This window comes from Rana temporaria, chromosome 4, assembly GCF_905171775.1.
Source record: "Rana temporaria chromosome 4, aRanTem1.1, whole genome shotgun sequence".
Taxonomy (NCBI): Eukaryota; Metazoa; Chordata; class Amphibia; order Anura; family Ranidae; genus Rana; species Rana temporaria.
In genome coordinates, this window is record NC_053492.1 from 357,386,022 (window position 1) to 358,330,140 (window position 944,119).

General features: G+C 43.2%; 4 protein-coding genes, 1 long non-coding RNA gene and 1 pseudogene across 6 annotated transcripts; 5 read left to right on the forward strand and 1 right to left on the reverse strand.

The window, feature by feature from the left end:
- Positions 1 to 16,902: 16,902 nt before the first annotated feature.
- On the reverse strand, positions 16,903 to 163,477 carry SHPRH (SNF2 histone linker PHD RING helicase). The gene is made up of 30 exons (XM_040350870.1): positions 163,357 to 163,477; positions 152,491 to 153,121; positions 136,377 to 136,506; positions 129,016 to 129,234; positions 122,799 to 122,877; positions 116,598 to 116,748; positions 109,294 to 109,381; positions 106,850 to 107,106; positions 98,372 to 98,983; positions 94,930 to 95,181; positions 92,060 to 92,138; positions 89,063 to 89,226; positions 85,985 to 86,241; positions 84,262 to 84,383; positions 81,619 to 81,707; positions 78,913 to 79,005; positions 74,771 to 74,878; positions 69,942 to 70,084; positions 61,074 to 61,247; positions 58,745 to 58,807; positions 55,326 to 55,551; positions 53,436 to 53,579; positions 50,403 to 50,504; positions 44,454 to 44,525; positions 41,224 to 41,412; positions 35,465 to 35,557; positions 26,667 to 26,753; positions 24,508 to 24,686; positions 19,933 to 20,013; positions 16,903 to 18,298 (listed from the first exon to the last, which is right to left on the reverse strand). Exons 2-30 carry the CDS (start codon positions 153,100 to 153,102, stop codon positions 18,205 to 18,207), a joined length of 4,959 nt encoding a protein of 1,652 aa, XP_040206804.1. The 5' UTR covers positions 153,103 to 153,121; positions 163,357 to 163,477; the 3' UTR covers positions 16,903 to 18,204.
- Positions 163,478 to 185,105: 21,628 nt separating this feature from the next.
- LOC120935751 (probable serine/threonine-protein kinase pkgA) lies at positions 185,106 to 195,145 on the forward strand. Its single transcript, XM_040347811.1, has 7 exons — positions 185,106 to 185,339; positions 188,002 to 188,169; positions 191,987 to 192,138; positions 192,864 to 193,002; positions 193,263 to 193,433; positions 193,872 to 194,003; positions 194,597 to 195,145. Exons 1-7 carry the CDS (start codon positions 185,289 to 185,291, stop codon positions 195,143 to 195,145), a joined length of 1,362 nt encoding a protein of 453 aa, XP_040203745.1. The 5' UTR covers positions 185,106 to 185,288.
- A 27,454-nt stretch (positions 195,146 to 222,599) lies between these two features.
- Positions 222,600 to 305,274, forward strand: LOC120935752 (annotated as a pseudogene).
- Positions 305,275 to 315,216: 9,942 nt separating this feature from the next.
- GRM1 (glutamate metabotropic receptor 1) lies at positions 315,217 to 757,642 on the forward strand. Its single transcript, XM_040350871.1, has 8 exons — positions 315,217 to 316,166; positions 506,074 to 506,323; positions 659,126 to 659,361; positions 703,045 to 703,291; positions 714,031 to 714,199; positions 719,206 to 719,332; positions 729,179 to 730,109; positions 754,849 to 757,642. The coding sequence occupies exons 1-8, from the start codon at positions 315,467 to 315,469 to the stop codon at positions 755,663 to 755,665; spliced, it is 3,477 nt and encodes a 1,158-aa protein (XP_040206805.1). The 5' UTR covers positions 315,217 to 315,466; the 3' UTR covers positions 755,666 to 757,642.
- Positions 757,643 to 764,567: 6,925 nt separating this feature from the next.
- Positions 764,568 to 766,596, forward strand: LOC120935424. Its single transcript, XR_005748476.1, has 2 exons — positions 764,568 to 764,953; positions 765,502 to 766,596. It is a non-coding gene; the product is annotated as an uncharacterized LOC120935424 (long non-coding RNA).
- Positions 766,597 to 818,292: 51,696 nt separating this feature from the next.
- RAB32 (RAB32, member RAS oncogene family) lies at positions 818,293 to 917,458 on the forward strand. Of its 2 annotated transcripts, none has more exons than XM_040350873.1 (3): positions 818,293 to 818,518; positions 907,885 to 908,165; positions 916,210 to 917,458. In XM_040350873.1, the coding sequence occupies exons 1-3, from the start codon at positions 818,308 to 818,310 to the stop codon at positions 916,357 to 916,359; spliced, it is 642 nt and encodes a 213-aa protein (XP_040206807.1). In that variant the 5' UTR covers positions 818,293 to 818,307; the 3' UTR covers positions 916,360 to 917,458. The 2 variants fall into 2 exon arrangements, with proteins under 2 accessions (XP_040206807.1, XP_040206806.1); XM_040350872.1 differs by lacking the exon at positions 818,293 to 818,518 and adding an exon at positions 875,654 to 876,115.
- The last annotated feature ends 26,661 nt before the right edge of the window (positions 917,459 to 944,119 follow it).

Consider the following 944,119-nt stretch of genomic DNA (forward strand, 5'->3'; position numbering starts at 1 on the left):
GTATCACTCTAGAGCAGGATGTGTGGCAGGTTGACCAGCCGAAAATAAAAGGGAAAAAACACAAAAAAAGAAAAGTTAGCCACCACATCTAAGGACTTTTAAGCTGCAGTATATACAGTTTTGCTTTTGGGTTTAGATACACTTTGGGGTTTGTAAGATATATAGATTGTTTTACAATACATATCTTTTATTCCTTTTCTCCTAAGATTAACAGGTATATCAATACAGAATCTAGTACTTGATTCTAAACATTTCACTCATGTAAAGTAGCGTTATTTTTCCATTCTTTTTTTTCAGGGGATGTTGGAGACTGGAAAAACTACTTTTCAGAAGCTCAAAGTCAAGAAATGGATGCAAAATTTGAAGCGTGCTTAGCAGGAACAAAGCTTGGAGAAGTCTTGAAGTACAATATTTATTGTAAATGGTGACAATGCAAAACTATGTGGTATTTTTTGGTTGTTATATACTGTATATGTACAATCCATACGTACACAGAATCAGTGTTATGTCATTTTTTAAACTGGGCAAAGATTTTTCTTCTAGCAATAAACATGACTAAATCCACAATAAATGATGCAGTATTGTTGTTATCACCTCAACACTCCTTTTCACGCCAGAGCTCCTTTGGTCACCAATCAACCACTGAACTGCATTGACTGGGCTCTTTTGAGAAAGTGGTGTATTTACTGTACATAGCTTACCACTTTTTGAGTTTCCTTAACAGTTGGTTGAGGTTTTCCCCATACTCTTTCATCTCTATGGATAAATAAAGCTGCTCTCCAGACAATTAAGCGCAGGAATAGACATTGGCATTTTCATAAGAAATCAGATCACAGTCTGGATAATGTGTTGTATATGTTTAATATAACTTCTTCTGATTATTATATATTTTTTGTAGTTATATAGCATCACCATATCATGCAGCATATCCAAATAAAACCATTATATCCAGTGGTGTATCTAGGGCATGGCAGATATGGCAAGTGCGCCATCTGAAGGGGGCGCTCCTGAGTGGCTGGGCAGAAAGGCACTTACCAGGGCATACTTGCCAACAGTCACAATTTTGCTGGGACATTCCCAGGCTATGGCCGTCCTGAGTAGTTTCCCGAAAAAAGTTTTTGTCCTAGGCAGGGATGGACTGGACTGAGTTGTGATATCCCCCCCCCCCTTAAAAAAAGATGAACCGCTCCAGCTCGCCCAGTGCCGCCCACACAGAATGCTGAGAGGGATGCAACAGCCAGCTACAGAGATGGCAGGGGCTGCACCGTGTCCTAGCCAATTAGTGTCTGTGGTACAGAAGGCCCTGCCCTCACAGGTGTCAGCTGACTGCAGTCACATGACAAGAGATATGGCCGCCATCTGGGTTTACTTCCTCTTTAAACTTTCTGGAATACACATATTGCTATTGTGGTGTAGGATCTGGGCCCACTGTCCATACATCCTTCTTTCTTTCCCCCTTTCATCTCAGACTCTAACAACACCCCCTTTAGGTTATCTAAGAGACGGGTTTCAAATGTTTTGACAGGGGCGCAGTTTCAGTGCTTACCATAGGTGCCATTTTTACTAGATACGCCTCTGATTATATCACTATGTATCCTAAAATAAGTGATGCTCTGAAGACACCAAATAACCTACCTGTATGTTTTTGAAGAAATGACTTGCAATGTGAAAGAGCCAGGTGTCTTTTAGCAGTAGTATTTTAAGAGGTAGGACACACTGTTTTTGGGGTCCTTCCTCTTGATGCTCACTGACCTATGGATTGGTATGGGTGTAGCAGTTAGGCATGGGCATCCGCTCTATAGGGCAAGGGGGGGCTATTGACCCCCCCCTGGAAAATCTAGAAGGTGTTGAAGAGTCTAGCGGCCGCAGGGTGTCTGAGCGGTCTCGCCCCGGATGTCACACAGGCACAGCGAGCAGAGGGAAGCGAACCTGCTGTGCCGCGCTGATGGCTGATCTGAGGTACTGAATGGGATGGGGGAGGGGGGTCCGTCTGTGCTGAATGGAGGGGTCTGTGTGGAATGGGGGGTATGTGCTGAAGGGGGTCCATCTGTGCAGAATGGGGGGGTCTGTGCTGAAGGGGGGTCCATCTGTGCTGAATGGAGGGGTCTGTGCTGAAGGGGGGGTCTGTACATTCTCTAGGCTATATTTATATGGGCATGGAGTGAAGCTGAGTTATGTCAAGAGCCATTTCACACTGCCAGCTGACCGCGTTATCGGTAAAGCGCCACTAAAAAGCGGTGCTTTTCCATTGTTTTAGCTGCGCTATTTGGGCACTAGCGGGGCGCTTTTAACCCCTGTTAGCGTTTTAAGAAAGGGTTAAATGCGACTGTGTATCACCGCTGCCGAAGCGCCCCCCTCTAAAAAAAATTCAGCGGACGCCCATGCAGTTAGGCATATCCCAACAAGTACTCTTGTTATAGGCCTACCAACCTGTATGCCTGGTACACTAATCCAATGTCTCTGAAGGAGAGAAATATCCTACATCAGAACCTAAGGAATATAATTGCAGAATGAAATGAGCATAACTGCCTGCATAGCTGAATTTTAAAAGTTCACTTATCTAAAGCACAGCTTCACAGTCCACCAGCAGTAATCGGCAATCTGGTTTTTCAACTGCAGCTAAAAGTGGCAATTAAAGTGTTACTAAACCCAGGACGCTGCATTCAACATAAATGGTCTCCCACAGTACACAGAACATGGAAATATAAATTGCTAAATACCTTTTCTCATCAGCAGTATATAGCAGTCTTGTGACTTCTATTAGTGACTGGTTAAAGGGGAAGTAAACCCTGATAGGTTTTACTTCCTCTTTGTTTCCCTGCAAAGGTAAAGCATAATGGGCTACTATTCATCGCATAGTAGCCCTTTATGTGTCACTTACCTGAAACCGAAGCCTGCGATGTCCCCTATTTCCTCGCCGGCTGGAAGCGTCTATCTTCCTTCCGGGGTCGCGGACTCTGGCTCTGTGACTGGCCGAGTTCACGTGACGTCAATCCCGCAAATGCGCGCGGGAGCCGCCAGTCACGGCATGACCTTTACTGGAAACGACACGCCGTTACCCTTCTAAAGTGCACATGCGCTGAATACATCGGCGCATGCGCACAAGAACTCCTCATGCAGGGAATTGTAAATATCTCTTAAACTGTGTAGGTTTAAGAGATATTTAGAGGACATACAGGTAAGCCTTAATCTAGGCTTACTGGTAGGTGAAAGTGTGTTGTCAAGGGTTTACAACCACTTTAAAAGTTTGTAGGAGGAGCATATATTATCCTCCGACTGCTCTATGAGACTGTAGGACCCCTGACCCTCTGTCTGGACAATGCAAATTGGCCCTGTACTAATCACAGGCACCCTCCCCCCCAAAAAAAAAAAAAAATACTATCGCAATACACACCAAACTGAGCGTGTGCAGAGTGACTCCAAAGGCTCTGCCTTAATAGGAGATGGATTGGGCACAGTGGAAGAAGAGGAGGCTCATGCAAGACAGGATCAAACAACATTTTTACACAATGCAGCGGATTAACCCCTTAGGTTTCACAGTGAGTATAACAAGCATGTTTTCCTGCATATACAGACTGATTTTACTGTTGTGGATTTAGTAACATTTTAACTTCTGAAAGTAATCAAAAGTATTTACACAATATGAGCAGTCTTAGGAAATTTTGCAGCATGGCACTGTCGCTAACAAAACTTTGGCTTAAACATAAATTGACTAAATGAATGGGGGGTGCTTTCTATCAGCAAGGAGGGTGGGCAGAATATTTGTAGAGCCAGCTAGATCAGTGTGAATTACATGAAATAATGACAATATGCAGGCTGCACCCATCACCACTACTTGCAGCTAGAAGCTGAATTTTGCAGAATAAAGCCTAAGTCCCCATTCACATCTAGGCGTTTTGTCGCCTGTAGTGCGACGCCGCTGCCGCCAGAGGGATGAAAAGACATTGCCCTCTATGGAGATGGTTCACATCTCCACGCCTGCTGCCTGAAAAAAGGTCCCGGACCTTTTTTTCAGGCGGCTTTCGGCGTTCGGGAACCATCTCCATAGAGGGGCACATCTAGGTGGACAATCACGGCGTTTTGTCGCCGCAAATCGCGGTACAAAACGCCGCTATTTGCCGCCGCAATTCGCGGGACAAAACGCAGCGAATTTTTCTGCCTAGATGTGAATGGAGCTTTATATTATTTCAATGTAAATTCACTTTTGAAGCCTTCAGCATTTTCCACATGTTTCTGTCATAGTGGCTATTCAATAGTTCTTTCCATTCTCTTTCCTAATTTTGTACACCCACAGTTTACAAATATTCAGTGCCTGATCTAAAAAGCGTGTTATTCACTGGACTCCAGTGCAACATGTCTGCACATTGCATGTTGGAAAGATGCCTGGATTCTGTGTTTACAAGGGACAGTGGTGAGCAGGGAGCAGAGCCGGAGGTAGTGGAAAAAAAAAAAGCTTTGCTTAGGACCCATTTGAAGATATGGACTCCTGAAACTGCGCTGTGATCAGTGAAAACCAGCATTACAGGCAGGCAACTAGCAATTTTTGAAGGAGGTTAGCACCAACAGAGCCTGTTTTTTTCACATAACTGGCAGCGCAGTGCCCACCCCCCCTTTTGTGCCTCTTATGTGCCCTCTGGAATGTTAGCTTACTCTAACAAACGTGGCTCCGTTAGTGACCTTTTACTCTCAAACTCCCTCAACCTACTTTTACTAAACCTGGCTTTAGGAAGCCAACTCTTCCTCTCCAGCTGCCCTCTCCCATGGTGGCCCCCACTGGTTTCAGCTTTTGCTGATTTCGTATTAGTAAAAGACGATTTGCGATTTTCAGTCTGTTACTGCGTGATGAATGTGCTTACTCCATTACAAACGGTAGTTTTACCAGAACGAGCGCTCCTGTCTCATAACTTGCTTCTGAGCATGCACACTTTTCTTCACGTCGTTAAAGCCCACACACGACCATTATTTACAACCTTAAAAACGACAACGTTAAAAACGTAGTGAAAAAATAGAGCATGTTCGAAATTTTTAAGGCCCATCTTTTAGAGTGTGAAAAATGCTCTGGAACCCACATACGATCGTTTTTAATGACATTAAAAAAAAATTAATTTTTTAGAACCCAAAAAATGGTCGTGTGTACACGGCATTAGTCATGGAAAGCAATAGCAAATTTGCACAATACAAATATTGAGGACATTCGGCCTCATATGGTTTGTAGTCTTGTCCTCCTCCCTTTCCTGGCATGCAGGTCTACATGCTCAGATAAGGGTCTGGTAAGGATTTTAGGGAGGAAATATTTTTTTTTTCTTGTTATTTTTGTGTGGGGTTTCACCTTAAAATCCCCTTACCAGACCTAACGGGTCAGATCTCTTGATACGCCGCGTACGCTGTCGGATCTTAGATGCAATTTTTCGCCGACCGCTAGGTGGCGTTTCCGTCGTATTCCGCGTCGAGTATGCAAACTGGCTATTTCCGACGATCCACGAACGTACGAGCGGCCGTCACATTTTTTTTACGTCGTTTCTGTTCGGCTTTTTCCGGCGTATAGTTAGAGCTGCTATATGATGGCGTACTCAATGTTAAGTATGGCCGTCGTTCCCGCGTATAATTTTGAAAATGTTACGTTGTTTGCGTAAGTCGTCCGTGAATGGGGCTGGACGCCATTTACGTTCACGTCAAACAATGACGTCCTTGCGACGTCATTTGGAGCAATGCACCCTGGGAGTTTTTACGGACGGCGCATGCGCAGTTCGTTCGGCGCTTCATTTAAATGAAACACGCCCCCTACCCGCCGAATTTGAATTCCGCGTCCTTACGCCGCAAGAGATACACTACGCCGCCGTAACTTACGGCGCAAATTCGTGGAGGATTCAAACCAAATCAATGTAATTTACAGCGGCGTAGCGTATCTTACATACGCTGCGCCCGGCGTAGATGTATGTGGATCTGCCCCAAAGTGTCTGGTATGGAATTTGGGGGTCCCCATTAAAAAATGTTTTTCTTTTTTGCAAGGGGAACTTTGACATTCATATCAGTCCATCACAAAGTATATAGCCTGGTATGTATGTTTAGAGGAAACCCTATACTTTTTTTTTTTTTTGCAGGGTACCCGTATCTAGGATAAGAGTCTGGTACAGATTAAAAGAATCCCTGGCTGCTTTATTTGTAAGCAGAACATAGCGAATGTGGGATGTCAGTTTATCCTCAAACTTTTCAGATACTTCATTTTTGTGTACTATTTAATTAATAAGCGAATTCTAGGTATAATGTTTGCTGTACACATTATGACAGCTTTTCTTGTACTTAAAAGCAACGAAGAAAAATATAAACTGGCTGCATATAATGTGATGGATTTGGAATTTTTGCTTCCTCAGCAGTTTTCTCCTGAGTGAAATACTGTTTGTGTTATCTGAAACTACTCACTGAGTCACCTTCTAATAGCGTGAGAGCAGTACAACTTTAAACTATTCTTCTCACGCAAGAAATCCAGAAGCCCTAAACAAAAGGAAACTATTCCTATGCAAGAGAAGACATAGTAGGGTGAAGGCAAAACTAAACTAGGAAATTATGCAACTATAAAAAAAAGGGAGTAGCCCTCATTGACATGAACTTTTCCCTACTTGTCTACAAGGGCTCCATTCATCTTTTCATGCAATTGTTTTTCTTCAGCAGAGTACTGCACAGTTCACAGCCATAGATTACATCAGAGGTGCACTGGAACAGAATTAGGGCCCAGATTCTGAAAGGACTTACGACGGCGCAGCGCCATGTACGCCGTCGTAAGTCCTAATCCGACCCATCGTATCTATGCGCCTGATTCTTAGAATCAGTTACGCATAGATATCCATTAGATCCGACAGGCGTAAGTCTCTTACGCCGTCGGATCTTAACTGCATTTTTTTGTTGACCGCTAGGTGGCGCTTCCGTCGAATTCCACGTCGAGTATGCAAATTAGCTAGATACGCGAATCCCCGAACGTACGCGCGACCGACGCAGTAAAGTTACGACGTTTACGTTAGGCTTTTCCCGGCGTATAGTTGCCCCTGCTATATGAGGCATAAGGGCGGCGTACCAATGTTAAGTATGGCCGTCTTCCCGCGTCGAAATTTGAAAAAGTTACATCGTTTGCGCAAGTCGTCCGTGAATGGGGCTGGACGTCATTTACGTTCACATCGAAACCAATGACGTCCTTGCAGCGTACTTTGGAGCAATGCACACTGGGAAATTCCACGGACGGCGCATGCGCCGTTCCGCAAAAACGTCAATCACGTCGGGTCACAGTAGTTTTACATAAAACACGCCCCCCTGATCCAAATTTGAATTAGGCGGGCTTACGCCGGCCGATTTACGCTACGCCGCCGCAACTTACGGAGCAAGTGCTTTGAGAATACAACACTTGCCCGTCTAAGTTGCGGAGGCGTAACGTAAAGCGGATACGTTACGCCCGCACAAAATTACGCCGCTGGACGAGAATCTGGGCCTAGGTCTTTATCTTACATACTTGGAAACTCAACGGCATTGACCAGACAGTGCTGGAATTTTGTACTGATTGCCAGGTCATTACCGGAATCAATGAGTTTTCTGGAGTATCAGAATGAAAATATTGCAGGCAGAGTGTGCAATGTCATTTTCCTGACTCTTTATCTTCTTATGTTGTTTAACCACTTGAGGACCGCCGCACGACAATATACGTCGCCAAAATGGCACGGCTAGGCACAAGGGTGTACATGAATGCGGACCACTCGTCCTGTGCTGACTACCTTTATTTGCACCATAGAAAACCAAGCTAGATGGCAGGGAAGTGTTACACTGCCAATAAATCAGTGTGAATTAGTCATAATGAGTTTAGCCATGTTTAAAGGGTTCAAAAGGGGTTGTAAAGGTTTGTTTTTTATTTTCTAAATAGGTTCCTTTAAGCTAGTGCATTGTTGGTTCACTTACCTTTTCCTTCAATTTCCCTTCTAAATGTTTTTTTCTTTGTCTGAATTTCTCACTTCCTGTTCCTCCTGAGTAACTTGCCCCCATCATCCGAGCCGTTCTGGCCGGGGGTTAGTCAACCAGAACAGCTTACAGAGGAGGAACAGGAAGTGAGAAATTCAGACAAAAAAACAAAAACAAAGACAAAAAAAAAACATTTAGAAAGGGAAATCGAAAGGAAAAGGTTAGTGAACCAACAATGGAACCTATTTAGAAAATAAAAAAACAAACCTTTACAGCCCCTTTAATAAATTCAGGGTTTTTGGAATCTGAGGTTTGTTCTCCCATCCTTCAATTTAGTTGAACAACCAATGTATTGTAGTTGACAAATAACACAAGTTACTAAATAAACTTCACATTCGGTGTCACAGTGAATAGTTTCATTCTGTATTTTTTTTAACTGTCACAGAAAACATTTGGCCTGCTTGATGGTGTCTACAAGAGTGACACCTAGTGGTGGTACAAAAAAACAAACATAAAAGGCTTGGGGAAAACAATATACAGTATACAAGTTTTCTGCTTATAAATTGACAACCCATTGAAATAATATTTAAATCAAAATCCTGACCTACATACACCGCAAGGGATCTTAAAAGTCTTTAGAGTGCCTGAAATGTTTATATTTTATTTTGTCATTATCTTTTGCCTTTTGTCATATAATACCTCCTGTATTAGTGCCTACAATCGGGATAAAGCAGCAGCAGAGACACCCTTGGACAGCAGCATTGTTAATCTGGGGGAAGGGAATTGTTAGATGTACTGGCAGATTTAGATGGATGAAACAAATTAGAGGCCAAACTCCAGCTAACACTTTTTAAGCAGTTACAGGAACAATTGTTTCCTTTTTGAATACAGGTTTTACAAAAAAAAACTGATTATAAGTATGCCTGTTCGTGTTAAATGGTTTGTCCTCCCCTACAATTGCTACATATGCAGAACAGCTGGTTTTGATGAAAAACAGCAGACTCACTAATGTACTGTTTGACAGGCTAAATGTTTTTCATTTGCTTAAATTTCTCTGTATATCCGATTGCAGTCACACACTGTGGGCCAGATTCACAAAGAGTTACGCCGGCGTATCAGTAGATACGCCGACGTAACTCCGAATCTAAGCCTGTCGTATGTTTAAGTGTATTCTCAAACTGAGAAACATGCCTAAGATACGACGGCCTGCGCCGTCGTATCTTAGGGTGCAATATTTACGCTGACCGCTAGGTGGCGCTTCCATTGCGGTCAGCGTAGAATATGCAAATGAGTCGTTACGCCGATTCACGAACGTACGCTTGCTCGTCGCAGTAAATTTACGCCGTTTCCGTAAGAGATACGCGGCGTAAAGATAAACATGCCCCCTAGGTGGCGTATCCAATGTTAAGTATGGCCGTCGTTCCCGCGTTGCAATTTGAAAATTTTACGTCGTTTGCGTAAGTCGTCTGTGAATGGCGCTGGACGCCATTTACGTTCACGTCGAAACCAATGACGTCCTTGCGATGTCATTTACCGCAATGCACGTCAGGAAATTTTAGGGACAGCGCATGCGCAGTATGTTCGGCGCGGGAACGCGCCTAATTTAAATGATCCACGTCCCCTACCCGGATCATTTGAATTAGGCGGGCTTGCACCGGGGGAATTTACGCTACGCCGCCGCAACTTTACAGGCAAGTGCTTTGTGAATCAAGCACTTGCCCGTAAAACTTGCGGCGGCGTAACGTAAATGCGATACGTTACGCCGCTGCAGATGTACCTGAATCTGGCCCTGTATTCTTTAATAAAAATGTATTGACAGAAAAAAACAGCACAGGGGATGACCGAAATAGACGGATGAAAAATGTGAAGCTTGAAGCGAGGGAGACAGATCGGAGGGGGATGGGGGGAGGTCAAGAAACAGGGGAAAAATAAGGTATGATGTATGTTTATAATGTTTTTTGCTCTCAGCAGAGGATCTGGTCCTACGACCAATGTTTGTTTGTTTTATACATACATTTTCTAATAAAGCTTTTTGTTTTTGGCTAAAGTTGACTAAAGTGAACAAGAAGACAGGTCTCTCAACTTGTGATTGTGGGGTCCTTTAAATGAAAAAGAGGCTCCACATTGAACTTTGGATCCATCACATGTTGGCCCTTAACACATTCCATTTTTGAGCACTTATCTTGAACAAAGGTCAACTAGCCAAACAGTATAAGGCTGGAAAATGGAAGAAAAGAAAAGTGCTACTTCTGTAAAACAAAATGGAAAACAGAGGAGTTCAATATATTGGGTGCCACTGGCTGGCAGCGAGATCTCTCGGAAGTGGGGACGGTTACCTGTCAAAAACAGGTACCCACCCCCTCCCCCCCTGAAAGGTGCCATGTGGCACCAGAGGGGGGGGGGGGGGCAGATGAGAGGATCTTCCACTTTGGTTGGAACTCCACTTTAAAAAACAAAAACCTATTCAAGCAGAAATGAGTTTGGATGTTTTGAGAACTGGAGATAATGGGAATACAAAATCACATAATAAGCAATAAAAACCAAAAATAAATAAACACTATAATCTGTCCGACCTATGGAAACAAGAAACCAGGTTGGGCTGGAGTTGTACATTAATAAATTTCACTAGAAAATCCTGTGTACAATATCACTAAAGTGGAAATTTCTTCAGGAAAATAGAAGAAAGACTTTATATAACAAGAAAAAAAAAACATACATATGTTGCCTTATGGGTTTATGTGCAATCTCCATTAATAGTTGTAAAATATTGTAATTATGAATATATTTCATTTACCTTGCATCTATGAAAGCTGGGCAAAAGAATATCACAGAAGCGTTTGTTAAGAGCAGACAATGTGGTGCCGAGGCTTTATATACAAACAATGGAGAGCCAATTCCATTGTTTTACACCTACTCACTCCAAAGGACCCCATGCTGGGATATGCAATGAAGGGAGGCCAACCTGTAATCAACACTTAACTTCCCGGGAAAATTCAATTAAACCGCCTGCTCAGAATAGTCACCAAGATTTGCATTAAAGGGGGCTGACTTATGAAGTAAGCCCTCCAATCATGATCCAAGCTAGGCAAACCTATGGGGCATGAGCATGCAGGGATATACTCAGAGCAGATGGGAAAAGAAGCACTTTTTAGGGAACGGCAGCCTTCAGGATGGTACGAAGGGTATTTATGGAAAAGGTCTGTTTTACTTGTAACTGAATATTAGCTAGATTCAGGATGGTGAGCGCATAGTTGCGGCGGCGTAGCGTATGGCATTTACACTACGCCGCCGTAATTTAGCGAGGCAAGTACATGATTTACAAAGTACTTGCTTGCTAAGTTATGGCGACGTATCGTAAATCGGGCGGGCGTAAGGGCGGCTAATTCAAATTCGGCTGAGGGGGCGTGTTTTATGTTAATGGAGCTTGACCTGACGTGATTGGCGTATTTTACGAACGGCGCATTCACCGTCCGCCTACATATCCCAGTGTGCATTGCGGCTAAGTACGCCGCACGGTCCTATTGATTTCGACGTGGACGTAAATGACGTAAAACCCTATTCACGGACGACTTACGCAAACAACGTAAAATTTTCAAATTTCGACGTGGGAACGGCGGCCATACTTAACATTACTATTCCAGCTATTTGATGGAATAACTTTAGGCCTGCTAATGCGTTACATAAACGGCGTATCTGTACTGCGTCGGCCGGGCGTACGTTCGTGAATAGGCGTATCAGTGGAGTTCAAGCAAAATCAAGTGATGAGCTCAACACCAAAACTACAGATCCATTTGCTAAGCCCCAGAGATCTCCCTTTGCGTTTGCTGCCATATACTCCAAAGGAGGCATTCCATGCAGGCTGGTCTGTTGCTCTATGAAGCACAAGATACAGTGGGAGTGCCCTCCAGAAACAATACCTTATGACCGCTGCTCATCAACTTTGCCAAGGGTCTTCGAGGGAACAAACACTCTAAGGCCCCGTACACACGACCGAACATGTTTGCTGAAACTGGTCCGCGGACCAGTTTCAGCAGACATGTTCGGTCGTCTGTACAGCCAAGCGGACAGGATTCCAGCGTACATTTGCCGCCAGACCGTTTTCGAGCGGGCAAATGTTTCTAAACTTGCTTAGAAACATGCCCGCTGGAATCCTGTCCGTCGGACATGTTCGGTCGTCTGTACAGACTTACCGTACATGTCCGAGCGGCCGCCATCCCTCGCATGCGTCGAATGACTTTGACGCACACGTGGAAGCATTGAACTGCCAGGGCCGCGCATGTCGCCGCGTCATCTTCGCGGCGACGGTGCGGCCTCGTCTCCGCGTATCGTGTACGCGCGGATTTCTGTATGATGGTGTGTACAGCCATCATACAGAAATATCCGGGCACAATGTATGCTGAAAACGGTCCGGCAGACCGTTTTCATCGTACATGTTTGCCCGTCTGTACGAGGCATTACACATTTGTTTCTCAAAAGAGATTTAAGGAGTTATTGATGGTTCCCAGACCTAAAGAAAAAGCCTTGCCATTAGTACCCAAGCTTCAAAGCATTGAAGGCTGCCCTTATACACATTCAGATGGTGCCGTGTTTGGACAAAAAATGGGGCAGATCCTCAAAGAAATTACGCCGGCGTAATTTCAAATTTTGCGCGTCGTATCTTTGTTTTGTATCCACAAAACAAGATACGACGGCATCTGGGTTAGATCCGACAGGCGTACGCCTTAGTACGCCGTCGGATCTTAGATGCAATTTTTCGCCGGCCGCTAGGTGGCGTTTCCGTCGTATTCCACGCTGAGTATGCAAATTAGCTATTTCCCACGATCCACGAACGTACGAGCGGCCGTCGCATTTTTTACGTCGTTTCCGTTCGGCTTTTTCCGGCGTATAGTTAAAGCTGCTATATGGTGGCGTACTCAATGTTAAGTATGGCCGTCGTTCCCGCAGATAATTTTGAAAATTTTACGTCGTTTGCGTAAGTCGTCCGTGAATGGGGCTGGACGCCATTTACGTTCACGTCAAAACCAATGACGTCCTTGCGACGTCATTTAGCGCAATGCACGGCGGGAAATTTTAGGGACGGCGCATGAGCAGTTCGTTCGGCGCGGGGACACGCTTCATTTAAATGAAACACGCCCCCTATCCGCCGCATTTGAATTCCGCGCCCTTACGCCGCGAGAGATACACTACGCGGCGTAAGGGCGGATTCAAACCAATTCAAAGTTACAGCGGCGTAGCGTATCTTACATACGCTGCGCCCGGCGCAGATGTATGTGGATCTGCCCCAGTGTGTTTAGACAGGAATTATTATTTTTTGCTTTGTGTCTCATTAAATAGATTTACTTTTCCTTCCTGTACATGAATTGGATGTCATGTAGAAAAGGTAGTGGTGGGAATCCCCTCAGCAAGAACACAGACTCCCCACACTATTGAAAATCAAGTAAAAAGTTTTAGCTGCAGTTGGACTCAGCTAAACATGATATCTAACCCGTGTCACTTGCATAAAAAAAAGAAAAAAAACACAAAACAAAAAGAAAAAAACAAAAAAAAAAAAACAAACAAACAGGCATCTATCTAGCTTTAGCAGCTGGTAATGCCCCCTCAGCTAAAATGCCTACCAACCCCATACATACTGTAATGGCTGCCTCAGTGGCCAACAGGAATGTGTGTAAGGTGGATGGGGGAGCTCCAGCTTTTACCAGGAAATAGCTAAGCGCTACCCAATCAGGAAAGCCTTGCATTTAGGCAAACTGGGAGGACAAAAAGCCTTTAATGCTGCGCACACACGATCGGTTTTTCCATCGGAAATAAACTCTGAAGGGTTTTTCCGACGGATTTCTGCTCAAGCTGTCTTGCATACACACAGACACACCAAATTCCGACTGTCAAAAACGCGGTGACGTACAACACTACGACGAGCCTAGAAAAATTAAGTTCAATGCTTCCGAGCATGTGTCGAATTGTTTCCGAGCATGCATGTTTTTTTTCTCCGTCGGAATTCCATACAGACAAACAGAATGTTCTCTTTCTATTTCCGACGGAAAAAGTCCAATGGGGCATAGACATGGTCGGGATATCCGATGAAAAAATTCTGTCTGAATTTTGGAAATTCCGATGGTGTGGATGCAGCTTTAGGAGTTTTTTTGTCTGTTAAAGATGAGATGTAAGCACATTTTATATATGCATGGTAAAAGGTCATGCAGACTCGCTGTCCGACAGGCCACTCGTGATCGCTCCACAAAGAGGCAGAGCGGGGATCTGCCTAAGTAAACAAGGCAGATCCCCATTCTGACAGGGGACAACATGGAGATCTGCTATTCCTAGTGACCAAGAACAGCGATCTCTGTTGTCCCAGTGAACCCAGCCACCACACAGTTAGAACACACGAGGGAACAAAGTTAACCCCTTGCATTGGTCAGTGCATTTTTTTTAGCACTGATCACTATAATAATGTTACTGGTCCTCAAAAAGTGTCACCTGGGGTCAGATTTGTCCGCTGCAGTGTTGCCGTCCCGCTAAAAATCGCGAAAAAATACCGCCATTGCAGTGAAAACATAAAAAATAAAAAGTCCATAAGTCTATCCCCTATTTTGTAGACGCTATAACTTTTGCACAAACCACTAAATATACCAAAAATATGTAGAAGAATACCTACTGGCCTAAACTGATGGATACATTTTTTTTTATATATATATTTTTTCAAAATTGTTTGCGCCTTTTTTTTGTTTATAGCGCAAAAAATAAAAACACACAGAGGTGATCAACTACCACCAAAAGAAAGCTCTATCTGTGGGAAGAAAATAACACCAATTTTGTTTGGGTACAACGTCGCACGACTGAAAAATTGTCAGTTAGCGACGCAGTGCGGTATTGCAAAAAATGGCCTGGTCATTGAGGGGGTAAATCCTTCCGGGGCTGAAGTGGTTAAATATCTCCATGTAATGTCCAAACGAAATGCTTTTTACTTTGCTGTGATGGCTTACTTTCCCCTTCACAGGTTTGGTACATACTGGTACTTACAGGTAAGTCTATAAAAAGGCAAACCTGTAGGTACAGTAAATATCGAATAAAACTTGCACTGTTTAGGAGATATTCACACAATATGCAGCCGGTGACGTCACTGGCACATGCGCTCAGAAGGGTCGACATAATGCGCCTTCAGAGCTCTGTGCCAAAGCAGAGGGCTATTGCGCATGCAGGGGAGTCACATCATCGCAGCCAGAGCCCGCAAGAATGAAGACCGGGTAAAGATGTCAGTGTCAAGGAGCTGTGACAGCACCGTGCTGGAGGTCTCCGTGTACAGGAAAGTCTGTCATAATGTGCTAGTATGCGGTGCAAACTAGTATATTATGACTTAAACTTGTACGAGGGCCCATTGCTTTTTCTTTTTCTGCCAATTTTTCTATCACTATAAACACACTATTTTGCTCTCTTCATATGTAGTGCCCTTCCTACATTTCTCATGAGCCCTTATCCCCCACATACTCAGGAGGCCGACGTATGGCATTTGCTAAACGCAATCTTGGCAAGTTAGTTTATAGTCAGGAGAAAATGTGAAGATAGGGGAGAGAAAAGCCTCCACTATTATTGAGTAAGCAGAATGTCAGGGGAGTCTGTATTGCCATAGTGCCTGGCAGTCAGGAAGAGGGAGCAGTGTCCCCCAGAAGTGATATGGCACCATAGTGATGAGTGCAAAGTTTAATAGCAGACTATGAGATACTCAGTACATCTGAAACAAAAGAACAAGGGGAGTTCTGAGGCCCCGTACACACGGCCGAGGAACTCGACGTGCCAAACACGTCGAGTTCCTCGTCGAGTTCAGGGATGAAGCCGCCGAGGAGCTCGGCGGGCCGCCTTCTCCCATAGAACAACGAGAAAATAGAGAACATGTTCTCTATTTTCTCGACGAGTTCCTTGGCGGCTCCATCGGGCCAAAAGTGTACAGACGACAGAGTTTCTCGGCAGAATCCGGCTTTGACCGAGTTTCTCGCCGAATTCTGCCGAGAAACTCTGTCGTGTGTACGAGGCCTTAGGAGAAGAGAAGCACACACATAAAAGAAAAAAATGCCAAGGCTGGAATTTATCTTTAAGTAAGAGTCACTTTAACAAAATATTGAATACAAATAACACAATTTAATTCCAAACATAAAAAATAATACACTTGGAGTACAGATATTATTTAGCATTAATGGACTCTGTCTCAGTAACTGGTATTTTTTTTTTTTACTTGTAATACAGGTTACAGGTTTTGAAAAGGAAGAATAATGCGGCGTACACACGGTCGCTTTTCGGCATGAAAAAAAACAACATTTTCAGCATGTCCAAAAAACAACGTTTTTTCAACTTCATCATTAAAAACGATGTTGCCCACACACCATAGTTTAAAAAAAATTATGAACAAAGAGTGGTGACGTACAATGGCACTCTGAATGGGAAGTTCTATTCGCCTTTGGGCTGCTTTTAGCCGATTCCTTGTTAGTAAAAGACGATTTGCGCTTTTTTGTCGGTTACAGCGTGATGAATGTGCTTACTCCATTATGAATGGTAGTTTTACCTGAACAAGCGCTCCCGTCTCATAACTCGCTTCTGGGCATGCGCAGGTTTAAAACGTTGTTTTAGCTCACACACGATTATTTTTTACAACCCGAAAAACAAAATTTTAAGAAGCCGAAAAACGATGTGAAGCCCACACACCATGATTTTAAATGACATTTTTAAAAACGTTGTTTTTTTTTCATGCCGTAAAACGACCGTGTGTACGAGGCATAACTGCTGTATTCCTGTAGGGAAGGGTGAAAACAAGGTACGAATTCTGGACAATAAAATACATGTAATATTCACAATTTATGAGACCCATTCTGGTGACATATTTGATGACCCCTATAATTTACAAATCACGTCCATGGAGGGGATGTAACAAATTTTGCAACTTGCTAAAAAATCTGTTGCAAATCATCTTTGACTATGTCATTTTAAATGGTTGAAAGCCATTATGGCATATGCCTTACCTCCATGTTTTTTTTCTCCTAACTTGATGCAACTTGACATTCTGTAGGTGTGCATTGGAACGATTGTTCCATTTTGATGTGCCTAAGGCACATCTGTCCCGTTTATTGATATTTATCTATCTATCTAAGGCTACACTTTTGATGTTTTTTTTTGGTTTACTCCTGTGAAGCATACTTAAAGGTAAGTTTACAGTAAGATTTGCTTAACAGATTTGAGACCAAACAACTAAAAACAGAATTAAGCACTTACAGAGGGGTCCTCCAGAAGATTTAAAGTGCATGTACAGCTAAAAAAAAAATTGTTTTAGATGAAGTAAGACTTATGCCCTGTACACACGTTCAGAATTTCTGATAAAAAAAAGTCAGGTGGACTTTTTCCATCGGAAATTCCGACCGTATGTATGCCCCACCGGAGTAATTCAATCAGAAATTCCAATAATTTCCATTGGAGTTTAGATAGAGAACATGTTCTCTTTTACTCCGATGTGATTTTGGTCGAACAAAGGTCCGATCTTGTGTACGGGGCTATAAATCTCCTTCCGTGTCCTACAGGGGATATTTCCCTTTACTTCCTGTCGTGGAGATGCAAAGTTGTAAAGCTGGACACACATGGATGGTGTTCAAACGTTTGTAGAAAAGTTGCTCATCAGAAAATTCTTGTCAATAAGTCAACTATTCCTATTCAAAAGCACATACCAGCTACACTTCCAATGATGGTGGATGCACAGTGGGTGAAAGGGTTGGGAACAGATCCCTTAATTCTGCTAAAATGCAAAATCGAGAAGGGGGTTGCTCAGATCTAAACTCATGGTTTGAGACTTGTTGCAGATTGATTTAACTGTAATTATATTGATCTTCGTTTGGAAAGCCAAGATCAGTTGATTAGATATGATGATCACTCCACATGGCACCGGTGGTCTTCAACTTATTTCCCATATGCTATCAGGGAACATAGAGCAGCATCAGTGTTGAAGAATTATGTTAAAAGTTATAGACTAGAGGTACAAATAAATCCTGTGAAATAGAAAATATTGCTAGAAGATTACGTTTTTTTTTTTTTTTTTTACACTTTTTTTTTTTAAACCAGTACAAACACATTAAACAGAAATCTGTAGAGAATAAAATACACCTGTCTGTCATATACCTAATAATTTCATCACCAGTGGTCCCGTGTGCATTCTAAAGAAAATAACTATAGGAAAGTTACAGTCTCATTGGAAAGTGCCTTTGAGGGCATATCAGTGTGTCCACAAATTAACCATTACTCAAGTTCTCTCTCTTCAGTAAACAGGTCTGCAAGATCAGCTACAGTCAGGACAGCAGCTTCCGACTGCTTCATGGATGTACTTGTGTGACTGAAACCAGAAACAAATAATGGGGGATTAGAAGGCTAGTGGAAACATTAGCAGTCGCATTAGTTAAACGTTGCATAGGGGTATTATTTTTTCCTCATTACATACAGTATTTACTTTCAAGTGAACAGCCTCAGATCATACACATGGATGAAACAAATCTCCCTACATAAGTTTTACATGCATATCTGCTGCCTTCAGCTTGCTATTTTCTTTAGAATTCTTACATCGTGTTAGAATTTTTACTTCCTCATTCAGCAGTAGGAGTGTAGTCTAGGTTTACACTGTGTGACAGATGATTGGAGGAAAGGCACACACCCCCACTCCCACAGAGGCAAAAGAACGAAGATACTTTAAGAGCTGTGCTGTGACAAGACAAGCTCTCTGCTAATCTATTTATAGCACCCACTCCGACACAAATTTCAGGCTGGTTTTATCTCCCATCTTGGGGAACCTATCAGAACTTTTAATGATCATAATAGAGGAATGAAACATCAGAAAGACATGGGACTTAGTGCTTTGGAGAGAGATAAGTAAACACTACATATATATGTGCCTGGGTCAAATTTCATGAATCGGGTTTACATCCACTTTAACACCTCTGAAACTGCCTAAAATTAGCTGGACCATTTCATTCAAAACATGCTTCATTTTGCTTTTTTAATGACTTTAAGTTTTGGTACTAAAAAGTTTCTGTGATTAATTTACCTAAGTTGACATATTGCTTTATTACATAATGAGGGCCCATTATGCACCCAACTAGGATGAAACTCCTAGCTTAATTAAGTAGTAAAGCAAGGATGTGGATGACATCTCCCTGCTACCAGAAGTGCAAGTTGTAGTGCAGTTAGTGTTAATTATATACCTAGCATTAGGTGTTGTGTTGTAGTAAACTGATGCCTGAGCTGGACATGCATACTCTTTATGTCAGAAATATTACATTCACCAGCTAGGTCAGCAGTGTAATAGTATACAGTATCTCACAAAAGTGAGTACACCCCTCACATTATTGTAAATATTTTATTATACCGTTTCATATGACAACAATGAAGAAATGACACTTTGCTACAATGTAAAGTATTGAGTGTACAGCTTGTATAACAGTGTAAATTTTCTGTTCCCTTAAAATAACTCACACAGCCACTAATGTTTAAACCGCTGGCAACAAAAGTGAGTACACCCCTAAGTGAAAATGTCCAAATTGGGTCCAAAGTGTCAATATTTTGTGTGGCCACCATTTATTTCCAGCACTGCCTTGCACCCCTCCGCTGACCTAACAGGTCCCATCCTCCCCCTTCAAAGAGTCATACTTAAGCTAAATACACACTGGGCCAGATTCAGATACCTGAGCGTATATGTCCGGCCGGCGTAATGATACGTTACGCCGCTCTAACTTTGGGCGCGAGTTCTTTATTTAGAAAGAACTTGCGCCCTTAGTTACGGCGGCGTAACGTATGTGTTGCGGCGTAAGACCGCGTAATTCAAATGGGGATGTAGGGGGCGTGTTTTATTTAAATCTGTGTTGACCCCGCGTTTTTTTACGTTTTCCAGGTCAATGGTTCTCTAATTGGTGAAGTCTAGAAATAGATGACAGTACCAAAATATGTGATTACAAAACAGAAAAATATCAGAAATACCTCCTGTCCACTGCTTTTAACATTGCTTGCATCCTTTCTTCAATTGTTGCTTTAATCAGAAATCTATGGACTATTGTAGCTCTGAAAGAAGTAAAATGTTAATTATTACAAAAGTTAATGTACCAACAATCTAACATTTTATACTTTGTTTACTTTAGGTGCAATTTGATTAGTATCTAAAGGTATATATTCAATAAAGACAATTCACAAGGGTTTCTACTTTTTTTCAGCGCTCTAATAAATTAAAAAAATCATGTCAATATGGTCACTGCCACCCAATACTGATATTTTGGTCATGTTTGTGCAGCAAGAGGACACTGGTTCTTCTACAGAAATCTCTATAACTTACCATACTCCTGCTCCTCCATAAATCTACAAGAGGATTGGGTAGTGACAAAACAGAAAAATTCATAAGCTAGACCCCAGTAAATACCCTCCTCTACCTTGAATGCCTCTGGGCTAATTCACACTGTGCAGTGACCATTGTTCTACTGTACTGTCAAACAGCAGTCACTGCTAGTACATATTGTTGTCATTATGTCCTATTCACACTACAACACAGCTCAGAGCTGTGCGGCAGCGAGTTGTGATTAAGTGCAGACATGCTGTATTAAATATTGTTCCACCTGTTATTGGTGGGTTTTGGTTTATCAGATCCCGGTATTGTATCCTGACTGGCCTTACTTGCAAAGTGGTCGTCAGAGATAGGGTTATACCTGGGGCTGTGTCATGGCTCTGGGCCTGGATAGCCTTCTTCAATTAACCCAACTAGTATACTCAGATATGGAAAGTGATACAATACAGAGCCCAGTGTCCAAAGGTCACATTTCAGGCTAGCCCCATATATCCAGCCCAGCAGTGTACAGTCTCCAAAGCAAGGCGAAAGAACCAGCAATTCTGATGGCTGCTATGTAGAGACCAGCTCAAGTGGCGAAGTAGGGAGGAATCTTCAATAAAGTCAATGAAAGAGGAATCCATGAAGCAAAACAAAGAGAAAAGGCTAGCACAGACATCGATTACACTTTTCTTAGCAGAGCTGGAGAAAAGACATCTATCCTCCTACGGCACTAGCAAAAAAACAGAGGCATGCTGGGTAGGGGAGAGATTAAGCTGGGAGCTGGCTAATGAATTTTTCTGATTGCCAGTGTTCAATCCTGTTGTGGGTAGCAGTATAATTAGACTTTATCTAAATATTTCTATGTCCCTCAATAGCTGAGAAAATATGTCTTTAAACTACTACATATAGTAAATTGTCCTAATGAAACCCTTATGCCGCGTACACACGGTAGTTTTTTGTGATGAAAGAAAAAACGACATTTTTAAAAACTTAATTTAACCTCTTGACGACCGCGCCATAGCCGAAAGACGGCTACAGCGCGGTCGAGTTGTTCTGGGAGGACGTCCCTGGGACGTCCTCCCAGAATCCTCCTCTCGCGCGCCCCCTGGCATCATCCGTGACCGCCGGGTCTAGGAGACCCGGCGCATCACGGATCGCGGTAAATTGCCGCTAATAGCAGCTGTTTACCATGTGATCGCTCCGTCCAATGACGGAGCGATCACTTGTAAACAAACCGGCATCATGTGATGACGCCGGTTCCTCCCTCCCCTCTCTGTACCGATCGGTACAGTGTGAGAGGAGAGGGGGGAGAGCGGAAGCAGCAGCAGCTGCTGTGGCTGGATCTGTGACAATTGCAGTAACAGATCCAGCCATCCATCCCTCCCTGTGCAATAATCTGCAGCAATACCCCTGTGCAATACTCTGCAGCAATACCCCTGTGCAATACTCTGCAGCAATACCCCTGTGCAATACTCTGCAGCAATACCCCTGTGCAATATTCCTGCCAATACCCCGCCAATACTCCGCAATACCCCGCCAATACTCCGCCATACCCCGCCAATACTCCGCCATACCCCGCCAATACTCTGCCAATACCCCGCCAATACTCTGCCAATACTCTGCCAATACCCCGTATTACTCTGCCAATACCCCGTAATACTCTGCCAATACCCCGTAATACTCTGCCAATACCCCGTAATACTCTGCAATACCCTGCCATACTCCGCAATACCGCTACGATCGAAGCCAGGATAATTTTTTTTTATTTCAGGCTTCCCAGCATACAGGTGAGATGTGGGGTCTTATTGACCCCACATCTCACTGTAAAGAGGACCTATCATGTCATATTCCTATTACAAGGGATGTTAACATTCCTTGTAATAGGAATAAATGTGATCAAAAATGTATTTTTGGGGAAAAAAGTGTCAAACTAAAATAAATAAAGTAAAATGAACAATAAAATGTTTATTTTTTTTTTTAAATCGCCCCTGTCCCCGTGTGCTCGCATGCAGAAGCGAACGAACACGTAAGTCCCGCCGACATATGAAAACAGTGTTCAAGCTACACATATGAGGTATCGCTGCGAACGTTAGAGCGAGAGCAATCATCTTGGCCCTAGACCGCCTCTGTAACTAAAAACATATAACCAGTAAAAATATTTAAAGCGTCGCCTATGGGGATTTTTAAGTAGCAGGGAGACATGTTGGGTATCTATGTTATGTATCTATGTATCTATTTATTCTGAGTAACTTCATCTTTCACATTGGGCTAACTTTACTGTTTTGTGTTTTTTTTTAAGCACAAAACTTTTTTTTTTTAAAACGCGTTCGAAAAATTGCTGCGCAAATACCGTGCGAGATAAAAAGTTGTAATGACCGCCATTGTATTCTCTAGGGTCTTTGCTAAAAAGCATATATAATGTTTTGGGGTTCTATGTAATTTTCTAGCAAATAAATAATGTTTTTTACATGTAGGAGAGGAATGTCAGAATTGGGCTGGGTGTTCCAGAAAGCCTGATGGTGCTCCCTGCATGTGGCCACGCTGTGTAAAAGTCTCACACATGTGGTATCGCCATACTCGGGAGGAATAGCAGAATGTGTTTTGGGGTGTAATTTGTGCTATGCATATTCTGTGTGTGAGAAATATGACAGAAACGAGAAAAATGTATTTATTTTTACCGAATTTTCAGTCTTTTTTTTTTTTAGCGCAAAAAATTAAAAACCCAACGGTGATCAAATACCACCAAAAGAAAGCTCTATTTGTGTGAAAAAAAAGGACAAAAATTTCATATGAGTACAATGTTGTATGACTGAGTAATTGTCATTCAAATTGTGAGAGCACCGAAAGCTGAAAATTGGTCTGGTTAGGAAGGGGGTTTAAGTGCCCAGTGGTTAAAATGACCGTGTGTGGGGAAAACGTTGTTTTATGTCTTCTGAAAAACGACAAAAAAAAAATTCGAACATGCTTCAATTTTTTATGTTGTTTTTCAAAACGTCGTTTTTTGTGTCATAAAAAATGACCGCGTGTGGGCTAAAACGATGTTCAAAACGACGTTTTTAAACCCGAGCATGCTCAGAAGCAAGTTATGACGCAAGCTTGAATGGAACAGAGTGCCGCCGTACGTGCTGAACGTAACCGCGCTTTGCTAGAGCATTTTGAAAAAACGATGGTGTGTAGGCAACGTCGTTTTTTAAAATGAAGTTTAAAAAACGTTGTTTTTTTTTCATGAGAAAAAAACAACGTTTTTTTACAAGCCAAAAAACGACCGTGTGTACGCGGCATTATGCTTATCAAATTGACTTCCATTTAAGAAAATGTTGACACCTTAAACTGTCAAAAGGTCATTTATTATCCCGTTTCTGTCCCCCTGACAAAACAGCAAAGGTCTGACAAAAAAAATACATATAATGACTTTCTGAAAGACTGACAATTCCTAAAGCCACGTACACACGACCATTTTTAATGTCCTAGAAAAAAAGAAGTTTTTCTCTACGTGATTCTTGTCAAGCCTGCCTTGCATACACACAATTGTGAAAAAAAAAAAATGCTTGAGCAAAGCGCGGTGACGTACAACACGTACGACGGCACTATGAAGGGGAAGTTCCATTCGGATCTCGCCATCCTTTAGGCTGCTTTTGCTGATTTTGTGTTAGTAAAAGTTTGGTGAGAGACGATTTGCGCTTTTCAGTCTTCGTGCTTTTCAGTCTGTTACAGCGTGACAAATGTGCTATCTCCATTACGAACGCTAGTTTTACCAGAACGAGTGCTCCCGTCTGATAACTTGCGCATTTTTTTCCCACTGTTAAAGCCTACACACGACCGTTTTTCACGACGTGAAAAACGACAACGTGAAAAACGACAAGAAAAATTAGAGCACGTTCTACATTTTTAATGCCCATTTTTCACGTAGAGAAAAATGTTCTGGAGCCCACACACGATCGTTTTTAATGACCATTTTAAAAAACTGCATTATTCTCGTCATGAAAAACAGTCGTGTGTACGCGGCATAAGACTGTTGATAGATTTACCAAGAATCACCATAATTTTGTTTGATGTATTTTGGAAGGAGGTATCTAATCTTTATCACATCAGGATTGCTCTGGGTGCTGCTAGAAGCTGAAGAAATATACATAAAAAGGTACTTGCTTATAAAATGTAGTCAATTAACTAGAATTGTTACTTTATCCTTTATAGGCACAGGTTTTCTTTAGTGCTTCGACTATAAAAAAAAAACATACTTTTTCTGTCCAATGCGATGTACACGACCTATAGCTTGTAGCTCATGTGCTGGGTTCAGAATGGGCTCCACTAGTAACACATGAGTAGCTTCAATGATATTAAGGCCATTGGATCCAGTGTGCAGTGGAAGAAGCAAAATGTTGATCTTAGGATCATATTTAAATGCAGAAAGGTTTTCCTGTAAAACAAAGCATCCATATTCTACATCACATTGCTAAAAATAAATATATATTATGCAGTCATGCTCTTAAAAAGACCAACAGAACGATCTGTATTATAACTGAAAATGACACAGGTGGAGGGCAAGCAGTATGCTGCCCATAGCAACCAATCAGGTTTCCATTAATTACCTAAAGCACATTTGAATATAAAAAACACACACAACCTAAATTCTGTGTAGGCAGCGCTGCGTGAACCAGCAATGTCCAACGGTAAATAAAACAATCCTGTTTTCTATGCTGGTAAAAATAGAAAGAAAGTCTTTAACCATCAAGCAAACAATCCACGGAAAAGATTTATTTCTCGAGATGAAATTCCTTCTAAATATGCACTAGTGTATGTTGTCCCTGATGGTTATTATAACATAGGAAAGTCCTTTGGCTCAAAGCAGGAAGTACAGCCCGCTGCTGGCTCCGATATAATAGTAAGGACTGGAGAAAATACCCCCTATAAATTAGCTCCTTACCAGACCAGACCAAGCTGCATAATCTGCATAGACTGATGTTTAAATTCTGCTTGCTGCTTTCTACTCGGGATCACACACTGAAGATCGGTTACTGGATCGGGTTATCTGCTAGATCTCACGTTCTGACCCCTGTTTCCCCAGAAAGTCAGAAAAAGCAGGTTGACCCCTTACTGAAGAAGTCGTGCCCATTCGACATAACGCGTACAGGGGGGAAAGAGTCGCAGTGGCTACATCATCCCGCGAGCATCTTGTTGTTTCTATGCATCCTGAGCCCGCACTGCTTAAGTGCTACGTTTGTGAGTAACGTTTTAGAGTTTTAATGAAAAATAAACTGTTTTGATATCCAGAGAGCACTATTTCTATGTGCACTGGACCCCATTGAGGGAATCTGTACTGGCTAGTATCCATCTAATCAGCCGGAGGCAGCACAGACAGAATAGGAGCTCCATGACCAGCTGATTTGTTTTTTTTCCTGAGAGGGAACCTGCTTTTTCTGACCTTCTGGTGAAACAGGGGTCAGAACGTGAGATCTAGCAGATGACCCGACCAACCTGTCAGTAACCGATCGTTAGTGTGTGATCTCGAGGAGAAGGCAGCAAGCAGAATTTAAAGGGGTTGTAAAGGTAAAAAAAAATAAAAAAATCCCTAAATAGCTTCCTTTACCTTAGTGCAGTCCTCCTTCACTTACCTCAACCTTCCATTTTGCTTTTAAATGTCCTTATTTCTTCTGAGAAATCCTCACTTCCTGTTCTTCTGTCTGTACACAGTAATGCAAGGCTTTCTTCCTGGTGTGGAGAAAGCCTCTTGAGGGGGGAGGGGGCAAGCAAAATGGATGAGGTAAGTGAAGCAGGACTGCACTAAGGTAAAGGAAGCTATTTAGGGGATTTTTTTTTTACCTTTAAAATCCCTTTAAACATCAGTCTATGCCGAATATCCAGCTTGGTCTGGTAAGGAGCTAATTTATAGGGGGTATTTTCTCCAGTCCTTACTATTATATCGGAGCCAGCAGTGGGCTGTACTTACTGCTTTGAGTCTAGGGACTTTCCTATGTTATAATAACCATCGGGGACAACATACACTAGTGCAAATTTAGAAGGAAATTTTTACATTTGAATATACATAAAATAAATGACTGGCTGCTTTGGAAAAAGCTTTTTTTTTCTCCAAACTCTTAGGTTATCTGTAGACATTACCTCACTGTCAACTAAGCCTGTTGATTTTTGCAGGATCAAAAAACCTTAAAATCTACATTATGTGTGATCTCAGATTACAGCAGATCCTTGGTGGCTGAGAGATCTGGGGGGACAGATTCATGTATAATGTTTGACTCATTTTGGCATCCATGGCAAGATTTAGATAATCCGTGGTTATCATTAACTGAAAATATAATCCGACTTTAAACATTTTGGAGCCACCTTGAAAGCTTAAGATACTGTATATTGTTGAATTCTTACTTCAGTAGTAATTATGTACCTGAAATTTATGAAGGCCATTAATCTGTGAGTACACCAAGCCATTGTCTTGCAGAGCTTTAGCGATGATATCCAACACATCCTGCCACTGAAAAATAAAAACCTTTGATTAATGAGATGTACATATGTCTCCTTTAAAATATTACTATGAAAAGAGAAATATAAATAAAACCAGAATTAGTAATGTCTCTGCCAAGAGGCAGAATCCTCTAGGTGCTTGGGACATTATTGCATTGTATCAAACAAATTCAGGGAACAAACATTTTTCAGCATTTGTGCATCACACAATTATGTCCATATGTAAAAAAAAAAAAAAAAAAAAAAAAATAATACAATAAACAGACATATATTTGTAAAAAAGAACAATGTAAAATGGAAGTTAGGCTACGGCTTTTGCTAGCAGATTTCTTTACAAACACTTGACAACAAACAGCTTCAGTTGCTTCTATGACAAATAGTTTAAAAAACAAACAAAAAAAAAACATTCTGTCATTCAGTTAAGATGTACAATGTTCAGTTAGATGTACACTGCTAAAGTGATTTCCTCATATTCTCATTAAAAGAAGTATGGGATTTTCAACTTACCTAGTTGGATGCAGCATCGGTCCAATGCTGCATCCTTCCAATGCTGCATCTGTCTGTCCTCTGTCCCCCGCCTAACACTGAGAACCGAGCAATCAAACACCGCCGATCGCTCGGTTCTCACAGTTCCTTGAGTAGAGAGCAGGTAACTGTCAGCCACGCTCACTGGAGAGGTGGGCTGTTGAGAGGGCATGGAGGCTTAGCCAGGTGCCCGGTCCAGGCATGTGGGCGGATCCTGACCCCATTTTCGCAATCTTTCGCAAGCCTGGACTGGCTCTGTGACATCAGTCCGCTGTCTGTTGAAAATGGGTAACATGAGAGCATAACAAACTGCACTCCTGTGATCCACAGGAGAAGTACAGCCAGCAGCTCCACCCCGCTAACTAAGTCCCATAGCATGTAACGGGTATAAAAGGAGGAGCTGCTTCAGTGACGTCACCCACTGCTATCCTGGCTCGACTGAGAGCTGTTTGTGAGTAATTTTTTTAGCAGAGAGCACTATTAGTCTAATTTGCTTTCTTTATACGTCATCTGGGATCTCATTTCCATATTGGGACCTGATGCCTCTGTTTATTTATACCCTGTGGTGGGAAAAACGCATTTGACCATCCTGTTTGACCAAGGGTCAATGGTCTGAGGTGAGCCACCAGTCTCTTTATTGGTAGTTTGAGGATACCCCCTAGTTGTTTATTAACTTCTTCAATCTTACACACAAGATTGTATTGGTACAGTACAGTATATGGACTTTCCTAGGACTTCAGCTACTTTTGAATTAAAAGGAATGGACATTTATTATTGCTAGTTGCATTGCACTGATTGTCTTTGTGTATTGTTTGAGGGGTTGGGAAATTTTTCTCCAGTGGTCAACTTGCAACACCTTCATTATTATTTCCTTTTTGTCTTACTGTTTGCGCTGATTGTCTCAGTTTAGATTGTCTTAATTTATCACATTATTAGACCAAGAGGACTGTATAGGAAGCATATGTAGGCAGGCCAAAGCAATGGTGGTAGTATGTATTTGCATAAGAGTGTGCCCTGGATTTCCTTAAAAAAGGACTAACCAGTGGCTCGGGAGACACATGTGGCCCGCGGAGCCCTTTGATGTGCCCTGCGACCTCCTGCTCTGGGATGGAATAGAATACTGTTATTAAAGGTAAGTTTATTACTAAAATCAAAGTGTATATATGGGCATATCTGTTCTGCAGTGGTTACTGGGCTGCTTTTAAACTGATCCACGGCTGCAGAGCAGTTACCTGCACTGAGCCTAATGCATCGTACACACGATCAGTTTTCCCGACAAGAAAAGTGTGATGTGAGCTTTTTGTCAGGGATTCCAACCATGTGTATGCTCCATCACACTTTTTCTGTGAGAATTCCTGCCAAGAAAAGATTGAGAGCACGATCTAAATTTTCGTGACTGGAAAAATTCCTATCGGGAATCGCGGTCGCCTGTATGCAATTACGATGCGAAAAAAAATGTGCATTGCTCAGAAACAAGCAGAAAAGCCGAATTGCCTATTGAACTGCATTGCTCTCAGCTCGTCGTACGTGTTGTACATCACCGCGTTCTTGACGTTCGGAATTTCAGACAAGACCGTGTGCACGCAAGGCAAATTTCAGCCATTTTCATGCTGAAAAAAAACATGGTTTTCCTGTCGGAAAAACTGATCATGTGTACAGGGCAATAGACTTCTATTACCTGCGAGTTTGGTGTGCTTTCTGAAAGTGCACCACACTTAAAGGATCTAATAGAAGTCTATGGCAAAGTGCAGCTAACCGGCAGGAAAGCTACCTGTGAACTGTGCTGCAGTTGTGGGGGTAAACAATAGTGCATAAGAGTGAAAGCAGCCTTAGGCCCCTTTCACACAATCCGTCCAACCCAATTGGGCCCTCCATTCACCTCTAAGGAGTGGCAGATGTAAATGGACTTGTGTCAGTTTACAAACGCCTACCTCTAATCCAAACGGCTAAAAAGTGGGTTCTATAGAATAGAACAGGCTGCCATCCACCCGCTGCGCTCATTGTGGCCCGTGACCGGTTACCAAGTCGCTTAAGTGGCTCTTGCTCTTCAAAAGTTTGGGCACCCCGAACTAAAATATGTTTATTTTAGCAAAGCAAAATATATGTGTTTTATAACCAACAGAAAAAACCTGCGGGTAAGACAGAATCTTTCAGTTTACTCAACGCAGTCTATGAATTGTATTCTATACAGAGGCTAAAATAAGTATTGAAGATATCACAATTTTTCTAGGTAAATCGATTTCTAAAGGTGCCATTGACAGTAATTTTTCACATGTCGGTAACAACCCATGCAACCCACACATACAAACAATAAGGTTGCAAAGGTCTTGAGAGAGCTCTTTGCATTTACCAATCATGAGATGTTTTGTGTGTAACACCTTGACAATGAGACACCTTTGTATATAGGCCATCAGTTGAGACTGAACCAACTGATATTAATTTGCACTGACAGGGGGCAGGATTGCTTTCTAATACTGATATATTTAAGCTGGTGTCTTGGCTTTCCATGCCTTTTTGCATCTCCCTCTTTTCATGTGTTCAATAAATTTTCCCTGTGTTATTCTATTTTATTACACATAACTTATTTGTTTTGGTTTCTTTGTATGTATGTATTGTCCGCATGGGTTGTTGCCGACATGTGGTGACAATTTCATGTCAATAGCAGCTTTAGAAATATATTTAACTAGAAAAATGGTGACATGGTCAATACTCAATTTACCTGCTGTATATTGCAGGAAAATAATGGATTCCAGGCAGAATGACCATACCATTGTTGAGTTCTTGACAAAAGATGTCAAGCTGTCAATGGGTGTCAGCTGTCCGACATCCACAGAAGGCTACAGAATGTTTACGGAGATGACACCATTGACAAGAGTCACCAATGACAAGACATTGCTTTTATCAATATTGTCATCTCCATAAACATTTTGTAGCCTTCTGTGTATGTCAGACAGCCTGCACCCACCCTTGCTTTGTCAAGAATGTGACGACTGGACAGAGAGGAACGCTCACTCCGTGATGGTCGTATCCAACGCCGCGCTCAACAGGATGGGTAATACACCGATTCAATTGCCACTGATAAATACCTGTTTGCTCCTATTCCAAGGCGGAGAAGCTGCTGATGCTTAATCCACACTCCACTAATTGGGCTATTCGTTTTAGCTGTTGAGAAGTTTGAACGCTTTGGTGCACTTCCACTGTTGCCCCCATGTGGATCTGGCTTAGGCCCCACCTCGCCTACGGGCACATAAGTTTGGCCATGTTGGCCTATGGTTATATGACTTTGTTCTCCCTTCTACTATCTTTCCACCTACTGGACACCCTTGCTGTGGGACCATCTCTACCCGTCATGTTCCGATCACGCCCTGAATTTGTCCTCTCTCTTGTGACTACCTCAAGTACCTATTATATGATGTCCTCTGCCTTATTCCTGCCACCACTGTCGCACGTATCGCATGCACTGTCCGGGTCCATGTTCTCCTTGCCGGTCTGCATTACTGTCCTGCTACTCAGCACTGTAGTACTATCATTCCCATACATGTTTTACCTGTTCCTATACTACAATGGCTGCACTGACTAGATTTATGTCCTGGAATGTAAGGGGATTAAACAACCCGGTTAAACGCCTGGCCGTGCTTCGCACGATCAGGCGGATAGCTGCTGATATTATTTGTCTGCAGGAGACTCACCTCCCCCCGACCTCCACGCCCCAATTTGCGGTAAGGCAATTTAGCCACCAATTTCATTCCACCTTCTCAGTGTACTCGAGGGGGGTGAGTATCCTGGTCAAGCAGGGCACACAGTTCACTGCCCTGAAAACGCAAATTGATCCGGATGGAAGGTATATTTTTATCTTATGTTGTATACACGGTACTAAATGCATTTTGGCTGGAATTTATATTCCCCCTCCTTTTTCATCTAGCATATTGAAGATATTGACTGACTTCATGGCCCGCTTTACGGGTATACCTGTATTAGTGATCGGGGATTTTAATAATTGTCTAGATACTGCTAGGGATAGGATGTCTGCGCAGGGAGGGGTGGGGGGGCAGGGAGGGAGTGGGCCTACTCCGTTTGCCCGTTTACTGGCGGAAATGGGTCTCACAGATGTTTGGAGGGTCTATAATCCAGAGGCCAAAGTTTACTCCTGCCAGTCTGCCTCTATTGGATGTCTATCCAGAATTGACCTAGGTTTGGGGAATGATCTGCTTTTACCAATGTTGGAGTCTTCCCAATATCACCCCAGACAGGTATCGGACCATTCCCCACTTTCGATAGACATCAGGTGTGGGGCCCGCAGGGGTAACACCCTCTGGAAGCTCAACCCCTTTTGGCTATCACTTATCCCAGATCCTGACCCTATCCCGGAACTCCTCACAAATTTTCTTGAACGAAACTTGAACACTGCAGCATTAGACGTGGTATGGGATACGACCAAAGCCTTCCTAAGAGGCCAATTTATTAGGGAAATCTCCAAGGTTAAAACGTCTACAAAGCAATGGGAAATGTCAGTGTTGGAGGAGGTGCGATCCTCTGAAGCCAAGTATATTGCAGACCCCACAGACGATAATAGAAGATCGTGGTTAGCGACTCAAACCTTACTTAAAGACCTGTCCATGCAGTTAGCTGAAAATAAACGTTTTTTCCTACAACAGAGTCACTTTGAAGAGGGTGAAAACACAGGCCATATGTTAGCATTACTTGCTAGATCACAACAGTCATCATCTTACATTGCGTCGATCACGAATCACGCGGGGACCCCTTGCCACTCAACTAAAGAAGTTATAGAGGCCTTTAAACTTTTTTTTCAGGATGTCTATTCCTCCAAAGTTAACCCCACTCAGGACGAAATCCACTCGTTCCTGGACAAATACCCCATTCCGTCTTTGTCTGCCTCAGATGTTGCTCTACTTAATGCCCCTCTGACTGAGGAGGAATTACTAGAAGCACTGGCACACTCGAAAAACGGCCGAGCTCCAGGGGCGGACGGGTTACCATCTGAGGTATACAAAAGATATGCTACCCAACTCCTCCCTGCTCTACTCAAGGTCTATAACCATGCACTTGACACAGGTTTCCTCCCCCCATCCATGAATGAAGCCCTTGTGGTGGTTCTGCTGAAGCCCGGTAAGGAACCCTTGTCACCGGACTCCTATAGGCCAATTTCGCTTCTGACATGTGATGTCAAGCTGTTGGCCAGGGCTCTGGCTAGCAGGTTGGCGAAATGTATACAAAAGGTGATTCACAGGGATCAGTCTGGGTTTATTCCAACGAGGTCTACCTCACAGAATCTGCGCAGACTCTTCCTGAACTTACAAATCCCCCCAGAAAATGTGGGTAACAGGGCGGTTCTATCGTTGGACGCCGCCAAGGCGTTCGACAGCGTAGAATGGCCCTATCTTTGGGAGGTCCTGACTCGGTTTGGGGTGGGGCCCACATTTTTGAAATGGGTTCAGCTCCTGTATAGCTCCCCGACGGCGAGAATGCGCGTCAATGGGGAAGTATCAGAACCCTTTCATCTCGCTAGGGGCACTCGGCAGGGGTGCCCTTTGTCGCCCCTGCTGTTTGCCCTGGCTCTCGAACCATTGGCCATACATATCAGGCACATGCAGGACATAGTGGGGTTTCAGAGAGGGCCTAGGAAAGATGTGGTTTCCCTTTACGCTGATGACACTCTGATATACCTGGGAGACACAGACAGCTCTTTACAAAATGTCATGAACCTGATTGCTGGCTTCGGTCAGCTCTCGGGTTTCACTATAAATTGGAACAAATCTGTTCTTATGCCCTTAGATCCCCTGCCGGGTCCATTGCCTGAGTGCGCAAGGGACATTGCTGTGGTGGATGAATTTCGATATTTGGGCATACAAGTCACGCCATTCCCGCTTAACTACCTAGACAAAAATCTGTCCCCATTGCTACAGAAACTCCGCCTAAAATGTTCGGCCTGGAGGAAGTTACCACTATCTGTGACTGGTAGGGTCAACCTCATTAAGATGGTATGGGCGCCTCAGCTCCTATACATCTTTCACAATTCCCCAATCTGGATCACTCATAGATGGTTTACTCGGATAGACTCTCAGTTTAGGGAATTAATTTGGGGGGGTAAATCACCTCGTATTAGCCTACACTCACTGCAGCTCACAAAAGACCAGGGGGGTCTAGCAGTCCCACACTCTAGATTCTATTTTATAGCCTCGCAACTCCAACATCTTGGTAACTGGGGAGTGGTAGATAGCTCTGACCCGATTAGGTCATTGATGGTCCCAGTGGATTCGGCTCTCCCGGCTCTGGTGTATCTGGAGGCTGGTCTTACCCAGTTCCCTGATACTCTTCCCACAATAGGCCTATTGAACAAACTATGGAAATATGTGAGAAGTATTTTTAAACTTAAATCAATCTGCCAGTTCACTCCAATTTGGAGAAATAAATACCTGGGGGAACTCTTTATTCTGAAGGGCTTCGGCTCATGGGAAATGCTTGGGATACATTACGTCACCCAGTTGTTCTCTGGTACTGTCTTTAAAACTTTTGCTGCCATGAAAGAGGACTTTGGCTTACATAACACTCAATTCTATCAATATCTACAGTTGAGACACGCAGTACAGTGCGAGAGTAGACTCTCCCCGTTAGTTGTGACAGCACACCCGTTGATGAGAGATGTGCTCTCCACGGAGGATAGAAATGGCATGATTTCACGGGTCTATGCAAGGCTACTTCAACATACACATGATGCCAGTAAACTTCCTTGTAGACGTGGGTGGGAGCGTGACTTGGGACCTATAGACGGGGAAACCTGGGAGTTGTGTCTGACATCTGCCCCCTTAGTCTCAGTCTCTGCTTCCCAGAGACTGTCCCACTTATATCTACTACACAGGGTGTACAGGACCCCGGCTAGGCTACACAAGTGGGGCTTTAGAGACACCCCCTTGTGCCCTAAATGCACTGCACAAAATGGAGATCTGCTGCACATGATGTGGAAGTGCCCCAAACTATTTCGGTATTGGAAATTTGTTCTGGATACTATAGCTCAGGTGTTTCAGATACCAGTTCTTACTGACCCAATGGTCTGCCTCCTTGGTGCCTTGGAACTACCTGACCTGTCACCAAATGGCCATACTGCAGTGCTACGACTGCTTTATCTTGCCCGCAAGGAGATTGCTAAACTATGGATCACCCCTAGGGTACCAACGGGTGCACAATGGGTGAAACAGGTTAACAGTATTTTAATACGTGAGAAACTAACATATCAACACCGGGGTGCCTTAAAAAAGTTTTACTCTATGTGGCAGCCATGGCTGGATGTACCGGGACTGGGTCCCTTGCAATTGGTGAGAGACAGATTGCTACAGGGATAGAGTAGCTTGCTCTAGTGAATGGGAATGTGATGGTGCTGCGGGTGGGGAGAGAGAGAGGAACATGCTACATCATTTATTGGAGAGCCTACAAAGGCACGGGGAATATGATAGAGGTCCACAGCTTTCTCTTTCTTTCTTTCTTTCTTTTTCTTTCTTTTTCTTTCTTTTTCTTTTCCTCTTCTTCTCTTTTCTTTTCCTCCTTCTCTTTTATTTACCCTCCTCCCTTTCCTTCCAACTTTAGTTTGTTTCACTTTCTTTTACCTCCTGAGATTGCAGTCGGATGCATCTGCACACAGTCAGATTACGTTTCCCAGGGTGATGCTACATATGACATGCAGTACTGTAAAGTATAACATTTTCTCATGACTGTACTGTTTATGGATATGTTGGATATAGGATTATATCCTGATTCTTCCCTGTAAACTGCAAATAATGTTGATCTGTCTGTGTACAATTATATGATTGTATTCCTATCTGTATACAATAAACTTGCTTTTTGATTAAAAAAAAAAAGAATGTGACGACGTTCTGCTTGGAATCCATTACTTACCTGCAATGAAAAAGAAGATAAAGAGTTACTATAGAGGAAGTGTTACTCTACCAACATAATTTGAATTTTAAACAACCCATGTAAGCTACAAAAAATGTCCTCTTTTGCATTAATTTCAGTGCAACCCTCATATATTAAGGACCACTTTCATCAAAACTAAAACAAATACCTGACCTGAACTTAAACAAATACCTGGCAATCACTGCCTCTGTTATTCATGCATTTACAGTTATAGAACATCTGTTATATTATATTATGTACTGTATAATTTCACCTATATGTTCTTACCGTAGAGAATACCAATGATTTGGCTCCAGGGTCCATTGACTGTATTTTCATGAGAGTTCTGACCACTGCTTCAACTTTGGTGGAATGGCTTCCCTTTTGAGGACACATATAAAAAAGGGAAAGTTTACTAAAATATGCAAATAATTCAAATAACAACGAGAAAGCACTATCATCAAAAGAAACTATAGCCATCAAAATGTGTAAAAGCATGTGTAATATCAAAAAAAAAATATCTAATTTCACTTTGCAAAGATCTAGTATTTTTCTGTTTTAAATAAAAAAAATTAAAAGCTGGAGCACCTTTTAGTATTAAAGGTTTATTGAAAAACCTATTTTTTTTTACATTGAAGTGAATACTGACCAGGCGCAGATCTGCACATCAAGTTCACTCCCTCTGATAAGTGTCTGTAGATCCTTACCAGAGGGAGACTGAGTCAGTAGATGTTGCCTACTCCAACTGTCTCACTGTAAAACAAGGAAGCAGAAAGTAGACAGGTATACCGAGGGTATACCTGAAAATGATTTACCTTGTATAAAGTAAAGAAACAAAAGCTAATAAAGGAACTGAAAAAAATAAAAATAAATTTAGTAAAAAAAAAAAATGAGTGCCAAGAAATTTTTGTAGTGTAATGCCCACGGTTGGAATTTCCGACAAGAAAAGTCCGATGTGAGCTTTTGGACGGATATTCTGACCGTGTGTAAGCTCCATTGGACTTTTCATGTTGGAATTTCCGCCAACAAAAATTTGAGAGCTGGTTCTCAAATTTTACGGCGGAAATAATTCCAATTGGAAATTCCGATCGTCTGAAGCAATTCCGACGTGCAAAATTCAGACGCATGCTTGGAAACAATTTGACGCATGCTCAGAAGCATTGAACTTCATTTTCTCGGCTTGTCGCAGTGTTGTACATGACTTTTGTGTGACCGTGTGTATGCAAGCCAAGCTTGAGCAGAATTTTTTTAATGAGTGTGATTTGACATAGAAATAAACTCTGCCAGGACGAGAGCTCCATATTCTCTTATTTGTAAACAGAAACATGTGGGTGTGGAGAAATTAGTCTACTAAAAGAGATCTGTCTTTTTTTGGGTAGAGATAAGCCCAAGTATTCCAGACAAGGCTGGGGATGGAATCGAGACCTAACAAAGGCATTATCTGTCTGAATAGAACTACTGACATATGAGACTTGAGACCCTTAAGAAGATTGTAGTATTAAAGAGATCACTATAGGCATAGGGAATAGCCCAACAGACTTGATTCACATAGGGAAAGCTCTGTACGAACGATCTGATTATCGCACAATTGCGTCAAAAACTGTATATTTTTCCAATTTTCCGATCATGTGTACAGGCCTTCAGGTATCAAGAAACGGTATGGAAGGGGTTTGGAAACACCTGTTTCCAAGAACTAATCCCTAAAATTGGAGTATGGTGTACTGCAATTCTGACAGTCTTGGCAGAGCAGAAAAGGTAAAAAACTAAGGAGGTACAAGTTCAACTCTACATCATAACTATCTGTAGCCCTGCTGAAAATTCCAGGTCTGGCATGCCAATGCCATAAAGAGCACACAGAGGGCCCCTCCCACCCTTCACTCCTAAGAGTGAGATCAGACCTTTAAAGTGAGGAAGACTTTGTAAAATACTTGTTTGTGATCACAAACAGTGAGTCTGACCTCCGAAAAGACTCCATGGTTGCCAGATATACCTGAATCACCCGAACCAAATCCAAGGCCTGCAACGCAAATTTCTTGGGATGAACCGGCCTGGGACACAAAGAAGGCAACACAATGTTTTCATTCAAATGTAAACCAGAGACAACCTTTGCTAGGAACAAAGGGCGTAGACGAAGGACCACATTATCTTTGTGGACCACCAAGTAGGGGGTACAACAAGATAACACCGCCAGTTCAGATACCCTGCGAGCAGAGGTAATAGCCGCCAAAAAGGAACACTAATCGACTCACACCACAAGATGTACGCTTTCCATGTACGATGGAAAATCTTCCTAGCCTTCAGCATAGTCAGAATCACGACCCAGCCAAACCTTTATCCTAGGCAAAGCACCCCGCAACCTGCAGAGGAGAGAGGGAGGGACCCCACCAAGACTTCCATCACCACATCGGAGAAGCGCTGATCTTCACCAGAGATAGCCAGGGATTGACGTGGCGTCCGGGGGAAAAGGGAACCCCACAACACCAGGGGAAAATAAGGGGCCACACAACCATATTCGCCGCCCCAGAAGCTCCACTGTTGAGGCTACCACTCCTGTACATGCCAGACCAACCATAAAATGTCCGCTGGACTACACAAACATGGCCGACGGAAGAGAAACACTCACAGGCCCCAAAATCATGGCACAATCATGGAAAATGGCCACCACACGCAGAGCCCACGAGGCTCCCATGGACCAGGAAAAAAACACTGGAACCTAGGCAACAACTCTGCAGCAACCACTACACTGGCAGGGCCCAGCCTATCAGGGAAGTCTGTCCCGCCGCCGGCATGTCCGTCCGCCCGCCCCCCCACCGTTACTGTGCTGCACACACCAGCCCACGTCCACCACTGTCCCACCACGCTATCCCAGGGGGAGGGGGCCCACAAGGACCACACAACAAAGAAGGGGGCCTGGGGGGGGTAAGGAGGAGAACTTGCAGGTCCGACCATCCCAGGGGGTGCCCGCGTCCACCCCCCACTGTATACAGGGGGAGAGGGGGACATCTTACTTACCATACCCGGAAACCAGGTGGGCACCACTCCAGACAGAACCCCAGAAGGAATACTACGACTCAGGCCAGGACCCGGTCATATGTGACCTCATGAGGCATTTAACTCACAGGCCAGCCCCCATCTAGTGGGGCTATGTCGCGGCCAACCTAGCGCGGACCTATGGTCTACACGTGCTCGCTGGCCAGACTGGGGGGGGAACACTGGATCTAGCTATCCAGCCTGTCACCCCAGCCCAGCAGTTGATTGCAGATCTCACAGGACAAACAAAAAGGAGAACAAATGCAATTTAAAAGGAAAAAACTGCCAGAACCAAAGATCCCAGCAGGGAGCTAGGTCCTTACTCCTGACTAGGCAGAAAAATACTGAAGGCCTATAGCAGAGAGGGAGGTGTATACCAGCTAGGGCTACAAATCAGAGTAGCTAAGTTTTTCTGCCCAGTGTCCTACTCCTGTAGGGGGCGATATAACCCTATGGTTCTGAATATGGACTGCTGTGTCCGTCAATGAACGAAAGAGAAAATAAGCGTTCGGTGCTTTGAGGAGGTGCTAGCTTTGAAGGGGAGACTTTCAAGAGCATCCTCATTGTAGGAATAACGCTTTTTCCAGTGGCATCTTTCATGAGATTGTTAAGAGCTTATGAGGCGCCTTTTGTGTGCAGCTTTTACCGACCAAGAAAAAAAAAAATCTGAAATTGCACAAATCTTCATAGAATGTCTTTTTTGTTTGATTCCAAACAGGACAAATGTCTTTAGACTTTGCAAGCCTCTTTTTAGTAGAAGGGGTATGACGAGATCGAAAGTGGTCAATCACAATAGTGCTAAGACCCTCTCCAATAGGCTCCAGGCTTCGCCCATCATGGTGGGCATACCTCAGAAGGGATCTTTAGGGTCTGGGTTCTATAGAAATGGACCATGGCTCTGGACCTGTATAGCACCCTGCAGCTAATTACAAAGCATTACATGGAGTACCAAGGTGAGTGCCCATGCAGGATCTAGTGCTCAAAGCAACATTGTAGGCTGTGGGGTCCAGGTACAGTTCCCAGGGTTTTACCAACGTTGCACTGATCCAGAGGACAGTAAAGAGCCGATTGAAGAATTCGAAGATAAAATAAAGTAATGAAGCTAAACAGTGATTTTTCAGCATGGTAGAAGAGGTCCATTACCTTGGGACACAAAAAAAAGACTGAGGCCCGGATTCACAAAGCACTTGCGCCGACGTATCTCAAGATACGCCGCGTAAGTTCAAATGTGCGCCGTCGTATCTGTGTGCCGGACCCGCAAACCAAGATGTGCCTAAAAATAGGCTTCATCCCGCCGACGTAACTTGCCTATGCCGGCGTTGCGTGGGCGCATATTTAGGCTGGACGCATGTTGCGCTCTCATTGATTTTCTATTCAAATATGCAAATGAGGGAAATACGGCGATTCACGAACGTATGTGCGCCCGATGCAGGCTACGCGATGTGCGCGTAAGTTGTATGTCCGGCGTAAAGTTAAGCCCCATAAATCCTTGGTGCAGACATGCAAAGGTCTGCACCAAGGAACACAAGCCGGCGTATTTTACGGAGTTTACGTTGGACGTGTGTGTGGCTGGGCGTAGGTTACGTTCACGCCGTAGGCATTGATCAGGCGTAGTTTAGACAGTTGTTTCGACGTGGTTGTGAGGGATGCGTCCACGTCCCAGCGCATGCGCACTTCCTGATACGTATCTGTCTGGCGCTCGGCCCATCATTTGCATGGGGTCACGCCTCATTTGCATGGCTCACGCCCACTTCCACCTACGCCAACTTGTGCCTTCGAAACTCAGCGCCGTTTTGGCAGCACTGGCTTTGTGAATTCCATGATTGCCTCTCTGCGCTGCGTTGGCGTAGCGTATATTATTTGCGCTATGGCGGCGTAATGTGCGCCCGCTCTCTGTGAATCTGGACCTGAGGATTCACAGAGTGAGGCAGGACTATAGGGGAGATGTCCTCAACAGCTTTGCCAGAGCCCAATCGCCAGAAGGTATGAGCCTATACCTTACCCAGGGTCTATGAATACTATGTCTCCTGTGTCCTGCACTATATGAATAAAAAAATGTTTGCTGAAGAGATAATTTGTCTTTTCTGTCAAATAAACCCTGACATTATTAAAAGACAGAAAAACTACCGTATTTATCGGCGTATAACACGCACAAGCGTATAACACGCACCCTAACTTTAAGAGGGAAGTTTCAGGAAAAAAACTTTCCACAGCCCCCTGCGTATAACACGCAGGCACAGTTTACCCTCTATTTTTAGGGTAAACAAGTGAGTGTTATACGCCAATAAATACAGAACTTATCAATATTTTTTAGGGTTGGGAGTTTTAACAATCACTTGGTGCACTAAAAATTCCTCTACTAATCCTCACTTTGTAGAGTTATATACCGTATGTTCTTTAAGTAAACTTTTCCCTGTAGCATATTTTTCTCCTCCTACATGTGTAAACAAATCAGCCAACAGCTAGACTGTGTATCTGTGGACAACACCTAAGCCAACAGCTATACTGGTATCTGTGGGCAACACCTAAGCCAACAACTAGACTGGTATCTGTGGGCAACACCTAAGCCAACAGCTAGACTGGTATCTGTGGGCAACACCGTCGATCCTTTTTTAGCACACACACTGATAAATATGGAACATTTGTGTTATCTGTTCAGAAAATAAATTCATGCAGTGAAATATTAATGTTCAATCACTCATGGACTGACAGACATATGGCAGATATAATGTGTCCTGGCAAATGAAAACAGGCAGTATATTAAGGCATTCAGAAATTAAAAGACAAGCATCTGATGAGAACAGAAGCGAACTTGTTAACAAACTGACTGATGAAAATGTTAAGTAATTTTTATTAAATGTCAATCTTTAAATTGCTAATTTCTGTTTACCTCATGAAAACCAAATTGACAATATATCAGAAAGAGATAAATATGATTTGTCAGGTGTGGATATAAAATATCTTAGTAAATTGCCTCATCTGTGTCACTGCTTAAATGAATAGAGAAAATAAGTTACCTTTACAGGAACATCCTGTTCTTCATTTGCAGCTTCACTTGTGAACACATAGGAAATCTCCTTATGTGAGGTAGTCTGGCGACAAATCGCACATTTGATTGCACTTTTACGAGCACCAACACTGTACTGTTCTACCATGATCGCCACACACTCATTACAGAAGCAGTGGCCACAAGTTAATACCGCCCACTGTGGAAAAATAAAGAAAGAAATCTTGTGTCTATACATTATCATATAATTTTTTTTCTCACTAACTAGCAATTTATGCTGCATTTGTAAGCTTAATTGCAAGTGTAAACCAAGTACTCACATCACCATAACAGAACATTTTAAATACAACTTAAAATGTATTTTATTCAAATCTAGTTTACAATTGATAACAAGAACTGCCTGCACAGTACAAACAGGGTTCATCTCCCCAGCCTCCTTATACACAAAGTGAACTAAGTAGGATTTTTCAGTGCTGGAGTTATCTATTCTATTTGGAAGCCGATTACCGCCTGAGGTCTGTAATCGGAAAGCCTATCAGAGCCGCTGGCTCTGATAGGCACTTCCAAAGCCAACCAGCTGCCGCTATTCAGATGGCCTGGGCTCACCAGGGGGCCGGCCATCTATATAGTGGGCGGCAGCAACAATACACGGATTCATGCAATGCATGAATCTGTGTATTGTATTCAGTGGCGGTGCGGGAGCGAGAAGGGACGGCGCTCCTGCGCCCTCTATGGACGCACCGCCACTGCTGTCTGCTCATACCTCGTATGGACACAGATGCACACTGACAGGAAGAATGAACTACCAGAGGGTTCAACAGAACCATGGTAGTTAATTGAAACTACAAGCCAACAGCTGCAAAGGCTGTCGGGACTTGTAGTATGCCATTCACAGAGGACTGTGAATAAATGGCAACGCTGGGGAGCGGAGCCGCTCATGGCCACGTTATTTTCAAACAGTGACAGCAGGCACCAGGAAAAGATAAGGGACAGACTGCAGCTGCTGGATCATGTTACATGTTCCACCCTAAATACTGGTGGAAAATCTAACATGCTCCAAAATGTGAATTTATCCTTTAATGTCATAATGTGTTGTATGCATCGCATTATGAAAAACTTATCTTAAAACAAAGCCCTTCAGTGGCACACTGTCACCCATGTCAGGGCTTCCATCTTCACCTGGTCTTGCTTCCAGGTTCGTGTGCCCCAGCCATTTCAATGGTGGAGCGGCGATAACACATAATGGTGCACAACATGTATTATGCACCATAAAAAAGTGAAATAGGCTGGGGAGTGTGAGAATTGACTTTACAATTATGATGTTTTTTTAAGGTATTCTAAAATTTTGGATTTATGCTTGGAGACTGTCTTGGTGGAAGACAAATGTTCTCTCAAGTCTCAGATTTCTTGCAGGCTGCATGATTTTTAAGCATTCATTCTACCCTGTACCTTCACAATCTTGCCAGGGTGTACTAAAGATAAACATCCCAACATTCTTCTTAGTGGGGGGGGGGGGGGTGCATTTATGGTGATGGACAGTGTTTGGCTTATGCCAAACATAGCTCTTAAACCCCGTCGGGAGACATTGGCCAATTCAATAAAAAAAAGTCCGACATTCGGCCCGTGTGTAATGTCAGCTGGTCCGACAGAAGCCAGCTTGTGTTGGAAGAGCATGCTGAAAAACCAGCAGTCGACCAGCGCTCTCAACCAATGGCTGCGATCACTGACCAGAACACAACAGCTCAGTGGGGGAGATCACTGTACTAATGTTGTTATCGTTAGTACAGCGTTTAATCAAAAAGAAAATTATTAGTGTGTACAGGCTTTAGTGTGAAGGTCAAAAAGCTCAAATCTAGTCTGAATGGTATAGAGTCTTCTTTATGCTGACTTCAGAGCCCACCAAAGGCACCCCGACAAACAGAAAATGAGATGAGATATTTAAAATAATTATTTTATACTGCTACTTTCGCCCGGGGAGAATTGTATCTCTGAGACGTGTTCTTTGCAGATTTACAGTGGTTCATTATTCTTTCTGCTCCCTGCTGTAGCGCATATATCTCTCTCTTTATATATATATATATATATATATATATATATATATATATATATATATATATATATAATCTATATATATATATATCTCTATATATACACACACACAGTATCTCACAAAAGTAAGTACACCCCTCACATTTTTGTAAATATATTATATATTTTCATGTGACAACACTGAAGAAATTACACTTTGCTACAATGTAGTGAATGTATAGCTTGTAGAACAGTGTAAGGGCTCTTTCACACGGGCGGACAGTATGTCCGCTTTTTCATCCATCCGTGTACTGATGAAAAAAGGGAAATACATTGGTCCCTATGAGATCGCGGGTGTCAGCGGATGAACATCCCCTGACACCTGATCTCGCCTGGTGCTGCAATCCTCCGATTCTGCAGACGGAGGAAAACCCTCCGCAGTGTCATGTGACTCATTAGTATTACAAGGTCTCATGCCTCATGGCAAAGAACTCTCTGAGGATCTGAAAAAAAGAATTGTTGCTCTAGATAAAGATGGCATAGGCTATAAGAAGATTGCCAAGACCCTGAAACTGAGCTGCAGCACGGTGGCCAAGACCATACAGCGGTTGCACTGGACAGGTTGCACACAGAACAGGCCTCTCCATGGTCGACCAAAGAAGTTGAGTGTACGTTCTCAGCGTCATATCCAGAGGATGTCTTTGGGAAATAGACGTATGAGTGCTGTCAGCATTGCTGCAGAGGTTGAAGGGTTGGAGAGTCAGCCTGTCAGTGCTAAGACCATACACCACACACTGCATCAAATTGGTCTGCATGGCTGTTGTCCCAGAAGAAAGCCTCTTGTAAAGATGATGCACAAGAGAGTTTGCAGAAGACATGCATTACTGCAGACCTCAAATTTTCCACTCGCATTTTGCGAGTGGAAAATTAGGTCTGGCGAGGAGCTGGGCTGCCTGGGAGTGGGGGGGCGAGCACTGCGGTGGGCTGGGTTGATCGTGAACTGAGCCTCTCCCTTTACCTCTCTACATAAACTTTTATGTAGCAGTTGGGAGCGAAGTGAATACTAGAGAATTTCACTTGAGTCTGCTGGAGCTGACATAACATTCAAGGTGGGGGCACCCAGCAACAATCTTAGGACTGATGGTATTTATACAATGCCTTAGATGACATAGAAACTTTGAACTTCATCGATAAGATAACATTTGAAATTACCTGTTTTCCGAGACTCCGGGCACATATTGGGCAGGGCTCTGGATTTACTCCTCCAGATGTTTTATCCTGAGACTAAAAATACAAAATTGTTATACCCGATAAGCTTTCATTCACAACTTCCAACATGTATGGACTTCTCATCTGAAAATGTATGCGTAGAATCACGATTTTCAATAGCTTCTAATGTTCTCTAGTGCAGCAGCAGATGAACAGTAATGTAATCTCTACATTAGCAACTACAGTGATGAAAATAAGTATTTGAACACCCTGCTATTTTGCAAGTTCTCCCACTTGGAAATCATGGAGGGGTCTGAAATTGTTATCGTAGGTGCATGTCCACTGTGAGAGACATAATCAAAAAAAAAAATCCAGAAATCACAATTTATGATTTTTTTAACTATTTATTTGTATGATACAGCTGCAAATAAGTATTTGAACACCTGTCTATCAGCTAGAATTCTGACCCTCAAAGACCTGTTAGTCTGCCTTTAAAATGTCCACCTCCACTCCATTTATTATCCTAAATTAGATGCACCTGTTTGAGGTCATTAGCTGCATAAAGACACCTGTCCACCCCATACAATCAGTAAGAATCCAACTACTAACATGGCCAAGACCAAAGAGCTGTCCAAAGACACTAGAGACAAAATTGTACACCTCCACAAGGCTGGAAAGGGCTACGGGGAAATTGCCAAGCAGCTTGGTGAAAAAAGGTCCACTGTTGGAGCAATCATTAGAAAATGGAAGAAGCTAAACATGACTGCCAATCTCCCTCGGACTGGGGCTCCATGCAAAATCTCACCTCGTGGGGTCTCAATGATCCTAAGAAAGGTGAGAAATCAGCCCAGGACTACACGGGAGGAGCTGGTCAATGACCTGAAAAGAGCTGGGACCACCGTTTCCAAGGTTACTGTTGGTAATACACTAAGACGTCATGGTTAGAAATCATGCATGGCACGGAAGGTTCCCCTGCTTAAACCAGCACATGTCAAGGCCCGTCTTAAGTTTGCCAATGACCATTTGGATGATCCAGAGGAGTCATGGGAGAAAGTCATGTGGTCAGATGAGACCAAAATATAACTTTTTGGTCATAATTCCACTAACCGTGTTTGGAGGAAGAAGAATGATGAGTACCATCCCAAGAACACCATCCCTACTGTGAAGCATGGGGGTGGTAGCATCATGCTTTGGGGGTGTTTTTCTGCACATGGGACAGGGCGACTGCACTGTATTAAGGAGAGGATGACCGGGGCCATGTATTGCGAGATTTTGGGCAACAACCTCCTTCCCTCAGTTAGAGCTTTGAAGATGGGTCGAGGCTGGGTCTTCCAACATGACAATGACCCGAAGCACACAGCCAGGATAACCAAGGAGTGGCTCTGTAAGAAGCATATCAAGGTTCTGGCGTGGCCTAGCCAGTCTCCAGACCTAAACCCAATAGAGAATCTTTGGAGGGAGCTTAAACTCTGTTTCTCAGCAACAGCCCAGAAACCTGACTGATCTAGAGAAGATCTGTGTGGAGGAGTGGGCCAAAATCCCTCCTCCAGTGTGTGCAAACCTGGTGAAAAACTACAAGAAACGTTTGACCTCTGTAATTGCAAACAAAGGCTACTGTACCAAATATTAACATTGATTTTCTCAGGTGTTCAAATACTTATTTGCAGCTGTATCATACAAATAAATAGTTAAAAAAATCATACATTGTGATTTCTGGATTTTTGTTTTTTGATTACGTCTCTCACAGTGGACATGCACCTACGATAACAATTTCAGACCCCTCCATGATTTCCAAGTGGGAGAACTTGCAAAATAGCAGGGTGTTCAAATACTTATTTTCATCACTGTATGTATAAAGGGTACAATAGGGATGAAATCAGGAAACACAACAGGATGAAATTAAATAAACCTTATAATGTATTCTTAACATGTTTAACATACAAAAGAAACAAGCAATAAAAACATAGATTCAGGGGTCCCAGTGATCAATTTAAAGCTGCCATATGCAATCAAATAATATACCAATAAATGTATGATTATCTCCTCCTGTTAAATATATATTTCTAACACTGTAGATCACAATGTAAATGTGATCAATATAAGAGCTAATGCATGAGAAATGCCCAACCACATCAAATTCACAACCTCAAGTGATAACGGTACTTAACGGGGAACTTCACTCCATAGAGAAAATTCCACTTCTCTGCTTCCCCCTCCTCTACCACCTTTGGGTGCTTATCTTTTTTTTGGGGGGGGTTTACCTTGTTTGACAGGTACCCACCTCCCACTTCCACTCAGATTGCCAATGCAATCCGAGTGGGGGTTTGCCTCCTCTTTTTACACTGTCTTCTGGGAGACACATGTCCCAGAAGACAATGCTGCGGGACCATTCACAGAGCGCAGCATGGCTCACGTATGTACAGTGGGAAGTAAACATGCCGGGGGGGACCCGAAAACTGGTGAACAACTCGCCTAGGTGAGGACAGCGCTAGACACCTGGCCAGGTAAGTGTCCTTTTATTAAAATACAGCAGCTAAAGTATTTGTAGCTGCTAAATTTTAATTTTTTTTGGAGGAACTGAAGATCCTCTTTAAGATTTCAAATGGCAGTCTCTTAGCTTTATAGCAAGGTAAGTTGCTTATGAAAGGAATCCTCAAAGTGCTATCATGGTGGTCTATACACCTATTGTGTTATGCCGCGTACACATGGTCGGAATTTCCGATGGAAAAAGTCTGATGGAAGCTTTTCATCGGATATTCCGACCGTGTGTATGTCCCATCTGACTTTTTCCATCGGAATTTCCGACGGACTTCGATAGAGAGCAGGTTCTCTATTTTTTCCGTCTGGAAAAACAGATTTTTTTCCAACAGAAAATCCGTTTGTGTGTACGCGCAATTACAATGAAGATTTGATTAACAGACTAAAGCACAGATTCCTATGAAACAATGAACCCAGTGTTGTTAGGCGTGATTGCACCTTGAACAAAACTTTTACAATTAAGTATCACAGGACATGGGGTTTATCTTGTAATGATAATTTGTGTTCGAGCATTGTTCCCACGGCAGACAAAACTTGTATATAAATAGATATCTTTTTTAGTTGCCTTTTTACGCACCTCTCTTTTTTCAACGATGCTCATCTGTTTCTTGTATACTTGTCACCGATCATATTTTTTGTATATCTTTTTTAGATACTATAAGTCTTCCAATAAGGGTACACCCCTGAGGAAAGGGAATTTCCCTGAAACACGTCGGGCCTCACCCACAGGTTGGAGACAATTTGGTATTCAATAAATTATGTTTTAATGTATTTTGATTTGTAATGAAATGTATTAATTAGTCAATTGCATGTTGCCACATGTTTGGCTTCTTAAATATTTAAGATTAAACCATTCCAAATATTATATTTCTGTTATTTTTTTGGTTGCCTCAAAAGTCCCTTGTTAGGGGGGCACTCTCGTTTGTTCTATAACATATGGGATGTTGGCAACAACTATAATCTATCCCTGGTGTAACACCTTCTTTGTTTAGTGATATAAGAGTAGTGTCATGTCACAACAGAATATAAAAGAGAAGAGAGGCGCCTATAAGTGTAGCAATATGGTTACATTTAATGAAGGTACAACATTAAGAAACTTGCATGGTTAATGATTAAAACAGTGCTCAATGTGCTCGAAGTATGCAGGGATCAGGGGTAAATCTGTCCACATAGACCGGGCATCACTAAATGGTGGACCGCGGGCCAAATGCGGACCGCCTCACTCTCCTATGCGGCCCGCGGCGGTACCGCCATTTAGCAGCCCTTTCTTCTCCCTGCCGTCTCTGTAATCCTCACAGATTCGACAGGTGGAGGCGGGACAGTTCTGGATGGAGGGAGGAGCTGCTGGAGGTAAACAAGCAGGTGAATGGCTGCTATGATGAAGAGCGGTCTTAGCAACCAATCACCATCTTTCAACACCCACCCTCTACCCGAGACATGCCCTGCCTCCCTATGATCTTCGGTCGGTGCAAGGTAAGTGAGGGGGCAAAGTTACAGGGAGTGAGGACACTATTCTGAAAAAGGAAAGTGTGTGCTGCTGACTCGCTGAGGACAATAAAGTGAAAGTGGAGTTGTTGAGGGCTGTGATGTGGTGAGCGGAGGACATCAGGGTGGGGGGGGGGGGCAGGGAGGAGCTGAGCGGACTGTGATGTATGGGGGAGATGTGCACATTACGGTGGGGGAGATGTGGACATTACAGTGGGGGAGATGGGGGCATTACAGTGGGGGGGCTGTGGACATTACAGTGGGGGGGGGGGGGCTGTGGACATTACAGTGGGGGGGGGCTGTGGACATTAAATTGGGGGAGGCTGAGGACTGATGTGGGGGAGCTGAGAAATGTAATGTGGGGGCAATGAGGACAGTAATGTGAAAGGCGCTGAGGATAGTAATGTGGGGGGATAATGTAAATAGGGTCAAAGGACAGTACTGGTAGGGGGGTTGGTGTCAAGGAAGTGTGAGAACATTACTGTGGAGGGGGGGTGATATAAAGAGGACCCGTGGACACTCATCGAGAGGTAGAGAACTCTGGTGTGCACTGGGGACTGAGGATGCTGACGTAAGAATGGGTTCAGATCTGTACATGTGCATTAGGTGCACACGTCGTGGGTAGGTCAGCCCATTTTAATGGGCTGCACTAACCGCAAGAAACACTGAGAAAGATGTCTTCGACGTCTTTTTCAAAATAGTGTGGCGGCAACATGCGGTTTGGCAAATGCGAAAAGGCACCACGGGTAACGACATGATGTTCGGACCTCTGCTGGAAGAAAACGTTGCTGACCGGACCTCAGTGAATTTGAATTCATTACCCCTGACATAGACCAATCCGCCACACCATCATTGGCATTGTCCTTGCCATGCTGAGCTTCACAAAAGGTTCAAGGCTCGCTTTCAGATCGCTCTACTGCAGTGTAGTCTTCCCGGTCACTATTGCAGACTGGCATCGGGAAGGGTTGGCGGTGTGGGGGATGGTCTATGTGGACAGCTTTACCCCTGAAGCCTGCATACTTAGATGTGTTAGATTTAACCATCAACCATGTGAGTTAATAAATGTAACAATATTACTACAGTGAGGCCCCGTACACACGAGAGGATCTATCCGCTGGAATTGATCTGCGGATCAGTTCCAGCGGATAGATCCCCTGGTGTGTACGATCCAGCGGATCTGTTTCCGCTGATTTTTATCCCCTGGGATGGATTTCAAGCGGATAAAAATTTGAAGACATGCTTTCAAATCTATCCGCTTGAAACCATCCCAACGGATTGATCCGCTGGTCTGTACAGACTCACCGGATCAATCCGTCCGAATGGATCCCCCGCATGCGTCGTAATGATTCGACGCATGCGTGGAATTCCTTATATGACCGCGTCGAGCACGTCGCCGCGTCATCATCGCGGCGATGGCGAGACACGTCATCGCGATGGGATTTCGGCGCGGATTTCGATCCTATGGTGAGTACACTCCATCGGATCCAAATCCGCGGAAATCCTCGAGGGATTTATCCGCTGAAACGGTCCGTTGGACCGTATCCGCGGATAAACTCTCTCGTGTGTACTAGGCCTTAGAGGCGCCTCTCTTCTTTTTTATACTCGGTAGCTCCTGCTGGATTTTGCTTCTAATCCTCTTGTGGAGGCTTCCAATTGTGGATGGACATTGCTATAATCTTTTTATAAGGACTATAAACTGAAAGTCTTGTGAATAAATGGCTGTGAAACAAATCATTTAAGTTTCCATTATTTCGTATGGGAAAATTCGCTTTGATATATAAGTGCTTTGGATTACAAGCATGCTTACGGAACTAATTATGCTTGCAATCCAAGGTTTTACTGTACAACTATAGTCTCATTTTTAATGCATCTTATTCTTTCTGTGCTGAAGACAACTATAAACATTCCAGAACATGAAATTACACGTACCTTCTCTAAATTAGTAAGATAAAGGAGCTGCCCCAGCTTCTTCTGTAGTTGTGACCTGGCAACGGCTTTGTCATTTAGCAGCTTTGCACGGTTCTGTTCCACCTGTGTTAAATAAAAAGCTGTAATTGGAGGGCTTTAGGATTATTTAGTAAGCATCCTATGCAGTAATCTAGATAATAATTTGTTTCCAGTATTCATATGTTTAGAAAACAAACACAAAAACAAATACAGTAATATTACTTCTTACCAATCCTTAGATGTGGAGGTTACATTGTTTAAGGTTTGAGGGTAGGGGGGTAAAAAACACATCAAAGAGAGCCCCCCCCCCCCCCCGTTTGAATGGTAACTGGAAAGGGCGGTATCTCACCCTTCAAGATTAGCCCAGAAAAAAACTCCATTGTTTTTGACTCACTCTAACTTGATCTTCCTAAAGGTTAAGTAAAAAATAATAAATGCATAATATTTCGCTAAAATAAAAATGTGCATTTATCATTTTTTTCCCACAGGAGCCTGCAAAGCATTCCACCTGCTATCAGTGAATCATGGGTGCAATGTCAGGCTCCTGCACACTCTCCCTTCAGCTTTCTGCCCATACCTCTGTAGGCGCGTTTAGTTAAAAAGCGAGGAAGCAAGGAAGAGTGAAAAGTGAAAAGTCCTCCTTCACTTACCTCATCCTTCAAATTTGGTTTTAAAGTCCTTATTTCTTCTGAGAAATCCTCACTTCCTGTTCTTCTGTCTAACTCCACACAGTAATGCAAGGCTTTCTCCCTGGTGTGGAGTGTCGTGCTCGCCCCCTCCCTTGGACTACAGGAGAGTCAGGACGCCCACTAACACACGGCTCCTTTCTCTATCTGCAACGTAGAGAGCGTCCTGACTCTCCCGTAGTCCAAGGGAGGGGGCAAGCACGACACTTCACACCAGGAAGAAAACCTTGCATTACTGTGTGGAGTTACAGACAGAAGAACAGGAAGTGAGGATTTCTCAGAAGAAATAAGGACATTTAAAAGCAAAATGGAAGGATGAGGTAAGTGAAGGAGGACTGCACTAAGGTAAAGGAAGCTATTTAAGAAAACAAAATTGTACCTTTACAACCCCTTTAAAGACCAAGTTCAAAGAATAAGCTTTAGAGGAGAAAAGACATACAAGACAAGAGATTAAAGAGCTCATAAAGTGATGAATGCATTCCTGGTGAGATAATCCTCGGAGTGGACTAGAAACCTATGAACATTTCATTAGTGGTAAAATGGCATCAGATTGCTGTCCAGCTTGTCCCAAAGATTGCAGATCCTAAAGAATAGGGAGAAGAGTGCCCACTGAAGAGGGTGTAGAATTGGGCAAAGGCAACCCTGTTAAAGCTGGATACAATCAGACAAAATACTGTCATGCTGAGGCAGACAAGTCTCCCATGCCTCTTTTGTTTACCAGCAGGGCTGGACTGGGACAAAAATTTGGCCCTGGACTTCATCCAGACCAGCCCACTTTAATTCAATAAAATGCTACGCCCACTAAAAGGCCCCTACATCCATTATTGTATATTATGAAAGGGTGAGAGAGAGGGGAATGAGAGAGAGAGAGACAGAGGGAGGGTTGAGGGAAAGGGGGTGGGTGAGAGAGGGGGGTGAGTGTAAGAAAAAGAGAGTGAGTGTAAAAGAGAAGCGGTGAGTGTAGGACCCCTTTTTACACTGAGGTGTTTTTTAGGCGCTTTTGGGCTAAAAATAGCGCCTGAGAGACAGAGGGGGGGGGGGGGAGCTGAGAGACAGAGGGAGGGAGCTGAGAGACAGAGGGAGCTGAGAGACAGAGGGAGGGAGCTGAGAGACAGAGGGAGGGAGCTGAGAGACAGAGGGAGGGAGCTGAGAGACAGAGGGAGGGAGCTGAGAGACAGAGGGAGGGAGCTGAGAGACAGAGGGAGGGAGCTGAGAGACAGAGGGAGCTGAGAGATAGAGGGGGTTGAGAGACAGAGGAGGGGGCTAAAAGAGGATGGGAATGAGAGACATGGGGACTGAGAGACAGAGGGGGGGAGCTGAGAGACAGAGGGGGGGAGCTGAGAGACAGAGGGAGGGAGCTGAGAGACAGAGGGAGCTGAGAGACAGAGGGAGGGAGCTGAGAGACAGAGGGAGGGAGCTGAGAGACAGAGGGAGGGAGCTGAGAGACAGAGGGAGGGAGCTGAGAGACAGAGGGAGGGAGCTGGGAGACAGAGGGGGGGAGCTGAGAGACAGAGGGAGGGAGCTGAGAGACAGAGGGAGGGAGCTGAGAGACAGAGGGAGCTGAGAGATAGAGGGGGTTGAGAGACAGAGGAGGGGGCTAAAAGAGGATGGGAATGAGAGACATGGGGACTGAGAGACAGAGGGGGGGAGCTGAGAGACAGAGGGGGGGAGCTGAGAGACAGAGGGAGGGAGCTGAGAGACAGAGGGAGCTGAGAGACAGAGGGAGGGAGCTGAGAGACAGAGGGAGGGAGCTGAGAGACAGAGGGAGGGAGCTGAGAGACAGAGGGAGGGAGCTGGGAGACAGAGGGGGGGAGCTGAGAGACAGAGGGAGGGAGCTGAGAGACAGAGGGAGCTGAGAGATAGAGGGGGTTGAGAGACAGAGGAGGGGGCTAAAAGAGGATGGGAATGAGAGACATGGGGACTGAGAGACAGAGGGGGGGACTGAGAAACAGAGGGGGGGACTGAGAGACAGGGGGATCTGAGAGAGTCTCTGTTTTAAAAAACGGCCCACTGAGACATCGGCCCACCGGGAAACTCCCTGTAGTCCCATCCCTGTTTACCAGTGAAGAGGAGTGGAGGAGAGTGGGCTTTATAGCTCAATAGCTCACATAGGAAGCAGCATCCCTGTAAACTGATACTTCTGGAAGAGAGCTTGTTCTTTTAAAGAACTGGCTGGATCAACTGATGAAAATAGAAGCAAGAAAGCCTAAAAAAACAAAACAAATGCAGCCATCACATCTATGAGTTGGTATGCTGCAATATAATAAAGCATTGATTTTAGGTTTAATACGACTTTAGGGTTAAACATAGCTATTTAGAAATTACTCACTTCATGTGGTTCAATAATATGAAGAACAGGGGGATTAGGCTTTGGTTCATCAGGAAGACGGACTCTAATGCGCTGGGTTGCCATAGAAAGTTCATCGATAGCTGACACATGATTTCTTAAGACCATCCAGTACTCATGAAGAAACTAAAGTCAGAGAAGGAAAAAATGTGAACTCAGCATGTGCATCATAATTTAAGCAAAACATGATTTCCCTGAATGAGGGGGGAATAGATATGAACAGGGGGGACTTTATATGGAGCACACAGTCTTCAGGGAAAACCAAATATCAACTAGTTGAAAATATAATTGTTTTATTCGGTACAGTTGAACAATAGTTAAACAGAAAATTATATAATATAATATACTTGATAGTGTTGAGAACCATAAATACATTTAAAAAACAACAGCAAAATAGATATTGTTTGTACACTTCCCATAAAATTCAAAGAATAATCTGCACATGCATAAATATTGTAAACATTCTATAGGAACAGCTACAACAAAGGTAGAGATAGCCTCCAACCTTCCCGACCTGCATCGGTTTGACCCTAGGTAGTGGCGTCCCAATCTATAATCCACAAAGCTGCATAAGATAAAGTGTAAAATTGTAGAATTCATCAATTTTGCTTTTTTTTTTTAAATGTATTTATGGTTCTCAACACTATCAAGTATATTATATTATATTTATATCATTTTCTGTTTAACTATTGTTCAACTGTACCACATAAAACAATTATATTTTCAACTAGTTGATATTTGGTTTTCCCTGAAGACTGTGCGCTCCATATAAAGTCCCCCCTGTTCATATCTATTCTCCTCTCCTTTCAATATTTTTATTTCTGCCAGTAGATAGGGATGGGGGTATATGCCTCGTCTTGTCATGGCCCCCATTTAAAATCCCACTTTCTTATTATATTTTTTAAATTTCCCTGAATGAATTCTAAAGAGGTTTATAAAAGCAACAGAAGATAAAAACAGCATAATGTTGCTAGAGCATTTAGATGTAAGCAATATATTTAGTTTTCTAACAATCTCAGGTTTATTCAATAAAACAAAGCATTAAGGCAGGTAAAGTTAAAACCCAAATCATTGATCTTAATGCAGGAAAATGAGTTTTGATTGGCTAGTTACCGGAATCTGCACTTACCACCTTTCCCTTACACTGTTTTGACTAAGGCCTCTTCCACACAGGTGGACTCCGTCGCTACAGAGTCTGCCAGCTCCCGCCGGCTCAGCAGGAGATCTCCGCTGAGCCGGCGGATGACAAGTCCCTCTCTGCTCACTGAGCAGGGTGGGGCTTGGACAGCACCGTTATCTCCTATGGGGAGATCTGATGAAAACGGACAGCATGTCCGTTTTCATCAGATCTCCCCCGATCCGATCCGCCATGGATGGATGGGGACGTATCGCCATCCGTCTGATTTTGCCGGATCGGGTCGGATGCCAGCGCACATGTCTCCGCTGACATCCGACGCTCCATAGAACTGCATGGAGCGGCCGTTCAGGTTCGCCGTCAAAACTGACAGGTGGACCTGAACGGTCCGATCGCGTGAAAGGGGCCCAAGGCCATACCTTTAAAAACCTGCATGTTCTCGCCTCACATATTTACCAGCTAAAGGTAACCCAAGGGGTAGGATGCTGGTGATATAATTATGACAAACCCTGATTTCTGTTTAAGAGCCTGAAGTTTGGTTAAATTATGATATTTCATAGATTTTCATGGTTCATTGACTAAGGACATATGTAAAACACGCATGTTCTCACTTCACATAGTTATCGGCTGAAAATAAACAAAGAGGTAGGGATGCTGGCGATATAATTATGGCAAACCCTGATTTCTGTTTAAGTGGCTGAAGGGCGGTTGAATTATTATTATCTATTGAGACTTGCCTTGTATTCTTTCTTCCATGCTTCGAATAGCTCCATGAAGGTAGCACCTTCATCAGTTAGCCAAGTATCCATGCGGTGGCTTCTAGCAAAGGTCAGTATGGCTTTCAGGGCACGTTCAAGCTCACTAGCAGCCCACAGACCTCGACTTGTTTTGGGCAAGCGATCGTCCACAACACCATTCTCCTCTTCAATCATCTCTTCAAAGATGGCAGTTTGACCTTTTACCCTGCAAATTAGAGACAAATACATTTTTTAGAATTATACAGATTACATTTTTATGTAATTCTAATAAGTTAAGGTTTCTTACCTTAATGGAGTCTCTGCATTAAGGTAAAAACCTTTATGTGCCTCCCTCCCCACCTCTTAAAGTGCATTCCTTGCATTGAAGGTAAAGAAAACATGTTGCCACTTGCTGTGCCCTTCCCTAACATTTACAGGAGGGCAGGGTCGAGCCATGCTGCGTGCGTCAAAGGACACACACAGCATGGCTCGAGATCAAGCCCACACATCTGCCCCCATAGCAAGCACTTACTATGGGGGAAGACAGTGGAAAGGGATGAGCCAAGATCGGCGATCCCAGAAGAAGACGTTTGGGGCTGCACTATGCAATACCACTGCACTGAGCAGGTGAGTATAACATGCTTTAACCACTTCCTTACTGGGCACTTAAACCCCCTTCCTGCCCAGAGGACTTTTTGCGATTCGGCACTGTGTCGCTTTAACTGACGTCGTGCGACGTGGCTCCCAAACAAAATTGGCGTCCTTTTTTTCCCACAAATAGAGCTTTCATTTGGTGGTATTTGATCACCTCTGCGGTTTTTATTTTTTGCGCTATAAACAAAAATAGAGCGACAATTTAAAAAAAAAAAAATTTTTTTACTTGTTGCTATAATAAATAGCTCAATTTTTTTTTTATTTTTTTTTTATCCTCAGTCTAGGCCGATATGTATTCTACCTATTTTTAGTAAAAAAAAAAAAAAATCGCAATAAGCGACTGGTTTGCGCAAAAGTTATAGCGCCTACAAAATAAGGGACAGAATTATTATTTTTTATTATTTTTTTTTTACTAGTAATGGCGGCGATCTGCGATTTTTATTGTGACTGCGACATTATGGCGGACACATCGGACACTTTTGACACATTTTTGGCACCATTCACATTTATACTGCAATCAGTGCTATAAGTATGCACTAATTACTGTATAAATGTGACTGGCAGGGAAGGGGTTAACACTAGGGGGTGAGGAAGGGGTTAAATGTATTCCCTATATCGGGGATATGCAATTAGCGGACCTCCAGATGTTGCAGAACTACGATTCCCATGAGGCATAGCAAGACTCTGACAGCCACAAGCATGACACCCAGAGTCAGAGGCATGATGGGACGTGTAGTTTTGCAACAGCTGGAGGTCCGCTAATTGCATATCCCTGCCCTATATAGTGTTCTAACTGTGGGGGAAGGGGGTGACTGGGGGGGGGGGGTGACCGATCTGTGTCTCTATGTACAAGAGACACAGATCCGTCTCCTCTCTCCCCTGACAGCACCGCAGTCTGTGAGAGCCGGCAATGAGAAATGATCACATATGTAAACATATGAGATCATCTCTCATAGGCCGCACAGATCGCCTAGCAAACGGCCACTCCGATTGACCGTTCACGGCGATCTGTGATTGGCTGTGTCCAAGGGACACGGCCAGCACAGCAGTTCCCTGCTGCGCGCTCGGGAACGCAGAAAGGGGTGGACGTGAAAACACGGCGCCCCAGAGAAGTAGAACCACCCTGCGGCCGTATATAGTCGTACGGCCGTCGGGAAGTGGTTAAATACTTATCCAGAAATACCCCCTGGATAATGTAAAGTGGGGGTTTCCACCAGGGGAGTGAGAAGGAGCTGCATGGAATATGAAAAACACTAACAAGGGTCCAAGTTTTCCGCAGCAGACCCATGGACAGGGGCATTGCAAGCTACTTTGGATTCGTAAGTGGCTGAGGAGGGGAAGGCACTAGGAAATGCTCCTTTTATAACTTGACTCAACATACTGCTAGGGTGTATGTATTGGCCCCATAATGTGTACTCAGGACCAGCTGCAAGAACAAGGAGGTAATTTGGCTGCTTGTGACTGCATCACTATATGGCTGCAGGAAGCTCCTGGAAATGTAAGGTGGTCCTGAGAGGCTGTGAAGGTAGAGAGGGTACTTGCTTATCCCAGGAAGTGGCACAAACAAGAGCAGTAAGGTGCACATAACAAACCTGTGCAGACCTAGTAAAGAGGCTTGCCAGGCGCCATGTTTGAAAACAACCTGTGCAGCTGCAGTAGAGCTTGCGCTGAGTGCCAATTTAAAAAAAAAACAGCACTCCACTTCCATCTCTGGATAGAAGGCGAAAAAGTGACATTGCTGGGAGCTCCACAATTAACCTCATGTGGGTGTGAGAATGCAGCATTGTAAAAAGACACCCAAGGGTCCCTCTAGGGCAGTGATGGCGAACCTTGACCCCCCAGATGTTTTGGAACTAAATTTTCCATGAGGCCTATGCACTCTGCAGTGTAGTTGAGCATGGGAAATGTAGTTCCAAAACATCTGGGGTGCCAAGGTTCGCTATCACTGTTCTAGGGCAATGCCATGCCTTACCCCAGCAGTGACCCGGAATGCCCTCTATGGCCCCCACAGGCTGGAAAGTTCTAGGTAGGATACTGGGGAACATGCACCTTCCAGACTACCTTTGTCCCTGCGGTAGGCATACCCTCCTATGGGGTCTTTAGGGACAGGGCTCTGCCAAACAGGCAGAACAAGGCAATGGATCTGTACAGCACCCTGTAGCTAATGCGACATGTTGAACTATGGAACTAGGAGAGTGCCAAAGCAAAATCCAGTGTCCAGAGAACAACATTACAGCACAGCCCTACATCTTCTTCCTGGCATGGTCACGTAAGCTTCCTCAAGGTAAACCAAAAGGGTAACCAATCCAGAAGCAGCAAACATGAGCCCCAGTAGCTCTGCAGCAAATGAAGAATCTCGCAGAAGAAAACAAGTCTTAATAAAAAGGTCACTAATTAAAAAAATCTACATTGGGAGCAGGGCTGGCTATACTGGGCTGTCCAACAGCTTTGCTTTGCCAGTTTCAAATTCTCCTGAAGGTGGCAGTATACTATCCTGTGTCCTGTAATGTAACTAACAAATTAAAATGTATTCACTACCATGAACACACTTCAAGTGTTTCTTTGTGTAACCAAAATGCTTGGTATTATTAACATACGATTCATTTTCTAAAACTTCCAGCTGCATCATAACAAAAACTTCCTAACAACACAGAGAAAAATAAAGAGGAAAAACAATTTGCATTACCAACCTATTCTACATGAGAATATTGTTTTGTCTGGATTTCAGAAGAACAGTCCTTTATTTTTTTTTGGTAGGTACTTACGTAGGAGCGAAGAGTTTTGACTCATAATCTGTGAATAATTCATCAGCTTTACAAAAGACACAGCTGTGGGGGAAGAAATAGACTTGCTGTTAGAAAAGCCTCTAATCTGTTGCAGAGAACAGCCAGGTCAGGTGAACGTTAAAAAAAAGGCTACAAGTCAGTGCTGCAAAGACCATACATGGGGTTGATATACTAAAACTGGTGAAAAATCTGGTGCAACTCTAAATGGTAGCCAATCGGCTTCAAACTTCAGCTTGTTCAATTAAAGGGTTAGTAAAGGAATTTTTTTTTTTGCTTTAAAATAACAAACATGTGATACTTACCTCCACTGTGCAGTTCGTTTTGCACAGAGTGGCCCCGACCACGTCTTCTGGAGTCCCTCGGCGGCTGTCTCTGGTCCTCTCCACAATTACTGACCACAGTCATGCGAGAGCTCGCATGGTGGTGAGTAATTGCGGGCGCGCTCCCGTGACACAGCGAGCGGCCATAGCCACTCACTGTATCACTCGACCCCTCGGCGCGCCGCGTCACTGGATGTGATTGACAGCAGCGCCAGCCAATGCTTGTGCTGTTCTCAATCTATCCTCCGCTCTAGCCAATCAGCGGCCAGGCTGAGCGGCGAAGAGGATCTCGGGACCGCGCGGGACTTTCGAGAGGTCAGGTAAGTATAACGGGGGCTCGGGGGGGGGGGGGGTGGTCGGATGCATCCAATGTTTTTTCACCTGGCGGTATGATTATTTCAGAAAAAAGGTGCTGAAAGCGGTACCATTATTTGCAAGGAAATTTGGCGTTTTATTCTGTAGGCCTGTAATTTTTAGGAATAACTCACTTAAATTTTTTTATGACGAATTTCCCCACAAATCGCTATCGCACAATTCTGCAAGTGATTATAATTTATTATTGCTGTTTTCTAGCTGCTCTAAAACCATTTTTGACATAAAGGGACACTTTTGGTTGCTATGGACAATCTACAGTTTGCAGGCAGAAAGAACAGTTTTTATTATATAAAAGTACATGTAGGGCACTGGGCAGACCACTAGGGACAAGGGGTGTGTGTATTTTTTACATACAGTACTGTAATCTATAAGATTACAGTATACTGTATGTAATGTGTTTGTTTACCTTTTTGAATTTGGCGCCGTTCTCCACCCCCGTGCGTCGTAACGTCGCAGGGAACGGAGATCGGCGGCACAGGAGGACACTGTGTGAATCGAGCGAGGTCCTGCTCGCTCACACAGCGCGGTGGCATCGCTGGATCCAGGGACAAGGTAAGTAACTTTGTCTGTGGCTGCAGCGAGGCGAGCCCGAGTCTGGCTCGGGGATACCGATTTTGGTATAAAAATCTTACCCCGAGCCAGACTCGGGAATACCGCCAGGGGGGTTAATGCATAGATTGCATTAAGGTAAAAAAAAAACTCCTTTAAGCTTTGACAAAATAAACCTGGAAGCTGATTGGTTTCTATGCACACCTGCACCGGATTTTGCACTCTACAGTTTTAGTAAGGGTCCTTTCACACAGGATGGATCCGTGATGATCCGCCCTGCGAACCTCCGCTTGCTCGCTCTGCTGATCCCCGCTGAGCCGGCGGATGACAGGGCGGTCCCCGCACACTGTGCAGGGACCGCCCTTCATTTTCTCCACTCTCCCCAATGGGGGGGGGGGGGGGATCGCATGAACACGGACCGTGTGTCCGTGTTCACCTGATCCGCTCTGCAGACGGATGGAAAAATAGGATTTTCCTCCGTCTGCAAAATCGGAGGGTTGCGGACACGGATGAGATCAGGTGTCAGTGGATGTTCATCTGCTGACACCCGCTATTTTATAGGGATCAATGTATGTACCTTTTTCATCCGTACACAGATGGATGAAAAAGAGGACATACGGTCCCCGAATGTGTGAAAGGGGCCTTAATCAACCTCCTGGTGTTCACATCGATAAGTTTACAGTCACTAAATACATTCTCCCTTTTATTCAAGTCAACAGCACTGTATGTGGACAATGGATTTAGTGTATATTTGTATTTAGTGTATATGTAAAATAATTTGTACAGAATAAACAATGGTAAAAAGTCTGAAATCTTCTAAAGGTTTAGTATATACTTGTAAAATAATTTGTACAGAGGTAACAGTGGTAAAAACTCAGAAATCCTCTGTTGTATGTCATCACTTTTGCACCTGAACTTTGTGTATCACGAATACTGTATGTAGTGTCTAATATGTAACAGGAAACATACACTTACATACATACAATGGTTCTACAGTAATTTTATATTTGCAAGTAAAAAATGAAGGAAAAATGCAGTGTTATTATTAAAGGTATTAAACATACATGTGGAGTGGAAGTCGACCAACTTGGAGGTGGCATACTGAGGCAGTCTGGATAATTTCTTGAGAAGGAGGACCCTCAAGATTCTTCACAGCTTCTCTCACCAGTTTCTGGCACTTCTTCAGTTCTTCCATGTGCGTTGTGACAATGTACTGAAGTCCTCGGCAGTCCCGGAACCTTTATATAAACAATATAAAACAGTATTAAAAAATGTAGTGGGAGGCCAAGCTGAGTGGAACTCTGATTAAACACATCTTAACATTATCCTGATTATATATGTATTTACAAAGACCTTCATATTTTAGATTTTTTTTTGGCTCCGGAGGAAAATACAAGGAGGTAAACAATCCAATGCATGCTTAACCACTTAAGACCCAGACAATTTTGCAGGTTAAGGACCTTTTTGCGATTCGCCACTGCGTCGCTTTAACTGACAATTGCGCGGTCATGCGACGTGGCTTCCAAACAAAATTGGCATCCTTTTTTTCCCCCACAAATATAGCTTTCTTTTGGTGGTATTTGATCACCTCTGTGGTTTCAATTTTTTGCGCTATAAACAACAATAGAGCGACAATTTTGAAAAAAGCAATATTTTTTACTTTTTGCTATAATAAATATCCCCAAAAAAGATATAAAAAAAACATTTTTTTCCTCAGTTTAGGCCGATGCGTATTCTTCTACCTATTTTTGGTAAAAAAAAAAAAAATCGCAATAAGCGTTTATCGATTGGTTTGCGCAAAATTTATAGTGTTTACAAAATAGAGGATAGTTTTATGGCATTTTTATTAATATTTTTTTTTTTTTACTACTAATGGCGGAAATCATCAAATTTTCTCGTGACTGCAACATTATGGCGGACACATCGGACAATTTTGAAACATTTTTGGGATCATTGTCATTTTCACAGCGAAAAGTGCTATAAAAATGCATTATTACTGTGACAATTGCAGTTTAGGAGTTAACCACTAGGGGGCGCTGTAGGGTTAAGAGTGACCTCATATGTGTTTCTAACTGTAGGGGGGCGGGGCTGGACATGTGACATCAGTGATCATCTTTCCCTATATCAGGGAACAGACGATCACTGACATTGCCACAATGAATAACGGGCAAGGTGTGTTTACACTCACCTCCCACCGTTCTTCAGCTCCTGTGACCGATCGCAGGACACCGGCGGCGATCGTCCGCGGGTCCCGCGGGCATGGAGCTTCGCTCGCAACCCCACGGCTGGGCTCTTAAAGAGGATGTACAGGTACGTGCTTGTGCCCAGCCGTGCCCTTCTGCCGACGTATATCGGCGTGAAGGGGTCCTTAAGCGGTTAAATAGGAATTTAAAATCCCCTTTGCATGCACAGATGTGCACAAGTACTCTGCCCTGCCTTCAGAACATGACAGGGCTCTTAAACACATCTGTGCATGGGCAGGAGACTTCCTGCGCATTCACAAAGACACCAAAGGTTTGTTATAATTGCCATCTCTGTGCATGCACAGAAGAACTCTTGTGCATGTAAATAATCAGGGGCCCGAAACCCTGCAGCACATTTGGACATATGAGCAAGGGTGAACCACCCAAATGTTATTCTCGCCTAGGCGAGAAATGAGGACGTGCTGCTTTGCCAGCCAAATAGCTGTCACAATTGCAAGAGGGAGGGGGGGGGAGGCAGGGCAACATGACATTAACTTTGACTGCTTTCTGGATATACTGAAAATGTAGTACTGTACCTAGCAAAGCTTTATCTATCACAGCTGGTATAGACATGGATTAGATCCTTCCATCAAAGTCAAGAACAGTCGAAAAGGCATAGGCAATTTCACCCCCCAATCAAACAAAATTGGGGTAAAGTTTCATTTTATTAAAACCTTACTTATGTTTTTTTAACTATATAAACACATCGAGGCAGCCATGTTGTCCATATATGTGCTTTTATGTTTTTAAAAACATGCTGGGATTTCAGCTTAGTATTGCAGCACATTTTACAACCCCCTTAAGCCCAGGTTCACACTGGGCTGCGGGAGTGAAGCCGTGCGAGTACAGCTGAAATCCCGATGGTCAGTCCCGATTTCGGCCACCATTACAGAGACATCTGTGTAGGTTTCTGCACAGATATCAATGTAAATCGCGGGCCGAAATCACAAAAAGTAGTACAGAAACTACTTTTTGAAATCGGTGCAGCGCCGATTAGGACAGTGCCATTGCCGGAATATGCTGCAGATTTGACATGCGATTTGACATGTCAAATCGCATGTCAAGCCGCGCCAGTGTGAACCAGGGCTTAGCAACAGATTTTTTGATAACCTACTTTGTAGGTTGTTTTTCGGATTAACAGTAGATTTTAGCAAAAATGCTGAACATACTAGACACTGGAAAGGAGAACATTGACAATTGTTATGGAAATATAATAATAAAATAGAACAGAAGAGTAAAATGGGGACATCACCTTCAGCCAAGCTCCACTAATCAATCCAAATGATTTTTCACTTAAAGCGGAGTTCCGGCCACAATTTCACTTTTTAAATATAAATACCACTGTAATACACAAGCTTAATGTATTCTAGTAAAGTTAGTCTGTAAACTAAGGTCCGTTTTGTTAGGTTGTTACAGCATTTAGACACTTTATAAAATAGAAATTGACTGGGGCCATCTTAAGTGTGGGCATCATGAAGCCAGACTGTATGACTTCCTGGATTTCAGCCTTGCAGATCTCGCACATGCTCAGTGCTGCACAAGCAGTGTAATAGGTTTCAGATCAGGTTTCAGCACCTGTACTGTCCAAGTCACATGATTCTTCGAGACTGGGGAGTGCACAGACTCCTGGAAAGTTACACCCACTACATTCCCAGGAGTCTGTGCGGTGTAGGTTAGGAAGCTTAAGCACCTAGGTGCAGGAAGAGGGAAGATTAACTATTCTGCCTAGCAACAACACTTTGAAGGCATCTAAAAAACATTTTTTTTTCTTAAAGGACTAATGAAATTTTTTTAAAACTACTGATGTAATGTTATATTTATGGGTGGAACTCCACTTTAAATTTTTCTTGACTATCATTTATTCAATGTGGCGATAAAAATACAGGATGCCGATACAGTATGTTGTGAAACTCTTGCAACAAGAAAACGGAAAATTGTATCATACTTACCAGTAATTTTCCTTTCCTGGTGCCTATCCATGGCAGCATACTTGTGATAGAGCTCCGCCTCGACTCCTCCTTCAGGGCTAGTGAATAGAATAAATTAAAGGCATAGCCCCTCCCCCAACATTCTCCGTAATATAGAATACCGAGGGTGGGAGCGTATGCTGCCATGGATAGGCACCAGGAAAGGAAAATTACTGGTAAGTATGATACAATTTTCCGTTTTCCTGGTGCCTCCATGGCAGCATACTTGTGATAAATAACTAGCTGATATGGGTGGGATAATGCTTAACAATAAACGTTTAATTAGAAGAAGACATAGCAGCCTGAACTGCTCTTCTTCCAAACTCAACAGTCGTGAGAGCTCCTAGACCAATATGGTAGTGTCTGAGGAACGTATGGTGAGAAGACCAGGTGGCGGCCCTGCACACCGTCTTCAACAAAACATTAGCCCTTGCTGCCCAGGAAGCCGAGACTGCCCTTGTAGAATGAGCATTTACTCAGGATGGAGAATATTCTTTACCCTGTAGGCCTTCTGGATTAACTTTACAACCCAAGATGCCAGAGTTCTGATGGAAGCATCTTTGCCCCTGTATTTACTGAACAGTACAATAAAAAGTCTCTCAGAGTTTTTGAAGGGGTCGTGGCTGCTAGGTAGGCCCTGAGCACTCTGGATACATCCAGCTCACGACAAGACTCTGAACCTGTGTCTGTAAACACTGCTAGTGCCCAGGTTCCAACAGGTGGCTTGGAGTAGCGACCTTAGGTGTGAACCCTCGAAGGGGCGAAGTTCCACCCTGTTCGAGAAGAAGATGTGGTCGTCACCCATCCCTAAGGTGTGAAGTTCCGAGATCCTTCTGCCAGATGTAATGGCTAGCAGGAAAGCCGTCTTTAGTGTCAGGTTCCATCTTGCTACTTGTTGCACTGGAGCAAAGGGATGGTCAGATAGAATTTCAAGGACCAGGGACAATCCCACTTAGGAAATGATCGTCTGACAGGTGTCGCCGAATCTTCAATACTCCTCTGAGGAAAGTGACTACCAAGAGATCCTCCACCCATCTCTTACTTGTTGCGGCAGAGACTGCTTCTACCTGCACTTTGAGGGAGCTCAGACCAAGCCCCAGATCAAGTCCTGTCTGAATGAAACCTAAAATATTGGACGTAGAGGGAAGGATTGGATCAAATGCATTTCCGGTAGCAGATGACAAGAACTTGTCCCAGATTTTTGATTATATGGCATTAGTTGCCGGTTTTTCTGGCTTTTAGAAGGGTTGTTATGACTCCTGGGGAACACCCTAGGGACTCGAACCCTCGCCTCTCAACCTCCAGATTCGAAGATTCAACTTCTGGAGGGTTTGGATGAACTAGACTGCCCTGTGACAGAAGTTGAGGGAAAGGAGGGATCCTGATTGGAGAGCTCACACTGAGGCGCAGGGCTAGAGGGAAGCAGGGTCTCTTCAGCCAATACGGAAGTACTGCCACCACCTGGACTGACTCCCTGAGGAGCCTCAGGAGGAAAGGCATATGCTGTGGTGAACCTTCAGGGGCATGACAGGGCATCCACTGCCTCGGCTTGTGGATGCTGCATTCGAGAGAAGAATCTGTCCAGCTTGGTATTCTTTGGGGAGACGAACAGGTCTACCTGAGGGGGATCCCACATGCTGGCAATCTGATGGAAGACGAGGGGGTGGAAAGCCCATTCGTTGTTGTCCAGGAAGTTTCTGGGCAACGTGTGTGCTTCCGTGTTCAACCTGCCCGGCAGATACATTGCTCTGGGGTCCAGGAGGTTCTTCTCTGCCCAGAGTGTGATCAGCATCACCACCTTGAGGAACGACCTGCTGCGAGTGCCTCCTTGCTTCTGCAGATAAGCGACAGCTGCCATGTTGTCTAGATGTAGAAGTATTCTCTGGCCTCTGATTTGGGACGCCAAAGTTAGTGCTAAGAAGGCTGTCCTCATCTCCAAGATGTTGGATACCACTCCCTGGGTAGAACATGACCATCTACCCTGTATTCTGGTTTCCCCGGAATGGGCTCCCCAGCCCTGTCCGCTTGCATCGGACATAATTGTGATCCAAGGATGGGGGACCAGGTGACTAGGTTTGGAGAGGTTTTCTGGAACTGTCCACCAGTGAAGATCCCTGTGCATTACTCCCATCAGCAGTATCGTCTGGGATAGTCGTCGTTTCTTCCACTGCGCCAAGAAACCTGTCTGGAACTACCTTAAGTGCCAATGGGCCCAAGGAACCATGGGTATACAAGGAGACACTGTGCAAATGAGGCTCAGACATTGTGAAGCTGTCAGATACGGGCTCCGGATGACCTTGATCATTCTCTGGGTGACAATCCTTGCCTTTGGCGGTGGTAATGACACTGTCCCCTCCTGAGTGTTGAACATTGCACCCAGGTAGATTATCTGCTGTGTGGGTGCTAGTTGACTCCTTTCGGAATTTATTAATTAGCCACCCTAGCTCTTTTAGGGACTGTAGAAGAATTTCCCGGTGACATACCAACTGATCCGGATTGCTTGCTAGGAGGAGGATGTCATCCAAGTAGTGGAATATCCTCAAGCCCCTTTCCCGCAGGGGAACCAAAGCGGATATTAGTATCTTGGTGAACACCCTGGGAGAGGTGCACAGACCGAAAGGCAGGGCTTGAAACTGTAGGTGGGTCCATCCCACTGCAAATCTCAGACATTTTTGAAATGCAGACAGAATTAGAACGTGTAGGTACGCATCCTGCAGAAATCATCCAATCTTATGGCTGGACTGCCTGAATAATCCTCTGCAGGGACTCCATTTTGAAGCTTTTGGGGCAGATATACCGGCTGAGCCTCTGAAGGCCTGTCACAGGCCTCCACCCACCTGTCCTCTTGGGATCAGAAATAGGGTAGAGTAGACGCCTGCGAAACGCTCTGCCAAGGGAACCAGAACAGCCGCCCCCTGAGGCTGAAGTGACGTTAGGAAGTTTTACAGAGCTTGAGCCCTTGGCGGAGAGGATGGAATCTCTGTTCCTTTGAAAGAATCCCGAGGTGGGGGATGAGAGAAATTCCAAAGGTGCCCCAATTGAATTGTAGACAGAACCCAGGGGTCCTGACAGCATGTGGTCCAGACTGGGACAAGAGCTTTAGCCTGGCTCCCACCGGGAGTGCCTGGGCTACTCTGGCGTCAAAAAGACTGCTTCTGCTCCTGTGGAGCCGGAAAGGTCATTCATCTTCCTGTTCAAAAAGAATGTCTGAGTACCTTTCCAAGGTCTTTTGTTGTCTCTGGGCTGTCTTGACTGCCTAAAATCTATTGGATTTGTCTGGCGGAATCTAGAGGACCTGCCTCTGAATCTTCGCATCCTTCTGTCCTGGGGAAGCACACCGGACTTCCCTCCTGACAGCCTGGAGATAGCTTTAACCGTTTTGTCTCTGAATAGTGCTTTTCCACTGAATGGGATTTTGCACCAATTTTGTTGGAGAATAAGTCAGCCAGCCAATCTTCCCGCCAGAAGACCCTCTTCACCATTACTGAATGCAACATGGATCTTGCAGAGCATCTGATCGTGTCAATGGCCGCCACCCTGACAAAGTCTGCTGACAACCGAAGTTCTTCCAAGGCTTTAATTATATCCTCCTTGGGGACATCCTGACGCAAAGCCGTCTCAATATTATATGTCCAAGATCTTATGGCATTTGATACCGATGTGAGGGCGATAGCTGGCTTTCATGCTGCTCCCGCGGCTAAATAGCTCCTCTTCGGGTCCAGGTTGGTTCGCATGCCTAGCGGTTCTTTTGAAGGAAGCGGAATCCTCCATTGGTAAAGCGCGTTCCTTTTTTTTTTTTTTTTTTCGAGTCGCACCACCGATGCGTCTACCACTGGCATGGATTCTGTTAATGGGTATAGTTTATTGAACCAGCCCCATGAAAGTTTTCTATCAGTCTTTGCCCATTCATTCTGAATGACCTGGCTAATGTCGCCTCAACAAGAAGACTCTTGGGGAGGCTCTTCTGCGTCTTCTCAGGTGACTGCAGTTTTGACTGCCTGGAAGAACAGCTTTACCAAGGAGAGACTGAAGCCAGAAGGTTGACTCCTCTGAAGAGTCTACAGGTGGTGAATCTCTAGCTGGTCAGCCTGACAGTGGCAGAGGTGTATTGACTGCTGCAGGACCAGGGAGATTAGGTTCTGTATCCTGAACCTGGGACAACTGCTGAAGTGGTTGAGCGGGGACCCAAGTCGCAAGCTTGGAGAAGGAGTCCTTCATTGTTCACTTGAGCAGGTCTACAGCGTGCTGATTTTCTAGCTCGCAGCCGGACTCATAGTCCATAAAACAGTCCTTACAGACCACTCTGTCTGGTAGTGGTGTGGCCCCACCTGTCCAGCATTTCTTCTTTGTATAGGTCCTAGGAGAGGGGGAAGGATCTTGTCCTCTGGATCTTGATCTCTCTGATCTATGACGTGAAGAATGAGACCTGCGGTCTGATCTGTCGTCATCACGGTGTCTTGAAGATTTTCTGGACCTCTTGGAGTGGGCAGGGCCACGGTGTAAGGAACTCACATTAGACAGTGAGCGCACTTTTTTTTTTTTTTTCAATACTCACATATAGTTGGTCACATACCTAATAGGGGTGCGAGGATCTTTGTTTGCAAGATAAATGACTAATTGCAGAGTTAGGCAAAAGGATCAGCTGCGGAAATTTAGAAAGAAAGGGAAAAAAGGAACTATGGAGTTTTTTTTTTTTTTTTTTTAAATAACACACATTTATTTTAATTATTTTATCTAGCACCATTTTTTTTTTTTTTTTTGAGAATAAACACAAAAAGGTAGCTACCACAGAGCAGCATCAGTGAAACCTAGCAGGGCACAGCTGAGGAGACTCTGACGGCTAACCCTGAATCTGAACTTAACTAGGCTCAGGTGGATGGGCTAATAATCCCATAAACCACCATTGCAAAGTGACTCTGGAAGAAAAAGGGCAAATCTGGCCCCTCTTCCAGAATCCAAGATGGCCGCAGTGATGTCGAGTGATATACAAAACAAAACAAAAACTGTAGCCCACCGCTGATTTCGGGGGAAACAATCAACAACTGCAAGCCTGTCAGGATAAAAGGCACCTGCCCCATCAAACTGACCGGACTTAAAGGGAGCATCACAAAAAATAAAACAACAAGCACACCTTTTTTTTTTTTTTTTAAAGGAGACCTAACAGGCAAGTTAAAGGAAGGAAGGGATGGGAGAGGGGAGAGACAAAAAACAATATATGCCTAAAAATAAAATGGAAACCACCAGCCTGGAAAGATGTGAGCTGATCCTTTTGCGACTCCACTGCATTCATCATGGATGCGATAGCAGACTTCGTTCCTAAACGGAAACTCTGCGAAATGACCCCAACAGATCCACAGAGGGGTCTCCCAGCTTATTAGCGCTAATAGCGGCCCAAGAACAGGGACTGCGCCCGGGAAAGGCTAAACCCGGCGGACGCTGCCGATTGCAGAGGTATGGACATACATCTACTCTTCACCAGCACAAGAAGGTATGAGGGAAAAAATGAGAATGTTGGGGGAGGGGCTATGCCTTTAATTTATTCTATTCACTAGCCCTGAAGGAGGAGTCGAGGCGGAGCTCTATCACAAGTATGCTGCCATGGAGGCACCAGGAAAATAACAGTGTGCCATTTTTTGGGGGGATTTTTGTTCTATGGTCCCCTTACAACTGTCACAAAACAGTAAATGTCAAATGTTCAAAACATTCAAAGTGTTATCCATACTTTTCAGCCATGGACAGCTTGTTAACTTGATGTTTATATCTGATTGTTATTTCATTTTGTACACGCTGAACAAGATCTTCATCACTGGCATTATGGATTGCACGCTGGATTACATCAATCCACCAGGGGGAGGAGAAATTTGTCTGAAAGAATTCAAGACAATTACTGTGGCAAGCAAGGAAATCCATACATATAATAATATGTGTATAAACAGTTAGCGGTTATCTGAGGATTTATACAACCAAGAGACCATTATTGTGTACACTCTGACAAAGCAGGCTCACAGTAAATATTCAAGAAGGAATACTAACCTATTACTACAGTGAATTTATAATAGAATCCATATGATATGATACAGAGCTTTCTAAAAATGGAAACAGCTTTATCATAAGACGTTTCAGGTAATCGAAATCTTAAAACCGCTGCTGTTTTTAATATTTTATTTTCCAATGAAATAGTGAAGCTGTAAATATGTCCAAACGTTTAAAACAAATTGCACTTTATTGTACTATACACAATACTTTTACACAATAAAGCCCTGTACACGCGATCGGATATCTGATGGAATCTAATCCGATGGATTTTTTCATTGGATATCCGATGAAGCTGACTTTCATCAGTCTTGCCTACACACCATCAGTCAAAAATCAGACTGTGCGTAAACGCGGTGACGTAAAACACAACCACGTGCTGAGAAAAATGAAGTTCAATGCTTCCGAGCATGCGTCGACTTGATTCTGAGCATGCATGGATTTTTGACCGATGGACTTCCACACAGACGATCTTTTTTTCTATCGTTTTTTTTTTATCCATAGGAAAAATTTAAAACATGTTCTATTTTTTTTCACTGATGGAAAACAAACCGATGGGGCCCACACACGATCAGTTTGTCCCATGAAAACAGTCCATCGGTCTGTTTTCATTGGACAAACCGATCGTGTGTACAGGGCTTAAGACATAAAGACTTTAGCATTATTTTGCACAATTTATGACACTTTAAAGGACCAGTCATTTGTTTACTTAGTTTGGAAAGTGTATATTTATACTTTTGCTTCTGCACAATATTTACTACCGTTATAGCATCTAAAGGACTAGTTACTATTATCTGAAGATTATATATATATTTTTATTTAGGTGTTGCCTACTTTGAGCACTTACTTTCATCATTGTGGTTATTTTCACATGAGATTTATTACTATTATAATTTTAACTACTTGCCGACCGCCCACCGTCGTTATACGTCCTCACTTTAGAGATGAATATCTCGGTAACGGTAGCAGCTGCTGCCACAATCGAGATATTCATCTCTTCTGTGGGCGGCCGTGTTAACGATAATGGCGGTCTCCGCGGCGAATTCGCCGCGAGATCGCCGTTATCGGTGGCGGGAGAGGGCCCCCCCCCCTCCCGCCGCTCTCCCGCGCCCTCCGCCGCTTACCGTAGCCGTCGGTAGCGGCGGAGGAGATCGCGACCATCCGGCAGCTGAGCGGGGACGAGACTGAAGGAAAAATCTCCTTCGCCCGTCCCCATAGCTCCGCTGGGCGGAAGTGACGTCAAAACGTCAGTCCCGCCCAGCGTCTTAAAGAAACATTTTTTTTTTTTGTCATTTGAAAAAATGACATTTCCAAATTTTTTTATTTTTTTTTGCATTTAAGCCCAAATATGAGATCTGAGGTCTTTTTGACCCCAGATCTCATATTTAAGAGGACCTGTCATGCTTTTTTCTATTACAAGGGATGTTTACATTCCTTGTAATAGGAATAAAAGTGATAATTTATTTTTTTTCAGTGTTAAAAATTCTAAAATAAATAAAAATAAATGCGAAAAGCAAAAAAAAAATTTTTTAAAGCGCCCCGTCCCGACGAGCTCGCGCGTAGAAGCGAACGTATACGCGAGTAGCGCCGACATATAAAAAACGGTATTCAAACTACACAAGTGAGGTATCGCCGCGATCGTTAGAGCGAGAGCATTAATTTTAGCCTTAGGCCTACTATGTAACTCAAAAAATGCAACCTGTAGAATTTTTTAAACGTCGCCTATCAAGATTTTTAAGGGTAAAAGTTTGACGCCATGCCACGAGCGGGCGCAATTTTTAAGCGTGACATGTTGGGTATCATTTTACTCGGCGTAACATTATCTTTCACAATATATAAAAAAATTGGGCCAAATTTATTGTTGTCTTATTTTTTCATTTAAAAAAGTGAATTTTTTCCAAAAAAAGTGCGCTTGTAAGACCGCTGCGCAAATACGGTGTGACAAAAAGTATTGCAATGACTTCCATTTTATTCTCTAGGGTGTTAGAAAAAAAATATATATAATGTTTGGGGGTTTTAAGTAATTTTCTAGCAAAAAAAAATGGTTTTGTCTCGTAAACACCGACTCTGAAAAACAGGCCCGGGGCTAAAGTGGTTAAACAGCGCAGCACCATTCATTTACATTTAATTGTAGTATAGATACTGTATATTTTTTACACCAAAGCAAATAAAACACGTTTGCTACTTTTAATTTGTTTTCCCCAGTCCTCTATATCCTAACAAATAAAATAATGTATATCATAAACGTTCTGTTCCTGCGTCCAGGTAATTGGACACAACTGGCAAATATCAAAGCATTGACTCAACCCTGCATAAGGCTACCCACTCCCTCAATTTTGTCAGCAATATTAAAGTGAGACAAGTGGGAAGGGACCTGTGTGACCTGTGTCCTGAGATGAACTCCAAGAAAAGAACTGTGATTGTACTCCCACCACCCACTCAAACACAAACTGGGTGTTATTAGGACTCTGCAACATCAGGCCGACATGGTAACAATAAACAAAAAGTCTGAGGACAAAGAACAGAGGCATCTCAGGAGTGCCTTGAAAGTTTGTAGCTACCCAGACTGGGCCTTCATTAAAACATCCACAAGGTCAAGCAAAAACTCTGGACCATCAAACAGAAGGGAGATACAGAATTCTTATGCCGCGTACACACGACCAGTTTTTTAAAATGGTCATTAAAAACGGTCGTGTGTGGGCTCCAGAGCATTTTTCTCGACGTGAAAAAAGGCCATTAAAAATTAAGAACATGATCTAATTTTTCTCGTCATTTTTCACATTGTCGTTTTTCACGTCGTGAAAAACAGTCATGTGTAGGCTTTAACGACGGGAAAAAACGCGCATGCTCAGAAGCAAGTAATGAGAGGGGAGCACTCGTTCTCGTAAAACTAGCGTTTGTAATGGAGATAGCACATTCGTCACGCTGTAACAGACTGAAAAGCATGAAGACTGAAAAGTGTGAATCGTCTCTCCCCAAACTTCTACTTACACAAAATCAGCAAAAGCAGCCCAAAAGGGTGGCGCCATCTGAATGGAACTTCCCCTTTATAGTGCCGTCGTACGTGTTGGACGTCACCGCGCTTTGCTCCAGCATTTTTTTTTCATGATCGTGTGTATGCAAGGCAGGCTTGACAAGAATCACATCGAGAAAAACATTGTTTTTGCTAGGACATTAAAAATGGTTGTGTGTACGCAGCTTTAGGCCCCTTTTACATGGACGGACCGTTTAGGTCCGCCTATCAGTTTTTTAGGCGGACCTGAATGGATGCTCCATGCAGGTCTATGGAGCGATGGATGTCAGCGGTGACGTGTCCGCTAACATCCGATCTGCTAAATTCAGACAGATGGAAACCCTATTTTCCATCCATCTGGCGGATCGGATGAAAACAGACTCTACGTCCGTCTTCATCCGATCTCCCATACAGGAGAGCGCCGCTCTGACAGGTCAGTCCCTGCACAGAGACTGACCCGTCATCTGCCTGCTCAGTGGGGATCAACGGAGCGATCTCTGCTGAGCAAAGCAGAGCCCGTACACGGACACGTCTGTGAGGCCCCATACACACGATAGAATTTATCTGCGAATACGGTCCAGCGGACCGTTTCCGCGGATAAATTCTCTCGAGGATTTCGGCGGATTTTCATGCAATGGAGTGTACACACCATCGCATTGAAATCCGCGCCGAAATCCTCTGGCGATGACGTGTCGCGCCGTCGCCGCGATTATGACGCGGCGACGTGCGCGACGCTGTCATATAAGGAATTCCACGCATGCGTCTAATCATTGCGACGCATGCGGAGGATCCCTTCGGACGGATGGATCCGGTGAGTCTATACAGACCAGCGGATCCATCCGTTGGGATGGACTCCAGCAGATGGATATGTTCTGCATGTCAGCGAATATTCGATCTGCTGGAATCCATCCCAGGGGACATATATCCGCGGAAACAGATCCGCTGGCGTGTACACACCATAGGATCTATCCGCTGAAACCCATTTGCTGGGATTTATCTGCGGATGGATTCTATGGTGTGTACGGGGCCTTACAGTACCTCCCTACCTTTCCGTGTGAAAGAGCCCATTTTAATTTAGCCATCCTACATGTAGCTGGAGGGTCAGGAAAACGCAGAAGGATCTTTAACAAACACCACCTCCCTGTGCACTTCAAGCCCAGCAATACACTGGAGCAGAAGCTTGCACATTCTAAAGACTCAAAACCCAAACACAAGAAAGTAACTTGGTATATATAGAGTGCAGAGAAGGAATGCAAACACCTGTTCATTGGGGGAGACAAAATACAGTTTGGACAACATGGAACAACCATCCCTAAACAGAGGTGGGGGCCTGTGCACCATCTTTTTCCCTGGCTTCCACCAACACTGAGGCCCCGTACACACGGCCGAGGAACACATGTAAAGTGTTGGCTGTCCCAGCCAGCCTACTGTCATATAACTCCAAACATTCTAAATGTTTAAAAAGAAAGAACATATACAAAGCCGAGAACTTATAAAACATTTACCTTTCGTTGTAGTTCTCTTAAATTTTGTAGGCATGGTTGCAAAGCTTGGTGAGCTTCAGACACTTCAGCATTAGATTTGGTCATGTAGTGTTCTTTAAGCTGTTTTATCTACAATAGAAACAGCAAATATTATATTATTTTTGCTTATGTAATTTACACAAGAGGATTAAGTTACAGCATTATGATGCTTAGAGTACAGTTTTTATAAATTCACAGAGCATACAGGCTAGGTTTTGTAGGGAAAAAATAATAAAGAGATTATTGCTGAGTATATTATGACTGCATATTATTATATACACGTAAGTAAAAAAAAGTCTATAGTACATATAGACAACGTTCCAATACTCAAAGCAGCTCTCCAATCAAATAAATGAGGTATGACCAGCATTCACATGTAAAACCATATGAGAAATCATTAGTATGTTGATAGGTGATGAAACGGTTCGATTGATAGGTGAAGGATTCTACTTAATGATTGATAGGCATATACCGTCCACCACACCACACATGAAACACACTCCCCTAGGGGCTTTACACTCACCGAAGAGATGCAATTCAAAAGCCTTGAGCACACCAGGGGCTAGATTCAGATAGAAGATACGATGGCGTATTTCCTGATACGCCGTCGTATCTGAGTCCGGCCGGCGTAGCTATGCGCCTGATTCATAGAATCAGGTTACGCATAGATATCCCTAAGATCCGACAGGTGTAAGTGACTTACACCGTCGTATCTTAGGCTGCAATATCACGCTGGCCCCTAGGTGGCGATTCCGTATTTTTACGCGAGGAATATGCAAATGAGGAGTTACGCCGATTCAGAAACGAACGACCGCCCGGCGCTTTTTTTTTTACGTCGTTTGCGTTCGGCTTTTTCCGGCGTATAGTTACTCCTGCTATATGAGGCGTAGCTAATGTTAAGTATGGCCGTCATTCCAGCGCCGAGTTTTGAAATTTTACGTTGTTTGCGTAAGTCGTTCGGGTTGGACGTAATTTACGTTCACGTCGAAAGCATGACGATTTGCCAACGTCATTTGGAGCATGCACACTGGGATTCAGTCGCGGCCGGCGCATGCGCAGTTCGGCTCGGGGACGCGCTTGATTTAAATGTTACATGCCCCCTAACCGTGGAATTTGAATTCCACCGGGGGATTTACGCTACGCCGGCTCAACTTTACAGGCAAGTGCTTTGTGAATAAAGCACTTGCCTGAAAAACTTGCGCTGGCGTAACGTAAATGAGATACGTTACGCCAGCAGAAAGATCCGCTGATCTTTCTGAATCTCGCCCCAGGTTTCTCCCGTTTGGTTCGATTATCTCAAACAGCTCATCGCTCAATGTGGTTTAGTCATGTAAAAAAAGGCTCCACATAGAGTGATTCAGTTTTAAAAGATTATTAAAGACGACCACTTCCTTAAAAACCCACTTATACAACATAAATTGTAACAGGCATTTGACTGAATAATCAAACTGTGTGTTATCACCAATCAATATGGAATGCTGTCTGCAACCACCACATCCACTGCTTTGAAAGTATCTGACCTTATGGCGACCGGAAGTGACGTGTGCGCATCACTACCAGGAAGGAACAGCCAGATACTTTCAATGCAGTGGATGGCAAACGGCATTCCATACTGATTGGGGATAACACACAGTTTGATTATTCAACCAAATGTATGTTAGAATTTACTGTATGTTGTGTAAGTGTGGTTTTAACCACTTGGCGCCCGTGCTATAGCCGAATGACGGTTACACGTGGACCCCAAATGCCTAGAGGACGTCAATAGACGTCCTCCCCTTTGCGCGCTCCCCGCATGCCCCTGCAGGGCGGGCGGTGCGGCGCTGTGATAATCCGAGTCACTGAGACCCAGCCCCTTACCACGTGATCAGCTGTCAGCCAATGACAGCTGATCACGTCATGTAAACAAAAGCTGGTAATTTTTCTTTTTTTCTCCTTACGCTGCCAGCGTGATGAAGAAAAAAAAGCCGTTCACCGGCTTATGTCAAAGGGACATCAGTCCTGAAGAGGACAGAGGCACATCTGCTTCCTTTGTGCTGTCAGTACCCCCTGCCAGTGCCTCCTGCAAGTGCCCACCACTACCATCTATCAATGCCCATGAGTGCCACCTATCAATGCCCACAAGTGCCACCTATCAGTGCCAATCAGTGCCACCTAGCAGTGCTGCCTATCAGTGCCCATTACTGCCACCCATCATTGCCCATCACTGCCACCCATCTGTGCCAATCACTGCCAGCTATCAGTGCCACCTATCAATGCCACTCCAGTGCCACCTATCAATGCCACTTCAGTGCCACCTATCAATGCCCTTCAGTGCCACCTATCAATGCCCTTCAGTGCCACCTATCAGTGCCCTTCAGTGCCACCTATCAGTGCCCTTTAGTGCCACCTCTCAGTGCCCACCAGTGCCGCCTATCAGTGCCCACTAGTGCCACCCATCAGTGCCGCCTCATCAGCGTACATCAATGAAGGAGAAAGATTACCAGTTTGCAAAATTTTATAACAAAATATAAAAAAATAGAATTTTTTTTTTATTATGTATTTTTAATTTTTGATCAAATACCACCAAACGAAAGCTGTATTTGTGGAAAAAAAATTCATTTGGGTACAGTGTTGTATGACCGCACAATTGTCATTCAAAATGCGTCAGTGCTGAAAGCTGAAAATTTGTCTGGGCAGGAGGGGGGTTTAAGTGCCCAGTAAGCAAGAGGTTAAGGGGGTGGTCATCTTGAAAAGTTTTAAAATGGAATGACTCTATGTGGAGCATTTTTTACATGACTAAACTACATTGGGCGATGAGATGTTTGAGATACCTGGACCAAACAGGAGACACCTGGTGTGCTCAAGGCTTTTGAATTACATCCCTTCTGTGAGTGTAAAGCCCCTAGGGGAGTGTGTTGCATGTGGTGTGGACTCTCACCTATTAATTGAACTGTCTCATTACCTATCAACATACTAATGATTTCTCATATGGTTTTACATGCTGATGCCTATCAATCATTAAAGGGGTGGTTCCACCTAAAACTCATTTCTAGCAATATATTCGTAAGACCCGTTACACTGCGGGTAGGCTGGCTTCTTTTTTTTTTTCCCCGTACATACCGAGATCTCGGGGGTCTCGTCCCTAGGCGGTGGGCGTTCCTATTTGATTGACGTTCCTCGGACGGGCGCATACGTGACGTCACGACTTTCCGAAAGAAGCCGAACGTCGCCGCGCAGGCGCCGTATAGAGTCGGCTCTATACGGCACCTGCGCGGCGACGTTCGGCTTCTTTCGGAAAGTCGTGACGTCACGTATGCGCCCGTCCGAGGAACGTCAATCAAATAGGAACGCCCACCGCCTAGGGACGAGACCCCCGAGATCTCGGTATGTACGGGGAAAAAAAAAAAGACACTGCGGGTAGGCTGGCTTAACGGGTCTTACGAATATATTGCTAGAAATGAGTTTTAGGTGGAACCACCCCTTTAAGTAGAATCCTTCACCTATCAATTGAACTGTCGCATCACCTATCAACATACTAATGATTCTCATATGGTTTTACATGCTGATCATACCTAATTTATTTGATTGGAGCACTGCTTTGAGTATTGGAACTTTGCCTATATAAACTAAGGACTTTTCTTACTTACATGTATATTTCTGTTTTATTTAGCGGCTTCTTTTATGTACATAGACTTGTGTCATACACTGTACATCATATAAATGATATATATGTGTTCTATATACATATGCTTTTTTGGGAACTTCATTTTTTCCTGAGTGCTGAGCTGGCCTTTTAGACACTGAGATTAATGCACGTTATTATGACTGCAGTAACATGGTATCTTTTAATAGACAGATATGCACTGTAGTGGGTCACCACAATAGAGTTATATACTGTAGTGAAAACTCTCTCTTATATCAAAATGATTAGTTTTGATGACAATTTTCTTTAATTATATGATAAATGGTAAAAATCATGTTAACATTATATGAAATTATATCTAACAGTCTTACAGTATTAGAAAATTTGAACAGCAAAAGTCTGTGTTGAAAGATTTGGAAAGGCTTGTGAAACGTTTTACAGAATTCAACCAGATAAATTTCAGTTTTTTTTTTTTAAATTATGGTACAAAATACATTTTAACCTCTTCTTCCAGTTTGTCATCTCTAAGTGTTGGTGGGATCCCAGGGTGCTTTGCTGTCAGAAGTTCCATCAGGTTGTGTGTAGAATGCAGTCTCTAAAAGTAAATCATCAACAGGAATTATTTTCTTCAAGAAGCAAAATCAGATCCACTTGCTTGTTAATCATCCCTTCTGAATAAAGTGTGTGAAATGGGAAAAAAAGTGTGATATATATGTTTGCATTAATCTGTGTAAAAACGCTGCCACATATAGTGTTAACATGGAACATAACTTTGAATCCAATTGACCAAATCACTCCCAGCGTAAGGCCTCATGCCCAGTGCAGCTCAAAAAAGTTACATGCCATTTCTTTTAGTGAGAATGTGCCAATGTCATCGGCACATGCAGATACAGGGGGATATCTCCTAAACCGTCTAGGTTTAGGAGATATCCGGGGTAAGCCTTATTATATATATTTAAAAAAAAAAACATTACTTTGCGTTTTGGAGAAGAGCTTCTGCTACTAACGCTCAAAAAATCCTTAACAGTGTGTATTAGTACACAGTAACGCTAGGCGCATTCCTGCATTAATGCATTCTACTAGCCAGAATTCTGACCAATAGAATGCATTAATGACTGGCGCGGGATTGCACATTAACGCACGTGAACAAGCATTAACGCCCTTGCAAAAACTCTGCTTTTTCCCATGTTTTTGAGGCTGCAATCTCCTGTAGGAGAAAAAATGTTTTTAGCTTACAGGTGTGCGTGGGCCCTAAGGGTGCCCATGGCCTGATTTAGGCATTACTTGTGATCTGCAGATCAATCTCTACAGAACAAACCCTATAGGACTTCCCTAGCACCAATAACAAGAAGAGCCCACTAACACAAGCATCACACACAGAGATTTTCCCTTTACTATAGAGCAGGGGTGCCTAACTGCTGGCCCGCAGGCGCTAGAGGAAGCAGAGCAGATGCTTCCTGTATAGCGCCAGCTCCTGTCACAGGCAGAGTACACACGGCTCTGTGGCTCACGCATGCGTTTGAAAATTTGTGCAGACAAAACCCCTGTTTTTAACGCATACTGTAGACCGGTTAATTGGTTTTCTGCAAGCTGGTCGGTAAGTAGGCTTGGTTTTTCCCTGGGCATTCCCCAGGTTTTTGTTGTTATATACATTTGTCATTGGCTCTGCTCTCTACTGCAGCCGCATGCTTCCCCTATTGCTGGTTCCTGTCACATTGATGCTCGGGGATGGTGGGTCGGGAAAAAGCCAGCAGTACCCGCCAGCAATACCAGCCAGCAGTACCCGCCAGCAATACCAGCCAGCAGGACCCACCAGCAGTACCAACCAGCAGTACCCACCAGAAGTACCAGCTCTGGAGGACAGCCTGCAGCAGCCACCATCCATACCCACCTGGGGGACAGCAGCAACCAGTGATACCTACAGGAATCCTGAGGAAGAAGTGAAGATTGAGGTCAGTTTAGGTGCAGGTAAACCGCAGTGCATCAGTGTGAAAGCAGCCTTGGGCCCCTTTCATGTGATCGGTGCAATCGAGTCCGCTTGTCTGTTTTTCAGGTAGACCCAATCAGACCCTCCATTCACCTCTAGAGCGGCAGATGTAAACAGATTTGTGTCCGTTTACACCTACCTATCGATAATCAAATCCACTAAAAAAAAAAAAAAACAGAAGGGGATCAGTCCCTCTTTCTGTCTGGGCGGATTGGATCGGAGAGCGCATAGAGTAGAGCAGGCTGTGTCCGTGCCTGCTCTGCATATGCAAAGTGGAAGCAGACCTGTCATCTGCCCGCTCTGCTCATTATGGCCCACGTCCGATTACCAAATCGCTAAAGTGGCCCTCGCTCCTCAAAGGGCTCCTCACTCCTCACCCCTGCTTTAGAGAAAGAAAAGAAGTGTAATTTTTGTGACCCACTTCTGTTAGTTTGCTGACTTGGGGAAATTATCACAAGTAGTTTTCTGGCAGGTTTGGGGACAGGCAAATGTCTCACTATCAATCATTCTTAGCCAGACATTGTATTGCCTTGCACTGCACCTTTTAACAATGGCTAAAATATTGCAAAAAAACTTTACCACATATTTAGAGCCCATTCACACAGGGGCAACACGACTTCCAGCACTACTTTGGGAGGCAACTTGGACACGACTTGAGTATGAACCATCAGGCAACTTACAAGGCAACTTCAAGTCGCCTCCAGGACAGGAGGCTTTCCAGTGGCCAATCAAACAACAATCAGCTCTGTGGGAGGGAGGAGGAGGGAGGGGTTTGCCTGGGAAATGTATGTTATCTTCCTGTATTGTTGCTTCAGTTAAGACAGTGATCCGACTTCTGAGGCGACTTCCATTGAAATCAATGGGTACAAGTTGCCTACAAGTTGCCTACAAGTCGGATTGAAGTAGTACAGGAACCTTTTTTGAAGTCGGAGCGACTGCAGTAGTGTGCATTAAGACGGCTCCATTCACTTCCATTGATTTTCTCATGCAGTGCGACTTGAGGCGACTTGGGGTGACTTGAAGTCGGATCCAAAGTCATCCCTGTGTGAATGGGCTCTTACATGAGCTAGAAATAATCTGATACTCTCAGGTCATAGATAAAAGAATAAAAATATCCAGTGAAGAGCAGTACAGAGCACATAGAGCAACATGATGTTCATTCAGTACAACAAAACATATATAGTTTTACCTCGCTAGATTTGTTTTTACAGCTATACTTACTTGTAAGGAGTCAGTTTTAATTTTCTCTTTGTGTTCTTCTGATGACCTCAATACGTCTCTATATAATTCTGCAGCCAGTGGGTACTCACCTGCATGTAAAAAAAATATATAACTTATGAAAAATATAGGGAAAGAAGAAGCATATTGGAGTGGTATCAACTTAGCAGGCTTTGTGCACATTCCAAGTAAAATTAGCAAACAAACTTTAGCTGAAGAAAGGATGTCACAACCCTTACCTCCTGAACACAATAAGCTGAACAATGGTATGTTTACAGCTTTTTAGGCTAAAGCCTCATACACACGTACAGGTTTCCCGGCTGACTTTTTACCGCCAGGAACCGAGAACCTGCCCGGTAACTTTTTCCCCCTACACACGACCGGGTTTCCCGACAGGAAAACTGCCATGAGAGCTTTGGTCGGGAAACCTGGCTGTGTGTATGCTCCACTGCAGTTTTTTCCCATAGGAAAACTGCCGGGTTAAAAACCGCCGGGAATCCTGGCGGGAAAAAAAAGAGAGCTGGTTCTCTGGAAAAACTGTGATGGAGCATACACATGGCCAGGATTCCCGGCCAAAAGCTCTCATGACAGTTTTCCCGACGGAAAACCTGTACGTATGTACAAGGCTTAAAAGTAGGAAGAAGTTTAGTAATCCATTTATTAGCACCGAGCAAAATTCACCCCAGCATCTGGGCTTTGCCAAGGCTCCCATGTTGATCTGCCCTTATTCTGGTAGCAGAGATTTTATTAGTGATTATAGCTCAACAAGGGGGTTTAAAGTAGAACTTTAGTTTTGGATAAAGGGGAGATGGATTATAACACCTCTTACTGTAATCTGTGTCCCAATTAGGGAGATTCATCCTCTCTACTTGTCCTATTTACTATTATCACTGAACGTGAAAGTAAAAGTAAAAAAATACAAATAAATTGTCCCCAGAACAGTAATAGAAGGGTAATCTTCCAACGGGGGGGGGGGGGGACACTTGTTCTGGTTCTGGGGGTCCCAAAGAGATTTCCTAATTTGTAGGGATTTCCTTTTTTTTGGTCAATGGATTTTAATTGGAGTTTAGATAACATACACAATATTCTGTTGACAGCAGATACACATGAAAATGTATCATTGTCATAGCAAACAAAGATAGGGAAAAAACAAAACAAAATAGAAAGAAATACACAGCTGTTGGTACACTGGTTGTAATATAATGAAATACAGACTTCATTATAATCAATAGTATTTGGGCATATGTAAAACATAGGTCAAAGTACAGTCAGTAGAGTGAAGAGATGACTTGCTTCATCTACTAGTCCAGGTGGACCAAGACCAGCAGTGATTTCCTTTCAGTTACTGTTTGGTTATGAGACAGAAAGTGAAGGTAAATCTCCCCATTGGGACAAAGAGGTCAAAAATAAACCTTACAGGGGTTATAATTCGTCAGAAGAGTAAAGCCCTGTACACACGATCGGATATATGATGGAATCTAATCCGATGGATTTTTTTCATCGGATATCCGATGAAGCTGAATTTCATCAGTCTTGCCTACACACCAACAGTCAAAAATCCGACCGTGCCAAAACACAGTGACGTAAAACACTACGACGTGCTGAGAAAAATGAAGTTCAATGCTTCCGAGCATGCGCCGACTTGATTCTGAGCATGCATGGATTTTTCGCCGATGGAGTTCCACACAGACGATCGGATTTTTCTATTGTTTTTTTATCCATAGGAACAATTTAAAAAATGTTCTATTTTTTTTTTTACCGATGGAACAAAAAACTATGGGGCCCATACACGATCGGTTTGTCCGATGAAAACAGTCCATCAGTCTGTTTTTATCGAACAAACCGATCGTGTGTACACGGCTTAAGAGACTACCAGAAAAAAGGTAACGTTTTCCCTTTGGTGAGTCAGATATTTTGAATACAATTTATACTTTTATATAATTAAGTCTTTGAACATCTTTGGTTGCTGTGATAAAGTCCCATAAAGACGAATGATAGGATGCAACAATATGTTTCTTCAGTAACACTGTCACTGCAAGCACTCTTAAGTGCTGGTTCACATAGGTGTGTTGGGGGAACACTGCGAATCCCCTGCAGGTCCCTGCATTGCACCCGACTCGCATTGCAGTTCACACTGCCATATGCAAACTGCTGGGAGTGACAATACAATGTTAATGACACCCCCACTTCAGCTCACACATCGCACTGTGAACTGACAGTTCAGACATGAATCGGATTGTATGGGTCAGATTCTGGTGCAGATGTGAGTGCGATGCAAATTTAGCGATACTATCTGTATGGCTGAAATAACATCACACAAACATCGCATTTGAATTGCACTGCAGTGCGGTGCAAATCACATGCGATCTCGCAGAGCGCACATATGTGCCGCCACTTAAAACATTAATGGCACTTACTACAACAAATACAATGGACCAGGCGCTATCTTTCTTACTGTAACAGTTACAATTGAAATTCTAATCAAATCATTTTTGAAAAAACAAATATGTAGCATGACAACATTAGTCCATCTCTGATATCACAAAGTTCAATATTTCAACAGAAAAAATACTCTAATATATGTGATTATTAATTACTACCAGTAAGGTAATAGATAACTTCCAATAGACTGATCAATCACATCACCTTTAATGATGTGGATTCCAGCCAGACCATTAAAAGCACAGACAAGCTGACGATGGGCCTCTTCACACTCTGTACGACATTTCTTCTGCAGAGATGTCAGCAACTCTTCCATTGTCATTGTGCTGGAATACAAAGTCAGTTATGTTCACAATTTGCATTAACCTATGTTAAAGTTGATGTCACAATGTAGAGTATAAGATTCCCTATCATCTGTGCCCAGTCTTGCCACAAAGAGTTAATCCAGCGCTGCGCAATCCTCTTTTAATGTTCAGTGAAAATGAACAGAATTCCAGATAAAAACTTGCCAAATTATAAAGTCCGTTTCTCTGTTCTTGCTTTGTGTTACAGGTTATTTACATATCTAGAGCTTGGACATGCTTATCATATGTTATGTTATGTTTATCATAATATGAGGTGATCCAAAGTTCATTGTATATTACCAGGATATGTATGTTGGCGGTGCTCGTTCCCTCAAGGCTGCAGATTGACACTGGATGGGGGCAAGGCGGCAGATGCATGGCAAGGCTGCAGATGGATGGGGGTAAGGCTGCAGATGTATTGCAAGACAGAAAGGCTGCAGACGGATAGCAAGGCTGCAGATGAATGGGCAAGGCTGCAGATAGATGGGCAAGGCTGCAGATAGATGGGCAAGGCTGCAGATAGATGGACAAGGCTGCAGATGGACATTTAAAATTGAATTATTTTCCTTAAACTTCCCTCTTAAAATTAGGGTGCGTGTTATACGCCGATAAATACGGTAATTATATATATATATATATATATATATATATATACACACACATACACACACACACACACACACACACACCAATCATGAGGAAAGAGGCTAAGTAAGTTGTATATGGAGAGAAAGCGTGACAGTGTGTGTATGAGGGGAGCTAGCAGGAGCTGGTCATGGACCATGGGGAAAGACAGAGAAGCACAATGGCAATTGGTTGTGGACCAGGCTATAAGAGAGGAGGCAAATACAGTATGTTCTTGTTAGGGGTTGGAGGGGAGAGAGGAGAAATAGCTGATCATGAAAGAAACTGAGAGGGCAAAGTAGGATACTAGAGAGGAAGCGTGCAGACGTACGCTAATTAAATACTGAGGAGAGTCTAAGGCTGGCCATACATTATACAATTTTCTTATACAATGTGTATGCAATCAGGCAGGCCCTTGCTCTACATAGTTGAAGGTAATTGTATAATGTATGGCCAGCTCAAGAGAGAAGGCAGATAATGGATTATCATGACTAGGAATAGAAAAGTGGGATCTGAGCTTGGCAAAGAGAGGAGGAGAGGAGGCCTAGTATGATCTTATACTGGATTGTGGGAAGAAGAGGAAGAGTGGGTCTGAGAATGGTTGGGGGCCATAGGACATAATAATTGTGACAAGGAGGAAGAAATCAGAGCAGAAGCATATTGTGGACACAGAAGACAGGAGGCCAAACCAGAATTGGATTACTGCTCAGTGGTGGAATGAAGAGAGAGGAGCGATAGCTGACAATATTCCACTGGGAGAGGACGCAGAAGAAAATCTGGTGATGTAATGAGGAGAGAGAAGTCTGATAATTTAGATCTGGGCTATAGTCTATGCAATGTTAATTCACAGAAAACATAGACCGCAGAATATCCAGTGCAAAGAGGAAATATAAATGTATATATTATACACACACACACACACACACACGCGTAATGGTAGTTAATGGATTGTCTGTTACCTCTTCTGTAATGGTAAAAATTCTCCACGGACAGCCTGCGGATGGCAACAGGCCTGCCTCAACCTCAGAAGGGGGTACAAGATGGAGGACACAGTTCGTCTGTCCAAGCTACTCAACTTGAGAGACCAATCTGAGATTTTGCGTAGTTTAGCAAGAGCATCCTGACAGCATACTTCATGTTGCCTATGGTAGAAATGTCTTTCCACTGGGGAGAAATGCAGCCAGTGTACATCTTCTGTTTGCTCTGGGATTTGAATCTAGGGATAAAAAATAAATACATACATTTCCGTTATGTTTATTTTAATGCAGTGAAGCAGCTCAAATGATACATACTAACGTCAGCAGAAGTGTTATCCACATGTACCATGCTACATTCCTTCTACAATCTCATCCTATGTCAGAGCAAACATTTAAAGAGTAACTCAGACGTGATTTCCCTTTAAGTGTATCTCCACAGAAATAATATTTTTGTTTTAGGGGTTGCTCAAAATCTCATTTATATCTTAGTGTACACTTCTGGGAAAATCAGTAAGCCAATCACACATTCAGGAAATTCGATGTCTGGGGGGGGGGGGGTGCTTGGCGGACGAACAAGATGACAGGGGGGTGGTGGGGGGTGTTCTGTATACCGGTACAAAATGGTAAGCCACTGCCCCCACCTATAACTGGCCTTCGCAGCAAGGAGCATTGGAGGGCAACATATGTTAGAAGAAGGCCAAGGAAAATTCCAAGCTCACTTCCAGGCTCAGTTTACCGACCAGTATACGTTAAAAACAGAGGTTTAGTCTGCACACATTTGCAAATACATGCGCAAACTACAGGCCCCGCCAAGGACCCTGATATCTGCAGTCCTACGTCTAACTTATAAGTGACTCCACAGTAGAAGCACATGCATTCTGATGGATACAGAGAGGGCAGATGGACTGAAGGGAGCATTGCCTGACCAGTATATCAATGGTACAAAAAAGTGTTCTGTATACCATCTGTGTACAGAAAGCCTCCAAGTAGCCATATTGAACTACATTTTACAGAAAATTACAGTGCAGCAGATTGAAAAGGAACTAGAATTTATAATAACAATCAATTACAATATGACTTCTGCCACAACTGTATATGCAATGTTATTTTTGTTTTTATTTGCAATATATTTTCCCCTAAGAAATTGGAATTACTCTTTAATTTTACAAATACAACAGCTGTATAATTCCTTCTATTTTTATATGGGCAAAAAGTTGCCCTCTATAATGATATACAGTATAAATACCGTAATTATTGGTTTGATTTTCTAAAGGCAAACAGACTGCAAAGTTCATAGTCTATTTGTCTTTAGTAAATCAGTCGCATTGAGTATATACCTATATATAGCTATATATACACATACAGGTATGACGTTAATCAGCACAGTTACTGAGTAAAAGGAAGCTCATTAGAGTTCTGAAAAATGATCTCATCCGTAGTTATGACAATGATCTCATGTCTACAGGACCAATGCCATATTATTACTCTATTGTAGCTATAAAAATACCATACTCAGTAACAAAAAAAAGGCAGCTAACAGCATATATTAATAAAAAAGGAAAACTGCGCTAGACAAATAAGCAAAATTAAGGCAGCAGAGTGGGATACACACAAAATATAAGCAAGCAAAAAAGTAAACTGCACCAAATGTATAAAAAAGTCCACATCAGTCCTTAGAATGACCTAAACATTAGTGTATAAACAGATGTGCTGTCCCAGACATACACCAGTGTTAGGCAGCCGTTTGAATAAAAAACTCAGGAAAGTCCATAAGCTATACAGTGGCCTGTAGATAAATTCGATGTAGTGACACCACAGTAATCATTCCAAATAAAGTGCCCACCACTGGAAGCAAATGGCCGCTTAGCAGAAGGCAAGCACAAAAGCGCATTCGGCTATAACCAATAGGATGTTTCCTCAGCATGTCATAAGGTCCGGAGTCTAACGACTTGCGGCCTCACTGCGCAGCTCGATGGAGATGGAGGAAGGAAGGCCCGAGCTGATTTGCTGTCCCCACTCACATGGTATAACTCTCCGGCACGAAAGGATGGAAGCGCCCGGCAAAGTGGGATACATATATCCCACTTTGATATATCAATATCCCACTTTGCTTGGGCCTTCCTTCCTCCATCTCCATCGAGCTGCGCAGTGAGGCCGCAAGTCGTCAGACGGACTCCGGACTTTATGACTTGCTGAGGAAAAATCCCGGGTGTTAGCCTGCTTCCTGGTCCAAACTGCTCTGCATGCAAGCGAAAGGCTGCAGCTGGGTTATAGCCGAATGCGCTTTTGTGCTTACCTTCTGGTAAGCGGCCATTTGCTTACGGTGGTGGGCACTTTATTTGGAATGATCACTGTGGTGTCAGTACACAGAATTTATCTACAGACCACTGTATAGCTTATGGACTTTCCGGAGTTTTTTTATTCAAACGGCTGCTTAACAGCATATATTGTAGGAACGTTAAAGCTGCTACAGAGCACCTCTGTGGACCACAGGTGATACCAGTAACAAGTCCTTTGCCCTCTGCCTACTTTTTTTTTTTTTTTTTTTTACACGGCTTCCAGAGTTCAGTTTACCTTTGAAGTGCACTACTTAAGAGGGTCTCATCATACCTTCAATTACCAATTCGTCTCTGCTTTGGCCAAATTTCATACGTTCTAAATGAGAACATTTCTGACACTTTCTAATACTATCGCGGTATTGTCCATTGTGTCCTTTCCCTCCAACCCTCCTGCTGCCATATCAGTGTGATGAGATATCTCCTGGGGCAAATAACAATTTGTATCTATACCTATAGTTGGTTACATGAGGGAAAAATAAAAACGAGAATCTTTTTAATGAATGGTAAATAATTTGCAAAATAATTACTAAAATCTAGTACTGTATAATGATAACTAGGCTAATAAGAGAGACTAACATACTGTTAAGGATAGGCCTGCTTTAAGAAAACAGAAGACAAACTGTTGTTTAAATAATAATGCAACCTCTTATCCAAGAGGACCAGTTACAACTCTAAAAGAAATATACTGTTTAAAATTGGTTGATAAATGTTTTTTATTCACCTGGTCAAGTACATCTTTTTTTGCAGATCGCCACATTATTTTGGCTATGCGATGGTATAATGGCAGAGGATCCTTTCTGCAATAAGGCTTGTAGAGAAGCTGGTCCCACCAGTGTTTCACCCAGTAGGGGTCCACTCCAAGGAATAATACCAACCCAAACAAATCTGGAAGTCAAATATTTATCAGAATAAATATAGTTCGAATTAGATAAAACCAGCACCATCTCTCCCTAATTTCCTCGCTATAATTAGGCTCAACGCCTGTGTGGAACAAAATACATGTGGTGCACACTTGAATACAGGGGAAATCTTTACTAATTTCAAAAGGTGAAAAAAGTCACTCAATAAATAATTTAATACATACAGACGGTCCCCAAAATTATTTTATAAAGCAGTGTCTAGCATTTTAAGAGGGGCTCCCTCTCAAAGTGTGTGTATGTTGGTTGATGTGGAGGTACCTCTGGTTTAGCTGGTTATTAAGACAGAACTGTTGTTGTTTTTGTTGGTGGTGGTAAAGATTGGAGTTGATTTACTAGGAAAGGAAAATAAACTGTGCACTACAAGTTGCAGTTGCTCCAGAGCTTAGTAAAAGAGGTAAACCTTAGCTTTGCAAAGAATACCCAATAACATGCATAAAAAAAAAAAAAAAAACAGCATTTTTGCTTGCACTGTGCACATAATGGGATGATAGAAATCAGCAGAGCTTCCCCTCATTTACTAAGATCTAGGGCAGGGGTGCCCAACCTTTTGAAGAGCAAGGGCCACTTAAGCGAGTTGGTAACCGCTTGCGGGCCACAATGAGCGGAGCGGGTGGATGGCATGTCCGGACACAGCCCACTATACTTTTCATATTGGAGGTAGGACACAAGTCGGTTTATGTCTGTCACTACTTAGAGGTGAATGGCGGGTCCAATTGGTCGGACTGTTGGACTGACTGTGTGAAAGGGGCCCAATGATGCTTTCACACTGATGCGCTGCGGTTTAGGCCACGTACACACGATCGATCCATCTGATGAGAACGGTCCACGATTGTGTCAGAACGCGGTGACGTAAAACACGACGTGATGAAAAAAAACGAAGTTCAATGCTTCCAAGCATGCGTCGACTTGATTCTGAGCACGCGCGGGTTTTCAACCAATGCTTTTGCATACTAACGATCGGTTTTGACCTATCGGTTAGGCGTCCATCGGTTCAATTTTAAAGCAAGTTCTCATTTTTTTGACCGAAGGTTAAAGAACCTATGGGGCCCACACACGATCGGTTTGGACTGATGAAAACAGTCCTTCAGACTGTTCTCCTCTGGCGATCCTAACATGTGTACACGGCCTTACTCGCACCGTGGGTGCAGCACAGTGTACCTTTGTCTTTCCTGCACTTTGCAATAGACTCCTATTATATTCTGCAAAATCGCAGGTAATAACAGTAGTCTATGGCTCAGTGCAGGTAACCCACAGGAAAACTGCTCTGCACCTGCGGATCAGTTTTAAAGCAGCCCAGTAACCACTGCAGAAAAGATATGCCCATATATACTGTGATTTTAGTAATAAACTGACCTTTTTGATTTTTTGGCTACGATCGGTAACCCCGAGTCAGACTCGGGCTCGCCTCGCTGCAGCCACAGACAAAGTTACTTACCTTGTCCCTGGATCCAGCGATGCCACCGCGCTGTGTGAGCGAGCGGGACCTCGCTCGATTCACACAGTACCTCTGTGTGCCGCCGATCTCCATTCCCTGCGACGTTACGACGCACGGGGGCGGAAAACGGCGCCAAATTCAAAAACGTAAACAAACACATTACATACAGTATACTGTAATCTCATAGATTACAGTACTGTATGTAAAAAATACACATCCCCCTTGTCCCTAGTGGTCTGCCCAGTGTCCTACATGTACTTTTATATAATAAAAACTGTTCTTTCTCCCTGCAAACTGTAGATTGTCCATAGCAACCAAAAGTGTCCCTTTATGTCAAAAATGGTTTTAGATCAGCTAGAAAACAGCGATAATAAATTATAATCACTTGCAGAATTGTGCGATAGCGATTTGTGGGGAAATTCGTCATAAAAAAATAAAAGTAATGACAGCGACAATTCTGCAACTGAGCAAATTTCAGTGATTTTGAGTTGATTACATTATTGAATAATTTGTATTATAATTATATTATTATTTTTTATAATTATTTATAATTATTTATTATAATATAATTTATATTTTTGTTTTAAAAAAAAATGTCATACCCGGGATGCCTACTAGACTCTTGTGAGTTATTCCTAAGAATTACAGGCCTAAAGTATAAAACGCCAAATTTCCTTGCAAATAATGGTACCGCTTTTAGCACCTTTTTTCTGAAATAATCATACCGCCAGGGAGGTTAATAACAGTATTCAATTCTATTCCATCCCAGAGCAGGAGGTCGTGGGCCACATCAGAGGGCTCCGTGGGCCACATATGGCCCATGGTTGGGCACCCCTGATCTAGCGCAACTGCACTTGCCCAGCACAGTATATTTGCCTTTAGTAAATTAGACCCAATATCTGTGTGTGATAAAATGTTCATTGAGTGCAATATACTTCTGTTCTGTATAGTTAGAATTGCCTCCTATTTTATCTAAAAGCAAAACAAACTCAACCGTTTGAGGACAGAGCAGGATATTATTTTAAAGTGAGCTTTTGAAACCCAAGAAATATAACCCAACTATATTCTTACCTACTTGTAACAGGAAACCATTAAAATGAAGCCTAGGATCTGACACTACAATGTGCAAGATCATCCAAAACAGCCTACACGTTTTCTGATGAAAATCTAGCAGAACAATGATTTTCAGGGCCTAGTGTCAGGAAATAATAAACAAGAAGCTTTCTTTCAAATTTTGCATTTTCTTGTTAATCTGCTAGGAGATGTCAAAATGTATTGTAGTCGATGGCCTCTCTCTACTTTCTGAATGGAATTAGCAGTATTGATGCACAGCAGTGTTTCTTCACAAAATAACAGAGCTTACCTTCCAATCCTCTTTGCACTGGGGTTCCACTAACACACCATCTATTAACTCCAGTTAGACGTAAGGCCATTTCAGCAGCCTGTGAACAAAAAATGAGTTGGCTCTTAACTTTAGCATATTATATTGTATTTTTTGATCCAGACCTACATCGTTCAATCTGGTCTCGCTGGAAATGTCAAAACCAGCTGAATGATATGTGCATACATACCTGAAAGAGGTGGATATCAAACAACTGGATTTCCACCCCCTCTTTCACTATACCGTATAAGTAAATAAATATAGGCAATTATACATACATTCAAGAGATGCTCACATATTACATATTTTGGTAATTTTTAATAATATAATAATAAAAAATAACATCTCTAAAACATTTCATTAAAAAGATTAACCTGCCTGGCGGTATGATTCTTTCAGATTGTTGGTGCAGTTACAATTATTTTGCATGGAAATTTGGTGTTTTAATTGTAGGTCTGTAATTCTTAGGAATAACTCACTTAAATCTGTCCAAACCAGAGTCTAGTAGACATCCCGGGTATGATAAAGTTTGAAACAGAAAATCATAAATTATAATATAATAAATAACTATGTAGTGCCCCCTTACTTTCAGTATGGGCACTACGCTAAAGTTAGTGGGGAATGGGAGAGTTATTTTGCTCCCATTCATAATTTGCTAAATCTGGGCTGATGTCATTCCTGAACTGTCCTGTAGGTCAGTCTGCGCTCCAGGGATGCGATCCCATCCCTGGGCGACAGTTGGCGCTAGAGGGGTTCTGGCAGAGCAATTTTTCCCCAGCAGCCAATTAGAGGAGTTTTCCCTCGTGGGGCATGCTGGGGGAGAGTATACCTGTGGCAGACGCCATTTTTGTTGGTTCTTCGCGGGTTCCAGGTGCGGAACCCACCTTCAGGGTGTGCGTATCCAACAGACCCCGGTGATATGGCCTACCAGGCCGGGGTCGCACGCTACGCGAAGTTCCATGCTGCTGAAAGGGGCCCCAGTGACTCGCTGGGTCCCTGGCTCTATTGAAGAGATCCCAAGCTATGTGCTGGACGGTGGGGGATTGGCTCAAGGAGAACCCATAGGCAGGTTATCTGAGGGGCCTGAACGAACCATCGGTGATCTGGTGACCGGGACATTGACAGGTACACTTCAACTGTCACCCGGTGACCCTGACTTAATTTACTGGGAGGATTTGCTGAATCCATTCAGCTCATCCAAGTACTAGGCCTGTGGCAGAGGTCCCTAGAGCCAGGTCAGTGGCAGAGAACTGTTCCTCCCAGCAACCTTAAAGTAGCGCTGCCAAACTCGTGGCAGGAGTTGGTCCGGGGGCACTTCACCCTCTCTGGCTAGAGTGGTGACAAACTTTGTTTATTACTACTGAGAGCAGGATTGCTCGCTTCATATCCAGGCCTGATACCGCAAAGTTCTCTATTGCTTCATCAACCTTTCCTCTCTACCTCATGTTGATGTTGGTCATGTTGGGCTGAGAATAAAGCATTCAGAAAACCTTTATTTATTGTCTGGACATTCGCTCACTATTCTACTCATCCACTTCATCCCTAGACAACGGTAAGAGGTAACTTAATATGCCGATCCCAAAAACAACCAGCGGCTCCTGAGGGGGTAGCGCTACAACTATAACTAATTATAAATAAAAATTATAACAAATAATAATGTAATTATAATAAAACGTATTCAATAATGTAATCAAATCAAAAACACTGAAATTTGCTCAGTTGTCGCTGTCATTACTTTCAGTATTTGATGACGAATTTCCCCACAAATTGCTATCGCTCAATTCTGCAAGTGATTCTAATTTATTATCACTGTTTTCTAGCTGCTCCAAAACCATCTTTGACATAAAGGGACACTTTTTGGTTGCTATGGACAATCTCCAGTTTCCAGGCAGAAAGAACAGTTTTTATAATATAAAACTGCATGCAGGACACTGGACAGACCACTAGGGGCAAAGGGGGTGTGTAATTATTTGATATAGCACTGTAATCTGTAGGATTACAGTATACTGCATCTATACTGTGCTTTTACTTTTTTGAAATTTGGTGCCAAACTCCGCCCCCGTGCGTCGTGCCGCTCGGGAACAGAGCTCAGCGGCACTCGGCAGTCACCAGTGTGTGAATCGAGCGAGGAGACGGCTCGCACACACAGCAGGGACACATCGCAGGATCCAGGGAAAAGGTAAGAAACTTCCCCTGTATCCCAAGTTTGGCTCAGGGTTACCGCTTTTGGTATGTAAAATTCACCCCAAGCCAGACTCGGTAATACTGCTAGGCAGGTTAATATATATTCTGATGTACCGCCACATGACAAATGTTGATGCAGATGCCGGGGGGTGGGGGACTTGTACATGGGTGGACAGAGCCTTATGGGGATTTACAGAAGCTAGTTCCCCATTGGGCCCACTCTCCAAAAGACAGACTGCTAATGGATAAAGTAACTGCCCACTGCCTGCTATCAATTACAAGGAGAGAACTGACCTGATGTGGAACTAGTGTATCAGCTTCCTCATCAGGCTCTGCCCACTGTCGTTTCATTGGTCACTAGGAGGCTGTCAGCTGTGAGGCTCACTGTCCTAAAAAACCTGTGACAGCAAGGGGTAGTGGCGGTAAATATGGCAAGCTGCTACACAGCGTACAGGGACAGACATTCTGCCTGTCTCTGTATGTCAAATTACAGTCGGCTTTAATTACCTTCAGTTTCGTTATCTACAAACTGGAGGTAATTCTTTTTCAATTTGGTGCAATACAAGTGTAATTCAGCACTATTAAGAGCTACCTGAGTCTGCTGCATGTGTCAGTAAAGTTACTCAAATGGTTAGTAGTACACTTTAAGCTTATATAGTGTAACCCACCTTTGCTGTTGTGCACTCTACCATTTGTGCTTCATCCAAACAGATCCTCCACCACTCCACAGCAATGAGTGGGCTTGGTATTGCCATGTACCGCTTTTGGTTTCGAAACCTGCGCCCGTCTTTGCTGTTGCTGTGTGGGATGTCCACATAATTAAGCTCGGTTCTCAGAACATCATAAGTGATTATCACCACATCTTGTTCTGCCAACATCTGTGGTTGCAGAAAGCCATGTTTCTTGACTCCTTGATAAACCTGGTTAAATGCAAAAGTTGCAAATGTCTCACCGATGTCTAAAATTATGAAATGATTACCAGAGCACACATTTCAAGCAGAACTACAGGAACTATAAGTTATGAATAAACAGTCTTTTTTTTTAAAGTTCCATTATGTTCCTAAATAAATAACAAGGGCGGAGGGGGGAGGGGATGTCTAACAAAGCTTTGCCTGTATCCAATCACCGCAAGGTACCAATCTATAACCCAGGGTCTTTGAATATTCATCCTGTGTCATTTTTTATGTATAATTTTACATTTAGGGCCAGTTCACACCATGAATTGCACAGATACGTGCTGTGCATTACTGTGCGATTCAATGCAATCCAGGTGCAGTTGGATATTAGCCCATTCATTTGACTGGACATGCCAGACTGCAAAAGTATAAAACGCACAACTGGTACTACTGTACCACGTGATCTGGTGCTGGCAAACGCAATGCGGTTGCGACCAGCGCTTGGGATGTTGTTAACACTCACACACACTGCAGATTGCAAGTGCAGTGCGTTTTCAACACAGTGTGAAAAACGCGAATGGAACATGGGTTTGCAGCACTGCATTCTGGTGTAAACTGGCCCTTACTGTTTTGAGGGTCATAATATCACAAATTCTGACACACTACATTTCACAAACTACATATTACTGTATTTATTGGCGTATGACACTCACTTTTTTACCCTGAAAATAGAGGGTAAACTGTGCCTGCGTGTTATACGCAGGGGGCTGTGGAACGTTATTTTCCTGAAACTTCCCTCTTAAAGTTAGGGTGCGTGTTATACGCCGATAAATATGGTAATTTTGGGCTGTGATTTTATTTCCTGGGAATTAAACAGACTCATCTTCCCCTCCAGGGAATTATTATGCATCTTCTTTGTCCAATAACTACAACTTCTAAAACAGATGTTTTGCTCATTTACCCAATTTCATCACTTTTGTCACTCTGCATCTTTTCCATTCATACATTTTTTAGACTTATTTCTGACAGAAGACACATATGACTTTATTTATTAAAGCTAGAGAGGGTAAAATCCTGCAGAGAAACCAATCAGCTTCCAGATTTTACTGCTAAAGTTAAATTAAACAAACAGAGGTTAGAAGCTGATTGGTTTCTCTGCAGAATGGTGACTAATTTTGCCCTCTCTAGCTTTAGTAAATAAACCCCATAAAAAATGGATGGCTGGGATCAAGCTGGACTTTAGGCTTTGTACACAAACTATATATATATATATATGTGTGTGTGTATATATATATATATATATATATATATATATATATGTGTGTAACGGAATGGCCCGTGATATCCAGAGACTTTTGAAGGATGCGGGGTACTCCTGTGCCAGCTTCACTAATGACTCTTGGGTCTAGGGTCATCCTATGTCCAATAGGGGCATAGGATGACTGCGAAATGATATCATGAATTACATGAGATGGGACAATAATGAATTGCAGGATATCTTGAAATATTACAAGTTATTAATTCTGACCCCCAACAGGTCAATAGGAGAGTGACTCATTCAATGTGGTACATAGACTGTTGAGGTGCTAATTAAGTCTACCTGGCTGCAGTGATAAAAGCTTTCTGTGATTGCATTCTATTGTCTATTGTGCTAATTAAGTCTGCCTCTCAGGAACCTTTCATTGTGTGAAGTTCTATTGATGATAATATGTGTTGTGACTTAGCACCCTCTAAAGGTCAGACGTCTGACTTATGTTCACTAAAGGAATGTGTATTGAGCACCCATTGTGTCATGTTGTGGGTGGAGTTAAGCCAGTGTTTCTTGGGGCTTCTAACTGTATATAACAAGCCTGAGTTTACCATTTAAGTATTCATTCGTTTGGAACCAGAGAACAGAGCTTGTGTCTCGTTATTCTGGGAAAATCCATATGGACCGTGTCTGCTGGATTGTGGAGTGTCGTATAAGCTGTCTTGGGTTGGTGGAATGGAATATCGTAAAGGTGTTAACCCATGACCGTTACAATATATATATATATATATATATATATATATGATATATGGGGTAGTCACATAAAATTGCATATTACAATAATGGACAATTTCTTTACACTAAGCTACTCCGCCTTCCAACAAGATATAGTTGAGCTTCACTCTACTACACACTGTCAGATTCCATTTTATGAAAGTAGCAAAATCTTGTTTCAAAATCTTCCACTTTTCAGAAGGTCGACCCCTTATTCATCTCAGTGTCATGGTAAGTGCAAAAAAACTGCCACTACCTGTACATGTGTAAATGAATAGTTCCCACTGCTAGCTTGATTTGGTCCTCTCTTGTTTGCTTCATTAAGAAGCAATACACACACTGAGGTTGATTTACTAAAGGCAAATCCATTCTGCACTACAAGTGCACTTGGAAGTCCAGTCGCTGTAGATCGGAGAGGGACATGCAAGTAAAATAAAAAACAGCATTTTTACTTGCACATGATTGGATGATAAAATCAGCAGAGCCCTCATTTCAGATATTCCCCTCAAAACTACAGCAACTACACTTCCAAGTTCACTTGTAGTGCAGAGTGGAATTGCCTTTCGTAAATCAACCCCAAAGTGGTCTATGTATAATTTTTTTTTCACACAGAACTCACACAACTTTCACCCAGGATTCAGTTGTTTAATTTAATTAGAACATGCGTGAAGGTTGTGTGAAAACAGTTATAACTAGATCTCAAAGTGTTGAAAAGCAAAAGCAATAAAGTTAAATGTACTAAAGCTAGAAAAAACATTTTTTACCTTAATACGTTAAGGTAAATAATGTTTTATATTTCTCTGTCCTCCCCCTTCTCTGTGAAGGGGAAGAGAGGGGAGAAGAGATCCAGTGCTGTGCACGGCTGCATCTCCTCTCTTCCTCTTCACACAGATGCAGTGAGGAGGAAGTGCAGGGTGAGGCTAAATCCCGTTGTGTGGGTCTATGGAGCATGGGTCCATAGACACACAGCTCAGGAGCGAGCAGACACGTGTGTCCCCATAGCAAACGTCTTGCTATGGGAACACACGAAGAAGAGGAGGAGCCAAGATCGCCGGCAGGGGACTCGAGAAGAGGAGGATCAGGGCGCTCTGTGCAATACCACTGCACAGAGCAGGTGAGTATAAACTGTTTATTTAAAAAGAAAAGATTACCTTTAGTAACACTTTAAGCTAGGCAGTAATGATCTCTTACCATAACTTGTAGAGAAGATGAGCGCACATGTCGGTTAATTTCATCTACCCACTGGTGGCAAATGGAACTGGGGGATATGATCAGGGTTGCTCCTGTGGGAACTGGCTTCATTGCTACTAGACAGTGTGGGCAATAAAATGGTATTGTGTCTACATTTTCTTTTTTATAGTTTACACAATCAGCATGCTGCCATAAATGACACTGTAAACACTGTACTCTGTGCTTGAGGTCAGGATATTGCAGTCCTCCACATATACATTCAAATCGGTAATTAGAGGTATTACTAGGGAAGACTATTTGTGGGGACTCAAAGTTCTCATCAACTGTTTGTATTCCTAAATCACCAGATTCTGCAAAAGCTGTGCTGTTACTAGTGGTTGTAGATGAGTCATCTGTTAAAGTACAAGCTTCCAAACCAGACATTCTTTTTGAAATTCCATTTGTTGTTGTAGAGTTGTGGTGATCATTTTCCAGCTTATCGTCTCTGTTTAGAGCACAGTAGTCATGATCCTTCGGCATCATATCTATATCAGTGCCAGTCTGAGAAAGCTCTTCATTGTTTTCTTTGAGATGATTTCTTTTGTGTTGTGTTCTGCTGGAAGTTCTTGTTCTCTAAACAGGATAAAAAATACTATTAAAAAATATATAGATGCAAAAGGCAACATACTATTTTAGAATAAATAGGCATTTTGGCTAGCTATGGCCATTGTAAATGCTCAAAACAACCCTGTCAGGGGGAAAAAAAAAGTGTACTGCAAAAGAAGAGGGGCCAGATCCACGTACCTTTGCGCCTGGCGCAGCGTATCTAAGATACACTACGCCGCCGTAACTTATTTATTTTATTTCGAATCCTCAAAGAATTTGCGCCGTAAGTTACGGCGGCGTAGTGTATCTCTGGCGGCGTAAGGGCGCGGAATTCAAATGGATGTAATGGGGGCGTGTTTTATGTAAATACGTCGTGACCCGACGTAAACAACGTTTTTTTTTAACTGCGCATGCGCCCTCCGTGGGGGTATCCCAGTGCGCATGCTCGAAATTAAACCGGAACCAGCCAATGCTTACGACGGTGACGTCATTCTACGCAAATTCCTATTCGCGAACGACTTACGCAAACGACGTAAAAAATTCTAAGTTGGACGCGGGAACGACGGCCATACTTGACATTGAGTACGCCTCAGAATAGCAGCTTTAACTATACGCCAGAAAAAGCCAAACGCAAACGATGTAAAAACAATGCGCCGGACAGACGTACGTTTGTGGATCGCCGTAACTAGCTAATTTGCATACTCGATGCGGAATTCGACGGAAATGCCACCTAGCGGCCGCCGAAAAATTGCAGCTTAGATCCGACGGCGTACTAAGACGTACGCCTGTCGGATCTAGCCGAGATGCCGTCGTATCTTGTTTTGAGGATTCAAAACAAAGATACGACGCGGGAAATTTTAAATTACGCCGGCGTATCAATAGATACGCCGGCGTAATACCTTTGTGGATCTGCCCCGAGCTCTTTAACTTCCCTCTATTACAGTTTCTTGTTCCAGTGGCCTTTGATCCCCTACCTTGCTCTGTCATTCTCCTCTGGAAGTTTTGGATGGCTATGTCCTTGCAGAGATCCGTGGTTCCATCCTTCAATCCCTACATCACAGTGGGGAGCACAGGCAAGGAGATTGAGGCCTCGTACACACGACCGTTTTCCTCGACAGAATCCATCAAGAAACTTGGTGGCAGAGCTTTTTTGCCGAGGAAAATGGTCGTGTGTATGTTTTTCGTCGAGAAAACTGTCGTGGAACAAGACGAGAAAAAAAGAGAACAAGTTCTCTTTTTCCTCGACGGGAGTTTCAATTTCCTTGTCGTGTTTCTTGTTGGGCTGGTTTACGACGAGAAACACGTTCGTGTGTATGCTTAGAGTGCCTTTGGTAAATGTAGCGTTCGTAATGGAGATAGCACATTCGTCACGCTGTAACAGACTGAAAAGCGTGAATCGTCTCTCACCAAACTTTTACTTAACACGCAGTAACATGAGATTAGCAAAAGCAACCCCAAGGGTGGCGCCAGTGGAAACAAACTAGTGCCGTCGTACGTGATGTACGTCACCACGTTTGAGAACGAGATTTTGTCTTGACTGTGTACGCAAAGAAAGCTTGTCAAGATTCTCGACAAGCCTAACAAGGAACTCGTCGAGGAAAACGATGTTTAATTTACAACGAGTTCCTTGGTCGTGTGTACGAGGCCTAACAAGTGTAGAATGCTAACGAGACTAATGGATGCTTCATCCCTGGAATATAGGGAGGGTATGAGAGTTCTTCTCCTGCAGGTCACCATTGTATGAAAAAAATAATAATTTTGTATTATTATCACATGGTCGCTTTAGCCTTTTGTTGTGATTATCCCATAAACGGCATCGAAGAATTGAAGAGCAAGAAAGAAACTACGTAAACTAATACTCATGTACAAGGTGATGCAAAGGACACATTGTTCAAACAGATCAATTTTTTATTTTGTACTAACAAAGTATGCTATTGCCAGTTGCCTTTCTTTGTGTCTACTTTGCACCAGATATGGCTACAAATTGTAAATTAATGTGACCTATAAACTGTACAACTCAATTGGAAAACAAACTGAAATCTTTTGGGGGGGGTAAAAATAAACATAATAATATGTTTGCATAAGTGTGCACACCCTCTTATTAACTGGGGTGTTCAGCACACACCTGCCATCATTTAACCACTTAAGGACCGCCGCACGTCGATATACGTCGGCAGAATGTCACGGCTGGGCACATGGACGTATATATACATCCCCTTTAAGAGCCCAGCCGCGACCCGGTCCGAAGCTCTGTGATCGCGCCCGCGGGACACGATTGCCGCGGGGTGTTTCGCGATCGGGTCACAGGAGCTGAAGAACGGGGAGAGGTGAGTGTAAACAAACCTTCCTCGTTCTTTTCTGTGGCAGTGCCAGTGATCGTCTGTTCCCTGATATAGGGAACGACGATCACTGACGTCACACGTCCAGCCCCGCTCCCCTACGGTTAGAAACACACAAGGTCACACTTAACCCCTACAGCGCCCCCTAGTGGTTAACCCCTTCACTGCCATTGTCATTTTCACAGTAATCGGTGCATTTTTATAGCACTTTTCGCTGTGAAAATGACAATGGTCCCAAAAATATATCAAAAGTGTCCGATGTGTCTGCCATAATGTCGCAGTCACGAAAAAAATCGCTGATCGCCGCAATTAGTAGAAAAAAAATATTAATAAAAATGGCATAAAACTATTCCCCAATTTTGTAAACGCTATAAATTTTGCGCAAACCAATCGATAAACGCTTATTGCGTAAAAAATTGTTTTTTTATATATTTTTCGGGGATATTTAGAGTCGGTTCACACTAGGGCGACACGACTTCCAGCGCGACTTTCAGAGGCGACTCCGACACGACTTGAGCATGAACCACAGGGCGATCTGGGGCGATTTACAACATGACTTGAAGTCGTCTCCAGCACAGGAGACTTTCCAGTGGCCAATCAAACAACAATCAGCTCTAGGGGAGGGAGGGGGAGGGAGAGGTTTGCCTGAGAAATGTATGTTATCTTCCTGGAAAGTCGCTTCAGTTAAGACAGTGATCAGACTTGGATCAGACTTGGAGGTGACTTCCATTGAAATCAATGGGTACAAATCGCCTACAAGTCGGATTGAAGTAGTACAGGAACTTCTTTTGAAGTCGGAGCGACTCGAGTCGTGTGTATTAACACCGCTCCCATTCACTTGCATTGTTTTTCTCAACAACGCGACTTGGGACGACTTGAGGCGACTTCAAGTCGGATCCCAAGTCACCCCAGTGTGAACCGGCTCTTATTATACGGTAGCAAAAAATAAAAAATATTGAATTTTTTTCAAAATTGACGCTCTATTTTTGTTTATAGCGCAAAAAATAAAAACCGCAGAGGTGATCAAATATCACCAAAAGAAAGATCTATTTGTGGGAAAAAAAGGACGCCAATTTTGTTTGGGACCGCGCAATTGTCAGTTAAAGCAGTGCCGAATCGCAAAAAGGGGCAAGGTCCTTAACCTGCATATTGGTCCGGGTCTTAAACGGTTAAAGTGCCTCCAATTAACTATGAATAAAGTTCAGTTGTTCTAGTAAGACCTGGCATTTTCTTAGTTGCATCCTACAGCAAAATTCATAGTCCGCAGAGAGCTTCCAAAGCATCAGGGGGATCTCATTGTTAAAGGGTATCAGTCAGGAGAAGGGTACAAAAGAATTTCCAAGGCATTAGATATATCATGGAACACAGCAAATGCAGTCATCATCAAATGGAGAAAAAATGTCACATCAGTGACATTACTAAGAACTGGCCATCCCTCCAAAATTGATGAAAAAATTTGAAGAAAACTGGTCAAAGATACTGCCAAAACATTAACGGAGCTGCAGGAATATCTGGCAAGTACTGGCTGTGTGGTACATCGGACAACAATCTCCTGTATTCTTCATATGTCTGGGCTATGGGGTAGAGTGGCAAGATGGAAGCCTTTTCTTACGAAGAAAACCATCCAAGCCCGGCTAAATTTAGCAAAGACACATCTGAAGTCTCCAATAAGCATGAGGGGAAAATGTGTTATGGTCTGATGAAACCAAGATTGAACTTTTTGGCCATAATTCCAAAAGATGTTTGGCACAGAAAAAACACTGCACTTCAAAAGAACACCATACCCACAAGGAAACATGGTGGTGGCAGCATCATGCTTTGGGGCTGTTTTTCTTCAGCTGGAACAGGGGCCTTAGTCAAGGTAGAGGGAATTATGAACAGTTCCAAATACCAGACAATATCGGCACAAAACCGCAGGCTTCTGCTAGAAAGCTGAGCATGAAGAGGACCTTCATCTGTCAGCATGACAATGACCCAAAGCATACATCCAAATCAACAAAGGAATGGCTTAAGCAGAAGATTAAAGTTTTGGAATGGCCCAGACAGAGCCCAGACCTGAATCCTATTGAAAATCTGTGGGGTGATCTGAAGAGGGCTGTGCACAGAATATGCCCTCGCAATCTGACAGATTTGGAGTGTTTTTGCAAAGAAGAGTGGGCAAATATTGCCAAGTCTAGATGTGCAATGCTGATAGACTCATACCCAAAAAGAGAGTACTGTAGTAATATCAAAAGGTGCTTCAACAAAGTATACGTTTAAGGGTTTGCACACTTATGCAACCATATTATTTTAGTTTTTTATTTTCACTTCCTTCCACCTAAAATATTTCAGTTTGTTGTTCAACTGAGTTGTACAGTTTATAGGTCAGATTAAAAGTGGACAGCGTTCTGAAATGATTTATCTTTATCTCATTTCTTTACATCACAGAAACCTGACATTTTAACAGGGGTGTGTAGACTTTTTATATCCACTGTATATGTATAAGTTACAGTAATTTAATTGTACTACGGTTACAACTTCTTTATCTTTTCAATAAAATCTTTATTAATAAAAAATAAACATTTTGGCTGATTAAAAAAAAAACATCTTGAGACAATAGCACAAGCTGAACCATATGTGGTGCCCAGTATAGAAAGCGAAGCTGTACCAGGAATCCATAAGGATGCAGGCCTTATATCTGGTAAAAATTACAATTTGCAAGTCATATCTTGTGACAGGAATAACACATTCTTTAAAAGGTTAATAAAGGAAAAAAATGTTTTCTTTAAAATAACAAACATGTCATACTTACCTCCACTGTGCAGTTCGTTTTGCACAGAGTGGCCCCGATCCACGTCTTCTGGGGTCCCTCGGTGGCTGTCTCTGGTCCTCCCCGCAAGAACTCACCACATTCATGCGAGAGAGCTCACATGGTGATGAGTCCTTGCGGGCGCGCTCCCGTGATACAGCAAGCAACCATATTACAACTGTATAGCAACTGTATAACTCGGCCCCGCCCCTCGGCGCGCCGCATCACTGGATGTCGCTGCTCTCAATCCATCTGCTCTAGCCAATCGGCGGCCAGGCTGAGCGGCGAAGAGTATCTCGGGACCGAGAGCAGGACTTTGGTGGGGTCAGGTAAGTAAAACGGGGGCTCGGGGGGGGGGGGGGGGCGGCATCATAGATTGCATTAAGGTGAAAAAAATGTTCCTTTACAACTCCTTTAACGTCTAGTGCTAAGAATATTATATATATATATATATATATATATATATATATTAACAAAAATAAATTAGGAGGTCTGCTTATCTTATGAATCTTACTGTTTGGACAGCGGTAAGGACTTTTGTCCTCCAGCTCTCAGCATCAGCCTAATAAATGGAGAAAAAATGAAAAACACTGGTTTATGCAGCATTTAGTGTGAATGTAATGGTGCGCTAAAATCAACCCTGATGTAGTGCACAGTGAGAATAACTGGGACATGAATAAGTCACGTGGCATTGACGCAACGCATAGGGGGAGGAGCCGAGTGACACGATCGAGTGAGGAGATTGCCTTTCACTGAGCTGCTATGCGCTTCTGATTCCTGGCTACATGTGAGTGCTTATACACACGCAATTGTTTGGCATTATGCGGAATGGTGATTACACTGTGCAATGATCGTTTCCTCTCTTTCTTGGTATATATCCTGCTCATCACATACAAGCAATTGTAGATTGAGATCAAGTGCATGTTGATGAAGGAAGATCTATGAGTGTACCCACGGACATCACGTACCACCTTTATCCAGGACTCTTATCATCTAGGGGCTGTCAGTTATTTGTTTGCACATTATTGTTTAGGATCACTTATGTCAGCATTCTAGTCAGTCATTGCCCTATTATTATTTATAAGCACAGAGCTTATGTTTCACTAGGATCATTTTCAGTTATTCTCACTGTGCACTACATCAGGGTTGATTTTAGAGCACCATTACATTCACACTATTGCAATTTTTGGTCACAGGTTACTTTGAATGGTTGCAGCTGCTATCATTTATTCATCCTTTTGTTTCATTCATTTGATACATAGTAGCGCTTTAGTATCAATTTCTATTTTTATGCAGCATTTGTTTTTCACCAATGTGCTACAGTTCATAAAAGTCTTGCATGGTGCATTTTAGAATTTGAGTCAATTGAAGGATAGCATGACTAAAGCAAGTTAGGATAGTATGTGTTAGCACATACATTTTCTTATAAAAGTAGATTTATAGGTAGATTCAGAAAGAGTTAGGCTGGCTTATCAGTAGATAAGCCGACCTAACTCAGAATCTAAGCTGACCTATGTTTAAGCGTATGCTTGCGCCGTCCTATCTTAGATTGCAATATTTTGGATGGCCGCTAGGTGGCGCTTCCATTGCGGTCGGCGTAGAATATGTAAATGAGGGGATATGCCGATTCACGAACGTACGCCAGGCCGACGCAGTACTTTTACGCCGTTTACGTAAGAGATAGGCCGGGTAAAGTTAGAGCTAGGCCCTAGTGGAATAGTAATGTCAAGTATGGCCGCCGTTCCCGCCGCGAAATTCGAAATGTTTACGTCGTCCGCAAATCGGGATTTACGTCGTTTACGTCCACGTCGAAATCAATATGCCCGTACGGCGTGCTTAGCCGCAATGCGCACTGGGAAATGTAGGCGCCCGGCGCATGCGCAGTAGCCAAAAAACGTCAAAAACTTGAGGTCAAGCCTCATTACCATTAAACACGCCCCCCTCCAACCCATTTGAATTAGGCGCCCTGACGCCCGCCGAGTTTACACTACGCCGCCCTAAGTAAGGAGGCAAGTGCTTTGAGAATCATGTACTTGCCTCTCTTACTTAAGGCGGCCTAATGTAAACAAGCTAGGCTACGCCGCCGCAAATTAGCGCGCCCCTACCTGAATCTACCTATTAGACTATTACTTATTGTGCATTTTTAGACCATAAGTAAAAACTTGACATTAGGTTTGCCTTGCTGCTGTAATTTAAAAAAAAAAGACAGTGCAACCCTGGAGGGAGTATTTGGAAATACTTACCTTTTTCCTAGTGTCCCTGGAGTAAGATTGGCCACTACTTCACCATCACTTCCACTGTTCAGGTGTAGACAGGGGTGGATTCTGCTCAGGAAGATGCAGCTAATCAGTGTCTTCCTGCCTTCTAGAGCCCACTCTTAATGCCAAAACAAAACCCTCCTATCCTTTACAGCCATGGAAGCTGCCATCTTAGCATTTGTTTGATCTGCAGTTGCCAAGGTGATGCATATGTGATCAGTTATGATACAAGACATTTAATGATTTGACCATTTGTTCGGGTTAACAAGCACTTTCAATAGTTATCATCCACAGCATGCATTGAATGTTTTTTTTTCCTTGCAAACTTCTTTTATGGACAAATTGAAAATACAAGAATTTGATGTTACCGTTTTTAAATTTTAAGTTAAATTAATGGGATTTATTTCCACTATAGACAAAGGCTCACAGAGGCTACAAGTCCTCAACAAAGAAGTAAAAAGGAAAGTGTTTCCAGTAAACAGAGTATATACTATCAAGCGTTTCATACCAGTGTTTGTTGTTTATCTTGTGTCATCTCTTCTTTGTAATTCACCCCCAGCTTAAAAGATCCTTGAAGTCCACGTCCTTTAACCTGCTCCACAATCTTTTTAGATAGTAGTTTTTCCAATGTCTTTTTAAGCAGCCGATGGTTTCTCTGCATGTCATAACTGTATACAGAGTTCACATATTTAAGTATGCCGATTACAGACACACCTTTGCTTACACTCAATTCCTTGATTGCTGCAAGAATCATAACTTGTAAACCTATAAAAGCAAAACGATATTTTAAGTATAATAAACTATTAAATTGTGTTTTGGTTTGTTGAGATTATTTATTAATTATGCAAACATTAATAAACATAAAGAGTTTCTGTTCGAACTACACAAACGTACCAAGGGGTGGTCTGTAAACTATGCACTAAACTAAACTATGACTAAAAGTGGCATAAAATAAAGGAGGTTATTATTCACAAAATACCGTATATACTCGAGTATAAGCTGACCCGAATATAAGCTGAGGCACCTAATTTAACCACAAAAAAAATGGGAAAACGCATTGACTCGAGTATATGGTCCCCATCTGCATGCCTCACTGTGCCTCACTGTATCCATGTGCATGCCTCACTGTGTCCATGCCTCACTGTATCCATGCCTCACTGTGCCCCCATGCCTCACTGTGCCCCCATGCCTCACTGTGCCCCCATGCCCCACTGTGCCCCCATGCCTCACTTTGTCCATACCTCACTGTGCCCATGCCTCACTGTGTCCATGACTAGACTTACGTTTAACATGGGTGTATATAGAAGGGGTGCCCGGCTTTGAAAAATCGCTGCTCCCCGGCCGTAGATCCCCCAGACAGCAAACTTTGCACACTTGTAGAGGAGAACTGGGGCCGGTACCGGGTCCCCAAATTTATTGGAGAAATGACCGTTTAACATGGGAGTCTATGGAGGGGTGCCCGAATTTGAAAAATCGGTGCTCCCCGGCCGTAGGTCCAACCGGACAGCAAACTTTGCACACTTGTAGAGGAAGAGTGTGGCTATATGTGTGCCAAGGTGGGGTCCAGGTGACCTACGGCCGGCCGGTATCGGGTCCCCAAAGTAGGGGAGATCAGGCGCAAAAAGGTGACTCGAGGGGGGCATTTTCAGCACAAAAAAATGTGCTGAAAAACTCGGCTTATACTCGAGTATATATACGGTAACACATTTGTATGTAAAATCTTCAATATCTATACAGAAATTTAATCCAAAAGAGAGAACAGAAATCATGGGTCTTGAAAGGAGGATGCACAGTAAAGATTTTATTTTGACGTTTTCGATGAGGCACAAGCTCATCTTCTTCCAGACCTGTCCTGAGGAAGATGAGCTTGTGCTTCATCGAAAACGTCAAAATAAAATCTTCACTGTCCATTAACCTCTCAAGACCCATGAGTGTCGCCCTCTCTTTTGGATTATATGTAGTAAAGTCTATGCTGCGCACCCGGGCCCATTTTTTATCACTGATATGTGTGCAGTGGTAAACACCGGATTATATAGAAATAACCGATATGCTCTAGCGTATTATTATATGTGGTACAGAAGCATGCTATTTTGTGTATTTCTAACTATCTGATACAGTGGTAAGGTCGGCTGTGCTAGCCATGCTAGCCATACTGTACATGTTAATGTGAATGGAGGACAGGAGGTTTTGAACAGCAAGAACAAAGGAATTTTTATTTATTTTTTAATATGTCCCATTAACCACTCCTTCGAATGGGGGCTAATCGTTAAGGGTCTTCCATAAGAGATTGTCACTTGATTTTCCCCAAAATCTTATGTGTTTAAAAAAGGTACCAGGCTCTATTGTTTTAGTGCTACTAAACCCAGGATCCTGCATTCACTATATCTGGTCTCCCACAGTACACAGAACATGGAAATGCAATTGTTTTAGAAAATATAAACTACAAAATACCTTTTCTCATCAGCAGTGACTTCTATCAGTTCCTGGTTAAAGATTGTAGGAGTTTTCATACTGCACTGAGCTGTCCTGTCAGGATCCAGGACCCCTTACCCTCTGTCTGGACCATGCTGATTCACCCTGTGCTATTTACATACACTCTCCCAAAAAAAAAACTCTCTAGCAATACACATTAAACTGAGCATGTGCAGCCTGACTCCAGTAACTATGTCTTATTCACACCTGTTCTGGGGTCAGTGGAAGAAGAGGAGGATCTGTGCATACAGGATCAAACAGCCTTTCTTACACAATGCAGAGGATTAACCCCTTAGATTTCACAGTGAATATAACAAGTGTACTTAACTGCATATACAGACTGATTTTACTGTTGTGGGTTTAGTAACACTTTAAATGAACTGGCTCTTGAGGTTTGTTAGGTTCTGATATATATAGTCACATATACAGATCAACACTTCTTAATTAAAAATTAGCATGCACAACAAACAACACACTTACTTGGGTAAATTAATCTGGTATCTCCAGCTTTTCTTTTTTTAGATGTTTCTACTGGTGGAGTTGGAATAAAATAGTTTACGACTCTTCCCTGAGATAAAGAAAATATTGCTTTTCAGAAAAAAAAGTGATACATATCCAACATTTGTACAGATAAAAAAGTCATGTTTTTTTCTAAATCCCAGTGTTAGTACCAATAGCACCAGAGCTGCATAGTTAAGCTTAAATGCAACTTTTTGCCAATTTTTTTTTTTTTTTCACTTTTTGTGTGCCTGTTATTGTTATGCACTGATGGAATCATGTGCCCCAGTGTCCTATGACTGTGCAAAATCATTTTTAAAAATGTATGGACCTTCAATGGTGCCATGCTACTAAGCTGCTGCAAGTTTAAAGTGGCATCAAACCCAAAATAACAAAGTAGTATATTGCAGCTTATCAATCCTTAAAATTCTGCAGTCCAAAAGGTGTCTCCTTTGCCCCTCCAGTGCAGTGGAGACATATTCGCATGTTACTGGCAGTATCGCCAGGTGACAATAAAGGGGAATAAAAAGAAACTAATCCAAACACCACATTTAAGAATAAGTAAGCTGCAGTAAATTAAATTTTTGTTTTTGGGTTTAATACCGCTTGACCTCCTATCAGTTGTCAAAGATAACCAAAAAAATCACTGCTTGTTGCACTACATTTTACCTAAATGACTTCAATACAGTCAGTTTTAATACAGAAGTGTTATCCCAGGGTTCTGCAGAAGGATCCTATTTCAACCACCCTAGTATGGTTCTGACAAACCTAAGCTTAGATTTGCAGCTGTTCCATAGTTATTACTGGCTTAGGCAAATGATTTTGACCAGTGCACAAAGCAAGGTCCATAAAGACATGAATGACATCGTTTTGGGTGGAAGAATTTGAGTGACCTGAACAGAGTCCTGACCTCAACCCGATAGAACACCTTTGGGATGAATTAGAGCAGAGACTGCGAGCCAGGCCTTCTTGTCCACATCAGTGCCTGACCTCACAGATGCGCTTCTGGAAGAATGGTCAAACATTCCCACGGACACACTCCTAAACCCTGTGGACAGCCTTCCCAGAAGAGTTGAAGCTGTTATAGCTGCAAAGGGTGGGCCAACTCAATATTAAACCCTACGGACAAAGACTGGGATGCCATTAAAGTTAATGTGCGTGTAGAGGCAGGTGTCCCAATACTTTTGGTAATATAGAGCATATACACTCAGTACTCGGCACAGGTTTTAGGCAGTTGTGAAGAAATGCTGTAAAGTAAAAATTCTATCAAAAAGATATATTTCAATTGTTTTTTTTTTTTTTATAAATTTACAAAATGCATAGTGAGCAATCAAAAGAAAAATCTAAATCACATCAATATTTGGTGTAACTACCCCTTTGGCTTCAAACAATATAAGAATTCCCTGGGATTACCAGTCATGTTATTACCGATTATCCAATGGAGATTCATTATCCCCTGCTAGACCTCCCAACTATGCGTTGGTGTGTGCGGGCAGTACTCCCACAGCTTCCAGTGCCAACGCCCCCAGATAACCCTTATCTCACAGCACCACATGTCGAACCTTTAATTTTTATAGTGCATCTGCTCCTGAGGAAGTGGAGTGTTCTCACAGCGAGTGGCCAATGAGGAGAGAGAAGGGGGCGGGGGCGAAACACGCTCCATGTGTGAAAGGACACAGAGAGTGTGGCTCGGGAGCGAACCTACTCGAGTGCCCCATAGCAAGAGGCTTGCTATTGGGGGCAATCAGTGAGGGGAAGGAGCCAGGACTGCCGGCAGGGGGACCCAAAAAGAAGAGGATCCAAAACCATTGCACAAAGCAGGCAAGTATAACATGTATAATATACTAATACCAATTAACACAATATCCTGTTATACATTTTTCTGGTATTTGGCAGTATTCAACTCAAAAGCAAACATTTATTATATTGCCCCACCGCTGTGTACTGGAGGCAGAACACCCCACCGGTCACCTCCCGGCTGTAAAAATAGAAGGTGAAGCCTCCCAGGGACTCACCATCCCACCCGGTTGGAGAGAGAGCTGAAAACCCTAGGTGTGCTCTGATGTGCTGGCTGTGCTGCGTTTGTCACCTCCGGGAAGATTTGCGGCGTTTTGCAGCGCTAAAACTGACACAAGAGGCCAAGACATTTCCAAGATGGCCGCCTTCTGAGGTAAAAATCACCAGCGGGCTACAGGAAAATGGCCGCCGAGCTATGTAAACCGCGACCACGGCAAAATGGCGGCTGTGGCGCAGTTTAAATTCCACAGTGATGCACCAAACACCTCACACTACACAGCAGCATACAGTAGCACCCCCCAGAGTAAAAAACACAGCCCCTGCTATACACACAGGCCCTGGTGGTAATAAAGAGACCCCAGAAAGCCCACCCTCACAGCCGCTACCCAAAATGGGGAAGGAGGGAGAGGAAATAAGGGAGAGAGTTAAGCAGGGTGAACCCTCAGTCGACTTCCCAGGGGAAAACACCAGCCATACCACCTTACCTGAGCAAGGGGCCACTACTTACCCATCCTGCGACCACCAGCTGGAGGTATACCAGACAGAACCAATGTCAGGGAGCTGCGGTGGCTCAATGCGATTGGCACTGCGCTGACAAGCCATTCACCTCTGCAGCTAGAGGTTCGGATCCCGGTCTCAGCTACATGTGAATTGAGTTTGGTGGTCTCAGCCCGGCTCCCGGTGGGTGTGCTATGCGAGGTAAGCCTGCGCTTAGTACACCCACCCCCTCCCACAAAAACCACCACACTTACACGCACTCGAAATTGGGTTAACATGCACGCACTTTGACCACGCGGTCTCTAAAAAGAGAGGCGAAGGACTAACGGGGCTGGTTGAGCGGGCTAGATCCTCTCACTCCCTTATAGGGAGTCCCTCTGCCCCGTTGGGCTTCAAAGCGGAGCAGGTAGGGCGGGCTGTGTGGGAGGACCCCCTCACACACCCACCATTGCCACCCGGGGCATGGAGAAAGGTGGCAGATTGCCTCTGGGGGAGGCCTGCCTACTCCCAACTCCTGCAGTCCGGCTCCTCTCTCAAGTACACGCACAAAATACACTTTAAAAAAAAAAAAGACAGAACCAATGTCCACTAACGGCATGGCTGTCGGCCAGACACACTGTGACAAAGCAATAGAGACCGGTCATATGTGTGGCCTGGAACAAGAAGTTCCCCGGCCGCCCCTGGAGCAATGGGGCCTGTCGTGGATGACCCAAAGCTGAGCTGAGGGCCGGCACATGCTCGATGGCCGAACATGGGGGGACTACAAGAGTCAAGACCCAGCCTGTTACCCAGTCGGCTGTTGATAGAAGAATCACAGGATTCAAAAATGCAGGAACAAAACAATAAAAAGCAAAAAAAATCTCCAGAGTACAGGACTCTAGAGGGCCTGACGTTAGGCAGAGAAAAACTGAGGCTGCTAGAGCAGGGTGTGGGTTATACCTGGGGAACCACACCCCCTGGGAGGAGCTTCACTGAGAAAAGTGTTGTTAACACTTAAAGTGCCTTTTTTTCTGCCTAACTCTCCTGGAAGGAAGCGGCTATAACCCTAAGGTCAAGGGCTGCTGTGTCCGTCCATGAACGGAAGAGAAAATAATGTTTTAATTGTCAAATAAGATAGGACAAGATACTTTTATGGTTTTTGCATTACTACACAACCCAGCAAAAAGTCGTTTGACAGCAATCACCTTCATGAAGCAGCATAATAGTCACAATAAAAAAAATAAAACCAAAATCATTTACAAAATCAAACAGCTATTGAATTTATGCAATTACATCTAAACTTTGTTCAACGGCTTATTTACAGCTCAGAGGAAAAATCTATTCTTTAATATTTTAGCCTGAGTGAGGATAATTCAAAACCTACCTGAGGAATCTGGAAAACAAAGAATGCCTGGGATGCGTGAGACCTTTCATAATACTTAAGCCTCTTTTACAAAGATGGCTTGAGTGGATATCTCGCAAACTGGAAAGCAGGGAGCCAATAATCCACCAGGCCATTTACTACCCGCTGTAGATCTTTCCTCTCTGCCAAGGTCCACCTGGAGTACTAGCATGTACAGCAAATACTTTATGTCATACTACGGTAAAAACGGTAAAAATTTAAGTTGAGTCAATTAACCGCTTAAGCCCCGGACCATTATGCAGCTTAAAGACCTGGCCACTTTTTGCGATTCGGCACTGCGTCGCTTTAATTGGAGTCCTTTTTTTCACCACAAATAGAGATTTTTTTTGGGTGATATTTGATCACCTTTGCGGTTTTTAGTTTTTGCGCTATAAACAAAAATAGAGCGACAATTTAAAAAAACAAAACAATATTTTTTACTTTTTGCTATAATAAATATCCCCAAAAAATATAAAAAAAACATTTTTCTTCCTCAGTTTAGGCCGATACGTATTCTACATATTTTTGGTAAAAAAAAAAACGCAATAAGCGTTTGATTGGTTTGCGCAAAAGTTATAGCGTCTACAAATTAGGGGATAGATTTATGGCATTTTTATTAATATATTTTTTTTTACTATCAGCGGCGATCAGCGATTTTTATCGTGACTGCGACATTATGGCGGACACATTGGACACTTTTGACACTATTTTGGGACATTGTCATTTATACAGCAAACAGTGCTATAAAAATGCACTGATTATTGTGAAAATGAAACTGGCAGTGAAGGGGTTAACCTGTAGGTGGCGCTGTAGGGGTTAAGTGTGCCCTGATTTGTGTTTCTTACTGTGGGGGGCATGGCTCAGCGTGTGATGTCACTGATCGTCGTTCCCTATGACAGGGAACAGACGGTCAGTGTCAGTTTCACTAGGAAGCACGGGGAGAGGTTTGTTTACACTTACCTCTCCCCGTTCTTCCTTTCTGTGACCCGATCGCGGGACACCGGCTGCGATCGGGTCCACGGTTCCCGCGGGGACGGTCACAGAGCTTAGGACCGGGTCGCGAGCGCGCCGCCGGCGTGCTGCGCGACCCATGGCTTGGCTCTCAAAGGGGACGTAAATGTACACCCTTGTGCCCAGCCGTGTCATTCTGCAGATGTATATATGTGTGCGGCAGTCCTTAAGCGGTTAAGCCTCAAAATCCTTTTTCAGCATGTCCAAAAAACGAAGTTTTTCCAACTTCATCATTAAAAACGATGTTGCCCAAACACCATCGTTTTTGAAAAATGATGAACAAAGCGCGGTGACGTACAACACGTACGACGGCACTCTGAAGGGGAAGTTTTATTCGCCTTTGGGCTGCTTTAGCTGATTCCTTGTTAGTAAAAGACGATGTGCGCTTTTTTTGTCTGTTACAGCGTGATGAATGTGCTTACTCCATTATGAATGGTAGTTTTACCAGAACGAGCGCTCCCGTCTCATAACTTGCTTCTGGGCATGCGCGGGTTTAAAGTGTTGTTTTTGCCCACACACGATCATTTTTTACAACCCGAAAAACGACATTTCAGAAGCAGAAAAACGATGTGAAGCCCACACACAATGATTTTAAATGGCGTTTTTAAAAACGTCTGTTTTTTTTTCATGCCGAAAAACGACCGTGTGTACACGGCATAACACTTGCCTTTTAAGTGGCCTAGTCATCCCGGGTATCATTTTGCAGAGTACAGTAATCCTTTTCAAAATGGCATCATCATTTTGAAAAGGGAAATCAACCGTTGCTATCCTCATCAAAAAGGCACCCAAGAACATAACATGCACATGCCAACTTCCAGAGCTATTTTGGTTGTTTATCTTTAAAAAATCATGTCCACTGTTCATGCTTAATAAAATGCCATTCATAAAGAACATGCCTTACTGTGCATGCCACATGCATTGCTAATGCCATTTTGTTGAGGACAGCAATCGTTGTATTGACAAAATGGTTCTGGTAGCATACATACTAATAGCAGCAATAGGATCCGATTGTCCTAAATATCATTTTGCTAAAGCACAGCTGCCCTCACCAAAATGACAGCCATGATGGGCATGTGCAATGTCTTTGGCCACAGGCATGTGCAGTCAATGATGGCTTTCCCAGGTTTCAAAAGGGCAGAAAATAATGGCACTTTCCTAAGAAACATGGCATCAAGAACAAGATTGTGCAGAGATGCTCAACCTTAGAAAGCTTTGTGGCAGGCATAGCATTGTAGGGATGGAACATTTCTACTGCACATTCTGCCCATGACAACTATTTTAGAGTTCTTGGTAATTGAATTATGAACCCACGAGAAAAATAAAAGATCCGACGGGACTTAATCAACCACACTATATATCAAATACCCAAATTTACAAAAAAAGCATGTATTGGCCATGCCCTGTTTTGATTAGTATACATGGATGTTCAGTCATATAAGGCGCTTTACATATTCTGGAATAATTTGCAAGCAATATAATCACCATAGAGGTGCAGGAATACAATTGGGCACGAATTAGCTCATTTTAATATGCGTTTTGTTCACAAAACAAAGATTAGTATGATATCAATAGCAATATGAGAGCAGATATTTTAAATATCTTGGCCAAGTATTTATGTACAGTAGTACCTTGGATTACGAGCATAATTCGTTCCAGAAGAATGCTTGTAATCCAAAGCTCTCGTATATCAAAGAGAGTTTCCCCATTAGAATTAATGGAAGCTCAGAAAAGGCGTTACACAGTTACTGCTGGTGTATGCAGTACTGTATGTGGCCAGAGGCGCGGGGGCGCCGAAGACACTCGGAAAAATTTGGGAACGGAGTGTCTCAGAGTATCACCGGTACCCCCGCACCTCTGGCCGCATGCGGTACTGCACACGACAGACTTAAATCCTGCTCATCTTGCAAGACAGCGCTCGCAAACCGAGTCAGGATTTTTTTTTTTTAAAAACCTTGTATAGCAAAATGCTCGTAAACCACGTTACCCGCAATCTGAGGTATTACTGTATATATTTTGTATGGGAAATTAATTGTGGAACATGATGCTATAACAGTTTTATTTTATTCTAATTATAAAAATTATGCTTTAAACATTGCATGACAAAAAGTAAAGACAGCACCAAAGTAGAAGCTATAGGCATTTGGTCAAGCATAGCCATTCTTTTGTATTGGCGGCTGTAAGTAGCATGTGCAGCTCACTGGGTTCCAGAAAGGAACTGCCAAAAACATCCGGCAAAAAAAAGAGAACTGGCTCTCTTTTTTCCCGTTGCGATTCCCAACTGACTTTTTCCGTCGGAAATCCCGGTCGTGTGTACGGGGCATAACACTGGAGCTGCTAAGCATCCATGTACATGGGACCTTAGAGCCAACATTATTTTTACCTCAGGTAACATCAGCAAGTCAGCTTGAAGATCTTTTCTTGGATGACAAAGGATCAAACTCAGAACTTCCACTGTCTTTCCGAGGCCCATTTCATCTGCAAGAATTCCTCCAGGCCACTCATGAGAAGCAGCAGGGTATTCCTGAATGATACTGGAAGACAGTAAATTTGAAACAAAGATGAAGTAGAGGTCATAGCTGGGACTGGCTTTTGTAAAATACCACAAGCAGATAAGATCAAAAAGATGTTTTACCAGTTTAATACAATAGTCATGTTATTACATTAACAAAATAATAGGATTTTTGTGCTCACCATAAAATCCTTTTCTTGAAATTCTAGGAAAAAAAAAATGCATGGCAATTTGATGGCAAGTTCAAAAATCCCCTTATCTTTCCCCTCCATTGAGGGACACAGGAAGTCTTTTGCCTCAGAGCATCCAAAAGCAGTCTAATATATGGGTGGCCAACAGCAAATAATCACTACCAGGCCCAAAGAACATTAAAAAAATGGAGATCGCTTGTAGCTAATGAGCTGCTTGAAGCTAGCATCACATGAGGCTGCAGCCTCCACAGAAGGCCAGATGGCAGCCTCGCACATTGAACCAATGCTTGATGCCACCAAAGATCAAGAAACACTTACCCAACCACAACAGCTTTTTTTTATATATATATTTTTATTGAAAGAAGTTTCAATCAGAGTATAGAATTGATAGCATTGGTACATTTTTCAAAATTTTTGCATACAAGAAAAAACAAAAAATAAAACAATGGTAATAATAAAGAGTCTAGTAACCTAGGGATAGTGAACCTGAGCCCCCAAAGTGGGGTTGACAACAGGGATGTAATCACAGTACAAGGATAACAACCTTCAAATTGAAAAGCAAAAGGGTAACTGGATGGATCTGAGAAGAGGGAGGGACCCTAGGGCTCCCGAAAGGGAACTAGAGGATGATTCCAAGAAAGGATGGGGGGGGCAGGGAGAGGGGGGAGGGTGTGGGCACCAAGATCAAGTTGTTGATGTAGAAAGAGGGTAGACAGCGAGACTTTGGCTGCAGTTTCGAGAGTGGCAGTCTCTTTTGATACGTTTAGAGGGGGAAGAAGGAGTTGGGTGTCCAGAGGGGGTCTGGCCCCTAGATGCCTTGTCAGGAGTTGGATTCCTTCCGTTGTGGTTCTATCAAATTGGAGAGACCGGGGCCAGCTGAGGCAATGGGGGAGAGCTTTGATATGAGAACGAAAGCTTCTCGAAATTTGCCATATCCGTGGGAGTGAGTGTTGAGGCCATAAAGGCTTGCCATTTGTGATAGAAGCGTGTTTTAGTCCGATCATGTGTCAAATCCGTGTTGAGCTTGTCCTTATAAAGTAGTTGCAGTATTTCCTTTTTGAGTTGGGAGGTCTTTGGGCAGACGTTGGAGATCCAGTTTTTCAGGATGGATCTTCTGGCGAGCAAGAGGCAGATCAGAATCCAGTCTTTGCTAGGGGGGACAGATAAGAGCGACCAGGGTAGCAGTTGGGGGTCCCAGTGTCCAAAAATGAGAAGTAGAGGGTCTTTGGGTATTTTCAGCAGGGTTACTTTGAAGATATATGATAGGACTTGGGTACCAAAAGGTGGAGATGTAGGTGCACGACCAGAAGCGATGGGTCAGCGAAGGCCTGGGGTGGTGACAAAGAGGGTAGGTGGGGGCGGTTTGGGCCTGTTTGTTAAAAAGAAAGGGGATATGGACCCGGTGGACGATCTTCAGTTGGGTTTCCCTCCAGATCTCGTTGGGCACCAGTTTGTGGATGGTATTGAGACCATGTAGACGTTTGACCACTAGCTCGGTGTCTGGGAAGTCTTTTGACCAGTTGGCAGCTGACGAGGATGCTAGGTGAGGAGTAGTTTTCAGGAGAAGAGGTAGGTAGATGTCCGATATTTTGTAAGAGCCCTGTGAGAGAAGGATATCCGTGAGAGATACTTTGAATCTTTTGCAGTCTTCTCTGCAGGCGTTTTTCAGAAAGCTGATGCATTGCCCGTATTGGAAGATGTGTGATGGGGGAAGTGAGAACTTGTCGGCTAGAGTTTGGAAATCGATGGGGCGACCAGTTTCCTGGTCACATAACGAGAAAAATGTCTTAAGTCCCTTCTGCTGCCAGGTGAGGTACGGCTGATTTTCCAGGCCTAGGGGGAAGCTCGGGTTCCCCTGAATTGGGAGGTGGCAAGATATAAAGGGTGATAGTTTGAGGCTCTTTCTAACTTCTCTCCATGCGATGACTGTGTCATGAAGCAAGAGGTTGTGTTGAAGGGGTGGGGGGATGGATTTCCACTAACAGTGGAGAAGGGCTACCAAGGAGAGAGGGTGGACCATTGCGGTTTCCAACGGGGAAGTTGGAGTAGCGAGATGCTTGGGCTACCCAGTCCAAACCTGTCCTTAATAGGCAGGCTAAGTTGTATGTTCTGATTTTTCGGAGGCTGATACCCTCCTCGCGTCTGGGAAGATATAGCTTCGAAAAGGTTATATGTGGTTGTCTGCCTCGCCAGAGAAATCTAGAGATAGCCGAATTGAGACGTTTTATGTCTTTATGTTGTAGAAGCAAAGGAATGGCCTGAAGTGGATATAGTAGGTGGGCAAAACTGACCATTTTAACTAGATGACATCTTCCCAGGAGCGAAAGGGGCAGATCCATCCAGTTAACTAGTTCCTGAGAAATTTTTGTAAACAGGGGGGATAGTTGAATTTGTGAAGGGTGGCATCCAGGTGTGCCTTTTTGGTCAGTTCGAGCGTTGCAGCCCAAGTGTCAAAGGATTGCTTGGCCGTCAGCCATGCCTTTCTGTTGTCAGGGTAGTCGTCCATGTAAAGGGATCGTTGGGTGCGGTGTAGTCGTGAGCTGGCCAATTTATAGTTCCTGAGGGTGTTTCTTTTGAAGGAGGCAGCATAGGATATTATACAACCTCTAAGGAAAGCTTTACCTGCTTCCCAGAATAGATTAGGATTGTCAGAGTGCAATGAGTTGGTCGAGGTGTATTCAGACCATGCATTTTCCATATGTTGCCGGAAGTCAGAGTTGTTGTGGAGGTAGGAAGGGAAACGCCATATTCTGGGACTCGGATGTAAATCTGGGTTATCGAGCGTGGTCGATACAGGTGCATGGTCAGATATCACAATGTCATGGATGTCAGCATCCAATATCAGTGGGACAAGAGCGTCTGAGCAAAACAAGTAGTCTATTCTCCTAAAAACATTATGGGGGTTAGAGTAGAATGTGAAATCCCTATCCGCTGGGTGCCGTAGGCGCCAGATGTCGTGTAGGTGGAGGGAGTCCATCATTGATGCCAGTAGTGTCTGATCGTTAGCATGCGGGAGAGAGCGTGGGCACTTGGGAGAAGAGTTGGTCGCCGTTGGGGGCTTTAAGCCGGAGGGTAGCTGGGAAGGCCAAGGTGAATTTAACTTGTAGTCAGTGTAGCCTGAGCAGATCTGTTGGAATGCTTTTCTTTTCTTGGATACTTCTATGGAGTAGTCCGCAAAAATCAGGATCTTTATTCTGTCGATCTGGAGGGTTCTGGACTGTCTGAATTTCTGTAAGATGAGAGCTTTGTCCGAGTAGTTGAGGTACTTGGCGATTATGGGTCGGGGTGTTTTGCGGTCGGAATTAAAGGTCCCCATGCGGTGAGCACGCTCGACTGTGCAGGGGATCCGGAGGCCTAATGCTTCGGGGATGCGACTCGCGCACAGATCCGTAAGTGCCAAAGGTTGTAGCGATTCTGGGATGCCCACGAATCGCAGGTTGCTCCTTCTTAACCTATTTTCCAAATCGTCCAGCTTCTCAAGGATGTACCTGTCTGTCTTGTCTTGGGCCTGCTCCGTGGACTGGGCCTGATACAATTCCTCCTCCATGTTAGCGATGCGGTGTTCAGCCTCATTCAGTCTGGAGGCATGTTCCCCTAACTGGGCCTGGAGCTTCTGCATGCCTGTGCTGATGGCCTTCTCTACAGAGGCCACTATCATTGGGGAGAGGAGAGCTGCCACAGCCTGGGCAATGAGGTCTGTATTGTGATCCCATGTGTGTGGCGGAGCCGTGACAGCATGTGTGGAGGAGGGGGCCGAACCGCCGCTTACCTCCATGTCAGGCGCCGAGTAGGCCGGGGCCTCGATTTGCGGCTGTCCCGTTCGCGCCGCCGCGTACGATCGCGAGCCGTTTTTTTCTACGAAACGGTCCATCATATGGCCAGGGTTAGAGGAGGGTGCTGCCGGTGATTAGTGGCGGTCTGCTTTAAGTGCACGTTTGGCATGTAATTTTTTTGGGGGGGAGCGGATACCCTCTTTTTAGAGGGATCCAGCTCCCACTTCCTCCCGGGGCTCCCCGGCACCAGAAGGAAGTTCACCTCTCCCCTCCCTCTCAGCAATCATCTGGGACACGTCACAGGTCCCAGATGATTGCCCAGCCAGCCACTGTCAGGTGCCCACAGTGACAATGCCGGATCTGCAGAGAGGAGGAGGAGAGGAGCAAGGCTTCGTACGCCCACATCGCTGGACCGGGTGACGGGTGAGTGTCCGATTAATAAAAGTCAACAGCTACACTTTTTGTAGCTGCTGACTTTTATATCGGTGGAACGCCACTAACCAAAGAACAATGCAGGAAACAAGCCAAGATGTTTCCAGCAAGTCATCGCAGCTGAAGTATAAAACTGAGCTTTAAAGAGGGTTTCCAACCATTCATCGATAGGGTCTTTGAATGCAGGAATGTTCCCTAGCACCACATTATTAATGTGAGCCACTACCGAATCCACAGTGTGGGCCACTAATTTGCAAAATCTTTCCAAAAGAAAACAAGTCTAAAAAGTGTTTAGTAGATGTCAAGGGCATGTCAGGGTGTATCCAATGCCAACAGGGAAAAGTGGCTGCAATGGAACAGTCTTTGCAACTTCAGGGGCTTTAAAAGATCTGAGACTGAAAACAGACTGAACCTTGAGTTTCAGATTGGTACACATTTTCCATGCAAGCTGAAATGGTATCGTTCAGTTTTATAGTAAACTGTGGCTCTTTAAAGATAAGCTTGTCAGGTAAAGAATGGGATGACAGAATCGTATAAAGTCAATACAACCAATGGCTCAAAACCTGCTAAGCCTGTGGGTAGATCTCCTACACAAAGCCATGGGAGACAATACAAGGCAGGAGACTTGGCTACACCTGGCAGAGCTAGAGAGGACTCCAATGATGAAAAAGACTTTAGGAGCATAAAATAACAGAATACCAGTACCTTCCGGTACTGGTACCTTCCGAAAGCATGGAACTAGCAGCCCCAGAACTGTGGCAGTGGGACTGTAACCTCTGTGGCTATGATTATACATAATGTGACTAGGTAGTGATAAACCAATTGAAGCTCAGGGTACAAGGCAAGTCCTCAGGGTACTCACAATTTCCAAACAGGTGGTGGCAGATGAGGGTCAAATGGCCGGAAGGGAAGGTAACTGCAGGTGAGCAGCAGGAACAAAACAAGGATCAGAGTTCCATATTGCTTTTCTGCATATAGAAGCAGCAGTGGGGAGATGCTCAGAACCACAGCCTTAACTGCTTCCACAATGAAAAAGAGTGGGAGTTTGCAGAGACGGGGCAAGCACTTAGGCAAGGCCAGCAGCTCTGGATCTGTTAAGAACAGGGTCTGGAAAGCACCTAACACAGAATCCAGTGCCCCAAGGCTATGTCTAGGCTAGCTCCGCATTGTCCAGTTCAGCAGGGTCTAAAATGTAACTCTTAAAAAAACAGGCTGATGAGCCACATCAAATAGTTGCAATCAAAAAGACTAGCTCTAGCAGCAGAGAATGTAGAGAGTGGTCTTGATTAAGAAAAAGGGTTAGTCTTTTAACAGCAGAACTGAAAAATGTCATCCATCTCCAAAGGATCCTAGCAAAAAACACACTAGTAGTAGAAGAAGTTATCCTGGGCTGGCTTACACTTTTTTGTTGAGACCATCAGTAGGTGGCAGTTAAACTCCAAGGTGAAAGACTTTTTGGGTCCCTCAATGGACGAGAAAGGAATACTTCTTTGACCGGTACTACACACACACACACACACACAAACAAAATCATACATATTCTTGAAGATAATGTGTAGGGTAATTCAGCTTTTAGAATCTGCCTACATTTTTTTTTTTACTTTTCAAAATACTGTAGGTACTTGAAATCATGTAATATTTAACAAGTAGGACACTAGAGCAAACATAATTTTTACCTTCCAGAGAAAGGATTATAGTAGATCTTCACTCCATCAAGTGTGGTTATTTCCCTCCACAACGCATGCAGAGAGTTTTCTAAAACAAAAAAAAAAAAAAAAAAAGAGGATTACCACAATTATATATTGTACACCACAATATATTTATGTCACTTTTTTAATACTCATATTTAGCTGCATGTTTCTTGCTTTAAAGCAGTGGTTCTCAACCTTCTAGTGCTGTGACCCCTTGATAACATTTCCCAAGTTGTTGGGACCCCCAACGGTAAAATAATTTTTGTAGCATGCTTTGTCGGCACCCGAGGCAAGACAAGTAATTTTCGCCCCTAACCCACAGACATTTAACGCTACCCGAGTCCTTTTTGTTGGCAACTATAATCACAGGTAGTGTTACTTACTGTGTCTCCGGTTTCACTGTGTCTCTGACTTTGTGGTGTCTCGTAGCAGTGACACCTATGCCAAAATCAGGAGATAGGGTCTCCTCCAGCTCCTCCCACTTCACTTTTCTCACCAGTCAACTGACCTCTAGTCTTTGCCCCCCAGCCATGACGTGAACTGAATGAGCACCTGTGAAGAGGCTGAGTGGGCGGCCGCGGGATCCAGGAACAGCCCAGATGGGTGGCCACAGGATCCAGGTATAGCCCTGCTGGGAGGCGGCTAGGAGAGTTGTGTGGGCTTCAGGAACAGCCCAGGATTCAGTGACCCCTGGCAAATCATTATTCGACCCCCCCCAGGGGGTCCTGACCCTAGATTGAGAACCACTGCTTTAAAGTCACCTGTACTTTGTAGAGTACATTTACTGTTCTATGGTTACTGAAAGAAATTACACATTTCACAAAGTGGTTCTAAATCCTAAAGTTTTTTTTTACCTTAATGCATTCTATACATTAAGGTAAAAAACCTTCTCTGCTGCAAGATCCCCCTACCCCCCCCCCCTTATTCTTACCTAAGCCTGATCCAATCCAGCAAAGTGCATGAGAGCAAAAGCTTTCGTCACTGTCTCCCTCCTCAATGAGCAGATTGATAGCAATGGGAACTATTGGCTCCCACTCCTGTCAATCAACTCCAGTGATGAGGGAACGGGGGCTAAGTTCTGGTGTCTGTCAATGGACGCAGCAGCAGGGGTCAGGAGCAAGCATGCATGAGTGCCCCATGGAAAGTGGCTTTCCGCAGGGGCAGAGGACAGAGAGGAGGAGCCAGGACCCAAGAAGAGGAGGTTTGGGCTGCTCTGTTCAATTCTATTGCACAGAGCAAGTAAGTATAGAGAGGTTTGTTAATGATTTTTTCCCCCTTTACAATCACTTTAATTATATAAAGCACCCAATAAGGAGTCTTTATTAAAAGAGTATTTTCCTTTCCTCACAATAAAATATTTTTCATGTTGGCATTACCTCTGCAGCAAATACCCAGAGATTAGGAATCTGAGCTCCAATGCTCCTTCCCCGTGGTATATAACCCTAAACAGTCTGTAGCTACTCTGCATGAAGAAAAACTTTGCTATGGAGCGGTATAAGAGGTTATCAAATAACAGTTCAGCAAATGATCTATGGCGAAAAACATCCATTCTAAGCAAGAAGAAAGCAGAACAGGAGAAGATCATGGTTGGGGAAAAAAGCATGCAGGGGCTGAGTAAGAGCTGCCAATGGTAGGGCTTTGCATGAACAAAGACATTTATTAAATGGCAGGTGAGATATACAGTATATGCTTAGGAGGATCACAGTAGAGAACAAGTAGCCATATCAAGGTATAAGATGTAAAATCAGCTTGGAGACACCAATACAACCTTATGGTAGTCAGTTATGTCACAAGGCATCCAGAGGGGGTCCCTCTGAGAAAGATCTCCTTAAAAGCGACATCCAAGAAGTTGTTTAACCTGTTCTCCAGGATTGGATTCCCTAAAGAGATTTCAACATACCAATGTACTCCATTCACATCAAGGGTGATGACAGATCTGAGTAAGTTTTCTCAGATCATTCAGTTACGCACTTCTGTCTACAATCCACAGATTGATCCAATCCAGCAAAGTTGAGCTTTTTAATAAAACCCTAAAATGTATGCTTAAGAAGGTGGTTTAAAAAAAATGGTAAAGAATAGGACTGCCTACTCACCGCACTTACATTTGCCATTAGAGGAATACCTCAGGTGTCCTCTTTTTGAGTTGGTGTATGGGAAAGGACCACCTGGACTGCTTGACTTGGTGAAAAAAACCTGAGAAAGAGAATCCTTTCCCTTTAAAATGGTGGTAGAGCATATAACCCAAATGCAAGAGAAGATTGCTAGGGTGATGCCTCTAGTAAAAGAGCATATGAGAACAGCACAGGTCAAGCAGGACACAGAGAAGGGTGTACAACCAGTATGCCAAGCTTGGGGAGTAACCAGTTGGGGATCGGGTGTCTGTGCCCATACCCACATTCGAAATTAAGTGCCTGGCCAAATGGCAGGGACCATTTGAGGTGGTGGAAACGGCTGGAGAAGTAAAACTATAAAAGTACACCAACTTGGGAAGCGAAAGCCATACCAGATATACCACAGGAACCTGTTAAAACCCTCCAAGGACTGAGAGCACGTCGTTGCCCTGGTTGAGGTTAGTTCTGAGCCCTTTGTAGGGTGGACTTTGTCCCAGTTTCCACCACCCTGTCCAAACCAAAAAAGCATAAAAAAAAAGGATTTTTTTTTAAAGTAAAATACAGTGCCTTAAAAAAGTATTCATGCCCCTTGAAATTTTCAAAATTTTGACTAAAAACATAAATGTATTTTATTGGGATTTTATATGATAGACCAACACAAAGTAGCAAATAATTGCGAAGTGAAAGGAAAATGATAAATGGTTTCCCAATTTTTTTTTACAAATATATATGTGAAAAGTGTGGCGTGCATTTGTATTCAGCCCCCCTGAGTCAATACTTTGTATAACCACCTTTCACTGCAATTACAGCTGTAAGTCTTTTTGGGATATCTCTACCAGCTTTGCATATCTGGAGAGTGACATTTTTGGCCCATTCTTCTTTGCAAAATAGCTCAAGCTCTATCAGATTGGATGGAGAGCATCGGTGAACAGCAGTTTTCAAGTCCTACCACAGATTCTCATTTGGATTTAGGTCTGGACTTTAACTGGGGCATTCTATCACATGAATATACTTTGATCGAAACTATTCCATTGAAGCCCTGGCTGTATGTTTAGAGTTGTCCTAAACCTCCACCCCAGTGGTTTGCAGACTATAACAGGTTTTCTTTTAAGATTGCCCTGTATTTGGTTCCATCCATCTTACCATCAACTCTGACCAACTTCCCTGTCCTTGCTGAAGAAAAACATCCCACAACATGATGCTGTCACCACCATGTTTCGTGGGGATTGTGTGTTCAGGGTGATATGCAGTGTTAGTTTTTCCGTCACACATAGTGTTTTGCTTTTAGGCCAAAAAGTTTAAATTTGGTCTCATCTGACCAGAGCACCTTCTTCCACATGTTTGCTGCCCCCCATGGCTTCTTGCAGATTGCAAACTGGACTTCTTATGGCTTTCTTTCAACAATGACTTTCTTCTGGCCACTCTTCCATAAAGGCCAGATTTGTGAAGTGCACGACTAATGCCCGGTACACACGATCCGATTATCGGACGAATGATCGTCCGTTTTTTTTTGTATGCTAATCTCACGTCGAATCTGATGAGTTTACTAAAGTCACGAAAATTCTCGTACGGCAGAATAAAAAATCGGAAGTGATGTCATGTGTTGTAATGCATTTGTATTGCATTTTCGAACGACAGCTGTACTGATTAAACGAAAATCGTACGATCTGGCATTGTACGAAAACAAATTTACATGCATGTCCGATAGAATGAAATTGGATGAACTGTCCTGATCGGCTCTCGGAAGCTCTGTACTAACGATCCGATTATCGTACGATCGTTTCGAAAGCGGCATTTTTCGTACGATTTTCGGATCGTGTGTACGGGGCTTAGTAGTTGTCCTGTGGACAGATTCTTCCACCTGAGCTGTGGACCTCTGAAGCTCCTCCAGAGTTACCATGGGCCTCTTGGCTGCTTCTCCAATTAATGCCTGGCCTGTAAGTTTAGGTGGGCGGCTATGTCTTGGTAGGTTTGCAGTTGTGCCATACTCTTTCCATTTTCGGATGATGGATTGAACAGTGCTCCCTGAGATGTTCAAAGCTTGGGATATTTTTTTATAACCTAATCCTGCTTTAAACTTCTACACAACTTTATCCCTGACCTGTCTGGTGTGTTCCTTGGCCTTCATGTTGCCGATTGTTCACCAAGAATCTCTAACAAACCTCTGAGGGCTTTGCAGAACAGCTTTATTTAAACCAAGATTAAATTACACACAGGTGCTATTTACTAATTAGGTGTTTGCTAAAGGTAATTGGTTCCACTAGATTTAAGTTGGAGGTGTCAGAGTAAAGGGGGATAAATACAAATGCACGCCACACTTTTCACATATTTGTAAAAAAAAAAATTGAAAACCATTTATCATTTTTCTTTCACTTCGTGTTGGTCTTTCACATTAAATCCCAATAAAATAAATGTACGTTTTGGTTGTAACATGACAAAGTCTGCTTGCCTTCGCAAACTGTTTGAGGCTTTCTTGTGCATCATCTTTAAAAGAGGCTTCCTTCTGGGATGGCAGCCATGCAGACCAATTTGATAGTGTGCAGTGTATGGTCTGAGCACCTGAAAACCTTGGTGTGGGACAGTATAGTGCCAGTGAGCAATTACCTTCTTTTTCATTGAAACAGATTTTTGGACTATTTTCTTTTTGTTTGCTGAAGTAAGCGGTTTTGTTTTCTGGAATTGTTTGCAAATTTAATAAAGATTACCACATTTACAAGTGGCTGGAGTTGACTTTGAGCACCTACACAACAGCATGAAATACCACATGTTAATACACATGCAGCAATGGTCTGCAGAGATATTAAAAAGGTCTAAAGCATAATAGAAACTATGGGCCAGATTCATGTACATTTGCGGCGGCGTAACGTATATCATTTACGTTACACCGCCGCAAGTTTTACGGGCAAGTGCTTGATTCACAAAGCACTTGCCTGTAAACTTGCGGCGGCGTAGCGTAAATCCGTCCGGCGCAAGCCTGCCCAATTCAAATGGGGCGTGTATCATTTAAATTAGGCGCGTTCCCACGCCGAACGTACTGCGCATGCTCCGTTTTGTAATTTCCCGCCGTGCTTTGCGTGAAATGACGTCGCACCAACGTAATTTTTTGAACGGCAACGTGCGTTACGTCCTTTCCTATTCCCGGACGACTTACGCAATAAAAAAAAAAAAAAAAATTTTAAATTCGACGCGGGAACTACGGCCATACTTTAACATTGGACGTCTAAATATAAGCCATGAAATAGCAGCCGTAACTATACGCCGGGAAAAGCCGACTAGCGACGACGTAAGAGAATGCGATGAACGCGCGCGCGTACCTTCGTGAATCGCCGTAAACAGCTAATTAGCATACCCAACGCGGAAAACGACGCAAACTCCACCCAGCGGGCGCCAAAGTATTACACCTACGATCCGAAGGCGTACGAAGCCGTACGCCTGTCGGATTGAAGCCAGAAGCCGGCGTATCTTGGTTTGAGGATTCAAACTAAAGATACGATGCGGCAAATTTGAAAGTACACCGGAGTATCAGCAGATACGCCGGCGTACTCTTGGGCCTAGTACACACGAGAGGATTTATCCGCGGATACGGTCCAACGGACCGTTTCCGCGGATAAATCCTCTTGAGGATTTCCGCGGATTTGGATCCGATGGAGTGTACTCACCATATGATCGAAATCCGCGCCGAAATCCCATCGCGATGACATGTCGCGCCGTCGCCGCGATGATGACGCGGCGACGTGTGCGACGCTGTCATATAATGAATTCCACGCATGCGTCGAATCATTACGACGCATGCGGGGGATCCATTCGGACGGATTGATCCGGTGAGTCTGTACAGACCAGCGGATCAATCCGTTGGGATGGATTTAAGCGGATAGATTTGAAAGCATGTCTTCAAATTTTTATCCACTTGAAATCCATCCCAGGGGATAAAAATCCGCGGAAACAGATCCGCTGGATTGTACACACCAGGGGATCTATCCGCTGGAGCCGGTCCGCGGATCAATTCCAGCGGATGGATCCTCTCGTGTGTACGGGGCCTTGCTGTGAATCTGGCCCTATGCCATTAAAACCACATTTTCCTTTTTTTTTACCTTTAGAAGCAACATTTTTGTAGTTTTCTCTTTCGAGCATCCAGTTGACAGCATCATTCTGGTATGGACGGAGAACTGGTATCAAAGCTGGGTGCTGCACATCCTCACGGAGAGTCTGTACTTCCTGCTGATGTGTCTGTCTTACATAGTCATACAGTTCTTCAATATTCTGTCTCTCTAGATCTTGGTCCGACTCTTCATCATCCTCCTCATTGATATCTGAAGGTAGGCAAATAGTTTATGAATTAATGCTATTGATGGTTATAAACTTTGGTAATTTTCTAGTATATTCATTGTTTTTATACCAGCTTTCACATACATAAAACAGCAGAGAGGATACAGGCAAATTAACACCAACAAATTTTATTAAAAAACTCTTGTTATCTTGATCCATTTTGTCATTTTTGTAATTGAAAGCTTGTTGAAAGGGGGTAACATTGTCACAAACAGTGTATGGCAGCATAAGAAACAAACATTCACAATGCTTGATTTTTTAAGGGATAAAAATTGTGTCTGATAAATAGAAAGACTTGTGTCATAGGGCACTAATGGAGTCAGCCCATCTTAATTCTAGGGCAGAAAAGCTGAACTTATTCAATAAATTGTCAGTAAACGCGCATGCAGCTTACCACTGAGGTATGTCTGCTTTCACCAGAGTCCAATATGTCACTTTACAGAATACCTTGACATGCTTATAAAACTACATAGAGTACAGCATGGTCACCAAACATTATATATTAGTAGTACTTTAGAGAAAACATGTAAGCTACCATTGTTGAACCCTTTTTTTTAAATTAAAACTGCTTGTGTATAAAGCTTAAATAGAAGTTTCAATAATTGCTAAATTACAGACTACAAATAGGTATGCAAATCAGGAGGCATAATCTTCCTTTGATATCACTAGCTGCATGCTTGTTTCATGGAAGTGACTCAAACAATATGGAGAGCAGATGGTCCAGCATTGGTCATAACAGGACTATATTGGTAAAGATGCTGAATTATACTCGCGGTTGCCTTTCCACAATCATTTTGTGCTGTATTGATTAACCGGTTAAGACCCGGACCAATATGAAGGTTAAGAACCTTTTTGCGAATTCGGCATTGCGTCGCTTTAACTGACAATTGCGCGGTCGTGCGACATGACTCCCAAACAACATCTACGTCCTTTTTTCCCACAAATAGGAGCTTTCTTTTGGTGGTATTTGGTCACCTCTGCAGTTATTATTTTTTGCGCTATAAACAAAAATAGAGGGACAATTTTGGAAAAAAAACAATATTTTTTTACTTTTTGCTATAATAAATATCCCCAAAAAAGATATAAAAAAAAAAAAAATTTTCCTCAGTTTAGGCCGATACGTATTCCTCTACCTATTTTTTGTAAAAAAAAAAAATCGCAATAAGCGTTTATCAATTGGTTCACGAAAAACTTATAGCGTTTACAAAATAGTGGATAGTTTTATGGCATTTTTATTAATGATTTTTTTTTTTTACTACTAATGGCTGCGATTTTTTACATGACTGCGACATTTTGACACATTTTTAGGACCTTTGTCAATTTTCACAGCGAAAAGTGCTATAAAAATGCACCGATTACTGTGAAAATCACAATGGCAGTGAACGGGGTTAACCACTAGGGGGCGCTGTAGGGGTTAAGTGTGACCTCATGTGTGTTTCTAACTGTAGGGGGGAGGGGCTGGACGTGTGATGTCAGTGATCGTTGTTCCCTATATTAGGGAACAGACGATCACTGACATTGCCACAGAGAAAAACGGGGAAGGTTTGTTTACACTCACCTCTCCCCGTTCTCCAGCTCCTGTGACCCGATCGCGGGACACCCGCGGCGATCGGGCAGAATGGCACGGCTGGGCACATGGACGTATATATATGTTCCCTTTAAGAGCCCAGCCGTGCCATTCTGCCAACGTATATATTGTCTTGCGGGGGTCCTTAAGTGGTCAGTTTTCCATCCTAAGATGGCAAAACTTCAAAGATATTGATAGACAATGGGGTAGATTCAGGTAGCAATTACACCTGCGTATCCATAGATACGCAGCGTAATTCCTAAGTATCGCCGGCGTATCAACTTTCTGAATTCAGAAAGCTCGATACGCCGACTGTAGCCTAAGATACCACTGGCATAAGGCTCTTATGCCGTCGTATCTTAGGCTGCATTCTGACGCTGGCCGCAAGGTGGCGTTCCCGTAGTTGTCAGCGTAGAGTATGCAAATTGCATACTCACGCCGATTCACAAACGTACGCGCGCCCGGCGGTCGTGTTTTACGTCGTTTGCGTTCGTCGCTTTCGTCGTAAGGCTGCTCCTGCTATTAGGAGGCGCAGCCAATGGTAAGTATAGACATCGTTCCCGCGTCGCGATTTTCGAAATTTACGTTGTTTGCGTGAGTGGATCGTGAATGGCGCTGGACGCCATTTACGTTCACGTCAAAGCAAATGACGTCCTTGCGACGTCATTTACCGCAATGCACGTCGGGAAAATTTCCCGACGGAGCATGCGCAGTAGTTTTTCTCACAATGCTCTAGCAAAGCGAGGTTACGTTCACCACGTTTTTCCATTGAAGCTCGCTTCAAAACTAGCAAACTGTTTGCAGGCTTTCTTGTACATCATCTTTAGAAGAGGCTTCCTTCTGGGACGACAGCCATGCAGACCAATTTGATGCAGTGTGCAACGTATGGTCTGAGCACTGACAGGCTGACGCCCCACCCCTTCAACCTCTGCAGTTATGCTGGTAGCACTCACATGTCTATTTCCCAAAGAAAACCTCTGGATATGACGCTGAGCACATGCACTCAATTTCTTTGGACAAACATGGTGAGGCCTGTTCCGAGTGGAACCTGTCCTGTTAAACAATTGCACAGTCTTGGCCACCGTGCTGCTGCTCAGTTTCAGGGTCTTGGAAATATTCTTATAGCCTAGGCCATCTTTATGTAGAACAACAATTCTTTTTTTCAGATCCTCAGAGAGTTCTTTGCCATGAGGTGCCATGTTGAACTTCCAGTGACCAGTATGAAAGAGTGAGTGCGATAACACCAAATGTAATACACCTGCTCCCCAATGACACCTAAGACCTTGTAACACTAATGAGTCACATGACACCAGGGAGAGAAAATGGTTAATTGGGCCCAATTTGGAAATTTTCACTTAGGGGTGTACTCACCTTTGTTGCCAGTGGTTTAGACATTAAAGGGGTTGTAAATGTTCATTTTTTATTTTCTAAATAGGTTCCTTTAACCACTTAAGCCCCGGACCAATATGCTGCTAAATGCCCAAAGGCGTTTTTACAATTCGGCACTGCGTCGCTTTAACAGACAATTGCGCGGTCGTGCGACGTGGCTCCCAAACAAAATTGGCGTATTTTTTTCCCCACAAATAGAGCTTTCTTTTGGTGGTATTTGATCACCTCTGCGGTTTTTATTTTTTGCGCTATAAACAAAAATAGAGCGACAATTTTGAAAAAAATGCAATATTTTTTACTTATTGCTATAATAAATATCCCCCAAAAACATATATAAAAACATTTTTTTTCCTCAGTTTAGGCCGATACGTATTCTTCTACCTATATTTGGTAAAAAAAATCGCAATAAGTGTTAATCGATTGGTTTGCGCAAAATTTATAGCGTTTACAAAATAGGGGATAGTTTTTTTGCATTTTTATTAATTATTTTTTTTTTACTACTATTGGCGGCGATCAGCGATTTTTTTCGTGACTGCGACATTATGGCGAACACTTCGGACAATTTTGACACCATTGTCATTTTCACAGCAAAAAATGCATTTACATTGCATTGTTTATTGTGAAAATGACAGTGGCAGTTTGGGAGTTAACCACAGGGGGCGCTGTAGGAGTTAGGGTTCACCTAGTGTGTGTTTACAACTGTAGGGTGGTGTGGCTGTAGGACTGACGTCATCAATCGAGTCTCCCTATAAAAGGGATCACTCGATCGATACGCCGCCAGAGTGAAGCACGGGGAAGCCGTGTTTACATACGGCTCTCCCCGTTCTTCAGCTCCGGGGAGCGATCGCGACGGAGCGGCTATAAACGAATAGCCGCGCCGTCATCCCGGATCGCTCCCCGCAGGAATCCGCCCGCCGCACGCAGCGGAGGGGGGGGGGGGGTCCCGATCGCACCCCCCACCCGCTAGAAGGCAAGGACGTATATATACGCCCTTCTGCCTGTCCGTGCCATTTTGCGGACGTAAATAGTCGTGCGGCGGGCGTTAAGAGGTTAAGCTAGTGCATTGTTGGTTCACTTACCTTTTCCTTCGATTTCCCTTCTAAATGTTTTTTTTCTTTGTCTGAATTTCTCACTTTCTGTAAGCTTGCCCCCATCACCCCCTGGGGGTTACTCAGCCAGAACAGCTCACTGAGGAGGAACAGGAAGTGAGAAATTCAGACAAAGAAAACAAAAGAAAAAAGGGAAATCTAAGGAAAATGTAAGTGAAGCAACAATGCACTAGCTTAAAGGAACCTATTTAGAAAATAAAAAACAAACCTTTATAACCCCTTTAACCACTTAAGCCCCGGACCAAAATGCTGCTAAAGGACCCGGCCAGGTTTTGCGATTCGGCACTGCGTCGCTTTTTACAGACAATTGCGCGGTCGTGCGACGTGGCTCCCAAACAAAATTGGCGTCCTTTTTTTCCCACAAATAGAGCTTTCTTTTGGTGGTATTTGATCACCTCTGCGGTTTTTATTTTTTGCGCTATAAACAAAAATAGAGCGACAATTTTGAAAAAAATTCAATATTTTTTACTTTTTGCTATAATAAATATCCCCCAAAAATATATAAAAAAAAACATTTTCCTCAGTTTAGGCCGATATGAATTCTTCTACCTATTTTTGGTAAAAAAAAAATCGCAATAAGCTTTATCGGTTGGTTTGCGCAAAATTTATAGCGTTTACAAAATAGGGGATAGTTTTATTGCATTTTTATTAATTATTTTTTTTTTACTACCAATGGCGGCGATTTTTTTCGTGACTGCGTCATTATGGCGGACACTTCGGACAATTTTGACACATTTTTGGGACCATTGTCATTTTCACAGCAAAAAAATGCATTTAAAATGCATTGTTTATTGTGAAAATTACAGTTGCAGTTTGGGAGTTAACCACAGGGGGCGCTGATGGGGTTATGTGTGACTCATGTGTGTTTACAACTGTAGGGGGTGTGGCTATAGGTGTGACATCATCGATTATGTATCCCTATAAATGGGATCACACGATCGATGACGCCGCCACAGTGAAGAACGGGGTTTAAACACGGCTCTCCCTGTTCTTCAGCTCCGGGGACCGATCGCGGGACTCCAGCGGCGATCGGGTCCGCTGGTCCCGGAGCTTCGGACCGGGTCGGGGGCGCGCGCCCACGGCTGGACAATAGCACAGCACGTACCTGTACGTGCATGTGCCCAGCCGTGCCATTCTGCCGACGTATATGTGCAGGAGGCGGTCCTTAAGTGGTTAATGACTGTGTGTTGAGTTATTTTTGAGGGGGCAGCAAATTTACACTGTTATACAAGTTGTACACTAACTACTTTACATTGTAGCAAAGTGTAATTTCTTCAGTGTTGCCACATGAAAAGATATAATAAAATATTTTCAAAAATGTGAGGGGTGTACTCACTTTTATGAGATACTGTATATATATATGCAGGCATGTGTGCTGCATTCATCGTAGAGCCAGGGTTAGAGCTCAGGGCCCCAGGGGGTCAGTGTGGGAGCCATGAGAGGGGCACATTGCACCATATTGTCCAGGACAGATTGAGCCACAAGCCTGAGAGAGAGGCAGTCTGTGACAGACGGAGTAGCTGGGACGCTGCATAAAAGACACAGAGCTGAAGTACAGCGGGCCTGCATGAGCACTGGATGCGTTTGATGGTCAGGAAGACCAAAACTACCAAGTTGAACAGTAAAGAGTGCCACAAGGCTAAATGTTGTTTTTTCCTTATTGTGTTATTGGTGAGAACCTCCTGCGTCTGAAGATATCCATGTGAACTTTTTGTGTTACTTTTAACCACTTCCAAACCGCCGTACGTCTTTATACGGCCTAACTTTAAAGATTGATATCTCGGTAACGGGAGCAGCTGCTGCCACAACCGAGGTATCAATCTTTAGTGTCAGCGGTTCTGTTAACGATAACGGCGGTCTCCGCAGCGGATTCGCCGCGAGATCGCCGTTATCGGCGGCGGGAGAGAGGCCCCCCCCTCCTGCCGCTCTCCCGCGCCCTCCGCCGCTTCCCGTAGCCGTCGGTAGCGGCGGAGGCGATCGGGACCGTTCGGCTGGTGACTGGGGACGAGACTGAAGGAAAAATCTCCTTTGCCCGTCCCCATAGCTCTGCTGGGCGGAAGTGACGTCAAAACGTCAGTCCCGCCCAGCCTCTTAAAGAAACATTTTCAATTTTTTTTTTTGCATTTTAATCTAAATATGAGATCTGAGGTCTTTTTGACCCCAGATCTCATATTTAAGAGGACCTATCATGCTTTTTTCTATTACAAGGGATGTTTACATTCCTTGTAATAGGAATAAAAGTGATAATTTATTATTTTTTTTTTCCCAGTGTAAAAAATAATAAAATAAATAAAAATAAATAAGAAAAAAATAAAAAATTTTAAAGCGCCCCGTACCGACGAGCTTGTGCGCAGAAGCGAACGCATACGCGAGAAGCGCCCGCATATGAAAACGGTGTTCAAACGACACAAGTGAGGTATCGCCGCGATCGTTAGAGCGAGAGCAATAATTATAGCCCTAGACCTACTCTGTAACTCAAAAAATGCAACCTATAGAATTTTTTAAACGTCGCCTATCGAGATTTTTAAGGGTAAAAGTTTGACGCCATGCCACGAGCGGGCGCAATTTGTAAGCGTGACATGTTGGGTACCATTTTACTCGGCGTAACATTATCTTTCACAATATATAAAAAAATTGGGCCAAATTTATTGCTGTCTTATTTTTTAATTAAAAAAAGTGCGCTTGTAGGACCGCTGCGCAAATATGGTGTGACAAAAAGTATTGCAATGATCGCCATTTTATTCTCTAGGGTGTTAGAAAAAAATAAATATATAATGTTTGTGGGTTTTAAGTAATTTTCTAGCAAAAAAAAATGTTTTAGTCTTGTAAACACCAAATCTGAAAAACACCCAAAGTAGAGAAGTGGTTAAATAAAAGTGGTCAGAAAAAGCCCTAAAAACGTATTTCTGGCGTGGAGTAAACTCACTGTTTAGCACTACCAATGAGCTGCAAATTCCCCAACGTGTCACAATATATATTGTATACATACACACACTGGATTTTAATTTTTTTTTTTGCTTTGAAATTTTTTATTGCATAAAGTGAAAAGTGCTCTCCCCACCTGGAATGGTGATGTTATTGAATTTTTCCATCATACGCTGAATGATAACGCCAGATTTTTTCATTCTTCTATGTCCTTCACTTAGAAATTCAGGTTTAGATAAGCACGATTCCAGCAAATATATTCCAACCTGAAAATAGAACATAATACATTGATGTAAAATTAACATACTGTACAAGGAGGAATAATACACACAAAAGAAATCCAAACAGATCTTCACACCTAAAGCTGGCACATTCCTGTTTGCAAGTTTGCATGCTCTGGGATCCCTAAAACCTAGGGCCCAAATAGCAACTTCGGCTTTCTAACCACACCTGGGGTCTGTCTCCATACTCGTGCTAAGCCACTGAGGCTGCTTGATGCATTTGGTGGCCTACAGGAAGGGTGGGAGAGGTGAAAAATAAGAAAACCAAAAATTTGTGGAAGCTATGTAGTTTGGCTCTAGATGTTTTTGGCAATCCGGCGGTACTGTGAAATCGTAAAATGCTACCAGCCGTCTGGGAGGAGGAGGGGCTGCTTTAAGGATTGTTTTGGGAGTTAACAACTTCCCATATGTTCCTTATTAAAGTAAAACTAAGGCCTCCTGTCAAAGAGCTACAGCCATTAAGCACTTGAGCCCCAGAAGTTTCAACCTCCTTAGGGCCCTTTCACACGGGGCGGCTCCATTGATGCCCGCTGAGCCGGCGGATGACAGGGCGGTCCCCGCACACTGTGCAGGGACCGCCCTGTCTTTTCTCCGCTCCCCCCTATGGAGGGATTGGATGAACACGGACCGTCTGTCCGTGTTCACCCAATCCGCAGACAGAAGGAAAAATAGGGTTTTCCTCCGTCTGCAGAATCGGAGGAATGCGGAAGCGGGCGATGTTCATCCGCTGACACCCGCGATCTCATAGGGACCAATGTATGTCCCTTTTTCATCCGTACACGGATGGATGAAAAAGCGGACATATGGTCCATCCGTGTGAAAGGGCCCTTAATGACCAGGCTATTTTTTGCGACATGGCACTACGTTGCTTTAACTGACAATTGCGCGGTCTTGCGACGCTGTACCCAAACAAAATTGATGTCCCTTTCTTCCCAAAAATAAAGCTTTCTTTTGGTGGTATTTGATCAACTATGTGGGTTTGTTTTTTGCCCTAAAAAGAGCGACAATTTAACAAAAAAAAAAAATATATATATATATATATATATATATATATATATCTTTTACTTTCTGCTATAAAACATATCCAATAAAAATATGTAAAAAATCTAATTTCTTCATCAGTTTAGGCCAATATGCGTTCTGCTACATATTTTTGGTAACAAAAATCCCAATTAGCGTATATTGATTGGTTTACGCAAAAGTTATCTACAAACTATGGGATATTTTTATGGCATTTTTTTTTTTACTAGTAATAGCGGCGATCAGCGATTTTTAGCAGTACTGCTCCACTGCAGAGGACAAATCGGACACTAAGTGACACTTTTTGGGTACCAGTGATCAGTGCTAAAAAAAATGCACGGTTACTGGCAAAAAAGGGGTTAACATCAGGGGCAAAAAAAGGGTTAAGTGTGCTCCTAGGGAATGCTTTCTAACTGTGGGGGGGGGGGTAGACTGACTGGAGGAAGAGAGATATCTGTGTTCCTGATTAGCAGGAATAACAGATCTCTCTCTACCTCTGTGACAGAATGACGGTCTGCCTTGTTTACATAGGTCGGCCGCCATTCTGCCTCTCCTACGAACAATCGCTGGTGTTCAATCACAGTGGGAGCGGTTTTCCAGTGGCACACACGCACCCCGGACCCAGTAATAGAAAGCAACGTACAAGTACATTGTTTCGCGCAGACAGGCCGCCCTGCCGCAGTATTTGTACAGCGGGCAGTCCAGAAGCAGTTAAATCACAAGTGCATCTATAGTTAAGATTTTCTCTCTGTACAAAGTTCCACACATACATATTTAGCTTGCCACTGTAGTTAATCGAATGCATCTTCCTGCAATGGCAACGGTTCTGCACTACTCCTGAATTCAGAACAGAGCTGCCTCATAGATGTAAGCTGTGCCTTCCTACTGTGGGATGAAAAACATGTTGCAAGGGGCCCAGGCAGTAGCTTGTCAATCAGCATCCAGCCCCACCCAGTCTCACCCACTGCTTTCTGTATTGGCAGCACTGCAGTTGCTGAAACCCTCCCACTGTGAGCTACAATATATAGGAGGGTGACATTTGAGACACAAATGAAGGAAGATTTCACTTAGTAAGGGAAGATAAATAAGAATTGTTTTACTTACCTGTAAAATCCTTTTATTGGAGTACAGCACAGCACAAAGACTCGTTTAAATCTTGACCATGGGTTATATGCTGCTACCTTCAGGTAAGGACCCTTGCCAACTACACGGTTAAGAAACACTATATAAACCCTCCAGCACTCAGCAATCCTCAGTTTTTCAGAAGAAAATGCCAGGTCAGTGGAGAGGGCGCCCTAAGTCCTGCACTGTACTCCAAAAAAAAATAGATTCCAGATCCCAAAAACATTTAATCAGTGACATATGCATTAGCGGCTTGATAGCTGATCCTAATCCAGGACTGATTCATTTTGACCAATGTCAGCTGGTCAACCGAGTCTGTGGACAGACAAGCTCTTTTATCTGTCACAAAACCTCATAAGGTTTGATGTAGGTCTTCCTTTGCTTCAATGTCTCCAAACTGGCAGAATCCTCCTCCTCCCTATGCTTTTGTGTTCTGTGGCATCGCAAAAATGGTGTCTGCATAAAGAGAGTCTTGAGAAGAATGAAAGTTCTCCTCTTCCTCCCGCTGCTCTGCCTCGAGTGCCCCGTCTATAATGCCATGCAGAGTATGCTTCAGCAGGAAAACAAGAGGGATAGTATCACCGATGCATGCATTGTCACAGGTCACCATCCTTGTCGCCTCCTCAAATGGCGACAGTACAATGCATGCTCACCAGCCATTGGCGTGGGGGGGGGGGGGGGGGACCAGCTGAAACACTGCATGGCATCTTTTAACCTGACTTGTTGAATAGCCCCTTGAATGCTTAGAGGGTACTGGTGGTTCATAGGATAATTTAGCAGAGGAGAGCATGAAAAAAGAGGAGGGTTGGAGCTGACAGATGTCACATCATCACCACCAGCTGTATGAAGACGTGGCAGCAAAACAAGCTCCAGTACTAAGCCCAGCCCTGCACCCTTCCTAGTTGAAAACAGTTACCCAGTGTGCTGTGAACATAATATATTGTCCCTGACCATGCTTGCTGGACCACGTGTCAGCCGTAAGGTGGACCTTGCTGCTGACTGCCTTGCACAACGATGCCACAACATTGCCTTCCACGTTATCATACAGAGCTGGAATGACTTTATGTGCAAAGAAATAGCAACTGGGAACCTGCCATTGTGGTACAGCACATTCTGCAAATTCACGGAAGGGGCAGAATTCACCAAACAGAAAGGCAGGAGTTGTAAAGGCAGCAATTTGGAGAACCTGGGACTTAGACCCTGGAAATGTGGGTGGCAGGGAGTGTGTTTTTTTTTGATGCAGCAGCTGGGGCAGAGAAATTTGCCTGGTATACTCTACAGCTGGTGGTGTGCTGCTGGCAGACATGTTGCAAGGAGCTGTGACACCATTTTCTATACCATTATCCCTGTCAGTGGAGGCTGCCGAGAGGTCATGAGATATAGTGAGGGTAAACTTGAAAGGTGAGGAGTGAGGAGGAAAAAAATTGTGTCTGTTTTGTGTGGCTTTTAGGTGATCTTGTCAACAGGCTGAGTTGTGGGAGTTTAAATGCCTTTTTCAAGCATGTGGTACCCAAATGGCTGATGTTTTTGCCACACTTGATCTGTTTGCACAGCGCTTAGCAAACTGAAGCCAGACATTACAGTTACATTACAATTTGGTGCAAGAGGAATCAGAGGGCCCTGCTCCTTAGAGCTTAATAAATTGAAAGATTTAAAATGAGAACCCTTCTCTTCCCGTTTATGTAATGCTGTGATTGGAGATCCATTCACTCTTGTGATTGGGAAGCAGGGAGGACTCGGAAGGAGTATCTGTCTTTGCTTCATCCCCAGAGAGTGAAAACTGTGTCATATGACCTACTGGTAAAGCAGGGGTCATGTCAGGGAGGTGAAAGGCTATTCTGTAAGGGTGGTGGAATCACTTTATTTTATGCATGTCACAGAGGTGATTACAGTGGCGTGAAGGTGGATACCATCTGAAGTTGATGCAACATTTTTATACTTGGATATCCATTGGACTTCTTTTTTGTCTGGAATTGAGAGACAAAATATCAATAATTTTTGAATGCACAATTTTGTATATATTTTGGAAGTTTTGTCTATGGTACAAATATTTTAGCAATTCCTATCAATTGAAGCCATTACCCCATGTTGTAAAGCGCTGAGCAAACTGTTGACGCTAAATAAATCCTGTATAATAATAATAATATTAATTAAATTTTTTGTGCTATTGTAGTGTGAGGCACTAGCTGGCAAGATTTGTGTAGGGTGTATGTGTGAGTGTTTATGTGTTATTACCTACACATGGTGAAGGGCTCCAGGGTTTATGACAGATATGGAGAAAACGTTTTAGTTTTTTTAGCATGTTAATGTGGACAGTGTATAGTCAAGTACAACCAGAGAAAAGTCAGTAGTCCTTATCTGCAATGTTATTGCAGAGCAGATGAATGTAACTTTTTTTTTATTTTGATAGAAAAAAAAAAAAAAAAACATCAACTTTGACTAGAATTACTTCACTAAAATTCACAAGCAATCCTCAGCGACTCCAAGGCTTAGTGATGTCACCAGGGCCTAGGCAAAGGCGACTAGAAGACCTAGTCTAAGATGATTATCTTTTATTGGAGCCTCCTATGATTTTATAAAAAATGCACAAAATGTAAATGCCTTTTTCCATGCAACAATTACAAGGTATGCCATCTATATACCGTGTTTCCCCAAAAGTAAGACCGGGTCTTATATTAATTTTGTCCACAAAAAACACACTAGGGCTTACTTTCAGGGGATGTCTTATTTATGTACGGAATGTACAAATATTACAAAGATTCTGTGTCCCCCTGTCACCCCCCCCCCCCAACTGTCAGGTCAGGAGTCACTACGGTATTTTGAGAAAGACATCTTGGCACTGTATAATGTGCAGTACCATAGAAAATACCTTTTACCGTAGGGTATACAGCTCCCTGGTGTACCGGTATTCACCTGCTCTTCTTTCGTCATCCGGGAGGAGAGAGTGAGAGAGAAGAGATCCCGCTGACGCGCGCTGAGGAACGGGCTGAAGACGTCAGGCGGGAGAAGAGAAGAGCCGAGGTCACCTGTCATCGGCTCGCTCCGTGCAGTAAGAAGGGACGGGCTGAAGATGTCAGGGGGGAGAAGAGGAGGAACGAGAAGAGCCGGCCCGCTGCTTACAGTAAAGAGGGAGGGGATGCAGACGAGGCGAGAAGAGGACGGATCAGCAGTGGCTTTAAACATAACGGTACCATATTTTTTAACACAGTAATAAACGGAAACACTGCAGCAATGTATAGGTTTGAAAAAAATAGATTTTTAATGAACTTTGACTAGGGCTTACTTTCGGGGCAGGGCTTATATTGCAGCCCGCCCCGATAATCACGATAGGGCTTACTTTCGGGGTAGGGCTTACTTTTGGGGAAACACGATATGCAGAGCTGGCGTAGGGATTTTTGAAACCCTAGGCGAAACCAATTTTTTCCGTCCCTGACTCCACCCCCTTTGCCCTGTCCATGTAATCTATCTGATAATTACACTAACCTACCTGACCCCTACACTAACCCTTACACTGACCGACCTACCTGACCACTACACTGACCTACCTGAATATGTCAGTGTTCTTCACTCACTGGGGCCTTATATGCATCAGACAACCCTGCCAGTGCAAGGAACAAGCCCTGCCTTGGTGCCTCCAGGCTACAGCTGTCACCAGCCCCAGAGCGCCCACTACTCTGATCCGATTACGCTATAGAACACTCTGCCATTGTACAGGACAGGCCAGGGGAGAGTGGCCTCTACAAATAGCAGTGACACAGCAGGGGCGGGGTCAGGTGTCACATGATTCAGTATAGGAATCCCGTATGGGCAGAGGAAGACTGTATACTTCTGTTCTGTCGGGACACAGTCCTCCAGTGCTGCGCTGCACCTCTGACACTACTTACTTATGGATGGGGTAGCTGCTGCCTGAGTTAGTTACATGTTGCAGCCAGCAAACAGAGGCATCCACTGCATACAGTCACCAACGCACCAAAAACCTACATAGCGCGGAAACTGTCAGAAGATGGAGAGTAGGGAAACCAGTGGATGGGCACCTTACATGGCTGCCTAGTGATAGCACCGGCCCTGTGTGTATGGAACTGAATACCCTCAGAAAGCAAATTTTCTGCTTGTGTGGTCTGCTCATAACAGTTCCCAGAAACCTGCACATAGCAAAGTTACACTCATCTCCTGAAAAAAATAATGAAATTCTATCGAATGATCCTTCCTACACAGATGCAGGGGCTGCTGCTTTAACATTACAGCACTGAGACTAACTGGGTGATTATAATGAAAGCAAGTACTCCCACTCCCAACAGGCTCAATCTACAAAGCTTTAATACATGGATATGGTTCTTTATTTTTTGCTATGTTTGATCATTTAAAATTCTCATTGGTCTAATTTAAAAAGAATGATCACTTTAAAAAAAAAAAAAAAATATATATATATATATATATATATATATATATATATGAATGAATGAATGAAAAACTTATAAAGCGCGGCGCATGCAAACTGAATCGCTTCTGGGCGTTAGTTATTCGTGTCTCATGACATCAAAAGAGCAGAGTTTTGATCTGTCTTCTGAAAGTCAGGTGGTTTTCCTCCAACCGAATGCTGGTTGGTAAAGCGTTCCATAGTCTAGGACCCTGAAAAGCAAACCTTCTTTCTCCTTTGGACTTGTATTTGGTTTTTGGTACCCTGACCAGATTTTGGTCGGTGGATCGCAGAACGCGATTCGAATTGTGAGGTTCTATCTTGTCGCAAAGATATTGCGGAGCCTTCCCATGGATGCACTTATGTGTCAGGCAGAGTGCTTTAAATGCAATTCTGTCTTTTACTGGCAGCCAGTGAAGGGTTCTCAACGAAGGTGAGATTGATTCCCATTTTTTTTCCCAGTCACCAGTCTGGCGGCCGTATTCTGAACGACTTGCAGACGGGAGATTTGGTACTTTGGGAGTCCGAGGTACAGGGCGTTAGCATAGTCCAGTCTGGAATTCACGATTGTTCCCACCACGACTGCTACGTCTTCTTTGGGGATAAATGGAATAAGTCTGCGTAGTAGGCGCAACAGATGGTGCGCTCCGCTGACTACTGACCCTATTTGTGCGTCCATTGTCATGAAGGTGTCGAAGATGACCCCGAGACTTTTGACTTTGGAGCTAGGGGTGATGATTTGGCCCAGAATGGGCGGCGGTGTCCAGGTTGTTGCCTGTTGACTCTTTCGGCTGGCGTGAAACATAAGGAGTTCTGTTTTTGAACTGTTGAGTTTAAGATAACTCTTAGTCATCCAGTTTTCTATCAAAGAGAGACATTTCTCTAAACTGGGATGATGATCCTTTTTGTTGCAGATGCGAAAATACAATTGCGTATCGTCTGCATAAGAGTGATAGAGTAGTTCTTGGCTACTGATAATATCAAAGAGAGGGCGAAGATAGATGTTGAAAAGCACCGGTGACAGGGGGGATCCTTGGGGGACTCCACATGACACCGTGCGCTTTTCCGACGTGAAAGAACCCAATTTAACTGTTTGTGATCGGTTTTCAAGAAAGGAAGAAAACCATGGTAAATCACCTTCTGCGACTTCTGCTACCTTGGCTAGTCGCATCAGTAACAGTTTGTGGTCTACCGTGTCAAAGGCTGCGCTTAGGTCCAGCAGAACCAGGAGACAAGATTCTCCTTCGTCTGCGGCCTCGAGGGCGTCGTCCCATATTTTGAGTAAGGCCGTTTCTGTCCCGTGTCCGGGACGGAAGCCTGATTGTAATGGATCCAGTAGATTGTGGGTATCTAGATGCTGTTGCAGCTGTTGTACCACTACTTTCTCCATTATCTTGGAGAGAACATTTAGGCCTGTTATGGGACGGCGGTGAGTTGGGTCCTTGGGATCCAGGTTAGTTTTTTTCAAGATGGGCTGGATTGTGCCCTCTTTCAACAGGGATGGCACTGTGCCTTCCTTAAATGACTGATTTATAAGCTGTGTGATGGGTGGTGCCAGGATGTCGGCACATTCCTTCAGCAGTTTGGTGGGGATGATATCATTGGGCGATGTGCTGTTCCGCAACGCACCAATGATATTTTTTGTGGTATTGATGGAGATCGGTTCCAGAGTGAACTTTGTTGATTGTAGAGCGTTTCTGTGGGTGTTTTGTGGTTGATTGACGGTGGGGTTAAGGGGGGTATTGTTTTGCATGATGCTTTCCCGGATTCTTTCAATTTTGTTGATGAAGAAATCCGATAGTTCATTACAGAACTCTTGGGTGTCTGAGTTGGGGACTTCAAGACATCCTGGATTCATGGTCTGGGTGACCATCTTAAAGAGTTCCCGGGGGCGGTTTAGGGCGCTGTTAATCGCCATAGAAAAATGATGTTTCTTGGCTTTGAAGATTTCTTTATGATATCGTGTTGTTATTGCCTTGTAGATTATGAGGTTATCCTCTGCAGGGCTTCTTTTCCAGGCGGCTTCCGCCCTTCTGCGCTCTTGCTTCAGAAGCGACAGCTGGTTGTTGAACCAGCCGGACGCAGGATATATATTCTGCTTTCAGTTTAACCACTTGCCGTCGCCGCACCGTCGAAATACGTCCACAAGGTGGCTCTGCTGGGCGAGAGCACGTAATATGACGTCCTCTCTCCCAGCCGCCACTAGGGGCGCGCGCGCGCCACCGGAGGCGCGCGCCCCCCGCTCGCCCCGACTCCCGTGCGTGTGCCTGGCGGGCGCAATCGCCGCCGGGCACACGCGATCGCTCGGTACAGAGCGGGGACCGGGAGCTGTGTGTGTAAACACACAGCTCCCGGTCCTGTCAGCAGGGGAAATGCTGATCTTCGGTTCATACAATGTATGAACCGAGGATCAGTGTTTCCCCTAGTGAGGCCCCCCCCCCCACAGTAAGAACACACCCAGGCATACTTAACCCCTTCCCCGCCCCCTAGTGTTAACCCCTTCACTGCCAGTGGCATTTTTATAGTAATCCAATGCATTTTTATAGCACTGATCGCTATAAAAATGCCAATGGTCCCAAAAATGTGTCAAAAGTGTCCGAAGTGTCCGCCATAATGTCGCAGTACCGAAAAAAAAAACGCTGATCGCCACCATTACTAGTAAAAAAAATATAATAAAAATGACATAAAACTACCCCCTATTTTGTAAACGCTATAACTTTTGCGCAAACCAATCAAACGCTTATTGCGATTTTTTTTTACGAAAAATATGTAGAAGAAAATGTATCGGCCTAAACTGAGGAAAAAAAATGTTTTTTTATATATTTTTGGGGGATATTTATTATAGCAAAATGTAAAAAATATTAATTTTTTTCAAAATTGTCGCTATATTTTTGTTTATAGGGCAAAAACTAAAAACCGCAGAGGTGATCAAATACCACCAAAAGAAAGCTCTATTTGTGGGAAAAAAAGGACGCCAATTTTGTTTGGGAGCCACGTCGCACGACCGCGCAATTGTCTGTTAAAGCGACAGAGTCCCGAATCGCAAAAAGTACTCTGGTCTTTGGGCAGCAATATGGTCCGGGGGGTAAGTGGTTAAGCACTTAAGGATTTGCCCCCTTAATGACCAGGCCTTTTTTTTGCAATACGGCACTGCGTCGCTTTAACTGACAATTGCGCGGTTGTGCGACATTGTAGCCAAACAAAATGTATGTCCTTTTTTTCCCCCACAAATAGAGCTTTCTTTTGGTGGCATTTGATCACCTCTGTCGGTTTTGATTTTTGCACTACAAACAAAACACAAGACCATTTTGAAAAAAATAAATAAAACAATACTTTTTGGTATAATAAATATCCCCCCATAAAAAGTAAAAAAATAAATAAAATGAATTTCTTCATCAGTTTAGGCCAATATGTAATCCTCTACATTTTTTTCCCCCAAAAATATCGCAATAAGCATATATTGATTGGTTTGCGCAAAAGTTGTAGCGTCTACAAAATAAAGAATTGATTTATGGCATTTTTGTATTATTATTTTTTTTACTAGTAATGGCAGTGATCAGCATTTTTAGCATGACTGCAACATTGTGGCAGACAAATTGGACACTTTTTTGGGACCATTGACATTTATACAGCGATTAGTACTATAAATATGCACCGATTACTGTATAAATGTCACTGGCAGGGAAGGGGTTAGCACTAGGGGGTGCTCAAGGCGTTAAATGTGTTCCCTGGGAGGTGTTTATGACTGTGGGGGGGGACTGACGATCACTCTGAACTCCCCTGACAGAACAGAGATCTGTTTGTTTGCAATGACAGATCCCCCCTTCTGGCTCTCCATGGAGCGATCGGGGGTGGCCGGTGGACATCACGCATTGGCTCGCCCGCTGTAGCTGTTGAAAGGCACCGCCATACAGCAACTGCGATTCGTGGGAACGAACCAACCTGCCGCCGTATGATGGCGGCTGGTCGGCAAGTGGTTAAAGCGGAGTTCCAACCACAATTAGCATTTTTTAAATGTATGTCCTTTCATCCTGCGTTTTTATAATATAAATCTGGTCACTTACTATTTTACAATTCGCCGCCGATCCGCATAGATATTCAAAAAAGATAGTTTATAAAACTATATCTACACCGTTGTCATTTTGCTTGTGGGCAACGTGAAGCCTACAGGCACTTACTTCCTGGAAGTCTTGGATGGGGAGTGATAATTGGACAGCGCACTGCATCCTGGGAAATGATGACACACATTTCCCAGGAGCATTAGAGGGAGATGATGTCAGAATCCTAGGTGGATTCAAAGGCAGATTTCGTGGGACCACATAGCAATAGGCATTTCCAGATGAGTAAAAAAAAAAAAAAAATTTTTTTTTTTTTCTTTTTTTAGTCGTAAGCTAGAGTTTAAAGCAAAATTGTTTTTTTGATGGAACCTCCACTTTAAACAGTTCACCTTGGGGGGTGGGGGATTTATTCTCAACAAACTGGTGTTAATGTATGATTATCTGCTAGAAGAGTACATCCCCCCTCAACAAATTTGGAGCTTTGCTTTAATTGGTTCAATGTTCCCCACTCCAAAAAGCATGATAATTATGATGCAAGGCCTGGTTCACACCTATGCATTGTTTTTTTCTGCATTTTTCAGCTTTTCAAGAATTACAGTCCATGCAACATGGTTTCCTATGGATGTAGTTCACATCTGTGCATTTTATGGAAAGTGCCAGGGTTTTTTTTTTTCTGGTTTTTGGTTCCATAGCCCTCAATGGTTTAAAGATGTGTATTGAAAAAAACGCAAAATGCACTGCAATATGTAAACTGCAACATGCATAGGTGTGAACCAGGCCTAAAGCAGTATCAAACCCAAAAGTAAACATGATCATATTGCAGTTTACCAATTCTTGGATGTAAAGGCTGCATTAGTTTACCTTTCTTCTTTTTCACCTGGTGATCCAGCCAGCAACTCTGTTGCGTTTCACAAGCTCTCCAACAAAATTTATTATTTGACAGGGATAACACAAGCCACTTAACACAGACAGGAGTGCTTACAATGATCAGCTTTTAATTATTCATGTAAAACCTTTATCCCAAAAAGAAAGAAGGTGAAAAGGGAGGACAAAAAGCTAAAGAAAAGAAAAACAGATGCAGTCACTACATCCAATGATTGATAAGCTGCAATATAATACATTTTTGGGTTTTAGGTTTAATACCGCTTTAACCACTTCAGCTCCGGAAGATTTACATGGCGTCAGTTAGTTTAGGGGCCCTGTCCATTCAGGGATGAGGTTCCGGAAAACAGATCTGTGATGTCCCTGCACAGGCAAGGCCCTAAATGCTGGTACCACCTGATACCCCATCCAGCTGCAGCCTACCATAGGCTTTGACAAGCTTCCTGCAGCAGGGCTGGACACCCCACCTCCTGGGCCAACAACGCGCTGGGAGTGACGCACTGCTGCTGAACAGCCCTGTGTGCAAGGGGCCCAACTCCGTTCCCAGGGAACTTTCTGTATATGATCGTTATTCTTTTTGATACTCAAATAAATTTGAATAATTTTAAAAAATCATTTCACAATCTGTGCCTAAAAAGTCCCACCCCCAAGGGGAAATGTGTATTTACATTACAATACAAGCAGTACAACTAAACCCGAATGCCCCTTTCACATGGGCGGACGCTGTAATGTACATCTGTCTGCTCAGCAGGGTATCTCTCTGCTGATCCCCACTAAGCAGGCAGAGGACAGGTCCGTGTACGCTCCGCTATAGAGCAGACAGCCACAGCCACAGCCCCACTGTTCCTATGGGGCAGTCCTCCTGCCCATCTGACTTTCATCCAACCTGATCCCCCGGATGGATGGGGAATGGATCCCCCATCTGTTTTTGTGAGACAGGATCGGATACCGATGGGTGTCCGCTGACATTGGCAGCTCCATAGAGAACAATGGCTGGTCCAATCAGGTCCATCTGAAAAAGTGACAGGTGGACCTGATCGGACCGCCAGTGGGAAATCACTGAATGGCATTTAGGGGCATAATTTTAAAGCAGCGAATGTGACATTCACCAATCATATATTGATTTATAAATTTCCCTTGTTTGCCAAAATATATATTTTTAAATACATTGCTGTTTTCAATCTTTATCTACATCTCATTGCCGCTAATCTCCTTCAACCTTTTTGTCACACTCTTCCCTGTCTATCTGCACTCAATTCAGCATCTGCTGCACATTAAAGCGGATGTGCTACTAAAAAAATATATTAAAAGCCAGCAGCTACAAATACTGCAGCTGCTGACTTTTAATATAAGGACACTTACCTGTCCTGGAGTCCAGCGCCTTCCGCAGCAGAGCATGAGCGATCACTCGTCACCCTGCTGCTCCCCCCTCCATCCACGGTGAGGGAACCAGGAAGTGAAGCGCTCCGGCTTCACTGCCCAGTTCCCTACGGCGCATGCGCGAGTCGCCCTGCGCCCGCCGATTGTCTCCCGCTGTGTGCTGGGAGCCGAGTGTTCCCAGCATACAACGGGGGACGGACGGGAAGTAAGGAAAAAAACCCGTCTTTTGCCCGTATCGTAGGGCCGGAACGGAAGTGGGTGCAGATACCTGTCTGTAGACAGGTATCTGCACCCCCCTCCCCCCTGAAAGGTGTCAAATGTGACACCGGAGGGGGGGAGGGTGCCGATCAGCGCGACTTCACTTTAGAGTGGAGATCCGCTTTAATGCTAAGAAGCAGCTACCTAATAGTGACAACAGTGCCCATGCCTGCACAATGGGATAGATTTACTAAAGCAGGTGCCGAGTTGGTATAATGGGAGTGGTTTCATAATTATCAGTCAGCTGTGGCAGCTAAAGAGCACCAATGAGCAATTGTGCTGGGCCTGCATTCCTTTAGACGTGTTCCTATTGGAAATATCTCACCCAAAAATGAAATTTTTGTTGCAAGGGGATGCCTGAAATCTGACTTCTGGGAAGATTGGTGAGCCAATCACAGAAGCAGGAAATTATGATTCTGGGGAGTGATCAATACACACTCCAGAACACCTCCATGTAGCCTCATTTCATTTAGAGGAAAATTACAGTGGCTACAGATCGAAAAATGGAAAAATTTTAATAACATTCAATTACAATATGACGTATCGCAATTGTACACGCCATATTATTTTTTTTCTTTACTTGCCATTTTTTTCCTCACAAAAGTGGAGTTACAGGTAAATAATCTGTATATGTTCATTTGCCTGGGTGGAGTTTTCGTTTCTGGCAACTGAGAAATGTTTCCAGTGGAACTGATTGTTTGGACATCTGAGTGGTAAAGATTACCTACTGTAAAACCTAAATATTAGAAAAAGATTGAAAACAACTTTTGGATGCACAAGGCTTGCACACAATTCTAGTAGCAAGGTTTAGATCTACTATATACCAGTACTTTGATGCACGTATTGTCAATGGTGCATAGAATAAAGTGCATGGCTTTACAAACTGCATTTAAAAGACAAACAAACCCCTGTTCATTTTCAGATACTCAATGAGAGTGATGAAATGTAAAAACTTGTGTCTTAAATTGGACGTGAACTAAAAAACTGAAAATTAACTCCACCTAAGGCTGGCCATACATTACACAATTTTCTTTTAGATTTAGCAAAATCTTATAAACCTGAACGTTCAATTTGTTTGCAAGTAGAGAGGCCCTTCCACTACATACTTGAAGATTAATCTAAAGGAAATTGAACAAGAACATTGTATAATATATGGCTAGCTTAAAGGGGTTGTAAAGGAAAAAAAAAAAAAAAAAAAAAAAGTTTCCTAAACAGCTTCCTTTACCTTAGTGCAGTCCTCCTTCACTTACCTCATCCTTCAATTTTGCTTTAAAAATGTCCTTATTTCTTCTGAGAAATCCTCACTTCCTGTTCTTCTGTCTGTAACTCACCACCCGTAATGCTTTCTCCCTGGTGTGGAGAAAGCCTCTTGAGGGGGCGAGCAGGAGTGTCAGGACGCGCACTAATACACAGCTCCTTTCTCTATCTGCAAAGTAGAGAGTGTCCCGACTTTCCTGCTCGCCCCCTCAAGAGGCTTTCTCCACACCAGGAAGAAAGCCTTGCATTACGGTGGTGAGTTACAGACAGAAGAACAGGAAGTGAGCATTTCTCAGAAGAAATAAGGACATTTAAAAGCAAAATCGAATGATAGGTAAGTGAAGGAGGACTGCACCAAGGTAAAGGAAGCTAGTAGGGGGGGAAAAAATAAAAAATTCCTTTTCAACCCCTTTAAGCCATACTCTGAAATATTAACTTTTTATCTTGAATTCCCCCTGAAAAATAGAAGTGTATTACCTGTGCCTAGTCACTCTATAGTTGTATATCTGCAGTGTGAGATCTTAGGCTGGATTCACACCTATGCAGTTTTAGTGCTTTTTGAATTTTGCACTACAGAACGTGTTCCACAGGAAACCGTGTTAAATGGACTGTAGTGCGAATCTTAAAAATGCAAAAAGCACTAAAATTGCATAGGTGGGAATCCAGCCTTACAGGGCACTGCTGCCTCTGGCTGCTAGTCTTACAAGATTAAGATTTTCTATGTCAGTGCTGCTAAATGTTCTCCTTGCTGCAGAGAAATGTGTACCTGAGGACCTGCAGTGCAAGAATGTACAGTATCTACTCCTGCCTTATCAATTCCGTAAATCTGTGCCTTCTGCTGCTGCTGGAATATTCTCCCACTATTAGATCACAAGTCATCAGGGGAAGCTCTGTCATAAACAAAGTACTGCATCTACCCAGGCTTCTTCAACACAGAGACACATAGCAGAACAAGAAAAGGCAAGTCAGTAAGGGGAAAACGGTCTAAGGGGACCTATAGCAAAATAGTGCCGTTTCTATTTTTGGGGACAGCTTTCAACATTCGGGTCTTCTTTAAGATGGCTCTGCTATACCAATCAAAAATGCATAAATACACAGTGGACAAAAATTGGTTGTAAAGGCAGAAGGTTTTTTATCTCGATGCATTCTATGCATTAGGATAAAAAACAAAACAAAAAAAACAAAAAAAAAAAAAAAAAACTTGTGTGTGCAGCAGCCCCCCTAATATTTGACTGAGCCACCTCTCGATCCAGCGTTGTCCACGAGTGTCTCAGACATTCAGAACTCAAGCCGATTGACTGGGATACAGTTGTCCAATGACGAGAGAGGGGGCTAAACCACAGTTCCGTGTCTTAATGGACATAAAGAGCAGTGGCGCGGCTCCAGTGCCCCCACGGCAAGGTGCTTGCTGTGGGGGCACTCGGCAGGGGTCAGAAGCATCAGCGAGGGACCAGAGAAGGAGGAGGAACCACTGCACAGAGCAGGTAAGTATAACGTTTGTTATTTTTAAAGAAAAAAAACTGAGAACTTTAGTAAAAAAAAAAAAAAAGTTTGACACTAAAACAAATAATTTACCTTAATTTCATCATGTTCTATTTGTCTTTGACAAAGTGCAATTAGCTTCTTTTTTTGCAACCATATTAAATCTTCAAGCAACTGATCTCCAACTGAGGTTTCAACCACCAGCTCTTCTGTGTTATTCTTCCTGCATGAATTTATAGTCCCCTTATCATCCTCATCTGTTCCGCTTTTATAGGCGCAAAGTAGTAGCTGAGCTGACTGTGGAGCATTTCTAGTCAATGTAAAACTGTGGCCTTGAAAAATAGTTTCAGAGTGCAGTGTGGACTTAAAATAAATACTGAAAATACCTAGCAACACTTTCCAAACATCTACTTGATGAAGGGAGTTCAAAATAGTAAGGTCAGTGAACACTTGTGTTAAGATGACATTGGGTTCTTTTTTACCCTCAGTGCATAGTTCTGAAATAACATTTTCAGGTCCCAATGTGGGAAACAGACTTTCAGGTTTGTCTTTTACAAATGAGAATGATGTACTAGCATCTAGATCACTTTCATTCACTTCTAGAGTTGGGTCATTCCTTCTGTCTTCATGCATGTTCCAGCATAATTGCTTCTTTGCTTCATCATCCAGCTTTGCTGGAGCAGCTCTTTTCCTACGACCAGCCATACCTGAAAGACGTCTCCCCCTGCAACAGAGACATTAAATGTTAGCAAAGAGGAAGCACATCTTCGTTTTGAGATTTCTCTTATATGAAATATAGAAAAGGTTCCCAAAAGGACAGTCTCACAATGCATTTTGCAGAAAGTATTATGTTTCCATCGAAGTATTTCCTTATAGCCCAATTCCAGTGACTCAGTTGTTTTAAAAATGAGTGGTGCAGTAATACTTACCTCTCCACCTCTCCTCCACTCCCTGATCAATTGCTTGTCCTCTTCCAGGTAGAATGACTTCCACCATCATGCACCCCATTCCCAGCTGTTGGTTTCCCAGGCTCAGCTGAAGTGGGGTGAATCACCATGGTGGCCTGCACTCAATACAATGTTCCTCGAAGCATGCCAATGAAAAAGCAAGGGGAGGCTTGAAATAAAGCGGTGGTTCACCCTAATAAAAAAAAAAAAATTTTTTATAGCATTAAATTAGGCATAGTAGCGCAAGCTACAGTCTCCCCGCGGGGAATGGGCGTTCCTATCAAGAGGGAGGATGATTGACGGCCGGCTCTGGCACATCACGCTTTTCCGGAAATAGCCGAAATAGGACTTGGCGCTTCACGGTGCCTGCGCATAGTCTGTGCGCAGGCGCCGTATAGCGCCGTGAAGAGCTGAGACCTGTTCCGGCTATCTTCGGGGAGCGTGACGTGCCATAGCCGGCCGTCAATCATCCTCCCTCTTGATAGGAACGCCCATTCCCCGCGGGGAGTCGGAATCGTCTATATAGGATTGCACAGTGAGTACCGGGCTAAAAAAAATACAATACAGGCATACTGTAGCTCGCGCTGTGCTAAAATGTTGTTAGTGTGGGTGAACCACCACTTTAAGTTTAAAGCCGTGTACACACAATCGGTTTGCCCGATGAAAAAAGACCAATGGACTCATCAGACAAACCGATCGTGTGTGGGCCTCATCTGTCTCCCCCCCCCCCATCGGTGTAAAAAACAAAAATAGAACATGTTTTACATTTTTCCTATGGATAAATAAACGACGGGAAATTACGATCGTCTGTGTGGCACTCCATCAAAGAAAAATCCACGCATGCTCAGAATCAAGTCGACGCATGCTCGGAAGCATTGAACTTCATTTTTTTCGGCTTGTTGTAGTGTTTTACGTCACCGCATTTTGGCACAGTCGGAATTTAGTCTGATAGTGTGTATGCAAGACTGATGAAAGTCAGCCTTATCGGATTTCTGATTAATGTTTCATGTTTAGTACTATTTACACTACTGAAGTCACTCCTGAGAACCTGTGCTGATGAGACCCATAAAATCCCCCCTAAATTAAACAAAAAGAGATATATATATATATATATATATATATATATATCTCTTTTTGTTTAATTTAGGGGGGATTTTATGGGTCTCATCAGCACAGGTTCTCACCATCGCAAGACCAGTGATTCTAGTGAGCATATGAAGAGTCTCAGGAGTGACTTCAGTAGTGTAAATAGTACTAAACATTTACATATACATACTTTTTTTTTTCTTTTTTTTGGTATCTTTAGAGATTTTATTTGGAAGAAAAAAATAAATAAAAATAAAACACCTAGGATTAGGCTAGAACTCCTTTAGTACCCAAAGAATAGGGGGAGGCCTGGCCATACCAAATCCCTGGTTGTACTATTTGGCAACACAACTCCAACATTCGAATGGTTGGGTAAGCCACTCCTCCACAAAAATCTCTTACAAATTGATTAAGGGGGATGTTTAAAGGGGTGTATCCACTATACGCTTTGGAGACTTCCGCATAGCCCTTATTTCCATCACAGCTCCCTACTGTTAGTTTGATTGGACGAGTCTGAGCATCTGTGAAGGATTACTGGTTATACTATGCTTACCATATAGGGCAGGGATATGCAATTAGCGGACCTCCTGCTGTTTTAGAACTACAAGTCCCATGAGGCATAGCAAGACTGACAGCCACAGGCATGACACCACCAGTGCGTCCGGTTGCAGCTCCGTCCCAGGACGAGGAGGATGGAGTTGTACACCGGGGACTCCACTGTCCCCTCTGGAACGCCGGGGAGGCCACCGTTTACGCCGCCTTGGCGGCTGAGGCGCGCTGCTTGGCTGCGCGCGCGGCGGGTGGGCGTAGGTGGGGGGGGGGGTCTTGGGATGGTTCGTTTCTTGGGGTGGGCGGGGGTGGCGTCCCTGTGGGTGGTGGGGGGGGGGGGTTTCGTGAGGGAGGATCCTCTGGCGATGCTCACACCTGCCTTAGTGGTGGGTGTGTTTCTCGGGCCGACTGGTGTCCATCCGGGCCCGCCCTCCACTTATCACGGGGTGGGGTTGCCACAGGTGCTGAGGGAGTGTACTCCCCCACCTGCTTAGACATACCCTATATAAACAGCCAGCCCCATCGGGATAAACCCAGATCCCACGGCGACTGATTTTGGTGGTCATTACAGACTTTGGCTGCAGGAGGGTAGGTGGGAGCTTGAGCTCCGCTCTCTTTTTCCTGCAGACTTGCCATCCACCTTGGCATTCTTTTACTTATACTTTTATCTTTTCATTTTGTTATTTCTTTAACAGATGTCAGCACCTCTTTTAAAGGTGTCTCAACATTCCTCCTTAACAGGAAGGCTACAGTTCTAACCATTGTACTATCCGACCATCTATTTTCTGTGAGCATCACAGATAGCACAGGTATTCCTATTCCTATTCCTTCACTTTTCATGTGTCTTTATTAGCCCTTCTCTCGGTCCCTTTCCTCACTTCCCTTTCATTCACTTGTTTGTCTTTTTAGTCCCATGTATTTGTACACACATCACAGGTCACTTACACACCCGTAGTCACATCCATTATCAGTATATTTTGTGTCTCTTTTCTTTTCACTTTTCACCTCAACATTCTTTTTTTCTCTCTCACCCCTTTTTTTCCTCCCTTTTGACATTCATTTTAATTATATTTCATTTTTTCTTTGCTCCTTCACTTTTCACTGCTGTTTCACTCCATTCTTTCACACACTTCCTACACTCTCTCCACTACATCACACACCGCACTTTTATCGTGATTCTCTCAGTCACCCAACACTCCTTCCATTTTCTGTTCTAGTCCTTTTCACTGCACTGACCTCTTCAGTTTTGCCTTCACGTCATATCTCACTATTTTCGCACAGTTTCCCTTTCCCTTTTTTCCCCCTGTTTTTTCCCCCTTTTTTTCTATTTTCACATCTCCTTCTCCTACCGGTGCATCTCTCTCGCTCATCTAATCTCTATGCTGATACATCAGGCTTCCTGTTCAGCCCGGCATGTATTCACATTTACTAGTTTATTTTTCCTTTCATTCTTATAGTTTTTTATTTTTTCATTTTTCAGATACACTTTTCAGCCTTACATATATTTGTGTGTATTTTCTTACAGGGTCTTCATCGCAATTTAAGGAGGGGAGTGCTTAACCGCACCCCAACCTACCCATCCCGGTTTCGTACGGTGGTGCTGGGCCCCCCCTGACCCAGCGGGTTATGGGTGCTCGCCCCTACCCTTTTGGCTTCCATCTGCCATCCCCGGCTTTGTTGGGGGCCTCCCCCCTCCCCCCTGTGCCCCTTCCCTGCCCGGCCCCGTTCTCCCCCTCCGCCCCCCCTTCGGTGGCGGTCCCCCCCCCCCCCCGGCCCGCCTCGGGGCGCGACCCTTCGGCGCGCTATCCGTTGACCTCTCGTGGGCCCGGGCGGTACCTCTCCTGTTGGTGAATTGGAATTCGGAGTCTTTTTCCACACTGACCCAGGGGAGCTCCTCTCCCCCTTGTTTCACCCCACCGATACCCCCGTGGGAAGTTTGATGGTGCGGTATTGGTTCATCTGGTCCGGATCTACGCCTTCGAGTGGACGCCCTTGGGTGAGTGGCAATGGTACCTTTTACATCAGTCCATATTTATAGGAGGAACACCCGCATCCCGCCATCTACCTATATGGCTGTGGGTGGCGGGCCTCTTCATGTTCTTTTGTTATGATGTTCCACTCATCTGCATGTATCTTTTTGTATGTATTCTTTTTATAGAACCTATGGCAGCGTCTAACCAATACTCCCTGAAGAAGACCGCTACTTTTAAAAGGTCGAAACGCGTAGGGGTGTTTTTTCGCCCATAGTATTTTGTACACTCCACAGTACTGTTATGCTATGTCTGTACTTGTTCTATTTTGTGTTTTTATTTGCTATGTATAACCTATGTTGCCATAAGCTCATATCTTGAGTCCCCACTGTTTGGGGCCTTTTGAACTCTATATTTAATAAATTTCTAATTTTTTATTTTATGGTACGTTTCCATTCTTTGCTGCAGCACAAAGCCCCTAGGGGTAATTTTCTCTTTTCTCAAGACACCCAGAGGAAGAGGCATGATGGGACTTGTTTTGCAACAGCTGGAGGTCTGCTAATTGCATACCCCCGCTATATGGCCTAATGATTTACTTCCCAAATTTGGGCCAGGAGAGGCATTCTGATCACTTCCCATTTATGTGAAAATCAATTTATCAAATAATTTCAGCAATTGCAATTAGAATTTTATTTAGACAAAAGATCTTCCATCAGTAACTTCAAATCAGACATACACACAGAAAAGCTCCCTCAGCTTCTCTATTGCAGATACTCCGTTATTTCATTAAATTGTTGGAATCAGTGATTCAAAGGGCCCCGATTTTTGAGACTTATGTGCAACCTTTATCAAAATTTTTGTCGAGACATCCAGTTAGGCCATTTTCCTGATGAAGTCTGGGACCAGGGTCTGAAAAGGATGCCTCTCGTTTCTCCTTCCCCCTTGTATCCGCCAACGCAATTGTTCATTATCCATCTGGTTTATTTTGGACTTCGCATTGTCTTTGTAGTATAGGTCTATGGACAGATTTTTGCTTTAAAAGATGTGGGCAACCCAACAGAGAGACCCGATTTACCTGCTGTGGCACTATCCTAAGCTTAAAACGATACTAGACAGAACTTATCCAAATTATAAAATAATGTAACAGGTCTTTCGACATGTATTTTTGGGCATTTTGACTCTTCTCTTTTGGTTGAGTATAAACTCCCAGGTGTTTCTAGAAGTACTCTTTATCACTCAAAGAATTACCGTTGTTAAATGGGTTTCAGTTTCTCCCCCTACAGGATCTGAATGGGTCCAAGAATTGAATAAGTATTGCATAGAAGAAGCAAATATACTTTCTACGTAATGATATATTTACATTTGAATATATATGGAAATGCTGGTTAGAATGTATTCACTTAGAAACCTGTAACTGATATGTACTATTTGTAGTTTGTTCTTAATTTTTTATTTTATTTTTATGGATCAGTGATGGGATGGTGTGGGTTATTATTTAATATTTAGGTTGTTTCTTCTTCTTCTTGTCTTGTATACATATGTCTTTAAAGTCATTCACCAATACCGATATCGGTGCCAATACTAAGTATTTGCATGATATGTCCTTAAAAACCGATGACTCATTTAGCCGTCAGTGGGGTTACCCTGTTGACAGCTGAAGTAGAAAACAAAGTCTCAGCAATTCAAGCAGTTAAATAAAAAAGCAGCCGGGCAATGTTTATCAACAACATTGCTCAGCCGCTGAAATAGAAAGATATAAAGAAACATGGTTTATTTTTGTATCTTTCAGTTTATTCATCTACAGATCAATAAGATTAACTTTGATCTGCAGATGAATTCAGTTTAAAGAAACCTGTCAAGTAATTCTTTTTAGTTCACTTCTATTTTATGAACTATTTAAAATCAAATCGTTTTTTTTTTGTTAATATTTTTATACACCTTTGACATATATTTATATATAAAAAAAAAAAAAAAAAAATTGAAAATTTAGACATGAAAAGGGGACTTAAGATAGAGATTCCCCAGTCCCTTTCGCTGCAGCCTCAGCTGCACTGAAGATGAATGGTCAGAAGACAGTGGCTCCTCATCATTCATTAAAGTGGTTGTAAACCCACTGACTACTTTTACCTACAGGTAAGCCTAGATTAAGGCTTTCCTGTAGGTGTTTGCAATATCGCCTAAATAAACATACACGGTTTAGGAGATATTTGCCAAAAAGAATGCACCGCTGTCTACGGCACAGGTGTACTGAGCGTGCTGGGTCTTGAATGGGATCTGCAGGTCCCACGCACATGTGCAGGAGTGACGTCGTCACCGCTCCAGCCAGTCACAGTGCCAGAGCGGCGATGCCCGGAAAGCACTCGGAGAAGACATGGTGGTGGCCGAGGAGGGGAACGAGGAGCGCTCAGGTAAGTCATTCATAATGAGCTAGTATGCTATGCATACTAGCTCATTATGCCTTTCTCTTGCAGGTTTTCTTTTTTGAAAATTTCTAGAGGGTCTACTTCCACTTTAACTGAGTTTACAATGCTCAGTTATGAATAGACAGAATGAGTAATCACGGACTCTGTGCATTTGGAAAAGGAGCACACAGAAGGGGACCAGAGCAGGACAGGGTGGGGATTGGAAAAGAACACAGAGGGGGACTGGAGGAGCACAGAAGAGTACAAAGAGGGGAGCCAGGGGACACTCAGGAACAATCGTGTGGCAAGGGAAGTTATAATCACCGATCTCCTTGTGTGGCTTTTAATAAAGCAGCTGAAAGCTACGGAGGGGAGAGGAGGAGAAGCAGCCGTCAGCTGCCATACAGGGAGATCGTGATCATAACTTCCCCGCCGCCGCACCAATTGTTCCTAAATGTCCAGGTATCAGACAAGCATTTGCAAGTACTCCTGCAAATATTCGGTATCGGGACAACGCTAATTTAAAGCAGGGCTTGACAATCTGCTTAGAATCTAGGAGCCAGCTAAAAAAGTTAGGAGCCAGTTTTTAAATCAGCTGTCCAGTGCCCAGAACTGCATGTCCGGTGCGTCAGACAATAAGAATTGCTCGGGCCTGGTGCCAATTGAAAAAAGAGCAAGAAGTAAAAAAAAATAAAAAAAAAAAATAAGGTGGCACTGATGAGGCTGCTCTGATGGGCAATGATGGTGCCATCTTATCAGTGCAGCCCGATAGGTGGCACTAATGGGCACCAACAGGCGATACTGATGAGGCTGCGCTGATGCAGCCCATCAGTGCCACCTAATCAGTGCAGCCTATAAATACTTATCAGCACAGTCTCATCAGTGTCATCTGTCAGTGCCCATTAGTGCTGCCTGTCAGCTCCACCTCAGTGCCCATCAGTGCCACCCCATCAGTGCCCATCAGCGCAGCCTGATTAGTGCAGCCTAGCAGTGCCCATAAGTGTCACCTGTCAGTGCCAATTGTCAGTGCCACCTCATCAGTGCCCATCAGCACGGCCTGATCAGTGCCATCTGTCAGTGCTTATCAGCATCGTCTATCAGTGCCCATTAGTGCCGCCTGTCAGTGCCGCCTATCAGTACCCATCAGTGCAGCTTATCAGCGCAGCCTCATCAGTATCGCCTGTCAGTGCCGCCTATCAGTACCTATTGGTGCCATCTAATCAGAGCTTATCAGCACCACCTATCAGTGCCCATCAGAGCAGCCTGACAGGTGGCACTCACTGATGGGCACTGTTAGGTGACATTGATGAGGCTGAGCTAATAAGCACTGATAGGCTGTGCTGATGGGCACTGACAGGTGGCACTCACTGATGAGCGAAGCTGGTGAGGCTGCAGTGATGGGGTGGCAGTGATGAGGTGGCTCTGACAGTGGCATCACTAGGGTTGATGTGACCTGGTGTGGGAAAAAAAAAAAAAATTGTGTCTCCTTGGATCTAAGGTCCCCGAACCAGAGAACCAAAGGGGGGGGGGGGAGCAAATAGGACTATTACGGTACTGATACAAAGGTAAGAAGTGAAAGTAAATATTTAAAACAGAAAATAAATTTTATTAAAACACAGACAAAAGAAAATACAAAATAAAAATAGTGATAAACATCTACAACACCAAAATATATCATATCTATTTTGGTGTTGTAGATGGTTATCACCATTTTAATTTTGCATTTTCTTTTGTCTGTGTTTTAATAAAATTTATTTTCTGTTTTAAATATTTACTTTCACTTCTTACCTTTGTATCAGTACCGTAATACTCCTATTTACCCCCCCTCCCCCTTGGTTCTCTGGTTCGGGGACCTTAGATCCAATCTTTTTTTATACCCCCCATCAGTGTAGAATCCCCCCCCCCTTTTAGTGCAGACACCCTCTCTTTAGTGCATATCCCCATCAGTATACAATCCCCCTTAGTGCAGACCCCCCCCCCCCCCATCATTATAGAATCCCCCCCTTAGTACAGACCCCAGCAGTATACACCCCCCCCCCCTTAGTAATGACCCCAGAAGTATAGACACCCCTTAGTGCAGACCCCCGCCATCAGTATAGAACCCCCCCCCCCCTTAGTACAGATCACTGCAGTATAGACACCTAATTTGGTGCAGACCCCCATCAGCATAGGCACTCCTCCCCTGCCACACATGTCCATCTACTTAATAGAGAGTGTACAGATCTCAGAACAGCGCGGAGGTGCTGGCGGCTTCGGTCCGACTCCTGCCCCTCCCTTGTTGTGTCAGTGGAGCAATCAGTGTAGGGCAGAAGGTGGTGTTGCAGCTGCAGCTATCCACGGGTGTCACCCCTCTGGCGTGCATCACCCAGGTGTGGCCCGCACGCCCACCTGGCAACGCTCAAGCCCAGCTGTCAACCTGGGAAGATGATTTCGGAGGTGGGCAGGCAGTGAGAGCAAGCCGCGCTCATCACAGCACTGTCCACGGGCGCCCGTTCGAAGATGGAACATGTATCCCGCTCCAGCAGGCCGCATAAGCCGCGGCCTCAACTAATCGGCCAGCCCGACGCTAGTCTGCGCAACTGCTGCAGTGTAATCCAGGCGCCAGGATGCAATTTCCAGTCGCCATTGCGACCTGGCGCCTGGGTTTTGTCGAGCCCTGATTAAGGCTGCATTCACACCTAGGCGTACAAAATTGCGGCGTTTTGTCCCGCAAATTGCGGCGACAAATTGCGGCGTTTTGTACCGCGATTTGCTGCGACAAAATGCCACGATTGTGAATGCAGCCTCACCCCCTCTATGGAGATGGTTCACATCTCCTATGCCGAACGTCGAAAGCCGCCTGAAAAAAAGGTCCGGGACTTTTTTTGCAGGCGTACGGCGTTCGGCGTGGACATGTGAACCATCTCCATAGAGGGCAATGTGTTTTCATCCCTCCAGCGTCTCGGAGCTGCTGCGGCGTCACACTACAGGCGACAAAACGCCTAGGTGTGAATGGGGGCTTAAAGTCTGCAGCTGCAGTATTTGTAGCTGCTGACTTTTCATTTCTCTAGGTGTGGGGGCTGACCTCCCCTTTAAAGTCCAAACCTTTTTTTGACACTTGTTGCTTACAAAAAAAATAAAAAATAAAAAAATAAAAATTTAAATTTAAAATTTAAAATCAGTATCTTTTGCTCAAAAATTACTTAGAACCTCCAAAACAGTATAGATTTTTTTGCAGAAAACATAGAGAATAAAATGGTGGTGGTTGCAATATTTTATGTCACACTGTATTTTGGGGGGAAAAAAATACACTTCAATTAATATAAATAAAAATAAAAAAGGGGGGGGGGTGGTGGGAGAAGAATTGTGGTAGGTATCAGTGAGTAGGAGGGAAAAAAAGGATATAGGTGCATCCCTATTAAAAGGGTTCAGAGGTCAGTAGTAGGTAGGGCATAGTTCAGAGGTCGGCAGCATGTAAAGTGGACAAAAGACAAACATTTGCAGAAGCAGAGAAAGGATGCAAAGAAAACACAGAGCAAACATAGAAAGCACAGTGGATAGCACTTCTGTCTTACAGCAGCCATACAAGGTTAAAATGTATCCCTCCTTCGAGTTAATGGGGGTGTAGATAAAATGCTTCCTCACCAACTGATAAAAACCTTCTGAAAAGCAATCAACCATAGATCACTCTTCAGGAGGTCAAAACCAACCACAAGTGGCAGAATCAACAGGTAAAAAAAATAATAATAATAATAATAAGTTAGAGGGAGGACTCCAAAATACCAAGACTGCTTTGTTAATGCTAATGTCAGATTGTATCACATATGTCTGATTTAGTACAGTATATATGTAAAAGACAAGCACACTGTACATACTAATACCCAAACATTCACTCCCCACTAGCAAGCTTCAATCATCTCCAAGCGAGGTATATTTATAAACAAATATAAATACAAGTGTATATGCGTTGCAGAACAGGTAACAGTACTAGACTGGGCTGCACTCCATAACCTCACAGTTACATACCGCCACTCACTATACGATCACCGCTGGATTCCCCTGCACTGTACAAAGCCAAACATTGTGCACTTCTCTTCCCTGTCAGCCACTACTGTGTACCGGAAGTACTGAGTGCAACCTAATAAGCGCCCATGCACTTCCCACAGCTCAAGCCCGCCCTCCCGGCTCAGTAGCCTATCACCGCTTCTCACACACTCGGGCAATAACAATCTGAGATGCGCTGTTATGGGAGAAGGCCGTGATTGGATGGCGGGTTAAAGGGCCCGGTGCTGTCACGTGATGTTTTGTAGGCGGAAAGGAAAAGTTGTGGCTATTGTTGTATAACATAACAGCGTGTTTGATTGTGTTATGTATATAGAGCGCCACCTGTATTGCCAGTGTGCTGCTCAGTTCTCCGGCCTAGCCTGTGTGTTGTAAATGGGACTGGTATGACCTGAGTGTACTCTTTGTATGGTGCTGCTAAAGGTGTACGGGCGCTATTCTGGGCAGTGTGTGTGAGTGTAACTGTACAGGAATACAGTATATAGTCGGATGAAACATCTATTTTCACGTGTTTCGTACTATATTGTTAACCCCTGAGTGATCTGAAGAACACTTCTACAAGCATCGCAAGTAGGGTTGCCATGGCCAATTATTTTTTGTAGTATACACTATAGCAGGTGTATGCAACCTGGGGCCCTCCAGCTGTTGTGGAACTACATTTCCCATGAGGCATTACAAGGCTGGCAGTTACTTCCAGAGGCATTATGTGACTTTTGTTCAACAGCTGGAGGGCCCCAGGTTGCCTAATCCTGCACTGTGTGCCCTCCCAGTGACGTCAAACCTGCCGCCCACAGCCCCAGGCAGCAACAGATTTGGGTGTGACTATCTTGGGTCCTTGGGGAGCCATAGCCCGATCTGAATAACGTGTCCGGGTTTCAGACAGACTAAAACCTAGACACATGATGCAAAACCCGGACTGTCCGGGTGAATCCTGGACATGTGGCAACCCTAGGCGCAACACTGAGCGCCACATTTTAATGTTATTCTATTGTGCTCAGAAAAAGTACAGGAGCGTCTAGGGTGTGATTGCATGTTTTAGCCCTAATAGACTTACAGTAAAGCGGAGTACCACCCAAAAGTGGAAGCTCTGCTTATCTGCTTCCTCCCCCCCCCTCCGGGGCCACATTTGGCACCTATCGATGGGGACAGGGGAACGGGTATCTGTTTTTGGCAGGTACCTGTCCCCACTTCAGGGAGATCTGGCTGTGGCGAGGTCTCCTGGAAGTTCAGCCCCCCCCCCTCCTTCTTCCCCCGCCCTATTCACAAAGCGCAGTATGCTTCGTACATGCGCAGTTGGGAACCGACTGTGAAGCCGTAAGGCTTCACTGCTGGATTCCCTTACAGACAATGGCAGTGGCAACACTTGAGAGCCGATGTAAACATCACTATGGGGCTGATTTACTATAAACATTGCGCTGCGCCGGTTCATGACTCAATTGGTGCGCCGGATAAATCATTAATTGAGCGTATGAACCAGGGCATCAGCAGGCGCAATGCAATAATAAATATGTAAAGCCACCAAACTCCCTTTAGAAGTCTATGGGAGAAATCAAAAGTGTTCATTTTAAAGGTTAATATGCAAGTTTTTGCCAAATTCTTTTTTTTTAAATGTCAGTTTTTTCGGGAGCAGTGAAAATAACAATTCTTAAAGTGAAACAATAAAAGTGAAATATTCCCTGGGGGAGGGGGTGTATAGTATGCCTGTAAATTAGCGCTTGTTTCCCGTGGTTAGAACTGTCCCTGCACAAAATTACATTCTGAAGGAAAAAAAGTCATTTAAAGATCACTCGCGGCTATAATGAATTGTCGGCTTCCGGGAATTCAGAGAAAATTCATTCATAAAAATAAAAAAAGGCGTGGGGGTCCCCCCAAATTCAATTACCAGGCCCTTCAGGTCTGGTATGGATATTAAGGGGAACCCCGCCGTCAAATAAAAAAAAATGACAGGGGGTTCCCCCCAAATATCCATACCAGGCCCTTCAGATCTGGTATGGATTTTAAGGGGAACTCCACCCCAAATTATAAAAAAAATGACATGGAGTTCCCCCTAAAATCCACACCAGACCCCTTATCTGAGCACGTAACCTGGCCGGCCGCAGAACCGTACCAGGCCACATGCCCTCAACATGGGGAGTAGTATGCTTTGGGGTCCCCCCCAAAGCACCTTGTCCCCATGTTGATGGGGACAAGGGCCTCATCCCCACAACCCTGGCCGGTGGTTGTGAGGGTCTGCGGGCGGGGGGCTTATCGGAACCTGGAAGACCCCTTTAACAAAGGGGACCCCCAGATCCCGCCCCCCCCCCTGTGTGAAATGGTAATGGGGGTACATTGTACCTCTACCATTTCACAAAAAAGTGTCAAAAATGTAAAAAAAAAGACAATAGCCGTTTTTTGACAATTCCTTTATTAATGTATTTTTTCCGCGCTTCTTCTTCTCCCATCTTCTTCTTCTCCCATCTTCTTTTCTGCATTCGAGTTTCTTTCTCCATCTTTGCTTTTTTCTTCGGTCTTCTCGTCCGCATCTTGCACCGTTTTCTTCTTCCCCGCTTTGTTCTCCGGACAACCCGCTTCCAATTGAAGTTCCCACTGTGTGATGCTTCTTTTCTTATGACAGTTCTTTTATCACTGAGGACGCGGCGTCATCCGGTGACCCTGCCCCCCTCTAACGCCACGGGGAAAGCCATAGGGAAGTCCCCATGAAGTACATGTACTTCATGGGGACATCCCTATGGGTTTCCCCATGGCGTCAGAGGGGGGGCGGGGTCACTGGGTGACGCTGTGTCCTCAGTTATAAAGGAACTGTTATAAGAACAGAAGCGTCACATGGCGGGAACTTCAATTGGAAGCGGGTCGTCCGGAGACCCAAGCGGGGAAGAAGCCGGTGCAAGATGCGGTTGAGAAGACCGAAGAAAGAAGCAGAGGAAGAACAAGATGGAGAAAGAAACCCGAATGCAGAAAAGAAGATGGGAGAAGAAGAAGATGGGAGAAGAAGAAGCGCGGAAAGAAGACATTAATAAAGGATATGAATAATGGTGGGTGTAATGGCGCTAAAAACACTAAAAAAATGCTTAATCAATATATAATCCCATATAGTAATAAACAAAGAATTCCGTAGTGAGTCCTCCAATGGATATAAATATAATGTGTTCCACTCTGAGTAAATCCTGGATTACCATCCAACATCAATAAAAATGTGAAGGGTATTAATAGTGGTAAATAATAATAAATGATAAGTGAACAGCTGTGCTAAGTACTGCACAATGTTGCATCAATCCAAAAAATATATATAGTAACTAAATGAACATCAATAATTGTGAAAAACACATCCAATCTTATAAAACCACCAAAAAACGATAGTCCATTTAAAGTGCAGCGTGCAATACTTAAAGTGCAACAAATTCCAAAGTGATCCGAAATATTAATGAGACATGCAAAAAAATATTTAAAGCATGAAGAAAATATTAAAATCCGTGTGTGAAAAAATATATATCCAGTGAAGCAAATAACAATGTCTCTAAAGTTCACCAAATAAGATAAAAAAATATAAAAGCAAAGTGATACTCATCAAATGTCACAATGCATAAAATGATGAAAAAAACAGCAATAATGAATAATGTTCAGTGTAAAGATGTGCTCCAAATCACAGATCATTAATATCCACAGCATTCAGTGATCCATGCTGGATGTGCATACATGCTTAAAAAAACTTTCACCACCAGGCTTCCCAGAAGTGTCCAACAGACTAGGTGTTCCAGCCCCTTACCTCAGAGCGGCTTATATATAAGCCTAAATGGATGTCTCACAGGCAGTCAGCTGTTCATCCAGCCCTTCAATCCCACGACTCGGTCACGGATATTTGCAGTCTCTCAGAGGGAATATAAAGCAAGGGGAGCCTCCATAGTGTAGTAACATCAAAGCATTTTATTAAAAACAAGTAAACACTCACATTTCTATTGGTACAAAATCGGCATGTAGAATCTTTGTGTCTCCCGCTCTACGGCCGCGAGCGGGTGACGTCACCAGCAGCTCCTCCACGTCCTCACGCGTATCGCAACTGATCAACGTTGCTTACTCATAGGGTGGCTATATATATTTTTTTATCTTATTTGGTGAACTTTAGAGACATTGTTATTTGCTTCACTGGATATATATTTTTTCACACACGGATTTTAATATTTTCTTCATGCTTTAAATATTTTTTTGCATGTCTCATTAATATTTCGGATCACTTTGGAATTTGTTGCACTTTAAGTATTGCACGCTGCACTTTAAATGGACTATCGTTTTTTGGTGGTTTTATAAGATTGGATGTGTTTTTCACAATTATTGATGTTCATTTAGTTACTATATATATTTTTTGGATTGATGCAACATTGTGCAGTACTTAGCACAGCTGTTCACTTATCATTTATTATTATTTACCACTATTAATACCCTTCACATTTTTATTGATGTTGGATGGTAATCCAGGATTTACTCAGAGTGGAACACATTATATTTATATCCATTGGAGGACTCACTACGGAATTCTTTGTTTATTACTATATGGGATTATATATTGATTAAGCATTTTTTTAGTGTTTTTAGCGCCATTACACCCACCATTATTCATATCTGTCTTGAGTGTGAGAACACTTTTTGTCGTGGCTGCTATTTTAATTTTATTTTATTTTAATTTTAGTTTAGAATTATCCTTGATTAGGTTGGTTTGCGCATTGGTTCCCCCTCTTATTATACATTAATAAAGGAATTGTCAAAAACACAGAGGGGGGGGAATGTGAATCCGCTGACACCCGTGATCTCATAGGGACCAATGTATGTCCCTTTTTCATCCGCACACGGATGGATGAAAAAGTGGACATACGGTCCGCAGGTGTGAAAGGGGCCTTACCATGCTTCTTAAAAAAAATACCACTTTTTCCACTCCAAAAATGTGATAGGTAGTCAGGAAAATTTGATGCCTAAGTTATTCCTCTAGAATGTCTAAAGGTGCTCCTTGGATTCTGGGCCCTTCTGTGTGGCTAAGCTGTGACAAAATCTCAAATGTGAGCAGCAGAATGTGTTTTGAGGTGTAATTCTAAGTTTTAGCGGATCGGATTGGGTCAGATGTCAGCTGACATCCGACGCGTCATAGAGAAGTATGGAGCGGCCATTCAGGTCCACTGACAAATATGACAGGCGGACCTGAACGGTCCGACCGTGTGAAAGGGGCCTTAGAAAAAAAATTGGGGTCATTTTGTATGTGTTTCTACTGTCCTGGTGCTCCAGGGCCTTTAAGAATGTGCCTCATCGCCCAAAAAAATCTATCTTGCACCTCGGGATAGAGGTGTCAGTTTGCAAACTAAAAGAAAAAATGCCATATTAGTTTGCAAGCACATTTGAATGGGCAAGAGTTGCATTTGACGGCGCAAGGTTTAACGTGAACCTAGGTCCCCTCTCCCAAGCAGCTTATGCTCCCCTTCTCTTTGCTATCCCACCACTCCATTCAGGGCCGGTTCACACTGGTCACACATGTGCTCTGACTTAGAGAGCACAAGTTGTATGACATGTTAAAATCAGTGGTTCCCTATGAGAGCCGTGTTCACTGGTCCGACGTTGAAAATGCTTCCTGTACTACTTTGGTCCGAGTTGGGCATGTCTTTAGGCCATTGATTTGAATGGAAGTAGGGATCATCATCATAACTGATCTGACTTGTGGCATGCGACTTGTGCTCTAAAGGATCTTGAGGGGGAACCCCAAAATAAAAAATATGGCGTGGAGTCCCCCCCCAAAAAAGTGTAGTGTTACAAAAAACAAGAGACAGTTTTCAAAAAGTCCTTCAGAAAAAAGGAAGACTGTTCCTCATCGTAGCTCAGTGTCTTCTTCCTCCGGTGTTCTCCCTCCGCCGATGACTTCCTTTCTCTGACCTTGTCCTCCTCCTACTCTGGCTACCACTACTGTGTCAGGTCTGGCGTCTGCCAGTTTTTATATAGCAATGGGGCATGGTCATCAGTGGATGTCACACAGAGAACCTGCCCCTCATAAAATCACACACAGAGCCCCCGCCCTCTGTCAAGAGGGGGCAGGGGTCTCTGAATGAGATCCCTGGATGACCACGCGTCATGGCTATATAAGTAAACTGGCAGATGCTGGACCTGACAGCAGCAGGAGCCAGCGTTGGAGGAGGACCGTGTCGCCAGAGGAAGAAGTCATTGGCGGAGGGAGAAAAACCTAGAGAAAAAGGGAACGGAGAAGAACTGGATTAAGAAGAAACGGAGAAAAAAGTGCCAGAGGAAGAAGGCACGGAGCTACGAAAGGGGAAATTCTTAATTTTTAATAAAGGACTTTTTTAAAAAAAAAAGTGTAACACTACACTTGCTGAAGTGAATGGGTAGGGGTACAATGTACCTTATACTCATTCACATAGGGGGGGAGGGCGGGATCTGGGGGATTTCGATAAGCCCCCTGCCCACAGAGCCATACAACCACTGCCTGGGGTTGTTGGGAAGAGGCCCTTGTCCCCATCAGCATGGCGCTTCAGGATGGGGGGGCGCAGAGCCCTCCCTGCCTCAAAGCACCCACCCCCATATTGAGGCATGACTCAGGAGGGGGGGTGCTAGCTTGCCTCCCCTTTCCCGGGCTGCATGCTTGGATAAGGGTTTTATATGGATTTTGGGGGGACCCCACATCTTTTTTTTTTGCCGTGGGGCTTCCCCTCAAAATCTATATCAGACCGAAGGGTCAGGTATGGCCCTGTGAGGGGACCTTACACTGTTTTTATTTATTTTTATTTCAAGATCCATACTAGACTCAAAGTCTAGACTAGACAAAGACTAGTATGGATCTAGGGGGGGACCCCAGGCTGTTCTTTTATTAATTCTGGTATGGGGTTCCCCCTCAAGATCCATACCAGACTCAAAGGGCCTGGTATGGTCGGATCAAAGTCAGATCCTGTTCATTAAAGTCAGACATGAAGTCACAGGGCAAAGTCAGATCAGAAGTCATACGATTTTCGTGTCGGATCAGTGTGAACAGACAGAATATTTTCAACAAGTTTTATCAACCATACAATTAAATGAATAAAACAAAATGCTTTTATCAATGGAACTTCTTCAACAATGGCCTTAAAAGTAAACACAGGCATTAGATACACTCTAAGAGGGTGAAATGAGGACACGATGACTCATTATTTTATACAGGTGCAATTAACAGGTTTGTTTAAGATGGAAAAAAGTCCAAATGGCATTTATAAAAGTTTAAATTGTACATAACATAAGCACGCATCCCAAAATGCAAAAGTTGATATTTTTGCCTCTTATTTTTGGATGTATATATATATATGAGTTTATGGAGAAACAAAATAAAAAATATACTTATTTGTTGGGGTGCAAGTTTTATTGTTATCACATGATACACAATTACGATTATTATTTTGGGAGGATTTTTTATTTTTAGACAACAGGGAAAAAAATATGGAGGGCCAGATTCACAGAAAAAGTACGCCAGAGTATCTGCTGATACTCCGGCGTACTTTCAAATTTGCTACGTCGTATCTTTATTTGTAATTCACAAACAAAGATACGACGGCTTTTGGCTAAGATCCGACAGGTGTACGGCTTCGTACGCCTTCGGATCTTAGAATGCAATACTTCGGCGACCGCTGGGTGAAGTTTGCGTAGTTTTCCGTGTCGGGTATGCAAATTAGCTGTTTACAGCGATCCACGAAGGTACGCGCGTTCGTCGCATTCTCTTACGTCGTCGCTAGTCGGTTTTTCCCGTCGCAAACTTAAGCCTGCTATTTCATGGCTTAGATTTAGACCAGCCATGTTAAAGTATGGCCGTCGTTCCCGCGTCGAATTTCTAATTTTTTTTTTTTGCGTAAGACGTCCGGGAATGCGAAAGGACGTAACGCAAGTCGCCGTTCAAAAAACACTTCGGGGGAACCGTAATTTCGCACAAAGCACGGCGGGAAATTTCCTAACGGAGCATGCGCAGAACGTTCGGCGCGGGAACGCGCCTCATTTAAATTGTACACGCCCCATTTGAATTAGGCGGGCTTGCGCCAGACGGCTTTACGCTACGCTGCCGCAAGTTTACACGCAAGTGCTTTGTGAATCAAGCACTTACGATGAAAACTTGCGGCGGAGTAACGTAAAGGGGATACGTTATGCTGCCGTAATTGTTCGTGAATCTGGCCCGGAATGTTCAAATGAATAATAGAGAAAGTACACAATTACTAGTAAATGGAGGGCACCCAAGTCCAAGTACCATCATCTACAACAGTCGTCTATTGTGTGCATAAACCTTACAATTTGTATATTCTGTATGGAACCAGAACTTGAAAAGTCTTATATTTGCACACAAGATTTAACAGTAAATTTAAACCCATAATAGTAAGTACAAAGATTATTTTTATTGTTGGTAAATATCAAGACAACATATATCCCAGAATCAGAAGAAATGATTTGATATATTAGATGTTGCAGTCGAGAAGCAGATTATCGCTGAGGAAACTGCTTCCTTTTTAACTTCTTATCCATTACCAAAAATTCATAAATGGCTGTCGAGTCCCAGTGGAAGACCAATTATATCTGAATGTGGGTCCCTTACTGGGAGGATTTCTTTCTAAAGGAATATTTATGTGGGGGATAACCCACATTTGTTAGAGATCTTGACAGACTTAAAAAGTACTAGAGAAGACAATTTTAGTCTCCCAGGACATCGAGTCGCTCGTTATAAGTATCCCACATGGGCAGGAATTACAATGAGTACAAACATTTTTTGAATTAATGTGGTGAGACCCCTCACTTGAATTCCTACTTACTTAGAACACGTTTCAGCGAGTATTAACGATTGACTGTCATTAAATCATCTCAGAAAATTCAGGCCACACAAATTAAGGTTAAGAACAAGAAGAATTCAGATTGAATCATTAATCAACTTTACCAGAATTTACACAGATTATATAAAAGAAAGTCTAGAGTATGGTAGAATATAGCTTTCTTTGAGAGGTATAGAAGAGAAAATATTTTCCCATTTGGGCTTTGCATTATTTTTTTTTTGCACATTACATCAATCAATGACAAATACAACAGAACAATGATAAAATAATCTAGAGGCTCGTGTGATGATATGATGAACTTTGCAATTATTACACATCACAATTATTTTCCATTGAGATGGATATTTAAAATATTTTTCAGATATGAAAACATGTGGAAAAAAGTTTACAAAGTTTTACAAAAACATTGTAGAAAACAATGAATACAATTTTTGGAAAGAAAGATCAGGAATTTGAGAAAGATCTTGGCCCGGATTCAGATAGAGATACGACGGCGTATCTCCTGATACGCCGTCGTATCTCTGAGTTCCGTCGGTCGTATCTATGCGGCTGATTCATAGAACCAGGTTCTGCATAGATCTCCCTAAGATCCGACAGGTGTAAGTGACTTACACCGTCGGATCTTAGACTGCAATTCCAGGCCTGCCGCTAGGTGGCGCTTCGTTTTTTACACGCAACGAATATGCGAATGAGGATTTCCGCCGATTCAGAAACGAACGCCCGCCCGTTGCTTTTTTTTTTACGTCGCTTGCGTTACCCCTGCTATGTGAAGGGTATCCTATGTTAAGTATGGCCGTCGTTTCCGCGCCGAGTTGAATTTTTACGTTGTTTGCGTACGTCGATTCAGAAAAGAGCTAGACGCAAGTTACGTTCACACCGAAACCAATGACGTCCTAGCGACGTCATTTGGAGCAATGCACGCTGGGAAAATTCGCGGATGGCGCATGCGCTGTTCGATCGGCGCGGGGACGCACCTGATTTAACTTGTAGACGCCCCCTAGCCGCGGAATTTGAATTCCGCCTGGGGATTTACAATACGCCGCCGCAAGTTTTGAGGTAAGTGCTTTCTGAATTAAGCACTTGCCTCAAAAACTTCCGCCGGCGGATCGTAAATCAGATAGGTTATGCGGATCTAAAGATCCGCTAACCTATCTGAATCCGGCTCCTTAAGTCTAATAGTAAGGGGGGGGGATTAGTGGGAATGAAAATTTCATCCCAGACAATCAGAAAAAAGAAAGGAAATATTAACTGAAACAATCTATATATATAAAACTCAACGTGTGTGTGTGTGTGTGTGTATGTATGTATGTATGTATGTATGTTCCAGCATCACGTCCAAACGGCTAAAGATATTAACATGAAAATTGGCACACATGTTACTTATATGTCAGAAACAAACATAGGGTAGGTGGCAGGGCTGGACTGGGACTGAAATTTGGCCCTGGACTTCATCCAGACCGGCCCACTTTAATTTTAAGTGTCCCCCTTGCATCAGAGTCCCCCTTATATTAGTGTCCCCCCCATCAGAGCCCCCTTTGCATCAGAGAGTCACCCTTGCATTAGAGCCCCCCTTGTATCAGAGTATCCCCCATCAGAGTCTCCCTTGCATCAGAGTTTTTCTTGCATCAGAGTGTCCCCCATCAGAGTCCACCCTGCAGCAGAGTGTCCCCCTTGTATCAGAGATCCCCCTTGCATTAGTGTTCCCCTTCAGTGTCCCCCCCTTGCATCACAGTGCCCCCCTTGCATCAGAGTGTCCCCCCTTGCACCAGAGAGCCCCCCTTACATCAGAGTGTCCCCCCTTACATCAGAGTGTCTCCCCTTGCATCAGTGTCCCCCCTTGTACCAGAGAGCCCCCTTTGCATTAGAGTGTTCCCCCTTGAATCAGAGTGTTCCCCCTTGAATCAGAGTGTTCCCCCTTGAATCAGAGTGTTCCCCCTTGGATCAGAGTGTCCCCCCTTGTACCAGAGAGCCCCCTTTGCATTAGAGTGTCCCCCCTTGCATCAGCGTGTCCCCCATTGCATCAGAGAGCCCCCCTTGCATCAGAGTGTCCCCCATTGCAGTAGAGTGTCCCTCATCAGAGTTTTCCCCATTGCACCAAGGTGTCCCCCATCAAAGTGTCCCCCCCTTGAATCAGAGTGCCCCCCTCTCCTCCCCCTCCCACATGTACTCATTCACAGCTCTCCAGAAAGGCAGCATTGTTCCTCTCTCCAGTCATGTGACAAGTGATAAGGGGAGAGAGGAAGGAAAGTCTGCCGGCTGTCTATCTCCCCCTATAGGGCGGAAGGGAGCAGAAAGGCTAATACTCACTCCAGCAAGTGACGGCTGCTGCTTCTCTTGAGAGGAGTGAAATAGCGATTACTCACTGTCAGAGAGGAGCGGCTCGAGGACTGCACCTGACCGGCCCACTGAGCCATCGGCCCACCGGGAAACTCCCGGTAGTCCCAATGGCCAGTCCGTGCCTGTATAGGTCCATAATTATAATTTCATAAACACACAATAAAAATTTGGTATATTTACATTTGAATTGCTTCCTTTTTTTATCTATTCCTTTCATGACCGGGGGTCATTACCACTTGGATGCACAGGCCCACATTTGCAAGGCTGGAAGGGGCTCTATGGCTACTTCTTCCACTTCTGGTGTGTATAGGGATGTGTAATAGGTGTTTATGTATTAACATGTGTCCTAACCATGTATATATGTACTGACAAGCCCCTTATGTGACAGTAGTGACAAGGTCCTCTCAATGGAGACATCAGGCAGGCCCAACCCGGGCGCCCAGAGGGGGGGGTGCCGAAGTGTCAGAGGGCTTCCCTCCCTCCTCCTCTCCTTGATCCATGCCAAAGCTTTGTTATGCGTAGCAAACACACGCACAGTGACAGTAGCCTTGTTAGGAGCGCCAGGAGGAGCCGTAGCCGCCCACTTACATTTTTTTTCTTGTTGTGGCTTCACTCCAATCGGCGCGTCAATCGCCTGTCTCGGAGGAGGTCGCGGACTAGAACTCCCAGAAGCCACAGCGGCGGTGACGGCCGCCGCTGTGGCTTCTGGGAGTTGCAGTCCGCGGCTTCCTACAAAACAGGCAATTGACGCGCCGCTCGGAGTGAAGCCACAAGAAAAAAAATGTAAGTGGGCTGCCGCGGCTCCTGGCGCTCCTAACAATGCTACTGTCACTGTGAGTGTGTTTGCAAATTGCTAGCGTGCTGAGTCTTGAGTATTCCTCAAGGAAGGAGAGGAAAGAAATCTGTTTGATTTTCTGTTTTATGCTGCAGGGGTCTGCCTGGGCACGCTGCTGGCTGCAGTCAGTGCATGCAATTGACTCCAGCACAGGAGCATCGCCATCACACACCCCCCCCCCCTCAACAATGGAGGAGGCAATGCAACTTGCAGGGAGGAGGACCTGTTCTGCTGAGCTGGCAGCTGCCATTGGACCATGGCTGTGGTGAGAGACCCTGACCCCCACATGAGCATTCTATTTATTTCCCCCCCTGCTGGGAGCTGCCCATTACCTGTGGGTCCTGCTGGAAGGTAGCCATGGCCTACAGGCCAGCAGGGCCCACAGGTCATGACCAGCTCCCAGCAGGACCCACAGGTCCGCGGCCAGCCCCCAGCAGGACCCACAGATCCGCAGCCAGCTCCCTGCAGAACCCACAGGTCCGCGGCCAGCTCCCTGCAGAACCCACAGGTCCGCAGCTAGCTCCCTGCAGGACCCACAGGTCCGCGGCCAGCTCCCTGCAGGACCCACAGATCGGTAGCCAACCCCCTGCAGGACCCACAGATCCGTAGCCAGCCCCCTACAGGACCCACAGATCCACAGCCACCTCCCAGCAGGAGCCACAGGCTTTCTCATTGGGATTGCAGATGTAGCTTTTTTTAGGCTTTTTTTTTAAACGCTAAAGCACCTGAAAAACGCCCCAGTGTGAAAGGGGTCTTAATGTATTAATGTATATGGTATCTGTGGGGGGGGGGGGGGCCCTGTGGCTGGTTATTTACCCTTTGCCTATGTTCTTTACAGTCCCCTGATTGGAATCTGTGGGCTATCTATACATTAGGGGTGATCTGTTTGTTGAGGTGTCTGCAGACATATTATTTAGTAGGGACATGTGAGTACACTGCTACGTGTTCTTTGGGCAGAGCCTATGGTCTGGACGCTCTCCTTGTTTGATATATATTGTCTGGTTACAAAAGTTTGAAGAGATAGATATATAGTTATGTATTTTATTTTCTGTGTTATTTTGCTTTATCAGCACACATTTTGGGCATTTGACCAGACAAGTTTACCCGATTGGGCATTCACTCCCTGTCCCTGGGGTTGGTGAATGTGGCCTGGAGGTAGGGCCCATCTTGATCTGGCCCGTTTATCTGCACCTGCACACTTCTCAGCATTACTGACCCGGTCGGAGTGAGGGGTACATGCCTCTCTCTTGACATTGTTAAATGCTCTGTTCTCATATCAATTGAGAGTCAGCGGACAAAAATAAAATAATTTATAAAATGTTTATTGTCTATGAATTGTATATTTTGCATATATTTTTTCTTTTCAGTTGTTTCAGACCACACATATCCCCTGAACCCCTAAAGAAGCCAATACAGGTGAAACCCGTCAGTAGTTTTAATTCCCCTGCTGGAAATTATGTTAGATTTATGGTGAAATATACATTTTATGATCTGTTTTGTCTGTAGGACACTATATGGGGGAATAGAAACTCAACGTCCAGGGGTGTTTGTTATGGTTTCAATACTATGTGTAGGAACAAAAATTCATGCTGGTAAGGGGTTATATATACCCCTAGTGTGTCTTTTGTGTCTCTTTTACTATTTTTGTAATAAACTTTTTATCCTCAATTATGTATTGACATTTATTCTCAGAGGGGATTTCCAGCACCTCTAAAGTCCCACTCTGTATTGTATTTTTTCTAGTCCCTACAGGATTGTGGTGCCGTTCCTTTCAACCTACCTCATTTATTTCACAAGTATGATAGAGGTTTATAGGGGGGAGCAGTGGCGGCTGTTGCTCAAAATTTTTTGGGGGGCGCAAACAAAAAAAAACCCCCATCAATTGCAGCCTCACTGTGCTCATCAATTGCCGCCATTTCTTCCCCCTCGAATGACGCTAGTTTGCCCCCTTGAATGCCACTAGTTTTCCCCCCTCAAATGCCGCCAGTTTGCCCCCCCTGCCCGGCACTTACCTTTCTCGGATTAACCATCCTCCTCCATGCTCCCTAGATGTCATCTCTGCTCACCTGTCGCTTCAGCCAATCAGGTGACTGATAACCAGACCCGGTGCACCTGATTGGCTGAGAGGCGGGCCAGTGTTAGGGAAGCGATTCCCTAACACAGCACCGTTTAACCAGCACAGCCTGTGTGCGCCCTCTGGTTAACCATTTGGAAGCCGATTAGAGCCCACAGACTCTAATCAGGAAGCCTATTAGAGCCGCTGGCTTTAATGATGCACTTCCAAAACACAACCAATGCTGTCATTCAGATGGCCGGCACTCAACAGGGGGCCGGACACCTGAATAGTGGGCGGCAGCCGCGACCATACTTAGATTCATGCAATGCATGAATCTATGTATTGTTGAATGACGGGGGCAGGTGAGAGGGGGCGGCGCTCCTGCGCCCACTATGGATGCACCACCACTGGGGGGGGGGAGACTGCTGCAGGAATGAGATGCAAGTGCCTAGATGTGCACATACCTTCAGGAGCTTCCAGTCACAGCTAAATAGCAGGTCATTCTCACAAGCAAAGCTTGGACACACATTTAAAGTCACGACTTGGAATAAACAAGGAGATTCAAACTTCCGAGTCTCCTGATCGGCATCCTTTATTCAGGTCCCCAATGGCAGTCTCCATCCTTCTCCCAATACAGATCTCCTGTAAAGAAATCAGGAAGAAGTTACTAAGAACTGAAATGTATCTAGAGCCCCCACTTCTGCTTTGTGTGTGATATCATCGGCTTTAATTCTGGACTAATCATCTGCCGCAAATAGCTACTTGTTTAGTGGATATTTATATAACTCACCAAAACGTCATATGTGAGCCCTAGGACTATTATTTAGAGGTACAAAACCATGTAAAGCGGGGGAATTAAAATTTTCAGAGGTCCAATCCGTAAAATATTCTTCCAGCAGAGGTCCGCATCTCATGTTTGTGCGATGACTCCGGTCCTTCACATCACAGCCCCCCTTCTTCTCTTAGGCTGGATTCCCATCTCTGCAGCTGGGGAATGCACTCAAAATCTCACATGTGCCTGACCTGCAGAGGAATGCTCTGCACTTTAGCACAACCAATCAGTGCCATTAATTCCTAATGACACCCCACACATTTTCATGTGCGACAAACCGCATGTTGCTGCAGCACCATGCAGCTTGGGGCGATGCGATAAAAAAATAAAAAAAAAGGGTCAGGGACGTCTTTTTCCGTGTTTCTCACGGGTAGTGCAGCCCATTATAAAAAATTGACTGACCTAACCATGACATATGCACCAAATACGCATGTACAGATCTGAACCCGTTCTTACATCAGAGTCCTCAGTTACCCTTTTACATCACCCCCCCCCACCCCTTTCACAGTAGTGTTCTCACACTTTCCTGACATGAACCCCCCCAACAGTACTGTTCTCTGTCCCCCTTCATTGCAGAGTACTCTGCCCCTTTTTACATCATTCCCCCAACACTACAGTTCTCTGCTCCCCTTAACATTCAGTCCTGAGCTGACGGCTGGGGGAAGAAAAAGCTCCCTACATGGCGGCTTCGCGTTGGTCCAGATGGGACAGTGACTCGGTCCGCCATCTAGTGATGCTCATGAGATGTAGTGAAGTTTGCCCACCTTCAGCTGTCCCCATCTTCACCCACCATTCCTCCCACTGCTCCAGCGGCCGCACCATGTCTGCACCTCCTGCTGTCCCTCCCCTCATCCTACGCATCTCTGTCTGTACTCCTAGCTGTTCTCAGCGGCCGCCTGTACAGGGAGAATGTACACCGCACTGACAAATGGAGCCTACACACAGAGTGTTGACATCCCCCCCCCCCCCGTTGCCTGGCAACACACCGTGCATGAGCAGAACCAAGCTTTCCTGTCTTGCCTTGTAAAAGGTCGGGCTGTTACCAGCAGAACTCTACCAATGAGAGAGCGGCGCCTGTTCAACACCAGTCACTGGTAGATGTTGTCACCCACTCTCCTGCCATATTTTTTGTGGGCAAACAAGTGCAAAGAATAAAATGAAATAACTTCTTTATAATGCAGGCATTCCTGTACAATGCTCATTATTTCCAATAATGATGTGGGAAAGGTTATTTTATTGTGTCCATCCAACTGTAGCGCTACCCCCTCAGGAGCCGCTGATTGATTTGGGATCGGCGTATTAAGTTACCTCTATGTAGTGTCCAGGGGTAAAGTAGTGAGCAGAGCAGTAACCGAATGGCCAATCTGTAGTTGAAGTTTTCTGAATGCTTTATTTTCCTGGTCCAACACAACCAACATCAACTTAAGGTAGACAGGAAAGGTTGATGAAAATAAAGTAACCTTGCAGTATCAGGCTTTGGATAGAGAAAAGCAGTCCTGCTTTCTGTAGTTGCATCAGTACGTCGCCGCACCAGCCAGAGTGGGTGAAGTGCCCCTGGACAGACCTCTGCCACCGGTCTGGTAGCCAGAGCGCCACTTGAGGTTGCTGGGAGCAACAAGTCACTGCCACAGACTTGGCTCTAATTAAAGGATGAGACCTCTGCCACAGGCCTAGTACTTGGTAGTTTTGAATGGTTGAGCAAATCCTCCCAGTAAATCACGTTAGGGTCACCGGTTGACAGTGTGAATTTACCTGTCAATGTCCGGTCACCAGATCCCCGATGGTTCGTTCAAGCCCTTTTGGATAACCTGCCTCCGGGTTCTCCTCAAGCCGATCCCCCACCGAACAGCATACAGCTTGGGATCTTCTCAATAGAAGTGGGGACCCAGTAAGTCACTGGGGCCCCTTGGTAGCATCAGTTTCTCTAGGCCAGGAGGGCCCAGAGTCAGGAACTCCGCGTAGCACGCGACCCCAGGCCAGGAAGGCCATAGTGGTGGGGCCCGTGATGTGCGCACACCCTAAAGGTGGGTTCCGCACCCGGAACCAGGAACCCGCCAAGAACCCAGAACAACGGCCTCCGCCACAGAAATACTCCTTCCCAGCATGCCCCGCGAGGGAAAACTCCTCTAATTGGCTGCTAGGAAGAAGCGGCTCCGCCTGGACCTCTCTGGCGCCACCTGCCGCCCAGGGATGGAACTGTATCCCTGGAACACAGACTGACCCACAGAACAATCCAGATTTGGTGACAGCCAAATTTGACAAAATCAAGAATGAGAGCAACTTATCTCTCTCATTCTCCCACTAACTTTAGCGTAGCGCCCTTTCTGAAAGTAAGGGGGCGCTACACAACAGATACAAGCCACCCTGCTCCATAGCCACTTACTTTTGACGTTTAATACCAGGGTTATGGCAGCAAATAGCTGCCATAACCCTGGTATAATTTTTTTTCTGTGGGTGAATCCCCCCACGTGGTGCCCCCCCCCCTCCGGAGCAGTCACAAAGACACCAGACCTTGCATTTAACTTTAAAAGGGGGAAGGAGACGTTTTGTCTCCAAAGCTTTTGCTGCCAGGCCCTGTGCTCCATCCATTTTGTACACTCAAGTGGCCAAACCCCATGCAGCACCTGAAGCCGGCAAGAGTCGAAGAGGTGAGATGCTGGTTAATGATGGTGGCTGTGAGGAGCGGGTTTGCAGGGGGGGGGTGGGATCGGGTGGAGTAATCAATGCTGGGAGCTGAAGAAGGGGGGTGAAGGGGAGAGGAGAGTGGGGGGGGGGGCATTTGTAGTTGGAAGGATGCTACGGGGGTGGAGAGGCAGGGGACAGGGAGGTGGCGGCGTGGGTGGGTGGGGGGAAGTGGTAACATTAGGGGCTAATAATGCTGATCAGTGGGTTGTAATCCACTGATCAGAGTTATAAAATTCTTCAGCAGAGTCTGCTGAACAATTCTGATTATAGGAGAAAGGAGGTCCATACGCCGTACTGACCTCTATGTCTGGCAGTAAAAGGGTTAAAAAAAAATGCCGGGAAACAGCGGGAGGGGGACCTCTGGGGTCACTTTTATCTAAAAGCCAGTTACATGAGGGGAAAAAAAACAATACCGGGATTGTGCCAGTTAGCTGCTACCATGACAACGGTATTTAATGTCAAAAATCATGATGTACATTCCCAGTTAGGCAGTTTGCTTAAATCATTTTATTATCTATTAATAACAAAATATTTATTCAATAATAATTAAATAATTGTAATGAATAATTATTGATAATAATCATTGAGAGATTCTTGCTTTGGAAGGTTTGACAAATTCTCATTAATATACAGCACACTCATGTAAAATACAGTAATTTGTCTTTATTTGATCTTATTCCACTTTAAAAGAAAAATAATCCGGGGTCTTGTGATCCTGAGATCTCCTGTTGTAGCATTTAAACAGGAACAATGGATGTCATGCAGCCCACAGCATTTTCCAGAATTCCATGCAGCTGAGGTTGGCAGTTGGAACTGTGATGTCATAAAGGGGGGAGTGGCTTATACATGGAGTGGCTCATATAAGGAGTCGGTTACTTAGGCAGCCAGTTCAAACTAGAACTTTGCAGAGTGCAGACGTGAAAACAGTTGGCTCTCTTATCAGTTATTGTTTTGATTATATTACCTAAACTTTTTATAGAATCTGATTGCAGATCTATCTATATATATACATATTCATTGCATTTATATAGATACAATTTATAAAATGACTGGAAGGCAACCAAACAAGCCCTTTATGCAACCCAGACAAAAGGCACCTAGGAGGAAAAAGGAGAAGGTGGTACCAGCTACAACCTCCCTGGAGCAACCTTTAGAGGAAAGAGATGTCAGAGAAGAGGAAAAGCCCAGCTGTGTCACACCTACAGGGCTGGATGTGAAGACCAGAAAGCGCGGCAGAGATGAAATATTTCATGGCGCTAGTAAGAGAGCGAAGCCGGACATGAGGATGGAAAGCGACCCTACAGAGGAGGAATTATATTCCATGTATGACCCCTTTCCTTTAAAAAAAGGGCAAGGATATGCATTCAGACAACATGCACCTAGGAGGATAAAGGGGATACTGGAACCACCTAAAACCGGGCAGCAAAGAGCTATCATGGATATAATGACCAGAAAGCGCGGCAGAGATAAAATATTTTATAGCGCTAGTGAGAGAGCTGAGGAGTTACACGTGACTCTGAGGAAGCAAAGAAAACTTTCTGAGGACACGAGGAGCCTTGCTGAGAAGACAGGCAAAGCTCCAAGGAAGAGAAGCAGAGAGGACAGTGCGGATCGCTTTGCAGAGACAGGAGAAATTCCAAGGAAGCAAAGCAGACAGGAGAGAGCGGAAAGCTCGGCAGCCAACAATGGCACTGGACAGAAGAGGAAATCCCCCCAACAGGATGAATGCGAGGGACAACCCTGGAAGAAGCAAAAGACAGATGCAGCAAGTAAGGATTATATGACTTTTCATATAGTATATAGGTGGGAAAAGAGGCAAAGGGCATTTCTCCATCAACTTCAGTCTTAACCACTTAAGCCCCAGACCATTTTGCTGGTCAAAGACCGGGCCACTTTTTGATTCGGCACTGCGTCGCTTTAACTGACAATTGCGCAGTCGTGCGACGTGGCTACCAAACAAAATTTACGTCCTTTTTTCCCCACAAATAGAGCTTTCTTTTGGTGGTATCTGATCACCTCTGCATTTTTCTTTTTTTGGCTCTATAAACAAAAATAGAGCGACAATTTTGAAAAAAAAAAAAAACAATATTTTTTACTTTTTGCTATAATAAAAATCCCCAAAATATATATAAAAAAAAAGTTTTTTCCTCAGTTTAGGCCAATACTTACCGTATTTATCGCGGTATAACGCGCTCCCGCGTATACCGCGCACCCCTAAAGTTGCCCCGAATCCTGTGGGGGAAAAAAAGTTTTTTTTGTACTTACAGTTTTGGTGTCTTGCGCGGCGTCCATCGGCGGCCTCGTCGGGTCCGGCGTCTATCTGCGGCTTCGGGTGTCCTTTTCGTGGGGTCCGGCGTTCTTCTGCGGCTTCGGGTGTCCTTTTCGTCGGGTCCGGCGTCCTTCTGCGGCTTCGGGTGTCCTTTTCATCGGGTCCGGCGTCCTTCTGCGGCGGACCCGCAGAAGGACTTGTATATCAAAGCTTTTTTTTTTGCAGGGTATAAAAGAGAAGAGAGGCACCTCTAAGTGTAGCAATAAGTTGCTAAATGTTGTACCTTCATTAAATATAACCATATTGCTACACTTAGAGGCTCCTCTCTTCTTTTTTATACTCCGTTGTGACATGACGCTACTCTTATATCAAGACATCGCTTGTATATCAAGGCAACATTTATTACAAAATTTTGCTTGTCTTGCAAAACGCTCTCAAACCAAGGTTTTACTGTACATATTTTTGGTAAAAAAAAAATCGCAATAAGCGTTTATTGATTGGTTTGCGCAAAAGTTATAGCGTCTACAAAATAGGGGGTAGTTTTATGGCATTTTAATTACGTTTTTTTTTTTTTTTTACTAGTAATGGCGGGGATCAACAATTTGTATTGTGACTGCAACTTTATGGCGGACACATCGGACACTTTTGACCCATTGTCATTTTTACAGCGATCAGTGCTATAAAAATGCACTGATTACTGTAAAAATAGCACTGGTGGGAAAGTGGTTAATCACTAGGTGGTGCTGCAGGGGTTAAGTCAGTACTAGGGAGTAGTTCTTACTGTTAGGGGGAGTGGCTACACGTGACACGTCACTGATGAACGTTCCCGTTCACGGGGAACGGTCATCAGTGACGGTGTCACTAGGCAGAATAAAGTAATGCCTTGTTTACAAAGGCACCCCCCTGTTCTGCCTTTGCCGACCGCAATCGCGTGCCGCCCGGGAATATTGAGTTCCCGGGACCCGCAAGCACGTTCACGAGGCGTGATTGAGAGTGTAATGCTCTGCAGGTTTCTATGAAACAAAATTATGCATGCACATTTTTCCACCGCATACTAGCTCATTATGAAATACTTACCTTAGAACTAAGTATCGGCAGGTGGTCTCGATCCACGCCGAGGGAGCCGACATTTTGCCTCAACGTGTCTTCCGGGTATCGTGGCCGGAGCTGCAATGTCATCACTCCCGCCCATGGGCGACTTCTTTCCGGCAAGGTCCGGCGTGTCTGCCGGACCTTCAGCCGGGAACTGAGAGCGCATGCGCTGCTGAAGTCAGGGGCTGCATGCAAAGGGAATATCTCCTAAACCGTACAGGTTTTGGAGATATTCTTTTTACCTTCAGATAAGCCTTATAATAGGCTTACCTGTAGTTAAAAGTAAATAAAAGGGTATACAACAGCTTTAAAGAGGAAGTAAACCCTGATGGGTTTTACTTCTTTTTACCTCCTGCAAAGTAAAAGCATAATGGGCTAGTATGCATCGCATACTAGCCCATAATGTTGCACTTACCTGCAAAGGAAGCCTGTGATGTCCCCGCTGGTGGCCACATCTATTTTGACTCTCTTCCTTCCGTGGACTCCGGCTCTGTGACTGGCCGGAGTAGCGTGATGCCACTCCCACGGGAGCCGTCAGTCATGGTACGGGCCCTTTAGAAACTGTGGCGATCGTGCCCTTTCTTCAGTGCACATGCCCCGATGATGTTGGCGCAAGCGTATATGGTAAATATCTCCTAAACCGTACAGATTTAGGAGATATTTCCAGTAACTTCATGTAAGCCGTATTATAGTCTTGTATGTAGGTAAATGTGGTGTAACAAGGTTTACAACTACTTTAAATTGCCAATAGAAGTAAATTAAGTAATTTGATTTGTATGTAGACAGGGTACTAAACTTGATTTCTCTTTCTCTCTCTAGGAGTAAATGGGACAACATCAATCCACACCAAGGAAAATGTACTGGCCCGTACAGTCCATGTACCGACCCCAACAGACCACGTATCAGCCACTGTGGAACACAAACCAACACCTGCAGAATGGGCAGCAGCCCATAAAGAATGTCTGAGTATGGAGAGCTTCATCTTCTACAAGATAATTGGAGAGGGAGGCTATGGAAAGGTAAGTGACCAAAGATTAACACTTAATGTACCATAGACACAGGGGGACACAGTATGACCATCCACAGGGAACACTATATGGTGGGATTTGCATAAACACTCAGCTCACCCTGCAGAGGGGATTTTAGAAGGGGCTGTACGGTTACTTTTATACTGAGCTGTCGCGGGTGTAAAGTGCCGCTATTTTTAGCGGTGCTTTACTGTCGTTTTTGCCATGATTTTAACCCCCGCTAGCGGCCGAAAAAGGGTTTAATTGCGGGCGGTTCAGAGGCGCTGTCCATTGATTTCAATGGGCAGGGGCGCTTTAGGAGCGGTATATTCACCTCTCCTACAGCGCCTCAAATACTTCTTTTTACCATCCTGCCAGCGCACTGCTCCAGTGTGAAAGCCCTCAGGCTTTCACACTGGATATAAAGGAGTGGCTCTTTCAGGGCGTTATGCAGGTGCTATTTTTAGCGCAATAGCGCCTGCTAAGCGCCTCAGTGTGAAAGCAGCCTACATCCTGGGATCCTCATTTTGCCAAGGTGTGATGAATGAGATGATATCATTACCTTATCCCTTGCTCACCTGGCAGCCAATGCTCTCCTCCACTGTCCCACGACCCTCTGCATCCTCCTATACAATCCAGGACTGCTGGTTCTGTACTATGTGGGATGATGTCAGAGAGCTGCGATCGCCTGGGCAGTGAAGGAAAGAGGCTCTGGCGGGGAAGTCATGCATTGGGGAGGAATCAGGGTAAGGAATAAAGGGCCAGATCCACAAAAGAGATACTCCGACTTAACTGCTGTTCAGTCTGTGTGTAACTTTGGAAACGATCCTCAAAAGGCTTTTTCCAAAGTTAGGCAGAAGATCCGGCATGTGTAATTGAATTACACTGCCGAATCTTAGGATGCAGTACCGCATCCGCCGCTGGGGGCATTTCGAGTCGAAATGCCGTTTCTAGTATGCAAATTAGCACTTAAGGCGATCCACAAAGCTTTCCAGCTTCCTTTTTGCGCCGTAAGTGTTATTTTGCAAGTGTAAAATTAGGGCTGGTTCTACAAAGTGTAAACTAGTCACACCTTGTAAAAGCCCATTCCAGCGACGGCATTTGGTATGCTTTCCCGAGGGAGAACTCCACGGCAATTTGTAAAAACAAAACCGGCATGGGTTCCCCCCCAGGAGCATACCAGGCCCTTAGGTCTGGTATGGGTTGTAAGGGGACCCCCCCTACGCCGAAAAATCGACGTAGGGGGTCCCCCTACAATCCATACCAGACCCGTATCCAAAGCACGCTACCCGGCCGGTCAGGAATGGGAGTGGGGAGGAGCGAGCGCCCCCCCCCTCCTGAGCCGTGCCAGGCCGCATGCCCTCAACATGGGGGGTTGGGTGCTCTGGGGCAGGGGGGCGCACTACGGGCCCCCCCACCTCAGAGCACCCTGTCCCCATGTTGATGAGGACAGGACCTCTTCCCGACAACCCTTGCCATTGGTTGTCGGGGTCTGCGGGCGGGGGCTTATCGGAATCTGGGAGTCCCCTCAAATAAGGGGGCCCCCAGATACCGGCCCCCCACCCTAAGTGAATGGATATGGGGTACATCGTACCCCTATCCATTCACCTGTAGGCAAAAAGTTAGTTAGTAAACACACAACACAAGGCTTTTTAAAATATTTTATTATTCTGCTCCGGATGCCCCCCCTGTCTTCGTTATTAGCTCAATTACCAGGGGGGGCTTCTTCTTCAGCTCTCCGGGGGTCTTCCACTCTCCGGGGGTCTTCCACTCTCCGGGGGTCTTCTCCGCTCTCCGGGGGGGCTTCTCCGGACTCCGGGGGGGGCTTCTCCGGACTCCGGGGGGCTTCTTCCATCTTCTCCCCTCTTCCGCTGTTGACTCGGCGAACCCCGGTTCTTCTGCAGATGTCCGGTGCCTTCTTCTTCAGCGCTGGCTGCCTGCTATGTTTGTGTGTTAGCTCAATTTCTAACAGGCAGCCAGCGCGGTCTTCTGTGGCGTCAGGGTCTTCTCTTCCTTTCTTCCGATGTTGCCTCGTCACCTGTTGTCGCTGTAATGATGGAAGCGCGCCTTGCATCCCATTTATATAGGCATCACCGTCCCATCATGCTCCGGCAGGTACCCACGTGGTGGGTGCCTACCCACGTGCACCCACCACGTGGCACTTAGGTAGAAACTTTAAGGCAGTGTAACTTAAATGGGATTTTTTAAGTTACGCCAGGTTTTTGTGGATCTGGCCCAAAGTATATCACCTTATTCCTCCGTCCCCACATGCAAAACAAGCAGTTAACCCTTGCAGAATAGAGAAAGGCCCCATTGCATAGGTAAGGTTTTTCCCCCTGATTTCAGCTTTGCCGCATATCAGACCTTGCCTAACAGTGCAGCAAACAGTCAGAATTCACCTAGAACAAGTATGACTTTTGCTATGTGAATTCTGTGGTCACTCTGGGTTATGGCACCTAAGAACCAGCCTGCTGTGTTGGATAAAGCCGATGGAGGCTCTTTATGTGTAAAAGACACTTGCAGCAGGTGGTAATATTTGATCAAATAGCCAAGCCAGAAGAAAAGATAAAAGGGAAAAGAAAGGCAGACGATTGAGTACAGAACATGAAGAATGTCTAGTAATGATGTTACAGCTTAAGCACATGGAAAAAATGATTAACTGTCTCTCTTACAGGTGTTGCTGGCAACCCACCGTGACACCGGAACATTGGTGGCTGTGAAGATGGTGAAAAAGAGCGATCTACTTAATGACCCGATCTTCATCCGCACTGAGAGTGAAGTCCTGCAAGTGGTTGGGAGCAACCATTTCTGTACCCGCACCTATGCCACGTTTCAAATAGAGGTAAGTCTTTATCTGGAAAAGGTAAAAGAAAGAAATATCATAGGAATGACATATATAAAACACAGTCGCACAAACACTGTCTGCTTTTAAAGCCAAATTCTTGTGATCAAGGCAACCCTGCCACACAAGGTTTGCTGGGTCATTGACCTCACTTTTCTAGTCAAACAATAGAGGTTGGTCACCTATACCACCTTCAGCCTCCTGATCTAACAGTGCTTCACCTTACTGTTAAAGCCAGCCGTAGATGGATAAAATCTTAGCCTGTTCAGCAGGTATTGGCCGAGATTCGATCCATCTACGGGCAGGTTTTTTGTGCAGAAGTACATCTATAAATGGAATTCAGTACCACTAGCATTTCTGGATTTTTTAACATGATACCTGCTGCCGGCAGCCATAGCTGCTAACAGTGAGAATTGTGTTTGCCGGCCGGGATGGCTCCAAGGCGTCAGAACAGAATAGTGCAGCAGGAGGTGTTCCCCATCAACACTAATGCCGCGTACGGATGATTGGACATTCCGACAACAAATGTTCGATGGGAGCTTGTTGTCAGAAATTCTGACTGCCTGTATGCTCCATCGGACATTTTCTGTCTAAATTTTCGACAACAAAAATTTAAGAGCTGGTTCTCAAATTTTCCAACAACAAAATCCATTCTCGTAAATTCTGATTTTGTGTAGCCAATTCCGACGCACAAAATTCCATGCATGCTCTGAATCAAGTACGAGACGGAAGTGCTCGGTCTGGTAAAACTAGCGTTCATAATGGAGATAGCACATTTGTCACACTGTAACGGACTGAAAAGCACGAAACTGAAAAATGCGAATCGTCTCTCACCAAACTTCTACTAACACGAGATTAGCAGAAGGAGCCCAAAGGGTGGCGCACTTGGTATGGAACTTCCATTTTATTGTGCCGTTGTACGTCACCGCATTCTTGACGTTCGAAATTTACGACAACATTTTTGTGACCGTGTGTATGCAAGACAAGTTTGAGCCAACATCCGTCAGAAAAAAATCCACGGTTTTGTCGTCGGAATGTCCGATCGTGTGTACGCTGCATAACTGTGTTAATGAGCTTGCGCAAATTGCATGTTACAACAAGTGACAGGAACTAGATTAGTCATAAAATGGTCTCATAGTATGGGCCAAATGAGGCCTTCCACAGTCCTTCAATAGGAGATATCCTGGATTCATAGCCCTCAGTCCTTATTCTGTTTTGTGATGATCTATGGAGTGCGTCACCAACCCTGGCAGTGTCTATAGGCACTGCCAGGGTGGATGGCAAGCGCCACGGATATTGGTCCAGGATATCTCCTATTGAAGGACTGTGGAAGGCCTCATTTGACCCATACTACTATGAGACCTTTTTCTGACTAATTTAGTTCCTGTTACCTGTTGTAACATGCAATTTGCGTGTTACAAATTGAGTACCACCAACATTTCTGGATTTTTTTAACGTGATCCCTGCCAGCAGCTATAGCCACCAAAAGTGAGAATTGTGTTTTGCCGGCCGGGAAGGTTCCACATCGGCAGAAGAGAATAATTCTGCAGAAGACGTTCCCCCATCAACACTTTGTGTTGATGGGGGGAATCAAGCAATTTTCTTTACTTCCACCTCTAGTGTAAAAAAAGAAAAATTGTATAATGCAGGGGTATTAAATTAAAATTCTCTGAGGTCCAGTCAGTAAAATATTTTTCTACCAGAGGTCCACATCTCATGTTGGTGCGATGACTCCGGTCCTTCACATCACAGCTCCCCTTCTCCTATGCCTTGTACACACGACCGGATTTTCCGATGGAAAAAGTTCAACGGGATCTTGTACATCACCACGTTCTTGGTGTTCGGAATTTCCGACAACATTTGTGTGACCCTGTGTATGCAAGACAGCTTGAGCGGAATTCTGTCAGAACTTTGTCAGACAAACCATCGCAATTTATTCCGACGACTGTCCGGCAGAGGCGTCCCTAGGGGGGGGCCAGAGGGGGCCCTGACCCCCCCAACATCATGCTGTGCCCCACCATGTGCCCCCCCAAAAAAAAAAATTTTTTTGCTCCCTGAGAGGGAGAGCGCCCCCAGTCAGCTCTGCGGGGGATTCCTCCCCCTCCCTGTGCTCGCCGACACTGCATAATGCGAGCACTCACACAACCAGATATTCTAGCCTGGGCCGTGTTTAAGTGTGTGCACTGCAGACTACAGTACACTGTAATCACTGAACTACATTATCTCAATCCCTTCCGTTCCCCCCCCCGATCTGTCTCCCTCCCCCTCTCCTGTTCTTTCAAAACATTCACAATTTACTTTCACTTTCAGTTAGGCAGATAATATATGGTGCAAATTTCTTTCCTGCATCCACAGATTGCAGGAAAGAAACTTGCATGATTCCCCCATCAACAGACAGTGGTGACAGGGGAATATCCCTCCTGCACAGCAATTATATTCTCCCGACAAACAGTGATTATCACTAGTGACTATACAGCAACCACTAGTGATAATTATAAGAGAATCTGCTCATTAATGGTTAAAATCTCAGCCAGTTTATGCTGAACCAGCTGAGATTTAAACTGTCTATAGCTGGTCTTAGCTCTTAGGCAGCCCATACATTGATTAGCACGGTGGAGTGTCGGCTTCCTGGCGTGATCGGGCATGTGGGATTTCAAACACACCCGAGCCCATCTCTATTGGTTGTAGACAGTTGAGCTCCCTGCAGGTTGCTTAGCAGCAGTGGACCCTTCTCTGACATACTGATCGGGATGCAATCCAGGTGATGCTCTTAGTCAAATCCTAGTCAAAAATATCAGTGATTTTATTGATCAAAGCCCACACTTTACAGGCATAGAGCCCACATGGCTGCTGATCATACGGTTGATTATATTTATGTGGTTGTACTCTTGATGCTAATAAATACTGTGTTTATTAGATCTGACTGGGAGCATCACCTGGATCACATGCCGATCAGCATGTCAACAGAGAAGGTTATACAGCATTACTGCTGCTAGGTGACCAGCTGGGGGCTCGGCTCTCTTTAACCAATAGTGCCAGCCTTCCTCTGCATGCACCCAAAATGTCACCAGCACTTGGTCCTAATAGACTGCCGCCGCTGCCAAGGAGACAGATGCCAGACCAGCTCTGTAAATAGCAGGGACAGGACAGCTGGGGATCCCCACTGTGGCAGAACACCAGGACCCGGTGGCAAGACAACCTTTGCAACCCTGATAGTTCTTCCACTGCTTTGGACCCTTATATTTTCTTGTTGTGCTGGTGACATATATCTCTTGTTTTCTGCCACCCTGGGGGGCCCCAGTATAGTAGGAAGGGAGCTCACTGCAGAACATGTGAAAGGGCCCATAGTGGGATCGTAGTAAAGGGCCCCAGGATATATATATATATAATTGCATTTTATAGTTGGCCCCCCTACTTTTGTCCCTGTCCCCCCATGTGCCCCCCTAAATATGAAAGCTGGAGACGCCACTGCTGTCCGGTCATGTGTACAGGGCATAAGGCTGGGTTCCCATCTCTCTCTGCAGCTGGGGAAATGCATTCGAAATCGCACATGTGCCTGACCTGCAGAGAAATGCTCTGCACTTCAGCAGAAGCACAGCAGAGCTTTTAATTCTTAATGGCACAGCCACACATTTTTTGTGTGTGCGATTTTGTAAAAAAGGTTTGGGGACTAAGATGAGCTAGATATATAGATAGATAGATGTCAATCAGTGTGTGTTGGTAGAGAAGTAGATCACATAACTTTTATTTGTACCTAATTTTGTATCTGTATCTAATTGAAATTCATTTATTAACCTCTCTGTATTTCCTTCCCCAGGACTACGTATGCTATGTAATGGAATATCTGAGTGGCGGCACCCTAGAACAATCTAGAACAAAAGAGAAAAAAAAACTCTCCACCATCAGAGTCTTGTCAGCGGAACTCATTTGCGGTGTGCAGTCCCTGCACTCCATGGGTGTAGTTCATAGGTAAGTATCTTTTTTTTTTTTTTTAAACTTCAATCATTTTACAATAATCCCTTCTCCCCTTCCACTTCCTCAACACCTAAAATGTTACTAAACCCGATTTGTTAAAAGCACAATAGTAAGTGCACACTTACCCATCCACCCCCTCCATCCATTGTCTGTGGCGGCCCTTCTGCTGGCCGTACACATCGAGATAAAAGGACAGTTGAACGCAACTTGGATCATTTGAAACATTTCGATTATTCAATAAGGAAAAGGGCTGATTTGATTGGATTTTCCAGAAGGGACAATTGTTCAATTATTTAACCACTTGAGTACCAGCCTGCAAAAGGGTAAAAATTAGTGAATGGATCAGTTGCTGCTGCTTATCCATTCATTCATTCCCCATTCAGAAGTTACTACAATTCTTTTCTTCCCTCTGATGTAAGTGGAAGGGGAGGGGAGGGACAATCAGTCATAGCTTTCACAAGGTACTGAGCTGCTCGAATCACCTCTGTACACTGTGTCTATGTTCTATCTGTTTCTGCAACATCATTTACAAATGGCCGTACAGCCGTAGTCAAGTGATTGATGATCATACAGCCCTTGTAGTGCAATCAGTTCATGATAGATAGGATTGTTTTCTGGATCATATTGTGCTGTGGTTTGGAGGTGGTAGGAGAGGAATATATGGGAAATTATAAAGGAAGAATTTAACTATAGAGTTAACACTTGTCTTTTCTCTGCAGAGACCTGAAGCCTGACCAAATTCTTATTGACGGCGCCGGACATGTGAAAATTGCTGACTTTGGTTTGTCAGCAACCAATATGTTTGGATCAAAAACGGACACGGAAAAAGTTGGAACACCCCCCTACGAGGCCCCAGAGGTAAGAGAAAGACCATTCTCATGCACAAGGCAAAGAGAACCTGCATACACATGGCTATAAGGGACCAGATTATGTCTGTCCAGAATAAAAGAGAACCTGTATATACAGAGCAGTTATAGGCCAAACTAAGCCTGAATTAAAGAAAACCTGTATCTAAAGCATGATAATCTAATGAAGCCACGTTCTAAATGATGCTGCTAGTTTCCAGTCTGATTTGCTCTCCTAACCCATCTCTCTCTCTCTCTCTTATTTTCCCACAGATGACTTGGCAGAGGCCCTATGACGCAACGGTGGATTACTTTTCCTTGGGGGTCATACTCTACGAGTTCGCCTTTTGTAAATATCCGTACACGAATGATATGGGGAGGTTTTCATTAGAGACACATTATCCAGACGATGCTGACCCCGAATTGGTGGACTTTCTAAACAAGGTACGTAGTGATATACAAGGAAGGTAAACATAGTGGTTGATTTACTAAAACCGGAGCGCACAGCTGCACCAGATTTTGCACTCAGTGCTTAAAAAAATGGTTTGCGCTTCGCTTGCTTTAGGACTCTGACACAAGTGAAGCCACATTCCTTCTAATGACTGTAAAAAAGTGTGCTAGGAGGTGAGAGAAGCCTGTTGCATGGCCTTGAACCATCATGCAACAGCAAGAACTCCTATTAGCAACTATTCTTTGCAGCATTATGCAGAGAACACTCTGCAGACTCCACACTGCTCTTTTTACTATTAGGATGTGAATTGCCAGTGCCGTGTGGAGTTTTTCCTGTGATGCGACGAGTGTGGAAGCTGCAGATCTTTATAAATAGGCCTCATAGGATTTTTGTACTATTCCTGTCATCTTATGTTTTTCTTTTTCCCACAGCTCTTGTGCAAAGATCAGAACGAGCGAAAAGCGGGCGTTTCCAACATAAGACAGCACCGGTTCTTCAATGGCATAAATTGGGAAGAAGTGGAAGCAGGGGAAGGACGACCCCCATTTCATGTACCTCGAAGCGTAAGTAGAAATTACATGTATACTAGGCCTGTGTCTGTACACAAGGCTCTCACCAATCATGACACTTTGGGTGTTTATAAAAAGGGAAGAAATTGTTTTTGTGAGACCGTATATTTTCACTTAAAGAGAAGTCACCAAGGCCAGATTTATAATAGAATCTGAGTATCCAGTCTTCACTTATTGGAATTGTGCAGCATTTATATTTCTCACCTGAACTTTATTATACACCTGACTCATCATTTTGAGGGCCTGGGGAGAAGTTATTTGTCTCCTAGCTACAGGGCACTGTTATGTGATAGTGATGTGCACTGAGGAGCTGGGAGACGGGAGAGAAAAGCCACTGGCAGATCTCAGGTACACTCTCACCCCGACTCTTAATCCGACGACTCAGGAACAATTAAATAAGGAGACAAATGTAAATCTTTCAGGAGTTTGCACAACTTTGATAGTGAAAGTTCATATAATTGTGCATGCACAGTAAAGACTGGTATCTAGCATCTCACAACCATATGGACTTGGATGGCCCATACGGGGGGAGGGGGGCAATCTCTTCTGGTTATTAATGCATCAAATTGTCCTCTTTCTTTTTTTAGGGCATGAGAAACCTAACAAGAAAGGAAAAAGAACTGAAATACCTCCCAAGACCAGGCTTGTCTATTTTACCCAAGGAGCAGAGGCAGTTCAACGGAATTTCATTTGTTTGCGACGAGTGGAAGACCATACTGAAGAAAAATTGTAAAATGGTAGGCGGGTCAACTAAGAAGAAGAGGAAGGTGGTAGGCGGGTCAACTAAGAAGAAGAGGAAGGAGGTAGGCGAGTCAGGTAAGAAGAGGAAGGAGGTAGGCGACTCAGGTAAGAAGAAGAGGAAGGAGGTAGGCAAGTCAGGTAAGACGAAGAGGAAGGAGGTAGGCGAGTCAGGTAAGACGAAGAGGAAGGAGGTAGGCGAGTCAGGTAAGAGGAAGAGGAAGGAGGTAGGCGAGTCAGGTAAGACGAAGAGGAAGGAGGTAGGCGAGTCAGGTAAGACGAAGAGGAAGGAGGTAGGCGAGTCATGCAAGACGAAGAGGAAGGAGGTAGGCGAGTCATGCAAGAGGAGGAAGGTGTGTCAAGTAAGAGGAGGAAAGAGGAAGGTGTGTCAGGTATAAGGAGGGGAGGTAGGCGAGTTATAAAGGGGAGGGGTAGGTGGGGTAGATATGAGGAGGGAAGGTAGGTGGGTCAGGTATTAAAGGGAGGGAGGTGGGTCAGGTATGAGGAGGAAGGGTAGTTGGTATAAGGAGGGTAGGTGGTAGGCGAGGTATGAGGACTGGGAGGCAGGTTGTTCAAGAAATCCAGAACTTCGGAAATGTGAACATTTCTAATTTTCAAGGGTTAGGGTTAGAGGGTTAAGGCTTAGAGGGTAAAGGCTTAGAGGGTTAGGTTGTGGGTTAGGTGGTTAGGGTTGAGGGTTAGGAGTTAATTCCAAATTCGGAAATTCGAAAATTTCAGAAAATTCGAAATTTTTAATTTTCAAGGGTTAGGGTTAGAGGGTTAAGGCTTGGGGTTAGGGTTGAGGGTAAGGGTTAGGGGTTAATTCCAAATTCGGAAATTCGAAAATTTTGGAAAATTTGTAAATTAGAAATTTCTCATTTTCAAGGGTTAGGATTATAGGGCTAGAGGTTTAGGGTTAGGTATGTGGAAATTTCTAATTTTCAAGGGTTAGGGTTAGAGGGTTAAGGCTTGGGGTTAGGATTAGGCTTAGATGGTTAGGGTTAGAGGGTTGGGGGTTAGGTTTTGGGGGTTAGGGTTAAGGGTTAGAGTTAGTGGTTAATTCCAAAATTTCAGAAAATTCGAAATTTCTAATTTTCAAGGGTTAGGGTTAGAGGGTTAAGGCTTGGGGTTAGGGTTGAGGGTAAGGGTTAGGGGTTAATTCCAAATTCGAAAATTTCAGAAAAATCAAAATTTCTAATTTTTAAGGTTTAGGGTTAGAGGGTTAAGGCTTGGGGTTAGGGTTGAGGGTTAGAATTGAGGGTAAGGGTTGAGGGTAAGGGTTAGGGGTTAATTCCAAATTCGGAAATTCGAACATTTCTGAAAAATCAAAATTTCTAATTTTCAAGGTTTAGGGTTAGAGGGTTAAGGGTTGGGGTTGAGAGTTAGGGTTGAGGGTAAGGGGTTAATTCCAAATTCGGAAATTTCAGAAAAATCTAAATTTCTAATTTTCAAGGTTTAGGGTTAGAGGGTTAAGGCTTGGGGTTAGGGTTGAGGGTAAGGGGTCAATTCCAAATTCGGAAATTTTGGAAAATTTGTGAATTAGAAATTTCTCATTTTCAAGGGTTAGGGTGTTAGGATTATAGGGCTAGAGGTTTAGGGATGTGGAAATTTCTAATTTTCAAGGGTTAGGGTTAGAGGGTTAAGGCTTGGGGGTAGGATTAGGCTTAGATGGTTAGGGTTAGAGGGTTAGGGTTGGGGGTTAGGTTTTGGGGGTTAGGGTTAAGGGTTAGAGTTAGTGGTTAATTCCAAAATTTCAGAAAATTCGACATTTCTAATTTTCAAGGGTTAGGGTTAGAGGGTTAAGGCTTGGGGTTAGGGTTGAGGGCAAGGGTTAGGGGTTAATTCCAAATTCGGAAATTCGAAAATTTCAGAAAATTCAAAATTTCTAATTTTCAAGGTTTAGGGTTAGAGGGTTAATGCTTGGGGTTAGGGTTGAGGGTTAAGGTTGAGGGTAAGGGTTAGGGGTTAATTCCAAATTCGGAAATTCGAAAATTTTGGAAAATGTGTAAATTAGAAATTTCTCATTTTCAAGGGTTAGGGGGTTAGGATTATAGGGCTAGAGGTTTAGGGTTAGGTATGTGGAAATTTCTAATTTTCAAGGGTTAGGGTTAGAGGGTTAAGGCTTGGGGTTAGGATTAGGCTTAGATGGTTAGGGTTAGAGGGTTAGGGTTGGGGGTTAGGGTTAAGGGTTAGCGTTAGTGGTTAATTCCAAATTCGGAAATTTCAGAAAAATCTAAATTTCTAATTTTCAAGGTTTAGGTTTAGAGGGTTAAGGCTTGGGGTTAGGGTTAGGGTTGAGGGTAAGGGTTGAGGGTAAGGGTTGAGGGTAAGGGTTAGGGGTTAATTCCAAATTCAGAAATTCGAAAATTTCAGAAAAATCAAAATTTCTAATTTTCAAGGTTTAGGGTTAGAGGGTTAAGGCTTGGGGTTAGGGTTGAGGGTAAGGGGTCAATTCCAAATTCGGAAATTCGAAAATTTTGGAAAATTTGTGAATTAGAAATTTCTCATTTTCAAGGGTTAGGGTGTTAGGATTATAGGGCTAGAGGTTTAGGGTTAGGTATGTGGAAATTTCAAATTTTCAAGGGTTAGGGTTAGAGGGTTAAGGCTTGGGGGTAGGATTAGGCTTAAATGGTTAGGGTTAGAGGTTAGGGGGTTAGAGGTTAGGGTTAGTGGTTAATTCCAAATTCGGAAATTCAAAAATTGTAGAAAATTCAAAATTTCACATTTTCAAGGGTTAGAGGGTTAAGGCTTAGGGTTATAGGGTTAAGGCTTGGGGTTATAGGGTTAGAGTTATAGGGTTAGGGTAAGGGGATAGTGGTTAATTCCAAATTTGGAAATTTAAAAATTTTGGAAAAATGCCCCTCTCACTGCTCCAAAGATGCTGCTTGCCAAAATTCTAAACCGAGATTTCATCTTTCCTCGATGTTCCATCTTGTGGGGAGAAAATTCATGTCTGTAGGCCAGAGGGACGCGATGGGAAGGGGACAGAGGGAATACATCTCCCAGCAATCTCTGTCCGCATGGGGAACTACAACTCCCAGCATGCACTGTATGTAATGGGGCTTCCACTCCCAGCCTGGAATAAGATGTTATAGGACTATATGTCCCAGCATGATTTTTTTCTATAGATGTACTACAGGTCCCAGCAATCTCCACATACCCCAGCCTGCTCCCCTCCCCCTCCTCAGGGGTAATTTCACCCCACACTCCTCTCTTACCAAGGGTGGTGGGTCCCCTCCCCCCAGGATAAGGGTGGGCCGGTTGGGCCTGCGGGGGAGGGGTAAAGGGCGGTGGGAGATGAGTGGGGTGGTGGGACTGGGGGGTGCAATCCCCCATGAGGAGGGGGAGGGGAGCAGGCTGGGATATGTAGAGATCACTGGGACCTGTAATATCTCCATAGAAAAAATCATGCTGGGATATGTAGTCCCACAGCATCTTATTCCAGGCTGAGAGCTGAACCCCCACTACTTAACACAGTGCATGCTGGGAGTTGTAGTTCCCCATGCAGACAGAGATTGCTGGGATTTGTAGTTCTTCAGAGCCTGAGCAGAGGCGGCAGATTACACAGACACGCCGTGACCCACCTGTAAAGAAAATTCGAAATTTCTAATTTTCAAGGGTTAGGGTTAGAGGGTTAAGGCTTGGGGTTAGGGTTGAGGGTAAAGGTTTGGGGGTTAATTCCAAATTCGGAAATTTTGGAAAATTTGTGAATTAGAAATTTCTCATTTTCAAGGGTTAGGGGGTTAGGATTATAGGGCTAGAGGTTTAGGGTTAGGTATGTGGAAATTTCTAATTTTCAAGGGTTAGGGTTAGAGGGTTAAGGCTTGGGGTTAGGATTAGGCTTAGATGGTTAGGGTTAGAGGGTTAGGGTTGGGGGGTTAGGGTTAAGGGTTAGAGTTAGTGGTTAATTCCAAATTCGGAGATTTGAAAATTTCAGAAAATTCGAAATTTCTAATTTTCAAGGGTTAGGGTTATAGGGTTAAGGCTTGGGGTTAGGGTTAAGGGTAAGGGTTAGGGGTTAATTCCAAATTCGGAAATTCGGAAATTTCAGAAAAATCTAAATTTCTAATTTTCAAGGTTTAGGGTTAGAGGGTTAAGGCTTGGGGTTAGGGTTGAGGGTTAGGGTTGAGGGTAAGGGTTAGGGGTTAATTGCAAATTCGGAAATTCGAAAATTTCTGAAAAATCAAAATTTCTAATTTTCAAGGTTTAGGGTTAGAGGGTTGAGGCTTGGGGTTAGGGTTGAGGGTAAGGGGTCAATTCCAAATTCGGAAATGCGAAAATTTGTGAATTAGAAATTTCTAATTTTCAAGGGTTAGGGTGTTAGGATTATAGGGCTAGAGGTTTAGGGATGTGGAAATTTCTAATTTTCAAGGGTTAGGGTTGGAGGGTTAAGGCTTGGGGGTAGGATTAGGCTTAGATGGTTAGGGTTAGGGGTTAGGTTTTGGGGGTTAGGGTTAGAGGTTAGGGTTAGTGGTTAATTCCAAATTCGGAAATTTCAGAAAATTTGACATTTCTAATTTTCAAGGTTTAGGGTTAGAGGGTTAAGGCTTGGGGTTAGGGTTGAGGATAAGGGTTAGGGGTTAATTCCAAATTCGGAAATTCGAAAATTTCTGAAAATTCTAAATTTCTAATTTTCAAGGGTTAGGGTTAGAGGGTTAAGGCTTGGGGTTAGATTTAGGCTTAGATGGTTAGGGTTAGAGGGTTGGGGGTTAGGTTTTGGGGGTTAGGGTTACGGGTTAGAGGTTAGGGTTAGTGGTTAATTCCAAATTCGGAAATTTCAGAAAATTCGAAATTTCTAATTTTCAAGGTTTAGGGTTAGAGGGTTAAGGCTTGGGGTTAGGGTTGAGGATAAGGGTTAGGGGTTAATTCCAAATTCGGAAATTCGAAAATTTCTGAAAATTCGAAATTTCTAATTTTCAAGGTTTAGGGTTAGAGGGTTAAGGCTTGGGGTTAGAGTTGAGGGTTAGGGTTGAGGGTAAGGGTTAGGGGTTAATTCCAAATTCGGAAATTCGAAAATTTTGGAAAATTAGTAAATTAGAAATTTCTAATTTTCAAGGGTTAGGGGGTTAGGATTATAGGGCTAGAAGTTTAGGGTTAGGTATGTGGAAATTTCTAATTTTCAAGGGTTAGGGTTAGGGGGTTAAGGCTTGGGGTTAGGATTAGGCTTGGATGGTTAGGGTTAGAGGGTTAGGGTTGGGGGGTTAGGTTTTGGGAGTTAGGGTTAAGGGTTAGAGTTAGTGGTTAATTCCAAATTTGGAAATTCGAAAATTCGAAATTTATAATTTTCAAGGGTTAGGGTTAGAGGGTTAAGGCTTGGGGTTAGGGTTGAGGGTAAGGGTTAGGGGTTAATTCCAAATTCGAAAATGTCAGAAAAATCTAAATTTCTAATTTTCAAGGTTTAGGGTTAGAGGGTTAAGGCTTGGGGTTGGGGTTGAGGGTAAGGGGTTAATTCCAAATTCGGAAATTTCAGAAAAATCGAAATTTCTAATTTTCAAGGTTTAGGGTTAGAGGGTTAAGGCTTGGGGTTAGGGTTGAGGGTTAGGGTTGAGGGTAAGTGGTCAATTCCAAATTCTGAAATTTTGGAAAATTTGTGAATTAGAAATTTCTCATTTTCAAGGGTTAGGGTGTTAGGATTATAGGGCTAGAGGTTTAGGGATGTGGAAATTTCTAATTTTCAAGGGTTAGGGTTAGAGGGTTAAGGCTTGGGGGTAGGATTAGGCTTAGATGGTTAGGGTTAGAGGGTTAGGGTTGGGGTTAGGGTTAAGGGTTAGAGGTTAGGGTTAGTGGTTAATTCCAAATTCGGAGATTCGAAAATTTCAGAAAAATCAAAATTTCTAATTTTCAAGGGTTAGGGTTAGAGGGTTAAGGCTTGGGGTTAGAGTTGAGGGTTAGGGTTGAGGGTAAGGGTTAGGGGTTAATTCCAAATTCGGAAATTCAAAGATTTTGGAAAATTTGTGAATTATAAATTTCTCATTTTCAAGGGTTAGGGTTAGGATTATAGGGCTAGAGGTTTAGGGTTAGTTATGTGGAAATTTCTAATTTTCAAGGGTTAGGGTTAGAGGGTTAAGGCTTGGGGTTAGGATTAGGCTTAGATGATTAGGGTTAGGGTTGGGGGTTAGGTTTTGGGGGTTAGGGTTAGAGGTTAGGGTTAGTGGTTAATTCCAAATTCGGAAATTCGAACATTTCAGAAAATTCGAAATTTCTAATTTTCAAGGGTTAGGGTTAGAGAGTTAAGGCTTGGGGTTAGGGTTGAGGGTTAGGGTTGAGGGCAAGGGTTAGGGGTTAATTCCAAATTCGGAAATTCGAAAATTTCAGAAAATTCAAAATTTCAAGGTTTAGGGTTGGAGGGTTAAGGCTTGGGGTTAGGGTTGAGGGAAAGGGTTAGGGGTTAATTCCAAATTCGAAAATTTCAGAAAAATCTAAATTTCTAATTTTCAAGGTTTAGGGTTAGAGGGTTAAGGCTTGGGGTTAGGGTTGAGGGTAAGGGGTCAATTCCAAATTCGGAAATTTTGGAAAATTTGTGAATAAGAAATTTCTAATTTTCAAGGGTTAGGGTGTTAGGATTATAGGGCTAGAGGTTTAGGGTTAGGTATGTGGAAATTTCTAATTTTCAAGGGTTAGGGTTAGAGGGTTAAGAATTGGGGGTAGGATTAGGCTTAGATGGTTAGGGTTAGAGGGTTAGGGTTGGGGGTTAGGGTTAAGGGTTAGAGGTTAGGGTTAGTGGTTAATTCCAAATTCGGAGATTCGAAAATTTCAGAAAAATCAAAATTTCTAATTTTCAAGGGTTAGGGTTAGAGGGTTAAGGCTTGGGGTTAGGGTTGAGGGTTAAGGGGTTAATTCCAAATTCGGAAATTCAAAGATTTTGGAAAATTTGTGAATTATAAATTTCTCATTTTCAAGGGTTAGGATTATAGGGCTAGAGGTTTAGGGTTAGTTATGTGGAAATTTCTAATTTTCAAGGGTTAGGGGGTTAAGGCTTGGGGTTAGGATTAGGCTTAGATGATTAGGGTTAGGGTTGGGGGTTAGGGTTAGAGGTTAGGGTTAGTGGTTAATTCCAAATTCGGAAATTCGAAAATTTCAGAAAATTCGAAATTTCTAATTTTCAAGGGTTAGGGTTAGAGAGTTAAGGCTTGGGGTTAGGGTTGAGGGTTAGGGTTGAGGGCAAGGGTTAGGGGTTAATTCCATATTCGGAAATTCGAAAATTTCAGAAAATTCAAAATTTCTAATTTTCAAGGTTTAGGGTTAGAGGGTTAAGGCTTGGGGTTAGGGTTGAGGGTAAGGGTTAGGGGTTAATTCCAAATTCGAAAATTTCAGAAAAATCAAAATTTCTAATTTTCAAGGTTTAGGGTTAGAGGGTTAAGGCTTGGGGTTAGGGTTGAGGGTAAGGGGTCAATTCCAAATTCGGAAATTTTGGAAAATTTGTGAATAAGAAATTTCTCATTTTCAAGGGTTAGGGTGTTAGGATTATAGGGCTAGAGGTTTAGGGTTAGGTATGTGGAAATTTCAATTTTTCAAGGGTTAGGGTTAGAGGGTTAAGGCTTGGGGTTATAGGGTTAAGGCTTGGGGTTATAGGGTTAGAGTTGGGGTTATAGGGTTAGGGTAAGGGTTAGTGGTTAATTCCAAATTTGGAAATTTGAAAATTTTGGAAAAATGCTCCTCTCACTGCTCCAAAGATGCTGCTTGCCAGAATTCTAAACCGAGATTTCATCTTTCCTCGATGTTCCATCTTGTGAGGAGAAAATTCATGTCTGTAGGCCAGAGGGACGCGATGGGAAGGGGACAGAGGCACTACATCTCCCAGCAATCTCTGTCCGCATGGGGAACTACAACTCCCAGCATGCACTGTGTATGTAATGGGCCTTCAGCTCCCAGCCTGGAATAAGATGTTACAGGACTATATGTCCCAGCATGATTTTATCTATAGATGTACTACAGGTCCCAGCAATCTCTACATACCCCAGCCTGCTCCCCTCCCCCTCCTCAGGGGTAATATCACCCCACACTCCTCTCCCACCAAGGGTGGTGGGTCCCCTCCCCCCAGGATAAGGGTCGGCTGGTTGGGCCTGCAGGGGAGGGGTAAAGGGCGGTGGGAGATGAGTGGGGTGGTGGGACTGGGGGGTGCAATCCCCCATGAGGAGGGGGAGGGGAGCAGGCTGGGATATGTAGAGATCACTGGGACCTGTAATATCTCCATAGAAAAAATCATGCTGGGATATGTAGTCCCACAGCATTTATTCCAGGCTGGGAGCTGAACCCCCACTACTTACACAGTGCATGCTGGGAGTTGTAGTTCCCCATGCGGACAGAGATTGCTGGGAGTTGTTGTTCCTCAGAGTCTGAGCAGAGGTGGCAGATTACATAGACACGTCGTGACCCACCTGTAGTCTGGGCAATGGCTCCTCCCTCTGGAGCTCTGTGTCTGGGATTGTCCCTCCTCCCCCGCTCTCCGCACACTGACACCCACATCTCCACTCACTTACCACCGAGGGTGGGGCTCCAATTGCCCGCCCTCCCCCACACACAGGGCTGAGCCAGGAAATATTCGATTGCCTCTCGGGGGATCAGGAAGGAATTTTTTCCCCAGCTGGAGCACATTGGATCATGCTTTGCTGGGGTTTTTCGCCTTCCTCTGGATCAACTGCCTCACAACCCAACACACCCACTCATCTACCACCAAGAGGGGACGCTACCACCCTGAGTATAGGGCGAGTGTTCCCAGTGGAACTTCCCCCCAAGTTTCATTTGTCCACACTCCCCCACGCCCAGCATACTGGTAATACCCCCTGCCCTCGCCTATATACACTCATCTACCACCAAGAGGGTCCAGAGAAAATGGGGTGCCTTGCAGATAAGTTGGGCTACATGCCCAGGTAAAAACAGGACTAACATTTATTTACTAACACACTGGTCAACATACAATGACTGGCATGCACTGACCTACACTAACAGACGACGTCCAGATGTACATAAACTGACCGCTCCATGCTTTAGATAGATGCACACAGACAGACAACCAAATTAGGAGAGAGTAGATCGCACACAGATTATAGGATGAGGCCTACTACAAACATACATCCAACATTAGAAAAAGGATGACTAGCATCCAGTAGGGTAGCTTAGTGTAGTTAGTGTAGGTCCTGCCCTAGAAGAGTCTACCTTGCCGTGGTGGGCAGGCTTGGAATCTCTTGGTCAACAGTGTGCCAGCAAACGGGCGAGAGGATCACTAGATCTTCACTTCTGGCCAATTGATTTTACCAAAGGACTCTTGGTTTAATCAGAGTATATATAGTTGAAAAAGGAGAGAATGTGTAGGTCCATAATATTTCATAAACACACAATAAAAATTTGGTATATTTACATTTGAATTGCTTCCTCTTTTATTTATTCCTTTCATGACCGGGGGTCATTACCACTTGGATGCACAGGCCCACATTTGCAAGGCTGGAAGGGGCTCTATGGCTACTTCTTCCACTTCTGGTGTGTATAGGGATGTGTAATAGGTGTTTATGTATGAACATGTGTCCTAACCATGTATATATGTACTGACAAGCCCCTTATGTGACAGTAGTGACAAGATCCTCTCAATGGAGACATCAGGGGTCTTCTAGCTTCAACCCAAGAACAGGATATACGATTAAATCCTGTAATAAGACATTCCCCTTTACTAGGAAATATCACGTTCTCGGGGATTTTTATATCATTTTTTTATTAATTTTCTATTCCTACACATTCCACTCACAAAATATATAGGGAATTCTTTCCTGTTATCCAGGGCTAGAGGATCTGCTCTATTCAGAAAATGTGTTTTTCTGCCCTCTCAATCTATACTTTAGGCAATCTAAGCCTTTCTCTAGTCTCCAAAATAATTGTAAAATCCTCAATTTTAAAAAGTGACCGTGAGGCCTGGTTCACACTTGTGCGATGCCAGACATCGCATGTGATTCGCAGCGCACTCCTGATCACATTACATGCAATGTCTGTGTAATGTGATTTCAGCCATACAGATAGTATGGCTGATATCGCACAGCATTCGGTCCAAACGCGCACATGACCCTTTTTTCTGTTCGGACCAGAATCGGATCGCATGGGTGTTCACACATATGTGATCCGATTCATGTCCGAACTGTCAGTTCGCAGTGCGATACGCGAGCTGAAATGGGGGTGTCGTTAACATTTAGACCTCTTTCACATTGAGGCGTGGAGCCGCGGTGACGGTATAGCCGCGCTATTTGTAGCGCCGCTATACCGTCGTATTTACTGCGATATTCGGGGCACTAGCGGTGAGATTTTAACCCCCGCTAGCAGCCGAAAAAGGGTTAATACCACCCGCGTTGTGGGCGGTATTACCGCAGTTTCCCATTGATTTCAGTGAGAAGGTGCGGTAAACACACCGCTCCTATACCGCTCCAAAGATGCGGTTAGCAGGACTTTTGGAGCGTTCCTGCTACCGCACCGCTTCAGTGTGAAAGCCTTCGGGCTTTCACATTGAAGCCTGCAGGGCATGATTTTTCATGCGGTATAGCAGCGCTATTTTTAGCGCTGTACCGCATGAAAAACGCCTCAATGTGAAAGGGGCCTTAATGACACTCCCCAGCAGTTCGCATATGGCAGTGTGAATTGTCGTGGGAGTGAAGGGGTTAACCACTAGGTGGCACTGAAGGGGTTAAGTGTGTCCTAGGGAGTGATTCTCACTGTTAGGGGGAGGAGCTACCAGTGACACGTCTCTGATCACTGTTCCCGATCACGGGGAACAGTAGATCAGTGACATGTCACTAGGCTCAACAGGGGAATGCCTTGTTTAGGCCGGATTCACACTAGCAAATTTCAGCTCTCTTATCTCTGCAGAGAGATAAGAGAACTGTTCAGCAGATCATCTCCGTTTTAGCTGCGAATTTGGAGACCTGGAAGAGGGGAGGGGAGAAGTGTATTGAGGTGAATGAGAAAAATCCTGAAGAGAAATGAACACATCTGCGAATCAGATGCGTGCCCATAGAAGATAATGGTCCTAAATTCGCACCTGAGCCGCACCGTGATGCCTAGAAAACGCACACTTTTTTTGGCAATGCGCAGTGCGAATGCATTGCACATATGTGACCCAGCCTCAAATCAATGTATTTTATAATGTTATGCGAATTGGATGTGGTTTAAGCCGCAACCAATTCGCATAGGTGTCAACCTGGCCTTACAAAGGCATCCCGCTGTTCTGCCTTTGCCGACCGCAATCGCAGGCCGCCCGAAAACATCGAGTTCCCGGGACCCACAAGCACACTCACGAGGCATGCTGGGTGGCAAATTTAAAGGGACGTACAGGTACGCCCATTTGCCTTCCCGTGCCATTGTGTCGCCATATATGTGTGTGTGGTGGTCGGCAAGTGGTTAAATACATTAACACCCAAAGAAATGTCACTATAGCTGGTTGGGTGCGCTGTCTCTTTTAAATTGTTACATGGATATGAAAAGCTTAATTGACAATGACAGTGGGACTAGGCCCTGCCCCCATGCTGTGCTCACAGCTTTTGACTGACAGCAGCTGGAGCCAATGGCTCCCAATGCTCTAATCCAAGCCTGTAATAGCAGGGAGAGGGGAGAAGAGCTGCTTCAGATGTGCATATCGCTGGATCTAAATCGGGCTCAGTTGAGTATTAAGCGGGGGGGGCTGGGCACTTTTAAAAGGTTACAGCTAGAAATATTTTTTCTATTTGCCAGGACTGAGCATTTACTGCTTTCACACGGAAGCATCAGAAATATTTCTGTTGGGCTTGACTATTTCCCAGATCACCGTTCTTTATTGGAAGGGACTTCTCCATCCTGGCTAGCATATGTGGTATGACTAAATGGGGTTCTGAACTAAGCCTTTCCTTAAAGTGGTTCTAAAGTCTTAAAGTCATTGTAAAAAATGTTTTATTTAATAACAAACATCTCTATACTTACCTGGTGAACCTCCTCTTTTTGGGTCCCTGTCAGCGCTCCTGGCACATCCTCTCTCTCTGTCCAGTGCCCCTATAAGAAGCCGCTTCCCATGGGGGCACTCGTACGTGCTTGCATCCGAGTCTGCGTCCATTGACACAGACAGCGGGACTCGGCCCTGCCCCCCGCTCCCTCGTCACGGGTATGGATTGACAGCACTGGAAGCCAAGAGCACAGCAAAGCAAGCGAGACTCAGAACTGAGGGGAAAGAAGAGCAGCAGGCATGCACGGCACTGGATCGAATAAGGAAATTATCATTCTTTAAAGCCATCAGTCGGCTTTCATGTAAAAAAAATCCTAGCGGTTAGCCTTTAGACTGCTTTTACAAGCAGTGGGAAAAAACGGAGGGAGTCTGAGAATGCAGCTGGTGATTCCACCAGCTGACCACAGAGCTGATCAGAGACCGATGAACGAAAATTCTCGTACGACAAAGGCTTACAAAATGTTACATTGGCAAGGCAAGGAAGAGAAATGTAGTTGCTATGGGTAACCAAGTGAAGGAACAAGCAACCAGTCCTTAGATGTGGTACCTGGTAAGGTAGCAGGTCTCCGGTAGTGAGGGGGGTCAGTGTTCTGGCTCCTGCCCTAGCAATCCGTTTCCCATGGCAACCGGAAAGCAGACTAGTGTCACAGAGCTCTATGGCCTGGTCAAGGTATGGGAAGGAAGGATTTAGGTGAGAGCATGCATGAGGTCCAGGAGGGACCATATTCTGTTACTGGGTGTGAGGTAACAGAGGTACACTGGATTGGTGGAGTGGGTGCAGGCTCAGCACGTCCCTTCCAATGCAAACATTCAAGTTGCAGTGTGTAGTGACAGATTATTACTAAAGTCCCCACCTCGTCATGGGCATTGATGAGTGCGTCCGTGAGACTACAAGGAAGCAGGTAGAGGCAGTGGCGTAGCGTTGGGGGGCCAGGGGGTGGATGCCCCGGGGGCCAAACTTAGAGGGGCGGCAGGTTACCTGCAGGGCTTCTCTTGCACTGTGCAGTCTAGGAGACTGTGAGCTCTTCCGCTTCGTTATGAGAAATAAGTTAGGCTCCAGCGGTGACACTGACACTGACACTGACACAGCAGTGAGTAAATGTACACTGAAGACCATCCATGATGATCCCAGGGATTGTGACCGTTCAGAGGCTGGGGGGGGGGGAGGGAGGAGTTGGGCAGATTAGTATAGGAATAAGGCAGGTCAGTGTAGTAACAAAGTAAAAGAGTGGGTGAAACTATTACGCTACTGGGAGTAGGTCAATGTTTAAGTGAATGAAGCTGGAATGGGTGACGTGGAAGCAGCTATATCTGGTAGTGTTCACTGTACACAAAAAGAGCAAAATAGAAAAAATTGTGATAAGCGCTACCCACTAAAGTGAAAGTGGCAAAATTGTCCGAAGTGTCCGCCATAATGTCGCAGTCACGAGAGAAATAAAAAAAAATCGCTGTTCGCCGCCATTAGTAGTAAAAAAAAAAATTAAAAAAAAAAAAATAATAAAAATGCAATAAAACTATCCCCTATTTTGTAAATGCTATAAATTTTGCGCAAACCAACCTATAAACGCCTATTGCGATTTTTTTTACCAAAAATAGGTAGAATAATACGTATCAGCCTAAACGGAGGAAAAAAAATGTTTTTTTATATATTTTTGGGGGATATTTATTATAGCAAAAAGTAAAAAATATTGAATTTTTTTCAAAATTGTCGCTCTATTTTTGTTTATAGCGCAAAAAATAAAAACCGTAGAGGTGATCAAATACCACCAAAAGAAAGCTCTATTTGTGGAAAAAAAAAAAAAAAGGACCCACACCATGTCTACAGCCTCATTTAAAGTCCCAAATGTCCCTCTTTTTATAATATTTGTGGGGAAAAAAGGACGCCAATTTTGTTTGGGAGCCACGTCGCACGACCGCGCAATTGTCTGTTAAAGCGACGCAGTGCCGAATCGCAAAACCTGGCCGGGTCCTTTAGCTGCCTAAAGGTCCGGGTCTTAAGTGGTTAATAAAGTAAAAGGTAGACTCTTACATCAAACAAGAGCAATATGGGCAAAAAGATCAACATGGGACGTGGCGTGCACAGCGCCGTCTTATGTTTCTCTGGTGACCTCCAGCTTGCGGTGGTGTCACGTGATCCCGAATCCCTACGTCGTTACGTCACATGTCTCGTGACTTCATCAGGGGACTGTGTAGTCAGTGTAGTGGTCAATATAGGAATCAGATAGGTCAGTTTAGTGGTCAGTGTAGGAATCAGGTAGGTTAGTATAGTGATCAGGTAGGTCGGTGTAGGAATCAGGTTGGTCAGTACTACTGTACTAGTGGAAGAGAGTACTAAAAAATGCACGGGTTAGGGGGGCGCAAATTTCTTGCCCTGCCCCGGGCGTTGACAACCCACGCTACGCCACTGCCAAGATGCCATTGCATTTTGAGAGACCCAAACCTGGAACCGAAAAGCTGAATAGTTACAGTTACAAAGAAAAGTGCTTAAAAAAAATAAGTAAAAAATAAAAAACACACACACAAAAAAAAATAGTTGTCGTTTTATTGTTCTCTCCCTCTATTGTTCTGCTCTTTTTTACTGTATTCTATTCTGAAATGTTTTATTGTTATCATGTTTTTCAGGTATGTAATTTTTTTTTATACGTTACCGTTTTCAGGTACGCCATTCAGCTGTTACACGGATTTATTTATCTTGACAGCAACAGTGTTTGCTCCCACGATACATAAAGTCGTGACTCCAGTGCTGTAGGAAGTGTTTTCACCACCACAGTTAAAAAAAAAAAAAAAAAAAGAGCATATATGCCGAAGCATGGGGGCGGAGGAGCGATTTTGCTCCTAATGCCGCGTACAGACGGTTGAAATTCCGTCGAAGGCTTGCCTGTGGAAAAGTCGGACCGTGTGTGGACGCGGCATTACTTTTTTGCGGGAGGATGCCCTAATGCTTCGGCATATATATATATATATTTTAGGCACAGATTGCGTTAAAAAATTTCATTTTTTACTATGTTTTTTTTTTTGGTATTTGCTTTGCAGGTATGGTATGGTCTTACTGTTATACTGCAATGTTACTTTGTTTTAATGTTAACCATCATCTGCTTAGCAGGTACGCCATTCAGTTGCTGCGCGGATTTATTCATCCTGACAGCAACAGCGTTTGCTCCCACGATACATAAAGCCGTGACTCCAACGCTGTAGGAGGTGATTTCACCACCACAGTTTAAAAAAAGAGCATATATGCCGAAGCATGGGGGCAGCAGGGGCGGAGGAGTGATTTTGCTCCTAATGGCACGTACATACGGTCGAAATTCTGACGGAGGCTTGCCCGTGGAAAAGTCAGACCGTGTGTACGTGGCATAACTTTTTTGCGGGAGGATGCCCCTATGCTTTGGCATATATGCTCTTGTTTTAACTGTGGTGGTGAAATCACCTCCTACAGCGTTGGAGTCACGGCTGTATGTATCGTGGAAGCAAACGCTGTTGCTGTCAAGATGAATAAATCCGTGCTGCAACTGAAAGGCGTACCTGCTAAAAAAATGATGGTTAACATTCAAACAAAGTAACATTACAGTATAACAGTAATACCTTACCATACCATACCTGCAAAGCAAATACCAAAAAAAATTGTAAAAAATAAAACATTGTAAATGTGTTGGAATGGCCTAGTCAAACCCCAGACCTCAATCCAATAGAAAATCTGTGGTCAGACTTAAAGATTGCTGTTCACAAGTGCAAACCATCCAACTTGAAGGAGCTGGAGCATTTTTGCAAGGAGGAATGAGCAAAAATCCGGGTGGTAAAATGTGGCAAGCTCATAGAGACTTATTCAAAGCGTCTTGAAGCTGTGATAGCCACAAAAGGTGACTCTACAAAGTATTGACTTTAGGGGGGGTGAATAGTTATGCACATTGACGTTTTCCGTTATTTTGTCCTATTTGTTGTTTGCTGCGCAATAAAAAATAAAATAAAATAAATCTTCAAAGTTGTGGGCATGTTCTGTAAATTAAATGGTGCAAATCCTCAAACAATCCATGTTAATTTCAGGTTGTGAGGCAACAAAACACAAAAAAATGCCAAGGGGGTGAATACTTTTGCAAGGCACTGTATTGAGATCTTACAAGGTATTTAGAAGTGAGTTGCTTTTGCTGTTTGAGGTAGACCTCAAGTGGGGAAATGTTTTATTTATTTTTTATATGCACAATACAGTCCTGATGGCAGTGGTCCTCATGGCCGATTCATGCAGATCTAATTTCAGATACAACATAAGTAGTTTGCCCGTAGCAAAACACAAATCCTAGCATGTCCAACATTAGGCTGAATTCACACCTGAGTGTAGGATGAAATTGCGTTCCTACTGCTTTTCTTTTTTTTTTTTTTTTTACGTTTTTCAAACATTTCTGCTCATCGCACATAGGGCAGCCTATGAATGGGTTGCCCTACGTGCAACAAGCACACCAAAAAAGCACCAGAACCTTTTTTGGAGTGGAGTTTTTTTTTACTGCGTATTTTGGTGTATTTGAAGCGTCTTTGTTGCATGGCAAAATGAGCATCTGCTACCCATGTTAAGGGGGGGGGGGCATTAACAAATAATAGCACTGCAAGCACGGCGTGTGTGTGTTTTCTTAAACGGGAGCTTAACTCCTTGAACCTTCCATGCATGACATGGGCATTCCAGCAGACAGTAGGGGGGCCACTACCCCACTCTCATTTGGGCAAGGAAGCAGGAAGTTCCTGTCTTCAGCACGGAATAGGCAAGAAAACTTGCCTAAAACAAACAGGAGAAGCATTCTCCAATTGTGGGAGGGGGGGGGGAGCCAAAAGCAAAAAAGATGTGGCTCCCAAACAAAATTGGCATCCTTTTTTTTCCCCACAAATATAGCTTTTTGGTGGTATTTGATCACCTCTAAGGTTTTTATTTTTTGCGCTATAAACAAACATAGAGCAATATTTACTTTTTGCTATAATAAATACCCCAAAAAAGATATAAAAAAACATTTTTTTCTCAGTTTAGGCCGATACGTTTTCTTCTACATATTTTTGGTAAAAAAAAGATCTCAATAAGCGTTTAACGATTGGTTTACGCAAAATTTATAGAGTTTACAAAATAGGGGATAGTTTTATGCCATTTTTATTAATATTTTTTTTACTACCAATGACGGCGATCAGTGATTTTTTTTTTGTGACTGCGACATTATGGTGGACACATCGGACAATTTTGACACATTTTTGGGACCATTGTCATTTTCACAGCAAAAAATGCTATAAAAATATTGTTTACTGTGAAAATTACAATTGCCGTTTAGGAGTTAAACACTAGGGAGCGCTGTAGGGGTTATGTGTGACCTCATATGTGTTTCTAACTGTAGGGGGGCGGGGCTGGACATGTGATGTCACTGATCGCCTTTCCCTATATCAGGGAACAGACGATCAGTGACATTGCCACTGTGAAGAACGAGTAAGGCCCCGTACTCACGACCAAACATGTCTGCTGAAACTGGTCCGCGGACCAGTTTCAGCGGACATGTTCGATCGTGTGTAGGCAGTAACGGACAGGATTCCAGCAAACATTCGTCGGCCAGACCGTTTTCCAACGAACAACTGTTTCCTGGTCTTGCTTTAAAACAGTCTGCTGGAATCGTGTCCGTCAGACATGTTCGGTCGTCTGTACACAAAAGCAGCGTACAAAAACCCCGCGCATGCTCAGTCCAAATGAGGAGACGGGAGCGCTCGTTCAGGTAAAACTCGCGTTTGTTTGGGATATGGCACATTCGTCATTAGAAACCTTTTATTCTAGCAAGAGAACAATGTCTTAAAAAGGCGCACTAAACCACAGTTTCTTGCCTCGTTTTATTAATTCTTCTCTTGCTAGAATAACCCCGTTCTCTTGCTGATGCAATTTCAATAGAGTTGTCCCATACTGAAATGTCACATTTCTTGCTTGTGATGTAATCCTTTAATAAGGTTTTCTATGCCAGACGTGTGTTTTGGTTGGTGGTCCTCCATAATTTATTGTAGTCATTTTTGTAAAGGAATGTGCATCTTTTTATTTTTTTTTGTTGTTTCTAGTTATGTCACCATTTTCTTTATTTTTTTTTTACATGTTTATTTTTTTTTTATTTAATTTTTTTTTTTTTGTGTTTAATTTGAGAATATTGAACCATGTTGGCACACCAAATGTCCCCCCCCCCCCCCCCCAAGGAGTGTGTCCTTTGTAAATGACCCATTGTATATTTATTAAAGGTTTGCTGCCTAATAATCCCCACAGTATAACAAACAATAGACATGTTTTCAAATGAAAGCAAAAAGCCTTTTATTTAGGCAAATGTCATCACAAAAAATAAACAGAACGGCAGCACTAGAATAGATAGCAAACTATATGCAAACTTGCATTTCCAACATGGTGAAGGATAAAGTTCCAAGCCTCAGGAGCCAAACCCAAAAATATGAAGCAGCAGCACAGAAACAAAGGAACCCAAACTGTGGTAGTCCAAACAATATGTCCTTTATGTGGAAGGAAATGGAAGGCAGAGAATCAACGTTTCCTCCTCTTTCCAGCCTTCCCTCCAGGCAGCCTTCCAGCGGATCTTACACGGGCTCTTGCAGGTGGGGTCGATGTGGCAGCAGGAGGATGGTGTTCCGCAAGCCGGGCCGGGTCACATAGCCCAGTGTCTGGGGTCAGCAGGCCCTTCTGCATCCACCAAAGGACCTGGTTCATCAGGGCCTTTGCCAGTCTTCTCTGGCCCTCCTCCCCTTCATTCAAATCGTGTGCCAATGAGGCACTGAAGGCCTCTGTGGGGTTGAGGGGGGCCCTCATGATGGCGCTTGCCTCCTGTATTATGCGGAGGCTTGCCTCCTCCACAGGCCTCAACTGCCTCCTTCGGCCTGATGGCCTCACCTGGGGGGGAGAAGACTGGCTGGTGGTGGTTCTCCTGGCCGGGGGGACCTGCTGCAGGCCACTGGGCCCAGCCTCCTCCTGGCTGCCACTGACCCCGGCCTCCTCCTGGCTGCCACTGACCCCGGCCTCCTCCTGGCTGACAGACACGTGAGGATCTGCCACCTCCTGGCTGATCTCTTCTTCCTGTGTGCCAAAAAAAGGACATTTTTTACAATTTCGCTAAATAAAACCACACTCATTTTCATGTTTTTCGTTTAGCATTTTCTGTTCATTATTACTTGAATAGACTCTACTTCTGACCCCTGCAGTTGTCATCCCTGACACCTATTTGTCTGTACACCTTTTTTTGTGCTTTTTCCCAGCTTGGCTTTTCTTTTACAATATCAAATCATTAATCCACCAATAATTATTTAGGTCAGAAATATAGAGGAAACTACTATACCTCCTCATCGAAGGGTGGCATATCTGCATCTCTGTCAGCCAGGCCCTCTTCCTCCGACTCTGCAGGGCTGTGGTCATCTGGGGAATGTCCGCTGGAAGGTAGCATGGAGGAAAGGTTGGAAGCAAGACTAGACATTGTTTTCCTGCCTTCCATTTCGTCCCGCAAAAAAGCCATCTGTTTGTAATACCACAGTTTGGGTTCCTTTGCTTGTGTTGCTGCTGCTCCCGATTTTTTGCTTTTATTAGCTTTATATGCTCTTCTGTATGTGCTTCTCCGGTTGGCAAGTTTATCCCTCACCATGTTGGCAGTGCATCCTGGCACCCATGTTTGCATATAGTTTGCTAGCTCCTCTAGTGCTGCCGCTCGTACATCTTTATTACAATATAACGCGTGTTTGGAATTCCACAGGATGGGCGTGTCCTGATATTTTTGTAGTAAGGCCTCTATAGCTTCCTTTGTTTGTAGTTGGTCCATTTCCCGTTATGAAATATGATATTTCTTTTTGAGTCTAGATTCGCAAAACATAAACCAAAGAAAAATAGATATTCAAAAGGATCAGCGTTGACCTTGATATAATATGTGTCTTCAAATTTATTATCTATATCTAATTACAAACACAGTCTCTCTTGTTTAAACAATGATTGGCAGCTCGGCCGCATTGGTTGTACCAAACATTGCTTTGCTAGATGCAGAGCCATTCTTAACATTGCAGTAACTATTTTTAATATAGAAAAATAAACAATGATTACAAATGACAGTATTCATCTAGGCACTCTTTCATGTGTAAATCTCATGCCCCTGACAATGGATGACATAAAAGACACTTCCTAATGACCTCTGTACAACCAACACTTGAACAATACTTTGCCTGATCAGAATACACCATTCAAAAACTTGTCAATGAGGTACAGCATTGTTCACATCTCTATTTTGTGAGGTGTCCAAAAGCATTTGGACACCAAAATAACATTGTGGTACCCCATAGACAGAATAGCTTAAAAAGGGTGCAACCAACAGCCCAAACCCCCATCCCATGTGTCTACATTTTCTAGGCCTCTGCTGATCCCATTTTTAATTTCCTTACCTTCCTGTCTCTCGCTCCTCGTTTCTCACGCTCGCCTAATTACCGCGTAAGATGCGTAATCACGGCGTGCACCTTTTAAACACTCCGCGTATTTATTAAACCCCGCCCTCGTCACCTTTGCTAGGCCCCTAATCAATGTGTTTAGGAAATATGGCGTTAACTGTGTATGTTCTGGATGCGCTCGAAGATTCTCCGCGTAAACTACGTAAACACGTTGTTTGCATTCTCTACACTCCGCGTATGTATTAAACGCCACCCTCTTCTCCGCCCATGGCGTAACAATTCATCTTTTCCCCGCCCATAATCTCTGTGGGAAAGGAAAGATGGCGATGTCACACGAGCGGGCACGATGCTCTCATGCCACAAGTGAAGGGACAGAGGCAGGGACGTCCCGATCAAGGCAAAGAAGATACAAAGCCACTAATATGCGGTTCCAGGAAATGGTGGAGTTAGTTTCCATCATGCGGAGGAAGGACTATGATGGTGAATTAGGGCCATACAAGACCCCTAACCGCCGAAAGGCACATATTATGGACAAGGTGGCGAGGAGAATGCAGAGGATGTTTGGGATCACCAGGTCCAAGGAACAGCTGAGGAAACGCTGGTCAGACTTAAAATTGAGGGAGCCACATCAGATGAAGAAGATACTTAAAATTCTGCGTAAAAGTAAGTAAATATATTTTGGGGTTGGGGGGGGGGGTTGATAGTCTGCAATAATGTGTTGCCATGTATATTTCACCATCTGCCTCCTTGGCCTGCTTGTAATTTTAAAGACATGTTGTCATTTATTTTTTATGACATAAATAACTACATATTTACAAATAGTGTTCTTAGTAAACCACGTAACATCACATAGTTTCTCAGAAAGGCTCGGTTATTCCAGGAACAACACACCTGGACATGGCTCACTGGCCAAAAACTTTGTTGGTAAACATTGTGTAAAAGCTAGTTATAAAAAATATAATTCGGAGAATGGGAAAGGCAAACAGGATTCATTCTAAAAACAGTGGTAATAAAGCAGATGTTTTCACATCTGCAATGCAGAGCACCTGTGTCTCCCCAAATCAAAAATGGGTTTTGGTAGGGTCTCCCAGAAATACAGTTTAGGGGGGACATCCATGTGTGTCACTTTGCTAAAAAGGGGCAGGATCAGAGCTTGCCATAGAAGTAATTCAAAAATGTAGGTTTGGTGAAAGATAAAAGTAAATAAATGAAAGCCTCTTCTAAGCAATGTGTGCGATTTCTGCTCTCCAATATCTGTGTGCTGATGAGTATACATTTTTTTTGTTGTTATTTAAGGGGAAAGAAGTCGCCAGCATTTGGAGGAGGCAGAGAGGGCCAGACAAGGCCAAAATCTTCCATCTCAACATGTGGAGGAGGAGGAGGATGTGGAAGGAGAAGAGGATGTGGAAGGAGAAGAGGATGTGGAAGGAGAAGAGGATGTGGAAGGAGAAGAGGATGTTGAAGGAGAAGAGGATGTGGAAGGAGAGGAGGAAGGAAGAAAGGAGGAAGGAAGAGAGGAGGAAGAAGTAATTTTGGACTTAGAATTTCTAGCAGATGAAGGGCAAGTGGCGGAAGAACAATTTGGCGAATTGAAAGAAGGTGGATTGATGGATGAAGGAGGAGTCGAAGATGATGGGGAAGTGGTGGAAGAAGGAGGAGTGATAGAAGATGATGGGGAGGTGGTGGAAGAAAGAGGAGTGATAGAAGATGTCGAAGAGGTGGAAAGGAGAAGCCCATCAGGTCAGTGTCACCCTAGCTTGATTTAAATAAAACATATGTAGATAGGCCTCATCAAATAAAAAAATTTTGAATGCCCATTTTTTTCTTTTTTAGGGGAGGAGGATGGTGTGTCAATATTTTCACGTGCAAGTGCTGCTATAATTATTCAACAGGTAATGGAGTGCAGCACTGAAATGCACAATATGCGTGAAAGGATGGTTGTCATGGAACAGAATGTAACAAATGTCCTTTTGGAATGCAGCACGGAAATGGACAATATGCGGCAAAGAATGATGGTCATCGAATCTAATTTTAAAAATATTATTGACATGATGGGCCGTGTCAAAGACTGAAACACCCCCCGCCCATCCCCCGCCCCCACAAACATTTTTACTGTTTTAATAATGAATACGCCAAAATTTGAAGATACACACACAGTGTGCCAACATGTGCTATCTGCCATCACAGAATATCTAGTGTTTGTGCTTTGTGGGTCCAACCCCCTCCTCCATCCTCAAGTAGTTGAGAGGAAGGGTTTGCTCCCACAAAACACAGACATTGATCACCCATGATGTCAGATAGCACATGTGGCCATTTGTCTGTTGAACCAATGACATTTGGCGAGTTTGCACTGAATGTGTGTATCTTCAAATTTTGGCGTGTTCCAGTGTGAAAGCACACCATGACTGACTGCTGTTGTGAAATTTGATATTTTTATAAGTTTTAATTTTTTTTTTTGTCCATGTTGTACATTTTTGGATACTATAAAGTTTAGACCATAAAGAATAAACACCCAAAAAAATTAAATATATATATATATAGAATTATAAATCTCTCTAATCACTGAATTTAGTGAAGTCGAGATTTGACTCCTAAATCTCCCCAACAAATATTCGTATTTAAAAACACACAAAAAAATAGAAAAAAAAAAATAAAATTTATTTTAAAAAAATATAGGTTTTTGGGCCGAAAAAATATGCCGAGAAGAAAAAATACAAAGGCGGTAAACACCCCACCAAAAATATTCTATATATATATATATATATATGTAAACAATAAATCGAACTATATTTGATAAACAAAACTGTGAACTTGTTAAAAAATGTATAATCTTGATAATATTTTTGGTTGAATTACCTGAAAAAAAAAAAAACACAAAGTCCAAAAAATATTGTAGACTCCTAAGTACAAAAGCAGGGAGTAATGAAAAAAATCTAAAATAATTTTTGTGGTCATGAACAAGCAAAAATTAAAACACTTGACCTCAAAATTTTAAAATGGAGTTGCTTCTTATTTCTAGACTCAATACATTGTTTGTAGATGAGTGAATACTGTGCAAAATGTGGTTATTTACTAAAAGTGGAGAAATCAATTATGAACTAAAATTGCAGTAGTTAGTTTGAAAACCAGGAAGACAGATAAAAAGAGAAAAAGCATTAATGACAAACAACTGTATAAAGTCCAATGGTCTAATTATTTATTAGTTGTGAGAATATTCCTTTCTTTGGGGGCCGAATTAGAAAGAAATATGATCTGGCATAGCAATGGCCCCCCGACCCATGAAGTACTCAACATATTTGTCGCGTACCTCACGAGCTGATTGGGGGGCCAAGCCAGCGCGACCAGTGTCCAGCCCGGGAAGGGGATCTGAGGGTAGTCTTGCCTCAGAACCGATGTCGGGTAGGTACGTCTGGGAGTGCCTGCGTAAAAAGTTGTGCAAAATGCAGCAGGCAAATACAACGGTGTCCAATTTATATTCCGCCAGATGTATCGATGTCCTGAACAGGCGGAACCGGTTGGTGAGTATCCCAAAGGCATTCTCGACTACCCTCCGAGCCCTGGCCAACCGAAAATTAAACACACTCCTCTCTGAGGTGAGGGTCCTCTGGGGAAAAGGCCGCATGAGGTGAGGACCAAGCCCGAAAGCCTCGTCCGCTAGGAACACAAACGGAAGTCCTTCCACATTCTCTTCATCTGGTGGCAATGCCAGACCACCAGCTTGGAGACGATCATAGAAATCAGTCCGTGCGAACACTCCCCCATCAGACATCCGGCCATTCTTCCCCACGTCCACATATAGAAACTCATACTGTGCCGACACCACCGCCATCAACACAATACTATGATAACCCTTGTAATTATAATAGTAGGACCCCGAGTGGGGTGGGGGCACAATGCGGACGTGTTTCCCATCTATTGCTCCACCGCAGTTAGGAAAATCCCACCGCTGGGCAAATTGGGAAGCCACAGACTGCCATTCCTGTGGTGTGGAGGGTAGCTGTGGGGACAAACAAAAAAAGAGATTTAGTACTTTGGCACATAAACATCCTACAAGCATCCTTGTGAAACTTCACAGTATTAAAATTGCATTTGAAAAATGTGCAGGGAGAATTTGGGGAATGAAATATATAGGGCCACTTAATTAAGAGACTCCACAGCCCTCTGATGGGGACTAAAAAAGTTTGAAGGGGGGGGGGGGGACACAAAAACCAAAAAGTCGTGTTTGAAAAAATGGCAAGGTGGGTTTGTCCCTAGGATAGCATGCTGGACAGGTTAATATTGGGTAAGGGACAAATATGCAGGTAGGCCAAGAATAAAACATGTAAAGCTTATATCAACATGCATAGGGAGAAAAGGGAACGTTAGTTAAACACACAGCATATCTGGGAATTTAAAAATAAAGTTAGTTGGCCACATTATTACAGCCAGGAAACTTACCTTAATATACTCCTCATGCAGAACTTTGATGATGGCAGCACACGTGTCCGGTATGATGACCCCAAGTGCCTGCGGAGAGATGCCTGTCGAGAACTTGAGGTCCTGCAGGCTCCTCCCAGTCGCCAGGTACCGCAACGTGGCAATAAGCCTCTGCTCGGCCGTGATGGCTTGGCGCATCACAGTGTCCTGCCTCGTGATATAGGGGGACAGAAGATCCAGCAGACTGTTGAATACGGGGTCCGTCATGCGGAGAAAATTCCTAAAGTCATTAGGATTATTCTCCTGGATTTCCCTAAGCAGAGGCATATGTGAGAACTGGTCACGCTGGCGCAACCAATTCTTGGTCCAGAAACGCCTCCGCCCCCTGTTTCTGGCCAAAGTACTGGAATAATAAACATATCCAGCAGCCATCCCATAAACAGCACCAACTCGCGAAAATTGACGCTGCTGCTCCATCATGGCTTCAAACCGGCCGGCTGGTCAGTCAAGAACACACTCAAACAGAAAGCACTCGCAAATCCAGCACTACCTGCGACGAACGCGTGACAAACAGATACGAGCGCACAGGATGCAACTGCAAAAGCAGAAACAACCTGCTAGCCTATAGCCGAATGACAACTACGTTACCGCAAGCACACGCACTGAACCCGTGAATACACGCTGTCAAAGCCTGGAGACCGAGAAGCGCGAATCAGCTCTAACCAAACCTTCACTAACACGAGTAAACCCGTAACTAGCAAAAGAGGAACAGAGGGCGGCGCCATTAAGTTTGGTCTTCCCCTTTATAGTGACGTCGTACGTGGTTTACGTGCACGCGTTCCGGTACGACGATAATTTGGTCCGCTGGTGTGTACAAGCCAGCGGAACCAAACAAAAATCAGCCTTGTACGCCGGAAACTGTCCGGCAGACAGTTTTCAGCGCACAGATCCGGTCGTGAGTACAAGGCCTAAGGTGTGTTTACACACACACCTCTCCCAGTTCTTCAGCTCCCGTGACCGATCGCGGGACACCGGCGGCGATCGGGTCCGCAGGTCCCGCGGCCACGGAGCTTCGGACCGGGTCGCAGGCGCGCGCCTGTGACCCACAGCTGGGCACTTAAGGGGGACGTACAGTTATGTGCCTGTGCCCAGCCGTGCCATTCTGCCAACGTATATGTGCAGGAGGCGGTCCTTAAGTGGTTAAAGGAACAGGATCCCTTCTTTTTTTTTTTTTTTTTGATTTAAAAACGCTTTAACCACTTGCACATTGGGCACTTAAACCCCCTTCCTAACCAGACCAGTTTTCAGCTTTCAGTACTCACATTTTGAATGACAATTACTAGTCATGCAACACACTAGCCATATGAAATTTCTGTCCTTTTTTCACACAAACCTTTCTTTTGCTGGTATTTAATCACTGTTTTTTTTTTATTCTTTGTTATAAAATTTAGCAAATTAGTAATGTTTCTTCATAAATGTTGACCAAATTTTATTCTGCTACATATCTTTGGTAAAAATAACCCAAATCAGTGTATATTATTTGGCCTTTGTGAAAGTTGGCCTACAAGCTATGGTACCAATCATTGAAAATTGATCACACCTGATCTACTGATGGCCTAATTTCTTGACACTGACAAGCCAGGAAAGTACAAATATCCCCCAAATGACCCCTTTTTGAAAAGTAGACATTGCAAAGTATTTAGTAAGAGGTAAGATGATCACCAATGTGACACGGATGTAGCACTGATGTGGCACGGCTGATCACTGATGTGGCACGGCTGATCACTGATGTGGCAAGGCTGAGCATGATTGAGCCATGGATGGGGATAGATGAGCCATGGATGGGGATAGATGAGCCATTTATAGTGATGAATGGGCACAGATCAGAGCTGTGGGCACTTTCTAGCAGTGAAATGGATCTTGTGCCCAGATCCTCATAACAGTAGGTCTTACTGGTCAATACTGTGGCTGACAGTGTCTCTGTAGACCAGGGTTCAATGAGACCCTAGGGTTCCTCTGGATCAGTGGCGGCTGGTGCGCAAAATTTTTGGGGGGGCGCAAGCAAACAAAAAAAAAATATCAATTGCAGCGCCACTGTGCCATAAAATTGTCACCACTGTGCCATGCCATCAAACGCAGCCACTGTGCCCATCAATTGTCGACCACTGTGCCATGCTAAATGCAGCCCCTGTGCCATCTTTTGTCGCCACTGTGCCATGCCATTGTTGCCACTACCCATCAATTGTCGCCACTGTGCCATGCCAAACGCAGCCACTGAAGCAATGCATGAATCTATGTATTGTTTTACAGTGGTGGTGCAGAAGCGAGAGGGGGCGGCACTCCTGCGCCCTCTATGGACGCTCCGCCACTGCATCTGGATGTTGCTAGGGGTTCCTTGAGCAATGAGTAATTTCTGCCTTTCAGATTAGTTCCCAATGACACCATTGATCTTTTTAGCTATCTATAAAGGGTGGGAAATTCTTACCAATAACAACAATTCTTCCCATAATTTTATCACACTAATGTATCATCGATATAATAATTCTTAGCAGGGGTTCCCTGAAACCGAAAAGTAATTTTAAGGGTTTCTCTGTGTTAGACCCCTTTCACACTGAGGAGTTTTTCAGGCAGTACAGCGCTAAAAATAGCGCTGCTATGCCGCCTGAAAAACTCCTTCACTGCCTACTCAATGTGAAAGTCGGAGGGCTTTCACACTGAGACGATGTGCTGGCGGGAGAGAAAAAAAATCTCCTGTCAGTGGCATCTTTGGAGCGGTGAGAGGAGCGGCATGTATACCACTCCTTCACCGCTCCTTCCCATTGAAAACAATGGGAAACCGCGGCAATACCGCCCGCAATGCGCCTCTATAGAGGCGCATTGCGGGCGGTATTAACCCTTTATCGGCTGCTAGCGGGGGTTAATACCGCACTGCTAGCGGCCAAATCCCGCAGCAAACCCTGCGGTATAGCTATATACCGCCACCGCGGGTCCCACCCCAATCTGAAAGGGGCCTTAAAAAGGTTTCCAAACCCAGTAACCCACTTCCCCCGGACATCTCCCGTAGCATGGAACAATATTTGGAGCAAAGTGGCGTTTCCCGTCTCCAGCCCTCTGACCTAACATCCCTAAATATGCTAATCACGGAAGAGGAGATAGAGCAGACCATTAAATCCATGCTCTCACGTAAATCCCCAGGCCCAGATGGCCTGCCCTACAAATATTACAAAGCCTTCCTGCCCCTTCTGCTCCCCCACATGTGTAAACTTTTTAATACCTTCCTCCGGGATACCCCTGTCCCGGCAGATATGCAGCGCTCCTTTATCACCTTGATTCCCAAGCCGGACAAGGACCCCGTCCTCTGTGCCAACTATAGACCCATCGCCCTGCTAAATTTGGAGATTACTGGGAGTATTGGATCGGCATTGCAAGCAAACAAGTTGTGTTTTCAGAAATGGAGGTAAGCAATGGCAGTCTACATATTTCTAAGTAGAGGTCTTCTCTAAATGTAAAAGGAGGAGACGTGCACAGTCCAGATATGGTGTTAAAGGGGGTTTATTAAATTCAAGCACAAATTTAGGATGTTGGCTTCTATTGGGCTACTGCTATGCACTGCTTTCTGCACATGCAAGTGCAACTTACCAGTCAGTGACTGGGTTCACAGCTGGAAAATTCAGAAGGGCTGGGATCAGCCAAAGAGCAAGGATCTGCTGAAAAGCTGTAGGTTATTATTATACAGGATTTATATAGCGCCAACAGTTTGCGCAGCGCTTTAGATTTGTAGTGTACTGTCCATTAAACTATATCTACAAATACTGTTGCTGCTGACTCTTAATAAAAAGGACACTCAACAATCCAGGGGTCCAGCACCATGCTCGCCAAGACACCGGGTCTTTGCCAGTCTTTAGATCCCTGGCACTGGCGTGTTTACTGTGGGCAGCCAGCAGTGACTTCTTGCCACTGCCCATTGTGTATGTATGATGCGTTAGACCCAAGTGCTACACTTTGTGAATGGTCCGGTAGCCTTCTGGGACCTGTAAGGTTATCTGAGAAGGTTGCAGATAAGGAGGGGGACAGAGGGTGAACTTCTGGTGGATCTCTGACCAGAAGTGAGAGTGAGTACCAGTCAAACACCCCCCCCTCCAAAAGTGCCAAAAACAGCAGGGGGGGGCGTAACTTCCCCTGTAGGGTGAAGTTTCACTTTAAGTAAGACAACCGCTGAGGAAATTGTCAGATTGTCTTGCTTAAAGTGGAGTTCCACCCTAAAGTGGAACTTCCGCTCATTGGATTCCTCCCCCCCCCTCCAGTGCCACAATTTCCCCACTTCCGGGAGTCCGGCTGCGGCCGTGACATCACCACGGGCTCCCTCCTCCTTCCCTTGGCCGCCGGGCTAATAGGAGAGAGGAGCGGGCCTCGCGCATGCACAGTAGGGTTCCCGGCGTGAAGCCAAAAGGCTACACTGCCGGGTTCCCTTACCTGCAATGGCGACGGCAGCACCGACAGCTGATGGGAAACATCAGCTGCGGTGTCGACATCGAGGGACACCAGGACAGGTAAGTCTCCATTTATTAAAAGCCAGCAGCTGCAGTATGTGTAGCTGCTGGCTTTTAATTTTTTATGCCCAGAACACCCCTTTAACCACTTCAAAACTGCACGCCGTCATATGACGTCCAAAAAGGGGATCTCTTATCCCGGGTGGAGGTCATATGACGTCCAGTACTTTGTGCGGTGATATCTGAATGATGCCTTCCGCCGCTTGATCGTTCTTATAGGCGGCGGGAGGGGACATCCCGCCGCCATCCGGTGCTTCTCCGGGCTCTCCCGTGCCATCGGGGGCCCGGAGAGATGATCGCCGTGTGCCAGATGGGAAGCATAGAGATGACTGGTGACCAGATGGTCACCAGTCATCTCTATGACCGTCGGAGGCCCGGGCGCGATGTGATGACGTCACGTCGGGTACCCGTAAGTAAACAAACTGCAATTGCGGCTAGTAAGAATGAGATCTGTGAATTTTTTTTCACAATCTCATTCTTTTCAGCCTGAAGGAGAGATGTGGGTCTTATTGACCCCGCATCTCTCCTTTAAAGAGGACCTGTCACACACTATTCCTATTACAAGGGATGTTTACATTCCTTGTAAAAGGATTAAAAGCGATCGAAAAAAAAAAAAAAGTGTAAAAAATAAACAAATAAAAAAAAATTAAAGGGCCCCTGTCCCCGGTAGCTCAGAAGCGAACGCACACGTAAGTCCCTCCCACGTATATAACCGGGGTTCAAACCACACATGTGAGGTGTCGCTGCATGCGTTAGAGCGTGTGCAACAATTCTACCGTGTTTCCCCGAAAATAAGCCTGGGTCTTATATTAATTCTGGCCACCAAAAACACAGTAGGGCTTATTTTCGGGGTAGGGCTTGCCATGCAATGTGCCAAGTGTTAATAATAGCAAAAGAGCTTGTAAACTGACAAAATCCTTGCCACTACATCAATATACAATACAAAATGTGTATGTCTCACTTTCCTAAAGCATTGCACGACGCTTCCATGACTTGCCTTAGCTGTCTTCCTTGCACTGAGCACTGCAGAAGGGGGTGCCGAGATCCACCGCTGATAGGAGGAGAAGAGAAAGGGAGAGCAGTGAAGATAAACGGCACTTTCCATGACCTGCTCCGAGCAATGCAGAGGGAGGGGGGTCAAGTTCCCTCACTGACAGTCAGGAGAAAAAGAGAGCAGCAGTGGTCAGATGAACGGTGCTTTCATAGCCCGCACCGAGCAATGCAGAGGAAGGGGGGTCAAGATCCCCCACTGACAGTCAGAAGAAGAGAGCAGCAGAGATCAGAAGGGCGCTTTCATTGCCGCAACGAGCAATGCAGAGGAAAGGGGGGTGGAGATCCCCCGCTGGCAGTCAGGAGAAGATAAGGGGAGAGCAGTGAAGATTAGCTGAGCAGCGCTTCCGTGACCCGCTCTGACAATTCAAATGGAGGAGGGGTCGAGATCCCCCACTGACAGCCAGAAGAAGAGAAGGGGAGAGCAGCTGAAGATAATATAGCGGCACTAAAAGAAGTTACCCAATTAAAGCAGACCACAGCAAACATACACCTTCCACACTATAGAACACCGCATTAGTGAGGATTCTAGCAGTTTACAACTACTTTAAACTAGGGCTTATTTTTGGGGTAGGGCTTATATTGCACCCCTCCCCGAAAATCCTGCTAGGTCTTATTATCAGGGTAGGTCTTATTTTCGGGGAAACACGTACACAAAATCGAAAAAAATAAAAAATACTGTGCTATCTTGTAAACTAAAAAGCCGCTAACACAGCAAAAGAGATCAAAAAGTTGCTAATAAAACATATGTGGAAAAGTGTAGCGCTAACAATGAAACAAATTGTGATAAAACAATAAAAATTAAATCGTGCAACACCACATGTGAATGAATGGTATTATAAAGTCCATATATTGTTGGATGAATCGGTGAATCAATTCCACTGAATAAAATAGATACACAAAATCCAATATATGAAAAAGTGAGAAGTCCACCACCACTTATGACAAGGGGCTTACCGGATCGATTGGCCTAGTAGGTATATGCCTGTCTAGGTCCAATCAGGCTTTGTTAAAGTTGATATACTGAAGCGGGTACACCATACACGTCATGCGATTCGGTATCAATGAAGGCAAACCTCAGGCAGACAATTCAAAAATGGTTCCCAGCAGGCATAATGCAGAATCAGTGGGAGCCCCAAGCGTGTCACTTGCCAACGTCACCTGCCTTTAGAGGCGGATTGTCATTTGCCGTGTCACCTGTCACCAGATGCGGATTGTGTCTCATCATGAGACACTTTGCTGTTCACATGACAGACACAGAGCGTCAGAGTGGGGGGTGACAATCCGCATCTGGTGACAGGTGACGCGGCAAGTGACAATCCGCATCTAAAGGCAGGTGACGTTGGCAAGTGACACGCTTGGGGCTCCCACTGATTCTGCATTATGCCTGCTGGGAACCATTTTTGAATTATCTGCCTGAGGTTTGCCTTCATTGATACCGAATCGCATGACGTGTATGGTGTACCCGCTTCAGTATATCAACTTTAACAAAGCCTGATTGGCCTAGTAGGTATATGCCTGTCTAGGTCCAATCGATCCGGTAAGCCCCTTGTCATAAGTGGTGGTGGACTTCTCACTTTTTCATACATTGGATTTTGTGTATCTATTTTATTCAGTGGAATTGATTCACCGATTCATCCAACAATATATGGACTTTATAATACCATTCATTCACATGTGGTGTTGCACGATTTAATTTCCATTGTTTTATCACAATTTTTTTTATTGTTAGCGCTACACTTTTCCAAACACGGCACACAACCCCGCTTTCTATCTGCCATTCTCCGCAGTTTGTTGATAGCAGGTGAGTCCAGAAGAAACAACCTGTAATGAAAATATAAGGAATACACAGAACACACACACAGAAAAAAAAAATACACTGCAGCCTGGAGGTATATATGCAACTTTCCACTAATATATACACAACCTCCAGGGTCAGGGCCGAGACTGCACGCCGACGTCCGAACGCAAAGTCTCGCTCCCTCCCAAGGAGCCTTAAACACAAGTGCAATGGAGAGAAAAATACTTAGCGCAAGAAATATACGATATCACTGTGATATTGTTATCCTGTAAAGTCATGATGCAGAGCACTGCCCCTAGCGGTCAGCGCGCTGGTACTGCAGCAAGATGCACACCAAAAATAAAATCAAAAAGGTGCGGAAGTGGCAGCAAAGAGAGAGAGGAAAAATTGTTATTTTCCTAGTAAGTCTTTCGAGTCCCACTCTAACTGACTGAACCCACCCCCCCAAAGAGTTCTGCACAAAAGGGGCCCCAGATGTGGATCTGGGAGTGTGGGAAGCCTAAACATAAATGGTTTTGGTCCCTTCAGCGTCCTTATCCATAAAACCGAGGATCAGGCAGAATCACGGTGATACCCGCAGCAGTCACATAGGTGGCCGAGAAGATCAAATCCTCCTTGCCAGGGCTCTTTAGGACAATTCGGTCTCTGTATATGTGACGCCCCCAGCCCCATTCTCTGAGGCACTCTGACGCTCCGTTCCAGAGATTTTAAGGCACCAGGTGTGCTCCGCTTCCTTGGCGGGGCATCTAAATGTCTCCACACAGCATCCCGACACCACCCCTTTCTATCCCGATCAATCTGGCTGAGGAGAGAGGGTGGCACATACGGATACTCAGTGGCAACTTTACACATACTGTGCCACAGCGGAGCCAAGACAGGCAACATTCGAAGGTCCCCCCTTCCCAGCAACACGATCGCGCCAGGCGCCCTTTTCAACATCGGCACAGTAGAGGGTAGGGGTGTATTGCTCAAGTGGCCTGACACTCCAAGTCAACGTTGGGGCCTTGAAATCAACATCTCCAGACACATCAGAGGCATTCTCACCGGCTTTAGAGTCCTGTTATCCCCGGCGGGGGGAGTCACTCTACCGACATAAACCACGTTAACCGTACCAGTCTCAGGTGCGGTATCAACCCGTATCCCCACCATCTTTAATTCGCCACCTTTCAAGACACTTCCAGTTTCTCCACCTACCTTCAGTGAGTGAATGGTCAAGGCGGGTGCGTCCTTCCAGACAGCAGTGTCTAGTCCGTGGGGTTTTCCTTCAGTGGGGTAACCAGTCCATTTTCGCAAAGCGGCTGGTCCTACCGATTTCTTTTGCCTTGGAAGAAGTCTCCCTAAAACGAGCATCTTCACGCAACGGGCCCCTGCATGGGTGGAGTCCCCTTCTGCTCGGCGCGAAATCACTCTGCACATGGCACGCAGGGGAGGGTGGCTCCTCCCACTTGAATGAACTTGTACAGACACGTTGTAGGCGCGTGCCGTGCTGCACGTGCGCCCAAGTTCAATGGTGCAAGCTTAACTCCCTCGCTACCGGACAGTTCACGCACAACACTGAACACTTGTTGCTCCTCGGTAAATTCCATCCACTGTCTTTTCTCATTGTCAATGGCAACAGCCGAATCCCGGACGAGCCCCCACGTGTAGCGCTCACCCCCGAAGGAGCCGCTGGATAGTTTGGGATCGGTGTATCAAGTCACCAAATTCTTCTGTCTAGGGGCAATACTTGTGAGTGTGGATAGGGAGTTATTGTCCAGACAGCAGCGTGAGTTTTCAATGCTTTATTCCAAGGCCAACATCAACATGGCACGCAATAGAGAAAGGTTGATGTGACGGTATTAGGATGATATCCCCGTCAAACATTCCTTTCTTCCCATAAAGAAAATCACCCAATATTCCACGAGGGGGAATATTCCTGGAATCGCCCAATAAGCCACTCATGAGTCAGAGCTTACTGCTGGAACAAGACAGACTTTAATGGTATAACACACAGCTTATATGTAATTTACAACTGTTACAATGACAAATCTCCGCCCCCGCACACAGTGGGGGCTCCCATACAGATGATGGGCAGACATTTCGGGGCCGACCCTGAAAACACATTTTCTTTAGATAATGACATCAGTGAAGTTAATTACTAGTTGTACATAATACATTATCTAGACAGCCTGGCCCCGCATATAGAAGAGATAATTACCACAATGAAGCAATCAGAATAATTAACATGAGCCACTTCTAATCACAGTAAACAGTAAACACAGGGCTCCTTCACACACACACAATAGACCATTTACCCTTTGAAATAGGACTGGCTGAGGAAGGGTCATTACCATATCAACAGCCTGTTAGCCGAGGAGTGAGTCACACCTGAAATCCTCTAACACACACACAATATAACTAGCAGGGAGAATTACACTGAAGCATCCTTCACAGTTGATGAGTAAAGAGAAAACTGCAGTATCAGGCCTTGGATATCAAGAAAACAGAGAGCAAGCCTGCTCTCAGCACAGACACGTTCAAACGTCGCCACCCTTGCCGGAGTGGGTAAAGTGCCCCCTGGACAGGGGATTAACTTGAGCCTGGCAGCCAAAGGGTCGCTTGCAAATAAAGTCACTGGGAGGAAACAGGGGCCTCTGCCACAAGCCTGGTAGATTTTTAAATATGGTCAGAGAGTAGAACTAGCGAATCCTCCCAGTAAGTCCAATTTAGGGTCACCAATTGACAGCTGAAATGTACCTGTCATGTGGCGTGGTGACCGGATCCCCGATGGTTCGTCCAGGCCTCGCATTTATAACCTCTGTCTCTAGGTTCTCCCGAGCCGATCCCCCATCGTGCAGCTCCCAGCTTAGGATCTGGGACCCAGAAAGCCGCTGGGGCCCCTCTTGACATCAATGCGAGGCTCCGCTTGGTGCGTAGCTTCGGCCAGGCAGGCCTCGATGGCGGGGCCCATGAATGTGCACACCCTGAAGGTGGATGCCGCACCTGGAACTCGGGCCCGCGTAGAACAGAGCTACTAATGGTGGATGCCACAGATATATCCCCCGCCAGCATGCCCGGAGAGGGAAAACCCCTCCGATTGGCTGCTGAGGAAGGTGGGCCTGTCAGAACCCCTCTAGCGCCAACTGTTGCCCAGGGGTGATAACACACCCCTGGCATGCAGACTGACCTACGAGGCAGTTCCAAACTGGCATCAGCACAAACTAAACAATTTGTGAATGGGAGCAACTTAGATCTCCCATTCCCCACTAACTTTAGCGTAACGCCCCACTAAATAAGGGGGGGGGGGGTCGCTACAATTATATAAAAAGCAATGCAGAATACCAGCAGTTACAGAGAACTACAAATCCCAGCAATAATACATTATATAAAATGCAATGCAGAATACCAGCAGTTACAGAGGACTACAAATCCCAGCAATAGTACATTATATAAAATGCAATGCAGAATCCCATCAGTTATAGAGGACTACAAATCCCAGCAATAATACATTATACAGGCTGCTTAATATATTATTGCAGGGATTTTTTTTTTTTTTTTTTTAAACAGGAAACTTTAAAACAGGTCCCCCTTACCTGTTTCTGAAGCCTTGCAAGTCGCGACGGCGGCACTGCGGGCGTGTGTCCGGCCTGTGTGGTGAGCGCGGCATGGTCTGGACTCGTCCTTCAGATGCCGCCCACACACACTGCTGCCCCCCAGGACAAACCACCCCCCCTCCATTAGTACAGACCCCCCTCAGGACAAACCTCCCACTTCAATTAGTACAGACCCCCCCATAAACCACCCCCCATTAGTAGACACCCCCCCCATCCATTAGTACAGACCCCCGGACAAACCACCCCCTCCATTTGTACAGACCCCCACCACAAGCCACCCCCCACAATTAGTACAGAACCCCCACAATTAGTACAGAGCCCCCCACAATTAGTACAGAGCCCCCCACAATTAGTACAGAGCCCCCCACAAGCCATCCCCCACAATTAGTACAGAGCCCCCCACAAGCCATCCCCCACAATTAGTACAGAGCCCCCCACAATTAGTACAGAGCCCCCCACAACTTAGCCATCCACCACAATTAGTACAGAACCCCCCCCCCAAAAACCGCCCCCTCCATTAGTACCTCCAGACCCCCCTCAGGACAAACCCCACCCGGGCGGCAGCTAGAGAGGATAGTGTGCAGCTGCGCCGACGGGGTGGATAAGATGAAGTTTGTGACAGGACTCAGGAGGGAGAAAACACTGCAGCGGTGGGGAGCGCAGGCTCAGGGAAGGAGAGGAGGAGGGAGAGACGCACTCTGGCGCTTAAGCGCCATCACCTCTGTGGCGCCTGGGTGAACAGCGCCCCGCGCCGGGCACTCAGTCTCGGCCGCAAGCGCAGGAGGCATATTTCACCGGCCCGCAACCCCGACCAGCCCACCGGGAAGTATCCCGGTTCTCCCGATTACCATACAGGCAGGCCCGGATTGGCCAGAGTGGCCAGACAGAAGCCACTCCTCAGTTAAAAGGCACATGACAGCCTTCCTAGACTTTGCCAAAAGGCACCTGAAGGACTCTCAGACCATGAAAAAACTAATGTCTCTGGTCTGATGAAACAAAAATTAAACTCTTTGGCCTGAATGGCAATCGTCATGTCTGGAAACCAGGCGCCGCTCATCACCTGGCCAATACCATCCCTACATCGAAGTGGTGGCAGCAGCATGCTGTGGGGATCATTTTCAGCAGCAGGAACTGGGAGACTTGTCAGGTTGGATGGAAAGATGAATGCAGCAATGTTTCTAGAGACATCCTAGATCAGGGGTGTCCAAACTTTTTTCAAAGAGTGCCAGATTTGATGAAGTGAACATGGGATGAGAGCCAACCATTTTGCCCGACATTCTTTGAACCATCAAAACTAAATGCAAACTAACTAATACACTGCCCAACAAGAATGGTCTTGCCTCTGTGGTTGTGTATGGTTAAGAGTCTAAGGATGAGCTTGGGCATTTTATTTGGATATACCACATTTATCGGCTTATAAACATGCACAGGCTTATAACACCCACCTTCACTTTAAGAGGAAAGTTTCAGGAAAAAAAAAAAAATTAAATAAAGAACTGAAGCAAAATAAGGGTCAGTGCCCATGAATGCAGCCTAATCAGTGCCCATCTGCAGCCTCACCAATGCCACGAATGCAGCCTCACAAGTGCCATGAACGCAGCCTCACAAGTGCCATAAATGCAGCCTCTGAATGTGCGGTGCTCAGGGATTCGTTGGGGGCTACAAAAGAGATATATATCCAAAATTACCAGTGGGGCTGCATTAAACCGAAACGCAGGCCACAACTGGCCAGACTTTGGACATGCCTGTCCTAGATGAAAACCTACTCCTGCTTTGGACCTCAGACTGGGGCAAAGGTTAATCTTCCATCAGGACAATGACCCTAAGCACACAGCCAAGATAACAAAGAAGTGGCTACGGGACAACTCTGTGAACGTCCTTGAGAGGTCCAACCAGAGCCCAGACTTGAACCGGATTGAAGATCTCTGGAGAGATCTAAAAATGGCTGTGCACGACACTCCCCACCCAACCTGATGGGGCTCAAGAGGTCTTGCAAAGAAGAATGGGAGAAACTGCCCTAAAATAGGTGTGCCAAGCTTGTAGCATCATACTCAAAAAGACTTGAGGCTGCAATTGGTGCCAAAAGTGCTTCAACAAAGTATTGAGCAAAGGCTGTGAATACTTATGTACATGGGATTTTTTTTCGCTCTTTAAAAAAAAAATTAAAGTAAAATATGTTTGGACCGCCGCATTCACGTCTGTCAATTATAAAAAAATACCACAGGGTGATTGAGAAGCGCTGCCTGGTGCGAATGTCTGTGCAACATGTTCAAAACGCTCATTAATGCTATAGGTGATAGGAGGTGCACATCTTCACTGGTCTCACGATTCGATTACGATTACCTGGACAACGATTCGATTCCACGATGCATCACGGTTACTGACAAGCTCCCACTTCAGTTTGGGCCGCCTAGGCGGCCTTTCCTCCCTGCAATCTTCTGGGACACATCACAGTTCCCAGAAGATTGCCTGGCTTCGCAGGACAGTGCAGCGATTCATGTGCACCCGGCTGTGAAGCTGCAAGCTGTCACAGCCAGATGCCCACAGTAGTGTTGCCAGCGCCGTGGACAGGCAGGGGAGAGAATGGAGGGTTCGGGTGGCCACATCGCTGGATTGTGAGACAGGTGAGTGTCTGTTTGCGCACACTTGTGGAATGGCGACAAACTACGGTACCTAAAAGTCTCCACAGGTGACGCTTTAAAAAAAAAAAAAAAAAACAGGTTAGCGAAGGTTAGAATTATTTCTCTCGCTCTGACGATCGCGGCGATACCTCACATGTGTTAATTGAACACCGTTAACATATGCGGGCACAACTTGCGTATGCGTTTTCTTTGCTGCGCAAACTCGCGGGGACGCTTTAAAAAAAACTTTTTTTTTTTTAAAAACACGTTTGATCACTTTTATTGCTCTCACAAGGAATGTAAAATACCTTGTGACAGTAATAGGTGGTGACAGGTACTCTCTGGAGGGATTTGGGGGTCTAAAAGCCCCCCAATCCCTCCTTTGCACTTCAAAGTATTCAGATCGCCAAAAACAGTGATTCTGAATACTGTCATTTTTTTAAACTGGCGCCATTGGCAGCCAAATAAACCGGAAGTGACGTTGCTTCCATGTTTACATACAGACTGGAACAAAGTCGACGCTTCGTTCCAGTCTGTCTCTAGCCACCGTAAGTAGCGGATTGTGTCTCCCGGTCGGACAGGAGGCCCGGTAAGAGCGGCAGGCATCATCCCGTTATAACCCACTAAAGCCGAGGCCGCATACGCTCGGCACCAAGGGGTGAACGGCCCAGAGCGCTCTCCCGGGAGCAAGTCTCCCAGAAATCGATTTTTCGGGTCGCATGCATCAATGTCACATCGGGGACACCCGAATCGCGATGCAGCGATTAATTTCGGCACCCTTAATAGATGCATTCATGTATGTTTCAAGGCTGCTTTACAATTAAATGTGAAAGAGTCCTCAGCCCTTGCCTATACATGTGCTGCTCTCTGAAGAGCGACCCACATTCGGATCACTCTTCAAAAAGCATTTGGCAGGCATGAAAAGGTGTTCTATTGCCACTTTGTTGCCTGCTTTAACCCCCAAAAGTCAGACTACCGTGGTGTAACTCTCCCGCTCCTTATAATGACCGAGCAGCTCATTAGCCACATTGGTTGTTATCACAAGAAAGTCGACTGCCAGCTAGGGTGACCACATTTCCAAACTGCCATTCAGGGACACCCGCCCCCCCCCCGCACCCATGCCCGCCCCCCCAAAAAATATGATTTTTGATTAAAAACTTTTTTTTTTAATTAAGTCACTTAGTGACAGCGGCGTACTTTGTACTTACTCTGGCAAGTTCATTGCATCAAAGTTATGCTTGAGATTGCTATAAACATAACTGCCTGTGCATTGTTCAGTAATTTGTGATTGTGCCCTGCACACAATCACTGGCTACCTAAAACAGGTCATGCTTTTAATGTGTTAGACCAGGGCTCGACAAATCCTGGTCGCCAGGTCGCCATGGCGACTAGAAATAGGGTCCTGGCGACTTGGCTTGGAAGGGGGGGCAAAAAAAGCTGGCGCCATCTGGTGGTGAGCCGTTGGTATTACAAGTTATTACCACCAGATGTGTAAGCTGGCGCCATCTGGTGGTGGCCGTTGGTATTACAAGTTAAGCATTACAAGTTAAACAGCAATTCTAATGTAATTTTTCACTATTTTCACTGCCATCTTCTTCCCTCTAATTAGAACCCCCAAACATTATATATATTTTTTATCCCAACACCCTAGAGAATAAAATGGCGATCGTTGCAATACTTTCTGTCACCCTGTATTTGCGCAGCGGTCTTGCAAGCGCACTTTTTTTGGGAAAAAATTACACTTTGTTTAATTAAAAAAATAAGACAACAGTAAAGTTATCCCCATTTTTTTTAATATTATGAAAGATAATGTTACGCCGAGTAAATTGATACCCAACATGTCACGCTTCAAAATTACGTCCGCTCGTGGAATGGCGTCAAACTTTTACCCTTTAAAATCTCCATAGGCGACGTTTAAAAAACTCTACAGGTTGCATGTTTTGAGTTACAGAGGAGGTCTAGGGCTAGAATTATTGCTCTCGCTCTACCAATCGCGGCGATACCTCACATGTGTGGTTTGAACACCATTTACATATGCAGTCGCTGCTCACGTACGTGTTCGCTTCTGCGCGCAAGCTCGTCGGGACGGGGTGCATTTTCTGGCTCCTAACTTTTTTAGCTGGCTCCTAGATTCCAAGCAAATTTGTCAACCCCTGTGTTAGACATCTCTTAAGAAAATAGAAATAAGAAATAGAAAAAACAAACAGAACAAGTTGCAATACATTTTTTTAATGAGCAAGAACTTTTAGAAACTAGGTATAAACTAGTAACCATATATAATAAAACAAACAAATCCACATATTTCTTAATGTGTAAAAAAACAGATATATTACTATAAATATATTCTTGAAAATATATTAACAAAACAGTCAACTATAATATAGTAGTAAATACTGTATAATATTTCTGAAATATTAATGCCGTGTCTAATTCAGCTCACATGGCAATATGACCAAAATCAAATCTTTCCATGTTAGGACACCAGACATGACACCAACTCAATATCTTTTGTTTTCAACACTGTCTAAAAGTGTATTTGTCACTTCTTGCACATTGCAAGAGTTTTTTTATTTTGTTTTACGAAGCTGTAAAAAGATTGACAGCCCATGTCAAAATTGATTTTAACCTGAAGTTCAGATTTTATTAGATCAATGCTGCATCTGTTTGTGTCAGACCAGCACATTCCCATCATGCTGAAGAACCTTTCAACTGCTGCATTTGAGCATGGGATGCGAATGATGAATGAAACCACTTTCAAGAGGTTTGGCAGTTTTTCAGGTCCAGCCTTCATGAATATTGTTGACCATTTAACATCAGTGTTGAGATCATCATACGCTTCAGTACTGGTCGAAAAACTTTTGAAAGTGTGGACAAACACAAACATATTCTTCGTAAAGGTCATCTAGCAGTGATCATAACATGATTTCATTTAATGTTAACTATAAGCAAGAAATACATACAGGAAATATTAAAACACTAAATTTTAAGAGAGCAAATTTTCCAAGGATGAGGGCTGCTCTCAAGGACTTGGACTGGAAGGGACTATTGACACCGATGAACACAGAACAGAAATGGGAATTCTTCAAAAAGACTGTGTGGAACCTCACGGCAAAGTATGTTCCCATGGGCAATAAGTTTAAAAGGCTAAAAATAAAACCTATGTGGCTCACGGTCAAAGTTAAAAAAGCTATAAACAATAAGAAAGTAGCTTTTAAAAAACATAAAAATGAAGGAACACTAGTGTTGTTTAAATGTTACAAAGAATATAACAGGATATGTAAAAAGGAAATCAAGGATGCAAAAATTCAAAATGAACGACAGATTGCAAAAGATAGTAGGACAAACCCCAAAAAATTCTTTAAATATATTAATAGTAAAAAGGTGAAGTCTGAGCATGTAGGCCCCTTACAAAATAATCTAGAGTGGGTGACTGGGGACAAAGAGAAGGCAAATTTATTAAATGCTTTCTTCAGCTCTGTGTATACAATGGAGCATGGGGGAGCACATGTCCAAAATGGGGGTGGGAGTGACACAGCCCTAAATCCACAATGGCTCAAAAGTGATATGGTCCAGAAATATTTAGACAGAATAAAGGTGGATAAAGCACCTGGACCTGATGGCATCCACCCACGGATCCTAGGTGAGTTGAGCTCTGTCATTTCAAAGCCACTGTATCGAATATTTAGGGACTCATTAAAGACAGGAATAGTACCACTGGATTGGCGTAGAGCCAATGTGGTGCCTATATTTAAAAAAGGGAACAAAGTCTTTACCAAGTAACTATAGACCTGTTAGTCTAACTTCTATAGTTGGGAAGATACTGGAACGTTTAATAAAAGACCACATGGATGAGTTCTTGCTGGAAAAAAACTATTTAAGCAGCAGACAACATGGATTCATGAAAGACAGAAGTTGTCTGACAAACCTGATTTCCTTTTATGAAGAGGCAAGTAAAACCCTGGACAGAGGCGTGGCTGTGGACGTGATATATTTGAATTTTGCAAAAGCGTTCGATACAGTTCCGCACACATGGCTCATGTGTAAGGTAAGGTCTACAGGATTGGATATATCAGTTTGTAAATGGATAGAAAACTGGCTGAAAGACAGAATTCAGAGAGTCGTGGTTAATGATTCTTACTCTGAATGGTCCAATGTTATCAGTGGAGTACCCCAAGGTTCAGTGCTGGGACCCTTACTTTTCAATATATTTATAAATGATATTGGGTCTGAGATCAAAAGTAACATTTCTGTCTTTGCAGATGACACCAAGCTATGCAGTGGAATAACGTCCTTGCAGGATGTCGCCAATTTACAAGCCGACCTCAATGCTCTGTCTAATTGGGCGACTGAGTGGCAGATGAGGTTTAATGTTGATAAATGTAAAGTTATGCACTTAGGGACTAAGAATATGCATGCATCATACATACTAGGGGGAGTACAACTGGGGGGATCTGTAGTGGAGAAGGATCTGGGGGTCTTGGTAGATCATAAGCTCAATAATAACATGCAATGCCAAGCTGCGGTTTCCAAAGCGAGCAAAGTCCTTTCTTGTATTGAGAGGTATGGACTCCAGAGACAGAGATATAATTTTGCCCCTGTACAAATCATTAGTAAGACCTCATCTGGAATATGCAGTTCAGTTTTGGGCACCAGTTCTCAAAAAGGATATCGGAGAACTAGAGAAAGTGCAGAGAAGAGCAACCAAACTGATAAGAGGCATGGAGGAGCTCAGCTATGAGGAAAGATTAGAAGAACTAAATCTATTCACTCTTGAGAAGAGGAGAATTAGGGGGGATATGATCAACATGTACAAATATATAAGAGGTCCATACAGTGTACTTGGTGTTGAGTTATTCACTTTACGGTCAACACTGAGGACAAGGGGGCACTCTTTACGTCTAGAGGAAAAGAGATTTCACCTCCAAATACGGAAAAGGTTTTTTCACAGTAAGAGCTGTGAAAATGTGGAACAGACTCCCTCCAGAGGTGGTTCTGGCCAGCTCAGTAGATTGCTTTAAGAAAGGCCTGGATTCTTTCCTAAATGTACATAAAATAACTGAGTACTAAGATTTGTAGGTAAAGTTGATCCAGGGTAAATCCGATTGCCTCTCGGGGGATCAGGAGGGAATTTTTTCCCCTGCTGTAGCAAATTGGATCATGCTCTGCTGTTTTTTTTTGCCTTCCTCTGGATCAACTGTGGGTATGGGGTTGGGTGTATGGGATTGTATTGTGTTTTTTTATTTTGTTTGTTTATTTTTTTGTGGTTGAACTGGATGGACTTGTGTCTTTTTTCAACCTGACTAACTATGTAACTATTGAAACTGATGCCCCCAGATTGTCAAATGTAAGGTTCTCCTTCAAATTCAGGCATTGAATTTTAGTCAAATAGTTTTTGTCTGAAAAAATCAAACCACTGTTCTAAATACTGAACAGCTCTTTGATAACATTTTAGGAATTCGGATTCAATTTTTTTTGCTTGCAAATGAGGTAGTTTTTTCAAAGATTTCACAACTAGATATCCAAAAAAAATGATCTGTCGTTGGCTTAGTTTGTTCTTGACTGATGTCATGATCTCATATACATCAACTGCAATCAAGTCATTTCTCTCCAGTTTTAATATGACTGTCTGAAAAATAGGCAAGCAGTTATGTAAAAACTGCAGATATAACCCAGGAACTGAAGGCGGGTCCAGTTCTGTGGTCTCACCGTCTTCATCCACAATAAATTGCCATATTACTTTAGGCGTTTCGTCCTCACCAATACTTTGGAAGTAAGCTTTTACAGCTGGCCAATTTTTTTAAAACTCTTTTTTCGCTGGATAAAGAGACAACCATCTTGTTGAAGAAGTTCTGACCACTCAAGGTCAACAAAGTCAAACATTTCTTTTAGTGTGGCAACTCTCTTTGCTGATATTGAAAAATAATTATATAATTTCAAAATTAGACTTTCCACATCACAATTTAAGACATCTGAAGCTTTTTTAGCTGTATTGTGAAGTATGTGAGCAGGGCAGCCAGCTGGCAATATCCGATGATTTACAGCATGAAGCTTCTGGTACACACCGTTATGCTTAGCAAAGTTCACACTTGCATTGTCAGCAGAATATGCAGACTACGGGCCAGATTCAGAAAGAATGGCGTAAGTTTAGGCGGGCGTAGCGCATCTCGTATACGCTACGCCACGTAACTTAGAGAGGCGAGTACCGTATTCAGAAAGAACTTGCGCCCGACGTCCATACCTTAACATGACTTACCCCTGCTTTATGAGGGGTAAAGTTACACCGGTCGTAAACAACGTATATTGATACGCCGGGCGCAACTACGTTTGTGAATCGGCGTATCTAGGTCATTTGCATATTCTATGCGTAAATCAACAGAAGCGCCCCTATCGGCCAGCGTAAATATGCACCGTAGATACGACGGCGTACTAAGACTTACGTCATTCGGATGAAGCAGAAATTCAGGCGTATCTTGTTCCCTGAATACCACGCAGAGATGTGACGGCGCATCTTTTAACTTACGCGGCATATCAATAGATACGCCGGCGTAAAAGCTTTCTGAATCCGGCCCATCATATCCACAGATAGGCCATTTGTTGTAATCACATGTAAAATTTGCTCTGGAATTGCAGCAGCACTTTCCTCACCTTCATAAAAATCCAACAAGCTTGTTACAACTCCTTTGGAGGGCTGAAAGTAACGCAGAACTAAGTAGAAAAGTTTGGTGTGTCCATGGTTAGATGCATCTGATCCAACACTTAAATAAGCATAGCTGTTTTTCAAATCTTTAACTACCATTTCCACACTGTAAGGAGCCAGCACATTTGTTACAATGGCTTCAGCTTTTGTACGACCACATGACATCTTAGTGGCTTTAGCAGAATCCTGAAATATAACAGGAAGTAGTTTCATGGTGCAGTCCAAAGATCTATATGAATGACTGTGGCACACGGAATGGTAAACCATTGTGTGATAGATTAAGGCTAATTCTTTTTGTTATTAGAATCACTGACATGTTTTCTCTTTCCTATATTCCTTATACGGTTATTTTTTTTTTTTTATACGCATTATGCATATGTATGTATGGGTATGTGTTGCAATGCAGATATTATGTTGTAAAAGTTACCATTTGAAATGGAGATACAAAGGACTATTATTAAGAGCAGATGTCATTCCCCCCACTCTTCGCTCTCACTCCCAAACCACCCCTCCCTCCTAAATTCCTCAGTTGTAACAGGAAAGCCGCCACTCCCCCTCCTTCTCACTCGGATCTCCGTGAAAGCTTGTATGACTCTTGGAAGGAAACTTGCAGAGCTGAATGAACTTTTTATGCCTGTATCTGAACAGTGCACAAAAGACTTACACGTGGATGATGTGGGCAGAATGCCCAAACATGGACTTCCATTTCCTTGCCTCTTGCTCCTAACCAGCTCCTCCCTGTCTCCCCCCCCCCAAAGGAATTTGTGTCTCGGGACTGTTTGTGCTATGAAGAAGCCCCTGCAAAACTGACCAAGTGTGTATTCATTTTGGACAAAAGGCTTACATGTGCTCACAGGAGGGCGTGTAAAGGGGTGGGTGAGGGAAGGGGAAACTGGGAGTAAAATGTGTAAGTTAACCAATCTGAATGCATATGTTTGAGAGAGAGAGAGAGAGAGAGAGAGACGGCGGGGGACATGGCGGGAGACCGACTGCAGCAAAACGGAGGGGGGCTGGAGGAGGACACGGGACAGTCAGCGGTGATCGGTGCATGTAACTTCCCTTCCCCACGCACTGATCACCGCCGACAGTACAAGTATCAGGTGAAGCATCAGGAGCATTTGCCCGAGTACAAGTACTCAGGCAAATGCTTGGTATCGGTCCCGCTACCGATACTAGTATCGGGACAACCCTAATTTTGATATCACCTTCACCACCATGACCAATTCCAAACTCCCGCCTACACAGAGTACAATATGCTCTATGATAGTTAGCAGTCACTGCTGTAATTCATGAATACATATTTTTCCATAAGTCTCGAAAATGGCACAATCGCTTTATCTTCTTTGATTTAGAAGTCGATGGCCCCTGTTCATCCCCACTGCTAACACCAGTTGCACGATGTGTGAATTATCCTATAGTAATGTATGAAATGGGCAAGCCAACTTGTAATACAAAGTATTTACCAACATGCCACAGAGCTCCACAGCACTAAAACTCTACAAGCTAGTCTTTCATTGAAAATTGATCTCTCCTGATGTACTGATGGCCTATCTCATTTCTTGAGACACTAATGCAGGGCTCGACAAATCCCGGTCGCCAGGTCGCCATGGCGACTAGAAATGGTGTCCTGGCAAGACACTAATGCAGGGCTCGACAAATCCCGGGCGCCAGGTCGCCATGGCGACTAGAAATGGTGTCCTGGCAACTTGTGAGCTGGCGCCATCTGGTAGTGAGCCATTGGTATTACAAGTTATTACCACCAGATGTGTGAGCTAGCGCCATCTGGTGGTGGCCGTTGGTATTACAAGTTAAGAATTACAAGTTAAACAGCAATTCTAATGTAATTTTTCACTATTTTCACTGCCGTCTTCTTCCCTCTAATTAGAACACCCAAACATTATATATATTTTTATCCTAACACTCTAGAGAATAAAATGGCGATCGTTGCAATACTTTGTCATGTCCTATTTGCGCAGCGGTCTTACAAGCGCACTTTTTTGGGTGAAAATACACTTTTTTTAATTAAAAAATAAGACCACAGTAAAGTTATCCCCATTTTTTTTAATATTATGAAAGATAATGTTACGCCGAGTAAATTCATACCCAACATGTCGCGCTTCAAAATTGCAGCCGCTCGTGGAATGCCGACAAACTTTTACCCTTTAAAATCTTCATAGGCGAACTTTAAAAAAAAATCTACAGGTTGCATGTTTTGAGTTACAGAGGAGGACTAGGGCTAGAATTATTGCTCTCGCTCTACCAATTGCGGCGATACCTCACATGTGTGGTTTGAACACCGTTTACATATGCAGGCGCTGCTCACGTATGTGTTCGCTTCTGCGCGCAAGCTCGTCAGGACGGGGTGCGTTTTCTGGCTCCTAACTTTTTTAGCTGACTCCTAGATTCCAAGCAAATTTGTCAAACCCTGCACTAATGGCACACAAAGAAAATCGGGCGAACACCTTTGTCCAAGGAATGATTGTACGATTTTCCAAAAGTGTGTATACAACTTTTGACAGCCGATTACGAACGAAAATTTCCAAAGGGAAAAAAAACGCCAAAATTTCTCATATGGGAACAGAATGGACCATTTTCGCACGAGAAATAGCAGATACAAAAGACTGCGCATGATCAGAAACAACAAATAACACAAGAATTTTCGTGCATTATTTCTATCCTCGGTTCGGACTTGCTGTGAAACATTGAGGAAAACCGGCCGATCGTTTGTCAGATTTTCTCATAGTGTGTATAAGGCTCAACAAGCCAGGACTGTACAAATACCCCCCAAATGACCCCTTTTTGGAAAGTAGACATTACAAGGAATTTAGTAAGAGGCATGGTCAGTTTTTTCAAGTTGTCATTTTTTATTTGCAAAATAAAGATGTTTTGGTTTTCACCAAATTGTCATATTCACGGGTTATTTCTGTAACACAGCATATGCATACTTGCAACTACACCCCAAAATACATTCTGCTACTCGTCCTGAGTATGGCAATATCACATATGTGAGACTTTTACACAGCCTGGCCACATAGAGAGGCCCAACATGCAGGGAGCACCTAATTTCCTAACTACCTATTATACTTTGGAAGGCCCTGGAGCACCAGGACAATGGAAATGCCCACAAAAAAAAAAAAACATTTTGAAAAGAAAAAAACACCCCAACATATATTCTATGAGACATGATGACGAGTCTTTTGAACCTGTCATTTTCTTTCACACGTTTTTGGAAAATGTGGAAAGAAACTTTTTAACCATGAGGCATCAATGCAGTTATGTGTAGCCCACAGTGACAGTAATGCTGAAATGTTCATCTGTACACTACAAATAATATGTGATGCAGGATCAGTTAAAGTTATTTCATGGATAGTAAAATCTCATAGACAAGAAAACATTTTAAACATAATTTTTAACAGGAATTTTTATAAAAAGAAAAAAAAGTCACATTTTTAGAAGGTGCGGGCTCTTCAACAACTGACATTTTTCAGCATGCTCTTAAAGTGGTTGTAAACCCATTTTTATAACTTTATGCTACATGTAAGCTTATATTAAGGCTTACCTGTAGCTACCCTGGATATCTCCTAAACCTGCACAGTTTAGGAGATATCCCCCTGTGTGTGCATGTGCCAAAGTGATCGGGACATGCGCACTGAAGCAATGGCACGTCGTGCCGTTGCTTCAGTTAGATGTGCCCTTACCGGCGGCTCACTTTAAATAATCTGACAAATAGGTCAGATTTCCATCGCCAATAATGGTAATGTTTTTTTTTTAACGAGACATGGCAATATGTTTAATTGCCAATTACCTGTACTGACCTGTAGATAAGCAGATAACACACGACCACCCCAGGTGGAATATTGGCAATTGCTCCTGTCGACCGGAATCTCCTCTGTACTTATCTGCCAGCTGGTAAGATCTTCTGGAGAGACATATATAAAAAGAGAGATAAATACGGAAGGTGCTCAGTCTTTTATAAAATTGTCATGAGAGAAACACAGGGCCAGATCCACATAGAAATGGATCAGCGCAGCGTATCAGATAGGCTACGCCGCCGTATCTTACCTGGCTTTAAGTCGAATCCAGGAAGATTTTGCGCCGTAAGTTACGGCGGCATAGTGCATTTCTGGCGGCGGAATTCAAATCGGCGATTAGGGGGCGGGTTTCATTTAAATGAAGCGCGTCCCTGCGCCGAATGAACTGCGCATGCATCGTCCCAAAATTTCCCGCCGTGCATTGCGCTAAATGACGTCACTAGGATGTCATTTTTTTAACTTGGACGTGAGTTACGTCCATCCCTATTCACGGACTTATGCAAAAAAAAAAATTTAAATTTCGACGCGGGAACGACGGCCATACTTAACATGGCAAGTCTATCTATCACGCCGCAAAATCTCAGCTTTAACTATACGCCGGAAAAAGCCGACTAGAGACTACGTGAGAATGCGACGGCCGTGCGTACGTTCGTGGATCGTCGGAAAAAGCCAATTTGCATACCCGATACGGAAACCGACGCAAACTCCACCCAGCGGACGCCGAAGTATTACATCTGCGATCCAAAGGTGTACGAAGCCGTACGCCTGTCGGATCGAACCCAGATGCCGTCGTATCTTTGTTTGAGGATTCAAACTAAAGATACGACGCGGGAAATTTGAAAGTACGCCGGCATATCAGTAGATACGCCGGCGTACTCTCCCTCTGGATCTAGCCCACAGGGTCTGCCATTGCTGACCTCTCCTCCTGAAAATGCTGTTAGTCTAGCATGGTGATTATCTGGCCTTGAAACATTCAGGCACTGACCTGGAACAAGTATGCATCAAATAAAGCAAGCATTTTTATCTGCATATGTGTTTTGTGTCAGTGATTTATAAAGTAGTTTAAGCATCAAGCTTAACATGACAGCCAGGCTGCTAGCACTTTCAAAATGAGGTCAGCATTGGCATGCTTAGTATTTGAATTTAAATTTGATTTGATTTAAAACAAATTCACCCTGTTTAGTGTCCCCTCAGTTCTCTGTGTGTCTCCTTTATTAGTGTCCCCTCAGGTCTCTCTGTCTCCTTCATCAATGTCCTCTCAGTTCCATGTGTGTCACCTTTATTAGCGTTCCCTGTGTCACCTTCATTACTGTTCTCTTAGTTGTTCCCCTGTGTTACCTTCATATCCGCTCACTTGTTAGTTTCATTACTGTCCCCTGCTTGTGCCACCTTCTTCATTACTGTCCCCCAATTGTTTCACCTTCTTCTTCATTACTGCCCCCACTTGTGTTACCTTCATTACTCTCCCAAACTTGTGTCACCTTCTTCATTACTGTCCCCCAATTGTTTCACCTTCTTCTTCATTACTGCCCCCACTTGTGTCACCTTCATTACTGTCCCCAACTTGTGTCACCTTCTTATTCATTACTGTCCCCCCTTGTGTCACCTTCGTCTTCTTCATTACTGCCCCCCACTTGTGTCACCTTCTTCATTACTGCCCCCCCTTGTGTCACCTTTGTCTTCTTCATTACTGCCCCCCACTTATGTCACCTTATTCTTCATTACTGCCCCCCCTTGTGTCACCTTCGTCTTCTTCATTACTTCCCCACACTTGTGTCACCTTCTTCATTACTGCCCCCCCACTTGTGTCACCTTCTTCATTACTGCCCCCCACTTGTGTCATCTTCTCTTTTATTACTGTCCCCTCAGTTGTTGTTCCCCTGTATCACCTTCAAATTTCCCACTTGTCAGCTACATGTATTACTGTCCTCCCGACCCCCACTTGTCGGCTTTGTGTATTACTGTGACAGTAATACATGAAGCTGATAAGTGGGGGACAGTAATATATTAGGCTAACAAGTGGGGGAAAGCAATACATGGGGCTGACAAGTGGGGGACAGCAGTGGCGGCTGGTGCTCAAATTTTTTTTTTTGGGGGGGTGTAAACAAACGTAAAAAAAAACATCAATTACAGCCACTGTGCCATCAAACGCAGCCACTGTACCCATCAATTGCTGACACTGTGCCCCCATCAAATGCTGACAGTGGTCCCATCAATTGCCGCCAGTGTGCCTATCAATTGTCGCTACTGTGCCCCCATCAGATGCAGCCAGCGTGCCCCATCAGATGCAGCCAGCGTGCCCCATCAGATGCAGCCAGCGTGCCCCATCAGATGCAGCCAGCGTGCCCCATCAGATCAGATGCTTTCAGTGTGCCGATTAATTGTCACTACTGTGCCCCATCAAATGCTACCAGTGTGCCCATGAATTGTCGCTACTGTGCCCCCATCAGATGCTGCCAGTGTGCCCATTAATTGTCGCTACGGTGCCCCATAAAATGCTGCCAGTCACGATGACGTCACTGGTTGCTACACGCCAAGCGGGGCGGCCTTAGCAACCAGTGATTTAGAACTATTTAATTACAGCGGCACTGAGGCAGTGAGTGTGGCAGGCTGGCAGGTAGATGGCAGTCCATGTTTAATTCCACAAAGTGTGTCATTCCGGGATACTCTATTGTCCCGGATTGAAGGCCCCCGGGACACGGGACAAAAACTTAAATTACGGGACGATCCCGGGCAAACTGGGACACGTGGTCACCCTAAGTCCACCACAGTACAGCCACTTGATTTACAAGTACATCATTGTGCATGAAGTGGTTAAAGCGGGGGTTCACCCTAAAAAAAAAATTCTAACATTGCATGGAGCCGACCTATGAGAGCAATCTGCTTCCTCAGTGGGGATCTCTTTACTGATACCCGCTGAGCAGGCGGATGAGAGGTCCATGTCATAGACTTTTATGGAGGCTTTGAAGACAGTTTGAAGCACCGCTAAAGTGACACGGATAATAATTTTTGAAGCTAAGCCAAAGCAAAGCAGCCCCAATGTGTAAACAGGACTGTAAGCTAACCATTTTAAGCTAACTGTAAGCTAACTTCCGACCGGCGCATACTGCACATCACGAGTTGCCGAAAGAAGCCGAACGTCGGTGCGGCTCTATACGGCGCCGACGTTCAGCTTCTTTCGGCAACTCGTGACGCGCAGTATGCGCCGGTCGGAAGCACGTCAATCACAGCCCGTAATTAGGAACGCCCACTCCTGTGGGAAAGCCGGGGGTGAAAATTGCCCTAAAATGGTATGTTTACACATTGGGGCTGCTTTGCTTTGGCTTAGCTTCAAAAATGATACCCCGTGTCACTTTAGCGGTGCTTCAAACTGTCTTCAAAGCCTCCATAGAAGTCTATGACATGGACCTCTCATCCGCCTGATCTAATGGTGTAGCCTGTAGCTTCCGAATTCCTTGTATTATATGCAAGTCTATACAATGAATTAAACTTCATGACATAAGAAGATGAAACAGCTTTTCTATCTGGGATTTGCTAATCTATCACTCAATAATTATATGTCATTATTAATGCTCTATAATTCAGGGGTGTCCAAACTTTCTAAAGAAAGGGCCGGTTTACTGTCCTTCAGAGTTTAGGGGGGCCAGACTGTGCCAAGTTGAGTAAACAATTTCCCATCTTTGGTATTAGGGGGGGGGGAATAGTTGTTGTCGGGAGGAATAGTGCCCCCTTGTTGGTGTCAGGGGTAGGAATAGTGCCCCCTTGTTGGTGTCAGGGGTAGGAATAGTGCCCCCTTGTTGGTGTCAGGGGTAGGAATAGTGCCCCCTTGTTGGTGTCAGGGGTAGGAATAGTGCCCCCTTGTTGGTGTCAGGGGTAGGAATAGTGCCCCCTTGTTGGTGTCAGTGACAGAAATAATGCATCAAGGGCCGGATAAAGGCTAGCAAAGGGCCGCATCCAGCCCCAGGGCCACAGTTTGGAGACTACTGCTCTATATCTCACAGTGCTTCACATTATGCATATCACATGATCAATACATCTCGTTATATAATACTGTGTAATTACTGTGATTATATATTTAGGATTTGTTAATATTTTACTATATTTATTCTTATAGTCACAATATTTTCTGCTGTACATAGTATATGAATTATCACACCCTTCTATATACACACACCAGCCCGATAATACAGTATATCTTACAATGATTCACATTATGAATATAAAGTGATCATTTCATCTTATACACATCTTGGCCCAGATTCACGAAGCAGATACGACGGTGTATCTCAGATACACCATCGTATCTCGGATTTTTTCTGGTCCTATCTATGCGCCTGATTCATAGAATCAGATACGCATAGATAGGGCTGAGATCCGACAGTGTCACACTGTGTTACACTGTCGGATCTTTTTTTTGAATTAAAAATGGCGCCGGGGGCGTTCCCGCTGATTTACACTGAATAATATGTAAATCAGCGAGATACGCGAAATTCACGACCGTACGCGGACCCGACGCGGTGTTCTTACGTCGTTTCCGTAGCGCGGTACCCGTCGTATACTTACCCCTGCTAAAAGCAGGGGTAAGTATTGTTAAGTATGGCCGTCGTTCCCGCGTCGATTTTGAAATTTCCTACGTCGTTTGCGTACGCCGATTCACGAACACGCGCGTCGCAAGTCTAGATCACGTCGCAACCACTGACGTCCTATTGACGTCAGTGGGAGCAATGCACGCCGGGAAATTCCCCGGACGACGCATGCGTATTTAAATCGGCGCGGGAGCGCGCCTGATTTAAATATGACACTCCCCTAGCCGCGGAATTTGAATTCCGCTGGGGGATTTAGGATCCGCCGTCGCAAGTTTGGAGGTAAGTGGTTTGTGAATTAGCCACTTGCCTCCTAAACTTGCGGGAGCGGATCTTAATTCACGTAGAACGAGCGGATCTATAGATCCGCTGATCTACGTGAATCTGGCCCTCAATCTCTATATTGCTGTATATTTACTGTTCTTGTATATTTATTATTTGTTAGGCTCTGCTCACACCTTGTAGGAATGATTGAGCGCATTTGCCCAATACTTATATCTTGTGATCATTATATACTGGTGTACATTTGTTGTTACTATGTACTTACTGCTGTATGTAGGATTGTAGCCTGCCTGGGCCCTGGAGGAGGTCAGACCGTCGGAGATGGCCCGGGCCTGAAAAATCACTGCAGTGCACGGCAAGGCAGCAGGAGGTCGGAACGGACCAGGTCCAGGCTGAGCAGCCGAGGTCACTCACTGGGCTGCTGGGCAGTGGGCTGGAGCGGTGGAGGAGGTCGGAGGGCTCGGTCTGAGCCGCGGTACTAGGTGAGTGACTGTCAGTGGCGTAGCTAGGGTTGTCAGCGCCCGGGGCAAGGCAAGAAATTTGCGCCCCCCCTAACCTGCGGACTTTTTGGAGTCCCTTCCCTTCTTACAATAGTACTGACCAGCCCGATTCCTATACTGACCACTACACTAACCTCTACATGGACCTACATGATTTCTAGACTGACAAATAGACTTACCTACCTGTCCACTGCACTGACCTACCCTATTCCTACATTGGCCACTACACTACACAAGTATGCAGTAAACACTGACCACTACACTATTCACTGACCCACACACTGACCACTAACCCACACACTGACCACTACACTATCCACTGACCCACACACTGACCACTGACCCACACACTGACCACTACACTATACACTGACCACTACACTATACACTGACCACTAACCCACACACTGACCACTACACTGACCACTGACCCACACACTGACCACTGACCCACACACTGACCACTGACCCACACACTGACCACTGACCCACACACTGACCACTGACCCACACACTGACCACTACACTATACACTAACCCACACACTGACCACTAACCCACACATACCTACACTGACCCCCGACACCTACACTGACCCCCGACACCTACCCGACAGCTACACTGACCCCCGACACCTACACTGACCACCGACACCTACCCGACAGCTACACTGACCCCCGACACCTACCCGACAGCTACACTGACCCCCGACACCTACACTGACCCCCGACACCTACACTGACCCCCGACACATACACTGACCCCCGACACCTACACTGACCCCTGACACCTACACTGACCCCCGACACCTACCCGACAGCTACACTGACCCCCGACACCTACACTGACCACCGACACCTACCCGACAGCTACACTGACCCCCGACACCTACCCGACAGCTACACTGACCCCCGACACCTACACTGACCCCCGACACATACACTGACCCCCGACACCTACACTGACCCCCGACACCTACACTGACCCCCGACACCTACACTGACCCCCGACACCTACCCGACAGCTACACTGACCCCCGACACCTACACTGACCCCCGACACATACACTGACCCCCGACACCTACACTGACCCCCGACACCTACACTGACCCCCGACACCTACCCGACAGCTACACTGACCCCCGACACCTACACTGACCACCGACACCTACCCGACAGCTACACTGACCCCCGACACCTACACTGACCCCCGACAGCTACACTGACCCCCGACACCTACCCGACAGCTACACTGACCCCCGACACCTACCCGACAGCTACACTGACCCCCAACACATACACTGACCCCCGACACCTACCTGACACATACACTGACCCCCGACACCTACCCGACAGCTACACTGACCCCAACACCTACCCGACAGCTACACTGACCCCCAACACCTACCCGACAGCTACACTGACCCCCGACACCTACACTGACCCACGACACCTACACTGACCCACCGACACCTACCCGACAGCTACACTGACCCCCGACACCTACCCGACAGCTACACTGACCCCCAACACATACACTGACCCCCGACACCTACCCGACACCTACACTGACCCCCGACACCTACACTGACCCCCGACACCTACCCGACACCTACACTGACCCCCCGACACCTACACTGACCCCCCGACACCTACACTGACCCCCGACACCTACACGACAGCTACACTGACCCCCGACACCTACACTGACCCCCGGCACATACACTGACCCCCCAAAACATATACTGACCCCCCAAAACATATACTGACCCCCGACACCTACAGTCTGCGTCCTACTTCCTGTACTACTCACACCCCCCTCCCCACAGCTGTGTGCAAATCCATCCTCTGAGTCCTCCTTACCTCTGTCTCTGTCCCGACTCCCCGCCAGCGCCATCCAGCCGCAGCGCGCTCCATGGTGTTAGACGCTGCACCGCCATCCATGCTCCGAGTCCCATCTCTACTGAGCCGAGTACTAGGCGCTCCACTGTGTTAGAGTCCCCGCCAGGCAGCGTCATCCACCCGAGGCCATCCACAGACAACCAACCCGACAGCTACACTGACCCCCGACACCTACCCGACAGCTACACTGACCCCCGACACCTACCCGACAGCTACACTGACCCCCGACACCTACCCGACAGCTACACTGACCCCCAACACATACACTGACCCCCGACACCTACCCGACACATACACTGACCCCCGACACCTACCCGACACCTACACTGACCCCCGACACCTACACTGACCCCCCGACACCTACACTGACCCCCCGACACCTACACTGACCCCCTGACACCTACACGACACATACACTGACCCCCGACACCTACCCGACAGCTACACTGACCCCCCAACACATACACTGACCCCCGACACCTACCCGACACCTACACTGACCCCCGACACATACACTGACCCCCGACACCTACAGTCTGCGTCCTACTTCCTGTACTACTCACACCCCCCTCCCCACAGCTGTGTGCAAATCCATCCTCTGAGTCCTCCTTACCTCTGTCTCTGTCCCGACTCCCCGCCAGCGCCATCCAGCCGCAGCACGCTCCATGGTGTTAGACGCTGCACCTCCATCCATGCTCCGAGTCCCATCTCTACTGAGCCGAGTACTAGGCGCTCCACTGTGTTAGAGTCCCCGCCAGGCAGCGTCATCCACCCGAGGCCATCCACAGACAACCAACCCGACAGCTACACTGACCCCCCGACACCTACCCGACAGCTACACTGACCCCCGACACCTACCCGACAGCTACACTGACCCCCGACACATACACTGACCCCCGACACATACACTGACCCCCGACACCTACACTGACCCCCGACACCTACACGACACATACACTGACCCCCGACACCTACCCGACAGCTACACTGACCCCCAACACATACACTGACCCCTGACACCTACACTGACCGCCGACACCTACACTGACCCCCGACACCTACACTGACCCCCGACACCTACCCGACACATACACTGACCCCCCGACACCTACACTGACCCCCGACACCTACACTGACCCCCGACACCTACACGACACCTACACTGACCCCCGACACCTACACTGACCCCCGACACCTACACTGACCCCCGACACCTACACTGACCCCCGACACCTACATGACAGCTACACTGACCCCCGACACCTACACTGACCCGACACATACACTGACCCCCAAAACATATACTGACCCCCCAAAACATACACTGACCCCCGACACCTACAGTCTGCGTCCTACTTCCTGCACTACTCACACCCCCCTCAGGGCCGGAGTGGGACTCATTTTCAGCCCTGGAGTTTCATGCCTTAGACCAGCCCACTTTAGTTCACGACTATTAAAATAATGTAATTAAAACTCAAAATATAAGTTAACGCCTATTAAATGCAACCTCACCAACGCCGATCAAATGCAACCTCACCAACGCCGATCAAATGCAACCTCACCAACGCCGATCAAATGCAACCTCACCAACGCCGATCCAAAGCAAACCTTACCACGACCGATTAAATATATGCCGCTTCACCAGCACCCATCAAATTCCATTTCACCAGCACCCATCAATGCCACATTGGGGGGCATTTGGCAGATCAGTCAATATACATACAGACACACATTTTAAAATTCTATGTCATTGTCATCACATATACAATCTCATTAACTCAGAGAGAAAGCCACAGTTTTTACTTACTACACCAGTGTGACCAGGTAACGGTCTTGGACTCAGCAAACTTCCGACAACAAGAACGGGGACCCTGTGATTGCTGCCTGCTCCTTGCTTGTACCAACTCTGCTGCTGTACCTGCCTGCTGCTTCTGTGTCCGGTGCCTCTTCCAGGCTCCACCTGTCCCCCAAGCCCGGAGAGCCACCACCAGGCACCATGCTATATTCCATGTTGCATACATGTGCTCAGCTCCAGTGACACGGCCAGAAAAGCGTGGGGGGGGCTGTGCTGCTGCACATGGCCACTATAGAGTGGAGGGAGAGCAGAGAGCGGACTCTGTGCTGGACTGTCAGGCGGACACCGGAGAGCAGAGGCAGGGCCGGCCTTAGGTGTTCAGGCGCCATGTGCAAGCTAATCCTGTGCCCCCCCCCCCACCTTGACCCCTCGCCCCCTGGTCACCTAAACATAAACAAAGAGGGGACACTTAGGGTTGCCACCTTTTCTTTAAGCCAAACCCGAACATTTTAGTGGTACACGGCACTGCACTGGTTCAACCCAACCCATTCACCTGAATGGGGCTGTGCTGCAACCGTGTGCAATGCACATGGCTACAGCACAGTGGCATGGGTTTTTAGGGGTTAAAAAACAGGTGGTGAGGAGGCAACATAACGCTTCTTCACCACCTGTCAAATACCTTCAAAACATGATCCACCATGGATCACTTTTCAGAGTGCCCTGCAACTCCATTTACACTTGTGGTTGGGGGGACAGTAAAAATTAGAGGTTGAGCTGTGTTATTACTGCTACCCAACCATTTCCCTCGAACTGAAAAGGCAGCAGAGGGGGATGTACACACTTGCCTCAGAAAAAATGCTTTGCATCACAGTGCGGCAAAACATGTCTGCACTGTTGGGTTCAGTGAGCAGTATTGCCTGCTGAATGTGGCCCATTCAAGTTAATGGGGGCTCTCCGCATCCATGTGCAATGCATTAAATTGCAGGGCAATACTGTGGGGTTTAAACAGGTGCCTGTCAAATGCCCTCTAAAGAGCAATACAAATGTGGATTGCTCTTCAGAGGGCACTACATGTGTAAATGAGCCGTAAGGCTGTTCTGCCATTCCAGTATATTCTGTGGAATCAGCTGGGGGCCAGGGGAAGGAACAGGACTATTTAACCCCTGGGCAGGCAGAGTGACAGAAGGGGGTACAGTGACAAGAGGGGGGCAGGATGACAGGAGGGGCAGGCAGAGTGACAGGAGGGGGCAGGCTGACAGGAGGGGGGGCAGGCAGAGTGACAAGAGGGGGGGCAGGCAGAGTGACAAGAGGGGGGGCAGGCAGAGTGACAAGAGGGGGGGCAGGCAGAGTGACAAGAGGGGGGGCAGGCAAAGTGACAAGAGGGGGGCAGGCAAAGTGACAAGAGGGGGGCAGGCAGAGTGACAAGAGGGGGGGCAGGCAGAGTGACAAGAGGGGGGGCAGGCAGAGTGACATGAGGAGGGGCAGGCAAAGTGACAAGAGAGGGGGCAGGCAGAGTGACAAGGAGGGGGCAGGCAAAGTGACAAGAGGGGGGCAGGCAGAGTGACAAGAGGGGGGCAGGCTGTGTGACAGGAGGGGGCAGGCAGAGTGACAAGAGGGGGGCAGTCAGAGTGACGAGGGGGGCAGTCAGAGTGACAAGGGGGGGCAGGCAAAGTGACAAGAGGGGGGCAGGCAGAGTGACAAGAGGGGGGCAGTCAGAGTGACAAGGGGGGGCAGGCAGAGTGACAAGAGGGGGGCAGGCAAAGTGACAAGAGGGGGGCAGGCAGAGTGACAAGAGGGGGGCAGGCAGAGTGACAAGAGGGGGGGCAGGCAAAGTGACAAGAGAGGGGGCAGGCAGAGTGACAAGAGGGGGGCAGTCAGAGTGACAAGGGGGGGCAGGCAAAGTGACAAGAGGGGGGGGCAGGCTGTGTGACAGAGGGGGGCAGGCAGAGTGACAAGAGGGGGGGGCAGGCAGAGTGACAAGAGGGGGGGCAGGCTGTGTGACAGGAGGGGGCAGGCAGAGTGACAAGAGGGGGGCAGTCAGAGTGACAAGGGGGGGGCAGGCAAAGTGACAAGAGGGGGGCAGGCAGAGTGACAAGAGGGGGGGCAGGCAGAGTGACAAGAGGGGGGCAGGCAGAGTGACAAGAGGGGGGCAGTCAGAGTGACAAGGGGGGGCAGGCAGAGTGACAAGAGGGGGGGCAGGCTGTGTGACAGAGGGGGGCAGGCAGAGTGACAAGAGGGGGGGGCAGGCAGAGTGACAGGAGGGGGGGGCAGGCAGAGTGACAAGAGGGGGGCAGTCAGAGTGACAAGGGGGGGCAGGCAGAGTGACAAGAGGGGGGGCAGGCTGTGTGACAGAGGGGGGCAGGCAGAGTGACAAGAGGGGGGGCAGGCTGTGTGACAGGAGGGGGCAGGCTGTGTGACAGGAGGGGGCAGGCAGAGTGACACGAGGGGGGCAGTCAGAGTGACAAGGGGGGGCAGGCAAAGTGACAAGAGGGGGGCAGGCAAAGTGACAAGAGGGGGGCAGGCAGAGTGACAAGAGGGGGGGCAGGCTGTGTGACAGGAGGGGGCAGTCAGAGTGACAAGAGGGGGGCAGTCAGAGTGACAAGGGGGGGGGCAGGCAGAGTGACAAGAGGGGGGCAGGCAGAGTGACAAGAGGGGGGGCAGGCTGTGTGACAGAGGGGGGCAGGCAGAGTGACAAGAGGGGGGGCAGGCAGAGTGACAAGAGGGGGGGCAGGCAGTGTGACAAGGAGGGGGCAGGCAGAGTGACAAGAGGGGGGGGCAGGCTGTGTGACAGGAGGGGGCAGGCAGAGTGACAAGGGGGGGGCAGGCAAAGTGACAAGAGGGGGGCAGGCAGAGTGACACAAGGGGGGGCAGGCTGTGTGACAGGAGGGGGCAGGCAGAGTGACAAGAGGGGGGCAGGCAGAGTTACAGTAAGGGCAGGATGACAGGAGGGCTGAGAAGAGGGGGGGCAGGCTGTGTGACAGAGGGGGGCAGGCAGAGTGACAAGAGGGGGGGCAGGCAGAGTGACAAGAGGGGGGGGGATGTACACACTTGCCACAGACAAAATGCTTTGCATCACAGTGCGGCAAAACATGTCTGCACTGTTGGGTTCAGTGAGCAGTATTGCCTGCTGAATGTGGCCCATTCAAGTTAATGGGGGCTCTCCGCATCCATGTGCAATGCATTAAATTGCAGGGCAATACTGTGGGGTTTAAACAGGTGCCTGTCAAATGCCCTCTAAAGAGCAATACAAATGTGGATTGCTCTTCAGAGGGCACTACATGTGTAAATGAGCCGTAAGGCTGTTCTGCCATTCCAGTATATTCTGTGGAATCAGCTGGGGGCCAGGGGAAGGAACAGGACTATTTAACCCCTGGGCAGGCAGAGTGACAGAAGGGGGTACAGTGACAAGAGGGGGGCAGGATGACAGGGGGGGGGCAGGCAGAGTGACAGGAGGGGGCAGGCTGACAGGAGGGGGGGCAGGCAGAGTGACAAGAGGGGGGGCAGGCAGAGTGACAAGAGGGGGGGCAGGCAGAGTGACAAGAGGGGGGGCAGGCAAAGTGACAAGAGGGGGGCAGGCAAAGTGACAAGAGGGGGGCAGGCAGAGTGACAAGAGGGGGGGCAGGCAGAGTGACAAGAGGGGGGGCAGGCAGAGTGACATGAGGAGGGGCAGGCAAAGTGACAAGAGAGGGGGCAGGCAGAGTGACAAGGAGGGGGCAGGCAAAGTGACAAGAGGGGGGCAGGCAGAGTGACAAGAGGGGGGGCAGGCTGTGTGACAGGAGGGGGCAGGCAGAGTGACAAGAGGGGGGCAGTCAGAGTGACGAGGGGGGCAGTCAGAGTGACAAGAGGGGGGCAGGCAGAGTGACAAGAGGGGGGCAGTCAGAGTGACAAGGGGGGGCAGGCAGAGTGACAAGAGGGGGGCAGGCAAAGTGACAAGAGGGGGTCAGGCAGAGTGACAAGAGGGGGGCAGGCAGAGTGACAAGAGGGGGGGCAGGCAAAGTGACAAGAGAGGGGGCAGGCAGAGTGACAAGAGGGGGGCAGTCAGAGTGACAAGGGGGGCAGGCAAAGTGACAAGAGGGGGGGCAGGCTGTGTGACAGAGGGGGGCAGGCAGAGTGACAAGAGGGGGGGCAGGCAGAGTGACAAGAGGGGGGGCAGGCTGTGTGACAGGAGGGGGCAGGCAGAGTGACAAGAGGGGGGCAGTCAGAGTGACAAGGGGGGGGCAGGCAAAGTGACAAGAGGGGGGCAGGCAGAGTGACAAGAGGGGGGGCAGGCAGAGTGACAAGAGGGGGGCAGGCAGAGTGACAAGAGGGGGGCAGGCAGAGTGACAAGAGGGGGGCAGTCAGAGTGACAAGGGGGGGCAGGCAGAGTGACAAGAGGGGGGGGGGGCAGGCTGTGTGACAGAGGGGGGCAGGCAGAGTGACAAGAGGGGGGGCAGGCTGTGTGACAGGAGGGGGCAGGCTGTGTGACAGGAGGGGGCAGGCAGAGTGACAAGAGGGGGGCAGTCAGAGTGACAAGAGGGGGGCAGTCAGAGTGACAAGAGGGGGGCAGGCAAAGTGACAAGAGGGGGGCAGGCAGAGTGACAAGAGGGGGGGCAGGCTGTGTGACAGGAGGGGGCAGTCAGAGTGACAAGAGGGGGGCAGTCAGAGTGACAAGGGGGGGGCAGGCAGAGTGACAAGAGGGGGGCAGGCAGAGTGACAAGAGGGGGGGCAGGCTGTGTGACAGAGGGGGGCAGGCAGAGTGACAAGAGGGGGGGCAGGCAGAGTGACAAGAGGGGGGGCAGGCAGAGTGACAAGGAGGGGGCAGGCAGAGTGACAAGAGGGGGGCAGGCAGAGTGACAAGAGGGGGGGCAGGCTGTGTGACAGGAGGGGGCAGGCAGAGTGACAAGAGGAAGGCAGGCAGAGTGACAAGGGGGGGGCAGGCAAAGTGACAAGAGGGGGGCAGGCAGAGTGACACAAGGGGGGGCAGGCTGTGTGACAGGAGGGGGCAGGCAGAGTGACAAGAGGGGGGCAGGCAGAGTTACAGTAAGGGCAGGATGACAGGAGGGCTGAGAAGAGGGGGGGGCAGGCTGTGTGACAGAGGGGGGCAGGCAGAGTGACAAGAGGGGGGGCAGGCAGAGTGACAAGAGGGGGGGGGCAGGCAAAGTGACAAGAGGGGGGGGCAGGCAGAGTGACAGTAAGGGCAGGATGACAGGAGGGCTGAGAAGAGGGGTGGCAGGCAGAGTGACAGTAAAGGGCAGGAGGACCTGTGGAGAGGACACACTATTCTTTGCAGGACACTGTATTATGCTGGCACGAGCACACACAGGGCCCCATACATCTGTACTCCACCCCCCCCTCCCTCCGTCCCATGACAGCCCTGGTGTCTCAGCTTCACTGACCGTGACCGATGGATGTAACTCTGCTGCTGCCTGCTAGATAAGGGGGGGAGGCGACCTTACTGTTTAATATCAGCATCATAGAGTGCCCTCTGCTCCTGGCGCCGTTAGGACTGCTTCACAACGCACACGTGAGACAAGGAGAGGAGGAGGAGGGAGAGAGGGGAACAGTGTCTGACACTTGGGCACGACAGCTCCCCCCCTCGCAGCGCCGGGGTGCGGCTGACCAGTGACCTGTCCGCCCCAGCCTGTGATGACTGCAAGTCTGCGACTTACATAAGAAAACACATAAGAGCGGAGAGCCGGAGCCGAGCCGCGGGAGGGGGGTGCCGCTGCTTGACATCTGATGGGGCCCCAGGGGTGCCTGCTCAGTAAGACAGCCCTGCGGCCTGCAACCCGACCAGCCCACCGGGGATTCTCCCGGTTCTCCCGATTGGCCAATCCGGGCATGGTAGGTGGTTTAACCCTTACCCACCCCCATTTGCCATGGTCGGGGTTTTTCTTTAAAGTCCCATTCAACTCTATGGGAAATACATGTTACTTCATAACTTCCAAACGGCTGTAGATATTTCGATAACACTTGGTCACATGTTACTTATATGTCCACTTAAACTATAGGATAGTTAATTTATCCCTTAACTACCCCCATTTGTGAGGGTCGGGGTTTTTGTTTAAAGTCCCATGCAAATCAATGGGAAATGTATGTTCCCACATAACTTCTGTACGCCTGGAGATATTTCAATAATACCTGGTACACATATTACTTATATGCCAAATAAAAATATATGACAGTTAAATTAACCCTTACCTACACCCTTATATAAAAGATGGGTATATTTATATTACTATGATTTTCCTCCCCAAAAGGTTAAGATAGGAAGACCGGGCAACGTCGGGTATTCAGCTAGTGATTGAATGAATGAATGAATGAAAAACTTATATAGCGCGGCACATGCGAACTGAATCGCCTCTGGGCGCTTGTTGTTTGTGTCTCATGCCTTTCAGAAAAGCAGGGTTTTGATCTGCCTTCTGAAAGACAGGTGGTCTTGCTCCAACCGAATGCTGGTTGGTAAAGCATTCCAAAGCCTGGGGCCCTGGAAAGCAAACCTTCTTTCTCCTTTGGACTTGCATTTGGTTTTAGGAACCTTGACCAGATTTTGGTCGGTGGATCGCAGCATGCGATTGCAATTGTGCGGTTTGATCTTGTCGCATAGATATCTAGGAGCCTTCCCTTGGATGCACTTATGTGTCAGGCAGAGTGCTTTGAATGCAATTCTGTCTTTCACTGGCAGCCAGTGAAGGGATCTCAGTGAAGGTGAGATTGATTCCCAAGATTTTTTCCCAGTCACCAGTCTAGCGGCCGTATTCTGTACGACTTGAAGACGAGCGATTTGGTACTTGGGTAGCCCGAGGTAAAGGGCATTTGCATAGTCCAGTCTGGAATTCACGATAGTTCCCACCACGACTGCTACGTCTTCTTTGGGGATAAATGGAATTAGTCTGCGTAGAAGGCGCATCAAATGGTGCGCCCCGCTGACTACTGACCCTATTTGTGCGTCCATTGTCATGAAGGTGTCAAACGTGACTCCCAGACTTTTGACTTTGGAGCTAGGGGCGATGATTTGTCCCAGGATGGGAGATGGTGTCCAGTTTGTTGTCGGTGGTTTCTTCCGACTGGCATCGAAGATAAAGAGTTCTGTTTTAGCACTATTGAGTTTGAGATAACTCTTAGTCATCCAGTTTTCTATTGAAGAGAGACATTTCTCTAATCTGAGATGATGATCCTTTTTATGGCAGATGCGAAAATACAACTGCGTGTCGTCTGCATAAGAGTGATAAAGTAGTTCATGGCTACTGATAATATCAAAGAGAGGACGAAGATAGATATTAAACAGCACTGGTGATAGGGGGGATCCTTGGGGGACCCCACATGGCACCGTGCGTTTTTCTGACGTGAAGGATCCCAGTTTCACTGTTTGTGATCGGTTTCCAAGAAAAGAGGAGAACCATGGTAAGGTATCTTCTGAGACTCCGGCGACTTCTGTTAGTCGTCTCAGTAGCAATTTATGGTCTACTGTGTCAAAAGCTGCGCTTAGGTCCAGCAGAACCAGGAGACAGGATTCTCCTTCGTCTGCGGCCTCGAGTGCATCGTCCCATATTTTCAGTAAGGCCGTTTCTGTCCCGTTCTGATTGATAAGACAGAGTCAGATGGTTCTTCATATACATCAAGTTCTTCATCTAAGAGCAGAATAGATAAGAATTACAAGATTTATTATCAAACTAGATCAAAAGGCGGTATCACCCATAACATTTTAAAAAAAAAAGCACTTTTTTACAAACAACAGGAAGCACAACAGATACTTTCTTTTTGTTTGCTTCTCCTGTACTTAAAGAGGAACTGCAGTCTGTTCACACAGGGCTAGATTCAGATAAGTTAACGGATCTTTAGATCCGCGTAACCTATCTCAATTACGATACGCCGCCGCAAGTTTTTGAGGCAAGTGCTTTATTCAGAAAGCACTTGCCTGTAAATTTGCGGCGGCGTATCGTAAATCCCCCGGCGGAATTCAAATTCCGCGGGTAGGGGGCGTGTAAAATTGAAATCATGTACACATATTCACCAGCACACCAAGGATCATTGAAAAAACGTCCAAAAATTTAATGCATAATAGCGATCCAAAAAGCGTTGCTTTTTGGATCGCTATTATGCATTAAATTTTTGGACGTTTTTTCAATGATCCTTGGTGTGCTGGCGAATATGTGTACATGATTTGCTTTCCGGTTCCCAGCTGGTGATCGTTTCAGCACCCTTTTACTTATTGGCCATTTTCCTGGAAGGTGTGCAGTTGGAATATTTTGTGACTAAAATTGAAATCAGGCGCGTCCCTGCGCCGAACGAACTGCGCATGCGCCGTCCGTAAAATTTCCCAGCGTGCATTGCTCTAAATGACGTTGCTAGGACGTCATTGGTTTCGACGTGAACATAAATTACGTCCATTCGTATTCGCGAACGACTTACGCAAACGACGTAAAAAATTCAAAATTCGACCCGGGAACGACGGCCATACTTAACATAGGATACACCGCATATAGCAGGGGTAACTATACGCCGGAAAAAGCCGAACACAAACGACGTAAAAAAAAAGCGCCGGGCGGTCGTTCGTTTCTGAATCGGCGTAACTCCTCATTTGCATATTCCTCGCCACCTAGCGGCCAGCGTGAGATTGCAGCCACCTAGCGGCCAGCGTGAGATTGCAGCCTAAGATCCGACGGTGTAAGTCACTTACACCTGTCGGATCTTAGGGAGATCTTTGCGTAACCTGATTCTATGAATCAGGCGCATAGATACGACGGCCGGACTCAGAGATACGACGGCGTATCAGGAGATACGCCGTCGTATCTTCTTTCTGAATCTGTGCCACAATTTGTAATAAAAACATCTTTGCCGTTCTGAAGCCTCCCTCCAACCACTTTGCATATGATTTTATATATTCTGTACTTGCCAAATATGCTGCAGAAATCTTTCCCACGAAGTCTGGCTGCAACCATTTTAACTGTGGGCAGCTGAAGCTGCTGCCTGTTCACTTCCTGTATTTACACAGACACACAGAGGCACACCTACAGCTCTGCAGCTCTCATCCCTCTTTCCTTCCTGGTAAACTCTCACAAGAGTGAGAGAGAGAACTGTGCATGATGTCATAAGCCTAGGCTAATGACCAGACAAGAAATAGGAAGTGGGCTGTATAAGGTATTTATTAGCAGAAAAAAATGTCTTACTATCCAAAGTTAAAACAACAAGGGCACAAGATTTAATAGATGGAAAGTTGAAAAAAAATTACTGAAGGTCCACTTTAAGTGTGGGCCAAAAATGCACAGTATCAAATACTGCTGATATTTTATGTAATCATTATAGTCAATTAATCATTTGTAATTTTCTTTTGATACCCAGCATTGCTTCATAACGCTCCTGAAGAAGCTCCATACCGAGCGAAACATGTAGAGCAAACATACAAGTCAATGCTTCTTTTGATCTCCTATGTATAACCTATTGGAGATCTCATTCATTTATCGTAATTGATGTTATTTAATTGTCAAAAATAAAATATTTTTCTATATTCTTTTGTTTCTTTTGTTTTTAAACCGTTTAATAGTCCCCGGGTTCTACTGGTACCCTTTTCCCTTCCTATTATCTATCAATTAATGTAATGGGACGAGGTGCTTAGACAATTGACATTTGTCCACTAATACAGTTTTTTTTTTAAATACACATTTTACTTTGGATAATTTATCAGCAGCTTTGACACATTGCACTGCATCAGATATTCAGAACAATTTACTCTTTCCACAAGTAGGTACCAAAGCACACGCCCAAGACAAAAATTTTGGCTCAAATTCTCTTTCAATGATTACGAGTTTTGGAGCAATTCCCAACAAGTAAAACATATCTTGAACATTTTTTTTACAAAAGTAGCATCTTCGGGCAGTGGCGTAGCATGGGGGGGGGGGGCAGGGATTTAGAGGGGCACAGTGGCAGGTTATCTGCAGCTCTTCTCCTGCGCTGTGCAGTCTAGGAGACTGTGAGCTCTTCAGCTTCGCTATGGAGGAAGAAGTTGCGGTGCAGTGCCGGCTTAGGCTCCAGCAGTGACACAGCAGTGAATAAATGAACACTGAAGACCATTCGTGATGATCCCAGGGATTGTGAACATGCGGAGAATGGGTGAAAGGAGGAGGGCAGGCGACTCATGAGGCATCCTCTCCATTACACAAGGACCAGGATCCCGACTCGTGCGACATACTGTCCCTCCACTTAGCCCGCCCCACAGCCCGGACTTCCGAACACCGCCGCTTCTCCTGAGTCCTGCCTGTCAGTGTGTTACTATGCAGCCCTGGCACTCTGACCCTGCACCGACCACCCCAGGACTGGAGGAAACTGGAGCCAGAAGGAAGAGGATGAGGCATCATCCACACAGACAGAAGCCCCTCCTTACCAACAGCTGCATGGACATTATGAGCAAAGCTACAGAGGAAAGCTCTATACGGGATGATGGCAGCCGAAGGGGGGCTGAGGCTGAGCTCTGAACTGGAATCTGTGGGAAAGAGAGCTTTGTATTTGGGGGGGAGACAGGTCCGGCCCTATGATGGGACCGGGTGGTACCATGGGTACCAGGCAGCACTTTTAGGGGGGCAGCATATTTTTTGTGCTATAAATATATATATTTTTTAACTTTTTGCTATAATAAATATCCCCAAAATTTAGAAAAATAAACTATTTTCTTCAGTTTAGGCCAATATGTATTCTACATATTTTTGGTACCAAAAAAAAAAAAAAAACACAATTAGCGTACATTGATTAGTTTGCGCAAAAGACATTGTGGCCGCCGGCAATTCACAGGTCCCTTTATACTCCTGGATACATGTATAGAGCCATGGCAGGTCCTTTTATACGCCTATATGCATGTATAGAGCCATGACAGGCCCTCTTTATACATCTATAGAGCCATGACAGGCCCTCGTTATACTCCTTTATACATGTATAGAGCCATGACAGGTCCTCTTTATACTCCTTTACATGTAAAGAGTCATGACGGGTCCCCTTTAGTTATCATGATATAAAATAATGAATGTGGGGGCCTTTTGGTTGGCGTGATTTGTTTTCTGGGGGGGGGGGGGCAGCATTTCATTCTTGGTCCCAGGCAGCACAATGTCTTGGGCCAGCACTGGGGGGAGATGTACACAGCGCACCCCTCTCAATCCTGCACGCCACACACAGCGCACCCCCCTCAACCCTGCAAGCCACACACAGCTAACTCCCCTCATCCCTGCAAGCCACACACAGCACACCCCCTCAACCCTGCAAGCCACACACAGCGCACCCCCCTCAGCCCTGCAAGCCACAAGCAGTGCACCCCCTTTGCCTGCAAGCCACACACAGTGCATCCTCTCATCCCTGCAAGCCACACACAGCGCACCCCCTCAACCCACACACAGCGCACCCTCTCAACCCTGTAAGCCACACACAGCGCACCCCTCAACCCTGAATGCCACACACAGAACACCCCCTCAACTCTGCACGGCACACACAGCGCACCCCCCTACCCTGCACGCCACACACAGTGCACCCCCAACCCTGCACTCCACATACATTGAACCCACCTCAACCATGCATGCCACACAAAGCGCACCCCCCTCAACCCTGCACGCTGTACACAGCACACCCCCCTCAACCCTGCACGGCACACACAGTGCACCTCTGAACCCTGCATTCCGTACAAAGCGCATCCCTCAGCCTTGCACTCAATACACAGCGCACCCCTCAACCCTCATTGCTAAAAATTAGTTCTAGTTCTTCTTTTCTGTCTATTGGTGGGTCCCATCACTTCTGCAGTCTGTGGTGTGCAGACAGTGAGATGATGTGCTGTAACCTTAAGCAATAAATCAGTGGGTTGTAATGATGTGCTGTAACCTCTAGCAACCAATCAGTGAGCCGTAATGATGTGCTGCAATGTCTAGCAACCAATTAGGGAACATTAATAATATGCAGTAACCAATTCACATAGGGGGGGCCGGGATCTGGAGGTCCCCTTTGTTAAAGGGGTCTTCCAGATTCCAATAAGCCCCCCGCCCGCAGACCTCCACAACCCCTGGCAAGGGTTGTGGGGATGAGGCCCTTGTCCCCATCAACATGACTCCCAAAGCATCCTCCCCATGTTGAGGGAATGTGGCCTGGTACGGTTCAGAAGTGGGGAGCGCTCTCTCATCCCCCCTCTTTTCCTGCGACCTGCCAGGTTGTGTGCTGGGATAAAGGGTCTGGTATGATTTTTTGGGGGGAACTCCACGCCATTTTTTTTTAAATTTGGTGCGGAATTCCCCTTAATATCCATACCAGACCTGAAGGGCCTAGTAATTGAATTTGGGGGGACCCCCACGCATTTTTTTTATATTTTTTTATCAATGACTTTCAATGACTTTTCTCTGTATTGCCGGGAGCCGACAATTCATTACAGCCGCGAGTACTTTAAAATGACTTTTTTTCCTTCAGAAATGTCATTTTGTGCAGGGACAGTTCTAAGCACGGGAAACAAGCGCTATTTTATAGTAAAAAATACTATACACACCCCAAGGTATGATATTTTAAGAAATAATTCACTTTTATTGTTTCACTTTAAGCATTATTAATTTCACTGCTCCCAAAAAAAATGCAATTAAAAAAAAAATTGCATTGATACATGTCCCCTGGGGCAGGACCGGGTCACCAAACCCTTTTTATGACAATAACTCACATATTAGCCTTTAAAATTAGCACTTTCGATTTTTCATGTTCGAGTCCCATAGACTTTAACGGTGTTCGGATGTTCGAACAAATTTATTGCCTGTTCGCATGTTCTGATGCAAAACAAACTGGGGGGTGTTCGGCTCATCCCCACTAGCCACCAGTGGCCCAGATTCAAAGAGATCTGCGCTATATTTGCGGAGGCGCAGGGCAACGATTTTGCCCTGCGCCCACGCAAATATTTTGCGCTGCCCTCGATTCACGGAGCAGTAGCTCCGTAAATTGCGAGGGCGCGCCGGCAAAATTGCCCGGCGTACGCGCGCGCAATGTAAATGATCCCGCCGGGGGCGGGAATCATTTAAATTAGGCGCGCTCCCGCGCCGAGCGTAGAGCGCATGCTCCGTCGGGAAACTTTCCCGACGTGCATTGCGGCAAATGACGTCGCAAGGACGTCATTTGCTTCAAAGTGAACGTGAATGTTCAAATTTCACGTCGCGGGAACGGCGGCTATACTTTAGCATTGGCTGCCCCTACTATTAGAAGGGGCAGCCTTACGCTAAAGATGCCGTACGGAAACTCTGTACCTTGCGTACGCAGGGCCCGCGCAACATTGTGAATCGGCGTAAGTATGCAATTTGCATACTATGCGCTGACCACAATGGGAGCGCCCCCTAGCGGTCAACGCAAGAAGGCAGCCTAAAATCTGTGTGGCATAAGAGCCTTATGCCACGCAGATTTTAGGCTGCAGTCGGCGTAACGAGTTCTCTGAATCAGGAGAACTCGTTACGCCGGCGCAAGTCAGCAATTGCGCTGCGTAACCTATGGTTACGCAGGCGCAATTGCTTACTGAATCTGGGCCAGTGAGTGGTAATTATGTGCAGTAACCTTCAGCAACCAATCAGTGAACAATAATGATCTGCTGTAATCTCTAGCAAGCAATCAGTGAGCAATAATAAATTGCAGTAACCTCTAGCAATCAATCAGTTTGTAGTAATGATGTGCAGTAACCTCTAGAAAACAATGGGTAAGCGGTAATTATGTGCAGTATTGTCTAGCAACCAATCAGTGAGCAATAATAATGTGTGTAGTGGACAGTGTGGGAATCAGGTGGGTCAGTGTAGTGGTCAGTATAGGAATCAGGTAGGTAAGTGTAGTGGTCAGTATAGGAATCAGGTAGGTCAGTGTAATGGTCAGTATAGCAATCAGATATGTCAGTTTGGTGGTCAGTGTAGGAATCAGGCAGGTCAGTATAGGAATCAGGTAGGTTAGTATAGTGGTCAGGTAGGTCGGTGTAGGAATCAGGTTGGTCAGTACTACTGTACTAGTGAAGGGAGTCGCCACTATCTTTGGGTGATCAATTTATTATCTAGGCCAGTATTTCTCAACTTTTTTTTAGTCAAGTCAAAATTTGCACAATTTTAGGCCCCCCATTTTAAATTGTAAAAAACAAAACTAGTACATATAACAGCAACATCCACACACGTAGGACACCCAACGTTAGAGGTGACTTATTTTAACAAAGCAAATACACTTTTGCGCACTAGTACTGACTAGTATTCTATGCTTCACTTCTCCTTCAGTTCCTCTCCCTCACTCTCTTCCTCAGGGTCTGGCTTGTATACAATTTTTGGGCAATTTTATAGGCATTTTGCCAGGGGCGTCGTTAGGCCTGGCATTAGGGGGCTGGAGCCCCGAATGGGACCCCGAAAAGCCCCGAATCTATTTAACTATGCTTTGTATTGTTGGCCCCGAGCGCTGGGGCCCGGGACCGATCTAATGGCCGAGTGCGGCTGTGGCCAAGTTCGGCCGAGTGTGGCCGAGTGCCATAGGTCCCGCCTTCTGGAGTCTGCAGCGCCAATGCCAGGAGGACCATGGGACATGTGATGTGGTGCGTCCATCATAGCCTGCAGAGTCTCCAGAAGGGGGGGATTTCAAAATGCAGCCGCCGAACAGTATCCCTGCTCGGGCGGGCGGCTCTCCTCCCTCTCCTCCTCGGCTCGCCATCGCAGCTCCTCTCCTCCTCCCCGGCAGCGCAGCTCCTCTCCTCCTCCTCAGCAGCAAAGCTCCTCTCCTACTCCTCGGCATGGCAGCTCCTCTCCTCGGCATAGCAGCATATGCCGAGGTGTCTGTTTCTACTGTGGGAGGTAAAAGTATACAGTCTGCTTTGGTGTCTGTATGCATTAAGCCCACGCAGATGAATATGTATCCCAATTTGTTCTGTGCAAATGACAAATTTAAATAAATGTACACAACTTCATGAAATTTCCATTTTTTTTAATTACTTAACCACTTGCCGCCAAATTACGTTCCTGGTACATCATTTGACTTCAAGTGGTTGTACCTGGTGATGCCTGCAGCTGTTTATTAGAGCCGATGATTGGCTCTCTTTTAATAGCAATCGAAGTGGCTAACTAGCCACTCTGTTGCTATTACAAGCAGCGGGAGGGGATGTCTCCCCCCTCCCGCTACCTTTCACCGCTCTTTCAGGCTCTCCCATCCTAACAGAAAAAGGTAAAAAGAAACTGCGCTAGAATAACTAGAAATAATGATGGCCTGAAGCTCTACAGAGGTAAGCAGCAACTAACCTGAAAACATAACAGTGTAAAGAAGTGAGAAAAATATATATAGTTGCGCTAATATCAAAGGAAATCTTTGCAGAGAAGGTGACCATAAATGTGAAAATTACATGGATGATCATGAATTAAATTAAATTAAAATGCCTGTTTATGTAAACAATACACAAACATAAAATTAACAAATCATGAAATAGGCCATAGTGTAGACCTATATGCAAAAACCAAATAAGGAGCATATATTGTTGTGAACAAAACATGAACTATGAGCCCTGCATTGGGCTAAAACCTAAAAACACAGTGAGTTAAAAAGGAAAAAAAAGGTCCATGTGATTACAATGTAAGGAAACACCCAGTGATGATCAAATTGACAGCTGCTCTTTCTTCTCAAGATCCGCAACTTTAAGTGAATTCCACCACCCTATTGTAGGTAAAACTGCTTACCAGAGCCAAAGGTCCCTTGTGATATAGGACCAAGACCAGCATAAGTGTTAAACCCAGCAGACACGACTGAACACTGCATCCATAGCGATGATACGATGTGATGATGCTACAAGCTCCTCATACGACAAACTCCAAAACCAGCATACCGTATTTATCGCGGTATAACGCGCTCCCGCGTATACCGCGCACCCCTAAAGTTGCCCGAATCCTGTGGAAAAAAAGTTTTTTTTGTACTTACAGTTTTGGTGTCTTGCGCGGCGTCCATCGGCGGCCTCGTCGGGTCCGGCGTCCGTCTGCGGCTTCGGGTGTCCTCTTCGTCGGGTCCGGCGTCCTTCTGCGGCGTCCTCGCGTCCTCCCCGCTCGTTTCCCACGCCGAGTTTGAATACTGCGCCGACATATACAGAGCGCAGTACACTCGTGTATTGTCGGCAATGCTCGGCAACTCTCGCGCTGACGTCCTGTATGTCCAGGACGTGAGCGCGGAAGGAGCCGAGACTGCCCGACTATACCCGAGTGTACTGCGCTCGGTATATGTTGGCGCAGTATTCAAACTCGGCGCGGGAAAGCGGGTATCGGCGTATACCGCGCACCCACGATTTTGCCCTGATTTTCAGGGCAAAAAAGTGTGCGGTATACGCCGATAAATACGGTAAGTGTTAAACCCAGCAGACACGACAGAGCACTGCATCCATAACGATGATACGATGTGATGATACGACAAACTCCTCAGCATAAACGTCAATTGGTATGGTATCATGCAAAGAAAGCAGATGCCTTGATAGTGTAAAACCAATGACTTTTTTCAAATATAAAACAAACAGTAAAAAACTCACATTTCGTAAGTGTAAGAACAGCCTTAAACCTGTAGCGCCGGCCGGAAAACCCGTCCGTATGGGAAACCGAGCAGATAAGGGTGATGACGTCAGCAAGCCGCTCGTTCCGCCCAACGCATTTCGTGCCCCGAGAGGACGTGACCTATCACGAAACGCGTGCAAATACTGTGTGACATAAAATATTGCAACAACTGCCATTTTATTATCTAGGGTCTCTGCTCAAAAATAATGTATAATGATTGGGGATCTAAGTAATTTTCTAGCAAAAAATATATATTTTTTCCTTTTAAACCACAAATGCCAGAAAAAAGCTAGGTCCTTAAAGTGTTACTAAACCCAGGACCCTGCATTTACTATATCCTATTTCCCACAGTACACAGAACATTGGAATGCAATTATTTTAGTAAATATAAACTGCTAAATACCTTTTCACATCAGAAATTAGAGCAGTCTTGTGACCAGCGAAGCCAAGCACTGGTTGGATCTTGTAGGAGGAGATTTCTGACTGTCCTATGAGACTGCAAGACCCCTGACCCTCTGTCTGGAGAGTGCTGATTGGCCCTGTGCTGATCACATGCACTCTCCCAAGAAAAAAAAACTCTCTAGCAATACACACTAAACTGAGTATGTGCAGCCTGACCCCATAGACTCTGTGGGCCAGATTCATAGAGCAAGTACGCCGGCGTATCTACTGATACGCCGGCGTACTTTCAAATTTCCCGCATCGTATCTTCAGTTTGAATCCTCAAACCAAGATACAACGGCATTTGGGTAAGATCCGACAGGCGTACGGCTTCGTACGCCTTCGAAACTTAGATGCAATACTTCGGCGCCCGCTGGGTGGAGTTTGCGTTGTTTTCAGCGTCGGGTATGCAAATGAGCTTTTTCCGACGATCCACGAACGTACGCGCGGTTGTTACGACGTCATTTCGCGCAAAGCACGGAGGGAAATTTCGAAAACAGAGCATGCGTAGTTCAATCGCGCGGGGACGCGCTTCATTTAAATGAATCACGCCCCCTACCCGCCGATTTGAATTACGTGCCGAGAGATACACTACGCCGCCGTAACTTACGATGCTAAATCTTCCTGGATTCAACATAGAGCCAGGTAAGATACGGCGGCGTAGCGTATCTCTGATACGCTGCGCCTGGGCATTTCTATGTGAATCTGGCCCTGTGTTATTAGGAAACTGTCAGGGGACAGTGGAAGGAGGGGATCAGAGCAGCCAGGATCAAACAGCATTTTTACACACATGTGTTACACATGCAATGCGTAGGATTAACCCCGGAGGTTCCACATTAAGTTTAACAAGCATGCTTTACTGCATATACAGTACAGACTGATTTTACTGTTGTGGGGTTAGTAACACTTTAAGTGGTTAAAAATGTTCATCTTTTAAGGCAAAAATGGAACAAAATTGCCAGTATTTGTAAATCATACTAGCAGGGTGGACTGCTATGATTTTAGCCTGCAGCTACTTGGCATGCTTTATTATTTTCATGATCAGGGGTCTCCAGTGCAATCATTGGTGTCATTGTTTTCCCGGTTCCTCATTTTTGGTGTCAGTGAAAGGAATAGCGTCCCATCAGCTCTGAGAATCACTCAGTTTGTCTACCCAAGTTCTAGGCCTGAGTATGACAAATGTTACAATCCCTTTTATAAAGTGAAACACATTTACAAATCATCTCCGATTTTTTCATAAATAGTTTTGTACTGCATTTAAAAATATTCTGTATTATATGTGCCTCCACACACACTTGAGGTTTTTGTGCACTTCAACATAATTGCAATGGATTACACTATACATTAGACTGTAAAGTGTGTGTGTATATCTTAAAATAGCACAATTCATTAAAATAATTATATTACTTCAGGCAGTATAAAGGGGAATAACAGCATCCTATGACTTATGTAAAGCTGATAGTATTCTGTGAATAAGTGTGCGGCACAATCTACAAATCTAGACATCTAAATTAGTGGCTGTTATACATTGTACTGTAGGTGAATTATAGAGGTATAATTCACCTACAGTACAATCTATTTTATATATATATATATATATATATATATATATATATATATATATATATACATACAGTATCTCACAAAAGTGAGTACACCCGTCACATATTTGTAAATATTTTATTATATCTTTTCATGTGACAACATGAGAAATACAAGGGGTAAAGTCTTGTGAGCTGCCAAACTAAAATCTAAAAGTAAAAATTAAACTAAACAGAGCTGCCAACACTCCCCACACTTCCCCAACATGTGATAATACCAGAATTATATGACACAATGTGCGGCACTATTAACAAATGATTAAAAATACTCAAAAATACAAACATAATATACAGTGAAAACAATTATATATATAAATATATACATATCCTATAAATCAAAAATGTTTACGTCCAAAATAAAGTGCTTTGTGTATTGCAGACAATCCTTAGTAATGTATTATAGCAGACAATAATAGTTCATAGTAGTAGCACAAAACTAGTGATGATAGTGTCTTTATACGGTGTGCACACAACCTCCACCAAGTGTACCCTAACCTTAAAGGAGTTGTAAAGGATTTTTTTTTTTTGCTGAAATGACTGTTTACAGGGTATAGAGACATAATAGTTAACTGATTCCTTTTAAAAATGATTAAAAATAGATAAAAAGCAATCATATAATGTACCTGTAGTTTCTAGTTTCGTTTTTACATGTTGTTTCCTGCTTCTGTGATGTACAGAGCCACAGAGCCAATACAGGGCAGTGATGGTTTGGAAAACGAAACTGATTGGTGCTGTGGGGTTTTAGACACACAGGGCCAGATCCTCAAACGAATTACGCCGGCGTATCTATGGATACGCCGCGTAATTTCAAAGTTCCCCCGTCGTATCTTTGTTTTGTATCCACAAAACAAGATACGACGGAATCTGGTCTTGATCTGACAGGCGTACGTCTTAGTAAGCCGTCGGATCGTAAGTGCATATTTACGCTGGCTGCTAGGTGGCGTTTCCGTCAAATTCCGCGTCGAGTATGCAAATTAGCTAGATACGGCGATCCACGAACGTACGTCCGGCCGGCGCATTTTTTTACGTCGTTTGCGTTCGGCTTTTTCCGGCGTATAGTTACCCCTGCTATATGAGGCATATCCTATGTTAAGTATGGCCGTCGTTCCCGCAACAAATTTTGAAAATGTTACGTCGTTTGCGTAAGTCGTTCGCAAATAGGACTTTGCGTAGAATGACGTCACCGTCGTAAGCATTGGCTTGTTCCGGTTTAATTTCGAGCATGCGCACTGGGATATCCCCACGGACGGAGCATGCGCCATTCAAAAGAAACGTCATTTACGTCGGGTCACGACGTATTAACATAAAACACGCCCCCATCACATACATTTGAATTGCGCACCCTTACGCCGCCTAAGTTACACTACGCTGCCGTAACATACGGCGGGAAATCTTTGAGGATACAAAAAAAAGTAAGTTACGGCGGCGTAGTGTATCTGAGATACACTACGCCGGACGGAGAGAAGCGCCGCGCTTCGTGGATCTGGCCCACAGTAATCACACCTCCTTGGTTAGTGACCAAAGAGAGAAAGCTCCCAGTACTGTGGTCATCAGGAAACAGACGACCAGGAAGTGTGGAGATCAGAGAAGAATTACAGCAACTTGAGAGCAAAAACGAACAATGAGGACATGAAAACAGCACTGCATTAAGGTAAAGGAAGCTATTAAGATAAAAAAAAAATCCTTTACAAACCCTTTAAGGACTTCATAATATAAGTTAATATCAGCAGCTTTAAAAATATCCTCCTGTGATTCTGTTTTCTTATGGTGTTTTTTTAACTCAAACATAGATCACAGCTCACCTCCTCCTCCTGGTAATAGCAGATCAAAAGCCACTACTTCCTCCTGGTATTTCAATAACATTTCCATATTAAAAAAAAACACTTATATTGTACTGGTATTCTGAGGGGTAATAGTGTCACCTGAAGTCCTGATTTGCAGCCCTGGTTTCACGGCGTTCACCTCGGTCTGTGCCTGCTCTGCCTTTGAATCACAGGAGGATCTTTTTAAAGCTGCTGATATTAACTACAGGCTTAATTATGAAGCCCTTAAGGTGAGGGTACACCTGGTGGAGGTTGTGTGCACACCGCATGAAGACACTATCCTCACTTGTTTTATGCTACTATTATGAACTATTATTGTTTGCTATAATACATTACTAAACATCAGTGGTGTATTTAGGTTTTGTGTTGCCCTAGGCCTGACTAAACTTGTGCAACCCCTAATTTAAATATGATCCACCCCTTCCTGTCAAGGTCACACCCATGGATAACAGGAAAGAATTCCCTATATATTTTGTGATGGGAATGTGTAGGAATATAAAATTAACTACTCCAGCCCTGGAAGATTTGTCTGTTCAATGACCAGGCAATTTTTTTGCGTTACGGCACTGCGTCGCTTTAACTGACAATTACGCGGTCATGCAACTTTTTTCCCCACAAATAGAGCTCTCTTTTGGTGGTATTTGATCACCTCTGCTTTTTTTTACGCTATGAACAAAAGAAGAGTGTCAATTTTGAAAAGAAACACGATATATTTACTTTTTGCTATAATAAATATCCCACATTTATTTAAAAATGTATATTTATATTTTTCCTCAGTTTAGGCCGATATGTATTCTTCTACATATTTTTGGAAAAAAAATCACAATAAGCGTATATTGATTGGTTTGTGCAAAAGTAACAGCATCTACAAAATAGGGGCTAGATTTATGGCATTTTTATTTTTATAATTTTTTTTACTAGTAATGGCGGCAATCCGCAATTTTTATCGGGACTGTGATATTAAGGCGGACACATCGGACACTTTCACACATTTTTGGGACCATTGATATTTATAAAAGCTTTGAACATCCACTATTGCTGACACTGTCCTCTTTGTTTGCCATGCATGCTCAGAAAAACAGTAGTAGAGCTGGTACATAGAGAGAAGCTACTGGTGCGTACGGCAAAGTGCCATCTGTCCACTGCCAGACACACTGCAAAAAAATAAGTAAAGACAAGAGTTAATTAGCAAAGTATATTACCAAAGGGTATATCCAAAAACTAAGTTAAACACATATGTGAAAAGAGGGGGCTATGTCTTTTCCACCAATAGGTACCTTCTGTGTACTAGCCCACAACTCAAATTTTTTAAATTTTCCCTAACATTTCATCCCAAAGACAGTGAGATTGTAAATCTCCCCAGCAGGGACACAAAGGCAGGGTGCCTTTGGCCAATCATGGCTCAGGGGGACTAAGTCCATGCCCCACACTATATAAGACTGCTTACAGAGCTCTGTTTGTAGCGTTGATGGGGTGAACAGAGAGATAGCTTGAGCTAGATTTAGCAGGCAGGTTATTCAGTTAGTGGCAGTGTATTTGATATAGGTCTAAGGGCGTTGGAAGACTTCAGCTGTTCAGAATGAGGCAATTAAGGCCTCTATAAGTAGTCCAGAGGATTACCACTGATTGGCTGCATGCTGAGGCTTTCTGAGTGAAAGAGAGCAGTAGCTGAAGGTCTTCTGAGGAGGTGAGGAGAGGATTGATTTTTCTTTGTGATAAAAATCAAAAGACTATTGTTTTTCTGCTGTATGACCAGCACTGTCTACCCAGCAGTAGGCTAGACTTCATAGATAGGTTCCTGTGTGGAAGGTAGACGCCCAAAGTGGCCAGGGTTTATTTTACGTTTGATTTTTATTATGCCGTTTGGATGCTTGCACTTGTTTCCAGTAGGATGGAAGAATAAACCAAAATCTTGGTTTTCAACCGTCTTCGACTGCCTGTCTGTATATATTCAGTGTGTGGTGAACCCATCCAAGGGGTCACACACCCCACTACCGAGCTAACCCCTTACACATGGTGGAGTGCCGCGGGCAATTAAAGTAAACCCAAAATGGAGGAGATACTGAAACAGCTGGTTTTAGCAAATGCAAATCAACAGCAGACGAATGCAGGTTTGCAGCGGAGCTCAACAACAGGTTCACCAAGAGAGCATTGCAGCTCAACAACAAGTTCACCAAGAGAGCATTGCAGGCTTAGAACAGAGACACCAGCAGCAAATGGAGGCCATCGTAACACAGCTTCAGAGACAGCAGACCGAGGCTGGGAGTCAGGCCAGTAACCGACTTTTCGGGACAGAGAACTGGGATACCAACAAAGCCCAGCAGAAAATTTTCTGTTGTTGGAGGAGGGCAAAGACTTTGAAATATTTGACTCATTTACTGGTATCCTTGGAAACAGTCCACCCTTAACATCTCACTGGGAGCAGTGGCACACATATTGTGAGGATCTGATCAAGGACACAAAGCTAACTAGTTTGGAAATATGGGGAACAAAAGAGGTGGCATCGGGAAGGGTGGCTGCTCTGGTTTGTTCATCTAAGACTGCCCCTGTCATCGAAATGCCATCCCCTGACTGCTCCCAAAAAGCTGCCAAGACAGCAGCAAGTACCCAAATGGTAGCAAAGACTAATATTTCTTGTGATGAGAAAATTAATATCCATGGAGTGTGCAAGGACTATGTAAAAAAAGGATAAGGTTAAGATCAGCTCAGCACTTCCAAGCCGACCAACAAGCACTGTGGTTGCCATAGATGCAGCCAAGGAAAATACTTGTTTTTGTGGTGCTGTAGCCAAAAAGCAGGAAAGGACAATTGAAGAGCCCTCCATAGGCCGAAGAAGCTGTGCCATTTTGCCTTTCATAGAGACTCAAAAGCTTTTCTGTCCTCCGCAGAATGTGGCCACAATTGGGGTTGTGGAAGCTACTGTTACTGTTTCAGCTTCTGTGTCTGATCCCTCACAAAAGAAAGAGGAGCACAACTATTCACTTTTCATCTCAGAGGGGCTTACCGAATCGGCCATCAAGACAGATGGCCAGCAGGACAATGAGGACGAGGATATTGATTTAGATGAAGAAGAACATGATGAAGGATTTGGTAGTGAACACAAACGTTCTGAGAATGAAGAGGAGGAAGAAGAGGAGGAGGAAGAAGAAGAAGAAGACAATGAAGATGACAAACATGATATCAGTGATACCTTCTCAGAGCCCGGTTATGAAAATGAGTCTGTTGAAGATTTGAAAGGAATAACTGCCGTGTCATCAAGGAAAAGAGGAAAGCAAAGGTATTTCTGGGAATATAGCGAGCAATTAATGCCTTCTCAACAGGAAGGGATGCTGAGATCGTCTGAATGGGACAGAGACACGCTTCCCAGTAATATGTACCAGAAGAATGGTCTGCATCACGGCAAGTACACTGTGAAGAAATCTCGCAGGACAGATGTGGAAGACCTGACTCCAAATCCAAGAAAACTTCTGCAGATTGGTGGTGAACTGCGTAAACTGAATAAAGTAATCAGTGACCTAACACCCGTATCGGAGCTTCCTGTCACTGCCAGGCCACGATCTCGTAAGAAGAAAAACAAGCTGGCTTCCAGAGCTTGCCGTAAAAAAAAAAAAAAAAGCCCAGTATGAAGCCAATAAAGTGAAGCTGTGGGGCCTGAATACTGAATATGATAATTTGCTGTTTGTGATCAATTTAATAAAACAAGAGATAATGACACGAATACAAATCCCATGGGTGAAATGGGCTTTGGATTCTCTCCGGTACTACCTCGTGGATAGACAGTTTGAACTGGTGACAGATCATTCCCCATTGAAGTGGATGGCACAGAACAAAGAGACCAATAGGAGAATAAATAGGTGGTTCCTGGCCCTCCAGGAATTTAGTTTTGCTATAGCGCATCGCCCCGGTGCTAAAATGGGGAATACAGATGGGTTGTCCCGAGTGCATGCCTGCCTGGCAACCCATGTCCCAACCCTAGGGTTGAAACAAAAGGGGGGGTATGTGACAGGAAGTCAGGTAAATCTGTGGGTGTTGTCACAGACGGGACATACATTTCTGCCTTGTTTAGACAATACACCAATTGGTATTAAGTGTCGGCTGCAAATGTAGCCAGAAAAAGGACTAAGGGCGTTGGAAGACTTCAGCTGTTCAGAATGAGGCAATTAAGGCCTCTATAAGTAGTCCAGAGGATTACCACTGATTGGCTGCATGCTGAGGCTTTCTGAGTGAAAGAGAGCAGTAGCTGAAGGTCTTCTGAGGAGGTGAGGAGAGGATTGATTTTTCTGTGTGATAAAAATCAAAAGACTATTGTTTTTCTGCTGTATGACCAGCACTGTCTACCCAGCAGTAGGCTGTGCTAGACTCCATAGATAGGTTCCTGTGTGGAAGGTAGACGCCCAAAGTGGCCAGGGTTTATTTTATGTTTGATTTTGTTTATGCTGTTTGGATGCTTGCACTTGTTTCCAGCACGATGGAAGAATAAACCAAAATCTTTGTTTTCAACCATCTTCGACTGCCTGTCTGTATAAATTCAGTGTGTGTCGAACCCATCCAAGGATCACACACCCCGCTACGGAGCTAACCCCTTACAATATATATATACAGTACAGACCAAAAGTTTGGACACACCTTCTCATTCAAAGAGTTTTCTTTATTTTCATGACTATGAAAATTGTAGATTCACACTGAAGGCTTCAAAACTATGAATTGACACATGTGGAATTATACATAACAAAAAAGTGTGAAACAACTGAAAATATATTTCATATTCAAGGTTCTTCAAAGTAGCCACCTTTTGCAGCAGACACATCTCTAGAACTGTTAAGAGGAGACTGTGTGAATCAGGCCTTCATGGTAGAATATCTGCTAGGAAACCACTGCTAAAGAAAGGCAACAAGCAGAAGAGACGTGTTTGGGCTAAAGAACACAAGGAATGGACATTAGACCAGTGGAAATCTGTGCTTTGGTCTGATGAGTCCAAACTTGAGATCTTTGGTTCCAACCCCTGTGTCTTTGTGCGACGCAGAAAAGGTGAACGGATGGACTCTACATGCCTGGTTCCCACCGTGAAGCATGGAGGAGGAGGTGTGATGGTGTGGGGGTGCTTTGCTGGTGACACTGTTGGGGATTTAAGCAAAATTGAAGGCATACTGAACCAGCATGGCTACCACAGCATCTTGCAGCGGCATGCTATTCCATCCGGTTTGCTTTTAGTTGGACCATCATTTATTTTTCAAACAGGACAATGACCCCAAACACACCATTTGACCAAGAAGGAGAGTGATGGGGTGCTGCGCCAGGTGACTACCTTATGAAGCTCATCAAGAGAATGCCAAGAGTGTGCAAAGCAGAAATCAAAGCAAAAGGTGGCTACTTTGAAGAACCTAGAATATGAAATATATTTTCAGTTGTTTCACACTTTTTTTGTTATGTATAATTCCACATGTGTTCATTCATAGTTTTTATGCCTTCAGTGTGAATCTACAATTTTTATAGTCATGAAAAGAAAGAAAACTCTTTGAATGAAAAGGTGTGTCCAAACTTTTGGTCTGTACTGTATATATATATATACTCTGCATTTAGCATGAATGCTATTTTAGTCAACAAAAATACGACTAAAACTAAAACAATTAAGATGACTAAAATACGATTAAAACTAAAATGGCATTTTAGTCAAAAGACTAATGCCTGCGTATACACGACTGTTTTTCATGATGTGAACATTTTTATTTTTTTTATGTTATTAAAATTGATCGTGTGTAGGCTCCAGAGCATTTTTTGCGACGTGAAAAATGGGCATTAAAAATGTAGAACATGCTCTAAATTTTCGTGTCATTTTTCACATCGTTTTTCACGTCATGAAAAATGGTTGTGTGTGGGCTTTAACGACGGAAAAAAAACACGCATGCTCAGAAGCAAGTTATGAGACGGGAGCACTCGTTCTGGTAAAACGAGCGTTTGTAATGGAGATAGCACATTCATCACACTGTAACAGACTGAAAAGCACAAAGACTGAAAAGCGCGAATCGTCTCTCACCAAACTTTTACTTACACAAAATCAGCAAAAGCTTCCCCTTTATAGTGCCGTCGTACGTGTTGTACATCACCGCGCTTTCCTCCAGCATTTTTTTTTCACGATCGTGTGTATGCAAGGCAGGCTTGACAAGAATCACGTCGAAAAAAACTTTGTTTTTTCTAGACCATTAAAAATGGTCGTGTGTACGCGGCATAAGACTAAAACTAAATAGAAATTTGACTATATATATATATATATATATATATATATATATATATATATATATAATGAGTTTGGAAATTGTAGAGAAATGTTAACTAATGCATTACAATTTAACTACACTTGTTCGATTTTAGACAACTAAAATTAGTTTTAGTTGACTAAAAACGTAGGACATTTTAGTCGACTAAAATGTACTGGAAATTTAGTCGACTAAATACGACTAAAACTCAAACAATTGCAGAAGACTAAAATGGGACTAATACTAAAATGCCATTTTAGTCCTAAGACTGAGGCCTCGTACACACGACCGGATCTATCCGCTGGGATTTATCCGCGGATCAGTTCCAGCGGACAAATCCGGTCGTCTGTACGGCCTAGCGGATATTTATCTGCGGAGATTCGTCCGGCCGATCGATTTCAAGCGGAAAGCATGCTAAGTAATCTATCCGCTTTAATCGTGTCCAGTGGATTGATCCGGTCGTCTGTACAGACTCACCGGATCAATCCGTCCGCTCCCCTCCCTCGCATGCGTTGTAATGATTCGACGCATGCGTGGAAGTACTTACTTTCCAGCGTCGCGCACGTCGCCTCGTCATCGTCGCGGTGACGGCGCGACACGTCACCGCGGATGTATTCCGCGCGGATTTTGATCCGATGGTGTGTACAAGCCATCGGATCAAAATCCGGAGGAGGAATCTCCGTTGGAAACGGTCCGGCGGACTGTTTCCAGCGGAGATCCCCTCGTCTGTACGAGGCCTGAAACTAAATCGAAATTTCCTGCCAAAATTAAAACGGGTGGTGACTTTAGGAACCCTGCTTTTAAGGGGGAGACTGCTTGGGGACCCTGATGTGACTGGTTTGACTCTGAGGAGCCTGATACAAGGGGTGTGACTCTGATGTTGTGGAGACTCTGGTAACCCTGATGTAGAGTTGGGACTCAGTTTGAGGGGGGGGGGGCTCTGATGGGGATTATTGATAAAAGGGGGGAATCTAATGAAAACAGGCAGGCTCTTCCTGATGCTGCACTCTATGGGGTAGATTCACGTAGATGCACGTAACTTTGTGCGGGCGTAATGTATCCTATTTACGTTACGCCTCCGCAACTTTTACAGGCAAGTGCCGTATTACAGTCAAGTGCCGTATTCTCTTTCAAATTTCGACGCGGGAACGACGGCCATACTTAAAATTGGTACGCCGCATGTACGCCACCATATAGCAGGGGTAACTTTACGCTGGGAAAAGCCTAACGTAAACGGCGTATCTGTACTGCGTCGGCCGGACGTACGTTCGTGAATTCGCGTATCTAGCTGATTTACATATTTCTAGGCGTAAATCAGCGTACACGCCCCCTGCGGCCAGCGTAAATATGCAGTTAAGATCCAACGGCGTACGAGACTTACGCCGGTCGGTTCTAATAGAAATCTATGCGTAACTGATTCTATGAATCAGGCGCATAGATACGACCGCCCAGGCTCAGAGATACGACGGCGTATCTGGAGATACGCCGTCGTATTTCCTTTGTGAATCTACCCCTATATGTTTTGTTGTATGTTACATACTCCTAAACCCTGTATTCTATACACTATGTTGTACATTAGATAGTCCTGACCAAAGTGTTCATTGGTCTGACAGTTATTGGTTTTAATGAAGTTCTTCTTAAGGTAGGCTTAGACAGACAAAGTGATCACTTTTTGTGTGTAGAAAAACATATGGAATGGAAATTTTTAACTGCTTGCTGACCAGCGCACGAATATATACAAAAAGTGTCTGATGTGTCCGCCATAAAGTCGCAGTCCTAATAAAAATCGCAGATCACCGCCATTAGTAGGAAAAAAAAATAATAATAAAAATGCCATAAAACTATCCCTATTTTGTAGACGCTATGGGCCAGATTCATAAAAGAGATACCACGTCGTATCTCCTGATACGCCGTCGTATCTCTGAGATACGACTGTCGTATCTATGCGCCTGATTCATAGAATAAGGTTACGCATAGATCTCCCTAAGATCCGACAGGTGTAAGTGACTTACACCGTCGGATCTTAGGCTGCAATTCTAGGCCGGCCGATAGGTGGCGATTCCCTTGCGGTCGGCGTAGAATATGCAAATGACTAGTTACGCCAATTCACGAACTTACGCTTTGCCCGTCGCTGTAAATTTACATCGCTTCCGTAGAGATACGCGGCGTAAAACTAAACCTGCCCTCTAGGTGGTCTAGCCAATGTTAAGTATGGCCGTCGTTCCCGCGTCGAAATTTGAAATTTCAAGTCGTTTGCGTAAGTCGTCCGTGAATGGCGCTGGACGCCATTTACGTTAACGTCGAAACCAATGACGTCCTTGCGACGTCATTTAGCGCAATGCACGTCGGGAAATTTTAGGGACGGAGCATGCGCAATACGTTCGGCGCGGGAACGCGCCTAATTTAAATGGTCCCCGCCCCATTTGAATTAGGCAGGATTGTGCCAGGCGGATTTACGCCACGCCGCCGCAACTTTACAGGCAAGTGCTTTGTGAATCAAGCACTTGCCCGTAAAACTTGCGGCGGTGTAACGTAAATGTAATACGTTACGCCGCCGCAGAGTAAGCCGATTCTACCTGAATCTGGCCCTATAACTTTTGCACAAAGCAATCAATATACACTTATTGCGATTTTTTTGGTATATTTTTGGGGGATTTTTTTAAAAACAAAAAGTAAAAAATATTGCATTTTTTTTTTTCAAAATTGACACTCTATTTTTGTTTATATGGAAAAAAGTGTAGCTCTAACAGTGAGTCAATTGTGATAAGACAATATAATTAATATCATATAACACCACATGTGAACTAATGATATTAGTGATAATAAGAGTCCATAAATCCTTGACTGGATAAATGAATTGAATCCAGGTATATTGAAAGACGTTCAACTGGAAAAACAAACAAAATCCAACGGTGAAAAGTGAAAAGTCCACCACCACTTATGACAAGGGGCTTACCGGATGGATTGGACCTAGAAAGGCATATACCCACTAGGCCAATCAGGCTTTGTTAAAGATGATATACTGGAGAGGGCACACCATACACGTCTTGCAATTCGGTTATTATTGAGAAAAGACCTCAGGCAGACAATTCAGGAGTGATTTCCAGCAAGCAGCGATACTCAACAGATCACCAGGAGAGCATATCGATTATTCAACCGATGAGTATGTAAAAGAAGAAGTGGGACGCACATAGCATAATTCCATATAAAATCAAATATTTATTTTAAAAGAGAGTAACTCACATTTTGCAATGAAAAACCGAGCTCATAAAATTAGGGTAGCAGGAACAACAGCAGTCCATCCCGACATGTTTCGTTACAAGAAGAACTTCATCTGGGGTGATGAAGTTCTTATTGTGACGAAACATGTCAGGATGGACTGCTGTTGTTCCTGCTACCCTAATTTTGTGTATGGTGTGCCCTCTCCAGTATATCATCTTTAACAAAGCCCTACAAACTGCTGACCCTATCCTCTGCCCTGCTGACCCGCAGTACACTGCCCCACTGACCTCTCATCCTCTGCCTGTGACATGCTTTTACTGTACCCCCACCAGTTTCAGCAGTATGCTCATTGTAAGAGGGGAGTTGTGACAGGATAATAGCAAAGTAAATTCAAGTGGGCTAGAAACTAGTCTATATCTACCATTTTTAATCCAAGGATATTTGCTAGAAACACATTTGTGCTTAAATAGGGAAAGGGGATACCCTGTACGGGGTGACCTGTTATATATGTGACGATAATTGGTTAACGTATTTACCTTCTGTCTCCACTATTTTTCCTCTGTATCTTAGCTGAGCTAGTGTCAGAACACTGTTATGTTTTACTAATCACAATATTCAAGAAAAGGTGAAGAAAATACAAACAGTTAAACACTGTAACCAATTTTTTATACCACACATTATTAAGTGGTCTTGCAAAGCAAGAGCACTTATTGTTATCTCACATATATATTATTATTATTCTTATAGCCAAATTTGCCCCCCTAACTCCTCCCACAGTTTTTACACTACATAGACGAGTAATATATCGAATCGTGCGGATTGTTCCCGATCGGTGGGCTATTACTGTGTGGAAAATTTCGCCGAACCGTTCGCGAAATATTGTAATTTTTGCGGCAAAATTTTCCCATAGAAATGAATGGGGAGCGGTAGAGTGTGGGATTTCTAAAAATGAAAAATCATTACATGATTTGCAAACTGCGACCACACCCTCATTTTCAAGCCGACCTACACAAATCTTATATCAAAACGTTCAGCTATCCCTGCTGCCTCCACACGTGTTCACGGCTAAGTGATTGATCAAACCGTTTTCACAATATGATAATTTGTTTGCAACCTACGCCATCCATTATTTCAATGGAAGTCAATGGAGGTCAAAGTTTAGAAAACTAAAATCATCTTTGGAATTTGTAAACTGCGACTGTGCCTTCAATTTTATTATTTCAGAGACATACTATACATCAAAATGTAGGTCTGGGTCTTGTGATTCGTAAAATATAAAGATATTCGCTGTACGATTCATAGTTTTTAAAATACAACCATTTGAATAGGACAAGTATTTAAGAAAAATCCAGGATCTGAGTCTCTGCTTAGAGGCTGCATGCTTATGTTTACATTGGTTTCCTAGGAGACGCTGAGGTAATAAAAACTCCTCATGCACAGCTGTAAGGGGATTCTATAGCTCCTCCCACACAGTTGTGAGGCAGTTGTGAGGTGTTTTCTGTGAGGTAAATACCTTCATACACACAGTTGTGAGGTAGTTGTGAGGCGTTTTCTGTGAGGTAAATACCTTAATACACACAGTTGTGAGGTAGCTGTGAGGTGTTTTCTGTGAGGTAAATACCTTAATTTGAAGGACAAGTATTAAAAAAAAAATCCTCAATTTCTGCTGTGTTTACAGAGAGCCTGCAAACCAAACAATTGGTTTCATAGGAGACGCTGAGGAGTTTAATAACACCTCACAAACAGCTGTGAGGTGAGTTGGCTCCTCCCACACAAGGCTGAGGGAACTTTCCTCTGCTTAGAGCAAGGGTCTCAAACTGGTGGCCCTCCAGCTGTTGTAAAACTACAAGTCCCATCATGCCTCTGCCTGTGGGAGTCATGCTGGTAACTGTCATTCTTGCAATGCCTCATTGGACTTGTAGTTTTGCAACAGCTGGAGGGCCGCCAGTTTGAGACTCGAGTGTGTTTGCATATGTTTACATTGGTTTCCTAGGAGACGCTGAGGTAAAATCCTTCATACACACATCTGTGAGGGCTTTCTATAGCTCCTCCCACACACTGTGAGGTGATATGGCTCAGTTTTTTTTGGCTCTGCGTAACTTCTGCATGCTCTGCATATAGCAACCATACATAGCAACCAGTCCATAGAAACCAGTCCATAGCAACCAGACCATAGCAACCAGTCCATAGCAACCCTCCATAGCAACCAGTCCATAGCAACCAGTCCATAGCAACCAGTCCATAGCAACCGTCTATAGCAACCAGTCCATAGCAACCAATCCAGAGCAACCGTCAATACCAACCAGTCCATAGCAACCAGTCCATAGCAACCAGTCCATAGCAATCAATCCATAGCAACCAGTCCATAGCAACCAGTCCATAGCAACCAGTCCATAGCAACCAGTCCATAGCAACTGTCCATAGCAACCAGTCCATAGCAACCAGTCCATAGCAACCAGTCCATAGCAACCGGTCCATAGCAACCAGTCCATAGCAACCGTCCATAGCAACCAGTCCATAGCAACCAGTCCATAGCAACCGTCCATAGAAACCAGTCCATAGCAACCAGTCCATAGCAACCACTCCATAGCAACCCATCCATAGCAACCGGTCCATAGCAACCGGTCCATAGCAACCGTCCATAGCAACCAGTCCATAGCAACCGTCCATAGGAACCCGTCCATAGCAACCAGACCATAGCAACCCTCCATAGCAACCAGTCCATAGCAACCGTCCATAGCAACCAGTCTCTAGCAACCACTCCATAGCAACCACTCCATAGCAACTGTCCATAGCAACCATTCCATAGCAACCGTCTATAGCAACCAGTCCATAGCAACCAGTCCATAGCAACCACTCCATAGCAACCACTCCATAGCAACCACTCCATAGCAACCGTCTATAGCAACCAGTCCATAGCAACCAGTCCATAGCAACCAATCCAGAGCAACCGTCAATACCAACCAGTCCATAGCAACCAGTCCATAGCAACCAGTCCATAGCAATCAATCCAGAGCAACCGTCCATAGCAACCAGTCCATAGCAACCAGTCCATAGCAACCAGTCCATAGCAACCAGTCCATATCAACTGTCCATAGCAACCAGTCCATAGCAACCCGTCCATAGCCATCAGTCCATAGAAACCAGTCCATAGCAACCGGTCCATAGCAACCAGTCCATAGCAACCAGTCCATAGCAACCGTCCATAGCAACCAGTCCATAGCAACCAGTCCATAGCAACCACTCCATAGCAACCCATCCATAGCAACCGGTCCATAGCAACCGTCCATAGGAACCCGACCATAGCAACCGTCCATAGCAACCAGTCTCTAGCAACCAGTCCATAGCAACCACTCCATAGCAACCACTCCGTAGCAACCACTCCATAGCAACCAGTCCATAGCAACCCTCCATAGCAACCAGTTTTTGATGGGGCAAATAGGATGGTGCAGTTTTGATGGGGTATTTTTTAATGGAGCAGTTTTTGATGGGGCAATGGACTGAACTGGCTCGACACACTGTTGGATCACATTTACATCTCCAGGGGCACCGTCTCCAGTCAGGAGTATTGGTGGAGGCAAGACCACGCCGCACAATTTCCCCAGAAATTGTATCTTTTCTAGTTGTTATTACAATTTTTGCAAAACCATGCATGAATTTGTTATGTAGAAAAGTTATGCAGAAGGTTTACATAAGGGGAATTTTTGCTGATTTTGACATTCCAAATGTTGGTCAATAAAGCCAAAAATGCGGTATACAACATGCAGGTTTTTTTATAAAACTTGTTGGTATGACTAGGCCCTACTAAAAGCAATGTGTTTTCTTTTTTTTACTGGAAAATTCATGGAAATAGTGTAAGTAAGGTAGTGCCTTGCCCAATCTGATCTACCAACAAACAGGCAATAATAATACCTGAGGATGACCCATATTTGATGATACTGAATAGCCAAAGAAATACATTAATGACTAAATATGCATGTGTAAAGCCTCGTACACACGATCAGTCCATCCGATGAAAACGGTCTGAAGGACAGTTGTCTTAGGTTAACCGATGAAGCTGACTAATGGTCCGTCGCGCCTACACACCATCAGTTAAAAAACCGATCGTGTCAGAACGCGGTGATGTAAAACACGACATGCTGAAAAAAACGAAGTTCAATGCTTCCAAGCATTCGTCGACTTGATTCTGAGCATGCGCGGGTTTTTAACCGATGGTTTTGCATACTAACGATCGGTTTTGACCTATCGGTTAGCAATCCATCGGTTAAATTTTAAAGCAAGTTTGGTTTTTTTAAACCGAAGGTTAAATAACCTATGGTGCCCACACACGATCGGTTTGGACCGATGAAAACGGTCCATCAGACCGTTTTCATCGGTTTAACCCAGTGTTTCTCAATTCCAGTCCTCAGGCCCCCCCAACAGGTCAGGTTTTTAGGATTTCCATTTTTTTGCACAGGTGATTTGATCAGTTTCACTGCCTTAGTAATCACCACAGCCTTTTCATCTGAGGGAAATCCTGAAAACCTGACCTGTTGGGGGGCCTGAGGACTGGAATTGAGAAACACTGGTTTAACCTATCGTGTGTACGAGCCTTAAGCTCTCATTTTCTAGATCATAAACTCAAACATTCATGGCTACCTGTCCTGTCGTTCCTTGTTATTATTGCTATGTGTTGCTAAAAATTGTATACAGTGGTCATTGGAAAGTTTTATGTACCGTACTCTGCTTCCTTGTCATATTTATTATTTTCTACAGCACAAGAGATGATGGATCTATAAAACATATAATAAAATTCAGAGCCAGTTTATGATGTCTCTGTGTGATCCAGAAAATATGTTTTAGATAAAGGAAACACAGTTCTGGTAGTTTTGTCTATATCTTTAACATCTTTAATGTTGATTGGACCCTGGGCAAATATTTTCTTAGGGCCCCCCATGCAATTTTGCTCTCCCCCTGTTCTGAGACATACAATAATTGCGGCTGTATTCGGCCGTTAGTGGTGCGGTTTTAACCACCGCTAGCGGCCGAAAAAAGGTTAATACCGCCGTCAATGCGCCACGGTGTCCCATTGTTTCCAATGGGAAGGAGCGGTGGAGGAGTGGTAAACACTCCGCTCCTCTCACCGCTCCAAAGGTGCTGCTGGCAGGACTTTTGGAGTGGTCCCGCCAGCGCATTGCCTCAGTGTGAAAGCCCACAGGCTTCCACACTGATACTGCAGGGCAGGAGTTCTTCAGGTGGTATTTAGGCGCTATTTTTAGCTCTAAACTGCCTGAAAAACTCCTCAGTGTGAAAGGGGTCTTACTGACTGGTTTCTAGAGGTTACAGCACACATTACAGCTCACTGATTAGTTGCTAGAGGTTACCGCACATGATTTCTTCTTGTTGATTGGTTGCTAGAGATTACCGTACAGTAATACTGCTCACATCATCTTTTCACTGCAGAGGGGCATGAGATACATATGAATGCGGCCGGCCTCATCTATTTACATATGAATGAATAATAATGGTGAGAATAATTATCTTATTATTTTATGTATTTTTTTACTTTTTTATATATTTTATATATTTTGGCTTACCTCTATTCTATCCCCCCTTCAGTCCGTCATGAATGCTGCTGCCAGACTCTTCCACCTTACCAACTGCTCTGTCTCTGCTACTCTTCTCTGTCAATCCCTCCACTGGCTTCCGCTCACCCAACAAAGTCAATTCAAAATACTAACAACTACCTACAAAGCCATCCACAACTCTGCCCCCAGCTACAAGTCCTAGGGCCAGATTCTCAAAGGACTTACGACGGCGCCATGTACGCCGTCGTAAGTCCTAATCTGACCCGTCGTATCTATGCGACTGTTTCTTAGAATCAGTTACGCATAGATATCCATTAGATCCGACAGGCGTAAGTCTCTTACGCCGTCGGATCTAAACTGCAATTTTTTTTGCCTGCTAGGTGGCGCTTCCGTCGAATTCTGCGTTAAGTATGCAAATTAGCTAGATACGCGAATTCCCGAACGTACGCGCAGCCGACGCAGTAAAGTTACGACGTTTATGTTAGGCTTTTCCCGGCGTAATGTTGCCCCAGCTATATGGTGGCATAAGTGCGGCGCAACAATGTTAAGTATGGCCTTCGTTCCCGCGTCAAAATTTTAAAAAGTTATGTCGTTTGCGTAAGTCGTCCGTGAATGGGGCTGGACGTCATTTACGTTCACGTCGAAACCAATGACGTCATTGCGACGTCATTTGGAGCAATGCACACTGGGATATTTTACGGACGGCGCATGTGCAGTTCGTTCGGCGCGGGGACGTATTCGATTTAAATGACACACGCCCCCTACCCGCCAAATTTGAATTCCGCCGGGTGATTTACGCTGCGCAACTTACGGAGCACGTGCTTTGAGAATACAGCAAAATCGGATACGTTACGCCGCCGCATAGATACGCCGATATACAAGAATCTGGGCCCTAGTCTCTAAATACCAACCTAAAGTGGTAACAAGGTTGTTACATTGTGGAGGGTGTCAGTGAGTGCTGTTTTTTGAGTTTCAAGGCTTGCGCTTGGCTACGGCAACCTATGACTATAACATTGTATGCTTCACTTTTACTGCTGCTGCCTAACCTTTCCCTCTTTTCCCCAGAAAAAGACCTGAAAAGGATAATGAAGACCCAAAGAGATTGAAATGAGTCCCTCACCAAATGTTGCAGCACCACAAATTACTATTGGCTCCCCCTTACCAGCTTCCATTATTTTTACCAAGTTTGCTGTGCTATCACTGCTTATGTTTTCTTGACCAGAGGTGGGACCACTTTATGAAGGAAGAATAAAATAATACATTTATATACAAAATAAAATTTGTAATTTATTTTTAAATAAAAAAAAAAAAATGTGAGTAGATATAATAATGTAAAACTGCCCAGGCCATGAACTAGAGAAAGAAGGCTATTTTCAGTAGTTCTACACCATGCATTATTCAGTAGGGAAATGATATTATTTGCATATAATCACAGCCTCTCCTCATGCCATAAGCACATTGGAGGAGCCTGTGAAAATTAAGAAAATAAAATAACTCTCAGCCACTTCATTACCTCCTGCACAATGAGTCACCAGCCTTGTAAAAAAAAACAGCTCCTCAGAACTTTTCTTCCAGCTGTTATCACATTGGATGAGCAAGAGGTGAAGGAGAAAGGAGAGGAGGAGGTGACGGAGGGGGAGAGGGACAGAGAGGTGAAAAGGGAAGGGCAAGAGGAGGGGAAGAAGGACGAAGAGGTCCCATTAGCAAGACTCCCCACCCACTACCTCTCCTTTTTGGCTTGCCTGTCTCTTTTTTTTTGGATTACTCTTATTTGGGGAAGGGTTGGCAGCCTATAGCCATAGGATTCTATGTTTAATTCTTGCTGTTACCTACCCTTACACCTGGCTTTTCTCCCTTTCATTTGCTTCTGCCAACCCTTCCCCCCTACACAGGGCCGATCCTAGGGTCACAGACGCCTGGGTGCAGAAATATTTCTGGTGCCCCCACATGGGCGTAATCATCTTACTAACTCCTCCCCTTTACACATGTTTCTATGGCTACGACTCAAACACAGAGATGCTCCCCTAAGAAGTCTTCATTGGTGTCCCCCATCAGAGTCCCCCACAGCAGGTGTCCCCCATCAGAGCCCCCCCTCAGCAGGTGTCCCCCATCAGAGCCCCCCCCTCAGCAGGTGTCCCCCATCAGAGCCCCCCACAGCAGGTGTCCCCATAGATCAGTACTTGTCCATTAGATCCCTGTAGCTCGGGTGCGCTGGGAGCAGAAGCACTTTACAGGGGGTGGGGCATATGTGGCATCTTTGGTTATTTGGAGGGTGGCACTCGGAGAGCATTTCTGGGAGTGCACCGGATGATTGGCAGCAGCTCCGGTCAACCCAGAAGCCTCTCATCACACCGCCTATGGGAGAAGAGACACACACAGAGGGGGTGGGGCAGACAGGAGACTGCTCCATGCACACTAGACAGAATTAATAAGTGGAGCCTAGTGCCGGAATGTGTTTCGGTACTAGGCTCCGCTGTGGTACCCAGCCTGGATTCCGTGGACATCGGGAGGTATGCGCTCTTGTCAGTTGCCAGCGGAGAGAGCAAGCGGGATGGGGAACCGCAGCACTCGCTACATGCGCTCCGCCTCTGGACACAGACAAGGAGGAGTACTTTGGAGCTTTGGCGCCCCCACCTCTGCGGTGCCTGGGTGCGGAGCACCCCGTGCACCCTGCCTAGGATCGGCCCTGCCCCTACATTGTGGAAGGGGCATAGATTTTCTCCCTGCAGCCATGCCTCCAGTGCCCTTACTGTATTGGAATACAGATACAAAAATACTGGCTGGTGAGTGCCTGGCAGGAGAAAGATTATGCTGGCAAAGCAGGGCAGTTTTAGAGGTGCCTGGTCTCTGCTGTGTGCAGCCCAGTCACTGCAGCAATTCCAAAAAAATCTCAAAATTGCAGATAGGAATCAGCCATGCTGGGGCAACCCAGAAAGAAGAGGGGTTGCAGTGCAAAGAACTTGGACAAAGTGGGGCTCAGCCTGCTTGACTTGGGCACGGTTAAAGTGCATCTGATGCCACCTGCCATTTGGAGCTGCAGTGTCCAGCCACTGTAGCAATAATTGTGACTGTTGTCTCTGAAATTATACATTATAATTTCTATTTTTAGATAAAACCTGTCTAGTTTCTGCCTCTTAAATTGCAGCCAAACCAAGCTGCTTACATGCCGTGCAGCCACTAAGCAATATTGGTAGCAATCATCTTTCAAATAATACACTAATTTATTTTGCAAGATAAATTCTGCCTTGTCTCTTTGGAATATAAAAAATTATGGGCTGGATTCACGTAGATCGGCGCATTTTTACGGCGGCGTAGCGATTCGTATTTACGCTACGCCGCCTTAAGTCAGAGAGGCAAGTGCTGTATTCACAAAGCACTTGCCTCCTAACTTTCGGCGGCGTAGCGTAAATAGGGCCGGCGTAAGCACGCCTAATTTAAATGAGGATGAGGGGGGCGTGTTTTATGTAAATGATTGGTGACCAGATGTGATTGACGTTTTTTACGAACGGCGCATGCGCCATCTGTGTACATATCCCAGTGTGCATTGCTCCAAAGTACGCCGCAAGGATGTATTGGTTTCGACGTGAACGTAAATTACGGCCCCATTCATGGACGACTTACTCAAACAACGTAACATTTTCAAATTTCGACGCGGGAACGACGGCCATACTTAACATTGGCTACGCCACCTAGGGGGCAGCTTTATCTTTACGCGGCGTATCTCTTACGGAAACAGCGTATCTTTACTGCGACGGGCAAGCGTACGTTCGTGAATCGGCGTATCTAGTGATTTACATATTCTATGCCAAAATCAATGGAAGCGCCACCTAGCGGCCAGCAGAAAAATTGCACCCTAAGATACGACGGCGCAGGCCATTGTATCTTAGCTAGGTTTAAGTGTATCTTAGTTTGAGCATACACTTAAACTTACGACGGGCTTAGATTCCGAGTTACGTCGGCGTATCTACTGATACGCCGGCGTAACTCTTTGTAAATCCAGCCCTATATCTCTGCGCTAGTCTGGTAATGAAATGCTGCGACTCAAATCTTGGAAGAGATAAAGTAATAGAAATGGTAAATGGTACGGTGTTCCTTTAAATGGTGAACTGATGTGATGATGAACAAAATAAATTAAATAAACAATTATGATGACAAATAACACATATTCATTACAAGTGCATTATTCAAAATGTCAATGTGCAAAACATATTGCAAAAAATTCAAATGTGTGAACAAAATGTGTTAAATTGAAAAAGTTCAAGTCCATCCATACACTTAATGAAAGGTGTGACAAGTGGAAATAGTATTCAATTCTGTGGCTACCAAGAAAAACAGCAAAATGTTCTATCCACAAGAAAACAGAGTGGCCTCTTATCAGATCTGATGGATCCCTATTACAACGATCAAGGAAGCTTGTGCCAGAATGATCACAGGTGTAGAGATTTCAAACAGCATGCCTTGATACAATTGCAGAGATAAAAGATGTGTTCAAAGATCATATAGAAAATGGGGAGAAGCCCCATAGTGTAAACCAGCCAATTTTATTTTTAAAAATATACAGATTAATTCACATAGAGGTTAGAAAATTCCAGCATGAATGAAATTTCTAGTGCACATAAGACTCCGGGCTTAGACGGTTTCCCGACTGAATGGTACTCACAATTTAAAGACCCTTTGTGCCCCTTTCTTTTGCCAACCTATAACAAAGCTCTAGATGTCGGGATCCTCCCCCCAACGATGCGAGAGGCTTTGATTGTACTTCTATTAAAACCCCGTAAGGATACACTTAAATGCGAATCTTACCGTCCAATTTCTCTTATTAATGTGGACGTTAAAATTCTGGCCAAAATATTGGCAAACCGTTTGAACACTGTAGTCACATCCTTGGTCAATAGTGACCAAGGGGGCTTTATCCCCAGCAGGTCCACCAGAATGAATATCTGCAGGCTGTTTCAAAACCTGCAATATCCACACGACTGTCCTCCCACTCGTGCTATTGTGTCTTGGACACTTGCAAGGCATTCGACAGTGTGGAATGGCCATATCTGTTTCGGGTGTTACAGATGTATGGCTTTGGCCCCCATGCTGTAGCATGGATAAAACTCCTTTACACCTCCCCTGTGGCTCAGGTGCGGGTCAATTCCTCTATCACTGGCCCCTTTCTGATTACTAGGGGCACACGACAGGGGTGCCCGTTGTCGCCCCTCTTGTTTGCCCTGGCCATGGAGCCGCTTGCGGTTCCCATTCACTCCTCCCCCTCGATTAAAGGACACCCAATTGCTAATATAGAGGAGCGCATTTCACTTTATGCGGATAACACATTGGTGTATCTGGCTGATACTAATGAATCACTTCAGACCCTGTTGGTAGAGATTATTACCTTTGGAGACTGTTCTGGCTTCCGGGTCAATTGGGATAAGTCTAGTCTTTTCCTCCTAGATGTGGCTGAGCCTCCCCTGATTCACCCAGATTCCAAGCTTCAAGTGGTATCCTCCTTTAGGTACATTGGGGTTCTGGTGCAGACCCCTTTATCTTTATATGTCGCCAATAACTTAGATCCTCTATTAGTCGGCCATCAGGAGCAGACCAAGCAGTGGATGGATCGGCCTCTGGATCTTATGAGGAGGGCCAATGTCCTCAAAATGATCTACCTACCGAGATTACTCTATATCCTTGCCAATTCCCCTTGTAAAATACCTAAATCTATTTTTAAACGCATAGATTCAATATGTACTACTTTCCTGTGGTAGGGTGGCTCCCCCAAGGTAGCACTGGAAACACTACGGTTGCCAGCGCACTTGGCAGGCCTGGCATTTCCCAACTTCTTTCTATATTATTTGGCATCCCAGTTGGTGCACATCCACGATTGGCTGTGCCTGGTTCCGGCCAATTCCTGGACCTCCACGGAGGGAGCCATCGCATCTTCTCTTGAAACCCTACATAATATTATCTACAGAGGCCGGGTCCCCGATCGCCCCGGAACCTCCCTACTTGCCACTTCCCTTTCCACTTTTCGTTATATTGTCACTAAAGTATCCAGGCACACCTGGCTGAAATCTCCCAACAATCCCCTGTGGTTTAACCCCAATCTGCAGGAACTATACTCCCTTCCTGATCCCAATCGCTGGTACTCCAAGGGGGTTAAATATTTATGCCACCTGTACAATGCTCAGGGCTTTAAATCTTTTTATCAGCTATGTTTAGATTTCGATTTACCAAGATCGTACCTATTTTATTACTACCAGCTCAGGCATGCTATCAGTACCCAATTTGACTCCCTGGATGATCCCACTGACCTGCCCCCATTGGAAAAACTGCTCAGACAGCCAGATCCCACTAAACTTGTCTCCACATATTATGCAGCCCTAATGACTGACTTTAACCCCAGGTTTCACAAAGCTCAGGTAAAATGGACCTCTCTGGACATCTCCCTGGTAGAGGACTGGTCAAAATTTTGTGATACGTATAAAACCTCTGTTATTGCTTCCCGGGTCCGCATCATACAGGTCAAAATTTTCCATCAAACCCACCTCACTCTAGGTTACACAGGATGGGTCTCCTGCCCTCAGCTTCCTGTTTCCGCGGAGGGGCACACAGACCTCTCTGAAATCCCTCTGGTTAAAACTTATTAATGACGCTATCCCACTGTATAAACTTACTTTTGAACTCCGGAAACAGAACAAAACCTTCCACAAAATTTGGGGTAGATGGTTGGCTAGTCCGCTAACCCTCTCCCAGCACTGATTGTACTACTCTTGCTTGACCATTGACGGGCCGTGCCTCACGGATCTCTAATGTCTGGACCTCCGCTTTTGCTATATCCAGGTATTATACCTGATCCTTTTTGTTTGTTTTTCTGTTTGTTGGTTTGTCTTAAATCTAATAAAAATATCTTTAAAAAAAAAAAGATTTATACAGATGAGATAGTATAACAGGCTTTTAACTATAGTGCTTTATGACTCAGGATCCATGACATCTCTTCTTTATTTACTATAGAAACATATGTCCCAGACAATATAACTAACATGTGAACTTCTTCTAGTTAATTAACACACTATGATCCTTTCTTTGGTGAAAAGGGGAAAGTAAATAGCAAGTTGAGACAGAGGCTCCAATATGTCAAAGGCACCTGCTACTAATGGTATGTCTGCTCTTCCACTGCTTTGTACATTTCTGTAGCTAAGAATCTATAATTGAATATGAACATTTGTGCTAAATTATCCAGTCTTGCTATTATTAAATGGCTATTTTTTGAGAATTCTAGAGTACAACAGTTATTTGGTTTTCAAGCGATACACAGGATTAGACACACTGTACCGCTGAACAGCAATTTGTTTGATGTGTTTAATGTTAACTAGACGTGTCCTCAACTCTGATTTATTGGCAACTGCAAAAATCAATCCATCAACCTTACTGCAAAGTAAACAAGAAAATGTACAATATTTTCCCTGTGTGTTTCCATGGAGATCTCTCTGCATTACAGCAGCCTTTTCTCTTCAAATGTTATAAACTCCTTTGGAGACCTTTTGCACTTTCTACAAATGTTGATAACCCCTTTGAGGTACTGGAGGCTTAATATTTTACACCCCTTTTATTGTTAAAAATTTTGTTTTCTGTTTTCAAAGGTCTGACTTTCAAATATTTGGTTACTTTATTAAATATTAGCAATGAAAAAACTGATGTCAAAAGACAATCGCCATTTCAATCTATGTGGAAAGAGAGGATTTTAAAGATTTGTGTGTAGAAATGTTCGTTCCTGATAACAGCTATGCCCCATGCCAAAGAGGTAATGTAATTGGCTGGGGGATTAGAGAATAAAACTGCTGTAATCCACCAGCCAATTATGTTACCTCTTTTCTTCTTGAACTTAAACAGTTACCTCTCTGAGCTGAGCAACACAGGCAGTTTATAATCCCCAAGACTTTAAAATCCAGATAAAGTACAGGAACCAGAGATGATTCACATATTAATATCATAACCACATAAATAATCTCTTTTTCCATAGAAGCAATTAATTCCAATTTCTGGTGCACAGCTTTGGCATTATGTCAAATTCTGTAGATCAGACTTGAGGGAGATGAGCACCTTTATGTAGTTCAAAGAGAATGAGATTAGAAGGAATTTTCCAACTAAAATATTTGAATTATGTAGGTGGCCATTTGAACGCAAATGGGGCTCATTTGGAGTCTATCACTGGCTCTGTACGAGATACAATTAGGAGTTAAGATTTGGTAAAGTTTTCTTCAAAATTACCCCCTACGTTTTAAATTAATTTAGAATCATCACTAGGCTAGTTGTAGAGGCTATAACAATACATACAGCCCATTTGCATAAAGTGCAAGTTTATATTCAATGGGACCACATGCATTTACTTATATGGATGAGCTGTTACATAGAGCTGTCATTGGACACTGGTGTGTACATCTGAGAGATAGAAAGTAAAGGCCAGTTCCATTGGCGATGGTAAAACTTGTAGAGAAGGAGCCATTAGTTTTAACTCTGGTTAAAGGTGCAGTTTAGAGAGCTATGCTTTTAGAAATCAGGAGATGTTCCAAGCCAGCATGAGACGTTTTGTGGTGTAGGAAGTACCAATCTATCATGTCGAAAGCCTTTTCAGCATCGATGAGCAACGGGCAGAGTCTTTTTTTGAGAATAAGGAAGTATGTTAATTGTTTTATTTGTATTAGCACATGATACTCTGTGTAATAAAAATTCTAATTGATTTGTATGCATTATAATTGGGAGTAGGGGTTGTAAGCAGCCCTTGATCATTTTGAATACAGTTTAATGTCCCCACTTCGGATGTAGTTCTCTAACTTCCAGATTTCATTAAACTTTTACAAAACCTTCCAAAAACTGTGGGGGGGGGGGGTGGATGCTCAGGGTTCAGGGGAAATTGCATTGAAAGAGTTTAATAGAAGAGATGACAGTTGCTTTCTGAAGACTTCATAAGTCCATTTAATTAGACCATCTAACCATCCAAGCTTTTACATTAGATGTAATTTTGATTGCTTGCGCAGGTTCTTCTTTGAAAAAAGGAGAATTTAGTGTTTTAATGACATCTATGGGAGGGGTAGAAGTTTAACATCCTGGAGGTAATCTGAGGCCCCATACACACCATAGAATCTATCCGCAGATAAATCCCATCAAATGGGTTTCTGCGGATAGATCCTATGGTGTGTACACTCCGTCGGATATCTATCCGCAGATAAATCTCCCCTGGAATGGATTTCCAGCAGATAAATATTTGTCGACATGCACAGAATATCTATCTGCTGGAATCCATTCCAACGGATGGATCCGCTCGTCTGTACAGACTTACCGGATCCATCCGTCCAAAGGGATTCCCCGCACGCGCCGTAATGAATAGACGCATGCGTGGAATTCCTTATATGACAGTGTCGCGCCCGTCGCCGCGTCATAATAGCGGCGACGGCGCGACACGTCATCGGCAGAGGATTTCAGCGCGGATTTCAATGCGATGGTGTGTACACGCCATCGCATTGAAATCCTCTGAAATCTTAGAGAGGATTTATCCGCGGATACGGTCCGCTGAACCGTATCTGCGGATAAATTCTATCGTGTGTATGGGGCCTGAGATTTCTTTCTACCTTCTCAGATTTTGGTATGAGAGGAATTTATGTTTTAGATTATAGAGGTCAGAGTAAAATGCCATATAGCTAGATTCAGAAAGATTTACGCCGGCGTACCAGTAGATATGCAGACGTAACTCTGAATCTGCGCCGTCATAAGTTTAAGTGTATTCTCAAACTGAGATACACTTAAACCTAGGTAAGATACGACAGCCTGCGCCATCGTATCTTAGGGTGCAATATTTAGACTGGTCGCTAGGTGGCGCTTCCGTTGAGTTTGGAGTAGAATATGTAAATGACTAGATACGTCTATTCATGAACGTACGTGCGCCCGTCGCAGTAAAGATACGCCGTTTACGTAAGGCGTTTCAGGCGTAAAGTTATTCCATCAAATAGCTGGACTAGTCAATGTTAAGTATGTCCGACGTTCCCGCGTCAAAATTTTAAAATTTTACGGCGTTTGCGTAAGTCGTCCGTGAATAGGGCTGGACGTAATTTACGTTCACGTCGAAACCAATACGTCCTTGCGGCGTACTTTGGAGCAATGCACACTGGGATATGTACACGGACGGCGCATGCGCCATTCGTAAAAAAAACGTCAATCACGTCGGGTCACCCTCCATTAACATAAAACACGCCCCCTCATCCTAATTTGAATTAGGCGCGCTTACGCCGGCCCCATTTACGCTACGCCGCCGTAAGTTAGGAGGCAAGTACTTTGTGAATACAGTACTTGCCTCTCTGACTTAAGGCGGCGTAGCGTAAATTCGATACGCTACGCCGCCTTAAAGTTGCGGCGCTCTCTCTGAAGTCTTTAGAGGTTGATTTTATTGGTAAGATATTATGTTGCAGGCATGGATGTATTAGGTGTATCCATATGCTGTATTCATGTGAGGATTTTAGGATGCCGTCACAGGATAGGAATCTTGGTCAGGGGATTTTAGCAGTTGGTGCTGAGAAAAAAATATGGGGAAGGGGAGAGATCCTAGAAAATACAGGAAAGTGGTATATTCAACAGTGTACAGGTAAACTTAAAAGTCTGGTAGCCAGGTCAAACTAGACTCCAGGCATTAGGGAACTGAAGGTGGGTGTTGTGCACAGGTTGCACAGATACACATTAGGGGTCTATTTATAAAAAAAAAAAACCTGCGTGTATTTCTCATCCATCACAAATAATTCACGTAATGTGCGTATCATGTTTAAAAGTATAATTGATTTGTTAGCTGAGAAAAAGGCGTTTTTTTTTTAGTTTATGTACTTACTTACATATTACTCATAGTAAATGAGTAATATGCCTGCGCAGTTGTGTAGTGGTTAGCACTTTCACGTATCAGCCAAAGGGTTGCTGGTTCAAATCCCAACCATGTCATTGCCTACCTGCAGTTTGCATGTTTTACCCTGTGCCTGCGTAGGTTTTCTCCCACTCTCCAAAGACATACTGGTAGGGTAATTGACTCCTGTGTATTTATGAATGTGAATTAGGGATCTTAGATTGAAAGCTCCTTGAGGAAAGGGACTGATGTGAACATACAATGTATATGTAAAGTGCTTCGTAAATTGATGGTGCTATATAAGTACTTAAAATAAATAAGTTAATGTATGTGTTCCTAACTTAAACTTTTCTGGAAAAATTGAGTTGGCTTTACTTGAACCTATGGTCTATAAACTGGAAAAAAAATATAGTTGGCTTTACTTAAACCTATGGTCTATAAACTGGAAAAATAAGAAATATTTGAAAATAATACATGACAAAGGATTACCAGAGCACTATGTGGTGTCTACAGATAGAACAGCACAGTAGCTATCACCTCTAAGAAGTGCAGTCTCTTGTTGACATCTTTGATAGTGGTATTCAGTATTAAAGGGGAAGAATCACTGTTTTGTGCCATTAAATTGTGTGTGCAAATTTTAGATAGAGCTGTTGATTTCTGTAAAAAGCCAAGTACATATCCACTTGCTGGCTTAAGGAGAATACAAAGGGATTGATTTACTAAAACTGGAGAGTAAAAAAGCTGGTTCAGCTCTGCATAGACACCTTGGCTACCATGCACAGCTGTACCAGATTTTGAACACTCCACATTTAGTAGATCAACCCCAAAAAAATAATATGCAATATTTTCATTTTTACCTCCCAAAAAGAAAGCATATATGAACAAACATACTACACATGTGTTTTAAGACTTTAATCCAAACTGTAGTATATGGCCTTGGTATTTTTTTGTGTTTGTTTTTGTTTTGTGTTGTTTTAAGTGTTGAGCTGTCTTGGAGCCAAGTTAAAGTAGAACTATAGGCAAAACTTTTTTTATTTTGGATAGAGTAAGGGAGTATTATAATCCCTGTCAGATTTTTTTTTGCCATTTGTGGCCCATTGGTACATTTCCCTTCTATTGCTTTTCTGGGGATAACCCAAAATGTGGGATTTTCTTTTACTTTCAATGGTAAATGGTATATAGGACAAATAGAGAGAGTGAATCTCCCTAATGGGGGCACAGAGAGCAATAAAAACTGAAAGGCACTAAAATCCCTCTGTATTCTATCCAAAACTGAAAAACCAAAGGTTGGCATTTAGTTATACTTTAAATATGTTTGTTTAACAATACTGAGCCCTTTGTTGTCCTATTCTTTTGTTTTCTCTCCCCACATTCCTGGTAGAAGAAATGTTTCTGAGGCCCCGTACACACGTCCGAGGAACTCGACGGGCAAAACTCATCGTTTTGCTCGTCGAGTTCTGTGTGAAGCCGCAGAGGATCTCGGCGAGCCAACTTTCCTCATAGAACAACGAGGAAATAGAGAACATGTTCTCTATTTGGCTCGACGAGGAACTCGTCGGTTTCCTCGGCCAAAAGTGTACACACACCGGGTTTCTCGACAGAATTCAGCTCCGACCGAGTTTCTGGCTGAATTCTGCCGAGAAACTCGGTCGTGTGTACGGGGCTTTAGAAGTTTAATTAGAATGTGTTAGTAGCTTTCTGAGACTGAAGAATTTCTTGGAATTATTTATTTCCGTCACTTTATTTTTATTGATTCCTATGAAAATTTCAGATATTACTAGGATCTTAAAACTATAAACAAGGTCAGAATAATCAAGAAACAAATACCATTGATAAGTTTGTCTTGTTATTGCTCCACCAAACATACCAGTCTAGAGAAATTAAAAGTACTCAGACTGCATCAAACTGTCAGTACTGCTAATAGCTGATATGGATTTTCTTATTTACCCAGATCTACCTAAGTAAACTGGTCATATATAGTACAATTGGTAAACAATGTATTATCTCCACTCTGATCTTGCAATGGCTAGAGATAAGTAAACTGCATATATTTAAATTGGCTTCAAGAAAGATAAGAGATACTACTCATAATAGTTAATCATTTATATTAAACCCCAGCATCTTAAATATAATTTACTAGTGAGTTTCACTAAGCGAAACATTTGTAAGGCCTGCCCTTTGCAGTAATGGAAAAAATGTAGACACTTCTCGAAAACCGAGCAAAAGAAAATCCAAGCTGGTGGTTTCAATACTTCTAGTGGAAGTGACATCACCAAACCCCACCCAACATGTTTCATCCACTCACAGACATTATCAGTGAATGCAAGGGTTCACTGCTGTTGTTTAGGTGTATCCATTAGGGGGGCACCCTGTTAGTCATAAAATTAAGTGAGCTGTGGCAAATAAAAGTGCAGGACATGCCTGAATGGACTGTTCCTAGACATTCCTATTTAATGCATGGGTTACCACTGCGGGTACAAGTTGAGTCTGCCCCCTTGAGACACACTTCTATTGCTGAGGGAGGAGCTTGTAAGTCAGCTCATATTGGCAAATGCTCACCAGCAAGGGATTTCTAGCAGATGCAACAGCTGATTTTAGCCCAACAGTACTTCTTAGAGGTACAGCAGCAAGTAAATCTTGCGCAATAGCAGCAGGTACAAGATCTTTTAGACAGGCAGATAGTGAAAAAACTGGCTAAAAAAACATTATGGAATTAGTTTCTGGAGGATGATGTTGAAGCTTAATATCAGAGCATTCCTGTTAGCCAGCTGGCTCAGCAACCTCCATGTTCACATATCTTTTCTCATGATCCTGCATGCAGATTTGTGGCCAGGCGAATGCCTGCATGCAGAAATGCACATGTTTTTTCACAAGCTTTACACATATGTGCATGGATGTGTGTGCATACTGAGTGTCAGTATTGGCACCAGATGGCCTGCTTATGTAATGTTCTGACTTATCGTCTATGCTGACTTGTCTTCAGTGTGCTCCTTGACTCCTGACTTGTTTTATGCATATGCTTCCTGTTATTGACCCACTTCCTTCTGACCTGACTTTTGCTTAACCGGTCTCTGGCCTCCATCTATGCCACTGCCAAGTGTCTGTTTGCACTACTTCCAGATTCAGCTTCAGAGTTCTACTCATGCTGCCCGGCCTCTAGTGTCACCAGTAAACTCTGACATCTTGAACACAAAAAGTCCAACTTTAAATTCTGGTTTTCCTGCTGACTCACTGCTTTTCCTCCTGGACCTTCCTAGTTGGCATCTCCAAACTACATCTTTCAGCACTCATTTTCCCCTGTCACTTAGTACCATCTAAATCCTTTTCAGGGAAACCTGGGCAGGAGGTACTGTATATGAGAAGCTGCCCTCATTACCTCAGTCTCCTATCAGGTACAGTATGTAGACAGAATAATATACAGTGCGCAAGGGGGGAAATATCAATCCTGCAGCCGCTTACCTACCTTATAGCATAAACACAGCATCATTTTCTATCATCGGACAAGGATGCTTGCATGGAAATAAATTATTTAGCCACAATAGACCACACTGATATAATAATAGCACATAGGGTACATGCCTTTCAGTATAACAATTTGCCCCCAGGTCAGAGAATTATGTATGCAGTATTGAGTCTTTGATAACAATGTGCCACACTTCACAACTACTGTCAAGCCAGCACAAATAGTTTTAACAGACCTATGTCATCTCTGTCAGAATATTCATAAAAACACTCAGCAATAGAAGAATTTAATGTTTTAAAACTGTCAATCTAGCTTCTTCACTTCTGGCTGCATGTGTTTAGTTTCACTATCAGCTATAGTTAAATCCAGTGTATGTGTGTATAGGAAGGGAAGGAGCGCTTCTAATATTTCAGACTCTTGGCTCTAGAGTTCTGATGGCTATTGCAGCATATGCAACCTTAAAGTGAGGCTACCCTGTATTTGGTAACATCAACAGTGACCTAATCCAACATGTTTCAAACAGTAGATGTTGTTGTTTCTCATCCCTCCTTTATGTCTAAGCTCTGATTTTGACTTACAACCTCAGAATGCCAAGAATCTTAGTTCAAAATGAGCATTCCTACAAGGCTTGGAGTTACTATGGCCAATCCGAGCACAATGTATATTCACATGTATATGTGACAAAAAACTAAGGGCCAGATCCACAAAAGAATTACGCCGGCATATATATTGATACGCCGCGTAATTTCAAAGTTCCCGCGTCGTATCTTTGTTTTGTATTCACAAAACAAGATACGACTGAATGAGGGATCGATCCGACAGGGGTACGTCTTAGTACGCCGTTGGATCGTAGGTGCATTTTTCCGCCGCCCGCTAGGTGCCGTTTCCGTCGAATTCCGCGGTCAGTATGCAAATTAGCTAGATACGGCGATCCACGAACATACGTCCGGCCGGCGCATTTTTTTACGTCGTTTGTGTTCGGCTTTTTCAGGCGTATAGTTACCCCTGCTATATGAGGCGTACTCAATGTTAAGTATGGCCGTCGTTCCCGTGTCGAATTTTGAATTTTTTACGTTGTTTGCATAAGTCGTTCGCGAATAGGGATTTGCGTAGAATGACGTCATCGTCGTAAACATTGGCTTGTTCCGGTTTATTTTCGAGCATACGCACTGGGATACCCCCACGGACGGCGCATGCGACGTTAAAAAAAACGTCATTTACGTCAGGTCACAACGTATTTGCATAAAACACGCCCCCATCACATCCATTTGAATTGAGGATTCAAAAAAAATGTAAGTTACGGCGATGTACGTGGATCTGCCCCTAAGAGTGTTCTCAGCGCTACCCTTCTCTGTGGAGGTGCCAAATATTCAAATATAAATAAGTTCATTGATTAGAAATTGTTCATGAAATGTAAAGGTGTACTGTTCATATAAGTGTCCAGGATAATAGATAAAAGCACATAGCCTGGGAATATTTAAAATGGGTAACTGTAGTCCAAAAGAGATGCAAGGCTGCTTAAATCCAAAAGGGCTGGGAGACCCATACAGCAAGAGAAGAGGGAAAGGGGAGAAAAGTGGCAAGCATGCCCTGGTGTAGTACAGTTTATTCACAAAAAAATAAAAATGTTAATGTTTCACTCACAAAGGTTTTAACAGGGAAGGCTTAATGCGAAGATGTCCTGCCTGCGGAGGGGCTGTCAGTCCATGCCAATGCGGCAGTTTCTAGTAAAGGAGGATATCGGAGAATGCCAGAGAAGTAAGCTGTCAGAAGTGCACAGTCTGTCAACTTGAGAGGGGAACAGCCAATCGGATGCGTGGCTTGCCTCCAAAATATGCCCCGATTGGCTGCTCCCCTCCCAGGTTGACAGACTGTGCACTAGGCTTTTTGACAGCTCCCTTTTCCGGCGTCATCCAACACCCTCCTCTACTGGAACCGATGCAGCAGCATGGACTGACAGCCCCTCCATGGGCAGGATGTATTCACATTAAGCCTCCCCTGTTGATACCTCTGTGAGCGGAACATGTTTAACATTTTACTTTATTGTGAATAAACTATAAACTATACCAAAGCATGATTGGCACTTTTCTCCCCTTTCCCTCTTCACATGTATAAGTGACCCTAGGAAGCCTGTGAGTTCCCAGATGTAAGATTTTGTTCCACCTTACAAACAAATCGCAACCCGTACTCATGCCTGCTTAGATTGTGGCGCGAGTGATCTGCAAATGTTGGGGGGGGGGTCTTTTTGTATTGCATTGATATCTGCCAATGGACACCGCACCTTAACTGGTGAGTCCGCAACTAATGGGTTGCTGTGATAGGAAGAACATCCTGCACAGTTAATTAATATAGTGAGCATAGGACCTGCTCCCCTCTTTGATCTGCAAATGTTACATCAGAGCCTTACCCGTTAAAATGCAGCAGCACATTAGGCATACAGACTCCAAGAGTGTGGATGAGCTGGTATCTCTTGTGGAATGACATACTGCTATCAAGGGCTATTTTGTACCCACTAAACCGAAAAACATCAACCTCAGGTAAGAAATGGGTGAGGCACGCATTAGTGCCAAATATGAAGGACCTCTTAGCTCAAGAATAGTCTCCTCATTGAGAGAGACAAAACATATTAGGTGTAGCCCTAAGATATGTGGCTGGAGCACGTGGCTGCCAAATGTCCCATATTACATGAGTATATGTCACTATTCCAAATGTGTTCTTGCAGCAGGAACTGAGACCGAGGATCTGAGACTGGAAGGCGAATATGTTCTATTACACTACAAGGACATCCAGTGGAGGACTTATTAGACTGGAAGCCTTGCTACAGTGATCCCTGTGACAGTTGGCACAGACTGAATACTTTATATAGCTAGAGATGCCAAAGACTCCTCTACTACTCTCAGTGGAGACACCTAATGGAACTTTAAAAGAGAAGATCAAGCAGCTGCATAATGTATATCTTTCCCTGAGTGTCAAATGAATGCACCCCATCCATATTTTTGAGGTACCCTTATACCCATTTAAGAGGGTTACTATGGATCTGGTTGGACCACTGCCAAAGTCAACTGTATGGCCAAAATTCACCTGCCATTGATGCAGCAACCTTATACATCTATAATTTATAGGACCCTATCCAACTGGCTTACAAAGAAAGTTTATGACACTCTTAAGATTTATCATCCACATTTTGTTTATATCAACCTCCTTTACCTTGACTCTTTTTTACAACAGCCTCACTATAGTATTTTTTTTCTTGTTGCTAAGGCTTGTTATTAGTGTACACACAGAACTGTTAGTTTTTCACATTAGGCCATGGGGCCTAGGATTTCACATTTGTGTAACAGCTGATGTTTCTGAAGTTTATTAATTAATGACTCTCATACCTACACCACTTAATTGTGTCAATTTCCATATCACCCAGTAGGGAGACTCTGCACCCCTTTTATTGGCTTACTATAAATACTGCTTACCCTTAAATTTAAGATGATAAATGCTGCTGGCTGTTGCTGTAGCACTTTATTAGCCTCCATGCCCTACTACCAACATTTACAGCTGTAATTCTATTGTGTTTTTTTACTTCATAGCACTGTGCTATGCAATTTGTTTATTTATTCTTTGATTCCACATGCTTGCTACAATCTCTCACATGCTGTCCTACCAACCTTCCTACTTCACCTTGTACCTCAACCACGTACTAGCTGGAATCATACCACTACATACTCCAGACCTGGAGCAGGCCACTGACTGATGGTATCCACATTTCACTCACAGGTCTCTATCCCAAGTCTCTTTATACTTTTAGTGATCTATTTATACTGCCTGAAGGCAGTACTTCAGTTAAATACCACATTATGGTGACTAGATGGTGCTGACAGCCTGACAATAAAAGGAAATACATATGAAAATCAGAGGGGAAGCACTGATGGTTTTAACATCCAATCCTGTAGAAGCAAAGTTTTTTTGTTTTCTTCCTTGCTTGTCCACTTGTAGTGCAAAGTGGATTTGCCTTTAGTAAATGGACCCCAAAGTCCAAGATCCCTAATAATTTGGGGTGTACACAGCAAAATGCTAGAGTGCAATTTACATAATGGGAAACTATTTAGATTGATCTGTGTCCCCAAGAAAAGATATTAGTAAGGTTTTACCCTCACTTCCTGTTTGGCTATGTGACAGGAAGTGAATAAATTTGAATTAGAAAGGGTGAAGACACCACACAAATGTTGTCACTATCAGGGGGGCAGACATCCCCAAAAAATGAGCAGATGATACTTATTTGCAAATTAATATTTTTTATTTAACATTGGGTGGTGTTTGTGGGGGGCCCCTAACACACACATTCATACATATTAGCAACGCTGTATCTTGGCCTATTGGCATGGTTATATTTTCTTAGTCCTCTCAATAAAATTATCAGAAATTTGTGCTTAAAGTAGAACTATAATCAACACTTTTTTTCTTTCATTTTGGAGGGAGGGAGGGTTATAGCCCCTGTCAGTTTATTTTGGACCATCCCTGTCCAATTGGGGAGATTTGCCTTCACTTCCTGCCCCATAGCCAAACAGGAAGTGAGAGAAAAACTATGCAAATTAAGAGAATCCAGTGCCCCCCCCTCCAGAACTAGTGTGTGCCCCCCCCTGAAAATTTCTGGGCGTGTCCGAAAAAACAGGGTGTGGCCTTGACAGGAAGGGGTGGGTCATTTTTCTATTAGGAGGTGCAGAAGTTTAGTCAGGCCTAGGGCAGCACAAAACCTAAATATACTACTGCATATTAGGGCTTATTTAGACAGGATCCGATTTTCAGCATGTTTTTAAATTGTGGGAGGAAACCCACACAGGCACAGGGAGAACATGCAAACTCCAGGCAGATGGTGTCATGGGCGGGATTCGAACCAGCGACCCTTTTTGCTGCTAGGTGAAAGTACTATCCACTACACCACTGTGCTGAACGAACATGATCGCGGCTGAAAGGATGAGATCAGTGTTTTTTTTCCAATCTCATGCTTTCCAGCCTGGAGGATAGATGTGGGGTCTTATTGACCCCGCCTCTCTCCATAAAGAGGACCTGTCACACACTAGTCCTATTACAAGGGACGTTTACATTCCTTGTAATAGGAATAAAAGTGATCCAAAATAAAAAAAAGGGACAAAAAAGTGCAAAAAGATAAATATTATGTAAAAAAAAAAATTAAAACGCCCCTGTCCCTAGTAGCTCGCACTCAGAAGCGAACACACATGTAAGTCCCGCCCACATATGTAAACACCATTCAAACCACACATGTGAGGTATTGACGCGTGCGTTAGAGCGAGAGAACTAATTCTAGCCCTAGAACCTCCTCTGTAACTCTGAACTAATAACCTGTAAAAAAAATCAAGCATCGCCTATGGATATTTTTAAGTCCCGAAGTTTGGCGCCATTCCATGAGTGTGTGCAATATTAAAGCGTGACAAGTTAGGTATCTATTTACTCGATGTAACATCATCTTTCACATTTTCCCTAAAAATTGGGCTAACTTTACTGTTTTGTTATTTTTTATTTCATGAAACCGTTTTTTTTTTGGGACAAAAAAAAGGCGTTAGAAATTTTTTTGCGCAAATACGGTTGGAAATACAATAAAAAATGACCGCCACTTTATTCCCTAGGGTGTCTGCTAAAAAAAATATATATAATGTTTGGGGTCCTGAGTAATTTCACAGGAACAAAATATAATTTTTACATGAAGGAGAGAAGTGCCAGAATAGGCGTGGTATGAAAGTGGTTAAAGTGAAATAATAAAAGTGAAATATTCCTTTAAATTTCATACAGGGGGGAGGGGGGTATAACATGCCTGTGAGGCGCATTTTTCCCGTGCTTAGAATTGTCCCTGTACAAGATGTCATTTCTGAAGTGAAAAAATAAGTAATTTAAAAGTACTCATGGCTATAAAGAATACAGTCATTGCTCATTAAAACTAAAAAAAAACGTGGGGGTCCCCCCAAATTCAATTACCAGGCCCTTCAGGTCTGGTATGGATATTAAGGGGAACCCTGCCATCCAAAAACAAAAAAAATTACGTGGGGGTCCCCCCAAATATCCATACCAGGCCCTTCAGGTCTGGTATGGATTTTAAGGGGAATTCCACCCCAAATTTACAAAAGAAATGGCGTGGAGTCCCCCCAAAAATCCACACCAGACCCTTATACGAGCACGTTAACCTGGCCGGCCGCAGAAAAGAGGGGGGGACAGAGTGGGCCCCCCCTCTCCTGAACCGTACCAGGCCACATGCCCTCAACATGGGGAGGATGTCCCCATGTTGATGAGGACAAGGGCCTTATCCCCACAACCCTTGCCCAGTGGTTGTGGGGGTCTACGGGCGGGGGGCTTTTCAGAATTTGGAAGACCCTTTTAACAAAGGGGACCCCCAGATCCCAGCCCCCCCTGTATGAAATGGTAATGGGGTACATTGTACCTCTACCATTTCACCAAAAAAAGTGTCAAAAGTGTTAAAAATGACAGTAGCCGTTTTTTGACAAATCTTTTATTAACATCTTCTTTCCGCGGTTCTTCTTCTTCTTTTCTTCTTTCATTCAGGTTTCTCCTCCATCTTCCTCTGCTTCTTTCTTGGGACTTCTCGTCCGCATCTTGACCGGCGTCTTCTTCCATCTTCTTCTCCTTCCGTCGGCCTTCTCGTCCACATCTTCTTGTTCTTCTGGACGCCTCGCTTGAAATTGAAGTCCCCGCCGTGTGCCGCTCCTATGACCCGCCCCCCTCTGACGCCACAGGTAAACTCATATGAAAGTTTGCGTGTGGTATATGTGTGTCAGAGGGGGCGGGGTCACATGAGCGTCACACGGCGGGAACTTCAATTGGAAGCTCGTCCGCATAGTGCGGCGGCTTGTTCTTCTCCGGACAGCGCACTTGAAATTGAATTGACATCCTCCCCATGTTGAGGGCATGTGGCCTGGTTCAGTTCAGGAGAGGGGGGGCGCACTCTGTCCCCCCTCTTTTCTGCAGCTGGCCAGGTTAACGTGCTCGGATAAGGGTCTGGTGTGGATTTTTAGGGGGGACTCCACGCCATTTTTTTTTAAATTTGGGGCGGAGTTCCCCTTAAAATCCACACCAGACCTGAAGGGTCTGGTATGGATATTTGGGGGGAACCTCACGTCATTTTTTTTTTACGGCGGGGTTCCCCTTAATATCCATTCCAGACCTGAAGGGCCTGGTAATTGAAATTGGGGGGACCCCCACAGATTTTTTTATTTTTTATGAATGAATCCTTTTAGAATTGCCGGGAGCCGACGATTAATTATTGCCGCGAGTGAATTTTAAATGTCTTTTTTTCCTTCTGAATGTCATTTTGTGCAGGGACAGTTCTAAGTGCGGGAAACATGCGCTATTTCACATGCTGACTTTACACCCCCCCCCCCCCAGGTATGAAATTTAAAGGAATATTTCACTTTTATTGTTTCACTTTAAGCATTATTAAATTCACTGCTCCTGAAAAAACGGGCGTTTAAAAAAAAAAAAACATTGATACATGGGGGGCAGTGTTTGGGGACTCAGGTCCCCAAACACTTTTTAGGACAAAACTTGCATATTAGCCTTTAAAATGAACACTTTTGATTTCTCCCATAGACTTCTATAGGGAGTTTGTCGGCGGCTTTACATATTAATTGCAATGCGCCGGCTGCTACGCTGGTTTATGCGCCTAATTAAGGATTCACCCGGAGTACTAATTAAGCCATGAACCAGCGCAGCGCACTGATAATAGTAAATCAGCCCCAGTGTGTCTATTGATAGGTGAGCATATATAACACATAGGTTTATGAAAAATAACAAAATGTATTAAATAGTAATACAATGACATAATCATAAAATAATTTTATACCCTCATTGAATGCTAGTTACAGAATTACTAGACAGTACTGATGCTGAACACCAACATGTTTCACAATTAAGCGTCATCAGGGCACCGCATCCGTCTACCTTTGCATCTAGTCTGTGGGACTTTGAAGAGACTGCATATGACGCCACGTGAGCACCAAACAGCACTGATCAGTTCTCAGAGGTCATACACCCGGTGGGAGCCAGACCCATCCGGTTGCTGTGGAGCTGTTGGACCTTGCTAAAGCTCATAGAGCATGTTGGGGTCAGAATCTTCTGTTTTAATAACTGTGATCCCACATGATTGATTTGCATGTATGAGTATAGGGCTTCAGGCAGATGGAAAAATGAAGCCAATAGATACGCAACTATAATGGTGCTTGCTGATTTGATAGAAGCGCTGTTGCTGAATATCTCCATATGTGCTGCTTTGCTAATACCTGTTTGGTTGTAGCCCAACGAATGCATATGCAGGCATCAGCAAAGCAGCACATATGGAGATATTCAGCAACAGCGCTTCTATCAAATCAGCGCCATTATAGTTGTATATCCATTGGCTCCATTTTTCCATCTGCCTGAAGCCCTATACTCATACATGCAAATCAATCATGTGGGATCACAGTTATTAAAACAGAAGATTCTGACCCCAACATGCTCTATGAGCTTTAGCAAGGTCCAACAGCTCCACAGCAACCAGATGGGTCTGGCTCCCACCGGGTGTATTACCTCTGAGAACTGATCAGTGCTGTTTGGTGCTCACGCGGCGTCAAATGCAGTCTCTTCAAAGTCCCACAGACTAAATGCAAAGATAGACGGATGCGGCGCCCTGATGACGCTTAATTGTGAAACATGTTGGTGTCCAGCATCAGTACTGTCTAGTAATTTTGTAACTAGCATTCAATGAGGGTCTAAAATGATTGTATGATTATGTCATTTTATTTATATTTAATACATTTTGTATTTTTTCATAAACCTGTGTGTTATATATGCTCACCTATCAATAGACACACTATCTCCATAAGGTCCTATTTATTCTGAGTAGACAAATGCCTGCTCAGTTTGTCCCCTTTTCTTTATTTTAACACTTCAAGGACTGGAGTACTGTGTCTATTCTGAAAATTGTCCAACTACAATCTTTCAAATTAAAAAAACAATATATTTGATTTCATATGATTGCACAATGGAAGTCAGCAGAACTTCATCTCATTTATTAAGCTTAGTAAATATTCCCTAGAAAAGTTAACAGCCTATTTGCCTTTAATAAATCAACCCCAAGTATGCAGCTTCGCTGCAAATCATATTACTATATCTAAACCAGTTAAGAATAGACACACAAAGCCGTCAGCTGCATTATCGCATGACAGTTGAGTTTTTCAAGCTCACACCACCTAAACCGAAGTAGACTAGAGCAGTGTTTCTCAACCTTTTTTTCCGTCAAGGTGTCCTTTAAGTTTTACATAATGCAGCAAAATCCAAACATAGAGGTCACTCAAAGTTAGAGGTGATTTATTCTTCCAAAGGAAAGTTTGCACAATGGTACTGACTAGTATTCCACTGTTTCTCTTCTTCCTCAGTTTCTCCCCCTCACTCAGCTAATGTTATCCTAGTTTTGAGAGAGAAGGGAAGGATATGGACAAACAAAGATGCTATGTAGGCACCTAATGTTCTCTTTATCAATTGAGGACACTGGCAGTTGGAATGTTGGAATGATGCATGATGAAAGCCTGTGGCTCTGTTAACTAAGGCTGCATTCACACCTTGGCGTACTAAATCACGGCGTTTTGTCCCGCGAATTGCGGCGACAAATAGCGGCGGTTTAGACCGCGATTCACGGCGACAAAACGCCGCAATTTAATGCAGCCTTCACCCCCTCTATGGAGATGGTTCACATCTCCTATGCCGAACGCCGAAAGACGCCTTAAAAAAAGGTCCGGGACTTTTTTTCAGGCAACAGGCGGCAGGCGTTCGGCGTATAGATGTGAACCATCTACATAGAGGGCAATGTTACATCATCCCTCTGGCGTGTCGGGGCGGCAGCGGGCGTCACACTACATGCGACAAAACGCCTAGGTGTGAATGGGCTCTAAAAGACAAGCTGACTTGTATAAAATTTTGGAGCAATTTTTAGGCATATTGCCAAGGCACCCCTGAAGATACCTGATGCCTTGTCACCTTGGTTGAAAAAGGCTGGACTATAGAGCACAGAAACCGTTGACAGTTTTAGCTTCATAGATAGGGCACCATGAGCTCACCAATGTTTCTAAACAACAGTTAATTATTTGGGACTTCCTCTGTAGTGGATTATCATTTTAAAGAATAATATTTTCATTTTCAAAATAAGTATTGTAGAAAATGTACATGTAAAAAAATCCTTGCTGCATGCAAATGCTACAAATGGGCAGTACTATACTGCATGCCTTATGTCAAATAAAACTGAATGGCCAATGTTCGTGTGCACATTGCTCTGCACATAACACTGGAAGCTGAGCAAAACTTTGCTGGTTGTGGTGAAATGGTATTGAAGGAAGAGGGCACTAGAGTACAGACAAAATACTATATCCGCATCTTATTGTGTCAGTGCAGTAGCTTGTATTAAGAGAGGAAAGATTTGATCAAGGCAAGAAGAATTCTGTCTCCCTCTCTCATCCAGGTATGTCTTAACTTTGATTCGTTAAGTTAATACTGTAATCAGATTTCTGTAGGCATTATGTGCATTAAGGATAGACTGTAGCTCCATTGATTGCAAGTTTTGGATTACTTAAATCAGTATGACAGGTTTATTATTTCTTTTAGAACACACGTGTATAGGCTAGACATGGGAGTCAATCCCTGTTGAGGATTGATATAATTTGTCACCACTGAGTAGGAGATCTAGTTTTAGCCAATGTCCTGTGTGGAGTGGGCAAGCACTTGCGCCCACAGCAGCAGAAGGAACTGGCGGTTGGAATTGCTTTATGTGTGGGTAGCTAAATCTGTGTGGGTGATTGGTGGCTGTGGGAGAGTGTTATAGTCAGATGGAGATAAGGAAGCAAGAGCTGTGTATATCAGACGGGAGGGGACCAATGTCCTCCTGTACTGGCCAGGTACGTTGTAACTAAGCAGAATGAGGGGCAAGGCAGAGAGAGAGAGGGAGAGGGATAGGAACGCAGCGAGGCTCCTGGCATCAGCGCTGTCTATGGTGCTGAAATCAGTGGGGATCCTGGTATGAGCATTGTCTATATGGTGATGAAACTAATGGGGTGCATGGCATCAGCGCTGTCCAGGGTGCTGAAACCAGCGGGGATGCCGGTATAAGAGCTGTCTATGGTGCTGAAACCAGCGGGGATCCTGGTATACAAGCTGTCTATGGTGCTGAAACCATCGGGGATCCTGGTATAAGAGCTGTCTATGGTGCTGAAACCAGCGGGGATCCTGTTATAAGCGCTGTCTATGGTGCTGAAACCAGCGGGGATCATGGTATAAAAGCTGTCTGTGGTGCTGATACCAGAGGGGATCCTGGTATAAGAGCTATCTATGGTGCTGAAACCAGCGGGGATACTGGTATACAAGCTGTCTATGGTGCTAAACCAGCGGGGATCCTGGTAAAAGCGCTGTCTATGGTGCTAAACCAGCGGGGATCATGGTATAAGAGCTGTCTATAGTGCTAAAACCAGCAGGGATCCTAGTATACAAGCTGTCTATGGTGCTGAAACCAGCGGGGATACTGGTATAAGGGCTGTCTGTGGTGCTGAAACCAGCGGGGATCCTGGTATAAGGGCTGTATATGGTGTTAAAACCAGCGGGGATACTGGTATAAGGGCTGTCCATGGTGCTGAAACCAGCGGGGATACTGGTATAAGGGCTGTCTATGGTGCTGAAACCAGCGGGGATCCTGGTATAAGAGCTGTCCATGGTGCTGAAACCAGCGGGGATCCTGGTATAAGCGCTGTCTATTGTGCTGAAACCAGCGGGGATACTGGTATAAGCGCTGTCTGCGGCATGGCATCAGCGCTATCCTTGGTTGCTAAAAATCAGCGCTATCTTTAGTGTTGAAATCAATGGGGCTCATAGCTCCAGCGCTGTCTATGGTGCTATAACCAGTAGGATGCCCGCTATAAGCGCTGTCTATGGTGCTATAACCAGTAGGATGCCCGCTATAAGCGCTGTCTATGGTGCTAAAACCAGTAGGATGCCCGCTTTAAGCGCTGTCTATGGCACTATAACCACCAGGAAGCTCGCTATAAGCGCTGTCTATGGTCCTATAACCAGCAGGATGCCCGCTATAAGCGCTGTCTATGGTGCTATAACCAGCAGGATGCCCGCTATAAGCGCTGTCTATGGTGCTATAACCAGCAGGATGCCCGCTATAAGCGCTGTGACTGTTTATGGTCAATGTCTATTGCACACCCTATTCTTTTTTTGTTACACTTCATTTCATTTGCAACTACCTATTCTTACAACTTTTCCTTTAGTGCTTTGGTTGCTTTAGTAACCATTACTGTAATGTCGTTAGTTAAATCTTTTCCTGATGAAAAACGTGCATGACCCAGCAGTGAGTGGCATCAGCACGTACCGCACAGCCCCATCTGCATTAACAATCACATTTTATTGGTAGGTCTGCTTATGGCACAATCAATATATGGCATAGGGCTTTACAAAAAAAAAAAATAACTCCATGAAAGTTTCTTTCTGTGGCAGTAGCTTTTATATTCAGAAGCCGTTGTGCATGCACTAGGTCTGACCTTGCCAAAAGGACACGGTAAACAAGTTGCATTTTTTAACATAAATTGGAAAGTGTTGAGGCAAGGCTATTTTCTACCCTGTCCTCCCCCTAGAGCAGAGACATGCCAACCTCTTCTGATGGAAAGTGAAGTTGACATGCAACAAGATGTTGTTTATCCTCCGACCAAGCCATGTGCACATTCCTTACACAGCACAACTATAGTTAAAGTGTAGCTTGTCGCCAGACTAGAACATAAGCACTAACCACCGTGTAACCTTCCGTGTTCACAGGCTACCTTCACCCATGGAAACCCTGCAGTAAGATCGATCTGCTGAATGGAAGGTTAGAGGGGCGGACCCTGGAGACTCTGGACTGAGAGATATTATCGGGAGGACTCGCATTTTTCCAAGCCACTCATTTTCCTTTTACTGGATCTGCATGGCGCCCTTTTGTAAATGCTTGGATTTTTTGCCGGGTCTGATATTGATAGTAGCGTTGGATGTGCTCTGCAGAAAAGGGGCGATTTGGATTGCTGCTACTTCCCCACGATCAGTAGCTCGGATGGATGGAGACATTATCATAGGCGCTTTATTCTCCGTTCACCACCAGCCGACAGCAGAAAGGGTGCCGGATAGAAAGTGTGGGGAGATCAGGGAGCAGTATGGCATCCAGAGGGTAGAAGCCATGTTTTACACCTTGGATCGAATCAACTCGAACCAGAGCTTGCTACCGAACATCACCTTGGGGACAGAAATAAGAGATTCCTGCTGGCATTCCTCTGTTGCCCTGGAGCAAAGTATTGAATTCATACGGGATTCTCTCATCTCAATGAGAGATGACAAAGATGGCATCAGTAAGTGTTTAGATGCCACTCCGACTCCTCAGGGCAGATTAAAAAAGCCCATCGCAGGTGTTATTGGCCCAGGATCTAGTTCAGTGGCCATCCAAGTTCAAAACCTTCTTCAACTTTTTGATATTCCACAGATTGCTTATTCTGCAACAAGTATCGACCTCAGTGATAAAACGCTGTACAAATATTTCCTGAGAGTCGTTCCTTCTGACATCCTACAAGCCAGGGCCATGCTGGACATTGTAAAAAGGTACAACTGGACTTATGTGTCCGCTGTCCACACTGAAGGTAAGACTGAACCTAAGTTGTTCCATCAAAACTTTTACTTTTCATATGAGACATTATTTACTAAAGAGAAATCCACTTTGCACTGCAAGTGCACTTGGAAGTGCAGTCACTGTAGATCCCGAGGGGGACATGCAAGGAGGATAAAAAATCAGCAGAGCTTCCCCTTATTTTAGATCTACCCCTCAGATTTAACCTCCCTGGCGGTATTTCCGAGTCTGACTCGGGGTGAGATTTTTTGGCTACGATCGGTAACCTTGAGTCAGACTCGGGCTCGCCTCGCTGAATCCACAGGCATGGTTTACTTACCTTGTCCCTGGATCCAGCGATGCCACCGCGCTGTGTGAGTGAGCAGGACCTCGCTCGATTCACACAGTGTCCTCCTGTGCCGCTGATCTCCGTTCCCTGCGGCGTTACGACGCACGGGAGCGGAGAACGACGCCAAATTCAAAAACGTAAACAAACACATTACATACAGTATACTGTAATCTTATAGATTACAGTACTGTATGTAAAAAAAACACACCCCCCTTGTCCCTAGTGGTCTGCCCAGTGCCCAACATGTTCTTTTATATAATAAAAACTGTTCTTTCTGCCTGCAAACTGTAGATTGTCCATAGCAACCAAAAGTGTCCCTTTATGTCAAAAATGGTTTTAGAGCAGCTAGAAAACAGCGATAATAAATTATAATCACTTGCAGAATTGTGCAATAGCGATTTGTGGGGAAATTCGTCATAAAAAAATAAAGTAATGACAGCGACAATTCTGCAACTGAGCACATTTCAGTGATTTTGAGTTGATTACATTATTGAATAATTTTTATTATAATTATATTATTATTTGTTATAATTATTTATAATTATTTATTATATTATAATTTATAATTTTGTTTTGGTCAGATTTAAGTGAGTTATTCCTAAGAATTGCAGACCTACAGTATAAAACGCCAAATTTCCTTGCAAATAATGGTACCGCTTTCAGCACCTTTTTTCTGAAAGAATCATACCGCCAGGGAGGTTAAAGCGACTGCACTTCCGAGTGCACTTGTAGTGCAAAGTGGATTAGCCTTTCGTAAATAACCCCCTTTGTATAATTTTTTTTTTTTTTTGTAGGAAAAAAAAAGTGTAGGGGTAATTAAATGTTTACAGCACTAGCACTTTTATTGCATAGTTGCATAGTTTATGGGCCATGCTGGTCTTTGTTTGGTTATTCATCTTGCGGGGAGACGCTGTGCTCACAGCGTCTCTCCGCAGGGATGTAGTCCCAAGCGAGGGGGCAAGCTCGCTTACTAACCCCCAGCCAGAACGGCTCGGATGATGGGGGCAAGCTTACTGAGGAGGAACAGGAATTGAGAAATCAAACAAAGAAAAAACACATTTTGAAGAGAAATCGAAGGAAAAGGTAAGTAAACCAACAATGCACTAGCTTAAAGGAACCTGTTTAGAAAATAAAAAACAAACCTTTACAACCCCTTTAAAGGAGTTGACCATTGCAACATTGCAACCGACTTTAATAAGTGGGCATTAAATTAATATTATGAATTGTCATATGTAAGATACATGCAGAATATATGTGGGGACTTTATTTATTTTCGGTAGACATTGCAGCCTAATGCCCACCCATGGCACCCAACCTACATGACCCACAGCTGATTGCTGGATTATAACATATGATGTATCTTTGCAATATATATTGTATTTTAAAATTGTAATCTCCTCTCACGGATTACAATTTGGATTGGGGCATTAAGGATTTTAGCTGATATGCTTGATACTGGATTGATTTTTTTCCAAGTTTACTCATGTCAAGTGTATCTATAGTGTAATTGTATAATATTAGTATATAGATGATGTTACTATGAATGATTATTCTTTGCATAGTTTTACTAGATATTACCCACTTCTTCCCATTGTTGGTATTGTGACTGTAAATAATAACCAAAATGTTACGTAACACATTATCTGACCTTTTTTTAATCCTAACGCCCCTTTCACACTGGGGCGGGATGTGCGTGGCGGTACAGCGGCACTATTTTTAGCAGCGCTATACTGTCTGAGTTGCCGTGGAATTGCTAACGGTAGCGGTGCGGTATTAACCCCTGTTAACGCCCGAAAAAGGCTTAATACCGCCGGCAATGCATCTCTGCAGAGGCGCATTGCCGGCAGTATTACCCCGGTTTCCCATTGCTTTCAATGGGAAGGAGCGGTGAAGGAGCGGTAAACACACCGCTCCTCTCACCGCTCCAAAGAACCTGCTGGCAGGACTTTTGGAGCAGTCATGCCAACGCATCGCCTGTGGGGGGTTTTTCATGCGGTATTTTGGCGCTAATTTTAGCACTAAACCACCTGAAAAACTCCACAGTGTGAAAGGGGCCTAAATCAGACATACAATCCTGCATTTAATGAATATCTTTTTCATATTAAACCAGATGATTAGCGTAATCTGTGCTAGTAAAGTTAGGAACTGCCTCCAGTCATCCTCCAAGTAGAGTGCTTAGTAAACACGTCAGTCTAGACAGATTTAACGTGTATGCATTATACAAATATAAGAATAAGCCGCAGCATTACTAAACACATATAATGGTAACTTTTTTTCTAGTTTGTAAAAATGAACCATTACATTTGTACATTACAATTTATGCGTACTTGGTTTTTTATTTGAGTTTTTAAATGTTAAGAGACATTAATATTCATAAAATTCAGATTTGTACATACAGTATATGTGTAGCTGACTGTTGTTTTGAAAATGTCATCTTAAAATGTAAGCATTGTGGGAAATGCTGCATAAAGGCCCATCAGACCTTTTGACAACAATTTTACGATGGACATGTTTTATCGGACAATCCGACCCTGTGTATGCTCCATCAGACAATTGTATTTTTGGTTTTTCATCGGACAAATGTTCGCTGTGAATGCTCTCAAACTTTTCGGCAATAGATGTCCGACTGAGGATAATACGATCGTGTGTACACAAGTCCTTGGGACTAAAGTCCAAAGTACAAACACGCATGCTCAGAACCAATATTAAAGATCAGACAATAATAGCAGAAGTTACCCAAAGGGTGGCAGGAAAGAGCTGAAAAAACACGTGATTTGGTGAAAGTTGGCTGAAAATATCCTGCCGTGTGTATGCAGAACAAGTTCACGGCCAACGCCCATTCGGACCAAAATCTACAGAAAAGTCAGATGGAAGTCTGATTGTGTGTATGAGGCTTAAATTTTATAAAAGTAAGGACATTTCCTCCTAAGGCCCCGTACACACGAGAGGATCGATCCGCTGAAATTGATCCGCGGATCGGTTTCAGCGGATAGATCCGCTGGTGTGTACGATCCAGCGGATATTTATCCGCGGATATATTTCGGGCCGACCGATTTCCAGCGGATAAAAATTTCTTAGCATGCTAAGAAATCTATCCGCTGGAATCGGCTCCAGCGGATCGATCCGGTGGTCTGTACAGACTCAACGGATCGATCCGTCCGAACCCATCCCTCGCATGCGTCGTAATGATTCGACGCATGCGTGGAATTCCATATATGACAGCGTCGCGCACGTCGCCGCGTCATCATCGCGGCGACGGCGCGACACGTCATCGCGATGGGAATTCGGCGCGGATTTCGATCCGATGGTATGTACACTCCATCGGATCAAAATCCTCAGAGGATTTATCCGCGGAAACGGTCCGGAGGACCGTATCCGCGGATAAATCCTCTCGTGTGTACTAGGCATTAGTGTTGGTATGACAGATGTAAGCATATACTGTGTTTCCCCGAAAATAACCCTGGGACTTTTAATAATTTTGTCAGCAAAAGACACAGTAGGGCTTATTTTCAGGGTCTTAATATGTAATGTGCTGTCTTCTCTCCCCCTCTCCCCCCCCCTGCCTGATAGGAATCCCCAGTGTGAACAGAGTTAAAATGCTTGTGAAATCCTATAATCCACTCTATTACAGTAGTATATAATGTACAATGTGTGTGTTTCTGTAATATAATTGTGCCAAATACATTCATTATAGCGCCGCTCTGCACTTCTGTGACCCTCCAGAGCTCTCTTCCACACAATTATATTACAGAAACACACACATTGTACATTATATACTACTGTAATAGAGTGGAGTATAGGATGTCAAAAACATTTTAAACTAGGGCTTATTTTTGGGGTAGGGCTTATATTGCAACCCTCCTGGAAAATAACGCTAGGTCTTATTTTTGGGGTAGGTCTTATTTTCAGGGAAACACAGTAGTACTGGTGTTTGTGATGTTGCATGTACACTTAAAGTGCTAATCAACCCAATACAAAAAAAAATGGTTACGTATTCTTAGATGTAGTGACTGCATTCATTTTTTAGGCTTTATTTCTTTTATTTTTTTATCTGATAATCCAGCTAGTATGTCTGTTATTTTTCAACGTCCTTTAGTAGACCAATTTGTTCAGCAAAAGTGGCAGTAAGAGGGTTGGGAGAATAATAACAGCCACCTTTTATTCGTGTAAACCACCATCCCAAGAGGAAAAAAACATTTGCTGTAAATGCTTAAAATGTGTCAGAGGTTATTCAGCTTTAATTTGTTAGTCAACTCCATCTAACTCTACTAGTGCATCTAGCACTGCCCTTTTCACAATGCTCAGATTTAAAGTGGTCTGTATTGCTCCTCCATCCAGAGAGTAGACATTCTAAATGGGAAGTTTGTTACTGGCCAGATCACCAGGTGCAAATAAGTGACCCCCCCCCCCCCCAAAGAAAAAAAAAGAAAACTAAAGAAGCCATCACATTTAAGGATTTGTAAGCTGCATTATATAATATTTTTGGTTTTATGACAGCTTTAAGGATCCTTTTTTAAATGTTTTAACACAAGGTTCACACACCTTTTACCAAGGATTCACATATACCGGTATTTCCAATAAAATTTAATTTGAAAAATGCATGAATCTTGAGTGAAATGTGTGTGAATCTTATGTGAAAACATTTAGAAACAGACCCCATATTTTTTTTTTTTCACAAGAAAACAGACCCCATAATTTATATCCACGTCTATGTTAGCATACCGTAGGCAATGGTAGAAAAAAAACAAAAACTCCTATATTTATTTATTTGCTGCCCATGCCCTATTGGACAGTCGGAATTTAGTCTGATAGTGTGTATGCAAGACTGATGAAAGTCAGCTTCATCGGAATTCCAGCAGAAAATTCCATCGGATTTCATTCCATCGGAAATCCGATCGTGTGTACGCGGCATAAGGCTTTAACTGCCTCATTGACTGAAGTTGGGGATGTTGGGGATTCAAGTGCATTGGTCATTAAAGGAAATGTCAACTTGTATTTTTTTTATTTAAGATACACATGTAACAGATATCAGTTGTTTTTTAAACCATTATTCTATATATTATTTAACATTAATGTATATGGGGCAGCCATGTTTACTCATTATATATACAAGCTCTGTTTTCTGCTTTTCCACAGCTATCCAGTGGTTGAGCTTTACTTGTATGGCAACCAATTAGCTTCAATCTTTAATTTTCAAAGCTTCACTGAACAAGCTGAAGATAGAAGCTGATTGATTGTCATGCACAGCTGCTCCACATTGTGTCCAGATTGTGTCTTCGCCAATTGTGATGAACAACTTGTTGGCCAACTCACTGAAAACAATATGCAGAAGGCAATGTGACAGCACAGAGTCACTAGGAGTAGTATGTTGTACAGAACTCAAGATTTAAAGTGTTACTAAACCCACATCAGTAAAATCAGTATGTATATGCAGTAAATCATGCTTGTTTTACTCACTGTGGAACCTAAGGGGTTAATCTTCTGCATTGTGTAAAAAGGCCAATTGATCCTGTATGTACAGATCCTCCTCTTCTTGCACTGTCCCCAAAACATGTCTGGATAAGACAGAGTTAGTGGAGTCAATCTACACATGCCCAGTTTGGTGAGTATTGCTATAATATTTTTCTTCTTGGGAGAGTGCATGTGATCAGCACAGGGCCAATCAGCACTGTCCAGACAGAAGGTCAGGGGTCCTGTATCTTGATAGAACAGCCAATTAAAGTGGGAAAACTCCTTCTACAAGCTTTAACCAGGCACTGATAGAAGTCATAAGACTGCTTTATACTGCTGATGAAAAAATGTATTTAGCCATTTATATTTACTAAAACTATTGTATTTCCATGTTCTGTGTACTGTGGGAGACCAGATATAGTGAATGCAGGGTCCTGGGTTTAGTAACACTTTAATACACTAACAAACATGGAAAAGTAAGCATATCATAACAGTAATTTAAAGCAAACCCTGTAGCTCTCAGTGGTTTTTCCTCGTGACTTCCACACCACTACTGTCTCCTGCAGTGAAGTGGAGTTCCGCAGGAGTAACCGGGAGTAGCATTAATCCAGGAGACTGACACTTCTGGATATGTTGGTTTACCAGTAGACTTTTGGAGGACCATTTTTCAGCTGCACTGGCAGTTGGAAAGGTAAGTATTCTGTTTTTATCTTACTGGTATGTGCTTGTTTGAGACATTTTATTTATGTGACAGGGTCACTTTAAAGATAAACACTGAGAACGTGGGGTTTATTTACTAAAGGCAAATAGGTTGGTCACTTAATGTGAATTTTAACTTTGTAAGGGATTTTTCCCTTAGCTTACATAGTGAATGAGGTACAAGCACATGATTGGGTATTCTCTTAACTCGCTTAACCAGGCTTTACTCCTTTAGTTAATAAACCCCAGTAACTCAAGATATGGACTCACTAAATGTTTAGGAATCAAAAAAAAAAATGGTTCATTTATTTTTTATTCAATTACATGTTACAGAAAGAAAATACATTATGATAAACTAGGTATGCCAAATATATCAGAACACTTATTACAGTTATTAAATGAGACATTAGTGAGATGTTATATGATTTGATTACTGAATGAATAAAACATATTTGGGTTACTCATAAGTGTGAAGAAGATGTTGAGGTACTGCTTTATTTTTTTTCTTGTATCTAGCTGTCATAGTTAATTTTCCATGTTGTATTGCATCGTAAATGTAAAGATCACTATATGTGACAAGACATGGATTTTATTTTAGTTTTCCAAACCTAGGACACATAACATTTTACAACAGAATGTTTTCCAGACTCTTCTTTATGTACACAGTTTTAAGTAAACCAGAGAATCATATTAATTTTACATATTGTAATTTCAGTTTTATAATACTGTATATACTGGCATGTAGGGATGCACCAATACCGATACTGGTATCAGTATCGGCGCGGATACTAGCCATTTTCGTGAGTATCGGTACTCGCGAAAACGCTCCGATACCGAAAACCGATACCGGAAATGACTTCGCATGGGAGCGGACCGCCTCTTCCTCCCGTTAGGACAGCACCATCCCCGCTGTCTCCTCCCAGTGGCATTGGTTGGTGCAGGCCCGCCGGGCTGCCTGTCCTAGCAGCCCACCAGCCTTGTAGTCACACTGCACACCTCCCTCCTCCAGCTCTGACTCCCGGACACACAGAGCACTGGATCCGGGCTCTCACTGGCTGGATGCTGAGGCAGAGAACAGGGGGCTCTGTATGAAGACTCTGTACAGCGGTATCCTGTTGTACTGAGCAGCAGGGCTCTCACTCTCCTCCATGTGCTGTCCAGCCAGCTCCTCTCCCACGAGAGACACCTGTACCCTGCCTGCAGTCCTTAATTTCTCCTGTACCATGCCTGCAGTCCCTAACTGTCTCCTGTACCATGCCTGCAATCCCTAACTGTCTCCTGTACCATGCCTACAGTCCCTAGCTGTCTCCTGTACCATGCCTGCAGTCTGACGGTCTCCTGTACCATGTCTGCAGTCTCTGACTGTCTCCTGTACCATGCCTGCCGTCACTTCTGCCTGTTGCCTCCTCCTTCCCTCTACCAGCTGCCACCCCTGCCCCCATGTTTCCCAATAACACTCCTATCCCCATCCTCCTCCCCCCAGTGATCACAGCCTTTTCCATCCCAACTCTTCCACCCCACAATCCCTATTTCACCTCACCCTCAACTACCGCCACCTCCCAAACCACCCCTCTTCCTAGGCGATAGGTATCGGTAATTGGTGTCTGCGAGTACCTGAGGTAAAGTAACGGTACTCGTACTCTGTGTTAAAAAAGTGGCATCGGTGCATCCCTACTGGCATGTATAAATAAAAGATACTGTACTACTGTAAATCAGCAATTGCATATAGGTAAATGAAAGGTTAATTATGTGAATGGTACATGACTTACATGTCACAACAACTTTTAAAGGTCTCACCACTTTCCTGTAAATCACGACATGTTACAAGCATATATAAGATTAGGGGTTATGGAACCAAAAGAGTGCAAGTTGAAAGTGAAAAGGACCCTATGTGGTTAAATAATTATTGTGCCTAAAGGAAACCTGTAGTGTGATACATATGAAGTCTGTCATTACTTGCCTTCTTCTGAAAACTTTGTTTGCCTGGTTGTCTCTGGTTGATTTCTGTTTCACTTACTGGGAACAAAAATATAGACTAGGACAGTCAGAGTGAAGTCAGATTTTATAATCTGCATACTCGTTTGAAGTACCATATATACTCGAGTATAAGCCGAGTTTTTTAGACCATTTTTTAGGCTGAAAAACTACACCCTCGGCTTATACTCGAGTCAGCAGTAAAACAGCGGGTCTGCCGCTCTGTACAGGCATATCCCACTTTTAAGTACACAATGGGGTTTATTTACTAAAGCTGGAAAGCGAAAAATCAGGCTCACTTCTGTATATAAACCAATGAGCTTCTAACCACAGCATGTTCAATTAAGCCTGGTTATAAAACCTGGAAGCTCATTGATTTATATGCTGAAATGAGCCTGATTTCGCGCTTTCCAGCTTTAGTAAATAAACCCCATTGTGTATTTAAAAGTGGGGGATGCCTGTAATACATATGCAGCCATACCTTTTCATTAATAAAACAGCGTGTGTCTGCCACTGTATAATCCAGTCTGTTCGACTGTCCATTGTAAGATAGCCCCACCTCCTCCTCGTCTGTGATAGGCGGAACACTGATACAGTTTCCAAGCATTGTATAATTGTTTCTCTATCACAGATGGATGAGGAGGAGGAGGAGGCGGGGCTTTCTTACAATAGACGGGAACAGACTGGATTATACAGCGGCAGACACACGCTGTTTTACTAATAAAAAGGTACGGCTACATATGGATTACACAGAGGCAGACACGCTGTTTTACTGCTGACTGTGGGCACAATTAGACTGCATATCTCGGCACAGTTAGACTGCAAATGGGCATTGTTTACCCAGTAGCTGATGCATTTTCGCACCCTAGGCCTATACTCGAGTTAATGTGTTTTCACATTTTTTTGTGGTAAAATTAGGTGCTTATTTTCGGGTCAGCTTATACTCATTTAGAAAATACTAAAACAACTGGATCAGCGTGACAGCAGAACTAGTGTTTCAGATATAAAAGGCAATGACTGCCTCAATACTTAGTAGGTTCTTTTTAAAATGCACTAATCTGTATAAATCACTCAATTTAATCACCTAATACTTGTAACTATTTTTTTTGCAATGGATGCCCAGCTGCCAACCCTATCCAATATCTGACATCCCAAATTATGTGTTTGTGCTCACTGCTTCTACTACAGTCTGCTGACTGACAGCAGAGATTACATGTGCACAGACCTAAAAAGTTCTTCCTTCTGTTCAGGATTATGTTAAAAAAAACACTCAGCTGTGGCAAGTGTGAGTCAAGGTGTGGCCACAAACAAAGGCAGGATTTACAAATGATATATGTGCAACCAAAAGCATTGCTAGTATTTTGAAAGAGCTAAGATTCTTTGGGTGGTTATAAACAGATTTGCCCACATCCAAGCTTGTTTTAGGTATGCAAAAGTAGACAGAAAAGGTTTGCATCCTTTTCCATTTTTTACGAACTGGAACAGGATGGATCCAATGAACATCGCCCACAATCCCCCACCAACAAATATTGCATCGGTCTGTTTTTTGATGGGGGAAAAATAGAAATGGATATGATTGTCACAAAAGCTATTCTGATCTGAGCAAGGAGTAGTACATTTCTGTTTATTTATTAATTTGCACATAATTTGAATTTTTTTTTAAATTTATTATGTGAACATTCTCAACTTATTAGGTGAACAACTCAACACTGCACACACATCACAGTCCTTGAACCCAAATATGCATTAATTAGTGATGCACAAACACATCGAGTCAAAGGGTCATTTAAAAAAAATGTAACTCTTCCATAATTTTCTGCATAAAGAACATACTTAGAGAGTTAGCACTTTGTCTGAACTTACCTTATCTTTGTCTGAACTAACTAAAATTACATAGTTATAGTTGATTTTGCAACCAGCTGCTGCTGAGATAATAAACATTTTGGTCAGTGCAGTGGGTCAGTGTAATGTGCAGAACAGCCTACAAATTGCGGAAGTCAGGCATAAATAATGTACAGCACGGTTTTCCGAAATGTGTAAAAAATATGCCTGACCCCCTGTGCTACTATGTGAAACAAACAAAAAATGAACTAAACATGTATTGCGGTCTGCCACTGTATACCTATATGTGTTCCCACATATATCAAACTGTGAATGTGAAAACAAGTCTGATTTAGTGGTACCCCTATGCTAAGCAATAAACAAATAAAAAAATCATAACATACACAGTGTTAGCTCCGACTTCCTATATTTGCGCAATGATGTCACTAGGCCCTGCCTTGACGCGTTTTGTCACTCATCACGTGACTTCCTCATGGAGAGTAGCCTTTATTTTTGAGGAAGTCATGTGGCGAGTGATGAAAAGAGCACATACAGGAAGTCTGCCTATGACGCCTAGTGATGTCATCACGCACATACAGGAAGTCTAAGCCCTGGCTGTACATAGGTTTACAGTATCCAAGTGATTCTTAAAGGGGTTGCACACCCATAATACTCCAAGTTCATTGCCTAGGTGCACTAGAGGAAGTGCACTGAGAAATGTGAGTTTTTACTTTTTCATTTTTATTAAAGTGTGGTTTTAATGTGATTCAGCACTATGTAAGCTTTTAGATTTTCTATGCACATTACCTTGTGGAGCATCATAAGCTGGAATCAATGTAACAGTAAAAGGATGTATATACCCCTAAAAGGGAAGGCTCGTATTGACCTGTGGCCGGTCTATGCTGGAATGTGGAAGGGCACTTGCGATGTTTTGTGTTAATTCACATTTAGTTCACAGAAGAGTGATTTGTGTTTATCTACACTCAGTTCACAGAAAAGTGCATTTATACAATGGACTTTTTCATTATTTAATTTTCATTATTTAATTTTCAACAGTGGTGACAGTGTTGAAAATTAAACCTACCTTAGAGAGGAGCGTCTAAGTGTCTCACACTACTGGCTCTGGCTATGCTCAGTGATGTCAGTGCCAGAACTGTGCAGGGACTATTGGAAAGGAGATCACTTTGCCCATCAGTGCCTTCAACTCAGCTGGATTTCTCCAGACCCAGGAAACCCAACTGACATGGCCCAGAGAATGTGCCTCAGGTGCCATGATCTAGCAAAGTCCATGATTCAAGTCCACATTCAGAGTGTAACATATTACAGTGTTACAGATGCACCAGTCCTGCACCCCTCTCCTCCGATCCAACATTTTAACAGGGAGATGCCTATGTAAACAAGGCATTTCCCTGTTCTGCCTAGTGACAGGACAGTGATCTACTGCTCCCTGTAATCGGAAGCAGTGATCACTGCCATGTCACTCGTAGCCCAGCCCCCACACAGTTAGAATCACTCCCTAGGACACACTAAACCCCTTCCTCGCCCCCTAGTGGTTAACCCCTTTCCTGTGTTTTCTCTTCTGCTTTTGTATGTGCACACATATTGATGTTTTCCCCAAATTAGTGTACCCTACCCTTTTCTCCTTTCTAACTGTGCTTGAGGTGCACTATCATCAGTACCATAATTGTGTGTGTGGATTCTGTGGGTTGTTGTTGAGGAGTAATATAATGTCTTATTCTGTAAACTAGCATTATATTGTGAGTTCTTGTGAGATTTCCCAGAGTGTTCAGTTAAAATGTTTAATTGGTGAAGTCTGTGAAAGTATACTATATAAGGGAGGTTCCCTATTTGCTTACCATTTTCCCTGCATTGTATATCAAGTCTACTTTAGATTCAATAAAACTCAGGTGTCCTTATTTTCCTCAATGGTAATCATTCATGAATGCACAAATCCCATTATTTCTCCTCAATTCTCAATTAAACCATTTCACATACTGTATATTGTCAAATTATTATGTTAACAAATCACAATATCATTGTACGTTTTCATAATTCTATCGCAATGTTTTGTCAGTATTCACTTAACAAAATCATCATATTCTTTATCTCTTTCTCTTGAAGTCCACAGACACAATTTTGATAAAAGAAAAAAAAATCTGAATTCAAAGATATTAGGGGTTATTTACTAAAGGCAAATCCACTTTGCACTACAAGTGCAAACTACAGGTGCAAGGTGAACTTGAAAGTGCATTGAAAGTGCACTTGGAAGTGCAGTCGCTGTAGATCCGAGGGGGACATGCAAGGAAAATAAAAAACAGCATTTTAGCGTGCACATGATTGGATGATAAAATCAGCAGAGCTTCCCCTCATTTCAGATCTACCCCTCAGATTTACAGCGCCTGCATTTCCAAGTGCACTTGCAGTGCAATTCCAAGTGCACTTTGCACTTGTAGTTTGCACTTGTAGTGCAAAGTGGATTTGCCTTTCGTAAATAACCCCCATTGTGTCCTGTATTCAGGGAGCTAGAGTAGTTATAGACTACTTTATTATCATGTTTAGGCATCCATAATATGCTATTGTGATGAATGCATCTCCGATTATAGATTTAGGACTGGGACTGCTATACTAGACCCTTGTTCAGTATAGCAGTGCCTTTGTTTACAATGTAGAATTCATCTTGCACAATAGTTGATTGAACTTTTACCGTCACAGTTTACATTTACAGTATACGGAAGTACTGGTGTATATTCACATGCAGCCAATCATGTCTATGGGGCAGCTGTAAGCAGGACCCATTGTTCCTGGGCGTGTAAATACACCCAACATTTACACTGTATGGCCCCAGCAGGCTGTGTGCAAGATCCCTTACAGTGCAAGTCTGAAATTCGGAAACTGATGCAAGGTATTTGTCTTCACTTTTAAGATAGTAACCTCCAGAGCAGTTACTTCACAAATCTGTCTAGCTATACAGCAGATTTTTTTTCATGTGTCCAATTTTCTTACATTTATGGCACTATGCATATTATGCAGATCTGCGGAACAGTTGGCAATGTGCTGTGTGGAAAAACACTGTAAGTTGTACTAGTTCTGCGAATGTTCAGCTCTGCGTTGCAATTTAGATTAATCCATTCAATGCCAAATATTTCCACTCCAGGTGAGAACAGGCTCCACACTCCACAATCACATCTCAGATGCTGGCTCAGCTCATCTCCAGTGAAGCAAACAATTGTACCAGCAATAGGAATGCCACACACCAAGATGCAAAATAATATTTTACCTTTATTAAAATAGCCAACACAGGAACATGTTCTATTCTTATTGTGTTTTTCAGTATGCAACATTACTGTTGCTGGTACAACAGTACCTTTTTATTGGACCTGAATATGTGCATTTTAAGAGGCAGATTAAGGCCCCATACACACGAGAGGATTTATCCGCGGATACGGTCCAGCGGACCGTATCCGCGGATAAATCCTCTCGAGGATTTCAGCAGATTTCTATGCGATGGCGTGTACACACCATCGCATTGAAATCCGCGCCGAAATCCTCTGGCGATGACGTGTCGCGCCGTCGCCGCGATTATGACGCGGCGACGGGCGCGACGCTGTCATATAAGGAATTCCACGCATGCGTCAAATCATTACGACGCGTGCAGGGAATCCCTTTGGACGGATGGATCCGGTGAGTCTGTACAGACGAGCGGATCCATCCGTTGGGATGGACTTCAGCAGATGGATTTGTTGAGCATGTCAGCAAATATCCATCTGCTGGAAATCCATCCCAGGGGAGATTTATCCGCGGATAAATATCCGCCGGAGTGTACACACCATAGAATCTATCCGCTGAAACCCATTCGATGGGATTTATCTGCGGATAGATTCTATGGTGTGTATGGGGCCTCACAGTATTTATGGTTCTTGTAGCCCCCTGATTGAGGGTTTTTGACTCAGCCACAACACTATCACATTGGCTTAAAATTGTAAAAGCTTTTGCAAGATAAATCATGTTCCCGAAAATAAATGACCCTGTCTAGCAGTAGTCCTGATTAGCATCAAGTATGTAAATGTGAAACATTTGAATCTAAGTAGTAAATGCTCTACAGACTTACCATGGTATGGAAGAAAAGGGGCAGGCTTTAGGTATAGGATAGATATCCTCATCATCAATATTGTGCTCTGTAGTCTAGGAGGCAGAGTAGTTATAGTGCTTTATTAACACGTTCATGCTTCCACAATACACATTCAGACTTATGAGTATATTATAATAGAAATAGGAACTGGACCTAACTTATCACAGTATATAAAGTACTATACATGAAACAAATGCAAATTTAAGCATTTACAGGTCAGAATGAACAGCACAGTAGAACCTGCGAGCAAATATCTGTTTGCATATATTTCCACGGAATGATTTTTTTCCACCGTAGCCTGGATTTAGATTAATTACAATTCTGCAATTTACCAAATATGCTTAGTATCCCCTATCCTCTAATCTCATATTATTGTCTATGCCCTGTTCCTGTTGAATTTGTATATACATGTAATGTTTAAAGAAGTGCTTTAAAAGTGAGTGAATAGCTTGAAAAAGGTCTCTTAAAGCGGTGGTTCACCCTAATTGTCAAGTTTTTCTTGTTAAAACCAGCAGCCATTGTACTGTATCTATCCGTTTTTTTTTTTTTTTTAATAGGCCTCCTTACCTTGGATTGAGGGCCTTTTGTGAGCTGTCACTCACATTTCCCCGCGGGAGTGGGCGTGTTTTCAAAAAATCCCCGATCAGCGCTATGTCTCCTGGGAGCGAGTCCTGAGAATCCCAGGAGACGCGCTGTGTTTGAAATCCCGCGGGTCACGTGACTAGTCTGGCTAGTCACAGCGGGGAGTGTCCTTTTCAGGACGCTGCCGGCCGTTGTCCTAGCAACTATGCAGTGTTGACGGCGCGGCTCGCCGTCACACTGCATAGTTGCTAGGACAACAGCCGGCAGCGTCCTGAAAAGGACACTCCCCGCTGTGACTAGTCACGTGACCCGCGAGATATCGCGAGATTTCAAACACGGCGCGTCTCCTGGTATTCTCAGGAGACACCGCATCCCGGAAGAAAATACAGGAGGGATTCACGGTGCCAGCAGTTAAGATGGCAATGTCCATCATCAGATTTTATAAAATCTTCTTTTGGGGGAAATCGTCCTGGTGGCAGCTGCGACTAGGAGACTGGTGAGTACAATTTTCGTTGTACCATCAGCTTTACAAAAACGTCTTTAAAAAAAAACGTTTTCCCGCGGAACTACCGCTTTAATATCTTTTTGCTATACAAACAGTTGTTGTTGTCATGTTCTTAAATTTGGACATGTTTTGGTAACTGTTTTAAAGTATAGCCTAATGTCCTGGATGAGATGAATGAGGGTTTACACACTATACATGTGTTGTAAGGTATTGAATACATCCAAAATTGTATGTCAATTTATGTTAATATGCTCACAGTGGCACCTGCTTTAAGGTTTAGAATCATAAAATGTGCACCCTGTGAAGATATAAGTTATGCACATAATGAGGTTGATATATTAAAGGAGTGTAGACTATTCGCTTAGCGAAGGGCATATTACCTCAATGTAGTGAAAAATATGTAACTCTGCTCACTTTAAACATTTAATCATGTGCAAGAAAATTGTTTTTATTTAAAACTTCCTCTGCGCATGATTGGGTATTTATTGGGAACACAACTTTACTAAGCCAAACAAACATGCATGTGTTAATTATTATCTGAGCATTGTGTACTTAAACCCCATTGTCTTTCTTAGAAATATTAAAATCCATATTGCCACTCCCACCCCACACCCACTGGAGCGCACTCTTTTACATTCCTTAAGAAAAAATCTTTTGATAATTCATCTGACATCCTAGATTTTTCTCTTCACCTGTGGTGGTGGTGGGCAGTGGCGTAGCGTGGGAGGTGCAAGGGGGGAAACCGCCCTGGGCGCAAAATTTAAAAGGGTGCTGTCACGAGTGTGGAGAGGAGGGAGTGCCAACAGCAGATGGGACATAGGAACATATGCATGATGTCACCACTCCAGGCTTTACCAGTCATTATCAAGCATGCTCTCCTCTTCCCTACAGCCACAGCTTTCTCACACAGTGGATCATGTGACCAGACTGAAACTAGCTGAAAATAGGCAAGTCCATGGGTCAGGGGGTGCAAATTACTTGCCTCACTCCAGGTGCTGACAACCCACGCTACGCCACTGGTGGTGGGTAATCTGCAATGATGCAGAGGATAGTACCATGCAGGAGGACACTTTTCTCTGCATCATAATCCTAGGATCCAACAGTGGCTTCATGATGATATGCCCCCAGGGAGAGCAGTGACTTGGACCAATGGGGTATATAGAGTGCAGCACTGGAACACAGAGAGGACAAATACTGCTTTGTAATAATTTTTTCAAATGGTGAGAGGGAATGGATTTAAAAAAAAAATATTTTAGTAGACTTGGGATTTACATTGATACAGCAGTCACCAAAGGAGAATACAACTTTCTACCAGCATCCTGCTGAATATGTCAATATTAAACATTTAAGGATCCTTTAATATCATGTCTGTGTGTGCCTTTTACATTTTTCTGAAATCCAATAAAGCAGAGTGCAAGCTCTTTTGATCATTGTTGATGCAGGCTGTACATCACTAAGCACAGCTTGAATCTTTGTTCTCTGCTTGAAACTTAATGATATGTTGACAGTCTTGTTTGGAATCATATGAAACAGAGATGCAGATGTTCACTTTCTCAGCACGTCTGCTTGATATCCTGTGAAACTAGGAAGCTGCGTTATATTTATTGTCATCAGATTGTTGCTAAAACTTTCCTAAACTGTATTTTGTTTACCTCAGCAAGAATCATGAACTGGTTTGATTATTATACATTTGTAATTATATATATATATATGTATGTATATATATATATATATATATATATATATATATATATATATATATATATATATATATATATATATATATATATATATATATATATACATATATCACACTTAGGGGTGTACTCACTTTTGTTGCCAGCGGTTTATACATTAATGGCTGTGTGTTGATTATTTTGAGGGGACAGCAAATTTACACTGTTATACAAGCTGTACACTCACTACTTTACATTGTAGCAAAGTAGGTTGTATAAAGATAAGAGGGCGCTAAAACCAGATAATGTACACCATGGTTAAGATAGCAAAGGCTATAAAGTGAACAACGTGCTAAACAAATTGAATTAAACAATAATAAAGTGCATAAATAATTCTAAAGTGAACATAATGGCAATAAAGGTGGCAAGCTGGATGAATATAGTACACTGAAAGTCCATAGAGGGTAAAAGGTGATTAAATCTTTAGCCCATCACCATGGAAAGATGATCCTGTAGAAAACGCGCCCCCGGTGAGTAAGGTAAGTAGCCTACTTACCAACTGACCGTGACCCCTTCAACTAAAAAGGCAGGTCAGGTAAAGCTTAGCTGTTAAAGTGCTGGACAAATCAATAAGGCCTCGTACACACGATAGGTTAAACAGAGGACAACGGTCTGATGGACCACTTTCATCGGTCAAAACCGATCGTGTGTGGGCCCCATAGGTTATTTAACCATGGGTTAAAAAAAAAGCCAACTTGCTTTAAATTTAACCGATGGATTCCTAACCGATGGGAAAAAAACGATCGTTAGTAGGCACAACCATTGGTTAAAAATCCACGCATGCTCAGAATCAAGTCGACACATGCTTGGAAGCGTTGAACGTCGTTTTTTCCAGCACGTCGTTGTGTTTTACGTCACCGCGTTCTGACACGGTCGGTTTTTAACCGATGGTGTGTGCGCACGACTGACCATCAGTCAGCTTCATCGGTTAACCGACGACAACGGTCCATCAGACCGTTCTCATTGGATGGGCTGATCGTGTGTAAAAGGCTTGAGATAGCTGGAAAACACTCCGCTGGAGTAATCGATTGTGTTAAGCCTGGGGGACACTCCACCTCAGGCACGGCCATAGCAAGATATTGTTTATGAAAAATCAATGGCGGTGGAACGCACGCCATAACAGCGCCAGTGGCGGCTGTTCTACAATTCCATGGCATATTATATACGGCTTTCCTTCAGTGCCGAGGCAAGGCACCATCCATAGTAAGAGGCCATTTGGCCTGTTTGCTTTTAATAATTGATTTTTAATAAACAATATCATGCTATGGCTGTGCCTTCTTTTTTATTTTTTCTCTGACCAAATATGAGAAAAATCAAGTGTTCATTTTAAAGGCTTTTATGCAAGTTATTGCCATAAAAAGTGTTTGGGGACCCGGGAACTGCCCCAGGGGAACATGTATCAATGCAAACAAAAGTTCTAAAAAAGGCCCATTTTTTTCAGGAGCAGTGATTTAAATAATGCTTAAAGTAAAACAATAAACATGAAATATTTCTTTAAATATCGCATATTTACAGTCCCGCAGCAAAATGACATTTCTAAAGGAAAGAATGTCATTTAAAATTGCTCAAGGCTGTAAGGTATTGCCAGGTCCCATTAATATAGATAAAAATCAACGAAAAAAATCGCCCCTTTGGGTTTGGTATGGATTTTAAGGGGAACTCCATGCCAACATAAAAGAAGAAGAGATGGGGGAGCCCCGGGGGGGGGGGGGAGTAAAGGGGAACATTTGGGGTTGTCCTAGTGGATATTACCCTAGAAAGGAGGAGTTGGTAGGACTAGGGGGAATCAAATGTACTAATTGACTTTTTGTTGTATTCATTGAAGGAGGATATGTTAAAATATGTAAAGATGATTTATTTTTTGTGTCTGTTTTCTTTATTCCTTTCCCTGTATAAAGGAAAAAAAGTTGAAAAATAAAGAAATTCTAAAAAAAAAAAATGACGTGGGGTTCCCCCAAAAAATCTATAACAGACACTTATCCGAGCAAACAGCCTGGCATGCCAGGAAAGGGGGGGGACAAGCGAGCGACAGTCGGCAGGACGCCTGACAGGGCGGCATGATTAAAGATGGATGGCCAGCGCGGGACACTTTTTTTTTCTTTTCTTTTTAAATAAAGGAATTGTCAAAAAAGGTGTAGTGTGGTTTTTACTTTTTGATACTTTGTTGGTGAATAGGTAGGGGTACAATGTATGCCATACCCATTCACATAGGAAGGGGGCGTGATCTATAGGTTCAGCTTCATTAACCACTTAAGGACCCCCTACCGACGAGATATGTCGGCAGAATGGCACGGCTGGGCACAGGTATGTACAGGTACGTTGCCTGTAAGAGCCCAGCTGTGGGTCGCACGCGCACGTGACCGGGTCCGAAGCTCAGTGACCGCACCCGCGGGACCCGATCGCCGCCGGTGTCCCACGATCGGTCACAGGAGCTGAGGAACAGGGAGAGATGTGTGTTAACACACCTTCCCTGTTCTTCTGTGTGGCAGTGACAGTGATCATCTGTTCCCTGATATAGAAAACGACGATCAGTGACGTCACACCTACAGCCACGCCCCCCTACAGTAATAATCACTCCCTTAGGGCACACTTAACTCCTTAGCGCCCCCTAGTTGTTAACTCCTTCACTGCCATTGTCATTTTCACAGTAATCAGTGCATTTTTATAGCACTTTTAGCTGTGAAATGACAATGGTCCCAAAAATGTGTCAAAAGTGTCCGATGTGTGTGCCATAATGTCGCAGTCGCGAAAAAAAAACCTGATCGCCACCATTACTAGTAATAAAAAGAAAATATTAATAAAAATGCCATAAAACTATCCACTATTTTGTAAACGCTATAACTTTTGCGCAAACCAATCAATAAACGCTTATTGCACTTTTTTTACCAACAATATGTAGAAGAATACATATCGGCCTAAACTGAGGAAATAAAATGATTTTTTTTTATATATTTTTTGGGGATATTTATTATAGCAAAAAGTAAAAAAATTCTACATTTTTTTCAAAATTGTCGCTCAATTTTTGTTTTTAGCGCAAAAAATAAAAACCACAGAGGTGATCAAATACCACCAAAAGAAAGCTCTATTTGTGGGAAAAAAGGACGCCAATTTTGTTTGGGAGCCACATCGCACGACGGCGCAATTGTCAGTTAAAGCGACGCAGTGCCGAATCGCAAAAACTGGCCAGGTCCTTTACCTGCATAATGGTCCGGGTCTTAAGTGGTTAAAGAGGTTTGGCTGCTGCCTATGTGACAGGCGCAGTGGCTGGTCAGGAAGTGCAGTAAAGCTAGGTCTGTGATTTTATGAGGCTCAATGCTATTGAGTTGCACTAAAAATGAAGCGTTCAGTATGGACACTCCAACCTCAATTCTGCCCCCACGGTGCATCCAGGAGTGCCCCCTAAGATGGTCACCCTAATTGGGATCATTGGCAGCATGGCCTTGTATATATTACACATAAATGATCCTGTCTGGTGGTTTTTACACTGATCAGACTTTTATTAAAGTTTATCCAAAGCTTAATGCAAAAATGTTGTTTAGTTACACCCATAACCCGTTTGTGTGGAAAAACAGAATGCATTAATAAACTCTGCAAAAGTAATATTTAAAAAACAAGCTCTATTGGAAGAAGAACAAAGACATATATATTAAAAAAGCAATATCTGTGTAATTAGTATAACAGAGTTGAGAAACCACCAATCATACTGCAGCATTCTGCTGTCAGAAGATCTTTAGAATTGATTCACCTTTCCCAAAGCTGTCTGTGCTCCATGAGGGATGCATTGGGCTTCCAGAATAAAATACATTATGATGGAAAAGGGAAAAATTATCATGCTGTAATGGAGAACTTCTCTTCTGTCACTATAGGATATAGCCTATTACACCCTTAATAATCATTACATTGTACTGAGCTTTCAAACAAAACAGGGATTAAATGTTATATATATTTAATGCCAGACAGATTTTTCAAAATATAAAACCATTCCGATCTTTCCCCTTTCCTTCATATTTTTAAATGCACTAATGCACTATTCAATTATTTTAGGCCCTTTATAAAAAATAAATAGGTATCTACCTTCAGGGCTGCTGTTAGAAATCATGGGGCCCCATACAGAATACCTGACCCCCCCCCCCCAAAAAAAAAAATATACAATTATATTTTCACCTATGGAAAAATGTGGATACCCTGCGCTGCCAACAATGGATGAATGGTAGCTGCTAACACGGCTTGTTTGAAAAAAAAGCAAAAAGGCAAAGGAAAATAGATGTGTAGCGCTTGGATGATGACAATCTTAATGAAAATCAACAACTAGTAAATGTGAAAATATGAAAACACATAACAATATATAGAAAATGTTAGCACTATATGTGTGCATCAATAGTGTTAAAGTCCTTTTTCAAGAAACAAAAATGTGCCGCTAGCACATGGTACAACATAGGCTGTTGCACCTATTGGTTTGAAAAGAAACACAGATCAGATTGTGAATCAACCAGTGCAATGATAAATATAAGAGTCCATACAAATCAAAAAACCAATCAAGTGAATGAGTGAGTAAATTCAATGAGTGACTTCTCCAATGTGCAATATTCCCGTCACCGAAAGCAATGCAGGCTTACCAGAGCACGTTGACTTAGGATGACATATGCCACCAAAAGTCAAAAAAGGCTTGTAATGACTGGTGTCATAAACGATCAATGGAAGAATCACAACTTAGCCGATCATCATATCCTCTATTGGGTAGATTGATTGAAGAGAGTGGAAACTGTACTGGAAATGGAATCCCCAGGCTGGTTTTCTCACAAATTGTCAGATGTATAAAGGGATAAAAGAGAAAGTGGCCACATAGCGTAATCTCGTCTTGAGAAAATTTTAAAATATTTATTTACAGCTATCACACTTACATTTGATAGCTGTGATAGCTGTAAATAAGTGTGATGGCTGTAAATAAATATTAAAACATGTTCTCAAGGCGAGATTACGCTATGTGGCCACTTTCTCTTTTATCCCTTTATACATCTGACAATTTTGTGAGAAAACCAGCCTGGGGATTCCATTTCCAGTACAGTTTCCACTCTCTTCCATCTATCTACCCAATAGAGGATATGCTGATCGGCTAAGTTGTGATTCTGCCATTGATTTATGAGACCAGTCATTACAAGCCTTTTTTGACTTTTGGTGGTATATGTCATCCTAAGTCAACGTGCTCTGGTAAGCCTGCATTGCTTTCGGTGATGGGAATATTGCACATTGGAGTAGTCACTCATTGAATTTGCTCACTCATTCACTTGATTGATTTTTTTATTTGTATGGACTCCTATATTTATCATTGCACTGGTTGATTCACAATCTGATCTGTGTTTCTTTTCAAACCAATAGGTGCAACAGCCTATGTTGTACCATGTGCTAGCGGCACTTTTTTGTTTCTTGAAAAAGGACTTTAGCACTATTGATGCACACATATAGTGCTAACATTTTCTATATATTGTTATGTGTTTTCATATTTTCACATTTACTAGTTGTTGATTTTCATTAAGATTGTCATCATCCAAGCGCTACACATCTATTTTCCTTTATATTTTCACCTAAAATACACTAAAATCATTATTAGCAGACACAAACTCAAAATAACAAACACATTCTGCTAAATCTAAGGCCCGTTACACACGAGCAAACATGTATGATGAAAGCGGTCCGTCGGACCGTTTTCACCGTACATGCCTGCCAGAGGGCTTCTGTACGATGGTTGTACTAACCATCGTACAGAAGTCTGCACGTAAACACTACGCGGGGCGTGTCCGCGTCGTCGACGCGGCGATGACGCGGCGACGTGGGCGGGCCTGCCATTTAAAAGCTTCCACGCATGCATCAAAGTCATTCGACGCATGCGAGGGACGGCGGGCGCTCGGACATGTACGGCAGGTCTGTACTGACGACCGTACATGTCCGAGCGGGCAGGATTCCAGCGGACGGTTTTAAAACACGTCCAGGAATATTTGTCTGCTGGGAAAAGGCCCGGCGGGCAAATGTTTGCTGGAATTCGGCCCGCTCGCGCCTACACACGACCGAACATGTATGCTGAAACTGGCCCGCGGACCAGTTTCAGCATACATGTTTGGTCGTGTGTCCGGGTCCTAAAAGATAAAATTATATTGAGCTAATAAATAAAGCTATGTGTGTGAATAAGGTTTTGGGGCTCATTGACTTAGGTGCTGTGAGCTGTACAATGTATATCAGTTTTTCTTTTTAATGCTGCTGGTGATATCTATAGGCAGGCTAAGATATGCTATGGGGATGCAGTGGCTCTACAAACACATTCAGGGCCCCTCACCAACACCTGTACATCTGTCATCCTGAAATAATCCCCCACCGCATTATCTCAGTTTTTTACTAAAAATGCTGAAGGATAAAAAGTTTCAGGCCGGGTTCACACTTGTACCATAAACGCTCCGACATTGGGAGCTCATGTCGCATGACGTGTGAAAATCAATGTTTCCCTATGAGAGCCGTCTTAACTGGTCCGACACAAGTTGGTCCGACATTGAAAATGCTCCCTGTACTACTTTGGTCCGACTTTGATCCTACTTCAGCCCATTGAATATCATTGAAGTCGGACCAAAGTAGGACCCTTGTCCTTACCATCTGACTTTTGACATCCGACATTGTGATTACAGCAGCAGTAAAAGGAATTTATCTCACACTGGGATGGTTTTGATTGGTCAAAGAACAAGTCAGACTATTACAAAGTCAGATCAAAGTAGTATCCTGTTCATGAAAGTCGGATGGATGTAGGACCAATGTAGGAATGATGTCGCAGAGCAAAGTAGGATGAAAGTCGTATCACTGTCGTGTAGTATAGTGTGAACCCAGCCTTATTCAGAATTAATCTTCTGTCCACATGTGATAATATGTTATGCTGATAATATGTTATGCTGGTCTAGTAAAGTGCACAGCTGTCAGTGATATAGCCAGAAGGCAGATATTTAACATACCAGTGCTGAAAAAAAATGCATCAGCTGTGCCCACCTAGGTTACCCAATGTGTGATCTGGCTCTGGTTCACTTCAATTGGTTGCTCTTGACCTGTCTTTAAACTTTAGTCATTGAGACCCTGATGTGAGCTGGTGATTTTACCAGGCACAGATGTTGCATTTGAAATGCATTTAAAGGATATACAAATGTAACACTCTTGCGTTTATTGCCATAATGATAAAATCATTATGTATGAGCTTTAGCAATAACGAATTGCACAGAATTTTAATTTGGAATGATGTTGGATAAATTAATTGCTGCTTTAAAAATGACACAGAGATATAGTGAAAAAAAAAGAGTGTGAAAACTTAATGGATAAAAACAAACCAGGATCAAGCTCTCACAGATTGGGTAGATTAAAATCAAGAAGGTTGCTATGGTTTACTTTATTTTGTATAATGTTTTCCCTCTGTGCTAATTAAACTCATTATCATATTATCCTGACCTATTATTGTTGAATTACATAGATATAACAAAATAAAAAAAAAATCATAAGTCAGAAAACGTTAAAGTAGTTGTAAACTTTGAACTAAAAAAAAAATGTATAATTTGTTCCCCTTTAGTGATCTAATAATGGAAGTGTTTTTTATTTTTTTAATAACTTTGTTAAATACCTTTTTATGGCAGAGCTTGTGTGCAGTCAAGTGATATTTATTCTTCTCCCTCCTGAGCACATGGACTGATTTAAGAGGGGCTGATAGTCCTCACTGATTTCTGATGCTCAGTGTTTACAGTATAAAATCGATTTAATTGTTTTGTCTAACGCTTGTTGGACAGCCTTCGTGATTGACATCTAATGCCTTGTACACACGATCGGTTTTCCCGGCGGAAAACTGAGAACCTGCTCGGTAGCTTTTACCCCCTACACGCGGCCGGGTTTCCTGATAGGAAAACTGCCATGAGAGCTTTGGTTGGGAAACCCGGCCGTGTGTATGCTCCACCGCAGGTTTTCCCCACAGGGAAACTGCCGGCTTAAAAACCGCCGGGACTCCCGGTGGGAAAAAAGAGAACATATTCTCTTCTTCCAAGCCGGGATTCTCGGCGGTTTTCCTGTCAGGAAAACTGCGATGGAGCATACACATGGCCGGGATTCCTGGCCAAAAGCTCTAATGGCAGTTTTCCTGCGTGTACGAGGCCTGAGTTCAGAGTTTACTGCAAAGCTACTGCAGCTTGACTACTTGATCCAGCACTAACTATACATCTATTGTGGCTTCACAGCTTGATTCAGCAAGTACTACACAGCTATTACAGCTTGACTACTCTTTGGTATACTAATAATATGGAACCAAGCTTACCTAATATCAATGGAAGTAGAAGTAATTTATATAGGGGCACGGGGTGGAGCTGACTGATGAGCAAACTCTGCCTGCAGCACAAACGGTTCCACAGCAGGGCTTCATGTTAAAACTTTGTTAAAACTTCAGCCTCACATTGTACTTGAAAGTTGTAGGATAAAGCTGTGAGTGAAGGGTCCAAAATAACTGAAGAATACATTTATACATAAGAATAAATGAAGAAAAGTCTATATAGCTTTGGAACATTTTGGGAATATCTTAGTATGTTTTATTATGTGCAACAAAAGGATGTTTTTTTTTTTAATCTGATTTAGAATGAATACATAAAAAAGCATGAAAGTAGGTATAAACTCTCCCTTTAGTGATCTAATAATAATGTATTTGTTTATTTCTTGCGCTATAAAAGAAAAAACACTGAAAATTCTGTAAAAAAAATCTTGTTTCTGTCATATTAGCAGGTATTGCGGAGTATTGGGGGTATTGCAGAGTATGGGGGTATTGCAGAGTATTGGTGGTATTGCAGGGTATTGGTGGTATTGCAGGGTATTGCAGAGTATGGGGGGTATTGCAGAGTATGGGGGGTATTGCAGAGTATGGGGGGTATTGCAGAGTATGGGGGGGGATTGCAGAGTATGGGGGGTATTGCAGAGTATGGGGGGTTATTGCAGAGTATGGGGGGGTTATTGCAGAGTATGGGGGTTATTGCAGAGTATTGGTGTTATTGCAGAGTATTGCGCAGGGAGGGATGGCTGGATCTGTGACTGCATTTGTCACAGATCCAGCCCACAGCAGCTGCTGCTGCTTCCGTTCTCCCCCCTCTCCTCTCACAGTGTACCGATCGGTACAGAGAGGAGAGGAACCGGCGTCATCACATGACGCCGGTTTGTTTACAAGTGATCGCTCCGTCATTTGACGGAGCGATCACGTGGTAAATGGCCGCTATCAGCGGCAATTTACCGCGATCTGTGATGCGCCGGGTCTTCTAGGGGGCGCGCGAGAGGAGGATTCTGGGAGGACGTCCCAGGGACGTCCTCCCAGAACAACTCGACCGCGCTGTAGACGTCTTTTGTCTATGGCGCGGTGACAAAGAGGTTAAACAAGGAAGAGCTAAATACAGACAGTCTGTGCTCTTAAACAGCGTATCTGTGCACAGAGAGCAGCATGGCTAAAGACGTAAACTGACCACACTGTCGTGGATTGGCAGCCATGATTGCTGTGGTCAGTTTACTCATAGGCACAGGTAAGATCAACTAGGTATTATAGAATACAGAAAGCAGTAAATAATATTGCTATACTACAATGACATTGTATTACTTTAAAGAGACAGCAACACCATATATGCTTTAACCATCATTTTCTTTACTGGTAATCAAAATAATATTCACATCCAAATGTTTTTGTATTATTAAAAAATGTTTTATCCTATTTTGCCTGAAGCTTGAAATGTTGTGGGAAAAAAAAACATAAAGGCATTGATAACTAGCAAGCTGACACAGCTGCTGTCATATCTGCAGCTGTTGGGATATACTAATGTCCCTAAAGCACCTGGGGAAACTGTGTGGATGGCAAAAAAAAAAACTGGAGTTCATATGCGGGAGCTTGGGAAAAAATTATTTATTTACTAAGCAAGCAAACCGTTTTTATTTTAGTTTCTTCCAACTCATTTTGTTGTAACTTCTTCTTCCTATAATATCTAGAAAGAAACTGTAGCGTTGGGTATACATTTAATTGAGAGGGATCTTATTATATATATTTATAACCTACAGTATATGCAACTTAAATTGAATACTGTATATATTCTTTTTAATTTTTTTCTTAGATATAATGGACATATGTTATGGACATTTTATAGATGGACATATTGACTATATTAATTAGTGGTTCCAAATGAATAATAACTACTACAGCACTACACTGAGTGCAGTGTGCAATACATAGGCAAAGCATAGAATACAGTTATATACAGAATTTAACATTTCTTTCACAATCAGCGGGTGACAGATCTTGCCGGAGAGGCCAGTGAATAGTTTATTTAATTTGATAGATTCACTGTTGCTGCTACAGTGCTCATGGTTAGGCTGCTTATACCAGTTTTATTCTGTGTAACCACCTACAGTACCCTGAGCAATATAGATTCTGCCCTATGATGAAATCATATAAAGCCAGTGGGGCTGATCAGAGGCATCCATGATTTTGGAATCCATGACATTATATGGAATACGCATGCATACTCTCCAGTAGACATGTGTACTTTGTATTTTGTTTTTGTCCGAAATCTAAATTTATTTCGTTTCTCCCGAAATTCGTTTTTATTTATTTATTTTCTTTAAAAAATGCATTTGTCCGAAAATCCGAATGAATTAAGGTCGAATCTGTCATTGAAGGCTTATGTTGTCCTTCGAAAGTTCTAAGAAGATTCGAAGGAGCAGCTAATCTGTACGACGCCGCAATCGTACATTTCCGGTTGAATGTTCTGCCTACAAGCTATAGAAGAATTCTAATGTTGTATGACACTAGTGATAATTATATTTCTAAATTATTATTACTAGTCAATCAGCATTCAAATTCTTCTATAGCCTATGGGCTGAGCATTTTAGCTGCTTGTCGAATCGTCTTAGAACTTTTGACAGACACCATAAGCCTTCAGTGACAGATTTGACGTTTGAATGTTTTTCTCTGCTTCGTCGAATCTTCGTCGTGCATGTCAAATGGTCTACCCCAACACTGTCTCTATAATGTCGAATCTTTTCTCTCTATCTCAAATCTTTCCTCTCTATGTAGAATAATCTTGGACTAAAAGAGTTAAGTTTAGGCACATTCGACAGCAGGTTCGATAGACACAGATTGCTATCGTCAGCGTCATGTCGAATCTCTATATCAAACTGTTGTAGGAACGGAAATGAAAATAAAGTATTTTTTTTGTCGGATCTTTGGCATTTCAGATTCTGAGCGTTCGTTTTTTTAAACGATAACGAAAATACCCGAAATTCGGACGAAAATGCATTCATTTTATCAAAACATAAAGCCTCATGTCGAGTCAGGAGGTGTTTGAAGTCTTTCAATGCCTTTCAACACCTCCCATTCTTGTCTGTGGTAACGATTTACAAACGCTTTGGCAGGCAGTTACGCTGCGGTAAATTTTTTTATATTCTATATATGGAATAGGCGGTTGTGGAGCAGTTTTAATGCGCCTTAACTCTCATCAAACGCTTCAAAACTGCCCTTAGGTTGTTTGAGGAGCATTTTTAACTCATCATTAACGTTTGTAAAACGCGAGTCTAACGCTCATACTATCGCTCATACTAACGCTATAGGAGAGTTTGTTAAGTGTTAGAAATTTCCTGCAACTCCAGGCATAACTGCAATATTTAAAACTGCTTTCCTATGTTTATTAACCCTGGTATGCTACTTGCTTAACCATCTGTGGACTGTCCACATTGTTTTGCTATTGTTTTTTTCCCTCCCTATACCTTACCTTAAATTATGGCCTTTTCTTATCTTTCCTAGATATCCTCTTGTAAAGGCCCGTACACACGATCGGATATTCCGACAACAATGGTCCGACAGATGTGTTTTATCGGACATTCCGACCGTCTGTATGCTCCATCGGACAATTGTTGTCGTAATTTCCGACAACAAATGATGGCTGTGCATGCTCTCAAATTTTCCGACAAAACATGTGTTCCGTCGGATCATCCGATCTTGTGTACACAAATCCGTCGGACTAAAATCCAAAGTACAAACACGCATGCTCTGAAACAATGATAAACATCAGACAACAATAGCAGAAGTTGCCCAAAGGGTGGCGGGAAAGAGCTGAGAAAACCATGTGGTTTGGTGTATGTTGGTTGAAAATGTTCTGCCGTGTGTATAGATACCAAGTTCACAGCCAACGCCCCTTCGCACAAAAATCCACGGAAAAGTCAGATGGAAGTCCGATCATGTGTACGAGGCTTAAGTCTGTTTCTGAAGTGAGAATTTTGCTCTGCATAACCAGCCATCTTTAATTAACTCCCTGATTAGTAATTGGAAGCATCCATCCCCCTATTTAGCAGTATATAACTAAACATCTCTTGGGAAAAGCAGGTTGACCAAGGGGTGGTGTGTTTGCAGATCTGGTTCTTTCTTAAAGAGGGGGTATTTCTATAAGTGGAAGCACTTCTGACTCTGCACTTCTGACTCTGCACTTCAGCAAATTCACAAAGATAATGAATACAAGAAAATGCACGGTCTACCACTCCTTCTGACAGCTGTGTCCTCTATCCTTAAACTAACTCTCCTGCACACCTCTTCTCCACCCCACAGCTTATATATTTCACCTTCACATCTGTCCTCATCTTATTACTGCACTCACCAAATCCTGCTAATTCTAAATCCACACGCACAAGAAACTCCAGGACACTAATTAATTCATTAATCTGATACTGAGTTTTCTGCTGCCCTATCCCATGGTGGTCTTCTTTGGACTAATTTCCCCAGACCCAGTGGACGCAAAGAAGGGGGTGTTGGAATCCTTTTTGCCCCACATAGCACCTTTCAGGTACTTCACCCACCTCCCTCTGTCACTCTCAATTGAGGTGATCTGCATTTGTCTCTTCTCACCAGTTTCTCTAAAGCCTCGTACACACGATCAGAATTTCTTATGAAAAAAGTCCAACTGACTTTTTTCATCGGAATATTCCGGCCTTGTGTATGCCCCATCCGACAGACTTAGAAAGAGAACATGTTCTCTTTTTTTCAGACGGAAAAAAATTCCGTTTATCTGTATGGAACTCCGACGGAGAAAAAAACACGCATGCTCAGAATCAAGTCGACGCATGCTCGGAAGCATTGAACCTAATTTTTCTCAGCTCGTCGTACGTGTTGTACGTCACTGCGTTTTTGACAGTCGGAATTTGGTGTGACCGTGTGTATGCAAGACAGCTTGGTCAGCCTGGTCATCTCTCGCCTCGACTACTCCAACTCCCTCCTCATTGGCTTACCTCTACATAGTCTATCCCCCTTTAATCCAGTATGAATGCTGCTGCCAGACTCATTCACCTTACCAACCGCTCTGTCTTTGCTACTCCTGTCTGTCAATCCCTCCACTGGCTTCTGCTCACCCAACAAATTAAATTCAAAATACTGCTTACAAAGCCATCCACAACTCTGTCCCCGGCTACATCACTGACCTAGTCTCAAAATACTTACCTAATCGTTCTCTTCGTTCTTCACAAGACCTCTTTCTCTCTAGCTCCCTAATCCCCTCCTACCATGTTCACCTCCAGGACTTTTCCAGAGCCTTTCCAATCCTATAGAACTCCTTACCCCAATCTGTCCGATTATTATCTACTTTATTAGCTTTTGACAATCCCTGGAAACCCTTCTCTTCAGAGAAGCCTATCCTACCCACATCTAACAACTCCGTTTTTATTTTCTCCATCTGATCATCCCCCACAGCTATTATTATTTTGTTCCCCTTGACCCTCCCTTCTAGATTGTAAGCTCTAAAGAGCAGGGCCCTCTGATCCCTCCTGTATTGAAAAGTATTGTAACTGTACTGTCTGCCTCCATGTTGTAAAGCACTGCGCAAACTGTTGGCGCTATATAAATCCTGAATAATAATAATAATCATTTAGTCAAGTGTGAACAAGCCCTTAAAGCGGGGGTTCACCCAAAAATAAATTTTCAAACTTACATTCAGCCGAGTTGTCCTAATGACAATCGGCTGTTTTTGGGTTTTTTCGTACATACCCTATTTCACCGCCGCTTCCGGGTATGTCTTCTGCGCGACTGAGCGTTCCTATCTGATTGACAGGCTTCCGACCGTCGCATACAGCGCATCACGAGTTGCCGAAAGAAACCGAACGTCGGTGCGGCTCTATAGGACGCCTGCGCACCGACGTTCGGCTTCTTTCGGCAACTCGTGACGCATAGTATGCGACGGTCGGAAGCCTGTCAATCAGATAGGAACGCCCAGTCCCGCAGAAGACATACCCGGAAGCGGCGGTGAAATACGGTATGTACGAAAAAAACAAAAAACAGCCGATTGCCATTAGGACAACTCGGCTGAATGTAATGTTAAAAATGTATTTTTTGGGTGAACCTCCACTTTAAGCACTAACCTGGAATTTCTCTTTAAATGACCAAACAATTGGTCATTTGATAGTTAATTGAAAAACGTGTTAATGCACTATTACAAATCAATGTTTCAATATTCTTTGTTTAACCACTTAAGGACCCCTTCACGCCGATATACGTCGGCAGAATAGCACGGCTGGGCACATCCACGTACCTGTACGTTGCCCTTTAAGCCCAGCCAACCCCGTCCGAAGCTCCATGGCCGCGGGACCCGAGGACCCGATCGCCGCTGGAGTCCCGCGATCGGTCCCCAGAGCTGAAGAACGAGAAGAGCTGTGTGTAAACACAGCTTCCCCGTTCTTCACTGTGGCGCCGTCATTGATCGTGTGTTGCCGTTTATAGGGAAACACAATCAATGACATCACACCTACAGCCACACCCCCCTACAGTTAGAAACAGAGATGAGGTCACACTTAACCCATTCAGCGCCCCCTTGTGGTTAACTCCCAAACTGCAATTGTCATTTTCACAGTAAACAATGCATTTTTAATGCATTTTTTTGCTGTGAAAATTACAATGGTCCCAAAAATGTGTCAAAATTGTCCGAAGTGTCCGCCATAATGTCGCAGTCACGAAAAAAATCGCCGCCATTAGTAGTAAAAAAAAAAAATTAAAAAAAAAATGCAATAAAACTATCCCCTATTTTGTAAATGCTATCAATTTTGCGCAAACTAATCGATAAACGCTTATTGCGATTTTTTTACCAAAAATAGGTAGAAGAATATGTATCCGCCTAAACTGAGGACATTTTTTTTTTATATATATATATATTTTTGGGGGATATTTATTATAGCAAAAAGAAAAAAATATTGCATTTTTTTCTAAATTGTCGCTCTATTTTTGTTCATAGCGCAAAAAATAAAAACCGCAGAGGTGATCAATTACCACCAAAAGAAAGCTCTATTTGTTGGAAAAAAAGGACGCCAATTTTGTTTGGGAGCCACGTTGCACGACCGCGCAATTGTCAGTTAAAGTGACGCAGTGCCGAATCGCAAAAACTGGCCATGTCCTTTAGCTGCCTAAAGGTCCGGGTCTTAAGTGATTAAGAAAAGCAGTATGCTTGCTGAGTTTCCAAATTTTATATATTCTTTTGGTGTGCTGAATTTCATGTTCTTGAAATTCTGTTTTTCTCACTATACTAACTTCAAACATCTGCTAAGCCTCTTTAGAGGTATCACGTTCTCTTACAATTATGACTTTTATGTGAAGTTCTGTGAGATCTAAATCAAAGTCTAGGCAATATATGCTTTGCTGAAAATAACAATATGAAGCTGTTATCAATCCTTCATGCATCAATATAAGTTGAAAAAATATTCGTACTTTTTTTCTTTGAAGGTTTTATTTTAGTAACCTAATTCTAGTTACTCGAAAATTTGGATTTCAAACAAATGCATTCTGATACTGAGCACCTTGTGCTGTGTCTAAGAAAGAAAGCTGGTAATGTTACAGGCGAATCATTTGTTCCTTTGTGAATATTTTTTAAATTATATTTAAAATATCTTTTTGAACAAAACATAAATGTAAAATGAAGCGAGGATGATATCCCTATGGCAATACATTAGCAATAGACAGTAGGTTTAAACAACAAAGGGTACAAAGCCAGTTTACCAGGGCCTCTGATAAGGAGCTACCACTGGTCCTCCTGAAAGGGCCCTGGGCACACAGGGGGGCCTGGACAGCAGGGGAATTGGTGCAACAGGGTACTTACAGAACTATGCCCTGTGTCTATATTTCTCCCTGCAGCAGCTGAAAGCCTCTCATCGGCTTTCAGCTGCTGCAGGGAGAGACACAGAACATCATTCTGTTATTGCCCTGCTGCACCATTCCCCTTCCCTGTTCTGCTGACATCTGATTGCCCTGTGGGTGTGCCCCTTTTATCCCATCTGCTGTGTGTTTGAAAAAGAAAAAAAAAACGGTGCTGGCACCTGCCGAGTAGAGCCATGTTGGTGGCTTCTATAAGGAGAACAAGTGAAGCCCCTGAGAGGGGTTTTGGAAATTGCAGCAATGATGGTGGGAGCACTGAGCAGTGAATGCAGAGTGCTGGACATAGCAGGGAATGCTATGGATAGAAAGTGTCTCTGTAAGGGCCTCTCATCCCCCTTATACTGTCTTTACCAGTATTCCCTCACTACTCCTTTTCCTTCCACAGACAGCTACATGACCTGTACCTTTGCACAGGGGCTGCGACTTCAGAAGTCAGTGAGCATTTATTTTAAAGTTTATTTACAGCTTGTTAAGAATATGGAATTTGTTTACATTTTTATATGTACTGTATATTAATATGGTAGATCCTGTCTGATGCTTTGAAAAGTGTCAGAAAAAAAATAATAAAAATCTTAACACATGTATATATGTATATATGTAAAGTACATAATTCTTAGTTTTGTGTTTGAAGAAAGTAATTATTCCTTTTTTTCAATTTTGTCTTAATGCAAAATGTGAATGCAAGCCTTAATTTATTAGAAGAATTGAAACCAAAAATGCTTACAGAATACCATGGGGCAGATTCACGTACAGCCGCGTAAAATTGTGCGGGCGTAACGTATCTGATTTACGTTGCGCCTCCGCAACTTACACGGGCAAGTGCTGTATTCTCAAAGCACTTACTCCGTAAGTTGCGGTGGCGTATCGTAAATTGGCCGGCGTAAGCCCGCCTAATTCAAATTTGGATCAGGGGGGCGTGTTTTATGTTAAACTACTGTGACCCGACGTGATTGACGTTTTTGCGGAACGGCGCATGCACCATCTGTGGAATTTCCCAGTGTGCATTGCTCCAAAGTACGCCGCAAGGACGTCATTGGTTTCGACGTGAACGTAAATGACGTCCAGCCCCATTCACGGACCACTTACGCAAACGACGTAACTTTTTTAAATTTCAACCCGGGAACGACGGCCATACTTAACATTGGCTGCGCCTAATATAGCAGGGGCAACTTTACGCCGGGAAAAGCCTAACGTAAAAGTTGTATCTGTACTGCGTCGGCCGCGCGTACATTCGGGAATTCACGTATCTAGCTAATTTGCATACTCGACGCGGAATTCGACGGAAGCGCCACCTAGCGGTAAAAAAAAAATGCAGTTAAGATCCGACGGCGTAAGAGACTTACGCCTGTTGGATCTAATGGATATCTATGCGTAACTGATTCTAAGAATCAGGCGCATAGATATGACAGCTCGGATTAGGACTTACGACGGCGTACATGGCGCTGCGCCATCGTAAGTCCTCTGAGAATCCGGGCCCATATGTATGCAGACAATCGACCTACTTGAATGTTGCCAAAAGTGAGAGAAAAGTACCGACACTGGATAAGCTGAAGATGTCAGTGATATGCACGCCTCCTTGCTACTAGTCAGTGGGGTTGCCCATTACAATGATAAACAAAATAATGAGATTAGGAAGCAAGAAGAGACTACATGTACTTTCTTGCATTATACTGTATTGTACTGTAGTAGTGCAGCAGGATGTCTTGCTGTGATTACCTAAGTATGATCCTTGGCTTATGTAATTGTTTGCTGTTATATAATGGCTGACTTTTTTCTGTATAGCCTGCTCCCTGTTTAATTGCATATACATTTGGTAAAATACAGTATATGTCCAGCCAATAATGTGTGAGGAAAGGTTAGAATCCCTGTTGAGTTTTTATTGCCAGTGAAGCTCTATTAGAGAGGTTTTTCCTTTCTGTCCAAGTTAAAATGGTTTCACCAAGGCTATGTTATCTGTCTTGAAGCCTTCGCTGATATATGACTTGTGTTTGTGATACTTTTCTATTTTTTGTTTTATTCTTAATAAATATACAAAAAAATGGTTTCACCAGACAGAGAGGAAAGAAAAATTAGCAACAAGGATGCAAATAACAATGAAAAGTGACTGAGGGTTCTAGGCTTTTCCTACTATACTAACTTATTTCTGTCTGTGCTCCTGTTAGAGATTTACCTTTTCTCCCTGTCTCTTGAAACTAGAAAAAATGTGAATAGACATTCACCCTGTTAAAGTGCTTGCATATTTGTTCTGTAGAATGTTTTTAGATTATTTAAAATGGAAGTACTTAATTTGACCACTGGATGGTGCTAAGTGTCATAGGAATTTCTGTAGCACCATCTAGTGGCCAAATGTATTTCTGTAGGTGTGCTACTTAACTTTATCGATTTACAAGAATGGGGGCTCACTGGCTGAAGTCTGCATTTCTAAAATACGGAGTCCCAGTTTTTAGGACTCCTGGGGAACTGTAGGAGAGGACGTAAAAAAAAACTTGAGACTTTTTTTTCAAATCTGTGTATTAATAAGGTCAATATTAAAAATATACAGAGCAAATATAATAATTATTATAAAAACAAATATACATACACCGTGTACATAAAATGTATTATAAAGTGCTAATAATCTAATTCCGGTGAATCCAGACACATATGATTGACTTTTAGAAAGTAATAGTGCATTAAATAATAAACACATTAAACTAATAAAAGCATTAAATGTCCTTCTGTGCAAACTCTCCAGTCCTTTTCTTCCCAAAAAATTGGTACATATTAAAAAATGACACTGTGTGCATCCTCCAGATTCCCCCTATGAGTATATTACCAACCATTGTCTACCTTTGGGGACTATGGGCCAGATTCACAAATGAGATACGACGGCATATCTCCTGATACGCCGTTGTATCTCTGTTTCTATCTATGCGACTGATTCATAGAATCAGTTACGCATAGATAGCCCTACGATCCGACAGGTGTAATTGTTTTACACTGTCGGATCTTAAGATGCAATACCGCGGCCGCCGCTGGGGGGAGTTCGCGTCGTAAACCAGCGTTGGGTATGCAAATTAGGAGTTACGGCGATCCCCGACGGTTTTTCGCGTTCGCTACTTCGCCGCTAGTCTAGTTTCCCGTTGCAAAGTTAGTCGTTTTTTTTGGTGCCTTAACTTTACACAGCAATCGTATTTCTGTGTAAAGTATGGCCGTCGTTCCCGCGTCGAAATTTAAAAAATAACGTCGTTTGCGTAAGCCGTCCGGGAATACGGATTTACGCTACGCGCGTCGCCGTTCAAAAAAATTACGTTACGGCGCAAAGCACGGCGGGAGTTAAGAAACGGAGCATGCGCAGTAGGTCCGGCACGGGAGCGCGCCTAATTGAAATGGCACACGCCCATTTAAATTGGCCCGCCTTGCGCCGGAGGCCGCCGGCGTAGTTTTCATCGCAAGTGCTTGGTGAATCAGGCACTTGCGATGAAAAATTGCAGCGGTGTAACGTATCTACGATACGTTACGCCGCCGCTGCCCTACGTGAATCTGGCCCAATATACCTAAATACTTCAAAAAGCGCGATCTTCTACCCAAACCAAAATCGTGCCCACTAACAAGCACTTGCCATTGTGAGCATTATGATGAAGAATCACTCTGAGGCTGTGTATTGCAGTGTATGGTGTGCAGGCTTCTACACTAGCAGCATGGCTCATATGTGCAGAGGGTGGTCAGGGTATTTGCAATGTATTCACTTAATGAAAGGGTGAACTTACACTTTAAGTAAAATTTAAGTATGACCACTTAGGCCGCGTACACACGGCCGGTCAAAATCGATGGAAACGGACTGAAGGACCGTTTCATCGGTCCAAACCTATGGTGTGTGGGCCCCATTGGTCAGTTATCCTTTTTAGAACTTGCTTTAAAATTGAACCGATGGACGCCTAACCGATAGGTCAAAACCGACGGTTAGTATGCAAAAGCATCGGTTAACCACTTACCCCCCGGACCATATTGCTGCCCAAAGACCAGAGTACTTTTTGCGATTCAGGACTCTGTCGCTTTAACAGACAATTGCGCGGTCGTGCGACGTGGCTCCCAAACAAAATTGGCGTCCTTTTTTTCCCACAAATAGAGCTTTCTTTTGGTGGTATTTGATCACCTCTGCGGTTTTTAGTTTTTGCGCTATAAACAAAAATAGAGCGACAATTTTGAAAAAAATGAATATTTTTTATATTTTGCTATAATAAATATCCCCCAAAAATATATAAAAAAACATTTTTTTTCCTCAGTTTAGGCCGATACGTTTTCTTCTACATATTTTTCGTAAAAAAAAATCGCAATAAGCGTTTATTGATTGGTTTGCGCAAAAGTTATAGCGTTTACAAAATAGGGGGTAGTTTTATGTCATTTTTATTATATTTTTTTTACTAGTAATGGCGGCGATCAGCGATTTTTTTTTCGGTACTGCGACATTATGGCGGACACTTCGGACACTTTTGACACATTTTTGGGACCATTGGCATTTTTATAGCGATCAGTGCTATAAAAATGCATTGGATTACTATAAAAATGCCACTGGCAGTGAAGGGGTTAACACTAGGGGGCGGGGAAGGGGTTAAGTATGCCTGGGTGTGTTCTTACTGTGGGGGGGGGGGGTGGCCTCACTAGGGGAAACACTGATCCTCGGTTCATACATTGTATGAACCGAAGATCAGCATTTCCCCTGCTGACAGGACCGGGAGCTGTGTGTTTACACAGACAGCTCCCGGTCCCCGCTCTGTACCGAGCGATCGCCTGTGCCCGGCGGCGATCGCGCCCGCCAGGCACACGCACGGGAGTCGGGGGCGAGCGGGAGGCAGCTAGTGGCAGCTGGGAGAGAGGACGTCATATTACGTGCTCTCGCCCAGCAGAGCCACCTTGTGGACGTATTTCGACGGTGCGGCGACGGCAAGTGGTTAAAAACCCGCACATGCTCAGAATCAAGTCGACGCATGCTTGGAAGCATTGAACTTCATTTTTCTCAGCACGTCGTTGTGTTTTACGTCACCGCGTTGGACTCGATAGTTTTTTTAACTGATGGTGTGTACGCACATCAGACCATCAGTCAGCTTCATCGGTTAACCGACGAGAACGTTCTCATCGGATGGACTGATTGTGTGTACAGGGCTTTACTGTATACTTCACATCAGAATGAAAAAGACAAGTCACAAGATTTGGGTCAGAAATGATAGTTTTAAGGTATAGTAACTGATACCAACACAGAATTAATTAGCTTTTTTCCATCCTTGAGGTTGAAACATTTTTCATCTGGTCTCTAGGGTTATCTTAACTAGGACAATATGTCCATTTAATCAGGAACCTCCATAACACTTATGTGCCCTAATGTGCCATTGATGTAATGTACCGCTTGTTATTTCCTTTGTTAGTGGTTGAAAGAAATTAAGTACTGTATGTGTTGCTGATGAAACTGCTATACTGACAAACTAATAAATACAAACATTCTGAGGGGAAACATCATAAACACTGATAAATTGTCAAACAACTGCACAGAAAAAATGGTTGTCATTTTTTATAAAGTGAGAGCCCAATTTAACAACACAGGAAGCCTCTCTGGGAAATTGTTAAAGGGGTTGTAAAGGTACAATTTTCTTTTCCTAAATAGCTTCCTTTACCTTAGTGCAGTCCTCCTTCTCTTACCTCATCCTTCAATTTTGCTTTTAAATGTCCTTATTTCTTCTGAGAAATCCTCACTTCCTGTTCTTCTGTCTGTAACTCCACACAGTAATGCAAGGCTTTCTCCCTGGTGTGGAGTGACGTGCTCGCCCCCTCCCTTGGACTACAGGAGAGTGAGGATGCTCTCTACGTTGCAGATAGAGAAAGGTGCTGTGTGTTAGTGGGCATGCTGACTCTCCTGTAGTCCAAGGGAGGGGGCGAGCACAACACTCCACACCAGGGAGAAAGCCTTGCATTACTGTATGTAGTTACAGACAGAAGAACAGGAAGTGAGGATTTCTCAGAAGAATTAAGGACATTTAAAAGCAAAATGGAAGGATGAGATAAGTGAAGGAGGACTGCACTAAGGTAAAGGAAGCTATTTAGGGGAAAAAAAATTAACCTTTACAACCCCTTTAACCACTTAAGGACCCCTTTACGCCGATATACGTCGGCAGAATGGCACGGCTGGGCACATCAACGTATATGTACGTTGTCCTTTAAGCCCAGCCGTGGGGTCGCAGGTGCGCGCCGAAGCTCCGTGACCATGGGACTCGCAGACCCGATCGCCGCTGGAGTCCCGCGATCGGTCCCCGGAGCTGAAGAACGGGGAGAGCCGTGTGTAAACACGGCTTCCCCGTTCTTCACTGTGGCCGTGTCATCAATCGTGTGATCCCTTTTATAGGGGGACACAATCAATGACGAAAATATTCATATCAATTGTTTTTTATATTTTTGAATGCTTAAAGAGCTACTCCATGTAACAAATAATATCACTCAATACATGCTATACAGGAAAAATCTGTGCTAAATCAGTCAGAAAATGTACTTAATTTACCTTAACCACTTGCTACACAGGCCAATTTTGACATTTCTCTCCTACAGGTAAAAATTATTTTATTTTTTTATAGAAAATTACACAGAACCCCCAAACATTATATATGTTTTTTTACCAGAGAATAAAATACCGGTCATTGCAACTTTTTATCTTGCACGGTATTTGTGCAGTAATTTTTCAAACGCATTTTTTGGGGGGAAAAAAACAGTTTCAGGCGTTAGCCCAATTTTTTGGTATAATATGAAAGATGATGTTACGCCAAGTAAATAGATACCTAACATGTTATGCTTCAAAATTGTGCACGTTTGTGGAATGGCACCAAACTTTGGTACTTGAAAATTCCCATAGGCGACGCTTGAATTATTATTATTTTTTTTACAGGCTACATGTTTTGTTACAGAGGAGGTCTAGTGCTAGAATTATTGTTCTCTCTCGAAAGTTTGCGGCGTTACACCGTTTACATATGCAGGCGCGACTTACATATGCGTTCACTTCTGCGAGCAGGCACGATGGGACAGGGGCGCTTTCAATTATTATTTTTTGTTTTTTTTATTGTTCATTTTACTTTCTTTTTTCTACTTTGATGCTTTCTTTTTATATATTTTTTTATCACTTTTATATTTATTACAAGGCATGTAAACATGCGTGACAGGTCCTCTTTACAGTGACATATGGGTTCAATAGGTTCCCAGATCTCTCCTCTAAAGCTGGGAAGCCTGAAATTAAAAAAAAATCTCGGCTTCCCAGCCTATGCTGCAGCATTTTTTTCAAATGCAGAGGCAGGACGTCATAACATCGCGCCTGGCCTCCAAACGATCATAGAACTCCAGTGACCATCTGGCCCACTGGAAATCTCTATGATCAACCTCCGATGCCAGCAGATCCCTTCTCCGGTTCACTGATCGCGCGGGTGAGTCTGTAGAAGCACCGGAGGGTGGCGAGGGAACGTCCCCTCTCTCAATCTGTAAGAATGATCAATCAGGTGAACGCTATGGTTGTTCTTATGGTGCAGGGAATCGCTGGCTCTAAAAGAAGATATCTGAATGATGCCTGTAGCTGCAGGCATCATTCAGATATCACCCCTCAAAGTCCGCAACAATATGACGTTGGGTGGGCAGCAAGTGGTTAAACTGCTGTATAATTATACAGCCAACTATTCAGTTAAAATACATATGTTTACTGTTTTAACTTTCAAAGGATTTATACGTTTGTGAGTTTCACACCTCTGCCACATTGCACAGCCAGGTGTTTGCCACACTCTTCCTATTCCTGCTTCAACCACTACCTGAATTAGTACTGCTAACAGGAGCAAAGTGTAGATGCCAATTTATTGCTCATGATGAGCAGATTGGAGAAGAAAAGTTGATATCGGAGGCTGCATTGCTTAGCCACAAGTTATGTATGTGCATAGGATCAGGGGTCAAGTCCTGGGGAAAAAAGTGTGGGAAATCCCACCCAAGATCCACTCTCCCACCAAAAAAAAAAAAAAAGATACGCTCATATGCAATAGAAGACTATGGGGCCCCTGGGATTACAGATGGCCACCACGCCAGGAGGCAGTGCAGAGGCGGGGCAGCTAAAATCTTGGGATTTTCACATTAGAAGCATGTTGGTTTCAGACATATCAGGGACGGATGTAAAAAAAAACATATATTTTTACATACTGTCCCTGGTTTTACTGAGCCTGGCAACCCTGATGGGGCCCCCTAGTGACATGGGGCCCTCGGGCAGTGCCCGAGTGACTCAATGGTCAGTCCGCCCCTGCCTGTATATGGATTCATCAGGTAGTGTGCGGGTATTCCGTCACTTCCTGGATGCCGCAATGTCTCCTGGGAGCTTTTGTCATTGTTCCCAGGAGACATTGCGAAGGTCTGCCGTGAGTTATCGCGGGATTTAGAAAGAACTTTAAGCAAGTTCTTTCTTAATAACCTCCTTTCTAAATTACCTCCGCAATGTCTCCTGGGAACAATGACAAAAGCTCCCAGGAGACATTGCGGCATCCAGGAAGTGACGGAATACCCGCACACTACTCGATGAATCCATATACAGGAAGCAGCCAGTAACATAAAGGATTACTAAGGTTCGCCTGCCCCTGACAGTGACTCGAGCTGGAAATCACCGCTTAGTGAAGGATTGGCTCGGGCGGCTCGGCTGCTCTAGTCCTGCAAAGGGAACTGTGTTCCTGCTGTGAAAAAAGTGCAGGGACTCCGTTCTCAGGCGTTCCCGCAGGACTTGAGCCCTGCATAGGATAGTATACTTTGAGCAAGCAATTCTGGGTTAAAAAGGTGCAAGTCAGTTGACATGTTTAAGTTGTAACTCCAAACCCATTTTTTCTTTAGCATGTTGTCTAGAATGGGGAGAATTTTATTGGTTTCAGCGCCCCTGTTTAGGCAAAGTACGCTCATTTACTGTACCAGTGATCCTGGTGGTGACAGAAGATTTCTCAAATGTGAACACATACAACAATAAAAACACTTAATTTTTAACCCTTTCATGACTAAGCCTATTTAGTGTTTACAAGTTAACCACTTAACCCCCGAACCATATTGCTGGTCAAAGACCAGAGCACTTTTTGCGATTAGGCACTGTGTCGCTGTAACTGACAATTGCGCGGTCGTGCGATGTGGTTCCCAAACAAAATTGGCGTCCTTTTTTCCCCACAAATAGAGCTTTCTTTTGGTGGTATTTTATCACCTCTGCGGTTTTTAGTTTTTGCGCTATAAACAAAAATAGAGCGACAATTTTGAAAAAAATGAATATTTTTTACTTTTTGCTATAATAAATATACCCCAAAAATATATAAAAAAAAACATATTTTTTTACTCAGTTTAGGCTGATACCTATTCTTCTACATATTTTTCGTAAAAAAAATCGCAATAAGCGTTTATTGATTGGTTTGCGCAAAAGTCATAGCGTTTCCAAATAGGGGGTATTTTTATGGCATTTTTATTAATCTTTTTTTTTTTACTAGTAATGGCGGCGATCAGCGATTTTTTTTGGTACTGCGACATTACTTCGGACACTTTTGACACATTTTTGGGACCATTGGCATTTTTATAGCGATCAGTGCTATAAAAATGCATTGGATTACTATAAAAATGCCACTGCCAGTGAAAGGGTTAACACTAGGGGGCGGGGAAGGGGTTAAGTATGTTCCCTGGGTGTGTTCTAACTGTAGGGGGGGTGGTGGACTGACATTGGGAAATGACTGATCTTCTGTTCATACATTGTATGAACAGAAGATCAGCATTTCTCTCCCTGACAGGACCGGGAGCTGTGTGTTTACACACACAGCTCCCGGTCCTTGCTCTGTAACAAGCGATCGCGTGTGCCCGGTGCACGGGAGTAGTGGCCTGCGCGAGAGCCGACGTATAGCTACGGGCTCTCGCGCAGGGGAGCCGACCTGCCGCCGTAAAACAAAATTACTTAGAACCCCCAAACATTATATATATATTTTTAGCAGAGAATCTATCTAGAGAATAAAATAGCGATTGTTGCAATATTTTATGTCACACGTTATTTGTGCAGCGGTGTTTTAAACGTAGCTTTTTGTGAAAAAGTTAGCCCAATTTTTTTGTATAATGTGAAAGATGAAGTTACGCTGAGTAAATAGATACCAAATATGTCCTGCTTTATAATTGCACGCACTCGTGGAATGGCAACAAACTACGGTACCTAAAAATCTCCATAGGCGACGCTTTCATTTTTTTTACGGTTACCAGGTTAGAGTTACAGAGGAGGTCTATGACTAGAATTATTTCTCTCGCTCTGACTATCACGGTGATGCCTCACATGTGTGATTTAAACACAGTTTACATATGCTATTTCTTTGCTGCGTGAGCTCGCTGGGATGGGGAGCTTTAAAAAAATGTTTTTCTTATTTATTTTTGTAATATAAAATATTTTTTTTTTTTAAATATTTTTTGATCACTTTTATTGCTGTCACAAGGAATGTAAACATCCCTTGTGACAGTAATAGGTGGTGACAGGTATTCTTTATGGAGGGATCTGGGGTCTGAAAGAAAACAGCAATTCTGAATAATGTGTATTTTTTTAAAACCCAGTAACCCAGAAGTGACGTCCGAGTTTACACTGAGGAGACTGGATAGAAGCCATTCGCGGCTTCGTTTCAGTCTCTCGCTAAGCACTGGGGGCAATGGATCGTGGATCGGGTCTCCCGGTGGGACGGGAGGCCCGGTAAGAGTGGCGGAGGCGGCAGGAGGGGGGATGTCCCCTCCCACTCCTCTGGGATAACAACCGAGCAGCTTTTATCCGCATCGGTTGTTATCCCTGGAAAGCCAATTGCCGGCTCTACAAAATGATACCGGCATGATGCCTGCAGCTGCGGGCATCATCCCGGTATAACCCCCGAAAGCCAAGGTCGCATATGTGCGTACGCTCGGCGGGAAGGCGTTATAGTGGGAGTGGTTTAGAATATTTTTAATGTTTTATTGCCTTTCACAACCCTGTTGGGGACATTCCCCACACTACCTGACCAATATATAAACCTGACAAATGATTTTGCCCTTCTTTATTGTATTAAAAAAAGTTTTGGCTGGAATAACACTTAAAGGGTTTGTTCTATGCATTAAGGTGAAAAACCTTTTTTACCAGTTAAAGCGGTTGTAAACCCGCATGAAAAAAAATATATAATTTTCCTCCTGTAAGGGAAAAGTCATAATGAGCTAATATGCACCGCATATTAGCTCATTATGAAATACTTACCTCGGAACGAGGTGCGTAGCACTTACCTGGTTCACGCCGAGCGAGATTTCATCTTGCCTCGGCGTGTCTTCCGGGTATCGCCGCTCCAGCGCTGTGATTGGCTGGAGCGGCAATGACGTCACTCCCGCGCGTGCGCGCGGGAGATTTAAAACTCGGCAAGGTCCGGCGGCTGCCGGTCCTTTCGCCGTAGATCCCTCCTGCGCATGCGCAGCGGCGCATTGCGAGGGGAATATCTCCTAAACCATGCAGGTTTAGGAGATATTCTCCTTACCTACAGGTAAGCCTTGTTATAGGCTTACCTGTAGGTAAAAGTGCAAAAAATGGGTTTACAACCACTTTAAGCCCCGAGCCTGTTTTTTAGACTTGGTATTTACATGTTAAAAACCCATTTTTTTTGCTAGAAAATTACTTAGAACCCCCAAACATTATACGTTTTTTTCCAACACCCTAGAGAATTAAATTGTGGTCATTGCAATACTTTTTGTCACACCATTTTTGCGCAGCGGTCTTACAAGTGCACTTTTTTTAGAAAATAAATCACTTTTTTTAATTAAACAATAAGACAACAGCCCATTTTTTTTAATATTGTGAAAGATAATGTTACGCCGAGTAAATTAATACATAACATGTCACATTTCAAAATTGGGCCCGCTCAATCTTGTTTTTGAAGTGACTAAAACTCTTCTGGGCAGTGAGTGAGTTAGTGGGTGGAGGCAGTGGAGGATAGAAAAGGGGTGATGGGGACTGGATGAGAAGGTGTTAATGAGAGTGATAACATAGGTCTGCTTGGCAGTGTGGAGGACAGAACTGTATTTTTGGAGAGCAGATTTGTATTGGTTGAAGTATTTGAGAGATTTGGCCTTATGCCACAGATGCTCAAAATAGCAGGTATGTTTTTTGAGATTTCTGGTGTCATCTGTTTGCCAGGGTTGTAGAGGTTGGACATGCACGCATGGTTGGACACAGCACGAGTTTGGCTGCTGATGATCTTGGCTGGTGTCCACTGATCGCCTGTGACCAATCACACACAGAGTTCTATGTTTAGGGTACTTTCACACCAGCGGACCGTTCGTCCGTTCATTACAAGTCCGTTAACGGACTTGTAATGAATCCCTATGGGAACGCGTCTGTTAGCGGATGGAGCATCCGCTAGCGTCTGCGTCAGTCGGGATCCGCTTTTCCGAACGGAAGAAACCCTATTTGTCTTCCGTTCGGCGGAACGGACCGGATGCAGACGGACTGACGGTCCGTCTGCATCCGGTCCCCCATAGGGGTCAGCGGAGCAGAGACAGGGTGGGATCCCTGCTGAGCTTTGGCGGACACACGTAGCGGACCCAGAAACGGTCCGCTCCGTGTGAAAGAGCCCTTACAAAAACACAGAACACTGTGTACTTTGAACAGCGATCTGGCTGTTTCTAGCAGGGAGAAAATCACCCAGACAATAAAGTAAAAGCAGCACACATTACACATTGTTAGGCACAAAGTTACCCCTTGATTGCCCCTAGATGTTAAGCCCTTCCTAGTCAGTGTTATTAGTACTATGTCAGTGTACAGTATCATTGATCACCGTATTAATGTCACTAGCAATGTCAGTGATAGTGTCTGTTAGCACCAGACCCCCCAACCTATCACTGTCACACTATAGGTCGTGCCATTAACCACTTCAGCCCCGGACCATTTTGCTGGTCAATGACTGGGCCACTTTTTGCGATTCGGCACTGCGTCGCTTTAACTGACAATTGCGCGGTCGTGCGACGTGGCTCCCAAACAAAATTGGCGTCCTTTTTTTTCCACAAATAGAGCTTTCATTTGGTGGTATTTGACCACCTCTGCGGTTTTTATTTTTTGTGCTATAAACAAAAATAGAGCAACATTTTTGCTGTAATATATATCCCCCAAAAATATATAAAAAAACTATTCTTTTCCGCAGTTTAGGCCGATACGTATTCTTCTACATATTTTTCGTAAAAAAAAAATTGCAAAAAGCGTTTATTGATTGGTTTGCACAAAAGTTATAGGGCCAGATTCACAAAAGAGATACGACAGCGTATCTTCTGATACGCCGTCGTATCTCTGTGTTAGGGCCGTTCTAACTATGCGACTGATTCATAAAATTAGTTACGCATAGCTAGCCCTAAGATCCGACAGGTGTAATTGAATTACACTGTCGGATCTTAAGGATGCAATTCTAGGCCGGCCGCTAGGTGGCGAGGCCATTGCGGTCGGCGTAGAATATGCAAATCAATACTTACGGCGATCCCCGAACGTCCCGTAGATCTAACTGTACGTCGTTTCCGTCGAGTTACGCCGCGTAAAATTAGGGCTGAGCCCTAGTTGTCCTAAGCTATGTTAAGTATGGGCGTCGTTCCCGCGTCGAAATTTAAAAATCAACGTCGTTTGTGTAAGACGTCCGTGAATGGCGCTGGACGCCATTTACATTAACGTCTAAGCAAATGTCGTCGATGCGACGTCATTTAGCGCAATGTACGTCGGGTAATTTACCCGACGGAGCATGCGCAGTACGCTCGGCGCGGGAACGCGCCTAATTTAAATGGTGGCCCCCCCATTTGAATTGGGCGGGCTTGCGCTGAGCGCATTTACGATACACCGCCGCAAGTTTACAGGTAAGTGTTCTGAGAATCAGGCACTTACGCTGTAAACCTGCGGCGGTGTAACGTAAATCACATACGTTACGCTGCCCAGGAGCAACGTAATTATATGTGAATCTGGTGTCTATGGGATAGTTTTATGGCATTTTTGTTAATATTTTTTTAACTAGTAATGGCGGCGATCTGCGATTTTTTATCGGTACTGCGACCTTATGGCGGACACTTTTGACAAATTTTTGGGACCATTGGCATTTTTATAGCGATCAGTGCTATAAAAATGCATTGATTACTGTAAAAATGTCACTGGCAGGGAAGGGGTTAACACTAGGGGGCAAAGAAGGGGTTAATTATGCTCCCTAGGTGTGTTCTAACTGAAGGGGAGGTGGGACTGACATGGGGAAATGAAAGATCGCTGTTCATACATTGTTTACACACACAGCTCCCGGTTCTCAGTCTGTAACGAGCGATCACGGGTGCCCGATGGTGATCGTACCCGCCAGGCATGCGCGTCGGCACCAGGGGCGAGCAGGGGGCGCGAGTGACTGAAATGCAAAATCACAAAATATTACGTGATTTTGCGCAGCCGAGCCGACCTGCCGCTGTAAAACTGCGACAGCTGGTCGGCAACTTGTTAAAGTATAGCATTTGTAGCTGCTTAAATTCCACTATATACAGTATATACCATAGTTTGTAGACACTATAACGTTCACACAAAACAAGGAATGATTTATTTATTTGCCAAGGACATAGCAGAATACATTTTGTCTTCAATTTTTGAAGAAATATCGATTTTTAGATTTATTTTTTTTTGGATATGTTTTATAACAGAAAATAGAAAAGATAAATTTTGTTTTCAAAATTTTTATTTTTTATTTATTTTTTACAAAAAAATAAACCCAGTAGTAATCAAATACCACAAAAAGAAAGCTCTATTTGTGTGAAAAAAAATAATAAAAAAAATATTTACGTACATTGTTGTATGACCATGCAATTACCAGTTAAAGTAGGGCAATGCTAAATAGCAAAACATGCTTTGGTCATGAAGGGGGTAAAACCTTCCAGAGATAAAGTAGTTAAGTGCTTTATAAATCAGGATGTGAAAGCATTTTGTTATATCGTCGCCAATGTAAATGAGATTCATTTTGCCAATACCAGCAAAGAAATTTTTACAATATTTAAAACATTTTTTTAGTTATGATTGTTATCCTAGATTGCTGGTCTAATGTCTTTGTTATGATCGTCATGTGATGAGAATATGTTTGATGACCACAAATACAAAAAAATTTGTTAATATAACCTTTAAATCTTTTGCCACAATTAATAGTCATCGGCAGCTGAGATTGTTTTCAAATTTTATTTTCAGATTGCGCTAGATTTGGTGGCATCTTATATTACAATTCTGACTCCAGAATTTTTCTTTTTTCATTTTCATTTCTAAATTTTGAACTTCTATTAACATTCTTATGGTTGTTATATGCCATGTTATCCACTAGATGGAGAAATAATATTTTCATACCAGCAACAGGGATAACTGTAGCCGTTATGGTTATGTCTCAGGTATTTATTACGGTTGTATCACTGATGACACTGAACAGTATAACGAATGCAAAGAAACAGCACCAGATTTTTATAGGAATATTGCTAATCAAAGAAAAAGCCCCCCCCCCTCCCCCCCCCAGTGCCCATATCGTATGTCTTTTAAATTATACATGTATGGCTTTGTTACATAATAGTTGGATTAAAAAAAATATTTAGCTTCTACTGTATATGTTCTTAAAAATATATACCTTTTCATCTCATAGATTTTGAGAAGCTGAGCTAAAAATAAAAGGGATGATGCAGTATGCATATGTAATTCTAAGCCCAAAATGTGTATTGCAATGAAATGTTAGTATTAAATACTAACAAGTAGGGACTAACGGCCAGATTCAGGTAGAAATACGTTACACTGCGGCGGCGTAACGTATCCCATTTACGTTACACCGCCGCAGGTTTACAGCGTAAGTGCCTGATTCACAAAGCTCTTACCTGTAAACTTGCGGCGGTGTAACGTAAATCCGCTCGGCGCAAGCCCGCCTAATTCAAATGGGATGGGCACCATTTAAATTAGGCGCGTTCCCGCGCCGAACGTACTGCGCATGCTCCGTCCGTCAAATTACCCGACGTGCATTGCGCTAAATGACGTCGCAAGGACGTCATTGGTTTCGACGTTAACGTAAATGGCGTCCAGCGCCATTCACGGACGACTTACGCAAACAACGTGAATTTTAAAATTTCGACGCGGGAACGACGGCCATACTTAACATGGGTTACACCACCTAGAAGGCAGCCTTAGTTTTACGCGGCGTATCTCGACGGAAACGTTAATTTAGAGAGACGGGTAAAGCGTACGTTCGTGAATCGCCGTAACTAGTTATTTGCATATTCTACGCCGACCGCAATGGAATCGCCACCTAGCGGCCGGCCTAGAATTGAATCCTAAGATCCGACGGTGTAAGTCAATTACACCTGTCGGATCTTAGGGCTATCTATGCGTAACTGATTCTATGAATCAGCCGCATAGTTACGACGGGCGGATCACATAGATACAACGGCGTATCAGGAGATACGCCGTCGTATCTCGTTTGTGAATCTGGCCCTAACTTTTTTATGGGTTTGCAGTGAAACAGCCCATTCACAGTTCAATGACATAGCGAAAGAATACAACTATTCCGAGACAAAGCAAACAGCTACCGATATTACACTCTGTAGCCACTCATGTCACATGGCTTAGCAATGCCAATGATAGGGGGATGTTGTTATGTGCCAAACCCCCACTATAAAAAGGCAGAATTCCCAGTAGAAATGTAGTTAGTTTGTTGGGAAAGCATAAGGAGTACTGTTGATGAAGTACATAGGGATACAATTAGTTTAGGGCTTGTAGGAACTGGTCTCTTAAAGTAGATGTAAACCCTTCCTGAATGTCCTTTAGACAGCAAAATGTTGCACAACATGCAGAATTTAGTGGTGGTGTGGGGGACTGAAGGGGTGTTGAGTGCTGACGAATGTCCTACAGCTTCTCAAGCCCCATACACACAACCGGTTTTACTGTCAGGAAAACTGCCAGGCGAGCTTTTGGCCGGGAAAACCGGACGTGTGTATGATTGCTCGCAGTTTTCCCAACAGGAAAACTGCTGGGAATCCCAGTGGGAAAATAGAGAACCTGCTCTCTATTTTCCCGCTGGGATTTCCGGCGGTTTTAAAAACGGCAGTTTTCCTTTGGGGAAACACTGCGAGAGAGCATACACACGGCCGGGATTTCCGCCCAAAGCTCTCCACGCAGTTTTCCCAACGGGAAACCCGGCCGTGTGTACACTGGGAAACTTACAGAGCAGGTTCTCGGTTTTCCCAGTGGACTTTATACCGCCGGGAATCCCGGTCGTGTGTACAAGGCTTTACAGTCTCTCCAAGTGCAGTCTACAGTCATAACATGCTGAATGTATGTTATTAAAAGGGCATTTCTCCTATTTTAGCTAGCTGCAATTTATATTTTTAAAATCTTGTACCTGAGTCTTCATATACTTTGCTCATAACTGCCTGCATGTGTGTTTTCACAGAGCATACAGGTATGTCTAAATTGTTGCTAGCTACATTTGTTAAAGGGTCTTTTTGTAAAAATAGTGTAATTTTTTTTTCATTGTGGCAGGGTGATTTGCAGACAGGAGATTATTGGAGACAGGGACAAAGCATTGTCACCCCATAACACAAAGTGACCACACAAGATCTTTTTCATCATAGCTTATAAAGCGTATATGAGATTTTAGTGGTTGGGTTTACATTTACTCTAACAAAACAATGCCTGAGTTTTACTAAATGGGGTATTTTTCCTTAATTCTTTTTTTTTTTACATTACACCTTTAAGCTGGGGTGGTATGTATCTCTATTCCAACCCAATACTCTCCTCAACCTAACCTGTGGTCTTGTCCTTCTCAATATAATATCCCAAGCATGGGCCTGTAATACATAAACAGCCCACTACCATAACGATGGACTGTTATGACTCCGCGATATACTGGATATTGTGTTTATGGAATTGGATCTCAGCTGAGGAGGCCTCTCAGATTTCAACCACCAGTTCACTCTCACAGTATAATAGAGAGTTTGGGGTTTACAACATCACATCCTCCAATGAGAGCAAACCATAAGTAGTAGCTTAATAACTCTTAAGCTTAACTGAGTAACTGATATATATGAACAGTCCTGATATTACAAAAGAAAAGATCTACTTAATCTGAGGTCAGCAATCTGAATAACCAAGTGTTGCAGTCTCTGTTGAATGTCACCTCACTATATGAATATCATTGAGTAACACTGCTATAACTCATGGAAGTATGTGAATGTTACAAGATAATAAGTATGCTGGAAATTACAGTCCTGGATAGCGTTTTAGCATTCACTATAAGCAAAACATCATGGCTATGAAATACTTGCGGTTAGCAGGTTAGACTGAAGCTGGATTCACTGTATAGGTGGAGGTGATGTTCCTATGTTCAATATGGCACAAGCAGGTTGTTGATCCAGTAAGGAATCCTTTTCCTATAGTGCAGATGAAGGGAAGACCCAATAGGTAGAGATGCAGGAGATTGGATGGAGTGAGGTCTTCAGTATAGCAGTGGAGGCTCCAGGTTTCAGAGAGCAGGGATCAGGCTCCGGGGACAAGCGGTGCTACAGGGGCAATCTGTAGCTTGGTTCCGGGTTCCAGGTGGCGGCAGGGTCCAACGAGAATATCCGAACACCCTGCCGCCGTACCTGAGGCTTTAAATAGCCCGGGCTCGTGAAAGGAGCCGGGCGCCGTACGCTGGAACGCACTTCCGCGTTCCAGCGTGAATCGCAGACGTCCGCGCACCGGAAGTGACGCGGACGTCTTTCTGAAAGGAGCGCAGCTGTTAGTGAGAGATACAGCTGCGCTCGTATTGAGTGAATTAACGCTGATAGCGTTACATGGACACACTCCCCCAATAATCTAAAAATGAAAAAAGAAGGCCAATACAAGTGTAGCATAGGAGAGCTATTGGGGGGGGGGGGGGGGCATTAAAATAAATCAAATCAATAAAATTGTCTTTATGGGGCTGACATGAAGAATATATGTATGGGGGTCATGGTAGGAGAAAACTCTTGTATCTCAGAAAGGATCCCAAAGGGTCGACAGAGATATGTAACGTTGTCCAAACGGTAAATGCTGGCTCCCTGTTAAGCCTGGTTTGATATGAAACCATGTATTATCACATCGTTGTTTAGCTCCATTCAAAACCATAATGATAACAGAAATCACCCAAATGGCCCTGATCAAAAATGCACATCCTCTGGAATGTTTGGCCTTGGTACAGACACACAAGGTGAAACACACAGGTTAAGATGGCAATTAATCATAAATTTCCCACATCTGTGAGTTTTTAAATTGTAATTCGTGTCTGTGTATAAATAGTGAATATGTTTGTTAGCTTCCACATGGATTCACTGAGCATGCTAGATATTGTCCCATCAGGAGCAGAAAAGAACTGTCAAAAGACCCGAGTAACAAGGTAATTGAACTTTATAAAGATGGAAAAGGATATTTAAAATATCCAAAACCTTGAATATGCCAGCCAGTACTGTTTTTGACACAGTGTAATCTGGAGTGCCAATAATCTGGTGTAACCATAAGCGCTATGTTTGGAGAGGGGTCAACAAGGCCTATAGTGAAAAGAATACCATCCCCACTGTCAAACATGGTGGTAGCTCTCTGATGTTTTGGGGGTGTGTGAGCTCTAATCTTGTGAAAATTAATGGCAAGATAAATGCAGAATGTTATCAGAAAATACTGGCAGACAATATGCATTCTTCTGCATGAAAGCTGCGTGTGGCACACTCCAACATGACAATGACCCTAAGCACAAAGCTGAGTTGACCCTCCAGTGGTTACAGCAAAAAAAGTGGAGATTCTGGATTGGCCATCACAGTCTCCTGGCCTTAATATCATTGCGACACTCAGGGGAGATCTCAAATGTGTGGTTCGTGCAAGACGACCAAAGACTTTGCATGACCTGGAGGCATTTTGCCAAGATGAATATCACCTGCAAGAATTTTGAGCCTCATAGACAACTATTACAAAAGAATGCATGCTGTCATTGATGCTATAAGAGGGCAATACACAATATTAAGAACTGTGGACCAGATTCACAAAGAATTGCCCTGGCGCAGCATATCAGAGATATGCTACGCCGCCGTATCTTTTGAATCCAGGAAGATTTTGCGCCGTAAGCTACGGCGGCGTAGTGTATTTCTCGGCGCGTATTTTAAATTGGGCGGGTAGGGGGCGTGATTCATTTAAATGAAGCGCGTCCCCGCACAGATTGAAATGCGTATGCTCCGTTTCGAAATTTCCTGCCGTGCTTTGCGCGAAATGATGTTGCACCGACGTCATTTGAACGTAGACGTGAGTTACGTCCTTTCCTATTCACGGATGACTTACGCAAAAAAAAATAAAAAATTTGACGCGGGAACGACGGCCATACTTTAACATGGCAAGTCTATCTATACGCCACGAAATAGCAACTTTAACTATATGCCGGGAAAAGCCGACTAGCGACGACGTAAGAGAATGCGACTAACGCGCGTACCTTCGTGGATCGATGGAAAAAGCTAATTAGCATACCCGACGCGGAAAACAACGCAAACTCCACCCAGCGTGCGCCGAAGTATTGCACCTACGATCTGAAGGCGTACGAAGCCGTACGCCTGTCGGATCGAAGCCAGAAGCCGTCGTATCTTGGTTTGAGGATTCAAACTAAACATACAACGCTGCAAATTTTAAAGTACGCCGGTGTATCAGTAGATGCGCTGGCGTACTCTCACTGTGAATCTGGCCCTAAGGTTATGCAGACTTTTGAACAGGGGTCATTTAATTTTTCTTTACTTGTTGCCATTGTTATATGATTGTGCCATTCTGTTATGACCTACAGTTAAATATGAATCCCACAAGAAATAAAGTAAATGGCCTAGATTCACGTAGGGTGGCGTAACTATGTGCGGGCGTAGCGTATCTTATTTACGCTGCCGCAACTTAGAGAGGCAAGTGCTGTATTCACAAAGCACTTGCGTCCTAAGTTACGGCGGCGTAGTTTAAATGGGCCGGCGTAAGCGCGCGTATTTCAAAGTAGGCAGGTTGTGGGCGTGTTGTATTTAAATTAAGCGTGACCCCATGTAGATGCATGGCTGAACGAACGGCGCATGCGCGTGCATGCTCAGTATCACGTCGAATTTTCAAAGTAAATTACGCCCGCTCAATGCTTAGTCGACATGAACGTAACCTACGCCCAGCCCTATTCACGGACGACTTACGCAAATGACGTAAAATACGGCGCTGTTCGGACGTTTCCGACGTCCATACCTAACATGACTTACCCCTGCTTTATGATGGGTAACTTTACGCCAGTCAGACGCCTTACGTAAACGATGTATCTTGATATGCTGGGCGCACGTACGTTCGTGAATCGGCGTATCTAGCTCATTTGCATATTCGATGCGGAAATCAATGGAAGCGCCACCTAGTGGCCAGCGTAAATATGCACCCCAAGATACGATGGCGTAGGAGACTTATGCCGCTCGTATCTTGCCCAAATCTATGCGTAACTGATTCTATGAATCAGGCGCATAGATACGACGGCTCGGATTCGGACTTACGACGGCGTACGTGGAGATACGCCATCATAAGTCCGTTGTGAATCCAGGCCAATGTATTTTGCCTGCTCACTCATTTTTTCTTTAAAAATGGTGCATACTGTATATTACCAGTTATCCAAGAATATGCAAACTTTTGAGCACAGCTGTAGTTTAGCAAATAGACTATATCGATGTATGTCCTTTCCTGTTTTCTGTAATTGTTAATTCTGTACAAATTTTCATACACATGATTTTGAAAGATTACATATATAATTAATAGGTTGAGCTTCTGTATACTAAGCAAAGAATTCACAAACCTTAAAGTGCCTTTTCTGCTCCCTGTAATAACTAGTGCCTCTATGCTCAGTTGTAAGTGTTCTGCTAATATGTTTGAGATTGCTTGTACTGTAGTTAAACCTTTGTATGTTCTGTAATTGCTTAGGGTGTCTGGAAGAGAACACACAGGCCCATCTGATTACATGCAGATTAGTGTCAGCATTTGTGTACCGTGTTCAATTGTTTCCTGTGTATGGAATGGGGATCTTTGGGGCTTTCTTGATATTTTGCCATCATGCCGGTCACTTTCTAAAGATGCGTGACAGATAGCAATAACTAGCACATAACTTGGCCTCTTGTCCTTGTACCTTTTGTACCCTGATCTTTGACAATGATATTGTTGTTTATAATATATCCTTTAGTCCTGACTATAGTAAACAGGCAAAATATATATCAAACCACTATATACAGTTTTTCCTTAAAATGCAGACTCCAACTATTCCAGTTTGTGTTGGATAGCTAAATCTCCGCCCTGTTATTGCTTTAAAAATCTCATGAAGGACATTTTGTTCTGTGCTTTTTTTTTCTTAACAATAGTTAATAAGGAAGAAAAAAAAAGATATGCCAAGCCACTGTATATTCTGTTTAATTGCACATACCCACTATTCAAATCTGTGTTTGAGACTTTTGTCTATTGTATTAAAGCTTCAAAATATCTCATGGAGAAAATTGGTTTGTTCTGTGTTACCAGGACCAGTTTCAAAGCTTCAAATAATAGTAGTAATGAGTCCCCAGTGTGCAATTCATTCAATGTTTTTTTAAAGACTGAATGCTGAACACGTTATTTGTTATCAAAAAGAGTCACTAGGGGGGCAGAATGTACATTTAGCAAAAGATTAAAAGTTACATCAAAATTAACTTTTAGGCGTACATAAAAATAAAAATACAACTCAGATTCATTTTAAAAGGAAACCTAGGTAAAATCTTTCCATTGCCTAAATGGTCATCTCCTGCAAAACAAATATTTCAATTTTCAAGGGGTGCTGAAGTTTCTATTTACTCTTAAAGTGGAGTTCCACCCATTTTTTTATGTTTGTCTGTGCTGCATGCTCTAATCTCATAGTGTTCAGAATGGACAATTTTTATTCAATTTGTTGCTTGTAAATACCTTTATTTTGTAGTCCTTCATTACTTCCTCCTTATTAGCCTAGGCTATTTGCAAGGGTTTCTGGGATAGGCATCATGTTTCCCAGTGGTCCTTGCAAACCTGACTGAAACCTATTACATTGCTTGTGCACTGAGCATGTGCGAGATATGCAAAGCTGAAATCCAGGAAGCCATACAGTCTGGCTTCATGATGCCCACACTTAAGATGGCCACGGTCTATTTCTAGATTATAAACTATCTAAATTCGGTAACAACCTAACAAAACGGACCTTAGTTTACAGACTAACTTTACTAGAATACATTAAGCTTGTGTATTACAGGGGTATTTATATTTAAAAAGTGAAATTGTGGGTGGAACTCCCCTTTAAGCTTTTTTTTTTTAAGTTTCCCAGGCTTGGATAAAATATCTGCTTTGATGTCCCAGGTTTAGTAAAATTAAGAAAAATGCAGTAGGCAGAGTTAAAACACCTATCAATTCCCTTCGTTAGAAGAATGACACTACATACCTAAAATTTGATATCTCTTTAGATGCCTCCCCATACCAATTCCTGCCAAGTTCTTTACACAACTAGACAGCAAACTTAGACAATTTATCAGCAAAAAAAAAAAAAAAACGAGTTGCTTTCTCGATCCTTACTACAAAAAAAAATGGGCCTCCCAGACATTAGAAATTATTATTTTGCTTCTATCTTAGATCAGATGAAACATTGGTTTACCCCAACAAATGACAAATTATGGGTAAACATTGAATGTCTAGCAACACACAATTTTGACCTACCTTCTCTCGCAATAGCTAGCGCCATTATCCCTAAGATAACAGTCCCCAACCTAATAAGCATGAAAACCCACTTTATTCGCTTGGAAACACATTCTCTTAAAAACCAGACATGTAGAGAAAAAGGCTAAATTACATCTTCCCACAGAAGTCATTAATTATTTCAGAATCAGATTCTCTGTAAACGAGTGTATTAGTAATGGATATAATCTATACCTGAACCTACCCCCTAATGTTAAGAACATCATCGAGACTAAGATTGGTAAGTGTACCCGACTGAAGGATTTCTCTCCCAGTAATTTGATCAAAATCCCTATGAACCTTTGGGAGTTCCTCTCTACTCAGAAAAATGATAACAGGAAAGGTATATCTTTCTTCTACAATGTGTTATCCTCCCAACTGTTTACCAAAAACACCAATATGCTGAAATGGGAAAAAGATCTGGACCAGATTTTTTCCCCGACTCAGTGGATTAAAGCATTTCAAACAATAAGTAAGTCATCCTCTTGCATTGAACACTGGGATAATGCCCAAAAAATAATTAATAGATGGTACTTAACACCATACAAGTTATCCAAAATGTATCCAACAGCATCCGACATCTGTTGGAAATGTAACAAGCAAACGGGAAACCTCCTGCACACGCTTTGGAGTTGCAAGACTCTAAAAAGTTTTTGGAACTCTATCTCATCCTTTATTGCCAATCTTACTGGTAACCTTACCAAGATTACTCCTACCAATGCATTATTAGGTATAGATCTAGACAAATACCCCACTTTGTATAGGACTATTGTCTTACATATTTTGATAGCCTCAAGAATTACAGTGGCCTCTCTATGGAAATCCACAGACGCACCAAACCTACCAATGGTCATCACCAGATTAAACACCCAAGCTCAATTAGAACTATTATTAGCCTATAAGAATGATTCTATAATCCCCTATCGTAGAAAATTGAAAATGTGGTTAACCCACCCGAAAGCTTCCAAATATTTAAAAGATTCCTTACTTTAATAATCTTCCTATAGTTTGTAGAATAACAGTATAAAATACTGAATCTTTGGTATAGATAATGACTAATGGCAGCGTTTATTTCAGTTTTCTCCCTCCCCCTTCTTTTATTTGTATTTACTTTAGCTGTATAGGTGTACCACTGATCATCTTGGTGACCTCCCAGTCCTACAGTTTGTACCCAATTGGGGTAGGCTGGCCTAGGTCGCAATGTAACGTATTCTTTTTCTGTTAAATGTTTGCCTGTACAAGGTGATTATACTATCCAAAATAGTTAATATGCAAATACAGTGATACCTATTATAAATAAGGTGCCAAATGTGATATTAAACAGCGCTCAAAAAAATATGTGAAAATGTAAATCAACAAATATAATATTGGTACAGTGACATAGTGAAAAATAAATAAATAATCCACCCTCTAAGTGAGTCAATATATAAGTGTCCAAAAATCCGTGCAAAAATCGCATCAAAAAATACCAGGTTGGCAAATAAAGTCCATGAACTGTCTAAGTGAACAAAAAAATATATATAAATAGTTCATAAATGGAGAGCAAAGGAAAAGAAAAAATCCTTCCCGATCTTCAATAAGTGCTTTCACCACACCACAGTGACTGCGTGCTTCCACCACCCATCAGAAATGCAAACTCACCGCAACAAATGGCCTGACACTTTCGTGTTTAGGCACACAGGCTTGTTAACTGACCCCCTCAGTTTAGTTGATAGAACTCCTTCTTTTCATATAGAGTGGAGCATTCAGTTAAACAGATGGAGATCCGAAGCAAAAAGAAAACTCCAAGATAACAGCCATATGCAAATAAGAAAAAGAGAGCACAATAGTGTGATACTGTAACACAACTTTTAATAACACACTACAAATCTCCCAAAGAATGCACTCACAAAGGTAACTCTTGTTACAAGCAGTGTATAAATCCAAAAACTGACACGGTGTAAAACAAAAAATAAAGATATCCTCCAGGTGAACTAGTGGTCACAGCGGACCAACGAATAGCCCAAGTGTTACTCACAGCCCTTGTGCAGGTGTACTGGAGCTGCTGCTTAGGTAATTGAGCTGGTGGCAGATTAGACCATTCCACGTTCAAGCTTAGAAAGTTAGGTGTGCGGTTGTGACTTCAGTAATCACTCCCCGACATGTTTCATCGAAATGATTTCTTCATGGGGTTACTTACCAGCTGTCTAGTGCCGCTTTATATAGTTGCCAGGGTCCTCCCTCCCCCCTTGTGTTGATGCGTGCCTACTGATGATAACAAGCTGCAGCTGAGTGGACTTACGTTCCTCCCAGCCATGCTAACATGCAGCTGATCCGCTCATCCAATCAGAGCAGCATCATCGTCATGACGCTGTAGCTGGCATTCTTCCAACGTGGTGGAGGCCCTCAGTGGCGACGTTGGTGTATTACACCACATCCCACTGCCTAGTATCGAATGTAATGTCTAACCCCGATGGTTAAACTGGGGTATGACACTCAACCTGCCTGCAGTGTATTCCATAATGGAGGGATGAAAACCAAATATTGCTGACTGTCAGCTTTTCGGATGTCCCTATGACCACAAGTTACCTCTAGGGTCTATGCATACAGAGTATAGCAATATAAATTCAGAAACACAGAGTACATTGGCTCTCATTATTTAAGCACAAGAGCCAGCCAATTAATGGTGTGTATAGTTATGAATGACATGTATACATATATAAAATACATATTATATAGCACTCTAAAATCTACAAACACATCTCTAGACAATAAGTGTATATACAAAATATAAATGATATTTTAAAAATTGTATATAAAAGAGTTGCAGATATTGTTATCCATATTAAAAATGCATAAAAATATTAGTTAAAAGATATTGATAGGAATAAACAATATATATAAAATAATACATATATTTTTAAAAATGTTAAAATTATTTAAAAACATTATATTAAAATGAATACTGGAAAAAGATAATAAACTGGGCCATGAGCTGTAAATGACATGTGTATAAATATACGTTAGTAAAACAAATAAATGCTCTGGTTTAGACGTAAGTGGGTGTACTACATCATCCCCATATGCATGCACTCATCAAAACTCTGATCATGACGGGTAGCCCAGTTGTTTGGCCCCCTTATATAAACATAGCTCATGATCATCCTATATATGTAAAAACGCATGTCTCAAATCTATTGCTCATAATTTAGGCATTGCTAATGAAGCAATTCACATCCAGTTCTATGTTTAGTCCCCTCGGAAAATGGCTTTTTAACAGGAAGATCCATTGAGTTTCGCGCTGCGACAGGTCTCTCACCCTATTTGAGCCTCTCCACGAAGGGTACACACAGTCAATACCGCAGAACTGAGCTAACGAGGGGTCTTGGTTATGTTTTTCTTTAAAGTGGACTGAACACCTTGCGAATATTAAGAAAGGCTTCGAGTATCATAGTGTGTCAGTCCACTTTAAAGAAAAACATAACCAAGACCCCTCGTTAGCTCAGTTCTGCGGTATTGACTGTGTGTACCCTTCGTGGAGAGGCTCAAATAGGGTGAGAGACCTGTCGCAGCGCGAAACTCAATGGATCTTCCTGTTAAAAAGCCATTTTCCAAGGGGACTAAACATAGAACTGGATGTGAATTGCTTCATTAGCAATGCCTAAATTATGAGCAATAGATTTGAGACATGCGTTTTTACATATATAGGATGATCATGAGCTATGTTTATATAAGGGGGCCAAACAACTGGGCTACCCGTCATGATCAGAGTTTTGATGAGTGCATGCATATGGGGATGATGTAGTACACCCACTTACGTCTAAACCAGAGCATTTATTTGTTTTACTAACGTATATTTATACACATGTCATTTACAGCTCATGGCCCAGTTTATTATCTTTTTCCAGTATTCATTTTAATATAATGTTTTTAAATAATTTTAACATTTTTAAAAATATATGTATTATTTTATATATATTGTTTATTCCTATCAATATCTTTTAACTAATATTTTTATGCATTTTTAATATGGATAACAATATCTGCAACTCTTTTATATACAATTTTTAAAATATCATTTATATTTTGTATATACACTTATTGTCTAGAGATGTGTTTGTAGATTTTAGAGTGCTATATAATATGTATTTTATATATGTATACATGTCATTCATAACTATACACACCATTAATTGGCTGGCTCTTGTGCTTAAATAATGAGAGCCAATGTACTCTGTGTTTCTGAATTTATATTGCTATACTCTGTATGCATAGACCCTAGAGGTAACTTGTGGTCATAGGGACATCCGAAAAGCTGACAGTCAGCAATATTTGGTTTTCATCCCTCCATTATGGAATACACTGCAGGCAGGTTGAGTGTCATACCCCAGTTTAACCATCGGGGTTAGACATTACATTCGATACTAGGCAGTGGGATGTGGTGTAATACACCAACGTCGCCACTGAGGGCCTCCACCACGTTGGAAGAATGCCAGCTACAGCGTCATGACGATGATGCTGCTCTGATTGGATGAGCGGATCAGCTGCATGTTAGCATGGCTGGGAGGAACGTAAGTCCACTCAGCTGCAGCTTGTTATCATCAGTAGGCACGCATCAACACAAGGGGGGAGGGAGGACCCTGGCAACTATATAAAGCGGCACTAGACAGCTGGTAAGTAACCCCATGAAGAAATCATTTCGATGAAACATGTTGGGGAGTGATTACTGAAGTCACAACCGCACACCTAACTTTCTAAGCTTGAACGTGGAATGGTCTAATCTGCCACCAGCTCAATTACCTAAGCAGCAGCTCCAGTACACCTGCACAAGGGCTGTGAGTAACACTTGGGCTATTCGTTGGTCCGCTGTGACCACTAGTTCACCTGGAGGATATCTTTATTTTTTGTTTTACACCGTGTCAGTTTTTGGATTTATACACTGCTTGTAACAAGAGTTACCTTTGTGAGTGCATTCTTTGGGAGATTTGTAGTGTGTTATTAAAAGTTGTGTTACAGTATCACACTATTGTGCTCTCTTTTTCTTATTTGCATATGGCTGTTATCTTGGAGTTTTCTTTTTGCTTCGGATCTCCATCTGTTTAACTGAATGCTCCACTCTATATGAAAAGAAGGAGTTCTATCAACTAAACTGAGGGGGTCAGTTAACAAGCCTGTGTGCCTAAACACGAAAGTGTCAGGCCATTTGTTGCGGTGAGTTTGCATTTCTGATGGGTGGTGGAAGCACGCAGTCACTGTGGTGTGGTGAAAGCACTTATTGAAGATCGGGAAGGATTTTTTCTTTTCCTTTGCTCTCCATTTATGAACTATTTATATATATTTTTTTGTTCACTTAGACAGTTCATGGACTTTATTTGCCAACCTGGTATTTTTTGATGCGATTTTTGCACGGATTTTTGGACACTTATATATTGACTCACTTAGAGGGTGGATTATTTATTTATTTTTCACTATGTCACTGTACCAATATTATATTTGTTGATTTACATTTTCACATATTTTTTTGAGCGCTGTTTAATATCACATTTGGCACCTTATTTATAATAGGTATCACTGTATTTGCATATTAACTATTTTGGATTCTATAATTTTTAAAGCAGCAGCTCTTGCATATTTATTAATTTATTCATTTATTTTATAAATATCACTAGTGTTCACATTTATTCTCCAGCTACGCGCAGTGAGGGTGGCTCACATTAGACGGCCCTTATCTCCACCCCTTTTTTCTACAAGGTGATTATACTACTTAAGTAGTGTGAATTTAATAATGCTAAAAGTGAAACAATAAAATTGAAATATTACTTTAAATTTTGTACCTAGGGATGTGTAAAGTTAGCATGTGAAATAGCGCGTGTTTCCCGTAAATAGAACTGTCCCTGCACAAAGTGTCATTTCTGAAAGAAAAGAAAGTCTTTTAAAACCGGACTTGCGGCTATAATGAATTGTCGGCTCTGGCAATTCAGAGAGAATTCATAAAAAAAAAATAGCGTGGGGGTCCCCCCAAATTCCATTACCAGGCCCTTCAGGTCTGGAATGGATATTAAGGGGAAACTGGCGTCAATTAAAAAGAAAATGACGTGGGGTTCCCCCCAAATATCCATTCCAGACCCTTCAGGTCTGGTGTGGATTTTAAGGGGAACTCCACCCCAAATGAAAAAAAAATGGCATGGAGTTCCCCCAAAAATTCACACCAGACCCCTTATCCGAGCACGTTAACCTGGCCGGCCGCAGAAAAGAGGGGGGACAGAGTGCGGCCCCTCTCTCCTGAACCGTACCAGGCCACATGCCCTCAACATGGGGAGGATGTCCCCATGTTGATGGGGACAAGGGCCTCATCCCCACAACCCTTGCCCGGTGGTTGTGGGGGTCTGTGAATGACGCGGCTGAAGCTGTGACATTTCTTATATAGGGGAGGCGGGACCACCCGTCACGTGACCCCGCCCCCTCTGACGCACCCTCTGCTACATCACTGGGGAAGCCCAGTCTTCCCCCTTGCTTCAGAGGGGACAAGGTCACGTGACGGGTGGCCCCGCCTCCCCTATATAAGAAATGTCACAGCTTCAGCCGCGTCATTCGCTGAGCTGTGTCCAGCGGAGAGAGGAGGTCGGCGTGGCTGCGCTCTGGATGGATTTTCTCATCGATGAACCGGAGATCACCCGTCGCTGGATACAGACAACGTTGGAGCAGGAAGCCGGGACCGAGTAGATTACCACCGCTGGATTTTTTTCTTTTTTTTAATAAAGGACTTTTTTCTACGGTGTGTGTGTGTTTTTTCCAACTATTTACACTTCCTTCGTGAAATGGTAGGGGTACCCCATTACCAATTCACATAGTGGGGGGTGCAGGATCTGGGGGTCCCCTTTGTTAAAGGGGTCTTCCATATTCTGATAAGCCCCCTGCCTGCAGACCCCCACAACCACCGGGCAAGGGTTGTGGGGATGAGGCCCTTGTCCCCATCAACATGGGGACATCCTCCCCATGTTGAGGGCATGTGGCCTGTTACGTTCAGGAGAGGGGGGGCGCACTCTGTCCCCCCCTCTTTTCTGCGGCCGACCAGGTTAACGTGCTCGGAAAAGGGGTCTGGTGTGGATTTTTGGGGGAACTCCACGCCATTTTTTTTAATTTGGGGTGGAGTTCCCCTTAAAATCCACACCAGACCTGAAGGGTCTGGAATGGATATTTGGGGGGAACCCCACGTCATTTTTTTTTAAATTGACGGCGGGGTTCCCCTTAATATCCATTCCAGACCTGAAGGAACTAATAATGGAATTTGGGGGGACCCCCACGCTATTTTTTTTTATGAATGAATTCTCTCTGAATTGCCAGAGCCGACAATTCATTATAGCCGCAAGTCCGGTTTTAAATGACCTTTTTTCCTTTCAGAAATTACACTTTGTGCAGGGACAGTTCTATGTACGGGAAACATGCAATATTTCTCATTTTAACTTTACACCCCCCCCCCCCCTAGGTACGAAATTTAAAGGAATATTTCACTTTTATTGTTTCACTTTTAGCATTATTAAATTCACTGCTCCCGAAAAAACTGCTGTTTTTTTTAACTTTTTTTTGCATTGCTACATGTTCCCTGGGACAGGACCCAGGTCCCCAAACACTTTTTAGGACAATAACTTGCATATTAGCCTTTAAAATTAGCACTTTCGATTTCAAATGTTCGAGTCCCATAGACTTTAACGGGTTCTAAAGTTCACACGAATATTTGGTGTGTTCGCAAGTTCTGATGCGAACCGAACAGGGGGGTGTTCGGCTCATCCCTACTTGTCACCAGTGTCGCCTGCTGATGTAAGAATATAGTAGGCAATTGAGCCCACTAAATGCCACCAATATATGCTTTCAGATCGTCTCTTATTTATAAATTAACCTACTGTTATACAGGAGGAAAGGATGGAAAGTCTCTTTGCTATGCCATGAAACCCTACTCTTTCTGTATAGCCACCATCCCATTTGCATCTTAACCTGGATTCTCTAAAAGGGTTTTAGATAGATAGATAAAGTAGATAGATAGATTGATTTGCTTGTCCTCCAGACATTACCTAAAATCACAATTTTACAGTGTATTAGGTAAATAAATACGTTGGTTTAGAGGCTGACATTTCTGCCAAAGGGTATGTTACACACTGGCATGGTACCTAAACACACATTTTATTTATTTTTTTCCAGTACATTCAATTCAGCAAATAAATAGAATGTGAAAGTCGTCTTACTTGCAAAAGATAAGTAGTTTTTTTTTTAATCCAGTCTTACGATTTGGATTCCCCAGCCAAATGGCACAGCCAGTTCCCTGACCTGGCTTTTCTCCACTGCAGTTAAGGAGTATAGCTTTGCAAGGACACCAATAGGTCAACATAAACTTAAATTTCCTGCAGAGGTTATGTTAAAAAAAAATAGAACATGTAATTTGAGCAGGGATACCTATATATTTGTATACAATTGTATAATTACAGACTATAGTTAGAAAAAGGCTTTCAACACATTAACCTACATTGATAGGATTGTTTACATTAAATCCTAACTACACGCAGTGAATAAAATAATTATAATTGCCCCCTTTCTGTATTGACTGTAATTATATCCGAGTGGATTATATTTGTATGGAATGCATACTGGCTGTGGATTTATAGGTATACATCCTGTCCAAAATAAAGAATTTAAATAAAAATGTCCCCTTTTCCCCAGCTGACGAAGAATATATAGGGGTAGATTCCCTGTGCGCATGCTCACAACTATACCGGCCCAACTTCCTGGGATACGCCGGCCCAACCGGCTTACGCCGAGCCTATAAATACGCCCAGACATGCGCCCGTCCGGCGCAAATGTACATCCTGTTTTTTCCCCCCCTTAGGGAAGGTACTTTTGCAAAGCGATGGCGGCTGCTGCAACTACAGATAAGGAGAGGAGGAAGAAAAACTTTAGGAGAGGGCTATTATTGTTGCTGGCATTGTGGCACATGACAAGTACCTCCGTGGTGCCCCAGACTAGCAAGGCTAGAAAGAAGGAGATCCTGAGGGAGCTCAGTCTGCAGGTCAGTGCCGTGAGCAATGCGACCAGGAGCCCCCTGGATATCCCAAAAAAAATTAACGACCCGAAACGTAAGGTCCGTGAAAAGCTGGGTGCGATAAGGAGGCATGCCAGGGGCACGGGAGGAGGACCAGCCTGTACTGTGCAGTTGACCGCGGAGGATGAGTTGATCGCCCAATGCTTGCAGCGTGAGCAGGTGGAGGGCATGGAGGGGTTCGACTCCGGAGACCAGTCCTTGAGGTCAGGTAAGTGTGTTTTATCTCCTATCCGGTGTGTAGCATGTGAGGGGGGTGGAAGGGAATATGTGACAAGTGTGTGGGTTCACCAATATGTGAATGCTTTGTGTCATCCACAGATGTGCTGGAGGGAGCTGGGCCGTTGTCGGCTGCAGGGTGACCCACGCCATCCAGGGATGAGAGTGCCCATGCCTCACCTCTGGAGGAAGTAGTGGAGGAGCATGGGGACCTGGAGGACGCGTTCTACCTTGTGGAGGAAAATCCCAGCATCCCTGAACCCTCTCAACCCTCCTCCCCCATTATGGGACCCTCTCAACCCTCCTCCCCCATCATGGGACCCTCTCAACCCTCCTCCCCCATCATGGGACCCTCTCAACCCTCCTCCCCCATCATGGGACCCTCCCAACCCTCCTCCCCCATCAGTGAACCCTCTCAACCCTCCTCCACCATCAGGGTACCTTCCTCACCCTCCTCCTTCATCAGGGGACCATCCTCACGGGCCTCCCCATCTACACGGCTCTCCTGCCCCCAGGAAGGCCACCAAAAAAAACAGGGGTGTTCCTGAGGCCATTCAGGAAACCCTTGCGAGGGATCAGGCCCGCCAGACCCACCATATGGGTGATTTTGCCCGGGACATGAAGCGTCTCGCAGACAGTCTGCAGGATATTAATGCAAATTGTGCAGCAGTTGTCACCTGTGTTGGGGAGCTGCAGGCCACGACCTCACGCCTGGTGACAGAGGTCAAGAGCCTCACAGTGGCTGTAAAGGCCAATACAGCAGAGGCGAGGCACAGGAGGCGCCAGCAACATCAGACCACCACCCACCAGCTGCGGATGCACGCAGAGACCACCGCGGTGCTCACCTGCATAGCCGTGGCGTTGGAGGGCAGGCAGCCAGAACCTGCCAGGAGTGGCAGACTTGAGGAGGAGTCTCCTGTTCATGCCCCACCCCCACCTGAAGTTGCCCCCAGGCAAGTGAGGAGCCAAAGACGTGGCACCAGGCAGAGCCCACGACGGGGCAATTGAGTGGGTTTTTTTGTTTTTTTTTGCTCCGGTGAGGAGTTTTTTTTTATGCTCCGGTGAGGAGTTTTATTTTATTTTATTACTGCACACGGTCAGTAGTGCAGGCAACAGTGTGACTGGTGTGTGAATGTGAGGGTGACATACCTGCCAGTAAGGTGTGTCACCCTCGGTCGTTGAGGAGAAGTTATCCCCACGACCATGTGAATATGGTATGAATGGTCAGCGACATAATTGGAGCCTTGGTGCGGCGTTGCTGCTCCCAAGTCCTGCATGGTGGACTTGGGCTAATCCATTGTGAAGTGGATGTGGTGTGTGTGAGCTAGGGACCACAGTGGTGTGCATGCGTGCACTCTCCTTGTGCCATGATGAATGTGTGTGTTTAACGTGCAAACATGCCTACCACAAGGCATATCCTGACTGCTCTTCCCTCAGCAGACGGGGTAGCCTTGGTTAGGGGGGGACTGTGTGATTCGGGGGTCAGGTCATCACGTATGTCAATCTCCAGGCCCTTTCTCATGGCGTAGTTGTGCAGCACGCAACATGCACCAATGATCTGGCACACAAAGTTTGGGCAATACAACAGGGTCCCCCCGAAATTATCCAGGCATCGGAAACGGGACTTCAGTAGGCCAAATGTTCCACCACTGCACGGGTACGTATGTGTGCATCATTGTATTTTCTCTCTCCTCTGGTTTCTGAATCCCGGAATGGAGTCATGAGATGGGGCCCAAGTGCATATGCAGAGTCACCTGGAAGGGAAAAGACAGGAGGATGTCAGTCATGCATGTGCCCCTCGTGATGTCTGCATCATGGGGTCGGACAGTCATGCCTGACACCCATGTCACTCACCAACCAGCCAGCTGTTCCCGTACATGTTCTGTTCGAATTCTGTTGGGATGGTGCTTTGACGGTATATGTAGCTGTCGTGGCTGGACCCTGGGTGTTTGGCACGGACGTGCCATATGAGGCATTGGGAATCGGCTATCACCTGTACGTTGATGAAATGCCACTGCTTCCGATTGCGGAATATGTGCTCTGTGTCACGTGGGGGGCCGTAGTGCCACATGGGTGCAATCAATGGCCCCCAGGGTGCGTGGGAATCTTGCAATTTCGTAGAAATCCCACATTGCCTTCTGCCGCAGATGCTCATGGGTGGGTTTGATGAAGTGGTGGGACATGCGTCGGAGGATTGCAGAGACAACCTGGTGCACACATCTGCTCATGGTGGATTGTAACATCCCAGCCACGACTCCACTTGTACGCTGAAATTATCCACTTGCAAGGAAGTGCAGTGTTGCCAGTACCTTGACCAGTGGCTGCACTGCATGTGAGCGGTGTATCTTGCTGGTGATGTCATCATGCAGGGTTGTGGCTAGTTCCAGGATGGCATCAGGGCTGAATCTGAAGATGCGATACACCTTCAAATCACCCATGCCAAAGACGTTCGGTATATCGGGCACGGTGCGGTATATCCTCTCCCGTGCCCTCCTATGTGGCGGTGGACCCATTAGTAGTGCTAGGACCACGGCTGCCATGTGTTGTCCTGCAAGTGTGGTTGCTCAGCTCGTCCGTAGCGGTGCTGCTGAAGCTACTCTCCAGCTGACTTGTGCAAGTCTGGTGCAAAGTTACCCCTGCTTTATGAGGGGTAACTTTAGGCCGGGCGTACAGCTTACGTGCACCGCGCGTAGCCTGCGCCGGACGCGCGTATGTTCATGAATCGGCATATCTCTCTCATTTGCATATTTGCATAGGAAATGCGCCAGATACGTTCGGCGTAAATATGTGCCTACGATACGCCGGCAGAGGAAGGTTACATCAGTCGGGAGAAGCCTATTTTCAGGCGTATCTAGTTCTGTGGGTACGGCGCAAAGATACGACGGCGCACATTTACACTTACGCGGCGTATCTCGAGATACGTCGGCGTAAGTCCTACCTGAATCTGGTCCATAGTATTTCCAAGTGGATGATCTAATACTGAGTAATATTTACCTTAATCCAAGGTCTGGCAGTCTTACTCCCCATCAGCTCTGATTGTTACTAATTCCTTATAGCCATATTCTTGCTGGTCTTTGACCAGTCTTGTCGTCGGCTCCTCTCAGCTACTTCATCACATACAATGCAGGGCCAGTGGCCATGTCCTATTCTGATGACATGCCACCAGTCTTGTATTCTATGTGAGTGCTAAATGTTGTAGAGTGGAGGAATGGATGCATGTCTGTCCATTCCAATGTATATCTGTGAAGTTTTGGATTTCAAAAGAACACAGAGGGCCAGATTCACGTAGCGCAGCGGATCTATAGATCCGCTCGATCTACGTGAATTAAGATCCGCTCCCGCAAGTTTAGGAGGCAAGTGGCTAATTCACAAACCCCTTACCTCCAAACTTGCGACGGCGGATCCTAAATCCCCCGGCGGAATTCAAATTCCGCGGCTAGGGGAGTGTACTATTTAAATCAGGCGCGTTCCCGCGCCGATTTAAATGCGCATGCGCCGTCCGGGGAATTTCCCGGCGTGCATTGCTCCCACTGACGTCACTAGGACGTCAGTGGTTTCGACGTGAGCGGGACTTGCGACGTGCGTGTTCGTGAATCGGCGTACGCAAACGACGTTGAAAAATCAGCGTCGTAAATCAGCGGGAACGCCCCCGGCGCCATTTTTAAATTGAAAAAAGATCCGACAGTGTAACACAGTTACACCTGTCAGATCTTAGCCCTATCTATGCGTATCTGATTCTATGAATCAGGCGCATAGATAGGACCAGTTTACGTCAGAGATACGATGGTGTATCTGTAGATACACCGTCATATCTCTTTGTGAATCTGGCCCATTTTGCTGAAATGGGTGAATTTCTAAAAAATGAATTAAGAGGTTGGAGTAAAATGACAGGAGTCGGGAATCAGTGTCACTGTTAAAGTCTACTATCCTGATTGTAATTAGATTACATATATACATATATGAGAATGAATGAAACAGAAAGCATAGCTGATAGAGAAGTGTATAAAAATAAACAAAAGTATGCAAAAAAGACATAGGGCCAGATTCTCGTCCAGGGGCGTATCTTTGCGGCGGCGTAACGTATCCGATTTACGTTACGCCGCCGCAACTTAGACGGGCAAGTGGTGTATTCTCAAAGCACTTGCTCCGTAAGTTGCGGCAGCGTAGCGTAAATCGGCCGGCGTAAGCCCGCCTAATTCAAATTTGGAACAGGGGGCGTGTTTTATGTAAATGTTCTGTGACCCGACGTGATTGACGTTTTTCACGAACGGCGCATGAGCCGTCCGTGGAAATCTCCCAGTGTGCGTTGCTCCTAATACGCCGCAGGGACGTATTGGTTTTGACGTGAACGTAAATTACGTCCAGCCCCATTCACGGACGAGTTACGCGAACAACGTAAAATTTCAAATTTCGGCGCGGGAACGATGGCCATACTTAACATTGGTACTCCGCACTTATGTCACCATATAGCAGGGGTAACTATATGCCGGGAAAAGCCTAACATAAACGGCGTAACTTTACTGCGTCGGCCGGGCGTACGTTCGTGAACTCGCGTATCTAGCTGATTTACATATTTTGACGCGTAAATAAACGTACACGCCCCTAGCGGCCAGCATAAATATGCAGTTACGATCCAACGGCGTAAGAGACTTACGCCTGTCGGATCTAACAGATATCTATGTGTAACTGATTCTAGGAATCAGGCGCATATATACGACGGCACAACGCAGAGATACGACGGCGTATCTGGAGATACGCCGTCGTATCTCCACTGAGAATCTGGGCCATAGTCAGTGTTCTTTTGTTTTAAAGGTAAATGAGAGGTCTGGGGTCCTTTTGACCCAAGATTTCTCAATAAAGAGGACCTGTCATGCTTATTTCTATTATATTATATTATGTTTATATGCCATGTAATAGAAATAAAAGAGATAAAAAATGAATAATAAAGGGAACCGTAAAAGAAAAAGTAAAATAAATAACAAAAACATTTTTTAAAGCTCCCCATCCCTCTGTGCACAGAAGAAAATGCATATGTAAGTCGTGCCCACATATGTAAATGATGCTCAAACCACACATGTGAGTTATAACCATGATGGTTCGAGTGAGAGCAATAATGAGAGCAATAATTTTAGCACTAGATCTCCTCTGTACCTCTAAACAGGTAACCTGTAGTTTGTTGCCATTCCACAAGCATGCACAATTTTGGAGCATGACATCTATTTACTCAATGTAATATCATCTTTCACATTATACAAAAAATCCGGGTAACTATATATATAATATATCTATATAATGTTTGGGGGTTCTAACACATTTTCTGGCAGAAAATACTAATTTAAACTTGTTAACAAAAAGTTCCAGAAAAGGTTTGGTCAGCAAGTTGTTCAATCTAGGACTTAAGATTTAAATGTTTCAGTAGATATGCAGTTGGCTAAAGGATAGATACCAGAGTGTGGTTGTAAATGGAGTTCATTTTGGACAGAGACAGGCACTAGGGGTGTAGTGGTGTAAAGTGATTGATGGCATATTTACCCTCTTCCCACAAAATCACGTACCTGTAAGTCATTTTGGCAAAGTGGTTGTACCAGAGTGATGCCTGCAAGCATCACCCCGGTACAGTTTTTTAGAGCTGATGGTCGGCTTTCTAGTAATAACAACCGATGCAGCTAAGCAGCCACTTAGCTGTTATTACAAGGAGTGGAAGGGGACATGCCCCCCTCCCATCGCCTTCCACCTATCCGCCCGGGCCTTCCGTCCCACCGGGAGACCCGAGCCACCAGCCAGCATGCCTGCCATCTGGCTGGAGTCCCAAACAAAGCCAAATTTCGGCTTTGATCGGGTCTCCGATGTAAAAACCCAGAAGCAAGGTCACCTCTGGTTTACTCGGCACTCAAAGGCGCAAATTTGAAAAAAAAAATACAGTATTCAAAAATGCTGATCTTGGCATTTTGAATACTTTTAAGTAAATTATAATGTGTTTAATTTTTAAAGTGCCTCATCCCTCTGTGCTTGCGCACAAAAGAAAACACATTTGTAACTTGCGCCCGCAAATGTAAACAGTGTTTAAACAACACATGTGAGGTATCACCATGATCGTTAGAGCGAGAGCAACAATTCTAGTGCAGGACCTTCTCTGCAACTCTACACAGGTAATCATTAACAATCTCCATAGGCAATGCTTTAAAAATATTTAGGACCTGTAGTTTGTCGCCATTCCATGATAGTGCACAATTTTAAAGCGGGACATTTTGGGTATCTATTTACTCAGCGTAACATCATCTTTCACATTATACAAAAAAAATGGGCTAACTTTACTGTTAATATTTTTTTTTAATGTATGAATTTTTTTTTTGAAAGACCGCACAAATGCACAAATACAGTATGACATAAAATATTGCAACAGCCGCCATTTTTATTCTCTAGGGTTTCTGCTATATCTATCTATCTATATATATATATATATATATATATATATATATATATATATATATATATATATATATATATATATATATATATATATATATATAATGTGTGGGGGTTCTAAGTTAATTTTCTAGCAATAAAATACTGATTTTAACTTGTAAACAACGGTCAGAAATAGGCCTGGTCTTGAAGTGGCCAACCAAGGCTTGGAATAAGGGAGTTTTACCTTAACAAGAATTGTAGGAATTTCTTTTTAACTTCAGCTACATATGTCACAAGATCTGGAGATTATTTTATTCTTTGGTTTTTAAGGAAGCAACATTTTCTATACATCTATACATTCTATAATCAATTTCAACTGCTGTTGTTTTGGGCCAGTTTTATTTAAACAGAGAGTATATTGGAAAAAAATTGGAAACCTTTTCAGGGTACAGTTTACGCAAATGTTTTGGACATATTTCTATTTTGGCTAGAAACAAATGGAAATCTGCTTGAAGTGAATAAATCCTGATTAACATTTTTACCTGCTAAGCCATATGTCAGCTGTGATTCCTAAGGCTGATGTGAATAAACAGAGCTGGCAGAGGCAGGTTAAAGTCTGGTACCTCATTTGCTGTTTTTAATTTAATGCGCAGTGAGGACATAGAATCTATGTAGATGGATGAATGTAAAAACATATGGCAGAATCCCCCTACGGGAGTGAGAAATATACTGTGATATACTAAAAATAGTCTATTCTGATGTACAAATCATGGCAATGTAATAAAAAGATTTGTGCTTAGATAGTAGAAAGGATTATAATAATAATAATAATAATCATCATCTTCATAGCAATAATTATAACAATAATAACAACCATTAAAAACAAAACTTTGGATGTCTTGATTACAAAGCAGAGTGACACATTTACACACACATGTATGCACACATACTCACACTCTCAGCATAAAGCTAGACAAGTCACACTATTGATGTGATAAGCACAGAAATCCAGAGCAGCCTTTTTTTTTTTTTATCAGGTTACAGAAGTCAGTATAATGACAGTTTAAGTGTTATTTTATTCAAAGAAAAGAAATGTCAAGACAAATCCCAACCTTTCCTATTTATCTTATCACATCATATTCTATTATACGTATATAACACAGTATTGTAGATATTTATTTATAACACCCACACTCTGGTAGAAACATATTGTTTTCATCAATGTTCCTTCAGTTTTGTACCCATAGAAATAAACTTGTGACACCCATTTTTTTAGTCCTCCCAAACACACTGGCCCAGATTCAGGTAGAATCGCGCAATATTTGCGTGGGCAAAGAGCAAAAATTTTTCTCTGCGCCCACGCAAATATTGCGCTTTGCCCGCGATTCACGGAGCAATTGCTGCGTAAATTGCGCGGGCGATATGTTAATCAGCCGTGCGTAAGGCTGCCTAATGTAAATGATCCCGCCGGGGGCGGGAATCATTTAAATTAGGCGCGCTCCCGTGCCGAGCGAACAGCGCATGCTCCGTCGGGAAACTTTTCCGACGTGCATTGCGGCAAATGACGTCGCAAGGACGTCATTTGCTTCTAAGTGAACGTGAATGGCGTCCAGCGCCATTCACGGTTCACTTACGTAAACGACGTAAAATTTGAACGTCGCGAGCGGGAAGCGCAGCTATACTTTAGCATTGGTTGCGCCTGCTATTAGCAGGAGCAGCCTTATGCTAAAGTGGCCGTACGGAAACTCCGTACCTTGCGTGCGCAGGGCCCGCGCAACTTTTGTGAATCGGTGGTAGTATGCAATTTGCATACTATACGCCGATCACAAAGGCCGCGCCCCCTAGCGGCCAACGCAAGAATGCAGCCTGGGATGTGAAGGCATAAGGAGGCTTATGTCTGTCACATCCTAGGCTGCATTCGGTGTAACGAGGTTCCTGAATCAGGAGCACTCATTACACCGGAGCAAGTAAGCCCTTGCGCCGCGCAACCTATGGTTGCGCGGGCGCAAGTGCTTCTTGAACCTGGGCCACTATCTTCTCTGGAAGCTTCTGCAGCTACAGCCATGATCTTGGTGTCTATTTTTTTTTTAAAGAGCTGGTGATTGACTTTACTGTAAAAGTGATCCAAGTGGCTGTATAGCTACTCAATCAATTTTTCAGGGCTCATTCAGAAGGGTCCTTCCTGACACCACCTGTCACCTGAAACCACTGCAAGTGGTTGGGTCAGCAGTGCGCAGAGGAGGAGGAATACTATTTCTCTCCTTCTTCTGTGACAAATGAAGTCGGAAGTGATGAGGATTTTGCCACTTCCAGTTTTAGTGTTTATCAGCTGCCTTGGAGGGCAGATAAGGGATCAGGGTTCTAACAGACCGATTATCTTTCATCCCTTGTAACAGCAATAAGGTTTAAAAAATGTTAAAGCGCCCCTCATCCCCCTTTGCTCACGCAAATGCAAGCTTGTGCGTAGGCCTGGCACACATACAGTATGTAAAGTTTAATTGCACTACACATGTGAGGTATCTCTGTGAATGTTGGTGTGAGACCAAGAATTCTACTGCCAAGCCTCATGTTTAACTCTAAACTGGTAACCTGAAAATTTCACGTGTGCACAATTTTTAATGTTGACATGTTTGGTATCTATTTACTCAACACAACATAAAATGTAATAATTTTCCAAAAATTCGGTAATATATTGTGTATGTATTAAATAAGATAACTAATAACAGTTATTGCTATTGTTGCAATCCATATTCAAAATAGAAAATATATAAACAGTGCCATCACTATTATAAAATGTCTTCCTTAAAGTGTGCAGTGAACTAATTGATCCACTTGTGAAAAATCAAAACATGAAAAACATAAATTTCAGTAACACATTCCTTAAACCTCTATTTTAATGTGTGATTTAATATATATAGTTTTGGATCAAAGCCCAATATATCTTCTGTGCAAAATGATACGATGGTAATCTTCTTTGGATTCGTAAAATAAAATAAAACAGATCTTGCTCCCTCCGTTATCATTTACAGCTGTGTTAGTTGACTATTTGTGAGCCGCTGATCTTAATTGGAACACAGCCAGGCTATTTTAACCACAAATAATCAACCCAATGCCAAATGTGTTGCCATATATTACTTTAGAAGCAAATATCATTGTTGTCACTTTGCAAAAATATGATATGATACGATAAAGTGACAACAACAGGATTTGCTTCCAAAGTAATATATGGAGACACATTTGGCATTGGGTTATTTATTTGTGGTTTAAATTGAGCCTAGCTGTGTTCCAATTAGGGATGAGCCAAACACGCCCGGTTCGGTTCGCACCAGAACATGCGAACAGACAAAAGATTTTTGCAAACATGCGAACACCTCAAAGTCTATGGGACACGAACGTGAAAAAATTAATTTTAAAAGGCTGACATGCAAATTATTGCCATAAAAAGTGTTTGGGGACCGGGTACTGCCCCAGGGATCATGTACCAATGCAATTCATTTTTTTTTAAATGGCCTTTATTCTGGAGCAGTGATTTTAATAATGCTTTAAGTTAAACAATAAAAGTGAAATTGTCAGGAAAGGTTCCATCCGCTGGTAATATCTATCCTTTGAGTGCAGTACTGACAGGTCCACCAGCAGGTGTCTCCTGGCAGTTTGGAAATGTCAGGGGAAATTCTCCCTGCTGGTGTTGTCATCTTTGGGCCGCAGTACTGACGTCCACCAGCTGATGGATCCTGGCAGTGTGGTGCAGATTTTACCTTCTGCAGTCTGGCGTCACGTGAGCTTGTTAGCAGGTAATAGTATAAATACCCGGCAAGTGCACACTTACCTTGCCCTGGTATTGTCCTTGTGCCCTGACCTGTTTACCTGTGATCCTTAACCCTGATTCCTGTATCCTGTACCCCGTATCAAGTATCCTGTATCCTGAACCTGTTTGTACCTGTTCCTGTATCCCTGGATTCTTGCCCTGCAGCCTTGTATCCCTGGATCCTTGGCCTGCAGCCTGATTCCTTCCATCTTGTCCCTGTCTGTTTACCCCTGGCCCCCCATCTGCTGATCTCCTGTTTGTGATCCTGGCCTGGCTTGACTACGATTCTGGTATCCCCTTTGCTATACATGCTGGTTGGTTTGCTATCACTGTTTTGGTTGTTTGGTTTGTTTCACTCTGTTTGTATTGGTGGCGTATTCACATTTATATGCATTTACCTTATTAAACCTATTTATGTTTGGGTTTTCTCTGTTGCAGTCCACATAGTTCTGGTCTTATCTGATACATGACAGAAATATTCCTTTAACCACTTGCCGTCGCTGCACCGCCGAAATACGTCCACAAGGTGGCTCTCCTAGGCGAGACCACGTAAATGGACGTCCTGCCTATTAGCCGCCACTAGGGGCGCACGGGCGCCGCCGGAGGCGCGCGCGCGCGCCCCCCGCTCGCCCCCGACTCCCGTGCGTGTGCCCGGCGGGCGCGATCGCCGCCGGGCACACGCGATCGCTCGGTACAGAGCGGGGAACGGGAGCTGTGTGTGTAAACACACAGCTCTCGTTCCTGTCAGCAGGGGAAATGCTGATTTTCTGTTCATACAATGTATGAACAGAAAATCAGTGTTTCCCCTAGTGAGGCCACCCCCCCCCACAGTAAGAACACACCCAGGCATACTTAACCCCTTCCCCGCCCCCTAGTGTTAACCCCTTCACTGCCAGTGGCATTTTTATAGTAATCTAATGCATTTTTATAGCACTGATCGCTATAAAAATGCCAATGGTCCCAAAAATGTGTCAAAAATGTCCGAAGTGTCCGCCATAATGTCGCAATACCGAAAAAAAAATCGCTGATCGCCGCCATTACTAGTAAAAAAAATATTAATAAAAATGCCATAAAAATACCCCCTATTTTGTAAACGCTATAACTTTTGCGCAAACCAATCAATAAACGCTTATTGCGATTTTTTTTTACGAAAAATATGTAGAAGAATACGTATCGGCCTAAACTGAGGAAAAAAAATGTTTTTCTATATATTTTTGGGGGATATTTATTACAGCAAAAAGTAAAAAATATTCATTTTTTTCAAAATTGTCGTTCTATTTTTGTTTATAGCGCAAAAAATAAAAAACGCAGAGGTGATCAAATACCACCAAAGGAAAGCTCTATTTGTGGGAAAAAAAGGACGCCAATTTTGTTTGGGAGCCACGTCGCACGACCGCGCAATTGTCTGTTAAAGCGACGCAGTCCCGAATCGCAAAAAGTACTCTGGTCTTTGGGCAGCAATATGGTCCGGGGGGTAAGTGGTTAAATATTGTGTCTGGGGGTCCCCTTAGTCTGCCAGTAGCGCATCTTTTCAATGTTTATAACAGTAACACAGAAAAATGAAATTTCTAAAGAGAAAAATGTCTTTAAAAAATGCTCCTGGCTGTATTGTATTGCCGGATTCCGGCAATATACATAAAAAATCATTGAAAAAACCTTTGGGTCTGGTATGGATATTAAGGGGAACTCCATGCTAAAATGAAAAAAAATGGCATGGGAGGTCCCCCCAAAATCCATACCAGACCCTTATCCAAGCATGCAACCTGGCAAGCCACAGGAAAAGGGGGGGGGGGGTGAGAGAGTACCCCCTCCTCCTTAACCGTACCAGGCCACATGCCCTAAACATGGGGAGGGTGCTTTGGGGTCACACAGGAGGACAAGGGCCTCATCCCCACAACCCTTGCCCGGTGGTTGTGGAGGTCTGTGGGTGGGGGGCTTATCGCAAACTAATCCCACCCCCCTATGTGAATGGGTATTGGGTACATTGTACCCCTACTCATTCACCAAAAAAGGGGCGGGGTCACTCAGTTACATCATCGGCTGGCCCTGCCTTTACCTATATAATAGCTGTCACAGCCAAGAGATAGCAGTCGACGGGATGCTTCCCATGGAGGAGGAGGTTTTTCCTTTTTCTATTTTTCGGGTCCATCTGCACCATAAAGATGGATGGACATTGAGGGACATTTTTTTTCTTTTTTCTTTTTAAAAAAGGACTTGTCAAAATCTGTGTATTGTGGTTTTTTCTTTTTGACACTTTTTTGGTGAATGGGTAGGGGTACAATGTACCCAATACCCATTCAGATAAGGGCAGGATCTGGGGGCCCTTTGTTAAAGGGGGCTTCCAGATTCCGATAATCCCCTTGTCTGCAGACCGTTGGGCAAGGGTTGTGGGGATGAGGCCTGGTACGGTTCAGGGGGGGCACTCTCTCATCACCCACCCCCTTTTCCTGCGGCCTGCCAGGATGCATGCTCAGATGAGGGTCTGTTATGGATTTTGGGGGGACCCTACGCCAATTATTTTTATTTTGCCATTGAGTTCCCTTTAAAATCTATGCCAGACCCAAAAGGGCATTGTATGGACTGGGGGGGACCCATGCCATTTTTTTCTTAATTCTTGTTAGGATTGCCCTTAACCACTTCAATACACTATATTATATATCTATCCTGCAATGTATTATATATACTACACTGACTGCACTATATACTCTGAACTGCAGTATATATTCTATACCGACTGCACTATATACTCTGCAGAAAAATTGGGCCTTAGGTGTTGATGGTGCCAGGACACTGTAACCCCTCACAGTTACTCTTATTGGGTGCAGGAATGGGCCATGCTGTTAAATATTATTTCAACATTTTTAATTACATTCCCCTGTTAAACAGGGGCAGAAAAATTGGGCTTTAGGTGTTGGTGATGCCAGAACACTGTAACCCCTCATAGTTACTCTTGTTGGGCACAGGAACGGGCCCTGCTGTGAAATATTTTTATTTATTTTTAATTACATGCCCCTGTTAAACAGGGGAAGGAAAGTTGGGCCTTGGGTGTTGGTGATGCCCTAAACCAAAAATATTGTTGGAAGCTTGCATCAAGGTTCAGGAAAAATAAGATAGGCAGCATAGGCAGTCTTCAAGGTATCCCAGATCCATAGAAAATTCAATCAGTTACATCAGCAACAGGTGCTTGATAGCTACTGATCCAGGACTGATTAATTTCTTTATCGTTACATCACGGGACACAGAGCGGCATTCATTACTATATGGGTTATATGGAGTACCTTCAGGTGTAGACACTGGCAATCTTCAAACAGGAAATGCCCCTCCCTATATAACCCCCTCCCATAGGAGGAGTACCTCAGTTTTTACGCCAGTGTCTTAGGTGTTAGTCATGGTTTAGCTTGCCTCCGCATCCTTGGGATTAGGTGAGCTAACCGGTTCTGTCCAAAAAAGCCTCAGCGCTAAAGTGGTCAGTAACCGGACCCCAAACCCTTGGGGTATAGCCCATAATGCTTTCTTTTTAAGAGAGCTGGACCCTGGGCCCAGAACTTAGAAAACCTTTGGGCACCTAATGTTTCTGTTTGCCAGGGTGCTGTATGGGTCCAGGACAGTGGATCCTTCATGGAAGAAGAAGGTTCCCAGGGCCTGAAGGTCTAGACATCCCCACGGAGATGGGGGAAGATTGGGCCTCTTGCTTGGCAAAGTCCTGCGGCATGGAGCAGGTAAGTAAGGGGAAAACTTGCGGAACTTGGCTCTTAGCAAGTTTTTTCTGGGAGGTCACAGGGGACATGCCTAAGGTTATGCATTGCATCTGGCAAACCAGTCACATATCATGAAGATAGGATGGCTCTATATGTTATTATTCCCCATAAAAAAGTGACCTCCCTGGTAGTGTTGGAAAAGCTGTGAGTGGGGCCTTTTATGTACAAATGTATGTGTGTGTCAGAGAGCTATGCTCACCTGCAAGCCTCCAGGCGATGCTCTATCCAGTCCTCTTCCTCATGCCTGCAAGGCAGGCAAAACGCTGACCTCCTCGTGTGTTTCTGGCTGCGGCTGCAGGAACAGAGAGGCCCGTCCTCCCAACCCCCCCCCCCCGTCGGCGGGCGCGCGCGCGGCGCGCGTGCACGTGTTATAGGCGCATTTGGCGCCGTTTTAGCTGGGGGGGAAGGGCAGGTCAGTGGTTTAAGGAAGGGGCGGCCCTTCCTTAGATGCCACAGCTCATTCAATACTTTGGTTTGAGGGAGGAAGGACTGGAGTGAAGCACGGGGCGCCGAGGACACACAGTGGCCAGAAAGAATACTACAGTCTTCAGAAGATTGTGGTTTAGCCTAGGAATAGGCTGTTTTTCTTTTCCATCTCATAGTCTCTTCTTTGGCAATACTACTCAGGGGGATAGAATGTTTTTTCTTGCCTAGATTTGAAAAAAAAAAAAAAAAAGAAGAGAAGTTTTTCTTTGAAAAAAAAAAAAAAAAAAAAAGTGGTCATCTGGGGTAGAGGAAACATTTTTTATCCCCCAAACAGGTGGTTGGGCATTTAACTATTTATAAGTCCCAGGTACCAATAAGTAGCAGGTGTACCTCGGTATTGTACCATGGCATCAAAGAACAAGTCAGAGGGTACAAAAGGTGGGGATTCCCCCACAGGGTCTGAGGTCTCGGACAGAGCTATGCCGCTGCTTTCTCCACAGGGAGCCTTTGGGCCATCGGGATCTGGGGCTGGAGCTGACGCAAGTCAACCCAATCCTAAGATGGTCACGGAGGAGGTGTTCCTCACCTCTTTAAATGAGATGCAGAAAAGCATGGGAAAAATGATAGCCGCAGCTATGCGGGGTAGTAAGCGGAATAGATCTCCGTCACCCGTGCGCGGACCCTCGGAAGAGGAGGTCCTTTCCTCTGGGGAATTGGACGACCTCTTGGACAAAGACCAAGTAGGTTCAGGGATCGATGATCCGGATACAGAGGAGTATGGGGCAGTCTCCCTGAGGGAGAGCTGGTGGATTCAAGGCTTGACAGACTTGGTCCATAAGGCATTCAACCTGCCTGTACCAGATCTCCAGGTATCGACGGTTTCAGCTTTGGGCTCACTGAGGGCGCCTCAAAGCAGTGCTGTGTTTCCGATCCATCCTCTATTGGAGGGAGTCTTGTTCCAAGATTGGAACAAACCAGACAAGGTTTTCTTACCACCTAAGAAATTTTCTGTCTTATATCCTATGGAAGAAAAGTTTTCCAAGAGATGGGCTTCTCCTGCAGTAGACGCAGCCATCTCATGTGTTAACAAGTCGTTAACATGCCCTGTAGAAAACATACAGGTTTTCAAAGATCCAGTTGATAAGCGCTTGGAAGCACTACTTAAGAACTCCTTCACTGCTGCAGGGGCAGTAGTACAGCCAGCCGTGGCTGCGATTGGAGTCGCTCAAGCTTTATCGGATCAATTTAAGCAAATGCTTGAACTTATTCCTGCCGAGCAGGCAGAAGAATTTTCGGATGTCCCTAAGGCCATTTGTTTTACGGTAGACGCAATCAAGGATTCTATCCAGCAAGCGTCACGTTTATCGTTATCCCTTATCCATATGAGAAGACTCTTATGGTTAAAAAGCTGGGAGGCTGAGCCCCCATGCAAGAAGCTCCTGGTAGGGTTCCCCTTCCATGGAGGTCGGCTCTTCGGAGAAGACCTAGATAAATACATTCAGACCATTTCAAACGGCAAGAGTACTCTCTTGCCAACTAAGAAGAAGGTTCAGGGGCCTGCGTTTAAACGACAGTCCTCCCCTGGACAGGGGCCCTCTAATGCCAAGCAGTATCGACGGCCCCCTGCAAGAACAAACTTCGGCTTCAACAGCAGATCACAAAGACAGGCTGTTAGAGGCAAGAGGCAGTGGTTTCGCAAACCAGCAAAACCAGCCCCCAAGTCTACCTTATGAAGGGGCGCCCCCACCCACGAAGGTGGGGGGAAGGCTGCGACTCTTTTCGGAGATTTGGGAGGCCAGCATTCCCGACGAGTGGGTACGGTCTTCCGTGGCCACAGGCTACAAGCTAGAGTTCCTAAGGTTTCCTCCTCCTCATTTCCAGGAGTCGAGGATTCCAAACGATCTGGAGAAAGGAGCCGCATTAAGATCGGCTCTAGATCATCTACTTTCCCAGGAAGTAATAGTAGAGGTACCAGTCCTGGAACAGGGACTGGGTTTCTACTCCAACCTATTCATCATCCCAAAGCCCAATGGAGATGTCAGGCCAATTTTGGACCTAAAGATGGTAAATGCATACTTAAAAGTCCGCTCATTTCGGATGGAATCCGTGCGGTCAGCAGCTGCCACACTCCAAAAGGACGACTTCATGGCGTCCATAGACATAAAGGATGCCTACCTTCATGTTCCAATTTATCAGCCACATCAAAGATATCTACGCTTTATGGTGGCTTCGCGTCATTTCCAATTCGTGGCGCTTCCCTTCGGGTTGGCTACGGCCCCCCGGGTGTTCACGAAGGTTCTAACTCCAATCCTAGCCAAGCTAAGGATCCAAGGGGTCACGATCCTAGCATACCTGGACGACCTCCTAGTCATAGACCACTCGTCTCCCGGCTTGGAGCGAGCAGTGGCCCACACGGTCCAATACCTCGAGAGGTTCGGCTGGGTCCTAAATCGAGAAAAGTCAGCATTCCAGCCCACAAGGCAATTGGAATATCTCGGCATGAGATTAGACACAGAACAACAAAGGGTGTTCCTACCTCTGAGGAAGGTCAAAGCCATCAAGGAATTAATCCTACTGGTTCTAAGCAAGAAAGAACCGACTATTCGCCTATGTATGAGACTACTAGGCAAGATGGTGGCTACATTCGAGGCGGTGCCATACGCCCAGAGCCACACTCGCATCCTGCAGGCAGCCATCCTGTCAGCATGGAGCAGAAGGCCACAGGCCTTGGATATCCCGTTGCCACTCTCATCAAGAGTCCGGCAAAGTCTGTGTTGGTGGTTAGACCCTCAGAATCTACTGAAGGGAAAGTCTTTCAGCCCAGTGGCTTGGAAGATAGTGACCACAGACGCCAGCCTGGCGGGCTGGGGAGCAATTGTGGATGGTTCCACTCGCCAAGGTATTTGGGCAAAGCCAGAGAAGCTGTTACCCATCAACATCTTGGAGCTCAGAGCTGTTCGACTAGCCCTCAGGGCTTGGACGTCGAAATTGCACGGGTTCCCAGTGAGAATTCAATCAGACAATGCCACGGCAGTGGCATACATAAATCACCAAGGGGGAACCAGGAGTCAGGCCGCTCAGAGAGAAGTGAGCTTGATTCTCCTATGGGCAGAGGCTCATGTGCCCTGCATATCAGCAATATTCATTCCCGGAGTGGACAACTTTCAGGCGGACTTCTTAAGCCGCCAGACTCTATGGCCGGGGGAATGGTCTCTGCATCCACAAGTCTTTCAAGCACTCTGCCAAAGATGGGGAGTGCCGGACGTGGATATCATGGCATCGAGACTCAACAAGAAGCTAGACAGGTTCATGTCCCGCTCAAGGGATCCGATGGCCTGCGGAACCGATGCTCTGGTTTGCCCTTGGCATCAGTTCAAACTTCTTTATGCGTTTCCCCCGCTCCAGTTACTACCCCGCCTGCTGCGCAGGATCAGGGTGGAGCGCATACCAGTCATCCTGGTAGCTCCAGCATGGCCCAGAAGGGCATGGTACTCACTAATCCTAAGGATGGTAGTGGGAAACCCTTGGACTCTGCCTCTAAGGCCAGACCTGCTATCGCAAGGTCCGATCCTCCACCCTGCCTTACGGCATCTAAATTTGACGGCCTGGAAGCTGAATCCTTGATTCTCAGGGGTAGAGGTCTATCTCAGAAGGTAATCTCTACCCTAATCAGAGCCAGGAAACCGGTCTCTAGGGTGATTTATCACAGGGTCTGGAAGGCCTATATAGGCTGGTGCGAGTCCAAGCTATGGCTTCCTCGCAGGTTCACCATAGATAGAGTTTTAAGTTTTCTCCAGCTAGGAGTGGATAAAGGATTGGCATTAAGCACAATCAAAGGACAGATTTCTGCCCTGTCAGTGTGGTTTCAGCGGCCGCTGGCCACCCACTCGCTGGTTAAGACCTTCCTTCAAGGGGTCTTACGTATTAAACCTCCAGTTAAATCCCCGCTTTGTCCGTGGGATTTAAATCTTGTTCTGTCAAGTTTACAGAAACAACCGTTTGAGCCGTTGGCTGAAGTTCCTTTGGTTCTACTGACAAGGAAGTTGGTATTTTTGGTTGCCATAGTTTCCGCAAGAAGAGTTTCGGAACTGGCAGCCTTATCCTGTAAGGAACCATATCTTATATTTCATAAGGACAAGGTCGTTCTCCGCCCTCATCCTTCCTTCCTACCGAAGGTCATATCCAGTTTTCATTTGAACCAGGATTTGGTATTACCATCCTTCTTCCCTAAACCTACTTCCAGAAAGGAAGGGTTGCTGCATACCTTGGATATTGTCAGGGCCATGAAGGCCTATCTTAAAGCTACAGAGAAAATCCGAAAAACAGATGTGCTGTTTATTCTACCGGATGGGCCCAAGAAGGGGCAGGCAGCTGCAAAGTCCACCATTTCTAGGTGGATTAAGCAATTAATCACTCAGGCCTACGGCTTGAAAGGGTTGCCTCCTCCAGTATCATTAAAGGCTCATTCTACTAGAGCCATGGGCGCCTCCTGGGCAGCACACCACCAGATCTCTATGGCTCAAGTTTGCAAGGCGGCAACCTGGTCTTCTGTCCACACATTTACAAAATTCTACAAGTTGGACGTAAGAAGGAATACTGATACTGCCTTCGGGCAGGCAGTGCTGCAAGCTGCAGTTTGAGACCCTCGGATTCCGGGGGCTCCTCTTTTTTTGAGTTAAATTTAAAATTTAAGATTATTTTTTCTCAAATAAGTTGGATTTATTATGATTTGAGTATATCTCTAAATTAAATCCTTTTGTCTTGGAGATGTTCTCCCTCCCCTCATTGTAAGCATTGCTTTGGGACATCCCATATAGTAATGAATGCCGCTCTGTGTCCCGTGATGTAACGATAAAGAAAAAGAGATTTTTAATACAGCTTACCTGTAAAATCTTTTTCTTGGAGTACATCACGGGACACAGAGCTCCCACCCCTCTTTTTTGAGGACCATTTTGGGAGGCATACTGCTTGCTACAAAACTGAGGTACTCCTCCTATGGGAGGGGGTTATATAGGGAGGGGCATTTCCTGTTTGAAGATTGCCAGTGTCTACACCTGAAGGTACTCCATATAACCCATATAGTAATGAATGCCGCTCTGTGTCCCGTGATGTACTCCAAGAAAAAGATTTTACAGGTAAGCTGTATTAAAAATCTCTTTTTTTATAAATGTGAGCCTATCAACGGAGTCTGTAGACAGGCGCACTCTTTGATCCATTACAAGCCCTTCAGCAGCACTGAATTTGCAATCAGAAAGCATGCTGGATGCAGGACAGGCCAGTAGTTCGATTGCATATTGAGCAAGTTCTCGCCAGTGACCCATCCTCAAGACCCAGTAACCCAAGTGGATGCTCTGTTTTAAGGTCTCCAAGTCTGCTCTTGCCCCTAAATATTCCTGCACCATATAATGCAGACGCTGGCGATGGTTGCTTGAACGCAAGCAACCATCACTTGGCGCTGAAGACTGAAAATGTGTTTAAAGGCATTGGTTAGCCTGCCACCTTCTCCACCGCTTTTCCTCTGACTGAACAAAGCCTCAGAAACACATTATCCAGCACCAGGAAATGCTAACCTCCCAGAGTCTGGAAATGCGTTACACAAACTTTTCTTCAAGGCCTCCTGAAGATGTTTCATCCTATGTTCCCTCTGTGAAGGCAAGATGAGTTCTGCAACTTTACCCTTGTAATGTGGATCAAGAAGGGTTTCCAGCCAGTAATGATCCCTCTCCTTGATACCACGAATCCTAGGGTCCTTTCGCAGGCTTTGCAGAATCAGGGAGGCCATGCAGCGTACGTTTGCAGAGACATTCGATTATGAGTACTCTGGGTCACTAAGGATCACATTATTCATAACTACCTCGAATTTGTCGCAAACGTCCCATAATGTTTGCGGTTCGGCGAATGGGCAAACACCCGATGTTCAAGCTCATCCCAAGTTCCAATTAAGATCAGCGGCTCGCAAATAGTGAACTTATACAGCTGTGAATGATAGGTGATAGGGAGGGAGCAAGTTTTTTTTTTTATGAATAAGAAGATTCAAAGAAGGTTACCATAGTATCATTTTGCACACAAATATATTGGACTTTGATCCAAAACTACCTGGATAAAATCACACATTGAAATAGAGGTTTAAGGAATCTGTTACTAAAATGTATGTTTTTCATGTTTTGTTTTTTTAAGTGGATTAATTAGTTCATGGCATACTTTAAGGAAGACATTAAAAAATGTTGATGGCACTGTTGATATATTTTTGATTTTAAATATAGATTGCAACAATTAGCGCAACTGTTTATTTATTTAACACTTTGTCACATTTATATTGGGAGTGTGTTACCAGTTGCTGGCTAAGATATTAGATTATTCCAACTAAGACTAGTTGCTTGCAAGACTTTTTGATTATCATATTGTGTATGTATGCACTAAAATACATTTAAGTGTATCTTTTCCTGAACATGTGTGTTTTAAAAATGGTTGTGCGAAAATCATGCAACATAAAAAATTGCAACCACCATCATTATATTCTCCAGAGCCTCTACTTTCAGAAAATATATGTTGTCTAGGAGTTCTAAGTTATTTTCTAGCAAATTAGATAGCGGTAGATTTTACCTAGAATGTGAGAAAAAGGTTAAAAAATTATTTTAGAGATTATATTGCGTTCGAGGGGAGACAGCGGAGGGGGGGGAGGGTCGATGTATGTTTTCCTTTTTTTTTTTTTCTTTATTATAATTATTATAGTTATATATATATATATATTTTTTTTCCTCCCCGGTCTATGGATATCCACGGCCGGAGGAGGAGATGAGGTGGAGATGGGGGTCTAGAGGTGGGGATAAGAAGGGAGGGAAATGGGAGGGAAAGGGTTTAAAATGAGGAAGGAAGCGTGACAGGGATACTGAGGGAATTAGTCCATTATATAGAGAATATATGGATAATTAAGGCAGAGATGGAATACTTGGGGAAGTCGGAAATTTAGTTAAAAGTAGTGAGTATTTTTGTTTATTATATCTCTCTTAGGGGAATGGTCTGAAATTATCAGTGATATAGATATTATAATCTCCTTCAGAAAGTAATTTATGAATAGAAAATAAAGTTGAAGAGAGAGAACAAATGTAATATCCATATATATGTTGATGTATAGGACTGTGCCTAGTCCTTTTCTTATGTTTTCTGTATCGCTTTCTTGCTCTTTGTTTTGGTTTTTGAAAAGAAACAAAATGAAAATAAAAATAAAAATATAGAATTTAAAAAAATAAATAAAATGATTTTAGGCTTAGATTTTGTTAACCCCCAAAAATGATATTGTTTTTGAAAGCAGACATCCAGTAGAATAAAATGCTGGTAGTTAAAATTTTGCATGTTAAATGATGTTTGTGCATTGGTTTATCAAGCATGTATTTCTGTAAAAATATTCTTGAAGTACTAAAGTTAATTTTAGGGCACACAAATGCAAATGTATTATACATTGTTGGTAATACAGTATCTCACAAAAGTGAGTACACCCCATTTTTTTAAATGATATATTTTTATGTAACAACACTGAGAAAATTATACTTTGCAACAATTTAAAGTATTGAGTGTACAGCTTGTTTAACAGAATTTGCTGTCCCCTCAAAATAACTCAACACACAGCCATTAATGTCTAAACTGCTGGCAACAAAAGTAAGTACACCCCTAAGTGAAAATGTCCAAACTGGGCCCAAAGTGTCAATATTTTGTGTGGCCACCATTGTTTTCCAGCACTACCTTAACCCTCTTGGGCATGGAGTTCACCAGAGCTTCATAGGTAGTCCTCTTCCACTCCTCAATGACAACATCACAGAGCTGGTGGATGTTAGAGACCTTTCACTTCTCCACATTCCATTTGAGGATGCCCCACAGATGCTCAATAGGATTTAGGTCTGAAGACATGCTTGGCCAGACCATAACCTTTACCCTCAGCTTCTTTAGCAAGGCAGTGGTCGTCATAGAGGTGTGTTTGGGGTCATTATTATGTTGGAGCACTACCGTGTGGCCCAGTCTCCAAAGGTAGGGGGATCATGCTCTGCTTCGGTATGTCACAGTACATGTTGGCATTCATGGTTCCCTCAATGAACTGTAGCTCCCCAGTGCCAGCAGCGCTCATGCAGCCCCAGACCATGACACTTCCACCACCATGCTTGACTGTAGGCAAGACACACTTGTACTCCTCACCTGGTTGCCACCACACATGCTTGACACCACCTGAACTAAATAATGTTATCTTGGTCTCATCAGACCACATGATATGGTTTCAGTTAGGGTTGTCCCGATACCGATACTAGTATCGGTATCGGGACCGATTCCGAGTATTTGCTGGAGTACTCGTACTCCCGCAAATACCCCCGATACCGAAATAGAATACTTCCCCCCCGCCGCCGTTACGCCGCATCCCGCCGCCGTTACGTCGCATCCCGCCGAATCCGCGCTGCCGCCGACTGTTTAACATGCGCGGGGAGTGTAATGATTGGCGCAGCGCCACGTATAGACACTCCCCCTTGCTCGGGTGAACTGTCCAATCCCGAGCAAGGGGGAGTGTCTGTACGCAGCGCGGCACAAATCATTACAGCTGTAATGATTTGCACCACGCCGCGTATAGACACTCCCCCTTGCTTGGGTGAACTGTCCAATCCCGAGCAAGGGGGAGTGACAGTAAACACAGCGCGTCACGAATCATTACAGCTGTAATGATTTACACCGCGCCAAGTATAGACACACCCCTTTGCTCGGGTGAACTGTCCAATCACGAGCAAGGGGGAGTGTCTGTACGCAGCGCGGCGCCAATCATTACACTACCCGCGCGTGTTAAACAGTCGGCGGCAGCAGCGGATGCAGGTAAGGGGGATATGGGGGGAGACAATGTCTGCATATGGGAGACAATAGCTGGATATGGGGGAAGACAATGGCTGGATATGGGAGACAATGGCTGGATATGGGGGGAGACAAAGGCTGGATATGGGGGGAGACAAAGGCTGGATATGGGGGGAGACAATGGCTGTATATGGGGGGAGACAATGGCTGGATATGGTGGGAGACATTGCTGCATGGGGGGAGACAATGGCTGGATATGGGGGACATGGCTGCATATGGGGGGAGACAGTGGCTGGATAATGGGGGGAGACAGTGGCTGGATAATGGGGGGAGACAATGGTTGCATATGGGGGGAGACAATGGCTGCATCTGTGGGGGGACATGGCTGCATATGGAGACACATTTAAAAAAAAGTATCGGTATTCGGTATCGGCGACTACTAAAAAAAAAGTATCGGTACTCGTACTCAGTCCTAAAAAAGTGGTATCGGGACAACCCTAGTTTCAGTAATCCATGTACTTAGTCTGCTTGTCTGCAGCAAACGTTTTTCTGGCTTTCATGTGCATCATCTTTAGAACAGGCTTCCTTCTGGGATGACAGCAATGCAGACCAATTTGATGCAGTGTGTGGCGTATGACCTGAGCACTGACAGGCTGACCCCCTCCCACCCCTTCAACCTCTGCATCAATGCTGGCAGCACTTATATTTCTAAGACAACCTCTGGATATGACACTGAGCATGTGCACTCAATTGCTTTGGTCGACCATGGTAAGGCCTGTTCTGAGTGGAATCTGTCCTGTTAAACCACTGTATGGTCTTGCCTACCGTGCTGCAGCTCAGTTTCAGGGTCTTGACAATATTCTTATAGACTAGGCCATCTTTATGTAAAGCAACAATTTTTTTTCAGATCCTCAAAAAGTTCTTTGCCATGAGGTGCCATGTTGAACCTCTAGTGACCAGTATGAGAGGGTGAGAGCGATAAGACCAAATGTAACACACCCACTCCCCATTTACACCTGAGACTAACAAGTCATATGGCACCGGGGAGGGAAAATGGCTAATTGGGCTCAATTTGAAGATTTTCACTTAGGGGTGTACTCACTTTTGTTACCAGCGGTTTAGACATTAATAGCTGTGTGCTGTACACTCACTACTTTACATTGTAACAAGATGTAATTCTTCAGTGTTGTCACAAAAGATATAACAAAATATTTCCAAAAATGTGAGTAGTGCACTCACTTTTGTGAGATACTGTATATAAAAGATGATGTTGCACTAAGTAAAAAGATTCCCAACATGTCAGGCTAAACACAAAATTACAGCAAACCTTGTTAGCCTATATTTTCCACAGGCAATGCTTTTAAAACCCCTTTAAAGGGTCACTAAAGGATGACTGTTTACAGGGTATAGAGACATAATAGTTAACTGATTCCTTTAAATGATTAAAATAGATAAAAAACAATCATATAATGTACCCACAGTTTAGTTTTGTTTTTGCTGTTGTTTCCTGGTTCTCTGATGTACAGAGACAAAGAGCCAATAGAGGGCAGTGATGGTTTTGAAAACGAAACTGGATTGGTGCTGAGGAGTTTACGACACACAGTAATCACACCTCCTTGATTAGTCACCACAGTGAGAAATCTCCCAGTACTGTGGTGATCAGGAAACAGACAACCAGGAAGTGTCCAGAACAGAGAGGAATTACAGCAACATCAAAGCAAAAATGAACAATGAGGACATAAAACCAGGACTGCAGTAAGGTAAAGGAAGCTATTTAGCGAAAAAAAAAAATAAAAAAAAATCCTTTAGTGACCCTTTAAGCCCTATTAATAATGGGCCTAGAATTCTTGTTCTTGCTCCAGCATGCATGGCTATATGTAATGTGTATAGCAAGCAACAGTTTTGTGTGTAGGTGCCCCCATTCGGTGCATTTACATTTGTGTCTGCATATACATAGGGGCAGGGTGGGCTAAAAAAAAAAAAATCTTTAGGGGTGTTTAAGTTCCAAGTTTTATCTATTTGCACTCATGGCCAAATATGAATAGAACCACTAACCAACATCCATTCGTAACTGTGGAAAACAACATTACAATATAATTTAGGGCTGTGGAAATTAACTATTAATTCATCGATTAATCTTAAATTTTTTTGATCGATCAAAATGTTTTTGATCGATCAAAATGTTTTTGATCGATCAAAATTCTTTTGATTGGTACTCACCTCTACGCCGACTTCCGGGCCTTCAGGGAGTTCTGTTGCATATCCGGTGACATCACGGACACCGGCGGGGCTTGTCGTATCCATCTGAAGGGCTCCTTTGCTGTGCCTTCATATCTGCATGCTGGCGGGACCTTACTATCTGTCACACGAAAGGGCTGTTACACTTCCCTCTATCAACCTTGGATTCTACAGCCATCCACTGGGAGTTGTGATAGTTCCCTTCATGGGACATCTACATGCCGACGGACTGATGTTAACCTCTCCTCATCTGGATTCAGCAGTGACATCGTTGTACACATTTTTATACCAGTCTCATACTTAGCCACATGTTTTTATGACTGCTTTTGCTACTGTTTGGTATTACTCGCACCATTTTTACAGTTTATGTAGCTACATCGATTTTATCTCCAGTGCAATATTTATTTTGTTACCTACTTGAAGACTATAAAAGTTTTAATGCTATTCCCATTGAGCGCTGCCTTTGTGTGTTTTTTGTATCCTGCTATTCATTTTTCCATGGGTTGGTAGCTGCACTGGGAATCAGCCTGCAAGGAGATCAGCTAAAAGTAGTTGGATCTGTATGTGCGTTATAATTAATCGAAATTAGTCGATTAATCGATAAAAAAAAAAACGATTAATCGAACACAAAAATTTTGATCAGTAACAGCCCTAATATAATTTATTCCCAGAAAATAAAACAAATATTGAAGTTCTCAATATTTATTAACCACTTCTCTACTTTGGGTGTTTTTCAGATTCGGCGTTTACAAGACTAAAACAGTTTTTTTTGCTCTTACTTAAAACCCACAAACATTATATATTTATTTTTTTCTAAAACCCTAGAGAATAAAATGGCGATCATTGCAATACTTTTTGTCACACCATATTTGCACAGCGGTCCTACAAGCGCACTTTTTTTTGGAAAAAAATCACTTTTTTGAATTAAAAAATAAGACAGCAATAAATTTGGCCCAATTTTTTTATATATTGTGAAAGATAATAATGTCAAACTTTTACCCTTAAAAATCTCGATAGGCGACGTTTAAAAAATTCTATAGGTTGCATTTTTTGAGTTGCAGAGTAGGCCTAGGGCTATAATTATTGCTCGCGGCGATACCTCACTTGTGTCGTTTGAACACCGTTTTCATATGCGGGCGCTACTTCCGTATGCGTTCGCTTCTGCGCACGAGCTCGTCGGGACGGGGCGCTTTAAAATTTTTTTTTTTTTTTTCTTATTTATTTTTATTTTATTATTTTTTACACTGGAAAAAAAAAAAAATGATCACTTTTATTCCTATTACAAGGAATGTAAACATCCCTTGTAATAGAAAAAAGCATGACAGGTCCTCTTAAATATGAGATCTGGGGTCAAAAAGACCTCAGATCTTATATTTAGACTAAAATGCAAAAAAAAAAAAAAAATTGGAAAATGTCATTCTTTCAAATGACAAAAAAAAAAATGTTTCTTTAAGAGGCTGGGCGGGACTGACGTTTTGACGTCACTTCCGCCCAGCCTGAGCTATGGGGACGGGCGAAGGAGATTTTTCCTTCAGTCTCGTCCCCGCTCAGCTCCCGAACGATCGCGATCTCCTCCGCCTCTACCGACGGCTCCAGTAAGCGGCGGAGGGCGCGGGAAAGCGGCGGGAGGGGGGGGGCCCTCTCCCGCCACCGATAACGGCGATCTCGCGGCGAATCCGCCGCGGAGACCGCCGTTATCGTTACCAGAACCGCTGACAGTAAAGATAGATACCTCGGTTGTGGCAGCAGCTGCTGCCGTTACCGAGATATGTATCTTTAAAGTTAGGCCGTATACAGTCGTACAGCGGTCTGGAAGTGGTTAAATTACTTTCAAGCTCTAATTTGAATAAGACCATCATTTTTAAATGTAGAAATATGTACATTTCTAGATTTAATTAATTTGTGCTCAAGCCATAATTTGAAACCATATGTAGCTGTGGAAATTAATACATACAAACAGAAAATTTAGCAGCTCGCTTGCAAAAAACGGACTACCACATCAAGGTTTCTCTGCAAAGCCTTGTCTTAATTCTTAAATTTTAAAGTCTCCAAATTGGTTCATATTTAGCAGTGGATAACTTCAGGGCAGATATGCCTTTGCTCCTTAAAGGCACAGGGACACATTAGAAGCCCAGCAAGCGCACAATGGCTGAAGGTGTCCAATGTGTTCCCGACACTAAATCAAATTACAGTTTTATCTATTCCCAGAAAAAAAAAACTCAAATATTATAGTGATAGTCCCAGTGGTGTATTTAGGATTTGTGCTACCCTAGGCCTAACTAAACTCGTACACCCCCTAATTTAAATATGACCACCCCCTTCCTGTCAAGGCCACACCCCTTTCTGTTTAAGACCCACCCTGAAATTTTCGAGTGGGGACACTAGTTCTCAATGCCTGGGTGGGGGGAATGGATTCCCTTAGTTTGCAAAGATTTCCTATCACTTCCTGTTTGGCTATGGGGCAGAAAGTGAAGGGAAATCTCTGCAATGGGATAGGGATGGTAAAAAAAAAAACTGACAGGGGCTATAACCCTCCCTTAATCTATCCAAAATGAAAAAAAAAAGTGTTGCCTATAGTTCTACTTCAAGCACAAATTTCTGATATATTTATGGAGAGGACTAAGAAGATATAACCATGCCAATGGTACAGCAGAAAACATATAGCACAGTGAGGAAGGTTTGTGGTCCAGGATGATAGGACAGTCAAAATTAGAAACAGCTTGCATTACACTAACAGTGTAGCACAATCCGGCGGGGACACTTTCCGTGCTGCCCCCCTGCAAAGTGCTGCCCTAGGCCTGGGCCTTGTTGGCCTAGGCCAGGATACAGTGTTGGATAGTCCCCAGGATTCACTGAATATCGATCAAGCCCCAATTTGAACAGGATCACAACAACCAGTTTAAATGTGGAAATCAACATTACTGTATCATTTATGCACAGGATACTATACTGAGTATGTAAATTGCTTTAAAACCTTTTTTTTTTTTTTTACATTTTTATTATTTTTGACAAAATACATTCCAATATAGATGAATACAATTAATTGGCATTGCTTATCATATTGCATAGAACAGACAATAACAAAAATTGAGAAATGAATAACCAGAAGTAATAATGACTGGTACAATATCTGAAGTTTGATATTCTGCTACCGCCCACCCCAAGTGGGATCATACTGTAGGCGGGAGCTGGTCATCAAATACTCACATTTTTAGGAATAAAAAGAAGAAGAGGGGTATATAAGAAATTCGATATCTTGGTGTATCATGTATCGCTATTCTTTAACCACTTGCCTACTGTGCACCTACACCCCCTTCCTGCCCAGACGAAATTTTAGCTTCCGGCATTGCGTCGCTTTAACTGACAATTGCGCGGTCGTGCGACGTGGCTCCCAAACAAAATTGACGTCCTTTTTTTCCCACAAATAGAGCTTTTTTTTGGTGGTATTTGAGCGCCTGTGCTGGTTTCATTTTTTGGGCTATAAACAAAAAAAGATCGTCAATTTTGAAAAAAAAAACCACAATATTTTTTACTTTTTGCTATAATAAATATCCCATTTTTTTTTTAAAAATATTTTTTTTTCTCAGTTTAGGCCAATACGTATTATTCTACATATTTTTGGTAAAAAAAAAAAAATCGCAATAACCTGGTTTGCGCAAAAGTTATATTGCCTACAAAATAGGGGACATAATGATTTTTTTTTTATTTTTTTTTACTAGGAATGGCGGCGATCTGCGTTTTTTCAGGACTGCGACATTATAGCGGACACATCGGACACTTTTGACACATTTTTGGGACCATTCAAATTTATACAGTGAACAGTGCTATAAATATGCATTGATTACTGTATAAATGTGACTGGCAGGGAAGGGGTTAACCACTAGGGGGCCGGGAAGGGGTTAAATGTGTAGCCTTGGAGTGTTCTAACTGTAGGGGGAGGGGGGTGACTGGGGGAGGTGACCGATCTGTGTCCCTTTGTACAAGGGACACAGCATCGGTTTCCTCTCCCTGACAGGACGTGGAGCTCTGTGTTTACACACAGAGCTCCACGTCCCTGCTCAGTTACTGGGCAATCGCGGGTGCCCGGCGGCCATTGCGGCCACCGGGCACGCGCATTGTGTTCCCAGTGACGCGACGGGTGCGTCATATGGCTTCCTGTCAGAACAATAGGGTATTCCGCCCTTTGCTCTATGGACATTACCCATGATTAAGTCACGTGGCAAGTGACGCAACGCGTAGGGGAGGAGTCTGCTGTACGAGATCTGTCGGAAGTTCCCGAGTGAGGACCTCTACACTTTTCGTTACTGAGTGGCTTGATTCAAAGACGGGGAGAGCGTGAGTGGATCGGCGCATAGCATTGGCAGCGGTATTGTCGTGTCTGGCTGTATTACACTATTGTGTTTCCCTTTTTCTTACATGTCCCACACCTGTTGTGGTGTATTGAAGAGGGGGGCTGAAGCCTGTTTTTTGCACCATCGCTAATGACCAAGGCTGTGTCGTTGGAGCTACTGAAGTGATTTGAAGCTGAGTATAAGATACCTGTTTCACAGAGCTGTTGTATCCAGTGACACTCTCACGCTGCTGCTAATCAACATTGTTTAACCCTATTTTACCATCTACTCTACAGGGACGGTATTCTGAGATTGAGTACTATTTGATGCTCTGAATTAATTAGCTTTGTATTAATTTATTAATAAATTTTTATACACTAATTTTTTTTCCTCATCTATATATATTTTGTGTGCTTCACCCCACTGTGGCAACACGACTATTTCCCTATTCAGGGTTTTGAATTATTATCACAATTGGATTGATCTTAGTAAGGTATCACATAAATTAGTTGTTTTTAGCGCATATGTTTATATTTTTCACAGGGTATTCCGCCCGCCGTCATTTAACGGCGTGCGGTACCCTAGTGGTTAAGTAATTGGAGGCACTCGGGTTGTTTATCCAAACTTGACTTTTTTTTTTTAAATGGTGATAGAGAGTTTTTTGAATGCTAACATCAATTCGTATTGGGCCTGAGTGTTTAGTCATAATGACATTTGAGTTAGAAGCTTCTGTGCATTTCCACATGTTGGCAATGGTAAGTCTCGCTGATATTAGGATGTGTTATACTATTGTTCTATAGCAGGGATCTCCAAACTGTGGCCCGAGAGCCAAATGTGGCCCTTTGCTAGCATTTATCTGGCCCTTGGGGGACTTTTCCTCCCACTGATATGAGGCACTATTCCTCCCACTGACAGGAACAATGGGGCACTATTTCTTCCACCGATACCAATCATGTGATACTATTCCTCCTACTAATAGGGGCACTACTCCTCCTCCTATTGACCACCAACCCTGAGGCCATATTTATTCTCACTGATGCCGGGCCTGGGACATTTTCTGCTCCTGCTGGCCACAATCCGGCCCCCCTAAAGTCTGAAGGACAATAAACTGGCCCCTTGTTTGAAAAGTTTGGAGACCCCTGTTCTATAGCAATGTGGGTATATATCTAGATTTAATCCTAACAATGCTGTTGCCGATGTAATTACCTGTAAGGTCTGCAATAAAGAAGGAAACTGAGTTCCAAAAACTTGGTTCTTGCATGACCAAAGAATATGGTATAGGCTTCCCACTAATTCCTCACACCTCCAGCAGATGGGAGAGGTGGAAGGGAATATTTTGGACAATCCATAAGGTGGCAGGTACCATCTGTTAAGTCTTTGAAACATTTTTAATCATTTGCTTTGTCAACAATTACAAAAAACAGCCAGCATTTAATTAAAATTGAATTGTATTTTCCTATTGTGAGTACCCCTCCGAAAATATGGGAGTAAGATAGGACTGTGTATGGCCTTTCAAAACAATAACTGTGCTACTTTGTTAACAGGACCCACAACAATCAGTTTTCCACCATAAAAAAATTAAATAAAAAATCAACATTACCATACATTTATTTCACTGACAAAAATAACACAACATATTTTAGTGAGTTTGTGTGCACTACCTAATCTGCTAAAAACTGTTGAACACCCTGAAGGGAATTTATCAAAAGGTTGCTATGCACAGCTGCTCCAGATTCTGTCTGCTCCAGGGCCGGTGCAAGGATTTCTGCCTACACAAGCGAAGCTCCATTTTGGCGCCCCCCCCCCCCCCAACGGCCACCCACCTCCCTTGCAAAAATGTTTCTTTCAATAATTTTTTTATATAAAAAAACACACTAATTTGTGCTTTTGTAACCACTCCACAGCAGAAATTCTTAGTATAATATACACCATACTACTAAATGTAAAACATACTGGACCCCTTTACATTACACAGCACCCTGCACCTCTGGACCCCATTACACAGACACCCCTAACAGTGCAGACCCCCACAGTACAGACACCCCTATAGTACAGACACCCTTACAGTGCAGACCCCCACCCGACACAGTACAGACACCCCTACAGTGCAGACCCCCACCCCTATAGTGCAGACCCCCACAGTACAGACACCCCTACAGTGCAGACCCCCATACCCCACAGTACAGACACCCCTATAGTGCAGCCCCCCACAGTACAGAAACCCTTACAGTGCAGACCCCAACCCGACACAGTACAGACACCCCTACAGTGCAGACCCCCACCCCTATAGTGCAGACCCCCACAGTACAGACACCCCTACAGTACAGACCCCCCTATAGTGCAGACTCCCACAGTACAGACACCCCTACAGTGCAGACCCCCACCCCTATAGTGCAGACCCCCACAGTACAGACCCCCCTATAGTGCAGACTCCCACAGTACAGACACCCCTACAGTGCAGACCCCCACAGTACAGACACCCCTACAGTGCAGACTAGAGGTAGACCGATATGGGTTTCTCTCTGGCCGATACCGATGCCGATATTTCAAAATTGGGGCGGCCGATGGCCGATATTTTTTTTTTTTTTTTTCATTATCTCAGAAAATCTAGGTTGGGGAGGAGGTTATTGTTTAGGGTGGAGAGGTAAAGTGCAGCCTATCAGTGTCCAACAGTGCCACCTCATTAGTGTCCACCAGTTCAGCCTGTCAGTGCAACCTCATCACTGCCTACCAGTTCAGCCCATTAGTGTCCATCAGTGCCACCTCATAATTATTAAAAAAGAAAAAAAAATACAATCTTAGTCATTTTAAGGAGGGGGGTACAGAGAGGTGGTTGTGGAGGAGGGGGGTACAGAGAGGTGGTTGTGGAGGAGGGGGGGTACAGAGAGGGCTATAAAGCTACTTCTCTGTGCCCCCTCCTCTACCGCCACCTCTCTGTACCCCCTCCTCTACAGCCACCTCTCTGTACCCCCCTCCTCTACAGCCACCTCTCTGTACCCCCTCCTCTACCGCCACCTCTCTGTACCCCCCTCCTCTACAGCCACCTCTCTGTACCCCCCTCCTCTACAGCCACCTCTCTGTACCCCCCTCCTCTACAGCCACCTCTCTGTACCCCCCTCCTCTACAGCCACCTCTCTGTACCCCCCCTCCTCCACAGCCACCTCTCTGTACCCCCCTCCTCCACAGCCACCTCTCTCTGTACCCGCCTCCTCCACAGCCATGTGTTGTGGAGAGGGTGGATGGTGCTAGGCGTGGGTGGGGATGCGTTGTGGAGAGGGGTGGGTGGGGATGCGTTGTGGAGAGGGGTGGGTGGGGATGCATTGTGGAGTGGGATGGATGGTGCTTGATGTGGGTGGTGATGCGTTGTGGTGATGCGTTGGAGAGGGGTGGGTGGTACCCGCCTCCTCCACAGCCACCTCTCTCTGTACCCGCCTCCTCCACAGCCATGTGTTGTGGAGAGGGTGGATGGTGCTAGGCGTGGGTGGGGATGCGTTGTGGAGAGGGGTGGGTGGGGATGCATTGTGGAGTGGGATGGATGGTGCTTGGCGTGGGTGGTGATGCGTTGTGGAGAGGGGTGGGTGGTGCTGGGTGTGGGTGTGGGTGGGGATGTATTGTGGAAAGGGATAGATGGTGCAGGGGATGCGTTAGAGAGGGATGGATGGTGCTGGGTGGGGATGAAGATGATTGTGTTGCATTGTGAAGATGGATGAGGATGACTGTGGGGATGAGAGTTACATTGTGAAGAGGATCTCCACAATGTAACTCTCATATCCACCCAGAGTCATCCTCATCCATCTTCACAATGCCAGCCTGTCAACCTCAGCCAGGTTTCCCTTTAAACAGGAGTTTAATTAAAGTTTGCAGGGGGGGGGGGCACAGTAACACACACAATTTCTGTGACTTACCCTCCATCCATGCTGCTTCCTAACATCATTAGCATGTGACAAACCCGACCGTGGCCAGCACTAGCTAAACTTCTCTTCTCTCCTGCTGAAGGGAGCATGCTGGCTGCTTGTAATTTTTTTTTGTGATGGACGCTGATGAGCTGACCAGCCAATCTACATGCACCTAGCCCTATCAAGTGCCTGCAGATTGGCTGGTCAGCTCATCAGCGTCCATCACAAAAAAAAATTACAAGCAGCCAGCATGCTCCCTTCAGCAGAGAAGGAAGAGAAGTTTAGCTAGTGCTGGCCACGATCTCCTGCTGGGGGGAGTTACTAGTCAGGCAGCAGAGACTCGGTTTGTCACATGCTAATGATGTTATTGTTCTTCTGCAACAGCTCGCCGGGGGAGGGGGCGGGGCAGTGCGGTGCCAGTGAAACTTTTTCTCCCTCCCTTCTCCTCTACAGACGCCGTTCCCGCAACTCGAGCCCTGGAGCGGGACACCGGGCGCCGGAGGGCGGCGGCAACTCCGGACAGTAAATAAAAAAAAAAAAAAAAAAAGGTCATCTTTCCGCCCCATCCCAGGCTGCGGACCTGCCCGCCCCAAGCGGCCGCTTGGTCCGCCTGGTGGTTGCGCCGGCCCTGGTCTGCTCCAGTTTTAATAAATTCTCCACACTGTTTCTGTGACTGCATGTAAACATAAAATACCTTTTCGGGCAATTAACAGTGAGCACTAGTACACATCTGACTTTCCGTGCCTTCTGTGAGCTTTCTGAGACTACTCCAAATCTGTTGCAACACAAAATGATCAACTTATGGGAACCCTGGCTTTTATAGGAAGGGGGCTGAGGCCTCGTACACACGACCGAGTTTCTCGGCAAAAACCAGCAAGAAACTTGCTGGGAGATATTTTTTTGCCGAGGAAACCGGTCGTGTGTACATTTTCGTCGAGGAAACTGTCGAGAAACTCGACGAGCCAAAAAGAAAGCATGTTCTCTATTTCCTTGACGGGAATTGAGAAAATTGGCTTGTCGAGTTTCTCGACGGCTTCACAAGGAACTCGACGAGCAAAACTATGTGTTTCGCCCGTCGAGTTTCTCGGTCGTGTGTATGAGGCCTGACACATTGGAAAACCCAAACGACTGGCCCTTCAAGCAACCTGACCAGAGTTCAGAGACCAGAAAGTGCATAATTTGTAACTGTTGTGGTGGCAGCACATGATCGCAATAGTTTGCCATTTTCTCAAACTGAAAACAGCTACAGTTTGGGTCAAACTTGTGTTCAAATTTGAACCCTAAGCTCATCCATACCTAGGTTTAACCCCCCCTGGCGGTATTCCCGAGTCTGACTCGGGGTGAGATTTTCATACCAAAAGCGGTAACCCCGAGTCAGACTCTGGCTTGCCTCGCTGCAGCAGCAGACAAAGTTACTTACTGTCAGGACCGTTAAGGTAAGTACTCACCGAGGCCGAGATGCCGAGGGCGGCTACCTTTGCGACTCTGTGCACCTCACCCCCTGGAGGTGGTAACAGCGAGGAGGGGCACAAAGAGGCACCGGCTACCAGCAGCGGAAGATGGTAAGACGAGAATCACTGGAGATGTGATGCGAAGACACCAGGGGAGCTGTGGTAGATATAGCAGAGATGCAGGTGCAAAAACAAAGTCCCGAAGGCTGGGAGCCCGTTCAGGTCAGGACAACAGGAGATCCAAGAAGCAAGCCAAATGGTCAGGGGTTCCGGAAGGCAGAGAGTCCAAGTCAGTAAGCCAATGGTCAAAGGGAGTGGAGACGGCAGCAGGTCCAATAAACAATCCAGGGGTCAAGTGCAGGAGAAGGCAAAAGAGTAGTCAAGTCCAGATCCGGGTCGTAAAGGTTCAGGTTTCTTCAAGGTGTTTCAAACAAGGTAAAGCTGACAACGAACCAGCAATTTGCAAGGAGGAAGGGGCTGGCTTAAATAGGCCGCTCAGGCCACTGATTGGTCCAAAGTAGCACAGGTTCAGAACCAGGCTCCAACGGACAGCACGCAGAATAACACTGAGCAGTGGTTCAGAGGCAAAGAGCTGGACCTGTAATGGAGAGGTCCTGGGTTCGATTCCACCCAGAGCCAACTGGGCGATCATGACACTTACTTTGTCCCTGGATCCAGTGATGCCACCGCGCTGTGTGAGCGAGCGGGACCTCGCTCGATTCACACAGTGTCCTCCTGTGCCGCCGATCTCCGTTCCCTGCGATGTTACAACGCACGGGAGCGGAGAACGGCGCCAAATTCAAAAACGTAAACAAACACATTACATACAGTATACTGTAATCTTATAGATTACAGTACTGTATGTAAAAAATACACAGTGCCCTACATGTTCTTTTATATAATAAAAACTGTTCTTTCTGCCTGCAAACTGTGGATTGTCCATAGCAACCCAAAGTGTCCCTTTATGTCAAAAATTGTTTTAGATCAGCTAGAAAACAGCGATAATAAATTATAATCAGTTGCAGAATTGAGCGATAGCGATTTATGGGGAAATTCGTGATAAAAAAAAAAATAATGACAGCAACAATTCTGCAACTGAGCAAATTTCAGTGATTTTGAGTTGATTACATTATTGAATAATTTTTATTAGAATTATATTATTATTTGTTATAATTATTTATAATTATTTATTATATTATAATTTATAATTGAGTTTTTAAAAAAATGTCATATCCAGGATGCCTACTAGTCTCTTGTTTGCTCAGATTTAAGTGAGTTATTCCTAAAAATTACAGACCTAAAATATAAAACGCCAAATTTCCTTGCAAATAATGGTACCGCTTTCAGCACCTTTTTTCTGAAAGAATCATACCGCCAGGGAGGTTAATAGAGAGTTAAAGGCATACCCCACTTTTAAGTACACAATGGGATTTATTTACTGAAGCTGGAAAGTGCAAAATCAGGCTCACGTCTGCACAGAAACCAATGAGCTTCCAGGTTTTATTACCAGGCTTAATTAAACAAGCTGGGGTTAGAAGCTCATTGGTTTATATGCAGAAATTAGCCTGATTTTGCACTTTCCAGCTTTAGTAAATAAACCACATTGTGTACTTAAAAGTGGGGTATGCCTGTATTGTCCAGAACCACCAAAAGCAAGATGCTACTCAACATGTACTTTAATTTATTTTTTATAGCCATCCAATCCATAAACAGATATGGACATTGGACTTTCAGTTGAAGGAAATCTCCTTTTGAAAATACTAGTTGCTGAGCTGGCATTCTCAACCAGTCACTTCAGTACCTTCTGGGCTCCTAATCTGGAACCAGTTTACAGACCAGGAATCAACTTTCAAGTCAGTGACTCAAAAAATAAAAAAGTCAGGCAGCCGAACAACTTGTATTTTCAGAGGGAGACTAGATATGGAAGTAAGGCCCCTTTCACACTGAGACGTTTTTAATGCGGTTTAGGGCTAAAAATAGCGCCTAAATACTGCCTGAAAAAATCCTCCCCTGCAGTCTTCAGTGTGAAAGCCCAAAGTCTTTCACACTGAAGTGGTGCGCTAGCAGGACCGCTCCAAAAGTCCTGCTAGTCGTATCTTTGGAGCGGTGAAAGAGTGGTGTGTTTACCGCTCCTCCACCTTTCCTTTCCATTGAAAGCAATGGGAAACCGTGGTAATACCGCTGACAATACTAACCCTTTTTCGGCCGCTAGTGGGGGTTAAAACCACACTGCTAGCGGTCGAATAGCGCGGTAAAAAACTACGGTATAGCGGCACTAAAAATAACGCCGCTATACCGCCAGCGCACCTCCCGCGCCCAGTATGGAAGGGGCCTAAGTTTTCTTTCTTTCTTTCTTTCTTTCTTTCTTTCTTTCTTTCTTTCTTTCTTTCTTTCTTTCTTTCTTTCTTTCTTTCTTTCCCAAGTTTTGAGGTTTTCTTTGTAGTGAGTAACAGTGACACAGACTGACATTGATGCATGAAGTGCTGTGATTAGAGTGAAAGATTTTATTAGGGACAAGGTGATCTATACTGTGAGGCCTCGTACACACGCCCGAGGAACTCGTCGTAATTGAAACATCGTTTTCCTCGACGAGTTCCTTGTTAGGCTTGTCAGGAAACTTGACAAGCTTTCTTTGCGTACACACTGTCAAGATCAAATCTCCTCGTTCTCAAACGCGGTGACGTACAACACATACAATGGCAGGGGAAGTTCGATTCCACTGGCACAACCCTTGGGGGCTGCTTTTGCTAATCTCATGTTACTGCGTGTTAAGTAAAAGTTTGGTAGGAGATGATTTGCACTTTTCAGACTGTTACAGCGTGACAAATGTGCTATCTCCATTACAAACGCTACTTTAACCAAAGGTGCGCTCCCATCTCATACTTTATTCTGAGCATGCGCGGGTTTCTTAGCATACACACGAATGTGTTTCTCGTCGAAAACCAGCCTGACGAGGAACACAACGAGGAAATTGAGACTCCCGTCGAGGAAAAAGAGAACTTGTAATCTTTTTTTCTTGTCGAGTTCCTAGACAGTTTCCTCGATGAAAAACATACACACGACCGTTTTCCTCAGCAAAAAAGCTCTGCCACCAAGTTTCTTGATGGATTCTGTTGAGGAAAACGGTCGTGTGTACGAGGCCTAACCCTGGTTGTTGACAGGTACTGCTGCTCTCCTTCAATTCCCATAGCTTACATTTGCCATTGAAACAAGGCATCTTCCCCTCTTTTGTGTAGGTGAAAACGTTCCACGCTATAGAACTACAGCTGCAACAAAAAGATTAGAGGTGTGTGGAAGATAAATGCATTTATTTTGTGCAAGTTGAACATAAGTTATTTAGTGCTACAAAAGTAAGTGATAAACTGATGGGTGGGAGGGATAACTGTGCTTCTCAGCTCCACTTGTTTTTTTCTTCTTCTTTTTTTTCAGCCCTGTTAAAACTATTATTGTTTAGCTGCACAGAGATGTTGCTTATGTATAAATCTGAGAGCATAGTTTCTTCAAGAAATGAATAGCTCCCAACTGTCCCTGATTTTAAATTACTGTCCCTGATTTGGAGCAATGCCCCGCTGTCCATCAATCCACCTCATTTGTCCCTCATTTTGGTCTGATCTATAGAGTTGTATACTGTATAAAATGCACTTTTTATCTATCAAAAAGTGTTTTCCCGCCCTAAACCTTTCATCTGATTTCTAAATTGCTGCATTTGTAAATTCAAAAAGCCAATTTAAAGGAATAGTAGTGGTAAAAAAATAATTTGTGGGTTTAACCAATCTTGTTTTTTTGTATAATTCTCCTTTAAGGGGGAGTGGCAAGGGGTGTGTCTCATGTCTGCATATTTTTGTTGATAGGTGTCCTTCATTCCCATCTCAAAAAGTTGGGAGGTTTGGAAATGTTCACACTTAGTTTTACTCTAATTTGTTCTCATATGATATCTTATTTGCACATTAGGTTTTTAGGTTCATTATTATATTGCTTTCTGTTTGTTTTGGCCATACACATTTAAACTTATATAACATTGTTTTGTGGTGTTGAAAATTAATGCTAGACAAATAATTGAATAAACAGTTGAAATAATCAAATATTAACAGTAAAGTCAAGCCACAATGCCCATATTCTAGGCCAGTGATGGCGAACCTTGGCACCCCAGATGTTTTGGAACTAAATTTCCCATGATGCTCAACTACACTTCAGAGTGCATCATGAGCATCATGGGAAATGTAGTTCCAAAACATCTGGGGTGCCAAGGTTCGCCATCACTGTTCTAGGCTAATAGGCAAGGGTGGAGGGTTGGTAATTGTCCAAGGGAACATGTTCTAAAAAAAGGGCAACATTAAAAATGCAAGACTGTTTTTAGATAACATGCCTGAGGGATGCCTATTACCTGCCTGTGAAATGGCACATCTGTATGATGTAGACAACCTACTACTACAGCAAAACTGACATTTACAAAGAATAAATACTGTTTAACGCTTTCCAGCTGACTGTACAGCTATATGCAGCTTTTTGAAAGTAGATTTTTATACATGAGGCTGCACAGGGCCTTTTTTCTCAGAGAAAAGGTGCAGGAACTCCTCCCTTCCAAGTCACATTTGACTCCACCCCCTACCCACCTCTGAGCACCGTTCCTTGGTTACACCCCTTGCCCACCTTCCCAGTACCACCCATTTTAGAGAATACAGAAAAAAGTATCATTATGTGGTGCTAAGTATTTTGTATGGAATTTGTTAATGATAACAGTAAAAGAGATCTAGCAACAATGGACACCCCAGCGACAATATATCCACCCCAGCAACTATGGACTCCCAACAGCCAGCATCAATAGACCCTTCAGCAGCCAGCATATCCCTCCCAGCAACGATTGACCCCCTGCAACATAAGACCCACCCCAGCAACAATTGACCCCCCTTCACAAATAGATCCCCTTCTGCAACAATAGCTTCCCCAGTAGCCAGCATTAATAGACCCTCCAGCAGCCAGCAGATCCCTCCCAGCAACGATTGACCCCTTGCAACAAAAGACCCACCCCAGCAACAATAGATCCCCCACTTGCAACAATAGACCCCCCTGCAAAAATAGATCCTCTCCAGCAACAATAGTTTCCCCAGTAGCCAGCATCAATAGACCCTCCAGCAGCAAGCAACAAAGAGCCCCACCCTCAACAGTACATCCCTCCTAGCATTGACTGACCCCCCCAGCAACAATAGATTCCCAGAGAGCAACAAAAGAACTCCTCAGCAACAATAGACCCCCTTCCTTTGCAAAATAGATTCCCTCCAGCAACAATAGATCCCCCAGCAACCAACATCAATAGACTCTCCAGCACACCCCAGAACCTCTTTCCATTACATACATTCAGTACAGGAGGTGCCGGAACTGCATTCCCCCGCGTTCCCGCTGAAAAAAAGCCCTGAGGCTGCATATGTGCAAACTTGCACACAGACTGGGCTATTACTGAGAGCCTAGGGTCCCTCTTATTAGCTATCACAGCGATCACCCACTGTATAACCTGACCTTCTGTTGTTTACTCCTCTTGAGTGGAGAAAAAGATACATTGCAGCTAGAGGAAAACAAATAATACAAAAGAAGGCTAAAATAGCTAGATTATGATTTGATCTAAGTTAAGGCCAAGGTCAAGGTTAGGGTCAAAGGTCATGGTCAGAATAAAAGGTCAAAGTAGGTGTATTTTAGTCATTTTTTAATACTTTCCGCCTGGCCTATTGTAAAATGACATTCAAGCAAGAGCTCGCCCATCCTGGGTGGACGTCATATAACATACTCCCAGGATTACACCTCTTGTGCACACCACAGGTCACACTGCAGCGCTTTCTGTCACCCACTGGATGATAGATCAGTTTACCGGGCTGCTGCCGGTACCATGTGATCGATGTGATAATGGCTTCCATTTATAGCCATTCGTTGTGAACTATTCGTGTTGATCTCTTTTTTCTTTTTTTGTTTACATACTGTGGTCAGTCAGTGTCAGTGATCCCCACCACACCAGTTATATGATGATGCTGTGACTTGAGGTCAGATTTGTCTGCCGCAATGTCCCTAAAAGTCCTGAAACACAGTATATCCCACCTTTTGTAGATGCGATAACTTTTGTGCAAACCAATCAATATACGCCTATTGGGATTTTTTTTACCAAAAATATGTAGAAGAATATATATCGGCCTAAACTGATGAATACATTTATTTTTATATATATATTTTTTGAATATGTATTATAGCAAAAGTAAAAAAAATTTTTTTTTTCAAAATTGTTGCTATTTGTTTGTTTATAGCGCAAAAAATAAAAACCGCAGATGTGATCAAATACCACCAAAAGAAAGCTCTATTTGAGGGAAAAAAAGGACAGCAATTTTGTTTGGGTACAACGTCACATGACCGTGCAATTGTCAGTTAAAGCGATGCAGTGCGGTATCTCAAAAAAAGGGCTGGTTATTAAGGGGGCAAATCCTTCCGGGGCTGAAGTGGTTAAAAATTGTTGGTCTTTTTTCATTTAAAGATAAAGATAAAAGATAAATACCCCAGTGATGAATAAATACCACCATGAGAAAGCTCATTTAAAGTATGACAGAGCTGAAAGCTGAAAATTGGACTGGACAGGAAGGGGGTATTAAAGTAGCTAAAAAGGGATTTTTAAAATTAGTATCACTGTCAATGTGAACATGTTTCAAGTTAGATAAAAAAAAATCTAAATGTGCACCATTGTTCTGGCTCCTACAGTTGCAAACAATAAATAAAATACACATACAGTGCCTTGAAAAAGTATTCACACCCCTTGAAATTTTCCACATTTTGTCATGTTACAACCAAAAACGTAAATGTATTTTATTAGGATTTTATGTGATAGACCAACACAAAGTATCATATAATTGTAAAGTGATAGAAAAATGATAAATGGTTTTCAATTTTTTTTTTATAAATAAATATGTGAAAAGTGTGTCATGCATTTGTATTCAGTCCTCCTAAGTCAATACTTTGTAGAACCACCTTTCACTGCAAATACAGCTGCAAGTCTTTTTGGGTTATCTCTACCAGCTTTGCTATTCTAGAAAGTGCATTTTTTGCCCATTCTTCTATGCAAAATAGCCAAAGCTCTGTCAGATTGGATGAAGAGTGTCTGTAAACAGCAATTTTCAAGTCTTGCCATCTTGCCATTTCAAGTCTTGGATTTAGGTCTGGACTTTGACTGGGTCATTCTAACACATGAATATGCTTTGTTCTAAACCAGGCACATGCAATTAGTGGACCCAGGGCTGGTGCAAGGATTTTTGACACCCTAGGCGAAGCCTCATACTGACGCACCCCCCCCCCCGTGCGCACCATTCGCTCCCCCTCCGTACCCCCCCTGCACATCTGTCCCCCCCACATACACACCAGTTCCCACTCTGTACCCCCCTGCACATCTGTGCCCCCCCACACCAGTTCCCACTCTGTACCTCCCTGCACATATGTTTCCCCCACACATCGTACCCCCCTGCACATCTGTCCCCCCCACACCAGTTCCCACTCTGCACCCCCCCTGCACATCTGTCCCCCCCCCACACCAGTTCACACTCTGTACCCCCCTGCACATCTGTGCCCCCCCCACACCAGTTCCCACTCTGTACCTCCCTGCACATATGTTTCCCCCACACATCGTACCCCCCTGCACATCTGTCCCCCCCACACCAGTTCCCACTCTGTATCCCCCCTGCACATCTGTCCCCCCCACACCAGTTCCCACTCTGTACCTCCCTGCACATATGTTTCCCCCACACATCGTACCCCCCTGCACATCTGTCCCCCCCCACACCAGTTCCCACTCTGTACCCCCCCTGCACATCTGTCCCCCCCACACCAGTTCCCACTCTGTACCCCCCTGCACATCTGTGCCCCCCCACACCAGTTCCCACTCTGTACCTCCCTGCACATATGTTTCCCCCACACATCGTACCCCCCTGCACATCTGTCCCCCCCACACCAGTTCCCACTCTGTATCCCCCCTGCACATCTGTCCCCCCCACACCAGTTCCCACTCTGTACCCCCTGCACATCTGTCCCCCCCACACCAGTTCCTACTCTGTACCCCACACACACACACCTGTCTCCCCCCCACACCAGTTCCCACTCTGTACCCCCCTGCACATCTGCCCCCCCCCCCACACCAGTTCCCACTCTGTAACTCCCTGCACATATGTTTCCCCCACACATCATACCCCCCTGCACATCTGTGCCCCCACACCAGTTCTCACTCTGTACCCCCCTGCACATCTGCCCCCCCCCCCACACCAGTTCCCACTCTGTACCTCCCTGCACATATGTTTCCACCACACATCGTACCCCCTGCACATCTGTCCCCCCCACACCAGTTCCCACTCTGTACCCCCCTGCACATCTGTCCCCCCCACACCAGTTTCCACTCTGTACCCCCCCTGCACATCTGTCCCCCCCACACCAGTTCCCACTCTGTACCCCCCGGCACATCTGTCCCCCCCACACCAGTTCCCACCCCACACCAGTTCCCACTCTGTACCCCCCCCACACACACATGTCTCCCCCCACACCAGTTCCCACTTTGTACCCCCCCCACACACACACACACACACACACACACACCTGTCTCCCCCCCACACCAGTTCCTACTCTGTACCCCCCACACACACACCTGTCTCCCCCCACACCAGTTCCTACTCCGTACCCCCCCCACACACACATACACACACACACCTGTCTCCCCCCCACACCAGTTCCCACTCTGTACCCCCCACACACATCTGTCCCCCCACACACATATATCTGCCCCCCCCCCCATGCACACAAACCAGTTCCCCCTCAGTACACAGTGCAATGCACTGTAAACTTAAAAGCAGAGTACATTTTTGAATTTCTTGTGACTGGGTGCTGCAGCACTGAGCATCCCGCCTGTGCTTCCACTATGTACTTGAGCCAGCGGCTGTGAAGGCTTTTCTGAAGTAGAACGGCAGTGCTGACCATCTGTCTCCTCTTCTCACAACAGATTCCCAAGCGACCAGGAGGAGGGGGGGGGAGATCGGACATCGCGGCAAGCGTGCAGGGCTTCAGTCACCATCTCACTCTCCCTGGCCGCTTCAATGTCCACCATTAATCATCATGCAGCACTTCTGGCCAGCTGCTGTCCCGGCTCTCTCCCCTCATCTCACTGCCGCTGCTACGGCACTAAAGGCTGATGTCTCCACAGGCGTAACCTCCCCCTAGGCTGGCGCCATGCGCCATAAGGCATGGTTTTTAAAAATAAAGGTTCAGGAGGTATTTTAATTATACAAAGCCCCAGCGAGTGGCTGGGGATCCGGATTTTGCCGCCTCCCCAACCCTGGCGCTCTAGGCAGCCGCCTGACTTGCCTATGCCTAGCGCTGGCCCTGAGTGGACCTCCAGCTGTTGCAGAACTTCAAGTCCCATGAGGCATAGCAGGACTCTGACAGCCACACGCATGACACCCAGAGGCAGAGGCATGATGAGGCTTGTAGTTTTGCAACAGCTGGAGGTCCGCTAATTGCTTATCCCTGTTCTAAACCATTCCAGTGTAGCTCTGGCTGTTTGCTTAGGGTCATTGTCCTGCTGGAAGGTAAACCTTGGCCCCAGTCTCAAGTCTTTTGCAGACTCTAACAGGTTTTCTTCTAAGATTGCCCTGTATTTCGCTCCATCCATCTTCCCATCAACTCTGACCAGCTTCCCTGTCCCTGCTGAAGAAAATAATCCCCACAACATGATGTTGCCATCACCATGTTTCATGTTGTGGATTGTTTGTTCAGGGTGATGTGTAGTGTTAATTTTCCGCCACACATAGCATTTTGCTTTTAGGCGAAAAGTTTAATTTTGGTCTCATCCAGAGCACCTTCTTCCATGTTTTTGATGTGCCCCATCACGTGGCTTCTCGCAAAAAGTAAACATGACTTATGGCTTTATTTCAACCATGGCTTCCTTCTTGCTACTCTTCCATAAAGGTCAGATTTGTGGAGTGCACGACTAATAGTTGTCCTGTGGACAGATTCTCCCACCTGAGCTATGGATCTCTGCAGCTCCTCCAGAGTTACCATGGGCCTCTTGGCTGCTTCTCTGATGAATGCTTTCCTTGCCAGGCCTGTCAGTTTAGGTGGACAGACATGTCTTGGTAGGTTTGCAGTGAGATGTTAAAAGCTTGGGATATTTTTTTAACCTAACCCTGCTTTAAACTTCTCCACAACTTTATCCCTCACCTGTCTGGTGTGTTCATTGGCCTTCATGATGCTGTTTGTTCACTAAGGTTCTCTAACAAACCTCTGAGGGCTTCACAGAACATCTATATTTATACTGAACAATGGGGGAAACTAATGCGCGAACTACACTAATAACTGAGAATAGTTAATAATTAATGGATAATATATCCACCATAAGTGTTAAATAAACTAATAACTAGGCAGCGGCCACAACTAAATAATGCTAAATGCTAACACTAAAAATATATGAGGAATGGGGGGTGTTGGGGCGCTTACCAATAAATTAAATATACATAAAAATATGACTAGCAATAAAGTGCAATGTGCTCACTGATGATATATAAATAATTGATCAATAAATATAACAGTGATGACATCAAATATAATATTAACCAGTTCCCGACCCCCGCATGTACATATACGTCCACAATATGGCACGTACAGGCACATGGGCGTACATGTACGTCCTCGCCTATTAGCGGGTGGGGGGTCCGATCGGGACCCCCCCCGCTACATGCGGAGGTCGGGTCCGCTCGGGGAGCGATCCGGGACCACGGCGCGGCTATTTGTTTATAGCCGCTCCGTCGCGATCGCTCCCCGGAGCTGAAGAACGGGGAGAGCCGTGTGTAGACACGGCTTCCCCGTGCTTCACTGTGTCGGCGCATCGATCGCGTCATTCCCTTTATAGGGAAGACACGATCGATGACGTCATTCCTACAGCCACACCCACCTACAGTTGTAAACACACACTAGGTGAACCCTAACTCCTACAGCGCCCCCTGTGGTTAACTCCCAAACTGCAACTGTCATTTTCACAATAAACAATGCAATTTAAATGCATTTTTTGCTGTGAAAATGACAATGGTCCCAAAAATGTGTCAAAATTGTCCGAAGTGTCCGCCATAATGTCGCAGTCACGAAAAAAATTGCTGATCGCCGCCATTAGTAGTAAAAAAAAAAAAATTAATAAAAATGCAATAAAACTATCCCCTATTTTGTAAACGCTATAAATTTTGCGCAAACCAATCGATAAACGCTTATTGTGATTTTTTTTACTAAAAATATGTAGAAGAATACGTATCGGCCTAAACTGAGGGAAAAAAATGTTTTTATATATGTTTTTGGGGGATATTTATTATAGCAAAAAGTAAAAAATATTGCATTTTTTTCAAAATTGTCGCTCTATTTTCGTTTATAGCGCAAAAACTAAAAACCGCAGATGTGATCAAATACCACCAAAAGAAAGCTCTATTTGTGGGGAAAAAAGGACGCCAATTTTGTTTGGGAGCCACGTCGCACGACCGCGCAATTGTCTGTTAAAGCGACGCAGTCCCGAACTGTAAAAACACCTTGGGTCTTTAGGCTGCATATTGGTCCGGGGCTTAAGTGGTTAAATATACTGTGCAAATATTAACTGCATAAATAAGTGCTGAAAAAAAGTGCAAAAAGGTAATTTCATCCAATGTATATCAATAAGACTGAAGTCCAAACTCATTGAGAATAAATATAGTGAGAAAGTCTTCATGCAATTGTGAATAGCTAATGTGCAGAATAACAATCCAAAAAAAAATCACGGACATGCAGCCCGAAAGTGATTTGATGTCCACAGAATAAATCTTAAAGTGCAGTGCTCAAAGAAAAAATCCAAAATAACGTGCTCCACTTATGAATTCCCACTGGCCGCAGCTTCACTTCCCCAATATGTCTGCAGATCACTTTCACTTCCAAACAGCAGCAGCGTATGATCACAATTCCAATCCCTCTTTCATTGAACCAATGGCTCCCACAAAATGCATGTAAGGAGGAATAACGCTCACAATGTGTAAAATCGCAAAATAATACTTTAATAAAGGCAATAAAACACTCACATTTCAAATTGTAATATCCGATGTAATGAACCTCTCTGCTCCCGGCCGAGAGCAGAGATGACGTCACCGACGGCTCACAGCTTGCCTGTAATCAGTACTGTAATCTTATAGATTACAGTACTGTATGTAAAAAATACACACCCTTTGTCCCTAGTGGTCTGCCCAGTGTCCTACATGCACTTTTATTAAATAAAAACTGTTCTTTCTGCCTACAAACTGAAGATTGTCCATAGCAACCAAAAATTGTCCCTTTATGTCAAAAGTGATTAAATATAATCACTTGCATAATTGAGCGATTTGTGGAGAAATTCGTCATAAAAAAAGTAATGACAGCGACAATTCTGCAACTGAGCAAATTTCAGTGTTTTTGATTTGATTACGATATTGAATAATTTTTATTATAATTACATTATTATTTGTTATAATTATTTATAGTTATTTATTATATTATAATTTATGTTTTTGTTTTTCTAACTTTATCATACCCGGGATGTCTACTCGACTCTTGTTTGGACAGATTTAAGGGAGTTATTCCTAAGAATTACAGGCCTACAATGTAAAACGCCAATTTTCCATGCAAAATAATTGTACCGCTTTCAGTACCTAAAACCAGAAAGAATCATACCGCCAGGGAGGTTAAAGCGTGGTTCCAATCACATTTTTCAATTTTTAAAAGTATGTTATTTCATTGTGCAATACATTCGAACAATTAAGTTGACTTACTATTTTGAAAACCGCTGCAGATCTGCCGAGTTAGGCCTCGTACAGACGAGGGGTTATCCGCTGGAAACTGTCCGCCGGACCGTTTCCAGCGGACATTCCTCCTCCGGATTTTGATCCGATGGCTTGTACACACCATCGGATCAAAATCCGCGCGGAAAACAGCCGCGGTCACGTGTCGCGCCGTCGCCGCGATGATGACGCGGCAACGTGCGCGACGCTGGAAGGTATATACTTCCACTCATGCGTCGAATCATTACGACGCATGCGAGGAAGGGGAGCGGACGGACTGATCCGGTGAGTCTGTATAGACAACCGGATCAGTCCGCTGGACTGGATTCCAGCGGATAGATTTCTTAGCATGCTAAGAAATTTTTATCCGCTGGGAATCCGTCGGCTGGATTTTTATCCGCCGGGAAATGTCCGCTAGGACGTACACACGACCGGATCTATCTGCTGGAACTGATCTGCGGATCAATCCCAGCGGATAGATCCGGTCGTCTGTACGAGGCCTAACTGTGTAAAGAGACTTTTAAAATCTCTTTCCTGAAGTTTTCATTTTGCTTGTGGGCATGTGAAACCCACAAGCACTTACTTCCTGGACTGTGCTGATGAAAGTGACCATCACGGACCGCCCATCCCGCCCCATTCTCGTGCATTCGCCTTGTAACAGCAGCGCAGCGCCGTCAACCACTCGGCTTGCCAGCACATTTATGCTGTATTGTATTTTTGGTGGAAACTGCACTTTAAGGTGCATCCTGTTTCCACTGATCATCCTTGAGATGTTTCTACAACTTGATTGGAGTCCACCTGTGGTAAATTCAGTTGATTGGGCATGATTTAGACAAGCAAACATATTTATACAAGGTCCTACAGTTAACAGTGCATATCAGAGCACAAACCAAGGCATTAAGTCCAAGGACTTGTTTGTAGACCTCTGAGACCTTTGCGCAAATACCATGTGACATAAAAAAATTACCTAGTTGTTAGAAAATCGACAAAAACCAGCTCCCTAATATTCAGGAGCCCTGAGCGGGAAGCTGTAACATTTAGCAGTGGTAGTAATGCTGTTTACATCCGAAGGCTTGACACAGCTACACACCCAATTATTTCACCCATTTGCCAAACCTCTGAACAATCCACATTTGATCCAAAATAGGATGACTCGTGCCTACCTTTTTGTTTTATCTTGCATGTATTGTAATCTTGGTCCCCCTGCCAGACAGCACAGCCAAGTCTGTGACCTCACTTTTCTTAAAATAATTCATACAGTTTGGTTATGACCCTTCTTCAGATTGCTGACTGGATAAAGAACGAGCACACTGGTAAGGTCATTTATGTGCTCTTATCTTCTTTAAGGATGTATTCTGTGCCCTGATTACAGTAAAGCCCTAGAAGTGCCATGAAGCAATGCTCATGAGTGGCATCAATCAGCAATGCCCATCAGTGACACAAATCAGTGTCCATCAGTGACACAAATCCGTGGCCATTACTGGTGCCAGTCAGTGCTGCCTTTTAGTGCCCATCGGTGCCTGCTCATCAGTGCCACCCATCAGTGCCACCTATCCGTGCTGCCCACCAGTGCCGCCTATCAATGCCCATCAGTGCCACCTCATCAGTGTAGCCTATCAGTGCCCATCAGTGTCGCCTCCTCAGTGCACACTAGTGAAGGTGAAAAATTATTTATTTACAAAATTTACTGACAGAAACTAAGAAAACTTTTTTTTCATAATTTTCTTTTTATTAAAAGCAAAAAAATTAAGAAATCCAGCAGTGATATATACCACCAAAAGAAAGCTCTGTTTGTGTGAAGAAAATGATTAAAAATAATTTTGGGTACAGTGTTGCATAACCACGTAATTGTCATTCAAAATGTGACAGCGCTGAAAAATTGCCTGGGCAGGAAGGGGGTGAAAGTGCCCTGTATTGAGGTGGTTAAAGTATAACAGGATGATAATATAAAACATATAGGGGCAGATCCACAAAGCGAGTACGCCAGCGTATCTACTGATACGCCGGCGTACTTTAAAATTTCCCGCGTCGTATCTTTGTTTTGAATCCTCAAAACAAGATACGACGGCATCTGGGTTAGATCCGACAGGCGTACCTCTTCGTACGCCTTCGGATCTAAGATACAATTTTTCGGCGTCCGCTGGGTGGCGTTCACGTCGTTTTCCGCGTTGAGTATGCAAATTAGCTATTTCCAACGATCCACAAACATACGAGCGGCCGTTGCATTCTTTTACGTCGTCTCTAGTCGGCTTTTTCCGGCGTATAGTTAAAGCTGCTGTTTCGTGGCATATAGTTAACCCTGCTATGTTAAGTATGGCCGTCGTTCCCGCTTTAATTTGAATTTTTTTTTTTGTTTGCGTAAGTCGACCGTGAATTGCGGGATGGACGTAATTTATGTCCAAGTCACAACAATGACGTCCTTGCGACGTCATTTCGCGCAATGCACGGCGGTAAATTTAGGGACGGCGCATGCGCCGTTCGTTCAGCGCGGGGACGCGCTTCATTTAAGTGAAACACGCCCCCTACCCGCCCAATTTGAAATCCGCGTCCTTACGCCACGAGAGATAGACTACGCCGCCGTAACTTACGGCGCAAAATCTTTATGGATTCGAACCAAAGAGAAGTAAGTTACAGCGGCGTGGCGTATCTCAGATACGGTGCGCCGGGGCAGATCTTTGTGCATCTGCCCCATACTGATTTTTTTATTATATGTGTTTTGAAATTGGTTTCATTGTTGTTTAATGAATAATAAACTGTTCCAAATGATGTTTGGTCTTCTCAACTTTAGTGTGTTCTATATAAAAAAAAAGTGTAATGAAAAAGTAACACATAATGAAGTTATGTGTTACTTTTTTTTTTCATTAAACAACTTTTTTTAAATATAAATGTATTTATATAAATATAATACAAATACATAAGTGTACAGTGGTGCAATGGTGCAAGATAAATGTATTATCAAGTACTAACATGAATATGATTAATTTAAAAGTAATTATGTTGTAACCAATTAAACTTCCAGCAGCTAATTCTTAGCAAACACTCAAAGGGCAATGAGTGACAATTTTGGTTATAGATAAACTTGCTGAAACATGTTCTCTTACAATGGTGGCATTTAATACAGTTCTAGTTAAAGAAGTTTGTTCCTATCCCAACTTTTTCTATTGCTTTTTTGGAAACAAAAAGAGAAGTGAAGCAATATGTCAGGGCCAAAGCGCTGTACTTCCTCCTTTAACACACCAGCGTAGTAGATTGGCTTCCCGGCGGCTAACTGGGCACTTTAGGCGTGTGCGCATACGCATGTGACCTCTCGGGGCCAATCACCAGCGTGACCGCCCTATTTAAACCAGCTCCTGTCAGTAGACAGGTTGCTGGTTTATCGTCAGCTTCTGACCCGTATCCTGTTTCCTGAGAACCTTACCTTGTGGATTGCTTCCCGACTCAGCTCTCTCCTGGAACTTTTGAACTTGGCTTGTCTCACCTACTTTGCTTGAACTCTCCTGACCTGACCTATTGGCTTGTGACCCGGACTTGTACTTTCTCCTGCCCTTGGACTCTGGCTTGTGACTTGGATCTGCTACCTTCTCTGCCCCTTGAACCCCGGCTTGTGTTTTGGAACTTCCTTAGTCTTCATCTTGACCTGATCCGTACCTGCATCCCTGACGTGTCTTCAGTTATCTCCTGTCTCCGGCTGCAGCCCCACAGAAGCTACTACATCTGCTGCTACTACCTGCAAGCACCGCTTCTTCGCTGGCACCGGTACCGCCTTGTGCTTCTGCCTCCTGTCTCAACCTCAGGGGGCGGGCGCGCTTGGTCGTAAAGGTGAGCCACCCTCTGCATATCGGTCTCGGTAAGTACCTGGTTTCTGATAGTATAAACCAGCCAGAAAAATGTCCGAGACCGACAGGGTGCGTTCACCTTTCGAGACACTTTGCCAGCAGGTGTCCGCGCTTACCGAGGCGGTACAAAAACTCCAGGAAGGTTACATACAAGTGGATGGCCGCCTTCAGCAATTAACCGGTTCCCCTGGACCCTCTTCTTCTCCGGCTATACCCCCTACTGGGGCCTCTTCTCCACAGGCTGCCGCCAATCCGGTTGCAGCATTGACTCATCCAGAACCCCGGGTCCCCACTCCCGAACGGTTCTCCGGCGAACGCCGAAAATATCGGGCATTCAAAAATGCTTGCACCTTATACTTGGCTCTCCAGCCCAGGACTTTCTTTACGGAATCTGTCAAAGTTGGGTTCGTGATATCTCTCCTGACCGAAGAACCCCAAGCATGGGCTCACAGCCTTCTGGAAAAGCAAAGCCCGATCCTGGACTCCCTGGATTCCTTTTTCGAACATATGGCGAAACTTTATGACGATCCTCAGCGTATGGCCTCTGCCGAGACCGTCCTCCATAACTTGGCGCAAGGAAAAAGACCGGTGGAGGATTACACCGCCGAGTTCCGTAAATGGTCAGCTGACACCGGCTGGAACGACGCGGCATTAAAGTATCAATTTCGCCTAGGACTCTCAGAGACTCTTAAAGATGAGTTGGCAAGAACCGAACCCCCCGCTTCCCTAGAAGCCCTGATCCAGTCTGCCACTCAACTAGACCGACGCCTACGGGAACGTCGCTCTGAGCGCTTTCAGACTTCACGTCCTGCCTGGATTCCTCCTAGGATTGTCTCAGCTCAGCCTCCTCCTGTAGCTTCTCAACATGTTGGCCTTCCTGATCCAGAACCTATGCAACTCGGGTTGGTCCGCTCACCTCTTACCAGCGAAGAAAGACTACGCAGACGCCAAAGCAATCTATGCCTGTACTGCGGAGCCTCTGGCCACTTCTTACGCACCTGTCCTATAAGGCCGAGTAAGCCCATGATTCAACCTACTTATAATTTCCATGTTTCAAACACGCCTATGGCTCATCTTGTTCTTTTTCTTTCATTACAGTTGCCGGAAAAGACTGTTCGCCTGCCGGCAATCGTTGACTCGGGTGCATGCAGTTGCTTTCTGGACTCTACCCTGGCCCAAGATCTGCACATCCCTCTCCGCAATAAGGAACAACATCTTCGAATTCATTTGGCCGACGGCTCCCTTCCCAAATCAGGATTAGTCACACAGGAAACCGTTCCCCTTCAGGTCACCACGGACTCAGGTCACCAAGAATTTTTGCAACTTGACCTCATCCCCTCTCCTCTATTCCCCATCATCCTGGGTCTTCCTTGGTTGCAGACACATCAACCCAGCATAGATTGGTCCAGGAAAGAGGTTAAGTTCTCTTCTTCTCATTGTATCCAACACTGCTTCATAAACGCCATTACGACCTGCTCAACCCTGACATCCTCACCTGAACTTCCGCCTCACGTCCCCTCTGTTTATCGGGAATTTAAAGATGTCTTCGATAAACAGCAGGCCGACTGTCTTCCTCCCCATCGGCCATATGATTGCCCGATCGATCTTTTGCCAGGTGCTGAGATCCCTTTTGGCCGAATCTTTCCGTTGTCTGAAACTGAACTCGTAGCCCTCAAGGCGTATATTGACGAAAATCTACAGAAGAACTTCATCCGTCCTTCTTCTTCTCCAGCAGGGGCAGGTATTTTTTTGTTCAGAAGAAGGATGGATCCCTGAGGCCCTGTATCGACTACAGAGAACTTAACAAAGTTACCATCAAGAACAGGTACCCCTTGCCTCTCATACCTGAGCTCTTCCAGAGGTTCCGATCTGCCCAGGTATTTTCTAAGTTAGATTTAAGAGGCGCCTATAACCTTGTAAGGATTAGAGACGGGGATGAATGGAAAACTGCCTTCAGATCACGTTTCGGGCACTTCGAATATCTCGTCATGCCATTCGGACTTTGTAACGCCCCGGCCACTTTCCAACACTTGGTTAACGACATTTTTCGTGAACATTTAGACAATTTTCTGGTCGTATACCTGGACGACATCCTTATTTTTTCAACTTCGCTTGAGCTCCATAGGCATCACGTCAGGAAAGTACTTACCATCCTCAGAAAACATAAGCTGTACCTAAAAGCCGAAAAATGCGACTTTGAAAAGACAACGATACAGTTTTTGGGCTTTATTGTTTCTACCGGTGGGGTCGCCATGGACCCTCAAAAGGTCAAGGCCATCCAGGACTGGCCGTCCCCAGTGGACAAGAAGGCGGTGCAAAGATTTGTTGGATTCGCCAACTTTTATCGGAGGTTTATTATCGGATTTTCTGCTATCGTAGCCCCGATCACCCAGCTCACCCGTCAAGGCGTTCACTTCCATTGGTCACATGAGGCCCAGGAAGCTTTTAAAAAATTAAAAAAGGTCTTTTCCTCCGCACCTGTCTTACGTCATCCAGACCCAAAGTTGCCCTTCACCCTGGAAGTCGACGCCTCTGAAACAGCTTTAGGGGCTATCTTGTCACAAAGACAAGGCGTGAAGGCTCTACTATACCCTGTGGCCTTCGCCTCCCGGAAGCTGACAATTCCCGAAAAGAACTATGACGTGGGGGACCGGGAACTCCTCGCTATTAAATTTGCCCTCGAGGAGTGGAGGTATTTACTGGAGGGAGCGATCCACCCCATAATAATCTTTACCGACCACAAAAACCTTGAGTATTTGCGTTCTGCAAAACGGTTAAGACCTAGGCAAGCTCGGTGGGCTCTTTTTTTTTCACGATTTAATTTTCACATCACTTATAGGCCCGGTTCAAAGAATGGTAAAGCGGATGCACTCTCCAGGATGTTTCCCGAAACCCCCTGCACAGCCGAACCAAGCACCATCCTGCCTCCCCGGAATTTTCTTTTGATCTCTCAACCTGATTTGTTAGATTCCATCAAAACAGCGTCCAGACATCTTTCCTGCCCAGAATTATCGTCACTAGAGGAGCGTGACGGTTTATTCTGGCTCCAAGATAAAATGTATGTTCCAATTGAAACCAGACAACTGGTCTTGAGTACCTTCCATGACCGAAAGCTTGCAGGCCATTTCGGGGTACGGAAGACTTCTGAATTGATTTCCCGGCACTTTTGGTGGCCAAAATGGAGGCAGGACTGTAAAATTTACGTTTCATCATGTACCAGATGCCAACGCAATAAGGGTCCTAAGACCAAGACCTGGGGACTACTTAAGCCGCTACCGATACCAGAACGCCCTTGGGCCGATATCTCGTTAGATTTTATTGTGGATCTACCTCCATCAGGAGGTTTTACTACCATATTGGTTGTCGTAGATCGTTTATCAAAAATGGCCCATTTCCTACCTATGGTAGGAACCCCATCCGCAGTCGAAACATCCAAAATCTTCTTCAAAGAAATCATCAGACTTCACGGGGTCCCCAAGACCATCGTTTCAGATAGAGGGGTCCAATTCACCTCCAAATTTTGGAGAGAGCTCTGCAAGTCTTTGGAAGTGAAGACCTGCCTGTCCTCGGCCTACCATCCCCAAAGTAACGGCCAAACGGAAAGGACGAACCAGACTCTGGAGCAGTATCTCAGATGTTTTTGTTCCTCCTCTCAGGATGATTGGTCATCTCTTCTACCTTCTGCTGAGTTCGCATACAATAACTCTGTCCATGCTACCACCAATCAAACGCCTTTTTGGGCCAATTTTGGTTTTCACCCTGCCTTCCTTCCAGATCCCCTTCCGGAAATACCCGTCCCAGCCGCTCAAGAACACATTATGGCCATTCAGTCCAACTTTTTGAATCTTCAGAGAATGATGCAACAGGCCCAGGAGGACTATAAAAGGTTCTACGACAAAGGAAGGAAAGAGTGTCCCTCTTTTGAAATTGGGGAGGAGGTTTTGCTCTCTACTGCTAACCTAAAATTACCAGTCCCTTCTCGGAAGTTGGGTCCGAGATACATTGGTCCCTTTAAGGTCAAACGAAGGATCAATGCAGTGACCTTTGAACTTGCACTACCCAATTCCTACAGGATCCACCCGGTCTTCCATGCCTCTCTCTTAAAACCCATCGTTCCCGATCCTTTTCAAGGAAGGACGGATCTTCCACCACCACCAGTGGAGGTGGAGGGAGAAGAGGAGTTTGAGGTCGAGTCCATTCTGAGCTGTAGAAAACGGGGGAGGCAGCTTCAATATTTGATCAAATGGAGGGGTTATCCTCCGGAGGACAACTCCTGGGAGCCTTCTAGAAATCTACATGCCCCTCGGCTGATCCGTGCCTTCCATCTAGAACATCCAGAGTTGATGACCAGTCTAGGCGTCCGGAGTCCGCCCCTCGGGGGGGGGGCACTGTCAGGGCCAAAGCGCTGTACTTCCTCCTTTAACACACCAGCGTAGTAGATTGGCTTCCCGGCGGCTAACTGGGCACTTTAGGCGTGTGCGCATACGCATGTGACCTCTCGGGGCCAATCACCAGCGTGACCGCCCTATTTAAACCAGCTCCTGTCAGTAGACAGGTTGCTGGTTTATCGTCAGCTTCTGACCCGTATCCTGTTTCCTGAGAACCTTACCTTGTGGATTGCTTCCCGACTCAGCTCTCTCCTGGAACTTTTGAACTTGGCTTGTCTCACCTACTTTGCTTGAACTCTCCTGACCTGACCTATTGGCTTGTGACCCGGACTTGTACTTTCTCCTGCCCTTGGACTCTGGCTTGTGACTTGGATCTGCTACCTTCTCTGCCCCTTGAACCCCGGCTTGTGTTTTGGAACTTCCTTAGTCTTCATCTTGACCTGATCCGTACCTGCATCCCTGACGTGTCTTCAGTTATCTCCTGTCTCCGGCTGCAGCCCCACAGAAGCTACTACATCTGCTGCTACTACCTGCAAGCACCGCTTCTTCGCTGGCACCGGTACCGCCTTGTGCTTCTGCCTCCTGTCTCAACCTCAGGGGGCGGGCGCGCTTGGTCGTAAAGGTGAGCCACCCTCTGCATATCGGTCTCGGTAAGTACCTGGTTTCTGATACAATATTTTCATAAAAAACAATTCACTTCTCTGAAGCAGCAGATAGCTGCTGTCTACATATGTCATTCTCTCAAGGGCAATGGGAACAGTTCTCTTCTTGCATATGCAGCGTCCCACTCAGGACATGTGGGAACTGCAAAAGTATTACTTCTTTGTCATTGCTATATTGCATGTCATTTTGCATTGTATACCTGTGGTATCCCTGTTCATAGGCTGGTCAGGTGTGCTTCTTACTTCCCACCACAAGATGGGGATAGCACCACTCTGGGAAATCTATCCCAGCTCAGGCTTATCTGTGGTCAGTTGTTCAGTACAGGAAGCAGTGTGGAGAGAGAAAGGAGAATGTGAAGGTCAGTCCAGAGAAGGGACACATTTAAACTGCTAAAATCAAAGGATAAAAGCCATTAATCGGCAGCAAAGACCTTTGAGTATAAAGGTGAAGGATTCATTAGCCTCCGGCAACCTCACCCATGTCACTGGATTCAAAAAGGACCAGACACAAGTAAGCATTATTACTGAACCACAGCCTGAGTCCAGGCCTACTAAAGCCTATTAGCAGTGGATCAGCAGAATTCCTCTATTTACCCAGAGACTGTATTCTAACTGGATGTTTGTACTGCAACCCAAACCAGACACAGTAAAAGTTGTGAGTTGTATTCTGCCACTGTCTACCTCATTCTTTAACATTGTTACTACAACTGGTTGTACCACCATTAACGGTACTGGCGTCACGACAAATATCATCAAGGGACCCAGCCGCCACAAGCACTCTAAACACCCCTGTCATCACGGGCACCTCAACCACCATCTTGGCTGGCGTTTCCCTATCGCAGAGCGTGCCCCGGAGGATTTCGTGCTGTCTTCCCTTTCACTGTGCGACCGGCCCAGGGAGGCTTTCTGCTAACCGTGAGTAAACCGATGAACTGTATTATTGCTGTCTCTCATCGGCCCACCGTGCACCTCACGTGTTCCCCTGCGGTTCTGGCTCGTCGCATAAGAAAAATTGGCGTCACGAACAGGATAATTACCCCTGTGCCTTATCTAAAAGACTGTCGCATCAGAATAAGCCCCTTTGCTTTATTGAGAGACTATTTACTTATTGCATGCTGTGTGGGGCCACAGAACTGTTTAAACTGTTTAAAAATTGCATGGAAGCGTTATCCCAGTTATCAGCATAAAAATCGCAGCATCCAATTTGTGTGTTAACAAAACTGCATGCAGTATTTGAATTGACTATTTCCATTCACTTAAAATGGCTGCCAGAGACCTTCTTGTCCAAAAATTCCTACGCCATCACTGTGGATAAGTTAGTGACACCCCCTGAAGAGCGGGAAAGTTTGGTGCCACCTATTTATGCAAAATTGTCCGGCCAGCCCGCCTTACCTTTGCTGTGTCAATCCTGGGAGGAAAGTGTGACAAACGCACGCCCCAGAAGTCGCGAGACTTTGCATGCGAGCAAAAGGAGAGAAAATAATCGCATTGCTTGCCGTCCGAGCAGTAATTGCAACCTGTCAGTTGCCTCTACTAACTATAAGGGCACAGATACCTGAAACTCTGCCAGAGACCCAAAATCAACATTGCTGCAGCATTGTATTCAGCCGGCATTAAATTCTTAAAGGGCCATACACCCGCAAGACAGCGGTTGCCCATAGCAACAACGCACAAAAAGTGTCTAAAAACGCATTTGACTTACCTAACTAGAACTCACCTGCTGTTACCATGTCTGTGCAAGGAGATGACGTGCAGCCCGACCTCAGAGGACCCCCTGCATCAGCCGCAGTCGGTCCCAATGCAATACCAACCGCTGCAGCACCAAGTTTAATGCCTTTAACCATGCCTTATTATTTTGGAGCCCCCTGGTTCCCACGATATTCTGGGGAAATTCATACTTTAAGGGACTTTAAAGAAAAAATTCTGGCTATGTTCAGATTGTACCCTGTATCCTCAGAGCAACAGATGGAGATTCTTCTTGCACAATTGGAAGGAGCTGCGCTCAGAGAAGTGAAATCTTGGCCGAGCTCAGAGAGAAAGACCATGGAGCAGATTTTTCAACGTCTCTACACCACCTTTGAACCCAGTACCGTGTCAGAGGTCAAGATGAGGTTCTTCAGCAAGAGACAGCGATCTGGTGAGTCACTCAGAGACTTTGCATTATCTTTGCAGGAAGCCCTTAGAGCTGTTGTCCAAGTAGACCCCCGTGAGGCAGAAAATCAGGACAAAACCCTGAAAGAACAATTTATTGAAGGCGTCCATACAGACAATCTAAAGAGCCAACTAAGAATGTTAGCCGCCCAACATCCAAGCGCTACCTTCTTAGATTTTAAAGAACTAGCTATCAGCATACTGGGAAAAAGCCCACCAACAGAACCTGTTAGATCTGTTGACGTGCCTGTATCACAGCTGGTTACCCCTGTAAAGTCTTTACCTATAGTCAGTCAGGCAGCCCAAGCTCCAGTTCCTGACGCAGTTGCTGCCTTGACTGAGCAAGTCCGTTTTCTGACTAAAAGTCTGGAGAAAGTCCACCAAAAATTGGAACAATGGGAGAAACCATTAATGCTAGAGGATGAGAAACCTGTGTCCAGAAGACTCTTCCCCTCTAATTCTAGAGAGACTTATTCCAGAAATTCTGGCGGACGCCCCCCTGACCACACTAGTACCCCTAAGCGGCCTATCTGCACGTACTGTCACAAACCAGGCCATACAGAAGCAACCTGCTGGCAGTTAAACGGGAAACCCCCGAGGCCAAGGATCACCCCTCGGGAGGTAAACCAATAGGTCCAGAAGATCCCCACTGGATGCCAAGATACGTTGGATCCCGTCCTGAAGTGGCACTTCAAATAAATGGAGTTCCTTTTGTTGCCCTAGTTGACACCGGATCCCAAGTCACCACCATCCAACAAGCAGCCTTTGAAAAATACTGGGATCTAAATCAGCTTACCCAGCCTCCAGAATCCTGGCTGAGTCTCATAGCCAGTAACGGCAAACCCATACCAGTCCATGGTTATTGGGAACCTACCATTCAAGTAGGAGGAACTACACTACCTCGACAAGGCCTTATTGTGGTACAAGTCAGAGACAATAACCCTAACCCTCCAATAGTCCTAGGAATGAATGTCCTCAGGAACTGTTATGTTGAGATGCTAGAAGCCTTGCACCAGTTAGTGCCTACTGCCCCTCCTGATTCTAAGAAGGTGATCCAACAAACCATCCGTGTACTAAATGCGCAACAGAGATTCACCAACGAAAAAGGAGAAATTTGCTGTGCCCGCATCCGGGATAAGCAACCTGTGATCCTCAAACCCAACACCGAAACTCTCTTGTGGTGCCGAGCTGTAGTCGGAATCCAAGGTCAAGACTACCAAGCCCTGGTAGAGCCTGTTGTTTTGGAAGACTATCCTCTAGTTAGAGCTGCAAGGAGCCTAGTAACCGTCTCTGAAGGTAAAGTGCCTATACGACTCCTAAACTTGAGTGATAGCAGTGTAACACTATCAAAACACCTTCCTATTGCACAGCTAATCCAAGTCACTTTTCAAGATGTCATCAGTGTGGCTACAGCTACCACAGAGCAAATTCCCAAGAGACAGAACCCCCAGGACCAAAATGTAAACACATCCTGGTGGAAAGAACTTCATGTGGGAGATGCTTCCACACCAGCAAACCAAATGGAGGGAGTACTAAAAATTGTGAAGGAGCTTCACCTTGCCTTCAGTAAGCATTCCACCGACTATGGAGAAGTGGATATCATCAAGCACTCCATCCCTACAGGTTCACACCCACCGATCAAGGAAAGATATCGGCCTATACCACCAACTATGTACCAATCTGTAAAGCAAATGATCCAAGAGATGAAGGACTCCAATGTCATTAGAGACAGCCATAGTCCATGGGCTGCACCTCTAGTCCTTGTCCGTAAAAAGGATGGTAACATCAGATTCTGTGTGGATTACAGAAAAATTAACCAAATCACCCACAAGGATGCTTACCCTTTACCACGCATAGAGGAATCTTTGACAGCTTTAGGATCTTCAGCCTACTTCTCTACCCTTGATTTAACCAGTGGATACTGGCAAGTACCCATGGCACCTGAAGATCGTGAGAAGACTGCATTTACCACCCCGATGGGCCTATTTGAGTTCAACCGCATGCCTTTTGGACTTTGCAATGCGCCCGGAACCTTTCAAAGATTAATGGAGCATTTTTTAGGACACAAACATTTTGAAACCGTTCTGTTGTACTTAGATGATGTCATCATCTACTCCAAATCTTATGAAGATCACTTGAAACATTTGGCTGAAGTTTTTCAAATCCTCATTAAACATGGACTCAAAGTCAAACCATCTAAGTGCTATCTACTGAAGACAGAAGTCAAATACTTAGGGCATATTGTAAGCTCTGAAGGTGTTAAACCGGATCCAGAGAAGATAGCCGCAGTCCGAAATTGGCCTACTCCTACTACAGTGAAAGAAGTGAGGAGCTTTCTCAGTTTCGCAGGATACTACAGACGCTTTATTCCTCACTTTGCCCAAATTGCGGGGCCAATATTAGAACTTCTGAGAGGACATCCTAAGAGGTACCAAAAGTCTCCAATACCAGTCGAATGGAACACAGAAAGAGAAATTGCCTTCCAGCTCCTAAAGAAGAGCAGGTACAGGAAGGAAAAGAAAGAGTTATTTCCTACGCTAGTAGATCTCTTAAAGGTACTGAAAGAAACGACCAAAACTATAGTTCCTTCAAATTGGAATTCCTCGCACTCGTGTGGGCTGTTACAGAAAAATTTAAAGATTACCTTGCCGCAACACCATTTGTGGCCTTCACAGATAACAACCCGCTAGCACATCTAAATACCGCCAAGTTGGGAGCATTGGAACAAAGATGGGCCTCACGCCTAGCTAACTACGATTTCACCATAAAATACCGAACAGGAAAAGCAAATGAAAATGCGGCTGCATTATCCCGTCTGCCTACCCAAGAAGACCCTACTACACAGGAAGATGTTTGGGAAGAGGTAGAAATGCCAGCTTTTTACAAAAATTTTGCCCAACAAGACATAATCACCATCAAAGGAAGAAAAGTCCTTAATCTTCAACAACAAGTGGATCCAAGATCCCAAGTGGACAAAGAAAGGTGGATCAAGCTGCAAAATGAAAGCAGAGTGTTGGGAGAACTGCAAGATTTCTTCACCAGCGGAAGAACCCCTGAAAGAATTCGCAGAAGAAATGCTGATCCAGAATTGTCAAAACTTTGGAGACACAGAAAACATCTCTTCCTACAGAAGGGCCTACTATTAAGAAGAACTTTAGACCCAATTACCTCGGATTGTCTATACCAAATCTTAATACCACGCCGAGATGCAAGAATCATTCTTGAGATGTATCATGATCAATCAGGACACTTTGGCGTGCAGAAGACAGAAGCCACCATCCGTAGAAGATTCTACTGGATTGGGATGAGAGGAGACATTGAAAAGTGGTGTCGAGAATGTTCCACCTGTGCTGTTGGAAGAAATGAAAAACATGACCAAAAAGCACCCTTACATCCCATTGTAAGCCAAACACCGCTAGAAATAGTTGCGATTGACCATGTGAAGCTGGAACCAAGTCGCTCAGGTTACACATACGCCATGACCATCATTGATCATTATACCAAATTTGTTGTAGCCGTACCGGTCAAGGACCTGACTGCTAAAACAACTGCAGATGCCTTCTGGAAACATTTCCTATTGCCATATGGATGCCCAGAAAGAATCCTTACAGATCAGGGATCTGCCTTTGAGTCGCAACTCTTCAAAGAACTGTGTACACTTCACAATTGCCAGAAAATCAGGACCACAGCCTACCACCCTCAAGGGAATGGACTTTGCGAGAAAATGAACCAAACTTTAATTGAGATGTTAAGAGCAGTACCTCTTGCTACAAGAAGTGATTGGCCTACTCTATTGCCTCAGTTGATGTACACCTACAATAACACGATTCACTGTTCTACTGGGTATACACCTTACTATCTCATGTTTGGCCGACAAGGTAAACTACCTGCTGACCATACTTTGGGCGTACAAGTGCCTGATGCAATCAACCCTCTACCAAAGACTGATTGGGTGAGTGAGCACCAAAGACGTCTAATTGATGCACAAGAAATTGTTCAACATCGCATGGAACGTGCTCATGAAAAGCAACAAAGAGATTATAACCAATCTGCCAAAGCAGAACCTCTCAAAATTGGTGACCATGTATGGTTAAAAAACAACCATCGCACCAGCAAGTTAGATAGCAAATGGGAGAGAGAACCTTACACCATTACAGCTATTCTCAATCCAGAGACTGATACTTACGAGATCACTAAAGAAAACAAATCACGTGTAGTACATCGCAATCGCCTTAAGTTATGTCTCAAGGAAAGTACTCAAGAAGAAACTCTTCAAGAAGAAGCTATCCAAGAGGAAACACAATCCATAGAACCAGAGCCTACAAAATCATCTGATTCAGAGAATCCACTACAGTCTTTTGGAAAAGCATTATTAGACTCTGATCCTTTACAATGGTTCCTTACACCATGGCTCAATATCTTAGTGCCTGCCAAGAACAATACAACCGCACTTCAACCAGAGGAGCTATCTCAAGAAGTGTCTACTACAGCTCAAGAGACACCAAGTTCCCTTGAAACAAGACCTGTAGAAACTCAGCCGCTAAGAAGATCTGACAGAACTACAAGAGGACGACCACCTGTCCGTTTGGAGGATTACCTGCACCAGCAGCCGAGAAGTCGACTACCGACTCTGTCATCTCATCGTTGAGTGCATCCTTACATCGTCTGAAGTTCCAGAGTGAGAAGAAGACTTACTTGGGATATTATGTTTATTTCCTTTAAAGGACTTTTCAAAAGGACTACATACCTACTGTTTTGCAACGTTCAAGCCTGTACCCGGAGATAGACTTTCACGTACCTGAGCCTCCGTGATATTCATCTGTTGACATTTTCCTGTGCCCAGGGAACGGACTCATACCCTGTGAGCCTCCTGAGATGTTATTTTTGTTTTGTTTTTCTTTTTCCATCTCATCGTGGACTATTCTGGTTTTGCCATACATCACCAGTCTTCAGAGGAACAACTACACCCCTTTTTTGTCACATTTCGTTGTTGCCTGAGATATGTTTGCCTAACCCATTTTACTTGCAGATACAAGAAGTACAAGAATGGGGTTATATTGTTATTTCCTATGCATGCATGCTTTTCCATTTCTCTTATATCTTACAGGAAGACACAACATCGAGTCAAAAGTGTGCCGAGGTCGACACACGTTTTACCATGGGGGTATGCAGCGTCCCACTCAGGACATGTGGGAACTGCAAAAGTATTACTTCTTTGTCATTGCTATATTGCATGTCATTTTGCATTGTATACCTGTGGTATCCCTGTTCATAGGCTGGTCAGGTGTGCTTCTTACTTCCCACCACAAGATGGGGATAGCACCACTCTGGGAAATCTATCCCAGCTCAGGCTTATCTGTGGTCAGTTGTTCAGTACAGGAAGCAGTGTGGAGAGAGAAAGGAGAATGTGAAGGTCAGTCCAGAGAAGGGACACATTTAAACTGCTAAAATCAAAGGATAAAAGCCATTAATCGGCAGCAAAGACCTTTGAGTATAAAGGTGAAGGATTCATTAGCCTCCGGCAACCTCACCCATGTCACTGGATTCAAAAAGGACCAGACACAAGTAAGCATTATTACTGAACCACAGCCTGAGTCCAGGCCTACTAAAGCCTATTAGCAGTGGATCAGCAGAATTCCTCTATTTACCCAGAGACTGTATTCTAACTGGATGTTTGTACTGCAACCCAAACCAGACACAGTAAAAGTTGTGAGTTGTATTCTGCCACTGTCTACCTCATTCTTTAACATTGTTACTACAACTGGTTGTACCACCATTAACGGTACTGGCGTCACGACAAATATCATCAAGGGACCCAGCCGCCACAAGCACTCTAAACACCCCTGTCATCACGGGCACCTCAACCACCATCTTGGCTGGCGTTTCCCTATCGCAGAGCGTGCCCCGGAGGATTTCGTGCTGTCTTCCCTTTCACTGTGCGACCGGCCCAGGGAGGCTTTCTGCTAACCGTGAGTAAACCGATGAACTGTATTATTGCTGTCTCTCATCGGCCCACCGTGCACCTCACGTGTTCCCCTGCGGTTCTGGCTCGTCGCACATACAGGACACATTTGTTAACCACTTGCCGACTGCCCACCACAGATTTACTGTAGGTCAGCTCTATTGCGCGAAACAACGTACCTGTATGTAATTTTGTGTAATGGACACTGGGGGCAGCCGTGCACACGCTGATTGGACAGAGGGGGAGCCAATCAGCGGGTCCTAAACCCTATTAAGCATCTGTGGGACATCCTCAAATGGAAGGTGGAGGAGCACAAGGTCTCTAACATCCACCAGCTCCATCATGTCGTCATGGAGGAGAAGAAGAGGAATCCAGTGGCAACCTGTGAAGCTCTGGTGAACTCCATGCCCAAGAGGATTAAGGCAGGGCTGGAAAATAATGGTGACCTCACAAAATATTGACACTTTGGGCCCAATAAGATATTTTCACATAGTGGTGTACTCACTTTAGTTGCCAGCGGTTTAGACATTAATGGCTGTGTGTTGGGTTATTTTGAAGGAACAGCAAATTTACACTGTTATACAAGCTGTACACTCACTACTTTACATTGTAGCAAAGTGTCATTTCTTCATCGGTGTCACATAAAAAGTTATAATAAAATGTTTGCAAAAATGTGAGAGGTGTACTTACTTTTGTGAGATACTGTATATGCCTTTTGCGTGGCAAAACTTTGACTAGGTATTTTATTATATTTTCAACATTTTACACTACTGTTTTAGCACTCCGTGGGCCAGATTCATCAAGAGATACGACGGCGGATCTCCTGATCCGCCGTCATATCTGTGAGAGCCGACGGTCGGATCTGTGAGATCCCACGGTCGGATCTATGCGACTGATTCATAAGAATCAGTTCCGCATAGATCTCCCTTAGATCCGACTGGTGTAAGTGACTTACACCAGTCGAATCTTAGGCTGAAATCTCCCGCCGGCCGCTAGGTGTCGTCTCTTTTTTTTACGCGTCGCATATGCAAATGAGGAGAACCGCCGATTCAAGTCCGTACGCCCACCCCGTCGCTTTTTTTTAACGTCGTTTGCGTTCGGCTTTTTCCGGCGGATAGCTACCCCTGCTATATGAGGGGTAGCTAATGTTGAGTATGGCCGTCGTTCCCGCGCCGAGATTCAAATTTTTAGGTCATTTGCGTAAGTCGATCGGAAATACCGATGGCCGCAATTGACGTACCCGCCGCTAACAATGACGTCCTAGCGACGTCATTTGGAGCATGCGCACTGGGATATTTAGCCGGCGGCGCATGCGCAGTTAAATCGGCGCGGGAACGCACCTGATTTGAATTGTACACTCCCCCTAGCCGCGGAATTTGCATTCCGCCGGGGGGAGTTACGATCCGACGGTGCAATTTGCGAGGTAAGTGCTTGATGAATACTGCACTAGCCTCGCTAAATTGCACCGGCGGATCGTAAAACACGTAGATCTAGCGGATCTAAAGATCCGCTGATCTACATGAATCTGGCCCTATATCATTAATAAGTTATAAAAGACCTGCCAGGCGAATGGCATACGTGAACCCATAGTTTGACTGATGGCAAATATAGACTTAAGCCCTGTACACCCGATCAGACTTTTTTCATCGGAAATTCCAACCGTGTGTATGCCCCATCGGAGTAATTCCATCGGCTATTCCGAGGAATTCCATCAGAGTTTAGATAGAGAACATGTTCTCTTTTACTCGGATGGAATTCCGTCGGAATTCCGATGTGAGTTTGGCCGTGCAAAAGCCTGATCGTGTGTACGGGGCTTTACACGTAATGATGTTGTGGGAAACACTTGGAATGCACCTACCCAGAATTCCCTGGTTACAAGGCCAAAGGATAACTAAAACTAGTTCACTAGCTTTCTTTATGTGCATTGCATTTTGCTATTCCAACAATGTACTATTTGTATCTTTACAACAGTTCACAAGAAAAGGGTTGACAACCTAATTACACCAAATCAGAAATTAGTAGCAGGAAAATTACTCCATGCAATCAGCATTAGGCCTGTTGCTTTAGGAGAGGTATAACAGGCATCCCTTAACTACATTTAGGCCTCGTACACACGACCGAGGAACTCGTCGTAAATGAAACATCGTTTTCCTCGACGAGTTCCTTGTCAGGCTTGTGGAGAAACGTGACAAGCTTGTTTTGCGTACACGCTGTCAAGACCAAATCTCCTCGTTCTCAAACGCGGTGACATACAACACATACAATGGCAGGGGAAGTTCGATTCCACTGGCACAACCCTTGGGGCTGCTTTTGCTAATCTCATGTTACTGCGTGTTAAGTAAAAGTTTGGTAAGAGACAATTTGCACTTTTCAGGCTGTTACAGCGTGACAAATGTGCTATCTCCATTACAAACGCTACTTTTACCGAAGGTGCGCTCCCGTCTCATACTTTATTCTGAACATGCGCAGGTTTCTTAGCATATACACGAACGTGTTTCTCGTCGAAAACCAGCCCGACGAGGAACACGATGAGAAAATTGAGACTCCCATCGAGGAAAAAGAGAACTTGTTCTCTTTTTTTTCTCGTCGAGTTCCTTGACAGTTTCCTCTATGAAAAACCTACACACGACCGTTTTCCTTGGCAAAAAAGCTCTGCCACCAAGTTTCTTGATGGATTCTGTCAAGGAAAACGGTCATCTGTATGAGGCCTGACTCTGCCCCCTTGCTATAGGGATACAAGCCTACAGGTATGATTCTAAACACAAAGGGCCAGATCCAGTGGCGGTTCGTCCATAGATGGCGCTGGAGCGCCGCCCCCTCTGGCTCTCACCGCCACTGAGGGAAATAACATAGATTCATGCATTGCACGAATCTATGTTATTTTCGCCGCTGCCGCTGTTATTCAGATGGTCGGCGCTCAATGTCCGGCCATCTGAATAACGCCAGCTGGTTGGCTGTACGGAAGTGCCTATCAGAGCCAACAGCTCTGATAGGCTTTCCCAATACAGCCCTCGGGTCCCGGAAGCTTATTCTCGGAGCGCACAGACTGTACGCCCCTTGAATAAGATGACAGGCGTCTCAGCCAATCAGGTTGGCCGGTTCTGGCTACCGGTAACCTGAGACGCCTGTCAGTCATCGAGGGCAGGAGAAGACATCGTGGGACGTGGATGCCTAAAACCAGTAAAGGTAAGTGCCGGGCGGGGGGGGGGGGGGGGGGAAGAAAGCAATTTACAGGGCACAGTGGGGACAATTGGCACAGCGGCGACCATTAAAGGGCACAGTGGCTGCGTTTAATGGCATGGCACAGTGGTGACAATGTATGGCACAGTTGTGACAATGGATGGCACAGTGGCTGTGTTTAATGGCATGGCACAGTGGTGACAATGGATGGCACAGTGGTGACAATGGATGGCACAGTGGCTGCGTTTAATGGCATGGCACAGTGGTGACAATGTATGGCACAGTGGCTGCGTTTAATAGCATGGCACAGTGGTGACAATGTATGGCACAGTGGTGACAATGGATGGCACAGTGGCTGCGTTTAATGGCATGGCACAGTGGTGACAATGTATGGCACAGTGGCTGCGTTTAATGGCATGGCACAGTGTTGACAATGGATGGCACAGTGACTGCGTTTAATGGCATGGCACAGTGGTGACAATGTATGGCACAGTGGCTGCGTTTAATGGCATGGCACAGTGGTGACAATGGATGGCACAGTGACTGCGTTTAATGGCATGGCACAGTGGTGCAAATTGATGGCACAGTGACTGCATTTGATGGCATGGCACAGTGACTGCGTTTAATGGTATGGCACAGTGGTGCGAATTGATGGCACAGTGACTGCATTTGATGGCATGGCACAGTGACTGCGTTTAATGGCATGGCACAGTGGTGTGAATTGATGGCACAGTGGCTGCATTTGATGGCATGGCACAGTGGTGCAAATTGATGGCACAGTGGCTGCATTTGATTGCATGGCACAGTGGTGCAAATTGATGGCACAGTGGCTGCGTTTGATGGCATGTAACAGTGGCTGCGTTTGATGGCATGTAACAGTGGCTGCGTTTGGGCACAGTGAGACTGCAATTTTTTTTTCTTTGCGCCCCCCCAAAAATTTTGAGCACCAGCCGCCACTGGCCAGATCCACGAAGCAGTTACGCTGTCGTATCTATTGATACGCCGCATAACTGCTAGGTTGCTCTGGCGTATCTTTGTTTTGTATCCATCTGCAGGTCGTCAGATTCACCGAGCACACACTTGCCATGTTTATAATGTGTTGGTAAAGGTTTTATAGGTATACCAACACACACACACACATATTGGCCATCACTGTAAAAGCAATAGGATTCTAATTGGGGATTTAAGCAGAGCACCTTCCTACAGTTCAGCATCCCACTCATCTCTAATGTATAGGCTGGCATAAAGTGGCCCTATTACTTGAATCAGTTCTGTACATACTATAAAACTTTGAATTTCTACTCAGTTATAATTATAATTCTTCCGAACTGTAATAAATATTTTCAGCATGCACTTTCCCTCTTATATTGACACTTTTCGGTGCTGTTGAGACTATTAGCTCTTTCTACCTACATTCTCCTAGTCCTTGCAGTGACATAAACAGAGGATGAGATAAATCACACTCCTTTGCCAAGCTTTCTCCTTCTCCAGGGACAAAATCCAGAGACCCAGTAGTCAGGTGGATTTGCCAAATCTGCTTTTGTCCTCAGTGTGATATAGAAGATAACTGAATATGACAGAGTAAAGTATCCGGATCAGCTGCAGTTTAGGTGTCCTAAATATAAACCTGTAGGAACAACACAAAGACAGTGCAAGATGTCAAACAATTTTTACTGTTTAGAAGGCAAAAGGTATAATGTACCTGGATGCTAATGACAATACAGAAATGTTCTATATTTTATATGTCTTATAAATGCACCCAAAATGTTGACTGGTGTAATATAACGATAACCCATAACATTATCACATAACGCAAAATAACTCCAGTGCAATACTTTGCCTTTATGGGTCAATTTATCATATAGATATGATTGGCAGCTTCATCTAATGGCCGTTATGCAGTTTTTCCTGACATATTAGTGCCACTAGATTGCCACATATTATTCACATTACAGGGATTATTAGCAATGGCTAGGTGTTCACAGACCCATTTTTATAAATAGACCCCTTATGCCCCGTACGCACGATCGGAGTTTCCGTCGGGATAAACTCCCACTGACTTTTCTGACGGAATTCTGTTCAAGCCGTCTTGCATACACACGTCACACCAAATTCCGACTGTCAAAAACACAGTGACGTACAACACTATGACGAGACGAGAAAAATGAAGTTCAATGCTTCAGAGCATGCGTCGACTTGATTCTGAGCATGCATGTTTTTTTCTCCGTCGGAGTTCCATACAGACAAATGGAATTTCTCGTTCTCTTTCTAAGTCCATCGGAATTTCCGATGGAAAAACTCAGATGGGGCACACACATGGTCGGAATATCCGATGAAAAAATGTCGTCTGACTTTTTCCATCGGAAATTCCGATTGTGTGTACAAGGCATTAGTGTTTTGCTTGCCATTGCAATGTGCCACAATAGCTCCACAAAATATCCAAACTTCCACGTATGGAACAAATGAGTAAGCATCCTTCTTTATCCTATAGAGCAGTGAATAGTGCCTGATAAGTAATTCCTAAGCCAAAACATTGTCACATTAGGGGGGTTGGTGGACAGGAACTCTAAAGGTATGCTGCTGTGGCAGCAGTGTCTGCTATGTATTTGCTAGATTATTTTGCATCATATTATAATGTGACAGGTGTACTTTACTTATTACTCATGTATAGCAGTGTTAATTTTGGCAACTAAAACGACTAAAACATTTTAGTCGACTAAATGAATATCATTTTAGTCTACTAAAATATGACTAAAACTAAAACAAATGAGATGACTAAAATACGACAAACTATTGGCTGACTGTTTATTTTTGTAAATTTGTGTTAATATTTTCTTGTAATAAATTGTTAAATTTTATAAACTCATTGTCTCGTATCTGGGTGCTGCAACAGTCCAATCACTACTGGCGATCAGGGTCTTATGTTGGAGTGACCCTAATGCATCTCCTTCCTCCTTTCCAATTTCATAATTTAGGATGATGGCACCCACCCCTATTACTTAAGACCCCGACCATTATGCAGGTTAAGGACCTTGCCCCTATTTGCGATTCGGCACTGCGTCGCTTTAACTGACAATTGCGCGGTCATGCGGAGTGGCTCCCAAACAAAATTGGCGTTCTTTTTTTCCCACAAATAGAGCTTTCTTTTGGTGGTATTTGATCACCTCTGCGGTTTTTTTTTTGCGCTATAAACAAAAATAGAGCGACAATTTTGAAAAAAATGCAATATTTGTTATATTTTGCTATAATAAATATCCCCAAAAAAGATATAATTTTTTTTCCTCAGTTTAGGCCGATACGTATTCTTCTGACAATTTTGGGTAAAAAAAATCACAATAAGCGTTTATCGATTGGTTTGCGCAAAATTTATAGCGTTAACAAAATAGGGGATAGTTTTATGGCATTTTTATTAATATTAATTTTTTTACTACAATGGCGGCGATCAACAATTTTTTTTAGTGACTGCGACATTATGGCAGACACATCGGACAATTTTGACACATTTTTGGGACCATTGTCATTTTCACAGCGAAAAGCGCTATAAAAATGCATTGTTTACTGTGAAAATGACAGTTGCAGTTTAGGAGTTAACCACTAGGGGCGCTGAAGGGGTTAGGTGTGACCTCATATGTGTTTCTAACAGTAGGGGGGTGGGGCTGGATGTGTGACGTCAGTGATTGTCTTTCCCTATATCAGGGAACAGACGATCACTGACATTGCTACAATGAAGAACAGGGAAGGTGTGTTTACACACACCTCTCCCCGTTCTTCAGCTCCGGTGACCAATCGCGGGACACCGGCAGCGCGCTCGCGACCCCACGGCTGGGCCTTAAAGAGACACGTACATGTACGTGATTGTGCCCATTCTGCCGACGTATATTGGCGTGAAGGGGTCCTTAAAGCGGAGGTTCACCCTAAAAACAAGTATATACCATTCAATCCAGCATACTGCCGACATGTACAGTATGCTGTTTTTTTTTCTTTTTCGGCTTACATACCGTAGTATAGGTATTTTCCCCCCGGCTTCCGGGTAGTGAATCCCGCGGGACTGGGCGTTCCTATTCAAAAACTAAGTGATTGACGTATGACAAAAGCTTCACCCCCGACGCAAAAGGCGCGTCACCAGTTTCCTAAAAAAGCCGAAAGTCGGTGCGCAGGCGCCGTATAGAGCCGACTCGACGTTCGGCTTCTTTCGGGATTCACTACCCGGAAGCTGGGGGGAAAATACCTATACTACGGTATGTAAACCGAAAAAAAAAAAAAACAGCATACTGTACATGTCGGCAGTATGCTGGATTGAATGGTATATACTTGTTTTTAGTGAGTGAACCTCCACTTTAAGTAGTTAAATATGGAGGCAATCCATTCCTAAAACTAAAATGCAATTTTAGTCAAAAGACTAAAATGGGACTAAAACTAAAATGCCATTTTAGTCAAAACACTCAGGCTCCGTACACACGGCCTAGAAACTCGATGAGCAAAACACATCGTTTTGCTCGTCGAGTTTCTTGTGAAGCCGCCGAGGATCTCGGCGAGCCAAATTTCCTCATTGAGTAACGAGGAAATAGAGAACATGTTCTCTATTTGGCACGACGAGATTCTCGACGGTTTCCTCGGCCGAAAGTGTACACACGGCCGGGTTTCTCGGCAGAATACAGCTCCGACCGAGTTTCTGGCTGAATTCTGCCGAGAAACTCAGTCGTGTGTACGGGGCCTAAGACTAAAACTAAATTGAAATTTGACTTCAAAATTAACACTGGTATCTTCTGGAAAGTTGGGGATTTGGTAACAGGTTCTTAGGTGTGCTCCATTCATTATACTCTACGCCTAGAGCGATGATTCGCCTCCAAGGGCATTACTCCCCCCCTTTCAGCATCTTTAGGGGACTAGGCAGGGATGCCCTCTCTCTCCCTTAATTTTCGCGATTGCCATCGAATCATTGGCCATTGCTATTCGCTCCAGCCCGAATATTTTGGGCGTTACATGTGGATCCCAGATCCATAAATGTGGCCTATTTGCAGACGATATGTTGCTGTTTATTACATCTCCTATCACGTCTCTTCCCAATCTCTGCAAAGTTTTAAAAGACTTCTCTACGGCCTCAGGTCTTAATGTTAACTATACAAAATCATATGCTCTTAACATCTCCTTAAATCCGGACACGGTGGCAACGTTAAAGAGCTCCTTTGCTTTTCGGTGGAAGGACACTTGCTTAGAATATTTGGGCATTAATCTAACCCCTAAAATAGAACAATTATACTCAGCGAACTTCCCCCCCACTTATAGGAAACTCGAATCAGATCTGAAAGTTTGGGCCAAGGGTGATCTTTCTTGGCTTGGTAGAATACATTCCATCAAAATGACTCTCCTTCCTCGACTGTTGTATTTATTTAGAGCACTGCCAATTAACATTAGGAAAGATCATGTGCAAGGTATGCAGAGGAAAGTGAATCAGTTCGTATGGGGGGGGGAAGGGACATAGATTGCCTAGCTCCACACTTTTTAGACCCAAACAGATTGGGGGATTGGGCCTGCCGAGACTGTTTTGGTATTTTCAGGCGGCACGATTGTCTCAGCTCTCGGTGGTCTATTCCAAGTTCGAGAAACCGGATTGGATCCAGATAGAGAGACAAGCGGCCCCGTCTTTCACTTTGGATTTTTTACTTTGGGTTCCCTCCAAGGCTCGCCCCCCTATTCTTTCCCCTATCCTGTCGCAATCCCTTTCTCTTTGGGACAGGTTGAGATCCAATACGGCATTGATCTCAGAGTATCATCCCCTTGCCCACATTTTCAACAATCCGGATTTTATACCAGGCTTAGATATCATTTCATTTAGGTGGTGGTTGGATAAGGGACTGTACCGAATTGGACATTTTTTTATGGCCTCTGGTCCTATGACTCTAAAATTTTGTAAGCAACGACTTGATCTCCCGGTGTCGGAACTTTTTAGGTTTGGTCAGATACAGAAACACTTCCTCCATAAACTGTGGAAGGGAAAACCCATTCCGCCACGTTTCACGGCTTATGAACAGTGGTGTGGGGGGAAGGTTGAACAGAGGGGTGGAATCTCTGTCATATATCAATCTCTTGCCCACCAAGATAGTAAGACGTCCTATATGTCAGCGTGGGAAAATGATTTCCAAATTCAGTGGGATTTAGATTCTTGGTCGTCCGCCTTTTTGACAGCGTTTAGGGGTATCCGAAATGTTTCCCTGATTGAGGCTAATCTAAAAGTGTTAACAAGATGGTATTTAACTCCAGCTAAATTATCTCACATGTTCCCTTCTGCTAGTCCCCTTTGTTTCAGAGGATGTGATATGATTGGTTCTATGGCCCACATTTGGTGGGAATGCCCCAGAATTCGGCAGTATTGGAAGAGGGTTTTTAATTTAATTTTTCAGGTTACTGAGTTACAGGTCCCTAGAACCCCTGAGGTTGCCCTCCTTAACGCTTACATTCCCAAAATCCATAAGTCTAAACGAACCTTGATTCACTTTATCCTGCTAGGAGCTAAAGCAACGGTAGCAAAGGCTTGGAAAAAACCTAAAGTATCCTTCATGGCAGTGAGGCGCAAAATTTCCTGGATTATGTCCCAAGAAAAATTGTCTAGTGTTTTATTTGACACCGCAGAGCAATTTCACTCCATTTGGGACCCATGGGCTCTTTTTGTAGGCATTTCTCTATATCCAGGGGTCTCTGCCTGAAGATCTCGCAGTTCAGGTATGTGTAGGTTTGTGGTCTCGTAGATCAGCTCCTTTTCTATCTATTCTTTCTTTTCCTCATTTTTCCTTTTCTCTCTCTATCTTTTTCGTGTAACTCTTTTCCCTTCCTTTTTATTTTCTTTTTGATGCTTTCTAATTGGAAAAGGTATTACTTGTCCTTTTTAAGGTCGCAATTTAACCTCTGTTTTACATTTGTCCGGAGATGTTTTATGATGTCTTAACCTCTATACGAATCCTTTGGTTGAATAGTTTTAATTCTAAGTTGAGCTTTTAATGGGATGATGTTTTAAGTGGTCTTCGGGTTCAACCTCGGTACAGTTTTTGATCCCGATTGGGGTACCGTTGTTGTTTCCTGGAGTTCTAGATCTATGTATAACATATCCTTGCCCACGTTTGATATCAAGATGATTATACCTTTTTATTTTTTGGTTTAAATTGTGACATGTCTTCATTTTCCACTGGTCAGCCTTTATCAGCTGGCATCGAAGCTACTTTTTATTTTTTTTGTCTTTGTCCCATTGTGGATATTCTTGTATGTTTGTTTATGTCTTGAAAATTAATAAAAACTTTGAAAGCAAAATTAACACTGGTCTGTAGTACATGTTCATACCTCAATACCATAAATAATAACATATTCGATTTTTCACTCCAGCAGTATATAATGAGTTTGGAAATTGTAGAGAAATGTTAACTAATGCATTACAATTTAAATACACACATTAGATTTTAGACGACTAAAATTAGTTTTAGTCGACTACAATGTACTGGGGATTTTAGTCGACTAAAACTAAAATTCTATTTTAGTCCTGAGGCCCCGTACACACGACCAGTTTCCTCGGCAGAATTCAGCTTCCGACCAAGTTTCTGGCTGAATTCTGCCGAGAAACCCGGCCGTGTGTACACTTTAGGCCGAGGAAGCCGACGAGGACCTCGGCGAGGAAATAGAGAACATGTTCTCTATTTCCTCGTTGTTCTATGGGAGAACTCGGCCCGCCGAGGTCCTCGGCGGCTCCAGGACTGAACTGGCCGAGGAACTCGATGTGTTTGGCACGTCGAGTTCCTCGGCCGTGTGTACGAGGCCTAAGACTAAAACTAAATCGAAATTATCTTCCAAAAGTAACACTGATGTATAGTAAAGTCTAGAAGAGCTTAATGCCTTAGTATTATTAGTTTAGTCTAGCCAGGCTATGCTTCAAGGCTTCCATAAGTGTTGTTAGCATTATACACTATGCCTAAAGCCCTGAGAAAATCCATCTCACTTTAAAGTCAGATACTTTAGCTTTTTATTTATAGACGTCCCTGATATTTTTCTTGTTTGCAGTGCAAGAGTATCTTGGGACAAGCTTTTAAATACATGTTATTTTTAAATATATAAAGAAAGGAAACAACATGTCTCCCATGGAGGACACTTCGCTCATATTGATTTGTAAAAAGCTGTGACAGCTGCTCTGAGTCAATAAACAAGTGCTGGGTGCATTGTACCGCTAGCTTTACATGTCCGTGGGTCTTGTTTTCTGTTTTCGAAAAACATTGATAATGTGCAGTTTTGAAAAGTCTTCTTTGTATATGTGCATCTGCACTGTACTATGTAGCAATAAGCCTAAATCTTTAACTTTTGTATTACTTATGTATCAACAAGCTAGCAGGGTTGCATACTCCCTCCTCATCTTATTTTAATGCAAAACATGGTAATCATTATGAACAAGTTCCTTTTTTTACTGACAACATCATAGATAAACTCTATGTGACAGTTAAAGTAGCAACAACATGTAGACTGCATTCCTGTACAGGAATTGTAAATTCAGTGGATAAGCCTACTCTTCGTATATAATGCTTTCGTATGCCAGAGCCCTGGTATCCACCAAATACTCCTTTTCCACAAGTGACAGGTTTACAGACACACATAAGCATCAGAACAAAGGATAATTTTAAAAAGTATTTTTTTTTCTAATACATATGCTTATCTATACACAGAATATAGAAAGTAACCATTTTTTTTGTGAGAAGAACTTCATTAAAACCTACATAGCAACCAGCAACTGATTACAGGCATACCCCACTTTTAAGTACACAATGGGATTTATTTACTAAAGCTGGAAAGCGCAAAATCAGGCTCACTTCTGCACAGTTACCAATGAGCTTCCAGGTTTTATTACCAGGCTTAAAGGGTTTGTAAAGGATTTTTTTTTATCTTAATAGCTTCCTTTACCTTAACGCAGTGCTGTTTTCATGTCCTCATTGTAAGTTTTTGCTCTCGAGTTGCTGTAATTCTTCTCTGATCTTCACACTTCCTGGTTGTCTGTTTCCTGATAACCACAGTACTGGGAGCTTTCTCTCTGTGGTCACTAATCAAGGAGGTGTGATTACTGTGTGTCTAAAACCCCTCAGCACCAATCAGTTTCGTATTCCAAACCATCACTGCCCTGTATTGACTCTGTGGCTCTGTACAGCATAGGCAGGAAACATGCAAAAACGAAACTAGAAACTACTGGTACATTATATGATTGATTTTTATCTATCTTTAATCATTTTTAAAAGGAATCAGTTAACTATTATGTCTCTATACCCTGTAAACAGTCATTTCAGCAAAAAAAAAAATGTTTTCCTTTACAACTCCTTTAATTGAACAAGCTGGGGTTAGAAGCTTATTGGTTTCTATGCAGAAATGAGCCTGATTTTGCACTTTCCAGCTTTAGTAAATAAACCCCATTTTGTACTTAAAAGACAACAGCTTGGTCAAAATGTACAACACAGCATACAAAGTCCAGTAGTCAGGAGTGTGTAACCATGTCCCTTAGGTTAGGGTGACCAGTTTTTCCAAATGATGACAGGGAACGCCCAATAAGCCATGCCCCATTTTTAACCACACCCACTAAATCCAACTCAATTTTTTTTAAGTGCCCTCAAACTATTGGTGACAAACTTTTCAAAGAAGAGGCAAACATTAACGTTACAAAGAAAAAGAAACAGATTTGAAGTAGGAGGACCCAAAAGATGCAAGCATAGTTAGTAGGGATGCCTAAAAGAACCAATTGGATAAAAAAATATATAAAAAAAAAGGAGAAGATCCTAATGGTTCCCAAAAATGGTTATTCCCAAACTAACAACTACGAAGACAAAATGCCTTTAAATTAAAAAAGCGTTCAGAAATAGAAGTGTTAATAGTTTATTTTATCAAATAAAATTAGTTTAAAAAAATTAAGTGAACAGAAGAGAAATCCAAATAAAATCAATATTTGGTGTTACCACCGTTTGCCTTCACTCAGTATCAATTCTTTTAGGTACACTTGCACACAGTTATTGAAGGAACTCGGCAGGTAGGTTGTTCCAAACATCTTTGACAACTAACCACAGATCTTCTGTGGATGTAGGCTGCCCCAAATACTTCTGTCTCTTCATGTAATCCCAGACAGACTCAATAATGTTGAAATCAGGGCTCTGTGGGGGCCAAACATCACTTTCAGGACTCCTTGTTCTTCTTTACATGGAACATAGTTTCTAATGACATTGGCTGCATGTTTGGGGTCATTGTCCAGCTTCAGAATACATTTCGGGCCAGTCACATGCCCCCCTGATGGTATGGCATGATGGATAAGTATCTGCCTGCATTTCTCAGCATTGGGGACACCATTGATCCTGACAAACTCCAACTCCATTTGCATAAATGCAGCCCCAAATGTCCAAGGAACCTCCATCATATTTCACTGTTGCCTGAACACACTCGATAACTATCTAGTGACCGCACTCCCCCAATGTACTGGGGATGAATGCCCGCTGTAGGCATGCATGCCCCCACGCCAGGCTCCCACTGTGATTGTACACAGCAGCAGCCTGTCAGCAAGTCCCAGCCAATAATTCACAGCTGGGACAAACTGATCTGCTGTGTACATTCACAGCCCAGAGCTCTGTGTTGGCATTCAACACAGAGCTCTGTACACAGGAAATGATCTCTGTGTTTATCACCAGTGCAAAGCAGGGATTAGAAACTTAGAAATCAGTTAGTAAAAGCAGCACACTTCACACATTGTTATAGTTAACCTCGTGCACGCCTTAGATGTTAACCCCTTCACAGCCGGTGTCATTAGTACAGTGACGGTGTATAGTATTATCACTGTTCATTGTATTTATGTCACTGGTGACAAGGGGGTACAATCTTTCAGAGCTGAAGTTGTTATCATACCAATATCCAGCCCTTTGCAAACAAACTGTCTCCTGCTACAGCCAAATATTTAAAATGTTGACTCTTCAGTCCAGAGCACCTGTTGCTGCCAATTATCTGCACCCCAGTACCTATGTTTTTGTGCATAGTTGAGTGGCTAAGCGTTGTATTCAAGTCAGAGATATTGCTTTTTGGCCGCCCACTTATAGTTTCATAGTTGGTAACGTTTAATAAAGACACTAGTCCCCTTCTGGCCAGACTTCTCCGGACAGTAGATTGGTGTACCTGAGTCCCACTGGTTTTCGCCTGTTCTGTGCTTATGGCACTTTTGGAAATCTTGCAATGTTTGGAAAGAGAAAAAAGCACAATGGCCCAGATTCAAGAAGCACTTGCGCCCGCGCAACCATAGTTGCGCGGCGCAAGTGCTTACTTGCTCCGGTGTAACGAGTGCTCCTGATTCAGGAACCTCGTTACACCAAATGCAGCCTAGGATGTGACAAACATAAGCCTCCTTATGCCTTCACATCCCAGGCTGCATTCTTGCGTTGGCCGCTAGGGGGCGCGGCCTTTGTGATCGGCGTGTAGTATGCAAATTGCATACTACCACCGATTCACAAAAGTTGCGCGGGCCCTGCGTACGCAAGGTACGGAGTTTCCGTACGGCGCCTTTAGCATAAGGCTGCTCCTGCTAATAGCAGGCGCAGCCAATGCTAAAGTATAGCTGCGCCTCCCGCCCGTGAAATTTAAATTTCACGTCGTTTACGTAAGTGAACCGTGAATGGCGCTGGACGCCATTCACGTTCACTTAGAAGCAAATGACGTCCTTGCGACGTCATTTGCCGCAATGCACGTCGGGAAAGTTTCCCGACGAAGCATGCGCTGTTAGCTCGGCGCGGGAGCGCGCCTAATTTAAATGATTCCCGCCCCCGGCGGGATCATTTACATTAGGCGCCCTTACGCAGGGCTAATTAGCATAGCGCCCGCGCAATTTACGGAGCTACTGCTCCGTGAATCGCTGGGCAAATGGAAATATTTGCGTGGGCGCAGAGAAAAATCTTTGCTCTTTGCCCACGCAAATATTACTCCATTCTACCTGAATCTGGGCCAATGTGTTTTTCATCTGCAGCATTATGTTTTCTTGGCCAACCACTGCATCTACAGTCCTCAGCATTGCACGTTTCTTTGTGCTTCTTCAAACGAGCTTAAACAGTACATCTTGTAACCCCAGACTGCATTTAAATCTTTGCCTGGGAGAGACCTTGCTGATGCAGTATAACTACTGTGTGCCTTGTTGCTATGTTCATTAAACTGTCTTATACAGCCTCACCTTAGAAGCAGAGTTTGGCTGTTCCTCACTCAGTTTTAAGCCTCCTATACAATTGTTTCTGCTTCAGTTAATGGCTGTGTTTCAACCTACCTATAAAATTGATACACCCTCATCAGATACCAACTTCTGGAACACTGCTTTAGCTATTGGGGCCCGGCAAATGTTACCTAAACACACAAACAGGACCGACTTGCTCCCAGTTGGGAGCAAGTCGGTCCTGTTTGTGTGTTTAGGTAACATTTGCCAGATGGGAGCAAGTCTGTCCTGTTTGTGTGTTTAGGTAATATTTGCCGGTCCCCAATAGCTGAATCGGTGTTCCAGAAGTTGGTATCTGATGAGGGTGTATCACACGAGTGGAAAATAGACAGCACAGCCACATCTACTTATGAAAAAAGAAACCCGCCTGATTATTGGGGCCAGAGCTGTATGAGGAAGCATGGTGTTTCCATGAGTCACACAGCCAGGCAGATCACAAAGGATGATTTCATGTCTTATGATTATATTTTTTGCATGGATGAAAGTAATCTAAGATGTACTATGTACACCCATCCATTGGTCTGATTGGCTGTGAGACGATCTGAAGGGTTTTGAGTGCTGCATATTGGAATCCACCTGTGCTTTAATTACACATATTCCCTGATCCTCTGTCACGGGGGATCACAGTTATCTGGTAAGAAGTGATTTCTTCTAATCCGGTGGTGGATTCAGCACATTTTTCTAATAGCGTTTGGAGACGCCATTTCACATTTCGATGGACTTCACTGATTTAAAAACGTTGAGTTGTTGGAATTTAACAATTTTATCAACACTAGTGGACTTTATTTATGTTTTAATATTTATATAATTTATTCATGATTCACTTATTTGTTGAACACTGGTGGATCACCTATTGATTTGGAATTAATTTAATTATGACTCACAGGCAGGGGCGGACTGACCATTCGGGCACTCGGGCACTGCCCGAGGGCCCCATACCACTAGGGGGCCCCATCAGGGTTGCCAGGCTCAGTAAAACCAGGGACAGTACGTAAAAATCTGTGTTTTTTTACATCTGTCCCTAATATGTCCGATACCCGACCTGACCCGACCCGATGTCCGACATGCTTTTGATGCGAAAATCCTGAGATTTTATCTGCCCCACCTCTGCACTGCCTCCTTGCGTAAGCCTGGGGGCCCCATGAGTTGTCAGTCCGCCCCTGCTCACAGGTTTAGCGCAATTTTATTTTCTTCCAATATATTTTTACTCTGTTGTTCTACAGGAGAATTGCAGCTTCCGACAAATTTTGGGGATTACATTTTCTACTTTATTTGCACAAATCTTTCATAGCGCAGTTTTTTTTCCTTTTTTTCTAACAATAAAAACCTGACAGACATTCCTGCCCTTCACTACTCTAGCCAAAACTAAAGAAAAAATTATTTGGCCAACGATACACTTTAAGCTACTGGAAGTTTTAGATTAACAACAAAGCCAGTTATCTATATATTGTTTAAATTCCTTTAACACTTCCTTGCCAGAACTTGGACTGTTTGTACCAGCAAAAGCAAATATACTCTATTAGAGATGCATTCCTTCTTAGTATTTGGCTCCTTTTGCAATATTGAAAAATGCACATAGAAAATCAATAAGTATTATGTTCTGAACTTACCCACGCCAGGGTACCTGGGGCTTCTATTTATGCTTTTCTGTACTGTCATGTCTATCTTCGGAAGATATCTTACTGTTTTCTCTTGCTGTGACCCCCAGACCTCCAGCGTCCTTTTCCCCCAGGCTTTTCAGCCATAAGACAGATGTGGGTCTGTGGGAAGAAAAACAATGCCTTTCAGTCACCCAAATACAAGAAAACAAGCAAACCTAGAAAATCAATAAAATAAAAGTGTTCTGAATAAAGGATCATGCTTTTTATGATACCAGTGAACCAATCAGATTGCATTGGTCATAATGCCCCCTCCCCTCCTCCTCAGACTGGCAAACTATCAAGTGAACAGGTAGCCAATGTCTTCACTGTGTGTTGGAATTTGGGCAGAATGTGGTAATAAGTAGATTAAGTGGCAACACAACACAAGGCTAAATGGAGATTATGTTTTAACCACTTTCTTACTGGGCACTTAAACCCCCTTCCTGCCCAGAGCATTTTTTGCGATTCGGCACTGCGTCGCTTTAACTGACAATTGTGCGGTCGTGCGACGTAACTCCAAAACAAAATTGACGTCCTTTTTTTTCCACAAATAGAGCTTTCTTTTGGTGGTATTTGATCACCTCTGCGGTTTTTATTTTTTTGCGCTATAAACAAAAATAGAGCAACAATTTTGAAAAAAAACATTTTTTTTACTTGTTGCTATAATAAATAGCTCAATTTTTGTATTTTTTTTTATTCTCAGTCTAGGCCGATACGTATGTGGAAAAGTGTAGCGCTAACAATGAAACAATTAGTGATAAACAATTGTATAAGATATCGTGCAACACCACGTGAATTAATGGTATATTAAAGTCCATATATTATTGACTGAATCGGTGAATCCTTCTCAATTGAATGAAAAACATACACATAATCCAATGCTTAAAGAATGTGAAGAGTCCACCACCGCTTATGACAAGGGGCTTACCGGATCGATTGGACCCAGACAGGCATATACCTACTAGGCCAATCAAACTTTGTTAAAGATGATACGCTGAAGAGGGTACACCATACACGTCATGCGATTCGGTATCAATGAAGAAAACCTCAGGCAAATAGTATGAAAATGGTTTCCAGCAAGCAGCGATGTTCACACAGAGGGTATATCAGTAATCCAACCGATAAGTATGAAAAAGAGAAAGCAGGGCGCACATAGCATAATTCCATAAAAAAAACAATATTTATTTAAAAGAGAGTAACTCACATTTTGCAATGATCAATCGAGCTCATAAAAAAGGGTAGCAGGAACAACAGCAGTTCATCCCGACATAGGGGGTGACACTAAGCATACTGTACCAAAGCATTATAGATCTTGTCATAGTCGGGATCCTAAGGGGTCACAGTTCTTGATCATTGACAGGTATATCCCACCTTGGAGAGGAGGAGCCAAGACCAGGGGAGTATCCAGACTCGAAACTTACTGGATATATGAATTGCAAACTCACTCCCCACAGGGTATGAATGTAGAGTGGGACATCAATGTTTTTATCAACCAGTCTTAGTTTATCGGTTGATCCCACTCAATTTCCAACAATTTATTAGTGGTTAAACAATTCCTTTTTTCTGATTATTATTATGATATATAGCATCTCCGCTGGTTATTTGGTGTTCATGTAAACTTATGTTCATTCTTGGCTCCAATGGCAATACATGTCCATCCCTTTCTTTTTTTGATGCTCATTGCTGGAAACCATTTTCATACTATTTGCCTGAGGTTTTCTTCATTGATACCGAATCGCATGACGTGTATGGTGTACCCTCTTCAGCGTATCATCTTTAACAAAGTTTGATTGGCCTAGTAGGTATATGCCTGTCTGGGTCCAATCGATCCGGTAAGCCCCTTGTCATAAGCGGTGGTGGACTCTTCACATTCTTTAAGCATTGGATTATGTGTGTGTTTTTCATTCAATTGAGAAGGATTCACCAATTCAGTCAATAATATATGGACTTTAATATACCATTAATTCACGTGGTGTTGCACGATATCTTATACAATTGTTTATCACTAATTGTTTCATTGTTAGCGCTAAACACTTTTCCACATATGTTTTATTAGCAACTTTTTGATCTCATTTGCTGTGTTAGCGGCTTTTCAGTTTATTAGATAGCGCAGTATTTTTTCTTTTTTCTATTTTAGGCCGATACGTATTCTACATATTTTTAGTAAAAAAAAATCGCAATAAGCCACTGGTTTGCGCACAAGTTATAGCGCCTACAAAATAAGGGACATAATTATTATTTTTTATTATTTTTTTTTTTACTAGTAATGGCAGCGATCTGCGATTTTTATTGCGACTGCGACATTATGGCGGACACATCGGACACTTTTGACACATTTTTGGCACCATTCACATTTATACTGCAATCAGTGCTATAAATATGCACTAATTACTGTATAAATGTGACTGGCAAGGAAGGGGTTAACACTAGGGGATGAGGAAGGGGTTAAATGTATTCCCTATATAGTGTTCTAACTGTGGGGGAAGGGGGGTGACTGGGGGAGGTGACCGATCTGTGTCTCTATGTACAAGAGACACAGATCGGTCTCCTCTCTCCCTGACAGCACCGCTGTCTGTGAGAGCCGGCAATGAGAAATGATCTCATATGTAAACATATGAGATCATCTCTCATTGGCCACACAGATCGCCTAGCAAACGGCCACTCCGATTGGCCGTTTACGACGATCTGTGATTGGCTGTGTCCAAGGGACACGGCCAGCACAGAAGTTCCCCGCTGCATGCTCGGGAGCACGCGCGGGGAACGCGGAAAGGGGCGGACGTCAAATGACGGCGCCCCAGAGAACTAGAACCACCCTGCGGCCGTATATAGTCGTACGGCCGTCGGGAAGTGGTTAAAGCAGAGACACTCTGCTCAATCCAGAGACTGAAGCCTCGTATACACGACCGAGAAACTCGATGTGCGAAACACATCGTTTTGCTCGTCGAGTTCCTTGTTAGGCCGTCGAGGAACTCGACGAGTCAATTTTCTCCATTCCCGTCAAGGAAATAGAGAACTTGCTCTCTTTTTGGCTCGTCGAGTTTCTCGACAGTTTCCTCGATGGAAATGTACACACGACCGGTTTCCTCAGCAAAAAAATTTCTTGCTGGTTTTTGCCAAGAAACTCGGTCGTGTGTACGAGGCCTAAGGGAAAATTAGTCAGGCCGCCTTTGGTTGCTGGTCACTCAGTGGGTGTCAAAAATCTGTCCCATTGTTGGTGTCAATGGGTGTAAAAAATCCTGTTGTTAACATAAATTGGTGTAGAAATAAACCCTGTCATTGTGCATCCTTAATTTCAGTTGGCATAAAAATCAAACCCTGTCAGTGGGAACAAAAAGTAACCTCATCACTGGTGTTAGTGGTCATAAACATTAACCACTTTGTTGGTGTAAATGGGAGCAAAAATAAAGCCCATTGTTGGTTTCAGTGGGAGAAAAAATAAAGCTTTGTTATTGGAGTCAGCAGGCATAAATATACAACCTTTTTTTTTATGTCAGTGGACCTAAAAAAACACAAAAAACAACAACATAATTTTGTGTTAGTGAGCATAAAAAAAAAATATGTCTTTGTTATCAGTGGATACAAAATTGCACCCCACCATTGGATTCCTCAGTGGTGTCAGTGGGTGCACAGTTATAAATTTGGGGATTCTATATAGGCGGTACACTGCTGATTTCAACCTACCTTAGATTCCAGGCCAGTGGGCAAAAATCAATCTCTTGTTGGTAAAAATGGGTGTTAAAAAAAAACCCTGTTGTTAGCTTAAGTGGGTTTAAAAGTAAACTCTCTTTTTGGTGCAAATGGGAGCACCATCGATGGTGTCAGTGGGTGGAAAAATAGAATCTGGTATTAAGATAAGTGGGTGTGAAAATAAAACCTTTCTGTATTAGTGGATATAAAACTAAAAAATAAACCATGTCAGCGGACAAAAAATATACCTCATCATCAGTTTTTAGTTGTCATAAATGAGATAAAGTTTCACTCTGCAAAGAATACCCAACCACATGCAAGGAAATAAAAACGAAAAACTGTGTTTTGGCTTGCACATTATTGGATGATAGAAATCAGCAGATTCCCCTCATTTACTAATCTCTGGAGTAACTGCACTTGCACAGCGCAGCTGCAAAGTACTCAGTTTATTTGCTTTGGGAAATCTACCCCATTGTCGGCAGGCATAAATATAAACCTTGTCATTGATATTAGTGGGCATAAAAGTAAACCCTGGCATTTGTGTCAGCTAGCATTAAAAAAAATTCATTGGTGTCAGTGGAGACAAAAATACACCCCACCATTGGGCATATTTATGAGAGCAACAATAAAGCCCTGTTGTTTGTATGTTAGTGGACACAAAGTCTGGCATTGGTGTTCCATGGCACCGCTGGCACTTTCCACTGCTAAAGCTTGTTACTGTCTTAGATATTTAAACATGTGAGCAAGAAGGGTGTTTTTGTTTTTCAAAACAATATCATCAAGTAGGGTTGCCACCTCATCCCTTTAACCTCCCTGGCGGTATGATTATTTCAGGAAAAAGGTGCTGAAAGCGGTACCATTATTTGAAAGTAAATTTGGCGTTTTATACTGTAGGCCTGTAATTCTTAGGAATAACTCACTTAAATCTGTCCAAACAAGAGTCTAGTAGGCATCCCGGGTATGATTTTTTTTTTAAAAACTAAATTATAAATTATAATACACTAAATAATTATAAATAATTATAACAAATAATAATATAATTATAATAAAAATTATTCAATAATGTAATCAACTCAAAATCACTGAAATTTGCTCAGTTGCAGAATTGTCGCTGTCATTACTTTTATTTTGTTATGACGAATTTCCCCACAAATCGCTATCGCACAATTCTGCAAGTGATTATAAATTATTATCGCTGTTTTCTAGCTGCTCTAAAACCATTTTTGACATAAAGGGACACTTTTGGTTGCTATTGACAATCTACAGTTTGCAGGCAGAAAGAACAGTTTTTATTATATAAAAGTACATGTAGGGCACTGAGCAGACCACTAGGGACAAGGGGGGGGGGTGTATTTTTTACATACAGTACTGTAATCTATAAGATTACAGTATACTGTATGTAAGGTGTTTGTTTACCTTTTTGAATTTGGCGCCGTTCTCCGCTCCCGTGCGTCGTAACGTCGCAGGGAACGGAGATCGGCTGCACACAGAGGCACTGTGTGAATCGAGCGGGGACCCGCTCGCTCACACAGCGCAGTGGCATCGCTGGGACAAGGTATGTAAACACTGCCTGTGGATCCAGCGAGCCGGGTTACCGATCGTAGCTGAAAAATTTAACCCCGAGTCAGACTCGGGAATACCGCCAGGGGGGTTAAACCTGAACACATATTAAACTCACTTGGTGTCTTATATGCATTAAATTAGCCTCTGAACCTGTGTAATTACCGTATTTATCGGCGTATAACACGCACCCTAACTTTAAGAGGGAAGTTTCAGGAAAAAAACTTTCCACAGCCCCCTGCGAATAACACGCAGGCACAGTTTATCCTCCATTTTCAGGGTAAAAAAGTGAGTGTTATACACCAATAAATACAGTAATATGTGTTTGGATTTAAAGGGATGAGGCGGCAACCCTAATCAGGACAGAACAGCGGAACTTACTCCAAATTCTTGGTTGCAGGTAGCTCACTTTTTACTAGTTTGCAAGCTAGTGGATGCGGTGAAATTTCACTTTGCAAAGAATACCCAATCACATGCAAGGAAACTGAAAAACAACAGTTTTGCTGGCACATTATTGGATGGTGAAAGTCAACAGAGCTTCACTTCATTCACTAAGCTCTGGGGAAAATTATTTTGCAAAGTGAACAGTCTAATTGCCTTTAGTAAATTAACTCTTAGACAGAAAAAAGGGCTTGTCAATTATGTTAGTTGACAACTGGTCCTAAAATAAGAACTTCCCCTATTCAGGGTTACTTAAACTAATACATGTATTCTGCAAGAAGCACAAAGAATATATGACGAGTGACAAGAGGAAATTTAACCTGGTTAACAATAGGCAACAACCATTGATCTAGAAGTTGTTCTAGAAGGTCCCTAAAAATCAGTGAGTTGCTTGCGGAATACTTTCCAACTACATTGTGTATACAGTATTGCTTGGGTTTCCTACAAACTCTAAGAACTGCCCCCCTTAGAACTAGGTTTGTTGGATAGTGACACTGGGGAAGATAAAGTTTCATCAACTATATCTAGTCCTTAATCTAGGTGACTTGCTGCTGATTATCATTTTGCTTTTGCGGGCATCTGACCCAAGCAAGCATGCATCTATTAAAGAACAAGCCCTCCTGCAAAATCTATCAGTTACAGAGATAAGACAAACTTTTTAACACTAGCAGAAGATCTTACAATAATTTGTATTTATGTGTTTGTGTAAAACCTTTTTTCCAAAAGAAAAAAAAAAATAGTTTGCTATAATTGCTTATATAGTGTGAGCTGGAGTTTGTCTTCAATATGTTATATTAATATGTGGTGAATTTAATCCTGCTGGTACATCTAAGGCCCCGTACACACGGTCGGTTTGGTCCGATGAGAATGAACCGAAGTTCACTTTCATTGGAACAAACCGACCATGTGTATAGGCTATTGGTCTGGTTTCCTTCGGTCCAAAATTTCTAAACATGCTTCAAAACCGAACCGATGGACCGCTGCCCCATTGGACCAAACCGATGGTTAGTACAGAAAAGCATCGGTTCAAAACCCGCGCATGCTCAGAATCAAGTCGACGCATGCTTGGAAGCATTGAACTTCGTTTTTTTCAGCACCTCGTGTGTTTTATGTCGCCGCGTTGTGACACGATCGGATTTTGAACTGATGGTGTGTACACACATCAGACCATCAGGCCACTTCAGCGGTGAACCGATGAAAACGGTCCGTCGGACCATTGTCATCGGTTTTGTCCGACCGTGTGTACGGGGCCTAACACTCCCATCTCATCAGATTGACAATGTTGCTGTCCATAGTGTGCCCCCTGTGTCCCGATTCTTCCAGAGTGGAGGCACTCTAATACAGGAGGTATGTTTTGGGCCAGATCACCAATTGAAAACAGAGGTGAAAAAGCCTAATGCCGCGTACACACGACCGTTTTTCATGACAAGAAAAATGCAATTTTTTTTAATTGGTCATTAAAAACGATCGTGTGTAGGCTCCAGAGCATTTTTCCTCTACGTGAAAAATGGGTATTAAAAATTTAGAACATGCTCAAATTTTTCTTGTCATTTTTCACGTTGTTGTTTTTTACGTGTGTAGGCTTTAACGACGGAAAAAAACGCTCATGCTCAGAAGCAAGTTATGAGACGGGAGCACTCGTTCTGGTAAAACGAGCGTTTGTAATGGAGATAGCACATTCATCACGCTGTAACAGACTGAAAAGCACGAAGACTGAAAAGCGCAAACCGTCCCTCATCAAACTTTTACTTACACAAAATCAGCCAAAGCAGCCCAAAGGGTGGCACCATTCGAATGGAACTTCCCCTTTATAGTGCAGTCGTACGTGTTGGACGTCACTGCGCTTTGTGCAAGCATTTTTTTTCATGATCGTGTGTATGCAAGGCAGGCTTGACAAGAATCACGTCGAGAAAAACATTGTTTTTTCCATGACATTAAAAACGGTAAATTGATGCAGTCACAACATCTCATTATTGGTAAGCTGCAAAATAATATCTTTTTGGTTTTGGGTTTAATCCCACTTTAACCACTTGTGAACCACTACTGTACATATACTGTGGCAGGGCGGCCACTCTGTGCCAGATCACGTGCCCAGTATGTGATCTGACACTTCTAGGTCTGGGGCCACCAGCGACCCGCTCCTGCTGTGATCACACTTAGCAGGAGCCCAGCGGCAGGTACCGCAAGCTCGATGTCCGTTGGCACCCGCTGATTGTACAGTACACAGGCAGAACAGCAATCTGCCCTTGTAAATAAGATAGATCGCCATTCTGTCAGTAGGGAAGGCATTGATCATGTGTTCCTGCAAAGCAGGAACATGGATCAATGCCTTCCCTAAGTATAAGCACTTCCTCCACAGTGCTCAAGCACTGGCTAGGAACACATTAAACCCTTTGATTTCCACTGATGTTATCCCTTCCCAGCCAGTGTTATTAGTATAGTGACCATGCATATTTTTTAGCACTGGTCACTGTATTTGTTTAATTGGTCCCCAAAAGTGTCAAAAGTGTCAGTTAAGCCGCGTACACACGATCGGTTTGTCCGATGAAAACAGACCAATGGACTGTTTTCATTGGACAAACCGATCGTATGTGGGCCCTATATTTTTTTTAAATATTAATTATCAAAATATTCATTCGATTTTCTAATGGTTAATGGGAACAAATTCATGATCTTTTCATGATCTTTTTTCTAAAGACAAAAATCTAAGGCCAGAGATGAAGTATTATTCTTGGTTCTTATCTGAACAAATTAAAATCTAACTGTTCACAAGGTCTTCAGTTGTGAAAAATATCACTTGTAAAATATACGTCACAACGTTTTGGCACGATCAGATTTTTGACTGATGGTGTGTAGGCAAGACTGATGAAAGTCAGCTTCATCGGATATCTGACAAAAAAATCCATCGGATTAGATTCCATCAGATATACGATCGTGTGTACAGGGCTTTAGTGCCTTAATTTGTCCGCCTAAATATTGTAGTCCTGCTATAAGTCGCTGATCGCCGCCATTGCTAGTAAAAAATAAATAAATAAAAATATCCCATAGTTTGTAGATGCTGTAAATTTTGCACAAACCAATCAATATACGTTTATTGGGATTTTACCTATATCATAAATATGTAGCAGAATACATATTGGCCTAAATTGATGAAGAAATTTGATTACATTTTTTTTTTTCTATTGGGTGTGTTTTATAGCATAATTATATATATATATTATAGATTAGGCTGTATGTTTCCATTTTGAAGAAGATCATCAAAGATTATCAAATGCAAGAAACTCAGTCTTCCATGAGAAATATCATCTGGCAGAACAGAGGTTAAGTCATCTAAAAAGGTGATGTGAAGGAGGTTTAGCATACCTCAAACAAAGCAGTTTGGCATTTGAAACGTTCCCTCCCACTCATATCCTATGCGAGCACAAATTATCAGCTAATGCATTTTATAAGCAATGCTTTCCAGCTAACTTTCCTTCTGTTTTCTTCAAAACATTGACTGCTCTCTACAGAGAAATATCTATAAAAGGGAGGAATAAAACCACCGTACATTTTTCATTTTAAAGTAAATGTAATCTCAATTTTTTTTTTTAAATAGAAAACATGTCACACTTAATGGCTTTGGACATAGCAGCCCCGATCCATTTCCTATTTGGTTCCCCACCAAGGTTACAATGTGTGCCAGGCATATGGACTTCAAGGGCATGGAGCCCACTGTGCTCTCGCGGCATGATGGGGATTAAGTAAAACTAAGCAGCAGTTGCACCTGCCACTTAGCTAAAAGAAGATCCATTCTGTCTGTCAAGCCTCGTACACACGACCGATTTTCTCGGCAAAAACCAGCAAGAAACTTGCTGGGAGATATTTTTTTGCCGAGGAAACCAGTCGTGTGTACATTTTCATCGAGGAAACTCGACGAGCCAAAAAGAGAGAAACTGTCGAGAAACTCGACGAGCCAAAAAGAGAGCAAGTTCTCTATTTCCTCGAAGGGAATGGAGAAACTTGCCTTGTCGAGTTCCTCGACAGCCTGACAAGGAACTCGACGAGGAAAACTATGTGTTTCACCCGTTGAGTTCCTCGGTCGTGTGTACGAGGCTTCACTGTGTATGCAGCATTTAGCAGGGCCGCTGTTAGAAATCATGGGGTCCAGTACAGCCTACTTGACAGGGGTCTACCAACCCTCCCACCCACCTCGAAAAAAAATGCAACTTTGTCTTTCTTTGGCTACTGATGGCTTAAAAGAGAAGATGGTGGCGCAAAACCTGACACGTGGCAGTGGATTAGCCAGTCAGAATAACGTATGTATGTTAATTCTGGATAAGACAGCAAAATAAAGCCTCATACACACGATCGGACTTCAAACAAACTTTTCCGTGGATTTTCGTTTGAAGGGTGTTGGCCAGGCACACCCATAGCATACACACGGCAGGACTTTTCTGCAAACTTTCCCAAAAACGTTCCCAACATCACGTGTTTTTTCTGCTCTTTTCTGCTCTTTACCGCCACCCTTTGGTCAACTTCTGCTATTGTTGGTTGATTTTAGAATTGGATCTGGGCATGCGTGTTTGGATTTTTGTACACACAATAGGACTTTGCACCGTAGGACTTTTGTTGCCGAAAAGTCTGTTTGCAGAGCTAACTTTTGTCCGATGAAAACCGAAAAAGTTTGTCTGATGGAGCGTACACACGGTAGGATTTTTTTGAAAACTTGCTCATTTTGAAGTTTGTTGTCAAAAAGTCCTACCGTGTGTATGGGCATTTAGAGGGGGTTATGGAAAACACATCATTTTGAGGAACATATACACTTCAACCACTTTAGCCCCGGTAGGATTTGTCACTGGACAAAGAGGGGGCTCTGGTAAATATTAGGGGGCTGCTGCACACCGAATGCTTTTTAGAATGCATTAAGATAAAAACAACTTCTGGTTTTACAACCATTTTAATTGTGGGATCTGGCACTAAAAACTACTTAAGGACCGCCTCCTGCACACTTACGTCCGCAGAATGGCACGGCTGGGCACATGCACGTACAGGTACGTCCTGTACTAGTGCCCAGCCATGGGCCCGCGACCCGGTCCAAAGTTCCGTGACCGGAGCCGTGGGACCCACGGACCCGATCGCCGCTGGAGTCCCGCAATCGGTCCCCGGAGCTGAAGAAATGGGAGAGCTGTGTGCAAACACAGCTTCCCCGTTCTTCACTGTGGCGGCGTCATCGATCGTGTGATCCCCTTTATAGGGATACACAATCGATGACGTCACACCTACAGCCACACCCCCTTACAGTTAGAAACACATATTAGGTCATACATAACCCCTTCAGCGCCCCCTTGTGGTTAACTCCCAAACTGCATTTTTCATTTTCACAGTAAACAATGCATTTTAAATGCATTTTAAATGTGGGGAAAAAAGGACACCAATTTTTTTTGGGAGCCACGTCGCACGACCGCGCAATTGTCTGTTAAAGCGATGCAGTGCCGAATCGCAAAACCTGGCCGGGTCCTTTAGCTGCCTAAAGGTCCGGGTCTTAAGTGGTTAAATGATGCTTAAAGTGAAAAAATAAAAATGAAAAATTCCTTTAAATATCGTACCTGCTGGGTGTCTATAGTATGCCTGTGAAGTGGCACATGTTTAGAACTGTCCCTGCACAAAATGAGATTACTATATGAAAAAAGTAATTTAAAACTGCTTGCGGCTTAAATGTAATGTCTGGTCCCTGCAATATGGATGAAAAACATTGAGAAAAATAGCATGGGTTTCCCCCAACCCCCCCCCCCCCCCCCAGGTCATTACAAGCCCCTTTGGCCCTATATACTTTGAACAGCAGTATATAGACGGTGCAAACATGACAGGGACTGTAGGTTTGTTGTTAAGTAGAATCTGTTTGTAATTGTGAACTTGTACTTTTTTAAAGTGTAGCTCCAGCCATAAAATCTATTTTTAAGCTTTCCTGAAAACATAGAGAAGGGTTATCACCCCTGTAACATGTGTTTTGCTGTCTGTGTGCACCTGTTCAGAAGATTGCAATTCACTTTCTGTCCCAATGACAAATGATTTTTTGAAAATTTGTTTTTTTTAGTGAAACAAGGATTAGTGATAAAGCATCAGTGGACATGAGACACCTCTTATAGAAGAGAATTTCCCTTCCTAGGGGTAGATTTCCTCTCACTTCCTGTTGTCTCCTTTCATTTGCAAGTAGGAGTCGCTTGTAAGTTGGATGTTTGAAAGTAGGGGCCTGCCGTATATACTCTGCATAAATTTGGGCCCTAGGTGTTGGTGTTGCCACAACACTGTAAGCCCTCACAGTTAGTCTTGGTGGGCGCTGGAACGACCACCCTTTGGTCAACTTCTGCTATTGTTGGTTGATTTTAGAATTGGATCTGGGCATGCGTGTTTGGATTTTTGTACACACAATAGGACTTTGCACCGTAGGACTTTTGTTGCCGAAAAGTCTGTTTGCAGAGCTAACTTTTGTCCGATGAAAACCGAAAAAGTTTGTCTGATGGAGCGTACACACGGTAGGATTTTTTTGAAAACTTGCTCATTTTGAAGTTTGTTGTCAAAAAGTCCTACCGTGTGTATGGGCATTTAGAGGGGGTTATGGAAAACACATCATTTTGAGGAACATATACACTTCAAGCACTTTAGCCCCGGTAGGATTTGTCACTGGACAAAGAGGGGGCTCTGGTAAATATTAGGGGGCTGCTGCACACCGAATGCTTTTTAGAATGCATTAAGATAAAAAAAACTTCTGGTTTTACAACCATTTTAATTGTGGGATCTGGCACTAAAAACTACTTAAGGACCGCCTCCTGCACACTTACGTCCGCAGAATGGCACGGCTGGGCACATGCACGTACAGGTATGTCCTGTACTAGTGCCCAGCCATGGGTCGCGACACGCGCCCGCGACCCGGTCCGAAGTTCCGTGACCGGAGCCGTGGGACCCACGGACCCGATCGCCGCTGGAGTCCCGCAATCGGTCCCCGGAGCTGAAGAAATGGGAGAGCTGTGTGCAAACACAGCTTCCCCGTTCTTCACTGTGGCGGCATCATCGATCGTGTGATCCCCTTTATAGGGATACACAATCGATGACGTCACACCTACAGCCACACCCCCTTACAGTTAGAAACACATATTAGGTCATACATAACCCCTTCAGCGCCCCCTTGTGGTTAACTCCCAAACTGCATTTTTCATTTTCACAGTAAACAATGCATTTTAAATGCATTTTAAATGTGGGGAAAAAAGGACACCAATTTTTTTTGGGAGCCACGTCGCACGACCGCGCAATTGTCTGTTAAAGCGATGCAGTGCCGAATCGCAAAACCTGGCCGGGTCCTTTAGCTGCCTAAAGGTCCGGGTCTTAAGTGGTTAAATGATGCTTAAAGTGAAAAAATAAAAATGAAAAATTCCTTTAAATATCGTACCTGCTGGGTGTCTATAGTATGCCTGTGAAGTGGCACATGTTTAGAACTGTCCCTGCACAAAATGAGATTACTATATGAAAAAAGTAATTTAAAACTGCTTGCGGCTTAAATGTAATGTCTGGTCCCTGCAATATGGATGAAAAACATTGAGAAAAATAGCATGGGTTTCCCCCAACCCCCCCCCCCCCCCAGGTCATTACAAGCCCCTTTGGCCCTATATACTTTGAACAGCAGTATATAGACGGTGCAAACAAGACAGGGACTGTAGGTTTGTTGTTAAGTAGAATCTGTTTGTAATTGTGAACTTGTACTTTTTTAAAGTGTAGCTCCAGCCATAAAATCTATTTTTAAGCTTTCCTGAAAACATAGAGAAGGGTTATCACCCCTGTAACATGTGTTTTGCTGTCTGTGTGCACCTGTTCAGAAGATTGCAATTCACTTTCTGTCCCAATGACAAATGATTTTTTGAAAATTTGTTTTTTTTAGTGAAACAAGGATTAGTGATAAAGCATCAGTGGACATGAGACACCTCTTATAGAAGAGAATTTCCCTTCCTAGGGGTAGATTTCCTCTCACTTCCTGTTGTCTCCTTTCATTTGCAAGTAGGAGTCGCTTGTAAGTTGGATGTTTGAAAGTAGGGGCCTGCCGTATATACTCTGCATAAATTTGGGCCCTAGGTGTTGGTGTTGCCACAACACTGTAAGCCCTCACAGTTAGTCTTGGTGGGCGCTGGAACGACCACCCTTTGGTCAACTTCTGCTATTGTTGGTTGATTTTAGAATTGGATCTGGGCATGCGTGTTTGGATTTTTGTACACACAATAGGACTTTGCACCGTAGGACTTTTGTTGCCGAAAAGTCTGTTTGCAGAGCTAACTTTTGTCCGATGAAAACCGAAAAAGTTTGTCTGATGGAGCGTACACACGGTAGGATTTTTTTGAAAACTTGCTCATTTTGAAGTTTGTTGTCAAAAAGTCCTACCGTGTGTATGGGCATTTAGAGGGGGTTATGGAAAACACATCATTTTGAGGAACATATACACTTCAAGCACTTTAGCCCCGGTAGGATTTGTCACTGGACAAAGAGGGGGCTCTGGTAAATATTAGGGGGCTGCTGCACACCGAATGCTTTTTAGAATGCATTAAGATAAAAAAAACTTCTGGTTTTACAACCATTTTAATTGTGGGATCTGGCACTAAAAACTACTTAAGGACCGCCTCCTGCACACTTACGTCCGCAGAATGGCACGGCTGGGCACATGCACGTACAGGTATGTCCTGTACTAGTGCCCAGCCATGGGTCGCGACACGCGCCCGCGACCCGGTCCGAAGTTCCGTGACCGGAGCCGTGGGACCCACGGACCCGATCGCTGCTGGAGTCCCGCAATCGGTCCCCGGAGCTGAAGAAATGGGAGAGCTGTGTGCAAACACAGCTTCCCCGTTCTTCACTGTGGCGGCATCATCGATCGTGTGATCCCCTTTATAGGGATACACAATCGATGACGTCACACCTACAGCCACACCCCCTTACAGTTAGAAACACATATTAGGTCATACATAACCCCTTCAGCGCCCCCTTGTGGTTAACTCCCAAACTGCATTTTTCATTTTCACAGTAAACAATGCATTTTAAATGCATTTTAAATGTGGGGAAAAAAGGACACCAATTTTTTTTGGGAGCCACGTCGCACGACCGCGCAATTGTCTGTTAAAGCGATGCAGTGCCGAATCGCAAAACCTGGCCGGGTCCTTTAGCTGCCTAAAGGTCCGGGTCTTAAGTGGTTAAATGATGCTTAAAGTGAAAAAATAAAAATGAAAAATTCCTTTAAATATCGTACCTGCTGGGTGTCTATAGTATGCCTGTGAAGTGGCACATGTTTAGAACTGTCCCTGCACAAAATGAGATTACTATATGAAAAAAGTAATTTAAAACTGCTTGCGGCTTAAATGTAATGTCTGGTCCCTGCAATATGGATGAAAAACATTGAGAAAAATAGCATGGGTTTCCCCCAACCCCCCCAGGTCATTACAAGCCCCTTTGGCCCTATATACTTTGAACAGCAGTATATAGACGGTGCAAACAAGACAGGGACTGTAGGTTTGTTGTTAAGTAGAATCTGTTGTAATTGTGAACTTGTACTTTTTTAAAGTGTAGCTCCAGCCATAAAATCTATTTTTAAGCTTTCCTGAAAACATAGAGAAGGGTTATCACCCCTGTAACATGTGTTTTGCTGTCTGTGTGCATCTGTTCAGAAGATTGCAATTCACTTTCTGTCCCAATGACAAATGATTTTTTGAAAATGTGTTTTTTTTAGTGAAACAAGGATTAGTGATAAAGCATCAGTGGACATGAGACACCTCTTATAGAAGAGAATTTCCCTTCCTAGGGGTAGATTTCCTCTCACTTCCTGTTGTCTCCTTTCATTTGCAAGTAGGAGTCGCTTGTAAGTTGGATGTTTGAAAGTAGGGGCCTGCCGTATATACTCTGCATAAATTTGGGCCCTAGGTGTTGGTGTTGCCACAACACTGTAAGCCCTCACAGTTAGTCTTGGTGGGCGCTGGAACGCCCTGCTGTGTGAACTTTTATATCAAGAACTGTAATGACATGCCATTGTTGAACAGTGGTAGAAAAATTGGACCTTTGGTGCTGGCGCTGGTGCCACAACACTGTAGGTCCTCACAGTTACTCTTGGTGGGCGCAGCAATGGTCCCTGCTGTAAAATATTAGATCACGAATTGTAATTACATGCCCCTGTTGAACAGGGGCAACAAAAATTGGGCCTTTGTTGGTGGTGGTGGTGGTGCTGGTGCCACAACACTGCAACCCCTCACAGATACTCTAGTTGGAGCGCAGGAATGAGCCTGCTGCAAAGTATGGCATTAAAAATTGTAATTACACGCCCCTGTTAAACAGTGGCAGAACCATAGTGCCCTAGGCACTGGTGCTGGTGCCACAACACTGCAACCCCTCACAGATACTCTAGTTGGAGCGCAGGAATGAACCCGCTGCTAAGTATTGTATCAAAAATTTTAATTAAACGCCCCTGTATAAAAAATTGGGCCTTGGGCACTGGTGCTGGTGCCACAACACTGCAACCCCTCACAGATACAGTAAAGGGGCCCACTCATGGCTCAGGTCACAAGCTTGATCTCATTTTCAAACAAGATTTGGAAATCGACATTCTGGAGATTGAGCCACAACCTTGGACAGATCACCATGCCATTAAATTCACAACTACTAAAAATGCCACCTAAAAAAAAATGATAAAACCTGTGACAACTCACTGGACTAGATCTCAGAAGAAGCTCCACTCGGAACTCTTCAAAACGACATTAGGGAAAAAAATAAAAACAAGCCAACAACATCTAAAAGCCACAGAAACACTATACGCCATCAACAAGGTGCTACTACAGTCAGCCGACTTGGTAGAACCAAAACGCAAAACTTGCATCCGGAAAAACAACTCCAGCTGGTTTAATGACCAACTGTCGTTGCTAAAGCAAGAGCGCAGAAGAGCGGAAGCAGCTTGGAAAAGAAGCTCTTTAGAGAAAAACCACACCATTTATAAGATAATAACTAAGAAATACCACAAAGAAATCTTTATGGCCAAAAAAAAAGATCACTTTTCCAACATCATTGCAAATGCCCTAAACCGCCCTCGCAAACTCTTCAAACTAGTCTCTCAGACTATGAACCCAGTCTGCTTAGAGGCCCCCAATTCTGATTCACAAAAATTTTGCAACGAATTATTGGATTATTTTTTTTATTTATAAAATTGAAAAAAATCTGTGAAAGTATTCAGCAAAATAGAACCGTCATCAACCCCTCCCCAAATCATAAACCAAATTCCCATACAAAATCGCCGCAAACAACTAATTTCACTCTAAAACCCATCTCCATCGATGCCACCAAAAATATCATTGTGACTCTGCGAAACAGCACAGCGCCCAATGATATCATCCCAACCAAACTGCTGAAAGAATGTGCCGATATTTTGGCACCAGCTATCACGCAGCTCATAAACCAGTTGTTCAAGGAGGGCATGGTGCCAACCTTGCTGAAACAAGGCGTATTAAAAAAAAAAAAAAACACCCTTGACCCCAAAGACCCAAACCACCGTCGACCCATAACAGGCCTAAATGTCTTCTCCAAGATAATGGAGAAAGAAGTTGTACAACAGCTACAACAGCTACAACAGCATCTAGACACCCATAAATTGCTCGATCCGTTTCAATCAGGTTTCCGTCCTGGTCACGGGACAGAAACAGCACTGCTCAAAATATGGGATGACGCTCTCAAGGCAGCAGACGAAGGAGAATCTTGTCTTCTAGTTATGTTGGACCTAGGTGCTGCTTTTGATACTGTTGACCACAAAATATTACTGACTCGGCTAGCTGAAGTAGCCAAAGTCGCAGAATGTGATTTATCCTGGTTCTCCTCCTTTTTGGAAAACCGATCACAAATAGTGAAACTGGGGCCTTTCACTTCTGAAGAACGCACGGTGTCATGCAGGGTCCCTCAGGGATCCCCTCTGTCGCCTGTTCTGTTCAATATCTATCTTCACCCTCTTTTTGAAATCATCAGTAACCAGAAGTTACTTTACCACTCTTATGCAGATGACACAGAACTGTATTTTCACATCTACAGCAATAAGGATCATTATCTCGGACTAGAGAAATGCCTTACTTTGATAGAAAAGTGGATGACAAAGAGTTACCTTAAACTCAATGGCTCTAAAACAGAACTTCTCCTGTTTCATGCCAACCGGAAAAATCATTCAGCAACAACATGGACACCCCCGCCCATTCTGGGTAAAACCATCACTCCTAGCACCAAAGTCAAAAGTCTCTGAGTCATTTTCGACACCAACATGACAATGGATGCACAAATAGGGTCAGTGGATCGCACCACCTGTTGCGCCTACTACGCAGACTCACCCCCTTTATCCCGAAAGAAGACATAGCAGTCATGGTGGGTACAATTATCAACTCCAGACTTGACTATGCAAATGCCCTCTATCTCGGACTCCCCAAATACCAAATCACTCGTCTGCAAGTCGTTCAGAATACAGCTGCTCGACTAGTGACTGGGAAAAAAACATGGGAATCAATCTCACCTTCTCTGAGATCCCTTCATTGGCGACCAGTAAAAGACAGAATCACTTTTAAAGCACTCTGCTTAACGCATAAGTGTTTCCAAGGAATCGCCCCCCAATATCTATGCGAAAAACTAAAAGCTCACAAACCCAATCGCGTTCTTCGATCCACCAACCAAAATCTACTCCAGATACCCAAAGCCAGATACAAGTCCAAAGGAGAACGTAGATTCGCAGTCCAAGGACCGAGGCTGTGGAACGCTCTGCCAACCACCATCCGATTGGAGGTGAACCACTTGGCCTTCAGAAGAAAGATCAAAACCCATCTCTTCTGAGATCAAAAAGTTCACTCGGAATGCATACTAAGCGCCCAGAGGCAATTCAGTTTGCATGTGTTGCGCTATATAAGTCTCTCACTCACTCAGATAGTTTAGTTGAACCCTTGTTAAACAGAATCCTCCACCACACACACAATGTGCTTACCAGAAAAGATGGACCTCTCTGTGGGAGAAGGTCATGTATCCAACAAGGGATAATACGAAATGATCCATGCAGCAGGAGTGTCTCCAAACAGGTGAGCAGCAAAACCAGGGCTGGACTGCAGTGTCCGTGATCTCCACTATAAGTTGCTGGGTGAAATCACATTGGAGTGCATGACCAAAAAAATAAAGGAAATGATCTAAATGGCCTCCGTAGAGAGATTGGGTGAGGGGCTGAGCCACGCTCTGTGTGTCAATGGACACACCCAGCACAATTCGGGGGTGAGTCTGCACAATTGCCCCCACAGCAAGCCGCTTGCTATGGGGGCACTCGGCATAGGGCAGGAACCAGGAGTGGAGGAGAGGAAAAGCTGAGCTGCTCTTTGCAAAGCCATCAGAGAAGACTGCTTTCATTGAGAAAATGCAAAGTCTTCCCTGAATGGTGCCTGTGCACAGCAAAAGAGCAGAAGTCCTGCATTGTGTGATAGTTTATAAATCCCACTTAAAGCGGGGTTCCAACCACAATTAGCATTTTTTAAATGTATGTCCTTTCATCATGCGTTTTTATAATATAAATCCGGTCACTTACTATTTTACTATCCGCCGCCGCCGCTCCGCATAGTTATTCAAAAAAGATAGTTTTATAAACTATGTCCACACCGTTGTCATTTTGCTTGAGGGCATTGTGAAGCCCACAAGCACTTACTTCCTGGAAGTCTTGGATGGGGAGTGATAATTGGGTAGCGCACTGCATCCTGGGAAATGATGACACACATTTCCCAGGAGCATTAGAGGGAGATGATGTCAGAATCCTAGGTGATTCCAAGGCACATTTTTTTTTTCTTTTTTAGGTCTAATGAGCACAATAATGAAAAAAAAATTTTTGGAATGGAAACTCCACTTTAAAGCAAAGTCATAAGACCATTCAACATAAGGTTTACTATTTTTCACAAAAGCAAATATTGAGACTTATAGTCTTAAATAGGACAGAAACCCAAATGTTATGAACGATTCAATGCAAAGATCACTGGCATCCCGCTCCATAGTGATAATTTTGCTTGCTTGAAACTGCAAGTCTCACCATTAGTAAAGAATAGTCAAAACTTATGCCGCGTACACTCGACCATTTTTCATGACGAGAAAAATGCTATTTTTTAAATTGGTCATTAAAAACGATCGTGTGTGGGCTCCAGAGCATTTATCTCAACGTGAAAAATGGCCATAAAAAAATTAGAACATGCTCTATTTCTTCTCGTCGTTTTTCATGTCGCCGTTTTTCACTCTGTGAAAAACGGTCGTGTGTACGCTTTGACGGGAAAAAATGTGCATGCTCAGAAGCAAGTTATGAGACGGGAGCGCTCGTTATGGTAAAACTAGCGTTTGTAATGGAGATGGCACATTTGTCACGCTGTAACAGACTGAAAAGCACGAATCGTCTCTCACCAAACTTTTACTACACAAAATCAGCAAAAGCAGCGCGAAGGGTGGCGCCATCCAAATGGAACTTCCCCTTTATAGTGCCGTCGTACGTGTTGTACGTCACCGCGCTTTGCGCGAGCATTTTTTTTCCCACTATCATGTGTATGCAAGGCAGGCTTGACAAGAATCACGTCGAGAAAAGTGTTTTTTTTTCCATGACATTAAAAACGGTTGTGTGTACGCGGCATTTGATTTAGCTAGTCAGATTAACTAGCAAACATTTTAACCTTGCAAAATGTTTTCTGAGAAAGATTACGTCAAGCTAAGCCAGCATGTACCCACGCAGCTAAATTCACATAAGGAGACAGTTGGCTGTATACAAGACTGTTGTTCATGCTACATACGTTTGTCATGTTACCCGGTAGAAATTCTTGCAGTTGGAGACTTCCTTCTGGGAATTTTTGTGTCATTCCCTTGAATGCTGCAGTGTTGCTTTAATTTTGCTATATATTTTATACATTTTATTAATTTCTATTACCGCTGTTAGAGGTAAGGTATATCTAATCTGAGTATGTAATTCTCTGATAGCATTGAGAAATTAATGTAAAAGTCAGGGCAGTAAACAAACAGTTCAATGCTGGAGACTAAGGCCAAATTCACACATGCAATTGGGACAACAGCGTTTACATGCAAGAACCCCAACAGGAGTTCCCTGCAATTAATAAAATGTACAAAACTTTAATAATAACAGAGTAAAAAAAACTCAATTAAATAAAAATATAAAAAATACTTTTATTCAATTGAGGTTTTTTACTCTGTCATTATAATAAAGTTTTGTACATTTTAATGAGCTTATTCTGCAAGGGTGTGATAATTACGGTACCTACAATAAATAAAGTTAATCACTGCGCTAATGTCTATTTAGTAGCTAGCATAAAATATAGGTGACAATATTAAAAACATTTATAAAGATATGCAGCGCTAAAAATACAAACAATAACTATGTATATAAAAATCCACTGTCACTGAGCATAAAGAGTCTATGGGGTTTATTTACTAAAGGCAAATCCACTTTGCACTATAAGTGCAGATTATAAGTGCAAAGTGCACTTAAAATTGCAAGGAAAGTGCACTTAGAAGTACAGTCCCTGTAAATCTGAGGGGTAGATCTGAAATGAGGGGAAGCTCTGCTGATTTTATCATCCAATCGTGTGCAAACTAAAATGCTGTTTTTTATTTTCCCTGCATGTCACCCTTTGATCTACAGCGACTGCACTTCCAAGTGCACTTTCAGTGCACTTTGCACTTGTAGTTTGCACTTGTAGTGCAAAGTGGATTTGCCTTTCGTAAATAACCCCCTATGTTCCAAGAAATTGCATCACCCACAGTGTGAAAACGACAAGGTGAGGTGAACTATGAAATCCCCCACCGCACACCAACACACTGGGCCTCTTACCGCAGGAAAATTGACCACTAGGTTATAGGTGGTCAAATAACCATGATATATCCACTATAGCATGACTCCACTCTGGTACCAGACAGCTGAATCGCATATTGACATAACATGGAGTGAATCCACAGGTTCATATGTAGGATAAAAGAGAAGAAGCTCCTCATAGTGTAGTATGTTAATTCAAGATCATTTTATTAAGTAAAAAGCATACTTTGAAATCATCAGTAACCAGAAGTTACTTTACCACTCTTATGCAGATGACACACAACTGTATTTTCGCATCTACAACAATAAGGATCATTATCTCGGACTAGAGAAATGCCTTACTTTGATAGAAAAGTGGATGACAAAGAGTTACCTTAAACTCAATGGCTCTAAAACAGAACTTCTCCTGTTTCACGCCAACAGGAAAAATCATTCAGCAACAACATGGAAACCCGGCCCATTCTGGGTTAAACCATCACTCCTAGCACCAAAGTCAAAAGTCTCAGTCATTTTCGACACCAACATGACAATGAATGCACAAATAGGGTCAGTGGTCAGTGGATCGCACCACCTGTTGCGCCTACTACGCAGACTCACCCCCTTTATCCCGAAAGAAGACATAGCAGTCGTGGTGGGTACAATTATCAACTCCAGACTTGACTATGCAAATGCCCTCTATCTCGGACTCCCCAAATACCAAATCACTCATCTGCAAGTCGTTCAGAATACAGCCGCTCGACTAGTGACTGGGAAAAAATCATGGGAATCAATCTCACCTTCTCTGAGATCCCTTCATTGGCTCCCAGTAAAAGACAGAATCACTTTTAAAGCACTTAACGAATAAGTGTATCCAAGGAATCGCCCCCCAATATCTATGCGAAAAACTAAAAGCTCACAAACCCAATCGCGTTCTTCGATCCACCAACCAAAATCTACTCCAGATACCCAAAGCCAGATACAAGTCCAAAGGAGAACGTAGATTCGCAGTCCAAGGACCGAGGCTGTGGAACGCTCTGCCAACCACCATCCGATTGGAGGTGAACCACTTGGCCTTCAGAAGAAAGATCAAAACCCATCTCTTCTGAGATCAAAAAGTTCACTCAGGGAATGCATACTAAGCGCCAGATTAACTAGCAAACATTTTAACCTTGCAAAATGCTTTCTGAGAAAGATTACGTCAAACTAAGCCAGCATGTACCCACGCAGCTAAATGCACGTAAGGAGACAGTTGGCTGTATACAAGACTGTTGTTCATGCTACATACGTTTGTCATATTACCCGGTAGAAATTCTTGCAGTTGGAGACTTCCTTCTGGGAATTTTTGTGTCATTCCCTTGAATGCTGCAGTGTTGCTTTAATTTTGCTATATATTTTATACATTTTATTAATTTCTATTACCGCTGTTAGAGGTAAGGTATATCTAATCTGAGTATGTAATTCTCTGATAGCATTGAGAAATTAATGTAAAAGTCAGGGCAGTAAACAAACAGTACAATGCTGGACTCAGGCCCCGTACACACGACCGAGTTTCTCGGCAGAATTCAGCCAGAAACTCGATCGGAGCTGGATTCTGCCGAGAAACTCGGTCGTGTGTACACTTTTCACCGAGGAAGCCGACGAGGAACTCGTCGGGCCAAATAGAGAACATGTTCTCTATTTCCACGTTGTTCAATGAGGAAAGTTGGCCTGCCGAGATCCTCGGCAGCTTCAACACAGAACTCGACGAGGAACTCGATGTGTTTGGCACGTCGAGTTCCTCAGACGTGTGTACGGGGCCTAAGGCCAAATTCACACATGGAATTGGGACAACAGCGTTTACATGCAAGAACCCCAACAGGAGTTCCCTGCAATTAATAAAATGTACAAAACTTTAATAATGACAGAGTAAAAAAACTCAATTAAATAAAAATATAAAAAATACTTTTATTCAATTGAGGTTTTTTACTCTGTCATTATAAAAAAAGTTTTGTACATTTTAATGAGCTTATTCTGCAAGGGTGTGATAATCGCAGTACCTACAATAAATAAAGTTAATCACTGCGCTAATGTCTATTTAGTAGTTAGCATAAAATATAGGTAACAATATTAAAAACATTTATAAAGATATGCAGGGCTAGAAATACAAACAATAACTATGTAAATAAAAATCCACTGTCACTGAGCATAAAGACTCTATGGGGTTTATTTACTAAAGGCAAATCCACTTTGCACTATAAGTGCAGATTACAAGTGCAAAGTGCACTTAAAATTTCTCTAAAAGTGCACTTAGAAGTACAGTCCCTGTAAATCTGAGGGGTAGATCTGAAATGAGGGGAAGCTCTACTGATTTTATTATCCAATCGTGTGCAAGCTAAAATGCTGTTTTTTTATTTTCCTTGCATGTCACCCTCGGATCTACAGCGACTGCACTTCCAAGGTGTAGTGCAAAGTGGATTTGCCTTTCGTAAATAACCCCCTATGTTCCAAGAAATGGCATCACCCACAGTGTAAATACGACAAGGTGAGGTGAACTATGAAATCCCCCACCGCACACCAACACACTGGGCCTCTTACCACAGGAAAATTGATCACTAGGTTATAGGTGGTCAAATAACCATGATATATCCACTATAGCATGACTCCACTCTGGTACCAGACAGCTGAATCGCATATTGACATAACATGGAGTGAATCCACAGGTTCATATGTAGGATAAAAGAGAAGAAGCTCCTCATAGTGTAGTATGTTAATTCAAGATCATTTTATTAAGTAAAAAGCATACAGGGTACTCACATTTGGAGAATTAAAACAAGCATTTCTGGAACACAAAAGGTCCTTGGTTAACATTTGTTTCTAACCAACAAAATGGCCGCGGTCAGCACATGCATTGTGGTGATGTCAGATCTCCGGGCTCCACCCTATGCGGCGTTTCGTCCAATAAGGAACATCGTCAGATGTGTCAAATCGCCCACCTCTATTTAAATAATAATGGATGGCATGGGCCTTTGAAATTTGACCAACTTAGACTCACCAAAAATTGTGTCCTTGTTATATGCCGGCCCCCTTAATCTAAAGGGGTTCGCAGAACAGTAAAAGTGTCAATGTATTGCAAGATTTTGGAGAAAAGTGATACAAAAAGCAGTCATTCTGCATAGGGAGGAATTTAGAACTATCTATAAAACGGTACTTTAATTCTAAATGTTACTTTTTTGAGCAATCAAGCAATTTGCTTCCTCCTTTTTTTTTCTAGTTATTGTGGCACATTTTGTTTTTTCTCGCTCGAGACATCCCTTTTAAAAAAAAATGGCTTTTGTTTAAGGATTGGGGGGGTTGCCATTTAGCCTTTCTTTAAAAAAAAAGTGGACTTTTATATTTGAGGGTATTATTTGGCTGGCTTATTGGCCAATGGCCCTTTTTTCAAATCCTCAAAGTACACGGGAAGTGTATAGCACATCCAGTCATTTTGCCCTGCTGCCATGTACCCCCTCCCCCCATACACACACACACACACACACACGCACACACACACTGCGGAGGTTCTCCACTTGGTGGAAACTGAATGGATCAATGCATCTGCTACTATGTGTATTCTTGTAGTTCTCAGTCCCAGGTTTTAACTAGAGTTGTTCTTTAATACCACTGTAAATGCATTTGGTTGCATCACAAATGTTTTGTGTAGTTAGCAAAACTATGTAAATTTGTTTTCCTTAAAAGTGTGATCTGTGTTGAATATAGACTAAGAAGAGGACATGTTGACCTTTAATGAAATGCTTGCAATACACTGGCCAGCTACCTATAACATCTGGTTGTCAGAAAAAATAACTGTGTATTACCTGAAATAGTCTCTCCTAGCATAATTACAGCACAAGATCCTGCCAATGCTTTCTGGATGAGCAATTTAGATCTTTTCTCCTGAGTGACTTATTTAAGGTGTTTACTGTCTGAAAACCCAAAGAATTGTCTATTTGTATTATGAATGGGTAACAAATAAACCAATGAACTCATTAGCCTTGGTAGCATAAAAAATGCATAGAGAAATCCATGCACTGACCATAAACAGGAGATAGCGTGTTAAAATTCACACATAACCCAAGTACCTTCATTAATATGTAGAAAGGGTTCTGCTTTTATTTTTAAAGGCAATACCAGTCTTTTCAATAAATTCTGTAAGTTGTTAAATACAGTTTTATGAAAAAAAGTTATGGTCGCGCTAAACCTGTAGTAATAACAAATCTAAGTGTGACATTGTGAATACATCAACACAATCTCTCAGTGCAGTTTCTCCCTCCCCCCCCTGTTTTTTTCCTAAATTTAAAAACCACGTCTAACGACTGGTAAGCTGCAATATATTCAGTTTTTGTTCTTGGGTTTAGGTACACATTAATGAATTGTTTCAATGCATTATCTAAGTAAATACTGTAGAATATAACTTAGGTAAGCAAATACTATGTTTATATAATTTTACTGTCAGTGCTCGTTCACAATAACTGCAGAAAGTTTTGGCCTGGCTTGCACCATAGTAACAGAACATTACAATTACCGTATTTATCGGCGTATAAAGCCTCGTACACATGACCGAGGAACTCGACGGGCGAAACACATCGTTTTCCTCGTCGAGTTCCTTGTTAGGCTGTCGAGGAACTCGACAAGGCAAGTTTCTCCATTCCCGTCGAGGAAAAAGAAGACATGCTCTCTTTTTGGCTCGACGGGATCCTCTACAGTTTCCTCGTCGAAAAATGTACACACGACCGGTTTCCTCGCCAAAAAAAAAAAATCCCAGCAAGTTTCTTGCTGGTTTTTGCTGAGAAACTCGGACGTGTGTACGAGGCCTGACACGCACAGGCGTATAACACGCACCCCAACTTTAAGAGGGAAGTTTCAGGAAAAAAGTAAAAAAGTGAGTGTTATACGCCAATAAATACAGTACCTTACAATAATATGCATTACAGCATGAAAGTTAATTAACAAATCATTGAAAAAAAATTCTCTAAATTATATTGCGCACCAAAGAACACACCTTTGTCCCAGGTATTTATCCTAAAAAGGCTTAATTTATAGTTCTTAAAGGCTTTAGGTGAAGTGTTCCCAGAGTACAATATTACCATATTCTAACAAAAGCAATATAATCTCTTTAAAACACTTTAAAGAAAGTCCTTATTTACCTTTGTAGCTATAGGCATTACAGAGACATTTATCTTGGTTGTAAACCTTTACGTACACCCACTGAAGTGACTAGCCCTAGGTGATACAGAGATGAAACAAATCCTCCTGCAAGAAATTGTACCTGTTATCTACAGTCTTCTCTTCTCCACAGCCTGCCAAAGCACACATTTTTACTGCATTCCCGTGCTTCAGAAGGCAGGGATCTGGCATCACACCCTGGACAGCATACACCAGAAATCCTAGTGGAAGGAATGAACACACACCCCCTCTACACACTCTCATAGGAAAACATTGACAGCTGAGGCTGACAATCACCTTTTATGTGCTGGGGAGGGGGGTGGGGCCATCTCCCTAGATTGTCTGGTGTCGACATAACATCTTAGAAGTGACTGAAGTGACTTATGCAGATAACAGAGGAAGAAGACAGCAGAGAGAAATGGCACTGTGATTAGGATTGAAGCACGTACACACTTTAGAAGGATATGATTTGTTCATTTTTCATTTCAGAGGTTTACAACCACTTCAAAGTTCACAACCGAGGCACTAAAAGCATACATATATATTCTTTCAATACATTTATTTTCAAGGTTTTTCAATGAACAGATCATATTAAAGGCAGTAGAAGAAAATACTATTTTGTACAGATTCAGCTATAGAACAAACTGTTACAGGGTGGGGAGGGGCCAATGGTTCTGTCTGAATCTAAGCTCCAACAAAACTTTGTTTGTGCATTCTGATTAATGCCCACATTTTTGCCTGTTCACCCCATTGCTCAGTTTGAGCTTAATATTTTATATAGGAGTGGTATTTCTACAGCTTCTAATGGTTGCTGGGGGGGGGTAGCATACCCTGATATCACAGACACTATTAACTTACATAGCTGGGAACCCCCAACATTTAGGCAAAGGGGTGGGATAGAGATGAAATGACTGCCCAATTTTGGCCACAGAATGTTTTGAGAAGACTGATATTGACTTTATTAAGGAGAATTTTGAAGACAGAACTATATTGCTTAATATAAAGTTGCGCTATGGAAAACAAATACATGCATATAAAGTGTAACTACACATGTGACAGTGTACTAAAAAGCGTGATAAATAGTTCAAAAATTGTTATCACTCCACAACCAATTGACTTGATAATATATAAGTGTAAGTAAAACAATAATAGAGGCATAAAAAAAGTCCACAAGTGAAAAAATTGAATTGAATTGGATTAAAGTGGAGTTCCACCTGTTTTTTTTCCCCTAAAAATCTTAAAATAAATAAAGAAAAATAGATTTTTTTTATATATTCACCTGAAAGGGCGGTTGCTATGCAGAAGTAGCTCTTCTGCCTCTTCTTCCACAGCGGTGGATCTTCAGGCTCATCCTACGTCGCCGTGTCTTCTTGTGAATGAGCCGCGCGGCAGCAGCTCATTCACAAAGCGCCGTGCGAGTCGCGCATGCGCAGTTACTGTTTCCCTTAGTAAGGATATAGGCGCCAGGACCGAGCGATCGCCAGCGATTGCCTTCGGGGGACCGACATCGCGGGCGATTAGGACAGGTAAATTTCCTTATTAAAAGTCAGCAGATACACTGTTATTAAAAGATTATTGCACTTACATGGTAAAAGACATCAAAGAGTAAAAAGAAAGCTGGCCGGCATAAAGCGAACACCCGTCCACAAACGAGGGTAGCGCGTTTGTGGACGGAAGGTTGGACGTACAGATGCCATCGGGCTACCCTCTTTTGTGGACGGCTGCCGGCCTGCTTTCTTTTTACTCTTTGATGTCTTTTACCATGTAAGTGCAATAATCTTTTAATAAATCGGAATGTGTTATGGTTTTACACTATGCGAGTCCCTCTTAATCCAATTCAATTACATTTTTTCACTTGTGGACTTTTTTTTAATGCCTCTATTATTGTTTCACTTACACTTATATATTATCAAGTCAATTGGTTGTGGAGTGATAACTATTTTTGAACTATTTATCACTATTTTTGGTACCCTGTCACATGTGTTGTTACACTTTATATGCATTTATTAGTTTTCCATAGCGCAACTTTTTTTTATATGTTTCTACTTGGTGTGTATCTCACTTTCTAGTTGCAGCTTTTTCTTAGGACTGCTTTATTAGCACGGTATCTTTCTTTGTTTATATATTGCTTAATGCCTTTGGGTTAGTTATGAATTTTAGCATGTTGTGCCCTGTTTATGGATAGTGCGCTGATTTCTGGTAATAATGTCACCACTATCCCTGCCCCTTTCCCTTACATAGTTAATGACAGCTTGACGAGCTAAGATTAGGCAAAGAATAGCATTGGGATCAGTTGTGTGTGCTTGGTACGTGGGTTTTTCATTTCGGGGAGTCAGCGGGCATCATGATTGACAATGAATTTAAAACAATGACATTTTGGGGGATTTCGTTTTATAAAGGATTTGTTAAACCTTTTGGGAGTATTTATTATTATTTTTTTAATCTTTTTTAATGATTAGGGGTACTATATACTCCTTACTCATTTACATGGGAAGGGCGGTATCTGGGGGCTCCCTTATTTTTGAAGGGAGTGGTTGTTTAGATAACATTATTCCTAGGTTACACCTATTTTTGTAAAAGAGTAGGCATATAATGCACCCCTTACTCATTCAAATGGGGAGCGTGGTATCTGGGACCCCCTTAATTTTTAAAGGGAGTTTTGTATTCTAATAAGCCCTCGGCCTGTAGACCACCATCTGCTATGGGTGATAATGTGAATGGGGCATTTGAGGGATGGATTTCTGAATATCCAGTAACTCAATTAAAGCTACAATGAATAAAGTAAAGACAACAGAAATTATAATAAGGTGCCATTTATATCTACAAATGTGGATAAAGTGGTCTTGGAGGAAACAACACAAAACAGACAGCAAATAACAAACTGAATAAACAATGAAGGTTAAAAGAAAAATATGTTAGTGTCTTGTAAGAAAAAATTAACAATTTGCTTTGTGTTCCAATTTATTTGCAATGGCAAATGTTCTAAAAATGTGCTAACAATGTAATGTCTTTTAAAAAAAGGTAACTCGTTCTGACTGTACTGCAGGCCAAGATGTATCTGAACAGATGCCTGTAAAGCAGTTTTATTACAGTCAGCTGCTTGCCAAATTTCCACAGGTTGACTTTAACACGTCTTTGGAAAATTACATCTAGTAATAATTCATAATTGTTGAACACATTGCTATACCAACAAAAAAATATTTAGCCCAAAAAAGCAGATGGTATTATATACCACATAATAATATATGTTTTATAATTTGGTGTAACTCATATGAAGTCAAAAGCCAAATGTACCTGGGTTCAGTTTGAGGTGGGTTTGATGAACTTTACTGAAAGTTGGGTGCCTAATCTAAACACCATTCAAGTCAATGAATGTTAAAAACATTAATAGCCATTTTCTAATCTAGGCTAATAGGCAAGAGATTATTTTTTAAGTGGCATGAGGTCTGGGCACTGCTTTGGGGAACATGCACCAAAGAGAAAAATAAAATAAAATAAACATTCAGTTTGGTGTGGAGCAGAGATTTTAATAACGCATTAAGCGAAATATTAAAATTCCAAAATAATATTTCTGTGGGATGCCTGTTGAGTGATGCCTCTGTATGATGTATACAAGCTACTACAGCAAGAGTGACATTAAGAAAAAAAGAAATGGAGATAAAATTGCCTGTAAAAGACAGCTTTAGTCTCTTAATTATGTTTGTAAACAAACCAACTTGGGATTCTCTACATCTGTCCCAGACCCTTATCCCAAATGATGGTCTGGTATAGCTGTTAATGAGGATCCCACACAAAAAAGTACAGAAAAAAATAGGGTGGGATTTCCCCTAAAATTACCTACCACACTCTTGTTATTGATGAGGGCCTGTGTTACCTACCTGGGTGTGAGCCTGATGCGTGGAGGGAGACCTCCCATACAACCCCGGCTCGGAGACCACTGGAATGGGGACAGTGGTGGTAGGAGCGCGGTGGGGTACAGGTGCCTGTTCTGGTTGTTGCTGCTGGTGAGGTGGGAACCGAGAGACAGGAAGCAGATGATGCAGGTTTGCAGACTTAGTGGATGCAGGTCAGCAGAGGCGTGGATGCAGGTCAGCAGAGGCGTGGATGCAGGTTAGCAGAGGCGTGGATGCAGGTCAGCAGAGGCGTGGATGCAGGTTAGCAGAGGTGTAGATGCAGGTCAGCAGAGGCGTGGATGCAGGTTAGCAGAGGCGTGGATGCAGGTTAGTGGAGTCAGGCAGGCCGGGTCATACACTTGGAGTCATAGCAAGAGCAATAGGCAGAAGAGTAGTCAGAGTCCCGGCCGGGCTTTGGCAACGGGTAATCAAGCAGGGATCCATTTAAAAAAAAAACTAAAACTAAATGTAAATAGTAAATAAAGACTCCATACTTTTTGACAAGTTTTTGATCTTATTTTTTATTAAATGTCACACGATGTACATCCATCTTAAATTATGTCACTCAGTGATAAGAGCCTCATCAATCAGTATGAACATCAACCAGTGACTCGCCAAAAGGAAAAACCCATCAACCAACATGTCCAATCCCATTGTTAGATCCCCATGTAAATAAAGGAGTGGGGAGTAACTGGTGACATAATTGCCCAAATATGGTCATCTTACCATATTTGGGCAATGATGTAATCCACTATTGCTGACCCTCTGATTATATGTCTAGGAATTCCTGGCTAGCAAATTAATTGGGATGGGTGACATCACTGGTTGCTAAGGCGGGTGCAGAGATCTGCTGCTTCCTCAACATCTATTGACAGCAGAAGAGGGAAGCTATAAAAAAAAGAAAAAAGAGGCAGAAAAACTGCAACCATCTTTTTTTTATGTAAAAGGTCATTTGATATTTTGTATAAATTAGTTGGTTTACTAATTTACTGGAAAGTTCCTTATTTTTATTTAAAATCATTATTTTGTTTATTTTTTTTTTATTGGTATACATTTAAATAACCCGCATTCTCAGTATTTTAGAGGAACTGTATTGGGGAGAAGAAACTAATGAAGAATCTTGGAAAGAGTAATTATTTAATTTGTGTACTTTTTTTATGTTCCTGAACATGTACACAAAGGTCTTTAATATTTTAAACCAATTACACAATTCAGCAAACCATGAGATGATGATTTATACTGTGCAAACTCTTGGCACTAAATACATCCAAATTCTGCTTGAATACATTCAAATAAATACATTTAGCTTGAATTCTAGATGTAAAGTGGGTCTTATATTGTACAGTATATAGTGGGTCTTGTATTGAAAACTAACATTTTATGTGATTAACATTCAGTGGTTCTGCATGGAGGTATACATGCAGGGGTTCTGCAGAATAGGGACAGCAGAATTTCAAATCTAGACACATCACTGGATAATTTAATGTACTGACAATCAGCAAATGATTTGGCTTTTTATTTTATGTCCTGAACCTGAAAAAGTGGGTTCTGATGAATAGTCATTTCAGACAGGCCATTGTCATTCGACTGTAATGCCTTGTACACACCATAGTTTTTCCTGACGTGCAAAAAGCCGTTGTTTTTCCAGACATGATTCCTCTCCAGCCTGACTTGCATACACACGCTCATGCAAAAAAACATCCGACCAAAGCACGGTGACATACAACACGTATGACGGGACTATAAAGGGAAAGTTTCTTTCAAATGGCGCCACCCTTTGGGCCACCCTTTGGGCTGCTTTTGCTGATTCTCGTGTTAGTAAAAGTTTGATGAGAGACGTTTCACGCTTTTCAGTTTTTGCGCTTTTCTGTCGGCTAAAGCGTGACGTCGTTGAGAAAACTGCTAGGGAGCATACACACGACCGGTTTTCACGACCAATATAAAAAATGTCAGTTTTCTCTGTCGTGTGTACAAGGCATAAGTGGATGATAGCAGGCATCTTTTTTCTCTGAGGCCTCGTACACACGCCTGAGAAACTTGACGGGCGAAACACATTGTTTTGCTCGTCGAGTTCCTTGTGAAGCCGTCGAGAAACTTGACAAGCCAATTTTCTCCATTCCCGTCAAGGAAATAGAGAACATGCTCTCTTTTTGGCTCGTCGAGTTTCTCGACAGTTTCCTCGACGAAAGTGTACACACGACCAGTTTCCTCGGCAAAAAAATATCTCCCAGCAAGTTTCTTGCTGGTTTTTGCCGAGGAACTCGGTCGTGTGTACGAGGCCTCAGTTTTAGGCTGATGTTTCAAGCTTGGTACTGCAAGGATTGATGTTAACAATGACTATACTAGTAGGACATCACTTGGAGAAGGTCAAGGGGATTTATTTACTAAAGGAAAGTCCACTTTGCACTACAAGGTGGAACATGCAAGGAGAATAAAAAAAACATAATTTTTGCTGGTACATGATTGGATGATAAAATCAGCAGAGCTTCCCCTCCTTTTTTTTCCCCACACAGATTTACAGCGACTGCACTTCCAAGTGCACTTGAAGTGCAGAGTGGATTTCCCTTTAGTAAATCAACCCCAGTGTATTTTTATTTTTGGAACGAAGGGAGCATGCACGGCTAAATCATATATTCACATTATTCCTCCCTACAGTGTTTAGTGGAGCTTTAGATTTGTTTGCTTTGTGTATAGCATTTCGTAATTATTCAAATTTTAGTATATAGTGCTTGTTTTGAGCTGGTAACTCTGTAGTCCATATAGCAATTTTAATAGTTGGTTAAAAAAAGTGACAAGTAAAACAACTGACGCATTTCGGAAACAGCCTTAGTCATAGCATGTTACAACTATATTAGAACCCCACCTATTGGCTCTAAAAAAAAGAGCTCAAAATAGTTTTTAAAAGTGTTTATTTTTGCTTTTTAATGTTAATACAAATTATCAGGTTGAAAGTAAGGGACAAAACATATAACAAAACTCAGGTAGAATTTGAAATCCTCTTGTCCCTCATTATACAGTATTATGATTTAAAAAAAAATGCAACACAGAGTAATACAGTACAGTAAATCTCTTGGTCCAAGAGTGTTTTGCAAGACAAGCACTTTTTTTTTATACATTTTGACTTGATAAACGAGCGATGTCTTGATATACAAGTAGCGTCACATCGCAACTGAGTATAAAAGAGAAGAGAGGCGCCTCTTAGAGTTACAGTATGGCCGTGTGTACGGGGCCTTAGATGTGCCTCTTTTAATCATCAACCATGTGAGTTGCTAATTGTTGTACCTTCATTAAGTGTAACCATAGTGCTACTGTTTCACTTAGAAGCGCCTCTCTTCTCTTTTTTACTATGTAGCTCCTTGTGGACTTTGCTTCTAATCCCCTTGTGGAGGCTGTCATTTGTGGATGGAAATGTTATAGTTATACAACCTATCACATTGTTATAATCTTGGACTATAAACTGAAGGACTTATGAACAAATGGTTGTGGAATGAATTATCTGAGCTTCCATTATTTCTTATGGGGAAATTCATTTTGATATACAAGTGCTTTGGATTACAAGCATTTTTCTGGAACGAATTATGCAGTCTAAGGTTTTATTGTATTACATTTAGAGTTCAGCAGAATGATGTGAATAGTTAAGCTCTAGCCAAGGCTCCCAGATTTTGGTATATTTTGCACACTCTTGTGTCAAAGATAAGCTTATATTTTGGCAGGGCTTCATCAACCAGATTGGTAAACATCCTGTTGGTGGGAGGGTGCATATTTTTCCAGTGGAAACCTTTGTACCTTTGTCCAGTTGTCTTGTATCAATGGACATGACCAGAACATGTGGAATAAATCACCAGTCATATCATTTTTACAGCATAGACATTTAGGTAGATTCAGGTACGGGCGCGCAATTTTAAGATGGCGTAGCCTAGCGTGTTTACACTATGCAGCCTTAAGTAAGAGAGGCAAGTACATGATTCTCAAGGCACTTACCTCCTTACTTAGGGCGGCGTAGTGTAAACGCGGCGGGCGTAAGGGCGCCTAATTCAAATGGGTTGGAGGGGGGAGTGTTGTATGGCAATGAGGCTTGACCTCACGTTTTTGACATTTTTTGTTACTGCGCATGTGCCGGGCGCCTACATTTCCCAGTGCGCATTGCGGATAAGTACGCCGTACGGGCCTATTGATTTTGTCGTGGACGTAAACTACGTAAATCCCGATTCACAAACGATGTAAAAAATTCGAACCCCGCGGCGGGAATGGCGGCCATACTTTAACATTGTTATTCCACCTCATAGGTGGAATAACTTTAGGCCGCCTAAGGCCTTACGGAAACGGCGTAAAGCGACTGCGGCGACCGTGCGTACATTTCGTGAATCGACGCAGAAACTCATTTACATATTCTACGCCGGCCGCAATGGAAGCGCCACCTAGCAGCCATCTGAAAAATTGCAATCTAAGATAGGACGGCGCAAGCCGTCCTATCTTAGATATGTTTAAGCGTATCTCTGTTTGAGCATACGCTTAAACATTCGTTGGCGTAGATTCTGAGTTAGGCCGGCTTATCTACTGATAAGCCAGTCTAACTCTTTGTGAATCTACCTAATTGTGTTTGGTCTTAGGCCTCGTACACACGATAGGTTAACCAGAGGCCAGCGGTCTGAAGGACCGTTTTCATCGGTCCAAACTGATCGTGCGTAGGCCCCATAGGTTATTTAACCTTAGGTTAAAAAAATGGCAACTTGCTTTAAAATTTAACCGATGGATGCTAACCGATTGGTCAAAACCGATCGTTAGTATGCAAAAGCATTGGTTAAAAACCCGCGCATGCTCAGAATCAAGTCGACGCATGCTTGGAAGCATTGAACTTCGTTTTTTTCAGCACGTCGTGTTTTACGTCACCGCGTTCTGACACGATCGTTTTTTTAACTGATGGTGTCTACGCACGACGGACCATCAGTCAGCTTCATAGGTTAACCTAGGACAACAGTCCTTCAGACCACTGTCCTCTGGTTAACCTATCATGTGTACGAGGCTTTAGAGTTAAAAACCTTTGAGTTTGGAAGGGATGTATTGAAGATATGTAGTCGTTTGGATTAAATGAATTTATTTGTGATACTGTGTCATCAATAAGCCAGTTATCTCGTCCCAGCCGTCATCCTCCAGGGCTGGTAAATGTTAAGATAGTTTTGCTTGGGAGGTGGAAATTGGCTGCTGATCCAATTCGCAGTAGAGAGAAAATGTTGGTGATCACTTTATGTAGTTGAGAGAAGGTTTTCTAGGGGAATTGTAACACTTATCCCTAACACAGGTGGTCAGACACTATAGCTGGCTTCTGTGTTCTTCACCTATATCAGCCCCCTTTTCCATAAGGCAAGCAGGCTTACCAGTACTTGGTTTCCCCCAGGACATATACACAATATACACAATGCTATAGTGCCTGGCCACCATGCCAGGGCAGGCACAACCTGAGCAAAGCAAACAGGTACTTGTGGTTGGCAGACAGGCAGAGTGGTTAAATGACAGTCCAGGTACAAAGCAGGCAGAGTTCAGAGAATAGTTGATATTTGTTCTGAGGTCATCACTGAGGGAATCTATACAGCAGAGCAGGACAGACAGACAGAAAACTTGGAGAGGGTCACTCCCTGTAGAAAGGCTTGGGAATCTATGGGGAACAGCAGAGTATAGAGTACTGAAAAACTGCACACAGGTCTGATTAATCAATACTGGATCTGAAAACAAATCACCTGCCAATGGACACAGATTATTTTTTTTGAACCAGATCAAAATAAAAAAAAGAGGAAACACGAATCTCTACTGTAAGCTCTAACGAGCAGGGCCCTCTGATTCCTCCTGTATTGATTTGTATTGTGACTGTACTGTCTTCTCTGATGTAAAGCGCTGCACAACTGTTGGCGCTATATAAATCCTGTATAATAATAATAATAATAATAATAATAATAATAATAATAATAATATTCAACCTATAATCCTCTAATAGATGTATTCTGTATGATGATCTAGGAGAAGGATATTTTCCTGGGAGGCAATCAGAACACAATAACAGCTGTAAATATGGAAATATGGGTATTTGGGTATAGGCAATTTGTTTTCTATATCCTAAAATATTCATATTCATACCTTGTGTTAGTCTGAAGAAATGCACATGTGTTTGTTTGTGCCTCTGATCTAAGTGGGTATAATGGGAGTGGTTTAATAATTATCAGTCAACTGGGGCAGCTGCAGGGCACTAATGAGGAAAGCTGCTGGGCCTGCATCGCTTTAGACATGTTCCTATTGGAAATATCTCACCAAAAATAAAAATTTTGTTGCAAGGGGATACCTGAAATCTGACTTGTATCTTAGGCAGACTTCTGGGAAAATTGGTGAGCCAATCACACAAGGAGGAAATTATGTTTCTGGGGAGTGGTCAGTACACATTCTTAGGTAGATTCAGAGAGAATGGTGTAAAGTTGCGGCGGCGTAGCTTAACGTGTTTAGGCTACACCACGTAAGTTAGCTAGGCAAGTACTTGATTCTCAAAGTACTTGCCTGCTAAGTTACGGCGGCGTAGCCTAAAGAGGGCGGGCGTAAGGCGTAATTCAAATTTGTCTAAGGGGGCGTGTTTAATGGTAATGAGGCTTGACCCGACATGATTGACGGTTTTTATAAACTGCGCATGCGCCAAGCGCCTACATTTCCCAGTGTGCATTGCGGCTAAGTACGCCACACGGGCCTATTGATTTCGACGTGGACGTAAACAACGTAAATCCCTATTCACGGACGACTTACGCAAACGACGTAAAATTTTTGAATTTCGACGCGGAAACGGCGGCCATACTTAACATTGGCTACGCCACCTAGGGCCTAGCTTTAACTTTAGGCGGCCTATCTCATACGTAAACGGCGTAAATGTACTGCGGCGACCGGGTGTATGTTCGTGAATCGGCGTATCTAGTGATTTGCATATTCTACACCGACCAGAATGGAAGCGCCACCTAGCGGAGAGAAGAAATATTGCAACCTAAGATAGGACGGCGCAAGCCGTCGTATCTTAGATATGTTTAAGCGTATCTCTGATTGAGAATACACTTAAACATAGGTCGGCGCAGATTCAGAGTTAGGTCGGCATATCTACTGATACGCTGGCCTAACTCTCTCTGAATCTACCTATTTGTGTACAGAACAACTCCATTTAGCCATATTGCTTTGCATTTATAGAAAATTACAGCAGCTGCATATTGAAAAGGAAAGGTCATTTTTTTAATAACATTTAATTACAATATGACTTCTATTTCAATTATACACGTAATATTATTTTTTATTTATTTGCAATTTTTTTCCCCCACAAAAGTGGAGTTACCATTTAAGGCAGCGATTTGCTTGTTTGGTTTATTTATGCTGAGTTCTAAAAAAAGCATAACTAGCATTTGTGCTTGGAATGTCCTTATATTTTTATAACTATGCCTTGGGCAAGGATTTCCAATCTGGAGGGTTTAGAATCATTTTATCTTTGTTATGGCTAAATGTAATGCTTGATTCATAGGGTCATGCCAAAACAAGCTCACAGCTACTGTATGAAGGCTAATGTCACATTATCAGAAAATGAAAGAATTTTAAAGCTGAACACACACACACAAACACACATGCTCGCAAGCACATATTTTGTAAGAGGGCTATGCTGAGTAACCCAATCATAAGACAGGGACACATGGGAACAGTCTAGAAGTTTTTGTTCTGCATTTAATTTCAGCAAGGCAACAAACACAGTTTTCAGTGCAAAATGGCTTTGTACAGTAAGACCATAACACAATACAAAAAGATGCTTCATCTGTATACATGTGTAATTAACACAAGACCAAGAAGTCCAAACTTTAAAGGTACCTCCAGACAACAATGATAAAAACATAATTTTTTATCGGTTAAACCGAACCTGTGTAAGGGAGTAGTGTGCAAATTGTTACTGACATTTTTTTTATTTACATACTACTTCATATAACACTGTTTTAATATACCAACAAAATTAATTTAACCACTTAAGCCCCGGACCATTTTGTTGCTAAATGACTGGGCCACTTTTTGCAATTTGGCACTGCTTTGCTTAACTGACAACGTACGACGTGGCTCTAAAAGCAAAATTGACTTATTTGTTTCCCCACAAATAGAGATTTCTTTTGGTGGTATTTGATCACCTCTGCGGTTTTTATTTTTTGCGCTCAGTGATTTTTATCATGACTGCGACATTATGGCAGACACATCGGACACTTTTGACACATTTTTGGGACCATTGTCATTTTTACAGCGATCAGTGCTATAAAAATGCACTGATTACTGTAAAAATTACACTGGCAGTGAAGAGGTTAACCACTAGGTGGGGGTGTAGATTTTAAGTGTGCCCTAGTGAGTGTTTCTTACTGTAGGGGGGATGGGCTGTGTGTGACATGAGAATGATCTCCTCTTCGATTACACAGAGCTGATATCAGTGTTATTGTCACTAGGCAGAGCGGGGAGATGCTTGTTTACATTAGCATCTCCCCGCTCTATCTCTCCGTGAGATGATCGTGGGTATCCCCGCGGCGATCAAGTCCACGGGACCCACGGTTGGGTTTATGGAGCTTGCGGCGCGCACGTGCACGTCCTTCTGCCCAGGAGTGCCATTGTGTCGAGGTATATGTGCGTGCGGCGGTCGGGAAGCGGTTAATATACACCCTTACTCTATGCTGCAATGAATGCCATATTATGAGGCAGAGTAAACAGTTGAATGAAAGTAACAGGGCAGCTGTTACAAGGAAGCTGAAGGACAAGACTGACAACCAAACTTCCAATGCAGTGCCAGGATTACATTGAAAAAGAGTCCACAGTAGAGTGTATTTTTCGCCCTTACATTGAGCACTTCCTATACTGTTAACCAAGCCTCCTTCTTAATCCAATGTTTCTATGGCAACCCTGCTTTCCTGCTTATAGCCGACTTGTTTAATTTTATAGTATTTACTTGTGCCGATTATCTAGTGTTTGCCTATGTTGGTCTGATCAGCATCAGCTGATAAAGCTGCAGTAATTCAGTCCAATGCCCAGGTTTACACTCCATGTGATGTCACATGGTCACATAGGGTGTAGGAGGAAGCCCTGAGTGATTATGCAGGCTTGTGGGATTTCAATGTTGTGCTGTAGAAAGTCCTGATAACAGACAGACAAGCAAACAGAGTGTGCCGTAAATCAGGGGAGATCTGGGCATGCTCCAGTGACGTCATTCTAAAGAACAAAAAGGATAACAACAATACTAAGCAAGTTAGGACATATCTACAAGCAGTGTTCATTGGGGTTTTTATGCTGATTTACATAGGATAAAGTTGTGGGTGAGGGTTTACAACCACTTTAATAGCACATTATGGCAGGCTTACCCTCCATCCCTGCGCTGTCACCGCTGCCAGCGATTCCATCTTCACTCCAGGTTCATGCCCCCTTGCTGTTTGAATAGCCAGCCTGGGCTGATGTCACTCCCATGCATGCACATAGGAGTCATCATCACGGCACAGCACTCAGTGTTCGCTGAATGCAGAGCATCACTGCGCATGTGCAGTGACATCATCAGCTATAGTCGATGTGAATATCTCTTAAATGGTGAACATTTAGATGTTCACTGTTCATACAGGTAGGGCTTACTATAAGCTTACCTGTAGGTACAAATTGTAAATAAGAATTTACTACGACTTTAAAGAATTTTTTTTAGTCTTGCCTCCCCCAAACAGCCTATGACTAGACAGTAAATATGAATGCAGCACACTAAAGAAGTTATCTCTCTGTCACTCTGGGCCAGATTCACAAAAGAGATACGACGGCGTATCTCCTGATACGCCGTCGTATCTCTGTGATCCGCCCGTCCTAACTATGCGGCTGATTCATAGAATCAGTTACGCATAGATAGCCCTAAGATCCGACAGGTGTAATTGACTTTCACCGTCGGATCCTAGGATGCAATTCTAGGCCGGCCGCTAGGTGGCGAGGCCATTGCGGTCGGCGTAGAATATGCAAATGACTAGTTACGGCGATTCACGAACGTCCGTGATGCTCGTCGATCTACATTTACGTCGTTTCCGTCGAGATACGCATCGTAAAATTAGGGCTACCTCCTAGGTGTTCTAAGCAATGTTAAGAATGGCCGTCGTTTCCGCGTCGAAATTTTAAATTTCACGTCGTTTGCGTAAGTCGTCCATGAATGGCGCTGGACGCCATTTACGTTAACGCCGAAACTAATGACGTCCTTGCGACGTCATTTAGCGCAGAGCACGTCGGGTAATTTACCCGACGGAGCATGCGCAGTACGCTTGGCGCGGGAACGCGCCTAATTTAAATGGTGCCCGCCCCATTTGAATTAGGCGGGCTTGCGCCGAGCGGATTTACATTACACCGCCGCAAGTTTACAGGTAAGAGCTTTGTGAATCAGGCACTTACGCTGTAAACCTGCGGCGGTGTAACGTAAATGGGATACATTACGCTGCCGAGGAGTAACGTAATTGTACCTGAATCTGGCCCTCTGTGCTCTTCTGTTATCAGGATGCTCTTCTTTTAGCATGCACTTTTGCTGCTCCTCCCTCTCTGTGTGACCAGGGCTGTACTTGTTGCAAGAGGCTTAAACCAAGAGAAAGTCTGGTACTTACACTCCTTGCCTCTTGGATAAATTATGTCTAATAACATATCAAATGATACAGCGCGTTCTTTTATATTTACCCAGAGTTCCTCATTAAACTGCAAAACATTACAATGAACATGCTGGTGTAACTGCCACAATACTAAAATAAGGTCTATGCTTTTTTTAAGGAAACTATGGAGAAAGTGGAATGGAAGCCTTTAAGGAACTAGCCGCACAAGAAGGCCTGTGCATAGCGCATCACGATAAAATCTATAGCAATGCTGGAGAGAAAGGCTTTGATCGGCTACTTAGTAAACTTCGGGAGAGACTACCAAAAGCAAGAGTGGTGGTTTGTTTTTGCGAAGGAATGACAGTAAGAGGGCTGCTGATGGCTATGAAACGTAAAGCTGTACTTGGTGAATTTCTGCTTATTGGAAGGTAGGATTTTAATTCTTTAAGCTTTATGTGCATATAGTTCTGTGAACTGTTCTCCTTCATTAAAAGATAATTACTTTGTATTACTTCTTGGCATGAAAATGTTGCCATGTTAGATAACTGTGCATAGGACATTAATATTGATGTGTATACATATTTATGAGACTAGAAGAATGTGTCTATTTGAAATTATAATATACTTATAGAAACTTTGTCACAAAAAAAAAAAACATATTATGACAATACTTACTATAAAATACGGCCGCTTGACTAGTGACTGGGAAAAAAACATGGGAATCAATCTCACCTTCACTGAGATCCCTTCATTGGTTGCCAGTAAAAGACAGAATCACTTTCAAGGCACTCTGCCTAATACATAAGTGTATTCAAGGAAACGCCCCCCAATATCTATGCGAAAAAATAAAAGCCCATAACCCCAATCGCATTCTGCGATCCACCAATCAAAACCTCCTCCAGATACCCAAGGCCAGATACAAGTCCAAAGGAGATCGAAGATTTGCAGTCCAGGGACCTCGCCTGTGGAATGCACTACCAACCACCATCCGACTGGAGTCGGACCACTTGGCCTTCAGGAGAAAGATTAAAACCCATCTCTTCTGAGGTCAAGGGGTTCCTTACCCATGAAATGGATACAGCGCCCAGAGGCGATTCAGTTCGCATGTGTTGCGCTTTACAAGTCTCTCTCTCTCTCTCTCTCTCTCTCTCTCTCTCTCTCTCTCTCTCACTATTCCCACAATAGGTTACTCCAATTCTTATACTCTTGTATAGACAGTAGCATTTTCTGAGCATAATGGATGCCTGTATCTCCCTGCTGCACACTGTGATTCCACCCACCAGCTGCCACCTCAGAGCTTCATAGACACAGTTATACTATATAGCGCCCAATAGGTGGAACCACAGATACAGCCACACCTGAACATTTAAGATGCTGATGTTTCTATCACTGCCTGTTAAGCCACGTACACACAACCATTTTTCATGTCATGGAAAAAAACACAGTTTTTCTCGACGTGATTCCTCTCAAGCCTGCCTTGCATACACATGATCGTGATAAAAATGCTTGAGCAAAGTGTGGTGATGAACAACACGTACGACGGCACTATAAAGGGGAAGTTCCATTCGAATGGCGCCACCCCTTGGGCTGATTATGCTAATTTCCTGTCTCATAACTTGCTTCTGAACATGCGCTTTTTTTTCCCCGTCGTTGAAGCGTACACACGACACACGTTTTTTCACGACGAGAAAAATGACGACGTGAAAAACGACAAGAAAAACAGAGCATGTTCTAAATTTTTAATGTCCATTTTTCTCGTCAAGAAAAATGCTCTGGAGCCTACACACGTTTTTAATGAGCAATTTAAAAAATTTAATTTTTCTCGTCATGAAAAACGGTCGTGTGTCTAGCCCCGTACACACGTCCGAGGAACTCGACGTGCCAAACACATCGAGTTCCTCATCAAGCGGGCCGACTTTCCTCATTGAACAATGAGGAAACAGAGAACATGTTCTCTATTTGGCCCGACAAGTTCCTCGTCGGCTTCCTCGCTGAAAAGTGTACACACGACCGAGTTTCTCGGCAGAATCCAGCTCCGATCGAGTTTCTGGCTGAATTCTGCCGAGAAACTCGGTCGTGTGTACGGGGCCTAAGCGGCATTACTCTTTAAGGGAACAAATATTGGAGTCACTGGTGGTGGGTTATTTTCATTGTTTACTACTTTGCCAGAAAGTATTTGAGAACTCCCTATTTCTATTAAATCTGTTGGTCTGATTTATAAATGATAGTCTTTGCTACAGAGTCCAGTTTTTCACAATTGTCCTACAAAGATCTTTTCTAGATTATATTTCCATCTCTCCTTCCTGATACCTCCTAGCATAGCCCTTTAGAACAAAAAGATGTATTGGACAGCCGCACTCCGAACCAACGTAGCTTTATTAGTAAAAGATAGAAACAAGCACTACAAGCCACAGCAATGAAAACCAGGACAGCTGACATGTTTCACACTACACTTGGGGGCAGATTCACATACATTTAGATAGGCGCAGCGTATCAGAGATACGCTACGCCGCTGTAACTTACTTTTTCATTCTTTGAATCCACAAAGAATTTGCGCCGTAAGTTATGGCGGCATAGTGTATCTCTCGGCGCGTAATTCAAATCGGCGGGTAGGGGGCGTGATTCATTTAAATGAAGCGCGTCCCCGCGCCGAATGAACTGCACATGCTCCGTTTCGAAATTTCCCGCCGTGCATTGCGCGAAATGACGTCGCAACAACGTAATTTTTTTAACTTAGACGTGAATTACGTCCATCCCTATTCACGGACGACTTATGCAAAAAAAAAAAAAATCAAATTTCGACGCGGGAACGACGGCCATACTTAACATGGCAAGTCTATCTATACGCCGCAAAATAGTAGCTTTAACTATCCGCCGGAAAAATCCGACTAGAGACGACGTAAGAGAATGCGACGGCCACGCGTACGTTCGTGGATCGTCGGAAAAAGCTAATTTGCATACTCGACGCGGAAAATGACGCGAACTCCACCCAGCGGACGCCGAAGTATTGCATCTACGATCCGAAGGCGCGACCGGAAATGTACGATTGTGGCGTCATACAGTTTTGCTGCTCCGTCGAATCTTCTTTGAACATTCGACAGACACCATAAGCCTTCAATGACAGATTCAACCTTAATTCATTCAGATTTTTGAACGAATGCAATTTCTAACAAAAACGAAATAAATAAAAACAAATTTCGGGAGTAACTAAATTAATTTATTTTCAGACGAAAACGAAATTCCGAAACAAAATATTTCAGTGTGCACATGTCTACACCACTACTCCACTGTAGTAGTGGTGTGCTTGCGTCCACGATTTCCAACTTCCAGGGGCATTGGACAGATAAAGTATATGCATAATTACATTGGTCCAAGTTGGACCAATGTAACTATGTATAAGATATTCACACTTGGAATTTATCCTTAAAGTTAAAATGGATGCCCTAAAATAGTATATATATTTGGCACTCATAGTGTTTTGGGTTCAGATGTTGAAATTAGTAAATGAATCCTGTATAATCATACAGAATAGTAATAATTTGGGGTTGACTTACTAAAAGAATATTGGCTGTTTATTTAGCAGAGTGAATGTCCTATTTAAAAAGTGTGTGTGATCACTTTGCAAACTGAATTTTATAAAAGGTGAACCTGTGCTCACTTTAAATAACCAATCACATATAAGTTAAACAGGATTTTTGCAAGAACATGATTGGTTTCTTAATGTGGGACTTTACCCATAACAACTTGATAAAAAAGAATTGCCTCCAGTATTGCTCCTATTTCTTCTTGCTGGAGGCTGCCATTTTGCTGAAGCCCAGAGCCCCTGAACAGCAATACATCATAAAGCAGAACTAAAGCAGTCAATGTAATGTTTTTTTAAAGAACAGTATCACACACAACACTTTTTCCTATCTCTGGTGTTGGAATGTCTTTCTGTGTTAGGAATCTTATTTTCAGGATCTAGAACAGCAAAGTGGACTTGTTTTTCTTACTTCTTATATTACCATTTTTATTGTTCTTTTAGACATGCATGCTGAGTAAATGTACTGTGAAACTAGTAAGGTTAAATAGTTGAATGTTCATTGAAGAAATAATGTGCAAAGATCGTTCATATGAAACAACCTTTTTACAAAAATGTCACTGGCAAATTGCTCCTTAGAACTGGAATTGTTTGAGACAATTTCCATTTGGTGAATAATTTTTGCTCATGTCTGTTTCCATCTTAAAATGCCCCAGTGTGCAGCCTATGTACATTAAAATGTTTACAACATTTAACAAGCACCAATTTTTTTTAAAAACAAACTCTAATACACACGACCGTTTTTCGGGTTGTAAAAAATTACGTTTTTTTAATGTCATTAAAAACGACCGTGTGTGGACTCCAGAGCATTTTTCACGACGTAAAAAATGGGCATTAAAAATTTAGAACATGCTCAAATTTTTCATGTCGTTTTTAACGTTGATATTTTTAACGTCGTAAAAAATGGTCGTGTGTGGGCTTTAACGACGTGAAAAAAACGCACATGCTCAGAAGCAAGTTATGAGACGGGAGCGCTCTTTCTGGTAAAACTAGCGTTCATAATGGAGATAGCACATTCATCACGCTGTAACAGACTGAAAAGCGTGAATCGTCTTTTACTAACACAAAATCAAGCAAAAGCAGCCCCAAAGGTGGCTCCATCCGCTTTATAGTGCCGTCGTACGTGTTGTACGTCACCGCGCTTTGCTAGAGTATTTTTTTTTTCACGATCGTGTGTAGGCAAGGCCGGTTTAACAATAATGGGGTTGAAAAAAAAATTGTTTTTCTAGACCATTGAAAATTTTATTTTTTACATTCCGAAAAACGGTCGTGTGTACGCTGCATTACTGTTCTCTGTAGATGCAGACACCATGATCAATTCATCCTCGCAGATCACAACAGAAAATCTGAATTTTTGGGGGGTTTTAGTCAGTTTCTAACAGCTTGCAGATCTTTTTATTTGTCTAGGCCATTTCATGTGTCCCTCGCACCCAGGACTTTTTTCAACCAGGACGTGGCAGAACTCTGTTCTGTCACTTCCGACTCTCTCCCTCCACCCTACCACTGTGTTTACAAGGATAGTTTCTTCTCAATAGCTCTCTCAGATCCCTGCCTGCCCTGCACTCATAGCAGGGACAAGGGAGGTGCAGGTGCAGTGTTGGATAGGGTATCAACCTGTGAAAGAGAGCTGAACCATGCACACTGTGCATAGCACACCCCAAACCCTGCACTCTGTATGTAGGGTACTCCTTAACCCTGCACTCTGTACACAGCGCAATCCTGAACTCTGCACACTGTATGTAGCACACCCTTGAACGCTGCACATTATGCACTCCTGGTATTTATTGCCCTTTAAAGATCTTCCCAATGTTAATGCAATTTGACCACCCACCATTTGGGAGCATGGTTGAGTTCCTCCACTCATTCCCTGGTAAAAAAAAAAGCCCTAGATACATTTATATAGTCTTACAGATACAATTGGTCCTTTGGAGACAACCATAATCCATATGCTGCCCGCTATGATTTTAATGCCCCTGTTGTGAATTTTAAAGATAAGTTTCTCCAGAGTTTCTGCAGCTACAGAGATCAATTTTTATTAAATCATTTACTGCTTATTAAGAATATGTAAATATGTTAATGTCTATAGCCTAGGCCATGGGTCTCCGAACATTTTAAACATAGGGCCAATTGAGTGTCCTTTAGACTTTAGGGGGCTGGACTGTGGTTCCAATGTTAGTGGGAGGAATAGTGACCCACCATTTGTTTCAGTGGGAGTAACTGAGCCTCATAATTGGTGTCAGTGGGAGGAATTGTGCCCCATCATTGGTGTCATTGGGCTCATTGTGGGTGTCATTGGGAGAAATTGTGCCTTATTGTTGCTGTCATTGTGAGGAATAGTGTCCCTTCATTGATGTCAACGTGGGGAATTATGCCCCATTGTTGGTATCAGTGGATGAAATAGTGCCCCAAGGGCTGGATGAAAGCAAGCAAAGGGTCGCAGTTTGGAGACCATTGGCCAAGGAGCTCTTCAAGACAATCTATTTTAAACCTTTGTTCACACTATCCTTGCACGGTTTGTGTACTTGTTACCTTTTGTGAGTGCGTTTTGTGAATGACTGCTCTTTTCGACAGGAAATATTGTTACAATTTTTGGAAAAACATATTTTCTGAGTCTGGTGAATGCTGTCTAATGTCTATGTTAGCCTTACTACCTAATTAGAGTTTTTTGCCTGACGCGAACAAAAATCATAATAAGTTTGTATCTGTTATATACTTATGAATAAGAACAATATAGGAAATAATATATGGATTGTGCTGATCACTTTTACTATTCTGCTGTGTGTTTTATGCCATGACATTGTATGCTGCAGAACAATTGAATCACTAGGGAAATGAATAACTGCACAGCAGTTCTTGCCTGTAATATTAATCAAAAACTACAATGCAAAAAAAAAATAAAAAATGTTTTGTGCATATTTGTAAAAGTACACAAAGTATATTAGCATAGTGCTAAAAGTAACCAATAACAAGTGAAAATTATTATGATGATAAAACCAAAACAAGCTGATGTAGAAAATCAAATGCAAACTCAAATGGATATATCACAGTTTAAATGGCATGGAAATATAGAAATTTGCTAGATGAAAGAGTCCAAGGTAATGGTTGGTAAAAAATAAAATCATATAAAAACATTCAATGCATTTTAGGTGCAACACCATGCTCCCTTTTACCCTCCGTCATCGCCTTTGTTTGATGTTTTACTATGTATATCATTTGTATCTTTTAAGCTTCTCTAATTCAGTCGAGGCAACTGAAGTTCATATGCAAAGTTTGTTGTGTGAGGTAGTAGAATTTGTGTTATATACTCATCTAGACATAACTTTTTCTATCATGACAGTGAGCTCTATTCATCCATTCAAATCCTAAGTAACACTGGAGGAGCTGCAGACTTCCACAGCAGAGACTGGAGTATCTGTTCATAGGACGACAATAAGCTGTAAAAAAAATTTAGGCATTTACTAAAAAACAATTCTAAAATACGGCATGTGGTATTTTTCCGAAATATAGTATTTATCTCATGAAACCATGCAGTATTTTAACTCATGCAATATCCAGTGGGATGGATAGAGTAGAGAACAATTAGAATCCCTGTTAGTTTATATTGCTAACAAAGAGGTAAGATGGTTTAAACCATAGAAAAATGGCAGCTTATAAATTAGTGAGGTAAAACTAGTGTTCGTTATGGAGATAGCACATTCATCACGCTGTAACAGACAGAAATGCGCAAAACGTATTTTACTAACACAAATCAGCTAAAGCAGCCCCAAGGGTGGCGCCATAGGATTTGACCTTCCCCTTTATAGTGCCGTTGTACGTGGTTTACTTGACCGCGTTCTGACACGATCGTTTTTTTAACCGATGGTGTGTAGGCGCGACTGACCATCAGTCAGCTTCATCGGTTAACCGATGAAAATGGTCCATCAGACCGTTTTCATCGGATGGACCGATCGTGTGTACAGGGCATAACCCTCCATTTTATAAGAGTGAAAAAACTTTCTGGGCTGTCCCTGTATATAAACCACCTATTACTCAACTCTATATACTATAGGAAGCAGCTAGCACTACTATGCATCCAACCACCTGTACAACTTGCAATAAATATATATAGTCAAATGAGGAAAATGTAAATGGGTAATAAAAAACACTTTTAGACCATGCAAACCACCTATTACTCAAATCTATATGCTATAGGAAGCAGCAAGCACCACTGTGCATCCAACCACCTGTACAACTTGCAATAAATATATACGGTATATAGTCAAATGAGGTAAATGTAAATGGTTAATAGAATACATTTTTAGCAAAGAAGCAGTATTACAACCCATGGATAAAGGATGCTTCACACCCCTGATAATACTTGAAGAAAAGGAAATTTACCCCTAGGGATTTGTGTTTCAGCACGGTATAAATAATGTACAAGTAGGTAAAAAAGTATAAATTTATTGATAGGGTATCAAAAAAGAGCCCCTAGACAAAAAAGGGAACTCAGGATATGAGCTTTGATAAAATCAATCTATAAACAGAAAAGCAAAGAAATACATCACAACATGGTAACAATGATAATTCAAATTTGAACAGTACTATATGCATATAAGCACTATGTGCGAAAAAATCCCCTACACGTTTCGACATTCGTAGTAGCGGTCTTCTTCAGGGAGCCATGTTTTTACGCAGACATAGGTTCTATGAAGAAAATATAGGCAGATAAATCAAAAAGTAAACAACAAACATAATCATAAAGCGGACCTGTCCATCCCAACATAAGGATAAAAGTGGGGGTGCATGGTCTCCTCCATAACAATATAATAAACAATGATGTACAAAAATCGAAATGCCACTCACCAAGACACATATCAAAAAACAGATCGGGATCAGACACCGAGTCACACCATCGAGAGCAATCCTGGGTAGATGGGAAGGCAGAAGAAAATAGGAACAGGCCCCGGGGTCAGATGGAGAAATAACTCCAGGGCAGAAACCAAGAGGCCAAATCACTATTGGGCCTACGAAAGGTCACACATGTGTGTCGGGACCTGCACCACAGGATGGAACACAGGGGAGGCAGGGCAAGGGAGAGGAGGCGGGAGGCTGAAGAAAGGGGGAAGGGCGGCCACAGAACGGGGCAGGGCAAACCCGCCCAGGCGGGAGAAACCAAGTCCAACCTACCAGGGCCAAGCGTGACCCAGCACGCAGGGCAGGCGGGGGTGGGCGTGGTCGGGACAAGTCGAATGCCACCCTCCTCAAGACAGGACAGGAAACCCTAAAAAGAAAATATGAAACTAATAATAATATTTGAACAGGTGGTAATCAATGCAATTGTTAAGTATATAACAAAGTAAACTAGCACCTACACACATACACGCAATGATCATGCATGCATGTATGTGTGTGTGTGCGCATATATATCTATTTAGGACAGTCTACAAGGTACATAGAAGAGGAGAAAAGAGGAAGAAAAAAAAATACATTTTTAGACTATGCCTCCCTTTGAGTAGCATCTAATTGATAACTGACACTACATTTTTGATGACCTTTGAATGTCTCTATTCTGTTTGAAATTCAAAGCATTAAATCTGTCGAAATTACGTTAATTTCATTCTCGCATTTAATATCCTGTAAAAAGCCTACCAATTTGCTTTTACCAGCTGCAGAAAAAGTGCTTTTTGTCTGAAAATGACTATACGTTTGGATGATTAGACCTTTTTTTTTACAGGTGGTTACATTGCTTATCTGTGATATTAGTGGCCGAATAATCAATTTTATGCAGCATGTTAAACAGTCCCAATGGTAGCTGGTAACTGAAAAGTAATGATTTAAAAGCATAAAATATTAATATGATTAGGGATCATTGTACATTTATTTTTCATGAGCTGTTATTTTTCCTGGGCTGCGTTTGGGTGACTACATGTAATTTAAATTGTAATTACATATACAATCAGTGATTTTAGCACAGAATAAGAATAACAGTCTGCGTAAATGTATTGGCCATCAAAAGCAGAACATGATAAAGCAACAAGTAAATCTTTATCTTATATGAAGAACAAAAAAAAAGGACAACATATGACTCTACCAACATTCTGTGTTTTATATATATATATATATATATATATATATATATATATATATATATATATATATATATATATATATATATATATATATATATATATATATATATATATATATATATATATATATATATATATATATATATATATATATATATATATATATATATATATATAGATATATCTATATCTATAGATATAGAAATCTATAGATATATCTACCGGTATTTCTATAGATATAGATATCTACATATAGATATCAATATCTATATCTATAGATATCTATATGTATATCAGACTAAATAAGCCTATTTCGGAACCTTTCTATCACTTTAATTTGATGCAAGCCTTACAATGTACCTTTCATGACAGTCTTGTCAGATAGCAGATAGTGTTCTTATGGCTGGCTCATGGTGGTCACATGGCTTGCTTATCACAATCACTTGACTGGCTTCTGGTAGACACATAGCTGCCAGCTTGCATGGCTGTCAGATTGCAGTCACATGGCTAACTGATGGCAGTCATATGATTGGCTTATCACAAACTTATGGCTGGCTTACAGCAGTCACATAACAGTTTTTTTGGATTCACATGACTGGCTCATGGCGCTCGCATGATTGGTTCATGGCAGTCACATTATTGGTGTATGACAGTCACATGGCTGGCTTATGGCAGTTATATGATTGACTAATGTCAATCATGTGACTGGCTCATGGCATTAATGGTTCTAGCTCATGACAGTCACCAGGGCCACTGATAAGACAATACAGCTAGCCCTCCTGTACAGGGCCCGAGCCAAAGCAGTTCAAAAGGGGTCCCGGGTACCTGCGGGAGAGGAGAGCCGGCTGTACTGCCTGTGGAACACCCGACAGTGCTGTCAGCTTTCTCCCTGTGGCTACTCTGCAGATGATCAATTCTAAATACTTGCCAGTAGTTCCTTCATTTAGCAAGCTGTCCCATGCTGGCTTTGTTTTTGGGCTGTCCCAATTTTGGAGCAGCAGGGACAGCTGCAGGGTCTCTCTCTGCCTTTGCAATGAAAGCTTTACACTGCCGGATCCTGAAACTCTTCTTCCCCTGTGATCAGCACTGTTATCTCTTGCAAGTAATCGAAGAGGGAAGAAGTTTTCTACCTGCTCCACCTCCTCCCTTAGTCCTAAACTCTGCTCTGCCGACCTCCACACTGTGCTCTGTGTTCGCCGTAAATCTATATGCCAACCCTGAGACTCCATTTACAATGCATTTTCCTGCTCACATTTTTTTTAGCTTGTTTTTCCACACATAGGGCAGCCCATTCACTTAAATGGGCGGCCTTAGATTTGACAAATGCACCATAGAAGCTCTAGTCCTTTTTCATACATGCAGCTTTGCAAGTTTGCCACATGACAAAACGCTTCAAACTTTTTTTGGGGTGCTATTAACATTTAATGGAACCACAAGTGCTATGCGAGTTTGCAGTGCATTTTTAAAAATGCATGAAAAGCGTGCGCTTCCCATGCACTTTGCCACACATTCAGGAGATGCAGAGTGTGAATGCGGCCTAAGGACTCTTTCACATGGGTTGCCATGGATTTACCGTTGTACCTGGCTGTGCACCCAAATCCTAACAATATGGTCAGACAGGGTTGTATACATGCTGTGGGTGCAATATTTTACTACGCAGCTGCAACATTTTTAACGCAGGCTGCAGAGTTTGAAAGGCAGCACCACCTTTCAAACTCCCCGTTGAGTTCAATGGGGCCGCTCTGCAACTGCAAGCCAAACACTTGGCTCATAGTCTCGCAAGGTAAAATTACCATTTAGCATTTTTAAACAGTATAACAAAGGGTGTCAGGGGGGCGGTAGCAAGGGTATCATTTCTGCCATGGCTGCAAAGCAGCATTGCAACCATGGCATTTTAGTAAAATGTAATTTGATATTTTCGGGGGGCTTTGTCAAGTTCGCTGTATGGGGCCCTGTGATTTCTAACAGCAGCCCTGAAAGTCACGTGACTACAGTAGGCCATGGCAGGCACATAGGAGTCACCTGATGCACTTATAGGTCTGGTTCACACCTTGTTAGTTTGATTTTGATTCATTTCTGCAATGCTTTTTGTTGTATGTGTTTTGCACCTTTGCACATGCATTTTTCCACGCATTTTTTTAGGCAGTTCACTTTTATCTTTTACTTCTTGACCAATTTGTTGTTGGGCAGATCAAAAAACACAAAAAAAACATAAAAAATGCACTACAAGACACAGTTCTATTTATTTTTGCATTATTAAGCCTGGTCCACACCTATGCATTTTTAGTCCTTTTTGCATTTTACAGATTTTCACTACAGTCCATTTAACATGGTTTCCCATGGAACACGTTCTGTAGTGCAAATCTGCAAAATTCAAAAATAACTAAAAATGCATAGGTTTGAATCAGGCCTTAAGGGAATAGTGAAGTAGAAGAATAGATAACACCTGACCTGATTTATTAAGGTCATTCATCTCTGGTGAGCTTGTCTTTTGAGCTTGGATGTGGTGCACAGTATGGTTTGAAGTGTTTTTCTTCCAAAAATGAAATGTAAGAGTATGTTTTGTGTTGAAAGAGTTATTTTCCAAGAGCAATACAAAGGAGTCTCAAAGTACTTTCATTTGTGGTTGAAAGACATTTCAGTGAAGATACTGTAGATTTGATTTATTTTATATGGTCATGATTCTAAGAAAACTATATTTTGTTACATGTTATATTTTGTGAATAAAAATTAGCGATTAGTAAGTGTGCTTGTTAAAATATATGCTTCAAATGGAATCTTAAAGTAGCTGCAGCTGTTACAGACACCCTTCACACACTGCGTTTGGCTGCGATTTTGTTACCTGCGGTTTTGTGCGAATAGAATTGAATGCGTCCAGGTGCGATCTGGCGCAGCTATCGGCACCTAACCGCAGGTAATCGCAGCGCACTGTGTCATCTGCGTTTGGTATGAATCTTGAGGGGGAACTCCACGCCAAATTTCAAATAAGAAACCGGCATGGGTTTCCCCTCCAAGAGCATACCAGGCCCTTGGGTCTGCTATGGATTTTAAGGGGAACCCCCGTACGCCGAAAAAACAGCGCGGGGTGCCCCCAAAATCCATACCAGACCCTTATCCGAGCACCCAGCCCGGCCGGTCAGGAAAGGGGGTGGGGACGAGCAAGCGCCCCCCTCCTTAACCGTACTAGGCCGCATGCCCCCAACATGGGGGGGTAGGTGCTTTGGGGCCGGGGGCGCTCTGCGGCCCCCCCACCCCAAAGCACCTTGTCCCCATGTTGATGAGGACAGGGCCTCTTCCCGACAACCCTGGCCGTTGGTTGTCGGGGTCTGCGGGCGGGGAGCTTATCGAAATCCGGGAGCCCCTTTAACCACTTAAGTACCGCACATAGTCCACAGAGGGGATCTCCCATCCCGGGTGGACATCATATGACGTCCTGGACTTTGTGCGGTGATTTCTGAATGATGCCTGCAGCTAGAGGCATCATTCAGATATCATTGTTTGCCGGCGGCGATCCTGCACACCATTAGAATGATCATAACGGCGGTTCCGCCACTTGATCGTTCTTATAGGCAGCGGGAGGGGACACCCTTCCCCTCCCGCCGCCATCCGGTGCTTCTCCGGGCTCTCCCGTGCCATCGGGGGCCCGGAGAAAGAATCGCCCAGCGCCGGATAGGAAGCATAGAGATGACTGGTGACCAGATGGTCACCAGTCATCTCTATGACCATTGGAGGCCCGGGCGCGATGTGATGACGTCACGCCCGGGTACCCGTAAGTAAACAAAGCCGCAATTGCGGCTAGTAAGCATGAGATCGGTGAATTTTTTTTCACAATCTCAGCCTGGAGGAGAGATGTGGGGTCTTATTGACCCTGCATCTCTCCTTAAAGGGGACCTGTCTCACACTATTCCTATTACAAGGGATGTTTACATTCCTTGTAATAGGAATAAAAGTGATAAAAAAAATTAAAAAATGTGTAAAAAAATTATAAATAAGTAAAAAAAAAAAAAAAGTAAAACGCCCCTGTCCCTGGTAGCTCACACCCAGAAGCGAAAGCACACGTAAGTCCTGCCCACGTATGTAAACGCCATTTGAACCACATATGTGAGGTATCGTGGCATGCATTAGAGCGTGTGCAACAATTCTAGCACTAGACCTTCTCTGTAACTCTAAACTGGTAACCTGTAAAAATTTTCAAAGCGTCGCCTATGGAGATTTTTAAGTAACAAATTTTGGCGCCATTCCATGAGTGTGCGCAATTTTAAAGCGTGACAGGTTAGGTATCTATTTACTTGGCGTAACCTCATCTTTTATATTTTACAAAAAAATTGGGCTAACTTTACTGTTTTTTTTTTTAAATTAATGAAACAATTTTTTTCCAAAAAAAAGGCGTTTGAAAAATTATTGCACAAATACTGTGCAAGATAAAAAGTTGCAATGACCGCCATTTTATATATATAGGGTGTCTGCTAAAAAAAACATATATAATGTTTGGGGGTTCTGAGTAATTTTCTAGCAAAAGAATGATGATTTGTACATGTAGGAGAGAAGTGCCAGAATAGGCCCGGTATGGAGGTGGGTATAAAAGCCCTGTATTGAAGGGGTTAATAAGGGGGCCCCCAGATCTAGGCCCCCCCACCCTAGATGAATGAGTAGGGGTACATCGTACCCCTACCCATTCACCTGGAGGAAAAAAAATCACCCCACACAGTTTTTAAAGTAATTTATTAGTCAGTTCCGGTGGTCTTCTTCCAACTTCTCCGCTCTTTCGAGGGGCGTTCTGCCGGGGCCACCGCTTTCTTCTTTAAGCTCTTTTACAAGCGGGGGCCCCGATCTTCACCGCTGCCTTCTCTGTTCGCTTCTGCTGGGGGGAGCAGGTCTTCACCGTCATCTTGTTCTGTTCTGCCGGGTCCCCCACTTTCTTCTTTAAGCTCTTTTACAAGCGGCGGCCCTGGTCTTCTGTCGTCTTCTCCGCTCTTCTCCTTTTTCCTTCTGCCGGGCTTCTCCGCTGTCTTCTTGAAGCTCTTTTACCAGCAGGGGCCCGGTCTTCTGTCGTCTTCTTCCCTCTTCTCTTCTTCGATTTTGACACGTCGCTTCCTCCCGCTGTAATGCCGGGAGCGTGGCTTGCACCGATTTATATAAGCCTCTTATGATGTCACAGTCCCATCATGCTCCTGGTGGTGACAACATAAGGTGGCGAATATCACTCGATGACCTCGCCCCCTTATGTCATCACCACCAGGAGCATGATGGTCCTGCTTCCTTGCTCAACACCCAGCCTAGAGGCAGAGCCCCCTTAGCCCCAGGGTCCCCTTCCAGGCTACACGACATGGCTTACTCACTCCATCTTCCACCTGACTCCCCTGCTGGCCAGGCTTCACAATATTTATGGGCTGATACAGTCATGCTGCCAGGCTTCCTGCCTGCCAGATTCCCATAAAATCCTTCCATAAAAAGTGTTCCCTGAATGATGCTCATGCCAATTCCCTGCGTTCACAATGTAGCAGAGCAGTGTTAGGCAGACCTCCAGCTGCTCCTGACAACTGAGGGTTAATCTAGTGATCTAAGGCTCCTAGCTGTTCAGGGATGCAGGGTAACAAGTCTTCTCAGACTCCTAGCTGTTTCCATCAGTTGCAGGATAGTGTGCCTATCCACACGCCCCCTAGCTGGATTGATCCTAAGCGCAAGAGATGCCTTATTTAAACCCCTTTAGCCTGTGGCATTGTGCTTATGTTAGCATTTGCTTTTTTTGTTTCCCTGCCTTTCTACTGCTATTATATTGGATTCCCTTGTTGCTGACCTTTGCTTTGTCCCCGAATTACTCTTTTGATTGCCATTGCCACTTTTACTTGTCCTTGGAATATTAACTGGGGTACACTTGTTTTCTACCAGCCCTGACTTCAAAACTGTATTTGAATCATTCTTACTTTTTCCCTGCCCTAATCCTAGACTGTCTCAGGATTTTGCTACCTGCCGCTGTCTACTGCTAAACCAGTTTTGGGATGACAGGTCCCCTTCTTTGTCTCAGTGACTCAGTTCTGGTGACATATGTCTGGGAATTGTGTTCTAAGACCTGGCTAGGGGCAACCGAGTACCTGTAGGCCTACTTTCCTTAGGGGAACAGTGGCTGCTATAGGCAGAAAAAACACCAGCCAGCTATAGTTTCTGACCTAGGCATTTGGTTGTGTGTTACAGTCAGCTGCTCAGCTAGTAGAGATCACTGGCATAATGGTGCCTACTACAATGTTTTACAACCTCCACAGGAAAAACCACAGATACAGTGTATGGCACATACTGTACTCTACATTAGCCAGACTGGAACAAGGTAACAAGGTGCCATACCTAAACTTCAACTTCAACATCATAAAAGCATGTTTCTTTTAATGAAATCACAAGTCATTACGAGTGCCACACCACTGTTTAGCCTGGTTTCATCCACCTATGGTAGTTCTGGAATCCTCTTGACTTTGTAATACAAGGAAAATGTGCAATACACAATTCCATTCCAGCAAATGAAGGATTTAGTATAAAAAGCTTCTAGTGCATAACATTTAGTAAAACAATTAAATATTTAAAACATCTAAAATCCTACTAGCAATGCAAACATGATCATGCTGACATGTTTCATCATTCAGACTTCATCAGAGGATCAACTGGTGTCAGAATTGTATTTTTAAAACCACAATCCATTAACTTTCCTTTATGTCATTTCTATTCTGTGCTCCATTTAATTTAGGTCTTAAATTGCTATTCTCCTGCAAGTCATTATCACATTTTTTTTTCAAAACTGAGAAATAAAGGAAGAAACAATTTTTAACATAAACTAATGGTCATTTAGAGCATGTCTATCATTAATTACAGATTGTACTGTAGACGCCTCTAGTATGTAGAGCAGTAGGAGGTCAAAGCTCATGTTTTTTGCTTCTTTGGGTCTTAAAGGAATATATATACCCTTACAGGTCTCCATTTGGGTAAATGTTAATGAAAAAAGATAAACTGTGATAATTATGTATTTTAAGTAAATCGCATTATAAAAGGGAACTTCAAGCATTTATGATGTATTACAGAAATACACTATGCTTTTTAAAACAATAAAAACATATATTTATGTGTTATGTGACCTTCTTAATGGGTGAAGAAGATTCAAATGTTAATCATATTTTTAGAATAGAAGCCAATGCAACACATGTTTAGCTTACAGTTATTTGAGAGTCGCCCAAGCATATAACTTACACAGATCCAATTAGTCTAAACCTTCTGCTACAATAACTTAATTTTTGCAGGATCTTTTATTTCTATAATGTGTTGTCATTTGTGACATTGTGACTTTATTAGTTAAATCATCTTAGAACAGTTTATATTTTAGATGTATTTTGACAAATCTTGACCAAAGTAAAATGCATTTTTTCATCGAATGTTATTTTTATTTAGTATTGACACAACATTAATAAAATAGATAGTGGCTTTTTAAAGATGTCTAGAGCATTTTTTTTTTTACAAAATGCTTTTGATCTTACATATAGTAACATAAGGAATAGTGATGCCTCCCAACCAGTGTTGAGCTCCTGAAGTCCACATAAGAAAGTGTAAGGGTCTACCTTCAAGTAGTGTATACGGCTTGTCACAGTGACAACTGGATGTGGCCTACTGGGCTTATTGTGTAACAGCATATGTTAGTAGTTGGTAGAAAATGTAGGAACATGTTTTAGAGGAATATGTTTTTAATCACAAAGGAAATAATTTTGTTTTCAGTAGCAGGATAGACAGCCCTACCTGAACTCTACTGGTACCATTTGTCCATTGACACTACTCACATGTTACAAAGGCTGTTTTTTTCTAAACAGTCTAAGCCACACAAATGTAGCCAAATTATCATAATTAAACACCCTATTCCAAAAAGGAAGTTTGAAAGCTCAAAAGCATGTGTAGCGCTACCCCCGGAGGAGCCGCTGGTTAGATTTGGGATCTACTCTCTTTAACTGTTTTGCCCCCTTTAACTGGCTCGAACTCTCCCTTGGCACACCAAATAAATACAATGGTATTGTGGCCCCTACTTGGATGAGGCCGCAATAGCATTACATAAAACATACAATAGTAATGCAAGAATTTTATTACCTTTTCTTTTGTGTCGTTGGCTCCCAGAGTAAACACACGTCACACAATTAATGTATTCAAACCAAAAGAATAACTTTACTTTGCTTGTGGTAAAGAAAGAGAGGGTTTGAATAGCATAATAATTATTCACAAATATTATACACAATGACTCTGCAAAGGGCCCTTTGCCAGAGTTAGCAAACAACAAGAGAAATGGTTAACCAGAATAAACTATATAGTGAACTTTTAATAGTCTCTGCTCGCGAGCAATTTTGATGTTGTCAGAAAAGTCAATGAGAACATATAACAGATATGAAGTAGGTGTTATGCGAATTTGGCTACAAGAGTGAGAATACACTTTAAGATGTATGTAAACTCAAAGTGGTTTTCAGTATGCTTTACATCTTGCCTTAGGCCCCTTTCCCACTGGGGCCGGAGGCAGGGTGGCGGTAAAGCGGCGCTATTTTTAGCTGTGCTTTACCGTAGGAATTGCGGTGGTATTTGGCCGCTAGCGGTGCAGTTTTACCCCACTAGCGGCCGAAAAAGGGTTAATACCGCCTACGATGCGCCTCTGCAGAGGCTCATTGCCGGCGGTATAGCCGGCGGTATAGCCGCGGTTTCCCATTGCTTTCAATGGGAAGGAGCGGTGGAGGAGAGGTAAACACCCCGCTCCTTCACCACTCCAAAGATGCGGCTAGCAGGAGCGGTCCTACTAGCGCACCACTCCAGTGTGAAAGCCCTCAGGCCTTCACACTGCAGAAACAACAGCCGCTGTTTCAGATCGGTTTGCAGGCGCTATTTTTAGCGCAATATCGCCTGCAAACCGCCTCAGTTTGAAAGTGGTCTTACTGTATACAATTTTCTTAGGAAAAGCATTTTTTTGTGAGCCTACTGAAAATGTCTTACCTGGAGATCCTGCAAGTCACAGCACTTCCTGTTGGAGACTCACGACACCAAGCCTTCGCCTCACAATTGTGTCAATTATTGTTGTCAGCCTGCCATGTGAGCACCTTTAACTAGTCATGGTCTGTTTATTAGGTCCTTCCGATAGGCAACCCAAAGTGCTGCTGCTGGTAGGATCTCCAGGTAAGAAGCAGGATGTTTTTTCTGTACTTGCAGAAAATGTACTTAGCCTAAAAAAAAAAATCTGCCACATCTAAGGACTGGAAAACTGCAATATATACTAATGTTAGGGTTTAAATATAATGTAATATTTTTCTGTTAATAATACAGTTTTTCTTACTCATAGACAGAAGAAAATATAAAGTACAGACATTCTAATAAGAACAACACTTCTTATTCATATTGCATTATAGATATGATATGATAATCATTACCCTGTAAATGGAAAATGCAAATGTTATATATTATTATATAGTACTGCTTTATTATTAAGATCATTTTTCATTTTTATTTTTTGCTTCTTCTAAAACCATTGTTCATATAATGATGTGCAGAGGTTGTAGCAACATGCAGAGCTTTATCCTTGATGTTTCCCAGAAATCCCTTGGCTTCCTTTGAGTACATTTGGCTCTTCTTTATAACAAATGGCAAAGGCAATCTGTAATGAGATATCTTTTAGCATGGCAGTGTTAGCTTCTTAACCAACATTCTGTTTTAGAATCTGAAGTCAAAATATGTGTAATGTTAGCACATGGAACTTCAGCTTTTTTCTAATATTCTAATGGATATTATCAATGCTTTTTGTTAAAATCATGTGTGCCCACTAACCAAAAGTATGCACTCTTTAAAGAAGAAATCTCAATAGGAATACTTTGGGGTTGAATTACTAAAACCAGAGAGTGCAAAATTGGATGCAGCTATGCACAGAAACCAATCAGCGTCTAGTTTTTTTTGTCAGAGCTTAATTGACCAAGCTGATTGGCTACCATGCATTGTTGCATTAGATTTTGCACGCTTAAAGCAACCCTAATGGCAATTTTTTTTTTTTTTTTTAAATAACGAACATGTTATACTTACCTCCACTGTGCATCTAATTTTGCACAGAGTTTTCCTGAATCCGGTCTTCTGGGGTCCCTCGGCAGCTGTCTCGGCTCCTCCTCGCAAAAGCTTTCCACCTTCATGCGAGCGAGCTTGCATGGTGGAAAGCTTTTGCGAGCGCGCTCCCGTGATACAGCATCACATGTATCACTCGGCCCCCGCCCCCCGGCGCGCCACGTCATCCGCTGTGATTGACAGCAGCGCCAGCCAATGGCTGCGCTGCTATCAATCCGTCCAGCCAAGTCAATCAACGGCCAGGCTGGGAACCGAAGAGGATCAGGTGGACGCGCGCGGGACTTTCAAGGGGTCAGGTATGTAAATCGGGGGTTCGGGGGGGGGCGGTACCATCGGATGTTTTTTCACCATAATGTATAGGATGCATTAAGGTGAAAAAAGATTTACCTTTACAACCCCTTTAAGTTTTAGTAGATCAACCCACGTCTTTTCCTTCTGTCACTAGGGGACAAAGCACATTGTCACATTTTCATAGGTTCTGTGGATGCTGAGTTAGCATGGTTGATAGCACCCCTCACCTTAGCACTGTTTGGCCAGTAACTATAAGGCATTTTTTTTTAAGAATTTAATTTTTATTTTTCAATGGATCAAAAATGTTAAAAACACGATGGTCCCTGCCCAGCACAGCTAGTTCCCGTGAGTGGTGTTGGGGTTGGGGAGTCCTCTCCTCCCTCGGGAGTTTGGAGCTTCCGCAATAACTTGCTGAGATAACTCTGCTTCTTCTCATCTTAAAACGTGTAATTTGCCTTTTGAATTATTACTTTTGTCTGATGTTAACAGATGGCTCTGCCTGCATCTTTGACAAATATTTTTGATGTTTATCGATAAAAAACGATTGAAAGGAAAAACACGATGGTGAGCAAGTTTTTGAGCGTTTATCAGCGTTTATCAGTGTTAGGCCCCGTACACACGACCAAACATGTATGCTGAAACTGGTCCGCGGGCCAGTTTCAGCATACATGTTCAGTCGTGTGTAGGCGCGAGCGGGCCGAATTCCAGCAAACATTTGCCCGCCGGGCCTTTTTCCAGCGGGCAAATATTCCTGGACGTGTTTTAAAACCGTCCGCTGGAATCCTGCCCGCTCGGACATGTACGGTCGTCAGTACAGACCTACCGTACATGTCCGAGCGCCCGCCGTCCCTCGCATGCGTCGAATGACTTCGACGCATGCGTGGAAGCCTTTAAATGGCAGGCCCGCCCACGTCGCCGCGTCATCGCCGCGGCGACGACGCGGACACGCCACGCGTAGTGTACGATGGTTAGTACAATCATCGTACAGAAGCCCTCTGGCAGGCATGTACGGTGAAAACGGTCCGACGGACCGGTTTCACCGTACATGTTTGCTCGTGCGTACCCGGCCTCAGAGCGTTTTTACAGCTGAAAAACGTCTCTCAGAACCCACCCATTTTTATTTTTTTACTGCTCAAAAATGCCACTGCCCAAAACTGCTGATAACAGCCTATGTGTGCATGGACACATAGGATAACATGATGGAGAGTTTAATGACTGTAGAAAAAAACGTCTACTGCCAAAAACAGCTGCTGTAAAAACATCCAAAAACATCCAGTGTGCATAAGGCCTAAAGGTCTGATTAGCAGAGCTCGTTTCTGGCAGCAGATACACTGGATATGAGCACCATCATTCACCACAGCAGGGGAAGTGGAGCGTGCCAGCATGAGGCACCTGTGTATGTTTTTTTTAATTGGCATTTCTTGCACTGATCTCCTCCCAGCAGCAACAGCACCCATCCAGCCCCACATACAATGGCCTCTTACATTGCTCTCCTTCCCAATACAGTGTACCTGTATGTGTGCTTATATGTGTGTATATATATATTATATTGCACTGCAAAATGCTGAATAAAAAAGTTTTATTTAAACATACACATTTGGTTACATAGGATTGTGCTTCAGGGAGACTTTGAACATGAAGAAGGGTGGGAATTCTTGAATCTTTCTTCTTAACCACTTCATTACTGGGCACTTAAACCCCCTTCGTGCCCAGACCAATTTTCAGCTTTCAGCGCTGACGCATTTTGAATGACAATTGCGCGGTCATACAACACTGTACCCAAATTACATTTTTATAATTTTTTCCCCACAAATAGAGCTTTCTTTTGGTGGTATTTGATCATCTCTGCGATTTTTATTTTTTGCGCTATAAACATAAAAAAAATGAAAATTTTGAAAAAAAACACACAATATTTTTTACTTTTTGTTATAATAATATCCCAATTTAAAAAAAAAAAAAAAAATTCCCTCGGTTTAGGCCGATACGTATTCTTCTACATATTTTTGTTTAAAAAAAATCGCAATAAGCGTATATTGATTGGTTTGCGCAAAAGTTATAGCGCCTACAAAATAGGGGATAGATTTATTATTTTTTTTTTTTTTTACTAGTAATGGCGGCGATTTGCGATTTTTTTTTTTGTCAGGCCTGCGATATTGCGGCGGACGTATCGAACACTTTTGACACAATTTTGGGACCATTCACATTTATACAGCGATCAGAGCTATAAAAATGCACTAATTACTGTATAAATGTGACTGGCAGTGAAGGGGTTAACACTAGGGGGTGAGGAAGGGGTTAAATGTATTCCCTGGGTGTGTTCTTACTGTGTGGGGGGAGGGGACTGACTGGGGGAGGTGACCGATGCTGTGTCCCTATGTAAAGGGTCACAGATCGGTCTCCTCTCTCCCTGATGCGCCGGGCATGTTGTTTCCCCACTGCGCGCCCCCAGCGGCGCACACGGGGAACAACAACAACAGGACGTCCAGGGACGTCCACCCGGCACTTAAGAGCCGCGCTGTGGATGTAAAATGAATACTCAATGGAGCCGGAAACAGTTTGATTATAGACATAAACTTCAGATGGTGTTATTTGTGTATTTCATGTGGATATTATCCATACATTACCACCCTGCAGAGCGGAAGCTTTAGTCTGTTGTCTCTGCGGTTCCAATGGCGGTAGATTTAAATCACGGGTTCACTCCTTACCACCAAAAGGTAGAAAAGGAAAAGATATCTATATATTTTTGAGTCCCTAGCTAGTAGCGCTAGCTTGTGATTAAGTCACTTCCTGTATTCGTGTCCCACTAACGTAGCTAGCTAGGGCTAGTATCCCTCCAATCTCGATGCATCTCACACAGATGGCGTCATGGGACGAGGCAGCACTGTGAGTGATAGAATTAAAGTGTAGCGCCAATATAGATCCACCTATTATGGGGGAAAGGATTGAAAAAAATGAACCCTCTACGGTGTGCAGAGAGTCTGAGTGATAATTAAATACAAATATTGTGTCAATTAATGTGCAAAACCACAGCTGAGAAGCTGGAGAGGTAGGCTCCCAGGCTATGGTAAAAACCTGCCAGAGCACCCACTCATATAATCCTAGGTGTAGAAAAATAGAAGTGTTATATAAACACAACAACTCCTAAAACAAGTGCATCTATAGCAAATGTTTCAAGTGACAAACTCAGGTGAAAAGAATGCAAACAATAAAAGATTAAAACACCAATCCTCAATGTAATGAATGATTAGTCCATATCTGTGATAATGGAAGAGAATAGTGCGTAACACCTGCAAACAATCCCTTAATCGTGGTGCACCCGCAGTTGATCAATAGATCTATATGCGTAAGGGAGAAATTAGTCCATCTAGTATGTGGATATGTTCCTCCTTTCTAGGCCACAATACAAGATTCAGGAATGCAATCCTCCAATGGTTACAACCGCATAGTAAGTATGAATACGGTAACCTTACCAGATAAGGTGGACCCTCTACTCACCGTACCGTGGGAGGGTCTTACGGGCTTGTGTGGGCCGATCGCCCCCCTAGATTATCGTCTGGGATTTCCTCCTAGATGGCAACAGCCTCCGAAATATCCATGCTCAACCTCCAGGTCAGAAGTCAGAATCCGATAGGTGAGCAGAGCACCTCCGACAGCCACGTAGTGGTACCGATTAAAGGTGTAACAATCGAGGAAAAAGAGAGAAATTGCTTCTCATGGTGTAGATGGTAAAATTTAATTTGTAAAAATTCAAATTCAAAATATCACACTGGTGATAGGTACAAATCACATAAAACTGGTAAAATCAAAAAAGTAAAAAGCCACACGTGAAAATAACAGCAAACGTCCACCCAGTTGAGGTAGATGGAAGTATCCAACAATACTTGTGCAGTGGAGAAGCGATGAGGCTTATAGTACCCGACCGGTTTCGTCTTAAGCAGACTTCAACAGGGACACCTTAATTAAATTTTACCATCTACACCATGAGAAGAAATTTCTCTCTTTTTCCTCGATTGTTACACCTTTAATCGGTACCACTACGTGGCTGTCGGAGGTGCTCTGCTCACCTATCGGATTCTGACTTCTGACCTGGAGGTTGAGCCTGGATATATCGGAGGCTGTTGCCATCTAGGAGGGAATCCCAGACGATAATCTAGGGGGGCGATCGGCCCACACAAGCCCGTAAGACCCTCCCACCGTACGGTGAGTAGAGGGTCCACCTTATCTGGTAAGGGTACCTTATTCATACTTACTATGCAGTTGTAACCATTGGAGGATTGCATTCCTGAATCTCGTATTGTGGCCTAGAAAGGAGGAACATATCCACATACTAGATGGACTAATTTCTCCCTTACGCATATAGATCTATTGATCAACTGTGGGTGCACCACGATTAAGGGATTGTTTGCAGGTGTTACGGACTATTCTCTTCCATTATCACAGATATGGACTAATCATTCATTACATTGAGGATTGGTGTTTTAATCTTTTATTGTTTGCATTATTTTCACCTGAGTTTGTCACTTGAAACATTTGCTATAGATGCACTTGGTTTAAGAGTTGTTGTGTTTATATAACACTTCTATTTTTCTACACCTAGGATTATATGAGTGGGTGCTCTGGCAGTTTTTTACCATAGCCTGGGAGCCTTCCTCTCCAGCTCCTCAGCTGTGGTTTTGCACATTAATTGACACAATATTTGTATTTAATTATCACTCAGACTCTCTGCACACCGTAGAGGGTTCACTTTTTTCAATCCTTTCCCCCATAATAGGTGGATCTATATTGGCGCTACACTTTAATTCTATAATTTTTACAACTGTCCTTTTGTTGTGTTGGCAGCCTAAAGTTTTGTTTTCTTAGTTTTGCACAATTTTTTATATTTATATATTTTTTTAGCACTGTGAGTGACGTCGACACGTTTCACTGGGTCTAATGGTTTAACTTGATCTTGTACGGTGATTGTGAAGGTAACCATGCTCACTTTTATAGTAGTATATTGTTCATGGATACCGCCCTTGAAAATTTAAATTTAAAGGGACCAATGTCTCATTTGGAAAGAAAAGTTCTTTATTGGCAATTTTCAAAAATAATCTTTTTAACAAGGACACATCTTTAGTAAGTGAGGGAAAATGTAACAAAAATGAACTAAGTGGCCATTACTACTTTAGTATAGATTGTTCACTTAGAAGGCTTTTATTATGAACTACATAGTTATGTATTGCGGAACGAGGGAAAAAGAGGAAGGGAAGGAAAAGGGAAGAGTGAAAGAAGACAGGGAAAGGGTTGACAATTAGCATAACAAGAAGGACAACCATGTATACAAACATTCATATTGATGTCATGTGACAAAGGGTATGTTCGAGTTGCAGGTGCAGAGTTGACTATCTTTCAATGTTATCTGCAAATAAAAAAAGAATAACCTCGTCTGATCGAAAGTGTACGTTAAACATATATTACGTTGGTTCATATTTATTCTGTCATGAACTGATGCAAATTATCTGGGGTACCCTTCCAAATCATGAAAACATCATTGATGTACCGCAACCACATATGTACAGGGTCACGGTACATTGACGAAGGATAGACATCCTCCTCCTCCCAGAGACCTAGATGGAGGAAAGCATAGGTCAGGACCCAAGCTGCCCCCATAAAGGTGCTACGTATCTGATGATAATAAGTTGTTAAAAGCTGGAAAAAGTTGTTGAGTAACGTAAACTCCAACAAGTCTACCAGGAATTTGTTTGTGGCCCTGATTTTAGGTACGAGGAGTTTAAAAATTTCTCAACAGCTTGAATACCACAGAGGTGGGGTATCAAGGTATAAAGTGACTTGACATCAATGCCTACTAGCCACACCTCCGCAAGCTGCTGCAATTCACCAAGTTGCTGCTTTTGCCTTATTGACCAATAGTGCTTAGTTCGAGGTTTTGCTAATATCCCCAAGGCTGGCCTCCCATCCCTCCCATCCCACACCTTCTACCTTTGGCCCAATGTCAGCCATTAATAATTAGTGATTATAGAGGCGTATTTAACCACTTAAGACCCGGACCAATATGCAGGTTAAGGACCTTGCCCCTTTTTGCGATTCGGCACTGCGTCGCTTTAACTGACAATTGCGCGGTCTTGCGACGTGTTTTCCAAACAAAATTGGTGTCCTTTTTTCCCCACAAATAGAGCTTTCTTTTGGTGGTATTTGATCACCTCTGCGGTTTTTATTTTTTGCGCTATAAACAAAAATAGAGCACTTTTTGCTATAATAAATATCCCCAAAAAAGATATAAAAAAACGTTTTTTTCCTCAGTTTAGGCCGATACGTATTCTTATACCTATTTTTGGTAAAAAAAATTGCAATAAGCGTTTAACGATTGCTTTGGCAAAACTTATAGCGTTTACAAAATAGGGGATAGTTTTATGGCATTTTTATTAATAATTTATTTTTTACTACTAATGGCGGCGATCAGCGATTTTTTTTTGTGACTGCGACATTATGGCAGACACATGGGACAATTTTTTGGGACCATTGTCATTTTCACAGCAAAAAGTGCTATAAAAATGCATTGATTACTGTGAAAATGACAATTGCAGTTTAGGATTTAACCACTAAGGGGCGCTGTAGGGGTTAAGTGTGACCTCATATGTGTTTCTAACTGTAGGGGGGCGGGGCTTTATGTGTGATGTCATTGATCGACTTTCCCTATATCAGGGAACAGACGATCAATGACACTGCCACTGTGAAGAACGGGGAAGGTGTGTTTACACACACCTCTCCCCGTGCTTCAGCTCCTGTGACTGATCGCGGGACACCGGCGGCGATCGGGTCTGCGGGTCCCGCGGCCGCAGTCACGGAGCTTCGGACCGAGTCGCGTGCGCGCTCTGGCAGCCGACGTTTATCGGCGTTAGACGGTCCTTAAGTGGTTAAGACCCCAATCGTTCTAACTGTATTTTGATGAAATGATTCTGGCTGCCCGTGGGTGTATCCAAATGCGTCTGGACTTTGTTCAGTGTTGTTTTGTATTGTTATATATTTGTCTTGTTTGTTGATATGCTCAAGGTAATTAATTCAATGATTAATTGTATTTAATCAACTTTTAAGAATTTTTCACTATTTCCAGTTGGAACCTTTTTAATACAATAAATATATCTTGTTAATGGAATAAACAACATTTTTTTTTTATAAATTCCAGTTTGATCTAATGTTTTGTTGCTAAAAGTAACCCTTTACCCAGCACTCTTTGTGACTGGGTACCGTTCCTTTTTCTAATATGCTATATGGTTACAGCAACAACACCCCAACAGGTGAATGATCTCAAAATGGCCATTTGAAGTACTTAACCATTTATTAGTGGACATCTACAGCAAGTGCACTTTCAGTGCAATTTCAAGTGCACTTTTAGTTTGGACTTGTAGTGCAAAGTGGATTTGCCTTTCGTAAATAACCCCCACAGTGTTAAAATTAGGGACTTTCATTTCCTTCATAACTGACTGGGAAAGAGAAGCACAAATGTCAGGGACAGTCAGCACAAACTGGTAGCTGTCTATTAAAAAAATAGGTGAATAAGAGGGGTGATGTCCCTTCATGAACATAAGTGAAAAATTCATACATCACAAGAGACAAATGTTTAAATGTGCAAGAGCCAGGGCTTAAAGCGGAGTTCCACCCAAAAGTGGAACTTCCGCTCGTTGTACTCCTCCCTCGCCCCCCCCCCCCCCAGCATGAGGAGAAAAAAAGCCAATCACCGGCAGCTGACAGAGGGACATCAGTCCCAAACAGGGAGAGCTGCCACCAGCTGTGCCGATGTGTGCCACCTGTTAGTGCCACCTACCAGTTCACAATAGTGTCCACAGTGCCGCTTACCAGTGTTCACAGTGCCACCCATCAGTGCTCACAGTGACACCTATCAATGTCACCAATCACTTCCTCATTAACAGTGCTGCCCATCAGTGCCACCTTTAATTAATACCTACCATTAGTGCCATCTTATCTGTGCCCATCAGTGCCGCCTTATCTGTCCCCATCAGTACCGCCTCATCTGTCCCCATCAGTGCTGCCTTATCTGTGCCTATCAGTGCTGCCTTATCTGTGCCTATCAGTGCAGCCTATCAGTGCCCATCAGTGCTGCCTTATCAGCACATATCAATGAAGGAGAAAAATTACCTGTTTAGAAAATTGTATAACAAAGTATGAAACATGATTTATTTTTAATTTTCCGTCTTTTTTTGTTTAGCAAAAAATAAAAACCTCAGTTGTGATTAAATAACACGAAAAGAAAGCTCTATTTGTGTGAAAAAAAAAAAAAATGTCATTTGGGTACAGTGTTGTATGACTGCGCAATTGTCATTCAAAGTGCATCAGCGCTGAAAGCTGAAAATCGATTTGGGCCAGAGGGGGGTTTAAGTGCCCAGTAAACAAGTGGTTAAGATATTGATATCATGCTGAAACACACCTAATAGCTGGATTACTTGAGAATAACAAGGTGCCATGAAACCTCTTCTTAGGCTCGATTTACACCTATGCATGTTGCTTTTGAGCGTTTTTGCGGTGCTTGCTGCGTTTTTTGACTTGTGTTTTTACCGCGATTTTGCAAAGATTTGCGTTTTTTTTTTTTTTTTTTACATCAATTTGAATTTTTTTACATTTCATTTAACAACCAGCTATAAACATTCAGCTATAAACAGGTAAAAAAACATGCAAAATGCAAAAACGAGGTACTTGCGTTTTGGATGCGGGTCCATTGACTTCTATCACATGCAAAACGCTGCTTTTTGCGGGGAAAAAAAGTCCCGACCCTTTCCAAAAACGCAGAGGCACAAAAAAGCATTGATGTGAACATGTTTCATAGGAACCCATGTTAAAAAATTTCCCTGCATTTCTGTGCAAAATGCACCAAAAAATGCATTAGTGTGAATGGAGCCTGAATCCAGTCTTTGGTAAAGATTTGTTTCCCCAGTTAGGGCAAGTTTGACCATGCTTTATAAGGATTTAAAAGAAGTTTACAGTTCTTGTTCTTTTTTTTTTTTTTTAAAAGTATGGTTCTTAAAGTGATACCAAAGTCTTGCTCTTTTTGTCTAAAAATACCAAAATGTTATACTTACCTTCTCTGTGTAGTGGTTTTGCACAGAGCAGTCTAGATCCTCCTCTTCTCAGATCCCTCACCGGCGCTCTTTGCCCTTCCCTCCTGCCGAATGCCCCCACAGCAAGCGGCTTGCTGTTGGGGCACACTAGCCGAGCCGCTGCTCTGTGTGTCCATTCAGACACAGAGCCCTGGCTTGGCCCTGCCCCCTCTCTCTCCCCATTGTCCCGCTGACTTTGACAGCAGCTGTGTGTCTCAGCCAATTAGAAGAGAGTCCTGAAATTCAGTTACTGTAAATATGAAGGAAGTTTTTGAGATTTAAGCAGCATAAGTAGACAATACTTTGGGGCAGATCCACAGAGATCTGCACCCGCGCAGCGTATCAGAGATACGCTACGCCGCCGTACCTTACCTGGCTTTAAATCGAATCCTTAAAGATTTTGCGCCGTAAGTTACAGCAGCGTAGTCTATCTCTGGCGGCACAAGGACGTCATTTTTTTTAACATCCCTTGGGCTTTAAAAACATAGTAAAAAAAAATCTTTAATTTAATTATATACAACCCCTTAAAATCCAAGTACATGTGATAGGCCGGATTCAAAAAGCCTGGCGTAAATTTGTGCGGGCATAGCGTATCTCAGATACGCTACGCCGCCGTAACTTAGTGAGGCAGGTTTTGTATTCAGAAAGAACCTTCGTCCTAAGGTAAGGCGTATGTGGTCCGGCGTAAGCCCGCGGAATTAAAATTATCCATGCAGTGGGCGTGTTGTATGGTAATGAAGGCTGACCCCACGTAAATGATGTTTTTGACTAACGGCGCATGCGCCGTCCGTGAACGTATGCCAGTGCGCATGCTCCAAATTAAACCGCAAATAGTCAATGCTTTTGACTTGAACGTAAATTGCGCACAGCCCTATTTGCGAACAACGTAATCAACAGAAAATTTGACGCTGGCCCGACGTCCATACTTAACATAGGATACGCCTCATATAGCAGGGGTAACTGTACGCCGGAAAAAGCCTTACGTAAACGACTTAAAAAAATGCGCCGGGCGGACGTACGTTTCTGAATCGGCGTATCTACCTAATTTGCATATTCCTTGCGTAAATCGACGGAAGCACCGCCTAGCGGCCAGCGTAAATATGCAACTAAGATACGACGGCGTAAGAGACTTACGCCAGTCGGATCTTAGCTAAATTCCGGCGTATCTTGTTTTCTGAATACAGAAAAAAGATACGCCGGAGCATCCTAGAAGTTACGCGGCGTATCAATAGATACGCCAGCGTAACTTCTTTCTGAATCTGGCCCGATGTCTTTTTATCTTTGCCTGTCTCATTATCATGATAATCATTTACGTTTAAATATTATCGTAGCTTGGATTTACTGATTAAAATGTATATTAGTGAAGTAAGTCAATTAGTAATAAAAACCACTTTCCACATTTGAAAAAAAAAATATATAATTATAATAATTAATGATATCTTAATGTGAATGGTGTACAAAACTCTATTCTCTGTATTATAATGTATCTTGTAAAATGTGAGCTAAGCAAAGAAAAACTATGATCCAGTTAGTATTAAGTGAAGTAAAAATGTGAAATGAACAGTAAATTGAAAAGGTATCAAAGTAAAATGCAGAGAAAGGCACAGATCTGTCCCCACGCATCAACACATGAAGATTTTGTGTAAGGTGGATACAGTGATCTCATCAGTCGATAATTGCATGCAGTCACATTAAAGGTGGTATCAAACTCAAGCTGAAAGCTCATCTCCTACTTCATGGTTGTGCTAATTTATTTGGTGATTAAGCACACTGTGTATCTCTTTGCAATCAGAAGATAAAATGGAGACATGTGGAATCCAATTAAAATGTCTCTGCAAAAAACATCTTAGTCTGATTTCTTAAAATCTCTTGTGTTTGCTAAATATAATTAGATTTGCTCCACTATCTTCTGACCAGGTGTATTATGTAAAGGGAAACTTGTCAATTTATGACAGCATGTAAAATATATATCCCTTTACTATGGTACCCTTTCCAATTGTATACTGAATACATATATTTTATTACATTTTTATCCAGTCTGATTGCAAACCCTGTTAAAATATAAAGGTTTAATAAGATTTTAAAGCTAAAATGTGCCATTTAAAAAAAAGTCAGCCATCTTCAATATATGATAGTTTACATTTTAGGAAAAGACATTGGACGTAACTTTTCTTTTAAAACAATAATTATTGAAATAAAGATTGTTGAGTTATAAGTATTATGTTAAGTGATTCAGGTGGCCAGAATTGATAATTGATTGGTTTATAAGGCTTCATTTCCATGGACGTTTTTGGACGTTTTTACAGTCACTTTTCTGAGCTTTTTTTGCAGCTTTAAAACGGCTCTCCATGTTAGTCTATGGTAGGGTTGCCAACTCATCCCTTTAAAACAGAACACATATTAATTACACAGGTTCTGTGGCTGATTAAGGAGGTAATTAAACTCACTTCGTGCCTTATTTGCATTAAATTAGCCTCAGAACCTGTGTAATTAATATGTGTTCTGTTTTAAAGGGATGAGTTGGCAACCCTAGTCTATGGCCTCATGCCCACCATGACGTTTTTGAGCTGTAGATGGCTGAGCCGTTTTTAAGCTGCAAAAAAAAACAGGACCAGTGCATTCTGAAGCTCCAGCCTTAGAGCTGTAAAAACGCCAGACGTTAAAAAACGCTCAAAAACGCACAAAAACGCTAAAAACCGCTACTGCAGCGTTTTTGAGCTCCAGCTCAAAAAAAAAAAAAAAAACATGGACAGGTGTTTTTAAGCTGTAAAAAAGGCTAAAAAAAGTGGCTGTAAAAACATCCATGGAAATAAAGCCTAACTGCTCTGCATTATTGAGTGGTCACTAGTTTTACAGTGCTTTAGTTTATAAGCTGTTATATTGCTGTAACTTTCCTTAATTAAACAGCAACAAAGCAGATGGCAAGATGGCCCATTTTACATGAGATTTTAGCTGTCATTTAAAAAAAATGACTGGAATATCTAGAATTCAGCTAGTACCTTTCAGGTATGATCAAACTGCCCTATTTTACATCTTGTTCTTTCCATTATTACATGGTGGTGCGGTAATGCCTCCATTGTTGCTATCTGAAAGGTAGCAGCCCTAGACTCCAAAGGAGTCTATCACGTACCACCTACAATTGGGATACAACCTATTGCAAGCAAAATTGCAAGCAATTCCCTCTACTCATGCCACACAGTAACTTGCCGCTAGGCAGCCTCGAGCGGCACCAGCTACTCATTACATGGTGAGTCACTGATCCACGACAAGCAAGTTCTTGTTGTTTAGGTTGAATTTGTTTTCTTTTTTATGATTTTTTTTACCTTTATTTTCAACTGGTAATCTTGCAAATAACACACTTTCTGTCTCTGGGTGGCTACACTTATGCCGCGTACACACGATCGGTTCGTCTGATGAAAACGTTCTGATGGACCATTTTCATCAGACGAACCGATCGTGTGTGGGCCCCATCGTTTTTTTATTCATCTGTGAAAAAACTAGGAACTTGTTTTAAAATGATCTGATGGTTAAAAAAACGATAGAAAAAAACGATCGTCTGTGGGCACGTCCATCGGTTAAAAATCCACGCATGCTCAGAATCAAGTCGACGCATGCTTGGAAGCATTGAACTTAATTTTTCTCAGCACGTCGTTGTGTTTTACGTCACCGCGCTCTGACACGATCGTTTTTTTAACTGATGGTGTGTAGGCATGACTGATGAAAGTCAGCTTCATCGGATATCTGATAAAAAAAATTTTTTACATTGAAAATTGTTTTTTTTTCATAAATGAAAGGTGAAGTTCTGATATGTGGTGAGTCCAAATGACCCTTTAAAAGGACATAAACCAAGTGTTCATAACATCATTGTGACATCAAGATGGTGAATGTGGATGGTAAGCAGATTGTGAAAGTGAGTGATCCGTCACCACTTAGTGGGTTGGACTTCATATACATGTAACCAAAGCTCTGTTGATCATTCTAAATGTATATGGAATCACGCTATGTGGCATTTTTTGTTCTCTTTCAAATTATACATGTGAACATATGGTAGAACTTATTCACTTTCCTCTATGAAATAACCTTCCATGGAGACAATCATCCTAAGGACCATTTGAGGATTTGGTTCACTTATCAAAGGCCTTCTGATCCGATGTTTCTAACTTTTGCGCTTGCCAATACAAGCTTGTTTGACTCATAGGATGTATGAGCCAGATTCTCGTACAATTGCGGCGGCGCAACGTAACCCGTTTACGTTACACCGCCGCAAGTTTTCAGTGTAAGTGCCTGATCCACAAAGCACTTACCTGTAAACTTGCGGCGGTGTATCGTAAACACGTCTGGCGCAAGCCCGCCCAATTCAAATGGGGCGTGTACCATTTAAATTAGGCGCGCTCCCGCACCGGACGTTCTGCGCATGCTCCGTTCGCAATTTTCTCGACGTGCTTTGCGCGAAATTACGGCGGCGCGACGTGTTTGTGAATCGCGACGTGCGTAACGTACTTACGCCGGAAAAAAAAATTCAAAATTGACGCGGGAACGATGGCCATACTTTAACATGGTGGAGTAATTTTACACCATGTTAATAGCACACCTAACTTTGCGACTGGAAAAAAAGACTTGCGTAACGAACGCAAAAACCTTCGTGGATCGCCGTAACTGCTAATTTGCATACCCGACGCTGGAAAACGACGCAAACTGCACCCTGCGGCGGCCGAGGTACTGCATACTAAGATCCGACGGTGTAAGTCAATTACACCTGTCGGATCTTAGGGCTATCTATGCGGAACTGATTCTATGAATCAGCCGCATAGATACGACAAGAGATACGACGGTGTATCAGGAGATACGCCGTCGTATCTATTCTGTGAATCTGGCCCTATGTTCTTTTGAGTCCAAACTATTTGGTAAGCCTTTATCTTATTGGTGACGGATCACTCACTTTCACAATCTGTTTACATCCACATTCACCACCTTGATGTCACAATTATGTTATGAACACTTGGAACACTTTAAAGGGTCATTTGGACTCACCACATATCAGAATTTCAACTTTCATTTATGGACTTTACGTTTTTATTTAAAAAAAAAATTCAATGCAAAATTATTGTGGATTCATGTAATTAGTGTTTCACATTGTTTGCATCGACCATTGGGAGATTTATTAATTAGTCTCTGTTTACTTACATTTTTAGCATTGCACTTTTTATTTTTACTTCATTATTGCTAAAAATGTTCTTAGCCTACAAAAATATAACTAATATAACTAATGCAAAAATATAACTAATGCAACCACTACATCTAACAACTGTTAAGCTGCTATATACAGTATTACATTTTTGTTCTTGGGTTTAGATACCCTTTATTACATGTCATCATTTTTCTTTATACTTTTTTAAATGTTATTAATAATGAACTTGGATTCTGAGTGCTATGACATGTTACAATATGATGTTCCCATTTCTTTAAATTACAAAGTTGTGTAGGGTCTGAATTCACAGCAGATGTATGTTACTTTTTGTTTGAATCTTTCAATCATTTTAACATTTTATTTTTCTAAAAAAAAAACAATCTTAGAACTTGAAATAAGAAATGTATATTTAATTTGGTTGAATCGTGGGGCAACTCTTACTGCCACATTTGATATTCCCGGAAGAACATAGGACAGAATATTGGTTGTCAAGCATTAAAATACAGACCTCTGCTAAAAAAAAAAATTCAAGCTTTTTAAGAATTGATGGATGTATCCTAAAAACCCAAAAGAGGACTTCATTTTGTAAATGGTTATGTTGTCAGTTGAAAGGGTAATTGATTGAGACGAACAAACATTTATTGCAAGTCAATGCTGCAAACCGACTGCTGTAAAACACTTGATATAAAATCAAAGAAATGGACATTAATTTTTGTTAATCTTGTATTAAGAAACAATACTTTTTAGGCACTGATCTAATTAGCATTATGCACAGTTTTCTGAATTACTAAATTTGTATACACTATATTACATTATGGGGTTGTTTCATTCAAACTAAGACAATAGAATAAAACTGGAGCCTGGTACAACCAAACTGAATTCTGGTTAGGCCAAAATGTAGTCTGCTAAATTTTTCGGGCAAAAATAACCCAAATCAGTGTATATTATTTATTGAGTGAAAGTTATAGAGTCTACAAGCTATGGTATATAAATATTAGAAAATTGATCAATCCTGATGTACCGACGGTTTATCTAATTTCTTGAGGCCCTAAAATGGCAGGACAGTACAAATACTCCCCAAATGATCCCTTTTTGGAAAATAGACAGTCCAAGGTATTTAGTATAAGACATGGCGAGTATTTTGAAGTTGTAATTTTTTTGTCACTTTTTTTGGAATATAAAGTACAGTGTCATCATATGACTTGTATGGCAGTGATCAGGGATAATGACTGGAAAGAGTATTTTTTATTACATTTTTTTTTCATATCTTATATTTTTATTTTATCAAAAAAGAGATACATACAACAACAAAATACATATTCCATAAAATTCACCGTTCACCAGATACACAGATTCAAGACAACGAACTAAACATCTCCATCTTTATTCTACTCATCAAGGCAGCATAAATCGAGCCCCAAATCTGTGTTTCCTATATCCCTCTCTCCTTCCTTCTGTATCCTCTTCCCTCAAAAACAAAACCCCCCTCCCCCACCAAAAAAAAAAAAGATTTATAACCCCCCCACCCCTCGAGATGTAGGGCTTACGATCTTATATATTCCCTTATGCACATATACCGATACACATTTTCAGCACAACCCTCCCTTCCCATCTTATCTCTCTTCCATCATTCTCTTTCCTTCCTCTGAGTTAATAAATACTTTCCATCCTGACCAAGTTTCATTGTATTGTTTCCTCCTGTTTTGGGCCGATAGGACCAGGTCCTCCATCGCCTCAATCTCCTGAGTCCTATTAAGCCATCCTGCTATGGAGGGAGGTCTAGAGTCCCTCCATCTCAGGGTGATTCCTGCCTTTGCCGCATTGATCAAATGGCACACCAATGACTCCCTGTACTTCCGGATCGGGATCTGAGAGCACTGAAGCAGGAAAAAGGCGGGGTCCATTGGTATCTGGTATACTGTACATTTCTGGGATATTCTCCACACCTCCTCCCAGTAGTGTCTAATTTTTTCACAGGACCAGAATATATGCAGGAGTGTTCCTTGCTCTTTCCCACATCTCCAACACCTATCAGAGTTTTCTTTTTCAATTTTAATGAGCTTTACTGGAGTATAATACCACTGTGTAAGGATTTTGTAGCTAGCTTCTTGGGTTTTTGTACAAATCGAGGAATTAAATGTCAGCGTGATAATCTGTTTGCGTTGAGTTGAAGTAAAATTTCTCCTCAACGCTTCTTCCCATTTACTAATTCCTACCATCACGTAATCTTCCGGGGGTGCATTCAATAGTTCGTACATCTTGGATAGCACTCACGAGAGTGGTTCCTCTTCACTACAGTATATTTCAAACACTCTCTTCTGCCTTTGAAATTCCCCAACCGGTCCCAGCGATCTCAAAAAGTGGGTTACCTGGGTTGCCTGCCAAAATGGGAGCTCAAAACCGCCCCCTATCCTTGTCAGGCCACCCATGGACGGCCAGGATCCCGACTGCATAAAATGTGACACCTGGTAGATACCCTTCTCTCTGAGTTTATCAAATTTAGCCCTTTCCAGGCCTGGTATAAAATTAGGGTTTCCTAAAATGGGTAACAGTGGTGAGTAACTTGATGAGAATTTCTGATTCCCACATATCCTTGCTGAAATTTGTAATGTGGATCCTATTGTAGGATGTTTCTTAAGATGGATAGGTAGTGCTGCATAGCACCACGGGGCTCTGGATAATGGTATTGGGGTCACCTGTTCTATATCCACCCAGCGTTTCGTCTACCTGTGTCTACACCAATCCACCAACCTTGTCAGGTGTGTTGCTCGGTAGTATTTTACTATATCTGGTACTGACATCCCTCCTACTCCCTTTGGCATTCTTAGAAGATCTCTCTTTATTCTTGGCCTGTTTTCCCGCCCATATAAATTTCATGAACAAACTACCTACCTGGCGGAGAAAGGCTGCTGGGATAGTAATTGGCAGTGCCTGGAAGAGGTACAGTATTTTTGGCAGGATGCTCATCTTCACTATACTACTCCAACCAAACCACGAATGCAATCCATGTTGCCATTTGTCTAGTAATTTTCATATCGATTCATACAGAGATGGAAAATTAAGCCCAAAGTTATTCTTTATATTTGATGGTATCTGTGTGCCCAGATATTTTAGGGCCTTCACCAATTTAAATCCGAAGTTCCGTCGTATGGTATCCCCCATAGTAACCGGTACTGCCACTTCCATTGCCTCGGAATTAGTGCTGTTAATTTTTAGGTTAGACATCCTTCCGTATGAATCGATTTCGCCTACCAGGTTGGGGAGTGAGATATGTGGATTTGTCAAGGAGAAGAGCAGGTCATCCGCATATGCTGCCACCTTGTGTGTCTGCTCTCCCATCTGTAGTCCCCGGATATCTGGATTTTGACGGTTTAATACGGGCTCCAGTGAGAGAGCAAACAACAAGGGCGAGAGAGGGCATCCCTGTCTTGTACCATTTGATATCTTGAACGGGCATGATGATACTCCGTTCACTCTTACTGAGGCCCGTGGGGTCGTGTAGACACTCATGATCCACCTGATCATGCGTTCCCCTAGCCCCACCTGTGTCGGCACCCCCTCCAGGAACCGCCAACACTTTCTATCAAAAGCCTTTTCGGCATCAGTATTCAGGAACACACAGGGAATTTCTTTCTTCTCGGCATAGTGAATCAGGTTGATGATCTTAATTGTATTATCTCTAGCCTCTCTCCCTGGAATAAACCCTACCTGATCTAGGTTGACTAACTGCGCCAGCCAGGGTTGGAGCCGAGTCGCCATTTTTTTCGAGATTAGTTTTAAGTCTACGTTTAACAGTGAGATTGGCCTATAACTGCCACAATCAGCCGGATCCTTTCCCTCTTTTGGTATCACTGTGATGTGTGCAAGAAGTGCATCCGGGGGCAGCACTGCCGTGCTCCCAAGTGCCTCAAAAAGTCTAGTCATTTGACCATTTAACAGTGTTGCAAATTCCTTATAATACCTTATAGTAAATCCGTCTGGGCCAGGGGCATTTCCTGATTTTATTTTTTTTAGGGTTGCGTCTACCTCCTCAATGGAGATGGGTGTCTCTAAGCTCTTCCGGGCTGGGGATGGCAGTCTTGGTAATCTTGAGGCGGACAGATATTCCTTCACCCCTAGTTGAGTTTCCCCATCTATCACAAGGTTATACAAAGATGAATAATATTCCCCAAAGGTCTGGGCTATCTCTCTTGGTTTTCTCACTAGATGACCATCCTTCCCTTTAATTTGTAGTATATATACTGCACCGCTCTTTTCCCTGAGTGTTCCTGCCAGTAACTTGCTACATTTATCTCCTAACTCATACTTGGCTTTCTTACCTCTTTGTATTATTGCTTTTGCTTTAAAGCGCATGATCTCCGTCAGCTGTCTCCTTAGCTGTCCCAGCTCCCTGCCACTACTGGGTATTTGTATTTTTTTATGCTGCGTTTCCAGCTTCTGTATTTCTTCCAGTAGTTCCCCAATCCGTTTATCACGTTTCTTTTTCAGTATAGATCCATGCTTGATCAGGATCCCCCTGATCACAGTCTTGTGTGCCTCCCACACCATCCCCGGGTCACTCCCAGGCGTATCGTTAACTTGGAAGTATGCTGCGATTTCTTTAGCGACATCTTCCCTGATTTCAGGATTTTGTAGGAGGCTCTCGTTTAGACGCCAACATCTGTCCTGGGAGAAAACCACACTGGAGAGGGAGAGACACATACTGACTGGGGCATGATCTGACCACGTTATATTTCCAATTTCTGCTTCCGCGACTGAGGTAATCAAGTAATGAGGGAGCAGAAAAAAATCTATGCGGGAGTATACCAGATGGGGGTTGGAAAAGAAGGTGTAGTCTCTTTCCTCTGGATGTAATATCCTCCAAACATCCACTAACTGCACCTCTTGTAATTTCCATAGTATACCTCTCCTAGTTTTTCCGGGAATCGATGTTGACCCTGAGGACACATCCACTCCGTGATCCAGCGTGACATTAAAGTCTCCCCCCAGAATTAGTTTTCCCTCCGCAAAGTCCACCAACTCCGTGAGGGCTTTTTTGATAAATACCAAAGTTACTCTGACCCCACCAATACTGCCCTTCAAAAACAAAAACCTACCCTTAGGGTCCAGGCGTTTGTCTAGCAGTGTCCAGGCAACTCGGTTGGAGATCAAAATCGATACCCCCTTAGATTTTGCTTCCTGATTCATTGCGTGATAAACACATGGAAAAAAAATCTATTCTGAAGGAATGGCAACTGTCCTGCCCTGAAATGTGTCTCTTGAATATACGCTACATCAGTTCCCCACCTCCTCAAATCATTCACCAACATTCTACGTTTCTCTGGGACATTAAGTCCTTTGGCATTGAAAGATGTTACTTTTAGTACCTCCATCTCGAGGAGAAGAGAAAGAAAAAAAAAAACTCCCAACGTACCTCCCCCCTCCCTCTACTATTCCTCCCCCCTCTATGCCCCTAAGGGAAATAACACCCCTGACTGTATTCTTCTCCAGTTACCTCCGTGGGTGTAAACCTAACTAGGGGAGATGACAAAGATGGCTAAGCAGCTCCCACCCAACAACCTCCCCCCCCCCCCCCCCGACTGCATATATTTTCCCTATTTTTTCCCTTTCTTTCCTTTTCTTCTGCCAATTTCCCTCCTTTCCCAACCTTTCATCCCATATTTTTTTCCCTCAGTTATTTTTCCCACCTGAGAGCATGTTCCTTAATATTCCTGCTCCCCTATGTCCTCTCTCTGTCCCACTCTTCTTCTTATACCCCTTACTTTGCTAAACAAAGAGAGGAACGGGAAGAAAGAGGGGAAACCGGGGGCAGAGGAGCTGGCAGGGGCCGGCAAAACTATATTTTACATATACTTATACTTATATCTATACAAATACTTGCATATATTCCATAGCCCCTTTTCCCCATTTATTTTGTATTCTCCTCCTCCCCCCTCAATAGATCCCAATCCCCCCCCTCTGCCCCTACCCCCCCCACCCCACCCCATCCCAGTATACTCATTTCCTCTAAGTTCACCACTTCACCTCTATACCCCTCTTTGGCAACCCTTACTGTGCCTCCAAGAGGAGAGGAGGGTTTAAGACCCTAATAATCTTTTATATCATTTTCTTACTATCTATTTTCACCTTCTGTTCCCCTCTGTTTTAACTCAGATCCCATGTATTAGTATCATTGAAACATGTAATCATTTGGTCATTCTATCTCACTATTTATATCAACTCTATACTTTTACCAATATTCCAGTAACATATAAATCTTTGTGCCTGTGAAAAAAAAGTAGAGAAAGTAGAGAAAGTTAGCCGCTGAAGTCTATATTCCAGAGGCCACTCTACAGCCATGTGACCCCCTACCTCTCATATACCCCTAATATTTGTGTTGTGTTGTGTTGTGTTGTGTTTATTCATGGTGTTAATCATTATATTATACACTCTAATTCACTCACTCTAATTCTCTAAAAAATTCTCTAAAAAAAAAAAAAAAAAAAAAAAGAATTTAAATAAAACATTCCATAAAAAGGAAGGAAGAGGGGAAAAAAATGCACACATTCCCCAATTAAAAATGCAACGCTACAAACCTTGTGAAATATGTGAGTGTGATATGTGATTTGTGAATTTTATTACATTTTTTAAACTATTTTTGTATTTTAATTTTTTATTTATTTAGCATTTTCCTTTTTTACATACTGTCATCAGAGTAGTTCAATGATACTGTACCACTCTAGGGGGAGATCTGGGATTTTTTTTTACACTGTTATTGCTTATAATAGTGATGCTCACTGTTATAAGAAATAGATTTAACTGGCATGCATGGCTTGTATTCATGACAACTTGCTTACTATTGTGATGCTGTGATTGGCTATAGCGAATCAAATGGTACAGGGTGCCAGGTGATGGCTGTGGGTCATTCACAGCATAACAGTAGTAAGAAAATTGTCATGAATGGATGCCATTCATGACAGTTTTACTTACATGTAATTATGTGATCACTATGATTGGTTATAGCGATCAAATGATACCCTAACCACTCACAGTGGCCAGGTCCCGAGCACCGTGGTTCACTGTGTCACCATCAGGTGTCAGGCTCAAAGACCGAGTGCTATAGCAGTAGCGGAACTACCACCAATCAGCAGCATAGGTACAAACGCAGTTACCCAGGACCATCTGAGGTAAATCTAAGTACTAACCGGTGATTACCAGAGCTCCTGATAAAGGAGATGGATTCTGCTGTGTGTACCAGGTCGTGGAGAATTGCTCCACCAGGAAGTGAGTAAGCTGGGGTCTAGTAGCAGATAAGCAGGTAGGGATCAAACAGGGAGTTGTGGGAAAAACTAGTTAAGGGGGCCTGCATCTGCATCTGAGTCTGGTGAGTAAATGGGCACTCCACCACAGTGCTACTGTTTACCACAAAAAAAAGCTTTCCGTGAATTTTTAGGTATGGTTTCCATAGTAATCTGTTTTTGTGTATCGTGTCAGTGAGGAAGTCAATGAGAACACTGTAACCTTGACAAACAATTCATTCTTTTGGAGAGGATAATTTTATCTGAAAGGATAGCAGTTATGAAATCACTGGTAAGAATAGTTTTTATTTGATAATGCCCTATCCATTCAGTCAGAAAATGCTATTCTGTATTTCTCATTTTGGGTCAAATTCCCAGAGTTTTATATTAATTAGAAATGTTCTCATGCTCTGAGATGTAAGAATATTCTCTTAAACAACTAATTTGACAGGATCACAGCACTCCCTGTTGACCTCAACACTGCGATAATGCAGAGATCATAGGCTTATTGGTGTATTTGTCCTGCTGTTTCTTTCACTTAAAAAAAGACTACCTTTTATTACAGAGGAAAAGACAAGGTGATTACTAATTAAAGGACAAAAATCCGCCATGAAAGGTTTTCAAAAGATATCACCCCGCGTGCTACATCTGAAAAACAGCACACTAGTTTCTATGACAGCATTGTAGATTTTGTGGCAAAAACAAATGTGAATTTCACTGTAAGCACCCCTGCCTCCCAGTATCACCGATCCCTATGGGTTCTTTTACACAGACAGTAGTGTCTACTGCCCTCTGAAAAGCAATCTGCAGCTGCCAGGTTTTCTAGAGTTGATCCTGCAACCTCTTGAATGTTTGCCTGTGTGTCAGGGGATGTCCATTGCACTACATGAGCAAGGTGTTTTTGAGCATATTTACCCATCACTAAGGGGTAAGTTAATGCCTAGTACACACAATGAGAAAACTGGATGACAAATACTAGACACGTGCATTTGTTTTTGTCCGAATGCATTTTTGTACGAATTTCCGATATTTTCGTTATCGTTTTAACAAAGGATAAATAGAAAGCGCAGAAAACGAAAGATCCGACATAAACAAAAGCTTTATTTTCGTTTTCGTTGCGGTCGAATGTGCCTAACCTTAACTCTATTAGTCCAATATTATTCTACATAAAGAGAAAAGATTTGACATAGAGAGAAAAGATTCGACATTATAGAGACATGAAGAAGAGTCGATATAGAGAGAAAAGATGAAGATTCAACGAAGTAGATAAAAACATACGATCGCAGGGAGCCGACATTTATGGTGAAGTGCTCTGCCCATAGGCTATAAAAGAATTCTAATTTTGGTTGACTAGTAATAATAATTAATAAATATAATTATTATTAGTCATACAACATTAGAATTCTACTATAGCTTGTAGGCGGAACATTCGACCGGAAATGTATGTACAGTTTCGCTGCTCCGTCGAATCTTCTTTTTTTTTAAAAAAGATTCCGTCTAATCTTCTTAAAACATTAGACAGACACCATAAGCCTTCAATGACAGATTAAACCTTAATTAATTTAGATTTTTGGATGAATGCATTTTTTAACGAAAAACTAAATAGATAAAAACGAATTTCGGGAGTAACTAAATAAATGTATTTTTCGGACGAAAACCAAATTCCGAAACAAAATATTTCAGTGTGCACATGTCTAACAAATACTAGTTTGGAAGCTCTTGTAGGATAATCTGATTGTTAGTACACAGCTTTCAAAAGCCGATCCTGACAGTTAATGCAAAGTTACCAGAATTTTTCTCATACGATACCAGAATGTACGATTTTCGTGTAATCAGTATAGTATTAATCCGAAAAAATCAGAAGACCAAGACCACGCATGCTCAGAAACAATAGAATACATTACAATACAACACATTACATCACTTCCAAAGTTGTATTCTGTCGTAGGAGAATTTTTGTAACTTTATGATCCTATTGGTTTTCGATACAAGGCTAGCATGCAAAAAAAAAACGGACGATCATACATCTGATATTCTCATTGTGTGAACAAGACTCAAGGTCTACTTTCCCACCCTCTCAGTAGCATGTTGTCACTTTACCCAACTCCTCCACTGCCATATTTGATCAATGGAAGCAAAATAAAATCCCTGTCACTTCCTTGTGTGGGTAGGCCTGTGACTTACTCTCCCTCTACAATATTTTGGTGCTGATGCCTTGTGATTGACCCAGGGCTGTCATTTGGAGCTTGGGAAGGAATCCTAAGCCCTATATGAATCCTAAGCCCTATGAAAGCTTCACAAACCAGTTCCAGCAGTTAAACAGAGTGGGGGAGAAAATAAATTGATAGTATTGGCTGCTAGGGAGAGGTAAGTGAACGTTTTACTTTGCTTCACAAAGAGAAAGAACGGTTCACTTTAGGCTTTACCCCAGAATCTAAGTTAAACCATGATATAACTCCTAATCCACTCATTAACCCTAGCTTAACTCTGCAATGTATGGCATTGGACCACTACAGATACTAGTACTGACACCCATTTGCTTTTAAATATTTAACTAGACCCTGTCACCAGACCATTCATCAATAACCTTTTCATTAGGTTATATTTGCTTTTCACATATTTTATGCACATTATTTACCTGTAAGAGCCTCCCTTGTGTAGAAATTCAAAAAGCCTGAAAGGCCCTGGCAAAAGCGTGTCTTATAAAAATAAAAAGATAGGAGTCGCACTAAATAATTCACTCTTAAGTGTCATACACACAATGTGAATAGGTGAACAAATGTAGTGCTTTAAATAGTCCAATAATAACAAAGAAAGATGAGGACAATTAATGCAGGTACAGAGTCCATAAGAGCACAACAGGAAACAATGGATCCCAAGTGTGAATTTAATTCATCAATGAGTGATTGACATACAGGAGACCTCCACCAACGAGTAATATAGACCCTTACCAGAGTCTCAGATCTCTATGAGATCAAAACCAGCACAACTGTGCAGACAGCCACTGTCACGATAGAGATGTATACGATCCACCATCCAATAGCATTACAGTGAATATAGAGTCAGTCCCCCGTATGACCACCAGATAGATCGCTCCGGAACATAGAAAAAATCAGGAACAGCCCATAGCGTAAAACCGTTAGTGACGTCATCGCGTTTGTACGAGGAGGAAGGGCTCCTATCCATGCCGGCCGGCATCTCTTTTATGCTGCTATTACATTTTATGGATGTAAGTAGATTTTAATCTGTTTTAAATAAACAACGTTGGACGTATTACACCATGTGCGGCTTTCTTTTCTACATGACATGCTGCTGAGCTCCCTGGAAAGGTCTTAGAGGTTTTTGTCTGTGCTGATTCAACCACATCCCTCCGTGGATGAGCTGTATCCCTGATTCCAACCTGTGTGTGTTCATGCTGTCTGGATATCCTGCTGTGGATTGTATAACAACGCTTTTATTTACCTACCATCTGGTAAGCCTCTATCCGTGTGGTGGTGGCTCACTATCAATATCGGTGCACCGGGTGCTGTTTGTCACAAGAACTTCATTAATTTTTGGACTTTTTATTTATTTATTTGTGTTGTTCACAATGGACTTGAATGTTATTAATTAGATTGGCGCAGAATTTTATTTTCCATATTTACTGGTGCTTTGTCACGTTTTTTGCTGCCTTTTCACATATTTATTTATTTTTACAATTGGTGTGGTTAGCGCGATTTTTCTTTTCCCATTCCCCCGTAAAACCGTTTAAGATTTAATGGGTAGAAGTAAAATGTACACTTACAGCATAGTAGACATGTACAGGCAATGGGCAATTTTGTCACAAAAGGGACTTGATCACGGGATGAGGAGGCACTCCGATTCACCGCAATAAAACCAAACAAGAGGAGGGGCTAGCCTCGAGATGGACCATGACCAGCCACGCATCCGCCATCTTGGCTATGGGAAAACAGCCAGATGGATTCGATACTGCACACTATCTCAATAACGGAATAAGGGCAAACCATACAGACTGGATCCCTGATGCCGCTATCACATGTCAGAGGGCAAAAATCACTAAAAACAAGCACCGTACTCAGCGGTACAGGACTGGTGATAATAACAGCAGCCACGGTATTTGTTCCAATATCGCGCTCATAATTACAGTTACAGGATAGCCCTCAGAACAAATAAATAAGAAATTAAAAAGGTCATAATGCAAAAACAACTGAAGGACAGCTGGATAACAATATGGGATGCATGGCTAAATGAATCCATCTCTGGCTAGCAATTCAATACAAACAGCTAGCATCATAAGCAATGCACACACACTGTCAAACAGCTATCACAAATAACGCGATAATTGAATATTAAATATATCATCACATTATACATACATGGCTAATAAATTGGTATTGTTAGACAAGATGTTAAAACAGTATCACTGGGCGAATAAAAACCACACTATGATCAACATAGGAATTTCACCCAATAATTCAGCAAAAAATGGAAGTACAGATGGAAATAAAAAATAAAAATAAAAAACACCAATATAATGAAATTCATGAATTGTCAATGAAACAGTTCACGTCTACCTCAATATTTAGGCCGTGAGGGGTGTAACATTTTATTTTGTGGATCCAAGCCATTTCTGACCTAGAAATACTTCTTACTAAATCACTCCCTCTCCAATGGGCAGTAAATTTGTCTATGCCCAGAAACACAGTGTTTTTGGGGTTTTTATTGTGGGCGGTCAAGTAATGCTTAGAATTGGAATGTTCAGTAAAGCCATTGCGTATATTGGCAATGTGCTCATTGAGCCGTATATGGAGAGGACTTTAGTCCTGCTCACATACTGGAGACCACAAGGGCACATTAATAAATAGATGACCCCCACTGTAGAACAGGTAATAAAGGGTTTGATGGAAAAACTTTTAAGAGTGCAACTGGAAATGAAGTCAGTGGTTCTTTTGGAACAACATCCGTTCAAAGCACAGCTTTGGCACCTACCACATTTATAGAACCCAGATAAGCCTGCCAAAAACATTGATGGTATTTTAGGAGGATTAAGCACATTAGGAGCTAGTTTGTCTTTCAAAGAGGGAAGTCCCCTGAAAACCACCTGTGGTTTATCAGGTAGCAGATTATTGAGAACCTTTATAATGCCAATGTTTGGAAAAAATGTGTTTGACATTGGCATGCTGGCATGAATAATCAATGAATGGAATTTTGGACTTAACGGAGTCAGTACGAAGTTTGTCCTCCTACAAGACCACTCTATCCAGACTGTTCACCTGCTCCAATGTGTCAGACAGGGCAGACAGGCAATAACCCTTTGCCACAAAACGTTCTGTTAGAACATCTGCCTGTCTGGTGAAAGTGGGTTGTTTACTACAATTCCTTTTTAGCCTCAGGTATTGGCTTTTTGGAATTGACTCAAGCCATGGAGAGTAATGACAACTGTCTTTGGAGATATAAGAATTCCTGTCGGTTATAAAGATGCAGACCTAATCTGGCAATCGGAAAATTGTTATGAGCTTTGTTCTGCTTAGTCTGCTGCTATTGCATAAGCAAAGCAAGTAAGTTGAACGTAATATTTATTGTTTTGAAATCAACATCAGGCCTCTTATGCGTTCCATTGGAGTGTAGTGTCTTTGTGTCCTGTGCATATCAATGACAAGATCATTCTCTACACACAACTGATGGAAGAAGCAAACTATTATTCTTTTAATTCCGTATCAGGGAGAAACTAATGAAGGATGCAAACATCCTTCATTCTGCACCTCCGGTGAAGTGAAAATCTCCAATGATTCCTCTCTCTCTCAACTGGCAACAAACACGTTTTGATGTAGAGAACCAATAATTATACTGGCTACATGCAGGGCGTGCATGTCTTGTGCTTTTTCACTCATTATTTTCAGTCTCATAAAAATTTTAAGGATTAATAATTAGTTTTCGGCACAGTAATCCAACTGTAACCCCGCATTTGTCAAAACATTAATATATAATTGCCACACAATCCTTTCTGTAATTTAGCTGTAATAAAAAGAATTTGCAGCCAGTTCTGATTGTCTAAATTTGGCAAAAAAAACTTTAACGGTTCTTTCTTTTAAGAGGGCGTTCTGTACATACAAAAACATAGGATGTAACTATAGCCATTGCAAACCAAGGGCCAGATTCACAAAGGTGATTCGACGGAGTATCTCAAATACTCCGTCGTATCTCTCAGAGTATCTATGCGTCTGATTCATAGAATCAGTTACGCATAGATAGCCCTAAGATCCGACAGGTGTAATTGTTTTACACTGTCGGATCTTAGGATGCAGTACTGCGGCCGCCGCTGGGGGGAGTTTGCGTTGTAAACCAGCGTCGGGTATGCAAATTAGGAGTTACGGCGATCCACGGCGGTTTTTCGCGCTCGCTACGTTGCTGCTAGTCTAGTTTCCCGTCGCAAATTTAGTCGTCGTTTTGGGTGCCCTAACTTTACACAGCACACGTATGTGCTGTATAAAGTATGGCCGTCGTTCCCGCGTCGAAATTTAAAAATTCACATCGTTTGCGTAAGACGTCCAGGGAATACGGAAGTACGCTACGCACGTCGCCGTTCGAAAAAATGACGTCACTTTGCGCAAAGCGCGGCGGGAATTTCGAAACGGAGCATGCGCAGTAGGTCTGGCGTGGGAGCGCGCCTAATTTAAATGGTACACGCCCATTTAAATTACGCGGGCTTACGCCAGAGGCCGCCAGCGTAGGTTTTCATTGCAAGTGCTTTGTGAATCAGGCACTTGCGATGAAAACTTGCGGCGGTCTAACGTATCTATGATTCGTTACGCCGCCGCACTTCTACGTGAATCTGGCCCCATGTGACTGCTATGAGATCAAGAAGTACAGGAGATCCACAGCTCTTTGGTTATACAGTGATTAAAGCGGGAGTTCACCCATAAAGGCAGTTTTTGCTCTTTTACCCTTAGATGTATGCTCATTTAGTCTAGGGGAATCGGGTTGTTGTTTAAAAATCCGAGCATTACTTACCGTTGTAGAGGGCGATCTTCTCCGCCACTTCCGGGTATGGGTCTTCGGGAGTGGGCGTTCCTTCTTGATTGACAGTCTTCCGAAAGGCTTCCGACGGTCGCATCCATCGCGTCACGAGTAGCCGAAAGAAGCCGAACGTTGATGCGGCTCTATACTGTGCCTGCACACCGACGTTCGGCTACTTTCGGAAAATCGTGACGCGATGGGTGCGACCGTCGGAAGCCTTTCGGAAGACTGTCAATCAAGAAGGAACGCCCAGTCCCGCAGCCCATACCCGGAAGTGGCGGAGAAGATCGCCCTCTACAACGGTAAGTAATGCTCGGATTTTTAAACAACAACCCGATTCCCCTAGACTAAATGAGCATACATCTATGGGTAAAAACACCATTTTACCGGCGAACCTCCGCTTTAAGAAATGTATGGTTTAGGAACCTGTATATGACTGCTAAATATAAAAAAATTCCTTTGTCTCCCTTATGGTTTTGCTATGTTACCTCATTACAAATAGCTATAATCTTGATCAGACATTTTCTGATCATGTGACTTTTCCAGTAGTTGTCACTTTATTAGTTTATAGGTGAGCTGCATACTCTTCTGCTGACCATAAACAAGACAATGGACTGCCAATTTCAACTATTTGAAACAATCAAACATTCAAACATCAGAATTGACATACAATTAACTTTAGAGAGACGTCAGAGAAAAAAAAAAGAATGATGTCTCATTTTCTAGGGCCAGACATCTGTGAACATTTATATCTTAGCGCATAGGGAACTACAGTTTTCTGTGCTGTTCTGTGTAAAATGGCGAAAGGTTAACTTTAACATTTCTGTAATTTTGAACTCCAAGGCAATGTTCTTCATTTTAATGATTTAGAAAACCATGTGACACTAATACTTGAAGGTATTTCTAAAGCTTAAGCAAATACATCAAACCAATCCCCTAATTAATGCCCCTGAGGATGATGTTAGATTTTCTTGTCATTTCAGTCTTCTAGGAATTCTTCCAATGTATGTTGGGGTAACAAAGGTATATTAAATTATCTTAAAACATCATTAGCTAACTTTTGCACAGTTGATTCTGGATGAAGACACAGGAGAACCTTTTGATATCTAATGAATAGGATTTATAAAAATTAAAGAAGATTAAAGGGGTTGTAAAGGTTCTTTTTTATTTTCTAAATAGGTTCTTTTAAGCTAGTGCATTGTTGGTTCACTTACCTTTTCCTTCGATTTCCCTTCTAAATGTTTTTTTTTCTTTGTCTGAATTTCTCACTTCCTGTTTCTCCCCAGTAAGCTTGCCCCCATCATCTGAGTCGTTCTGGCTGAGGGTTAGTCAGCCAGAACAGCTTACTGAGGAGGAACAGGAAGTGAGAAATTCAGACAAAGAAAAACAAAAATTAGAAGGAAAATTGAAGGAAAAGGTAAGTGAACCAACAATGCACTAGCTTAAAGAAACCTATTTAGAAAATAAAAAACAAACCTTTACAACCCCTTTAAATTGCTCACATCGACCCCATATTTTGATGTCATGTACTAACCTCCCCCATGGTAAAAAAAAAAAAAAAAAATTCTGCCACTGTGATGCCGCGTACACACAATCAGCTTGTTTGATGAAAACGGTCTGATGGACCGTTTTCATCAGACGAACTGATCGTGTGGGCCCAATAATTTTTTTATCCATCGGTGAAAAAACTAGGAACTATTTTTAAAATTATCTGATGGTTAAAAAACCGATAGAAAAAGAAAAAAAATGATCGTCTGTGGGCACATCCATCAGTTAAAAATCCATGCATGCTCAGATTCAAGTCGACGCATGCTCGGAAGCATTGAACTTCATTTTTCTCAGCACGTCACCGCGTTCTGACACGATCGTTTTTTTGAAACTGATGGTGTGTAGGCAAGACTGATGAACGTCAGCTTCATCGGATATCTGATGAAAAAATCCATCAGACCGTTTTCTTCGGATGAACCAATCGTGTGTACAGGGCTTTACTGTTGCAGATTTTCCCTCGCTTCCAGCCTGGAATCACTGTGACATACAAGAGGAAATCTTTACAACAGACACTTGGATAGTGGTAAAACTTGACAGAGATCTTAATTCTTCATAGCTCTATCCAAGATTAAAAACAGCTAAAAAGGGAAACCCAAAAAGCATCATTTAATTTTGAACCAGGCAAGCAGCTAAATAAACATTTAAATGTTACCAGCCAAAGGATTTGGATTTCTGCCCAGCCATTCCTGAGATTTACATAGCCCTGAGAGACTGTACAGACATGCTGGTGACCCGACATTTTCTATTGCAGTTAAAGGGGTTGTAAAGGTTTGTTTTTTATTTTCCAAATAGGTTCCTTTAAGCTAGTGCATTGTTGGTTCACTTAACTTTTCCTTCGATTTCCCTTCTGAGTACGCGTACACACGATCAGTCCATCCGATGAGAACGGACTGAAGGACCGTTGTCATCGGTTAACCGAAGAAGCTGACTGATGGTCTGATATGCCTACACACCATCAGTTAAAAAAACAATCGTGTCAGAACGCAGTGACGTAAAACACAACGACGTGCAGAAAAAAACGAAGTTCAATGCTTCCAAGCATGCGTCGACTTGATTCTGAGCATGCGCAGGTTTTTAACCGATGCTTTTGCATACTAACCATCGGTTTTGACCTATCGGTTATCAGTCCATCGGTTAAATTTGAAAGCAAGTTCTAAATTTTTGGACCGAAGGTTAACTGACCGATGGGGCCCACACACGATCGGTTTGGACAGATGAAAAGGTCCTTTAGTCCGTTTTCATCGGTTTTGACCAATCGTGTGTATGCGGCCTAAATGTTTTTTTTTTATTTGTTTTCTTTGTCTGAATTTCTCACTTCCTGTTCCTCCTCGGTAAGCTGTTCTTGCCGACTAAACACCACTCCGATGATGGTGGCAAGTTTACTGAGGAGATACAGGAAGTGAGAAATTCAGACAAAGAAAAAAAATTTTTTAGAAGGGAAATCAAAGGAAAAGGTAAGTGAACCAACAATGCACAAGCTTATAGGAACCTATTTAGAAAATAAAAAACAAACCTTTACAACCTTTTTAAGTCATATAGATCTACTCCCTACCTCCAGGCTGTGACTGGACACAGTAAAAGAGAAGCATCTCATCCTCTGCTCACACTGCTCTTTCTGCCAGCATATTCCACGCCACGCAAGTGCATGTAGTACACCAGATAGGTGTGCCAAAACCATTTACCACTCTGAGTGATGCTTTGCAGGGGATTACAAGAGGCTGATAGAAGTTCATGCCATTATTATTATTAATATAAAACGAAAAAACAATTAATAAAAAAAATCACATAACTGTAGTCTTATTAATATATTTTCATGTGGATGAGATCTGCTTGAAAGCACATGCTAAAATACATATGGTGGTGATGTTTTAAGGTCTTATTTATTCATATGTAGTTTGTAAGTATATAGGTGCATGGGGGAGATATTTTGTTCTAATATCTATATCAGTGTTGCTTTCTGCCTAGTATAAGCTCAGGTTGAAAACAATAGGCTCTCGATGGCATTGACTGACTATATCTCAGCAGTCATTTAGCAGTGCTTTTGACTTTACTGTTTAACATAGAGCCACTAGATGGGGAATATACAGATTTATATTAATTGATCAGTTTGTCTTTCTCTGTTTGATATCACTTAATTTAGCAGGAAAGGAGAAACTAACCAGTACTGAGCAATGTAAGAAAATGCATCAATAAAGGATGGCCGTGCCAGCCATTATAAACAGGGGCATTTTAGCAAGGTATAGCTGTGAGTTGCTACTGTGTGTATGATAAAACAAAACCTGCCAACTTAGGTTGTTTTATCCAGTGAAGTGCAGGTACTGTAATTCTTTTTCAGAGATGAGCTGACATATCTGGGGCATTTTCCGACTTTACTGCAGATGAATGTTTTAATGCATAACAGGCTCCTAGGAATGAAGATACTTTAGGAAAAAGACTAATGACACTACAAAAGTGTTGACATTCTCTTTGATGCTAAAGTAAATGGTAAAGCATTAAACAGTATCAATAGCTTCAAGTTCACGTAAATACTTGTTTTGAAAAGTCAGCTTTCTGCTTTCTTTATTCTGTTTCTTCTGCTCCGATTTCTTAATCCTAATATGTAGTCTGAATTAACCAGTTATAGCTATATTTAGTCATTTACATTGATAATTACCGTATTTATCGGCGTATACCGCGCACTTTTTTGCCCTCAGGGCAAAATCTTGGGTGCGCGGTATATGCCGATACCCGCTTTCCTGCGCCGAGTTTTGAATACTGCGCCGACATATACCGAGCGCAGTACACTCGGGTATAGTCGGGCAGTCTCGGCTCCTTCCGCGCTCACGTCCTGGACGTACAGGACGTCAGCGCGGGTAGCCGAGCATTGCCGACAATACGCGAGTGTACTGTGCTCTGTATATGTCGGCGCAGTATTCAAACTCGGCGCGGGAAACGAGCGGGGAGGACGCCGCAAGGACGCCGCAGAAGGACGCTGGACCCGCCGAAGAGGACACCGGAGCCGCCGTAGAAGGACACCCGAAGCCGCAGAAGGACACCCGAAGCCGCAGAAGGACGCCGGACCCGCCGAAGAGGACACCCGAAGCCGCAGACTAACGCTGGACCCGACGAGGCCGCTGATGGACGCCACGCAAGACACCAAAACTGTAAGTACAAAAACCACAAAAAAACTTTTTTTACACAGAATTCGGGTCAACTTTGGGGGTGCGCGGTATACGCGGGAGCGCGTTATACCGCGATAAATACGGTATTTTAGGTGACTATGCAACACAAAACAACAATTCATTACAAAAATAAGAACAATAATAAGAAGGTTGTAAAAGAGATTGGACAATAGCAAACTGACTTTCAGCAGAAAAAAAAAAACAGAATAAAAGATAGAATAGAAAAGGAGGAAATAGAAAGATAACAGAAAAGAAACAGAGGATGTAGAAAGATAACAGAAAATAGTATTTGTTTGAGTCACGCCAAACTCTCCCTTTCCCAAACTCTTTAACTGGAACTGAAATTAGATTTAGCATTGCTCCTTGTTTGCCTGTTCTGGGTCTAGAGTAGGCCAGGCTTGCACTGAAGCCTAAGCCAACTGTCAGCTCCAGTTGCAGGCAGATCCAGAAACCCCATTTATATCAAACATTTTTAACACCCTGGTTCTGGAACTCCTTCCACTTTCGTCACCGTTATTCCAGGTCTCCAATCCAGCAGCAGGCTATAGTTTATATCCTCTTCTAGTCATACACAGTATCAGTGGCTGGAGGAATGAAATGGTGGAGGAGGGATCATAGCCTAAATATCAGCAGAGATTAATATGATGAGGAAGGGCTCTTTTAAAACTTGGGCCCTTGGTAGTGTGAACAGAAGACCAGGAGTGCAGAGTGCCAAGATTGCCTGTGGTTCTTTCAAGCAGCAGAGCATGTATCCATGCCAAGCAGGAGCAGTCAGTAGTTGTCTTTAGTGAAGCAGGTGAGCTGGAAGGCAGCTGGTGGGCAGCAGACTGGTACTGGCAAAAGCAGGCAGATGAGGCATGTACTGATAGCAGACTGTAGATCAGCAGGATGGTAGGCAGGTACTGGTGACCGCAGGAGGAATAGTAGGGTCAGTCAGGCCAGCTCATACACTGGCAGAACAGATCAGGTACAGGGGCGCAGGCAGAAGAATGGTCAGGGTACAAGCTGGCTCAGGAGCCAATCAGTGGAGTAGTAGCAAATTAAGCAGGCTTGAAGTGGTGATCAGAGGAAAAACTGAGTTCAGTACAGGCAGAATTCAGAGGGTAGTCAGGACGAGTCGGGTCAGCAACTGAAGTCAGGATACAGGATCAAAGGGTCTCAGGATGCACAGAAGGCTGAAGACAAAGCAGCACTGATCCTGAAATATGACACAGTTAAAAATAGCCCATTTGGCACCATAATCTGTTACGAGTGCACGTGAGCTCACCAATGTGCAAAAGTATGCACACCAGTGTGCATGTGCCCAGTTCCTACATCCAAGAGAAGGAAAAAGCATTAGCCTGTGAAGATGCATGAAGGTCTGCCCAGAGGAGACATCTCATCTACTGGCATGCCCTTCCTCCTAACACTAAAGCTCCTTCCGGCCACTGTAGAATTGGAGTACTTGTGTGGACATCAATAGTCCAGTAAGCAAGTCATTGCTGGAAGCAGAGAAAACTTTCAACAGCCAAGTACTTTTGTATTACAGAAGTTTCTGGCTAAAGTTTAGAGTTGTCACTTTTTGAAATGAGAGGAGCATTTGTTATTGGACTAGGAAGGTACAGGTACCAAGATTTTGGCTGGTGTTGGGCTTGAATTTTATTGAATTTTACATGACAGTTTTCAAGTTCCTAGAACATTTAATGAACTTATTTCTGACTGGATATTGTTATGCAAACATGATCATTTTCACTATTTCCTATTTTCAGGCACTGTGTACACAAAAAGTAGAAGGATAAAGAATCAATATAATATATCCACATATCACATTCATATATTGGAAGACGTGTACTATGATTGCAAAGTAAAAACAAAAACAAATAAATAGGTTTATACTTACCTGCTCTGTGCAGTGGAATTTTGCAAAGCAGCCCCAAACCTCCTCTTTTTAGGTCCCCCACTGACGCTCCTGGCTCCTCCTCTTCTTGGTGTGCCACCATACAAAGCTTCTTCCTATCATGGTACACCTGCAGCCTCAATAAACACAGACAATATGGCTCGGTCCTGCCCCCCTGATACCTCATCACAGGATTTGACTAACAGCAGTGGGTGCCAAGGGAGACCGGGAAGTGAAAGGTGAGAGAGGCTACATGAGATAAGAACAGCACTGGATCAAGTGAGGACTGGTAAGTATGAGGGGGTGGTGGTGGTGAGGGGGGCTATCACCACCTAAATATGTTTTACTGGAATGCAAGTAGTGCTTTAGAATCATTTTGAGTAATACATTATTTTAGCATTTAGACTTAAATTTTTTCATCTACAAATGACTACACTTGTTACTAAACCTTAGTAAAGAAAAAGACGTAAAACCGTTAAAATGAAAGGCAAGGTCAGAAGAGGAGCCAGGATCAAACACGGGTAAGCAGCAGGAAACAAGTCAGTAGCCAAGCCAAAGACATACAAGGATGAGCAGGAGCAAGCTTGGTCAACAACATACCAGAGTGTGTTCAAGAGCATGTCGGGTCAGCAATGAGCAGTCACGTAACAGGGAATCAGGAACACAGGAGCACAGTTCACAAGGTAGTTCAAGCTCATTGAGCGATTGTTAACCATCAGACCTACCTTTGGCTTGGCACCAGTTCTGAGATTAGACATGCACTGTTGCACGAAGAGGTTCATGCCACTTGTGTCTGTACATGGATGCGCCGACATGCAAGCCCATGCCTGTTACTGTGTGCATGCTGGTATGGACACCTCTGTTAGCTTTCTGTCACTGTACTTGTTGAGGATGCCCAAGTGTTTATAAAAAAAATCAATACAAAAATCCTTGTTTTTTGCAATGCTTAAAAATGAGAGAGAAAAATAAATGATAATTAAATAAGTGTATGTTAAAAAAAAACCATAAAATTGGCAAAACAAAAAAGCTAAAGGAAGGAAGTAGCTGATTAAGGTTAACTGAGGGTTGATAAAATAGCAACACTATTTTTATTGAAGCGTAAATTAATAAATGTTTATTCTTGAATTAATGGTTGCTGGAGGTGCCATTATGTGCAAATGTATGGACATTCCGTTGACCTGCAGATCTAAACACTTATCAGAATACACTGTAACAATATTATATATATTTATTTATGCATTAAATCTTCAAATTTTGTTTGCAGACTTCATTTACACAGGAACAACAGCATGTTCTTCTGAGACATAGGGGTGGATTTACTAAAAGCAAATAGACTGTGCACTTTTTAAATGCAGTTGCACTTATTTTTTTCCCCAGAGCTTAATAATTGTGGTGAAGCTCTGCTGTTTTCCATCATTCAATCATGTGCAAACAAAAATGCTTTTTGTTATTTTCCTTGCAGCTGGGTATTCTTTACACAGTGAAGCTTACACAGATTGATAAATGGCTGATGTTATACTATTATTTAAAGAGAAATTTTACCCCCCCCCCCCATTTTTTCCCCTCGCTTACCTGATGCTGGGTTGTCCTCAATTCAGATATCAAGCCACCCAGCAGATCCAGCATTGTTATTCTCTGCAGCTGCCACTTGGGTCCCACACTGCCATGCTTCCCTTTGAGAGGCTGCCAGCTTTTCTGGGTTCAGGTGCAGCTTACTGATGATGTGCCGCTAGGTCCACCCCTCCTCCTTTAATGAATGGAATTACAGGCAGTGCTCCCTGTGCCCCCTGGAATATACATGTCACGTATCCCAGGAGGCATCGATCACCTAGTGTCAGGACCTGTGTCATTGCTTGGGTCACCTGCTGTTGTTTTTAGCACCAAAGGGTGTAGTTCTGGTGGCCAGTATATAAGCCCACCCTTCACTGAGGCTCTTGCTTTCCTGCTTGCCGTGTGCCTGCCCGAGCCTGATCCCTTCCTGTTCCTAGTACCCTGATCTGGAGACCTGTCCCCCTGAAACCTGCTTCCTGCTGCCACTACTGGATTCCTTCTCCCCTTGTTTCTGTCTCTGTCTGTCTTCTCATGTGTGTCCCCCCACTTGTTATGTATTAGTCTGTTAGTTAGGTTATTACGTGGGTTTTCTTGTTACATTCACTTTTGCCTTAATTGTTGTTGATTTACTGGTGTTGGTATTGGATGTGTGTCATTATCCTAATTAACATATTTTTCACTTGTCCTTCTAGTCCTGATTCCTTAAGGTGCAACCAAACTGATCTGATCACCCTTGCTGGATGCCTGCATGTGGTATCCCTGACACCTAGGCAATCAGACCAGATGGGGGCAGCCCATTTAATGAAAAAAAGGAGTAAAAAAAATAGGAATGTTTGTGTAGAGAGTAAACATCCGCTTTAGATAGAGTAAAATAAATAAATCTGAAAACAGTCTTGTAAGTATGAATTCTGCTTTGTGTGAATTATTTAAAATTGTATTAACCACTTGCTTACTGGGCACATATACCCCCTTCCTGACCAGAGGACTTTTTGCGATTCGGCACTGCGTCGCTTTAACTGACAATTGAACGGTCGTGCGACGTAGCTCCCAAACAAAATTGACGTCATTTTTTCCCCACAAATAGAGCTTTCTTTTGGTGGTATTTTATCACCTCTGCGTTTTTTATTTTTTGCGCTATAAACAAAAATAGAGCGATAATTTTGAAAAAAAAAAAAAAATTAATTTTTTTTTCTCAGTCTAGGCCGATACTTATTCTACATATTTTTGGTAGAAAAAAAGAAAATCGCAATAAGCGACTGGTTTGCGCAAAAGTTATAGCGCCTACAAAATAGGGGACAGATTTATTATTTTTTATTATTTTTTTTTCACTAGTAATGGCGGCGATCTGCGTTTTTTTTTTTTGGGACTGCGACATTATGGCGGACACATCGGACACTTTTGACACATTTTTGGCACCATTCACATTTATACTGCAATCAGTGCTATAAATGTGCACTAATTACTGTATAAATGTGACTGACATTGAAGGGGTTAACACTAGGGGGTGAGGGAGGGGTTAAATGTGTACCTTAGTGAGTGTTACTAACTGTGGGGGGAGGGGGGTGACTGGGGGAGGTGACCTATCTGTGTGTGCGCCATCGGTTATTTATCTATCGGTTAAAAAAAAAGCCAACTTGTTTTAATTTTAACCATTAAAATAAAATCCATGCATGCTCAGAATCAAGTCGACGCATGCTTGGAAGCATTGAACTTCATTTTTTTCAGCACGTTGTTGTGTTTTACATCACTGCGTTCTGACACGATCGATGGTGTGTAGGCACGACTGACCATCAGTCAGCTTCATCGGTTAACCGATGAAAACAGTCCATCAGACCGTTCTCATCGGATGGACTGATCGCGTGTACAGGGCTTTACACCCTAAAGCCGCGTACACACGATTGGACATTCCGACAACAAAACCGTGGATTTTTTTTCGATGGATGCTCGCTCAAAACTTGTCTTGCATACACACGGTCACACAAATGTTGTCGGAAATTCTGAACGTCAAGAACGCGGTGACGTACAACACCAAGCCGAGAAAAATTAAGTTCACTGATTCCTAGCAAGCATCAAATTGATTCCGAGCATGTGTAGGATTTTTGTGCGTTGAATTGTGTACACGGTCGGAATTTCCGACAAGAACTTTTGTTGTCAGAAAAATTGAGAACCAGTTTTCAAGCATTTGTTGTCGGAACTTCCGACAGCAAATGTCCGATGAAGCATACACATGGTTGGATTTTCCGACAACAAGCTTGCATCGAACATTTGTTGTCTGAAATTACGATCGTGTGTAAGCCTTATCTCCTAAAAAACTGACTTTACTCAAGATGCAAACAGTGTGCCATACTAGGGTCATAAATGCACACTATAATTATACCCTACATGTGCGGTGTTATATTCATGTGATACAGCCTGTTGTTATGCCACAACCATGTTATGGGGCCATTGTACTCAAGGACTTTCCCTGAGAAACAGTTATATTTATATCCATAAGGAAAAGTTCTATGGGCCTGATCCACAAAAGGGATACGCCGGCGTATCTACTGATACGCCGTCATATCCCTGTTTCTATCTATGGAACTGATCCACAGAATCAGTTTCTCATAGATAGGCAGAAGATCCGACATGTGTAAGGGACTTACACTGTCGGATCTTAGGATGCAGTACCGCAGCCGCCGCTGGGGGCATTTCTCGTCGAAATCCAGCGTTGGGTATGCAAATTAGCACTTACGGAGATCCACGAAGCTTTTGCGCTTCGTTTTTTCTCTGTAAGTATTAGTTTGCCGTCGCAAAATTAGTGCTGCTTTTACAAAGTGTAAAGTTAGTACACCTTGTAAAAGTAGACCCTTCTTTCCCGCGACGCTGTCAAATTTATTTATTTATTTATTTTTTCCCCGCCGCATCTCTTTTTTTTCCCGACGCAACTTTTTTTACCCGGCGCGATTCACAAAACTCGGCGTAACGTAACTTCGCGCAAAGCACGTCGGGAAAATCGCGTCGGGAGCATGCGCAGTACGTCCGGCGCGGGATCGCGCCTAATTTAAATGGGACTCGCCCCATTAGATTGGGCACGCCTTGCGCCAGACAGATTTAAGTTACACAGCCGAAAATTTCTAGGTAAGTGCTTTGTGGATCGGGCACTTAGGTAGAGATTTTGCGGCGGGGTAACTTAAATCCCAAAAATTAAGTTGCGCCCGCTGTACGTGGATCTGGCCCTATATACTTACACAAGCTGCACCCTTTTCAGTATTCCTCTTCTTTTCATTTCCAAGAAAGCCCTTTGTTTTCATATTCTGTTAATTACACGATTAAGGAACTTATTAAAATGTGTATAATCAAGTCAATGTTGCAAAATCTAAAAATATTAAATTGTCACACTTTATAAAGATAGTCTTGATATTCAGCTGCTGTCATGTGTTGTTTATGTGACAATTAACTGATTTGAAAGATTAATTATTTAGTTTTTTTTCTAGTGGTAAATCAAATGTATAGTTTTCAAAAGTGTAACAGTTGCTTAATTTATTTGATGAAAGTAATTATGTAATGTCATAATCTATAACAGCTTCCTTCTGGTAAAAATGTGATTTAGGACCCCATGAAACAGCATTTTCTAATTAACAGTGAAAGACTTGTCACATAGTTTACATTATTGTACATTTATTGTAGAGGAGAAAATCTGTCAATGCTAATGCTGTACCAGTACCATATATCAGCACAATTGGACTACACTAAATCTTGGCATTTGCAGTGTAACTGTGGGCCTTGGATATAATAAAGCCCTGTACACACGATCGGTGTGTCCGATGAAAACTGACTGTTTTCATCGGACAAACCGATCATGTGTGGACCCCATTGGTTTGTTTTCCATCGGTAAAAAAAAAATAGAACATGTCTTAAATTTTTCCTATGGATAAAAAAACGACCGTCTGTGTGGAAGTCCATCAGTCAAAAATCCATGCATGTAAGTCGACGCATGCTCGGAAGCATTGAACTTGTGTTTTACGTGTTTTACGTCACCGCGTTTTGGCACGGTCGGATTTTTGACTGTTGGTGTATAGGCAAGACTGATGAAGGTCAGATGAAAGTCAGACGAAAAAATCCATCGGATTAGATTCCATCAGATATCCGATCGTGTGTACAAGGCTTAAAAATCATTTTTTTACATAGTGGAGCACCCCTTTTAATTAGCAGTATGCTTATGGCTTACACCAATCATTATTTGGCTTTTCTTTTTTATGCCAGATATACTGTATAACACAACCAATTTAGGATTGGTTATTAGCTTACACTCTATCCTATAAATATATATAAAACTGTGGATTGTAACAGGGTTTTCTGTCAGTGCTCAGTGCATAGAGCAGAGATCTGCAACAAACAGCTGCTTACCACACATGATGATACCATGCCCTGTCCACCTATTATACAAAGAAAAAAGAGCCGCTGCTCCGGGTGTATAATGAGAACCTGAGGTGGAATGTCTCGTAGAGTGCCAGCCCTGGCCCGCCTCCGTCGAAAACTTGTAAGAAAAGAAATGGCTGCACATTCAGGAATTATGATTGCCTTTTATTGTTCAAAGTGATAACACCAAAGGCACCAACACAAGGTCACGTAGACGCGTTTCACACATCTTGTGCTTAATCAAGATTAAGCACAAGATGTATGTGTGAAAGTGTCTACACGACCTCATGTTGATGTCTTTGGTGTTATCACTTTAAACAATAAAAGGCAATTGGAATTCCTGGATGTGCAGCCATTTCTTTCCCTGTCCACCAATTCACAGGATATCTATGTTTCAAACCTTCCCTGCTGTGTGTTATAAAGACAGATTGCAATGCTTTCTTTCACTGGTACATGATTCTGCCACCAGACATACTGTAAATGCAGCAAGACACCACATGTGCCTCCTTAAATACAACCCCAAGAGTTTTGCACTGACAAAAACAAATAGATTCAATCAGTAGGGCCCACACGCTAGGTGGCGTTTCAGTCGTATTCCACGTCGAGCGGCCGTCGCATTTTTTTCTGTTGTTTCCGTTTGGCTTTTTCCGGCGTATAGTTAAAGCTGCTATATGGTGGCATACTCAATGTTAAGTATGGCCGTCATTCCCGTGTATAATTTTGAAAATTTTACGTAGTTTGCGTAAGTCGTCCGTGAACGGGGATGGACGCCATTTACGTTCACGTCGAAAACAATGACATCCTTGCGACGTCATTTGGAGCAATGCACCCTGGGAGTTTTTATGGACGGCGCATGCGCAGTTCGTTCGGCGCGGGGACGCGCTTCATTTAAATGAAACACGCCCCCTACTCACCGAATTTGAATTCCGCACCCTTACGCCGCGAGAGATACGCTACGCCGCCGTAACTTATGACGCGGATTCGTTAAGGATTCAAACAAAATCAAAGTAACCGCAATGTATGTGGATCTGCCCCATTCTTTATTATCGGCATCTACATAAGAAAAAATAAATAAATAAACTTTTGTTTCTTGCACATAGTTGGATGATGGAAGTCAGCAGAGCTTCATCTCATTCACTACGCCTCTTTTCAAACTAAAGGTATTATTCAGTGCCCCCCCTGAAAAGCAGTTTGTGCTGGATTACTTTTCAGGAAGCAGTCAAAGAAAGCTGGCAGGCATTTCTGGAGGTATACTGTGATACTGACACTTTCTGATATGTGTGTTTTCACTTTTTTTACACTGGGAGCATTAGACTCATGGGGCCAGATTCACAGAAGAGATACGACGGCGTATCTCCTGATACGCCGTCGTATCTTTGTGATCAGCCCGTCCTAACTATGCGACTGATTCATAGAATCAGTTACGCATAGATAGCCCTAAGATCCGACAGGTGTAATTGACTTACACCGTCGGATCTTAGGATGCAATTCTAGGCCGGCCGCTAGGTGGTGATTCCATAGCGGTCGGCGTAGAATATGCAAATGACTAGTTACGGCGATCCACGAAGATCCGCGCGTTCGTCGCAATCTCGTACGTCGTCGCTAGTCGTTTTTACCCGTCGCAAAGTTATACCTGCTTTAACATGGCTTATCTTTAGATCAGCCATGTTAAAGTATGGCCGTCGTTCCCGCGTCGAATTTCGATTTTTTTTTTTGCGTAAGACGTCCGGGAATACGAAACTCCGAAACGCACGTCGCCGTTCAAAAAAAACGTTGGGGCGCCATAATTTCGCGCAAAGCACGTCAGGAAATTTAAACACGGAGCATGCGCAGAACGGTCGGCGCGGGAACGCGACTAATTTAAATGGTGCCCGCCCCATTTGAATTAGGCGGGCTTGCGCCGAGCGCATTTACGTTACACCGCCGCAAGTTTACAGGTAAGAGCTTTGTGAATCAGGCACTTACGCTGTAAACCTGCGGCGGTGTAACGTAAATCAGATACGTTACGCCGCGGGGAGCAACTTAAATGTCTCTGAATCTGGCCCATGGTTGCTGCATGGCCCCATTCACCTACATGGGAAATTTTGATAGATGGTGCTGCCTTTCAAACACTGCATGTAGCATTAAAATTGCTGTGCCACGTGCAAAGCAATGCAGCCACGGCAAAGTGTACTGCTCCAAACAGCACCATGTCATGTCTGGCTGAAACCCGCGCATGCATTGGGGGAGGCAAGTATCCTACATTTGTGGAAGTGTTGGATTCTGAAGATATTGCCAGTGGGTGTATCTCTGCGAAAGAGTGAAGATCAGAGGCATACTGGGCTAGATTCACAGAATAGATACGACGGCGTATCTCCTGATACACCGTCGTATCTCTTGTCCTATCTATGCGGCTGATTCATAGAATCAGTTCCGCATAGATAGCCCTAAGATCCAACAGGTGTAATTGACTTACACTGTCGGATCTTAGGATGCAATACTTCGGCCGCCGCTGGGTGGAGTTTGCGTCGTTTTCCTGCGTCGGGCATGCTAATGACCATTTACGGCGATCCACAACGGTTTTCGCATTCGTTACGTTGTCGCTAGTAATTTTTTCCCGTCGCAAAGTTACACCTGCTTTAACATGGCTTAACTTTAGTCGAGCCATGTTAAAGTATGGCCGTCGTTCCCGGCGCGAATTTCAATTTTTTTTTGTTTTGGCGTAAGACGTCCGGGAATACGAAAATACGCTACGCACGTCGCCGTTCTAAAAAATGTCACATCGTGCAAAGCACGGCGGGAATTTCAAAACTGAGCATGCGCAGTACGTCCGGCGCGGGAGCGCGCCTAATTTAAATGATAGACGCCCCATTTGAATTGGGCGGGCTTGCGCCGGACATGTTTACGATACACCGCCGCAAGTTTACAGGTAAGTGCTTTGTGGATCAGGCACTTACACTGAAAACTTGCGGCAGTGTAACGTAAACGGGTTTGTGGCCTGGCAGTTGAAGGTTTGTCTTTTTTTGCCACTTTAAGGGCAGCAAATGTGTTTGTCTATTAGGTTACTCAACAGATTTGATATTATGAGTGAGGCAAGTAACATCAGCGTCTCACATTTATGCTCTTTTTTGTTCGACTATTAGGCACATTCATAATGAGGTTACTCACTGCACTGGAACAAAAACAATTGAGTACTGTCCATGACACTTTTTTATTAACTAACATCCAAAATCCATTTTTTCAGGGCAAGCTTTTGGGAGGTACCCCTTCTTTAAGGTCCAAGCAGTACAAATAAAGTTTTAGCAGAATTGTTATTGAAGGCAGTCTCTGAGAAAAAAAAAGGCACAGACAAACATACACAGCAATGGTAGTTAAACTTGGAAAGTTTGAGAGATAAAGAAAGGAGAGGGCTATGGACTGGGAGGGGTGAAAGAGTAATGCCTTGTACACACAACCCGAATTTCCAAGGAAAAAGTCAGACGGAATTTTTTCATTGGATATTCCAACTGTGTGTGTGCCCTATCTGAGATTTTCCATCGGAAATTCTGACGGACTTAGAAAGAGAACATGTTCTCTTTTTTTCCGATGAAATCGGAACTCTGACAGAGAAAAAAAACACGCATGCTTAGAATCAAGTCGGAAGCAAAGAAACTTAATTGTTGGATTATGATTTAGAAAACGGAGGTTCACATTTAGTCCTGAGCATTTCTGAAGTTCCTTTAAGGACTAGTGATCTGGTTGTGAAAAATGATGTCCTACAGGTGTACAGAAATCACCTTCCTTATGTTCTTTAACCACTTCAATACTGGCACTTTCACCCCCTACCTGCCCAGGCCAGTTTTCAGCTTTAAGTGCCATTGCAATTAGATTGACTATTGCGACACTGTACCCATATTACATTTGTTATTATTTTTTGAGGCAGATAGAGCTTTCTTTTGGTGGCATTTATTCACCACTGTGTTTTTTATTTTTTGCTAAACAAATGAAAAAAAGACAGAAAAATTTGAAAAATATTTTGTTATTAAATTATATTTTGAAAATAAGTAATATTTTTCCTTCATTGATGTGCACTGATAAGGCTGCCCTGATGGGCACTGATGGGCATGCATTGATGGGTACTGATGAGGCTGCACTGATGAGGCGGAACTGATGGTCACTGCTGCGGAGGTACTGATGAGGCTGAACTGATGGGCACTGATAGTCAGCACTGATGGGCACTGATAGACAGCACTAATAGGCAGCACTGGTAGGTGGCATTGGTGGGCTGATGGGGCTGCAATGATTATCCGGGCACTGATGATCAGTGCGCTGATTATCTGTGTAAATGTCCTCTGTCAGGCCCCGTACACACGTCCGAGGAACTCGACGGGCAAAACTCATCGTTTTGCTCGTCGAGTTCTGTGTCAAGCCGCAGAGGATCTCGGCGAGCCAACTTTCCTCATTGAACAACGAGGAAATAGAGAACATGTTCTCTATTTGGCTCGACGAGGAACTCGTCGGCTTCCTCGGCCGAAAGTGTACACACGACCGGGTTTCTCGGCAGAATGCGGCTCCGATCGAGTTTCTGGCTGAATTCTGCTGAGAAACTCGGTCGTGTGTACGGGGCCTCACACTTACCGGGTACCAGCTCTCCTCTCCTTACGCTGTGACAGCATGTGAGAAAATGAATGCCGATAACCAGCAAGTTTGTTTACATGTGATCAGCTGTGATCACATGGTAAAGGGTCGCTGTGATTGGCTCTTTACCACAATTTGTGATCAGCTGTGTCCGAAGGACACAGTGATCACTGAGTGCGCCAGATACGCACCCCGGGGGCGGGTGGGGGGCATGGTTCTGGAATCGTATCCTCCCAGAACGAGAGAGCTGCTCTGTAGCCATCTTTCAGCTATAGCGTGGGCATAAGTAGTTGATTGTGTTCCGGTGAAGATGCTTTTTTTTTGCAATTTCTGTCCTGTTCTCTCAACGTAAAATCCTAGTTGCATTTTTTTAATTGGATGACGTACTCAACATTATTAAAGGTACAGCTGTATGATCCTCAAAATACTGAAGGTCCCTTTCATTGTGTGACACTTTTGAATGGATTGATTTAGCTGCACAGTTTGCAGCATTTGTTGTTGCAAAGTGTGATTTCTTTTATTTTCAACTTTATAAGCAGAATTAAGTTTCCTGCTGATTATTTTATATCTGAGGTTGGGTGGTTGCCTGAAAGCCAGCATTGAAGGTTGTTCATAAAAGAGAGTGAATTGTGAAATTGTCTATGGACTTTTGACATTGGTATAATATTTCACTTGTCCTAGAGTTCCTTTGTGATAATGTAAACAATTCCACTTGTCCTAAGGTTGTATCATGGCCCTCAATTATTTGGTCAATATACTGCGGAAATATTTATATATTTTCAATATATATTTTGTTCAACCTTACCTTTAGGTGCATATGCTTGTGAGCCCAGGTATCAATTACCTTGAGGTCTATGGATCATAGAACAGTTGCCATCTTGTGTTTGAGCAAAATTAATTTAGCAAGAAAAACCTTCCCTTTTTAAAGACTGTTATTCTCTGTGTATTACTGCTTTTAATTTGAGCATTTTAAAATGTATGCAATGACCAGATGCTTATTTATTAGTGTTGAAAAATATTATTATAAAAGGTAATGACCATGGGGATAGGAGTCAACAGCACTGGCTAGCAATTGTGGAACTTATCCAGTGATTTTCCTTGCAGCATGTAGTGTTTTGTCATGGCAACTACACTTAATATAATTTCAGTGCCAGAGTCCCAATCCTAACATAAATGAAGGTTTAAAAATCCTCATGTCCACAGGAATTATGGCTCGCCTGCTAAAGAACAAGGCACAGGCTAGAAAAATTAAAACGGCTACTAGTTTTGTAACTATCTGTTACATTTAACACCACTGAATTCACACATTTCTCAGCTCTAACTGAGTAGGGAATGAATTTGACAAACAAGTTTTAGTAAATAAGAGGCAGATTCACAGAATAAGTACGCCGGCGTATCTACTGATACGCCGGCGTACTTTCAAATTTCCCACGTCGTATCTTTAGTTTGAATCCTCAAACCAAGATACGACGGCATCTGGGTAAGATCCGACAGGCGTATGGCTTCGTACGCCTTCGGATCGCAGATGCAATACTTTGGCGTCCGCTGGGTGGAGTTTGCGTCGTTTTCCGCGTTGGGTATGCAAATTAGCTTTTTCCGACAATCCACGAACGTACGCGCGGTCGTCGCATTCTCTTACGTCGTCTGTAGTCGGCTTTTTCCGCTATTTTGTGGCGTATAGATAGACTTGCCATGTTAAAGTATGGCCGTCGTTCCCGCGTCGAAATTTGAATTTTTTTTTTTGCGTAAGTCGTCCGTGAATAGGGATGGACGTAAGTCACGTCTAAGTTAAAAAAATGACGTCGTTGCGACGTCATTTAGCGCAATGCACGGCGGGAAATTTAGGAACGACACATGCGCATTTAATTCGGCGCAGGGACGCGCTTCATTTAAATGAAACCCGCCCCCAACCCGCCCAATTTCAAATACGCCGCCAGAAAAACACTACGCCGCCGTAACTTACGGCGCAAATTCTTCCTGGATTCGAATTTAGGCCAGGTAAGATACGGCGGCGTAGCGTATCTCTGATATGCTGCACCTGTCCAATTGTATGTGAATCTGCCCCTGAATGCCTAATACATGGTTTGTTATCCAAGATATTTATATGGGTAAAAAATTACAAAACGGTTGATAATACATCCTTAACCTCCCTAGCGGTATGATTATTTTCGATTTTAGGTGCTGAAAGCGGTACCATTGTTTGCAAGGAAATCTGGCTACTGTAGGCCTGTAATTTTTAGGAATAACTCACTTAAATCTGACCAAACAAGAGTCTAGTAGGCATCCCGGGTATGAAATGTTTTTAAAAACAAAATGATAAATTATAATATAATAAATAATTCTAACAAATAATATTATAATTATAATAAAAAGTATTCAATAATGTAATCAACTCAAAATCACTGAAATTTGCTCAGTTGCAGAATTGTCGCTGTCATTACTTTTATTTTTTTATGACGAATTTCCCCACAAATCACTATTGCACAATTCTGCAAGTGATTATAATTTATTATCGCTGTTTTCTAGCTGCTCTAAAACCATTTTTGACATAAAGGGACACTTTTGGTTGCTATGGACAATCTACAGTTTGCAGGCAGAAAGAACAGTTTGTATTATATAAAAGTACATGTAGGGCACTGGGCAGACCACTAGGGACAAAGGGGGTGTGTATTTTTTACATACAGTACTGTAATCTATAAGATTACAGTATACTGTATGTAAGGTGAGACACGAACAACTAGCGCCCAGAAGCGATTCAGTTCGCATGCGCCGCGCTTTATAAGTTTTTTCATTCATTCATTCATTTACCTTTTTAAATTAGGCACCGTTCTCCGCCCCCGTGCGTTGTAACGTCGCAGGGAGCGGAGATCAGCGGCACACAGAGACACTGTGTGAATCGAGCGAGCACACGCTCGCTCACACAGCGCGGTGGGCTCGCTGGATCCAGGGACAAGGTAAGTAAACACTGCCTATGGATGCTGCGAGGCGAGCCCGAGTAATGATGTAGTGAGAAATAAATAATTTTTATAATGAAACACTTCCTAATAATTAAAGCCATTGGCCCAGATTCAGGTAGATTTGCCCATTACTTACACATGAGCTGCTCAGCTGAATTTCTCTGCGCTGGGGCAATTTTGCCAAATTGCCACCTGATTCAGGAATCGTTTGTTCATTTAATTTGCTCCTGTTTAAGGCAAAGCTGAGGGCGCAAGGCCGTGCAAGTCAAAGTGGGTGTGCCCCTATGTAAATGAGCATTTTTCGGCTCAGCAGAGGTTTGCGCCGGACGCGCACATGCGCAGTTATAGCGCTGCCGTCTGCGCATGCGTCAAATGGCGCCTAGCATACTTTCAGGGCAAATCATGCTCAGCTGCTTGCACTGAGCAAATAAATAGGAGCAGACTTGCGCAGGTTCTTTGCTGAATTTCATCCTGCTTTTTCCCACCCCCCCTGAGCAAGGAAATTCAGCCCATTTTGAAGAGATGGCACCTCCCAAAGGAACAAAAAAAAGAAAGGAAAACTTTGTGGCTGCGGAGATGGACATCTTAATTGCTGCACTCCAGCAACATAAAGAACTTCTATATGGTGCCCAGCGGGCAAACACCACCGTTGCCCAAAGGAGGGCTATCTTTGAAGCCATAGCCCTGGACATCAATGCCCTGGGTAATGAAGAGCGTTCCTGGGATGACATAAAAAAAAAACTGAATGATATGAGGCGCAGGGTCCGGGATAAACTGGCTCTTATCAGAAAACATACCGGTGGCACGGGAGGTGGACCGCAATGTAAGATCCATCTTAATCATGAGGAGGAGCTTATTGCCCAAACTTTTGTGCAGGAGCAGGTGGAGGGACTTGCAGGGTACGACTCCACTCTTGGGAACTTGGGGACTGGTAAGTAATTTTTGTTTCATATCTGCTGTGCATCATGGGAGGGGGTAGAAGTGAACATATATGTGGGTAGAAGTGAAGATGGAACTATTATTTTTGTTTCATATCTGCTGTGCATCATGGGAGGGGGTAGAAGTGAACATATATGTGGGTAGAAGTGAAGATGGAACTATTATTTTTGTTTCATATCTGCTGTGCATCATGGGAGGGGGTAGAAGTGAACATATATGTGGGTAGAAGTGAAGATGGAACTATTATTTTTGTTTCATATCTGCTGTGCATCATGGGAGGGGGTAGAAGTGGACATGTGAGCAGTGTGTTGCACCAGCAAAATATTTCGTTTTGGTGTCATCCACAGGTGGTGATGATGATGATGAAGCTGGGCCGTCTTCGGCTGCGGGTCGACCCACGCCATCCATACCAGAGCCAGGGGTCCAGTCAGGCCCCATGGACATTATGGCTATGCTGGTCCAGGAGGAGATCCTACCGGGGCAAAGTATGGCGGAGGAAGTTGTGTTGGAGGAGGATTCCTTTTTCCTCATCCAGGAGGACTCTGGCTCCCTCCAGGAGGATACCACCATCCCTGAGCAACCCACCACCCCCCCGCCCAGCACGTCATCCCCCTCCAGGGCAAGCCCCTCCATTGTGGACCCCTCCCCTTCTCCCTCTGTCCGTGCCCGAGCCTCTCCTCCCAGGAAGGCTCTGTCAAAAACTAGGCATATATCCTCCAGCCTCCGTGACGGTCTGCTGGAGGAGCAGGCCCTGCAGACCCGCCATATAGGGGCCATGGTGGGAGATGTTCGACGCCTGGCGGACAGCATGGCATCCACCTCCACCTCTGTGCAGCATGCCCTCACCCTGCATGCAGACCGGGACAAACATGTCTCACAGAGCCTGGCGGAAATTAGTGGCAACTCCAAGGCCATAGTCACCTGCTTGGTGGCTCAGGAGAACGCCCCCGCTTTATTAAGCAGGATGGCAGCTGCGGTGGAGGCCAACACCGCTGCTGTGCAGGCCAACACCGCTGCAGTGCGGGAGGAGGGGAGAGTTACCCGCCGTCATCAGCGGGATACCACCACCCGCCAAATGCGGATGTTGGCCCAGACCAACACCATCCTCGCCCGCCTGGCCAACGCCATGGAGGGCATGCAGCCACCACCTGCGAGGACTGTGGAAGTAGGGGTTGATGCTCCTCCCCCCCCTCAATCCCCACCCCATGCCTCCTCCGCACCACGGAGATTGAGGAGCCAGAGCCGGGGCACCCTTGGCCCAAAGAAAAAAAAACAAAAATAATATAATTTCTACATTTATTTTATGCTCAGACTATTTTTTTATTTTTTTGTTGATATATGCTCAGGATATGAGTTTATTTTATTTTTTATATATGCTCAGAATATGAGTTTATTTTATTTTTTATATATGCTCAGGATATGAGCTTTTATATTTATTTGTAGTCCCTACACACGGTGAGGGTGTATACTACAGTGTGACTGGTGTGTGAATGGGGGGGGGGGTGGCACTCCTGCCGGAAAAGGGGTGTCACCCTCTGCCATGTGAAAGGTGTATGAATGGACAGCAACATAATTGGAGCCTTGACGCGGCGTTGCTGCTCCCTAATACCATGGGGTATTGTTGGGTCTAATCCAATTTGGGGTGCATGTGTCGTGTGTGTGCTAGGGACTACAGTGGTGTGCATACATGCATTATACTTGTGACAAGATCAGGGTGTGTTTAATGTGCAAAGAGACGTTCCACAAGACCATTCCGGATTGCTCTTCCCTCAGAAGATCCGGTAGTGTTTCTTGGGGGGGGGGGTTGCGTGGTTCGGGGGTAAGGTCATTGCGTAGCTCAATGTGCATGCCCCTTCTCTCAGCAAAATTGTGGAGAATACAACATGCCCCGACGATTTGGCACACAAAGTTGGGTGAATACAACAGGGTCCCCCCTGATTTATCCAGACATCTGAATCGAGATTTAAGGATGCCAAATGTGCGCTCCACCACCGCACGGGTACGTGCATGGGCTTCGTTAAATCTTTCCTCTCCTGGTGTTTGAGGGTTACGATATGGGGTCATCATGTGAGGTCCCAGGGCATATGCTGCGTCACCTGGAAGGGAAAAGACAGGAGGATGTTAGTCGTGCATGTGCCCCTTGTGATGTCTGCATCATGGGGCACGGGTGTCATACCTGACACCCATGTCACTCACCAATCAGCCAGCTGTCTCCATACATGTTCTGGTCAAACTCGGTTGGGATGGGGCTGTGTCGGTAAATAAAACTGTCATGGCTTGACCCTGGGTGTTTGGCACGGAGATGCCATATGAGGCCATGTGCATCCACAATCACCTGCATATTTATCGAATGCCAATGTTTCCTGTTGCAGTAGATATGCTCGAGGAGCCGGGGTGGGCGTAGTGCCACATGGGTACAATCTATTGCACCCACAGTGCGTGGAAATCTGGCTATTTCATAAAAATCAGTGATTGCCTTCTGCCGCAGGTCTGCCGTGGTTGGTTTGATATATTGTGTGCCCATGCGTCTGAGTATTGCAGGGATCACTTGGTGCACACACCTGCTAATGCTGGATTGGGACATCCCCGCCACCACTCCACCTGTGCGCTGAAATGAGCCACTTGCCAAAAAATTAAGGGTTGCGACTACCTTCACCAGTGGCTGCACTGCCTGTCCCCGATGGGTCGGGCTGCTGATGTCATCCTGCAGGATTGTTACCAACTCAAGGATGACTTCAGGGCTGAAGCGAAACATGCGATACACCTCATTATCACTCATCTCAAAAAGGTTGTAGCGCCCTCTGTAAATCCTCTCCCGTGCCCTCCTACGAGTCGGCTCAGTCAATAGAATATCAAGAACCATAGCTGCCCCTGGCATGTTGGTGCACAGATGTGAGGTCCCGAAAATGTGGGTGCTCTGCTTGTTCAGCTCGTCTGTCTAGGTGCTGCTGAAGTTGCGCGCTCCTTCAGATGACATTTGGCCATTTTTTGCTAACTTGCCCCTGCTTTTAGCAGGAGCAAGTTTGCCCGGGCAAAAAAGATTGCGCGCTTCCAGCGCAAGATGCGCATCACACGCGCATGTTTCTGAATCATCGGCAGTACCTAATTTGCATATTCGCTGAGGGAATTCCATGAAGGCGCAACTTACACCCCGCGCTAAAATGCGCTATAATTGCGCCGGAGCAGCGAGGCTGCGTGCGCGGGAAAATGGCCGCATTTCAGGCTTAAAGGGGTTGTAAAGACAAAAATATTTTCCTCTTAAATTAAAGTCTGACAGTAGCTGATAAAGTAAAAAGTAATGTTTTGCATTATAACTAGTTTGATACCTGTTTAAATCGAGCTGTTTTATTCACCTCCGTCACTCCTGAATCATTATTCTCACTGACTTCCTGGTTTGCGGTGCACATTCATTCTTGCTACATCACGGCCTAATGGGAACTACAGTTCCCATTAGGCTTACCCTTTATGCCTGTGAGAGATAAGAGAGCATCTTCACGCAGGGCTGTAGTCATAGGGAGGGGGTGAGCACATTCTGCTTTCCACCATGCAAAACGGCTCAGATGCTGGTGGAAATCAAGAAGAGGAGAGACAGGAAATGGCATTTTCAAACCTGGATTACTGTATTTTGGAGGTCAAAAGGAAAAACGAGGTAAGTGATATTTAAATGCTCTAGCTTACAGAAATCAATTGATCTAATAAAAAACGAACCTTTAGTGTTCCTTTAACTGGTTTACAGAATCAGCCGCAAATTTGCATGGGAGCAAATCAGTACTTGCGCGGCGCAAAACACACTTGCTCCCGCGCAAGTGCTTCTTGAATCTGGGCCATTGACTCCCAATCCAATGGGGCACCTCTCCAGTGACCACCTATCTACCACTTTGCACAGTATATATCACAGACATGCTGTGCTTCTGACTGCTGCATTTTTTAAACTATGTTGTATAATAAAACACTGTTGGACTTGTCACTTGTGGCACAGGAGTTAAGGTGTATTTTTTGAGAACATGTTTTTTTGGACATGCATGAGTATAGCGAGCATGTTTAGGTTCTATTTATTTATGCCTATTTATACCAAGAGAACTTTTTCTTTTGATATGCTGTGACCTCACATTTAGCAGCTTCTATTTCCTTGTCAAAGAAGTTTATTGTTTTTTACAGAAGACATAGGAACAGGTAGACAATGAAGAGGCCATCCAGTACATGAGTATACATAAAAGTAGTTGGGCAACGCACTTAAACATGCATTAAAGGAGCTAATGTTGATGGTTGCAATCAAACTCGGTTACAATCTGTATTAGTAGTAGGGATGGCATTGGATATGAAAATCATGAGTAAAAAGAAGAAGAGAGGAAGGGGGAAAAGAAGAGAGAGGAAAAGAAGGCGGGTATGAAGTGAGTTGGTTATGTATCAGGAATAGAACCAACAATTAACTCTGACCTGGAGATTGGGGGAGAAGGAAAGGGGGAACTAGCGATAGAGGGAGAAAGTTACCAGTGGAGGTAGCGCAGTTCTAATTCACAAGATAGCGAGGGGTGGGGAAAAACAGCAGTTTCTATTTCTTTAGTGTGCCCAGGAGTACCCCAAGTGTTTCACAACCCTAGAATGTGGAGCTGCCTGTGACTGTACAAGCAGACTACATCTTCTTTCCTGTTGCTTTAAAGTGAAAGGAGAGAGTTTGGTCAGGGGGACTTTAAATGAGGACAATCACTATGTAGAGTAAGCATGTGGGATATACAGTATTGCTTAATTGGGTTCCAACACGAAAGGGGGGAGTTAGTTAACTAACTCCCCCCTTTTGTGTTGGAACCCAATTACGCAATACTGTATATTCCACATGCTTACTCTACATAGTGATTGGCCTCATTTAACGTCCCCCTGACTAAACTCTCTCCTTTTTCTGTTCAAATTTGGGATGGAGGCCAATTACCCATGGTGCATTGGACCACATCATTCTCTCTTGCTTTAAAGTGGGTACAGATGGATCAAAATTTGGCCAGTTGAGAAGGAACTGGCAAACGGAAACATTGGAAAACGTTCATTAGATCAGAAGCTGCAGCCACTGATCAGGGTATTCTGACAGTGGAAGACTCCCACTGTCAGAGTCTATTGGCATAGTGGAGAGGATTCCTTCATCCACTTGGCTTGCGTGGATGGGGGAATCATTTTTTTTTCTCTCAGCCCATGTATACCAGCTTTAGACAGCTTCTGCCACCTCAGACACACAAATTAACCCAGGACTGGGGAGGAGGGATATTGCTGACATTCAACATCACAAGACTAATTTATCAGAAAGATTGTAGGAATTTTTTCTTGACAGTAAGGAGAGGAATCACATATCAGGCCTCGTACACACGACCAAGTTTCTCAGCAAAAACCAGCAAGAAACTTGCTGGGATTTTTTTTTTGCCGAGTAAACCGGTCGTGTGTACATTTTTCGACGAGGAAACTGTTGAGGATCCCGTCGAGCCAAAAAGAGAGCATGTCTTTTTTTTCCTCGATGGGAATGGAGAAACTTGCCTTGTCGAGTTTCTCGACAGCCTAACAAGGAACTTGACAAGGAAATTATGTGTTTCACCCGTCGAGTTCCTCGGTCGTGTGTACGAGGCTTTACAGTGCAGAGGAATGGGCTTTCTACACCAGAAATATAACATGGGTAACGTCTTTACACATTTTACACATGCAGATTACTAAGTGTGAAAAGCAGGGAAACTGTTATAATGTAATTTTTCTAAACAAGCAGCTCTTTCAGAAACATTTTGTTATTTTTTTTTTTAATGCATTTATGCTACTGAAAAGTAGATACACAGTCTGTCATTTGACTCGTTGAACTTTTTGCTGTAAAAACTGGCCTAAGGCATATGCAGTTTATACTGGGGCACCATACCAACATTAGCAAAGGGCACAATGTAATCCAAGGCCATTATTACATTCAAAAGACAACTGATAAAACATATTCATTATTCCATGGCATGGGTGAGCAGTATAGTCCTAACTGCAATATTTCTGATTAGAATCATTTCCAAACTCTTCTATTATCAATGTGTTCACAAGCTGTTACGAAGCCCTTGTCAGAACTCACACTGTTTACATGGCAACATGTCTTCCAATACAGATGAACATAAGAAAAATCAGACACAGATAGGAGATTATCTTCACTGCATGGAGACTAAATGCATATGGATGTATTTACTATTTATGTCAAGCAAGAATACCCAAGAATATCCACAGTCCTTGCATAAATTAGGCCAGTTATGGAAAAAAAATAATTTGAAGTAACATGCAAACAAATGTTCAAGTAGCCAATAAATGCTGAGAATCCTGATTCACTAACACATTGTTAGCAAGAAGAGATGAGACTTGACACCACTTTCAGCATTACTAGGTGACTCCTTCAAGATTCTCACCTTCGCTGCTCGAAGAGACACTGCATACATTTAAGTCTTGTTATAAAGAAAGAATTAAAGAAGGAATCAAAGGATAAGGAGTATGCAAATTTTTCTGGTGTGATTAAGATATTCTATAATAATATGTTGCCATCTACTGTTCACTTGCACAGCAGTGAAAATTAAAGCTTAGTTAATGTAAGGTCAGCTTCACTTTTATTGCCTATGAGGTTGTCAAAAAGCTGCCTAAATCTCTTTCTTGCTCACTGACTAACTCAATAACTAGATTTGTCTCCATATGATTGCAATTCAAGACAGACAAGCCGTATATAAGGGTTTTAAGTATCATCATTTTATAAATTCTGATATACTATCCATGTGACCATTACAATATCAACTAAAATTAACATTTTAGCTAAATAAATGTATTAACTTAAATAAACAATAAACATTAATCTAATGTATATATCTTGGTGAGTTTTATCAAGTATTTATAACTTTTCCTTTTGCCCTGGCTTAAGATTTTCTTTAGCTGTGCAGACATTCTATCCTTTATTTGTATTCAGTCATTTATATATATATATCATTTATGTATAAGGGACATGTGCATGCATAGAACTGAATGCATAATGTATCTGGTGGAATATTCCGAATGTAGAGCAGGCCAAAATTAACATATGAGGATGGTTACTGGAAAAAAAAATGTTTTTGTTAAGTTAGGAGCCACACTCAACCATATGCTGGGGATTTTTGAATTGTAGTACATTTTCCTACATGTTTGTATTGTTCAAGTTTATTTACATGGGACAAGTAAACCGTTAAAGTTATATTAAAACACTTTGCTTTGGGGGCTGCTACTCTGTGTGTCTATTCAGACACAGAGCCCAGGCTCTACCCTGCCCCACTCTCTCCTCATTGGCTCACTGAATTTGATTGACAGCAGTGGGAGGCAATAGCGCCTGCTACTATCTCAGTCAATGAGGAGAGAGAGTCCCCGGACTGCGTGGCTCTTGTGCAACATTGCTGGATTGCGATGGGGCTCAGGTAAGTATTAGGGGAGCTGCTGCACACAGAAGGTTTTTTATCTTCATGCATAGAATGCCTTTAGAACCCCTTTAAAGACACGTGTAGGGATCTTCTGCCCTTACCTATCTGTAAATAGCACTGCTGCCAAATGTTCACAGAGATTATTTATATACATAACTTTCTGCCTCTGTGTTTCTGAAACCCCAGGAGGAGGAAGTGGAGAGAGAAAGAACTGAGCCACATGGCACACAGGGGCTACTGCTGCTGTATTTCCCCCCCAGACCAGAAGCAGAGACTATTATGCAAGTATTCATATGCTCTAATAGTTCTTGAGTATGTTTCTGAATCTTTGTGACTAACAGAATATCTCGGTTCTATTATTATTTTCCCACATGCGCAGTCCCAGATAGCTAGGTCTTTGCTACTGTATGTGTGCAGTGGTCACCTTCCAGTATTTTAGTAGGTGAACCTGTTTATTGCAGTACAGTTTATATGGAGCTCCTGTTATTTTAGTTAACCCTGTTTCTTATAGTCTGGGATTTTATGGCTAGTTTAAGCTCAGGGATCAAACACCAGCATAGAATAGAGTCAGGTTGGGCATCTGACACTTCTGGTGGTTAGAGCTGCAGTTGCATGTCACATTAGAAACAACTTGGCACTAAAACATATAATATATAAGCTGAATCTGAGTTCCAGTGCCACACCACCGTTTCTGTGTGAGAAACTGAGTTCCAGGCTGGTTGGACAATAGCTGGGGGGTCTCACCATCATCTCTAATCTTGTTTTCAGGTCTCCAATACCAAGACAAATGCTGGATTGAAATCATCTTCATTTCCTGCAACTGGATTTTGCTGTAATATTGGTGCCTCTATTAATAACTATATATACCTGGGTATATGTGCATAATTACACTAGGTCCTTTACTGTTAAAAGGGAAGAAAAATGCATTTCGTCACTAATCTGATGTCGTCCTGAGGCGCGGGTGGTGTACTGACTCACCTCTTAATTTAGTGAGCACATACAACCAAACCTCGTTCTGAATTGTAGGTGGCTGATATTAAGGACACCATTTTGTGTGTAGGAAAGCTGACACCCAAACCAAAAGCCCTTAAGAGAATGGGAAGCACTGATTAGTCAAAACACTCACCACTATACCAATGATTAAAAATCTAAGGAAATTTGCATAGTTGGTACGGAAAAAATGGTACTGGAAGTCATAACATTCAGGAAGTCATAAATAGTGGTTGTAACGGCTACCCACTGGTGTGAGGGTCTCAGCCGTTGGAGACGTCCTTTTCCCTGGCAAGCTGCGATATGCAAGTACCGCCGGTATATCCCATCGAACGCCCTTCCAAGAAACGAGACGTGCTACGTTTGCAGAGTCAAGCAGACTGACTTTATTTGGCATATTTCACCTGCTTATATCTGCTTACAACTGTTACAAGAACAATGACAGTTTCCGCCCCCCCTTCACCCAGTAGGGGGCTTCAACACAGACCCCCTGAAACAATGACATCTCCTTGAATTAATCACTTGGCCAGTCTCTAGACACTTCGGCACCGCACCCCACTTAACATTTTCTGGCCAGGCACATTACTTTCTCAATAGAATTCAATTAACCTTTAAAACAATTATCACTCACACAAAATCCCTATCAACACCTCACAGGGGGGCTGTTACCTGCACACAAGAGAGAGTTCATTAGCTATGCGAAGGGAACATTAGCATTCAGTAATGAAATAGACTTGTCCAATTAACCCTTTGAGCTCAGAATACAATGTGGTACATCCAATTGTGACAAGCCATGCAGTTCCTTGTAGTCCTTCCTGCATGAAGATTATAACTGTCCCGGCAGCATGCATATGTCCGTTACACTACTCCCCTTTTGTGAAACACTCCGGCAGACCCGGATTGATCCTTTTCGGATCAACTTGGGGATGTCCGGTCTGCTGTTAGGGTAAAAGTTCCGTTTGCCTGGACAGTCCGTCGGCCTTCCCATTGGCTTACCAGGTCGGTAGCTGATGGTGACGGTGAAGAATAGAATTCAATTCTGGAACAGTCACTTGCTTTGCTCTCTCAATGGCTCCCAAAACCTGTTGCTGATGCTCTTGGGACAGATACGGCACCACCTGGATGCAAATCCCATTTAATCTTTTGACAATTTCCGCCTGTTTGTGCATTTCAATGTTCAAGCCACGGGACATCTCATAATACATGACATAGTGTCGTTGAATCTCTGATTTCTCACTGGCCAACTTGTCACATTCCCATTTTAGACTGTGATATTGTGCCGGATCTACAGTACATGTCGGGGAAGGTAGTCTTACCCGGTTCTCGGCAGCAAGCGGGTTGATTCCAGCAACGCGGGTGGTCACGGGACAAGCAGCAGCAGGTGTAGGTAAATAAGCCGAAGTCAGAGGGCCAATGTCGTTGCCCAGCACCACCTCGGCAGGTAGGTTGTCCATGATACCAACTGTGGTCTTTCCTGACCCGGCTCCCCAGTCTAAGTGCACCCGGGTGGTGGGTACGCGAAATACAGCACCCCCTGCGACCCGGACGGCAACTGTGCGAGTGGACACGTTCTCTGGCTTTACCAGATGTTTTTGAATCAGAGTGATAGTAGTCCCGGAATCTCTTAGGCCTTGTGCTACTTGTCCATTCACTCGTACCTCCTGACGGTGATGCTGACGGTTATCCGGAGAGGCCGCTTGTATTGGGTCTGCCTCATACCAAATTCCCAGACATTCCTCAGGGCCCCCCTCGGTCTCCAGGCAGTGGGCCGCAGAGGGACGTGATGGAGTGACCTCTGTGTTGGGTGTTGTGCGTCTCCAATTGTTATTTGTAGCTCTCAAAGGGCAATAACGAGCAATATGTCCCATGTCGCTGCAGTGATGGCACGTCACCCTAGGCGAATCCCGGGGGTAGTTGCTAGGCCCCTGAGGACGTGGTGGGACTGGAGCCCGAAACTCTGGGCGTGGGGTGACGGTTGGAGTACGCGGTTCTACCTTATGAGCCAGCCGTGTAGTACCCTGGCTTACTTTCCTTGTTTCCGCGTACTCATCTGCTAGCTGAGCCGCCTCGTTTAAGTTAGCGGGACGGCGATCTCGTACCCAGTCTTGTATGTCTGCGGCCAGGTCTTGGAAGAAATGTTCCATTAGGAACAGCTGCAATACTTCCTCCCCGGTGTTGGCCTTGCACCCTTGGACCCAAAGGGATGCCACCCTTTGTAACTGGTTGGCCCATTCCATGTGGGAGTCCACAGCCATCTTCTTGGACTCCCGGAAGCGCCGGCGGTAGGCTTCTGGCGTTACGGCATATCGGGTTAGCAGCGCCTTTTTAACTTGCTGATATTGTAAAATATCCTCTGGAGCAAGAGCCCGAAAGGCTTCATTGGCTTTGCCCGACAATTTCCCCGACAAAATAGTGACCCATTGGTCTGGTGGTACCTGGTGTAGTGAGCACTGCCTCTCAAAGTCCGCCAAATATCCATCGATTTCCTCCTCACTTTCTACAAAAGCTTTAAATGCCGTGAACGGTATTTTCTTTCCTGTAGCAGCAGGTGGGGGGGTAGGAACTGCAGGTGTAATGGGCTGTCTCGCTCTTACCAGTTCCAGTTCTTGTCCCCTCTTCGTTTGTATCTCTTCCCTTGCTTCCCGAAACAGCTGGTTGATTAGTTCCACGGACGTTTCTGGATACAAGGATAATCTCCACTGTACAATCCCAGTAATTACATCTTCTTCGCTGACCGGTGCAAGGGGCTCCGTTCCTTCCATGGATCCATCCATTTCGTCCAGCTCCAGCAGTTCAGCTATCAGCTCCCTCCGTGGTCTGTTGCTGGCGCTCCTACCACGACTCTCTAATAAATCTTTCAGTGTGGATCTTTTCAGCCTGGCGTACTGCGACTCCATTCAGCACTTGCTCTTTGGATAAAAGGACCATCCCACCGCTGCCAACCAATGTAACGGCTACCCACTGGTGTGAGGGTCTCAGCCGTTGGAGACGTCCTTTTCCCTGGCAAGCTGCGATATGCAAGTACCGCCGGTATATCCCATCGAACGCCCTTCCAAGAAACGAGACGCGCTACGTTTGCAGAGTCAAGCAGACTGACTTTATTTGGCATATTTCACCTGCTTATATCTGCTTACAACTGTTACAAGAACAATGACAGTTTCCGCCCCCCCCTTCACCCAGTAGGGGGCTTCAACACAGACCCCCTGAAACAATGACATCTCCTTGAATTAATCACTTGGCCAGTCTCTAGACACTTTGGCACCGCACCCCACTTAACATTTTCTGGCCAGGCACATTCCTTTCTCAATAGAATTCAATTAACCTTTAAAACAATTATCACTCACACATAATCCCCATCAGCATACACCTCACAGGGGGCTGTTACCTGCACACAAGAGAGAGTTCATTAGCTATGCGAAGGGAACATTAGCATTCAGTAATGAAATAGACTTGTCCAATTAACCCTTTGAGCTCAGAATACAATGTGGTACATCCAATTGTGACAAGCCATGCAGTTCCTTGTAGTCCTTCCTGCATGAAGATTATAACTGTCCCGGCAGCATGCATATGTCCGTTACAGTGGTAAAAAACTGAAATATTCAGACATCTAATTTTAAATGCAGATCTTCATGGAGACAAAAAAAAAATGTCATAACATGCCATCCACATTAGTACATGCCATCCACACTAGTACTAATCAGTAACCAGCATGGATACCATACAACCTCCGTATCAATAACAGAAAAAAACACACATAGAGAACAGGATCAACTAGAACAAATTGGCTGATATAATCAAATCAAAAGTCACCCCATTATAAAATGTAATGTTGCTTTGCAGCCTTAAATGAAGACAGACACAGTTTTTGTTTTATCCAGCTGTAATTACTAGTGCGACTTATGACATCCAAGTGAAAGATATAACACCAACCTGTCCAAAAAAATACAAAATAAAATAAAAAACAGAATCACTGAGTTGGAAAAACGTATGTCAGTATTTTATTGGACCACATTTTGCTTTATTAGAGCCTTTAATCTGTTGGGATATGTCTCTACTAACTTTGCACATCTAGACTTTGCAATATTTGCCCACTCTTCTTTGCAGAACTGCTCGAGTTCAGTAGAATTTGATGGTGACCATTTGTGAACTGCAGACTTCAAGTGATTCCACAGATTGTCAATGGGGTTTAAGTCTGAGCTCTGACTAGGACATGCAAGAACCTTCACCTTTTTCTCCTTCAAACACTGTGTGGTAATTTTTGCTGTGTGCTTTGGAATATTGTCATGTTGTAAGGTAAACCTTTGCGCCTTTTTTACTTGTTTAAGGTAAACCTTCTACCCATTGACAACTTTCTGGCAGAGGGAAGCAGATTTTCCTCAAGAATTTGATAGTATTTTGCCACATCAATTTTTCTTCTATCCTGACAAGTGCTCCAGTCCCTGCTGCAGAGAAACACCCCCATATTACTACCTCCATGCTTTACTGTAGGAATAGTGTATTTTGGATGGTGAGCTGTATTGGATTTCTGCCAGAAATATCGTTTGGTTTTGAGGCCAAATAATAAAATTTTCGTCTCATCTATGTGCATAAAAAGAATGGTCATTTCCCAACATCCATTATTCTCACAGGACAAAAAAGGACACTGTGTTCTGTTTATTTAAACAAATTATAACAGCGAGGCAATGACTGGAGGGTTTTTTCTAAGACACGTTCGTCAAAATGTGTTTGAGTCAAAGATCATAAATTAATGTGATATGGGTGAAGATTTGTACTTGTTTGTCTTTGAAGCTTGACATGCAGTAAATATCTAAACTAGATTTCTGCCATGTTTTAACCTGAATAATTTATTCATTGGCCTTCCAACTATTAGTTTGACTCAAAAAAGCTGTTTATTTAGAAAAAGCTAGTCATGTAATTCACAAGTCCAAGACATAAAAACTGTCAAGCCTGTTAGGGTCATCTAATAGTTTTGCTATTTAGATATCATTCAGTAATTAAATAATTATACATATAAGTAAACTTCTAAAAATCCATAGTAGCCATGATTCACCTTATTTACAACTCCATTATTTGGGCTGCAGGCTTACAGTAAACCTTTGAATCTTAAAATTGCTACCTTAAAGGCTAAGTTCACCTTTGTTTTCGAAAATCCAACTGCTCCTGTATGTACCAATATACAATTAATGTACATTAATTGCAAAAAAAATAAAAGCTTTCTTTGATTTTGAGAACAACGCCTTACCTTAGCTCTTGCTGTTTTTCTTAAAAAGCTTCATCACTTGCTGGCATGTAGATTTGGGATGGAGAACCCAGTAAGACACAGAAATTAGTTTACTAGCTGACCTCATTAGCCTATCAATTATGTTTGCACAGTATCCCTCGCATTTCTCCACACTGCATTTTCCTGGCTTCCCCAGAGTCCCTCCATATGGGCCCAGGCCACATTCTACACTCATGCTACACACATGCTACACTCCCTGGGGCTGCATGCATTCCACGGGAAACCCCTAATTTAGTGCAAGAGCTTGCTTAATTGGATACAGAATGATTGGATAGATGGTGTGTCCTATTTTTGTACAGACATTGTACAATCAGATTTTATAGTGTATGGCCACATTTATACATTATGTGCTTTCAGTGTCATTAACGTGTTTCACAAATCAAGGTTCGCTTAGTCATAATCAGAATATAAGATTATGACTAAGCAAACCTTAATTCGTTAAACGCGTTAATATTGCCATGCCTACATAGAGGTCTGATGATGTCTTATGATGTATCTTGATGGATTTTCATCTTCAATAAAGTATTCATCACTGCTTAATAGCTGGGAGTGCAGTCAACCTTTCTTGAACCATTGGCTCTTATTCAGGCTGTGGACTGGACCTGCACCACAAGGTTGAAAGGGGCAATTGTTCCCACCTGGAGCTGCACACTGTATCAGAACACAGGAGCAAACACACACATTTTGCCACATGAAAAAATGGGTGACAAATGCAGCAAAACATGCAGTAAAAATCATGCAACAGGCTGCCCTATGTGTGTCATTGGAGAAAAGAGCCAATAAACATGTGCTCCCTCTACTCTAGGTGTGAATGGGGCCTGAAAGTGAAATTGGTACATTTACATATGAACAATAAGGCTCCTTTTATATCTGTGTGTTTCCAAATGCATGACAAACTGCACAGAAAATGCACGCTTTGACATGCATTTCTGAAACACTGCAAATGTGCATCGTGTTTGTGCTGTCATTGAATGTTAAAGACTCCCCAAGTGCAGCAAATGCACCAAACACTTCAGTAACACACCATGCTCTACTCCAAAAAAAGTTTTGGAGCTTTTCTGGGGCAATTGTAGTGCATAGGGCAGTCCATTTACGTGAATAGGCTGCCCTATCCATGATGAGTGAAAACACACAAAAACACTCAAATTATGCAGGGATGTGAGTTTTCACTACATGGAGATGTGAACAAGGCCTGACAACTGAGTGTCTCTGTCTACTTCCTCCTATGTACTTGCATAAAGATGGCTATACACAATGCAATCTGATTGCATAATCTCTGTACAATTTCTTTTTCAAATAACAATTTTTATTTTGTACAGTTTAGTAAAAACAGAATAGCAGTACAAACATATAAAAAGGTACAAAAGTATAACGATAAGTGCTCGTGCCTGTCCAAAGTTTCCCCAGCACAGAAGAGGGGAGGGACAAACACCCTCACTCTCCATTGCCGGTCCTTCCACCAATATTGGAGACAAGTGGCACAGGACTGTACAACAGTAGCATCACAGTAAATTGTACACTCAGAAACATTCAAATGTAATTGAGAATCAGAGAGAGAGAGGAGAAAGAGGGGGAAGAGAAAAGAAGGCAGACTAGAAAGGGTAGAATAGCGAGGTACCTCGATGTTCTGGCCGTCGGCTCACTGCGGATCCTCCCGAGAATGCCACCTCTCCCAGACAACGTCATGGTCATCTAACTTGTCCCGGATCCTGGCCGTCATTTTTTCCATGAGCTCTACGTCCTTGACCCTGGCATAGAGGGCCTCCTGGGATGGGGGTAATGGCTTCTTCCAGTGGAGGGCTATCAAGCACCTCGCTGCTGTAAGAATATGTCTAAGTAGCTTCTTATAGGGTTTGGCTATTTGCGGTTGAGATAGGCCCAGGAGGAAAAGGGAGAGGGGTATGGGCGCCTCAAAGAGGTGGGACAGGAGCTCCTGTGTTGAGGTCCAGAACAGGACAATCAGAGGGCAGGTCCAGTATATGTGAAATAGAGTGCCCCAGACTTGTTGGCAGTGCCAGCGGCGGTCAGAGGCAGAGGGATAAACCCTATGGAGTATGTCTGGAGTCAGGTACCAAAAGAAAATAACTTTATAGGTATTCTCCTTGTAAAAGGTACACAAAGAGCTCTTGGCCGCCTGCCTCCAGACCGCCACCCACGCCTCCTCCGGGATCACCTCCCCCAGCTCCTTCTCCCAGCAGAGCGTATAGGCATGTTTACCCCGGTCTTGTATAGAGTACTCGTTAAGGATTCGGTATATGTCTGATATTAAGCCCCTGCGCGCCGTGCCCTTGAGCATAATACGCTCGAACGGGGAAGGTTTCAAAAATTGGAAGCGAGGGGCTATCGTTTGGGCGTAGTGGTGAATCTGTAAATAACTAAAAAATGCCTGTCATGGGAGGTTACATGCAGGCATCATCCACTTTTCTCACCATGAGAGAACTAATCCTGAGAGATGCCATACAGTCATTGATGGGGTGCATACATGTAGACTGGCTGCAAAGCGATCAGTAGCACTAAGATGTAACAAAGAATGAAAAACAGTATTTTATTTTAAAATAGAAATTGTTTATGATACACAGTAATTTAATAAACTGAATGTCATTCGGGTAGAACATGATATATGGAAAAAATATAGCTGTGCTGCATAAAGTTAAGTTCTGAATAGTACCTAGCGTACACCCAGAATTGAATATTCTTGTTGATAATAATAAACCAAAAGAATGAAAAAAACACCACAAATTGGTTTAAATGCGCAACACAATAAAATGGCGATGACTGTCAATAAGTGTGGTGTCAATAGAAAAAAAGAGAGAGCTCCACTAATAATAAAACCAGATGGGTCTCTAAACACACGTGATGTGACACAGTGAACACAAAAAAATGAATGAAAATATACATTTTAAATCAAATATCAGTCCAAATAATTAAGATTGGTGGTCTCTCTAAAAGGACCTGACCAATGTTGATATCCATGAAGACATGCAATACACCACCAGAATAGTGCTGTTCTTAGATTGAGAAAAGAAATTCCTCCACCATTAAAAGTACTGCCGCTTACCAAATTTAAATATCTCGTATTAAGGAGATCATATGCGCTTAATGCTCACAGCCTAGCCAAATGCTAATAGATCCCTGCAGTAATCTTCCACTTCCTGGTGCACGTATCTCGATAAGATCTATAAATCATCCGCTCAGTGATAGCACAGATTCAAGCAGAAGAAAACAAAACAGACTCCCATAGCGTAATCCAGTCGGATTAAATTTAATATGGTTAAAAACAAATACACTCACATTTAGGAGATGGATAAAAAGCGAATCAGAATAGATGTAGCCGGCCAACTTGCTTCCACAGCCCGTAGCTTCCAATGACTTCCGTGGATCGTTGAGGTGACGTCAGCATGCCGCTCCTCCCTAAGGAGGAAGTGCACCAGGAAGTGGAAGATTACTGCAGGGATCCATTAGCATTTGGCTAGGCTGTGAGCATCAAGCACATATGATCTTCTTAATAAGAGATCTTTAAATTTGGTAAGCGGCAGTACTTTTATTGGTGGAGGAATTTCTTTTCTCAATCTGAGAACAGCACTATTCTGGAGGTGTATTGCATGTCTTCACAGATATCAACATTGGTCAGGTCCTTTTAGAGAGACCACCAATCTCAATTATTTGGACTGATATTTGATTTTGAATTTATAATTTCTTTAAAAAAATTGTGTTCACTGTGTCACATCACATGTGTTTAGAGACCCATCTGGTTTCATTATTAATGGAGCTCTCTCTTTTTTTCTATTGACGCCACAATTATTGACAGTCATTGCCATGTTATTGTGTTGCACATTTATACCAATTTGTGGTGTTTTTTTCATTCTTTTGGATTATTATTATGAACAAGAATATTCAATTCTGGGTATACGCTCGGTACTATTCAGAACTTAACTTTATGCAGCTCAGCTATATTTTTTCCATATTGTCATTATTGTGTATATCTCACAGTATTAGCCGCAGTAGTCCATTAGTTTTTATTTTATTTTGCATTAATAGACAGCGCAGTATTTTCCATTCCATAGAACATGATATACATCATTAGAATAAAAAACAAAGCAAAAAAAAAAAGCAGTAACTTATTTTTGCGTCATATTCCCCTAATAAAAAAATATCAATAATTACCCAAAATGAATGCTATATTTACCATTTGAATCTCTTGTTTATGTCACTTTGGACATATTCAATGTTTTTAAAAGCAGTAAAGAATCTGTACTGTAATCTGATAGTATAAATCTATAGGGTTAATATATGGTCACTACTTGTTCATACCTTGCTATATAATAATTGTAGCAGGGGTTTGATTTCAATGCGGATTACATGAATATGTACATTAGAGAATTGGTTGCTGATAGTAGATAATAATATATTATTTTATAACATTCTATAAGTTTGATAATAGTGAATATGTGGATCCATCCTCCATTTTTTATAAGTAGTTAAGATGGCTGCTTTAGCTTATGTGATAAACAACGTCTTGGGGACTTTCCTGACATTAGGTCTATTGGAAATGTGTAAGAAGGCAATATGTAAGGGGGTGATATGTTGGATGGTAATTTGCTTTAGGTATGGCATGTGTATGTAGATAAGATAAGGTGATGTGCCATGAGCCCATGTTGCTTTTGATAAGGAGTCCTAGAAAATTGGGCCCCTCGATAATTGTCATATCAAAGCATATGCTGATGCATGTAAAGGCATGCTCTGTGCTCTCCACGGTGGCAATAAAGTATTGATTTGGAACTCATATCGCATCTGAAGGTTGATTTCCTTACAAAAACAGAACAGTCGAGATTAGGATCTCTACTCATAGATTAGAAAGTAATATTGCACAGACCTTACTTGACTTGTACCCTGTGATTGATTTCACCTTTACTGGAGGCATGTGTTAAAAATTTAGAATTATTAAATATTGAATGAGAAAGATTTTGCACATATGTACTGGGTTGACAAAGTAACTTACTATCATTGTAATAAAGAATTTAAATGGCATTATGAATGGATTGCTATGAAGTTATTTGCTATGCCTAAAGTACAACTAAAGACTTTTAATTCTTAGCATAATAAAGTAATAGGGATTCCAAGCAGCACTGTAAAAAGATTCATTTGGGCCCAGAAATTATTCATATCCCCCGAAATCTATGTAAGTATTTTCCATTACTGACCAAATCCATAGGGTATGGTGGGTTTAGGCTATTGAATTGATAGAGCATCATATCCAGCAGCCCTTGAGCTTTCCAACTGAATTCTATGTCCCAGCATGCTATGTAATCTGCTGATTGTTTGGAGTGAGGCTAGGTGTTGTCTACCATTGATTGAAATGCAAGGACCTTGATAATTAACAGTCTCTATGATAAAAGTCTTGCATGATGTGATGTCACCACATTGTAGCTTGCTTCTAGGAAATGTAGTCAACACACCTAAGCTTTGATTTTTTGAGTTAGCCGCAGAGTCCTCACCAGACAACAGGAAGTGAGGAAAGAGACTTGCCCATACACAAAAGGAAAGTTCCTTTCTGATGTTACTGATCAAACCTGCTAAAATAAACATAACTATGTTAGGTTTTTCTCATGCTAGATTATATGGCTGTTTAGATATATACCAATTTAAAAGTATAGCTGTCATTACAGAAATCTGGAGCACACTCCAGGCCCATTGCCTCCCATCTTAAATGGCACACCAATCCCATCACAGTTCTAAAGGTTTTTTATATGGAATTACATTTTATTGACATCAATGTCACTTTACTGTACAGTCCAATGTTTTGTGTTGCCTGCCTTGTTATACAGAATTATTCCTAGACAGGAATTCAGTTGTATGTTGAAAAATATCACCACCCATATTTATGCATGAATGCTCTTATAGCTTTTTTTTTTTTTTATTACATTATTATTAACATAGGGGTCAATGTACTAAAGACAAAGAGGCATTTTTCTTTGTAAGGGAAGTTGAACTTTGCAAAGCAATTTGCACCATAGCTTAGTGAATGAGAAGAAGGTTTGCTGTTGTCCATCATCCAATCAATATACAATCAAAAATGCTGCTTCCTTGAACATAATTGGATATTTTTTCCAATTCACCACATTCGCTCTGGGACAACGTCACTTACAAAATGAACCACCTATTTGGTTTAGGTATATCAACATCATTGTATATGTACAGGGGCTTTTTACTCATTTAAAAATTGTTTTATAATTACCTCTATGGCTGTGGTATCAGTGAGAGCATTAATGACCTGCAGTCCTAGGCTCAAAAATGTGCAAAAGCTTTCTCTGAGATACAGAACTGTAAGCCAGCTGCTTTCCAATGGGTTACTTGCAACAGCCAAGGCTAAGCACAATGGTAGACAGAGGAGACAACAGCCTATAAATAATGACCTTTGCTTTGTGGAAACGGTTACTGTTTGTGGGACCATCATAGTTTCAAGGGCCCCTAAGATGCATACAATTTTCAAACATGTAGCATTCACTGGGTAGTTTTTCTTCTGCATGGCACTGTGTATCCATCTCTTTGTTCACTGCAAACAGAAATCTTTACCACCAAATGTTGCTATTTGAAGTGCATCACTTATAGGAGAAACCCATCTTAGAGATGCTAGTATACTGGAAATCAAGGATACCAGCACTATCAAGGGCACCTCCTCACACATAGCTATCCAGGGAACCTTAGTTAGCCAACTGAAATAAGAAATTGCAAAGTTTTAAAACTGGTTTAAAATGGAACTGAACTCAAAAGGTGAAGACCAATGTTGTAGTGACAATTTAGAAATGATAATTATGTCTAAGCATTGCCTTTTGTCTGGAATTCATCCTTAAAAACATCAGTATACATTCTTGAATGTGAGTATGTAGGCACTCCTTTGCACATTGTGCTCACTGTCACTGTTGTTCATGCTGTTAGTAAAAGCATCACCAGCACGTAGAACACAGGCAATATTGGTGATTGCTCCTTTGCCCTCTGCCTGCCTTCTTTTGGGCTCCAGGATTCAGTTAATTTTTAACATACCAGTAACACAGGTTCACCTGTCATTTGGAAATTTGTGGTAAGTACTTGGACATTTGTGTGGTTAGTGTTTCACTTGACTACAGTTAGAACAACTATAGACAAATACTTGAATGTCTATAGTCTTACCAAAGGTTCAAGCTATGATTATGGTCATGTAGAGCACAAGAAACCTACTATTAAAATACCATGGCACGCAGAATTGCCTTCTTCATTGTCACCTCAAACCTGCAAAAAAGATGCACAGATCACTATTTCCCAAGAGCCCAAAAATCATCAGTTTTTCAACATGTTGATATTTGACAGCTGGTAATGTTGTTTCTGATAATCTAGTCTGGTCTCTGTTAAAATATAAACCAAGATGTTTAAATAATTATTAAAATCCGTTTTTACAGTTATTGCTCTAAATATTGCATATATTTTACACATGATAACATTCTAAACTGTTGTAATGTATTATTTATCATAACATTTTTATTAATTATAAAGGAATATTAATACGATGTTTGACCATGGGGGATTTCATTTTAGCAGTCTGCACTTTTAGACACCAAAGTTTGTGGTATAACCTCTGGTAACATTGACCCTGCCTGGTAAAAGGCTCACTCCTAGATTCCTACATAGCTATTTAATAAATGAAAAAATGCAGTGTGTCAATAATTTCACATAATTTACATTTTTAATACTATTTGTACTTATATTCAATAGAGACACACTAATATTGACCTTCAGCTATCAAACAGCAACATTAGCAATGCCATAGGTGCACTACTGTAGCAGTAAAACCTAAGCATCATATAGTCTCAGGTGTGGTGCTTTGGTCTGGGTGGTCAAAATGTTGGGTGTCAGACACTTTAGTAAAGTTTAAAATGGAAACTTTTTTGTTTTTTTTCTTGGAAAAGGGGTGTGAGGATCAGGATTTACCCCAAAATACGCTGTATTGCATACATTGAGCTAGGTCTTAATCTCCTCTAGATCTTTCTCTAAAGTCTCTCTCTGCTACGAATGTGCAGGCTTCCCACTCAACCAGTCACTCCCCACTATCGACGAGCTTGGGTTCTGGTTTAGTCCAAACCCATGTTTATCCGTACCTGCAAATTAGCTTTCAGTGATGGGCCAATGAGCTGTGAGTGTGAGATTCCTGAACATGTGATCACTATGATTGCCTGTAACATCAGTTGCATGATCCCCTCTGATCGGTTGCTAAATGGAAACAGTGACTGAAAGCTGTCAGTGAGCGCATTGTCAACAAAAAACATAAGAGCTGCCTGATGCATACAGTATATGTGTACAGCCAGCGTTGAGGCCCATCTGCTGTGCTGATGCATATGTGTATTACCCTGAACGGTGGGTGGCGTGGTGGGTGGCAATCCAGTTTTGATGGAGAAAAGGGAGGGAGATTATTAAATGGGCACGTGATACTAAACAATGTAAGCCAACTACCAAGGTTGTAAAAATGTGAATAACCTCTAGAGTTGGGATTATGTGGGCAACAAAGATATCCAAAATATATATACAAATATTTTATTAAATTGTATAGAAATACAAAAAAATCATAACAATATGTTATAGTACATGATATATAAAAAATAATAATATTGAGAACAATGGAATAACAAAAGATACAATTCCACAATATCTGATTCTCCAAAAAGGAGGCAGTTGAAAGATGGCTCATCCGACGCGTTTCAAACAATAATTACAATTTGTTCTTCTTCAGGGATATCATATTATATCTTTGTCTATAGTAGAAAAAATAAAACAAATTTTAACAATATCGAATAGAAAAGGGTTACTAAGCCTATCTCATCGTAGACTAGGATCAATATCCAATACCGACGGCGTCTCTTAAAAAGGTCTGGCTGAAAAAATTATAAAAAATTACCCCATGAATTTAGAGAAGTTCAATTATAACAAGCATATATATATGTATACATGCACCATGGTAAACCCTACAATATACTGCTTACCGTTGGTAGTGAGTTACATGGGTTACATAGAAGAGCAGGGACCCATTGAGTCTAGTTGTTCCCCTATGAAAAAAGGAATCCAGCAGCAGCAGACAGATCTATATGAGAGGGAATGACGCCGTCTTGTCTCCCTGGCGTTCTTTTATACTCCTCTGGTTCCCAGATTGGCTGGATTGCATCATGTGACCGCATGCATCACATTCATGTGAAGATGCATCACATTCATCTGTCAAGACGCGGCCCTGCCCCCTCGTGGGCCGCGCCAATCACCAGATGTGTGGGCGGAACTGGAAGCCCATAGACAGCCCGCCTATCAAGGTAAAAGGATGCAAATAACATCGGATGTGATATATATATATATATATATATATATATATATATATATATATATATAATTATTTTTTTATATTGTTAAAATTAAAATTATTATTTTTTCTACTATAGACAAAATATATAATTTGATATCCCTGAAGAAGAACGAATTGTAATTATTGTTTGAAACGCATCGGATGAGCCATCTTTCAACTGCCTCCTTTTTGGAGAATCAGATATTGTGGCATTGTACAGTATCTTTTGTTATTCCATTGTTCTCAATATTTTTTTTTTTTATATATATATCATGTACTATAACACATTGAGAAATAATACCGCTCTAAAAACTGCTAATCCCTTGGCTTTGCTTCCGTCCCACTAAACCAAAAGGGTGCTGGCTATGCACAGGTGCATTGGATAGAAAAAGGTCCTGGACTGCCGCACTCCTTAAAACGATGTCTTTATTATACAAATAAAATCCAAAAAACAACCAAAGCGATGCAGTCAAAATGAAGTTAACAAAAGGAAAAAGGTGGCTGACATGTTTCACATCATGTGATGCTTACTCGTAGCCCTAACTCGTACTATAAACACATTATTATGATTTTTTTCTATTTTTCTATACAATTTAATAAAATATTTTTATATATATATTTTGATTATTATTTGTTGCCCACATAATCCCAACTCTAGAGGTTATTCACATTTTTTTAATTATTGAGGGATGATGACAACTTCAAGTTCATATGCATGAGCAGGTTTTTTCTCAACTACCAAGGTTGTTGGCACAGATCCAAGCAGGTTTGAGGAATCAATCTATTTACCACGTCTACTTGGCGTCCTTTTTTAATTCACTTTTATTGAAGCTGAAAGGTTGAATAGCAAAGCCCCTTTCTCACCAACATTCCATAGAGCAATATCATGCATTCAGTTTTATGTAATTATCATAAATAATGATAATAAGGTTTCTACTCTTCCTATTAGATTGTCCTTTCAACAACAATCACAAAGGTTTCAAAGCACGTTTCTTTTCCAGATGGCAAGCCTTCATGGACTCTGCATTATCTCTAGAGGAACATGCCAACTTTGAAAAGTACTTAATCTCATACTTTGGAGCTCTCCCTACACCCCCAGGGAAGAAGCTCTCCCCTGCTGATCAACCAATGACCGGCAGGCCTTAACTTTTTACAACGTCCATTAGGACACCCACTCCCTCATCACCATCCCCCTTTTCCACCGTCATAATGACTGAGAACACCTTGTTCAATACATCAGCATCAGCCTTGGTGTCTTCTCCCTGGCACTAAAAGACTTTGGTGCACACCCCTCCCCCTCCCTGGTTCCCACTACCCTTCCCTTCTTTTGTTACATCTTGTATTACAGACTTCACAGATCCATCTTGATACTTTTATATGATAGTTATGGCCTTGTTTTGTTGTACCCTCAGTCTGTAGTCGACCCACCTATATACAGACTTTTTGGATAACAGGGCTCACCCTACTACCTTGTGCAATTATCTTAATACTATTGTTATAATCTGTATGAAAAATTTTCTTTCAATAAAAAAAAAGAATATTGTCCTTGATGGGGTTACGTCGTCATAGATACTATAAATATGAAAAGTTCAACAGAATTAATCTCTTCTAAAAATATGTGCTGTTTTCCAGTGCCCTCTTTTAGACAAAATTGTATTTCTTAATACTAACCTTCTATCTATTGAGTTACGCTTCATACACTAGCCTAAGTCTAATCTATAGTGTTGCAGCAATCAGATTTACTTAATAATAGAGCAATTACTACTCTGATTAGGATTTTCCTGGCATCTAATCAGAATACAGAGGTATGATTTCCATCTCAATCATGTTTTTACTTATTATCTAGGTAAAGGAAGAATGTGTCTTATTTGTCATAGGTGACTAGGAAAAGTCTTTTTCCTTTCCTTTTGTTTGTTTTTTTTTTGTTGTTTTTTCTTTCTTTTGTTTTTTTAGTAGTGAGACCTTTTATTATTTGTTTGGATGGACTTTTTTTAAACATACTTCTTTAGGATCTGTGCATAAGCTCATTGGCAAGGCTTTAACAAAATGAAAATGTGGAAATATTATGTGGCCTGTTACTAGTATAAAACATTCAACTTGCTATCTTGCAGAGTCTATTTTATTTATGTCCCTATTTTTAATGGGAGGTGATGAAGGCGGTGCAACTGTCTCAAGGAAGCTGCTTAATCATTTCCTCAGAAAACTTTCCTCCTGTAATCATTTCCTAGAAAAACGTTTCTCCTGTGGAAACTACTTATTTTTTTTTTTTTTCAAATAACGTTTTTTTATTTTTATTTTAGTTATCTCAAAAAGATTAACATTGCACAGATACATATAAAGTTAGAAAAAGCGAATGCAGGTATAAACCAATTATCTGTGTATTCGCCTATGCGGCAGGAGAAAAAAAAAAGAAAATACCTTCTTCGCATTGTGTGCATAATATAGATCAACCTCACTTAGTAGCATTGCTTATAAAAACAAGTGTAATAAACTGTATCTTAAGACAAATTACTCATATAACTGTGCAGCATAGATAGATTGCCAAGCAGAAGAGAGAAAGAAAATGAAAGGGAGTGAAAGCAAAAGGGGGGAAAGAAAATAGGAGAAACAAGATAGGGGGAGACATTTGGTTACCACGTTGACTCTGCTACCGACTCACGACAGACCCCCCGAGAACGCCACCTCTCCCAGACCCCGTTGTGGTCGTCCAGCCTATCCCGTATTCTGGCCGTCATTTTCTCCATAAGTTCAACATCTTTGACTTTGGAGTACAGAGCTTCCTGGGTAGGGGGAGATGGCTTTTTCCAGTGTAGGGCAATTTGGCACCTTGCTGCCGTGAGAATGTGTCTAAGTAATTTCTTATATGGTTTGGCTAATCTCAATGGAGACAGGCCGAGCAGGAAGAATTTTGGTGACATAGGTATTGGCACCTCAAAGAGGCGTGTTAGTAATTGTTGTGTTGAACTCCAGAAAGGGGCAATTTTTGGGAAAGACCAGTAAATATGGAAGAGAGTGCCTCTGTCCCGCTGGCAGCGCCAGCATTGATCAGAGGTGGAGGGGTAGATTTTATGGAGTATGTCCGGGGTCAGGTACCAAAAGAAGAGAATTTTATAGGCATTTTCCTTATAGAGGGTACATAGAGAACTCTTGGCAGCCTGACTCCAGATCACCATCCAGACCTCCACAGGGAGTTCCTCTCCCAACTCTCCCTACCAACGGAGCATATAAGCGTGTTTGTCCCGTACTGGTATAGAATACGCATTTAGGATCTGGTATATGTCTGAGATCAGTCCCCTACGTGTGCGAAGACTGGAGAAAAAGACTGGACAGCCGCACTTCCACAAAATTCTTAAAATGTTGCTTTTAATAGTAAAAAATGGAAACGGCACTACAAGTCACAGCAGACAGTGGGGTGGATATCTGACGCGTTTCGCACTGGGGTATCAGCGCTTAGTCATAGTGACTATGACTAAGCGCTGCTACCCCAGTGCGAAATGTGTCAGCTATCCACCCCACTGTCTGATGTGACTTGTAGTGCTGTTTTCATTTTTTACTATTAAAAGCAACATTTTAAGAATTTCGTGGAAGTGCGGCTGTCCAGTATTTTTCTCCAGTCTTCGCTCCGTGCATTGCCTGCACCCACGCTTCTGAGAGGACACTGATTGCTGAGTGCACTCACCTGGAGCGGCAGTTTCCCTTTTCCCCCTACGTGTGCGGCCTTCTAGTATGATGCGTTGAAATGGGGAGGGTAAGGAGAATTGCAGGTGTGGGGCTATAGTCTGAGCATAATGTCTGATCTGCAGGTAGCTATAGAACACCTGTCAGGATAGGTCATGTTTGGCTTGGAGTTGAATGGCAGTCATTTACGGGATCTAGGATCCACTAGATGACCAAAGTGGAACAAGTTCCGTGAGGCCCAAGACCAAGACATCTGGTGGGTAAGGCTTGCAGGTATTTTTGGGTTGCAGAGGAAGGAGGTCAGCAGTGAGCAGTCAGATTTTAGCCTGCCTTCGCGGGACAGCTTGCGTCGTCTGAGCTGGGACATTGACCCCAGTAATCGTCCAGGGTCTACCTCCACATTCGCATCTCAGAGAAGAGAATTTGGGTGTACCGGTGCCAGACAGATTTTCTCTATTTCTGTCCATTTGTTGTATGTCCACTGGGGGAACCAGGAGACTATAACACGCAGTTGGGCCGCTTGATAATAATTAACTAGATTGGGGAAGGCCAGACCTCCATTGGCTCGCAACGCCATCAAAACCGACCGGGGTATCCTGTGTCTTTTATAGTTCCACACGTAGTCACCCTGCAGCTTGCGTAGATGACCGTAGGGGACAGGTATTGGCAACGTCTGAAACAGGTATTGGAGCTTAGGGAGGATGACCATCTTACTAGATGCGATCCGCCCCATTAGGGAGATATGATGGTTCTTCCATTTTTGGACTATTTCCCTGATTGACCTATACAGAGGGGGGAAATTAGCCTGATATAAGGTGGCGAAGGATGGGGTGAGGTTAATCCCCAGGTATTTAAGGGAATTGCGTTCCCAGTTATAAGGGAAATTGGACTGCAGGTGGCGAAGCTCCTCCTCTGGGACATTAAATGGGAGGGCCATGGATTTAGTTGGATTTGTTTTGTAACCCGAGAGCGCCCCATATTCCGTGAGTTTGGTGTGGAGGTTGGGCAGGGATACCATGGGCTGGGTCAAGGTAAGGATAATATCGTCCGCGAATAGAGATATCTTGAAGTCCCTACCCCATACCGATATACCCCGAATGTCTGGGTTTCCTCTAATTGCCGCCGCCAGGAGTTCGACACATAGCGCAAATAGCAGGGGGAGCGTGGCAGCCCTGGCGGGTTCCATTGGTGATTGGGAAGGTGGGCGACGTAGCAAAGGGCGTTTTGACTCACGACGTGGGGTTGGTGTAGAGGTGCTGTACCGCCCGCAGAAAGGGTCCGCTGAATCCCATGTGACGCAATGTAGCAAGCATGAAAGGCCAACCAAGGCAGTCGAACACTTTTTCTGCATCTAGGCTTAGCATCAAAGACTTAGAGTTTTCCCTGTTGGCCACATCGATCAGGTCTATGACCTTTCTCGTGTTGTCTCGCGCTTGACGTAAGGGCACAAAGCCGACCTGGTCTTTATGAATCAAGGAGGGTAGGATCTCATTTAGTCGGAATGAGAGGAGTTTCGTGAAGATTGTGAGGTCCGAGTTTAATAAGGCTATGGGCCTATAGCTGGCACAAGAGGCAGGGTCTTTATTCTGTTTCGGAATTATGGTTAGAAAGGAGCTTTGCATTTCATTTGGGATAGGGGTTTGCTGTAGGAAGGCATTGAACAGTTTGGTCATGTACGGGTGTAGTATGGGGAGGAAGGTCTTGCAGTACTCGTATGGTAACCCGTCCGGTCCAGGAGATTCGTGAGCGGGCAGGGCTTTTATGGTTATGGGCGTTGAGCATGAGCAAGTCGGAGTCTTGAAGTCGGGGTAGTCCCGCCCATTCTAGATATTGGGTCATGTGGTCAACTATGTCTGGCGAAGCTGGGTTATGCTGTATCTCTGTTTTGTTGTATAGGTCAGTGTAGAAGTCTGCAAAAGTTTTCGCTATGACCTGAGGGTGGGACGTCATACAACCCGACCTGGTCTTAATTTGGTGTGGAGTGGAGGTGAGAGTCCGGTCGGCCAGATTCCTGGACAGTAATGATTGTGCTTTGTTGTCTTTATCATAGTATAATTGTTTTAGTCGGGTCAAAGCCTTTTCTACTTGTCCCGTCGCAAGTTCCCGGAGTGTCATTTGTAATCGAGTAATCTGTTTAAGGAGTGACAGGAACGGTGAGGTTTGTAGCTGAGCCTCGAGGGCCTTCAGTCATTTTTCAGCTTGTAGCTTGGCAGCCCGGGCATCCTTCTTCATAACTGAAGAAAGGACAATACAGCGGCTTCTGAGGACAGTCTTGTGGGCGGCCCAGAGCGTGGGGAGGGAAACGTCAGGGGTGTCATTTTCCGCAAAGTAATATTGCAGAGTTGATTCTAGTTCAGTTCTGGAGGGGACATGTTGGATAAGGAAGTAAATCAGCCTCCAGTTATAGGGCCTACGAAGAGGGGAGCCTAATTTCAGTGTTAATGTGACTGGGGCATGGTCGGACCAGGAGATCGGGAGTCTATGATGCGGAGCGTGTTGTTGTTGACAAATAGGTAGTCTATGCGTGAATGGGTATGATGTGGGGCGGAGTAAAAGGTGTATTGACGGGGTGGAGAGCCCTCCAAGCATTGAAGAGAGCGTGCTTTCTTGTAAGCTGGCGAAAAAGCTCTGAGTCCCTAAGGGCTCGAGTTTACCAAGCCTGGGGGGTTCACCACAAGGCGATCGCAGGTGGCAGAGTGGGAAAGGTTGAAATCTCCCCCGATCACTAGGAAGTCATGAGAAGTCCGCAACAATCGAGTGAGGTCTTTTGTTAAAAAACGGTGCTGACGAGTGTTCGGGGCATAGAGGGCACAAAAGGTAACCTCTTGTGTCTGCCACTGGCCAGTGACGATAACAAAGTGGCCTAGCGGATCAATGTAGGAGGCAGAGAAAGTGAACGGGGACCCCTTTTTAAAGAGTACAGCAACGCCCGCCCTCTTGCGTGGGTTGAAGGCCTGGTAAATTTGGGGATAATGTCTGGAAGCAAACGTGAAGGAGTCCCCTTTGTCAAAGTGAGTCTCCTGCACCATGATGACATCCGCCCCTGACTGTTCAAATTCACGGAGTGCCAGATGCCTTTTCTTGTTTGAGTTTAGGCTGTGGACGTTATCTTAGCCATCGTGTAAAGTGGGGTTTTCTGGCTGGGTCTGTTGGTAGTACGCCAGGGCCTGAGAGTGCGGCGTCAGCGGGTGGGGAGCCGGCAGCCGGTGGAACCACCGGGGGGAGACAATCTGTGGAGAGAAGGAGGAAAAGAATCTGGAAAAAAGAGAGTTAGAACATGAGTGCAAACAAACATTGCAACAAATAACATCAAATGGACCCTATACAACCGAGGGATTGCAGGGCCCATGTAGTTCCTATATGTCCTCCCGACCCGGGAATCAAAAAAAGGTAAGGGCCGGGAGGGACACGGAATATGATAGAAGTCCACTATCAAAAAAAAATAAAAAATGAACAACAAAATAAAGACAACAACAAGGCAGAAACTGTTGGGTGGTGAACCGAGGAGGGGGTTGGTAATCCGAGAGTCAGCCTGTCCGGAGTCTCAACCAGAGCCGGCCCATCATGAGAATCAAGAATGAAGCATGGGCTTCGGGGAACATTGCTGCAATAAAGCGTGGAATGTCTCATGGGTGGGGGGGGAGCGGAGTACGGTAAGGCCCAGCTGGGCAAAAGGGGAGGGACAAAGAGGATTGACTGAGTTCTGAAGATGCATCATACAGTGGGGTCAGCCATTCCCGTGTTTAGCAGGCTTAGGGGAAGAGTCCGATCCTCTAGATCGTTTGGTAGGACGGACCTTCTGCCAGACCACCGGTGGAGGGGGCGGGGTAGCCACAAGGTCCCATTCTGGTAGTTGAGGGATGGGAATACCAAGGGCGTCACAAAAATAATCCAGGTCTTCTGGGTAGCATAGGATAGCAGATTTCCCCTGGTGTAGCGCATTCAGGCTGAAGGGAAATCCCATCTGTAAACAATGTCCATTTCGATGTGTTTGTCAGTAGCCTCCCCAGTAGGTCATTAAACAGGGTCTGTAGGGTAATTTGTAGGTCTTCCGCTTCTTCTGTTTCTGGAAGGCCTTGCACACAGATATTGTTGCTACGGCGCCTGTTGTCCAGGTCCTCGACGTGGCGCTGCATATCTCTCAACAAAAGGCGGTGGTCTGAGCCCTGGATTTGGGTGTGGTGCACCGCTAGCTTCGTCTCCTGTATCTCTTCTTCCGCCATTTCCACCCTATAAGCTAGGTGTTTGAGGCCAACATGAAGGGCCTGGTTCTCAGCTCGACAGGTGGCCTGCACATCTGCTATAAGCTGTTTGAAATCTTCTCTGGTCGGTATAGATTGTAAGTAGGCCTGCCGCGGGGGGTGAACCGCACCATCTGGGTTCGGGTGCAGGCAGGGAAATGGGGGCTAAGGGTGGTATGCCAGTGCTGGGGCGCCATGGGCTTGGGGGGTAGGGTGCTGTGGTGGGTCCCATGGCTCAGACCAAGATGGAGTGTGAGAGGCCAGAGGTGGCGGTTTCTGTGGGCCCCCTTTCATGGGCTGTGCCCAAGCGTTGGTCACCTGGGCATAGGAAGGGGGGTCCCTGCGTCTCTCCTAGTGGAATTAGAGTCCCAGGAGCGGGACTGTCTTTGGGCCTTGGGGGAGGCTGGAGCACGCCAGCCAGTAGATTGAGGCCTACTGCCGCCTGCAGGCTCTGGGTGTGCACATGGGTGCATGGGGCCAGAGAGAGCTGAAAAGTCCTCTGAGACATCTAAGGGGGTAGGAGAGAGGGGATTGCACTCTAGGATGCCCAGATCCGAAGCTGTGCGCAGCAGCCTGGGGAAGGTGACAGTGCACTGCGTGCCCTGCGACGCAGGCTGGATGGAGGCCTCAGTCTCCTGCCCACGGTGAGTGGTCGGGTGGGGGAAGCTGGCTGTGTGAGACTCACCGCTCGCAGGGGCCCCGGGTCCGTATGCTGTGGCGCGGATACATCCTGCAGGAGATTAGCCGTTCCTGTGATCGCGTGAGCGCGTGGTCCCCGATCCACCCATGGATGGGTACGTTAAAGCCCCAATATTAAGACTGTTTGCTGCGGGCCAGGAGAGAGCTCTCAGGCTGTACGTCTGTCCAGGTCGGCTTCCGGTCACGCCCCCATGGAAACTACTTTTATTCTTTGCTAGAACCCTGGTGTGTTATAAGGTGGTTCAATCCCCAACATAATCCTCCTTGTCTTCTGCTACTTCATCAGCCACTTGTTACATGTTTAGAATTTAAAATGCTGTCTATCCAAATATAAAGAAAGAACCAAAGGTGGGACTGGGAGGAGTTCCGTTTTTTTATGAAATGATGTGCTTTGCCTTAATGGAAATATAGGAGCATATTTACATCTTAAAAGAAAGGTGTGAAAAGCCTATTATCTCTGAACTGGGCAGGCAGAAAAGAAAAAGCCTAGATCTCATGGAAAATCAGCAACTGGGAGACCTTCTATAAAAGCCATAGGGCATTTAATTTTGTAAGTATGCATTAATGCACTATTGTTAGCACACAATTTAAACTTTGTTGCATTCTCCTTAAAATCATTTAGTACATTTTATTTTTCTATTGGAAAAAATGTTGACTGTCTGCTAAAAAAGATTTCACCTTATTGTTCTTCTATTTGGAATGTGCTGATGTGAGCACAATCATACCTGTAAATGCAGGTTGCTTGGCAACTGTTTGCTCTTATGGAAACTAGTAGAATATAATTTTTTTTAAAGAAACAGAGAAAGAGAACAAAAGAAAAAGGCTACACTAAATTGCTAGAAAAAAAATCCAAACTTTTTTTTTACAAAAAGTCATATATTCTTGGTGAGGTTGTATAAGTACAAATATATTTAAAGCATTCATGCCAGACTGATTTATTTGTGTATATGTTTTTCTTCAACTTAAGGGATGTGTGAAATTAGCACAAAATACAAAACAATAGAGCGTGTCTATAGAATTAAACACATAAAATTAATATCTGATGGGAAATTCTTTGCATTAAAATCCAACTCCAGCCCAAACTTTTATTTCCAATTTTAGACTAATGCTCCGTACACACAGTCGGAATTTCCGATGGCCTAAAATCCGATGGAATTTTTAGACGGAATTCTGTTCAAGCTGTCTTTGCATACACACTGTCAGACCAAATTCCGACCGTCTAAAACATGGTGACATAAAACACTACGACTAGCCAAGAAAAATTAAGTTCAATGCTTCCGAGCATGCGTCGACTTGATTTTGAGCATGCGTGGGTTTTTTCTTCGTCGGAGTTGCACACCGACGATAGGAATTTCCTATTGTTTTTTTCCATCTATTTCTAAACACCGACGGAAAAAAGTCCGATGGGGCTCACACACAATCGGAATTTCCGATGAAAAAAGTCCATCGGACTTATTTCATCGGAAATTCTGATCGTGTGTACCCGGCATAAGTGAAGAAGGTATAGAACTCTGCCAGGATTTTAGTGCAGTTTGGATCCCAAAGGAAAGAAATGTCATTTCACCTTTTGTCAGGACAGAGCATGATGCAAAATGTTTCCAGTGTTAGAAACATCACCTTTTTTTTCAATAAAATGGAGACGGTTAGACCCTCTGTCAAGGTAATATTACCTTGTCTTAGTGATAACTGCTCTATTGTTTCCATGTCCTGCTGCCACAGGATTTGGGCTGAAACTGTGAATTCCAAGAGTGTAATCACTGATAAATATATATTACTTTCCAGTACCAGATTTGATTTGCAACAGCTAAAGCTATATTCCCAGTGCTCTGACAGGAGAGATGTGCTCTGTTAGACAGCAGCCGTGCCGCTCTTCCGATGTCCATCCACAGAATACTTATGAATGGGTTCACATAATACAAAGGCTTCCATAATCTGGAAAGGAGAGAGGAGAGGTTGCAAACTACTCTGCATAAATGTTGTTGGACCCCTCATAAGCCAGCACATTTTTAAAAGCTTTTCAATTCCTGATTTCTACTTTAAAATATAGGAAACTAACATTGCATATACAGGTGCATTTCATAACATTTTAATTTAATCAAAAAGTTAATTTATTTCAGTAATTCAATTCAAAAAGGAAAACTCATATATATATATATAATAAAATATATAGAGTAAAATATTTCAAGAATTTCTTTCTTTTAATTTTTCTGATTGTGGCTTACAGCTAGTGGAAACCCAAAATTCAGTATCTCAGAAAATCTGAATATTACTGTATATACTCGAGTATAAGCCGACCTGAATATAAGCCGAGGCACCTAATTTTACCACAAAAAAATGGGAAAACTTATTGACTCGAGTATAAGCCTAGGGTGTCCATCTGCATGCCTCACTTTGCCTCAATGTGTCCATGTGCATGCCTCACTGTGCCCATGCCTCACTGTGCCCATGCCTCACGGTGTCCATGTCTCACTGTGTCCATGTCTCACTGTGCCCATGCCTCACTGTGCCCATAACTGGACTGACGTTTAACACGGAAGTCTATAGAAGGGGTGCTTGGCTTTAAAAAATTGGTGCGCCCCAGCCGTAAGTCCCTCAGACAACAACCATTGCACACTTGTAAAGGACAAATGGGGCTACATGTATGCCAAGTTCCGGGTCCAGGGGACCTACGACCCGTCTGTACCGGGTCCCAAATTCACCAGAGAAATTACAGTTTAACATGGGAGTCTATGGAAGGGGTGCCTGGATTTGAAAAATTGGTGCCCTGTGGCCCCCCACCCCAAAGCACCTGTCCCCATGTTGATGAGGACAGGGCCTCTTCCCGACAACCCTGGCCGTTGGTTGTCGGGGTCTGCGGGAGGGGAGCTTATCGGAATCTGGGAGCCCCCTTTAATAAGGGGGCCCCCAGATGCCGGCCCCCCACCCTAGGTGAATGAGTATGGGGTACATCTTACCCCTACCCATTCACCTGGCGGAAAAAAATCTGTAAAAAAAAAACACGACACAGGGTTATTAAAGTAATTTATTAGTCAGCTCCGGGGGCCCCCCTCTCTTTTTTAGCTCTTTTACGAGGGGGGGCTGCTTCTTCGGTGTCTTCTGGGGGGGGAATGTGCAGGTCTTCACCGCCGTCTGGTTCTCTTCCGCCGGGGGGGGGGGGTTTCTTCTTTAGGTCTTTTACAGCGGCCCCCTCCCGGTCTTCTCATTCAACGTCTTTGGTGGGGGCGGGGGGGAGTGCAGGTCTTCACCGCCATCTGGTTCTCTTCCGCCAGGGGGGGCCGCTTTCTTCTTTAGCTCTTTTAGAGCGGCCCCCTCCCGGTCTTCTCATTCGACGTCTTTGGCGGGGGGTGCCCAGGCTTCTGTCGCCTTCTGCCTTCTTCTTCTTCTCCGATGTTGACACGTCGCTTCCTCCCGCTGCAATGCCGTGTGCGGCGGCTCGCACCGATTTATATAGGCCTCTTATGATGTCACAGTCCCAGCATGCTGGGACTGTGACGTCATAAGAGGCCTATATAAATTAGTGCGAGCCGCCGCACACGGCATTGCAGCGGGAGGAAGCGACGTGTCAACATCGGAGAAGAAGAAGGCAGAAGCCCGGGCACCCCCCGCCAAAGACGTCGAATGAGAAGACCGGGAGGGGGCCGCTGTAAAAGAGCTATAAAAGAAAGCGGCCCCTCCCCGGCGGAAGAGAACCAGATGGCTGTGAAGACCTGCACTTCCCCCCGCCGAAGACTTCGAATGAGAAGACCGGGAGGGGGCCGCTGTAAAAGAGCTGAAGAAGAAAGCGCCCCCCCCGGCGGAAGAGAACCAGACGGCGGTGAAGACCTGCACATCCCCCCCCAGAAGACATCGAAGAAGCAGCCCCCCCCCCTAGTAAAAGAGCTAAAGAAGAGAGGGGGGCCCCCGGAGCTGACTAATAAATTACTTTAATAACCCTGTGTCATGTTTTTTTTTACATATTTTTTTTCCGCCAGGTGAATGGGTAGGGGTAAGATGTACCCCATACTCAGTCACCTAGGGTGGGGGCCGGCATCTGGGGCCCCCTTATTAAAGGGGGCTCCAGGATTCCGATAAGCTCCCCTCCCGCAGACTCCGACAACCAACGGCCAGGGTTGTCGGGAAGAGGCTCTGTCCTCATCAACATGGGGACAGGTGCTTTGGGGTGGGGGGGCCACAGGGCGCCCCCCTGTCCCAAAGCATCGCCCCCCCATGTTGAGGGCATGCGGCCTGGCACAGTTAAGGAGGGGGGGCGCTCGCCCGTCCCCACCCCTTTCCTGACCGGCCGGGATGCTGCTCGGATACGGGTCTGGTATGGATTTTGGGGGGACCCACGCCGGTTTTTAGGCGCAGGGGGTGTCTCCTTAAAATCCATAGCAGACCCAAGGGCCTGGTATGCTCCTGTAGGGGGGACCCATGCCGGTTTTTAGTTGAAATTTGGCATGGAGTTCCCCCTCAAGATTCATACTAGACACAGTGCTTGGTATTGGCAGGGATCCAAGTCGGATCCCCGTTCAATATCGTGCCGCGGCTAAACGCAACCGCAGCTAAAAGAACTGTACAAATGCAGCTGATCGCTGTGCCTGGAGTCTTGAATTCCAGCAAAACATAAACATGCTTTTAGCTGCGGTAAAACTGCTGTTCGTCTGAAAGGGGCCTTACAGTGTTAATGCAGCGTGGCATGGAGGCAATCAGCCTGTGGCACTTCTGAGGTGTTATAAAAGCCCAGGTTTCTTTGAGAGTGGCTTTCAGCTCATCTGCATTGTTGGGTCTGGTGTCTCTCATCTTCCTCTTGACAATACCCCACAGAATCTCTATGGAGTTTAGGCCAGGCGAGATTGCTGGCCAATCAAGCACAGTGATACCATGATCATTAAGTCAGGTGTTGGTACTTTTGGCAGTGTGGGCAGATGCCAAGTCCTACTGGAAAATGAAATCAGCATCTCCATAAAGCTGATGAGCAGAGGAAAGCATGAAGTGCTCTATAATTTCCTGGTAGAGGGCTGCACTGACTTTGGACTTGATAAAACACAATGGCTCCCTAAAATATCACAGACAGTGAAAATGTTGCATTTCATTTGGAGATCAAGGTCCCAGAGTCTGGAGGAAGAGTGGAGAGGCACAGAATTCAAGTTGCATGAGGTCCAGTGTAAAGTTTCCACAGTAAGTGATGATTTGGGGAGCCATGTCATTTGCTGATGTTGGTCCAAAGTCAGCACAGTCCTCTACCAGGAGATTTTAGAGCACTTTATGCTTCCCTCTGCTGACCAGCTTCATAGAGATGCTGATTTCATTTTCAAGTAGGACTTGGCACCAGGTGATCAATCAAATACAGTGACACGGGACGGGAGCCAGGGCAGGGGCGAGTCCTGCCCTCCGTGGGGGGCACTCGCCGATGAGGCAGAGCCAGGAGTTCCACCAGGGGACCCCAGAAAGGTGGATCGAGGCATCTCTGTGCAAAACCCTTGCACAGAGCAGGTAAGTATGATATGTTTGTTATTAAAAAAAAAAACCTTTACAATCACTTTAAATCTCCCAATGTTAAACTCACATAGACCTTCAAACATATGTAGCAAAACTTAGGTTACAAATCAGCCATACTTAGACCCCTTTCACAAGGGTTTTCCCAATCAGGTCCGCCTGTAAGTTTTTCAGGAAAACCTGATCGGACACTCCATTCACCTCTATGGAACAGCAGATGTCAGTGGTGACATGTCTGCTGACATCTGCCGATATCCTATCTGATCCAGTCCAACAGATGGTGACCCTATTTTCCCTTCATCTGGAGGATTGGATCAGATGGGATCGGATAAAAATGGCAAGGCTGTCCATTTTCATCCAATCTCAACATAGAGGAGAGCGGGGTTCTAACAGGTCCATCTCTGCACATTGAGCGGAGACAGGCCTGTCATCTGCCTGCTTAGTGGAGATCAGCGGAGCGACCCCCCGCTGAGCAAAGCAAAGTCTGTCGGCCGGACCGCCCATGTGAAAGAGCCCTTAGTATTTCTGTCTTATACTTTCTGACTAAAGTCAGGGAACATTGTCATTTAACACAGACAACACAATATGCATTTAACATCTTATCATACAAGTACCATGCCCTCAACATTAGCTAGCTACGAACAATTCAGACATACACACATACTGTATCTTACATTACTACAGTAACAATCTGAGCATTCAGCTCATCGTTTTCGAAATTCAAAAAAGTCTCATTGCTCTGAAACTTTTACAGTCCAGAGACCAATACTATTTTCTATTACAAATTGAGGCTTCCTGAAGATACAACAGTTTCATTTGCATATCAGTCTCTCTCCCGATTTATCAAACAAAATCACAAGTCACTGTCCAGTCGTGGGCACCAAAACAAAAATGGGCTTGCACCTGATCACCTAAAGGCATCTCAAATAAACCAGCTAAGTATCTGATACATTTTGTATATTTTCTGAATGTGCTATGGCTTACTATACAAGAACACACCATTGAACCCAGCACAAACAGTCTAGCACAATACTGCATCATTATTTGTATCTTTTGTTTACACAGATCAAATCCAAATCACCATTTGTTGTATCACGTGATAGTTTAACTAGTTACCAATCGCCATCATTGTACATTGGGTGCGTACACAGCGATTTGTTAACACTCATTCACGAGCAGTGGAGCCAACCAGCGGGTATGGTAACGGCTACCCGCGATCACTCCAGAAACAGGCAGATCAGGGATCTGTCAGTGTAAACAAATAGATCCCCGTTCTATCAGGGGAGAATAGACAGATCACTCGTTCCTAGTGATTAGGAACAGAGATCTCTCTCCTCCTCCAGTCATCCCAGCCCCCATACAGTTAGAAACACCTCCCTAGGGAACACTTAACCCCTTGATCACCACCCAGTGTTAACCCCTTACCTGCCAGTGACATTGCTGCATCACTCCTAAGGCTGTGTGAGTAGGAGAGCAGTGCCTGATGAGGATTTCCAGAGATTGTCACTATATCCCAGGACCCTTAAAGGCCCAGGCTAGGGTTTTAGCCACATGCTGACTATTTCTTAAACTCTGGTAAGCCTCCGATTTATAGGGTGTCGGTGGTGGTGGTTCTCAAGTCACTATTCATATTTTATTTGTATTGATATACTTCACCATTGAGTGTTTCTTTTGTGACACGGTACAACAAATCGTGGATTCGTTTGGGGGTTTCAACATCCTTCTCCCCCCCCTCCCCCTCGTGAGGATCGTTTAAAGGCCCTGGCTGGGGTTTGCAGCCGCAAGCATTTACTGCTTGCCTTGCGGTAGCCTCCAATCTTTATTGCATAGTGGTGGTGGCTGTTTCATCTGCTTTTTAATATTTGTTCACCTTTATATGAACTTTATTTGGTGCGGACATATTGAGACTATTACATACAGCTTCCCATTAATTTGGGTTTACTGGTTTAATTTTTACTTTCACCAATCCTTGTTTAGATTAATCAATCACCAGCGCAACTTCTTTTCCCCCTGTTTCTATTTATACAGTAATCAGTGGCTATTTTTGATCCCACAAAAGTGTCCGATCTGTCCTCCACAATGTCACAGTCCTGCTAAAAATCACAGATTACCGCCAAAAAATTATATATAAAAATTCCATAAATCTATCTCATAGTTTGTAGACGCTATAAATTTTGCGCAAACCAATCAATATACGCTCATTGTGATTTTTTTACTAAAAATATGTAGCAGAATACATATTGGCCTAAACTGAGGAAGAAATTCGTTTTTTTACATTTTCTAGGGGATATTAATTATAGCAAAAAGTAAAAAATATTGTTTTTTTTTTCAATATTGTCACTCTTTTTTTATTCATAGTGCAAAAAATAGGTGATAAAATACCACCAAAAGAAAGCTCTATGCGTGGGAAAAAAAGGACCTCCATTTTGTTTGGGTACAACGTTGCATGGCCGCATAATTATCAGTTAATGTGACGCAGTGCTGTATCGCAAAAAATGGCCTGTCATTAAGGGGGCAAATTCTTCAGGTCCTTAAGTGGTTAAGTTATTTTTGGGGTTTTATTCCATATGTGCAAAGAGAGATTACACAAATACTTACATATTTAACATTTATTAAATGTATTGACAGACACAGATAAAGAAAATATAACAAGAATACTAAAGATGCTGTTTGCATCATGGGTTCCGTTTGCTCCCATTTATGCAACATGGCATAGGTTACCACAGACGCATGCCTCATGGAGGCAGCTCTAATGTGAGACAAATGTATTCCAGATTGGGATGTAGATACAGGCTATAATGTAAATGTAAGGCTATAGAATAAATGACCAATCAAAGTTGTTTAGACAGTGATATCACCTTTTAAAGGGGATAGTGGGCTTGGTAATCTTGCATTCCTCAAGCTTTACATCAGTAAGGTAAAACAATACATATGACCATATATGGCTTTTTGACCAGGATTAGGAGGTTTAGAATTACTTAGTGAGCCACAATACTAATCAACAATAATAAGGAATAATAAAATATACAGTTTCCCCATAAGGATCCTTGACTGCATAGGCTATTTTTCTGGAAAGGGTGAACTTAGCCTTTAAATTAGGCAATATTATATTATTGATACAACAGGGAGATGTAGTAACTTATTCCCTAAATGCGCATTTGCTGGAAAATAGTTTTTAACAAAATAAAAATGCATTGGAAAAGATATGCCTATAGCTTATTTTGTGGTTTTCAAACTTTTCAAAAGCTATGAAAAGCTTAATTCAACTAGAAATGTGCTGAAATCTGTTATAATTTATTAAACAGCATCCCTTTCAAATAAGTTGATCTCCCTGGAATCAGTGATATGTGACTAGCAGTAACTGGTAACATTTATAAGCAATTTATGCACCTGCCATTAAGATGAAAACTTCTAAAAGTTTGCATGTTACTGGACAACCAATAGAATAAACCACAAATAAATACTAGGCTATAATATTTACGTAGCAATGGAAAATCACAGTGTTGGGTTCTAAAATACAACAAAGTCAGAACAAGTCTTTTTTGTAATGCATACAAGGTATGCTTTTTTTCTGTATGTTATGTTTAAAGGCAGAGACATGAGCACTATGTAATTTTGACATGAGGCTCTTGGCACAGGGGAAGTTGAATTTAGCAGGGGAGTAGAGAGCAGCAGAGAAGGATCTAATTTTAAGAGTAGATGTAAGAAAACAAAGTAGTAATTCATCGTGCCGTAGATTTAGTACTGCAGATTAAACCATTTTTGGGGTCATATATGAACTGAAGAAAGAATGACAAACTTGCAGTAAATAAGATCAACTCTTGAGTTTGTATGTAGAAGTACATCATTACTCAGAGTTGGACATTTTGTTATTGGAAGATCTCATTAATTTTGACCACTTCCTGCACATAGCTTCCTGGTTGCTATGAAGCAGGCGACTGCACATTTCATAGCAACCAGCGTCTTGTCCTTGGGCCCATTTTGGGAGACAGGGATCATTTGCAGCAGTGGGAATTGACACTAGGTGCAGAAGTTAAAATTGGCCCTTGTGAAGTAGTGGAGAGCTGGGAGAAACATGAGGTACTGTACTACCAGTCAGCCAGGTGACAGTGCAGTGACAGAGATGGCTCTGCAGTGACAGTGGTAGCCCCGGCCAGTTACACATACCATAATGAGGGTTCTGCTTTTTTTCTGCTTCTATGTTGTTGCTATCAGCCACTCCTCCCTTCCTGTGACATCCTGCACAGCACATGCTGCAGTGCCTTGCTTGCACAGTAGATAAGCCTGTGCTTCCATGAATCCAGTTCACTTCTAGACATGTGCATGATGAAAAAAATGTGTTTAATTTTGTTTTGATTTATTTTGATTCGTTAATCTAGTTTAGTTCAATTCAGTTGATTCGTTCAGTTCTTATTTGGAATTCGTATTCAAAATGTTTACATTTTCTTCTAATTTACCGATACATTTTTTAAATTTTTCTAAACAAAAATGTTATATTGTTTTTAATTTGAATGCCGCAAAGTGAACAAACAAAAGAAAAATCTTCATCAAATAATTACAATCACTCTTCAAATCACCTTTGGCTTGACAAAAACAGCATTATTTAGAAATGATACTCTCATGCCGTGTACACACGATAATTTTTCGGGTTGTAAAAAACGCCGTTTTTCAGGCTCTAGAAAAAACAAAGTTTTTTCAACTTCATCATTAAAACGGCCTTGCCTACACACGATCGTTAAAAAAAAATGCTCTAGCAAAGCGTGGTGACGTAGAACACGTATGATGGCACTATAAAGGGGAAGTTCCATTCGGATGACGCCACCCTTGGGGCTGCTTTAGCTGATTTTGTGTTAGTAAAAGACGATTCGCACTTTTCTGTCTGTTACAGTGTGATGAATGTGCTTACTCCATTACGAACGTTAATTTTACCAGAACGAGCACTCCCATCTCATAACTTGCTTCTGAGCATGTGCTGGTTTTTCACGTCGTTAAAGTCCACACACGATCATTTTTTACAATCCGAAAAACGACAACGTTTAAAACGTTGTAAAAAAATAGCGCATGTTCGGAAAAAAATTTGCTCGTTTTTCAGAACCCGAAAAATGCTCTGAAGCCCACACACGATCGTTTGAATGACATTTTTAAAGTTTTTTTTACAACCCGAAAAATTATCGTGTGTATGCGGCATCATAACACACACAGTTTTTAATTTCAGCATTATGTGTAGTTAGAATTTGACTGGAGTTCAATGTAAAATTCAATTAAAATTTCAGTCTGAATTTTCGAAATTTAGACGAATTTCTTTACGTTATTCTGAGCATTCGGTAAAATTAGTTTATATCATAATTCAGGTATTCGGATATATCCGAATCTGTAAATAACAAATAATTCCCTTCCTCCCCGCCATGCTCTGGCATTGTGCAGCCATTTTTCCATCTGCCCTTGACCTTGCTTGTCACTTACAATTCACACATACATTCACAGGGAGGGGCTTACGGAGCTGATTAAGACTTGCTCAAACTGAAAAGCTTAGATTCAAAGCTAGAACAATGAGCAGTAAATTAAGTAAATAATTAAATAAATAAGCACTATAGGCAGCAGGGTGGGTGAGAGTGTGTGGGAAAGGAGGTGGTTGCTCAGGGGGGGATGGTGGAGGTGGGCAATGCCCCTCCGATCGACCGGGACCATCTCTGTAGTAGAGATGAGGCACGAGCGATCGTGAGGTCATATTAGGCCCCCTAGAGAATGCCCCATCTGATTGGGCGTTGCATGCCAAGGCGGCAGCCAGATGGGCCATAACATTGATTTTCAATGTAGGGAGGGAGGGGCAAGGGGAGGGGGGTGAGCAAGGGGGTGGGGTTTTGTATATTTGTTGTGTTATTTTGTTTTGTATTTGTTGTTTAGGCTGATCCTGGAAAAATGCAAGAATTGACCTCGGTACCTAGGGCAATAAAGAGTCAGCAATTTAAGTAATGCTTATTTAAGGAATGCCTCATTTAAGGATAGTTACCTACAATGTTAGAGGTTTAAACAGTCCGGGGAAACGCCATAAAATATTGCGGGAATTGAAAGATCTGACAGCAAACATAGTCTTTCTGCAAGAGACTCATTTTAAATATTCATCTAGGGTGGGTCTGAATTCTATAGATTTCCCAGTGTGGTTCCATGGGTATTCCACCAATAAGAGATCAAAGGGAGTAGCGGTGGGTTTTGATAGGAATACACCATTTATCTTAAAAGGAATGGAATCAGATCCCGAAGGAAGGTTCCTATTTGTAAAGGGATACTTGTTTAATAAAGAATATACACTAGTAAATATATACTGCCCAAATGTCCACCCCAGTTTATTTTTAAAAAATGTATTGAATAAATTGAAACATTTTAGAGAAGGGAAAGTGATTATGGGAGGAGACCTGAATTTTGTCTTCGACCCGAGTTTAGATACACAGCCTGTCTCTTTCCGGTCGGGGGGAAAACACTTGAGGTCTGTTAAACAAAAATTGCATGAGCAACATCTTGTGGAGGCATGGAGAGTCCTGCACCCAAGGGGGAGGGACTTTACATATTACTCCCAGGTACATTCCTCCTATTCAAGGATTGATTATGTGTTCCTAGACCATCAGCTCTTGGAAGGCCTAATAAAGGCTGAAGTGAAATCGATCACCCTCTCGGATCATGCCCCGGTTGTGGTTAGCTTGGAACTTAAAGATATACCGGACAGACAAAGATCCTGGAGGTTGGACGAATCACTTCTATATGATCAGGCTATAGTGGAAGAATTGGAGAGAGATTTGTCTCTCTTCTTCATAGAGAACAATGTAGAGAATATCGCACCAACTGTCCTGTGGGAAGCCCATAAGGTTTTCATAGGGGGGAGGCTGATTGCAGAAGGGGCTAAGAGGAAAACATTTTGGACAGCACAGAAACAATTATTGTTACAGGAAATCCAGGAGTTGGAACAGATACACAAAAAAGTAAATGATAAAGAAATAATGGCGGAGTTAACGAGAAAGCGGGAAGCTTTAAGAGATACGTTGGAGCAAGAAACCAAACGAGTTTTCATAAAAAGGGCTAGAAAGCAATATAGATTTGGCAACAAATCAGGGAGACTGCTGGCAGAACAAATAAAACCGAGAAGGAACCCAAATTATATAGCAAAAATAAAAAATGGAGTAGGAGAGATGAAAAATTCCACTAGGGATATTAATAAAATATTTATGAAGTACTATCAATCATTATATAGAGTAAATGACCTACAGGATCCCGGAGATATACAAGATAGAAAAGATAAGATAAGAGGATATCTGGAACGAATAAAACTACCTGAAATTTCAGAGGAGGATTCAAGAGGACTAGATAAGGAAATCACTAGAGAAGAAATAGAGCAGGCTATTAAAAATAGCAAGGCGGGGAAAAGTCCCGGCCCAGATGGTTATACTTCTTTATATTTTAAAAAATGTATTGGAATTTTGTCTCCTTATTATTATTTATATATGAACTCAATAGGGGAAGGATTTAAGATACAAGGAGAAGCCTTAGATGCCTATATATCTCTCTTAGCAAAAGAGGGAAAAGATCCCACAGTGTTCTCTAGTTTTAGGCCGATATCCTTAATCAATGAAGATATAAAAATTTATGCGAGGATACTGGCTGAGAGACTAAAGCTCTTTATGCCAGAACTCATAGGAGAAGATCAAGCAGGCTTTGTCCCCGGAAGAGAATTTTATTTTGCAGACATTATATAAATTATATAAATAGGGATTTTATGTTGCAGACATTATATAAATTTGGTATAGGATCACGTATGATTAAATGGATAGAGGCTTTATACTCTATACCTACGGCTAAAATTATGGTCAACGGGACCCTCTCAGAAAGGTTTAGGCTATTCAATGGAACTCGTCAGGGCTGCCCACTTTCCCCTTCGCTCTTTGTGTTATCTTTGGAACCTTTCTTAACATCTAAAAGAGCAAACCAGGAAATTATAGGTATAGAAGCGGGAGGTCAAGAATACAAAATATCTGCTTTTGCGGATGACATCATGGTATATATAACAAACCCTACGCAAAGCCTCCCAAAAACTATGGAAGAACTGGGAAAATATATTCAGGTTTCAAACTTAAAGGTAAATATGGAAAAAAATGACATTTTTTATATTTCGGTCCCAACAAGTAAGAGTAGAGACCTCCGAAAATGATATCCCTTCGGATGGAAACAAAAAAGTCTAAAATACTTGGGAGTATTCTTGTCAAGATCAACTGTAGACTTATATCAAGATAATTACATGCCATTGCTGAATAAAATTAAAAATGAGTTGAAAAGATACCCTGCTAATAGACTATCATGGTTCGGCAGGATAAGTGTGTTCAAAATTATGATTCTCCCTCTATATAAATATACATATTTCAAAGCTTGCCGATAAATATTCCCAGAGCTTATTTTTAAACTCTGAGATCGGTAATACAGAAATTTGTGTGGAACAATAAAAGCAATCGCATTGCCTTCCGGACACTAACTAGATCAAAAGAGAAGGGAGGAGTATTCCTCCCAGACCTGGAAAAATATCATGAGGCAGCAATAGTACGGAGGGTAATGGATTGGACTTTAGTCCCCCAGCAGAAAAAATGGGTAGAACTGGAGGCAAAAATGTGCATCTCTGAGTTAGGGCAGACCATTTGGATTCCAAAACAGTTTAGAGGTCCCTTGGAAGAAGCGGCCCCGATTACGCTAGAGGCTTTAAGAACGTGGGATAAGTTAATTAAAAATATACAAGGTAAATATAATAGCCCCCTAATGCCCCTAACAGGAAATAAGTATTTTCCTCCAGGGAAAGATAATAAATTATATTTAAAATGGACCACAGCTCCCTATCTGAGACTAAGAGATGTCATGAGGGGGAATGTCCTATGTTCATTAAACGAACTGCGGGAAAGATATGGGCCTACCCCTTGGGAAGCCTGGAGATACAAACAGTTGCAGCATTTTGTAGACACCCTCCCAAAACCTCTTCGGGGGGTTGGTAGGTTGAATGCATGGGAAAAACTAGTTGATCAAATGAAGATAGATAAGCATGGAATTTCTACCATTTACAGGTTACTAAAGACACATTTAGAGCGAGGTGTCGTATGCCCAACGGAGAGCTGGGAATTAGAACTAAACCAGCCACTGCCAGACAGCATGAGAAGTAGAATTTTGGACTATGTCCACTCTACTTCAGTAGACTCACAGATAAAAGAAATGAATTTTAAATTACTAACTAAATGGTATTATGTGCCAGCGAAATTAAATAAGATAAATTCCCAGGAAACACCTCTATGCTGGAGGGAATGTGGGGAGGTGGGAACGCATGCCCACATTTGGTGGCAGTGTCTGAAGATCCAGGTATACTGGACCCAAATACTAAAGCTAGTTAAAGAGATCAGTGGAATTTAAATTAGCTTGGACCCATGGCAATGTTTGTTCCATGCCACAACTATCCCCAGGAAAAAATATAAAATGACAATTATCCCAATATTATTAAATGCAGCAAAGACATTGATTCCTAAAAGATGGAAAGACAAGCTAGCCCCTCCGATACAAGAGTGGTTAAGGGAGGTAGAAATGATAAGAAGTATGGAGGAGGCAATGCCTCAACATAAGGAACCAAATAGTCACGATATGGGAACTTGGGGGGGCTGGGCAAAGTTTAGACAGTCTACGGTTTGTATAGGCTACATGAGTAGTGAAGATAGCATTTAGGTAATTTTGGCCTGCTTGGCCCGAGGTATGATTCGGGGCTCCTCCTCCCCTTCCCCCCCCCCCCCCCCATGGGAGGTATGATATGTGTTTTTTTTTTTCTTTTCTTTCCCCCTCTCTCTCTTTCTGGTTTAGGGGAGGGAGAGGGGAAGGGAGGGAGAAAATTGTGAAGTCACTTAAATTAAAGGGTGAGAAGCACAAATTGCACTTAAATAAAATAGCTTGGGTGGGTTAAGGGGCATTTTTTTTCCCACTCCCTCCCTCACTACCTTTGAGAGAGGCATAAAGGTAATGGGGAACGAGAGTTCACTCTTGTCTCCTCATAAGAATAGAATATGGAGGCCACAGGTATTAATAGTTTAAAAATTGGGCACCCAGCACTTAAAATTTCCTTCCCCCCCTTTTTTTTCCTCTCCTCTTTCTTCCTTCCTGGGGTGGGGGAGACGGGGAGGAGAGGGCAAGGGGGGGGGAGTAAAAGATTAGGAGGAGGTAGGATTGTCCCATATTGTTGTGTTATGTGTAATTGTTTATTGTTGTGATGTATATGTATGACATTTTGAATCTATTTTAACTGTGTAATCCTTTTGTATGCTTATTGATAATGTAATGTAAATTATATTTATGTTTTAAAAAAAACCAATAAAAACAAATTGAATAACTGATGTAGCGTTAACGGGTGGGCAGGATCATGGATGATTGGCCACTGGAGCTGTCAAGCAGTGGGGAGGTGGCAGTTTCCACCTGAAATGCACAGTTACTGCCAAAGCTCTTATTTGGGAAATGTGATACAAGGGTCTGACACTCCAACCTCAGTGCCGCCCCCTTCATGCAACAGATTTAAGTCACTTCCTCCAACAGTTACATGAATCTATCATCTGCACTGACATTTGGTGTTTGGAGTAATGAGATCATTCTAAAGAGTGTCTAAGACACTCTTTATGAATTCCTCAGAATACTTCAAATATGAGTAGATAAGAAGCAGACGGTCCTATCAAAGCAATAAAGCAAAAGAATAGTAATCTGGACACTTCTTCATGAGCCCTTTATTAGCTGAGTGAGCTTCTATAAAAATCTGAGTTGTGAAACTGTGAGACGAGAGGCGCTGAAGCCATTGATCTTTACTTAACCAACATGCAAACTTCATTAACCTTTAGTGACCAAATAGCAATTATTTTCCATCGTTCTGACAGATTTAACTTTAATTATGATTGGTTGCAGTGGAAAGAAGTTTAATTGTGATTACTGTGAATTACTAACTACTCCACTGCTTTTTGAACTGCCTTAATGATCCATCCAAAGTTGAAGGAATACAACAGAAAGTCATATTAGAATTCCTGACAAGAGTATAAAAAATTCTATGTTCTATGTTCTTCTTTCACAATTTATAGATGAATATTTATGCAGAGCAGAAATTTGATGCACCTTTGATGGAACTTGCTGAAGAACCACCCACCCTCACTACTTATGATCTGAATAACTTTTCCCTTGGATAGAAGGCACACGATTCATTCTTTCTGAATGACTCCTATTATAGTTGAAACATAGAGAAGTCTATGGTTTCTGAACAGCTATTAAGCATTCTGAAAAACTGTGTTCCAAATGCCAGCACCTAAATTTGGCATTTTATAGCACACGAGACAACCTCTAAAGAAGACATAAGACAGAAGTGTGCACTCGAACGTAATATCTAATGGAAAGGCACTTGGATAGACTGCTGGTGTTAGAAATCTGGAAAATGTGAAGTTGAAAATAAAACATTAATAGCTGTTAAAGCCATTAGCATTTCAAATCACACTATGTGACCTTGCTATTAATGTGCTTGAATTTTAGAAACTTTTTAACATAATTGTCATAATAAATTAAAATCTCTGTCGCCTGAGATCCACATGACATTTTTCATGGAACCATCATTATTCATTTGAATTACAGGTATATCTACAGATTTGACAATAAAGTACAGAAGAGCTTACTTTTACTCCAGTAGGCACAAATGCAAGGATACAATATAACAATGGACATATCAAGAAAACACTTCCATACAGTGCTAACCTCACTCATGCACACAACCAGCCTCCACACATGGCCAATTTGCCACATATGTCAACATACTTGAAATACTTTTAAAGCTCAACTCTAGGCATAAAACATTAAATATATTTTTTAAATGCAAGAGGTATAAGCACCTGAGTTTGACTTGGTATCAGGCACATTCTGTGCAGCAAAGCTGAGATAATGTGAAGGAGAAGCAGCACGAGGGGGTAGTCAGGTGTGCTGAAGTGCAATAAACATGCTAGCACACTGTACTACTCTGGGGAGTGGATTTTTTTAACACTGTTATTGTTTACACATTGAGGATTACTGTATAAGCAATAGTTTTAGCTGACAAGATTGGATTAACATTCATGAACAGCTTGCATATGGTTGTGATCTGTGATTGGCTACAGCTAATCACATGGTACAGGTAGCAAGGTACCATGTGATTGCTGTGTGTGAATTATAGATCACAACTGTAATCAAGCTGTTCATAAATTAAAATTCATTTATTACAGTTTATTTACATTGTTATCATGTGATCGCTATGACCAATCATAGCGATCACATAATACCACTCCCTCTGATGATGTCTGCTGTGACAAAACACATTGGGGTGGGACACCGGAAGTGACGTCATCATGCATGCCATCACCAGAAGCAATGCCATAGAGGAGACAGCAGCTGATCAGATGGTAGTGACGCTTTACTAATTGCTCTTTTTAAATGTGAGTGTGTATACATCAATAGTTGTTTTTATAAATTTGGTAAAAGGTTTTACTAAAATATTCGAGTTTTTTTCACTTATATTATCTGTTTGCCTGGTTGTTTGGAGTGTTTGTGCACTTTTACTGCAGTGTATTGAAGTCCGTTAGTGCACTTTTACTGCAGTATATTAAAGTACATCAGGGCAATTTATGAAAATACCTGACTTTAATGGATTAAAAAATTCTATACATTTTATTTGGGTACAGTGTTGCATGACTGCAATTGCCAGTTAAAATAGAGCAGTGCTGGGTAGAAAAAAAACGGCCTGGTCATGAAGGGGGTAAAGTCTTCCGGGTTACAAGTGGTAAATATCTACTAGGGCCCCCTGACTCCACATGCTATTTTCGGGAAAAGTGGAGGCTGCATGCACACTAGTGTTTTTTTAAGCTCCTAGAAGCTGTTATTTGTTTCTGCTCCTAGAAACTACAGTATATAGTGTTCATGCACACTACTTTAGGCTATTAGCATTTGTTGAGCTTCAGCATCTAGGAGCAGAGTTTTTTGGATCGTTTTTCCAGCAGAAAAAAATGCTGACCACTCCTAAATGCTCCTAACTGCTTCTAATTGCTACTAAAATGCTCCTAACAGCTTTTTTTTTTAGCTTTTTTTGTTGTTTTTTTACCTCATGAACAGCAAAAACATGTGTATGTTGTTGTATGAGGGTTAATATATAAATGTAAGAATGTGTTTTGTTTTTTATGTTGTAAAGTCTTGTCTTTGTTTAAAAAACGATTAATAAAAATATTACAAAAAAAAAATGAACAGCAAAAACACGAATAAAATGCTAATGCTCCTAAACGCTCCTAAAAGCTTCTAAATGCCTCTAAAACCTGTTAAAATTCTACTAGAAGCTGGTACAAAAAAATGCTATTATCAGCAATTTTCATCCAGCATTTTTATCTAATATCTAGCTTTTTTTTGAGCTTATCAAAAATGCTAGTGTGCATGGAGCCTCAAGCTAGCTGTACATTGATTACATTTCAGCTGGTTTCTGATGAACTGACCCTGTTGGCTCCCTTCTGCCTGACATCATTTGATTGCAAAATTAAAGGAGCCTGGTGGAAAATGCTGGCTGATTAGCAGCTCCATCCAATTAGATACAGCTGTTGTCCAGGTATTTTGACAGCCACCACTTGGTGGTTGTCAGAATGCAATAGCTCAGCAAGGAGATTTGTGTTGAATGAAAATAATGGTGTATAACCAGCTTCCTGAAAGGACCAAACAACAGGGTGAGCAGAAAGCAGATTTACTCACACTTCCAGGATTTGTGAGGGCTGCTGTGCCTGCGTTTCCGTGAAAAAAAGGTGCTTGCACCTTTTCAAAAACACGGGCATCAGGGAAATCCCATGGACTTTTTGACCATTTGAGTTCCCTGTGTTTCGCTTTGCTGCAAACACGCTGCATGCTGAGATGCGTGGGGGCACCATTCAGAATGAATAGTAGCCTGCTTGTCTCCTAAGAGCAGCGCTATCTGGCTGTGGGTGGTTGTGGTTCCGGCACCCGCAACAACATGCATAGGTGAGAACTTAGCCTAAGAGCCGCTTCACACTGGGCCACCCTTGTGTTCGCGGTAAAGCGCCGCTCATTTTAGTGTTGCTTTACCGCTGTTTAAACCAGTGTTTCCCAACTCCAGTCCTCAAGGCACACCAACAGGTCATGTTTTCAGGCTTTCCATTATTTTGCACAGGTGATTTGATCAGTTTCACTGCCTTAGTAATTACCACAGCCGTTTCATCTGAGGGAAATCCTGAAAACATGACCTGTTGGTGTGCCTTGAGGACTGGAGTTGGGAAACACTGGTTTAAGCAATGCTTTTGCACCACTTTTCGGACACTAGCGGGGCACTTTTAACCCCAAAAAAGGGGTTAAAATCTCCTGTGTTGTGACGCTTCCGAGGCACTTTTCAGGCACTTCGAAAGCGCTGCCCATTAATTGCAATAGGCAGGGGTGTTTTGGGAGCGCTGTATACTGCACTCCCAAACGGCCCAAAGATGCTGCTTGCAGGACTTTTTCTAAGGTCCCGCAAGCGCACCGCCCAGGTGTGAAATCGCCCATTGCAAAGAATGGGAGGCACTTTTCAGGCGCTTTACGTGCGCTATTTCTAACACTAAAACACCTGAAAACTGCCTCAGTGTGAAAGGGGTCTTAATCAGTGTGCTTCTGCTTCCTTGGAGTCCAAATAATTTACTGGTTTGATCAAAGTTACAGCTAGAGTTCAATTGATTGGTCTGTATTAATTATTTGACGTAGCAAAACATTGTGATTTATGATTTACAATTAAAGTTTACTATTAAATAAAAGACTGGTCTTCTCAGGTTTCTTTGAGGACTTTTTTTCATGCCACATTATAAATGGAAAACAGCTGTCTTCAGTTTGTTCATATGCTTTTGTTGTTTTCCCATACATGTTTAAGGATAAAATAGATTAAATGTTTGGATTCATGCATTAAGTGGTATCTTTAATGGCTGAGCCAGATCACCTGCTCAGCTAATAGCCAAGCTGAGTTAGTATGATTATGTTTTGCCTGCTTGTTTAATGATGACTATCCTGTCTTTTCTCAATACCACTGAGAGGATAATTAGCTCAGTTTAAACTGCAACAGTCAAGCAGCCAGTACACAACTTAATGATAGCAGCAGTGCCCGCGGGGACCTTAACAAATAATTATATTCTTTACAATCGAGCAAAACAGGTTTGATAAAAAAGGATTTTTGCCAGTAAACATAAGAAAATGTGTTGAAGCACAGCATTCAGCACAGGATAAAACAGGACAAGAGAAAGCAGCGAAGAGAAAAAGAATGTTTACACACTTAATGGATAGGATGAACACTGAAAAATATGTAAGTAACTTCAAAGGAGACACAGTGCTAAAATGATCAATTGCAGTTCTGTATCATGAATAGTAAAACACTGAAGTTTTCATTAGAGAGTTTGTTTTTTATTTAATTTCTTTCACATAGTTACACTGATACAGCTTGCAATGCTGTATCCTGGCCTAGGCCAAAAATGCCCAGGCCTAGGGCAGCACTTTTTTTTTTGGGGGGGGGGGGGGCAGCACGGAAAGAGTCCCCACCGGCTAGTGTAGCACCAGTCTTATGGGGCGGACTGGGCTGAGAGGCAAATTAGTAGAGATTTCCCTTCACTTCCTGCCCCATAGCCAAACAGGAAGTGAGAGGAAATCTATGCAAATTAAGGGAATTCATTGCCCCCCAGGCCCTCAGAATTAGTGTCATCCACTCGAAAATGTCAGGGTGGGTCTTAAACAGCAAGGGGTGTGGCCTTGACAAAAAGGGGGGGGTCATATTTAAATTAAGGGGTGCATGAGTTTAGTCAGGCCTAGAGCAGCACAAAACCTAAATACACTACTGACAGCTTGTACCAATATAACTATGTATTTAGATATTTAGATAGAAATTTAGATTTGTGCACAGGCCTTTGTACAACTATAAAAGAAAAGTTGTCAATATGTAATATCAATAATCGCTGCTATATGTATCAAAATACAATGCAAATCAAAGAAATTAGAGAAGAAGAGTCGGCCTGATATTTCATGTGTGTGGTTTCATTTTGTAAAATCCTTTTTACAGTCAATAGAGAAACCTTAACTTTAGCTTCTGACATTTGCCAAAATTGCATAAAGAGCCAGCACTTCAGTGTCAAGTGTCATATTTATTATCACAGCAAAATAGAATAAATCCATGAGGACTTAACACTAATTTGCACACTTAGATTTGCAAATAAATGTGTAATGAGACAGGATTATCAGTTAGGTTACAGTCAAAAGGGAAAAAAGGAACCAAATATCTCTCAACTCGAATACTGTCTGTAAAGCTATTACCATTTCATTACTTCCATCGCAAATCCAGAAAAGGAGTTTTTTTTGCTGATGGAAATAGCATGTAAATGTTATCTGCCTAAGAACTTTCTATATCTCCTATTCTAAGACAAGGCTGTATTTCTATGAAATTAACACTAACATGGCAAAAAATATATATTTTATTTTTTCCCTGTGATAAATATTAACATGGTAATAGCTGGGGCTAAATCTCCAATAATGTTGAAAATAGTTTTGCCAGCTCTTCACAATTCACATTAGAGGAAGTAGAAATCATATTCTGGCCCAGTGGCACTGGCATCTGTGGTATGCAATTATCTTAACCCACTTATGACAGTGGGAGCAGGTGCTATAAAAGTGGTCATGACACCCAAGACTGGTAGGCTAGGCTCTTGATCATGCTGCACTGTAGAAATGTGCATTCGTCTTCGTCCAAATGCATTTTCGCCCGAATTTCAGGTATTTTCGTTATTGTTTTAACAAATGAAAAACGAACGTGCACAATCCGAAATCCGAAAGATCGGACATAAAAAAATGCTTTATTTTCGTTTCTACAACAGTTCGATATAGATAGGAGATTCGACATGACGCTGACAATAGCAATCTGTGTCTATCGAATAGGAAAGAGAGGAAAGATTTGAGATAGAGAGAAAAGATTCGACATTATAGAGATAGTGTTGGGGTAGACCATTCGACATGAACAACGAAGATTCGACGAAGCATCGAAAAACATACAAATGTTGAATCTGTCATTGAAGGCTTATAGTGTTATAGTTTTAAGAAGATTCGACAAGCAACTAAACTGTACGACGTCGCAATCGTACATTTCCGGCCAAATGCTCTGCCCATAGGCTATAGAAGATTTTGAATGTTGGTTGACTAGTAATAATAATTTATAAATATAATTATTACTCGTGTCATACAACATTAGAATTCTTCTATAGCTTGTAGGCAGAACATTTGACCGAGAATGTATGATTGCGGCATTATACAGTTTAGCTTCTCTGTCGAATCTTCTTAGAACATTCGACAGACACCATAAGCCTTCAATAACAGATTCAACCTTAATTAATTCGGATTTTTGGACAAATGCATTTTTTAACGAAACAAAATAAATAGAAATGAATTTCAGGAGTAACTAAATAAATTATTTTTCGGACTTGTCTACTGCACTGTGATTGGCTGGCTCTTGATTATCGCTAGTTGACTGTAAGCTATCGTGACATGTAGAGCGTACCCCCGAACAAGATAGAGATGCATACTATATATGCGGTGGTTGAGCATTAAGGCCCACCTGCCCTGCTGCTGCATATATGCTTATTGCTGTCATAAAGGGGTAAACAATTTGTATATTGTTTTCAGTCTGGGCTCTGGTATACCAAGTCAGATTTCTGGTACTGCATTAAAGAAATACTTAATTCTGGATTAAAAGTTAGGTCAAACTTTCAGACCTTGCTTCACCCATATTTAGGGTATAACGTGTAACATGGTAAAATTCTACAACCCCTTCCTTCCCCCAAACTAACCTCTTACTTAATTGGGGTTCTTATCCCCCACCACATTTGAATTTGGACAGAGATCTATAAAAGAAAAAAACGCAGGTCCTATTTCACACCACGTCAGAAGGTTTTCGTGACGTCACTGCTCTTGCAGTCCATTGATACTTCCCCCAGTTTTTTAACTAAAGGTCCACACTGTGGTATGGATCGTGGTATGGATCTGAGGCTGGAGGAATAGTCTGCATGATCCAGAGCATTGCACCCTCGATCCACTGATCAGGGCCACTGATAAGCCAGTACAACTGGCCCTGTAGTACCAGGCCCGGTCAGCAGGGGGGCCCGGCTATATACTGTAAACAGGGAATGAAAGAATGCAAAGTAAAAAAAGTGTAGCCCTCCCCTTCTCCAGCCCGCTTACATTTAACTGTTAACAGTGCTGGAGTGGGGCTAAAGGGGGGAGCCAGGAGGGAGACACAAGGAGGTATGTCTACAGCAATACAAGTTCTGCAGGACACACAGCTGTGGCTGAATGGAAACAGGATCATCTGGAGCACAGTAACACAGAGCTGGTCGGCTGCAGTGTCTTCCAGATATCTATGTCAGTGTGCAGGTTACCGATCAGCCTCCCCTCCCTCTTGTCTTGCTGGTTACTTTGTTTTCTTGTATCTGCCTAACCTGACCTGCACATTGCCTGATCACACTGATACGATCTCTGGAAGACTCTACAGCAGCTGTTAACCATTTCAGCTTATAATCAGCTATTTAGCCAGAGCTCTGTATGTGTGCTGGCGCTGCACAGATTGTTTGATTTTTTTATTTTATTTTATTTTTGAAGGATTAACTGCTGGATCAGGCTTGAAGCTTCACAAACCCATTAACTGGTTATTGTAAGAAAAATTGTATTTTGGAAATTGGATGTGATGCTTTCTTCTGTCACTTGATTGTACTTTCAAAGGAAAATCACTGACTTGATTTTGCAGAGCTGGTTTAAATAGAGTGGATCAGCACTGTAATATTATATACTTGTACACTGGGTTGAGCCATAATTGCAGTCTCTGACCATCTCCTGAATCAATCATGTCCGCCATCCCTAACCGTCTCCTGTACTACAGTATGTCTCCAGTCTCTGACCATCTCTTGTACTATGTCTGCAGTGTCTGACTGTCTCCTGTACTATGTCTGCAGTCTCTGACCATCTCTTGTACTATGTCTGCAGTCTCAAACCATCTCCTGTGCTACGTCTGCAGTCTTTGACCATCTCCTGTACTATGTCTGCAGTCTCTGACCATCTCCTGTACTATGTCTGCAGTCTATGACCATCTCCTGTGCTATGTCTGCAGCCTTTGACCATCTCCTGTACTATGTTTGCAGTCTTTGACCATCTCCTGTACTATGTCTGCAGTCTCTCATCATCTTCCACTATGTCTGCAGTCTCTGACCTTCTCCTGTACTATGTATGCAGTCTCTGACCATCTCCTGTGGTATGTCTGCAGTCTCTGACCATCTCCTTTGGTATGTCTGCAGTCTCTGACTATCTCCTGTACTATGTCTGCAGTCTCTCATCATCTTCAACTATGTCTGCAGTCTCTGACCATCTCCTGTACTATGTATGCAGTCTCTGACCATCTCCTGTGGTATGTCTGCAGTCTCTGACCATCTCCTTTGGTATGTCTGCAGTCTCTGACTATCTCCTGTACTATGTCTGCAGTCTCTGACCATCTCCTGTGGTATGTCTGCAGTCTCTGACCATCTCCTTTGGTATGTCTGCAGTCTCTGACTATCTCCTGTACTATGTCTGCAGTCTCTAACCATCTACTGTACTATGTCTGCAGTCTCTGACTTCTGGGGAGGGGCCAGGGTTGGGGCTGAAGGAGGGGCCAGGGGCAGGGCCAGGGTGGGACTGATGGAGGGGCCAGGGGTGGGACCAGGGTGGGGCTGAAGGGGGCCTCGTCATGTAGGCTGTACGGGGCCCCATGATTTCTATCAGAGGCCCTGCCACTGATTGTGGTTGCAGGCTGTAATGCAAAAAAAAAAAAAATAGAGATGATTAGCCCTTAGTGCTGCAATCGTGTCTTTTGTATCTGATTAGACAGGACTTTTGCCTTTTTTCAACCAGATAAAAGTTGGAACAGGCATGCTAGAAAGAAAGCTACAATAAGCACACTATGATGGAAAGCAAAGTTGGCAAGGTGATATTGTTTTTTACAAAGCATGTACATGGTGAAGTGCCTATTAATTAGAAGGAATACAATACCAGTTATTAAAACAGAAATAATTCACACCATGGATCACAAAATGTGCTGCATGTGAGTGGGCCTTTGTTTATTCAAAGGCATATGGTCACGCTGCCAACCTTCATTGATTGTTATATATATATTTAACCAGTAACCCATGCTGCAGTACTCATTTTAGAGCAAATAACTGCAAAGTCTTTTTTTTGCTTATTGTTCTAGACTTTTGTCCATGCAGGGTTTTTTTCCCATATATATACAGTGTCAATGGAACACTTCAAATGGCAAAAAATAGCATAATTAATTTTGTTTTGTTTATTTTTAAATTTGTACAGATGTAAATGGAATCTTTTTCTGCATTTCCAACCACATTTAAATTTTGCTTAGGTCACTTCTTTGATGCTTTTATTATGATCACAGGCATTCATATGACTATTCCAAATACCTTGCAAAAAGTAAATGTGTACAGTACACAGACTAAGATGATCATTTTTTTTAATGTGTTTTGCAAAAAAACAACAAAAAAAAAAAAACATATCCAAACATGTCTACACTACATGCATATTTCCCTGTGTTTTTTTTCCGCTCAAAAAAAACTACAGGGAAGATTCACGTAGAATGGCGTATGTTTGTGCGGGCGTAACGTATCCTATTTACGTTACACCTCCGCAACTTTTACAGGCAAGTGCCGTATTCTCAAAAGAAAGTTGCGGCGGCGTAGCGTAAATAGGCCGGCGTAATCCCACCTAATTCAAATTGTGAAGAGGTGGGCGTGTGTTATGTAAATTAACCATGACCCGACGTGATTGACGTTTTTCACGAACGGCGCATGCACCGTCCGTGGAATTTCCCAGTGTGCATTATTCCAAAGTACGCCGCAAGGACGTATTGGTTTTGACGTGAACGTAAATGACGTCCAGCCCCATTCACGGACGACTTACGCAAACAACGTAAATTTTTCAAAATTTGACGCGGGAATGACGTCCATACTTAACATTGGTACGCCGCATGTACGCCTCATATAGCAGGGGTAACTTTACGCCGGGAAAAGCCTAACATAAACGGCGTAACTGTACTGCGTCGGCCGGACGTACGTTCGTGAATTCACGTATCTAGCTGATTTACATATTCTAGGCGTAAATCAGCGTATAGGCCCCTAGCAGCCAGCGTAAATATGCAGTTAAGATCAGACGGCGTAAGAGACTTACGCCGGTCGGATCTAATAGAAATCTATGCGTAACTGATTCTATGAATCAGGCGCATAGATACGACCGGCCTGACTCAGAGATACGACAGCGTATCTGGAGATACGCCGTCGTATCTCCTTTGTGAATCTACCCCTACAAGTACAAAAAAATCCCCCAAAAAGGTTAAAACTTCATGTAACTTCCTGTACTAATCTGACAATGCTGGCTCTCCTGCACTGATATTCCAAGCAGTGGTGTCAGTGAGTTATTTTTCTGCTGGACTAGAAAACACCTTCCCTTTATGTTATAGAGATGAGGAGAGGATAATTCAAGGAGGAGGCTGAGGAAGAAGCTCCATAGACAAACCTTTTCTAACTGTTGTAAATTATTATTTTTCCCATTTTCATTTCATGTTTTTTTTATTTTTATGTATGTGTTCAAATCTGTATAGAAGAGTTTAATGCCCTGTACACACGATCGGTTCGCCTGATGAAAACGGACCGATGGACCATTTTCATCGGACAAACCGATCGAATGTGGGCCCCATCAGTTTTTTTCCCATCGGTGAAAAAAAAAATAGAACCTGTTTTAAATTTTTCGTATGGTTAAAAAACTGATAGAATCCATCGGTCAAAAATCCACGCATGCTCAGAGTCAAGTCGACGCATGCTCGGAAGCATTGAACTTCGTTTTTCTCTGCACGGCGTTGTGTTTTACGTCACCGCGTTGGACATGATCGGATTTTTAACCAATGGTGTGTAGGCAAGACTGATGAAAGTTAGCTTCATCGGATATCTGATGAAAAAATCCATTGGTTCGTTTTCATCAGACGAACCGATCGTGTGTACAGGGCATAAGAGATCTAGTCACCAGACCACGCATTTCAATAATCTGTCTATAAGATTATATAGTGTCTTGAATAATTATTCATACCCCTTGAAATTTATTTTGTTGGGATGTTATGTGATAGACCAACACAACATGGCACATAATTGTGAAGTGGAAGGCAAATGATAAATGGTTTTCCAAAACTTTTACAAATAAATATGTGAAAAGTATGGCATGCATTTGTATTTAGCCCCCCTGAGTCAATACTTTGTAGAACCATCTTCTGCTGCAAGTCTTTTTGGGTACGCTATTTGCCGGCGTATAGGGCAACTGGGCGTATAAGACGACCCCCTAATTTTCCAGCTAAAAGGTTTGTTTTGTGATATACTCACCTTATAAGACGACCCCCTTCCGACTAGTCTGTCTAGAAGCTGAGGGGTAGCTGAAACAACCGCTGACAGGAACAACCGCTGACAGAAACAGGCTTTATTCAGCTTTTTTCAAATCTCACTGTGCCGATTGCATGCCTGACCTCACTGTGCCATTGCATGATTCATCTCACTGTGCCAGTGCATTCCTCACCTCACTGTGCCCATTTCCATACCTTATCCCTGACATGCAGAGTCAGACTGCGGGCGTCCATTGTTCAAAAGCCGCATCTCCTTCTCGTCCTGTTCCGTGTGTTTTTTATTTTGTTTGTTTATTTTTTGTGGTTGAACTGGATGGACTTGTGTCTTTTTTCAGCCTGACTAACTATGTAACTATGTAACTATGTAACTATGTGATAGGCGGAACACTCAGTTTCCCAGCAGAGCCTGTGTTCAGTGTTCTGCCTATCACGGAGGTCCTCTTGTCCGAGGCCAAGGACGAGAGAATGCCTGTGATAGGCAGAACACTGAACACAGGCTCTGCTGGGAAACTGAGTGTTCCGCCTATCACAGAACAGGACTAGGAGGAGGCGTGGCTTTTGAACAATGGACACCTGCAGTCTGACTCTGCATATAATCAGGGCCGTCTTTAGTGCAGGGCAAATGGGGCACTTGCCCTGGGCTCAAACTTTGTAGGGGGCACTGCGCTACCCATGAATTGGGGCCCCGACGCCGACTTTGCAGAGTGCACAGAGGACACGGGAGGCTGTATTCCCGATCTAGCCAGCAGTGAGGGGGTGGGACCGGAAGCTCCACAGACGCGCTGACCCCCGCCCCATGTAGCCTGTATGCTCAGAACAGAGTGGCTGTAGTTAGAGCAGTGATCAGAGTGGGCGCGTCAGTGGAGCTCCTGGCCCCTGCCCCCTCTATACTGGCTGGGGAATACAGAGGTCCGGGGGCGGGGCCGGGAGCTCCACTGACGCACCCACTCTGATCACTGGCTCTAACTACAGCTGCTCTGTTCCGAGTGGAGTTCCCGCCCCCTCTCTGCTGGCTAGCGCAAAAATACAGCCTTCTGTGTCAATTCATGGTAATCTCATGCAGTTCACGGTAATCTCATGCAGTTCACGGTAATCTCATGCAGTTCTCGCTAATCTCATGCAGTATGTCACAGTCTCTGGTAATCTCGTGCAGTATGTCCGCAGTCTCTGGTAATCTCATGCAGTATGTCACAGTCTCTGGTAATCCCGTGCAGTATGTCACAGTCTCTGGTAATCCCGTGCAGTATGTCACAGTCTCTGGTAATCCCGTGCAGTATGTCACAGTCTCTGGTAATCCCGTGCAGTATGTCACAGTCTCTGGTAATCCCGTGCAGTATGTCACAGTCTCTGGTAATCCCGTGCAGTATGTCACAGTCTCTGGTAATCTTGTGCAGTATGTCACAGTCTCTGGTAATCTTATGCAGTATGTCAATTATTGGTCTTCAGGTTTTCCAAGACCGGGTTCAATTACAGGAAGATTCTACTAATTTTTATCTTGGAAGGACTAAAAGCAAAGTTTCTGAGTCTTTCCTTATTGTAGATAACCAAATGGGGTTTAGTATGGTACATGGAGTTTTAGGGTAACAAAAAATGAATATGCAAAAAGGTCATGCATAACCATTTTGTTAGACATAACATACAAGTAATGTCAGATACATAATATCAAAAATAACACACTGCTGGCAACAAGGTTCAAATCAAGTGTATAGCTATGCATTTTGATATACAGATATATACTAGCAATGGAATTTACAAAAACAGTTACATTTAGCTAGGTATTGACACTTAGAGCCAGTTCACACTGGGGCAACACGACTTCCAGCACGACTTTGGGAGGCAACTTGGACACGACTTGAGTATGAATCATCAGGCAACTTACAAGGCAACATCAAGTTACCTCCTGGACAGTACAAGGCAACTTCAATTCGCCTCCAGGACAGGAGGCTTTCCAGTTGCCAATCAAACAACAATCAGCTTTGTGGGAGGGAGGGGGAGGGAGGGGTTTGCCTGAGAAATGTATGTTATATTTCTGTATTGTTGCTTCAGTTAAGACAGTGATCCGACTTCTGAGGCAACTTCCATTGAAATCAATGGGTACAAGTTGCCTACAAGTCGGATTGAAGTAGTACAGAAACCATTAAGACGGCTCCATTCACTTCCATTGATTTTCTCAACCACACAACTTGGGACGACTTGGGGCAACTTCAAGTCGGATCCCAGGTCGCCCCTGTGTGAACCGGCTCTTAGGCCTCGTACACACGGACGGACTGTCTGATGAAAACGGTCCGCCGGACCGTTTTCATCGGACATGTCCGCTCGGAGATTTCTGTCTAATGGTTGTACACACCATCAAACAGAAATCCGTGCGGACACGATACGCGGTGCCGTGGCCGCGCCGTCGCCGCGACGATGACGCGGCGACGTGCGCGGCCCTGGAAGGTCAATACTTCCTTGCATGCGTCGAATCACTTTGACGCATGCAAGGGCTTTCGGCCGAGCGGACATGTCCGGTGAGTCTGTACAGACGACCGAACATGTCCGACGGACAGGCTTCCAGCGGACATGTTTCTTAGCATGCTAAGAAACATTTGTCCGCTGGAAACCTGTCCGATCCGCCGGAAAATTGTCCGGTCGGACGTACAGACGACCGAACATGTCCGCTGAAACTGGTCTGCGGACCAGTTTCAGCAGACATGTTCGGTCGTGTGTACGGGGCCTTAAAGTTTCCAATAGTAGAGGGCCTACCATGCTATTCCGTTTTGGTAGAAATATTGGTCTTCAAGTTTTCAAAGATTGTGTTCAATTACTGGCAGCTTTAGCTGATCATCATCTTGGAATAACTGCAATCCAAGTTTCTGGGTCTATGTTTGCCATTAAATAGATTCAATTTGCATATTTATCCATCCTATGCAGGAAGGACACTATGGACATTATTACATGAATATTAGTAATAGACCAGATCTTTTCATTGAGTACCAAAGTTATCAGTGTAGTAGCCTTTTTTGTGTACAGACACTTAAATATATTTTTCAACAAATTACTTTACCTAGGTGATCAGAGGTGCATTATATTATTTATAGTGTATTTCAACTGCATTTGCAAGGTCTCTCCGGGCAAAAATTTCAAAGCTGACTGGGGTTTCAAGATGTGCTGTTCAAGCGTTTTTGAGACACAGTGGTCACGAAAGACATATCATGTAGCAGATGAAAGACACATCATACTTGCTTCCCTTCAAAATCATAAACTGTCCAGCAGTGCCATCAGCACAGAACTGGCAGAAACTGGCAGAAACCAATGGGAACCAGGTACACCCGGAGAAGTCTGCCCAGAAGTTGTCTTCATGAAAGAATTGTGGCCAAAAAGCCATACCTCTGACATGGAAGCAAGGCTAAGATCATAAATCATAACATAATGGATACTTATGTGTTTAACATGAAAGTATTGAGCCATTAGGCTCAAAGTTGTAACACTGCATGGCATAGGGTACCAAGAAAGAAGGGGGGAAAAAAGAAGAAAAGGGAGTGAAGGAAAGGGAACCTGGGGAGTGAACCCCAGGGGGAGGGAAAGTGACAGCGGAAAAGGGAGAAAATAGAAAAGTGAAAAGTGAAGGAGTGTGGAAAGGGGGAGGGGATGGAAGGTGGTGAACGGCAGTGAAAAGGTAATGTGAAGGAGAGCTGCGGTTAGAAAGAAAAAAGGAAAAGAAAAAGGGAAAAAGTGGGAGTTGGATGTGTGGGAATGTGAAGGAATGTAAGTGAGTAAGTGTGTGCATTGTGCGGAAATACAGTGAAATAAAAGGGTTATGGAAGTGATGATGTTGAAATGGATGGCTGAAAATGTGTGTATAGAATATGATTGAATCAAAAGTGATGAAAATAAAAAATAAATAAATAATACAAATAGTGTGTGTTTGTATAGAAAAAAAGTATGAAAATTCAAGAATGTACGAGTGGGGATGTGAGGTGACTGAAGGATGGGGAGGAGAAAAGAGAGGTGATAGGTGTGGGAGTGGGTGAGAGGAGGGGGGGGGGGGTTGTTAGTTGCTGGGGGAAAAAACAGTGAGGTACTAGATGTCATGCTGTACATCAAAGTAATATAATGGTTTGTTACCTTACTGATAAATTGTAAAAAGTTCATCCAAAAGGTGATAGATCATCTAATGAAGCTAAAGTTCAAGACATATTTCACCAATCTAAAAGATATGGACAATAGGGACAAGTATAAGTCAATGCAGCGGTAAATCTTATCAAAATGCTCTGTGATTTGAGTGCTCACCCTGTGGCTCTTTTCGTTCCCTCATCAAGGAATGCTGGGGGTCATCTCATGACCTGCCCAGTTCCCTGATTTTATATGGTAGGTGTGCTCTTAATTGAGCTAATTGCTTTGCCTGTGTGCTGGGAATACATCCTTAACCCCTCCACACCCAACCTAGGACATATGGACCATACATACCGCAAAGGCGGCTCTCCCCTGTGAACTCCCTCGGTGTCAGTAAGGGAAGGTGTCCCCGGCAATTGCCATATTTCTTTTGAAAACACGTGGGGACGTGGCGTCACGCGCACGCACGGCAAAGCCGTGAATGCGCGGACGACAGCGGTCTCCGGGAGATGTCGCAGACGCCGCCAGCGAGGAATTGTCTCACAACCGCCGGCAGGCCTACGTCCGCCATCCAGTGGAGCATTGTGGGAGCACAGGGCCCTGTGCTCCCATCCCTTGCTGTGAGGCAGCATGGGAACCGACCCATAGAGAACACCCAACCAGGTCGCCATCTAGTGGTGGCCGGCTGAGATCCTATGGGACAGAAAAGATGAAAATATAAATAGAATACTGTTTGGTGCTGGAGAGTTCCAGGCCAAATGTAAAAGCCAATGAAGAAAACCAGCATCAACAGTAAGGTTCTAAAAGTTAGAACAAATTTAATCAAGGTATCATTTAACAGTATTCTATTTATATGGTGGGGCACAGCATAATGTTGGGGGGGTCAGAGCCCCCTCTGCCCCCCCCTAGGGTCGCCATTGCACAATTGAGTTAAATACATTGAAACAAAATAATGTAAATGTTAATAGATAGTTGTGAACGTGCCTCCTTGCTGTTGGTGTTGCTTTGATTTGTTAATATTAGCCTCCAGAGAAAGATTTTAGCAGCACGATATTCTTTATCCTCAGATTCTCTGCCAGTGCTACCCTGACATTGCTCTTTCAAAGATGAAATATTTATTTTTACCATCAATATCAAACATTGTCTCTACTATAACACCACAAAAATCTACTTCAATGTCCTTAGCAAACATACATAGTTTGCATATGATATTATCAAAGCATCTTGTAGTCAGAACAAAAAAAAGGGTTGTTTTTTTTCTCTGACCTTACAAAGTTGAAAAAAAATGTAAAGTGAAATATCTGAGCAAAGGAAATGCGATTAAATGTTGGCGAGTGCATCTTTAACAAGCTGTGTATTGTGTGAATAATCTATGTTGCATTAGTGCTGTACTTGACATATTGGTGAACACTTTAATTTACATTTTGATGGTACTGAATAAAAATAAATTATTTTTTATTAAATATTTATATTTTATTTATATTGTAAGCTCAACTGTAATTACTGCATAAGCATAATGTCTGGTCATTAGATCAACAGTCTCAAGGTCCAGTTCATATATATTAGAATTGCCATTACCACAAAAAACATTCTATATCTAGGCAATAATTCTAACTTTTTACCTGAGACATTGGTGTATTGTGTCCCCTGGATATATACTATTTCCTAAATACCTTTTCTTAAGGCACATATGTTGCAGGGTCACCAAAAACAAAGTAACCCTTCAGCTACATAGTGCACATCTCCTTTGTTGCAAAGTACTTTTGTGTTCTCTGTTCCACCACCCTGATTCAACCCCTGATACAATATTTCCTTTCCAGTCTCTGTGCCTATGGGGTTCATTTATTAAAGCTGGAGAGTACAAAATCAGTCTCACTTCTGCAGAGAAACCAATCAGCTTCTAAACTCAGCTTGTCCAATTAGGCTTTGGCAATAAAACCTGGAAGCTGATTGGTTTCTGTGCAGAAATAAGTCTGATTTTGAACATTGAGATTCAATTTGGGATAGGGCAGTGGTGTATTTAAGTTTTGTGCTGCCCTAGGCATGACTCGTGCAACCCCTATTTTTTTTTTCAACTCCAGTCCGATTTTTTTCAAATCCAGTCCGTTTTTTTTTTCAACTCCGGTCCGTTTTCTTTCTCAAAAACAGTCCGGGTTTTTTTTTCCAACTCCAGTCCGTAAATTTTTTGAAATCCAGTCCGGGTATTTTTTCAACTCCGGTCCGTTTTTTTTCTCAAATCCAGTCCGGGTTTTTTTCTAACTCCAGTCCGTTTTTTTTTTCAAATCCATTCCGGGTCTTTTTTTAAACTCCAGTCTGTTTTTTCCAAAACCAGTCCGGGTTTTTATTTCAACTCCAGTCCGTTTTATTTCAAATCCAGTCTGAGTTTTTTTATAACTCCAGTCCGTTTTTTTTTTTCCAAATCCAGTCCGGGTTTTTTTTCAACTCCAATCTGTTTTTTTTTCAAAATCCAGTCCTGGTTTTTCAACTCCAGTCCGTTTTTTTAATATAGGGTCCGGATTTTTTGTTTAACTAGAGTCCGTTTTTTTTTAAAGCCATTCCCGGTTTTTATTTAAACTTCAGACCGTTTAATTTTAAATCCAGTCTGGGTTTTTTTCAAATCCAGTCTGGGTTTTTTTCACCTCCAGTCTGCGTTTTTTTCAACTCCAGTCCGTTTTTTTTTTTAATCCAGTCCTGGTTTTTCAACTCCAGACTTTTTTTTTCAAATCCAGTCCGGGTTTTTTTTTTATTCCAGTCCGGTCTTTTTTTTCAGATCCAGTCCTGGTTTATTTTTTTTCAACTCCAGTGCGTTTTTTTTTCCAAACCCAGTCTGTTTTTTTTTTTAAAGCCAGTCCGGATTTTTCAACTCCAGTCCGTTTTTTTTTTCTCAAATCCAATTTATAATTTTTTTTTTTAAAAACCCAGACATTGTTTACACTTTTATTTGTAGTATTTTTTTTATTATTTTAGATTTGTTCACCTGGTGTGATACAAGCTTCAAAGAGAGCAATGGCTGTCAGGATGATTAATGGCAAAGATCTAAAGATCAACAAGCTCTTAGAGATGGTACATGGACAAGGCTGCCCCTAGAGGCCAAAATAATATATTACAAGGACTATCGCTGGGCAATATCTCATTGGACAGGGTGCAAGTGGGTGTGAGTGTTTGAGTCTCCTTTGCTGCTGGCTTTTGCCTGAGCCTGATGGCTCCTTCTGATACCATCTTGAGCACAGCTGATGAGACCATGTGCAGAGCATGTCATAAGTATATGTGATGCTCGGTCATTATATGCTCTGTATATTTTAAGTTAATGTTAATTTGATGTTTGCACATTCCTATTTTCTTGGGAAATAAATAAAGATATTGTTTTAACAGCAGTGTGTTTACTTTCATAGATAAAAAATAATTGTAAAAAATGTCTAGGTTTTTATAAATAAAAATTATTAAAAAGTCCGGGTATTTTTTCAACTCCAGTCCGGGTTTGTGTTTATCAGAGTCATAGTAGACTAGCTAAATATAGGGATAGTCAAATTAATACATTTATGCAATAGATAGATGGAATCCGTGAACACCTTTCGGAAGAATAGTTATATAGTTTAGTTTATTAGATTGTATATTATTGCAGTATTTACTTCAGTGACCCTTGGTGTCTACCCCATTCCTATCATACTGGCAGCAGTGCGACCTCTTTATGGGGGCCCCAGACTGATTTGTCTTGCGGGCCCAGTCCAGTCCACCTCATAAGACCTAAAAGTGTAGCGTAATCCAGCAGGGACTCTTTTCATGCTGCCCCCCTGCAAAGTGCTGCCCTAGGCCTGGGCCTTGTTGGCCTAGGCCAAGATACAGTGTTGGGATAGGGGACATGCACATCTGCACCTAGTTGTATGGGTTTTTCAGGGCTACATATGAAACTCCAGTAGATTTCAGGTAATGGTTGGCTGCCATGATTCAATGTAATATTTCATTTCAAATGGTGACAGTGTAGGGAATGTGGGGTTCTTATTCCAGGAAAAATTGTAATGTCAGGTATGAAAAAGCAAAGGGAATACATATTAACAGAGAATCATTAATGGCTACAGTTCATTAAATTCTGTTAAATGAAATCTCTGTAAACAAACTGCAAGGGCGGACTGACCATTGAGGCACTCAGGCACTGCCCGAGGGCCCCATGCCACTAGGGGGCCCCACCAGGGTTGCCAGGCTCATTAAAACCAGGGACAGTATGTCAAAATCTGTGTTTTTTTTACATCTGTCCCTGATATGTCCAAAACCGACATGCTTTTGATGTGAAAATCCTGAGATTTTAGCTGCCCCACCTCTGTAATGCCTCCTGGCTTCATGACCACCATCTGTAAGCCCGGGGGCCCCATAATCTTCTATTGCCCGGGGGCCCCATGAGTTGTCAGTCCGCCCCTGAAACAAAGTCTAAGTGGATAAGTTGAAGATTAGAATTAATAATTGGTTCTAAATTAATGGCTTCTCTTGTGAATCTACAAATCCTCGTAAACTGGTCAAACAAACACAGTACAGATATTTAAAGTTTTATATCTTGTATAGCAGTAGGAGTAAAATGCAGCCACTGGTTGCCATGAAAGCAGCTTAGCTTCTGTCAGCTGCAGCCCACCTACCTGGCATTCCTTTTGCTCTGGAAGTAGTGTAGCTACAGCCCACTCTCTTAACACTCCTATTGAATTTTTTTTTTCTACAGACAGGAGAAATAGTAAATTCAACAGGCGGGCTGCAGCTTAAATGAAGCTTTAATGATGACCAACCAGCAATCATATTCAACGCCTTCCATGCTGTTAGAAATAAAATCAGCACGTACTCTGTCCTTCCTTCCAAGAGAATTTAGCACTTCTTTTCATAGCCAGATCTGTTTCTCTAACTGAGGCAGATAGGTTGTTCACTTTGCCTAAGTTTAGCCTAAAATACCCAACATGTTTAAGGAAAATAAATAAGATATATATTTTGCTTGCACAATATTGGATAATGGAAGTTAGCCAGTATTTTTTACTTGCACGTGATTGCACAATGAGAGTCATCAGAGCTTCACTTTCAGTGAAAATGCCCTTACATAGTGAATATTTTCTTTGCAAAGCAAACAGTCTATTTGCCCTTAGTAAAGCAACCCTTGTGTCTTTAGCCATTAAATACTGTGGGCCAGATCCACATACAATTACACTTGCGGCGCGTATCAGAGATACGCTACGCCGCCGTACCTTACCTGGCGTACTTTCAAATCCACAAAGATTTTGCGCCGTAAGTTACGGCGGCGTAGTGTATTTCTGGCGGTGGATTTCAAATTGGGTGGGTTGGGGGCGGGTTTCATTTAAATGAAGCGCGTCCCCGCGCCGAATGAAATGCGCATGCGTCGTCCAGAAATTTCCCGCCGTGCTTTGCGCAAAATGACGCCACAACGACATCATTTTTTTTAACTTAGACGTGAGTTACGTCCATCCCTATTCACGGACGACTTACGCAAAAAAGAAAAATTCTAATTTCGACGCGGGAACGACGGCCATACTTAACATCGCAATTCTATCTATACGCCGCAAAATACCAGCTTTAACTATACGCCGGAAAAAGCCGACTACAGACGGCGTTAGAAAATGCGACGGCCGCGCGTACGTTCGTGGATCGACGTAAATCGCTAATTTGCATACCCAACGCGGAAAACGACGCAAACTCCACCCAGCGGGCGCCAAAGTATTGCATCTACGATCCGAAGGAGTACGAAGCCGTACGCCTGTCGGATCGAACCCAGAAGCCGTCGTATCTTGGTTTGAGGATTCAAACTAAAGATACGACGTGGGAAATTTGAAAGTACGCCGGCATATCAGTAGATACGCCAGCGTACTTGCTCTGTGGATCTGCCCCTGTATGCTTATCAGAGGTAAATGGAGGAGCGATGTTACAGTGCATGTAAAGAGTGCTGAGAAGAGTTGGATTTGTCATCTTTCCCTGGATAAGCATCTGGGGATGCAAAGAAGCAGTTGTAGTAGTGGCTAGGACACTAATGCCATTTTCTTTTAAAGGGGTTGTAAAGGTAAAAAATGTTTTTCCTAAATAGTTTCCTTTACCTTAGTGCAGTCCTCCTTCACTTACCTCATCCTTCGATTTTACTTTTAAATGTCCTTATTTCTTCTGAGAAATCCTCACTCTCCCTGGTGTGGAGTGTCGTGCTTGCCCCCTCCCTTGGACAACAGGAGAGTCAGCACACTCTCTACATTGCAGAGAAAGGAGCTGTGTGTTAGTGGGTGTCCTGACTCTCCTGTATTCCAGGGGAGGGGTCGAGCACGACACTCCACACCAGGGAGAAAGCCTTGCATTACTGTGTGGAGTTACAGACAGAAGAACAGGAAGTGAGGATTTCTCAGAAGAAATAAGGACATTTAAAAGCAAAATCGAAGGATGAGGTAAGTGAAGGAGGACTGCACTAAGGTAAAGGAAACTATTTAGGATTTTTTTTTTTTTACCTTTACAACCCCTTTAATGCAACAAAGCGATCTAAAAAAAGAAGATCCGCTTGATTGCACCCCCCCCCCCCCTCTCCACTGCCACATTTGGCACTTTTTGGGGGAGGGGGAATGGGTATCTGGTCTTGACAGGTACCCGTTGTCAGATCACCACAGCAAACTGAGATGGAAAGTTAGCCCACCCTCCTTCCCCTGCAGTCTTCAGGAGCGCATCCCAGGCCCCAGAAGACTACTGGACCATTCATAAGGAGCAGCGAGACTCACACATGTGCAGTAGGAAACTGGCTGTGAAGCCACGAGGCTTCACCTCCTGTTTCTCTTACTTTAGATGCTGACGCCTGCACCCAAAACCGATTTGAAGAATTAATTTAGGTGAGAACATCGCTGGATCCAGGGGCAGGTAAGTGTTCCGCAGCAGTCAGCAGTTATAGTATTTTTAGGTGCTGACGTTAAACTTTTTTGGGAGGAGCCTGGAGCTCCGCTTTAGAATGGTGCAATTCACAAAACCTCATATTGGTCCTTAGACAACATCCCAAGCCTAGTTGGGTCATGTCTAAACATTCAACCATCCTATGAAGCCTTTATACTCTACACCAGGGGTCTCCTAACCCTAGGGCCAGATGTGGCCCTTTACTAGCCTTTATCCGGCCCTTGGGGCACTATTCCCCCCACTGATATGAGGCACTATTCCTCCTACTGACACCATCAAGAGGGCAGTATTTCTATCACTAATACCAATGATGGGATACTATTCCTCCTACTAATAGGAGCACTACGCCTCCTCCTACTGAGCACCAAACTCTAGGCCATATTTATTCCCAGTGATGCCGGGACCGGGATATTTTCTGCTCCAACTGGCCACAATCCAGCTCTCGTAAAGTCCTAAGGACAATAAACTGGCCCTTTGTTTGCAAAGTTTGGAGACCCCTGCTCTACTCAATTGGTTAAGGGGAGATAGGATAATAAAGCTAGTACTGTTTCAGAGAGCGGTCATTTTGTATTAAGCACGGTTTTTGTCTTTCCTTTTGCTGAATCATTTGGATGTGTGTATGTAGGTCTTACCACTCCATCTTACACATCAGTTTATTGTTGCAAACTCATTGGGTAGAACTCCCCCTCATGTACCCAGACCTTCTGCCAGCAGCTGCATCTCTTTAGTCCTGAGTTCAGGAACAGGATGGCTGGATGGCTGGACCCTAGCGTGTCGAGATCCTACGGGGTAAAATGACCGCACCAGCCAAGCAGACACTGGCTGGAAAAGCACCCAGAGGCGATTAAGTTCGCATTTGTAGCGCTATACAAGTCATTCATTCATTCATGGATACACTGGGTCAATGCTACAGAAATATATGTCCACTGCTCTGTCCTGTGTCACAAAATGTCTGTCTGAGTAGTCAGTTTTTTAACTTCTTCACTAGGAGACATGTTGCCGTAATAACTGTCAATTTAGCATTTTGAATTTTAATTAAAAAAAAAAAACAGATTCTCACTATCTTATGAAGGTTGCATAAATATAACAACACAGGAATGCTTACAGAAACAATTACATTTACATATGAAATAAATACGCTAACAATGGAAGGGTTACACTTACGGGCAATTAATATTTCACATGTAGTTATGGCGATTAACAGCTAACAATAATGTGTATTCCAATAAAAACAGTTTAGAAAGCTGACAGGCTTTTATATTCAATGTATTTCCGAAGAGAACAGAAGCATAAAATAGAATGCAGTACACAAAGCAATCTGTGTAAGTACTCAGCAATTTGTAGTGATATATTTCCTCCCTGCCTTTTATAATTTCTCCTTCATTGAAGACTGATTTTAAAAGCATTCATTTGATTAAAGTTAATGGCTTGAGCTCTTTTACACATAATTAAAATTACTTGAAACCCTTGTTCAGCAGAGGCTGTGAAGAGCAAAATTAATGTTAGCTTGTTGCACACCAGGAGTCCTGTAAGCCTGGGGCAATGTAAAATGGTATATTGATTGTAGCATTTTCCTTACAGAGGTGTGTACAGGGGGTTACACAGCAAGGTTTCTCATCATCTTGTACGTTTCTTAAGATGTGTGCTGCATGTTTTTTGATTTAAAGTAGTAGCTAATGATGGGCATGATGGGCGAATGTGCTTGGGTTAAATTTGCAGGCATGTTCGGCAAACATGTCCTAAAGTCTGCAAATTTGCAAACAATGATGTGAACCCCATTTAGGTTAATGAGAGGAGAATCCTTAAAATCAGTTCTGTCCATTTTCAAAGCTAATGGAGAAGGTCAAACCAAGAGCATGGATAGCTTACCACTGCCTCGGGGGACATGTGTTATTGAAAAAGAAGATAAAAAAAAAACAGCTTTTTCAATAATGCTTAAAGTAAAACATAAAAAATACTGAATTCCTTTAAATAACATGCTCGGGGAATGCCTTAAACCAGGGTTTGACAAATTTGCTTGGAATCTAGGAGCCAGATAAAGTTAGGAGCCAGAAAATGCGCCCGTGCCGCCAAGTTAGCGCGCAGAAGCGAACACATACGTGAGTAGCGCCCGCATATGTAAACGGTATTCAAACCACACATGTGAGGTATCGCTGTGATCGTTAGAGCGAGAGCAATAATTCTAGCTCTAGACCTCCTCTGTAACTCAAAACATGCAACTTGTAGATTTTTTTAAACGACGCCTATGGAGATTTTAAAGGGTAAAAGTTTATCGGCATTCCATGAGCGGATGCAATTTTGAAGCGTGACATGTTGGGTATCAATTTACTTGGCGTAACATTATCTTTTAGAATATAAAAACAAAATTGGGATAACTTTACTGTTGTCTTTTTTTTAATTAAAAAAAGTGTATGTTTTCCCCCAAAATAGTGCGCTTGTAAGACCGCTGCGCAAATACGGCGTGACAGAAAGTATTGCAACGATCGCCATTTTATTCTCTAGGGTGTTAGAATAAAAAAATATTCATAATGTTTGGGGGTTCTAATTAGAGGGAAGGAGATGGCAGTGAAAACAGTAAAAGAACACACATTAGAACTGCTGTTTTACTTGTAATGCCAACGGCCACCACCAGATGGCGCCAGGTCACAAGGCAGCTTGGGCCTTCAGGGGTCTACCTATTTATGGAAATCTGTTAAGCATAAACTCCACTGGAAATAAACACCTTTAAAAAATGGTTTTAATGAGAATACATGAAAGAATATTTACATTTCTTGGTGCCTGTACAGTATTTATAGTACCGTATTTATCTGGGTATAGCGCGCACTGGCGTATAGCGCGCACCCCAAGTCTAGAAGGGAAATTTCAGGAAAAAAATGAATTACCGTACTTACAGTTTGAATGCCCCTCGTCGGTGTCTTACCCGTTGTCATTGACTGTGGGCAGATGGAGGTGTCAGGAGGTGACTGGGATAACTGCTGCCACATCGCTTACCAGAGGCCCGCGTGTTCTGGCTATTGATCCGTGTTGGAGATGAAGACGAGTTCTCTATAGACTAATGACGGAGTTGTAGCGCTCAGCCACGGCCATTACCGGCTCTTAAATTTGCCTTTTCTCGTGGCCTATCAACATTTTATAAAAGTACTGCACAGGACTCCCTCCCCTCGACTGTGCCGAATCCTCCTTTATTTGAATCTTGCGCGCTGTCTCTGAGCGTCGCCGCCGACATATACCGAGCGCAGTACACTCGGGTACACTCAGCTAGGCTCGGCTCCTCTCGCATAAAGGCTAGGAGGTGGCACAGGGCATGACCACGAGCGGAGCCGAGCGTGGCAGAGCCTAGCCGAGTGTACCCGAGTGTACTGCGCTCGGTATATTATCGGTGTATAACGCGCACCCGCGATTTTCCCCTGATTTTAAGGGGAAAAAAGTGTGCATTATACGCCGATAAATACGGTAATTGAAATGCTGGCCACTAGCTTTTTAGTATTGTGACATGTGACTTTAGAAGGAGGCTTATACTAAACTAGTAAGAAGTCAAAGGAGCTCCTTTACCAGTTCAACTGGTGTGGTAATCAATTTGAACATAAAAAGTTTTTAAGGAGAAGAAACGTGGAAAAGCTGCCCTTTGTCACTCTTCAATGTCAATTCTGGCATTTTTTTTGCTTTCAAACAATACAAATATAGGGCCTGATCCACAAAGTGCGGCCGTAACTTAAATTTTCCTATTTAAGTTACACCGCCGCAAAATCTCTACCTACGTGCCTGATCCACAAAGCACTTACCTAGAAATTTTGAGCGGTGTAACTTAAATCCGTCCGGCGCAAGGCGTGCCTAATCTAATGGGGCGAGTCCCATTTAAATTAGGAGCGCTCCCGCGCCGGACGTACCGCGGATTTAGGTTGCGCCGGGTTTTGAGAATCGCGACGGGCGTAAAAAAAAAAAAAAAAAAGAGTTGCGGCGGGAAAAAAAATAAAATTTACACCTTGTAAAAGCAGCCGTAATTTTGCGACGGCAAACTAATACTTACGGAGAAAAAACGAAGCGTAAAAGCTTGGTGGATCTCCGTAAGTGCTAATTTGCATACCCGACGCTGGATTTCGACGAGAAATGTCCCCAGCGGCGGCTGCGGTACTGCATCCTAAGTTCCGACAGTGTAAGTCCCTTACACATGTCGGATCTTCTGCCTATCTATGAGAAACTGATTCTGTGGATCAGTTCCATAGATAGAAACAGGGATACGATGGCGTATCAGTAGATACGCCGGTGTATCCCTTTTGTGGATCAGGCCCATATTTCTGTTGTTGTTAAGTTATAATAATACAACAAGAACAGGAGTGAAAATATCTGAAATCAAAGTTCTGCTAAATTAGCATTACCGATGTTAAAATTTATACACAGCTCTAAAAATCGAAAAAAACATCAAAATAAATATTTTTGCTATAAACTGAACAAAAAACTAATCATGATTTTGCTGTTTTTAAATTTGCCCCTTATAAAATAAAATAAAGACAGATACAACAAAATGAAAACTGGATCTATACAGTCACTTCTTACATAATAAAACCTTAAAAACATTATTAAAGTTACTTTGTAATTTTATTATACACAATCTGCTAACAGGTGTAAAGTACAGGCACCAAGAAATGTAAATATTCTTTCATGTTTTCTCATTAAAACCATTTTTTAAAGGTATTTATTTCCAGTGGAAAAATTTCTTCAAGTGAGTTTATGCTTAACAGATTTCCATAAATAGGTAGACCCCTGATGTATGTCCTTGGATTGACTTGGAACTTACATAGGGGTTCTCATCTTCTCTCCTGCAGGTGATCATAACATTAAAGCAACAAAGAGACGCAGGGTTGGCACTTAAGTAGACCTGCTGTTTTTTTTTTTTTCTTGTAAGGAATAAAACTTGAATTCCTAATATGTGGAAAGAATTGTAAGAAGCGAGTGAAAATAGAAAGCACAAACAGTGAAAAGACAATAGCGTAAAAATTTTCAAGATGAAAAGATGGAGCGCAGTGTGGAAAGTGTGGAAAGCTGTCAACATTTACTAATCTTAGGCCTCGTACACACGGCCGAGGAACTCGACGTGCCAAACACATCGAGTTCCTCGGCCAGTTCAGCCCTGAAGCCGCCGAGGAGCTCGGCGGGAGGAGAGCTCCCATAGAACAACGAGGAAATAGAGAACATGTTCTCTATTTCCTCGTCGAGCTCCTCGTCGGCTTCCTCGGCCGAAAGTGTACACACGACCAGTTTCCTCGGCAGAATTCAGCCAGAAACTCGGTCGGAAGCTGAATTCTGCCGAGGAAACTGGTCGTGTGTACGGGGCCTTAGTCTTTAAAAACTACTAGGAAGAGAATTAGATTCAGTAAACTTTTAAAAAGCATTAAAGTATATCTAAAGGCAAAGGTTTTCTTTTTTTTGGATAGGGTAGGGAATCGGTAAAACCCCTGCCATCTGTGTCGAGATTTCCCATGATTTCCTGTCCTGTATACACAACAGTAAGTGGTTGATTTACTAAAGGCAAATAAAATGGCACTCTGCAAGAGCAGTTGCCCCAGAGCTTAGTAAATGAGCAGAAGTTCTGCTGACTTCCATCATCCTATCATGTGCAAGCAAAAATGAATTTTTTTTCCCCCTTGCCTGTGATTGGATATCCCTTGCAAAGTGAAGCTTTACCCCATTTACTGAGCTCCGGAGTAACTGCAAAGTGCACAGCCTATTTGCCTTTAGTAAATTAACCCTTAAGTGAGAAGAAATCTCTCCAAATTGAGAGAAATTACCTATTGGACACCCAAAAATATGTCCCCATTTATTTTCCTGTTGGGCTGACAACTCCAAATTCTGGATATTCCCTCACATTCAGTTCTAGTGACAGTGATTACACGAGAAAATTGAGTTCCAACTCTTTTGCTCTATCCAAAGTTTAAATAAGTGTTAAACAAGCTCTGAGCAGGGTTCTTGAGGTCCTTAAATAGGAAGTAAACCTAAAGAAAAACAAAACTGAAAGACAAAGGCATAATGAGCTAGTATGCATAGCATACTAGTACATTATGAATTACTTACCTCACATTGAAGCCCCTGCAGCCGTCCTCGTCTCTCCCTCCAGCTGCCGAAATGTTGCCTGGGGCTTGCTTCCAGGTATCGCGGCTCCGGCCAATCACAGCGGTGGCTGGAGGGGGAGACGAGGATGGCTGCAGGGGCTTCGATGTGAGGCATGAGCGTGGGAGCCGCCGGTAACGGCACGAAGACTGAAGCAACGGCTCATAGGTGCCATTGCTTCAGTTTGCCCTAGTGCGCATGTGCCTATGAGTTTGGCACATGCAGACACAGGGGGATATCTCCTAAACCGTACAGGTTTAGAAGATATCCTGGGTAGCTAAAGGTAAGCCTTAATATAGGCTTACCTATAGCATAAAGTTGCTAAAAAGGGTTTACAATCATTTTAAAGGATGCTCTGTGAATGGGAAACTACAAGTACCAACAGTCTTTGCGGCTGTTGGCTTGTAATTTCAATGAGCTACCGTGGCACTGTTGAGCGCTTTGGTAGTTCATTGTCTCTTCCTGTCAGTGTGTATCTGCTTGGCCTTACGAGATGCGAGCAGACAAACACACAGACAAGTCTGCAGGAGTGCAATGCTTCACAGGCTCAAAGTAGCTGCTAAAGATGTGCATTTTGTTTATTTTTATTTTTAAAAGGTGTATTTATCCTTTGAATGATTGTTTATTCTGATTGCTTAACCAGTTCCCTACCGAGCCATAATAATATGACGTCGGCAGGAACTGTCTGTCCCTCAGAGTGGACATCATATGACGTCCTTTTGATCGCGGCCACACAGATCCACCTCCTGTCAGAGGTGAGGAGACCGATGTGTGTTCCCAGTACAGAGGAACACACATCGGTCTCCTCCCCTTGTGAGTCCCCCTCCCCCCTACAGTTAGAATCACTCCCAGGGAACATATTAACCCCTTCAGCGCCCCCAGTGTTAACCCCTTCCCTGCCAGTCACATTTACACAGTAATCAGTGCAGTTTTATAGCACTAATCGCTGTATAAATGTGAATGGTCCGAAAAACGTGTCAAAAGTGTCCGATATGTCCGCCGCAATGTCACGGTCACAATAAAAATCTCAGATCGCCTCCATTACTAGTAAAAAAAAATAAAAAAAAATGCCATAAATCTATCCCCTATTTTGTAGACGCTATAACTTTTGCGCAAACCAATCAATATACGCTTATTGCGATTTTTTTCCCCCAAAAAATATGTAGAAGAATATGTATCGGTCTAAACTGAGGAAAACATTATTTTTTTATTTTTTTTTTATATTTATTATCTTCTTTTGTTTAGAGCGCTAAAAATAAAAACCGCAGAGATGATTAACCACTTGACCACTGGGCACGTAAACCCACTTAATAACCAGAACAATTTTCAGCTTTCGGTGCTCTCACAATTTGAATGACAATTACTCAGTCATACAACATTGTACCCAAATGAAATTTTCGGCCTTTTTTCCACACAAATAGAGCTTTCTTTTGGTGGTATTTAATCACCGTTGGGTTTTTTATTTTTTGCGCTATAAGAGAAAAAAGACTGAACATTCTGTAAAAAAAATGAATTTTTCTTTGATTTAGCAAATTTAGTATTTTTTCTTCATTCTTTTGCATAAATGTGAAAGATGAAGTTACGCCGAGTAAATAGATACCCAATATGTCACCCTTCAAAATTGAACACGCTCGTGGAATGGCGCCAAACGTCGCTACCTAAGAATCCCCTTAGGCGACGTTGCAGGGTATTGTGGGGTATTGCAGAGTATTGTGGGGTATTGCAGAGTATTTTGGGGCATTGCAGAGTATGGGGGGTATTGCAGAGTATGGGGGTTATTGCAGAGTATGGGGGGTATTGCACAGTATGGGGTGTTATTGCAGAGTATTGCACAGGGAGGGATGGATGGCTGGATCTGTGACTACATTTGTCACAGATCCAGCCCACAGCAGCAGCTGCTGCTGCTTCCGCTCTCCCCCTCTCCTCTCACACACTGTACCGTTCGGTACAGAGAGGGGAGGGAGGAACCGGCGTCATCACATGACGCCGGTTTGTTTACTAGTGATCGCTCCGTCATTGGACGGAGTGATCACGTGGTAAACCGCCGCTATCAGCGGCGATTTACCGTGATCCGTGATCCGCCGGGTCCGGGGGACCCGGCGGTCACGGAGATTCCCATGTGCGCGCCCCAGAGGGCGCGCGGGAGCGCGATTCTGGGAGGACGTCCATGGATGTCCTCCCGGAGTTAAGCAACCGCCTTGTAGACGTATTTCGTCTATAGGGCGGTTGTTAACTGGTTAAATACCACCAAACGAAAGCTCTATTTGTGGGGGGGACGGGACATAAAGATTTCATTTGGGTACAGTGTTGCATGACCGCACAATTGTCATTCAAATTGCAACAGCGCTGAAAACTAAAAATTGGTCTGGGCAGGAAGGGGGTGAAAATGCCCTGTATGGAAGTGGTTAATATAGATTTTAAAACATATCTCCAGGCAAAAAAATAGTTCCTGCTATTTATTGTACATTGCTAAAAGTGATACTAAACAGAGAAGTGTTAATTGCCATAATTCATTCATAAATAGTTTATATCATGCCACTGTATTTCTTTTTTTAATCCTCTAAGTACCTTATTCCTGAAGAGCTATTGTGTGGACACGCAATCTTTCCCTGTTCTTTGGCATCTGCAGGGAAAGATCTTTGAGGGGATTCTATTACCCTGCTGATGTATGCTCTCTGCAGTGTGAGACTGTGTCTGGCCAGCCCTGTTTGGTGCTGTGAAAGTTTAATTACAAAAAATATATATATTTTTTAGAAAAGCAATCCAAATGAAATTTAAAAAAATTCCAAAAAACTGTTTTATACCTCCCTATAAAGCTTCATTTAATAGCGAATGTGTATTGTTTGTGCATTTGCATAGTGGAGTCAACGATGAATGACACTAGCTTTCATTTTGTTCAGATGGCATCTGCATCCAAGGCTTTTCTTTTTACTTTACATGAATTAGCAATTACATTTGATATAATTAGTACTGATTGTATATTAAAAAGAAGTGTTTCTGTGAGTCTCTTAAAGAATGTTATTAATTAACATATTAAATCCTGCCCCCAAAGTGTTTAGCAATAGGAGGACATGGAAGAGGGGAGAGGGGAGTATACTGTATAGTCAAATGTACTGTACAGTTAATAAAAAGGTGGAAATTAAGAGCTTAGAAGGGAACTGAAATTTGAGCATGCTCAGAAGACGACACCAACTGATCTACACAATTTAAGTCTGTGATGGGGGACACAGAGAATATGGGAGGAACGGCTGAAGGCTTTGATCAGCGAATTCCATTAAAAGAAGCCGGCACTCCAAATCCTTAGTAAATGGTTTATTAGGTACACATAAATGGGTAAAAGGGGCCAACGTTTCGGCACAACCGCATTGATGACAGCTCAAACATTAAAATGAGAATCAAAAATATATAGAGATTGGAGACTCCACCCACCGGGCAGGCAATCAAACAATCGGCTACTGAAATCAACCTGTTGATTGGACAATATGCCACCAGATCGCTTGTCTAATGAGGGGAAACACCATAAAACAAAGAAAAGAACAAACATGTTATATTAAGCAAAACTAGTAACAAGTTTTATTTTTTTGCTTGATAAAAGATGTTTGTTCTTTCCTTTGTTTAATGGTGGTGTATCCTCTCATTAGACATGTGATCTGGTGGCATATTGTCCAATCAACAGGTTGATTTCAGTGGCTGATTGTTTGATTGCCTGCATGGTGGGTGGAGTCCTCCGTCTCTCTATATATTCTTGATTCTGATTTTAATGTTTGAGCTGTGATCAAGGTGGTTGTACCAAAATGTTAGCCCCTTGTACCCTTTTATGTATACCTAATAAACCATTTACTAAGGATTTGGAGTGCTGGCTTCTTCTATTGGAATTTGCTGATTACTAGGGATGAGCCGAACACCCCCCATTCGGTTCGCACCAGAACCTTTCGAACAGACCGAACGTTCGCGCAAACATTTAGAACCCCATTGACGTATATGGGACTCAAACATTTGAATTCAAAAGTGCTAATTTTAAAGCCTAATATGCAAGTTATTGTCGTAAAACGTCTTTGAGAACCTGGGTCTTGCCCCAGGGAACATGTATCAATGGAAAAAAGTTTTAAAAGCTGTCGTTTTTTTTCAGGACTCCTGAAAAAACAACCGTTTTTAAAACTTTTTTTCCATTGATACATGTTCCCTCGGGCAAGACCCAGGTTCTCAAAGACATTTTCACTGGCATACTATAGACACCCAGCAGATACAATATTTAAAGGAATTTTTCATTTATTTATTTTTTTAATTTAAGCATCATTAAAATTACTGCTCCTGAATCTTTAGGTGCAAACTACAGAGCACACGGCCAGTACACACCAAGTAGCTTTAGGTGCAAACTACAGAGGACACAGGCAATAAACCATGTAAGAATTCTGCAGCTAGCACAATCACCTGCCTGCCAGTAAATTAGGAAGAACTGATCTAGCTAAACTATACAGTGTAAAAATATATGTACAACACCTGGGATGTATATATATCCTCTACACACTGTAACATTAACTGACTAGCCTGCCTGCCTGCCTGCTCTATCAACCTGCAAAAAATTACACTCTCTCTGTCCTCTCAACCACTGCAACACACTACACAAGGCCGACCTGCAGGTGGCCTTTTATAGTGTGGGCCGTGTACTAAACCCCCTGAGCCATAATTGGCCAAAGCCACCCTGGCTTTGACCAATTATGGCTCTCCGTTTTTTGCAAGCTGTGATTGGCCAAGCATACGGGTCATAGTGCATGGTTGGCCAATCATCAGCCAGCGATGCCACAGTGAATTATGGTCTGTGAAACGTAACTCGAATTTGGCACGAACGCCCCGTGTTGTTCGTGTTTCGACAAATGATCAAACATACGATGTTCGAGTCGAACTCATCCCTACTGATTACTTGCTGTCATAAGGACATGTAGCACAGGTAGCCTGAGCACCCTCCTGTGGACTGCAAATGAAATCTAGGATATTTCCTTGTAGAGCGCTGCATTGTTTGACTGTTCGAAGGCAGGATCAACCAGGTATATTTTACTCTACACAAGACAAATGCTTTAGTGGCTTTATGAGTAATGAACACACTGTTATATAGAATGTAATGAGAGTTTTTCATTGTCTGGGTTTAATGGGACTTTAGAGATTACCAAACTCAGTTATTTTTACTTCCAGCTGTTCTTACTGGTTGCTTATGCCAGAGTTTTTGTGCTGACCTCACTTTCTTGCAGAGGGCAGAGGGCTGACAACTCTGTAAGGTCACTGCTTAAAATTGCAGGAGCATTGTTACCTTCTACCCCAGTGTCTCCTCTAAGGACTATGGAACGGCATAGCCATGACAGCAATTCCTCCGCTGTTTGTTGTCACTGTGGAAGAAGCACCGACAATGCCTACATCTTTTGAGCACTCAGACTGTGGGCCAGATTCATGAACAATGGTGCAGATTTGCACCGGCGTGGTGCATCATTTTTAGACTACACCGGTCCAGCGCGGAGAGGCAGTTAGGTGATTCAAGAAACTTTTTTTGTCTACGATGCCCCAGCGGGGCGGATTTTAGACGGCGTAAGGCGGGGTAAGGCCAACTGGGAGTCACCCTATGCTAATGAAGTGCCGACCATGGCGCAGGGGTCACGCCGGGGAGCATCTTAGACCGCACATGCTCAGTGACATCCAGGGGTAAATGCCCCAATCTGCACATGCTCAGAACTGCGCCCCGGCATGATCCCTGAGCTACGCCGACCCACTACCAAAGCCCAGTCCATGAACCGGCCCAGACTTCCGCCCTGCAGATGCAAATGTACTGAAGCTTTTTTTTTTCTAAGCTAGGTCGTTTGCATTGTGGTGGGGCAGTTATGGCTGATGAGGAATCCTCAGGTGGGCGGATGACCAATTTCAGCCCAGAGGAGAGGGCTGTCATTATTGAGGGCCTCTCCCAACATGGGGACCGCCTCTATGTGTTGTCCAGCAAGTGTTGTTGCTCAGTTCTTTTGTAACGCTGCTGCTTTAGCTGCTCTCCAGCTGACCTCTGCAAGTTTGGTGCAAAGTTACCCCTGCTTTTATGAGGTGTAACTTTGCACCGGAAATTTCAGCTCCGCTCACCGGGAGTAGCCTGCGCCGGTCAAGCTTAAGTTGATGAATCGGCCCAAAAACCTCATTTGCATATTTAAAACACAAAAAACATGGCCGCGCCAGATCCGACCAGCGTAAATCTGCGCCAACGCCGCGCCGGCGTGGAAAGGTTACACCGAGGCGATGAGGTCTATTTGGAGGCGTAATCTGGTTCTCTGGGTAAGGCGCAGCGATCCGCCGGCGCAAATCTGCACGCCGTGCATCTACCAAAAAAACGGTGTAAGTGCTTCATGAATCTGGCCCTGTGTGTTTATTTCCCATATATTTAAATGGAAGAACCTAACAAGTTTGTAGTAGTATTCAGCAGACTATCAGTGAACTTCAGAGTTATTGTAAAGATTTTAATAAGTAAAAATTATTCTGCCTGACTGGTGCACCCTCTGCCTCTGCATTTTTTGTGTGCGGATTATCCAGTGGGATGGAAGCAGTCCACACCAACAACACTGTATGAAGTTTACTTTAAATCTTGTATTATATTTTTTGGACGCGATAAATACTCCCACTAATAGAAATACTGACCAATTATTCACTTTCTGTAATAAATTCTGCATTACATTAACCATACAACTGTGTCAGCTTACAGCTTTTTTGACTTATGTATTTGGTCTTTACGTATTTATGAAGTGTTTTTGTTTATATTTCTTTTAGTGATGGCTGGGCAGACAGAGATGAAGTTATAGATGGCTATGAAGCTGAAGCCAGTGGTGGAATTACTATGAAGCTTCGTTCACCAGAGGTGAAGTCCTTTGATGAGTATTTTCTGAATCTGCGCTTGGATAATAATTCTCGAAATCCGTGGTTTAGTGAGTTTTGGCAATATCGATTCCAGTGTCGTATTCCAGGGCACCCACAAGAGAATACTAATTTTAAAAAGATTTGTAAAGGTAACATTATTGATAGTTTGATCTTTAACCTCTTGTTTAACATTTTATTGCAGCTATATAAAAAAATGCCTGTTGCTATACTCTTAAAACCTTAAGTATTATGTTATTCATATAGAAGAAGTGGTGATAGGGTGGGGAAAATGTATTGAGAAAGAAGATACGAATTGAATGAGCTAATGTCTACTAAAAACTATATGTGTCTGTTATTTATCAATGGGGCTATGCAATTTTTATATGATATATGTTTTTTTCTGTGTTCAGTTTACATACATGTATTCAAAATTTGGTAGTGTGTTCAGCCCAGGGCACACTATATAATAAATCCAACCTATGAAGCATTAAAATTGTAAAGTCAGACTCTGGCCTCACCAAAATTCCTAGTCCTTGCCAGTAAATGGATTATACTAGAATAATGTGTTATATAGTAGTGTTACTAATTACTAATTCTGCATATTACAATCTCACCATACAATCCTGGTACATCGTACAATCAACTTTAGATTACAAAAGAAATACATGAAATGTAATATAAGGACCTACCTAAACAATCAAATCTATCTGTAATACATAGTTGTTGGTAAATCCAAAGAATATTGTAACGTCATTGTCAATGTGTGAACTTTAGAGCGATTAATGTATGAGTCTGTAGAGAAGGTGAGGTTTCTCTGTTGAAATACTGCAAAATTAAAGGACCCTCAAGGTAATGTCTAACACGAAATCGTATTGATCAAAAAAGTTCAAAAGAAAACAAACTTAATTGAATTATTGAAAATAAATGGAGTGGGAGCCATCGGTAAATGCATAATCAGAACTGAGAATAAAAAAAACATCAGTGACAGGACAGTGTACACAGCTTCCTGTAATCGGAAGCTGTGATCACTGTCATGTCACACATAGCCCCCCCACAGTTAGAACACATCCCTAGACACACTTAAACCTAGTGGTTAACCCCTTCACTGCCAGTGTAATTTTCACATTAATCAGTGAATTTTTTAGCACTGATCGCTGTAAAAATGACAATGGTCCCAAAAATGTGTCAAAAGTGTCCGTTGTGTCCGCCATAATGTTGCAGTCACGATAAAAATAGCTGATCGCCACCATTACTAGTAAAAAATAAATATATATATTAATAAAAATGCCATAAAACTATTCCCTATTTTGCAGACTGTCATGGACATGCAATAATGTCTGGCAGCTTACCTTCTCCTTCATGTGTCCATTAGAGGCCTGACTCTCTTTCTGGCTGCCTTTTATCACCTCTCCTGGGGCTCCACCCCAGGCCATCACAGGAACTCTATATTAAACTAGTGCACTGCAGGTAGGGTTTCCACCTCATCCCTTTAAAACCAAACACATATTAATTACACAGGTTCTGTGGCTAATTAAGGTGGTAATTAGACTCATTTGGTGCCTTACCTGCATTAAATTAGCCTCATAACCTGTGTTATTCATATGTGTTAGGTTTTAAAGGGATGAGGTGGCAACCCTAACTGCAGGTGTGCTTTGCTGTTCAACTTTGTTTGTTAGCTTGTGTTCCTGTTTGCAGTGTGCTACGTTAACCTTTCTGTGTACCGATTTTGGCTTGTCTCTGACTACTCCTGTTTGCCGGTTACCCTGACCTTTGGCCGGTCCCTTGGTTACCCTCGTCTGCCTGTTGCCCCGACCCTGGCTTACCCATCACTATCCCTTGTGTCCTGAGTGGCTGCTTCCCCTCTCTCCCTACAGAGCGTGACCTGGGGGACTCCAGGGGCCGCGACCTGGGTTTAGTTGCAGCGAAGGCCATCCTCGCCGCTAGAGGCTCTGGTGAACACCTGCTGGACCTTAGACTCCGCATCCTGGGGAATCTTGGGCTCGCGTTTCCTGTCCATCCGCAGCAGTCTGCTATTGGGTTCACTACCTTGCGGTGCACCCCTGTCTCCAACAGGTGACCTGACAGTTTGAACAGCCATGAACCCAGCCGACGTACCACTCCCGCAGTCGATCCATTACAGGGCATAGTTCGCAGACTCGAGACTCAAGAAGCTAATCAGACTCAGGTGATGCGATTCCTACAGGATCTGGCTTCCCGCTTTGAACAGCTTCAGACCTCGTTGGGAACCCCCGAATACGCAACCCCAAGTACAACCAGTGGCTGCGCCTGTCGCACCAGTCGCAGAGTCGCATTCAGTAAAACTACCATCTCCAATACGTTTTTCTGGAGACTCCAAGGCCTGCAGGGGTTTTCTTTGCCAATGCACCATTAATTTTGAGCTTCAGCCTCAAAACTTCCTGTCTGATCGGGCAAAGGTAGCCTATATTATTTCCCTCCTTTCCGGTGAAGCCTTAGCCTGGGCTGCCCCCCTATTGGAGAAGAATGATCCGGTAGTTTCCAGCCTTTCCAATTTCTTGAAGCTCATTCGTAACATCTTCAAGGAGCCGGCTCAGGTTTCTTCAGTGGCTAGTGCTCTTTTACGTCTCTGCCAAGAATCCCGTTCAGTGGGACAATATGCTCTTCAGTTCCGTATCCTCTCTGCTGAATTGAGCTGGAACAATGAGGCCCTGGTCGCTACCTTTTTACAAGGCCTCTCTGACCGAGTGAAAGACGAATTAGCGGGAAGAACCATCCCTGGATGGTGGACGATGTCATCTCCTTATGCAACCAGATCGATATTCGTTTTCAGGAGAGGTCCATAGAAAAAAGACACCAACACTCCCTAGGCCCTAGCCAGTCTGAGCTCCCCTCACTTCATCCCATGGAGCATCCTCTGCCTGCTGAGGAACCTATGCAGCTGGACCGGACCAGACTAACCCCCGAAGAATAGGATAGAGTTCAAACATTCAATGACGTTTGCGGATTTGATGGGTGCATAGGACCTTATAAGACCTTGTCTCATGCCCTTAAGGATTGTTACAATACAATTTTTTTTATATATATAATAAGATCGAAAATAAAATTAACCAGATAATATAGAAAGGTAACTGGAGTCCCGGGGGGAGGGGTAGGAGGGGGGCGGGAAGGGGACGGGGGGAAGGGATACAATAATTAAGGAAGAAAAGTTTAAAGCTCTGTATAAGCAAACAAAATACATACTGGTTCTCTGTTATATATGGAGCTTTATAAAGCATAAATTATATATTAAAAAAAATAAAAAAAAAATAAAGTACCCACAAATGATGCAAAGCCTAGATAGAGACATAACAAGCAATTTGATTGTGAGCAAGTCTCGTGGTCGGTGGAGTCTGAAATGGGGGGAAAAAAAACCAGAAGAACAAGCTAGGCGCAGAACTCTGAGCTTGTGCCTCTATTGTGGAGGCAAGGGCCATTTTCGTGACTCCTGCTCGATTCGCCCAGGAAACGCTTGGGTCTAATACATTTAGAAGGTGGAGTATTGGACCCAGAAACATCACCTTCCCGTCTTCTTCTTCCGGTGTCCCTTCATGTAAGCACTTCTCCCCAATCGACCCTTGCATATCTGGATTCCGGGGCTGCCGGCAACTTTATGGACTGGAGAACTGCTTCTTCTATGAAGCTCACCCCTCACTACGCCGTTGGTAGTCTCGGCAATTGATGGCACTGTTCTCCCAGGGGGCCCTATTCGCTTCCAGACACTACCTATTAGGATGTCGGTAGGGATTGTCCACCAGGAGTGGATATCCTGTCTCATCCTACCCAAAGCCTCTACCCCTATTGTATTGGGCCTTCCTTGGCTACAGCTCCACTCTCCCCATGTGGACTGGGTCTCTGGGCAGATCCTGGCTTGGGGTCCCTCATGTTTCTCGTCATGTCTTTCCAAGGTGATCCCCAAGGAGAGACTTCCGGTTGCTACCACATCGGTATCTTCTGATCTTCCCACTGGATACAGCGATTACCATAATGTGTTCTGTAAGAAATCAGCTGAGGTGCTTCATCCCCACAGGTCTTTTGACTGTGCCATTGACCTTGTTCCCGAAGCAACTCTGCCCAGGGGTCGTACCTACCCTTTGTCCATCCCAGAGACCCAGGCCATGTCTGAGTATGTCGCTGAGAATCTTGAGAGAGGTTTCATCCGGAAATCCTCATCGCCTGCAGGAGCAGGGTTCTTTTTTGTTGCCAAGAAGGATGATACCTTGAGACCCTGCATCGATTATCAAGGTTTAAATGCTGTTACTATTAAAAATCGATACCCCTTACCCTTAATATCTGAGCTATTCGATAGGTTGAAGAGTGCCTCCATTTTCACCAAGTTGGATCTCAGAGGGGCGTACAACCTCATTAGAATACGAGAAGATGATAAATGGAAGACCGCGTTTAACACTCGAGACGGCCATTACGAATACCTGGTCATGCCTTTTGGGTTGTATAATGCCCCAGCCGTGTTTCAAAACGTTGTCAATTAAATCTTCAGGGACCTGCTGTACCAGTTTGTTGTCATCTATCTGGATGACATTCTTATCTTTTCGGAAAATCTGCGTGTCCACAGAAACCATGTCCGCACTGTACTCCAGCGCCTTAGAGAGAATAATCTCTATGCCAAGCTGGAGAAATGTTCCTTTGAATGTTCTGATGTCCTATTTCTGGGATGCTTTGTTTCAAGTTTGGGTCTTCGTATGCATCCTGGGAAGGTCTTAGCCATTACCAACTGGCCTCTTCCTGCTAGCCTCAAGGCCACACAGCACTTTCTTGGCTTCACAAATTATTATAGGCAGTTCATAAGGAATTAGTCTTCCATTGCCGCGCCTATTATCGATTTGACCAAGAAGGGTGCTAATGCCAAAGACTTTCTCCCCAAAGCTGTCTCTGCGTTTCACGATCTGAAACAGGCCTTTGTCTCTGGACCTCTCTTGAGGAGACCAAATCCTGGGGATGCATTCTTTATTGAAGTGGACACTTCTTCAGTGGGGGTGGGAGCGGTGCTTCTTCAACTCTTTGAGAAGAGACGTCAACCATGTGCGTTCTTTTCCCCAAAAAATTCCCAGGCAGAGAGAAATTATGCCATCGCGACCGGGAACTTCTCGCAATCAAATTGGCGCAAGAAGAGTGGCGTCATCTTTTGGAGGGTTCCCCTCACTCCATAACAATCTTCACCGATCACAAGAATTTACAGTACCTACAGAATGCTAAACGTCTGAATCCCAGACAGGCCAGGTGGAGTCTCTTCTTTTCCCATTTTAATTTCACGATTACGTACAAACCTGGTTCCTGCAATGGTCGGGCTGATACGCTCTCTAGGTCCTTTGACACTTTGGACGAGGAGTCCACTCCTGAACCTGAGCCGATCATCCCAAGAGCTAAGATCCTTCATTGGGGACATGATTCCAAGGTGGCGGGCCACGCTGGATTCCTCCATTCCTTCTTACTCATCAGTCGTCACTACTGGTGGCCTAATCTCCGCTCGGAGGTCAAAGACTATGGCCCCATACACACAAGAGGATTTATCCGCGGATACGGTCCAGCGGACCGTATCCGCGGATAAATCCTCTCGAGGATTTGCGCGGATTTCCATGCGATGGAGTGTACTCACCATCGAATCGAAATCTGCGCTGAAATCCTCTGGCGATGACGTGTCGCGCCGTCGCCGCGATTATGACGCTGCGACGTGCGCGACGCTGTCATTTAAGGAATTCCACGCATGCGTCGAATCATTACGACGCATGCCGGGGATCCCTTCGGACGGATGGATCCGGTGATTCTGTACAGACCAGCGGATTCATCCATTGGGATGGATTCCAGCGGATAGATTTGATAGCATGTCATCAAATATTTATCCGCTGGAAATCCATCCCAGGGGATAAATATCCGCGGAAACAGATCCGCTGGAGTGTACACACCATAGGATCTATCCGCTGAAACCCATTCGCTGGGATTTTTCACCGGATGGATTCTATCGTGTGTATGGGGCCTATGTCAAGGCTTGTCATGTCTGTGCTCAGTCTAAATCCTCCACACAAGCTCCTGCTGGTCTCCTCATGCCCTTACCCATTCCCAAGGAGCCCTGGACTCATATTGTCATGGATTTTATCAAAGATCTCCCACTGTCTGATGGTAATACGGTCATTTGGGTGGTAGTCGATCAGTTCTCCACCCTTCCTGGTCTTCCTTCTGCTCCTGCCTTGGTTCCCATTTTTATTCGAGAAATTTTCCGCCTCCATGGGGTTCCTTCTCATATTGTTTCCGACAGGGGTGTTCAATTTACGTCTCGCTTCTGGAGAGCCATTTGCAAATCCCTCAATATTGCCTTGGATTTTTCCTCTTCTTACCATCCTCAATCCAATGGGCAAGAAGAAACACAATGCAGCGCCTTCTAAGCGTAGCAAGTAAGTTTAATGTAGAGAAAATGGTTGAAACATATAAAAAACCTACTCACATTCCAGATGTAGGTAAAAGCATGGAAATATAGGGTGTATCATCCGCGGGACTCCCGGAGACAACGATGTGTCCTCGTGCAGACATATGGAGCTGTCCTTGCTAGTATACAGCGGCGGCGGCAGGAACCAAAAGCCCTCGGAACTGTCGTGAAGGGATCCGGTCTCCACTGTGTGCTGCGTGTTGGACGTCACTTCTGAGCGCGGGAGGTGCGCACGTTCGAGACTTTCAAGTCTCTTCATCAGGCTTAGCTCATATAGACAAGTGACATGATGCACGTGTACAGAATGCACATAATACTCTATGTGATAATGCTCAAAAGAAACACTGTCGAGAAGGGATTAGACAAGTACAGTGTAGCCCGCCACTTTAAGGAGCATCATGACCAGTCTCCCGAGGGACTTCGTGTATGGGTCCTTGAAGCCATATCCAGATTTCTCCCCTCAGCTGAACGCTATAAGCGCTTATGCGAGAGGGAGAATTACTGGATATATACCCTCGATAGTCTTTCACCTGGTGGCTTAAACGAGGGTATAGAGATCAATATTTTATTATGAACATGTCTTCCTTTATTTCAAGACATCTGGTTGAGATAACAATCCTTTTAATATAGTATATGTATGTGTGTCTAGATACGCATATATGTATATCTATATTTTTCTCTAGAGTAGTTTTCAAAATACTCTACATATCATAATACATTTTTATACAGTCACTTATCTTATAACATGTCATCTTTTAGAATATTGCCTATTATGGTATTGTCTAATTTGAGATTTTTGATGACGTCAACATCATAGTCTCTCTTAGCCATTTTAATATTTTAATATTTTTATCAAAAAATTGTAATATTTTAAATTATTAACCAATCTGATTTATATTATGGTTATGTAGCGATAATAATATTACCAGCTCATTTGAGCATTATCGCATAGAGTATTATGTGCATTCTGTACACGTACATCATGTCACTTGTCTATATGAGGTTAATATAGTAGGTTTATAATGAAATGATACCCATATCAGGGTGCCTCGCATGCAGCAATTGTGTGTATCCCTTTTATCTTTTCCTATCTAAAACCCTTTATGCATGGCTATAGAGCTTCTTTTTTTATTATATTGCTCTATCACAATATTATTAATAATTTTTGTTAAATATGGTTCTTCACCAACATATTTTGTATTGTTCCTGTTTTTTTACGTGTTAGTCTAGTGGGCGGCATCTTCTGTTCCACAATTAGGATTCTGCCAATAAGAATACAATGGGCGGGCCGACTAATGGCTATATTGCCCTTCAGTAAAATGGCCACCGCTAAGCCTGATGAAGAGACTTGAAAGTCTCGAACGCGCGCACCTCCCGCGCCCGGAAGTGACGTCCAACACGCAGCACACAGTGGAGACCTGATCCCTTCTCGACAGTTCCGAGGGCTTTTGGTTCCTGCCGCCGCCGCTGTATACTAGCAAGGACAGCTCCATATGTCTGCACAAGGACACATCGTTGTCTCCGGGAGTCCCGCGGATGATACACCCTATATTTCCATGCTTTTACCTACATCTGGAATGTGAGTAGGTTTTTTATATGTTTCAACCATTTTCTCTACATTAAACTTACTTGCTACGCTTAGAAGGCGCTGCATTGTGTTTCTTCTTGTCCTTCTACAGATTGCTTCATCTGCTAACTGGCTGCCATCAAAGCAAAGCATTACTAATATAGTGCTATGGACATTATTGAATTGGACTAGTGTATTTCCATAGACCATTTCATTGAACTTTTTTTTATCCCATCCCCTTTCCATTTCCCCCCCCCCCCCCCTCCCCTATTCCAGGTATTGTTCATGTAGATATTTATAGGGAGTGCGCTCAATTATCGTGTTTTTTGTCAATCCAATGGGCAGACAGAGAGGGTTAATCAGGAGTTAGAGGTTTTTTTTCACACCTTAGTCTCCGCTCATCATGACGATTGGTCCTCTATACTTTCGTGGGCGGAATTTTCTCATAACAATCATGTAAATACCAGTTCGCAAAGAACACCCTTTTTCTCAGTTTATGGAAGACATCCTCAACTTTGGCTTCAGCTCAGGAGTCCTTCAATTCTATCTGGAGTGACGTTCATGATTTCCTCCGGGCAGCTGTCGACAAATTCTTCGGGTTTGCTGACTGCCGCAGGCGTAAAACGCCTTCTCTTCAGCCAGGGGACAAAGTCTGGCTCTCCACCAGGAACATCAAGCTCCGAGTTCCTTCTCTGAAGTTTTCTCCAAGATTCATTGGTCCATACACTATAACTTCTGAACTTAATCCTGTTTGTTTCAAACTCCAGATTCCCAAAAGCCTCAAAATCGCTAACTCCTTCCATGTTGCCCTTCTGAAGCCTTTAGTCCTCAATAAGTTCTCTCGTCTTCTCCCTACCATGGCGCCGGTCTGTGAGGATAATCAGGAATACGAGGTCAGTCAAGTTCTGGATCCCCGACTCTGTAGAGGCGCTCTTCAGTACCTTGTTCATTGCAAAGGGTTTGGCCCTGAGAAGAAGTCTTGGGTCTCTGCATTTGAGGTCTTTGCACCTCGTCTGTTAAAAAAGTTTCATCTGAAGTTTCCCTCTAAACCCGGGCCCAGGCGGGGAAGGGGGAGGCCTCGTAAGAGGGAGGGTACTGTCATGGACATGCAATAATGTCTGGCAGGTTACCTTCTCCTCCATTTGTCCATTAGAGGCCTCACTCTCTTTCTGGCTGCTTTTTATCACCTCTCCTCCCTGTATGCCTCCACCCCAGGCCATCACAGGAACTCTATATTAACAAGTGCACTGCAGGTCTGCTTTGCTGTTCAACTTTGTTTGTTAGCTTTTGTGACTCTCTGCAGTGTGCTACGTTAACCACCCGGACCAATATGCAGGTAAAGGACCAGGCCCTTTTTGCGATTTGGCACTGCGTCGCTTTAACTGTCAGCTGATCAGCGATTTTTTTAATTACTGCGACATTATGGCGGCTATAAAAATGCATTGTTTACTGTGAAAATGACAATTGCAGTTTGGGAGTTAACCACTAGGGGGCGCTGAAGGGGTTAAGTGTGACCTCATATGTGTTTCTAACTGTAGGGGGGCGGGGCTGGACGTGTGACGTCATTGATCGCCTTTCCCTATATCAGGGAACAGACGATCAATGACAGTGCCATTGTGAAGAATGGGAAAGGCTGGGCACTTAAAGGGGAGGTACAGGTACGTGCTTGTGCCCAGCCATGCCATTCTGCCGACGTATATCGGGGTTAGGCGGTCCTTAAGTGGTTAACCTTTCTGTGTACCGATTTTGGCTCGTCTCTGACTACTCCTGTTTGCCAGGTTCCCCTGACCTTTGGCCTGTCCCTTGGTTACCCTTGTCTTCCTGTTGCCCCGACCTTGGCTTATCCATCACTATCCCTTGTGTCCTGAGTGGCTTCCCCTCTCTCCCTATGGAGCGTGACCTGGGGGACTCCAGGGGCCGCGACCTGAGTTCAGTTGCAGCGAAGGTCATCCTCACCACTAGAGGCTCTGGTGAACACCTGCTGGACCTTAGACTCTGCTCCCTGGGGAATCTTGGGCTCACGTTTTCTGTCCATCCGCAGCAGTCTGCTATTGGGTTCACTACCTTGCGGTGCACCCCTGTCTCTAACAGACGCTATAACAGACGCTATAACTTTTGCACAAACCGATCAATAAATGTTTATTGCGTTTTTTTTTACCAAAAAATATGTAGAAGAATATGTATCGGCCTAAATTGAGGGGAAAAATGTTTTATATATTTTTGGGGGATATTTATTATAGCAAAAAGTAAAAGATATTGATTTTTTTTCAAAATTGTCGCTCTATTTTTGTTTATAGCGCAAAAAAATAAAACCACAGAGGTGATCAAATACCACCAAAAGAAAGCTCTATTTGTGGTAAAAAAAAGGACGTCGATTTTGTTTGGGAGCCACATCGCACGAATGCGCAATTGTCAGTTAAAGCGACGCAGTGCCAAATCGGAAAAAGTGGCCTGGTCTTTGACCAGCAAAATGGTCCTGGGCTTAAGTGGTTAAATTGTTTTTAAGTTGTTCTATGTAATAGGGGACATGTAACAAATATAAAGTGCATGCTATCCCAATTTGGCTGCAAAAGTGGTAATACACTTTAAGTGTGAATTTACTTGAAACGGGGTTAATGGGGTGCATGGGAAAGAATAGTTTTTTTTTGCAACTCTAACATAAATGATCAATCTCCCAACCAATTGACAGGGTAAAGAGTGGGGTAGAGAGAGTGAGAGGAGAGAGATAAAGCAAGGAGTAGTGAGAGGAGCGAGAGAAGGGGAGAGAGAGGAAAATGGAGTGGGAGTAAAAGAAATGAAGGAGTGGATTGAAAAGGGTTAAGGGGTCCAGGCTTACCAACAAGAAGATGACTAGAAGCAAAAACCTGAGTATGACATGAAGTCTGTATTCCAACTAGTCATAGATGAGAAGCATTGTATTCCACCACTTTCTCAGCTAAGGTCTGCTCATCAAACGCATACGTAAGTCACTCCCACAAATGTAAATATGTGATGTATCGCCACGATCATTAGAGCGAGAGCAACAATTTAGCAAAAGACCTCCTCTGAACCTTTAAACTGGTAATCGATAAAAATGTTTAAACGTCACCTATGTAGATTTTTAAGTACTGTAGTTTGTCACCATTGTGCGTTCAATTTTAAAGCGTAACATGTTTGACTCAGTTAACTCGGTGTAACATCATCTTTCACAACATGCAAAAGAATTGGCTAACTTTACTGAATTAATTTTTTTTAACTAAAACATTTTTTTTTCTCCAAAAACATTGCGTTTGAAAGACTGCTGCGCAAATATCAGGTGACGTAAAATTTTGCATAGTCCGCTTATGTTATTCTCTGATTATACTAATTTTAACTTGTAAACAACAAGTGTTAAAAATAGGCTTGAAGTGGTTAAACTAAAATTCAGCTTTCAGGCTGGGTTCACACTGATACTACACGACATTCATACAACTTTCATCCTACTTTGCTCTGCGACATCAGTCCTACATTGATCCTACATTGGTCCTACATCCATCCAACTTTCATGAACAGGATACTACTTTGATCCAACTTTGTGATAGTCTGACTTGTCCTTTGACCAATCAAAACAATCCCAGTGTGATATAAATTCCTTTTACTGCAGCTGTAATCACAATGTCGGATGTCAAAAGTCGGATGGTAAGGACAAGGATCCTACTTTGGTCCGATTTCAGTAATATTCAATGGGCTGAAGTAGGATCAAAGTTGGACCAAAGTAGTACAGGGAGCATTTTCAAAGACGGACCGACTTGTGTCGGACCAGTTAAGATGGCTCCCATAGGGAAACATTGATTTTCACACGTCATGCGACATGAGCTCCCAATGTCGGAGCGTTTTTCGGACAAGTGTGAACCCGGCCTCAAGCTTGCTTTAGAGCCGGTTCAAACTGGGGCGACCTGTCAGGCGACTCAGCCGCCTGATAAGTCGCGGTCCACAGTAGTCAATGGAACCGTTCTAATAGGAGCAACGCAAGTCGCTCCGACTTAGAAAAAGGTTCCTGTACGACTTTGGGGGCGACTCGGGGCGACTTGCATTGACTTCAATACTGAAGTCATTTTGCAAGTTTCCTCTCAAGTCGCCTTGAGATCGCCTTGCCGAATCTTCCCTAAAGTCGTGCCGCCTGTGTGTGAACCGGCTCTTAGTATTTGTATTTAGTTGTACCTGAAGAAGCTGCTGCTGACAGCACCTCTGCAACATTGATCAGGACCAGGACTCATGCTGATGGCAGGTTCAAGCAGCTAGGTATATACCCTTTAGGTAAAGCCTCTATGACACCTGATGTATGAACTAGCTCCTGGTTAAAGGATTAAAATAGCATTAAAATTCCCAAATTATATTTATTAAGGATTAGATGTTGATGACAAACTGGGTGTAATACTCCGGTCCTTTACAGTGGTCATGAAAAAGTATAGGCAGTTAGACAAATAAAAGGTGTAAGAAACATATCATTACTGTTATAAAGATATAAACAGGTTCCAATTACAGAAAGTTATAAGGAGGATAATGAAACTGTACTGTCAAAAAAGTGCTCTAACACAGACATACACATGAATTCAAATTGACTTTCTAGAATGTACACTCTACTTCAAGTATCTAACAAAGCCATAATTCATCTATTTACTCATTCACACAGTTAAATATAGCAAGGTTATCAATCAGTAGAATGTTCTAATGGATGTTGTATTATTCAATCAAGGTTCATAGTCATAATGGAGTCTAAACTTTCTCAGAACAAACAGCCGTGGATGCTTTGTCCTCTCTCATAATCATGGGACTGTACTCTCTTTCTACTTTATCCCACATAAACCTCTCTCCAGTTAAACTATATTCGCATTTAAACAAATGAAGGCTTAAGCTGGTCGTACAGTTGCACCAATTTCCGCTAATTCTTGTGAATCAGCTGCAATTCGAGCCATGGATAGCCTTTCCAACACCCACAGCCAAAAAGTGACTACAGCAAATCAGCCATCTGTCAGAATACAATAACCAGAAGTGACTATTTATGGCCAGCTTAACCACTACAATACCAGGTACTTTCGCCCCTTCCTGCCCAGGACAATTTTCAGGTTTCAGTGCTGTCACACTTTGAATTTTCTTCCCACAAATAGAGCTTTCTTCTGGTGGTATTTGATCACCACTGGGGTTATTCTTTTTTGCTAAAAAAACAAAAAAAATCGGAAAAAAAAAAGTTTTTCTTTGTTTTGGTTATAAAATGTTGTTTTCTCCTTCACTGACGGGCAATGATGAGGTGACACTGATGGGCACTGATAAGGTGGCACTGATGGGCACTGATGAGGAGGCACTGATATGTAGAATTGATGGGCACTGATAGGCAGCACTGATATGCAGCACTGATGGGCACCAATAGGCAGCACTGATATGCAGCACTGATGGGCACTGATAGGCGGCACTGATGGGCACTGACAGAAGGTACTAATGGGTACTGACAAGCGGCTGTGATGGGCACTGACAGTCGGCTGTGATGAGCACTGACAGGCGGCTGTGATGAGCACTGATTGGAACTGATTGGCGGTACTGATTGGCACTGACAGGTGACACTGATGTGCAGCACTGATGATGAGGTAATGATGTGGTTCTGACAGGTGTTACTGTAGGGCACTGATTGTCACTGTGATGGGCACTGATTGTCACTGTGGTGGGCACTAATTGGCACTGATATGGATACTGATTGGCACTGTGATGGGCACCTACAGCTGTTTCTGATGGGACACTGACTGGCAGCTGATGGGCACCTTTTTGGCAGCTGTGGTGGCACATGTGATGGGGCTGTGCTGATAATCAATGTGCTGATTATCAGCACATACCCCCCCCCCCCCAGACAGGAAGAGCCACAGATCGTCTCTTTCTGTTAGCACGAACCAAGGAATGCTGGTTACCGGCACTTCCTGGTTCACACAATGATCAGCTGTGATTGGTCACGGCTGATCACGGGGGGAGGAAGCCTCGCCAGAGGCTTCTTATCACGATCGGAGATGCGGCATGTCAGACTGACATGCCACACTCACAATCACCAATCACGAGCACGTGTTGACATGTTATCCTGCTAGACGTCATATGACGCCCAGTCAGGATAACAGTACCACTTCCCGGCCGTCAATCTGGGAAGTTGGTAAAGAGGAGGTCCAGCCTGGGTGAAAAAAATTAAAAGTCAGCAGCTACAAATACTGTGGCTGCTGACTTTTAATATAAGGGCACTTAACTGTCCAGGGAGCCTGCGATTTCGTCACCCTGCGCAATCTTTGGATCAACTCCTGGGTGCTGCCGCCACCATTCCTGTTAAGGGAACCCAGTAGTTTCCTACTACACATGCGTGAAGCATGCTGCGCTTTCTAACTGGCCCAGCAGTGGGGGAAGGAGGGGGCCTGAACGTCCAAGAGGGGGCCATGGCCCGTCTCTGGAAGTGGGGAAGGAGACCTTTCAAAAACAGGTCCCTCTTCCCCCCCATCCCCCTGAAAGGTAGCAAATGTGGCACCAGAGGGAGGGAGGAAGCATATAAACGAGAATTCAACTTTTCGGTGGAACTCCACTTTAAGCTAAGTTTCCCTGAAATTTAGAAAGCCCTTGTAATAGAAGCTAGATGATGCATGAGGCAACAATGATCCCCCCAGGATCATAAGCTCCTTTAGATCAGAGTCCCATTTTACATTAGAGTCCTAGTTAGATCAGAGTTCCCTCTTGTATCAGAGTGTCTCCTAAATTAGGAGTCCCCTCTTATATCATATTCCCCCTACATAGGTGCCCCCCTTAGCATAGAGTGTGGCAGCTGGATGGGAGCAGCTTTGCACAAAGGAAGTTCCATCCCCATATACATTTTGGGGGCCCATTTTATTGAATGCTAGAATGCTGGGGACCCTAGCAACCAATGATGGAAATGATGACAACAGCAATGGAGGGAACCTCTGTTGGATGGGGAGGGGGGATATCAGAGACCACAGGCAGCTCTTGCTGACAGGAATACTCAATTTGTGTAGTGTGTGAGAGCATAATGAGTCCCATCTCCCTTGAGCCCCATGTGCTCAGTGCACACTGTACACATTGAGGATACACTACCATCACAGTCTCGTAAAGCTGGACACCACTATAGGAGTTGTGAATTTGTTTAAGCAATCAAAAACTGCTTATATCAGTGAGCTGCCTGACCACATTGCTCAGATTTATATGGGATGAAGGGCTATGTGCACTGGGTCCCCTGGATGATTATTTAAGAGTTAAAAATTCTAGTGATACTTCTTCCTTAATATCTCTAGATAAGCAATTCATAGAAAAAGTAAAGAAATTTACAAAAAACTGAAGGTATTAAGTACATACACCACAGTATTGAAAGTAAAAGGTATAAAACTTACAGAAAAGGCATTTCTCTGGCTTCAGAGGTTGGCTCGAACTCACAGATCATACCCCCCATCATTGATGGAACTCATAACCAAGATCTGATTGCAGATCTCCATTTTTATGCCTTAAAAATCAAAGTGAGTTGCACTCTCTCAGACTATACAGACTATACAAACGGATGCCATGGGCTGGTCATAGCATCTTACCCAATTAGGACATGTAGGACAGGTAGTTAATCAAGTTGAAAAAAGACACAAGTCCATCTAGTTCAACCAATAAAAAATGCAATCCCATATACACAATCCTTCACCACAGTTGATCCAGAGGAAGGCGAAAAACCCCAGCAAATCATGTTCCAAAAATTCCTTCCTGATCCCCTGAGAGGCAATTGAATTTTCCCTGGATCAACTTTACCTATTAATGTCAGTACCCAGTTATAGTATGTACATTTGGGAAATAAGCTGGGCCTTTTTTAAAGAAATCTACTGAGCTGGCCAGAACCACCTCTGGATGGAGTCTATTCCACATTTTCACAGGTATTATTGTAAAGAAACCTTTCCGTATTTGGAGATGAACTCTTTTTTACTCTAGACGTGACCTCTTGTCCTCTGTGATGTCCTTTAAAGTGAATAACTCAACACCAAGTTCACTATATGGACCACTTATGTATTTGTACATGTTGATCATATCCCTCCCTAATCTCCTCTTCACAAGAAAGAATAAATTCAGTTCCTCTAATCTTTCTTCATAGCTGAACTCCTCCATACCTCTTATTAGTTTGGTTGCCCTTCTCTGCACTTTCTCTAGTTCCCCAATTTCCTTTTTGAGAAATGGTGCCCAAAACTGAACTGCCTTTTCCAGACGAGGTGATTGATCTTTACAAGCCTGTAAACGTTACCTTACATATTGGCTGTGTGCAGGGAGCTGTGTCTAACGCTTTTGTAATATCCAAGTATACCACGTCCACAGCCACCCGTCTGTTCAAGGTTTGTTGGACAGCTTCTGTTTATAGTTACTTGGTAAAGACATTGATCCCTGTTTAAATATGGGCACCACATTGGCCCTACGCCAATCCAGGGGTACCACTCCAGTCATTAACGAGTCCCTAAAAATTTGAAACAACATCTGCTCCAAGTGCTTTATCCACCTTTATTCTGTCTAAAAATGTCTGGTCCATATCACTTTTGAGCCATTGTGTAACATGGCTATTATGGACATGAGCTCTCCCATGCTCCTTTGTATAAACAGAGCTGTCCCCAGTCACCCACTCTAGATTATTTTGCAAAGGACCTACATGCTCAGACCTGACCTTTTTACTATTAATATATTTGAATAATTTTTGGAGGTTTGTCTTACTATCTTTTGCAATCTGCCATTCATTTTGAATTTTTGCATCCTTTATTTCCTTTTTACATATTCTGTTATATTCTTCGTAGCATTTAAACGATCATAGTGTTCCTTAATTTTTATATTTTTTAAGTTATTTTATTATTACTTATAGACAATTTTTTATTTTGGCTTTGAGCCACACGTTTTATTTTTAGCCTTTTAAACTTATTGGCCATGGGAATATACTTTGCAGTGAGTTTGCATACAGTCTTTTTGAAGAATTCTCATTTCTGTTCTATGTCCATTAATGCCAATCAATATTTTCTCCCAGTCTTAGTCTTGGAGAGCAGCCTTAAAAAGTTTGCGCTCTTATAGCTGGATTCAGAGAGAGCGCCACATCTTTAAGGCGGCATAGCGTATCGTATTTACGCTACGCCACCGTAAATTAGATCGGCAAGTACTGTATTCACAAAGTACTTGCCTCCTAACTTACGGCGGCGTAGCGTAAATGTGGCCGGCGTAAGCGCGCCTAATTCAAATGAGGATGGGGGGACGTGTTTTATGTAAATGATTGGTGACCCGACGTGATTGATGTTTTTTACGAACGGCGCATGCGCCGTCTGTGTACATATCCCAGTGTGCATTGCTCCAAAGTACGCCGCAAGGACGTATTGGTTTTGACGTGAACGTAAATGACGTACAGCCCCATTAACGGACGACTTACGCAAACGGCGTATATTTTTCAAATTTCGACGCGGGAACGACGGCCATACTTAACATTGACTAGGCCAGCTAGGGGGCAGCTTTATCTTTACGCGGCGTAACTCTTACGGAAATGGCGTATCTTTACTGCGCCGGGCGCACGTACGTTCGTGAATCGGCGTATCTAGTCATTTACATATTCTACGCCGAACTCAACGGAAGCGCCACCTAGCGGCCAACGAAAGAATTGCACCCTAAGATACGACGGCGCAGGTCGTCGTATCTTAGATAGGTTTAAGTGTATCTCAGTTTGAGAATACACTTAAACTTACGACGGCGCAGATTCCGAGTTACGTCGGCGTATCTCTCTGAATCCAGCTATTAAAGATACGTTTTTTAATCTTTCTCGTATATGTGTTTGTTACTTACAGCTAACATTTAATCAAATCATGTTATGGTCACTGCTACCCAGATGTTCTTTTATATAAATATTGATAATAAGCTCTACATGGTTTGAGATTACCAGGTCCAGCAGAACGTCATTCTTAGACTGGACCATACAATTGTTTATACTTTTTTGCCCTTCAACTGTCCCAGCCGTGCCAATACTCCAGTGAATTTCCAGGTAGTTAAAATCCCCTATTATTATCACTGTCCCAGCCCTTGCAGCCCTTTCCATCTGTGCAAGGAGCTGAGTCTCCACCTCCTCATTAACACTGGGAGGTCTATAACAAACTCCAATGATAACGCACACCGATGTACAATTTCACACATAATGCTTCAGACTCCTCACACTCTCCATAAACTAAGTCCTCTTTCACACTCACTTTGAGATCACTTCTCACATAGAGACAGTCTCCACCACCCCTCCGTTTTACTCTGTCTTTCCAAAAGAGAGCACAGCCAAGAATAGTAATAGCCCAGTCATGAGAAGAGTGAAGCCAAGATTCAGCAATACCAATTAGATCATAGCTCTCCTCATGCAAGAGAGCTTCCAACCCACCTATTTTCTTGGCAGACTTCTGGCATTGGTGAACAAAACTTTAATTAATTGTCACATTTTGCAAACGTATGTTGCATATTTTTTATTTTAGTACAAATAGTACCATTTCCAATGGTTGTTTGTAACATAGGAACCTTCATATTATCTGCCATAGCCCTCCCCTCATATTTCCCCATTCCACCCCATTCCTCATCCCACCCACCAATAGGATCAAAATCTTCAAACACTCATAGCTGTGTTGAGTTAATGATTGATCCAAATTTAGAAAAATGGTCTTGGCTGTTGTTCTGCTATGCGTAGACACCAAAAATGGACATAAATATTAGTACCAACTTAAAAAGACCACAATATAAATAATTCTCGCATATTTTACAATAAAGATAGCATATTTGGAGTTTAACATCTTGCCTCTGGGCAGCCAGGCTTGTACACAAAGATTTATAATTGTGCACTGTACAGTGTGGGAGTTATGGATTATGAAACTTTTCATAATTTTCTGCATTCACATACAAACATTTGTCTAGGTTAGAACTTTATATCTAGCCTGAGCTCATTTGAAATGCAGACGCATTGACTGGTGTCCAGTAAGGAACACACAGTATCTAAATGACCCTCACTGTGAAGAACACACATTAGGCATTTGGCCTTCCTTCAACAATGTATTGTTAAAATCATGGTATAATTGCCATTGCTATAGTTACACTCTTGAAAGTAAGTATTAGTCTTAAAACTTTACAAGCTAACTTTTATAAGGTAAACAGCACAGAGGCATAATGCAGTAACTTATAGCCAACCAGAGTCCTTCTGTAAGTAATGTGACCTCAGTGAACTGAAATCGAATTGTCTGCTATGGTTTACTGCACACTGCACATCATTTTTGTCTGATAGAGCTCTATGAATAATCACAGCACAGGACCTTCTTTAATAATTAGTCTTTCTCAAAGCTGCCAGAGAGAGGTGCCTAGACCTCACAATGCATATCTTCTGAATGTGCACAGAGCTCAAACATTGCTTATTACAGGTATTATCTGCACAAGACTGTAGCTTGGGTATTTATTTAATGGGAGATGTCAAAAAATTATATTACCAGTTTTGGTTTATCTTTCATGTATGGTTGGTTAATAAGAACTTTTCAAATATACAGTACATGATTACTGCAAAAGAGCACAGCACATAGAGCAGTAATTGCTACAAAGAGAGCTGCTGCTGTATTTGAAATACATTGTAATATGAACTGAGCCATATCCAATTAGTTGTTTGAAATGTAGTGATCCATAACACCCCATGCATTCTTGATTTATAAAAATGTTCCTGTGCATCAGTTTAATGCTCAAACATTTTTATATGCTTGCTATTCTCATATGCTAATACATTTAAAAATTAAACTTTTGTTGAGGGAAAAAAACAACAGCCATTTTCTATGTCAATTGTATACACTGCAAAGATTTTAGCAAAATTTAGTGCATAATAATGCATCCGGCTTAAAAAAACTCTTACTATAAACAAAAAGTAAAAAATCACCAAGTTGCAACTTTACTATTATTTAAAGTTGTCTCCATTATGTTTGTCAAAGCCCTTTCAGTTATATAATAAATACTTTGTGATTTTGACAATCCACAGGCCATCTTTCAACATTGTGACAATAAAATTTTACTCGCAGTGAATTCATTCCATTTTCGCCTTGTGAATCTGTGTTCTTATGTATGGTGAGGTGAAGGGTTATCAGCATTGCCACTGCTGATACCTCTCACTGCCAATAGGCACTGCCCCTGGACAGGGCCATCTTAATGCAAGGGCACTCCTGGGCACTGCCCAGTGGCCCCAGGTACATGGGGGCCCCACAATAATCTTGCATTACATCATACTTGCCAACTGCCCCGGATTTGCTGGGACAGTCATGCTTTTTACTTTTTTTTTTTTTTTTTGCTTTTACTAAACTGTCCCGATATGGTCGTGTCCAGGAACATATTCTCTGCCCTCCTGATCCCAGTAATGCTCCCTCCTGCCCCCCCTGTACTGTGCCCAACTGCATTACCCCCTGTACTGTGCCCTTTGTGTTGACTAGTCTTTTATCTATAGAATGCTTTCCTTTTGTAAAATCGATTTTATTGAAAGTACTAATAAATATATGTTTAATTCTATCAACTATTTATACTTTATTTCTTGAAAGTAGGTGTGTAAATTGGGGCAAGCTGGTAGGGGCACCAGTGCATTACATTGCCCAGGGGCCCATGATGCTATTAAGATGGCCCTGCCCCTGGATGAATCACATCTAAAGGACGTGATGAAGGTTGTCCTCTTGGGTCCAGCTTTCCGACTCTGCCAGAGAGGAAACCTTGGCAGCTCCTGTTATGAGTTTACGGGGATATGAAAAATATTTCTTCATTTATCTGGAGGACAGGTTAAAAAATGCGGGATGGCTTTTACAGGGGGAGAAAAAGGACATAAGGCCATGAGGCCTCATTCACATGGGTGCTTAGGCCCATTTGCTGAGAGTGTTTTTTTTTACAGGGCATCTAAACTGAAGGTGCTATGTTCAGGCAGCCCAATTAAGTCTATTAGGACACAGTGGCTGCATGGACACAGCAATCCATCTGTGTGAATGAGGCCTAATACTGGAAAAGTTATTAGAGGAAGCAAGTATTCAATCACATGAGCAGAAAATTGCTTTTTGAGAGCGAAGCATTTTTTTAAAATTTTGTCAGTTAAAAAAAAAAGAGATGGAAGGGTAATAAGTACAAGCAATCATGTTTCCAATATCATTTTTAGTTGAAATCTGGTTATCCTTTAGAATTTTTCACCTAAAACAGAACATTTACACATGTAACAATTCCCTAAGACAGTTAGGCATTAATCTTCAACGTCTGCCAATGAGGGTATTGCCGCCTTTGTCCCTTTTGTACAGAGGCACCTACAGATGTTTACTTGACAGGGCATGTCTTTACAATAGGTTATTTCACCAAGGTTAGTTTCAAATGTTATTTGCCAAAACAATTTTTATTATCAGCTTTGTCATTTTTTGCTTCTTATTGGCTCTGATTGCTGAATCTCTCAGTAGTTATAGCTTAGTGAACTGAGCCTAATGCTTTTTAAACAGAAGCAATAATCACAGCATGGGAGGATTGGACTAGTGGGAAGGGGGGAATTTGCCACCTGAGCAAATACAAAAGATGTGTTGCTCAAAACAAGACCTGCAGTCAGGGTGTGCTGCTGGGTGTTACACAGCTACATGCTCCCTTTTCATATCTGTAATTACAGTGCATGGAAAAGAAAAGCCTTAAAGCACTAACTTCCTTTGCAGCTAAGGCCCCGTACACACGATAGAATCCATCCGCTGAAAAATCCCAGCAAATGGGTTTCAGTGGATAGATCCTATGGTGTGTACACTCCAGCGGATCTGTTTCCGCGGATATTTATCCCCTGGGATGGATTCCAGCAGATCGAATATTTGCTGACATGCCAAACAAATCCATCTGCTGGAATCCATCCCAACGGATGGATCCGCTGGTCTGTATAGACTCACCGGATCCATCCGTCCGAAGGGATCCCCCGCATGCGTCGTAATGATTAGACGCATGCGTGGAATTCCTTATATGACAGCGTCGCGCACGTCGCAGCGTCATAATCGCGGCGACGGCGCGACACGTCAACGCCAGAGGATTTCGGCGCGGATTTCAATGCGATGGTGTGTACACTCCATCGCATGAAAATCCGCCGAAATCCTCGAGAGGATTTATCCGCGGAAACGGTCCGCTGGACCGTATTCCCGGATAAATTCTCTCGTGTGTATGGGGCCTAAGAGTTGTCAAGTGATCAAAATTCAGAGAGCTCCAGAAGAAGCTAATCCTAAATGACGTCCTTCTGCCAGGTTCTGTGCCACATTAAACCATGTATTGTAAACCTTGCGACTTCCACAGTTGACTAAACCTATCTATCACTTTTGGAGTATAACGCACTTTGCATGGTACATTTTTTTTTTAGCACACAGGAAACCAATTTAAACATAAACACAGTCAGTGGTATTTGTTCCTCAGGCCAACAGCTCCCAGTTCCCAGATATCTCTTGGAGGAGGGTCTATTTCAAGGAGGTCTATTTCATGCAGCTTGAAAAATTTCTTTGGTAAACTGTTATCATTACATATCTGATAAAATGTTAATTGAATAGCATTCTCTGTGCCACAACCACTGTATGGCAACACAAATCAAAGAACAGGGCTTCTCCAGCACTTGAAAAAGCCCTCACTCATGGTAGCTAAGGATAAGAGCATGTTCCCAAGTTAGGTTCACAAGGATTTCATAGACTCCTGTGTGAAGTTTGAAAACTATGGCCCGGATTCACAAAGCACTTGCGCCGATGTATCTCCAGATACACCGCGTAAGTGCAAATGTGCGCCGTCGTATCTGTGCGCCGGACCCACATACTAAGATACGCCTAAAAACAGGCTTCATCCCACCGACGTAACTTGCCTACGCTGGCGTAGAGTGGGGGAATATTTAGGCTGGACGCATTTGGCGCTTCCATTGATTTTCCATTCAAATATGCAAATGAGGGAGATACAGCAAATCACGAACGTACATGCGCCCAACGCAAGTGCGCGTAAGTTATACGTCCGTCGTAAAGTTATGCCCCATAAAGGAGGTGTAACTCGGCAGCATCCATGCGAAGGGCTGCACCAGGGAACACAAGCCGGCGTATTTTACGTAGTTTACGTTGGACGTGAATATGGCTGAGCGTAGGTTACGCTCACGCCGTAGGCAGTGATCCGACGTATCTTAGGGAGTAGTTCCGACGTGATTCTGAGCATGCGCACTGGGATGCGTCCACGGGACGGCGCATGCGCCGTTCGTTATACGTATCTGTCTGGCACTCGGCCCATCATTTGCATGGGGTCACGCTTCTTTTGCATGGCTCACGCCCACTTCCACCTACGCCGGCTTACGCCTAGGAAACCCAGCGCAGTTTTGGGAGCACTGGCTTTGTGAATTCAGTGCTCGCCTCTCTGCGCTGCGTCGGCGTAGCGTACAGGAGATACGCTACGGCGGCATAAATGTGCACCGCTGTCTGTGAATCCGGGCCTATGAATTTAAAATTGAATCCCATTGCAATACATAAGCAGCATGTAGAGAGATGGGGAGCAGAAGAAGAGCACTTTGTCATTTAAAGGGGGTGGCATGGGGAGTTGTGCAAATATTACAGAGATTTAATGCGCTTTTTTTTTGTTTTGCCCAGACATACACTTTAACTACCTTACAAAACCAACAAAAATGGAATTTGAGCAGGAATGCCAAGGAATTTATTATAAAATATTGAAATTAGAAACAGCCATTAGGTATCAGATATTTTGGAATAAAAAAGGTGTTTGTAAAGTCTCATTTTTTTAAAGTTAAAAATAACAAACATGTTATACTTGCCTGCCCTGTGCAGTGGATTTGCACAGAGCAGCCCAGATCCTACTTTTATTGGGTCCCTCTTTGGTGCTTCTGGCCCCTCCCTCCTGTTAAGTGCCCCCACAGCAAGCAGCTTGCTATCGGGGCACCTGAGCTGAGTCACAGCTCCGTGTGTCCATTCAGACACAGAGCCGTAGCCCAGCCCTCCCCCTTTCTCTTCTGATTGACGGACTTTGATAGCAACAGGAGCCAATGGCGCCTTTACAACCACTTTAAAGTGAGAGGGTGAGGTTCTGCCTTTGGAGGTAGTATTTTATGTTTTATGTTTTTTTCTTTTAAACAGTATTTACAGATTTACATTATTGCCATTATTTTACATTTTTTCCTGGTGAAGAATTATACAAGCAGGAGTAGGAAAGGGTAGAATCCTACAGCCCAAGGCTGCCTACCCTTCCTCAAATCTTTTTTTGGCAAATCAGAGAGGCAGCCTGTCCTAGACTGGTTTGTGGCTAGTATATACAAATATGTTACACATTTTATTATTTACCTATTTTAATGTATTTTTTTTCCTTATAAAAGAATTAAGAGACCACTGGGGACACCGCAGAGCAAAATTGCCCAGCAGTAGGACAATTTTAAATAGCAATGTTACACCCAAATTTACAACAGCGCAGGTAGGGGTTTTACTAAAAGAAGTAGAAGACTACAGATGGCACAGAAGTGTAGAACTGCCCATTGTATTTTATTTTATCTACTTAAAAAAGAAGGGGTGTTTGGTGAATGAGAGTGGTGTAATGTGAGGTGGTTTAGGTGCACACTGTTCTGGCACTGAAATAACTCCATATAATAGAAAAGAGTTGTTAAAGGGGTGTGTTCTTTCACCTAAATGCATAGGATGCATTCAGGTGAAAAAACTTCTGCCACTGAGCAGCCCCCTAGCCCCCCCCCCCCGTTTTACTCCCCTGAGCCCATTGGTTCCCACCCTCTCTGGCCGGCGTCTCTTCTCTTGATTGGATAGATTGATAGCAGTGCAGCCATTGGCTCCTGCTTCTGTCAATCAAATCCAATGACGCGGGTGCAGGGGGGCAGCTTTCTGTGTCTATGGATGCAAAAGCTAGACTCTGGAGCATGCCTGCATGGGTACCCGCAAGGAGAGCACTTCTCCTAGGTGGTTTCCAGATGCGGAGAGGAGATACTACCGCCGCCGGGGGACCCCAGAAGAGGAGGATCAGGGCCACACTGTGCAAAATGTTTTGCACAGTAGAGGTAAGTATGACATGTTTGTTATTTAAAAAAAAACACAAGGGTTTAGTAACCCTTTAAGGTGTCAAAAAATCAAGAAACTAGTTATCAATCAGTTGTTGCAAACAAGCAATGGTCCTTAAAAGGAATGTTGGGAGTAAAGATTTGTGCACACAGGTAGGGCACATAGCTTTAACAGATTATGACACTGATATAAAAGTCCTTGTTTGGGCACTTCCTGTATGGAAATATGAAGTGGTTTCCCTTTGGCTCCCCCACAATCCCCTGTCCAGACACTGGAAAACACACAGGCATAGATACATAAAGATTATAATTTGCTGAGGCCGATTTAGGTGAATTGCTAATTCTCTTTAAGGGTTTGGAACTGCAAAACCCTAGGTAAATGTGTTCAATTATTTCCTCTTCAAGTAAAATTTTACATGCACATAGATCAGGAGGGAAGTTACCCTGGCAACCAACAATTTCAGTGTATTCCAAAAGAGGTTTAAAGATTTTTGATTCAAGAGCATGATGGTAGTAATTGCAAATCTCTTTTGATTTAGCAGTTTAGAATTGGCCTTGTTTAGCATTGTGCCAGTTGAGTACTTTTTAACCTGTTGTATCTTTGTGGAAATTACATATGGTAGAAATAAAAAGTTTTTCCTCTTGTATGTAAAGTGGGTTCTCCTGATTTTAACAAGGTTCAAGCTGATTTTATAACAAGATGTAGAATTTAGCAAATTAAACATGACTATATTACACCAAGACTGAACCATACATATGTAAGGTTTTTTTTTTTTTTTTTAAAAGCTATACATTACATCACATACCATCTAACAATTCAAAATTAAGAAATGGTACACCTTACCCCCCAAAATTGAGAAATGGTACACCTTACCCCCAAAATTGAGAAATGGTACACCTTACCCCAAGACACAGAAATACTATAGTGCTATATTATTGCGGAGGGGACTGTGACTAAAGCCCCGTACACATGACCGGTTTTCCTGCCAAGAAAACTGCGGGAATCCCGGCGGGAAAATAGAGAACCTGCTCTCTAATTTCCTTGCGGTTTGAAACTCTGCGGTTTTCCTATAGGGAAACACTGCGATAGAGCATACACACGCCAGGATTCCCGCAGTTTTCCCGATGGGAAACCGGGCTGTGTGTACACGGGGAAACTTACCAAGCAGGTTCTCGGTTTCCCTCGGGATTCCCAGCGGACTTTATACTGCCTGGAATCCCGGTCGTGTGTACAGGGCTTCAGCCTAGGTTCACGCTGACAGCAGAATTAAATTGTGTGAGTTTAGCTGAACTCACACAATTTTATTCCCACATGTCAGTCCCGACGTCACAATTTCTGCACAGATGTCTATTGGAATTGCACCACAAAGTCATCAAAAGTAGTACAGAAACTACTTTTGGGAATCCACGGGGGGCGCCACAAATATACAGTATATCAGATATAACACAAAAATAAGTCCTTCTGTAGCTGATAAAGTGACTGGTGCTATTTTAAAGGTGCTCCAAATCCATGTAACATAAGATATACATCTTTAAGGATGCCTTATTAAACACTTCAATACATGGCACTTATACAACTTCCTGCCCAGACCAATTTTCAGCTTTTAGTGCTCTCACATTTTGAATGACAATAAGTTATGCTACACTGTACCCAAACAACACTTTTATAACTTTTTTTACACAAATAAATCTTTATTTTGGTGGTATTTAATCACCATTGGGTTTTTAATTTTTTGCGATATAAGAAAAAAAAGAGCAAAAATGTTGAAAAACTATTTTTTTTTTTGTTTCTATTGTAAAACGTAGCAAATACGTAATTTGTCTTCATAAATTTGGGCCACAATTTATAATGCTACATATTTTTGGTAAAAATAGCCCAAATTAGTGTATATTATTTGGTCTGTGTGAAGGTTATAGAGTTATTAAGCTATGGTGCCAATCATTTAAAATTGATCACACCTGATGTACTGTTGGCATATCTCATTTCTTGAGATGCTAACAAGACAGGAAAGTACAAATACCCCCTTTTTGGAAAGTAGACAGTCCAAGGTTTTTAGTAAGAGGCATGGCACATTTTTTGAAGTTGGAATTTTTTCTCACAATTCTTAGTAATTTTTTATTTCTTGCATGAATCTGTGTATTGCCGCTGCCACCGACTATTCAGATGGCTGGCCCCCTGGCAAGCGCCGGCCATCTGAATAACGGCAGCTGTTTGGCCTGAGGGCTGTAATAGGCTTCTAAATACTTATCCGGGGACGCACGGGGGGTGCGTTCCTTGGATAAGACTGACAGGCGTCTCAGCCAATCGGGTTCACCAGTTCTGGTTACCGGTAACCTGATTGGCTGAAGCGTCATCGAGGGCGGGAGAAGACATCGAGGGATGGTAGAAGCAGGGTGGCTGACCCCAGAAAGGTAAGTGCCAGGCGGGGGGCATTTTACAGGGCACAGTGGCAGCATTTTACAGGGCACAGTGGCAGCATTTTACAGGGCACAGTGGCGAAAATTGATCGGCACAGTGGCGACAATTGATGGGCACAGTGGTGACACTTGATGGGCACAGTGGCGACACTTGATGGGCACAGTGGTGACACTTGATGGGCACAGTGGCGACAATTGCTGGGCACAGTGGCAACAATTGCTGGGCACAGTGGCGACAATTGATAGCACAGTGGCGACAATTGCTGTGCACAGTGGCGACAATTTCTGGGCACAGTGGTGACAATTGCTGGGCACAGTGGCGACAATTGATGGCACAGTGGCTGTGTTAGATGGCATGGCATAGTGGTGACAATTGCTGGGCACAGTGGTGACAATTGATGGCACAGTGGCTGCGTTTGATGGCACAGTGGCTGCGTTTGATGGCGTGGCACAGTGGCTGCGTTTGATGGCACAGTGGCTGCGTTTGGCATGGCACATCGGTGACAATTGATGGGCACAGTGGCGACAATTGATGGCACAGTGGTGACAATGGGCACAGTGGCCACAATTAATGGCACAGTGGCTGCATTTGATGGCATGGCACAGTGGTGACAATTGATGACACAGTGGTGACAATTGATGACACAGTGGCGACAATTGAAGGCACAGTGGTGACAATGGGCACAGTGGCAACAATTGATGGCACAGTGGCTGCGTTTGATGGCATGGCACAGTGGTGACAATTGATGGGCACAGTGGTGACAATTGATGGCACAGTGGCGACAATTGATGGTACAGTGGCGACAATTGATGGCACAGTGGCAACAATTGATGGCACAGTGGATGCGTTTGATGGCATGGCACAGTGGTGACAATTGATGGGCACAGTGGTGACAATTGATGGCACAGTGGTGACAATTGATGGCACAGTGGTGACAATTGATGGCACAGTGGCGACAATTGATGGCACAGTGGCGACAATGGGCACAGTGGCGACAATTGATGGCACAGTGGCTGCATTTGATGGCATGGCACAGTGATGACAATTGATGGGCACAGTGGCGATAAATGATGGCACAGTGGCTGCGTTTGATAGCATGGCACAGTGGCTGCATTTGATGCATGGCACAGTGGCGAAAATTGATGGCAAAGTGGTGACAATTGATGGCACAGTAGCTGCATTTGATGGGCACAGTGGCTGCATTTGATGGGCACAGTGGCTGCATTTGATGGGCACAGTGGCTGCCTTTGATGGGCACAGTGGTTGCCTTCGATGGGCACAGTAGCTGCGTTTGATGGGCACAGTGAGGCTGCAATTGTTTTTTTTTTTCATTTGTTTGCGCCCCCCCAACAATTTTGAGCACCATGAGTATGACAAAACCACATGTGTGATACTTTTACACAGCCCAGCCACATACAGAGGCCCAACATGCAGGGAGCACCATCAGGCATTCTAGAAGCATAAATTACACATATCATTTCATGACAACCTATCACACTTTTGAAGGCCCTGGAGCACCAGGACAATGGAAACGCCCACAAAATGACCCCATTTTGGAAAGCAAACATCCCAACGTATAATCTATGGGGCATTATGAGTCTTTTGAACAATCCAGTTTTTAGAAACGTGAAAAGAAAAAGAGAACTTATTTTTTACACAAAGTTGTCAATTTTCTCTGAATGTGAGTCGGAGATTGCCCTGTAATCCATCTACCTATCTGCCTCAGCCAACCATAGGAAGCTTTGTATTCATTCATAGAATACAAAGCTTCCTGTAAATAGCTCAGACTAACTTGATTTTGTTTGATTTTGAAGCATGACTGGAAGTTCCTGGTCCGCATCTAGAACACAGTGCTGTATATAGTATATACAGTCCCACAGGGGGCACATCTAGTAGTGATAGTTTGTTTGGACAAGCTTGGTCCAAACAAACAATACAAATTCTCTAAAAGCTGGTGATCGGCTTTAAATTAGGTTTTATTGTATGTATAAATGTATACAAAAGTGAAGAAATAAATATTCTAAATTATAAAGGCTTCAGGCCTCAGAACATCTGATTCTGTGCAGGGCAAGGCTTGACTCTGTGAGGCTAGAGGATAATCACCCCAGAAGTATCTAGTACTGAGTTGACTAGATGTCTATCATTGGGCATCCTTCACTTCATTTGAAGAGAAGTAGTGAACCACATTTGCATCCCCTCCCGCCCAATGCCCATTCTCATATGACATAATATATACTGTAATCAGGGCGCCACAAAAGTCAGGAAACAGGGACTGCCATTGTGTGACAGCTGGTACCTTGTTAATAAGCCAGGTTGCTAACATATGAGATCTTATATGCTGGAGGAAGAGTGGTCTTAGCACATACATGAAATATAACACTTTGCTCCTCCAGGGTCAATCAACATTAGTTGCCAGAAGATGAGGGTACAATAACACAATAATTAATTAGATGCCAGGATAAACAATATTAATTTGCTGGATTCCAGGAAATAAGAATGATTTAAACCATTGTATGTGAAGCGAAAAGAGATACAAAATTATAATAGGGTATCTTTTTTACCAGTCACAAACAAGCTGATTGCAGCATTACTGCAAATGCCTGAACTGCATATTAATGTCAGAATGCACAACACAAAGTAATGAAATACTTCTTCACATAAGTAATAAACACCTGCAATAGGACATGCTGTATCAAAATAATGTTGCACAGATACTGGTCTATTTCTTTTCACAATATGTTGTAATTGCTGGTAAATTATGTCTTTTTAGAAATATTACCGGAGAGTCCTTTGTTGTTCGTGTCAAGCTGTTATCATGGGCACATTGCTATGTACTGTTGGCAATTAATACAAATTACAGTATTGATTTGTGTTTCCAACTGCTTGCTTAAAATTTAGTTTTGTTCTGCTGTGAGAAGTTTGTTATGCATAGTAACTATATATAAAGAAAAGAGTATATTTATATATTCACCGGCGACTTTATTAGATACACCTTTTTGGTAACATGTTGGACCCCCTTTTGCCTTCAGAACTGGGGTTGTAAAGGAATTTTTTTTTTCATAATAAGCATCCTTTACCTGAAAACATTCCTCTTTTCACTTCCTCATTGTTCGTTTTTGCTCAGAAGTTGCTCTATTTCTTCTCTGTTCTGTTCACTTCCTACTTGTCTGATTTTACTGACCACCGTGAGGGGAGGGTTTACTGCGGTGGTCAGTAACGTGCTCACCCCCTCCTGGGAACTACATCTGTGTGGCAGGACGCTCTCTACGTGTTAGAGACTTCAAGGAGGTGTGAATTACTGGGCGTGCCGCAATTCATACTGGGAAATGTAGTTCTTACTTGAACGAACGATGCAAACCAGGAAGTGAATGAGAGAACAGAAACTAGAATGCCGGAGGTGATATAGATGAAGGAATTTAATAGGTATTTACTTGTTTTTTTAACAGAATCATTACACTATTCTGTCTGTCTACCTTGCAGACATTAATTTTAGGCAAAAATGTTTTATCCTTTACAACTCCTTTAATTCTTCATGGCATAGATTCAACAAGGTGTGGGAAACATACCTCAGAATTTTGGATCATATTGACATGATAGCTGGATTGAGATCTGGTGACTGTGGAGGCCATTGGAGTACAGTGAACTCAATGTTATGTTCAAGAAACCAGTTTGAGATGATCTGGGCTTTGTGACATGGGGCATTATCCTGCTGGAAGTCGCCACCAAAAGATGAGTAAACTGTAGTCATAAAGGGGTGGACATGGTCAGCAACAATACTCAGGTAGGCCGTGGCGTTTAAACGAAGCTCAGTTGGTACTAAGTATATACAGTATATATGTTGTATAGTTTCTGTACTCATCATTAACTAAAAAAAACATTATGAAAAATGCAAATTGTTGATTTCCGTCAAATCTAATGTCATTTACTAATGCCATAGACTACTCCCCAACTTCTACTAAAGCTGGGATTGACACTTTTACCTCTTTCATATCACATTATAAAATGATATAGTTGCTGCTACATATTTTACTTGTTTACAGTAATGGTTGAACTGTTGAAGAATTTCCCCCTGGCAGAGATGAGCAAGTGATGGAAAATCTGTTGCGCTGGTGAATATAGGTTCACGTCTCTGCATTTTGTGCAGGTGAATTTTCACAGGCACAGTAGCCCATTGATTTGAATGGGCTGCACTACCAGAGGGAAATATGAAGGAGAGGTCCCAGATCCTTTTCCCAAAATGAACACGCAGGGCAGTCGCATGGAACAGGATGGTGCTGCAGCACCATGCAGCTTCTCGCACCTGAAAATGCATCTAATGGGCCCCTACGTGTCTGCTAAAAAGAAGCGTGTTTTGGCTGCTGGGGCCTGTTAAAAATAATGGACTTACTCAAATGAATACAGAGAATAATACACCACACAAGTCCGGACACTTTACATGTGTTCTCACACCCACATACAGTATGTGTAAACCAAAGCTGAAGCAGAATCCAGTGCTGACTCCACCTGGCAAATAGTCAGTTTGTTTGACATGCTTGCGAGCTGTTAAAGAGTAAAGCCTCGTACACACGATCAGTCCATCCGATGAAAGCGGTCTGAAGGACCGTTGTCATAGGTTAACCGATGAAGCTGACTGATGGTCCGTCGTGCATACACAACATCAGTTAAAAAAACGATCATGTCAGAACGCGGTGACGTAAAACACAACGACGTGCAGAAAAAACGAAGTTCAATGCTTCCAAGCATGCGTCGACTTGATTCTGAGCATGCGTGGATTTTTAACCGATGGTTGTGCCTACTAACGATCGTTTTTTTCCCATCGGTTAGGAATCCATAGGTTAATTTTAAAGCAAGTTGGCTTTTTTTTAACCTATGGTTAAATAACCTATGGGGCCCACACACGATCGGTTTGGACAGATGAAAACGGTCCATCAGACCGTTGTCCTCTGGTTAACCTATCGTGTGTACGAGGCCTTATTCACCCGTGTTTTTATTTTAATAAAAGTCAGTAACTGCAAATACTGTAGCTGCTGAAACAAAAGAACACAGTGTTATGAGAAAACGATATTAATGTATGAAATGTGTTAACATTCATCTCCTTTGCGCTCTTTGTGCTGTCATATTTTAAGTTTTGATACTCACCAATAAAGAATTCATGTCCTTCCAGAGTGTGTGGCCACCTACCTTTTTTTTTTCCTGCTGTTTTCAGAGGCAAGCTGGGCAAGCACCTCTGTTTTTGGATGTGATGCATGGGTACTTTGCCCACACACCTTGAGCAGTGTACATCTCTTGCTGGACTGTAGCTACTGACTTTTTAAAATCAGGTACTTATCAGTCCATGTAGTCCAGCGCTTTCTTCCCACAACCAATTCTTCTTACTGCTGCAGGTCTCCGGTGCCACTATATTGGATTAGGAAGTAGGCTGTGACTTCCTAATGAATCACAGTCAGCTTTCCAAAGAACATGCTCAAAATGGAGTCATGCCATGGGACTGGTCCTGCAGCCCCCTAGAAAAGGTGATGTGTCCCAGAAGGCTGTGGGTGGGGAGTGGGGTGGGATAGGCAATGTCATTCGTATCTAGATGAGAACTGCGAAAGTGGGAGCAGGAACCTGTCAAAAAATGTACCTGCTCACCATCAAAACCAAAAATAAATAAAAATGTGTCGGGGGGGGCAGGGGTGGGAATGAGGATGAGTGGTACTTTCACTTTTGTGTAAAGGTCTACTTTCATGAGCAGTCCAAAGGACCACTTGCTATTTCACTAAATGCAGAGTGCAGCAACCCCATGGGGAGTCACAGAACAAGACAGAATTGTTTTTTGACTCCTAGGTCACCACCAGCCACCTGGCAGGATCCTACAGGGATACCACTTTTCACATTGCAGGGGCTAATGGGGTAAGAAACCCCCCGTAAGATCATTGGTCTAATAGGGATTAGGGATTAGTCCTGCTTGGAGGGGGTAGGGAATCCTGCTATCATTCTTCATTATGAAAATAATCCAGAAAGTTGTCCTTTGAATCACTTTATCAATTCAGGCACTTCACCCAAACTTCTATACAGAGTACACCGGCCAATCCAGTTGTGCAAGCTTTCTCATCATAAAACAGTTTATCATTTACATTTAAATCATTCACATTGTGATCTGCAGAGTGAACCTTTCATGTCTGTGCGAGTGCTAGCATCTGACGGATACATATTCAATCCTGATGGTTTCTTTGCCAAGTCACAGTTTGATGAAATCCATCAACATTCAAAGCAATGCTTATTGCTTATACTTATCTGATATTACTGCAATAAAGAAATTCTAAACTAATTTTTATATTGTTTTATGATTTCTTGGTTTGTTGTTGGACTTTTGCTTTCAAAAGTTTTTATTCTTTTACAAATCGACAAACATGTAAAACAAAATATTCACAAGGCAATGAGCCTGTCTCTATAAGCAGAGTATGAAAAGACAACAGAAATAGTAAGGCTAAAAATCTTAACACTGTACCTGTATCATAACCAAATTCTCAAACCTCCATTATACCAGATCCAGGATCCTGGTGAGACCGTCCCAGCACCCCAGGTGGGCACATACTTTGCTAGGATAAGCCACCCCCGCGACCTCAGAGTATAACCGTCATCATGGGCCAACCATGAATTTTGTGAATGTAAGAGTGGTTTAGGTACCTAGCCCAGTGTTTCTCAACTCCAGTCCTCGGGGCGCACCAACAGGTCATGTTTTCAGGATTTCCCTCAGATCAAACTGCTGTGGTAATTACTAAGGCAGTGAAACTGATAAAATCACCTGTGCACAATAATGGAAAGCCTGAAAACATGACCTGTTGGTGCGCCCCGAGGACTGGAGTTGAGAAACACTGACCTAGCCTATATTCCTCGATGGGGGGCCCCATGACTTAATTACCAAGAGGTAACTAGTCTACAATTTAAATTTGATTGTAGTGGGGGCCATAATACATACTTAAAGAAGGAGGGGAGGGAAACAGAACAGAAAAGAGAAGAGAGGAAGAGGAGGAAGAACCAATCAGCAGGGCGCGACCCAGCCTTGTAAAGTGTGTTTGTTATGCCAGAATCCCCGGGCAATGCCCATATGATGGGCCCAGGGCTCCCAGGTGGAATCAAACAGATCTTTAGAATCATGCAAACCGGTCGTCAATTTTTCCTGGAACATAATCCATGAGATTTTGTATTTGGCGGCTAAAAACGAAACCCTGGGCTGTTTCCAAGCCTTAGCTATCGTCAGCTTGGCACCTAACAAAATGAAGTGGATTAAATTGAGGATGAATTTGTGAGTCTTGGGAATGAAAGCGTTAAGGAGAGCTACCTCGGGAGTTCTTGGGATCTGAAGGTATGTCACTTTAAGGATTAGATTGAACATCCTTTTCCAGAAAGGCCTAATTTTGGGACATTCCCACCAGATGTGGGCCATAGATCCCATCATTTCGCAACCTCTGAAGCAGAGAGGGTTCACGGAGGGATACATGCGTGCTAATTTGGCGGGGGTGAGAAACTATCTGATCGTTGTTGGACTTTTTATAATTCCTGACAACTTGGTAACATTTTGTCATCTCCCCTAAGCAGGCCTGTCTTCTCTCTTAACATGTTATTCAAATAGCAACATAGGGCCAGATTCAGATACATTTACGTTGCTCCACGGCAGCGTAACGTATCCCATTTATGTTACACCGCCGCAGGTTTACAGCGTAAGTGCCTGATTCACAAAGCTCTTACCTGTAAACTTGCGGCGGTGTAACGTAAATCCGCTTGGCGCAAGCCCGCCTAATTCAAATGGAGCAGGCACCATTTAAATTAGGCGCGTTCCCGAACGTACTGCGCATGCTCCGTCGGGAAAATTACCCGACGTGCATTGCGCTAAATGACGTCGCACGGACGTCATTTGTTTAGATGTTAACGTAAATGGCGTCCAGCGCCATTCACGGACGACTTACGCAAACGACGTGATTTTTTAAATTTCGACGCGGGAACGACGGCCATACTTAACATGGCTTAGAACACCTAGGGCTCAGCCCTAATTTTACGCGGCGTATCTCGATGGAAACAACGTAAAGTTAGATCGACGGGCAGCGCGGACGTTCGGGAATCGCATTAACTAGTCATTTGCATATTCTACGCCGATCGCAATGGCCTCGCCACCTAGCGGCCGGCCTAGAATTGCATCCTTAAGATCCGACAGTGTAAGTCAATTACACCTGACGGATCTTAGGGCTATCTATGCGTAACTGATTCTATGAATCAGCCGCATAGTTAGGACGGGCGGATCACAGAGATACGACGGCGTATCAGGAGATACGCCGTCGTATCTCCTTTGTGAATCTGGCCCATAGTGGCTAAGTGGCTTTTGCCTTGCAGATTTCTGAATTTCTGGATTTTATTTCAAAGGACATTATGTGGTCTATGCAAGTTGTCACTATGTTGAGTGGGTTTACTCTAGGTGCTCGGGTTTGGCAAAATAGCAAGACAAACTGGCAGTTTAATTGGATTTCACCCAAATTTAGCCCTACAATGTGCTTCATTGTTCTCTGTAAAGCAAACATTCATTGGTGGTTCATTGTTCTCTGTAAAACACAAAATAATGTGTCAGCGCTATATAAATGTGTAAAGTAAATAACAATAAATAGAAATAAATATTTTGTGATCTAGATTGACACACACAAAGTTATTTTTATACTGCAGTTATTATTAGACTGTATAATTTAACAACTCGCCGTTAAAGGAGAGAAAGGAGATAATTATAGGATAGCAAAGAGACTGACAAAGCAGAACAAATCTGTGCCACATGTATAAATTTAACTGTATTACTTTTAGTGGATCTGTTAGAGTACCTATTATTCATTGTTGCTACTGTTCTTCATGCTGAGAATATAAAGAAAAGATATATTGGTACTGTTGTATCAATATAATATTTTATGATTGTCATTCAAAAAGCTAGATAAATATATACAGTGTGTTGCAAAGGTTTTAAGCAGGTGTGAATAAAAGCTGTAAAGTGAGTATATATATTTTAATTATTTGTTTATCAATTTACAAAATGCAAAGTATGCAAACAAAAGAAACATCTAAATCAAATCAGTGATTACCCTTTGTCTTTAAACCAGCATACATTTTTACACTTGCACAAACTCAGAGATTTTGTAGGATTAGAGTCATCTAACCAGTTATACCATGCAGGTGCTCATGATCATCAATTTCATATGTAGGTTGAAATACGGTAATTAACTGCAACGGAAACAGTTGTGTAGAAGGCTGCTACAAGCGGCAAGACACAAGGTAGGTATACTGCATCAGCAAGGTCTCTCCCAGGCAAAGATATAAAATGCAGACTGGGGTTTTAAGATGTGCTGTTCAAGCTCTTTTAACCACTTCCTTACTGGTCACTTAAACCCCCTTCCTGCCCAGAGGACTTTTTGCGATTCGGCACTGCGTCACTTTAACTGACAATTGCACGGTCGTGCGACGTGGCTCACAAACAAAATTGACGTCCTTTTTTCCCCACAAATAGAGCTTTCTTTTGGTGGTATTTGATCACCTCTGCGGTTTTTATTTTTTGGGCTATAAACAAAAATAGAGCGACAATTTTTTAAAAAAAAATGTTTTTTACTTGTTGCTATAATAAATAGCTCAATTTTTTTTTTTTTTTTTTTTTATCCTCAGTCTAGGCCCATACGTATTCTACATATTTTTAGTAAAAAAAAAAAAAATCGCAATAAGCGCAAAAGTTATAGCGCCTACAAAATAAGGGACAGAATTATTATTTTTTATTATTATTTTTTTACTAGTAATGGCGGCGATCTGCGATTTTTATTGCGACTGCGACATTATGGCGGACACACCGGACACTTTTGACACATTTTTGGCACCATTCACATTTATACTGCAATCAGTGCTATAAATATGCACTAATTACTGTATAAATGTGACTGGCAGGGAAGGGGTTAACACTAGGGGGTGAGGAAGGGGTTAAATGTATTCCCTATATAGTGTTCTAACTGTGGGGGAAGGGGGGTGACTGGGGGAGGTGACCGATCTGTGTCTCTATGTACAAGATACACAGATCGCTCTCCTCTCTCCCTGACAGCACCGCTGTCTGTGAGAGCCGGCAATGAGAAATGATCTCATATGTAAACATATGAGATCATCTCTCATTGGCCGCACAGATCGCCTAGCAAACGGCCACTCCGATTGGCCGTTCACGGCGATCTGTGATTGGCTGTGTCCAAGGGACACGGCCAGCACAGAAGTTCCCCGCTGCGCGCTCGGGAGCGCGCGCGGGGAGAACGCGGAAAGGGGCGGACGTCAAATGACGGCGCCCCAGAAAAGTAGAACCACCCTGCGGCCGTATATAGTTGTACGGCCGTCGGGAAGTGGTTAAAAAGCACAACGAATCGGGCAATATTGATAAGCATAGACACAGTGGTTGGCCACGGAAACTTAATACAGCAGATGATAGACATCTTGTTTACTTCCCTTCTTACTTTAGAAGATGTCCAGCAGTGCCATTAGCACAGAACTGTCAGAAACCATTGAAGCCCAGGTGCACCCATCTACTGACTGGAGAAGTTTGGCCGGAAGTGGTCTTAATGGAAGAATAGCAGCCAAAAAGCCATACCTTTTGGAAAGAAGACTAAGCCACTCAACTATACACAAAAACCTAGGAACTGGGATGCAGAAAAATGGCAGCAGGTGCTCTGGACTGATGAGTCATTTTTTTTAATATTTGGCTGTAGCAGGAGGCAGTTATGAGTGTCCGCAGACAACAGTGAAGCATGTTAGAGGTCCCCTGCAAATTTGGAGCAGCATTTCTGGAAATAGAGTTGGAGATTTGGTCAGGATCAATGGTGTCCTCAATGCTGAGAAATACAGGCAGATACTTATCCATCATGCCATACCATCCAGGAAGTGTAGGATTGGCCCAAAATGTATTCTGCAGCAGGACAATGACCCTAAAGATACAGCCAATGTCTTTAAGAACAACATTTAACTTAAAGAAAATGAAGGAGTTCTGGAAGTGATGGTTTGGCCCCCACAGAGCCCTGATCTCAAGAACATCGAGTCTGTCTGGGGTTACATGAAGAAACAAAAGGATTTGCGGCAGCCTACATCCACAAAAAATCTTTAGTTAGTTGTCCAAGATTTTTGAAACAACCTACCTGCAGAGCTCCTTCAAATACTGTGTGCAAGTGTACTTAGAAGAATTGATGCTTGTAGGCATAGAGTAGTCATATCTTTACCCTTAGAAAAAAGTCACATGGGTGGGGACAAAATATGTCATGGTGGAGCCTAGTGATGTCATCACGCTACTCGGAATTAGCTGCCAGATTCCTCACAGAGATGATGCTGGGGTCTCTTTATCTTAAAGGGAGCATGTACTCTTTATGGTTTAACGCATTTTTAAGGTGGTGCACTGGTGAAGGTGCACTGCTGGATTTAGTGCACTTCTTATGTGAGTGGAATATATATTGATTTTAATAAAGTGCCTTTGGTTTTAAATGATAAAACACTATATTGAGCTTGTATTCCCTATTAGCAGAGGTGCCAGTTGCTGTGCGTTTTTGTCAGGAATTGCCTGAACGATAATTATAATGAGTTGTTATACCAATCAAATTTATTTTTAAGAACACACATCAAACAGTATTAATACAGACTATATATGGAATATTTATTCACTAGACATGTATTCACGATAAATAGTTTAATTATGGTTTACATAAATAAAATGTTACATAAAATGCAAAATTATTTGTAACACTTGCTAATGGGTTTTGATACAAAAGGAATGTAATGAAAGGATCAATGTCTCCCCCTGTACACAATAACTATATATATATAGCGCCAAACAAAAGATGGTAACATTTTGAAAAACAAAAATAAAGTTAAAGAAAATGTTTAATTGGTTATGCGATAGGGAAATAATAATCGTATATATAGTTTAAATGTACAGATATTTATAAATAGGCTATCCTGTGCACAGTGCAGTAAGAGTTGTTAAAATGTGGACTAAACCCATCAGGAACTAGTTCTGGTCAGCTCAGTTGAATGAATTAAGAAAGAGCTGGATGTATTCCCAAATATGGGCTTTTTTAGACTGTTGTAAGAATGGGGGCAGTATGGGGGGGCTACGTGCTGTTACATTTTATATTGGCTATCGTTTGGGTTAACGCCACCTCATGGTCGGATGCCAAACTGCTTCACCGGGCCCAACCCACATAAGTATCATGTCTTATCACCTGTCAGTGACATCTGTCCTGCTATTGATTACAAAGCTATTTTGAGGGAAATAGTGTGAAACACTGATCTTCCTTCACTAGTTCTTAACACGTTACACATTACACTTTAACCTGAGGGCACAGAGGAAAACTGCTGTATACTTTGCAAGGCCTCGCACACTCATGGTCAAGGCCCAGTCCATAGGTAAGTTCCTATGGACAAGTGGGTTTAAACGTCTACCTCTGGGTCAGATCCTGTCTGCTTAAAAAATGGAAGGGGAGCAGACATTTTTGTTTAGGATTGAAGGGTAGTCTGGTGTAACTCTAACTGTGGGTACCTGCCACAGGAAGGGTAGAGCATACAGTCACCAATCCACCTCTCCAACAGAGCCTCTATCAATGACCACCACTGTTTCCCAAACTGGCTGCTTCTGCATCTTTTACTCATCTTTCTCCTATAATAAAAATATTATCATATAGGTATGCACTTCATTCCCCATTCCCATATACTGTTAGAATTCCGTATTCTCAGTAAATTAGACCTGATGATTAAATTAACCAGCAACTTAAATTACTGAATAGAATTCCATGGTAGTACAACTTCTCTTCATACAGTTGGTTTTAGCATCTGCACGGCATTGCAACAGGTTGATGAAGTAACAGCATTCCATGACTACAGGACTGTGCTGTGGTGTGTCAATCCTTTTAACTTGTATAAACTCCCATCAAGTGGCTTGCTGTCCACGATCCCAGTTCAGGATCCCACAGAGAGGAAACTCAATTTAGTACTTACTACATCTTTTTGAGTGTGGTTTCTCTCAGTCCCAATGCCAATCTCTAAAGAAAAGCCCAGGGGACCCACCCCCTCGTGCTTTTAATATCCCAACTATGTGGAGCTCCACACTACAGACACCACAGCAAGTTAATGCCAACACTACCAAAACCGTAACTCACAATTGCAGTGCATCAGTAATACAGATGGCACCTGCCCACAAGATGAACGACCGGATGGAAATTTTGGACAGCCGCACTGCAATAAAAGGTCTATGACTAAGCATTGGTTATCAATGTGAAACTAGTTAGCTCTATTACCCCACTGTTTGCTGTTTTGTTCTTGCTTTTGTAGTATTTTTTACCAGAATAAAAGGCAACACCTTTTTATCTTTTATTGGAGTGCGGCTGTCCAAAATTTCTTTCCTCCCATTTATGCTCTGTGCATTGCCTGCACCCACTGGATTTTGGATTATTTTATTTATCACTGAGGTACATCATCTGGAGCGGCGGTTCTTTCTTTCTTTCTATGAACGACCGGATGGGGTGGCTGTGCCATGACTTTAACACCCCCCATCCATCCACCTTATGTGTAACAATGGTGTCTGACACATACCACGACTGCAGCATTTTTAACTAGATGTGCATGGTTTGACTGAGTGAATGTTTGACTTATGCCACGTACACACGATTGGTTCATCCAATGAAAACGGACCGATGGATTTTTTCATCAGATATCCGATGAAGCTGACTTTCATCAGTCTTGCCTACACACCATCAGTTAAAAATCCGTTTGTGTCAAAACGCGGTGATGTAAAACACTACGACGTGCTGAGAAAAATGAAGTTCAATGCTTCCGAGCATGCATCAACTTGATTCTGAGCATGCATGGTTTTTTACCGATGGACTAAAAAGAAGAAATTACCTCTTGGAATCTTGGGATTTTGTGGACAATGAAACGAAAAATTTAAAAATTTAAAAAATATATATAATTTAATATACAAAAAATTACAAAAAATATATCCAAATCACATAATACATATACCACACAGTGGTGCATTAAAAACAGTACATAAATAAGATGACAGTGCATGTATACTACGAATAAGTGGTGTTAGACAAATGGACCTCAAGAACCTACAAAAAGAAGGCTCATATGTATAGATAGCTGAACCAACGCGTTTCGACTTGTGAGTTACACTGAATTAGGTTGATTCTGGTAGAGTTAGGCCGGCTTATCAGTAGATAAGTCGACCTAACTCAGAACTCCAGGCCGACGTATGTTTAAGCGTATGCTCAAACAGAGATACGCTTAAACATATCTAAGATACGACGGCTTGCGCCGTCCTATTTTAGATTTCAATATTTTGGACGGCCGCTAGGTGGCGCTTCCATTGCGGTCGGCGTAGAATATGTAAATGAGTTTGTACGGCGATTCACGAACGTACGCCCGGCCGCCGCAGTCGATTTACGCCGTTTACGTAAGGCCTTAGGAGGCCTAAAGTTATTCCACCTATTAGGTGGAATAACAATGTTAAAGTATGGCCGCCGTTCCCGCCGCGAGATTCGAATTTTTAACGTTGTTTGCGTAAGTCGTCCGCGAATCGGTATTTACGTCGTTTACGTCCATGTCGAAATCAATAGGCCCGTGCGGCGTACGTAACCGCAATGCACACTGGGAAATGTAGTCGCCCGGCGCATGCGCAGTGAATAAAAAACTTCAAAAACGTGAGGTCAAGCCTCATTGCCATTAAACACGCCCCCAACCCATTTGAATTAGGCACCCTTATGCCCGCCGCATTTACACTACGCCGCCCTAAGTAAGGAGGCAAGTACTTTGAGAATACAGTACTTGCCTCTCTTACTTAAGGCGGCGTAGTGTAAACACGCTAGGCTACGCCGACCTAGATTTGCGCGCCCCTACCTGAATCTACCTAACTGTCTTCATCAGGAAAAGACAGAATCTCTGCAATTGAAAAAACAGCCAAATAATACATGTACTTAATACAGAAAATGGACAATGATAAATGGTCATAAATCGATACTCTGTGAAAATATAATTTAAATACAAAAAACTAGAAGAACTTACATGTGCATGCGTCTGTCATCAAAAAATCTAAAAGAACCATTCCCCTCCAATGGAACCCGCATAGATCTCCCTCCACAAAGAGTAGAGTTTTAACCGATGGACTTGCCCACAGACGATCGTTTTTTTCTATCGTTTTTTTAACCATCAGATAATTTTAAAACAGGTTCAAAGTTTTTTCACCGATGGGAAAAAAAAGATTGGGCCCACACACGATCGGTTCCTCCGATGAAAACGGTCCATCGGACCGTTTTCATCAGACGAACCGATCGTGTGTATACGGCATAACAGTTGTGGCACAGTCCAGCAATGTAAAAATATTTAAAAATAGAAGTAAAAAAAAAAGTCTGTCCGGAGGTGGCAGTAGTGCCTTCTAAATGCCTGTCAGCCACTGCTATGCTGCAATCTGAGAAGTGATCCACTGCGCATTGCTTTTCAGCAGTAAGCAGTACTGCGAGTCTGAAATAAGCATTATGGCCCGTACACACAATCCAAATATCGTACGACCGATCGTACGACTTTTTTCGCTTAATAGTCAGAAGTAGAAATTTAATAGGTTACTAAAGTCAGGAAAATTCTTGTACGGCAGAAAAAAAAAATCAGAAGTGATGTCATGTGTTGTAATATATTTTTATTGTATTTTTGAACGACAGCTATACTAACTAAACGTAAATTGTACGATCTGGTATCGTACGAGGAAAATTTTCATGCTTATCCGATCTAATAATATCGGATGAACTGTCATGATCGGCTCTCAAAAGTGGTGTACACGCGATCCGAAAATCGTACGATCCTTCTTCAGACGATCGTTTTTGTCCGATATTCAGATCATGTGTACGGGCCATTAATCTGGTTATTAACACTTGTTGATAATAACAACAGGGATTGTTTACCCAGGGATATCCTTGGTGGATCAAGGGGTAATGTTTTTTCCCCACTAGAACAAATTTGATTACAGTAGATTGCTTTATAGGGTTTTTTGCCTTCCTCTAGCTCAGCTGTGGATATAGGGTTTTCCGTTTATGTATTCATTTTTTTCTGTTGTACTAGATGGACTTGTGTCTTTTTTCAACCTGGATAACTACTGTACTGTATATAAGTATGTAACCAATTTAATTTCAGTTCACTGTTGTCAGATAAAGATCTGATTTCCAGAGTTTAACACATTTCATATTCATCATAAAGCCTATATTATTGTCTAGGGAGATGCCATATGTTTAGTGTGAAATAAATATTGTATTTTCACTTTTTTTAGGTGATGAAAGTTTGAAGGAAAACTATGTACAGGACAGTAAAATGGGTTTTGTCATTAATGCAATATATGCAATGGCCCATGGTCTACATAACATGCATTCAGTCCTATGTCCGGGATTTGTTGGACTATGTGATGCAATGAAACCTATTGATGGAAGCAAACTCCTTGAATTTCTAATAAAAAGCAGATTTCCGGGTATCTCTGGAGAAGATGTATTTTTTGATGAAAAAGGAGATGCCCCTGGAAGGTATGTGAAAATGTTGATCTCCAGAACAATCCTCTACAGGTAAACTATGTATACTTTGCAAAGTTTCTCTGCAAACCTTTTTCAGATCTCTACCAGCCTCTGATCTGGAGCCACTGATGTCAACATTGGTAGCACTTTTTAAAACTGACTGATAACCAAAAGTTCCTTTACTTTAGCCATCTAATTAGTCTCAATGTTGAAAAAGCTCCTCCAGCTTGCTATTCCCTAAATGTAAAAGGGTTTTGAAAAGTATCCTTATAAAAATGTAACTTTTATTGCAAGGATGTGTTAAATTGGCATTCCATTTTCTGTGCAGAATTCTAGGAAACCACTTAAAGCGGGGGTTCACCCAAAAAAAAAAAATGTTAACATTACATTCAGCCGAGTTGTCAGAATGACAATCGGCTGTTTTTGTTTTTTTTATCCCCGTACATACTGTATTTTCACTGCCGCTTCCGGGTATGTCTTCTTCGGGACTGGGCGTTCCTAATTGATTGACAGGTTTCCAACCGTAGCATACAGGGCGTCACGAGTTGCCGAAAGAAGCCGAACGTCGGTGCGGCTCTATACGGCGCCTGCGCACCGACGTTCGGCTTCTTTCGGCAACTATTGACGCACAGTATGCGACGGTGGGAAGCCTGTCAATCAATTAGGAATGCCCAGTCCCGCAGAAGACATACCCAGAAGCGGCGGTGAAAATACTGTATGTACGGGGATAAAAAAAAAAAAACCCGGCTGAATGTAATGTTAAAAAAAAAATTAATTTTCAAATAAATTATGTGAAGAATGGAATGAAAATGCAGCCGTGTTTGGTAACAATGTTGCCATGCAAATAAAACACACTGGCTTAAAAAACCTTGCTTCTACAGCAGCTCAATGGTATCCTATGTGTCCATGCACATTAGGACATTAATGCCTTGTACACACGATCAAAATTTCCGGTGGAAAAAGTAAGGCCGCATACACGCGATCGGTCCATCTGATGAGAACGGCCTGATGGATTTTTCCTTCAGTTAACCGATGAAGCTGACTGATGGTCAGTCGCGCCTACACACCATCGGTTAAAAAAACGATCGTGCCAGAACGCGGACACGTAAACCATGTATGACAGCACTATAAAGGGGAAGTTCAAATCCAATGGCGCCACCCTTGGGGCTGCTTTAGCTGATTTTGTGTTAGTAAAAGACGTTTTGCGCTTTTCTGTCTGTTACAGCGTGATGAATGTGCTATCTCCATAACAAACGCTAGTTTTACCAGAACGAGCGCTCCCGTCCCCTAATTTAGTCTGAGCATGCGTGGATTTTTAACCGATGGTCGTGCCTACTAACGATCATTTTATTTCTATCGGTTAGGAATCCATCGGATAAATTTAAAACAAGTTGGCTTTTTTTTAACCGATGGTTAAATACCGATGGCGCCCACACGCGATCGGTTTAGACCGATGAAAACGGTCCATCAGACTGTTCTCATCGGTTTAATCGATCGTGTGTACGCGGCCTAAGACGGAATTTTTTCATCAGATATTCCGACCGTGTGTGTGTGCTCTCCATCTAAGTTTTGCCCAAAAAAATATATCGGAAATTGCGTTAGTCTGTATGAAACTCCGACGGAGAAAAAAACACACATGTTCAGAATCAAGTCGACTCATGCTCGGAAGCATTGAACTTCATTTTTCTCAGCTCGTTGTAGTGTTGTACGTCACTGTGATTTGGACGGGCGGAATTCGGTGTGACAGTGTGTATGCAAGACAGCTTGAACGGAGTTTATCCCAACAGAAATTCCGATCGTCTGTACGGGGCATAAGAGGCATTTTGAGTTTAATTATTAAAGGCAAAAAAAAAAATATCTGGTTCGCGTTTCTGATTGGAGCTTGGAGGCAGAAAAAAATGGAAAACTCTCCTAAACTCATCTAAACTTTGTACAAAAAATGCTCTATATGAGCGTTTTTTACTCCCGAAAGAACAGAAGTTTTTAAGCCCAGTGTGCATGGAGCCAAAGGCCCCGTACACACGAGAGGAACGATCCACTGAAATTGATCCGCGGATATATTTCGGGCCGACCGATTTCCAGCGGATAACAATTTCTTAGCATGCTAAGAAATCTATCCGCTGGAATCGGCTCCAGCGGATCGATCCGGTGGTCTGTACAGACTCACCGGATCGATCTGTCCGAACCCATCCCTCGCATGCGTCGTAATGATTCGACGCATGCGTGGATATCCTTATATGACAGCGTCGCGCACGTCACCGCGTCATCATCGCGGCGACGGCGCGACACGTCACCGCGGTGTCAATTCGGCGCGGATTTCGATCCGATGGTGAGTACACTCCAGCGGATCGAAATCCTCAGAGGATTTATCAGCGGAAACGGTCCAGAGGACCGTATCCGCGGATAAATCCTCTCGTGTGTACCCGGCATAAAAGTTTTAGAAAATATGGATTCCAATAGGTTGAAAGTAACAATTAACTTTTAATAACATTAAATTGTAAAAATAAAATTGAATTCTCCTTATTTTTTTCCTACATTCCTTATTATGTTCAAATAATCACTTGAAAATTTAATTTATTGACAAGAGTCACTTTAAAATAACTGAAACGGTAATTGAGGACATAACAAGAGTGAGAAATTATGAAAATAGTACAGAGTGGGTAAAGAGATTCATTTTTTTTAATTCTCAGTACTATGGGAATTATGGGGAGGCCTATGGGGAGGCCATTTAATTTCATGAAAAGAAATTAAGTCTTTTCTGTGCATGAGTGGAATGGAGCTTAGTAGCACAAGTTCAAGCTCAAATTTAAATTTAAATACAAATTAAGTTGCTTATCCCCTCTCTTCTCTCTCATGTTCAGACTGGAGATCCAGAATTGCAATTAGAGAAAGAGAGTCAGCTTTTGCCTTTTCTTTGTAAATATCTATAAAGCTCTGTGGTCCCAATTTCCACCCTTGTATTAAATACACCCAAAGACGGTATGGCGCTAACTCAATAATGAAATCATATATCATAAAGAGCAAAGTTTTGTACCATATAATGTGATAATCAACATAAGGCCCCTTTCACATGGGGCAGTGGAGGTGCGGTGACGATATAGCAGCGCTATTTTTAGTGCTGCTATACAGTCGTATTTACCGCCATATATGTGGTATATATTTGGCCGCTAGCGGTGTGGTTTTAACCCCCGCTAGCGACCGATAAAGGGTTAATACCGCCCGCAATGCGCCTCTGCAGAGGCGCATTGCGGGCGGTATTACCGCGGTTTCCCATTTCAATGGGAAGGAGCGGAATAGGAGCGGTAAACACCCCGCTCCTATACCGCTCCAAAGATGCGGCTAGCAGGACTTTTGGAGCGGTCCTGCCAGCGCACCGCTTCAGTGTGAAAGCCTTCGGGCTTTCACATTGAAGCCTGCAGGGCACGATTTTTTCAGGCGGTATAGCAGCGCTATTTTTAGCGCTGAACCGCGTGAAAAACACCTCAATGTGAAAGGGGCCTAAATCAAAGTCCAAAGAATAGAAGTTACACAGTTACAGTCAGGTTGAAAAAAAGACTACCCAGTTCACCTCCAGGGAGAGTCTATCCCACATTTTCACAGCTCTTACTGTGAAGAAACCTTACCACATTTGGAGATGAAATCTTTTTTCCTCTAGATGTAAAGAGTGCCCCCTTGTCCTCTGTGATGGTCTTAAAGTGAATAACAAGTTCACTATATGGACCCCTTATGTATTTGTACATGTTGATCATATCCCTCCTTAATCTCCTCTTCACAAGAAAGAATAAATTAAGTTCCTCTAATCTTTCCTCATAGCTGAACTCCTTCATACCTCTTGTTAGTTTGGTTGCCCTTCTCTGCACTTTCTCCAGTTCCTCAATATCCTTTTTTAGAACTGATGCCCATAACTAAACTGCATATTCCAGATGAGGTATTAATACAAGAAAGTACTTTGCTTGCTTTGGAAACCACAGCTTGGAATTGCATGCTATAATTAACCACTTCCATACCAGGCACTTACGCACCTTTCTGCCCAAGCATATTATTAGCTTTCAGCGCTGTCGCAATTTGAATGACAATTGCGCGGTCATGCAACACTGTACCTAAACAATTTTTTTATCATTTTGTTCCCACAAATAGACCTGTCTTTTGGTGGTATTTGATCACCTCTGTGATTTTTATTTTTTGCACAACAAATAAAAAAACACCGACATTTAAAAAAAAAAGTTTTTATTTGTTTCTGTTAAATTATTTTTTAACTTACATACGTTTTCTTTTTCAATGACTGCCACTGATATGGCTGCACTGACTGGCACTGATAAGGCGGCACCGATGGGCACCAATGAGGTGGCACTGATAAGCACTGATGATGGGCACTGATAGGCGGCACTGATAGGCGGCACTAGTATGCGGCACTGATAGGCACTCACAGGCGGCACTGATAGGCACTCACAGGCGGCACTGGTGGGCACTCATGGGCGGCACTGATGGGCACTCATGGGCGACACTGATGGGAACTCATGGGCGGCACTGATGGGTGGCACAGATGGGCACTGATGGTCACTGATAGGTGGGCACGGATGGGCACTGATAGGTGGGCATGGAAGGGCACTGATAAGTGGCACTGAGGGATACTGAGTGGCACTGATTACTGGTGTGCGGCATTGCTGGGCATCACTGTTTTAACTACTATACTGTTGTGCCAGTCAGTGCCCATTTGTGGGCACTGATTGGCATATTTTTGGCATTTTTAGGAACATGTGGATGGCCATGGGGGATGTACCTGCCCATCCACATGTTGAAGGCTTCTCTGGTGGTCCTGGAGGCTTCCCTGGTGGTCCAGTGTAAGCTTATGATTTACTAAAACCGCCGGATCCTTCTCCACTATAGATTCACCCAGTTGTACGCCCCCTAGTATGTATGATGCATGCATATTCTTATATTCAAAGTACGCTCACCATGAATCCAAGTTGCAGCGTACGTTCCAAAATGCCAACTGTAGGAACGCACGCCGCATCTCGGATAGATGGCGAGCGTGCTTTGAACTGAGTTGTACACATTGGTACTGACTTATAAACCCTTAAATGTAAGTGCAAATTTTTTATATTTCTGTGATCTGCATTTTGTAATAAACTTACTGCAAGATGATAGTTTTATATGCTTTTCCCGAATCCTATTTGTTGCAATAATATATGGAGATACTTCTGGGGTTAAGAGTAATCACCAATACTGGATCCCCTAGGGCAGGCATGTCCAAATTACGGCCCGGGGGCCAGTTGTGGCCCCCTTGGTGATTTGATATGGCCCCCCTGGGGATTTGGTTATATATATATATATATAGCCATTGCAGCTTCACATGTGCCCTGTGCCCTGGGGGCCACAAAATATATATACCGTATTTATCGGAGCTGCCTCGGAGGGGACAGGACGTGCGCCGTCGGATTACATGAAGAGAATCTCCCGTTTACTCAGCGGCGTCTGTAATAGGAAGTCCCGTTTCCTGGGGTGCCATTGCATGACTGTTCTGTTTATCATAGGAGGTGGGGCTTTGTATTAAAGAGGCCACTGAGTAAACGAGAAATTCTCCTGTTTGTAATCTGACGGCACTTGTCCCTCCCCCTTCCTGTCCCCTCCGAGGCTGCAGATGGGCATCGATCAGGCTGCACTGATGACAATGGTAAGGCTGCATTGATGGCAATGGTGAGGCTGCATTCATGGCAATGGTAAGCCTGTGCGTGTTATACGCTGATAAATACGGTATATCCAAATAACACGCCCAAGCTCATCCTTAGTCCTGAGTCTCCACAAAAGAGATATATACACATAGGCGTGCACACATAGGGTGTAAGGTGTGCCTGGGCACACCCTAATCATCCCATACTGTGCAGATTCCCCCTGCTGCCTGGCTGCAGGGAAAGGGAATGGGGAATCTCTGTCCTCAGTGCCTTTCTTTGTCTCAAAAGTTAGACATCAGGGGTCTGTTTAGACCACTGATATTTCACCAAAGCCCCCCAAACAGGGCTCCTAAAAAAATAAAAAATATATAATATATATATATATATAATAATATAAAAAAAATTGTAAAAAAATAATAATAATAATACAAATAAAGATAAACTACTGACACCGATCTCTGCCCTGCTGACAAAGCCCTACTGACTTGCCCACTGCCAAATATGGTATATTACACAGGCATGTGTGTTTGAGCTTTGGTGTGCACACCCTAATACAATAGGCTGCGCACACCTATGTATATACAGGATATCCAAATAAAACCCCCAAGCTCATCTCTTCATCACACACAGCCACAAAGGCAAGAGAATTATTGTTGGGCAGTGTATTAGTGCTCGGACGAACACACTTGGATCAAATTTTAATGATTCAAAGAATGTCAGGCAAAATAGTCGGCCCTCGAGCATGTTCACTTCATCAAATGTGGCCCTCTTTGAAAAAAGTTTGGACACCCCTGCCCTAGGGGCTAATGATTAAGGGTCTGGAATTATTATAAAGCGTATCTAGCTTAGACAGTTGGTTAGTGTGCATTTCCCACACACTGTTTGCGGTGGAGCATGACTTATAGAAAATTAATCAAGACACTTTATCTTTTTATCACCGTGACTGGATCGTTCAGTGAAGCTTTTGTTATTCCTTATATGGAACTTCGAGTTCTTTGGACTGTTTTATTCATGTTGATTATCACATAGTACAGGACCACCCCTGGACCAGTAGGCCCCAGAAACTCCTAGGCCTACTCTCAGTTGCGAAGCCTCGGGCCAGCAGGCCCTGAGACCGGAAAAACTGTCAGCACATCCCTGAGGCCAGGAGGACCATCAGGTCATGATCGGAAGACCCCGCCAGAACGGTGTCTGTCCCTTAAATATCCTCCCCCAATGCACCCAGCCTATTGCATTTCCAACCTTGACTCCCGGTGACAGCGACACCTGCAAGCAAGGGGAACATACGCAACACAGCTGGACTAGAACAGAAACCCACAATTTGGTAATCCTCTGAGCTAAACTACAGCTCAGGTAACTAAATTTACAAAATAGCGCCTACTCAACAGGAGCAGGGCGCTACATAAATAAATAAAATACAGTACATAGTAAAACAGATATAAAACATCAGTATAAAAATCAGTATTAAAAAAAACTACCAGATCTGAAATTAGGTAGTTCAAGAAGAGTGAAGGAGGAGCTAACCTCCAGTGACTCTGGAGTTAATACTTTTTGGACCTGATGCAGAACAAACAAAAGAACCTCTAACGAACCTCTAATGTTGGCTTTCACTACTCCATACAAACTGCTAAACCAGTGACCAGAGCAGCATGCATGTTCCTCTGTTACAATACATTTTAAAGATCCTATTTCATTCCAGACAAACCCCAGTTAAAAAGTCTAGTGCCCGATGAAGGAGCCCTTGTACGCTTGAAATGTATTGGTACATTTTTAACATCTTCTGCCCTGTACACACGTTTGGAATTTCCGATGGGATAAAATCCAATGCAATTTTCCGTCGGAATTCTGTTCAAGCTGTCTTGCATACACACTGTCAGACCAAATTCCGACCATCCAAAACGCGGTGACGTAAAACACTACGACAAGCGGAAGTTTCACATAAACGATCGGAATTTCCATCGGAAAAAAAATAAAACATGTTCTATTTCTAAACTCCGATGGAAAAAAGTCAGATGGGGCTCACACACGGTCGGAATATCCGATGAAAAAATTCCATCTGACTTTTTTCAGCAGAAATTCCGATCGTGTGTACAAGGCATTACAGTTGATAAACGTCATCTACACAATAAGAACCCTTTGGAACTCTTTTAATCATAATCTAAAGAACAATCAGGTTCAAGCTTACTTTGATAAGGACTGGTGATACAGACAGCAAAAAGAGAGAGGATGTCACACAACATAGGTTTAAAAACGTAGACACTTGGGGGCAGATCCACATAGATCTGCACCCGCGCAGCGTATCTGAGATACGCTACGCCGCCGTAACTTACCCGGCTTTGGTTCGAATCCATAAAGAATTTGCTCCGTAAGTTACGGCGGCGTAGTCTATCTCTCGCGGCGTAACGGCGCGTAATTCAAATCGGCGAGTAGGGGGCGTGTTTCATTTACGTGTTTCATTTACGAACTGTGCATGCTCCGTTCCTAAATTTCCCGCCGTGCATTGCGCTAAATGACGTCGCAAGGACGTAATTTTTGGTGACGTGGACGTAAATTACATCCAGCCCAATTCACGGACGACTTACGCAAACGTAATTACATTTTTAAAATTATACGCGGGAACGACGGCCATTCTTAACATTGAGTACGCCACCAAATAGCAGGTTTAGCTATACGCCGAAAAAAGCCGACTAGAGACGACGTAAAAAAATGCGACGTCCGCTTGTATGTTCGTGGATCGTCGGAAATAGCTAATTTGCATACTCGATGCGGAAAACGACGGGAACGCCACCCAGCGGACGCCGAAGAATTGTATCTTAGATCCGAAGGCGTACGAAGACGTACGCCTGTCGGGTCTAACCCAGATGCCGTCGTATCTTGTTTTGAGGATTCAAAACAAAGATACGACGCGGGAAATTAGAAAGTACGCCGGCGTATCAGTAGATACCCCGGCGTACTCTCTTTGTGGATCTGCCCCTTGCATTCTATCTTTGAGAAACTTCGGAAAATCTGTCTGTGGTGGATTACATAAAACTTAGACCAAGATGAGGAGACTTTCTGATTTTAGCACTGTTAAGCCCCGTACACACAATCTAAATTCCGACCGTGTGTATGCCCCATCTGAGTTTTTCCATTGGATATTCTGAGAAATTCCATCGGAGTTTAGATAGAGAACATGTACTCCAATAGAATTCCGTCTGAATTTCGATGTGAGTTTGGCCGGGTAAAAGCCAGATTGTGTGTACGAGGCTTTACAGTGCTTGCTAGATATTGTATAGCATTTATTGCTTTAATTTGAATATAGTACTAAAATGAAAAAAAATAATACAAACTCATGTAAAATTTGCCTTTTAGTAACTTTTCACATGTGCATGCATAAATACCCAAGATGTTAAAATATATGGAAACGGTGTAAAAAAATAAAAAAGATGTATGTAATAATAAAATGCAGATGGTGAGCTTCTGTCAAATAATTTTGCCTAGACAGAGATGATTTGAGAAGTCTCCTCTGCCCCAGTGATTAGTTTCACTTTTATTGAATTATTAAATATTGCATTTTAAATAGTAAATATTTTAAGTATTACATATTTGAATATTAAATACATATGACATTATTAATTAAATCATTGAATGTTTAATACTTAAAGTGGAGGTTCACCCAAAAACCTAATTTTTAACATTAGATTGAGGCCCGTTTTGTCAAGGGGAATCGGGTGTTTTTTTTCAAATCGAAGCAGTACTTACCGTTTTAGAGAGAGATCTTCTCCGCCGCTTCCGGGTATGGGCTGCGGGACTGGGCGTTCCTATTTGATTGACAGGCTTCCGACAGGCTTCCGACGGTCGCATACATCGCGTCACGATTTTCCGAAAGTAGCCGAACGTCGGTGCGCAGGCGCCGTATAGAGCCGCACCGACGTTCGGCTTCTTTCGGCTACCCGTGGCGCGATGTATGCGACCGTCAGAAGCCTGTCGGAAGCCTGTCAATCAAATAGGAACGCCCAGTCCCGAAGACCATACCCGGAAGCGGCAGAGAAGATCTATCTCTAAAATGGTAAGTACTGCTTCGATTTAAAAAAAACACCCGATTCCCCTTGACAAAATGAGCCTCAATCTAATGTTAAAAAAAAAATTTCGGGTGAACTCCCGCTTTAACATACATAAATTAAGCAAAATACTGTATATCTGTTACTAGGCTAGATACTAGAGAAAAAAAATTAAATACCATGTAAAAGCTAAAATACATGGGCCCAGATTCACATAGAATCACAGGGGCGTAACGTATCGTAGATACGTTACACCGCCGCAAGTTTTCATCGCAAGTGCCTGATTCACAAAGCACTTGCAAGGAAACTTCCGCCGGCGGCCTCCGGCGTAAGCCCGCGTAATTCAAAGGGGCGTGTGCCATTTAAATTAGGCGCATTCCCGCGCCGGACCTACTGTGCATGCTCCCTTTTGAATTTCCTGCCGTGCTTTGCGTGAAGTGACGTCATTCTTTCGAACGGCGACGTGCGTAGCATACTTCCGTATTCCCGGACGTCTTACGCAAGATGGAAAGATTTTCAAATTTCGACGCGGGAACGACAGCCATACTTTATACAGCACATACGTGTGCTGTGTAAAGTTAGGGCAACAAAAACGATGACTAACTTTGCGACGGGAAACTAGACTAGCAGCGACGTAGCGAACGCGAAAAACCGTCGTGGATCGCCGTAACTACTAATTTGCATACCCGACGCTGGTTTACGCCGCAAACTCCCCCCAGCGGCGGCCGCGGTATTGCATCCTAAGATCCGACAGTGTAAAACAATTACACCTGTCGGATCTAAGGGCTATCTATGCGTAACTGATTCTATGAATCAGTCGCATAGATACTCTGAGAGATACGACGGAGTATCTGAGATACTCCGTCGTATCTCGGCTGTAAATCTGGGCCATGGTTTGCATTTATTTGCATTAGCTGTTCTGTTCATTTGTTTGTGAGCTCGTTGATAAACATTTGGATGAGAATATAAAGTAAATAATAATAAGAGTGGCTAATGAGAGGAACCTTAAATTAAACAATAATTTTCTTTTCAACTTTAGATATGATATCATGAATCTTCAATTAATTGAGCCAAGCGGATACGATTATGTTCTTGTAGGAACTTGGCATGAAGGAAATTTATCCATTTATGATGAAAAGATGCAGATGAATAAAAGTGAAATGGTTCGATCAGTGTGCAGTGATCCTTGTTCTAAAGGACAAATAAAGGTAGGTTTTTTCTATATTTAAAAAAAATGGGCAAAAGTAGAAGTTGTACAAATATTTATTTAGAACTGGGACAATGTTTGTCTTATATTTTAAAGCGGAGTTCCACCCAAAAGTGGAACTTCCACTTTAAGTACTCCTCGCCCCCTTACATGCCACATTTGGCATGTCATTTTTTTGGGAGGAAGTGGGTGGGTACTTTTGAGTGGGACCTCCTGTCCCACTTCCTCCTTTCACCCATGGGCCACCTAGGCGACTCCTCCTCTCTTCCTAGCCGGCCCCTTCCTCTTGGCAATCTTCTGGGACATCTTCCCAGTGTGCATGCTCCAAAATGTGTCGCAAGCATGACAGTGATGCCATCTCACACATCGCTGCGTTCTTGCCCTCTCTATCGAACCTCCACTGCGCTCAAATCCTCGGTTTGGATCCCGCTTGAGCGGGTGGGATCCCGCTGGACAGGACTTCCTACCCCAACTGGATATGGGAGGTGCGATTCCAACACACAGCCTGGATTGTTGTTAGCGTGGCTCACTGGATCCATATGTGCCTGTATACAGATACTTCTATGAGTTTTTAATGCACCTTTTTCATTAATATTACAGTCAATGCTCAGAGGTGCCTGTGTTTTCTCTCTCTCTCTGCATGTTTGGAGTCCGCTTCCACTTCCCCTGCAAGGCTGGCCCTGATACAGTGGACTGTCTCGTTACACGGAGCTGATTAGCTCAAGGGACTTTTGTTTTATTTAAACACCTAATAGGCTGCGCCCTACCTATGATTGGCACCTGTGCTTAGTCGGGTAGGTTTTTTAAAATCTAAGCAGTACTTACCGTTTTAGAGAGCGATCTTCTCCGCCGCTTCCGGGTATGGGCTGCGGGACTGGGCGTTCCTAATTGATTGACAGGCTTCCGACAGGCTTCCGACGGTCGCATACATCGCGTCACGATTTTCCGAAAGTAGCCGAACGTCGCTGCGTAGGCGCCGTATAGAGCCGCACCGACGTTCGGCTTCTTTCGACTACTCATGATGCGATGTATGTGACCGTCGGAAGCCTGTCGGAAGACTGTCAATCAAATAGGAACGCCCAGTCCCGAAAACCATACCCGGAAGCGGCGGAGAAGATCGCTCTCTAAAACGGTAAGTACTGCTTAGATTTTAAAAAAACTACCCGATTCCCCTTGACAAAATGAGCATTAATCTAAGGTTAAAAACCGTGCAGTACTTTTTTCACTGAAATGGATTGTAGCACGGTATACTACAGTGCAACGCCGCTATGGTGAATTGAACTGAATGAAATGTTACAATCTAATATTTTTGCAATGCAATGTGATATTTTCAGCCACTGCTGGTGTGAACTGGCACTAAAACCGTAAAAAAAAAAATTGGGCTACATCAACATTCAGCTGTTGTAGAATCAGTCATAAAGCAACAAGGAAAAAAACATTTTTTATCGACTTGCCCATGGAATTATGTTATAGCGGTTGCTTGTGATTCTAGCGATAGTTCAGACAGAAGTGAGAACAGGCTTTACCTTGGTGTGAAAACATTTTAGTATATTAATTGGAATAGGAATTGGAATAGGAATTGTAGTAATATTTTAGCTATGTGATTTCTAACACTGAACACCTGGGCATGCAACGGGACAAGTTAGCGCTACAGACACAGTTGGACTGTTTGCTAAACAATAGGCTTCATTCCGCTGTTGGCTTATCAGTTTGATGGTCGCGAACATCACATAACGCGCACACATTATTTCACTAGCTAACTTTTCTATGTAAGCATTGCCAGCAAGTCCTCCTACTCAATTCCCAGGTAATCTGTATAATTGGATAAGGAATAAATAGTGATTAGTAGTCAACTGCAGCTTGGTGTTTACTACAAACACTTTAATTAACCAATTCCCCTTTGGAAAAATAAAATTTTCAGGGTATCTATATAAAGTTCTAAATCACCTGTCAAATGCATTTCTTATACTTACTAGTCTTTTATAAACCCTCCACAAGGGTCAGTGGCATTCAACTTAACCACTTGCTTACTGGGCACATATACCCCCCTCCTGCCCAGGTGAAATTTCAGCTTTCGGCACTGCATCGCTTTAACTAACAATTGCGCGGTCGTGCGACGTGGCTCCCAAACAAAATTGACGTCCTTTTTTCCCCACAAGTAGAGCTTTCTTTTGGTGGTATTTGATCGCCTGTGCGGTTTTTATTTTTTGCGCTATAAACAAAAAAGTGAGACAATTTTGAAAAAAATACAATATTTTTTACTTCTTGCTATAATAAATATCCCAATTTAAAAAAAAAATAACATTTTTTTTTCTCAGTTTAGGCCGATACGTATTCTTCTACATATTTTTGGTAAAAAAAAAAAAAAAATCGCAATAAGCGACTGGTTTGCGCAAAAGTTATAGCGCTTACAAAATAGGGGACAGAATTATTTTTTTTTTATTATTTTTTTTACTAGAAATGGCGGCGATCTGCGATTTTTAATGGACTGCGACGTTATGGCGGACACATCGGACACATTTTTGGCGCCATTCACATTTATACTGCGATCAGTGCTATAAATATGCACTAATTACAGTATAAATGTGACTGGCATTGAAGGGGTTAACACTAGGGGGTGAGGAAGGGGTTAAATGTATCCCTGCTTAGTGTTCTAACTGTAGGTGGAGGGGGGGGTGACTGGGGAGGTGACCGATCTATGTCCCTATGTACAAGGGACACAGATCCGTCTCCTCTCCAGAGACAGCACCGCTGTCTCTGTGTAAAACGGCAATGAGAGATGATCTCATATGTTTACATATGAGATCCTCTCTCATTGGCCGCACAGATCGCCTCGCGAACGGCCACTCTGATTGTCCGTTCGCGGCGATCTGTAATTGGCTGTGTCCGAGGGACACGGCCAACACAGATTTTCCCCGCAGCGCGCTCTGGAGCGCGCGCGGGGAACGCCCAAAGGGGCGGCCGTCAATTGACGGCGGTTTGGAAATTGGGATCCGCACTGTAGCCGTCAATTGACGGCAGGCGGATCCCAAGTGGTTAAAGGGGCCAGAGGGCAACATTTGTAGCCACATCTAAATCAACCATTATTTTTCAATTTCTAATTTAATATCATAATTGATGGCCTCATAATAAAACCGGGCAAAGGCATGCATATAAGGCCACTTTCACACTGAGGCGCTTCTAAACTGACAGTAAAAACACTGAGCGTTTTTGAAGAGCTTTTCAGGTGCTTTTGAAGCGCTTTGCATTCATTTCCATTTAAACCAATGAATGCTTTCACACTGGGGCAGTGTGCTGGTAGGGCGATGAAAAAACTCCCCTCTCTATTGAAATGAATGGAAAGCTCTTCAAAAGCACCTGAAAAGCTCTTTAAAAGCGCTCAGTGTTTTTACTGGCAGTTTAGAAGTGCCTCAATGTGAAAGGGGCCTTATATTCACTTCTTACACCATCATATATGGAACTGACACGCTGCCACTGACACAGCTACGTAAAAAGTTCCTGGGAAGTGGTCTTCAGTTCAGAGAAAAATCAGTAATAATATTAATCCTCTACCTCTTCATTAGTGTCAGGCCTCGTACACACGACCGAGGAACTCGTCGGAAAAGACACATCGTTTTCCTCGACGAGTTCCTTGTTAGACTTGTCGAGAAACTTGACAAGCTTTCTTTGCGTACACACGGTCAAGACCAAATCTCCTTGTTCTCAAACGCGGTGACCTACAACACATACGATGCCAGGGGAAGTTCGATTCCACTGGCACAACCCTTGGGGTTGCTTTTGCTAATCTCTTATTACTGCGTGTTAAGTAAAAGTTTGGTGAGAGACGATTTGCACTTTTCAGTCTGTTACAGCGTGACAAATGTGCTATTTCCATTACAAACGCTACTTTTACCGAAGGTGCGCTCCCGTCTCATACTATATTCTGAGCATGCGCGGGTTTCTAAGCATACACACGAACGTGTTTCTCGTCGAAAACTAGCCCAACGAGGAACACGACAAGGAAATTGAGACTCCCGTCGAGGAAAAAGAGAACTTGTTCTCTTTTTTCCTCGTCGAGTTCCTCGACAGTTTTCTCGATGAAAAGCATACACACGACCGTTTTCCTCGGCAAAAAAGCTCTGCCAGCAAGTGTCTTGATGGATTCTGTTGAGGAAAACGGTCGTGTGGACGAGGCCTCAGTGTGGCAACAATATTGGCAAATATGCTTTGCATACTTGCACAGTATAAAGAAAAAGCAGCAGACCAACAGTTATAAGCATAAATATATATATTTTTTAATATTGACCTTCTCTATGAAATTAGCTATAAATTTGATGGTTCAAGTGTTTTTACCCCAGCATTATAAATTTCTGATATGTGACTGCTGTACCATGTACTTGTATGAAAATGTATCCTGTTATTTTAAATATTTTGCTTCCTTTATGTGAAATCCCTGGTGTTCCCTCTGTTGCCTGTCCCTCTGTTTTGTCTGTTAAAACCTGACCACACTAGGCAGGAGGGCTCATCGTGGTCAGTTCCCCTAGCTGTGATGGGAACTCAGTGTTCTCTCCTCCAATGATCAGACTTGTCCTGACACGCCCCCCTGCACAGGCTTTCACTGGAATGATCAGTGTGCTGTTGCTTCTCCTCCCCCAGCTCCTATGCAGCTGAGAACAGAGGGAACAGGGGGGATGTGTTCACTTATAAAAAAAAGGGGAAAAAAGTATTGATAATGTTTTTTTTTTTATTATTTATTTTTTATCTATACACATATGTTTGCCTTTTCATTTCAATTTTAAACTGACTGGGTTGTTTTATAAGGTGATTATTTACAATCAATTTAAGGAATTGAATTAATTGTTGGTTGCTGACGATGTAACACTAATTTTGTATTCATGTAAAAAAAAAATCCACAACTTAAGTTTTGGGTATTCAGCCTTAAAGACATTAATTTAAAAAGGATTGTTCGTTATCATATTTGGTCAGAAATCTGAATTTCATTTTCTTCTTTCTTCGACCTTGACACAGGTTATAAGGAAAGGTGAAGTTAGCTGTTGCTGGATTTGTACCCCTTGCAAAGAGAATGAGTTTGTGCAAGACGAGTTTACCTGTACAGCCTGTGATCTAGGGTGGTGGCCTAACCCTTATTTAACAGGTGGGAGGTCTTTATATAAATGAATTGTGATTATTTTATTTTACAGGAATGTTTAATAATTAATGGAAAATTGCTGCAGGGAATAGTTTGTGGTAGGTACTTTATTTTTAACTTGCCTAAGAAACGTGTGATTTGTCCAGCTTTTGTTGAAATGTACATCCTAAAATTACGCTTTAGACCCCTTTCACACTGAAGTGTTTTTACAGCATTTTAGCGTTAAAAATAGCGCTATTAAAACGCTCATAAAACGCTCTCCATGCATCTCAATGGACCCTTTCACACTGAGTCCTGCAAGCAGCATCTTTGGAGCAGCTTGTGGGCGCTGAAAAAAACACTTCAAAAACGCCCCTCTCTATTGAAATGAATTGAAAGCGCTGTAAAAACGCCTTACCCTTTCACACTGAGGCGTTGCACTGGCGGGGAGTTGAGAAAAGTCCTACAAGCAGCATCTTTGGAGCAGCTTTTGGGCGCTGAAAAAAACGCTCCAAAAACACCCCTCTCCATTGAAATGAATTGAAAGCGCAGTAAAAACGCCTTACCCTTTCACACTGAGGCACTGCAAAAATGCCCTAAAATGTTAGGGTCTTAGCGGTGCTTTACCAGCACATTGGGATTGCAGATGAGGCTTTGCTCGATTAACGCTCCAATAACGCTCGAAAAACGCCCCAGTGTGAAAGGGGCCTTAAAGTCATAGACAGAGGCCCAGATTCACAAAGCACTTACGCCGACGTATAACACGTTACGCCGATGTAAGTGCCAATATGCGCCGGCGGATGTGTGCGGCAGACCCACGAACCAACATGTGCCTAAAAACAGGCTACACCCCGCCGACGTAGCTTGCACGCGCCGGCATAGGGTGGGCGCACATATGAGCTGAGCGCATGGTGCTGCTCCCATTGATCAGCCATTCAAACATGCAAATGAGGGAAATACGCCGATTCACGAACGAGATGCCTGAATGGAACAAATCTGCATGAATTTGTGTTTTTATACCTGTCACCAGTTCAGCTTTTTTTTTTTTACTTTACTTTGTGTCTGTTTTTAACTCCTGTAAAAAACTATAATAATGAGGCAAACAAGGGATTGTTTTTTAGAGCAAGAACAGGTGCAGTAGAGTTGAAATGAGCTTCTAAAGCTTTTTGTTAATGCTTGTAGCAAAATCTTTTTTGTCTTTTTCTTTTTAATGTCACATTATGAAAGCTGGCATTTTTGATGCCCCAACTAGAAATCATTTGATTTTGAAGATTGTTTTAAAGTGGTGTACAAGGAGCTTTCTTCATAACTGCTTATGTAAGTCACAAAAAAAGACTCACATTGGGATGCTATAAAAACACCATAAGGTAGCATCGTAGTAAGCGCCAAGCAGATGGAGATTACCTTCAACAAACTGTTTGTTAAAGTGGTGAATTTAAATTGTACAATAAATATGTAAATGCTGTTTTCCTTCTCTGTTTTGCTCTGCAACAACATATTTGCTTAATGTATAACGGATCAAAAGGATCTGCTACGCAATGATTATTGTTTGTCCTAAAGTTAGACATCTCGTTGACTGTGAACCTTAAATAAACCTTATGTGTTTCTGCTAGATTGCGGGCAAACATCTAAACTTAATGAATTATATTATGCATTTTTTTCATCAAATACCTCATAAATAAGTGGTAAAAAGTAAAATTTTTAGAATTAAGATTAGTAGTAAGATACCTATAATATTTCATAACTGCCATTTTTATTAGAAGTAATATACCATCAATGCAGTTCCATGCAGTTCCAAAAACATGAAGGTGTATTTAAAGTTAAAGGATCCTTTTTTTTGTTTGTTTAAATAACAAACTTGTTATACTTACCTCCTCTGTGCAGTTGGTATTGCACAGAGCAGCCTGGATCCTCTTCTTCTCGGGTCCCTCTTTGCTGATCTTAGTCCCTCCCTCTTTTGAGTGCCCCTCAGCCAGCAGCTTGCTACAGGGGTCACCCAAGCTGAGTCAGAGCTCTGTGTATCCATTCAGACATGGAGCCCCGACCTGGCCCCCTGATTGGCTGAATGACTTTGATTGACAGCCACAGGAGCCAATAGTGCCACTTCTCTGTCTCAGCCAATCTTGAGGAGTGTACTGGATGGCTTAGGGCAGTGGTTCTCAACTCTTGTCCTCAAGACCCACTAGAAGGCCAGATTTTAAGTACTAACTTGGGGAGATGCAGACTAGAATACTGCAATCACTGAGCAGCAAATTATATCACCTGTGATATATTTCAGTTATCTTGCAAACCTGGCCTGGTGGTGGGTCCTGAGGACAGGAGTTGAGAACCACTGGTTGAGGGGTACGTGGACATTGCTGGAGAGAGAAGGAGCTCAGTTAGGTAATTTTTTTTTGGGGGGGGGGGGCTGGGGAGGCTGCTACACACAGAAGTTTTTTTTATATAGGATGCATTAAGATAAAAAAAATCTCCTGCCTTTACAACTCCTTTAAATTAAATACAGAACAATAAGAAATTAAATGATGGTGGCTTTGGGCTACTAGCAATTATAGCTTGATGGCCAGTGTTATTAAATGATAGCATTATTGTAAGTAGGGTTTAGTAGATGTTAGCTCATACACTTCTGGTACAAAAACAAAGATTTGGCTCACCACCAGCATAAACCTGTCCAGCAACATGATTTTCTGCCTGCTCCAGGGGCCCCAAAATTTCAAAAGAGCCAAGCAAAGTCTCAGTAGCCAGGCAGCTTACAGCCCTCTCAACACCTCATGGACACCTGCTGGCTTCTCCCTGCCCTTTTCAGCCCTCTCAAGTGGGTTAACCATTTTTAGGGCCAAAGTATCTGTAGTCAGGGTTGGAGGCTCTTTCCCACCCAAAATTTGTAAGAGTCTCAAAATTTCAGGACTCATACAAGGACTTAAAGTGGATGTAAACCCTCTACTATACCCAGTGAAGTGAACAGCCTCAGATGATACACAAGGATGAAACAAATCTCCCTACATAAGTTTTACATGCACATCTGCTATCTTCAGCTTTATATACTCTTTAGAAAGCGCACATTATGTTAGAGATTTATCTTCCTGCTCAGCATACAGCCAAGACAGCCTGATTGGGGGAAAGGCACACCCCCCTCCACATAGGCAACATTTACAAAGCTGTGCTGTGACAATCAAGCTCTCTGCTAATATGTTTATAGCAACCTCCCTTTACACAAATTTCATGCTGGTTTTATCTTGGTTGATGGAGAACTTGTCAGAAGTTATCATGCTGATAACAGAGCAATGAAACAGCAGAAACACATGGGACTCAGGGCTTTGGAGAGGGAGAAGAAAACACTACATATATATGTGCTTAGGTCAAATTTCATGAATCGGGTTTACATCCACTTTAATAATCTGGGGTAAACTGCAAGTTCCTAGCTAAACCCACTCACCCTGAACAGTGATCCCGAGTACTCTACACTGCTTTTTGTCATCCCCATAAAGGGAACACAAACCAAACATCGGGAACACATATCTCACATACAGGAGCCAACCCTGGAAGCCTGTACAATATACTAAATGCAAATTGAACTTTGAAATTGAAAGCCTATTTGTTTTTAATCACAAGGGGCAGTACCTACATCCAATGTGAAGTGTCCCTTGTGGTGTTGGCTGCTCTCCTTATTTAAAACTGAAGTCCTTTGCCCCCACCCATGCAGGAGGTGTAATCTTCTTGTGATGCGGGATTATTATGATCAGCTGAATCAGTGCCCGATCCCACGCCGGACGTACTGCGCATGCTCCCGTTGCAAATTTCCCAACGTGCTTTGCGCGAAATTACGACGCGCCGACGTTTTAAGAATCGCGATGTGATCAAAGTACTTACGCCGGGAAAAAGAAAAAATTTAAAAAAATTCAAAAGCGACGCGGGAAAGACGGGCATACTTTAACATGGTGGAGTACTTTTACACCATATTAAAGGTGCCCTATCTCTGCGACGGAAATCTAACACTTGCGACGACGTAACGACTGGAAAAACCTTCGGGGATCGCCATGACTCCTAATTTGCATACCCAATGCTGGTTTACAGTCGCATAGATACTCTGAGAGATACGACGGAGTATCTGAGGACACTCCGTCGTATCTCTTTTGTGAATCTGCTCCTTTGAGCTAATGTCTTTCTTTCTATACAGGCAATGCTAACACAAAAATAAGCACCCTAGGGGCTCCAGATTGGTACAGATTACCCATTAAATGTTTTAAATTATTATCAGAAACCCAGATTGTTGACCAAACAACATTCTGAAGCAGACACATTTTTTTATTTATTTTTTAAATCACATAAAATGGGGAAGAAAACACAGTTTATACATAGATTGAAAATCTTACTACATTAAATTTCTGCATCGTGGACAAAAATTGGGTTACTTAGGTAGTTGGTAGAAACAGATGGGCCAAATTCTCAAAAACTGTGCGTAACTTAAATTTCAGCAGTTAAGTTACACTGACTTATAATTTCTACCTAAGTACCTGATCGTCAAAGCACTTAGGTAGAAATTACACGCTGTGTAACTTAAGTGCCGCCGTCGTAAGGCGGTCCTCCTCTCCTGGGGGCGTTTAAAATTTAAATGAGGCGCGCTCCCGCGCCGGCCGTACTGCGCATGCGTGTGACGTCATTTTCCCGACGTGCAGCGCGCGAACGTAATTAACGCCGGTCGGCTTTGAGAATTTCGACGGGACACTAAAGTTGCGACGGCTGAAAAAAAAAGACGCGCCGGGAAAACAATTAATTATAAAAAAAAATGACAGCGTCGCTCAGCATGCATTCCTGAGAGGGTGAACTCCATGCCAATTTTCCAAGAAAAAACCGGCATGGGTTCCCCCCCCAGGAGCATACCAGGCCCTTAGGTCTGGTATGGGTTGTAAGGAGACCCCCCCACGCCGAAAAATAGACGTAGGGGGTCCCCCTACAATCCATACCAGACCCGTATCCAAAGCACGCTACCCGGCCGGCCAGGAAGGGAGTGGGGACGAGCGAGCGTCCCCCCCCCTCCTGAGCCGTGCCAGGCCGCATGCCCTCAACATGGGGGGGTTGGGTGCTCTGGGGCAGGGGGGCGCACTGCGGGCCCCCCCACCCCAGAGCACCCTGTCCCCATGTTGATGAGGACAGGACCTCTTCCCGACAACCCTTGCCATTGGTTGTCGGGGTCTGCGGGCGGAGGCTTATCGGAATCTGGGAGTCCCCTTTAATAAGGGGGCCCCCAGATACCGGCCCCCCACCCTAAGTGAATGGATATGGGGTACATCGTACCCCTATCCATTCACCTGTAGGCAAAAAGTAAAATGTAGTAAACACACAACACAAGGCTTTTTAAAATATTTTATTATTCTGCTCCGGAGGCCCCCCCTGTCTTCGTTATTAGCTCAATTACCAGGGGGGGCTTCTTCTTCCGCTCTCCGGGGGTCTTCTCCGCTCTCCGGGGGTCTTCCGCTCTCCGGGGGTCTTCTCCGCTCTCCGGGGGTCTTCTCCGGACTCCGGGGGGGCTTCTCCGGACTCCGGGGGGCTTCTTCCATCTTCTCCCCTCTTCCGCTCTTGACTCGGCGAACCCCGGTTCTTCTGCAGCTCTCCGGTGCCTTCTTCTTCAGCGCTGGCTGCCTGCTATGTTTGTGTGTTAGCTCGATTTCAAACAGGCAGCCGGCGCGGTCTTCTGTGACGCCAGGGTCTTCTGGTCTTCTGTTCTTCCGATGTTGCCTCGTCGCCTGTTGTCGCTGTAATGATGGAAGCGCGCCTTGCATCACATTTATAGAGGCATCACCGTCCCATCATGCTCCGGTAGGTACCCACGTGGTGGGTGCACGTGGGTAGGCACCCACCACGTGGGTACCTGCCGGAGCATGATGGGACGGTGATGCCTATATAAATGTGATGCAAGGCGCGCTTCCATCATTGCAGCGACAACAGGCGACGAGGCAACATCGGAAGAGGGGAGAAGACCCTGACGCCACAGAAGACCGCGCCGGCTGCCTGTTTGAAATCGAGCTAACACACAAACATAGCAGGCAGCCAGCGCTGAAGAAGAAGGCACCGGAGAGCTGCAGAAGAACCGGGGTTCGCCGAGTCAAGAGCGGAAGAGGGGAGAAGATGGAAGAAGCCCCCCGGAGTCCGGAGAAGCCCCCCCGGAGAGCGGAGAAGACCCCCGGAGAGCGGAGAAGACCCCCGGAGAGCGGAGAAGACCCCCGGAGAGCGGAAGAAGAAGCCCCCCCTGGTAATTGAGCTAATAACGAAGACAGGGGGGGCCTCCGGAGCAGAATAATAAAATATTTTAAAAAGCCTTGTGTTGTGTGTTTACTACATTTTACTTTTTGCCTACAGGTGAATGGATAGGGGTACGATGTACCCCATATCCATTCACTTAGGGTGGGGGGCCGGTATCTGGGGGCCCCCTTATTAAAGGGGACTCCCAGATTCCGATAAGCCTCCGCCCGCAGACCCCGACAACCAATGGCAAGGGTTGTCGGGAAGAGGTCCTGTCCTCATCAACATGGGGACAGGATGCTCTGGGGTGGGGGGGCCCGCAGTGCGCCCCCCTGCCCCAGAGCACCCAACCCCCCCATGTTGAGGGCATGCGGCCTGGCACGGCTCAGGAGGGGGGGGACGCTCGCTCGTCCCCACTCCCTTCCTGGCCGGCCGGGTAGCGTGCTTTGGATACGGGTCTGGTATGGATTGTAGGGGGACCCCCTACGTCAATTTTTCGGCGTGGGGGGGGTCCCCTTACAACCCATACCAGACCTAAGGGCCTGGTATGCTCCTGGGGGGGAACCCATGCCGGTTTTGAATTTCAAAATTGCCGTGGAGTTCTCCCTCAGGAATGTATACCAAATGCCGTCGCTGGAATGGGCCTTTACAAGGTTTGGCTAACTTTCCACATTGTAAAACCAGCACTAATTTTGCGCCGGCAAATTCGGAACTTAGGCAGAAATCAAAGTGCTGAAATGCTTTGAAAATCTACTTAAGTCCTCATTTGCATACGCAAAGCTGGATTTCAATGAGAAATGCCCCCAGTGGCGGATGCGGTACTGCATCCTAAAATCTGACCGTGTAAGTGTTTTACACATGTCAGATTTTCTGCCTAACTTTGGAAAAAGCCTTTTGAGAATCGTTTCCAAAGTTAGGCACAGGGATACGCAGGCTGAACAGCAGTTAAGTCTGCGTATCTCTTTTGGGAATCAGGCCCAGATGATCTTTGCTATTGACCATTTTCCAAACGTTTTTTTTCTCCTACCGGGTTGAATGTTGAATGTTGGTCATTAGATTTAAAAGCTGTCGTGTAACAAGGAAGGTAAATGCCATGGGGCCCTACAGAATTGTGTGCCTATTTCTGATTTAAAAATGTGTCTCATCTTCTTAAGGAATAGAAAATAATTGTGAGATGTGAATTAAAGATTACATTTTTTTCTGACCCTTAATGTTATTGGTTCAGTCTGTTAATCAATATTCATTGATGTCAATTAATAATAAGGCTATTATTTAAACAAATATTACTGTGTCTTCCAAGCTAAAGCTAGAAATGATTTATTATATATATTAGAATTCGAATAATATTCCTTGCTAAAAAAACTGCCTATTGCACTACGCCGACATAAAATAGAGAGGCAAGTACAGTATTCACTAAGCACTTGCTCCGTAAGTAACGTCGGCGTAGCGCAAATGGGCCGGCGTAACCCCGTATAATTCAAAGTAGGCATGTAGTGGGCGGGCTACATTTAAATTAACCGTGACCCCATGTAAATGAAGGCCGTTCGTACGGCGCATGCTCAGAATCGCGTCGCAAATACTCAATGCTTTCGACGTGAACGTAACCTACGCCCAGCCCCATTCACGTACGCTTACGTAAACGACTTAAAATACGACGGCTGTTCCGTCGTCCATACCTTGCATGGGCTGCGCCATCTTTTTGGTGGTTTATCTTTACGCTGGCGTATGTCTTACGTAAACGGCGTATCTTACTGCGACGGGCGTACGTACGTTCGTGAATCGGCGTATCTTGCTCATTTACATATTTGATGCGTAAATCCAAGTACACGCCCCTAGCGGCCAGCGTAAATATGCACATAAGATACGACGGCGTAGGAGACTTACGTCGGTCGTATCGTGGCCAAATTTAAGTGTTTCCTGAATACACTTAAATATACAACAGCGCTTATTCGGACTTACAGCGGTGTATCTGCTGATACGCCGTCGTAAGTCTACGTGAATCTGGGCCAAACTGTGCAGCTTTAACTTAAAGGAGAAGTCCAGCCTTAGATTTTTAGGCTGGGCTTCTCCTAATGCCGCGTACAGTAGGTGACCGTGAAATTGTGTCAATCTCGCTCCCTTTCTCGGCGAGATTGACCACCTACGAGCCCCATCGCGGGAGCCAGCGCCGAGCTGGCTTGCCGCGATGGAGACAAAGCCGCCATAGAAGCGACGGGAGATCCGACTTGGATTCCCGCCAATTCTAGCTTTTGGTATGCATTCCTGAGAGGGAGAACTCCACGCCAATTTTTAAATAAAAAACCGACATGGGTTCCCCCCCCAGGAGCATACCAGGCCCTTAGGTCTGGTATGGGTTGTAAGAGGAGACCCCCCCTACGCCGAAAAACCGACGTAGGGGGTCCCCCTACAATCCATACCAGACCTGCATCAAAAGCACGCTACCCGGCCGGCCAGGAAAGGAGTGGGGACGAGCGAGCACCCCCCCCCCCCTCCTGAGCCTTTGGGCTGTTTTAGCCGATTTTGTGTTAGTGAAAGACGATTCGCGCGTTTCTGTCTGTTACAGCGTGATGAATGTGCTTACTCCATTACAAACGGTAGTTTTACCAGAACGAGCGCTCCTGTCTCATAACTTGCTTCTGAGGATGCGCGGATTTTTCACGTCGTTAAAGCCCACACACGACCATTTTTTACAACCTTAAAAATAACAACGTTAAAAACGTTGTGAAAAAATAGAGCATGTTCGGGAATTTTTTGGCCCGTTTTTTAGAACCCCGAAAAATGCTCTCAAGCCCACACATGGTCGTTTTTAATGACATTAAAAAAAAACTTCATTTTTTAGAACCCGAAAAATTGTCGTGTGTACGCGGCATAAGGGTCACAGGAGTGCAATTGGTTTTGCACTCCTGTGACCCGTTTTCAGCGGGGAGCGGTCTGAAGTCCACTCTCCGCTGATGTCACTTTCATCAGTTGGGGGCAACGTGTCATCACGACTTCCAAGTGCGTCAGCTGCCCTGATTGATGGCAGTGTCAGTGGCTCAGTGAGCCGCTGAGACGCTGGGACAGCCTTTCCCCGCCCCTCCGCAGCTCAGCGCTCCAATGAGCGTGGAGAAGCTGAGAGGAAAGATGCTTACTGACAAGCAGCAGCTTTCCTTTCGGGGGTATGGGTGAGAACCGAGCCATCGGCAGTATTCGGTGGCTCAATTCTCAGTGCAGAGACGTCGGGGGAAAGATGGAGCATCGGTCTGATGCTCCATCCACCGAGGTAAGTATGAATCTAAAAAAAAACTGAAAACCCATAATTCTCTTTTAAGAACAATGTCCTTACTATAGGAGTAAGACCATGTACGTACCTCATGAAGCTTGTCTGGAAAACTCACAGGATGTTGCTAGAGCATTGCTAATGGACGTCCAGCTATTACTGCCCTCCTCCACCATCACAGGAATGTCCATAAGTTTTATCTACAGACATCCCTTATCTGCATAGGTAGTTTTTTGGTAAACTAACCCTTTAATAAACATTTGTTAAAAATTATGGATATGTCACATTTTGGCTACAGGCACCAGATGACAATGTTTTATATAGTAAGAATTCTAAAAGCATTTCTAACAGTAACACTTATTTATTTTGTCTAACAGGTTGTCAGCCAATAGTTATCAAATATCTACAGTGGAGTGATATTGAGTCTATGATTGCAGTGGCCTTCTCCTGTGTGGGTATCCTTATCACTATGTTTGTCACATTGATCTTCATACTTTACAGAGATACTCCTGTGGTTAAATCTTCCAGTCGAGAACTTTGTTACATTATACTAGCTGGGATTTTCCTTGGTTATATATGTCCTTTTACACTAATAGCAAGGCCCACCACTACATCTTGCTATCTGCAGCGACTCTTGGTTGGTCTCTCTTCGGCCATGTGCTACTCTGCTTTGGTAACCAAAACCAATCGTATTGCTCGCATACTAGCAGGAAGCAAGAAGAAGATCTGTACTCGAAAACCCCGTTTTATGAGTGCCTGTGCCCAAGTTATCATTGCTTCAGTTTTGATCAGCCTGCAACTAACAGTGTTAATCACTTTAATTATCATGGAGCCTCCAACGCCAATCCTATCCTATCCAAGCATTAAAGATGTCTACTTAATCTGCAACACTAGTAATTTAGGACTGGTGGCTCCCCTTGGCTATAATGGACTTCTTATCATGAGCTGCACATACTATGCATTTAAGACTCGCAATGTTCCAGCTAATTTCAACGAGGCTAAATACATTGCTTTCACAATGTACACTACCTGCATTATCTGGCTAGCATTTGTACCCATTTATTTTGGGAGCAACTACAAGATCATCACTACTTCCTTTGCTGTCAGCCTTAGTGTCACTGTTGCTTTGGGCTGTATGTTTACTCCCAAGATGTATATTATTATTGCAAAGCCAGAGAGAAATGTCCGGAGTGCTTTTACCACGTCAGATGTCGTGCGCATGCATGTTGGTGATGGAAAAACTCCTTGTAGATCAAATAACTTTTTGAGTATCTTTAGAAGAAAGAAACCCACTGCCGGCAATGCAAAGTAAGTACATGGAAATTTAGCAAGCCCACATCATATGCTATAGAGTGTAGACACATTTTTTATTATCCAGGAAATATTTTAAAAGAAAGTTTACAAAAAATATATTGCACTCAAATTTATGCGATCTAACATGTTTGTTTTTTTTGTGTTGTATAAATTCCATAAGCAGACAGTATTTCTTCTTTTAATAGCATCTAGTCTAGGAAAACGAAATGGCATATTTGATATATTTTTATTAATTTGCCACAACTTTTAAATAGTACATAGGTGGAAGGTTCATCATACTCACTGCAGTATACAGATAATGGTTGATTTACTAAGGGAGTAGAGTCTGTACACTTTGTGTATGATTACTTATATTAATAAACAAGATGATTCTGCATTCACTTTGAATCAAGAGAAATGTTGCTTGCAAATGATTGGATGATTAAAGGGAACTTGTCTTCACCTCATTCATGCAGATAAGTGAACATACACTTTTTAAAGTAAACATGCTCTATCACTCGAGTAAATCAACTCCACTGGGTATTGTTTTATGTACGTATTACACAATGTAAAACATTATTATTAAAAGAAGAGGTATGGCCAAAGCAATTTTGCCCATACTTCTCCTGTTGGGCACAGAAATTCACTTCGTTCTGCACTTTTGTAAACCCATATTTAGCTAACAGCAGGATAAAACTGTCTGTCAGTTGAAGTCAAAGCTGGTACAGGCTCTGCAGGGATACTGACAATAATGGCAGGATCTGCCCAGATATTTGACCAGCAGCTTGCTCAGTATCTCAGTTTGCTACTGAAAACCTGAGCCAGCTGCTCATACCCCCCCCCCCTATTCCCCACCACACACACACAGGCCGGTTCTACAGTGAGTGCTGGAGGGGTATGTCGCGTACATATGACCGTTATTTATGTCATGGAAAAAAAAGTTTTTCTCGACGTGATTCCTCTCATGCCTGCCTTGCATACACACGATAGTGAAAAAAAAAGCGCAGTGACGTACAACACGTACAACGGCACTATAAAGGGGAAGTTCCATTCGTATGCCTCCACCCTTTGGGCTGCTTTTGCTGATTTTGTGTTACCGCGTGTTAGTAAAAGTTTGGTGAGAGACGATTTGCGCTTTTCAGTCTTCGTGCTTTTCAGTCTCTTACAGCGTGACTAATGTACTATCTCCATTATGAATGCTTGTTTTACCAGAACCAGAACCGTCTCATAACTTGCTTCTGAGCATGCGTTTTTTTCCCCCTTGTTAAAGCGTACACACGACCGTTTTTTCAAGATGTGGAATAGAACGATGTGAAAAACGACGAGAAAAAATAAAGCAGGTTCTAAATTTTTAACGTCGAGAAAAATGCTCTGGAGCCTACACGCCCGTTTTTCACGACCAATTAAAAAAATGTCATTTTATTCGTCATGAAAAATAGTCGTGTGTACGCGGCAGTAGAGCACAGAGCAGTGACTAACACTCACCACTCTGTGCTCAGAGTGGACCTGAGAACTGAGTGATCAGTGGTCTTTATTTACTCAGTTCTCAGTGTGGAGCCGGTGGGCGACAGATAGACCCTGGATCTTGGATCAATGTTGTAGCTACCTAGGCGAGTATGATTGTTTACTATTTACTTCTCTTTTAAAATGTATTCCTCTTGGTAAATGTTGCTAAATAATTTAGGGGACTCCACTAATTGAGCCTCATTTAGCAAGAAAAATAAAAAATTTACGTATGCTGTTGCAACAATAGGCCAAGTCAGTGGAACAGAGGAAAAATATGCAGTTTATGAACACAGAGAGGCATATGATTCATTAACAAATATAGTTTGCTATGTAGAAGATGCTCAGCATCAGAATGTATACCAAGTAGTTGTACCACACCTAGAATCAAAGTGGAAAATACAATGGGTGGTAATGCAGCAATCACGTGTTACTGAATTGTGGTTACATTAATTTTGAATGGCACCACAATACACCTGCAGAACACACCTGCATTACAACACACAATATACAGGGTCAATTCTTCTTTTAGACAGTTGTTATAGGAACAGATGACCACATTGGAAGATTTACCCCCACACTTTGTTCTAGTGACAACTATCTCAGTGTGTTTGACTCTCCAAATGAGGACTTAAGCTGCAATAAAAAAAAACTTCATAGGGAGTCTAAATCATCCAAATCAATCCAAAATATTAAAAAGGAGATTTAGTAATACATGAAGTTTAAAGTGGAACTAAACCCTCCTATTCTTCCATCTGCTGAGGATGGTGCTATCTCAGCAACTATTTAGATCTGCAGTTGCCATAGTGTGATCCGCTATGACACCAGCCATATTAAGGTTTTCATTCAATAGGAAAATATACTGAGAGGTTTCCTTTAGTTGGCAGTATTTCCTTTAAGAAAATATTTATTAAGCTCTGATCCTGCATGTTATTTTCTAATTTTGCTTTACCAAAAGAGATTTAGCTTTAAGATAATATTAAATAAACTTTTAAAAATACAGCTTTATACAAAGTTTAGCATTTAAAAAGATTCTTGCGGGTTTTGTATGTATACATATATTACAATTTATGACGCATTAAAAACATAATTCCACAATTTGAAAATGTAGTGCTTGTAAGAATTTAAGAAATGTTTTAGGTTTTTACATCTAGAGCCGGGGTCTCCAAGCTTTCTAAACAAAGGGCCAGTCTACTCTTGCTTCAGAATTTAGGAGGGCCAGACTACGACACCCATTGCTGGTGTCAGTGGATGGAATAGTACCCCAAGGGCCGGATAAAGGCAAGCAAAGGGCCGCATCTGGCGCCAGGGCCACAGTTTGGAGACCCCTGATCTAGAGCTTTGGAAAATTATGTTCACTAGCTGGAGGTCCTGTGCCCCTACTGTGAGGTTCACACATTACATAGCAATTCACTCGGTACAAGTGCATGTGCATTCGTTCTGTGCCCATGGGGCAAAACAATGGACGTTATTAGGCTATTTCCTATGCTGGATTCATTTTTTTCATTAAATTAAAACAGAAAATACTGTCTTTGGTCACTAGATGATGATAAGTATTAGGCCCCTATACCGTCGCCTCAGTGTGAAAGCCCTCGGGCTTTCACATTGACAATGCTGGGGCAGGAATTTTTCAGGCGGTATTTCATCGCTATTTCTAGCGCTACTCCTCAGTGTGAAAGGGGCCTTATAGTAAGATCCTGTCATACTTTGTGTGATCTAGTTACTAGATGCTGTATTTTCCATTTTAAATCAATGAAAAAAAAATTGTCCAGCACAGAAAATAGTTTAATACCCCTTTTCGTCCTCCAAAAGGAATGTACATGTACTTTCACTGTGTGAATTGCTATGCAGATTCTATATAAATACACCCCATAGCGTTCAAGCTTCATCTCTTACTTCAAATGTGAAAGGAAAAAATAAGCAAGGTGAAAAAAGCCTTACAAACATAATAGAGAATTTTTAAGAAAATGTTACAGGACCTCTATTAAGCAGGCCATCTTTAGAGCTCAATTGCAAATAAGGGCCATTTAACCATATTGTTTTTCTTTAGAATTTTTGTATCTTTCTGTTTTTTGGCAACATCTTTAATTATATGGGTAAGCACCAGATTAATAATAGTCAAAACACTTTTTTTTCATGTATGGAATTATTTCCAAATCTTGGAATTGTCACTATTCTTGATGAAGGCAGTGATAAGATGTTTTATTTTAACTAGCATCTTAATGAAGATGAACGGGTCTACCAATTCATTAGCTTCCTCAGAGGCAAGGTTAGCTAACATCACAGTAAGTTCATGTAACCCAGAAAGCATTGTTGAGCCTGCTTAGCTTTGTGTTACCGTAAAGTCTGCCTGTTTCAGCTTTTTTCACAAGTGTCCCAGATGACTTGGTTTTTGTCTAACATATTACATTTAGTGACTGCCAACTCTACATGTTTATCTAATAGACCTCTTTCACACTGGGGTGCTTTTCAGGCGCTTTAGCGCTATAAATAGCCTCTGCAAAATGCTTGAAAAAAGCCTCCCATTCATTTCAGTGTGTCTTTTCACACTGGGGCGGTGCGATTGCGGGTCGTTCTGAAAAGTCCTGCAAGCAGCATCTTTGGGGCAGGTTGAGGCTGTTGTATTTAGCGCTCCCAAAACGCCCTGCCCATTGGAATGAATAGGCTGCCATTTCAAAGTGCCTTAAAAGGACTTTGAAAGCGCCACGAAACTGGACTTTTTACCCTTTTTTGGGGTAAAAAATGTGCAAAAGCTAATGGCCGATGCTTTCAGTGTAAAAGTAGGCTTGCATACACAGTTTTGCATTTTGCCACTATATCAGAGCACATAATTCATTAAACAACAAATAGCATGTATGCCATAATTTAATAAACATGCAGTGTGTTAAAATAGAATGCTGTTATTTTTCAACTGCTAGCAACTTCAAGCGGGATTCCACCCATGATTAAAACATTTTTTTTTAAAAGACAGCAGCTACTAACACTGTAGCTGCTGACTTTTAATAAGGACACTTACCTGTCCTAGTCGCCCGCGATGTCGGTCCGCCGACTGTGATCGCTCAGTCCTGGCATCTCCATCGTTACTAAGGGAAACAGGCAGTGAAGCCTTAAGGCTTCACTGCCCGTTTCCTACTGCACATGCGTGACTCGCGCGGCGCTTTGTGAATGGGCGGCTGCCTCCTGGGATACACACAATTCCCAGAAGGCAGCGTGGCTCATTCACCAGAAGACACCACCGGAGGACGAGGCAGAAGATCCACCGTGGTGGAAGAAGAGGCAGAAGAGCAACTTCCGCTTAACAACCGCCCTTTCAGGTGAGTATAATTTTTTTTTTTTTTAAAGATTTTTTTGGGGGGAAAAAACAGTAGAACTCCACTTTAAGTGCAAAATTAGTTTCCTTGATGTTTTTGCCTTCATAAATGTAATACACTGCAGCTTACTAATCCTTTATTGCGATGGCTGCATTAGATTTCTGTTTTTTGTCTTTTTCCCCTTATTTTCACCCCGTCATCCGGTCTGTAACACACTTCCTGTCTAAGGGTGTCTCCATTCTGGATGCAGGAGTAATGGTGACACCTAAGGTCAGCAGCATTGTCACGCTGGGGAATGGGTAGTGTTAGATGCACTAGCAGATTTAGATGTATTTAACTAACAAATTAAAGACAAACTCCAGATGACATCCTTAAGCAGTTACAGCAACAGTTTAAATTTTTCCTTTTACTTCAAAGATTTTACATAAATGTATATATTATATTTGCTGACCATTGCAAGTACCCCATCAGTGGTAAATGGTTTGTCTCAACCACCTTGTTCTGTTAAAAAAAGTTGAAAAATAACAGACTTACTGGATCACCAGGTGAAAATAAAGGAAAAAAAGCCTAAAAAAATTAAATGTAACCAAGAAATGGTATGCTGCGATATAATAATAATATATTAATTTTATATTTTGGGCTTTAATACTGTTTTAACTCCCATGATATCATTGTAACTAACACAGGTTATAATCACCAGGATCATACAAAATCACACCAGGATCATACAAAATGTATGTCTCTGAATTCATAAAAACAAAAACAAAACCACACATAAACAGTGCTTGTGAAATACACTGTATGTAATTAATACGCCAAGAATTGAGTACTAGTTTAGTAGATCTTCATATGCCATCGTGTTTCGCCATTTGCTTTGTCCGGGCTCGTGAGACATATCTAGCACTCATCTAGAGAGGGACAACATCATTTACTATATATTCCAATATTTTACATAGTGTTCACAAGCATTCAATATATGTTGCAGTCCTGTTTCTGTCATGCGAGACACACTTTAGCATAGAACCATACCAGCGCCATAGAACTCCCTGGGAAGATGCTGGAGCATCAAGGATAACCTCACTAGAGCTTAAAGGAATGACATTGTCTATAGCATTCATGTTTTCATGTATGGATCCCTACAAAGTGTATTCAGGCTTGCACATACCTACTTGGGATCTGTATATATAAAGATATTCCAGAGAAAGCAAGATTTTATATTTATAGTAAAAACATGCATGCTCACAATCAAGCAGGAGAGCCGAACTGCCTATTGAACTTCATTGATCTCGGCTCACCGTATGTGTTTTACGACACCGCGTGTCAGGTCACCTGTGGCCAGGTGACAAGTTCACCCGGTTGGGGTCAGGGATGCACCACAGGGTAGTGAACCCTATGGCCGACTGCTGCGATTAGAGAGGAAACGTGAACCCAAGATCGCCCATGGCGCGGAGTCTAAGACCCAGCTTTGTGTTCACCAGAGCCTCTAGTGGTGAGAATGGCCTTCGCCGCAGCTGGATCCAGGTCGCGACCCCTGGTATCCCCTAGGTCACGCTCCGCAGGGAGAGAGGGGAAGCAGAAAGCAGGACAAGCGGTAGTGATGGGTAAGCCGAGGTCAGGGCAACAGGCAGACAAGGGTAACCGAGGGACAGGCAAAAGGTCAGGATCACAGGCAAACAGAAGAAGTTAGTGTAGCACACTACAGACAGGAACTAAAGCTAACAACACGGTTGAACAGCAAAGCAGACTAGCAGTGCAATGGTTAATATAGGCTTTCTAGGATGGCCTAGGGTGGAGCAATACAGGGAGGAAGGTGTTAAAAGACAGTCAGAGGGAGGGTCAGGCCTCTAATGAACACATGGAGATCAGGTAAGCTGCCAGACTGTATTGCATATCCATGACACTGCATTCTTGATGGTTGGAATTTCCGACAAGATTTGTGTGACCGTGTGTATGCAACAAAAGTTTGAGCCAACATTTTGACAGAAAAAATCCACGGTTTTCTTTTAGGAATCTCCGATTGTGTGTACGCGGCATTATACAATGAGTGTAGGGTGTTTCTCAAACTTCATTTAAAGTAATTTAAAACTACTCATGGCTGTGATGAATTGTCAGGTCTTGGCAGTATAGATAAAACTCATTGAAAAAAACGGCATGGGTCCCCCCCCCCTGTCCATTACCAGACCCCTTGGGTCTGGTTTTAATATAAAGGGGAACCCCGAACCAAAATTTGCGTGGGGGTCCCCGCAAAAAATCCATACCAGGCCCTTCAGGTCTGGTATGGATATTAAGGGGAACCCTGCGCCAATAATTTTTTTTTAAATGGCGTAGGGGTCCCCCTAAAATCCATAACAGACCCTTCAGGTCTGGTATGGATTTTAAGGGGAACCATGTGCCAAAATATAAAAAATGACGTAGGGGTCGCCCCAAAATCCATACCAGACCCTTATCCGAGCACGCAAACTGGCAGGTTGCAGGAAAAGAGGGGGAACCATACCGGCCACATGCCCTCAACATGGCTACTTTTTCAATGAGTTTGAACTATATCGCCGAGATCCGACAATTCATTACAGCCGCAATCAGTTTTAAATTACTTTTTTTCTTTAGAAATTAAATTTTTCTGTGATGCTGTTCCAAACACGGGAAAACTGTGCCACTTTACAGGCATCCCCCGGGCACGATATTTAAAGGAAAAATGATGATCGCTATTAGCGCGCTTTTACCGCGTTTTTGCCGCTTTAGCGTCAAAAATAGCGCTGGCGCCCATGCATTTTAATAGCGTTTTTGAAGCGTTAGCAAACAACCCCACCCCCTGACATTACATCCTGTGCGCTTCCTGTTTTTTTGTCAGAAAAGAAATAGAACAGGGAGAAGATGGAGTATTATGAGCTGCTTTTGATGTTTGTGCTACATGTTTGGGAACATATTCTCCAACAACAGAGAACGCAATGTCGCTTTTGGGTTCATCCCATCCAACAAATGCACTCAGAGAGAGAGGACAATTTGTGCTGCTCTATCATGACCTGAGAGTGCACCCTGATAAGTTCAGAAATTACACTCGGATGAGTAACAATATCCTACTTCTCTAAACCAAGTCCCGGTAGTCCCAAACTCCCTAATTGCAGTGTCGGTAGTCCAAAACCCCTAATACCAGTCCCGGCAGTCCCTAACCTTAATCCCACCCCTCCTAGTCCCTATCCCACTCCTCCTAGTCCCGAACACCCAACCCCAACCCTAATCCCACTCCTCCTAGTCCCAAACTACTAACCCTAATCCTAATCCCACTCCTTCTAGTCCCAAACCCTCAACCCTAACCCTAATCCCACTCCTAGTCCCAAACCCCCAACCCTAATCCCACTCATCCTAGTCCCAAACTCCTAACCCTAATCCCACTCCTCCTAGTTCCAAACTCCCAACCCTAACCCTAATCCCACTCTTCCTAGTCCCAAACTAGTAACCCTAATCCCACTCCTCCTAGTGCCAAACCCTCAACTCTAACCCTAATCCCACTCCTCCTAGTCCCAAACCCAAACCCTAAACCTAATCCTACATTCCACATCCCACATAATTACAATGTAGTCCCAGTAAGATTATTAGCTGGATTCAGAAAGAGCGCTGCATCTTTAAGGTGGCGTAGCATATCGTATTTACGATATGCCGCCGTAAGTTAGATAGGCAAGTACTGTATTCACAAAGCACTTGCCTCCTAACTTACGGCGGCGTAGCGTAAATGTGGCCGGCGTAAGCGCGCCTAATTCAAATGAGGATGGGGGGCGTGTTTTATGTAAATGATTGGTGACCCGACGTGATTGACGTTTTTTACAAACGGCGCATGCGCCGTCCGTGTACATATCCCAGTGTGCATTGCTCCAAAGTACGCCGCAAGGACGTATTGGTTTCGCCGTGAACGTAAATGATGTCCAGCCCCATTCACGGATGACTTACGCAAACAACGTAAATTTTTCAAATTTCGACGTGGGAACGACGGCCATACTTAACATTGACTAGGCCAGCTAGGGGGCACCTTTATCTTTACGCTGCGTAACTCTTACGGAAACGGGCGCACATACGTTCGTGAATCGGCGTATCTAGGCATTTACATATTCTACGCCGAACTCAACGGAAGCGCCACCTAGCAGCCAGCCTAAATATTGCACCCTAAGATACGACGGCGCAGGCTGTCGTATCTTAGCTAGGTTTAAGTGTATCTCAGTTTGAGAATACACTTAAATTTACGACGGCACAGATTCAGAGTTACGTCGGCGTATCTACTGATACGCCGGCGTAAATCTTTCTGAATCTAGCTATATGTTTGCAGATGCCATAATCACAGCCTTAGCTAGTCAAGGTTGTGCTTCCTTGTCAATACGTTGCACAGACACGCTAAGATGCTTGATCAAGCATAGATATCGAAGTGTTTTCTTAAAATATAACCATACTTTTTGATTCCCTATGAGATCTAACTCAATATATCCAAGAAGAGCAAATCATGACATTATACAATGAAATGCGTTATTGTATACTACATGGAAATTAAATTACAATTTATTAGAATAAACAAATTAATATTGCTCTTTGTACTTTTTAAACAAGTGAGGTGAACATTTTTCATAGGTAAAATTAAAATGTGTTCTTTGTTATTTTGTAAGCCTTAAACTACATTACAGAAAACCGGACCACACATTTTCTGTCCTAGTTTCTTCTTCGGTTTTTTCTTCTAAACTGCAGAAGTTCTAAACACATAATCAGCCACAAAACAAGTGCAATAGCATCAAACTGCATTACACAGTCCAATCCAGTTGAACACATGTCCCTTTTTTTAGCAATGTTAAATTATAGTGTTGGAATCGGAAACAGATTTTGAATAGTGACCCAGCTGCATAGGCTCTGTAATTCAGAAATGGAGTCAGCTGGAAGGATTAAATTGCAGCTTTGGGATGTGGTTTTCAATTTTACTGTGGTTTTCAAAATACAGCATATACAGCTTTATTTATTTATTTATCAAAGAATATAATACAAATTCTGAATTGTAGTGTGGGCATCAGTGCACTTTTTACTTTGATAAACTGTAAATTGTACACTTAAATTTATAGAAACAGATAATCTGTTTCTTTCTGTGATTACTAATTCCAGCAACAAAATGTAATACCAGATTACCAGTCTTTAGATGTGTTTGACTGCATTTGTTTTCTTCTATTAGGCTAAAACATTTTCAGTGAGTACAGAAATACCATTTTATATTTCCAGAAATGCAATGTCCTTGTAAATTCCTGTGGGCTGAACTGGAATCATAATACAATGTTATTGTTCTTCTGTAAACTGCTAACCTTCATAACCCATGTAATAGAGATAAACAAATGTAAACATGTTAGGCCGCATACACACGATCAGTCCATCCGATGAGAATGGTCCGAAGGACCGTTGTCATCGGTTAACCGATGAAGCTGACTGATGGTCTGATGTGCCTACACACCATAGGTTAAATAACCGATCGTGTCAGAACGCGGTGACGTAAAACACAACGACGTGCTGAAAAAAATGAAGTTCAATGCTTCCAAGCATGCGTCGACTTGATTCTGAGCATGTGCGGGTTTTTAACCGATGCTTTTGCATACTAACGATCGGTTTTGACCTATCGGTTAGGCGTCCATCGGTTAAATTTAAAAGCAAGTTCTCATTTTTTTGACCGAAGGTTAACTGACCGATGGGGCCGACACACGATCGGTTTTGACCGATGAAAACGGTCCTTTAGTTCGTTTTCATCGGTTTTGACCGATCGTGTGTATGCGGCCTAAAAGTCCAGCCTGTGTAACAACCATGGTTTCCGCCACAGATATAGTGCAGAAAGGAGTATAGCTACCCAGGTACAGGAAGTGTGATATTTGCAGAATTATCAGATGAAAATAAAGAAAAAAGCCTAAAGAAAATGAATGCAGCCACCACATTTAGGGACTAGAAGGCTACAGTATATGACATTTTGGGGGGTTTTACACACTTTTTTAATTTTTTAAAATATGTTTTGTTAAAATTAACAGTTTACATGAACACGTTTTGACAGCATAAGAGCTGACTGGTTTTCCTAAGAGCCGGTTCACACTGGGGCGACCTGGGATCCGACTTCAAGTCACCCCAAGTCGCACGGTCGAGAAAATGAATGGAAGTGAATGTAGCAGTCTTAATGTACACTACTGAAGTCGCTTCGACTTCCGAAAAGGTTCCTGTACTACTTCAATCCGACTTCTAGGCGACCTGTACCCATTGATTTCAATGAAAGTCGCCTCCAAGTCGGATCCCCGTTCACAGTGAGGCAACTTTACAGGAAGTCGCCCCAGTGTGAACCTGTTCTAAGGCAAGCCCCTCCCTCCAACAGGGGAACTCCACGCCAAATTTTAAATAAAACCCGGCATGGGTTCCCTCTCTAGGAGCATACCAGGCCCTTAGGTCTGGTATGGATTTCAAGGGGAACCCCCTACGCCGAAAAAACGGCGTGGGGGTTAACCCTAAATCCATACCAGACCCTTATCCGAGCACGCAGCCCGGCCGGTCAGGAAAGGGGGCGGGGACGGGCAAGCGCCAGGCGGCATGCCCTCAACATGGGGGGGTGCTTTGGGGCAGGGGGCGCCCTGTGGCCCCCCACCCAAAAGCACCTTGTCCCCATATTGATGAGGACAAGGGCCTCTTCCCGACAACCCTGGCCGTTAGTTGTCGGGGTCTGCGGAAGGGGGGCTTATCGGAATCTGGGAGCCGTCTTTAATAAGGGGGCCCCCAGATGCCGGCCCCCCACCCTATATGAATGAGTATGCGGTACATTGTACCCCTACCCATTCACCTGGTGGTAGAAAAATGTCAATAAAAAAACACTACAGGTTTCTAAAGTAGTTTATTAGGCAGCTCTGGGGGTCTTCTTCCGACTTCAGGGGTCTTCCAACTTCTCCCTTCTGCAGGGAACCACCGCTGTCTTCTTTCAGCTCTTTTACCAGCGGCGGCTCGGTCTTCTACCTTCTTCCGACTTCGGGGGGTCTTCTTCCGACTTCTGGGGGTCTTCCGACTTCTCCGCTCTCTTCTCCTGCTCTCCGGTACTTTTTCTCTTCTGCCGGGGCACCACCGCTGTCTTCTTTCAGCTCTTTCACCAGCGGGGGCCCGGTCTTCTGCGTCGCAGTCTTCTCTTCTTCTCCTCTTGGATGTTGACTCGACGCTCCCTCCCGCTGTAATGCTGGGTGTGCGGTGCGTGGAGATTTATATGGGCCTCTTATGATGTCACAGTCCCAGCATGCTCCAAAGTCAGAAGAAGACCCCCCGAAGTCGGAAGAAGGGAGAAGACCGGGCCGCCACTAGTAAAAGAGCTGAAAGAAGACAGCGGTGGTGCCCGGTAGAAGGGAGAAGTTGGAAGATCCCCGAAGTCGGAAGAAGACCCCCGGAGCTGCCTAAAAAACTACTTTAGAAACCTGTGTAGAGTTTTTTTATTGACATTTTTCTACCACCAGGTGAATGGGTAGGGGTACTTATTCACATAGGGTGGGGGGCCGGCATCTGGGGGCCCCCTTATTAAAGGGGGCTCCCAGATTCCTATAAGCCCCCCGCCCGCAGACCCCGACAACCAACGGCCAAGGTTTTTGGGAAGAGGCCCTTGTCCCCATCAATATGGGGACAAGGTGCTTTGGGGTGGGGGGGGCCACAGGGCGCCCCCCTGCCCCAAAGCACCCCCCATGTTGAGGGCATGCCCCTGGTATGGCTCAGGAGGGGTTCAAGTCGTGTTGTGGGTCGCGTTGTGATTCATACTCAAGTCGTGTTCAAGTTGCCTCCCAAAGTCGCTCTGAAAGTCGCGTTGCCCCTGTTTGAACCGGCTCTTATAGTTTGTTTTGTTAAAGAAAAATTCATTAGCTTATCTAATATAATAATAATAATAATAATAACACCTCCCTCAAATAGTGAACAGTATCTACTAATTAGGCATATATCAAATCTGAGATCTCTGTACATTTTTTATTACATATTTCTTTCAACTTTATGTTCCAGAAGCACACTTTGTTCTCAAGCATGTTTGAGCATAAAAAGTGAACGTGAGAAATGAATTAACAAGTAAATGACTGATAAAACTAAACAGTCACTTAGAGGAAGCTCCACAGGAAGCTTGTAAGCATCATTATGCATCATTTAAGGTTTCCACGCCTCATTTCACTGTACCTCGAGATTTTACCCCGCTGCGTTCTACCAGGCTTATACATACTAGCTTTCCCTTAAATCAAGAACTGTGAAAACTAGATTTCTACCATCACTCACTGAGACATACAGTAATAGAAGATCTTTTGTCAAACAGTCTGCGATACAGGAACATAGATGGCCATTTTATGTTAGGTCCTGTTGCAACTAGTTTCTTCTTTGATTCTTGTATTATATTATTTTACTCTTTTCCAGACTGAATTTGAGTAAGCATTCAAGTCTTCTTACAGTTCAGTTTTGAAAATGTCCAATTACAGTTAGAGAACAACACATTTTCCTATAATTTTTCACAATTTATTTTGTTGAAATGACAAAGGTCTCTTTAACATTCCTGATTATCATTCTTCAGTTGGCTGGTACTGCTGACACACAGCATACCTAAAAAAAAAAATATTTTTAACACTTTCTCTACCGAGTCATTGTAAAATGACGTCAGGGGGAACCCTCCCTCCCTCAGAGTGGACGTCATATGACGTCCTTGCATTCCCGGGCGGCTAAGTGGCGCACGCACGCCGCCGGCGGCACGCGCACATCACCGCCACATTGCTCGGGACCCGGTGTGCATGCCCATCGCCCGCGATGTCCGCCGGGCACCCGCGATTGCCCGCAATCACGGCAGGACCATGGATCTGTGTGTGTAAACACCAAAAGATCCATGTCCTGTCAGAGGTGAGGAGAACGATGTGTGTTACCAGTACAGAGGAACACACATCGGTCTCCTCCCCTTGTGAGTCCCCCTACAGTTAGAACACACTTTAACTACTTGCCGACCGCCCACCGTCGTTATACGTCCTCACTTTAAAGATGAATATCTCGGTAACGGCAGCAGCTGCTGCCACAATCGAGATATTCATCTCTTCTGTGGGCGGCCGTGTAAACGATAATGGCGGTCTCCGCGGCGGATTCGCCGCAAGATCGCCGTTATCGGTGGCGGGAGAGGGGCCCCCCCCTCCCGCCGCTCTCCCGTGCCCTCCGCCGCTTACCGTAGCCGTCGGTAGCGGCGGAGGGGATCGCGACCGTTCGCTAGCTGAGCGGGGACGAGACTGAAGGAAAAATCTCCTTCGCCCGTCCCCATAGCTCTGCTGGGCGGAAGTGACGTCAAAACGTCAGTCCCGCCCAGCCTCTTAAAGAAACATTTATTTATTTTTGTCATTTGAAAAAATGACATTTCCAAATTTTTTATTTTTTTTTGCATTTAAGCCTAAATATGAGATCTGAGGTCTTTTTGACCCCAGATCTCATATTTAAGAGGACCTGTCATGCTTTTTTCTATTACAAGGGATGTTTACATTCCTTGTAATAGGAATAAAAGTGATAATTTTTTTTTTTTTTTCAGTGTTAAAAATTGTAAAATAAATAAAAATAAATGCGAAAACCAAAAAAACATTTTTTTAAAGCGCCCCGTCCCGACGAGCTCGCGCGTAGAAGCGAACATATAGGCGAGCAGTGCCCGCATATGAAAACGGTATTCAAACCACACAAGTGAGGTATCGCCGCGATCGTTAGAGCGAGAGCAATAATTTTAGCCTTAGGCCTACTCTGTAACTCAAAAAATGCAACCTATAGAATTTTTTAAACGTCGCCTATCAAGATTTTTAAGGGTAAAAGTTTGACGCCATGCCACGAGTGGGCGCAATTTTTAAGCGTGACATGTTGGGTATCATTTTACTCGGCATAACATTATCTTTCACAATATATAAAAAAATTGGGCCAAATTTATTGTTGTCTTATTTTTTAATTTAAAAAAGTTAATTTTTTCCAAAAAAAGTGCGCTTGAAAGACCGCTGCGCAAATACGGTGTGACAAAAAGTATTGCAATGACTGCCATTTTATTCTCTAGGGTGTTAGAAAAAAATATATATAATGTTTGGGGGTTTTAAGTAATTTTCTAGCAAAAAAAAATGGTTTTGTCTCGTAAACACCGACTCTGAAAAACAGGCCCAGGGCTAAAGTGGTTAGGGAACATATGAACCCCTTCTTCGCCCCCTAGTGTTAACCCTTTCCCTGCCAGTCACATTTACACTGTAATCAGTGCAGTTTTATAGCACTAATCGCTGTATAAATGTGAATGGTCCCAAAAATGTGTCAAAAGTGTCTGATATATCCGCCGCAATGTCACGGTCACAATAAAAATCACAGATCGCAGCCATTACTAGTAAAAAAAAAAAAAAAATGCCATAATTCTATTCCCTATTTTGTAGATGCTAGAACTTTTGCGCAAACTTATTATATTTATTAAATCAAAACGTAAAAGATATTGTGCTTTTTTCAAAATTGTCGCTCTTCTTTTGTTTATAGCGCAAAAAATAAAAACCACAGAGGTGATCAAATACCACCAAAAGAAAGCTCTATTTGTGGGAAAAAAAGGGCGTCAATTTTGTTTGGGAGCCACGTCGCACGACCGCGCAATTGTCATTCAAAGTGCGACAGCGCTGAAAATTATAAATTGGCCTGGGCAGGAAGGGGGTGAAAATTCCCTGTATGGAAGTGGTTAAATATGTCTTATACTTAAGATGTTTCTCAGGAGGAGATGTCAAGGCTGGCACAAGGTTCTTTGAACAGTGTTAGAGTGAGCCTGTTGCCTAGTTTACGTGTAAATGTGCAAATTCCTCACATTTAGATCTGAGAGTTCTTACACAAGAGGTAGTTCCATCCACAATACACATTTATTGATAGGGTTACATGTATATATATGTAATTCGTATATATATCCCCTTGCCGCAGATATGGGTCCTTGGCTTTCGGGGGTTATACCGGGATGATGCCCACAGCTGCAAGCATCATCCCAGGACCGTTGTTTAGAGCAGGCGATCGGCTTTCCGGTGATAACAACCAATGAGGCTAAAAGCTGCTCGGTTGTCATCCCGGAGCAGTAAGAGGGGATATCCCGCCGCCTCCGCTGCTCTGACCCACCGGGAGACCCGATCCATGATGCACCTCTTCCGGCACCTAGCCACAGACTGGAACGAAGCCGTAAATGGCTTTGTTCCAATCTCCTGACTGTAAACACGGAAGCGACGTCACAATGCCACTTCCGGTTTACTCGGCTGCCAATGGCGCCGGATTTAAAAAAGTACACAGTATTCAGAATCGCCGTTTTTGACAATCTGAATACTATGAAGTGCAAAGAAGGGATTGGGGGTCTTTTAGACCCCCAATCTCTCCATAAAGAGTACCTGTCACCATCTATTACTATCACAAGGGATGTTTACATCCCTTGTGACAGCAATAAAAGTGATCACTTTAAAAAAAAAAAACACAATTTAATAATATAAAAATAAAACGCATACGGAAGTCACGCCAGCATATGTAAACAGAGTTCAAATCACACATGTGAGGTATCGCCGCGATCGCCAGAGCAAAAGCAATAATTATAGCCCTAGCCCTCTGTAACTCTAATCTGGTAACCGTAAAACAAAAAAGCGGCCATTCCACAAGTGCGTGCAATTATAAAGCGTGTTTGGTATCTATTTACTTGGCGTAACATCATCTTTCACATTATACAAAAAAATTGGGCTAACATTACTGTTTAGTTTTTTTTTAATTCATGAAAGTGTCTTTTTGCCAAAAAGTTGCATTCAAAACACCGCTGCACAAATACTGTATGACATAAAATATTGAAACAATCACAATTTTATTCTCTAGATTCTCTGCTAAAAAATATATATAATGTTTGGGGGTTCTAAGTAAGTTTCTAGCAATAATTATGGATTTTAACTTGTAAACACCAAATATCAGAAATAGGCTTAGTCATGTAAGGGATATATATATATATATATAGATATATATATATCTATATATCTATATACCGTATTTATCGGGGTGTTCCGCACTCCGGCGTATAGCGCGCACCCCTAAAGTGGACCCGCATTCCTGTAAAAAAAAAACATTTTAGTACTTACAGTTTTGGTGTCTTGCGCGGCGTCCATTGGCTGCCTCGTCGGGTCCGGCATCCGTCTGCGGCTTCGGGGGTGTCCTCCTCGTCGGGTCCGGCGTCCTTCTGCTTCCCGCGCCAAGTTTGAACCACTGCGCCGGCATATACCGAGCGCAGTACACTGGTATAGTCGGGCAGGCTCGGCTCCTCTCGCGGTCACGTCCTGTGCGTCCTATACATCCAGGACGTGACCGCGAGAGCAGCCAAGCCTGCCCGACTATACCTGAGTGTACTGCGCTCGGGATATGCCGGCGCAGTGGTTCAAACTCAGTGCGGGAAGCGGGTATCGGCGTATATCGCGCACCCACGATTTTGCCCTGAATTTCAGGGCAAAAAAGTGTGCGATATACGCCGATAAATATATATCTGTATATAGATAGATATAGATATATATACAAATTACGCACTAGACAGTGTTTACAACACAGTGTGCAATGTAATTCCCCTGGTTTATATAATATTTACAAATTACCCACAACCACCATATTTACAATACAATGTACAAGTATGGAGTTAGTTTACTGCTTAACTTCAGGTCTGGGCATGGTGATTTCTGTGTGTCCCAGCACAAAAGAGATCCCATAGCTTGATGAAAAAGCATTATATTACCCCCTCCTTTCTGTACTGAGGCTAAAATAATGCACCCTAATTGGTCAAGGTACCTAATTAATATATATTTGGCACAGCCTGACTGGGTGATTCAAAGAATTCTGCTGTTTATAACGTATGTGAGAAGTGATAAGGAAAACAAAAGGGCCAGACCTTTGAAGTGTAAAACTATTTACAATAACACCAATATGGAAGCTAGGATTAGTTTGATGCTGAAACAACCTTAATGGTTTAAATACTGTACATTTCTATCTAACTAAAGTATATTTCCAATTATAATATTTATATCAGTTGATGGAGATTTCACATAAACCTATTATCTAACAAGCCTGTCCTAGGTCTGTCCTCATTAACATACAAAGAAGCCCGGTCTCTACACTTTTAACCCCATGTTAGACAGTGTTCAAAACTAGTTACTAGCCCAAGATTAGCCTGAAAGGTTAATTATGGCAAACAGAGCTGGCCAGTCCCCTCTTTGTTTGCTGGGGTCCAGAAAATAGCATCTAAAGTAAGCTGCAATTTTTTTAAAGTTATGCTATGCAAATGGTGACATGTAACAATTATAAAGTGGGTATTATACCAATTTAGATAAAAAATTGGAAATACATGTTAATGTCTAAGGCTGGCCATATACTATATGAAAGATGTGAAGGTTTTTCTAAAGAAAACAAATTATAAGACTTTTAACACGAAAAGGGGGAGAGTGGGGGTAAGGGAATAGTGGCTGAGGCTAGACCCAAGGCCGCCACTCGAATTGGTTTGAGGGGACTATTTCGGTACTTATAAAATCTGATTGACAAAATAGTATAAAAAGTTTATTGATATAAAAAACATTATTGTCCATAAAATTGCAAAACAAACAATTAATTGTACACATCAAATGATTGGTCACGGTCGACTAGTTTCGCGGACATTGATATACCGCTTCATCAGGACAGCCAATCCTATGAGTCAATTAAAAGTGAGCGGATGCCGGGCAGCCATAGGGTCTCCCGCCGCGACGGACAAGGGGATAGTTGGCGTGGAGGTACAAGTAGGGGATCAGATGGCAAATAGGCATGACAGAGGCTGTAGGCTGATACAACCATGTGGGGGTTCAAAGAACGGGCACATAGACTGGTCCAATTACTGGTAAAAACCAGGATAGTGTCATCCAGGGAGGGTATCCGCGTTGGTGGCACACTGCATGATAATGCAAGGACTGAGGGGTATGATAAGCTAAGCCCGGGAGGGACCCCCAACATAGTGCCAGATTGAGTCCTGGTCTGTCAGTGTTAAGCCGTCGGACCGTAGATGGACGGATCCACACTGTGACTTTTAACACCTTTTATTTTGATGCATTTAGCTGAATTAAATTAAACATTCAAATGGGCTTTAAATATAATCATAACAAATGCCAGAAAAAAAGCTAAATGTATTTTAACAGCATATTCAATTTAAATTACTAGTGGAGCGACGACTGTGCTACACACCTTTTTGACGTTTTTTTTAAAACTTAGTGGGAGATTTACTAAAATTGGGGTGTAAAAAATCTATTGCAGCTTTGCATAGAAACCAATCAGTTTCCAGGTTTTATTGTCAAAACGTATTTGAATAAGCTGAAGTTAGAAGCTGATTGGCTACCATGCACAGCTGCACCAGATGCTGAGAGCTCCAGTTTTAATAAATCCCCCCCAGAGTTCCCTGCATATGGCTACTGCATATGCCTACTAGTGATTAGCGATGATGTCACAAGCATCCCTGTCCCGTTGTTTCACTCTGACAGCACACGCCATTAGTGCTAAAGCACCGTTTGTTTCAGCGGCACTTTAGCAATGTTTTAGCTGCGCCTTTCGGCCACTAGCGAGGCGGTTTTAACCCACAAAAAAGGTAAAAGTTTTGCAGCACTTTTAAGGCACTTTGGAAGCTCTACCCATTCTTTGCAATGGACAGGGCATTCTGGGAGCGCTAAATACAGTGCTCCCAACCCACCCCAAAGATATTGCTTGCAGGACTTTTGATAACATCACTCAAGCGCACCGCCCGAGTGTGGAAAGTCACATTGCAGTGAATGGAAGGCAGTTTTCAGGCACTTAGCAGAGGTTATTTCCAGCACTAAAGTGCCTGAAAACCACCCCAGTGTAAAAGGGGTCTAATGCCCCCGCTGCATTGGGCTGACAACCTGCTATCATGTGACAGTGTCCTGTGGATTTGAGCTGAACCAGGTTTGACCCAAACCTTATGTGAGCCCTAATGTCTATAATAATATATATATATATATATAGAAACACAGAAGACTGATGGTTAAAACAGAGCAAGTGGATCATCAAATCTGTCCCCTTTTCGACATTTATTTTCCATTGATATGTCTATGTTTAGACCAAGCATCTTCAAATTTGCTTAATGTTATTGACTCCCTACCTATGTTGGAACTCTGTTCCAAGCATTTACTACTCTTTTCATAAAAAGTACTTTCCAACATTACGCTTGAACCTTCCTCCTGATACTTTGAGGTGATGCCCCCCTTGCTGTTGATTTCAGATTCATATTAAAATAACGGTCTTTCTGTCACCTTTGCCCCAAGTCTCAGTTTACAGCCTATGCCTTTATTTGGATTTTTTAGGTGTATGATTAGTGTAAGCGTGTGGGACACAGCCACTGATGAGGAAAGCATAGCCCTGCATTTCTTATAGCACAATAAAGCCATAGCATTTTCAGAAAAATGCTGGAAATGGCAACCCCCCATACTTTTCTCATGAAAGGTGCACTTTAATTGTTGAACCAACTACAATTAACCGGTTAAGACCCGGACCATTATGCAGGTTAAGGACCTTGCCCCTTTTTGCGATTCGGCACTGCGTCGCTTTAACTGACAATTGCGCGGTCGTTCGACGTGGCTCCCAAACAAAATTGGCGTCCTTTTTTTCCCACAAATAGAGCTTTCTTTTGGTGGTATTTGATTACCTCTGCAGTTTTTATTTTTTGCGCTATAAACAAAATAGAGCCTAAATTTTGATAAAAATTTAATATTTTTTACTTTTTGCTATAATAAATATCCCCAAAAAAGATATAAAAAAACATATTGTCGTCCTCATTTTAGGTCGATACGTATTTTTCTACCTATTTTTGGTAAAATAAAAAGCAATAAGCGTTTATCTATTGGTTTGCGCAAAGTTTATAGCGTGTACAAAATAGGGGATCATTTTATGGCATTTTTATTAATAATTTTTTTTACTACTAATGGCGGCGATCGGTGATTTTTTTTTGTGACTGCGACATTATGGCAGACACATCGGACACTTTTGACACATTTTTGGGATCATTGTCATTTTCACAGCGAAAAGTGCTATAAAAATGCACTGATTACTGTGAAAATGACAATGGCAGTGAATGGGTTAACCACTAGGGGGCGCTGTTGGGGTTAAGTGTGACCTCATGTGTGTTTCTTACTGCGCGTCGTGTTTGCGACCCACGGGTGGGCTCTTAAAGCCGTGCCATTCTGTCAACGTATATAGTCGTGCGGCAGTCCTTAAGTGGTTAACTTTGTTAATGTCAGACCAATACAATATAAATTCTGGCTGGCTGCTACGGTTTATTGCACTTAAAAATTAAAGCTCAACTGCAGGGGGAAAAAAAGCCAGCAAGGTCCTTTTCTTGATACCTCTATGAACACCTGCCCACCCTTAATTTTTAACAATTTTAAATATATATATATATCTTAATTGATAAATTAGGACTGCAGTCTGGATCACTGTCCTTCACTCTATCATGAATCAGGCTTTAGCTGGGCTTCCAAACACTGTGACATATGAGAGCTGATGTACCCAGGCAGAGCACTCTGCACTTAATTTTTTATAAAGAAATGGCAATGTTCTAACAAGAAGTTGTAATCTGGCAACATAAATGTAATAAAAAGTGATAAGCGCTCCAAACTGTAGTTGAAAAACGACTAAGGTAGGTATCCACAAAGAATAAATGTAAATAGTGACAAGAAAATGATTAGTCTGCAATATATCCTAAAAAGGAAAATAAAAATAAAAAAGTGTCCTTAATATATATGAATAATGGGCCAGATTCTCAGAAGAGATACGACGGTGTATCTCAAGATACATCGTCGTATCTCTGTTTTTGGCCCCGGGTATCTATGCGTCTGATTCCTAGAATCATTTACGCATAGATACGGCGTAGATCCGACAGGTGTAAGTCACTTACACCGTCGGATCTTAGATGTAATTGGCCGCTGGCCGCTAGGTGGCGTTTACGTTCAGTTCTCATTTGACTATGCAAATGAGCCTCATACGCCCATTCCCGAAAGATTTTGCGCCGCCTCGTCGTCGTTTACGTCGTTTCCGTAAGGTTACCCCTGCTATATGAGGGGTAACCTTACGCCAGTCCGCCGTATGCCATGTTAAGTATAGCGTCGGGTCAGCGTCGTCTTTTTCCGTCGTTTACGTTGTTTTACTAAGTCGTTCGCGAATACGACTTTACGTCAATGACGCTCACGTCGGCGTCATTGACGTTTTCCGTCGTGAGCTGGAGCATGCGCACTGGGCTATTTTTACGGCCGGTGCATGCGCAGTTCGATCGGCGCGGGGGCGCGCTTAATTTAAATACAAGCCGCCCCCTTCGAATTACACGGCCATACGCCGGGCCATTTACACTACGCCGCCGCAAATTACGGAGCAAGTGCTTTGCGAATACGGCACTTGCTCCAGTAAGTTGTGGCGTCTTAGTGTAAATGGCTTAGGCTACGCCAACGCGGATTCTATGTGAATCTGCCCCTATGTCCTTTTGTAGGAGGATGAAGTGGTCAAACAATGTAACAATCTTCCCTGGGATTTCTAGTGGTATATCAACATATAGCAATGGATATCCATAACCGGTCTCCCAAAACTCTCACCTTGCTGCTAAGTATTGCATGTAGCGTGGGCATAAGCGTGTTCAGGGTTATACGACTCAATCCTTTCCCAATATTATCCTCTCAGTGCACCGTATATGCGGAGGGGGGGGGAAAGGGAGAGAGAAAAAAAACGGAAGCTTCCAATAGTGAAATATAGTAAAAAAGGGGGTATCTTTATTAACTAGTTAAAAATGGACTCGTACATAGATAAAATGTTACTGTGCAAAAAAGTTAAACAAGACGCGGTGTCCACAGTGCCATCTTACGTTTCCTCTGAAACTGCTATAGTGTCACGTGATCCTTGCGTCGTTACGTCACGTACCTCGTGACTTCATCAGGGCAACATACAATCCTCAGCTGCTCTTTAGAACTGGTTTTACATTGTTATGAATTCAGTATGACCAATAAACTCTTTATTTTATTGCCTGCTTATTGTCTTGTTAAGCAGAAAGGAAGATAATGGGAATTTTATCCTAATTTCAGCACAATTGTGGAAAGGTCTGAAAAAGCAAGAAATAATTATTTTAACAGCTTTCTTGCATTTTATATGGGATTTCTAAATACGTTTCAGTGTGTTTTCAGCTAAATACCAGATTTCATTGCATATAAAACAGAAATGTAATTGTAATATAAAGCAGACGGGTTTACATTATGCTTTATGGATCAAAGTCAGATTTTTAAATATAGCCTGAATTAATCCATATGGAATTTTTAGAATTTTGCAAACTATCATAATTGATCATTTGTCTTAGACTAGGGGATTTTACTTTAGTAATAACAATGAAATGTCATTAAATGTATGTTGATTCACGATTAACAAATGGCATGCCTCACTTGTACTGACTTGTGTTTGCCTCTGTAATTTTTTTTTATATATTTATTGCATGTTTTCATTACTGCTACGGGCAATTGAAGTGAGCATGGAGTGTAAGCTAAGAATCACATTGTTTGCTATGCTATGATGAGCTAGATATCCATTACTGCATCTCTGTTTTGCTTCCACCAGTTTCTGCTACAAATATGGTACTTGCATGTAAATCAATACAAAGGATTTTGCAAATTGGCATCCATCATTCAATTAAACAAATCTAATTCTGGAACAGAAATAAATAGAAAAGAGGAAATAATTTCAAGTAATGTTTAAATAAAATAATAAATCTATACAATTTTACTTGTTGATATTTCAATAATTATAAAAGTCTTCTTTTTTCAAGGACACTTCCTTCTTGTGTAAAACAACACATACAGTACAAGATGCTTAAATGCAATTCATTTTTTTTTATAAGTTTTTGCTGAAAGTTATGTTGCATATACATCATTAAAGTACCGTTCTCAAAATGCAACATGGTAATAAATAGGTTACGTATATCCTTAAAGCTCAGTCACAATTAGTACCTAAAAAAGGCTGTAACAATAAAGAAGATGAGGAAACTTTTTTTAAGCACACAGGAATTTTATAGAGTATCTGATACTTAAAGCTAAGTAACACAAACACAATAATAGCAGCACTATATCAGTATAGGTTTACGATTTTAAGATCGTAGAATAAAATAATGGTGCATTAGGGGACATACAAAAGAAAGACAGCATATGTTTTAAAGACCTTGCACTAGAAATACAAGTTCAAGTGATTTCCTTTGCTACCCCACCCATGCAAATAAAAATAAAAAGTAGTGAAAAGGTTATTAAATATACATACTATAGGAAAAAAATTATATTTACTTACCCGCGTGATATCATGCTCTTTCTGGTAAGATCCTGGGGAATGCTGAGTAACCCAAATCTTGCAAAAAGATTGCTGCTGCACCATGCTGGACCGTCATCTGGTGACATTTGGGCTGCCCAACATTCCACTGGACCTCACTGGAGAGGGTCTTCAACCTCTGCAGGATGAAAGCCAGGGGTAAGGTAAGCCTATTTATTAACCTTTTCCATACTTTTTTTTTCAATGTATTGCATTATTTTGACACTCGGGATACAAATCAAAAAAACTAGACCTTGCTTTTAGTCACAAGGTCTTCTTTAATCTATTTTGAAAATATACATTTCAAAATATAAAATACAATTTTTTTTGTTTACTACCACAGTATTTGAGGTTTAGATGAAACAGGAATGCACCACTCTAATTTGGTTATCATTTTTCAGATTTAAATTGCAGAAAAGAAGAGAAAACCACAGTAACCCAATAAATCCTTCAAACAGACCATTCATTTACATATTTTGTTACTTTTGTTTTTAAGTTTTGATGTTATTATGTGCATGCTATTTATTCAAATGCATCCATCTTTATTTTATTCATAGTTCTAATGGAAAGTCTGTGTCATGGTCTGAACCAGGTGGAAGACAAGTACAGAAGGGGCAACCCATGTGGCAAAGACTATCAGTGCATGTGAAGACCAAGGAGACCGGAACGTCAAATCAAACAGCTGTAATCAAGCCTATAACCAAAGGCTACCAAGCGCAGAGCAAGAGTCTCACCTTTTCAGATATGAGCACTAATACATTGTATAATGTAGAGGAGGAAGATGAAAATGATCCAGCAAGGTTCAACCTTCCCTGTAGCCCATCCATGGTGATACATAGGCGGTTGACCTCAACACCGCCACCTTCTCAAGAATATGAGGAAGGGACAAGATATCTGTCAGATCAAGTCTCCAAGAGCCTACCTTTGCAAAAGTCTATTCTTGACCAACTTCATGGTGTGATTAATAAATTCTCTACTGGAATTTCAGACTTTAACTCAATTATACCAATACCAGGACCAGACAATGGAGTTGACTCCATCTATCCCACTCAGAAAGTGCTTCCACTTCAGATGGCGGCTTTCAGTGAAGGTATAGACTCCTCCACAGAGGAGGTAGAAAATGAAAAATTAAACCTTATTCGGGATTATATGTATGATAGCACAGATACTCCCGATGAGGACCTTGTTCCAAGCAAACTAGTACTGGAGGACTCACCGGCTTTAACACCTCCTTCTCCTTTTCGGGATTCAGTAGCTTCTGGCAGTTCTGTGCCTAGTTCACCTGTGTCTGAGTCAGTGCTTTGTACGCCCCCAAGTGTGAGCTATGCTTCAGTCATGTTAATGGACTTCAAGCAGACTTCATCCACCCTGTAGGCAAAATTTTTTGCAAGACAAAACAGGGCTTGTAAATTCGCAACAAAATAGGACAATTTCTAACAAATAACAAAGCAAATAAGTGTCCTGCACTAATACTGATCTCTATGAGGGCTCTTAACTTTTCTGTGTTTGTTCACTGTATTGCAAATCAAGTAAAAACAGTGTAGTATATTTAAATAAGCACAAACTTGTAACATACATCTAAGGAAATATATAATACACTATTGTTATTCATAGTCAACAGTTTTGGTAAACCTAATGCATCTCAATTTCATCGATCTAAGCAGACACTCATCGTGGATCTTAACCTGGAACTAAAACAATATCATCCTGTAAGTGGACCTCTGTATATGTATGATTACTTAAATGTGTATAAGCCTAGGTTTGTCCACTAATAATAATTTATATTGTTTTGCAGAGACATGTATTGTCAAAGAATTTCCTAAATATATATATATATATATATTATACATTTAATTTACTTCTTATTCTATAAACAGTTACAATTACTAAAAGTTTATATTGCTGTTCTTTGAATTCCCTTTATAGTTTAGAATTTAGACTGGATCTGTATCCAAACAATGCAGTATATAATACTTATTAAGTTTAATTAGGTTGTTACAACCTTATTAATTCATTTAGTAAAACCTTAGAAAGTGTTTTAATTGTCCATCATATATTAATTCATTTTAATATAGGTCACTGCTCATTACAGTGCTAGATCAAAGTTGTATTTTATCATATTTTCATATGTAAAAATAAGTATGATCAAATTATTATTTATTTATATGTTCAGTGTGACCTCTATACTTAAAGTGGACCACAAAGTAAAGGTTTTCTCCTGTATTGGGCATACATTACATGTAATGACCTTCTAACTGCTCCCTCATTAAACAAATCTACCACAAACCCATTGGAAATTTCAGTTTGAGGCTGGCCATACATGGCTTGAATTTGTCCTGCCGGTACCAACTAAACATAGTTGGAAAACTGAAGAAACTTGGTGAAAAATTGTTGGCTGAATATTGGCTGCATCCTAATAAATGCAATCACTCTTCGGGTATTTAAACATCTGTGGGTATTTGAGTTGCTTGAATACAATAGCCAGCAGCATAGATTCTTCCAGTCATGCTATTTAACATGGACGGAGGAATCTATTAGATTCAACCAGAATGAGAAAAATCTATATGTGTATGTCTATCTTAAGTGTTAACTTGCTGAACAGTGCTGAAACAAACAAAAAGTTTTGTATATTTTTCCATACCTTATGACAAGCCTGGCCATAATGGCAACAAGTGTTGCATTGTGGCAAGCAGGGCACATGCTCCCTCACACCTTGATTTTTCAGGTGAACATTCAGAGGACCAAAGTAGGGGCATGAGCAGAAAGTATTTTGTGGGAAAATAGAGAGAACCTGTTACTTTGCCCAATAAGAGCAAAGTATAGGTCCATTTTAAAAAGGCTTATCGTGCCAAGCAGGAGAAAGCTGCCTCACAGACATCGAGATGGTTTTCCCAACATCTGGCTGGCTTTGCAATGATCAGCTGCCAATTGTTATGTTTATGTTTATTTCAAGGTCAGAGCAGAAAATATCCCCTTTCCTAACTTTCTATTATGCCTTTTGGACATGTAAATGGAAACTTCCCTAATGTTACATAAGCAGTATAAAGTCACCAGACAGAGGTTTTAAACCTTCCCTAATCTTTATACATAAAACTTGAACAAAGGGCATTTATTGCTAGTTAGGTGTAGGGGTAGAGGGAAAAGGTATAATACTTGCCTTATACCTCACTCTAGCAAACTCTCTCCATCTGTGTGACTGGTCCCTGGAAGCCTCTTCTCTAAAACAGCCCAGCTGGCAGTTGCTCGTTGATGTCATCAAGTACAATGCAGGACCAATAGTCATGAATTGTATGTGAATAAAGGCACGTACACGCGATCAGATTTTCAGACAGAATTGTGTAATGGCAGGCTGTTGTCGGAAAATTCGACCGTTTGTATGCTCCATCGGACAATTGTTGTCTTTTTTTTTTCCGCCAACAAATGTTGGATAGCATGCTTTAAAATTTTCTGACAACAAATGTGTGTTGTCGGATTACCCCATCATGTGTACAGAAGTCCTTCGGACAAAAAACCAAAGTACAAACACTCAGAAGCAATGCTAACCATAACACAACATTACCAGAAGTTTACCAAAGGGTGCGGCAAAAGAGCTGAAAACCATGTAGTTTTGTGTTTGTTGGCCGACAATTCTTTGCCGTTTGTATGCAAGACAAGTTCATGGCCAACGCCCTTCGGACAAAAGTCCTACGCTTTGTCTGTGGAAAATCCGATCGTGTGTACCAGGCTTTAGAGTGAGTGTAGAGAGAAGAAAAGAGCACCATAACTGGTGTTCATGTTGAGGGCATGTGGCCTGGTATTATTCAGGAGTGGAGGGGGCTCTCACTCGTCCCTCCCTTATCCTGTACTCCAGGCTGCATGCTCAGTTAAGAGTTTGGTATGGATTTTTTTTGGTGTGGAGTTCCCCTTAAAATCCATACCAGACCCGAAGGGCCTGGTATGGATTTTGGGGGGGGACCCCACGCTGTTTTTTTTATTTTGGCATGGAGTTTCCCTTAAAATCCATACCAGACCTGAAGGGCCTGGTATGGACTGTGTTTTTCCTTGATTCGTATCTATATTGCTGGAGGCAGCAATTACATTACATTGCAAATTACATTACAGCGGCAAGCAATTTTAAATTACATTGTTTCCTTTATAAATTTAATTTTTCTGTGGCACTGTTGTACACATCACACTGAAGCGACACTTTACAGGCAGACTAAGGGGACCCCCAAGGCATGATATTTAAAGGAATATTTAATTTTTTATTGTTTCACTTTAAGCATTATTAAAATCACTGCTCCTGAAAAAACTGTTGTTTTAAAAACAATTTTTTGCGTTGATACGTGTCCCCTAGGACAGTACCCAGGTCCCCATACACGTTTTATGGCAATAACTTTCATATAAGCCTTTAAAATTAGCAATTTAGATTTTTCATGTTTGTCATAGACTTTAGGGTTCGCATGTTTGCACAAATTTTTTGCCTGTTCTCATGTTCTGGTGCGAACCGAACCGAGGGGTGTTCAGACCATCCCTAATCCTGACAATAAAGTCTGGATCTGCCAGGTGCCTGGACTGCTACCCATCTCAGCCTCCCAGCGAGCCACAGCTTCCACAGCTCAGCGCTCCAGTGAGCGTGGGGGGCAGAGTTGAGAGCTGCTGATTGATAGTAAGCAGCTCTCAGCTTGGAGAGCTGTGAGAACGGGTCCTTCGGCAAAGTTAGATCGCTTGGTTCTCAGTGCAGAGGTGGCAGGGGACAGATGCAGCATCGGACCAAGGCTGCATCCGCCAAGGTAAGTATGATTCTGGGAAAAAAAATACTTCTCTTTTAAAGTGAATAGACACATATACCCAGTAAAAATCCTCAACTCCCTTTTTACATACAAAATGCTTTCTCTAACATAATTCCATTTTTTTTTTTAAGTATAAAGCTATATACAGAGGAAGATATTTATTTCACAGTAGTCACTGCAAGCAATGGGCAAATATATATTTGCCAATTGCTTGCAGTGACTACTGTGAAATAAATATCTTCCTCTATATGGACAAGTATATACTTGTCCATATAGTTACAGATTATGCACCGGAACAAGAGCTTTAAAACAACACACACTGGCAAGATTAGGTTTTGCCTAGAGAAAAAAATAAAATTTTTTCCCAAACACTGCATATAGAGTTTCAACTTCGTATTTCAGTGTTCTGCACACTAATGTATAGTCCGGGTCATTCTTCTTGTAGGGAACTCAGTGGGTGTCAGAACTACCTACTAAGGACCACCTTACAGTTACAGTATGAACAATCTCCTAACCGTACCTTCTACTGACATGACCATACTTTTATTTATTTTTTATTTATTACTATTTGTTTGTGAAGGGCACATATACCACCAGTCGGTGGTGCCAAAGCACTTTGACAGATTGCCCGGATGTTCTGGCAAGGGTAGCATAAATAAACGCAACTGCTGCAGGGCAGAGGAGGAGATAGAGAAAAAGAGAAGAAGAAGAGAGAAGGGAGAGGGAAAGAAAGATTTAGAAGGCAGCGGGTGGATGAACAGAGGAAGATTGACCTCGGTCTGGAATGCTTAGAAAAATAGCCAGGTCTTGAGCTTTTTCCTAAACGTATATAGGCTTGGGGAGATACGAATGGTAAGCGGGGTTTGGTTACAGAGAGTTGCCCCCGCAGAACCAATCCGTTTACCTCCTATGGAAATTAGCCTATCGGTATACTCCTTCCAATCCTTCCAACACAAAGCAATCCCTGCAACAAAAACAAATACATTTGAAAATATAATTTGAGAATTTTCTTTTTAAAAACATTTGTTTGATTTTCTAATCATTAGTGTGGTCAAATTTACATTGGCTCGTTAACTGCAATGAGGAAAAAATTTAAAGGATTTGGATGGAAAATTTGTCTTGAACTGACAAATTTTTATAGCTCAGTTGTTCCAAAATTGAAAATTAAAAGCAAATTAAATTTTGAGGTCATTTCATTACATTTGAATAGCCATTACATGTACTTCGAATTTTCATATGGATGTTCATTTGAAGATCTAGTGGTGTTTGGCCAGCTTAAGGTGGTTGTAAACCTCAGTCATGGAATTTGAGCAATGCACATATATCTTCAGTGCTTACTTATCTCTCATCAAAGCTCTAAGTGTCATTTCTCTCTGGTGCTTTGCTTATCTGTTATCAGCATGAGTCACTTCTTAGAAGTTTTCCCAACACATGAGATAGATTTGTGTTGGGAGGGAGCGGGGGAGAGCTCAGAACGGAGCTTGTCTATTCTCAACACAGTTCTTATGCTGTGTGGATGGTGGAGGGGTGTTCCTTTCCTCCAATCAGCCCTCACATACTGTAATTGCAGTCTATCTGCCCTCTCCTCTGTGCTGCTGACAAATGAAGATCTATTTTACTACGATCTGTCCTTTTGGAAGGGTGTAGAGAGCAGAAGTCAAAACCAATCAAAACTATTAGTCATGACACACAAATAAATACATAATGGAAGTTTTTTTTTTTCATAAAACATTTCTATCATTCCGTAAGGTGCAAGGTAAAACCCTGTTCTGTTTTAGTAATTAAACCCCTAAAGAGTTAAAAGTTTTTCAAGCAACAACAAATCCCACTATAAAATGCAGTTGAAAGTCTTGCAACAATGTATTCTGATGAATATTTTTAAATTGAAAACAATGCGCACACTCATGGTGCATACAAAATGTATAATTAAATATTCACATTGCTGTAGGTAAGCCTGAAATTTGGAAATTATAGGATCCAGAGATATATGATGACTTGCATGTCTCAGAATTTTACTATTTCAGGGCAGGCTTTCCAGGACAGATTTTTCTCCAACCCCATTCATCTCCACTACTGTCATAATAAATCAATTAAAACCAGGGCTTTTTTCTCAGAGAATAGGTGCAGGAACTCCCTACTTCTGAGTCACCTGTTGTGTCCACCCCCTACCCACCTCTGAGCACCATTCCTGGGTTCCACTCCCTACCTACCTCCGAGCACCGTTCCTTGGTTCCACTCCCTAGCCACCTCTGAGCACCATTTCTTGGTTCCACTCCCTACCCACCTCTGAGCACTATTCCTTGGTTCCACTCCCTACCCACCTCTGAGCACCATTCCTTGGTTCCACTCCCTACCCACCTCTGAGCACCATTCCTTGGTTCCACTCCCTACCCACCTCTGAGCACCATTCCTTGGTTCCACCCCTACCCACCTCTCAGTAATGGATACAGAACCATGTATCAATTTGTATATGATAGGAAGTAAAATAGAGCCCCTGTAGCCAGCAACAATGGAGCTCCCCCAGCAACAATAGACTTTGAACAGCTAGCAACAATATACTCCTCCCTCAACAGTTGCTGTCTCCCAGCAACGACTGTCTCCCAGTAGCCCACCCCCCAACAACAATAGATCCCCTACGGCGACAACTGACCTCCCCTGTAAAAATAGATCCCCTCCAGCAACAATAGATCCCTCAGCAGCCAGCATTAATAGACCATCCAGTACACCCCAGCACCACTTGCCATTGCATACATTCAGAGCTGGAGGTGCCGGAACTGCGTTCCCCCACGTTCCTGCTGAAAAAAAGCCCTGATTAAAACAAATTGATAATAGAAGTAAAATATATTACAGAAACCTTAAGAAATAGCTGGTAGTTTCCTAGAGTGTAGCCTAAATTAAGGTATTACAGGTACATTTTTCTAAGCTAGTCCTTGCTAACCATATCTAGGGACAGTGCAGCTTCATGAATTAACTGCAGAAGGCACAGAAATGTAAAAACAAACTAAAGAACTAAAATACAACCCTTTTAGTCCATTTTTGATCATTTACACCAGGGGTCTCAAACTGGTGGCCCTCCAGCTGTTGCGAAACTACAAATCCCATCATGCCTCTGCCTGTGGGGGTCATGCTTGTAACTGTCAGCCCTGCAATGTCTCATGGGACTTGTAGTTTTGCAACAGCTGAAGGGACACCAGTTTTAGACCTCTGATTTACACATAATACATATTATAAACTGAGATTTTATATTTTTCTTATTTATGATGCTCAATTTGGAAAATATGATATGGTTTCTAATATAAAGATGTAACACTGCTGTCTTGATTGGTAAAAGAGGGGGCAGGTTTCTCCTGTTTAAGTCATTCAGCTGTGAGGTAGCTGATGCATTGCTGTTCAGGTTTGGTTTTAGCCCAATACCTGTTACAGTACACCTCAAGAAAGCCAGAATACATTGTCATAACTAAAACTTCAAGTAGCCATGGTGAATGTCTTTGTAATGTTATTCACTGTACAGTATGTTGCACATATCACTGGAAGCACCAAAGATCTTTTCATTTCTCACTTGATCCATATGCACAGAGTTCAGGAATCCTAGATCTTGTAAGCAACAGTGCTTTGTTTAATTTAAGCCGGCCAAAAGGTTAGGTACCTGTCAACTTAAACAGAAACAATGGCATAATATACTACATATACAGTGTAGTATATACAATATATATATATACATATATATTATATTTGGCTTTATTTATTACGGCTGGAACTAAGAAGATGTAAATACTTATTTTAGTCAGCTAGCTGTAAAATATTGCCTATGAATATTTCTTTAATATGGCATAGCTTTTTACCTGTTTACCTGTCTATTAGCTGCTCTGCGGGAAAAAAGAACAGTTGTTTACAAAGCCCAATAGCTCAAATCCACACAACTAAATGAGTTAGAGAGCTGAGGTGCAGTGCAGGGCATCTGTGCATTTTTATGCAATACACTGCACCCCATTTCAACACAGAATTTTGGTGTGAACAGGGCAAACAGTACACAATTGTTTCCAGTATCCTTGCTGTGAGCCTGCATTGTCATCATAGAGAACACAATATTGTGAACAAGTCATAAGTTATTGTCTTGTAATGCCTACTTGTGGTTCACATATTTGTAGGCTTCAGATCAGACAATTTCTATTTATAATATGTGATCATATATAATAAATGTAAAAAAATGTGCATACAGACAGAGTGTATTTTAATGTATTGTTAAACATAATCTTATTCATTGTTATTTCTTCTGGATAGCTTTATTGTGGGTCTGCATCTGCAGTAAACTCTTATGCCGCATACACACAATCGGACATTCCGACATCAAAACCGTGGATGTTTTTCCCGGTGGATTGTTCGCTCAAACTTGTCTTGCATACACATGGTCACACAAATGTTGTCGGAAATTCCGAACGTCAAGAACGCGGTCACGTAAAACACTACGACGAGCCGAGAAAAATGAAGTTCAATGGTTCAAAGCGATTTGATTCCGAGCATGCGTAGGATTTTTGTGCGTCGGAATTGGCTACAGATGATCGGAATTTCCGACAAGAACTTTTGTTGTCAGAAAAATTGAGAACCAGCTCTCAAACATTTGTTGTCGGAAATTCCGACAGTAAATGTCCGATGGGGCATGCACACGGTCAGATTTTTCGACAACAAGCTCACATCAAACATTTGTTGTCGGAAATTCCAACACAACCGCATTACAGTTTTATTAATACATTTTTCTCGAAGCGTTCACTTAATATTCACACTGTTTTATTGGATTAAATTGGAAAATGTGTGATTCTTTGGTGAAAGTTGTATGAATCTGATTTGGAAAAACGTAAAAATAGACCCCTTTAGTGACTTTATTAAGCATTAGGGCACAAGTGATAAAGAAGATGCGTGTAGAACCTTCAAAGCAGTTATGGATGTTTTATTATCCAAAGCCTAGCTCTAGATTTAACACCCCTCCCCTGCTATACTGATTTGTTTCCAAAGTCTTCAGGCTGATCACGTAATATGTTGAAACCTGTTCCTTTTTGGATCCTGACCTGGGGGGTGGATGGTCCTTGATTCAGAGAGCAGTGATGATGTGATGCCACCATCACTGCTTTCTGGATCATTTCTGTGAGCATATCCTTAGGCCCCGTACACACGATAGGTTAACCAGAGGACAACGGTCTGAAGGACCGTTTTCATCGGTCAAAACCGATCGTGTGTGGGCCCCATAGGTTATTTAACCATAGGTTAAAAAAACGCCAACTTGCTTTAAAATTAACCGATGGATTCCTAACCGATAGGTCAAAACCGATCGTTAGTAGGCACGACCATCGGTTAAAAATCCATGCATGCTCAGAATCAAGTCGACGCATGCTTGGAAGCATTGAACTTATTTTTTTTCTGCACGTTGTTGTGTTTTACGTCACCGCATTCTGACACGATCGGTTATTTAACCGATGGTGTGTAGGCGTGATGGACCATCAGTCAGCTTCATCGGTTAACCTATGACAACCGTCCTTCAGACCGTTGTCCTCTGGTTAACCTATCGTGTGTACGAGGCTTTAGTCTTACAGATTAAATAATGTAGGGAGTCATTCAGCCTGGAAGTCTAAGGACATCTAGTGGTGAAATGGAATCACTGTGGGGGACAGCACAAGAGAGGAGGTAAGTATTGAAGACAAAGCTCCTTATTTATTTCACACACTAGCTGCAGCAACTAAAAAAAAATAAAAACCTTTTGCTTGGAGTTGCTTTAACAAGCTTCTACATTAGGAAAGTGAACCAATATGCCTCTGTGGAGTTGATTTTTGAAAAAAGTAGGACATGTTCGCTTAGTTTACCTATTAGGGTGATGCTATGTTTACTTTAATCACTTAAAGTGGAGTTCCACCCATTTTTTTATGTTTGTCTGTGCTGCATGCCCTAATCTCATAGTGTTCAGAATGGACAATTTTTATTTAGTTTGTTGCTTGTAAATACCTTTATTTTGTAGCCCTTCATTACTTCCTCCTACTTATTAGCCTAGGCTATTAAGTCACAAGGCTATTCGCAAGGGTTTCTGGGATAGGCATCATGCATCCCAGTAGTCCTTGCAAATAGCCTATTTGCATAGAGAAGAGGCGGCAACTTCCTCTGACACTCCCGTTATGGAAACCTGACTGAAATCTATTACATCGCTTGTGCAGCACTGAGCATGTGCGAGATCTGCAAGGCTGAAATCCAGGAAGTCATACAGTCTGGCTTCATGATGCCCACACTTAAGATGGCCACGGTCTATTTCTAGATTATAAACTAACTTAATGCTCTAACAACCTAACAAAACGGACCTTAGTTTACAGACTAACTTTACTAGACTACATTAAGCTTGTGTATTACAGGGGTATTTATATTTAAAAAGTGAAATTGTGGGTGGAACTCCCCTTTAAGCATGTTCAAGGCAAAATATTGTTGTGTTTTTTCTTATAATTCCCTTGCCCATGATTGGGTATTCAAACTGAACATGGCATTGCTTTAATCACTAAACTAACCTCTATCATATCCCAATGTAAACATACCGCTGTTATATAACATTTTTTTTTTACTTGTAATTAACGTTGATAGTGAGAAACACTGCTTTGTACATTCATTTTTAATCACTGTGGGAACAATAATTGCAACTAATGTATCATTGTTTTCTCTGTATATTGGAATTATACCACTAACGATTTCACAAGAAATATGTATCACTGCGTTTTAATGTCAAGTTGTATTTCTGACTCACATAAAAACTTTTATGCAGCTATCATAAAATATAACTTTGTGTCCTACAATAGTTGACATAGCTGCTAATATCACACTTTTTTGGTATATAGTATGTGTGAAACTTCAAGGTGTTTGCAATAAGTATGCATACAAAATACAATGTTTTGCACAAATTAGTCAGAATTCTGAAATTTTAGCTATGAACAAAATGATTTAAACTTTTCAATCGTATTCACCATTTCTCTTTACTGTACCAGAATAGACTCCCTAAAGCTTAATGTGAACTAATGTTATATATAGGAGTAGGCCACTTATGTCTCTCCAGATGGTTTTGAGCTGTATTTGCCAGCAAGCATTTCCGGCTAGCTGCAGTTCAGAACAGCAGGACAGCTACAGGGAGACAGAGATGTGAAGAAAATAGACCTTTTTACCTCAGTGCTGGCATTTTTTGAATCTGTTTTGTTTTCAATGTTGCATGTTACCTCAGCGTTTGTCTACTGCCGAGGACAACCTATTGTTGTAATATCTAAATTTTGCCAAGGAAATTACAGTGTTTCTAGTGGCATTAATTGTTGATGAACCTTTTATTGTATTACTGTGGTCCATTTTTATTGTTGCTAAGCCACAAGTGATGTATGAGCAAGCGAATGAATGAAGCTAAAACTTATATTGCATATACAATATTGCAGCCGTTTACCACATCAATGCTGCCATTTATCATGTCTATGAATGTAAAATATTTGCATCAATAACAGAATAAAAATTGGAAATGTTTTTTTACTTGGATTTCCATTTTTTTGGGAGAAATTAGGGCTTCTTCAGTTGCATTTTGGTATGTTTTTTTTTAATGCTTATGTAACGGTCAGGGGTTAACGCCGTTATGATATTCCATTACACCAACCCACGACAGCTTCCGAAAACTCCACAATCCAGCAGACAGGACCCATTGGATTTCCCCCAGAAAACGAGACACACAGCTCTGTTCTCTGGTTCCAAACGAATAGACATTTTAATGGTAAATTCAGGTTTTTATACAGTAGAAAGCATGCTGCAGTAATCAAAGGGACAATGACACACTCCACACACAACATCATACAATGGGTACTAACGAGCCTCCAATACACATTATCTTGGGTAGACTTTCTGGCACCGGATCTACATGAGTTAATTACTATAGCTGACAAGTCAGACGTTATGACTCCAGCTTATGTCACCTGCTATTCAATACACATTCCTTTAGTAAACATAAGTCAGACATCTGACCTTTTAGATTGTGCTAATTCACACTCCACATTTTCATCAATAGAACTTTCACACAATACAGTGTTAATTAGCATCACACAATGAAAAGGTCTTTAGAAGCCAGATCAAGGCTAGTTTATATGACAGTAGCAGACTTAATTACCCCCTTAACAGCCTATTGACCTGTTGGGTTCAGAATTAACCACCTGTAATATTTCAAGATATCCTGCAATACATTGTGAATTATTACTGTCCCATCTCATGTAATTCAATATATAATTTCTCAGTCATCCTATGCCCCTAGTGGACATAGGATGACCCTAGACACAAGAGTCATTGGTGAAGCTGAAACAGGAGTACCCCACATCCTTCAAGAGCCTCTGGGTCCTACGGGCCATACCGTTACAGCTTACAATTCACGTAATTATTAAAATGAAAAAATAAATAAAAAATCCAACAGAGATGCAACAGACACATCAGACAGATAAGAGGTCCATGGGCAGTTACAACAGGCAATACGGCTGATTTGCAAAAGGAGTTGAGAATCTTCACACAATAAATTGTGTGAATATCTACTTCACTTATTCAATTAATTAAAAAGTTAATTTATATCTTATTTTATCTGCACAATATTGGATATTTGAAGTAAATATTCACAACGTTTATTGTGTGAGGAGTCACAAGTTCTTAACTACTAAATTAGCCCAAAAGTCTACATGAGCCTGCTCTCATGGCACTCCACATAACACAGTAAAAATAGTGATGATTAGAAAAATAGGCTACAAAAAAAAAGGCATACAATCAAAGTATGTTCACAATTTAGAAAATCACAGGTTAACCAGTACTTGCCAAATTTCACAAAGCTATTGGCAAACCACCCCTTTATATGATATAGCAGGACACAAGGCAAAATGGAGTGCAAATTTCAGTATTTTATAGCAACCAATCAAATGTCATATTAGTATAGGTAGGTTACTAGCAAAAAGAATTTTAGCGACTGCCTAATAATGCAATTTATAGATTGTAATTACTATTATATTAATGTTGATCCACATTTTAGAATAAACCTATATCATCATACATAGTATTTAGTAGAAAGACCATGTGAAGCAGGACAGGTCATACAGTGAAGAACTCGTAAAGTTACAGACAACTATAACTATTACCAAGCATTGAGTTCCAACTTGCTTCAGTATGTCGATATGACTAACTTTGTGAATTCACAGGGAGGTGAGAATTCAAGTCTTTTGTACACTGCAGTCCTGGTTTACTGATTCAATTTGTGAACAAACCTGGAAAGGTATCTATTATTTTTATTTTAGGACCAGAGTCCTGGATTGCTGATTTCACTTAATATGACTATTTATACTTACACTCTAATAAGTAATATATGGTTATCAATATCAATAAAAGCTGTACTAGTGAACCATCATTCCAAAAAGTTTACAACATTAAAGAAAAATAGGGTTTTTTAAAGCTGTCCCCCAGTTTTCATTTACCTTTAAAAAGTTAATTTGGGCCAAGCTGATTCAAACAAACAATGGACTTCCTTGAGGCCCCGTACACACCAGCGGATCTGTCCGATGAAAACGGTCCGCGGACCGTTTTCATCGGACATGTCTGCTGCCGGATTTTGGTCTGATGGCTGTACACACCATCAGACCAAAATCCCAGCGGAAAACAAACGCGGTGACGTGTCGCGACGTGGCCACGACGATGACGCGGCGACGTGCGCGACCCTGGAAGGTCAATGCTTCCACGCATGTGTCGAATCACTTTGACGCATGCAAGGGCTTTCGGCCGAGCGGACGTGTACGGTAAGTCGTACTGACGACCGAACATGTCCGACGGACAGGCTTCCAGCGGACATGTTTCTTAGCAGGCTAAGAAACATTTGTCCGCTGGAAACCTGTCCGATCCGCCGGACATTTGTCCGGTCGGCCGTACACACGACCGAACATGTCTGCTGAAACTGGTCTGCGGACCAGTTTCAGGGGACATGTTCGGTCGTGTGTATGGGGCCTAAAAGTAACAGCAGCCAGGAGCGCTGTATAAACTTGATGTAGCCTTATCTACATACAATATACAGTGCCGTGTTTCAGCAGTGGCACAAAACCTCCCTGTCCCACTCCTGCAACAAAATCAAAATGAGTTCTCAGCCATTCAGAGGAAGCTTTGTATTCTATGAATAAATACAAAGATTCCTCTTATTGGATGAGGCAGAGAGGGGGAGGGCTGAATTTGTAGAATACAAAGCTTCCTATGAATGGCTGAGCATCAATCAGCCTGAATCTATTTTGTTACAGGAATGGGACAAGAAGGTCCTGTTACTGGAACACGGCGCTGTATACTGTATTAGCTGAGGCTACATATACTGTAGTTTATACAATGCTCCCAGCTGCTGCAACTGTCAGTGAAATAAATGGTTTGTTTGGGCCAACTTGGTCAAAATAAAATATTTAGGCAAGGAAATTTTTCCCCAGTGGGGTTTTTTAGCAGCGAAAATTCGAACAATTACAAAATTATATGTTAAAAGGTTTATTAAATGTGTATAAATGGACAGTCATGATAATAACAAATGATTTGAGTCTCCAGTCACAAGAATAAAAATACATACATACAGTTACAAACACAACATTGCAATTACAGTTGTACATATCAAGGACATCTGTATATGTTGAAACTGACGCGTTTCGATCCCTAATGCGGGATCTTCTTCAGAGGATTTATAGTTTGCTGTAATGGGATAAGTAATACATTTAAATTCTATACCTAGGTGTATGCCCAATGGTTAGAAAACAAGAATATATAGTTACCAATCAACTGTGTTGTAGGAACAGTATTCGTAACTGGAGTCCCACCAAATATGTTAAAAAAGAGAGATCCCGGTGGTCTCCCGGCCGCTGAACCTCCCAGAACGTGGTGCCGCCAAGCTGTGTGTGACTTGCAGAGAGTCATGCTAGAGAGGCACCCCTGGGGGCGCGCACAAGGGTATGATCGGCACCTATAGTGAAGCATCAAGGGCGTTATTATAGGATGCATTGTTGATGCTTCTATACAAATTGTATTAGTTTGAAATGGTATATGGATGGACCAACAGTGTACAAAAAATATGCCCTAAAAATGTCTATATATTGATATGTTGTAATAAAGTAGCTTTGGCTAATTAGTTAGTGTTAACAAACATAGCTTAGACCAAGGTTTCCATTAAAATCGAATTCCCAAGGATCCGAGGTCAACCTTCCACCAAGATGGCGTCCAAGGAAGGATGAACAACAGGGGAAAAGTTACCAAGCGGCCTACAAGGAGTCACAGGTAATGGAGGAAGGAGTCCACATGATGGTCGGCATGGAGGGAAATGGGGGTAAAAAGGGGGAAAGGGGAAATGGGAGAAAGGAAAAGGGAAGGGAGAGATCAGCTTTAACGTACAAAACATGAGGTCCGCATAATACATTTGTCTAAACAATTTTTTCAGAAAGTGTTTATTACAAAAAATTTTAAAATTACATGAAAGTTATATTGGTATTACTTCATCATTGTACCATAATAAAATAATAAACATGTTATACTCACCTGCTCTGTGCAATGGTATTGTGCAGAGTGCCGCAAATCTCCTCTTCTTGGGTCCCCCTTGGATCCTCCTATTCTCTGTGTGTCCCCATAGCAAGCTGTTCCCAAGCTGTGTGTGTCTTTGGGTCCTGCCCCCGCTTCCTCCTCCCTGCATTTGAAGCCAATGGTTCTTGCTGCTGCCCAAGTTCCTGTGTGAAAAGAAAGAGGAGGGAGAAGAGCTGTAACTGTGCACAACGCTGGATCTTTTCTCTTCATCTTGAAATGTGGGGGGGGGGGGGAGAAAGAAAGATGTAAAATGTTTTTTACTTTAATGCAGGGAATATTCCTTACAATGCAGTGTTCATCATTATCATGTATCAACTCTTGTTTAATGTTATGCAAATCATCAGATAAGGAAAGATGATGGAAAGATGTGGCACACAACTGTTTGTGTTTGTTCGACCAATGATCTACTTCTTCTGGGTCTAGTTGGAGCTTGATAATAATATAAAATTATAAAAATACATCTTATTATCACATATACACTGAGGCCGCGTACACACGATCGGTTAAACCGATGAGAACGGTCTGATGGACCGGTTTCATCGGACCAAACCGATCGTGTGTAGGTCCCATCGGTTATTTATCCATCGGTTACAAAAAAGCAATCTTGTTTTAAATTTAACCGATGGATACCTAACCGATAGAAAAAAAAAACATTGTTTGTAGGCACGTCCAAAAATCCACGCATGCGCAGAATCAACGCAGAATCTACGCATGCTTGGAAGCATTGAACTTCGTTTTTTTCAGCACGTCGTTGTGTTTTACATCACTGCGTTCTGACACGATCGTTTTTTTAACCGATGGTGTGTAGGCACTACTGACCATCAGTCAGCTTCATCGGTTAACCGATGAAAACGGTCCATCGGACCGTTTTCATCAGATGGACCGATCGTGTGTACAGGGCTTCAACTGGCCACTTTATTCAGTAAATTTCTCTCACATTCTGATGCTCGGTTTTAATTTCAGCAAGTAGTCTTCACCACATCTAGATGTCTAAATGTATTGAGTTGCTGCAATGTGATTGGCTGATTAGCAATTTGTGTTACCATGCCATTGAACAGGTGTACCTAATAAAGTGGCCAGTGAGTGAATAACACCTTGTATCCATATAAAGAACATGATGACTTTTCAGAGGTATGCCTTAAGGCAGGGGTGGCCAACCAGTGGCCCGGGGGGCCACATGTGGCCCGCGGAGCCCTCTGATGTGGCCCACGACCTCCTGCTCTGGAATGGTGGGTTGACAAGCCCAGATCGCAGGTTGCCAACCCGCCATACTGCAGCATCAGTGTTGTGAATGGTGGTGGTAGAGGAAGAAAGCGGCTGCGGAGCAGAGCCCCATAAGCCGATGCTTTCTCTACAGCTAGTCTATGGCAAAGTTAAGCTAACCCGCAGGATAGACACAGGTGCATTATGCTACACCCGCGTTGTGGGTAAACCGCAGCACATCAGGGTGAAAGCAGTCTTAGGCCCTTTTCACACCATCAGCCCAACCAAATGGGACCCTCAATTCACCTCTACAGAGTGACAGATGTCCGTTTACGCCTGCCTACCTCCAATCCAAAAAACAAAGGGGAATTCGTCCCCTTCCATCTGGGCGGATCAGAAGACCTATAGAGTAGCCGTGACCTGTCATCTGCCCGCTACGCTCATTGTAGCCCACGCCTGGTTACAAAGTTGCTTAAGTGGCCCTCGCTCTTCAAAAGGTTGGGCACCCCTGCCTTAAGGGGTTTGTAGCCATCACACCCCAGCGCTGGATTAAGAGGAATCTTTTGTTGGTTCTTACTGAGATTTGCAATGTCTCGATATGATCACCTTGGTGGCTATAAGAAAGATGCCTTATAGTCCTCTTTTAATGGAAAATAGGGAGTCTGTTAGCAACGACAAGATAGTAATTTAGGGATCGAGATAGAGTTTAGGGAATCAACTCGGTAGAGACTGCACTATATATTTTGCAGACATTGTTCCAAAAAGGTTGCAATACTAGGTTTAGAGGGCCTGTAAATCTTGGTGGAAACTCGCTATGGCAGAGGGCTTGGCTTTTTTTAGCCTAAATCCCTGCTTGAAGGGTCTCCAATTGGAGTGGCATAAGGGTTGGGTCATGCGCATTAATGTCTGGATGGCTTGGTTAATATCTAACTGTACCACTCTCACAGTAGAACATCGTTTTGGAGGCTTTAGGAACCAAAAGAGAAGCAAAAATGGAAAGTGATTGGACCATATAACGGGCACCAAATTCGGCCACAGGAGACCACTAAGACCTCTTTTACACTGGAAGCGGGTTTCAGGCGCTTTAGCGTTAGTATAGCTCATGTAAAGCGCCTGAATAATGCCTCATCTGCAATCCCAGTGTGAAAGCCTGAGTGCTTTCACACTGGGATGCTGCGCTGGCAGGATGTCAAAAAAAGTCCTGCAAGCAACTTCTTTGAGGAGCTTTAGGAGCGGTGTATACACCGCTGAAAAGCGCCTCTAAAATTACGCTTTCAGTGTAAAAGGGCTCTCAAGTCATTGTGGGAGACAAAAAGTTAACCAATGCGACTATATAAGGAGTGGGCAGAAGAAAAGAACATGTAAACTCCAGTGGTGGGGTTGAGGATATGTCACAGATTGACCAGTTGCTCGTGCAACCTACGAATGATGGAATAGATAGCAGGAAAAGGGGCCCTGTTTTTCCCAGAGGATGAGTCTAGTTGGATAGCAAATATAAAATTAAAATCTCTCCCTAGTACTACACAGCCTTCTGTATATTGTTTCAATTTCCTCAGAATGAAAAGAGTTCAGCCTTTTGTCCCACATTGGGCAGGTAATTATTGGTTAACGTGATGAGCTAATTATACATTAAAAAAACTTGATAAACAGTTATCTGCTCATAGGATCCATCACATAACCTTTAACGGTAACAGGAATAGTGGAGTTAAATCCATTTGCTTCCCCCTTGGGTTTGTGGTCAGGGTTGTTGCAAGTATACCAGGTTTTAAAGTATCGAATAGGTATTTGGGAGTGAGGGCCTTTGAAATGAGTTTCTTGTAAAAATAAAATATGGACTCTTTGTTTATGCATGTGCCACATAACTTGTGACCTCTTTTGTGGGCTACTGTACCCCTGAACATTTAGGGATGGTGACTTTGCCATCATTTTAGGGGAGGAGGGAAAAGATCCATGTTTTTAAGTGTCACTTCTGAAAATGATTCTTGAACTGTGAGGCGAACTGGAGCAAAAAGTTCTGAGACATGAGTAAGATTGCAGGTGATGGGTTAATTCAATGAAGACTTTGGAGTAGAGTGAGGTTCTCTGCTGGGATGAGGAGACACATACTTCCATTCCGTAGGGATGGAAAGTCCACAAATCGAGGCAAGGACAAGTCTTGGGGGGGGGGGGACTCCGTTCTATTGGAGGAAAGTCCATTGCAGAGAGAAAGTCAACTAGGTCATCTGGGCAGTGTAGAATCTGAACCGGGCCGATAGGCCAAAAGGATAAGTTCATCAGTAAGGGGTTCCCACGCCCTGAAGCACTTTGGTGAGTGGGCGCAGGGCCCTCTGTTTCTCCAATGTCCAGCAAGAGAGGTCAGGGGAACAAAGACAGTTGAACCTCATCAAAGTGTACTATGCTCTTAGCTCATGCTTAACCAGGATTTCCTCCTTAACCCTAAAATAGCACACCTAACAGAGCACATTGCAAGGCTGTGGGTTGCTAGGCCTATAAAACCCTGGAGTGCAGTGGAATCTGTCCAATTCTATGGGTTCTGTCTGGGGTTTATCCAGGAGTGTGTTAAAGATACTTTGAACTGTATCTCTGAGGCTGTCTGGCTGGGTGGTTACAGAGAAACCCCAGTGCAGATATTGATCATTCTCCTCTGGTCTTCTATGTCATCTAGGTGGGTTGAGAGTGCATGGATGATAATATGTCAAGCAATTGTTAAAGTGGATGTAAACCTGATTCATGAAATTTGAGCTGGGCACATATATCTGCAGTATTTTGTTATCTCTATTCAATGAGCTAAGTCCCATAGCTCTCTCTCCTCAACTGTTTCTCTGTTATCAGCCTGATAACTCTCTGCAAATTCTGGCAAATTCCTGACAAATTATTGGACACTTTAGACAAAAGCAGCCAGAATCTTCAGTTCGGGGAGGTTGCTAAAATAGATTAGCAGGGAACAGGTCCTATTACAAAACACCCCTGAGAGTCTCTGCCTATAATGCGAGGGGGTGTGTGTCTTTCCTCCAATCAGCAACGTTAGCTATCTTGGCTGTATGCCCAGACATCACACTGTTAACCAGGAAGATAAAATCTCCTAACACAATCTGAACTTTCTAAACAGTATATAAATGTGAAGACAGCAGATATACATGTAAAATCTATGTAGGAAGATTTGATTAATCTCTGTGTATCATCTGAGGCTGTTCACTTCACTGGGTGTATGGAGGGTTTACATCCACATAAAGGACTGCAGTTGGCCCACAGCATTAGAGATGAGAGGCAAGGCTGTTTCCATTGCATCCAGGTGTGGATGGAAAGATTGGAGACCATCCCTGATCTCCTGCATGTCACTACGGTGTGTTGCTTCAAATCTAGTAAACATTGCCTCAATTTCCAGTTTTGTAGGTAGGAGATCAAAGCATTTATGGAGGGTGGGTAGAAGCTGTAAGTCCTCCATTTTGAAGTCAGACCCTATATAATGGGGGTCCGGGTGAGTGGCAGCCGAGTGAGGCGGGCCGGAGAGAGAGGAAGGTGCATGTTGTGTACCGTTCGCAGCCATCTTGTCTGCCCTCTTAGTATGTGAACGGCTCTCAGAGTGGCTAAAAAAGGAGTCCAAATCATGCCTCCATGTATGAGGTGATCAGCAAATCTTGGAAGCCAGACCTCCTGGTGATTCTGTGACCCATGTGGAGGGATGATAAGCGGTGATCAGAGGTTTCAGGTGTTAAATCCCAGGCTGAAGTGGGAGCTTACAGCTAGAGCTACTTTACACGGCCCCGCGCTTTCCTCGCTTTGAAGACTATAGGTTTAATTTCTGAGACTATAGGTTTACTTTTAGGAGATATTAATTTTCCCAAATTGAGTAATGTACAATACTGGATATAGAGCAGTACTTGCATACTGCATAGTGCACTTTAACTGCATATAAAAATACATGAAAATAAAAATCTTGTGGTCTAAGAACATATGTACTGTACATAAACAATAATATCTTTCCCATGCAAAATTTTGACCAACATAACACTTTGAACTGTTCTTAGTAAACAATAGTATCCTTTAATACTATTGTGTCCTTGATAACATCCCTTCATTTAAATTGCTCTCATGCTAGATCTAGGCTAATAAGCTAGTCATGCAAATGGTTCTTTGTGTTGTATGTAATAAGCTGGGAATTATCAATAAATTAAATAAAGGAAAGGACATATATTATAAGCCATGTTGTGCATATTTATCCTAAAATGTTAGCATATGATTTAATTATGACTGGATTTCTTCAAAGTGTCATCCAATACAAAATAAGTGAAAACATGTGGTATGACCAGTATCACATTAGACATAGCAAGTAGAACTAAGATGTTCTTTTTTTATAAAATAGACAATTTTTTAATGTTTAGCATTTGATGCTTGTCAGTACCCAGCTGTTATTATTTATGTGGTGTGCTCAAAAAATTACTTTAAGTGGAATACTGTTCTTATGCACAAGTTTTCTACACTGATGGCCCCATGCTTGTAGGTCTAAAGAGCAAAGTCAATGCCCATTTCCTTCTGCTAATCTTCCAAAGGCTAATTAGGCTACTGATCACAGGAACTGGAATATTAGCAGGTGCATAAAGCTCACCACACACATTGCAATCTGACTGTACAATCTCCTTTGGATCTATCGACAACACCTATGCATTGCAAGTGACTGGATAGCTAAATAGGTCACCATATTACATTGTTTCTGTAAATGTAAAGGAGATTATACAAAGATATTCATTGTGCATTTTGGTTTACCTGTAGTCAACCTGAGTCTCGGTCTCAGATTCATTGTGCATAAAAAAAAAACAATGTACAGTCAGGTAAGCTTAAGGTGGAAGGAATAGGTGCAGCCTTCAGCCCTGCAGGGATCTGTCAAAATTTGCATATTGGAATCTGGGACACCCAAGTAACCAAGGAAGACCTTTCAAGGTGCCAGTATAGACAATTCAAGACTTGCCAGATGTACTTAAACGTGAGTATTGAAGATGCAAGACGGGGTTATTAGGAATATACAAAAAAGTGGCCTGGTCTTTGGCCAGCTAAAGTGGTTAAACTGTTCGCTAAAACATTTACATTAAAAGCATGCTGTGAAGGATAACTGTCACAGTTGTACACTCAACCAAACTATTAAGCCATCAAATGGCTGGTGTCATAACTAATTACATGTGCAGTACCATAGCAGTTGCAGATCATGGAAGCCTCCTTTGCTGTGAGAGATAGGACAGTTTATCCTCATTTTAATTGGTATAAACATGAATTTTATTATATAATAGATGCTCATTGTCTGCTTACTACATCTGCATCACCACTTGGTACCAGACTAATGCCATTTAATTTATGCTTGTAATAAAACATGCATTCCATGTGGCAATAAGTTACAGAAACAGACACAAAATTATATATCTCTGCTTGATTTAATTTTTTGTTCATCCTAAGATATCTTTAAATTGCTTATTGCATATTTGACAAGTGGTAAAGATGAAATCTTGTTTTATAAAAAGAAAAAAGGTGATGGTGTCTGCTCTGTGTAACAGAGACAAGGGGGGGAGGGGAAAGGAGATAGATAATGTGACTATAATACACTCTATATGCAGAAACAAATGTCTATATAGACTACCAAATGTTTCAGATCTCTGCCTGGATCGATAAGTGAAACAAATATCTCAGAAAAAACATAAATTACAATAAAGTGAGTGCCACACTATACACAAACAAATAATGCATACATATATAGACTTAATATAATAAATAAATGTAAGAGTCAAGCAAAGTCAGCATAGAATACGTGCAAAAAACCAAGTGTTGAGAAACGCTTCAGTGTGCAAAGGACACCTCTTGTGACTTCTTAGCAGTTTATCTCACAGCTGTAGCTTTAAGGACCTGATAATTCTCAAGGGATACACATCCGATAATATAATCAGCCAGGTGGTAGGAAACCCAAACCAGTGAGTATCTAATTTAGCTCTTACACCAGCTAGACTAAATGCCCAGCAGATATAGAGAGATTCTCTGAGTGGTGAATCCAGGAAACCAGCACACGTGTTGGGGGGTAGAAAACTCCAAAAGTGCACACTCCAGTGATGCCAAGCAGCTTACCTCAAAGCTGCTTTAATGACAGCTTATAGCACCTCATGTGACACAGCAGATACTGCGATGAGCTCATATGCGGTCAGGGGAATCACTCTCGGATGGTACCATGTGGAAAGAAAAGGGATGTATATAGTGTAACTCTGTTACCCCAAAGTAGACTCAGATGGTAAACACACTGCTGCACTCACATGGAATAATGAATAGCGGGCTTGTCCCCACAAGCGCCGAGCTCGCAAAAATCCTTATGTTCCTCTTAGATCTCTCTTACTCCCAGTGTGCAGCAAAGCGTACTCGAAGGGTGGCAGTATGGTCAAGGAAAAAAGGAAAGGAAGCACATTGCGTAATCGATTAAAAAAAGGTGCACATTTATTGGTAAAAAAGGATAAAAAACACTCACATATACTTCAGCTATATGATCGGTGACACTTGCAAGCTGCCTGCCATCAGAGTGCTGGGTCTAGTGCTCCAATCCCGACGCGTATCGTCACGTGACTTCATCAGGGTTTCCTACCACCTGGCTGATTATATTATCGGATGTGTATCCCTTGAGAATTATCAGGTCCTTAAAGCTACAGCTGTGAGGTAAAATTGCTAAGAAGTCACAAGAGGGGTGTCCTTTGCACACTGAAGCATTTCCCAACACTTGTTTCTTGGGACCACCACTCGGAGACTTTCCTATATATATTTATTTATTTATTATATTATTATATATAATATATTTTTTTTGCAAGTATTCTATGCTGACTTTGCTTGACTCTTACATTTATTTTTTATATTAAGTCTATATATTTATGCATTATTTATTTGTTTGTGTATAGTGTGGCACTCACTTTATTGTAATTTATGTTTTTTCCGAGATATTTGTTTCACATATCGATCCAGGGAGAGATCTGAAATATTTGGTAGTCTATAGACACTTTTTTATGCATATAGAGTGTATTATAGTCACATTATTTATCTAATTTCCCCTCCCCCCTCCCCCCCCCCCCTTTGTCTCTGTTACACAGCGCAGACACCATCACCTTTTTTCATTTGACACATTTTTTCTATTTAGGATAGATCACTAGGTGTCTGCAGCAGTGTCCCCTTTAGCTTAAACACCAACCCAGTTTAACTTAGTAGGATCTTCTGACAGCGCAGGAGTACCTCTTGTCTTGTTTTAACAAAATTATGTTAACTTTAATGTGGTTCACAATATAAAAAAGTACAAAATATGAGATGACAACTTTTAAAAGGGAAAGTTGAGGCTCACACTTTTAGCTATTAGGTTTATGAGAAAACAAAAGAAACACGTCCTTTGTTTGTTGATAAAGGGCGTGTCCCCAAAATGCATAACCACTTCTCCTTTCCTTGTCATACTTGTGTATCTCTGGCTCCTCCTCTTGGTTCGAGGCTGATGGTGCGCTCCATGCTGACTCTCGCCGCTTCCTGCTATGGCTCTACATTTTTAAGCCATGTGTTCTGCATATACAGCCCAGCTGCTTCTAGGCTTCACTCTGCTCTACCCAGCCGCTGCCCTGCCAAGCTCTTGTAACAGCACTGGTGAACGGAGTGAACCACAACTGCGGTAAGCAAGGATTTCAATGCGCTTCTCTATGTGAGAACTCAGTATTGGCCCCAGGCATCACTCCACACAAACAGGAGTTTGGGGGATCTCTACATCATCTCTCTCTCACATAAAGAAAGGCGTTGAGCTACTAAGGATGGACGCATTACAACATGCGACCAGAGCTTAGCTGTAAGGAAAGGACGGAGACGCGCACACTTAGAACGAAACGGACTTTACCCACCAATGGCGCGCATTTGCGTGCAAGCGTGAGCACAAATAATACACCAGTCGCAGCAGCGTGCTACTGCGCATGCGCGTGCGCAACGGACGGCGTGCACACGCAGGAGGCGTTCCTGATCCTTCCTGATGCCTATTTAAGGAGTGCTCTGACGATCAGGCGGTGCTGACTGGTCTTCAGCAGTTCCCTGATTTCCTGATGCCTGTATTCGCTGCCATATTCCTGTTACCGACCCAGCTTGCTTTGACTCTCCCTCTGGACTCTGATTCCTCCTGAATTCCTGGCTTCTGTTCCCGGCTATCCATTCGACCTTGCTTCTGCTGATCCCTGTGTACCTCGCTGCCTGTCTGTTATCGAACCCGGCTATCCTTTGACCTCCGCATCCCGGAAGTTCCTGCTACTTGTTTACCCTGACTCTGCAAGTGGGTTGGAGTTCCCCTTAAACTCCAGCTGTACTCTCTACACCACCTAGCCCGGTGCCTGCTGCTCTACCAGTGTCTTCTGTCTCCACCTGACAGCACTCCAAGCAACACTCACAGGCACCCGTGTTCCTCCTACCTGAACCGCCATCTGTCTCATCCTCAGAGGGGTTCTGGGCTGGAGATACAAGGGAGGCCGACCTCATCACATCAGACTCCTACCAGGTACGTGACATTAGCGTTTAAAATCATATTATTTACTTTAAAGATCAAGATTCCAATACACCTCTATATGCAAGTAATTATCAGTATGAGACCCCAGGTGTCACTCCACACAAGCATAGAAAAGTTAGAGCGAACATGTTCAATAATCTAGAACAAGGCCTATAAGCGATTTGTACTTACGTCAAGCTCGTAGTAAATAAGAGTTATAGTGACAACTAGTGGTTGCGTATGAGAGGCGGTATAGCTCAGGTATTAGTAGTTGCATATAAGGCCTCGTACACACGACCGAACATGTCTGCTGAAACTGGTCCGCGGACCAGTTTCAGCAGACATGTCCGGTCGTGTGTAGGGCCGACCGAACTATTTTCCGGCCGACCGGACAGGTTTCCAGCGGACAGCCTGTCCGTCGGACATGTCCGATGGTCAGTACGACTCATCGGACATGTCCGCTGGCCCGAGAACCCGCGCATGGCGTCGAAGTGATTCGACGCATGCGTGGAAGCATTGAACTTCCGGGTTCGCGCACGTCGCCGCGTCATCGTCGCCGCCATGTCACCGCGTCATCACCGCATCGTCTGTTCGCGGGGAATTTGGTCTGATGGTGTGTACAGCCATCAGACCAAATGATCCCAGCGGACATGTCCAATGAAAAGGTCCGCGGACCGTTTTCATCGGACATGTCCGCTCGTCTGTACGAGGCCTAAGAAGCAATATAGCTTAGGTAATTATAGTTGCATATGAGAAGCAATATAGCTTAGGTAGTTATAGTTGCTTATGAGAGGCAAATATAGCTCAGGTAATTTGGAGGGAGATGGCCCTTTAAGGTATTCCTTAGCAAACAGTCCTTAGCACAAAAATATATCCCAAATAGTATGTTGATATCCTCGAGCATAATAAGTAATAGCAATAGTATTAGATGGAACACAAGCAGCAGATCTTCCTATGGCACTACAAGTGACACAATAGCTACTTATCCATTTGCAGGCTTCAATGTAGTAAGCAGGGATTCCGTGGTGTAAGGTGTTGAGCAAGGAAGGCCTCAAGGTTGTCCCCAGCAATGGCTCTCTGTTGCAGAAGATGTAACAGCACTAAAGTAGTAGTTGCAGGCTGGAGCGGTGTTGCAGCATGGGGAGCGATGGCACCAATATCAGTAGCATGGCCGAGCTACTGCTGACAATAATAGAACGCTGTCTGTGTATCAGGTGAATGCCTTTATAGGCAGGAGACAGGTACCAGACAGCTGTAATGCATTGGCAGTGATTTAAACGAAGCGCCGTATAGTGCGGCGCACTTCCGCATTCCACGGTGGAACGCACAGGGCGCCGCGCAATGATGTCATCGCGCGTTCGCCATAATGCGTTCCAGCGTGGAACGCATTACAAGATTTAACGGGCACGAGGAGCTCCTGTTACAGCTCTACAGATTCCAGAGGACATACTTTTGTGATTTCATACAATGTTAGTGCAATTTTAACGTATTTTTAGTAAAAAAAGGGACAAATACCGCACTAATGGTAGAATGGTGAAGGGTAAGTGCTAAAAAAACGAAAGCTGCGACACAAAACATGTGATAATCATGTAAAATAATATGTGTAAGGGAAATAGTCGCGCTAAGTGGGTATATGAAAAAGTATATTGTGATATTAAATGTTCTCTTTAGCAAAGATATAGGGCCGGATTCAGAAAGGACTTACGACGACGTATCTCCAGATATGCCAACGTAAGTCCAAATGTGCGCCGTCGTATCTATACGCGTATTCTGGAAATCAGATACGCCTGAATTTTGCCAAGATACGACCGACGTAAGTCTCCTACACCGGCGTATCTTGGGTGCATATTTACGCTGGCCGCAAGGGGCGCTTCCGTTGATTTACGCGTTGAATATGTAAATGAGCTAGATACTCCGATTCACGAACGTACTTGCCGTTTACGTAAGGCATTTTTTCCGGCATAAAGTTAAACCACCAAAAAGCTGGTCTAAGTCGTTTAGGGTATGGAGGTCGGAAGTGCCATCGGATTTTACGTTGTTTACATAAGTCGTACGTGAATGGTGCTGGGCGTAAGTTAGGTTCACGTCGTACGCATTTAGCCGTCGTATCTTAGGGAGTATTTGCGACGTGATTCTGAGCATGCGCATGCATGCGCCGTTCGTTCGGCCATGCATTCACATGGGGTCACGCTTCATTATAATACAACACGCCCACTGCCTTGCTACTTTGAATTACGCTGGCTTACGCCGGCCCATTTACGTTACGCCGGCGTAAATATGGGAGCAGGTGCTTTGTGAATACTCAGCTTGCCTCTCAATGTTACGTCGGCGTAGCACATATGAGATGCGCTACGCCTCTCTAAAGATGCGTCGATCTCTCTGAATCCGGGCCATGGTGTACCTTGAATAGAGCAAAGTATCCTACCACATGTACACACAAAAATATATATACATATACAATAATTCAGTGAACATAAAGATATATAACATTAACTAATATCTGAAATAGTCCACCAATAACTCTGTGTATTGAGCAGATGACAAGTGCTCAGAAAATTAGACCAGGGGAAGTGGTGACAAAATCAATCAGTGTAAAGTGCACTGAAATCAAAAAGAATATAATCCAGTTCCACACTGTGACCAAAAACAGAGTGAGCAAGGAATTGAAGTTGAGAGTGAAGTTGTAGATTGCTATCCACCCAGTGCTTTAAGTGGGCCGGAACGTGGCGGTACTCAGTACCGCCACTTCCAAAAATGGCCCTGGAGAGTACCAGCACCTCTCCGTGCGCCCAGTACGTGGCTTTCCGGTACCGGAACGCAGCGGAGAGCTAGCTACAGCATTGTAGTGGCTGGCCGGCGCTGGGCGAATTACATCACGCACCATCTCTCTCCTCCATAATGTCATTGGCTGGGCCGGCCATCAGCTAGTGGAGGGGCGCGGGCCGTGTGCAGAGTACGGCTTGAGCCGTACGTGCAGGCGCAGACAGGGAGTTGACCTCACGTTAGGTGACGTCAACTCCTTTCCGCGCGCCTGTGAGGAGCGATCAGTGCGGCGTGGTGAATGTGAGCGGGTGACTGGCCCTCCTAGGAGTCAGGACGGTGCAGCAAAGTGAAAAACACCGGACTTTGCTTTGGATCTGAACTTCTGAAGTACAGAGTACTGGTGAGTGTTTTGTTGCTACCTATGGCTGCTCACAGACTGATATGTATACACTTCTCCTATCAATTTATCATGGCTCGTTTCAGACAGCCATGCAGACTTGCCCTGTTATTTTCCTTTTATGTTTATTTTAAACCGTCTTGAAAAGTAGGAAGATGTTCATTGTATGATTATTGTTGCAAGCTTGCACATGGACTGCTCAGAGTGACTGATGAATAACATCCATTATTCTATCTATTTTCTGTGGTGTCTGTCCCTTGTCATGCTTTGTGCCCATTTTATCTTCTCTTTTTTTAGTTTCTGACATCATCAGCTGGTTTATGTAATTTTAGCAGAAAAATCAAATGTTAGGTTTCGTCTAAGAGGGTTTGTAAAATATATATATTTTCATGTTCAGTATTGGGGGGGGGGAGCACCGGCGCCTAATAGAGTACCGGCACCTCTTTTTTTTGGCCCACTTAAAGCACTGTATCCACCTACACCAAGGGTGAGCTTCTCCTCATGGGATACACTACAGAAAGCGGGGACCCTTACCGGATCGGGTGGACCTCCCGATAGTAGCAAGGTCACAGATGCCTGCAGATATAACCCTCTGCGGGGGTCTTAGGTTCATCCGTGAAGTCAGAATCTCCTGCCTCCTGTCGATCTCCTCACCGCAGGTCACTGTACCACTGTCCTGAGAGTAGCTGAAACACTCACTCCATGGGGGTCTAAGCCCTCCCTCAGGTGAGGGGACAGGCGTGTAGTGGGATAAGAAAGGACAGATAACGTTGAGGCAACGGGCGGCCCTTCAGCACTCAGCCGTCACCAGTTTTGTCACTTCCTCATGTCACTCCGTAGTGTAGATATATTGTGATAGTACAGTTCCCTGTCCTGGTAAGGGTCGCCCAGGATTCTCAAATAGGCAGGTTGAGGGGCTCCAGGGTTATTTAATGTGGAGGAATCGGTTTGGTCCGTTTCCTCCAAAGTTTATAAAATCCACTTGGGAACCTGAAGCCCGGAGATTCTATAGTGACATCTCCAATCCTGGGACCGGGTTTTGGAAACAGCCAGGAGTCTGGCTGGTTGATTGAACAGGTGGTTCCTGGGCTTATAGTAGAGTCAGGACCAGTGTTCTGGACTCCACCCTCCCGAGGAGTCCAGGCAAGCAAGGGAGAAGCATGCATGTCCGCATGGTATAGACAGAGGACCCAAAGCTGTGGGCTGAGCAGCACAGAAGCTGAGAGAAGGTACAGTGATTTGTACAGGTACTTTGGTACGTGGCCAAGAGGGCTGAAGTGTAAGCCTAAGGGGCTGTATTTCTGAAGAGAGACAGGTGGCTCGGCATTTTCGGTTGACTATTTCTTTATTGCTGTAGCAACTTGAAACCCCCTGCGTGGGAAATTCTGGATGAACGTTTCTCTTTCTTTTAATAAAAGTGGGTCAACAAACCCTTAAAAAGCACAACTGGCGTGGACTCTGCTCACTGGTATGCTCTACCCAGATGCTAAATAACCCCAACATTACAATATATATATACACACATACACACACATAAATTGAACAGGATTTTACTGTCATTGTTTATATTGTAAACATGTCCATAATATTTAAAATTATTTTGCCTGATAGAAGAGTTTATAGCAACATTCGTCTCATAATCAGTCCTTATGCCTTTATCACAGAGAGACAATGGCGAGCAGAGTTTTCTTAGCCAAGTTAAATACATCCATATAGAAAAAAAAGGGGGGGGTATATAACCCCAAATTACCCACAAAGGGGGAGGGGAAGACAAACAAATCCCCTTCCTCCCGCCAACAAATAAAGGGACTTTAAGGCTTCATTTCCATGGACATTTTTACAGCCACTTTTCTGAGCGTTTTTTGCAGCTTAAACACAGCTCTCCATGTTAGTCTATGGCCTCATGCCCACCATGACGTTTTTGAGCTGTAGATGGCTGAGCCGTTTTTAAGCTGCAAAAAAAACCCAGGACCAGTGCGTTCTGAAGCTCCAGAGTTAGAGCTGTAAAAACGCCAGACATTAAAAACCGCTCAAAAACGCGCAAAAACGCTACCGCGTTTTTTCCCCCCATGGAAATGAAGCCTAAATGTGCCAAAACAATGGGAGGACAAGACAGAAAAAAACGAAACTCAAGAAAAAAATAGATTTTATTAATACATTTAAAAAAAAAAAAAAAAAAAAAACATAGTGGTATCTTTAAAAGCCAATTGACATGATATATTGCTTACATCAAACAGGTAGCATTGGTAAGACAAAAAATACTGTACAGGTAAGCGCATCGAACCGACACGTTTTGCAAAAAATTGCTTCTTCAGGGTTCACGCTTGAAGATGCCCAGCCAATCTTAAAAGGCTAAAAGGATATAAAGCTAAGGTGTCATCCCAGATGGTAAAAAGCCACAGGTGTGCACAAAACCAAGCCCAAACTCAAAAGGCCAACAAAAAAAACACTATAGGGCAAAGAGCCCAAAGAGCCCAAAGAGCTTCACAAATTGAATCTTTGTATATGCAGTTTTGTGCTCTCAAACCAGGATTTGCAAGAGGCACAGCTCCTACCAGCCAGCAGGGCCGGCCCTTGGGGTGTGCGGGCTGTGCGGCCGCACAGGGCGCCATAAGCAACAGGGGCGTTGTGCGGCCGTCACAGTTCGCAGAATGTGAGTCGCAGACTCGCAGTCAGTTTAACATGATAAATGATCATCATCATTCATCACAGGCAGGGGCCGCCAGGTCACTGCTCAGCAGCACCCCGCGCTGCAGAGGGGGGGTGCCGTCGCGCCGAAGTGTCAGACACTGTTCCCCTCTCTCCCTCCTCCTCTCCTTGTCTCACGTGTGCATAATGCAGCTTCTAAGTCCTAATGGCACCAGGAGAAGAGGGCACTGTGATGCTGATGTTGCACAGTAAGGCCGCCCCCCTCCCCCTCTTATCTAACAGGCAGTAGCACAGTTATTACATCCATCGGTCACGGTCAGTGAAGCTGAGATACCAGGGCCATCATCGGATGGAGGGAAGGAGAGAGGGGGGGCGAGTACAGATGTATGGGGCCCTGTGTGTGCTCGTGCCAGCATAATACAGTGTCCTGCAAAGAATAGTGTGTCCACTCCACAGGTCCTCCTGTCATCCTGCCCTTTACTGTCACTCTGCCTGCCCCCTCCTGTCACACTGCCTGCCCCCTCCTGTCACACTGCCTGCCTCCCCCTCTTGTCACACTGCCTGCCTCCCCCTCTTGTCACTCTGCCTGCCTCCCCTCTTGTCACTCTGCCTGCCTCCCCTCTTGTCACTCTGCCTGCCCCCTCCTGTTATCCTGCCCTTTCCTGTCAGCCTGCCTGCCCCCCACCTGTCAGCCTGCCTGCCCCCATCCTGTCAGCCTGCCTGCCCCCCTCCTGTCATCCTGCCCTTTACTGTCACTCTGACTGCCCCCTCTTGTCACACTGCCTGCCCCCCTCTTGTCACTCTGCCTGCCCCCCTCTTGTCAGCCTGCCTGCCCCCCTCCTGTCAGCCTGCCTGCCCCCCTCCTGTCATCCTGCCCTTTACTGTCACTCTGCCTGCCCCCCCTCTTGTCACTCTGCCTGCCCCCCACTCTTGTCACTCTGCCTGCCCCCCCCCTCTTGTCACTCTGCCTGCCCCCCTCTTGTCACTCTGCCTGCCCCCCTCCTGTCATCCTGCCCTTTACTGTCACACTGCCTGGCCCCCTCCTGTCACACTGCCTGCCCCCTCTTGTCACACTGCCTGCCCCGCTTTTGTCACTCTGCCTGCCACCCCTCTTGTCACTCAGCCTGCCTGTCCCCCTCCTGTCATCCTGCCCTTTACTGTCACTCTGCCTGCCCACTCTTGTCACTCTGCCTGCCCCCCCCCCTCTTGTCACTCTGCCTGCCCCCCTCTTGTCACTCTGCCTGCCCCCCTCTTGTCAGCCTGCCTGCCCCCTCCTGTCAGCCTGCCTGCCCCCCTCCTGTCATCCTGCCTATTACTGTCACACTGCCTGCCCCCTCCTGTCACACTGCCTGCCCTCCTCTTGTCTTTCTGCTTGCCCCCCTCTTGTCACTCTGCCTGCCCCCCTCCTGTCAGCCTGCCTGCCCCCTCCTGTCATCCTGCCCTTTACTGTCACTTTGCCTGCCCCCCCTCTTGTCACTCTGCCTGCCCCCCCTCCTGTCAGCCTGCCTGCCCCACCTCCTGTCAGCCTGCCTGCCCCCTCCTGTCATCCTGCCCTTTACTGTCACTCTGCCTGCCCCCTCTTGTCACACTGCCTGCCCCCCTCTTGTCACTCTGCCTGCCCCCTCTTGTCACTCTGCCTGCCCCCCTCTTGTCACTCTGCCTACCCCCCTCTTGTCACTCTGCCTGCCCCCCTCCTGTCAGCCTGCCTGCCCCCCTCCTGTCACTCTGCCTGCCCCCCCTCTTGTCACTCTGCCTGCCCCCCCTCTTGTCACTCTGCCTGCCCCCCCTCTTGTCACTCTGCCTGCCCCCCCTCTTGTCACTCTGCCTACCCCCTCATGTCACTCTGCCTGCCCCCCTCCTGTCACTCTGCCTGCCCCCCTGTCATACTGCCCCCCTCCCTGTCACTCTGCCCCCTTATGTCACTCTGCCTGCCTAGGGGTTAAATAGTCCTGTCCCTTCCCCTGGCACCCAGCTGATTCCACAGAATATACTGGAATGGCTGAACAGCCTTACGGCTCATTTTCACATGTAGTGCCCTCTGAAGAGCAATCCACGTTTGTATTGCTCTTTAGAGGGCATTTGACAGGCACCTGTTTAAACCCCACAGTATTGCCCCACAATTTTATTTATTGCACACGGATGCGGGGAGCACCCATTAACTTGAATGGGCAACATTCGGCAGGCAATACTGCTTGCTGAACCAACAGTGCAGACATGTTTTGCCGCACTGTGATGCAAAGCATTTTGGCTTTGGCAAATGTACATCCCCCTCTGCTGCCTTTTCAGCTTGAGGGAAATGGTTGGGTAGCTGTAATAACACAGCTCAACCTCTAATTTTTACTGTCCCCCCAACCACAAGTGTAAATGGAGTTGCAGGGCACTCTGAAAAGTGATCCATAGTGGATCATGTTTTGAAGGTATTTGACAGGTGGTGAAGAAGCGTTATGTTGCCTCCTCACCACCTGTTTTTAACCCCTAAAAACCCATGCCACTGTGCTGTAGCCATGTGCATTGCACACGGTTGCAGCACAGCCCCATTCAGGTGAATTGGTTGGGTTATATAAGCAAGCGCAGTGCCGTGCACCACTAAAATGTTCGGTTTGGCTTAAAGAAAAGGTGGCAACCCTAAGTGTCCCCCTGTGTGTTTCCTCTTTGTGTATGTTTAGGTGACCAGGGGGCGAGGGGTGAAGGTGGGGGGCGCCACAGGATTAGCTCGCACAGGGCGCCTGAACACCTAAGGCCGGCCCTGCCAGCCAGTACGGATCTAAGAAGCTAAAGGGTGAGCAATTTCAAGATGATATCTCAGAGGGTCTGCACAAATCATATCCAAAATGACAATTTCCTGGTAGGTTGTCCCAAAAATTGCACTGATGGAACAGGAAATATATGCTGATTTGAGAATTACCGTACACATAGTACAACAGGCACGACAGGCTCTGCAGGGCGTGAGTGGCTCGCTCTGTCTCGGTCCCGACCCCTTACCACGTGATCAGCTTCAGCCAATGACAGCTGATCATGTGATGTAAACAGAGCCGATAATCTGCAATTTTTTCTCCTAACGCTCATAGCGCGAGGAGGAAAAAAAGACGATCACCTGCAGAAGACAGCAGGACATTGGACTCATCAGTGCCACTCATCAGTGCCACCCATCAGTGCCGCCTTATCTGTCCCCATCAGTTCTGCCTTATCTGTGCCTATCAGTGCCACCTTATCTGTGCCCACCAGTGCAGCCTATCATTGCCCACTAGTGCACCACCAAAGAAAGCTCTATTTGTGTGAAAAAAATTATAAAAATGTAATTTGGGTACAGCGTTGTATGACAGCGCAATTGTCATTCAAAGTGAATCAGCGCTGAAAGCTGAAAATTGGTCTGGGCAGGAGGGGGGTTTAAGTGCCCAGTAAGCAAGTAGTTAACCACTTGAAGACCCCTACACGCCAAAATACATCGGCAGAATGGAACAGCTGGGCACAGGCACGTACAGGTACGTCGCCTTTAAGAGCCCAGCCGTGGGTCGCGCACGCACCGCCGGCGCGCTCATGACTTAGTCCTGAGCTCCTTGACCACGCCTCCGCGACCCCGATTGCCGCCGGTGTCCCACGATCGGGTCACAGGAGCTGAAGAACGGGGAGAGGTGTGTGTAAACAAACCTTCCCCATTCTTCTCTGTGGCTTGTCACTGGTCGCCTGTTCCCTGTCATAGGGAACAACGATCAGTGACATCACACGTCCAGCCACGCCCCCTACAGTAAGAAACACACAATAGGACACACTTAACCCCTTTAGCGCCCCCTAGTGGTTAACCCATTCACTGCCATTGCCATTTTCACAGTAATTAGTGCATTTGTATAGCACTTTTCACTGTGAAAGTGACAATGGTCCCAAAAATGTGTCAAAAGTGACCGATGTGCCCGCCATAATGTCGCAGTCACGAAAAAAAAACGCTGATCGCCGCCAGTACTAGTAAAAAAAAAATGATTCATAAAAATGCCATAAAACTATCCCCTATTTTGTAAACGCTATTACTTTTGCGCAAACCAATCAATAAACGCTTATTGCGATTTTCTTTACCAAAAATATGTAGAAGAATACGTATCGGCCTAAACTGAGAAAAAAACATTTTTTTATATATATTTTTGGGGGATATTTATTATAGCAAAAAGTAAAAAATATTGCATTTTTTTAAAAATTGTCAGTCTTTTTTTGTTTATAGCGCAAAAAATAAAAACCGCAGAGGTGATAAAATACCACCAAAAGAAAGAAATTGTCAGTTAAAGTGATGCAGTGCTGAATTGCAAAACATGGCCAGGTCCTTTACCCGCATAATGGTCTGGGTCTTAAGTGGTTAAAGAAGGAAATCTAACATCAATATTGATCTATTTTGCTTTTTAAAATCCATGACTCAAAATGAACAATTATTCTGTTTCTGATACAATACATACATTGCTGGATTTTACAGAGATTAATTAAAAAAACATCTTGCTTTATGTAGAAAACCCAAGACAGGCCCCATAAAGTGGGACTTAAATTAACCCTTTTGCTGTATTGTGGCTAGTGTTCAGAAAATGATGATTCTGCAGCCCTGGGCTAATCAAGAGCATAGCTGACTATAGAGTTTTGTATCCTCTAAAGGCATATCACTCAAGTTTTTATTGTTTTATTAGTGAAATGCTTATATTCATAATTAAGGCGAATGCCTCTGGTATAGTAATAATCTTTCAGTTCAGCAGTTCTCTTCACCAGATAAAATCCCACTGCTATCATTTAAATAACATTTGTGGTTATTTTGACACAGCTGTTGCTATTGTTCTCGAACATCTTAAAAAGGGAAAAAAAAGCATAAAGGTAAAAAACTATACTTACTATAAAATGCATTTTTGTGAAAAATGTATATACAAACTGGTGTAATAGCAGGCAATTTCCAATCATGTAATGTAAATGATACTGCGCTGTCTTCAAGAGTAAGGGTGAAAAAACATTTGCTAATGTGTGTTAAACACAATGGGCCAGATTCACAAAGCACTTACGCCGGCGTATCTAGAGATGCGCGGCGTAAGTGTAAATATGCGCCGTGCGTATCTATGCGCCGTATCCCCAAAACGAGATACTCCTGAAAACCAGCTTTTTCCGACCGACGTAAAAAGATTACACCGGCGCATCTTGGGGCGCAAAAATACGCTAGACGCACCATTGTTTTGCTAGTCAAATATGCAAATGAGGGAGATATGGCGATCCACAAAAGTACGTTTGTGCGGCGCCGGCTATGCGCTGTGCGCATAAGCTGTATGTCCGGTCTAATGTTACCCATTATAAAAGCAGCCTTAACTTTGCACCAGACGTGTGCAGGTCAGCTAAAGCAACACCGTTAGGGACGAGCTGAGCACACACACTTGCAGGACAACAATCTGTATGCCAACATGCCAGGGGCATCCATGGTCATAGCTATACTACTGGCTTTAGATGCGCGCAGAAGGAGGAGGGCACGGCGGAGGTGGAGGGCACGGCAGAGCATATACCGACCGCGCATAAACGTCTTTGGTATGGGTGATTCTGAGGTGTATCGCATCTTCAGATTCACCCCTACTGCCATCATGGAATTAACCACAACCCTGAAAGATGACATCACCAGCCCAACAAAACGCTCACATGCAGTGCAGCCACTGGTCAAGGTACTGGCAACACTCCATTTCCTTGCCACTGGCTCTTTTCAGCGCACAAGTGGAGTGGTGGCTGGGATGTCACAATCCTCCATGAGCAGATGTGTGCACCAGGTTATACCCGCAATCCTCAGACGCATGGCCAACCAAATCATCAAACCCACCCAGGAGGACCTGCGGATGAAGGCAATGCGTGATTTCTACAGAATTGCACAATTCCCACGCACTGTGGGGGCCATTCATTGCACACATGTGGCACTACAGCCCCCCCCGTGAGACAGAGCACATATACCGCAATCGGAAGCATTGGCATTCCATCAACGTACAGGTGATAGCCGATGCCCAATACCTCATATGGCACGTCCGTGCCAAACACCCAGGATCCAGCCATGACAGCTACATATTCCATCAAAGCCACATCCCAACAGAATTTGAACAGAACGTGTATGGGGACAGCTGGCTGAGTGACATGGGTGTCAGGCATGTCTGTTCCCCCCCATGATGCAGACATCACGAGGGGCACATGCATGACTAACATCCTCCTGTCTTTTCCCTTCCAGGTGACTCTGCATATGCACTTGGACTCCATCTCATGACTCCATTCCGGAACCCCCAAACCCCAGGAGAGCAAAGATAAAATGAAGCACATGCACGTACCCGTGGAGTGGTGGAACGCACCTTTGGCCTCCTGAAGTTCAGTTTCCGATGCCTGGATAAGTCTGGGGGTACCCTGTTGTATTCCCCAAACTTCGTGTGCCAGATCATCGGGGCATGTTGCATGCTGCACAACTTCGCCATGAGAAGGGGCCTGGAGATTGAGCTAAGTGATGACCTGACCCCGAACCAGACAATCCCCCCATAACCGAGGGTACCCCGTCTTCTGAGGGAGCAGGAGACAGCTCGCATCTTTGCACGTTAAACCCACACATTAATCATGGTACAAGTAGAATGCACGCATGCACACCACTGTGGTCCCTAGCACACACACCCCACATTCTCATCAAATTGGATTAGACCAAAGTACACCGCACGGTACTAGGGAGCAGCAACGCCACGCCAAGGCTCCAATTATGTCACTGTACATTCATACACCATTCACACAGACCTGGGATCACTTCTCCCTGGTCCTGGGGAACCCTTATCCACCACAAATGAGGGTGACACCCCTTTTTCGGCAGGAATGTCACCCCCACATTCATACATCATTCACAAACATAATCACAGTAAAAACAAAAAAATAAAATAAAACACTGAAAACAAAAATACACAAAAAATTAACAGCCCAATGGAATAACATCAACCCCTAGCATAGAAAAGTTAGAGTGAACAAGTTCAGAGAATTAGGACAAGGCATATGAGGATTTGTACTCATGTCGGCAGGGCCAGATTAAGAACATCATGGGCCTGGTGCTGAGGATTTTGGTGGGCCTTTTATAAATAATAAATAAATATACAAACAATTTTTTGTTATAACAAATTAAAATAAAGAGAGAGAGGGGATGAGATAGGAGAGAGGAATGAGGGGTAAGGGAGGGAGGATGAGAGAGAAAGGGGGGATGAGAGAGAGGGTGCACATGAGCATGTATGGGAATGACATCAACGTAGCCCAGCCAAGGCAAGTGACCGAAGGCACAGAGCCCAGACGGAAGACCGGGTGAAGATGGAAGCGCAGCACTAGAGAGCTCAGTCTGATAATTGTTTGAGGGTTCTGAGTAATTTTGTAGCAAAAAAACAAATGATGATTTTTACATGTAGGAGAGAAGTGTCAGAATTGGCCTGGGTAGCAAGGGGTTAATTACCATAAGTGATATACAAATAATTATTATAAGCTCTGTGATCGCATCCTCTCAGTCTGCTGCTGCAGAGTGTGTATTTAAACTGACCACTCTGTATGTAGCTTCTGATAGGCTGTGCAAGCAGCCCCGTATCTCCGGAACCATAAATGATAGGAGCCCCAACAGTAGTGGGGTGGGTCTTCAGCTACATGCTCACCAAATGTGGGGTCTATGTGACCCCTGGTCGCGGAGCTACAATCCTCGAAGTGTCTCTTCTTTTTTTTTTTTTTACTTTTTTTTTTCTCTTTGGGCAAATGGGTCTATCTTGAGGAAGTGGCCTGGAGCTGCAGCTCCAATAGCCCCAATGTTAATCCGGCCCTGCATGTCGGGCACGTAGTAATAGAGGTTGTAGTAATAACTGTTGCTTACATATAACAAGTACTTTAATTGGGTAGTAGTACTTGTATATGAGAGGCAATGTATCTCAGGTAGTTATAATAGCATACTTGAGGTAATTTGGTAGACGTAATATTATTGCTTATGAGAGGCAGTATAGCTCAGATAATTATAGTAGCATACTTGAGGTATGTATTTGTAGAATAATATGAGAGGCAGTATAGCTCAGGTAAATATAGTTGTGGACATGAGCTGTAATCATAGCTGTAGCAATGCACACATATGAGAGGTGAAATAGCTCAGGTAATTAGAGTAGCATACATCAGGTAATTATTGCTATAATGATTTAGAGGTAGCTGTCCCTTTTAGGTACTCCTTTGCAATAAACTTTAGCACATTAGTATCTCCCAGAAGATATAGTAATATCCCCACGGTATTTGTAATAGTACAATAGTAATAGATGAATAATTAGCATTAGATCTTCCAATAGAACTACAAGTGAAGGAATGTCTACTTATCCATTTGTAGATATCTATACAGGGGATGGAAAGTCCATAGTGCAAGATGTTCATGGTATGAAGGTAGTTCCCAGCAATGCAGTTGTTGTAGGAAGTCTTAGCAGCAAAGTAGTATTTGTTTCCTGGAGCGGTGTTCCCGAAAAGGGAGCAAGGACAGCAGCATGGCTGAGATGACAGGCTAGGCCTGAGTCTACGGCTGACACTATGGCTGGCAATAATAGAACAATGCCTGTAACTCCTATGCATGCCTTAATAGGCAGGAGATCAGGTGTAGTGCATTGAAGTGAGATTTGAATAGAGCGCCGTATAAGACGCACTTCCACGTTCCAACGCTGGAACGCATCACGGCGCTGGGCGATAATGACGTCATCGCGCATGCGCTGTATGCGTTCCAGCACAGAACGCAATACGTTGCCTAAAGCGCCTATTCACAGAGGAGATCTGGCGCAACGGCACCTGTTTCAAAAGGACAGCTGGCGAAACAGCGCCTGTTACATTATTGATCCAAGAACCAAGGACTTTTCCCAACAATTTCAGGTCCACATTCACTAAGGGCATTGACTGGAAATTTTAGGTTTGGAGACCTTTCTGAATCATAGTTATGTGTGCTTGCCAAGACGAGATAGAAAGACAGATTCCCATTTTGAGGGCATTCAAAGATGAATCAAATGTAAAACTATAAATATTATAGTTATAGGAATATTCTAAATGAAAACCTGAATAAGACATCTGGTCTTGGAGTTATCAATGGCATCAAAGAGGAAGAGGGGAAATTGTATTTGCACAAGAATAAAATGTTTAGAATATTGTAGGCCCTTCTTCTCTCTTTCAGTGAGCAAGAGGTCCAACTCAATAGTATAAGTGTCGCTCATACATGTAGCACCCTCTAGCTAGTGTGCTAGGTGTAAATAGGTTAGCTAGTGCTAGTTAGTGAAGGTAAATTGACTGAGAGCCAGGGTTGTGAATCTGGGTCAGGGAATTGTGACTCAGGGGTGGGATGACTCATCTGGCTGCCAGGGCCAGTGCTAGACTATTTTGTGCCCTAGGCAAGACCAGCTACTTACACCCCCCCAAAAAAAAAACTGCACACATTGCCCCCTTCCTGCACATAATGCCCCCCCCCTTTATCCTTACATTCTCCTTGCTGTATACACTACCCCCTTTAATCCTACACCCCCTTCCTGAAACACTGCCACCATTTAACCCTACACCGATCTTCCTATACACACTGCCCCCATTCATGCACACACTGCCCCCTTTAACACTACACCCCCTTCCTGAACACAATGCCCTACTCTAATGCCACACACCCTTTAACCCTACACCCATTCCTATACACACTGCCCCTTTAACCCTACACCCCCCTTCCTGCGCACATTGCCCCCCTTTAACCATACATCCCTCTTTCTGTATACATTTCCCAACTTTAAGTCTACACCACCCTTACTTTAAACACTGCCCCCCCTTTAACCCTACACCATCTTCCGGCACAAACTTTGCCCCTTCCTGCACACACTGCCCTGTATAGACTATACACCCCTGTGATGTGTGTTACCCCCTCACTGAACTGACCTGAGTTGCCCTGCACGACAAAGTAAGCAGCACATTGCTGGAGTACCCGGTCTGTCAGTCCTTGCTACAGAAGTGATTAATACTGGACACTGAATTTTTGCTACAAAACTAAGGGGCCTCAGATCCCTGCCTACAAGAGGCTATTGCTTTTAAATTTGACTTAGTGCTTTTTATCATATCTTCACAAGTCTTCCAACTGAGTTCTGCAAGCAAGTGAGTGTTGGAGGAAGAAGTGTAGTGTATGTAGAGACTGCATATAAAACTATATATAGGAAGAGTTGTCCCTTAAGTTGTTCAATTGGGCATCCCATAATTTCCAATCCCTATTCAAGTTAGTATCCCTCAATAAATAACAAAAACAAAGTCAAAGACTGTTCACTGACTCTGGAGTGCCTGTGGAAATTTGGTGTGCTGGGCTGTGCAAGGTGGGGATCATATTCTACTTGCAGCTTCTTAGGTGAAGGTTGAGATTTCCATAACTCTTCTGCTTGAGCCAATAAATGAGACAGTTCACTAATCCTCTATTCACATTCAGCCTTTTGCATGAAGCCATCTGGATTGGGTGCCCCTCAAAGTGAAATCATGAAAGATACGTAGTCAGTGGTATCTGAAAAAAGTTTGTGAAATTAAAGTTGGAGCGAAGCTTGATGTGTTGTGTGTTGTGCCCATATATTCAGTCAATGACATCACCTAAGAAACCCTGCCCCTTTGTTTACCATTAACAACAGGGCCTCAGGAGTTTTCATTCCATGATGGGATCAGATATGTGTGTTGGTTGGCAGGATTTTTTTCTTTCAGTAGGTGTCAGGCAACGTTCATTGTGATTGACATGGATCTGCATAACTGGATGACATGATTGACAATGAATTTATAGCATGGGACATTTATTTTTTTATCTGAAGGACTTGTCAGAACTCTGTAGGTGTGTTTATATCCTTTCAACTTTTTTTGTGAATGAGTAGAGGCCCCCTATCCACAGATCCTACAACCACAAGTCCATGGTGATCAACGTGGCGACAAGGCGCTGTGCCTGGGGAGTCCCTCTTGGCAGGGTGCAATCACATGTTGAGGGCACCTAGCCTGCCATTGTTAAGGAGGGATGGCACACTCTTGCCCCCCCCTCCCACACCTTTTTCTGGCCTGCCAAGCTGCATGTTAGATATACTGTAGGTGTAGTATGTGTTCTTTTGTTTTGTTTTTTGCACCATTTTCTTGATGTCCCCTTGACATCAAAACCAGACCCTTGTCAATGATAAGGGTCTGGTATGTATTTTCAGGTCGAATCCCATACCATTATTTTTTGGGTTTGGGGATCCCACATTAAAATCTATATCAGACCCTAATCCAGTAAAAGGGTCTGAGTGAGTGAGTGAGTGAACTTATATAGCGCAACACATGCAAACTGAATCGCCTCTGGTCTGAAATAGATAAAGGGAATCTCCAGCCATTTGTTAATAAACAGAAATAAAGAAAGGGTATTTTTTTTTTTCTTTCAAATTTTCAGTTTCAGTGTAGTATATTGTACAGATGTGTTACTTCACAGACAGGTTAAGGGAGGTTATTTAAATTCATTTTCTAATTCTCAGTATATCATTTATAAATACTACTTAAGGCTATTTTGCAATACCGACTCCCCAGAAGTACATATCACTTTAAAGCACTGATGAAGGGGGTGCTTGAGATCCTAAAATCCATTGGGTGCCCTGTTTTATTATACTATAAACTATTAAAAAAAAATTGGACTGGATTGCTAACGGTCTAGGTCTTCTTTCACTAATTTATTTGTTGAACCCTTCCACAGATTGTCAGTTGGAGAAAGCATGCTCTCTTATATTGGTAGTCTATAGGAGAAGGGTTTCTACCTTTCAATGCTTGCTACAGACAGAACAATACCCATTACATTGGTGGTCAGCAGGAAGCAGAATACCTATTTACATTGGTGGCAAACAGGAAGAAGAATGCCCTCTTTCGTTGACAGTCAGTGGAAAGAAAAATGTCCTCTATATTGGTGGTCAGTGGGAGGAAGTTTGCCAATACATGGGTGATCAGTGAGAGGAAGTATGCCCCTTTACATTGGTGTCCCACTACATTTTAATCTTGCTAAACACCAATGTAACGGGGCATACTTTTAGCCAATTACCACCACTATAAGGTGATTGATGGAAATCATGATACTTTATATTGGTGGTCAGTGGGAGAAAGAGTATCCCATTACATTGGTAGTCACTTTAATTAAAAATGACCCTTCTTCTAGTGCTACTCAATGGAAGACACTATTATAGGAACTGGTTCTTCCCTGTAAGGGTGGTCAAATTCCGGAGATAAATCATAATTGATGGCTGAAATTCATAATTCCTATATCTAGCTGCCATATAATTCAGCCAACCAAAAATTCTGAATTATTTATCACTTTGAAAGTATAACCTTTACCTTGTTGGAAATTAGTTACTTTGTTGCCCTAAAGACTGTATTCTTTTTATTGTCTCACTTACAGTACAATTGTTATACACAATATTGCTGAATTATTCCTTGTTTCCTTTTACACTTCTATTGTGCTTTACAAGCCTTTGTCTTAAAAAATTCCTTTTCCCTTGATGTACCACAATCCTCAGGCAAGGCTTTGACAGCACGCGAATAATTATGACATGTTTTGCCACCGATGATTCAGGCTTTTTCCACGATCAAACTTTGTCACTAATTATTATTTTCATCTTACATGTTAATGTTGGTACTGCTTCGAATTTCGCAGATGTCACTTAATGATAAAATACAGAGGCTTCACTCGCTGTCACTTAAATTGAGCATATTCAGTGCAGATGTTCCTTAATGGTATCTAGATGTAATTCAAAGGGCACATTTAAATCACAACTGTTCCTCTTCTCCATTTTGCAGAAAATGAATAGTCAGGGGGGAAAAAATTACTTTTAAAATATACATTATTACTATTGGACTTTTTTTTTCTTTTTTTTTTTTTACATTTGTTAAAGCATCATAAAATCCAAAAACAAAAATGCAACACACTACACACTACCAATCATAAGGCTGGGTTCACACATGCTGCAGCCGTGGTTCACAGCATGGGGTCCAGTGCGTCCCTGTTCACCAATTGTGCGTCTTCTGGTGATCAAGTCAGTAACACACTTCTGTCTTAGGGTGTCTCCACTCCACTATGGAGGAGCAATGTAGCCACCTTTGGACAGCAGCATATTCAACGTGTAGGGAAGAGGGTAATGGTAGATGCACTAGCCAATTTTGATGGATTTAAATAAGTAACCACTTCCTGCTGGCCACTACGCATATACTGTATGTGGCCTCTCGGCAGGGGGACTTTAATGCAGAAAGGCTGCTTATATGTGGCCTTGTGCAGAGGCGTTGCTAGGTGGCAAAAAGACCAGGGGCTTCAGCCCGAGGTCGAAAGCCAGAAGCGGGGGGGGGGGGGCGGGATGGTGTATGCAACGGCTTTTTTTTTGGGCTGGCTCTTGACCTACATACACTGACGGTAGTTACCTACCTACACTGACGTTAGTGACCTACATACACTGACCTAACTGACCTACTTACACTGATGGTAGTGACCTACCTACACTGACCGTAGTGACCTACCTACACTGACCTACACTGACGGTAGTGACCTCTATATACATTGACCTACCTAAAAGGTAGTGACCTACATACATTGACCTACCTACCTACATTGACCTACCTACCTACACTGACCTGACCTACACTGACCTGACCTACCTACACTGACATTACATACACATTACACTGTGTGTGCTGTCTAACCTACCTCCATTAGCGGTGTCACAGCAGGCACTACTGCAGTCAGACAGTCATTCCGTGAGGGGAGAAGAGCCGGGGAGGAGAGGAGAGCCAGCCGCCCACCTGAGTGCCGAGCGGGGATGCGGCCACATTGTAATTCCCGCCTTCTGGATTCTGCAGCGTCTATGATGGACGTCACACGTCCCGCGGTCCCGGCATTGGGCCAGAGGGCGGGACCTGCTATGAAACTTGTCGAGTCGGCAGGACTCGGCCACATTTGGCAAGGCTCGGGTCTGGTCGGGATCAGCTCGGTCCCGGCAAATTGGTCACACTCGGCCGCACTCGGCGGCGCTCGGGATCAGATCGGTCCTGGAGCTCGCCGCTCAGGGCTAATAATGGTGTCCTAAATGCCTGAGACTCGGGGCTTTTCGGGGACCCATGACTCCAGCCTCCCAAGCCCGGGCCTCCCGACGCCCCTGGTGTGTAAACACATTACTGTGCTGAAAGTGCTCTCCCAACACAGTTACTGGTGGGTACCGGAAAGCTCCTGATGCATATTTGCAATCAGGAGCTTTCCAATCCTGTGACCACTCTGACTGCCAATCACAGCGGTCCCCTGATCAGAATGCCCGGCTCTGACTCTCTGCATTTAAAGCTGGGAGGCAGTGGCAGGAAGGGACTAAAACTAAACTCCAAGTAATACGGATACAGCAGACATTTTTCTTTTGGGAAAAAAGTTTTACATAAATGAATAAAAGCTGACCACTGTCAAAGTTAAATGGTTTGTCTCAACCCTAACTTTTGCCAGACAACTTAGTCTGGTAAAATAGGTTTAAAAATAACAGACTTACTGGCTGGAACACCAAGTGAAAATAAAGGAAAAAACCCTAAAAAATAAAAGTGGTGCTGCACCACACCTAATGCCGCGTATACAAGACCGTTATTCATGTCATGGAAAAAAACAAAGTTTTTCTCGATGTGATTCCTCTCAAGCCTGCCTTGCATACACACGTTCGTGAAAAAAATGCTTGAGCAAAGTGCGGTGATGTACAACTTGTACGACGGCACTATAAAGGGGAAGTTCCATTCAAATGGCGCCACCCTTTGGGCTGCTTATGCTAATTTCCCTGTCTCATAACTTGCTTCTGAGCATGCGTGTTTTTTTCCCCCTCGTTAAAGCGTACACACGACCGTTTTTCATAACGAGAAAAAATAGAGCAGGTTCTACATTTTTAACGCCCATTTTTCTCGTCGAGAAAAATGCTCTGGAAGCCTACACACGACCATTTTTCACGACCAATTAAAAAAATTGCATTTTTCTCGTCATGAAAAACGGCTGTGTGTACGCGGCATAAGAATTGATAAGCTGCAATTTTTTTTTTTAGTTTGCAAAATTGACCTGCCGCTGTGGACTTAGGTCTGCTTACGCTAATTAATACACACAAACTGGTTTTAACATTGAGAGTCATTAACAATCACCAATATGCAAGCATAAGATTGATATAATGCATCAGAAAAAGAAAGAGCAGTGTCTGCAGAATGAGAAACAGTTTTGCATTTAGAGTTGTTGCAAAAACAGACGGGCAGCAAGTAGATAACCAAAATTAGTAAAACTGGCCAGGGTCAGAACTAGATTATAACTGTAAATTCAGATCAATGAAAAGAAACCTGAATGACCAAGTAGAATCATATTGTTCTAACAACCCATTGTAGAAATCAGGTGATGTCAGTAATATAATTAAGCTTGAGGCCACTAGATGGCGTGTGTGCATGCCTAAAACAAACCTGCATGGCCAGTCGAGATTAACTTTAGCATGATACCTGGAAAACTGAAGGCCACTGACTGTGGGCTAGAAGAAAACTAGAAATTCTTTACATTTTTTTCAGCGATTACCAGCCATACAAACAAAAATCTCCCATATCTCATACTCTGGTTAAGCCTATGTCAGTGTGTAGATATTTTTTTTGGGGGGGGAGCAAATACTGTAGTCCAAATAAATATGTCAGTCTATGTAATCAGCGGGACCAACTTTTTTTGCCCATTTGGTTTGCAAGTTAAGTAAATTAATCAAATGATAGAGATTACGATGATTTGTGGACATAAACTCGTGGAGGATTTTCCATTTGAGAGAATTCAAGTGTTACCTCTTTCTTAAGTAAATTAATACTCATAACTAAGGGCATGTTTAAGTTTTAGAGCGGATATGGATTAGAAAAACTGTCAGGTGCCCATGCCCCTGTTAAGGAGATCTGGTGTTCTGTAGTGAAAGAAAATCCCAAATTTTGGGTTGTCACCAGAACAGGAATAGAGGGGAAATTGTCAAATGGGGACACTAATTCTGGAAAACCTGATGAGAACCAGGGATTTCTTCTCACTTGCTGTTCTGATTATGGGACAGGAAGTGAAAAATCTCGCCAAAAGGGACACAGATGGCAAAAAAAATCTGACGGGGGTCTCTTACTCTAACAAAAATAACCCTCTTGTGTTTTATTTTATTGTATTGTAGCTGTACTGCCTCCCTTTATATTGTAAAGCCCTGCGCAAACTGTTGGTGCTATATAAATCCTATAAAATATTAATAATAATAATAGTACGAGTGCCAGAATTGTGGATAAAAAAATGAGACATTGAGATAATGCCTAACAATGTCCTGTACAAAAAAGGAGATCCAGTGGAGCCGTTTGACTTAGTTGCTGTTTACCAGATGCATAAAGTTGTTATTGATTTAGTATAACTATTACATTTTTTAGAAATAAAGAATGAGCGTACTTGAAATACAAGGTGGGCAAACTAGCACCATTTTAATGCCTCGTACACACGGTCGGACTTTTGACAATGCAAAAGTCTGCCATGAGTCCGTCGGATGTCTGACGGAAAGATAGAGAACAGGTTCTCTATCTAAGGTCCATCGGACTTACGACCAAAAAAGTCAGATGGAGGTTACACACAGACGGACTTTCTGAGAAAAAAGCCAGTGTACGAGGCATAAGAATCACTGTTGATTTTATTAGAACCCCCACAAACTGAGCTTTTATACCTGAGAAACAATAGCAGATTTGGGATGTCATAAAAAAGCTAATTATTCAGTATAGCCCACTGAGCAGAAGAAGGCTCCATGTTTTCTATGGATGAAGCCAGAGTACAAGGTCCCCAAAGCTTTGGTCATATGTGCACACCAGTTTTGTCCTTTCTGTAGTCTGGGTGCCTTAAAGAAGTATTGAACTCAAAAGCAATCATTTAATTATATAGCAGCTTAATAATTCTTAGAGCCTGGGCTTTTTTCAGCTGGAACTCAGTTCCACCACCTCTGGCTCAGGCCCTCTGCTCCCTGCTCACCACTGTCACTTGTAAACACATGTCCTACTCTTGTGTTTACAAGTGACAGCTTGTCTCTCACTGACTCCCACAGATCTGACCTCCTGAGTGTCTCCCACTGAGTGCAGGATGTAGACAAGTGAGGTGCAGGTGCTTGGGGTGCAGTGCAGATCCTGACATCCCTACTGGATGATCTCCCTGCAAGTGAGAGAGGCAAAGCCACCTACAGTGTGCAAAAAGTACTAGAGCTGGTTGGGTGCATAAGCTTAACAAAAGTAAGACATGTGGACGATGGTGGAGCTTTTAAGAGGGAGGGAGAAGATGGGGGAGGGGGGTTGTATCTAGAGGTCAGAGCTGAAGAAGGTTGAAAGTGAGATGTGGATGGGGATGCAGAGGTAAGCGGCTGTGAAAGAAGGCTGAACTCTGCACTCTGTGTGAACCCGCAACATAAATTGACCAGACTTTTAATATTCTGTCAATATTCCGGTCACCAGATCCCCGATGGTTTGTTCCAAGCCCTTTTGGATAACCTGCCTCCAGGTTTCCTCAAGCCGATCCCCCACCGAACGGCATACAGCCTGGGATCTTCTCAAAAGAAGGGGGACCCAGTCAGTCACTGGGGCCCCTTTGGCAGCATCAGTTGCTCTAGACCAGGAGGGCCCAGAGTCTGGAACTCTGCGTAGCGCGCGACCCCAGGCCAGGTAGGCCATAGTGGTGGGGCCCGCGATGTGTGCACACCCTAAAGGTGGGTGCTGCACCTGGAACCCGCGAAGAACCCAGAACAACGGCCTCCGCCACAGAAATACTCCTCCCCAGCATGCACAGCGAGGCCCAACTCCCCTCATTGGCTGCTGGGAAAAAGCGTCTCCGCCCGGATCTCTCTGGCGCCATCTACCGCCCAGGGATGGCACCGCATCCCTGGAATGCAAGACTGACCCACAGAACAATCCAGAATTTGGCGACAGCCAAATTTAACTAAATTTAGGAATGAGAGCAACTTATCTCTCTCATTCTCCCACTAACTTTAGCGTAGTGCCCTTACTGAAAGTAAAGGGGGCGCTACATTTGCATTAAGGTGAAAAAACACCTAGCAGTCACCGCCCCCCCCCCCTTTTACTTACCTGAGCCCCTTCATCTTCTTCAGCAGGGATGCGCCATCCTTCTCTCCACAGAATCCCGGCTTTGATTGACTAGATTGATAGCAGTGCAGCTATTGGTTCTTGCTGCTCTCAATCAAATCCAGTGACACGGGCATCAGGGCGTGGGGCAGAGTCATACATTCGGCTTCAAATGGACGCAGAATGAATGACTCGGGAGCGCGCCCGCAAGGTAACCCCCATCGGGAGAGTGCTTCTCCTAGGGGGTTATCTAATATGGGGAGGAGCTGCGAGAGCTGCTGAGGGACCACAGAAGAGAATGTTCAGGGCCACTCTGTGCAAAACGAGCTACACAGTGAAGGTAAATATGACATGTTGATTATTTAATTTTGCAGATTTGCACTACAGTCCATTTAACATGGTTTCCTATGGAACACGTTCTGTAGTGCAAATCTGCAAAAAGCACTAAAAATGTGGAGATTGTACAATTAGAATGTTTAGTGTATTTTTAGAGGAGACTGGCCTATCACTTACTATGTACAATAGCTCCATATTCTGTCTGCTTCCGTTTTGATTAATTCCCTTAAAGCCCCATACACATGGTAGGACTTTTTGACAACAAACTTCAAAATTAGCAGGTTTTTAAAAAAAATCCTACCGTTTGTACGCTCCATCGGACAAACTTTTTCAGTTTTCATCAGACAAAAGTTCGCTCTGCAAAAGGACTTTTCGGCAACAAAAGTCCTACGGTGCAAAGTCCTATTGTGTGTACAGAAATCTATTGGACTTTAGTCCAAAGTACAAATACGCATTCCCAGAACCAATGTTAAAATCAACCAACAATAGCAGAAGTTAACCAAAGGGTGGCGGTAAAGAGCAGAAAAACCACGTGATTTTGGGAAAGTTTGCTATGGGCGTTCCCAGCCAAATGCCCTTCAAACAAAAATCCATGGAAAAGTTTGTTTGAAGTCCAATCGTGTGTATGAGGCTTTAGTGTGATTAGTAGCTGGCCAGAATATACCTACCCTACTAGACACATAAGCTAACTACACAGCTCCCAACTGTCCCTGATTTGAAACAAAGTCCCTCTGTCCCTCTTTCCTCCTCATTTGTCCCTAATTTTGGTCTGATCTATATAATTGTATATAAAATGCACTTTTTATCTTTCAAAAAGTGTTTCCCAGTGCTAAACCTTTCATCCAATTGTAAAGGAATATTAGTGGTAAAAAAAAAGCACTTGTGGGCTTAGTCTATCATTTTTTTTGCATAATTCGCATTTAAGAGTGTGTGTCCTATGCATACAGTCTTGCTGATAGGTGTCCCTCGTTCCTATCTAAAAAGTTGAAATGTATACCTAACTATTGCCTAAAATTGTTTAACTCCTAAAGTGAGAAACTAATTCAGACGGGTGCTGGAATCCATTCTCAACGCCGAGCTGCTTTTTGCTGCTCATGCATCCACCTTGGATCATGCTAGACAGCCCACAGAAGTGGATGCAGATGCAGCGGCTGCACAGACACAGTTGCGTGTCAACATTTGACATGCAAGCAGCTTTAGGTGCAAATATCGAAACATGCTGTAAACAGGTATCAGCACCCATCGGAATGAGCCTAACACGTAAAACCCGAAATCTAAAGCTTAATCCAGCTTCTTAAGATGAACACTTAAAGAGACCCTGTCAGTGACCTAAAACAAATCCATAAGGCCCTGCAGTAGAAATGTTGTCATACTCATCTCTCTGGTAGTCCATGTCTTCTACTATCACTCCATTCAAGCACTGCAGCGTCAGTCAGATTCTTCAGCATCTATTACTTCTAGCAGTGTTGAAGCCTGCTTCTTCTATGCTCCGATTCCTTCTTCCAACCTCTAAAGTCAATGCAGGGGTTGGAGGATCAAGCCTAACCACCTAATAAGAACCTCTAAGGCCCCTTTCACATGATTGGCCCGCAAAGATTGGCCCTGTAACGAAATGACCCGTGACAAACAGAGACTTTGGAAGGATGAGGGGTACTCCTGTACCGGCGTCACCAAGGAGTCTTATGTCTAGAGTCATCTTATGTCCAATAGGGCCATAGGGTGATGGAGAAATTATATCAGAAATTACAGGACAGGGGACATTACTGATAGCTCATATTACAGGATCTTGAGATATTGCAAGTTGTTGGTTAATTTTGACCCAACCAGTCAATAGTGACTAATTTCTCTGTGTAGACTGTTGACATGCTAATTGAGTCTGGTCCAGGATCTCTCATTATGTATGCTAAATACTGTTTTGTGTGTGGAATGGAACTTTTCAAGCTGTATGCAGAGACAGAACGTCTGTCTAAAGATGTGGATTGAGGGGAAATCATTGTGTGATGGTGTTTTGTTTGAATTCTGTTAATGAAGGAATGTGACTTCTCAGGTGGAGTGATTAGGTCATGTTAATTATAGACAGGCGCCAAAATGTCTGGAATGTTTAGCAATTAGCCCATCGGAAGGTGTATTGAAACCCCCCAGGGTGTGATGTGTGGGTGGAGAGTTTGATTGTTCCTGTGATCACTGAAACATGCCTTGAAAACTGTATATAAACTTGAGAGCTAACCATTAAAAGTGTTCATACATTTGAAACCAGTAACAGAGCAAGTCTCGTTATTCTGGGAAATGGGATGTCTGATGTCTGTTGGATGGTTGGAGTGTCAGATAAGCTGTCGTGGTTGATGGATGGGATATCATAAACGGTGGTGACCGTTACAGGCCCTATCCGTTTATCATCCGACATGCTGTCTGTTTTCATCCGATCTTCCCATAGAGAACAGCGGGGCTCTGACAGGTCCATCCCTGTACAGTGAGTGGAGATGGACCTGTCATCTGCCTGCTCAACGTGGCAATCTCCCGCTGAGCTAGCGGAGTCTGCTGAGCAGATCCGCCCCGTGTGAAAGGGGCCTAAGGATTAAAGGATAGGTTCACCTTTGGCAACATGTTACATGTTTCACCCATTTTTAGGGTGGAACGTGTTCCCAATGCTGCAGCCGCTGACTGATCCCCTCCCCGTGACAGCAGTACAGGGAGAAATTCCCCATACTAGCTGTCCGTTTTTGAAATCAGCGTGGCCATGTGGGGCTCTGCCCACATGGCCGCGTCATTCATGCACAGAGCTCTGTGTATGAATGAACTACAAGTCCCAACATCCTGTGAAGATGTCCATTTGTAGTTCTCAATTAATTACCATGGCACTGTGGAGTTGGTTCTTCCTGTCAGTGGATCTGCCTGCCCATACGGGATGTGCAACACACAGGTATACTGACAGCTCTACAGGGGACATGCATGGCACCTGTGACCTGCTGGTCGCTGGTGCAATGCTTTCCAGGCTGCAAATAAAAAAATTAACAAATGCACATTTTTTTAACTGCAAAAAGATTTTTTTATATTTTTTTTACTGAAGAATACACAGCGCTTGTTTACACGCCTGTGTGCATCGGCACGTTACAATTACTGGGCTGTATTTTAGCTCAGTAAAAAAATTTGGAAATAAGAAACAATAACAGCATACAGACATATGGACCATTGACCTCTGCCATTTTTACATCATGCATGCTCCAGAAGGAAAAATGTTTGCCTAGGTACTTGATTGCATCTATTAGCCTTGCCATCACTATGGTATTGCAGCACATGGGAAATTAGGGAAATTTCAATTATACTGCTACGAAGGAGCTGTGCCAATCACTGCTGCATACACAGCACATATGCACCAGGCCTGCACTTGTCACCATGAAGATGGTATACCACTTAAATCAGAATTAAACCCTCCTAGCCTTTTTTCCTTTCGGCGGGTCATTTGGCATCAGACAGCCTGATTGACGTGGATCTACATCACTGGATAGCATGATTATTGATGAATGTACATTGTGGTACTATTTTTCTATGAAAGGATTGGTCAAAAACTGTGTGTGTTTGTATTTATGCATTTTTTGTGAATTAGTAGGGGTACTTTGTATCCTTTACTCATTCACATATGTGTGCTGGTATCTGGGGACCACCCTTATCGTTTCCAGATTCTCAAAAGCACCCTGCCTGCATACCTCCTACAACCACTGGACCAGGGTTGTAGGGAAGAGGCCCTTGTTCTTATCAACATGGAGACAAATGGCTGATGTTCACCCCCACCCACCTTTCCTGGCCAGGCTGGTTGCTCAGATAAGGGTCTGGTGGGGGGGGGCATGCTTTTCTTTCTTGATTTTGCATATGTTTCCATCAAAATCCTTTCAGGTCAAATATGAATTATTGGTGGAACATCCATTTTTTTGTGGAGGTCTCCCACTAGCATTTACACCAGATCATCATCAAGGACAACAGTTTGGTATACATGAAGGGCTGCTCTGTTTACATACAGAACCTGGAGCTGTCATTTTACCGACAATTGAAACACATGTTTGTAAAGGTCAGTGTTGATGTAGTGGGTAGTATACACTGCAAAGATGTGCTACTTCAAAGGCAGGATCAAATCATCCCATAGGCATGTTATTTAATAGAGTTATGAATCTTTTACTTTAAATATTACTGAAATTATTGCTCTCTGCCAAATGGAAAATTTAAAACGTTTTTTTCTTATTGTGTACACTTTAGTAACGCTTGCTATGAGGCATCACAGTCTGAGACAGTTTGATGTTTCAAAGTCACGTGAATGACTGAAAGGACTCTCAAGTTACAGAGCAACCAGCTCGATGAGTTCTACATTCTGATGACATTTCAGCACAAGGCTGGCCTAAAGGGACAGAACTAAACTAGTAAGTAATACAAAGTACAGGGAATGTCTCATGTTCCAAGAAATACAAGGTACAGAGAATATCTTCTGCTCTAAAATGCATCTGTGCAGCTTTAGAACCATAATTTTAATAAATTTCCACTTTAAGGTGTACATCATATACTGGTACTAATTGTCTGGTACCTTTCTTTTAGGCGTGAATTTACTATCATGTTTGCCCAAAAATAAGACCAAGTCTTCTATCATTTTTGGCTACCAGAAACACACTATGGCTTATTTTCAGGGGATATCTTATTTATTTATGCTATGTACAATAATCTACATTTTTTTAAATACAGTCAACATGACAATCTTAAAGAAGTTGTAACCATAAGTAAAAAATATAATGTGCAGGATGCTCACGTGACCTGCTGGAGCTCTTCTTCCCCGCTCCGAGCACTGCATGGGTAGGGGCCACTGACGTTAGCCGGGAGGAGAAGAGAAAAATCTCCGGCGGGTCATGTGAGCACCCAGTGAATAAGGTATTTTCCACAAAAAGTTACAAAAGGAGACACACTGCACATTGTATAATCTTTTTACAGCGCGGATTACATGTTTTAACGACTTTAACTAGGGCTTATTTTTGGAGTAGGACTTATATTTCAGCAATCCCCGAAAATAACACTAGGTCTTATTTTTGAGGTAGGGCTTATTTTAGGGCTAATTTTCAGGAAGACAGGGTATTTTTATTTATTTTATTTCTAAAGACTTATGCCACGTACCCACGATCGGATCATCCGATGAAAAAGGACCGATGGATTTTTTCATCAGATATCCGATGAAGCTGACTTTGATCAGTCTTGCCTACACACCATTAAAACACAACGACGTGCAGAGAAAAATGAAGTTCAATGCTTCCGAGCATGCGTCGACTTGATTCCGAGCATGCGTGGATTTTTGACCGATGGATTTCCCCACAGACGATCGTTTTTTCTATCGTTTTTTTAACCATCGGAAAATATTAAAACAGGTTCTTTTTTTTTCACGGATAGGAAAAAAACTATGGTGCCCACACACGATCGGTTCGTCCGGTGAAAACGATCCATCGGACCGGTTTCATCAGACGAACCGATCGTGTGTACAGGGCATAAGAGAGCTTTTTCTTCAAGTGAACCTTTTTTCAGTTTTAATTCTTGTAAATTGCTGTAGCAAATGATACCAATGTGAGCATGTTTCCCATCTATGGATATCAGCATTTACAAAGATTTATCTTTTAGTTGTGCTTACCAAGAATGTAGGTAGAGTTTAATTTGAGGTGCAAAAACCGCATGCTGTCACTAGCTGTGTTTGAGTTTATGTGGGAATGTTAATATGCAATCTTAAAATTACATAACTATGCCAGCTGTTGCCTCACTTTATTAACTACTATATTTATATACCATTTATATTAATCAGTGGAAGCACAATTGCCCGTTACATTGGTGTCATTGGGAGGAAAACTGTCCCTTACATTGGTGTCAGTGGAAACATGATTGTCCCTTATACTGGTGTCAGTGAGACAAAAACTGCCCCTTAATTTGGTGTCAGCAGAAGGATGATTGCCCCTTAATATTGATGTCAATGGAAGGAAGATTGCCCCTTACATTGGTATCAGTGTAGGCATGATTGCTTCTTAAGCCGGCTATAAATGGATCAAAATTCCAGGAACCAGAGAAATTTCCATCCATGTATGGGCTAGCTGGTTTTAAACAAATAGATCTAAGGGGTTTTTCCCCAATGATCAGTGCCACCAGCTATAGCTGGCAACACTAGTCATTGTATTCTGCCAGGGGGAAAGGCTCCCGCCAGCGGGAAAGGATTCCCCAATCCACATGTGTGGATGAAGAAATCAGCTAATTTCTTTTGTTCAGCTTGCTGGTTGACCAAAAAAAAAGGATCACGTATGGCATGCCTTTCTTTTAGGGTTAGTGGGAGGAAGACTGCCTCTTGCACTGCTTTCAGTGTGAGGAAAACTACCCCTTATATTGGTGTCAGTGGAAGCAAGACTGCTCCTTACATTGGTATCAGTCTAAGGAAAACGACCCTTACATTTGTCGCAACAGAAGGAAAATTGTCCTTTACATTGGTGTCAGTGGGAGGAAGAGTGGTTCTTACCATGGGCATTGCTAGGATTGGGCAACCATAGGAGAGGAATAAAGTGGCACATGTAGCTAAAGAGTGGCTATGGCAAAATGTTATTGACAGTGGAGAAGGACTTAAAGGGGCATGGTTAATGGTTAAATAAAATCTGAGCCCACCCATTGTATGCAAGGCACATACTGTGCCCTGTATACTACTACTTTCACAGTGGGCCTGATAAGCTATCAATTGCACACCATTAAAAGTAGTGCCGTTTGGGACATTTATGCTAGTACAGGCAGACTCCGAGTTACAAACATCTGACTTATATATGACTTAAACTTAAAAACAGAGGGAGACAACAGGAAGTGAGAGAAAATCTACCCCTAGGAAGGGAAATTCACCCCTGTTAGGCCCCGTACACATGGTAGGACAAAACCGATGAGAATGGACCGAGGTTCAGTTTTATCGGTCCAAACCGACCGTGTGTATCGCCCATCAGTCTGTTTTCCTTCGGTCCAAAATTTTAAAACATGCTTCAAAACCGAACCGATGGACCGCTGCCCGATCGGTCCAAACCGATGGTTAGTACAGAAAAGCATCGGTTCGAAACCCGTGCATGCTCAGAATCAAGTCGACGCATGCTTGGAAGCATTGAACTTCATTTTTTTCAGCACGTCGTGTGTTTTACGTCACCGCGTTCTGACCCGATCGTTTTTTTAACTGATGGTGTGTACACACATCAGACCATCAGGCCACTTCAGCGGTGAACCGATGAAAACGGTCCGTTGGACCATTCTCATCGGTTTTGTCCGACCGTGTGTACGGGGACTAAGAGTTACCATAGGAAAAAGGTATCACCACGCTTTATCACCAATCCTTCTTTCCACAACAACCCAAAATGTTCAAAATCCAATTGTTACAGGGACAGAAAGTGAGGTGAAATCTTCAGAACAACCTAGACAGCAAAACAATTGTTACAGGGGTGTTAACCCTTTCCTATGCTATCCAAAAAAATGTAAAAAAAAGTTTTGTCTGGAGTTAAACTTAACAACTCATTCTGTGGATGAATATCATTCCGATATAGGCACATATAAAACTTCTATCTGGTGAGTGGGGACTTAAGAGGGGCGCACGAAGAGTCACCAGAATATACAAATTTGTCACCAGCTCATCGTCCCATATTTTATGGACTTTATTGACTGCACTTTATTTTTGCACTGTATTGGCACTGAGCACTTTATATATTGTAAGTATATATACTGTATATATAGTAGTTCATAGGAGCAGTGCTGAGTTTTTGGGGTACTTACCTTACGCTACAGCAGCAGCCCTAGTTATTATCTATTACCACTATTATTGTTTGGACACATCACCATAGTGAGGGTTCGTAATTTTTTCTTTTCAGGTTACAGGAGGGCAGAATGAACTGTATGTCATGCTGGGTTCAGCCCTTCCTTCTCAGAGCTTTATGCCCCATACACACCATCACTTTATGTGATGAAAAAAAAATACGTTTTTAAAAACGTCACTTTAATTGACTGTGTGTGGGGGAAAACATTGTTTTATGTCTTGTAAAAAACGACCAAAAAAATTTGAAGCATGCTTCAATTTTATGTGTCGTTTTTCAAAACGTCGTTTTTTACTTCACAGAAATTGACTGTGTGTAGCAAAAAACGTCGTTTAAAAAGACGTTTTTACACCCGCGCATGCCCAGAAGCTACTTATGAAGCGAGCTTCAATGGAAAAAGTGGTGAGAACGTAACCTCGCTTTGCTAGAACATTGTGAGAAAAACGATGGTGTGTAGGCAACTTCGTCTTTGAAAATTGAAGTTTCAAAAACTTTGTTTTTTACTTCACAGAATTTTTTTTTCATCACATAAAGTGATGGCGTGTATGCGGCATTATGCTCAGCTGTCAGATATTGCCAGCACTCTTCATTCCACTGTGACTCACCTGGTCTTCATTTCATGCTCATCAGCTAGATCTGCTAGCTATTTAAACTGCATGGATCAGATATTCTGTGCCTTCACCTTGGTCAACATATCCGGACTGTCTCTGCTGTGTTTTCCTGTGAAAAACATTTGCTTGGCTGACTTCACTTCTGGTTCCTGATCCTGTTTGCTGCACCCAACTTTGCTGACCTCTGGACTCTGCTTCTCTGGCTTTTTCTGACTACCCATCCTTGTTACGGAACTCTGGCTATGTTTTGACTACGTTTGCTAAGTTTATACCATTTTAAATAGTGTGATTTTTACTGCACTTTTGTCTCAGTCTGATTCATAGTTCCTGATACTGTACTCCTGTGATCCACAGGAGAAGTATAGCCAAACAAGCTTTGGCTGTACTTCTCCTTTAATATACAGGTCGCACCGGTCAGGAATGCATCACACAGACAGTGCTGGAGTCAGGAGAGCATTACACAAAGGGTGCAGTAATTAGGAATTAACAGCGGACAAAGTAAGGGGTCAAGAGTGTGTGATGCATGGAGTGCAAGGGTTAGCAGTGCATAATACAGATACTCCTCACTTAACGACCAGGTTCCGTTCCAACAACCAGGTCGTTAAACTAAATGGTCATTAAATGAGGAGCCACAAGTAATGAATATTTTAAGCATTTTTAACTACTGTACTTTACTGTATTGTGAAAAAAAAGGTCTAAACACAAAACTCCAGCTCAATAACGTTTTAATTTACATAAGTACAGAACAATGATATATAGCACGTTGTTCGGATGGGGAGAGCTGGTCGTATGTTCGAGTGGTCATTAAACAGGTAAGTCATTAAACGAGGAGTATCTGTACACAGATTTCAAGAATCAGGAGTACAGGGGTGAGAATTGGGTAACACATAGGTCAGTATAAAACCAAAAATCATCTTCACACCCCTTCCCAGTCAAACTCCCCCTCACAGCGTCTCTTCAACCCAAATTTCCCAATACAGAGCTCCCCCAATCCCAATCTCTTCCCCCCAGTATACAGCTTCCTACTCCCTCATCCAAATCCCCCCTCAGTACAAAGTTCATTAGCTCTTTGGGATTCTGGCAATGTTTGTGCCCCCTACATTGGTTGGAATGGTAGGAAGAGTGGCTCTTACACTGATGAATATGGCACAATGGCTTATCCTGAGGAAAGCTGAGGATTCTGTTTCACAGAACCCTTAGTTTTTTCCTAATGCTTTGTTCAATGCAGAAGGAGCACATCTGCATAATTTCTAATTTGGCTGAGCAACAGGAGGGGTAGAGTGGCATATATTTTGCCACTTTGTAGGTGGAATAATTAAAAAATTACAGATTTGCATGCAGTTTCCAAATACCAGTAGTGGAATGTGTGATATTTTTTTCTCATGAATAAAGTAGTTATGAACATACAATGTTATAGATACTTTAGAACAGGCCTCAAAATTTCGAGTCCTGAGCCACTAGCCAGGCCTTAAAGCGGTGGTTCCCCTAAAAATAAACTTTTAACATTGCTTTTCCCACATTAATTACAATTAGAATCGGCTGGTTTTATTAAAAAAAAACGTCCGTACGTACCGTTTGCTATATTCGTTCTCACCGCCACTTCCGGGTACGATGCTGGCGGTGGGCGTTCCTAATTGATGGACAGGCATCCGACCGACGCATACATCGCGTCACGAGATGCCGAAAGAAGCCGAACGTCGGTGTGGCTCTATACGGCGCATGCGCACCGAGGTTCGGCTTCTTTCGGCATCTCGTGACGCGATGTATGCGGCGGTCGGATGCCTGTCCATCAATTAGGAACGCCCACCGCCAGCATCGTACCCGGAAGTGGCGGTGAGAACGAATATAGCAAACGGTATGTACGGACGTTTTTTTTTTAATAAAACCAGCCGATTCTAATCGTAATTAATGTGGGAAAAGCAATGTTAAAAGTTTATTTTTAGGGGAACCACCCCTTTAAGAGCTACTCGCCATCAGTTAGCCCACCCAACCACTACTCTGCCGCTCCCCTAAGTCCTCCCTTAAACAAGCCCTCATAAATTATCTAATGAAATTACACTGTTAAATGTTTTATGCAGAATTAAGTTCCAAAATTAAATATTAACAACAAGTTTAACAATATTTACATAAAGCATATCAGTATCCATCAGTGCAGCCGATCAGAGCAGTCTCATCAGTGCCCATCAGTGCAGCCAGTGCCCATCAGTGCATCCGAACAGTGCAGCCTCATCAGTGCCCATCAGTGCAGCCTTATCAGTGCCCATCAGTGCAGCTTATCAGTTCTGCCTCATCAGTGGCCATGAGTGCAGCATATCAGTGCAGCGTACCATTAGTGCAGCATACAATTTCCCACCAGTGCAGCATACCATTGCCCATCAGTGCCCATTAGTGCAGAAATTTACAGAAACCTCATCAGTGCCCATCAGTGCAGCCTTTTCGGTGCCCATCAGTGCAGCTTATCGGTTCTGCCTTATCAGTGGACATCAGTGCAGTTTATCAGTGCCCATCAGTGCAGTGTATCAGTGCCCATTAGAGCAGTAGATACAATATAATAATCCTTATTAGTAAAATCATGAGCAAAAAGATAAAAAATCTTAGCAAATAATATGCAAACTACTATACCAGTAATGCCTCTGAATTTAGATATCCATAAATTATAATATGATAAGACTGATGATAATTAATCCACTCATGGGTGATTGTCCATGTGTACCAAGTTAGAATACTCCATAATGCTAAACACATTCACATATGTATGATCCAGCCTTATAGGGACAAGAGACAAGGGGCATAGGGACAAGGGGCCTTGCAAGGAAGGGGAAGCTTTTTTTTTCCCCTTTGCAAGGTACCCTTCCAATGTTAAAGGCATGTGTCATGGTCTGGTTATCTGGCATTAGGCAGATACACACTTGCTGCTCTTTAAGAAGAAAGGGCATGGGGAGACTTTTACCAGTCCCTTATCCAGGCATGTAGCTTGGGTGGTCAGGAAAGGGGAAAAATTGTGATGCCACGTACACACGACCATTTTTCATGATGTGAAAAATGCCATTTTTTAAAATGGTCATTAAAAACGATTGTGTGTGGGCTCCAGAGCATTTTTCTCGACTTGAAAAATGGGCATTAAAAATTTAGAACATGCTCTAATTTTTCTCATCGTTTTTCACGTTGTCCTTTTTCACCTTAGTGAAAAACGGTCGTGTGTAGGCTTTAACGACGGGAAAAAAACGTGCATGCTCAGAAGCAAGTTATGACACGGGAGCACACGTTCTGGTAAAACTAGCATTTGTAATGGAGATAGCACATTTGTCACTCTGTAACAGACTGAAAAGCACTAAGACTGAAAAGCGCGAATCGTCTCTCACCAAACTTTTACTAACACGCAATCAGCAAAAGCAGCCCAAAGGGTGGTGCCATCTGAATGGAACTTCCCCTTTATAGTGCCGTCGTACGTGTTGTACATCACTGCGCTTTGCTCGAGCATTTTTTTTTTTCTCGATCGTGTATGCAAGGCAGGCTTGACAAGAATCACGTAGAGAAAAACGTTGTTTTTTTCTAGGACATTAAAAATGGTCGTGTGTACGCGGCTTAAGATTCCACTCTCATAGACTTCAGTGGGGTTTGGTGCTATGTTCTGAGTTGACATCCTGCAATCCAAACTCTGCTCAGTTTGCTTGCACCTATTTAAAATCAGTCCTTCAGCTCCAGTCAAGTGACATTGTCCAGGCTAAGATGATGTCACCAGTCTGCTGCAGGCAGGGGAAATTATTTCCTCAGTCTTCTGTCCCCCAGTAATCAGATTGCAACTTTGTGACTTTAAAAGGAATCAGTCTGCAGGGAGAGGCAACCGCTAAGAAATGATCCATGTCAGACATATGTGAATGCAGCCAACAATTGTACAGACACTAGAAATTGTATAATTGGCTTATGTCAGTCTATGAAGTTGACACTGGATAATACCTAAACAAAAATGGGGAGGTGCTGGAGGAAAAAACAGATAAAGGCATTGGGGCAGATTCACGTACAGCCGCGTAAAATTGTGCGGGCGTGCCGTATCCGATTTACGTTACGCCGCCGCAACTTACACGGGCAAGTGCTGTATTCTCAAAGCACTTGCTCCGTAAGTTGCGGCGGCGTAGCGTAAATCGGCCGGCGTAAGCCCGCCTAATCCAAATGTGGAAGGGGGGCGTGTTTTATGTTAAACTACTGTGACCCGACGTGATTGACGTTTTTGCGGCACGGCGCATGCGCCGTCTGTGGAATTTCCCAGTGTGCATTGCTCCAAAGTACGCCGCAAGGACGTCCAGCCCCATTCACGGACGACTTACGCAAACAACGTAACTTTTTCAAATTTTGACGCGGGAACGACGGCCATACTTAACATTGGCTGCGCTTCATATAGCAGGGGCAACTATACGCCGGGAAAAGCCTAACGTAAACGTCGTAACTTTACTGCGTCGGCCGCGCGTATGTTTGGGAATTCGCGTATGTAGCTAATTTGCATACTCAACGCAGAATTCGACGGAAGCGCCACATAGCGGTCAAAAAAATGCAGTTAAGATCTGACGGCGTAAGAGACTATGCCTGTTGGATCCAATGGATATCTATTCGTAACTGATACTAAGAATCAGACGCATAGATACAATGGGTCGGATTAGGACTTACGACGGCGTACATGGCGCTGCGCCGTCGTAAGTCCTTTAAGAATCTGGGCCATTGTCTGTGAGTACTGTGATTCTTGTGAGAAGTAATACATACTTGTAAGTGTTATTATTACACATTATTAAGCTTGGATGCAGTTAACATGACAAAATACTGTATATTTCATGCCAGGTCCGCTTAAAATAGCGATGGACAGATTATAATGTTTTGTTTAAATGTCACATGTATTTTTTGAATGTATTTCTATATACAGTAGTTCTGCACATACTTTCTCCTCTCCCCTCTGCTCACTGCTTATGAAAGCCTTTTCACTGCAATTTCCTGTCGTGTGATACGCAATCAAGTGGTTGAATAACTGAATAACAGTTACTGTATTCTTACACAAAAAAAAAACTCATGGATAAATACATTGCATGCCTTTTTTACACTTTACTTCTGCCTTGTAAACCACTATACTGTATGTAGCACCGTGGGTAAAATTGGGATTTAGAATTTAAAACAAAAGGCGTTTCTAATACAAATTTTGCTGTAAGAGAGATATACCCTGCTGTTATGGCCACTGGACTGTGCATTCACAATGATCATCTCTTCAAGGTATTAGTGCTAGGAGAGACAGGTGTTGGCAAAACGTGTATTATCCGACGTTATGTGCAGCAGCTTTTCACTGAGCATTACAGAACTACTATTGGCATGGATTTTGCTCTCAAAATTATTGACTGGGACAATGGAACACTGGTCAGACTGCAGCTCTGGGATATTGCAGGTATGTCCTCCTCTAAATGCATCAATTCATACAGCAATCATTATTATAAGTTATGTATCCTTCAGCATTAAGCTAACAGCATCTGCTACAAAAATAAGCATAGGTGGCCTCCTCAAAATCTACTAGGAATGATTTTCAATGTATTGAAGTGTCAGGTTAAAATGTGACAAAATTGTGTTTGAGAAATTTTGAGTTTTTAGTTAAAAATAAAAATGTATGCTCAGAGCCCCAAAATGCTATAAAACAGACCAGGGGTGTCATAAGAATCGGGTATATTTCCTAGAATATTTCAAATACAGAGTGCAGCACTAATAAAGTCTATGGCCCGGATTCACGTAGAATCGCGTATCTTTGTGCGGACGCAACGTATCCTATTTACGTTACGCCTCCGCAACTTTGACAGGCAAGTGCCGTATTCTCAAACCAAAGTTGCGGCGGCGTAGCGTAAATAGGCCGGCGTAAGCCCGCCTAATTTAAATGTGGTAGATGTGGGCGTGTGTTATGTAAATTTAATGTGACCCCACGTAAATTAAGCTTTTTACGAACGGCGCTTGCGCCGTCCGTGAAAGTATCCCAGTGCGCATGCTCCAAATTAACCCGCAAGAAGCCAATGCTTTCGACGTGAACGTAAATGACGCCCACCTCTATTCGCGAACGACTTACGCAAACGACATAAAACGGGAAAAATTTGACGCTGGCCCGACGTCCATACTTAACATTGGTATGCCGCATGTACGCCTCATATAGCCGGGGTAACTTTACGCCGGGAAAAGCCTAACGTAAATGGCGTATCTGTACTGCGTCGGCCTGGCGTACGTTCGTGAATTTGCGTATCTAGCTGATTTACATATTTCTAGGCGTAAATCAGCGTACACGCCCCTAGCGGCCAGCGTAAATATGCAGTTAAGATACGAAGGCGTAAGAGACTTACGCCGATCGGATCTAATACAAATCTATGCGTAACTGATTCTAAGAATCAGGCGCATAGATACGACGGCTCAGACTCAGAGTTACGACGGCGTATCTGGAGATACGCCGGCGTAACTCGTACGTGAATCCGGGCCTATAAAAGTTCCAATGATGAAAAATAACATAAATAACATATGTAGCAAATAATTTAAGCAAAGGAGTACTTTTCATTAATGAATTGTGGACACCATTATACAGTGTGAAAAGTTGAAAATGAAAAAGTTCTTCAAAAATAAGCATATAGAAGTCATTCTGCCAAGTGTGATGAAACAAGGAGTCCAACGATAGTGGTTGTTGACATCCAGAAGATATTCACACAGGAGGCTTACCAGATAGCCAGTGAGCCCCCTTATTCAGGGAGATCAGTGAGCGCTTAATTCAGAAAACCACACTGTTGGGAAATGGAAACTTGGCTTCAATGGCTCCAGGAAGCCCATTCACAGGTCTAACACTCATATGATTTCAAACAGACCATCAAAGTTTCACTTGCATTAAAGGTCACGTGAATATGAAACAAATAGCTGGATTCAGATAGCTTTATGCCGGCGTATCAGTAGATACGCCGACGTAACTCTGAATCTACGCCGTCCTAAATTTAGGCGTATTCTGGATACCAGATACGCTTAAATTAGGCTAAGATACGAGCGGCGTAAGTCTCCTACGCCGTCGTATCTTAGGGTGCAATATTTACGCTGGCCGCTAGGTGGCCCTTTAGTTGAATTTGGCGTAGAATATGCAAATGACTGGATACGCCGATTCAGAAACGTCGTTTACGTATGGCTTTTTCCGGCGTAAAGTTAGTCGAACAAATAGCTGGCCTAGTCAATGTTAAGTATGGCCATCGTTCCCGCGTCGAAATTTGAAAATTTTACAACGTTTGCGTAAGTCGTCCGTGAATGGGGCTGGACGTAATTCACGTTCACGTCGAAACCAATACGTCCTTGTGGCGTACTTTGGAGCAATGCACATTGGGATATGTACACGGACGGCGCATGCGTCGTTCGTAAAAAACGTCAATCACGTCGGGTCACCACCCGTTTACATAAAACACGCCCCCCTCATCCTCATTTGAATTAGGCCGGCCCCATTTACGCTACGCCGCCGTAACTTAGGAGGCAAGTGCTTTGTGAATACAGCACTTGCCTCTCTGACTTACGGCGGCGTAGCGTAAATACGATACGCTACACCGCCTGAAAGATGCGCCGCCATACCTGAATCTAGCTAAAAGATTCCATAAAGTGTAACATTGTAAAACGAATAACATTTTTTGATCAAACATTGCACGTACATGTAGAACAGCAATGACCCGCATGTATTTTTATCCAATACCGTAAACACCCGATGCACATGCACTGTGGCGTGTGTGGCTCCACCCATGCACACACGTCGCATTGCATTTGCGAACTTCATTAAAGTCTATGGGAGGGGATTCTTGAAAATCAATTCTGCCCATTTTCAAGTCTAATATGTAAGGGATTGTCAAAAAAATGGTATGGGAAGCCGGGTACTGGCATGAGGTACTGATGCAAAAATAAGTTAATAAATAGTATACAGCTGGGAGAGGATCTACCTTTTATTGTGACTTCAAGGGCGACATGGAAAATATCCTAATCCTTTAAATTACATTCTTGGGGGATGATTTTAATCTGTCTGTGATGTCACTAAACAGTTTGATTTTTTTACTGTTACATTATTGCTTAGTTTAAATATAACAGAACCCCAATATGATTAATTATGCTTTTAAAAAATAGGCTTTTTAAGTAGCGACGCCTGTTTTTATCCAGCAATAATAGGCCTAAATTGGCTGCTGGAAATAGCAGCCACACCTTATCTAAAAACTATAATACAGTATATAAAATAAAGCTAAAACACTTATCGTATATATTATTTGGCTAGTGAGAAAACAGTTTCATAGCATAGTTTGTCAGCTTTGTTTTTCACAAGGAAAACATTCAAGGAAGCAGACTACATGCAATTGAGTTGATTTACTAAAACTGGAGAGTGCAAAATCTAGTGCAGCTCTGCATAAAAACCAATTGGCTGCCAGTTTTTTTGTTTTGTTTTTTGTCAAAGCTTAAAGGAGTTGTAAATAAAAAAAATGTTATGCTGAAATGACTGTTTACAGGTATAGAGACATAATAGTTAACTGATTCCTTTTAAAAACGATTAAAAATAGATAAAAATCAATCATATAATGTACCTGTAGTTTAGTGATACTGTAGTCAGGGTGGCTCCTGTTTCTTGCAACATCTTATGGAGCCACCCTTGTATGAAGGCATAGCTTCCAACTGTCCCTGATTTCGAGGGACTGTCCCTGATTTTGGAAAATGTCCCTCTGTCCCTCATTACTCCTCATTTGTCCCTCTTTCTTCCTCAATTGTCCCTCATTTTGGTCTGATCTATATAGTTGTATATAAAATGCACTATTTATCTTGCAAAAAGTGTTTCCCAGTTCTAAATCTTTCATCCAATTTCTAAATTGCTGCATTTGTAAATACCAAAAGCCAATATAAAGGAATAGTAGTGGAAAAAGCGCTTGTGGATTTAACCAATTTGTTTTTAACCACTTGCTTACTGGGCACACATACCCCCTTCCTGCCCAGGCGAAATTTCAGCTTTCGGCGCTGTCATGCTTTAAATGAAAATTGCGCGGTCGTGCGACGTGGCTCCCAAACAAAATTTACGTCTTTTTTTCCCACAAATAGAGCCTTCTTTTGGTGGTATTTGATCACCTCTGCGTCTTTTATTTTTTGCGCTATAAACAAAAAAAGAGCGACAATTTTGAAAAAAACACAATATTTTTTACTTTTTGCTATAATAAATATCCCAATAAAAAAAAAAAGATTAGGCCGATACGTATGCTACAAAATAGGCGATAGAATTCTGACATTTTTTTTATTATTTTTTTTTTTTTTACTAGTAATGGTGGCTGTAACGGAACCCCAAATGGGACAGGGGTTAACGCCGTTTACGATATTCCATTCCGAGCCCAAGACAGCTTATCGACACTCCACAATCCAGCTCTGTTCTCTGGTTCCAAACGGATACATTTTAATGGGAAACTCAGGCTTCTTATATACAGTTTAGGAACCACAATGAACAATGACTCAACTCCACCCACAACATGACACAAGGAGCTCAATACACATCTTTCAGAAGACAGACATTCTGACTCCGAGATAATCTACATGAGCTAATTACTAATCATTTACCCAGACAAGGTGACTCTGAGATAAGCTCTTCTCACCTGCTATACAATACACATTTATCATCAATAGAAATTCACACAATACAGTGTCAATTAGCATCACCCAATCAAAGGTTCTTGAGAGCCAGACTAAGGTTCATTTACATGACAGGCATGTGACTGGCAGGGAAGAGGTTAACACTAGGGGGCGCGGAAGGGGATAAATGTGTACCCTGGGAGTGATTCTTACTGTGGGGGGAGGGGACTGACTGGGGGAGGTGACCAATCTGTGTCCCTATGTACAAGGGACACAGCATTGGTCTCCTCTCCCTGACAGGACGTAAATCTCTGTGTTTACACACAGAGATCCATGTCCCTGCTCTGTCACTGCCGATTGCGGGTAGCTGGCGGACATCACGGCCATCAGGCACTCAGTGGCCAGAGGACCCGAGGCCGTAAAAAGACGGCCTCCCGGCATTGTAGAGACACCTTGTGGCCGTCTTTTTACTATGGCCCGAGTCTGAAGAAGTTAATACAATTCTCCTTTAAGAGTGGTGTGGCAGGAGGCATGTCCTATGCCTACATACTTTTTCTAATAGGTGTCCCTCATTCCCATATTGGAAAGTTGGGAGGTATGCATGAAGGGAGTAGAGCTTTGCCTGCCTACACTATGTGCATCATTAGAAACACACAACCCCGTAGCCTAGCACGGCAAGACACTTCCCTGCTCCTTCTTCTCCCCTTACTTATCCATTTATCAGACTGGCTCCAGACTGCACTGTCCACTGTGATCTCTTTCTCATTATGACCTGGAAGTTCAGAGAAGCAGCACTGAGAGAGCAGGAGCCAAGAGCACTGACAGTTGTACAGTAAATTGCAAGTGCTGAGGTAAGAATGTTAACAAAAATAGATTACAGGGGAATGTGTAATTTCATTGTGCACACTGCGTTAAGCTACAAAAATGCTTAGGGTTTAATACTACATTAAGGTGAACTAAAGTATTTTTAAAGGTTGGGGCAGATAAATACATTAATGGGAGCTAGATGTCAAGGGATTTGTTCTTCTGTCCACTAGTCAGGAGACGGGAGGAGAGAGCAGGAGCATAGCCTGCCAGTGGCTATGTGTATCAATGACAACTAGGAGTGCATGCTACCTAAAGGAGCAGGGGGCAGCAGCTGTAGGTGTAAATAAAAAAAAAATTTGGCTGAAATGACTGTTTACAGGGTATAGAAACATAATAGTTAACTGATTGCTTTTAAAAACGATTAAAAATAGATAAAAATCAATCATATAATGTACCTGTAGTTTCCAGTTTCGTTTTTGCATGTTAGTTTTTGCCTCTCTGCTGTACAGAGCCACAGAGCCAATACAGGGCAGTGATGGTTTGGAAAACAAAACTGATTTGTGCTGAGAGGTTTTAGACACGCAGTAATCACACCTCCTTGATTAGTGACCACAGCGAGAAAGCTCCCAGTACTGTGGTTATCAGGAAACAGACAACCAGGAAGTGTGGAGATCAGAGAAGAATTACAGCAACTTGAGAGCAAAAACGAACAATGAGGACATGAAAACAGCACTGCATTAAGGTAAAGGAAGCTATTAAGATTAAAAAAAAAATTCCTTTACAAACCCTTTAATTGAACAAGCTGAAGCTAGAAGCTGATTGGCTACAGCTGCACATTTTGCACTCTCCAGTTTTAGCAAACCCAATTAGTTAGACTTTCGCTCACTTGATAGGTACTTTTTAGAGAGTAATATGAAGTCCCTCTATCTTCTTTTATTTGTTATTTTACACTCTGGCACTGATAACGTGGAACAAATAATTATTATTATTTTTTATTTTTTTTGAGAAGGGCTCTCTCTCCCCGGCAACTCGTCATCCAGCTACCTTTTCCCATAGTGCCCTATCCTTTGGATCCTATCTCTCCCTGGCTTATTACTTCTCGATATTTCACTTAATCTAGAAAAGAGAAGTTAAAAGGTTTAGGACCGGGTTGATGTATATGGGACAAGGGGATATGTAACTATAAGGCCAAGTATACATGTCCGAGGAACTCAACGGGCAAAACACATCGTTTTGCTCGTCGAGTTCCTTGTGAAGGCGCCGAGGATCTCGGCGAGCCAACTTTCCCCGTTGACTAACGAGGAAATAGAGAACATGTTCTCTATTTGCTCGACGAGATCCTCGTCGGCTTCCTCGGCCGAAAGTGTACACACGGCCGGGTTTCTCGGGAGAATACAGCTCCGATCGAGTTTCTGGCTGAATTCTGCCGAGAAACTCGGTCGTGTGTACGGGGCCTAAGCCTGCATTTCCATGGACGTTTTTACAGCCACTTTTCTGAGCGTTTTTTGCAGCTTAAAAACGGCTCTCCATTTTAGTCTATGGCCTCATGCCCACCATGACGTTTTTGAGCTGTAGATGGCTGAGCAGTTTTTAAGCTGCAAAAAAAAACCAGGACCAGTGCGTTCTGAAGCTCCAGCGTTAGAGCTGTAAAAACGCCAGACGTTAAAAACGCTCAAAAACGTGCAAAAACACAAAAAAACTCTACCGCAGCGTTTTTGAGCTCCAAAAAAAAAAAAACATGGACAGGCGTTTTTAAGCTGTAAAAAAAGCTAAAAAAAAGTGGCTGTAAAAACGTCCATGGAAATGAATTTTATGAAAGGGTTATATTGAGACTGTTTATGTATGTATGTAAAATGTTTGTCTTGTAAATAATGTATATTTATTTATTTATTTGTATGTATTGTTGGAAAATTAATAAAAGTTTTTTTGGAAGTTAGACTACTTTCACACTGAGGTACAGGCGTAATTACCGATCCTTTTTTCAAGTACTCGCCCATACCGATTACCAATACTTTTTTTTTTTATGTCATTTGACATTGGCACTTTTTATTTTATACAAATTTTATTTTAGTTTTTACAAATATATATATATATATATATATATATATATATATATATATATATATATATATATATATATTTACAGTGCTTTCTTTTTGGGGGGGGGGAGGGAGTGGACAGTCAGTGTCAGTGTTTATTTTCTTTTATTGTTTATTATTTTTACAATTTTACTTAAAGCGGATGTGCCACTAAACAAATATATTAAAAGCCAGCAGCTACAGATACTGCAGCTGCTGACTTTTAATATAAGGACACTTACCTGTCCTGGAGTCCAGCGGTGATCGCAGCAGATGACGAGCCGATCGCTCGTCACCCTGCTGCTCCCCCCTCCATCCACGGTGAGGGAACCAGGAAGTGAAGCGCTCCGGCTTCACTGCCCGGTTCCCTACGGCGCATGCGCGAGTCGCGCTGCGCCCGCCGATTGGCTCCCGCTGTGTGCTGGGAGCCGAGTGTTCCCAGCATACAACGGGGGACGGACGGGAAGGGGAAAAAAAACCCGTCCTTTGCCCGTATCGTAGGGCCGGAAGTGGGTGCAGATACCTGTCTGTAGACAGATGTCTGCACCCCCCTCCCCCCTGAAAGGTGTCAAATGTGACACCGGAGGGGGGGAGGGTGCCGATCAGCGGGACTCCACTTTAGAGTGGAGATCCGCTTTAAGAAAATTTATTACAATGCCTCCTTTTTTTTATTCAATCTTAGGGTAGGGGGGATTTGGTGAGATGTCAGGGGTCTGAATAGACCCCTGACATCTCCCCTTTCAGACATGGAAAAAAAAACACCTGTAAGGCAATTGCATGATTAGTTAGTTGTACACTAGCACATTATGAAATGCTTACCTTGGAATGAAGCTCTCCAGGAGCGCAGTGACACCAACATCAGATAATGAATGGGGAGGGGGGGGGTTGAGTAGGCAAGGGTGTAATGGTATGATTAAAGCGGAGTTCCAGCCAAAAGTGGAATTTCCGCTTTAAGCACTCCTCGCCCCCTTACATGCCACATTTTTTTTGGGGGGGAGTGGGGGCTTTGGTAGGAATGGACTTCCTGTCCCACTTCCTACTTCCACCTAGGGACTGCCTAGGCAACTCCTCCTCTGCCCCTAGGCAGCCCCTCCCTCTAGGCGATCTCCTGGGACATGTGACAGGTCCCAGGAGATCGCCCCTGTCCGTTCCGGTAGCACAGCGTGACTCGCGCATGCGCAGTACGTGCCCGGCCGTGAAGCCAAAAGCTGTCACGGCTGGGTGCCCAGAATGTGAATGGAGGCACCGGGGAGAGGAGCGACGCTCCGTGCGGCCGCATAGCTGGACCTTGGAACAGGTAAGTGTCGGTTTATTAAAAGTCAGCAGCTATACTTTTTGTAGCTGCTGACTTTTAATAAACATTAAAAGGCTGGAACTCTGCTTTAAATTATGGTACTGACCTCTAAAAAAAATTATCTATAGAAATAAATGTATAAAAATAAATTTATGAACATATTATTATACTACAGATGATGTTATTATACATTATCTTTGGTTTCACATTAATTCACACATATATAATGTAAAAAGTTTTTTTAGTATTGATGAATTTTATGATCTGTATGAAGTTGCCTATATAGTATCACTACCTGTATGTTTCCTATGGAAGCTCAATGGCCAGAAAGCAAAGGGTTAAAATCCTGGGCATTGGCCCGTAGCTACAAAAGAGCTCCCTGGAAAACACAGGGCGGACCTATGGAAGGAGACCATGTCTTCTGAAACGCGTTGCCCTTGCAACCACACAGCGTCCTCTGTCAGTCTGATCACTTTGGTCTTTTTCTGTGTTATGTGGTGTGGAGGTGGTTCTAGCCCTGTCCTGGCCGGCCTACCCTTGAAGACAGTGATCGGCTCACATGCAGCCTTTCGGCAGCTGCTTGCGGTCATAGTGCACACGTCCATCCATCCTTTGGACTATCCTGCCACCACGGTGCTCATGTGGGTCACAGGATTCCCCACTGCAGGATTCTGACGTGTGTTCATCCTATGTTTGTAAGTTTATTGATTTATCTACTTCAATTCAATTAGACAAATGGTATTGCACCACGATCCTGTGCGTTTTTTTTATTTTTTTATCACTGACCCCTCTAGCTGCTTTTAATATGAATTTATTCCTTCTCAAAATCACAAAATATTCTAGAGTTGGGTTTCAGTTGTTCAGAATATGTAAATACATGTTGTACCTTAACATGCATAGTTCGGCTAGGGGTGCACTTTAAAGTATCTTACTACTCAGTGTACAGAATGGGGCAGATTTGAGTATGTTGTATGGAGAGGACATCTCTCAATGCACCCCACTTGTCATATTTCATCCACCCCATAGAACTCTCTCTAGTAGATCATCAGGCTGTCCCATGCAGGGGCGTCTTAATAGCATAATGGGTCCCTGGGCAAAGTAATGCACTGAGGCCCCACCAGCTTGCCCCAATTTACACACCTACTTTCAGGAAATAAAGTATAAATAGTTGATAGAATTAAACATATATTCATTAGTACTTTCAATAAAATCAATTTTACAAAAGGAAAAAATTCCACAAATCAAAGACTAGTCAACACAAAGGGCACAGTACAGGGGAGAATGCATAAGGGCACAACACTGGGATCAGGAGGGCACAGTGTAGGTACCGAGACGCTTCCAGGGACACGACCATATTGGGACAGTTTAGTAAAAAGCATGGCTGTCCCAGCAAATCCGGGACAGTTGGCAAGTATGATGTAATGCAAGATTATTGTGGGGCCCCCCATGTACTTGGGGCTCCTGGGCAGTGCCCAGGAGTGCCCTTGCATTAACCTCCCTGGCGGTATGATTCTGTCTGGAATTACGTACCAAAAGCGGTACAATTATTTTGCAAGGAAATTTGGAGTTTTATACTGTAGGCCTGTAATTTTTAGAAATAACTCACTTAAATCTGACCAAGCAAGAGTCTTGTAGGCATCCCGGGTATGATTTTTTTTAAAAAACAAAATTATAAATTATAATATAATAAATAATTATAAATAATTATAACAAATAATAATATAATTATAATAAAAATTATTCAATAATGTAATCAACTCAAAATCACTGACATTTTCTCAGTTGCAGAATTGTCACTGTCATTATTTATTTATTTTTATGACGAATTTCCCCACAAATCACTATCGCACAATTCTGCAAGTGATTATAATTTATTATCGCTGTTTTCTAGCTGATCTAAAACCATTTTTGACATAAAGGGACACTTTTGGACAATCTACAGTTTTTAGGCAGAAAGAACATTTTTTATTATATAAAAGTACATGCAGGACACTGGGCAGACCACTAGGGACAAGGGGGGTGTGTGTTTTTTACATACAGTACTGTAATCTATAAGATTACAGTATACTGTATGTAATGTGTTTGTTTACTTTTTTGAATTTGGCGCCGTTCTCCGCTCCCGTGCGTCGTAACGTCGCAGGGAACGGAGATCGGCGGCACACGGGGACACTGTGAATCGAGCGAGGAGGTCCCGCTCGCTCACACAGCGGGGTGGCATCGCTGGATCCATGGACAAGGTAAGTAACTTGCCTGTGGATCCAGCGAGAAGGTAAGCCGCGCCGCTACACACTCTGCACGTCCACCCCGAGCGTGACTCGGGGATACCGATCTTAACATGAAAAACCAACCCCGAGTCACGCTCGGGTTTACCGCCAAGGGGGTTAAGATGGCCCTGGTCCCATGTCAGGTTGCTGCAGATCTGTATGTATTGGTCAGCATCCTTTATTTTACCCTGGACTTTGCTTTGGCATGAAGCTTTACCCAATCCCTGAACATCACTTCCCTGTTTTATTGTTTATTGAGTCTGTAAAACTGATCTAAAACTGACCCTTGCCAGCTTTTTAGTAGATTTGTAATTATGTAATTGTTTAAAGATGTACAGAAAACTTAGCATACATTAAACAAAGATATGGAGAAAGCTTTTATAGGTACATAGTAGACAAGATTGCGTGCTTTCATGGTGACATGTCTGTATGCTTTTTTAGTTTATGCTTACCATCCATGTAATGGATATGCTGCAATAAATTTCAGAGACAGAAAACTGAATTACACACTGGAGGGTACACCAGCTCTCAAATTATTTAAAACCAGGTCACCTCAGTTTAGAAGACAGGAGTTGTAAATCTGTGAACAAATGGGATGGGGCTGTATACATTTTAGTACGGTACGCTAAATATTTCCTGTGTGCTAAGTATGGAAAAATGTAATGGGGTTGAATTTCCCCTAAATAGCTTCCTTTACTTTAGTGCAGTCCTCCTTCACTTACCTCATCTTTCCATTTTGCTTTTAAATGTCCTTATTTCTTCTGATAAATCCTCACTTCCTGTTCTTCTGTCTGTAACTACACACAGTAATGCAAGGCTTTCTCCCTGGTGTGGAGAAAGCCTCTTGAGGGGGGAGGGGGTGAGCAGGAGTGTCAGGACACCCACTAACACACAGCTCCTTTCTCTATCTGCAAAGTAGAGAGTGTCCTGACTTGCCTGCTCGCCCCCTCCCCCCTCAAGAGGCTTTCTCCACACCAGGGACGAGTGGGCGTCTTTAGACGTCCTTTGTTTACATTACCCGCGCACGCCACTGGGGGGCGCGCAGCGGGTAAACACTGTCCCGGTGCATCGATGGGAAGCCGATGCGTGTACCTGGCGGCCGCGATGTTCGCCGGGTACACGTGATCGTCGGTAACACAGCAGGGACGTGGAGCTCTGTGTGTAAACACAGAGCTCCACGTGCTGTCAGAGGAGACCGATCTGTGTCCCTTGTACATAGGGACACAGCATCGGTCACCTCCCCCAGTCACCCCCCACACAGTTAGAACACACCCAGGGAATACATTTAACCCCTTCCTCACCCCCTAGTGTTAACCCCTTCCCTACCAGTCACATGTATACAGTAATTAGTGCATTTTTATAGCACTGATCGCTGTATAAATGTGAATGGTCCCAAAATTGTGTCAAAAGTGTCCGATATGTCCGCCGCAATATCGCAGGCCTGACAAAAAAATCGCAGATCGCCGTCATTAGTAGTAAAAAATAAATCATAAATCTATCCCCTATTTTGTAGGCGCTATAACTTTTGCGCAAACCAATCAATAAACGCTTATTGCGATTTTTTTTAACAAAAATATGTAGAAGAATACGTATCGGCCTAAACCGAGGAAAAAAATTTTTTTTTTCTAAATGGGATATTATTAGAACAAAAAGTAAAAAATATTGTGTTTTTTTTTTTAATTTTCTGTCTTTTTCTGTTTATAGCGCAAAAAATAAAAATCGCAGAGATGATCAAATACCACCAAAAGAAAGCTCTATGTGTGGGGAAAAAATGGTAAAAATATAATTTGGGTACAGTGTTGTATGACCGCGCAATTGTCATTCAAAATGCGTCAGCGCTAAAAGCTGAAAATTGGTCTGGACACGAAGGGGGTTTAAGTGCCCAGTAATGAAGTGGTTAAAATGTTCACTGAGCTTCACATGCACTGCTCAATGTGCATTTTCAGCGTACCTTGGTGCCCAAATTAATTAACACTCGTGCCTATAGATTCCACACCAGGAAAACGTTTGGGAAAAGATGCTGGCACCATGCAGAGATCTGAGCCAGGGTTGTCACATAGGCTGAACTTCAAATATGTTTGCCTTAGTTTATTTCCAATACATGGAATAAAATTACAATAAATTTAGACTAGTAGTTCACAAAGGAAACATTAGGCTACATGTACACTGGCATCCCCTAATCGTAACTCTCCTGGCAGCAGAGAAACGCTAAACATGGAAAAAAAGCAGTACCAATTTTTTTGTGGCATTTTTTCTGCATTTGGAGTTTTTTCATTTCATTGGCCAGACTACTTGCCATTGAAATGAATAAACGCCCAAAAGCTAAATGTGGCTAGTGCTTAGGAGCACGTTTTTGCAGCATTTGGTGTTTTTTGCCCAAAACTTGATTCTTCTGCGTTCAGGACTGCCCCTAAACTCTGCTGCTCTTAAACTCCGATAAAGGTCTATGGGGGTTATTTATGAAAGGCAAATCCGCTTTGCACTACAAGTGCACTTGGGAGTTCAGTCGCTGTAGATCTAAGGGGGACATGCAAGGAAAATTAAAAAAGGAATTTTAGCTTGCACATAATTGGATGATAAAATCAGCAGAGCTTCCCCTCATTTTAGATCTTCCCCTCAGATCTACAGCGACTGCACTTCCAAGTGCACTTTCAGTGATCTTACAAGTGCACTCGTATTGCAAAGTGGATTTGCCTTTCGTAAATAGCCCCCACTGTGTTCATGGACACATAGGCTTTTATTGAGTTGAGTTCAGGTGCTTTGGCAAACAAAAACGCCAAAAGCTCCTAAGCTAACGTACATGTACATGAGGCCTAAGGATGTTTGTGCTTCTTTCTTTTCAGCTAACATAAAGTAATAAGGATACTGCATTTAAGACAAGGGCAACAAATATTGTCTGTACGTGCAAAATTAATTATTAGTCTTAAATATGAAAACGAATGCAGCCACCATATCTAAGGGCAATTTGCTTTGCACATACAGATTCACTTTAAATCATATAGAATAAAAGCAATAGAAGCAAATCTCTCAGTTGCGTACCACTGTGCAGGAAAGTGACTGATCTTCGCATATGCTGAAAGCACTGAAGAGATATGTCCACAGTCATAAACAGAGGGCGAAAGACAGAAACAATCAAATATAGACAGAAACAACAACAAATACATTTAGGAGTCAAATAGTCTATACACTTTTAACTCCAACAGCTTCAAGTGGGCCTTCCATAAAAATGTAAGATCCACTCTATTGAAAGTCCCATGCCTAACAAACTCAAACTGCCTGCATATGTGTTTTAAAAATAAAGCTGTTGCTAAAAAAAAAAGAGTAAAAAATACACACATGAGCCCTGGCATCTAATGTTTCAAGAGGCACAAGTGACATCACAGTGCCTCAGCGTTGTCTCCTGGATTACCTGCCAAAAAATGAAATTGAATGATCGCGCCACCACTTTGCCAACCAAACCAGCTGCTGAAAAGCCCTTGCAATCACACTCAAAAAAAACATTAAAGGTCCGGTTCACTTCTATTCTTTTGTTATTGTTGTCAATCAAGCAAGCTCTTGGATCCATGAACTATGTTGGATACTTTTTGAATTGTCTCCTTGACTTTTAATTTAAAAAAAAGTTGAATCTGGACCTCTTAGTGGTTGGTGGCTCTACAAATTTAATTTTCGTTAGACCGTGGAGAAAGTAGTTCCTACAAAAACTGTAAAAATCATTTAAAATATTCTTGCAGGAGCATCAAAGGTTAACAAGTACCTTTGTTTACTAAAATGTTTTAACTACTCATCTACAGTACTTCTAAGAGAGATACTTTGCATCAACAGTGTTCTTAACCACTTCCATACTGGGCCTATTCTGGCACTCCTCTCCTACATGCAAAAATCATAATTTTTTTGCTAGAAAATTACTCAGAACCCCCAAACACAATATATATATATATATATATATATATATATATATATATATATATATATATATATATATATATATATATATATATATATATATATATATATATATATGTATGTGTGTGTGTGTGTGTGTGTGTTTTTTAGCAGACACCCTAGGGAATAAAGTGGCAGTCATTGTAACTTTTTATCTTGCACGGTATTTGTGCAATCATTTTTCAAACGCCTTTTTTTTTTTAATTAATAAAAAAATAACAAAACAGTAAAGTTAGCCCAATTTTTTGTATAATGTGAAAGATTATGTTACGCTTAGTAAATACTGTAGATACCTAACATGTCACGCTTTTAAAATTGCGAAAACACATGGAATGGCACCAAACTTCAGTACCGGGCCTATTTTGGCACTTCTCTCCTACATGCATAAATCATAAGTTTTTTGTTAGAAAATTACTCAGAACACCCAAACACTATATATGTTTTTTTTAGCAGACACCCTAGGGAATAAAATGCCGGCCATTGCAACTTTTTAGCTCGCACAGTATTTGCGCAATCATTTTTCAAACGCCTTTTTTTGGGGAAAAAAACTGTTTTGTGAATTAAAAAATAACAAAACAGTAAAGTTAGCCCAATGTTTTTGTATAATGTGAAAGATGAAGCTACGCCGAGTAAATAGATACCTAACATGTCACGCTTTAAAATTGCGCCAAACGTCAGTACTTAAAAATCTCCATAGGCGTTGCTTATTTTTTTTTTACAAGTTACAAATTTAGAGTTACAGAGTAGGTCTAGTGCTAGAATTGTTGCTGGCGCTTTAACGCACGCGGCGATACCTCACATGTGTGGTTTGAACGGCGTTTACATATGTGGGCGCTTCTAAACGCGAGCTACCAGGGATAGGGGTGTTTAAAAAAAAAAAATTATTATATTATTTTTTATTTTACTCGATTTCTTTAATTTTCACACTTTTTTTATCACTTTTATTCCTATTACAAGGAATGTAAACATCCCTTGTAATAGGAATGTTTGTGACAGGTACTCTTTATGGAGAGATGCAGGGTCAATAAGACCCCACATCTCTCCTCCAGGCTGGAAAGCATTAGATTGTGAAAAAAATTTTTCACAATCTTTCCATCGGAAGCCGGCGGATCGTTTCTCCGGGTCTCCGATGGCAAAGGAGAGCCTGGAGAAGCACCGGATGGCGGCGGGAGGGCCGCCGCCTATAAGAACGATCAAGCGGCGGAAATGTAGCTGCAGGCATCATTCAGATATCCCCACTGAAAGTCCAGGACGTCATATGACGTCCTTGGGCGGGTTACCAGTTTAGAGTTACAGAGGAGGCCTAGTGCTAGAATTGTTGCTTGCGCTTGAACGCACAAGGCGATACCTCACATGTGTGGTTTGAATGGTGTTTACATATGTGGGTGGGACTTGTGTGTGTCTTCGCTCCTCAGTGCGAGCTACCGGGGACAGGGGCATTTTAAATATTTTTTTTTTATTTGAATTTTTTTATTTTACTTAATTTTTTTATTTTTCACTTTTTTTACATTTACATTTTTTTGATCACTTTTATTCCTATTACAAGGAATGTAAACATCCCTTGTAATAGGAATATATCGTGACAGGTCCTCTTTCTGGAGAGATGCGGGGTCAATAAGACCCCACATCTCTCCTCCCGGCTGGAAAGCATGAGATTGTGAAAAAAAATTCACTGATCTCATGCTGACAGCCGCGATAGTGGCTTTGTTTACTTACAGGTACCTGGGCGTGACGTTATAATGTTGCGCCCGGGCCTTCGACGGTCAACAGAAATCTCTATGCTTCTCATCTGGCGCCGGCCGATTGTTTAACCGGGTCCCTGATGGCACGGGAGAGCCCGGAGAAGCACCGGATGACGGCGGGCTGGGGGGACGTCCCCTCCCGTCACCTATAAGAACGATCAAGCGGCGGAACTGATGCTATGATCATTCTTATGGTACACAGAATCACCAGCTGAAAATGGTGATATCTAAATGATGACTGTAGCTGCAGGCATCATTCAGATATCCCCACTGAAAGTCCAGGACGTCATATGATCCTTATATCCTTTTTTTTCAATACCACCTATTTACTTTCACTGTATTTCACTGGATCAATACATACACATATACACTTTCAGATGTCACCTTTTTTCAGTTCTAACATTCCTAATTCATTTAGTGCCCAGGATTTCTGAATTACACATTTTCACTACTAATTTAACAATTAAGGCCCAGATTCTCATACATTTACGTTGCTCCTGGGCAGCGTAACGTATGTGATTTACGTTACACCGCCGCAGGTTTACAGGTTTACAGCCTGATTCTCAGAACACTTACCTGTAAACTTGCGGCGGTGTATCGTTAAATCGCTCGGCGCAAGCCCGCCCAATTCAAATGGGGCGGGCACCATTTAAATTAGGCGCGCTCCCGCGCCGAGCGTACTGCGCATGCTCCGTCGGGTAAATTACCCGACGTGCATTGCGCTAAATGATGTCGCCCCAACGTCATTTGCTTAGACATTTACGTAAATGGCGTCCAGCCCCATTCACGGACGTCTTACGCAAACGTCGTAATTTTTTTTAAATTCAACGCGGGAACGACGGCCATACTTAACATTGGTTGCCCCTCCTAATAGCAGTGCATTCACTATGCACATTGGTCAATTATGGCTTTGATGCTTTGATAGTAGCGCACTTGTATTTTATGCTTTTAGAAGAATACGTATCGGCCTAAACTGAGGAAAAAAATGTTTTTTTATATATTTTTGGGGGATATTTATTATAGCAAAAACGAAAAACCGCAGAGGTGATCAAATACCACCAAAAGAAAGCTCTATTTGTGCACGACCGCGCAATTGTCAGTTAAAGCGACGCAGTGCCGAATCGCAAAAAGTGCTCTGGTCTTTGACCAGCAATATGGTCTGGGGGTTAAGTGGTTAACCAACAATTCATCAAAATGTCAAGGCTGCAAAGTTTGTCTTTCTAAAGGGGAACTTTAGACCACATAATCCCTAATAAAGTGACTTTTTGTGGTCTTCCAACTCTTTCAGTAAAAGTTTATTTTGCTAAATTCTGTCCTTACTCCACATAGATGCAACTTCTCAGTTAAGAGTCTTGTAGGTAACTTGAGTGAAAAGAAATGCTGCCTCAAAGTCTGCTGGTCTCTATGGAGTTTATTTCATGAGACCAAAAATATACCTGCAAGGTTTTAAATATTTGTACTGAACACATGTACTTTTGGCAGGTTAGTATGTCCAATCCAAATATATTTTGTAACATTTTTCTAACAGATTAACAAGAAGGCATGAGCTAAGTAATACATTTCTATCAGTCTCTCTTTTTTTAATACTAAGTTTTATTGATATGTTTTATATAGGAACACAATGGGGGTTATTTACGAAAGGCAAATCCACTTTTCACTACAAATACAAACTACAAGTGCAAACTGCACTTGAAATTGCACTGAAAGTGCACTTGAAAGTGCAGTTGCTGTAAATCTGAGGGGTAAATGTGAAATGAGGGGAAGCTCTGCTGATTTTATTATGCAATCTTGTGCAAGCTAAAATGCTGTTTTTTATTTTCCTTGCGTGTCCCCCTCGGATCTACAGCGACTGCACTTCCAAGTGCACTTTCAGTGCAATTTCAAGTGCGCTTTGCACTTGTAGTTTGCACTTGTAGTGCAAAGTGGATTTGCCTTTAGTAAATAACCCCCTTTGCGCTGTCATTGAACTGCTTTTATTTGCGCTTCCCCACAGAGGTCACTTTACAATAGTTCATTCAATTGTTTTGCATACATAATGCAGTTGAGAAAATGTTGCTTCAACACTCATTATCAACTGCAAATATCTGTTCTATACATTAGAACTAAAATAAGGACAATTGAAGAGAAAATACAAATTTTAAAGGGAGGGAGAGTTAGGGCAGGTCCAGTTTTTACACTACATGCAGAGAAAAGGGAGTCATTTTATTTTGCGCTAGTGAAGTGAAAATAAATTGTGTTGATCAAATCTATTAAATTAATAAGACCAAGCAATGAGAGTCCAGAGATTCCAAAAGTCCTCAATTAACTTGAATTAGTAATAGTGAAACAAAAAATGCAGTGAACTCAAAATTAGTATGGAACCACCACCGATAAGAAAAACACCATATGAGATGCGCGCTTACCAGAAGGCAAGAAAATTAAGCTTGCGGCTGAAACCCAGCCAGGGTCTCTACACTGGAGTAACCACCGACATTAAGGGATGAGAGTCCTCCCGATATCTTGGATGATGGAATACCCCCGAGAGAAAAGAGACTCACAATAGTGATGTACCGTAAATAAGATATTGGTTGTATAGTAACACACCAGGGAGAAGACAACCACCACTGACAGGAAGCACCATATAAAATGCGCGCTTACCAGATACCAAACAATTGAAGCTTGTGGCTGAACCCCAGCCAGGGCCTTTAGACTGGAACTGTCTCCGACACCAGAGGGTTCTCCCGGTTTCCAGAGTGACAGTGAACCACCGGGGAAAATAATAGACTCATAATAGTGAAGTACCGTAAAAATTGGCAGTTTAATATAAAAAATGTAAACACTTACAGAAATAACTTTCTAAAAGTCACAAAGAATGAGCCGGCCGGCTTCCACGAACGCCCGTCCTCATGGACCATAACGCCACACGTCAGAACGTCTCCTTGCCCGACGTACATTTCGTCAAATAATGAAGTCGTCTGGGGTTCCCCAGACGACGTCATTATTTTTTTTTTTAGGGGTCCAGAGGTTCCCAGGGGCCCGGAGGCCCACGGAGCCCCAGATGGCAACCCCCCTTTTTTTATTTATGTTTTATATATTTTATATATATATATATATATATATATATATATATATATATATATATATATATATATATATATATATATATATATATATATTAATAATAATAATAAAGGGCCCAGAGGTCCCCAGGGCCCCAGATGGCAAACCCCTTTTTTTTTTTTTTTAAATAAATGTTTATTTTTTTTATATATTTTTTTTTATTTATTTTTTATTAAAGGGCCCAGAGGTCCCGGATGGCAACCCCCCTTTTTTTGTAATTTGTAATTATTTGTGTATATATATGCGTGTGTGTGTGTATATATATATATATATATATATATATATATATATATATATATATATATATATTTATATTATTATTTTTTATTTATTTTTTTATTAAAGGACCCCTTTTAAAAAAAATAAAAATAAATTATATTTTTTATTTCCTTTTTTTTCTTTTTATTAAAGGGCCCGGAGGTCCCCAGTGCCCCGGATGGCTACCCCCCATTTTTTATTTATATATTTTTCTTTATTTCTTCTTTTTTTTTGTAAAGGGCCCCCCCGCTTCTCAATTCGCGGCAGCGCCCCCCCACGCTTCTCAATTTCAGGCGGTAGCACCCCCCCCCCCCCCCCCTCGGTTCTCTGCTCCAGGAGGGCCCATGCCTGAAGCTGTGTAAGGGGCCCCATAATTCCTAAAGGCTGCCCTGACGGCAGCTCATCTGGCATGCATAGAAAGCCACAGATGGCTGTGGAGCATTGTGGAAAAATAGAGACATGTTGCATTATGCCATGTTACTCTGTCCCACATTGTAGCAATGCAAACAGAACACACGGAAAACCATTGCTTTCTATGTGACCTTGCAGAGAGCTGTGTTTTTCTCCTGCAGAAAAGCACAGCTCTTTGCACTACTGCAAACTTTCCCTAAGGAATTCTGTGCTCATTTGAAGTGCCCAGGTTTGTGACAAGACTAAAGCTGGCATTTATAAATCGAAATGTGGCCGGGTCAGCTTCTGTACAACCTGCCTGTACGATTTTCCTTCGATGATCACCGCCGCAGGCTATAGCTGGCAGCATTGATCAGTGTTTTCTGACAACAAGGATGTCTCTGTGGAGGAAGACTGTGCGCTGTCAGAATACAGGCATAGCGGGGCGATCCCCTCATCTGCACACTTCCTGTGAGTCTTTTGATTTTTTGTTCAACCCACAGGTTAAATGAAAAAAAAAAAAGACTAATGTACGGGCTGCTTAAATTATAATGTAAACTCAAGGTCTCCATTGTGAGAAAGATACAGCTTAGTAATACAGATACAGCTTAGTAATCTGGCAATTAGAAGAAATATTGAAATTAAATTCAAAATGTAAAGTCTATTATTAAGTAGACCCTGTCATAGAGTGATGCCCTGTACCCACGGTCGGACCTTTGTCCGACCAAATTCACATCTGAATTCTGACGTGAGGAATTCCATCGAAGGAAAAGAGAACATGTTCTCTATGTAATCTCCGATGGAATTCATCGGAATTTCCAATGGAATTTCTCCGATGGGGCATACACATGGTCGGAATTTTTGATGGAAAAAGTCTGTCTGACTTTTTCCATCTGAAATTCGGCCTGAGACTCCGTACACACGACCGAGTTTCTCGGCAGAATTCAGCCAGAAACTCGATCGGAGCTGAATTCTGCCGAGAAACCCGGCCGTGTGTACACTTTCGGCCAAGGAAGGCGACGAGTTCCTCGTCTAGCCAAATAGAGAACATGTTCTCTATTTCCTCATTGTTCAATGAGGAAAGTTGGCTCGCCGAGATCCTTGGCGGCTTCACACAGTACTCGACGAGCAAAACGATGAGTTTTGCCCGTCGAGTTCCTCGGACGTGTGTACGGGGCCTGAGTGATCTTTCATCTAGGAGAATATTGGTGCTTATGGTTGTGCTGTTAACCTGCAATATCTAAGAATTATACCCATTATAAATCAGTACACATGGACATTTAAAGTGGATGTAAAGCCTCCTGCATGTATCCTTACCTGTCAAATGTCTCCCCTCTGTCTGTTATGAGACCTAAAAAACTGCAGATTCTGTGTGTAGATCTGTTGTCTGGAGCTCGGTGGGTCAGCCATGACTAAGCACTGATCGCAGTACGAAACGCGTAGGCTGTATTCCACCCTTTGCTGTTATTTGTAGTGCATTTTCCATCCAATTTTTTTAAATAAAGACAACCTAAGGTTTTTTTTGGAGGTGCGGCTATCCATCCTTTCAGTCTCTACATTTTAGCTCGGTGGGTGGAGTTGTGATGTCAGTAGACTCCCCGCCCTCCTCTACACTCCCCTTGTCAACATGCATTTATTTCCTATGTATTTCTTACACTGAATTCTGCTATGATCACTAACATCCAGTCAAAATTCAGAAAAGTAACCACATGACTTCAGAAAAGGAGTGGGGGTGGGAATTAAAAAATAATGCCTGTCTGAAGCTAGTACATGAGATATGTAAATAACCTGTCACTCATAGCAAGGGGGCAGAACGGACCAAGGTTTTTCTCTGTAAGTCCGTTTTATTTCACTGAACAATAAAAGAGGATTGCTCAGAGCTGGATTAACTCTGTGTGGCAAGACTGGGCACAGATGATAGGAAATCTTATACTGTACATTGTGACATCAAATAAAAAAAAAAACATTTTGGGTTTACATCCACTTTAAAGAAATACCTGGCATTTGATCTTTAGGCACTGTATAGAAATTCATCCTCAAAGTTCACAGCAGAAGCACTAAAGTCACCCAAGCTAGGTCAGCTTAGCTTACCCGTCCCACTTTTCCAGGGTATCTGCTTTGGATATTCATTAGAGATAAGAAAACTGGAAGGTGCCAAGTCACTTCTAGGAGAGGTGAGCTCAGCTGCTTGAGAAAACCAGCTTTGATTAAAGCGGGGGTTCACCCTATATAAAAAAAAAAAAAAGCATTAAATCCGGCATAGTAGCGCGAGCTACACTATGCCGGTCTTAATTTTTTTCCCCCCGTACTCACTGTTATAGCGTACATAGAAGATTCCGGGGAATGGGCGTTCCTATGGACAGGGAAGGTGATTGACGGCCGGCCGTGGCACGTCACGCTTCTCCGGAAATAGCCGAAATAGGCTTGGCTCTTCACGGCGCCTGCGCATAGCCTGTGCGCAGGCGCCGTGAAGCGCCGAGACCTACTCCGGCTGTCTTCGGGGAGCGTGACGTGCCAGAGCCGGCCGTCAATCACCCTCCCTCTTGCTAGGAACGCCCATTCCCCGCAGCAGACGGAATCGTCAATGCACGATATAACCGTGAGTACCGGGATGAAAAAATTAAGATTTTATGCTGCATTGTTCTTAAGGAGGGTGAACTACCGCTTTAATTCAGTGCTTCTATTGTAAACTTTGAGGATGAATTGCTTCACAACTACTGAGGTCAGTGAGGGCTTGTTTTAAAGCATAATAACTGTTAACAATAAGTAAATATTTGAAGTCATAGCCTGGCCACTATTTCACATTAAATGATACATTAATTTTCAAAAAAATCTTCATATTTCCAACAAGATCATACTCCCTACCTAGTGTACTTTCATCAATTCACTATCCAAGACTCAAATGTATTTTCCTTATAGTACTCCTTTGCTCACTAATACCCCATGAATTACTCTCAGGCCTCGTACACACGCCCGAGGAACTCGACGGGCGAAACACATTGTTTTCCTCGTCGAGTTCCTTGTTAGGCTATCGAGGATCTCGGCGAGCCAAATTTCTTCATTGCCGTCGAGGAAAAAGAAGACATGCTCTCTTTTTGGCTCGACGAGATCCTCGACAGTTTCCTCGTCGAAAAGTGTACACACGACCGGTTTCATCGGCAAAAAAAAAAAAAACAGCAAGTTTCTTGCTGGTTTTTGCCGAGAAACTCGGTCGTGTGTACGAGGCTTCACTCAGATCAGGACTTCTGTTGATAAACTTACAATCAGTCAATTCAGTCCATGTACACTGATTTACAAAAGAACACTAGTCCCTTACGCAATCCCTACCACCAAACTACAATAGTTTTATTAAATTTAATGCCTAAACTGTCAATAATAATTCAACATCAGTAATGTGTAATAGAATATACAGCAGTGACAGCTCTAAAAACATCATAGACATTTCAGAAGTTAAACTGCCATTGTCGGTTTCCCACCACACTCATGAAAAGAGCTTAAGATTTAAATGTTACATTCTGCCACATGATGTTCACATGAACTGGTGCATTCTGTACAATTAGCTGCTAAGCACTAAGATCTTCTGTACCACCTAGTATTTAACAAGCACTGATCGGCTTTTTTTAACTTCTATTCTGGTAACACTGAATACATTTCTTCATGGTATGGCAGGTCGCAGATGCCTTCAAAGGATAATTGTACTTTTAAAACACAGTCGCTCTTTTGTTAAATCCATGGACAAGACAGCCTCATTAGACCTAAAAATAGCCAATTTAAAAAGAAACTTAGAATGGGAAGAAATAAGAATCTGGGGATTTAAATTATATTTGAGACACTGAATAGAGGACTTAAAATATAACCGAACCATTAATTTTGAGTTTGTTTTCTTTAGAAATTAACCACAGGTCACCTTCTAGCATGCTGTAGAGAAGGACCCTTGCTAAGCACATAGTTATCTTTATTATCTTTATATGACACCTCTGAATCCCAGGGACAGTCCCTAATTTAAGTAGGATGTCCCCAGATAAAAAAAAGTTTTTCATCCCCAGGTTAAATATGGTGTCCATGTTTCAAATATGGTTTCTCTGACCAAGAGGCTCTGCATAAAAATCTGCCCTGCAACTTGCTTTTCATCCGATGTCTTCAGGAGGAAGAGAAGGGTTAATAATTGAATTTCCATTGATACTAGTGTGGGGTTAAAAATGTTTCTACCATTGATGACAATATGAGGCCTCGTACACACGACCGAGTTTCTCGGCAAAAACCAGCAAGAAACTTGCTGGGAGATATTTTTTTGCCAAGGAAACCGGTCGTGTGTACATTTTCGTAGAGGAAACTTTTTCGAGAAACTCGACGAGCCAAAAAGAGAGCATGTTCTCTATTTCCTTGACGGGAATGGAGAAAATTGGCTTGTCGAGTTCCTCGACGACTTCACAAGGAACTCGACGAGCAAAACGATGTGTTTCGCTCGTCGCGTTCCTCGGTCGTGTGTACGAGGCTTCAGGATTGAATTTCGTAGACACCAATGTGGAGTTTAATATTGCAGTCTCTGCCACCAATGTGAAATGTATTTTTGGGGTCCCTGACACCAATGTGGGGTTTATTTATCAGGTCAGTGACACCGATGTTGGGGGTTAAATTGACATCAGTGAAATCAATGTTCCTGCAAAATTACACATGTTCCCAACTCACAAGCAAAATGTGCTGCTCTTTAGCAGATAGAAGGGAGTGTCATTAATTTTTAATGGCATCCCAACTCATCGGCAACACACACCCAATTTTATGCGTGCAAAACCACATGTGTTTTTATTCATGTAACACGTCATCCCTTTTAGGGCCCTTTCACACGTGCGGACGAACGGACCGTTTATTACAAGTCCGTTTACGGACTTGTAATGTATCCCTATGGGATTGCAGACGTTAGCGGATGATGCATCCGCTAACGTCCGTAACGATCCGCGTCCGCAAAGTTCCGCTTTTTCAGACGGAAGAAAACCCTTTTTTTCTTCCGTCTGGCGGAACGGATCGGATGAATACGGACACACGGTCCGTATTCATCCGATTCCCCATAGGGGAGAGCAGAGCAAAGACAGGGCGGTCTCTGCACAGTGTGCGGGGACCGCCCTGTCTGCCGACAGCTCAGCGAGGATTTACGGAGGATCCCCGCTGAGCCGACGGACACACACGGAGCGGATCAATACGGATCCGCTCCGTGTGAAAGGGCCCTTACTCTACTTTGCCTTCAAGTATGCTATTTAAGTACCATTTTTGTATACATGTTTTTTCTTAAAGGGGTTGTAAAGGTACAATTTGTTTCCCCTAAATAGCTTCCTTTACCTTAGTGCAGTCCTCCTTCACTTACCTCATCCTTCCATTTTGCTTTTAAATGTCCTTATTTCTTCTGAGAAATCCTCACTTCCTGTTCTTCTGTCTGTAACTCCACACAGTAATGCAAGGCTTTCTCCCTGGTGTGGAGTGTTGTGCTCGCCCCCTCCCTTGGACTACAAGAGAGTCAGGATGCTCTCTACGTTGCAGATAGAGAAAGGAGCCGTGTGATAGTGGGCGTCCTGACTCTCCTGTAGTCCAAGGGAGGGGGTGAGCACGACACTCCACACCAGGGAGAACGCCTCGCATTACTGTGTGAAGTTACAGACAGAAGAACAGGAAGTGAGGATTTCTCAGAAGAAATAAGGACATTTAAAAGCAAAATCAAAGGATGAGGTAGGTGAAGGAGGACTGCACTAAGGTAAAGGAAGCTATTTATGAAAAAAAAATTCTACCTTTACAACCCCTTTAATCTTTCTCTGAAGCCTCGTACACACACAAGCTCCTTGTTAAGCTGTCAAGGAACTCGACAAGCCAATTTTCTCCATTACCGTCAAGGAAATAGAGAACATGCTCTCTTTTTGGCTCGTCGAGTTTCTCGACAGTTTCCTCGACTAAAATGTACACACGACTGGTTTCCTCTGCAAAAAAATTTCTCCCAGCAAGTTTCTTGCTGGTTTTTGCCGAGAAACTCGGTCGTGTGTACGAGGCCTTAGCTCTTTTGCTTCCCTTTCAAAATCTACTTCCACCTAACAGTTTAATTTAAAGCGGGAGTTCACCCATTTATGAAATTTTTTTTTTTTCTCCCATAAGGTTCCTGCTCGTTCGGTCTAGGGGAATCGGCTATTTGTAGTAAAATATGAGCTGTACTTACCCGTTTTCGAGCTGCATCTTCTTCCGTCGCTTCCGGGTATGGGTCTTCGGGAGCGGGCGTTCCTTCTTGATTGACAGCCTTCCGAGAGGCTTCCGACGGTCGCATCCATCGCGTCACTCGTAGCCGAAAGAAGCCGAACGTCGGTGCGGCTCTATACTGCGCCTGCGCACCGACGTTCGGCTTCTTTCGGAAAATCGTGACGCGATGGATGCGACCGTCGGAAGCCTCTCGGAAGACTGTCAATCAAGAAGGAACGCCCATTCCCGAAGCCCATACCCGGAAGCGACGGAGAGGATGCATCTCGTAAACGGGTAAGTACTGCACATATTTTAAAATAAATAGCCGATTCCCCTAGTAAAAACGAGCAGGAATCTAAGGGGGAAAAGTGCCCTCTAAGGGTGAACCCCCGCTTTAATCTTTAAATACTGTCTTGCTGGATATATCTGAGACAGTGGCTGTCTGCCGTTAATAGATTATTACTTGCTGTTTCTTTACAGAACAATTTGGCTGTTATAAATCTTTCATCATTAATCATCAATGTTAAATCCAAAAATGTTTCGCACCTATCAATATAGAAAAATTTTACTGCCACGTTCATGTCGTTTGTTATTTAGTTTCCAAAAAAAACTATTTTAGTTGGAACACTTTGGCAGTCCATAACAACATGACGTCATTCTTAAATCTATCTTAAATCTATCATCTGAAAAAATATGGCATTCCTGCCACAACAGGTATAAAGAAAACTTTTACTACCAAGTTCTCATCATTTATGATTTAACCACTTCCTCTGTTGTTCCCGGGAGGATTTATTTGTATTACCTCCCACTGGCATGCTTCACGTGCACCCCCTGGGAGTGCAGCTGCACGATCTGGGACTGCTGTATCCACCAGACACAGCGGTTCACATTTCTCAGTATTGGCCCACTGTGATTAGTCCAGGTACCTTGTGATCGCTGTGACCAATCAAAGCAATCACAGTAAACAATGAATTATGAATGACAGTCATTCATCACAGTTAGGCTTCATGTACACTGCTGCAGATAAATGGACCTTAAGACCCCTTTTACACTGAGGAGTTTTTCAGGCGGTACAGCGCTAAAAATATCGCTGCTATACTGCCTGAAAAACTCCTGCACTGCATACTCAATGTGAAAGCCAGAGGGAGAGAAAAAAATCTCCTGCCAGCAGCATCTTTGAAGCGGTGAAAGGAGCAGCATGTATACCGCTCCTTCACCGATCCTTCCCATTTAAAACAATGGGAAACCGGGGGGCGTGGCTTGGACATGGCCGAGTGAGGCAGCTTTAACTGTGAGCTCCCGTTCTGAGCCCCCATGCCCCGGCTAAAACAAAAAACAACAATGGGAAACAGTGGCAATACTGCCCGCAATGCACCTCTACAGAGGCACATTACGGGTGGTATTAACCCTCTATTGGCCACTAGCGGGGGTTAATACCGCACCGCTAGCGGCCGAATCGCGTGGCAAATCCAACGGTATAGCGCCGCTATTTTTTGCGGTGCTATACCGCCACCACGGCTCCCGCCCCAGTGTGAAAGGGGCCTTAGGAGCAGTTGGGCATGTTTTTCAGCTGCCCCAGAACTCTCCCCTATGTTATCTTATCAGTACATGTGCACATGGTCGTTTACAGTACTTTCTGGGCAGTTACGTTTAAAAGCATTTTTTGGAACGCAAAAAAATGCTCTCAGGATGGATATTCAGAGGCATTTGAGATGCCAACATTTTTGTAACGGCTTGTAAGCGGGTGTAAACGTGGTAACTCGCTTTTAGCCACGTTTTGTAAAGGGATCCAGAGGTGCAGGGGTTGTGTAATGTGAAGGGGTCCAGAGATTCAGGGTGCTGTGTAATGTAAAGGGGTCCAGAGGTGCAGGGTGTTGTGCAATGTAAAGGGGTGCAGGGCGTTGTGTAATGTAAAGGGGTCCAGAGGTGCAGGGGGTTGTGTAATGTAAAGGGGTCCAGAGGTGTAGGGGGTTGTGTAATGTAAAGGGGTCCAGAGATGCAGAGGGTTGTGTAATGTAAAGGGGTCCAGAGGTGCAGGGGGTTGTGTAATGTAAAGGGGTCCAGAAGTGCAGGGGGCTGTGTAATGTAAAGGGGTCCAGTTGTGGAGAGGGGGTACAAAGTAGTGACAAAGAGATATTGGGGGATGCAGAAGTATGCAGGGGGCACAGTGGGGTGTTTTTACATTTTAAAGTGGGGGGGGGGGGGTGCCAGATAAGGGAGCCGCCCCGGGTGCCAAATGCTCTAGGTACGCCCCTGGTTATTTTACCATAGAAATGTAGCAAAATATATATTTGACTTAGGTTTATGAAAAAAGATAATTTATTTGCAAAAACGTCAGTTGTCTCCTCGCTGCCAAAAAGGTAGGGTGAAGGGCAGAGAATAAAAATATATTGGAAAAAAAGGGTCTCTCTAAAACTTTGAAACCTTTTTTCTTTGGTGAATACTGGAATAAAGTCAATGCCACAAAATACACCCTCTTCTATACCTATAGGCCCGGATTCACGTAGATCGGCGCATCTTTGTGCCGGCGTAGCGCATCTCATATGCGCTACGCTGACGTAACTCTGAGAGGCAAGAGCAGTATTCACAAAGCACTCGCTCCCTACATTGCGCCAGCGTAACGTAAATTGGCCGGCGTAAGCCCGCCTAATTCAAAGTAGGAAGGTAGTGGGCGTGATACATTTAAATTAACCGTGACCCCATGTAAATGAAGGGCCGAACGAACGGCGCATGCACGCGCCTTTCAGAATGAACGTAACCTACTCCCAGCCCCATTCACGCACGACTTACGTAAACAACGTAAAATCCTGCTCCGTCGTCCATACCTTTGCATGGGATGCGCCTCCTATAGGTGGAATAACTTTACGCCAGACGTACGCCTTACGTAAACGACGTATACTACTGCGACGGGCGCAAGTACGTTCGTGAATCGGCATATATCGGTCATTTGCATATTTGACGCGTAAATCAATGGACACGCCCCTTGCGGCCAGCGTAAATATGCGCCCAAGATATATTGGCGTAGGAAACTTACGTCGGTCGTATGAGGCCAAAATTTAGGCGTATCTTAATAGCAGAATCAGGCGCATAGATACGACGGCGCATCCCTGCACTTACGCGGCGTATCAGTAGATACGTCGGCGTAAGTGTTTTTAGAATCCGGGCCATAATCTTTCTTATTAAATACCAGTATATTTAGTATAATTTGAAAAACTTGTTAGCAGTGGTTTTAATTGCTCATCTACATAGCGGCTGGCCATTTCCACAGTCAAAAATGATCAATTGGCCTAGGGGAGTATTTAGATCCTTCTGTAATTGTGGCAGGGCATAAAAAGTGGAGATCTGTGGTTTCAACATTACATATTTGTCTAGTGTAGTTATTGATCACATTGGGGGTGATTTGCTAAAAACTGGAGAATGGAAAATCTGGTGCAGCTCTGCATAGGAGACATTCAGCTTCCAGTTATTTATTTTTTTTGGTCAAAGCTTAATTGAACAAGCTGAAGTTAGAAGCTGATTGGCTACCAAGCACCGTTGCACCAGATTTTGCACTCTCCAGTTTTAGTAAATCAAGAGCCTTAAAAGAACTCTAATGTATCCTGTTCTAAGCTGTTTTTTTTTTAATTGTCAGTATCATTTAGAAATCTTTACAATTGTTTGGTACATACAGGTCTGGTCCATGGTCCATGACAGGGGCGGACTGACAACTCATGGGGCCCCCAGGCAATAGAAGAATATGGGGCCCCTGGGCTTACAGATGGCCACCACGCCAGGAGGCAGTGCAGAGGCAGGGCAGCTAAAATCTCCTGGATTTTCACATCAAAAGCATGTCGGTTTCGGACATATCAGGGACAGATCTAAAAAAAACATCGATTTTTACATACTGTCCCTGGTTTTACTGAGCCTGGTAACCCTGATGGGGCCCCCTAGTGGCATGGGGCCCCCGGGCAGTGCCCGAGTGACTCAATGATCAGTCCGCCCCTGGTCCATGATCAAAACATTGGGCTCTTTGTTAGACATGTTTATTATGATTTCATCATCACTTTTTATTACTCCCCTTTCCTGTATTGTTATAATTACATTTTGTATCCAATAGTTTTTTTTTCTGGGATTTATAGACATAGATGGAGATTTTTCTTTTTCTTTTTTGTCCCTGGTTTTACTGAGCCTGGTAACCCTGATGGGGCCCCCTAGTGGCATGGGGCCCCCGGGCAGTGCCCGAGTGACTCAATGATCAGTCCGCCCCTGGTCCATGATCAAAACATTGGGCTCTTTGTTAGACATGTTTATTATGATTTCATCATCACTTTTTATTACTCCCCTTTCCTGTATTGTTATAATTACATTTTGTATCCAATAGTTTTTTTTTCTGGGATTTATAGACATAGATGGAGATTTTTCTTTTTCTTTTTTGTTTCTTCCTTTTGTTTTGATCTTTAATCTCTATCCTCTCTTTCATTCTCCATTGTTAATTCAACCATAAGCTTTTCAAAGTGATATTTCTCTATAGCATTCTCACATTCTTCTTCCCACAGTTTGGCTAATATATCATGTGTCTATACTCCTTTCACGATAATGAGTATCAATCCTATATAGATATTTTCACATCTGTTATGTGTCCACACCCTTTCTACTTAGGTGGCGATGGCTACATGGGTTGCAAAATACATTTTCTTTAAGTTGTTACAATAGTAACGAGCTTGTCGCATTCATAGTAAATAAACCATAACGATATTCCATTGGAGCATGGTGAAATACAAAGCATTTTATTTTAGAATCATTATGAAATTTGCTTCAACCAACGCTGACCACAGAGGATGGCGTGACATTGCAAAATAGAGAAGTTACTATTCTGGTTCACTATTTTTCTTGCAGTCTGTATAAATCTCCCACCTTAACCTCCCTGGCGGTATGATTATTTCCGATTTTAGGTGCTGAAAGCGGTACCATTATTTGCAAGGAAATTTGGCGTTTTATACTGTAGGCCTGTAATTTTTAGGAATAACTCACTTAAATCTGACCAAACAAGAGTCTAGTAGGCATCCCGGGTATGACATTTTTTTAAAAACAAAATTATAAATTATAAAATAATAAATAAGTATAAATAATTCTAACAAATAATAATATAATTATAATAAAAATTATTCAATAATGTAATCAACTCAAAATCACTTAAATTTGCTCAGTTGCAGAATTGTCGCTGTCATTATTTTTATTTTTTTTATAACGAATTTCCCCACAAATCGCTATAGCAATAATTCTGCAAGTGGTTATAATTTATTATCGCTGTTTTCTAGCTGCTCTAAAACCATTTTTGACATAAAGGGACACTTTTGGTTGCTATGGACAATCTACAGTTTGCAGGCAGAAAGAACAGTTTTTATTACCGTATTTATCGGCGTATACCGCGCACTTTTTTGCCCTGGAAATCAGGGCAAAATAGTGGGTGCGCGATATACGCCGATACCCGCTTCCCACGCCGTGTTTGAATGCCTACACTCGGGTAAATTCGGCCAGGCTCAGCTTCGCTCGTAGTCACGCTCTGTGACGTTTATGCGCGAGAACCCGAGCCTGGCCGAATATACCCGAGTGTACTGCGCTCGGTATACGTCGGTGGAGGCTTCAAACTGAGCGCGGGAATCGGGAATTCGACATGAAGACAGCGCGGGAGAAGCCGGAAGCACACCACCGAGGCCGCAGACGGACGCCGGACCGGACGAGCCCGCCGATGGACGCCGGGCAAGACACCAAAACTGTAAGTAGTAAAATGTAATAAAATGTTTTTTTACAGGATTTTAGGGTCAAAATTAGGGGTGCGTGCTATACACCGGAGCGCGCAATACCCCGATAAATACGGTATATAAAAGAACATGTAGGGCATTGGGAAGACCACTAGGGACAAGGGGGGTGTTTTTTTTTTTACATACAGTACTGTAATCTATAAGATTACAGTATACCTTATGTAAGGTGTTTGTTTACCTTTTTGAATTATGGCGCCGTTCTCCGCTCCCGTGCGTCGTAACGTCGCAGGGAACGGAGATCGGCGGCACACAGAAGCACTGTGTGAATCACACAGCGCGGCGGCATCGCTGGATCCAGGGTCTGACTCGGGGTTACCGATCGCAGCACAAAAATGTTACCCTGAGTCAGACTCGGGAATACCGCCAGGGGGGTTAATAGAATCAAAGCATTGCCATACCATCACTTTTCCTGTGCCATTTTTGACAGGTGGGGGCATAAAACTCTCATACAACATCCTTTCTTTGAAGCCCCACTCACACTTTCCTGTTCCTGCCCACATGCACAAGCAGTTGCTTTGGGTAGCACTTGTTTTCCAGTCATCCATTTCTTAAAGCGGAGGTCCACCCTACAAAAAAAAAATTAACATTAACACACTAACATCACTAAAATATTTTTTTTTTTAACAGAAAAAAGTTTTATTAGACAAATCAGCATTACAGTACAGATATAAAATAATTTTTTTACTTACGAGAAACGCCTGTTGCTAGGCAGTCATCCTAATCTGCCACTTCCTTCTCCGATGAGTTTCTCGTTCTCGTCCTCCCTCGCGTTGTCTCCTGGGAAATGGGGTGCGCTGTCTTCTGGGACCTGTGTGTGTCCCAAAAGACAGACGGTCATTCACAAAGCGCTGCGCGACTCGCGCATTTGCAGTAGGAACCGGGCAGTGAAGCCGCAAGGCTCCACCGCCTGTTTCCCTTATTTCGAATGGTGGCGCTGGCACCTGATCCGATGGATGGATCGGCCTCGGGGGGCCGACATCGCTGGCTCCCTGAACAGGAAAGTGTCCTTATTAAAAGTCAGCAAGTACAGTTTCAATATGCCAGTTTCAACTGTTTCAAATTACACTGTTTAAAGTACAGTAGAACCATGGCCAGGCTATAGTCATTCATATATTTAAATGTAATATTCTATATTAAAGCAGATTTCCAGCTCTACTTTCATGTTAACTGGTTAATTTGGGTGAAGCTGACCCAATGAACTATTTAATAAACTACACAGATGTGCCCGCTGGGTGCACTGTGTTACCTGTATGTAGTTTCAGCTACATCCAGTATACAGTGTTGTGTTCCTGAGTGATGCTCAGCTATTCATAGGCACTCATAGGCAGTTTTGTATTACCTGAAATATTGCAAAGCTTCCTTTGATTGGCTGAGATGGAGATTCATAGACTACAAAGCTGCCTATGAATGACTGTGCGACACTCTGTCTGACTCAATTTTGTTAATCCAGCACACCCAGCAGGCACACCTGTTATTGTAGCCCCTTGGATCTGGGCTGATGCACAGTGAATGCAATGTGCACTCTCACACTGTCTGTGCCCACTAAGGATTCCTGCGTGCCAGTGCTCTCTGCTTCAGCCCCCCCCGATGGTTGTGCCTACTAACGATCGGTTTTGACTTATTGGTTAGGAATCCATCGGTTTAATTTAAAGCAAGTTGGCTTTTTTTAACCGATGGTTAAATAACCTATGGGGCCCACACACGATCGGTTTTGACCGATGAAAACGGTCCATCAGACCGTTGTCCTCTGTTTAACCTATCCTGTGTACGAGGCCTAAGAGGATTCTTGCAAGAAGAAAGGGTTTTGGCATACCTCCCAAACAATCCCAGATTTGCCAGGACTGAATTTGATGTAAGTCCCGGCGAATCAAGGCTTAGTCCTGGAGTAAAGCCCAATGCCGACACTTGGCTCCAGTTCCAGTCTGGGGTCCCACATGCTGCAAGCATACCTCTGTATGGCAGCAGGCAGGGAGAGATGACCGCTGCCATACAGAGGTATCACATCATAAACATCACAGCTGGAATGGAGGAGGAGGCGGGTTCAGCCGTTCTGCACTGTGTGCAAGCATACCTCTGTACGGCAGTGGCCATCTCTCCTTACCGGCTGCAATACAGAGGTATCCTTGAATCCGCCTCCTCCTCCTCCTCAGCTGCTGTGTTTTTCTGTGTACAGATAGGAGGAGGAGGTGGGGAGGAGGCACACTGTGCTGATCTGAGGTCTGTAGTAAAATACAACATACATGAGACTTCTAGAGAAGGGGACATGGGGAAGGGGTGAGAGGGGTAAGTTTACAAAGATCACATGAAGTGATTTGGAGGGTATATGTGCTAGGGGGCACTTTGGGAGGGGAGAGGGATTGTGCTAAAAGGGGTAACTTTTTCCCTCTAGGGTCCATCATTCTGTATGGTGAATGGTAGGGGGCGCTATTGTGATAGGAATATAATAAGACCTATTACTGAATATCAGAAATAAATATATTATTATAATATAAATAAATAAATCTGATCATTTGGTGATAGCAATTACAAAACTCGTGTGATATAAAAATAGAAAATTATCAAAATACATCAACCAATGGCAAATTCCAAAGAATTAGTTGAGTCAATATATAAAAAAGAAAAGATCCACAGAGGAAACTCTAATTAAAGAGTGATGTGCTCCCAAAACCATATATCAAAAATGTAATAAGTTCAAAAAAAAATTGTGATATTGATAATGTCCATGTATTCCTAGAATAGCGGTGAGCCACTAATAAACACAGGAGTGAATCTTCTAAATGGTCCAAGAAATAAACATGCAATCTTCTCATGGACAAACAGTGCTTCAAATATTTCTTCCACCAGTTACGCAAACGACACCCAAAAGTGCGAATATTAAATGCGCTTACCAAAGCGATTAGACTCCTTTAACTAAAAAGAGAGTCAAAATCGCTTGTGCAGTTATTAATGTCTTCAAACATGTAGTGCGTCCTCCAGTGCTTAAACACGGGCAAATCTTCTCCAAGCAATCTCATAGATGGAACATAAAATAGAAAAAAAGCTCCATAGTGCAACCGGTTTTTATTTTAAAAATTATAAAACAAATCATGGGCCAAGTGGCCACTTACATTAAAAGGTGCCCATCCCGGCACTGGGTCTGCGGGCCTTGAATGTAAGAGGTAGCAAACCTCAATTCGCGTATGGCGTGTGTCTCCTCTCGCCTCGCCAGCTCACAGGGTCGGATGATGGGGAATGAGTAAAAAGCGTGACCAGGCTGTCGCCGCCGCCGACGATCGTTTCGTAAAAACGTCTTCAGGGGGCGGTCATCCATCATTCTGTAGTTTAAATATTGGGAGGTATGCTTTTTGGGTCCCCCCCCATTTTAGCCATGGACTCAGCCCTGGGATGAAACGCTAGACCACCCCTGTCTCTGGGGGTTAAATCCTGCCTTTGGGGTGTCAGAGTGGAATGCATAAGGGATCAGGAAGGATTTTTTTTTCCCTGTTGAAGCAAATTGGACCATGCTTTATAAAGTTTTTTATGTTTTCCTTCCTCTGGATCAACTGTGGATATGAGGTTCTGTATATGGAGTGTTTCATTTTTTTTCTGCTGTTTAAACTCAGTGGACATGTGTTTTTTTTAAACCTGAATAACTAACTTTGCCTACAGGTCAGGAAGTGAAGGTAATTCCTAATAAAGTTAGACAGACAACAAAAAATTGACAGGGATTTTTACTTCTACCTATCTGTAAGTGGGTAGAAAATAGCCAGTTAGGTGCTGTCCCGGATGGAAGGATAGGATTTAATGCTTTCTCGGTTCTTTGGACTTTTGACAGGTTTTTCTCTGGGTCCAACCCACTGATCCTGTGATATAAAAGAGGGACAGTGGTCCGGTACAGAGGAGTTGGGAGTCCAGAGTTCAGTCGTTCTCCCTAGCAGAGGGAGAGTTTGAGTTTGTCCGAGAGAGACCAGGTGCCTGTATAGGAGAGAAACGGAGAACAGTGACCGTGATGAACAGAAGAATGTCGCTCACTACTACCAGGAAATGAAGTCATCAGGACTTAGGATTCAAAAAAACACCAGCTGCTGGAGTATGCTGCTGATGGACACTACCTTTGCAGATATGCCGGGGCAGCACACAGCCTGAGTTAGAGTTAGGGATGTAGGAAAGAATTATGTCTCTGAATGTTAGAATTTATAATGCCTTTTGAACTTTTTCAAGTAAAGTTTTGAAACCTTGCTCACACCTGGTCTGAAGTTACTCAAATGGGTGTAATGCAAGTAACCGGCACCATCCCATGGTTCAGGTCACTAAGGTTTGATTACGGAGATAAGACAGTGTGAAGACTCAAGTGGTTACCTAGGGTAATGGGAGTATAACAAGCAGCCTGTCGGTAGGGTGTACTGGCTGCAGGTGGATTGGCCTCTATCAGTAAGGGAGATGTTGTCAGCACTCCTTTCACCAGTGGCCTGTCTTCCAAAGGATTGGGGGTAGATTCATGCAGAAGAGGTCTCAATCCTGTACAGAAGTGCAGAAGTTCAAGAATTAATTTAAGTGCAAGTGTCCATTCCCCAGTGCCCACTCTGTTACTGGGGAATGGTAGTGAAAAACGCTGGACAGGTGGATGTGGACAAGGCTTAGCGTGTCCCTCCTAAATGCAAGTTACAGAGAAGGTCTACATTGTCACGCGGGCCCGAGAGTTAACAGTAGAGCAGTTATGGTGCAAGTATACACAGTGTACGTTCATCTCTGAAAATAGAGGCCCACACTAAACTTGAGTATTCCCCCACGGCAGTTTTAGCCTTGTCCTGGGGCATTTAGGAAAACTGCACCAAGCAAAGGTACCCCATGTGTAGAAAAGTGGAAAGTAGCAAAGGACGGATGGACGGCCGCACACCGAAGAACTCTTGAGTTGTCTTTATTGAAGGAACATGAGCAAACACTGCATATACACAGCAGAAATCAAAAACAGCCGACGCGTTTCACACTTAGTTAGTGCTTATTCATGGCCTATAGAAAAGTGACCCTGTACATGGTGCCTAGCATAGCCAGAAGTACCAACCCTGGGATAGGCCTCATATTTGACCCTTGCTTGGAGCCTAATGAGGAGGGAAGCAAAGAGGATGTGACAACCACCCTGCCATCTTGACCAGCCCCACATACCTTATACAAAACAAAAAAAAAGATTCTGCTCTATGCTTTAACGTATTGCAGCTTACCCGTTGTTAGATATAGTGGCTGCAATTTTAACTGTCCTTATAGTAAACTCTCTCAGCTTTTCCTTAAATAAAGTATCAGTATTTTTAAAAAACAGACTTTCATTGTTGACTTGAATCTTTGACTGTTAGGCTGGATTAATGCATGTGCCTTTACTTGTGTTTCTTTAAGGCTGCCCATCTATTATAAATATGCTGCCAAACACACTGTATTGGAAAAATAAGTGCACATTATCTTAAAGTAGGGTTTGTAAAAATAATAAATCCATACTCACCTTTATGCTTCAGCATTGTGTGATGCTGCAGCTGTCCCATCGGCTCTTAGCCTGAGAACTGAGCAATCACATAACCACTGGTCGCTCTGGCAGTCACCACTCTCCACTCTGCTCCTCCAGCACTCACTGGAGCACTGGGCTGGGGTGGGTGCCAGAGCGGCTGGCTACAGTCCTTATTCAAGCTCTGAGGTGAAGCCAGTTATCAATCAGGATACTGGGTGGATCGCAACAATATTGGAGCGGCTCTCCCATGTTAGGTTAAAGAAGGCAAAAGCCCGCTATCGGCTGATTCTGGGTCACAGGAGAGCAAAAGTACACTCTTGTGACCCACAAAAGATGTATGGCCAAATATGGGAAAAAAAGGTTTGCCCATACTTCACTTTTAAAGTAATTTAGCATGCATTGCTGCAATGCATACATCTGAATGAGCCATTAGGGTATGTAGCCTAGCAGTGCTGACCTCTTTCTGAAAGTACCAGTTGCCTGGCTTTCTTTGGCTTCAATAATATCTTAGTCAGTATCAAATAACCAGTAAGCAGGGTCTTAAAAGTTAGAATATAGTTAGAACTCCTAATCTCAATACATCTAAGTCGGTAACTTAGAAAGTACCAAAGCCATTCGATCAGTATGAAAGCAAGGGAATTAGCAATTTTTAGAAGAGGAAGTTAACTGGTGCATTTGACCTGCAGTTTCTCTCCTTTTTGTCCTGCATTTAACTTGCCTCAAGCTGATTTTGCATTACCCTAGATTAGTGTTTTTCATCCAGAGTGCCATTTGGGTTCCCCTGGTGTGCTGTAAATACAGTACATGGTTTGCAGTGGATCAGTGTCATTGGTATGCCGATGTGCAGGCAGGCTGGCCACCACCACCATAACAACCAATGAAGCCTTAGGCCCCTTTCACATTGGGATGTTTTTCATGCGGTACAGCGCTAAAAACAGCGCTGCTATACCGCATGAAAAATCATGCCCTGTACTCTTCAATGTGAAAGCCCGAAGGCTTTCACATTGAAGCGATGCGCTAGCAGGAGCGCTCCAAAAGTCCTGCTAGACGCATCTTTACCGCGGTATAGGAGCGGTGTGTTCTATACCGCGCCTTCCCATTAAAATCAATGGGAAAGCGCGGTGATACCGCGGTAATACCGCCGCAAGGCGGGCGGTATTAACCCTTTTTCGGCCGCTAGCGCCCAAATATCGCGGTAAACACGATGGTACAGCCGCGCTACAAGTAGCGAGGCTATACCGTCACCGCGGGTCCGCACCTCAGTGTGAAACCGGCCTTAGGGTCAGGACGCACAGTGCCCTACCTTGACTATGGCTATGCATGACACTGATCCAGGGCAGGCAACATGCATGGCCACTCCAGCATTCAGAAGGAGACAGAAAAACATCCCTGTCCAGAGGTGTTGTGCCTCTTGCACACTTTCATGTCTTCTAGAGTAAGATAGGGTTCTGATGGGAAGAAAGGACTCTCTGATTAGTGACTCTGTAAAGAGGCACTCTGTGAAAGATCGACTCTGATGTGATGGGTGGCTCTCATGTTTAGGGGGACTCTGATGGAAAGGGTGAACACAAAGAAGATGATAGCAGCCTGGGATCCTTATTAGTATTAGGAATTTAATGTATTCAGCTATACAAATATTATTGGATATCAAGATTTTAACATGTAAGTGTACTATTTTTATTAATAAATAAATTAAATTCATAATACTAATGAGGATCCAGCTCTGCTATCTTCTTCTTGTTTGAGCTTTTTGGATTTCCCCGGATCTACTTGTCAAGCTGCAGGACCCAAGTTATGTGGAATTTGCCCTTGTCCATAACACTTTTGACACCATTTGATTGATTGCTTGAGGAAGCTGGACCTTGTAGTGTGCTTTATTGGCTTTACAGAATTTTCTGATAGGAAGGGTGGGCTTCTGATGTGATGAGAGGATTCTCTTATGGGAGGACTCTAATAGGATGGGGAGACACTGATATGAAGGGGGTGGGCAGCTCTGAGGAACCTCTATTGTGATGATAGGACTCTGATGAGGGGAGGTTTCCTTTTTGATAGTAAGTAACATTTACATGTTTTACTTTTTAGACTGGAGTGCCTCAGGAGCTTACATAATTTTAAAGGGCGCTGTGACTGAAAAATAGGTTAGGAGATACTACCCTAGACAAAACCATCTGATGCCAATTTAATGCCCACTGACGTAGGCCTTAATGCAAAATTTACATTAGGCAACTTTGTGGTAGTTGGTAGTTTTCAATCAGATTCAGTCACAGTAACTTCTTAGTTTCCAACAAATGATCAAAACGAGTGTAGAAATAATTCAATCTTCCCCCAGTGCCACTCCAAAAGGCATTTTTTATTCCTACCAAATTTTTTAGTTGTGATGCAGTGCAGTCCTTTACAAGCTTTCTGCTTTTGAGCCAGGCATGGTTTACATTTGATCCATACAGACAGGGCTCAAGTTCCGCGGGAACGCGTGGGAACGGAGTTCCTGCACTTTTTTCACAGCAGGAACTCCGTTCCCTTTGCAGGACTAGAGCAGCCGAGAGCAGCCGAGCCGCCCGAGCCAATCCTTCACTAAGCCGCGATGCCCAGCTCGAGTCACTTTCAGGGACAGGCAAACCTTAGTAATCCTTTATGTTACTGGCAGCTTCCTGTATATGGATTCATCGGGTAGTATGCGGGTATTCCGTCACTTCCTCGATGCCGCAATGTCTCCTTGGAGCTTTTGTCATTGTTCCCAGGAGACATTGCAGAGGTCTGCCACGAGTTATCGTGGGATTTAGAAAGAACTTGCTTCTTTCTTAATCCCGCGATAACTCGCGGCAGACCTCCTGAATATCTCCTGGGAACAATGACAAAAGCTCCCAGGAGACATTGCGGCATCGAGGAAGTGGCGGAATACCCGCACACTACCCGATGAATCCATATACAGGAAGCGGCCAGTAACAAAGGATTACTAAGGTACAGTGGATAAAAAAAAAAAAGAAAAACATGCGGTTTAGTAATTATGCATATGAGCGTATCATTTTTTATTTGTTTTTGGTGGGGGAGTGGATCTTGGGTGAGAGTTCCCACACTTTTTTCCCCAGGACTTGACCCCTGCATACAGATGAATAGGAGATCCAGGCTGGGATCTCGCAATTATCTCTTGGAGTTTGTAGTCATGCATCTGAAGTTTTTTATTTTGGTATAATAGCTGCTGAAGGTATAGCATTCCTGCTCTCCTGCTACCGGGGTGGCACAGAATGGCACCCAGAGGCCCCGTACACACGGTCGGACAAAACCGATGAGAATGGACCGAGGTTCAGTTTCATCGGTCCAAACCGACCGTGTGTATAGCCCATCGGTCTGTTTTTCTTCGGTCCAAAATTTTAAAACATGCTTTAAAATCGAACCGATGGACCGCTGCCCGATCGGTCCAAACCGATGGTTAGTACAGAAAAGCATCGGTTTAAAACCCGCACATGCTCAGAATCAAGTCGACTCATGCTTGGAAGCATTGAACTTCGTTTTATTCAGCACGTCTTGTGTTTGACGTCACTGCGTTCTGACCCGATTGGTTTTTGGAACGATGGTGTGTACGCATATCAGGCCGTCAGGCCACTTCATCGGTGAACCGTTGAAAACGGTCCGTCGGACCATTTTCATTGGTTTTGTCCGACCGTGTGTACGGGGCCTAAGTAAGCAATAGTGGTACTTACCGTCAGACTGAATGCTGCTCAGCAGTAAGCCTTATATTTTTATGAATATCTCGGCACAAATCCTCTCCCCCAATACTTTCTAGTACAAATCTTTCTTCCCCCCAAATCCCTCCTACCAGCACAAATTCTCTCGCCTTTTTTCTTTATACTGTAAGTTTATCGAATATAGAGAATAAGTACAGTACAGCTGATGCAGCACAACATGTACATGAAATACACATATCCATTGGTTATGTTGAATCAAAGCTGTACATAATAATACAAGCATTCGTGCAAACAAAAAAGAGGAAGAAAAAAGGACGTAAAGAGGAAAAACAAACCAAAGAAACTTCTACATTCAAAGGTCTAAAAGAGATTTGCCAGGAAATAGAAGTAACCTTAAGCGCAACTTCAGTTATTTTTTCAACTTTCCATCTATTAAATCTTCTGTCCTTGTTGTTTTAACTTTGGATAGTAAAACATTATTTTTCTGCCAGTAAATACAACCCACTTCCTGATTTTTGTCTGGTAAAAAACCTAGGCTTATGACATCATGCACAGCTCTCTCTCTCACTCTCCTGAGAGTTTGCCAGGAAGGAAGGAAGGAAGGAAGGAAGGAAGGAAGGAAGGGGGAATGAGTCATAAGAGGGCTAATAAGAGCTGCAGAGCTGGAGGTTTGCCTCTGTGTATCTGTGTAAACCCAAGAAGTGAACAGGCAACAGCTTCAGCTACCCACAGTTAAAATGGCTGCAGTGGAGAATTACAGTATACAGTTGTGCTCATACGTTTACATACCCTGGCAGAATTTATGATTTCTTGGCCATTTTTCATAGAATATCAATAATAACACAAAATATTTTCTTTCTCACAACTGGAGGCTTTTTACCAGAGGAATGGGCAGCTTTAGCATTTGAGAAGATAAAGAGCCTCATCCACAAATACCACAAAACACTTCAAGCTGTCATTGATGTTAAAGGGGGCAATACACTGCATTAAGACCTGGGGTATGTAAACTTTAGATCAGGGTAATTTGGGTAGTTTCTGTTGTTCTTATGATTTAGAAAGAGTAAACACAGTTGATTGATAATAAATGGCTTCAGCCAAACACTAACCATGAGTGCAAGAAAAGTTGTTGTGTTCTCATTCTTATTCTCAGAAAAATTGCCAAGAAATCATAATTTCTGCCAGGGTATGTAAACTTATGAGCACAACTGTATATAACACAATTTGCAAAGTGGTTGGAGGGAAGCTTTAGAATGGAAAATGGAAACTGATGTAATGTTATATTTATGGGTGGAACTCCACTTTAACAAAGAAATAGAAGAAATTGATTTTAATAAGAGCCTAAATCTAAGTCCTCCAGCACCCCTAGGATGCACCACTTTGGATAAGAGACATTAGGGAGGTCAAAGTGTGTGGCAATAAAATGGGTAATGTGCGACCAGAAGGGACAGATCTTATCACATCTTGAGTGGTGTAAAATAAATTCTGTAAAAGATATACAGTTGTATTAGTCTGTCTGTTGCAGAGATAGTAGTGCTAAAGTAATTATAAAAGATTTCATCCCAGTTATCATTGGACAGGTCTGGATTATCTGTCGTCCAGTGTGCCCTTAAGATTTGTAAATGGGTGGGGTTACTTTGTATTAGGGTACCATAATAGGATGTAATGGGCATAGAGTGGTCATTGTGCAACAAATCTTTTTCTAATCTTAAATTACTGAATTGGACCTCCTTAAGTCCTACAAAAAAAAAAAAGACAAAATGGAAGGCGCGCACACCTACTGCATTACCAAGGACAATTTATTAAATTATAAAATCCATAAAAAGTGGGTACTCATAAAAGGCAACTCTCAATTGAGCCATAAAAATCACACAGCGTATGGACATTTGCAGGACTATAACACAGGGTACAGCTGAAGCATTTTGGGGGGCACCCCTTCCTCAGAGCTAGCTAGCTCTGAGAAAGGGGGTGCCCCAAAGATGTGTCAGCTGCACCCTGTGTTATGGTAATGCACATGTCCATACAGTGTGTGATTTTTATGGCTTGCTCTGAGGAAGGGGGTGCACCCCTGAAACGCGTCACTTGTACCCCATGTTATGGTTCTGAACATGTCCATACACTGTGTGATTTTTATGGCTCAATTAGGAGTTGCCTTTTGTGAGTACCCACTTTTTATGGATTTTATCATTTAATAAATTGCCATTGGTAATGCTAGTAGGTCACTGGATTCAAACACCCGCTACGACTGATAGAGGAGCCTCTTCTGAGTCTTAGTCGCCAAGGTCAATTCGTATGCCCTCTGTGCCTCCTTTCATAATTGATAATTGGTGGAATTGGGATCAGTAATATATGACATTTCATCGGCCAGCAGTCTACTTGTCAAGCCATCTATCTTTTTGTCATAAGCTTTTTTAAGTGCCGTAACACCAGACATAAATGCATCACTCATTACCTCCTTAAAGGCATCCCATCAATCAAGGTCCAAAACCTCCTGGGCATTTTCAGTCCAATAATGAGAAATAACTTTAGCACAGGTAGATAAAACCATAGATTCCATGAGCCAATAAGGACTCATGCTCCAGGTCTCAGCTGATACAGGTTTAGACATCTGCAACTCCAGTTCCAAAGGGAAATGATCAGAGACTGCTCTAGGTAAGTAGTGTACCGTAGCGACTTTTGTTAAGCAGATCCAGCCTGGAGAGGGATTTGTGTGAGTCCGAATAGCAAGAGTAATCTTTACACCCAGGATGTTTCTACCTTCATACCATTACCAAATTGTAAGTTGTAGCCCCGTCTTTTAGGGCCGAGGAGGGACATGCAGAACCGTGTAAACTATCTACAGAGGGATCGATGAAAGTATTAAAGTCACCTCCTCTAATAGTAGCCACTTGGAATATGGGAATATTTTCTGCCATGCATGTAGACATACTTTGCACATCAAAGGGCAGCGGAAAATACAGGTTCACAATAGTAAACAGCATGTTCATAAAATGTAATACCACTACGACATAAGGAAATGTGACGATCGGTCCTGACTTCCACGAGTTGTACCGGGAGAGATTTGGTTATTAAAATAGAAACTCCTCTAGAGTACGTCGAGTACATAGCGTGAAAATCAGTGATCTGATGTCTTTTTAAAAACGTCACTTTAATTGACCGTGTGTGGGGGAAAACGTCGTTTTATGTCTTCTAAAAAACGAGCAAAAAAAATTTAAGCATGCTTCAATTTTATGTGTCGTTTTTCAAAACGTCAACTTTTACTTCACAGAAATTGACCGTGTGTAGTAAAAAACTTCGTTTAAAACGACGTTTTTTCACCCGCGCATGCCCAGAAGCTACTTATGAAGCAAGCTTCAATGGAAAAAGTGGTGAGAACGTAACCTCGCTTTGCTAGAACATTGTGAGAAAAACGATGGTGTGTAGGCAACTTCGTCTTTGAAAATTGAAGTTTCAAAAACGTCATTTTTTACTTCACAGAAAATGTCGTTTTTTTTCATCACATAAAGTGATGGTGTGTACGGGGCATAAGAGTAGTTCAAGAGACTTCAAGTCAATTGACAAAAACAATGTAAAATACAAAAGAACAGTATTAGTCTGAACCCTTTAAGAGTTGTAGTAGCACCATATAAGGAGATATTGCCAGATATTGCCAGATTATAAACTATAATGCCGCGTACACACGATCGGTCAAACCGATGAGAACGATCTGATGGACCATTTTCATCAGACCAAACCAATCGTGTGTGGGCCCCATCGGTTATTTATCCATTGGTTAAAAAAAAGCAATCTTGTTTTAAATTTAACCGATGGATACCTAACCGATAGAAAAAAAACGATCGTTAGTAGGCGCAACCATCGGTTAAAAATCCATGTGTGCTCAGAATCAAGTCGACGCATGCTTGGAAGCATTGAACTTCGTTTTTTTCAGCACGTCGTTGTGTTTTACGTCACCGCGTTCTGACACAATCGTTTTTTTTTTTTTTTTTTTGCAAAAGTGTTTATTAACTCTTCACAGTAACAATCATCAAGACAAATGGCACAATGAATGGCATCTCAGTGTTCGCAGACACATAGTGCGAGTACATGCGGGCGCAGCCGCTTCGCAGTACATAGAAGGGACACAGATAAACATCAAAGAGCGGCATTACATTAGTCGAGGGCGGTAACCATCTCAACATGCCTCAACAAACATTCCTTAACTCCTGTAAGTGCGGGTCGCGGCAGGAGGCGATAGTATGCCTCACGTGCGGCCACCACAGTATAACTAAAGCCATGGATAGCATATCCAGGGAGAGAAAGTAACGTACTCCCCCCAAATAGCCCCAGGGTCTATCGAGGGCAACGGTGGATAGCCAGCAACAGGTGTCCACCTGTCTGCAGAGTGTTTCTCTGGGCCGGTCGCCCTAGCCTCATCCCAGCTCTAATGTCAGTACCGTTTAGCACAGAACCGTCCCCGCAAGCAGGGGAGGGCACTTAACATGCTTAAAATAGGGGGGGGTAGAACGGGCAAGGGGAGTAGGGGGGGGAGCAGGTATTGGGGGGGCGGGGGATGGAGGGGACGGGCAGTCCGCCACAGCTCTGCAGGGGAGTGGAAGGCGGGATTCTGAGGTCAGAGTCGTCAAGGTCTAGCAGTCCTGTAGTCGGCAGTCGAGGTGTAGTGTATCCAGCAGGCCCATGTCTCGTTGAATCTGGCAGGGTTGTCATTGGCTTGATGGATTAGATCCTCCATCTCCATCGTCTTTTGAATTCGCTGGAACCAGTCAGCCAGAGACGGGGGTTGTGGGGATAGCCATTTAATCGGGATGCACATCCGTGCAGCGTTCACCATGTGCATAGCCAGTGATCAGTTATAGCCCCTCGGGAGCGTCTGGGCGTGGTGAAGGAGATATTGCGCAGGCGAAAATTCTAAGGTATCGGTTGTTATGCGTGCAATGAGCTTGTGGACCTCCGTCCAGTAGTAGTGGAGCGATGGGCAAGTCCACCATATGTGGAGAAAAGAGCCCGTCTCCCGATGGCATCTCCAACAGATTTTCGGGAGCGTGGGATCAATTCTGTGTAGTTTGAGCGGAGTCTTGTACCACCAGGAGAGAAGCTTGTATGCATTCTCCTGTGTTTGGACGTTGACCGAGCCCTTGTGGGCCAGCCTGTAGACCGATTCCCATTCCGCACAATCGTTTTTTTAACCGATGGTGTGTAGGCACGACTGACCATCAGTCAGCTTCATCGGTTAACTGATGAAAACGGTCCATCAGACCATTCTCATTGGATGGACCGGTCGTGTGTACAGGGCATAAGTTTCTCCCCAGCATTCTATCATCTGTGGCGCTGTTAGGCGCTGTGTGAATGGGCAGAGAAAGACTGAAAAACTGTACTAACTGGTTCTCCATGAAGTAACAGATCAACGGATCTACCACAAAGGTCATCAGGATTCAGGAGTAGTCATTGAAATGTGGCAAACACGGTGAACTCAAAACCAAAACAAACATAGTTACTGAGCAGGCCCAAGTGATTGGATATAAAGGGTATTATGGAATTATTAATCATCCCAGGCTGTGAAGCTAGCTGGAGGCCTCAGAGCACCCTCTGAGGCCTCCAGCTAGCCTCACAGATGACAAGAAAAATTTAATTTTCCCATCCTTGACAACTTCCTGAACTGAATCTCAGGAAGATTGTGAGCAGCCCTCAGGATGCTCTCCTTATTGCAAAAATTAAACATTTTTAATAGCAAGGGCCGTGACGGGGCTCCAGAGGGTGGTGGAGGCATCAGCACCCTGTGGAACCTTTCAATTGAAAACAAAGGGGAATAACCTAATTGCTGGTAACTGATTTTAGAAAGTTTTTAAAAAACAATATATGGTCTTTTCCCTGCGCTGTCTCTGGGAATCCTATGAAGCATAGATTATTTCTTCCAGATCACCAAGCTTTGCAGAATGTTCTTGCAGCACGGCTTGCTGTGAACAGGATTCAGCAGAAAGAGGGTTCACCACGTCCTCAAAATCGCTGCTTCGCTGTTCTGCGTTAGAGATCCATGAATGAATATTCTGCAAATCATGCTTAACTATGGAAAAATCCAGCTGGACCATTCCTATTTGTGTGGTTAAGGTAGTTTGGCAGGATAGCGTCCATAATATGCTTTAACGGGGTTGTAAAAATGTGTTTTTTATTTTCTAAATAGGTTCCTTTAAGCTTGTGCATTGTTGGTTAACTTACCCTTTCCTTCAATTTCCCTTCTAAATATTTTTTTTCTTTGTCTGAATTTCTCACTTCCTGTTCCTCCTCAGTAAGCTTGCCCCAATCATCCGCGCCGTTCTGGCTGGGGGTTAGTCAGTGTGCTCGCCCCCTCTCTTGGGACTACATTCCTGCGGGGAGACGTGGCAGCTTCTCTACCTCAGGTCCTCTGGCGCCATGTGAGCTCTTGCTCCCCTTACCCGTGAGGCCTCGTACACACGACAGAGTTTCTCGGCAGAATTCGCCGAGAAACTCGGTCAAAACCCGGATTCTGCCGAGAATCTCTGTCGTGTGTACACTTTTGGCTCGATGGAGCCGCCGAGGAACTCGACGAGAAAATAGAGAACATGTTCTCTATTTTCTCGTTGTCCTCGTTCTTCTATGGGAGAAGCCGGCCCGCCGAGCTCCTCGGCGGCTTCATCCCAAAACTCGACGAGGAACTCGACGTGCCAAGCACGTCGAGTTCCTCTGTCGTGTGTACGGGGCCTCAGTCTCCGCATCCGATGGGGACAATGGTGGAGGGGTGCCCTCATACCTCTGCTCCACCTCCCAGCCGCCATGGGACTGTAGTCATAACCTTTTTATTTTTAAAACTTAATATACTACTTCTTTGAATAAATAAATAAATAATACTACCAAATTAAACCTGTGGTATGAAATGCCGTGGCCTTTATTTATAGGTATAAATAAATTGTTTTTTATTAAACAATTCTTAAAACAATATTCAATAATCAATTTAAATGTATTAAAATCAGTTTTATTAGCTTATAACCATATATATATATATATATATATATATATAGTATATATAATTTATAACAATAACAATTAGCTTAGCCATTTAGAGCCCATTCACACCTAGGCGTTTTGTCGCCTGTAGTGTGACGCCGCTGCCGCCCCGACACGCCAGAGGGATGATTTAACATTGCCCTCTATGGAGATGGTTCACATCTCCACGCCGAACGCCTGCCGCCTGAAAAAAAGTCCCGGACCTTTTTTTCAGGCGGCTTTCGGCGTTCGGCATAGGAGATGGGAACCATCTCCATAGGGGGACAATCTAGGGGCACATCTAGGTGGACAATCGCGGCGTTTCGTCGCCGCAAATCGCGGTACAAAACGCTGCTATTTGTCGCCGCAATTCGCGGGACAAAGCGCCGCGATTTTGTCCGCCTAGATGTGAATGCAGCCTTAAGCTCAAGCTAATAATAATAAGAATTATACCATCCCCTTACAACAAGGGATTAAAACCTTGTAAAAAAGGCCACGACAGGGAAGGAGGGTGGGATGTGCTTCTCCAAAGTCTTCTCCGCTCTTCTGCCCCTTTGTGACGCATCCACTCTCTTTTATAAGGCTAGAGGACCGTTGTTTGGGGCAACTGACAACAAACACTCCACCAATAGTATGTAAGTATTTTTTTTATTTTTTTATATTTAAACTTTAATTTAATTTCTCTGTATGACACAGTCCCATAGGTGGTGGGGGCGGGGACATTTCATTCCCCGCCCTTCACCTTCATTCTCTTTCCACATATCTGCACCCTCAGTGGCTGGAGGGAAGTTAGAGGGAGATATGGCTGCCCGGGTCTCTGTAAAATGCTCCTTAATAGTAGTGGGGAGCCTGGATTTAATGGAGGAGCCTTGCGGTTTCATTACTACTGCTTGTGACTCACCCAGCTGCATTTTCTTAGGCTTATCACATGGCGGCAAAGGACCAGAGGTGGAGAAGCTGGCGCCATGTTTGGAGCCTGTAGGGGACTGTTTGTGGGAGCGCTCTCCCACGGGCTTGGCAGCTGCCTGCCCGATCTTCACCATGGCCGCAGAAAAGAGAGAGTGCAGGGCGTTCCCAAGCTGATGGGAGAATGATTTTGTTTAGGATGGTGGCAGGGTCACTGGAAAAGCTGAGCGGTGCTGGAGAAGCTCAGGGGTCACGCCCCCCCCCCCCCTCCACACTTCTAACACAAATCCTTCCATCCAAATCCCCCTTCCAGCACCCCCAACGCAAATCCCCCCCCCCAGTACAAATCCATCTTCCCCAACACCCAGTCCAGTCCTCTCCTCCCCCCAAAGTACCCCCAGCACATATACTATATACATACCCACATCACACCTCACAGTGAATATCTTTTTTACCTGTATTCCCCCCTTTCCCCTCATTGCAATTATCCTTGTTAAACTAATTAAAGATCTCAGATTAGCACTGCTGATACAGAGGGACATTCCTCCTCTGCAGCTCCTCTTCCTGTCCTATGTACATGAAATGTCAGAGCCCAGGAGACTAAGGCCGCGTACACACGGTCGTTCCAAACCGATGAGAATGGTCCGATGGGCCATTTCCATCGGTTCACCACTGAAGTGGCCTGATGGTCTGATGTGCGTACACACCATTGTTCCAAAACTGATCGGGTCAGAACGCAGTGGCGTCAAACACACAACGTTTTTTTTTAAATCTCAGGATGGTCCTGCCAAATCCATAATGGTTTGAATGTATGAGCAGGTATTATTTTACAAAAAAAAAATTTTTTATTGAACATGTAAAAATATTATGCGCTTTTTGTCACTGTGTTTTCATTTTCCTTTAAGGTCTCAATAACACTGATGCTGTACAATGTGAATGGGTGGTTTGTTTGCAAGTCCTGAGCCACCAGGATAGGGTAGTAAATGATTAGAACCCCTATCAAGTTATTAATGCTGTATGTGTCCTTGCCTAACCCTTTCCTGGTGACCACTGTCGTCAGTACTGAAACTGAGGGAATATCCAAAATGTTGAGTTGTCACGAGCAGAAAGAAAGAAGAACTCTTCTAATGTGGAAGATCCCGGTGACAAGTGTCTGCAAGGGGAATTCTCTTACACTGGAGTTTTCCTTTCACTTCTTGTTCTGCCTACAGAATAGGAAGTGAGGGGAACCCCCATTAAGATAGAAAGTAAGGGGAAATATGAGGAGAAAATTAGGAGAAATACATTCCTTAAATGCATGTGACACTGGTGTGTGTCCTGTAGTAATGACTCGTAGGAAAAGAGGAAACAGGTGGCTGTTCCTTTAAGAGTCAGTTAATATTCCGCTAGCTTCGTTGGTGCACTTATTTATTTGTATTCCAATAACAGGGTGGAAGGAACAAACTCTTGATGCCCACATAGTAACAGTAAAGCAATGCACCAATTTCCCCCAAAGCGTTGTATCACTCTCAGGAGGCAGTGTGTCCCCGCTCGCGGCATTACAGATGCCAGCAAACACAAGTGAAATCTATGGAAGTCACACTCCTGCGATACATTTAACTATGTTGATGGGCAAGTGCCCGCTCACCAAACAAGGCCTCGCTTCGCTGGTTTTCCTCAGCCCGCAACCTTTCTTAAAGAGGAGTTCCACCTAATAATTGAACTTCCTCTTAACCCACTCCTCGCCCCCTTACATGCCACATTTGGCATATAATTTTTTTGGGGGGGAGTGGGGGCTTCAGGAGAAGGGGACTTCCTGTCCCACTTCCTCCTTCCGCCGAGGGGCTGAAAAGGCGATTAGCTTAATCGCCTTTTCACAGAACCTCCCTGTAGGCGAGCGCCTGTCCAATCGGACGGCGCCGCGCCGCTCGCGCATGCGCACTGCCGCTTGCGCATGCACAGTGGGTGCCCCGGCCGTGAAGCCGAAAGCTGTCACTGCCGGGTGCCCACACTAAGAATGAAGACGCCGGCCGGTGAGGTGGGGCGAGGAGCGGAGCCCCGGCCGGCGCGTCGCTGGAGCAGGTAAGTGTCAGTTTATTAAAAGCCAGCAGCTACACTTTTTGTAGCTGCTGACTTTTAATAAACTTAAAAAAAAGGTGGAAAACCCCTTTAAGTGATCAGTCTTTCTGTAGCGTGGGGTCTCTGGTCCTCCGCACGGCCGCTCTCTGGATACCAGTGAAGAGGTGACTCCGATGGGAGGTGAATTCAGGCGGTCCCTCTTTGGTCCTGTCAGCTAAGATGTCCGTAAGGATCCCTCTCAGGCTAAGCGATCGGTCCTCTCCAGGGTAGGCCCAGGATTCTCAGGCCTAGGCACACTTACAGCAGGCCTCACTGCAGGCCTCCTGTTGGCTGGAAGGTGGAGTCCCAAAAGAGCGGGCTGAGTCCGCACTTGTCTTAAATAACTCCTCCCATAAGTCTGTGCGTGAGGTATTGCACCTTGGTAGTACAGTGGCCTTGTGGGTGATGCACTCTCAATTCTACCCACATCAATAGGGATAGCAGCAGAGTTAGTGAGATAAGACAGAGGATACTACAGTTTTATGACCACATCTGTGACTAGCATCCCCCCCATAAGTCTATAGCTCTCCCTCTGTCTTATCTCACTAACTCTGCTGCTATCTTTATTACCATTGATTTGTATGTGTTTGTTTTTCTTTCTTCTTTTTTTCCTTTGCCCTTTTTTTATATATATTTTTTTTCTTCTTGTTTTGTTTTAACATTCTGCTAAAAAAAATTGCGAATCAGTACTGCTTGGACCTTGAAGAAGAGGACATACCCTGAAAGCTTGTCCTGAAAAATTGTATGTTAGTGCAAATAAAAAAAGTATCAGGGACAGTATTCGATTTTCTCTGTTACAATTGCACTAATACGGCTACAATCACGTCAACTAAAATGTTAACAAACATTGATACAGTGTTTCAATCTGTGGTTGTCAGAGGAATATATATTTTGGTTCCCTTATGCCCGTACACATGTGCTGAAAATCGGATGACAGATTGTCCGTTTTATTTTTAATTTTTTTGCATGCTAGTCGCATATCGAAAATGGAGAGGTTACTTAATCGCCAAAAATTCTCGTACGACAGAATAAAAAATTGGAAGTGATGTCATGTGTTGTAGTGTTTTCGGACAACAACCGTACTGATTATACAAAAATCGTACGTTCTGGTATCGTATGAGAAAAAGCTTCATATTTGTCTGATCAGATAATATTGGATGAGCTTTCGCGATTGGCTCTCCAAAGCTCTGTACTAATGATCCGATTATCGTACGATCGCTTTGAAAGCGGTATTTTGCGTCCGATTTTTGGATCATTTGTGTGCTAGGATCACACTCTTCTAGAGGCTACTGACAGCCTGTGAAGAAGTGATATGATGCCTCCTCAATGCCTGTTTTAACCCCATTTTTGCTGACAAATGCGCCGCAACAGTGTGCTTTGTGTCTGCGGTTTTTGGGGCGTTTGCAGCACTTCTTCTACTTACTTGAACGTGTAGTGTTTGGTAGGCTTCCTAATGATTGCTAAATGTCAGGTAAACTTTGTGAAGCATCCAGCCCATGACTCGTATACACCCCCATCCGTTGCTCATTGCAGCTTAAGGGGAGTGGTAAAACATGACTCAACCGTGCATTTTTTGCCAACCCCAACCGCACGTCTAAATGAAGCCTTAGGGGTTTGATTTACCTACAGTTGCGACCAAGCGCAGGCTCATTTCTGTGCATTCCATGTGTGACAGACTCACCAGGGACATCACCGGACCCTCTTATGTCTAAAATCATCCTATGTCCACTAGGGGCATAGGATGACTGGGGAATGATATCTTGGACTACCTGAGATGGGATTATTATGTAATTATGATCCACAATATATTCCAGGATATCTGTAAATAACTATTTACTGTTTGTTGATTCTGAACTCAGTGGGTTAATTGTTAGGCCTCGTACACACGACCGAACATGTCCGCTGAAACTGGTCCGTCGGACCAGTTTCAGCAGACATGTTCGGTCTTGTGTAGGGCCGACCGGACAATTTTCCGGCCAACCGGACAGGTTTCCAGCGGACAACTGTTTCTTAGCATGCTAAGAAACATGTCCGCTGGAAGCCTGTCCGCCGGACATGTCCGATGGTCAGTACGACTCATCGGACATGTTCGCTGGCCCGAGAACCTGCACATCGCGTCAAAGTGATTCGACGCATGCGTGGAAGCATTGAACTTCTGGGTTCGCGCACGTAATCGGCGCCATCATGTCGCCGCGTCGTCACCGCGTATTCTGTCCACGCCGAATTTGGTCTGATGGTGTGTACAGCCATCAGACCAAATGATCCCAGCGGACATGTCCGATGAAAACGGTCCGCAGACCGTTTTCATCGGACATGTTGGGTCGTCTGTACGAGGCCTAAGAGTGACTCATTCATACTGTTGCGACACTTACTGTTAGATGCTAATGCCATCACCTCTGTTCTCTGTGCTAATTGACCCTGCTATTGTGTGAAGATGTCCTGTGTTTACACTTACGATAATGTATATTGTATAACAGGTGAGCGAGGAGATGTGACGTCTACTCTGAAAGGTCGTATCTGAGTCGCCTAGTCTGGGTAAATGATTAGTTAATTAGCTCATTTTAATTGATGTTCTGGTTACCTCCTCTTTAAACTGTATATAAGGTTGTATTCTTGGTTCTATTAAACACTCCCGGCTAGATTCAGATAGGTGAGCGGATCATTTACGTTACGCCGCCGCAAGTTTTTCAGGCAAGTGCTTTATTCACAAAGCACTTGCCTGTAAAGTTGCGGCGGCATAGCGTAAATCCACCCGGCGAAATTCAAATTCGGCGGGTAGGGGGCGTGTATCATTTAAATGATGCGCGTCCCCGCGCCGAATGAACTGCGCACGCGCCGGCTGCCACTGAATCCCAGTGCGCATGCTTCAAATGACGTTGGCAACTCGTCATGCTTTCGTCGTGAACGTAAATGACGTCCAGCCGTATTCGCGAACGACTTACGCAAACGACGTAAAATTTCAAAACTCGGCGCGGGAACGACGGCCATACTTAACATTAGCTACGCCTCATATAGCAGGGGTAACTATATGCCGTAAAAAGCCGAACGCAAACGACGTAAAAAAAAAGCGCCGGGCGGTCGTTCGTTTCTGAATCGGCGTAACTCCTCATTTGCATATTCCTTGCGTATACAAACGGAAGCGCCACCTAGCGGCCAGCGTGAGATTGCAGCCTAAGATCCGACAGTGTAAGTCACTTACACCTGTCGGATCTTAGGGATATCTATGCGTTACTGATTCTATGAATCAGGCGCATAGATACGACGGCCGGACTCAGAGATATGACGGTGTATCACGAGATACGCCGGCGTATCTCTTTTCTTAATCCGGCCCTCCATGTTTAGCACACAAACAAGTCTTGTCTCTTTGTGTGTTGAGAGCAGCTGGAATATCTCATATCTATATCCAGACTGATAGGAAGCGGTATATGACGGAAACACTCAAGCGGAGTGTGGGACGTTCCGTTACACCATGTAAGTCAGCCCATGCATGAGAAAAGTCCCTAACACTAGGTTCCCATCTATGCGTATTAGGAACACAAAATCACATGCTTTCCCAGCACGCACAGAAGTGCACTGCCTTTAGCCTGTTAATTGTTGATGGGACTCCCACACATTTGCAAATGCGTGTGTTTTTGTGCATGTCAAACTCTGTGGTACCGCAGCACCATGCACTTCAGATTAGAGCACTTAAAAAAAAAAAAAAAAAAAATAGGTTTAGCCAGGTGTGGCCGCGTTCCCGTGCGTTGTGTGTTGGGGATCCTATTCTTTTTAGCCCCGGTTCACACCGGTGCGGCTTTGAAATCTCGCTACTTCAGTGCGATTTCAAAGCCGCACATTAGTGCGGTTTGCATTGCCGATTTCACTACAACTTTTTCACGGCCTCTGCAACAAAAGTTGTAACAATTTGAACGGTTCCATTGCTGACAATAGGATGTGACTTGTCATGCAATTTGGAACTGTTAAGTCGCATGACAAACCAGCATGATAGGGGCTTCAGGCCTGATTCACACCTATGCAGGTTGCAGTTTGCATTTTGCGTTTTTCAATACACGCTTTTGATCCAGTAAAGTCCATTAGAAAATCCCATAAAATGCACAGATGTGAACTACATCCATAGGAAACCATGTTAAATGGACTGTAGTGTGTTTCTGCAAAACTAAAAACGCATTAAAAAATGCATCGGTGTGAACCAGGCCTAAATAGGCTGCAATACACACGAGAAACACAGAAAAGAACCCCCTGCCTCTTTTTCAAAAACGCGCAGCACCAAACTGCCAATGCACCATGCAGATCGGCCCGCATGAAAACGCACATACGGCCTATGTGTGTGGATGCAATAAACAAGGAATTGCACCGCCGCTTGTCTGCTGTGCGTTTCAGGAAATCGCTTGATTTTGTGTGTTCCCGACACACATAGCCGTGAGCCAAGGACTAGGAAATAAATGGGCTGCCCTGCATGCAACGCCTGGGAACGCGCCCCTGATTGGTCACACCTGTAGTGAATAAGGTTGCCACTTTTTCTTCAAGCCAAACCCAAACACTTTAGCGGCGCACAGCAAAAAAATATTTTTTTAGCATACACTATAGGATTGTAAAAGACCTGGCGCTCCAAAAAGAATGGTAATATGGCGTGCATAGTGCCCCCTCACCCTCCTATCAGGCACTGCTCTGAGCTACATTCCTGTCTGAATATAATGTCCGGTTTCAGGTGGAATGAAACCCGGACACATGATTTAAAATCCAAACTGTCCAGGTGAATGCCGGACAGGAGGCAACCCTAGTAATGAACCTAAATTCTCCTACAGACACAAATTGAAAGAGTGTGAGTGTTTACAGGGCCGCCATCAGGGAGGTACAGGCAGTACACCTGTAAGGGGCCCGGAGGTCCCCAGGGGCCTGGATGGCAACCCCCCTTTTTTTTTAGGGGTCCGGAGGTTCCCATGTGCCCGGAGGCCCACTGGGCCCCAGATGACAACCCCCCCTTTTTTTTATTTATGTTTTATATATTTTTTATATATATATATATATATATATATATATATATATATATATATATTTATAATGATTATATTAATAATAATAAAGGGCCCAGAGGTCCCCAGGGCCCCGGATGGCAACCCCCCTTTTTTTTATAAAATGTTATATATATATATATATATATATATATATATATATATATGTTTTTATTAAAGGCCTCAGAGGTCCCCATGTGGCAAACCCCCCCCCCCTTTTTCTTTTTTTTTTATAAATGTTTATTTTTGTTTATATATATATTTTTTTTTATTAAAGGGCCCAGAGGTCCCGGATGGAAACCCCCCTTTTTTGTCATTTGTAATTATATATATATATATATATATATATATATATATATATATATATATATATATATATATTATTTTTATTTTTTATTAAAGGACCCAGAGGTCCCCAGGGCCCCAGATGGCAACCCCCCCCCCCCTTTAAAAAAAAATTATATTTTTTATTTCCTTTTTTTTCTGTTTATTAAAGGGCCCAGAGGTCCCCCTTTTTTATATATATTTTTCTCTATTTCTTCTTTTTTTTGCAAAGGCCCCCCCCCGTTTCTCAATTCTGCTCCAGGAGGGCCCATGCCTGAAGCTGTGTAAGGGGCCCCATAATTCCTGTTGGCTGCCCTGAGTGTTTATTTACATTGCAGCACACACTAGGGACAGCTATGATTGGCATGTACAGCTAATATAGTTCCTGGAAGCCAACCAAGGCAGCAGCTTTCCCAGAGGTGCAGTACATGTGGGTTTTGATGAGAATAAAGGACATGTAATCTTTGCCAGAGGCACAAACATGAATTCAGCACGTCTACAGGGAAGCAGGGATGCAGAGAGAGTAATAGCAGAGAAGACTCCGCCCACCTCCTCCCCGCTTCCTGTCATGTGACCCGCGTCAGGTGGTTGGTTATGTGACTGGCTGGGAGGGGCATGTAGAGGGAACAAGGTTTGAGAGAAAGTGTTGAGGAACTTTTTTGTTACCATAATAGTGGGCATGTTATTGATGTATAGAGCGGAGGAGTGTCCATGGTGCGGTGTAGCGGGCAGTAGACAGTGTGCACAGCGCTGAGCCTTCCTCTATACACATAGCTGAGAGCTCATGGCGGGGGAGGCGGGCAGCGGGGAGCTGGGAGCGTCTGCCGGGGTCCCTGAGCGCAGGGAGTACCTGTTCAAGGTGTTAGTGATCGGGGAGCTGGGGGTGGGGAAGACCAGCATCATCAAACGTTATGTCCATCAACTCTTCTCCCAGCACTACAGGGCCACCATAGGAGTGGACTTCGCCCTGAAAGTCATCAACTGGGACGGCAAGACTCTGGTCAGGCTGCAGCTATGGGACATCGCAGGTAAGTGGCCGAGATAAGGACATCTAATCATATGGTGCTTCATGGTTTCAGCTCTGTACACCTGCCATACACTATAGGTGTGCAGCCTCTTGCATTACGGTATGAGATATTAACAAAAAATATTAATAAAAAATAAATTTTGTAAAAGGAACAAAAAATAAAAAAAATATATATATATATATATATATATATATATATATATATATATATATATATATATATATATATATTTTTTTGTTAATATCTCATACCCTAATGCAAGAGGCTGCACACCTATAGTGTATATATATTTAAAAATGTATTGTAAAAAATAGAGGTTGGTGTCAAAAAAAGAAAATTCTTACAAAAATGTTATATATACATTATATATGTGTGTGTGTGTGTGTGTGTGTGTATATATAACATTTTTGTAAGAATTTTCTTTTGCTTTTTTTTTTTTTTTTTTGTTTTTTTTTTTGTAATAATAGTAATATATATATATATTTTTTTTAACACCAGTCTCTGCTCTACTGACACCAACCTGTGTCAAACACAAGGCCCGTGGGCCGAATGCCGCCCTCCAGGCCATTTCATGTGGCCCTCGCACCTCTCCTGCAGCTGCAGGAGAGCTCCAGCCCTCCTCTGGTCCTCCTTCAGACCCTTACTTTCAAGCAATGCATCCAGCTTCTTCCCAGCAGCAGCATAAGGAAAGGGGGGTGCACTGTGATGTAAGGGAGAGTGGGGGACTTAACTTCTGATGGTGGGGTGTCTCTTGGCATCTGATGTAAGGGGAGGGGATGCGCTGGACATCTAATCTTACAGATACAACCGGCCCTTTTGAAGGCAATCATAATACTGATGTGGCCCACAATGCAATTGAGTTTGGCACCCCTGTTCTACAATCTCCTTCGAGTTACCACAACTGAGCATTTTATTCATATCTTCTAGGTTGTAAGTTCTAAGGAGCACCGACCCCCTCCGATTCCTCCTGTCTTGAATTATGTCTGTGCTGCACAGGTGTCATAACTGGTGGCCCCTCCCAGCTGTTGAGGCACTACAAGTCCCATGAGGCATTGCGAGGCTGACAGTTACAAGCATGACTCCCACAGGCAGAGGCCATGATGGGACTTGTAGTATTGCGATAGCTGGAGGGCCACCAGTTTGACATCCCTGCTGTACTGTCTTTCCTCATGTTGTAAAGCGCTGTGCAAACTGTTGGCGCTATATAAATCTTATAAAGGAAGAAAGAACTGCGCCGTGTACTAATAATACCTAAACGGCTGCAAACTCTGCTGTGAGATATGCACAGAGACAATATAATAAAGGAATAGCGTTGCGCTCTAAAATAAATTTGCTATAGAAATCTTGTATAATACTTTTCAATCGGGCATTACTTTGTTGGATCTAAAGTAGATTGTACAATCAGATTGTAAAGTGTGCAACAACCTATGGGCCCTTTCAGACGTGCGGACCGTGTGTCCGCATTTTCATCCATCCGTTTGCGGATGAAAAAGGGACATGCATTGGTCCCTATGTGATTGCGGGTGTCAGCGGATAAACATCCACTGACACCCGTAATCACCCGCCTCCGCAAAGATCAGATTTTGCAGACGGAAGAATGTCTTATTTTTTTTCTTCCGTCTGCGGATTTGATCGTATGAACACAGACACACGGTCCGTGTTCATCCTCCCCCCCCCAAAATAGGGGAGAGCGGAGAAAAGACAGTCGCCGGCTCAGCGGGGATATACGGAGCGATCCCCGCTGTGCTTACGGACACACGGAGGCGGATCATTACTGATCCTCCCCGTGTGAAGGGGCACTTAGTGACTGTAAACGCATTTTTATTTTTTCAAAATAACAAACAAGTTCATCCTTGCCTGCTCTGTGTAGTGGAATTGCCCAGAGCAGCCCCTTCTGGGTTCTCCCTCCAGAATTCTTGGCTCCCCCTCCTTCTTGGTGTGCCACCATAGGAAGACGCCTCCTAAGTTGGCACACCTGATCGCTTGATTCTGAGTTGCACTGCTTGCATCCATTGACACAAACAGTAAGGCCCAGCCCCCTCACCACAGGATTTGACTGGCATTGGCTCCTGCTACTCTGACAAGTCTGTGAGAGTGGGGTGACGGGAGAGCGTCGCTACAGACAGGTACGGTCACCACCCCCCCCCCAGTCTTGGCAGTCATGTGCGGCTGACTGTTTCTGAGGTCATCTCACCCACAGACCTGCTGTGGACATGAGGATAGGGCTGCAACTAACGATTATTTTCATAATCGATTAGTTGGCCGATTTATTGTTTCGATTAATCGGTTAATAACCTTTTAGAAAAAATAATTTTGCGGCGATTTGCATTTTTTACATTTTGTTTGGACCAATTTGTTGGGTAGATTAAAAAACACAAATTGCCACAAAAATGCATTACATGCTTTTGCCCTGGTTCACACTGGGTACGATTTGGAACGATTTGAGATGCGATTTGACATGTCGGCGGCAATTGTCGGCAATGTCTTAATCAGTGCGACGCCGCATCTGCGATTTCAAAAAGTAGTTCCTGTACTACTTTTTGCGATTTCGGGCCGCGATTTACATTAAATTGCGGCCAAAATCGCAGCCGCGAAATGAATTCGCAGCAGTGTGAACCTAGGCTTTCTGTAGCTTCTCCATTGAAGTATATTGAACAAAAAAAAACAAAAAAGCACCGTTTTGCTTTTTAAAAAAAAAAAGTACTTGCCCTTTTCAAATACACAGCAGCTGAAAAAATCATGCATGTGAACGTTTCCCATAGGAAAACATGTAAATGAACTGTAGTGCGTTTCTGCAAAAAACAGAAAACAGAGGTGTGAACCCAGGCCTGAGATGTTTAGTAACATAATGGGGTTAAAAAAACAAACGTACAAAAAGGGCAAATAATCGCTACTGTAAGGGGTTCATGTTTTACTGTGTGACAGTGAAAGTAATATTTACAGTAGCGATTTGCTCTTTTTGTACTATAAAGGGCTAATTTTTTTATTTTTATTTTTTAACCCCATTATGTTACTGGCCGATTAATCGATTATGAAAATGGTAATCGATTAATTTCATAATCGATTTGTTTCGGCCCTACGTGAGGATGTCAGGAACAGTCCACTGCTAGATCATGGATTAGTGCATACAACTTTCTCCTCTCCCCTGGACAATACAAGCAGTTAATCTGTGAACTGCGGCCACAGCCCCACTGCTTGGAAACCTTTTTATTTTCCCCCCAGAATTGAGCTTTAAGGTGAATGTTTAGGCTTTAGAACCACTTTAACCCTTTTTTCATCGACTGCCTCCTAGCCCTTTAAGAGTTCTAAAAGGCGGAGGCAGGTCTCATGATCGGAAAGCTACCAATCGCAAGTCTGCATCGGGAGCTTACTTATCCCCGCTGGCTACCTTGCTGGGAGCACGCTTTCTCAGCATGGTAAGTGGTTTACACAGGGCCACTCAGCGTTAAGGCCCACCTGCCAAGCGGCCGAATATATGCGATGGACCGGCGTCAAGAGTTTAAGGGTCACCTTTATACGTTGCAATCTGACCTAATCGTTGTGCCATCAATAACAGTCCTTTTGCGCCTGGCCTGGATAGTCCCTAAAAGGCCAGAAACCTGCTAATTTCCTTGCGTTCTGGTTTTTGACAGCTCGTTTGTTTCAGTGGGCTGCCAAAGGTATGGGAACACGGGGGGGAAAAAGTAGTGCAAATCGTGCCACACCAGCATGCTGCGGAAATGCGTTTGGAGTGCTGTTAACAATTAATGGTGCCCGCACCTGTTGTATGCAGCTTTCATTCAACATTTTCTAGTGTGAGTTATGACTGCGCTAAATGCTGCATATTGGCCTGGGCAGGAAGGGGGTGAAAGTGCCCAGGCAAATGGTTAAGTGTCCATAAAACTTGCTGATTACACAAGCTTGCGGTTCACACTGTCTTATACAAGCTAAGGCTCGTGTGAAACAAGCCCCTCCTCCATCTGTCTTACTGAGACAGCACTTTAACCACTTCCCGTCTGCATCTTTTGACGGGAGGTGGTTAAAGTGTGTACGTCTGACACAACTGATCACAGATTGGGGTAAAGTACCAATCACAGCGACTCTTTACTATATGACCAGCTGTGATTGGACACACACAGTGTAAGCCAGTGGTTCTCAACTCCTGTCCACTAACAGGCCAGATTTTAAGTATTACCTTGGAGAGAGTAGAATACTACAATCGCTGAGCAGCAAATTATATCAACTGTGATGTATTTCAGTTATCTTGCAAACCTGGCCTGTTAGTGGATCCCGAGGACAGGAGGTGGGAACCACTGGTGTAAACAGTATTTACGGTTTATTGGCAGTCCTGACAGCTCAAGCGTGAGGAGAGCTGATAACTTACAAATGCACACGGGACTTCTACGCTGATAATCGGGGCGCTGATCAGTGCAGCCCCACCAGTGCCACCTCATTGGTGCCCCATTAGTTCAGCCTCATCAGTGAAAGAGGAAAACCTACTAAGAACATTTTGAAAATTGCAGTGGTTAGGAAGGTGGTGAAAGTGCCCAGTAGGCAAGTTGTTAAAGTGAAATTATACCAGTCAATTTACGTCTTCGTAAATAAAATGGTGAACTAACTATAAATATCCTGACCACCCTGCTTCACTTGGCTGTCCTGATGTCCCATGCCGCCGGTGTAGCGGTCTGTATGCGGTACGTCACAATACACAGCCCTGGAGTGAGTATCCATCATGCAGTGGCAATTGATTATTGGTCGGCACTGCCACAGGAGTGTGCTGACCCAAATGCGAATAATGCCTGAATGGGCGCATGTCATAAAAATGTCATGCGTTCCATTCTGCTCTGATTTAGCAGGGGATGTGTTCATGGTTTCCTTCCTGAGGAGACAATCTGCGTGAAAGGGCTCTAAAATCACTTTCTGAATACTTGTATATTTTGAAGGTTTTCTATGCAAAGCTCGGGGTAGTCGGAGCCAAAAACGCCGATATAGCTGAGATCTCCTCCTACCAGCGTCCATAGATCTCATCTGTTGTCAGGAGGGACACAGTTCATGCCTTCCAGCTACAGAGAGCGGGATGAGCTGGAGGCTTGTAGTCACATGACCCCATAGAAAACCTTGAGTATTTAGAAAGCAATGTATTAAAAACGTATGCAGGGATGGTCAGAGAAATGGGGAAGCGACATTTAACGGGCAAGTTATTGTGTAGGCTTTCCTTCAATGTTAAATTTATCAAACAATATAAGACACTTCCTGTGCATAGAAGTATCATTGCCATGTTCTCCGCCACCGTCGTATGACTAAGTTACAATAAATGTGATGCTGCAGAAGATCCAGTTTGAACGCTGCCTTCGAAATACTGCACAAAGGCTTTGTCAGAATCTAAACACAATTGCTTGTCCCCACTGACCCTTATTTGTGGTCAAGTTCTATCAGTGTGGGTCTATGAACTGAAAATGCCTTGGGGCCCAGTGTACACTGAATTCACCCCTGTATTCGCCACTTTGCTCCATGGTACATAACTTTAAAGATGTGTTCCTGTCTTGCTGTATAAGGGCGTTTTTAATCTCCCCAATACTGCTTTTATTTTATAAATGCTGAATGTGACAGGGAGATACAATTCCTGCTGCGAACCAAAGCATTGCCGCTGTGGTAGGTGTACACCCCCAAAAAGGAGGCAGCTGCAGTGCGCCCTATTCACTTGAATGGGTGGTGTTCTGCGAGTGGTAGTGCTTGAGGTGAAGGCTGCAATGTTCTGGGAGAGTTTTCTGCCATGGCCTATAGGTCTTTATTATTGAGCTACGCTTTTCTGAGAAAGTATTCTCCATACTACATATATTTGCTACTCTTGAGGTGAAGACTACAATTTTTTTTTTTTTTTTTTTTTTTTTTTTTTTTTTTTGAGTAAATATTAATTGAGGCTCTATGGGTCTTTATCCTTGCAGTATTGACCACCATGTTTTAAAAAAGCATCCCTTGTCTGAACACTATCGTTTTCTGAGAGACTCCACCATACTCTATACCAGGGGTGTCCAACTCAATTTCATCATGGGCCGCATCAGCGTTATGGTTGCCCTTAAAGTGTCAGTTGTATCTGTAAGACTAGATATCCAGAGTACCCCACTCCCCTCTACATTAGATGTCAAGAGCCACCCCATTCCCTCCCCCCGCACCATCATCCGAAGTCCAGTGTCACCCACAGCCACTCACTTGTCCTACAATCCAGCGATGTGCTCACCCAAGCCGTGTTCACATCCTTTTGGCTATCACCGGTGTAACAGGAGTGACTGTTGGGCACAGATTGAGCCAGGAGATGGGGTGGCAAGTGAATCATAATTCATTTATTACATGAGATGGGACATTAATAATAATTCATGTTTGCAGGATATCTTGAGATATCACAAGTTGTTGGCTTATTCAATGTGGGGACACATTCTTTTGAAAGGTGTTAATTCAGGTCTGCTCCTAGACCTTTCCATTGTGTGATAACACGGTTTAAAGCCTATTGATGCCCAGGTGTGACTACCTGTCTGTCGGAGACAGGCTGTCTGTCTAAAGATGTGGATTGAAGGGAACTCATTGTGTGATGGTATTTTGTGTGAATTCTATTGATAAAAGTATGTGATTGAAGCCCCATGGTGTGAAGGGGGGTGGAGATTTCATTGTCCCTTTGATTACGGTCACCTGCTTGTAACTGCATAAAAAGCTGAGAAGAAACCATTAAAGGAGTTCTCTGACCTAAAACTTTTAACCCCCGCTGTGCCCGGGCTGTAAAACTATACAAAATAAACTGTCACTTACCTGCCTACGATCCCCCGTTGTTCTGATATCGCCGTCCCGTTCTCCGGTCCCGCGCCCCTTCCGCTTCCTGTGTGTCGGTGACTCATAGTGCGCTCAGCCTATCAGCGGCCGCAGCAATGTCCCGTCGCGGCCGCTGATAGGCTGAGCGCACTATGAGTCACCGACACACAGGAAGCGGAAGATACCGGGACCGGAGAACGGGACGGCGATATCGGAACAACGGGGGATCGTAGGCAGGTAAGTGACAGTTTATTTTGTATAGTTTTACAGCCCGGGCACAGCGGGGGTTAAAAGTTTTAGGTCAGAGAACTCCTTTAAAGTGGTTTTCATTTTGAAACCAGAAAGCACAGAGCTGTGTCTCGTCTTATTCTGGGAAATGGGATGGATCGGGTCCTGTTGGTTGGAGTGTCGATAAGCTGTCGTAGTTGATGGAAGGTCGTAAACGGTGGTGACCGTTACAACCGATATCTTAACTGTGGGCACCCGGCTGTGATCACTTGCAGCTAAAACGCTGGGTGTCCACTGTCCATGTGCGAGCTGCGCTGCGTGTTGTGAATGGTCATACAGTCTTCTGGGACCTGTCGGTTGTCCCAAAAGACTGCGAGGAGGGGGGAACTTCCACTTCTGGTCACCTAAGAGTTCGGAGCAGAAGTGGAAACGGGTACCTATTTTCTCCTCCCCAATAGCTCCAATTTAGAAACGGGAGTGGGTGACCACCAACCCCCCTCCCCTACCATGTGCTGCTGGGGTGGAGTTGGGAAGCAGAAAATCTGGAGGACCAGAGGAGGGCTGGAGTCTGAATGCTGAGACAAGCGGATGCACGGAGAGGCACAGGATCTGTAGGAGGAGTTCTGTACTTCTTTATTGCTGTGGTGGGGGCAGAGACTAGCCTCCCCAGGACTGCAAAGAGAAGTGCAGGATCTGGCGGAGCAGTTTTGTCCTCTAAGACAAGAGGGCTGCTGCAGGAGAAGTGCAAGAGCTACCTGAAATGGCCTGGAGGGCTGGATTCTGCCCACGGGCCTTGTGTTTGACACATGTGCTCTATAGCAGTGGTCATTAACCCTGTGCTCAGGGCCCACCAACAGGCCAGGTTTCCAAGATAACTGAAATATTTACAGGTGTTATTTGCTGCTCAGGGATTGCAGTATTCTAGTCTGAATCTCCCCAAGGTAATGCATAAAACCAGACTGTTGGTGGGCCCTGAGGACAGGGTTGATGACCACTGCTCTATAGGATCCTTGGGGTGGAGAATAGTGTGGTCTAGCAGCATATAATTACTGACTTTGGGGTATAGTCAGTGTATGTATGGGATCTGTTCATGGTTTAGAATGCAAAGAAGGTAAAAGCACCGAAAGTGATTGCCCTTCATGGGGCAATTTTTTTTTTTTTTTTTTTTTACAGATTTATTTTAGCGAGGATTAAATAATTTCCGGTGATCAAGCTGGGCCAAATTAACTACTTCTTTCACCAACCGTTTCAGAGGCTGTGCTGTGTGAAATTCCTGTCCACTCCCAAAACAAAATCGAGTTGCGGAATTTTGCATTCTATACAGGGAGTCCCCGACTTGCGAACGGGCCTCAATGCCAGCTGCTTGTGCTCCCCGATGGTCCTGGATACCTCCGATCAGCTATCTTGCCACATTCCACACTGCAGTACTTTATGTACTGCATGGCCAGAAGTGCCCGGAACATGCCGCATTCCTGCACAGGTGGATGCCGGAACATCTCGCATCCCTGCACAGGCGGAAGTTACACTTACGAGCAGTGTTCCGACTTACGAACAGATTTCACTTACTTACGAACAAACCTACAGTCCTTATTGCGTTCGTAAGTCGTGGACTGCCTGTAAATGAATAAAAGGCTTTCTCTGACTGAGCACAGCGGTGGATGGATGACATCATGATCTGCAACTCAATCCGAGGAAGATTTGTATTGACTTATAGAAAAGAAAGTTCTCTGTGAACGACCTGAAAGCTGCTGAGCCGGACTTGATTTTGTCCTAGGAGGGCAGTTCCCAGCCCACTGGCAAACTGCAGCACTGTATACTGTAGCTGAGGCTACATGCAGTTTACACAGTGCTCCCAGCCACTGCAACTGTTATTGAAGGTAGTAATTTGGTCCGGCCTGGTCCAAACAAACTACCTAAAAGGGGAAGTTCCGCTTTAAGTCCCCCCCCCCCCCTCCTGTTTTTAAAGGGGAGATTTTGGGGAGGGAGCGGTACCCAATTTTGACAGGTTCCCATTTCCACTCTCACTCCTAGGTAAACAGAAGTTCTTCCTTCCTTGCAGTCTTCTGACGCACATGGCAGGACCATTCACAACATGCAGCACGGCTCACAGCCACAAGCTGTCACAAGCAGGTGCCCACTGTTAAAATGTTGGTGCCGGGGATGGCCGAGAGGGTGTGAACACAACTTGGGTGAGCACAGTGCTGGATTGTAGGACAGGTGGCTGTTTATGAAAAGTCAGCAGCTACAGTTTTTTTTTTTTTTTTTGTAGCTGCTGATTATTTTTACATAGCATACTGAAGCTCCTCTTTAACCACATGCCTACTGGGCACTTAAACCCCCTTCCTGCCCAGGCCAATTTTCAGCTTTCAATGCTGTGGCACTTTGAATAATTGCGATGTCATGCAACACTACCGAAATTACATTTTTATAATTTTTTTCTTTTCATACAAATAGAGCATTCTTTTGGTGGCATTCATAGTTTGTTATAACATTTTGGAAACTGGTAACTTTTTTTTCTCCTTTTGATGGGCATTGGTAGGCAACACTGTTCGGCAGCAGTGCTGGGCATTGATAGGTGGGCATTGATAGGTAGCACTGGTAGGTGGCACAGATGAGGCGGCATGGCTCTCGGTGTGAGGGACCGATGTCCCTCTGACAGTAGCCGTTGACTGAAAGCGTGAGGAGAAAAAATAGCTGTTTGCCAGCTTTGTTTACATCATGTAATTGCCTGACAGTTGATCACCCGGTAAGGGGTTGGGATCGGCCCCTTACTACAATCTGTGATTAGCCGAGTTGCCTTGACTCGCTAATCTCAGAGGGAGCCACACACACTCCGCAGGCCACTCGAGCATGGGAGGACGGACATGGACGTTCTCTCGGCAATTTAGGTGTAGTAGTCTTTTGGCTATAGCACGAGTGGGAAGGGGTTAAACTCCACTAACGTCTGAAGATCAGGGCCAGGCAGGTTTGGACAGCTTTTTTAGGAAGGGGCAAATACTTTTTCACAGCACTGTATGACAGCCATTGTCGTCCACAATGTTTAGTCTGCAGCCAGATCCCCCCCCCCCTTGTGATTGTATGATCTGGTATCATACAAGATACATGTTTTTGGATAATTTTGGGAGAAGGCTGTGTACGAATGATCAGATTATTGTACGATCACTTCAAAAGCGTTTTTTTTTTTTTTTGTACAATTTTCTGATCTTGAGTATGGGCCCTAAGACTGACAATACACGCACCGATTCCATCATCCATGCTGAACAGCGCAGGTGGACAAATCTCCTGCTATGGCTCTTGTGTTCTGAATACCAGAAGAGTGCCTGTGTCTGATTTGGATGACAATATTTTACCCGGCTACTTGGATCTTTTCAGTCAAAAGTTGTCGGGCAGATGGGGCCACAGAATAAATTTCATCTGGTTCCTCAGGAGCATCGCTCTGTTACCAGTAGGAGAGCAGTGTCAATGTAGTGATAAGTTCCCTGTTTTATGTGCTTGGAGCTGGTGTGGGTAAGGTTGGAAAATCTCTACATGCAATATGCTCTTCCAGGCTGGGTTCACACTTATGCGAATTGGATGTGGTTTTCTCTGCATCCAATTCACATGAAAGGAGAGTGGACTGGCTCTCAATGGAGCTGGTTCACACATCTCCGGGGTGGATTGCACAGAGGCCTGTGTGTCTTTGGCTCTGTTTCAGGTCTGAATTCAGGCAAAAATGTGAGCCTGATTCATCCCTAAAATGGAGAAGGGGGACGCACCGAACCCTTGCTGTGAGCCGCATCTGCATTTAGTGAGAACCCAGCCTCAGTATTTGGAAATGCTGGTTATTCCAGATACCTAGTTTTATATGTACATATGTGTATTTTACAGCCTATTTCACCGTTCTTTGTGCGTTGGTGCTTGTTGCTTGGAACTGCGCTTTAATTCCCTTTTGACTTTTAAAGAGACCCTGTCACCACCCCATGGTGGTGACAGGGTCACACCAAGATGTTATGTAAATCTACTCCCATTTCTATATTATAGCTGCCTTTTTTTGCACTGTAAACAGCAGTTCTAATCTTTATTTCCTCTAAAACTCCTGGGAGTGCTGCAGCTTCCCATTCCTGGCTTTGACTTTACCTGTCCTTTCAGAAGACGGGGAACTGCATTGCTGTGGAGACTAACCTGAGGGGGAAGCTTGTATGCGAGTTATCTGCACAACCCCCTCTCTCCCCTGAATTTGTTTTGCTTTGTCTCTACTCTCTCCTTTCTTGGGGGGGGGGGGGGGTAATTGTGCAGACTGGGAGAAGGGGGGGGGGTAATTGTGCAGACTGGGGGGTAATGTGCAGACTGGGGGTGAGGGGGGGGTTGTGCAGACTGGGGGAGGTGGGCTTGTGCAGACTAGGGGGTAAGAGGGATTGAACAGACTAGGGGGAGTTGTGCAGAATGAGAGGGGGTGGAGAACTGAAAGCAGCGCAGAGGAAACTCCCGGAGTCTTGGGGCCAGGCAGAGCACACCAGAGAGTCGTGATGCACGTGACTGGCTCAGGTTGTGGGGCTAGACGCTGGTTTGCAACAACTTTACCCCAGGACCAGGAGCATTAGCCCCCCCTCCCCCCAGAGGCCATGCAAGGACCTGCTGAGCTGCCATCATTAAGGTGAGAGACCCTGACACAGCTGACCCCCCCCCCCCCATCAGGCTGCATTGATGGGCACTGATCGGGCAGTCTCCCACCATATCTTGTATCATGTCTGCAGTCTCTGACCATCTCCTGTACTATGTCTGCAGTCTCTGACCATCTCCTGTACTATGTCTGCAGTCTCTGACCATCTCGTTTTGTTTATAGTTAAGATATCATGGGAGGATTCCAGGGTAACAAAGACTCCTTAGGGGAGCATCTCTGTGTTTGAGTCGTTGCCATAGAAACATTTGCAAAGGAGAGGAGTTGGTAAGATGACCACGCCCACGTAGGGGGGCCCAAAATATTTCTGCGCCTGTGACCCTAGGATCGGCCCTGGACTCAACTTCTGGTGGTGGGGTGGCTCTTGACATCTAATGTAAAGGGGAGGGGAATGCGCTGGACATCTAATCTTAGATACAACCGGCCCTTTTGAGGGCAATCATAATGCTGATGCGGCCCGCAATGAAGAGGAGAGGGAGAGGAAGCTGCAGTGGCAGGTTGGCACATCAAGACTGACAATACTGAAAGTGTAACAGGAGAAGATCAGAGCCACTGTACTGCAATACACCAACAGTACAAAAAAAGTATCTATAGCCAATAAAATGTACTTATCACAATACCATCTTAATTGTATGCATGGGGTGGTGACTGATGCTTTTACTTTAACAAGCTTTAACCTGCCAACGTAGCTAAACCTATATTATGGCATACCATAATGCATGCGTGTTGATATCTATCCATTGTGCGTTAGCCAGGTGTGGTGATTACTGCGTTGGCATGCATTTGGGGACCCATTATAAATTTAGATGCCCCTCAAAATAGGTGTACAACTTACATTGGGAATCCAGCCTCGGAGTTAATCATTTTTGTAGCGTCATAAATCCTAACAAAACAGGCATATAGTGTATTGAATACAGACTTATTCATATACTAGCTGGCTACGTAAAGATATTTAAAATACGTGAATATAAACGCTGTCTTTTTTTTAATTTTTTTTTTCTGTGGACCACGTCTTTCAGGTTCAGAGTCGGGGAGCAAAACACAGGTGCGCTGTTGGCTGTATACCACTGATGGCAACAGATGTTTCCTCAACCCTACTGCCTTTTAGAGGGATGCTCTCTGCTGTGTAGTTTAATCAGATTTTAAAGTATAGCATGCTAAAACTTGTTTAATTTTGGATAGAAGGAGAGAGTTAAAATTGCGTGTTTTTTTTTTTTTTTTTTGCCATCTGTCTTATTAGGGAGATTTCCTCTCACTTCCTGTTCTGCAGACACAACAGTAAGTGAGAGGATACAATTCCAATGTGAGGGGAATCCCTTCTTGGACAGTTTTCTTGGAAACAAGTTTCTCCATTGGATGATTTCCCATCTAGTCCTGGTAGCAACTTCAAAATTGTGGATTTGCCCTCCCTTTCATTCTCAATGATATTGGTGATCAGTACAATTGGAGAAATTAAAGGCTAACTCCACCTTTTGCACTTTGTTCTGTCTGTCTATATTTAGTGCAACATGGCACATCTTCCCCAAAATGGCACTCTAACAATGTGTAGTGGTTCCCCTCCCCCTGTGTCAGCTGTCCCTTTTTGAAAGCTGCATGGCTGGGTGAGGCTGTGCAAGATCTATGAAAGAATGAACTACATGTTCCATCTGGCACTGCAACAGATGTACTTCTAGTTTTCAGTGGAACCAATGGTTATAACCCTCTCATACTCTATACTAGGGGTCTCCAAGCTTTCAAAATAAAGGGCCAGTTCACTGCCTTCAAACTTCAGTGGGGGGGGCAGACTTGCCCTGGCATTGGTGGCAGTAAACCATGCCATAGGTTTTTCTTGTAGGTTTGCTAAAAGTAGTGCCCAACTATGCCTGTCCAGCATAGTTCCTATCATAGCCATACTACGAATGAAACCATCTATGAAAGGAGGAGGTGGACCTCTCAATCATCCATCTGTAGTATGGCTTCTTTTGAATGAAGGAGCTGTGTATAAAGGGTGGGCATAGTTGGGCACTCTTGATGGGGCATCCAAGAGGAAGGAAACGAGGAGACGGTAACAAAGTGTCACTTTTCACTGGTTGTAAGTACCGTATAGACTTGCATATAAGCCGACCCGAATATAAGCCGAGGCACCTTATTTTACCACAAAAAAATGGGAAAACGTATTGACTCGAGTATAAGCCTAGGGTGTCCATCTGCATGCCTCACTGTGCCCATGACTAGACTTACGTTTAACATGGGAGTATATAGAAGGGGTGCCCGGTTTGAAAAATCGGTGCTCCCTGGCTGTAGGTCTTCCAGACAGCAAACTTGCACGCTTGTAGAGGAGAACTGGGGCTACATGTGTGCCAAGTTTCGGGTCCAGGGGACCGATACCGGGTCCCCAAAGATGCTGGAGAAATTACCATTTAACATGGGAGTCTATGGAAGGGGTACCCAACTTTGAAAAATCGGTGCTCCCTGACCGTGGGTCCCCCAGACAACAAACTTTGCACACTTCTAGAAGAGTGTGTCTATATGTGTGCCAAGTTTGGCATCCAGGTCGGTACCGGGTCCCCAAAGTCTGGGAAATCGGGCGCAAAAAGGTGACTCGAGTATGAGCCAAGGGGGGCATTTTCAGCACAAAAAAATTATACTTGTATGCTTATATTCGAGTATATATGGTAATGTCACTTGTGCTTATTATTTAACTAAACCTACACTGTAAGGACTGACTTATGCCAGGAGCTTCTTTTGGCTCTGTAATATAACTTCCTAAAATGATTATATGCATGACACAATTTGTACTATTATAAGAGATGTAACTGATCATGCATGAGAATGAGGAATGTGACTGCTCGGATGACATGCATGTGATTTTACAGCTACATTGCTTTGTATGGGGTGTGGTAAAGTCACATCTTTTTACTCTAAACCGCTTATTGAGCCTTGCAAAATGGCAAGTTTTAGGGATTAAACCATACCGAAATGTTTAATGATTTGTTGAAAACAAGCACTTATTCTAATATCAGTTGTGAAATCTCTGAATGGGGGAACAGGAATTTCCTTACGCCAGGCCCTGTCTGTGAACCTTTCTTGGTATGTGCTGCGTTTTTAAAGTTAAAAGCTCCATTGTTTAGGACACATTCTCGTTTTGTACGTGCTGCGTCTGTTCTCTTTCCTTTTATTTATTTTTCCTGTATGCCTTCTTACAAATAAAAATATTGTTGCAATAAAATAGTTTGAATTTGAGCCAGTCACAGAATCTAGTGGAACTATTGGCAAAATAAAATGTTTGTTAATATCATTAATGCAGCATTATTTTTGGAGCCTGTCTCTACCCTCAGTAACACGTTTTATTGATACATTTAGCAAATCCATTTTTTTTTAAAGTGCTCATGGGCACAGGTGGCCAGCTCCATATAGTGAAAAAAGCTCATTTGTGTGTGGTTTTTGTACTTGTGGCAAGCTACATGCAGACAGCACATATTAGTGAATGGAAGTGAGTTTGATGTGTATGTAAGGGTGGGTGCAAGGTCCTGGAACAAAAACCGGATGTTTATTACTGCTCAAAACACAACTTCAGGAAACTTAAAGTATCCCTTAAAATGGTGTTGTTCCTGCATTGCAAAATGCTAATTGCTCCATTAGGTTTAGGGACTTGGAAAAGATCTACATACCCACACTTCTGCGCCGCTAGACCAGGCCCTGCTGCGCCCCCCCCATGCTCCCGCAGTTTAAGGGCCTGACAAACAAAAGAATGTCCTGCATTGTATGTGATGAGAGGACAGCCCAACGCCAGAGCGTGGGAGAGCGCCATCTACTGGGGGGGTTGAAGGATCTGGTAAGTAGAAGTGCTTTTCCTCTCTTACCTAAACTTGTAGTTTTAGATGAACACTTTGATTTCACTGCAGAATGTGTGTTGTCACCATGCTACAGGAAGTGTGGAAAAATTAGGGAACTATTGGCAGGATCAACATGCAATACAAGTTTTAGAGGTTAATCACAAAAACGCACTGCGTCATATGTCTATTTTTTTTATTTTGTCCAGAACTTGCTGATAAAAATGTAACCTGCTTTTGCCAGCTCTACCTTTTTGAAAATGCTAGTTGCCTGATTGTGTTTGTGTGTGTGTTGTTGTTGTTGTGTGTGTTTTTTTTTTATTTTTTTTTATGGTTTCTAAATGGATGGCTGACCTAGAAAAAGTGCAGATGAAGAGCTCTAGCTTTATTCCGGCTTCACTTGAAGTCTGAAGGAGCCAGGCAGTGAGTGAGCATGCATAGGGAGGTAAGCGACAGCAGTGTACACCCCCGCGAAGCCTGAACAGACCTTCCTCTGTTACCCCGAGTGCTGGCCATTATGTTCATGCAAAAGTCCAGTCTGGACAGTAAAGCTGGCCATACATTGATCACATTTTATCCAGTATCTGAACTGTTTGGAATTAAAGCAGTGGGTGGCCCTGCCATCACCTTGCCACCTAATATCCTTCAAATGTAATTGGTCGCAGTAGCTGTTTGGCAATGCCCACTGTGCTCTTTAATAGGATGAGATGTTAGATTTTTTTATTTTTTCCTTTTATTGTTCAGTTCACAGGCTAAGGCCGGCAATAGACAGAGCGCATTTCTTTCCTTCAACCACAGGTTGATGCCCCCATTAACAGTGTTGACAAGGGAATCCCTCCCACTGGGCCATTGTATTTTCCTGGCAGGGGGGAGAATACAGTGACGCATCAACTTGGGTACATTCAACCTGCCCATACATGGTTTGACTCTCGACCGGTTCCCGGCTGAAATTTCAACTGCCTATGGCCAGCTTAATGTGCAGTTCCACCCAAAAGTGGAACTTCCACTTATCTGCTTCAAACCCCCTCTGGTGCCACATTTGGCATTTTTCAGGGGGAGGGGGAATGAGGTACGGGTACCCCCCCACTTCTGGGAGACTGCGCCTCGGCACTGTCCCTCCAAAGTTCGGCCTCCTTTCTCTGCAACCAGGCCAGTTGGAAAGCTCAGCGCATGTGCGGTAGGGAACCGGCTGTGAAGCCGATGGGCTTCACTGCCGGTTTCCCATTACGATGAATGGTAGTGGCAGCACACAAAAGCCGATCCATAAATTAGCTGGGTGCTGACATTATGGGCTCCCTGTACAGACAAGTGTCCATATATTTAAAAGTCAGCAGCTGCAGTATTTGTAGCTGCTGACTTTAAAAAAATATATATAATAATCTTTTGTGGCTACCTCCTAAGCCATGCCACGCTCCCTCACATGCCTAACTACTATAATGGACTGTCACAGTAATTTATACAAGGAGGGAAGTGCAGTCAAACCTCGGCATTGAGGAAGTGCTCATTCTTTACCTGATGAGATTGTCTGTCTGGTGCATAGGATAGTAATAGCACTAAGGTACAGGGCTGTGTTTCAGTTATGTCACTGGATTCCATTGAATTCATTGCCTGCAACAGCTTATAGGCAGCAACATTTTTTTTTTTTTTTGCTGAAGTGACTGTTTACAGGGTATAGAGAGACATAATAGTTAACTAATTCCTTTTAAAAACAGATAAAAAAAATCAATCATATAATGTACATTCAGTTTCGTTTTTGCATGTTTCATGCTTCTGTGATAAATAGAGACAAATAGCCAATACAGGGCAGTGTTTTTTTCCCCCTGAAAATCTGTTTGAGAAACAACTTTGCAAATGTGGCATTAATAATTGCAGCGGCCACTATTTTATTCTCTAGGGCGTCTGTTTTAAAAAATATATAATGCTTGGGGGCGTTCTATGTAACTTTTCTATCCAAAAATGCAGGTTTTAATTTGTGAAAAATGTAAAGAAGTTGCCCTGGACAGCAAGTGGTTAAAGATTACTTTCGAAAGTAGTAAAGTCGCACACTGCGGATCCCTTGCATATGAACACTTTGGGGGTTATTTACCAAAGGCAAATCCACTTTGCACTACAAGTGCAAACAACAAGTACAAAGTGCACTTGGAAGTGCATTCGCTGCAAATCTGAGGGGTAGATCTGAAATGAGGGGAAGCTCTGCTGATTTTATTATCCAATTATGTGCAAGCTAAAATGCTGTTTTTTAATTTCCTTGCGTGTCCCCCCTCGGATCTACAGCGACTGCACTTCAAAGTGCACTTCCAGTGCAATTTCAAGTGAAGTAAGAAATATAAGCTAGTAAATTACCCCCCTTTGTATTGTCTGCAGTGCCAGAAATGGTACACCTCTGCTGTCCTCCCACAAATGCATTTCGCCAGCTACTGGGGTGTAATCGTAGATCCACAGTAGGCATTGAAATGCTTCAATGGAAGGATGTAGGTAGTGTCTCAGTCACTGCAGACAGAATAGGGTTTTTCTGTGCCAGTGGTGTGTGGCTTTACTACTATAATATGGGACCTGGAAGTTACTAGCAGCTGGAGGAGGAGAGGCACAGGACCTCAGTGCAGTTTGAAGAATATGTAAACACTTTAAACTTGAAGTTGTCCAAGGGTGCTATTTTGTGTGGGATCATCTTTTAAGTTGGGCTTAGTTCAGATCTGTGCCTGTGTATTTGCCAGCCCATTCATTTCAATGAGCTGCCTTTCCTGCGAAAAATGCAGAGGGAAAAAAGTCAGGAGCTTTTTACATTTGTGAGACGTTGTGCAGTTTGACACGCGAAAACGCACTGCGGGTGCCAATGAGTTAGGATGCTATTAAAGGGGTTGTAAAGGTAAATAAAAAACAAACGTATCTTTACTTACCTACTCCGTACAATGGAATCATGCCCCCGCTTCCTCGTCACTGGCTCCCCGTGCCCCAGCAAAGCCAGCCTGACCCGGAAGTGAGGGTAGAGAAGAGCTGCAGATGTGCACGGCGCTGGATCGATTGAGGTCTCGGGTAAGTAAAGGGGGGCAGAGGGGTCAGTGCTGATACCTAAACCTTTTAAAGGTAAAAAACGTTAGACTTTATAACCCCTTTAACCACCTCTGGACCGCCCACCGTCGTTTTTACGTCGGTACTTTGAAGAGGAATACTGTTATGGCAGCAGCTAGCTACCATAACCCTGGTATCCTCTTCAAGAGTGGATGGCCGCTTCAAGATAAAAGTGGTCTCTGCGGTGGATTTGCAGCGAGATCACTTTTTATCGGCGGCAGGAGAGGGCCACTCTCCGGTGCCCTCCGCCTTTTACCGGTGCCGCCAGCAGAGGCGATCGTGTTCTGTCCCTTGTTGGGTATGGAGACGAGTGAGGGGGAAGATGGCCCACACCTGTCTCCATATCATTGCAGAGCGGAAGTGACCTCAAAATGGCTCCGGACCGTTCCCGCGGATAAATCCTCTGGTGGGTTTTGATCTGATGGTTGTACTAACCATCAGATCGAAATCCGCGCGGAATCCATCCGCGGTGACGTGTCGCGCCGTTGCCGCGGCGATGTGCGCGACGCTGGAAGGTAAAGACTTCCACGCATACGTCGAATCATTACGACGCATGCGAGGGAGGGGATCGGACGGATTGATCCGGTGAGTCTGTACAGACCACCGCATCAATCCGCTGGACAGGATTCCAGCGGATAGATTTCTTAGCATGCTAAGAAATTTTTATCTGCTGGAAATCCATTGGCCGGAAAAATATCCGCTGGGCCGTACACACCACCGGATCTATCCGCTGGAACTGATCTGCGGATAAATCCCAGCGGATAGATCCGGTGGTGTGTACGAGGCCCTAAAGGGACATTTATTAACTTCTTCTTTTTTTTTTTTTTTCAAATGACATTTAATTTCTTTTTTTATTGCATTTTAGTGTAAATATGAGATCTGAGGTCTTTTTCACCCCAGATCTCATCTTTAAGAGGTCATATCATGCTTTTTTTTTTTTTTCTATTACAAGGGATGTTTACATTCCTTGTAATAGGAATAAAAGTGGCTTAACTTCTCAATTTTTTCTTTTCAGTAGATATAACCTACATTTAGAAATTGGACATCAGTATACCGATAACAGAGTTTTGTGTTCTAATATAGGAGTAACTCGGAAGGAGCGAATCCTAACTCGGCACGTTAAATATTGGGGAAACGATAGGCACATTGCATAACCATAAGGCTGCATTCACATCTAGACGGACGAAATCGCGGCGTTTTGTCGCCGCAAATCGCGGTAAAAATAGCGGCGTTTTGTACCGCGATTTGCGGCGACAAAACGCGGGTATTGTCCGCCTAGATGTGCCCCAAGATGACCCCCTCTATGGAGATAATTGCCATCTCCTAGCCGAACGCTCGAAGACGCCTGAAAAAAAGGTCCGGGACCTTTTTTCACGCCGCAGGCGACAGGCGTCCGGCGTTCGGCGTGGAGATGTGAACCATCTCCATAGAGGGACATGTATTTCCAGCCCTCTGGCGGCAGAGGCGTAGCGCTACAGGCGTAAAAACGCCTAGATGTGAATGGGGTCTTAGGCATGTGTCTGAACCCAGAGCTTGACCCAGATAAATTCGGGAGAGTATGTAGGGTCTCTGGGTGCCGTAGAGGCAAAACCAGACATGGAGAGATCAGGGTGGACCAGGGTAAAACCCTTTACACCCGGCACCCCCATTGGGATCAAGCTGTGCCAGCAAGGGTTCATAACCCCCGAATCCAACCCCCATACCACCACGTGCACATTTTTTTTTTTTTTAAAGAACAGTGTAAAAATGGGGAAAAGAAAATGATCAAATACAAAAATTAAACGCGCTGCATTCCACCGAGCTTGCATGCAGAAGCGAATGCATATGTGAGTAGCGAACACATATAAAAACAGTGTTCAAACCACACATGTGAGGGATTGGTAGAGCGAGAACAATAATTCTAGCTCTAGACCTCCTCTGTAACTCAAAACGTGCAACCTGCAGAATTTTTTACACGTCGCCTATGGAGATTTTTAAGGGTAAAAGTTTGTCGCCATTCCACACAACTTTGAAGTGCGACATGTTGGGTATCAATTTAGCCCAATTTTTTTTTTACATTGAGTAACTCTACTGTTTTTTTTTTTTTTTTTTTTTATATAAAAAAAAAAAAATGATTGTAAAACCGCTGCACAAATATGGTGTGACAAAGTATTGCAACGTCATTTTCTAGCAAAATCTTTTGAACTTGCAATAATGAAAAGCCTGTGAGACTGCTAAAGTGCAGCGCATTTCTCTGTGGGTCGGAAACGCACACAAGAGATGTGAACATGAGGCTAAAGTGGAAAGTGCGGTAGAAATCGCACCATTGGCTTGGTAAATGTATTTCCGTTGAATCATAGTTCATTTACTAATGTAGTGGAGCATGTTTGCTTTTGAAAGTGAATTTGCACTGATCTTGGTAAATGTGAAACAAAGTAAACATTTTCGTTTCAAAGAATACTCAGTCATGTGCATGTAAAATTGAAACCCTTTGTTTCACCTTATTCACAAAAAATAAGTGAAAATTCACTTTGAAAGGTAAAATGTCTGTCTTCCGTTTTAGTAAATCTGGGTAGCTGAGTCTGTCGTGGTTCCTTATTATAATAAACCTAGAGATCCTGTAACCTCAACTGACACCATAATGTTTCATTATAGTAAAGAACAGCTTGGGAAATATTTACCCTCCAATGTGTTGATGGAAGCCATTGTAGTATGGAGCTCTGCAGATAAGCTAGGATTTATTATGACTTGGTGAAGTAAAAATGTTTTCTGTTGACAGTGAATGAGCACAAAGGTTATGGCAAATAAATGCATATTGGTTTGGGTCACAGCCAATCTGTTTTATTGCTTCTTGGCCAAGGATGATTACCAAGTGCTAGCTTGTATGCAGTATGATTGACCTAAATGCCTAATGATCATTCCTCCAAATAGTAGTTATAAGGCGATTTCTGATTGTAGGGAACATTTTTCTCTGCCTTGTCACCAAGATCAGCTGCCGGAGCCCTACAGATTCCAAGTGCAAGTATAACCATGTTCCACATGCTGGTCCATACGCTTGTGAGTGATAAACTTCTAAAGCGCAACACATGCGAACTGAAACGCCTCTGGATTTTTATTTATTTTTTTGGCCCCTTTCACACTTGTACGACCTGAAATTTGGGCGATTTTTGCCATGTCTGTAATCTTGAGGTCTATGGACCCCAAGTCGCGTCAAAGTTGAACCAAAGTACAGATATGAATGGTACTCATTTTATATCTTAATAATTCTGCCTGTCGGCGGTAAAGTGCCGCTATTATTGGCGGCGCTTTACCGTCGTATTTGCGGGGGTATTCGGCCGCTAGCGGTGTGCTTTTAAAAGGGTTCAAAGCACTGCTACAGCAGCGCTTTTTGTTGGTATAGTCGCAGTGCCCATTCATTTCAATGGGCAGGAGCGGTACACGCACCTCTCCAAAGATGCTGCTAGCAAGACTTCTTTTTTTTTTTTTTTTTTTTTAACCGTCCTGCTGGCGCACTGCTCCAGTGTGAAAGCCCTCTGGACTTTCACATTGGAAAGATGGCATCGGCTCTTTCAGGGCGCTTTGCAGGCACTATTTTTAGCATTATAGCGCCTGCAAAGCGCCTCAGTGTGAAAGGGGTCTTTAGGATTTCTCCATTTATGCTATGCAGCGCCAGGGTGGATTTGATTTAAATCGCTAGTAAAAAAAGGCTTGATTTTTAAATCTTAATTTTTAAAACCAACTGTCCTCTGTCTCGCAGCAACTCCTCCACTGACCCGCTGTTCACTCACCAACAGTTCCATTCACCTAAATTCCAGGGTTAAACAAGCTTTGGTGTTCAAATATATTCAAAAACGTAACCCAGGTATTGTTTTCCTGCAAGAATCACACTTGGTAGGATCTAAAACTGTTGGCCCTTCATAGGGCATTTGTGGGCAGAGCATTTCACTCCACGTACTCCAGCTATGCTAGGGGGGTGTCGGTGCTGGTGTCTAAATTTCTATGGTACCAAACCAAGACAGTCAAAACTGACCCCTCTAGGCAGATTTGCCACCCTGGTTCTGGTGCTTGAAAATGGATCATATACTTTTGTGGCAGTGTATATCCCTCCTCTGTTCACGTTGGAGGTGTGGGACAAGATAATATAGGGAGTCCTTCAGGTTGCAGAGAGTACCATCATTCTAGCAGGGGATTTGAATGCAGTGTTATCACCAGGAATAGATTCGGCATGACACCAAAAAATGGCTCCTCTCTAGCGCTATGTGTTAAACCCTATGACCTGGTGGAAGCTTGGAGGTGGTGGAATCCAGATACCAGAGCATTTTCCTGCCACTCCACTGCGTTCGATACTCTTTCCAGGTTAGACATGTGTTTCGTGTCTTCAGAGTTACTACCAAGAATAATGGAGGTGCAATACCTACCTATGCCCTCTTGGACCACTCCCCTTTGATGATCATTATTGAAATACTTGCCTGCTCGGTGGTTTTGCACAGAGCAGCCCCGATCCTCTTCATCTGGGGTACCCTGCCGGCGCTCCGGGCTCTTTCTTTTGTAAGTGCCCCCCATGGAAAGCTGCTTTATATGGGGACACCTGTGCATGCTCGCTCCTGAGCCACCCTGTCTCGATCTATTGACATCGAGCCGGAAGCTCTGCTCGCTCGTGACGGCATTTGATTGGCCGCAATCAATCTTCCCTGGGAGGAGGGAGACAATGGTGTGGGGAGCTGAGGGGGGCTTCTGCACACAATGCATTTTAAGCATTAAGATAAAAATGCCTACCAAGATAAAAAAACCTTATGCCTTTTACAACCATTTTCAAGGCTTTAAAACCACGTTAATGTTTGTGGAATGCTTGATACTTTTAGAGAAGAGAACATGGAAGTTGGTAAACGGTTATGCAATTTCTCTTCCTCTTCACCCAGTTTCACAGGTTGGGTTTATGTTTCCTGTTTTGTATTTCTCAGTAAATTGTGTCCAGTTATTATCTCCAGTTTGAAGTTTTAAAGGAGAAGTCTAGCCTAAGCTTTTTAGGATGTGCTTCTCCTATGGGTAACAGGAGTGCAATTTGTTTTTGCAGTCCTGTGACCCATTTTCAGTGGAGAGCAGTCTAAAGTCCTCTCTCCACGGACGTCACTGGAATCAGTCCAGGCAGCGCGTCATCCCAACTTAGTAAGTCTGGATCCGCCAGCTGCCTGAACTGATGGCAGTGTCAGCCTCTCAGCGAGCCGCTGAGACGGCCTCTTCACACCCCTCCACAGCTCGGCACTCCAATGAGCATGGCGGAGTAGAGCAGGAGAGATTCTGACAGTCAGCAGCTCTCCGCTCGGAGGTGCAAGAACCGAGCCATCAGCGATGTTCGTTGGCTCCGTTCTCAGTGAAGAGGTGGTGGGGGACAGATGCAGCATCAGTCTGATGCTGCATCCACCTAGGTAAGTAAGAATCAGGGGGGGGGGGGACATCCTTTCTCTTTTTAAGGCATGTTTAAGGGTGCCTATCTGACAAGTACCAGGGAAGCACACACAGTCCTGCCTTTTTTTTTTTTCTAAAGTGTTACTAAACCCACAACAGTAAAATCAGTCTGTGTATGCAGTAATGTATTTTGTTATACTCACTTTGGACCAAAAGGGGTTAATCCTCTGCATTGTTTGAAAGGGCTATTTGATCCTGTCTTATCTGACTGTCCGCTTCTTCCACAGTCCCCACCGCTATCTCCTGATGAAACAGAGCCTTGAGGGCAAGGTGTGTGTGTGTGTGTGTGTGTGTGTGTGTGTGTTTTAGGGTGCTTGTGATCGGCACTGTCTAGAGAGAGGGTCAGGTGTCCTGCAGCCTCATAGGACAGTTGGAGGAGAATGAAAGCTCCTCCTACAAGCTTGCTTTAACCAGTTCTCAGCCAGACACTGATAGAAGTCACAAGACTGCTATATACTGATGATGAGAAAAGGTATTTAGCAGTTTAGATTTACTAAAACGATTGCAGTTCTATGAGAGCCAAATGTTACACAGTAATGCCCATTTTCTAGACTAAAAGGATGGGGATTGCCAAACGACATTTTACCAAACCAACAAAAAATCCTATTAATAGGAAGCGGGAATTTTTATTAATGCTCAAAGCGCAGCACTAAAAAAAGGTACAATTCCTTAAAATAAAATACCATTCCTAAGAGATGCTCTGAACCAGTCTAAAGTGGTGCATTTGTGAGATGTATACAACCTACTATAGCAACATTGAAAAGATAAAAATGCTGTTAAAATTACCAGTTGGCCTTTTTTATTCTGTTCGTAAACAAAGCAACCAGGGACCCCCTTCATCTGTGAACCAAATATGAAACTCTCCACAGAACTCAAGTTGGGGAGATGTAGGAGAAAGAAGCACCAGGACAATCCTAGTGCCGCATTATATGGTTTTATTGAAAAACAAAGTTGAAACAATATGAAATGCACTCACATAGTGCTCAGTAGGTGGGGGCTTGACCCATCCAGCATGGCAACAGAACCACAGCCGAATCCCTGGGATGTAGAACCCGCAAGCGCCTCATCAGCGTGGAGTTTAAAGCCTCGAAACACGTGGCAGGGTAACTGTATGGAGTTGATCCGGAGCTGTCATGCTGGGGAGCCGCCTGTAAATTAGGCATTTGCCCAATTTACAGTGAGCAGTGAATGTGTTTCTGATGTATATTGTTGTCTTTATCTCTTGCATGTACGCTGACCTTTCCAAGTGGCTCATGTGATCATAAACACCATGGTGAAAATATTACCTCATAAGTTTACAGAGGATAAATGCATTAGTAAAACAGGCTTTTTTATAAATATATTGCATAAGTCCTGTCACGCCCCATGAAACCTGTACACTGTGTGTTATAAGCGAGAGTGCCCCACCTTTAAGCCGTTTCTGTAATTTCTCTTGCTGGAACTTGTTGAACCTGCACATTTTCATTTATATCGTAATAAGATTGGTTTGAAAGATTGGAACTTTCCAAAAGTTAATGAGCTGCAAACTATTGCATCTAGACTTGGTTTAGCAGCCCTTGTCGGGAGAAGACCATCTTTACCATCTTCCTTCCCACTTCTTTCTTCTTTTTTTTCCAATATGCTCAGTATGTACTTCATGGGTGTTTTCTCTCGTCAATCTTTAAATTGAATAGTGTTTACTACACTGCTTGAGTTTGTCTACACATCGGCTATCCGGATCAGTATTTCCACATCAATAGTTGTGGAGGCTGTATCCAGACCCCACTGTTAGCCAAAAAGCAATCTCCCGGTCCAGAGCCATTGATCAACCTCAGTCTCTAAAGACGAACTCTGGAATTTAGGTTTATGGACTAGCCAAAAATTTGAATGTGACCTTGACTTTCAGGCACATTCTGGCCTTTTTCTGACCTGTGTGTACTGTGTCAGCTGCAGAGCGCCATCCCCCTGTTATCAGAGCTGGTGCAACCCACTTGTTGAGTCTTCAAGTATCCAAGTCTTGAGTTGCACTATATGGCCCTTGAACAAATATACATTTTTCTAACTTTAGGAATTTTTTCTGTGGAACAGTGGGCTTTTCCCAAGTCGTAAAGGAATCTACTGCATTTGAGTCCATTATAAATTTAAGGTGTTTTTTTTTATTTTATTTTTTTTTAAATACATTTTTGTTGAATTTTTTTTTTTTTTTTTTTTTAAGCTGACTCCTGATTTACCACTTTTTTTTGTTTTTTATAATCCAGCGTGCAATAACTATCCCATGGTGTTGCGTTGAAACATCTTCTCATAATCTTCATTCTCAGTTCCCTGTATGTCTATTGCATTATAAAATATTCTCACTTGGCCTTCCCTTTTTTTGTGAAGGTATATGGATATTTCCACCCCTTTCTTAAAAGAAACTTCTCTACCTTTCTTTGTTTCACTTCAAAGTTTTTTTTTTTTTCCTTCCCTCTCTTCCATTTTAGATACTATTCAGAAGGCTGCTAAGTTGTGGATCTTTCCCTGAAGTCAATGGTATGCTACTTTCTTGCCGCTGTTCACTAGTTGGGGCTTGGACAGCTTGTACTTGTCAAACATTTTTCTTCCCCTGCGGCCAAGAATTGGATATCTTCGGTTTTGGTGTGTTTTTTATCTTTCAAACGTTCTTGTTTTGGTGATCCCTGTTCAAATTTTTCTCCTGACTGTTTTCCTTAGGGTGGTTGCATGGGTTCCACATTGTTGTAAGAAGTCCATCATTATTTCAGAATAGTGGCCTCCCCTTAGTGATTTTACTATATATATATATATATATATATATATATATATATATATATATATATATATATATATATATATATATATATATATATATATATATATATATATATATACATTTTTACCCCTTTTTATCATCTAGCCTTGTTCAGGTATAGATACTTGTTCATTTGGTAAGATTTTCCCATCATTTTAATTGAGATTTGCCCACCCTTAGACCTGTTTCACACTGGGGTGGTTTTCAGGCGCTGGAAATGGCCTATGCTAAACGCCTGAAAATCGCCTCCCATTCATTGAACTGTGACTTTTCACATGGGCGGTGTGCTTGTGGGATGTTAAAGTCCTGCAAGCAGCATCTTTGGGGCAGTTTGGAATGCCTGTATTTAGCGCTCCCAAAATGCCCTGCCCATTGGAATGAATGGGCAGTGCTTCGGAAGCGCTGCAACACGGGAGTTTTTAACCACTTGGGGGTTAAAAGTGCTGATTAAACAGGGTTGAAGCGCTGATGCACTAATATAAATACCAAGATTGGATTCTGTTCCTGATTCCACTCATTGTGGTTTAATAATATTGTGGTTTTGGCCCATTTACAAGACTATTTTATATTAGTTTGGTACACTCACTACCAGATTTACTTGGATGTTTATGTTCTCTTGTTTTCTGTGGGTTTTTTCTCACAATCTAAAAACCTAGTGGAAGCTTAACGAACTTCTAAATAAATTAGAAGTTGTGGTGTAATGGTCGAGCAAGGCCCAAAAGGTGAGGTCCAAAAGAGCTGGCTAGAGATCTCAAGTGTGGCTCGCAATGTCATTTGGGGCAAAAAAGGGAAGGGAGACTGGGGAGCCCTTGATAGTTTAGGTTGATGATTCACGGGGGGGGGGGGGGGGAATCCACAGTGAGAGGAACAGAAAGGAGACAAATGACTTACAGATGTTTAGGCTGCTGTCATCCAAAAAAAAAAAGTGAAACCGCACAACCTTCTGAGTTTGTGAAGGGAGAAAACCCTTTTCCCCACAGGGAAGAGGTGGTCGCTCTCATCTTCGGGTTCCCATCCTCTTTGCGATTCCGTAGCGGCTGCGAGTAGTGGTGCAACGGATCGCCATTGATCCGAACGGAAGATATTGATCCGGACCACACATGTAATCCGCAGATTGATTTCTGAAGAAAAAAAAGTTGTGCGCATGTTCAGTCTACACACAGCGTGGTCATGGTGAGCGGAGGAATGGAGGAGCTTGAACGCCCCACGTCATTTAAATACCATGTATGGGAGCATTTTGTCAAATATTATGATGAAGGAAAGAGGTTAGTGGATAAAACCGTGACGGTGTGTAGGCACTGTGGCACAAGAAAGCCATATGACAGTGGAAACACATCAAGCATGGCCACGCATTTGAAGCGACATCACCCCGGTGTTTCACTGACAGGAGTGAAAACGAAAGCTGCTCAACAACAGCTTATCACCGCAGCATTTAACCACTTAAGGACCGCCTCCTGCAGATATACGTCGGCAGAATGGCACTGCTGGGCACAAACATGTGCCTGTACGTCCTCTTTAAGTGCCCAGCCGTGGGCGCGCGCTCCGATCGCCGCCGGAGTCCCGCCATCGGTCCCCGGGTCCTCGCTCGATTCACAGTGTCCCTGTGTGCCGCCGATCTCCATTCCCTGCGACGTTACGACGCACGGGAGTGGAGAACGGCGCCAAATTCAAAAACGTAAACAAACACATTACATACAGTTTACTGTAATCTTATAGATTACAGTACTGTATGTAAAAAATACACACCCCCCTTGTCCCTAGTGGTCTGCCCAGTGTCCTACATGTACTTTTATGTAATAAAAACTGTTTTTTTTTTTTCTGCCTGCAAACTGTAGATTGTCCATAGCAACCAAAAGTGTCCCTTTATGTTAAAAATGGTTTTAGATCAGCTAGAAAACAGCGATAATAAATTATAATCACTTGCAGAATTGTGCGATAGCGATTTGTGGGGAAATTCGTCATAAAAAAATAAAAGTAATGACGGCGACAATTCTGCAACTGAGCAAATTTCAGTGATTTTGAGTTAATTACATTATTGAATAATTTTTATTATAATTATATTATTTGTTATAATTATTTATTATATTATTTATAATTTTGTTTTTAAAAATTTTTTATACCTGGGATGCCTACAAGACTATTGTTTGGTCAGATTTAAGTGAGTTATTCCTAAAAATTACAGGTCTACAGTATAAAACGCCAAATTTCCTTGCAAATAATGGTACCGCTTTCAGCACCTTTTTTCTGAAAGAATCTTACCGCCAGGGAGGTTAAACGCATGCTGAAAGTGCTTGAGCCACGTTACGTTTTTTTTTTTTTTTTCTTTGCTGATCCGAAAAATTATCTGATCCGTGACTCTGATCCGAGAAACGATCCTAATCGTAAGTTTTTTGATCCGTTGCACCCCTAGCTGCGAGACATGTATGCAAAAGGAATCTGCGTACTTTTTCTGCATATACTAATGGCAATTGTTTGGTGTTTCTTTAGGGTGCTGATAAATAAATGAGAGCATTAATTGAAATCAATCTGTAAAAGGGGGTATATCCCTAATAGTTAACTTGTGTTCAAGTTTAGGAGATGGGAGAGAGTGACTCAAGCATGTGTGTATTTTCTATGACTTCTACGGCCTAATTGTGTAGTTTTAGGTAACCATTTTTGGAGACTTTTTTTTTTTTTTCCTCCTATAATCCAACACTTAATTGTCAAAAGAACCTTGTCCCCTCACCTTTTCAATGCGTTTAATTTTGAGGAAGAAAATTACTCTTGTTCTGTAGAGGATTATCATAACTTCTTGTACTCGGTCCTTCCGAGCTATGCGCTAAATGGATTAAAACTTGCTATTTAACTTCTGAGCATTGACTAGAATTGCACACATTTCTAAAATATTATTCCAGTTAATTACGGTAATTTAAAAAATGTTTGGAAGTTTTGCTGCATTGGTTTTCTGCTAATTTGTAGTAAAAGGAAGCAACATTGTCTGTCTCCATACTATGGAAACTGTTTTTTTTTTTTTTTTTCTAATTTAAAATAATTGCACTGTTGAACAGCACACTTTTCTGGTCTGCAGCGAGCTAGGTGCCTGGCCTTGAGCCTCTGCATCCACCACAAAGACTTGTGTCCAAGGGGAACATAAAGATGGGCTAAAGGGTGGGAGCCAAACTTAAATTGCAAACTATCATCCGTTTTAGCAGCATGACACGTAGTAGAACCCATATAAGGAGTTTCAAAGTAGAGACCGTGGAGTCCACAAGATCCCTGAACCATGAGAAATGGTTACAAAGCACTATGCCTGATAGGCTAGATCACCTGCTGCTTCTAGTTTATAGAGAAAAGTATTCTGCAAGAATAAGTGTAACATGCAATATACAGCAGCACCACCGCCTTGATCTCAAGAACGTTAACCCACAGGCTCCCTGCTGCCTTACGGTGGCAAGGTCACAGACTGCATTATCCCTTTCTGCTCCAGCAGTGGTTTGTGGCTACCAATAATGGGCAGCACAGTGGCTAAGTGGTTAGCACTTCTGCCTATCGGTACTAGAGTCGTTGGTTTGAATCTCAGCCACAGCATTACTCGCCGGGGGTTTGCATGTTCTCCCTGTGCCTGCATAGGTTTCCTCAGGGTAGTCTGGTATTCTCCCACATTCCAAAGACATGCTGGTAGGTTAAATTACTCCTAAGTATGTATGAATTGATGGCGCTATAAAGGTACCCGTAATAAAATAATTTTGCATCTTTAGTCTGGGGAAATCATAAGTGCAAGAGCAGCTGTCCTGCAGGTTTTGCCAACTTACAATCCACTAAGTTCCTGGCTGGCCTTCTGTGACCCACCTAAGGGACCTGACACCTATAGTCTGAACCTCTGCTTGAGTCAAAATGCTCCTCTAACTCAGGGGTGCCCAACCTTTTTGAAGGGTGAGGGCCTATTAAGCGATTTGGTAACCGGTCGCAGGCCACATTGAGTGGAGTGGCATGACAACGGGTCCATGTCCACTGTGCATGTGCAACGCTCAGAACGGAAGTGGTAAGCAGCGGGTGCAGTGCATCTGTGGCTTTCCTGTGGGTTAGATGCACTTCACCATAGACTTCTATTCTATCCTGCAGGTGTGGGGTACAATTTCTGAAAGAGCACCAAACCCACAGATAACAGAAGTCTATGGCACTGCACCTGTGAATCAGTTTGAAATCAGCCCACTAACCACTGCAGAACAGATATACCCATATATACACTATGCTTTTAGTAATTAACTTGCCTTTAATAACAGTCTTACATTCTGATATCGCTGGCTGGTGCTGTTCCTTGCAGAGTGCATTTGGTATCACTCCGCCTGTGACAGAAGGCAGCGCTATACAGGAAGCATTGGCTTATGCGGCTCTGTTATATAGACGCTTGCTTCCTCAACCACCTACCTCATTTCACATCCCTGATGCTCTGGGATGGTAGGTTGGCAACCCGTGATCTGGGCTTGCCGACCGGCCATCCGAGATTAGGAGGTCGTGGGCCACATCGGAGCATTCCGCAGGCCACTGGTTGGGCATGCCTGCTCGAACACCTTCAGGTGTAGCTCCCCCCTCAGTATTGTGCAGGGAGGTGTTCTCTGAAAACCATGTCTAAATTTATGGGGAAAGCTGGCTTGGAGTGCATGGGTGGCAAACAGGATCTCACGCACTCAAGTCCAAATCGTGATTCTCTGTGGCAGCATCTGCCAGCTATGGATGAGGAGGCATGTACTCTATCCTTATTAAAGGAATTGGTACAGGCTCAGTGCTCATTTTGGTTCTTACCAATGCAGTTTGGACACTTGGACATGGAGCGCCTGTATTGGCTGTTTTTATGGATCTGGGTATTCTTAAGAGTCCCTAGCCTATTAGTTACCAGTACCCTCCACTTCTGCACCCACACAGTAAAAATATGACGTTTTCTATGTGTATACACAAACTATTTGCCTGGATTTTTTTCTTTCAATCAATTAAGAAATATGTATTTTTCTTTTAGGTCAAGAGCGGTTTGGAAATATGACCAGAGTATACTACAAAGAGGCTGTTGGTGCCTTTGTGGTGTTTGATGTTACCAGAGTATCCACTTTTGAAGCCATTACGAAGTGGAAATCTGACCTGGATAGCAAAGTTTATCTTCCAAGTGGTGGACCCATACCTGCTGTTCTTCTCGCCAACAAGTGTGATCAAAGAAAGGAGAACAGTATGCCAAGCTCTTCCCAGCTTGATAACTTCTGTAAAGAAAATGGTTTTGTTTCGTGGTATGAAACGTCTGCAAAGGTAATATCGCACATCAGAAAACCACTTTTTGTATATATCTGTAGAATGCAGCTCCAGTGACATTATTTAAATGGTATGGGAAAGGATTAGAACACCTGTCGGGTTTTCAGTTTTTTTGAGTTCCTGCTGTGGAGATTTACTATCTTTTCCTGTCCCAATAATATTGGTCATTGGGAAGGGAAGTGTTCAAAAGAGACAGCGGTATAAAAATGTTTCTAGTTTTTTGGGGAATCTGTCCAATTTTTTTTGCATAGATTTCATTTACATCCTTTACCAGTGCCCAGTACAGTAATTGAGAAACCTGGTCAATGGGCATACCAAGACTGTTAGAACAGATTATTAACTTTTCCCTACTGAATTTAAAAATGTAGTGGTACTAAAATTCCTATACCTACCTTTTCTTTAAAGACTAAGTAAACCCGGATGGGTTTTACTTCCTCTTTTTGTTCCCTGCAAAGTAAAAGCAATAATGTATGTGCAACCTACCTGTAAATGAAGCCCACAATGTCCCTGCTGGTGTCCGCGTCCATCTTCACCCCTCCTTTGGGGCTCTGTGGCTGGCCGGAGTCGTGCGACGTCACTCCCGCACATGCAATCGTGCCCTTTCTCCAGTGCGTATGCAGGTTTTTAGGAGATATTTCGAATACGTACAGTCCAACGTCCCTTGTAGCATTTTCCACCCCACTTCTTTCGAGTGCTGGACAGCGGCCGTCTTTTTTGGGGGCACATGCCGTCATGACGGCATGTGCAGGAGTTCAGGTTTCCCCGTTTACTTGCACTGATCATCGGTGCAGAAGAAACATTTACTTATTTGCAAAAATACATTTTTATTCCACCAAAAGAAGGCGCTCTCTCAAAAAATAAGAATTTTCACATGGATGCAATGCTGCATGACCATGCAATTGTCATTCAAAGTGCAACAGAGCTGAAAATTTGGCCTGGTCAGGAAGGGGTTGAAAGTGCCCAGTATTGAAGTGGTTAATACAAACTTAACACACTAAGGCCCCTTTCACATGGGGCGGATCAGTAATGATCCGCCCCGTGAACCTCTGCTTGCTCAGCGGGGATCGCTCCATTGATCCCTGCTGAGCCAGTGGATGACAAGGCTGCCATGTCTTTTCTCCGCACTCCCCTATGGGGGGGAACGGATGAACACGGACCGTCTGTCCGTGTTCATCCAATCCGCCAGACGGATGGAAGAGTAGGTTTTTCCTCCGTCACACTTTGGTGGAGCGGGTCGGATGTCAGCGGGCATGTCACCGCTGACATCCGCGGCTCCATAGAGGAGCACAGAGTGCCCGTTCAGGTCCGCAAAAAAACTGTCAGGCGGACCTGAACGAGCCGCCCGTGTGAAAGGGCTAACCCTTCCCCACTCTATCCAAAACTTAAAGGTTTTGTAAACAATAAAAAAAAAAGCACTACCTACAACTCGTAGTGAGTATATACAATTTCATGCTAGTGCCAAACACAAGTGACAGGCAATTCGTAAATGAATGTACACAGGAGAAAAACTAGGGGGTCAAGTGGAATGCTTTGTACAAATGGCAGTGAGTGATTGTCATCCTAAAACAGGAGTAAAAAAAGTTGTTGCTGTCATACAAAATCTGTGAAGTAGGTATGTCTGTTACTATCCATGAAGAGCTCCACCAAAAGTCTGGTCTGCTTTAATGGGGCCTTGAATCTGGCACTGGGTTTACATTTCTGCTCCAACGGGGGGATACAGCTAGATAACGGGACACACACTTATCCCGGAGAGAGTCTACGCTATTAGTGGAGATTCTGATTTTATTTTATTTTATTTTTTATTATTTCTATCCAAATTTTTTTTCCCCCTATAAAGTGCTGTTCACATAATGTTCAGCCCTCCGTCATATAGGTTCTAATTAAAGTAAATAATGTGTAGTTTTTTGAAAGTATGTTTCCAAATAATTGAACACGTTTTGTCCCTTGCGTTTTTTTTTGTTTTTTTTTATTATTATTTATTATCTGTATTGTGAAAATGTATGTATTTTGCTTGAATTCTGAATATTATCAGGTTGCTGACAACCACAATCCTGCTGGCAACCACCAATTTAGCATTCCAGAAATTGCCCGGCAAAAAAGTAGACCCACGGGTTAACGGTTTTAAGGAATGTAAACACTGGCTGAGACACTGCATAAATATTTGTGTACAAATAAAGACTGAATGTCTACTACTGAATGATTTACAGAATATAATTGTATTAAATGCTAAACCTTTTGCAGCCTGGTGGGTGAATTATTCAAAAGAATGCTGTAATATAATGAAAGCAAGCATTCTGAATAGGTGAAACGCGTCAAATAATTCATGCAAGGCAAAGGGGTTCTTTTAGTCACTTTTTGTAAAAAAAAAAAAAAAAAAAATAGATTTTCGACAACCAGTCCAGGGATCCAGCACTGTCCTCACCTGGGCCAGTTCTTCACCGATCTTATGGTCCCCAGTGTTGACTGTGGGAAGCCAGCTGTGACTACCTGCAGCTTCACAGCTGGCTCTCTGAATTTTCCCACAGCCTCCTGGGACCTGTGACGTGCCCCAGGAGGTTAGAGGGAGGGGGGGGGTGAACATCTGCAGGGATCACCTAGGCCAGGGGTAGGCAGCCTTGCCCCTCCAGCTGTGGTGAAACTACAAATCCCATCATGCCTCTGCCCCTAGGAGTCATGTCTGTGATTGTCAGGGTCTTGCAATGTCTCATGGGGTTTGTAGTTTCAAAACAGCTGGAGGGCTGAGGTTGCCTACCCCTGACCTAGGCGATTTCCAGCAGAAGTAGGAGCAGATACCTTCAAAAAATGGTTACCTTCTCCCCCCTCCAAACTGTGAATTTCATTATTGGCAGAGGGGGAGAAGCAGAACCTCCTTTTTCAGTGAAGCTCCGCTTTGAGACACTTCATATTAAATTTTTTTTTTTTTTTTTGTGGATCCCTATCAGATGGCTAATTCTTTTCAGTAGCAGAGATCAAATGACTATGAGACCAATTTCGTACATGTGGACAGCAATACAGCTTGCAGCAGTATTTTTCTTCAAGAAGCTATTCAGCCCACAGTGCAATGAAAAAGTATTCATACCCCTTGAAATGTTTCACTTTTTGTCATGTTGCAATCGTAAATGTATTTTATTGGCATTTTATGTGATGGACCAACACAAAGTGGCACATAATTGAAGCGTCTCAAAGCAGAGAACTGGTTTGATATCTGATGTACATTCTGATATCAAAATAACTGGTGTTCAATTTTTTTTACAAATCTCTGAAAAGTGTGGTTTGTATTTGTATTCATATTTGTATTCAGATCCCCTTTCTCGAATACCCCTAACTAAAATCTAGTGGAACCAATTGCCTTCAGAAGTCACCTAATTAGTAAATGGAGTCCACCTGTGTGTAATTTAATCTCTGTATAAATACAGCTGTTCTGTGACGCCCTCAGAGGTTTGTTAGCAAACCTTGGTGAACAAACAGCATCATTAAGGCCATGGAACACACCAGCCAGCTCTGGGATAAAGTTGTGGTGAAGTTTTTTAACCACTTCCATACAGGGCACTTGCGCACCTTCCTGCCCAAGCCAATTTTCAGCTTTCAGCACCGTCGCACTTTGAATGGCACACACATGTCTATATAGGGCCCCACAGTTAACAATGCTTGTCAGAGCACAAACCAAGCCATGAAGTCCAAGAAATTGTAGACCTCCAGATAGGATTGTATCAAGGCACAGATCTGGGAAAGGGTACAGAAATCTTTCTGCAGCGGTCCCAATGAGCACAGTGGCTTCCATCATTCGTAAATGCAAGAAGTTTGGAACCACCAGGACTCCTCCTAGAGTTGACCATCCTGCCAAACTGAGTGATCAGGGGAGAATGGCCTTAGTCAGGGAGGAGACCAAGAACCCGATCACTCTGACAGAGCTCCAGTGTTTCTCTGTGGAGAGAGGAGCACCTTCCAGGAGAACAACCATCTCTGCAGCACTCCACCAATCAGACATGTATGGTAGAGTGGCCAGATGAAAGCCTTCAGTAAAAGGCACATAACGGCCCACCTGGAGTTTGCCCAAAGGGCAACTGAAGGTCTCTCAGACCATGAGAAACCATTCTCTGGTCTGATGAAACAAAAATTGCACTGTTTGGACAGAATGTCAAGCATCATGTCTTGAGGAATCCAGACGCTGCTCATCACATGGCCAATAACATCCCTACAGTGAAGCACGGTGGTGGCAGCATCATGCTGTATGGATGTTTTTCAGTGGCAGGAACTGGAAGACTAGATAGGCTCGAGGGAAAGATGAATGCAGCTATGTACAGAGAAAATATTGATGAAACCTGCTCCAGCGCACTCTGGACCTCCAGACTGGGATGAAGGTTCATTTTCCAACAGGACAATGACCCCAAGCACACAGGCACAATAACAAGAGTGGCTATGTGACAACTCTGTGAATGTCCAAACTTGAACCTGATTAAACATCTCTGGTGAGATTTGAAAATGGCTGTGCACCGATGCCCCCCATCCAACCCGAAGGAGCTTGAGAGGTCCCTCAAAGAAGAATGGGATAAACTGCCCAAAAATAGGTGTGCTAAGCTTGTATGTAATGTAGCATCATACTCAAAACTAATTGAGGCTGATTGGTTCCAAAGGTTCTTCAACAAAGTATTGAACAAAGGCATTAAATACTTACACTATATTACTAAAATGATTGGGACACTTGTCTTTACACACACATGAACTTTAATGGCATCTCAGTCTTGGTCTGTAGGGTTCAATATTGAGTTAACCGACCCTTTTGTAGCTATAACAGCTTCAACTCTTCTTGGAAGGCTGTCCACAAGTTTTAGGAGTGTCTATGTGAGTGTTTGTTTGACCGTTCTTCCAGAAGCATTTGTGAGGTCAGGCACTAATGTGGATGAGAAGGCCTGGCTCGCAGTCTCCGATCTAATTCATCCCAAAAGTGTTTATCGGTATAGGCCAGAACTCTGTGCAGGCCAGTCCCCCTACCCTAAACTCGCTCATCAATGTCTTTTAGTGCACCTTCGTTTTGTGTGTAAAGGCAGGTGTCCCAATACTTTTGGTAATTTAGCGTGTGTGTGTGTGTGTGTGTGTGTGTGTGTGTGTTTTTTTTTATTTTTTTTTATTATAAATTTTGCAAAGGTTGCAAACATTTTTTTTTTTTTTATGTTGTCATTATGGGGTATTTTGTAACATTTTGAGGAAAATAATGCATTTAATCCATTTTGGAATGGGCCTGGCAAATGCTTTCTCTGTTTCGGACAGAATCGCACTTGGGGTGCAATTTACAACCACCCAGTTTCTGCCTGGGACAAAACCTACTTTGGTCTTTGGGTATTGCAGCTAAATAGGTTTTACTTCTATCCATCAAAATATTTGCAAGGATCTTGATGTCCAAATTTAGTAAACTCTGACACCAGATAGGATATTTCCCTTCTTTGGGTAAGACTATCGCATGGGCCGCCAGAGCATCTCTGCCCTTCCCTATCAAAGAATTAAAATATGAAGTCATATAAGTAAGAAGACATCAAAATATTTTAGAAAATACACCTTGGTAAAATTCTCTCAGGCTAGGTGGAGTAATTGCGTGTTCCCGAAATTCCACTAGGTGAGATAACCTGTTAGAAATTCCTCCTATAGCCTGACCCAGTCACTGGGGATAGTTTTATTTCAGATCTCAGTTTATCGAACGGCTTTTATTTTCTGTTTCAAATTTCCCTATTCTTACATTATACAAGGAATAAATAAAACTATTTTGCATTGGCGTTATAGTGTTTTTCGGGGCAAGAAACCCAGGGGATAGCCAGTAGCTCACTGGGGTGTATGGGCTGGGAAGGCTCTGTATGAGAGCAAACACAGCATGTGCCTCAATAAGTTGTGATCCTGGTAATCGGCCGAGCATATAAAAGGAAAGGGTGAAAAATGCCTCTGCAGTAATTACTAGGGACCATGCAGCTAATAGATGAGGGAACTTTTATTTGCGGATGTCACCAGCTTGCTAATTCCGCACATGCTCATGGGAATCTGAGTGTACCACGGCATTCATTTTAACTAACAGACGATGAGACTGCTATGGGTCACATCAAACTACACCCGCTGCTGACCAACAACGTGGCCTCATCCCTGATCCAAATCCAACAGATTTACAGGTGGGAAAGCTACAGCCAGTTTACACACAAGTCCACACTGCTTCCAGGCTGGGTAAATGGACCTGTTGGTCCATGCACTATACTCCTATGCTTTGTCTTTTTGTACTGCAGTGAACACTGGTCACACTGAGAACAAGATCCCATGCTATACGCTGGACTGATATCTTAACCACTGTTAGTGTTTATTATATATCATTTTACTGCATCACTACTTCCCTTCTGTGGAAAACTTTGGACTTGGGATACGTACTTGCTCTACATATGCCACGATGGTGCCTGGAGTTACTATCCACAGTGGTTATAGGAAAAACTTGGAGAGACTCATCTGCTCACTCCGCTGTCAAAAGAAAATATCCGGGCAGTCTGACAAGTTTTTAACGGGAAACATTGTAACTAACACTTCCTTCTTGGATCAAAGGGCTACAACTTGTGTGTAAATGCAGGAAGTTTAACCACTTAAAGTCTAAATCTTTTTCTGACACTTGTTTCTTAAGGGCTCTTTCACACGGAGCGGACCGTTTCTGGGTCCGCTCCGTGTGTCTCCATCGGCTCAGCGGGAATCCCCGCTGAGCTGTCGGCGGATAGGGCGGTCCCCGCACACAGTGCAGAGACCGCCCTGTCTCAGCTCCGCTCTGCCCTATGGGGAACCGGATGCAGACGGACCGTATTAGTATTTTAAAAAGTAAACACAGTTGATCATAAATGACTTCAGCCAAACACTAACCATTAATGAAATTATTATTTTTAAATTTTTATTTTTCATTCATAATCTCTGAAAAATGGCCAAGAAATCAATTCTGCCAGGGTAAACTTATGAGCACAACTGTATCCCTCTGGCATTGTAAGTTATTACTTTAGGATCCAGCAATTGGTAAATATAATAAAATGCAAATCATTTGCGTACCAACTGCCACCCAAGAAATAACATTGCAACAATACAACACACAGCAAAAAACATACACAAAAAAAATATTTTACTAAAGTGATCTAAAACATGTCCATCCCTCCAGAATGGGTTGAACTGAGGCTCTCAAATAAGACCACAGCTCTTAAGGGTTCTAGCCTCCCAACCAATGGGCACAAACGTAATAGAGGGAGTGTGTGGGTAACCATTCCCCTTTTTTTTTCTTTTTTTAACTCTACTTCTCCCAACACACTTCTCATCTGTAATCAAAGCGATATACAAAACTACCCGACAAAAAATAATGAAACCTAGCAATTGTATATAACGGAGTTCTTTCCACCAGTTCTAATGCCACAAGGAGGTTTGCATCACAAAGAGATTCCTGAGCAGTCAAATTTAAAATGTATTAAATTGTTTTAATGTCGTTTTTAACTGTGTTTTTATACTTTTATACACCTTGGGGGTTTGGAAACTAAATGATGGGATACTGGACCTCCTGAATGATTTAACAATTAAAATGTAAATAGGATTTTCTGTGTTTTTATTGAGCCTGAAATAAATTTAAAGGAATGGACTTGATGTGTTGAATGACTTGTTAGTTGTTGGGATAACTGCACTTCAATTGCAGGCTTTGATTTGCAAAAAAGCTAAATCGTTTGTTTGTGTATATGCGTGTGTGTGTAAAATATATATTTTTATTTTTTATATATAATTTTCCCCCTTTTTTATAGCAATGGTAAAAAAAAAGTTGTATGCTGATAAATAAGACTGGTGATTCCAGTAGTCTGGAGAAGGGGGGATGGTAATGTACTTTTTGGGGAAGGGGTGTTGCTGTATTCGTAAAAACATAAAAATATAACTAAAGGCATATTAGATATACAATCCCCTGTTTTTAACGCCATTAATTGACCACCTAATTTGTTGAATGTTTTTGACCACTTGTGTTTTTTCTTTTGAAACTTATTTATAATCCACTATATTGCAGGACAATGTTAACATTGATGACGCTGCTCGATGCTTGGTTGAAAATATTCTTCAAAATTTCAAGAACTTCCATGTAGAGGAGGATGACGACAGCACTGTACAGCTTGAAAATGAGCCTTTGACAGCCGAAAGTAAATCATTATGCTGCTAACCCTTAAAATACCACAAGGAGATAAACAGACTGCTGCAAAAAGCTGCTTCTACAGATGTCTTTACATCACCTCATGTACAACGTGTACAGCGATAACTGAGTTTACAGCATTGGCCTACTATTTGTAAAAAATCAGTTTTCAGTGTTTATATTGTAAATAGCAAACGGCCATGAATAGAACAATTCATGTACCATACCTGTCACGCATAGGCAGATTGTATAACTAGGGATGTCTGTAAAATGCCACACTTGTTCTGTCCTCCTTCCCCTTCCCCCTTTTTTTTTTTTTCTTCTTTACTAAAGGTAAATCCATTGTGCACTTGGATTTGCACTGCAGGTGCACTTAAAAGTGCAAATTCTCAAGTCTTGAGGGGAAGCTCTGATTTCTTTCATCTAATCATGTGCAAGCAAAAATGTTCTTTATTTTCCTTGAATGCCCCCCCTCAGATCTAATGCAACTGCACTTCCAAGTGCACATGGATTAGGAAATCAACCCCACAGTGTGTTGCATTTTCTTTTGACATTTGTAAAAACATGTATGTTACCTTGTTACATGCTCCATGGAATAAGGGACCATATCTATGCATGTTTGTACTCTTAATTGTACTATTACGTTTTGTTTGGTTCTGATTGATCTCAAACTTCTGGATGGACTAAATTGTGCAGCAAGATTTGGAAGCCTTGTTATATGGCTCTCACATGTTTGTGTAACGTATCGGAACTTTTTTGAAGAGTCCTGTCACGCCACTTTGACTCTGGTCTTTTTCACCATTCGGTGACTTGTAGGACATTTTAAGAAACTGCCATCATAACAGCTCAAGTAGTATGTGAGAATTTGAACCACATGTACAGAGTTGTCCATGCATAGCTATAACTGAACGTATTGCCTTATTGGCAGAATTTTGGAAATGTGCAGTTGTGTCTAATCTGTTTATGCCAAAGTATCCTTTATTTTATTTTTTATTTTTTTTATGTTAGATTTCCATTGTGGCTTACTAACAGAACTTTAAGCAGTTAAACACATTTTTTTTAAATGTGCTTCCATTTTCTTAGGTCCAAGAATGTGCAAAAATGAATTAAACATTTTTTCCACCTGTCATTCTTTCGTCAAGTATCATGTTTTCTATTCTTTCAAATTGTAATGGCATCTTAGTTATGGTTTAAGTGGCCCTTTACATATATGTAAAGTACTATAGCACAAGTTCAGGCCGTGTTTCCCCTTATGTCCTTGTGGCTTCTACTAATCTGTTTTTTTTTTTTTTTTTTTTTTTTTTTTAACCTATGCTCCTTCCCCAGACTGGGCAGTCCTTAATGATGGAAAGAACTGGCATTGATGTAATATAATTTAAAGGGTGTCATAGTGATGACTAAATGTCCTCTGTCTGTTATGTGAAGCTGGGCATTAATAAACCTAGAATAATTACAATATCTCTTGGCCAAGAAGGGATACTCTGCATACATATTAAAGGGGCTATAGCGGCCAGAGCTTAAGTTAACGGTTAGTTGGGTTTCAAACCTGCCTAAAGCTGAAGATTCTTCTGCTTATTTCAGAATTTACATTGAAACTTTACTGTTTCAAAAGTAAAACAAACTTGCAACAGACATCTCCTACCCCTCTTCTCGCATAGCATTTTGTGAACGCGTTAATATTTGCACGCATTTGCAAATCGCGCGTGTGGTGCCGTTCATTGTTAATGGCCCCCCAAATGCAAGCAGACGCAAGTTTTTTTTTTTTCCAATGCGTAAAAATGCAAAGCTCAGTGTTCAAAAATGACGTTACTTTGGCCTGTTGTTCATTTCAGTGGTCTACCCTACGAAAGCAGCACCAAAGTGTAAAAGTGATGACAGCCATTGTGGATCATAATGTGAACAGATCCTTGGGTGACCTCAAGAGTTGAACACTCTCCCCCAGTTTCTTGGATGTGAAGACTATACATGGTTAGGATAACTATTAATCCCCAAATATTGTGTTGCAGAATTTTATAACCAATCTTTTTATTTGGTATGGTAGCAGGCTGAGAATGAATTGAAACCATTTTGCATCATCATCGGACCCTAAAAGTTCCTCACATCCAGATAAAAAAAGATCCCTGTTTTCCACAATCAAGCACATTTTATGGATTTTCTTGGGGCCTAAACCATCTTTTACATGTTCTTCCTTGGCACTAATGTGGGATACTTGTACTTTTTCATCTGGGTATTGCAGATATTTGTCCAGTTTCATACCCCTTGGCAGCCCTGCATACCACAGAATTGTTCCATTACATTCTTTATAACCTAAAGAGGACATTCACAAAGTTCTTTGGAGTGGGAGGTATTTCGCCTCATTTAAATTGTAGACTACTTAGGAGGTGCATCTGTTTTCCATGTCCATTCTCATTGTGTGTGTTTTTTTTTTTTTTTTTTTTTTTTTTTTTTAATTAAATTCTAGAAACCATCCCAATGGTATTTTGCATTTATTTCAGAAATGAACAGATGTCTCAAGCTTGGTACCTTTTTTATAGGTTCAGTTGCTTCTAGCATATTAGTGAAGCTATGCCTATAGGGAAAAATCAAAGTGACACATGTTGCAGTTTAACGCTGGCATTCACACAGCAGCCTTTGTTTTCTGCCATTGCTGACCTGCTTTTAAACATTGCTGTCTCTGGCTTCAATACTCTTAATAACAACAAGACCTGGGGAATGCCCAGGGAAAAACCAAGCCTCCTTACCCACCAGCCTGCAGAACAACCAAATTAACCTGTCTAACAGTATGCGTTAAAAACAGGGGTTTTGTCTGCACGCATTTGCAAACGCATGCGTGAGCCACAGAGCCGCACCAAGGCACCCTGTAATCTGTGGTCCTAACACTAAACAATGAGCGTCCCCACAGTGGAGGCACATGCATTCTAATGGATAGATGGGGGCAGGTGGACTAAAGGGGAACCACCCCTCCTTAAAGGTACAGGAGCACACCAAACACCCAGCATATAGCACAATGGCTGCAAAGGTGTTGGTGCACTGCTGATCAATATTCTTAGACCTACTGACCCAGACAGGTATGTAGCGTGCTAGTTATACTTGTCCTTTTGTCAATCACTAGGACAGTGCTGAAGATATTGGATCAGTAGAAGAATTGGCCACAGACCCTTTAAAGAAGGCTGGGTCGGCAGTGGCAGTCTGCATATTTGTCAAAGTTTCTTTTAAATCCTTTCTGTTGTAGAATTCACCTTTTTGTTAAAGCCTACCTTGCTTTATGATCCAGAATAGCTAGATGAATGGGTACCTCAGTCAAGTCATTATGCTGAAAAATTAGTAATGGAAATAAAGATTTCCTATTGGTCACGGTGCTGAGTACTCTGCACAGAAACCTCAATGTGTGTGTGTGTGTGTGTGTGTGTGTGTGTGTGTGTGTGTGGGCCCACCCTCCTTGACCCTGTACATGTGTTATGTAGTTGGCACAAGGGTAATCTTTGTAAGCCATAACTTTAACTGGAGGTGGGTCAGCTTATTTTCCAGTGTATTTAACCACATTTATGAGATGGATGAAGAGATGGAGGAGAAATGCTGCTGGGTTTTCTCCTCCTAATTGTAAATAAGTTAAAACCATTCTTTGAACTGAGTTCCAGAAACCTTAAAGCTGTGGACAACTCTGGAAAAAATGGGGCATTGGCCTTTCATGGTGACCACATCTCCAACAGATAGGGAAGCATGGGGGGGACATTTTGTGAAGACACATGTTATCCTTTGGTGATTTTATATCTTGTTTTCTGGATGGCACTGGAAAATGAAGTCTTATGAGCAAAGAGAATATGTGCTCTTTTGAGCAGGTGAGAAGTTGGTCTAACACTGGGAAAATTGCAAGAAAAAATTCTGTACAAGGACTTTCTTATCTGAAGAAAAATCAGATACGAAAGACTGTGCATAATCAGAAACCATAAACAACAACAAAAAAGCCTTTGTTGTATTTTCATCCTCGGGTTTGACTTGCTTTGAACCATCTCGGAAACCCGGACGATCGTTTGCCCTATTTTCTCATTGTCTGTACCAGGGTTAAGGTTTTAATATGTCTCGGGTAGACCATGTCCAAGGTGAGTGCCTGCAAGACAAATTTCTTCAAAGCACGAGGGCTGTAGCAATGAGGGTGGGCCCCTTAAGAATTTTCCAGGAAAGTGTTTTAATTGCTTTGTCTGTGAAAGAGGGAGTGGTGGGAAAGTCATATCTTGTAAATCCTGCCTTCTGTGGACTAGAAATGTTTTAATCTGTTAGATGTGAGAAGGAGCCCAAAGGCCTTGTCTGTGTGACGCGGTGTGAACTGCTCCTTTTTAAGATGGGCTTGCCATATGCTCCAGGTCAGGTGACGCACAAATCCTTTTTGTCCTCCAGTTATAAACTAGATTAGTAAGTGGATGTTTCTTGCATAGTTTGTGTGAACTTTTGGCCAGCTTCTATATTGTATGAATAAATCAAATCGGAACCAGTGCCGATTGCTGTAAATGCTATAGTGAGCCGCTGGCTGAAAAATACATGGAGAATTATAAACCATGTTTACAATATGCATTGCTGGTTGAGTTGCACATGGAGGATTTTTAAATCCTGTCTTCACCTTTTGAATTTTCTGAATGAATTGGCACAATCATTGATTGCTTCAACCGCCAAGGTACTGTAAAGCTTTTATCTGTTGATATTTATTGAATCATATAAATGGAGTGGATTGGAGGCTCTAATCTGCTAGTTGAATACTATATAATTGTCAGCTATCCTCTGAAAATTCTTTTTGCATAAAGATACCTTTGAATGTATTTTACAGTGCATATAAACCACATTACAAAAATGTAATCTAACTGCCACTTATTCTAGGCAGCCTGGTCTGTTAAAGTTGAAAATACAATTTTAGGGGCCAGGTGAAAATGAAGGAAAACAAATTTAAAGAAAACGAATGCAGCTACCACATTTTAAAGCGGTGGTTCACCCTAAAAAACAAGTTTCTACCATGAAATCCAGCATACTAGCGTGGACTATAGTATGCCTTTATTTTATTTTTTTGCAGCGTGTTTAATCCCGTGGTTAAGTTTCAGGCGTTCGTATGCAGAGGGGAACATAATTGACGGCCGGCTATGGCGTGTCGCGCTTCCCGAAAATAGCCAGAGTAGGACTCGGCTCTATACGGTGCCTGCGCACAGACTAGGAGCTGACTGCGCAGGCGCCGTGAAGAGCCAAGTCCTATTTCGGCTATTTTCGGGAAGCGTGACGCGCCATAGCCGGCCGTCAATCATGTTCCCCTCTGCATAGGAACGCCTACTAAGTCTGAAACTTAACTACGGGATTAAACTGTGAGTACGGCGCAAAAAAATAAAATAAAGGCATACTGTAAACAGTCAGGTTATACTGCTGCCTACAGGAGATTGACACTGCTCAGTTCAAAAGCATGCATCTCTTATGGTATGGGGGCACACTAGTTTGCATGGAATGGGCAGCTTGCACATCTGGAAAGGCACAATGCTGAAAGATATATCCAGGTTTTAGTGCAGCATATGCTCAGACAAGAATGGTACAACATTCCTTTCCCAAAACGCCAGCAACTGGTCAAGTTAGTTCCCAGATATTTACTGAGTGTTGTTAAAAGATGGAATGCTACATCGTAGATAAATAGAGGTGCGCATCTTCACTGGTCCTACAATTCGATTAAGATTATTCTGTCAATGATTTGATTCCGCTATGCATCACAGTTACTGCCCATGGTTTTCCTCAAAGAATTCAAGCAATCAAAGGCTGCATTCCCCCCCCCCCCCTCAAATCCTCAGCTTGTGGTCTAGCAGGCCCTGGTTAGGACAGAGTGAATGGTGGACCTTGTAGTGCCCACAGTTGGAGTGTTTTAGGCCTTGGTTAGAAAAGAGGAGAAATGCTGGGCCTTGTAGTCTCCCCAGTTGCAGTGTGCAGTAGGCCCTGATTAGGAAAATTGCTAGGACCTGTAGTACCCCCCCAGTTGTAATGTTGGGGGCCCTAGTAAGGACAGAAGAGGAAAGCTGGGACCTGTAGCACCCCCCCCCCTTAATTGTAGTGTAGAAGGCCTTGGTTAGGACAGAGGGAATGCTGGGACCTGTAGTCTCCAGTTGCAGTGAGGAAGGCCCTGGCAAGGACAGAATAGGAATTTTGGGTCACGTAGTCTACCCAGTTGCAGTGTAGTAGGTCCTTGTCAGAAGAGGAGGAATGCTGGAACATGTAGCGCCCCCCCCCCCCAATTCAGTGTAGAAGGCCTTAGGCCAGAGATAATGCTGGGACCTGTAGTCAACCTGTTGCAGTGTAGTAGGCCCCCTGGTAAGGACAGAAAGGAAATGCGCGGACTTGTAGTTCACCCCTCAGTTGAAGTGTACTGTAGCAGGTCCTTGTCAGGAGAGGAGGAATGCTGAGACCTGTAGTCTCCTCATTTGGAGTGAGGAATGATGGGCCTTGTAGTCCCCCAGTTGTAGTGTAGCAGGCCCTGATGAGAACACAAAGGGGGAATGCTGGGGACCTGTAGCCCCCCCCCCCCCAGTTGTAGTGAAGGAGGCCCTGGTGAGGAGAAATGCTGTGCCTTCTAGTGCCCTAACTTACCAGGATGCAGAGCCAGTTGGATGAAGGTGCAGATGGAGCAGGGCCTGGACAGGTCCAGGGTGATGAGCCTCATGATGTCAAGCAGTTGGAGCTTGAACTCTGAGCAGAGCGGAAGTCGTGCATGGTGCAGGCAGAGAGCAGGGCCTCCTCGAGCAGTCCATTGGGGACTGCAGTCTGTGAGTCAGGGGCAGTTTGCGCTGCATGGTTGAGGTGCTGGAGATCGTGCCCAATTACTAAAAAAAAGAATGGAATAGACGTGGCCACAAAATACAGCTTGCACTGAAAAGAAGTGTGTCTGTGTTTGTATAATATGTGTAATATATATGAAACCCCGGATTGCGAGTAACGGGGTTAACAAACATTTCACAATACGAGCACTGTATTTTTAAAAATCGTAACTCGCTTTGCGAGTGTTGTCCAAAGCGGTGTGCAGTATCGCGTTTTGCCTGAGGTGGGGGGATGCTGTTGCCGATTGGAAAGGCTTGAGGACGGCTCGGCTGACCACGGCAAATCGCTGGAACAAAGTCTTTCTGAGGTTTGCCGAGGTGTCCTTCTGAGGCTCTTGGCATGCGCCTGCATCTGGCCGCATGCGGTGTTGCATGCCATTGAAGTCAATGCGGAACCATTTATTTTCATTTCCATTGACTTCAATGGGGAACTCGCTTTGAAATGCGAGTACTTAAGATTAGGAGCATTCTCCTGGAACAGATTATGCTCGTAATCCGAGGTTCCACTGTAGTCACATGCAGCCAATATCTGATACTCCCCCTTTTTTTTTGTAACAATTTTATACAGCTCAGACATTATTTTAAAATATCTGGAGTAGTGAATCAAATATTGATGTACAACCTTCATGGCCCATAAGAAGCCAAAAAGGAACGATGGAATTTTTGTTTAGGGTAATATTCTACTGAGAATTGTATCATATCTGAAAATGTCAAAGTGTAGAATGTAAGACAATACCTCATATATTGATAAAAGGCAAATCCATACATGCTCTTAAAATCAGTCTGAATTTATTACCGCTCCATAAGGATAAAAATACAGTAGAGGTAGATGTGTTTCAGCCGCAACAGCCTTGTTCACATATCTCATATTGTCTGCTGGCACAATAATCATCTAGTGGTGAATATGTATTAACCTGAGTAGAAATATCTCCTATGTATAAATGGTTTAAAGCGGAGTTCCACCCATTTTAAAAGTCAGCAGCTACAAAAAGTTTAGTTGCTGACTTTTAATAAACAGATACTCACCTGTCCCACGGTCCAGCGATGTGGGCACACAAAGCCTTGCTCCTCCCCCCCCCTTCTCTGCAGAGCCGGCATTGTAACTGTGGGTGCCTGGCTGTGGCTTCACAGCCGGGCACGCACTGTGCGTTGTGAAGGGCTGGGCGATCTTCTGGGGCATGTGACATGTCCCAGAAGATTTCTGGGAAGGAGGGGGGGGGGGGGAGAGGTGAACTTCCTTCTGGTGCTGATGTGCCAGGGGAAGAAGTGAGAGCTGGGTGCTTGTCAAAACTGGGTACCTGCTTCCCCCCCCCCCCCCCCCCAAAAAAAGACATACTAAGGGGGTCACCAAGGACATGCCAAGGGGGAATGTGGCAAAACGCTGCACATCACCCTGAACACGCCATCCCCACTGTGAAACATGGTGGTAGCAGCAGCATTAAATGTTGAGGGGATGCTTTTCTTCAGCAGGGACAGGGAAGCCTTGTTGGTAGGGAGTTTACTAATCTTGGTACCTTTTTTAACATGAGGCGGACATCTGAGATTTAGTGGTCTGATATTTAAAGTTATAAAGTGCTCCCTCAATTTTCACTAGACTCTACCCTTTTTCTCTTTACTTAATTTGGAAGGAATTACGTATCAAACACTTGTTTCATTGTAAGTGGGGGCTCTTGTATTGGGGTGACACTGGTCCCTCTCGGCGCTCTATGTACGGGCACCCTCTTGCTGTCCAAACTTTGCATCACTTGTTTCCTCATGTACATACACTGCATGCTTCATTTTGTCAGTTGCATCACCAACAACCTCATATGCCTGCAGCCTCATCCTTGTCTCCCTCTGAAGGACACCCTGACTGTCTTGCCACTCTGATGTTTTCAAGACATGTGACACCTTACTAAATTTTGGATTATTTCCCTCTGACCATTGTTTACCACGATCCTTTTCTGATCTTATAAATTCTTCAAACCTCAGGAAATCTTCCCCAGAATTACCCTCCTGAACCTTTCGGGGGCCTAATTCTTCTGTGTCAAGTCATACCATTCCCTATCTCATTACAATTTTTAGGGTTCGCTACAACCATATCAACTTGACCAAGACCATTAGGTCTACCATTATTTTTGTCACCTAAAGCAACAAAACCCACAAGAGCACTACCCTTTTCATTATTGTCAAAAATAGCACTTTTGTCAGAATTTATTTCTCCAGCATTCTGAAGAGGAACTGCACCCAGCAGAGCAATTGTCTTCCACAGCAGTTTCACTAGACAGCAACTCCACTGGCGTGAGATGCCCTACCAGCAACTGTCCTGACACCTGACCATCATCACATAAAACAACATTTATACCTGTGCCATCTGGGGTTTCCACCAACATTAGCTCTTTTGGCATGGCATCATCCATTACCACATCATTAGGTCCTTTGTGGATCACAGACATGACCTCTTCTGTGCATTCGCCTTTACTTTCTGCTTCCATCTCTTGAGCAACATCTTCTGCAGTAGCAAGTGCACCCTTGCATATAAATTGCGCTGCAGATCCTTCATCTGCCACCGCAGAAATCACAACAGGTTCCACTCAGAGCAGGCCTTGACATGGTCGACCAAAAAAGTTGAGTGTACATGCTTAGGCTGCATTCACACTATAACGCGGCGTATTTTGCCGCAACAAATTGTGGCGTATTGTACCGCGATTTGCCGCGACAAAACAAGTCGTTTTAATCTTTTTTTTTTTTTTTTTTACAAAACATTGTTAACATTGCTGTCTATGCCGAACGCCGAAAGCCGCCTGAAAAAAGGGTCCGGGACTTGTTTTGAGCTTCAGGTGTTTCGGCGTTCGGCGTGGAGATGTGAACCATCTCCATAGACATCAATGTTAAATCACCCCTCCAGCGGCTCGGGCGCCGGGCGTAAATACGCCAAGGTGTGAATGCAGCCTTAGTGTCATATCCAGAGGTTGTCTTTGGGAAATAGACCTATGAGTGCTGCCAGCATTGCTGCAGAGGTTGAAGGGGTGGGGGGTCAGCCTGTCAGTGCTTGGACCATATGCTGCACACTGCATCAAATTGGTCTGTGTGGCTGTCGTCCCAGAAGGAATCCTCTTCTAAAGATGATACACAAGAAAGCCCGCAAAGAGTTTGCAGAAGACAAGCGGATTAAGGACATGGATTACTGGAACAATGTTCTCTGGTCTGATGAAACCAAGATAAACGTATTTAGTTCAGATGGTGTCAAGCATGTGTCAGCAACCAGGTGAGGAGTACAAAGACAAGTGTGTCTTGCCTACAATCAAGCAGTCAGGCTGCATGAGTGCTGCCAGCATTGGGGAGCTACAGTTCATTGAGGAAAGCATGAATGCCAACATGTACTGTGACATATTAAAGCAAAGCATGATCCCCTACCTTCGAAGACTGGCCCGCAGGGCAATATTTTAACATTATAAGGACCCCAAACACACCGACAAGGTGACCACTGCCTTGCTAAAGAAGCTGACAAAAGGTGATGGACTGGCCAAGCATGTCTCCAGACCTAAAGTCTATTGAGCATCTGTGGGGCATCCTCAAACGGAAGATGGAGGAGCGCAAGGTCTCTAACATCCACCAGCTCTGTGATGTCATCATGGAGGAGTGGAAGAGCACTTCAGTGTCAACCTGTGAAGCTCTGGTGAACTCCATGCCCAAGAGGGTTAGGGCAGTGCTGGAAAATAATGGTGGCCACACAAAATATTGACACTTTCGGACCAATTTGGCCATTTTCACTTAGGGGTGTACTCCTTTTTGCTGCCAGTGGTTTAGACATTAATGGCTGTTTGTCGAGTTATTGTGAGGGGGAACAGCACATTTACACTGTTATACAAGCTGTACACTCACTACTTTACATTGTAGCACAGTGTAATATCTTCAGTGATGTCACATCAAAAGGTATAATAAAATATTTACAAAAATGTGAGGGGTGCATTGGCGTCCGCTGAAATTTATTCGGGGGGCGGGGGGCACTTCGGCAGCAGCGATACACAGTTGCATTTAACCCTTTCTTCAAACGCTAGCGGAGGTTAAAATCAGCCAAATAGTGCAGCTAAAACGAGGCGGCTTCACTCTGCTCACTGTGCCTGTGTGACATCCGGCCCGGGACAACCCACAGCCGCGAGAATCTTTCAACACCACCTTGATTTTCCAGGGGGGGGGGGGGGGGTCAATCGTCCCCCCTTGCCCTATGGAGTGACCATGGAGGGGTGTACTCACTTTTGTGAGCTACTGTGTGTGTGTGTAATATATATATATATATATATATATATATATATATATATATATATATATATATATGGAATAAATCAATATTTTTGTTTCATTCACATTATATCACAATCTATTAGCGAGTATTGCGAATAATTTTGTATTGTAAGATTTTATTATGTCATCCATAATCTATTTATTGTGAATACATATCTAGTGAATAAATATTCCATATTTAGTGTATCGTTTTGATGTGTGCTTTTAAAAACAAATTTGATTGATAAAAACAACTCCTCATAATCGTTTGACAAATTATTCTCAAATGCACGACACCCCAAATGACACCCCATCCTTTAAAAAATCCCTCACTGGATCCCACCAATCTTAAAGTGGTGTTCCAGCTGAAATTTTTGTTTTAAAAGTCAGCAGCTACAAACACTGTAGCTGCTGACTTTTAATAAGCACACTTACCTGTCCAGGGTTACCCGCGATGTCGGCCCCCCGAGTCCCATACATCCATCAGATCGGGTGCCGGCGCCACCATTCGTTACTAAGGGAAACAGGCAGTGCCCATTTCCTACTGCGCATGCGCGAGTCACGCGGCGCTTTGTGAATGGCCAGCTGTCTTCTGGGAAACGTGCAGGTCCCAGAAGACAACAAGAGGAGGAGAAGAATGAAGACTACCGTGGAATAGGCAGATTAGGACGATCTGCCTAGCAACAGCCATTTCTGGTAAGTATATATATATATAAAAAAAATACTTTTTTGTTCACGTTTTTTGCATCCTTTTTATGTAATTTTCTTTGTTAGGGTGGACTGCTTTAATAAGCTACGCCCTTTCTCCTTACTCCCCTTTTCATCCAAACTCCTTGAACGTCTGGGTGACCATCTGACTGAGAACAAACTTATTTATTTCCTTCAGTGCAGATTTCGCCCTTAACTGCTCTCCTTAAACTCACAAACGACCTACTAATGGCTATATACTGCAGACACTATTCTGTACTCCTTCTCCTGGACCTCTCTGCTGCCTTTCAAAACGTGAACCACCCCTTCTCCAAAAAACTCCACTCCTTTTGGTCTCTGTGACTGTACTCCTAGTTGGTTCTCATCCTACCTATCCCACATAGTCACTTACAATTCTACTTCCTCCTCTCCTCTTCCTTTCTCCGTCGGGGTCCCCCAAGGTTTTGTTCTTGCACCTCTCCTATTCTCAATCTGCATCTCCTCCCTAGGTCAATTGATTGCCTCCCATGGCTCTCAATACCACTTCTACACCGATGACACCCAAATCTATCTCTCTATTCCTCAGCTCACTCCATCAGTCTCCTCACGCATCACCGCATCATGGCTGCGCTGCTCTCAATCCCATCCGCTCTAGCCAATCAGCGGCCAGGCTGAGCAGCGAAGAGGATCTCGGGACCGGGCGGGACTTTCGAGGGGTCAGGTAAGTATAACGGGGGCTCGGGGGGGGGGGGGGGTTGGCGGCGTTATGCGATGTTTTTTCAACTTAATGCATAGATTGCATTAAGGTGAAAACATTTTTCATTTACAACCCCCATTTAAAAAGCCATCCACAACTCGGCCCTCAGCTACATCACTAACCTAGTCTCAAAATACCAACCAAATCCTCCTCTTCGTTCCTCCCAAGACCTCCTGATCTCTAGTTCCCAATCAGCAGAGCTCTCCCTCATTTACAAAGCTCTGGAGCAACTGCACTTGCAAAATTGTAAAAGTGCACTGTCTGTGAGCCTTTAGTAAACAAATCCCCGTTTTGTGAAATCGTGAATATCAGGATTTTTTTTATCGCTTTCTATCTTGATAATGATGACCTGGAAAAATGGCTTTAGACACACCTTGAACACCTGTATACACACGATATCCCTGGTGACCTGACATTCAGCCCCGGACATTTTTGAAACCTGAAGAGGAGATGGGGAAAATTTGGTTTATGACACAATTATAAATAGACTAAATGAATACCGATTTAGACAAACTTCTCATGGAAATAGTGATGGGGTTAAAGGGGTTGTAAAGGTACAATTTTTTTCCTAAATGGCTTCCTTTACCTTAGTGCAGTCCTCCTTCACTTACCTCATCCTTCCATTTTGCTTTTAAATGTCCTTATTTCTTCTGAGAAATATTCACTTCCTGTTCTTCTGTCTGTAACTCCACACAGTAATGCAAGGCATTCTCCCTGTTGTGGAGTGTCGTGCTGTAATAGATTAATTAATTTCCTGACACAATTTCAGGATTAAACCCATTCTGCCGATTGACCCAAATTAATATGGTGAAATGTGCAATCCAGACAAAAAGATTTACATCTCACCTTTCCAGCTTCTCAGCTCAACAGGAAGTCCCTGGGCTTGCCCAGTTAATTGTATTATTGGTAAAATGACATCACAAAACATTATGCATGCTGATTGGTTCACATTATACATTCACACCCATTCTACCCTCCCAATCACCCACTGACCCACCCCTCACCCTCCTCTTTACATGCCCCCCTGGGAGCACATGTCTAAGTCTTTGTTCAATGTTCAAACATAGGGATTCCCCGCCAGCTTTCCAAGGGTTTTCTCAAACCCACGTAAACTTATGGGAAAAGAGTAGGAGGAGAAGTTCACAGTTATCATAGACAGTTCTTGTTACAAGACTCAAAGTTCCTTCAGTCATCCAAAAGGCAAAGATCTCCTTTCAAAAGTACAAAACAGTCCCGAGACACAAATTCCTTTGGTGGGGAGGGGAAGACAGGGAGGAGGCTTGAGCACATTAGAGGCACAATGAAGCAGACAGGAGGAGGGGCGGTTGAAGTCCACTTTAGAATGCAGGAGAAAGGAGGGGCTGGAGAATCAGGAGTGATTGGGGGGGGGGGGGGGGTGGAGCTGCTTTCAATAATCCTTTGTTTCTCCATTTAAAATGGTAACTTTTACAACTTAATATCTGTTTCTTCATATTTTCAATGCTGGGTTCATAACTTTAAAACGATATCTGATATAAAATCCTCAAGGAAAATAAGCAGTATTGTGACATACCCATACATACATATGCATAATGCGTATAAAAACAAATAAACAGTATAAGGAATATAGAAAAGAGAAACATTTCAGTGATTCTAATAATAAAAAGAATTAGCCTAATTTGAAAATAGGAATTTTACACTAATCCATCACAGTGCTTGCCCCCCCCCCCCCTGGACTACTGGAGAGTCAGGACGCTCTCTATGTTGCAGATAGAAAAAGGAGCTGTGTGTTAGTGGGTGGCCTGACTCTCCTGTAGTCCAAGGGAGGGGGCGAGCATGACACTCCACACCAGGGAGAAAGCCTCGCATTACTGTGTGGAGTTACAGACAGAAGAACAGGAAGTGAGGATTTCTCAGAAGAAATAAGGACATTTAAAAGCAAAATCAAAGGATGAGGTAGGTGAAGGAGGACTGCACTAAGGTAAAGGAAGCTATTTAGGGGAAAAAAATGTACGTTTACAACCCCTTTAAAAATGTTAGTATTGTCTTGTGAATATGGCATACTAACAGGGGAAATAATTTCAGACATAAGATACTGAGAAGTGTGCCAGAGGTTGTTGAAGCATAGATGCCCCCACCAAATTTAACAGCATCAGTATGCTAAAATAAACAAAGTTTAAAGCCTTGCCTCCTAACTGCTGATAAACATGCTGCATACTGTTTGAATAAATCATAGTGTAAACCCCTTTTTTCACTTCCTCTGAGCAATTACCTAATTGCACAGCTCTGTCTGCTCTGTGTCAGTGAGAGACTTGGCATAGGGGCCGCGTCATGATGTCACCCGCTGACTTCCAGTATGCTGTCTGTTATCAAGGTCGAAGACTGCCCTCCCTCCTATCGGCCTCAGCCAGCCTCTCACTGACAGAGCTGTGGGATCAATTTACCACAAAAATATTTACACTGCTAACTATTTATCAGCAGTGGGGAGGCACAGCTTTAACCCCTTCCCGACCGCCGCATGTACATATACGTCGGCAGAATGGCACGTACAGGCACATTGGCGTACCTGTACGTCCCTGCCTAGACGTGGGTCGGGGGTCCGATCGGGACCCCCCCCGCGACTTGCGGCGGTCGGGTCCCCTCGGGGAGCGATCCGGGACGACGGCGCGGCTATTTGTTTTTAGCCGCTCCGCCGCGATCGCTCCCCGGAGCTGAAGAACGGGGAGAGCCGTGTGTAAACACGGATTCCCCGTGCTTCACTATGGCGCTGCATCGATCGAGTGATCCCTTATGTAGGGAGACTCGATCGATGACGTCATCACACACACAGTGTACACCAAATCCTACAGCGCCACCTGTGGTTAACTCCCAAACTGCAACTGTCATTTTCACAATAAAGAATGCAATTTAAATGCATTTTTTGCTGTGAAAATGACAATGGTCCCAAAAATGTGTCAAAATTGTCCGAAGTGTCCGCCATAATGTCGCAGTCACGAAAAAAATCGCTGATCGCCGCCATTAGTAGTAAAAAAAAAAAAAAATAATAAAAATGCAATAAAACTATCCCCTATTTTGTAAACGCTATACATTTTGCGCAAACCAATCGATAAACGCTTATTGCGATTTTTTTTACCAAAAATAGGTAGAAGAATACGTATGGGCCTAAACTGAGGAAAAAAAATGTTTTATATATGTTTTTGGGGGATATTTATTATAGCAAAAAGTAAAAAATATAGCATTTTTTTCAAAATTGTCGCTCTATTTTTGTTTATAGCGCAAAAAATAAAAACCGCCGAGGTGATCAAATACCACCAAAAGAAAGCTCTGTTTGTGGGGAAAAAAGGACGCCAATTTTGTTTGGGAGCCACGTCGCACGACCGCGCAATTGTCTGTTAAAGCGACGCAGTCCCAAACTGTAAAAACACCTTGGGTCTTTAGGCAGCAATATGGTCCGGGGCTTAAGTGGTTAAACTTTGCTTGTGTTAGCCCTTTTTTCTGCTTTAACTTGACAATATTGTAATGCAGAAAATACTGTACATTTTTGGTTGTTTTGCACATAATATTTTTTTATACATTTTGCGGGATTTTTGCACACTGAAATCCACAGTGACAACTGCGGGTTTGTTTGTACACAAACCCAATGTATTTACTGTAAATCACTGTTATCACAAACGATCAGGAACCTAGCTGATGATTCATGTTGGTTAGTGGGACACCATCAGAACTAGTTTGAAAAAGAAATGTAGAGGAACATCCTATTGCCTCTGGGGACCATACCTGAAAAAGTTTAGCAACAGAATGCACTTAGGAACAGGTTAAAACAATTTGTCCCACCATTGTAAATTAAGTTTAGCGATTCAAATAAACATCAAGTGGTCCAGTTGCCAGCAGCTCAGAAAATGTATTACCATTATGCAGTTTATAACCAAGGTATGTAGACCATGCATTGGCATCACTTTGCTTGCTTCGTTCACCAGCCAGACAGGACTCCAAGGGCAATGTCAGATGGATGGTTCTGCCACTGAATGTACATCACCAGCTGCAGAGCCACTGCGATTATGGCAACCATTTACCCACTTCGAGTCGCTCCCTCATTGATCTGAAACTGTGCCTTAAGATTTTTTTTTTCACAAGAAAGTGCCTTAAGATTTAAGTTAAGAAAGCAGGCACCAGCGCAAATAAACATTTCTCATTCAATGTTAGTACAGTCTCTTGTACTGATTAACCACTTGCCCACCGGGCGAATTCCAGCACTATTTTTTTTGTTAGAAAATTACTCAGAACCACCAAACATATATATGTATTTTGCAGCAGAGACCATGGGGAATAAAATGGCGGTCATTGCAACTTTTTTTGTCACACCGTATTTGCGCAGCAATTTTCTAAACGCATTTTTTTTGAAAAAAAAAAAAACACTTTCATGAATAAAATAAAACCAAAACAGTAAGGCCCCGTACACACGGTTGGACAAAACCGATGAAAATGGTCCGACGGACCGTTTTCACCGGTTCACCTCTGAAGTGGCCGTACGGCCTGATGTGTGTACACACCATCAGTTCAAAATCCGATCGGGTCAGAACGCGGTGACGTAAAACACGACGTGCTGAATAAAACGAAGTTCAATGCTTCCAAGCATGCGTCGACTTGATTCTGAGCATGCGCGGGTTTTGAACTAATGCTTTTCTGTACTAACCATCGGTTTGGTCTGATGGGGCAGCGGTCCATCGGTTCGGTTTTGAAGCATGTTTAGAAATTTTGGACCGAAGGAAAACAGACCGATAGCCTATACACACGGTCGGTTTGGTCCGATGAAAATGAACTTCGGTTTATTCTCATCGGACCAAACCGACTGTGTGTACGGGGCCTAAAGTGTTTTGTATAATATGACAGATGATGATACATCGAGTAAATAGATACCTCACATATCATGCTTTAAAATTGTGCACACTTGTGGCATGACGTCAAACTTTAGTACTTAAAAATCTCCATCGGCGAAGTTTAATTTTTTTTACGAGTTTAGAGTTACAGAGGTCTAGTGCTAGAATTATTGCTCTCGCTCTAAAGTTCAGTGATACCTTGCATGTGTGGTTTGAATGTTGTTTACATATGTGGGCGCGACCTACGTATGCGTTCGCTTCTGCATGCAAGCTCGAGATTATTTTATTTATTTTATTATTTTATTTAACTTTAATTTATCATTTTTATTGTGTATTTTATTTTTATTTTAATTTTTTTACACTTTCATTTAAAAAAAATTTTTTTTGATAACTTTTGTTCCTATTACAAGGAATGTAAACGTCCCTTGTAATGGGAATGGTGCATGACAGGTCCTCTTTATGGAGAGATGTGGGGTCTATAAGACCCCACATCTCTCCTCTAGGCAAGAAAGGCTGAGATCCCCAAAAAAAAAATCACGATCCCAGCCTTTCCTACTGAGTCCTGGGCTTTGTTTACTTCCGACGGCCCGGACGTGAGGTCATAACGTTGCGCTCGGGCCTCCGAGAGTCAGAGATTCCTGGGGACCATCTGTCCCTTGAAAGTCTCTATGGCTGACTTCTGCCGGCAGTGGATTCCTTCTCCGGTTCGCCGATCGTACTGGCGACCTGGGAGAAGCACCGGAGGGTGACAGGAGGGGGGGGGGGGCATCCCCTCCCGTTCTCTTTAAGAACGTTCAATCAGCTGAACAGTTGTTACGGTGAAGGGAATCATTCAGCTGCAGGCATCATTTAGATATCCCCACTGAAATACCAGGAAGTATTTTGGTGGCCGGCAAGAGGTTAAAAAAAAGTAAACTTCAGCTTAAACCCCTTGCTAACCAAAAATACTACAGCTACAACACCCCTGAAGCAGGGATTGAAGATTTTATTGGATACTGTTATTGATGATGGCTGTACGTCGAAACACGTAAGGCGGATCTTCTGAAGTGACGTCAATTCGTATCAGCCCATGGAGGCTTGCAGTCTTTAAATACGGTTGGAGTTGGCGGTGCTCGATGTACTTTACCCATGCTGCTTTCCCCTTATGTCATGACACACAGCAATGTAAGTGTATACAAATCATTTTAATAAACAATTGAAGTTTGGTTTTACACTAGGTTGCACTCTGCTAGTGTTCCCTATATACACATCTGAATCATCTAAAATGTAGAAGACTTTGGTACATTTCTATCGATGCTAATTAGAGAGAGGAGGTGTGCACTTTTCAGCTGAAATATTCCAGGGAGAGGAGGTCCCCGCAATCTTTACCTGCACGTGTTTTGAGCCACTTCCTAGTATCTGTTTTTTTGGGAGGTGAGAAAAGGAAAAAAATATATTTACTTACTGAGCATTTGTTATTGCAGCAGATATGTAAATCATGGGTTATATATTTTTTTGCACACATTTTTAAATAATCACTCATTTTATTTTATTTTATTGATTCTGGGCAGCATTGTCACTTTATTTAAATTTGAAGGTTCCATAATATTTTTTTTTTACTTTTTGCACATATTGAGCTTTTTTTTTTTATTAAATTGACATGCATTTTTTTTACATATATTGTGATATGGTACCAGCTGCTGATCCAAACGAATTAAATCCCATATCTGTGGCACAAATTTATTTTATATTCATTGAACCTTCCAGACAGTGCCACATCCTCTGACACACCAAGGCTGAAGAATGAATATTTATGGTAACAACACACAATCAACAGCCAAAAGGTGAAAAAGCAATAGCAAACATTTTAGCAAGTATACGGAAACAGTTATAAAATAACGTGTGACTCCGTGAATAAAGGGTGGACTAATGATTGATCCCTAGTCCCTGTACTATGGGGGGATAACGGTCCAACAGTCTCTGGCAAATCCTCCTCCACATGCCATTGTATTTGGGCCCAAATCCAGCCTTGGAGCGCTCAAACGTAAGTCCCACTGAACCTGGGTATAAGTGCCAAGCAGTGTCCCTAGTGAACAGCACTGTTCTTTCAAATAGGGTGCTGTAGGGTATGGCCAACGGCCTCTCATAAAGAAAAAAGAAAGGAGGGCGCACCGACCTAGTGTGATACCATATAAAAGGGTTTTATTAAATGTATTAAAACAATGGTTATACTCACAAAATGAGTTGTAAAACGCGCTTTGACAAACAGTACAGCTGGTACGCAGCAACGCCAGAAGAACACGGTGACAACACGGATCAAGTAGTATCTGACCGGTGGTATGGCTGATGCGTTTCAGGGGCGTACCCCTTTGCTCAGAGCCTTGGTGGCCTCTCATGACATACAAGATGACGACTTGTCTCCTCCTGCTGTCCATCTGGGACTCAGAGATGCCAGCTGCAATGGTGTCCTTCCCATGACCAACACCACCATTCTTAATAATGATGTTCCCACAGACACAGACTTCTCTGCATCCCCAACATTTCAGAAAATTGTCCCATCTGCAGCCTACTGGACCGTGTCCCACCATGTCCTCCCAATGACTGCTGAAAGCCCAGGAACTCTTAGGTAGATTCACAAAGAGTTAGGCCGGCTTATCAGTAGATAAGCCGGCCTAACTCAGAATCTACGCCGACGGATGTTTAAGCGTATGCTCAAACAGAGATACGCTTAAACATATCTAAGATACGACGGCTTGCGCCGTCCTATCTTAGATTGCAATATTTTGGATGGCCGCTAGGTGGCGCTTCCATTGCGGTCGGCGTAGAATATGTAAATGAGGGGATACGCCGATTCACGAACGTACGCCAGGCCGACGCAGTACTTTTACGCCGTTTACGTAAGAGATAGGCCGCGTAAAGTTAGAGCTAGGCTCTAGTGGAATAGTAATGTCAAGTATGGCCGCCGTTCCCGCCGCGAAATTCGAAATTTTTACGTTGTTTGCATAAGTCGTCCGCGAATCGGGATTTACGTTGTTTACGTCCACGTCGAAATCAATAGGCCCGTACGGCGTACTTAGCCGCAATGCGCACTGGGAAATGTAGGCGCCCGGCGCATGCGCAGTAACAGAAAACGTCTCAAACGTGAGGTCAAGCCTCATTACCATACAACACGCCCCCCTCCAACCCATTTGAATTAGGCGCCCTTACGCCCGCCGCGTTTACACTACGCCGCCCTAAGTAAGGAGGTAAGTGCCTTGAGAATCGTGTACTTGCCTCTTACTTAAGACGGCGTAGTGTAAACACGCTAGGCTACGCCGCCGCAAATTAGCGCACCCCTACCTGAATCTACCCAAGTGTCTTTTCCTTCTCTATAGATCCTTGTTGCTCTCCCAAAAGTCCTTGTTCCTCTCGGCATGCCATGTCCTTTTTTTTCTGGGTGGTAGATGGGGTTTACCTCTGGCTGTACACAGTCCTGCAGCACAACAATACAATTCTTCTGTGTCTTCCCTTCTACTCCTTTCCACACTGGCAGGCAAGGAAAGGGAGCATAGCTTCACCACTGTGTGTGAGCAGCTGCAGCATGTGTGACATTGTGAGTGACAGGCCGGTTATTCTGTGAAGTGGCAGACAGGGGCACTGCGGACCCATGCTACCCATATAATTTATGTAAGGGCAGAAACTCTGCTCCTAGGTGAACTTTAATATTACTTTACAGGTTAACTTTAACTTGTTATGTTCTGGCAGTTCTTTACAACTGCTGCACGCCATCACTAAATATTAGTTATAACAGCTATCAGCATGAGGTTTATTGATTTTGCAAATTTCACCAAAATCCAACAGATTACAACTATCTGCAGCACACACCATTTATGATATCTTTTTATTCAATTGACATAGCAAATTCGCAATATTCTCATCATTCCCCACCTCCTGCTTGAAACACAGATGAACCAATGCAGCAAAGCCAGAAAGTAATACAAAGAACCAGGTACAATTTAATCTGCCATTTCCACAATGTCTCACACACACATGGCACTAGGGTTGCCAACTCATCCCTTTAAAACAGAACACATATTAATTACGCAGGTTCTGAGGCTAATTTAATGCAAATAAGGCACCAAGTGAGTTTAATTACCTCCTTAATCAGCCACAGAACCTGTGTAATTAATATGTGTTCTGTTTTAAAGGGATGAGGTGGCAACTCTACATGGCACCCTAGCATCATTTATTAGAACTAGACACCCTTCTCCTTCTCCCAGAATCTCCTCTCTGCAGAGGAAGATTGGAATTTTTGAGCCATAAGCTTTTGTGGGAGTATAGTTTTGCAAAAAAAAAAAAAAAAAAGCTAGAAAAACTATACAGTTGAAAAACACTACTGCAAAAAAGCTGAAAAACTCATTATACAGCTAAAACTTTCTACAGCCTTAAAGCAGGGTTCCAACCACAATTAGCATTTTGTTAAATGTATGTCCTTTCATCATGCGTTTTTATAATATAAATCCGGTCACTTACTATTTTACAATCCGCCGCACCTCCACATAGTTATTCAAAAAAGATAGTTTATAAAACTATGTCCACACCGTTGTCATTTTGCTTGTGGGTATTGTGAAGCCCACAAGCACTTACTTCCTGGAAGTCTTGGATGGGGAGTGATAATTGGGTAGCGCACTGCATCCTGGGAAATGATGACACACATTTCCCAGGAGCATTAGAGGGAGATGGCGCTATATCCAGTGGGTGATAATCTAAGGCAGAGCTGTGTCCTCCAATGCACACAGAGAAAGGGATTTACAGTTAACACAAAAAAAATCATTAGCTTCACAGTTGTAAATTTATCATTTAAAGTTTCCACTGTCCAAACATCCTAACCTAGTTCTCTGTCCTTGGGCCAGATTCTAATATTTGACCTACAGGAAACCTGTACTGAGAGGTTGGCCCGGTGGTTGCAGGTTAGGCATTTCTAATTCCCCTGTTCTTTTCCAGGTACTCCAGTTCAAAACTGCACATGACTTTGTTTATGTTTTCGCTGTTATGCCATTTAACTGAGTTGGTCCACAGCGTGGGTTGTTCTGGCCACCAGTAGAGGCTGCACACTGGGTTGCCTTTTGTTTTTTAGTTTTACCTAGTCTCCTATTCCTGCAGATGGCGCTATATCCAGTGGGTGATAATCTAAGGCAGAGCTGTGTCCTCCAATGCACACAGAGAAAAGGATTTACTAGAGGATACAAAGTATACAACTACTGTACATCTGCATATGTCTGTTGCTAAATTGTACAGTTTCATTATAAATTTCTCAATTTTGAAACATTAATTATGAAGACATTGTAGTTGGAAATAAGTTAGCCAGGTTGAGAAAAGACATTAGTCCATCTAGTTCATCCAATAAAAAAAAAAAAAAAAAAACTATCCTATATTCGTAGCTCCTAACACTTAATTTAAAAAAAATCCTGTAAATTATTAAAAAACACAGATGAATCTTCATCACACTGTATATAGCCTAAAATCAAATTCCAAAATAACCTGCAAGTGCTCAATATATATATATATATATATATATATATATATATATATATATATATATATATATATATATACAGTAAAACCTTGGATTGCGAGCATAATTCGTTTCAGAAACATGCTTGTATATCAAAGCATTTTTTTTTACAGCATATAAAAGAGAAGAGAGGCACCTCTTGTAGCAATAAGTTGCTAAATGTTGTACCTTCATTAAATGTAACCATATTGCTACACTTAGAGGCACCACAAGACGCTACTCTTATATCAAGACATCACTTGTATATCAAGGCAAAATGTAATAAAACATTTTGCTTGTCTTGCAAAACGCTCTCAAACTAAATTACTCTCAAACCAAGGTTTTACTGTATATAATGTCCGATTTAAAGTGCTCAGTGTGTTTATACACAGTCCTTAACCACTTAAGCCCCGGACCAATATGCTGGCTAAAGACCCAAGGTGTTTTTACAGTTCGGGACTGCGTCGCTTTAACAGACAATTGCGCGGTCGTGCGACGTGGCTCCCAAACAAAATTGGCGTCCTTTTTTCCCCACAAATAGAGCTTTCTTTTGGTGGTATTTGATCACATCTGCGGTTTTTAGTTTTTGCGCTATAAACAAAAATAGAGCGACAATTTTAAAAAAATGCTATATTTTTTACTTTTTGCTATAATAAATATCCCCCAAAAACATATATAATTTTTTTTCCCCTCAGTTTAGGCCGATACGTATTCTTCTACCTATTTTTGGTAAAAAAAATCGCAATAATCGTTTATCGGTTGGTTTGCGCAAAATTTATAGCGTTTACAAAATAGGGGATAGTTTTATTGCATTTTTATTTTTATTTTATTTTTTACTTCTAATGGCGGCGATCAGCGATTTTTTTCGTGACTGCGACATTATGGCGGACACTTCGGACAATTTTGACACATTTTTGGGACCATTGTCATTTTCACAGCAAAAAATGCATTTAAATTGCATTCTTTATTGTGAAAATGACAGTTGCAGTTTGGGAGTTAACCACAGGGGGCGCTGTAGGAGTTATGCTTCACCTAGTGTGTATTTACAACTGTAGGGGGGTGTGGCTGTAGGTGTGACGTCATCGATCTTGTCTCCCCTATAAAGGGGATGACGCGATCTATACGCCGCCACAGTGAAGCACGGGGAAGCCGTGTTTACACACGGCTCTCCCCGCTCTTCAGCTCCGGGGACCGATCGCCGCACTCGAGCGGCGATCGGGTCCGCGGGACCCGCGGTCCCGGAGCTTCGGACCGGGTCGCGGGAGCGCGCCACGGGCGCGCGCCCGCGACCCACGGCTGGGTACAAGTACAGGACATATATATACGTGCTTGTGCCCAGCCGTGCCATTCTGCCGACGTATATGTGCAGGAGGCGGTCCTTAAGTGGTTAAAGCGGAGTTCCATCCTAAAAATTTACTTTCTATTAACAGCTTGCCTTTAATGTAAAAAAATAAAAAAATAAATACATTTTTTACTCACTTCTATCTGGCTGTTGCTAGGCAGATTTTGTAATCTGCCTAGTTCCTGGTCCTAGGTGGTTCAACTTCCTGTCCTAAGACCCCATTGCCTCCTGGGAAATGAGTGTCATCATGAGTGTCTCTGGGCATTACTGTGCCTAAAAAAGAAAATCGCCCAGAATGCACCTCTCCCTGAAAACCAGGAAGAAAAAGGAACTGGGCTTCACATGCCCACACATATGATGGATACGGCCACAACATGAGCTGGAGGATATAAAGCAATGTGTTTGCAATGATTTCTTGAACTATTGGGGAGCTATTAATATGTTTTACGGACTATTTAATGTGATTCATTTTAGTTTGCAAAAACAAAAAAAATACAAATTAAGCCCGGAACCCCGCTTTAATAATATTAAAACAAATAGTGGTAATAGTCCATAAAAGCAGCAAGAAAATAGTGATGTCTTCATGCAGTGGGCACACTTCCCCACCAGGTGTACCCTCATTAGAGCTAGAGCAATAATTCTAGCACTAGACCTCCTCTGTAAGACCCCTTTCACACTGAGGCGGTTTTCAAGCGCTTTATCGCTAGAAATAGCGCCTAAAAAAACTGTCTCCCATTCATTTCAGTGTGTCTTTTCACACTGGAACGGTGCATTTGTGAGATGTTAGGAAAAGTCCTGCAAGCAGCATCTTTGGGGCAGTTTGGGAGCGCTGTAAATAGCGCTCCCAAAGCACCCTGCCCATTGAAATGAATGGGCAGCAATTCCAAAGAGCCTGAAAAGCGCTTCAGAATCGCCACAACACAGGTGTTTTTAACCCCTTCTTTGGCATTAAAAGCACTCCGCTAGCGGCTGAAAAGCGGTGCTTAAACAGCGCTAAAGCGCCGCTAAAACAAGCAGTGCTTTAGCTATAAGGCAGCCCCAGTGTGAAAGGGGTCAAACTATAAACAGGTAACATGTAAAAAAAACATTAAAGCGTTGTCTATGAAGACTTTTCAGTTTGTCGCAATTCCACGAGCGTGCGCAATTTTAAAGCATGACATCTTAGGTATATTCTTACTAACTATGTAACATCATCTTTCACATTCTACAAAAATAGGCTAACTTTACTGTTTTGTTTAATTCATAAAAGTGTATTTTTTCCCCAGAAAATTGCATTTGAAAGAACACTGCGTAAATGTAGTGTGACATAAAATATTGCAACAATCACCATTTTACTCTCTAGGGTCTCTGCTAAATATATATATATATAAATAAAATGTTTGGGGGTTCTAAGAAATTTCTAGCAAATAATACTAATTTAAACTTGTAAACAAAGGGCCAGATCCACAGTGAGAGTACGCCGGCGTATATACTGATACGCCGGCGTACTTTCAAATTTCCCGCGTCGTATCTTTAGTTTGAATCCTCAAACCAAGATACGACGGCATCTGGGTTTGATCAGACAGGCGTACGGCTTTGGATCGTAGATGCAATACTTCGGCGTCCGCTGGGTGGAGTATGCAAATTAGCTATTTCCGACGATCCACGAACATACGCGCGGCGGTCGCATTCTCTTACGTCTTCTCTAGTCGGCTTTTTCCGGCATATAGTTAAAGCTGCTTTTTTGCGGCGTATAGTTAGATTTGCCATGTTAAGTATGGCCGTCGTTCCCGCGTCGAAATTTTTATTTTTTATTTTTTTTGCGTAAGTCGTCCGTGAATCGGAATGGACGTAAGTCACATCTAAGTTTAAAAAATGACGTCCTTGCGACGTCATTTTGTGCAATGCATGGCGGGAAATTTCGAAACGGAGAATGCGCAGTTCATTTGGCGCGGGGACGCGCTTCATTTAAATGAAACACGCCCCCTAATCGCCGATTTGAATTCCGCCTCCAGAAATACACTACGCCGCCGTAACTTACGGCGCGAAATCTTTGAGGATTTGAAAGAACGCCAGGTAAGGTACGGCGGCGTAGCGTATCTCTGATCAGCAAGTGGTTATATTTTTTTTTTATTGAATATGTTTTATAGGAGAAAGTAAAAGATAGATTTTCTTTTTCACATTTTTTTGTTATATCGCAAAAAATAAAAAAGCTCAGTGGTGATCAAATACCACCAAAAAAAGCTCTATTTGTGTAAAACTATTTTGATCAATTTTGTTTGGGTACAGCGTTGCATGACTGCGGAATTACCAGTTAAATTAGGGCAGTGCCGAATAGCAAAAAAATGGCCTGGTCGTGAAGGGGGTAAAATCTTCTGGAGCTCAAATGGTTAACCACTTAAAGCGGAGTTCCGGTGATCTGACGTGCTGGTTCCATGTATCATGGAAGTTCCAGCGCATGCGCGAACTGATGCGCTGAGATTGTTCCAGCCATCGGGAAAGTTCCTTCAAGCACTGCGCAGGTGCAAACTTGCTGACGGAAATCCCCGAACGGCGGCCGGCATCCAGGGCGACGTGGATTGTGAGGTAAGTGGCCAGTCGGCCTCACGTCCTCGCTGCGCTCGGACGGCTCGCTTCGCTCGCTCGGCCTCCTGGCTCTTTTTTTAACATCCTCCAATCCACGGGGATGTTAAAGAATGAGCCTGGATGCCGGGCGAGGTTCGGGAATTTCCGTCGGGAAGTTTGCGCCTGCGCAGTCAGTGGAGGAACTTCCCCCATAGGGGAACATTGAGGACAAGTCACCGGCCACAATTTCACTTTTTAAATATAAATACCCCTGTAATACACAAGCTTAATGTATTCTAGTAAAGTTAGTCTGTAAACTAAGGTCCGTTTTGTTAGGTTGTTACAGCATTTAGACACTTTATAAAAAAGAAATTGACTGGGGCCATCTTAAGTGTGGGCATCATGAAGCCAGACTGTATGACTTCCTGGATTTCAGCCTTGCAGATCTCACACATGCTCAGTGCTGCACAAGCAGTGTCAGATCAGGTTTCAGCACCTGTGCTGTCCAAGTCACATGATTCTTTGAGACTGGGGAGTGCACAGACTCCTGGAAAGTTACACCCACTACATTCCCAGGAGTCTGTGCGGTGTAGGTTAGGAAGCATTAAGCACCTAGGTGCAGGAAGTGGGAAGATTAACTCTTCTGCCTAGCAACAACACTTTGAAGGCATCTAAAAAAAAAAAAAAATAATTTGTAAAGGACTAATGACATTTTTTTAAAACTACTGATGTAATGTTATATTTATGGGTGGAACTCCACTTTAAGCACCAGCCGCCGCAGTATAACTGGCTCCATCCTGCAAATCACCGTAGGTGTACGATTTGAGGGCGGGTGTGCGCCCACTGGCCAGCAGGGGAGCCAATCAGCGGGTGGGGCGGACTTTATGTCCGTCGGCCACCCACAATTGTTCCCTGCAGTGACAGAATGGGGGAATCTCCGTTCTGAAAGGGGAGATCACACAGATCCTGTCTTTATGCAGGAAGACAGAGCTGTGTGTT

What these genes read in the sequence shown, in the direction of transcription:
- SHPRH (XM_040350870.1), bottom strand. Translation starts at nt 153,102, where the DNA reads ATGGCTGGTCGTAGGAAAAGAGCTGCTCCAGCAAAGCTGGATGATGAA. An exon ending in ATATTATTGAACCACATGAA is followed by an intron (nt 50,505 to 53,435) that starts GTGAGTAATTTC and finishes TATTTAACACAG; the next exon opens with GTGGAACAGAACCGTGCAAA. An exon ending in CATCGCATTGGACAGAAAAA is followed by an intron (nt 20,014 to 24,507) that starts GTATGTTTTTTT and finishes TACTTCTTTCAG; the next exon opens with AGCTACAATAGTCCATAGAT.
- LOC120935751 (XM_040347811.1), top strand. Translation starts at nt 185,289, where the DNA reads ATGGAGAGCTTCATCTTCTACAAGATAATTGGAGAGGGAGGCTATGGA. An exon ending in TCCATGGGTGTAGTTCATAG is followed by an intron (nt 192,139 to 192,863) that starts GTAAGTATCTTT and finishes TTTTCTCTGCAG; the next exon opens with AGACCTGAAGCCTGACCAAA. An exon ending in TGGTGGACTTTCTAAACAAG is followed by an intron (nt 193,434 to 193,871) that starts GTACGTAGTGAT and finishes TTTTTCCCACAG; the next exon opens with CTCTTGTGCAAAGATCAGAA.
- GRM1 (XM_040350871.1), top strand. Translation starts at nt 315,467, where the DNA reads ATGGCGCCCTTTTGTAAATGCTTGGATTTTTTGCCGGGTCTGATATTG. An exon ending in GTCCGCTGTCCACACTGAAG is followed by an intron (nt 316,167 to 506,073) that starts GTAAGACTGAAC and finishes GCTTTTTTTAAG; the next exon opens with GAAACTATGGAGAAAGTGGA. An exon ending in GCCTAACCCTTATTTAACAG is followed by an intron (nt 719,333 to 729,178) that starts GTGGGAGGTCTT and finishes TTTGTCTAACAG; the next exon opens with GTTGTCAGCCAATAGTTATC.
- RAB32 (XM_040350872.1), top strand. Translation starts at nt 875,872, where the DNA reads ATGGCGGGGGAGGCGGGCAGCGGGGAGCTGGGAGCGTCTGCCGGGGTC. An exon ending in GCAGCTATGGGACATCGCAG is followed by an intron (nt 876,116 to 907,884) that starts GTAAGTGGCCGA and finishes TTTTTCTTTTAG; the next exon opens with GTCAAGAGCGGTTTGGAAAT. An exon ending in GGTATGAAACGTCTGCAAAG is followed by an intron (nt 908,166 to 916,209) that starts GTAATATCGCAC and finishes ACTATATTGCAG; the next exon opens with GACAATGTTAACATTGATGA.